A 1,153,433-nucleotide genomic window follows, 5' to 3' on the forward strand; every position below is an offset into this window, starting at 1 on the left:
AGAATGTGTTGTATGTTTGTGGAAACATAATACTCGGGCCACAACATCTTTACGCCAATCTGCTCTGTTCATCCACATATCCAGGTATTTCTTTTAGCTTAGATTATGTGAACAAGAATGCATTTGGTGTGAAACAAGTCTTATGATTCAACAGCTGGATGCACTGGAGAACACACGTTTTTTATTCATGCTGACATTCTCAGCAACAGTCAACAGCATTTTCCCATTTTCATTTTGACCATTTTTTAGACATCGTTGATAACATTTTGACATCATGCATTTAAATGAGTCCTCTGTATATTGGGTCCTTGAGGGTAAAAAAAGGCAGTTTAAATGCTCCTCCAAAGCCTGCTCGGTTATCACTGAATGGAGAAAGCTAATAGGAGTCAAAGTGGCTGGCTTTAATAGAGATGGAGAGATTCCTGGGTCTCTTCTTTGCCTGTTTCCATCCAACTGTCTGGCTGTGCTGTTTGACCTTGATGTGGGGATGCAAGGTCGCAGCGCTGCAGTGGCCTAATACTCTAGTTAGACTATTGTGTGTGCGTGTTCTCCCGTCTGTGTGTTTGTGTGTGTAAAAATATGCAGAGCTTTATAAATGGAGGGGGAAACTGGTGTGAATGCTCATCTTTGCTTTCAACCCCATTCGCTCCTCTACATCTCGTCATCCTCCCCTCTTTCTCTCCCCCCTCTCTTTTGTCCTCCTTCCCTTTTGCCCTCCCATATATTGTCTTAGCTATCAGCCAATCCCACCAATGGCTCTTATTCTTCAATAAGTGGAGGCGATCCCGGGCCCGCTGGGGGAAAGAGGATGGAGGCCGGGTGAATACAGAAAGGCCTTTTATCTCTTTCTCTCTTTATTCCGTCTCCCTCATGTTTCCATTCCCTCGCTCCCTCTCTTTATCTCCTCCCCCCAACCCCCCCACCCCACTCTCTATGTCTGTGTCTCAGGAGATTGCTCTGAAAGCCGGGTGCATGCTGAACGGCCCCGGCACCGCCTCGCTTTGCCTATAGCGGCCTATGCTAACAGAATTATCAACTTGGCTCCAAACTATGTTGCCAGTTTGACTCACCTTCACCTTCCTGCTTTGCACACTCCACTCCCGCATCCAGCCAGTATATATACAGTGCCCGGCCTTGGCTGGACAAATACAGAGATGTGGCTGGATAGAGGAGAAGCCTGAGGCCTGTGGAATAAAGATGTATTAGGTGCTTGAGTGTATAGCACTCGCTCAGCCTTGAGGGTATAATTCAGATTGACTGCAAATTTGAAAAAAAAATTAAAAAGCTGAAGGATGGTAATACAGTGAGAGGCTGATCAGATAAGCACAGGGAGAGAGGGGAGAAATCGATCACCACATAATAATCATGTGTGGTAATATGCGGATGCGGGTAAATGACTTCAATTCCTAAAAAGTCAATCAGCTGATTACAAAATAAGCAGTAACTGTAAACAGCTTTTTTTATTTCATTTTTGTCACGGCAAACATTTAACGTCTATTTACAAATATCGATCACGATAAATACAGAAACACATCCTCAGCTAACACATGTGCAAAGCTAAAAGAAAGACATCAATCATAGCATAAAATGTACATCTACAAAATATATATTTTTTAAAAGCTTATGTACAACATTTCTTATAAGTCGTGCACCGTATTGCAAAAGAAGCAGGTAAAAAATAATAGGATTAAAAAAAGTTATTTCTATGAAACGGTCACTATATCGTGACAGTAGTGCATGAAACAGATAACCTGAAAAAAATCATGTTCCTCTGTGTCCTCCGGTGCTCCTAACGGCATCTGCAAGATTTCACAGACCGGAGGAAAACAAGCAGTAAGACCTGATCTGAGGTCTGCTGTCCAGCTGCGTCTCTGAGAGCCGGCTGTCAATCACTTGCAAACTCCGACCAAACAGTCAAACTAGGCAGCGCTTATCAAATATGAATCAATATTATGTTACGTTAATGCCTATTTCTCTCCTCAAATGTTTTCAGAATCATCTTGTAGTGCACGGTGTAGCTGTAACATGAGAAGGTTTGTGACCTGGCAGCCATGTTGGAAATCTCTTGAAGGAACGCCAAGTACCGGTCACATGACCGGAGCACAGCCAATAGGAACGCTCTCTCTCTCTGAAATTACCTGTGATTGGTCAAAGTCTCCCGTCATGGGCTAGATTTGGAGGCAGCGACGTTTCGTGCACGGTAACATTAATCACAATCTACAGAGTGTAGAAAATACAAAGTATATCCATATTTGTATCAGTCATGTCTCAAAGTGCTGTATTTTGAAAATGGCCAGTCCATTTCCTTTTACAGTTAATGCCATATGCACTGTGTCCCTGCCATTGCAGCCAAATATTTGGCTGTGGAAATAGGGATTAACTACAGCAGTGTACATCAGTATAGAGTAACATCAGTGACCGTTGAGTGGATGCATTTATCAAAGCAATTTTTTTTTTTTATTATTGTGAGAGTATGAGTTAGATGCGTTAGAAACCCTTGCAGTATTAGCTCCTGTTTATTTCAGCCTCTCGCAGACCATCTGAACCTCGGCCTCACGGGAATTTTACAACAGCAGTGACCAACATCAAGGCAGCTTTTCTCTTCTACATTTTATTACACATAATTTAGCATGGCAGCACACTGTATGGGCAACGCATTACATAAGAGAGACCAACGTTATGCTTCGTGCTTGATATGACTCAAGGGAGATTCCAACATTTCCCTTGATGAAATGATAATGGATGGTGGGTGGGAGCTCTTATCAAAACTCTATTTTAAGAGTTGTAGAATGCAGCCGCAGCTGTTTCTATAACTTTTTTTGTGGGAAAAACTGAAGCATAAAATACAAATTTATAGTTAAAAGTGTTAACTGCTGCACTTATTATTGAAAGTTTTTAACTGCTAGATGGCAGGAGTTCAGCCACATGGAGAATATATTTACATTTCTAAACTTGTACATTTGCATGCATTCATTTTCTGTCACATTGGGCAAACACTCGTGAAATCTAACATGTTTTTACCAGAGGAATGTTTCGGTGCTTTGAGGCCCACACATGCTTCTGCAGCACATGATCGTGTTCACTTCAAGGCTTGTTTTTGCCATTTTTGTCTGAAACCTTTTTATCTCTCGAATTTATGCTGCTTTCTTATCAGATATACTGCCTCTCCCCACCACTTCATTAGTCGGCCAATTAAAATGCTGTGTGTCCACTAGTCATTGTGTAGGAAACGGTCAGCTGGTCAGACAAGCCTCCGTGCCTGCAAAACACAAACCCTCCCACACATTGACTTTGTTTGCTGGTTTGCTGTTCTTTGACAGGCGGCGAGATATTTATCTGTTTATATAAACCAGCCTAATTATGTGTCCGCTATAGATTTAAGCTGCCAGCATCATCAGAGGGTTTAAGTCTTAAACCAGCCTCATTACACAAACTCCTATCAGTCCTAATTGCCAACACGGAAGCTTATGGATTCTGCACGGCACTTCATAATACAGTAAATGTCTGTGGAACAAATCAGGCTCTAAAAAGGTGTCTTGTGTAGTTCAGTGCTTTATTATTAGGTTGTTAAAGGTGGAATCTTTGATATCTGTTCTAATAAGAGGAACAATGGGCCTCATGCAGCAACATTCGCTTAAATTTCTATTCATTTTCTGTTAAGAGAAATAAATAAGAGAAGTCAACTCCAGATGCACCAAACATCCTTAACCATCCAAATCTGCACTTATGTGCAATTCAGACTACACGATATCAGCCCGATTATAGCCCGATTATAGGCCATCGTAGGGTGTCGACTCAGATCGGGAACGATAAATGGGTGTCGTGTGCGACAATCGATCGTTTTATCTCGTGTAGTGTGTCATAGTACACGACAACCGACTTCGCAGCCGGGACGCCTCACGACATCCCGACAGAAAGTCAAGCATGTTTGATTTTTTTTTTTTTTTTGCTTTACACGACGTGTTCCGTCACGGCCGTGAATTTGACCAGCTGAGGACAGATGCATGCACACAGCTGTAAACAGAAGCACATGGCTACTAACTCTAGGTTGTGTCGGAGTGAAAAATGCGCGTGGAGCATCCCGTTGCGTGGCCGCTGTCGCTTCTCCCTGTGAATTATATTTTTACATGGTCCAGTATATTAAGAAGGCGGTGCCGGAAGAGTGTGTATTGTCGGAACGGCCACGTCACGACAAGAATGTATGACTCTCAATCATCTAATCTGACATAGTGACCATCGTAACCGTCAAAAGTATTGTGTAGTCTGATCCTGGCATTACAGGTGTGCTCAATGATGAATCCCACTTGTTGTTTATTATTAGCTTAGGTAATGCACACCCAATACACTAGATTCTAGGACCTAGATGAAACCTTTGGAATATAAAAAGGGTTCTAAGTAGCACCCTGAGAGGGTGGAAAGGTTCTGTATAGAACCTCCAGAGAGTGTTCTGGGTGAAATCATTACATCATAGAAGGGTTCTCTGTAGAACCTATCACAGGGGGGTTCTGGGCGGAACCTTTCACAGATGGTTTTATGTATAATCCTTTATGTTGGATTCTAGGTAGAACCCTCTGAAAGGGGTTCCAGGTGGAACCTTTATAAAAAAAAAGATCTAACGGGAACCATAATGGGTTCTCCTATGAGGACAAGCCGAAGAACCCTATATGGTTCTAAAGTTAGCACTTTTATTTTTAAGAGTGTAGCTGCACACACACATCATATACAGGTTTTTATAGTTTTAATTGGTATCAATGGACTGATTGCATTTCCTTTAGCCCCAGAATTTAATAATCCAATCTTAATTACTCCAAAACATATAATAATCAAATTTAAATTATTATATATGTGATATATATGGATTTGTTTTATGTTCCTCAAATACAAAACTAATGTTTATTTCCTTCCTGTTGGACAATTTGTGAACTGTTTTTTCTTATCTTCTACAAATAAGATGAAATGTGTTCATAAATGTCTTCCTGCATCCTGCATGAGGTTCAATGAAACCATTAAGTGTGACATTAAAATGTTTTGTTTTTTTATCAGGCCTGTGAAATCAGCCTTACTTTCGGGGAAATGGTGTTTTTTCTCTGACCATGTTTAATGTCATAAAAATAAAAATGCTTACAAGAAGGCCAGACCAACGATCTGAAGGAGTTGAACAGTATTCCCAACATGCAGTACGAAGGCTGTTCTGTCACTTGCACAAACCCAGGAAACATAATCACACAGATAAAGAGCTTTAGTTCCTAGAAAGTGCTACTTATCTTTTGTGAACATTTAGCCTGAAGGGTCAGTCTGACCTCCGTTAAGAATTGAAGTGATCTGAGCTTCTCGGCGTGTGCTTCAAAGTCATGAATAAGCAGTTTTCTCAATCCAGTCTGATCACGTTGGCTTTGAATCGCTTTGAAACACCCTTCTAGTCTCCTGTGTTTAGAAATTGAAATAACTCGTACATTTCATTTTAGGAATTATTTTTATCCACTGGATCTTAGCACAAGCACAATACTGCCAGAAATTTCAAGCACACATTAGTACAGTATGTGTATAGCCAGTATGTCTGGATGTGTAGTGATTCTAGCTGCTCTTTCCTTTCCGGCCTATAGGTGGTGCGTATTACCACATTCAGAAACTGAGCTCTGGAACTGCTGCATCTGCAATTGGATGATACTGGGAAACGGTTGGTCTGGTTGGTCTGGCTTGCTGTGTTGTTGACAATATATTAGTCAGAGCTGCCAGTGTGTGTGTGTGTGCGCTAGTGTGTGTGTGTGTGTGATTGAGTGCGTTTGGGAGTACATTGATCCGCCGCCGGGCTCTGATAGTCTGTTCTGTTTCAGTCTGGTTCAGTTCCACACACAAGTGTCCCATGCCGCGGGGCAACGGCTGTTGTTGCATTGCCCAGAGGGTATGTGTGTTTTCCATGTGTTTGCTATGTGAATGTGTGTGTGTGTGTGTGTGTGTGTGTGTGTGTGTGTGTGTGTGTGTGTGTGTGTGTGTGTGTGTGAGCGTGCATGCGTGTGTGTGTGTGTGTGTGTGTGACAGGGCACGGTTCAGACGTGATCTGTTGGCTTGCTGGCTTGGCGTTTTGTCTCTCGTACACACTGAGCCGATGGGAGTTGGATGTTGTTCTTTTTCAGCAGCTAGCTCCCCCTGTTTCCCTTAGTATGTCACACACACACACACACACACACACACACACACATGCACTATACAGACACACATTTGTGTACTCTATGCAGGCATAAGAAAGTGCACCCCACAACCACAGACAACTGTGAAATAATGTACAACTAACACATGAACATCCACATAGATTCCTGCGTTGACAAACTGGTTTTGACCCCCACACACACATAAACACACACACACACACACACACACACACACAAGCACACTCCTTATCTAATAGCTCCAATCGCAGCAGCTTGTTCTGCACAAGCCTCAGAGGGAAAGAAAAAGACTGTGGGAAATAGACAAAGACAGAAAGAGAGAGATGCATTTCCGATATGAAACTCCACCCTGTCAGCATATTACCAGCTGCAGTGGAGACTCATTGCATTCAGAGCACATTTTTCTCTACTTTTACCACCTTGTGCTCTGGCAACGAGCTAAAATGGAAAAAACAAGTGGCCTGGGAAAATGTTCAGCATTCGGGGTTTCACAACGCTCAGTGTCATTTTCGCCCTACAAAGGTAGTATAGTTTTAAGCCCGACCATGGAGTTCTTTCCTAAACCTAATGAATGTGGTTTTGTTGTGTTGTTACGTTGTTATGTTGTTACATTACTATTTGAACACAAACAATGGTCTTTTTTCTAACCTTAACCGAGTAGTTTTGTTGCCTAAGCCTAACCGATCATTTCACAACGTTAACCACGTTGGCATTGCCTTTCTGCACGTGTGAAACGTATTTATGAAAGATATTTTCGGTTCAGAAACGTCGTCATTCGACGTATTGTTGGTTGTTTGCAGAAAAACGTCAAATGCCAAAATTTTTCCGACGACTGCGGTTGTTCTCAAACAGCGGTATCCTGGGTGGAAATCGGGTGTTTGTTGACCTATCCGTCCGCCCCAATATAAATTTACCTCCTCCCTATACACAGATGTTGCTTTATACTGCGTCATCTGACTTCCGGAGCAGTTGCTCTGAGAGTCAAACATTGCCATGGATGGATTTACATTGGATATCCTTGAAATCCCAGTGTGCCTCATACAGACTCCAAAGGGGTTTCTTGTACCGGTATCACACGCTGACGGCTGTGACAAAACATTGGTATTTGACGCCCTGGGAATGAAAACGGGCTGGTACTCTATGTGTCTCTGTTCAAGGGCAAACTCTTAAAGGTGACATATCATGCTCAATTTCAGGTTCATACTTGTATTTTGGGTTCTACTAGAACATGTTTACATACTTTAATGTTTAAAAAAAACTTTATTTTCCTCATACTGTCTGCTTGAATATACCTGTATTTACCCTCTGTCTGAAACGCTGCGTTTTAGTACATTTCAATGGTATTACATTGCTAAGCAACAGCTTGGGTCCATTTGTATTTCCTGTCAGCTGATGTCATTCACATCCACTGCAACAGGAAATATACTGGGACACATTTAGTATGTTTACGTTTAAAACTTTGAAATGGTCTAAATATTGTAGATTTGAGACATCACAAATGGACAGAAATCCTGATGGCTTGTTTCAAAAGCTCAGTTTTTGAATACGGGCTGTGTGTGTTTCTCTGTGGATTAAGTGTTTCTGTACTATCACAGTATTTATATAGAACTTAAGCCTGCTTTATAATATAAAAGCAATGACAATGTCACTTTTTACAATATGGGACCTTTAAAGAATCCTTTTCAGGTTCATACTTGAATTTTGGGTCTTTACTACATGTTTACATGCTTTAATGTTCAAAAAACACATTCTTTGCATTCCAATACCCATACTACTCTATTATTTAGTATGCCAGAAAAATATTTGGTTTTGTCCCAATACATAGTATGTCATATGTAGTATGCCAAAAAATACCAGGATGTTCTAATACATCCAGTCACATTTTGCAGTATGCAAGCCAGCATGCTTTTCTGGCTATTCTGACCCACAATCCTCCTGTGCTGCGGACATATGAGCAAGTAGTATGTCCCAATTGTATACCACATGCAGCACTACGTACTTTATAAGGGCAGCCAGCTTCAGTACGTATTGAAGAAAAAACAAAAAGTATGAGATTTGTGACGTAGACATTATATTTCTCATACTGTCTGTCTGAATATACATGTATTACCTGTCTCTTTAAGACCCCCCCTTCTGAAAAAGCCCAGTCTGCTCTGATTGGCTTGTGAGGAAAAATATGGTGCACCTTTGCAAAAGGTACTTCTCAAGCTGTGGGTGGTATATTCTAATGTGCCTGCATGAAGGGGAGCCAAATCTGAATGGTTTCTGATCTAGACAGCCCACAATAATAAACTGACTGGGTTGTCTTGTTTCACAGTTTGTGGGTTGGTAGCACTCAGATGGATGAGCACAAGCACTGACAAAAGGGAATATTTTTTTGTAATATGACCCCTTTAAAATCGTAAAAAAAAAAAATCTAAACTCAAGTTCAACTTTCTAGCCTTTTCTGGAGCTTCGCTTTGAGTCATACATATGGACAATGGAATTTTGTAAAAAATATAACACAGAAAGATTGTATTATCACAATACAATTACAATGAAAGTTGATAAATACTATATTGCTATGCTGTGTCTCAATATACGTACTTCCCTACTTGCACTTGCTTTTTTGAGTGCATAAGTGTGTTCAAACGAGTATATCAAAATGTAGTGCACTCTAAGTATCCGGATGTTGTACTCGAAACGGTCAAAAGTGTGGAACGCTAGACATTTCTCACCCTCAAGCTGCTGCTTTTGCGAGTGCGCAGCGAACACCAGACTATACAAATTTAAGTTATACATGTGTTGTTTTTTTTCCACTTTACTGTAGTCAGATAAAAGCCATTATTGGGTTAATTTATCTGATGTCCGTTACTGACTATCACAATCTATACCGAGCTTCTGGTGAGAGCATAACAGCCGTGTGCGATTTGAAATGACACTAGCATGTCGAAATCCACGCACTACGCAAGTAAGTACATAATGTACACAGTGTACTACATGGATGTGAACTAATGGATGTATCTGAATTGAGATGCACTTCTTCTAAGATGACGTTTACCATTTATTTCCCCTCATCAACAACACAGTTTTTCTCGAGGGGCGATGTTTTTTGATAATTATACTGTAACAAAAGTTCATCAACGGTTTAGACGACAGCTTATCTGCTTGTAATATGTGACAGTATACCTCATATACCAGTATTTAATCCCTTTGAACGTGACTGCATAGTCATGATTAACTAAACAAAGGAGCTGCAATGCTCAAAGACAACCTTTTGCACACACACACACACACACACACACACACACACACACACACTATTGTGTGCTTTGCGTATGGTGCTTTTGAATTATTAAGTTTCCCTCAAAGAGCAAAGAAGGGATTTCACTTCTCTCCCCGTGCACTTTGTGACAGAGAGTCTGTGAGACAGCGGAAGAGATGGAAGGCGAGACTGACACAAAGAGATGGATAAAATAAAAGCATGATTTTTTAATGTTTTACACTCACTGCGTGTGACTGCTGGAATGTGTGAATGTCTGAATTGCATTGTGTATTTTAATCTGTCAGTTTTATGTATTTGTTCTCGGGCCCCTGCCTTTAAAGTAGAGATGTTGATCCTTCCTTTTTTTGAGCTGATTAGGTAAAGGATAAATGGAAATGAAATCTCGGTACAAAGAAAAAGACGAGCTTGTTGTTGTATTCCCTACAGCGACGTAGAGAACGCTGTCGTAGAGATAGAGAGGAGAGGGGGGATGATGTGGTGACTTTAAAGGAAGATAATGAACAGAAAAATGAAAGGACAGGAAAAACAGAATCCAAATGAAAGTTTCATGAGGGAATATTTATCTGCGAGATATTGCTGGATGGTAGAGATAGGGAATTTTGTAAGACTTTTGCTGCTGTGCAATTACACATGGCTGTCCGCTGGGATCTGTAATGTAAAAATGTTGTCATCAGATAACCTAGAAAGTGGTGGGGAGAATCAACATTTCTCCCATTGTATCCCTCTCATTCTGTCTTACTTCCGTTTTCTCTATTTTTGTCACACATAGTTGTTGCCACGCGCACACACACACACACACACACACAGATCTCTCTCTCCCTGTTCATGTCACCTAATTTATGATAAAGGACAGATTGCCATTTGTCTGAAAGCTTTTTATGACTGTGCAGACCTTGTTATGGTACCACACCATCTATTCTCTGCTAGAGGTGTGTGTGTCTGTCTCTGTGTGTGTGTGTGTGTGTGTGTGCGTGCGTGTGTGAAACATGGATTCATGCAGCAACACTATAATAGGGGCCTCTATCCTGCAGGCGTTATTTATGCATTGGCCACTCTCTGAGAAACCCTGCTCTCTATGCCTGATTCATTATTCTGAGAGAGAGAGAGACAGAAGAGGTGAAAAGGGAGAAAGAGAAGTTGCCATTGCCAGCCTCCTCCTCCTCCTCCTGCTCCTGCTCTTCCTCTTCCTCTTCTCCTCCTCATCCCCATCCCCATCACATGGATCTCCCCCGAGCAGGCGCCGTGAGTGCGTCGTGCCAGTGCGGCAGGCTTTTATTGTGATTGAGTCTGCCGCTTACAAGGAATGATGCAGGGGAGGCTGTCTCTGTCCTGCACACAGACGGATAGCTCAATCCTGTAGCTGTTTTACCTCCATCCAGGAAAAGACGATCACCAGCACGTAGGGGAGACCGCTGTATAGGAACACACAGCTGGAAATACATGAGTCAAAACAAGTCTGACAAAGAGGAAGGCCGTTATCGTCTATTCACAGGATCGATCACCGATACGGATACGAGGAGATGACGCCAACCTCTGGTGGCCTTAGTCATTATGACAGCAGAAAAGGGAGGAAGTCAGGTGACGTTATAAAGAGGAGGAAAGAGGTTGGGGTGGATGGATGGGTCGGACAAACACAGGACTATAAACCCAGGAGACCGATGTTCGTATCCCAACCAAAAGTCAACGTTGACTTATTTTACATTACTTTTCCAACGTACTGCTGCCAGCAGTAGTGGCAGCAGTAGTGATAGCAGTAGTGGCAGCAGTAGTGATAGCAGTAGTGGCAGCAGTAGTGATAGCAGTAGTGATAGCAGTAGTGGCAGCAGTAGTGGCAGCAGTAGTGGCAGCAGTAGTGATAGCAGTAGTGGCAGCAGTAGTGGTAGCAGTAGTGGCAGCAGTAGTGGCAGCAGTAGTGATAGCAGTAGTGGCAGCAGTAGTGGCAGCAGTAGAGGCAGCAGTAGTGGTAGCAGTAGTGGTAGCAGTAGTGGCAGCAGTAGTGGCAGCAGTAGTGATAGCAGTAGTGGTAGTAGTAGTGGTAGCAGTAGCAGCAGTACTGTTAGTAGGAAGCATATCAGTAGCTGTATAGGCACACTGGGAGGACTAACAGTAGCAGTAATAGCAGGAGCATTTGTACTGATAGTAGTAGTAGTAGTAGAACGAATATTAGTAACAACGATAGAAATGCAATCGTTGTTGCCCCCTCTTGACATAAGGGCATATAACAATTATAATATTGCTAATACCACCCTCACCCCCACTCACCACACACACACGGACATATACATTCTGGTCACCACTCTCTGTTCCCAGCTCAGGGCCATCTGTCCAGGGTTAGGAGTGGTGTTAAACACCAAGACGTCCTTGCTATGTGTGCAATCGTTTCACTCCATCACTGACTCCCCCCTTACAACTCCTTCTTCTCCCCTCTGCATTCATCTCTGCGCCTCCTTCTTCTACCCATTCCATTAATTGAGTGGATCTCTTTTGCTTCTGTCTCTCTCAGTCCCATCCCCCCCCCCTCTTTCTCTCTCTCTCTCTATGCCTCTCTACCCCTTTCTACACTCGTTTGGCCATAGGCAGATAGAGGAAAGAGAGAACAGAGGAAAAGAGATTGAACATTTACAACTATCCTGGAAATCTCATTGCCGAAGCCTCGTCACTGCGACAGCTTTTATTGCCTTCCACCAGGAAACCTTCAGATATAGGAGGGCCAAGCTCATCTCTTTGGCACAAGCACTTACACACACACACACACACACACACAATCATGCGAATACCTCTTGATGCACGCATACAATACATACTTGCATAGTCATACGTATACATGTAAATACCAGCAAGACTGCACATCTACTCAGAAACATTCCAGTAATCTGTCATAAATTGGATGTTTTGTCAGTACGAAAGAGATATGGGAAAAGAGAGAAAGTGACCATGTAGTAAAATGTGTGCGTTCGTGCTTGTGCGTGCATGCATGTGCACACTCACACCAGTGACCTTCCTGAAGGAAGAGGAGAGGGGAGGAAATAGAGGGGAAGAGAGATGACACGAAAGAAAAGGGAAATAAAAAGGGACGTGAAATGAAAATATTACGACAACATAATCCATCTTGACTAAAACTCTCCTCTGTGTCGGTGTATTTGTGGGCATGATCATGTGTGTGTGCATACGTGTGTGTGTGTGTTGGTGTGTTTACTACCTGAGTGGCAGGGCTGTGCTTTATGGTCCCTAGCCATCAGATAGCAGTGAAGGGGAGAATCCATTGGGATTGTGCATCTGTCTGGAAATGAGCTCTCGTAGCTGTTGGAGTGAGATTGAGATGGACTTAAAGTGCTTTACATACACCAGCCTTCCGCTCCCACCAACATTATCAAGGACACATTTTAATCTTAAAAATGAAATACAGCCGCGCTGTTGCCGCTCTACTATCAGCATCCCACATCTAGCCCACGGAGCAGCAGAGGAAGAATTAATGGTACTTCTTACAACAGTGCTTGTAGCAATAGTATAATACAGCAGTATAGTTGTTCCAGTAGCACGGAGACTGTGTTCTGACTGACATGAGTGCAGCATGAAATAAATGCAGCTTCTATATTCATTTCAATCAGATGAAAAAGTTGGACCTGGCTCTATGTTTGCCACAACCACCAGAGACTTGATATGACACAGACCTGAGGCTAATTCCAACAGACCGAAATAGAGAGTGAACACCAAAACTGGCAGAAGCGTGGCGCAACTCAGCAGTCAGTCACGGTACTAAAGTATCAAAACACGTCCTGAGAATCACGGCCCACACTCTCGGTCTTGGCCTCAATAATCTCCTTTTTTTTTTTTTTTACTGTGATGATTATGACACACCGTGTGATCAGATCTGATCCAAAGTCTGCTCAGCAGTCCACTCTGCTATTCAACATATGTTGATCAGCCCAGAATCCACAGGAAATACACCCATATTGGACAAGTCTGGAGCTCAACATTTAGTATATCCAACATTGAAGCTGAAGTAGGCGAGATTGGAGCAAATATGATTGAAAAAAGTTATTAAAACGGTCGCTATATCGTGACAGTAGTACATGAAACAGGTAACCTGAAAAAAATCATGTTCCTCTGTGTCCTCCGGTGCTCCTAACGGCATCTGCAAGATTTCACAGACCGGAGGAAAACAAGCAGTAAGAGCTGATCTGAGGTCTGCTGTCCAGCTGCCGTCTATGAGAGCCGGCTGTCAATCCCTCGCGAACTCCGACGAAACGGTCAAACTAGGCAGCGCTGATCAAATATGAATCAATATTCTGTTACGTTAATGTCTATTTCTCTCCTCAAATGTTTTCAGAATCATCTTGTAGTGCACGGTTTAGCTGTAAAATGAGAAAGTTTGTGACGCCGCCGCCACCATTGTGAAATCTGGTGAAGGAACGCCAAGTTCCGGTCACATGACCGGAGCACAGCCAATAGGAACGCTCTCTCAATGAAATGACCTGTGATTGGTCAAAGTCTCCCGTCACGGGCTAGATTTTCTAAAGCCTGAAAACAGAACCATGAGGAGGAGCAGAAGTCTAGTTATTTCTCAGAACACTTGAATTACAATATGCTGAAAGGTTATTATGGAATTTTTGCCCAACGATGCCAGAAATATGCTGCCTACTGAAGCTTTAAACTTCAGTGCCAACGGAGGAAGCAGTGAGATCCTGTGAAGTAAGGATGGTATGGAGGTCGGGATGATACACGGGTATGTAGCACATTGATTTTCATGCAGGTAATCAGGGAGAAATATACATTTCTCTCGAAACGTAATTGACGATGCAGTTTTGTTGTAATTTTTAGGAGACCGAGCTGTAGAAAGGTACAATTTTCCCTATTTAGGCCTGCTACTTACTCGACATATAAAACATCCACTGCGATGCAATGTGAAACGCAACGGCTGTAACTTTCTCTCCAGCCCAAGTTTGTGATTTTCACACTACTGCAACACCAGGCATTTTAAAAAAAGAAGCATCACACTAAAAGTGTCGCTTATCAAACACTTACTAATGACACAATAAATGAGTTCACATTTGAACAAAAATGAGAGAATTATCTCGCATCATTGACCTATTAAAAGTAATCCCATTTACTTAGCCAATTATTTCGTCAACTTAGTCAATGAAAGCACACAGTTCTCCTCGGTGGCCTTGTGTAAACACCCTGATCCATCATCACCATCTATGTTTCCCCCCCCCCATGTGGATTAGCTCTCCTCAGACTGGTGCCAGGGTAGAAGTGTTGTTATGTAAATTCCTGCAGAATCCCAGAGCCTGCAAAACAAAAAGGAAGTCTAGTTTGATCTCATATACACCAGCACTATACGGTGGAAATCATCTAAGCAGCCAACCAGCTTGGGGAAGGTGTTTTCGTACAGGATCTATATACCCAGGAAGTACCATAGCTCAGTGATTTTCTGAGTGCAGTGACTCAGTCAGCGCATGCATTAAACAATTTGTTTACCCATTCTATTACTGCCAACAGCATTTGTGCTAGTGCAAGCACTTCAGCTCTAACAGGTGAAGTTTCGTAAATTCATGGTACTATTACTTACCTCGGTCATGAACGGCGGCCCCCACCTCGAGGAACTAAAAGGCACAAGTGCATACGCTTATTATGAACACTGGGGGTGAATGTCTGCTCTCTGTCATAATGTTCTGCAGTACAGGAGCAATAGTACTGTACATATTTTTGTACTTCAGCGGAGCCACTTGAGTGCCCTGGCCTATTTATTTGCACTAGCAGAAAGGTAATATTAGATCTGCACACAAGCCAAAATCATTCTGTGATTACGTTTGACCCTGTGGTGCTCAAGGTACTTCTCAGCTCGATGCAGATTGCATTACTTAAAAACGCAGCCTCTGGCCTCTCTTCATTGTACAGTACTTGACACGAAAACATTCCCCTTTGGCAGGCACTTTTCCTCAGACTTACCTTGCGGAATAGTCAAGTGACTGCTGCTTAGCATGCACTGACACACAACTGAAGGTAGAACGTGGAAATCGGCATTATTCCAAAAACATTTTTTTTTGGTCCAAATGAAATACTGAAGAGGACTTGAGTTCATTCATAAAAACTCGGAAAAAAAAGTTTTGAAATTTGTGTTTGGTGGATTATTTCTCTGTTGTTACAATGCTAATTGGCATTGTATTTTACATGGTTGGAAAGCCTGTTTATTTACCTTCACAATGATGTCCAACTTGTAAGGATCATGCATTTGTGAGGTGATCATGTGGGTAGCGCCCAAGTGAAATTTGCCAAAATTGTCTGCCAATGCTAAACAGTGTATTCTCCTGTTGGTATTTACAGAGAAATAACCCACCAAACACAAATTTCCAAACTTTTTTTTCCGAGTTTAGAAACACACCAAATTCACTTCAGCTTTTAGGTAGCTTTTTACATATGTTAACTTTGTACTTACTTACTTAGGTCTTTTACCCCCTCTTGGGGAACAGGCCGTCAACAAGGCTTCTCCACCCATCTCTATCCTGGGCCTTTCTCTCTAGCTGGTTCAAGGTGTAGCCCGTTCGTTCAGTGTCTTCCTCAAGGTCTCGGCGCCAGGTGTTCTTTAGCCTTCCTCTTTTCCCCTTTTCCTTGCGGACTCCAGGATAAAGCTTGCCTGGTGTTGTTTGTTGTAGGCTTACAGAATGTGTGACCTATCCATTTCCACCATCTTTTTGGGGATTTCTTCATCTGCAGGAAGTTCTCTGCCAAAGCTTTGTTGTTGTTTATGGTGTCAGGCCATTGAATCTGGAGAATCTTTCTCAAACAGTTGATGAATGTCTGCACTTTCTTGGCGGTCATCACAGTTGTTCTCCATGTCTCTGATCCACACAATAACACAGATTTTAAATTGGTGTTAAATAGCCTGACCTTGGTTTGCAGTGACAGTTCTTTTGAGTTCCAGATGTTGTTTAGCTGTATAAATGCTGCTCTTGCTTTGCCGATTCTTGTTCTTACATCAGCATCTGTGCCACCCTGCTCGTCGACGATGCTCCCGAGGTAGTTGAAGGATGTTATTTCTTCCAGTGCGCTACCTTTTAGTGTGACCTGGTCAGTGCAGGTTGTGCCAGTCTTTAGGATCTTGCCCTTGTGAATGTTGACGCCAACTTGTGCAGATGTCGTTGCTATGGTGTTGGTCTTCTCCTGCATTTGTTGTTATGTGTTAACTTTCTAGGTTACATAAATTGTTGTCATACCATTTCACCATGCAGTTATGTCAGAATAAAAGCTTAATTAATGCTTACCTGAAATCCCACGTTTCAGGCTTGGTTGTATGACATTTTATACTCACTAAATATATGAATTCATGGTGATTATAACTGTACTGTTATTCATCTCTAATATAAACACCCTTGATTTTGTCTAGTAGATACGTTGAAAAAAAGGAAAAGAGTGCAGCCTCTTTCCTTGCCCCCTTTCCTTAGGCTACAGTATATAAATAAAAATGGACTTGACAGAAGAAAGATACATGAAAAGGAACAATGTCAAGCACATACTTGTAGAAAAGTAGAGGAAAGAAAAGAACAACGGGAGGGGGGGGGGGTAGTATGCTTTAATTTACCATCTCTGAGCGACTGACTATACTGTCCTTTATGAAATCTGACATGATGGAAGGAAGAGATGGACGGATAGAGGGAGAGAAGGAAGGATGAAGATGAAGATTACGGCAGATGAGGAAAATTGTATATTGTGATGGACAAGGACAATAGTCCAATACTAGGCTGTTGCCTTGCCATGTTTTACCAACCCAGTGCTTTCTGATCTGTCTCCTCTTTCAGCAGGATGAAATTGTTTGTCAGTTCCTTCCACAGTGACCCTGTGGCAGGTTTATACTCTGTGAGCTTTTCCCTTTGGTTAAGGTTTGGTTAGATTTAGGTTATTAAAGGTACTTGGTTAAGTTAATGTTAACTGTTCATCGAGAGTCCGACAATGTTGTGGAAGTGCGATGCTAAATCGGTTGAAATACTCTTTTAATTTGACTGTTCCTCCAACCGAACAGTCTCTGATCTTTAGAATTTGTGATTTAAACCCTGACAAATAGAAAAATTATATTTGAAACATTGTTTGATGCATACATAAGAATCAGTATAGTTAAAGACACATTTCTTATCAATGTGCCTCTTGTCTGCCGGTTTGCTTGGCTGTCTGCTAGAAGTACTTTGTCCCGCTGAGTCTCTGGATCAGCTAATTTCACCAAACTGCTCCAATCAGATGCAGTGCAGTAGCCCATAAACCTGACAATCACTAGTGTGTGTGTGTGTGTGTGTGTGTGTGTGTGTGTGTGTGTGTGTGTGTGTGTGTGTGTGTGTGTGTGTGTGTGTGTGTGTGTGTGTGTGTGTGTGTGTGTGTGTGACAGTGCCTGAGTGCGTGCTTGGAGCACACACAGGTACCTTTTGGACAGATTGGGGTTTTGTTCTGCCATTCTCCTCCAGAGAGTCATTTTCCCTCCATGCAGTCATTGTGGAGGGAAGGGTTTCTCCCTGGCGAACTCTCAGAGGTAAAGGTAATTAGGCTTGGCATGAGATCTGGACTCCTCGGTTTACCTCGTCTCTAGCAGCACTCCCTTCATGTCCCCCCAACCCCAACTGTCTTTTCAAGTCCAAAAATACACTCTTCACCATCAGCTTACCTCAGGTAACGTCTGTTATTTTCCTTTACTTTGTCCTTCTTACTTTCTCTCTGACCCCATTTTTTATCTCCATTACATCAGTCCATCAGAAATGAATAATGTGATTCATCCTAAAGCAAGAGCATAAAACATTTCCTTTTTTGACTTCCAGAGTCTGGTGGTAGATGTTTCCTGGAACTTTCTGCAAGAGAAATGCAAACCTTAATACATCAAAATTAAAATAAATTAAAGCTGCAAGCAGCGTAGAACGGGCCCGCGCCCCTTTCCGCACGTCGGGGGGTACCCGCTGCCGTGCATTTGCATGAAAGTCGGATACTGCACGCAACAGTTAGAGGGTGTTTTCTGTGTGGAGCGTGTGGCGCTAAAGACTCTTATAAAACATGCCAAGTTTGGGGTTGATTGGACAAAGTATAGTCAATTTACTTCCTGTTTCCTGTAGGTGGCGCTATGACTATCACTCATAATGACACATATATGTCTTCAGGCCTGGACTCTTATCCAGCTTGTGAAATTTAGGGCAGATTGAACAATGTAAAGTCAAGTTACAACAGCCTCCTGCGTCGTTGTCGAAACATCGGAATTCAACGCCGTTTTGCGAAAATACAAAAGTTTCGCAATTTTGCATCATGAAGGTGTTGAGATTATTATGATTAGATTATGTTGAGATAAAGTCACCTATGACATCACCGTTCGTGCGATCAAAAATGTCTTCATGACGTGGCAGAACAGTGGGCATCATTAAGCTTGGAACGGAGGGTGAAGCCACATTTGCAGACTCCAAACTTCACTGTAAGGCTTTTTTATGATACCATAATTAACTGTTGATCATATTTGACTCAGTAGTAGAGGTCATGGTTTATCCACCTTTGTGTTCATTGCCACATCAGCCAAAAGACTCCCGACGCCCACCCCCCCTACCCATCCTTTTTCCTTGTGTTCTCCTCTGTAGCCTGCCTGTAAAGGATTCTGTATCAATTAAGGATCAAAGTTGTGTGTTCACAGCAAAGCAGCGTCTGAACCACTGCCCAACAACGGGTCCACTGGAGCATAAAATGGATGCCAGACACAGTGTTCAGATAACAAACCATCAGCTGGATATCTGGACGATAAGAAATCCTGATCCCCGGCCAACTCGACTCCAGTGTTCACTTCAGACTCTGCATTCACTATAGGCCACTCACAGAGGAAGACTTCTGGGTGATAATGAGGCCCGACTTGGCCGACTTGCAGTGTTCACTTGAGACGGATCATTAAGAAGTCTGGGTAGAGGTGTAGGAGGAGTGTAAAGTGAGGCCACTTCCACAGCCAGATTACTGTATATATAGTCTGGTACTGCTCTGGTTTTGTGTGCTATAGCCAGCAGGTTCTTCTCCCAATCCCTTTGCCATATTTCAGTTTCAATCATTCCAGACATTAACAAGGTTCAACCTATCCTAAACAAGCCCCTACAGAGGTGGTGAGGACCAGCCAACAGCTGTCCCCGCTGAAGGTGTAAACATCAAACTGGTTCTCTCAAGGTCAAACATCCATGTACTGTGTCTGTCAGAGCTCCAGTATAGTTTTGTAGTCAGTTGACACTGTTTGTACAAATACAGAGGAGGTGCGTGCTCTTGTGACAGTTTGACTGTTTTATTATTGCGATTATTATTTTTCTGCATTGTCAGTGTTTTCCAGACAAAAGCTATTTTAAGTTATTTTAATAATAATAATAATTTAAAGTAATAATTTGAACCTTAAACTCAATACTCAATTGTGAAAATGATCCACTATCGAAAATTTAAATAACCTAAATGTATAGCAGTGAAATATTTCACTTTGCAAACCATCTTTCATGAAATTATTTGGTTTGGATTCCCCCTCTTTGAAATTTAGAGAAGGGTAGCTGATGAGTTTAATTCAACCGGAGAGACCAGCTAGAACAACAAAACACGTGACGTAGCACTGAGCGAGGGAAACGTGAACAAACTACAGCGTGCATAGATGAGCTGTGATGGTGTAGCAACAACATAACATGTCTGTTAACCAGTGTTTGCCGATTTTTGCCGTCCGAATTCAAAAAATAAAAGGTGATTATGATTGGCAGTTATATACCGTCCAGTTTGTTCAATACTGTCCCCAATAGCAGTTACACATCAGCTGCAGCCATCTTGGGGCACTTCTCTTTACAGTCATCGTCTCAAACACGCCCTTTATTAGATAAAAGGCCGTGATTGGCCCAGATGATGGCCCATGGTGATTGGTCAGATCTCAAGTTGCTGGAAATCTGTCCAGAGTGGAGGGGACCAGACACATCTGCCAGAGCAAATAAAACATGAGCTCTGACATTCGTCTGGTTCCCAGGCATGGTTATCACGGCCTCTCGACATAAATATATAGCTAATATTTGGAGCCAGTGATCCAGTATCAGTGGTGGGAAAGTTAAGGCACATGTAAACATCTGACATATCATATTTAATGTGCAACTGAGGCCTGAGGCGTCGCACTAGGTTGGATTGTTTTGTTTATTATACTGTGACTTATACTTAAAGCTTTGAATGATCCAGAGATCTAGAAGAGCAGTATATAGAGCAGACAAGAAGAGGCTTGGCTTTGAATCTGAACCCCGGTGATGAGGATGCTACAGAACGGTTATCCACTCAACTAGACAAGACCAACTCACCTTTTATTTCCTATGATCCTCAAACCTTCTAGAAGTAATGAGGTACTTTGAAGAGAGAGCGAAAATGAGACGACGGCAGTGTCGGCGGTGAGCACGGTGTAATTCTATGCATGAGTTCCCGTTAGCTGCCTTCCCCGTATGTGATATGTGTTTGGGTGTGTGAAAGTGAGGCGTCTGATTTGACTCCTGATAAATCTTTCTGTGCTGCGGCATCAGAATGTATTACTGAGCCAACAGCCAGGGCCAAATCCATTTTTATCTGAGTGCAATTGCTGTCACTCCAACTTCTCACAAAAGTGCCTCCGCCGAGGCACCAGATGTGAGGTATTTCGTCTTATTGTGTGTGTGTGTGTGTGTGCGCGCGAGAGGATCTGTGTGTGATTGTGTATGTGTCAATGTGTGTGTTTATGAGGCAAAAGGTGAATTGATTTCCACGAGATGGCTTCAGGGACGAATAGGTCTCACAACTGCCCAGAGCTGTCTGTAGAGAAATAACCCTGTTATATGGCGGCACGCACACACACTGATCCTGTTTTGACAGTGGTTTTTGGCACAGCTTAACCTTAATCTCATGTCTGTACAGAGAGCGACAGCGAATCGCGGTATGACAAGGTGGTTGTTCTTGCCAGAATGCTTCGCACGCCTCTTCCCTTCAGGCAGGAACGAGCGGTCACCTCTGATGGTATCATCACACACGGGCCTCTGGCATTGAACAGCCCATCCCGCCATTACCACGGGGTAATACCACTTTGATGGCAGAGGGACATTCATCAATCCAGATGTCTTCATACTCCAAACTGTGTCACAGTTGACAGGAGCAAGATGGATCTTAAATACTTAATGGCAAAAGGTATTAGGGGCTCTTTTTCTGGGTCCGTCCAACCTGTTGCATGTCATTTCACTGCTTTCCCTGTGGTGTCCCATTATAGCTGTCTCACGGTTCACGTCGTCGTCTAATGGCTTTACGCAGCTGTCTCATGGTTTCTTATACCTGTCTTGTGGCTGTTTTAGGCCTCTTAGATTTTACTTACAGTTTGATGATATCCTGTGGCTGTCTGATGCATTCATATGACCTTCTTCTTGTCTGTTTTGACGTCTCCTGGCTTCCTTACGGCGGATATATCTCCATTGGGAGTGAACTCATAAGGAGGCTATTGTCTTAATGGACACATGTTTTTTGGATAGCTTGACAAGAAGAATAAAGAGGAATCTACAGTCATGTGCAGGAGAAAGTAAATACCTATTTTTTTCGTCAGTGAATTATGTCTCTGGGGCGTGAAAGTTGCGTATTTAAAATATAAAGCTGTAGGTAAGATGGAGCTTGTGTGCTAAACTCATTTTGACACTTGCATAATCCATAAACATAAACCCAATACTGATGTGTTGACTGCTGTGATTGGTTGTTGATGAAGTAAAAAAAAAAAAAAAAGGCTTTTTTTTGTTGGCACCTTTTCTGATGTGTCGTTCACAGTGTAGATAAGAAATAATAGGAAGAGAGAGTGAGAGATGGATCTGACAACACATGACCCTATAGCCAGTAGTCAGTATATGGGGCTCTTTGGAAAATGCAGGAAATGACTCTTGAGAGTGTGATTACACCAATCAATGAGTTACCTTTCAGTCTGTAAGACTTCATGTTTACCCCTCTAGGTTGGTTTGGAATAAGTCAGGGTGACCCGGTCAGGGTGCCCCGTGCTGACCCGTGTCCACCGCCCAAAAGCGCCTACATTGGGCATACAGTGAGCATCAGAACTGGACCACGGAGCAATGGGAGAAAGTGGCCCGGTCTGATGAATCACGTTTTCTTTTACATCATGTGTATGGCGACGAATCCGAGGTGTCGACTCGGCCTCCAAATTCTCCAGATCTCAATCCAATTGAGCATCTGTGGGATGTGCTGGACAAACGAGTCCGCCCCACCTCACAACTTACAGGACTTAAAGGATCTGCTACTGACGGCTTGGTGCCAGATACCACAGCAGACCTTCAGAGGTCTAGTGGAGTCCATGCCTCGACGGGTCAGGACTGTTTTGGCGGCAAAAGGGGGACCTACTCAATATTAGGCAGGTGGTCATAATGTTATGGCTGATCGGTGTATATATGTCACTTCTGTTATGTCTTCTGGTCTTTCTCACCAGTGTGGGCTCAGGCAGGCTGTCTGACTCATTTATTTAACGTTTTGGTGACACAGAAACATCAAGTTAAGCATCAAATGCTCATTGTGTAGCCTCCTGTTTTCACTTGCCTCACAATTTGGCATCTTATTTTTTCTTTAATGCCCTTGCCTTTGAAAATCATCCTGTTATTTTTTTTTTTTCAGTAACCACCCAGTGTGTCAGTGTAATTATCTGCTCAAGAGTGTTTCTGCAAAGAGGATATTCGAGCATGTGTGTCTCTGTGTGTGTGAGTGTGTGTGTGTGTGTGTATGTGCATACATATTGGGAGGGTTGTGACCTTGGTTTTGTACGCTGAATTGAATGTTTTTGTGGTGATGTTCACGAAGTTGAAAATTAATATTAGGTTCTCATTAGGCCTGGAGTGGTGGTGATACAAAGAGATCCCCACAGTTCATACATACAAGCCAATAGACAACTCCACAGCAGTAAATTCCCAGCGTGGTGAAAAAGCAGCGCTACAAGAGCAGTAAATAGTGTAAAAAACCATAGAGACACACGCCATGTTTGTATCTGTAGATTAGGATTTACCATGCACTGACAGATACTGCTTCCCTTGTAACCACTTCCACTTACTGTGTTGACCCACCCGGCAGAGTAACTGTGAGTGTGAGTGCATCAACTCGCAGAGCTTTTAGCCTCAGACAGCACATCTGAGTGACTTCTCCAGTCCAGACATGGGTGGGCTGTCTGTCTAAAAGCTCCTTTGCCCTCCCTACATGCCACCAAAGGACTGAAGTAACATCAGAGGGCTGAAAAAAGCAATAACCTCCTCCTGCCTCGGCCCAAATGATCTCCAATACTGGCTCCGCTGCACAGAAAGGCTTCTAAAACAGCATGGAGACGGAGACTTTGAAGTGTCTATTAAAAACACAAATAATTCTGCATACTTAGTGGAAGATGATCCAAAATGTCTCATTTGAATCAGCACCATTTAACAGCTTCCTGTAGACACTAAGTAGTCGAATGTATTCTTCTAATTATTTCATAGATCATACCTCAAAAAGTCACAACCCCTCCCTCTCCCTATGGTGTTGGTTTCTTCCAAAAGTTGCGGGATGAAATCGGTTTGCAACAGCGGGTACCACACACAGTGCTCTGTTGCACATCAGTGCTGGAGGAGGTGTAGGCTGCAGCTTAATGGTGTGTTGCTGAAGTGGTTAGCAGTAGAGCATCAATCCCTTTTTCAAACGTGTGAAAATGCACTTAATTACATTTGAGAAATATAGGCATAGTTTGCTTTGATAGTTGTCTAGTACCAGGTGTAAGGTCAGTATCCCTCAATCCGGCTGTTTAGCCTTCTGGCTCGCTAGCTATAGTCGTGACTTGTGATAGCATAGCATCCTATTTAATGTAGGTAAAAGAGGGCTGTGTGGATCTTACGGTAGTGAACTGACCACCATGACCGGAGAAGCGCTTTAACCACGGTGTGTTTCCGTGTAACGTATCGGCGGATGCCTCTCTCATTCAGCAGCCTTGTTATGTCTGTATAACGTTACACTACATTGTCTCTCATCCCGTCATCTACCGCTTTTTTCTTTCTCACCGCGGACGGCCAGCAGCTCCAGCCGCACCTCGATGTCTCGCCACACATCCGCACACGTATCTCTTTGCACCAAGAAGGAAGGAGTCGGGGTCATGTGTCATCAGTTACACTGCGCATTTGTTATACCCCGTGGTCTTAATAATCAGTCTGAACAGAATTCTTAAAAAAATTCGAAAATCTAATGGATTGTTCATTGTGCTACAACCCAACCCTCCAAAAACTGTCATTCAAATCAATGGCAAACTTTTGGAGTAATCCTGCTTACAGACAGACAGACAGACAGACAGACAAACAAACAAACCAATGCCGGTGAAAACATAACCTCCTTCATGGCCAAAAAGAAATAATTCCATAAATATTATGTCCTACTCAACAATCACTGCTCTGAGTTTCCCTTTTTCTATAAAATACAATTTTCATTCACCATTTGTGTCCAATCACTACTACTTTGCTTCTTTTTTTTTTTGATCACTGTTAAAGGTGCCCTGTGGAGTTAAAAAAAACACAAAAAAAGAAACGTTGTGTTTACATTCAGTGTTACTCACCAAAGTGCATTGTTTGTGTCCTCGAGCTCGACCAAATGTGTTGAATGCATGTCCTTCCTCATAAAACATTAGCCGTTTACATCCTGCACTGTTTGCATCCACGTGTGCTTGCAGTCTGCCTTTGTTGGCACATTGCAGCATATCTTGGCACGTTACCTTCACTTGCTGATCAGTGGAATAGTGTGACATCACTGACAGGACTGTGTATCGCATCACATTTGTGCTCGCGTTAGCAAAACTGCTCTATAGCGCTGCTAGAGGTCAAAAAGTCCACAGGTTAGCTTCAAGGCCTATTGAAGGAGGCTGGGTCACGCGTCATCAACGTATCTGGTCTGCCCTCGCCGAAAGTGAGCCAATCACAACGCACGACCAAACCTCCAGTTACACTATGCATGCGTTATACCCCATACTCCAAGACCGAAGTCCGCACGTGACCCAGCTTCCTATCCATAGGCCTTGGTTATAGCTTTAAGCTACTGCCAGTTAAACGCAACATTTCCTGTATGTTTCACAATAAAAGCCCACCAGGAAATGGAGGGATTATACCCTTTTGAGCCACCGGAAGGCTTTTAATGTGAAACATCTGTGCAGCAATTAAGTTTTAAGTTTCATTGACAGTAACTTAATAGTGATCCAACAAAAATGGGCAAATTGGAAGCAACCGCAAATATAAAGTGATAAATGAAGAGTTTCATTCATGGTTACTTAACTCTGATCTAAAAAACAAATGACAAAGCTATGCTAACTGGAAATATTTAGTAAGTGAAAACAGTATTTGTGAGTGATGAGATGAGGATGGCATTACTGTTGTTATACTGCAGAACTAGTGCAGCAGCATCAAATAGGCAGATCAGAAAATGAGGCCTCTAACTAAAAGAATACAGAATAAAGTCTCCTCTCAAATGTAAGCCTGTTACAAATAAAGGGGCTGTTTCTCTCTGCACTTGAGGTAAATAATATTTGTGAATAAGTAAACATAGTGAGACAAGCTGTTACAGCGGGAGAGAGAAACAGGAGAATGGCACAGATGGGTACTGTAAAAAAAAAAAGAGAGAGGCTGTTAAAAAGTGAGAGTAAACGAGCTCTGCGGAGAGAAGGAGAGAGAGAGCGAGGAGGGGTAGACTGGGAGCAGCATGAATGAGTGGGATTAGCCTGAAAGTGAGGGATTAGCAGGGCTGAAAGGAGTCCCGTTAAAGAGAGCAGAGGAGCCAGCATCAACAAGACAGCGAGCAGATAGCTGGAGGGGTTAAGCCAACACAACTGGATCCCGCTAACAGATAGTGGAGAGCCGCCACCAGCAGGGAGCGGCAACCAGCTGGGAAATTTAGATGCACTGCCGGTTGGAGAAATTGACTCCATTCGGCCACACAGAGTGGCTTATACTGTTGTCTGGAAAACAGGAAGCTGTGTGTTAGAGGCCGTGTGTTGCTGAAGCAGCTGCTGGTTTCTTCACATGTGGAGTCAGACGAACTGCACCGACTGCTAGTGCATGAAAAACTTGAGAAAAGGTGAATATACAGTATTACATAAGGTCCTATATTGTTGAAAGTGAGACTTCCATCTCTATTTTTGATCATAAAGAAGGTCTAGGTGCAACTGTGAAAGTATCGAGACGCTCCACGGGGAAATGCACACAGCAGAGAGGGTCGCACTGAGGGTGTCGTATCCTGTACAGATTGTAAAGCCCCCTGAGGCTAACTTGCGATTTGTGATTTGGCTACACAAATAAAATTGACCTGACTTGACTTGACAACCCGTATTGAGAAACTTTAAAACGAGTCGTCAGGAATATACATCTGTATATCTATATATAGATTCTATACAGTCGCCTGTAGACGTGCTGCTAAACTCTGTGTAGTTTGGAGTCCCCGGCTGCAGAGACGCCGCAAAGCACAGATGTGGAAAACCGGAAACACTGACCAATCAGATCAGACTGGGCTTTTCAGGGAGGGGAGGGGGCGCTGAAACGGAGTGTTTCAGACAGAGGGTGAATATATATTCAGACAGACCGTATGAGAAAATAAGGTGTGGTTTGAACATTAAAGCATGTAAACACGGCTGATTCATGACGGTCCGTGCTGGAAGTAGAAACCACAAAAAAATCATAAGTATGAACCTGAAAATTACCATAATATGGGACCTTTAAAGGTCCCATATTGTAAAAAAGTGAGATTATCATGTCTTTCATATTATAAAGCAGGTTTAAGTGATACATAAATGCTGTGAAAGTATCAAAACACTCAATCCATGTTGAAATACACACAACCCATATTCAGAAACTGCGTTTGAAACAAGCCGTTTTTTCTGTCCATTTGTGATGTCACAAATCGACAATATTTAGACCGTTGCACAGTTTTAAAACGTAAACATACTAAATGTGTCCCAGTTTATTTCCTGTTGCACTGTATGTGAATGACATCAGCTGACAGGATGTAAACATGGACTCAAGCTGATTCCTTGCAAAGCAATTCCGTTGCCTTTCCATTGAAATACGCTAAAACGGAGCGTTTCAGACAGAGCTTGAATACAGGTATGTTTAGACAGACAGTATGAGAAAAATAATGCCTTTTTTGAACATTAACGCATGTAAACATGTTCTAGTAGAATCACCAAATACAAGCATGAAGCTGAAAATGAGCATAATATGTGACCTTTAAGATGTTTTATATTTTAAATATAATTATCCTTCTCACACAGACATGATGGGCTGATGAATTACTAAGGCATAACAAAGCACAAACCTGGAAGCACTACCCACAACAGTTCAGTTTTAATACAAATAAGTGGCAAGAGGTGCACAGTCCACGGAGTGAACATTAATGTAGATTGATGTTTTCACAGAAAGGAAACCACAGCATGAATTATTACTGGGAAACACATCACAAGAATATTTTTTAAACAGATAGATTTGCCAAATGCATGCAGAACGAGGAGAGAAACGACAGCACACAATGCAAATATGGAGTTTGACTTGATAATGTTCCGGCTATACAAAGAAAACAAATCTTGTTGCTGTTCAAATTTGCATATATTTTAGATTATTTATTTATTTTTATTTTGTTTTTTTTGCCAAATTTTACATTAACAGGCAAAGCTTGGTTTAGCATCCAGTCATTTGAGAGCAGTTTTTTTTTGGGTATAACATATATTTAATTCAGCTCTTGTTTGGCAGCAATGTAGACAGAAATCTCTCCAGTCAGCACTGCAGAACTAATTGCAGCTTAGATGCAGGATGGATGACTTCTACCATGGCTACCACTGCGGATACCATCGTACCACAAAGCTGTTAGGTTTGGGATGTTTAACTGCATGGTGCAAAACAAGAAGGTGGAGACAGTGTTTATGATTTTAAATTAACATTGCAGATCATTTTCCATCATTTTAAAATGCACAGGGCTGAAGGAGTGCATGGTGTCTCAGTGGTATGAATAGTCTTATTTTGGGCTCCCCGTGGTGTCTTCAGAGGAATATGATGAATAATTCTGAAGTTCATGTTGCAGTCATTGCACCAACAAACAGGCACACATATGCATGCCCACCCTTCCTACACACGCAAACACACACACGCACGCAAGCAGCCAAAGTTCCAAGAATATGCACATACATAAATACAAAGTTACACACATGTTGACACATTCTGAATACATCTTTACGAAATAGGCATTAAATGCTGAGTATTAGAGCTTGAATTGCACGCTCTGATGGCCACCCACTGAAGTCTAGGGCTGTGAAATTTCACAAGTTGCTCCTCTGAATGAAAAACTCTCGGAAGTTATTTGACAGAACTTTTCTTCAAAGACACATTTGATGGTGTTTAAGTTTGCAGATGGAGGAGGAAGAGAGAGTGTGAGAGTGAAAGAGAGAGAGAGAGAGAGAGATAGAGCAAGGGGAGTAGAGAGGAACAGAGAAAAAACACATGGTTATATGGTTTATGCTGCACGTCAAAAAGTCCTGTCGTTTGCATAACTGCTGCCGTGTTGCACCACACCCAGCCTTCAGTTGGAGTACCAGTGCTAGACAGGATGAGGCCTAAAGATTCTGCAAAACACTGTCCTCCTCCTGAGAAGAATGACAACAGCAGTCATTTCAGCTAGTACCCCCAAAACAACATCTACGTTTATACGGCTAAAGGAGGGAGACCTTATTTGACGTCATTATAGAGCCACAAAGTCTGTGAAAGGAGGAGGTCGTGGTGGATGGATAATGTTGAAAAAAAAAATATTAGACTTTAACGCAGGAGGCTGATGTACTTCAATCAAATAAGATATTGGTGCAATGTCAGTTTGCAGTGCAGGCCGGTGTACAGCAGGTACAACCCAGTCGCCAGGAAAAAAACAGGTTTCGTAAATACGTTTCATATCAGCCTCGTATCACACTTGCAGAAACACACGATGCCATGCTGTTAACGTCGTGAAACGATTGGTTAGGCTTAGGCAACCAAACTATTTGGTTTGAAAAAAGATTGTGGTTTGTGTTCAAATAATAACGTAACAACCGTAACTGTAACTAAACAGATGACAACCGCCCTTAGAGGACTTTCTTACGTAACGTTACACAACAAAATTAGAGGTAAGATATTCCTTTAAGCGTAACAATGTTATGTAACAAGCATAAAGTCAACGTTCACTTTTGGTTTTATTCGCTACATGAACAGCCGTCTGCTGGGTGATAGTCACAGAGGAGGGATCCCCTTTCCGGGATGGGCAGACGTGCAATAGATGTTGTGTGTACAGCGTAACAACATAATGAAAATACAACATAGACAATCCATATGACAAAAAATAATACGTTTAATGTGAAAATATGTGAGAAGGTGGATCCAGGAGGACGTCGAGCAGCTCCCGGCGTCGCCAAACAGATAGAGCCAGAGCAACACGACTTCCTCTCCACGCCAAACAGATAGAGCCAGAGCAACACGACCTCCTCTCCACGCCAACCAGATAGAGCCTTAGCAACATGACCTCCTCTCCGCCCCAACCAGATAGAGCCTTAGCAACACGACCTCCTCTCCACGCCAGATAGGTAGAGCCAGAGCGACACAACCTCCTCTCCACGCCAGATCGATAGAGCCAGAGCAACACAACCACCTCTCCACCCCGAATAGTTAGAGCCAGAAAAGCTCGACCTCCTCTCCACGCCAGATAGATAGAGCCAGAGCAACACAACCACCTCTCCACCCCGAATAGGTAGAGCCAGAACAGCTCGACCTCCTCTCCACGCCAGATAGATAGAGCCAGAGCAACACAACCTCCTCTCCATGACGAATAGATAGAGCCAGAGCAACACAACTTCCTCTCTACGCCGAATAGATAGAGGACCAATTCCATTCACAATCATATTATTAGGATGTGGCGGCAGCAATCGAATACAACCAACACTGTAGGTGTTAACTACATGTAACACTTACCTGTTATGGAATGATCATTGCAAACCAAGCCACAACATAGTTTTATTGTCATAATCACAATTGAGTGCGATCCAAATTCCATGTCTTACTTTGCTGTACTGTAGTAAGGTGCTCTCCGTATACACTGCAACACTGATATATATGCCAGAGGCTGTTAAAGCCCTTCCTTTCAACACAATAACACGAACAGTCACTGAACTACTGCTGCATAGACACCGTATATACAAGCGAATTACAGCCTCCTGTCTCCGGCTTACTATAAATCAAGCAAGTTAATTAATGGCAATTTGTGTTTGCTAATGGTGTGTAGCCAGTCACGAATGATGAAAATGTAACTTGCCTTTCACCGCCAGCCTTGTTGGGCTTACAATTTTTCCCCCCCATAACAGTTGGTCTGCACACCATCTGAGCTTTTATATTTTCAAGTCTTTCTTCGGTCTAGTTTTGCATCTTACAGCCACATCAAAACCCAAAGCAACGGTGCGTTTCAAACCAAACCAAATGCACTCGAGGTGAGAAAGGTGTCCCACATCTGAGAGTATAGCTCTCAATGCTGGAGAAAGTGTGCAGTGATGTTCAATATTTCAAAACACACACACACACACACACACACACACACACACACACACACACACACACACACACACACACACACACACAGATAAGTCTTTGGGGGTTCAGGTGATGTGAGTACAGGTGTCTTCAGAAAGCTTTCAAGTCAGTTGAGTGCACTGGAGGATGGCCAGATTATAGATACAGTTCACACACTTTCACACACACATTAGTTTGTATTATCCGTGTTCCAATTTCAGCTCGGGTCAAAGAAAAATGAATCTTACCTTATAAAAATGATGTGAAAGAAGCGTTATTTTTCTAAGAACTATGCGAGCGAGAGTGAGATTCTGACTTTAATCTGTTTTTAATGTGTCATTTCTATGTATTTTTATATTTATTTATTTATTTATTTATTCGGGCTTAGGAGAGGAAATCAACAGCTGTCTCTATTAATTTCCTTCCTCACTGGGCAGCCTGCACTTTTCTTTTTTTTGCGATCTCACTCGTTCTCTGTTTGTGTGCCTCTTTTTCCCTTGCTCCAACTCTCTAAATTAAAGAGGCTTTTAGCTCTCCAAAGAGAGAGCTGTCGGCCCAGCTGTCCACTTTAGCATTAAACAAATTGTCAGCGCACACACACACAGACATGCGTGCACACTCACACGGACATCTCTCTCTCTCTCTCACTCTGCCTTCCTTCCTCTCTATCTCTATGTGATGAGGCTCCCGTTATTTGAGAAGGTCAAGTATGTGTTGCGGCAGCCTCACATATGCCGGGGGAGATCCGTGAATTACAGCCATCCAGGAGGGGAGCCGAGACGCCCAATCAGACAATTAACTCGGCTCCAGAAAAGGCCAGCGCAATTTCATCTTCGCACACACATATTCACATACACACATGCACACTCATTTATACATGCAAGCTTGTGGCACACTACTTGTGAGGACCTTACATTGATTAGGTTCATTTCCCGAGCCAACAAATTTAATTCTAAACTTCGACTAATATGTTTCTGCACAATGGGAGCCTCAACCCGCCAGAAAAAAAAAATTAAGTATTTGAGTTTGAGGTCTTCAAATGGGTGTGCGGTGTACGTCGATAATAAAGTCAATGACTAAATTGCTGCATCCAGATCCCCCTGAAGGATACAGTTCACAAAGCTGGCTAATGGTGCATTTAGGGGGCTCCTCAACTTTTAAAGTCAAATATTTAAAAGTTTATGAGCAGGAAATTGCCCTTTAACAGCTGACTAATTGTACATTCCTGTGATAAAACAGAGCCAGCAAGTGTCATGGGAGAGCAGTTGTGATGTTTCCCCTTCCACGCATGATTTACAGCAACTGGCAAAGGTTTTGTACCAGGTCAATGGTAAATATATCCTTAAACTTGGGTTAGGGTTACTTCAGTTTATGCTTTATTTACATTGTTTGAACCCCGCAGCACCTTCTCATAGGTCCAGGTGATGTCAGATGTCTAACAGTGATAGATGTCTGCGCTCCATCTGGCCATGCCAACATGCCACTGGCAAGGGCAGGGGAACTTGTTTAAATAGAGTCCAGGCAGCATAGAATTCTGCAGGTATGATGTTGAATCTCTATTCAGTGTAAATCAAACAGCAGCAGGGTAGTGAGGATGCTTTGGTCGACTTCCATTTGATCTAGCGAACAGAAACCATCACTGGAATTCATTACTAGAACGGAACTCGGAAAGCGCAGATCTCACCTAAACTGTCGTCGTTACTCTTTCCAACAATCACCAAGTGTGCTTTGGTCGAACTCAACTGTAATTTCACCGAGTTTAATGTGAAAAAACGCCAAATCTACTTTTCAATGTACTAAGTATTAAGGTCAACTTTTTTCTTAATTTCAAATTAGATATTTGAATGCAGAAATATCATAATGTCAGGCGAGGCAAATGAGACACTTTATTCATTAAGAATCACTGTTGACTTATAGATGAAAAAGAGCATTTGAGATGGAGATTGAATTGACTCTTTTTGCCTTAATCACACGCTTGTGTAACATTAGCCGTCTTCTGCAGAATTTGTCATCTTGATCCACTCTGGTCTTTGCACAGTCCTTACACAAAAAAACAATCAGCATGGGGTATTGTTCGGGTTCATTTCCCCTACTGATAGAGATTTTAGTTTAATGCTTCTTTGCCTGATAACTACATACCACTTGCCATCTTCTACATAAAGTCTAGAGTTTACATTTCCTAACATGAAATTTGAGTTTTCAGTAGACTAACATGACACTAACATTATTCTACATGTTGTATACTTGCACACTTTTCTGTAACTTTATTTCCAAGAAAATAAAAGCAAACTTTTTTTTACATCATTACATTATCCATCAAAATTATGACATCAAAAAAAAAGATGCATCTGAAAGGTATTACATTATTGGTAAAAATGTTATTACAATATCAGCCAGGACAGTTTATTACATTGTTGGTCAAGTTGTTAAAGGTCCCATATCGTGCTCATTTTCAGGTTCATACTTTATTATGTGTTTCTACTAGAACATGTTTACATGCTGTAATGTTAAAAAAAACTTTATTTTCCTCATACTGTCTGCCTGAATATACCTGTATTCACCCTCTGTCTGAAACGCTACGTTTTAGTGCATTTCAACGGAACTGCAACGGAATTGCGTTGCTAGGCAACAGCTTGGGTCCATGTTTACTTCCTGTCAGCTGATGTTATTTACATACACTGCAACAGGAAATAAACTGGGACACATTTAGAATTGTTTATGTTTAAAACCGTGTAATGATCTAAATATTGTGTATTTGTGACATCACAAATGGACAGAAATCCTAACACTTAAACCTGCTTTATAATATAAAAGACATGAAAATCTCACTTTTTACAATATGTGACCTTTATATTATTCAGTCTTATTGCATTTTTGATGAGGTTAAGTGCACATTTTACTACATTTTCAGGTATAATTTGGTTATACTCTGCTGCTTGTGTCTGTTTTGAAACACAGGGAGGATTGAGTAATTTTAATCGTCAGTAGAGAGATAAGATACGCCGAGCAGGTATAACGGTGGAAGGAAAAGGGAAATGAGATGACAGGAATAAAGACAGAAGAGACGATGTCACGGAGTGACACGGCAGGAAATTGGACAAATCTCCTATTTTTGGAGCATCTGATTACAGCGATCATATTCAATAAGAAAGCAACTGTTCACTCGCGTGGGCTGACAACAGGGCAAATGAGACACAGACGCAACTGAGAGTTTTGCATGAAAAGAAATTAGAGTGAGTGAAGGACTGAAAGAGAGACGAGACGAGACAAGAGAAACAACTACAAAATACTGTCGCAGCCAACAAAGGATTCAGTCAATGAAAAACATATATTCTTGAGTTTAGTTGCTGTAAAACTGTTTCACTGGTTCTCCTAATGCTGCATGTATTACCATCGATTAACCTTGTGCTACTTCAAGCTGAGATTAATATGTTGTCTAAATATTATTATGTAGTGCAATAATAAGGGTAGCTGGGGGGGACAAATGATCTTTAAAAGTAGGTAAGGATCAGAGGAGTAGATGATATATTAAATCCATCATAGCTGTCAGTCTCTATTGAACCACCAGTGTGGGTTCAGTGCTAAAACACATCTGCACTGCACACACACACACACACACACACACACACACACACACACAAACACACAGGTATGGTAATGTCATGTAATGAAAGTTCAATTTAAAGATACGCACTTGTGATGGTAATGCATCTTGTGTATCCTTGAGGCCTAACAAATATAATGAATGCATTTCCTCCCTTGTAAAACATTTGCGAAGCCGTTTTTTTTTTTTTTTTTTTTTTTTAGGATTTTAAACTCTTCTTTATCCCCTTCTGCCTTTTGCTGGCACATAACATCTCTGTCTGATCAGTGGAATAGTATAAAAACATCAGCAGGAATCTATGTGCTGAAATGTGTATACCATGTGTGTCGAAAACAAGGAGCTGCCTCTCCATTCATCCTATTAGTGAGACGACAGTAGAGAGAGATGACGCACAAAAAGGGGAGAGAACGATGGGTTAGGACATGCAACAAAGGCCTGGACTTGAATCAAGGACAATGTGGTTCACGGCCGAAGCCTTAAAGGGCAACACCACTTAAAGGGACTGTTTGTAAGAATCAGAAATTGCTTGTTAACAGCGACACCTGTGGCCGTTAAGTCGACGAAGGTCAGCGTCCTGTTGCTTGCGCTCGCGCTTGTGCTTGCTCTACAGAGACATGAACGAGCATCGCTCAAAACAGTGAGGCGACACACGTCAGCTAAAACCACAATATCACTCTATATTTCAGCTGCTTGGCAGTAATGTTAGCTGACCAGACGAAGGTCTCTCCATGAATCAATGCCGATCCTAGTGTTGGCTTTTCCTGCTTCAGCTCCCCCGACCGCGGTCAGAAGGAACAGGGGAGACACCGGAGTTTTGGTCGGAGACGATAACGTTACTCGCTGCGGAGACACAGGAAACCTCTGTTGGTCTGGAGGAGCTGCAGCATTTATTTCTACACACACGTCCATTTTACATTCACTAGATATTCTCAGAGCTAAACTAACTCTTCTGCAGTGTGTAGTGTGCGCGCATGTACGTGAGAGTGGAGCGAGTGAAAAATTGCGCAGTGTGTGAGTGAAGGCAGGCAGGCAGAGGAGCAGAGTACAGCAGAGACTCTGGCCCTAGAGACCAAAGCTACGGTCTCTCCTGTGTCTTCTGACCGTGGTCGGGAGGCTGAAGCAGAAAGAGTTGACACTGTTTAACAGACGGGCTTCACTAGATATAACTTTGCGGTTTTGGTGCTTCCGTGTAGTTTGTGTTATAGTCTGAGTCTGAACAAACAGTACCTTTTTAAATGAAGGATTCCAATATGTTATTTCCATGGCCTCGGAAAGTTCAGTCAATATTTGTGAACATGAGCTACTCTCTCTACTCTGGTGATGTCATCAAGTATAAAGTGTGGAGCTGCTCCATAGACAATGAAAGGGAGACTGATTTTGTTTTTACTTTTTTTATACCCAAATGAGCTTCATTCTATTGTAGTGTTGTGACACATAAACTGTTCCTATATACTCAGAACATTCCCCCTGAGTGCTCTCAGTGTCATCTACAACATCTCTCCCTGTTCATCGTCTACGGAGCAGCTCCAACATGAATGATTTTTTTGAAAATGGGTGTAGTTTCCCTTTAAACCCCCTCAGCCTCCAGGGTGCCCCCAAGAGTTACCCAATCAACACTTTAGATATCCAGCAACACCAGCGGTAACCAGCGAAGCTCAGGTTGCGTAGTGCCGTGTATACTATTCAGCAGTGCACATTAAGGTAAGGAACTTAAGCAACACGTTGAACTGCAAAGCCTGTATCCATGGCTACCTATACGAAGTAAGGAGCGGCGCCGATGGTTGTAGGTCAACCGACTAAAAAGCAGCTGATGTTATAATGTGTTATAACATGCAGCTACGTACACAGATTGAACTGTCGTCGTTTTATTATTTTAGCTCGTGCGTGAATCAGATTTGTTTACAGAGACTGAGCAGAGATGAATCACAAGCTAACACGCTGACATTTGTAACAGCAGGTTGAGTGTTAGTGCATTCAAAAAAAATCTGAATTTCAGACTAAAGGCCCAGACTGAAGTTAAGTGATGCAATTGTGACCTTGCAATTAATCATAATCACAGCAGCAACTGGGCAATTATGTCAGAGAGGTTGGAAATAATTCCCTTAATTGTTAAAGGGAAATTATAAAGGGTCTGTAAGAAAAGTCAAGGTGCTGAAACACAGCTGACCTCTGTGTGTGTGTGTGTGTGTGTGTGTGTGTGTGTGTGTGTGTGTGTGTGTGTGTGTGTGTGTGTGTGTGTGTGTGTGTGTGTGAGTGTTTGTGTGTGTGTGTGTGTGTGTGTGTAAGTGTCAAAGGTGGGTGAGTATACTTGAGCCGAGGTGCTGACGTGCATGCGTCGCTGCTCGCTGCTGTTAATGGACAGCCAATATCATGAGTGAACGGTAAAAGTAGAGGCTGCTTCGTGAGCAGATGGAAAATCAATAGCCTATTAGAGTGTACAGGGCAGGAGGGACTTGAAGGGCGGAGGAGGAGGGAAGGAGGGGGGGGGGGGGGGACAAGAGGGTGAGTTAGAATTAGGAGGAGAGAAGGAGGGAAAGCAGGAAGTGGTGGAAAAGGAGATACATTTATCCTTGGCTTTTTTAAAGGGACTCTATGTAAGAGTCAGAAATTGCTTGTTGACGGCGAAACCTGTGGCCGTTTAGTCAACGTAAGTCGGCGTCCCGTTGCTCGCGCTTGTGCTCGCTCTACATAGACATGAACAAGCATCGGTCAAAACAGTGAGGCGACACACGTCAGCTAAAACCACAATATCACTCCATATTCCACCCGTCCCGGCAGCAATGATAGCCGACCAGACGAAGGTCTGTCCATGAATCAATGCCGATCCCAGCGTCAACTCTTCCTGCTTCAGCCTCCCGACCGCGGCCAGAAGGAACAGGGGTCGGAGACGATAACGTTACTCGCTGTGGAGCCCCGTCACTTCAGGAAACAAGACACGGGAAACCTCAGTTGGTCTGGAGGAGCTGCAGCATTTCTTTCTGCACAAACGTCCACTGTACATTCACTAGATATTTTCAGAGCTAAACTAACTCTTCTGCAGTGTGTAGTGTGCGCGCATGCACGTGAGAGGTGGAGCGAGAGAGCGAGTGAGAGCGAGCGCGGTGTGTGAGTGAAGGCAAGCAGGCAGAGGAGCAGAGTACAGCAGAGACTCCGGCTCTAGAGACCAAAGCTACGGTCTCCCCTGTGTCTTATGACCGCGGTCGGGAGGCCGAAGCAGGAAGAGTTAACACTGTTTTGCAAGACAGGCTTCACTACGTGCAGTCCGTGCCGGAGTCCGAGTCTGAACAGCGTATAGCCACACCCGAGCGCCCATGGGACACCGACCCACAATGTTTTATACGAGTAAAAAGTTACAAACAGTACCTTTAATTGCATTTTAATGCTTTGGCAATACCTTTCATCTCACATTCATTCCAGTAGAGCTGTGAATTGACCTGAATACTGAGCATGACACACACACGCCTGGCACATGCCTGATGCAACACACAAAGCATTTCATACACAGCAACCCAGATCCACCATTACCATGTCTATCAGCATGCATACACACACAGTCATACCAGTGCAGCTTATTGCTGTGCGCTATAGTTATTTTTATGATTTCTATTCATTATGGGATGCTTCGACGATGGGATTCATCCAACATTCGTGCCAATGAAGCACAGCAAGTTGAAGCAAAATGGAGCTGAAGCACAGACTGCGAGTGCGAGACGGAGAGGAAACGAGAGCCAAAGCTTGAGGGTAGCGGCGATAATGAGAGGAGAGTCCGGCTTCTCTCTGTGTGTCCGCGGTAGCCTCTAGCCGGCTATTAGTAGCTGCAGCACAACCACAAGGCCCTGTGACAGTCAATTAAACCTCTTTATCTGGGATGCCTGCATCACGCTCTCTTCTTCCTCCTCCTCCTCCTCCTCCTCCTCCTCCTCCTCCTCCTCCTCCTCCTGCACTCTTTCAGCATGCCCTTTCCTTCTGGTGTCTTTATTTCCCCTGCTTTCCAGTTCCCTCTCCCTCCGCTGCCTCCTCCTTGAACTCCAAATTCACAAAAACAAAAAATGAAAAAAATACCGCCCAAAGAGGCAGTAGCTTGCCAGGCAAAATGTTGTTCAAACAAATAGCCTCAACAAGACGTCTCTGGGTTTGCGTGAGTGTGTGTGATGGGCCTTTGGTCTAACTGCTATCTAGAAAGCATGTCTTCTCTTAAGGCAGAGCTGTGGCTGTTTGTGAAGTCAAACTGAGGCTAAGTGACTCGCCGTCGGTGACTGATGGACTTGCCTACTGTACAGTATGAAAGAAGACAAAGACAGACTCAGTGCAGTTAGGCACAACTCATTATTTGTTGAAATGTCAACTAACACAGCCTTAGGAAAGGCTCGTTGGCTAACATTAGCAGCTGAACCTTCACCAAAACACAGTATAGCCTATAGCAGTGCTGTATTTTTATGCCTCTGCGCTGGATGACAGCCGTGGCGCTGGAGCTCCGATCTGCGAGCGCCGAGCCAAACGCAGATTTGCCTCTGATCTGGTGAAAAATCTCTGAAGTCTTGTAGTTTCAACTAGTCATTACCCAAACCAGGCCTCCTTGATTGAGGACCAACGCATGCCCTTACAATTTGTGTATGCAGAGCTGGGCTGCGGTCGAATAGTCCTTTTTTGCTGAGGAAGGTTCCTAACGGGGTGAAATGACCCGGAGTATCTCAGTAGCAGCCGTGATAAGAGCTGTTCGAATCCTCTAAATGTTAAGGAAAGGAGCTTCAAAGCTTCCTTTATTATCTCCTTTAGCAGAGGATACACCTTCTCCATAACTCGAACAATTAACTCAATATTTATCATATATTCCTTTGTTTATTTCAATTCCAACCTCGGTAATGAAGTGATATTTTTCACCGGTTGTCCACGTTTAAGGTCAGATTATTTTTATTTATATGTTGATGTGAATTGTTCCAGCAGCAGAAGAACCTGCAGTATCTTTCTTTCACACACCGCGGGTGAAGCAGTCTGTCATTGAAATGTCTATTTAACAACACACGGGGGGGAAGCAGTAGTTTTGTAGTCCGTCTTCAGAACATTGTAGTTTCACCACGGCAGACCCGCGTCACTAACATCCGCCGACGTCGCATCATAATTACGGAGCCTAGTGAAAGTGTCGGATTCTCTGAACACCACGGTTGTCTTTTCCTAAGTCCTTCTGAATCCTCTTTCTCATCTTTCCTTGACCTCATGACGTTTTCCATCGAGGTCAATGGTTAGGAAAACACGTTAGGATGTAATTTTTTTACTTTTCGACCGCAGCCCTGTTCATGGTATGATTGCTCAGTTGCCTTTTTGTGAATTGCAGTACAGCCTACTGATGACCCTTGGTGACCCCTTCAAAATATGCCACAACCCCCCAGTGGAAGATGACCCAAACTTTGAAAAAACTGCTGCTTATAGCATTACATACTGTACATGGATCTGATGCTTATATACTACATGTCATTAGAGAATGAAAGTGTACTTGATGATGTATTTCTGTACACACACATATTTATTGACAAGGAGAGGAGATGAGAAAGGCTGGTCTTTGGATGACATTCACTACCCACATACTGCAGCTATTATCACAGCGACCGAGAAAGAAAAACATCATAATGGACAAAAATGGGCTTCTGAAGAGTTCACATTAGAGAGTCATCATATGTAGCGTAAACAAGCAGACGCTCCATGTCCCAGACACTGTGGTCTCATTAAACACAACCATCAATGTCATGGAGAGAGCAATTAAAGAGGGAGAAGACAGCAGTTATACACTGGCTTACTTCCTGTGTGTGTGTGTGTGTGTGTGTGTGTGTGTGTGTGTGTGTGTGTGTGTGTGTGTGTGTGTGTGTGTGTGTGTGTGTGTGTGTGTGTGTGTTACATCAATATTGTCCCCCCTGTTTGTATCATTACATATTTATTGTCCGTTTGATCATCATACCACGCAGGTTGTTTATGGAAAGACCATAACACGTATTCATACCACATTTTGATTGGACTCCACACAGAATTATTATTATTATTATCATCGTTGGTTTCAGGAGTTTTTTAAGTGCCAGATGGTGGTGATGCTGCTTCAGAGTGCGTTTACACCCCGGAGAGGAAAACACAATGACTAAAAGATTATATTATTGCATTATTTAATAGCATGAAAAGAATAAAAATTTACCGAGCATCATCAGCGGCGTGTCCACGTCCGACCGAAATTATATTTACTAAAGCATTTCAATCACATTTTATTTCTTTTTTAAAAGAGTAGACAGCGTTACATGTCTGACATCAACAACAACCACCCAGACAGCGAGGGAGGAAGAAAGAAAGTCAAAAGCAGTGAATTGCCTTGACAAAATGCGACAGAATACATATAAAACACAATGACGCAGAGCTGACGTTTTTTTCCGTGTGTGTTTTTTCCTGCTTTATCAAGCCTTCCTTCTCCTGTCTCCTGGCCTCCTCTGCGGTAGGCGGTGACGCTGGGTTGTCACAATGGTTATAGTGTGGTGAGGTGATCCGTGCCTTCAGCTTCTACGAATATCATACAGCAGAGAGAGAGAGAGAGAAATAAAGGCATGGAGATAAAGAGTAGTAGCAGATAGTAAAACTGTCTTTTACAGATAGAAGGTTATTTCTAATAAATGTGCTTTAGCCGAGAAGAACCGTCAAATGAATGCACATTTTATGAATTGTTTTAAATTTATCTGGTGGAGGTGTTGAATAAACAGATAGCAGAAAGAGAGGAAGAAGAAGGCAGGTCAGAGTCGAGGTAGAAAAAAAGAAGGAGACAATAAAAATGGAGGGAATACAAAAGGTGGAAGGAGGACAACAAAAATAAACAAAGTGTGTTTCAGTAGACTTGAAGGTAGTGACCTGGAAGGACTTCCACATGGCAACCCTCAGCCAGAAGCCACGACTGTGTGTGTGCTTGATCGTAGCGTGAGAGCAACCATCAACCTCCAGGTCTCTTCCCTGTCGTGTGCACACAAAGCTGCTGTCTTGCTCAGACAATCCACGATATGGATAAGAAATGATAACTGAAATAAACATACAGTTCCCGTATTGAGCATACAACCACGTGGCTGCACAACTAAACACAACTCTAAATCTGCTTTCTCATTATCATTATCACACTGTTGCATTTTCAGCTGGTCATCATTGTTTGCATGCATTCATTTCCTGCAAGGACTCACTAACAATCTTGCAAGGAACGTGGTTTTTGTTTGTTTGCATGGGGTGGAAAGTTAACGGGCACCCTTTTGCAGTGGTAGTTAGTAATAAATGTAATATAAAATCATAAGTAAAAGGTGTTAAATTCGATATTCAGAGCATTTCTGTTGCCTCCGCACAGCTCTTAACATGGCGATGACTAAGCCTGCCGGTAGCAACTAACGACGCTATAACAGTGAAAACAACGTCAACAGGCCTGGCAGAGCTAACAGTGTTAAAGGGGACATATTGTGCTCATTTTCAGGTTAATACTTGTATTTTGTGTTTCTAATAGAACATGTTTACATGCTGTAATGTTCAAAAAACACTTTATTTACCTCATACTGTCTGCCTGAATATACCTGTATTTACCCTCTGTCTGAAGCGCTCCGTTTTAGTGCATTTCAACGGAATTGCGTTGCTAGGCAACAGTTTGGGTCCATGTTTACTTCCTTTCAGCTGATGTTATTTACATACACTGCAACCGGAAACAAACTGGGACGCATTTAGAATGTTTACGTTTAAAACCGTGTAATGGTCTAAATATTGTATATTTGTGACATCACAAATGGACGGAAATCCTAACGGCTTGTTTCAAATGCACAATTTCTGAATACGGGCTGTGTGTGTTTCTCTGTATATTGAGCTTTTTTTTTTTATAGTTTAACAGTATTTATAAAGCACTTAAACCTGCTTTATAATATAAAAGACATGAAAATCTCACTTTTTACAATATGGGACCTTTTAAATTGGTTTGGGAACCGGAGGGTGGGCGCTACGCTTCCACAACGACGCCATTAATCGGGTCGGCGTCATCAGCTGTAACCGCCGTATGAGAGCAAGTGCAGAGTGGCGGCCGTGAGTTAGCCAGTGGGGCACGCTCACGTGCACGGACATGCACTAAAAGCATGCGCGGCTGACCGTCGATGTCAACAAAGCACAGAGAAGCTCTGATTATAACACACTCGGAGGGAGATAGACTTCATTCTCTGCTCAGGTGGACATTACTCCTCTATATTTTTACACAGACAATAGTTGTTGATGATATATTAATGCTGTGATATCATAGACTCAGGTGGACATTATTCCTCTATATCTTTACATTAACAATAGTTGTTTGCTGCTATATTAACCCTCTGGATATGGTATAGAGAACCTTTGAGACGTCCTGTATTTATTGACTATATTTTCCATTTCTCCTAATGCCATGCATTTACAACCTTTTGCTTTGATTATGCAGTTTTGTAAAGCATTTTGTATTCCCTTTCTGCCACACTAAAGGAAGTTACAATGTCGTCCATTAGCACACGAATTTAAATGCAAATTCTTGCAAATTATATTTGCATACCATCCCAAGGCACGTTACCACACACTGCAGTTGGACTCTGGACTTATTACCTTTCTCAAAGAGCAGCTAAAATGAGTGCTTTTTATTTGTATATATATATTTCTCACGGAATAATATTAAATAGCAAATGGCTCGTGGGTTACCATTAACAAAACAACAGCACAGAGAGCACAGCGAGGTATAAATATCTATAATTAAAGATAAAACCAGATTAACTCGGACCACCTCTTGGCTATGTCTGCGTCATGTGACCCCGCCCCCCCTCCCTCCCTCATCTTGCACGATCTCGCACTCCCTTGAGAGTATTCAGGGCATTGTCACAACAAATCATATCACCTTTTTTTTTCATTCAGTCGCTTTGAAAGCACTGCATTGTGGGAACGCTTTCTAGAAATGAATGCAAGCAGACCTCAGATCACCTGTTTGATTCACCAATAGATGTAGGCAGATGAAAGGATGTATATATGTCTTTAGGGGTGGTTTCAATTAATGACTGTAAAAGTGGATATAAAAACTGTAAAATAGACTTTTATCTCTCTCTAACTCCATCATTGGCTGTTTCTCTCTCTCTCTCTCTCTCTCTCTCTCTCTCTCTCTCTCCGTCTTTGTGTAGATTATACATGTGGCGGTGATGAAAGCTTCTATCAGGTCTGATTTTCTCAGGCAGCATCATTATTAGATGAGCACAGACTCATTTTAGCTCGGAGCCTTCTCTCGTCTGTTCACACCGATGCAACATTCTTATGTGTGCGCGTGTGTTAGTGTGTGTGTGTGTATCTGACTGTCTTGTAGCGCACTCAGTGAGCTGATGGCTCACGACACCTGCACTCGCATCACCTGAGCCCTCAAGAGGGATGTGTGTTTGTTTGCATGTGTGTGTGTGTGTGTGAGAAAGAGAGAGAGAGTTGAAATATTGAACATCGCTGCAGACTTTCCTCCAGTAGGAGAGCTTGCAGAGCTACTTTAAGATGTATAGGACATCTCTCTCACCATCCAGGGGCGTTTTTGTGTATGATTTTGGAGTGTTGCTTTCTTTTTTTAGGAGTTAGGGATACAATTCAAAATTAGACTGAAGAAAATGCTCCCGAATGAAAAGCCCTGCTGTTGGCCCCATATGTCATTATTAGGTCAATGTGGAGGCAGTGAATTAAATTGCTATTTTCTGACTCATACCTCACGTTATCAGCAGAATGTCACAATCTGCAAATACTGTAGCAACATCCAAATGATGTTTATCTAAGGCTTATAATCGGCATCCCTACTAAAGATCGTTTTTACATCAAACAATTCGCAGAAGAAAACAGCCCTTTATAGTCAAAATAATATCTAATGAAATGTCCTTGGAATCCAAATTAAATCTTGCCAAGTATATTAGTCTGAGTACCGGTCAAAATAACTCATAACACTTAATATAAGATAATCACATTACTCCTCTTCATCCCCTATGGGACATAAGGCTTCAATGAGCTCTCTCCATTGCATTCGGTCTTTGTGCAGCATGTTGGGCCTCTCCCCAGATGACAGGGTCATCTTGTCCAGCTCCTGTATCACAGTTCTGCGCCAGGTGGATTTGGGCCTCCCGGGTTTTCTTTTGCCTGGTGGTGTCCATCTTAAGGCGACTCTCGGGATACGGTCCTTCTCCGTTCTCAGAACATGGCCTAGCAATCTCAGACGTCTGTGTGTAATTTCCTTGGTGATGCTCCGGCTACCGGTTTTTCTTGTACAGTTAGTTGTTGGTGGTTGGAGATTTTGTTTGGCAAAAAAAGATCTGGCATATTCGTCTGAGGCATCCGTTGTGAAAAACTTCCACTCTCCTCATATCAGTTCTGATCACTCGCCAACTCTCTGAGCCATATAGCAGAACGTACTTAACGTTGCTGTTGGTCTCATGTGGCATGAGTCTGTAATCTGATACCTGGAAGACAATAGGCTTAAGGGAGAGGACTAACAAATCAACTCCACCACCAACGCTCTCTCAATGAAATGACCTGTGATTGGTCAAAGTCTCCCGTCACGGGCTAGATTTTTTTAAAGCCTGAAAACAGAGCCATGAGGAGGAGCAGAAGTCTAGATATCTCTATTACGCGCTTTGGCGTGACATCGGGTTGTGTATTGTGGGGAGACGGACATCTCAAAACCCCAACATTTAAAACCAAAACTGTTTACATTGCTGGAAACCAGGGATATAAAATATATGTTTTAATAGTTTGGATGAACCTTTAAGACACACATTAATAAAATATGATATGTCGTTGGATTTTAGTACTGTGTGGGACTGTAGACAAACCGCCCCAGCAGGAGTATAAACAGGAGCAGTATCTTCCAGGTCTCCAAAGGACCAAGTGCTCCAGACATGGCACTTCCAACAAGGGCCCTAATGGAGACACTGCACAATCCTCAAACTTTTCCTCTTTCTGTCTGACTTTTTTTTTTCTCCAAGTGAAAACAAAGTAGACTTTATATAGGGTCGTCAAAACACAACACCTACCTCCGCTTCCCCCCCCACCACCACCACCACCACCACCAACACATCCACCCACACAGCGCACGCTCTCACACCATCGCCTGGAGTGTGCAGGGGAGCAGGCAGGAATGTCACAGCTATTACAAATCCTGTTGTCTCTGTCTCTGGGACAACAGCAGCCACCCAATTAACCTTTCGTCTGAAGGCGCACACCCAAACACACACACACACACCACATATCAAGAACATTTCATTTGAAGGGAGGCAACACTGCAAGTCTCCCATTCCATTTCATGTTATCTTCAGGAAGAGTTCACGTTGTGGTATTTTCTAGACTAATAGACATAGTCTCTACCTTTCCTTTTCTGTTTCTGTCCTCTTCTTCTCACCTTCCATCAGCATTCTGACAAGAACACAGAGGAGAGGTATAGCAGACGACTCCATCAGCAGATTATTTTTGTACAAAACAAAGATAAGTGATGCTTCTGCAGAACAGAATACATACAAGACATCTGTTTTGATCAGCGAACAATTTTAGGACAATTTGCAGTGCGGTTCATCTTGTTGTCTGGTAATGTGCTGATGGCTGTTTTGCATGCTAATGTTGAGCACATTGAGTTTGTTTGCTACAAGAGCAGTATAAAGTGTCGTACACACTGCATACTAGAAAGGACAAGATGTACTAGAAGTCGAAGTTAAAGTTATAATGTAGTCCAGGACCTGGTACCACTCAAAAAATGGTGGATAGGTCGACACAGATATAACAATAGTTAAATATAGGTAATTAATGGCCTATATTGTCAATTATTGAGCAGTTGAAAAGCATGAAAAATTGTGATTTTACAATGAAAAAAAAAAAAAAAATTGCGAAAAATCTTTCACATTTTATGATAAATAAAAAAAGATATATTGGACGCAAATCAACATAGCTGACCACCGTCTAATGCTGGCAGGGGTGGAGATGAGATTTTGCACAGACATGGCACTAGAAGTCATCTTTGTTGTAGTTTGATGACAAGATGATAATAAATCAAAAGTTAACATAATAATAATAATAATAATTTTCCAGTTCATCCAGACACCTGCACCATTTATTTTAGAATCCAACCCGTCAAACGATACCATGACCACTTACCAAAGGAAACAAAGATAAATGGTTGTCACTTGAAGACATGGTTATGTACTGATTAGAATGAACAGTAAATGGAGCACGAACCATCAGTTACATGCAGTTAAATAACAACTTAGAACAGTGGTTAGTGATTAAATGGACAGCCAATGAAAAGCAAGTATTTATTTTCCATGGCCACGATTTAAAATAACTACATCAGTAAACAGAGACTCAAGTTCATAGAATAAAAGTAGATGCACATTACTTTTCATTTGGAGCCGGGTTTGAAAGGTTTGGGAATAAAGCCTGCACATAATTCAACACACTGCTTTGAGCCCCCGTGCTCCTCATCACGACTGTGTCCTTAGACGACGATACGAGCACCAAGGTCTGTGGCGCCAGTTCTCTCTGAATCCATCAAGAGTCTTAAAGGGGGGCATATCATGAAAAACCTCTTTTCAGTGCTTGTGCACTTACTTTTGATGGTTACGATTATGTCAGATTAGACGATTGAGAGTCATAAATTCTTGTCGTGACTTGGCTGGGACAGATGAAAGAATACACGTCGGTCCCCTGTTCCGACAATACACACTCTCCCGGCACCGCCGTCTTAATATACGGGCCTAACGGGGCTCAAGCCCCCGGGCCCGACCATGTAAAAGGTCTCCAGGGGAAAACAATAAAAACTAGAATGGCACTCGGAGAGCTCAGACCTCCGCCAAGCTGCCCGAGTACGATTGCCGCCCCCCCCCTCCACCCCCCCCCCACCCCACCCTCTCCACCCCCCCCCCCCCCACCCCACCCTCTCCGTTCAGCCTGCGCCATCATCCACGTGTATTTTTGATAATGTTGAGATCAGCTGTACGTAGCGGAGAATCGTAAAACACTTCATTCAAACTGGACAGAAACAAAATAAAACTCAACTAAACCGTCGTCGTTACTCTTTCCAACAATCACCAAGTGTGCTTTGGTCCAACTCAACTGTAATTTCACAGAGATTAATGTGAAAAAAACACAAATCTACAGTTGTTGTCCCCCCCCACCCAACCCCCTCTCTCTCTCTCTCTCTCTCTCTGAAGGAGAGAAGCGGGGTCATGCGTCATCAACGCGTCATCAGTTACACTGCGCATGTGTTATACCCAGATACCCTTAATGTTGTGGCTGATCGGAATCCTTAAAAAAAATTCCTGAATCTGGCTCATGATCTGGATCGCCACCAAAATCTGTTCATTGTTCATTGTAGCCCACCTCACCCCACCAAAAAATCATACAAATCCATTACGGACTTTTGGAGTAATCCTGCAAACGGACAAACAGACAAACCAAAGCCGGTGAAAACATAACCTCCTTCCTAGGCCTTTGGCCTTGACAGAGGTAAATATAATTCACAGGGAGAAGCAAAAGCGTGCGCGCAACAGGATGCTCCCTGCGCAAAGACGCAATAGCGGTGGTGTTTTTTACTCCGACACAACCTAGATTGAATATCGAGGTCCGATGACATCATTCTGCATAATAAGTAGCCATGTGCTCCTTCAAAGCAAAAAAATAAAATAAATCAAACATGCTAGACTTTCTGTCTGGATATTAGGCAACAAAACTTGGGAAAAGATACAACAGTATTCCCATTTTCCAACAACAGAGGTGCCAAATGTCCCAACTGGACATCAACACATTAACAAACACTCACTACATCCTCCAGTCTTTTTTTCTGCCAGTGATGTAGACACGCCCGGCTGCAGGGCAGCGCCTGCTCCTCCAGGGGGACTTTCCTGCTCGGCCTCCATGTGTATGCATATACAGTAGAGCATCTTCCAGGCCAATAACACGCCATCCATTTTTCATTAAAGCCATCATTTATTGTCATGGCTGTGGTATTCCCTCAACTGCAGCTTTTGTGGTCACCCCCTCCCACCACCACAACCACCACCCCCTTGTTGAGGCAAGTTCGCTGTCAGCAAGTGTTATATCTCCCCCTCCCTCTCCCTCTCTCTAACAGGAATTACGTCCATCAACGGGATTGCTTTTGCATCAGATCAGCAGGACGGCTAACAGTTTCTGTCATCTGGCCTGTGTGTGATTGTGTGTGTGTGTGTGTGTGTGTGTGTGTGTGTGTGTGTGTGTGTGTGTGTGTGTGTGTGTGTGTGTGTGTGTGTCTGGATATGCGTATTTGTGTGTCTGGATATGCGTATTTGTGTGTCTGCTGGTGCATAATAGTTTCTGTTTGATAAACATGCTAAGCCATTGTAAATGTGTGCTGGGGAGTCAGTGGGTGACTGACTCAGCTGCCTGTCCATCATCCTCATGGCCGGGACTGCAGCCAAGGCCTACATAACATTACTATTGAAACGCACAGTGACACGCATGCATACAAAAATGATCCACTTCAAAATGGACTGATCTGCTTTCGAGGAAAATAAATAGAAATGACATCATGACTCAGTTAAATTTAATACTTGCCCTTTTTTTTGTAAAGAAGGGAGTTCATCCATCAGCAAGGATAATTAAGCAAGATATCCTTATTCTATGATTATTATCCTTATTATTCTTAGATTCCGACACAGATTGGCTTGTTCAAATAACTTTATTTCAACCTACTGAGGGATTTTTGACTAATTTCTAAATAATTTAAACTGAATCAAATGGTAGTAGCCAGGGCATTACTGGGTTACTGGACCCCGGAACCAAGTCAAATCACAGTGTTTAGAAACTATAAGAGAAAAGTGATTTGAACTGACAACAACTGAAATGATGTCAACCAGAGCAGCAGAGTGTGCGGCGTGTTTCGCGAACAGAGCTAACAGGGTTAACAGAGCTAGCAGCTAACTAACGTCAAGTCAAATCAATTTTATTTGTATAGCCCAAAATCACAAATCACAAATTTGCCTCAGGGTGCTTTACGACGTGTACAGGATACGACACCTTCTGTCCTTTACAGTACGACCCTCTCATCGGATAAGGAAATACTTAACCATAAAAAAAACATAATAACATAACAACATAATAAAAATACAACATAGACAATCCATATGACAAAAATGAATACATATAATGTGAACATATGTGAGAATGTGGATCCAGGAGGATGTCAAGCAGCTTCCTGGCGTTGGCAAATCGATAGAGCCCGAGCAACACGACCTCCTCTCCACGCCAAAGAGGTAGAGCCAGAAAAACACATCCTCCTCTCCACGCCAAATAGATAGTGCCCGAGCAACACAACCTCCTCTCCACGCCAAATAGATAGAACCCGAGCAACACAATCTCCTCTCCACGCCAGATAGATAGAGCCAGAGCAACATGACCTCCTCTCCACAGCAAATAGATAGAGCCAGAGCAACACAACCTTCTCTCTACGCCAGATGGATAGAGTCAGAGCATCACAACCTCCTCTCCACGCCAGATAGGTAGAGCCAGAGCAACACAACCTCCTCTCTACGCCAGATAGATAGAGCCAGAGCAACACGACCACCTCTCCACGCCAGATAGGTAGAGCCAGAGCAACACAACCTCCTCTCTACGCCAAATAGATTGAGCACATGTGTGTGTGTGTGTGTCACATCAGTGTCATGGTACAGGAAATGGAACAGGTGCTCTGATGGGCCAACAGCTGTTAAGGTTAGCAAGGACACATTTAGAGCTCAGAGAAGAAACACACACACACACACACACCACCGTATACCTTGCATTGTCCTCTCCGTTGCTTCGTGTTACCATGAGACTGAAACCCACAGGTTAACAGCCACGATCAATTAAGCTGCAATCTTATTACCTGAGGAAGCTATTACCCTGAGAAATACACTGTACGTCCTCATTCGACCAATATACCCAATACGCTCACACACAATCACGTATAGCTGGTCGGCGCGAACAATAAAAAGCATCCAGAGACTCTTCTAATTGCACTATCCAGCAGATCATTAAGTGAAGATTGCATTCTGCCAGCTGAGATTCAAAGAAAGAAAGAAAGAAAGAAAGAAAGAAAGAAAGAAAGAAAGAAATTAGGAAAGAAAGAGAGCAAGAAAGAAAATGAAAGACCATCGTCTACTGAGGTGCATCTTTAAAAAAGTAATGTTGTCAACTAGTTAAGTCCTAAAATCGTATTACTTTAAAACACGTGAAAACTTGCTATTAAAGTCCCTGTGAAAATGAAAAATACATTTTCCCAGTTTTAATCCTGTGTCCCCGTGTCGATCGTTTATTTATCTCTTGTTATGTGCCAAATATATGTTTAAAAAAACAGTATAAGAGTATTTTTATACCAAAATCTCTGTCTTTTCTCTTCCTGTAAACGTTCTCAAATGTTTGATGACTCATCCTACACTCGGGGGCGTTTACAAAAATTCATCCAATCAAATGAGACTTTGGGCGACTATAGCCAATCATTTGTGGATCGAATCAATATACTTTCTTTGATCGAGGTAGCTAACAGACTAATATGGAGAGAGACAGGAAGAGATGCGTGTTTGGATATCAGTGGACAAAAACACTGTTTTCATTTCCAAAACTATGTGTCTGAAGTCTGATTCATTCAAGGGAAACTTGACCGATTTTCAGCCGGTTCAGTGTCAGTGCAGCGTGGCAGTACATGAAATGAGCAGCGGAGTTTTGTTGATCATCTGCACATACGCTGCAGTATACAGTATGGAGGACCACAAGAGTCACGCAGATGTTGCATGAAACAGAGCTGAATACGATTTGCTGTAAAACAGGCATTTTTGCTGTTGCCAAAATGATTAATTTGATACAGATTTGACGGCCCTGCTTTAAATGTTGAGTTTCAAAGTAAAGGCCTACCAGGAACAGTAGAGGTACCATGCCCTTTAAGCCATTGGAAGGCCTTTAATGTGAAACATCAACAGCTGAACAGCGATCATAACTGAGCATAATGGAAGCAACTGGAAATAATTTCTGAAGTGAAAAGAGTATTTTTGTTACAGAAGAGAAACTGAGAGCAGCAGAGGATGACATCATTCTGTTGTACTGAATAAGTGCTGCACTATACTTAATTTATAAAGACAGTAGATAAACATGAGGGACGTTTTGAGTTGAATAATAACAGAAACATGATATATATGGTACCTATTTTACTTATTTGACGTAGTTATTAGGGCTGTCAAAGCTAATGTGATAATAACGTTTAAATGCCACTAATTTCTTTAAGGCATTAATGCAACTTGATTGCGGTTTTGAAGTTCTTGCGGGCTCACTTTTAATGCTGTTATCATATGAAACAAAAAAAACTAAGGAATCCATAGGTACCAACAATGTCATGCCAGCTTGTCGTGAAGGAGGCTAAATAACGCTCCAAACTTGTGCTAAATTTTGGTGAAGAAAAACTGTCATGGCCATTTTCAAAGAGGTCCCTTGACCTCTGACCTCCAGATATGTGAATGTAAATGGGTTCTATGGGTACCCACGAGTCTCCCCTTTACAGACATGTCCACTTTATGATAATCACATGCAGTTTGGGGCAAGTCATAGTCAAGTCAGCACACTGACACACTGACAGCTGTTGTTGCCTGTTGGGCTGCAGTTTGCTGTGTTATGATTTGAGCATATTGTTTTATGCTAAATGCAGTACCTGTGAGGGTTTCTGGACAATATCTGTCATTGTTTTGTGTTGTTAATCTGTCTATGTATGTATGTCTATGTAAATATATACATAGATTTGCATAAAGCAGAATATCTTTCCAATCCCATGTTAATAAGAGTATTAAATACTTGACAAATCTCCCTTTAAGATACATTTTGAACAGATACAAATTGTACGATTCATTTGCGAATAATCGTGATTAAATATGGACAATTATGCAATTAATCACTATTAAATATTGTAATTGATTGACAGCCCTAGTCGTTATTTTAAGCCCATTAATGATGTTTTTTCCTAAACCTAATTAAGTGGTTTTGTTGCCTAAACATAACGTTAACGACGTGATGTTAAACTACACGCAAAAAGCCTAAAATTTGTTATAATGACACACGGAAATGTTGTGCTAAATTATTTATACACCTTCCGATGAGATCGGTTTTGATTTGACAATAACGGTAAATAATAGCCGAGAACCGTGCACCAATAAATAAGGCTTCACGTACAAGGCGGGCCACCAACAGCTGCCTGCACCATCTGAAATGTTGTTGCTTAAAAGTGTAGTGAAAAGGTCTGAGGAGTGGATTATCTGCCTGGTTATCACATTCGGCTCCAGCAGATGGCTCGCCCCGAGCGATATGAGCGAGAGGAGAGCGAGAGGAGTCGATGATGCTGCACATCGCCCCCGAAAAAAAACCAACTCTGTTGTACACCAGTTACAGCCAGTTACACCACGGTACGACATGTCGGCGTGTCGTGTGACTGACTGACGTGATGTAGAAATATAAAGTGATCTCACGTGTGTGTGTGTGTGTGTGAGTCTAGAGAAAGGAGATCATCAGCCCGCCATCACCCAGCCCTCTGCCTTTGCCAGAAAACGTGGTGTTTGTGCGTGATTTGTGTGCGTGTGTGTGTGTGTGTGTATGTGTGTGTGCTGCAAGAGTCCATTGTATCTATTAGATCTATGACCGAGGCCTTGGCCTATACATCACCCTGGCCAGCCCTTCATACCCAACCCTGAGGTCATATATCTAATCCGTGTGTGTGTGTGTGTGTGTGTGTGTGTGTGTGTGTGTGTGTGTGTGTATGCTTGTTTGGCTACACTTCTACACAGTTTACTCACGGTGGCGAGGCACTGAGACTGTTATGGGCCCCTCAGTGGCTATAACCAACACACACACACACACACAACCTCTCCACACACACATTGAGCTGCTGTGGCTTGTTGAAGAGCCCCCTGTGTGTTATTTTAGGAAAATGTGTTATTGAAACCATGGCTTTATGGTGGTTGTTGGTCTCACCAATGACCACACACACACACAGAAACACACGCACACACACGCAGAGTGGTATATGTCATTCACGGCCAATGAAAGACATGGTGTGTGTCTAAGTGTCAGGCTAATGGCCCTGCACTGCCCTCCCTGCTAGCAGCTGGCACATCAGTCTGTCTGTGTGTGTATTTGTGTCTGTGTGTTTGTGTGTGTGTATGCCCATCTTACTATGATGTATTATTGTGTTGTTATGCTTCTGAAAATGTTAAAGGTGGCCATGAGAGCACTCTGAGTGATTTTCTGCATATTAGCTTTTATTTTGGGCCTCAGAAGGGTGAGCGGTAAACACATTCTCCCCAATAAAACTCATATGGGGAAAAGTAAAACTACCGTCCCCCTCCCCTAAAACCAGTGTCTCATTAATTGACCTTTAAAGGGGGTCAAAATGTGATGCGATGGTTAAACTTAATCACAAATGATCCTGCTAATACTGTCACGTGTGCAAAGGTGCCAACCAAACAAAGATGCGAGAAAGACAATAAAATGCAGCGACAGGCAAAGCACTTTCAAAGATCCCCACAATGGAGAGGGGGAAAAGCAGTATCAATGGCCTGTCCATCATTTGATGCAAATAATCCCACAATGCAATGTGTCACCCTGTAAGCAAGACTCGGTCAAAACTGAGTATATGGCTGGACCGTATATGGTCAGTATGTGAATTTGTGGCTAAATTGTTACACAAATAGTCAGTGGTCATGTCTATAATGTTTTGTGAACAGTTTTTTTTCCACTTATATCTTAATGTTTGATTGAAAGACAACTTATAATGAAGCAAATGACATTCAGTAATAGTAAATGGAAACATTTACTAGTCAGTATATTATATTTTATACAAGGTGAAAAGGTGTTAGCATGACATACAGTATGCAAGATTAAAATTATTTAAGCTTTTTATTAAAGCATGTGTATCAAAAGCATTCATCTTATAAGTGGTGTGTAACAATATATACATACTTCGCAAAAGTTTATCAGCGTTGAGATTCTCCCGCTGTCATCACTGACGTTGTTGCTGCCGTGTTTATTCCTAGATGGAGTGTTAATGGAGCAGCTACGATGTTAGCAAAGCCTGGCACTGATCGATCCAAATTCAAAACAAGCATTTTAAAAGTTGTTTGCTTGTCGTCTTGGGGACAGACTTGACAAAGCATGAATTCGGTCTTTTTACAAATCGACATCATAATGTCGTTGTTTAGGCATCATTTTGATCCGTTTATTGATATTAAATCACAGCACAGTCTGTTTATTTTGGGTTCGTACCGCAGTAGCGACGTGCGGCTTGCTAGAGACAGTCAGTGCAATGGCGCTGTATGTGAATACAGCTCGCCGCCGGGTGACGTTATGAACCCAGACACTTCGGCGTTTGTTTTTTTGACATATCTGGGACTTCATGCAGCAACAGTAGTTATTTCTTCCATGGCTGATGGAGGAAATGGAGGAAAGCGAGGCTTCGCGCTTGGTGTGAATGCACGGTAACACAATACGAAGCATAACATAACGTAACTTAAACACAGAACTGTTCTCCGCCTTTTCATTTTGAAAGAACGAAGGCCAATGAGGAAACTCCAACAGTCGGCCAACCAGTACTGTAACTTCATCACTCACTCAGTGACAGACTTTTGCGTTTGTAGGGCTGGCCCTCTCCGGTCCAGCCAAAGATACTGCAGTGTTACACTGCATCTAATGATGCAAAATAACTGTTCAATGATTGGTCTGAAATCTCAGTTTACTGCTGAGTAAACTATGGCTTGTCTATTATATACAGTAAGGAGTAGTGATGATGATGATGATGATGATGATGATGATGATGATGATGATGATGATGATGTCAGACAGAGCTCCAGTCTATTGTCTGCTGAAGGTGTGATCATATGAAAATATGTTTTGGGAGTTGGACCTGGTAACATGGATGGATAGCCTAGCAGGCCTAGTGGCCCGAGCTGTCAGGAGGCCCCGAAATCAGTTCATCTGTGTGAAGTAAGACTTCACTCAAAGCCTCGTGGAGGACAGAACGAAACATTCAGTTTTCTGTTGTCACATAAGAAAGAATCCATCTTGATGCCTCCAAAGGGAGCATTTATCCCCTCAGGGTTTTATGTAGGTCTGGCTCAGTTTATTTTAGTATTGACACCATTCAACAATCCTTTTTTTTCACAGCAGACATACAGTATTGACTTGACAGTAGTTGAAAAGCAAAAGGGTGTAACTGATCATGTTAATGATGGCTGCATTCTATTTAGGGGTTGTACTTGCAGGGTATCAGATCATGAAGGCTTTATTAATGTTATCACTCCCATCTCTACTGCTATGACATGTTAAAAAAATCTATTTGGACACTTGACTGCAACTAACAGTTATTTTTACTGTTGATTAATCTGTCGATTAGTTTCTCGATTAATCAATTAGTTGTTTGGTCTATGAAATGACAGAAAATGGTGAAAAATGTCGATCAGTGTTTCCCAAAGATCCAAGATGACGTCCGCAAACGTCTTGTTTTGTCCACAAAAGTGAAGAAACCAGAAAATTACAATAAACAGATTAATAGATTATCGAAACAGTTGCTGATTAATGAAATAGTGGACAACTAATCGATTAATTGATTAATCATTGCAGCTCTACACTTTGACCAAAGATGGGGTGGGGTGCTTTATATGGTCAGAGCATATACAGTAGGGCCCATCATCTTAAATGGTGGCAATGGAGGCTGATATGTCTGAAAATGCTCTTCAGTGCTCTTTGCAGTGATGCTTGTTAGGAGTGAGAGAACACAATCTAAACCAGCTATAGTATTACAGTCTTAAAACTCAATGGTTTATTTGTAAAGTGAGATAGTTGACGTTAACTGTTGACATCCAGTCCAAAAAGCCTAATTTAACTAAATGGAACATGCAGGCAAACGGTAGTCTGGACTGGTACTGTATAACAGGGTTACTGTCTCTAACCTGGCTGGAGAAAAAATTTACCTAAAGTGACCAGTTAACAAGCTTCTCTTAAGTCATGTGACTTATTATTATTATTATTATTATTTTCACGTTTAGGCTCACTTGCAGGAACGTAAACCTTGAATGAAGTCTACTTTAGTGCAAATTGGTACAATATTACATCATTAAAAAAACAACCAATAAATATGTCAGAAGTGTAATGACATTCCATTTTAAAGGAGTTGCTAGACAATGGGCAGGTCATAAAATCGTGTGTGTGTTTGCCCCTTATGGTAGTTTTTAGCTCCTCTGGCCATCCTGCTGTTTCGATATTGAACGTTCTTTGCCATCAATTCAGCAGATTTTCAGCATTTCACTCTTGATAAGGTGATGTCTGGGCTGAAGCAAAGCCTTGAGGGAGTATTGCTTAGTGATGTTTGTGCAGAGACTTCAATAGGCGTCAATTGCTGTCGGGACGTGTGAGTGTGTGTGTGTGTATGAGTATGAGTGTGTGTGTGTGTGTGTGTGTGTGTGTGTGTGGGTGAAGCTGTTTATGTTTCTGCTCACATTCCTAGAGAGGTTTGACAGCAAGTCCCAAAAGACGCATCGCTGCCTCCTCTTCTTCTTCTTCTCCCCCCTCCATACCTCTCCCTCCATTTCCCCCCTTTTTTCTTTTTTCAGACTTTCACCCTTTCTCTTTTCCGTCCTCTTTTTCCGAGCCGTCATTTGTCCCGTCCTCCCCCTCTCTCCCTTCTCTCTTTCTCTCCACGCTTCAAACCTTCTTTCCCCAGCATGCATAGGGAATCCGACAGCGAGTTCTCATCTTTGAGTTCGTATTCATTGACAGTTCCATGCGGAGCCACACAGCTCTTTCTTTCTCAGACAAAACAACACAATCTGCCCCCCACCCACCCAATCCGAGCGTGCACACACGTGGCTTTGTGTTTGACTTGGACTGATGCGCGGATTTGGCCTTGAATTAAAAATCCGACATCAGCCAGCCAGCCAGCCGAGAGAGTGAGCTGCCTCTGATGTGACGCAGGATCTTTTTGCAGACTGCAGCCAGTCAATACGTTTTTATTATTTCATACCAGATGTCTGAGCTGAGAAATCAGCCCTGTGTGCTGTGAGGGGATTCTCCTCTTCACTTCTGGAAAACCATGTCTCCCAAAGCAGCTGCTCACCTACCTTCCGGTGGCTAGACATAAGATGTTTTCATGTGATTATTTTGAATGTGAATTTCATTTATTTTGTGTGGAATTGGAGCATGAAAGTGGTCAAATCTGGAAGTTAGAGCCAACGATCGATGTAAAAGAAAAGCCAAACGTACATAATGCATTCTGTAAAGGCAGAGAAACCTGTGCAAATAACACAGTAACCACGGCAACCACCCGGCACCGCTGGCGCTCCGACACCCGCGTGTTAAGGTGCTCATGGAGACCGGGTTATCGGCGGGAATCTGTGATTGTCAATTGTCACCATTTGAGGTGAGGGACAAAAAAAAAACAAAAGGCAGCTTAACGGGGAGTAACATGGCAGACGGCGTGAGCGAGATGCTATCGGCTAAAAAGGAGGATTGAGAACACTTGTAAAAAGTGTTCAGCCTGGCCTGTACTGCAAGGTTGCATCATGAGCTACAATAAGAAAATCCCACCGTGAAATCCGTTAAATGTGACATGAGGCCGCAGTGCAGATGCTTTGGTCATTGTAACTGTGTTTCTTTCATATCCGTTATATCCGCCAACACTTTGATCTAACGTCTCTTTTTTGTCCACACTTTGACTGGAATCCCTGCTGTATGAAAAAAGAAAACTTCCTCCCTGGTGTTAGTCATGTCTAGACATGACTCACCCGTAGTCTCACCTTATCTGTTGACTCTGCCCCAAACAACAGTCAAGATCACTATTTATTGTCTCTCCATATTTCTTGCCTTGTCAGTCTTCATTTTAGCAGATTCACAGCATTTTTATTTGAGACATGAATGACAGGCAATGCTACAAAACAAAAAGCCCAAATGATGAAACTGGAATGTCCTTTTAGGACAGGGGTCAGCAACCTGCGGCTCCGGAGTCACATGCTCACACTCTTGAGCCCCTCTCCAGTGGCTCCCTGTGGAATTTAAAAAAATGGAAATGAGTAACTGTTTTTTGTTTACATTTTCATTTTTATTTATTATTGTTGTAGGTCTAACGTACGACGGTACGACAGAGTGTTAGGGCCACATTGAGGGAAAAAAAATTAATCTGAGATTTTGAGAGTAAAGTCATAGGTTTATGAGAAAAAAAGTTGGAATATTATGAAAATTAAGTCATAGGTTTACGAGAAAAAAAAGTATTATGAGAAAAAAGTCATAATATTATAAAGTAGTAATTTTACGTGTTTTTTTCTTTTTTTCTCGTAAAGTTCTGACTTTACTCTTGTAATATTACGAATTTTTTTTCTCCTCAAGTAATGACTTTATTCTCGGAATATTACAACTTTTTCTCTTAAAGTTATGACTTTATTCTCGTAATATTACGACTAATACTCCGTTGTACATTTGCACTTTGGCCCTCACTGCATTAGACTTATTTACTCTATACTTAGACTATAAACTGTGTTACCTTCATCACAATGCTCAAATGTTTTGCGGCTCCATACTGATTTTTTTTTCTATGCCTAAAATGGCTCTTTTGATAGTAAAGGTTGCTGACCCCTGCTTTAGGATCATCAGTGTAACAGTCATAACCCCACATCCCCTCATTTTGGCTATTGCCAGCTGAAAGCATTGTATCACTTGTCAAATATCTCATGTCAGTCATATCCTGTGTGGATGTTTTCATCCACAGTGTGGAGTGTGTGTATGCAGTGTGGACCAAATTGAACTCCCCGGCAAGCCTGTTTGTGTGCCGATTTTTGTTGTGTGCATCTGTTTGCAGACATGCCAGCCATACGACAGATGAATAAAAGATGCCTCTGTTGACGGGTGCCGATGAGATGGGCCATGCTTAATTAATATGTGAATATGGCGCTGGTTCTGCTCTGTCATTTTGCAGCGGCGGATGAAGTGTCGGGTGCATGATGAGCTCATCCACTCTTGAGAGAAAAGCTTTTGTCTCCTTTAAAAGCAGGATTCGATGTCTTCTTGTGTTTGAGAATATGCCTACAGTATAAGAACCTTTCCTAGGCCACATGCATGCATAACCCCCCCACTGGTTGTTGGTCCCACTGCTGTCAAACCTGTCAACATAATTAACAGATTGTTAACTGTGATGCCTGAAGATGTGCTTGACCTTCTACCCAAAGTTGCTGCGGTAAAAGTTAGACACGAGATAATCCATCTTTATCAGTCATTTTAAAGTTTTTTTTTTGTTTATTGGAAGACAAGTAAGTCACATCTTCCCTTGTGACATTTAGTTCTTTTAAATTTACATGGACCTCCTGCTGATCCTCCTTGAAGCCTGGGTTATGACTATTTCATCTTAATCCTGCATCACTGAGCACACTCCGGTCCACATGTTGAAGTGTCCTTGAGCAAGATACTGAACCCCAAATTGCTCCTGAAGAATGAGCCATCGGTGTGTGAATGAGTATTTAGATTAGATCCTGATGGTCAGGTTGGCATCTTGCATGACAGCCTCTGCTGTCAGTGTATGAATGTGTGTGTGTGTGTGTGTGAATGCTGACATGTAGTGGAAAGCGCTTTGAGTGGTCGGAAGACTAGAAAGGCGCCATATATAAATTCAAGTCCATTTACTGTATGCACCAGATATCACACAGTCTGTACAGTTTGTGAAGCAGGCACTGCTGAATCCAGATAATATAGTAATGACATTCAGTTTCTGCATTAAAATCTAAATGAAATGAAATTACATATCTGAAGCATAGCATAGATACCTGCTTTGTAAATAGGACGAATTGTGCTCTCCATTGGGACAAGAGAGGGTCTACAGCCGTGCTAGCAGCTCTATAAGCATGCGAACATGCTCACAATGGCAACACAAGATTGTTGATGTTGTAATGCTTACCATCTTAAGCATCTCCGCGCAGCGGATGGGGTCTCTCATCGCCCTTAAGGGGATTCTTTCACAACAATGACCGGCTCACTGTACATTACCCCCCTATTACGCATGGCGGCTGCTGCCGGCTCTTTTTTTCTACATAGAGTTTGCCTTTCATAATGGCAGTTTAATTTCATCATAAATATCCTTTATATTTATTTTAGAAAGAGAAAGGTTAACAAATGTGTGTTAATTTGTAAATAATAGTAATAATCCACAATTAAAACCCTGTAATATATTCATTCACGGAGCTCTCCAAGTCACTGCATGTTCTAAAACACTGTCCTGCACATATTTCAGAATAAAAGCCTTGTTTTAATAAATGAAGGAATTCTGTCCACAGAAAAAAACGCTTGAGGGCTTTTATTTTGAAATGAAAGCAGGAAGTGATGATTTAAAAAAACAAAGTCTTTACTTTTTTTTCTCTCCGTAACATATTCTACAGATACAGACATTGAAACTATAGTAATGTTGCTGATATGTTGTCAATATACAGTCAATAGATCACCTTCACTGTCTGTTGTTGCTGTGAACCGTGCGGCCCGCGTCAAAAATAGGCGAGACCTCGAATCTCTAGAAGAGACGCAGCTGACACGCAGAGTGGCTGCTCTAACCCGTTAACATGGACGCCACAATAAAAAACAACAGGTAACGCAGCCGCCACGCGCTGCTGACGTTCCCAGTGTGGACTAGTCTTTAGTATCTTGCCCACATGCCATGTCTGTGAGAGAGCCACATTAAATAGTTTGGCTGAACCACCACTTAGCAAAACCTCAGCCTCACTAGTCTCTGAGTTCCGTTGCTATATTTGTTCCAGCACCAGTAAGCTAATGGGGTCTATTAAATGGATGCTGTTTACCATAAATGGTGATTCGTTGGGGAGGGGGAATCTATCTATGTTCATTTCATACAGGTGTGCATACATGTGCTTGATTAATACCAACGTTGTTGTGGGTACTGTATGCGCAGCACTTGCATATTTAAAACTTGCTTTCTATGCAAGCTTTGATAAATGAGGCCCTCAGTTGGCAGCTGCAGTGCATGGTGGGTAGTCTGTTGCGAGTTTGAGGTTTAATTGAAAAATTATCTGGCGCTTGTGTTTTGGTGTGCCACGGCGCTGTGTACCTGCACGGATGCCTGCATGTTTGCTCACCTCCCTGTGGCTGCGTCTCTGTGTGTGTGTGTGTGTGTGTGTGTGTGTGTGTGTGTGTGTGTGTGTGTGTGTGTGTGTGTGCGGTAGGTGGAATAATGAAGTGGATTATGAGACCCACAGCGGTGTGACGAGGAGGAACGGATCGATAACTAGATATGTGCGAGAGCGTCAGAGTACAGCACAGAGAGGAGAGAGGTTGGGCCACGAAAATGACATTTTGATTCTGGAGAGGGAAGGTGTGTGGGCGGGCAGAGAACGAGACGGAGAGGAAGAAAAATGGCTGAGGCGAAGCAAGAGAGAGAGAGAGAGCAACCAGGGGCATTGTATTTTCTTTAATCATTTGATCAAATCTCATGTTCATTTTATTACACTTTTTTTTTACATTTACTCTCAATAATTTTCTACCCTTTTTTTTACTATGTTGAAATATATACAAAATGCATGAGGACTTATAGGAGAGACAGAGCTGGAGGCGAAGCAAGAAGTAAAAGACAGCCATTGTAGCAGCAGTGCTCTCTTCTCTCGCCCGTCAAATCCCCGTTTCTTCTCGAGACAAATGGTTTTTAATCAGAAAAAATCCTCCCACCAGAGGTATACGCCGAGACAGTCTGGACCTGACGGGCCTCACAAATCAAAGCTAAACCCTTCTTCTGCTCCTTTCTACAGTTCCAGAATTAATTTTGGGTTTGTCAGCTCACATCTGAAGGATTTTTTTTTTGTTTGTTTCTTTCGTCTTTTTTATTTTTTATTTTTTTTTTATAATTTTTGCGCGCCCTGCGTTTGTTTGTGGAAGTTTTTGGCATGTACTCACTCTCAATGGCTTGATTTTATTTTATTTTTTCATCTGTAAGGGTTTGATTATGTGTGTGTGTTTGTGAGAGAGAGAGCGAGAGAGAGTATATCTATGTCAGTCAGCTCAGTATGGAGGCTTCAACAGAGATGGAAATCTGAGGAAAAGAAAGCAGAGCCAAAGTCTCTGCTGGACACCGCGAAAGAGAACAGATCATCTGAAGAACCTGGCAGGAGCCGGCCAGCCTTCCTCTATCTCCCCCTCTAGATCTGTCTGGCGTCTGGGATTCTCTCTTTGTGTCTCATCATCACTGGTCCTTTCTGTACATGACTCCGTCTCTCCAGTTCAAGTTCAAATTTAAACTGAAAATTTGTTTGTTTCTTTTTTTTCTTTGGCGTTTCTTCCGAGAGATCACCTGTCAATCAAACAGTGTGGTTTTACACAAATGGTTCCTATAGATAGCAGTCTTGTGTTTAATTACCTAGACTTCATAGTTGATTAGCTTCTTATGCTAACTACAGTACCCTGTTCTGTTTTATTTTTAACTTTCCTAGCGATAAACAAACAGAGAATTATTCCCCAATTCTTCAGTACGAAACTCGGCTCCCTTCTCGCGCTATATTTCTGACTAAAATGCCATAGGATGACTTGTGTCTGTCTTGAAAAGACACTGTATAGCACTGCTGTTGTGTTCACACGCTGAATATATAGGACTGAGTTAAGAATTGTTCATCAAATCTGACTAGAGATCAACAACAGTTGGCTACGACAGGCTTGTAAACAAACACTGGATAGATTACTGAAATCACTTTTATGATCATCCTCCTTCTGGACAAACATTGGCTTTTTGCACGTCAAGAGGTTTACTGTGGAATACGCACGTCTTTATTTTGGCACAGGCCATGTTTTTTTTTTTTCATTTTCTCAAATCTGGACAAATGCAGTGTCCATCCATCATTTCAGTCATATGCAGATACACAATAATAATAAGTCATTGAAGTCTGGCCAACTTCTTCTCACCCTCTAATAACACCCCGAGTTTGCCGGTGTCATATGTACCGAGCAGCTCCGTAGACTCGCTAAATCTTGTGTGCGTAAACATTTGTATAAGAGAGATAATCCTCTCCCTAGCCTAAGGAAACATAAGCCTAGCCTTTATTTGCTTTCTTGTATTTCACAATAATCCTGATTCTAAGCCAAAGGGGATTTTGTTCAGCGGGATCTGATGTAAATAACCCCTTCACCGTGCAAATAAAAGATAAAGGGTATATAGAGGAAGAAAATGTAACCGGTGGTAAAACAACTGACCGCATCAAGAGACGTCTACCAAAGCTTCAACCTGCAGCTTGATTGTAGATTTACAACACAGAACTTGTAGTCACTCTGTCGCTGGTTAGACATAAGATTAAGGAATAGCTACGATCTAACCATTAATAGAATTAAAAGCCTCTGACTCATTAAAATGTACAATTTAGGGTGAAGCCAGGCGTGCTGTTGCTGTATGTAAAGTTGGCCAAGTGCTTGTGGAAATGACTTGATATGCACAGTAACATCTCTCCACTATAGGTGCCTTAAATATTTGTGCGTAAATTAGACTATCAGCAGGAGACTAACATTTCAATTGCCATTTAGTGTGTATAAAACCGGAAAAGTAATTAAATGTAGCTTACATCAACTCTGATGGTATATAACCGATGTGACTAAATCCCTCTGAGCTCTGCTACTGCCTTTCAGATGGCTCAGTTGTTATCTCCGCCAGGTGTAAGCCTGTGGGGAGATCATGCGTTCGGTCCTAGGTGTGTGTGCATCTGTCTCTCTGTACTCGGCTAATCTGACATACTACCGGACCCATCGGACTGATATTGTCTGTGCTCATTTATGACTGTATGCTTAAGGACCTCTTGTGGTTGCGGTGATTCACACTTTTTGAAAAAAAAAATTATTGACTGTTTTATAGCTTGATTGACTGTGAGGAATGCTTCCTGTATCAGCAAGGCGTGAGCATTTTCTCTGTTTTGCATTAGCAATAGGAACAACGATAAGAGTTGACTGGGCATGCAATGGGTCAGAGAGACAAGACATTTTAGCACCGCCCCTTTTCTGGAGTACAAGGCACAGCCTGTTGCCCATATACACTGGGAAGACATGATTACAGATTGAATATTTAATTATCCCCTCAATTATTTAATCATATTGAATTTTGTATAAATTATGACAGCCCCAATAGAGACATATGTCACCACAGATAAAAACAGAGCCATCAACTGAGGACACTACCTGAATCGAAACCCTGGAGCGTTTACACTCTCGGTGCGGCTCGTTTGGGCAGGTGTGAACACGGCAATCACACTCGGTTGCAGCACCAAAACAAGCGAACTGCTGTACGGTTCGGTACGCTTCGTTTGTGGTGAGAACATGATCCGACCACGATTCGACCCAACTGGAGAACGCATTGCGCCTTTTTTGGATTAAACCAGCTCCAGTAGTGAGCAGCGCTGTGCATGTCAACACCAGACACCAGACAACATTACTACAAAAGAGCCTACGCTTGCCCTCGCTATTCACATCAGCACTAAACAGGTGTAACGTCAGGCTGTGTTGAATACCTGATGGATCTTCGGAAATATTTTCGGCCGATGAGCATGTCACAGTTTAGGAGGGTTAATGCACGCCTCTTCCTAAGTCCTTCGTCCGTCTTTATATGCGCCTTCGGCGACTCAAATGCATCAATACATTGTTTTCCAGTCGCAGCCGCGCCTCATTTTCAAACTGTATTGTTTGCGTTGAGTGAAAAATTGCTACGAGGTACAAAAAAAAAAAAATGACCAGGGCCAAGATCAAGCCGCGTAGTTGTCCCTCCATTGTTGCGTTCTGGAAGTCTGCTCTTCTTTGTTTACTTCCCGGAGTTTTCCAGCATGGAAATTCTGACCAATTAGAGAGCAGTTTCTTTGCGCACCAAAATTTTTGCTCCGCTTGTAAATGCTGCCGTGTGAACACAAACCAAACACGAGGCAATATGCAACATGGTAACAATTTGGTCCCTGATTCAGACCAGAGTAAACGAACTACAGGTGTGAAAAAGCCTTAAATGTAAGTGTGTAAGTGAAGAAAGATAATGAGAGTTATACTGCTCCTTTTAATGCACTGATAGCACGAGCTGACTGCGACCTTGTGTGGTATGTGTGGAAAGCATCCTCATGTGAGACAGCACAAAATCAAGCTAATGAACCCACCATGTACACCATAACTTCAACACCGTAGTACACTTCAGAGTAAGTGCACGTAAACTAATTAGTGTTAAATGCACCTGCCCAGCCACTTCAAAACTGAATATTGGCACTCTTACAGTATCCTTTTCTCAGCTTTTTTCTCCAGATAGTGGTGGAAGTCAGATCATAAACAGGCAGCGTGCCAGTCGCTAGTTTTTGGGTGTTTACTCGCATTTAGATGCATGGCTTTCTGTTGCCCCTCCGTGTTTCTTTAGCAGCCTCTACCAAGTCTCAAATTAGACTCTCACTGGAGAAACACTAGTGAGGTCAGAAGTAGTAAAGGCCAAAGAATGAAAAAAAAAAAAAAAACGGCCACCGAGTGCAGTGTAGTGATGCTAACCTTTATTCAGACTCACACAAATTGACAAAAAGAAGAGGAGAGAAAAGAGCAGAGTGTTCCATCTGGATGAGTAACCTTTTCTCTAGCATCCCAATCAGGCGACTGGGACCAATGTGTATGAGTGAGTGTGTGTGTGTGTGTGTGTGTGTGTGTGTGTGCACACAGGTATTTACTGTATGTAAGTGTGTTTAGAGGGCTGAGATGCTTCTCTGCTGATCTGTCTCTCGGTGTGTGACTTTGTTTTTTTTTTCCCAGCCAGAGTGGTCGCTATAAATCTCTACATTCTCAAGATGGTTGTGATTCTGTAGCATCATGCAGAACAGCACGTGTGCAGCTATCTTTGAGGTGTGTGTGTGTGTGCAGAGCTCTAGAGGCGGGCTGATATTTCCAACCAGCCTGTTTATGACTGGAGGCAACAGGCGACCGCACAGCGACATCACTTCCTGGGTGGCCGGGGCCTCATTAGGGAGGAAAAGGCTGAAAGACTGAGAGAGAAAGAGAGAGAGAGAATGAGAGCCTTTAATACGAGGAGAGAAAAAGGATTTGATGTAAAATGTTGATCTTTTGCCCTGTTGCTTTGGGCGATATTGTCTTTTTTCGTTCACGCCAATAAGATATAATTACCGAGCGAGAGGGGAGGTGAGGGATGTGGAGAAATAAAGGGAGGCACGGGGAGATGTAGCCTCGGATGCCCCCAGCTGTCACTGTCTGTTATGCATTTGCATATTGAAAGCCTTGCGGTGTGTGAAACCTGAGATGGGAAACAGCGAATGGTGAGGTGTGAGGTAACCTAGATTTTTGGGGGGATTTTGAGATGTTAAAATCACCTAGTGTATTATCTCCCTTATTTCCCTTCTTGACAGCCACATCGGTGTCTATCAGCGGAGTTGGGAGAAGCATTGAGATCCTTTTCTTGAAGCTCATCTAATCAATATTTCTGAGGTGAATGTGGACAGTCATAGTGACAAATCCTCAATTATCACCCGAGTATGTGCCAATTTTTTTTAACCTCTTTTGAATCATTACTTTTGTTTTTTTTGCAGAACCCTTACACTCAGCTCTCATCAACCTTATCTCCAGCAAAACAGCAAAGCTCAGATTAGCCGACTACACACTAACCTGCCAGCACCAAGCAGCAGCAGACAGACAAAGTTAGCCATTGGCTATAACAGCTAAACAGCCAAGTATATCTTGCTGGAGGTGCGGGAGGACAAAAACAGAGCTAAAGGGGGAGAGTGAATACATTTGCCATGTGGAAAGAAAACACAACACATGAATGGTAATGTTGCTCTGTGTCTGCTGGATTTGTAAATATGATAACACATTGGCCTTAAAGATGGAAAATGCAGCTTTAAAGGTCCCATATTATAAAAAAGTGAGATGTGAGATTTCATGATTTTTTTATTATAAAGCAGGCTTAAGTCCTATATAAATGCTGTGAAAGTGTCGAAACGCTCAATCCACAGCGAAATACACAGCCCGTATTCAGAAACTCTGCAGTTGAAACAAGCTGTCAGGATTTCTGTCCATTTGTGATGTCACAAATGTACAATATTTAGACCCTTTATACAGATTTAAACGTAAACATTCTAAATGTGTCCCAGTTTATTCCTGGTTGCAGTGAATGTGAATGTCATCAGCTGACAGGAAGTACACATGGACCCAAGCTGTTGCCTAGCAACGCAATTCTTTTGCAATTTCGTCGAAATGCGCTAAAACGGAGCGTTTCAGACAGAGGGTAAATACAGGCATATTCATGCCGACAGTATGAGGAAAATAAAGTGGTTTTTGAACATTACAGCATGTAAACATGTTCTAGTAGAAACACAAAATACAAGTATGAACCTGAAAATGAGCACGATATGGGACCTTTAAGGTAGAGACGCAGTACAAGCTGATCAAAATATACTTCAAGTATCAAAAGTAAAAGTAGTAGAATGCAGGTTATTTTCAGAGTGTCATAATGTGCTGTATGTATTCTGTTATTAGAATTATCTCTTATGCATTAAGCTGTATGTCAGTGTTGTAGCTCATCAACATGGAACTAATTCCACTCACTTTATACAGTGTTGTGGAGTGTCACAGTATAGCCATAAATATGCTGACCATGTGTTTTTAACCTAAAAGCTCAATTGCAAAGTATCTGGAGCCGACAAATAAATGAAGTGGAGTAAAAAGTACAATATAATCTGTAGTGTGGTAAAAGTATAAAGTTGCGTAATGTGGAAATAACTTCTACCGAAGTACAACACTCAGGTTAATGTACTGTTAACGTCCCACTGCATCAGTGCCTCTTTGTCATCTTGTGGTCTAGATGTCCTCCAAGACTTTCACCAGCTCTTATTCAGGCTGAATTAATGCAAATGAATTGTAGTGACATCTCTCGGCTGATGGAGAGAGGAACCGCAGAGGGCAATTTCAGTCTCACTGGAGTTTTTTTTTTACTTCTTCCCTCTCTCTTTTCCCCACCTTGTCCCAGAGTTTCTCCTTCAGCTCCTAAGATAACATGGATAGCATGTTCAGTCTCCTCTCCTCTCTGCTGTGGCAGAGCAGAGGGGCTGCTGCTGATGCACAGCTCCATGGCTCTGAATCACTATAAAAGCACTAAGCGGCTTATGCTGCTGCTCTTATAAAAGACATGCATATCTGAAAGCCACCTCGCCTCAAGATTCTAGCAACATGCTGTTAGAGTCTGACCTATATCTGATAGGAATGCATTAGGACGGGAGCTGACAATGCTTATTATTTCAACGATAGGGCTGTCAATCTATTAACAATATTTCATCAGCATTAATCTCGTGATGGTCCAGAGTTAATCGTGATTAATCGCAAACTAATTGCACATTTTGTATCCGTTCAAAATGCACCTTAAAGGGAGATTTAATACTCTTATCAACATGGGCAGATATGATTGATTTATGCAACTGGATGTATATATTTATGATTGTAAATCAATTAACAACACAAAACAATGACAAATGTTGTCCAGAAACGCTCACAGGAACTGCATTTAGCATAAAAATATATGCTCAAATCATAACTGGTATGAAATGGTTGGTACCAATGGATTCATTAGGTTTTCTAGTTTCATATGATACCAGTATCTTCACTTCAGCTTAACACTCCCGCAAGTTGCGTTAATGCTTTAAAGAAATTAGTGGCATTTTAAACAAATTTATGTTAACGCGTTACTACCGTGTTAACTTTGACAGCCCTAATTTCAGCATTTTAAAATCTAAAAAGTATTCAGTGTTTACAAGGTAATATTATTTGTATCTGGGTATGAACCCATTCAGCTAATATTTAACCAATGAGTCTTGTTACACGTCTGGCAGTGAGGTAGCCTGGTTCCTCATACATTCAGTTTACTGTTTTGTATACAATTTCAAAGCTCCCTCATGATTCTTTTTGTTTATCCATTGTTTTGTTTTATGCTTGTTGCCAGCTCTGGAAGCTGTATCACTTTTTTCCTGTGGGATTGTATTGATGTGTTATTTAGCATTATTAGGGTTGGTGGATGGGTCAAACTTTCACCCAGGAGAACACCGTTCTTGTCCCGTCTGAAACCAAAAGTAAACATCGACTTCACGCTTGTTACGTAACGTTGGTAAGCTCGTAACGTGTGGGAAGACATCGTCAACCAGGCAGATGGTTTCAGGTCCTCAGCCACGTTAAATGATAACTTCAATAAAGATAAACTTTAAAAACAAGACAGACTTTGACATTAACAGATTTAATGTAGATCAAACAGGATAAACCAAGCGCTGTTCTCCAGAGCAGACTGGATGCTCCGGCTTTTTATCCTTTACAGCCCTCCAACCGCTATTCCTTTTGATACTTATTAATTTACCTAAACACCAACATGTCCAAGTTCTGGGTTTGAATTAGCATTTCCCAAATCTAATATTGTCAGCTTTTCTTCATTGTTTAGGCCATACCTTCTCAAAAGCACTTTTCAGTTTTAGACACCATTATTATTTAGCTCAATTTAAAGATTTTAGAAAATAAATGTTTATCACAGAAAAAGATGATCGTCAATATGATTCTTTAACTTCACATATTAATATTCTCCATGCAAGAAACAAACGCAACGCTACGTAAGAAAGTCAACCTGTTGTTTATTTACGCTACTTACATTGTTACGGCAGTTACGTTATTATTTTAACACAAGCTGTGATCAGCTGCATAACATAATTGTGATTGGCCCCTCGCCCCAAACACACATGCTCATGCGCACACACACACGTACACACACGTACACACACACAACCACTCCAGACAATTGCTATGCCACCATGGAGAGGCTCACCATGCAACTCTCATCCTGTAAACCAGCCTTAGATCAGCACCACGGACAGCAGCCGGAGCACTAATTTAAAACAGCCTGCCTCAGCCGCCCATTGTTCTGACAGACACACACTACAGAAGGTGCACATTTTCCATCATATGAGGCGTAACAATTACAGTGCTATAGATTTAAATCCCCGATCCCACTCCATAATAACAAAAAGAAACCAGTACTTACCCCTTAGAAGTTTATCCTACAGGTCTTGTGCTCCTCAGTCATTAACAACACTGCTTAAGAATCATTGTCCTCTTTTATTGGAGTGTCCTGGCCGTGAGCGACGCAGCGCGACATGGCTCTCAGTTTTGAGCTGAACTTTTTGTTAGACGCCCAGCTGTCTCTATTTATTTCTGTCGCTCACCTTGAAATCGCCTCAATGGACCAGGAGCGGCTGCTTGGTGAAGTTGAAATGAAATGATACCTCCTCATTTCACTACAAAAAACCTAAATAAGGTGGCAGCTGGCTGGGAGATCACCGGGGAGCTGAAAGTTTCCTCCTGCTGTTGGCTATAGTGTGTGTCATTTCCAGTAAATATCACAATATTAAACGTGTGTTTTCTGTTTAAAAAGAACGGGTGCACCGTCGATATTTACGCCTCTGGCCATGATCTTTTTTTTTTAATCTTAAACGAGTAGTTTTGTTGCCTAAACCTAACCAATCATTTCACAACGTTAACCCCCTGGAGTCGACGCATTTGACAGAAAAGTACTTTAGTTACTCGTTTTAGAATATCTCCCTAGAGACTAACTTTAACTTGCAGCTTCGTCATCACCGTAGCTTTCTTATGAAGTGTCGGGATCGATTGTATTCCATTCAGACGGTTTGTCATCCAGCTTGGAACAACAGTGTTTTTTCAGAGACTTTCTTAAAAAGTATCCAACAATGAAAGTCTTCTGTGAGCTTACTTTTTTGTAGAAAAACAGACAGCAAAATGACAGGACTTCTCTGTAAAAAAAATTTTTATATCTTTAGATGTGTGTGGGTTAAAATGATTTTTCTTTTTTTCCCCCTGATTCCCAAGACTTGGGAGAACACTTTTCAAAAGCCTAAAACCTTGTTTCTTATTATTCTCTGTGTGGTTTGAATACATTTCTGTGAGATTCCGTTCTATTTTTTATTTTGTCTTTATGGTCATTTTAATTATTTATACATTCATGTGACATCACTGCAGACCACATATTCTGAAAGCCCAGTTTGTCCCGAAAAAAAAAGATGCGTATGTCATGATTGTGCATTACATTTATTAGACATTATTTTCCATAAAACGTAACGTTACGTAAGAAAGTCCAATTGTTGTTTATTTACGACATTGTTATGGCAGTTACGTTATTATTTTAACACAAGCCATGATCAGCTGCGTAACATAATTGTGAATGGCCCCGGTGCAAATTCGTTTTCTTGGGCCCCTCGCCCCAAACACGCATGCGCACACACGCACGTACACACACAACCACTCCAGACAATAGCTATGACACCATGGAGAGGCTCACCATGCAACTCTCATCCTGTAAACCAGCCTTAGATCAGACTGAGATTCTAGTTGAGATTCTAGAGTCATTTTTACAAAAGGAGACCAGGCAGACCAAAACTAGTAAAATAAAAAAAAATGGCTTTGACATCAGAGGGACACGTGGCAATGTGCGATACGAGACTGATATGAAACGTATTAATGAAAAATATTTTAGATTCAGAATCTGTGGTTTGCAGAAACATACAATGCCAAGATGGTTTTTTTTCTGGCGACTGGGTTGGGTTTTGCTGCTACGGCCTTATTTGCCCTGTTATGACCAGTAGCTTACGGTAGCTAATGTTAGCCAACTTTAGAAGGATGCTACGTTTTACACGTTTTCATGTCACACATGCACATTTCAGTGGTTCAGTTACAGAATTAAAACAATTTAAAGAAGTAATCACACCTCATCGTACCTCACCAAACATCCTATATGATCCTACATACACTAGTGGTTCTCTCTAAAGCCTTTTGGCCAAAAGCCTTTTGATCTTAAAGTGGCTGCATTATTATTTAATTCTCTCTTTCCTCTGTCCATCTTTGTGCACCCATCTTTATTTTATTACCCATCTACAGGACTGAACATGTCAGAGCTATCTTTGACTTCACGTCCTATGCAGGGTTTTCTTTTCTTTTTTCTCAAATGCCACTTTCCATTCCGAGTGCCCTTTTCCTTCCTGCCTCCCTTTTTGTACTCCCTCTCTCGGCACCTCCCACACTCCTTTTCTCACATTGTCATCTACCTCTCACACTCCTCGTTCTTCCTCGTTCTCTCTCTTTCTCTCTCTCTTTTTCTCTCTCTCTGTGTCTGCTGTCCCACTAAAATGTCTTGCTTTTCTCTCCATTTGGTTTTTGCCACTCTTGTTTTCTCTCTCACTCTCTCTCTGGGGTGCAGTGCAGTCCTGTCCCTGTATGCTAATACTGTTCCCGTGCTAAGAAAAGGAAGCTGCTTAACCATTCACATCAGGACTCAGTACATGCACGCATAAACAAACACACACACACACACACACACACACACACACACAGCGTATTATTTTGCCTGTGGAAGAAGAAGTGTGCATCCCTCTCATCCTGTAGCCTCACCTCTTCTCATCCTGCCGAGCTTTGTCTCATTTGCCTCTCTATTATACTTTTCTTTTATGTACTATAAGCCATTATTACGAACAGAAAAGCGTACCAAATCGTATTTTCTTGTAATTGCTTACTTTGTCAACATCTCCGATTTTGTACTTTCATCGTTTTCTTTCCACACATAATCTTAATGTTTGTGTACGTTTCTTAAGCGTTCCTCCCGGTACAGTAGCCGTCGGCTTCTTTTCCTCGCAGCACAATATGAAAACCAACTCGTAGAAATTTGAAAACTGCCGGAAAATCAGTTGTCCATTACATGTGTGTGCTTTTTATTATTTCTTAACAAAGCTACACTATTGTATGCATTATCCATACTTGACACTTGAGAAGTACTCAAGTAGCAAAGTGAATGTACAGAATAAAGCTGCTGTGATAATGTATGTGAAGTGTTTTTGTTATATTGTGCAATGGGTAATAAGGTTCAAATATGTCAATCAATGCACAAAGAAATCTGTCATACTTTAAAATCTTAATATGTAATATGCAGGAATTTCCTAAAAAACAATGATACAATAATCCATCTCCGGAGCCACATACAGAAAAAAACGTCGTAATATTATGAAAATAAAGTCATAGGTTTACGAGAAAAAAAAGTATTATGAGAATAAAGTCATAATATTATAAAGTAGTAATTTTATGTATCATTTTCTTTTTTTCTGGTAAAGTTATGACTTTATCTGTGATATTATTTATTTTTTCTCGTAAAGTTATGACTTTATTCTTGTAATATTATGACTTTATTCTGGAAATCTCAGATTTTTTTTCCTTCAATGTGGCCCTAATACTCGTAGTACATTGCAGTTGGGCCCTCACTGCATTAGACTTATATACTATATACTTAGACTATAAACTGTGTTACCTTCATCACAATGCTCAAATGTTTTTGCGGCTCCAGACAGATTTCTTTTTTCTTTGCCTTAAATAGCTCTTTTGATAGTAAAGGTTGCTGACCCCTGATCTAATTCATATCATATCTAATGATTGGCAGCTTGTGGCTGCCAGGAAGGAAGATGGAAAATATGGACAAATGGAAAGCACAGTATGTTTTGGAGAATGGTCAGCAAAAACATAAATGATAATGTAATTTGTAATAAATATGCCATGACATTTGTAAAAACAATTGAATGGCTATAAAGAGAAACAGAGTGGAAGCTGGTCTGTTTGCAGCGGACGACACCGTCTAATCCAAGGTCTCCATACAGCTGAGGGTCTATTGAACTGACGAGGCTTCATTTAATTAGTTGGTACTAATTAGTGTGTGGAAATAATTGTATGGCTGTGGAGAAACTTTGTCAAGTCTTAAAAAAAAGAAGAAATAGGGCTTGTCTGAAAATAACCTTGATGATGTCATCAGGGTTATCTCTGTTTGGACTTGGAGACACACAAAAACACATTTTTGAACGGAAAACCTGCATTACAAACTGAGCAAGTGTTAGTTGTGTTTACCAGGAGGAGAGCCTGAGAAAATATAAAGTTTTTGTTGCATTATGGGAAGTACAGGATCCATTGGTTTTGGAGCTTTACTCATACTAGTGACTAACAATCAGGATATGTGGGCCTCTGCTGCATCACTTCTTATTTAAAGGTCCCATATCATGCTCATTTTCAGGTTCATACTTGTATTTTGTGTTTCTACTAGAACATGTTTACATGCTGTAATGTTAAAAAAAAAACTTCCTCTTATTATCTGCCTGAATATACCTGCCTTTACCCTCTGCCTGAAACGCTCCGTTTTAGTGCATTTCAACGAAATTGTAACGGAATTGCGCTGCTAGGCAACGGTGTGGGTCCATGTTTACTTCCTGTCAGCTGATATCATTCACATACACTGCAACAGGAAATAAAACTGGGACCCATTTAGAATGTTTATGTTTAAAACCATATAATGGTCTAAATATTGTGTATTTGTGACATCACAAATGGACAGAAATTCTAACGGCTCGTTTCAAACGCACAATTTCTGAATATGGGCTGTGTGTGTTTCTCCGTATATTGCGCGTTTCGATAGTTTAACAATATTTATATAGCACATAAACCTGCTGTATAATACAAAAGACCTGAAAATCTCACTTTTTACAATATGGGACCTTTAAATCTGGTTCTTGGCCTGACACTTATGGAAGTGCAATACTAAGTATATCTTTAAGAAACTTCCCTGATATACAGAACAACATTCTAGTTAGAATTTCCATATTTTCCTACTGTGTTTTTGCACAACAATTGTCCCATAACCCATCGATGGCTAACTTAAAACTACTACAATTAGTGAATTTAAATTGAGAATAAGTTGGCAACACCCTGATTTCTAAGCTGCAGTTGTTCAATTATCTCGCTCCTTTTTGTTATCAATTTATGTAAATGTATTCCGTCCTGCTTCTTTTCATTTAATCATTCAGTCATCTGTTGATTCGTCAAGTAGTTTGATTGTTCGTCCGGTCTTCCGTTTCTTATTTATTGACATTCCAGTTGCACGGCAATTCTGGAGTGAAACACTCGATAATATAGCGGCAAGTCAATAAGGCCTAATCAGTTTTTTGCATTTTCTTAATTACGGACTATTATGTATTCACTCCACAAGGCTGAAATAGCTCGGGTAACAGTTTAATCACATTCACACCCACGCAGACAAAATCCTCCCCACTCCCTCACTTGCCTTCAACCCGGCAGAAGGAGGTAATCTATACCAGCTTGCCCTAACAGGCAAATCTGTTAGGGCAGCGACACAAATTAACACATGTTTGTGTTTGTGCAGAACAAGAAATATGAACGACGGCTCATTTCATTTTTGAAGTTCGACAGTGTAATTTGATTTGCACCAGGAGGAGGCTGGGAGGGAGGGAGAAGGAGGGAGAGGGAGGGAGGGGAATAGAGAGGAGGTTTGACAGACAAGGAAACGAGAGACGAACGTAGACGGACGGATGAATGAATGGATGGATGGATTAATAGATGGAAGAAGAGATAGCTGGTTGTTTAAACACAAGGGTGTTGCTATACATATCGGTGCTTGAATTATTAGCTGGTGTCTCGCAGAGAGAGAGAGAGAGAGAGAGGGACATGGAGCATTTACCATAAAATATTTACAGTGATAGACACCTCTGACTTACAGCCTGTCACATGCTATGTTAACCAGCAGCCTGTTTGTGCCGAAGCAGCCGGTTATGTAGAATGACTAACAGAGCGTTGATTTAGCCGGAGTTTGATCTGTTCTATCTTTACATATTCTGGTAGCATTTATTGTCCTGATGACTTCCTCATTAGCACACAGCGCAACGCCGCCACCAGTTTATTTCTTCGCCGACTGTCAGCTTGCAAAGATTATAATGACAGAGTTTGAATGATGAGGATCTGATAGCTTTAATAAATACCCTCAACACACACACACTTATTTACCAATCTCTTTAGGTGTGTGCTGGGGCCTAATCTCTCTCTCTCTCTCTCTCTCTCTCTCTCTCTCTCTCTCTCTCTCTCTCTCTCTCTCTCTGGTTGTATTATTTAAATGGCCATTTAACTTCTGTGGCGTCGGTTTACTTTCTGAAGATGAGTAGTGCCTTTCAAATGCAAATGCGGACACGCACGCAAACACTCGCGCACACATATGCGCGTCGGCTGTCTTTGTAACCGCATTAGTTTGTGGATTACAAAGAGAAAATGACTCACACATTTTACCTTTTCTGTTGTGTGTGTTCACACACATTCATGAGGAAGTAGCTGCATATAAAAACAGTGTGTTTATCTGTCTTGGGTTTAAGGGGAATGGTGATATTGTCTTCTCTCCTGTTGTTTTGTTTTTTGTATTTAGGATCATTTAAACCTGTAATAACAGATTTTTTTTTGACCACTTGGGAATTGGGGATAGCAAACCAGCTTTAAACACAACACTGATATATGTAATCTTTTAAAGGACCCATATCGTGCTCATTTTCAGGTTCATACTTGTATTTTGGGTTTCTACTAGAACATATTTACATCCTGTAATGTTCACAAAACCCTTTATTTTCCTCATACTGTCGGCCTGAATATTCCTGCATTTACCCTCTGTCAGAAACGCTCCGTTTTAGCGCATTTTGACGAAATTGTGTTGCTATAGGCAACAGTTTGGGTCCATGTGTACTTCCTGTCAGCTGATGACATTCGCATATACTGCAACCAGGAATAAACTGGGACACATTTAGAATGTTTACGTTTAAAATTGTGTAATGGGTCTAAATATTGTATATTTGTGACATCACAAATGGGCAGAAATCCTGACAGCTTGTTTCAAATGCAGAGTTTCTGAATACGGGCTGTGTGTATTTCCCTGTGGATTGAGTGTTTCGATACTTTCACAGTATTTATATAGGACTTAAGCCTGCTTTATAATAAAAAATGTGAAAATCTCACTTTTTTATAATATGGGACCTTTAAGTTGGTATGGCAAACTTTTCATCAGACTTTTGCCAATTTACACATCCAGCAAACACAGAGGCACATCAGTATTGTCTTTCTGGCATTGGTATTTACAATATTCATTCTGATATACAGTACATGTATATTAGCTGTGTTTTGGTCTCCATAAACTCGCTTGTAGTGATGGGACCACAGAGAACTACATACAACACACATTCAGCGCCTATTGTTAACGCCAATCAATATCCACGACAAGTCCTTCACCAGCTTACTGTTTTTTACTCAAAACACGTAAATATGTTACATTCTGCTAGCCGTTTCGTGGGAACTTTAACGAGACGCACCTGAACCCATGATGACATACCAGCGAGTTAAAAGCAGACACCTGCTGTGGTCAAAAGTGCAATGCACTGTGTGTACAGTCAAGCATAAAAGCACATCTCAGTGGAGACATAAAGGCTTTCATTTGTGTTGCAATATGTCACTGTAACTGTGTTTCCTTGTAATACTTTACATAACTATACCATCTATTGGTCACATGTTTCATTTATTCATATAATACAATTTTACATATACACTCGATCTCCACTTTTTAAATGTCACCCTGCAAACAGGGCACACCTGAAAATGAGAGTTTGCTCTGCGTTTGTCCCCAATGCTGTCTACACAAAGGTTGAATGAGTGAATATCCTGTAGCTCCGTATTCATTATTTCCAGTGAGAAATGCTTTGTGCCTCATCAGCATATTCCCCAGCTGGTTGCCCTCAGCGTGCCGTTGTGTCTTCGGGGTTGTTGCATGGAGAGAGCAGATATAGATGGAGCTCTGCTGAGGCACTGTAAATATTTGGAGCTGCTGTTGCACCATTTGTTTTAAGCAGATAACCACAGACTATAGGGCAGGGAAGAGAGGGGGGAGTGTACTGTAGATAGTGAGGCTATGGTGTGTGTATATATATATATATATATATATACATATATATATATATATATATATATCTCACACATAGACCGGGGAAGTGGGAGGGCCAAGGGGGCTGAGGCCCAGGTAACTATTGAAGTCTGATATAATATTTTCATGGATAAAAGCCTGAATTGTATCTGTGTTTTTTCTCAAAACTTGATTTTAAACGAACCAAGCAAATCTGACATTTATGGCGCTGTCCATAGTACTGAAACAGAGCGGAGGAGATCAATAGACAGACTAACAGAACACCTTTCTTACGCTCGGGACACAAAGGCGGCTGCGGAACTTGTTGTTTTTTATGTCGGCGTCCATGTTAACAGGTTAGAGCAGCAGCGGCTGCGTGAGCAGCATTCTGAAATATTTACAGGACAGTGTTGTAGAAAATGCAGTGACTTGCAGAGCTCCATGAATGAGTCAAGTGTGGGGTTTTAATTTTGGATTATTAATATTATTTACAAATCAGCACACACTTCTTCACCTTTTTCTGTCTAAAATAAATATAAATGACATTTATAATGAAATGAATATTATGAAAGGCAAACTCTATGTAGAAATACAGGGTTGGCAGCAGCAGCAGCAGAAACACTGCTGCAAGCTACAAACAGCTGTTTCTACACGTTTCCCCCTGCTGATTTTGACAGTTAAATCATTTTATTTTATTTCATGAAAAATTGCGCAGTCCTAATTTGTAACAACCCCTTCAGTCACTTCATCCTGATGCCTAGCTTAGGTGTCGGACTAAAAAATGGTTCTGTAACGTTACTCAATACTCATACTTCAGTAATTTAGGCCCATGTCTGTTTCAATGCACACACACACACCCTCTGCGTGCCTTGAAATTATAGTGTTATGTTATAATATGTTATATTATGGAGTTTCAGCTCATTGTTTAGCCGTCAGTTTGCAACTTTACTTTGTTGGTTCACTCTCACGGCTCTCATAGCATAATTTTTCGTAGCACCTGCTCAGCACCAAATGGCAGAGAGACACAATTAGAGACTAGCTGGTGAACGTAGTGAAGCATTTAGCAGCTAAAGAAACAGATATTTCCCTCAGAAGTTGGTGGGTAACAAAATTGGAGCTAAAAGAGAGTGAACATTGGACTTACGTTCATTAGGTGGCCAGAGACACAACTCCAAATGAATGATAATGTTGCTCTATAAATGTTGTATGTGCAAATAAGCGACTGTTCACCATATCAACTCAAAAAAGGTGATGATATGTGGGCATGTCTGTAAAGGGGAGATTCGTGGGTACCCATAGAACCCATTTTCATTCACATATCTTGAGGTCAGAGGTCAAGGGACCCCTTTGAAAATGGCCATGACAGTTTTTCCAAAATGTAGCCTAGATTTTGAGCGTTATTTAGCCTCCTTCGCAACAAGCTAGTATGAAATATATTTTTCTCTGTGCTTGTTTATCTAGCCGCTGCATCTTCCACTCCAACTTCCCTTTCATTTTTGCTTTCTGAACCTGTTTTCGATTTCACTGACTGTATTAAGCCACACCCGCTGCTACAGTTTACCTGTCCTTCCCATTTCTTCTGCTCTTCTTTCCTATTCTGTCTGTCTTGAGAGTCAAAAGGACAGATAGCGAGAGAGAGAGAGAGAGAGAGAACAGAGAGAGGATTATGGTATACAGACCATGACTGTGGAAAATAGATGTGCGCAGAGAAAGAAGTATTAAAAAAATCCCATCTTTCTCTTCGTCGAGCCTTCTCTCTCTGGTTCGACAGAGATAGTGGGGATAAAAGCTGGATTCCTGGATCAGGGTTCACCTTAATATTGTCATCCCGGGGAGCTTAGAGGCCGAGCCGCCGTATCGCAGTCTCAGTGATCACGGACGGTGGCTTTTAGCCGAACCTTAGACATAGACATGTATGATCTATCCTACGACGCAGGGGGAGGGAAATGGAGCGTGTCTGGCCTCATAGGAGCTGAAAAGGCTGATAAAACTCAACATTTGCAGCCTGCCATCAAAGACTTTGATCCTACGGAAGTTTCTTTTTAAATTTCTACTATTGTATTTTATTGTAACTTCTTTAAATTGAATGTTTCCTGTCTTTTTTATTGACTTTTTTTTATTATTATTGTTAATTTTTTGCATAATCAGTCAGTGCCTCCTGACATAAGGACTCCCTGTTGGTCACAAGAAAACTATGAATGCTGACAAAGTGGTAAAAAAAAAATAATAATAATCACACGGCATAAAGTTATGTTTATTTATTTCTTTTTTAACCTTTCAAAATCTCTGTGAGACAGTGCCTTATGTAATGCACTTTGTAAATTTTTTTTTTTTTTAAAAGCAGCTCTACAAATGAATGCTTTTTCTCTCTTTCCCTCTCTGTATAGAGTATAATATAATTAATTAAACACAGTAAAAGGTGAGGAAATGTAATTAACAATTACAAATATTAATTGCTTTGCTGCAATTTTTAATATCACACAATGTTCTTCTCATTCAAACACATCAACAAATCTGATTGAGAGAGAAAAAAAACTGGAGAATGGGGTTCATCTACGAGTTTACATTAAATGTGTGTCTACGTAAATCCTTTTTCCACAAAACAAGGCACGTTCATGTGTATGTACATGAACACACAAAAGCATTCTGTGGTCAGTCTCTATTGTCTCTAGATCAACATATTTATTTTAACTTGGTACTAAGGAAGAGCCTCTTACATTCCATGCTGTTCAGGACTATTAAAACAGTCAAAGGAAAACAGAAATCGGAGCAAGGTCATTAAGAGGGTAGTTGCTCCAGTCCTTATTCAGTTCTACCTGTTATATTTGTAGTATCAGAGAAGTCATTAAGCCCACTCTCTTTTTTTTTTGCTTTCATTTGCTTGTTTTGTCTCATCATGCTGTACTCTTGGATACCTGCCTAGGATGACACCAATTATGATCATCATAACTTTGAAACATCTATTTATATATCACCTTTCAAACAAGTCAAATGCAATTCAAAGTGCAGGACAGACGATTGACAAAAAATAGAGTGTTAAAAATGTAGATTTAGAGACTAATGCACACCAAAACATCCAAGATAAAAGTTAATAGAATAAGAAAGATATAAAAGATGGGTATTTAAGATAATAAAATATAAATAAAATACAAGGAAATAAAAATAATAATAAAAATAAATAAATAAAAATTATGAAACGACACAAAATAAGCAATGAAATTTTAATAAAATAAAATAGAATAAAAGAGATAATAATGATCAGCAATAAAATGTTGATTAAACAAAATAGAGTAAAATAAACACTATAATGATGATGATAAAAAAAATAGTATAAACAATAAAAAACATAAAATTATAAATCACTATATAAAAGCCATCACCAAATGTTTTTGTTCTGCTTTGCGGAACAACTAAAAGCGAAGAACCGAAGGAGGGGCCTTCCTGTTTCATAAACCAAAAGCATTTCTGCAAGGTAGTCAGGTGCAAGGCCATGTAGTGCCTTATAAACTAATAAAATAATTTTAAAATCAATACAAAAACTAACAGGTAACCAATGTAAAGACTTTAAAATAAGCGTAATGTACGCTCTCCTTTTGGTTTTAGTCAGCACTCGTACGGCAGAATTTTGAATTAATTGTAGCTGATTTATTGTATTCTTTGGTAGACCAGAAAGGAGAACGTTACAATGGAAGTATATGATGTTTGTGTACCATAATGAGGTGGCCTTCATTATGGCGCCAACAAAAGTGATGTGAACTTACATATATATCCGTGTATCAGAGGTTCAGGTAAAGGGGATGTTAGTGTGAGTGTCAGCAGTATATAGCTGAAGGACTCCACGCATGTAGGCAGTATCTTATCAGCCGGGGCAGCTTTACTACCACATCTCAACTCACTGTTACTGTGAGAACCAAGTGTCAGCAAATCTGTAAATCATCTATTCTATACTGCTGCATTACCAAAGCTAACAGAGCAGTACCCGTGAACTGCAAGCGAGTGGAAATCACTACAAAACTGCAGCTTCTCTTTCATTTGAGCGATTCCAACCCGCCTCCAACCTTTGTTGATGACGTGGTTTTATCGTTCTGATCAGTATTTAACATTTGATTGAAATTAGAATAAGGGGTTAAAGAATGTGAGTGAAAAATGATCAGTGTTAGTTCTTCAGATATTCAAAATCTGGTGCTTTTGTTTGCATTGCTGCACATTGACATGTCTGCATTCGAGTGTGTATGTGTGTGTGTTTGAGAGAGAGAGAGACATAAGGGGGAGAGAGAGAGCCCTGCCCTGCTGCCCCTCTACTGTTGGGCGAACTAATCATTCTTCCTGCCTCGCTCTTTCTGATTGCCAGCCCATCCCTGCACTGCAGCTAAATTGAATCAATTAAAATCTTTCTTGTAGATGGTTGCTGTTGCTTCCACACGATTAGGCTTTGATCAAGAAACACACAAATAAATAAATAAATAAGCCGGTGGAAAGGGAATAGAAAAAGGAATGAACTCAATTAAACAGTCAGGCGAGGGGATGTGTGTGTGCGTCAGTGAGATGTGTGTGTGTGTGCGTGTGTGTGTGTGTGTATGTGGGGGGGATGCAAATGTACTGTATTTGTTTGTGAGGGAGTCTACACAACCTGTATGAAGTAGTGTGTATGTGAAGCACATATGTCAGAGAGAGAGTGTGCTAGAAGGATGCTACTTGCCAACTGATGACATCATGACAGAATACATACATATATATATATATATATATATATATACTTTATATAGCTCTGGCATCATTTTGACAAGACTCATTATTAAATTATTCTCTATATTACTCTCTATCAATAAATATCCCAGCAGTTATACGTATTTCACATTAAAGCGAGGGACCATTCATTTGTGTTCTATTTTTAGGTTTTTATATGATTATGTAGCTCCCCAGTTCCTTACGCCTGGGCCACACAGGACGTGTGAGCAGCGCGTGTGCGTCTCTTGCTTCTTATTTCGGCGTTCCGTGTTAACAGGTAAAAGCAGCCACACTGCCAGCGTGAGCACCCCGAGGCCTCTTTTTTTCTACGGTTCACAGCAACAGACGGTGAAAATTAACTTTTGACTGTATATTGACATCACGTCAGCAACATTACTACAGTTTCAATGTGTATATCTGTAGAATATGTCACAGATAAGAAAAAGTCAACATTTATTTAAACAACACGTCCTGTTTCTGTTTTCAAAATAAAAGCCCTCTAGCTTTTTTTTCTGTGGACAGAATGTCTTCATTCGTTAACACGAGGCTTTTATCATGAAATATGTGCGGGACAGTGTTGTAGAACATGCAGTGACTTGCAGGGCTCCGTAAATGAATCAATTTCATGCAATAAAAATGCATATGATTTTCTGATTTGTAATTTCTGTTGTGTGGAATGGGTTCAACATACACTCGTGACGGCCCGTACATTGCACGTTTCTTCACAGAGCAGTGATGACATCATTCCTTTCTGCAGCCTATTACAGGGAGCATGTACTTCATCAGAGGCGTTACTGCAGGTGTCTCTATACTAGTGGCCTGAATGCATCCCTGTGGAAATGAACTGTAGAGTTGAATGACACTAGCTTATGAGCAACATGAGGGAGGACGGGGGAGGAAATAATGTGAGCATGCGTGGGCGGTAGAAGGTTCATGGGTGGGGTTGGTGGGTGGGTGGTGGTGGGGTACTCCCTGGACGCCTGTAGCAGGTAATGGAGCTTTTAGCATGGAAATCAGAATGAGAGGGAGGTGGTGATAGTGGCAGTGTTGGGGGGGGGTGGGCGTAGGACATGAAATTGCTCTAAAAGACCAGAGCTCCCCTGCGGGTATACTTGAGGTGCCTTGTCTCATTAGACCATTCATACCTCTCCAGCACTGGGTCTTTATGCAACCGCATTGAGCATGAGTACCTGAGAGGTTTAATTTAGATGGAGGTGGGGGTGGAGTTAGACTGATGCTGGGATGGAGAGGACGTGGTTTTGTTGTGAAGCAGGTTGGTATACTGTGATGTAGTTGTGTGTCCACAGCTTTCCCGTCCAATAGGGGATATATACCAATATGTCCTTTAACGTGTTTTTTTTTTCATATAATCTGTAATCTGGCTAAACTTTTGACGGTTTTACTGCTCATGTTTCTTCCCGACTCTGACTTCTGTCAACGTTACTGTGTTCCCAGATCTCAGCAATTACTTTGGCGAGTACAGTGTTATCATAACCAATACAAAAAACATAGCAAAACTTCCAATAATGAATATATTGTAATAAACCAGAATCATACTTTAAAACCACTTTATAGCATCACAGTTAAGACAATGAATATGGATTAGATTAAACACATGACTCTTACTTAAAACTCTCTCTACAATTCTTCCGAGAAGCATCAATTTGATCGTATTCACAACCCCGATTGGCCAATGTAAACGCATCCATGTAAATATGCTACGCTCAGAGCTAGTGTTGTAGAATAAATGTGAGAAAGATTGCCTATGGTTGGCAGGACGGGAGGTGGATGGTTTAAAAAAAAACACGGAACTTTCAACCAGGAGACCAGTGTTTCAGACCGGTGTCTGTGTCCTGAAGTGTTGTTGAGGTATTTTGTGATGTTGTTGACGTGTTTTTTAGTGACATTTGTGACATGTTTTTTGCATACTTCTCTTGCGTTGTTTCAGTACGTATTTTGCATATATTTTAAGCCAAACCGTGATGTTTTTCCTATGCGTTACTAAGTGGTTTTCGTTGCCTAAACATAACTAAGGCTGTTACCATACTTTTTTTGTGCGGCGTAAAAATGATACACGAAAAGAGGCTTATAAATTACACGACAAATGTGTTCTCATGACACGTTGAATATCCTTGTAATGTTGTGATCTGGTCCATCATGATGACGATGTGGCCGATTTGTGATGTATTTAAGGTGACTTGTTAAGACATCAGTTTTTATTACTCTACATTTCCACCTCTATCACAACATAAACCGTAAGTCGAAAACTGATTTTCAGTTGTACAGTATACATAATGGTTTGTGCGGAGGGATGAAATACATCATGAAGCATTATAAGCATATCCATCAGGCATTAGGGGTGGATTGTAACTAAAAATGGATATATGTGATAGCTAGATGCAATGCGAAGTTGGGAAAAATAAAGGCTGTAATTGATCTATTGAAGAATCTTTATTATTTTGTCTTTCTGCGAAAATGTTTTTGGCTCTGAAAATATAAAAGGAACCAACTTATGACATCTGATTTTTTTGGGGCCAAAGAAGAAGATTATGAAAGTTATTCATTCTCTAAAGTACATTCATACAACTCTTTATTTCTTTGCTTTGAGAAAAAACAAATCCATTCTACTCTGAACAAACAAAAAGCTGCTTTCATGACACATGACTCTTATCTCATCATCCTCCCACTGTAAGTTCTATTTGAGTCCGGATCATAGATTTAGATATGTCTCTCTCTCCAAAATGAGCCTGTCTGTGTTATATTTAGCGTATCCACACTTTAAGTGGCTCTACGGGGCAATAACTCTTGTTTTATTGCAGCAAATTATCAGACAGCCGGGCTTGTTGGTTTTCCTTGTACAAGGGGAGAAATATGCCTCGTTATCTACTGGCAGTTATGCTCGGATGGTCCAAAAGTAGATTTTTGTTTATTTTATTTTAATCATGGAGATTAAAAAGAAAATAAATGGGGGAAAAATCACTGCAAACCTAAGTTTTTTTTCTTCCATACGAGAAAGTTCTTCAATTTATTTGTATCTGAATATCCATTTCAAGTCTTGTTGGTGTTTTTACTTCCTATCTTATTGTCCTTTATCTATCCAAGTTGACCTTGTGATGACAATGTAGAGGTTATTTATTTATGGTGGTTACATTATTATTTAAATACAAACCATGATCTGTTTTCTAACCTTAACCAAGTAGTTTTGTTGCCTAAACCTAAATAATCGTTTCATAATGTTAACCACGTGTTATTGTGCGTTTCTGCAAGCGGGATACGAGGTTGATATTAACAGGTTAAATTGTAACAACTGATCATTCATTTAATTCATTTAATTTATCTAATGATTGAAGAGTTTGCTTGTAGTAGCTGTTCTTGTGTACCTTACTTGAATATTTTATCTTTAGTACATCATTTATTTGATTTTGAACTTGTATATTTCTCTGTCAACTTGTAAAGATATTAACTTCTCAAAATGAAACCCTGAAGCAATAATTAGTTCATTTAAGAAGTTTTTGTTTTTGTTTACACCATTAGAACATGTGTTTTGCTATTGGGGATGCAGGTAGGAGCTGGTCTGGTTATTAAAAAAATATTAAACATAATTTTTTATATCAATAAAATTATTATAAATTATTATTATGCTTAACTTTAAGACTTAATATAATTTAAACGGGTGGGTTACATAACAACTCACCCACCGTACAGTTGTCATGAACTGGGAAATTAGCTATAGAGACCTGGGAATTGGCGCTTGATTTTTAGACCTAGGTGGCGTGAAAACTGGAGGATCCTGGGTAATTGAGTCAATGTCTCTGCCGTTATCTTGAGTGGCGAGTCCCACCGTTGCAAAAACCAGTGCCCTCTCTTATTGGGAAAACTAAACTTAAAAGGAAAGAATACCTCTTGCCATTATTTTTTATATATACAGTATATACTGGCCTACGTCCATTGTCAGTGGGTGATGAATATTATTGCTACTGAACCCTTCTGCTTAAGACACTAATAAGAATAAAAAAGAAGGATAAGACTAAAAATCTCTCCTGTTCTTTGTTCTCTTTGTGCAGGCTTCCTGAGTACAGGTGACCAGGCAGCCAAAGGGAATTACGGTTTGCTGGACCAGATCCAGGCTCTGCGTTGGACTAGCGAGAACATCGCAGCCTTCGGCGGCGACCCGTTACGTATCACTGTGTTCGGCTCGGGCGCCGGAGCTTCCTGTGTCAACCTGCTCACGCTGTCTCACTACTCCGAGGGAAACCGCTGGAGCAACTCCACCAAAGGTAAAGATCACAAGTCACTGGGGGGAGTTCATGTGGGACTCTTCAATCATGTATATTTAGCATGCAGTGCTGTATGTGCATGTCAGTAAATGTGTGACCGTGTGAGTGCTCGGTGCAGAGGAAACTCAACACAGTTTAGTTTTGCAAGTTTTTATTGTGAATTTGTTTTGGCCACCGTGTTCTTGTGTGATTTTGTGTCTCGAGTGGAGCCTTTTGTTCTCCTGCAGGAGCTGCTTTTCACTGCATTTAACTACAACTACAACAGCCAACTGTGATAATAGATGCTGCCTGAGCTCAAATAGTGTTGTGTGCACCTGGCTAAACAAAGTACTACTAAAGAGTAAACACTTCTGAAAATATATAATAAATAAACTGCTACAAAAGCGCACTTGGTGGGAATGCACAATGGCTACCTGGAAAAACTTTGGATGGTTCTAATCTTGTTTTGAAGGCAGATAGACACACATGTCAAATTTTACATTTGAAAAGAAAAAATCCAGGCAAAAAAAATCCACATTCGGTAAAGGAATGAAAGAGATTTAGCTTTTTGTGTGACAGAACACATTGGAAGAACTTTAAGCTCCAGGGGACTTCAGGTCATTTAACGAATAAGGCTGGTGTTATTCTGTATTGCCCTGTTCACACCTGGTATCAACATGCGTCCTCAGTGATCGGATCACAAGTGGACAGTTTTAAGTACGTCTGTTCACACCTGGCATTAGAATGCGTCTCCACATGCGCCCTCAGTGGCCACTTGTGATCCAGTCTCACTTCCCCGCCCCATATGCAAATAAACACATAGTAAACACACGGCTAATACAGCAGCTGCTGTGACGTAATATTACATGAATGTCAGTAGTAATATCCTACATATTCGTTAATTCTGGTACATTTTATTAACATAAAAATAAAAGGGTTATTGTACCGGCGGTCCCGGGGACCTCCGCGCCACCAGTGCCAGCGGCGCTGCTTTTGCCAGACAACAGACGGGTACAGCGCTCCAGAGAGCCGGGAGGAAAGAGAACAGGTGGGCAGGCGAGCGGTCGGGTGTAAGCTCGGCGCAAAGCAGCGGAACAAAAACATCTCCGACAGTATGATAATAATGCACTTCACGTGCTTAGTCTACATACAGTAGAGCATAGAGGCCGTTTCCATGCTGACAAGCGCCTGTGTCTGCCTGTTTATTCACCTGAGGGGCGCGGTGATCCCGCGGATCCCAGCTGGACATCAGATGAGTAGGCGGTCCTTAATGTGGCCAGGACACATTCACGTACAAACTGCTAAGTGAATGTGGTCATATGTGGCCCAGACCACCTCTTAATGTGGTCTGAAAGATCCGATCTCAATGCATCCTCAATGCGTCTTGAGTGTGTTCACACCTGTACTTAAAGCTGTCCACTTGTGATCCGATCACTGAGGACGCATTTTAATACCAGGTGTGAACAGGGCCTCACTTTCAACTAACTGCATGAAAAAAAAACAAAAAAACAATGTGTGTGAATGACAAGCCAAAAACAAGAGCAGCGTTCTTATCACATGCTTAATGCCTTGCGAATTATCGTGTCATTCATACTCCTTTTCGTGTCAGTTGCTCTCAGTCCCAAGCTTGCTGGTTCACAGTGAAGAATTAAAAAAATGAGACAGAAAAAGTTGTATTCAGTCGTGGATTTATAAAGATTTGGTGCTCTGATGAGAAGACTCTTAAAGGGATAGTTTGGGTGTTTTGAAGTGTGGTTGTACGAGGTAATTATCCATAGTAGGTGTAGATAACGGCCTGCGTCCCCCCAGCATCAAGAAACAGACAGGAGCACAGGCACCGGAGCAAAACAACACAGTGCTGTGGACGGGGATGACAGAAAAAACGTATTTTAGCCACCTAAAAGAAAAGCTCACCCTCAAAAAATGATGTGTAAACTATATTTAGAACATTTTCCCACGGCGAACTGAACTGAAAGTGAAACTTATCTACACTGTTTTTGTCATCTGAGCCTGCTGGCTATAGAGAGAACATAGATAAGTTTCACTTTCAGTTCAGTTCCCTGTTAGAAAGGAGAAGGAAAGAGTTGTCTGACGGCAAGATACTTTTTAACCAAGCAGACTTTTCAGAAACAGATGATAGGTGTGCTTGATAACCCCTTATATATTTTATCCATATTTCCAGCCTTATCTCACCAAATGGTGTATGAATAACACGCCAATTTCTTAAGTCATTTTGCATGCTATCATATCACAGTTCTTGATTTCGGTATGTCATTTCACGCCATTTAGTCTGCACTGATTGCAATGTAAACGCATCCACACGAATATGTTACACTCAGAGATAGTGACGCAGAATAAGTGGCGACGACAGGAGCATGTGACGTAATAATATGAGAAGAGAGAAAGACTACTTATAGTGGGCAGGTGTGAGGGGATGTTCATGGGTCAATCAAATGCTGGACTTTCATCCAGGAGACCGGTGTTTGTGTTCCATGTAAAACCAAAAGTGTTGTTGACGTATTTGAAGATACATTTGTGACATTTGTGACGTGTTTTCCTTATGTTATGTTGTTTATGTATGTAGTTTACGTAATTATTTGATGTCAAACCATGCTTTTTTTTCCTAAACCTAAGTGGTTTTGTTGCCTAAACCTAACTGCATCCATTAGAGTAGACTGCGACCATTTCACGGTAAAAACACGTTATTAAATGACACACGAAAAGCTTAAAATGCAAGACACGCAGAATGCCCTTGAAAGTGGCGTGCTATTTATACACATTCCATGACATCACGTTGATATTTTTGGCACTTTGCCTTTGGAGGGGAGTTATTTGGAGTCTTTGAACTTCACTTTACTTCATCTCGATCTCCTGCCTGATTCTCATCCCAGTTTCTCTTTATTCAGTTGCAGCCGTGTCAGCATGTGCATCTGTGTGCAGATTCGAAGGACATCAAATTATATGTTCGTTCACGTTATAAGAAAGAGTTCAAGAATCACAATTTGTTGCTTTGTTCCCTCCCTCCTCTGCTGTTTTTTGTCTCCAGGACTGTTCCAGAGGGCCATCGCCCAGAGTGGCACAGCTCTGTCCAGCTGGGCCGTCAGTTTTCAGCCAGCCAAGTACGCCCGGATGCTGGCCCGTAAGGTGGGCTGTAACTTGGAGGACACCGTGGAGCTCGTGGGGTGCCTTCAAAGGAAACATTACAAGGAGCTGGTGGATCAAGACATCCAGCCAGCCCGCTATCACATCGCCTTTGGACCTGTTATTGATGGAGATGTTATACCTGATGACCCTCAGATACTCATGGAGCAAGGTATCAATTCACTTCAGAGAGCAGCCATTTCCAACAATGTTCTTACCCTATATATTCATACTGTTTAACAAACCATTCTGCACCATCTCTTTCAAGGTGAGTTCCTCAACTATGACATTATGCTGGGAGTTAACCAGGGCGAGGGCCTTAAGTTCGTGGAGCTTATCGTGGACAACGAAAACGGCGTTCAGGCGAACGACTTTGATTACGCCGTGTCCAGCTTTGTGGATGACCTGTATGGCTACCCAGAGGGTAAAGACATCCTCCGAGAGACCATCAAGTTCATGTACACGGACTGGGCTGACAGGCACAACCCGGAGACCCGCCGGAAAACACTGCTGGCCCTTTTCACCGATCACCAATGGGTGGCACCGGCTATCGCCACGGCTGACCTGCACTCCAGCTTCGGGTCACCGACATACTTCTATGCCTTCTACCACCACTGTCAGACGGAACAGGTGGGTGTCTGGCTGTCTGGGTAATGGTACATCTATCTTATGGATCGTCAATTATATATAAAGATACTGCTGGCTTGTTGGGTAAAGCTTTCAGTTACTGCTCACAGAGACATAGCCATATTCTAAGATCATACAGAGATGTTATAAAGAGTAAGATTGATGTACTACTGGTAGTTGTAGCATTTGTATATTGATTACTCTCACTATTTCAACTCAGAAGGTGCTTTCAAGTAGTCTGGTTCCATATTTCTCTCTTCCAGATCTCAGAATTTTTGACTTCAATTTACGCAAATTTGAACATGTTTCACCAGCCACAAACAGCCGTGGTACGACTGCACAAATGGTATCCCTGTCTAGTTAACAACATGCACAGATAGTACACTGATCTAAGAACTTACCCAGGAAATATAGTTCATCCTGTCTGGAGCAAAACCTGTATGTTTATCCATCCAATCATTTTATTGACTTTGTATGCAATTGCGCCACCATTGCCATGACATTTGCATTTTCCTCAGTTTGAACACACCTTGAGGCTTTAAATGTACTAAGAGAATCATTGTACACATTTAAATTGTCTATAATTACTGTAGTATACAGTAGTGAGAGCATCACTGAAAAGCAGGCAGCTAGAATTGGCTTTTTTGTGTCAGATTTGGTTAGAAAAATCTGCTTCTGATTGTTTTAGCGTACAAAACGTAATGGCTTTGTGACATGAAGGTTGATCCCCTTACAGTACTAATAGACAGAACAAGGTCTGTCTAAAAGAAAGCGAGGAGTGGTGATTAAATCCCCACATTTCTTTTGGCACGTTCTTCATTCAATAGGCTATAGTGCGTAACATGTATTTCAACATTTTAGTTTGACCTTCAGCTCAACGCCACCCTCTTCTGTCTGCCCCATTCCTTTATTTGCCATCTTGTCTCTCTGTTATACAATGAATAATGGACCAGATATGGTAGGCAAAATAATATTAAAACGTATCTAATTTTCTGCTTTCCCTCTCAAAATGTATTGTATTTTCCCAGCTTCTCTGGTCTGTCTCTGTCTCTGTCTCTGTCTATGGTCACAATATTCACTGTGTGTCAGCAGCAACAAATATTGCCTTTCAGTATCCTGTATCTGTCACATAAATGTAATAATAGTGATCTGATTTGATTCATCTGCCGCTCATTAGGTACCACCATGGGCAGACGCAGCACATGGAGATGAGATCCCGTATGTGTTTGGGCTACCGATGATTGGACCGACAGAGCTGTTTCCCTGCAACTTCTCCAAGAATGATGTGATGCTCAGTGCCGTGGTCATGACCTACTGGACTAACTTTGCCAAAACAGGGTATGATGATGCTACAACCGTGGCTCCTAAAGGGCCAATACAACTGACTTTCTATGTGTGATCCCCATGGACTGGGACGGTGACATCATAACTCTGTCAAAGCCTGTTAAACTGAGTTAGGAAATCCAGGTTTACACATTAAGCGCACCAAATGTAGTAGATGGAACTCAAACTTAATATATGCCAATGCTCTAGCTAGTAGGTATGATAATTGAGTACTTTTATCATGCTGTAAATAATTACTATACCCATTCATGTCAGGTATGATGTCTGTTATAGTTACATCTGAGCTTTGTGATTAGAGAAACCTGGTTATTGTAATCGGGGTAGGAGATTAGAGAAACCTGGTTATTGTAATCGGGGTAGGGGATTAGAGAAACCTGGTTACTGTAATCGGGGTAGTGGATTAGAGAAACCTGGTTACTGTAATCGGGGTAGTGGATTAGAGAAACCTGGTTACTGTAATCAGGGTAGTGGATTAGAGAAACCTGGTTACTGTAATCGGGGTAGGGTATTAGAGAAACCTGGTTACTGTAATCGGGGTAGGGGATTATAGAAACCTGGTTATTGTAATCGGGGTAGGGGATTAGAGAAACCTGGTTACTGTAATCGGGGTAGTGGATTAGAGAAACATGGTTACTGTAATCGGGGTAGTGGATTAGAGAAACCTGGTTACTGTAATCGGGGTAGGGTATTAGAGAAACCTGGTTACTGTAATCGGGGTAGGGGATTATAGAAACCTGGTTATTGTAATCGGGGTAGGGGATTAGAGAAACCTGGTTACTGTAATCGGGGTAGTGGATTAGAGAAACCTGGTTACTGTAATCGGGGTAGTGGATTAGAGAAACCTGGTTACTGTAATCGGGGTAGGGTATTAGAGAAACCTGGTTACTGTAATCGGGGTAGGGGATTATAGAAACCTGGTTATTGTAATCGGGGTAGGGGATTAGAGAAACCTGGTTACTGTAATCGGGGTAGTGGATTGGAGAAACCTGGTTACTGTACTCGGGGTAGTGGATTAGAGAAACCTGGTTACTGTAATCGGGGTAGTGGATTAGAGAAACCTGGTCACTGTAATCGGGGTAGTGGATTGGAGAAACCTGGTTACTGTAATCGGGGTAGTGGATTGGAGAAACCTGGTTACTGTACTCGGGGTAGTGGATTGGAGAAACCTGGTTACTGTACTCGGGGTAGTGGATTGGATCAACCTGGTTACTGTAATCGGGGTAGTGGATTGGAGAAACCTGGTTACTGTAATCGGGGTAGTGGATTGGAGAAACCTGGTTACTGTAATCGGGGTAGTGGATTGGAGAAACCTGGTTACTGTACTCGGGGTAGTGGATTGGAGAAACCTGGTTACTGTAATCGGGGTATTGGATTAGAGAAACCTGGTTATTCTAATCGGGGTAGTGGATTGGAGAAACCTGGTTACTGTAATCGGGGTAGTGGATTAGAGAAACCTGGTTACTGTAATCGGGGTAGCGTATTAGAGAAACCTGGTTACTGTAATCGGGGTAGGGTATTAGAGAAACCTGGTTACTGTAATCGGGGTAGGGGATTATAGAAACCTGGTTATTGTAATCCGGGTAGGGGATTAGAGAAACCTGGTTACTGTAATCTGGGTAGGGGATCAGAGAAACCTGGTTACTGTAATCTGGGTAGGGGATTAGAGAAACCTGGTTACTGTAATCGGGGTAGTGGATTAGAGAAAACTGGTTACTGTAATCGGGGTAGGGGATTATAGAAACCTGGTTACTGTAATTGGGGAAGGGGATTATAGAAACCTGGTTACTGTAATCAGGGTATTTGATTGCTGATTTACAAGCACATGTTCCTATACACAAGATAATTGTATAAAGATCAGCCACCGGGTTATTGAAACATTTTTGTTGCCATTGGTTCTGCAATTGCTCTCACAGCTCTTGACAACATCCAATTGCCATTACAAGACCATGAACTAATTGATAATTTCATTGTAATTGTGTTTCCTCAATATTAACCTACGGGAGTGGTGAATTGTGCCATTGTGTTTTATGGACTGTACAGTGTCATTTGTATTCTATGCAGATACTGTACCCTCTACATATCTTCAAATACATTCTTAATTAATGGTCTCAGCCTGAGGAGTGACATTCTCGATGGGACAAAATTAAAAATCCTCCCCCCCCCCCCTTCTGTCTCACGTTGCCTTAGAGCATATAGTCATGGCGGTAATTGTTTTTTCGAGAGCGTAATGGGGGGACATTGGCTTTTTCTGTGCACTGCCCAGTAGCCCTGAGGGGAAGAGAAAGGCCTAATGATCTACATATATAACCCCAAATTGACGTGGAATGCCGGGTACCTGGGAGATTTATGCCGCCAATTTGAATGGTTAAGCGTGTTCCTGATGAGGTCTGGCTGGCTCCATATGCCGCTCTCAGACAATGGGGCTCTCAGTGGGTCTGAATGGGCCTCCGTAGCTCATGACTGGCTCTGTTCTGCTCAGATTAGATGAAGGGGGTCTATTTAGCACAGGATCCCATATGGACTGTGCTGTGCGAGCTCCTCGGTATACTGAATATAAGGGGGGGTATGGGGTAGCAGACCTGCATTTACAGTAGTAGTAGTTCATCCTTGTATTATTATGGCTTCATTCTAATGTTTACCAAAGATAGATGGTATACAAGATTAATATAGTAGCCGTTCCTTAGTTTAGTTTATAGCAACCACCGAAGCATATGTTTTATGGAAATTACAGCATCTTTACCCAAAACATTCTTTCATCGGAAGCTTCTTTTTATGAGTATTATATATATTAATAGGTACACTTTCAACGAGACACCCATCATTTAAAAACTGTACTATTTTTTTAACATTTGAATAAAACTTCAAATTGGAGAGACTTCTGAGGTTATTAATTATATAAAGACCTTTTTCATTCTCAGAATCTTTAGAAAATAATCATCCGAGAGCAATAATACCTCTTTTGACCTTTTTTTGATTTTATCAGGTGTGATATCTTAGAAACTGTTGATTAATATGAAACCTGGGGGGGCGGCATCTCAGCACTGCATTCTAGTATTTTCATAATTACACTGATTAGCCGGAGGGAGATGCTACACTTCGGTCAAAATTAAACAAAATTTTACAAACAGAATGTCCCAAAATGTCCACCCCACCTTTAGTTTAACTTTAGTTCTTCCTGTGCCCTCAAGTAAACAACTACAAGGTGACATAACGTTAGTTACATATTGTAACTCCAGATTCTATGAGTAAAGGCGGAGCACCTCTAAGAGCTGTCGCTATTGGGTTTATCCCAGCGAGCATGCCCAATAAAACCCAATAGCGACGGCTCTTAGAGGTCGAAGACTATACAATATAGAACGATGACTGATTGGTGAAGAGACGACTACATCTTTCATGGGAGGCAACATGTCCAATACAGTATTGATTTAATTGTACTTGTGTATTGTTCTGCCATAAAACCATCAGCAGATCTCACCTCTCTGTGAATTATTTCAACAGAAACTCTTTCCTCCTTTACTCTTTTTTGTTAGGGATCCAAACCAGCCTGTCCCCCAGGACACCAAGTTCATCCACACCAAGCCCAATCGCTTTGAAGAAGTGGCATGGACACGCTACAACCAGAAAGACCAGCTTTACTTACACATTGGCCTGAAGCCCCGGGTCAAAGAGCACTACCGTGCCAACAAGGTACAGTTAGATGTTATTAAATGCGCTTTCTGTTTTGATGTTGATCTCTCCGTTCAACATTCTTAAGTACTGAATACTGATGACAGCTTCGGACACCCATTTTGAATGTTATAAGCCCATTAAATGGCTGTTATCAGTAGTTATTGCTACCATTCTAATGCTTCAGATGGGGCACCTACCGGCACATTGTGAAAGTGAAACGGTCACAGTTTTTAAACATGTGGTTAAAGTTGAGAATTGAAATGAAACCACTTGGTTAGGTTTAGGAAAAGATCATGGTTTGGGTTAAAATAGGTATATTTGTTATTTACATACAGGAGTTAAGTTATGTTACGTACGTTACGCAATTTAACTTTCACAAGTGAAACGAACAGTCAATTTCTTTATATTTTCTTTCCTCTCCTCAGGTCAACTTGTGGTTGGAGCTGGTTCCTCATCTGCACAGCCTCAACGAGGTCACCCAGCTCATCCCCACCACGACCAAGGTTGGTCCTAAAACATCTATATCTCTTCCTGCTTCTAAAAAATGAACTACCTGAGTCGTTCCCTTTACAGCTAAAGTTTTAGAGTAGACCCAAGCAACTTAAAAAAGGAGTTTTAAGATGCAATATTCAGTTGGTTTCTATATTCAGTGTGTTGACCCAACTCTTGTCCGTTCCTGCCCTCAAGTGCCTCTTGTGAGCTCCTACTTCTGTGATGATATGATAGACATGATACAGTGCTAGTACAAGAACTAGAAGAACACATACTTCAACAAATTAGGAAATTCACATTATGTTCACACCATAAGCCAAAAATCAGCTTTACTATCAGTTGTCTCAAGGATTCCATACTTTATAATGGTGTTATCAATGAATAAAAACATAGTTTTAAGTTTGGCTATTCAATCTATTGCTTTATTTTGTGTTGGCTGAGGCCTTTCTGTGTGGAGTTTACATGATCTCTCCATGGCTGTGTGGGTTAGCAACCTGTCCTGGATGTATACCTCACCTCCCACCCAATATCCGCTGGGATTGGCTCCAGCTCCCAAATGAACCTCAAGGATAAGCGGGTATAGCCAATGGATGGATGGATCTTTTGAAATTTGATTTGATTAAACATGATTTGTATGCCTAGACATGTTAGATTTGTTGTATTGTCCTTGCCACAGCAATAATTTTTGTGCTCATGCTTAAGCTTCAAGTTTCTATATTCATCATATGCACAATTACAGCAAACACTCGGTGGCAATGAAAATCCTGAGTCTCAGGTAGCCTTCAACAATGCTCATTAACAATGTGTATATATATATATATATATATATATATATATATATATATATATATATACATACTGTATATATATGGTCTGTCTCCCCGCTGAACGGCACCGTAGTCCTGTATTATTACTACACTAGTTGCCAAGGTTACTTATCTCTACTTTCCTATGTAAAACGAAAATCTGAGCAGTAAAACAAGGCTTATAAGATTTCTTAAAAACAATCATGCAGCCTCAGGGTGGGAATAAACCTTGTGTGTGTAATGTGTCACTAGAGGCCTGTCTGTAAACTGCTGCCCGTACAGCAGTCCGTTTCCCACACCGAGCAGCACCTCGGGCCGCCGCACGTCTCCGTAGCTCCGCTGTGGGTCCAGCCTGGACAGCTGAGCGAGGGTCGGCGCTGCCTGGGGCTCGCCGTCAGAAGTATTTGTTCTTCTAGTTCTTGTACTAGCACTGTATCATGTCTATCGTATCACAGAAGTAGGAGCACACAAGAGGCACTTGAGGGCAAGAACGGACAAGAGTTGGGTCAACAAACTGAATATAGAAACAAACTGAATATTGCATCTTAAAATTCCTTTTTTAAGTTTCTTGGGTGTACTCCAAAACTATAGCTGTAAAGGGAACGACTCAGGTAGTTCATCGGCCCGACGTGCTGCTCTAGATCGCGGTGTGGGAAACGGACCGCTGTAAGGGCAACAGATTACAGAGAGGCCTCTAGTGACACATTACACACACACAAGGTTTATTCCCACCCTGAGGCTGCATGATCTTATAAGCCATTGTTTTACTGCTTAGATTCTTGTTTTACATAAGAAAGTAGAGATAAGTAACCTTGGCAACTAGCATAGTAATAATACTAATAATTTATATAACACTTGTCAGGTGTAAACAGTGAAGTGATGAGCTCAGGAGCTCAAAGAGTTCAGCAGTCTTCTGGCCTGCAGGATGAAGCTGTCCCTGAGCCTGGTTTTGTGGGATCGGATGCTGCGGTATACCGTCGGCAGCCAAACGGTAGCGAGACGGCAGCAAGCAGAACAGTTTGTTGCTGGGGTGGTTGGGGTCTGTGATAATCCTAGTTGGCATTCGTCCTACACATCTGGGTGTAGAGGTCCTCCATGGATGGCACCACCCTCGATAGAGCCTTGCGGTTGAGGGCAGTGCAACATGCCGTACCAGGCGGTGATGCTGCCGCTCAGGATAAAAGAAGTAAAGGAATAGTTCAACATTTTGGGGAAATACACTTCTTTGCTGAGAGTTAGATAAGGAGATCAATACCACTCTCATGTGTGTGGTACTTCCAATCTTCATGCTCAGCTAAGATTGTGTTAGCGTGAAGAAGATTGAACTTTCTGAGACGCTATTATCATGGAACATAGTTTGAACTCCTCAAATCACTTATATACTGACCGTTGTTCTTCCTGTCTTCAGATCCCTCCGCCGGAAGCTACCAACCGCACCCCGAAGACCAAGGTTCTGGTGACCAAGCGCCCCAACCCGACCCCGTTCCCCACCGAGACCCAGGACAGCCACATCCAGCCCCACCTGGTGGACCAGCGCGACTACTCCACCGAGCTGTCGGTGACCATCGCCGTAGGAGCCTCCCTGCTCTTCCTCAACATCCTGGCCTTCGCCGCCCTTTACTACAAGAAGGACAAGCGCCGGCACGACGTCCACAGGCGCTGCAGCCCCCAGCGGAGCGCCGCCAACGACCTGGCTCACACTCAGGAGGAGGAGATCATGTCCCTGCAGATGAAGCAGCACTCGGACCTGGACTGCAGGGGCGTGGGCGACTCCCTGCACCCGCACGACGTGGTGCTGAGGACTGCCTGTCCGCCGGACTATACTCTGGCCATGAGGCGCTCGCCGGACGACATCCCGCTCATGACGCCAAACACCATAACCATGATCCCCAGCACCATGGGGGGGCTGACGTCGCTCCACTCTTTCAACACCTTCCCCAGCAGCGGGCAGAACAACACCCTGCCTCATCCGCACCCGCACTCACACTCCACCACCCGGGTATAGCCCTGTGGATGCACCCACGCAGGCAGGGACTCTGTTGGCTGAAACAAAAAGCTAACGCCACTGCTGCAGCAGAGACTTAAGGCCGACATGCTGACAACCGCAGATATGTCAGGAGCTGTATCGCCAGCCTGGAGTTGCCCATGGAATTACACTGGGATTGTACAACACCCTGTTAATACCTGAGGGAATATAGTCAAGGGGATTTCTGGGGGTTTGGACCAGAGGAAGAAAAAAAAAAAAGGAATAATTATGTTTTTGTAGAAAAATAAAAGACAAGAATAAAAAAGTATAAATAAGGAGTTGAAGAAAAAAACAACCTCACAAGCTAAAACAAAGAGGAGGATGTTTTTTTTTTTATTATTATTATTTTTGTTCTGATATTGCAGCAAAACAAGTTACAGTAAACTACTTTTTCTTTCTAGCGACAGATATGGCCTTCGAGGCTTTTGACAAATGACTGCCTGACAGTATTATCTGGAAGCAGAACAGAGCATCAGACACGCCTCGGAGGTAAGAAGAGGGGAGCACTTTGTAAAAGAAAGAAAACATATTGTTTTCCTTTTGGCATCGCACAGCAGATTACTCTGTTTTGTGGGGGCACAGAGTAGGTGCGGTGCAAACCAATTTAGGCATGTGTTAACTTCATAAATGGAGGCTATGTAAGATAAAGCAAAAAACAATTGTTGGATAGAAACAAAAAGGAAGGACTGGGAACTTCGAGGGAAAAAAAAGAAACCCCTGTATGCACAATGGAACCATTTTGAGGAGAAAAAAAAAAATGTCACAGATACTTTTCATCCATTTATTTTTGAGGATTGGGAACAATTTTATTGTATAGAACCTATTTACATATCTAGATCTGTACACTAAGCACCAGGCTGTTTAAGCCCTCTTCTCTTAGGGTGTGGGGGGAGGGTGGGATTGGGGGGCGGGTGGGGCGTCTATACTGCAAACCTGCCAGCAGGACTGAACCAGTTGGGAATCGGGGATCCACCTTCTGGCTTTTCTGGCGGTTCCAACTTCGACAAAGAGAGCTGAGGGACAAAAGGATAATTGGATATTTTAGCACGATGCGCATGACAATTTATCTGCTTGATGGCTGCTCTGCTGATTATGTCATTATTAAGAATAATTTTCACCCTCTCCCTTGCATGGGAGCAATTTTCAGATGGATTTTCCTGATTGGATTACAGGAAAACACACACACACCCCTCGCAGGACCACCACGGGAAAATACAGTTCCAGGTTGTGGATGTTTTGTGGGCTTGAGTTTTGGGGGGACAGAAAGGGGGCTTTGGGGGTGGGGGGGCTGGTGGGATACGGTAAAACTTTCTTGCATAACATTATATAGCTTGAGTGGAGCTGGGCATATAAGGACTAGTTTTGTACTCTGTGTGTTGGTACTACTTTTTGATAGTGGTTAAAAATCACATTACACTGTATCAATCAAACTCATTGTACCTTCAGTTGAGATCAATGTTCTTTGCTATTCTACCTATTGGACCACTTTACCGTATAGAAGTAATTACCTGCACTGTTTATTCCATAGCCCACTTTTCTTTTTTTCTTTAACTGGAAGGTGTGTTGATTGAGTGACACAGGGGGATGCCCAATGGTATGACAAAAAAAAGGGGTAAAATATAGTAATAGAGTGAATCTCTGTGCTATGTAGCTTTTTCTTTTCCTTTATCCAGCCAGGTTCTGTAGAGCTGTTTAAACATGGATGCCTATACGTGACTTCTACAAGTCAAAAGGCCAAGCACAGACGGATCCCATTGGGTGGAACTCTCTGGAAATGCACAGCAGGTGATCATTTTTAGAGGCACATTGTGTTACGGCAAGAAAGAAGAAAGGCCTTCCGCAGAGAGCCACAGTCAACCCTCTTTACCTCACTTTAAAGAGCTACTACTTTTCTTCTTTTGGCCCCCACACTTTTTTCTACTTAGAGGTTCTCTACTGTCTCATCTTTTATACTGAGCTGACAGGTTGGGCTGTTTAGCAAAACGGTTTCCCCCCTCCCCTGCCATCCACACCGCCTTCAGTTTACCGTCTCACTGCAAGACTGTCTGCCATCGCTAACATCTTTAGGTCAGTGAGGCCTCGGCGGCTAACGATGTTTGCCACCGTAGTAGGGGATGTGTCATACAGCGAAGACTGCAGTCGGATTCAGTCGCTTAAGAGTCATCGCAGCAAAGTGGTTCTCTTCAAAACGGAGGGAATACCCTAGATGGCGAGCCCATTGTTGCTCAGATGTATAAAGTCTGAATGCCGAATGCTCAGAGATGCTACTTGGTAAGCTGAAACGCTTGTCTCCCTGTTTTCCTTTCACTAAAGCGTAGATGTTTGGAGGCCTCTGTTGTGAGAATACATCCTGCCCCTTTTGGCTCGCTCACAGGCACTGTGCAGTCATTCAAAATAATGAGCGCAGACTACTGTTACCCCGTATGACACTGCAGCAGCAGCAGACAAGCTGGATATGTTGGGGATGAAGTCTAGTCTGTCATAGGGAGTGTTGCTTTTTGGGATAAATTGAATAAACTAATTACATCTGTTTACTCCAGATTGTTTGTCTGGATGAAATGAACCACCGAGGCTTGATCTGGGGTTTCGACAAAAGGAAGGTTTCCAAGGCTATTTATCACACGTCATCCTCATGAGCCAGGGACTTTTTTTTAATACCCTTCTCTGTAAAAAAACAAGCCAAAAACAAAAGTGTGAATTTCAGAATCTAGGGACAATCCAGATACTGTTGGTCTGTTGGCATCGTATCGACAGGCCACTAGCTTTCCAGCTCTAACGCTCCGGCTGCCCACACACCTACAAACATATGCAAATGAAAACATGTGTGCGAACGCCCTCACGCACGGACCATGTGCTAAGTGATTAGGCTTGGGCTTTCCAAGTGTTTTGGTATCCACTCAAGATATTGTATATAGACTAACGCCCTGATTGCCTGCACTTGGCCTCAAGATTTATTAGACCCATATAAAAAGCAACATGACCTTGTTTTTTGTAACCCAAGCCAATAGCTGAAATACATCTCACAAGATGTTTAGGGGAACCTTGGAAGAGAATGAAAATGCTGATGTTGAAGTTCAATACATATTCTTGTCATTTTAAAAATATGCAAGATTGTCTAACTGTCAGCTGTGCTAGGATCAGACTACACAATATGAGTCCACTATTGACCAAACCCAGACACAAAAATACTGGCATGTAAATTTCTTTCCAGAGGACTAATCTTCCACTGCTTTAAACACGGCAAAACAAAAGAGGAATTATATTTTATTTCATTTCAGTGAACCTTTAACCATTTGACTTTCAACCTCGGAAGCATTACACCAAATGAATGGCACCTGTTTGTGAGACATCGCCCTTTGAACACATACAGTATGTATGCGGTGCACCCAAAAACTCACCGTCTCTCTACTAATTAGGAAGGAAAAGGAGAGTCACTATCAATGGATCCAGGTTCAATTTCATTCATAAAACTGTGTTCAAATATATAAAAACATCTGCGTAGGTATGTCATGCAAATCGTGAAAGACCGCAATTGATGATTGGTCGGGGGTTCAACGTGTAGCCTACCGTATTTCTCAATCAAGTCACAACAAGAACTCGAAGATTGAATGGACATTATCTGTGGTTATCAGCCTCATAGATATGGGTTAGAAGGGGCCTGCTACACCTACTAGTAGGTTCAGAAGGCCGGTATCATCTATTCACATGGTTGATCACCAACCTCTAGTGGCCGTAGTAATTATGACGGGAGCGAAGAAGGAAGACAGGTTCTGCTGCATAAAGATCAACAAAGTGTGCATAGGGTGGCGGTCGGGGGGGGTGATGCGGAGGTTGGGGGTGATGGATGGCTCAAACAAAACACAGGTCTCACATAGGAGACCGCTGTTCGCGTCATACGGAAATTACGCAGCAAGTTATTTTACGTAACAAACATAACTTATTTCAAACCAAACCACGATGTTTTCCTAAACCTAACAAAGTCGTTTTATGGCCTAATGTTAAGTATCACTTTCACAACATGGTAGGTGTACTTTGTCCCGTGTGAAGCATTAGAATGGTCGTGATAACCACTGATAATGCTCATTAAATCCACTGATAACATTTGAAATGGGTGGATCACCTAATCTGACACAGTGGCCATCTGAAAAAAAGACAAAAAAACATTGTGTAGTCTGATCCAAGCATAAGACTTACCATCACATGTTGGGGTGGCATTTTGCTTCGATTCATGTTAAATCCATTTGACTAAAACCATTCTGGGTCACAACATACCTATATAAATACCTTAAATATAATTGGCTCTACATTACTAAATCAGTAACATGCTGCTGCTGGTAAGCGGTACCTCTATCCATGAAAATATCACAGGGATTTAGGATGGTACGTTAGTGAGCACACGGACAAATTCAAGCACCGCTCTCCAGAGAAATGACACGGGGCAAAGCAAGGGGCCGCCCATTGAATTAAACATTTAATTGCCCTGATGGATAAATAGTCGAGAAATTGCAGGACCATGCTAAGCAGCCGACAGCTGAGGATGAATGCTAATTAATAACTCGCCATGCGTTCAGTTGTCTGAACTTGATAGGTACTAAATGCGAGCCAACCGTAGCGTGAGGAAAGTGAGGAGAAGTGCCGGTCAGCACCTGACATATTTGGGATTAAAAATGGAAATTGCTAGAAGCTGTTATGGACTTAATGTATGGTGCTAACAAGATTTAGCATGTGTGGTGATTACATGCAAATACAAACAGTCCTCTTTTTTTTCTCATACAGAACAAACAGTCCTGCTGGATTGCTTGAGGATGTGAAACTAGACGGACTAACTTAAAAAGTTGTTGGAGATGACGTGCCGCAATGACTCATTTAATCAAGGGGTTATTATATAAGTGGATGAGCTGCATTAAATAGCTTTATCATGGCGAACAACTGACAGAGGAGAAGCACGGTTAGGCTACCAAAGCAAATTGAAACTAACTGCAACTTTTCAAAGTAAGAGCATCGGATGACCTTCACACCCCTGAAGAGAAGAGTGCTGGCTTTACAGATTGAGAGAGCTAATCATGGCATAACCTACTGTAGCACCAAAAAACTGCCATTAACGTACTTACAAGCGGACCAGAAAAAAAAGGAGAGAGAGTGTGTTGGGGAGATTGATTAAATCTTGAGCTAGCTGCACAAATTGAAAGTCAGCTACAGTAGACCTTAGCATGACTGATTGAAGCAACAGCCACCATTACTAGTGGAAATAAAAGTGATAGATATAGCATGCTAGATGATTAATTACATAACATGCTACCGGAGCCATAGCACAGTGCCCTACTTAACAGACTCATATAAATACATGTACTACATACAGTAAATATGTACATGTGAACCTCTCAGCAGACCTAAAAATAATCAACCGAGGCATCTGACATAGCAATGTTGACGTTTCTAGTTCATCATTATTTTTTTCTTTCTTGCAGCCATATTGTGGGACATCTGCTTTTCATAACAAGCTTATTTAATTTGATCTAATAATAATGACTCAGCCAGAACAACAGAAGTTAGCAGGCCAGGTTAATGGCCTGATTTTGGCCTGGGGACTAACTTTTTTTTTACCTTTTACAGGGACAGTGTGTAGGATTTAGAGGCTCCTAGCGGTGTGGTTACAGATTTTACAACCAACCGAATACCCCTCGGCTCACTCCTCCCTTCACTACACTGTGGTAATGTGAGCCGCCGAGTGCGAAACCGTGGTAATGCCGTTCGCCTTGCTCAGAGGCCATCCTTACCAAAATAACACTACTTTAGTGCAACGTGGAGGACTCCATGAAGACGACCCACTCCCTATGTAGATATGAAGGCTCATTCTAAGCTAACGAAAACACAACAATTCTTAGTTTCAGGTGATTATACACTAATGAAAATATAGTTATGAATGTTATATTTCTATTTCTGCTAATAGATCCCCCGAAATGCTACAAACTGGACCTTTAACACTCACTAGTTTGTATTAACAAGTTATAGGCTACATGTTTACCTGTCAGCTAGCTTAGTGTCTGGTCAGCTGTTACTGTCAGCTGTTGTTGACACATACTTTCATTTGGATATCAGTTGAACATTGAAGGTGCCCTGTGATGTTTTCATTATTTGGTTTATTCAATGTTCCCTACAAAATACCCAGTTACTTTGCTATGGCCAAACAAACATAAATATAAAAGATTTGCAGAGCTTTTTTTGTGATTGTTTGGAAACCTGAGGTTTCCTTCTCCTCTGTCGTTGCTACTTTGCTAGTTCGTATTGTGCATTACCTTCCTTAAAGGTCCCATATTATAAAAAAAAGTGAGATTTTCATGTTTTTCAATTATAAAGCAGGCTTAAGTCCAATATAAATACTGTGAAAGTATCGAAACACTCAATCTACAGGGAAATACACACAGCCCCTATTCAGAAACTCTGCATTTGAAACAAGCTGTCAGGATTTCTGTCCATTTGTGATGTCACAAATATACAATATTTAGACCCTTTACACAGATTTAAACGTAAACATTCTAAATGTGTTCCAGTTTATTACTGGTTGCAGTGTATGTGAATGACATCAGCTGACAGGAAGTACACATGGACCCAAGCTGTTGCCTAGCAACACAATTCTGTTCATCGAAATGCGCTAAAACGGAGCGTTTCAGACAGAGGGTAAATAAATACAGGCATATTCAGGCCGACGGTAGAAGACACAACATTAACATTAACATTACAGCATGTAAACATGTTCTAGTAGAAACAAAAAATACAAGTATGAACCTGAAAATGAGCACGATATGGGACCTTTAACTCACAATAAGCATCGCTGGCCCCTGCATTTGTCACCCCCCCATGCTCTTGACGTGCATGTGTGTTTGTATGCACGTACTGGTAGAGCGCAATACACCAACAATACTGAGGCTTTCTCATCAAAACACTGCTCAACAGCACCACTTGTGGTCAAAAACTCCACGGGGTACCTTTATTATTGCTTTCGAGTAAAGGGCTACGACTTAGCAGACTAGGGCTAAAATATGTCCATCGTGCCATTTGGAGGGACCATATCTCATAGGGATCTTTTTATATCCCCTAGTGTTGGAAAATGCATTACAGCATGGCAGCTTTCTATGTGCTATCACTCCTTTTTTCAACCCTGCACCATTACAATTCTTCAATTTTACAAATACATCCAGTATAAAAGAGGGAAACCTACACAGAATATCATGAAGTCATATATCATTGTAAAGCTTAAACTATAATCTATCTACCAGTCACATTGTCCCCATGGATAGTTGCAGCATAACGAGTACAAAAATAGCTTTAAAAATGATACATTGCATGAATAACAACAGTAACAGCATTTCGTATCAGGATAAACATAACTTTTTGCAGTTTGTATGTGATAGAATGTTTAGAACTTTGCATTGGATTCTGTTATTGGGGCAGTTTGTAAACGGCTTTCTTAGTAGCAGAAACACAAACAACTCAAAAAAAATCTTTCCTAAGAAATGAATTCTCTACTAGGTTTATCCGTTATTTTATGTTTTGACACAGAGCGGTGCACTTTAAGCCCCCCCGAAGCCTTTCTTGCTGCCACAACTTACGAGTTCAAGGACGGACTGGCTTGCCTGCCTGTGGAAGAGTCAACCACAATGGTCTCTAATCGCCTTGGGTCCATCCAACCCCAGTCTGTTCGAGATGGCATATCTGGTGCCACTTCAAAGTGCTTGTCTCCAACAGTGTCCTCCTTGGTGGTACACTGCTCTCTTGAGGTGCTGCACTAGTGCATCCTTTAAAAAGTGCCCTCTTGGATGCCCCTATGGTAGATAAAACATGATGAAGTGTCCTCCTAGGGTAGTGGTTCTCAATCTTTTGGAGTCACCTCAGGTTGATGTTCGCAACCCAGTTTTTTTGTGTGTGTTTAGTTTGAACAGCTAGCACCGAGGTGTTGTCCAATGTGCTCCAGGCACTGCTGTGGATTATTGATGTGACTTTTTTCTCTCCCCCTGACCCACCAGAAATTTACGTGCATGCACACTTTGACTCTCACAAACACACTCAATAACACCTATTCTAAGGCAAATTATATCACTGGTACAGAAAACCATTCCCCAGTCTAAATGATGTTATTTTATTTTTAATATGTCCTTTTATTTCTTTTTTTCCACAACCATCTGGCGACCCCCTACAAATTATCCCCCATGCAGGTTGAGAATCACTGCTCTAGGGTGCCCCTTCAAGTGATGAAAACATGATGTACTGCCCTCTAAATTGCCCTTCAAATGGAGAAAACGTGATGAAGTGCCCCCTTGGGTGCCCTTTCAGTGGAGAAAACTTGATGAAGTGCCCTCTAGTGTGGCCGTAAAAAATTGAGAAAACATGATGCAGTATATCCATATAGGCTGCCCTACGTGCTTGAAAATGTTCTGCGCGCTGGTGCCCCCACCGCATGCAGCTATTTTTTCACCCTTTTTTAAGCTGTTAATCTGTTAAGGTCATATATGAATATTGCTCTAGTCTTAACAGTCAAGAGTAAGGGTTAAATCAGCAGCAACTGGACTTGGTTTAGATCATTGAAGACCTTTCACTTCTCATCCAAGAAGCTTCTTCAATTCTCCAGAACTGAAGAAGCTTCAGAACTGAAGAAGAAGCTTCTTGGATGAGAAGTGAAACGTCTTCACTGAATTCGCCATTAACTATTCACTTGATGATGTTGTATATGATATCATTGTAATGCTTGGTCGTCATGTTCAGGGACGACCAGAGTGTAAAAGTGTACCAAGTTTCATACTTTTATGAAAAAATGAGCACCTCGGACACAACCCATTGCTACTGAATCATCGCCTCATCAGTTCTAACATGTTTGCGGTTCAATGGGGTAAGAGAGGGAAAACATCAAATAATGGATAAATGCAAAGTTCTGAACATTCTATCAGATACAAACTGCACAAAGTTACATTTATTCTGATAAAAAATGTTGTTATTTATGTATCATTTTAAAGCTATTTTTTTATGCTGGAACTATCCATGGGCACATCAGATCAATATGCTATAAGGGCATTTGCAGAGACATTCCGAGTTTACTCTATTGCAGTATTAGAGGTCAAAGGTCAAATTATGTTGACCTCAATGTCACGACAACGTGGCTAGTAGATATATATTATAGTCTAAGCTTTACAATGATATTCTGTGTTGGTTACGCTCTTTTACACTTTATCTATATGTGAAATGGAAAAAAAAAAATAGAAACATTGTAATGGTGGAGGGAAGAAAAAGGAGCAAAAGCACATAGAAAGCTACCATTGCTGCAATGCTATCATGCATTATCCAACACTATAAACATAAACCTTTAAAAAAAATCACAATGAGACATGGTCCCCTCTAAATTGGCACGACCAAACCCCCTGGAACATGGACTATTTATGAGTAAACTTAAACTGAAAGAAGTCTTCCTCATCGAATTTTAACCCATCTTGTAAAATAAGAGTGGTGGAGAATATAGACATAGAACATGTCTTTGATTTCAAGTGATGGCATTATACATAATAATACAAGCTTTTACACTCTACATGTGTAATGTGCTGCTCATGATGAAAACGTTGATTTATGGGTCTGGGCTGAATGGACAGAATAGAACACATCGAAATATGGATCTCAACTTATTTGTTGTCCTCCATAAACTGAGGTCTTAAAGGTCCCATATTCTAAAAAGTGAGATTTTCATGCCTTTTACACTATGAAGCAGGTTTAAGTGCTATATAAATACAGCCTGTATTCAGAAATTGTGCGTTTGAAACAAGCCGCCAGGATTTCTGTGATGTGATTTTTGTGATGTCACAAATATACAATATTTAGACCCTATACACAGATTTAAACGTAAACATTCTAAATGTGTCCCAGTTTATTTACTGTCAGCTGATGTTATTGACATACACTGCAGCCAGGAAATAAACATGGACCCAAACGGTTGCCTAGCAACGCAATTCCGTTGCAATGCGCTAAAACGGAGCGTTTCAGACAGAGGGTAAATACAGGTATATTCAGGCAGACAGTTGAGGAAAATAACGTTTTTTTTTAACATTACAGCATGTAAACGTGTTCTTTTAGAAACACAAAATACAAGTATGAACCTGAAAATGAGCGGGACATGGGACCGTTAAATATGTGACATACAGTAGATGTCGTCTGGAGCTAAATTGATATGATGAGTGGACTTCTTCGCAAAGTAATCCCGTTCAAAAAGGACTAAATATGAACACTTTAGGAAAACAAAAAAATGTAGAGGGCAAATGCTGGAATTACTCATTAAATAATGAACTGGGAAAATGATTTTAGGATGCCATAAGCAAGTGTTTACCAAGTATTTAGTGTTTCCCCCGGGACTTTATTTTTGTCAAAAATGGAATACTTGGATTAGCATTTACACCATCATTGGGCACTAAAACTCTCCACTGAAACCCAGCTTGATGTAATTCTTTTTAAAAGCTCTTTTCAAAGGCAGGGCGGCAACACCTACAGTATATTACCTTTTGGTAGAGGAAACATTGGGCCTTTAAACTCCGAACTAATAACGGTAAAACACGACTGGATAGTTAAACGAGCAAATAAAATATGAAAAAGAAGCTAAACATTAATTGCAGCTTTTATACTGTTTATATGCTGTGGCAATTTTAACAGGGGACTTTTATTTCCGTGGAGAAGGGTACAACTTTTGTTTAAAATCACTAGACCATAAAATCATAAGCATACATCTTTTTTTTTCTTTTTTTTTACACCTCTTTCAAATTTAGTCTCTGATTTATGACTATAGATTCATGTTTGTTAGACCATGAAAATTAAATTCTGATATTTCCCTCAATGCTTTTGTGGTCAGGACACGTGCAGGACGTGGTGCAGCATGCAGCGGGAGTGTGTTTCCTTATCAGTTATGTGTCGGCCCTCATCGAGCGCATTTTACATGGGAAGTCCTGTACTGATGTTGCTCATTCTTCAGTTTAAAACTGTACTCCATTGTCAATAACTTGAGGCTTGTACGCATCTTATCCATCCGTGTTTTATTTCTGCAATGTGCCTAATTGCTGTTTCTGTGTTGAATATTCTATTTATGTTATGTGTATCATATGACATCTGGCTTTATACCCTGGCTTCAATTTGGATTTATTGGCTTTGTGCTTGAACGAGCACTCATTTTGAAACAACAGCGTGCGGATGTAAGATAAAAAGACTGAGAATGCCCCCTGAGTTCAGAAAGGACTCCCAATCCAATGTCACCTTCCTTTAAAAACTGTGTCCATCATTCAAAGAGGGGAACTCCAAACCAATCCAGGTAGCATTTCTTCAGTCATTTCTCATCCCGACTCGTCACATACTGACGCGGATGGGTTTACGTTGTAGTTTGTTGAAAGCCCGGCGGTGTGTCATACAGGCCTAAACGGTGCCTTGTGTGTTGGTATCCGAGGGGCATGACAAATCGTCGGTATATGACGCCCCGCGGATAAGAACGGGGCCGGTCGTTTCTGTTGAATCCCGACACCGGTATGTTTTAAATGAGCCAGTCTAGCAGGGCGAGTGTGAATCCACACAGTTTATGGGACTGAAGACACTTAAGAAACCCTGTTCTAGGGGGGACGCTTCACTTTTGTTCCAGTGTAAATCTGCCCTGACCGCGGTCCACAGTCGGCCCGTGCCGTAGTGTACGGACAGACAGGGAGGGGGGAGGAACAAGCACTGCGAATGAATGTAACGCAACGTGCCATTTTCTAACCTCAAAAAATCGCAGCAGAAACGACGACGACAACAAACCAAACCTCAGATTCATCCTGAGAGGTTTTTGCTAGCAGTCTGAAAAACTATGAAAAGGTGGACTAGTTCTGTGAATGCCATGTGAAACAAGGGGTGCACCATGGGAGCTGGTTCTGGCATTTGTAATGTAGATTATTTGTCACTTGTCTTTCTTTCTGGTTAAATAGTAATTACTCTTCTGGAGCACAATAAATGATTTTAATATGCTGATATGTTTTTTTTTTTTCTTCTTCCTTTCTCTTGAGTCTTATTTTCTGTGGCTGTTCTCTCGCTAAGTTGACTAATTTAATTGGTGAAGCATACATCAACTCTCGCTCACAAGTAATTACTCCGGCAATTTATTTGTGGCTTGATTGAATTTGTTTTCTACAACTGAAAGCGGAACAAGCTTTGTCGGCGGTGGCACGCATATTAAGAAAACCTGCTGACACTTCAGCTTAAAACAATCCTAACCACCATATTTTAGCAGGGAAACACACAGGTAGTGGGTAAATAGCTGTCACACAGTCTCGCCACAATGCTAGCAGAACATGCTAATGAGAAGGATATTAAACTGTTTCATTTTTTCAAATCTTCCTCCATGAATTTTCTATGTCTGTGCTTTTTTTCTTTTTTTTCTAGGAGGACTGAATTGTTTGTTTCGTTTACGCCATCCATCAACAGTATGTTGTGCATCCATATAGCCCATGGCTTCTTTGAATCATGTAATGAGAATATTCTGCAATATGAGAAAAAGTTACAACATTTCTTATAGATTTCCTAACCCACGTAAAGCTCCTGGCACCACTATTCAGCTTTCATGTGGGCTTTAAGTTGTCTTCAGTTAGTACAGTGGCCCCTGAGAGCTCAACACGGCTGTGCGTCATTGGGTAGAGCCGGTCGTCCTTTGATCAAAAAGGTTGGCGGTTTGATCCCTGACTCCTTTAGTCTGCATGTCGAAGCGTCCTTGAGTGAGACGCTGAGCCTCGCTTCGCAGCAGCCCACTGCTCCCAATGCTTATGGGATGGGTTAAATGCAGAGGTCAGATTTCATGAATGCATGTATGTGACGATGAAAAATAAATAAAGTTTATTTGAGTTTAAGTGAGAAAACGCAACCAAAGAAATGCTGCAAGGCACACAACAAAACGCAATGGAAATGATTTTCAAATCAGTTAATGTAAATTAACAACGTATGTTTTTTTTCCAGTTTTAACATTCTCAATGCATGCTTTACAAATTCTGGACCATTACTCCTATTTTAGTAATCAACAAAAGGTTAACATGCATTGAGCTTTCAGGTCCACCACCAGTTTTAATTTCTTATCAACACATTGTGACTCCCAACTCATCAAATACCAACACTTGGTCAGTGTCCCCAAACTGAATACGGAAAAAAACGGTTTGGAAACTTGTGTTTGGTCAATTATGTCTCTGTTGTTACAATGCTAATTGGCATTGGATTTTACATCGTTGGAAAGCCTGTTTATTTACATTCATAATGATGTCCAACTTGTAAGGATCATGCATTTGTGGGATGAGCAGCACAGCTGATTATGTGGGTAGTGCCCAAGAAAAATTTGCCAAAATGCCCTGCCAATGCTAAACAGTGTATTCTCCTGCTATGCTGATTGTTGCACCGATGGAGTAACAGCTTTTGGTGGAGGCAGTGTCATGGTGTGGGGCGGCATCTCCCTCACTGGCAAAACAAGGCTCGTCATCATTGAAGGCCATCTAAATACAGTGAGATATTGGGATGAGATTCTGCAGCCAGTGGTGATCCCATATCTCCACAATCTGGGACCTAACTTCATCCTCCAAGATGACAACACTCGACCCCACAGAGCCAGGGTTATCACAGACTACCTCCACAATGTGGGAGTAGAGGGAATGGAACGGCCTGCCAAGAGTCCAGACCTCAACCCAACTCAACACTTGTGGGATCAGCTTGGGCGTGCTGTACGTGTTAGAGTGACCAACACAACCACGCTGGCTGACCTGCAACGAATCCTGGTTGAGGAATGGAACGCCATCCCACAGCAACGTGTGACCAGGTTGGTGACCAGCATGAGGAGGAGGTGCCAGGCTGTTGTGACTGCGTATGGATCTTCCACCTCTACTGAGGCTCCTGACGGTGTATTAAATGAATAAAGTGAAAAATTGCCAGTATGTCTTGTTTGTTCCTTGTTACTGAGAGAGAGTTCAATCATCCAATCCACCAAACAACTCAAAACAAGAGTCAATACCAACAGGAGAATACACTGTTTACCATTGGCAGAGCATTTTGGCAAATTTTTCTTGGGCGCTACCCACATAATCAGCTGTGCTGCTCATCCCACAAATGCATGATCCTTACAAGTTGGACATCATTGTGACGGTAAATAAACAGGCTTTCCAACGATGTAACATACAATGCCAATTAGCATTGTAACAACAGAGAAATAATCCACCAAACACAAGTTTCCGAACTTTTTTTTCCCAGTTTTATTTCTCTCGGTTCCCATCTAGCGTCAGTTTTGGCCGTGTCAGAGACAGCGTGTCAGTCTCCGCCATGGGCGCAGTCTGCGTTGGTCCAGTGGGCTCACTGAACCCAACCCCTCCCAGTGGCCGTAGCCAAAAATGCACGCAGGGATTCAAATATTATCTATTTAACAATAATGTAGAATAAGAAACCTACAAGTTAACTCTTTGTGGTCTTTTTTTATTTACCTGGTTGAAATCCCACTACAACACCACAATACACCTCTCTGTGTTTTAACATAAGGTTCATACGAGACGCCACGGGGTAGGTCAATCAACGAGGTAATCCTCACAATATTCCATCACTCATTGTCAATAAAGGGCTTTTTTTTCTGGCATAAAAGTGCTGGCAGGGTGCCGGAGAGCACTTCATCCACAGTGACGACAACAGCGCCTCTCTGAAAAGTTCAGAGATTTTCAACAAGAAGAGCTCGGAGCACTCTGAAAAAAGACGCTGGGTGCAGCACTTTTTTCTCTAGGAGGCTGCATACTCTCCCTCCTCATCGGGAACATTTCAAGGAAGACGCTGACGCTCCGAAAAAATAAAAATAATGCTTTAAATAGACACTCAGCCTATTATGAGAATGCTGGTATCCTGATTATTATTATTATTTCAGTGTAAAGGAAGCCTCTGATGTACACATTACATTTTTTGTGAACCCCCAACCACAAAGTTCAAACCGCGTCTATGGTCTCCGACATGCAGTGTCTTTTCAAAATAAGCTTCCAACTTAGGTTGACTTAGTTTTTAGGTTTTCTAAAGCTGCAGTGGGTAGAAATATGATATTTCAATTTCATATTTCAAATGTGGGAAAGACATTAGGCTATCGTTGTTTGTTATATCTGAGTGGTAATGTATTCCACAGGTTTGCCACTGTGGGAAATGGATTGCTTGTTTATTATTCCAGTCTACTTCCCATTTACACATTTTCTCTATGTGTTTCCACACCTTCACAGTTTGGCCAATAATTTGCCAAATTCATGGACACAATCTTTAAGGGACCTAGCAGAGAACAATGCATCTCCCAGTTTAAGTGGTGAAACAATAGTTGTTTTTTTTTCAATTTCAACCCAGGGGTACATTTTTCCTTTCTTCAAACCACATTTTCAAAGCTTTTTTTCCACTGCACACAAAAATAGTTGTCGTTGTTTATAAATGTAAAAAAAAAAAATCCACATATCAAAAAAATAAGGTTCAAAAATATATTTCTGATGCACACACAAATATTTCTTGTTTTAAATTTTCATTTTCATCAAATACATATTTAGGTGTTACAATTATATACAAACTGTTTAACCTGCATTTACAAACTGCTGGTCATGTGTGAAGGCACTAAATATCAGACAATTAAAATAAGTATAATAATAAGTATGATTATTATTATTACATATTCCCATATTTACATATTTAGTAAAAATCTGAAGGCTTTACCGGGGCTGGAGAGCCAACCGGATGGAGGTCGGCTTGTTTGGTTGGTCCGCTCGCGGTCTTGTGGATCTTCTGAACTCTGAAAACGTTGGAGCTAATATATCGATTTGCCATCAATTTTCATAAAACTGCAATATTCTAAATCGACACAGTTGATTTATCGCCTCTAAAATTCCCAGAAGTGAAATTAATTATGAAAAAACAAACCGTTGTTCGGACCGGGTAGTCTACCTTTCGGACTTCGGGAACAGAAGCACTCCTCCTGGGTCTGTCTAGTTCGAAGCTCCGGTTAGCATCAAAGCTAGTATACCTACCTTAGCCTTTAGAAGCTAGTAGCCAATCAGAGGCAGAGTAGGGGCGGATCTTCCCACAAGTCATACACACCAACGCTCATGTGATTGGCTGAAAAGGAGGGAGACATCTGATTGGCTACAGATAATTCTCTGTTGAAGAATGAATTTGTGGATCGGTGTACGTCACGTGAGTCTCAAAAAACCCACAAACAAATGCGGTGAAGTTCACACATGACCTGCAGTTTGTAAATGCAGGTTCAACAGTTTGTTTATAATTGTAACAACATCCAAATATGTTTTTGATGAAAATTGCAATTACTTTTAATGTAAGATATTTGTCGATTTCTATTACATTTATCATTAACATTTATGGTGTACAGGGAGAAGAGCAGTGGGGAAAGAACGCAGCCTGGGGGGGCACCGGTGCTGATGGTCTTGGTGTCGGAGGCTTGCTTCCCCAAAAAAACTGTGTCTTCAGTGGGAATGACGCGAGTTTAGTTCTCCTAGCAACCACAAATCATCACATGCTTCAGGATGCTTTTATACACTCGTAAAATATGTGAAACAGAGAAAAAAAAACTCCCTATCTCTTTCTCGCTGTAGCTTCTGTGTAAATACTCATACAAGAGATGAAGTCAACAATAAGTGCATAATTTAGTAAGCTGAAATTTAAAGTGTTATTTCCCAAGATTTGAAGAAGTTTCAGTGAATTCCCCCTCATTCTAACTCATTACTCTGCCCATAATAACTTTAGCTGAATGGAATATTATACCCACATTATCTTTATTGTAGATGTTGTTTGCACATGTTGCTTCGTGTTGCACCAATTAGGATTTTTTTCAATCATTCGGCAGTGCTTAATATTTTATTGTTTTCCAGCATGTGGTGGCTTTAGTTATGTACTTCGAGTGCCATAAATGCATGATAAGAGCTGTAAAACATCCAGAGCAGTGTGTTTTGTGGTGCTCCGCCTACGGACTTCAGGGTCTGTTTTTTTGCCTCTGGGGTTGCAATGCTGCATTATGTTTCCTCTGATTGTAACTTCCACACCAATACAAGCACCCTCTCTCACACAGACAAACAAAAAAGAAGCAAACATGCATTTTGTTTTAATGCTAATCGGAAATCAATCGGAATTCATCCACGTTGGAAAATGGTGACATTTTCCCGCTCTTTGCCAATAATTAGAAACAAATTATGCCTGAGACTAACTGACATTTGAGAGCAGGCGGCTGTTTGGAGTGTAAAGGATCAACAGAGATGTGTTTATGCTCTCTGCTGCTGCTGCTGATGCTGCTGTGCGTGTGTGTGTGTGTGTGCGTGCGTGCGCAATGTATTTGCCTGACCAAGGGCAATCACTACTGTGGGCTGCTCAGCCAGAGGGCCCTGTAGGAATAGCTTGATAAGGGAGGCTTATTTACCATAATAATGCATCTCATCTCTGCACATCAAACACTCCTGCCTGGTCTGATAACCCGCTCTTTAATTTAGCACAACTGTTTGATCTAGCTGTGCTGCTGCTGTCCCAGGGCCATTGTCGTGAGCAGTACAACAGTTGGGTAATTGCTGTGTACTTTAGCAGTGTTTCACAAATGGAACAGTTGCGTAACGTTGGCGCACCTATAGCACAGAGCTCCACTGAGTTTTGGGAAGCTGAAAGGAGACGTGTGAAAGGGAAACTTCCAATCAGATAATTTAAGAGAGAGTGTTGCTAGTCATATCCATACTATCTGTACACTTTTATTTAAGAGTTAGAGGACTCATAATAGGCTCTGCTCGACTCCACATTTGGTACCAGGTCCTTTCCTCTAAACCTCAAATTTTTTACACCACGTACCACCTCAGAAAGTATTTGACTCTCCAAGTACCACCATTATGACCAGGGGTGGGCAACTATTTTTCCTGGGGGGCCACATGAGAAACCCAGATTGTTGCTGGGGGCCAAACAAATTCTGTTAGACGTAACCTCTATTTTATCACTACATTAATTTAGCGAAAACATACTGCGCACTTATTTTTCAGCATTTATTATACTGAAAATCACTCCAAACAGCATAATATTAAGAAAATTACATTATATGCAGGAGTTTTTGAACAGTACAGGACTGACTGTTTTGGGTAGTAATGTTTCAATTAATAAAACAGAGAATCCCCCAGCATGCCAACATATAAAAACATGCACTGCATGTCCAAAAAGCCCTATTTTTCAGGACAGGGAGGGTACTCCCAGTACTGTACTGTACTTTGTTATGGTCATCTATGGTGGTTGTTTGCATAAAAATGCACAATTCAAATGATTATGCTTATTTCAATATTTGCTTTAATTAAAAACATCTTGGTAAGCTGCTTATACAGACGTAGGCAAAGTTGTTGGCAACGTTCCGTTAAAGAGAGAAAAACCCACAATGGTCACTGAAATAACTTGAAACTGACAAAAGTAATAATAAATAAAAATTCACTGAAAATTAACTAATGAAAATCAGATATTGTTTTTGAATTATGGTTCAGCAGAATCATTTAAAAAAAACAAACTAATGAAACTGGCCTAGACAAAAATGATGGTAACATTAACTTAATATTTTGTTGCACAACCTTTTGAGGCAATCACTGCAATCAAGTGATTTCTGTAACTCTCAATGAGACTTCTGCACCTGTCGACAGGTATGTTGGCCCACTCCTCGTGAGCAAACTGCTCCAGCTGTCTCAGGTTTGAAGGGTGCCTTCTCCAGACTGCATGTTTCAGCTCCTTCCACAGATGTTCAATAGGATTTAGATCAGGGCTCATAGAAGGCCACTTCAGAATAGTCCAATGTTTTGTTCTTAGCCATTCTTGGGTGTTTTTAGCTGTGTTTTGGGTCATTATCCTGTTTGAGGACCCATGACCTGCAACTGAGACCAAGCTTTCTGACACTGGGCAGCACATTTCACTCCAGAATGCCTTGATAGTCTTGAGATTTCATTGCACCCTGCACAGATTCAAGACACCCTGTGCCAGATGCAACAAAGCAGCCCCATAACATAACCGAGCCTCCTCCATTTTTCACATTAGGTACAGTGTTCTTTTCTTTGGATGCTTCATCTCTTCGTCTGTGAACATAGAGCTGATGTGACTTGCCCAAAAGCTCCAGTTTTGTCTCATCTGTCCAAAGGACATTCTCCCAGAAGCTTTGTGGCTTGTCAATATGCATTTTGGAAAATTCCAGTCTCGCTTTTTTATGATTTGGTGTCCTCCTGGGTCGTCTTCCATTAAGTCCACTTTGGCTCAAACAGTGACGGATGGTGCGATCTGACACTGATGTACCTTGACCTTGGAGTTCACCTCTAATCTCTTTGGAAGTTGTTCTGGGCTCTTTGGTTACCATTCGTATTATCCGTCTCTTCAATATGTCATCAATTTTCCCCTTGCGGCCACGTCCAGGGAGGTTGGCTACAGTCCCATGGACCTTAAACTTCTGAATAATATGTGCAACTGTATTCACAGGAACATCAGGCTGCTTGGAGATGGTCTTATAGCCTTTACCTTTAACATGAAGGTCTATAATGTTCTTTCTGATCTCCTGAGACAACTCTCTCCTTAGCTTTCTGTGGTCCATGTTCAGTGTGGTACACACCATGATACCAAACAGCACAGTGACTACTTTTCACCCTTTAAATAGGCAGACTGACTGATTACAAGTTTGAAGATACCTGTGATGCTAATTACAGGACACACCTTAGTTTAACATGTCCCTATGGTCACATTATTTTACATCTTTTCTAGGGGTACCATCATTTTTGTCTAGGCCAGTTTCATTAGTTTGTTTTTTAAAATGATTCTGTTGAACCACAATTCAAAAACAATATCTGATTTTCATTAGTTCATTTTCAGTAAATTTTTATTTAATATTACTTTTGTCAGTTTCAAGTTATTTCAGTGACCATTGTGGGTTTTTCTCTCTTTAACGGAACGTTACCAACAATTTTGCCTACGTCTGTAGCTAGTGTTAGGAAGTTAAACAGGTCATAAATCTATTTTATACTGATGTGAAAACATCTCCTAACAACTGGATTTATTCAAGTTTCTCACCAAAAACTCAATTTTAAGAGATTACATTTGAACACATCATGATGACATTGTAATTTACTTTCACCAATAGTAATTTTTCCTGAGCCCACTTTGAACGCATCATAACAATAACTCAATGGCACCTCCGTTAACGTTCGTATCTCCGGTATTTAGCCAGTCAGGTCATGTTTACACATATTCAAGTTAACATCTTGACATGATGATAGTGCTAGATCACCAAAGTTACTGTACCAAGTTTCATGGCAATTAATCCAATAGTTGTTGAGATGTTTTAGTTCGTACCAAAGTGGTGGACTGACTGACAGATCCATGACACTAGCATGGCTAAAGACACTTGACTAGTTTTAGACCAAGATGAATTAATTAATGAATTAAAATAAAATACAGGCTGATGTTGGTGTGTGGTTACAATTATCTGTGCTGGGTTGGGGAGTGATAGGGTGCATTTGGACTGGCAACCTGGGTATTTCTAAAAATCCTGGCTGAGGCTGTTGTCATCTCAGCGCAGTGATATGATGTCACTTAATAAAACAAATAAAACAAACTAAACCAGTAAAATAATGTACACCATCGTAGACATACTGTACAGGCTATCAAATATTGTATTTTTTCCTACAATTTGGCCAGAGTGGGAGCTCTACAGTATTTAGTGCACCGGCTGTTGTCTTGTTGTCTTGAGGTTGAAGCTGAAGGGAATTTATCAGCACCAGATGACTTCAGCATTTATTTAAATCATTTTTTTTAAAATCATGTACCTGCTAATCTGTTTTATAAATAAAAATTGCTATTTGATTTTCTTGTGAAGAACACCACAGCAGGGAGGACGCACATGTTTACACCACAGGTGAAAATTGATGCACATATATTTATATTACAGCTACTACATCTACCTTTTAAAAGTGATGCATTTGCACTCAAAACAGTCGGACTGTGTACAAGAGAAAGTTGGCCTACAAGTACTTAACACACATGCCATGTGCGCAAAGAAGACAAAAACAATAGAAGTTGTGCTCAGGGCTTGGAGGTCAGGTCTGGGCCGTAGGGTCAGCCGGGGTCATGGGAGGGAGCTTTAGATCATCTTTTCTCTTTCTGTTGGTTGGAAGACAGACGGACAAGGTGCAGTGCTGCAAGTTCAGCAATTTAGTATTGCACTTCCATAAAGTTAATCCATGAGTTACAAGAGACTTTTGGTTTGTTTATTTTAATTTTTTTGAAATGGTCACAATCGTAGCAGTAGAGGCTGAGATATCCTGATTTTAGACCCTAGTATGGGTCAAGCCCGAAACATTCTTGCCCGTCATATGCCCACGTGTCAAACATGTGTTTGAAACACAGGTCTTCGAGATAAACCTGATGATGTCATCAGGGTTATTTTCTCAGCCTTGACAGAGCTTCTCCAGACCAACAGGAGACACTTTATGACAATTAACTGGTAACAGAAAATAAAACATTCTTCAGGTACTCTTAGGCTGGGCAAGAAGAAAAGTGAAAAGCTTTTATTTAGTTGGAAGCTGTTGCAAGGTGAGGTGCAGGAGAGCAAGGTGAAAAGTCACGAAGAGAAATCATCACACTGGCAGGTAAGTATGCTTGAAAAATAAGGCAGACTTTTATTTTCAGTCTGTAAAAATTCCATCAAACAAAGGAAAAAACACATGGAGGGAAAATCATCCTCTGCATTCAGTTTCACAGCTCACCACATGCCTGGTGCTGCTCTTTTTACCACTCTTCTTTTCAAACTCTACTTTCACACATGGTCATATAACCTACCAGCCCGCCTTTCCAGTTCAAACTGGCTTATCAGGCGAGTGCTGCCATCAGCTCAGACTGGAGACACCTGCAGTGAGAACCTGGGAAATCAGAGCACACCTGATTACACTGGGAGCCACTCAGTCCCTGTCAGTCAATTAACCCCTTAACTACCCACATAAGGAAAAACAAAGATCACTGTGATCAACCCCACTTGGCTTTACCAAACAGTTAGTGAGGGATTTGTTGCTTCCTCACAGAAGCAGGGTCTGAAATGAACTTTTTTTCACTTCCTGCCACTGTGGCAGACGAGTATTTTTTTTGTGTCTGCCACTCAGAAATTTTATCTGCCACTTTTGAAATCTCTTGGCTAAATGAAGGAATAACATTTTAGATCTGATATCATTCAATGTTCGATATATTTGACATAAAAAACATTATATACATGGTAAATTACAGTGTTCAAATTACACCGTGGAGGGAGGGTAGTGTACACAGTACTATACTGTACTTTGTTATTGTTATCTATAGTGTTTATTTACATAAAAAATTATTATGATTATTTAAATATTTCCTTTGATTAAAAGAAAATCTTGGCAAGCTGCATAGAGCTAGTGTTAGGAAGTTAAACAGGTCATAATTCCCTCTCGAATATATATTTTATATTGATGTGAAAACATCTCCTTCAAACAACAACAATTCAAGTTTCTCGCCAAAAACTACATTTTACAATTATATCTGAACACATCATGATAACGTTGTAATTTACCTTCACCCAATAGTTATTTTTCCTGAGCAGACTTTGAACGCCTCATAATAATAACTGAATGGCACCTCCATTACTATTTATCCAATCAGTGACTGTGCTGCTAACAGCTAACATTACTAACTCCTCCTGCTGATTTAAACACGGGTTTGTTGTTCACAGTGTTGCTTTGTCAGGGGAAAATAGGGTTCGCCCCCTCAGGTTTAGTATCGCCAGGTTGAAACATGATACGGCGTGCGTACGCATCATTGTGCATGCGTAACTGTCGGGTAGCATCAATAAAAGGAACTGTCGCGGGGTTCTACGTCAAAAACTCCGTGCAACATAAAAACACTGGCGTAGTCGGAAAACGTTGTATTCATTCCCTTTTTATTCTGCCGGCCTCCCAAAGTGCAATCATTGTGGCTATTTACAAAAAAGTGAAAAATAGAAAATAAGCTTTGTACAAAACAGCAAATAGTACGGAAAATCGAGTTCCTTAATAACTCCTTGAGTTCTTTCAGAATAGGCAAAAACAATCCAACTACAATCTATATTTTACCTTCCTGAGTGTCTGAGTGTGACCTTCTCTGTCAACACTTCCAGACCAGACTCCCTCAGGTGGCCAAGATGACCCCCTTTTATACCAATAGCCCCTCCCCTGGGCGTATTCTTTACACAGAAATAACAATTAACATCATCTTTCATCATAGCAGATATCCATAGTCCCTTCAACCCAGGCATATCCCACATATAAATGATATATCTCTGTCTGAACATTCCCCCCCCAACCAAAACAAGTTAATTTGCAACAATCACAATTTCAAATAATAAACATATTTAAACTGATCCCATGCTCTCAAAACGCCCGAGGGCACCCTTTATAACGGGGGGATTTGTTACGGCCCTGTTTGCTCGTCAATCCCATGAATGGGACTTGGCAGGATGGACAGGCAGCGTTTCAGCAACTGGTGAGTGAAAATAATGTTTGTGTAATGTATGCGTATAGGAAACAGCAGAACAACCAAGTGTGCACCTTTGGTCGCACTACTGATAAACAGTTTAGGGGAGAGGGATATGTCGCGATGTGTTTAACTACGGAGTGAATCAGGAAGGGAGCGGAGAAATGTTTGGCGCGTGTGTGTGTGTGTCTGCGGCGCAGCGGAGAAATGTTGGTGTGTGTGGCCTGAGGTGATGTGTGTGCGCTGCCCACAGTCAGTGACGGCTACTCCGTCACAGGAACCAATAGTCACGGAGGCATGAGATGCCAAGAAAGCAGACAACTACTGTTCTCTATTTCCATCACTAGCGTTTTCCCTGCCTGCCAAAGTGGCGGGTGTCCTGATGATTTCACCCGCCACAACCAACAATCTACCCGCATTTGGTGGGTGGCAGGTGCTAATTTCAGACCCTGGTTGGAAGTAATGCTTTAAAACACCAACCGGTTTCACCCTCGTGCATAATGCATTTTGAGGGTAGAGGGAATACCTACATATTTATACATCTTGAAATTGGAGGCCAATTTCTGGGTCTGCTGCCACTCAAAGGGGCACTAAAGTTTGCAGCGAACTACACCACAGAAAATGGATTTTGGGGTTATATTTCAGACGGAAAAGATTAAAACAATGAAATGATTAACTGAAATTCCCTAGCCACTTATTAGATATCCAAAATGTGCTCTGCTTTGAGGCAGATGAGTCACACTTCCCCCCCTTTAACAAGCAGTTTTAATCACTCTTTTGTTCTGTTCCTGACAACACACACAGCAAAAAGCTTTGTTCGTGGTCTGTGTTCAATTTAATTGGGATTTGCTGAGTTTCTGCATCGTTTGAGTCGGTCCACTGGATGCTACCCTCAGGTAAGGCAATTATAATCAACGCACTGTCTCTCTCTTGTTCTTCTTTCTCAAAGAGCTTTTTGTGCAGAAAAACACACATCGGACTTGATCGCAGCTCTGTTTACAAGTTTAATGATCAAACACTTTCGGATTACAAATAACATCTGTTTAGCGTGTTTGCTTTAAATCTGAAAATTGAGTCCCAACTCAGCCAACATCATTGATCCTATTTTGGGTTTACGCCTCTGCAGGAAGAGACAACATGGTGATGGATGCTGTTTCAGCTGTTAGCAGCCGATGTAAATGCAGGTTCAAGACTTGAAGCTACTTTTGTTGTAGTTAACATGTACTCTTACTGAGAGCTATTATCACATTCATTTGATCACAATGGTGTGTAAACACGGACCCATATTGTCGGAGTTAGAAATGTGTTCCTGTCAACACGAGTGAATGAAGCATTTTCTCTCGTGTTTCATCCTATGTCTACAAGCGATCAGGCTGCCATGATTGAACCAAACAAATTAAATCTGAGAGGATCTGATGCTTCTCCCAGCCTGTCCATCTGAATATCTTTGAGCTTAATGAGATCTGGCAGACGGCCTGTTCCCGTTGTCTCTCTGGAAGTGAAGAAAGTTGGAACTGTCCACAGTAAAGCTAATTTAACAAATCTGACAGCCAGGCACTCCGCGCCAACAGCTGTGTGAAGCTGCGAGGCATGCATAGACAGGCAGGATCCTTCAGCACCTTGAATGAGGCAGAAAGGCAACAGTTTTCTATACCTTTGTTCCATTTTCATGAGGAATTATGACGATTTCTTCAGATTATTAAGGAAATGGCCACCAGAGTGTGATATTTATTTTATCATCTTAGGTTTCAGAAACATATCCGTAAAGTAAGCGGTACATTGTGGGGGAATCGTTTAGTCTATTTTCTTCCTCTTTTAATTGAGTCCCAGAGTGTCGACCGTGACTGGATTAACTTTCCACCGGGGCCCTGGGACACACAAAATGAGGCCCCTATTGGCCCCATGTTCCTCCTGCTCACTGGTCAGTGTGTAGAAACACTTCTACCTCCAAATAACCATTACTATATGTGCACATTGCAGACAACACATGCAACATTTCAATTACGCCTCATCCACACTGGGAACATCAGGAGCGCTTAGCGGCCGTGGCTGAGTCGCATGGCGTCGCATGGCGGCTGCGTGATTGACGTGTTCACACCAGCTGCGTTTCTGCTGCTGTCAGCCCTTTCTTTCTACATAGAGTTTTTGCCTTTCATAATGGCCATTTCATTTCATTATAAATGTCATTTATAGTTATTTTAGAAAGAGAAAGGTTAAGAAACGTGTGGTAATTTGTAAATAATAGTAATAATCCACAACTAAAACCCTGTACTATATTCATTCATGGAGCTCTCCAAGTCACTGCATGTTCTACAATACTGTCCGGCACATATTTCAGAATAAAAGCCTCATGTTAACAAATGAAGGAATTCTGTCCACAGAAAAAAATGCTTGAGGGCTTTTATTTTGAAATGAAAGCAGGAAGTGTTGATTTAGAAATAAGTCTGTACTTTTTTTCATCTCCGTAACATATTCTACAGATAGACATTGAAACTGTAGTAATGTTGCTGATATGATGTAAATATACAGTCAATAGATCTCTTTCACTGTCTGTTGTTGCTGTGAAACGTGCGGCTTGCGTCAAAAATAGGCGAGACCTCGAATCTCTAGAAGAGACACAGCTGAGACGCGCGAGAGACACAGTGTGGGCAGTGTGGCTGTTCTAACCTGTTAACACGGATGCCTTAATAAAAAACAACAGGTAACACAGCCGCCACGCGCTGCTGACATTCCCAGTGTGGATGAGGCTTTAGACACCAAGCACTACCTGTCAAGGTAATAACAAAAACACGTTGACATTCTTTTTGACTACAAAAAGGGATGACTAAATGTGATTTCACTTGGACTTTAAAGGGATAGTTTGGGTGTTTTGAAGTAGGGTTGTATGAGGTACTTCTCCATAGTCAGTGTATTACCTACAGTAGATGGAGTTTGGAGAAACAGACAGGAGTAGCAGCACGGGAGCAAAGCAACATACTGCTGTGGATGGGGGAAGCAGCAAAATGTATTTTAGACATCTAAAAAAAATATATATATGTATATATCAATTTAATTGTACGCAATATATAGAATGTTTTCGCCGCTCTACCTTGCAGTGAGACAACCGTTTCCAACGGGGAACTGAAGCTGTTGTATCCATCTATGGTCTCGCCAAAGTTATTTAGTTTAGTTATAATGTGTTTTAAACTTGTAATATCTTGTAAATAAATGCTTGTGGATTATACATGCTGGTCTGTTTATTGTTATACAAGCGTGAATAATGTCAACCGCTGCTGTGACAAGAACTATGAAATTCTTCAACTTTCAGTAGCTATTGATTGGGTGATTTTTGGTTACAGTTATTAATTTAATTATTAATCAGACTTCCAAATTGATAGTTTAGTATACTTAATGATACTTATTTATATGAGACTATATTCAATTGGCAATCATTTTCTCTTTATTACAAGAGTGGTGTCTCGAGGTGATTTAATGTAGATTAGATAATATTATCCAATCTAATTAATAATTATTTTGATAATTATTTCTGATAGCCATTTTAATGCCTTTTTACACTGTGTGCCAGCACAGTGAAAGACAGACGAGAGATGGATTACAGACATCTGTGTGGATGAGTGAGATTCGTCCTGTTTATCTGATACAATGAGAGTAATTGTGTTGTTGTTTTTTACAAAAAGCAGTACTACCAAACTGTTGTATTTGTGTTGCTGTGTCAAATACTTTGGCCTTTTGTATCAAATCCTGGCAGCTTTTGACCCAAAGCGAAGATCAATAGTTCACTGAGACATTTAATGTTTCACAGTGGATTTCTCGTATTGAGAGTGTGATTAAGTAAAATCAATACTTCTTTATCAGAGGTTCAAAAGAAAAAACATTAATCCTGAGGCTGACCTGCATGATAAAGTGTACACTGCGGTGGTGCAGCAAAACACACACACACACACTGAAATCTTAATCCCACTGCAGTTGCACTCATAAAACACCTAATGTCACCGTCTCTCTCGCTCTGGACGAGGAGAATGAGTTTGGATGTTGTAATTTCTGGAAAGAAGTTTATTGTGTTGAAATCTATACAGGCCTCTGAATGATGAGATGACACATACTGCTGGTCATGGTTTGCCTTATAGAAACTGCTTTTTCTCCTACTTATCAAGGTTACTTCTGTAGTTCAAACAAGATTAAAAGTCTATTGTCATGCTGGCAGCCCTGTGAGGCTGCTGTGTCTCTGCCCTCTAGAAAACTAAATGGATGAAATGGAAAATGAGAGAGGACTTTTTTGTCTCTTTATTCAACATTGTGAACAAACAGGGATTCAACAGGTCACAGGCATTCTTACATAATTAAGATTCCAGCGTGTAAAAATTAAATAAAATTAAATATGAAAAGTAAATAAATTGAATATAAAAAATAGGATATCTAAACATAATAAATAAACAATAACAGGTTTATTATTACTTTAAAATTAAAGTGGCAGTAGGCAGTATATTTTTGGCATCATTGGGCAAAAATCCCATAATAACCTTTCAGCATATTGTAATTCAAGTGTTCTGAGAGATTACTAGACTTCTGCTCCTCCTCATGGCTCTGTTTTCAGGCTTTAGAAAATCTAGCCTGTGACGGGAGACTTTGACCAATCACAGGTCATTTCATTGAGAGAGTGTTCCTATTGGCTGTGCTCCGGTCATGTGACCAGAACTTGGCGTTCCTTCACCAGATTTTACAAACTTTCTCATTTTACAGCTAAACCGTGCACTACAAGATGATTATGAAAACATTTGAGGAGAGAAATGGGCATTACAGTAACATAATATTGATTCATATTTGTTCAGCGCTGCCTAGTTTGACCGCTTGGTCGGAGTTAGCGAGTGATTGACAGCCGGCTCTCATAGACAGCAGCTGGACAGCAGACCTTAGATCAGCTCTTACTGCTTGTTTTCCTCCGGTCTGTGAAATCTTGCAGATGCTGTTAGGAGCACCGGAGGACACAGAGGACACAGAGGCACATGATTTTTTTCAGGTTACCTGTTTCATGTACTACTGTCACGATATAGCGACCGTTTTATAAAAATAACTTTTTTGAATCATATTTGCTCCAATCTCATCTACTTCAGCTTTAAACTACAGTCTTGCTCAACTTCCATCAGTTCTAAGTTGGAGATCAGGTATAAAAAATGTTGCAAGACGAATGGAAATGGCAGCTCACAAAAGACTGTATTACATGGTATAAAGTGTGACATAAATATACAGAGCAGGGCTCAGCTGCTTTGAGCTTATGCTAATATTAACATTACTGCTAACATGTTTTAGGAGACACACTGGACATATTCAGTCCAGTTTGCTCCAGTGCAGCACAAACACATTAATATATTTGAAATAAGAACCCAAAACAAGCAGAGAGAGGAAACAATTCTGAAATTAGCTTGTATAGCTTGTATAAATAGCAGGGGAATAAATCCTGCCAAATAGAAGGTGTATTGTATTACTCTCTCCTGCCTCTCTTCTCTCATCTTGCCTTAAATGAGAACTAGTTGTTACAACTTGGGTTTTAATTTCAAAGCTTTGGCCATCAGCATGGGCAGATTATGAGACAATGGGCACCGGGGCACATACATGCAAAAGGTCTATACGTAGGAGCAAGACATGTCTCTTTGTGGTTACTTTATATCTCTTTCATAGATACTTTATATCTCTTTGTAGTCATTCTGTCTTTTTGTGTTTGTTTTTCCCATTTTCATAGTCAATGTGAATCTCTTTGGAGCTTTTTTGCATCTCTTTGTGGTTGTTTTGTGTCTCTTTGTAGTCTTTTTGTGTCTCTTTTGTAGTCGTCTTATGTTTCTTTGGTGTCATTTTGAGTCTTGAGACTGAGGTGAAGGCCATGGCCCTCCTGGGCCTTCGCCCGGTGGGCAAATCTATTCATGGTCATCGGCTCTGTTGGTTATGATGATATTGTACTCATCATTGTAACTGCTGAGATCTCAGAACATGGCAACATCACTAAAAAGTAGGTCCAGGTCAGACAATCAGACGGGTTGTAAATCCCCGGTTTAATCACATTTAATTGGGACAGAAAACGTGCTGGTTCAACTTTGTACCTCCTTTGCCATCGTTATTTTTTCCTGTGCAGGGAGGGATCATCAGCAGCACTACAGGTGAGCTCACTTTCGGTTAAAGTAATCTGGCAAAACGTTTGACCAATTGTCCTTGTTGATATAGATGTTAATATTACTATTATTAGAGCAATTACTCTTGTAAATACAGAAGGGATGGCCAAAGCTAGAAAAATAAAACCTAAGTGCATCATTAGCGTATGGAGATGAGGAGTCCAAAAAAAAAGTATTACAATTATTAAACATTTATATTAGATTTTATTAATGTATTTTAGTTTTTAATTATTATATGAACCTCTGATTTCTGTAACATGTTTTGCTTACTGGAGACCTTTAATCACAAATATGTTTTTTGAACTATGATATGGGGAACAAAAAAAACATAAGCATGTATAATACAAATATAATACATTAAAATATATAAAAATTACAGCAACATTATCACATCATAGAAGCTCAAATTTAATTAAAGTGCAAGTTTAACCTCATTGGATATGACCTCAATTTATATATAGATATACGTTAAAGGCCCCATATCATGCTCATTTTCAGGTTTATACTTGTATTTTGTGTTTCTACTAGAACATGTTTACATGCTGTAATGTTCAAAAAACCCTTTATTTTCCTCATACTGTCTGCCTGAAAATACCTGTATTTACCCTCTTTCTGAAATGCTCCGTTTTAGTGCATTTCAACGGAATTGCGTTGCTAGGCAACAGCTTGGGTCCATGTTTACTTCCTGTCAGCTGATGTCATTCACACACACTGCAACTGGAAATAAACTGGGACACATTTAGAATGTTTCTGTATAAAACTGTGTAATGATCTATATAATTGTATATTTGTGACATCACAAATGGACAGAAATACTAACTAACTAACTGTGTGTTTTTCTCTGTATATTGAGTGTTTTGATAGTTTAACAGTATTTATATAGCACTTAAACCTGCTTTATAATATATAAGACATGAAAATATCACTTTTTACAATATGGGACCTTTAAATGATGAAGGCAGGAGCATCATCATACTGTCTTCCTCTCTTCTCCAGACAGGACAGCTTCCTTCCTTCCTTCCTTAGGTGTTGGATTTCCAGGCATCACCGTCTGTCTTCTCAGGTCAATATTACACACCAATTCTCCCATGGGACCAGATCGGACATGTACAGAATATCTCCATCAGCCCTGACACACAAGTTACCCCGAGAGGAAATGGCGAGGAAGACGAAGGGAGAAGATGGTAACGATGAATGGGATGCAAGCGGACAGAGAGGGAGAGAAAGACCCCGGAGAAGAAGGGAAAGAAGGCATTGTGTGAGGAGGTATGATGAGAGGTGAGGAGACAGGAGCTGATGAGAGATGAGATGTATGTTGTTGTTGAGGTTTAAAGAAGACAAGGGGTCTTCACTGTGGCACTGAGGCTGAAATATGGGCACCATCAGTGTCGTCATGTTGACATGTTTGACTGATTTTACATTCATAGTACAAATGGTCAATGTTAGTGTTTTTTCTATAGACTAATACAGATTGCACATGAAAATAAACAAGCCCTCTTCAAGCTGATTTCACATTTTGGCCAAAAAATATATTCAAGAGATCATGTAGCACCGGCTACATGCATGTTAAAGCATATTTTCCCTGAGCTTAACCAAGTGTTTTAATTGATATAACTTAAACATAGTTTATCAGCCACTACAGTGGACACTAAGTGCATCATCCCATACACTACCACTCACTGGCCAGCAGTTTTAAGTGCACACCCAAATTCCTCAAAACCAAGATGGCCGCCGGACTACCAGAAATGCTGAGCAGCTCAGGAATATGTTGTCAAACCTTGACCCCTGCAGGTAAATATCATTTGTAATATCAAGTAACAACTAAGGAGTAATGGATGTATGGAGTCCGATCAGTCAAAATTAAGCACACAAATGGATTCACAAATGTGTGATTTATATATAAATGACTCTCTCCACAAAACTATTTTTAATGCACACAAAAATCTTTGTATATATATGTAAAATAAATCCACATATATAAAAAAATAAGGTTCACAAATTTCTGATTTCTGATGCACACACAAATATTTCTTGTTTTAATTAAATGTAATAGAAATGCACAAATATATGTATTTAAAGGTATTTGCAATTTTCATCAAAAACATATTTGGATGTTGTACACGGTAAATCAGACCTCATTCAGCTGACAAACACATATGTCATCTGGCAAACAAACATATAGCTAAGCTAACATCAGCTAGCTAGCGTTAGCCAACATTAGCTAGCATTAGCGTTAGCCAGCTGTCAAATTGCAACAAGCCGGGTGCCAGGGTGGTCTTTCCTTCAACATCGTGGATGAAACCTTCAGTCCAGTTGCTGTATCCCATGTTTGGATTATTTTGTGGATCTTTACAGACGTATCTGCCCACGTTTGATTATTTCATCACTTAGCTGGGTGCACGAGTCAAATGTTTGGACCACTTCACCAAAGCTAGCAATCTGACTACTTTCCGTGTTGTCATTCACCCCGTGCATGACGTAAATCATACCCCTGTGGGGACACGCTCATGTGATTGGCTGATAAGGCGGTAGACATCTGATTGGCTATAGATAATTCCCTGTTGAAAAAAATGCATTTGTGGATCGGTGCACGTCAGGGGAGTCTCAAAAAACCCACACAAATGCAGTAAAGTTCATACATGACAAGGAGTTTGTAAATGCAGGTTCAACAGTTTATATATAAATGTAACAACATCTAAATATGCTTTGATGCAAATTGCAAATACTTTAAAATACATATATTTGTGGATTTTTTATTACATTTATTTAAAACACAAAATGTTGTTTGTGTGTGCATCAGAAATATATTTGTGAACTTAATTTTTTTATATCTGTATTTTTTTTTTTTACATTTATATACAACAATACCTGTTTGTATATAAATGTATGTATGTATGAGTCATTTACATTTAAATCACAATATACATTTGTGAATCCTTCTGTGTGCATTCATTCATATTAAGACTGATCTGACTCCAAATGCAAGTGTTAAAATTTCAAAGTATTTATTTTATGTTTGTTAGAATATTGTGATTATCACCTCTACATAGGTGATAAGTGTGTGTGGGAGGATGCCTTTTTTCTTCGGAATTGGATACTCAGGAGAATTGATTTCCTGCACCACAAAGGAGGCAAAGCAAGCGGCGTATGTGTTGTTTCTACTCACCCAGAAAATTACGATTAATCATCCGTTCACTGAATTGGACATCATCCATCACTGGCTATATTTCAACTACAATTCATACTGTTACTGCGACTTTTTTGTTGCTGAAAATACTCAATTGATTTATGTTTTTAGAATGTAACTTGCAGTGTTTGTAACAAAACAATATTTTGACAATATTTTTCTGTTATTTTTGTATAACAGTTCAACAGGGGGAGGTTGCGAGGTGGGAGGGGCTGAATGGGAGGGGGAGGGAGTCTAGAGCGAGGTTCAACATTTTTGCATCTCACTGAACAATATTAGAATATGTTCAAATATGTGAACACACTAGTTTAAGAGAATTAAAAATATATATTTTATAGTTTTCACATAATATATTATTTTATTCATTGTTTCTTCAGTTGAAAATGCAAACGCATGCTGTCCAACCACGAAAAAGAAAAGTGACAGAGTCCTTAAAAATTCCATGTTTATTTTTTTTCATTAAAGAGGAATAAAAACACGCAAGAAAAACAATAATTCATGCATGGTCTACAGATTTGCACAATCAAAATGATCTAATATGAACTGTTTGTCTTGAAATACAGTGTTGTAACAGACGCCTGCACGTCTTTTCACCTCCAAATCACCAAAACCAACTGATGTGCCTGTGTTTTTAACAGCTGCATCGACATTAAATATAAATTTTGTGAAAAAAAAGTTCCATGAAATCCTGATGCTCTGTATAAGTCAATGCAGCACCACCTGTCATATTCATATTACACTTCAACAATTTTATGTTTCAGATTATTTTGTTGTTAAATTAGACATTTTATCTGATTGCAATGTATGTATTTCATATATTTGCAAGGGACTATGTACAATATTAAACATTTACAATTTCTTTTAGCTAAAGTAAGTATGTAAGTATTATTCTTGGTGATTTTAATATCCATGTTTGTTGCCCCTCTTCCTCCTTATTTATTTCTGATTTTATTAAACTTCTAGATTCTTTTAGTTTGACCCAAAATGTGAAGCCTTCCAGCTATGACAAAGGACACACACTTGACCTTGTGCTCTCCTATGCTTTTTTGTGTGGATGATGTGAACTTGGTTGATTTTGCCATGTCTGATCACACTACAGTGCTCTTTCACTCTTCTCTTGTGAGCCCCCAACCCCCCACACTGATTCGCTCATGTCGGTGTTTTTAACAGCTTATATACAAGCATTTTAGATTCTGTAGCTCCAGTCAAATATAAAAAGCTGAAACTGTCCTCTCTGCCATGGTTGAACGAATAATCAAGGAGCTTAAAGAGGCGATGCAGAAAGGCAGAGCAGAAATGAAAGTTCTGATGTCCACTTATCAGTGCATAATCAAAGAAGCAAGGAACATCTATTTTTTTTTAGATCTAATTGCTTAACAGGGTCACAATCCTAGAATCCTTTTTAAAACTATAAATTATGTGATTGGTCCAAGGCAGCCAGTCGAATCCAGCTCTGAAAGGTGTGAAGAAATTCTTAATCACTTTTATAATAAAATAGTGGAGATTCGGCAGCACTTTAACACAGATCTCAGAGAGCCTGATGCCGACTCCTCCCCATCCTTCAACACTAACCCACTTCAGTGAAATCTCTCTGTCAACCCTGGAACGCACTGTTGCACTTCACACAATCATCTACCTGCCCTTCAGACTGCATTCCCTCCTGGGTTTTAAAAGCTGTATTTCAGGCGGGGGGTCCGGATATTTAAGCCATTAAATATTTAAATGGATATTTAATATAATTAAATAGCCATTGAAAAAATTCAGGCTGGTTTTCACTCCCTACACAGCGCTGAGACTGCTCTGGTCAAGGTCTCCAATGACCTACTGCTTGTGGTCAACACAGGCCTGTATTCTATTTTAATTCCCTTTGACCTCAGCTCCTAGCCTTCGACACTATGGACCATAATATCTAAATCCACCATCTTAAAAAGCATGTTGACATCAGTGATGTGGCTTTGGATTGGTTTATCTCGTATTTGTCAAACATGTCCTTCTCTGTAATGCTTGGAGATGCCTCCTCCTCTCATGCTCCTCTATTTTGTGGGGTCCCCCAGGGCTCTATATTGGGTCCTTTCTTATTCACCACTGAGGCAAATCATGTGTAGACATGATTGTCATTTATATTTATTTTAGACAGAGAAAGGTTAAAAAACTTGTGGTAATTTGTAAATAATAGTAATAATCCACAATTAAAACCCGGTACTATATTCATTCATGGAGCTCTCCAAGTCACCGCATGTTCCACATCACTGTCCGGCACATATTTCAGAATAAAAGCCTCGTGTTAACAAATGAAGGTCCACCGAAAAAAACGCTTGAGGGCATTTATTTCTTAAATGAAAGCAGGAAGTATTGATTTTATAGTACAGGGTTTTAATTGTTTACAAATTACCACACGTTTCTTAACCTTTCTGTCTAAAATGAATATAAATGATATTTATAGTGAAATGAAATGGCCATTATGAAAGACAAACTCTATGTAGAAAGAAAGAGCTGACAGCAGCAGCTGCAGCAGCAGAAACGCAGCTGGTGTGAACACCCCACGCGTAAAACACGCTTCCACCACGCAACGCAGGCCGCCGCCATGTGATGCAGCTGCCATGCAATGTTCATGTGGGCGATCTGGCCGGGGCTTAATGCAGCGCACCAAGTTACGTAAAAAGCATACTTATTTATTTCCCTTATTTTATTTATAACCTAAACCACAATGTTTTCCTAAACCTAACCAAGTAGTTTTGTTGCTGGACCTTCATAGGAGAATGCACAAAAAATGAAAAATAACTTTTCATAAGATAACAGACAGTAAACCGTTCTATGAGGAGATGTTGGTATAATGCAATACAGTTCAACAGCTCCACAAACTACATCAGCACTTCATTTAGCAGTTCTGTGAAACACTGCGGTGGAGAGAAGCATCAACACCGGAGCCTACCCTGCTTCGGTTCTGTGGGCGCTACATCAACAACATCATGAAAAAATGTATAACCTGGTACGGAGTCTCTTTTTTTAACAATTAGTAGACATCTCAAACTGGGTGTGAAAACCACGACAATATGACTGCTAATTAAAACGTAGATTGACTATATCATCTGAACCCATGCTTTTGAACCCATAAAAATAAAAAACAGCAATATTTCTTTTAATGCTCCCAAGATCCGAGCATTGCAAAACAACTTGCTGTTTGAAAATGTGCACATCTGATGCTTCCAGTGCATTTCTGTCCCAAGACAGAAGGTCACAAGGTGCGATGGCTTATGAAAAGTTCCCATAATAGGCTCTGGAGCTGTCAGTCAGCGGGGGGCGCCTCGGCAGTGCGTCTATGATGCCTCTGCAGCGAACCTGAAGGAGGCCGAAGAATAAAGAGAAAACAAAAAATTATATATATATATATTCTCATTCAGCCAGCTTTTTTATTGCGTGCTCTCCTTTAGTTTCCAAGGGCTAGGGGGATAGAGAGGTCCCTGGGGAGGTTAAGGAAAGGCATACATGTACGCTAGAAAGACAAAGAGCATCAAAGGGAAAAGGAGAGAAGACGGAGAAAAGAGACGAAACATGACAGAGGCAGAGGAGTCATCGCGAGGTGTCTCAGAGCTGTCAATCACGGTAGAAAAAACGGATGGCTTGCTCTGAAGCGACCTGCAGAGTGAGAAGTGGAATGGAAATGAGGAAGGTACTGCTTCCTGCGGCAAACAAATGCTCTCTTAAGTCTTTCAAATTAAGTTGCTGAATTGAAACGGACTCGTGACAGACACAAGGTTAGTGCAGGTCAGACGAAACACAGATAATTATGAGGATGAAGTTAGTATCGGAGACTGAAGGATGAGGTCTCTAGAGAGTGCAGGAGATGATACGGGGAAGATGTAGAGAACACAGTAGCTTAGTTTGGCTATAAATAGCTAAGCAGTTTCAAATGTTAGTATGCTGTATATGTTAAATCTGCATGTCTGAGTTATCTGACTTGTCTTTACAGATTAAACAGGATAATATGTTATATCACTTAGTTTAAAGGTACCATATCATGCTCATTTTCAGGTTCATACTTGTATTTTGTGTTTCTATTGGAACATATTTACATGCTGTAATGTTAAAAAAAACGTTATTTTCCTCTTACTCTTGTCTGCCTGAATGTACCTGTATTCACTGTTTGTTTGAAACGCTCCGTTTTAGTGCATTTCAACGGAATTGCGTCTCTAGGCAACAGTTTGGGTCCATGTTTACTTCCTGTCAGCTGATGTTATTTACATACACTGCAACAGGAAAGAAACTGGGACACATTTAGAATATTTACGTTTAAAACCGTGCAATGGTCTAAATATTGTATATTTGTGACATCACAAATGGACAGAAATCCTTGAAACGGCTTGTTTCAAACGCACAATTTCTGAATACGGGCTGTGTGTGTTTCTCCGTATATTGAGCGTTTTGATAGTTTAACAGTATTTATAAAGCACTTAAACCTGCTTCATATTATAAAGACATGAAAATGTCCCTTTTTACAATATGGGACCTTTAAAGTTATATGAAGATTATTACTGTAATGCCTATTTCTCTCCTCAAATGTTGCTGTAAAATGAGAAAGTTGCTCTGATCTGATCTGTGCGGTGCTTGGTTTTGTCTAAACTTTTCTCAACATGGCGGCTGGGTCACAAACTTTCTCATTTTACAGCTAAACAGTACACTACAAGGTGTTTCTGAAAATATTTGAGGAGAGAAATAGGCATTACAGTAACATAATATTGATTCATATTTGATCAGCGCTGCCTAGTTTGACAGTTTGATCGGAGTTCACCAGCTGCCCAGAGACTGGCCGGCTCCACCTTGGCTGCGGTCAGTTGTTTGGATTCGATCGATCGTGGTAGAAAGTTGCAAATGCCATTAGCAGCAGAGGAGGACACAGAGGACCATTATTTTTTCACAGATTACCTGTCTCTCCAACCCCGGTAAAGCCTTCAGATTTTTACAAAAAAAACATATAGGAATCATTTATTTTAGACTTATCTATCAGACACATTTTATTATTATTAATAATAATAATAATAATAGTAATAATGATATTGTGACCAAAAACTGTGATTCCATTAGTTCCAAAAAGGCAAAACCTTTGGCCCTACTTTAGTAGGGGTCAAGCAGTGAGCGGGGGTATGTGAGCCATGCACACTTTTGCCTTGTTATTATTGTTATTATTTTACATATTCCTATCTTTTTGTATGTATTAAAAATGTATAAATAAAAGAATACAGAAGTAAAGACATTTGGGGAAATAAATAAGGAGGAAAATGCTGAAATAAATAAATACCTACAATTCCATAATGACTAAATAAATGTAGGAATCAATTTAAATTAAATGCAAAAATAAATTTTTAAAGTTCATAAAAATAAATACATAAATAAAAGTGGAATTGATACAAAGGTAAATAAAAATAGAAGCAAATACAAATATCAATTTATGTCACATTTTATCAATTATTTAATGCCTAAATGTATTATTTGTTATTATTTTTGGTATATTCAGTTATTTATTTATTTATTCTTTTATTTTTATTTTGGCAGGTTCCATCCTCCATCACTGAGAGGAGAGAAACACCGGATGTAAACATGACTTTTGTTGTTTATAAGAAAACTCCATCGAGGGAGAGATCATAACCTGAGGTCTGTACTACGAAGCAGGATTTGGTGGTTAGCGAGGTAACTTCACGCTTAAAATTGAGGCTTCAAAACTGCAGTCCACAAACCAATGTGTGATATCACAGTGACTAATGTCTCACAAAAGATTTTAATTAGAGGTTGTTGTTTTTTTTCCTGCCAGAGCACCAGCAGCCTGCAGGGCGGTGTATTGTAGTATCGTATACTGTCTCACTGTGGATGTGTGTCTTTGTATTTTTTGGATATTACTATTATTTCCTATCCTATACCTCTGAGACCTCAGCTTGTTTTTCGTATAGTTGGCTCACAGCTTGTAAAACAAATGTGCAGATGCTGCTGAATTAATAAGCTCTCTATTAATAAGGTGTTGTTTCACCACTAGGGGGCAGAAAGACTTCAAACCACACACGGCAGCAGCATTGACATAGCCTACTGTACTGTCATATTGCTTTGGCAAACCTGTTTAAAAAGTTGCCTGCAGAAACAGAGCAACATCAGCATCCCACTAGGTTTGTGTTTCTTGCCACCTGACACATTTCCATCAAATAATCCCATCACACAAATAAAATCACAGGGCAGCCTTGCCATATTCCACTCAATATGTAACCAAATGGGAATGATGGAGTTAAATTGACAGCTGATGAAATAACGGTATATTGATTCCTGAGAAATGACAATACAAAATATGATTCAACACCGAAACCCAATGGATCTGACGGAACAGGAGACTTTAAGATAAAAGGAGGGGGTGAGCGCTTTTGTGGTGAATAAGGTGAACGTTTAAGCACAGATTGAATGAGCCGATGAGATTGCATTTCACTGGAGTTGTAACGTTGCCTCGTACGATTTCATGCGACAAATAAAGCTACGTCGATTGATCGATTTGAAGAAGTCTGTGCTCCAGTTGTTAACACCGGTACCAATCGGCAACCGGAAACAACAGTTACGGTACCTGGTCTTCTTCTATGCTGCATTGCACAGAGGTCCCCCGCTAACCGGCACAGAACATAGGCCTACCGGCAAAGTCCGCAGACTTTTGGTGCCGGTGACCTGTGCCGGTGTGTTCTGAGCAAGTAAGGGGGGCAGGTTCCATGCGCTGAGACCCGGGTTCTGCTCGTCTGCGGTGCTGCAGTGCAGGGTTAACGTTAGCCCACTACACAGAGTAGGATGTAGACCGTTCTCTTCCATGATGTAGTACCAGCTTGTTAGCCTTAGCTAACTAGCTTGCTATAGCTTCAAGCTAGGTGGGCATGTTTGAGCAACCAGGCTTCAGGCCGCCTCAGCTCCATCCAGGCTCTACCTCGCTCTCACCATTTTTGGATTAGCTGGAAACATCACTGCCAAAGATGGCAACGGCTGGGAGCCGCCCAATTTCAGCTTAATTGTCGCTCTTCAGAAATCTATGGGTGACGTCACGGAGACTATGTTCATACTTTATACAGTCTATGGTCAGCAGTAGTTGGAATCGGCTGTGTGTCTCATATACTCGCTGCCTTGATAACCCAGCTGCACACGGACCGCAGCGAGACGTGCCAAGGCTTTTAAGGTCGGGTAGAATCTAACGTTAACGTTATCTCTGTTGATCCAGTTGGTTAGCTTGCTTCCATGGCTGCAGAAGGCTGTGTTAGCGTGCCGATTTGTTTCGTATGTGGCAGCAGGGTGTTAAAATGGGCAGTGGACAGGATCACACCGAAAACAAAACAAAAATGGACGTTTCGGTCCGGAATGGAAATTTCAAAGGAAAACATAGTTGGCTGTAGCGTTGTTGTCAGAGAAGCCAGTATTTCAATTCAGCATGTTTCCTTAATCTCTGATGATATATCATGGCCATTTTTTATGATTATGATTTTATAAAACGGTAGCTATATTGTGACAGTAGTACATGAAACAGGTAACCTGAAAAAAATCATGTGCCTCTGTGTCCTCCGGTGCTCCTAACGGCATTTGCAAGAGCCGATCTGAGGTCTGCTGTCCATCTGCTGTCTATGAGAGCCGGCTGTCAATCACTCGCGAACTCCGACCAAACGGTCAAACTAGGCAGCGCTGATCAAATATGAATCAATATTCTGTTACGTTAATGCCTATTTCTCTCCTCAAATGTTTTCAGAATCATCTTGTAGTGCACGGTTTAGCTGTAAAATGAGAACGTTTTTGACGCCGCCATTGTGAAATCTGGTGAAGGAACACCAAGTTCCGGTCACATGACATGAATATTTTGACTTTGTAGACGGCACTTCAATGTGCTAATTTGTGTGGCAATTTCATAATGACTTTAATCTTGGACTTTTCATTATTCAATGACTAGCCTCTAGACACATTTTACTAATTTCATCCAATTCACTGTGGTTTAGTTCAATTTCACCTCAAGTAAATTCAAATATTGGTCTGGAATTGCTGCATCCCTTTTCACTCATATCTGGGCCAACTGGTGAAAGAATACAACACATATGGATGCAATAAATGCAGGACTATGGATCAAAGGTAATTTTATTAAATGGATACTTGATCCAAAATGCACCACAAAACCATTCACTCCCTGCTGTGGTCGAATTGATCAGTTACAATGATATTCAATACTGGTCAAACCATGCATAGAAACACCTCTAACCAGCATAATCTACTTCCCCAGTGTCCATCCATATGTTCAGTGTTAACATCATATCTTCACAAACATACTGTATGGCTAAATGCACAACCTCTGTCTCTGTTGCACAGCCCTGTCAAGCTCATTAGTAGGTATATGAGTTAGGTTGTGCACGTAAGGAGAACCACCACCACCACCACCTGCTCATTCATTGATGAATCCAACAATGACATTACTGCAGCCAAAATAAGAAAGGCTCAAACAATAGGCTTGCATCATTCTTATTCTATACAGCATATTTTATGTAATTGCGTCGGCTGAAATTATAGTGATTATGAGTTAAAAATACCAATAAGGGGTGGGAGAAAATAATATTCATGGTAAATCAATTGTTGTATGTTATGTTAGTAACATTATGTTGACAGAATGAAAAAGGAAGAAGTCAACTGAGAACCGATTCCCACCCCTAATACAAAATAGATGATCTTATTCTCATATTAGCTTCATGGCATACAAGTGCATGTAACTGTGACAGTAGACTACTCTGTAATGTATTAAAATGAAATGAAATCAAACCATCCCGTTTAGAGCCGGGCCGACCGCAGGTTTCATGCCATATCTTGGTGACGCCATAGGTAAAAATTACACTTTTAATAGTTTGTAGTTACTACAGACACGGGTGTTTAAGACAAATCTCTCTTTACTTTGGTTAAAACAAAGGCTGGATTACCCTTGGCCCCAATGCCCATGACCATTGTGTGCCATTTAGTTTGTGGTAATATGCACCACTAAAGCACAATATAAACTAAATAAATAAAATGACAGTGACCTTAAAGATGCAAAATGTAAGATCTCGCCAAGTAGGGGGCAGCATTTCACCTCTACTAGAGTCCATACAATCTACATTTACAGTCATCAGCTATAATAAAAAAAAAAAAAAGCATAAGCAAAAGAATACGCAAAATTCAACCAAATCGCTGAAACTTTGAGAGACGATCAAAGTAACACTACTATCTTATAACCTGTGGCGTGGGCTTATAGTTTGTTAGCCATATGTGTGTCTACTTTGCCACTAACCAGGGCTGTACGGTTTGTGTACGTTTTGATAGTTTGTTTAATGGATTAAATCCAAAGTGGCAGAAACGAGAAAACAACTCGTATTTGTCTTTCGTCCTCCCCGCCATCAGGACACTACTTTGCCGGGAGGATGGCATGCGGCAGCTCCAGGAGATGGACCTTCGGTTAGGAGGTGTAGCAACTCGCATTCAGCCAGAGCAAGGGTCTTTACTATACAAAGACCCATTTTTGGCCAAAAAATTCATTAAAAAAATCTGTTTGGAGCCACAAAACTTATTTGAGCCTTATAATGAAGGTAACACCACCTATTAAGTCTAATGCAGTGAGGACCCAAGTGCAAACGAGAGGCGGGACACTGAAGAATCATCTTGAGGAGATTTGGCTGGAAGCTCTTCTCAGCAGGAGCTTCCAGTATGTTTCTTCTGGAAATGTCTTTCAATCACTTTTTTTGTTGTTTGCTAATTTTTCCGCAGAAAGCAAACTAATCTGTCCACGCACTATTAAATTCTCCATTTTCCTCCAAGAATTTTCTTTTTTTGGGATTTGGAAACCTACTGTAGCTAGGGAAACTCAAGACTAGCCAACGCTATTGAGGATTGGCAAAATTAGCACCAATCCCACTTACTTAGTCCCGATACCGATAGCGATACCTGTGCCCATTGGTATAGATGCATCCCTAGTATAGGCTACACATTTTGCAATTGAAAAATGTAAGAATCACTCTAGGCCTTCAACAATGATTAATGAAAGTTCAAATGTTAAAAAATAATTCATTTTATTCATTTTTTATATAATTTTTTGTCAAAGCCACAGGGAGCCACTGGAGAGGGGCTAAAGGGCCGGAAGTGGTTCCGGAGCCGCAGGTTGCTGACCCCTGAGCCAGAGCAAACCCCAGCGCCATGACGGGGGCCCAATCCCTGGGGGACTGCCTCGACTCCCTGCCGGATCAGCAAACTTTCAGTTACTGCCTTTACAGGTTAAACCCCGCTGCCACTGGCCACCAGGCCGCTGTGACTCCCGGTGCTGGGGTTTTAGCGCTGCCTGGCTGAATGCGAGCTGTTACAGCTAACCGCTAACTGAAGGTCCGTCTCCCGGAGCTGCAGCCCGCCTTCCTCCTGGCAAAGTATAGTCTCCTGGCAGAGGACGAAACAAAAATGTGTTATCTTGTTTCTGCCACTTTGGATTTAATCCAATAAAAGAACTATTAAAACATACACAGACCCTGTAACTTCAACGTGATCATCAACGTCTACTTCTTGGTCCTCTCATGTTGGACTGAGGGCAGACTGGACGCTACAGTGACTCACTATCACCTCTCGAGGTACAAGTGGTATTACAAGACAGGACGGGCCGGGAGCTAGCTGGTTAGCATGCTCATTTCAGTAGATATATCTCTGCAACACAACACATAGACGTCTTTGCACTAACGTAACGTCAACACTGCAACCTCTTCACACTCTGATGATAATACTAGTTCATTTTTTTTAATGTTTGAGACTACAACTCAGGCCAGATCTTACAAATTGAACCTTTAATGAGGCACCCTGATTATTTTTTTTTACCAGATCTTGAGGCTCTATCTTGTAGAGGGGCTGCAGTGTTAAAATCTATTTTTATTCATGATTTGAAGGGCTGCCCCCTGATAGTCGATGAGTCAATTCATCCTCAGTGACCTCTCAGTCGACTTGAAATTCGTGAAGTCAAACCATTTTTTTTTTTTCTAAGCGATTAGATCTATGAAGAACTTTAAGCTCTTGTAAACACTTTTGTGGACCCAAAAGATTACAAATATTTTCTGTTCTTTATGAAACTGTGGTGCAACGCATTTGACTATGTTAATGTGATCAATGGCCAATGGATTTTCTGATTGTCAGATATATGACGCAAAATCCGAGTCAAATCAAAAAGTTCTGATTTGGATACAGCTCTTTTGGATTAGTCAAACATAATTCGATGAAAATACAAGGGTGAAAAAGGGGTCCACACTGTGCCCCCTCGCTTGCAGTTTTCTCTCCTAGAAACACAATAACAAGGCTTCAGTATGTGCACGGCTCTCATTAAAGTAGACTCTCCCTCAGTTATGATCATTAATGTTTTACTGCAGATCATTAAATTGTTTTGCCTTTTAAAGCAGTCTCTATTGATGTCCATTAGTGTAAAAATAAAAAAAGAAATGCCAATTGTTACTTCCTGACCTTTATCCCATTTATAGGCCAATGTACTCTATCAATAACACAAAGAGAACAGTGGGCAGTAATTATTGGCTTATCGGCCGTAGCATTCACAACTCATGCAGCCTCTCCGTTTTGCTGCTTGCTGATGATTAAGGTTTGATCAAACGTGGTCACATCAACATGATTCGTGTCTGCAATGTGTCAATTTAGGAACATTGTTGAATGGATTGCTTCAACAATCCATTCAACAATGGATTACATCTACTCGGTAATATGTAGAGGACCAATTAATGAGAAATGTTTCAGTGTCATTGATTGCAAACAATCAGAATGTCATGATGATTCCAAGTACTTATTTGTTGAATTTAAAGCCATGACCTCGTTAGGTTATGTTGCCTCGTTCCTGATTACGTTTAGGCTTTGGAAACAGGGAACAGCACTCTGAAACAACAGAGGTGTAGTGTTGTGTATGTGCGGGTATACGGCATATATGTCACAGGTGAGAACATCCTTTTTCAGTGTGTTTTAGGTTTGTGATTCCCAGGCCAAACAATCACAGTCTGCAAGCAGTCAGGAGGAAATCAAACATTTATTAAACAATATACAGTTTTTTTCCAGTAACAGTGAAGCAGTAATGGTCTCTCTGACCTTGCCGTGAGGAAGTCCAGTGAAAGCCAAGACATTGTCAGTTGCTGCAGTTGGAGAGACGCTCATCCAAAGAGACAAGGAAATGATTCAAACCCTCTGCTTCATTTAATGCAGGGGTGACCACCGACACGCTTCCTCAGTGACCCTCCCCCCTTCCTCCCTCTGCCACTCAAGAATGTCACTAACACCCCCCCCCGCCCCCCGTCTCCAGCAAGTTAAACTAATCTGAGTCATTACGACTGATCGACTGATTTTTGGAGCTTTAATTGAAGCTCCGTTTCCCATTGGCAGCGGTTGTGCACGCCAATAATTGGTTAACGGGCAAATCTTAAATGGCCTCTGCACATGAACATGAAGTATTATTGACAGAATGAATGACGAAATTGACACCGACAGGGGAAATTATAAAATTAATGTTCTACCCAAGATTTCCAATCCAGGCTCTTTTAAGAGCCATTAGTCAAAGGGAGAGTTCTATTGACATGTAGACTGACATTGACTGGAGGAAGTGTTCACTCAACAGCGACAGTAATAAATGTAAGCTCACTGAAGCACAATGTTATTAAGCCTCCACTGCCGGGTTGTTTTATAAAAGGCATCTGTTTTTATTTATGCCCCGACATTATAGAGATTTAAAAGTGGATAGAGAGGGTGCTTAAAAATCCAAACCGTCATCTCCATAATCTCCAGCTCAGTAGGCTCCGCTGGAGTGAGAGAATGGAAATTACAGCCTGTCAGGCATCAATGACATAGAGAAATGGGAAAATGGTTGACTTTTAACAGCCAGCCTTTCCTCTTAGATACCCACAAAAACATTCTTGCTGGTCCATTTAACACTATGTCGGGCAAGGTCACTCCCCCTTGGTTAAGTCTGCTGGGAAATTGAACCTACATTTTCTTAACTGTAGATGAAACAGCGTGATAATTGAGGTGAAAGCTTAATTGAGTTGATATTCCAGAATGTAAACATAGATAGATAGATAGAAAGATAGAAATATAGCACTACAGATGCAAAGAGTCATTGTAGCTTTTTGAAACAATGTGTTTTGCTTGTTCTGATTTCATTATTTCACTCGCCATTATAAGTTTAATATTACTTCTGTACTACAGAATTGAAGATTTGCTCACAGTCTTATATAAGCATGCAGATTCTACATTAAAACCTGCACTACGGACATTTAACTATTTAACACAATAAAAAATAAAAGTCGGGATCATGACTTCATTCCCTCCACCTGAGTTGGACTTGTACCTGCAGGAACATATAACAAACCCATGAACTTAAAGGTCCCATATTGTAAAAAGTGAGATTTCCATGTCTTTTATATTATAAAGCAGGTTTAAGTGCTATATAAATACTGTTAAACTATCAAAACGCTCAATATACGCAGAGAGATACGTATTTCTGTCCATTAGTGATGTCACAAATATACAATATACAGTATAGATCATCACACGTTTTTAAATAAACATTCTAAATGTGTCCCAGTTTATTTCCTGTTGCAGTGTATGTAAAATACAGGTATATTCAGGCAGACAGTATGAGGAAAATAACGTTTTTTTTTAACATTACAACATATAAACATGTTCTAGTAGAAACACAAAATACAAGTATGATCCTGAAAAAAATGATATGGGACCTTTAACATACAGCTCCATATCCACCACACATCCGTAACCTCGGAGTCATTTTCGACAGCAACCTCTCCTTCGAACGCAACGTCAATCAAATCACCAGGACTGCCTTTTCCCACCTAAAGAAACACTGCTCGTCTCCGCCCATCACTCTCCTTCTCTGATCCAAGCCTTCATCCTCATCATCATCATCCAAAGTCCTAAATAAACTCCAGTACATCCAGAACTCTGCTGCCCCATCTTCTCACCCGTACCCGGTCCCGTGATCCAAATCCTGAACCTCCACTGGCTCCTTCTCCTGTCCCACGGACGGAACCAATTAAAAGTCCTTCTCCTCACCGACAAAGCCCTCCATAACCAGGCCCACTCTTACCTCAACGACCTGCTCCACCACCACCAGCAAACGCCTTCTCGCTGCCTCGCTCCTCTAATGCCATCCTCCTGTCTCCACCTCTCAGAACCAAGCACCGGACCTCAGGGGGCGACAGAGCATTCTCAATTTCTCAATTCAAGCATTATTATTAATCATAATAAATTAGGTTATGTCAGTCGAACAACATGACAATATCAAAATATTGCTATATATTAATTAGGATGAGCTATGGATGAGCACAGAGTTGTGACAGTGTGCCAGACTTTTTTTCCAGATTTGCTGTTCTGTTGGGATTCAAGGTTGTCTAACGCTGTCCACTAGGGATGCTAACTTTGAAACATTTTCTTAACCAACCCACTTTAACCGATTATTAACCGTTAACCGACAAGATTTTTGCCTCACATGCAGCTGCCGCGTATGAGCACAACAGGCAGTCCCCAGTTCATCCGCCCGGGAGCGTTAGCTTAGCGGCCACGGTGCTTTGTGCAGTGTCGCGGACATGCGGCCACTTTCCCGATAAAAGTCTCCAACGCACATTTAGTTTAGTTTAGCAGGTTGTCCGCTGTGGTCTGCCCGGCGTAACGACACTCTGTCTGCCCGGATTAACGATAGCGATTGTCCAACACTGTGTGTCTGTAGCTCTGCTGGTAGCTTCGTGCTCTCGTAGTCACATACAGTCTGTCAGCGCGGCGTAACTTCAACGAGTTGTGTGTTGTCGGTGGCATTATAGCTGTGAACGTAGGTGTAGCAGACAGTGTGTGTACAGTTTATTTGTCGGTGGATAAATGCTACGAGGCTACAACCAAGCCCCCGGGAAGTGCGCCGGTCGCCAATCCGGACTTTCGCAGTGCCCAAACGGCGGTACTGCAAATTCCGTGAAACGTCGCGTGATACCATTGGGCCCAAAAATAGTTTTTCCCATAGACTTACATTGGGAAAGAGACATCTGTAATTTAGCAGATAATTTTTTTTTTAGGTGAATCAACTCCCCAGTACAAACCCTCTAATAGCCCTTATTTAAAAAAAAACTTTTAGCGCACTTTTAGCTGAATCCTGAGTTATTTCCCTTCCTCCGTTCATGTGAGCAAGACCCAGACCGAGGCTGGAGCACAAGCCGTGACGACGGCATGACGTTGGGACCCCGTGACCGAGTCATTTGACCGAGCGGAAGCTACTACGCATGTCCAAGATGATGTTAGGCGCCCAAGATCCGGGTACTTTTCCAGACGGAAGTCGAGCCATTTAGGCTTCATGTGCCACTGAGAAACTTTCATAGTAATGAACAAGCCAACTTCCTGTATCTGTAACCCCGGCCCAGACTCTCTTAAGGTGGGCTCTCAAGGTGGACCCGTTTTTCTCCTTTAAGTGACAAGATTTTCTCAGCTTTTTAATTAATTATTAACATTTCTTTTAACCGTTTTAAACGATAGTGTTAATTGGTTAAAATGCTTGATGTCGGTTAACGGTTAAATGGTTAATTATTAATATCCGAACTGTCCACACTTATCAGACCTGTGCATGACATATATTAGATATATAGAGATATGTTTTGCTTTTTTAGACATGCCATGGATGTAGCTTGATGGATGTCAGTGTCGGCCTCAGTTGGTCAACAGCTGGTTCGATGGATCTGGTGCACAGAGGATGAATCCCACTGATTCTGGAACCCTGAATCTTTCTCTCTCTAAAGGACCATCAGCGGGTCAAACCTTTTATTTTTTCAGTGCAACTTTTCAACATCTATTTGATCAATTAAAGTTGAGATTGACTTTATAACAATAAAGCAAAAATATTGGAGCAATTGGGAGCTCCAGAAGGTTGATTGGTTCTGTAAAAATGAAGCGTAAACGCATGTTAGTTGAACAGCCCTGACCCTAACTCACTATTCTGGGTTATGACTATAACTTTAAGGCTGATGCAAGTCGTTGTAATAACAAAAAATACTGTTGCAAAACACACTTTTCTTTGTACTTTATTTTTGTACTTTATACAAATTCATTTGATCAGCAGAACTTCAGTCTCAGTTGAATATTTACAGCAAATGATGAAAGAAATTAGAAGAAATTAATTCATATTATTTATTTATATTATTATTTATTTTATTTTATGTTCATTATTATGCACTGGTTGTGGGAGAACTGGATCACCCAGATCGAACCCGTGCGTAACACAACAGTAGGCAACACTGACTACTGATGTGGCGCTGAGAGCTCAAGCCCTCGCATTCATTCAGAAGGAAAAAGTCAATTTTTCCTTCAAGATGAATGACACATTGAAGACGTTTTTTATATGTGGGATAAACCGGAGCCCCCGGAGAAAACCCATAAACCACCTTACCACCTCGTCATGGCGGCGAGCATAGAAGAGAAGCACCCGCACATGCAGGACCTCTGTCTCGGTGGTGCAATCAGGTGACCTTTGACGGCGGAGGCGATACGCTCTCCGACAGCCGCTTGACCCCCTTTCAAGGACACCAGCACCCACGTCGCAGTGCCCCACGTCTTAATCAGGTCCCGGTAAATGGCCTTTTCGAGGTTTTCCAATGTTTCTGGGCTGGAATCGAAAACGAGACCCTCGACTTTGGCCCACGTTTGTTCAAAAAGGCGCTGGATGATGTCATGGACGTTTGAAAGGGTCCAGGTCACTTTTGCCTTCTTGAAGATCCGCGTGACCAGCCTCTCCAAGATCACCTCGACGCAGTTTTTTTTTTGTTCGTTCTGCGCTCGCCATTCAGAGTCATCACGAAAAACCGGGGCAGGCGATGCAGCGATTGCCAAAGGTTTCTTGGCCCTGGGCTTGGTCCCCAGTATGGCGTGTCTCATATTGTCGACGAGGTCGTCGGACTGAAAGATCTGCCACCATCTGGCCAGAGACAGGAAACCGAGCACCTTCCGCTGCAAGTCGGCGCGCATGTTAGCACGTATCACCGGCTCGGGGATGATCTCTGGCCCGTGTAGGATGTGTGTGTAGAGGAGATCACTTAAGACCTTTGTGAACTCCAAGACTCGACCGGGGGGAATGTTTAGGCGCGGATTGCCGAGTCCCAGAAGATCGCAGTTTTCTGTTTTTTTTATCAGATCGTTAATCTTCTTCGTGAGAGACTTCGCTGACTCCCGACTGTGAACTTTGGAGCCCCGTTGGAATTTTTTTCTCATCTGTGCCACGATGCGATGGATGCACGTTTTGGCAAAGCACTTTGCCAAAAGCTTCTTAATTCTGCTTCCGATGCTTTTCTTGGAGCGTTTCCTCTTCTGCTCTGGCGGAGTCGATCTTACAGCATCTTCGGCAATACTCCGAGCGATTTCTTCCGCGACGTCTTCAATCTCCCGAGAGTTTTGAGATTGCAGCAGCGTGTACTCGGAGTCTGGCACGTCAACCAAGAGAGGTTCGGTGATGTCGTTCAACTGCTTCTTGATGATGATTTGGACAATAGCGATGTCTTTCATCGCAATCACGACGTCCGACGAAGGCGTCGCCGCATGGCGGTCTTCGGCGTCTGAGGGTTCCGGTTCCACATCTGATTGTTCGCAGATGATCCTCTGCTTGCGCGGTCGAGGCGAGAACACCGACTTCATCTTGCCGATGAACGCCTGGCACATTTTGCAGGCGTGCAAAATCATGCTGTTGAGTCTGCTGGGAGGAGTGAGGCGCTGAACTATGCCCTCAGGGCTGGAGAGGGCACTTCGGACGCTCTCCGAAACCTCTTCAGAGATCAATGTCGTCAAGCTTTTGGAGCTCGGACACTGAACCGAGACGTCGACGCCCAGAGCTTCGGCAAAACCCTGAGAGATTGTGTGTCCCAGATTGATTTGGACGTCGTCCTCAGACGCCAGGGTCGTGCTCCCGAGAGATTTCAGGAAAGCTTTTGTCAAGGCCGCTGTCATGTCCAACAGCAACTCTCCCATCATGGTCATAGTGGCGTCGTCGGGGCTGCCGGATTTCAAAAATCCCCACTGATCCGCCGTCATCCCCTTAAAGAAGGAGTTGAGCAGCTTGGAAACAGCGCGACGGACGTTGAACTCTGGCATGATGGCTTCTGGCTGGGAAGTTCTTGATGATACCATGATGCTGATTTATGGTCAATTCTTGTCGATGCTTCGTGGTTTTTGGAGAGAAATTCACTGCTTCTCTCAGTAGATAGTCTGATGAGTGAAAATAATCGTTAGTTGCAGCCCTAATTCTTATTAACTAACATGTAAGCTGCATTTAAATGTTGAAGCTAATTTTAACTGCTTCATATACTGTTGGGAGGTTTAATCTAAAGCAATGCATTCATAAAATTCATAAAATTCATACCTCTTTCTCTTGAGACTTGAAACTGCTTCTCTCAGTCGATGTGTTTCGTCTGATCGAGTCTTCAGATTCAACTACAGTTGTGTGATTCTGGGACTCTCTCCTGAATGTCACTCCTTTATGATGTCACCGCTCCTTTAAGATGTCACAACTGATGACACCACTCCTTTAATTCATCACAGTGTTCCATCTGGTGATGTCACGATGCAGTGATGATGTCACGATGCAGTGATGATGTCACCACTGCTGTGATGTCACCCAAACACACACACACACATGCACACTACACACACATGAACACACACACACACACATGTGCACACTACACACAGACAAACACGCACACACACACATGTGCACACTACACACGTGCACACACACCCACACGTGCACACTACACACATACACACACGTGCACAAACTAAGGTCTCGTTTGGGCCCTCACTGCATTTTAAAATAAAAGCACAACATAATAAAAGCACAACATCAACATAATCACTTCCTGTATTAGATTGTTTTGTCCACCTTTACACCGTCACTGTGTGTGTTCTTTCCACCTTGAGTGATGGAGATGCTTTCCAGTTCTCTCACAGTCACTTGTTGACCTGGTAAACTCACCTGAACCTGTCTGCAGAATGTGGGCAGCCGTAGTTTCCCCCACATTTATAGGCTTATTGAATGAACTAATGTATGAGTTATCTTTACACTTAAAAACACACGCCCCCTTAAAATAACCTCATTTATTTTCATTGAATAAGAGTGCATTTACGTTTGTAGTAAAACAATACACCATCATTGTGATATGTCTTGTACACCTTACAGTGAAGGTGTCAATAAATACATATCTAAACATAATAAATAAGGTTTAATGATCTTTAATTACAACAGTTCTGATCGGTCTGGAATAGGCGTGGTAAATAAAATAAATGAATTATCTGTATTTACAAATAAATCATCACCATACTAATATATACAAAATTCACATGACTGTACAGTCTAACACAAGTTAACTAGGACGTATTATAAACTTAAGAAACATCAAACAATCCCAACTTAACGAAGAAACCCCACTACCCACACCCCTCTCTCTTCCCTGCCACTTGGTTTGGTATAACGGTGTGATTGATGGCAGCTGGAGACCTCAGAGAGAGAGTGATTCATTTAATTTAATACATTTTTTTGACTAAAATGGCTCTTTTGATAGTAAAGGTTGCTGACCCCTGACCTCGGGTGTCTCCCCTTAACTAAACATTAAAGAAGCATTCTTGCTCTTTTTGTAAAAACATATACATGTATAGTTGTTTATGTATATATATGTATGTATGTATATATACATACATATATATACATATATATGTATGTATATGTATATACACACAACACTTTTCCAGATCCATGGACTCTATTTTAACCATTATTCCCACTGAAAAATAAGATAATTGTCCTAAGGTCAAGGCAGGTCACACCTCCTTATCAGTCAACCCTGATTTCAAATCTAATTGCTGACATGCTACCCTTTTCCACTCCTTCGACAGGTGTGAGTAAATGAAAATTACAGAAAGACAAACAAATAAATAGTTAAATAGCTCAATAAAACTGTAGGCTATTGTTTAGGAAGGGTCACATGTGCCCCCTCTTGAGCGATTCAAAATAATATTTAAATGATAATTGATAATTGAAAGTAGACATATTAGACTTACACATAATGTAAGTTTGGATTAGAAATAAGGAATGTTTTGATGAAAAAATATAGAAAAAGTCCATCAATTCAAAAATGTCATTTTATTTACTGATGACTGCCATGTAGTCATAATGACTGTAATGGTTGCTGTCAAGTCATGCATGGCAATTAATAAAGCTCAAGATATGAGATGCAATGGAAACCGGTCCTGCTCGTACCTTTGCAGTTTGGCTGCTGAGCTAATGTTGTCAGCTAGTTTCACGGACTGACAGGACGAGCTGCTGCTCAGCTCTGAGTGCTCCGGAGATCCCGATTAAGGTGAAGAGCTTGAAATATCATTGTGATGTGCTTTGAGAGTATATTTGAGGCGTTTCGACTTGTGTTTACTATGCACTAGCATTAGCTGTCGGATGTTACTCGACTGCTACCTCGCTATAGACCATGTGGGGGCTGAAAAACGGCATGTGCGGTTAGTTAACGGTAGATAATTTATCGACCGACAGACTCAGTATTCTGTTGGCAAACCACTACATGTTGCTAACGTTTTAGAGTTCCCTCTCTAACAATCCATCCTTTGCTAGAAATATACAAACTGCTGTGTGCACGCTTGAGTTGAGTTGTGCACTGATGACAGCTGATTGAAACAAAAACGTGATAAGCCTGCTGTCGCGATTTTATGGGGACAATTGGACATAAAAGGGTAACAGTGACAGGACTTTTATGTTCTGGGATTAATCGCAACAGCAACATCTGGATCAAACCAAAATACTGTCACCCTGCACACCTGAAATCAAGTCATATTAAAGTACAGGGATATATCCTGGATAGAACAGGATGTCTGGTTAAAATGCAGCATTGAGCTGTCCTTGGTTTTTAAATATGTGAGTGTGGACTGAAGCAAATTCCAATGCACTCGGGTGCATAGCGTGACCAAGCCTGAGGCAGTATTTTCGGAGAGCACCTTTTCCTAATACGTTTGTTCATTACTTCATGATGTCAAGCTCCCATGACGCCCAAGTTACAGATAGAACATATTTCATTTGCAATGTCAAAAGGCACATTGTGTGCGCGTCTTCTCTTCCTCCACTTTCTCAAACGGTCAAAGGATTAAATTTAAAAGTCAGGATGTCAAAATGTTCATATAACAACCACTTACTGTGAGAAACGTAATGCCTGGTTACTGGCTATTTCAAGACCATTTTTTTTTTTTTTTTTTTCAATTGCTGTGCCTGAGACATCTTCGAGTGTCTCTTGTAGTCACAACATCTGTCAGGTTTTTTATAAAGGCTTCCTATGGACCTTGACATAGGTGTAATTTCAGTGGCGGATAATATGTTAATGTTGTTATTGGCATGTTGCCTGGAAGTGCTCAGATCCTGATGGACAGCCTCTTTACAGGCGTGTAATGTTCATTTATATCCGCACAGTGAGGCTGGCTGGTTAAGTTACTTTACACAGGGATGCAAACACAAGTATGGTGAAAAAGGAGAGAGAATGCAACATCATAATATCATATACCCATGTTACGAAGGCCTGTGCTATATGCTTTAATTAATTAGAAATTCCACAAGTATCTGGAGTAAATTTTGGCCGTAAAATATCGTTCCTCTGGCACATTCTAATACCACTCTTCCTTTTTATTTATTTTTTTTTTAATTAATTGTATTTATCTATTCATTTTCTACCATGAATATTATATCTTACATTGTTTCTATTCTTTTTTTGTAGTCGCCCCCTCACTCACTGATCTTTTGTATTTTGTGTATTTTTATTGATCTGACGTATTATTATTATAAGTATTATTGTTATATGTTTATTTTATTTTTTTATATTTTTTTCTAATACCACTCTTCCATCATATACACTGATTTTAATTATTGCATATTTTAATGAGTTTACCTGCCTAACTGTAAACATGTAGAGAATTATTGTAAAAGAGAATCAGGTTTCTTGTGTGTTTTAGCCCACACAGTCTGTAAATAAATATTAATATTTGTTGTAATTAAAGATCATTAAACCTTATTTATTATGTTTAGATATTTATTTATTGACACCTTCACTGTAAGGTGTATCAAGACATATCACAATGATGGTGTATTGTTTTACTAGAAACATGAATGCACTCTTATTCAATGACAATAAATGAGGTTATTTTAAGGGGTGGGGGGGACGTGTGTTTTTAAGTGTGAAGATAACTCATACATTAGTTCATTCAATAAGCCTATAAATGTGGGGGACACCACGGCTGCCCACATTCTGCAGACAGGTTCAGGTGAGTTTACCAGGTCAACAAGTGACTGTGAGAGAGCTGGAAAGCATCTCCATCACTCAAGGTGGAAAGAACACACACAGTGACGGTGTAAAGGTGGACAAAACAATCTAATACAGGAAGTGATTATGCTGATGTTGTGCTTTTATTTTAAAATGCAGTGAGGGCCCAAACGAGACCTTAGTGTGTGTGTGTGCATGTGTGTGTATGTAGTGTGTATGTGTGTGTAGTGTGCACGTGTGTGTGTGTGTGTGCAGTGTGCACGTGTATGTGTGTGTAATGTGCATATGTGTGTGTAATGTGCACGTGTGTGTGCAGTGTGCACGTGTATGTGTGTGTAATGTGCACACGTGTGTGTAATGTGCACGTGTGTGTGTGTGTGTGTGTGTGTGTGTAGTGTGCACGTTTGTGTGTGTGCACGTGTGTGTGTGTGTGTATGTTTGGGTGACATCACAGCAGTGGTGACATCATCACTGCATCGTGACATCATCACAGCATCGTGACATCACCAGATGGAACACTGTGATGAATTAAAGGAGTGGTGACATCAGTTGTGACATCTTAAAGGAGCGGTGACATCATAAAGGAGTGACATTCAGGAGAGGGTCCCAGAATCACACAACTGTAGTTGAATCTGAAGACTCGATCAGATGAAACACATCGACTGAGAGAAGCAGTTGTCTCAACAGGAAGAGGTATGAATTTTATGAATGCATTGCTTTAGATTAAACCTCCCAACAGTATATGAAGCAGTTAAAATTAGCCTCAACATTTAAATGCAGCTTACATGTTAGTTAATAAGAATCAGGGCTGCAACTAACGATTATTTTCACTCATCAGACTATCTACTGAGAGAAGCAGTGAATTTCTCTCCAAAAACCACGAAGCATCGACAAGAATTGACCGTAAATCAGCATCATGGTATCATCAAGAACTTCCCAGCCAGAAGCCATCATGCCAGAGTTCAACGTCCGTCGCGTTGTTTCCAAGCTGCTCAACTCCTTCTTTAAGGGGATGACGGCGGATCAGTGGGGATTTTTGAAATCCGGCAGCCCCGACGACGCCACTATGACCATGATGGGAGAGTTGCTGTTGGACATGACAGCGGCCTTGACAAAAGCTTTCCTGAAATCTCTCGGGAGCACGACCCTGGCGTCTGAGGACGACGTCCAAATCAATCTGGGCGACACAATCTCTCAGGGTTTTGCCGAAGCTCTGGGCGTCGACGTCTCGGTTCAGTGTCCGAGCTCCAAAAGCTTGACGACATTGATCTCTGAAGAGGTTTCAGAGAGCGTCCGAAGTGCCCTCTCCAGCCCTGAGGGCATAGTTCAGCGCCTCACTCCTCCCAGCAGACTCAACAACATGATTCTGCACGCCTGCAAAATGTGCCAAGTGTTCATCGGCAAGATGAAGTCGGTGTTCTCGCCTCGACCACGCAAGCAGAGGATCATCTGCGAACAATCAGATGTGGAACCGGAACCCTCAGACGCCGAAGACCGCCATGCGGCGACGCCTTCGTCGGACGTCGTGATTGCGATGAAAGACATCGCTATTGTCAAAATCATCATCAAGACGCAGTTGAACGTGATCACCGAACCTCTCTTGGTTGACGTGCCGGACTCCGAGTACGCGCTGCTGCAATCTCAAAACTCTCGGGAGATTGAAGACGTCGCGGAAGAAATCGCTCGGAGTATCGCCGAAGATGCTGTAAGATCGACTCCGCCAGAGCAGAAGAGGAAACGCTCCAAGAAAAGCATCGGAAGCAAAATTAAGAAGCTTTTTGCAAAGTGCTTTGCCAAAACGTGCATCCATCGCATCGTGGCACAGATGAGGAAAAAATTCCAACGGGGCTCCAAAGTTCACAGTCGGGAGTCGGCGAAGTCTCTCACGAAGAAGATTAACGATCTGATAAAAAAAACAGAAAACCGCGATCTTCTGGGACTCGGCAATACGCTCCTAAACATTCCCCCCGGTCGAGTCTTGGAGTTCACAAAGGTCTTAAGTGATCTCCTCTACACACACATCCTACACGGACCAGAGATCATCCCCGAGCCGGTGATACGTGCCAACATGCGCGCCGACTTGCAGCGGAAGGTGCTCGGTTTCCTGTCTCTGGCCAGATGGTGGCAGATCTTTCAGTCCGACGACCTCGTCGACAATATGAGACACGCCATACTGGGGACCAAGCCCAGGGCCAAGAAACCTTTGGCAATCGCTGCACCGCCTGCCCCGGTTTTTCGTGATGACTCTGCACGGCGAGCGCGGAACGAACAAAAAAGAAACTGCGTCGAGGTGATCTTGGAGAGGCTGGTCACGCGCATCTTCAAGAAGGCAAAAGTGACCTGGACCCTTTCAAACGTCCATGACATCATCCAGCGCCTTTTTGAACAAACGTGGGCCGAAGTCGATGGTCTCGATTTCGATTCCAGCCCAGAAACATTGGAAAACCTCGAAAAGGCCATTTACCGGGACCTGATTAAGACGTGGGGCAATGCGACGTGGGTGCTGGTGTCCTTGAAAGGGGGTAAACCGGCACTCGGAGACCGTATAGCCTGCGCCGTCAAAGGTCACCTGATGGCACCACCGAGACAGAGGTCCTGCATGTGCAGGTGCTTCTCTTCTATGCTCGCCGCCATGACGAGGTGGTAAGGTGGTTTATGGGTTTTCTCCGGGGGCTCCGGTTTATCCCACATATAAAAAACGTCTTCAATGTGTCATTCATCTTGAAGGAAAAATTAACTTTTTCCTTCTGAATGAATGCGAGGGCTTGAGCTCTCAGCGCCACTTCAGTAGTCAGTGTTGTCTACTGTTGTGTTACGCACGGGTTCGATCTGGGTGATCCAGTTCTCCCACATTCAGTGCATAATAATGAACATCTAATTAAATTAAATAAATAACAATGTAAATAAATAATGTGAATTAATTTCTTCTTATTTCTTTCATCATTTGCTGTAAATATTCAACTCAGACTGAAGTTCTGCTCATTCAGTGAATTTGTATAAAGTACAAAAATAAAGTACAAAGAAAAGTGTGTTTTGCAACAGTATTTTTTGTTATTACAACGACTTGCATCAGCCTTAAAGTTATAGTTACAACCCAGAATAGTGAGTTAGGGTTAGGGGTCATTCATCCTCTGTGCACCGGATCCATCCAACCAGCTGTTGACCAACTGAGGCCGACACCGACATTCATCAAGCTACATCCATAGGATGTTCTGTCAGTAACATAGTTGACAATTTTTGCGGACATTAATAAACTGAGATATTTATTTCATTTAAATGTGAAACCTAAGTTAAAAAAATATTTTCTCTAAAGTATTTAGGATTTAAAAATTAAATAAACAGAAAATGCTAACTTAAATCATTGTTTTCAGACCTAGCCCCAGTCAACTGAAAAAAATGGACATTGCAAAAACTTTCAATTAAGGACAAGTTCAAGCTAAATGAAACATAGTGTGCGCAAAATGTTTGTCTGAATTCCAACATATTCAAACCAACATTCATTTAAAGTCATGTTTCTGGCCAAATGATGAATGTAAGTCCAGTCTCCCTTTAGCTCTGTTTTGGTCTCTACCAACTCCTGAGACAAACATATGTCTGTTTTGCTTGCTAGATGCTTTGTTTACACAGTCTAGTTGCTAAATTTGTCTGTAATGTGCTAAACGATATGCAGAACTGACGAAAACTGTAGAGTTGTGCAATATTTTATAATATTATATTAGTATATTAGTAATATTAATAATAGTTGATTCATCAAACCTTTTTTAAACAGCTTACAGCTGGAAATGTGATGAGAACGCTAAAAGTAAACCACTGAGCTGAAAAGATGTGAGCAGCATGGACAGCTTATCATTACCACGCGCCCTGGACACGAACTCACTACGGACCCCTACCATATACAAGCACAAAGTACACATGCACACTGTGTGCCCTGCTTTCCCCAAGTAGCAAGATTTTGATCCTACAACAGCACAAGGCAACTCACAACCACACAGCATTAGGGCTGTACCGAAGAGTTTGAAGCTTCACAACGTTGGCATTTAAATTGTTATTATTAATAACTAGCATTGCGTGCATAGTCCATGTACTATCTTCTCTGTCTCTCTCTCACACACGCAGTGAGCAACATGGTGCTCAGTCTCTGTAATTGTTTCAGTTCTCAGTCATAAAGTCAAAAGTTTGTGAAAGAAATATGGATAATCATTTCCAAAATTCCAAATTTTTATCGAAAAAACATATTGTCCTTCCATTCCTCTTTGTTGGTATTTAGCCTTTCAAAAACAACATTTCCACAGTAGTAAAAAAAGTGGTTTGCTCTCCAGCTTGCTGCACAAAGAGGCTCGCACCTAGCAGCAATCTAACAGCACCATACATTGCATTTACTGCAATAACACAAAATCATATTTTTCCCATTTTTAGGGTGATGACATCATAAAATATGACAATGAAGCTCCTTTTGAAAATCTCAATAGAAGCTTTGAATGTAAAAACTGACATTTGGTACCCCTACACAGCATGTATACATATTATTTTGTTAAATTACTGCCATTTTCAGGCTGTTTTGTTCTATACATGCCATGTACAACATTAAAACTATTTCATAATCATACTACATTTACCAAATCACATTCAACCCAATATTTTAAAAACAAAAATACTTTACCTACAAAAAAGATCATACATTTTAAGGCCCCCATTGGCTCAGGGCAAAGGCCCACTTGATAATTACCTTGGCCAAGGAGGTTATGTTTTCGGTCTGGTCTGGTTTGGTTTGGTTTGGTTTGTTTGTTTGTTAGCAGGACGGGGCGGATACACGCATTACTTTTCACTTATGGAAACAGAATTGGCGGAGGTCTGCGCTCTGAGTGCCATTCTAGTTCTCTGTGGGTTTGTCAGTATGAGCAGTCTCTTTCACATTAGACAACTATTTGTTAATATAAAAATATCGATTAGAGGCTTTGAGATTTCAGCCCTGGTTGACTTGGCAGAGGCTGAGGTTACTGGTGGTAACAGCAAGTGCATTTTAACACAGTTCCCAAAAATGACACCACTGGGGGCAACAAATATGCCTTGAGCAGTTGCTCTGTCAGAAGAGCAACTCGTGTATCTGTTTGTTTAAAGAGAACTAGATACAGCGTTGGAGGCCCCGTCTGGGTAACCCACAAACTGAAATAAGACAACCAAGTCAGTTCATTGTGGGCTGTCTAGATCAGAAAACATGTGATTCAACAAGCCATTCAGATTTGGCTCCCCTTCCTATGTCACTTGCAGGCTCATTAGAATATATAGCCTACCGCCCCACCTCTGAGTATCTCCCCAATGGATGTATTATAAGAACTGGATGAACCCAAGATGGCACCTATTCATTCCAATGAGAATTGCTCCTCTGGCGCATACACCAAACACGTTTTCTAGCTTCCGGTTTTACTTCCAGTGGTGTAGTAGCGTTTCTCCCGCTGGCTCAGCCCGCTTACTTTACATTGTGATGACCTCACAGATTTAAAAATGTCTTTTCTTGACTCGTGAAAAGTTTTACAAATATAAAACCTACATGGATCAAAAATCCTAATACAAAGAGTCATAATTGACCTTATCAGCAGTTCTATTTGCACTCTCAACAGTTTTACAGATGTCTCTTTTACAATGGTGGTCTATGGGGAAAATGAGAGTTTTCGTTGCAATTCAGTTTTCACGTGATGTCACAACCATATGGGAACGCCCACCTGGAGGGCAAAACAAATCTGCTCTCCACTGTCCGCCAATGACGGCTCAGCTTTTACAACACTGTTAACGCTAGTTGTTGTTCAATTTGATGCAGAAACCGAAGAGAGGACGAGCCTGGACTGTGTTTCTACAGCACCGTCTCAGAAGCAAAACCCAGAGCAGAGGATTGTGGATACGTGCAAATAAATTAGACGTGCCGCCGTCCCTGACGAGAGCAGACTACACTGACTGCAACAGAACACCCATGCAACCAACGTCTACGACCAAGCTAGCCGTCTCTCCCATCTCCATGGTCAAACCAGCTAATTTAACCTTTCAACCATTTAAATCATTTTCCAGACATCGCTTCACGAGCGGTGTTACTACGTCTGCTCTGCCAGTAACCAACGTTAATTTATTGTCCTTCACCTCACAAACAAAAGAACTAGTGACCCATCCAGATTGAAAGTACAGATAACTGTGACGTTACACTTTCATCTTGGCGACAGTATAAGGGATGGAGTCTCCACAAGATATAACGTTATGTAGCTAAACATCACCAAAGTACAGCTCCGGGGACTTAGTTGAGACAACTTTTCAACTAGCAAGCTATTCTAGCTAACGCTGTCTGGTTATCAACTCCTTGATCATAACAGAATATAGTAATTTTCATCACTGCTCACTTTAGAAAGGCCACCGCAAGAAAACGTCTTCTTTGTTCAGATTATCAAACAGACAATGGATCATAGATGTTTGTTACTTGCTGTCAGCGTTAGCTGGTGTAGCTAGCATGCTAGCGGGCTAACAAGTCCAGATTTTCCCAGTAGGCCTATCAGACAGAATTGCACAGTGAAAGTGAGGCTTATGGGCAACCAATCTAAATGCACATTACATAAATAAAGAACACGTTTTCTTGCGGTGACGTTTCTAAAATGAGCAGTGGTTAAACTTATTAGATGCTGTTATGACCGAGGAGTTGATAAGCTAGCGTGCTAGATAGCTGAAAAGTTGTCTACTCCCACTTAAAAGATTAAAATACCACAGCAGGTAGGCCTACTGTATGGGTCACATTTGCCTAAGACTTGCAGTTTGTATATATATATTTTTGTTTTTCCTCGTTTGAGAGGTGATCTAAACACTTGCCGATTGTAAAAAATAAAGATTTGACAGCCTTGTGCTCTTCCTGGGGTTTGGTTTTGCCCTCCAGGCTCTGCGCCAGTCACGTGACTGAAAACTATGAATACTGTGAGTTGCCACTGAAAAAAAAAAAAAAGGCTGAGTGGGGGCATCATATCCAGGTCTAATCATACATCCATGACCACTAGGGGTGGAACGGTTCACAAAATTCACAGTTCGGTTCATATCACGGTTTTCGGTTCGGTTCGGTTCATTTATGTTACAGCGAGGAGGTCATGTTCTGATTTCAACATGCTTTTCATTTATTTGGCAAAATTAAGTAAACAAAAGTATGGCTTACATAAGGAACATAAACACTTCTTCAATGACAAATCTTAATTGAAAGGTAGGTCTTCTACTCCGGCTTCCTCCCACATTCCAAAGACATGCAGGTTAGGTTAATTATTGACTCTAAATTGCCCGTAGGTGTGAATGTGAGGGTGAATGGTTGTCTGTCTCTATGTCTCAGCCCTGCGTTAGGCTGGCGACCTTTTCAGGGTGTACCCCGCCTTTGCCCTGGGATCGGCTCCAGCCCCTCCGCGACCCCTAACGGGATAAGCGGTTGTAGATGATGGATGGATGATGATGGTCTTCTACAGTAATTAGTGCAAACCAAAAAATTGCAGCTTTGTCATTTTCATATAAATATGCTGAAATTATAAACTAGGCCATACATTGAACGATAAGCTCAACCAGAACTATGCAAAAAAACATAGCTTTTTATCTCCCACTCATTCAGCAGTGGCTCATTGGTCATAATTCTTACTATAACAGTTAAGGCACTCAAATACTGACATATTGTAAATAAGAAAAAAATTACAAAAATAAAATGACAAATGTATGTCATGTTAATGTAATGTTCCATCTTAAGGCTGTTGGGAAATCCTCAACTGCTGCTTATGCTAGTTTCTACAGGGCAGGCACACCAGACTAAAATTCACACGTGAAGGCTCACGCACTTTACCGTATGCTTTAATTCTGTATAGTTTATGATGGAGTGTGGTCGTATATGCAGCAATAAACACTCTTATAGCATAACATATTACTTTGGCACATTGTGAATCTGCAGTGGGAGGATGTCTGAATGCTGTGGGGGGAACGGACTCTCTGTCCAGTCTGCTTTTGTTTAACTCGACTATCATGAGCTACTGGGCGCTACAGCGCTGCTAACATTCCTGGTGCGCTGCCAAAACTTTCCGGGTAAAACTCATTCTCCAGAGCTTCTGTTCCGCGCGTGCGAGTAATAGACATAAACAGCTGTTTGGCTAACAGCGAACCGAAAGAATGTCGCGGAATGAACCGAACGGTTTGGGTCAAATTCATGAACCGTTCCACCCCTAATGACCACCCACAGCTTGAAAACTATTAGCCATATTTGTCTTGCAAGCCAATCAGAACAGACTGGGCTTTTTCCGGAGGGGGTTCTTAAAGAGACAGGCGCTTTAACGGAGGGTTTTAAACAGAGGTATATTCAGACAGACAGGATGAGAAATATAATGTGTTTTTTGAACATTAAAGCATAATGTTCAGGTAGAAACCCAAAATACAAGTATGAACCTGAAAATGAGAATGATATGCCCCCATTAAAACCTTTTTTTTTAATACTGCAGTCTACTACTGGTCCTGCTGAAAGAAATATTACATGGTGATTTTACTAAAGTTTTTATTGTTGTGCATGTGCACTGTTGCGTTCAGGACCCATCTTGTGGCTACATCATCCCAATATGTTAAGTTGACAAGAACAGCACTGATAGCATTATAACAACTGCACTCAAAGTATCTTTACAGAATTAAATTTTTTTTTTTTTTTACATTTCAGTAATATAATTCAAATTTACATACATTATCTTAGAGACTTGGAATCATGCTGATGATTAATATAATTAAAGCAATGTAATTATCAAGGAATAAGTGAATTAATTAAGGATGATAAAGTAGTTGGCACTGAAACCCTACAGTTTTTATCCTTGCTCTTTAATATATAGGCCAGAGTCTTGTACGATTTGGCCTCGGCCAAACACCTTTACCTACATTGTTATGATGAGCTGTGGCATTGTGGTCCAGAGTTGCTAAATATAGCCGATGGGCTCCTAGGATGGATTGAAGGCGACGCTATATCTGGGAGGGAAATGACTTGGGCTTAATGAAGTACATAACTCATTGCTCACCTGCTGCCCACACTGTATAGCACACTCAATCTGAAAGGACAGCTTAGAGGGCACTACGCACACTTGTAGAGGGTAATAGTTCATTTTCCGTGCAAGCTCCTCCACTGAGACCTTTTTTCCAGCTTGACCCAGATTGTATGGGGGGGGGGAAATGATGACTCAATCATTACTTTTAATAAAAAAAAAATTCTATTTCCTGTGTGTCAATTATAAAGAGGCCTCTTGGTACGGCTAAAGTAACTTTTTTGTAGTTAAAGCGTCCGCGTGTATAGTATTAAATGTATGTTATAATTCAGTGTATAACATAATATACAATTCAGCTGTGGTGGAGGAAGTACTAAGATCCTTTACCGAAGAACAAAATTACTCATTTACAAGCAAAGTCCCTGCATTTAAAAATAAAAGTACACGGGCTCCCTGGTAGCTCACTGGGGACCCCATGTACCACGGCTGAGTCAGGATTCAATCAGAAGTATCAACTAAATATCAAATTATTATTTAAAGCTGAAGTAGGCAAGATTGGAGCAAATATGATTAAGAAAAGTTATTTTTATAAAATGGTCGCTATATCATAGTACACGAAACAGGTAACCTGGAAAAAAAAATATGGGCCTCTGTGTCCTCCAGGGTCCTCCGGTGCTCTTTACGGCATCTGCAAGATTTCACAGACCGGAGGAAAACAAGCAGTAAGAGCAGATCTGAGGTCTGCTGGCACGCTGCCGTTTACGAGAACCGGCTGTCAATCACTTGCGAACTCCGACCAAACGGTCAAACTAGGCAGCGCTGATCAAATATGAATCAATATTATGTTACGTTAATGCCTATTTCTCTACTCAAATGTTTTCAGGATCATCTTGTAGTGCACGGTTTAGCTGTAAAATGAGAAAGTTTGTGACACCGCCGCCATTGTGAAATCTGGTGAAGGAACGCCAAGTTCCGGTCAGATGACCGCAGCACAGCCAATAGGAACGCTCTCTCAATGAAATGACCTGTGATTGGTCAAAGTCACCCGTCACTGGCTACATATTTTTAAGCCTGAAAACAGAGCCATGAGGAGGTGCAAAAGTCTAGTTATCTCTCAGAACAGTTGAATTACAATATGCTGAAAGGTTATTATGGAATTTTTGCCCAATGATGCCAAAAATATACTGCCTACTGCCACTTTAAATGAAACCAATGTTTAGAGGGGGAATCACTCAGCCAAGCCAAAAGAGATCAGGAACCACTGGTTTTATCTTTGGTTCATCATAAATATGAATATATATGTATATTATACATATATATTATATATATATAAGCTTCAAAAAGTAGCAACTAATAAATGGTCAAAAAGCTCCCTCTTAATTGTAAAGCCTAACTTGGAAATAATCAAGCAAAGTAAAAGTACATCAAATTTGTACTTGAATATATTGCTTGAGGAAATGTACTTAATTACTGTCCATCACTGCAATCCAGTGCTTTACAGCCTCAGACAATGCTCCTATTCATCATTTTCGGGCAGGTATTGTGAATTATTTCCAACCTTCCCAAGGCTCCAAATGCTCCAAAATCCTTTTGACAAAGGCATTTGTAGCATCAAAGGCATCTCTGACAAAATAAACCCCACAAAGAATGTTTTATCAGAGCACCAAAGAGGGTTAGTGTAGATTTTCACTGGGTTAACCGTTTCCAAATTGTTGGGGTAGTAGATTGGAAGTGAAGGGCGTGCTCCTGGGCGAGAGAGGGGAGAGTGGGATGAGAGAGCGGCCCTAATGCGGCATCTCATTACAACCTCTGTCAGGATCCCTCTATTCTACCATCAGCTCCCCTTAACTTGGTAAGAGCCCAACTGTCGTTTCGAGTGAGTGTGCCGCCAAGGAGGCATTTACAAATAAATGAAAAATGTCACATTTGATTTCACTCCTCTCGGACTGCGGCGCCTCAGCTTTGTCACAAACTGTCTTTGTTGTTCTGGTCTCTCGCAGGTCCCGCTCCCGGTCGGCGCGGATAGGTTCTGGCAGGTTCAGGCCCTCTGCGTCTCTCCCAGGGTAAGCCCGCAGACAATGACCTTCCCTTAATGTTGTTGAAACTGATTCCGCCTTTTTTTTTTCCCCCCCTGTTCTGCTTGTCCTTGAATGGCATGCGAGCGAGCCAGGAAGTTGGAGCTGGTTTGCGATGACGGGGAAATAAAGAGCTGGTAAAATGGCGTGGCATGTCGTTTAAGGGAGAGTCAGCATGGTATCGTCTTTAACCCTTGGCTTTGTGGTTCGCCTGGGATGCCCTCGCTATTGCTGCTGCCGCCGCCGCCGCCACAAAGGCAGGGAATTAAAGACACACTGCACCTTTTTGATCTTGTGTGTTCGCTGAGATTATTCCATTCTGAAATTTTTTGGAAGAAATGTCGCTTTGCCTTTTAAGTCTTTCAGGACCGATTCCTTGGATATTTATGCATTTTCGTTGCAGCGCTGTATGACGGCTTTTAAAAAATATATTATTGCTACGCAGGAGAATTTCTATTATCATTATGCCCGTACTGCAAATCATATGGTTTACCATCATTACCGCCATGAAAGCAATAATGAAATTAAAGCTTTTATTTTCGATCCGTGAAATGCGAAATATGCTCCGCTGAACACAAAAATGTCAGAATATTCCGTTAAAATAAACGCAGTGCCCTTTTCGAACCGATAGATTCATCGAACAAATGTTATTGAATTGAATATCTGTACACAATGTTTACATTCTGTCTTTCAAACTACGAAAAATATGTCAATTTCCTTTTTATCACAGTCATTCATTTTCCTTTTTCAATCCATTGTTGTGATTACTGAAGCCATTTTAGTTTCCTCCTCACAGCATTTGCCTTATTTATCGGTTTGTACCTACCAAACAGTTTCAATCTCATGAACTGAATTCCAGTGCAGTTACGAGGATTTCACTTCAGCTCCATGACAGTAAAGTCATGTTGCAAGTGAGTGTGCTTCACTACATATACAAAGCTATATATATATTTATATCCCATAATACCTACTACAGTCTTCAGTCTCTACCATAACAACACGCTGCTGCTGAATGCACTCGCACCACGTCAACATCAAACGCCGGCACTTCTTTTAAGCTCTATTGACGGATATGAGGCGCTTTATATGTTATTGTGTGATGTCTTTAATGGCATGTTAGAAGGATCCATTATTCCTGCAGCGCGTCGACCCTTCTGAACCAGCCGAACGCTCGTTGTGACATAAAAAAAAAATCACGTCTTTTTCATTAAAGATTACCTTCCATAAGTCTGCTAATGAAGTTGTTTCAAAGAAAAGGTCTCGCACGACACAACCCCGTCAGATTTTGCATCACGTCCTGACCTATTTGTACACTGAACACTTGTCTTAACATTTGAAAGTATGTATATATGTATGCTTTCATAAGTTGTTACAAGACTTCACTTCTAAACAATTCCCACGCATCTTTAAACAATTATTAGAAAAAGTGTGTAGGAGAGAAAAACGCTTGTACTCACCTACTGCTGCCCTCAACCATCTCAGCACATCAACTGGTGTACGCTCCATAAGGGCGCTCACTGAAGAACCATTGTAGCTTTTTTTTTTTTTTTTTTTTACAGAGTACAAATGCCCCATGCAGGCTTTTTTTGGAATGGGCCGTTAAGCCTCTTTAGTAGCACTTTTAAAGAGTGTGTGTGTGTGTGTATAGTGGGTGGGATGTTGTAAGGAGGGGGAGACGGACGGCCTGTAAGAAGATCCTGAAGGCAGGACGCCCCCGCAGTTTAAAAGCTGTTAATGATGCATGTCGCTCACCGAGGAATCAGTGGACCGAAGCCAGCAGGTTTCTTAGACTAAGCGTGTGTGTGTGTGTGTGTGTGTGTGTGTGTGTGTGTGTGTGTGTGTCTTGAGTGGAACACCTGTTGTGCTCTCTGTAGCCGACCTAACATTAGAGCTTTGAGGATGAAAAACAAGAAGTAAAGCCTCGTGTTGAATAGAAGCGGGCACCAGTGCGTTTTGAAAGGGAAGCTGAAGAGATGTTAATGGGGACGGTTGTTCTGGCTTTCTAAGTGATCTGAGCGATTTGCAAATGAGTAGCAAGCTAGGTGGAAGTTTGAGTTGTTTTTTCGCTTTGAATTCCTATTGTGTCATAGCTGCAACTAGTGTAAATACAGGTGGCTGACTTTATGGTTCTAACTAGGGATGCACCAATACCGAGTACAAGTACAAGTACTTACATTTGGGTACTCGCCGATACCGAATACCGATACAAGTACTTCTCTGTACCAAAAGACCCTCGTTAACAGCCAGCTGGAGGGTGTGAGCGACACACGGCAGGCTGGAGAGTCCCGCATACGAGGCGGTGCGTCACGACCGCAGCTTTACAGCGCTCCCCGCCCGGACCTTGCCGCACCGTGGACAAAGGGGTCGCTGCGCCCTCTCTCCCCGCTGTGGACAGCCCCCTGCTCCCGGTGTGACTGTCGACCGGGGCGGACTGTCCTCAGTGGGCCCAAACCACGTCGTGCCACCAGATTGGGGCTCGTCCAACGTAAAAGGCGCCAGGGGTCTGCGGCGATGTCGGCAACCCACCCGACCCGTCTTGAAACACGGACCAAGGAGTCTAACGCACGCGCGAGTCAGAGGGTGCAAGCAAACCCCGTGGCGCATTGAAAGTGAGGGCCGGTGCGCGCCGGCTGAGGTGGGATCCCGGCCCAGCGGGGTCGGGCGCAGCACCATAAAGATGTATCGGTGCCGTTGTATCGGAGTCGTTTTGTGAGTACGAGTACGAGTACCCAGACGAACCCAGTGTTTAACTGGAGCCTGTTGAATAACTCTGTCAGAGCAGTGAGGGGTTTCAGACCAGCCTTGAGGCTACTCCTTCAGTTAGTGATGAGGCTGCAGGGCTTGAAAACATGTAGGGACAGGACACTTCATTGCAGTCAGATAAATTCATAACATAATTCCCTGTTTTCCAGAGTAAGAAAAAAATAACCTTGACATGCATAATTGGGAAAGCATGATCACATGATAGAGCTCAGTGGGAATGTAGTTTGAACCCCTCATGGCCTTTAGCAGCGCAGGCATCTGTGCTATTAGAGGTAAAATCATGAAAAACATGGTGGGTTAGAGGTTAGTGGGGTACAGTACATATAAAGATACTTGAAGACATGACATAAGGTCCTGTCTCCTGATTGCAACATTAATGGTGCATGTATTAACCTGACATTTGATCCAATGTAACAGCCCATTTGCCAGGTCTGATTCCATCAAATGCCGGCCATGTAGCAGATTTCACTAGTTGGTTAGTAGAAGACCTCACATACTAATGCAAAAAGGAAGAAATGTTTGGTGGGGGGGGGGGCTGAGATGCAGCTTCATGAGGTGCACAAGCAAGGATGCAAATATCAAACTGTCCGGAGTTGTCATGGGGAGTATTTTAATAGAAAGTAGTTTCACTTTAAACTGTTCACAGTGAGGGTATATGGATTATGCAGAATAACGGGGACATTGTTTGTGGAAAGACATGTTGTTGTTCTCAATGCAAGATCCACTTTTCTTGAATGTATAAAAGTGGGCTTTTTTAATGAAGCGTGAGATATGGGGAATACCCGATCCAGCAACCCATCGGCTATGGATAAGCCTCGGGGGTGGGGGCTATATTTCTGGGTTTCCGGTGTAGCCATCGGAAATCCAGGCCAAGATTTCCTTTTCTGTGAGCTGCTCACTGTTTACAGTCCGATTAGCAACTGGAGATGCGAGACTGGAGTTGGAGTTATCGTCAGACGATTTATGAGATTACATTTCGGCCAATGCGTTCTGTCTCATTTGCTCTCCACCTGCATTCAGGTCAGCAGTAAGAGCTGATCTGAGGTCTGCTGTCCATCTGCTGTCTATGAGAGCCGGCTGTCAATCAGTCGCGAACTCCGACCAAACGGTCAAACTAGGCAGCGCTGATTAAATATGAATCAATATTCTGTTACGTTAATGCGTATTTCTCTCCTCAAATGTTTTCAGAATCATCTTGTAGTGCACGGTTTAGCTGTAAAATGAGAAAGTCTGTGAAAGTCTGTGTTTCAATAACCAGGGCAGTGCTTTGCATGAAGGTGTGTTTTTATGCTCGAGTCCATCTACAAGTCAAGAGGTGACATATAACAACTAAAATTTATGTGTATGTTTCTTCTATAAAAGAAAGTATTTTTGCCACAGCTGAATTATGCATGTTTATCAAGAACCTAAGTCTGCATTGGGCAAATAAAGCATTGCAGTTGTAATCCATAATAAGTGCCAACATTTATTTTGTATCAGCAACTAACAACTAAATTTTTTCAAAGCAAATGGAACATCCTACTGCACATACTGTATCACAGTAATGTAATGATGGACTTTTGTTGACAACATTTCTTTTTGACTGGACACTCTTTCTGAAGTCATAGCATGGTAGCATATTCTTAAAACATACAACAACATATCTTTCAAGCAAAATAAAGGAACTTTTGAAGGAGCAAATAACTTAATTTTAACAAAACATAAGCAATAAAAGGAACCATTGCTCAATTCAGTACTCACAGTTTTTTTTTTGCTGCTACAGCTTGATTTGGTGTGATATGATCAGCAGTGTATGCTGGCTAATTTACAGTGAACTGCAGATAAATTGACAAGCTCAATTCGCAGACTTTACAACTCTTCTCAACTTGTGCTGCTGTTACAATTGGTAATCAGTTTGACAGGTATTTTTAGATTTAGTTTTAGTTCTGAGATCAAAATTCTGTCCTTATCTGTAGTCAATTTTAATTGACTGCAACTCTCAATATTCAGTTTTGGGTCACACAAACACCCATCTGACTGATTTTAGTCTGAAAGAACAAAATTGCAGTTTTGTGTGATTATAAATTTTTTTTGATTTTCATGTTTTTTTATTATACAGCAGGCTTAAGTCCTATATAAATACTGTGAAAGTATCGAAATGCTCAATCCACAGGGAAATACACACAGCCCATATTCAGAAACTCTGCATTTGAAACAAGCTGTCAGGATTTCTGTCCATTTGTGATGTCACAAATATACAATATTTAGACCCTTTACGCAGTTTTTAACATAAACATTCTAAATGTGTCCCAGTTTATTACAGGTTGCAGTGTATGTGAATGTCATCAGCTGACAGGAAGTGCACATGGATCCAAGCTGTTACCTAGCAACGCAATCCTGTTGCAATTCCGTCGAAATGCGCTAAAACGGAGCGTTTCAGACAGAGGGTAAATACAGGCATATTCAGGCCGAAAGTATGAGGAAAATAAAGGTTTTTTTTAACGTTACAGCATGTAAACATGTTCTTGTAGAAAAACAAAATACAAGTATGAACCTGAAAATGAGCATGATATGGGACCTTTAAGTAATACAGCCAGACAGACAAGATACATGTTGTGATTAACATTTATTTTGACACATCACCAACATAGGCAATGCTATCACTAAATCAAAATGAAGGCTATACATGACTAATCAGAAATATCACACTTGAACCAATACCATTAAAAAAAATTATATATTTAATATAAACCGTTATTGATCCCCAGTGAGGATTAACATCACATTATGTGAACACACACGTCAGACTACATTTGCACAGGCTCAGATTGTGTACTGCAGCATTTAACAGGTCTTTTTTTTATCAAGAGGTCACACCATGTTCAATGCCAACTCTTAACTGTAAATGGCCTGAAAAAATGTGAGGATCACTGTCATAGATCGCATTAAACATGGCACTGCATGAGGAAGCGGTCGAGCCACGCCGTACGTCACCGTTGGCATTGTCATCTTTAGTGATGATGGAGGCAAATTTGGTCGACGACACGGCTGATGAATATCACCAAGCTCAGTACAACATGCTTGGTGTCCTTAATGTCGACAAAGACCTTGGTCGGTTGTGGAGAGGCTGCAAGTGTGTGTGTGTGTGTGTTTGGCATGTGAGTGATGAGTTCTATTCACTGAAGGTGACTTTTGAGGAGTCATCCATTTCTCCAGTCATTGTCTCCCATTACTTGCTCCAATGCACCACTTAAGCTACGCACACACACACACACACACACACACACACACACACACACACACACACACACACACACACACACACACACACACACACACGAGCAATCATGGCCTGTTATTTGACTTTAAAGTATACTTCAACCTATATTGTGGACAGAATACATAACAGGTTAAAAAATGTTACAGGTTTTTAGACTGAAAACCCCCCAGATAAAGGATCACTTATTTCATATTGTCTAAAGTTGTTTCATATTAGCAGTGTTAAAAAAAAAAGAAAAAAAAAGAACTGATCAGTAATTTGTTGCATAGAAAATAAATAAATAAATAAACAGATTGATTTCAGAAATGTTAGATGTTTCTTCGGCTGATTTAGGAACTAATCTCTGACAGCATGCTAACATCTTACATCAAATGAGCTACCAAAAGAGACATTTTCATTTACACTCAGCATCTGGATTGATCTAATTATAGGCCTGTTTTACAACGTGCTACATGATCTTATATGTCTGCTCCCAGAAGGCATGTTATGACTGACCCTACCCTGCACTCTGCTCTACTTTATGCTTCCTATCACTACAGCTGCCAGCATCAATTGCTAATGCGCAGACACCCACTGTGTTTACATAATAACTGAGTCCTTGTAAGATTGATGGTGGTCTGCGCTGCAGAATCAAGAGTGTAAATACTTTTTTTTCTCTCATATTTATAGAGTGATATTACCCTGTTTTGTACTCCAAATGACTTCACCTGCACCCAATCTATATGCACGTGTTTATATACATTTTTAAATAGAACATTGACACAAATACTAGTAAGATTTACTGTATATGGCTTCAAGAACACGGTCTGTAAAAGACCATCTAACCTACAAAATGTGGATACAATGAAAAAAAGGGACTTGTTTTGAAAGCAATAAGCAACATCTCTGCCCAGAAGAACTTGTAAACCAGAATAAAAAGGTTCAGATGCCCTTTAACTGTTCTGACTTATTTCGACTGATCTAATGCTTTGGGGAGCTCTAACCTGCAGTCTGGTTGCAGCCATAGCAAAAAAAAACTGTCACCTATCAGACTTAACCTGGACCTTTAAAAACCCCCAGAGGCCTCTGATTAATGGACCTCAAGGTCCTAATAGTTCTGCACGGAGACAGATTTACTTCAAACCCATAGTGGTTTTTTTTGCACCTGGATTTGAGATGATATTTTCTTCGCTTGAGGAAACAGTTTCACTGTGTTGCACAACACCACTTTGACACAAAGGACCACATAGATTGTTTTTTGGGTGTCAGCCTGAAGCTCCCATCTCTACAATCAGCAGATTTATCAAATGTATAGTCGCCACAGTGTAGCAGAGTTGCTCGCAAGTAATTTTTTGCAGGGCTGTACAGTGCCACGTGCTACGGAAAAATCGGTCTGTGCGATGACTGAAATGACCGCAGTAGTGCCCATGTGATGCGTGTGTGTGATATATCTCTACTGTGCCTGTAGTCTATCGAGCGTTTGAAATAGTCCATACTACATGTGTGCCGCCGCAGCAAAAAAAAGAAATCACAAAAGAAACTACTTCTACACACCACATGCACATGCATTCTCGTGCATGCGGCTGAGAGCAACAACCAAGTGTGTGTTGTTTTTTTTCCTCCACAGCAAACTTTCCTTTGATAGATTATTTTTTTAATAACCTCAATGTTCCTTAACATGACTGCATGAAATGGCCAATTGTTCTAAATATTCCAACTTTGTTTCTGTGAAATCAGTCTTTCTGTCAGTTTGTGGTCATTTATACAGCTCAAATGCCAGCTAATAACCAGAGCTGTAGTAAATTCAGTGTACTTTCTTGTTGCAGCCCAGAGTATGAAAGTAATTTAAACTGCTGAATATATTAAGCCGGGGACACACAGGGAACGTCAGGAGCGTGTAGCTGCTGCGTGATTCACAAGTCAGGTGTTCACACCAGCTGCGTTTTTGCTGCTGCTGCCGTCAGCCCTTTCTTTCTACATAGAGTTTGCCTTTCACAATGGTTCATTTCATTTCATTATAAATTTAATTTGTATTTATTTTAGACAAAGAAAGATTAAGAAACGTGTGGTAATTTGTGAGTAATAGTAATAATCCACAATTAAAACCCTGTAATATATTCATTCATGGAGCCCTGCAAGTCACTGCATGTTCTACAACACAGTCCTGCACATATTTCAGAATAAAAGCCTTGTGTTAACAAATGAAGGAATTCTGTTCACAGAAAAAAAACGCTTGAGTGCTTTTCTTTTGAAATGAAAGCAAAAAGGGTTGATTTAAAAATAAATCTTTACCTTCTTTCATGTCCGTTACATATTCTACAGATATAGACATCGAAGTAATGTCGTAATGTTGTTGATATGATGTCAATATAAAGTCAAAAGACCTCCTTCACTGTCTGGCGAGATCTCAAATCTCTAGAGGAGGTGCAGCTGACAGACAGCCGAGTCACGCACGTCTCACGCGGGCAGTGTGGCTGCTCGAACCTGTTAGCACGGAGGCCGAAATAAAAAAACAACAGATAACGCAGCCGCCACACGCTCCTGACGTTCTCAGTTTCCCAGGCGTTAATTGTGAATTACAAAGTGAAATATCTACCTACCTCCATCATGAGCAGCTTGAACAACAGAATTTTTAGCTCAAGGATTGCATGTTTCCTTTCTGCAATGCATCTTGGGGGTCGCAGTTTAATTCTCTCTCAATTCCAATGCACACAGGGTTTTAAATTTGACTTTATACGAAAGAACCCTTATATTTTCTGAAATAATTGCTCATCTTTTGAAGTGATGAGCAACCTGGGGGGGAGCCCTGAAGGGACGAGCTGTCAGTGTGGGCGACTTTCTCTCTAGATTTAGGGACTTTTGGAGATAGTGCTGCTAGCTACTTTCATTGGAAAAGCGGTGGCAACACGGCTGGAATTTTCAGTTTATATATATATTTTTTTAAATCTAATGTACTCTTGCTAGTTTCTTTAATATTGTAGTGAAGTGGGTCACATTTTATCAGATGCTATTATGAAATTGCAACTTAAGAGTGCAAGTATTGTAGTGTTATGATCATTGTAATTTCTGAACATTGGATTGTTTTTTTCTTGTTAATATATTCAATACAAACTACTACTAGCCTGATGAAAAAGCCTTTCTTGTGTCAGTATTGTGTAGTCATCTCTGGGTTGCAGAGGCCAAGCAATTTCCCCCTCACCAGAATTACTGAGAATTGTCAAGAAACCATTCTTCGTCAGCATGTATGACAAGCTACAACATATCAATGCAGTAATCTCCCCCACAAAAGGTTAGCTTTGCATTATAATTGCCGCTGACATTTCCCACTTAAATTGCACACAGAGGGGCGAGTCATGCAGGTGTGATCAGCGGTATGCAGACTGGCAGAGTCCATTTCTATGAATCACTTGTCTCCTTTTTTTACATTCATGGTTCTGTCAGGCCATGAAAAAGATTTAGTCAATGGATTGAACTTATGCGTGTATCAATTTCATATTTAAACATCTCAAAAAACAGATTTTTTGATGTGATTTTCACCACATCATATCACCTTGTGACAGTTGGGTTGGATATGTCCACCTCCTGCATATCAGCCGAATGCTTGCTCGGCTCTCTCTCGGCACTCGTCCCTCTCTTTGCTCAGTTTCTCTCTATCTTTTTCTATCAATTTCTCACTCTCCTACCCGGTCTCTTCTCGACCTTATTGCATCCTACGATGACACATAACTCAGCAGCACACCTGCGATCCGTGACAGCTGAGCCCCTGGCCTGGTGCGGTGCTGTCACTCAGCTAGCTAACTGCCATTAAACAGCATGACCCTGTCGCCCCATTAGGCTGGAGTCAGATGGGAGTGTCAAACCATTCGCCCCACTGTTGGTGCTGCTGTGCAGATGTGGTCTTCGTAGAATTAAACCAGATGACTAAGAGGCTTTTCGGTTTACACTGACGTTAGAGAGGCAATTAAGACAAACCAGCTTTGTTTATGTTGCTCCTTAAATTCTTAAAATGCTTCGTTCCAAAAGTGCTGTTGTGCCATTACTGCTCATTGGCTTACAACTTCATGCCATACCATTGAAGTATAGAGTTTTGTAGACTTTTTTATAGAGCTTGTGATGGTGATTTACCATTTTTTAACACATTGCAGTTTGTTCTGCTGCATAGGTGGATCAAAACAACAAACAAAAAGTTAGAAAAAGTTAGAAGCGCCATATACTCCCAGTCCCCACCATGACCTCCACACGCCCTTACATTCCACCTTGCATGGAAAGTAAGGGCGTTTGGAATTGTCTAATTGTAGATAGAATTCTTTGGGATGTTCAGCCTATTTAGAGTGAACAGGAAGTTAATTTTCCTCTCTTATCTACCTTATTCTCAGGGGTGTTACTGTAGAAATGATTATGTCCGTAACTTCCGGTGAGGTAGCGGAAGTAAGAGTAAGCTAGTTAGTCCCATAGGCTAACCATAGTGGCTAACCACCAGTGGCGCTTCTTTTGAAAGGGTAATTCACATTAATTTTACAAAATCCTGCTTTATTTTTTAACAGATATTTAACCAACGTTAAATTAGCATTATCTAAAATGTCATTGCGGAGCTGTGGTACGGTGTTCTGCACACTTTTCGCCTGTCAGCGTCGGGCCAGGCATCACTCCTCTGTTGTTAAGAGCCAGACAAGCTTGTTTGTGTGCTCATTCTCTGGGGAAATATTATAGATTTTAGACATATTAGACAGTCTACACTTTGACTGATGTCTTTTGGACCGAGAGTTTTTGAGAAAAGTGGGGAAAAGTAACGCCTCCGCCTGTGTAGGAACATCATTAAGTTTCACGGTGTTCTGTACAGAGCGCGTTACATGATTTCAACGGAGATTAATGAAATGAATGAATGATTTTAAATGTCAAAGTATTCACCTGATGTAATAAACGTTAACTTTATTGACCTTTTATTAAATAACACTGCTGTAACATCAAGCAGTGTTGAACACGTAATCCTGTTTGCTCAGGATTACGTGCAAACAGCACCTCTGTTGACAAGAGTTGCTGCTATAGCGCCAAGCAGTCAGTGCGCGCCGTTGATGTTAAAAATGCCCATTTGAAAGCATCTATTCAACAAAGGCGTAATATATTTAACAATGTATGATAGCATAATAATCATTTCATAGGAATAAGGTGGATAGGGATAGTTTGGGTGAAAGTGAAACTTATCTATACTGTTTTTGTCAATAGAGTCTGCTGGCTTTGAAGAGAGCATAGATAAGTTTCACTCTCAGTTCAGTTCCATGTTGGAAAGGGCTGTCTGTCAGCAAGATAAAGTGGTAAAAATATTCTAAATATAACGTACACTAAAACGGACATTGATTTTTTTTTTTAAGTGAGCCTTTCATTTAGGTGTCTAAAATACATTTTAATGCCGTCCCCGTCCACAGCACTGTATTTTTTGCTCCCGTGCTGGTACTCCCGTCTGTTTGTCGATGCTGGGGGAGTGCGGACCGTCATCTACTGTAGGTAATACACCGACTATGGATAAGTAGCTCATACAACCTGTGAAGGACCAGGGTATGCATAAAACTGGCAGAGCAGGTAAAGCATTCAAACATGTTCTCAGCCCAACTCGTCGCATACCACCGCTTTGTCATGGCCCTTGGCGTCACTTTATTTTTGGCATTAAAACCACTATAATTGCATCCCTTTAGGATGTGGCAACAAAACCACTATAGTTAGATTTGGGAAAGAACTACGTGGTTTGGCTTGAAACTACTATGTTTGTACAGAGGAAATGACACTGAACGCTGTGAACACGCAACACAAAAAAACAGCTGATTGTAACGTGACGCACAGGACACAAACAACGGTCTCCTGCATGAAAGCCCTGTATTTGTTGGACCCATCCACCTCCCCGCCCCCTCCCGCCCGCCAGGTGAGTGTGTTTTTGCTCTTTGAACTACATCACCACACTCCCAGCGCACTTTCTCTGAGCGTTTACTGTTGCCACGGATGGGTTTACATTGTAGTTAATGGAACGCCTGGTGCGTTTCATACCGGCTGGCTTGTGACTTGGGTGACTTGTGCGGTGGTGCCGAACGTCAACGGCCGTGACAAAGTCTCGGTATTTTTAGGCCCTGGGAATACAACACTTTCTTATTCCATTTTCTTATTTGTTGTGAATTAAACCAAAGACTTGCTTACGTTTAGGCAACAAAACCTGTCGGAGGGCTCTTTCAGTGCCACTAGCTAGCGCTGCAGTAACGTTACTGATATCCATTTCAGCGTCAGTTTATGAAACGGACTGTTTTGTCCTTGGTTTTAACATTGTAAAACTCATCTTTATATCCAGGAGCAATACAATAGACTTCTCCTTTCCATAACATTGTCAGACATTTATAATAACAATCAGAGTCGGTCAGTGGCAAATACAAGCACTTTTAGTGGAGGTAAACGATGGTGCCCGCTTTCCCCAATAGATTACATTGCAGCCCCCGAGCGGCTGGAGTCTGTAGCGCTCTCCCTTGATACTGGACCAATTTCAGAAATTGTTGTCCCCTATTAGTCAGTTAGACACAAAAACATGGGGAAATAAGGGTCTACGTTGAGAAATACCAAAGTTATCCTTTAGGCATAACTGAACTAAACAGAACTTAGTTTAAAGCAACATAGCGAGTGCTACTCTGACCAAGAAACACTGCCTTCATCTCCTAACTGCAGGATTATATATACTCTGCTGGCCAGTCCATAGTAGATGACAGGGGAGAGAAGACATTCCTCTTCTTAAAAAAGGTGTGGCATAGGTGAAGTGGCTCCTGAGAACACCCCTCTGTCTGTAGTAGAATGGCACAGTCCAATTATCCAGGCCCATCTGGTGTGATGCAGTCGCCCAGTGTTTTGCCAGGAGGATGATTGTGCGGTTGGTAGTTGCAGCCATTACACAACCCCACATCAAAACATCAAAACTATCCCTTTAAACCGCTTATTTGCTTAAAATTTGTTAACTGAAGTGTTTTGTAGTCTGTGTCATTTGCTGCCAATTTACTTACTGTAAACCCCAGTTCTTTCTGTTACTGTTCTCCAGTCTCTCTCCTTTTTACCACTTAAAGTGGCAGTAGGCAGAATATTTTTTGGCGTTATTGGGCAAAAATTCCATAACAACCTTTCAGCATATTGTAATTCAAGTGTTCTGAGAGAAAACTAGACTTCTGCACCTCCTCATGGCTCTGTTTTCAGGCTTTAAAAATATCTAGCCCGTGACGGGAGACTTTGAGCAATCACAGGTCATTTCATTGAGATAGCGTTCCTAGTGGCCGTGCTCCGGTCAATGGACAATGGCGGAGGCGTCACAAACTTTGTCATTTTATAGCTAAACAGTACACTACAAGATGATTCTGAAAACATTGAGGAGAGAAATAGACATTAAGGTAACATAATATTGATTCATATTTGATCATTTCAGGTCAGTTTGACCGTTTGGTCGGAGTTCGCGAGTGATTGACAGCCGGCTCTCATAGACAGCAGCTGGACAGCGGACCTCAGATCAGCTCTTACTGCTTGTTTCCCTCCGGTCTGTGATGCCAGATGCCGTTAGGAGTACCAGAGGACACAGAGATACATGATTTTTTTCAGGTTACCTGTTTCATGTACTACTGTCATGATATAGCGACTGTTTTATAAAAATAACTTTTTTTAATCATATTTGCTCCAATCTCGCCTAATTCAGCTTTTAACTCTGTACATTGATGAATCACTGTAAAGTCAAACAGCCTCAAGATAAGTGTGATATTTTTGAAAATATTGTCGAAATATTTTTAACTCTCATACTTCTTCTCAGTTTGGGTGATCTGTGTGTGTGTGTTGGCTCACTTGTGTCTTTACATTGACCTCAATTGTTCAGTCTGAACAAAATGTTTCACAAGTTTTAAGTGATTTAGTATCATTTCTACAAAGTAACTGTGAATCAGTGAGTGTTTCCATCACCTACCTTCATGTAAATATGCTAAAGAGGATGTGTCGAGATTACATCATTTAACGTGCACCAGCATTTGATTGCTGCTTCCCACAAAAGATGGCATTTAGGTTTTTCTTTTTTTTTTCATAATGAATGACTTTTACTCTTCTGATCCATGTGTCCTTTCAGCTGCAACGTTGATAGGGAGGGTGGATGCAATCACCCTCATCCACCCGATGAATAAGAGTGGGTGGATCTGGACCTCAACCAGACATTGTGTTTATGTAATGCCCGCTCTGTTTAATTCTGTTTTTCTGGTGTAATTGTGAGTAGGTGCGTAACATGAATCTACTGCTACTGCAAATCTATTTCCATCCGCCTTTATCAAATACACTCTTTTTGGATGTCAACATTTCCATCCCAGCCAATAGTGTTGAAAAGTTTGGTCATAAGTTGCCCTTTTGTTTCCTAATATCTAGAGTTTCCACGTTTTCTGGTACACATGGAAAAGGCTAATAAGTGAAAGAGAGTACTGTATGAGAGGTGTTGTGATTCACCCTTATTTGTTCACAGCTGTGTTTATGTAGCGTAGCATTTATTATGAATATGTAAATTGGCTGTACGGCATTCATTTCCACCAATTACCTTCTCATCGGGTGGTAATTAGTATTGATGATGAGACGTCACCCTTTGCAGTCACCTTCTGTTTTTGAGACAGAGTTTTGAACAAGCTCGATGGAATTATTTGAAACGGGCTTTGAGGCTATAAATGTGCATGCAATGTACAAAATAATACAGGAACACTGGCCTGATACAGAGTTTCGCCCACTCCTTTTTCTGAACCATCACAAATTGTCAGGCCATTGACAGGTTCCAACAGTGGTGTCATATTATGTGCTGGTAGTGGATCCCTACTCTGAAAACTAATGTTCCAATGTATCTCACAAATGCTCACTTGGACTGAGATCTGATGATTTTGGCGGTTTAGCTCAGCGAGCCGAGATCACATCATGTTCACAGTGCCGTTCTTGGACGAGCTCATCCGAGCTGCAAACGAGGTGCGAACCGGGATGCAGTGGTGCAAATAAAAAGGTGAATACCTGGAGATAATGAGGTTGATTTATTATGCCAAACAACCACCAGAAACATCCCATTTTACACTTTTTCCTACCCTCACATGAAAGTGTACCACAATTTGCTTTGTAGTGAGCCGACAGGTAAAGATGAAAGATTGAACTCACCAACTTTGACTAAAGATCTTTACCATTTCCACCATACCATACATAGTAACTCACACATGACTGCGACAAAAAACAATAACATGTTTGTGGAGGAAGGATGGGGTGGGATAACACCAAATTTGGTTTTGAACTGAAACCAACTCACACCAGAGGTCTGTACTACGAAGCAAGGTTCAACATACCCAGGGTATCGTCTCGTTATCTGGCTTAACTAGCCCTAACAAACGAGATCTCGCTAAACGGTCCCACGGCGGTGGTTATCAACTCGGTTAATCTAATTATCTATGTTTCTCTATCTGTCTTCGAGCGCATTCACATGAACGGGGCGGTGCTGCAGTCCACAGACTTGCAGACAGACAGGTAGAGCGGCACATTTTATAGATTTATCAATATGTTACAATTTTTTACAAATTTTAATTATAGTCATAAAGAATAACATATGGTCATTGTCTTTGCTGTGAATTCTTTACAATTTTAAGGACCGCTTTGTCTGATCGTTTTTTTTAAAACTTACTTTAAATATTCATCTTAGACACATGCTAAGATGTAGACCTAATAAGAGTTTGGCAATTTGGTCCATAAGGTGTATCGAGCCCGAGAGGAATGCTTACCAAACCTAATCTCTTGTACCGAACGTAATATACGTACCATTACTGATACTCTTTGGTTATCTCTGTTGGTCACGTGACCTTTCTCGTGCTAATTGTGGCAGTCCCTCGAGGATCTCCTCCATACACCAAGATAAAGGGATGTACTTTATCCCTTTGTTTGCATTATGTTTACTGGGTACCTGTTTCAACCACTTTGTGTCATCAAAAGTACAGTTGTCTCGTGTGCTGCTATAAAACTTGCAAATAGAACTTGCAAGTTTGGCCACATGAGCTATTTATCTGAAAACAGTACCCTTGAATTACACTGACAGCAGATCAGTATCACCTCAGGATCCCACTCTATTTGGGGCCACTTGTGGTGGAGGCAGAAACATCTAACGAAGCACAGATCTCTTGATTTCACCTCACTTTGCTGGACTAAATGCATTCCCTTGTAATATTGCTGCTTTTAAAACCGCTAAGATGTAAGAGTTGGGAGTTGAAACTCTGGTGCTGCCTGCACTCTGTAGCACTCAAATACTTCACTATCTCTGAGGGACAGAGAGAGAGAGAGTTGAGTTTCGTAAAGAGAGAGAAATAGGAATAGTGAGAGCGGATCAATAGGAAGGCAGTTAGATATGAGAAGATGTACAGAAAGAAGGACATCATAAAATAAAGAGGACGGTGTACAAATGGCAGTGATCATACCTGTTTTGTCTCTAAAATGGCAACAGGGTAAGTAAATGTGCTGGAGAACTAGCATGTTAATCAAAGAGGCTTTGCAAGTCTCCTAGCAACCACAGCTGGCACCACCACAGAGGCGACTCTAATGGCTCAGTTAACAAATTAATTGTTCCTGGAAATTATACGTCGGGACAAATTGGTTTACCATCTGAACTGAAAGGAAATGTCAAATATGTCGTTGTCTGCGTTTTGATGCAGGAAGTGCCATGATTACAAAGCTGAATTAAATGAACTCGACCTGAAAAAACTATGAAAGGAAAGACCAGAATTATCACATTATGTCCTCTCCTCATTAGACCTTTGCAGATGTTGCTGTGCCTACCAATTGGAAGATCAGCGGTTCGATCCTCAGTCCGCATGTCAAAGTGTCCTCGGGCAAGATGCTGAACCCGAGGGCTGGGCCATCAGTGTGTGAATGTTGGCATGTAGTGTAAAGCACTTTGAGGGCGCTATATAAATTATAATAAGTTACCTTGCAAGTCTTAAGTCTTTTGTCGAAACTATTCAGTAATATTTCATTAAAAGTGAATAGTATGATAAGATACAACATATAGTAGCTAGTGGTCAAGTGTTTCCATAATCCCCAACCCAGAAGTATTTCCCCCCCCCAATGTAAATTTCCAAGTGAAAGTTTTGAGTTTTAAGTTATAATACTCGCAATGTTCCTCCACATAGAAACACCGGTGTCTTCTACATAATAATGATACATGATAATGTGGGTTTAAATTAAGCTCTAAATACTACAATACCCATGACTCTCAGCAACCATTGCTATGGAGAAGCTAGTTAGAGGCGTATATCAGAGCAGTAGCAAATTGAAAAAAGGCAAAACTGCAATTGGGAACAAAACTTTTTACCATCGCCTACGTTGCTGCATTGACCCAGAATCTGTAACTACCGATTTTTCAACTGCTGAATGTTTTAATTGGTTTTGAAGCTGGTGATTGAAGTTTACAACTGAAATTCTCTTTGACAGTTGAACAAGCGAAACGTATGAGTGGTCCAGACTTGACAGTCTGCCTCACTCTACGGGGAATAAAACACTAATTTGACCTGAAATGATTATGCCTTACGGCTGGGCCACACCAGGAACATGAGCAAGCGTGTGGTTGTAACCCATATGACATAATGGGTTGCATTAAAAAGAAAGAAAAACACTCATATTATGAGTTACTGTGCTTCTGTAATGTCACTCAAGCAAAAATAACTAAGCTAGCGTGAAGTGTCAAGTTGTGGTTGCTATCCAATGAACACAGTTGTGAACCTGTTTTCTCAGCCAACCAGCAACCCTCTGTGGCGACTAGTCCCGCCCACCTGCTCCCGTCAGGTAGCATGTGCGTGTGTTTTCCAGCGCAAGATGCAGAGAGAGGGAGAGCGTGACAGTAGAGTGTGTTGATATAAAAGTTAAAGAAATAAGGAGAGAAACAGAAGACAACTAGGAGCTACAACTAAACGGGTTTTACTGGAGACTATAAAACGGCAGTGGTCGGTAGTTGAGAGTAAATACAAGTGAGTTAGTAAACTCGTTTGCTGTTGTTAGCCTCACACTCAGCCCTATCAAACAATTCCCCCTCTTGCCCACACACTTTCCAATGCCCTGGAACTCTGAACTCTAAACACCCCAGACTTCGATTTGTCCTCATTTATGGAACTCTGAGCTCGTTCCTATTTTTTTGGGACTCCTTTTTATTGGACTTCGACTTGAACTTACCTTTTAATTCCAGGAACTGTGTGTTAGTGGCCGAGTAGTAGGATATCCTCCTTCAGTGAATGATGTTTGATATTATTATTTTTTGTTTTTCATGAGTGTTTGAATTGAATGTGAATTTTGAAACCTATACTTGAATTTAAGGTTAATACGTAAAATTCAGGTTAAAGGGTGCACCCAAGATAGAGTTGAGATATTTTGAACTTGATACTGCACTTTTTCCTTTGTTCATATTTGTGACGTCAAATCTTTTATCATATTTCTATACTACTAAAGCCGGTATATTTTTGCATTTAAATCCCTGCTTCTGAGTCTTCTTTAAACATTCCACTGTGCTCCAGTAGTTGAACCTAGCCCTATGCTAGCCCATATATTATTTCATATTTTCATATTGTAGCATTTACTGTCGATTCTTTATAAGTGTTACATGTGCATCACAGAACCTGTTATTTATTTCGGCGTCTGTGTTAACAGGTAAGAGCAGCCACACAGCCTGCGTGAGCAGTGCGGCCCGGCTGCGTGTCGGTGCGTCTCTTCTAGAGGTTTGAGGTCTTGCCTATTTTTTCCGTGTGCCGTGTGGTTCACAGCAAAAGTAGACTGTTGACCGTATATTGACATCATACCGACAACATTACTACAGTTTTTCTGTAGAATATGTCACGGACATGAAAAAAGTAAACATTTATATTTAACTCAACACTTCCTGTTTCCGTTTTCAAATGATTTAAATTTTTTTTATGAACAGAACCTTCACTTGTTAACAAAAGGCTTTTATTCTGAAATATTTGCAGGACAGTGTTGGGGGGGGGGGGGGGGGGGATGCAGTGACTTACACAATAAATGAATAGTGCTGGCTTTTAATTGTGGATTATTTACAAATGAGTACATGCTTCTTACACTTTTCCTGTCTAGATTAAATATAAATGACATTTATAATGTCCATTATGAAAGGCAAACTGTATGTTGAAAGGAAACACTGGCAGTAGCAGCGCAGCAGCAGCAACTGAAACCAGACACTTTAAAGTTTTTTTTTTTTTTGGGGACATTTTCCATTTGAAAAAGGGGGGAGAGAGAGAGTGGATTCGAACCCAGGCCGCCGCGGTCAGGACCAAGCCTTAATACATGGACGCCCGCTCTACCAACTGAGCTAACCCAGGCGCCCAGCAACCAGACACTTTAGATGTTGTGGTGGAGAGGACAAACTGTTATCCATTATGGATAATCCTGACCACCCTCTCCACCACCTACTGGACAGACAGCAGAGCTCTTTCTCGAACAGACTGATTCAGCAAATCTGGAATATCAGAAAGGAAATCTTTCCTGCCCAACACAATAACTCTCTACAACATCTCACCACCTTATAGTCTCTGTCACACACCATTCTGTTTTGCTCCTGCAATAACCTTGCATGTGTTGAATTTGCACATCAGTTAACTACCTCATTTAATTTTTACTTAAAAAAAAAAATTTAACTTGCACACTTTTCTAATGTGTGTATATAGTATGTTATTGTTATTCTATGTTTATATTTTCTAAGATAGATGTCATAGTCTGGTATATATGTTTAATATTTTTTTTATATTGTATATTCTTTAGATATATAGCTGAGTAACTGTTACATAACCACCTCTAATATTAGTCATGGGCGGCTTTGCCTTAGATAGGGATGTCACGATACCAGAAATTTTGTTGTCCATACCAATACCACTGAAATTCTACGATTTTCGATACCAATTCTATACCACGGTAAAAAAAAAAAAAAAAAAAAAAATCCCATGTACTTAAACATACACTCCTTTATTGCTGTTTGCATACTGTTTTTTGCAACGTTATTATTAACCCCCGATGATACGCCTCAAATTTCTTGCAAAAACCTAAATTTTTACATGATTACATTTGAACACCACTGTATCATTTTCCATTTTTACTGAATTGATCCTAATGTAGCCTACCTCAAATGCAAACTTGGTACGTTAACTGTACTGCCCACCGGCTGCTAACAGCTAACGTTAGCTCTGCTCCTGACAATTTCAAAACTGATTTGTTGTTCACAATGTAGCATTATCAGAGTTTTTAACTTTATGTCCCTCTTTAAGTCTGTGACAGTGCAGCGCTGCTCTGATGACATGTTGTTGGCAGGTTTACTATTGCTATTTTCTAATTTCTCAGCAGGACTTGAAGCTCTGCGGTGTGAAATTATTATTTTTGTTACTCTTTGGTAACATTTTTGTACGAGCAAAACTCACAGAAAAAAAGCACAAGACATTTGGGAAAAGAGTACGGAAATGTGTCCCGATAAAATAACATTGCCCACGCAGAAAATGACCAAGATCTGCCTCCCGTTTGCCAAAGAATGTCATCCATTACCTGAAAACTTTCCCTACCAAACCAAAACAAAACTATGGTCATTGCTGACTGTCATCGCTTTCCACACAGCTTGAATTACAACTAGCTGGATGTACTGTAGCTGCATTTTATGTCTACTTCATTTCAGGGACATAATGGATGGCACATAAACACAGGGGCATTTATTTGCAGTCTGAATTTACTTCCCTTTTCAGAGTAACATAAATGAAGATCCTTGAAGCTTTTGTGGTTCTTGCATTAGGACACCATTATCCGTTAAGAAGTTATGATATATTTACATTAAATCCTGTGTAAGTGATAAATGTGGCTCCTATACTTTGAGACCATGATTTGCCCAGCCTTGTCTTAATAAGGTTTATCTTCACGTTACAATACTGTATGTCTCAACTGAAGCAAGTCACGCTTGATGAATGAAGTAAATCCCAGAATATCCCTTTTTAAAGCGCCATATCACCCCTCGGGATCGGATTTAGCTAGTTTAGTCCTGCAGATTGTGGCTGAGGGGGGCTGCTATAGGTGCCATGATGCTAACTGTGGATACCTATTTGGAATAAAGGAGATTATTAGACACTAAGAGGATTGGCTGGTGAGAGGCATAATGTGGGACAAGCCTTTCTGTCTCTGGGGACCATGGAGATGATCTATAGTAGCGGTAGAGATAGCAGTGTTGTTTCGAGTCAGATTAAGAGATTAACAGCAGTTAGGCATTTTAAACCCCCAAACACTTTTTAGGTTTCGGAAAAAATGTTTTTTGCTGTGGATATGAGCTCCCAATTCTCTTAAGGCTTTTCCTCCTTTTTTTTTTCTTCCTTCCTGCGTTCACCTGAGGCAGCTGTTCAGTTTTTTAGTTACCTGACCCCCTTTAAGCCTACATTTAGCCAAGCTTACCTTCCTCAGTGGAGCAACAAATCCTGCGGAGCATTGAGAGAAAGGGGGGCTGCTTGGGACACTATCTAAAAATAATGTTTGTTGGCTAGAACATCCCGTTTAACAACACTTTTAGAAAGTCCTCCAGGTGGAAATCGAAAGTGGGAGGGGGGTCTTGTGGGTCGCCCCACAAAATTGTTGCGGTTATCAGTCGGGCATAAGGAGTGTAGATTATTATTGTAGAAGCATCAAGACTGTTTTGTCCCTGCTTGAGCTCGCCGATAGCCATCGGTACCCTCACTAGCCTGTCGATGCTGCTACCTTGCCTCTGGAACTATCTGACACACACACACACACACACACACACACACACACACACACTAACACAACTCATGACATACACACACATTGAAGTAGCAGATGAGAAAGGCATGAATTTCATGCACTGGTCAAATTTGAGAGTTCAGGTTATTTTGCTTCCATAACGTGTTTGTTTAACTACACTTTGTCTATTAATGTCTGTAGATTCCTCCTAAATTCACCAAAAGTTAGCATTAGATAATGCATCTTTTGCATATTGAACCATAACATTTCAGAAAACTTGTAGTACAAAAAAAAACTAGAATGGCACTCGGAGAACGCAGACCTCCGCCAAGGCGCGTGACTTTAAAAACAGATCACAGCTCACAGCTGGCGGTACCGCGAGGTGGTCGGCTTGTTATTAACACGGTGTGTTTCCCTGTAACGTATCGGCGGATGCCTCTCTCATTCAGCAGCCTTGTTATGTCTGTATAACGTTACACTACGTTGTCTCTCATCCCGTCATCTACCGCTTTTTTCTTTCTCATCGCGGACGGCCAGCAGCTCCCGCCGCACCGCAATGTCTCACCACAGATCCACACACATATCTCTCTGCTCTTAGAAGGATGGAGGGAGGCTGGGTCATGCATCATCAACGCGTCATCAGCTACACTACGCATGTGTTACACCCTGTGGTCTTAATGCACAGGCTGATCGGAATTCTTAAAAAAAAATCCTGAATCCGGATCATGATCCGGATCGCCACCAACATCTAATGGATTGTTAGTTGCGCTACACCCCACCCTTAATTTCATTCAAATCCATTGCAAACTTTTTGAGTAATCCTGCTAACAGACCAACCGATGGACGGACGGATGGATGGACCGACGCTGGTGAATGCTGATATCTATTAGTTAAAGGTTTTATTCACCTGTAGTGACTTCTAAATGTATAGAATTTTACAATAGGCTGTGTTCTCTCAGACATAAATCTCCACTTCAGTAGCATTTACATCCACCAAACTATACAGTTTCATTCCTATCTGTATTCTGGATGTTTTTTATCAAAGCGTTTGTTCATATATCATTCACAGCCTGATTTATAGAACATCATATTCCTAAAAACATTACAAAAGAGGATTTATTTTATGGCTGTTGACATTATTTTCTGATTTATGGAGTCATAGGAGATATATCCAAAATTCCCTTTGTAAAAAAAACTTTGCCTCCAATATGTCAACAAAATGGTTGGCTTGTATCCATTATTCAGAAATCTGATGCAAAATTAACACATCTTTAATAACAAAATGCTCCTCATTTGCATATTCAAACATACATTTTCAGAAAACATGTAATACAATAAATAATTGTCTTAATGTAAGAAATCAATTTGGGAGGTTTCATGGTGATATCTACTGGTTAACTACTTTTACCCTATATTCATATAGTGTCTCAACATTTTAGAGAGACCGAGACGGATTCATAAATAATATGCTTGACACTATAAAAGTCACGTGCAGCATGCTTTACATAGATGTCATGATGACACCTCCCCTGTCTCCCTTTCCTCTCCCAGCCCCATCATGAATTATTATTTAACTCCCCATCCCTCTGCCAGATGCCCTCAGAGTTCTCCACCCTTTGCCAGTCACCTGATTCTTGCTCACCTGTCTCTAACTGAACCACAGCTGTCCCTTGGTCCCTTATTAAGTGAATATTTTTCCAGCCACTTGCTCATTTCCATTTGATAGATGGATGACATTGTCTCACTGCCATTGTCTCACTGCCATTGTAGTCCTGCGATCCCTGCCTGTTCCCTGTCCCTGTCCGTGTCCTATTCCTGTATCAGTATCTGCCTGCCTGATCGGCAATCTTGCATAAAGCCTCGTCCACACTGGGAACGTCAGGAACGCGTGGCGGCTGCGTTACCTGTTGTTGTTTTTTTTATTTTGGCGTCTGTTAACAGGTTAGAGCAGCCACATGTCTCACTCTTCTAGAGATTCCAGGTCTCGCCTATTTTTGATGCGTGCCACGCGCAGTTCACAGCAACAACAGACAGTGAAAGTGATCTATTGACTGTATATTAACATCATACCAGCAAGATTACTACAGCTTCAATGTCTATCTGTAGAATTAGTTACAGAAATGAAAAAAAGTAAAGACTTTTTTTTTTTTTTTTTAAATCAACACTTTCTGCTTTAATTTCAAAATAAAAGCCCTCAAGTTTTTTTTCTGTGGAAAGAATTCTTTCATTTGTTAACACAAGGGTTTTATTCTGAAAAATGTGCCAGACAGTGCTGTAGAACATGCAGTTACTTGCAGAGCTCCATGAATGAATATAGTACGGGTTTTAATTGTGGATTATTATTTACAAATTAACACATATTTCTTAACCTTTATCTGTCTAAAATAAATATAAATGACATTTACAATGAAATTAAATGGTCATTATGAAAGGTAAACTCTATTTAGAAAGAAAGGGCTGGCAGCAGCAGAAACGCAGCTGCAACGCAGCTGGTGTGAACACCCGACGCGTAAATCACTCAGCCGCCACGCGCTCCTAACATTCCCAGTGTGGATGAGACGTAAGCTACCAAACCTATATTGGTCATCACAGCCACTTGTCTTCCTGTATTGTACTTACAAATACGAAGCTGCAGGGGACTCTGGTCATTGAAAAGGATAAGACAAATGCTGACCCTGGTTACCCAGTGTTTTTGAATGGAGACACCGGTAGATGTTTGGATGCTCTTGAGGCAGTTATTCGTAGTCAGATAAGTTGTTATTGACCTGATGATTTTTCATGGGACCATGTGAACTCTTCTCAATGTGTCGGTGATTTTAGGGAGTTAATGTGGTGTACCTTTATCAATTCAATTGACAATAAATGTTACATAACGCAGGTGCGCTGTGTGTTCTGCACTGTTGACCTGCTCCGAGCAGGTGGACCACGTGAGACAAGGTCATCCTGAGCACCCAGAATGCAGTGTGTCCCTGGATTGGCAATGGCACACCTTTGACTGCTCTTCCCCTCTCAATTACTACGTTTACATGCACAACATATTCAGTTTTTTGCCCTTATTCTGAATATTCCTACTAAACTGATTATATGGCTAATCAAAATTAATATTCCACTAATATTCCCATTTACTTCCGCAGCCGTGCATACTCTGATTAATATAAATAGGCCCCATGATGCAAGTCCGACGGCTACGTCCTTTAAATAACTGAAATTTCTCTCCTTTTCCAACTGCAGTCATGTTGCTCCCGTGGTGTACCCTTGTTGTCACTGTTCTGCAAGCCAAACTGTTCTTCATGCAATTTTTAATTTTTTTTTTACAGCTATGCACGAGAACAGACTCGGTTAGTTTGTGTACAATGCACAAAAAGGGCTCTGTGTCGCAAACTGCGTTAAAAACCTGCATATTCCGAATGTCCAAAAACATGTCCAAAGAATGGTCCAAAAACCTGAACAATATTGCCATATACTACATCTTAATCAGAATTTGAATAAGGTCTAATTTGGAATATCCAAGCAGTATATGCTGTTTACGTGACCCATATTCGTAATATTGTTAGGGATGCACCGATACTGATACCAGTATCGGGTCCGATACTGTACTCGTACTCGTACTCGCAAATTGGCTCTGATTTAACGGCACCAATACCACTTTACAGCAGCACGACGTTAACCTCTTCCGAATGATAGTGGAATATTTTTTTGTGCATGTAAACATAGTCAATGAGGCACATACCTAAATAGAGCCCTAAAGGTTCTAAGTTTCTTCTTGACTTTGTTTTTTGGTGATTTGGGTGAATCACCCAAAGATGACTTGGAATAGGACTCCGGGGTACTATGAATTTATCCTGGTTCAACTTACGCAGAGATATTCTGAGGCCCGCTTTACAGTGAGAGTACATGGTTGTACTGTAGCACTAATCCTCTTCAGCATAACATATTGCAATAGGGTGCAATGTGGAGGAAAATAAGTAAAGTATTTCTACCTCTACCGCCACTGTTTATAGACATTTCGCAGGATAGATGCAAGGTATTAAGACTTTTACTGTACAAAGGCATGCATTGTAGAGATGCCTAAATAATGGAGTATTGATCGCTGGATGTGAATCATTGCCAAATAGTTGGAGGCCTTTCGTCACTTTAAGGGGTACATGCATCCTCTTGACTGCAAACAATCTCAAGGACTATGATTGATAAAGACAGCTCTCTATATAGAAGATCAGCTCAAATAATTCAGTTTTAGGGGGCAGCACTTCAAAAGCCATTACCATGAAGTGGTTGTATTTATCCTGATGTGAAATAGCAGCTACTCTATCAACGCTTACATTTTTACGACGGGGCTCCCTTTCATAATCTCGGCTCTGCTTTAATGTGTTGCCCTAATCAGCCTTAAATTGTCATCTTGGTTTGATTTAACTCGGCCATAATGAGAAATCTGCCTTTAGAATGACAGTAGCCATCCATTTATCCTTTCCATCTCTGTTAACGTGGCCTCTCAACAACTCCCCCAGACCCTCCAAATTGAAGTTGGAGGAGACAGCCGGGGCTGGATTGTGCGATGACAAAAAAATATAGATATTTTCCTGGACAGAATATTGGGTTTTTCATCATTCATATTGTAGGCTTATGAAAGAGTGGGGAGATTATTTGAAAAGTTTAATTCAAAGGGTTCTTTGAAATAGATCACTAATGGGCTTTGGTCAAATATATTTATAGTTTTGTGACCGTGTTGACTTGATGGGAAGCACAGAGTGAGGGCAAAGTCTAAATGGATGATTTGCACAAGGAAAGGGTCCTTTGTGCTCAGCAAGCGTCACTCAAACTCCATTTCCCTCATGTCTGCAAGCGATTATGGAAGAATGAAAGTAAAATGAAAGCAGACCTATTTCTATTTAAGCTGTATTTGGTCGGTGACATGTTTGTTAAGCCTTTGTTGTGCTTTAATGGGAATATGCCACAGAGTCCTGGCGTTGGATAGCGCCTCAGATCTCTGCAGTTTTCTCCCACGTCACAATGCATTATTTTTACTTTGCCTTTTCTGCCGTCCTGACACCTGTTTCAGCTGACTTGAATGGCAATCAAGTAAGAGTGTAGTGATACCCACTTGGATTGCTGCTTTGTGGGGTGTGTATGCATTTATTTCTAAGGGTTGTAACGATTAATGTATTACATCGATGTATCGATTTATATTCCTAGAACCCAACTACATTAATAGGTATTCTGCAATTTGTCCTTCATGATGGGGCGTATATCGATCTAAAATCAATTTGCAAGGTAAATTATCTATTGTATCGAGACTAAGAATTTACACTTTGTACTTAAGCACGAAAAACGTCAACCATTATTTCCATCTCATACATAGCACACCAACTCCTGCATTAGGCCTGATCATTGGCATTGGACATACTGTAAATAGCGAGTTGCGGAATCCTCCTATAGCAGACTGAATGTGTTTCTATGGAAAATGCAAAATTTTCCCATGATTTATCACCCGCTTTAACACAAACAGATGTATGGTACAAAGTGATTTACTGGTGATTCATTGGTGCGCGTAGAGAGAATGCTGTTGAGTTACCTTTACTGTCTGCTGCGGCTGATAAATAATTGCTCTAAGTAAATCCTATATTGACACAGGTGTGAAATTATGTCTATATACCCCGCAGCCATATAATACTACGTGTGTTCTAGATATCTGGCATGTGTGTTTGTGTGTAGGCAAACCGAATTGATAAATTGCATATAGGCTACCAGTATCAAGGAGGGAATGCCTCCATGGTTTAAATTTATGCTAAGCTTAAAGGGTGACCATATTTTCAAACCCCCAAACCGGGACCCTTCAATTTACCCGCACATTCGTGAGCGCACACAATGTTTTAACATGGCAATTAACTGTGGTTTGACTCGTAGGACGGGCTTCCAGTATAGGGCCTAGTGTTGTGTTTGTTTGACATAAGCTGCTTTATGATAATTTGAAGAGTTTCGTACTTAGTTTTTTTCCTTTTATTCCTTTTTTAAAATTTTTCCTACAATACATATTTGTACAACTGCATTTTACACTTGGCTGGTGCTAGCAATAAAACAAAGCCACCAGGTGCCATCAGATTTCTGAGTCAGTGTCTCTTCTTCCACCTGGCGCTGGTCCTAGTTTTAAGGGATACAGGTGAGTCACATTTCTTGCTGTGCCTATAGATTCCCCCTATAGCCTGGGCCATCTACATGAAACCGGTAAATGGGCTGGGAAATCACGGGCAAGCTAGCATACATGTGTAGAATATACTACACATCAATTTGTTGTTTTGAAGGCGTGATTACCAGGAGAGTTCATGCTCATCAGTTTGTCTGTCATCCATGTTCCCTTGAAGCAATTTAAACAGTTGCAGCCTCTGATTGATGTACTCTTCTTACACCCCACAGAGTGGTGCTCTGATTGATGATGTGTGTTTCCTTGATGCTTCTCGCAGAGATGCTGAGGATACTTGTGTGGATGGAGGATGGGGTGTTAATGCCCGCTCAGCTTTGACAGCTGTGACTGCTGAGCAGCTGAGATCAGTGCTGTTGCATTTCTTTTGAACTGTTGATAGAGATTGGTAAAGGGGACGTAAAAATGAGGTCACAGCATACTGATAATGTTATTCTATTATCTTACACACATGCACCACTGTAGCTGTAAATGATTCTGTTACACCTGTTACACCTGTTACACCTGTTACACGTCTTTATTGTACGGGATGAATTTAAATGGTGCATTCAGACTGAGTAGCGTCCCGGACCACCTCAGAATGTGGACTGAGCAATCAGATCTCAATGCGTCTTAGGTGCATTCACACCGTACTTCGAGCTGACCACTTGTGATCGGATTACCCAAGATGCATGTTAATGCCAGGTGTGAACAGGGCCAATGTTATTGTTTAAATCAGCAAGAAAAAAAAAAGCCAAATCTTTGCTGGTTCCAGCATCTTAAATGTGAGGATATGTTGTTGTTCTGTTACATGTATGATGGATGGTCCATAGTTAATCCCAATTAATCACAAATTAATCACACTTTTTATCTCTTCAGTGGGCAGATGTTTGCTTTATGCAAATGTCTGTATTTATTACTGGAAATTAATTAACAAAACAATGATAACAAATATTGTCCAGAAACCCTCACAGGTACTGCATTAAGCATAAAAATGATGCTCAAATCATAACATGGCAAACTGAAGCCCAACAGACAACAACAGCTGTCAGTGTGTCAGTGTGCTGACTTGACTATGACTTGCCCCAAACTGCATGTGATTATCATAAAGTGGGCATGTCTGTAAAGGGGAGACTCGTGGGTACCCATAGAACCCATTTACATTCACATATCTTGAGGTCAGAGGTCAAAGGGTCCCCTTTGAAAATGGTCACGCCAGTTTTTCCTTGCCAAGAGTTAGCGCAAGTTTGGAGCGTTATTAATCCTTCTTCGCAACAAGCTAGTATGACATGGTTGGTACCAATGGATTCATTAGGTTTTTCTAGTTTCATGTGATGCCAGTATCTTCACTCTAGCTCTAAAACTAACAATCTAAAACTCCCAAGTTGCGTTAATATGTTAAAGAAATTAGTGGTGTTAAAAACAAATTTGCGTTAACACGTTATTATTGCATTAACTTTGACAGCCCTAAATGGAATACCTTTGATTTCTGCACTGTTGATCGAACAAAACCAGCCATTTGAAGAACTCAACTTGGACTCTTGGACCTTTTATGAGCCCAAGATCACTATTTCAAAGAGAGAGAAAAAATCAATAATGAAGTACTTGTGCTGTAAGTTGCTACAGTTCCCTACTGTATTTGAATATTTGCTCAGAAACACTGATAGTCACAACCTGTAAATTAGTATTGGGTGAGGCCCAGTTGTTATATTCCAATGGTGGCACTGATCAGAAATGAACCAAAAAGGTAGCTGCTGGTCACCTGAATGTTATCAGCCATTGGATGGGCCTTATCATTGGGTATCAGCCACCCAAACCTAAAGACGTTTTGTTTCAATTCACAATGTTAACTTTCACATCGTGGTAGGTGCAGTTTGGCCCATCCGAAGCATTAGAATGGTTGTGATAACTGCTGATAACGCCCCATTCGATCAGCTGATAACTTTCAAAATGGGTGTATTTGTGTCTAACAGGTTGTCCTAATGCCACCTTTGTCCATTATCACTGTCATTTTATCCACCTATCTCGCTCCTTGTCCACAATAGACCTTTGACGGCCTTTGAACGGATGTACCATTAGCGGCACTGTATTACAAAGCTGTTCCACTCGGGCCTTTCACACAGGCAGCTACGTCTCCATATGCTCCCAGCCTTCGCTTTGATGCCTCATTCCTGATTATTCTCCTTTCACCAAACACATTTTCCCTTTTTAATGCATTTTTCCCTTACCTTAACACATTTATTTTCCCTGGGCAAGGCTGAGGCCCGGGCTGTGTGAGCTCCACATATTGATTGTTGTGGGGGAATTTGATGCCTACAGACTTGCCGTTCTCCTCTCCTCTCTCTTCTCCACCCCGGGGGAGTTTTAAATGGAAACACATTACTATGAATCACACAGCAGGGAGCTCCATGATTGATAGCATTGCTTACCATTTACTAGTCACTGTCTGGAGATAAGCCCTGAATTTATGGAGTATTGGAAATCTTTGCCGCTGCTACATGCGCATTAGAGTGAGGAACGGCTCCGCCGCGCTGCCACTGGAGTCGCCCGGTTAACAGCTTAAGTGGAAAGCAAGGAGCCCCATTTTATTGTTTATTAAAAATAATATTTAGTGTTGTTTTTTTTCCTGGAGTGTTACTGTAAATGGAATGGGGGAAACGCCTGGGGAATGGTGTGTGTGTGTGTGTTTTTTATGGTGTGTGGTCATTTGCTTTTAGCTCTCCCTCCAACTCATTCTAAGTGCACCTCAGTAAAGCTTTTTGCTGACAAGCCACCGTGACTTCGCTCACCTTAAAAATCGCTGTTGCAAATCAGTTACGGTAAATGGACTGAGGCCACACACTGGTGCTCTGTGTGGAGTGGGATGTATTTGGTTGAAATCCAACATGAGTACATCATCAAAGAATGCGGTGACCTCAGCTTTCGTACCTGAAAAGCAAATTACAGACCTCAGGTTATGTACTTCATGAGCGGCAATCAGATTTGGGAGATTTTATAACGCAGGTCCAGCTACTAAAGGAGCCAGGTTTTTGTACCTCATAACCAAATTACAGACCTCTAGTTTTTCAGCCTCAGACGCTGCTTCAAGACCTCTGTGTTTCAGTCGTCTGTCTCCAAAGTGGACTCCCCGCCGAGCATAAGCATCGGGGAATTATGTATTTTTAAGATGTTTTTTTTTTTTTAAATAAAATGTGTTATACAAGTAGCAAACTCCTTTGAGGTTGTGTGTTTAATGTTAGCGAGTTTCAGTGTGCGGTTGAGAGAAAGACAGAGTTTCTTGTTTTTTTTCCTATGCTCTGGCAACACAGATTGTTAAGTTGTCATGCCAATGAAGAAACTGAAATTGAAAAATAGAGAGATACAGATAGTGACGGACTGATGGTGAGGAGTATGATGTGTGTGTATAGTTTATTTGTTAGTGAATAAATGATGCAACTCCTCAAGACTCGAGCCATGTTCGTGTGTCTTGTTTGCCACAGTCTGCTGATTGCTGAAGGAGGTTAGCCCTGAAGTTAGCCTGCTTGGCTCAGGCTCGCTTAAAGTGGCAGTAGGCAGTATATATTTGGCATCATTGGGCAACAATTCCATAATAACATTTCAGCATATTGTAATTCAAGTGTTCTGAGAGGTAACTAGACTGCTGCACCTCTTAATGGCTCTGTTTTCAGGCTTTAGAAAGTCTAGCAAGTGACAGGACACTTTGACCAATCACAGGTCATTTCAGAGAGAAAGCGTTCCTATTGGCGTTCCTTCACCAGATTTCACAATGGCGGTGGCGGCGTCACAAACTTTCTCATTTCACAGCTAAACCGTACACTACAAGATGATTCCGAAAACATTTGAGGCCAGAAATAGGCATTAACGTAACATAATATTGATTCATATTTGATCAGCGCTGCCTAGTTTGACCGTTTGGTCGGAGTTCGCAAGTGATTGACAGCCAGCTCTCATAGACGGCAGCAGGACAGCGGACCTCAGATCAGCTTTACTGCTTGTTTTCCTCCGGTCTGTGAAATCTTGCAGATGCCGTTAGGAGCACCGGAGGACACAGAGGCACATGATTTTTTTCAGGTTACCTGTTTCATGTACTACTGTCACGATATAGCGACCATTTTATAAAACTAACTTTTTTAAATCATATTTGCTCCAATCTTGCCTACTTCAGCTTTAAGCAGCTTACAGACCTCAGTTCTCAGGCCTGCCCAGTGTCTTGCTCATGCCCAGGACAAAGTGATCTCCAAAGTCCCCCACCCCTCCTTTGTCCTTGTCCCCCTCTGTCAGGCCCCGTCCTTCACCATCAACTGTATTCATTTAATTCACATCATTAAGCATTACGTGTTTGCCGCGAGCTTAAAAGCGTCAGTATGCGAGGAGTTGGGATGAGAACATGTTGGCTTGTACCTTAGGAACAGCTTGGATATCTTGTAAATATCAGAGGCGGAAGCTGCTCAGAGGCTGCCGATTTTATACTTTAGAAGTATTTAAAGACTTCAGCTTTTATACCTAAAAACATCAGAACGATTTGCTTTTATTCATCAGAAGCAGTTCACAGACTTTGGCTTTAGACCTACAACCGGCATTGCAGACCTTAGGTTGTTTTATATGTCTGAGCGTTTTCTTAAGAGAACTTCAGTTCTTACACTTAAGAAGCGGAGAGACTTGTTTATTGACCTCACTGTACCCTCAGAAGCAACTTGTGCTTCTCAGTTTTTGTAGCTAACAGACCTCTGTTTTTTTTCACCTCAGAAGCTTCTCAGAGTTTTTATACTTTAGAAGCATTTGAGAGATCACAGCTTGTATCATTCAACAGCAGCTGTGAGATTTGCTTTTTATTGATCAGCAGGAGTGCTTTTATACCTTTCAACCAGCCTCCAGACTTCTCATAATTGAGATCAGCTAACAGTAGCTGCAGTTTCTCTTCCTGGCTAACGGCTCAAAAGCATATAGCCCAGCGTCCTCGGAATTAAGTCTATCTATTGACAGTTCCATACCTTTTCAATGTATGTGAAATGCCCGATTCAGTGCCAGTACAGGAAGTAATGTGTCCTATGTGTAGCGAGGATGAAAATAAGGGTGTGGTGGATGGGCGTAGCGAGACTGTCCTCCCAAGAAAAACAACAGCATCAGCTTGTTTCAGCAAATCCCCCAAAAAACTGCATACATTCAAGTGACAAAGCTCTCCGGCGGCTGTAAGAATTATGACTCTTCCGTTGGGGGGCAATGGGGGAAGCAGAGTGATGTTGTTATAGATTCAGAAAGGCCACATTGGGAGGAAGTCGAGGTGGATGACGGATCAACAAAACTCAGACTTAAAATGGGAGACGGCCATTTGTTTCCCGTTTACTACCGACAGTCAGTTGTTGTTCCCTAACTTGATCCAAGTGGTTATTAATGATGACAAAAGTCCCCCCCAGCTTAACCCAAACCATGATCTTTCCCTTTACTTGACTAAGTTGTTTTTGTGCCTGAACCTATTTATGTCACATCATAAAACAGATTTAAATGCAGATAAGACCAAACTTATGTTGTTTTCAAGTGAGGGTCACAAAATGTTCCTGTGGTGCTTACTGTGGATGGAAAGGAGATAAAGGTTGTCAAGGCATACAAATACCTCGGCATCTTGATTGATGACTCCCTTACTTTTAAACCACATGTGCTGTATCTTGTAAAAAAAGAAACTGAGGCTAAAACTGGGTTTTTGTTTTTAAAAACATGGCAAAAATTGATGTTTTTATGGTTGTTGACAGTATTTTTTTCTGATTTATGGAGTGATAAAAAGTGAGTGACAACAGTTCAAAGAATTTTGAACTTGGCTTTATCCAATCTTAAGATTTCTGTTCTGGAAACCTATCAAAACTAGCACAAATTTAATAAGAAAATGCCTCATTTGCATATTTAAATATATAACATTTCAGAAAACTTGTAATATAATCAATAATTGTCTTAATGTAATCAACTGGGGAAGTTTCATAGTGATATCTAGTAGTTAAAATGTTTATTTTCTTTATTTTTTTTCGTTCACCTAGTGTCTCCCCTGAAGCTGATTATAGACCTCTGATTTTTTTGTTTTTAAAGATTATTTGTTGGCCATGTTGCTTTATTAGATAGGTACAGTTATGGTTGTGAGAGGAGGAGAGAGAGGGTATGACATGCAGCAAAGGGCTGCTGCGTGATTGACACGTCGGGTGTTCACACCAGCTGCGTTTCTGCTGCTGCTGCCGTCAGCCCTTTCTTTCTACATAGAGTTTGCCGTTCGTAATGGCCATTTCATTTCATTGTAAATGTCATTTGTATTTATTTTAGACAGAGAAAGGTTAAGAAATGTGTGGTAATTTGTAAATAATAGTAATAATCCACAATTAAAACCCCGTACTTTATTCATTCATGGAGCTCTGCAAGTCACTGCATGTTCTACAACACCGTCCGGCACATATTTCAGAATAAAAACCTTGTGTTAACAAATGAAGGAATTCTGTCCACAGAAAAAAATGCCCGAGGGCTGTTATTATGAAATGAAAGCAGGAAGTGTTGATTTTAAAATAAGTCTTTACTTTTTTTCATGTCCGTAACATTTTCTATAGGTACAGACATTGAAAATGTAGTAATGTTGCTGGTATGATGTCAATATAAAGTCAATAGATCACCTTCACTGTTGTGGCTGTGAACCACGCAACTCGCGTCAAAAATAGGCGACACCTCAAATCTCTAGAAGAGGCGCAGCCGAGTCTCACGCGGGCAGTGTGGCTGCTCTAACCTGTTAACACGGACGCCGAAATAAAAAACAACAGTTAACGCAGCCGCCACGCGCTCCTGACGTTCCCAATTATGATGAGGCTTAAGCCTCTGCACATGGGGCTCTTATATATCAGAAACATTATACTTGGCTTTAATTTTTCAAAAGCAGCATGAAAACCTCAGGTTTCACATCTCAGAGGAGGTCACAGTTTAACAGATTTTATGTATCAGAGACCTCGGTTTACAGATTTCCTACCTCAGCAGCTTGCAGAGCGAGGCTCACCGTGCCTCAGATTTGGTAAATTGCTGGCAGATTTAGACGTCGCTCTGGAGAGAATCCAAACCTGCTACATTTCCAGAACCGTTTTGTTACCGAGCTGCCTGGTACCTCCACTGCAGTTTATGTAACGGCGTGTTGTTTGGATTGACAGTCATGTTGGGCAGGTAGCCAGGAGGATGACTGATCAGAGTCTCGCCGGGGCCATCGGAGCCGTTTCATCGCATTAATATCCTGCTGCACTGTGACCGAACATTTGATCCGCGCACGCTGATATCCAACAAGTCATTTTACATCTACATTGTGCCAGCACATCAAACACATGGGTTATTTCTGTGGTGCGGGGCCCCCATTATGGAACATGACTTGATTCTCCTTGACACAAAGCCAATTCAGGGACTGATTGTTTCACAGGTTCATCCTCTCTCCCCACGCAGCGTGAGGGTGACAGGGTGGTGGTGGTGGTGGTGGTGGTGGGGGGGTATTAGCAGTGGAAAGACCGTGGCTGAGGGGGAAATAGCTGTCAGCCCGTGCGGAGGGAGGAAGAGGACACAGTGTAGCCCATCACTTCTGCTCCCTGAGAGACTTATTACAGAGGCAGGCCAGTGCGAGTGCTGGTAGTTAATTTGGAGAGAGCTGATTTTGGTTCTGATGCACCACCAGAGACTGACAACACTGGCTGTCTGGTGCATGTGCCTGTACAAGCATGGCTCTGTGTGTGTGTGTGTGTGTGTGTGTGTGTGTGTACAAACAGTAAAAGGGTCTGAGAGAGAGAGGGAGGGAGGGAGCTGAAGGGAAAAGAAAGGGGAATGACAGAAGCGCCTTAGCTCTAGCTCGCCGCTAACGTCAAAGCTCCTTGATAGCCCATGGCGATGCATATTTATGCCTCTCCTCTCTCGTCCCCGGCCTTCCTGTCCTGCTCCTTCCTGCAACTCACACACTCGTCTCTCATCTCTCGCTTTCACACCTATCCATGTCTGCAGCCTTCTCCCTCCCTCTCCTCTCACTGGCGGTTCATCGCTTCATCTGTCACAAAAGTGTCATTCAAGGCAGTTTTTTTTTCTTTTTTAATAAATAATGACACTCTTCTCTGTGTGGCAAATTATTAATGTCGCAGGATGGAAATAGGCCTGTTTTCACATCAGTTCATCTATTTAGAAAAGCCACCCAGAATGCATCGCAGCGGCACAATTACAGCGATTGAAGGGAGCGCATCATTGTGCTCTACTCATGCAAATCCACCGGTGGGCCAACGACAAATTCAAGATTGATTTGTTAAGACTAAAGAAGAATGAGAAAATAAATTGGAAAAGACAAGATACAAATTGATTTATAATATCATATTAATGTATTCTGGACATAGGTATTTAAGCAAATCTTTAATGATTTTTTTTGCAGTTTATGTGATGTCATGCCCGAGGTTGTAAAAAGCTGCCGATTATATCTTTGGATTAAAATCGTTTATATTTATTGCCAGCATTCAGTAGATAGTAGATTTCTTTATTCGTAGAAGGAAATTATTGGCCTGGTCATCCTACAAATCGGTATCCTGGGTTTCATCCATATAATCTTTGTCATTATATTACCACTGCAGTCGAGTCATTAATGTAACACTCTCTATGGGATCAGTCTACAGTAAGAGAAGATTAGAGTCTGTCATCAAATCCCTAATCACCAGCAGTGAATATGAAATAGACATGTGCTGTTAGACGGTTAAGAGAACAGAGATGGATTTCATCATGCAATAATTCGGGTTTAAACCTATAATGAGTTATCAATGTGGGAAAATAAAAAATTCTCGATAAAGTGATTCTTGCCTTGGATAACATTGACAACGTTTACATGCAGAAGATATTTGCTAGATATTTCTACTAAGCTGTTAACATGGTTAATGAGAATGAATATTCCATTAATGTTCCTGTTTACATGCAGCCATTCATACTCCAATTCAAGGATAACTTAACAACCTCTGAATATCCGTATACTCTGGCTCAAATAAATACGGGGGACCATCGAATTCGAAAGACCTCATCCATACTGTGGAAATCAGCTAAATATTCATCCATGACATTGAAAATCTTTTAGATAACACAAAGCTACGCGTTCTGTAATCGAACACAAACTGCCCGGCTGGCACTCGCATTACCACCATGGATGTATTCCACTATTCCACCGCTGTCTTCCGGCAACACGTCACCTCACCAGATTTCAGACTCTTTCCATAACGTTGTCAGACATTTATAATGACAATCGGAGCCTGTCATGGCAAAAAACAAGCACTGCAAGTGTTGTCTTTATCAGTCAGTTAGACACAAAAACATGGAAAATAGAGTCCAGGTTGAAAAATACCAAAGTTAATAAGTAAAAAATGCCCCCATGACATATGTCCTTTATGGCATAGCAGAAATGTAATATAATATTCATAAATATGTTTTCATTACTCTATATTCCCCTGAAACAAAGAATGGTTGTGTTTTGCGTTGAGTAATTATGAGTTCTTCATATCTACATAGGGAGCGGCTCCTTTTTCACGGAGTCCGCCATGTTGCACCGCCATGCTTCTACAGAACAGAAAAAAACAGACACTGGCTCTAGAGAGAGCCTTTCACATTCTTACGTAACCTGAAGGCCATCGTAGTTCTCTGACACGCTTGGTAAGGGAGGGGTGTTCAGTTGGTTGCAATCTGCAACCTCACCGCTAGATGCCACTAAATCCTACACACTGGGCCTTTAAATCAGTGATTCTCAAAGTGGGGTCCGTGGCCCTCTATCAGGGGGTCCACAAAATAATTTGCTATAAATTATATCACTGTGCTGTGTCATTAAAGTGTGCAACTCTACAGATGGGGACCATTTGCGCCAATAAAACAAGCATGTCCATTACTCCCACCCACGTTAGCTTTGGGTCAATAGAAACTCTGACATGATTGTGACACACAGCTATAAGTTAAAGGATCATCTCATTCTCATCTCTTTCTTATCTTAAAGGTCCCATATCGTGCTCATTTTCAGGTTCAAACTTATATTTTGTGTTTCTAATAGAACATTTTTACATGCTGTAATGTTCAAAAAACACATTATTTTCCTCATACTGTCTGCCTGAATATACCTGTATTTTAGCCTCTGTCTAAAACACTAAAACACTGGAATTGCATTGCTAGGTAACAGTTTGGGTCCATGTTTACTTCCTGTCAGCTGATGTTATTTACATACACTGCAACAGGAAATAAACTGGGACACATTTAGAATGTTTACGTTTAAAACTGGTGGTCTAAATATTGTATATTTTTTACATAGCAAATGGACCGAAATCCTAACAGCTTGTTTCAAACGCGCAATTTTTGAATACGGGCTGTGTGTATTTCTCCGTATATTGAGCGTTTTGAAGTTTAACAGTAATTATTAAGCACTTAAACAAACCTGCTTTATAATGTAAAAGACATGAAAATCTCACTTTTTACAATATGGGACCTTTAACATAAATGTCTCTGTTATTTATATATATATATATATATATATGTATATGTATATATATATATATATATATATATATATATATATATATATATATATATATATATATAGGAACATGTTGATAAAAAGTAAAAGATTTATTGATACAGCAGAAACAGTAAATGTGCAAACATTACTGTGTAAGAGCAACAACTGGAACTTTCAAAGTGTCCAGCCACTGTCTGGAACAACAGTTCGCCTGACCTGGGGGCATCACATGAGCCTTGAAATGTCTTTTTTGTTGCCTCTGAGTCGTATGTATTTGGTGGCATTCTGTCCTAATGTGGTCCAATGTGCAGACGCCTGTGATGTATATACTGTAGCCGTCAACCCAGACATCAATCGTGGCGTCCCTCCTGAAACCCACATCATCTGCTGCTACACTCTGCTCACTGTCTCATAGTAGGTCTTACAGGCAGCTGGAAAATAAATTAAATGAGTATATCATGAATAAAAAAAAATGATAAAAGTAAAGAACATTGGGTTACAGTGAAAGTTACTTACATTGAAGGACATCATTATCCACACTGCAAATAAGGACTCGCAGCTAGAGCTTCGACAGCGAGTACCTCTTTGTGAGGGGAGCTCAGTCTGTGAAAACAAAATGTAAATAGATCAGAGGTCATATTTATTTACTTTTATACAGCAGAATGCATGTTTTTTTTAAATCTTTCCCTGCTCCAGTTCGTAGCGTCTGCAATTTGCTTCGGAGTTTTGAAGGCGACGCACTGTTTCCTATAAAATACAACAAGACAAGAAAGTCAATTTTGTGAACAAATATATATATATAAAGTTTAAGGAGTTTGTAGTTTATTATACAATTACAAGTCACAATCCAGGCTAAAAGCAACACAGTTTAAACTGCCAAATGCAGAAATGACGGCTGGCAAGAAATCTCTGACTGAATGTGTAAAGGAATACGCTTATAATATCACTGTCCATCTAGAGCACGATAGATCTGACTATAATTACATGTATGTATTCCCTTAAGTTAAGGTGCTGCTTATATATATTCTCATGGGATGTATGACCATATTTAGCCATATTCTTTCAATTTCAACCCAACGGTGTGAAACGAACTCAGGAGCCAATAAAAAAATTCAAATATTTCCAATAACTCAGTAGCGCCGTAAAGTCCAAAAGTCAACATTTATTGAAAAAAAAGAGATGTAGGCCTAATCATTTCCAAAATTCACAATGTTTTTTATCTAATGTCTAAATATTCTGATTCAATCCAAATTTGTTGTTGTTTAGCCTTTCAAAAAACAACCTACACACTATTCAGATCACTGATCAGATCTGCTATTATTTAAGCTATCATCTTCACAGGTTCTAACTCACGCCGCTCTCTCACCCACAGAGACTATTAAAGCTGAAGTAGGCGAGATTGGAGCGAATATGATTAAAAAAAAAGGTATCTTTATAAAACGGTCGCTATGTCGTGACAGTAGTACATGAAACAGGTAACCTGAAAAAAAACATGTGCCTCTGTGTCCTCCGGTGTCCTCCGGTGCTCCTAATGGCATCTGCAAGATTTCACAGACCGGAGAAAAACAAGCAGTAAGAGCTGATCTGAGGTCTGCTGTCCAGCTGCCATCTATGAGAGCCGACTGTCAATCAATCGCGATCTTCGACCAAACGGTCAAATTAGGCAGCGCTGATCAAATATGAATCAATACTATGTTACGTTAATGCCTATTTCTTGTGACTGGAGCACAGCCAATAGGAACGCTCTCTCTCTGAAATTACCTGTGATTGGTAAAAGTCTCCCGAGGAGACCATGAGGAGGTGCAGAAGTCTAGTTATCTCTCAGAACACTTGAATTACAATATGCTGAAAGGTTATTATGGAATTATTGCCCAATGATGCCAAAAATATACTGACTACTGCAGGTTTAAGTGATTGAACTGATCAGGGATCTTATAGACGCTACAGCAGCTTGTATTTGATCCTCCACATGGGAGTAAGGGTACAGATGAGACAGACCCCGTGGAGGATATCTCCACAGACTGCTTACTGACGCATACACTACTAAGAGTTTGGAGAAGTAAACTTTACTTATGTGTCTGGGAGAGACAGATGCATTTACAACATTTAAACATCTGGACTTTGGGTTTCAATCCATTTCGAACGCCTCTTGGATGCACTTAGTTTTTTTCACATTGGATAGCGATCACATCCAACCGAGATGAATGAAGTGACTGAGTGGGGGTGGGGGTCATAAATTCAGCATATATACAGCAAACGTCACATAATTATCATTTCTCAGGCACAGGGAAATTACAATCAGTTTAATACCCCATGAAATACTGTTGAGTTTTTATTTTTCATCATAATTATGTATTTTGACGTTCTAACACGTATTTTATGTTAGAACATGTTTACATGCTGTAATGTTAAAAAAAAACTTATTTTCCTCATACCGTCGGCCTGAATATACCTGTATTTAGCCTCTGTCTTAAACGCTCTGTTTTAGCGCATTGCGACGGAATTGCGACAAAATTGCAACAGAATTACGTTGCTAGGCAACAGCTTGGGTCCATGTGTACTTCCTGTCAGCTGATGACATTCACATACACTGCAACTAGGAATAAATTGGGACACATTTAGAATGTTTACGTTTAAAATCTGTGTAAAGGGTCTTAATATTGTATATTTGTGACATCACAAATGGACAGAAATCCTGACAGCTTATTTCAAATGTAGAGTTTCTGAATACGGGCCGTGTGTATTTCCCTGTGGATTGAGCGTTCGATACTTAATCCTGCTTTATAATAAAAAAAACATGAAAATCTCACTTTTTTTATAATATGGTGCCTTTAATTATCGACTGTCTTTATTCTCATATTATTATTATTATTATTATTACGCCTAATACTAGTTTATCTTATCATTTATTATTAATATTATTCAGTATACTAATTCATTATTATATGGGTCATATCTTCCTAATAGCGCTTTCTTAAAATCTCATGAACATGTATCAGACGTTGTTACATGAGTTACTGAGAATGTTTACAGCATTCAGTGCTGTTTTGACATCATCAAGTTAAATTTTTTCAAAGAGCACATTCCTCCCCCTCTCCCCATCTCCCGGCTCCCCACGGACGGCGTCATGCTGAGCTCGGCCAGAACCGAGTGTGAAGTTTCATGGCTGCCCGGTGTTAAAGCACTCAAACACACACCGCCCATCCACCCCCCACCTCTTGTGAAGGAGGCAGTGGGCCGGCACGATCATGCTAACGTAAGCGGACAGCGCCGGTGGCGTGAGGCCGTGTCCATTCATGAACGCTATAACCGGCGTGATGCTGTCAGAAAGCACACCTCGCCCGGCTGTAGCGGCTTTGAATGACATCACAGGCGATGAGTGGCTATGAGGCGTTCAAGGACCTCAAAGTTAGCTCAGTGTGTTTCAATTCCTACCCCTCGTTTTGGCCGTCGTTGCGGTGTTATAATAGGTGGACCCGCACAAATCGTTCCCTGGATTAACAATGGGATGTCTGACTGTATTACCTCGGCGGGAAATACATATCAGTCCAGTTTAACCTCTCATGTCTGTTTTTTTTTTTTCATCTACCATACACGGAAGAAAGGAGCACGGTGCCAGTGATGATGACTTCATTTCCATGCTCCTCCTCCCGATCTCCACACAGGAGCTGGGAGGGATGAAACACTGTCCGCTGCTGCCGGCGGTGCATTCAGGGACCTCATTTCCGGTTCAGTCCTTTCCGTGTCGGACCCCCCATTGAGCCTTCCGTTTATGTAGGGTCTGGGAGACAGGATATCACAGCTTTGTAGCTGGTGCTGCATCACAGCTGGTTTCTCGCCCTCTAACACAATTTTACAGGGAGTGGTGACGCATTGTGTGTTAACAACAGAATGGATGGACAGAGAATGAGCGATGTTCCGAGTGGCCCGATTGATCTTGCACCTAACTAAGTTGGGGTTCGCGATCAATTGAGAGAAGAAGAGCGGCCCCCTGCCACACTAATAGGTGGAGTATCTGAGGGGTCGTACTTGATAAGTGCAGGCTGCAGGCTCCTCTGTCAGATACACTTCCCTGCTGTAGGCGGTTTGCAAACTGGCAGGGTGCGACGGTGATGGCGTTGATCGTCGTGCAGGCGCTGGGGTTCATGGCGGATGCACATCCGGTGGTGCAGCTCGGACTGCTGCACATGCAGCGCCTGCAGAGGTGGTTGCCAGCAGCACTTCATCAGACATCATTTCATTTCATAGGCAACACCTTCTCACTCCCAACTTGTCTAATACAGCAGCTTGGTCAGTGGCCCTTAGCTTCAAACTATAATCTAGGTACCCCTCTAGCGTTAGTTTTGGACGTGTCATGGATGATGTGTCAGTTTCCACTGGTTATATATATATATATATATATATATATATATATATATATATATAGTGTCTTTTGAAAATAAACGTCTTTGTTAACAGTAAATGTACAGTTCTGGTTACATGCCTAAAGTCTCTCTTCAAAATAAACTTCCAGCGTAGGTTTCCTTTACCTTTTTACTTTAACAAAACTACTTGGTTAGGTTCAGGCGAAGTTCGTGGTTTGGGTTAAAATAATTGTTTGTTACGTGAAATAACTACGCTTGTTACGTAACTGGCGTTAGTTAAGTACATAAATTACATAACAAAAACTACGGTAAAATAGGTCAATGTCAACTTGGTCTCACACGGGACACGAACAGCGGTCTACTGGGTGAAAGCCCTGTGTTTGTTTGACCCATCTATCCTCCCCGACCTATGTGGACTTTCTCGCTCTTTGCACTACATCAGTTGCTCTGACTGTCTAATAATGACGCAGATGGGTTTACATTGGAGTTAGTTGAAAGTCTGATGTGTCTCATACAGACGCTAAAGAATGCCTCGGTGCGCCGGTATCGGATGCAGAGGGGGGCGCTGAACAAGTGTCGGTATTTGAAGAGTTGGGAGTGAGAATGGGTAGACCAAAGGATCCAGCTCCACCACCAGGACAGAGCCGGCACTCCCAATGAGCTTGTTGAATCTGTTGGCGTCGACAGCCCCTCACATTACGGCTAACGTTTTGAACAACTGCCATTAACACATCCAACAGATACAAAGTAATATGGAGCTATGTTTTTTAGCCACTTAGCAAAAGCAAGTCCAATATTCACTCTCCTTTTAGCTTTGTTTTTGGACTCAACCAAGTCCTGAGAAATGTAACTGGCGTTAGTTAAGTACGGTAACAAAACTAAGGTAAAACCTCAATGTTACCTCCCACCCTCCCTGAGCAGAGTACTATGTCAGTTGCTCTGACTGTCTAATAATGACAGTGATGGGTTTACATTGGAGTTAGTTGAAAGCCCGGTACATCTCATACAGGTGCTAAAGGATGCCTCGGTGCATCAGGGTGACGTGGGACTGGAGTTGTATCCCAGCATGCATTGGGAAAAAGGAGGCATGCACACACCCAGGATAGGTCAGCAACTCATCACACGGCTCACCTCTGTTGCTTTAAATGTTTTTTTTAATGAAAAACAGAGGTCTGTCTGATCTGATTGATCTGATTTCACTTAATTTGACGTGGAGAGTTCCAGGAGGGGGGGGGGGGGGCATTTCCTCAAACTGTACTTTTGCACAATTTAAATTCAGTCACAAAAAAACTCTCCTATCTCTGTCTCTTTTCTCCCGCCGTGTCATTCTTTTTCTTTTTCTAAATTGTGCATCTAAGACAGGGCCCATGGTAGCGGTGAAACTAGGTCCTGGGCTTCAAATAGCAGCCCATTGTATCCCAGGGGCCCGCAGCTGAGAAAAGGCCAAGAGAAACACACACACACACACACACACACACACACACACACACACACAGGGGGAGAGAGGGAGTGAGAGATAGAGGGCGAATTGTTTGATGAAAATTAATATTTGTCATTTGGTGCGGCAGACAATACCCTGCAGACACATACAGTACAACGGGCATTGTTTGAATCCATTTTCTTTTGAAGATATCACAGCGTACCGGTGTCTCCGGCACAGTCGGGAGAATTTAGGTACTGAGGGGTGTGTGTGCACAGTTCCCTGTTCGTTTTCTTTGATGTGGTCTGGGACTGCTGGCTATTTCCCCACTTTGTTTCAGTCCTTTACTGGGACCTTATTGTTCACCATGCTGTGTGTGATGTCATGCGTGGTAGCTTGTGTGTGTGTGTGAGTGAGTTATTTAATGACCTTGACGAGGCAAAAAGAAAACTGCCTCATTTTCCTTCTCAACGTCCTTTCTTTCACCGCCCCAGAACTCATCGTCCCTCTGCCCTTTTTCCTCATTCTGCCACAGAACTAAAGCAATCTTCTATTGTCGCAAGATCTGTGCTACAGATTCAGCTGTTCCATTTGTAAAAGCTGCACAATAGCTCTGGTCGTAAGCAGTGATTGTTGTCAGCGTGTGACTTAAAGAAAAACATATCATGATCGTTTTCAGATTCAGTTTCTACTAGAACATGTTTACATGCTTTAATGTACAAAACACACATTATTTTTTGATCACATTGTCTGTCTGAATATACCTGTATTTACCCTCTCTCTGTTTTAGCAGATGTGGTAATGTCTGTGAGTGAACGCAGGCAGGCATGCAGACAGAGCTGGTTACAGTCCTGCCACAGCCAGAGATACTGGATATTTTTTTTCTATTTTTGTCGGAGCATTCGATTCATTGATTGCTGACAGGATGTAAAGTGAATTTCAACAAATACAAGAAAAAACTAATGTTTTTGAAGAACACTTTTGATTCATATTTGATCAGCGCTGCCTAGTTTAACCGTTTGGTCGGAGTTTGCGAGTGATTGACAGCCGGCTCTCATAGACGGCAGCTGGACAGCGGACCTCAGATCAGCTCTTACGGCTTGTTTTCCTCCGGTTTGTGAAATCCTGCAGATGCCTTTGGGAGCACCGGAGGACAGAGAGGAACATGATTTTTTTCAGGTTACCTGTTTCATGTACTACTGTCACGATATAGCGACCGTTTTATAAAAATAGCATTTTTTTTATCATATTTGTTCCAATCTCGCCTACTTCAGCTTTAACTGTTTATAAAGCAAAAATGCCAAACATTTTCTGGTTGCATCTTCACAAATGTGAGTTTTATACCATGGTAATGTGAATCTTTTGGGTTTTTGGACTGTTGTTTGAAAAAAAAAAAGAAGTAATTTTTACCTATAATTACCTTGTGCATTTTTTCAATATTTTGGTCTTTTTAAATACTAAATAATTAATAAATTAACAAAAAAAAGACATGCTTATTTCAGATTAATTCATAATGAGAATTATAATCACAAATAACCAAAATTTGTCTTCTTTTTTTTTCCATAAATCAACACTGAATTATGTGACATGTGGATGGTTTTGGTTGGCGAGGAAACATACTAAATACCTTATTTTAGATTAGATTGACTCTTTGGCGTTTCCCAAGTACAGCAAGGTAAATACAATACACATAATACAACACACCATTAAAAACATACAAATATACAGTATGCAATATACAGTAATCCAAATGGGATGGTAGTAGCAAATATAAGTTCTAGAAATAATAAAAGAGAGCACATCTTATGTTCCCTGATGCAGTCATGTTTTGTTCAATGCCAGTATGGCATAGGAGAATAAAAGACTTCTTGTATAAGTCCTCGGGTCCCTAAAACGATGGACAGAAGAGATCAGCTCAAAGCATAGTGAGCATGAACAAATTTAAAAAAAAAACTTGTTTTTGTGACTTGCCAATAACTTTCCCTGCAATGTTAACAATTTTGAGAGCTTGTTTTTTGCTCTTTGCACTCAAGTTGCCGCACCATGCTGTGATGTTAAATGATAAAATGCTTTCAACCAGGCTTCTGCTATTTCAAGTATGTAACACCAAAGCCTTTTATAAAGTATTGAGTATCATTTCCGAAAGCCTCCCTATCATACTGCTTACTGTACTTCAAACTGTTTCTCCGTTTGAAGATCGATAAACTTCTGTGAAAAGGCACGCTGGATGAGTTGACCGAGAAAAAAAAAATTTAGAACATGTTTGAAATGTACACGTAGAAGTATAAATTACATTTCTCCATTTACTACTACTTGATTAACTTCACTGCTCTGCTGAATTCACTCAATAGACCTGTCTCATGGTGGACATTTTAACTTGACATAGCAGGAAAAGCACAGTAAATTTAATGATGGTGCCATTCCCATTTTTAGGTCCCAGTAAATCCAATGTCAGCGAGCCAGCATGCACAATACCAGAGCTCTCTGCATGGTGTGCGAGCGCCTAAACTGAATGCAGCTATCGTTAATGTTATTAATTACGCCTGTGAGGAAGGCCCCTTTTTAAAATGTTTTACGGCAGCTTTCTTGTTCTGCAGGACAAATAAGACAAATTACATTAAAAAGAAAATAACAGATAGTAAAACAAGAATGCAGCTCCCAATATAAAAGGGAGAAACTCAAGGTGTGTGTGTGTGTGTGTGTGTGTGCGTTAGCTGGTGTGAAAGTTATGGATAAATGTCTTTAAGTTGTGTGCTTAAAGGTCCCATATGTCTTTTATATTATAAAGCAGGTACAAGTGCTATATAAATACTGTTTAAACTATCAAAACGCTCAATATACGGAGAAATACACAAAGCCTGTATTCAGAAATTGTGTGTTTGAAACGTTAGGATTTCTGTCCATTTGTGATGTCACAAATATGCAATATTGACCATTAGACCATTACACGGTTTTAAACGTAAACGTTCTAAATGTGGCCCAGTTTATTTCCTGATGCAGTGTATGTAAATAACATCAGCTGATAGGAAGTAAACATGAACCCAAACTGTTGCCTAGCGACGCAATTCCGTTGCAATTCCGTTGAAATCCACTAAAACGGAGCGTTTCAGACAGAGGGTGAATACGGGTATATTCAGGCAGACAGTATGAGGAAAATATAAGTGGTTTTTTTTAACATTACAGCATGAAAACATATTCTAATAGAAACACAAAATAAAAGTATGAACCTGAAAATGAGCATGATATGGGACCTTTAAAACAGGAATAGTTTATGTTCATGTTGAAAGTGAAAACAGAGATGTATTGGTTCTTATCAGATGTAGCAGACCTATTTCCATTTGTGCAGCTCGACATCCCATAATGCTAACCTGCCCTCAGTGTCTCCTTAGAGTAGCATAGCAGCCTTTTAAACAGGGGTTGCCGTGGAGACCACAGCGGTGGCAGCCACTCGCTCGTTACGGCTGACATTCAGACAAGCCCCTCTAGCACAGACACAGACACACATACACGGTACAAAAACGACAAAACCACACACTAGCTCCCACATGTGCTGTATACGCTTCCTCGAATATATACACACGGCCCGAGACACATGCACATACAGGCGGATCAATGACACCGTCTGACCCCGGTCTTGCATTATTAATGATGTGGCTGTAGCTTTGCAAGACAGCCGACTCAGCAGGAGGCGAACACAGGTACCCAACAGACCCAATAACAGCACATTCATACAATTTTTTTCCCCAGTAAGAATGCCCCTGTTTTTATATATCAAAAAAAATCTCATTTCCATAGCAATATTCATTGTGTCACATGTCATCTAGTTGTCACTTCAATGTGAGATCCACTTTGTCATTTTTTAGGAGATGAATGTGGGCCGCTCATGATAAAGCGTCGGAGGAACACTGTGACAGCGCTGTCAACAGCGACAACGTTACGTGGTCGCATATCCAATATGATGCGAATTATTTTATTTATGCGGCTCAAAAAAAAAATTGGATCATGGAATCATAATAATCTATACAGAAGCATTGAGGAAATACTACAAAATGCTTCACAAGTGAAGCATGAATTGAGAAAGAGAGAGAGAGGAGGCAGAGATTAGCCTTAGCTGGGAGATGAGAACCAGTGGTAAATCAAGGCAACAAAAGCTTTCATTTACAGTAATGATACAGCTCCCATCTGCAGCCGTTTGGCACCAACAGATCACTGTGTTTGGCTGAATTCAGTGCCAAATTATTACACAGTATTTTTTTTTTTTTCAATCCTATTCATGCAGGGGTGTTGAAATTCAGACCCCAATGGGGTGGGGGGTTATATGTATTTTTTTTATTAATAAGCTAATAGTGTCATAACTAAATAAAAATTAGCTGAATATGAGAGACTGTATCAAAAACATTTTATAGTGGAGGCTCTCTGAGTTCTCACCTCTTACAAAAGGCGAAAAATGGTTTAGTCCGCCCCTCTGCACGAGGATTGGTCTCTAAACCATGATGTATTAAAGGGACTCTATGTAAGAATCACAGATTGCTTGTTAACAGTGACACCTGTGGCCATTAAGTCAACGAAAGTCAGCATCGTGTTGCTTGTGCTTGAGCTCGTTGGCTGTCTGTGGCGCAATCGTTTAGCGCATTCGGCTGTTAACCGAAAGGGTGGTGGTTCGAGCCCACCAAGGGACGGGAGTTTCTTTTCTTCTTGAATTCTGAAACACAGCTGGTGTGAACACCCAATGCCTGAATCACGCAGCCACCACGCCACACGCAGCCGCCACACGCAGCCGCCAGACGCAGCTAACGTTCCCTGTGTGTCCCGGGCGTAAGAATGCTTTTTTTGCATGGAGCGAGGACGATGAGCTTTGTCCCCCATCAAGGATTTTAGAGTTGCACTAGGAGAGGAACAAATATCCATTTGTTAATAAACAAGCCAGCTGCTGCATGATGAGGCTTGCTGTATGTTTGAATTGTTGTGTTCACTGTTGTGTCATTGGATTTGAATAAAGGTGAATGAAAAAGATGATCTGAATTCAAGGAGACTTTGTTAAAGATAAGCCTTTTGGAATTCGTTGATAACCTTTTAAAATTATTACTTCCGCCTAGGAAGGAGGTTGTGTTTTCACTGGCTAAGTTTGTTGGTTTGTCCGTTTGCAGGATTACTCCAAAAGTCTACGATGGATTTCAATGAAATTTTTTGGAGGGGTGAAGTGTGGCACAATTAACAATCCATTAGATTGTGGTTGCCTCTGGGTATCACACATGCGCAGTGTAACTGATGAGGCGTTGATGACGCATAACCCCACCTCTTTCCTTCAGAGATGAGAGACAGAGGGAGAGCGGGGGGCGGGGGGGAACAACTGTAGATTTGGCGTTTTTTAGCATTAATCTCGGTGAAATTACAGTTGAGTTCGACCAAAGCACACTTGGTGATTGTTGGAAAGAGTAACGACGACGGTTTAGGTGAGTTTTACTTTGTTTGTCCAGTTTGAATGAAGTGCTTTACGATGCTCCGCTGCGTACAGCTGATCTGAACATAAACTAAAATTCACGTGGATGATGGCGCAAGCTGAACGGAGAGGGGGGGCAATCGTACTCGGGCAGCTTGGCGGAGGTCTGCGCTCTCCGAGTGCCATTCTAGTTTGATTTCTGTAACTCTGGTGTAATAAATTGCTGGTAGAAAGAGAAGTGCCTGCAAGGTTCAGCGTGTAGGATTAAGGAATATTCATAACTGTTTTCAAACTAACAATCGTGTTTTCGTTACCTTACAATGAGCCCTTCATATCTACATAGGGAGCGGGTCCTCTTCATGGAGTTCACCATGTTGCACCATCATGTTCCTACAGTAGCCCAGAACGGACAACATGCTTGGAAAGGGAGTGGTGGGCGGAGGGGTGTTCAGTTGGCCGCAATCTGCAACCTCACCGCTAGATGCCACTGAATCCTACAGACTGCTTCTTTAATTAAATTGTGACTTATATAATATAATAGGGCTTAGAGGCTTAGCTGTGATTTTGTGATCAGACACACAGATTGGAGACACAATGAGAAAAAGTGCTGCTGAACATTCATATGTGCTTCATTTCATGAGTCAACTGTTGCACTATGACTTGGCTTGCTTGTTGCGTTCCCCCAGTAAGTTTTTCATACAGACCATATCAGCCATGATATGATATCATTGGGTTAATTGGACATGCAACAGCTCAGTAATATCCAGCCAGAGTTGCTAGGAGGCTGCACACACTGTGCCATGTTTCACAGTGCTGCGATCATGATGACAGGCCGCTGACGCCTCCGACCAAGACCTGTCTGACAGCCAGCGCAAATTACCATCATTGTGATGGTTTGATAGTAATGTGATTTTATGCATGTATGTTTGTACATGTGTAACAGCATGATTGGGGTGTTGGGTGGGTGGTCAAGGAGGCTGTGGTTGTCGGGGGTCATTGCTGTTGGTCACAGCCTTATTGGATGAATGCATGGATGGATAAATGGACGGATTATATCACTCTCACTATTGCAATTGAGGTCACCATGCGACTATGTGTGCTTTAAAGTTGGACAAATTAATATTTTCTTTCAACAGTGGATCAACCTTGGATACTGTAGCTATATGTGCATATAAAAGGGATCATTTGTGGTGACAAACCTATAGAGAATCATCAGGCAGCTGTTTTCAGTGAAAAAAATGCTGCCACAAATCGACTGCACCTGCCCGGCACTAAGCAGCAGACAGACACAGTTAGCGACCAGCTAGTGAAAATAGTGGAACATTTAGCAGCTAATGAGCCAGTTCTATTTCTCAGGAGTTGGTGGAGTCCAAAAACAAAGCTAAAAGGAGAGTGAATATTGGACTTGCTTTTGCCAAGTGGCTAAAAACATAACTCCATATTACTTTGTAACTGTTGGATGTGTTATAATGGCAATTGTTCAAAACGTTAAAACCATAATGTGAGGGCTGTCAACGCCGACAGATTCAACAAGCTCATTGGGAAAGCCGGCTCTGTCCCGTTCTCACTCCCTTCTCTTCAAATACCGACACGTGTTCAGCGCCCCAACTGCGTCTGATACCGAGACACCCTTTAGCGTCTGTGTGAGACACACCGGGTTTAGTACAAAGAGCGAGAAAGTCTGCATAGGGAGGAAGTCGGGGAGGATAGATGGGTCAAACAAACACAGGGCTTTCACCCAGTAGACCGCTGTTTGTGTCCTGTGTGAAACTGAGTCAACATTGACCTATTTTACCTTAATTTTGTTACGTAACTTATGTGCTTAATTAACGCCAGTTACATAACAAGCGTAGTTATTTCACATAACGAACAATCACTTTAACACAAACCGCGATCTTTTGCTGAACCTAGCCAAGTACTTTTGTTGTGTAAGTAAACCTAAAAACTAAATAAAGCTATGATGAAAGTTTATTTTGAAAAGACAGTACACAAGCGGAAACTGACATAATGGGATATAATGTGCAACATCATTAACATTCCGAAAGAACCATATACACTTACAGGCGCTTTGATATTGTACTTACATATATAGCTATATGCCACCTCATACATATCTACTGTATGATCTTTACCGTTAACCCGTTCTATTTTTAGCATTGTGTATTTTGAATTAGCACCTTATTGATATGTTATACTTTATATTTGCACTCTATATAGCTGCACTCTTTTCTATTTTGTACTGCAACAATTTCCCAATCTTTGTTCTTATCTTAGTTTAGCTTAGCTATCAGCTTGTAAAGGTCTTCTACCTTCCGAGTGGCCAATAACATCGACTTATGGAGACGCGTGGAGAGGTGGTCGTGTTGCTCTGGCTCTATCTATTTATCTGACGTGGAGAGGAGGTCGTGTTGCTCTGGCTCTATCTATCTGGCGTCCGGAGGTTGTGTTGCTCTGGCTCTATCTATCTGGCGTGGAGAGGAGGTTGTGTTGCACCGGCTCTACGTATCTGGCGTGGAGAGGGGGTCGTGTTGCTCTCGCTCTATCTGTTTGGGGACGCCAAGAAGCTGCTTGACATCCTCCTGGATCCACCTTCTCACATATGTTCACATTAAACGTATTATTTTTTGTCATATGGATTGTCTATGTTGTATTTTTATTATGTTGTAACTCTGTACACACGACATCTATTGCACGTCTCTCCATCCTGGAAGGGGGATCCCTCCTCTGTTGCTCTTCCTGAGGTTTCTACCATTTTTTTCCCTGTTAAAAGGATTTTTTTTGGTTAAGTTTTTCCATATCCGATGAGAGGGTCGTACTGTAAAGGACAGAGGGTGTCGTATGCTGTACAGATTGTAAAACCAACTGCGGCAAATTTGTCATTTTGAGCCATACAAATAAAATTGACTTGACTTGACTTAATGCAGCCTTAGGATATTATTATCTTTTAAGTGCTAGTATATGCACAACAAAATCACATCCAACCTTTCATACAGTGACGGTGACAAAGAAACCACGGGAAGACTGACGAGCCAGTAATGCACTTACAATGTCTTACCTTTCAGCTTTAAGCCTCTGAGTCAGCCTGAGTCATATCTACTCTACAGTGTAATGACTCATATGGTACATAGGGAATTCATCAACATGCTTTGACCTCATTGGATCGTCATCAGGACTCCAGAAGGTCTTGTTCTGACCCAGTGGGCTTGAATTGATGTCAGAGCTGATGAATTCAGTATTTGGCATTCAGTGTTCTGATGTATTTTCCTCTGTCATTCCTGTTACCCAGGTGTGCTGCCATTACACCGAGTTCGTTATCCCGGATGGTTGCAGGTAGACAAAAGCCTTCATTTCTTCTCAATGTCACTCTTTTCTTCACCTTTTCCTACTTAAAATATTTTTTTGTGAAATGACCACGATGTCTTTAAATGCAAATACCTGCTCCGTGCACTAAAGCTAGCATCCCCCTGCCAGGAAAAGATTAGGTAGAGCAGACTCAGCTGGAAACAGTCTGAAGTTAAGATTGTGCTGTGAACAGTAAATGTGTGGAGGATACACGAGGGGGGGGGTGGATTCAAGCCTGACAACCCAGATTAGGTTCTCATTTCATGCAAAGAAGTTTTCTTATTTAGTGAGGTTTTCAATGTCAGTGAAAGGTCTTCTATTTTTAACAATTACAGAAACATACTTGCTTTAGTCTTCCTTTATGCAACCAGAAACGAAAACGGTGGCGTTTAAGCTGTCAGCTCCTTATTCTTCCCGCCACTGGTTAGTGTTGACTCATTGTGTTGTACACTCTTTAGCTTTTTACACTCTAGATTTGTATGTGGATAAGTATTTAATTGTGGCGAGAATGTAATTTGCTTTTGGTTTCATGCTTAAAAGAGCAATGTGTAGGATTTGGCGGCATCTAGTGGTGAGGTTGCAGATTGCAACCAACTGAAACTTCTCTCCCGTTTGCCGAGGGTGTAGGACAGGGGTCTGCAACCTGTGGCTCCGGAGCCACATGCGGCTCTTTAGCCCCTCTTCAGTGGCTCCCTGTGGATTTTTAAAAATGGAAATGAATAACTTTTTTGTTTACATTTAAATTTTGATGTGTCATTGTTGTAGGTCTCATGTACGACGGTATGAGTATTAGGGCCACATTGAGGAAAAAAAAAAAAATCTGAGATTTCGAGAATAAAGTCATAATATTACAAGAATAAAGTCATAGGTTTACGAGAAAAAAGTCGTAATATTATGAGAATAAAGTCATACTATTATAAAGTACTAATTTTACGTGTAATATAACTTTATTCTCGTAATATTACGACTTATTCTCGTACTGTTATGACTTTATTCTCGTAATATTACAACTTTTTTTTGTTAACTTATGACTTCATTCTCGTTATATAAAAAAAGATTCTCGTAATGTATGACTTTATTCTCGTAATATTATGACTTTTTTTCTGGAAATCTCAGATTTTTTTTCCCTCAACGTGGCCCTAATACTCCGTAGTGCATTGTCTCTTTGGCCCTCACTGCATTAGACTTATGTACTATATACTTAGACTATAAACTGTGTTACCTTTGTCAAAATGATCAAATGTTTTGCGGCTCCAGACAGATTTTTTGTTGTTGTTGTTGTTGCCTGAAATGGCTCTTTTAATCGTAAAGGTTGCTGAACCCTGGTGTAGGATAAATATGGTGGCCGACGCGAAAACATGAAAACTCGTATGGCCCACTCGAGAGCCAGCGTTTGGTTTATCTGTTCTGGGCTACTGTAGAAACATGGCGGCCAGCTCTGGGAAGAGCACCCGCTCCTTATGTAGATATAAACGGCTAATTATAAGGTAACGAAAAAAAACACAACAATTGTTATTTCCAGGTGATTATACACTAAAGAATACATACATTAAATGCAATACATAAATATTATATTCCAATTTCTGCCAATAGATCCCCCCAAATGTTATACCATCTCTGTACAAATCTTTGCTGTTGTCTGGTTTCCTTGGTCTCACTGAGAAGGTCATGTCAAAGAAGATGAATCATGCTTGTGCCACTGCTGCTGACATTCTGCTGCCATTGCCCTGCTGAAAAAGAAAAAAAAAAACAACTGAAAGGAAGAGGAGTTGGATAAGTTGGATACGTTTGGCTTCCATGGCTTTTCATCATGTCCTGACCTCACTCACTCAGACATAATATTCATCTGTAGTGAAGCCCCTAGGGGGCTTTCTCCAGCTTTTACTGTGTGGTAATACCTTGGCACAGTATCCCTTTGAATTCTGTTCATATTGTATAATTACACACCTCACGATTTACATCCAAACCCCAAGGTTCAGTGCCAATGCAGGAAGTATAGTGTGTCCTTTATGTAGTGAAGTGGAGAAAAAGAGGTGCAGAGCAGGGGGTGGGCTGGCCGTCGGGAAGTTTGGGAAGACTCCTGAACGGCCAATCCATTCTAGGCCATCTGGCAATAGGCTTGATGACTTCATGTCTTCATGTCTTTTATATTATAAAGCAGGTTTAAGTTCGGAGGAAACAAGCCGTTAGGATTTCTGTCCATTTGTGATGTCACAAATATACAATATTTAGACCATTACACGTTTTCAAACGTAAACATTCTAAATGTGTCACAGTTGGTTTCCTGTGGCAGTGTATGTAAATAACAACAGCTGACAGGAAGTAAACATGGACCCCAACTGTTGCCTAGCAACGCAATTCCATTGAAATGCGCTAAAACGGAGCGTTTCAGACAGAGGGTAAATACAGGTATATTCAGGCAGACAGTATGAGGAAATAAAGTGTTTTTTGAACATTACAGCATGTAAACATGTTCTATTAGAAACACAAAATACAAGTATGAACCTGAAAATGAGCATGATATGGGACCTTTAAAACGCCTGTTGCCCTGACAGAGGCCCATTTCTGCCCCATTTTGTTACTCTACATATTATTGGTCTACTGATTTGACTGATATGTTAAGTGTAATGCAAGTTAAAAAACATTTTCTTCACATATTTTCATTAAACTTTCAGATAACAATAATCAACATCTTCTTAAAAAAAGAGACTTCCAAGTCCTTTATTGAATCAGTACATCACACTGACAAGCTGTCTACGCCGGATGCCTTTCAGGCCTGTTTTTGAGTCTTTTGTCTCCTACTGCCAGCACAACTTGCTCTGCTATTTTGGTGGACCGTAATTAATTATTAATTAGCAGTATATTTTTGGCATCACTGGGCAAAAATTCCATAATAACCTTTCAGCATATTGTAATTCAAGTGTTCTGAGAGATAACTAGACTTCTGCTCCTCCTCATGGCTCTGTTGTCAGGCTTTAAAAAATCTAGCCTGTGACGGGAGATTTTGACCAATCACAGGTCATTTAATTGAGACAGCGTTCCTATTGGATGTGCTCCGGTCATGTGACCGGAAATTGGCGTTCCTTCACCAGATTTCATAATGGCGGCGCCGTCACAAACTTTCTAATTTTTCAGCTAAACCCTGCACTACTAGATGATTCTGAAAACATTTGAGGAGAGAAATAGGCATTAACGTAACAGAATATTGATTCATATTTGATCAGCGCTGCCTAGTTTGACCGTTTGGTTGGAGTTCGCGAGTGATTGACAGCCGGCTCTCATAGACGGCAGCTGGACAGCAGACCTCAGATCAGCTCTTACTGCTTGTTTTCCTCGGGTCTGTGAAATCTTGCAGATGCCGTTAGGAGCACCGGAGGACACAGAGAAACATGATTTTTTTCAGGTTACCTGTTTCATGTACTACTGTCACGATATAGCGACCGTTTTATAAAAATAACTTTTTTTTTACCAATTCGCTCCAATCACTTACTTCAGCTTTAAAGTGTATGTTCTTTCATTTGCTACTACAGTGACTGTGAGTGGCTCTGAGCTTTGCCTACGCGCATCTGAACGTGGCGCCACTACTGTGGCTGAAAGCTTGCAGTGTAGACTTTTGCAGTTCTTCTTGGTCATAAGTCGACTTAACAACGACAGTCTTTCTCTAGCGTCAGCCGAGTAGGTAGGTAGCCTAAAACCTAAAAGAGTCAGAACAACCGGTACCATTTGTGTTCATTCATGCTAGACGTGTCGGAGAGGAAAAGGAGCTTATCTACATAGATAACATTACCAACAATTTCTTTCCACCATTTTGCACCATCAACCAATGGAAGAAATAACCACTGTTGCTGCTTTGTACATGTTGCTGAAGTCCCAGATATGTTGGAAAAAACCAAACACCGTTGTGTCTGGGTTCATAACGTCACCCGGCGGCGAGCTGTATTCACATACACTGACTGTATCTAGCAGCCACACGTCGCTACTGTGGTATGAACCCCAAATAAACAGATTGTGCTTTGATTTAATTGCAATAAACGTCTCAAAATGATGCTGAAATAATGACATCATAATATTGATTTGTAAAAAGTCTAAATTCCTGCTTTGTCAGCTCTGTCCACAAGACGACAAGCAAAAAAACTAATTTAAATGCTTTTTTTTAAATGGAATTCGGATAGATCAGTGCCAGGCTATGCTAACGTTTGTAGCTGCTCCATTAACACTTACCATAACTTCATTAGCTCTGGGTGCCTGCAAATGGCCACAATAAGTTTGCCCCCAAGACGTCAGGACGTCAGTGACAACAGCAGGAGAATCTCAATGCTGATAGGCTTTCGTGACACGGCGTCACGCGAATCGTTGCAGTGGTGAGAAAATGTGGTAATGAAACAAAGGATAATTCCATTATGGCTATACGGGGGAGCCGAATGTCTAAATTTACTTAAAGGGACTGTTTGTAACTTCTTACACATATAAATCATTGCGGGTCGGTGTCCCATGCGCGCTCGCGTGTGGCTACGCTGTTCAGACTCAGACTCCAACACAAACTACACGGAAGCACCAAAACCGAAAAGTTCTATCTAGTGAAGCCCGTCTGTTAAACAGTGTTGGCCGCAGTCGGAGGACGCGGGGGAGACCGTTGCTTTGGTCTCCAGGGCCGGAGTCTCTGCTGTACTCTGCTCCTCTGCCTGCTTGCCTTCACTCACACATTGCGCTCGTTCTCACCTGCTCTTTTGCTCCACCTCTCACGTGCATGCGCGCACACTACACAGAAGAGTTAGTTTAGCTCTGAGAATATCTAGAGAATGTACAGTGGACGTTTGTGCAGAAATAACTGCTGCTCTGCTGCGAGAAACGTTATCGTCTCCGACCAAAACTCCGGTGTCTCCCCTGTCTTCCCCTGGAAAAGCCAACACTATGATCAGCACTGATTCTTGGAGAGACCTTTATTTGGTCAGCTATAACATTACTGCCAAGCAGGTGAAATATAGAGTGATATTGTGGTTTTAGCTGACGTGTGTCGCCTCACTGTTTTGAGCGATGCTCGTTCATGTCTATTTAGAGCGAGCGCGAACAACAGGACGCTGATGTCGTTGACTTAACGGCCACAGGTGTCGCTTTTAACATGCAATTTCTGATTCTTACATAATGTCCCTTTAAAATTGCTTTGAAAAATGGAAGCCAATGTGGCAAATGCGAATATGGAACAATGAGCAAAGAAAAACAGGATTCGACGATCAGTCGACGCTAGGCAAAACTTGACCGATCAGATTTGACGAAGTAAATTCTTAGTTGGGGACACCCCTAATATTTACATAGGTTCAGCATTGCTGCAGGCCGTCGTATCAACATCTAGTCCGTGTCAAATCGTTGCTAAGCTGTTACTTAGTCTCTCATATGTGGAGTTTTGCCATCTAATCCATATCTGAGTTACTCCAAAAGCTGCAGGCATACAAAGGCTTGTGAGCTGCACTGGGGAAGATTGCTGACATTTGAGAGAACCGGTTGTAATATTTTGTCATTTCGCATTAAATGCTGTGCTCGGGGATCACGGTTGCAGTCGAGTCAAATTAATGGCAGGCAGCTCAAGAAGCAATATGATCTTTCCGCATCATGCGACTGATCTTTTCTGTTCAAATTCAACACAATGGCTGCTGTTATTCCGGGACAGCTTTTGAATATTGAATTTCAAAGCGCAGCTCGTCTCCCACTGAGGCTGAGCTGCTCGAATTAAATCAACGGTGTTTCGGCGTTCACATTCCTTTTCTGTGCTCTCTGATAACGCTCCTAATTTAGCACCAGTCAAAGTGTTTTATCTTTAGTGACCAATCGAGCGTCGCCTGTTTTAATTTTCAGCCCCATTGTGATGGTGTGAGATCCATTTCACATAGCTAAACATTTAGAGATGGAGGGGATGAGAGAAAGAGAGCGAGGAGGAGAGGGATGGTAAATAACTTCTGTTTTAGAAGCACCAACAGTATCTGAGGGCCACCTACTGAGCACTATCAACTTTGTAGTTGGGTGTATTTGTGTGGTCTGCACTATATTACGTAATCATATGTGCATAGAATGTACCATAATGTTTGTGTGTGAGGTGGAATTAAATGTGTGTGAAGGAAGATTTAGATACTATTGTTCTACTGAAGCTGTCAATTGTTGTGCTGTTGTGCAAACTATACTTTACTGAACAAATTAAAAAAAAAAAGTATATATATATATATATATATTTCTTGTGAAATATGGAATTGTTTTCAGCTCTAGCCTCATTTAATAATCACATGTCACAAATGTACAAGAGAGTCAAGCCTAAAGGTCCCATATCATGCTCATTTTCAAGTTCACACTTGTATTTTGTGTTTCTAATAGAACATGTTTACATGCTGTAATGTTCAAAAAATTATTATTTTCTGCCTGAATATACCTGTATTTACCATCTGTCAGAAACGCTCCGTTTTAGCACATTTCAACAGAATTGTGTTGCTAAGCAACAGTTTGGGTCCATGTTTACTTCCTGTCAGCTGATGTTATTTACATACACTGCAACAGGAAATAAAAGGGGACACATTTAGAATGTTTATGTTTAAAACCATGTGATGATCTTTATATATTGTATATTTGTGACATCACAAATGGAGAGAAATCCTAACAGCTTGTTTCAAACGCGCAATTTCTGAATACGGACTGTGTGTATTTCTCCGTATATTGAGCGCTTTGATAGTTTAACAGTATTTTATAAAGCACTTAAACCTGCTTTATAATATAAAAGACATGAAAATCTCACTTTTTACAATATGGGACCTTTAAAGATTACTATAAAGAATAAATTACATTATTGGTAGAACTGGTGAAGCAAAAAAACAGACAGGATTTCTTGTCGTCACTGGACTTAACTGAAGTGAAATGCTAAAAGTGAGTGCTAATATTATGATTTATATGATTATATATATTGCCACAGACTCAAAATATGCCATCTAACCAATCTACAGACATAAAAGTTGGCACAAAAATGGCATCAAAGTGTGGATGAGATGGACAGAGCCGTACAGGTTGTTGTAAATTGACCTATAACATAGCAGTAACTGTCAAATCGGACATTTCTTCAATCAACGAGACAAACGTTAAGTTAACTGCTTCTGGCAATATCCATCCGTTATCCATTATCTTATCCTATTCATGGTCGCGGGGCTTCTGGCAATAGCCAGCATCTGATTTTTCAATCAATCGGCTCCCCATTTAGATGCTACGCAGTTTCATATTTTGTCATTTCTCGCAGGCTTTTGTCACCTGTAACCCAACAGGAAGGAAGTCACTCTGTCTTATTGCATCTTTCATGAAAGGAGAGGTGGATTTTCATAGAAACGTCTTTGCCCAGTGCAGCTTTAAAAGTGCCTATCAACATGCCTGCCAGCTCTCTTGCTGCTACAGTCTCAGCTCTTTCTTGCTGTTCAACACTGGAACAGATGCCCTATTGTAACTTTCTCCTATTGTCGGCCTCTCTCCTTTTTTGTTTTTTTCCCTGTCTTTCCTACCCTCCCTCCCTCTCCTTCTCTTTGTCCTGTTCCTCTACTTTTCTCTTGTAAGCCTTTAATGGTGATTAGCTGTGCCGCGCTGAATGTGTCCCTGTGTTTCCTCTCTCGCCGGGAGTACAAGTGCTGTCACTGAACTCGGTCCTGCGCTGTTAACTGAGCTATTGATTCACCTCAGATGAATGGTGGGGATACAGTATGGGAATGTGGTTCAGGGATACAAGGTAGTGTGTGTGTGTGTGTCTTAGTGGACTCCTGTTACCAATGACGGAGCTGTGACAGGGCTCTGGATCCAACACACTAGTTGTTTCTTAATGTAGAGATATGTTTGATAATGCACATACACTCACAAAGGCGCAGTGTATTCACCCTCTTGGATTCCCATAGGCCTACATATAATACACAACTTTACCCACTCAGATGCCCCCGGTTCAGCTCTTTGTACGTTTGGCCTAATGTTCTCAGTTGACTTTGCACAAACAAGCAAAGACTGCTAAGTGTCTGCTAAGTGAGCTGAAAACATTATTATGCAACTCATCAGCATCTTTGCGTGCTGAAAAAAAGTTGAGACCAGCTCAATTTTATTTGTAGCGCGTCACGCCCATCACGCAGCGACAATTAAATGACTTGTAGAATGTTGCGGTGCCGCTCGTAGTGTTAACACAGCTTAATACTGCTGCTGCTACTACTACTGTTGCTACTACAACTACTACTGCCACATCTGCTCCTTCTATTGATACTGTTGTTGTTGTTGCTGCTGCAAATACTACTGTTGCTACTACAACTACTACTGCCACATCTGCTGCTGCTATTAATACTTTTGCTACTGCTAGTACTATTAATACTGCTGTTGCTGCTACTACTACTGTTGCTACTAAAACTACTACTGCCACATCTGCTGCTGCTATTAATACTGTTTTTGTTGTTGCTGCTGCTACTACAACTACTCCTACCAAATATGCTGCTGCTGGTATTAATACTGTTGCTCCTGCTAGTACTATTAATACTGTGGCAGCTGCTGCTACTGCTACTGTTGCCACTACAACGACTTCTTCTTAGCTGTCCATCGTGTCCGATGATGACGATTGCTCCAGGGGGTTGGGGGATGGGGGAGGGGGTTCAGCGTCGTTGGCGCTGGTGCCACTTCATGTGGCTGTGGAGGCCGATGCGTGAGCCACACACTCGCCCGCAGATGGGGCAAGGGAGCCCAGATGTTGTTGTAATGCCGGCTGCCCGCTGGTGTCGTTGGGCACGCCTTTCGGTCCTCCTCTGTTGGGTGGTGTGGTGTATTTGTTCGGTTGCTCTGGCACAGGTGACCTGCCAGGCTGACCTATCAAGTGCCAGATGTTGCAGATGGGTGGGGTTTATGTTGCAGCGCTTGAGGAGGTCTTTAGTGTAGTCCTTGTAGCGCCTCTTTTGTCCGCCAGCAGCCCGTTTTGCGTTGCTGAGTTGCCCATAGAGGGCTTGGCGGGGCAAGCGGTGGTCAGGCATGCGGATAGTATGCCCTATCCAGCGGAGATGTTTTTTTGCTAATGCTGCTTCCATGCAGATGGAGTTGGTCATGGAAAGGATCTCTGTGTGAGGCACCCGATCTTCCCAAGAGAGGCCGAGGATTTTTTGGAGGCATCGAATGTGGAAGGCCTCCCAAGTTTTTGATATGCCGTCTGTATGGGGTCCATGTTTCTGCCCCATAGAGCAGAGTGGAGGCACATACCGCGTTGTAAACAGCCACCTTGGTACTGATCTTCAGGTTTTTGTTTTGGAATACCCTTCTACGGAGTCGCCCAAAGGCTGATGAGGCTTTGTTGATGCGACTGTTTATTTCAGTGTCAAGGGAGCAGTCTGAGGAGATTGTGGAGCCAAGATAGGTGAACTGGTGAACTACTGTGAGTGGAACACCACCTATTTGAAAGTTAGGGAGTGAAGGAGGTTGGGTAGTGAGTTGTGCCATGACTTCGTTTTTTTGAATATTGACCTGGAGACCAAAGGACTGGTATAGGCTGGAGATTGTGTTAAGGGCATGCTGCATGGACTCTGGGCTATGTGCAAAGACAGCGCAGTCATCTGCGTATTGGAGCTCATGGATTTGGCATGTCTTTGTCTTTGTGTAGGCCTGGAGCCGTCGGATGTTGAATAGACTTCCATCAAGGCGGTGCTCCAGGTGAACTCCATCTCTGTGTCCCAGGGTATGGTGGAAGAGGTGGGTAGTGGCTGAGAGGAGGAGATTGAACAGGACCGGTGCCAAGACACAGCCCTGTTTCACCCCAGTGTTGACCTTGAAGGGCTCTGACTGGAGTCCTCCTGTGAGAACTCTGGCTTGCATCCCATCATGCAGTTGCTGCAGGATGGAAAGAAACTTGGGTGGTACCCCAAGTTTTGAGAGCTGTTTCCAGAGCAACTCACGGTTTATGGTGTCAAAGGCTTTGCTGAGGTCGATGAAGGCTATGTACAGGTCCTTGCGTTGTTCTCTGCTCTTCTCTAGCAGCTGCCGTAAAACAAAGATCATGTCAGTAGTGGATCTGGTCTTCCGAAAACCACATTGCGTTTCTGGGAGAGCACTTTCCGAAATGTACTCCACCAGCCTATTGAGCATGATCTTTGCCAGCACTTTCCCTGCGGTGGAGAGGAGAGAGATTCCGCGGCTGTTCCCACAGATGGCTCTGTCGCCCTTCTGTTTGTAGATGACCACAATGTTAGCGTCCTTCCAATCCTGAGGGACTATCTCAGACTTCCAGATGTTTATGATCAGGAGATGTAGGTGGTGTGTGAGGAGGAGCCCCCCATGTTTGAGGATCTCTGCTGGGATGCCATCAGGTCCTGCACTTTTGTTGTTCTTTAGGCTTTCAATGGCTTTATGAGTTTCAGAGAACTGTGGTGGAGTGTCAAGAGGGAGGATTGGTGGAAGGTCTGGGAGTTTATTGAGGATATGGAGATCAACGGGGTTTCTGTGGTTGAGGAGGGTCTCAAAATGATCCGCCCAGCGGCCAAGAATATCATGGCGGTCCTTGAGAAGAGTGTTCCCGTTTGCTGATCGGACAGGGGCGATGGTCTGCTTCCTGGGGCCATATATGGCTTTGATGGCATCATAGAAGCCCTGGGTGTTGTTGCAGTCTGCAAACTTTTGGATTTCTTGTGCCCTCTGCATCCACCATGCGTCTTCCATGGTCCGGAGCGCATGCTGGGTTGTAGCTCTTGCTTTGGCAAAAGTGGCTTTCAGAGTGGAGGATCCAGAGTTTGCCAGGAGAGCTATGTGGGCTTCATGCTTTGCTTTGAGAAGTGATTTTATTTCTGTGGAGTTGTTGTCAAACCAGTCCTGATGACGTTTCCTTGACAGGCCAAGTGCTTCCGAGGCTGCAGCGTGGATGGCTGTGCGCAGAGCTGACCAATCAGTGGGTTCCTCTGGAACTTGGTTGAGGTTTCTTGCAAGGAGTTGTCGGAGGTTGCCTATAGTGTCGGGGTTGTTGAGTGCTGTGCAGTTTAGTTTTCTGATTGGGGCGGTCTTTGGGCGACGTGGTTGAATACCCATACGGAGTTTGGATCTGACCATAAGGTGGTCAGTCCAGCATTCAGCCCCGCGCATGACGCGGGTGATGAGAACGTCCTGTCTGTCCTTTTGGCGGACGATGATGTAATCCAGGAGGTGCCAGTGTTTTGAGCGGGGGTGTTTCCAGGTGGTTTTAAGCCTGTTCTTCATCTGGAAGGTGGTGTTTGTAATGACCAGGCGATGTTCCGCGCAGAGGGAGAGGAGCCGTAGCCCGTTGCTATTCATTTTCCCCACTCCATGCTGGCCTAGGATCTTACTCCAGATGTGATGCTCTGTGCCCACTCTGGCATTAAAGTCTCCCATAAGTATGAGCTTATCTGTAGCTGGGGTTTTCTGGATGATGGAGTCAAGACTTCTGTAAAAGTCCTCTTTGACAATGTGTTCTGCATCCAAGGTCGGTGCGTAGGCACTGATGAGGGTGGCAGAGCGTCCCTTTGTAAGGGGAATTCGCCACGTCATCAGTCGTTCATTGATGCCGATAGGGGAGTCAGGGATCCGTTGCAGCAGTTGGGTCTTCACTGCAAAACCCACATCATGGAGGCGATGTGTGCCTTCGGGGACCTCTTTCCAGAAGAAAGTGTAACCTGCACCGACTTCTGTCAGGGAGTCCTCTCCATGTAGCCTGGTCTCGCTAAGTGCTGCAATGTCAATTTTGTACTTAGCAAGCTCGAGAGCCACAAGTGCTGTTCTGCGGTGTGGTCTGTCAGGTGTTACAGCCATATCCAAGAGCGTGCGAACGTTCCACGAAGCGACGTGCAAGTTAATTTTCTTTGTTTTTCGACCGCAGTAAAGGGATGCTCCGACGGTTGCGGTTTACCGTCCGGAGTAGGAGGAGCAGACAATTTTCAGACCACCTTTTCTAGGTCCTTCCCCATTCGGGGTGAGCAGTGTTGGGCTGCTCAGACGCAATGGAAGCTGCCGAGGGGACACGCTGCTCCATCCCGTATCTCGGCGACCATCACTCCATTGCCGCCTGCGTGCATGGTTTGGCTAGGCACTCCCAGCCACATCCTTGGCCTGTGCCTGCCGCCATTCCATATCGCCACAGGGCTTTAGGGGGGTTGGAGCAAGGGGCTTGCGCAGGGAGAGGGTGAGGGTGTGGGTGCGCAGTCCTCACTCCCACCATCTTGACTCCACCAGACAGACTTCCAGTGGCATGAGAAACTCGTGACGACCTTCATCTGGATGGAGCTGCAGGGGACTGCCGATTGTCCGGTCTACTGGACTCCGCCTGTGCCGGTCCCCAACTGCAGATTTGTGATCAGGGTTTACTCCCCTAGCCATCGTACCTCCCAAGGTTTACCCACGTGGCAATGGGGCAGTGGTTGGTGGAACACCTCTGGGGACCACTGCAGCTCCGAGATCTCCTACTAATTCAGCCAGGGGTCGCAAAACCCCAGTTACCATGGGCTGCCACGAGGAGGCATAGTAGGAGTCTTGGTGAGGGAGAGGCTATGTACTGACCACAGAAAGACTTACACATTGCTTTCTGGACCCCAGAAACGGGGTTGGCCAGCGGCAGAAACTTAAAGGAGGGTGATTGCAGGCATCCCTACATGCAATGGCTCGCTTAGTAGACTGCACTAGACGCATCACAACACCCTGCTGACAGTACAGTCAACAAACCCAACTACCACATCTGCTGCTGCTGCTACTACTACTGTTGCTACTACCAGTACTACTGCCATATCTGCTGCTGCTATTAATACTGTTGCTATTGCTAGTACTATTAATACTGTGGCAGCTGCTGCTACTACTACTTTTGCTACTACAACTACTACTACCACATCTGCTCCTGCTATTAATACCATTGCTACTGCTAGTACTATTAATACTGCTGCTGCTGCTACTACTACTGTTGCTACTACAACTACTACTGCCACAACTGCTGCTATTAATACCGTTGCTACTGCTAGTACTATTAATACAACTGCTGCTGCTACTACTACAACTACTTAAAACTTAAATGAAACTGGTAGTATTAAAGAGATAAACTTTCAAGTCATGTAAAAACAAATAAAATCCCCAAATAATAACAATAGAGATCCCGCTGACACCAGTGAATGCTGACGCCGACGCATGCACCTCATATTTACAGAGGGCACCCTTTTAGAAAGGGGTTGGTTTCTTAGCTTCAAGGAAGTTATTGGTTAACATTCATTTGAATACATACGAAAAATCAACCTGCAGAAAGTTGAGACAGGCTTCAGTCAGGAAATCGCTCACAGTGAACATCATGTCCGCATTTATTTTTATTGACAACTGCACTACAACTCTATCATCATCAACAGCTTTTAGCTGCTTATACAGGAAGTGTAAGTTGTTTTATTTTTTTCAGACGGTTTGATATCCATCAAGTCTGGTTAGGTTTCGTTGCAACACAGATTTGTTGACAGAAAGCAGCTCACAGTGGAGATGCCCGGGGCACAATGTGGGACCTGATGTCAAACTGTCATAATGAACCACCACCATTGTATTACATCTAAAAATGAAAATAATAATAATAATAATAATCAGCTTGTTAATTAGGTGGTCTCACGTCCTAATGGGACACGCGTAGTGTGTATTAAAGTCATTGGAAAGGTCAACCAGTTTTGCATGTACCTGTAAAATTAAGAGAGGGGCTTAATAAGAGCTATCAAGATATGAGTCATTCATAATAAGACCCCAGTCATTTCTAGTACAATGAAAGGTCTCACATAGTGTTCAGTTTACTGATACCTACAGTCACTATTTGGTAATTATAGAATGTTTAAAGTGTTGTGCTAAAAGACAAGAAGTCCAATAACTTCTGACTGACGTATGATGTCGTGAAAAATATAATTTCTGTCAGTAAGACCACAGGGAAACAGGAGTTTACTGTCTAATGGTTACTTGTCTTCATGCCTATGGATGAGTAGGAGAAAAGGCCGTCAACTCTACTCTTGGCATATTATTTTGTCTTCTTAGAAAAATATCACCTCATGCTAAATGGCATATAAAGACAGACGAGCCTCCTCCAATGTTGGCGATCTGTGGTTGACTTGGCAGCGTGACCGCAACTCATCGTCATCACTTCCTTTCAGCTTCACTTTTTTTTTCTTTTGGGCATAGCATCCCGTGTCTTTCCTTTTTTTAATTCATGATGATTTTTGGACTTTACGCTGACATTTCGTTGGTAATGTTGTCTTTAAAAAACCGAAGGTCAAAAGGTAGATCAGAGACAGATCTGTTGAATGTGCCCCGCAATTCAATTCAAAGTGTGAGTATATGCTTGTACTCATTCCTAGTGGCATAAAAATGAGAAACCAGACTCCTCCAGTGCTGGCAGTCCACAGCCTGCTTGGCAGCCTGACCGCAGCACATCATCCCTCGCTCAGCTTCTGCAGCTCTTCTCTAAATATTTATTTTTTTCTCCTCGTTTAAGCTTGTTTGCGTGTACATTTTTGTTTATACCTTGCACCGAGGTCCTCTTTAATGTTTTCTTCCCGATATCTTTAAGTGTGACCAAATGTGAGATTAAACACAATAAATTAATTGACTTGTCGATTATGCAAAAAGGCAAAAAAAAAAGGTGATCTACCTGATTTTACCCCCTAGTTCGTGTCTGTGCTGTTACTTTATATTCCACTCAGCTGGGAATGGTACTTTTGGTACCATCTTTTTCATGTTAGGGCTGGAAGAATCTTTGCAAGGTGATCATTGAAAAATACGGCCAAAGCCCTCGTTGACGGACTACATTGACATTCACACTACTTTTTTTCATATATCAAATGTGCTTTGTTCTATAATTCCAATGTACCATGTCTTTATCAATCAAATTGTTTTCTGTTTTAATTAGTGCGTTTTAAATAGACCACTGTATAGGAGTCCACGGGGACCCACGTCAAAAGCGCCCAATTGCAGCCTGTGCAGTTCAAATATTTAATATAGAACAGATAGATAAAATGGCGTGCAAGTCACTGCATTTCCTACAACACTGTCTTGCATATATTTTAGAATAAAAGCTTTGTGTTAACAAAGGAAGGAATTCTGTCCACAGTGGCTTGTATTTTGATTTGAAAGCAGGAAGTGTTGATTTAAAAAAGGTGTCCTCCGGTGCTCCTAACATTATCTGCAAGATTTCACAGACAGAAGGAAAACAACCAATCAGAGCAGAGCTGGAGTCTGCCGTCTCTGAGAGCCGGCTGTCGATCACTCGCAAACTCCGATCAAACGGTCAAACTAGGCAGCGCTGATCAAATATGAATCAATATTCTGTTACTGTAATGCCTATTTCTCTCCTCAAATGTTTTCAGAATCATCTTGTAGTGTACGGTTTAGCTGTAAAATGAGAAAGTTTGTGACCCGGCAGCCATGTTGAGATCAGCTGAGGTAATACCAAGCACCGCCCACCAGCCGGAGCAAACTTTCTCATTTTACAGCTAAACAGTCTCCCGTCACGGACTAGATTCTCTAAAGCCTGAAAACAGAGCCATGAGGAGGTGCGGAAGTCTAGTTTTCTCTCAGAACACTTGAATTACAATATGCCGAAAGGTTGTTATGGGATTTTTGCCGAATGATGCCAAAAACATTCCACCCACTGCCACTTTAAGAGTGCAATAGCTTATCACCGGGTCCATGCCATCATGTGGCAAAATGCCGCACAAAAAGTGATGTTGCCATTGTTTGCATTTGTCATTGAAACCTTCAGGTACCCCCTAACCACATGCTAGCTCATCATCTTACAGCTTTCAGCACCAATTGGTGTAAATGAGGAATGTTGACTGGGAATTCTAAGTGAAGCTGAAGGACAAAATTATGAAACCTGTTTTTTTTTCACCCAGCATTAGGCAAAGGAAAAATGACCAGCTAAAATGTCAAAATGTCCCTTAAAAATATTTTAGTCAGCATGCTAAGGAGGCTTCTGGGATGATGAGCAATCTCATCATGCACAGCGTCCCAGACTTCCAAGCTTTCACCCGGAGTCTGATCTCTGTCTCTCTGTTCATATTCAATGGCTTCTACTTCACCCGAGCTCAAAACCCAGCTTAACAGGAAGCAAAGTATTATGTCCCCTTTCATGTAAAATCTCATTAAATTAGTTCACCAGCTTCTGTGTTTTTACCGTCCATTTGCCAGATGTTTTTTAGTGCATTATCATTACCTTTTTTCAACCCCTCTAAACTTTTTTTTCTGCCAAAACATTGTGGGAGTCAGGCATCGAGCGGCTGTCCTTCGCTGGGAGGTTATTGATGAGTTGCTAATGAAAGGCCTATTAAAGGCGAGCATATTGATCCGCCGAGGGGCCTGATGACAGTATCATTGCAACGGGGACACAATTGAAGAAGACATGCACTGCCAAGAGGCCGAAGAGCGAGGATAGAATAATCATTTTCTATGCCGCTCCACCCTCCATCTCGCTATTTATATTTTAAGTTAATATCTGTGTTATGTTTCTCTTCCTGCTTAATATCGTATTTGCAATTCAAATGGCGGTCACCACATGTAAAGTGAGTCAGTAACACTGAGTCAATATCAGACTATAACGTCGTAGTTTACAGTGATTTATGCTAACTTGATTCCTGTCTGGCCCTTAATTTGTCGTGGCCACCCTTTAGTGGCGGACCCACCGAACAGATAAGATGACTGCATATGGATGAGCCAATCATGCAAAGACACTGAGTTTGTTGAGATATGACTATAAAGAACCCGTTAAAGTACTTCTCTGTTCTTCTGCGTCAAGCAGTGGCTTAAAAAAAATAAATCTTAAAAAGTTATTGACAACATTTTTGGAAATGTACTCATTTGTTTTCTTGCTGCGACTTAGATGAGAAGATCGTATCGATCTTACCATCGAACTCTCTTCGAGCATGTGAACAAGGGTAGGTCCACTTAAAACCGGATCTCGCCGTCTTCCTCAACAGATACAGTTTGCTCAGCCAGGAAGTTGAGACTGATTTGTCTGTTTCTAAGATCAAGAACAAACTTATATTTGTCTGAGGTTTTATTTCTTTACCACATTGAAACACAGTGGATTTAGATTTAGATTCCATCACTTACCAGAAAATATACTTTATTTTCAAAGTAAAAACAACAAAATATAAGATAGTGTTATTCTCCCCTCTCGTTATTACACCATCTTAACACTATAATGTTCAACCATTTATTGAAAAATTGCTTTAAGTTGATTGTGAGTGAGCAAACATGTTCAGTCTGATTGGTGTAGTAGGCCTACAGTGAGCAGTCAGTGGCTACAAAAAGTCGAACAAAACAGAAATGTGTATATAAGAAACATTTCCAGTTGACTGCCGTGGTGAAATGACATGTAAACATTTTGACCAGTGCGGCTCACACCATGACAAAACAACTTTTCATTTTGGTGCCGTTGGCCAAATTACTGTCACAATAACTGGAATGTTTTGGGGTGACATGCAATATAGTTGTGATGTCCCATGAAACAGTTGTGAAATCAAAAAAATGAGCCAAAGGGATTGAGAAGAACTGTAATTATGCACATGAAGGTCCTATGGGTTATGAAAATATATAGAAAAATGCAATACAACGTACCCGTAGTATGTACTGTAAATGTACCTGTGATTATACACCTTCCCCTTGCTTCGCATGTGAACATATTACTGTGAAATGACTGAGGTTGCAATCCAAGATCTTCTCTTTCCTTTCTCCTTTCAGAAATAATGACACCGCCTCGTCGCTGCGCTATGCATAAAAACTACTGCATAAAAATGACATAAATGAAAAATGAATGAAACGAATTATATATGAACATAAACGTGAACAAATGTATAGGATATATATAGTAGTGTAAGAATAAATGTGTACATATAAGGAATAATTTGAAGATGTAAAAGTCAAATTAGAGCACATCTGAGAAGGTGCACACCTTAAGACTCCCCCTGGACCGCCTCCCTGTTCTGCTCCCATTGTTATAGAACTACTACAACCAGTTTCTCTCAGACAGTGCCCATTGCCAGTGTCCAACTCTTAACAAGGAAGTATGACTCACTCTTCACACCTACAATGAATGTTATTTCAGAGCCAGATTGCTGTGATGTTGTTACATGTAACTATAGGTGCTTGTTTTTCACACCTGCTCATGTCGTTGAAATTATTCTAAGAACAAATAAATACATTTACAATACAAAAAATTGGTGACATGCGTCATAACTACCAATCTGAAAACAACAAAAAAATGGCTTGGATATGAATCTTAGCTAGCCTATATTTATAACACCATACCAACATGTCAAGCCCTTTCAGAGAGACACCAGCAGACTGAGGTTAAAGGTGTGTGTTTTAAACACTGAATGACATTACGCTATAATAAAACACAATGCAGTCCTCAATGTGCAAGAGTAAAACAATTTAGCCCATCAGCAATCCCTGCCAGATGAAAACCCAGTGTGTTAAGATTAATCCAAGAGACTGGTTCCCTAATTGAAGAACAAAAAAAAAAAGAGCATTTATTTTCACTAACAGTATAATAAATGAGATAAACATGTCTAGGAACATGGTTGAACTAAATTGTATTTCTTGTATGGTAACACAGAAGGTAAAACTCTGTTTTTAAGTGATTGTATACATGGTTGACATTAAAGTGGCAGTAGGCAGTATATTTTTGGCATCATTGGGCAAAAATCCCATAATAACCTTTCAGCATATTGTAATTCAAGTGTTCTGAGAGAAAACTAGACTTCTGCTCCTCCTCATGGCTCTGTTTTCAGGCTTTACAAAATCTAGCCTGTGACGGGAGACTTTGACCAATCACAGGTCATTTCATTGAAAGATCATTCTTATTGGCTGTGCTCCGGTCATGTGACCGTAACTTGTTGTTCCTTCACCAGATTTCACAATGACGGCGGCGTCACAAACTTTCTCATTTTACAGCTAAACCGTGCACTACAAGATGATTCTGAAGACATCTGAGGAGAGAAATAGGCATTAACGTAACATAATATTGATTCATATTTGATTAGTGCTGCCTAGTTTGACTGTTTGGTCGGAGTTCGCGAGTGATTGACAGCCAGCTCTCATAGACGGCAGATGGAGAGCAGACCTCAGATCAGCTCTTACTGCTTGTTTTCCTCCGGTCCGTGAAATCTTGCAGATGCAGTTAGGAGCACCGGAGGACACAGAGGACACAGAGGCACATGATTTTTTTCAGGTTACCTGTTTCATGTATTACTGTCAGGACATAGCGACCGTTTTATAAAAATAACTTTTTTTAATCATATTTGCTCCAGTCTTACCCACTTCAGCTTTAAACCGATTTTCATAATCATTACTCCCCTCTACATTTCTGAACATCCAGCACGATGTTGGTAACAATGCCGGGACATGACAAACGGTACAGTATATGCATATCATAAGCCTCTTGCATGCTTATTAAGCGTCTTTTCCCCAAAGTTCCAGAAGGCTTTTTTCTAACAATTATAACGGTTGAGTTGAGAACCAAAACATAAACAAGTAATAATCCAAAAGAATATACTTTCACAAAGGCATACTCAGTCACACATAAACTGAGAGCACAATGGCATTTTAATTCATTCCCGCAATGAATAAACATGTGCTTACCATACCGTGGCAACAGAGAGCCGTGTATTAGCTGTGTGTGTGTGTGTGTTTGTCATTGGCACTGGTCTCTTGCTGTAATTCACAGTGGTTAGGTTTTACACACTGTATCCACACACACACACACACACACACACACACACACACACACACAGAGGCAACAAAACAGGTTAGATGAGTACAGGTTAGAGAGAGGAGGAAGGACTATGCTAATGCCTGTACACAGAGAGAGAAGTGAGCATTCAGGCAGACAAAACACAGTCTGGGGCAAACTAACAGGTGTAAAGGTGAGACACTGAGGGCAGGCGGCTATACTGTAGACAGGTGAACAGTCAGAAAGGTGTAGGTAAACAGTCATACAAGTAACCAAGCAGTGTGTTTTGTAGGCAGTAGGCAGAGTGTCAGGTAAACAAGCAGGCAGCTCTCCCCTGTCTGCTGTGTATTAGCTGGAGAAACACAGGCAGCAGCAGCAGCAACATAGGAAAGAAGCGGCCTTTATCCTCTGCAGCCCCCTCCACCCCTCTTTGCGACATACACTGAGGCAACTACTGGGGGCGCTCAACCAGCTCTGCTTTGCAAGGTAAATGTACACATTCAGTTTGCTTGCAGCTCATGTGGTTACTGTTTATGCATGCACCGTGTTTGTCCTAAATTGAGATAATTAGTTTCTTTTCACCCATCGCCGGCTGTGTTTACACGCTGCCGCTCCTTCTATGATGAAACAGTCATTCAGGTTAACCACTGTACACAAGCTAACAATATCGTTACCTCCTTTATAGGGATGCATCGATACCGATACCAGTATCGGGTATCGGGTATCGGGTCCGATACTGTGCTCATGTACTCGTACTCGCAAAACAGCTCCGATACAACGGCACCGATACCACTTTAATAATGGGCAGTAGTAGCTTCAAGTAGATGGGACTGAAATGAGGCCATGTATACTGTCATGTACGACATCAAACTCTGCCCACAATGCAGTGCGAGTTTGATGGTGGAAAGTGGAGGTAGCGACAGAAAGTTTCTCACATTTAGAGTTTAGCGTGTTATTGCAGTTCAGTTTCATTTCTTTCCCGAGTAACCAAGTGATGGGAGCTGATAGCGAGCGTGTACGTGCACCGGTTACCATGCAACACACCGCACCAGGCCGTTAACCGTGCGCTGTATGTATTTGTACCCCGCCCTCTAGAGGATTGTCCTCAGTAACATTCATTAACAAGGGCCAGAGGGACAGTAAAAGGACCTGCAGTACAATGTTGCCTACCTGCTGTGGTTTTGTCTTACAGTGTTTTGCATGTGTCAGGGGTAGTATGTACACACACGTGCACAGAGAACACGGGGGGGTGGTATTTAATTTAACAGGTGTTGTGGCTGCAGGCATCAGGTAGCACTGTATCCCTCTGTGTGTGAGAGAGAGATCTAAAATATTACTCATTCATCTAAATAAAAAGGAGCACAGAGGAGCAATTCAATAAATGAGCACCAAAAGTAATTGTTATGAGAGTGGTGAGGGTGACGCTCAGCAGTGGAATGCTACTGCGTACAATTTTTACACTTTTAACTGCACAATTTTATGGCACTTGATCTGTTTTATGCTACTTTATACTTCTATTAGACCACTTTTCAGAGGGAAATATTGTTAATTTTTACCTAACAAATCACCTTTACTTTGCGGATTCAGATTACATGCATAAATATGACACATTGCTATAGATTAAAATACATCAGTATATGAGTATATAGAGTTGTTCAAATTTTGCTTAAATATTAAAGGAGACGTATCGTGCTCATTTTCAGGTTCACACTTGTATTTTGGGTTTCTACTAGAACATTAGAACAATGTTTTAATGTCCAAAAAAACACTATCTTCTACTGTCTGCGTGAATGTACCTGTATTCACCCTCTGTCTGTCTGAGATGCAAACGTTTTAGCGGCTGTCTCTTTAAGACCGGCGGCTGTATAGTTGTGACATCACAACCTTACGCAAGTCCCGACGACTCATTTAGAAGCACTTTCACAGTATTTATATAGCACCCAGACCTGCTTTATATTGGAACTTTAAATGGAATAAAAAAATATCTATATTATGTATATGATTATATGATATGTAATATAAGAGGACGAGTAGGTAATGATAAATAGGATGGATGGATGAATAGTAATATAGCAATCTGAAAGAAGACAGTCTGCAAAAAAAGTACTTTTACTTTTGAAACATGAGTACACTTTGCTGATTATAACACTTTAACTTAAAGGTCTCTAGTAATTTCACTTCCATAAAGTCGGGGACACTTGCAAGAATATTATAATTTTTTTTTAAAAAGAATGGTCACAATTGATGCAGCAGAGGCTGTGATACACTGAGTTTTAGTCAGTAGGCTATGGGTCGAGTTCTGAAAATGAATCCTACATCTCCAATTGAGCAACTATACAGTATCTCTTCACTAGACCCTCGTCTCCTGGTAACTATCCACGGCTTTTATACTCTAAACATCCAGTTTGTAGCGCAGGCTTTCTCTTATAACTCTGTCGTCTCCAATCCTTAGCCGAGCTGATTTACATCATCAGGGTTATTTTCTCTGAATTGACAAAGCTCCTCCAGAGCCACAGAAGTCATCACACGACTGAGCAGCACTTCCCGTGACTTGTAAATTTTTTGTGTAAAGTTGGTATAACTACTTAAAATGTATTATATTCGTCATATACATACGGTTACATACATTAAATTTGACCTCTGCATTTGAACCCATCCTAAGGAGCAGTGGGCTCCGTAGGATGCGTCAGGGGAGCAACTTGGGGTTCAGTGTCTCGACAGTAAGAACTGGGGATCGAACAGGCAACCTTGCGGTTAAAGGACGACCACTCTACCCATTGAACTACCTTTCAGTTGCAGTTTGGAAGCAGTACTTGGATGGACTAATAATGTGGCTAATAATCCCCCAATGCTCAAAAAACGTGCAACAACGGCTGGAGCAAACCCGCCCAAAAATCTGATTGTTTTGGCCTCTGCCATGTCTTTCTCTTTGTGGATTTGGTGTATCGCTACCATTAGTCCCTAGTATGGGTCAAGCTAAAAAAAACAAAAAACTACTATACCCATAGTGCAACTAACAAAAACTTTAGATTATCCCTGCCTGGGAAAATATTTTCCTCATCTTTCAAACACTCTTTCTCCGACTTGACAAAGTTCCTCCAGAGACACTGAAAATATCCTAATTATGTTTTCACCGGCGTTGGTTTGTTTGTTGGTTGGTTTGTTTGTTTGTCTGTTAGCAGGATTACTCCAAAAGTCAGAGATGGATTTGAATGAAATTTGTTGGAGGGGTGGGGTGTGGCACAATGAACAATCCATTAGATTTTGGTGGCGATCCGGATCATGATCCGGATTCAGGAATTTTTTTAAGGCTTCCGATCAGCCAGTAATTGATGACCTGTTGATGACGCATGACTCCACCTCTTTCCTTCGGGCTTCTAGTTCACAACTGTATTCACAGGCTGATCCCTATGATTAGTAAACTGAACTATAGTGTTGTATGTGTAAAATCAATGGAGGTTCCCTTTAAATAACATTTGAAACATCCAACATTTTTTTTTTAAATTCAAGCATAGTGGCATTCAGTGGCTTTACACTGTATTATTGCTATCTCAGCTTAAGTTAAGGATGCGAATACTTCCTCCATCACTTCTGATGCATATCTAAACCATGAAGCAAAGGATCCTTTTCATACCATTCACTGTGACCTATACAACTGCAATCTCATTCAATCTCTTTTTTTGTTGTATCCTAGCTTGGGTGTTACATTTTGATCAGTATTTGCCAACAGCCAAATTCACCAAGGAGCCACCATATCACCAGAGGAAGTGCGAGATTAAGACGCAGGTAGAGAGAGAGAGAGAACGTGGTGTGGGCAGTCTGAAGGGAGAGACACGGAGAGAAAGTCCTTCCACAGTGGATTACTAACAGAGCTCACCTCATATACACTTCAAGGCTAGCCACTCTTCCTGAGAATCAGTTTGTGTAGCGTCGGGACGAGGTGGATGCACATACGCAGTATAGGTCGCCTTTACACGAAGACTCAATAAATCCTGAACAGTTCAGTGCAGACGAATCCTGAATGCACAAAGCTTGTTGGAAGGCTGAATGAAGAGAGAAACATCTCATGGTTTTGACAGTTACAATAAAATAATAGGTTTCACAGTTATGTCAGAAATCTCCTAGCAACCACAGCAATCCACTGAAGAACTGTCTCTGGCCAAATAATCTATGAGAGTACAGAGGTATGGATGTTCATTTGGTAATGTGAATAGGTTAATATGGTAGATTTTTGCCATGCTAGTTGGTTGCTCCATCACTTTGGTTGCAGAGTGAAAGAGAGAGCCAGTTATTACAAACAGCATGAGTCATTTTTCAACTAAGGCAAACCAGCCTTGAAAAAACAGGTGTAGTCAAAATGACAGGGATTCAGTACAGTGATTGGAGTTTAGTGTGCCGTAGAGATAGAACGATTGGATGGATTGCTTCGAAATTTGAGGCAGTTGTCCAAGGCCTCCAGAGGATCTCAATGACTTTGTTGATCTTTTGATTTTTTTTTAATCTTGAGCCATCATCAGGTCCAACTTCAAACTTATGCAGTGAAATATATATATATATATATATATATATAAATGATATATTTTTCAGGGTAAACTTCCGTGTTCACAGGAAACAACTTGGGTAGGTTTAGGCAAAAACAAACGACTTGGTTAGGTTTAGGAAGAGATTGTGATTCGGGGTAAAATAAGTATGTTTATTATGTAGTTAAGTCAGCTATGTTAGGTACACAAAAGTTAAGTAAATTAGGTAACGTTAAGTAACATTAAGTAACCTACGTAACGTTACATACATACATTCTAACACAAAGTTGTGGCATGGAAAAAAAAATCTTCACTTTTTTTTTTTTTTTTTTTTTTATCATTTCCTGTTTTTCACCCAACAGCAGAGAAACATGAGAAACGTCTTTTGTTGAGAAACTACATAGCTTCCCCCCATTATATAGTACTAAGATGTGTGTGGGTGCGGTGCATGGACAAAGTCTTTTATGGATATTTTCACCAAGCTTAAATATAATTCTCTATTCATACTGACCTGTTGGGAGTTTAAGAATATATCATATCTTAGTTTCATCTTTAAAAATCATTTAACCATATATTACTTATTTTTCTTCAATGCCTTTCCACAAAAACTCCTTTTATACAAATGCTACATTAATATTTCCAGCTTCCTGACCTTGTTTTTGCACCTGCAGATCTTTGATTTTCCCCAGCTCTCTTTTCTCTCCCGGCTTTTTTCTCCTCTTAATACTATCTGACATTCCTTACCTAGCAAGCAGATGCGGTATCACCTGTCGTCTATTCGCTTTTTCTTCTGCAACACGATCTGATGTGTCTCTCAAACAACAAAAGGGAACAGAGGAAAAGAAGGGGGGAGGGCGGCGGGAGAGAGGGAGGGAGGGGATGGAGAGGATGGGAGGCTGGTCTGCGGCACAGTATCTCAGACAGTCCAGCACTTTCTTTGTTATCTGCTCTCCATGTGGGAGAAAAAGCATCCTGCCTTCTTTATTATCATCAAGCAATGATAAGGATGGCCCTGACTACTCATCTCTGCACAAAGGCAAGCTGATACCTCAAGGCCATGTATATGTGTGTGTGCATGTCTGAGGCCATGTCTTGAAGCCCAAAAAACACCAGGGGATATCTTTTCCTTTTATTTTCTTACGAGATAATAGTGTTGGTGTGACTTCGTCGAGGTTTTGAGATATCGGCTACGGCTCACCTCAATACAATGGAGCTCAATGGCACTTGGATGGTGGCATTAAAGCATCAAAAAAGCAACGGAATTAAAAAGTATTCAGCAACTGCCTTTTCCAAATATAATGAGACTGTTTCTCAAGATATTCAGCAGACCTTATTGTTCGGTTCCATCCTCCTGTGTGGAGAGAAAACACTCTGCAGACATGCTTCAAAAGAAAGTGGTTCACATTGAAATGTCTCACACCGAGGGTTTGTACATCAGGATCTCCATTAGCTGGGCTCTCAACATAATGACAGACAAACAGATAAACAGACAAATGAATAAACAGACGAGAAACTGGAAATGGTTGGCCATGTCTAATATCGTGAATATGGCTGGAGAGGTTCAACGGCGTATTAGGGTCATTGAAGGTAATATATATATATCTATATATATCTATATATGGATATGGATGGGAGGTAATACAAAGACTTAAAGGTCCCATATTATAAAAGAGTGAGATTTTCATGTTTTTTTATTATAAAGCAGGCTTAAGTCCTATATAAATACTGTGAAAGTATTGAAACGTTCAATCCACAGGGAAATACACACAGCCCGTATTCAGAAACTCTGCATTTGAAACAAGCTGTCAGGATTTCTGTCCATTTGTGATGTCACAAATATACAATATTTAGACCCTTTACACAGATTTCAACGTAAACATTCTAAATGTGTCCCAGTTTATTCTTGGTTGCAGCGTATGTGATGTCATCAGCTGACAGGAAGTACACATGGACCTAAGGTGTTGCATAGCAACGCAATTATGTTGCAATTTTCGTCGCATTTCAGACAGAGGGTAAATATAGGCATATTCAGGCCGACAGTATGAGGAAAGTAAAGTTTTTTTTTAGCATTACAGCATGTAAACATGTTCTAGTAGAAACATAAAATACAAGTATGAACCTGAAAATGAGCACGATATGGGACCTTTAATGCTGGATCAACCTAATCACACCACAGACGAGTGCAAAAAAACGTGGTAATGACAATCAGGGATTTATGTAGTTCTCATCTTGTAGAGAAAGAAATCTGTGCAATGTTGTGTTTAACCATAAATTACTATATTTGGCATCGTTGTTAGTTGATAAGAAGTGGGTGGTCAATCCATGTGCATCAACACCCTGTCTCCATTTTATTTTGGGGTTCACGTTATGAACTGAAACAAAACAAAACAAAAATGCAACAAAGCCACTTGGTTAGGTTTAGTAAATCATCATTGTTTGGCTCAAAATAAGTATGTTTTTTACGTTAATGAAGTTATGGATGTAAGTTAAAATAAGTGAATGTGGACTTGGTTTCACACTGAACTAGGGATGTCACGATACCAGAAATCTAGTAGTCGATACCAATACCAGTGAATTTCCACGATTCTCGATACCAAATTCGATACCACGGTAAAAAACAACAATAAATCCCATGTAATGTTTACATGTGTCTATACATATCCTCAGATTGCAAGCAGTAGTTCAAATTCACTGACATGGTGACATTTCACCGGGTAAATGCTACCAGAGGTGGGACCAAGTCATTGTTTTGCAAGTCACAAGTAAGTCTCAAGTCTGTTAACAGACAAACAAACAAACAAACCAACGCTGGTGAAAACATAACCTCATAAGCGCCATATTTCCATCATGTTTTCCACATGGTTCTCTATCATTTGAGGTCTGACAGGTGAGTGTCATCTTGTTGCGTCCTCTTAGAGAACTAGAGAATTAGCACCGCCAACTGTTTATCTACCCAACCCCATAATATCCACATAACGATAGTAAATGGTAAATGGACTTGCATTTATATAGCGCCTTTTTTTGCCTTCTGACCACTCAAAGCTCTTTACACTACATGTCAGCATTCAACCATTCCCACACACATTCATACACTGATGGCAGAGGCTGCCATACAAGGAGCCAACTTTGCCCATCAGGATCTAATCTAAATTCTCATTCACACACCGGTGGCTCAGCCCAAAATACTTCTTGTAGTGTAACAAATGATGTACACGATGGTATCTTTCACATAACTGCACAAAATGCAAGAATTAATTTCCTTTTGAGAGCTACTGGGAGCGTCTGAGTTTGTCCCTGGAGTGATGTCAGTGGAGGACAGTTGATCCTTTGTTGTGCTAATTAAAAATTCAATGTAAGTGTAGATTGGGAGAAAGAAAAAAAAACCACAACAACAAATGCGTGGCCAAAATACTCAGCGATACCTCGGGGGAATATGAAGTTTTCACGTTGTTTGTTTTATGAACACCGAAGAGTGAATTTTGAATCACAAGCAAAAAAACTGAATTAAGAGAAAGTCAAAAATGTTGAGGCTGGCGTACTAATTAGTGTGATATGGTGTCTGTGGAAGGGGGACTGTTGCATTGTCACACTGCTACGTGTGAGTACTGACCAGGCAGCTATAAAACTGCAACTCCCTTCAACTGTATTGTCAAGCCCTGACCTTTCCTCTCCTCATTAATTTATAATGCTGCCTGGTGTCCCCTGCATGTTAATTTAGAGAAAGAGCCTCATCAAATGGGTTAAATATAAAACACTAAAGAACACAGGCTACTGTACGTAGGAGCCGTAGCTACAGATGATTGAAGCTTCTCTCGTATTCCCCGATGTGACGACCAAACAATCTAGAATACAAAAATGTCAACTTTCTTTTCACTCCTGTGACATTTTCTGAGTTTGTTTTTAGAATATGTGATGTGTCATTGCTTTAGCTGAAGTTGAGGTGCTGTCTCTTTTTTTCACAATTCCCAAGTCACAGAAATGCCATATAGATTCTACCTCTTTACTTCCTTCAGATTATTCATGTTTCATGTATATGGCAACCGACGTGTGGTTCTGACGGAAGGTAACGTAATTCTATAGGAAGATAGAATATTTCAACGACAGTCTTGCAAATGAAGATGAAATGTTGCATGCCAGTTTAATTGAAGAAATTGTCATCCTGTCCTATAGGCCCCATTTACACTTGCGTAACAGAAAATATAGACGTAATCTCCGTGATGTCACCCGTAGCTTTCTGAAGAGCAAAAAATGAAGCTCAAAGTAGATGGCTCTGGCCATCGCCATCTTGTTAGTGACGGATAATCCAAAAATGGAGCAAAGAGGTGGAGCGCGGATGGAGCTGAGGCGTGTTGAATGATGCCTGGTTGCTGAAACCACACGCACACTGAGCTCAAAGCTACCAAGCTGGCTAAGGTTAAGAATCTAGCCTATGTCATGGAAGAGATTGGGCTATATGCTACTCTGTGTAGCCGGCTAACGTTAACCCTGTGGTCTTGTTGCCGGTTGGTACCTGTGCTAACATATGGATTGTCACACGACATCGTACAAGGCAACGTTACAACTCCAGTGAAATAAACTTCTGTTTTCACAGGAAGTTAGATTTAGGAAAGACAACCACTTAGTTAGGAAACAGTCGTGTTTGACGTTAACTTCACTGACTAGCGACTTATGTGACTAGTGAGTCACGCGACTCACGTGACTCACAGGGCTGACGATACTAAACGAGTCACGTGACTAACGGGACTCACAGGACTGATTATACCGACGAGTCACGTAACTAAAGACTGACGTGAAAAAGATGGAATATATAATGGGGAGTGTAATGGAAATTCTTTCAGTATTCCGAGATGAGTCCTAATGAACGATGAAATCAAGATCCCAAACAGATGAAATGTCTTTGTCGTATTTTATTCTTGCAAGAAGAGGCACTGGTTATACAGAGTCACACAAAGTCTGCAGAAGAGTGCGCCCCAGCAGATTATTACAATGTGACTATATAGAAATCTACAACAGGGAGTGTGGGAAAAGGAGTTGTTTTGCACAGATAAAGAGTTGTTTTACACAACCAGTGTCCCAGTAAAAGTCAACACTCAGTACTTTCCCACTACATGAGACGAAGATAACACAGACAGTAACTTTCCACTGTTGCATAAAGAGACATCAGTACATACAATGTAATTTTCCATTACAGGAGTGCTTCAGATTCAGTCAAAAACTCTACCAGACCACTTACCAAATGACCTCAAAGGCAAAGAGGGTTCACACAGGGCTAGTTTAACATGAATGAAGTCAGTTGAAAGTATTCGGCCAGGTAGATACACAGTGTAGGTGAGGTGTTTGGCCAAAAAAATGTAAGCCATGCATAAAATAAAGCATTCCATTAAGACACTGTCTTTCGTTTAGAATATGTGAGATTGGTACAAATGAAGGCAGACCTGCTGCATTGATTAGCTCGGGTACAGAATAGTTTCAGAAAGGTACATTTAGACTCTGGTTTAGATCTAACAAGTAGTCGGACTGTATAATATGTATATGTGTATGCAGAGTATATGTGTACTGTATGCACACAACATGAGACTTGGTCATGTTCATGCCTGACTTTATGAAACCGACCTCATTTTGAATATTGGCAGGTGAGTTTGACTTCAATAGGTGAAATATGACTCAACAGCAACCTTCAATATAGTGTAGTTATTTAAAGAGACTGAATATTTCCTGGAAAGTGTCTGATTTAGACCTTACTTCAACTCCAGCTGACTGAATGATGTACCCCCACACCACCACCACCACCCTTTACTGGAATGGAATTGACTTGGCAGTCTTTCTCGCTGCTTTTCTCTGTTCCGTCTGTAAATTGCTGCCTTCAACACTGCGAGCTGTAGGCGAGAAGTAAAGGGGAGCAAATGAGCTCTGAAATACCGACTCCCAAACATAGTCGGCATGACCTTTGACAAATTGAGCTGCGGCCAGAGCACACTTCCGACTCTTGAGTGAACACTGTTGGGAACTGTGAGGGGAGTGTGTGTATGTGTGTGTATGTATATGAATGTTAGGGTTTAGGCAAGTGTATGGGGTGAGGTGGGATGTTTGGGGCAAATTTACTAATTTATTTATTTTGTTTATTTCAATTTCTTTTAAATGCGAGATAGTCTTCTGGGTTTGTTGGCACCAAACAGAATGAGTTGTTCATTTCATTATCTTGGTGCGACATGCAGACGTTTGCAGTCAGCCAGTGACCTTTGCTTCTGATTCAGTTAGAGGTGTGTGTGTGTGTGTGTGTGTGTGTGTGTGTGTGTGTGTGTGTGTGTGTGTGTGTGTGTGTGTGTGTGTGTGTGTGTGTGTGTGTGTGTGTGTGCGCGCGCGCGCGAGAGAAAGAGAGAGAGGGAGAGAGATGGTTGAATAAGTCCAAACACGATTCAAACTGAATGTGGTTTTGTCTATATTTCCGGGTATATAAGCCTACTAGTAAATAATAAACTGTGTTTACATCTATAATATGTAAGTGCATGTGTTCATAAGTCATGTGTGTTATGTATAAGAACAGTTGCAGATGCAGGTAAGATCACTTTCACCAATCATCAGTCATGAATGACTGACATGAATGAAAGTGAAACTTTAACTTTTCCTAAACTTATATCTATACACCTCATAAGAAATTGAATAAATATGTTAAAGAGGTTTTTTTGTCCCATATAGGAGCTGGGCGAGGTGGGCATAGTGAGCTCAGGAGTTCTCAAGAGGGTGATTCTCTTTAATTACCAGCCGCAACAGCGACGCCGGTATTGTTTACACCTTTTCAGTCTGTGTCATCATGGCAAGGTGTGGTCCTGGAGACGCCTACTGTAGCAGAGTACCTTGCCAGGTGTTTAAATACACCGATCAGCCATAACATTATGACCACCTGCCTAATATTGAGTAGGTCCCCCTTTTTGCCGACAAAAAAGCCCTGACCCGTCGAGGCATGGACTCCACTAGACCTCTGAAGGTCTGCTGTGGTATCTGGCACCAAGCCGTCAGTAGCAGATCCTTTTAAGTCCTGTAAGTAGCGAGGTGCTCCATTGGATTGAGATCTGGAGAATTTGGAGGCCGAGTCGACACCTGGAACTCGTCGCCATCCACATGATGTAAAAGAAAAACGTGATTCATCGGTCCAGGCCACCTTCTTCCATTGCTCCGTGGTCCAGTTCTGATGCTCACGTGCCTATTGTAGGCGCTTTTGGCGGTGGACACGGGTCAGCACGGGGCACCCTGACCGGTCTGCGGCTAAACAGCCCCATACGCAACAAACTGCGACGCACTGTGTGTTCTGACACCTTTCTATCGGAACCAGCATTAACTTTTTCAGCAATTTGAGCTCCAGTAGCTCTTGTATTGGATTGGAGAAAACGGGCCAGCCTTCCATCCCCACGTGCGTCAATGAGCGCCCATGATCGCGATGAGTTCCTAGTTGTGTTGAAGAGTACAAACCGTACATGATTTTTTTTTTTTTTTAAGAAAATAGGTGTATTTTGAATTTTCCATTTCTAGACAGGTACATTCTGAGTTTCTAATTTGTCTCCTAGTACAGCAATTCAAACATGTTAAGGACATTCTACCATATGGCACGCCTGATATAAATGCCACTCGCATCAGACGAGATTAGGAATAACCCCTCACATAAAAAAACATTTGAAAAGTGAACTTGGTAATGTTTTAAAATGTAACCCCCTCAGAAAGAAATCAACAAACCTGAGTCAGGGGGTTCAAGGAGGAAGTCAGTTCCCGTCCCAGCAGGTCTTTCAGGGGATTTGACAAGGCTGTTATGAATGTGTCATTCAGAGGAAGAAGACTGCGGTAAAAGATACATCAATAACTTTGAAATTCACATTGGTGTTCCAAAGAGGTTGAAGGTCAGCTGTTTTATAGCTGCAGCAAAATTGTCTTCTTTATTCTGCGTGACAACCAAACCTCCTTAATTATGATGTTAGGATGACACACTGTAATACTTTAATAGTTTTATTCTCCAAAACACTGATGCCTTCCACTATTTTATTAAAGGGAGTTACTGTGGAGTGAGGAGCATAGGGGGGCATGGGATTGTACCAGTCTACTTTTAGGTTATTTTTGTTGTAGGAGTAAGTGACAGGTTGTGATTCAACATGTCTTCCTGAAGCCTCGTCCACACTGGGAACGTCAGTGGCGGCTGCGTTACCTGTTGTTTTTTGCCGCCCACGTTTCATAGCAATAACAGACAGTGAAAGTGATCTATTGACATCATACTAGCAACATTACTACAGTTTCGATGTCTATCTGTAGAATATGTTACGGAGATGAAAAAAAGTAAAGACTTATTTTTAAATCAACACTTCCTGCTTTCATTTCGAAATAAAAGCCCTCAAGTGTTTTTTCTGTGGACAGAATTCCTTCATTTGTTAACACAAGGCTTTTATTCTGAAATATGTGCCGGACAGTGTTGTAGAACATGCAGTGACTTGGAAGGCTCCATGAATGAATAAAGTACAGGGTTTTAATTGTGGATTATTACTATTATTTACAAATTACCACACGTTTCTTATGCTTTCCCTGTCTAAAATAAATATAAATGATATTTATAATAAAATGAATGGCCATTATGAAATGTAAACTATGTAGAAAGAAAGGGCTGACAGCAGCAGCAGAAACGCAGCAGATAAGCAGCAGAAATGCAGCTGGTGTGAATACCCGACGCGTGAATCATGCAGCCGCCCCGCGACGCGTTCCCAGTGTGGATGAGGCATTAGACATGTAATAACTGTTGACATTACAACTCCGTATTCTCTTCTTTTGCCTTGAGCTAGTCAGTAGGTCCTTTTTCACGGCAGCCATTTTGACATGTCACAGCGTGGTTAACACAGGTGCAATTGATAAAATGAGTTATGGCCCCATTCTATTTAGTGTGTCACAGCCATCCCAGTCAGATAGCATGCACAATACCAGGGCCACAATTAATGCTACTAATTACACATGTGCTTACCCTGCAATGGTTTGTCAAAAGGGCATATTATACAATTCATTAACAGCTTATGACTTGTGACCAGAATCCTTCACACTACCCATGTGGAATTTACAGTGTTTTTCCCACCACTACGATACACAGCTATTTACAGTCTTCTCTTTAGTGTCTCATTCAATTCCTCTTTTCTTTTACACACTGATTTTAAGTTGATATGGCGAAACAGTTGTCTGCTTACACACCCAGCAGACACCGCCACCTGGCAGATCTAAGTCTCTCCACTGACTCCTGATGACAATATTTGTCTCTTTAGCTGCTAAATGCTCCGCTGTGTTCACCAGCTACATGTAGTCACTAACTGCCTGTTTGCTGTTTGGTTCTGGGCCAAATAGAAGCATTACAACCTTAAACACAGTGCAGTGTGACAAAGTTTAGCTTTCTTTTAACAGTCTGTGTGGTGACTTACTGACGTGATTTCCCTTCGGGTTCTACGTAGCTGTATGCACTCGCTAATGGCTGCACCCGATTCGATTGTTATCAGGCCATTGAATAGGCGTTATCAGTCGCTATAGGCACCATAGATGTGGGTCATTAGGGGCCTACTACGTTTGTGAAAGTGAAACTTAAAGGCAACAAGTTCTAACATGTTGTAAAACTGAATGAAAGGTCACGTTTTGAACACAAATAAAAAGGCTTTAGGTTTAGGCAAAAAAACTACAACTTCTTTAGGTTTAGGCAGCACAAAAAAATGTGTTAAGTTTAGGGGAAAACATGTTTTGTGTTAAAATACAAATAATTATTTTATATGTTGATGTGGCCCGGGAAAGGAAGTTTGGGTACCCCTGCTGGAGCTGTTGCCCCCGCGATAAGCGGTTGAAGATGAGTGATGAGAGTGAGTGATAAATATTATAAAAAAGAAAACATAATAGAATAACTCACACAGGATCCAGACTCTGGTCCCCTGGGTCAAAGTCCTATGTTTTGTGTCCCATCAATTGTCCCCAATCTCCACTCCTTATGGAGTTTAATACTGTCTACTGTCGTGTTCTTTTATACCTTCTTTCAGTGATCTACCATGTGAATGAGACGATAAAACCTACTGGCGGGTGTAGTAGGCCCCATATTGACCCACATCTATGGGGCTTATAGCGACTGATAACGCCCATTTAATAGCCTGACAACAGTCTAATCGGCTGGCTGCTGAGACAGTTCAGAAAAAAACCTATACACTTGAACTGACCTGCTAACACCGGCTCTCGTACATACTTCCCTCAACACTTCCTGTGTACATGCCGAAATTGCAGCCCGTATGCCAAAGAATACTGGAGCGAACACTCAGACAATACTCAATGCTTGTTAACCTGTTAGCCTGTCGATACTATTCCTACAGAGTTTGGACACACTCACCACTGCAGGTTGGTTCATAGTTGGACAACTGTTAATGTTTGTAGTGTTAAAGCCGGAGTTCGGACGATATTCGGGAATGCCTTTGAGGGCATATTCCATCCATCCATCTTCAACCGCTTATCCGGGATCGGGTCGCAGGGGGCAACAGCTCCAACAGGGGACCCCAAACTTCCCTTTCCCGGGCCACATTAACCAGCTCTGACTGGGGGATCCCGAGGCGTTCCCAGGCCAGAGTAGAGATATAATCTCTCCACCTAGTCCTGGGTCTTCCCCGTGGTCTCCTCCCAGCTGGTCGTGCCTGGAACACCTCCCAAGGGAGGCGCCCAGGAGGCATCCGTGCTAGATGCCCGAACCACCTCAACTGGCTCCTTTCGAGGGCATATTGTCACGTTAATGTCAGAGTAAGTTAACTACAAGGCAGTTTTGCATTCTTATTTTAAATGTTTGAAAATGTTTGACATGATGCTAGATGTCAGTTCCTGAGATGAAGCATGTAATTGTGCTTCAAAGGGGAGTCTGGAAATACAGCACACTTGACTATGTGACAGCACACACTGTCATGTCTGACAACATGCCCTGACACGGAGCAGCTTGTCACAAGAAGGCTTTCATCTGTAATAACTTCAACTTCTAGTAAATTATTAAGACTTTAAAAAATGCCATTTTTAGAGAGGCCCTAATCTCTTTACATAAAAAAAGTGTCAGTATTAAGGTTCTGCTAAGAAAGTGGAATGTGACAATTAGTTTCAGCCTGCCCTTGTGTGTTTCCGTGTATTCTGGTAGGAAACTGCTCACGATGGCTGCTGACAAATTAAGACATAGCAAATGGTTTAGCATGCATGACATTAACCGATTAAGGACCTGGTGTTCATACAAACAAACGTTACACACATGCACACACGTGCTCTTGTGCACATGCACTGATCAAAGACCACTTTATGTCCGTTTCCCTCCCTCCAAGCCCCCTTAGTCAATTTGACAAATCCATTAGGGATCCATTACTGAGACTTTATGAAAAGCAGCTACATTATTTGTCTCCCAGCACTGAGAGAAGCATCATAAATAAAAACCAGTGATGGTAATGATAGCCCTGGAGGGGCTTTAAGCAGGATATGTGATGTGCGTGCGTGTGTGTGTGTGTGTGTGCGTGCGTAAGTGCACGTGTGTGTGTACACTTGTGCCTGGATGATATGTATACCTGTGTGATTGCTGTATTTCTAATTTGGTACATTTGCTATTTGTTCCCCCAGTGGTTTCTTTTCATTTGCCTCATTTCCCCGGGCTTATCAAAACCATTATGATGTAAGATCTCGAGTTAACATCTCCCGTCTACTGTACATTTGTTAGAATCTGCATTATATTTAATTTCTTTTATTTGTCAGGACAACATACATTAATCAACAGCACTGTAAATGTGTCAGTGTTACGCTTCGTCCACACTGGCAACGTCATCAGCTGCGTGTCAGCTGCGTTTCTGCTGCTGTCAGCCCTTTCTTTCTACGTAGAGTTTGCCTTTCGTAATGGCCATTTCATTTCATTATAAATATCATTTATATTTATTTTAGACAGAGAAAGGATAAGAAACGTGTGGTAATTTGTAAATAATAGTAATAACCCACAATTAAAACTCCGTACTATATTCATTCATGGCGCTCTCCAAGTCACTGCATGTACTACAACACTGTCCGGTGCATATATCAGAATAAAAGCCTTGTGTTAACAAATGAAGGAATTCTGTCCACAGTACGCTTGGGAGCTTTTATTTTTAAATGAAAGCAGGAAGTGTTGATTGTGAAAACCTTGAATCTCTAGAAAAGACGCAGCTGACACGCGTGTCTCACGTGGGCAGTGTGGCTGCTCTAACCTTTTAACACGGACGCCAAAATAAAAATCAACAGGTAAGGCAGCCGCCACGCGCTCCTGACGTTCCCAGTGTGGCCGAGGACTTAGCCAGCTGGCTAATTTTCAACTGTAGTCCTCCATTCTCTATCCACTATTCAGTTCATGTCGCCATACAAACAAGCAACATGAAGCAACAAACGCAGTTGAGCAATACCGATTATAGTCATTTTGACTGACATGCAGAGCAGCAATAAGCTCTATATACTGTATCCTTTGTATATTTGTATGTAGCATTTAATATATGTTTAGCAGCCCTGACAGCGACACTGGTATTGCTCTGGCTCTATCTATTCAGCCTGGAGAGGTGGTTGTGTTGCTCTGCCTCTATCTATCTGGCGTGGAGAGGAGGTTGTGTTGCTCTGCCTCTATCTTTCTGGCGTGGAGAGGAGGTTGTGTTGCTTGGGCTCTATATCTGACGTGGAGAGGAGGTAATGTTGTGCTGACTATCTATCTGGCAAAGAGAAGAGTTTCATCACTGTTTGTCTACAGAAAGGTGAGATTTGTTCTTCTTTTTTAGCCTCAGTAGCAGCAAGGACTATGGCAGCGGCTGGTCTTCGCCCATCCACCCAGCACTTTGGTCCAGAGCAAGGTATAATGAGAAGGTCCAGATTTTGGTGACATTTGATTTGAATACCTCAGTCTCTAGAGATCACTAGCAGGGTTTTATGTTGTTAGTATTGTGTCTGTGTGAATAAGAAACAAGGATTTGGCTTTTAATGTAAGAGCAGAGGAATAACGTCCTTGTCAAAAAGAATGATGATGTTCCATGTTTCTTGGAAAAATACAGTTTTTTATTTTATTTTTAAAAATGTTTTTCAGTTAATTATTCCTGCACTAGCCATGTGTGCTATTGAGCTCAGTAGTTTGGGTAATTAAAGCTGCAGTGGGTCGAATTAGAGCAGATATGATTAAAAAAAGTTATTTGGTATTGTTAGTTAGTTGGTATTGGACAGAAATAGAGATTCCTCCAATAGTAACACAATTTATGTGAGACTGGGCTGAAAGGAACAATGAAGGACCTGTACCGGTTGATTGGAAGGAGGGCAAGACTAACCTCAAGGAAAAGAAAATATATAAAATATTATATTGTACCTTTTAAAAGGAATTAAGATAAAGTACAGAAAGATTGGTTAATTCATATTCTATAAAAACTGAATTTTATGAACTGGTAACGTCAGTGCATATTTAAATGTTTCCGAAGATAAGTATAGCTTTCTTGTAAAACTAGATGTCCACTGAGTGGCTTTGCCATCACTGCTCAGTGTAGTGTGAACTGGTGTAGTTCAGTATATCTCTGTTCAGTTTGATCCCTGGCAACGTTGCTGGGAAATGCTGTGACAAACTGGGAACACACACATAGACAGACTCAAACCCACACAAATGCTTATTTGCATGAAAATGTAAAAAAAGAAAATATATAACACGTCAGAAGTGAATGGATAAATAAAAGTCTGGCAGGTGGAAAATTGAGATTTCTCCTAAAACTGAGAACCAGCACTCTAAAACCAGACATCTCACCTTGCTGGTGTTGAAAAGACCTGCCACAAACAGGAAGTGGTTATTAGATAAGCTGACAAGCTGTCACAAAACTCAGCTGAGCTGCTTAATGTACACAGAGCAAAAAGGCCTAAAGGTACGTCTTCTTGCCGCATCACTTAAGGACTGGTTTTCATCTTTATGAGGCTACTCCCATCTGAATCCCCCACTGTCTGCCCAGCTGTTACCCAGATGTTTTATCAATTTATTTGTTTTCTCCTCCCTGCCTTACCCTTCAGCTCTATCAAAGTCCATGCCTTCAGCTCATATGTCACATACTACCTGTAACCGCTTATCCCATTCGGGGTCGCGGGTGGGATGGAGGGGGGAGGAGGGCTGGAGCTGACCCAAGCTGACAATTGGGCGAAGGTGAGGTACACCCTGGACAGGTCAATGGGCTCTGCAGCTCTTTGGAGCATTTTTTAGCTTCCTTCAATTGTTTTGGTTTTACAGCCCGCAACTTTACTGTTTTGGTTCCGTCTCACCGGCTCCCATCAACCTCGTTTCAAGCCACATTTCAGATGTTATCAGTGAAAAAAACTCTTATAAACTCATTGTACACTATCTGCCAAGCACCAAACAAAAGACAGACAAAGTCAGCAACAAGCTGGTGAACATAGTGGAGCATTTAGCAGCTAAAGAGACATATTTTTCACAGGAATTGGTGGTGGAGACCAAAATAGAGTTAAAAGAGTGATTTCACTTACATTCATCAGCTGACCAGAAACGCATGTTCAAATGCATAATATATAAGTAGCCAACTGTTGGCTAACATTTGCCAAAAACAACTTTGTAAAGGAATAGTGTGTCAATGCTGTATTAACAATTTTTTGTGAAACTGTTGTTTTTTTATTTCGGCGTCCTTGTTAACAGGTTAGAGCAGCCACACTGCTCATGTGAGACGCGTGTCTCAGCTGCGTCTCGGCTGCGTGTCAGCTGCGTCTCGGCTGCGTCTCTTCTAGAGATTCGAGGTCTCGCCTATTTTTGGCGCGCGGTTCACAGCAACAACAGACAATGAAGGTGATCTATTGACTGTGTATTGACATCATAACAGCAACATTACTACAATTTCACACTTCCTGCTTTCATTTCAAAATAAAAGCCCTAAGGCGTTTTTTTCTGTGTACATAATTCCTTTGTTGTTAACACAAGGCTTTTATTCTGAAATATGTGCAGGACAGTGTTGTAGAACATGCAGTGACTTGGAGAGCTCCATGAAAGAATATAGTACGGGGTTTTAATTGTGGATTATTACTTTTATTTACAAATTACCACACGTTTCTTAACCTTTCTCTGTCTAAAATAAATATAAATGACATTTAGAATGAAATGAAATGGCCATTATGAAAGGCAAATTATATGTAGAAAGAAAGGGCTGACAGCAGCAGCTGCAGCAGCAGAAACGCAGCTGGTGTGAACACCCGACGCTCCTGACGTTCCCAGTGTGGACGAAGTGTTAAAAGTAAGATGCGTCCGCTCAGAACAGACAGCGGTCAGAGAGTGTCGGCCTGCTGGTTGGCAGGCCCTGAGAGCTCTGCGCTCCTGCACAGCAGAGGTAAAGAATGAAAAACAGCTGACGCTGCGGTTTTGTTGACCTGACGACGTCACAGGTCATGGGTGGAGTTAAGGACTCAAGGACCCTGGGAAACGTAGTTCACTGGCCCATTCCAACACTAACGATTGAGACCATAAACTCATGTTTACAATGTTTACTGAGGTAATAAATCAACTGAGAAGTAGGCTTATTTTCTCATAGACTTCTATACAATCAGACTTCTTTTTGCAACCAGAGGAGTCAGCAGGCTTTCTAACAGCCTGCTGGCTGTTAGAAAGAATGCAGGTTTAGGGCACTTCAGCATTGGCTTCACTTTTCAGGCCCGGAGGTAGCCCCCTTTTTTGACAGTAAAATTATGGCATACATTCAAATACAAAATTCTGTAAATTGCAAGAAATTCTCGAGCCATTACAAGAAATGTTAAACCTTTCTTACAATTCAATAATCATACGCATGCTCAAAAATGGACATTCAATTTAATATCATGTCACTGTAATTATACGGTTGCCTTCAGCTCCCTGCTCCTGTCCTGTGTGATCTTGCTGATAATGATAATTACCATACAATCACCATGTTTGTGTGAAGCAGCTTCTAATGAGCACCACTTAAACTGTATACTGTAATATTATTATGGTTCAACGCGTTTCCACAGAATCATAATAATGCCTTGTGATGCTTAAGGAAAAGTCTGAATTTGTTTGATAATTTGGGTTATTTTATGGAAAGCCAGGGTTGAGCGTGGCGCTCGTGTTAGAAACATCAACATGAAGTTTATTCTGCTAAAAACAGTGTGTTCTTTCCTGTTGAGAGCTTAAAGGACTTTGCTCTTTTTCTCTCCCTTTGCTCATTCTTGGTATTCTTCCAGCTTCTCTTTGTCCTGCTGCAGAGTTCAAGACCTCTGACATCAGATTTATTAGACTGTCAGTGGACTCAGCAGTACCTGCTTTGATACCTCAAGCTCATGCTGTGTGTGTGTGTGTTTGTGTGTTATTTCACTGTACATAGGAGCAATTGTGTGCATACATGGATGTGTGTGTGTGTGTGTGTGTGTGTGTGTGTGTGTGTGTGTGTGTGTGTGTGTGTGTGTGTGTGCGTGTGTGTGTGTGTGTGCTGCCCACAGCTGGCCACATGGTGTGTAATCAGCACCTGTACCTCAGTGTGGGAGTCACAGGTCAGGGATTGGAGCTTTAAGCTGCTCTGTGCTCCCACCATCCCCACAAAAACTATTGACACAACCAGTGGATTAAGCCATAGTCCTCCCAGGAGACAAACTCTTACCTACACCGCGTCTGCGTTGGCTACTAGATCTGCACTGTGTATTCCATGTACACAGAAGGAATTTTTTTTACCCTTTGTTTACCAGTGGTTCTAGGCGTATTGGAGTTTTAAGTCTGTAAACATTTCTTATACCTCTGTCACACCGATGACCAGGGTCGGAACAGGTTCATCTGACCCGTGTTCAAAACTTTCTTTTGTCATTTCAAACCAACACGGGTCAATCCTTGGTCATGACAGTTCAGATATGACCTGGGTCACAACCCGGGAGCAATGCATCCATTCCAATTACTTCAGGTGCCGGAAAATGGACGGGGGTGGGGGGCTTACACATCTGGAGCATAGACTGTATATAGGAAGTGGACATAGTCACCGTGACATCACCCATTGGTTTTTGGACTGCCGTTTGAAAGCCTCAAGTTTGGCATTTTGTCCGCCGCTATCTTGGTTACGACTCAGATGTTGAATCAATTTCATACATACAATGAAACTAGGGATGCTAATTTTGAAAAAAAATCTTAACCGCTAACCAAACCTTGTTAACCAATTATTAACCGACAAGATTAGTGCCTCGCAAGCTGCAGTGCGCCAGCTGCAGGGTATGAGCACAACACACAACTGAGTCCCCAGTTCACCGTCAGGAGAGTTACTGTAGTAGCCACGGTGCTGCGTGTAGTGTCGCGGACATGCAGCCACGTTCCCAGTAAAAGTCTCCACCGCATATTTAGTTTAGTTTAGCAGTCTGTTTAATTTAGTTTAGTCTACCCGGATTAATGATGGCGATTGTCCGACAAACGTGCGTGTGTTTTTGTGCTACGTTAGCATCTGTAGCTCTGCTGGTAGCTTCGCGCTCGCCACCACTCTGTCATTGCGGCGTAACTTTTATGAGTGTCCGACAAACCGTGTGTGTAGTGGTGATTGTGGGGTTGTCGGTGGCGTTATAGCTGTGAACGTAGCTATAGCAGACGGTGTATGTACCGTTTATTTGTCAATGAATAAATGCTACGAGGCTACAACTCGCTCCGCTCAAGAGAGACATAGACCGGGGCCAACTTCCTGTATCCTTGCAATGCCGGCTCAGTCTCTCTTAAGGTGGACCAGCTTTTCTCCTTAAAGAGACAAGCCGCTCCTTTGAGCTTTTTAATTAATTATTAATATTTCTTTTAACCGTTTTAACCGATAGCATTAATCGGTTAAAATGCTTAATGTTGGTTAATTATTAACATCCCTAAATGAAACAAAAACAAAACAAAACATAGATTACAGAGTTAAAAACTAAAGTCTGTGCATAAAGACAAGAGGTTAAATAGACAGAGTATAATACATTTAGACAAAAAAGCCAACAGCAGTGCTGGAATCCGAGATTTCGGAGGAATATATTGGTCAAAATGGAATATATTATTCATAACTATGTTTAGCAATGTGGAGCATCGATGTTAGGTGTAAAACCAATTGACTAGAGGCTATGCAGAAAAGGGCATTTTAATTGGTCAGGCAAAAAAGGTATTAAAAATTGTGTGATGACTTTTGGTCACATCTACTTGCAGCATGAAGTGACAGCTGAAGTTTTCCCCTGGCTTCACAGACACATTTCCCCCACAGGATGAATTATTATAATTTTAGTTATCACCTCACTTGAGTGCCATCATCAGTTTGTCCATATTTTGATGACCAAATACTGAAAAAATGAATGTCATTCCCATCAGCCTCTGCTTTTTTTTATGTTTGATACTAGTTAGCGCCATTTTATCACTCTCATGTCACTGTGGGCATGTTAGCATGTAGCTCAAAGCACACATGCATTTCCCCGAGTAGACAAAAGGAGTGTAGGACTGTTATTGTGCAAGGTTATGTTGTAAGTCTGGATTTAAATTAATTTGTGTTCTTATAAATGTCATTCAAAGTTGCCCATCCTCCCTGAGGTTGAGCAAGCTAGAGGGTGAATGAAGAGAGGCAGTGGCATTAGTGAGAACGAAGCAGAGAGTCAGAGCAATAAAACGTTATTTTCTCATTGTTTCACCGTGGTTATATTGTAACGCACAAATAAACACAACCACAGCTCCGCACAACCCTGCGGGAAGGTGCCAGAATTTGAAGGAATGCAGTAAAATAGCCAGCAGGGGGCGACTCCTCTGGTTGCAAAAAGAAGTCTGGTTGTATAGAAGTCTATTCGAAAAATGAGCCTACTTCTCACTTGATTTATTACCTCAGTAAACATGGTAAACATGAGTTTATGGTCTCAATGAAGAGTTCCAAGTCTTCTTCAATGCAGCATGATGTTCATTTAGTAAATTATGGTCCCATTTAGAGTCAGATAGACCATAAAACAGGGGATGCATTAGGGCGGGGCTACCTTGTGATTGACAGGTCGCTGCCACGGCGTTGTCCGGTCTGGGAGTTGTCCGTGTTTTCGTCTTACAACTTAAACCATTTCACAGCGTGTTTTCACTTAACCTAAGTTAATTGGAACCTTTTTTGGTCGCCTAAAAATATCTTACTCAGCGTTCGGTTGTACTTAGCTCCTCCCTCTCGTGTCACTTCCGGTTGCAAAAAATAACCAAGATGGCGACGTCCAAAATGCCGAACTCGAGGCTTCAAAACGGCAGTCCCCAAACCAATTTGTGTTATTATAAATGTCCGTGTCTTTCCAGTTTGAGCATGGTGAATGAGCCCGGTGTCCTTCTGTCCATAATACAATCGCTGGTACCACTATAATTACAATAATAAGCAGTATGAGTTGACTCGGTACTGGTCCCTTCATTCTCCATGATAATAGATTGATTAATTCACAATTGACTCCAGTGTTCAAAGTCCATCCTTGTCTTCTTCTAGCAGTGAGGAACATCTGTTTCTCACATACACACACACACACACACACACACACACACACACACACTGATGCTCAAAAACATTCACACATGCCCATATATACACATCGAGGAATGCACAACACACACACACACACACACAGAGAGCCTTCGTTAGGGGGTGAGACATCTGCTGTTTGTTGTTCACAAATTATTGATAGCAGTAAACAGAAAGTTGAGGGGAAAACAGGCATTTCTCATGCTGATGAAATTTTCACGACCTGTCAGCCCATTCAAACCGACGCTTTGTTACCGAACAGGACGGCACGACAACGAGAGACGCATCTCCACCACACATTTCCCACAGCGAGGAGAGAGACACAGAGAGGAGGGGAGTGACAGAAACAACGAAAATACACACAGTGAGGAGAGCAGGGACAGATGGAACACTTTCTTTTTTCAAATTTTTGTCATTGAAAAAACCCCCAAAAAACACGTTCACTGGATCCCTTTTGATGCTGTAAATGGAAGTGCAATGTAAATGAAATCCAGACTGATGTATTTTGATTTTTTTTTTATAATTATCCACTTATTATTACAGAACATTAAACCATTTTTCACCAATATTTTAATGACTGAATAAAAACATGAGATTTGTCTTAAGAGGTGTTTATTACGGTTATAAGGAGGAAACATTTCCCATCCATCTTAATGGCATGCTTGACAAATGATTTAATCTAATTAGCAGGAGGGGTGGGGGGGTTATGAATGTATATGCCAGTCTCTCTGCATCTCTCTCACCAGCTGTGCCCCTCTACTCTCCAACATCATGAAGATAGATTAGTAGCAGGATAGATCAGCAGCACATCAACATTCAGTGCTGTAATACACAAAGTAATGTCTCCTTGTAGAACGGTGGAAATGAAGCACGTGGCGGTCGGTGGATAGTCATGTAGGGCATCAGACTTCAAGCAGAAGACCGGAGTTTGTGTCCTGGTCACAAACCCGCAATGAATGTTCACCTTTTTTTACGAACCGTAACCACAGTTTTTAAGTCTGTTGCACCTGTAACCACACCAACAGTGATGTCACTGTGTACTGACACCCTGGAATACATGCTGACATCACTGCAGCGAGGTGACAAGTATGTTACTCCAAGTCAGCAAAGCAAGATATTCAGGGAGAGTTAAGTTACTCGGTTTCAAGTGTCTACCCTAAGCATAACTTAAAGTGGCAGTAGGCAGTATATTTTTGGCATCATTGGGCAAAGATTCCATAATAACCTTTCAGCATATTGTAATTCAAGTGTTCTCATAGATAACTAGACTTCTGCTCCTCCTCATGGATCTTTTTTCAGGCTTTAAAAAAATCTAGCCCGTGACGGGAGACTTTGACCAATCATAGGTCATTTCATTTAGAGAGTGTTCCTATTGGCTGTGCTCCGGTCATGTGACCAGAACTTGGCTTAACTTCAATAGATTTCCCAATGGCAGTGGCGTCACAAACTTTCTCATTTTACAGCTAAACTGTGCACTACAAGATGATTCTGAAAACATTTGAGGAGAGAAATAGGCATTAACATAACAGAATATTGATTCATATTTGATCAGCGCTGCCTAGTTTGACCGTTTGGTCGGAGTTTGCGAGTGATTGACAGCCGGCTCTCATAGATGGCAGCTGGACAGCAGACCTCAGATCAGCTCTTACTGCTTGTTTTCCTCCGGTCTGTGAAATCTTGCAGATAACGTTAGGAGGACACCGGGGGAAAATGATTTTTTTCAGGTTATCTGTTTCATATACTACTGTCACGATATAGTGACCGTTTTCTAAAATAACTTTTTTTAATCATATTTGCTCCAATCTCGCCTACTTCAGCTTTACATATACCTTTTTTTTTACTATAACCACAATGTTTTCTTAAAGGGGAACACCACCTAAATGAAGAATTCCAATGTGTTATTTCCATGACCTCGGGAAGTTCAGTCAATATTTGTGAACATGAGCTCCTCTCTCTCTCTGGCAAAGCCAGAAACCAGAGAAGTAAGTCTCAAACTGGTGATGTCATAGGGTATAAAGTCTGGAGCTGCTCCATAGACAAAGAATGGGAGACTGACTTGTTAATACCCAAGTGAGCTTCATTCAGTGAACTCAGTTGTGAAACAGAAAATGTTCCCATAATATAGTCACAACATTCCCCTGGGTGCTCTCAGTGTCATCTAGAACATCTCCCTATTTATTGTCTATGGAGCAGCTCCACACTTTATACTTGATGACATCACACATTTTTGTATTTTAGAGAGAGTTGTTCATTTTTTACTAATATTTCTGGACTGCCTTAGACCAAAGGAATAACATGTAGGAATTTTGAAAATGGGCGTAGTTCCCCTTTAACTTTAAAGGTTTTTAGAAACCTGTATTAGTTGAACTGTCAGTGTTGCTGACTTTCTCTCTAGATTTAGGCACTTTTGGAGCTGGTGCTGCTACTTTCATTGGAAAAGAGTTGGCAACACTGGGCTAGGTTTATAGGTTGGATCAATTTTTAAAATCTGGTGTACTCTTGCTAGTTTCTCAAGATCACCAACCCTGCCTTTACCCATGTTGTATTTGTCATGCACAGATATTGTAGAGAGCGAGAATTTGAAAAAAACAAAAACATTGGCATTGGAGGTAATCTTGGGATTTAATTGTCTGGCTATGGTCGACTGCTCAGCTACCCTACTACGGAGCAGTTTGAGCTCAGAGGATCAGTTTGAAAATTGTAAACATTCTGCCTACTTGCCAATTAAGTGACAGAAAAGTAGAGTCACCATTCATACGATATTCCAACACAGACAAAAGTATCGGATTTACAGTATAAAGTGAAGTAATAAAGAGCACAGAGAGATGTGTATTGATGAGTACAGTCAATCTGCAAAGTAGCTAGTAACTAATATTGTCAAATAAATGTATTGAAGTTAAAAAGTACAATATTCCCTCTGAGATGTAGTCGAGTAGAAGTGGGCTATAACGTTACTTACAATGAAAATACTCAGGTAAAGTACCTCAAAATTGTACTTAAGTACAGTACTTGCGTAAATGTACTTAGTTACATTCCACCAATGCTAGAGAGACAAACTCTTGTCTTAGATTGTATATCACTAAAATACTATTCCTGCTGAATATTCCTTCCTGCCACCAAAACAAACTAATTTGCCAACAGAAGGATACAATTATCTGTTCATCTGTACACGTAAGCCTGCGTGTGATTGCCACTCTCATATCTTAATTGGAAGACGCAGACTTACAAACAGCCAATTTACAAACACATGGTTATCCAGTGTTAAAGTGGACCTATAATGCTCATTTTCAGGTTCATGCTTGTATTTTGGGTTTCTACTAGAACATGTTTACATGCTTTAATGTTCAAAAAACAAAATATTTTTCTCATACTGTCCGTTTGAATATTTACCCTCTGCCTGAAACACTCCGTTTTAGCGCATTTCAACGGAATGGCAACGGAATTGCGTTGCTAGGAAACAGCTTGGGACTATGTTTACTTCTTGTCAGCTGATGTCATTCCCATACTCTGCAACAGGAATAAGCTGGGACACATTTAGTATGTTTACGTTTAAAACCGTGAAAGGGTCTAAATATTGTAGATTTGTGACATCACAAATGGACAGAAATCCTAACGGCTTGTTTCAAACTCACAGTTTCTGAATGTAGGCTGTGTGTATTTCTCCATGGATTGAGTGTTTTGATACTTTAACAGTATTTATATATCACTTAAACCTGCTTTATAATATAAAAGACATGAAAATCTCACTTTTTACAATATGGGACCTTTAACATGAGCAATCAGATGATCACATGTATATTTGGAAATAAAAGTCAGTGCACCTAAAATGTGTGTACACGTGTTTCCATCCAAAACTCTGTAAAATATTATCCATAGGATCAATGGCGAAACTGACCAAAACTATTTTCTTTTTGGGAAGTAAATATATCATTGAGCAAACGTAAAGAAAAAAGGTCCAGTGGTCAGGGTCAGTTTAGGGATAAGAATGTGTTGAGAATGTGCTGTACACAAAAGCTGTGGGTTAATTTGAATTCTCAACAGAAAGCTTTTCAAACTGAAAAAAAACTCTTAGAAGCCATGCCAGGCAAGATTTGAAAAAAAAAATACAAAATAATAATAAAATCCCCCTTTCTTCAAATTTTTCTCTTCAGGGTTGTTTATCTCTCTCAGCGATATCGTTCTGCTATTCCTAGCCTCTTTATTGACTCCTGCAGCCGCCTTTGTTATCTCCCCACTGTGCTGTCTGGAAAAGTGGCCACCTTAAGTGTTCTTCAGTGCCACTCCTGTTGTGGAGCTTATTTCTAAAATAACACAGGATAGGTAGAAGGGCTTATGGCATGGGGAGATATGGCACGACTTTACAGAAGAAATCACTTAAGTGCATGTGCGTTTATGTGCGCGAGTACCTATTGTTTACAGCCAACAAAAGCTGTACATGGATTCAGGAGAAGAGAGTTGCATTTGGGGAAGATGTTTTTTCTTTTACTGAACAGATGTTAGAACTAGAGCAAGGATCAGCGTATCCTATAAAAGACTATTATAGGAGTTACCGCTCGTCTTTGGGAACGCCACGCAGTGAATTTTGCAAATATGTGACAATCTCTATGGCTTGTGCCCAATACTAAGTTCTATGATTCTGAGACTTGTAGCAAGTTTCTATGCCTTAAAGCTGAAGTAGGCGAGATTGGAGCAAATATGATTAAAACAAGTTATTTTCATAAAACGGTCGCTATATCGTGACAGTAGTACATGAAACAGGTAACCTGAAAAAAAACATGTTCCTCTGTGTCCTCCAGTGCTCCTAACAGCATCTGCAAGATTTCACAGACCGGAGGAAAACGAGCAGTAAGAGCTGATCTGAGGTCTGCTGTCCATTTGCTGTCTATGAGAGCAGGCTGTCAATCTCTCGCGAACTCCGACCAAACGGTCAAACTAGGCAGCGCTTATCAAATATGAATCAATATTATGTTACGTTAATGTCTATTTCTCTCCTCAAATGTTTTCAGAATCATCTTGTAGTGCACGGTTTAGCTGTAAAATGAGAACGTTTTTGACGCCGCCACCGCCGCCATTGTGAAATCTGGTGAAGGAACGCCAAGTTCCGTTCCGTTCTGTGATTGGTCAAAGTCTCCCATCACGGGCTAGATTTTCTGAAGCCTGAAAACAGAGCCATGAGGAGGAGCAGAAGTCTAGTTATCTCTCAGAACACTTGAATTACGATATGCTGAAAGGTTATTATGGAATGTTTGCCCAATGATGCCAAAAATATACTGAAAATGGTCACAAAGTCAGAAAGAGGAGAGGAAAGGAGGAAGCATTGAAGGGGTCATGAGATTCACTTCTAGTAGATGCAGAATAAGGTCAGAGGAGTCCTTTTATATAGTCAGTCCTTAGAGAAACCAATCAATTTATCCTGATTGGCTAATCACATGTACTGTATTATGCAAATTTCCCTAAGCAGCTCCGCTGAGATGTGAGGTCAAGCCTATATAGAACCCATGCGAGGGCTCCACATATTACATAGAACAAAGGCTCTTAGGATAGCCACTGTAATTAAAAATGTAACTTAAAATACTGACACACTGTAGTGTAGAGCATTATAGCAGACAGAGATGATTTTGGTACAAATCCTTTCAACACATACGGGATTAAACACCAAATTAGACTCAAAACAAGCTTGAATGAATTAACATTTATCCCGAGCATGTTTAATTAGTTTATCATGTTAAGCCCTTAATACTGTATGTGTAAGGAATTACTTTAGGAAGTATCATGTAGGGCTTAGGGACTTTTTAGGGACCTAAATATGTTTAAATTTATTGTATTTTAAACTCTCATACTTCAGACATAATAGGGCCATTGTAGATGAAAAAAATAATTACGGAGCCAGTGAAGGGGGATCATATTCCGAGACAAAAACTTTGCAATTTTGCTTTTGTCAAGAAACTACTTTACTTTGCAAGGTTGGCTCACACATCACACCTCAGATGCCGCCACTTGATTTAGTAATGAGGAAATACTTGTGATTTTTAACCCAGAATCACCATATTATCATAAGCAGGGCAGGAATTTCACCGGCAGCCATGGCCATCGTGGCCTCTCTGTCTGGCTCTAAAGCTGAAGTAGGCGAGATTTGGCAAATATGATTCAAAAAAAGTTATTTTTATAAAACGGTAGCTATATCGTGACAGTAGTACATGAAACAGGTAACCTGAAAAAAATCATGTTCCTCTGTGTCCTCCGGTGCTTCTTACGGCATCTGCAAGATTTCACAGACCGGAGGAAAACAAGCAGTAAGAGCTGATCTGAGGTCCATCTCTGTCCATCTGCCGTCTATGAGAGTCGGCTGTCAATCACTCGCGACCTCCGACTGAACGTTCAAACTAGGCAGCGCTGATCAAATATGAATCAATATTATGTTACGTTAATGCCTATTTCTCTCCTCAAATGTTTTCAGAATCATCTTGTAGTGTACTGTTTAGCTGTAAAATGAGAAAGTTTGTGACGCCGCCGCAATTGTGTGAAGGATCTGGTGAAGGAACGCCAAGTTCTGGTCACATGACCGAAGCACAGCCAATAGGAACGCTCTCTCAATGAAATGACTTGTGATTGGTCAAAGTCTCCCATCAGGGGCTAGATTTTCTAAAGCCTGAAAACAGAGCCATGAGGAGGAGCAGAAGTCTAGTCATCTCTCAGAAAATACTTGAAATACAATATGCTGGAAGGTTATTATGGAATTTTCGCCCAATGATGCCAAAAATATACTGCCTACTGAAGCTTTAATACCCATCTAAAAATTGCATGCCCTGCAGCACCAGTGTCTTTTGTTGATATTCTTAATTCTTTGCGGACAACATCAAGTGAAACGCCGCACACATAACCAGCGGTGGGTTTGATTTCGAGCTCGTTATGAATCGCTGGGAAACCCAGGCTATTTCTGACGATAGTTTGACACTGCTGCGCCGCATGCCGGCAGAGCTGATCGCAGCCAATCTAGACGACGCTTGCGACTGCACCAGATGCGGCACAGAAACGCGTTTCAGAAATGTCCCAGACTCCCAGAAGCGGCTTCCCGCTCTGCTCCACAAAAAAAAGTGCCTATTGTTGATAGAGCTGCGGCGCATTGCACAGCATGTCTCCTTCTCTGGTGAGGTTAGGGGATGCACCCAAAACCGACTCCTTCTTCTTCTTCTTCAAATGTGTTTCCTCTCTCAGAAGCATAGGCGGAAGAACTGTGATGCTATTGTACTGGACTACTACAAAACTGGTTGGGTGTACAAAGCATCTGACTTGATCTCCTGCCAATGGTTTCTTGACCGCAATCTTTCCATAACCTTAACCGCACAGTTTTCATTGCTTGAACTTAATCAAACCTTAACAATAGAGGGAAAAAAACTCATATGAATCATTTTTGTGATGGTCATTTTGGTTATTACGTAGGCGTCAGTAACTACGTAGCTACGCTGGCAATGCGGCTTTCCAACGCGGAAGCCTTCCCCCTGGCACTGTCAAGTGGCGGTGCAGGAGGCTGGTATACATTGCAATGTTAAGCCTCATCCACAATGGGAATGTCAGGAGCGCATGACGGTGGCGGCTGCGTGGCGTGACAGCTGCGGGATTCACGCGTCGGGTGTTTACACCAGCTGCGTGTCTGCTGTGTTTCTGCTGCTGCAGCTGCTGCTGTCAGCTCTTTTTTTCTACATAGAGTTTGCCTTTCATAATGGCCTTTTCATTTCATTATGAATGTCATTTATATTTATTTTAGACATAGAAAGGTTAAGAAATGCTAATTTATTAACCTTGTAATTTGTAAATGTTAGTAATAATCCACAATGAAAACCCGGTACTTTATTAATTCATGGAGCTCTCCAGGTCACTGCATGTTCTAACAACACATATTTCAGAATAAAAGCTTTGTGTTAATAAATGAAGGAATTCTGTCCACAGAAAAAAAAACGCTTGAGGGCTTTTATTTTGAAATGAAAGCAGGAAGTGTTTACTTTTTTTCATGTCCGTAACATATTCTGCAGATAGACATTGAAACTGTAGTAATCTTTCTGGTATGATGTTAATATATAGTCAATAGATCACTTTCACTGTCTGTTGTTGCTGTGAACTGTGCGCGGCACGTGTCAAAAATAGGCGAGACCTCTATTCTCTAGAAGAGACGCAGCTGAGACGTCCTTGACACGCGCAGTGTGGCTGCTCTAACCTGTTAACATGGACGCCAAAATAAAAAAGAACAGGTAACGCAGCCGCCACGCGCTCCTGACGTTCCCTGTGTGTCCCGGGCTTTAGGGGAAAGCAAGTGAAAGCAAATTAAAAGTACCAGCTGACTGCTGTTCTCCTCCATGTTGTCCTCCATAGTGCTCTACTAGTAGCAACATGGATTCTGAACAGACCTTCCACACTTTTAAATCCAATTTGAGCAGCCAGAGCATCCAGACTGAGACGCAGACGTAGGAATCCGATTGGGATCGCATTTCAAACCACCTCCAAATGTGGTTTTTGAATCCGATTTGCAAAATTTGCATTTCATGTGTTTTTTTTGGTGTCCGGACTTTCTAAAAATTAATCTGGATATGCAAAAAAAAACCCCCCAAAAAACAGGTTTGGGCTGGCAGTCTGAACGAAGCCCTAGATTCTCTTCAAAATTTGAGAAAAGGGCCAGGCGTTGAACCAACCAACCTCAATACCGTTTTTCTCCTTTAACTTCCATTTACTCTCCCTACTCCACTCTACTCCACTCCGCTCCACTCCACTCTTCTCTCCTCTCCTTTCCATCTCCCTCTCGCTTTTGTGGACCCTGAGATTCTTAGGGATGTGTGTTGTTAATAATTCAGCCTGGAGGATGGATTTTGGTCTTCATTTGGAGCAGGAAATGCCTTGCTCCACTGAACAATGCACTCACGCCCAGGCCCCCGATGTGTCTTCAGAGGCAGAAATAGGAAAAGCCTTTTTCCCCCTTAGAAGGCTGCTTTTAAATGCAGGGTGTCTGGAAAAACAGGGGGAAGAAAATGGACAAGAAAGACAGTAGCAGTGATTTCATGGTTCTTTTTTTGCACTGAAAACAACAGAAGAAGTAATATATGACTCTTTATATAACTCTTTGCACTGTTTTTTAATGTACAAGGCACCAGAAGAACATTTTGGAAACATCCCCCTTTTTCCCCACTTTAAAACACGTCTATTTGATTTGTGGGTCATTTTTGCTCCATTTCCTCTCTCTCTATCTTTCGGTGCCACGGCGTTACTATTTTTTTTCCTGTTTCGTGACACATTTTCATGTGGTGACATATTAGTATCCATCAGTTTTGAAGGGCGATCAGGGAGGCCTGTCGACTGCTGCGTGTTGTACATTATAGGACGGAACTCATTTCCTGCCTGAGTTTAACAATGTCTGTGTCCTCTGAGAGGTGAGACTATATGAGGGACACATCATGAGGTTCTACGTGTTTCAGATATTGTTTGGTGTGCATGTGCGGAAAAAAAAAGAAGACCAAATATGGCCAGAAGGAAGTGGGGAAAAAATTCATATGTCCTCCAACGTGACATTCAATGTCACTCCTGGCATCATGCTGTGTGATTCATGAAACGCATGTTGTGCTGAATTTGGTCATTATATGTTTGGTGTTTGGTTTTACACAAAAAATAATGCTCTGTAATTTGTATAATGCATGGACACAATCAATTTGTATGTAACCCACGTAATCGTGAACCAGGACAGGTGACGTAATATAAGAGCGACAAAGTCTGCGTAGGGAGGAGGATGAAATGGATGGATGGCTCAAACAAACAAACAAAGGATTTTCACCCAGGAGACTGCTGTTCGAGAGTCTAGGTTTGGAAGGAAGGAAGCCTCTGCCGCCGCTGTTACGTGAAAGGGAAGTGCTGGAATATTTTGAAATAATATTTCAACTGGGAGTGCAGCTGGCTGCGGCTGCGTCTGCGTCTGCTCATAATTCAGGCGTGTCGGGGGTTTTGCTGGCGGCTTCCCAGCCTGACGCCACCGCCTCACCGCCTCAGACTGACATTTTGGACCAGAGCATCTGCCAAATGAATAACCTGATTCAAGGCGTAGTAGCAACAGCCGCAGGCCGTACAACGTCTCTAGCCACGGTTAGGTTCCTTCAAGGACTCACGGCTCTTCCTCGGTAAAAATCGAGATGATCTCCAGGGAGCCCCCATCACCACGGGGCTCTTAGGATCGATTTCATCTGTTATTCAGTGCTTTGAACGCCTGAAGGAAGAGAAATCGCAGCTCAGTCGTGACCTGCCTCTTGCACCAGCCCTTTAATAAGGCTGAGGCGAAGTGAAAAAAACGAGAGTTTGAGGAGGTGAGAACGACGGCGGGATCGATGCCGTCGTCGTTCTCATGGTTGTGGGACCGTGGGCCCTCTGGTCCCTCTGGTCCCATGGCCCACGGACCAGAGGACCGTGGGCCCTCTGGTCCCACGGCTCATGGTTGTGGGACCAGAGGGCTCTGAATTTGGCTTATAGAACTAGAGTTACAATATCGTGACCTTCGTTATGTAACAAATGTACTTATTTTAACCTAAACCATGATCTTTTCCTAAACCTAATCAAGGAGTTTTGTTGCCTAAACCGAACCAAACTGTGACCACTTCACAACGATAAGCTTGTATTTAAAACTACGACCGTTACATTTAGGTATGACGACGTGTTGATCTCCTGCCACCGGTAGGTGCGCTAGTTTAGGAAATTCTCTTCTTCTCTGGGTCATATTTGAGGGTAGGAACAAAAGACCTACTGTATGGGCGGATTGATCGGAGGACTTATTGAACTACACACATCATTATCACGAACGGCTGGTTTACCTACCACCTAAATTAAAAAAATCTCATATATCTGCAGTATATTTAGAGCTAAATAGAAGAGACTGCCATCAATAAGAAGGTGAACAGCATTCTTATTACACTTAAAACGATCGCTTCACGTTTCGCTGACAAGGACCTCTAGTGGTCAAAGCCCTTAAAGCCCTAAGAAAAAAATATACATTTGAACATCTACAATCATATGATTCAAAACCCAGAACAGCTACAAAATGGACCTTGTACGATTTTTTAGTCGGCAGTATGAGCATCTGCCTATTAAATTATTAATAAAAAAGAAACTACCCATATTTGTTTTCCAAATTTCCTGCATAGATCTGTTACATGTTCTGATTCTGTCAAAGGGAAAAGAGAAGAGACGTCACACAAAAGATGGTGTGCTCTAAAGGGTGAGGTGGTTAGAGACCATAAGAGTTTTCTTTGTGCTCTCTGATGATTCACTATACATCAGAGATAAAATATTAATCCTGCAGTATTTAAAGGTCATCTGCCCTCTCTCTGGCTATTAAAGACAGCATCTAACAAAGAGTATATATCTTTCATCAGATAAATAAAGTTATCAGTTATGAATCAGATTTGTTGTTGCATATTAGGGGTGCATTGAACTTCATTCATTAGAGATTCATGAAGAGTGAGTGATGCACCAGATTTCCTGTAGTGCCCATCACTGTGGCCTTGGGGAACCTGAGGCTGATATATGGAAATATAAGATCTACATAGACACGGTGTGGAGACAGTTCTATCAATATACAGTCTGCCCACAGTGTCTTAATGAGGTGACAGATATGAGCCTATTCACTCATTTACAGTAGCCTATATTGTGCAATTTTACATCCAGTAATCTACAGTATTAAACCTCAATCACACCAGGAACATCAGGAGTGCGTAGCGGCTGTGTTACCTGTTGTTTTTTATTTCGGCGTCCGTGTTACCAGCCACACTGTCAGCTGCATCTCTTTTTGACGCGTACCGCGCGGTTTACAACAACAGACAGTGAAAGTGATCTATTGACTGTATATTGACGTCATATCAGCAACATTACTACAGTTTCGATGTCTATCTGTAGAATATGTTACGGAGATGAAAACAATTAAAGATTTATTTTTAAATCAACACTCAGCTGGTCTGAACACCCAATGCGTGAATCACGCACGCGCCTCGTGCCGCCACACGAAGAGTTTTATTTTGAAAAGACTGGAGCGAAAATTGACATGTGTGTCACGTGTTGCTGGACATTTGTACAAAAACACATGAAAAATTTGTTGTTGAAAGTCGTGCTGAGCGTCACTGAAAAAAAGGGGAAATTTGTATCTATGTACACAAATCAAATAGATTAAATTTCGTGACTATTTCATGAACTGCCATTGTGATAATACACCCACATAAGGAATAATGTAGAGCACAGGTTTCTTAACCTTTCTCCTTCTAAAATAAATATAAATGACATTTATAATGAAATGAAATGGCCTTTATGAAAGGCAAACTCTATGTAGAAAGAAAGGGCTGTCAGCAGCAGCTGCAGAAGCAGACACGCAGCTGAAACGCAGCTGATGTGAACACCCGACGCGTGAATCACGCAGCCGCAACGCCACTCAACGCCATGCGACGCCACGCAGCCGCCACGCGCTCATAACGTTCCCATTGTGGACGAAGCGTTACTGCACGATTGTGACAAAAGTCTCCAGGTAGGCAACACTGACAGTCCGTCGCTTCAGGCCTTCCTCCAAAGACCCTCTCCCAAAATGATCATTATAAACATAAGCATATATTGAATGCAAACAATGAACATGATTATTGTTAGTACTCACAGCTGTCAAGCTAGCAGCTTATGGAAGACTCAGGTGACGCTCAAAGAGTGCACGCAGGCAGGCAGACAGGTTGGTTTATTACAGCCACATTTACTGGATTTTTTGTTATGCCGTCGTGCCGGCGACAGCTGTAACCGGAGGCGTAATGTTTGCGGGTTGTCCGTTGGTCCGTCCGGACCATTCTTGTGAACGTGATATCTCAATGAATGCCTGGAGGGAATTTCTTCAAATTTGGCACAAATGTCAACTGATTAAAATTTGGATTCTTGTGAAAGCGTTATCTCAGGAACGCCTTGAGGAAATTTCATTCACATTGCACAAACATTAACTTTGACTCGAGAATGAACCGATTGGAATTTGGTGTTCAAAGTTTATTGTGACCTCACGAAACACATTTTGGCCATAACTCAAGAATTCATATAGTAGTTATGACAATTTTATACAAAGTGATGACATTTTGGAAAGACTTGACTGCAAACATAACAACCGCAAGGCGGTTATTCTAGTCAGTACATTTGATTTATTGATTGCTGTCGGGATGTAATGAGAATTTCACCAAATATGACAAAATGTTTTTGAATAACATTACCAACCCTAGCTTTAAATAAGTAGTATGCAAGATTACAAACCCATGAAGTCTCCCATATTGACCAAAAAAAACATTGTGAATGTCACAAAAGTATTTGTAACATAGCATTTACTCTTCTGCTAGTGTCTGCAGGACCTGTCATACTTACTGGCATACAAAATAAATATGTAACTTTAATACTAATAATACACTCTTCAAAGTGGTGTTTCATGTGCCAGTTAGATAGATCGCTCCCCACTTCCTCTATTTTCACTTCTATAATGTGTTGCTCCGTCTATGTCACCCTCTATTTTTGACTTATTAATTCTCAATCCTCTCCTCTGTCTCTTTCTGTCGTCATCTCCACTCTGAGATGACAAGTCCTCCCTCCTCCTCCTCCTCTTCTTCCTCCATCATTCTTCCTTTCAGACACACATCTGTGTCTATATATGAAATGGAGGATGACTGACAGGCTGGCTACTGGAAATACCTATCACTCCCTCCCCCCCTCCCAATTGCTAAAGCCCTTTAAAAGTGTCAGAATGGGGGGAGGGAGGGATGCTGGTAGGCACACAGGAGTCTTATCTCCCCCAAACACCTGTACCTGCTCCATAGTGCCATTTAAGGCCTCATCGCTGCATAAATAGGTGACAATGCTGATTTTTGTGTCCCTTTAAGAGATGCTGCAGGCTAACCGATCAGAGGACCCTGGGGACTGTGAATGCCCTTTCTCTCTGACCACATCTTTATTCCAGAGTCTGAAATACTTTTGCTCTTTTTTTATTTGCGCATGTTTAAATGTCTAAGATAGGGTGTGTGTGTGTGGAGGCAACTTAGAACATGAACAGGTTCTTCATGCTCTGAGTAGCTGAGACTTACAGGGTGTTATTTGTAGAGGTGAGACCAACGTTGTGGAGGAGCGTTTTTTATATTCATTATTACACCCACCGTCTGAAATGAACTTTTTTCACTGCCTCTCACTGTGGCAGGTAAGTATTTTTTTTTTGTCTGCCACATAGAAATTTTATCTGCCACTTTTGAAATCTCTGCGCTAAATGAAGGAATAACCTTTTAGATCTGATGTCATACAATGTTTTATATATTTTACATAAAATACATTATAAACTAAAATAATTAGTGTTCGAATTACACCGTGGAGATAGGGTAGTGTACACAGTCCTTTGTTATTGTCATCTATAGCGGTTATTTGCATAAAAACACACAATTCAAATGATTATGAATATGTAAATATTTGCTTTGATTAAAAAAAATCTGATCAGGTCATAATTCCCTCTCTAATATCTATTTCATATTGATGTGAAAGCATCTCCTTCAAACAACTGTATTTATTCAAGTTTCTCGCCAAAAACTTAATTTGACGAGATTACATTTGAACACATCATGATAAAGTTGTAATTTACCTTCACCCAATAGTCCTTTTTCCTGAGCAGACTTTGAACGCCTCATAATAATAACTCAATGGCACCTCCGTTAACGTTAGTAGCTCCGCTATTTATCCAAGCAGGGCTGTGCTGCCCACCTGCTGCTAACAGCTAACGTCACTAACTCTCCTCCTGTCAGACGCGCGTCTATTTTTTAGAATAAAAGGCTCGCCTATTATACACGCAAGCCGCTCGTGTCTCGGCTGCGTGTCCCAGCAGCAACAGACAGTGAAGGTGATCTTTTGACAGTATATGGACATCATATCAGCTACATAATACAGTTTACATGTCTAGACATCTGTAGAATATGTCACAGACAGTGAAAGTGATCTAGTGACTGTATATTAACTTCATACCAGCAAGACTTTACTACAGTTTTGAGGTTTATCTGTAGAATATGCTACGGAGATGAAAAAAAGTAAAGTTAAGTAAACTTATTTTTAAATCAACACTTCCTGCTTTCATTTCAAAATAAAAGCCTCAGTTTTTTTTTCTATAGATAGAATCCTTTCATGTGTTAGCAGGAGGCTTTTATTCTGAAATATGAGCAGTCAGTGCTGTGGAACATGCAGTCACTTTGAGAGCTCGAAGAATTGATAAAGTTTGGGGTTTAAATCAACACTTCCTGCTTTCATTTCGAAATAAAAGCCCTATAGCGGGTTTTCTTTGCACAGAATTCCTTAATTTGTTAACACGAGGCTTTTATTCTGAAATATGTGCCGGACAGTGATGTGGAACAAGCAGTGACTTGGAAAGCATCATAAATGAATACAGTAAGGAGTTTTAATTGTGGATTATTACTATTATTTACTAATAACCACACGTTTCCGAACCTTTCTCTGTCTAAAATAAATATAAATTATCTTTATCATGAAGTTAAATGGCCATCAAAAGGCAAACTCTATGTAGAAAGAAAGGGCTGTCAGCAGCAGCAGAAACACAGCTGACAGGTAGCCGACACGCACCCGACACGCAGCCAACATGCGTCTAGTGTGAACACCCTAGGCGTGCATCACGCAGCCACCACGCGACGCGAGCCTCATGCGGGCAGTGTGCCCACGGCTTCAGGTATAGAAGCATTGTGCAACGTAACTATCGGAAAGCATCAATAAGATGAATCGATAGTCATGGAGGCATGAGATGCCAAGAAAGCGGACAACTACGGCTCTCTATTCCCATCACTAGCGTTTTCACTGCCTGCCAAAGTGGCGGGTGTCCCGGTGATTTTACTGCCAACAAATTACGTGCATTTGGCGGGTGGCGGGTGCTAATTTCAGACCCTGATTACACAACAACCTGCTTTTGGTCATTTGTATGTGCTTTAAGCAATTATATATGTACCTGTATGTACTCTCAACATGAGAGTCTACTGAGTATGTCGAGGCGGAGCAGCTACTCCTTACCAAAGAGTCCAAATCTGGAGCATTTTTATTAATATATTTGAAGGTTTTAATCATCATCGTGAGCCCGCTCTTCCAGGACAGTTTCAGTACTCTTTGTCATTAAAGCCGTGTTTCCAGCCTGTTCTCATTTCCAGGGCATCAAATACCCGAGGCTCTGTCACAGCCGTCGGCGTGTGATACCGCCGCACAAGGCACCCTTTAGCACAAACCAGGCTTTCCATTGACTACAATGTAAAAATGTGTTTTATAAATACAGCTGGGTGGAGACCTGGAGAATATGAAGGCCATAACAGATGATTCATGAACAATTGATCATTTCGATAGTCTAAAAACCATTCAGTGAGCCCCATCTTGCGCCCTCTATATGCACTTATCTTCATTTGTTATCACATGTTTCTGCTCCCATTTATTCAGATATTTGTTCTTTCAATTTGTCACCCATACAATTTGGAGGTCATACTGTATATGAAAAATCACATCAAAAGAGTAGTGGTGAGGTTTCCTGCAAAGCTGAAAGCTAAGGTTTGGTGGCCTTCACATTGTGTACAGACTTATTTTTGTTCAATTCTATAATTCATTTTTTTTTTTTTTTTGCATTTATTTATTCAAATTTGAAAAGCAAACTTTGCCATGACAACTCAAAGGGACTCAGCATGCGGTGACTTTTATTTCTCACTTTTTCTCCACACAGCTTCACATTGTGTACCACCGGCTCATCTCTTATGTAGCAGTAGCCCAGCCCAAAAACCCTCCTCTCTCTGTCTCCTCTCCCACGCTCTACAAATAAATGATCTCATAAAAAAGATTCTCTTAAAAACATACTGGTACATTTTTATTGTCATAATGTTCTCCACTAGCATTGTTGTTGTTTGTTTGTCTCGTATGTCTAGCTTCAATATACTTCCACTATACTATATCCGCTATCATGGTCAATCCACTGAGAGTAAGAAGTAGGTCATATCATATAGACTTTGTGCTGGATATGCTTAGACAGCATACATTATTGCACAAAACAGAATGAAATTGTACAATACAAAATGAATTCAGACTCAATATTTTAATCCTATTAGCCTATTGTTATTATATTACATCTTAAAGTTGATTTCCCCCGGAGTATCAGAAACATTTATTTGAATGTAAAATGAGGATTAGCTCCAATCATCGAGACGCTCTCTGTCGCAGCTTGACTAGTCCGGACACCCAGGGAGCGCCGTTAAATCTCTCACACTTAATTAATTTGTTGACTTTAATTAGCCGTCGCTTGGCTGAGAATAAGGTGGCGGTACTGGGGGGTTTGTTCACGGAGATCACGGCACAGCCATGTTAACAACAGACTCTTAAAATTAGTGTTACAGTGTATTTTTATAAATATGGATCATGTTGCGTAGACTTCAACAAATAAGGTAATTGAACATAAAATGGAAGATCCAATTAGTTTAAAGGTCCCATATCGTGCTAATTTTCAGGTTCATACTTGTATTTTATGTTTCTACTAGAACATGTTTACATGCTGTGATGTTAAAAAGAAGCTTTATTTTCCTCATACTGTCTGCCTGAATATACCTGTATTTATCCTCTGTCTGAACTGCTCCGTTTTAGTGCATTTCATTGGAATTGCGTTGCTAGGCAACAGTCTGGGTCCATGTTTACTTCCTGGTTGCTGATGTTATTTTACATACACTGCAACAGGAAATAAACCGGGACACATTTAGAATGTTTACGTTTGAAACCGTGTGACGGGGTAAATATTGTATATTTGTGACATCACAAATGGACAGAAATCCTAAACGACTTGTTTCAAACGCACAATTTCTGAATCCGGGCTGTGTGTGTTTCTCCATACATTGAGCGTTTTCATACTTTCACAGTATTTATATATCACTTAAACCTGTTTTATAATATAAAAGACATGAAAATGTCACTTTTTACAATATGGAACCTTTAATAAATGTTATTTTATAATGGAAGCCAGCAACACGCTGTCAATACTTGCTGAATGGTGCATTTGAGCTGATAAAACACTACGACCTGCTTTTTCATGTAATTGTATACAAGTGTTTGAATAGAAGCTAACACTTTAAAAAAGTCATATATATATATATATATATAAGCCACATGTCCCATCACTTTCAGCTTGAAACAAAAAGAAACAAAGCTAATTGTTTTGCACTCAGCGGGCTCTTCAGACGGCTCTGATAACTCCTTTTTAATGCCGTCGTCAAAGTTAGAGACAAGAAAATCTATTGAAATTTATTTGTGTCCAATTTCAAAGAGGTGCAATTTCCCCACTTAGAAGCTCAACAGTTTTATTTCAGAGCAACATGCCTGTAAAAATGTTTGTAGTAGTTTGAAATCTCCCTTTAAAAGGGGACATAAATGCCTATCATTTCTTCTTTAGTGCTATTATTTCATTAAAGATTAAAGTGAAACTGCTTTGAAGCAATGTCATCAAAGTCGGGGGAGTCTGTAGGGAGAGAGCTGATTTAGTGGATGGCAGGGATAAGAGGCTCTTAATGGAGAGCGGTGCTTTCTGTTTTTGTTAGAAGCCAGTTGCCTGGTGAGTGACTGCTAATGAATGACCAGACAGGTCACAGACACACACTCACTCAGATGTAAAAACCCCCAATGAAGAGTTTCAGTCTCTTCTGGAGTATTTGCTTTTTTTGGAGCAACATCTCCGGGAGTCCATGTGTGAGAAGACACAGTGCATTAACTAAATTGGGCCCTAAATGAGGTCAACAGAGCAGAATGGAAGATGCAACAAACAGCTAAGCAGCTAACTTACCCAAACTCACCTCACTGTGACACACTAGGAGAACTTATAGGCTACATACAGTTTTTACTTTATGACCAAACCGTTATGTCTACGTTCAGACTGCAGGCAAATCAGATTTGTTTCTCAAATCAGATCTTTAAGACAGACTGTCCCCCCCATGTCCCTTTAGGGGCTCCATATACATGGACGGCATATGGAAAAAAATGTGTGCTGAAAATACCATTATGCGCCTGAATATAAGACCACATATTTTTTTTTTTTAAAGTATGTTTGAAAAAGCCAGGGTTGAATTATATTCAAGGACCAGACAATGACATATTATATTCACAACAGTGAAAGTCTCCTTCAAAGAGTGTTGCATTATGGTATGTGTTCTAGCCTTATTGTTGCTAGGCTAGCAAGTTTCTTCAAGTCCACTTATAGTCTTTTAGAGTTAGTCCAAAATCCAAAATAATACAAATATTATCACTTAATGTGTTAGATCTTTTTATCAGTTTAAAGGAGCAGCTGTGGCTCAGACGGTACAGCAGGTTTCCACCAATCAGAAGGTCGGTTGGTCGATCCCCGGCTGCTCCGTTCACATGTCGATGTGTTCTTGAGCAAGACACTTAAAGTAACAGTAGGCAGTATATTTTTGGCATCATTGGGCAAAAATTCAATAATAACCTTTCAGCATATTGTAATTCAAGTGTTCTGAGAGATAACTAGACTTCTGCACCTCCTCATGGCTCTATTAACAGGCTTTACAAAATCTGGCCCGTGGTGGGAGACTTTGACCAATCACAGGTCATTTCAGAGAGAGAGTGTTCCTATTGGCTGTGCTCCGGTCATGTGACCGGTACTTGGCGTTCGTTCACCAGATTTCACAATGGCGGCCGCGTCACAAACATTCTCATTTTACAGCTAAACCGTACACTACAAGATGATTCTGAAAACATTTGAGGATAGAAATAGGCATTAACGTAACATAATATTGATTCATATTTGATCAGCGCTGCCTAGTTTGACTGTTTGGTCGGAGTTGGCGAGCGATTGACAGCCGGCTCTCATAGACGGCAGATGGACAGCGGACCTCAGATCAGCTCTTACTGCTTGTTTTCCTCCGGTCTGTGAAATCTTGCAGATGCCGTTAGGAGCACTGGAGGACACCAGAGGAACATGATTTTTTACCTGTTTCATGTAGGCCTACTACTGTTTTTATTTTATAAAAATTACTTTTTTTAATCATATTTGCTCCAATCTCACCTACTTTAAATGATCAACATTTTTTCAGAGAGAAAAAATAAATTGGTCAAATATGAGCGGAACACAGCAGGAGGGTTAAAAGCCCAGTTCAATGATGGGACTTTCTGTTTTACTGCTGCTGCGGAAATAAATTCTTGACAAGTGAAAACGAGTCAAAGGTGTCTACCCAAGTCTTTACTGCAGAAAAAGGACCTGAGGCCGAATCGACTGTCGAACAGCCGAGAGTTGCCGCTGTCACAGATGATGAGGAGTTCAAAAGACTGACTGAGTCTGAAAAAAATGTGAATTGTGAGAGAAAATCATTTCAACCGAGAGCCTGACAGGAAAAGTGTGCAAGTTTGTGACTGATAGACAAGCTACACAATAGTGGGATTTACGTTATGCTTTAATGGAAGTATTTCATGTCTTACTTTTATGTTTATAATCAGGGGTTTTCTAATATTTTGTAGATTTCTTCTGCTTGTGATTACTCGCTCTGGTATATTGCAGGATGACTTGATAGTGAAAATCCGTAAGGCACAGTTTGTGTTGGTTCAGAAATGCATCTATATTTTTTATATTAACGTAGAACTAATAATTTATCTTAATGATGAATAATGTTGACCTTTTTGTTTCTTTATGTTGACAGAATAAGAAAGATAAGATGATATATTTGGGGTATTTTTATTTACTTATAGCCTAATAACATCCCTCTGTCCACACTAGGGCTGTGTATTAGCAAGAATCTGGTGATACGATACGTATCACGATACGGGGTTTAGCGATTCACTTTATTGCAATATACTGTGATATTGTAAGTAAGGGGATATATTTTGCGATTTTATTCAAATCTAATTTTAGGAAAACTGGTATAAAGACAAACCATACGTATAAAATTTGAGGGGAAAAATGTCACTATGTGAAATGGCTACTATGGAGACTAACATCATTACATTGGATCCACAAGAGTCTCAGCTTTCCAGTCAATTTATGTAATTCTAAGACTGTTTAGAGACCCCAGTATGCAGAAATATTCAAATACACCATTTTAGAATAGGAGAAAAAAAAACATGCAGCATGTGATTAGCATAAGATGGGGATGTATGTAAAGGGGAGACGTGTGAATACCCATAGAACCCATTTACATTCACATATCTTGAGGTGAGAGGTCAAGGGGACTAGGGGTGGAACGGTACACACTATTCACGGTTCAGTATGTACCTCGTTTTTTGGAACTTTGCGCCGCGCAGCGCTTTGTCGCTCGCAACCAGTTAGTTCATTCCAATAGAAAACAATGTAATCAAACCAATTTAGTCGCTGACACTCATGTCGCATACCGTTTGGAGGGTGTAATATGGCTACACACATCCCAATATATTAGACCCCTCTGCGTTGTACACATTACATTCCCTCTAGATTTTTTTTGTGAACCCCCAACCTTAAAGTTTAAAGGTCCCATATCGTGCTCATTTCCAGGTTCATACTTGTATTTTGTGTTTCTACTAGAACATGTTTACATGCTGTAATGTTAAAAAAAAACAACTTTATTTTCCTCATACTGTCTGCCTAAATATACTGTACCTGTATTTACCCTCTGTCTGAAACGCTCCGTTTTGGTGCATTTCAACGGAATTGCGTTGCTAGGCAACAGTTTGGGTCCAGCTGATGTTATTTACATACACTGCAAAAGGAAATGGGACACATTTTGAATGTTTATGTTTCACACCGTGTGATGATCTATATATATTGTGTATTTTTGACATCACAAATGGACAGAAATCCTAACGGCTTGTTTCAAACGCACAATTTCTGAATACGGGCTGTGTGTATTTCTCCGTATATTGAGCGTTTTGATAGTTTAACAGTATTTATATAGTACTTAAACCTGCTTTATAATATAAAAGACATGAAAATCTCACTTTTTACAATATGGGACCTTTAAACTGTGCCTATGTGAAAAATGTGAGAATCAACATCCCTAGAATGCATAGCCTCTGTCTCTACAGGTCTGTTTCACTGTTCCTCAACCCTGTCCCCCTGTCTCTCTCTCTCTCTCTCTCTCTCTCTCTCTCGCTCTCTCGCTCTCTCTCTCGCTCTCTCTCTCGCTCTCTGTGCAAAACAAGTTGGATTAAATCAGGTTCATTCTGCAGTTCCACACTTTGTGTTTTTGCGTCATTCACATGCTCTCTCTCTCTTTATCTATCTATCTATCTCTCTATCCATCTACCTATCTCTCTATCTATCTACCTATCACTCGCTGAGGATATGAGAGCGTTGGGCCATTTGCCAACAGTTAGATCTCAGTGGGGCCCATCCATATGGCCAACGTGTTCAGCAGTCATTACAGGGCCATTTAACATGTCTAATTGTTCAACATTTGACACCTTGTCAAGACAATTAGCTCAGATTATTCCTGCATAAAGACATTGTGATGTTGATCACGTCACAAACTGTTGCAGAATTATGCATAGCTGTACGCTGTTTTTATATGTACATGTCCGCAGACTGTATATTATCACATGTTGCCTTTTTTTTCATACTCATTGGCATTGTAAGGCGTACTTATAAGAATACTTTACCAGTTTTTAGTGGTAACTCATGTGGAGACGCATTCTAATGCCAGGTGTGACGTAGTTAGAGTTGTCCACTTGTTATTGGCTCACCCAAGACGCATGTTAATGCCAGGTCTTAACAGGGCCAAAGTCGAAGGGGGGGGGGGAAGTTACCTCCAGGCATCTGTCACTCTCTACCTCATTCACATATTTAATCCCATCAACACCCCGTCATCCCTTTTTCCTAATCTCCTTTCCTGTCTGTTTATCTCTCCCTCACTCTCTCTATCTCTTCATCTTTCTCGCATATTTTTTTCTGTTTCCCTACAGTCGTGTCAAAACCTTCTTCTCCTCCCTCACATCCATCATATTCCCTCTCTGTCCCCTTCCCCCCCAACCCCCATCTTTATACCTGTGCCCTCCCCCTCCTCTTATCTTGCAGCTACAATCTGTTTCTATGTCATTGGGAGTTACCAGGTCAAGCATAAAGGCTAATCTAAATTTCATTCACTCCGTCGCCAGGGAGTTTAGAATAAAGAGGAGAGGGGGGAGATTGCCTCTTCCTTTAACTCTCTCTCTCTATTCTTGTCTAGGTCTCTTGCCCTTTTCCTTTCTCTCCGTTCTATATATTGCTCTGGCGTGTAAACTCTATACTATTGTTATCATGCTACTGAAGGGCACCGCGTCAAAAAAGGCAGGTCAGCGGGACTGAAAGCTCGCTTAAAGACTCGACTTTGTCACATGTCCGTTTGGTTTATTTCATATCTGGTACGGGAGAAAAAAAGCTTTTCATAATCAAGTCATGATTCATACTCTCTGTAAGGGGAACTGGGGGGCACCGTCCATTTTAATATATTTTATAATAATATTAAAATAATATTCATTCACAATGCTCTGGTTTTGAAAATCTGCAAAACTGCCGACACATGTATCAGCTGCTGTGTTATCCGAAACTAGCTACACCAAGCAGTTATGAAATAAGGATAAGGCAAGGATAAAAATAAAATAAACATCGTCCTTCTCGGAGGGGGCCCATTGCAGCGGATCAGCAACGTGCCTAACAACCATTAATAACATATTTATTTGACATAGACAGCACGTTTTCTCAATATCGCCCGACATCATATTATGTTTTTTACTTAACCCGTTCCACTCTTAAAGTGGCAGTAGGCAGTATATTTTTGGCATCATTGGGCAAAAATGACATAATAACCTTTCAGCATATTGTAATTCAAGTCTTATGAGAGATAACTAGACTTCTGCTCCTCCTCATGGCTCTGCTTTCAGGCTTTAAAAAATCTAGCCCGTAACGGGAGACTTTGACCAATCAAGGGTATTTGAGCCCTGGGAATGAGATCGGGCTGGTTGTGCTGCTATCTGAGGAGTTGATTTAGATACAAGGCCAGTATAGACTAGGTGCTCACAGCTCATAGACATACTACAACCTGTGACAAAGGGTTGTGACAAGCCATAACAGCTGGGTAATCTCCTTTGAGAAAGACGTATTATTGCTAGTTTCTCTTTCACTTGTGTTCTATAATTGCATTTTTGAACACTGTACATCTCCTCATTGTTGGAAATAGCTGCTGTAAACCTGTAAAACATCAACACTATAATCTAGAGTGAAGGCAACCGCTAGTCAGTGAAGCTTTTTATTGAGAGAAACCTTGTTTTCATTCGGAGTTTGTACATTTAGAGTGCAGCGGTACATTATAACCTTGTACATTCACTATATAACTAAAATTACCTTGGAAGGCGTCACTTTCTATTTACGAATCTACCATTGATTATCTAGATGTGTCTCTCGGTAACGCTTTAAAGACATTTATCACATTCACAAATCGACACACATTGCACAGTCCAGTGATGAGGTTCTGGGTTAATTCTGATGTAGTGTTCTGTTTTTTGGTAATCAGCTCAGGAACTGTTTAAGCGTGTGATCACAAGTAAAGGGCATGTTGAGTACACCACAGAATCAGCCCCCCCCACGCCCTCCCCAAGGAGCATACTTAATCACATGCATTTAAGTGAGCACATGGATGGGGAGATTTTACATTGTGACTGCAGGTCCCAAACCAGTCACGTCTTAAAATATGTCTCTTCTCCAGGACAGAAGCGTTAACAGTATGCACAAATAATTCTCAACATTGGCCCTCCATGTGCTGTGTCGCCTGCTCTTAAGACGTCCAGATGGAGCACTTGGACAAGCCTATTAAGAGACCGTTTAGATGCTGCTTCCCTTTCAAAGACACTTCAGGAAAAGAAGAGGACCATGTTTACACTAAGATGGAGTGAAACGAAAATGTTTTTCGATGACCTCAGCAACCAAGAAATGTATTTTGAGACTGTTTGAGACTATTGTAAATAACCTAGAAAATGATTGACCACCACCCATTCCTTTTTTCTGTTGGTTTTCCCATCAATAATCCTTAAATAACAAATAATAATACATAAATAAAAAATGACCTCTGCAGTTGTCATTCCTTCACCAATATGTATTGATGCAGTTGAATGTAGACTTCCAGCCCAGTAACACAGCAGTGCGTGAAATAGTAACGGAATTTAATGTATTGATTCGTGTACATGGACACAAATGTCACATGTTTTCGTGATGGTCCGCGTGAAATCAGTTAGTATGTAATCCACAAAAGGGAGTAGGGAGGAGGTCAGGATGGATGGTGGGGGGGGTCAAATAACATCTGAAACCACAAGTCAAAGTTGATTTATTTGTCACGTAACTTCTGTACTTGAGTTACGCCACTTAGTGTTAATTTAACCAAAACCGCGATCTTTTCCTAAACCTTACTAAGTAGTTTGTTGCCTAAGACCAACCAAGTCAATCTTTTCCTATACCTAACTAAGTAGTTTGTTGCCTAAGCCTAAACAAGTTGATCTTTTCCTAAACCTTACTAAGTAGTTTGTTGCCTATAAGACTAAACAAATCGATCTTTTCCAAAGCCTCACTAAGTAGTTTGTTGCCTAAGCCTAACCAAGTCGAACTTTTCCTAAGCCTAACTAGGTAGTTTTTTGCATAAGCCTAACCAAGTAGATATTTTCCTCTGAACCTAACTAAGTCGTTTGTTGACTAAACCTAACCAAATCCATCTTTTCCTTAACCTTACGAAGTATTTTGTTGCCTACGCCTAACCAAGTTGATCTTTCCCAAAGACTAAGTAGTTTGTTGCCTAAACCTAACAAAGTCGATCTTTTCCTGAACCTTACTAGGTCGTTTTTTGCCTAAGCCTAACCAAGTCAATCTTCTCCTAAACTTAACTAAGTAGTTTGTTGCCTAAGCCTAACCAAGTCGAACTTTTCCTAAGCCTAACTAGGTAGTTTTTTGCATAAGCCTAACCAAGTAGATCTTTTACTGAACCTAACTAAGTCGTTTGTTGACTAAACCTAACCAAATCCATCTTTTCCTTAACCTTACGGAGTATTTTGTTGCCTACGCCTAACCAAGTGGATCTTTCCCAAAGACTAAGTAGTTTGTTGCCTAAACCTAACAAAGTCGATCTTTTCCTGAACCTTACTAGGTCGTTTTTTGCCTAAGCCTAACCAAGTCAATCTTCTCCTAAACTTAACTAAGTAGTTTGTTGCCTAAGCCTTACCATTTCAGCATCAAAAAGCACAGGAAGCCCAAGCTGACAAATTACAGGTCTTGGAAGTGTCTTCCCTTTGTCGTCGCAGCCTCAATGTGAAGCTAAATTTTTGAGGAATGGTACTTCGCTTCGGCATAGCCTACAGCATAACTTTTGCATCAGGCTGCATTGTGTAAGATAATGATGTTTGAATTTGTTCATTCACTTTGCGACATCTTCAGTGAGCAGAGGGGTTTGCAATGGAGATGGCAAGGTAGTTTGATGCTCTTTGATAGTATTCTGAATTTCCGGTAGACAAAATATATGCAAACAAGATGCAGTTGCTTACAGATAAGAACGTCGACGGTCACTGTAAATCACTGAATCGACACAATGAGCGTTAACATGACAGGAACTAGTCACTACCTCGCTTTATTCGACGTCTGGGTTTAGACTAATTAACACTAGTGTAATGTAGGAGCTTTTATTCAATGTACACAACATGTGGCTATCTGGTAATGCGCTCACACTGGACGTCCCTATTCCATTAGCTTCCTCCCCCTAGTCCATGATCTGTGTGACCTTCTCAGTGATTATGTGTCATGATGGATGTGGCCAGGTACCTCTATTTAATCATACTGATAGTCATGATGGAGAATTTACTACCTAGAACTGGCAGCATGGCAGTGACATATGTTCATACACACACACACACACGCACACACATGCTCTGTCAATACACAAGTCCCTTTGGAAACATAGCTAGTGGTGCTACAGGAAGCTAGCCATCTGTATGACAGAGGCGTGTGAGGGGGGTGGGGAGGGTTGGGACAGGTGTGTGCTGATGGACTGCTGGCTAAAATGAGGTGACAAGAGGAAGACCGTATCTCACTGTAATCGAAATGCTCAAAAAAGCAAGGATTTAAATTAACTTCTAAATGGAAGACAAGAACAAAACCCTCCATGCCCTTAAAAATAGAATGCAATAATCAAAATTATGAGACAAAGTGCAATTGTAATAGCTGATTACATTGTTCATTAGAATTTGCAGAGCTAAAAACAGCGTAACAGAAACATTATGAAACCCTTAAAGGGACTGTTTGTAATTTCTTACACGTATAAATCATTGCGGGTCGGTGTCCCATGCGCGCTCGCGTGTGGCTACGCTGTTCAGATTCAGACTCCAAAAAAAACTACACGGAAGCACCAAAACTGCAAAGTTCTATCTAGTGAAGCCCGTCTTGCAAAACAGTGTTGGTCGCGGTCGGAGGACGCGGGGGAGACCGTTGCTTTGGTCTCCAGAGCTGGAGTCTCTGCCATACTCTGCTCCTCTGCCTGCCTTCTTCACTCACACACCGCCCTTGTTCTCACTTGCTCTTTTGCTCCACTCTCACGTGCATGTGCGCACACTACACACTGCAGAAGAGTTAGTTTAGCTCTGATAATCTCTAGTGAATGTACAGTGGAAGTTTGTGCAGAAATAACTGCTGCAGTTCCTCCAGACCAACAGAGGTTTCTCGTGTCTTGTGAAGTGACGGGGCTCCGCAGCGAGAAACGTTATCGTCTCCGACCAAAACTCCGGTGTCTCCCCTGTTCCCTCCGGCCGCGGTCGGGAGGCTGAGGCAGGAAAAGCCAACACTAGGATCAGCATTGATTCATGGAGAGACCTTCGTCTGGTCAGCTAACATTACTGCCAAGCAGCTGAAATATAGAGTGATATTGTGGTTTTAGCTGACATGTGTCATGTCACTGTTTTGAGCGATGCTCGTTCATGTCTATGTAGAGCGAGCACAAGCGCGAGCAACAGGACGCTGAATTTCTTTGACTTAACGGCTACAGGTGTCGCTGTTAACAAGCAATTCTGATTCTTACAAACAGTCCCTTTAAGTCTAGAATTCCATATATTTTGAAAAATGTACCAAAATGTCTATGGTGTTGTTTGAAAGGTCCAACGCTGAGCTTTCCTGGGGGATCAAGGTAGACAAGCCAAAGAAAATAACAAAGCCCTTTTCAGATATGCTCTTCCCTCCACAAATGTGCTGGCAATTTTTCATGTCACTGTGTAATTAGAAAAGCACCCCTAGTCATTGTTCTGAAAAAAGTCACAAACAAATATCCAGTGTGGAGCTACAGTACAGTAATTGTATGATTTGTCTTGTCTTCATGGTTCTCGTAGATATATTGGGAACAGAAATATTAGTTGGCGTGAGCTACTTTGTGAATTTCAAACCTGAAGTTAGTTCCTAGGGAGTGAAAAGGGTCACAATAACACAAGGTGAAATCCCCCCCGGGAGAGGTCACTCAAAAGACCATCTAGTATTCATGGCTATAGGGGTGCAACGGGAGCTGAGCCAAGGTCAGGGTGGAGTGGAGGGCGGCCTACTTTGAATGATGGGGGAGAATCCTGAGAGAAAAGACCTGTCTCAGTCTCAGGGGGGAGGAGACAGTGGGGCACATGGCAGACTAGCAACAGGCTTCAGGACACAGCCAAAATTCAAAACCATGGCACAAGAAAGAATATCATATCTCTGAAGGAAGAGAGTTTGTATGATCCATAAATAACTGACATGTTACTTCTGGATGTTAGTCCGTTAAGCCATAACATCAATATAACATTGGGCTGGTAAGAGTTGAGCGTCTTAGAGATCTCGGCAGCGTTTGGTAGATACCGCTCGACAGTCACAACCCTTACTTCTCCTTGACCTACCATTTTCATAAGGTGTTATATGGCCTTAGCGAATTCACACTTGGCCAGAAGAACCAAATGTCAAACCCCACATATGCTATCAATTCATCTGCCGGATTTACCGGGACCGTATATCACTATACATTACCTTGTGGAAAGGTCAGCCGCTCAGTCGTCCAAACTACTTAAAGCACAGTTCATAAGGCAGTGAAAACACTGCAGGCATGTTACAAATCGCATGACTGTATGGGCTTTGTTCCAGAGGTTACAATGAAAGCTTGAACAGACCTGCCACTATCACTTTAGAAGGTCAGTTTTTTGGTTCAAAAGTTTTGCAGGATGTACGCAATCAATGTAGATCCTGGGTAACATGAAACCAGATAGAACAAGAAGAAGGTTCAGCAGTACTGTGACTCAAATGTCTTATTCTAAGTGCTTGTGTTTATGGGCTGAAGATCTTCGACATCAATATCATGCTCAATGCAACGCGTACCGGTCCGATACCGACGCACAAGGCACCTGTCGGGAAACAGCAGGGAATAACTCTCACTGAGCTTAATGAGCTCAGAAACAATTAGTCGTCCAAATGTCATAAACATACAGATTCCCCAAGTTTGAAATATTTCCAAATCAGCTTGGAAAACCCTGTCATTACGAGCTCATTGGCAAAATCTCCTGTTGAGGTGTTTGGTTGGCATGGCACATGGTTGGCCACTACAGAGGCCTGTACTACGGAGCCAGTTCAACATACCCAGGGTATCTTCTCGTTATCTGGCTTCACTAACCCTAACAACCGAGATCACGCTAAGCGGTCCTATGACGGTGGTTATCAACTGGCTGTGAGCGCGTTCACATGAACGAGGTGGTGTTTGCAGCATCTGACCAATCACAGACAAGTCTACACACTTGCAGACAGACAGGCAGAGCGGCACATTTTTACAAAGAGCAAACTATATTAGACAAATACGAAGAAATTAAACACTTAACCTAGACTAAAATGAACACAGTTGAAGCTGCCAAATGCAGGAAGAACAGCTGGCAAAAGAAAAAACTCCCGATGTGTGAATGCGTAAATTAACAGACTTATTAATTTAACGAAATACTCAAAAGTCAGATAAAGTTGTTTAGATATAAATAGCTTTTAGGTGTGTAAAGGATGACTGGATTACACTTCTTTATACGCTGTGGCTAAAATGTGGCGTGTGTGACTATTTCAACCTTCTTTCAGCTGCGCCCCCCCTCTCTGGCGGTGTGAAACGCACTCAAGAGCAAGTAAAAAAAATAAATATAAAAACATAATTCAAAGCGGTAAACACCCACAGCATAAATCCAGCTGTCCTTCCTGGATTTGTCAGTTTAAACGGTGTTGTTTTTAGCCTGGATTGTGATTTAAATTTCTTCATATGTGTGTAATATTACCATACAATCACTGCACTGAGCTCTGATTGGTCAGTAGGCGGTGCTTTTATACGAGTTGATCTCTTATCTGGAACCTAACCTGCTCCGGAGCAGGTTAGCTGTTCAGCATCAGTTACCATGGTGATCTACCCCGGTGAGAAGTGATCCACCTTTGTAAGACGGAAAACCCTGATGGGTTAACCCTGAAGTTACCTTGCTAACGCCAAATCCTGCTTCATAGTACAGGCCTCTGGTCTAATTCTGCATTAATGTCATATGGGGTGAATGTAGAGACGGGATAGATTCCCATGTTATGCTGCTTGCAAACACATCACCAGACTACTAAAAATTAGGCTTTTATTGCCTTGAGCAATGGACTTTGGTTTGGCATCCATATTGGTTGGGTTTTCAGTCAGTACCACATTATTAAGCACCAAGTCAGAGATATCTAAACTTTAAGAAACTATTTCCCAATTGTACTCACAACTTGGATGTTGAGGTCAACGCTATTTACAGGTTAGAAAATGGTACTTGTGATAACTGTGATATAACATGAATATGGCATCAATAGTCGACGCATTGGCTATTTGCGATGAATAAACAGACTTCACAAATGGCCAAAGTTGCTCAATCTAAAACACACCTTGGCAGACAGCAGGGAGGGAGACTGTAGGCTACCTTGACCAAAACCACTGTGCAAGCATGTGAACGCACCACAGTAGAAGAACGAAAACAAAGCAAAGCTATCATATAGCACATTTCATTTCAGAGGCGACACAATGTGCTTCACAGAGAAGCAAATAGCAGTAAGCATATAAGCAGACTGTACATACACGCTGTACCAATAAACAACTGAAATGCAAAGTAAAATCAACAACTACAAAACAAAGCTCATCAGCTGTGCTCTCTTTCTCCTATATTCCTATCCCTAAGTGACACAAAATCTAAGGAGTGAAGGGTATATCTGAAAGGATGGGGGAGAAATATAAAGGAAGAAAGGTGAAATATTTTACACAGAAAGGGGAAAAGAAGTTTAGAGGGTGAGGAACGAGCAAAAACTAACAAATAGGAAAGCGAGGGAGAGATCGTGGCGAGTGGAGAGGCGAGGTACAGGCGGGCGGACCCGGCAGATGGAAAGTTCACACCTTGCTTGTTTTCCCTGAAATGTCACAACTGTAAAAAAGGTTTTATAAAGCATCAATCACAGCGGCGCTGCACCTCCAGGAATAGTCATGGGACTTCGGAAATGAGACCCCGCATTGAACTGCAGAGGCAATCACCGCTGCACGGTTCACCACACTGCTCACAGAGCGGAGGAAATGGAGAGGAGAGGACCTGAGAAATAAATGAGTAGGGAAGAGAAGGGAGGGAAAAGAGAAAAAGGTGAGAGTGGGACAGGTGGACATTTTGCCATTAAAACTTAGTAGCCCTTATTTTGGTCTTTCAATTTGACTATCTTCTGAAGCAGCTTTTAGGAGACCAAGCAGGTTTAGCAGACTGATATTGCCGGAGCTGTTAACTAAACACTTCTACACCACTGGTTCCCAACCTGGGGGTCCCGAACCCCACTAGGGGTCACCAAAGCTTCATGGCGGGGTCGCCTACTATTATTATTATATTTGGCTTATATCTAAGCATTTAATTCATTTCTATGAAGAAAACTAAATTTTTTAATGTTTGGATTCTTATTTTACGATATCAACAGGATAAGAGCACGGTGAACACAAGCTATATTCACAGAGCCTTCCCTCTCTGCTAAACAGCTTTGTCTGCATTAGAAAAGTACGCAGTTAAAATAACCAAAGAGCTAATGGAACAATGGCCAAGCGTGACGGAGGAGGAAACACTGAATTTGTAAAAAAAAAAAAGTTTCAAATTAAAGCAGCAGTAAGCGAGATTGGAGCAAATATGATTTAAGAAAAGTAATTTTTATGAAACGGTCCTGACAGTAGTGCATGAGACAGGTAATCTGAAAAAATATCGGTGTCCTCCAGTGATTTCACAGACTGGAGGAAAACAACCAGTCAGAGCCGATCTGGAGTCTGCCATCCAGGTGCTGTTTATGAGAGCCACGAGTCAATCAATCACGAACTCCGACCAAATGGTCAAACTAGGCAGCGCTGATCAAATATGAATCAATATTCTGTTACGTTAATTCCTATTTCTCGCCTCAAATGACTTCAGAATCATCTTGTAGTGTACTGTTTAGCAGTAAAATGAAAAAGTTTGTGACCCGGCAGCCATGTTGAGATCTGTCGAGGAAATACCACGCACCGCCCACCAGCTGGAGCACAGCCAATAGGAACTCTCTCTCTCTTTCTGAAATGACCTGTGATTGGCCAAAGTCTCCCGTCACGGGCTAGATGTTCTAAAGCCTGAAAACAGAGCCATGAGGAGGTGCAGAAGTCTAGTTATCTCTCAGAACACTTGAATTACAATATGCTGAAAGATTATTATGGGATTTTTGCCCAATGATGCCCAAAACTTTCTGCTTACCGAAGCGAGCAACACAACGTCCTCTCAAAGCCAAACAGGTAGAGCCAGAGCAACACGGCTTCCTCTCCACGCCAACCAGATAGAGCCAGAGCAACACAACCTCCTCTCCACGCCAGATAGATAGAGCCAGAGCAACACAACCTCCTCTCCACGCCAGATAGATAGAGCCAGAGCAACACGACCTCCTCTCCACCATAGAAACTAGAGAGAGGATTATATTTTTGTTTTTAATTCACAGTTACTTAGTAATGTAAACGTATGTTAGTCTTCTTCTTTTTCTTTCTCCAACTATCTTCTGTTGTACTGCATCTTACAGAAACGTGAAAAGGTGCCCCGTGCCCTTCTTCTTCTTCTTGCCTTTGCTGGCGCATTGCAGCATATCTTGGCATGATTCCTCCACCTGTAGATCAGTACACATGCACGAGATCAACAAAACAGGGACTCACTCATGGAAAGACAACTCCATAGTGATACTAGACGTCAAAAACTCCACAGGGTACCTTTAAAATATGTAGACACTTCTTAATACACTACACACACAAAAAAATAATCGTATTCCACAACTGACTATTTTTGTGTATTTTTCGTTAAGCTACTACTACATATCCAAAAATCTGCTGCTTACCACACTTTATATGAATCCATGTGAGCTACAGTGGAACACAGTGTTCCTTTGTGATTGAATGAGGCTTTTTATAGCCTCTGTTACACTGATTTTAGGCAGCGTATGAAACTTTATATGACATGCAAAGTGCTTCAGGTCCCCCCGGCATTTATGGACAAAATATTTTAGTCTGACTTTGCAGAAGTGTGAGAAGCAAGTCTTTTATTGGAGGCGTGTTTGTGTGTGTGTGTGTGTGTGTGTGTGTATGTGTGTGTGTGTGTGTACCACCTATGCGTAGAATCTGTGTTTGTGTGTCCTCAGCTTGATTAACAAGGAGATGCTCGGAGGTAATTTATGTTGGGTAAACAAGACAACAAGGTTGTGTTGCTGATTTTACATTCACTCGCAGTAGCGACGGCTGATAAAACGTAAGGAGAGTGTTATTTTTTTTGTCCTTTTATCGGTGCATTTTAAAAAGGAGAGGTTTAGGGGGTTTTGGAAAATCTTGTTTCAAAAAAGCCCGATAGTAACTCTACTTTATTTTCTAGCTGTAGAAGGGAACGTTAGGGATTTTTAAAGCACAGTGCTTTAATTTCTTACTAGGATTTATCTTTTAATTTGTTTTGAGAAATTAGATGCAACCTCCTGTTACAAAACATGCCCCGATACCTACAGTCAACTGGCAAGGTGTTGTTTCAAGGTCAAGTCTTCACTTCTGCTTCTTATAGAGGTCTAAGCAACGAGGTTGTTTGTTATATACTGTAATTTGTGCTTCAAACAGTATTCATTAATGGAATGTGGTCTCATTGAAACATGAATTGGCTCATCGTGCTCTCAGCCTACTCCAAATTAGGTCCCTCATACAAGCCTCAAATGTCTTCCATTGTTAAATGCTTGCTTTTCAGTGGCTTAGAGTGGCCTGAATGATATGACATATCTGATTGAACAACTGAATTGTTTACTCATCCCCATACTAAGCTTTTCTTATGGTGCTCAAAGACGTCCCGCAACAGAAATACTGTCAGCATTCAACATCTGTGAATGTTTAAGATAGTGAGTTATTAGAAGCAATTCCTGGAGAGCAGCTGGCTGCACTGCGGTTATTGGTGACTGGATGAAGCGGCAAATTATCTTTGTTTGAACATTTCATTGAGCCTACTCATTCTCAAAGCATGTGAGCTCAGCAGTTTGATAAATCCATTCAGTGAAAGCAGCGCTGATAAGAGATTCTCCGAGACAATATCTGATCTAGGTCATTAACTGACTTATTAAGTCATTGTCTCAGTGACAGAATCGTTCAGACAGTCAGGATTTCTTTGGAAATTATCTGAAGCAGATGAACCCAATCGATCATTGTGTGCGTGTGTGTGTGTGTGTGTGTGTGTGATTTGGCCGTATGATCACTCTTTCATTTTCGGTGACATATATTTAATTTACTGTCATTCCAGCTACATGCGTTCTATGGAGGTGAACGTATCTCTTAAGGAGGCACATGCACTCTTAGAGTCTCAGTTTGGCCATGTGGTAAGCTCAGACCTCATCTGACTGGTTACCACTGGTCATAGTGAATCCTTTTTTTCTTTTGAAACTATTTATTTCCCATTTAGTTCATGAAACTGTTGATGCGTTCAAGGAAACCCGAGTTTTGAAATGATGTGGGAAATTTAATGTAACGTAATAAATGTTTGACTAAATAGAACTATTATGAATACTAGGATGGCACTCGGAGAGCGCAGACCTCCGCCAAGCTGCCCTGAGTATGATTGCCCCCCCTCTCCGTTCAGCTTGCGCCATCATCCACGTGTATTTTTGTTTATGTTGAGATCAGCTGTACGTAGCAGAGCATCGTAAAACACTTCATTCAAACTGGACACAAACAAAGTAAAATGCACCTAAACCGTCGTCATTACTCTTTCCAACAATCACCAAGTGTGCTTTGGTTGAACTCAACTGTAATTTCACTGAGGAGGGAAAGAGGCAGGGTGACGCGTCATGAACACATCATCAGTTATACTACGCATGTCTTAAAGTCTGTGGTGTTAATGCACAGGCTGAACGGAGTTATTAAAAAAAAATCCCGGATCCGGATCATGATCCGGATCGCCACCAAAATCTAATGAATTGTTCATTGTTCCACACCCCACCCCTCCAAAAACTTGCATTCAAATTCATTGTAGACTTTTGAAGTAATCCTGCAAACGGACAAACCAACAAACCAACAAACCAACCAACGCCGGTGAAAACATAACCTCCTTCCTAGGCCTTCTGCCTTGGCGGAGGTAATAATTAAAGTATATGTAGCTCCCCAGGGGTCATATGGTAGGGGAAAAAAAACATTTTTGATGTGCATATCCACATGCAATGATTGCTAAAGTGAGCAGATTAATAAACTTAACACGCAGAAGTCATCTTTATGGGAACGATAAGACTTCCAAAATGAACATGTGACCTTCAGAATTAAAGGAATGTGGCGGTTAAATGGTGTTAAGGTAATGTAAATTGTAATATATACTCACTGAATGAAATTAATAATTAGAATCAGAATATAATATTATAATACATGTCCTTCAATGCAGTTCAAGGGGTCCCAGGATACATTTGAGAGTTTACCAGACGATTAAGGGTCAAGTCACTTTCTTAACTTTTTTTTCTTTTTTCTTCTTTAGAAATGGTGGATATTCTGACGTTCCTGCAGCCTCTATTAGTCCCTTTAAATTAGACAAATACAGCAACCAAAAATCACAAAACACAAGTAGACATTGCTTCATTTGAAGGGGTCAACAATTCAAAACGATTGGGAACCACTGCTCTAATATATACAGCACGCAATAAAGTGACACTCAGCCTCTCGCAGTGTATATATTACACACTGCGAAAGTCTTACTAAATGCTGCATTATATTTCTTAGAAACAGTTTTTAAAGAATTTCTTTCATTCTGGACGCTATACCTTTTGCTGTTGTTTGCCAGGTGTGTCGAGTCCACCGTGTTCATTACGCTGTGATGACGTTAATTCAACTCAATTGAAAAATACTTTATTCGTCCATTAAATGTCCCATCTTGTTAAAAGTGAGATTGTCATGTCTGTTATAGTATAAAGCAGGTTTAAGTGCCATATAAATACTGTGAAAGTATTGAAACGTTCAATATACGGAGAAATACACACAGCCCGTATTCAGAAATTGTGTGTTTGAAACAAGTCGTCAGGATTTCTGTCCATTTGTGATGTCACAAATATACAATATTTAGACCATTACACGGTTTTAAACATAAACATTCTTAATGTGTCACAGTTTATTTTCGGTTGCAGTGTATGTAAATGACATCAGCTGACAGGAATGCCTAGCAACGCAATTCTGTTGTAATTCTGTTGAAATGAGCTAGAACGGAGCGTTTCAGACAGAGGATAAATACAGGTATATTCAGGCAGACAGTATGAGGAAAATAAACTTGTTTTTTTTAACATTACAGCATGTAAACATGTTCTAGTAGAAACACAAAATACAAGTATGAACCTGACAACGAGCATAATATGGGACCTTTAAGGAGCAATTAGGCGAACAGAAGAACAGATAGACCATTCATTACATGCATAAAAACAATCTAAAATACAGATATGACAATGTTAGAAACAACTTTATTTAATTTATTGCAAGTTCTATAAGTGTTGCTTGAGTTTTGACCTCTTGCTTTCTCCATGCAACTTGGAAGTAGGTGAAGTTGTGCCAGAAACCCTTGAAATACACAAGAATGAATGGCAGTGGCTAGTCCAGGGGTCTGCAACCTGCGGCTCCGGAGCCACACGGCTCTCTAGTTAATACTTTTATTCTCGTAGTATTACGACTTTTTTCTCGTAATATTATGACTTTATTCTGGAAATCTCAGGGTTTTTTCCCCCTCAATGTGGCCCTAATACTCCATAGTACATTTGCTCTTTGGCTCTCACTGCATTACACTTATATACTATATACTTAGACTATAAACTGTGTTACCTTCATCACAATGCTAAAATGTTTTGCGGCTCCAGACATATTTTTTTTTTTTTTTTGCCTAAAACGGCTCTTTTGATAGTAAAGGTTGCTGACCGCTGGGCTAGTCCATTACGGACCAACAATATCCAACACTAAAAAAGCACATATGTGAAAATAATCGAGTTTATGATTGAAGTTGTTTCATAGTCTTTTGTGTAAGTCCTCGACGTCATATCATTAAAGTAAGCCATTCATTCGGGTACATTCATGCTGTGGCAAGATGAAGAATGAGTAAGTGTCAAACTGAAGGAACTCCTTGCTGTTGAGATTAATGAGTGCGAGCGCTCGTACCTGATGAATCATGTCTCCCGCTGACTCTGCCTTTATACACGCCAAAGTGCTACCTCAATACATGTACACCATGGAGAGCCACTTCCCTTTCCTCAAGGATAATAATGAGTCAGTGGAGGACACTATGGAGTAGTGGGAATGACAGGGGATATGAATAGTTTGGATCCACCACAGGTCTTTTTAAGGATCATTGAGCGTTTTATGTGTTGCAAGGGTTAAAGGTCCCATATCATGCTCATTTTCAGGTTCATACTTGTATTTTGTCTGTGTACTAGAACATGTTTACATGCTGTAATGTTCAAAAAAATCTTTATTTTCCTCATACTATCTGCTTGAATATACCTGTATTTACCCTCTGTCTGAAATGCTCCATTTTAGTGCATTTCAGTGGAATTGCAACGGAATTGCAGCAGAATTGTGTTGCCTGGCAACAGCTTGGGTCCATGTTTACTTCATGTCAGCTGATGTCATTAACATACACTGCAACCAGGAATAAACTGGGACACATTTAGAATGCTTACGTTTAAAACCGTGTAATGGTCTTAATATTGTATATTTGTGACATCACAAATGCACCGAAATCCTAACGGCTTTTTTCAAACGCATATTTCTGAATACGGGCTGTGTATATTTTTCCGTATATTGAGCGCTTCGATACTTTCACAGTATTTATAAAGCACTTAAACCTGCTTTATAATATATAAGACATGAAAATCTCACTTTTAACAATATGGTACCTTTAATGTCATGTTCAAGGCTTAGGTTTTATTAGTGATTTCTCTTTTGGATTTCTGTTGTTCTGGAGTTTTGTCAAACAGGGAATTTGTCGTCTCCGGTGTCTAATTGACACCAAACCCTTTGTGTTCACTATGTAGGATATAATTGGTGTATTATTGTTTTTGGCAAACTTTAATAATTTATTCGTGCATAATCTATATAACATGACAAAATTCCTTAATTCAATGAAATACTTTATAACCATATCAACACAGCTGGTACGAATTTGCCTCAGCGAAGCTCTTAAAACATACACATTAGTAAATACAATATTTAAAATAGAGCAGCATAAACAGTTATCACATTTATACATGCAAACATGCATAATATGATAAAGTGCTTTGTGCAGCTACTTACCTACTTTTTACAGCGCTTGTTGGGTAATACTCGCTCTACTACTACAAGTGCTTGTGCGACAGAGTTCATTGAACAGCCTCAGGATATGTGCTGTTCCTGAGGTGAGATATCCTACACCTGAAACTCTGGAATCTCCTTCTCGAAGGGAGGGATTTGAAGAAGGGAGCTAGCAGGATGATAGGAGCGACCGCCTCACAGAGAGGGAAGGTCACAGCCTTGACGCTGTGTGTACAACTTTTTCCAACTATCCCCTCTCAAGAGCGCTCGTGTAGCCGTACCACACTGAGTCTGAGATGGTGAGGACAATCCACAGCAGCTCTGTAGAAGTGCAGCATTGCCTCCACAGCCACACCAACCTTATTTGATGTTATAAGGCAAAAGTGAGCATGGCTCACATACCCCCGCTCACTGCTTCACCCCTTACTAAAGTAGGGCCAAAGGTTTTGCCCTTTTGGAACTAATGGAATTAAAGGGCATTAAAGGTCCCATATCGTTCTTATTTTCAGATTCATACTTGTATTTTGTGTTTATACTAGAACACGTTTACATGCTGTAATGTAAAAAAAAAACTTTATTTTCCTCATACTGTCTGCATGAATATACCTGTATTCACCCTCTGTCTGAAACGCTCCGTTTTAGTGCATATTAATGGAATTGCGTTGCTAGGCAAGAGTTTGGGTTCATGTTTACTTCCTGTCAGCTGATGTTATTTACATACACTGCAACAGGAAATAAACTGGGACACATTTAGAATGTTTACGTTTAAACCCATGTAATGGTCTGAATATTGTATTTTTGTGACATCACAAATGCACAGAAATCCTAACGGCTTGTTTCAAACGCACAATTTCTGAATACGGGCTGTGTGTATTTCTCCGTATATTGAGCATTTTGATAGTTTAACAGTATTTATAAAGCACTTAAACCTGCTTTATAACTTAAAAGACATGAAAATCTCACTTTTTACAATATGGGACCTTTAATGAGTTACAAATTCAAGACATTCATCTGCAAGCAGACACGTTGTATTCTTTGAGTTTTGCTCTTGGCTTTCAAATACATTCCTCGTTATCATTTAAACAGTTATGATGTAATACCTTCAAAAAACATTTTTTATACCTCTAGTTTTGCTGTCTCACCTGTGCAGTTTTTATATATATATATAACAGAATAGGTTGAAATGTGTACATGTGATCCCACTCAGACCTTCTAATCCTTCTAGACATCTGCCTGAAGAGGGAAATATCAATTACAAATCTTCAGCGTGCTACCAGGGCGCATTCAAAGGTGAAACGGGGCAGCTTTGAAATAAAGTTATTACTAAGGCAGCCATTTCAGCGCTTAAGAGTAAAAAAATAATAATCCAGGCCGTCGCTACGGGAGAAGAAAAAAAGAAGAAAAGAAAAAGGAAGAAAATTAGAGATGAAAGACAGCCACAGGTTAGGCCACAGCGAAAAAGCGTTTCATTTGGCCCATCGTCTCATCTCCAACTTGAAAGTGGGCCTCTTTTGTTCTTTTTTCACCTCCACCCCAGCCACACGCCCACTCGTCTTTTTTCTTTTTTTCTTAACCCACCCTTTGCATAATTACATCACTGATATTTCTGTGATGATCTTCCACCATTACTTGGATTTACAAATGCCCTGTAGGGAATGGAAATTAATGCTATAAGGAACAAAATGCATTTCACGTATGCAGTCTGTATAGCTCCGCAGGGGTGTTAAATTACACATGGATATATTTTAATGATTGGTTGTCAGAGCTAGCTTCTCTATATTTTACCATAAAGGAGAAGCCGAACGATGGAAAGGACAAGGAATTCACTAATGGTTTACTTCCTCTCCTTGAGCTCACATTTCGAATCCTCATCTTTCAGCCTCAGTCTTTCAGTCTTGTGCACTGTCTCTCTGTCTGCATGCCTTTTTAAAGAAGTACTAAGGGCATTTGCTGCACTTGAGTAATCAATAAATAACAACCCCTTCACTCCATCACTCTTTCTTTAAACCTACGTAATTCCTAATGCAGTGGAGCAGTATCTCTGTAACAGAACAGCATGACCCTCTTGCTCAATTCAGGAAAAAGCCCACGCACGTTTAATAATTAATACAGATCCATTTTTTACCTCTCTGGAGTCTAATAATTGCTATTTTTGTAGCCAAGGAGTGTTGAAAGGATTAAAGGAAAGTCAGACAGGGATACTGGACGTCGGCACCGTTTGGAAAGAAGTTGCCTCACTCAGACAAAACCGGGGAAACTTTGACTTATTACGATTTTTGTTGTTGCCACGCTAGCAGTGATGCTCGTTGTTCAGTCCACCACTTTGTTCCTGATTGAGATTATTCAACAACTAATGGATAGTTTGCTGTGAAATGGACACAGATGGACATAATCTCCAGATGATGAATCCTATTGATTTTTGGTGATCCCTTGACTCGTCCTCTAACGCAGAGGTTTGAAATGTCTCATTAATCAGCACCATCATCATGTCAAATCTTAATTTGTCCAATACTTTGGTTGACGACGAAAAAATCATGTGCCTCTGTGTCCTCCGTCAAATATGAATCAACATTCTGTTACGTTAATGCCTATTTCTCTCCTCAAATGTTTTCAGAATCATCTTGTAGTGTACTGTTTCGCTGTAAAATGAGAAAGTCTGTGACGCTGCTGCCATTGTGAAATCTGGTGAAGGGAACGCCAAGTTCTGGTCATATGACCGGAGCACAGCCAATAGGAACGCTCTCTCAATGAAATGACCTGTGATTGGTCAAGGTCTCCCGTCACGGGCTAGATTTTCTGAAGCCTGAAAACAGAGCCATGAGGAGCAGCAGAAGTCTAGTTATCTCTCAGAACACTTGAATTACAATATGCTGAAAGGTTATTATGGAGTTTTTTGCCCAATGATGCAAAAAATATACTGACTAGTGAAGCTTTAAAAGACACAAAATGACTCCAGGATTAAATGTGATCAACATGATGATCAAATGTTTTACTGGACGTATCTGCAAAGTTGCAAAATGTTCACACTGAACATACAAAGGAGTCACTTACGTATTTCATTTGTTACCCCTACAATATCCCCTCATGGCAACTAAATCACTATCAGTGTGATTATGAGTTAGTAGGGTGAAAGTACATTGTAAAGGTTAGGGGAAGATTGTGGGTTTGATGAAATATTGAGAAAGCCCATGCCAAGTTGAAGCATAAGAAAGGATGTGTTTACTGTTTTTAATATTTAGCCAAACTATCAATCTTTCCCTTGCCAAAACCTAACTACACGTGGGACTCAGGATATGAACTCTGGTATCTATTCTTTACTTTTTACTCCCACGATCTACCCCGAGCACCTCCCTTTGACTTCTCTGTAGGTGGACGATGTAGCGCTTTCTAGGCTGGAAACACATGGTGTGCTAATATACTAAACTAATTCTTATTGACCCTATACATTTTCATAGCATGTGACTGTCATTATGAGTTAGATATAAGACTCATGCTAGCATTTAGCTCAATGCTCTGCTGTGCCTCACAGAGTTGCTAGTGTGACTGTAGACGGTCTTGTTTGTAATTTCTTACACGTGTAAATCATTGCGAGTTGGTGTCCCATGCGCGCTCGCGTGTGGCTACACTGTTCAGACTCAGACTCCAACACAAACTACACAGAAGCACTAAAACCGTAAAGTTATATCTAGTGAAGCTCGTCTTGCAAAACAGTGTCAACTCTTCCTGTTTCAGCCTCCCGACCGCGGTCAGAAGACACGGGGAGACCGCTCCTCTGTCTGCTTGCCTTCACTCACACACCGCGCTCATTCTCACTCGCTCCATCTCTCACGCGCACACTACACACTGCAGAAGAGTAACTTTATCGTCTCCGACCAAAACTCCGGTGTCTCCCCTGTTCCCTCTGACTGCGGTCGGGAGGCTGAGGCAGGAAAAGCCAACACTAGGATCAGCATTGATTCATGGAGAGACCTTCGTCTGGTCAGCTAACATTACTGCCAAGCAGGTGAAATATAGAGTGATGTTGTTTTAGCTGACGTGTGTCGCCTCACTGTTTTGAGCGATGCTCATTCATGTCTATGTAGAGCGAGCACAAGCGCGAGCAACAGGACGCTGACTTTCGTTGACTTAACGGCCACAGGTGTCGCTGTTAACAAGCAATTCTGATACTTACATAGAGTCCCTTTAAAACCAGACCGTCCTCAAACAAACAACCGCATAGGTCGTCTGCGGTAGCAGGTTATCCATACCCATATTTACGTTCATTGTTAGGCATTGACCTCTAGTGGCCGTAGTAATTATGACTGAAGTTAAAGGAGGAAGTCAGGTGACGCAGTAGAGAGACAAAGTGGCATGTAGGGGGAGATTGGGGTGGATGGATGGGTCAACCAAACACAGGACTGAGGCCGCTGTTTGTGGAACCAAAAATTAAGATTGACTTATTTATTTACGTACGTAAGTTAACTTACATAATGCACTTAACTTACGTCACATATGTAACGCACTTAACTTAGGTAAATAACCATGATCTTTTTCTAAACTTAACCTAGTTCTTCCTGCCCAAATTTTATATCAATTCACAACGTGTTTAAACCTGTGACCCTTAACCAAGTTCATTTAGTTGCCTAAACTGAACCCGACCTGAACCAGATCTGTATTAGTGGTGGATCAGAAAACAGTCACCTGCATATATTTCTTTTAACGGTCTTATGATTCACAATGATGTAGTTATAGTAACGGGGGCACATATCTAAAAACTGTGTTTTAGACTGAAATTAAATTACCTGTGTTGTCCTATTAATGACTTGTTTGATTTTTTTGAAGAAAAATGTCCTCTTTGAGGGAAGAAAAAACTGCTAACAGAAAGAAAATACAATAGGTAGCATCGTAACAGGTAAAATAATAAGTTACCGCTGACATGAGAGAAGAATAAAATACCTAATTTTTGAGAAACAAGCGTTTTACAGTTAGCTCCGAGCTCCCCACACTTCCTTTTCATTATCTTTCCCCCCTCAAGCATTTTTTCTCACTTTACACACACACAATCCCTCTCTCACATATAAACTGATAGAACAGCAGATCTACCCACTTTGTCCATCTGCAGGATGTTGAGGATTCACTGGCAAACTCTCTCTCCCTCTCTCTCTCTCTCTCTCTCTCTCTCTCTCTCTTTCTCTCTCTCTCTCTGTCTCTCTCTCTCTCAGCCTTTATCTGTGCTATTTTCAGAGGGAGAGAGCAGTAAGTGAAGTATTGTGAGAGGTGATACAAAAGCTTCCTTCTCAAGGGAGCGAGAGAAGAGAGTTTGTAAAATATGCCGCTGACTATTCATCTCCCCCCTATTTTCCAGCACTCTCTCACTCTCTCTCTCTCTCTCTCTCTCTCTCTCTCTCTCTCTCTCTCTCTCTCTCTGACTCTTTCCAGGCTCCTAGAGAGGCGATTTCATATGCTTGGACACAAAGAAATTTTCACTGTATTAAATAATGCAGGTAGTCCACAATTCCTCCATCTCTCCTTTCTCTTTTTTTTCCCAGGCCATTTGAAACAGCCAGATCCAACTCCAGCACACTATAGCCGTGAGTAACAAATGTGACCCATTATCATAAATACATTTCTGTTTTGCTCCTGTCCCATTAACCACATTGAAATGACCCGGTCGAGATCAAACAGAGACGGGCGGTTTGTGAATGTGTTTACATGTCCCCCACTCTTAGCATTTGATGCCCTTGTGCTCAGACAGTGATGCATTGCACATTCCTGTTTGATTTGCCACGATGCCCAATACCAGACTGTTAACACAAGGTTGAAAGTGTTGTGATATAAATGGGTTATATGTCGCCATCCCCCCACTCTCCTACATCGATTTAAAGAGACACTTGAGGGGATATTGGTACAATATATGTCTGAGTACCGGTATTGTTTCTTTAACATTACCTCCCGGCCCACATTGTTACATCTCAGGTCTCTTTCCTGATAATAATATGAAGCACCAACTGTTAATCAACGGCCGAATAGCCTCTCAAGCTGCCTGCTCATGAAAAAAGTTAACGTATGCTACTAAAAAGCCCTCTGTAGATATTTAAAAAACATATGGAGACGCTTTATTTACAGAGGACAGAACCTGCCGAAATGAATAAAAATAAATTAATAAATGACTCGATAAATAAATATGCCGTTTAATGTACCAGGAAAATTAAAAAATAAATGTAGGCGTTAATTAAATGATAAAATGTAAAATGCATTAATATTTCTGTTTTAATTAGATTCTTTATTTATTCACCTTTGTATTAATTCCCCTATCTATTTAATTTTCCATTTTGTTTATTTACTGATTTATTTGTATTAACTTTTAAGTTTATTTAAATTGAAATGTATTTATTAATTATTCTAAAATCTATTTATTCATTATTAAATTGTATTTATTTATTTATGCATGATTTCCCCTTTGCATTTCCCCCCCTATTTATTTCACCAAACTTCTTTATACATTTCTTCCTCATTATGGAAATGAGTGCACATGTATCATGGGGTAAGAGTGCATAGATCGACTATCTGCTTCTATCCGTGAAATCAGTTCATATTCTTTGGAATTTCCCAGCAAAACAGTCTCGGGTCCTTTACTTACATATTAGTCCACAGGTTGTTATAGGCAACCGAGAAAGTCGGGCAGTTTTTAAGTTACGTAACAATCCGTACACACATTGGCAATATAAAGCGATTAAAACACGTAAATTGTTACATATAGTACCTTTATGGTTTTAAAAGTCAATGAGGGGAGAAGCGGCAATGGCATGAAGAAGAATACGAAGACGGGGCTCCTCTAGCATCTATCTGGTCTGTCCAACATGTCATAAAGCTTTTGCAACTGATAGTCTTTCATTGCATTTTTATGCATCTATACATAAAGAAAAGAAAAAGACGAGCAAATTTTAAACAAACCTGAAACTGTCTTTCCTCCTTTGAATGGATCAATAATATTTGGATTCAGCAGTATTTGAGCCTCTAACAGTGACTTCTCTATAACTCAGTAATAGTAGCTGATAATGCAGCTTTATTTCCAGACCTTTCTGCACCCCCCGCACCCACATGCACCAATTTGGGAGTCTGAAATGTCAACACTGTTGTTTCCCCAGTAGTGTCATGGATGACTTTGTCCATGACTGTATCTTTGTCAGTGTGTATGTGTGTGTGTGTGTGTGTGTGTGTGTGGGTGTGTGTTTACACATACATATGATGGCTGCCCACTAGTCTATCTGCTTGACTGCTCCATTTGATTGCTCACTCTGGAAAATGTTAATGGAGGGCAGTTTACGTCAGATACAGTTCACCGCCATCTGTACTCGACCCAACATCACCCTGATGGAGAGAGGGATAAAAAGGTGGAGAGAAATTTACCAAGTACAAAGAAAGTAAAAAAGAACAACCACTGCTGTATTGTATTGATGCAGTCTGGTTAATTGCATCTATGTGCTTACACTTATTTCTGTGTGTGTGTGTGTGTGTGTGTGTGTGTGTGTGTGTGTGTGTGTGTGTGTGCGCATAAGCCTCATGGCTTTGTGACTGAAGTGTGCACTGTTGTGAAAAGCATTTACATCTCCGTGTGAAGAAGACAGACACTCAGGTACATCTTGTCCAATGGCCCGTCTACCACCTCGGCTACTGTTGCTCTGTCACGGTTATCTCTCTCTCTCTCTCTCTCACTCACACACACACACACACACACACACACACACACACACACACACACACACACACACAGTGCTCGCTCCGTTGCCTCCCTGACCTGAGATTGCTGTGTGCTGCTGCTCACATCCAGAGAAGCATCGGGCCGTATACAAACACACACACACACACACACACACACACACACACATACGCTAAGATTTATGGCCTCCAATACAGTCAATAAGAGCCATGGCCAAGATGAAGGACTTGCTAGCAGAGTAGTACACGTGAATACACACAAACACACACTGTTGTCCATTAGCTAAGTGTACTGGAGTTAGCTGCTCACCACATTGACTCTTTGTTAGATTCCTTTAATGCCACTGTTGCCTCATGTGAAAAAAACAAAACTAAGGGTGGATATAATCAGTGTTCAGTTAAGATGACATGTGGATAGGTCTTTGATTGCCATGAAACCACCAATGTGAGTAGCCTACTTCAACCATTTGATGAAAGTAAAAGTAATTATCAAATTTTGACATTTTCTTTGTTTGCTAATGCAGCATGACTTTTATAAGGTGAAAGTGAAAAACAGATGATTCAGTCGGTACAGTATTTTGATGTATGACCTCATCTTTTACGGAAAAACGGCATATATAAATGAAACAGACGAGGAAAAACTGCACACAACGCCATTATACATTTTATTTTACGGACATCAATTTACATGCAGAACAGGTTTTACTATATGATGGCATGTATTGTTTTAATTAAATACAGGCCAATATACTTTGCATTGCACCATTACCATTTACAATATGCACTTCCATTGTTGTGTCACGTCAGACAACTGCTTCTTCATGAAGTCAAGGTAGATGGATTTGCCCCGAGTTTACAAGTAGGAACTCCAACTGTGAGTGGTGATCCATTTTACTTCTTCCAGTAGGTCAGAAATTTTCCGAGTTCCGAGTTGTCTGGAACGTTCTTATATTCCCAGAACACTGACACTTTAATCTACACAGATATTTGTTCTTTTTTTTTCTTTTTTAACTTGTGGATACACGGCTACACGGAAAAAAAAAAATGATTCTTGACCATGAAAAGTAATTCTGACATGCCAGATGATAGAATTTTCGAATAGCCTTACTTATTGTGCTATCTCTTTCTTCTACCTGGAAGTGAATAACAAGCAAATTGCCCTCTTTTCACCTCTCTGCCATGTTCTCTTTCTCAGTCTACTCATCTTCTTTTCCTTTCTGTCTTGTATCCCCTTCTCCTCCCACCTCTCCTCACTGGCTTTTGTTTGCCTAATAAACACAGCAGTGTCTCTTAGCTTGGAAATAAAATCAACTCTTTTTGTAGAGCGACACAAGCTGTGCTTTCACATAAAACAACGGTCAATTAGACTTAAGACGCTGAGCCTCTTCCTGGGCCATAAAACATGGATAACAATGAGCAAACTGAAAACAAGCAGCAAAAAGACACTTTCACTCCTCATCTGCAGTCGTTGTACTTGTTTCAGGGGCTCGTTGAGAACCTTTTTATAGTATTTTTTGTGGTTTTCATCGTGGTGTTTGCTTGTCCAAATGGCTTCCATATTGTTGAATGCTTCTTGATGGAGCTTTCAGAAAAAGGTCTTTTATTTCACTGCTACTGTAAGTGCAAGCATATGTAATTCAGAGTTACACTTTGTTCACACAGGGAACGTCAGCAGCGTGCTTCACGCGTGTGGTGTTCACACCAGCTGCTTTTCTGCTGCTGCTGTCAGCCCTTTCTTTCTACATAGAGTTTGCCTTTCATAATGGCCATTTCATTTCATTCTAAATGCAAATTATATTTATTTTAGACAGAGAAAGGTTAAGAAATGTGTGGTAATTTGTAAATAATAGTAATAATTGACAATTAAAACCCCGTACTTTAATCATTCATGGAGCCCTGCAAGTCACTGCATGTTCTACAACATTGTCCTGCACATATTTCAAAAATAAAAGCCTGAATGAAGGAATTCTGTCCACAGAAAAAAAAACACTTGAGGGCTTTTATTTTGAAATGAAAGCAGGACGTGTTGATTTAAACATAAATCTTTAGTTTTTTTTCATGTCCGTGACATATTCTACAGATACAGACATTGAAACTGTAGTATTGTTGCTGGTATTGTGTCAATACACTGTCAAACGATCACTTTCACTGTCTGTTGTTGCTTTGAACCGCGCAGCTCACGGTAAAAATAGGCGAGACCTGGAGTCTCTAGAAGACGCAGCTGACACACAGCCGAGCCGCGCTGCTCACGCAGGCTGTGTGGCTGCTCTAACCTGTTAAGATGGACGTCGAAATAAAAAAGAACAGGTTCTGCGGCCGCCGCACGGTTAGAGCTAGGCCAATATGGGCCTCTAGACCTGGCTACCTATAGAAGTAGTTTCCAGCCTTAGGATAGGGAACCCCCCCCCCCCCCACCAATATAAACCTGATAGATTGTCAGATGTTTAACAATATTTAAGAAAAAAACATCTGCTTCACAAATTAGGTTTACTTTCTAGCTAAGCTTGCATGGTGGCTCTAAGTGTAGCAATGTCATGTTTTCTCCACTGGAAGGGCACACAGAGGTCATTTTATCATGTCAGTCGTGAGTTACATGACTCATTTGTATCGTCAGTTCCGTGAGTCCTGTGAGTCGTTAGTCACATGACTTGTTATCGTCAATCCTGTGAATAACCTGAGTTGCTGTGTCAGTGAAGTTAATGTCAACCACGACTGTTTCCAACCCTACTAAGTGGTTGTGTTGCCTAAACCTAACGTCACTCTGGTGCAGAGGGGCACTGACCACGCAGCAGTATTTGATGAGTTGGGAGTGAGAATGTTTTTGGGCTATTACCGCCGTTTGGCCACTACGAAAGTTGGGATCGACGACCGGCGCTCTTCCTGGGGGCTTGCCTCACACCCCCCCGTGTCTCTTTCACTCTATAAACTACGTCACCACAGCACTTTATCTGAGCGTTTTCTGCTGCTGCAGATGGGTTTACATTGTAGTTAATGGAAAGGCCTGTGCGTTGCATACCGGCACTTAAGGGTGCCTCGTGTGGTGAATTCCAACGGCTGCGACAAAGCATCGGTATTTGACGCCCTGGGAATGAGAACAGGCTGAAGACACAGTAAGAAACAGTCAGCAGAGACATACTGGCCTGTGTGTGTGTTTGTCCATGAGAATCTAAAGAGGACTTTGTCAGAGTGTATCAAGTTCTCCTCTTAAAGACGGTGATGATTTGTCGTGAGCATCCTGACCTGCAGCTTACCCCACCCCCCAATCAAACTGGCTTAACTGGAGAGGCTCACAGGAAAGATGAAGCCTAGTTATAGCTGAGTACCACAGGCAGACTGACAGATCATACTGCAAGTCTACAGCTTCTCATTTTGCAGGTCATCTCTGCTCATTGCTATCTTCTAATGCTCCTTCACTTATTTATTCAGTGACTTCAGTTATGAGTTCTGCATGAGAGACTAGCTTAGCATAATCAGATAAGTAAATTAAAATGAGTGGAGCTATTTGATTTAAGTGCCCTGCACCACATGGTGTCCAGCATGCTTACAGGCCTACATGACACTTAACAACATGGTCATGTAACATTTTTGATGACAAACTTGTTCCACGAATCATCATGTATTTCAAAAGTTCCCATTTGTGTCAGAGAAATGTCCTATGATCAAGGACACAGGGTAGCTTTGGAGTTTGATTGCATTTTATCAAAACTGATTTCATTATTGAATCTGTTTATTGTATCAAATTAAATTTACCTTTTAACATTTGCAAGTAACGTTACTTATTACGTAGTCATAAATAAGTAAAACTCAAAGATCTGTAATCACCTTGTGTTAACTGAGTTACTGAGTTCCCTTTTCCTTTTGTTTTATCAGTTATTCAATTATTTTCTGTTAGTTGTTTAGTCATGTAGTTAGTTAAAAAAGAAAAGAACTTGGGTTATTTGATTTGTGTGTATATAAAACAACTAAATGACTGTACACTATAGCCAAGAACTCCGTAGCAACCCTGAGATCAGAGACGCGATTAATATCAAATTTTGAAATTTTCCGTTTTTCCAAAATTGTGTTGCATCCTAAATTGAATAATTTAATTGAATATAAGGTTGCATTCTGACCACATTGTGGTCGACGGGGGGTATAGAGTGAAATTTTGTCATCAGGATTTAAGCATTCTGCTGCCACCTAGCGACTACAGTTATCAAGTATACCCTCCGCTTTTACCGCCGCAACATCACTCTGGTAACACGGCATCAATCATGCCTTATGAAACCAGTGACATCTGTAGAGTTTATATACCATAAAACTTAAATAATAAGCCGAGCCCCAATTAGACACCGAGTCCCTTTTACTCGCCGGTGTGGCGACACGTTTTGACGAATAAATGCAGGTCTCAATTAAACACCGGTAGCTTTTGTAAGATAAGATAAGATAAGATAAGATGAACCCCAGGAGGGAAATTCAGGTGTCAAAGCAGCAACATCAGCAAACAGAGTGAATCACAGGAGAGGTAAAGGTATACAAAAATTATAAAGACAATAATAGAGATATAAAAGATACAGAGTCAAGGACGTGTTATATACATCATTAGATCGGTTATGGCCTATTCAGACTACACGATATCAGCCCGATTATAGCCCGACACAGCCATCGTAGGGTGTCGACTCGGATCGGGAACGATAAATGAATGTCGTGTTCAACAATCGATCGTTTCATCTCGTGTAGTGTGTCATAGTACACGACAACCGACGCCACGTCCCAACAGAAAGTCTAGCATGTTTGATTTATTTTTTTTTTTTTTGCTTTCCACAACGAAAGCAAAACAAATTCATGGCTGTGAATTTGACTTACTGAGCACAGATGCATACAGCTGTAAACGGAAGCAAATGGCTACATATTATGCAGAATGATGTCATTGGACCTTCCCAGCGCAACTGCTGCCGGACATCGCAGTAGGATATTCAATCTACGTTGTGTCGGAGTAAAAGACACCACCCTCCGTTGCATCTCTGCGCATGGAGTATCCATTTGTGCGCCCACTTTCGCTTCTCCCTGTGAATTATGTATTTATTGTTTTCCCCTGAAGCCTCGTGGGCCCCTTTACATGGTCGGGCCCAAAATAGCACACACACAAAAAAAGAAACACCAGTCTCGAACACTGGTCTTCTGGTTGAAAGTCCTGTGTTTGTTGGACCCGCCCACCATAAACAGTCTTTCTCGCCTTCTATTCTACGTCACTAGCTCTGAGCGTAGCATATTTATGCAGATGCATTTACATTGCAGTCAGTACAAACTACATGGCGTACAAATGACACACCAAAAGCATTAACGGTGCCTTTATTGCACGCTAAATGCCTTGCAAATAATCGTGTCATTCATACTTCTTTTTGTGAGACCGGGCTATCTTCAGTGTGTTTGAGCAGAGCATAGACTCATCTGATGGAGAAAATATGAAATGCAAGGACCATGACCAAACCCAAGTTTAGTCTATGGAAAGTGAAAACTCTGCACTAAAGTAGACCACAGACTTATTCTATTGTATCAGAGAGAGGCAGAAAGAGAGAGAGAGAGACTGATTTGGTGTATCTCAGAGAGAGTGTCGACCGCTGACTCTGCTGTTTTCCCACGGCTGGGTTATCTGCGAGGGGTAATGAATGGAGTCCGATGGAGTTAAGTTGAGATGAATGGAGACGAGCTCTAGATTCAGCACACCGGCCTTATCATCACTGGAGTATGAAGGCGGCTATTAAACAATGCCTACAACATACGGTGTACTGGAAGGGACCTTTGGTGATTCAACAGTAAGATTGCTCTTCCTTTAATAAAGTGTCACAGAAACCCACTTATTTGCACTTACGTTTTCTATCATTGTTAATATTAATCTTTGATTGTGTCACTTTTTACTTCACATATGGGTCTAGGGAACCAACGGGGTTGTGTAGAATGCTGTAGGTATATTGTTGGTGCTTTATTTTCATGCAAGATTGGGTACTTTTTTGGTCATAACTATTGTTATTCTTAAAACTACAGTTAAAAACACATTTGTAGCTAATTTTTGACTTATGTTGTGGTTTTACCTGTTTTAATGACTTTAGGCACCATACGCTTTATTTTGTGTTTGTGTTTTCTGAATAGTTTGTCAGCAGTAGGAAAGAAAGGAAGTTTTCTTGTGAGGGGACAAAAGTTCATCCTCGAGATCAAACTTATGAGTTGAATACATTTCCTTTATTTGCAAAGCCAAATTTTTAAAGCATTCGAAATCATGCAGTTTACATTCATGCTAGCAGTGATGGTGGATCCACTCGGGAAAAAAATCATTGCTCCATAGCGCCACTAGTGGTCACACTCCACAGGGTGCCTTCAAACTGCATCCAGCACACATAGGAGATCATGAAGAACTATTTGACTCAGACTCTTAAGATAATAGGTGCAAAATGAGGATTACAGGAATGATTGTGTAATGATTGTTGATTGTGTAATGATTGTTGAGTGTAAAGGAATACTTCACCCACAAAATGACCATTTCTTTATCAATTAATCACAGTGTTACCTTGAATTATCGAACGGAGAATCAAAACACAGAGAAAAGTCTTGATTAATTGAAGTGAAAGGGGGGCCGCGCTTAAAAGCAAAACGATATCAGAACATCTGTTTACAAACTCTCACACAAACTCGTGCAGAATAATCCAAGTCTCATTTATCCAGTCGTGTGCTCACTACTTCCCAAACCCACGCATCTTCGCTGAAACCTTACTGTTTAAAACACTTCCGCATGAACAGTCTCAGTATGAATTTTTTCAAATAGTAAGGTTTTAATGTAGATGTTTGGGAAGTAGTGAGCATACGACTGGATAAATGAGACTTGGATGTTTCTGCACCAGTTGTTTGAGAGTTTGTTAACATATGTCTTTATATAGGTTTGCTGTTGTTAAATGTGGCCCACATTTACTTCAAATCATCAAGACTTTTCTGTCTTTTCATTCTTTGTTCACTGCGGAGGCATGAGAGAAAAACAACATTTTCTACAAGAGTTCAAGTAACACTGGGTGAGGAATTGCTATACAAAATGGTCACTTTGTGGGTAAAGTATTTCTTTAAATGTTTTCAGAAACTGATTTCTTTAACTCTTCAGTGCAGTGGGTATTTTTGCAAACACCCAGCACTTAGCCATACAGCATTTGTTAACGCATTGTAATCATATTACTTGTAAACTTTTCAGAACATTTTTTACCATTTTTGACAGTCCGACACCAGACCATTGTTAAAAACAAATAGTTTTGAGGAATACCAGGGTGTTAAGTGCTTAACTGATTTAAATGATTGGATTAGGCAGGTTGTAATATAGTCCCAGATTGTTTAAGACTAAAGCTATGCATTAAACCCCTTAAAACCCACCTGCCCACTGGCGGGTTAGAGGTAGGGTTATATGGGTAAAAATGATGATCAACAATGCTTTGAATGATGGTATTAGGTTCAGGGTTTTTAAAAAAGGGGTGGATCTTGGTTAAGAGTTAAAGATAGGGTCAGTAATCTTAAGAAACCAGCAAGAGTACGCTAGATTTGAAAAATTATCCGACCAAAAAAACCCAGTCCAGTGTTGCCAACTCTTCTCCAATGAAAGCAGCTAGCAGCACCAGCTCCCAAAGTCCCTAAATCTAGAGAGAAAGTCACCAAGTCATCAACACCGACAGTCAATAAACATGGCTATTGTTAGTACTCACAGCTGTCAAGCTAGCAGCTGGTGGAAGACTCCGGTGACGTGCACGGACAGAGTGCACGCAGGCAGGTACACAGCTGCATATACCAACATTTCTTTCTAATTCTTCTGTCATCTATTGTAGGGCAAAGACGGTGGGGTAGCAGTTTGTATAGTGTTTGGCCCATTATCCCTTCTCCCATTACATGAAACCTGCAACTATAGAATGTCAACATAGTACTTTTTTATTCTGAGATACCATTTAGAATTTATGACAAGTCAAGGTTATACACAAATTATTTCAAATATGTATGTATGTATGTAACTTACTTACTTAGTCCTTGTTGTGCCGGGTGGCACATCGGGCAAGGACTAAGGATCTCTCACTCATCTCTGTTGTTTGCTTTCTTCTCAGTGCTGTTCCAGCTGTATCCGCTCGTCTTCATCTCTCCTTCCATGGCTTTCCTCCAACTTGTATTCGGCCTTCCTCTTTTGCGTTTTCCCTCTGGTGTTAAACGCAATGCCACTTTTGTCATGTCATCAGATGGTTTCCTTAATACATGTCCTAGCCATCTCCGTCTTCTTCTCATCGATATTGTTTCCATGTCCAAGCACGCTGTCGTTTTGTGTAGTTCATGGTTGGTAATCTTCCTAGGGTAGAATATCCTCATGATCTTTCTGAGGCTGGTATTATGAAAGCTGGAAAGCTTGCCTATGTTTCTTTCAGTCATTCTCCAGCACTCAGCACCATATAGAAGAACAGATAGTACACAGCTGTTGTATTACTTTATCTTGGTGTTTCTAGTTATATGTGTCGACTTGCAGATGTTTCCAAGTCTTAGAAATGCTGTCCTTTCTTTTCCTAATCCGGCCATAATGTCTTGGTCAGCTCCACCATCTGATGTTACCTGGCTTCTGGGTATGTATATAAACTCAGTGTTTATGCCTAACGGCCTTAATTCCTTTGAGTCTAACACTTAAATGGTGAATACTGTACATGTGTCTGCCCCAACGACCTCTTTCTACCATAACTATATTTAATAACACAAGCAAGATACCACCATTACCAACATGCTATTTCCAAGGTTCAAAAAGTCATTTGGGTAAAAAAAAAAGAAGCACAATTCCAGTTTGAGAGGCGCTCTTCTGCATGCAGATCCACTCCAATTTAAGCTGTTGCGACAGGTGAATTTCTGCATTAATATCATGCTTAGTGCAGCATCCTGAAAATCTTTTTCAGAGATACCAGGCTTTCATCTGTCAAGAGCGACAGTGAGTGCAATCAATTAGCAGTCTGGAACAATCAGCAAAGCATACCCACAGCACTGTGCTGGAACAGTAGATTCTGATAATTGGTAGACCGTCCTCCCACTGATGTGATGAATAACCATGGTGTTCCTGCAAAAAAAGAAAGTCTCATGTTTCCCTAAAGTGGGATCGGCGACACTTGAAATGAGACCGAAGAGTGCGTTTACGAGACATGCAGAGGGTTAGAGAGATGTAGGTTGGAGAGGGATGGAGGGGAGAGAGAGTGAAATATATAGCGAGGGAGGGAGGATGTTCAGTGTGTGTGGCTCATTAACTCAGTAGATGTAATCAGGGGGAGGGAGTGAGACATTTGGCCATCGATTAATGAGCAGCACGGCTGGTGTGGTGGTGAAGCCATACTGTACGTGCTCTGACTGAACTCTGCTGTCAGCTCTGATGTAGCAGTCTGTGGATGATTATGTATACATCTTAGGATAGAGATGCTCAGGGGCTTATGGTGATGTGTGGGAGCTCTGATTTAGCAACTTCAGTAAAAAAAAAGTACTCATCCGTATGTCATGGTTTAAACATACATGCTAGGAGGGTGATATTGAAGATTATGTGTGGTGTGTCTTACATCACGATGTACTTGAAAATCATATTTGCCTAATGTGAATGTATCACATTTGAAATGTGTTTCGTATTGATGTTCTCAAGTGATGGCTAACGCCTCATCCACACTGGGAACGTCAGGAGCGAGTGGCGGCTGTGTGGCGTGGTGGCTGTGTCATTCACACCAGCTGTGTTTCTGCTGCTGCTACTGTCAGCTGCTGTTGCTGTCAGCCCTTTCTTTCTACATAGTTTGCCTTTCATAATGGCCATTTCATTTCATTATAAATGTCATTTATATTTATTTTAGACAGAGGAAGGTTAAGAAACGTGTGGTAATTTGTAAATAATAGTAATAATCCACAATTAAAACCCGGTACTATATTCATTCATGGAGCTCTGCAAGTCACTGCATGTTCTACAACACTGTTCGACGCATATTTCAGAATAAAAGCATTGTGTTAACAAATGAAGGAATTCTGTCCTCGCTCGAGGGCACTTACTTTGAAATGAAAGCAGGAAGTGTTGATTTAAAAATAAGTGACATATTCTACAGATAGAGACATCGAAACTGTAGTAATGTTGCTGATATGATGTCAATATAAGTCAATAGATCACTTTCACTGTCTGTTGTTGCTGTGAAACGCGTGGGACACCCGTCAAAAATAGGCGAGACCTCGAATCACTAGAAGAGACGTTCATCTCACGCGGGCAGTGTGGCTGCTCTAACCTGTTAACACAGACGCCGAAATAAAAAACATCAGGTAACGCAGCCGCCACGCGCTCCTGACGTTTATCACATGTGAATTGTTTCACATGTGATAAATTCCTGCCAGTTGAAGTTTTAATTGGATTATATGGAAAACTTTTAATGTACTGTAAATGAAACATTGGGGATGCTGCTTTCTTGAGGCACAAAGTTGTTTTGAAATCCAACAGTAAAATACATCATGGCTTATCAGTCATCAACTCCCACTGTAAATAAACTGTAGCCGAGTACTGCTGGGAAAAAAGCACTTACTCACGAGAAATAAAGACTAGAGTAAAACAATTTAAAAAAAAAAAGAAGCAGTTTAACTCTTGAGTATTGAGTGTAAAACATAACAGCAGTGGGAGTGGCATTTACTACTGTGGAAATACTGTAAACTGAAATATATAATATTTGTAATATGAGCATATGCAGCATAAAGATGATAAAAAGGTGGTTTCGTACAGTACAGCATGCCACAGAGCAGCCATATGGGCCACATTATGGGCCCACCGTGTGGTGTCGTCAAACTGACAGCACACAGTGATTTAACCCTGCTGGAAGTGGATGGATCCATGCTTACCTTCAAAGTCATCTGTCTTCCGGCTCTGTGAGAGTCTAAAAGCCCCCAGGGAGACACAGTACAGCATAGTGGCCGTTCAAGTACCTCTCAATTACTGCTTTTAATTTCCCCTCCACTGCTGGTCCGTCTCCATTAGCTGTGACATTTCTCTCAGATATAGAGCTATATAGCCTCTTTTCTAGTCGTCACCGCCACGGTGCCCGTCTGCTGCAGAGGTTTTGGTGAAACTCTGTTATCATGGTGGAGAGACAAAATGGAAGTGTGTGAAACATGACCCACTAGATTCAAATTATGGAAAACAACTAAATATAATTTTGCAGGTAACACAGAATAACAATATCGACAAGTGACTATGGTGCCTTCTATACACTTATTAAAGGAATTTAGTATTTTTCAACCTAATTTCCCATGTTAGTGTGTCTCAGTGACTAATGAGGACAATTTCTGAAATTGGTCCAGTATTGAGACAGCAGGCACTAAACGGGCTGTGAGGGCAAGTGAGCAGCGTCAATGTAACTTTACGTTCATTATAACCTGCTTGTTTTTGCCACCGACAGGCTCAGGTTGTTATCACAAGTGTGTGACATTATGGAAAGGACCCTACCGAGAAATGAAACCTTTTTCATACCTTTCACTCGATCCCGTCTGTTTATTATTTTGTCCAAGTCCCGCTCAAGGAGAAGTCTCTTTGTGAAATCTGAATATCCGTATACTCTGGCTCCAATAAATGCGGGCGACCATCGAATTCAAAGACCTCATCCACACTGTGTAAATCAGCTAAATATCCAGCCGTGACATTGACATTTTTTTTAAATAACGCGAAGTTACGCGTTTTGTACTCCAACACAACAAACTCTGCCCGGCTGGCACTTGTGTTTCCACCATGGATGTATTCCACTATTCCACCGCTGTCTTCACGTCACCTCGCCAGATTTCAGAACGAGTCTTCTCCTTGAGTGAGACTCTTTCCATAATGTCAGACACTTATAATAACAATCAGATCCTGTCATGTCAAAAACAAGCACTTTTAGTGGACGTAAATGATGATGCGAGCTTGCCCCAATAGCACCATATTACAGCCCGTGATTGGCTCGCGCATGGCATTTGTGTACAACTTTTGGACTGCTCTTGAATGTTTGGTCTTTCTTTTCCTTCAAGGCCGAAAAGAGGCTCGTCGCTGCCACCTTTATGTCCGTGCTGGACTATGGCGACATTATATACATACATGCATCTTCTCAGAGCCTACGCACGCTGGATACTGTCTACCGCGGAGTACCATGGAGATTTATTACAAATTGTAAAGCCCTTACGCACCATTGCTCTTTGTATGCTCGGGTAGGATGGTCTGCCTTGTCCACCCGTAGACTGAACCACTGGCGTGTTCTTATTTATAAGGCTATTCTTGGTCTTTTTCCATCTTATCTACGGACCTACATCCTTCAAAAAGTACGGGAAGTTACTGTCTTTGCTCACAGGACTTAATCTTACCAACTTTCCCCAAAGTCCTTCTGAACTGGGAAAAAGGGCGTTCCAGTATATGCTGCTCCGTCTTCTGGGAATCAGCTACAAAATGACCTGGAACTTGGAGAGCTGGTCTCAATGTCCTTAAAGAGCTTCTTAAGGATTTGGAAACAAGCACATCTGGTTGTAGATGTTTTGAATGCTGATGAATGTTTTTTCGATACCTCATGATTCTGTAATTTGCTCTTTGTCTTCGTTTTCAATCGTTATATTTGTTTTATGTCTGCAACCGTGTAACCGTGCTGCTGCCTATCTTGGCCAGGACACTCTTGGAAAAGAGATTTTTAATCTCAACGATTTTTTACTCCCGGTTAAATAAAGGTTATATATATAATGTTGATGTGTGAGGTCAAACAAAACGAGGGGGCAAATGCAACAATTGTATCAAAGTAGTCCCTGAATGGGAACAAGGCAAACAAACAAGAGGTCTGAAAACGCCCTTAAACTGCTCATGAGATCAACTGAATCATGAAACTAGAATGGCGCTCGGAGAGCGTAGACCTCCGCCAAGGTGTCCGAGTACGATTGCCTCTCCGTGCAGCTTGCGCCATCATCCTCGTGTATTTTTGTTCATGTTGAGATCAGCTGTACGTAGCGGAGCAGCGTAAAACATTTCATTCAAACTGGACAGAAACAAAATAAAACTCACCTAAACCGTCGTCGTTACTCTTTCCAACAATCACCAAGTGTGCTTTGGTCCAACTCAACTGTAATTGCACCTCCCCCCCAGCTCTCTCTCTGAAGGAAGAAAGTGGGGTCGCTGAGGTTGAGGTTTTAATGCTCTGACTGATCGGAATTTTAAAAAATCTTGAATCCGGATTATGATTCGGATCACCACCAAAATCTAATGGACTGTTCAGTGTGCCACACCCCAACTCTCCTAAATTTCATTCAAATTCATCACTGACTTTTGGAGTAATCCTGCGAACAGACAAACAAGCCAACAAACCAACAAACCGGTGAAAGCATAACCTCCTTCCTAGGCCTTCGGCCTTGGCGGAGGTAATAAGATTCCTTCCCAGCTGCTGGGACACTAAGTCGAGCTATATGTCACACACACAGAAAGAAACACTTACAAATGTCTAAACACATGCAGTCATACACACAAAACGATCACATTAGGTTTAGTCAGGCAGTTAGAGGCTGCCATGTTTTCGCTGCTTCCTGTTAACATGTAGGCTCTTATCAGAAAGCCCCGTCTCTCCCTCCGCCTCTCTCTCTCTCTCTCTCTCTCTCTCTCTCTCTCGCCTCTTGATACGCCCTCGGGCTGATTTGGCAGCAGAGTGACCAAATCCGTCCAATTAGGAGTCATCCATAGCATGTTTGGGCCTTTTTCTGACATTGCAATTTTCCCCCTCAAACAGGGAAGGATACAAGTACAAGAAAGGATTATGATTTAAGAACACTTCTTTGGCCTGTCAACATGCGGTATGCATATGTGTGTGTTTGTGTGTGTGTGTGTGTGTGTGTGTGTGTGTGTGTGTGTGTGTGTGTGTGTGTGTGTGTGTGTGTGTGTGTGTGTGTGTTGCTGCGTTGGTGGTTTGGTGGCAGTGGTCCACTCATTTTTAATCTCTGTCAGTTTTGCTCCGCAGGCACCGTGGTCACGCACAATCTATTCTGTTCTGTGCCACGCCACACACATGCACGCATGTGCACAAACACTCACACACACTCACACGCACCATATCTCTTCCGCTCAGCGCCGTGCCATTTTGGTGAGTGGTCACAGAGTGTAGACACAGGAGGCAGCCAACTGTGTCCCTCATGTTTGGGCGTCACAGTCGCTGAGTTCTTGTACAACTACTGCTTACAAACTGCTGATGGGCACAGCCAACAGGTGACGGGGATATCTACACACAGCTGCTGCCGCTGCTCGTTTGGATGCAGACAGAAAATTAATGGACACTTGTTGATTCTTAATTTAAAGGAAAGCACCGAGCATAGCTCTCCTGTCAGACAGGGAGAACACAGTCAACACATTCAGTCACACAGTAATACATGATGGATGCCAGTAATACTTTTTTACTTAGTCAGTTTTAAAACTAGAGTGAAGATACTGGCATCATATGAAACTACAAAACCTAAAGAATCCATTGGTACAAAAGGAGGTTAGATAACGCTCCAATCTTATTACTCAATATATTTTGGTGAGGAAAAACTCATGGCCATTTTCAAAGGGGTCCCTTGACCTCTGACCTCCTGATATGTGAATGAAAATGGGTTCTATGGGTACCCACGAGTCTCATATTTGTCCAATCCGATGTTGATAAGAGTATTAAATACTCGACAAATCTCCCTTTAAGGTACATTTTGAACACGATAAGGCACAATCGTGTGATTAATCACAATTAACTATTTTAATCGGTTGACAGCCTAATTTACTCATATCACGGCCTTGGTCGGAACATTCAATTCTTCTGGAAATGTTTGCCCTTTGAAATCATATACTGTAAAAAGGGCAGATTCAGAAAACTTATAAATGTTTCATTAATTATATGTACTCACAGATTTAAAAAGTTATGATGAACAGTTCACTAATTATTTTACAAAAAGGACATGAACATTGTATTGATAAATTACAGCACCCTCGTTCTCAACCCCTCCTCCGTGTCGTGCGTCGGCTTGTCCAAATACTCCACACGTATTCATACGCCTTATGCCTCATCCACATTGGGAACTGAGCTCAGCTGAGACGCGCGTGAGACGGGCAGTGTGGCTGCTCTAACCTGTTAACACGGACACCGAAATAAGAAAACAACAGTTAACGCAGCCACCACGTGCTCCTGACGTTCCCAGTGTGGATGAGGCTTTATGAGGAGCGGAACAAAAGTGTTGGTGCTGTGCCGTATGATCTCCCTGAGAACTTTATATGGAGAGATCAGAAAAGAGCAGCAGCTTGTGAGAAATGCCGGTGCGCAAGAAAGTCACGGTACGCCAAAGAGTATATGCCCACTCACAAATGTACAAGTGCAGGTACACCGGTGAGTACCAGCCCACTTCGAGGCACTTAATGAGTTAGATAACTGATGTTGTGTTAAAGCCAATAACAAAGCAAAAAGGCCGGACATTTGCTGTGTTTTTCTCTTTTAAATTTAGTGTGGATTAAATATGTTTCGGGTTTTTAGAATGGTTGTTGGGACAATACAAGCAATTTGGAGACATCACCGTGGGCTGTGGTAATTGCAATGGGCATTATTCACTGTTTTTTTGGCATTTTATAGACTTAACGATTAATAGGAGAAAAAAATGTAATAAAAGAAAATCATTAGTTGCAGCCGAGAGCAAGCAACATGTTTTTATCAGCTTCACTTCACCTGCCGCATCACAAGTGCACACAAAGCACATGGCAGTTATAATTTTTAGGTGCTTACTATCACCCACTATCAAGTCATGTTTATTTAATTTGCCTTCAAAGCATACAAAAGGCCTTAATATCTAACATTCTGCTGCCTAGTCGTACCCCCCCACCCCACCTACCTTATTTATGTATTATATCCTCTGTATGTATTCTATCATTTGTAGAGACATCTGCTGATAGCTGTTTTCCATAGCAACTTTTTTCTTCTTTTTTTTTAGTCATTAAAGGCAGGGTTGGTAAAGATTTTAGAATTTTCTTTTGTTATATTTACTTGAAATTTTCATTACATCCTGACGGCAATCCATAAATCAAATGCTCTGACAAAAAAAAAATCAAAAAAAAAAAAATCTCATTGTGCATCACTGGAGTCTTCCACCAGCTGCTAGCTTGACATATGTGAGTACTAACAATAGCCATGTTTACCGTTGTTACGATCATTATGATATGTTTATTGATCATTTTGGGGCAGTGGCTTTGGAGGGAGGCCTGGAGCGACGGACTGTCAGTGTTGCCGACTTGGCGACTTTCTCTTTGGATTTAAAGACTTTTGGATGTAGTTAGCAACTAGTGCTGCTAGCTACTTTCATTGGAAAAGATTTGTCTTGCTAGTTTCTCAAGATCGCCCACCCTGCCTTTAAGCTGGGCGGCTCAAGGGATACCAATGAGGGTAGGTCAGTCCATCGGTCCACCACATATCCGTCAAGTATTAGATGGTTTGCTTTGACATTTTGTACAGACATTCAGAGTCCCCAGAGGATGACTTCATCCTCTGATTGTGAGTAAAATACCTCAACAACTACTGGTTAACTTATCACAGGGGTGACCCCGAATATTCAGCGATTTGATCTAAGAGGCCTTATTTAGACACATTTAGTACACGGTACACACGCATGAGTGTGCACATGATAGGGATGATACAAGCAGTGGGCAACTGAGGGGTCTGAAAAGCCAATGCAGAAGTGCCTTAATCTTGCATTCTTTCTAACAGCCAGCAGGGTTCGACTCCTCTGGTTACTAAAAGAAGTCTGATTGTATAGAAGTCTCTGATAAAATTAGCCGACTTCTCACTTGATTTACTACCTCAGTAAACATTGTCAACATGAGTTTATGGTCTCAATTGCTAGTTTCAAGACTTCTTCAATACAGCATGATGTTCATTTAGTAAATTATGGTCCCATTTAGAGTTAAATAGACCATAAAGCAGGGGATGCTTTAGGGCGTAACTACCTTGTGATTGGCATGTTGCTACCACCTTTTTGGTCGCCTAAAAATGTCTTATTCAGTGTTCGGTTGTACTTAGCTCCACCCTCTCGTGTCACTTCTGATTGCAAAAAAAAACAAGCTAGCGACAGCCAAAAATGACGAACTTGAGGCTTCAAAATGGCAAACCAATGGGTGACTAAAGCCTCATCCACACTGGGAACGTCAGCAACGCGTGACGGCTGCATTAACTGTTGTTTTTTTATTTCAGCATCCGTGTTAACAGGTTAGAGCAGCCACACTGCACGTCTCAGCTGCGTCTCTTCTAGAGATTCGAAGTCTCGCCTATTTTTTGACACGAGCTGCGCGGTTCACAGACAGAGACAGTGAAAGTGATCTATTGACTGTATATTGACATCATATCAGCAGGATTACTAAAGTTTCAATGTTTATCTGTAGAATATGTAACGGAGATGAAAAAAAGTAAATGCTTATTTTTAAATCAATACTTCCTGCTTTCATTTAAAATAAAAGCCCTCAAGCGTTTTTTCTGTGGAAATAATTCCTTCATTTGTTAACACAAGGCTTTTATTCTGAAATATGTGCAGGACAGTGTTGTAGTAGAACATGCAGTGACTTGCAGAGCTCCATGAATGAATATAGTACTGGGTTTTAATTGTGGATTATTACTATAATTTACAAATTACCACACATTTCTTAACCTTTCTCTGTTTAAAATAAATATAAATGACATTTATAATGAAATTAAATTGCCATTATGAAAGGCAAACTCTATGTAGAAAGAACGGGCTGGCAGCAGCAGCATCAGCAGAAACGCAGCTGAAACGCAGCTGGTGTGAACACCGACGTGTTAATCGCACAGCCGCCACGCGACGCAGCGCCACACGCTCATGTCGTTCCCAGTGTGGATGAGGCGTAATTCCTTTTGTATATACAGTTGATGGGTACCAACTCTGCCTCATTCTGAGCCAGGAAAAAAACCCTGTGTATGTATATTATAGTGGTATTTATTTGAATGCTGCATCTATGAATAATCCGACATATTAGTAAATAGATAAGTATTTAGTAAACTTATTACCCTGAGTATTTATCAATCGGATGTTTAATTAAGTTACATCTAGCATGTTGCTTAGGACGTACACCTCCTTCATTTGAGGTGATTCTTCATTAAAGATTTAATATTATGTAGACCAGGCACAGATAAGCAGACTTACCAATTTGCTGTTAATTGTTTGTGTTAAATGCTCCGAGGCCGCAAATTACAAGAAAACAATCCTATTAAAGCTCGGGCCAAATGAAAAACAATTTGTTTGGATTTTCACCTTTAAAACGCTGATAACGACTCCGAAATGATTAATGCATGCAATTTAGCTGCTGCGCCGCAACAGAACGGCTCGCTGCTCTACAGAGAATGAGAACTGAGGGAGTGAAAGGGGAAAAAAATAAATAAATAAATAAAATGAAATGACTCTAAATTGGAAATTTCCAATGAGAAGTGAAAGCTGAAAGCAATTAACGAAATCAGAGGACAGTCTCTGAGGCTTCTTGAACTCTGATTAAATGTTGTGATTGCCAGAGAAATCACTCCCTGAGAGGGGAGATCCATATAGCTGCTTGTACTGTAAAGTGGCCTATTGGTAAATCCATTATGCTCAGAAACAGAGGTGTTTTTTAGACAAACGCTCTTAAGGACAATGTTAAACATCTGAGGGTAGTATTTCAAAGATGCTACAAGCTGCTAAACGGCTTTTCTCTGTGGATTTTTCTCTGTGGATCCTCAGCTGCTCCGGGCTGATGGGTTGCAGCCTTTTTGTGTCTCTAGACGGGCATGATGCGAAGGTTAGACATCCAAGATAGCGATGCGTCTATTCGTCCAATTGTCCGTCTGTCTGTGTTTCAGGCAATCACAGTTGCAGTAGCTGGTGTCTCCCGGGTACCCGAATGCATCCTTGAGTTAACAGTGGATACAGGCTGATGAAATCTTCATGTCCCAGCAAATGTAGGAAATGGACAGTGGTTTGAGCATCCAGGGATGGAGGCAGGAATAGGGGGGGAAAAGAGGAATTAGAAACCTTGCCTAAAGACAGACGCTCAAACAGCAGGAAGGGCCCAATTAAACCTAATTTATTTTCTTTCTCTCCGAGCGAGAAAAGCTTTGAACCTTTGCTACAATCCCAATTGGTTTCACCGCATCTACCGGCTACTCTACAGTCCAGTATACCCACCACAGGATTATGATGCAATGCTTGCTTTCATATGTGTTTCAGTGAGAGCAACAGGAAAGGCCATTACCACAGTCAAACCTGCACATTCCTGGGAGGGCCCTGATGTGCCTGCATTAACTTGCTTAACTAAAAATAAACTACTTTTTCTTTTTTTGCTGTTAACCCTTTTTACTTGTTGCCAGGGACTCACTTCAGTTTTGTAAAGGTACAACCTGGTCTGTTGTTTCTTATTTTTACGCCTCATCCACACTGGGAACTCCAGGAGCGAGTGGCGGCTGCGTGATTCACGCGTCGGGTGTTCACACCAGCTGCGTTTCAGCTGCGTGTCTGCTGCGTTTCTGCTGCTGCAGCTTCTGCTGTCAGACCTTTATTTCTAGATAGTTTGTATTTAATAATGGCCATTTCATTATAAATGTCATTTATATTTATTTTAGGCAGAGAAAGGTTAAGAAACGTGTGTTAATTTGTAAATAATAGTAATAATCCACAATCAAATCCCCGTACTATATTCATTCATCGAGCTCTCCAAGTCACTGCATGTTTTACAACACTGTCCTGCACATATTTCAGAATAAAAGCCTTGTGTTAACAAATGAAGGAATTCTGTCCACAAAAAAAAGCGCTTGAGGGCTTTTATTTTGAAATGAAAGCAGGAAGTGTTGATTTAAAAATAAGGCTTTACTTTTTTTCAACTCTGTAACATATTGTACAGATAGACATCAAAACTGTAGTAATGTTGCTGGTATGATGTTAATAAACAGTCAATAGATCTCCTTCACTGTCTGTTGTTGCTGTGAACTGCGCAGCACGCGTCAAAAATAGGCGAGACCTCGAATCTCTAGAAGAGACGCTGCTCTAACTTGTTAACACGGACGCCAAAATAAAAAACAACAGGTAACGCAGCTGCCAAGCGCTGCTGACGTTCCCAGTGTGGACGAGGCTTTGGCATTGTATGATCTGAAGGTGGTTTCTTCATTTGTATGTTGAACTCTCTCAAGCACCAGCCATTTTAAAGACTGCAGAATTTGTTAAAGGCAACAACAAGCTGCTAACTTCTGATCCATTTTTCAATTTATTTTTCATCGTCACATCAGTAGGGAAACAAGAATGCATGTGGATGCTGTCGCACTAGAAGCCAGCCTTTAAAAAAGGACGACAGGAGGAAATGAACGGTCTTCCTGTGACCTCTGGATTGTGTTGCCTCCGGCGTGACTGCACAGCAAGTAGAGTGGCATTTCATTCCATTTCCCTCTCCAAACACAAAAGGTCCGGGGCTCCACGCTACCACTTTTGTTTGTCTGATTCGAAAAAATATTATCAATCTATTAATTTGAGTTTAACTCGGCACAGATTTGAAACGTACGTCCCCCCTCACTTCCACCAAAAGGCCTTTCCCTTTCCTTACTTTCTCCTCTCCAGCGTTGACATTTCCGTTCGGTTGGCCGCATGGACCGGAGGTTGACCTTTTCGGCAGACTACCACTGCTGATGGAATGGCTTCGGCTGTCATGGCTCCCATTAACCCATAGTCCCCGGCTTCACAGGGCCATGGCTGTGTTATGTCAAGATAGAGTAAAAAGATCATTCGAAGCCTTGCACAGGCCCCTGCTCTACTTTTAATCAAACAAGCGTGCCAGGTTCAAACCGAGCGCGGACATGCATGCAGAATATTAGAGGAGGGAGAGAGAAGAATGAAGGGGAGGTTACTGCAGACGACGTGAGCGAGGGGCAGTTAGAGAGAAGAGCGAAGGCGTCTCGGACGCTATGTTAATATGCTCAGCGGAGCGTTTATGAAACGAAGAGATGGAGGTATAAGTCGGTGACATTTTCATTAATTTGTTGTCGGGTAGATCCTCTCCCCACCGCTGAGCTTGACATATAAGGCTCACACCTTTCAGATGAATTGCTCAACATGGAACAGCAGCAGCTTGACAAGATGAAGAAGTAGGGGTTGGTGCGAGCGCAGAACTGGCGTGAAATAGATATGGATTACTCCATCACTTGCTAAAACCTTGCACTACCATGTAATCTCATTATTGTAAAGCAATTGAAATGGCTGCTCACTTGGTGTTGTAATTATAATGTGAACTGAAAATAAGCTGAACTGGATGTTGGATATGAGATTAAAAAGCCACGCTGTGTTTTAATGTAAAGTCATTTCCCCCTCTGTCTACATCACATTGATCAACTTTGGATGTGGTCTTGGTTAAGTCTGCAGGTTAACCCTTTTAAACTCCCCCTAGGGCGCCGGCGCCCTCAGCTGACATGACTGTCTCTCAGAGGCTGTAGCAGGCTCAGTTTGATGCCAACCAGGTCAAGCTAGCTTGTCTGTAAGGAGGTTAAATATTGCTCCAAAGTCAGGCTACATTTTTGGCGAGGGAAAAAACGGCTTGGCCATATTCACAGGACCTCTGAGGGTTAGGATACCTCTATGGATAGAACCCGGAGAAAACCCACGCTAACACGGGGAGAACATGCAAACTCCACAAAGAAGGGCCCCAAACCGGGTTTGAACCTGCGACCCTCTTGCTGCGTGAGGAGACAGTGCTGACCACTGAACCCATTACACATCTGACTTTAGTTTGATTAACTTTAATTAAGTTCATAGAGGAGCTGTTGAAGTTAAATATCAGCCAAAATTAAACGTCTTTCATTAGGAGTCATACAAAGTCATACGTTATGATTTAGGAGTATCATCTGCATAACGGTAAACCCAGATCTGTTAAACTGAGCAATATGTTAACAGAGTCTGGCAATCACTGGACTCCAGTGTGTATTTTCGGGACGATGCGCCGCCGAACGGCAGTACCCCGTGTGTGATATTACTGGTTGAATGTGAGGCGTTTCAGGGCAGAGATCCGATTTGGATCACTTCTGCAATAGTGCCGTCAAGAAGATTCGCCGTTACGCCAGCTTTCAATTTTGTGTGTGTGTGTGTGTGTGTGTGTGTGACCGCCTCTGCTGCCGGCTCAGCGGCGAAACAACCCATTCCGTCTCTGTACCTTTCATACAGAACAGCGAGGCAGAATAACGGCGCAACAAAGGGCCACAGATTGTTTGGGAATTCTTATTGCAACATTGGGAAATCAATCAATCCGGTCAATAGCTAAGAGATATTAGTTATCTTGGCCAGCCAGCTAGTTTTGCAGTGTGGCAAGAAGAAAGCAATATAAAAAAAAATAGTGAAAGTGGAACAGTTAAAGGACCCATATCGTGCTCATTTTAAGTTCATACTTGTATTTTGTGTTTCTACTAGAACATGTTTACATGCTGTAATGTTAAAAAAATACTTTATTTTCCTCATACTGTCTGCTTGAATATACCTGTATTTACCCTCTATCTGAAACGCTCCGTTTTAGTGCATTTCAACGGAATTGTGTTGCTAGGCAACAGTTTGGGTCTATGTTTACTTCCTGTCAGCTGATGTTATTTACATACACTGCAAACAAGATATAAACTGGGGACACATTTAGAATGTTTACGTTTAAAACCGTGTAATGGTCTCAATATTGTATATTTGTGACATCACAAATGGACAGAAATCCCAACGGCATGTTTCAAACGCACAGTTTCTGAATACGGGCCGTGTGTATTTCTCCGTATATTGAGCATTGAGCGATACTTTCACAGTATTTATAAGGCACTAATACCTGCTTTATAATATAAAAGACATGAAAATCGCACTTTTTACAATATGGGACCTTTAATACTTTTCCAGCCTGTTTAGTAGTAGTAGTATCTTTAGCCCACCAACTCCAAAAAGAGAAAAAAAGGCTAAATCACTGCGTTTAATTCTGAATACAATTTGGTTTGAGGGCTTTTAAGTGCTTCCCTCCGTCTGTCACTTTTGCTCACTAATTGACAAGATTCACCTCCGCTCATTAGTATGCTTGTACACCTTTGCACAACATAATTGAAGCACCAAATGAATAGTTTCCTTAATATTTATTTCACCACAGGAGTTTCAAATGGGTTTTGTGATGGCAAATCAAGCCAGGTTATTGTGATATTAGGAAATGCATGGGGAAATAGCACAGCCAAGTGCTGGCAGTATTTTTTGCCTTATACAATAATACTGATTAATAGCACAAATACACTTCTTTGTTTTTTTCTGACATCATACTTGAAGAACTGAAAGACCTTGGATCGATAAAACCAAGAGCTTTACATCAAGAGGTTACATGAGGCTAGGAAAATAATTGTTGACCCTGACCTTATACAGTTTGAGCTTCGATTGTTATCGTTATTAGCAGCATGTTGTCATGTTCGGCACTCTTATTTGCTCATTACTCAAAAGTCCCATTATGTTGTTACAAAATGATGGCTCGTTATTTCTCCAAACCTTAAATGCAAAAGGGAGGATCCTGTCAAACATGTTCCTCCTCTTTCCTCCCTCCCGTTGTCACTTGTTTGCTCTTTTATAGCTGCATCCCTTCCTTCACCTCCCCAACCCCCCCCTCCTCCTCCTCCCTGTACGTCTTCCACCAAACCCATTTATCTTTATCCTTCATCATCCCCTCATTCATGTCTCTCACTATGCCTTTATCTATGTCGCTGCAATCTCTGCACCATTCTGTCTTCATTTCCCAGCATCTATCTTCCTGTTGGGGAATGTGCACATGTCAATTTACACACGGTTGACTGTTCACTAAGTGAACAATTCAGGTATGTCTCGGGTGCTTTGGTGACGGACAATAGAGCGCCACTTCCACTTTCTTAGCAATCATGTAGATGATGAGAGCAGATTAAATTGCCATGCTAGTTGGTAGTTGTTAGTTATCTCCCCTCTGATTCTTCTCAGATTTAGTTGTGGTCATGGTTCCTTACACTTTAACCAGACTGTGCTGTGCTTTTGAGATGTTGTAGAACTTCATGAAACTGCATCTGTTTGAGAGAAGGTGGCAGAGTAGTGGCATGTAATGGGAGTTCGCCTCCTATCCTGTCAACGTTCTTTTCTGGAAATATGTGGCTGTAGCTCATCCGGTTTTAAGGACCGTATTATAAAACCATCCATCTATACCAGGTAGGGGTGTGACAAAATATCGCGATATAAAAACGTGACGATATGCATTGTCGAGACGGAAAACTGAATCGCGATATCAGGGCATCATAGGTACATCTAGTCATACAAGCACTGAGTGCTTTGTTTGAACAGATGAGGGCGCTCTGAGTTCAGACCAGTAGGTGAAGCACCGCCTCCACCGTCGTCTTGCTTCTTTTTTTTTACAGAAATAATACCCATTTAGTTCATTTTTGCAGCATGTTATCAATAGATAGTTGGACAACAGACGCTTCAATATGACAGTGAACGCATCTTAAGGAGTCAGCTCAGAGCGACAGGTGTTATATTTCACACACACACGTTGACAAGAGAGTTGACAGACCGAGAGATGGCGGAGGATTTGGTGTCGAAGTGAAAAGCAAACGCGTATATTATATTAATATTTCAGATTTAAACCCAACGCCATAAATCAAATCAAATCAAATCAATTTATTTTTGTATAGCGTCAAATCACAACAGAAGTTATCTCAAGACGCTTTATATGTAGAGCAGGTCTATGACCGTACACCATAGTTTTGAGACCCAACAGGATCCACCAAGCGCACTGTGGCCAGGAAAAACTCCCCGATTACTGGGAAGAAACCTGGAGCAGAACCGGGCGCAGGGCGGGCGGCCATCTGCCGAGACCGGCTGGGGGGACAGATAGATAGAGTGAGAGAGAGAGAGAGAGATAGAGAGAGAGAGATATAGAAGCAGCCACAATAGCAGTCTAGCAGCTGTAATAACTAATACAAGTAGGGCTGATAACACAAAACCAATAGTGGTGGATGGAAAGAGTGATAATACAACTATCGGAAAGCCAGCACTGTCCAGCATCTCTCCTCAGTACGTCCATGTGTATTGGTGTGGGACGTCCCTGCGATCGATGCCCGTGCGTTGGTTCCTGCAGCATCAGCATGCTTGCTGGGAGCTCTTGATGTCTTTGGCAGTGATTGAGAAGTGTTATTCTCCAGGCTGCCACATTGTCATTAGGTGTTGGAAATCCCTCGTTAGCATTGGTAGTCCCTCGTACAGACGTAGTTAATTAGGGATGGTAGCAGTTGGTGTCAAGCAGGCACCGACGCGGCAGCAGATGCAGCCACAATACCGGAGACCACCAAGATCCAGGTGAAACCCTGCTCCAAGTGTACCCATGCTCCAGGTATAACCTCACTCCCTGGTGTGATCCCGCTCCAGGTATGACCTCACTCCAGGTGTGACCCCGCTCCACGGTTAGCTGCGAGACAAGGAGGCACAAGGACTCCCGGGAAGGAATGAAGTTAGTAACAACATGGACATGGGACATGAGTATATACAGAAGGAGAGGGGAGCTCAGTGTGTCATAGGAAGTTCCTTATGACAGTGTGTCATAGGAAGTCCCCCGGCAGTCTATGCCTATAGCAGCTTAAGTATAAGCGTTATCAAAGAGGAAAGTCTTTAGCCTACTCTTAAATGTAGAGACGGTGTCTGCCTCCCGGACTGAAACTGGGAGCTGGTTCCAGAGAAGAGGAGCTTGATAGCTGAAGGCTCTGGCTCCCATTCTACGTTTGGAGACTCTAGGAACCTCAAGTAACCCTGCATTCTGTGAGCGCAGTGCTCTAGTGGGGTAGTAGGGTACTATGAGCTCTTTAAGATATGATGGGGCCTGACCGTTTAGCGCTTTGTAGGTGAGGAGGACGATTTTAAAATCTATTCTGGATTTTACAGGCAGCCAGTGCAGAGAAGCTAATACAGGCGTAATATGATCTCTTTTTCTAGTTCCAGTCAGTACACGTGCTGCAGCATTCTGGATCAACTGGAGAGTCTTAAGAGACTTATTGGAGCAGCCTGATAATAAGGAATTGCAGTAATCGAGTCTAGAGGTAACAAATGCATGGACTAATTTTTCTGCATCATTTTGACACAGGATGTGCCTGATCTTCGCAATGTTACATAGATGAAAGAAGGCAGTCCGTGAGGTTTGTTTAATGTGAGAGTTAAAGGACATATCCTGGTCTAAGACAACTCCCAGATTCCTTACGGTGGTGCTGGAGGCCAGGGCAATGCCATCTAAAGTAACTATATCATTAGATAATTTGTTTCGGAGGTGCTCAGGGCCTAGTACAATAACTTCAGTTTTGTCTGAGTTTAACATCAGGAAATTGCAGGTCATCCAGGTTTTTATGTCCTTAAGGCATGCTTGAAGTTTAGTTAACTGGTTTGTTTCGTCTGGCTTGATTGATAGATATAATTGAGTATCATCTGCATAACAATGAAAGTTTATGGAGTGTTTTCTAATAACATTGCCTAAGGGAAGCATATATAAGGTAAATAGAATTGGTCCAAGTACAGAACCCTGTGGAACTCCGTGACTAACTTTGGCGTACATGGAGGACTCATCGTTGATATGTACAAACTGAGATCGATCTGATAAATAGGACTTAAACCAACTTAGTGCAGTTCCTTTAATGCCAATTAAATGTTCCAGTCTTTGTAATAGGATGTCATGGTCAATGGTGTCGAAAGCAGCACTGAGATCTAGCAAGACAAGTACAGAGACAAGTCCTTTGTCCGATGCCATTAGAAGGTCATTTGTAATTTTCACTAGTGCTGTCTCTGTGCTATGGTGCACTCTAAATCCTGACTGATAATCTTCGAATAAATGATTGTTCTGTAGAAAGTCACACAGCTGACTGGCAACTACTTTCTCGAGTATTTTGGAGGTAAAGGGAAGGTTAGATATAGGTCTATAGTTGGCTAGGACCTCTGGATCAAGAGTGGGTTTTTTAAGAAGAGGTTTAATTACAGCTACTTTAAAGGACTGTGGTACATAGCCTGTTAGTAGAGACACATTGATCATATCCAGTAAAGAGGTGCTAACTAGAGGTAAAACTTCTTTAAGCAGTTTAGTTGGGATGGGGTCTAGGAGACAGGTAGATGATTTAGATGAGGAGATCAGTGAGGTTAATTTGTGGAGATCGATAGGAGAAAAGCAGTCTAAATATATATCAGGTTGTACAGCTGTTTCTAAGGTTCCTAAGTTTGAGGATAAATTGGTACCAGTTGACGGTAGGAGGTGATTAATTTTGTCTCTAATAGTTATGATTTTATCATTAAAGAAACTCATGAAGTCACTACTACTGAGGGTTGTAGGAATACATGGCTCAATAGAGCTGTGACTTTCGGTCAGCCTGGCTACAGTGCTGAATAGAAACCTGGGGTTGTTCTTATTTTTCTCTATTAATGATGAGTAATGGGCTGCTCTGGCATCACAGAGAGCCTTCCTATATGTTTTAAGACTATCTTGCCAGACTAAATGAGATTCTTCCTGTTTGGTGGAACGCCATATCCTTTCCAGTTTCCTCGATGCTTGCTTTAATTTGCGTGTTTGAGGGTTATACCATGGAGCTGACTTCCTTTGTTTTACTAACTTCTTTTTTAGAGGGGCGACAGAATCAAGTGTGATTCGCAGTGAGTCTGTAGCACTATCTACAAGATGATCAATTTGGGTAGGGCTAAAATTAACATACGAGTCCTCTGTTATATTGAGACATGGTATTGAATTTAATGCTGATGGAATCGCTTCCTTAAATTTAGCTACAACACTATCGGATAGACATCTAGTGTACACACTTTTATCTGATGGTGTATAGTCTAGTAATAAGAATTCAAAAGTGATTAAATAATGGTCTGATAAAAGAGAGTTCTGTGGAAAAACAATTAAATGTTCAATTTCAACGCCATATGACATAACAAGGTCGAGGGTGTGGTTAAAGCGGTGAGTGGGCTTATGCACGTTCTGCGAGAAACCAATTGAATCTAATAAAGAGATAAACGCAGTACTGAGGCTATCATTATCAACGTCCACATGAATATTAAAATCACCTACTATAATGACTTTATCTGTTTTCAGGACTAAGCTTGATAGAAACTCTGAGAATTCAGATAGAAATTCAGAATATGGGCCTGGAGCGCGGTACACTATAACAAATAAAATTGGCTGTAGTGCTTTCCAGGTTGGGTGTGAAAGACTAAGAACAAGGCTTTCAAATGAGTTATAATTTAGTTTAGTTTTAGGGTTTATTAATAGGCTCGAGTCGAAGATGGCTGCAACTCCACCTCCTCGGCCGGTGTCTCGAGGAATGTGAGTATTAATATGACTCGGGGGAGTGGATTCGTTTAGGCTGACATATTCTTCCTGACACAGCCAGGTTTCAGTAAGACAAAATAAATCAATGTGATTATCTGATATTAAATCATTTACTAGTAGAGCTTTAGATGACAGAGATCTGATATTTAAGAGTCCACATTTAATTCTCCTGTTTTGTTGCTTTATTGCAGTGCTAGTGTTAGATTTTATTAGATTATTATGTTTAACTCCTCTTCTGTTTACTTTTGATTTAATTAATTTAGGTGGGGCAGACACAGTCTCATAAGGGAACCATAACGTTAATGAGGTAGCGTAAATTGCCGCGAGGAGGACGGAGCGGTCACAGACGGAGCGATCACAGCTGGTGTTCCCGGCGCCAGTAAGACCACTGCGGCCCCGCCGCCAAAGCCGGACCGGAGAGGCCAACCACACAGCAAGCCACCGAACGGTAAACATCAACGTAAGAAAGCTACACATGTTGACCGTCATCTTTTCCTGTAAAAGGTCCGGTTTAATCGGTAACACCGGTGTTGTCACAAGTTTATTAACCGGTGGAAATATTTCCTCACCGTCACATTCCTAGTGCTGGTGTGGTTAGTGCAATTGCAGCTGACTTGCAGCCAGTCAATACTGGAGGAGTCAGGCGAAATTAGCATAGAAGTTGTGTTATGTTTTGCATTTTGTGTCTTTTTTTTTAAAGTTATTTTTTTGGGGACATTTTCCATTTTTATTGGGAGGACAGTGGATAGAGTCTTGAAAGGGGGGAGAGAGAGAGTGGATGCGGAAAGGGCCACAGGCCGGATTTGAACCCGGGCCGCCGCGGTCAGGACCAAGCCTTGATACATGGACGCCCGCTCTACCAACTGAGCTAACCCAGGCGCCCATTTTGTGTCTTTTAAATATACTTTTTCAGTCATATATTTTAATCATTCAAGTTGTGTTAAAATTATTGTTATAATATCGTATCGAGATTGTGAACCCAATATCCTGTATCGTATTGTATCGTGAGCTGAGTGAATCGTCACACCCCTAATACCAGGGGTGTCACACCCATTTTAGTTCATGAGCCACATTGAGCCCAGTTTAATCTCAAGTGGGCGGGACCAGTAAAAACCATTGCATAATGACCTATAGATAACAACACCTCCAAATTTGTCTCTTTTCCTTTAGTATAAAGAAGTACAAATACATTCTGTAAACATTCACAATTAATGAATCATCCGTGTTCTCAGTTCTTGCAGGTTCTTGTGTTTCCCATCGTGACGAGTCGCCGAATATTACATTCCCTGAGCACTGAAATGTGCCTTGAACACACCGAGCACACTGGCTTCCCATTTACCATCTGTAAAGACACAGGAACTAGGAAAACCCGACACTGTGTCCCACCGGCGGCTCCTGGATGAGCAGTATAGCCTACGCATGACGATGTTGTGTCACACACCCTGTACGTAGCATATCCAGCAAAGGGCCTGCTACTCTTATTAGGACAGCGCAACCCCCAGTAGACAAATTGGAAAATTGGAATTCATGACTTCTCTGCACTTTGACAGGCTATAGTTCTGGCCCCATGGGCTGTATGATTGACACCCCTGATCTATCCATTTCTTGCTGCCTATATGCTGGTTTGGGGTTGCAGTGGCAGCAGCCTATAAGCAAAGCTGACATCTTCCTCTTCAGCCATGTCCTACGACTCTTCCTGGGGTATCCCAAGGCATCCCCAGGCCAGATTGGGTTCCCTCCAGCATTGTTCTGGGTTTGCCGGCTCATTTTTCCATGAAGGAGCAGCAGTTCAACTCCCAAGCTCCTTCCATGTCCGAGCTCACAACCATTTCTTGGAGGGCCATTCTGTCCTTATTTCTTTTAATTCTCTTTTGTCCATCCTTCGTGGTGTCCATCTATTTTCTATTTTTAAGACTCCCTTGGTCCCCATATTCTGTCCTTTACACCTTCCTTTTTTCTTTGCCATTGCCGCCAGCCTTCCATCTCCTGTCTTTCACCAACTCTTCCTCTTTTGAACCCCTCCCATCTCCCTCCGTCAGCACTGTAAAAATTGCCTCGACCACGTCCCATCCTAATCTCCCTCGCCATTTTCTTCCCATCCACCCCCTCCCCTCCTTCCCTCTTTCTCCCGGCAGGGGAGTGTAGCGTTGTCCTGTGGCAGAGAGGATGATTCATGATTGACTGGCAAGGGAGAAGGAGACATATTAATCAAGAGGCAGCAGTAGAGCTCTGCCATAATGCAAATGGAGTGTTAATTGAGTGCTGGATGGCTTTGAATAATGGCTCGGGCTTTTCACTTCAATCAATGCACATCACAACAATGGGCTGACAGCGCGCTTTCACATAATGTAGGATACAATCCCATAATGCTATACTACTTTTTTTTTTTTTCATCCTCTTTGTTTCAACAATAACAGGGATGGGTGTCTGTTTATGCCTGCATATTAGAGTGTAGATGTTAATTGAGATAAATCACAGGTTACTGAATAGATTCAGGGTTATTCTCCGCATCTGTTTTAATATGCGGGTGTGAAATGAGATTTCGAAGATGAACGCAGCGAAATGGAATGGAATGATGATTTGGTGTTTATTAAGCATGAGACTAAATCAAGAGAAATGAGCTGCCAGAAGTTTTGGTGTTAGTCGCTGAGAAAACACCGGCTGACTTCGAGGTTTTGGTCGTTTTTTCTGTTGGTGGTGAAACTGAGCAGTTTTATTTTGCGCCTCAAATTTTAAAGCTGCACTAATTATGTTTATGTCATAGTGGATCAAATGATGATGTGTCATTCTCTATGGAGCTTTTTTTGCCTCTTTATTCCAGGATCAGACTACACAATATTTTTGAAGGTTACGATGGTCACTACGTCAGATTAGACGATAGAGAGTCATAAATACTTGTTGTGACATGACAGATTACACGTCGGTTTCCTGTTCCGACAATACACACTCTCCCGGCACCACCGTCTTAATATACAGGCTTACCGGGGCTCAAGCCGCCGGGCCTGACCATGAGGCTCCAGGGCAAAACAATAAAAATATAATTCACAGGGAGAAGCGAAAGCGGGCGCGCAACGGGATGCTCCACGCGCAAAGGCGCAGCGGCGGTGGTGTTTTTTTACTCAGACACAATCTAGATTGAATATCTTACCGCGAGGTCCGGCAGCAGTTGCGCTGGGAAGGTCCGATGACATCATTCTGCATAATAAGTAGCCTTCTGTTTACAGCTGTGTGCGTCTGTGCTCAGCCGGTCAAATTCAGCGGAGGTGTCACAAACTTTCTCATTTTACAGCTAAACCGTGCACTACAAGATGATTCTGAAAACATCTGAGGAGAGAAATAGGCATTAACGTAACAGAATATTGATTCATATTTGATCAGCGCTGCCTAGTTTGACCGTTTGGTCGGAGTACGCAAGTGAGCACCGGAGGACACAGAGGAACATGATTTCTTTTTCAGGTTACCTGTTTCATGTACTATTGTCACTATATTTTATAAAAATAACTTTTTTTTAATCATATTTGCTCTAATTTCGCCTATTTCAGCTTTAACTGGTGAAAATAGTTGAGAATTCAGCAGCTAAAGATTTTTATTTTCACAAATTAGTGGAGAGACCACTTTAAAAGGAGAGTGAATATCATGTTTACGTTCGTCACATGCTCTGTGTCTGCCGTTAATTTCTTATCCTCTTATCCGGGGCTGGGTCGTGGGGGCAGCAGGCTAAACGGGGTATTCCAGACGTCTCTCTCTCCAGCAACGTTTTCTAGCTCTCTCTGGGGAACCCCGAGGTGTTCCCAGGCCGGATTGGATCTATAATATCCCCAGCGTGTTTGGTCACTACCCAAAGCTCACGGCCATAGGTGAGAGTCAGAATGTAGATCGTCTGGTAAATTGACAGCTTTGCCTTCCGGCTCAGCCCCCTCTTCACCACAACGGTCCGGTACAACGCCCGCATCACCAAACCACCTGTCCATCTCCCGCTCCATTTTACCCTCACTTGTAAACAAGACCCTGAGATACTAGTCACTCCCAACCCAGAGGGGGGCCGTCCACATTCTGTGTGTGCTTGATGTGTAAATTGCCAACTGTTTGCATACACATTCGTCATAACAACTTTAAATAATAGCTAATATTCAGTTACATTTAAACGCATCACATAAATGAAGAAAAAACATCAAAATATTTCACATGACCCTTAAAAGTGAAAGTAATGTTAAAGTGGCTTCAGATGTTTACTTAGTTCGCTGTCTTTCTAGTAGCATCCTGACCCTATATGCTTCTTCCTATACACTTTGTCACTTGAGCTGCCCCAGAGTGGCCAAAAATCAATTAATACAGCTTTCAGATCAAATCAACTGTTTTATCTCCCTTTCATTTTTTTGGGGGGGGGATTGCCCTTGCAATCTGCCTTTCTTGTTGTCCCATGAAGGGACTAAAAAGGTTGTGTCTTATCTCCCCAGCTGCTGCTGTAGGCTATACAGCAGTGGTCTCCAACACGTCGCTCGCGACCCGTTTCTGAGTCGCTCGCCAAAGGTTCAAAGAATATGTAAACAAATTTGATAAGACAAAGTCACTTGGTAAACCTAAATTTCTATCCAAACCAATTCCCAGACATCCCGCCCCCTTCTGACACAAACTGATTATTTGCCAATCAGCTGTCAATTAAACGAGTTATGCTGCTTCCAAGTTTTGTTACATCATTGACGACGTAACATTAGGATATATTAGCAGGCTAGCAAACACACACCAGATTTGACAATGAAAACCGCGGAAAATACCCTGGCCAAGAAAAGTAAATAAACATATTATTTTCATGACAAATGGGAAACAGAGTTTTTTTATTTTTCACGAATTTGATATGACAAGTGTGTGTGTGTCTCATCTGCGGTGTGAGCGTGTCAGTCGGTAGAAGATGTAACGTCGAGCGCCGCTTCACCAAATTCCACGGCAACTTTTCACGGGACTTTCGGGAAAAAGAGGCAAAGACTGCGGTGGCTGAGACGCTATTCAAGGACCATAAAAATAAGACAGAAATTATGTCTGCTATCTCCGATGTACAACTTGGTGCTAATAGTGTGGCGAGGAGAATGTCTGCGCTGTCTGCGGATGCTGTGGAGCAGCTAGAACAGGACATGGACAGGTGCAAATGGTTTTCCATCCAGCGAGATGAGTCGGTTGACTCCAGCGATACGGCCCTAGCTGGCTGTCTTTGTTCGGAGGGTGTTTGATGACTTTTTTCACAAAAGAAGACTTTTTGACCTTACTTCCACTGAAAACTACAACCAGAGGAGTTCATATTTACAATGCAAGGATTTATTGCCCTCTGCAAAGCGGACCCGGACTTTCCTAAATTTCTGAACTATCATTGTATCATTCAACAACAGGCTATATGCGCGAAGGTTATGGGATTTAATCGTGTCATGACACCTGTTGTTAAGATTATCAACTCCATTCGAGCAAAGGCAAAGCAACACAAGAGCTTCAAGCTGCTCCTGGAGGAATGCTCTTCTTCCACACCGAAATCAGGTGGTTAAGCAGGGGTATGCATGTAATACATGCATGTGAACTACAGATGATGAAGGGAAGTGATGTGATAGAGTGATATGTGGACAGACCGAAAATAAGGACATTATTTTGTTTTCTATGACATTAATCTGAAAATGTAAAGAAATGCATACAGAAAAAATAAAAAAAAACATGCACATGCTGCTGAATTTCAGATGTTTTGATACAAAATATGAGTAGCTCTCGGCCACTTTCATTTTGTAAAGTAGCTCTTTGGAAAAGAGGTTGGAGACCCCTGTTACACAGTATGATACTGGAACAGGCTGGGATAAGCTACTGGCTTCGAGTGTGACTGCATCTGCCCAAACACACACAGACATGCATACATGCAAACATCCACTTCACTCCATGTCAACAAACATCTGGCGTATCCTTATCCACCCCACACACCCCCACCACCCCCGTCCCTCTCACAGGAGACTCATTAGCAGTCTCTCCAATAGAAAACAGGACGCAGGAACTGACTGGGCACCGGTAATGCTATCTAGCGCTACTCTTAATTACAAAGCATCAGGCTGCTAAATGAGCTCTGCTGAGGGACCCTGTGGGGAAAACAGATCGGCAAACACGGGATCTCACCTGCTGCAGAGAGGTGCTTCATCGCCATTACACCACAATCCACGGGATTAAGACAAACTCGATGGTGAGGAGAGGCCTTGGAGGCACGCCGAGCGAGCACCGCTACCGGCAACTGTGTTTGAAAACCACTTTCTGTAAGTCTCGATAATGTGGGAGAAGTGAGTAATGGTAGCGCTTATCATTGAGAGCACTTCTATGCTCAATTCGTATGCACAGACAAAGAGGTGCGTTATTCACATACTAGCATTTGGCTTGTTTTTTATGTAGTACATTTGACCAGAGACAATACTTTTATAACTATTTCCATGTTGTGTCAAGGAGAAACAATGTCAATATATTTTTTTGAACTGTTGTTTTTGTCATGAATAGTTTCACACAGAACATGAATATTATGCAGCCAAAAAGCGACATCAAGGTTAATTTTTCGGAGCTTTCTCGCTGCAAATAAAGGCATTAAACCAGTCACATTGTTCGAAATGGGTTGAGTTGCACCTTGAACAGAGCTCAAGGATACACACAATGCATTAAAGCTGAAGTAGGCGAGATTGGAGCAAATATGATTAAAAAAAGTTATTTAAAAAGTTAAAAACGGTCGCTGTATCGTGACAGTAGTACATGAAACAGGTAACTTGAAGAAAAATCATGTTCCTCTGTGTCCTCCGGTGCTCCTAACGGCATCTGCAAGATATCACAGACCGGAGGAAAACAAGCAGTAAGAGCTGATCTGAGGTCTGCTGTCCAGCTGCCGTCTATGAGAGCCGGCTGTCAATCACTCCCCAACTCCAACCAAACGGTCAAACTAGGCAGCACTGATCAAATAGGAATCAATATTCTGTTACGTTAATGCCTATTTCTCTCCTCTAATGTTTTCACAATCATCTTGTAGTGCACGGTTTAGCTGTAAAATGAGAAAGTTTGTGACGCCGCCGTCATTGTGAAATCTGGTGAAGGAACGCCATGTTCCGGTCACATGACCGGAGCACAACCAATAGGAATGCTCTCTCAATGAAATGACCTCTGATTGGTCAAAATCTCCCGTCACGGGTTAGATTTTCTAAAGCCTGAAAACAGAGCCATGAGGAGGAGCAGAAGTCTAGTTATCTATCAGAATGGTCTCTGAAAGGTTATTATGGAATTTTTGCCCAATGATGCCAAAAATATACTGCCTACTGAAGCTTTAACACTGAATGTACACATAACAATTGTTTGTTTACAAGAAAATACCACAGGGCAACTTTAACAGAGCCGATGCAGTCCTGAAACCTTCTAATTAATACTAATACTAAACTAATACTTTTTTTCACTTATGTGCTGGGCAAGCAATTTCCAGTCATATGAATGGTCGTCATATTGGAGTCCGGTGTCCAGTTCTTATTATACATCCATTCTCAAGCAGAGTGTTATTTAGTGCTCAACGAGGAAATTCACATGGAATCACAGTTTGTTCGGTTACCCCTGCACTAGGGCTGATTCATCCTCGGCTGACACCTGAATATCTTCCTTAAGAACGCACATCAGCAAAAAAAATAAAAATATGGCAACACTTCCAGTACAAGCTATTTATTCTGTGCCCAGCATCAACAAAATAGATTCTGCTTGTATTTTGAGAATATCATCTGTTTGAAACTGGGACAAATATATATACTATATATATATATATAAATATATATATTTGCTCCTGTCGGAATGATTCAACATGTGGGATAAGTTGGCATGGCAAAGTAAATTGAGACAATCAGAGAGAGGTTACCCCACGGGCCCCAGAACAAGGGACCCTCCCTCCACACTTTACGGCCATGTTTATTTACACTTCAAGTCTATTTTTTTTTCAACAATATGCGCATAAACGCGAGGTTGATGCATAATAAAAAGGCACTGAATAATATATTTATCCACAACCGGAGGAGCAGAGTGCGCGGTAGTGGTGCACGGGTCAGAGATTTTAATATTGAAAGCACACTCACTGGATGCTTGTTGCTAGAGCACCGCTCTAGATAGGATAGCATGTGTGTAGCAACGGCCCACATTTCCCATCATGCAGTGCTGGACTGAGTATTGTGTTATTTTGCTGTTTCATGTTCCAAAATGCAAATGTTACTTCTTGTTACCTCCGCCAAGGCTGAAGGCCTAGGAAGGATTATGTTTAGGTTATGTTGTCACCGGCATTGGTTTGTTTGTTTGTTTGTTTGTTTGTTTGTCTGTTAGCAGGATTACTCCAAAAGTATGCGATGGATTTGAATGAAATATGTTGTAGGGTTGTGGTGTGGCACAATGAACAATCCAATAGATTTAGGTGGCGATCCGGATCGTGATCCAGATTTAGGATTTTTTTTAAGGATTCTGATCAGCCAGAACATTCAGACCTCTCGGTATAACACATGCGCACTGTAACTGATGGCGCGTTGATGACACATGACCCCGCCTCTTTTCTTCAGAGAGAGAGAGAGAGAGCGGGGGGCGGGGCGGACAACTGTAGATTCAGCATTTATTTCACATTTAACTCGGTGAAATTACAGTTGAGTTCGACCAAAGCACAGTTGGTGATTGTTGGAAAGAGTAAGAGTAATTTTGTTTCTGTCCAGTTTTAATGAAGTGTTTTACGATGCTCCGCTACGTACAGCTGATCTCAACATAAACAAAAATAAACGTTGAGGATGGCGCAAGCTGCACAGAGAGGGAGGGGGGGGGGGCAATCGTACTCAGGCAGCTTGGCGGAGGTCTGCGCTCTCCGAGTGACATTCTTGTTAGCGTTAGTTTGAAATGTGCCCATTCACAACCCAGTGGCTTATGTTGGTAATTGTAATTTTTGTGATGGTTTATAGTTCTACCATTAAGTGGCTTTTACAGGTGGCTGTTGAGCCCAGCTGAATTTGACTATATATTCACTATTTGGCCCATCCACTTCTTAAGTAAATACGGTGTCTTTCGTTGACAAAGCTTTTGTAAAGTTTCCTCACCCTGTGCCTGAAGCAGGAACACGTCTACACACACTAATGACAACTAGCAAAATATAAAAAGCCAGATTGCAAAAATAAGACAGTGGGTTTGAATGCAGCATGGTAGAATAATGAAGAACAAAGAGACATTTACATATTGCCCAAGTAGAATATCCATTAACCTTGCATTTTGTTCAACCTTTTGTAATGACGTTGAATGTGATTTGGAGGGTGTGAGCTTAATCCACTAATCATACTGACTGGACTACGCAAAGATGTCAACCAAAGCCACTCATCTATTGCCCTGCTGACTTCTGCTGCATGTGTTCACATCTCTTTCACTACTTAGTTTTCAAATCAAATAATCAAACCAGCCTCCCTGTGAATGTATTGAGAGAAACCAATCAGGCTAAGAGGGGAAAAAAGGCTACACACATCGTGCTTAAGAGGTGATCAGTTTGACTTGGAGTTTACGGGTTAAGTTTAGCTGTGACCTCTGCATTTAACCCATCCTAAAGCCTCGTCCACACTGGGAACCTCAGGAGCGCGTGGCGGCTGCGTTACCTGTTGTTTTTTATTTCGGTGTCCATGTTAACAGGTTAGAGAAGCCACACTGTGCGTCTCAGCTGCGTCCCTAGGTCTCACCTATTTTTGACGCGTGCCGCGCGGTTCACAGCAACAACAGACAGTGAAAGTGATCTATTGACTGTATATTGACATAATACCAGCAACATTACTACAGTTTCAATGTCTATCTGTAGAAAATGTTACAGAGATGAAAAAAAGTAAAGCCTTATTTTTAAATCAACATCTCCTGCTTTCATTTCAAAATAAAAGCCCTCAAGTGTTTTTCTGTGGACAGAATTCCTTCATTTGTTAACATGATGCTTTTATTCTGAAATATGTGCACGACAGTGTTCTAGAACATGCAGTGACTTGGAGAGCTCCATGAAGGAATAGAGTACCGGGTTTTAATTGTGGATTCTAACTATTATTTACTAATTACCACACGTTTCTTAACCTTTCTCTGTCTAAAATAAATATAAATGATATATGATGAAATTAAATGGCCATTATGAAAGACAAACTCTATGTAGAAAGAAAGGGCTGACAGCAGCAGCAGCAGAAACGCAGCTGAAATGCAGCTGGTGTGAACACCCGACGTGTGAATCACGCAGCCGCCACACGACGCAGCCGCCACACGACGCAGCCGCCACGCGTTCCTGACGTTCCCAGTGTGGATGAGGCGTTAGCGTTAGGAGCATTGTAATGCTGTGAAGCGCCGGGGGAGCAACTTGGGGTTCAATGTCTCGCCCACTTCGACGTGCGGACGGCAGGAGCCGGGGATCAAACCGCCAAACTTGCAGTTAAAAGGAGGACGACCCGCTCTAACCCACTGAGCCATGGCCGCTCCTACATGAACAGCATTGGACGTAGAGACTTGGCTCATCCTTGCAATCGGTGATGCACTGGAACATCTCTGAGTTGAGATTGAACCAGGTGTCAAGCGCGCAGTTTGTTGATATGTCTGACTGTATCATAATTAGTTTATTATCAAGCTATCTGTTCCAGAGACAGGTCCTCAGATCGGCTGATTGAAACACCGCCGAGCTGACACTGCATTTCCCACCTCGCTTCCTCTCTCTGTCTGTCTTTGTCTGGTTTACTATGGCACTCAAAATAAATAATAAAAAAAAGAATAATCCCATATAATTGAAAGGATTAAATTAGCACATTAATAACCTGATGTTCTTCAAAACCTAATTCCATTAATGAACGCAAAATGAGATGTTTAATTTCCTTGTGCTTCAACAATCATAATACCTTATATGCTAATGAAGGAGGTGGGTGAGGCTGAAGGGTAGAGATGAACTAGCAGAGCAGAATATTCAATATTCATAGAATATGGCTTTCTAAAAGTGACTTTAAACAAGAGACAGTAATCTGACAAAGTGTTTAATTGCTGTGTTAATCAAAGGCTTCAAATGGATACTTTGCCACCTTGATTGTCCTCTTTAAAGAGTAACCTAAAGGTTCTCTGTACGATATCCAGAGCACTATAGCTATTGTCTATGTAAAGATAGAGGATTAATGTCTACCTGAGCAGAGAATGAAGTCTCTCTATCTCTGAGTGTCGTGTAATCTGAGTTGCTCTCTGTTGCTTTGTGCCTTTTAGTGCAAGCAAAGAGTCGAGAAGCAAAGAGGCGAAACTCTGGTACTTTTTTGACAACAACCGCTAGATGGCGCTTCGGTAGAGCTGCCGCCATTTTGGACTGAAAATGCCAATAAGTCTGTCGCCAGGAATGTATAAAGAGAAGTTCTGTAAATCAGAGGATAATTTTTTTTAAGGTAAATCAACTTCCCAGTAAGAACACTTAAATAGCCCTCATTTAGATCATTATGTCCTAAAAGTTGTAAAATGAACTAATATCTGAATCCAGAGTTATTTTCCTCGGCATAATGAACGTGCATCATATGATATATCCGGTTCTGCCAGCTTCCTGCTAGCTGTATGTGGCTGTAATACTGGATATATTGGATGTAATTTATAATTTTTCTTATCTTCTAATACACCCATGGGCTGTATGCTGTAAGCCTGTAACAGTGGTGGATGTAATCTGTTCCCAAACAACCGGCTATCGGCCAGGAGCTAGTAGCGCTAGTAGCATAAAATAAACAGAATTTAATGGAGTCGTAGACTATTTAGTAACACGCACAATCGTGAGCTCAATAGTATAATTTCCTGTTGACATCAGACACTTACCAGGTGTTTGCAAGCATTTGACTGGTCAGTATAGTTGTATTGCCTTACTAAAAAAAGCCGAGCCGAGTTGAACTTATTTGCCAGATGACCTGTGTTTTCTTGCTTGCCACTGCATCAGTGAAGTGGTCTCATTGAAATAAATGAGGCAGCTGCACTTTTTCCACTATCGTCAGTTTGAATATATCCTTAAAGGATAAAACTGTTGATATTCTATATTTGTCTTATTGTATAACTTCTATGACTAAAACGTCTCAGTAATTTCCGAAAAGAACTGGTCAGTGTAGGAGTAAATAGTGTATTGGTTGGGGACTATTTTCGTATACTGTATGTAATCGACTGAAATTAGTGCCCATGTCTATAGCAATGAAAGAACATTTTACCCAGTGCGACACTGAGGCTTATTTGCATGTTAAATAGTTTTTGGACAACAATTGAGCTCTGTGGCTCAGAGGAATAACAAACTGTATATCAGGCTTTAATTACAAAGTCAAAACTTGTAGAAACTAATTGGTTTTGGTAATTTTGTGGGATTTGTTAATACCAAAAATGTTGAATATCACAAGTATCTTTCAACTACGTAGGTGTCAGATCAGTAAGTAATCATATTTCGCCATTTATACGGTATTAGAACTTGTATAAACCAATTGTGTACCAGACCATAATCATGGATCTTTCAATTTAATGAAAGAAATCGCATTTCCTATTTTAGTACCTGAGTGACTTGAAGGCCCAGATCTGGTCACGAGGCGCACAATTTCTGGTGCTGTCCCAGCTTATCATTATTTGGAAGAGAACCGTACATCTTCACAGATACAGATTATTATTGTTTCTGGCCATAACATGGTGTGAGACCTAAGTCAAAGCTAAGAACCCAAACAGGCTGGTCTTGGTCGTCTTTTCTAGTTTATCTTCGTGATCTGGAAGAAGGTCTCCGGCACACCTTTATCCCGGCGAGGAGAAACATTTTCTTGCACGGTAACGCCACACACGGCTCGCTCTTTCTGGGTTGTCGTCGTCGACGTCATCCAACAACAACTGCCCGCGCTGACATTCATTACGGCAGAACGATTCTGTTTCTGTTGGCGTCGGAGGGCAATTTGAGTAAAGGCTCCACCAACTGGTGTTTCCTCTCGGCAGCTCGGGTTCTGGAGGGTCCCCGCCGGCCGTGTCCTCCCCGCTGCAGCTGCAGTCTCGAGCAGCGCTGAATATGGAGAGTTAGTCAAAACACTGTGTAAAACGATTATGTGAGAGCTGTCACTGGCGGAGACCTGTGTGTGTGTGTTTGTGTGTGTGTGTGTCCCGTGTGACATTTAACGTATTTCAAGTCAATGTTTAAGTCACGTTACATTGGTTACGCAACGTTAAGTAACGTAGCCATATGTTTTGTTGCCTAACCCTAATTTACTTAACTTAAGTTGTTTCCTTTGAACACAGAAGTTTATTTTGAAAAGAAAGTGTATATTTGCTAACCTTTATGGGCTTGTGGCGCATCATTGTAGTGTCTGTGTGTGTGTGTGTCTTATCTAACCTAAGGTAAGGAGAATTGATTTATGAAATGCAGCAATAATTACATTCCATGAGAACAAATGGATTTGACGAAGGACGGGCAGCTGTGTTGTTGGGTCAGAATGTGCAGAAAAATAACTGAAAAACATTTTTTTAACAGCCGTGACAATCGAGGTCACATCTTCAGCAGTGTGAAACGAAGCAGAGTGACTAATCAAGATTCTGCGAGGGGTTAAGATTCGCCCTATTATTTCAGGACTATGGGAGGTTATGAAATCATCTGTTATCTAACCTCTACAGGGGACAGCTGCATGATGGAACTAGAGCTCCCCAGAGTTTCAAGGGTTAGCTGACCACGAATAATGCTGCACACTGCAGAAAGAAAAAAAAATTTAACACCGAGTTTCACAGGGCATTTTGAAATCTTATTGCAGCACAGAGTACAATTTTGATAGCAAAATACCTCAAATTTCAACACCGGAGAAGATTCAAGACCCTTTGTTACAAATTCAAAAGGTCTTTACTCACTTTTGACAACGTAAAACAAATTGAATTTGCCAAGACGTTTAATATTAGGTTTCAAAGTGACAAACTTCAGTCAGCTTTCCAGACTGCCAATGTCACAAATAACGTCTTAACCACAGTCTTCTAAAATTACAAAAGCATTTTGAATGCAAATGCTGACATGTTGTGTTTTTGATCTTTGATTTAGTCAGTTTCATCAGTCTGGCGTTGTTCTCATTGATGGCTGTTTCTGCTGTCAGAGAAATTGACCAATCAAAGCTTTGTTGGCGGGATTAAGAACAGTGATGTCATTTTCATCAGCTAGACAGCTACCTAGTTACAGCCATGTGGTTGTACGGCGGTCAGCCTATAGTCTTAAGTATATAGTATGTAAGTCTTATGCAGTGAGGGCCAAAGTGCAAATGTACTACGGACTATTAGGGCCACATTGAGGGAAATTACACGTAAAATTACTACTATATAATATTATGACTTTATTATCATAATATTTCAACTTTTTTTCTTGTAAACCTATGACTTTATTCTCGAAATCTTTGATTCATTTTTTTTTCCTCAATGTGGCCCTAAAACACCGCCGTACCATTGTACCGTCGTACATTAGACCTACAACAATGATAAATAAAAATGAAAATGTAAAGAAAAAACGGTTATTCATTTCCATTATTTTTTTTAAAAATCCACACGGAGCCACTGGAGAGGGGCTAAAGAGCAACCTGCGTCTCCGGAGCCGCTGGTTGCAGACCTCTGCGTTAGGCCAATAGTGTCTCCAGTGATTGTTTTGGTGACATCAGTCAAAATATATTTTTTTTTACTTTGTGACAGTGGTTTTGGTATGTTAATGTTGAGCAAGTAGCTAGCTTGCTAGCAGAAGCTACAGGCAAGTTACATGGGCTAGGGTTAACGTGGGCTTCAGAATAAAGTAGTGCTTTGGATGCTTGTTTTCTTAGCGAACCTGTCTTTGAACCGCCTGAATGAGACAGCAGAGGAGGAGAGACAGGTGATCAGAGAGGGGAGAGGACGGGAGATGGAGAGACAGATGCAGCTGGTCAGTGCCCATCAGAGGGCACCTTTCTCCGCCAGCAGCACTGATATCTGTTTCAGTGGCTGTTTTGTCCTTGGCTTTAACCTTGTAAAACAAATTGTTACATCCAGGAGCAATACAATAGTGTCCTTCCTTTTGTCCTCTTCTGTCCTGTCTCCTCATTCTCTGTCTTTCACTGTCTCTACTGTTGTATCTGTTGAACTCAGCCGAGCCAACCAACCTCGTGACGTCACAGGCTACAGTACTGCAACATGGCGGCGCTCTTGCCACGAAATATAAAACAAAGCTTCTCTTTTACTTTTAAATGCTGACATTTGTCATGTTTGTTATATAGTTGTTGATATGAGTGGAAATCTAAATTTAGTAAATCATTTTAACTTGGTTGGCTGCTTCAGGTCCACTTTAAAGTACGCTTCCATACTCCCCTACCACTTTCTCTCAGCGTCTAATATCGACACAGACGGGTTTACATTGTTACTTGAAAGCCCGGGACGCTAAAGGGTGCCTTGTGCGTCGGTATCACTCCCTGAGGGGCGTGACAAAGCGTCGGTAGTTGATGCCCTGGGAATGAGAATGTGCTGCTAAAGCCTGTTAAATCTTAAAGAGAAAGTGGCTTCATAATCTTGTCTTTTTTGGAGTGCGGCTGCATCCCTGAAAGCTCCCATGGGCTTCGTGTGTACCCATGGTAACCTCAAGGGCCTGAGGGGTCCACAGGAAATGGAAGACAGGGGTACTTGATTGTGTTTTCCAGTTAGCTGTGGAGGGCAAATAGTGGAGGAAGCGGTAAATGAAGGCGGTTCATTAGATGTTGATCCAGATCCCCCCCAGAGGGCCGGGGGAAGGCTGGAGGGAATAGGCTTCATGCTGGAGAGAGAATTAGACGGAGGATTTGCTGCAGGCTTTGGCTCCTCTGGATGAGTCCTTACTCATCATACACTTGAGACAGGCAGGCTCACTCGCTAACACCACTGTAATACTCATTATTAGATGAGAAATATAACCAAGCAGAGGGACTTAAATTTCTACCTCTATAAGGAACAAGAAAGTCAGAGTAGAATTAGAATTTTTTTGTTAAGATTCTATCTGTGCAAAGTCTCTGAGCCACATACTAATGGATTAACCAGCCCGTTCTCATCCACAGGGCGTTAAATACCGAGGTTTTGTCACGGCCGTCGGTGTTCGGTACCGTCACACACGGTACCCTCTAGCGCCGGTATGAAACGCACCGGGCGTTGAATTAACTATAATGTAAACCCATTCGCGGCGACAGTGAATACTCCGAAAAAAGTGCACCGGGAGTGTGGTGACGACGTTCAGTGTCATTTCCTCTGTACAAACGTGATAGTTTTAAAGGTCCCGTGTCGTGCTCATTTTCAGGTTCATGCTTGTATTTTGTGTTTCTACTAGAACATGTTTACATGCTTTAATGTTAAAAAAAACACTTTATTTTCTTCATACTGTCTGCTTGAATATACCTGTATTTACCCTCTGTCTGAAACGCTCTGTTTTAGCGCATTTCAATGGAATTGCAACGGAATTGCGTTGCTGAGCAACAGTTTGGGTCCATGTTTACTTCCTGTCAGCTGATGTCATTAACATACACTGCAACAGGAAATTAACGGGGACACATTTAGAATGTTTACGTTTAAAACCGTGTAATGGTCTAAATATTGTATTTTTGTGACATCACAAATGGACAGAAATCCTAATGGCATTTTTCAAACGTGCGATTTCTGAATACGGGCTGTGTGTATTTCTCCGTATATTGAGTGTTTTGATAGATTAACAGTATTTATACCGCACTTAAACCTGCTTTATAATATAAAAGACCTGGAAATCTCACTTTTTACAATATGGGACCTTTAAGCCAAACCATGTATTTCTTTCCTTAACCTAACTTTATTAGTGGCTGTGTAGCCTAATCCTAAAGTGATATCAGGGGCTATCTATCTTTACTATCTTTATGAAATAAAAGTAACAGTAACTCGTAAGACCTTAAAGCTTCAGTAGGCAGTATATTTTTTGCATCATTGGGCAAAAAACTCCATAATAACCTTTCAGCATATTGTAATTCAAGTGTTCTGATAGATAACTAGACTTCTGCACCTCCTCATGGCTCTGTTTTCAGGCTTTAAAAAATCTAGCCCGTGACGGGAGACTGACCAATCACAGGTAATTTTATTGAGAGAGCGTTCCTATTGGCTGTGCTCTGGTCATGTGACCGGAACTTGGCGTTCCTTCACCAGATTTCACAATGGTGGCAGCGTCACAAACTTTCTCATTTTACAGCTAAACCGTACACTACAAGATGATTCTGAAAACATTTGAGGAGAGATATAGGCATTAACGTAACAGAAAATTGATTCATATTTGATCAGCGCTGACTAGTTTGACCGTTTGGTCGGAGTTCGCGAGTGATTGACAGCCGGCTCTCATAGACGGTAGATGGACAGCAGACCTCAGATCAGCTCTTACTGCTTGTTTTCCTCCGGTCTGTCACGATATAGCAACTGTTTTAAAAAAATAACTTTTTTTAATCATATTTGCTCCAATTTCGCCTACTTCAGCTTTAATATCTACTATCACATGAATTCCCTCATTCAGCATCCATATTTTCTATTTACAATTAAGACATGCCGTGCATTTCTTGATAGTGAATTGAAAATATGTCGGCTACACATCGCAGTAAATATGCATGTTTAATGCTGAGACAAGTACAAAGTAAATCACATTTGTGTATTTCCTCGTAATAAGGCTGGAAAACAGTCCTCGCATTCCTTGTAGATTTCACGCACCGCATTGTAATTGTGTGTTCCACTGCGGTTCTGCATCAAGAGATCTTTGAAGAAAAAATTCAATCATATTAAGACACATCAGAGTCTTTATAACACGCTATAGGCATTTGAAGTTACGGTGGATTATCCATGCTCTTATTGTGAGAGGCAGGCTTCTTTCAGTAAATACAGACCTTCATTTTTTTTTTCTGTCATTTTTTCTGGAGCAATGAACACAAATCACCCGCTATTGAGATAAACCTCAGAAATCAATCAGGTTTATTTATTGTTTTCCAGGCACACGGGATCTTTATTGAATCCCGTTAAGAGATTGAACTGGTTTCATCAAATTAAATAAAATCATGAAAAAAAAAATGTGTTAAGCTGTACAGTACTAAGGATAAATACTGTTACCACAACATTTTATATTATTCAACAACATAGAGGAGTTATAGGATGTAAATTATGTTTTAGAGAAAAACAGTATTAGTATAATATGAGTAACATATGACCTTCATCATTCATCGGGTGGCCAGAAACTCTAAATGAATGCTAGTGTTACTCTCTATCTGCTGGATGTTTGACATATATGTCAAACAATAATTACTAATTAATGCAGGATTAATGTCAAATGTACAGAAGCCCTGTACATTTTTGGCTGGTGATTTATTATTATTATTATTTTTTTTTGTTGTTGTTTGTTCCTGTACTACTCATTTCGTCCACAAGAGGCTGAAGTGCACAATTCAAACAAAAACAATTGCTTGGGTTTAGGCAATGAAACTTCTCAGGGAAAAAAAACATCACGGTTTGGCTTAAAACTACTACGTTTGTAAAGTGAGAATGAAACTGAACGTTTTTAACATGGTACACAAACAAACAGCTGATTTTAACGTAAAAGTGAAAATGTTAGGACCTGGACACTATTTTATTTTTCTACATTTAAACACACATCACTGTGAATTGTAGTGGTAACAAATCATCTGATGTCAAAATCATGTTAGAGAGGAGACGAGGAGCTTTATTTTGAAACGAAATTTTGAACTGAGCAATGTTGGTTTTGAAAAAAGCGGACTTTTCCGAGTGAAACGGATCACGGGACGGGACAGGAACAGTGGTCTCCCAGCCCGTTCTCATTCCCACGGTGTCAAATACCAAGGGCACGGTCGTCAGCGTTTGGTACCACTGCACAAGGCATCCTTTAACGTACTGGGCGTTCCATTACCGGTAATGTAAACCCATTCGCGGCAACAATAAACGTCCCAAGAAAGTGTGCCGGGAGTGAAAGTGGTGACGTAGTTTAAAGGTCCCATATTGTAAAAAGTATGATTTTCATGTCTTTTATATTATAAAGCAGTTTTAAGTTCTATATAAATACTATCAAAATGCTCAATATATGGAGAAATATACACAGCCTGTATTTAGAAATTGTGCGTTTGAAACAAGCCGTTAAGATTTCTGTCCATTTGTGATGTCTCAAATATACAATTATATAGATCATTACACGGTTTTAAATGTAAACATTCTAAATGTGTCTCAGTTTATTTCCTGTTGCAGTGGATGTAAATAACATCAGCTGACAGGAAGTAAACATGGACCCAAACTGTTGCGCAATTCCGTTGCAATGCACTAAAACGGAGCGTTTCAGACAGAGGGTAAATACAGCTATATTCAGGATGAATGAGGATAATAAAGGGGTCTTTTTTAACATTACAACATGTAAACATGTTCTATTAGAAACACAAAATACAAGTATGAACCTGAAAATTAGCACAATATGGGACCTTTAAAAGAGCGAAAGTGACACGGCAGGGAGGGAGGGAGGTAGGGGAGGTGGATGGGTCCAACAAACACAAGGCTTTCATCCAGGAGACCGCCGTTTGTGTCCCATGTGTCAAATGAGAACGTTTGTGATCCGGCAGCCATGTTGGGATCAGTTGAGGAAATACCAAGCACCGGCCACCAGCCGGAGCAAACTTAACTAAACAGTACACTACAAGATGATTCAGAAAACATCTGAGGAGAGAAATAGACATTACATTAACAGAATATTAATTCAGATTTGATCAGCGCTGCCTAGTTTGATCAGAGCTTGTGTGTGATTGACAGCTGCCTCCGTTGACTGAACAGCCAATTGTAACGCTCTCTCTCTGAAATGACTTGTGATTGGTCAAAGTCTCCCGTCACAGGCTAGATTTTATAAATACTGAAAACAGAGCCATGAGGAGGAGCAGAAGTCTAGTTATCTCTCAGAACACTTGAATTACAATATGCTGAAAGGTTATTATGGAATATTTGCCCAATGATGCCAAAAACATACTGCCTACTGCAGGTTTAATGAAGATTTAGTTATTAGTTTCACATGAACGTCTGTATCTACATACATTACATCTGTATAAACGTTCCAATAATTTAACCAGTATGGTTTTCAGGGGTATTTTGGTATTCAGGTGTCCCATAAGGGTATAAATACACTTTTAAGAATACAATTCTGCTCTGAACATTGTTGGAGAACACTCTTCTTATCGACCGTGACACATTTTAGTTTAGTTAAGTGGATCTAAGTGGTTACAGAGATGTCTCTAGCCCGTTCTCCACGATGAGCACATCTGTTTGCTTGCACACCAAGCGAATTCCCACTCCCTCGTATCGCTATGGCAACAGTCGGTGACAGCAAAGTAAGGTGATGGCGAGCGTCCTTATCAACTAAGTGAGTTATAACAGCAGACGGCTCAACCATCTGCAGCACCATCTTATTACATAACATTTACCACACGCGCCGCGCCGAGCTAAGCAGCCGAGTTGCATCGGTAAACCACTGAACCCCACTCATCACAGGGAAACACTCTTTTGCACACACCACCTGTTGCTAGTTTGGCTGTCGGATGGGTTTGTGAAATCTTCAGATTGAGTGCTGAGAGGAAAATCACAGTTTGGTATCTTTCTGAAATAAACAGTAACTCGTAAGACCTTAAAGCCTCTTTAGGCAGTATATTTTTGGCATCATTGGGCAAAAATCCCATCATAACCTTTCAGCATATTGTAATTCAAGTGTTCTGAGGGAAAACTAGACTTCTGCACCTCCTCATGGCTCGGTTTTCAGGTCATGTGACCAGAACTTGGCGTTCCTTCACCAGATTTCACAATGGCGGCGGCGTCACAAACTTTCTCATTTTACAGCTAAACCGTGCACTACAAGATGATTCTGAAAACATTTGAGGAGAGAAATAGGCATTAACGTAACAGAATATTGATTCATATTTGATCACCGCTGCCTAGTTTGACCGTTTGGTCAGAGCTCGTGAGTGATTGACAGCCGGCTCTCATAGACAGCAGCTGGAAAGCAGACCTCAGATCAGCTCTTACTGCTTGTTTTCCTCAGCTCTGTGAAATCTTGCAGATGCCGTCAGGAGCACCGGAGGACACAGAGGAACATGATTTTTTCAGGTCACCTGTTTCATGTACTACTGTCACGATATAGCGACCGTTTTATAGAAGTAACTTTTTCAAATCATATTTGCTCCAATCTCGCCTACTTCAGCTTTAACACACCGTGACAGTTTTTATTTCAGGGTCCCATATTATGCTCATTTTCAGGATCATACTTGTATTTTGTGTTTCTACTAGATGCTGTAATGTTAAAAAAAAACTTTATTTTCCTCATCCTGTCGGCCTGAATATGCCTGTATTTACGCTCTGTCTGAAACGCTCCGTTTTAGCGCATTTCGACGGAATTGCAACGGAATTGCAACAGAATTGCGTTGCTAGGCAACAGTTTGGGTCCATGTGTACTTCCTGTCAGCTGATGATATTCACATACACTGCCACCAGGAATAAACTGGGACACATTTAGAATGTTTACTTTTAAATCTGTGTAAAGGGTCTAAATATTGTATATTTGTGACATCAAATGGACAAAAATCCTGACAGCTTGTTTCAAATGCAGAGTTTCTGAATACAAGCTGTGTGTATTTCCCTGTGGATTGAGCGTTTCGATACTTTCACAGTATTTGTATAGAAGTTAAGCCTGCTTTATAAGAAAAAAACATGAAAATCTAATTTTTTATAATATGGGACCTTTAAGTCATGTAAGCCGGTAAGATCCATTGAGATCAACGATCTGTTTTACAAGGGCGACCTGGCCGAGACAGCAGCCTAATAACGTTACAGACAACAACAACAATAACCACATTTTCACACACAGAAACAGAATAGATTGGTCATTTTTCTGTAATCTCACCCAAAAAGATGCAGCAACCAGAGTAAGAAATGTCAAATTTAACCACGTCACCCTCGTCTCTCTGGTTACTCTTTGAATTAATTACAAAATTTGATATTTTATCACTTTGACAAAAGCCCTACATGACCTTCCTCATGAGGATCTCTCGCCTGTTTGCCTGCCCGTCTAGTTGTTTGAATTGTTCAATCAAAACTTGGTAAAGTTGCTTTTTGTTTTATATTGGCTTAGCTATTGGAACGCACTGCTAGATTGCCTTAGGTATACTTCAAAAATAGTATTGTTTAAAGTCAGAGAGAGAACATTCATTTTCTTCTGCCGTTTGATTAGCTTTGTTGTTGTTGTGGTTGCGTCTTTAATTGGACCTGGTTGTTTAAGTGCACTTAATATGCATATGTATACTTTTAATATTATTTTCTGTGAAGCACATTGTGTCACCTCTGGAATGTACAATATATAAATTAAGTTTTGCTTCTCTGTAATAGGCCACTTGCCTTTTGGTGCAATGGTGTCAGACAGGGCTGTGTACTGTACCCCTTTCTGTTGTCTGCAATCATGCTTCTCTACCCTCTACGTAAGTGAATTTACACAGGTGTCCTTTGATCAACCAACAGTTACGCCCAGGACACACGGGTAACGTCAGGAGCGCGTGGTGGATGCGTTACCTGTTGTTTTTTATATCGGCGTCCGTGCTAACAGGTTAGAGCAGCCACACTGCCCGCATGAGACGCGCATCTCACGCACGTCACACACGCATCTCAGCTGCGTCTCTTCTAGAAAATAGAGGTCTCGCCTATTTTTGACGCGTGCCGCGCACGTTTCACAGCAACAACAGAGAGTGAAAGTGATCTATTGATCATCATACTAGCAACATTACTATTATTTCAATGTCTATCTGTAGAATATGTTATGGAGATGAAAAAAAGGAAAGACTTATTTTGCTGCTTTCATTTCAAAATAAAAGCCCTCAAGCATTTTTTCTGTGGACATAATTCTTTCATTTGTTAACACAAAGCTTTTATTCTGAAATATGTGCCGGACAGTGTTCTAGAACATGCAGTGACTTGGAGAGCTGCATGTATGAATATAGTACGGAGTTTTAATTGTCGATTTTTACCACACGTTTCTTAGCCAAGAAATAATATTAAAATAAATATAAAAGATATTTATAATGAAATTAAATTACCATTAAAAGGCAAACTCTATGTAGAAAGAAAGGGCTGACAGCAGCAGCTGCAGCAGCAGAAACGCAGCAGACACGCAGCTGAAACGCAGCTGGTGTAAACACCCGACGCGTAAATCACGCAGCCACCACGCCACGCAGCCGCCACGCGCTCCTGATGTTCCCTGTGTGTCCCGAGCGTTACCCGTAACACCCTCTGCATAGGTCCGCGCATGTCTGCAGGAGCATAATTCCAGATATTGCTTTACATGTTTATGATATTGCTGAAATGAGAGAAAAGATCTGTTCAGTAGGAAACATATATTTAAAAAAAAGTCAAACTGTGAGAGCTTCATGTCCTTAGGATATACAGTTACAGCGAGGGACAAGAGCGAGGGAGGAAAAAAGATACTGTGAAATGACAAGAGGAGCCGAGAAAAAGCACAAAGACTCGGACTGTCAATTTGTTGACATTAACCAGGTATTACTAGACAGCATGCCTCGTTCCAGCATTGTATAGGAGAGAGCTGGGGGTTCCTGGCTTCATATTCTGCAATAATCAATGCTGCTATTTTGTGTGGGAGATGTGACATTGTCTGCTCGAGGCAACTGAAACCCAGCCTGCGTCTCCTCTCCCGCTATGCTTCATGGTCTCATGCTGCGCTGCTTCTCAGCTGGGCTTTTCAGCATCAAAATCCCATCATTTCTACTGCTAATCCTCATTCAGTCAGCAACCGCTGCTCTTTTCCAAAAAGGCAAAAAAAAGAATCAGCTGCAGCCATCTCTTCTCCTAGCCTCTAACCACGCCCCCGTTTATACTATGAATCCATTACAAAGGGGTTATGCACTAATGGCATTCATCAAAGTACAAGAATTAGATGTTCACACGCTGATGAGTAAAACAAAGTGGTGCAACAGAAGCATAAAGTGGAGAGAGGGGTTACGGGGGGGATGCTGTGATAGCAACAAAATATCTCAAAAAGCAAAGCAGCATTTCTAACATCCAGCATTCCCTTTTTTTTTTTTTTTTTTTAAAGAAAAGGTAGTTTTCCATGCAGTTGAGTAATGGCAGCTGCAAGCATATAGGCGTGAAAACTCCACTCGCAAGCTGTTCTTATCACACGCACTGCTGTTCCATCCCACTATCCTCAGATCAGAATCTGCTCTCCAGAATTTAGCATGATTTTATGGTCCTGTTATAGCCTTTATCCTACCCTGTCCTCTATATCCTGATCTTCTTTTTCTTTCATCTCCCCCCACTTCTCTACTCGTACTTCGTTCTTTGATTATAGACCGGTACCTCTACTTCTTTCCTCCTCTCCACTGCTTTCTCGAGTCATCTATGGCTTTTTTATTCTCCTTTGCTCCATGTATGTGGAGAGGCATATACTTTTTTATGACCTGGTTGGAACAAGGCAGAGTATTCAGCCCTAGCAGTAGCAAAGCAATTTATTTATCTCTCTGCCTGGCTTGACCCCTTTTTGTGGAAAGCAGATTGCCTGTATAAAAGCGTATTTTTGAGGGCAAATCCGGGGTCCTGTTTTCGTGCGCAGGTAGATATGCCATTTCCTCCCCCATCGATGCCATGTCAAGGTGTTAGGTTGAGAAACCCTGCAGATTTTTCTCGCAAATACAAAAAAGGCTTTGAGAAATGTTTTTGGCCGTGGGCTTAGTGCTAACAAGAACAGCAGCCGGTGCGTGATCCATATTGAACCTGTGCAAATCCCAAAAATGGGTCCTTCCATTTTCCTTGTGCATCCACAGGATTAGAACACGTCGGGTTTGGGGGTGTTGTGAGAGCGGATGATTCACTGTCCGCAGACCAGAGTGCTTGTAATAGAGGTAGCTGTTTTGTGGCTTTTTTATGATATATAGTGTTTTCATTTTCTAGTTGAATGGCGTGGGGAAAGAAGGAAGGGGATTGTTGATATGGTGGCGGCCAGTTAGAGATTTAGGCTTTCTTACAAAGGCATGTAATGGTCAGAGTTGATCGCTGCTTCCCACACGTAAAAGCCAGCCTGCTCTGAATGTGCAGTATAGTGGAGCCCAATACAAAAATATATATACTACTATTCATATACTATACACCAGGGGTCTCCAACCTTTTTTTCCTCTGAGAGCTAATTTGACAAAATGAAAGTGTTCGAGAGATACACATAGCGCCACCAAGTTGTACATCGCCAACAGCAGACATCATTTCTGTTTTACTTTCATGGTCCTTTAATAACATTTCAGCCATCGCAGTCATCACTTCTATTACAATCCCGCTGTAGGTGAAGGGCTTTTTGTTTCATTTGGATGTGCGCCATTTAAATGAAGCCTCTGTTGCTACGTTGGCCTTCTTCGTCAGTTTGGTAAACAGTCGTCTTTTAAAGTCCCGGAAAGTCCCGTGAAAAGTTGCCGTGGACTTTGGTGAAGTGGCGCTCGACGTTACATCTTTTACCGACTGACACGGTCGCACCGCAAATGAGACACACACATTTGTCATTACACCATTCCTCATTACAATAGTATATTTTTTGCTTTATATTGGCCTGGCTATTTTCTGCGGTCATTGTCAGATCTCGTGTACGCTTGCTGGTCTGCTAACAGCGCCTAATGTTACTGCGTCGCGGATGTTATGAAATTTGAAAGCAGCTCAACTTCTTTAATTGTTGGCTGATTGACGAATAATCACTTTTTGTAGAAATTTAAACCTGTTTACAATCTGACTTTTGTTAGCTACTGGCAGCTCGCGAGCTACTTGTTGGAGACCCCTGCTATAAACAGTATGAGCGTATATATTTGGCGTAATTTAGAAACAGTGTTGTCGTAATCTCTATAAACAGATATGCTTATGAATGCAGAATATACAGGTGACAGGACAGTATCTTGGTACTGGATGTTTTCTGGTTTCCGTCTGTAGCTTTTGTTGACTGCATCGGCCGAAATGCAATTTGGGACCCCACCGGCTATCGTCTGATGATGAATTCGCTTTTTATTGCTTTGAAATTAGCTTGTGAATTACTTGTGAAACAATATGCTCACAGATGTTGTCTGTCAAATCCAACTCCAGTCTCGCGTCTCAAGTTGAAATATAGCCCCTTGCCCCCCAGAGGCAAATCCGTCGTCAGACCGATTGCCAATGGGTTCCAAGATTGGTGTTTCCTTTATACAGTATCTGTGTGAGCCTCCAAAAAACAGTATTGGCCAGGCTCCTAGTAATGAGGTGGATTCAATTGAGCCAGCAGAAGTGAATCTGTTGGTGTCTGAACCAGAGCGGTCGCTTCAAGACGCAGATCACCATAGTGGTTGTGAAGGTTTTCGAGAGAAAATCCTGTTAGACCAAGCTCAGCCATATTCCAAAGGAGACTTAAGTTGAATACATTTTATTTCAAGTTGAAAGTGTTGTGCATGCACATTTCAACAATGTGTGTCAGTAAGCAAAGGCCTCAGATTGCTTCCAACAAACAATGTCGTATGACGTGTTTGGACCTGTACCGGACAGCCACGGTCCACTGTGGGTCAAACAGCCTGCGTTCATCGTGGCTTTTGCATGTCTTTGTAGTCTCCACATGATGAATTGTAGAAATGGGGATAATTGTGCACACCCCCTCTCCAAATTGTAGTATAATCTCACACTACACTGGTTACCAAATAGTGGCAATAGTCATTTGTCCCAATGATTAAAATGTAGACAATATATTAATCACAATACAGAATGTATCACTAATTACCTTAAACCACGTGAATGGAATGTTTCATAAAAGTAAGGTGGATTTTACTATCTGATTATATTCTGAAGCACGTGTTCAGTTTTTAATCCATCACTATTTTAATAGTGAAGTCCAGAGCGTGTTTCTCAGGGCAGTTACTTGAACCAGAGTTAAAATGGCTTTGTGATCTCATGAATCAAACTAAGGGCGTATTCACACCTGCCTTGTTTAGTTCGGTTGAATCGAACCCTGGAGCGTTTACCCATCTTGGCGCGGTTCGTTTGGGCAGGTGCGAACACAGAAATCGCACTCGGGTGCAGCACTAAAACAAGCAAACCGAGACCTCCTTGAAGGGTTGGTCTCGGTTCGCTTCCAAACGAACTGCGGTACGGTTCAGTACACCTCGTTTGTGGTGAGAACACGATCCGACCTCGATCCGACCCAACCGGAGAAAGCATTGCGCCTTTTTGGATCAAACCAGCTCCGGTAGCGAGCTGCGCTGTGCATGTCAACACCAGACACCAGACAACATTACTACAAAAGAGCCTACGCTTGCCCTCGCTATTCACATCAGCACTAAACAGGTGTAACGTCAGGCTGTGTTGAAGACCACGGGTATACCTGGCGGATCTTCAGAAACATTTTTGGCCGATGAGCACGTCAAAGTTTAGGAGGGTTAATACACGCCTCGTCCTGAACTGTCTTGATATGCGACTCCAGTGCATCAATACATTGTTTTCCAGTCACAGCCGTGCCTCATTTTCAAACTGTATCGTTTGCGTTGAGTGAAAAATTGCTACGAGGTAAAAAAAAAAAAGACGATCAGGGCCAAGATCAAGTAGTTGTAGTAGTTCTCCTCCATTGTTGCGTTCTGGAAGTCTACTCTTCTCTGTTTACTTCCGGGAGTTTTCCAGCATGGAAATTCTGACCAATTAGAGAGCAGCTTCGTTGCGCACCAAAAGGTTTGGTCTGCTTGTAAATGCTGCCGTGTGAACACAAACCAAACTTGAGTCAGTATGCAACATGGTAACAATTGGTCCCTGACCAGAGCAAAAGAACTACAGGTGTGAAAACGCCCTAAAGGCTTTAAATGTGCAAATCTGTCTTTGTCTGCTCCCGATGTCTTTGTATGAGCATACCTTTAGATTCAGACTCAACATGGTCCACTGATCTTGTATTCGAAGCATTAAAATGCGTCAATTAAGTAGAATTGTGTATAACACGTTGTTTCATTCCTGTTGCGTGTAGGGTAAACAGTTAGTCCACATACCTTCACCGTCTGAAGGAGGTGACAGTGAATTCTCCTCCCGTGTTTGCTGCTCAGTATCTAGTGTGGGACACCAGATGGCAAACCTGAAGGTTGTAGCCCCTCCGTTGTACCTGCATGCATTATTCAAAGCCCATTTATCACAGGAAAAAGTCCCAGTGTAGCCACATTAAACATCCGCTGGCTCGTTTGTTTATGCCTTATTTATGCCTTCAAAATACAGAGCAAGGTTCAATACTTGTACAATTATTGACCCATGTTTAACCCCTGTGTGAATCTCTCTCCATTATTTAACAGCCATCATGTTATTATGTCACTTTGTTATGCTACATACTGTCTTAGAGGGAAATATGGAATGTCTGTCGTCGACCTTTGTAATAGTATACATTATAATGTATCATACAACATCCTTCTAGTGATTTATCTTAGTGTGATAGAAAACACTGTAGCACAGTCGACTACAAATAAGCCGTACTGTAGTTAAATGGGTTTCAAATAAGCCGCATATCAACTTCTCTGATTGAAGCAGAAGAACACTTCTTCTGCTTCTCTGGTTGTTTAATTACACTCAACCCAACACATGTAGCCCTAAAGCAGGGGTCAGCAACCTTTACTATCAAAAGAGCCATTTTAGTCAAAGAAAAAAAAAAAAAAACCTGTCTGGAGCCGCAAAACATTTGAGCATTGTGATGAAGGTAACACAGTTTATAGTCTAAGTATTTAGTATATAAGTCTAATGAAGTGAGGGCCAAAGTGCAAATGTACCACGGAGTATTAGGGCCACATTGAGGGAAAATAAAATCGGTGATTTCCAGAATAAAGTCATAACTTTATGAGAAAAAAAGTCGTAATATTATGAGAATAAAGTCATAATTTAACCAGAAAAAAAGAAAAATAACACGTAAAATGACTACTTTATAATGTTATGACTTTATTCTCATAATAATACTTTTCTTTTCTTGTAAACCTATGACTTTATTCTCAAAATATTACAACTTTATTCTCGTAATATTATGACTTTATTCTCAAAATCTCACTTATTTTTTTCCTAGATTTGGCCCTAATACTCTGCCGTTCCGTCGTGCATTAGACCTACAACAATGATAAATAAAAATGAAAATGTAAACAAAAAACAGTTATTCATTTCCATCACGAACGTTCCGCCTCACTACTTCTTCTTCTCTAAAACCGTATCATCACTCCATTAATGCAAGGAAAATAAATCAATGTCCAAACATAAATGCACATAATGACCCTTTAAAGATAATTAGTCAAATTATTACACACAATTGTATCACTTAAATGTGGTCACACTGTCTGAGGGGCGCCACATTTACACCACATTGACTTTTTTTTCCTCCTTTGTCAATCTGCCTGCTCTCCGCTCGGCATTCTGTTGAGCGAGGGGGTGTTGAATATAACAGGGTTAAACAAGGTCAACACCCACTTTGATTTGCTTACATGTATACACATGCACGCACGCACGCACACACGGACGCACGCACGCACACACACACAGACACACACAGACACACCGCACAGCTGCTTTAAGGCCTTGGCGCTGCAGTCAGGGTCGTGATCCGTGTGATCGATAGCTCAATAGCCAGCAGGACCTCCGGAGGTCCCAGATTTCACAGTGTAGAGAAACAATACTATAGTTGTACAAGGTCTCAACACTGCATTACAATGAGCTGCTCCATTCTGTTTTCGACGCCGTGTGGCCTCGTCAGACTACATATCTAGCATAAGGTAACGTGTAAAAGGTTATTCATTTCCCTGTAATGCACACATTGTAATCCTAAATGGATTCTGTATCCAACAAACATTCAGGTCTAGATTTGTGCAAAAATGTCAAAGACAAGCACCGTTTTTTTTTTTTTAAAGCAAAGTACAGAAGGTTGAGTGTGTTTAATAAGTCCTTGCTTTCATAAGAACACTGTGACAAATAGACAAAATTAGCCTAATGAGGTTGAGTGATTTGCAAAACAATAGCCAGTGGTAGATACATTTACTCAAGTATAGCACTTAAGTACATTCTTAAAGAACTTGCACGGGGAAATTAGCTATAGAGACAATTTTGTGTACCACGCTGTAAAAAGTTTGTAAAAAGGTCTGTTTATTTCTGCTGTAAAGTTGGGCATTTTAACATGTAGGTCCGTGGGGATTGACTCCATTTTGGAGCCAGCCTCAAGTGGCCATTAGAGGAACTGCAGTTCTTGGCACTTCCGCATCGGCTTCACTTTTCAGCACCTGAGGTTGCTGTTTACTAAAAACATAGTGACAATTGATTTTTTTTTCACAGTATCTTCACAGTACTTTCTGATTTATGGAGTGATAAAATGATATATCCAAAATCCCCCTTGTAAAAACGTTTGACTCCAATATGTCAATGAAATGAAACAAGAATTTTAAGATATGATAAGATATTCCTTTATTATTCCCACAGTGGGGAAATTTGCAGAAAAGTTTGAAAACCATTATTTTATAGTTCAAAGCTTATCTCGGGTATTATTGTTATTTGCTTCGTGATCGTGAAAATTCAGGTCCTACCGATATTTGAACTCCGATCGCTGGATTCAGAGTCCAGAGTGCTAACCATTACACCATAGAACCACTTTTTGAGCATTGCATTATCCAATAGTCAGACTTCTGTTCCGTAAATGTATTCAAACTCGCCTATATTTAATAAGATAATGCCTCATTTGCATTTTCAAACATAAAATGTCAGAAAACTTGTAATACAAAAAAATAATACTTGTCTTAATGTAAGTAATAAACTGGGGAAGTTTCATGATGGAATCTATTATGTAGTTTTTACCCTATGGGGGTCTACCTCAATTTAAAGGTTCCATATCGTGCTCATTTTCAGGTTCATACTTGTATTTTGTGTTCCTACTAGAACATGTTTGCATGCTGTAATGTTAAAAAAAAACAACGTTATTTTCCTCATACTGTCGGCCTCAATATGCCTGTATGAAAATGCTCTGTCTGAAATGCTCTGTTTTAGCGCACTCGACGGAATTGCGACGAAATTGCAACAGAATTGCGTTGCTAGGCAACAGCTTGGGTCCATGTTTACTTCCTGTCAGCTGATGTTATTTACATACACTGCAACAGGAAATAAACTGGGTCACATTTAGAATGTCTATGTTTAAAACCGTGTAATGGTCTAAATATTGTATATTTGTGACATCACAAATGGACAGAAATCCTAACGGCTTGTTTCAAACGCACAATATCTGAATATGTGTGTATTTCTCCGTATATTGAGCGTTTTGATAGTTTACCAGTATTTATACAGCACTTAAACCTGCTTTATAATATAAAAGACATGAAAATCTCACTTTTTACAACATGGGACCTTTAAGGACATGCTCACTTTTTGCAACTTCTTTTCGGGGGAGCTGTATTTAACAGGACATGGAGCAGATTTGCCCTGTACAATAACCATTGTGGCCTTTTAACCAAGCCACATAGCAATCGTACGAATCGTATTGCACTTCTTTGGCATTCTAGAGAGAGGAGCTTCCTGCTCTGCCAGCCATTTTGGTCCTCGCTGGCATTAAGCAGTGTTTGTTCCAATTACCACCAAGATGAATTGCGGACCATCCAATCAATGGCTCTCAGTGGATTTCTGCTGCTATGATAAAAAGGCAGAGATAAAGGGGCTAAAGGTATTTCTCATACTCATCTGTCATATGGAAAGCCTGAGGGATGATGGGAGATTGGTAAACAGGATGTGATGCCATAAGGTCACGGTGCTCTTAATTATCTAAGAGAGAGACGATGATGAAGGGCTAAACAAAGAATTGCGGCTGTAAACATAAAATGATTTGACCTTCTGAATTGATAATTTTTTGCATGTTGTATTGAATCAACAGAACATTAGCGATGCCACTCAAATGCACGAGAGGAAATCAGACGTCGCCGCACATGATGTGAAGATGACGCTGATGATCTGTGACAGTCGTGTGCATTCATTAATCTGAGTGGCATGTTCTCTGGCCAGATTTTAAATAGCCCTGTTAATTTGTAATATACAAGGATTACTGTTAATCATTCCCATGTTAATTACAGTGGAACAGCTAATTAACCAAACAACCGTGTTGCTATGTGAAACAAAGTACCAACATCCACTTCCCCCTGTAACATTTACTAATTTGTTCATCAATTTAAATGGATTTTCCTTGTTGCGTCATATTTTGTTTTCTTGTTACCGCTTAATGGTTTATTATGGAACAGCCAATAAAGCATGGAAGGGAGGAAGTGAACCTCTCTGCGCTATAATTTAATTTACAGTATTTGGTTTTCTAAAGCCAGTGATTAATCACAGGGTCCCGGCCAAATTTATCACACTCAGAGTGAGGGTTGATTATTTCATTATGGAATTTCCAAAAGGAAAAAAAAGTCCTTGGTCGAATGTGCTTTTTGCCGTGCTGCTTACCACCAAACCCCTCCACATTCCCTCGTCTCTCTCTCTCTCTCTCCACCATCACTCTCCTTCCCCCTGTCCTCTTCTTCCTACCCTCCAGGGATCCTGCACATATATAAATTACAGTTTTGTCACAGTTAATTAAGACCATGGAGAGGTAATGACACCGATGTGAAAAGAGAGATCTTCTTTATTATTATGATTATTCTATTCCAGGCCGGCCCTGTGGCTCAGCGGTCAACCCCTACATGTATTGTTGAAAAACAGTCAGTGTCGCCAAAAAACTGAGAAATAGAGACTCCGGGTTGCAAGTTAGAAACATGCACTGATCAAAATGATGATCAAACACTGATCGAATGCCCAAAACACAGTGCTGCATTGCATATATATACCCATTTGGGGCTGTCTCATGGATGGGAGACAGTACAGTCCTCACATAGAATTCCCTTGGGCCTCTTTTTTGGCTGGACCGCAGAGGGAAAGCCCTACAAACGCAACAGTCTGTCGCTGAGTCTGAGTGAGTGATGAAGTTACAGGATTGGTCGGCCGACTGTTGGAGTTTCCTCATTGGCCGTTGCTCTTTCAAAAGGAAAAGCAGAAAACAGTTCTGTGTTTGCTTTTTCTGGGGAGCGTGTCAGCGGTTCAATGTATCATTACATAGTGCTGTTTTTGTGCATGTGCTATTGTTTATATTCGTTTAAGTTATGTCATGCTGTTACTTCGTATTGTGTTACCGTACATAAACACCAAGCGCGAAGCACATTTTTGCCTTGCTTTCCTCTATTTCCTCCATCAGCCATGGAAGAAATAACCACTGTTGCTGCTTTGTACATGTTGTGGAAGTGTTGTAGAAGAACGCCGTCGTGTCTGGGTTAATAACATCACCCGGCGGCGAGCTGTATTCACATACAGCGTCATTGCATGGACTGTATCTAGCAAGCCACACGTCGCTACTGCGCTATGAACCCAAAATAAACAGACTGTGCTGTGATTTAATTGCAATAAACGGATCAAAATGATGCAGAAACAACGACATTATGATGTCGATTTGTAAAAAGACAGAATTCATGCTTTGTCAAGTCTCTCCGCAACACAACAAGCAAACAACTTTTAAAATGCTTGTTTTCTGAATGGAGTTCGGGTCGATCAATGCCAGGCTATGCTAACATTGTCGCTGCTCCATCAACACTCAAAATAACGTCATCCAGGCATAATTTCGGCAGAGACGACAAGCAAGCAACTTTTAAAATGCCTGTTTTCTGAATGGAGTTTGTATCGATGGGTGCCAGGCTTTGCAAACATTGAAGCTGCTCCATCAACACTCCATCTAGGAATAAATACGGCAGCAACAACGTCAGTGATGTATAGTTATATATTGTTAAACACCACTTATATGATGAATGCTTTTGATACCCATGCTTTAATAAAAAACTCAAATACTTTACTTTGTATGTCATACCTTTTCACCTTGTATAAAATGTATAATATACTGACTAGTAAATGTTACCATTTACTGAATGTCATTTGCTTCTTTTATAAGTTGTCTTTCAATCAAATATTTAGATATAAGTGGAAAAAACTGTTCTTGCAACTTAATTTACAATATTTCTTGACTTTTTGTTATGCATAGCTTTACAATGTTGTCATATGCTACTTCCAGTGTGTAGTGGAGGGTATACAGAGTTTACCCACTTCTTTCTCTGGTGGTTTACAGTATATCCACTTAATAGCCAAAAAGCCATTTGTATTATACCCACATCCTCCTCTGGAACCTACCCATCTCTACCCAGTAGTTCACCCACCTTATCAACGACCACACTGGCTACTTCAGTACATTAAGAAAGACTTACTGGATTTAACATTATAGACATAACCACTGACTATTTGTGTAACAATTTAGCAACAAATTCACAGACTGACCACATACGGTCCAGCCATATACTCGGTTTTGACCAAGTCTTGTTATAAGAGGTGAGAAAGTTAATCGAATTTTTGATTGAAATATGATAAAATCTGCACCCCAAGTCGACTCTGGTAGACCCATTGCAAACCTGATGAGTTGTGGATTTGGAGTGTGGGGAAGTCCGGACATTTGGATTGTTGGACATAGTTATCTGTATTTGGAAAAACATTTGCATTTATCTTCCTCTTTTAGTCATTCATTTTGAGGAACAAATGCATCGCGACAGCAAGGTTTCATATGGTAAGTTTCATGCTGTATTAATACAACCTCTATCAGTCCCATAAAAAACAGGTAGAAACATTCACATAAGCTGTAAATACCGATGGAGTTCAGTAGTGTACATGTGTGGCGACTGGCTTTGTCTCTTGGATACGGCGCTCTCACAATAGCACGGCGATAAAACACTCAGTGATTTAAAGAGATAAACCACTTAATTAGTCAGTCGAATAGACGCGTCACTCGGTCTGATTGACAGATAGAAGCACATAAATCCTGTCAGTCAGTCAGTCAGACAGGCATACAGAGAGATCTAAAGTCAGTCACACGGATGCATACAAAGTCAGTCACTGGGTCAAGTCAGTGAGACAGATGGAGATGAAGAGATCAAAGTGGTGGAACTAGATGGACCAGCAGTCCAGATGGCCATGGAGACAGATCCCAGCCCAAGTTAACAGTGGCCCAGCCAACACATTACCAGACAGAGCCGTCTCACCGGCAGCCAACTGCCCCAGAGCTCAGCAGGCTGGCTGTGGATGCCAGCAGTTTTCAGTCTGGGAAATGGGTCAGACCAACACAATCACGGTCAGAGTTTGATGCCGCTTGGATCTTGTGCACTTCATGTGCATTTTTTTGCTAGACTGATAGAAACTCATACTGTAGATGCACGTAGCGGTCGACAGCCAGTCAGATGCAGTATTGCATTTGAAATAAGGGTGCTCCAATCAGGATATTTGGGGCTGATTCACCGATTGCTGGAAGCAGTATCGGCCTCTCCGATCACCAATCACAGGGTCTATTCGAAGCTATTTCTCCATGACGATCAACAAGTGATTCCGCTCCTCTGCATGTGTCTTTATGTGTGTCTGCTCATCTCTCTCAGCAGTGATTCGAGGCTCACGGAAAAAATAGACCAGATAAAGTGTGAGTGTGAGTCCAGCTTTGTCGCTCTCGGAGCGAATTAAAGAGCAGGCGACAAGAAGGCGAATGAGTATTGAAAATGTTTCAATTTTGCCTTTTATAGAGACCACCGATCAAACTATTTAGAACGAATATTGGCTGATAACGATCAGTGGTCAATCGATCGGAGCACCCTTACATTGAAACAGTAATGGTCTGGACACACTGGGAACGTCAGAAGCGCGTGGCGGCTGCGGAACCTTTTGTTTTTTTATTATTTTGGCGTCCATGTTAACAGGTTAGAGCAGCCACAAAGCCCTCGTGAGACTGCGTGTCAGCTGCGTCTCTTCCAGAGATCCGAGGTCTCGCCTATTTTTTCCGCGAGCCGTGCGCAGTTCACAGCAACAACAGAGAGTGACAATGATCGTTTGACAGTATATTAACATCATACCAGCAAGACTTTACTACAGTTTTGAAGTCTATCTGTAGAATATGTAATGGAGATGAAAAAAAGTAAAGACTTATTTTTTAATCAACACTTCCTGTTTTGATTTCAAAATAAAATACCTCAAGCGTTTTTTTTCTGTAGACAGTATTCCTTCATTTGTTTACACAAGGCTTTTATCCTAAAATATTTGCAGGACAGTGTTGTAGAACATGCAGTGACTTGCAGGGCTCCATGAATGAATATAGTACGGGGTTTTAATGTGGATTATTACTATTATTTACAAATTACCACACGATTCTTATCCTTTCTCTGTCTAAAATAAATATTACATTTATAATGAAATGGCCATTATGAAAGGCAAACTCTATGCAGAGAGAAAGGGCCAACAGCAGCAGCAGCAGAAACGCAGCAGAAACGCAGCTGGTGTTGACAACCGACGCATGAGTCTCGCAGCAGTTCAGCAAGGCAGCCGCCAGGCGCTGCTCACGCGCCCAGTATGCCCAAACCGTAATGTACATTCAGCAGACTGTAATTAGTACTACAAACACAGAGCTTTAATTGTTCAAGAAATTATCAAAGTTTTTATGCAACTTTCCAATTAGCTAGTTAACCTGTAGATACAACGAAAATTATACATAAATACAATACAATGAATATTGAAAATAAAAATCAACAGGGATTGCTAATATCCCTTGAATTTGTACGGAAGCCCAAAACGAACATGATTCAAACATTTTTTAATACCGTTATCTCGAGATCACAAGTAAATTATGTTGTTATCTCGAGAAAACAAGCTCTGATATCTCGTGATAACACAATAATTACCTCGTTATCAATTATAACTTATAATGTTCGGGTCAAATCAGCCCACGGTAAATGCCTTTAAATGTAGTCAGAAATGTCTTCAACTCAAATGTATCAGCCATCGTCAGGTATTATTCATTAATTATTATTTTTTTCCAGCAGACAAAAACACAAAAAAATTAAGACATTTCCCTCACACTTTTTTGGTATTTTCTTTTTAATTTATAAGGGAAACAGGTAATTTCCGTATACCCTTTTTAACACCTTATTTTGAAAAACGGACATAGTCTAGAGTATCCTTCTGCTAACTTCCTGAAGTCCATCACTGTCAGCCATGGATATAGATGTATACATCCATGCTGTAAGCTCGATCTGGGCTGTTTGATTACGTTTTACCCTTCGGCTGATTTGACACAAACATTATAAGTAATAAAAGAAAACGTCTTTTTGTTTTCTTGTGATAGCAAGTTAATTATCTCGAGATAACAAAGCTTGTTTTCTTGAGATAACAACATAATTAAATTGTGATCTCGAGATAATGACATTTAAAAAAAAAAAAAGTTTGAATCATGTCCTGAGTCAGGTCACCTAAAATGATATTTTTAAAGCTACTAACTCAAGCAAATATTGGAAACTAAAGGCAAATATATTGTGTCATTATCTTGGAATTGGCACAGTGGCTACTGTCAAAAAGTTGCATACAGTCACTTTATATGAAAGACTCCAATTCTTGCCAATGTCCAGGGCTCGATCTTTCGCCCTCCTCGTCACTTTGGTCATGCTCGGTAAGAGGGTACAGGTCGGTTGTTGAGATAACATCACGTTAGATTTTGTTAGAGTCCTTAACATTAAAAGAAACAATACTGTAGTTGAGAGTCCACGGCAGCGTTTCCAACAGAACAAACACGAAAAAGCCATGCTGTCCAGAAGAACTGATGTCCTGCAATAGAAAGTGTTATTGGTCAAAATGCTGTTTCAGAGGATTTCATTAGTATTGGTTTCAGTGGGGAGCGCTAGTGCCATACAGTTTAAATGGGATTCATACAATTTCATTTGCACTGGTTTCAGTGGACAGTTTAGAGTTATGTGGTAGATATACAGTATCGGAGAATTTCATTAGTATTGGTTTCAGTGGAGAGTTTTGTCTGCTGCTTCAGAGGCCTTTCCACTCTGCCAGGAAACCAGTCTGGGATAACTGTGGATCTACAGCCTGCACTCAAAGAAAGTTTGCAGAGGAAGTCATGAGTCTGGCCTTTTTGGATCCTGTAATGAGTGCCTGTGGATGCATAGTCCTTGAACCTCAAAACTTGCTACGCATCCTAGCATCCCACATCTCTCTCGCTCTCTGAGCCCACAGCTCAAATCCTTCCCACTCATTCTCTGACTGTACATTTCATCAATCACAGCCTCACATTTTTCTTCAAAAGTCTGATACTCGCACTGATCACTAGATCTGTTTTTTTTAACTACCTGAGGACAAATCTATATCTATGCTTACAGCACCCACACATCTACTGTACAAACATTTGAAAGGATGAATCGGTGGGGACAATCCTCCAAAGTAAGTGAGGCCTTGTTGGTTGTCACTTCTCTAAAACAGTTGTTAAGAGCTCAAGGTCATTCTGTTGGGACAGACCAGGGATTGAAAAAAGGTTGCAACGGTTGTTGTGATGCCTAAACCTAACTTCCTATGAAAACGGAAGTTTATTTTGAAATGACACTATGTATGTAACGAGCAGATATTTACACACCGTCCCTGGTTCCTGGAAAACGCAAGAGGGGTACCCTGTGGGTTAGTCTCTGATGCCGAGCGGCATTGACCAAACGCCGTCCCGATATCCAGTGGCATTGTGGAATCGGAAGTGTAGGAGGCCTGAAGGGACAGACTGTCAGTGTTGGCGACTTTCTCTCTAGATTTAGGGACTTTTGGAGCCAGTGCTGCTCGCTACTTTCAATGGAAAAGAGTTGGCAACACTGGGCTTGGTTATCGGTTGGATCTTTTTGAAAATCTAGTTTACACTTGCTACTTTCTTAAGATTACTGACCGTAGATTTAACTCCATCATGTCCGTCATTGGATGTATGCTGTCGATGCCCGAATGCTACCTTCATGTCTGCATTTGAATTAATACAAATATGTAAAGAGAAACACCATTCACCCATCAATCCAGAAAAATATAATTTTAAAGTTATATACCATACATGATAGTGTAGGTTAAGTTTTTAAAAAGTTTTTTAAATTTCTTTTTTCATATGGATATTTTTCTACCACCTCTTAATTACCAAGTCAGTATATCACCTATCACCCAGATGTTACCACCTCTCGGCACGCATCACTCGCGTAATGTTGAATAAATGGTCATAAGAGATACGCGTTTACAAATGTCACTCACGTGATTTATTTGGTAGTGTGTGTGTGTGTGTGAGTGTGTGTGTGCGTGTGTGTATGCATATTTGCATGCATGCCTGGATGTGAAAGGTCACATCTCCTGCTGTGAGAGAGCAAGCCTTTTGTTGCGTAAGCCTTCCCTTGTCAAGCTGTGCTCGTATTAAAGCTCACCCTGGGATTCTAAAGGAAATATTAAATATCACCGTATGTCTGTCGGTGTGTTTGTTTGCATGATTGCACACAGCCAATGCATTTTAATCTGACAATCTTGTGTGTGTGTGTGTGTGTGTGTGTGTGGCACTGCATGCACATGATTGAGTCTGTGTGATTGAGAGTGTGTGTCTGTGTGTGATTAAAGATATGCAGAAAGGTTACTCTATTACTACGACATCTACAGTGTGAAATATGACAGGATACAGAAAGAATAACAGGCAACTCGATGAAAAAAAGTGTGACTGAAATTGGGAATTGAAAGCATGACAGTTAAAAGATCAATGTAGTTGTAGAGAGCATGAAAAAAAATCAAGCCTTCTTCACACCTCTAGCCATCCCCTTTATGTTATGAAACAGCTCTCCCCTGCTGATATCTTCCCAGCCAGCCCTGCGGCCATACTCACAAACATTCTGAGAATACTCTCTGAGATTTCTTAACCTAGCCAAGAAAATACCTGACAAGAACTCTCAACATACAAGTGATTAAGGAGGTGTGGCTGAGCCTGTTGCTAGGTGTTATGCACAATGCTGTTATTGGTTGATCATGGGGTATCTGATTCTGATTTCTGATCTGCCTATGCCATCACGTGGTTGTTTAGATTGCTGACGATGCAGGTATGAGCCCGATGTGACACTGTCGTCCATTGTCCAATTAGCAGCAAGTCCATCATATTGCTGTTGGCTTATATGGTGCATGCTTCTGGTGGGAATGAAATTAAAAAGACTGTGAAATAGCGTTAGTGGTGTAAGCAGTTTACTCGATTGATTCAGATCAGCCGCAACACCACCCCTGCACAGTCTGATATACTGGCTTAACTACCTGATTGTAGATGATATGGCTACATTGTGGGCTTGTTTACAATCAGTCTTCATGACCTCTCCTGCTGCTCACCCTGTTGGACTGCAAAGTCACCATGTCCTCAAATCTTAGCAATAAAGCATGGTGACTAAAATGTTATCATAATCAATAGGACCGATTAAAACGTTAAAACTACAACAAGACTAATGGGGTTGTGTTAACCGTGTTCACCAGAAGAGTCCATATGAACACCCCCACACCTCTTGTGATATTCACGACCTTGTAAGTAGAAATTTTCTGAAAGCTCAGAGTTCACAAGTTGTACCGTGGTTGGTGACATTTTCAGAAATGGCGGAAGCCTAGGAAGTTAATTTTTCGGTGGCTGGTAATTTAATTCATTGTAATTTTTTTTCTTTGTAATTTTATTCAAGTCCGAGACAAATGTTGATTTTCCCAACAGCCTCATCTTTTTCCATCATGCCCTTGCATTTCCTGCATTACTTTACCAGCTCGCTAGCTTGCTAAATTGTTAGCATCGGTGGCATTTAGACGCCGACAACTGCATGTTGCAGTTGCCTAGCAGTGTTGTTCTCCTGACTTAAACACTTTAAAGACAAGCAAATTGTGTACACGACTTCTCATGTCATAACCACAAGCTCACAAGTTCTATTTGAAGTAGGGTGACCATATTTTCAAACCCCCACACCCGGACCCTTGAGTGTACTGCACGCCTGTGCATGCGCTAATATGCACGCATCATAGGCATTTTCATCAGGATGGCTAACTTGCCGCACCTGTGGCGCATTTGAGTACGGAGTGGGATCAGAAAGAAGGCATTATTATAGGGGGTGAACTAGAGGCTGTGATAATCAGGACTCATCACATTCACTACTTTCACCCCCTTTAATCACAGGACTAGCCCCGTCATGACGCACTGACCGTTTGGGAGTCCTGTAGAGAGTTTTCCTCAGAGAAAACATATTGTTGTCTGGGCCTACGGAAATCATTTTTCAACTTTAGTTTTGAACCCGAACAATCTCTATGACAGCATGTTGCTCGCCACGACCTCAGGCTGTTATAATAAACATTGTGGAGCTCAGAGGACTTTTTGGTCAGGATGGAGACACCGGGTGAAAGACTGACAGGAACGGACGGTCCTGAGGGAGTTATTAGTGGAGTGAAGAGGTTTAAGTGAATCACTATTTTTCACCTACATGCCTGTTGATGCACAGAAGGAACTGTGCAGAATAATTAATCAAAATGACACGTTTGATGTGCACATAAGCACGGAGGGTTCTGTTGTTCAAAACTGCACTAAAAGTAACCAGCGGATCTTCCGTGTCCATGTGTAATTGTGGCTTGACGACACGCAACATCACTTTGCAGCAGTGCGCTGTGCTGGCTCTCTGTATACTTATCTCATGCGCACAAATTAATGAATGAGTTGAACATGATAAACGTCTATATAAAAACCGTGACGTCTGGTCACCGTAATTTGAAGACAGCATAAGAGTCTACAGTCATGTTAGCCGCTCCGAGGCTAACATCAGCATGCTAACATGCTCACAATGACAATGCTAGCATACTGATGTTTAGCAGGTATGGGTATAACTAAACTAGTTTAGTGTGTCAGTATGCTAACATTCACTATTACGCAATAAGTACTTAACATTAATCCTGCAATTTTTGGCCACTTAGGGGCAGCAGAAAGCAGTTGTAATATCACCTTTTAGGATCTTTTAAGTTAGTATGGTGAACTTGTTGGCATTCAGTTGCTTATTTACACATCCAGAAGCTACAGAACAACATTATCAATCATTTGGAATGATGTTTCTGTCCGCCTGAGGAATGCAAGTCCAATATTTACTTTCTTTTAGCTCCGAATTTGGTCTCTACCAACTGTTGAGGGAGCTCTCTGGTCTCTAACTGTGTCTGCCTGCACTTTGGTGCAGAGCAGGTAGGTAGGCTAGTAAACAGTGGGCATTTGGAGCTTTTTCACTGATAGCAGGTTCATGCTGCGCACTTAGTGGTGATTGCACACTGTGGTACAAACCAGTCAACACCACCAAGTGTTACTCACTTCATATGAGTATATGAAAGCTAATGCATTTATCACATGATTATAGGAACACTTTCAAGCACATTGGCAAGATGGAAATCACAGTCTGACCTGCAGACCCTTTGGCATGATGTACGGTGAGAATCTTTCAAAGCCTATTTTGAAGCTTTCATCTCCTTCATTTGAGCCATTACTGCAGTAGAGTTCCATGTTTGTTTTGGTACATGGACAGCTTGAATAGTATTGTCTATGGATTTGCAAATCATCACTTTTTAAGTCCATGTTTGGCCAAAAAAAAGGGTATATTATCTTCACCTTGTTACGTTTAGTGCTCATTTATAAAGTTGTCTCGTTGTCAGTATGCATCATCCCAGCTTCTTTATTGAGCCATTGGCCATGATATGACCACTCAGCCCAGGCACTGCACACACTGCCAATGATGACTAATAGGCCCTGCAGTAAGGGCACTCTGCCTGCTGTGTGTGTGCGCCTCATTTTGCTCGGAATACTTGAACGCGTTCACATCTAAATTACCCATTGCCTCAGGGTTGACTGAGATTTTGACGTTCAGCCATCTCTCTCTTTCTCCCGCTCTGTCCATCAGCCTTGCTATTACTTAATTTTTTTCTCCTTCTCTCTCTCAAAATCTCTCTGTCCTTGTTCCTCTCTCTTGCTGTGAGCAACAATGTTTTCCATCCAGCTGTCACGCTAATTTTGCTAGAAATGTTGAAATTTGAAAAACATCCTTGTTTCCACCAACAGTGAATAAATCAGATTTCTGAATGTGAAACTAAATTCATGCACCTAAAAAAGAAAAAAAAAAGGACCTACTGTTACAATTAGTATATATTAGTTTTGATTTAACCTTTAAAGCTGTCTACGTGTCACATTCTCCCTCCCCCGTTCCATTGCATTCACTTCAAAACAAATGGTTGCCAGTTTGTAGGGATGTACCGATACCGATACCAGTATCGGGTCCGATACCGTGCTCATGTACATGTACACGTACTCGCAAAACGGCTCCGATACAATGGTACCGATAACGCTTTACAGCAGCGCGACATTAACTTCTCGTCACCATCTTCGGGTTCTCACGCTCCACCTCCCTGACGGTGCGGCTGAGTCACTAACAGTTCAGTCAAACTGGACCGAAACAAAACTCACCTAAACCGTCTTGGTTGTAATTGTAATTTCATGAGTTATTGTTGTTCAGACGATTAAACTAGAACAGCTAATATGTGCTAACATGAGTTGCCACTTGTTGCCACGGTAAATATTCACTTATTCTGCAGCCTGATGGAGTCATCAGTGTCAAACTCACCCATTTATCTGTTTTTTTCCACACTAACTGGCAACTTGATCACTGACAACACAGATGTATATCACATCATACCAACGTTGTTATACTGTTGGCTCATAAGCCTCGTTAGGGAAGTGGGAACCGGACATCTTCCACAAAGATAAACATAATATTCATTTTGGACACAATTTAAAAAATGATTAATTCACAGTCATAATAATTCTTTGGAGGAAAAGCCACACTTTTATTCAGCAACCTTTCTAAAAGCTTTGTAAATATATATACATATGAAAGGATTTGTTTACATACAAATGTTATCAACATAACCTTTAAAAGATCATTTTTGTTTATTACAACTTGTAGTGTTGTACTCGCAGAAGTTCCCCTGTGCAATGAGGAATCATTACTGCTATTTTGGGTGTGTTTACTTTCAGTTTTACCTCCAAATGAAGTACTTTAGATGATTCAAGTGGGTGATAGCAGTGTAAACAAAACACTGCATACATTTGATTAAAAACAGACATTGACACTATTAAATTGTGTTTGCAGAAGGCAATGTTGCTGCACTGTGTCGCACCGCTGTTGAAGAAAATGAAAAAATAAAATCAGAACTCAGAGGAGCGGAAGAGGGAACAGTTGCTCCGATGATACACTGAGGAAATTACAGACAAATTGGAAAATCTGAGAAATAAATAAAGCGAGTTTTCTCTGATCTGAGAATCAGGATGTAAAATAACTTAAACAAGAGTTGAATGATACTTAAGATAATGCTCCCTGAGACCATTAACTATTTGCTGATGAATCAGCCAGATCATCTAGACCATGGGTCAGCAACCTTTACTATCAAAAGAACCATTTTAGGCAAAGAAAAAAAAAAAAAAATCTGTCTGGAGTTGCAAAACATTTGATCATTGTGATGAAGGTATATAGTATATAAGTCTAATGCAGTGAGGGCCAAAGAGACAATGTACTACGGAGTATTAGGGCCACATTGAGGGAAACAAATCTGAGATTTCGAAATAAAGTCATAATATTACGAGAAAAAAGTCATAACTTTCCGGGAAAAAAAGTTGTAATATTGTGAGAATAAAGTCATAACCTTACGAGAAAAAAAGTTGTAATATTACGAGAATAAAGTCATAACTTTACGAGGGAAAAATAAAATGACACGTCAAATTACTACTTCTAATATTATGTAATAATAATCTCGTAATATTATGACTTTATTCTCGAAATCTTGGATTTGTTTTTTTTCCCTCAATGTGGCCCTAATACTCCGTCCTACAACAATGATAAATAAAAATGAAAATGTAAACAAAAAACAGTTATTCATTTCCACTTTTAAAAATCCACAGGGAGCCACTGGAGAGGAGCTAAAGAGCCACATGTGGCTCCGGAGCCGCAGGTTGCAGACCCCTGGACTAGATAAACTGTTGGCTTGATAACAACCTGTCTGATCATCTACCTGCTTGTGTTTCTTGTCCCATCAGACATCTTTTAGGTGACATTGCTGTGTTCCCAGATCTCATTACTGTAGTTAGTTAAATTTTACCATAATAGAAGTGATAGCCCAAACTATGATAATACATTGAAATAAACCATAATTATCTTTTAATAACAGTTATGGATTTTTATATCACATAAGCAGATGGAACCAAAGAAATGACTTGGTGATAATGACATTCAACCAGTCGTGCCGAGCCCAGTGTAACAACTGTAACTTTGCAATCTTGAGGAAACTTTGTTTTGAGGATTGTTAACGTTTTCCTTCTGCTTTTCTTAAATGAATACATGATATACTTGGATTGAGACTTGCTGTTCATTTCTTTCTGTCTCTCTGTCTCTCTCTCTCTCACAGTGGCGGTGATACTTTGTATCCCTGCCCTCACAAAGGCATAATCAATTCAAGAGTTTGTCTTGGGTCATTATTACCAGCTGGAGGACCATCTGTTCACTGAGGCTGGCCGAGGACTCTGCCAGGTAGACACACACACTCTGAAACACACACACTCATACACGGAGCCCACACACACAGCCTAAAGGGGTTGCCAGGTAGATTTGGACCGCAGTGACAAGTGAGATGTCGAATAATTGCGCCTCTGGAAGAGCTGAGGGGCAAAGACCTCGGCTGGACGAGAGCGTGTACATTTATGTTTCCTCTGTGTTTATGCATACACGTATGGTTGCATTATTACAGTGTGCATGTGGCATGCGTTTGTCTCTACTAAGGTGACACATGTGTGCAACGGTGTGATGAGGTGGCTAGTGGGCATGCGACGTGTGCATGTGTGTGTGTCAGGTACAGATGGTGAAGGCCATCAGGCATCTCACCCAGCCAAGTGGTTCAGCTACTGGTTAAGAGTAGCATGGCTAAATACAATTACACCCACAACCTTAACAACAGCCTGACTGCCTCGATGCTAACGCTACTGTGGAGAAAAAATACAAAATTAGAGGTGGCACAGGCACCGGCAGGAAAGAGTCGAAAAGGGGATTGAGAAAACAAAAAGATTCATTTTTATTGAGTTTTTTTTTTGGAGGGCTAACATATTGACTTCCTCAATTATGTATTAGACCTAGAGGATTCAAGAGATCCATCTCAAAGTCAGGCAGCAGAATCTCAACACCGTCACGATGCAAAATTGCGAATATTTTGTGTTTTTGCGAAACAGCGTTGTTGTGGCGGCCCGGCGAATTTCTATGTTTCGACACGACACAGGAGGCTGTTGTAACTTGACTTTACATTGTCCAATCTGCCCCAAATTTCACAAGCTGGATAAGAGTCCAGGCCTAAAGACATATACGTGTCAATATGAGTGATAGTCATAGCGTCGCCTACACGAAAGAGGAAGTAAATTGACTATACATTGTCCAATCTGCCCCAAACTTGGCATGTTTTATAAGAGTCTTTAGCGCCACGCACTCCACGCAGAAAATACCCTCTAACTGTTGCGTGCAGTGTCCGACTTTCATGGAAATGCTCGGCAGCGGGTACCCCCAACGTGCGGAAAGGTGCGAGTGCCCATTCAGCGCTGCTAGCTTTAATTAACTGATTATAATTACCAAGTGTCTAAAGCAACTATAATCCATGTTCTTATACTGTAAATCAAATGACCAGGTGGAACAATGTGACAATGTTAAAGGGGTTGCTCAAATTATGAACCTCCCCTCGGCTTTATGGAGCTTACAAGATTGAGTTCATTGTTTAACTGTCCAGGCCGTAACTTTAACTGTGTTGGTTCTCTCTCACCGCTCTCATAGCGTCTTAAGTCAAAAACTGTTTTGATGGCACATAACATCCAGTTAAACCTCTCTTCTAGCTTCCTAAATTAGTTGGTATACAAGCTTAAAATTTTTTTTTTATCTTGAATGGTTTGGTTGATCTTAGAAACAACATTGGTAGAAATGTCCAGCCTGGTCTCACTCCAGCTGGGCGCCAAATACCGACACTTGGGCAGTCTTGATACAGATGCACAAGACACCCTTTAGAGTCACGCATCAGGCTTTCAACTAACTCCAATGTAAACCCATCCGTGACAATATTTGACACTCATAGCAAAAGATGTTGTATTAAGAGTGAGTAAGCCATCTAAGGGGCTGTGTCAGCATTGTTCGTGTGCTTCGGTGATGGTGTGCCGGTAAAACCAAAAATCAAAGAAACGCCTGGCGGGATGGCTTTGTGAGTGCATCTCCCACGTCTATCGCACACACTTTATGCGAAGCGTGGCAGTGTCGGCGGCTTGTTTAGTGGGGTGAGGGTCGAGGACATATGTACGGCGACGTCATGGTCGACGCCTTGTCCGTTCATACGGTTCTACCTCTTGGACATGTCGGGCTCCTTTTTTAAGGTCTGTGCTCACGGGAACGACATAGGACTGGTGAAAACAGTGGGGTGTGTGTCAGTTTGTGTGTTGGACCTGACCCCCCTCTGAGCAGGATACACCTACATGTTCCCATGCTCCTTGATTACCCGGGGATTACCCTGTTTTGTTTTTGCACCCTGCAGGGTTAGAGCATGGCTTTACCCATATTAGATGTGTTCTATCTGAGTTAGCTAGGGACCCCAACTTCTCTGTTTCAGCGGCCTAGGTTATAAAGAAGTAGGCGGGCTGAGGCGTCTAATCCTTAAACCGGTCTGGATCAGTGTGTTTGGGCCGATGTGGTGGCGCGGCAGGGCGTACAACATCCATCGGGCTCCACCCACTGTACCCATAGAGTCCAGTAGAGGGCGGAGCTGTGCATTGTGCTCTTTAAATATATAATATATAATGCATATACCCAATAGCAGCATAACTTCCTACTAACTTTATGTCTGATCTGTTCTAATTAGGTATTTTATCTATGATAATCCCTGTATACATACATGCCACTGTCAACACAGTGTGACTCAGTGTCATTTATAAGTAAGGGTGAAGGTGACACTGTTTGTGTGTGTGTGTGCGCGTTTGTGTGTGTGTGTGTGCGTGTGTGTGTGCTGTGACAGTGGCAGGCGATAATGAGTGATGTGCATTAGTCGTTCAGCAGCATGATCCGGGCTATATTTAGAGATAATTGTGTTTTCGTGTACACACGGCTTGAGAGAAGGTGTGACTTTCAACAAAGTAGAAGTTCATCATATGTGAGGGTGGGTGAGCAAAACAACCCCATTTGTCACTCCGAGTTCTTCAGGACACTTTTTGGTGAAAATATCGGGTGTTACTCATGTGATATCTAAGCACATTATAGATAATACATCACATTGTTAATGAAAAACACACAACAACTCTAGGGGATGGAAAGTTTTCTCAGGTGTATGTCTACCTAATTAACTGTCAGAGTCACATCTTTCCATATACTGTAAATATAAAAGGTGTGTTTAGAATTCTCATGATGTTATGATAGTATTCTTTTTCCGAACCTCACCTGCTTGTCATGGTGAATTTTCATATTTTTTTCTCACTCTTGTACAACCACTTCTGTCCCATTAACTACCACAGAATTTAAAGTAAGAGTGTATGATCATGACTACAGAGGGGCAATTTACGTGTCATGTCACTGTACCATTGCCATTTGGAGCTGTGCTTCAAATAAATGACAAATTGGGTGTTGACTGTTTGAGCACAGGACATCATTTGATTACATTTTCTACATACACGTGATTGCTATGTGATAAGCCGTTATGTTTCCATCTTAGATTCCTACTTTGGCAGCTCCCAGACAGATGTCCTGACAGCCAACTAGCCAAAATGCTGCCAGCAAGTCAATATGTCAGCCTGTGAGACCAACAAGGGGGCTTTTTTTGCCCATCAGGGAGTCCTTTCGAGTATTACTTCCTGTCAGGCTTTGTACATAAAAAGCTGTGTCCTTTGCTAAATATACCCCAACCTAAATCACCTGAACTGATCATGGGCACATCACCAAGTGATTAGTGGGGCTAGTATATGGACCGGAACCACAAACGCATTCTACAAACAGTCCAACATGTTCCCATTGTGCCCATTGGACAGGTCATTGAGTGGGAGTTCTTGGAGAGGAGGGGTCATGAAGGCAGTGGGATGGAGCCAGAGGAGGCTATGAATTCATCCTTTCATTAGTACGCTGTAGCGACATGCCCACGCTGATTCATCCTTTCATTAGTGATATGCCCACGCTGATTCATCCTTTCATTAGTACGCTGTAGCAACATGCCCACGCTGATTCATCCTTTCATTAGTGATATGCCCACGCTGAATCATCCTTTCATTAGTACGCTGTAGCAACATGCCCACGCTGATTCATCCTTTCATTAGTGACATGCCCACGCTGATTCATCCTTTCATTAATGACATGCCCACGCTGAATCATCCTTTCATTAGTACGCTGTAGCGACATGCCCACACTGATTCATCCTTTCATTAGTACGCTGTAGCGACATGCCCACACTGATTCATCCGTTCATTACTACGCTGTAGCGACATGCCCACACTGATTCATCCTTTCATTAGTACGCTGTAGCGACACGCCCACGCTGATTCATCCTTTCATTAGTACGCTGTAGCGACACGCCCACGCTGATTCATCCTTTCATTAGTACGCTGTAGCGACATGCCCACGCTGATTCATCCTTTCATTAGTACGCTGTAGCGACACGCCCACGCTGATTCATCCTTTCATTAGTACGCTGTAGCGACACGCCCACGCTGATTCATCCTTTCATTAGTACGCTGTAGCGACATGCCCACGCTGGTTCAGACCCTTGTGTTGTTTTGCCAGAGGGCTGTTGGCAGTGTGAAGGCGCCCTAAGTGCTGTCTGAAAGGCTCACCTCAGGGCAAAGAACTCCACTATCACACAAAACCAAGCAGTCAGACGGTGAGCTTCCAGTTCCAGGATAATGCGTTCATCTGTCGACTACATTACCAGCCAACCATTCAGAAAATCAGGCTGTAAGCGTTTTTGAAGGTACATAACCAGCCAATTGGCTCAACATTCACCCATTCACACACACATTAATACAGTGATTGCAGATGCTGCCATGCAAGGTGCCAACTTGCCCATCAGGATGTGATCTAAATACTCATTCACACACCGATGACTCTGCCTTCAGGAGCAGTTTGGGGTTAGTTGTCTCGCTCAAGGACAATTAGACATGTGAACCGGAGGAGCCGGGGATCGAACCACCGTCCCCTCCGATTGGTGGATGACCCGCTCTGCCGCTCTATGCTCTACTGAGCCACAGCCGCCCCATCCAGCATATACCCCTAATGATCAGTTGGTGAGCCAGTCACCTGGCAGCAGCCATTCTACCTGCTTGCCAGACAGAAAATTAGTATGAAGGATGAATCAGCATGGGCATGTTGCTACAGCGTAATAATGACAGGATGAATCAGCGTGGGCATGTCACTACAGGGTACTAATGAAAGGATGAATCAGCATGGGCATGTCGCTACAGCGTATTAATGAAAGGATGAATCAGCGTGGGCATGTTGCTACAGCGTAATAATGACAGGATGAATCAGCGTGGGCATGTCACTACAGGGTACTAATGAAAGGATGAATCAGCATGGGCATGTCGCGACAGGGTACTAATGAAAGGATGAATCAGCATGGGCATGTCACTACAGGGTACTAATGAAAGGATGAATCAGCATGGGCATGTCGCGACAGCGTATTAATGAAAGGATGAATCAGCGTGGGTATGATTACTAGAAAAAAGAAAACAATCTAAATATCAAAGCTCAGGATATTACATTTATATATTATATACAGTATATATGGCACCGGTGCTGTTTGTTTAATTTGAATTTTACCTGATCACTTGTACTTATTATTCACCTTTACAAAATGAGTACTTGAACGATGGACAATGCAGGATTTTTTGGTTCTTCCACAGTCAGAGTTTAAGATCCCAGGCAAGAACTTTGAAATCTAAATCCATAAGCAATGACCACTATATTGCTATATGTTGATTTTAAAATAAAAGTAAAACGTACCACACAGGACACGAGCAGTGGTCTCCTGGATAAAACCCACCTCCCCTCCCGCCAAGTTCCTGTATTTGACGAGTTGGGAGTGAAAACACGTTGCCAGTAGACGTGTTTGTTGATTCCTGCATGTAGTTCCATCGCACTCCGTCTTAATTAGGTCACATAATGATGATATTTTTAAAGCAAATGACTCAAGAGAATGTTAGGAAATGATGGTAAACTGGTAGGTTACTATTTGTCTCACCATCTATACCATACGCAGCTCTAGGTCACATCTAACAACAATTATCTCAACAGATGATCTTCCAAAGTCTTTTTAAATGGTGATTATTATAGCATATCATGTTTTGCTGCTTGACATGACCACATGTTGGAACACATTATCAATGATGATTTTTTCTCCTTTTCAAATGATTCTCTCAAAAGATGCTGAGAGACAGCATTTTCTTTCCAGAACTCCAAGTGATAATGGCTCGTCTTTCTTCCTCTTCCTGCCCACTGAAGTCCACAGCGGATGAGAACCCCGAGCCCCAGCTAACTGATAGGCTTGATGTGTAATTAATGGTCTGACACGGACTAATGAAGCTAATGACGCTAACTGCGCTAGCATATGGGCGCCCCATGGGGATCCACACTCAGCGCTCTAATTTAGATAAATGACGCCCCGGGTTATGCCGAGCTATTTGCATTTCATTTGGCGGAGGCCAAGGGAGAAACGGGGATTAAACAGGGGGGAGAGATCAAACAGTGGAGGTGTTTGTGGTTGGAGGGATGGAGGAGATGGAGGTGTTTACGCTGGTGAATGTGTGTGTATGTGGGTGTAGATCTCCCCTCGGCCATGCATGATGCTGTTGTCAGATAAAAGGATTGGTAGCAGAGGGGCTGATGGCAGCTGTCAGACACGACAGCACTTGTGTACGTGTGTGTGCGTGTATTTGGGATGCACACAGGTTTGTAATTACTGTATAGTGGCCCCTGGGAGACATGTCATTGTCAGCTAGAGAGTCTCAAGAGGACGGAGAATATGTGCTGTATGTGGATTGCATCATTGCAATACATGAGAGGCCCCGCCTGTCGAAACAGTCGGCGACGTATATGTTGTAACCTACTCGTATAATACTGAAAGTAACCGCGCATGCATTTAGAGATGCAATATAGTGCAAATAGTTTACAGGCACAGAAGGAGGCCTTATTGATCAACTTCTTTTCCTGCCAAAAAAAAAGAGTGAGCTGAAAAAGTCAAGCTAAATTAAAATTTACATAATTTTCAATCAACTCACATTTACCAGTCCCTTGAGGGGGTTTCATTCAGGATGTGGCATCACTAGCAAAAACAAAAATGCCATCTTCTCAAAATTACATATTCCCAGTATGTGGCATGTTAACAGCTGGTAATTCACAAAGACACTTCTGATAGCTGTCATCGGTTCTAAGGTGTTTTAAAAGACACATTAACAAACTCTTAGATGGTTATATTTTAGTTCATCAAATAGCTTGCAGCTTATTCAGCCGGAGCCGCGGTAGTACATTACCACGACTTTCACTTGTTTTATGTCAAAGTCACGTTCAGTGTGAGTGTATCAGTGTCGTATATAACTACTTATTCTATCTTACTTTAAGTGCTCTTGTTTTTTCTGTAACGCTGACAATGCATCCAGCTGTGAGCATCTCATAAGATAGCATACTGTACTGTTGGGGATGCAGGTGGCAGCTGGTCTAGTTATTAGCAAATATTAAATATAATTATTAATATCATTAAAATGAATATTCATGAAATAACAAGATATATTAATAATAATCGTACAATTATGTTGGCACATAAGCTTAAAAAAGGATATTAAGTTGTAATTATCTGAAATAATTATTAATTATACTGAATAATAGGATTTCATATACATTGAATCAATTGGGGCACCATACTTCTTAAGAAAACGATAACCAATTAATGTAATTTCATAGAAATAAGTCTCAATAAAGGTCCCATATCATGCTCATTTTCAGGTTCATACTTGTATTTTGTGTTTCTACTAGAACATGTTTACATGCTGTAATGTTCAAAATACACTTTATTTTCCTCATACTGTATGCCTGAATACACCCGTATTTACCCTCTGTCTTAAACGCTCCGTTTTAGTGCATTTCCACGGAATTGCATTGCTAGGCAACAGTTTGGGTCCATGTTTACTTCCTGTCAGCTGATGTTATTTACATACACTGCAACAGGAAATAAACTGAGACACATTTAGAATGTTTACATTTAAAACCGTCTAATAGTCTAAATATTGTATATTTGTGACATCACAAATGGACAGAAATCCTAACGGCTTGTTTCAAACGCACAATTTCTGAATATGGGCTGTGTGTGTTTCTCCGTATATTGAGCGTTTTGATAGTTTAACAGTATTTATAAAGCACTTAAACCTGCTTTATAATATAAAAGACATGAAAATCTCCCTTTTTACAATATGGGACCTTTAATTATACTAAACGATCAATTTGGAACTGTGATTTATAACTGAATAAATAACTACAACAAATAGCCCCATATCAATAGCTAGTAAAGGTTGAAGAATTTCGTAGTTCTTGTCATAGCAGCGGAGGTTGGCAGCATTCACTCTTATGCAGCATTAAGGAGGTCAACATGTATAAAGACAAAGACATACGATAGCTTCTTGTCTCAAAATGGCAACTGAGGCTGCTATTTGAAACCGCCTACTACATTCTACTCACAAACGCAGTATGTACTGTATACTGTATACTGCATACTGCGTTCCTTAATAGTGTGCAGTATGAAACAGTTAAAGCGATGTATTTTGCAGTGTGCTAAGCCAGACTTTAGTCTTTAAACCAGCTCTTAAAGCACTGGACAAAAAAAACAACTCGTACCACTACTGTTATATTATCAAAAAATATGACTTTTTTAAATTCATGACCAATTTTTGTTTACTTTATAAGATAATACAGGTTTAGATCCTCCACCCTAAACAATCTATCACAGTGAAGTAAGACAAACAGGATCATCAACGAGGGAGACGGCTTTTTCAGTTACAGCAACAGAATCAGTGGACTGATCTCCCTCCAGATATTAGAGGAATGTTAAAAATGGTCATGTTGTCTCAGCAGGTATCTCTTCCCCGTCAAAGGCCGCTCTTTCCCTTTCCTCTTCCCTCGCCACTCTGCTGCTCTGTAGACGGTCTGTGAGCGTCACTGGCCGGCTGGCGAGCGAGCTACTTCGCAGGCAATTGTGGAGCTTTTCAACTCCAAAAAGGCAGATTTTCACAGATTCACGTTCATTTTACGATGGACTTTTGTGTTTGTGTGATATTTAAAAAAAATATCTGTCAACAAGGAAATAAAAGCCTCTTTCTCTCCAGCTCATAACGGTCTCTGAGCGTGACCGCCCGGCTAGCGACCTCGGCAGGCGCTAGCTATCTCTCACGGCAGTTTGTGGAGCTTCTAAAACTTCGAAAGTGTTGGAGCAAATGTTTGACTCGCCATCTGATATCGTAAAACTGTCAATATTAAAAAATCTACACAGTTGATTTCTTGCCTCAAAAATATTTAGAAGCAAATTTAGTGATGAAATAGCTACGAAAAATGTCAAAAACAAGCCATTTTTGTCCACTATTGTTTCAACCGTAGCCTTTACTGTTCCGGCGCTTTGTATTGGGGATTTTTTCCAAATCAGTACGACATCCGGGTATTTTTGGCATACTGTAGATTTTGTTTTTGTTCGCATTCTACATACAACATATTACATACTACATACTGCATTTTTGCCAAATCAGTACGTACTACTAGTATATAGTATCCAGTTTCAGATACAGCCAAAGAGTCTAGAAGCAAAGAGACAAAACTCTGGTGCTCTTTGGACAACAGCCATTAGATCCCGCTGTGGTAGTGCTGCCACCATTTTGGTCTGAAAACACCAATAAGTCCATGGCCACGGATGTATAAAGAGACGTAAATCGGAGGATAATTTTTTTTTAAGGCATTTTTAAGGTAAATCAACTTCCCAGTTCGGACACTTAAATAACCCTCATTTAAAACATTATGTCCTAAATTTCTTCAGACGACTTAAAAAGTAAAGTGAAGTCAAATGAACTAATAGCTGCATCCAGATATTTATTATTTCCCTCGGCATAATGAACGTGCATCATCAGACCCACGGGACTTCACCGCCCTGCGAGCGAAACAAAAACAGACTGGACGGCGAGTCCTTCTCTCCACAGCGTTCAGGCAGCCTCCACTGCAGATTCACATCGTGCTAAAGTAACTAATGATAGTGTTTATCGCTGCGTATGCAACCGCACTCGATTATAAACAATACAGAATTAAAGCATATGGTCAAAGTGTTTTTTGAGTCCTGCTACAATGTGCCTTCACGTGTGTATGTCAGTCAGTCCGTTGTGCCGGCCCTGTGTGAATGAGCATAAGCTGCAGTTCATTTCAGGATTTACCAACAGGTCAGTGTCTGACGATAGAGCATTACATTTACATTACAGACATCTGTGATGTTTTTTTGTTGTTATTTATCTTTTATTGACAATATTTCAGTAGCCTATTTGAGTGCCTTAACTGTTACAGTAAGAATTATGGTCGATGAACCACTGTAGAATGTTTACATTTTTTAAATAAAAAAAAGATTAATTATTAGGCTTTTATTTTTGTTTTGTTTTTACTAATGTACCTAAAAACGAGGTTCATACCGAACCGTGAATTTAGTGTACCGTTCCACCCCTTGTCCCTTGACCTCTCACCTCAAGATATGTGAATGAAAATAGGTTCTATGGGTACCCACCAGTCTCCCCTTTACAGACATGCCCACTTTTTGATAATCACATGCAGCTTGGGGCAAAAAACATGCATTTGTTCGCATGTAGTACAAATTTTCACCTATTCTAAATATTTGAATATTTCTGCATACTGGGGACCCTAAACAGTCTTAGAATTACATAAATTGGGTATGACTGGAAATCTGAGACTCCTGTGGATCCAATGAGTCCAATTGTATTCATGTGTGATTATTACCTGCGTGGCTGTGGATTGGCTTAAACCCGATAAATCTCTCCACTACCCTTTCATCTGCACTGACAAAGTGGAAAAACAAACGTGAGTTGGTCTACGTGTTCTAAATCTGGTGTTGAATCGACAATTACAGAGAAATATTTAGCCTGTCTGATTTCCTCTGATGTCATTTGCTTAGTTTTCTCACCCATTAATACAATGAATTCATCATATACAGTTGAAGATAAATAGGAGGGCTTAGTTTAACCCTTAATGACATGATTGGATGTTTCCAATCATAGAATCTGCTGATAAATGCATGCCTTTGCGATGACGGGAGATGGCAGGCGAAGCAGTAAGCTGAGCCAGTCAATGGCGAGTAAAGTAGCCATTCCCTTAGCACAGTTTGATTGTTTTGGAGATGGCAATAAAGTAGATTGTTGGTGTCCTACACCTAATTCCAGACTCCCCTCACTGATGCAGGGTATTTTTGGCAGCCTGGTCCTGGAAGGCTGCAGGCCCCTCAGTGGATCGCCTCTTCCCGTATAGCTTCTCCGTAACAGGTCCCCACCGTGCGGGATCTCCAGGGAGTGTGGAGGAGGAGTAGAGGAGCACAGGCTGCTTGCAGGTGATCCATCACTTCCGTCGATGGTCACACTCCCAGCAGGGCCGACATTGTGTGCTGGGGACTTCTTGCTGTCCAGGCCGCTCGCTGTCACAACGGGTGATCCATCGCTCGCTCCCTCAACACCAATATAGCGGCGTCCAGGGTGCTAACATTAGCAGAGCAGCTGTTAACAGAAGTGAAGAAACAACCTGTTTCCGGTATACTCCGCCTTTTTGATGTCTTTATCCTTTTTTTAAATTTCCGTTTGGTTCTCCCACTTAGCTGTCCTCCAGGCTTCTCCATTTTGCATCGTTTGGTTTGCAAACTACGTAAACATTGACGACGTCACCCGTGTCACCGCCAACTGGACATAGGGGCGGGTTGACCAATAAGGGGAGGGTCCATCAGCTCGCAGTCGCACTGTGTGACTAGGCTACAAGCAGCCAGCAAGCGGCACTAGCGAACAGGTTAAGTAAACTGGATTATTTATTTATTTAGCGGATGCAAAGTCCTCGAGCCAGGCCGTTGCCTCCTGGTCTGCTGTATGGAGGGTGAATAACACTCCTTTTAGACTGTGGAACGGGCAAGCTTCAATGATATGTTCCATTGTTTGCATCTCTCCACAAGCACACAATGGGCTTGGGTTGCTGCCCCATTTGTGAAGGCTGGCCAAGCAGGGGCCATGTCTGGACATGAATCTATTGAGGGTTGACCACTGTATCCTTGTCAGGCTGGTGCCAGGGACCTGTTGGGTGGGGTCTGACACCAGATGTTTGTTTGGGACATCCTTGGGCTCCCATTCCTTTTCCCAGGCTGATTGGGTGGGGAAGTCGGCTAGTGGGGTATTCTTCCAAATCGGTCGTCTAGATGGAAGACGGGCAGTTGGTGGGTTGAAGATGTCTGCATGAATTGGTAGATGGGGAGAGTCTTTGACTCAACATTTTTGAAGCATCCTATGAGTTAATGCTACTCGACGGATATTTGGGGGGTTATATTGGATAGTAAACTAGATATGTTGCTTGTACCCTGGACCCATTAGAGGTCTTGGGCCCCTGGACAACTGCCCGGTTGCCCTCGTGGTTTATCCGGCCGAGAGAGAGCATCGGACCATGGTTGTCAGTATGAATCACAGCCATCAAGCAGACTGTAAAACATCATAATATTATGTGTATGATGTGTGTTTGAACATGTCACTGAAAGAGACCATTAGCTGGAACACATTTTCTCAGTGGAAGGTTCTCAAAACAGTGTCTGAATGGTTATGTGTAGGCATATGTGTGTTTTAAAGGGGACATATCGTGCTCATTTTCAGGTTCATGTTTGTATTTTGTGTTTCTACTAGAACATGTTTACATGCTTTAATGTTCAAAAAACACATTATTTTCCTCGTACTGTCCGTCTGAATATACCTGTAATTACCCTCTGTCTGAAACACTGTGTTTTAGCGCATTTCAAGGGAATGGCAACGGAATTGCGTTGCAAGGCAGCAACAGCTCAGGTCCATGTTTTTAAAAGTTGTCATTAAGTGGATGATTAGCCAGGAGAATGGTTTACAATGCTTTCAAGGTACATTTGACAGACTTTAAACCTTATTTCCTAGTATAAACACCCCAAGCAGAAAAATTGATTACTTCACATTTGATACAAATTGAAATATTTAAATAATAATTATATATTTATTTAAATTGATATATTTAAAGAGGTGTATTTGAACCAGACTCCAAACAGGGAGTTGAGAAGGATAGGAGGATGCGTAGTTGTCATCACAAGATATGAAAATGAGAACTGGGGGACACATTTGGTGTTTATGGTTTATTACATTTATCGAGCATCTTACCTTTTTCTGTTTGTTTGTTCTCCCGAAAAATTGGATTTCTTTGAACTACAACTTTTCACCTGCAATCAGCAATGGCAAACCGTAATGTAGAGCAGCGGTCACCAACCTTGAAGGGTAGAGCGTAATATGAAGGGGCTACTTGTTTGATATAATCTTTCAGAATAATATCAATTTGCACGGTTCACCTTGACGTAATATTATGCATTTCATTTTTCCTGATATCCGCCATGATATGAAAATAGAAAGCCAAATTATAATCCTTGTGAATTTAACACTATATTTTGGTTGTTTTTCACTGGTTAAAGTAGAAGGATGCTGTTCAGGTTGTACATTCAGATTGTGTTTTTATGCTTCCTGAAGCAGATCTGGTCCATTATACCATCCGCATCATCCTGTTCTGTTTCCTAAAATCCACCCGCCACAGAACAAGAAAACCTGACCTTCAGCCGTAATGGACTACATAACCTGTTGACTTGTGGGTAATGTAGTTTTTAATGGACTGGCTTGAACTTTCAGAGCCGGGGAATGCAGCAAGAAGCAAGGGAGAAAACAAGAAAGAAAATGGGTATTGAGAGTAAGAAATACAAACAAACAGCTAGATAAGAATGTTTGGCTGTTATTGTTTTCCGTGTCTAACATCCTGATACATGGCCTGTGGTATTCAGGAGATTTAATGCAGAGGAGAGAGAGAGAGAGAGAGAGAGTTCCATAAAGCTTCTACTCTCCCTCAACACCCCAGGGGAAGCCATCTTTAATTCATGAACACTATAAAAATAAAGTTTTTTTTTTCTTTTCTGAAGACCCTGCAGCCTGTAACAAACTCTCACAGCAACATGGCACCGGGCAGATGTTGAAGCTGTGGTTACGGATGGATATTGGCTTGTGAGACCCAGGTTGTATTTTATGAGAAAATTTAAAAATTAGTCCAACTTTGGGCTGCTATTAAATGGATTCCAATAAGCTGCATGTTGATTCTGTCTCTCTGCAGACACCAGACAGACACATGACAGCCAGATAGTAAATTAACAGACTGCTAGTTTGGTACCACAGCTGACTGGAACACCAGGAGGGCTTTAATGCATTCTATTTCACTTCATATGCCCATTAGAAGGGTACGTCTGATAGTTGTACATGCTCGTTGCACATTGCATGTACTCAAAATATTGGCTTTTCTTTTCGAAATATTGAAGTCTGAATCCGTTTTTCCAGATTGTAATCTGTGATGGTTTGTACTCTAGCTTGTTATAAGAGTATAATTTAGCAAGTAATTCAATAATCATAATTTAATATATGACGCCCCGGCCAGACCGCCTGCATGAACAGCGCGTGGCGTTGCATGGCAGCTGCGTGATTCACACGTAGGGTGTTAAGACCAGCTGCATTTCTGCTGCTGTAGCTGCTTCCAGCACTTTCTTTCTACATAGAGTTTGCCTTTCATAATGGCCATTTCATTTCATTATAAATGTAATTTATATTTATTTTAGACAATGGAAGGTTAAGAAACCTGTGGCAATTTGTAAATAATAGTAATAATCCACAACTATATTCATTCACGGAGCTCTCCAAGTCACTGCATGTTCTACAAAACTGTCCTGCAAATATTTCAGAATAAAAGCCGCGTGTTAACAAATGAAGGAATTCTGTCCACAGAAAAAAAGCTTGAGGGCTTTTATTTTTAAATGAAAGCAGGAAGCGTTGATTTAAACCCCGTATTTTATTCATTCACGGAGCCACGCAAGTCACTGCATGTTCCACAGCACTGTCCTGCACATATTTCAGAATAAAATGTATACAAATGCATCAAATGTGAAGTGATGTCAGAGCTCAGTCCGCCAAGAAGTTAGGGGTTCGGTGCCTTGCTCAAAGGCAGCTGTCAGTCCACACTTCGCATCTGGTCTGAACCAGCCACCCTACAGTTACCAAGCCAATTTCTTACGGACTGAGCTACTATTGCCACTATTTAATATTAGTTCAGATTCTGTAAAGATGATGCACAAGATTATGTTTTTTCCAAAGAATTGCATCCGTTCAGGACATCTCTGTTTTGTTTTAATCAAATATGCTCTTTGGTAATGTTTTATAGCAGCATGAGCAAAGTACAGTTAAGACAACTAAATGCGAAAAGCCGTTTCACAACGTTAAGCCTGTGGCGTATCAATGACGGGTGAAAAGCTTGAAATATGTTATCATGACACGCGGAATGTCCTTAAAATGTTGTGCTATTTATATGCATGAGATTGGGTTGGAATATCACACGGAAGCTAAAGAATGCTATGAAAAAACAAAGAATAATGGACCTGCCCTTTAAAAACAAGAAGGAAGTGCAAACGTAATTGAAAAAGCAGTCCTTGCCTGCCTAAAGAAGACTCAAAAAGACATCTTTCTCTCCTGTTTACACAGTGAAGAGACACATGAATGTCCATGGAACAATGCCACTAAACTTCTTTTTACATTTGTTTTTTTTTAAATAAACGCTGACTTGTATCACACACTCCTAGTTAAACGCCATTTTGCAAATAAGTGTTGACTGATTGTCTCCATGGAGACACTGACTCAATCATTTCATTACACTGCCGTTTGCTTTTCTTATTCGTCCCCAGTGGTTCTTACCATTCATTCCATTATCTTCGAATACCACCGGGAGACTCATCAGGGCGTGGGGTGCTATTGTTTAATCTGCATGTGTTTTATTCATGCTTGTGAAAATATACAATGGATGGTAACTTTGAGGTTGTTTTAATGTATAATTTATATGGGATTATGAATAATTTGTGGTCCTTGAATTTCTTCTCTGCCCTCCCGGATCTTCTCCGTGGCAGGGAAGGGAGGAAGAGCCGTGATTGACAGCTCGTTTCATGCTTTGTAACTATGGCAGCTGACAAGGTTGTGCCAAATGAAATGATTGGCGAGGAGAGAAGTGTTTGGGGAAATATTCTCCCTCTCGCTCTTTGTTTCTCCGCCCTGATCACACTAAACGTGTACGACAGTCTCACCAGCAGGCCGGCATTCGCCGTAATTTATGAATGAGATGTGAATCTACTGTAGACTATAGTGAGAGATAGCAGAGACATCAGATGACATGTCAATCCCTTTAGGAGTATCTGATGTCAGAGAAGTGATTTGAAGGGTGTCTTTGTTGCAGCATACCGATGCTGTTGCTCCTCACCTCTTCAAAGCCACAGAGCTGGTTCTGAGTATGGAGAGCTATGAAGGTCAAACAGAGCTGCTGTTGCACCATCCTTTTTTATTTCATTTGTTATGCAGATTTACGTCTGACGCTGTAAATGAAGCCTGCTTTGATCTGCAATTGCATATAATGGAGGCTGTTATGACTCATTGAATGAACTACATAATTGATTAAGCTATTTTTTTTTTCTCACTGTGGCAGCTCTCATTTCCTTTATTATCGGCATGTTTGCCCAAAACAAATCAATTGAGTATCGATCGCACAACGCAAGACACCTACTACATTACTGCAAATTATAAAATAGAAACCATGTCCAGTACTGCGGTCTTTAATAAAATAGCAATGTGGGAAGAAAAAACGTAAGTATAAAATATGAAAGGCAACATATTAAAATGTACATATTTGACAGTGTGCATTATATAGCTTGACAAGACCATACATATATAAGAATATTAAATGTACATATTTCTGTGGGCTGCTCTCACATTTCTCTGTGTGTAGGGTGTATTATTTTCACAGCTATCTTGTCTCAATACCCTTAACCTCCAGTCCAGTCAAACCAAAAAGTGGCATAGAGAAGTTGATCCGTCTGTCCTTGTGAATTCTGTGGATCTAGTTCCAGAGTTTGGTGACATAGACGTAATGTATTCAAGAGCACATTTCCCATATTTTGTGTTGTTGTTTGCATACCATCTCTAAATTAAGTTTTATAACTGAATTCAGGTACAAGGACCACGCCTCAAACACATCCCATTTCCTTACATACGTATTTAAGCACGCCTGATCTGTTCACTTCCTCTTGACTCAGTTTTCACATGACCCGTTGTCGGCAAAATATGCGACTTCAAAGCAGCTTACCTCAACCATGCACCAGGAGCTCTATCTCAATCCTTCAGACACCGATCTGTTTGAAGAAGATCCGCCAGCTCCTTAAGTTCCCGGAGCCCTCACCATCTCAAAACATCCAACGCCGCCAGCAAACCCCGGTTGCCCCCAGCCTTCCACGTTCCAAGCCACCCTCGGCGTTCACCCTCTGACATCTCAAACCTCGCCGGTCCCTCGCCTTCCAGCAGCTCCAGGGGGAAGATCACAACGTCGATGCCCGAGGGACGCCGTCCTTTCCAGACGCCTCTCCCCGACCAGGCGCTCGAACGACGGGCAAAATCACCCTGCCCCATCTACCTCAGCCACCCTAGTTCCTCCCACCTCAATATCGGCTACTACAGCGGTCTCCTGGATGAAAGCTTTGTGTTTGTTGGATTACACCAAGGTTCTTGATGTGGATGTTAGTCTTTAGTCCTACGCGCCTTTTTCAACCCGATCTCATGGGAAAGGGTATAAATAATCAGCGCAACATTTTAAGGGACATTCCGTGCGTCACAAGGACACATTTTAGGCTTTTGTACGCCACGCAACAAAACTACGGTAACGTCCGCAGCTAGGTTTAGGCAAAAAAAAACTCACTTAGGTTTAGGAAAAAACGTCATAGTTGGGCTTAAAATAACTACGTAAACTAAGTCAAATATGTACGGAAACAACATAAGTAGGGAAAAAACGTCACAAATGTCACTAACGTAACTTACAACAAAAACACCGGCCTCGAAATGAACTTTTGAACAGATACTTTTTGAGTTGTAGCAGAAGTGCAGCTGCTCCACCCCAGTCCCCCTAGAGATGATGGGACTGTCACCTTACTTAAAATCAGGTCAGAAAAGGTGTAGGGATAGCAGTACAGCAGCAGTGTCAAATGTTGTCACACTTTGAAATGGAGCTGTGAGCTCAAAGAGCAACATTTTGTTTTCATACGAAAACCTCGATGAGGGATGCAATCTTAAAAATTCAGTGACCCATCCTGCCGAGACGACAGGCACAAGTCGCCCCCTCACCGCATGATTTATTGAAAAAGAGCTTTAAAGTATGGTGATGTTTCGGTCACACACATCAGCTATCAACAGCATCTAACCAGAAATGACAAGGAGGCAGTGGAGCAGCAGTCAGAGGAGTACTAACAAATACCTTAGTTTAGAACTAGCCCAGGGACGTGAGAAAATAGTGTGTCAGACCACAGTTAGAAAAGCTACTTTCAAATGTAATCCTGTACACTTTGCTAACTTAAACAGCACCAATATGCTCAAAATAATCATATATTATATAATAATCCTATTTCTTTCAATAACTTTTGGTGAACTTTGACCCCTAGAAGATAAAGTTAAATAAAGGATTCCATTTAATTCAACTCAGACATAATTTGATTAAGACGAGACACTATCGACAAAACCATTGTTTTTTCATGCACCGGTCAATTTTTTTAGATTTTTGGCTATTTTGCTTCCATAACATGTCTTCTTTCAGAATACTGGAAACATCCAAAATACACATTTACTGTAGGTGTTTATTTCTCTACAATTTGTCTAGTTTCATATGTAGATGAAGGTTCATGCTGGTATCTATTAACATTTTGTACCCTATTCACCTGTAGTGTCTTGTAATGGAATTTTACAATAGATATCTTTAAAGGCTGTTTTCTCTCTCAGATTCTGAGCCAGAAATCTCCACTTCAGTAGCACCCCCATACACCAGACTTCCCAGTTTCATTCCCATCTCTATTCTGGAGGTTTTTACAGAGGGGTTTGTTATCATATCCAAAATTCCCTCTGTAAAAACGTTTCGGTATGTCAACAAAATGAAAGAAGAATTTTCAACCTGGCTTTATCCAATGTTAGGATTTCTCTTCTGGAAATGTATGCAAATTAGCATATATTATTTAATAAGATAATACCTTATTTGTATATCTAAACGTAAAAATCCAGAAAACATGCAATGCAAACAATAATTGTCTTAATGTAACTAATCAACTGGGGAGGTTTCATGGTGGTATACAGTATATTAGTTTAGATTTGTTCCCTTTTCACCTGGGGTGTATCCCCTTAAGTTAGGCTATATCTCCCCTACAAGCATCTGTCTAATCATCACTCTGTTTGATCGGTTTCAGTTGTTCAACATTTAAATTTGTTCAGTACTTTAGTTTATGACCAACTACCTGCAAATCTTGATATAATATTCCCATCTGCCTCAGCTGTACTTTGTTTAATGCTAATTAGTAAATCTTAGGCCCTGTTCAGACCTGGTATTAACACGCGACCTGAGTGATCCGATCACAAGTGGTCACTCAGACGCATGTGGAGACGCATTCTAATGCCAGGTGTAAACAGACGTACTTAAAGCTGTCCACTTGTGATCGGATCACTCAGGACACATGTTAATACAAGGTCTGAACAGGGCCTTAGCATGCTAATATGCTAACTTAATATGGTGAACATGGTAACCATGCTATTGTCATTGTGATTATGTTAGCATGCTGACGTTAGCCTGTAGCTCAAAGCAACGCTGTGCCCAAGCACAGCCTCACAGAGCTGCTAGCGTGGCTGTAGAAAAAAGACTGAAAGATATTACTGTAAGTGTAGAATTGCCTTTGTAGCTACTACTGCGGCAGACAGCGAGGCATGCTAATATTCCCAGTCCCCCCAGATGGATCAGACTCAGGGTAATTCAACAGGGTTCTCTCGGGTCTCTACAAACACAAACTTATACCATCAGAATAATTGGAAGTTATACGACCACATAAAATGTCCACATGTTGTGGCCTTCAGTTATAAATCAAGTGAAGTTACATTCATTTCAACCCCCTTCTACTCTATTCCCCTCTACTTTCACTCGACAAACATTTATTGAAGAGAACACTAATTTGACTATTGCGGTGCCATACATACTGCAGTAAATCCTTAAAGAAGATCTCTCCCTCCGTCTTAAGATTACATTATTGTCTGTGAGCACATTGACTATAAAGGTGATTATGGGATTTACAACCTATGACCATCTTATTGTAAGATGCAGTAGATCATCAAGAGATATGCAGTCTGACATTAAAGATCCAACACGGTAATCCGTTGATTTGTGACTGAACACTGATATTTCTAAGAATTATTACATTCAACAGGAAAAAAAAAAAAAGTGCTGGTAGAGGAAGGAAATAGTAGAGGACCAGGGTAGACAGATTGTGGATGTAATATTATTCATTCACCATTTCATTTCATGTGTAATAATTTTTTTAACACTGGACAGAAAGTATTAATTTCACCAATAACATTATAACGATGGGTTGAACTTAATTACTGTGACTCTGGGACAACAACACAAGCTGGAGTTTGTGATGGGGACTTGCAGATGCACCTTCACCTTTACGCTTCGTCCACACTGGGAACGTCAGGAGCGTGTGGCGATGCGTCGCGTGGCGGCTGCGTAATTCAATCGTCGGGTGTTTACACCAGCTGCGTTTCAGCTGCGGGTCTGCTGCGTTTCTGCTGCTGCTGCCCTTTCTTTCTACATAGAGTTTGCCTTTCATAATGGCCATTTCATTTCATTATAAATATCATTTAAATTAATTTTAGACAGATAAAGGTTAAGAAACGTGTGGTAATTTGTAAATAATAGTAATCCACAATTAAAACCCCGTACTATATTCATTCATGGAGCTCTGCAAGTCTCTGCATTTTCTACAACACTGTCCGGCACATATTTCAAAATAAAAGCCACGTGTTAACAAATGAAGGAATTGTCTCCACAGAAAAAGACGTATTGATTTAAAAACAAGTCCTACTTTTTTTTTTACCTCCGTAACATTTTTTACAGATAGATACTTCGAAACTGTAGTAATGTTGCTGATATGATGTTAATACACAGTCAATAGATCACTTTCACTGTCTGTTGCTGCTGTGAACTTCGCTGCTCGCGTCAAAAACAGGCGAGACCTCGAATCTCTAGAAGAGACGCGTGTCTCACACGGGCAGTGTGGCTGCTCTAACCTGTTAACACGGACGCCGAAATAAAAAACAACAGGTAACGCAGCCACCACGCGCTGCTGACGTTCCCAGTGTGGACGAGGCTTTACAAGGTCTCTGTCATTGGTCACCACAGGCTATGAGCCACATTTTATGATGGAAAGTTGAAAAGCACAACAATGTCAGACACTAAAATGGAACATTTCAGACAGAGGGTGAATACAGGTATACTCGGACAGACAGTATGAGAAAAATGTGTTCTTTTGAACATGAAAGTATGTACAGTATGTTCTAGGAGAAACCCAAAAATACAAGTAAGAACCTGGAAATGAGAATAACATGTCCCCTTCAAAAAATGGTGACAAATATGTAGGTGTGTTTGTTGTACATGTTTGCAAACATTATACAAACAGGAGGAAATAATCTATAAACTATGATTTTCAGATGCAGATTGATATCTTGGTGTTTTGAGTATTTCCGGCAGCAGGACGGCGTATGTGGGATTGAGTCAAAATCAACTAAAATGTGTGTGTGCTCGTGGTAATGAAGGAACATCTCACCCAGTGTAACAGTATGACTCACTGATGTATTTTGTTTTGGACAAAAAATAGAGCTCTATGGCACAAGGAAGGCTTTGAATACACACACAATACTTGTTCAGTTCATTGTTCGTTTGGGTCTTTTTTATAAGATCTGTTTACAACAGCACAAACATAGAATATCACTTATCCTTAACAGTTCTGTTGGCCACACTTGTTTGCATTGTGCATAGTTAGTTAGTGGTTAGTGGTAGTGTAGTTACATATTGCTGTATGCATCTCTCTATCACATATGTATAATGAACAAAAAATATGTTAATATGTTATCATTGTTTTAATAGTGAGCTACTGAGTTGACCAAATCTTTTGAATTCCTAGCTCACTGTTGATATTTTGCCTTTTTGCCTTTTTTCTTCCCCCAAGCCAACTGTGTCATCTTCAACGAAATGCTTCACAGAAATCTGAATAGCAGATTACATGTACATGCAACGGAAAATGAAAAGAACGAAAATCACAAGCTTTTCACTCTCCATCGATGTAAAGGTATCAGGCTAAAAGCCCACTGCAGTATGTGTGGCTGTAACGGGAGGTCAGCAGTTAAATGAACTTTTGTTCCATTTTACTGAGAGGATCCTTCATCTGCATTGAGCTAGAAGTAATGAAAGTGTGGTGGAGCATTGAAGATTGATGCCAGGGAACTCCCAGACCTCTTCCCTCATGCTTTTTACCCTCTCTCTTTCATCTATAAACACTCTTTCCTGCCTTCCTGTTTTCAACACTTTTGCTTTGTGTCTCTGCCACTACCTCTGTGTCTTTTTTTTCTTCTCACTGTGTTTATTGTCCCTATACTCTCCAGGACACTTCCTCTAATTGTCTGTGTGTCCCTCTCTCCCCATGTCTCCTTTCTGTTTCAATCTCTTCTGGAATCTGCTTTGTTAAACAAAAGTGTCTAAACACGGGCAATCCAGCAATCGCTCAGACTGTGACCTATTCAGAGCTGAAGTAATCTGGAATTGTAAAATGTCCGATTAACAATCATCAGTAATGATTATATTCTTGCGTAGTTGTATGGGTGTGGGTATAGGAGACCGGAAAGATCTAAAACTAAATAGTGTAACTAGTGTAACTAACTTAAATTAAGCGTCTCACCACTTAGTGACCTGAGAGGTCACATGCAGTTTTTGGAAGAAGTTTCAAGAGTTGAGGATTAACTTCATTATAATTTTCATGTTCCAAATATTCTTCGTCTTTCGATCATTGTCGTTCCGTTCACTACACTTTGAGCTTCACTACACTTTCTGCTACTGCTTGCATTTTTCTTCCCTTTGCTTTGACTCCAGGTGGTTTGAAGCTGTAATTATTATTTGAATAAACCATCCTGTGAAGTGACAAGTTTTCACTGAATAATGGCCTATAAGTTCGACTGCACTTTTGAGGCGTTTAATTTTATTTAACAGTGTTTTTTTATTCTTTTTATTCTTTTTATTTTTTTTACCCCAAGCAGCTATTGATTGGGCACTTCATTTGCCCATTCATGGTGGACTTTGATGATGGAGCCAGTAAAAGGGACTGTTAAACTTGATGACATACCAAGACACTAGCAGGGAGGTTTTATATAGCTGATCTCCAGTCAGATGTGACACACATACGCACAAACACAAAGTCTTCAAGCATGTGATTCCAGCCCTGGTGAGGTTTAATGATGCTGTTTAGGAGCAGTATTGAACCCAGAGCTGGTTTTACACGCACGCACACACACGCACACGCACACGCACACGCACACGCACACACACACACACATTCAGGTCCAGTACTTACTTAACTCTATGCCTCACCTTAACTTGCGTTCTCTCAGTCACATTAAAGTGTGTAAATGCATCACAGCACCCTGCGGTGCTTTTAGTCTTCATAATTGTGTGCTGAGAGAGGCTCTGGTCAGTCACTTAGCCCAAGTAGCTATTAGCAACACTTATCACATTTCCTTCTATATCCATTACTAATGTATCATCCATTACTTTGAGTCAAATGAGCAGTCTTAATCTGACCCAGGTGGCTGATACCAGGCTTTTTACACACACACTCTGGCTTAGGTTCAGAGAGGTCTTAGTGTGGATAGCATACAGCATGCATTATGCTGATTAGGAATAGTCAGTCCTGCTAGGATTGGTTCACTGTGGGTTCACTATTAAAACATTTAAGCCTCATCCACACCGGGAACGTCAGGAGCGCGTGGTGGCTGTGTTACCTGTTGTTTTTTTATTTTGGCGTCCATGTTAACAGATCAGAGCAGCCACACTACCCGCGTGAGAGCTGCGTCTCTTCTAGAGAACAGAGGTCTGGCCGCGCGGTTCACAGCAACAACAGACAGTAAAAGTGATCTATTGACTGTATATTGACATCATATCAGCTACATTACTACAGTTTCAATGTCTATCTGTAGAATATGTTACGGAGATGGAAAAAAAGTAAAGACTTATTTTTAAATCAACACTTCCTGCTTTCATTTCAAAGTCTCAAGTGTTTTTTTGTGGACAGGATTCCTTCATTTGTTAACATGAGGCTTTTATTCTAAAATATGAGCAGTCAGTGCTGTGGAACATGCAGTGACTTACAGAGCTCCATGAATTGATAAAGTATGGGGTTTAAATCAACACTTCCTGTTTTCATTTAAAAAAATAAATAAACCTCAAGCATTTTTTTCTGTGGACAGAATTCCTTCATTTGTTAATACAAGGCTTTTATTCTGTAATATGTGCCGGGCAGTGTTCTAGGACATGCAGTGACTTTGAGAGCTCCATGAATGAATATAATACGGGGTTTTAATTGTCAAATATTACTATTATTTACAAATTACCACACGTTTCTTAACCTTTCTGTGTCTAAAATAAATATAAATTATATTTATAATGAAATGAAATGGCCATTAAAAGGCTAACTCTATGTAGAAAGAAAGGGTTGATGGCAGCAGCAGCAGAAACGCAGCTGAAACGCAGCTGGTGTGAACATCCGACGCGTGAATCATGCAGCCGCCACGCGCTCGTGACGTTCCCTGTGTGTCCCGGGCGTTACACGTCAAGTTGTCTCTTCATCTTTAACTTTCACTTTATAGTACTTGCATGTTATGATCAAAACAAGAGAAGAATCCTGTCCAGAGAGGATATGTTGATAGTATGTTTCAGTTGGGCTCATGTACAGTATATAGGCCAGCTCCTTATTCATTTCAAGTAGGCTCTGGTAAAAAACCTGGGGTTGTCTGACAAAAAGTTGTATAAAGTTGTAAATATTTGCCCCAATGGGCAATAGGCGTCAACTGGCAACGTACTGCATCAAGCAATCAAATACATGCAAGCACTTTGAATGGGGCGATTCTACTGTTAACCCCGCGATTGCTGATCACCGTGATAACTGTGTGGTAAAATTCTTCCTCATTGTATCATAAACTGATGCACAGTGTTTTTAGCCTCTGACATGCCTCATCAAAGCTATGAATTTGTCACTTCCTGTATCCTAATTCATTGTTTCACTGGTAATTGACAGAATGGTTTTAACACAGTGCTGTTTCAGTTCCTGCGCGGGTTTAGGCTTAGGCTTAGGACTAGAGGCAAGAAGAGGTTTACTTTAGGACAAGACTTGAGGTTAGTATTAGTTATACTCCATTTTTCCTGTTTCTATTGGTTACAATATTAGCTATGGCTTTCTATTAAGAAAAAGCATGAAGTGCCTTAAACCTGCATTCTGTCTGATAGCCAGCAGGGGGCGCCTCCTCCGATTGCAGAAAGAAGTCTGATTGTATAGAAGTCTATGAGAAAATGAACCTAATTTGATGCATTTGAAATGCAGGTGACAACATGGCATACAGGAAGGTGTGCGATGACCAGGGTGGCCCGATGGTCGGTGAGGTTCTGCACTGCTCCGGAAGTCTGGATCTCGACTGGGACCTGGACAAGGAGGAGCTACAGAAACCAGGACCCAGCATGGACCGCATGCAGATGCAGCACATAGACTGCCAGAGATCAGGTAGGGTTCACTTTAATTGGTATACACTCAATACACAATACACAATTTCCGAACTGGCACCCTTATGCCAGTTAAGATATCTTCTAATTTGGTGAAAAAAAAAAAAATAGTTTTGTAATAAGATTAATGAATACCCCCAACAGTGTAACCACGGTGACCAGCAGATCACAAACTTCACTTCAACTGGTCGTGCAGCCAAACACAATTAATACACAGTTGATAATTGGGCTTTAAAGTCTGTGTAAAGCAAAAATAAATATGCATTCTGGGTTTGTCACACCACAGAGAAATGTGTTACTAACCACCCAGCCAAATTTGAACGATTAAAAAAATTTAAAAAGTATATAAAATTAGCTTTCAAAATCATGGAAAAATCAGCTGTATTCTCTGCTCTGAGACGCTGAAACCTGAAACCTCTCTTAATACATCCATGGCTGAAACCACACCCAAAAGAGGGGAAGGTGCAGCCTGTCAGGATTCCCTCAGTAGCGGCGAGCGAAGAGGGAAGAGCCCAGCGCCGAATCGCCGTCCGCCGGGCGGAGTGGGGAAACGTGGCGTATGGAAGACCGCTTGCCCGGATGTCGCTCTGGGGCCTGAGTCCGGTAACGGCCTCTGTCGCGCAGTCTGCCCGGGGGATTCAACTCAGGGGGTTAGGGACGGGTGCTCGGTGTGGGAGGATCCCCTTGCAGTACCTCTCCCCGGCGCTGGCTGGCCCCCACCGGCATTTCCTCTGAGGCGGTCGGCTTGGGGCGAGAATGGCTCGCGGCTTCGCGGCCGCAACCTTTACAGCGACCCCCGCCCGGGCCTCACCACTTCCCGGGCCGCGGACAAAGTGCTTGCTTTTGTGGTCCTGGTAGTCTCAAAGACATTTGTGGTTCTGGTACTCCATACTCCGACACTTTGTCATTTTCTTTTTTTTTTTGAAAGACTATTAATTTTTTACAAGTTTACAGAAAAAGAATAAACATACATAGGACATGGGATGGATTATAATCATAAAAATACAATATAATCATGAAAATATCAACGCCCAACGCGGAGCTTGAACTTATGACTTTGTATGTTTGAGCCTCATGCTCTACTGACTGAGCTAGCCGAAATAACCTTTGATAATTTTCTGGGTTTCTGTTTTGGCTTTCAAAAAGATTCAGGTTTCTGAAGACGGGTTGGGTTCTGTTAAGGACATGTCTCCTGACAATTTATGTATTTTTAAGGAATAACTCGGTGCATAGGTGGTGTGTGCTTAACGTTAGCGATTGTCGGTGTGTGCGGTCGAGAGAGACGGACAGAGAGAGAGAGAGACAGGAGAGGTGCACGTTGTGTTTGTTTACTAGAAAGTTCATGTGTTATTTGGGGTGACAAGACAAGACGCCAGCCGAGCAGCCCGTAACGTTAGCAAGTGTGCGGTCGAGAGAGAGAGACAGAAGGACGTGTGTGACGGACGGTGAGTCTGAAGTTAGCAGTAACGTCGTAGCTGTGAAGGTAGCAGTGCAGTGTGTACGGTTTAGGCTGTCGGTTAATAAATTCTACAGCTCTCAGGCCAAGTCCCATGTCTTGCTTGTCACCTGCAGATTAAAGAGAAGGGGTTAGCCCCGGAGTTAGCAACAACAACATCTCAGGCTCGCTCACTCAAGGCAATAATGTACGTTTGTATTATGACATGCTGTGCTGTGATACACCTTATTAAGAATAAACAGCCCTCTCATGCTGGATTCATCATCCACATGTATGACCTTTTGCTGATGCATATATGACTTAAACATGCTCATAAGCATTCATATAATGTTCTTTGTGTAATGATCTTGAAGTTTTTGCCAAAACAACTTTCTGCCTCATGCTTTTGATGATTTTAAAATGTGTTTTTGCAGAGAGGTTCTTCACAAACCCTTATACATAATTTGAAACAACCTGTCACTGTGAAAAATACTGCTTTTAATGTGATAAAGTTGCCACTGCCAGCAGCCGCAAAAGAGAGAAAAACTTCTTAAGTACCCTAAAGCTAGACTTGAGTTCCTCAGCTTTGAAGGACTCTGTTTTGAATTTTGCCTGGAGTTCTGTATCAGCAGTCATTTTCTATCCTCACAAATGCCTTCTTCTCGAGCAAGTGTGGGCTGATCGTTTCAAAACTAAGCATTCAGTTTTTATTCCATATCCCATTTACAGTTTGTTTTCAACATTACAGTCGCAGTCTGCTGTTAGTAAGTTACCAGTATCCAACTCAAACTATCCTTCTGGTAGAAAAAAGCCAAAGAGTGTATATAGATAGTGTGGGTATTTTTAAAGGTCCCATATCGTGCTCATTTTCAAGTTCTTACTTGTATTTTGGGATTTAACCAGAAAATGTTTACATTACTTTAATGTTTAAAAAAAAACGTTATTTTCCTCATGCTGTCTGAATGAATATACTTGTATTTACCCTCTGTCTGAAACGCTCCGTTTTAATACATTTCAATGGAATTGCAACAGAATTGTGTTGCTAGGCAACAGTTTGGGTCCATGTTTACGTCCTGTCAGTGCATTCATTCACATACACTGCAACAGGAAATAAACTGGGACACATTTAGAATGTTTACATTTAAAACTTTAAAATGGTCTACATATTGTAGATTTGTGACATCACAAATGGACAGAAATTCTGACGGCTTGTTTCAAAAGCTCAGTTTCTGAATAGGGGCTGTGTGCGTTTCTATGTGGATTGAGCGTTTCGATACTTTCACAGTATTTATATAGAACTTAAACCTGCTTTATAATATAAAAGCCATGAAAATGTCACTTTTTATAATATGGGACTTTTAACATAAACAGGTAGGTTATCACATTCCTCACTGCTATCACTTCCAGGGTGTTCAGACCCCGGCCCTGATCCTGACCCTGAGCTGATGGAACCCATCCAGCCCTCTGTCTCGGTTTCACCACATGGACGATTTGAACGACTCCAGGAAGATCCCAACTACATTTCCCACTTCACCAGGGCTCCGGGCCATAAAGGCCAACGACGACTCCACTGCTTCCTGCTCAGGTAAGTCAAGGACTTTGCAGAAGTTGCCTTTTTAGAACTCAAGTCAGAAATTCCCTGCTGCAGGTACTGTAGGTCATATTTACAACTTGTATGTGTTTCAGTGATCTGCTACAGCAGAATTCGTCATAGCTGGCATCACCAAATCCTCCAACATGGACAATGTATTGGCTTAACACTTAAAGGACAAGTAGTGATAAAGAAAAAATTAACTATGAAGCTGTTAAAAGTAACCATGGACTTTTTACAGTCCTCGCCACCATGATGATGTGAACTCGCATAACTCTGTTGCTCCATGTTCCGTCTTTGATTAGGAAGCGGTCAGCCTTGTGATTGTCAGAATTTCTACAACACTGAATGTGCATAGAAAAGTTGTTAGAGCAGTTATGCAGTTGTGACCTTCATTTGCTGTCAGGTGTAATCAAAACCAGCTTTGTTTATTCCAGGACATTTTTTGCTTTATTTACTGCTGAAGCGTTATGTTGACTCATAACTTTGAGAACTATATAAAAAATACTCAAGTACACGGCATCCAAGTTTTTTCTTTATCCTAACAATCTTAGGAGAATCCCTTATTTCAGCCACTTGAATCCACATTTTAATTAATTTAGTCACCGCACAGATGGTCAGAAAATTAATCAATGTGGAAAAACGAGAAGGCCATTACATTGAGTGGCTTGTTCCCTGGTGTAATGCTGCAAAACTATCTTGTGTCCTCTGAATTATAATAGGCACTTGGTACATGGATGGTGTTTGATAAGGTGGATGATGGAACCTGTTGTTTTAATGAAGGTCCTGGCCCTTTACCATCAACCAGTGTACACATATCAGTGTGGCTTTACATACTGTATACATATTGGCCTTTTCCCCGAAGTTCCTGGAAATACTTTCCTTTGTCTCATCACTGCTAAGACCACATATCATTAACTTGACACTAGTGCTTGATCGTGCTTCTTCTTACGTATATTATCGGAATTTCTATTATCAGTTCAGTGCCATTAGGGGACTGCACCAGATAGGGTAAGAGTTTCCAACCTCTCTTGTTCTTCTTATTAGCTGTCCATTGTGTCCCACGATGACGGTTGCTCAAGGGGGTTGGGGGTGGGGGTGGGGGTGGGGTTCAGCGCCGTTGTCACTGGTGTCACTTCATGTAGCTGTGGACGCCGATGCGTGAGACACACACTCGCCCACAGATGGGGCAAGGGGAGCCCAGATGTTGGGGTAATGCCGGCTACCCGCTGGTGTTGTTGGGCATGCCTTTCGGTCCTCCTCTGCTGGGTGATGCAATGTATTTGTTCGGCCGCTCTGGCACAGGTGTACCTGCCAGGCTGACCTATCGAGTGCCAGATGTTTTAGATGGGTGGGGTTTATGTTGCAGCGCTTGAGGAGGTCTTTAGTACAGTCCTTATAGCGCCTCTTTTGTCTGCCAGCATCCCGTTTGAGTTGCCTATAGTGGGTTTGGTGGGGCAGGCGGTTAGTACGCCCTATCCAGCGGAGATGTTTTTTAACCACTGATGCTTCCATACAGATGGAGTTGGTCACGGAAAGGATCTCTGTGTAAGGAATCCGATCTCCCCAAGAGAGGCCGAGGATTTCTTGGAGGCATTGATTGCGGAAGGCCTCCAAGCTTGTGATATGTCGTCTGTATGGGGTCCATGTTTCTGCCCCGTAGAGCAGAGTGAACATTCCCATTGACACAGCACCTGTCAGGATGGAAAGGTTGCATGTGATCTCGATAAGCATCACCGCAGGGTACTTGAAGTCAAGGTCTGAATGGTGCCCTTAGGCATTGAGCACCAATACTGACTCAGCTGCTATGGAAAGGTAATAGCAGACTATCAAATGTCAAACTGCACATCAAGTACAAGCACTGTCTTACCTTTGATGTTCTGTAAGTAGCCTACCTGATGGAAAGTCAAAAGAAAGTCAAATTACATGCATGATCTCTTGACCGGAGTTCATTCAGGAGTACTGTGAGATGCTGTTGAAAGATTCAAAAACTAAAAGCTAGCAGGTGGACATTATCTCTGGATTCATTTCTGATCTCTCCCCTCATTCTTCGTAGGTACTTCCTGGCAGGGGTGGGGCTGTTTGTCCTGGGTCTCCTGATTGGCTGGTTCACTCACACATCTACCGTCAAACCGCCTGCTCCTCCATCCGACAGCTCAGATCTGCTGGAGGAGCTGCTGAAAGGAATCACGGCCGACAAGATAAACGCTCTTCACAGGTAAGCTCCCGACCCGCACTAATTTACATTTTCTTATTTTGTTGTGTTTGTGCGCTGTGACGTTTCTGGACGTCAACCTTTATAAAAACATGAATACAAGAGTTAATCTGCGGTTGGCTTTCCCACCCGCTGGCGAGCGACCTAACCCTATACCGCAGTCAGGGGGCGTGTGCAACTGGTGTCGTTGAATCGTTGGGGAGGAAGGGCAAATTTTGAACGTTGTGTTCACAAACTGCAACCAACAAATCCTACTCAATCTCTGTCTGATGGCACTGAGAGCTGACAGAAGAACAGGAAATTCTGTCACCTCAAGTCCTCCTTTGCTCCCGTCCTAATTACTCAACCCGTTCTCATCCCAACTTATTACATACCGATGCTTGGTCAGAACCCCGTGGTGTCACTTTCTAACGCACTGGGTTGCAGTGAACACAAAGACAAACAACACATTGTTGGTTTCACATGGGACACGAACAGTGCTCTCCTGGGTGAGAGTCCTGTGTTTTAGGGGTGGGCGATACTGCCAAATGTGGTTTCGATCCGTTACCAAGTAGGGCTAGAATCGCTGATATCGATACTGATAAAGATACCTTTTATAATGAAAAGCGTTGCTTTCCACTGTTAATTACTTAATAACATGTGGCTCTGGCTCAGAGGTAGAGCAGGTCGTCCACCAATCGGAAGATCGGCGGTTCGATCCATGGCTCCTCCAGTCACATGTTGGTGTGTCCTTCCTGACCAAGACGCTTAACCTCAAACTGCTCCTGAAGGCTGTGCCATTGGTGTGTGAATGAGTATTTGGATCAGATCCTGATGGGCAGGTTGGCACCTTGTATAGCAGCCTCTGCCGTCAGTGTATGAATGTGTGAATGCTGACATGTAGTGTAAAGTAATTTGAGTGGTCAGAAGACTCGAAAAGTCAATTTACCATTTACCATGTTAAAACACCGGACATTTTCCTGAGGCAAATAACAAAAATAAGTTTTTACGCATCTGTACTGGCGACAGTTGTGGCCGGAAGGCATTATGTTTTCGAGTTGTCCATCCGTCTGGTGAACACGATATCTCAGGAACACCTTGAGGGGATTTCTTCAAATTTGGCACACATTGGATTTTGGTGGTCAAAGGTCGAAGATCAAGGTCACTGTGATCATCTGTCTGTCCCATTCTTGTGAAAGTGATATCTCAGGAGAGAATGAAAAGGTCCATTTCAAACCTAAAGGGGTTAACTGATTAGATAATGAAACATGAAACATTTTTCTTACCTTTCGCTTGTTTTGGTCTGTCTGTTATTTTGTGTCTTGCTCTTAAATCTTGTGTCATATCCACATTGTCGAAATCAGCTAAACATTCAGCCAAAAATCATTTAGATAACACTAAGCTACACTTTCTGTAATCCAACACAACAAACTCTGACAACACCGGCACTCCTTTCTCCGACTCTCACTCACGTCTCCATTGTCTCTTTCGGCAACAAGCCACATGACACAATGACAAATGGAAAGGTAAGAAAAACGTTTAATTTCTCTGTAGGGTCCTTTCCATAATGTTTTCAGACACTTATAATTACAATCTGAGCCTGTCAGTGACAAATCAAGCACTTTAGTGGACGTAAACTGACGGAGCCAGGTTGCCCCAAAGAATTACATTATACCCTGTTTAGCGGCTGGCGACTGCAGTGTTATCCCTCAATACTGGACCAATTTCAAAAATTGTTGTCCCCATTAGTCACTTGGACACTGATACAGAAAGTGAATACTAGTGATGAAGGCACTAAAAGAAGGATAGAGAAGAAAAGATGGAGTTGTTGTAAAAGCGAGAGGTAGGGAACCAGACAAGGATGATCATTTGATGCCCCCAAAATTCTAAGATCACCATTATCAACAGTCCGACTTCTCGCCAGGCTCTGATCTATTTACGTCCAAAGCGTAAGGGAAAGACTCAGAGATGGTAGACAGAGAGTGGAAGCGAGAGATAAAAAACTCTCCACCAGGTAGCAAACACTGATACGAACCTCTGTCAACCCGAACGCTGCCTTTCTAAGCCAAAGGATCACAGGATGACAGAGTGTATGTGTCTCTGTGAGATAACTGGCTTTGCCACTGAACTGAGACAATCATGTCACCATGGTTTCCCTCTCTGAGTTTTTCACACTTTTCATTATTTATTTCTCTCAAATTTATATTTCAAGGTGCCAGAAACACACCCACCCACCCATCCATAACCGCCAAAAGACCCACACATAACCACAGCTTAACCATCTGTGAGGATGATGGGAGTATTTGTTTCACTTGTTTCAGTTGATTACAGTTACTAATTAAATTAAATGGGTTATTTTCACCACCCACTATAGTCCTCGGTTAATTCATATATCATTTATTATCATTTTTTTATCAGGGACCTCTGGTACTCTGTGTCTGTCGGAGACCAGTGTGAGCTGTGAGAGGGATGTAAGGTAGTTAGACGACAGTCCCTCATTATTTTTTCCTCTTGAACTACCGTGGCCTGTAGTTGACCTTTAACTACAGTACAATAAGCCACGTTTTCACAAACTAGATGATTAAATTAGCTAATTAGAGATGAGATCCAACAGTAACATCCAGTCAAGTGGTTAGGTTTTGGTCATTGGACCTTATGAACTCTTAACCCTTAAAGGTCCCGTATTATAAAAAAGTGAGATTTTCATGTTTTTTTATTATAAATCAGGCTTAAGTCCTATATAAATACTGTGAAAGTATTGAAACGCTCAATCCACAAGGAAATACACACAGCCCGTTTTCAGAAACTCTGCATTTGAAACAAGCTGTCAGGATTTCTGTCCATTTGTGATGTCACAAATAAACAATATTTAGACCCTTTACATAGATTTAAACATAAACATTTTAAATGTGTCCCAGTTTATTCCTGGTTGCAGTGTATGTGAATGTCATCAGCTGACAGGAAGTACACATGGACCCAATCTGTTGCCTAACAACGCAATTCTGTTGCAATGTCGTCGCAATTCCGTCGAAATGCGCTAAAACAGAGCGTTTCAGACAGAGGGTAAATACAGGCATATTCAGGCTGACAGTATGAGGAAAATGAAGTTGTTTTTTTAACATTACAGCATGTAAACATTTTCTAGTAGAAACAAAATACAAATATGAACCTGAAAATGAGCATGATAAGGGACCTTTAAACAATCCGACGGCTGCTATTCTCTTTCAGAGGTTGTAACGGGCTCAGTTTTCAAGCTAGAGTTAAGGTTACTTGTACCATGTGAAACTACAAAAACCTAAAGAATCCATTGTTACCATGTTATGCTAGCTTGTCTGGAAGAACGCTAACTAATGCTACAAAGTTATGCTAAATTTTGGCGAGGAAAAACTGGCATGGCAATTTTCAAAGGGGTCCCTTGACCTCTGACCTCCAGATATGTGAATGAAAATGGGTTCTATGGGTACCCACGAGTCTCCCCTTTACAGACATGCCCACTTTATGATAATTACATGCAGTTTGGGGGGAAAATAATGCAGTTTTTTTGCATGTTGTACAAATGTGTTATTTTGGCCTATTCTAATATGGTGTATTTGAATATTTATTCATACTATGGTCCCTAAACAGTCTTGGAATTGCATACGTTAGGTATAACTGGAAAGCTGAGAGGGGCTGCACATGGTAAGCCCGGTTGCTAATGTAACATTTATGTTGCGATTAAACAAGAGCAGTGTCAAGTATGTAGTATGTATTCATCAAAATGAGTCATGAGGAAAGATATAAGCGGCTGATCACTATAAGCAGTTTCCATTGTTCGGGGGGGGGGGGCGTCTTTCCCCGGGTTTACCCTAAGTTTTCTTTAAGCCTGATAATTCTATTATTTACTTTATCAGGAACAGCAAAATAAGAGAAACAAAGCTGCCCGAGTTACTTTGTATTGAGTCTGGGAAAAAGAGAAGCGAGAGCGAGACAGTGCAACAGACACATAAAAGTAGCTCTGAAGACAGAGAACGACCGAAGAGAAAGAGAAGAGGGTGACTAAGGAGATCGTGGGGGAGCGTATTTTAACAGCTTTGCATGACTAGACGGGAAAATTTCTCGGTATGAATTAATTGCTGTTTGGTTTGTGGGACTCAATACGTGATTTAGTGATTGTGGTATCTGCCTGAGTAGCTCTATATTCAACGGATGACACGCAACATGCGTCTGGAATAGAGAGGCTGTCTTTAGCACCGATAGATTACTTCTGCTAGTTTTTACTATTTCATGTTTCCCCACTCTTCCTTTGTGTTTCAGCCAAAGGGCCTCCGATGTTTTTTTTTCCTTCAATAGGGGTGTCAAGGCAAAACACAGCAGACGTTTTTTTCCAGCTCGTCACTGTAGAAACTTTATGAATTCAATTCTTTTTCAATTTATACTTCAAAGAGGTGCATAAAGTATGCAGAGCTACTTTGAGAGAAACTGGATTAAGTTCAAATCCCTAGAAGATGGTTTCCCACTGCTAGTATCCTGGCCCGTCTAATATTTATCCCTCCTGCTAATTATACTACTGTAATATATTCTCTCTCTCCCAGCTATAGGGAAGTACATCAGAGCATTTTTATGGCTTTTGTTTCTCCGCATATCGTCCTACACGTATCCCAAATGTGAACATTTAGTTTGTGGAGTGTTTTTACAGCGTAATCCTTGAGCTGCTGTTTTGAAGCCGCGGGCTGTAGTTGCTACTGATTCTGGCTGGTGATGGTGTCTTGGGGAGACAAATCTTTATCTAGCTGATATGAATCTTGCCGTGATATGGCACCAGGATGACTAGCGTCATGGATCACAATCTTGTTATCTGGTTGCTGCTGTGCATTCTTCATTTGTTCTATGAGTTTCCTGTTTAAATGAAAACACACTGATCAGCCATAACATTAAGACCACTAACAGGGGAAGTGAATAACATTGACTATCTCGTTACCATGGCACCTGGCAGTGGATGGGATATATTAGACAGCAAGTGAACATTTTGTACCTGAAGTTGATGTGTTGGAAGCAGAAAAAATGGGCAAGCGTAACGCCCGGGACACACAGGGAACGTCAGGAGCGCGTGGCGTCTACGTGGCGTGGTGGCTGCGCGATTCACGCGTCGGGTGTTCACACCAGCTGCGTTTCTGCTGCGTGTCTGCTGCGTTTCTGCTGCTGCTGTCAGCCCTTTCTTTCTACATAGTTTGCCTTTTAATGGTCATTTCATTTCATTATAAATATAATTTATATTTATTTTAGACAGAGAAAGATTAAGAAACGTGTGGTAATTTGTAAATAATAGTAATAATCGACAATTAACATTCTGTACTATATTCATTCATGGAGCTCTCCAAGTCACTGCATGTTCTACAACACTCTCCAGCACATATTTCCAAATAAAAGCCGTGTGTTAACAAATGAAGGAATTTTGTCCACAGAAAAACGCTTGAGGGCTTTTATTTTTAAATGAAAGCAGGAAGTGTTGATTTAAAAATAAGTTTTTACTTTTTTTTTCATCTCCGTAACATATTCTACAGAGAGACTTTGAAACTGTAGTAATCTTGCTGGTATGAACTCAATATACTGTCAATAGATCACTTTCACTGTCTGTTGTTGCTGTGAAACGCGCGCTGCAGAAATAGGCGAGACCTGGAATCTCTAGAAGAGCTGAGACGCGCGTGTCAGAACACACAGTGCATCGCAGTTTGTTGCGTATGGGGCTGCGTAGCTGCAGACCGGTCAGGGTGCCCTGTGCTAACCCGTGTCCACCGCAAAAAATGACGCCTACAATGGGCACATCGTGAGCATCAGAACTGGACCACGGAGTAATGGAGGAAGGTGGCCCGGTCTGATGAATGACGTTTTCTTTTACATCATGTGGACAGCAACGAGTTTGAGGTGTTGACTCGGCCTCCAGATTCTCCAGATCTCAATCCAATTGAGCAGCTGTGGGATGTGCTGGACGAACGAGTGCGAACCATGGACTACCTCGCAACTTATACAGGACTTAAAGGATCTGCTACTGACGGCTCGGTGCCAGATACCACAGCAGACCTTCAGAGGTCTAGTGGAGTCCGTGCTGATCGGTGTATACTCTCTTGGCTACAAATGAAGCACAGCATGGACCTCATTTGACCAATGACAAGATGAATAATGGAGCTAAATGTTTGCTGTGGATATTGCTTCCTTGCTAAGTTTTTTTTTTGGTATTCAAAGTGCCGTTGTTTTCCTCAGTAATGTCTTGGACTGATGGCCATTGGTCTTTCAAAATGATGAAGGATGTTGTTGCTTCACAATACGTTTGTTACTCTACCCACACACCGTTTGATGCATATGTTATGGGAGTAGCATTGTGTGTGTGTGCTAGAGAGAGAGAGAGTGATGGTCGATGCGCTCAGAGTGGACAGGAAAGTTATAAAGTTGTAAAGTAAACTTTCCATGACTTGCTTCCCAACTGCTGGCCTGTTCATAATCATCATGGGATGCAACCTATAGGTCTGCTCTGTTCAACTAATTAACACAAACCACTGCCTGTCCACTGTGTGTTAGCATGTGACTGAAATAGGACAATGACACTTTAGATGAGTAACCCAGAACAACAGAAATAATGACAGCATGATTATATGTGACACTGTCACATTTACCTGGAAACACATTTTGACTTTTACACACTGTTGGAAAGAGGAGAATCTTATCAGTATTGTTTTTGTGTGTAAATATCAAGCAAAATATACATAATGAGTCATTGAGCTATGGTTTTGAGAAAAAGGCCTTCAAAGTTTGCCGTACATTTTTAGGTATTGTGTGATTGTGTTTTGAGAATCTATTTGAACAGCTCACTGGTGCGTAGAAAAGCTCAGAAAGGTCAGTTACACTCAAATGCTGGTGCGGTATTGGAGGATTAATGTAATTATGAAGGTATCACATAAGCTGTGCATAATGTACCCGTGATTTTGAAAAACGTAACTGTGCCTATGTTGGTTTGAGCAAGCATAAAATAAAGGCTTATAAAACTGAACACAAGAGTTTATTACAACACAAGCTTGTCTTGAGCAAGAGGGCTTGTGTTAAATTTCGCCAAAATAATCAAATAAAACCACAGAATAAATAAGTGAACATAGCCCACGGAGCCTTAAAGTGTTTAAAGTTTATTTCACTTCAGCTTATGTTCTCGAGCTCATTACACCACTAACTGACTTTGTCTAGTTTTAAGTGAAAATCTGTAATTTATCCTGGCGTTTCAGAGACTTCCAGATGAGCTGAACTCTGGAACTCAATGAAAGAGAAGGATTTTAGGAGTTTTTTTTGTGTGCAAGAAGGCTGAACTACCTGAAAAACAGAGTGTGGTGAGAGAGAGAGAGAGAGCAGCTGAACGGAGGAGTGCTCGGTCACTGAAGTCATGTCTCGGTAAAGTCACTGGAAGTTTTTATGGAGTTGGAGCTGCTTCAGACGCTAATCAGTAAGGTGGAGCTACGGTGAATCCTCACCCTCTGCTTACAGCCTCAACACTCAAACTGCTGCTTTCCTCAGAGGACTGAGGATTACAGCTGAGGTTATATATGGCCTTGAAGTAACTACATTTGCCATTTATTAAAAATACGTTAATGTTGGCCACTTTCAACATGAAGGTTACGCAATGTACCAATTAAAGTAAATAAAAAAGATTTTATTTCAGTTGTGTGACTGGATTCCACTCAGGAGTGTTTGCACATTAGGGCTGTCATGATGCCACATTTTCACTATATATTTATATATACATACATATATTAGGGCTGTCAGTCGATTAAAATATGTAATCATGATTAATCGCATTATTGTCCATGATTAATTGCGATTAATCACAAATTAATCACACATTTTTTATCTGATCAAAATGTACCTTAAAGGGAGATTTGTCAAGTATTTAATACTCTTATCAACATGAGAATGGGCAAATATGCTGCTTTATGCAAATGTATGTATATATTTATTATTGGAAATCAATTAACAACACAAGACAATGACAAATATTGTCCAGAAACCCTCACAGGTACTGCATTTAGCATAACAAAATATGCTCAAATCATAACATGGCAAACTGCAGCCCAACAGGCAACAACAGCTGTCAGTGTGCTGACTTGACTATGACTTGCCCCAAACTGCATGTGATTATTATAAAGTGGGCATGTTTGTAAAGGGGAGACTCGTGGGTACCCGTAGAACCCATTTACATTCACACATCTTGAGGTCAGAGGTCAAGGGACCCCTTTGAAAACGGCCATATCAGTTTTTCCCTCGCCAAAATTTAGAGCGAGTTTGGAGCGTTATTTAACCTCCTTTGTGAAAAGCTAGTATGACAGTTTGTGCAAATGGATTCCTTAGGTTTTCTAGTTTCATATGATGCCAGTATCTTCACTCTAGCTTTAAAAAGGAGCCCGCTACAACCTCCGAAATATCAATTGTGTTAAAGGTCCCATTTCGTGCTCATTTTCAGGTTCATACTTGTATTTTTTGTTTCAACTAGAACATGTTTACATGCTATAATGTTAAAAAAAAACTGTATTTTCCTCATACTGTCGGCCTCAATATGCCTGTATGAAAATGCTCTGTCTGAATTGCTCTGTTTAAGCGCATTTCGACGGAATTTGCGTCGAAATCGCAACAGAATTGCGTTGCTAAGCAACAGCTTGGGTCCATGTGTACTTGCTGTCAGCTGATGACATTCACATACACTGTAACCATGAATAAACTGGGACACATTTAGAATGTTTACGTTTAAATCTGTGTAAAGGGTCTAAATATTGTATATTTGTGACATCACAAATGGACAGAAATCCTGACAGCTTGTTTCAAATGCAGAGTTTCTGAATACGGGCTGTGTATTTCCCTGTGGATTGCGCGTTTCGATACTTTCACAGTATTTATATAGGACTTAACCATGTTTTATAATAAAAAAAACATGAAAATCCCACTTTTTATAATATGGGACCTTTAATGCGTTAAAGAAATTAGTGTCCTTAAAACAATTTTGCGTTAACACTTTGACTTTGACAGCCCTATATATACTGTATATATACAGTATAAACTGTATATAAGTGTGTGTGTGTGTGAAGGTGACACCCTCGGTGCGGTCAAAATGTCTTTTAGTTCTCTAAATGCTAAGGAAAGGTGCCTCAGTGCTTCCTTTCTTATCTCCTTTAGCATAGGGTACACTGGACCATGGATAACACCGTCCCACAATTCCTTGTGGCAGCACCACGGCAGACCCACGTAAATAACCTCCGCCGTGGCATATTTATGTAGCCTAGTTTAAGTGCAGTCTGATTATCTTAGTACAACGGTTGTCTTTTCCTAGGTCCTTACAAATTTTCCTTCACGTCTTTACCTCATGACATTTTCCATTGAGGTCAAGAAGAAAAGGGTCTAGGAAAACACATAGTACGTACGTTTTTTGATTATTTGAGCACAGCCCAATCAAACATTCACTTAACTACCCAGTAAAACTCTGTGGGCTTGAGGAAGAAGATGAGAAAAGAAGATAATTTAACATAAAAAAAGCAGAAATAGCAGCAGGTTTTGATAAGGTGGTTGTGAATAGCACCTCCGGTAAATGTACAGTGTGTCTCCTTCAGCTCTGATTCTGAACTGTTTGTCCCAGTATCCTTCTGTTTACAGGTTCTCCTCATCTAACCTCACATCACTGCAGCTCATTCCACTGATTACTTCCTCTTCTCGTTAAAGTAGCGTTAATCAGTGAAAATCAGCCGCTTTAGTGACTGACTGCAGTGTCTCTCCGGCCGTGATAGCACAAGCACTTTTCTACATCAACCATTTGTGGATGAATTAACATGAGCACCTTGCATATATTCCAAGGCCTTCGTGTTATTTTGTTACCATTTATTTTTGCTCATTAATAGTAGCGCGCGTGCTATATTAAACTGCGTAACCATAGCAACAGCACTTATGCTTCATTTTACACTGCCATGGAGTGGAATAGAAAAAAAACTCCCAAACACATTCTCAACACCGATGTTGAACGGTGTGCCCATTTACAGTGCATGCCCCTTTGGAGCAGGCCGATTGCTCGGCCTCCAGAATTGCTGCTTGCAGCGTTGTCGAGAACCGCTCACCGCTCGTTGACTCCAGGGAATTGAAGAAGAGTTCGGTTGTAATGTTAGTATATCCAGCAGCAACAGTGAACTGCAGTTAATGAGCCAATTCAAGTACCGAGGTAGAAGACTCAAAATCCACAGATTAATTCATTAATGGACGATCAATAAACTCATTTTCACAATCCAATGTATAATCAATCAGTTCTTTTACTCCATTAACACTCCAAATGATCCTGCTGTGGTAAATACTGAGGAATAATGGTTTAGTCCGGCCATGATTCAGATGAATCAACAAGTAAACACCAGATGATTCTCACAAATAAAATGAAATCATTGGTACCATTTTTTTTTTTTTTTTACAAAAAGTCAAATGTGTAAATAAAAAAAGAAGTAGATGTAAACTATGACTCCCAGGGTGCATTTCTGCAAGAAACATGCAATAACTGAACTTTAAACTCTGTGATGTGCAACACTACCAGCAGGTGGAAACTAAAGATGACAGCGTTGAGAAAAATGAAAACACCATCTGTAGCCTCAACAATTCACTTTTGAATTCTAGTTCAATTGTGATTGAATCCCACAACTATGGAGCCGTATCTGGTTCTCAACTTTAACGACAAAATGCTTTCAATTGGCTATTGCTCTGATTTTCACCTCCGACTTGCCTCTTCTGCATGCCAACTGTGGCCAAGGCTCATGGGTATTGTCAGTAGTAATACGAGGGTACGTTTTCGCGTGCATGTGAAAAGCGCGTGCACGTGCATGCGTGTGTGTGCATGTGCGTACGTGTGTGTGTGCGTGCGTGTAATGTGCCTGTGTGTGTGTGTGTGTGTGGGGATGCAGGCGCACCCTGGTGACCCTGGTGACCTTTTTGTAACCCTAGGGCTGATGTTAATTATTGGTAGTTGACCAAAGGTGTCTGCTGTAGGTGTTATCAGTTGCTCCACAACAAAAAAAGAAGACCCCATCCTGTGGATCCTGATGCAGATAAAAAATACAGTTGTATCCCAATATGTGTCTTTATTACAGTACCATTAAAAGTTCAAACAAACCCCTGGTCCCTGTGACCAAATGTTTTTGCCTTTTGATGTTGCCTCAGAAGACCCATACTGTTGATCCTGATTCAGATAAAAAAAAAAGTCGGTTGTATCCAAGGTGTTATCAGTTTCTCCGTAAACAAAAGAAGACCCCCTCCTGTGGATCCTGATTCAGTTAACAAAATACAGTTGTATCCCAATATGTGAACTCAGTTGTATCCAAGAGGTGTCTTTTTATTACAGTACCCATAAAAGATCAAACAAACCCTAGTGTGCTGTGGTCAAAAAATGTTTATGTCTTTTGATGCTGTGGTAGTTGGTACTGTTTGCAGGCTATATCAGCATGGCTCCTGTAACCATATGTTTGTTTGTGAGAGGGTGTATGGATTAGTGTTGTTCGTAGAAAAAAAAAATGTATGTAGTGTGAATGGGGCAACCTCAAGCCCTGTCAACCATGCGTATTCATGAGATGTCACTAGCTCCACCTTTTACCTACACTTTGTGTATATAGTCAGCATTCAGCTGAGGTTGTGTTTACCAAACTTCACAACTTTTGAAGAGGACGCTTTTCCTAACGCCACTCTTGCATTTTCACATTAGGTACAGCGTTCTTTTCTTTGGATGCTTCATTTTGGCGTCTGTGAACATAGAGCTGATGTGACTTGCCAAAAAGCTCCAGTTTTGTCTCATCTGTCCAAAAGACATTCTCCAAGAAGCGTTGTGGCTTGTCAATATGCATTTTGGCAAATTCCAGTCTCACTTTTTTATGATTTGGTGTCCTCCGGGGTTGTCTTCCATTAAGTCCACTTTGGCTCAAACAGGAGAAAACTGCTCATGGACTACTACTAAAACACTATGAATACTATAGAACTAACTAGCATTGTTAGAAAAATAATTATTAATGGGACAAATTTCTTGGGTATTTTAGCGTGCGATCAACTGCCTAAACACATCAGGCTGCTTGGAGATGGTCTTATAGCTTTTACCTTTAACATGCTTGTCTATAATTTTCTTTCTAATCTCCTGAGACAACTCTCTTCTTAGCTTTCTGTGGTCCATGTTCAGTGTGGTACACACCATGATACCAATGTTTAATGTGTCCCTATGGTCAAATTATTTTCAATCTTTTCTAGGGGTACCATCATTTTTGTCCAGGCCAGTTTCATTAGTTTGTTTTTTTAAATGATTCTGAACCAAAATTCAAAAACATTAGCTGATTTTCATTAGTTCATTTTCAATAAATTTTTATTTATTATTACTTTTTGTCAGTTTCAAGTTATTTCAGTGACCATTGTTTTTTTTATTCTTTCTTTAACGGAAGGGTACCAACAATTTTGACTATGTGTGTAGATACACACACACACACACACACATACAGTATATACATATGTCTATATCCACACCCGCTTACATATAGATATCCACTTAGACACATTCGCTTACACAGTTATCTATTCTATTTTACAGACAAAAAAAAAAAGGACATATTTACATCCCTTTAGTAGACCTTTTTATCGACATTACTTATTAATTAATTTTGTTTAACTCCAATCCTCACCCTGACTCAAAGTAGCCCACCCATGATCAAATATGATATTCTGTTCTTTTATTTCTATTAACATCCCTCTCAAGAACCCACTGATGTTTCAAAAACATTTTGAAATGTTCAGTGTTTAACTGTTGTCTTTTTATAGCTTTAAATATAAATGCTTTCCCCATCGTAATGATGATGTTGTTCAGGTCTTTTCCTTTTTTTTTTCATCACCCCTTAAATCACCAAACATTATAGATAAAGGACAACTATAGAAATTTGATTTGTAGACTGAGATCCACTTTTTTCAACGTTAATCCAAAATAATGCAACTTCCTTACAATACCAAAATAAATGAATGTCTGACTCCTCTTCCTCCTCACACAATCTACATATGTCACGTTGTTGGATGCCCCATTTTTTTTTTTTTTTAGCATTCTCTTAGTAGGCAAGAATTTGTAGATTAGTTTTAGTTGTAAAATTCTAATGGCGACATCAAAAGAAGTTGTGTAAATACATGCATATACTTTCCTCCATGGGATACATTTGTCTAACAAATACTCCCATTTTTGACTGGATAGCTACTGGTGCAGCAGAAATGTGTTTAAGTTGCATGTATAACTGATATATTTTCTTGTTTATTTTTGTCTTATACATCCATGTTGTGTCCTTAATGTAGGGGTAAACATGCCATTTGTTTTGTACATAATAATAGCTTCCTTTTCCAGATCTGAGGTATAGCTGCACAGAGTTGATTAAATGTAAAAAGGTCACAAACATTACCGTATACTATTTTAAATTCATCATAAGTCTTGATTTCGCCCCACTATTCAAGAGGTCATTTATAAATAATATTCCTTTTTTCAAACATTGATTCAATAAAGATACGGTGATCATTAATCAAAATATTTCTATTATACCACAACACTTGGCTCTGGATTTCATAACTTCACTCTGGTTGATGATATTGGTATTGAAACCAACTGACTATGGCCTCTTCCAAAAAGCCGGATAAGTATGGAAATGACTTTCTCTTTAATATAGTGAACTGAAAAGCAGTTAACTGGAGGTAAGGATAGAGTTCTTTGTGGAACAGAGGATGAGCAGACCTCAATCATTTTGCTGAAAACACCTTAATTGTTTTTGCCTTTTGTATGTTTTCTTTTTTTTTCAGCCCCTTCCCGTTGTTTTGGTGTCACTATTATTATTTCCTTCCTTTTTTTTTTTCAAGAATCATGAAAGTATAGAATCCACTGAAGATCAAATATGTCTAAGTTAGTAATATCAAGCTTCAACTGTAACGGTTTAGCTGATAGGAAGAAAAGGGGACACTTTATTAGTTGGCTTACGGATAAAAACTATGATATATTTTGTTTACAAGAGACTCACTCTACCCAACTGTATGAGATTAAATGGAAAACAGAGTGGAGGGGGTAACATATACTTTTCACACGGATGCTCAAATTCTAAAGTTGTAATGATAATGTATAAAAAGGAAGTAGATATTGTGGTCAAAGATACAATAATACATCAAGCAGGTAGATATATTATACAAGATATATTGGTGGATAGCCTAGAATTTGTATTAGTAAATCTGTATGCACCTAATTCTGATGATCCACTCTTCTTTCAAGATATATTCAACATGTTGCAAGAAAAAAAACTACATGATAAAAATTTGATAATGACAGGAGACTACAACACTGTGTTGGATGTAGATCTGGATCGAAAAGGCATACAAACTAAGAATTATCATTCTAGAGCATATAATGCTATTTCTGGCCTCATGACCTCACTAGATTTAATTGACATATGGAGATTGCAAAATCCAAAGCAAACAAGATATACATGGAGACGAGGAAATCAGGCTAGCAGAATAGATTATTTCTTAACATCATTTTCTTTGACTCCAAAAATTAATAAAATCGAGATTAAAGAGAGATTTAGGTCAGATCATCATTTTATAACCTTGAGCATTTGTACCACAACGTTTCATAGGGGTCCAGGATACAGGAAATTAAATCAGAAGCTATTGAAGGATAAAGAGTTTATAGATACAACAAACAAATTCATTAAAGATTTCTTTGTAGTGAATAATGATACAGCGGATCCTTTGATTATATGGGATGCTTTTAAATGCACCTTAAGGGGGCACTGCATTCAATACAGCTCAAGGAAAATTAAAAATCGTTTGGAGACAGAAAAAAACATTGATAGCTGAGATAGAAGATTTAACAGAACGGGTAGACAATAATACAAATGTGTCACAAGCTCTACTGGACAATCTTGAGCACAAGGAAAGAGAGTTAGAAAGACTATGTGCAGAGAAAGCCAACGTATCATATTTGAGAAATAGAATAGAATGGATGGAAAATCGGGAGAGATCAACCAAATATTTTTTAAATCTGCAGTATAAAAACACTGTAAAGAAAAATGTTTTGAAGCTTGTAGTAGGAAATAAAATCATTGAACCAATGGAAATTTTGCTGGAACAACATAATTATTTTTCAAAATTGTACTCCTTTCAGAGCCCACCAGAGGATTTATTGCCTCAAAATACTAGCCCCAATTCTCAAGACGATAATACCGTAAAGTTAACAGAGAAAGAAAAAAATCTTGTGAGGGACTTATTACGCTGGAGGAATTACATCAAGCTATTAACTCCTTTGAAAAAGGTAAAAAGTCCAGGAGCCGATGGCATCCCTGTAGACTTTTATCAAACCTTCTATGAGTCTGTTAAAACACCTTTGCTGAACACCTTCAACTGGTCATATAGCAAAAAACAACTTACAGAAACTCAACAGGAAGGTTTAATCTCACTATTATTGAAACAAGATTCAGGTGGAAGGTATAAAGATCCCACTACTCTAAAGAATTGGAGGCCAATCACACTACAATGTAACGATGCTAAAACATTAGCCAAATGTCTTGCAAACAGATTAAAACTAGTACTGCCCTATATTATTCATCCAGATCAGTGTGGCTTCTTACAGGGTCGAACTATCAGTGACAGTATTAGACAAATAATTGAAATAATTGAATATTATGACTCAACAAAAAACCCTGCTTTAATTTTTTTTTTTTTTTTTGCTTACTTTGAGAAAGCTTTCGATAAAGTACATTTGGATTTTATTTATAAATGTTTAGAATATTTTAACTTTGGAGACTCTTTAATTAGTTGGATAAAAGTAGTGTATAGTAATCCAAAGTGTATAAAATAATAAACAATGTTGGGGTTTTTTCTGAAACAATTAAGCAATATAGAGGATTGAAACAAGGATGTCCACTGTCTGCGTATCTATTTATTATAGCTATAGAAATCTTAGCACAAAACGTAAGAATGAATAACAACATAGAAGGTTTGAGAATAAATAGTTTGGAATCAAAAATATCAATGTATGCGGACGATGTAAACTTTCAAAATCAACCAAATGTTGCATCCTTTACTGCATTCGTTAAAGAGTTGAATAACTTCTCAGTAATTTCCGGACTAAAAAACCTAACTATGATAAATGTACTGTGCTGCGAATTGGATCTCTGAAAGGTACAAATTTTAATATCTATAGTAATCTGCCCACTAAAATGGTCAGATGGCCCAATAGATGTCATTGGTATACATATCCCTAAAGACATGGACCTTATCACAAAGGAAAACTTTGATAGAAAGCTACATACACACGTACGCACATGCACACACACGCACGCACGTGCACGCGCTTTTCACATGCACGCGCAAACGTACCCTCGTATTACTACTATTGTCAGCCTGAGGCCTGTACTATGAAGCAGGATTTAGGGTTAGCGAGGTAACTTCAGGGTTAACCCTTCAGGGTTTTCCGTCCTACAAAGGTGGATTACTTCTTACCGGGGATAGATCACCATGGTAACTGATGCTGAACAGCCAACCTGCTCCGGAGCAGGTTAGATGTTCCAGATAAGAGATCAACTCGTATAAAAGCACCGCCTGCTGACCAATCAGAGCTCGGTGTGCAGATTGTATGATAATATTACACAAATATGAAGTTACAGTCATAATCCAGGCTAAACACAACACAGTTTAAACTGACAAATGCAGGAAGGACAGCTGGCTGTATGCTGCTGCTATGATATCTTAGCATATATTTTTCTACATATCTTTCTTGATATATTAACACATTTTTCTGCTATATTTCCTATAATATCTTTATACATTTTTCTATGATTTTTTTCTATGGCATTTCCACTGTACACTCTGGAAAAAATGTCTTTATTATATTTTCCATGCGATTGATTCCCTCTACTTTTGAATTTTGTTCTGTGCTCTTTGTTAGTGCTAGGTATGTTCAGCCCAGGAGCCACTGAGCATTCATGAGACAAGTTGGACATCATTGTGAAGGTGAATAAACAGGCTTTCCAACAATGTAAAATACATTACGTAAATTATCGCGTAATGTAAAATACATTACGCGATAATTTTTTCCCCAGTTTATATATATATATATATATATATATATATTTCTTTCATTGTATTGCTGGTTGTTTCTGACAACTCTGTTTTGGCGACGCCTCTGTTGTTGCGAGACGATGTGTCCTGGCGGTGCATCCACAGATGATTCCTATCATGTAATCATGTAGTCCCTTTCCTGATTGGTTGTCTGTGCCTCACCTGAAATATTTAAAACTGGCATTACGTCTTGAGTGATCACGCTGATGACGGCTTACAGCTGAAACGCGTTCGTTAGTTTGCCCAAAATAAACTAAAAAAGACTCTTTATCTGTGAGTGCCGGTGATTTGTTTCTTCTGATAATCATAATATGTCATGCTTTGGTGGGGACAAAAAGTAAACAGGACGTGGTGCCGCCTTGACAAAACGCTCCGCGATGCTTTTCACACCTGCTGTGATAAGCCATTTCTAATCCGCAGAGTCTATAGAGCGCCACGTTGTTGGGTCTCTGTCTAAAATACTTCCACACAGGATCGTGGGAGTTTTTTTTTTACCTGCAGCTTGTTCTCCGGGGGGAATCCACGCTTTGACCGGGTACAGCCATTCTTGCGATGCGCCTACGCACATTATGCAAATCAAAATGTAAAATGTAATCGATAACGTTGATTATGCAGACAAATCGCCTCATCCCTAGGCCTAAAGGTCAAGTTAACTTAGCAGCTAACACTTTTATTTGCTTACAGTCATACACATTATATACATTCATTGACATCTTAAACATGTTTTTCTTCTCTAAGGTTAACCTGGGCAACGTACAGCATTGTATATTAAGACATGCATGCAGATTGTGCATATTGCTGCTGCTCTCTGGTGCTCGGGGGTGTGTGTGGTATGTGAACTTGAAACATAGCCCTTGTCAAAATAACACTGTGACAATATGACAGCCATATCAATAACACTGTGTTTGGTGTTCCAATAACATCAGGCCGTGAATAGCAATACGATGCTGAATAGATGAATACAAATCCACGGCAGAGTGAGTAAGACAGCATCTGAACTAAGACATTATGCAATTTGCAGCAGTTACATTTAAATTATTCTAATGTCCAATGTCCCAATGTTTGGTGTTGAATATAAAGGAGGCATATTTTATTCTCATGACGAGAGATGATTTCTTGCTGATATAAAGCGATGGTGGGGGGGGTAAACATGGAGTGGGGAATGAGAGAAACAAATGAAGATGGAAAGGGTGAGTAAGCGTCACAGAATACAAATAGAGAGAGAGAGAGAGAAGACGAGAGCATCTTAGGCCAACAAGAACCATGGTGATGCAGTGTAAACTGACAGCGTTTGTTGCAACAGGAAGAGGAACTGGTGAAGAGGATATAAATGATGTGGTACATTAAAACTTTTGTGATTAAAAAGTTTCATTCTCATTTTCTGGACAGTTTTTATATTTCCAACCCAATTATATTTACACAATAAATTTTACTGTCAACTAAAAGCAACATATTTTGTACCGAATGGTTAGTCAAATATGTAGTCAAGACTTTATAAAGTTGTTTTACAAACCACATACAATATATATATATATATATATGGAAATATGAAAAAGAGTAACGACGACGGTTTTGGTGAGATTTATTTTGTTTCTGTCCAGTTTGAATAAAGTGTTTTACGATGCTCCGCTACGTACAGCTGATCTCAACATAAACAAAAATACACGTGAATAATGGCCGATGATGATGGACGATGCAACGGACGAGCTTTTAACATAATGTGCAAATCATTTGTGGTATAATGCTGCTAAAGTTGAATCTGGCTAAAGATGGACACTTTTACTTTGTTGGGACTGATCTGGACTTTGTGTCAAAGTATGATGTAGCCTACAATATGCTTAACATGTATTTGAAAATCTAATATCACCTTGTAACGTGTTGGTTTGAATGAAGTTGTTTTTATAAATACATACATTGTTTATTGTCACACAAATGACTATCAAAGTTGGCTGCAGGTACACCTGTCAGATGCATGCAGAATCATAGCTGCTGGCGTATGCAGAGGTCATTCCCATTTTACTTCAGAAGCGATATGCATTGCATTCTATTCCATCAAAACACATAGTATACAATATATGCAATGCAAAAACAGGTTACCAGTTTGGATGATAATATGGTAGTATTGCATATAGATATGTTTTGTAGAGTGTCAAATCTGTACATGGAGCCGTATTTGAAACGCCCCACCTCTGTGAGGCGGAAAGATTGAGGAGGTACTGGGGTTGGGCGGCAGAAACTTGGGCACAATGTATCCTGGTACATCTAGGCACCGCCTGCGTAGCTCTCACAGCCGTGCTGCTGAGGTGAACTCTCAGTCAATATAGTACGTACTGGACATCCACATAAAAATTGGCGAAATGTTCCTTTAAGAATACTCTTTGGGTCATGTTTATTGTGTTTGAACATAGCGAAGACATCTGAAGTGAGTAAAATAGGACTGTATCTGTGAGGTGGAAGACTGAAAAACACAGCTGAAGTGCCTCCTGTGTAGACACGCCATTAGTCTGTTTATGTGTCTCTAGACAATCAACGACGTAAAGTGTAAATGCAACCAAAGTGCAATAAAAACAGATTGAAATCAGATTGCTCAAATCACCCCTAGTAGGCTGTTTCTACCCAGATGTTGAAAACACGTTGATGCATCTGTCTTTCTAAGGCTCATACGTAATGCTTACTCTTAGTGTTACTTGTGATGGAACTACGTCAGTTAGCAGCCTTGAGTAAATGACCATTTTCAGGGTCTCGACCCTGTGATAATAGCAATTCATTTATTTATTAATTACTCACTCATCACTCGCACTCATCTTCAACCTCTTATCCGGGGTCGGGTCGCGGGGGGGGCAACAGCTCCAGCAGGGACCCCAAACTTCCCTTTCCCAGGCCACCTTAACCAGCTCTGGCTGGGGGATCCCAGCTGGTCGTACCTGGAACACCTCCCTAGGGAGGCGCCCAGGGGGCATCCTTACTTGATGCCTGAACCACTTCAGCTGGCTCATTTCAACGAAAAGGAGTAGCGGCTCTACTTCGAGTCCCTCACGGATGACTGAGCTTCTCACCTTATCTCTAAGGGAGACACCAGCCACCCTCCTGAGGAAACCCATTTTGTCTGCTTGTAACCGCGATCTAGTTCTTTGGGTCATGACTCAGCCCTCATGAGCATAGGTGAGAGTATGAACGAAGATTTAACCGGTAGATGGAGAGCTTTGCCTTCTGGCTCAGCTCTCTTTTCGTCACAACGGTGCGGTAAAGCGAATGCAATACCGCCCCCGCTGCTCCGATTCTCCGGGCAATCTCACATTCCATTGTCCTCTCACTTGCGAACAAGACCCCGAGGAACTTGAACTCCTTCACTTGGGGTAAGGACTCATTCCCTACCCGGAGTAGGCAATCCATCGGTATCCTGCTGAGAACCATGGCCACAGATTTAGAGGTGCTGATCCTCATCCCAGCCGTTTCACACTCTGCTGCAAACCGATCCAGTGAGTGCTGGAGGTCACAGACCGATGATGCCAACAGGACCACATCATCTGCATAAAGCAGCGATAAGATCCCCCCCCCCACAAAGCGCAGCCCTGGTGGAGGCCAACCCCCACCGGAATCGAGTCCAACTTACTGCCGAGAACCCGAACGCAGCTCTCGCTTTGGGCGTACAGAGATTGGATGGCCCAGAGAAGTGACCTTCTCACCCCATACTCTCGCAATAACCCTCACAGTATCTCCCGGGGACCCGTTCATACGGCTTCTCCAAGTCCAGAAAACACATATAGACTGGATAGGCATACTCCAAGGCCCCCTCCAGGATCCTTGCGAGAGTGAAGAGCCGGTCTGTTGTTCCACAGCCAGGACGGAATCCGCATTGTTCCTCTTCGAGCCGATGTTCGATTATCGGCCGAACCCTCCTTTCTAGCACCTTGGAGTAGACTTTACCAGGAACGAACGCTGAGTAGTGTGATACCCCTGTAATTGGCACACACTCTCTGGTCCCCCTTTTTGAACAGGGGAACCACCACACCAGTCTGCCATTCCCTTAGGCACTGTCACCGACAATTTTAAATTAATTCATTAAAAGTTACACTGAAGTACATTGAAATAAGTCATCTTCCTCCCTGACACATTAAAGTGACATTAAGAAAGGGTGTCTAGTCATATAGAATATATGTAGTTTCCATTCTCCATCAATGGTATGTAAATTATAAGGAATAAATCATCTGAGGGCAACAAGTCAAAATTCACGGTAGGACTGGCCATCTGCATAGTGAAAAATATGGCTTGTGTATCCCAGCCTGAACAGAGAAGAAAGAGCAAGCAACAGCAGGAATAAATAAGAGACTGAGAGAGAGGGCTGATGTTTTTTTTTGCTGAACGTGCATGTGTACGGCTCAGCCGAGGCTGGGCTTCATTACGCGGATACACACTCTGAGATCTGTGCTTACAGCTCAGTTGGTACCAGTGATATTGCTCTGTATGTGTATGGCTGTGTATACGTGGTCGCTTACATGTGATGGATGGAGTTGATTTTTTAAATCAACATGAATGAGAGAGCCTTACAGTAACGCTTACTCAGGGAAGAATCCTCCTATACTGTTTTCACTTTTCTCTGTCTCATGCACACAAAGCATATTTGGCATTTGAAGTCCTTTAATAGGTGAATGAGTGTAAGCTTTGGTCCTTTACACAACCTGTATTTTTAATGGGAATGTGAAGGGATGGAAGCATCTTCATCCTGGCCAAGAACCTAATTGGTACACTGGTGGAACCATCATTACAGCCCATTGGTAGAGATGTGGGTTAGTGAATACTTTTCATGTTTACTATCACGTTGATGTGTTTTATCAGCACAAAAGCCTTGCGTGGTTCACAGCAACAACAGAAAGTGAAGGTGATCTATTGACTGTAACATACCAGCAACATCACTACAGTTTCGATGTCTATCTGAAAAAAATGTTACGGAGATGAAAAAAGTAAAGACTTATTTTTAAATAAACACTGCCTGCTTTCATTTCAAAATAAAAGCCCTCAAGCATTTTTCCTGTGGACAGAATTCCTTAATTTGTTAACACAAAACTTTTATTCTGAAATATTTGCTGGAAAATGTTGTAGAACATGCAGTGACTTGGAGAGCTCCATGAATGAATATAGTACCGGGTTTTAATTGTGGATTATTACTATCATTTACAAATTATCACACGTTTCTTAACCTTTCTCTGTCTAAAATTAATATAAATTACATTTATAATGAAATGAAATGGCCATTATGAAAGGCAAACTCTATGTAGAAAGAAAGGGCTGACAGCAGCAGCTGCAGCTGCAGAAACGCAGTAGACACGCAGTTGAAGCGCAGCTGGTGTGAACACCCGACGCGTGAACCACGCAGCCGCCACGCCACGCACCATGTGTTCCTTACGTTCCCAGTGTGGATGGCGCATTACTCCCAACTCGTCAAATTCTGCCGCTTAGTCAGTTGCTAAGACGCTGTAGGTACCCCTCTAGTGTCAGTTTTGGACGTGTAGGGGTAGGCGTGTCAGTTTCCGCTTGTTAAATGGATGGATAGATGGATAGATGTAGTTTATTGATCCCAAATTTAGAAATGATCGAGAAATAGTGTCTTTTCAAAATACATATCCGACATAGGTTTACTTAGTTTTAGGTTTACTTGGTTAAGGCAACAAAACTACTTGGTTCGGTTTAGGAATGTATTGTGGTTTGCGTTAAAATAAGTACATTTGTTATGTAAAATAAGAACGCTTGTTATGTAGCTTACGTAAGCAGCGATGTTAAGTACATAAGTAACATAACATAAGTAAGGTAAAACTTATTTCAGACCGAAGCAGTTGTCATTTTCACGTCCAGCACCCACGTTGTGTAAGTAGCAAATGTCCTTGCGCCCATCTGTGCGCCCATGCAGCAGCGCTCCTCCTCCTCAGTTAACTACAGTGTCGGCTCAAGAACAATGTTTTTATTTATGTAAAGGAAGAAAACAGGTGGCAGGTGACAATTCAGAATATAATGGAATATGATGAAGTGAAGCTCTCAGCCATTCTGTATTGCTCAAGCGCTCCCTCAGCGCTCCCCTGGTCACTGGCGTGACCGCCGTGACCAGAGAGATCACGGTGCACACGCCTCTGTGGCGTCTTCTCTCTTCATCCCTCTGTGTGCGTGAGTGTAGATGTAGGCTACTTCAAAGTTTTCGGTCCTTCTCCCCCTGAACGCTGGCGTTTTGAGGCTTATGTGTCCACGCGTTACGCACCACCTCTCTGGCAGTGCCCGGTTGCCAGTCCATGCGTAATGCAGCTCCGGAGGATTCCGCTCGCACTTTCACTTTGAGCACAAGCAGATCTGTTTCCTCAGCAGAAAAACCACTCGCTTCTCCAATTTGCCGGATCTGCCTTTTAAATAGCAATGCGCCAATGTGCAGGCGCACCTGACTTTTAAAGGAAATGGGAGATGACACTGATTGGTTTAATTCCTGTGACGCCAATCTAGCTAGGACAGCCATCCATCCTCTGAATGCTCTCGGTCTCTAGTTTGTGTCTGTAAAGTTTCATGAGGCTGTGATTATCCTAGAGGTCACCACAGGTCATTGTATACAGTGAGGTCAAGTTTCAAAAAATGGTCTAATACATAAATACAGTATGAGATAAAGGCAAGCATGTCATATACTTATTCATTATCCTGATAGCACACAAAGATGCTAGTTACATCTTTATGATTTCGCTCTAAAGTGTACCCTGTGATATATAAAGTATAAAAAGCATCTGCATAGTGAGGCGTGGTTTTGCACAGGTTACACAGCAGAGTTTGATTTAAGCTGTGAAGCTGTATTACTCTCAATACAGCAGCGAGCCAAATCCTATATTGAAGAATGCAGCAGTCAGAATATAACATCCAGTCTCCTGGTGCTTCAAACAGCACTGTGAATAATAGTGAACCGGAATGAGATGAACAAAAGAACTCAATAATTAAGTGGAATTCATACCACAATTGAATCTACAACGCAGAGCTCCTTTGTGCATTTACATTATAGTTGATTGCTTTGAAGGTATTTACTGGGAGGCCGGGATGCAGTTGTGCCGCAGTAGAGACGTGCACAGCTTGTACAAGCACACGGCTTCAAAGATTGCTCCTCCACATTCAGACCTTAACATGCAAGGTTGAAAACAATAGTAGTAATAGTAATGTTGTAAAACCACCAGTTGTGGTCAATAAAATCACTGCAAAACATTACAAATAAACAGGAACTTATTTCCAGCGTTACAATATATTACTTACATATATCAATCTAACAAATAACACACTAAGGCATTAAAGCTACAGTGGGTAGAAATGGAGCAAATATTATCAGTTGGAAGTCATAATATTATAAAGTAGTAATTTTACGTGTTGTTTTCTTTTTTTCTCGTAAAGTTATGATTTTAATCTCGTAATATTACGACTTTTTTTCTCCTTAAATTATGACTTTATTCTTGTAATATTACGACTTTTTATTCGTAAAGTTATGACTTTATTCTCGTATATTATGACTTTATTCACGTAATATTATGACTTTATTCTGAAAATCTCTGATTTTTTCCCCCTCAATGTGGCCCTAATACTCCGTAGTACATTTGCACTTTGGCCTTCACTGCATTAGACTTATATACTATATACTTAGAATATAAACTGTGTTATCTTCATCACAATAATCAAATGTTTTGCAGCTCCAGACACATTTCTTTTTTTTTTTTTTTGCCCAAAATGGCTCTTTTGATAGTAAAGGTTGCTTTATTTTGCCAGGATTATGTTTACTGGTCTGTTGTGATATGGTAGACTAGACGGTAGTGGCATAACCACAGTGCCACCGTACATGCATGCACACACAGAAATGCTTTCACTAATTGCTTTTGACTGATTAGCCAGAACGAATGTGGCTTGACGTCCCGCTTAAAATGGGACATTCCTGATTGTCGAGTTTTTTTGTGTGTTGGGAAATGTAATGTTAAAAAAGTGATGGTTGTACATTTTACTCGATGAATAAGTACGGTTGTATAGGGACCGTAGAAGTTTGACAGCTTTGATCAGTGACTTCAAAATCTTCGTATTTCTTTGTGTCTCTCAGATGTAGTACAGAAAAAGAGCAGTTGCAGCCTTTCAAAGAACAGGGAAAGTGACAGAAAGGCAGAGTTCAGCCTTTTTGCGTCTCTACGCTGAGACTCTGATGACATACACATATCTTCTTACATACCTCCAGTGACAGCCATGCAGATAGTTTTGGTTTGATCTCGCTCCGGGTTTTGAAATGTTTCTCTCTGAGATGTCTGCTTACGTCCCAAATCAATGGAGGTGAATGGAATTGCATTTGTAATGGTCAAAGTATTGCAAAAAATTACATTCGCAAAACAGTGTCAAGTCAAGTCAATTTCATTTGTATAGCCCAAAATCATAAAATCTCAAATTAGCCTCAGGGTGCTTTACAATCTGTACAGGATACGACACCCTCTGTCCTTTACAGTACGACCCTCTCATCAGATAAGGAAATACTTAACCAAGAAAAACCCTTTTAACAGGGAAAAAAATGGAAGAAACCTTAGGAAGAGCAACAGAGGAGGGATCCCCCTTCCAGGATGGACAGACGTGCGATAGATGTCGTGTGTACAGAGTAACAACATAATGAAAATACAACATAGACAATCCATATGACAAAAAATAATACATTTAATGTGAATATATGTGAGAAGGTGGATCCAGGAGGATGTCAAGCAGCTTCCCAGCATCGCCAACCAGATCCAGATAGAGCCAGAGCAACACAACCTCCTCTCCACACCAAACAGATAAATCCAGAGCAACACGACCTCCTCTCCATGCCAGATAGGTAGAGACAGAGCAACACGACCTCCTCTCCACACCAGATAGATAGAGCCAGGGCAACATAACCTCCTCTCCACGCCAAACAGATAGAGCCAGAGCAACACAAACTCCTCTCCACACCAAACAGGTAGAGCCAGAACAACACAACCTCCTTTCCACGCCAAACAGGTAGAGCCAGAGCAACACAACCTCCTCTCCACGCCAGATAGATAGAGCCAGAGCAACACGACCTCCTGCCAAGGCCAGATAGATAGAGCCAGAGCAACACGACAACCCCTCCACACCGAATAGATAGAGCCAGAGCCAGAGCAACACTACCTCCTCTCCACCATGGAACCTAGAGAGAGGACCATATGTATGTCCTTGTTACTCTTGATAATCCCAAGACTACACTATCTACAGGTTTTATAAGAACTATTTATTTTCATAGAAAGCAGTTATAAAACTGTCCAGAGGGAGGTCTCATAATGCAGCTTTGTCTCCTAGGAATTGTATTTATACAGTACTATATTTTTTACAAATCATGTTTCGAAGAGAAACTTAATTGCTGCCAGGACTCTGGTCCCCGGTGAGCGCGACACATTTACACTGTGAGTCCTAAGTCCTGTGTGTGGCTAGGTTCAGGCAACAAAATCACGTTGATTAAGGTTCAGGAAAGATCATGGTTTATACTTAAATGGTAATAAAGCAAATACATTATATATCATGCTCAAGTCCATTTTGAATTTTTCTATACTTAATCAAGACCATTATCTTTTCTTAACCCTACCCAAGTACTGAGAGTGCCTACATACTGTATAACTATAAACACTTCATTTTGCTTTATTATATTGTAAGAGCACATACTATAGGAAAACAAACACAATAGGTTGGCATTGAACATTGTACTGATATACTCGGTATCAATGTTTTGCAAATTGGCAGACATTAATTCATAAAGTTTCCTCATTATGTTAACAGAAAGAAGCGGTTGAGTGGCATTGCATTCTTTCATAACATGTTATATATATATATAAATTGAATTTCTAGAAGACATGGTTGTTACAAGTGATATCCCCAAACAATGTGATCTCACGGGAAGGTGTATAAGTAGCACATCACTTTTAAGGACATTTTGCATGTCATGTTACACATTTTAAGCTTCTCAAATGTCATTAGACGCCCCGTTCTCAGTCCCATCTTGTCACATGCGGACGGTTGCAGTTTTAAACGTGGTTAATGTCATGAATTCAAACAAAACTCTACATGATTATGTTTAGGCAACTTGGATATAGGTTTAGGAAAATATCATAATTTGGTTAATAAGGACGTTCGTCACATAAATTAATTTATTAATTAAATATACTATTAAATAGTAGACGTATAGTCAATATTCTGTTACGTTAATGCCTATTTCTCGCCTCAAATGTTTTCAGAATCATCTTGTAGAGCACGGTTTAGCTGTAAAATGAGAAAGTTTGCGACGCTGCCGCCATTGTGAAATCTGGTGAAGGAACGCCAAGTTCCCGTCACATGACCGGAGCACAGCCAATAGGAACACTCTCTCAATAAAATGACCTGTGATTGGTCAAAGTCTCCCGTCACAGGCTCGATTTTCTAAAGCCTGAAAACAGCCATGAGGAGGAGCAGAAGTCTAGTTATCTCTCAGAACACTTGAAATACAATATGCTGAAAGGTTATTATGGAATTTTTGCCCAATGATGCCAAAAATATACTGCCTACTGCCACTTTAAGTATTGGTTGGAACATGGAGAGCAAAATATTGTAACAACCAGCAGCCAGCTTTTCCAGTTACCTTGTGAGCTGGATAAGAAGACACAAGTGACTCTCTGCCCGTGATATTGGTTTAATACGGTCGGCTTTTACTGGAACATTTCTGTCTCATTTCTCAAGCCTTTGAAGTATTTAGCACCTAGTCAACACCACGGCCCTGAAAAAAGCTGTTTAATGTATGTTTTGATGTCCTTGAGTTTGACGTCTTATTTCCACATGAATTAAGATGTAGTCATCACTGCAGTGGCTATATCATTGCTCACGGGATGCATTTGTGACTCATACTAACATGGTCTGATTCACCAGAGTGGGTTTTATGAAACATGCTTACCTGCACATGCTAATATACTTCGGGACAATCTTTCTAACTTCCCTTTAACTGGGTCAAGTGACTGAAAATACAGCCACAAAGTAAAAAAAAAAAATATATATATAAATTTGAAGCTCCAGAGGTAAATACAACGAAGACAATCCGTATGACAAATGACCTCCTCTCCACGACAAACATATAGAGCCAGAGCAACACAACCTCCTCTCCACGCCAAACAGGTAGAGCCAGAACAACACAACCTCCTCTCCACGCCAAACGTAAAAATAAAAATGAATTTGAAGCTCCAGAGGTGGAGAGGGTTCATACATTACCTGTAAACTGTGCAGTCTAGCAATACTCTTGAGTCCTATAAATGTCTGTGTCATTATTTCCATTTATGCCACATTATTGATTCCACCAACACAAAAGCTTTTTTGTAGCGTTTTTAGATCTGTATTTTGAAAATTTGACCACACATCAAATATTTGGATGACATTGTGAAAAGGCCCTAGATCAGTATCAAACTTTCTTCCCACCCTATGTTGCATGAATGTGAGTGTGAACGATTGTCTATATGTGTCGACCCAGCTCACAGAGAGGATCCAGGAGTGTTCTCCAGACCTTTTATGGCCCAACACAGGATGTATCTTTGCCCTGCACGAATATGAAATATGGATGGAAGTGTAAATGATTTAAAGCTAGGGTCTGTAATCTTGAGAAACTAGCAAGAGTACGCTACATTTTTAAAAGTTATCCGACTTAAAAACCCAGTTCAGTGTTGCCAACTCTTCTCCAATGAATGTAGCTCGCAGCACTAGCTCCAAAAGTCCCTAAATCTAGATAGAGGAAGTCGGCAACACTGACAGCCCGTCCCTTTAGGCCTCCCTCCAAAGACACACCCCCAAACTTATCATTATGAACATAAACAACAAACATGGTTATTGTTTATACTCGCAACCATACTTTATACTCGTGACCAGCAGCGCTGGATTCACTCGAGAAGTGGGCCAAATAAGCGATGCGTAGCGTAATGCAGCTGGTCTCATGAAATGTGGCTACGCTGTTCCAACACAAACTACACAGAAGCACCAAAACCGCAAAGTTATATCTAGTGAAGCCCGTCTTGCAAAACAGTGTCAACTCTTCCTGCTCCGGCCTCCCGAACGCAGCCAGAAGACACAGGGTAGCTTTGGTCTCCAGGACCGGAGTCTCTGCTGTACTCTGCTCCTCTGCCTGCCTGCTTGCCTTCACTCACACACCGCACTCGTTCTCACTCGCTCCACCTCTCACATGCGTGTGCGCACACTACACACTGCAGAAGACGGGAGTCTGAAGCAGGACAACACAGTATCAGCATTGATTCATGGACAGACCTTCGTCTGGTCTGCTAACATTACTGCCAAGCAGCTGAAATATAGAGTGATATTGTGGTTTTAGCTGACGTGTGTCGCCTCACTGCTTTGAGCGATGCTCGTTCATGTATATGTAGAGCGAGCACGAGCGCGAGCAACAAGACGCTGACTTTCGTTCACTTAATGACCACAGGTGTCGCTGTTAATAAGCAATTTATGATTCTTACAAACAGTCCCTTTAACACAATACTCAGTCCAGCACTGCGTGATGGGAAATGGGGGCTGTTGCTACACACATGATAGCCTATCTAGAGCGGTGCTGTACATCTAGCAACAAGCATCCTGTGAGCGGACTTTCAGCTCAGCTGGTCGGTGCTCAAAGCGCGTCAAAGTAGGTTAAAATCTGGAACTATACGCATCTATGACCGGATGGGTGGGTGTATTAAAAACTACATCACTACAGCACAAACTGCTCCGCTGGTTGCAAAATGTGGATAAATATATTATTCAGTGCCTTTTTGTTGGGTATCAACCTCACGTTTACACGTGTATTATCCACAAAAAAAATTAACTTGAAGCTTAAATAAACGCTTCAGTTGAGGTAGCGGAGCCGTGCAGACGGCTGCTGCACAGATTAAAATGACAGCGTATCTGTAGAGTAAAAACACTTCTGACACCCTCCAGTGGAATGATGATTGGGAATGATTGAAACGGCTTTTTACCGTGTTGCAAAATGGGGGCATTTGCGGGAAAACAGTGATCCACGACTTAAAAAGAAAGTGAGACAGGGCCGTAAAGTTGGTTGGGGGCGGGGTGGGGGGCACAATGGCCCCTTGGCCACCATACTTCTGGCGCCCATGCCCGTAACGCACAATGAGTGCACGGGCAGAGTGCGCACAGACAGGCAGCTAGGCAGGTAGGTAGACAGGCAGGTAGCTGGTCAAATCATTTTATTCGGGCTAAGTAAAGTTTGATTGTTGTAAAATGCATCACAGAGCTTCAGTAAGACTTTATCATGACCACGGATATGTTGGTTAGATAAGATCACTATTCAGTAAATCACTACCTGACAAACTGAATGTCATTTGTAAGTCATTTTATATGTGTGTGTGTGTGTGTGTGTGTGTGTGTGTGTGTGTGTGTGTGTGTGTGTGTGTTTGTTTTAACCATACCCTGAATATTTTAGCCTACTCTTCCTATGTGTGTATTTGCATGTGTGTGTGTGTGTGTGTGTGTGTGTGTGTGTGTGTGTGTGTGTGTGTGTGTTTGAAAGACAGAAAGGTTTTGTTTAAGGTCAAATGCCACGGCTGATCCAAACAATCTGCAGCGGGGCTGTGGTGCATCAGTGACATGTGTCATATCCTATTTATTATCATAATGTCAGGTTGAAGGAGCATCAATCCAGTCAAAAAGGTCAATAGTTCACGATCCACTTTCAATATAAAGTTCAGAGAGGCGGCTGCACACTGTAAAAAACGGTTTAAAGAAAATCGTACTGACCTGAACAGAGGAGAGACATTAACACCAATCTGAAGTATAGTAACAGAGCACATGTTACATCAAACCACACTCATAACTATAGTAATATCTGCTGTATAATACCATGTATTAACTTCTTGTTTGTTTTAGTAATTGAGTCAATTAATGGGTTATATATTGTATTACCATACAGGGCTCAAAATATGTTTTCTTCTGGGTACAATTACATGCACCAAAAACTGTTTACGTGCAAAAAAAAAAATCTTACTGCACCAACATCGACCGCTGAGCCATTTTATTTTTTTATGACAGTTTCCACCTTATGATGGGCAAGGCTAATGCAGTCTTTGGTTTCCAAAGTGTCACTGGTAAACAGACCTAACAGACTTTGAAAATTGATTTCTAGGAATGGGAAAGCACTCCATGAACATTTAAAACACACACACACACATATATATATATATAGATATATATAGATCTATATATATTTATTATATTTATTTATTTTACCGTAGTTTTGTCTTAGCTAATAACATAATTAACATAGCGTACTATAACATACTTAACTAATGCCGCGTACGCAAGTTATGTAACAAGTGTAATTATTTTGTGTATAACAAACATACTCATTTTAACCAAAACCACAATATTTTCCTAAACCTAACCAAGTATTTTTGTTGCCTAAAGCTAACCAAGTAAAACTAAAAACTACTTAAACCTACGTTGGGAGTTTATTTTGAAAAATACACTGTATGCATGTAACGAGCAAAAAATTTTTATTTTGAAAAGACACTATGCTATGTAATGAGCGGAAACTTGACACGCCAAAACTGACGCTATCATCATAGTTTGAAGCACAGGGCCACTGACCAAGTGTCGGTATTTGCCGAGTTGGGAGTGATAATGTGTTGGAATAGAAGAGAATTCCACATGCAAGGCCCAAAAGTGTCTAATTTTGCACAGTATTCTACTTCATACTGAACCACACTGTCTTTGCCATGTTGGCAAAAGCCCATAGCAAGCGCGTGTTTGAAAGAGAGAGAAAGAAAATAAAGGGAATTTAAATGGAGAGCCCTTCTAATGCCATGTTCAGCAATCTGGGCCAAGTCTGTTGATAATAATGCTGCTACAGAGAGCAAACACAATGCAGTAATGCAGACACTGAATTGAATTTCCTCCACTGCTTCAGCTGAGCTTGGTGTGTGCATCTGGGGATAGATTTAGTAGTTTGTAGTGCAGCGTCTGGTCTGTTTTCTTTTTTTCTTCCCCTTTCTGACTGTGGAAGGTTTAATTTAAGAACGTCAAAAGAAATGGATGCACCGTTACCACTTTTTTTCAGACCGAGTACAAGTATAAGTACTTACATTTGGGTATTCGCCGATACCGAGTACCGATACGAGTACTTCTCTGTGCCAAAAGACCCTCGTTAACAGCCAGCTGGAGGGTGTGAGAGACACACGACAGGCTGGGGAGTCCCGCATTCGAGGCGGTGCGCCGCAACCAGCTCTAGGTCGGCTTGGAAAGGCTCGGGGCGAAGGTGCTTCCCGGGGCCGTAGCCACAGTGCTCCCTGTGCCCTCTCTCGCGACTCTCGCGACTGTCGAACGGGGCGGACTGTCCTTAGTGCGCCCCAACCGCGTCGTGCCAGGCCCGTGTAAAAGGCGCCAGGGGTCTGCGGCGATGTCAGAGGGTGCAAGCAAAACCGTCATGGCGCAATGAAAGTGAGGGTAAGCTCGACCAGCTGAGGTGGGATCCCGGCCCCGCGGGGTCGTCTCGCCCGCACCGTCGGGGAGGTGGAGCGTGAGCGCCTGCGATAGAACCCGAAAGATGGTGACGAGAGGTTAAAGTCACGCTGCCGTAAAGTGGTATCGGTGCCGTTGTATCGGAGCCGCGTTGCGAGTATGAGTACGAGTACATGAGCACAGTATCAGACCCGATACTCGATACTGGTATCGGTATCGGTGCATCCCTAGTCAAAAAGTCTCTGTTGCTCCCTCTGTTCACGCTGCTTTACTCAAGACATCCCATCCTACTTTTTCTCCTTATGCAACACCCAACGGCCATCATTTCTTACACTGTTGTGCTAAGAGAGATGACAAGACAGACGAATGTCAATGTTGTGTGAGTTGATGGGAGGGGGGTTTGTGTTTGTTGCCGAGATGTGACAAGACAGTCAGACATCAAGTAAAAGGTTACACGGCCAATCAGCCTCGAACACGGCTGAGAGCTGCCACGACAACAAATCAGCAGTGTTGATGAGGGCTGGTGCTAGAGGCGCACGACGGGGAGCGCGTCTATGAGTGCGAGTGTGTGTGTGTGTGTGTGTGTGTGTGTGTGTGTGTGTGTGTGTGCGTGCGTGCGTGTGTGTGTTTGTCATTTACCATCAGAACAGATGTCTCTGCTGCCTGTCATTTCGATGTAGACCTACATCAAACCGTTTGCCTTGATGGCTGGTGACGCTAGTTTGACACGTTCCAACTAAACGCTCAGCTGCCGGTGGGCAGGCACACGTTCTGCTGCCGGCTGCGGTTGTAAGGCCGTCGGTTGTTGTTGTGTTTGCTGTAAAAGAAAGTAGGTTCCAAAGTTTCACTGTCATTAGTTATTCTTTTTTTTTTAGAAAGCATTTGGAATTTCCCTGGCGTCATTTTTTGTCCCCACACGCTCGCAGAGCATAAATAAACAAAAAGTCGGTACAGTCGTTTTGCACAGCTCAGTGCAAATTACAACGGAGAGTCATTTATCTGGAGCCGGAGGGAATAGAGGCTGTAAAGATGGCTGAGACTCGTTCACTCATTCACACGCTCACACGTGAGGCTCGAGCAGATTGTGTACCATTTGGTGAACGCTTGAATTTACAAAGTAAGAGCATATGGGCCCCAATGGGTAGTCAATTGGCCTTGCAATTGTTTGAGCATATAAACTGAATGTAATGATATTAACTTGTTTTTTAAGTTCGATTTGATATAATTTATCAGCATGAAACCCATGTCATAAACAGATCCCATAGGCTGCATGTAATACAAATACTTGCTTGCTCTTGTACAAGTATATTGTCTTGTTAAGGGGTCATCTGTGTTGTAAATCAACAAGCACGATGTGAAATATATCTATAAATGTCCTGTGTTCTCTAAGTCATTATTTGCATAACAGTATGTTTTTTTTTCTCGGTTTGGCTCTGTGACATTTAGATAAATGACTTTCTGCTCTTTCTCTTTATTCATTATGAGGATTATACCTATAAGGCATTAATCAAGGATTCCCTTAACCAGTATACGTCCACTTACTATTCCACTTCCCCCCCACCCCCGTGAGTTCTTCAGGTCCTCAGACTCCCCGGCTGGGTAATTATCAGAGCTTGTAATAAGCTGGGGACTGAGACATTAATGTAGTTTAGTTCTCTACGGTAGAACGTGCCGCGGTGAGCCGTCCGCTTTCAATTACAGTTTGCGTGCATGTATCGCCCTAACACACTTATCTACACGCACACTCTACTTACACATTATACTCACCTCCTTGGAGTGTGAAGCCTACAGGTAATTACTTTGCCGCTGCGCTGTCTTCCACAGCAATGTCCCTCTGATCGATACTGGTATTAGCAGCTTGCGCTAGCAGCTCTATACAGTGAAGCTAACTTCCCCCCAGGAGGTTCCTGTTAAAGCTGTTGCCTATAGCAGATTGGGCTCTTATACGGACTGTCATGGAAAGAAGCAAATTGTTACAAAATTACCTTCTTATCAACTTCTTTATTGTATTGAGTTGTCTTTTTTTAGAGGAGAGTGGTGGTTTTTAAAGTAGTAATGGAAAGACATAAGCTCTTACATATATATGGGACAATAAAGACAAACATTGTTACATACAGTTGCAGCCACTGTTTGTTTCTTTAAAAGCAAGCCGCTGCAGCAGATTCAGTATAAAATGATGATCTATGCAAACTTCCCAGCTACAAACATTGCAGAAGCCGAGCTGTAGTTTGTTTTTTGGGGTTTTGGGGCCATTTCTTCACGCCACCAACTTCCTGAGGGATTTCATTGGAGGTGTGCATACGTGTTTGTTGCTTATGTGGGCCTTTACATTGTTGTTTTTTTGCCGTGTCCATAGCATATAGCAGGTTTTATTACCTCCGCCAAGGCCGAACGCCTAGGAAGGATGTCATGTTTTCACAGGCGTTTGTTTGTTGGTTTGTTTGTTTGTCCGTTTGCAGGATTACTCCAAAAGACTGTGATGGATTTGAATGACATTTTTTGGAGGGTTGGGGTGTGGCATAATGAATAATCCATTCGATTTTGGTGGCGATCCGGATCATGATCCGGCTTTGGGAATTGTTTTTAATAACACTGCTCAGCCTGTGCATTAACAACACAGGCTTTAAGACATGCGCAGTGTAACTGATGACGCGTCACCCTGTCTCTTTCTTTCTGCCTGCAGAGAGAGGGACAGAGAGAGAGCGGGAGGTGGAGGGACGGGGGGGGGACACCTGTAGATTTAGTGTTTTTTCACATTAAACTCAATGAAATTACAGTTGAGTTCAACCAAAGCACACTTGGTGATTGTTGGAAAGAGTAACGAAGTCAGTTTAGGTGAGTTTTATTTTGTTTCTGTCCAGTTTGAATGAAGTGTTTTACGATGCTCCGCTACCTACAGCTGATCTCAACATAAACAAAAATACACGTGGATGATGGCGCAAGCTGCACGGAGAGGGGGGGGGGGGCAATCGTACTCGGGCAGCTTGGCGGAGGTCTGCGCTCTCCAAGTGCTATTCTAGTTTACAGAATTGGGTTGCTATAGCCCCATGTCTTACCACTGGCCATTACTGGCTATTGGAGGGGTGGTGAGTTGATTTGTTAGTCCTCTCCCTTTCACCTACTGTCTTCCGGGTATCAGATTACAGCCTCTTACCACATGAGACCAGACAGGTTTAAGGTATAGTGTACAAGCTGCCACGGCACAATAAGCCTAATCAACTTTTATCAACTCTTGCCACCTACGTTACCATTACTGTCAACACAAGACGGTAAAATGTGGTAACAGTATAAAAGCCACATGACTCCTGAGTGTGTGTGTGTATGTAGTGTGCATTAACCATGTCCATGTGATGACTATTTTTGCCAAAATGTTATTGTTTTTCTGAAAATATATGAACAGTTGCAAATAGAATTGCAGAATGATTATAGAGCGGGGGTCTCCAACACGTCGCTCGCAAGCGACCAATAGCTTGCGACCAGTAGCTCTTGGCCTGGCCAAAACCTCTTGGTTTGTATCTTCACTGACCTCTTTCACTGTTCCAACAATTTGGTTAACCCATAGTGTTAGATGGGAAAATGTGCCGACGCTACACGTTGGATATCAACATTTTCTAAATTGTTGTTTGGGTTTGGGTGGAGCTGAGCGATGTGATTAAATGTTACTAATAATATAAAATATGAGGAGCTCTCGGCCACTTTCATTTTGTCAAAGTAGCTCTCAGAGGAAAAGAGGTTGGAGACCCCTGATCTAGAGGGATATTCTCAGGGGATCGCTACAACGTGCAATGTGAGGGCCACATGATCGAAGGCACCACTTGACTACTTTTACGACGCCCCATTAACTAGGTTTAGAGGGTTAGAAGGTAACGTGACAAGCGGGGCAGCTGTAGCTCAGTGGGTAGAGCGGGTCTATCTTTTAACCACAAGGTTGGCGCTTCGATCCCCAGCTCCTACGGACTGCATGTCGAAGTGTCCTTGACCGATCTAAACCCTGAGTTGCTCCCCGGGCGCTTACAGCAGCCCACTGCTCCTAAAATATTTAGGATGGGTTAAATACAGAGGTCTCATTTCATGTATGTACCTGTATGTTCTACGACAAAGTTTTCTAAAAGCTAATCAGTAGAACCTGACTGATACAAGCTCATTGCAGATATTTCCTCATTGGCGTGTGAGTTGGCCAATAAGTAGAATTTGCTGTAGAGAAATGCCACAGATTTAAGATACAGTTATGTCATTATATTGTTTGTCCATCAGAAAACACTGGCTAAGTGTACTGTTATCTTGATCACAATATTTTTAAAAACAACAATTAAATGTTATACAGATATACTTGTCTGTTAAAGTTATTTTCAAAATGACCATGATAATGTCCCCGTTGGTCAAGTGACTCTGGCATTGCGTGTCTTTGCTGTCCCCCCATTCCAAAGTCTTCTGAACCGATGCTGCTGTGTGGGCTCTAGTTTTTCCTTTGCTGAGGTAAGGGCCATCTGTAGCTTTTTGACAATCAGCTAGACGGCATTAAAAGGCGGATTAGACGATCTTTCGTCTTGTGTGACCAAACTGCACAGATTGCGTTTACACCTGACTAAGATCTAATCACAGCACCTCCACATGGAGTCTGGCTCCCTGGATTGCTGGGCATGCATTTACATCTGCATTAAGGTACCCTGAGGAGTTTTCTCAATCAGATACAATTAACCAGGTACATATCATATGCTAACACCAGGTATAAATGTGGTTGAAGACAATAATGGTACTGTTGTGTAAAAGCTTGCATTATAGATGTAACTTGAGAATATATTAAATTGGATGGATGATCAATTTGCACAAATAATTGCACAAAAGAAACTGCATCGAAGAATAGAATAACCACATTTGCCCACTGTTCGGTAACAATTTTCCTTCAGGGCTAATTGGGCTGCTTAGCTAGAGACCAAGTACATTATTATAATCCTTATATGTTATAAAATACTTTTTGTTGCAACATTAAACAGCCAGTGTGGTATGAATATAGCATATGATGTTATTTTAGAATAGAGACAGGGAGACAATCTCTGGAGATAAACGATGACAACACATGTTGGATATTTTAGCCTTTTCAGGAACTCAAAAGCACAGAAGGAGGTCTGGGTGTGGAGTGAGACAAACAGCAGGAGCTCATTCTCTCTCTCTCTAGCTGTCTCTTCTTAAAACTTGAAAGAGAAGGTAAAAGGAGGGGAGAGAAGAGAGCAATTTGTGTGATGAATAAGCAAGAAAAAAAAAAGCTGGTGTGAAGATGGAGAGAAATGGAGGAGAGGATCAAAAACCAAGGAGAGAGAAAGCGGGAGAGACACAGATGTAAATGGGCCTCGGGAGAGTACCTGAGAGTGACAGGCTGCTGCCACGACTGTACTGTGCTGTGGGTAAACTGTCAAAACATCGACTGGTCCACCTGGCAGCCCTCCCCTTCCTCATTCTGTTCCTCAAGTTTTATTCGTGCTCTTTGTTGCTGCTCCCCCCCCAAAAAGAAACTTCCAACATTCAACTGGCTGCCAGATGGAGACAAAAATAAGAAGAATGCAGGAGTGAAAGTGAATTTTGTATTTACATTTATTAAATTTCCATTCATTTAGATGTTTCTTATATCAGTCAGCCAGTTGCAGCCGATGCATATCTATTAGTTTAATTCATTCGCTTTGGCTCAATTCTCGAATGAGAATGATTTTTTTATTTTCAAAACAATAAGCTCAAATCTCTGAACAACTAGAATGGCACTCGGAGAGCTCAGACCTCCGCCCCCCTCTCTCCGTTCAGCTTGCGCCATCATCCATGTGTATTTTTGTTTATGTTGAGATCAGCTATACGTAGCGGAGCATCATAAAATACTTCATTCAAACTGGACAGAAACAAAATAAAACTCCCCTAAACCGTCGTCGTTACTCTTTCCAACAATTACCAAGTGTGCTTTGGTCAAACTCAACTGTAATTTCACAGAGTTTAATGTGAAAAAATGCAGAATCTACAGTTGTTCCCACCACCACCTGCTCTCTCTCTGTCCATCTCTCTGAAGGAAGAAGACGGGGTCATGCGTCATCAACACGTCATCAGTTACACTGCGCATATGTTATACCTAGAGGTTTTAATGTTCTGGCTGATCATAATGCTTAAAAAAATTCCTGAATTTGGACCATGATCCGGATCGCCGCCAAATCCTAATGGATTGTTCATTGTGCCACACCCCACCCCTCTGTCATTCAAATCCATCGCAAACTTTTGGAGTAATCCTGCTAACAGACAAACCAACAAACCAACGCCGGTGAAAACATTACCTCCTTACAAAGCCTTCGGCCTTGGTGGAGGTAATTAGTTTGTTATTCACAACAGATTAGAATTCCTCATTCATTCAAGTAAATTGCGCTAGTTTTGGCACGTGTGTGCAAAAAGTAAGCACAAATGTCTACAATTTGCACAACAACCACTTGCGCACGTTTTCCTGAGCGAAACTGATGGGTTGATTTTCGGTGAAATTGTCGTCCTCTTTACAACTTGTAAACATTCTTTCATTGTTTGAGCCCCCACATGCAAAATGATCCATTCAGTTATCAAAATCTGTCAGACATACATGTATATTCCATAAATATCTTTGACATGGTCTTACGTACTGTCGGGAGGTACAATTAACAAATAACAATAAAGTCTATGGACACCAAGGCGGGTGCAGTAAGCATCATCAAGCCACATAAATGAAATAACCTGCCAGAATCAACGGCGCAATAAAACATCACCAAGGCAGACAACAGAGTGATGTATGAACGATACCAACTGCACAGCGGCTGCAGCCACAAACACATATTAAAGCAAAGGAGAGCATGCACAGTTTTTTACAGACCACATAGACACAGAATGCTTTGTACCTGAGCGCCGCATTGACTGTTGACGTCGTCCTCTGTACGGTGAGCTATATCCATCACCAGATCCATCATGATGAATCTCGAGATGGTCTAGGTCTGATACAGTAACTGTGTTCCAACGTGAACTGAACCAAAGCAAGGAAAGCCTTTGATATTACTTCTAGAACCCTCTGTGAAAACACTGTTAGATGATCTGACAAATTGGTTTAAGCACTAAGTGATAATTTGCTTGAGAACATGCTTGCTAGACTAAATGAAGTTATTAACTTGTTCTGCTTCTTGGTACATCGTTACTGACACCTGTCATGCTGTTTGAATTTATGAACAGACTGCAGAGAGGACAGGGTGGCAGGTTGGGAGGAAGTTGAGTTGAAGATATTGAACAAATAGGTAGATATGCTGGACCAATCATTGCCTTTTGGTTAGAAACAGGGGAAAATCTGAAGGGGTTACAAATGGTGGGGTGTAGGCAAGCTTAAAAATTCTGTGTGTATGTGTGTGAGCTTGTGTTTATTTGCAGGGTAACACAAATGTGTGTTTGTGTGTGTGTGTTTGTGTGTGTCACACTGACTGATAGCCATGCCCCTCCAGCCCAGTGTGTGATACCCTGGGAGACCCAGCAATAAACACACAGTCATCCTTCGGCCATGAATCTCTGCCAGCCGCCTCATCTACCGCTCTCCACCCAGAGCCACACGAACACACTGTTCAGACACACTGCACATTTCAACAGCAGCCATGATACTGTGTGTGTGTGTGTTTTTTAATATGATCCAGTCATCCTTTTGTGGCCACTATTGTGTCCCCCCCTCCCCCCAGAAAAAGGCCCTGGGTTATGACTCCAGAATGAAACATTAGTGTTGTATTCACAGCAGTATCAACAGCAAGTGGAAACGAGCACAGAGCTGATTCTACTGTATGTTGCCAGATGTGCGAATAAAAAACAAACCATCAAGATTTCTTCAAAGTGAAGACAGAAGTGATGGAGCATTAGTCTGAACGCCCATTTAACAATGAAAAACACATCCCATTAGCTACTGCAAACTGCATCTCTTTTAGTTATTTCATTGTGGTTATTTACTGAATTAATAATTAATAATATGGATAAAACTCATGTAGGCACGATCAGATTTCATGTGCTGGAAACTCCTGACATTTCATTGCACCTTGGCTTAGGAGGCAAACTGAGGCTGCGGTTAAAATGACGTCCTAGCGTCTTTTCCTAACCACTTCTCCTTTACCTCGATGGAAAAGGTCATGAGGTCAAAAAAAGATGTTAAGGAGAATTCAGAAGGACTTAGGAAAAAGACAGCCGTGGTGTTAAGAGAATCCGACTCATCTTTCACTAGGCTCCGTGATTATGATGCGACGGCGGCAAATGTTAGTGACGTGAGTAAAACTACAATGTTCTGAAGACGGACTACAAAAGGCGCTGCTTCCCCGCGTGAGTTATTAAATACAGACGTAGGCAAAGTTGTTGGTAACGTTCCGTTAAAGAGAGAAAAACCCACAATGGTCACTGAAATAACTTGAAACTGACAAAAGTAATAATAAATAAAAATTCACTGAAAATTAACTAATGAAAATCAGATATTGTTTTTGAATTATGGTTCAGCAGAATCATTTAAAAAAACAAACTGATGAAACTGGCCTATACAAAAATGATGGTACTCTTAACTTAATATTTTGTTGCACAACCTTTTGAGGCAATCACTGCAATCAAGTGATTTCTGTAACTCTCAATGAGACTTCTGCACCTGTCGACAGGTATGTTGGCCCACTCCTCGTGAGCAAACTGCTCCAGCTGTCTCAGGTTTGAAGGGTGCCTTCTCCGAATGCATGTTTCAGCTCCTTCCACAGATGTTCAATAGGATTTAGATCCGGGCTCATAGAAGGCCACTTCAGAATAGTCCAATGTTTTGTTCTTAGCCATTCTTGGGTGTTTTTAGCTGTGTTTTGGGTCATTATCCTGTTTGAGGACCCATGACCTGCAACTGAGACCAAGCTTTCTGACACTGGGCAGCACATTTCACTCCAGAATGCCTTGATAGTCTTGAGATTTCATTGCACCCTGCACAGATTCAAGACACCCTGTGCCAGATGCAACAAAGCAGCCCCATAACATAACCGAGCCTCCTCCATTTTTCACATTAGGTACAGTGTTCTTTTCTTTGGATGCTTCATCTCTTCGTCTGTGAACATAGAGCTGATGTGACTTGCCCAAAAGCTCCAGTTTTGTCTCATCTGTCCAAAGGACATTCTCCCAGAAGCTTTGTGGCTTGTCAATATGCATTTTGGAAAATTCCAGTCTCGCTTTTTTATGATTTGGTGTCCTCCTGGGTCGTCTTCCATTAAGTCCACTTTGGCTCAAACAGTGACGGATGGTGCGATCTGACACTGATGTACCTTGACCTTGGAGTTCACCTCTAATCTCTTTGGAAGTTGTTCTGGGCTCTTTGGTTACCATTCGTATTATCCGTCTCTTCAATATGTCATCAATTTTCCCCTTGCGGCCACGTCTAGGGAGGTAGGCTACAGTCCCATGGACCTTAAACTTCTGAATAATATGTGCAGCTGTAGTCACAGGAACATCAGGCTGCTTGGAGATGGTCTTATAGCCTTTACCTTTAACATGGAGGTCTATAATGTTCTTTCTGATCTCCTGAGACAACTCTCTCCTTAGCTTTCTGTGGTCCATGTTCAGTGTGGTACACACCATGATGCCAAACAGCACAGTGACTACTTTTCACCCTTTAAATAGGCAGACTGACTGATTACAAGTTTGAAGATACCTGTGATGCTAATTACAGGACACACCTTAGTTTAATATGTCCCTATGGTCACATTATTTTACATCTTTTCTAGGGGTACCATCATTTTTGTCCTGGCCAGTTTCATTAGTTTGTTTTTTAAAATGATTCTGTTGAACCACAATTCAAAAACAATATCTGATTTTCATTAGTTCATTTTCAGTAAATTTTTATTTATTATTACTTTTGTCAGTTTCAAGTTATTTCAGTGACCATTGTGGGTTTTTCTCTCTTTAACGGAACGTTACCAACAACTTTGCCTACGTCTGTAGGTCTTTCAGTGACAGACTACTTCACCCGCTGTGTGTGAAAGAGAGATACAGCAGGTCCTTCTGCTGCTGGAACACTCTATCAACAGATAATAAAGGATCATCTGACCTACTGGAACAACCGGTGAAAAATAACATTTCATTACCGAGGTTGGAATTGAAATAAACAAAGAAATATATGATAAATATTGAATTAATTGTTAGAGAGTTATGGAGAAGGTGAAGGACCATATACTTCCAACTTATTTTTGGACATGTAATATTTATTTATGTTGATTATTTATTAATTGATTGTTTACTGTTCATTTTATTTGTTATTCTTGTTTTGTTTTTCACTTAAGTATTTGTTAAATGTTCAAAATAAATAATTAATTAAAAATAAAGTGAAACTAAAAGGTTGTCTCTGTCCACTCATATTAAACATGAATCCCAATTAGTATATGAAAATAATATGCAAGATAAGCATATTGTTTGTTATCAGGAACGGCCGAATAGTGTGTCGCTTTAAATGTTGCGGACGCAAGGAATTGTGGGATGTTAGTCTCTCTTTTCCTTTGGTAAAGAATGGTCCAGTGTATCCTATGCTAAAGGAGATAATAAAGGATGCATTGAAGCTCCTTTCCTTAACATTTAGAGAATTCGAACACCTCTTATCATGGCTGCTACTGAGATACTACTGGGTCATTTCACTCCGTTAGGAACCTTTCTAAGCAAAAACAACTTTTCGACCGCAGCCTGACACCTTTGCAGCTACCAGTCCACACTCCATACTTGGTCCATGCGGGGACTTGATTCGGCAAACCCTTTCGGTTCTCAAGCCAAGTCCCTATACGGAATGAGCTACTGCCCATGTTTGATATGGGAAGGATTCACTCTAGATTGTTGATGAAGTAATGGCAAATAAGTATTTTTTACTATTTGACTAGAACCCCTCTGGAACTGGCATTCAGTCTAGCAAATGAGCATGTGGCTTATTGAACATATCTGAACACAAAACCACACAGCAGCAATTTTTTTTAAAGCCCTTAGCAAAGAACAATATACAATATACACACTTTGGGCCTTGACACATAAAATACTCTAATAATAGTTGGCAAAATACATATATGCCCAAAAGATGATAAACAAATCCACTTCAACCTATCTTAGCAAGGTCTGTGTGCTAGTTCTCTAGTGTTTAACAGCTATAACTGGGTGGCTACAGCTTGAGGTAACTAGTGTCAGCAGTGTTTTTGGAAGATGGAAAGTGGGCTGAGAGTCTTTATATTACCAGTGTGATTCCTTATATCAGCTTACAGGCCTCGCATCCCCACACAGTTGTTTTCAATTTCTCTGTTATCAGATCTCTGCTCAGGTTGAAGCTAAGCTGTAAGTTGCACCGTCTGAGCTGTAGGACACAGCGTTCCATTTCAGAAACCAAGAGAGCCTGAAATGAAATACATTGTCTATTAGCTGCTAGCTAGCGGCTTCGAAATAAGACACGGCACATGAAACAAGACTAAAGCCTTGTCCACACTGGGAACGTCAGGAGCGCGTGGCGGCTGCATTACCTGTTGTTGTTTTTTATTTTGGCGCATCTCACAAACGTCTCAACTGCGTGTCTTGTAGAGATTTGAGGTCTCGCCTATTTTTGAAGCGTGCCGCACGCGGTTAACAGCAACAACAGACAGTGAAAGTGATCTATTGACTGTATATTGACATCATACCAGCAAGATTACTACAGTTTAAATGTCTATCTGTAGAAAATGTTACGGAGATGAAAAAAAGTAAAGACTTATTTTTAAATCAACACTTTCAACACCTGCTTTCATTTCGAAATAAAAACCCTCAAGCGTTTTTTCTGTGAACAGAATTCCTTCATTTGTTAACACAAGACTTTTAATCTGAAATATGTGCCAGACAGTGTTGTAGAACATGCAGTGACTTGGAGAGCTCCATGAATGAATATAGTACGGGGTTTTAATTGTGGATTATTACTATTATTTACAAATTACCACACCTTTCTGAACCTTTCTCTGTCTAAAAAAAATATAAATTACATTTATAATGAAATAAAATGGACATTATGAAAGGCAAACTCTATGTAGAAAAAAAGGTCTGACAGCAGCAGCTGACACGCAGCAGATACGCAGCTGGTGTGAACACCCGACGGGTGAATCACGCAGCCACTACGCAACTTGCCACGCGAAGCAGCCGCCACGTGCCACGCGCTCCTGACATTCCCAGTGTGGATGACGCCTAAAAGTCTACAGCCACACTAGCAGCTCTGTGGGGCTGCACTTAGGAACAGCAGTGCCTTGAGCTAAATGCTAACACCGACATGCTCACAATTACAATGTTTACATGCTAAAGTTTAGCAAGAATAATTTGAATGATGTGTAAGGCAAGTGTAACCCATATGATATAATGGGTTGCATTAAAAAGAAAGAAAAACACTCATATTATGAATTACTGTGCTTCTGTAATGTCACTCAAGCAAAAATAACTAAGGCTGTTTTCGAAACCGCATACTGCATACTACTGAGGAGCGCAGTATACAGTACATACTGTATACTGCGTTCCTCAGTAGTATGCAGTATGTGACAGTTAAAGTGATGTATTTAGCAGTATGCTAGACGAGGCTTAAGCCTTCAAACCAGCTCTTAAAGCACAGGACAAAAAAACTAACTTGTACCACTATTACAATATTATCAAAAAATACAACTTTGATTTTGTTGTTTATGTTGTGCTTGTTTACTTTATAAGATACTGCAGGTTTAAACTATTTATTCTGACAGCTCATAAAGAAGTCCGACAAACAGGATCATCAACGAGGAGAGACGGGAAATATAAAACATTCATCCACAACGTTTACTTTACTCAAACTGCTTTTTCAGTTACAGCAAAAGGACTGATCTCCCTCCAGATATTAGAGAAATGTTAAAAAAGTGTCATGTTGTCTCATCAGGAACCTCTCTGCCCCGTCAGAAGCTGCTCTTTCCCTCTCCTCTTCTCTCTCCTCTCCTCTTCTCTCTCCTCTTCCTCTCCTCTCATCTTCTCTCGCCACTCTGCTGCTCTGCAGCCGCTCTGTGAGCGTCACTGGCCGGCTCTCCAGCGAGCTACGCCCGCGGGTGATTGTGGAGCTTTTTAACTCGAAAAAAGGCAAATAAACACAGGTTCCTGTTAATTTATAATGGACATCTGTGTTGTGATATTTAAACAAACTATCCGTCAACAAGGAAATCAAAGCCTCTCGTCTACAGACCGGTCTCTAGAGAGCTCCAGCAGCTCATAGCGGTCTCTGAGCGTGACTACCCGGCTTGCTGGCAGCGACCCGGGCAGGCGCTCGCTGGCTGTCACGGTATTCTGTGGAGCTTCTAAACTCCGACAACGGTGGAACAAATGTTCGATTCGCCATCTAACTTCGTAAAACTGCCGATATTAATAATCTACAGAGTTGATTTCTCGCCTCAAAAACTTTCAGAAGTGAATTTAGTGTTGAAATGGCTACAGAAAACGTAAAAAAAGAGCAGCTTTTGGCTGCTGTTTTTATACCTGTAGCCTGTGCTGTTCCGCCGCTTTGCATTGTGGGATACAGTAGGCGAGATAGACTGGTCCGATGCATACTGGAGAATTTTTCCAAATCAGTACGTCATCCGGGTATTTCTGGCATACTGGAGATTTTGCTTTTGTTCGCATACTGCATACTACATACTACATTTTGGCCAAATCAGTACGTACTACTGGTATAGTATGCGGTTTCGAAAACAGCCTAAGCTAGCGTGAAGTGTCAAGTTGTGGTTGCTATCCAATGAATACAGTTGTGAACCTGTTTTCTCAGCCAACCAGCAACCCTCTGTGGCGACTAGTCCCGCCCACCTGCTCCCGTCAGGTAGCATGTGCGTGTGTTTTCCAGCGCAAGATGCAGAGAGAGGGAGAGCGTGACAGTAGAGTGTGTTGATATAAAAGTTAAAGAAATAAGGAGAGAAACAGAAGACAACTAGGAGCTACAACTAAACGGGTTTTACTGGAGACTATAAAACGGCAGTGGTCGGTAGTTGAGAGTAAATACAAGTGAGTTAGTAAACTCGTTTGCTGTTGTTAGCTGCTAATTAGCCGCGCGCTAACTGCTCGCGCTAGCTTGGAAGTGCGGACATCCCCTTGACTTTCCCTCGATGAAAACTTTCCCTTGTGTACTGCTTCAAGAAGCCAGGTAATACAAACGGTCCATTAACCATTTATTTCATTGTAATTTCATCCACAATGAAAGCTAATGTATCTGATTTAAAGGCATTGAAGTTACATTAGCCTCATTAGCTATACTGTATGTTTATGTAGACATGTGGTTTTCTGCCGGGACGCCGTCGTTTCGTGCTTGTCCAGCCTTCTCAGCACAGAAATCGGTGAGCATGATCATTTCATTTTAATGAGGGATTTCATTTGATGTTGCATTAATGGAGTCATTGTACTAAATTATTGTGTAGGTACACGCTGTTTATTTACAAGCTGTTTATTTACAAGCTGTTTATTTACAAGGTTATTTCATGACTGGAAGTCATTTTATTTTGCACTTTATGTAACTTTTTGCTGATTTCTATGGCAGCTAAACTGTTTTGATCTATAACTTGCTGTGTTAAAGGGCACGTACAAAAATATAATTGTTTAATTTAAAGTTTGTGTCAATACAAATTTAATGATGTAACTACAGACAAAATAGATAGATAATTGATACTCATGATATTTCTCTGACCCTGTCTGTTGACAGGTCAGGTTTTTTCTTTTGGTTTGTTTTGTGCCTTGGACCTTACAGTGATGTAGATAGCGAGCTATCCCACCTAGATCTAGAGAGGAGAGACCTAAGAGATCCTGTGGTCCCTAGACAGATCCTGCTCCACTCTGCGGTGTGGTAGGCCCAGTATCTGCAGACACCCTCACACTCAGCCCTATTAAACAATTCCCCCTCTTGCCCACACACTTTCCAATGCCCTGGAACTCTTAACTCCCCAGACTTCGATTTTTCCTCATTTATGGAACTCTGAGCTCGTTCTTATTTGTTTTGTGACTCCTTTTATTGGACTTCGACTTTAACTTACCTTTTAATTCCAGAAAACTGTGTGTTAGTGGCCGAGTAGTAGGATATCCTCCTTCAATGAATGGTGTTTGTAAAATGTTTGATCTTATTATTTTTTGTTTTTCATGAGTGTTTGAATTGAATGTGAATTTTGAAACCTATACTTGAATTTAAGGTTAATACGTAAAATTCAGGTTAAAGGGTGCACCCAAGATAGAGTTGAGATATTTTGAACTTGATACTGCACTTTTTCCTTTGTTCATATTTGTGACGTCAAATCTTTTATCATATTTCTATATTACTAAAGCCGGTATATTTTTGCATTTAAATCCCTGCTTCTGAGTCTTCTTTAAACATTCCACTGTGCTCCAGTAGTTGAACTTAGCCCTATGCTAGCCCATATATTATTTCATATTTTCATATTGTAGCATTTACTGTCGATTCTTTATAAGTGTTACACAAGGCAAGGCAGCTTTATTTGTATAGCACATTTCAGCAACAGGGAAATTCAAAGTGCTTTACATAAACATTCAAGAACATTGCGAAAAAATGTGCAAAAGAACATTAAGACATAATTAAAACAGTCATAAAAACGTTAAAGATTAGAAAATAAAAACAAGCTAAAATAATGACTAGAACAGAAGCTAAAATAGAGTATAACACACAAGTAAAAGTTCTAGTGCAGCAGTATAAGATAATGATTTGGTTTAATAAAAGGCAGCAGCAAACAGGAAAGTTTTAAGCTTTGATTTAAAAGGACTCAGAGTTGGAGTTGGTCCTGCAGTTTTCTGGGAGCTTGTTCCAAATATTTGGTGCATAAAAACTGAACGCTACTTCTTCATGTCTAGTTCTGACTCTGGGGACACTAAGCAGACCTGATCCAGATGACCTGAGAGGTTTGGATGGTTCATAACATAGCAGAAGATCAGAAATGTATTTTGGCCCTAAACCGTTTAGTGCTTTGTAAACCAGCAGGAGTATTTTCAAATCAATTTCTCTGAGAGACAGGGAGCGATCGATTTTTTAGGAAGACCAGTAAAGACGCCGTTACAGTAGTCAAGTCGGCTGAAAATAAATGCATGGACTAGTTTTTCCAAATCCAGATCCTGTGTCATTCACATCGCCTGGCACAAATTTGCATCTTTACATTAACTTTGTATGTAATTGCGCCACACAAAAAGCTAGCTTTGCATTTGGTGTGAACACACTGTAATGAGAGTTGTGCATCATGATGACATTTCTTTCTGTGGAAATCTGCAGTTACAGCTGAACTTGTAGTTAATGGAGGATGTGCAACTGATTGTTGAGGTGTGTGTGTTTTAATGTTCCTTTTAAAGTGGCAGTAGGCAGTATATTTTTGGCATCATTGGTCAAAACATTTGACTCAAGTGTTCTGAGAGATAACTAGACTTCTGCACCTCTTCTTGGCTCTGTTTTCAGGCTTTAGAAAATCTAGCCCGTGTCGGGAGAGTTTGATCAATCACAGGTCATTTCAGAGAGAGAGCGCTCCTATTGGCTGTACTCCGGTCATGTGACCAGAACTTGGCGTTTCTTCACCAGAATTCACAATGGTGGCGGGGTCACAAACGTTCTCATTTTACAGCTAAACCGTGCACTACAAGATGATTCTGAAAACATTTGAGGTGAGAAATAGGCATTAACGTAACATAATATTGATTCATATTTGATCAGTGCTGCCTAGTTTGACCGTTTGGTCGGAGTTCGCGAGTGATTGACAGCCGGCTCTCATAGATGGCAGCTGGACAGCAGACTGATCAGCTCTTACTGCTTGTTTTCCTCCGGTCTGTGAAATCTTGCAGATGCTGTTAGGAGCACCGGAGGACACAGAGGCACATGATTTTTTTCATGTTACCTGTTTCATGTACTACTGTCACGACTGTTTTATAAAACTAACTTTTTATAATCATATTTGCTCCGATCTCACCTACTTCAGCTTTAAGTATTCTTATTCTCCGTACCTCTTTTCCTTTTTATTTCCTATCCCCTTTTTTAATTTATGATCACAAGTACTTGGGTCAATAAAGTAATTTTCAGACATATTCCTAACTATATTTAGATTTTCAAACTTCTCAGGTCTCAGTGTGCAGTGATATTTAGCAGGTTAGTAGCAGCTGAGTAGAGATTTATAGCTTGTGTTGGTGCAGTTTGAATATGAGCTACAAAGAAGCAGCATAACATCTTGCATTTTAAATATTAAAGAGCTGCATCGCTATCAGTCTCTCCAATGCCCGCAGCTAGAATGACTTCAAAAAAGCATCTGCATATCGGTGAGTGCATGCACATGTTTCATCATAACGCCAAATGTTTTTCATGACCCCGAGGTTGTGGATTGACTTCAAACAGAGCCAGGTGAACAGTGACTACTGTGCATCAGTGGGAGGCACAGTGGAGGGTTAAGTGTTACATGGGATGTGAGTGCATGTGTGCCGCAGCAAAAAAAAATGTTCCTCAGGGTTAAAATCATACAGTACATTCATATCATACAAAACAACATCCAGCCCACCCACACACACTCACGACAACTTTGTAAATGATGTGTATTCGGTTTCATCATGTGTATCTGTCGACTTCTCCTGCCTGTCGGAGTGAATTAATCCGTTAATGATCAGGTTTGGGGGAAGTGCAAGCAAATGCAGTTATTTCTAATCCATTTAGATTAAGTCAGGAAATTGCATGAGTGATAGCTTTCCGAAACGAGTTTTATGATATAAAGGAAGCTGCCTTTCGACTTGTGAAATTGTGTGGGGAGATGGCAGGGATTGTATTCTTCAGGAAGTGTGAATTTTTTTCGCTCACAGTAAACACGTGCTTAATGTTGGGAATTAAACAAAAAACATTGTTTAGGTTCAGGCAACAACATAAAAAGGGAAAATCATGCATAGATAAATAAATAAATACATACATACAATTTAATAATGAATAAATACATTTAGAAATATATTTAAAATAAATAAATGCAAAAATAAGTAAATAAATGGAAAATTGAAAAGAAGATTAGATAGATAGGGCAAAGATAAATAAATGAAGCAAATTAAAACAGAAATATAAATTGATGTCACAATTCATCAATTAATTAATGCCTACATTTATTTTTAATATTCATTTTGGTACATTTAAATGCGTATTTATTTACTTATCGAATCATTTACTTATTTATTTTTTATTCCGTCCTCCATGATAAACAATATAAACCCCAACACATATTGAAGCAATCTAAAGAGTCTTATCGAAATCCTATCAACTTATAAGGAGGAGCTTCCTGTTTATCTAACCTTATGTTGAGTGCAGTCAGGAAGTAGTGGCTGTTCCCCTCACACCAACTATTATCAGCCACTCACACCCATATTTAGAGAATCCAAACACACGGGTTGGTTAAACTATTAAGGTGGCTCCCTGTAGAGAAGGTGTGAGCACGTAAAAATGTCACTGACTTTCACATTAGCTGGTGCCCTGCTGTGACATTGCAGTGTGTATTGACACGTACAGTACGTGTTCTGCTTTTAGTGATGGTCGATGACATTTTCCTACAACAACATGTCTGTTTTGCTACTTCAGACCTGCCTTAGCGTGTGCGGTAAAAAGCTGTGATTTAGCTCATAGCCAGCTGTGGATGTGAACATGATACATCATGTAACTTTTACACTATAAGTTAACCTGTTTTTTTAAATTATTTTTCATTTTACATACTACCTTTACACTGCAAGCAATTTTATTTTCATACTTAGTCTATTTATGCAGCACTACATATAGATATGTAATCTATGCACTGTTGACATATGTAGCAATACTGTAAATATTAATGGCTAAATTTAAATACATAAAAGTGAAGCACAAATTTGCCATTCATTTTACTCACACTCATAATGTGTGTGAAATCATTTGATTTACTAAGGCAACAGCTAATTATGCATTCAGCTCAGATCAGCGAGCTCATAAGTGACATTAAAATGTTGCCTGATGCTCTAATAGAAATACTCATTAATGATTGTTAAAACATTCTAAAATGCTTGCAAAGGCAGCTATTAAACTCCGTGTGAGCAAAATTAGTTGTGCATCTATTACTCATAAGATTATAATAACAGCTTTGGTTTGTAAAATGAATGTCGTCGGATGATGATTCAACTTCTAAAATGATGAAGAGATGTAGCGACATCACCAAAGATTTAAAGGTCCCATATCATGCTAATTTTCAGGTTCATACTTGTATTTTGTGTTTCTACTAGAACATGTTTACATGTTGTAATGTTAAAAAAAAACTTTATTTTCCTCATACTGTCGGCCTGAATATGCCTGTATTTACCCTCTGTCTGGAACGCTGATGACATTCACTGCAACTAGGAATCAACTGGGACACATTTAGAATGTTTACATTTAAATCTGTGTAAAGGGTCTAAATATTGTATATTTGTGACATCACAAATGGACAGAAATCCTGACAGCTTGTTTCAAATGCAGAGCTTCTGAATACGGGCTGTGTGTATTTCCCTGTGGCTTGAGCGTTTCGATACTTTCACAGTATTTATATAGGAATTAAGCCTGCTTTATAATAAAAAATTGATGTTGTAGCTTCTTTTTTTGAAAAAGAAAAATTCACCAAAATTATGCAAAAGCACATACATTTTTCCAAACTTAGTGTTAGTATAACTTTGCACTTTGTAGACGGTCCCTGACCACTCGTCTCACAGCTGCTGCACATAGAGACCAATGTTATGTGTCCAGCTCGGAGGACGGCTCGTCCTCTATCTATCTATCTATCTATCTATCTATCTATTTAGGCCTATAGCATATAGCCAGTGACAATGTTTTTGTAGAGCTGCAGTACGGCAGATAGCCTATAAATTTAACAATAAACGTGAAAAACTAGTTGTTTTGTGGTTTTGGTTTAATTTCTGGCGATTTTAAGACGAATGGCAAGTGGATATCCGTTTTTTTTTTATTATTATTATTCAGATGAAAAAGGAAAAAACTAAATAATGCATTGTATATTTGTTTATCATATTATCAAACAAGTTGAACACAGCTTTGGACAGAGGGTACATGGACCCAGCGATACTGATACCGATACATACTCAGCGGAGAGGACCATCAAAAATATGAGCCTTTTCTCGTTTCTGCCACTTTGGGTTCAATCCAATAAACAAACATACTAATCAAAACGTAGCTACACCAACCTGAGTTCTGTGGAACTGCACTCGATTGCTCTTCCTCGACGACCGTCACAGTAAACTGAATTTGAACTGTAAGAACTGAATGTGGAAGTATAGAGAGTTGAATTTTCAGCGAGGATCAAATAAAGTTTCAGAGCAACTGAAATCAATTTCTTAATGTTTCATTCAGTTTCAAGGTTATGGGCATTCCCGTTCCAAACTAATGAATTCAACTTCGAATGATTTTATTCAGATTCAGTTTTTCAGTGCAATTATTCAAGTTTAACAACACAAATTCAGATTATCTTATTCCTATTCACATGCAATTATTCAAGTTGACCTATAGAATATAAAAAAATAATGTTCTCATTTAATTATTCAAGATGAGCAAATCAAATTAAAATATTAAAATTCATTTTTTCATTTAATTATTCAAGTAGAGCAATTCAAATTAAAATATAGATATTTCTAATTCATTTTTAATGCAATTATTCAAGTTCAGCAATTAAAATCAAATTATACATTATTAAAATTCAGTTTCTAGTGACATGTATTTCTGCCCCTAGTAATAAGTAACATTTAGCTAATCATTTTTTGCTGACTATTTCTCATAAAAATAAAGTAATGTAATTGTTTGTTTAATGAGTAATACATAATGACTAACTGTTTACATTTTTTTGTATAACTTTCATGTAACTTTCCCAATAATGGGTCAATCATAGCAAATTTATACGGTCATTTTAAAATATTGATAAAAAAAAAGGATGGAATAATACATATATTTTTTTGTTTGTTTATAATGTGCTTATACAGTATGGTGCATATTCCCGATTGACATAGTGTTTAATCAAATCAAATTTAATAGACGGTTATAATTCCGCAGGAGTTCTTGTTGCTTCCTGGGTCTCTATGAGCTGCCACGTGTTTTACCTGATGTTTTACCATTTTACTTGGTAAAATGGGAGGTAACAGGAAACATAAAAGCAAAAAAACCTAACTGGTTATTATGGCCTTGGCTTTCTAAACCTTTTGTGCCTTGTTTGGAGATGCTGAAAGAAGGTATGCGTGAAACATAACAATGGAGAAAGACAGAAAATGTGTAGCGGAGGAAAGGAAATATGCAGGAAACTTAGAGAGAAAAAAGATGAGCAAAGAAGCGAGCAGGAAAAGGGGAGAAAGAAATGGCAAAATAACAAGAAGGAAGGATGTGCACATGAGTGAGAGGCGCATGGCAGAGTGAGCGAGGCATTAGAGGTGTGATCTTATTCAACATTCACAGTCATCCCCCGCTGGGATTTTCTGAAGGGTTAATAATCAATGCCAACACATCGGGCTTGGCCAATTAACACACAGCTAGAGATCCACCATGACCGGGTAAATGTAGCGAGAGAGAGGGGGAGAGATTGATTTTGTTTATACGGAACTGCAACACTATCTGGCTGAGGAAGAAAATGCCTGTATGGAATTGATGATGTTATTCTTAAATAGTCTTCCTTAAATTGGCCAATCAGGCAACTCAGGCAGTGGAAAAAAAAGTTCTTCAACCATGCGGGATGTAGCACAGCATTGTGATCCTGTTCCTCCATCACAGCTGAACAAAGATCACAGATGTGTCTGTATTCCCTTTCACGTCACAGAAACGGGAGAAATAAAAGAAGAATTAAAGCAGCTGCTGTTCAAAGAATTACGTACGGGTGGAGACTTATACGTTCCTTTTTACTGTGCATGACCACTCTTTGTGACAACTGAGATCTAACAGCATAAGATAGCCACAGACTGACGGATAGATTGACAATATGCTTTTGTGTTTCATGTGTTTCATTCATATGCAGCAGATGGATATCGTGTTATTTCTTTGAATTGTAAAAGTTACATTAAAACGAGTTCTTAAGTGGGATAAACCGGCGTAAGAACGAAGCTGAGGGGCGCGACAAAGCCGCGATATTTGACCACCTGCTGCAGAGTCTCTGTAGAAACAGACACCGCCACACACTTCTAGTGGAGCATAAGTGATGATTGAGAGGGATTATTTTTGTACCGGTCCATACATTGTGTTTTAGGAAATTCTTATTTAGGCTATGGGGCTATTTCTTATCTCATATTATACCTTTAATTTAATAGTTTTTATATAGTTTATTTATATAAATAAAAAAATAAATAACATAACAGAGATGGGTTTACCTTTTTAAAGGGATATAAATGGCATGGCACTGTCTAGATTTATGTCCCTGTTGCTGTGGCTGGAAACGGTGCTGATGAGAGCAGAATAGTGGGCCAGAAAACCAAAAACAATGGCCCATGGATCTGCAGAGTCAGATGATAATTGCCTATGGGTTCATCAACCCCTTTCACATTACACATCCATTGTTAATATAAAATATTGATTATTGCAGCTTTGAATTAAACTTGCACTTCATTGACAATTTAATTTGCAAAGATTTCTAACTCGCTGCCTGTTCTGCAGAGTAAACAAAGCACCGCGTGCAACTTCTTACTTACAACAGATTCTTCTTTTTATTCAGTAATAATTCTAACTAATAACCACAACTGCTGCAAGCTTTATGGTCAAAATAAAAATATCACATACAGTATAAGTGTATCATGTATTTTCTCCTTTAGATGTCTGTTCCTAAAGATGTTGTTGAATGTGCATCAAAGAAACTGGAAATTTGCAAATGTCACCTGTTAGTGTGCAATGTTCAATCCGTTCAGTGTCACCCATTAATGGGAAAAGTGAATGATGTGTCAGAGGATTTATAGGATCTAAAGTCAACAAACAACAAACACAACCTTGAAGGGACTTTTCAGTGTTCTCCTCAGGTAAATAGCCTCAGATAAAACTAGTCCTATTAGGTAGGAATTCTCTGGAAAGTGGCTTCATTGAAATGAATGAGGAGGTTACGTTTTTTGACACAGTACTCATACATAGCCTTTTGGCTAATTCTGGCATTTTTTATACCATGTGTATTTATTAATTTGCACTGTCCCTTCTCAAATAAACTAAACTAAACCAAAGACAACCATGTCTGGAAAACGTTGATGAGTAAAACGAGAGTTACGTATGTAACTACGGTTCTATGAGTTCTGGATGACTGCCAGAGGCAGTGTTTAACACTGGATGTTATCCATCTCGCGCACGCGCAGGTCGAGTATTTAATATCAACAAAATCATGTGACCCGGGATGACGTAGTTTATATAAGCCCACGTCATCATCAGAGATGTCCCTCCAGAATCTTCTCGCCAAGATTCCGAGTGACAGCCAACTCTGGCAGTCATCCAGAACTCATAGAACCGTAGTTACATACGTAACTCTCGTTCTATTTCGTTCTTCCTGACTGCCAGAGGCAGTGTTTAACACTGGATGACGACTACCAACGTAGTCACGAGGAAAACCCACCTCACCGGGAACGGCCTGTGGATTCCTGAAAGACCACCGATGCTACTGCATGGGGAGCAGCAACATTGACCCTGTAAAAACGGGCAAAGGTGCATGGAGTAGCCCAGCTGGCCGCAGCGCAGATCTCACTTAGAGGGATCCCCGTAGCGCTGCCCAGGAAGTGGAGACACTCCTGGTGGAGTGGCCTCTGATATTAAGAGGTAAAGGCAGTCCTTTTGACCTGTATGCTTCCTCAATGGCCTGAACAATCCACCTGGAAAGCCTCTGCTTGGACAGGGTGTGCCCTTTCCTATGGCCCCCATAGCAGACAAACAGACTATCAGAGCGGCGAAAGCTCGCAGTCACCTGTATATAATGCCTTAAGGCCCTCACTGGGCAGAGCAGTTCTGCTGACTTAGCATATTCACCCTGTAGGCATGAAGGGTCATAAGCTGCCAGCTCAATGACCTGATTAGAGTGGGCCGGAGCCAACCTCTTCAGGAAAAATGATGGGTTAGGCCAAAGTGCTACCCCTGTGCCATCCGCGTTTACTCGTCTTGGTGTTGGGAAGGCCAGCATATGGCGGGAGTCCAGAGTTAAACCAATGAACACTACCCTTTGGCTGGGTATGAGACAACTCTTGGCATGGTTGACAGTAAGGCCCAACCCTGTCACATGATGCAGAAGGGACGCAGTGTCCCGCTCTGCCTGTTCCCTGGTCAGAGCACAAATTAGCCAATCGTCCAGGTATGGGAGGATAAGCATACCCCTGGCTTGCATCGGGGCGAGTGCCGCCCTCATGCACCTTGTGAAGACCCGTGGGGCAAGGGAAAGACCAAATGGGAGCACCTTGAATTGGAAGGCCTTGCCTTCGAACGCGAAGCGCAGGTACTGCCTGTGAGGTAGTGCTATTGGGACGTGAAAGTATGCGTCCTTCAAATCGATGGATGTGAACCAACTGTGCCGTGTCACGGTTTGGAGCACATCTGCTGTACTCAGCATGTGGAAGGGCAACACCTTCAGAAATGTGTTCAGCCCTCGTAAGTCCAGTATAGGGCGAAACCCACCCTCTTTCTTTGGAATCAGAAAATAAACTGAGTAAAACCCACTTTGCTGTGTCTGCAGACCCAGCTCTTCGATGGCACCCTTCCCCAGGAAGGTGGATATTTCTTGTCTGAGTGCCTGGGACTTTGTGGGATCTCTGACCGTGGTCAGTCTGATCCCACTGAAAACTGGGGGCCGGCGTCGGAATTGAAGATTGTACCCTTGGGAAAGCGTAGCCACCACCCAAGGGTCTGAAGTGCTGCTTTCCCAGCAGCTGAGTTGCTGCTGGGAGAAGCGTCCGACTGCCGGCCCCGGGGCATCAGGATCTTCCCCTCTGGCCCTTTGGGTACCTGGGGGGGCGATACCCTGACCCCCGACCCCTTCTCGCTTGAGGCACCGGCCGTGCCGGAGCCTGCGAGGTCCTCGGGTACGTATCAGGACGAGCTGAAAGCCGAGGGCGACTGGTACCACCACCCTGTGGGGGCCGCTGTCGCAATAAAGGCGTAGGTTCCCGGAAGCTAGCAAACTGCTGCCGAGTCTGGTTCGCCTGGATTCCCCGCTCCAAGGCCTGCTGCGCTGCTGGGCCAAACAGCTCCCCCGGAACCACGGGGAGAGTGCGGAGGGCTCTCCGGCCCGGCTCCGAAAGCGGAGATTGGGCCAGCCATACCTGCCGGCGAGTCAGCGTAAGGGTCGACATTAGTCTGCCAAGCTCCCTTGTGATAAGACCGAACGCCTGCAGGGATGCATCACTGAGGCTCTGGACGGAAGCATCCACGCCAGCAGCTTGCAGGGACTGGGACAAGGATAGTATCAGGTGGGAAAGAGAGTTTCCAAGACGGCCCATGCGTGCCGCTGTTTCATAAGCCTTGACTAGAAAGTCGTCTGTGATGCGACACTGGGGCCTGGGACAGCGAGCATCAGGCCTCAAGACCTCATTGGGAGACACAATAAGGGCGGCAATAGATGGCTCCACTGCTGGCATCTTACCCAGTCCGTAAGTGTCAGCGTTCTGCATGGAAGCTAAGGCTCTGCCGTCAGTGGTGTGGTGGGAAAGCGATTTCGGGTCTGGCCAGCATTTGTGGAGCTCCTCAATGTATGGCTGGGAGGGTGGAACAGAGAAACCCGCCAGGGGCGGGGCCCACCTAAAAAATGCACTGGATGAGGTGCCCGCAGTCGGGGCCTCATCCAAGCCTAAGCGTGCCAGAGCCATACGGACCACTGGCTTAACTGTCGCTGGAGCAGACTCTGAGCCTGCCCTGGACCCACTTCCTGACTGATGGGAACAGGTGTCAGAAGCGTGGGAGGAGGCTACTAGCTCTCCCTGTCCAGGCCGGTCCTCACAGAACTGGCTACAGGAAGCCCTCGTAGACAGGGCATCCTCATCCCATCCCAGTGGGGTAGGTGTCATAGCCTGCGGGCTGTCATTCTGGGTTGCGTTCACCCTGCCTGGCTGAAGGTTAAGGAGCAGCGCTTTAATCTCAGCAAACTCTGATGTTAGCGTGTCGACCTTAGTTGCCAAACAGTCCACTTTCCTTGCCTTTTTTGTAGGTGGGGCCCCCTCAGGTGGGGCGCGCCTCCGTCTACTCCGTGCATTTGAAGGTACACCCGATAGGGGCAACTGGCACTCGAGCTTCTCTTCTAGCTCAGCTAGTCAAGCTATCTTCAGCTCCCGTGGCATAAAGCTACAATTCATGCACTGACTGTCGGACAGCCCCTCCCTCAGGTGTACAACACCGAGGCATGTGGGGCATTCATCATGGCCATCAGTAGCTAGCAGTGGAGCCATGCAGGCACGGCAAACATGCTCTCCTAACATGGTGCTGCTGATATTTATAATAATTCTTAGTATTAATTTTATACTCTTATATTAATTTAATTAATTAATGTAGTTATCTTACTTATATAATGTGTTTACTTAGTTATGCAAATCATTGGTTACACTGGAGTGAAAGCACTCTCTAGTAACAGAGAGAAAGAAATTACATCAATTTGCTTAACAGCAAACTGTCTCAGTAACTAGACACTAGCTTTGAACTAGGACTGTTATTATACAAAAGACAGGGAAGATAATAACTTCCCCTTTAACAGCAGCCACAAAATAAGTTAACCCACAAGCGAAATCACTTACTGGGGAGCGGTCGCTCTATCTATCAACAAAGGAGATGTCTGCTTTAACGAGCGAAATCACTCGCTGCTGAGCAATACACACTGTAAAAGGAAATGAATTAGCCGACAACAGCCCAACGGGGCTCGTTGTCCGACGGAGGCTCGCCGATACTGTAGCGCAAACACTTAGCTCGGCGGCAATAAACAATAGAGGAGACCGAAAACAGACTCCTATCAACAAACGTAACTTAAACTCTAACGACGGGAGGATATACTCACCTTGTTATCCTAGCTCACCTGTCGTTAGCCTCGCTGAATTTAACCGGCGAAAACACCGGTGTTACAGCGTCTAAAGTGTTAGAGTGTAGCCGTGATTAACTAATCGCAGCCCTTGGAGGACGAAACCGTAGCTCCAACCATGCGGTTGCAGGGCTTCCAGCGAAAAGTCAACGGCTTATCTTTTTAATCAACCTGCATTCGCGGATTACCTGCCGCGAGAAGATTCAAGGGACATCTCTGATGATGACGTGGGCTTATATAAACTACGTCATCCCAGGTCACATGTGACTTTGTTGATATTAAATACTCGACCTGCGCGTGCGCGAGATGGATAACATCCAGTGTTAAACACTGCCTCTGGCAGTCAGGAAGAACGAAATAGAACCTGTAGCAGCTCTTTTTACATCTGTCCATGTTCCAGGTGTCAGGGTGTTCCAGGTTTTACTTAGCAATGTTGAATCGGTCTACTGGTCAATCTTCATTCCTACTCTCACCTATGGTCATGAGGGCTGGATTATGACCCAAAGAACTAGATCGTGGGTACAAGCGGACGAAATGGGATTTCTCAGGAGGGTGGCTGGCGTCTCACTTAGAGATAGGGTGAGAAGTTCAGGCATCCGTGAGGGACTCGGAGTAGAGCCACTGCTCCTTTACGTTGAAAGAAGCCAGCTGAGGTGGTTCGGGACTCTAGTAAGGATGCTCCCTGGTCGCCTCCTTACGCCAGACACGCAGCTGACATGCAGCTGAAACGCAGCTAGTGTGAAGACCTGACGCGTGAATCATGCAGCCGCCATGCCACGCAGCCACCACGCGCTCCTGACGTTCATGATGTGGATGAGGCTTTAGGGAGGTGTTCCAGGCACGACCAGCTGGGAGGAGACCATGGGGAAGGCCCAGGACTAGGTGGAGAGATTATATCTCCACACTGGCCTGGGAACGCCTCGGGATCCCCCAGTCAGAGCTGGTTAATGTGGCCCGGGAAAGGGAAGTTTGGGGTCCCCTGATGAAGCTGAGCTGTTGGCCCCGGCGACCTGACCCCGGATACGCCGTTGATAAGATGAGTGAGATGAGACGTTGAATCGGTACATCTGCCTTACAGATACTTTGTGTATATTGTCCTTGACTCTAGTTATGTCTAAACTTAAAAATGTGGCTGATGAAAGATATTAGCATGAGGTTCTATATTTTATGGATGTTGTAATCCTACCCTACTTTATCCAAAGATGACCACGGAGACCTGTGTGATTCTGTGTGTGATCCATTCTACAGGACCTCAGGTCATACACCTCAGTGTTAAGTAAACCTGCGGTGACCTAAAGCCATCATTGCCTGACATCTTTGATCTGATCTGACAAAAACATCCCCTCTGGCCTCCACGCTCTAAACTCATCACATCAAAACTCTCTTCCGAACTCATGAATGGAAAGCAGAGTGGAAACGCGCTGCGGATAACATATTCTCCCACATTAGTGTCTTCTCCTTCTTTGTTCTCTTTCTCATCATGACTATGTAAATTGGGTAAAGCGTGACAGCTTATTTCCAACAATATTGGTTGGAATTAGTTGGGATTTTGACTTTCATTTTATTTTTATTTTTTTAATTTCAGTTGTGTTGGCTATTGTTGACACTTTTCTTGGGTTTCTAACGCAGCTCACAGGCAGTTTAGCTTAATTAGTAGTGTACACCACAAAGACCATGTTAAAAGGGTTTAATTTTCAGATTTTTGTGAGTTAGCAATGCAGGGTTGTGGGTCTTGTTCCCTCTGTAACAACACATGAACCCACTTATTCAGTATTTCACTCTTGATCACCCAATACAGTTGCCTTCTAGTTTCAGCTCTGGTGATTTCTGCTGGGCCCTTCACAGAGTGCTAAAAGCAATGACATGCTGAATGTTGTTGAGTTGATTTGGATGGACAATTTAACTGTTTAATTTCTCCAATAAATGCTGTGTGGTGCTTGAGCCCCTGCTATGCTCTTCTTCGGTTTACACTACTTGGTCACTATGGCCTAGACCAGGGGTCAGCAACCTTTTACTATCAAAAGAGCAATTTTAGGCAAAAACTAAAATCTTTCTGGAGCTGCAAAACATTTGAGCATTGTGATGAAGATAACACAGCTTATTGTCTAAGTATATAGTATATAAGTCTAATGCAGCGAGGGCCAAAGTGCAAATGTCCTATGGAGTATTAGGGCCACATTGAGGGAAAAAAATCTGAGATTTCCAGAATAAAGTCATAACTTAACGAGAAAAAAGAAGTCGTAATATTACGAGAATAAAGACAAAACTTTACGAGAAAACAAGTCGTAATATTAAGAGAATTAAGTCAGAACTTTACGAAAAGAAGTCGTAATATTATGAAAATAAAGTCATAACTTAACGAGAAAAAAAGTCACAATATAACGAGAATAAAGTCATAACTTTACGAGAAAAAGAAAATAGCACGTAAAATTACTACTTTATAATATTTTACTACTTTATTCTCATATTACAGCTTTTTTTCTCATAAACCTATGACTTTATTCTCGTAATCTCAGATTTATTTTTTTCCTCAATGTGGCCCTAATACTCCGTCGTACCATAGACCTACAACAATGATAAATAAAAAATTTAAATAAAAACAAAAAACAGTTATTCATTTCCATTTTTAAAAATCCACAGGGAGCCACTGGAGAGGGGCTAAAGAGCCGCATGTGGCTCCGGAGCCGCAGGTTGCTGACCCCTGGCCTATACACTTCAAATGGTGCCATGTTCCACATGCTTCAGTTTGACCAGGTTGGGGGTTTCTGATCACCTGGCTGAAAGATAAGTTCCCCCAAGCCCAGCCAGCAGACCTTTATACCTGGCAGTCCACCAAAACTCTTCCACACTAATTCCCAGCTGTCTGTCAGCAAACCAGTTCCAAAAAATATTTTTGTAGGTTCGCATGCTGGGGATTGGGCTACATAAATCACAAACATTGCAGTGTCCCACTCCTTTGCTGTTTGCTCCTCTCATCACTTGAGTGTTTGGTTGACTCGGCCGTGATGCAGTGGTGTAACAATTTCACCAAACCCCCATCGATCCCAGTTGAGAGTGGCTATGACCATGTGAAATGGAACAAAAGAAGTTACACTTTGTAACCCTGGTTCCATGAGCACAAGCAGAGCTTTCTAATCTGGTCACCCAGCCTCTCCTCAAGGGACCAAGTTTGTTTGATATTACTGACGTGGCTAAGCTAGCCCTTACAAATTGTAGTACAATGATTTAAAGGGGACATATCGTGCTCATTTTCAGGTTCATGTTTGTATTTTGGGTTTCTACTAGAACATGTTTACATGCTGTAATGTTAAAAAAAACTCGTATTTTTCCCATACTGTCTATCTGAATATACCTGTATTCACCCTCTGTCTGAAACGCTCCGTTTTAGCGCAGTTCAACGGAATTGCGTTGCTAGGAAACAGCTTGGGTCCATGTTTACGTCCTGTCAGCTGATGTCATTCACATCCACTGCAACAGGAAATAAACTGGGACACATTTAGTATGTTTACGTTTAAAACTGTGAAATGGTCTAAATATTGTGGATTTGTGACATCACAAAGGGACAGAAATCCTGACGGCTTGTTCCAAACGCACAGTTTCTGAAAACAGACTGCGTGTATTTCTCCATGGGTTGAGTGTTTTGATACTTTAACAGTATTAATATATATCACTTAAACCTGCTTTATACTATAAAAGACATGACAATCTCACTTTTTACAATATGGGACCTTTAAATAGTTATGTTGTTAGGCCCTGAGCTCAATAGAGGGTTTTGCTCTCATCCTTAAAACTAGGGTTACAACACAATTGTCCAAATCAAGTCTGATACCTAGAGAATATGATTTCATGATGGCAAAGGGCCTAGGAAAACATGTATGATGTGGGCAAGTTGTATTATTATCTCTGCCATGATCAGTTGTGTGTGTGTGTGTGTGTGCAGAGGCACCCGTAACCCTAACCCTACAAACCAGGCTTTCAACTAACTCCAATTAAACCCACCCGTGGCGTTATATGACGGTCGGAGCAAGAACCAAGAGGCAGTATTTAACGAGTTGGGAGTGAGAATGTGTTGTAACAATATAAAGAGAAGAAATACAGGCACATTATACACGGTCTGTTGTGAATGTGTGGATATTGGCCTGGGCTGACGTTTGATTCCTCAGCCTGAGTTATGTTCCCAGTCCGGCCCCTGATTGTGGTTTGTTTTCATTCAATCAAACATAACAGCATTGCTCGTTGCAGACACATCTGGCGAAGATCTGTTACTCTACTGAGTGCACTTTTCTAGTTGTCGATGTGTTTCTTTCATAAAACCTGGGTGTTTTCCTTCACTTCCCAACTCTGCTTTACACTCATTCTGCCTCTTTTCAGATTTTATCAGACTCCAAGTTGTGAAGGTGCGAAGTCACTCCTTGATACCATAACACCACTTTGACTTGGAAGTTTGTGTCAATTTAACCACGCTTATATCGTATTGCTTTTAATCCTCCCTATTTCACGCTAGAAGGAACAGTCAGAAGCAGAGGCTCTTCACAGAACATTCAGCGACCTGAACTTCTTTTTTTCAGTCAGCCAAGATTCATATGTCAATCCTTCCACCCATCCATATTTTACTGATGTTTTGTTTCAGTTTTTGTGCTGTCACACTCATGATGTTTGTTTGACTTTCATTTCTGTAATCGTTTTTTTCTTTTTCACTTTCTTTATATCAGGTGCACCATACATTTTCCAGTATTTTTTTCCCATCTATTGAATGAAGGCCACATTTAAACATAGTGGACATTAGTACAGTACATTAGCATGTAGTGGATATTATCTATCATTAAATTATATCACATAATGATATTTTTGGCTCATTTTGACGCAGATCAAATTAGTGTTGGTTTTAAAGATCCCATATCGTGCTCATTTTCAGGTTCAAACTTTTATTTTGTGTTTCTACTAGAACATGTTTACATGCTGTAATTTTAAAAAAAAATCTTTATTTTCCTCATACTGTCCGCCTGAATATTACCCTCCGTCTGAAACGCTCCGTTTTAGCGCATTTCGACAGAATTGCGACGAAATTGCAACAGAATTGCGTTGCTAGGCAACAGCTTGGGTCCATGTGTACTTCCTGTCAGTTGATGACTCACATACACTGCAACCAGGAATAAACTGGGACACATTTAGAATGTTTACATTTAAATCTGTGTAAAGGGTCTAAATATTGTATATTTGTGACATCACAAATGGACAGAAATCCTGACAGCTTGTTTCAAATGCAGAGTTTCTGAATACGGGGTGTATGTATTTCCCTGTGGATTGAGCGTTTCGATACTTTCACAGTATTTAGATAGGACTTAAACCTGCTTTATAATAAAAAAAACATGAAAATCTCACTTTTTTATAACATGTCCCCTTTAAAAGTGAAGCAAACCAAAACATAATTTTTAACATCCTCTGCTATAATCCTCTAAATTTAGTCAACATTTCCCAGTAGAATGGATTTGCTTTGAGGACCAAGATATCCAACCACATTTTTTTTTGATGAGGCCATGAAATAAGTTTTACTTAACATCTAAGCCTTAATCTTGTTTGTTAGAAATGATTGACAAAACTACGTAAACAAGTCTGAAGTCTATCATTTATGGTAACATTAGATTACACTTAAGTAATTGCTGAGATCCAATGGGGCAATAAATGAGTCTTCACACAATTAGACGGGTTAGCCAACAGTTAATGTAAGCCATTCTATTTGAAGACAAAACTGAAAGTGACCAATGCCTGAAATGTCTGTAGTAATCCCTCATCACACAGGAAAAACAGCAAATACAGTAGGTCAAAGTTGAACCTGGAAGTTGTTTTGTGAACTGTGATGAATGTTTACTATGGACAGTTTGATTAATAATATTACCGTTCGCCTTCCTTGTTCTTTTTACCAGCCGCGACAGCCATGGTGGTAATGTTTTGACCTTGTGAGTCAGTGTGTGAGTAATCAACAGCTACTGAAACAGGAACTACCACAGGAGACGTTTAGAGTACTTTGCCAGGTGTTTATATGTCTGTTTGTCTGTCTGTTTGTCTGTCTGTCTGTCTGTGTACAGATTTTGTCACGGTTGCATCACAACTGTGCAAGATGCAGTCACTTAACTTTACACGTGTAGTTGAATAAAAATGACAGCAGAGTTCGAAGGTGGATGTGGTTTGAGCAAGGGCGCCGCACATAGGGGAGTAAACACAAACACACACTATGGGTGGGCGGTATACCGGTTTCATCACCGTCAGCGGTGTCTTGTTCGGCCACGACATGGATTTTGCAATACCGTCATTACCGTGATAAACACACATGCACGACGGAGATAGAACACCTGATATGTCACACCCACACAGGATGTCCATGGTTACGTACATGCTACCACCGTTCCGTTTTCATTTCGGTGCCTATGTTAACAGGTTAGAGCAGCCACACAGACCGGGTGAGCAGCGCAGTAGCCACCGCTCGTATGTGTGTGGCGTCCACACAGACAGCGTTGCTGCTACTGCGGTGCTGCTACTGCCAGCCCTCAACAGATCATTTTCAGCGTCTATTTTGGCTGAGAACCATGCGCATCACTCGGAAAAATTAGACAACACGAAGCCCAAAGCCGAGCCACGCTGCTCACGGCCCATGTAGTCTTCTCTACAGTACCGGTCCAACAGCGTGACTTTACGCTGGATATTTTTTAAACTCTTTCTTCACGTGGGTTAAGATGTAAAAGGTTCCGTAAGCTTTCTGTTTCAATTCAATGTAATTAACAGTTTGACTGTGGTGAAAAGAGGTAAAAAAAAACTTTGAAATATTAAAACAACAGTAGGCTAAATATGTGAAAAAATAAAAACATTTTTTTCCAAATCTTCTTTATTGCTGAAACAGTCAGCTACAGTTCACTTACAACTAAAAAACACCAGCATGGCTGTTATTGTTAACTCTGAATGAGTCACATTACATTTACATTATGGGGCAGGCTACTCCTCCCAAAACACATGTAGGCCTCTAACTCCTTTTCAATTTGGAGCCAATAAACACATTGGTGTTTAAAAAAATATGTTTTCTTTCTTAAAATATGTCCCCCTTACATTGTTAATAGAAGAAAAAGAGGTAGCATCATGTTTTGAGTGTTGTATCCCTTTTAATTTTGTAATACAGCGATATAATACAGTCACTGCAATAAAACAAAAGAAATACCGTGATATACATTTTTGGTCATGTCGCCCACCCCCTTACACACACATACACACACACACACACACACACACACACACACACACACACACACACACACACACACACACACACAGTTTACGCCCCTGGCCAGATTTAGCGTGTGATCCCGTTGTGTCTCATTTCTGTGACCTTGTTATCCTGCCAAATTGTAGTTGAGCATATTGTTTTGGCTCACAACCCAATGATACATCAACCTTAGTTAACACAAGGCCTTAAATCATGGTCAAGATCAGGTTGCAGTTCATGACTACTCTGCAGTCATGTACCATATGTGTGTGTGTGTGTGTGTGTGTGTGTGTGTGTGTGTGTGTGTGTGTGTGTGTGTGTGTGTGTGTCACAGGGATGTTTGTCCTACAACCATGGTCATATCTTGCCAAAAATCAAATGTGGACATTTTTCCTAGCATCAAACATCAAAGTGAAATGATCAGATCGTCCCTTTGAGGTTTGACATTCACATTTTAAGATTTATAGATAAATCAAAGCACCAAAAAATGACAATAAACAAATGTTTAGATCCAAAGTATTAAGTAACTGATAAAGTGTCTGCTTTGGCAAACAAGGGAGTCTTAGAGAGATACCGGTCCCCGTATCTTTTCAAGAAGATAAAACTAAACACTAAATGTGCTGTCAGCAAGCTTGTCAAGCTTTCATCCTGTTGCCATTAATAGTTATTTCTATCACAGACTCCTATTACTGACAAGGGGTAAAGGCTTTTAGGACTGCAGATGTTGTTCTTATTTCTTAAACCCAGCCATGACTTTTTTTTAGGAATAGATTTATTTAATTCAGAACAGATTCCAACGAATCTCTTGAAGAATATTTTCCCGTCATTTACAAATTACTGCCAAGTATGTAGAAATGCCTCACATAAAATATCCATTCCTCCCTCAGTCTCTTTCTCCTGATCTGCCTTCATTTCTCTGCCATGTGTTACTATGCAAACCAGTATCCCTGCCATGTTTTTGTTGCCATAAATAAAGCACTGGCATTTGCACTTGTGGACTTTGTGCTGCTGAGCAGCCACACCGCCGTTGCCCACAGTACATGTAGCAGTTTAATTCCAAGAGGATTGGTCTTTGATTTGCATTTCATGAGTGTGAATGGTTCTGATTTCCCTTCTTAAGTCATTAAAGACTCATTTCTGCACATTCATTTGATGAAAACACGTGAGACTTCAGGGGCTTCATTGTTGAACTGAGTGGAATTCCCCTTAAAGCTGTCAGACCACTTAAAGTCATAATGAAAAGGCAATTGTTTTCTGGAATAAGCAGAAGGATTCACGGTCCTTTTTTTCCCTCTTCATGCTTGTTGTGTCGAAGTGGCTACTCTCAAGCAAACCCCTTTGTGTTTCATCAAATTACCAAATGAAGACACAGACAACATTCTGTTTTGTCGTGACTTTAAAAGCTGCACTAATCGATATTTTCCAAATTACTGCGTAATATGAACGGGCTGACATGTAGTGATGAACCCACAGAGAGCTGTCACCCAACTCTGCAGTTACCCCCATCTTTCAGCTTGATGTTTTGGTTTTACTGTTTTTGGCCCAATCGCAACCACTCCCATCATCCTTCATCTGCAGCAGGCAGCTGTTTTCAGTGGAAAAGTTGTGATTAATCCAACTTAAAGAAGAAACTACAACAGATGTAAAAAAAAAAGAAAAGAGATTGAATATTGAACTTCCATTTATCAATCAGGTGGCCAGAAACCGGACTCCTAAGGAATTGCTTGTCTATGCTCCGTAAACAGGAAACTGCTTGCAAAAATATATCATCAATATAAGTTTGTTAATTTTATATTTACCCAGTTTTCAAGTCAAGTCAATTATATTCATATAGTCCAATATCTCAAATCACAAAGTACGACCCTCTCATCGGATAAGGAAACACTTAATCAAAAAACCCTTTTAACAGGGAAAATGTAAGATACCTCAGGAAGAGCAACAAAGGAGGGATCCCTCTCCTAGAACAGACAGACGTGCAATAGATGTAGTCTGTACAGACTTACTTTACTTACTTAGGCCTTTAAATTCCCTAAGGAACATAGGCCATCGATGAAACCCCTCCATTTTCTCCGGTCTTGTGCCCTCCGATCCAATTGTTGCCATGACAGCCCTTCCTTCTTCATCTCCTTCGTCCTCTCTTCCTCTTTCCTTGTGGGTCCCATGTTAGAGCCTGCTTTGTGATCCATTTATTTTGTCTTCTGACTGTGTGACCTATCCACTTCCATTTTCTCCTCTTGATTTGAATTTCTATTGTTTCCTGCTTGGTGCGTTCCCATAGGTTGGCGTTTGAGATGGTGTTGTGGCCAGTAGATTCCCAGTTACCATCGAAGGCAGCGGTTGATGAATGTCTGTAGTTTGTTCAGTATGTTGGTGGTTGTCTTCCATGTTTCAGCTCCGTAGAGTAGAATGGATTTGACATTTGAATTAAAGATTTGTAGTTTGGTCTTGAGTGATAGGTTTTCTGTTTTCCAGATTTAGTTTAAGATGTTGAATGTTGTCTTTGCTTTTCCAATTCTGGCTTTGACATCCTCCTCCGTACCTCCGTCCACAGAAACTATACTCCCAAGGTATGTAAAGCTGGCTACTTCCTCTGGCTGGTTTTGATCCATGATTATTGGTATGTTGTTCTTGTTGTTGATTCTCATTAACTTGGTTTTTGATGAGTTGATTTTGAGGCCAAGGGAGGTAGCAGTTATCTCTAGTTTGTGTGATTTTCCTTGCATCTGTTGGTGGGTGTGTGCTAGTAGATCTTCTAGCTGTTCGGTCAGGTTCCACTGTAAGCCGGTATGGTTATCGCTGGTTACATGTTGCATAGTCCAGTCAATGCAGAGGAGGAAGAGGAAGGGAGAGAGCAAGCATCCCTGCCGCACCCCAGTCAGGACTTCAAAGGCCTCTGATGTACATCCTTCATGGAGGACTCGACATCGCATCCCTTGGTAGGGGTTCTTTATGATGCTGATGAACTTAGGTGGGATGCCATACTGCACCATCAATTTCCACAGCATCTCCCGATCTACACTGTCAAAGGCCTTATCAAAGTCTATGAAGTTCACATATAGAGGAGGGTTCCATTCGATGGATTGCTCGATGATAATCCCGAGGGTGGCTATTTGGTCTCCACAGGATCTATTGTTCCTGAAGCCAGCCTGGTTTTCCCTCAGTTTCTCATCGACCACCTTCTGAAGCCTCTCCAGTACAATGTGTGTACAGAGTACCAAACATAATGAAGATACAACATAGACAATCCATATGACAGCTGTTCCCTATTCAATTAGGAACATTTTTAAAAAAGCTAATTTATTTAAAGACATTGGCTAAACTTTTCCCCGAAGATAATAGGAAGGTTAAAACAGAAGTATATGGTTTGGCTTTGACCATTGTGCGGTGTTATTTTCACATTGAGCATTAATAGACGTGCTTGGATTAGTTGTGTTGCTATAATTTGATTCCTTGTAATAACTCTGCTACACACTGTCATCAGCGTGGCTTCTGTACGGTTACGGTTACAGTAGGTATCAAAGATCTCATTCGTTCACAAATCCACATCCTCAAGTCTCTTTCTCTTTCTCGTACCTCTGATGTTACAGCATGTGGAGTTTGTCGATTCTAAATCTGGTTACCACAAATTGACAATAACGATGTGGAGAGTGGGAGTGTTATTGCTCTTTTTCCACTGCATAAATCAAACATTTCCTGCACTTCCCGTTCTACATGTGAACCTGCTTGTGAGCTTCTTTTACAAGTGTGAGTTTTTTTTTTTTTTATTTGATCTCGGTATGTTGTTACAAACTCACACCTCCCGGCAGCTTCCTATATCTATGTAAATCTGTGCCTTAACGAACAGCTGTGTGGGTTGGTTACATGTTGTGTTTCTTATTTATTCATTTATTCAAGTAGTGTACACTCTTTAGTTTATAGTTCTAAATATGTTCAAAGTTGGTTTAACCTAATCATGTCATTTTGGATCAATAAGTAGGTTTAAATGTTACTGTCTCAGTACTCTGAGGAGGCTCGTGAAGCATCACTTCATCCAAAATGATTCATCTAGACAAACTTTTCTGTTTTTCTCTGAGACTGAAGCTTTCTTATGGCTTTTATATCAAAACTTTACAGATCTGAAGTTGTCTCACTGGCATCAAAAACAAGGGACAGCAAGCTGTATCAACAGAGAGGGAAGTTTCAGCTACTCAGCTAGCAGTTTTGATTGGATTTCATATGTGAATGCACATTCCCTGCTCTTATCAGACATACCAAATGAACACAGGTGGCTAACATGCTAGCTTCTCAGCCACTGTGCTTTATTTTACATTATTATTACCTCCACCAAGGCCGAAGGAGGTTATGTTTTCACCGGCGTTGTTTTGTTTGTTTGTTTGTTGGTTTGTCCGTTAGCAGGATTACTCCAAAAGTCTGTGATGGATGGGCGGGGTGTGGCATTATGAACAATCAATTAGATGTTTGTGGTGATTCGGATCATGATCCGGCTTTAGGAATTTTTTTTTAATAACTCCGCTCAGCCTGTGTTGAGGGAGTGGGAGGCACCTTTAGATTCTGCGTTTTTTCACATTAAACTCTGTGGAATTACAGTTGAGTTCGACCAAAGCACACTTGGTAATTGTTGGAAAGAGTAACGACGACGGTTTAGGTGAGTTTTATTTTGTTTCTGTCCAGTTTGAATGAAGTATTTTACGATGCTCCGCTACGTACAGCTGATCTCAACATAAACAGAAATACACGTGGATGATGGAGCATGAGTTATTCTGTTCATTAGTATACTGTGCATGCATGCAGAGTAATCCAACATGATCCATCATTAGCCTGAAAGTGATAATTTTACAATATAAAGCTTAAACCTGGAATCCATTGCAGTTGACAAGGCATTCCACTCTTACATTGTTTTTGTCCAAATGTAATGTTTACAGTCAGTGCAGCCTCGCTTTTCACAGAAAATATCCCATAAATGTCTGCAGGTTTTATTTCTGTCAAAAAGCAAACACTGTGTCCAGCAGCCACCATGTGTTCTGTGAAGTGTCCTTGAATGTGACACTAAACCCCCCTCAGGTGGTGTCAGCATTTATGGCCATATGTTATTTTGCTATACACAGGACGGGTACAATCGACTGTAGGTACACAAATCGGGAACCCAAAGACAAGACATATTAATAAAGGACTGTGTTCATTTGGGCGACACATTCATAATGTCTCTCTAAAAACAGATGGCCTCATCAGCTGGCTTCATTATTTAACCTTGATCAAGCAAAACGTTAGTATTACACCGTGTGACCATCTTTAATTTTGTAGTTTATGTTGTGTGCTCACTCAACTATCTTCGCATTACTTTTGTTTCTTCAAAATTTGAAGGCAGCAACAGTCTGGCAGCGCCCAACAAACCATAACCAAATGAATTGTCCTGTGAACGGGAAGGCAAACAGGTTCCACAAGAAAAGGCAGGGATTAGGCAGGTAACAAATTAAATTCTGATTCGCCTTTCCTTCTTTTTGATAAACACGCAGACTAATTATTGGATGCGATGCAGCTGAATGAGCAACAGGTGTGCACTGAGGGAGATGCAGGACTACAACACACTACAAGTACGCTATTTGTGTGTCAGTTCAGGAACAGGATCCCCTGAAGTTCCAATTTTTTAGACATATGAATTAACAGACTAACGAGACCTTGTCCTTCAAACACTCTTCTAATGAGGCTGAGAAATGCACCCTTCATTGCCTGAAATCGAAGGACACAACCGGTGCGGCTCATAATCTACAGCCATTAATCTATTGTGTGAAGGACGGTCAATTTTTTTAATGGAGTTCTCCGGCAGTTCTTGTCAGCCCGTGAAGTTGAGAAATACATATTAAAACAGGAACGTGTGTTATAGAATGAAGATCCGTTCTTGTGCAGAGGCGGGGATATGACGAGGTTCTATAGGTGGTGATGAGCAGTCAGTGGGCAAACTGCGTTCCTTGAAGAGAAAGGAATGATGAGAAAAATATATATATATTTTTTTATCACAAAACATCAAGTCAAATAGCAAAAGTCTCTTCATGTAATACATAAATTATTGGCTAAGTAAAGTGTAAAAGTGTGAAAGTGTACTTTCATAAACTAAAAAGTGGGCTGCAAGTATATACAAGTATACTTGCAGTATAAAAACTATTAAACTGAGAGTACTTTAAAGTGTACTTTCATAAACTAAAAAGTGGGCTACAGTATACTTGTAGTATAGTTCATAGTATAGCTGCAGGACAAAATACAACTTAGATGTAAACTACTTGTGTACTCAAAGTTTAATGTTCTTACACTTAAAGTACACTTAAAAGTATACTTTAATAAACTAACAGGTGGGCCAATTTAGTCCCAAGAAGTATTCAAGTAGTACATTTTTACGTATACTACTACTACCTTGATATTAGTGTACTTACTACATTAAGTAAAAAAAAAATAACTTTGGGAAAATATACATAAACTTTACTAAAGTATACTTCATAAAATAAACTTGAAGTAAAATACTTTTTAGTAAGGGTGAGAAGGCACGTCCTGATTGGCCGGCTATGTTTATGCAAAGTTCAGTGGGCGAATGTGTGCTCATGATTGGAGGAGAGTATTACCCATAGAGTCATCAGATTACAATGATACAATACAATCATAATCGTGTGGTCAGCTATAACATTACTGCCAAGCAGGTGAAATATAGAGTGATATTGTGCTTTTAGCTGACGTGTGTCGCCTCACTGTTTTGAGCGATGCTCGTTCATGTCTATGTAGAGCGAGCACAAGCTCGAGCAACAGGAAGCTGACTTTTGCTGACCTAACGGCCACAGGTGTTGCTGTTAACAAGCAATTTCTGATTCTTACATAGATTCCCTTTAAGTTAAATCAAATTAAAAGACGTTTTAATTAAGAAATGAGGACGTATCATGACAACAGTTTATTTATTGGCAGGCAACATATTCATCTCTTCTCTCGGAGACACTTTTATCAGCACGTTTTATACAGAGATCCCACTACTGCTGTAAAGAGCCCTCACTACACTGGCTTTACTTTTTAGTCTGAACCGGCATGATTTTAGACAGCATGCTGGCTTGACATGTAACCCAACAGCATCAGCGTTTAGTGTGTGTGTGTGTAGTTCCGCCATGCCGACCATCCGTTTTACACAGAAGTGGATTTAGCTCTGGGACTACCTCCACTGCCGGCTTTGTGGTGGAGCATTAATGCAGTGTTGATTGCAGTGTTTTGCATGATGTACCTTTGGCAATATCGAGCTTGCAGGTGTTCAGTGTTTTGTCTACTTCTGCTGTTTAGGAGACTTCTTTCCCAAGTAAGCGATAGGTATGGCTATGGCTATTTTGATGATACTCCCCGCTGAATCTAAGGGATTCATTCTGTATAGGCCTTTTAACATCAGACATTCTCACATGTCATAACAAGAAAGGTACAGGTGCAAGTAATACCATTGTGCATTTCCATTCACACCTGTGCGCTTCCTGCTATGACATTTCAAAATATCTGCCTTCACACAGGTCCCTTGTCAAATAAAAACTGTCCAATAATTCGACTTGATGACGTGTTCCTGAGGTACAGCTGCTCTGAAGCTTTTCTGAGATCAGTGAATTGAATTACCCCATGGAAATGGGATTTCTAAAAAAGGCAAATTCATAACTTAGATGAGGTCCCAACATAATATTAGCCTTGTACAAACCAGGATCATGACGGCTGTACGTGGTTAACACTGCACTGCTTTTCTTTCTTTTCTTTTCAAAATGTCCTTCTTTCTCATCTCCTGACTGCTTTTATTACCGGCACTCAGAGAGCAAAATGTAGCATTTTGTTCAGGGGTGTCGTAGGTTAATTGTACAGTGTGTGCGTGCGCGCATTGCTATTCAGCAGTGTAGCTGGGCACAGCAACACTGGACCTGTTTTACATTCAATGAGAAGCAGCCCTTTAACTGCTGCTTTATTCAATGTCAGTCTGCCTGTCATTTATCACCGCTTCGTCCACATTGGGAACGTCAGGCGTGCGGCAGCTGCATGATTCACGCGTCGGGTGTTGAAACCAGCTGCGTGTCTGCTGCGTTTCTGTTGCTGCCAGCCCTTTCTTTCTACATAGAGTTTACCTTTCATAGTAGCCATTTAATTTCATTATAAATATAATTTATATTTATTTTAGACAGAGAAAGGTTAAGAAACATGTGGTAATTTGTAAATAATAGTAATAATCCACAATTAAACCCCTGTACTATATCCATTCATGGAGCCTTGCAAGTCACTGCATGTTCTACAGCACTGTCCTGCAAATATTTCAGAACAAAAGCCCTGAAGGAATTCTGTCCCCAGAAAAAGTGCTTGAGGGCTTTTATTTTGAAATGAAAGCAGGAAGTGTTGATTTAAAAACAAGTCTTTCCTTTTTTTCATCTCCGTAAAATTTTTTCTACAAATACAGACATCGAAACTGTAGTAATGTTGCTGGTATGATGTCAATATACTGTCAATAGATCACTTTCACTTTCACTGTTGCTGTGAACCGCGTTGCTCGAGTCGAAATAGGCGAGACCTCGAATCTCTAGAAGAATGCTGAGACGCAGCAGAGCTGTGGCTGCTCTAACCTTTTAAAACGGTTGAAATAAAAAACAACAGGTAACGTACAGCTTCTCTAGTGTTACAGAAGACATTAGCGTATACGTTTCCTGTTTTTACAGGCTGAGTAGTACTTTCCCAAGCAAACTGGACTTTATGTGTAAAATCAGCGGAGTTCCCTGCTACAGTATGGAGTATCTTCTGATACTGATAAGCCTACTTCCACTACAATTTGAAGTTCAACGTTTTCTGCTCCTTTTTGTGGGTGATTCATAGTGATGCATTCTAACTGAGTAAGCCAGTGAAGTGGTAATTGAAATGTACTGTTTTATTCTTTTGTCTGTTGAGCGTAGGTTGCTGCCATTGTTTATAATTACCTATTTATCTTTCTACGAACGAGACGGAAATAGTTAATTTTTCATCATCTGAATATATGGTGAATCACTGTTATATCCGGCCCCCTAGAGATACTTATTGTTACTAATTTATATACATGGAAATGCTACACATTACTGTAATTATGGTTTGGCGTACATCTTGTGCAACACTCCACCAGAATCGACTCCTGTCCGGGGTATCAGTGATGAAACTCTCAGATGATGTAGCTTCCTAATTCCTCCCTTCTGTTTGGAACTATATCGCACCGCATAGAGCACCCAGTGATGTGTTGAATCTTCTTTATTGGCAGACTCCATCATCACTTAGATCCCACCTTAACACCAGCCCTGGCACCTGAATAAAGATTTCCTATCACAGAGCCCGAGCACAAGGCGCCACGCTCTTAAAATGTGACAAATGCAAATGGGATGAGAGAAATCAAATGTGACTAACGTGTATGGAAACAGAGAAAATCAATTGTCTCCTGAACAAATGGATGAGCTATTAAAAATGATTGTGTGCTACAGGAATATATTATCCTCAGCAGCTGCCAGCAGAGGCAACAGCGACTCATATTCCAAGTCTGCTTGGCCCGAGAATGCACACAGAGCTCCCACTAAGGCAATTATATCCACACTCTGCATGAGCAGAACATGTGATTTATCTGCCTGCTCTCATGCTAATAGCCCTTACACATTATCAGTATAACAAGCATAAAACATGTCGTAAAAACATGGCTACACAAAGATATAAGTGGATTTTATAAAATTGGACTTGCAGACCAGAAATGCATACTTTGCCATAGTTAATTTGTCTGTTTGTCTTTCAAAGGAAATAGTGCAATGATGCTAAAGACTTGGCTTTGAAGCGACATTATTTCCAACTTCAATAATACAAAAAAGCTTTTGACTTGCAACATCAATTTAGGCTTGGAAGTTAGGGACCAGACTTTGAACTGTAGTTTCAAATCACGATGAAGAGACGTTTCTTCTCCTCACCCCGTTTGTCAGTGATATTGAGTAGGCTATAAAGAATTAATTAAAGCTTAGATGCCTAAGAGACAAGATATGAAACATTTAAAAAAGGCTTTTATGAAACAATTGAGGCTGGCTTGAACTTTGGATAAACAGTTTTTCATCGTTTCTCTGTGGGGTAGAGAGCCTTCAGAGGAGAGGATTCAATCCACTCATCAGATAAAGACAATAAGACGGCTTCAAATGCAGCACTTCAAAACAATCACACCATCTCTGCAGGCATGGGGAAAGGTTACACAGCATGGAAATATCACAGATTTTCTTACAAGTTTCTGAACTGCTTTTTGGAATAATTTCCCCCCAAATAAACACAGATGATGTACATGATATCCATGCTCAATCCTATTAGCTGGGAAGAAAATGTCAAGAGGGACAGCCTCCTGCCTTAAAGCGGGAGACATCTCTCCATGATATTGATGGGATAGTAACCTTCTGAAATGACAGGTTTAGTGGAGTCTGAAACGTGGAACCATTAAAGTTTTAATGAACTAAATCAGAAAATGGCACTGTGTCCCGCTGTGCTGAGAGACCAGTGTCCTCAGGAAGAATCCAGATGGGGGACGTCGTACATTCCAACACATTCTCACTCCCAACACGCCAAATACCGCCGCTTGGTCAGTGCCCCTCAGTATCGGAGACACACACACACAGAGTACCCCTCTTGCGTTACTTTTGGACGGACCGGGGACGACATGTCAATATACGCTCATTGCATGCCAAGTGTACTTTCAAAATAAACCTGAAACGGTTGTGGTTGACGTTAACTTAGCTGACCATACTAACGAGTCACGCGACTAAAAGACTGACGTGACAAAGTAAGTCAACGATACTATTAGTTTCACATGGGAGACGATCAGCGGTCTCCTGGGTGAAAGTCTTGTGTTTGTTTGGCCCGCCCTTATGCTTCATCCACACTGGGAACGTCAGGAGTGCGTGGCGGCTGCGTCGCATGGCAGCTACGTGATTCACGCGTCGGGTGTTCACACCAGCTGCGTTTCAGCTGCGTGTCAGCTGCGTTTCTGCTGCTGCTGACAGCCCTTTCTCTCTACGTAGAGTTTGCCTTTCATAATGGCCATTTCATTTCATTATAAATGTCATTTATATTTATTTCAGACAGAGAAAGGTTAAGAAATGTGTGTTAATTTGTAAATAATAGTAATAATCCACAATTAAAACCCCGTGCTTTATTCCTTCATGGAGCCGTGCAAGTCACTGCATGTTCTACAATACTGTCCGGCACATATTTCAGAGTAAAAGCATCGTGTTAACAAATGAAGGAATTCTGTCCACAGAAAAAACGCTTAAGGGCTTTTATTTTGAAATGAAAGCAGGAAGTGTTGATTTAAAAATAAGTCTTTACTCTTTTTCATCTCCGTAACATTTTCTACAGATAGATATCGAAACATGCCAACGCACTGTTCATGGAGCTCTAGCTTAGTCAGAGTGATACTCTGCATTGAACGAGTTAGGAGAAGAGAAACACAAGAGCAACAGTGTAAGGAAGGGGTTAAACAGTGTCTTTGCCTGCTCCAACGTAAACTGCAAGACTGGGTAGTTCATATGAAGATACTGATTAGTGGAACCTTACAGTATTTTCTACTTCTGATACTTTCTGATAATACTTCTTAATATTTTTTTGGGGGTATTTTACATAGTTGTATTGCTACTTTTACATTACTAAAAACCTGAATACCACCACTACTGCTGAGACAGACACATGTACTTTAAGGAAAGGCGAAGCGGTGGGGGGTCTTCACATATACTGCATGGCATCAGGGTTACACGTCTGTCAAAAAAAAGACAGAGAGACGAACGTAAACACGCAAACCACAGACACACTCAAAGTCACTTGAGACGTTCAGGCGTTGTCAGAATCGGGCATGTCTCCCGAAACCACAGGGAGTCCTTCCAAGAGCTTGGCTTATAGATGAAGGTCTCCTCGAGCACACACATACGGAAATGCGCACACTCGTGCACGCGCCTGAAAACACAGCGGCGCACACACACCGCCTCCTGCTGCTCCTCCTGGCGAGCTATGAGACGTGGCTTGCTGACTAGAGAATAGCAGAATTGTGTGTTTGGGCCATCTGCTGCTAAGACTGATATAGATGTCACACACACACACACACACACACACACACACACACTAGCTAGACACTCATACTACAGGCTTTACATACAATTTGTCCACACACTTGCAGATAGATAGTAAATAAAGCTTATCGTGATTATTACTCATTTATACCTCATCTATATAGCCAGCACTTTGTCAATCAGGACAGTTAAAAGGACGCATTTCTGGAAATATACTCATGTGCTTTGTTTCTGAGTGTTTAGACTGCAGTTACAGGCAGCTTAGTGGAACAGAGTTGAGCTGGCTATGTGAGGCTGAAAAGTGCTGTTAATAGACAATATATGCTAATGCTTAGGATGGGTTAAATGCAGAGGTCACATTTCATGTATGTACCTGCATATATGTGTATGATGATTGTAATAAAAGGATTTAAAAGGAACCTAGCCACACAGAGAGAGACAGACAGATCATGCATAACTGGGAATGGAGAATGAAAGAAAGAAAATTGCAAATACTAAGACCTTTAATGACTCTCTCTCTCCATAAATGTTTTAAATATTAACTCATACATCTGAGTAATAAAACACCCACTCTGCTATTTCTTGTTTTTACGGCCCCATTAGTTGGAAACGGTGACATTTTGAAGAGTACAATTTTGTTCTTTTTCACAAAGAAAATTGCATAATTTAGTGTTTTTTGTGTAAACTGCATATTCGATAAATAAATGTATTTTATTGAGATATCTTTATCTTCTCAGGCTCAGGTATTGTTCAGTGCTGGATGTGGCATGTTTGTTCTTCACCAAAAAGGCTGAAATACCAGTCAGTCCACGGTAACGTCTTTATTGCTGAACCTGTGGAGTCCACAGAGCTAGAGCAATAAAGAGAGTAAACATGAAGCGCCAAACAAACCAGCAGAGGAGAGACTCAAATAAGGCCTGGATCAAATATTATTGACATGTCTTTCATGCAATTAGGAAGACGGGATTGACAAAGACTGGCAGCTCCTGTGAGGAGTTGTGTGTGTGTGTGTGTGTGTGTGTGTGTAAGAAAAAGAGGTTCATGCTGAACACTCACCGAGCTCTAGCAAAACTGAAAGAAGATAAAAAAGTGAAGCTATTTTCACTGTTATGAAGACCAATTAGCAGAAGCATTGCCATTATCGTCCTCAATTTTTTGAAGTGCTAAGTGGATTTCTCTTCATGTCAGTATTTGGAGCAATCTTTTCTCAACATTTTCCATTGAAAAAAAAAAAAAAAAAAAGAATTTTTCGAGAATGTCATAAAGGTCTTTTCATTAAAAGCCTTGAGAGGTGAATAAAGATGTCATGGTTTTTGAACGGCAACATATCTGTGAAATGTAAGAGGGCAGAGAATCGCAATCTCGTCTCCTGCGCTGGGAGTTTTACTCACCTCTTAACACACAATACACACATTTCTGCTGCATGTTCTCCGGCTCAAACAACAGACTGTCCCTTAGACGATCTGTACCAGTTTAAAAAGTATGGCTTTTCTTCAAGTAGCCTCCCTTTATTAACAGAAACTACCATTTTTTTGGATTGCATCCAGTTGAATCCTTATTCAATTGTCAAGCTGTTCAATATTTGGCAATCTATACATTGTTGAAAGCACAAAAAGCCTAAAAATTGTGGAAAACAAGACTCGGTCAAAACCGAGTATATGGCTGTATACGGTCAGTATGTGAATTTGTGGCTAAATTGTTACACAAATAGTCAGTGGTCATGTCTATCATGTTTTATGAACAGTTTTTTCCACTTATGTTTGATTGAAAGACAACTTATAATGAAGCAAATGACATTCAGTAATAGTAAATGGTAACATCTACCAGTCAGTATATTATATTTTATACAAGGTGTTAGCATGACATACAGTATGCAAAGTTAAAAGTATTTCAGTTTTTTATTAAACATGTGTATCAAAAGCATTCATCATATAAGTGGTGTTCAATATATACATACGTCGTGAAAGTTTATCAGCGTTGAGATTCTCCCGCTGTCATCACTGACGTTGTTGCTGCCGTATTTATTCCTAGATGGAGTGTTAATGGAGCAGCTACAATGTCAGAATAGCCTGGCACCCATCGATACAAACTGTATTCAGAAAACAAGCATTTTAAAAGTTGTTTTCTTGTCGTCTTGCAGACAGACCTGACAACGCATTAATTCAGACTTTTTACTAATCAGCATCATTATGTAGTTATTTTGGCTTCACTTTTGATCCGTTTACAACAACGTCGCTGTCGTATTTATGCGTAGATGACGTTATGTTGAGTGTTGATGGAGTAGCTGCAGTGTTAGCATAGCCTGGCATTGATCGATCTGAACTCCGTTCAGAAAACAAGCATTTTAAAAGTTGTTTGCTTGTTGTGTTGCGGACAGATCTGACAAAGCATGAATTCGGTCTTTTTACAAATCAACATCATAATGTCGTTATTTCGGCATCATTTTGATACATTTATTGTATTATTATTATTATTTTGGGTTCATACCGCAGTAGCGACGTGTGGCTTGCGAGATACAGTCAGTGCAATGGAACTGTATCTAAATACAGAACTGTTGTCCGCCTTTTCATTTTGAAAGAGCAACGGTCCAGCCAAAAACAATACCACATGGATACTTGTTTGATCGATGTTAATATGTTCCGATGTTAATATGGAAAAGTGTGATAATTTTTTATGGAGATGGCCCGAGGTGAGCACGCTGTATTAGTGGCAGGGAACTACCATTGTATTGCATGATGTAACGAGCACTTCTCTTTTGTCTGCTGCTTCTAGGTCTTACTCCAGCCTATCAGACGACAGTGAGGAAGCTAGAGCCAGGTACCTCTCCAGGCAGTGGGTGGGACTTGGTTTGACTGAGGTCCATCTGTCCAATCACACAGTTCTGCTCAGCCTGCCCGGTTCCACACCCAACACCATCACCGACAGCTCTAGCCACCAGTGTTTTCTGCCAAACGGGACCCCCTGTGACCAGCGTGGACCAAATGACCTGCCCAAGCAGCAGTTCTCCTACGCGGCCTACTCTGCTGTTGGAAGTCTGCAGGTACAGTATACCATCACCCCTGTAGGGAGTTTTTCCTAAACCAAAGGTCGCTTCAACCCTAATGGCTGTTGCACTCTTCTCATGCTCTTCCTCCCCCCTCATCACCTTCATATTGTCAGATTGTCCAAGTCTCCAGGCCCCAGCCACCCAAGGGTCATCAGTAAAAGGTCACAGCCAGAGGTTGTGTCTTTAAATGTTACAGCACGGCCAACCACAGTTCAGGGTCTAAAGGTGTCACAGTGATGTTCTTTTCAACAATTCAAGCTATAGGATAAAGATGTTATTTATGTTTGTATTATCTGGGAGAATGTTGAACTGATTTGTGGGATAAAGAGTTTCTAAAACTATTTCAACACCAATTCGCTTATACGCTAAAGTGCTGGTGGTTCAAGGTTCTCGTTATTTTAATTGCAATTTAAGGCACTGAAAGCATACAGTATGTGAATGCAAATACTGTATATCAATAAGCTCCTTTCATACCTCATCTCACCACAGAAATCTGCTGCAAACTATTTCTTCCTCAGCTTTTCACCTGTAGTTGGAAATATTACTTGACCATAGTACATAGTAACTGAAAAATAATATTTTTTTTCTCAAATAACAGTGATATAAGCTTTCAAAATTACTCATCTAAAGCTCGGAGCAGACTTTAAGATTGTTGTTCAAATTAGAATTTTTTTAAGTTGGGAAAAGTAGAAACAATCAGCCCAACAAGTCACAGTCACCAGTCATTGTTTTTGTACTTGTGGTATTTGGAGCACTTGGAGTTTGATCAGAGCATTAATATAGCAGCAAACAACTATTGTCTATGTACGGAGCCCCCCTCGACCCATAGGAGAACCTTTTTTTATTAATTATTTCTAACCGTAGTAAGGTAAACAACGAGCTACAACTTCATGTTAACCAAAACTAGCCGTCCTCCAAGCTGGACACATAACATTGGTCTCTATGTTTAGCCGGCTGTGAGACGAGTGGTCAGGGACCGTCTACAAAATGCAACGCCGAAAAGAGAAAAAATATTCAATAACTTCAATATTATACAGTGTAGTACCACCAAAATTAATTCACACATCAATGATATCCTCATAGTTGTACTACAATACTTAGTTTGGAAAAATATGCTTTTGCATAATTTTAGTGAATTTTTTAATGGGAAAAATATTCAATAACTTCAGTAATGTACAGTGTAGTACCATCAAAATAACTTTACACGTCAATGATCTCCTCATGGTTCTACTACAATATTTAGTTTGGAAAAATATGATTTGAGACCAATGTTATGTGTCCAGCTTGGAGGATGGCTCGTTGTGATTAAAATGAGGTTGTAGCTTGTTGTACTACGGTCAGAAAGAGCCGTCGTTTGTGTTTTAACAACATTTCGGTTATGAGTTATTGATCCAGGAACTTTGAATCTGTCAATATCTTTCCAACTTTACCAAAGTACATCAGCAATGTGTGGACTGTCAGGAATGATTAGAAGAAGTGCACTATGAAGTAACTTGTTCCGAGGGAACGAGTCCCTCTCTTTGAAACTGTTGGCACTCCCCGTTTCTTCCCCTCCCTCCCTTCGTGTTCTTGTCACACTAGCCTGCTAATCACCGCCGCTATGCACCACGCACTACCCGGCAGGACAGCGTCGCTGAAGCCGGGTCGCCCCTGTGAGTATACGCTAAACCCCAAATAACACCGTTGGCTCAGTCAGCGCTGTAGCTGCCACCATTTTGGCTCAGCCACCTCCACCGTGTTTGCTCATGACGTCAGAAGTGAGAGCCATGTGAGAACGTTTCCTGTTGACGGTTCTCTGTCTTCTTCATTCTTTGCTGTCGTACGAAAACATTCAACCGAACCCTTTTAGAGGGCGAGCATACGACTTTAAACAAGGCATCAATTACTGTGATGAGTGTAATCATAACCAACAGAACTGTTAAACTACAAAAATAAAACTGTAGTATACCTTTACAATCATCTTAATGAGAAGATCAGGATTGGACTCCACACACTGTGTTGTTTTGTCTTTTGACTGCACCAACTGACCCAGACTGAAAAAAAAGCTTGATCCAACTGGGTCCAGCCAATCATGACGCCCAGATAAGAGCTGTAAATGGTGCAACAATCGTGTGTCACCACCTTGAATACACTTGAACAAATGAGTTATTTATCATTAAAAAAAAATCATTAAATTCAAACTTTGAAAGATTGGAAAAAGAAATCTTACATATTTGACACATTTTAAACCAATATAAAAATGAAGTGTGTTTAAATGCAGTAGCCTACCTCACATAGCACACGTTATGCATGTTATAAAATGAAACTGTATATTCTCTAGATTTAAATGGGTCATACTCAAGAGGATCATTTTATTTATAAATAGAGCAGAAGAAGAAGACATTTTCTTGGTACTGCGCCTCGGGGCATCTCTTACAGACAAGAGGTAGTTGACACACATTATGCATTACACTTATTTAAGGATAGAATCTCCGATTAGAACGGCGTCAGCAAAGTCGCCGCGGAAACCGTGCAAATCTTCACCGTGGTATGCGTCACGCTAGATGCACCGTTAATCTTTTTTTCCGACATCCTTACCGAGTGTGAAGGTTAATGGAAGTCATTATGCATGTAGTTCGCCCACGCTAGCCAGCAGACACACACACGCACGCACTCACGCACACACACACACACAAAGAAATAACAGTCACACTATTTTTAGAGGGATTGTACTTCACTGTATCCCGGGAACAGAGAAAGGGGTTGAAGGAGACACTTGTTATTCCCTTGAGCCCCTGCCGGCCTGAGGGCAGATGAAAAGTTAGAGTGATTCTCTGAATACCAAGTTTTCCTCCTCTTTTTTCTCTCTCCCTCCCTCCCTTCTCTCCTCTCCGTTCTCCTTTCTTCGCTTTTGCTCGATCCATCCAGCTGTCCGCTCGTCGGTAGTCTACCCAAAGGAGGGTCACAGTCATCCATCACCGGATTATTTCCTAGCTCCGTTCCCGCACGCTGCCTTGAATTAAGCGGCAGTTTGCCGGGATCTAAACACGGCGTTCGGACAATTAAATATGGCGTTTGTGATGGATGGATGGCGGCCCAGAGCGAGTATACTGGGCTAATAAGTCCTGCTGTTGGTGGCACTGTTTTACTGGTGCTGCGGGAACTATATGCTCTGACACACACGTACACACAAAGCCCGAAAGATCAAGTAAAAAAAAAAAGGCATTATTTTCTCAAATATGGGCCAGAGGAGGATGATGTGACCATATGTAATATAGCAATATGCAGATTATAGTACATATTACACACATTCATGCATTAATAATACAGTTAAAGGGGCTGCTCATATTTCTGTCCTCACTTTTCATGTAACCAAATCCTTCCGCATTAATAATAGTTAGAAGAATAATACATTAATCGGCCCCACATTTCTCCTGTTGAGTAGTGGAATGATGTGTTAGATTAGACATGGAGGGGGGTTGAAATACGCAGTGGTGGTTTGATAGTGGAGACTGTAAAGAGAGAGAGAGAGAGAGGCAGTTATATTTTCTTTTTCTAATTTTTTGTTCTTGAGATTGAAGAGACTTTTTGTGATTATAAGTTGCATAGAAACTCGCCTTTTTTTCTGATCTGTTTCTATACAGATCAGTATGGAGTTACTTCACAGAGCCCATCAGGTGTGATGAGGAAAACAAATTTAAATTTTACACAATTTTATTTGATGCTCTCAAACTAATCATTTGTGTCCTCAATTACTAAATTGAGCTGTCATATTCATAATTCCTGAACACAGAATTTTGGTTTTTACAAAAACTGCAAAATCCAAAGTATATTCACAGATCTCTGTTAATTCATTAGAAGTAATTAGAGAGCATGATTTAGTCATTTTTGCACATGAATTCAATTTTTAGAGCAGGATTTATTATGTGCACAATTTTCTTTCCCCGTGACCCCTGCTGGGTTATGTTCTGTTGCCATAAGTGTACTTTGGATCTCCTAGTTCAGGTGGCTTCTCAGCACAGTTTAAATACCATGCCATCACCTGAACTATTGATACTTATCTTAAAGGACCCATATTGTAAAAAGTGAGATTTTCATGTCTTTTATATTATAAAGCAGGTTTAAGTGCTATATAAATACTGTTAAAACTATCAAAAGGCTCAATATACGGAGAAACACACACAGCCCGTATTCAGAAAATTGTGCGTTTGAAAGCAGCCGTTAGGATTTCTGTCCATTTGTGATGTCACAAATATACAATATTTAGACCATTACACGGTTTTAAACGTAAACATTCTAAATGTGTCCCAGTTTATTTCCTTTTGCAGTGTATGTAAATAACATCAGCTGACAGGAAGTAAACATGGACCCAAACTGTTGCCTAGCTGATATGGGACCTTTTAAAATACATAATCTTCCTCAGTCTTTATGGATGGCTGAAATGACTTTGATCAAAAGACAACAAAAGGTAAAAATCATATATTACGTCTCCTCCTCTTTCATTATGGACTGTAAAATGATCGGCAAGGTTTTGTCATTGAGACTTGAAAGGTTCTTCTTTTTCACATACATATCAGGCTTTGTCTATGGCCATTTATTCTCTGATAATTTAACAAGATATAGATATTGTTGTTTAAGTTTATAAGAAGTTTTAAGAGGAATTTGTTTGCAAGAAAATAAGTCTTCCTTTTGCATAACACGAATACACAGGAATCAGGACACTGTATTTTTATGATATAGGAGAGGAAATAACAGTAATGAAGAATAGGAACGGGAGGTCGGATGTGATACCAGAGATAGACCCAGTTGTCATAGGAGCTGTAGAAATACATTGAGAAAATACACGAGCAGCATCCCAGGCGACATCAACATCTATGAAGTACAAAAAATAAAAATCCTCTGGCACCGGACACATTCACCCAAGGGTGTTACGCATCGAGTGAAACGAGATACCGGCCTCCCGTAGAGCCGTTTGGTTACAGCTGTAGCCTGAGGACTAGAGGTGGATATCACCAACCACTCAGTTCAGTTCAAAGATCGGTTGTCACCGGCTGTCCTATAAACTAAACGGTTGCATCGCCGTTAAAAATGCACTTCAGTGTGTCGTTAACGCATCACCCTCACCACTTCAGTTGCTACAATAGTATCATGAAGGCTTTTCAGGATGTACAACAGTAAGTGAATGTACTACTGAATGAATCTGTTCAGTTCAGTGGTGCATTCAGTCTGCTGCTAGTCCAAGCTGCCACTTCAGTTCACTAAAACATGTTAATAGCTCTGCAGCCTATTATTTATGACATAGTTATTAGATCATAATTCTTTCTGTGACTTTCGCTGTTTTTAATAGGCCATTCTCATTCCCAAGTTAGCATAAGAAAGCTAAAAGCCCCCAACTCTCATTGTATAACAGGAAACTATGTTGTTTTTTACAAAATCAGTCTGACCTGTTTTAAGATATTTTCTGCCCCTCCCCGCTCCACTCCTCACGTAAAATATAGTAAAATATGTCACAGACATGGAAAAAAAAGTTAATATTTATTTCTAACTCAACACTTCTTGTTTCTGTTTCAAAATAAAAGCCCACTTGCGTTCTTTTTTTCTGTGGACAGAATTCCTTCATTTGTTAACAAAAGGCTTTTATTCTGAAATATTTGCAGGACAGTGTTGTGGAAAATGCAGTGACTTCCATAAATGAATAAAGTACCGGCTTTTAATTGTTGATTATTACAAATTACCACACGCTTCTTAACCGTTTTCTGTCTCAAATAAATATAAATGACATTTATAATGAAATGAAATGGCCATTACGAAAGGCAAACTCTATGTAGAAAGAAAAGCGGCTGTGGCTCAGAGGTATAGCGGGTCGCCCACCGATCTGAAGGTCGGTGGTTTGATCCCCGGCTCCTCCCACATGTCACATGTCGAAGCGTCCTTAAGCAAGACACTAAACCGTGACATTGGTGGGTGAATGAGTATTTAGACTATTGGCTATATAAATGCAAGTCCATTTACCAAAAGACTGACAGCAGCAGCGCAGCAACAGAAATGCTACCGGTGTGGACAACACACATGTGACAGACGCAGCAGTTCAGCGAGGCAGCCATCACGCACTGCTCAAGTTCCCAGTGTGTCCTGGCCGTTATTCATACGTGGTGTAGTCAGTGTACTTTGAAAACACAATGATAAAGACTTGTTCACACATTTACTGAGCACCACTTGCAAGGACATATAAGAACACGTAAGACAGGCACACGGATATGTTGGTAGAGTAAGTAAATACTGTATGGACCTATAGCAGAAATATAAATATGATTGTGCTCTATAAACGTTTTCTTTAAAATACCTCACATATGTCTCTCCAGAGTCAATCTACTGCCTCAGTCTAAAAGCCACATGGTGTAAAACTTAAGTAGATTTATAACGGCCCCCTTAAACAGCCCCATTTATCTTATTTTACTGTAAATGTAATACATTTTATAGCAAAGAAAGAGTTACTTTATGGCTCTGTCAATTCTTACTAATTTCCCATGGAATTTAAATGACATTCATCTGAAAGTTCTCTTTAACGGGTATGTCATTATGTACTTCTATTGTGAAGAAAAAGCAGTGAAATCATGTTGTAATGTGCACACAGTAATGCATAAAAGTATGCATATTTTCTGAAACTGACCAAGCTAACCTCTCCAGACACTACATGGCTTTTCTAGTAAACTCTTTTAAACTCTGTCTAAATAGCCTTTTTCTTCATTTCATCTACGGCTAGTTTCCCGAGTTACATAATTCTACTCGGGAAAATTGAAATTAACTCTTAAATAAAATATTTTTTTATGGGAAAACTAGGAAAAAACAGACACCGAATTTAAAGGTCCCATATCATGCTCATTTTCAGGTTCATTCTTGTATTTTGTGTTTCTACTAGAACATGTTTACATGCACTAATGTTCAAATACCCCTTTATTTTCCTCATGCTGTTGGCCTGAATATGCCTGTATTCACCCTCTGTCTGAAACGCTCCGTTTTAGTGCATTTCAACGGAATTGCGTTGCTAGGCAACAGTTTGGGGTCCATGTTTACTTCCTGTCAGCTGATGTTATTTACATACACTGTTACAGGAAATAAACTGGGACACATTTAGAATGTTTACGTTTAAAACTGTAATGGTCTAAATATTGTATATTTGTGACATCACAAATGGACAGAAATCCTGACGGCTCGTTTCAAACACACAATTTCTGAATACGGGCTGTGTGTGTTTCTCCGTATATTGAGCGTTTTGATAGTTTAACAGTATTTATATATCACTTAAACCTGCTTTATAATGTAAAAGACATGCAAATCTCACTTTTTACAATATGGGACCTTTAAATAAAATCTTTTTTATGGAAAAAACTAGGAAAAAACATTACCTGCATTCTGTGTAATTATGCAAACTGCCCTTTTGTTCTCATGGTATAAAATGAACTTTTTTTCTTGACACAAATTATTAATGTAAAAGGACACATTCAATTCGCTTTAAATCCTGCTGGATGCAAATGACAAAGTTGAAGGTAAGCTGGGGCACAGGCTTCATTACGTGACTCAACATCACTGCATCAAAAAGCTCACTGATGCTTTATAAATGCTCACTTTTAAGCCTTCCAAGGATAGGCTGTGGGGAGAAGCTTCTGACTAATTCAACACAGCCAGAGTAAAGTACTTGTCCTTTCCCCCTCTCCTGTCCTCCTCCCTGTCTTCTTCTTCTCTTTTTCACCTTTTATCTTTCCACTTTCTTCTGTCTTTTGGATAAAATTCCCATGTCTGTGCAGTGCAGTCGTGAAGAGCAGTTTTTTGAATTTTTAATACACAAGACATATATAGTTTTTTTGCCCACAGTAACTAAAGATCTATATATACACGTACCTCTGATGGGCTTTGGTTATCCCTGTCAAGGTTTCGTCATCGGATCAGTGCACTCTGGCAAAGCTGACATGGGCAACTGCCCCCTGAACTCTGGGGCGAGCTGAGCATGCAGTTTAGAAGGCTACACACATACTCACAGAACTGGCTTTACTGCAGTTCTGTGAGGAATAGTACAACCTGTTTTCTAGTTGGTACGTGCTCTGTCCTATAACAAGCTTCACAATCTGGCAAAAGGGGTGAAGGGCTGTTAAAGGAATGTGATTTACTCCCAGCCGGGTCTGTATCATCCATCAGCCATCAGGAGTTAGGAGGAAAAAGTGGTGCAGTATTATTGCGAGTCTGCTGATTTTAAGGAAAGCATGTCATTAAAAGGGTATACTCTTTTAAATTTCCCAGATTCTAGAAGTATTCCATCACCACCTTTTTTATTGAACAGAATCTCATTCTTTTGATCAGATCCTATTCAACATGGCTGATGAAGGGCATTTTCACATTAGGTACGATTGATCCGTACCGTGCCCGAGTACGATTGCCCCCCCCTCCTACTCTGTTCATCTTTCACATTAGTAAAGTTGTTCCGTACGCGAGTACACTTGCGTCATCATCCACGTGTATCTGTTAATGTTGAGATCAGCTGTTCTAGTGGCGGAGCATCGTAAAACACTTCATTCAAACTTGACAGAATCAAAATAAAACTCACCAAAACCGTCGTCGTCAGTCTTTCCAACAATCACCAACTCTGGTTTGGTTGAAATAAACTCTTATTTCACCGAGTTTGATGTGAAAATATGCCGCTCTACACTTTGTCTCCCCCCTGCTGCCTCTCTCTCTCTGCCCGCTGAGCAGTTGAGCGGATCCCTTTCTTCACAGACAGACCGTTAAATTAGTTAAATAAAATAACAAACATCGCCCAACACCATCGCCTACTATCGTTTATATTTTAAGTAACCTCTCCCCTGCCTTCCTGCTTTATCGATCATGGCCGTGCAGTTCAGAGGATAAGATTGGCGCATGCTGCGCACAGATACAGACATAGATATGAAACAGTTTTACTACAGATTTCGGAGGAGACCGGCGGCGTTGAAAAAAGCCTGCCCTTTCAAAAGTACTTGCTGACTGCTAACGTTACTAGCGTTAACTAGCGGTCCAGTTCTGTGTTTTGGTACAATACCCGAGTACACTAGATCCATATTCCAGACCACCTTTTCAAGTTGGACTCGGATACGGACGAACCGTGCCTGAGTACGGTACGGAGCGTTCACACTAATCAAACGAACTGGTGGGTAAAACAAGTAAGATCATTAACCCCTAACCATTTTCTAACTGGAGAATTAGAAAGAGCATCCAGGACGCATGATGGTGCCTCTGGGCGATAGCTGACATCTACTGAGACAGCCTCAGATTTAGGGTGTATTTGAGAGGTTAGGAACTTTACTATTTGAGGGAAGATGTACTGTAAAAAAAATGCTGCCCTTTATTAGAAACTACTTTGGCCTTCTGCTGTCAGAGACAGAAGGACTAATGGGGTCATCCTCTCCTACTACTATCAGACTCGTGACCAACGACAGGGAGAGGTGAAGACCTGGAATGAAGATCGGTTTCTTGATCAACTGGAATCTGCTGCTGTTGGAGCAGAGGACAACGGCTGGTCATGAGTTGGTCACCGTCTCCTCTTGTGGAGGGGGGACTGCCCATTGTTCCGACAACCCAATAGTCCGACAAATGCACCACTTGACCCAAAGCCCATTAGACCGACAGCCTATTATTCCGAACACAGGCACACATTATTCCGAAATCCCGTTGTTCCGACAACACACATTCTCCCTGCACCGCCGTCTTAATGCACGGGCTTACCGGGGCTCAAGCCCCCGGGTCCGACCACGCAAAAGGGCCCACAAGGCTCCAGGGGAAAAGACGCAACGGCGGTGGTGTATTTTACTCCGCGTTACGGGATGCTCCATGCATAAAGACACAACCCTAAAAAAAAAATTTTCTAGCAGCTGTAAATCTGACTAGATGTGTTTGTCTTACCGACTGACTGATGTGAAGGGATCCGAGGGAAGGGCTTTCAAAACGTCATAGCCAGAGGGCCTAAAGTCATATTAAGAATAGTATATTATTGAGTTATATTGAGTATAGAGCTCACTAATATCACTGCTGCATGGAACGCTACATGATGTCAACCAAGAAAGATTGTTAGATTTAATATCCGATGGCAAGGTCCAACAGCAGTTGGCCAGGAAGGTGCAATGACATCATTCTGCATAATAAGTAGCCATGTGTTTCTGTTTGTCTGAGAAAAGATGGAAGATTCAGTGTGAACAATGGACAGATGGAGAAAGATAAATCTGCTTTAGAGTAGATTTCACTTCATTCCAATTATTATTCGTCAATGTTTGTATTATATATTAATCTTGAGGACGAAGGTGGGAGTCCAGTTTCTCTGAAGCCTTCTTTACAGCACCGAGTTGGTTCCTGGGTGTTGAATGTCTGGACCATAGACTGTATATATACCTATACCTAAAATGACAGAAATTGTCTTTGGAAAAAAATATTTGACGTGTACTTTGTAGGGAAAATTAGCTTGTTTTGGTTAGAATAGAACTAATTAAAATTATTAAGCAGAAACTTTAACTATGCATCCACCCACATAACCTCAGTGTCAGCAGAGTAATATTGATGAACTGTTTCTCTTAGCGATCAATCACGAGGGTCTATGACTCTATAAAGCTTTGGATATTAATGAACTGAAACTCACATAGAGCAAAGAAAAAGTTATCGCAACTGAAAGTAAGTTGTGGAAAAACCAAGACAACGCCTTTATATGTATAAAGCATTTATTACTAACACTACTCACAAGGAAGACACGATAAAAAACTAACGCTACAGTGAAAGAATATGAATAGCCTACGATTGGGGAAGTGATTAAATGAATAAACCACATGAAAATCACTGGAAGCAGCAGGTGTAAAGTTGATAATGAGGCTAATTGTAAATTTGAATTCACCTGGTTAGCAGAGAGTGAACATTATACTTGCCTGTCTGTGGCTGGCAGCTGCAGTCTGTGGTGGCGTCACGTGTAGATGATGGTGCAGCCACAGGGGTGAAGATGACGATGATGAGGTAGACGTAAATTCGTGAGCCTGGTCGATGGCTCAGGGCTTTTGCACTTTTCTATCAAGTTATCATTGGAGGGAAGAGATAGGAGATGGAGGAAGGAGCCTAGTTGGTGATGAGACAGCGTGGCCCATGTCCGGACAGTTGAGATTTTTTTTTTTTTTTAAATAAAATTAATTATAATAATAATAATAATAAAATTAAATATGGATAAAACAAAATGAAATAAAAAAAACTGATAAAATAGAATTTTAAATTTAAAGCGACGCACCATTCGGCCGTTCAAGATAACAAATGACATGCTTATCTTGCATATTATTTTCATATACTAATTGGGATTCATATTTAATATTAGTGGACAGTGACAACCATTTTGTTTCACTTTATTTTTAATTAATTATTTATTTCGAACATGTAACAAATACCTCAGTAAAAAACAAAACAAGTATAACAAATAAAATGAACAGTAAACAATCAATTAACAAATAACCAACATAAATAAATATTACATGTCTGAAAAGAAGTTGGAAGTAGTATACTGTCCTACACCTTCTCCATAACTCAAACAATTAACTCAATATTTATCATATATATCTTTGTTTATTTCAATTTCAACCTCGGTAATGAAGTGTCTAATGTTTTTCACCGGTTGTCCGCGTTTAAGGTCAGATAATCCTTTATTATATGTTGATGTAAAGTGTTCCAGCAGCAGAAGGACCTGCGATGTCTCTGTGAAACAGCCTGTCATTGAAATGTCTATTTAACAACGCACGGGGGGAGCAGCGTCTTTTGTAGTCCATCTTCAGAACATTGTAGTTTCATCACAGCAGACCCGCGTCACTAACATCCGCTGCCGTCGCACCATAATCACGGAGCCTACAATGAAAGAGCAGTCGGATTCTCTGAACACCACGGTTGTCTTTTTCTAAGTCCTTCTGAATTCTGTGTGAATGACATTTTCCATCGAGGTCAAGGAGAAGTGTTATGACGTAATTTTTTTACTTTTCGACCGCAGCCCAGGACTGGTATCCGACCCCTCATGGTTTCACCACTATTTAAGAGCTGTGATAAAAAGGGTGAAATCCCGGTTTGCAGGCGTCATCATCTTTAAGACGTCCTTTTGTTCTGCTCAGAAATATCCTACAACTTTAACTGTTTAGTTTGGCCCATGTCCCACAAGTGACTCTATTCCCTATCAACATTGAATGCTTGTGACCTCAGGGTATGGCTTATCTCACAGGATTTGGGGGATTTTATTGGAAGGCGGCTCAGGAAGGTAGATGCAAGAGATGGTTGAAGGAACTGGTGTGGTATTCTTCCTTTGGAGGGCAAACACAGTCTAGACAGAGAGGGCAGGAGGCTAACCTTGACTGTATCCTCCCTTGTCCCTCAGTTGACTCTTCAGGAGGTGCAAAGGCAACAGCTAGAAGCCTGGTGCTAAGCAAAGATGCCCACAGATTATCGGTTTTACAGGAGATTCTGCAGAGGATGGGAAGATAATTAAGGAGCAGCAGCCAGTCAGTCAGTCAATTTGTATTTGTATAGCCCCAAATCACAAATTAGCCTTAAGGGGCTTTACAATCTGTACAGGATACAACGCCCTCTGTCCTTTACAGTACGACCCTCTCATCAGATAAGGAAAAACTTAACCAAAAAAAAACAACTTTTAACAGGCAGAAAAAATGGAAAAAACCTCAGGAAGAGCAACAGAAGAGGGATCCCTCTTCCAGGATGGACAGACATGCAATAGATGTAGTGTGTACACAGTAACAACATAATGAAAATACAACATAGACAATCCATATGACAAAAAATAATATGTTTAATGTGAACATAATGTGAGAAGGTGGATCCAGGAGGATGTCAAGCAGCTTCCAGGCGTCGCCAAACCGGTAGAGCCAGAGCAACACGACCTCCTCTCCACGCCAACCAGATAGAGCCTTAGCAACACGACCTCCTCTCCACGCCAACCATATAGAACTCCTCTCCACGTCAATTTAGATAGAGCCAGAGCAAGACGACCACCTCTCCACGCCAGATCAATAGAGCCAGAGCAACATGACCTCCTCTCCACCATGAACCTAGAGAGAGGAACATATTTTAGTTTTTAATTCACAGTTGCTTAGTAATATAAACATATGTTACCCAGCAGCGATGACAGGGATGTTCTTCCTTGCAGATCCAGGGTTGTCTTTGTTGTAGTTTTGCCACCACACCATCAGGATTTAGCAAGAATATGGCAAACCAGGAAAGTTGCTTTGGCTTGTTTCTGTTCCGAACACATACTGGATCTTAAGTATATAAGCGAAACCCTCCTTATTGTATCCCATCCTCCCCAGTGGCCCCACATACTTCCCCTCCCTATACACGCCTCCTTAATTTCCATACCCATTCTCCCTACATCCTCAAGGTGTATACCACCCGCCTCCACATGCATAAAAACATCTCCAAATGCATGCAATCACTTACACACAATCAGCCCACGCTACTCATAACAAATAGTCCATTATATATCTTTCACAAGTTCTACAGCAGGTTAACATGTGTACATGATACGCATATGTACACATTCATAATCACAGAGTAAACATTTGCAGGATTTGCCTCCTCTGTGTAAGCTGTAACTGCCTTATTGGAAAATAATATGTTAATGAATGATTAATTAGATCCTAACAGAATAAACTATATAATAACCAAATGAATATGGAAGCCCTGCTATATTATTTGGCTGTTGTCAAGGCATTTAAGTCACTTATCTTTCAACAGTGGATTATAAAATAGAGAAATATTTGTTTTGTTTTCTATTATTGTATTTGATTATTTAATTTATTATTATTATTATGACTCTTTCCTCGTTGTATTAATATTTTTTAATCTATTCTTTCTTTTTTATTATTATTATTATTATTATTGTTATTATTATTATTATTATTTTTCTTAATTTTATTTAAATTTTGAATGCTGAAGTTGTTTACTCTAGTGTACTTATTGTGTTCGTCTAAGCTCGACTACTTAAAAAATTGGTTTATAAACTACTGTAATTACGAACTGTAAATTGCATATATACGAAAACAACCTCACAAAAATGTGGAAAAAATAAAGTATGAAAAATTAAATAAAATACAGAAATACAGATTTCTGTAGAGGATGCTAAATTTGCTTTCAATATAGCCCAATATCTTTCATTACACATAAGATAGGCAATTTACAGGCTAAAGTATTCCTAAACTGTCTCACCACCAGACCAAAAATACATCTCATTGCATTTACTATACCGTTCTCCAGTCTAAATAATGTCAACGTTAATATACAGGTTATAAATTAACAAGAAACTTGAGCTTCCTACTCCCTCTTCAACCACAACCATTTAACATAACAAGCTAACTAATCAGATCTGTAATTAAAGCAATTAGCATTATTTAGAAACTAGTACTATGTCATCATACTTATCTTCACATAAATCATGGCTGCTATTAATATGAACTCTGCCTCTTAGAGCCTAATGGAGTTCTTGCAGTTTCAAGAAAAACAGTTTTTTCCTCATTAATATGCAAATGAAAGCACATGTGCTCTAGAATCTAATGAAATCATCTCCTCTATAAGGGCCAGCCTGCAGTGTGATTATGAATATTCTGCAGTTTCTCTCTGTACAAGAAATAATTCACAGGATTGTGACTACATATGGCGAAAACACATCGAGATAGCATAATGATCTTTTTTACCATTTAAAGTGGTGGAGGTCATTTTGTTGCTGTGGGAAACAACCATAACCCTTGAACATGAGATGATTATGAACTAATAAGTGTAGTTTTAAAAATGTAGCTGAGCCACATTATGTAGCAACTTAACGGTACTTCTGTTTCATTAAAGATCGGTCGTCCTGTGTGTAATTTATAGCATCACTTCAGATGTCATTTTGAGGTGCAGCAAAAAAGTACATGTTTCAAAATTCTGCAAAAAAATAAAGCAATGTCATTTTTTCCCTAATACTGTACACATCCTATTATGACACACATTTCTCTTTTTTGTATAATGCACTTGGATTACAATTTATTTACCTGAACTAAATCCTGAACACAAAACTGGCAAAAAACAGTTTAAAGGGACTTTTTTGTAAGAATCAGAAATTGCTTGTTAACAGCGACACCTGTGGCCGTTAAGTCAATGAAAGTCAGCGTCCTGTTGCTCACGCTTGTGCTCGCTCTACATAGACATGAACGAGCATCGCTCAAAACAGTGAGGCAACACACGTCAGCTAAAACCACAATATCACTCTATATTTCAGCTGCTTGGCAGTAATGTTAGCTGACCAGACGAAGGTCTCTACATTAATCAGAGCTGATCCTAGTGTTGGCTTTTCCTGCCTCAGCCTCCCGACCGCGGCCGGAGGGAACAGGGGAGACACCGGAGATTTGGTCGGAGACGTGTGAGTGAAGGCAAGCAGGCAGAGGAGCAGAGTACAGCAGAGACTCCGGTCCTGGAGACCAAAGCTACGGTCTCCCCCGCGTCCTCCGACCGCGGCCAACACTTTAACAGACGGGCTTCACTAGATGGAACTTTGCGGTTTTGATGCTTCCGTGTAGTTTGTGTTGGAGTTTTGTCTGAACAGCGTAGCCACACGCGAGCACGCATGGGACACCGAGCCGGATTGATTTATACGTGTAAGAAGTTACAAACAGTCCCTTTTAACGGTTTAACTCCACAATGCAGTACTACAATGTTCACAGCCTTTGCACATGTTTTCAGTAATTATCCCTAGTTGTTTGTGTCCTCAAAGTAAGAAGTCGTCATATTAATGAATCATACTAAATTTGAAATGATGCGTATACTTATATACTTATATACTGATCACTGCCACAATGCCCATACATAATACGGCACTTTCAATGATTCTCTTTCCAGTATCCTTTAATCTCTGTACTTTTGTTTTTTTATTTTCTTTTTGTTTTTTTATATGACAACTCAAACAAGTTTTGTGCCTTTTAATCAATGAAACTATATTTCTGGAATTCAGGTTTACTGTAGTTCAACCTCTTTCCAGTCACTGTTAGCTTGTGAAGACTTTTTAAATGGTTTTCCCAACACTGACCCTCTTTCAAACTGCCTCTCCTTGTCTGAAATAATGACAGTATGATTGTGAAGGCACTTCCTTTTTCTTGTTGTGATAAGAGTTAATTACAGGGTGGATTTGAGCCGCCTTCAATCAGTAGACTGCAGAGACAATCCATGTCCTCCTCTGTCTCCTCCTGCACGGCTGCTCTTCTTGTCTTTACCATTTTTTCCTCCCTTTACACACTTTGTATTTAGAAAGTGAGACTGGGAAAGGGACAGTTAGTCACAATCCATAGCTCTCTCACAGTCCAACAGCTAGCTAGCCACATCTACCAGAATCATAATAGGAGGAAGTGGTAAAGTAGTAAAGCCCATCTCTTGCTAGATTTGATTGGCTGCCAGGGCAAAGAGTGACATTGACAAACCGTGCGACAGCGGGCCTGGCGCTGAAAAGTTGAGAATATTTTAACTTTTATGTGCGTCTAAAAACCACTAGAAAAACACATGTGGCTGCGTGATTCACGTGTCGGTTGCACACTACACACACACAAACACACACACATGTGCACACTTCTTACACTTCAGTTCTGAAAAGTGAAGCCAATGCTGACGTGCCTTGATCTTGCATTCTTCCTAACAGCCAGCAGGGGGCGACTCCTCTGGTTGCAAAAAGAAGTCTGATTGTATAGAAGTCTATAGAAGAAAATGAGCCTACTTCTCACTTGATTTATTACCTCAGTAAACATTGTAAACATGAGTTTATGGTCTCAATCACTAGTTTCAAGTCTTCAATACAGCGTGATGTTCATTTAGTAACCTATGGTCCAATTTACAGTCAAATAGAACATAAAGCAGGGGATAATTTAGGGCGGGGCTACTTTGTGATTGGCAGGTCGCTATCACGTCGTCGTCCGGGTTTGTCTGTGTTTTCGTCTTAGAACTTTAACCCTTTCACAGTGTGTTTTCAGTTCATGAAAGGTAATTGTAACATTATGGTCGCCTAAAAATGTTTTATCCCTTTGGTTCGGTTATCTGCATTCAGTTTTACATAGCTCCACCCTCTCGTGTCACTTCTGGTTGCAAAAAAACGAGATGGCGACGGCCAAAATGACGAACTCGAGGCTTCAAGCCGTAGTCCACAGACCAATGGATGACGTCACTGTGACTACTTCTGCTTCCGTCTGATTGAAACACTTGATAAATACAGGCCCTGGTAACTTTTTTGCCTTTTCTTTTAATGATGAGGGTGTGGATGTTATTTTATTCATCACCTTCAGGAATGTCGGTCTGTAAAGCCCGTAAGGACCCCCCCCCCCTTATAAAGCTGTTAAGTAACTCACATTGAGGCATTTCATTAGCAGTGATGTCTTTCAACGGAGAGTTTTAATCCACCATAATAGGCTATAAATGCCCGAATGTACCATAATGCAATTGTGGCAGATATATTTAATATTTTACACTGTTAAAAAAAATGTTTCAAATATATTGGACGCTGACAGAGTTCAACAAGATATATTGGTCCCCGTAACCATCCTTCAAAAAAACTCAACCGAAATCTTGTGTGAATTGCTGGCCAGGTTAAGAGGAAAATATTCATCATCTCGATACGATGCTCACAGCTTCAGCCAGACAGAGGCCTCTTACACTGTTAATTTCATTACCTCACCGAGATGAAACGAAAGACAAAAGAGTAGGAGAGAGGAAAGAGAGAGATGGATCTAGTTCAAGCAGCGCCGTCTCAGTGCGTATAGATATTCTCCTATATTTCAATTTGCTTCGTCTTGTACTGTTCCATGGTCTGCAGTTTAAATGGAGGACTTTTATGATGCAAATGCAGGCAGGAGCAATAAATCTCTCTCGCTCTTCTCTCCTGGGCTCTCCCGATGCAAAAGATGTGCTCTCTCTCTCCCTCACTTTCTCTCCACTGCAGCATCATGTTACACTTGCCCCCTGGCCACATGAAAAATGAATCAGGTCCAGGTGATGCAGTGAGGGAGTGGGGAGGGGGAGAGAGAGTGGGGAGGGGGAGGGGGAGAGAGAGAGGGGAGGGGGAGAGAGAGAGAGAGAGAGAGAGAGAGAGAGAGAGAGAGAGAGAGAGAGAGACCAAAAAGTAATGCTTTGACTGTCCTCTACAACTTCTAGGTCACTTTAATTTGGAAGATGATAACTCAGTCAGTCGCATACACACAAATATAACACACATACACGGAGAAATGCAAACACACACTTGGCCAAAGTAATTCTAGTTTGCTGTGAGATAATCAGATTATATCGTAGTGCCATGCTATTGATTATAATGGCTACATTAGTATTACTAGATTGGCACTCGGGGAGCGCAGACCTCCGCCAAGGTGCGTGACTTTAAAAACATCACAGCTCCCAGCTGGCGGTACCGTGAGGCGGTCGACTTGTTATTAACACGGTGTGTTTCCTTCTAACGTATCGTCGGATGCCTCTCTCATTCAGCAGCCTTGTTATGTCTGTATAAAGTTACACTACGTTGTCTCTCATCCCGTCATCTACCGCTTTTTTCTTTCTCACCGCGGGCGGACAGCAGCTTTCGCACCTCGGAGTCCCGCACACACATCCACACACGTATCTCTCTGCTCTCAGAAGGAGGAAGAAGGCGTGGTCACACGTCATCAGTTACACTGCGCATGTGTTATACCCTGTGGTCTTAAGGCTCAGGCTGATCGGAATTCTCAAAAGAATTCCTGAATCCGGATCATGATCCGGATCGCCACCAAAATCGAATAGATTGTTCATTGAGTTTCACTCCACCCCTCCAAAAAATGTCATTCAAATCCATCACAAACTTTTGGAGTAAACCTGCTAACAGACAAACAAACAAACAAACCAGCGCAAGTGAAAACATGGTAATAAAACAGGTAATGATTACACGCACACTGGCAATTCAGTGCATGTGATTATCATAAAGTGGGCATGTCTATAAAGGGGCGACTCGTGGGTACCCATACAACCCATTTTCATTCACTTATCTTGAGTTCAACCTAAAAATCACAAGATGCGTTAAAACGTTAAAAAAATGTTGAAAAAAATATATATTTTCAATTTGCAGAAACGTCAAAGTTTGCAGAAACGTCCAATGCCAACAATTTTTTTTTCTGGCGACTGTTAACTTTCTATTTTATTTTATTTTATTTCCAAAGTTAGAAGTGGAAAAGCTCAAACTAAATGTAAACCAAACTCTGAGGACTACAGTTTTCAAGACAGTTTTTTTGGGTCAGTACTCAGAACGTATTGAGGTTCAATACCCTGCCCTGATGCAGAGTAAGAGCACACAGCTGACTGGGGGCATAGAAACACACAGGTTACCTGACTTCTGGGTGGTGTGTTGCGAAAAAAATACATCTTGGGAAAACATTTGATTAACGGACACTTGATATCAGTAACCCACCTGAGCCTTTGCGGTGTTTCTCCACACCAGGGGGAGGTGGTGGATGTCCAGTACGCCGGCGTGGAGGACCTCAGGAGAGCCAAAGACAGCCTGAACCTCACCAACCAGATTGCTGTGGTCAAGCTTGGCCAAGCACCTTTGCTGTACAAGGTAAGATCAAATCAAATCTCTGGCAAAGTGCTTCCACTCTGCTCTGCTGATAAGGGAATAATACATCATGTGATTTAATGCCGTACTTGAGATCTACCTGATACTATAATTCTGCAGCAGGAAAAAAATAAAATAAATTCAGGCAGCAGGAGGAATGAGATCTTTTGGTCTTTAAACTAAGTGCAAGAGTAAAAAATGATTTTCCTATAATGAGGGGAGTTTAAAACTGAATTTTTCAAAATTATATTTTGTATTTTAATACACTTGCATCCAGATATAGCTCACTGCTCTTTGAATAAACTAAATAAAGCTCGCTGCACAGGAATTATTATACTGAACGGGGCCTAATGCATACACGTCGTTAATTCTTCATATTATTTTTGCCATTAATTTATCATACCTGACTCCTGTATCTGCACAGAGATGTCTCAATCTGTCTGCCTTAATAAGAAATATCATTAGCAATGCATTGATTGATTAGGCCTTTTTTTCCTGCTTGGATGTGTGCCACGTTCAGCTCAAAGCAGTTTCTCCTATCAATTAGAAGCTGACGGGGAAAATATAAATTCTAATCCTGTTAATTAAAACATAAATATCTACTTACGTGTTCATTACTGATACATTTATCTTAAATTTTCCATTAAATTAAAAGCAAATCAATTATACAAACTTCATATGGACTTGATGCAATATGGAAATTTGTACTTTTGTACTTCTTACGCAGTTCTATCCATGTATGTCAGTTGACTCACTACAGATGAACATACTAACTAGGCTGAAGTCAAATTAGGTACAGAGCTGTACAATAATGATATAGAGTTATTAACAATTGAGTGGTACCATGTTATATATCAATACCCTCTTACATCAGAAGTTATTGGCTCTAAACTGATTACCAGAGGTGGTTAGTGTCTTGCTCAAGGACACTTCGATACGTGGACTGGAGGAGCTGGGGATCGAACCACCGACCTTCCAATTGTTGGTGCGACCCGCTCTACCTACCTACCTAGATTTCTTATGATGTTTAGATGCGGAAGATATTGAATTTTGTTATTATTCTAACTCATTGTACCCCAAAATAACTTACAAAAAGCACTTAAAAAATATGCAACTCAACCGTATACTTCTTACTGTGTTACTACTACATTTACTTAAAGACACATTTTACAGGTTACATTACAGATTCAGACTTGACACACAAAATATAACAAATAAAATATAAGGCATTGTTATTCAGTAAACTGTCCAGCAACATATCAGAACTGAAAGCTGCACCTTGAACAGACAAAGTACATTTAAGTACATTGTGCTGATAATATAGCCGTATGTGTGTGTGTGTGTGTGTATATATATATATAACTATATATATATATATATATATATAGTTATATATATATATATATATATATATAACTATATATATAGTTGCATCGCCATGTTTCTACCATAGCCTAGAACTGAAACCAAACATTGTTAACTTTTCCTGCTTGGGCCGGAGTCAATGACATTATTTGCTGCCGTCGCCGCCACCGCTTTCTCTCTCTTGCTTCACCACTCACTTCCCCACTGGCTCTGTTCCAAATGACCTTTGCTACTCTTGCAACTGGCTCTAGAGAGGGCTCTCAACATGGCGACGGCTGAGCCGGCGGCTTACAGCTGGCGGTGATAACAGCGCAAACAGTGTTAACCTGCTACGTTTTTGTGGCAACGCCGTTGGTTGGGACGAGCTGCCATGCAATGTTTATAAAAAGCTGCGGCGGCTGCTCCCGAGCTGCGGTCATTTGATTCTTGGCAAAAGTTTAACGTACTTCGCCGCTGCCTGATGTGAATTTGGCACAAAAGGCCGGCGCAGCGTACGTAAATAAAGCACAGAGAAATTCTGATTACTTCACACACAAGAGGGAGGGCGACTTCATTCTCTGCTCAGGTAGAACTTAGATTACTCCTTTATGTCTTTACATATCCTCTGAATGTCATATGGAGAACCTTTAATAAATACAGGGTGCTAAATTTACAAGAAAGCTGTTTCCTTTGCTTCATTCATTGAACATTACTCTACTTCTGAATGTGAGGTTGGTGATAAATGACTGAAGCTAATGAGCCATAACAGGAGTAAATGGAGGTTACCAAGAAAGGAGAGGGAATGTTTAAAGAGGGGGTCACCATACCGCATTTACATTTACACAGTTAGACTTTTAAAAAGCCATTAAATGAGACTGCCACATGGGACCCTGCGAGCAACAGGCTGCTGCTGCTGACCTATTTTTCCCTCCTCGCCCACAGTTTGTGACAAATTTGATCATGTGTGCCTCATAATGCCTCTGTGTGTCAGCAGCTGAGAGAAATGATCGCCCTTTACGTATAAATGGGGAAGAATGACTGATGAGGCTCGTACCCTCACTAATGAGTGTGTGACGGTGACTGCAGACCCAATGTTACACATACAGCTGGATTCATATTTGATACGCAAACATGGAACACATGTTTTGACAGTGTGAGCTTAAGATATTTGGTTCCATTAATGCAACCTAATCACACAATGTAATCACAATATGATTTTATTTCAATATTGTCATATTCCAGCACACAACTATTCATAATAAATGTTTTAATTTCCTGATGATTAAAGCTGAAGTAGGCGAGATTGGAGCAAATGGGATTTAAAAAAAAGTTATTTTTATAGAACGGTCGCTATATCGTGTCCTTCGGTGCTCCTGATGGCATCTGCAAAATTTTACAGACCGGAGGAAAACGAGCAGTAAGAGCTGATCTGAGGTCTGCTGTCCGTCTGCCGTCTATGAGCCGGCAGACGGATCACTCACGAACTCCGACCAAACGGTAAAACTAGGCAGCGCGGATCAAATATGAATCAATATTATGTTACGTTAAAGGTCCCATATTGTGAAAGGTGAGATTTTCAGGTCTTTTATATTATAAAGCAGGTTTAAGTGCTATATCAATACTGTTAAACTATCAAAACGCTCAATATATGGAGAAATACACACACAGCCCGTATTCAAAAATTGTGCATTTGAAACAAGCCGTCAGGATTTCTGTCCACTTGTGATGTCACAAATGGTGTTACAATATTTAGACCATTTCACGGTTTTAAACATAAACATTCTAAATGGGTTCCAGTTTATTTCCTGTTGTAGTGTATGTGAATAACATCAGCTGACAGGAAGTAAACATGGACCCAAACTGTTGCCTAGCAATGCAATTCCGTTGCAATTCCGTTGAAATGAGCTAAAACGGAGCGTTTCAGACAGAGGGTAAATACAGGTATATTCAGACAGACGGTATGAGAAAAATAACGTTTTTTTTGAACATTGCAGCATGTAAACATGTTCTAATGGAAACACAAAATACAAGTATGAACCTGAAATTGAGCATGATATGGGACCTTTAATGCCTATTTCTCTCCTCAAATGTTTTCAGAATCATCTTGTAGTGCACGGTTTAGCTGTAAAATGACAAAGTTTGTGACGCAGCCACCATTGTGAAATCTCGTGAAGGAACGCCAAGTTCCGGTCACATAACCGGAGCACAGCCTATAGGAACACTCTGTCAATGAAATGACCTGTGATTGGTCAAAGTCTCCCGTCACGGGCTAGATTTTCTAAAGCCTGAAAACAGAGCCATGAGGAGGTGCAGAAGTCTAATTATCTCTCAGAACACTTGAATTACAATATGCTGAAAGGTTATTATGGATTTTTTGCCCAATGATGCCAAAAATATACTGCCTCCTGCCACTTTAATGTTTTTCCACACGTTTTCTATATATTGGTTTATTATTTAATGCATGTCCGTGTGAATGTCAGTCATATACAGTACATGTGTCTTTTATAACCATGTTCTTATGAAAGTTAGTAAAGTAAGTTTTCCCATGTGTGCATGTCAGTGTGTGCAGGCCGCATAGCTTGCCTACAAACAGTATGTGTGTGTGTCACACGTGCATGAAATTCTCTGCATTAACGTATTCTGTGTGCCTATAAGTGTGTGTATGTGTGTGTGTGTGTGTGTGGTGTCCCTGTTTCCAGTGAAGGACAGAGTTGTGATGAGAGGAGTATGACCGTGGCTGGTGTCACATATTCAATAAAATAGTCATCCACGCTCATAAAAAAACAAGGACGCTACATTTCCCATGGACAACAATGAAATACTGCTCTCGACTGTGACACCGCCCTCCCACCCAGCAGCTATTCTCTATTATTACCAGTAATGTGGAAAACAAACCAGTCATGTGAACAACAAAACGTACTTCAACAAGATAATGGAAGTCACTACTTCTCACTGATTAATAGCAGATAGTAGAATAGTAATCATTCAACATATACTGTAGCCAGTTGTGAGGTAAAAAAAATGAGAAAAACAACATCACAGTACTGACACACTGTTTGACTGACAGGTGATCTCTGGGAAGTACAGTGCAGAAAAAAAGACAGAAATGTCACTGCTCTCACACTAATATTCATTTGCTACAAACAAACACACACACACACACACACACACACACACACACACACACCGCACTTCTTCTCACACAGAGAAGCATCACTGAAAATGTGACCCTTGCAAAACCATTGCTATACAGCAGTCTACACCTTCCACAGTTAGTCCACCAAAAATATAATGTATATTTTGGAATGAGTAATATAAATAAAACTAAATCTTCTGGATGGCATATAATGATCAATATACTGTATAATGTGAAGTGGACTCGCCACCTCAACAACCTCGGCAGTGACCCGGCCTCAGAGCCAGGGTGGATCTTCACGATGCCTTTTTTCCAGTGCCTCGGGGCAACCTCCAGACTGCACTGGCATATCGGCCGATTCCCAAGATTCGAGGCAAACAGCGGTGGGATCACTTCCGACACTGCGACGTGATGCTCCGCTGTGATCATATTGAAACGCAGTCTGAACTTGACGCTGGTCCAAGTCCCCGCTACGGCCACCAATGCTCGAAGACATTTCCTCGTGTCTGGCGCGTCGACGGCTCGCGGAAGCCCATCGGCAACTTTGATTCACCAGGACTTCCCCTCTGGTGATGGCCGCTGCAGGATACGCGTTGGGCTACGGCGGGATGATGTGTTCACGGACCTCACGACCAGGCTCGGTCATTTCAGTGTTCCTCCTCCCCCGATGTCCACATGGGAGATGGGAGGGATGGACCACTGCCACATGACGTTTGTTGTTATGGGCGATGCGTTCAAGGACCTCGATGCCGGCTCGGCCCTTTCCATGTTGGCCCCCCACCATGGGACAGCCTTCCATTTATGGAGGGTCTGGCAGTGGAGAGGGCTGAGATTGGATATCACAGCTTTCTAGCTGCTGCGTTACAGCCGGTGGCTCGCCCTGTTTTCGTCCAGCACATTGTTTTGGCCACTCATTTGCTATCCAGTCTTACTGCTTTCATCAACCCTGTTTCCAGCAGCCAAATTTGATCTCTGATAAACCGACTACTCTACCTGCCCAGCACAAAATGTCAATAGATAGACAGTTGGCAACTATAGATGGTGAACATAATGAAGTATTTGTCCACTAACGAGCCATAAATTCCCCTTATGATTTGTTGGAGATGTACTCTATATGTAAATTGGCTTTTTTTTTGCTAACAGGTGCGCATTAACCACTTTTTCAGCTTGTTTAAAAACAGCTCACATGTTCTCAAGTGGAAATGTTTTTGAATCATTTTGGTGTGTCATGTGAGCAGTCCCTGTCTTTTTTCCTGCTCACATTAAAGCATTGTAGGTGTCAAACGTTACTCATTGTACCTTTTGTATGTGTGTGTGTGTGTGTGTGTGTGTGTATGTGGCCAGCTATCCCTACTGTCTGAGCTGGGTTTTGGAGGCGTCCTGCTTTACATTGACCCATGTGATGCTCCTTCTGACCGCCACACCTGGCATCAAGCCTTCAGAGTAACTCTCAACCCTGGAGGAGACCCTGCCATCGGTGAGTGTAAAAACATTTATTTGTAAAATCTATTTTCTACCTTCGGGCTTCACGGTGGTGCAGTGACACTGTCGCCTCAGAACAAGAGGATCACAGGTTCGAACCCGGCTTGGGGCCCTTCTGTGTGGAGTGTTGCATGTTCTCCCCGTGTTAGCATAGGTTTTCTCCGGGTTCTCAGGTTTCCTCCCACAGTCCAAAGACGTGCAGGTTAGGTCCATTGTTGAGTCTGTCTGTGTCAGCCCTGTGATAGTCTGACGACCTGTCTAGGGTGTACCCCGCCTTCGCCCAATGTCAACTATGATCGGCTCCAGCACCCCCGCAACCCTGAATAGGATAAGCGGTTACCGATAATGGATGGATGGATATCTACCTTCCTTTTCAAGTTTGGTAAAAATGTCAGTTTTGGCTGCATTGGTCAATCTTTACAATACAACAGGGTCATAACTATAAACGTAACTATTAACTAACTAGTAACTATTAAAGGGATAGTTTGGGTGTTTTGAAGTGGGGTTGTATGAGGTACTTATCCATAGTAGGTGTATTATTTACAGTAGATGAAGGCCGGCGTGCCCCCCAGCATTGAGAAACAGACAGGAGTACCGACACCAGAGCAAAGCAATACAGTGCTGTGGACGGGGACGGCAGAAACACGTATCTGCTTCTCAAAGCTGGGGGGCACGCCGGCCGTCACCTACTGTAGGTAATACACCTACTATGGATAAGTACCTCACAAAACCCCACTTCAAAAAACCTGAACTATCACTTTAAGTAATAACCAAAAGCAACTATATACTTTTTTTTAATTTTAGGCTTTATTTTATTACTTTAATTCCTTAACAAGTTTTTGTGCTTGCTGTAACAAAACAGCAACATTTGCTTGTTGCTGTCATACCCATCTTTCTCCACCCATTTGCAGTCTGCCTCTACACTGTCATCTGTTAAATAAAAGTGAAAAAAAAATCTTTTAAATTATAATAAAACTATCTATACAGTTCACACGGTAACACATGCTAATGTAACCAAATAGAAAACTCTCCAGACTGTGGCTGCTCCTTGATATTATGTCTTTGAATATCACAAATAGAGAGGGGACAAGGAGCTTCCTTGTTTAGTCCACAACAAAGGGGATATGAGGTACTTATCCATTCTTACAGACCGGAGTACCAACACCGGAGCAAAGCAATGCAGTGCTGTGGACGGGAACGGCAGAAAAACATATTTTAGCCACCTAAAAGAAAGGCTAACATAAATTTAAAAAAAATAAATAATATCCGTTCAAGTGTATACTATATTTAGACTATTTTCACCTCTTTATCGTGCCATCAGACAGCCCTTTTCTACTCCTTTCTGACGGGGAACTGAACAGAAAGTGAAACTTATCTCTGCTCCCTCCTAAGCCAGCAGGCTCAGATGACAAAAACAGTGTAGATAAGTTTCACTTTCAGTTCAGTTCACCGTCAGTAAATATTCCAAGTATAGTGTACACTTAAACGGATATCATTTATTTTAGGTTTGCCTTTCTAAGAGCCTAAAATACGTCTATTTCTTGATGCTGGGGGCACGCCGACCGTCATCTACTGTAGGTACTACACCTGCTATGGATAAGTACCTTGTACAACCACACTTAAAAAAAAAAAAAAACTATCCCTTCAATGCTAAGACTTGAAGCACAGCTCTTATTCCGAGTTCATCAGGACTAAATGTCCTACCTTGGCTAACCCAACACCACACCCCCCTCAACACCTCCAAAAGCACCTTTTTACACAAATCTACAGAGCATGTGTAGACAGGATTAGCAGATAATCTGTCTATGAGAATATATTGACCTAGTACTTATAACTCTCCTGCTGTTGTTGTTGTGGTTATAACGCCTCTTATACAAAAATGTCATATAACACTAAAACACATATAGTATAGTAATACTGATGAAAACTGTGTATTTTACAATTCACAAAAGCATGTAACAGACATATTACTATCACCACAGTTTATCCACATTTCATGGAGCTACTTTTCATATATTTTGATGTATATGCATGGATTTTGTGGTTTGTGGTTGCATCTCTCAAAACCAAGATGGCCGCCGGACGGCCAGAAATGCGAGAAGCAGGAATATCTTGCCAAACCCTCTATAGTCGGAGATCCTTGCAGGTAAATAACATTTGGTAACATCAAGTAATAATTAAGGAGTAATAAAGTTGTTAAAATTTCCAAATATTGGTTTTATTTTGGGAGAAAATGACGACATCATGCATCGCTAGCTAGGCTATATTTCAACTACAATTAATACTATTATACTGCGACTTTGTTGTTCTTGACAATACTTCATGTGCAGGTACTTTTTTGGTTGTAAATCAACTAATATATATTATTAGAAGGAATGCAACTTGCAGTTTTTGTAACAAAAATAATATTTTGACAATATGGAACACAAAGAAGTGTTCATTGAAAAAATATATAGTTCGACATGGAGAGTTAGGGAGGGGCTGAGGAGTCAGGAACATTTTTGCATTGCATTGAACAGTAGGCTATTAGCCTATACTGTAATATGTTAGAATGTGTTAGTTTAACAGCATTGAAAATATATATTATTTTATAGTTTTAACACTATAAATGATTTTATTCATTGGTTTGTTTAATACATATTTCTTCAGTTGAAAACTCAAGTGCATGCTGTCCACCTGAGCACCTGTCTAAAGACGTATATAAACACTTCAGAAATTAAATCCTGACTGAGTTTGTCATAATTTATGCATGAACGGGTTAATTCTACACTAAACCCTGAGTTATCGTGAAACAAAAAAGACAAAAATAATTTGCACATAAGACAGCGTTTCTCACTATGATGAACCAAAAAAGAAAGAAAAGAAAATGAAAAACATGATTGTATTAAAGCTGTACAAGATACCTTTCAACAGGATTTAGAAACAGTCTCCACTATATAATGTGTGGAAACAGACACTCAATGCCGAAAAAACGTCCTCACATTTCCTACCTTGGCCACAGACAGAGGACGTTATATCTCTCTGTATCTCTGTGACTCTCTTCTACTGTATTTAAATCACCCTCCCAAGATGGACGACCTCTCCGACCCTCAGTCTTGTCCCCACTTCCTGTTTTTCCTGCCCGGTCTGTCCAATGGGGACGTGTCATTACAGCTGAAGTATCTTTAGTCCTTGTAAGAGTCCCAGTACCACAGTGGCAAGACCCAGTAGAGCCCCAGCAGATGTCTGGACTGCTGTGTGAGCATGTGTAAGAGTGTGTGAACGTGTATGTGGGAGGATGTGTGTAAGTGGAGGAGAGAGAGACAGAGAGAGAGAGAGAGAGATGCTGGCTGTCTGGTCTCTCACCTATCGCAATGCTCTCAGGTCCCCTGTACTAATACGGCTCAGGAGAACAGAAGATATTGAAGGACACCTCATTACTCATATCAACCGTACTTTATTCAACTGCCAGAGACCGCCGAGGTTAACTCTGTTTTCATTTCGGAAATATATTCTGTGAATTTAAAGTTACTACGAGGAACTTTTAACTGGTTATGAAACCTTCTCAATTTAATACTGATGCCTCTATATGATCTACATAAGCAAACGAGACCATCAGGGAGAAGACTGGCTTTTTTCTATATACAGTAGTTATTCTTAATGCCTGTCACCGGGTCCCCGCAAATCAGACAAAATGATTTATGGCACACAGGCCAGAATTATTGCATTTTAACAGGCAAACTTTGGCAGTGAATAGTTAGCCAGTTAAAAGGAAGCAGGAATAGATTTGTCTTTCTATATTTTGTGGTTAGAGGAGAGTGGGGTGATTTGAGGCTGTGGGGAAGTTGAGCCACCCCTTGTTTCTAGGCAACCATAGACAAAATTGGTCAAATTTTTTAAAGAGTCATCCATTTTACTGACCCTGTGATGAAGGGAGGCCCTTGGGATAAGTGGTAAACACATTTATGTTCATTTATGCCATTCAAAGTTATTTGTTTATGTCCATGAACTCATGATTATTGTGTCTGAACAATTACAGACAGGTTTGATCTCACACATGTGTTTTAGGAAGTAACAATATGAGGCTGTACTGTTAGCATGACTTTAGCTCTAAACTGCTGGATGATAAGTCAAGTGTTGGCAGGGGAGGGGAGGGGGGGGTAATTTGAGACAACCTCACTTCAGTGATAGACAGGTATGATTGATAGATTAGGTCTCCCCTATGTGGCTCAACTTATCCTCTCCCTACACTCAGCTTACCGCTCATCAGGGGCAAGTTGAGCCAAGAAACCACTTTTTTTTTTTGGAAGGTCACATTCCTAAAATTCCTGAATCGGGATCATGATCCGGATCGCCACCAAAATGTAATGGATTGTTCACTGTGCCATACCCCACCCCTCCAAAACGTTTCATTCAAATCCATCACAAACTTTTGGAGTAATCCTGATAACAGACAAACAAACCAACCAACAAACCAACGCCGGTGAAACAATAGGTAACCAGGAGACCGCTGTTTGTGACCGCTGTTTGTGGCCTGTGTGAAACTAAAAGAAACCTTGACTTATTTTGTCACGTCAGTCAGTGAAGTCATTAATGTCAACCACCCTAACTACGTGCTTGTGATGCTTAGACTTAACTTCCTGTGAAAATGGAAGTTTATTTTGAAAGAACCTTATGCATGTAACGAATGTATATTGACACGCCGTCCCTGAGATGTTCAAAAGTAGCGCAAAGAGAGGTACCTCGTGCGTTGGTCTCCGATGGCGAGGGGCACTGATTAAGCGGCTGCATTTGACGAGTTGGGAGTGAGAATGTGTTGAACTAAGTGGTTTTGTTGCCTAAACCTAACTTCCTGTGAAAACGGAAGTTTATTTTGAAAGGACCTTATGCATGTAACTAACGTATATTGACACGCTGTCCCTGAGACGTTCAAAAGTAGGGGTACCTCGTGCGTTGGTCTCCGATGCCGAGGGGCACTGACTAAGCGGCGGTATTTGACGAGTTGGTAGTGAGAATGTGTTGAACTAAGTGGTTTTGTTGCCTAAACCTAAGCGAGTGTGTTTGTTTAATTCACAACATCGAGCACTAGTTTACTGCAACCGCAAAAGTTACGCTGAGAGGTCTGATAAATGATGGAAGTGTGAGAACATATCATACCACTCTTGATCTAATTGTGGCCTGGCTAAAATCTACATAACACGCAACACAACAGTCGGCTGCCTCTCTACAACTCCATCTTTAAATGAATCTTCACCTCAAGATGGAAATTGGATCCGTAAGTGCAGTGGTTCACAACCTTTTTTGGGCTAGCGCGCCCCTATCCATTATCCAGGTCCCTTACCGCCCCCCATCAAATAAAATGTAGGCTAATTGTCTTCCTATATTCATTTTGATTATTATTATTATGTAAATTATTATTTATTTATATTCTAATTATATTCTTCTTCTTCTTCTTCTTCTTCTTCTTCTTCTTCTTCTTCTTATTATTATTATTATTATTATTATTATTATTATTATTATTATTATTATTATTATGTGTTACATAATTTAAAAAGCATGTGAATAGAATAGATATTTATGAGTTTTGCTCATATATAGTATTGCAAAAATGTGACATTCAGACTTTAATTAGGTATCACAAACAAAGACAAATTAGAGTTTCAGAGACTTTGTTTCCTGCATTCTGGTAACTTTAAAATAGTGAAAATAACAAAATAATAAGTTCACTGCAACTGCATTTTATGTTAAACTTTTAATTTTACCTTTAACTTCCAAGAAAGAAAACAGAATAATTGGCCCCTCTGGTGTGAACTTGAATGTTGTAATAGTGTCAGACTGTCGGATGTGTGGAGGGAGGGAGTTCCAGAGCCTGGGAGCAGTGCAGCTGAATGCCCTAGCACCCATGGGTGCTGAGATGTGAGGTGGGGATGGTCAGAAGACCAGCTGAGGATGAGTGCAGGGAACGGGCTTCTCTCACTCACTGAAGGTTCTTTCAGACACAACGTGACGATGCCACCACTGACCTCTGAAACAAGTTATTTCTAACGGCTTGCACCGCACCACGACGGCTTTTCACTGCATTGAGCAAAGCTCAACTTCGGGCGCTGCACGCTGTGGCGAGCGCAGCTTAAACATGAGCTCAAACTGAGCCGTGTCGCGAGCATAGACTTCTCTCTTCCCCTGATAAACGACAGTTGGTGTAGCTCTGTTGTTGTCCGGGTGGAAACAGTAGGGAAACAGACTGTTCAGAAACAGACTAAGATAACGAAAAGGAAAAAAAATAATTTGACAATTTTACATAAATCAGGAGAAATACGGGAGAATTGTGACCCCGGGAGGAAACCGGGAGAGGTTAATGAAAAACGTGAGTCTCCCCTAAGTTGCTTTCACTGGAAGTTCGACAGCGGAATATCCCTCTTGTAAATTTGTAACCACAGCGATAACATAGCGTTCACCGTGAATCCTCGGGAGAAATTAATGCTTTCAAGAAGAAGAAACTCTTAATTTCCTCCACGGTTAATACCAAGGAAGAGAGTGTCCATTTTCCTGACTTGACACAGTAAAGGCCATGTTGGTGAAAGTTCATAGAGATGATAGTCTGACGTCCGGTTCCAGTGAAGGCAGCATGTGGAGCAGCGCTACAGAAAGCTGACAGACACACTGAAGTAAAGAGTCGTAGCTGTGGAAATGATGCACCGTTTCATCTAGTTGCTTTGGTGTAAACTGGCAGCTTTTCTAATGTTGCAGACCACGTTGTTTTGCAAGTAGTTGCAAGTTTCAGCTCATCTTGTCATGAATCTTTGGTGTAACGTTCAAACGCCCCCCAAGAATACCTCAACGCCCCCCTTACAAATATATTGCTTCATACTGCAGGGTTGTTTAAAGCCTGGCTTATCACACAGACATGCTGTACTTGTATGTTAAAAGAAGCATCGCTGCGTCTCCTGGTGGCAGGAGACGGAATTCAACGACGTAAATTCAACACACTGAGACACTTTCAGTCATTTCAGAGTAAGGCTGTACTTCACACACAGACTCCGGTACAAAACAATCCCCCGCAATTTAGTGGAATATAGGCCATTTTTCCCACACTTCATGTGCACTTACGTTGCGGGAACTGAGACATTTCCTGCTGTTCTGTGTGACTGTTAAAAAGCTGTGTTGCACTGCACCTGTTTTGCTTAGGTTGAAATGATTCCTACCTTTCAATCCCTCTGTGTTTTAAAGAGCTTTAAACATGCTCAGTTCTCAGTGATGTCAACAGCACAAAAATAAGACACACGAAGCTGTCAGGAGGTGCTCCCCAGTGGAAATGCTGCCAGTGAAAGAGCTGTTTAGAGTAAATGTAATTCCACTGTTTGCTGGGGATCTGTATAACATTCCCTTGACTTTTTTTCCCCCACCTCTCAGCTTATTTGTTTGTCTTCCTCTCTCCACCCTCTCCTCCTCCTCAGCTTGTTAATTTGACTCTTCCCTCGTAGCGTTGTAGCACCGCTGTGTTTGTTGTACGCTGCCTGCTGAGACATCCACAGCGAATCAAAGCCTTCTCATACATCCTTCCCAATTCTCTTATGTAGCATGTTACGTATGAATATGCATGTCAGTGTGTAGGTGTCGGCTGTGTATGCGGGCATTCAAGAAGAACTGGTGCTTTTTGCATGCATTAAAATGTCATTAAGATGGAAGAAGTGTGTGTGTGCATGTAATATGTTTTTTTCATATATTTCTTACATGCCTTTCAATGTCACGTGTAGCGCTGCATGAATGAAAATAGGAAAAAAAAAATGTGCAGATTCCTGCAGAGGTCCACAGTGTTCGGTTGGATATCATCGGCAGGTGTTCACTGTCAGGTTTACTCCTCGTTGCTCCGGCATTCATCTAGTCTGATACGCACCATGCTGCTGTAGCATTCATTTACTCTTGAAAGAGATGCCACAGCTCGGATATTCTAGCTTGCCCAGTAACTGTCTGGGACACTTGGTAAAAGAACTGAACCGGTGCCAACAGAAAAGTCTACGCTGCTCGAGGACACAATGACTGATTAGAAAACTTTGTTCTGTTTGATTTGTTGTATTTAACAGCTTGGTTAGCGGTTTAATTTGGAAACAAATAGATAGAACAGCTTGATTTGAGGAACACATTTGTCCTGAGGGGGGGAGGGGGCGTCATCAACGCGTCATCAACGCGTCATCAGTTACACTGTGCATGTGTTATACCCAGAGGTCTTAATGTTCTGGCTGATTGGAATTCTTAAAAAAATTCCTGGTCCGGATCATGATCCGGATCGCCACCAAAATCGAATGGTTTGTTCATTGTGCCACACCCCAACCCTCCAAAAAAATTCATTCAAATCCATCGTGGGCTTTTGGCGTAATCCTGATAACAGACAAACCAACAAACCAACAAACAAACCAAAGCTGGTCAAAACATAACTTCCTTCTTAGGCCTTCGGCCTTGATGGAGGTAATGACACACACACACACACCAGGATCACACTACATGTTGTCAGTCCTAAAAAAATGGTCCGGTCAACCAACAATGTCTCTGAAAAGTTGTATTTTCACACAGAAATCATAGGAACGAGGTTGGGCATGAAAAGATCCAGTCTTATGAAGACCAGAACTCGTGCATCCTGCTTCCAAGGCAGATGACGGCTCTTTTCCAGTCCTTTTTCGGAGCTCATCAGTAATGGATTGCTGTCGGGGTGTAAAGACCATTCCAACCAATATAACAAATAGCGTATACTGGAGAACATCGTCAACCCTGCCTTTAAGTATGGAAGTAACGTGACAAATAAGTCAACGTTGACTTCTGGTTTCACACGGTGACATGAACAGCGGCCTCCTGGGTGATACTACGGTAATGTCCTGTCCAGGCTCATGATTTCGTAGACTGAATTGATTACATGGGTATATATATATCAATTACAGTGCATTACACCTCACAGCTAGAGGGTCGCAGGTTCGAATCCGGCTCGGGGATCTTCTGTGTGGAGTTTGCATGTTCTCCCCGTGTTAGCGTGGGTTTTCTCCGGGTTCTCAGGTTTCCTCCCACAGTCCAAAGACATGCAGGTTAGGTTCATTGTTGACTCTAAATTGCCCGTAGGTGTGAATGTGAGTGTGAATGTTTGTTGAATTGGCCTTCGCCCAATGTCAGCTGGGATCGGCTCCAGCACCCCCGCGACCCTGAATAGGATAAGCGGTTACAGATAATGGATGGATGGATGGATGGATTTAGCTATAAGTAGGAGAACAGCCTGTTTTGGGCAAGGTTTGGGAAAGATTAGTTTAATATTGAAACACAGCAGTTGGGGCATGTGAGCCCTAAAACAAAGCTATGCTCATTTTGTCAGTTTACCAGTTGTGACCAGTTAAATCTAAGAGTGCTTTCTTTTTTTTTCTTTTTTCATTGTTTCATTGGAGTCTTGAAGAAGTGAAATTATTCAGTAATCACAATAATCACAAGACAAAAAGCTAAGATTAAAGGAAAGTCTAAAAAAAAAAAAAAGAGTGTCGGTGTCAACTGTCTCTTTGTTTCATTGCATCGGCAGATTAAAACTACAAGAGGAAGACCAAAAAGAGCACTTAAAAAAGCAAGGAGCTGCTATGGTGTTATGTTTGTGCGGGTGCTGGTGAGAAAATGAAACACGATCCCAATAAGAAATCTATGTTGAGTAATACTCCCTCGAACTACCAGATGCCAAGACATTTGGGGTTTGTTTTGAGTATATATCAATGGGGTACATCTCACATTACATCACATGAACACTACTGCAGTCTCCTGCTTCTCTGCTGCTGTTTTATGGATTAGAGGTGGGCAGATTGATCCCCAAAGTGTTGCTAACACAGTCTTGTTTTGAGTATCGATACTACTAGTGTCGAAAGGATCAATACCAGAGATATCTGGAAACATAAACACTCTTCTAGTGCTGCTTCTTCGCCGCTGTTGTGTGTATGAAAATCCTGAAACTGTCTCGTGTTATAACATGCACGTAACTAAGAGATTAAAAGAGAAATGCCTACTGTTTGGCAAGTATTGTGCATATTGTACATACTGTTTATTAGGGTTTCTCCATACTGTACATATCATATACTGACACATTATTTCTTTATACATCATAGTTAGATCCCTTCTTTATAAATGATATACTACCCCATTGGTCTATTATTCATTTTGTAAATTTTTTACCTTTATATATCTCTTTGCACCTTTGCTACTCACTGACAATATAGTTGAATCTAATCTTATTGAAATTTTTAGATGGCTATTAAAATACATTCAGTATTAGCATAAACTCAGAAAAAAAAGTTTGAAATTTGTGTTTGGTGGATTATTTCTCTGTTGTTACAATGCTAATTGGCATTGTATTTTACATCGTTGGAAAGCCTGTTTATTTACCTTCACAATGATGTCCAACTTGTAAGGATCATGCATTTGTGGGATGAGCAGCACAGCTGATTATGTGGGTAGCGCCAAAGTCAAATTTCCCCAAATTCTCTGCCAGGGCTAAACAGTGTATTCTCCTGTTGGTATTGACTCTTGTTTTGAGTTGTTTAGTGGATTGGATTGGCAATTGGATATACTTTTTTTCTGAGTTTATTAATGATGCATCATTTAATTGAAACCTAATTTTGTGGCATTGCCCACCCCCTACTAGACTTTTCCTAAAAGTTGACCCTTCTACCAGGCTGTGTTTTGCAACTCTGGAGGTTTCACAGCAGCTATATTTCTATTCCTTCCTTGACAATTTAGAGGTAAACAGTATACAACAATGTCACACAGTTCCTTCCACAATGTATTCTACCAGGAATATGTGGCTGCATATATTTGATAAACTAATGCAGTGCCCTGCTGAATGAAAGTAGTAAGGTAGACGACCTAGTTGCATTGAAATGAATGACTATGTGCCATACTGTCAGTCAGAGTGCAGCCTTATTCAGATTCTAGCTGTAAAACTCAAACTGCTTTGGTTATAGTCTTGCCAACTAAATAGTGAATAATAAAAATAAATTGAACTGAGTCTATTCGGATAAGAAAGAGTGTTAAGGAGCCCCTTTGGGTGCAGCATTGTTAGTGGTGCAGATGCTGATCTTGGACATGTTTCTGTCCATCATAACAATGGGGCAGTCTGCCTGAAAGACATGCCATGTTCCAGACTCATGGGAGAACAGAACGCAAGAGGGAAATATAAACTCCCTTTGTGGAAAAAGAGAAAAATAATTGTCTCTGGCACATTTTACTTATCAGAGGCCTTGTGATTTTTTGCCAACTTATTGCCCCTGGCAGTGAGGCAATTTCCCCCTGTCCTTTGAATGCAGCTGCCACGAGTGTGTTTTTTTTTTGTTTTTTTTTCCATAGATTTATTTCCGTATTCCCTTTTTGCTGTTTTTATCAAATGAGAACTGCTGGCCATCAGCTTTGTGGTTGCTCTCTGTACGTGGTCTCTCTTTTGCTATTACACACCATCGGAGATGTGTGTATGGCTGCGATTGCACAATAGTGTTAACCTTTATCATGCAGCACCGAAAGCGCTGCTCTGATGTATCCAAACAAAGAAGGTTCAAACCATTTCCCCCGTGTTAATTTTTGAACTGGCTGACAGGTCGGTCTTTTCACTGGGATCCCTTGGGTTATTTGGAAACCTATGCCGGATTCAAATGAACCCAATTAATGGAACATGTCGTCATTAGCATATTGATTTAAATACCGGGTTGCTACAGGACATCTACTTCTCCCCTTTAGATTGACAACCATAGCCGTGGTTATGTGAATAGTGGAAAGGAATAACAGTCAATGTCAGTATGCGATTAGAGTATCTCTACTATTATTTGCTCTGGTGAAGGAAGAACACATTAGCTATTTCTGCAACTGTTTTTTATTTTTTTCAGGGAGTATTCCCGTGTTTGTTTTTCTTTTATTTACCTCTACAGGGGGGAACAGAGAGATGCAACACGGTGCAGCTACGTCTACGCTGCGTAATAACAATAACCATGTTCGTTGTTTATGTTCATTATGATAATGTTGGGGAAGTGACTTTGGAGGGAGGCCTGAAGGGATAGGAGTTCAGTTATGCCGACTTGACAACTTTGTAGATTTAGGGACTTTTGGCACTACTGCTGTTAGCTACTTCCATTGAAAAAATGTTGGCTACACCGGGATGGGTTTTTAGGTTGGATATTTTTTTTTTTTTTTAAACCTAGCGTATTGGTGGTTTCTCAAGATTACCGACCCTACCTTTAAAGGTCCCATATTGTAAAAAGTGAGATTTTCATGTCATTTATATTACAAAGCAGGTTTAAGTGCTTTATAAATACTGTTAAACTATCAAAACGCTCAATATATGGAGAAATACACACAGCCCGTATTCAGAAATTGTGCATTTGAAACAAGCCGTTAGGATTTCTGTCCATTTGTGATGTCACAAATATACAATATTTAGACCATTACACGGTTTTAAACATAAACATTCTAAATGTGTCCCAGTTTATTTCCTGTTGCAGTGTATGTAAATAACATCAGCTAACAGGAAGTAAACATGGACCCACACTGTTGCCTAGCAAAGCAATTCTGTTGAAATGTACTAAAACGGAGCGTTTCAGATAGAGGGTAAATACGGGTATATTCAAGCAGACAGTATGAGGAAAATAAAGTGTTTTTTTAACATTACAGCATGTAAACATGTTCTAGTAGAAACACATATTACAAGTATGAACCTGAAAATGAGCACGATGTGGGACCTTTAAGGGACTTTGGATAATTATGTTCCATGAAACTGAGGTTTGAACTCAACCTATGATTCACTTTGATGTTGGAGTTATGATCATACAGTGTTGCATAGAGAGTAGAGAGTTTGGTTTGCATCATCCATGAAGGGAAATGTTTTATTGCAGGCTGCTTGAACATCGCTGGTGAAATAACACACAACCTTATCCTTCCTGCTCCACTCTTTTATCGTCGTAACACTGTTTTTCAAGTGATATGATGCAGCAACTATCTCAAAGTGAATAGCAGTTAGTATCCTATCAAGTCAAACTTTACAACACATTATTCCAATGCGAAGGCAATTTATTCGAGATCACAACTGGATTTGGCCCACACAGTTCTCAGCCTGAACAAAGTGAGGGTATCCAGTATGAAGCGAAACTATCACACAACGCCGCCTGACCTCCCATCTTGTTTCAAGGTGAAAACAAACTTTTTAGTGAGTTCTCATCAGGAATTTAGCTCACACTGTTTTCGGGGGGGAAAGTACTTTCTCTGTTCATTTTGCTGAGAGTTGGACTTTGCTGGATTCATTACAGTTAATTGGCTTTTTAGTGGGACACTACTGAACAGTCGAGTGTGGGAGCTGCAGCTGTAGCATTAGCATCAGTGCGGGCTGAATTATGCATGGAGGTTAAAGCTTCTGAAAGCTTCTCCTTATGATTTATTAATGTCTGCTTGCAGATAGGGATGGATTAGGTCTGCGGCAGGGATACCAAACGACGATGACATGTTCACAATGGTCGCGGCGGAGTTATGTTACAAAACCGGATGGAAATCAAAGCCGGAATGATGATATTATTCTGTCGACTTCCAACATTTGTGAAACAGTGGGTGCTCACGGAATTTAAAGTTTCATACATTGTGCATGAGACAGGCTCAAAAAACGGTGGGAAGACAAATGCCTCACCGTGAGCAGCTCCGCTGAGCCCGGCTGAAGCTATTTAAGCTTTTTTTCGACTAGGGCGGCCCAGTCAAAGGATGTATACCGTCTGTAATGTCACTACACACAGGTAATGGTTTACATAGAATCTCTTACAGTATCAAACTATGTTAGGTTACGTTATAAATGGTTCAAGGTGACATTTAGGATGGTTAAAGGCACAATGAGTAGGATTTTCCGTAAAATAATTGTGTAGACTGTTATAAAAATAAGGCAGATGCTATTAGCACCCAGATGTCCAAAGATTGACCCATTAGTCCACCACAACCTTTGTTGCTCTTTATATTACTACTTTCTATTACCAGGACCGCCGTCAGGCCGGGACAAAGGGTACAGCAGTCCCCGGGCCCAAGGCCTATGCACATAGGGGCTTTAAAGTCTACTCTGGGTCTGGACTGGGTGTGCGGTCCTTGTTTATTCATCCCAAACAGCCAGTGTATGGAGAAGGGGGCTGTGGCTTAGAGGTAGAGCGGGTTGTCCACTAATTGGAAGGTTGGTGTTTGGATCCCCTGCATGTCGAAGTGTCTTTGGGCAAGATACTGAACCCCAAATTGCTCCTGAAGGCTGCATCGTTGTGTGAATGAGTATTTAGATTAGATCCTGATGAGCAGGTTGGAACCATGCGTGGCATCAGTGTTTGAATGTGTGTGTGAATGGGTGAATGATTGACATGTAGTTTAAATCGCTTTTAGTGGGCAGAAGACTAAAAAAGGTGCTATATAAAAAAAGTCCATGTATACAGCTGTAAGCTATTCTGTTATTATCCTCCATTCTCTACATTTTGTCTTTCTTTCATCTCTGTACGTTTATGAAGTGGATTCATAAAAGTTAAGTGTTTCCCTCAAGATGAAACATTTTCAAATTGTGCGGATGTCTCTGCCTCAGTTTGTGCCACTATACGGTCAAATTGCATTCAGCGCCCACTCGTCTTTTTCATTTACTTTGTATGCAACCACATTGATCAAATTGTATCAGTACATACCTTAAAGGTCCCGTATTATGCTCATTTTCAGGTACATACTTGTATTTTGTGTTTCTACTAGAACATGTTTACATGCTGTAATGTTCAGAAAAAACTTTATTTTCCTCATACTGTCTGCTTGAATATACCCGTATTTACCCTCTATCTGAAACGCTCCGTTTTAGTACATTTCAACAGAATTACTTTGCTAGGCAACAGTGTGGGTCCATGTTTACTTCCTGTTAGCTGATGTTATTTACATACACTGCAACCAGGAATAAACTGAGACACATTTAGAATGTTTACATTTAAATCTGTGTAAAGGGTCTAAATATTGTATATTTGTGACATCACAAATGGACAGAAATCCTGACAACTTGTTTCAAATGCAGAGTTTCTGAATACAGGCTGTGTGTATTTCCCTGTGGATTGAGTGTTTCAATACTTCACAGTATTTATACAGGACTTAAGCCTGCTTTATAATAAAAAACATGAAAATCTCACTTTTTTTATAATATGGGACCTTTAAAGGACCAGTGTGTAGGATTTAGTGGCATCTAGCGGTGAGGTTGCAGATTGCAGCCAACTGAATTAACCTCCGCTCACCCATCCCTTCCCAAGTCTTTCGGAGAACTACGGAGGCCTTCAGGTAACAAAAAAAAACATTAAAGAGGCCCTCTCTAGAGACAGAATTTGGTTTGTCCGTTCTGGGCTACTGTAGAAACATGGCGGACTCCGTGAGGGGAACCCGCTCCCTATGTAGATATGAAGGACTCATTCTAAGCTAATGAAAACACAACAATTCTTCAGGTGATTATACACTTATGAAAACATAGTTATTAATAGTATGTTCCATTTCTGCCAATAGATTCCCCTAAAAACCTACACACTGGTCCTTTAAGACAACAGTATGGGTAGACTCAAACCTCTGACTACACCCAACATCACAGGAGGGTCACACCTCCGGGTTGTAACACAGTCTTTCTGTATTCTCCAAGCCCAAAATCACCCTGACGATGTCATCAGTAGGTATTTACCGAGGCAAATTAAAAGTTTTCCACAAAGTGCATACTAAACTTGGATTTTAACTGTATGAATATAAGAGAGTAAGAGAACAGAATAAGTGCGAGGCGTTTTTGAGGTCTTTTTTTGTTCTTGCAGCGTATCCTCTGTAGCTCGAATGGAAGAGCAAGGCACCTGAGCTATAAATATACACTATTATCTGTGTTTTTAATCATGCCGCAAGTACACATCGTGTACATCCCCTCAGCTCAGCTGAGCCACCAGGATCCCCCCTCACATCCTCAGACTCTGTGGCATAATCCTCCTGTACTGTCACAACAGCTAAATCTGCCACCTGTGTCATACACGATCCTATTATCTTCCCTTTACAATCTAAACACCACTGGAGGTGCCTGACATCATGTTGGGGAAAGATAGACAGGTGCATCCTGTTTGAAATTCCTGTCACACCGGCTTTGCTGAACTTTGCCTTCCAGCCTATTTCACGGCTGATCCATCATGCATGTCAAGTGTGTCTGTTTAACCCACTAAAGGACACAGTTGGCCTTCATTACACCACTTCCTGACTCCCAAAATGCTTTGCTCTCCAGTTTTTTTTTTTTGCCATGATTCTGGTGTGTTGGGGGGGGTTGTGTGTGTGGGTGGTTGGGGGATGTTGGATGTGCAGCGGAGCTTCAAATTGGCTCTCCTTCCCTCATGTCGAGAGCCGCAGTTTTTCTGAGGTAATAGACATGCAAATAACACGGGGTGTGTACTTATATTTCCAGGCGCCGTCACGTCTCGGCACTCGGTCAATAACATTATGGAAATGCGCCGTGGATTCTTCGGGTCTCACTGTTTGAGTTGGATAACAAGGCAGTCCAATGAGCCTGTTAGCACGGCGACAGTGACAGAATGAGGTGTTTGTATTGTCACACACTGTATCACAGCGAGAGAGGCGGAGGGAGAAAGACGTACCGTAGAAGAAAAGGCAGCGAGAGAGGTAGAAAGTACAAGTGATCAAAGTTCTACACTCCCTTTTTCCTGTTTACTCCATTTACCAAAGGAAATGTGTGCAAACACATTTTCACTCTCATTTTCTGTTCTCACTTCTTCTTCTTTTTTAACTGTTAAAGTTCTGTCGAAGTTAAATTGCTTATCAAAATCAACAATATACTGCAGTTTGAATCCACTACACTCTTGCATAATTGAGTTCTCCGGTTTATTTCTCGCCCAAAGCATTCACGGACTTCAACGCAGCAACTCAAGCCTCGGACACACCAGGAACGTCAGGAGCGTGTGCCGTGGTGGCTGCATAATTCACGCGTCGGGCGTTCACACCAGCTGCGTTTCTGCAGCTGCAACTGCTGCTGTCAGCCCTTTCTTTCTACACAGAGTTTGCCTTTCATAATGGCCATTTAATTTCATGATAAATATCATTTATATTTATTGTAGACCGAGAAAGGTTAAGAAACGTGTGGTAATTTGTAAATAATAGTAATAATCCACAATTAAAAGTCCGTACTATAGTCATTCATGGAGCTCTCCAAGTCACTGCATGTTCTAGAACACTGTCCGGCACATATTTCAGGATAAAAGCCTCATGTTAACAAATGAAGGAATTCTGTCCACAGAAAAAAAAGCTTGAGGGTTTTAATTTTCGAAATGAAAGCAGGAAGTGTTGATGTAAACCCCATACTTTATCAATTCATGGAGCTCTCTAAGTCACTGCATGTTCCACATCACTGACTGCTCATATTTCAGAATAAAAGCCTCGTGTTAACAAATGATGGAATTCTGTCCACAGAAAAAACTCTAGAGGGCTTTTATTTTTAAATGAAAGCAGGAAGTGTTGATTTAAAAATAAGTCTTTACTTTTTTTTTCATCTCCGTAACATATTCTACAGATGTCTAAACAAGTAAACTGTAATAATCTTGCTGGTATGATGTCAATATACAGTCAATAGATCACCTTCACTGTCCGTGTCATATTCTATAGATGTCTAGACATTGAAACTGTAGTAATGTAGTTGATATGATGTTAATATACAGTCAATAGATCACTTTCACTGTTTGTTGCTGCTGTGAGACGCAGAAGAGACGCAGCTGAGTGATGTGCGTCTCACGCGGGCAGTGTGGCTGCTCTAACCTGTTAACGCAGCCGCCACGCGCTACTGACGTTCCTCGTGTGTCCGGGCTGTCAGGCTCACTTTGGAAGGGACTGTGTAAATGGTGGTTACGGAGCCCAGCAGCCTCAGCACCGTTGATTTTTTTAGATTTAACCAGGTGACAAATTGAGATGTGGCTTATGTGGAGCGTGTTTGCTTAATTGCATTGGCATAATTATTGCCATTCTCAAGACAATTTCTCCACCCCGAAGAGAGTTTTTGTGTGCCATTTCAAAGTGCGTGTGTGTAAGAATAGAGTCCAGTGGGAAATTTGAACATCTGTGTCTCACTGCCTCGCTATGCCCAGGAGAGAGCTGGAAATAGAAGGTTTGCCTAAAAGGAATCTGCTTCAGCAGGTAGAATGATAAAAAAATATATATTTATTTATAAGAAATATATAACACATGGTTAACCTGGCAATTATTTATACTTTTGTACGATTGCAGCTCGCACTCGTTACACTCGAATACAACGGTTCTCCGTAATTATGTTGTCCTTCATGGGAGAACACATTAAGAACAAAAAAAAGGTTCCCTTTAGGGGCACCATCAGCTGTTCTCAGACCCAGACAGTTGCAGTCTTTTTTTGAGAATTTTTCTCCCAAAAAGATACACAACGCCGGAGCAAGAACTTTAAGGATTGATGTAGGCCATTGCTTAAAATGTATGTCTCTGAAAGACGTTTCATTTCATGAAAACATCAAAACTATTTGTTGTTTTACTACAATGTGTCTTTGATTGGGATGGTGGGACTTCCTGAGCTAATTCTAGAAAATAAAAAATGGCATTGCTGTTGCTATTTTATATGTTGATGGTTTTCATACTTGTCTTTTTACTGTACTGATCAAATGTGCTCAGACCCAATGTGATCGGTGCTGCATGGACCAGTGGCAGCTGGTGATTCAAGAACTTGGGGAGGACAGGAGGAAAACCGACCCACGGTGTTGTGTTATTTTATGAAGTTATTTCTCTTATTTTGCACTTGCACCTTGCATTTTATGTTTGAGCTCAGTGCTGCTTGACATACAGTATGTGCTCTCATGTTCCTAATGTCATATAGGGGGGGGCTTACATGGGAGTTTTTAATTTCAATCTGGAAAACACTTTGCACTCAAGTTTGACAAGTGTTATATCAATTCATATTATAATTATTACTGCACTGGTTAGCTACTTATCTCTACTTTCTTATGTAAAACGAAAAATTAAGCAGTAAAACAATGGCTTACAAGATTTCTTAAAAACAATCACTGCAGCCTCAGGGTGGGAATAAAAATTGTGTGTGTAATGTGTCACTAGAAGCCTGTCTGTAAGCTGCTGCCCGTACAGCAGTCCGTTTCCCACACCACGATCCAGAGCAGCACGTCGGGCCGCCACATGTCTCCGTAGCTCCGCTGTGGGTCCAGCCCACGGACAGCTGACGGCGAGGCCCGAGCGGCGAGGCCCAGGCATCCTCGACCCTCGCTCAGCTGACCCACGGCTGACCCACGGCGGAACTAAGGTGGCGTGCAGCGGGTAGATGCACTGCACTTCCGGACTAGATCCCGGTATGGGCGACAGACTGCTGCATCAGGTTCTTCAGGGCTGCTAAAACAAGCTAACTGTTGCATTGGCTAACACTAGTAGCTAGCTACAGCTCGATAAAAAGGCTTAAATAAAAAGTATTTCTTTTGTTATGTGCTTAAAAGTAGTTAACAATTTGTATGTTATAATTTCTTTCCTAATATGCCGCTGTCTGATACTTTAATGCAAGTTCATCACTTACAATACAGTGGTAGAGACTGAAGATGACAATTGGACATCACCATTGGACCAACCCGCCGTCAATCTTGTTGATTGGTAACAAGCCAAGGGAGGATAACCTCCCTTGGAGCGTCATTTGACGCGTGTTGGCCAATCACAGATAAGCATGAAAAAAATGAAATACATTGAATTGATAGAAGAGGTCCTGCCTCAAGGGAGGACAGCAGGACCTTACCTTCTCTGCCCCCACCACCACTTCCTTGCCTTCCCTGCAGGTGTCGCTGTTGAAGCACTTATATTAAATATTTATAAATGATACTGAGATTCGGTAATGATTCATTCATTGTTATCAACTGTTGAACAAAGTTGTAGATTTGTGTCAGACACAGTATGTTGAGTTATAAAAACACGTTTGATAGGCCGGGTCCGGGTATTTTTCCCAGCGGTGGAAAAAGACGGGTTCATGTGACAGAATGAGACGAGAAGAGATGACATGAATATGGGAACAATGGATTGGATTTTGTACTTGATATTCTCTGAATTTCTCTCTGGAGCCGTTGTTCTCCTTTTTTTCTGTTCAGCAGCCTATAACAAGTCTGTTTTTTTTTTCCTTCATGGGGTTTAGTTTTCTCGCCCCACAAAGTAAGCCAGATTGAATGGCAATAAGCATTGAGGCAGAATTAGTAACCAAACCCTCTATCTTCACTGCAGTTGCCTCTTCTGGCCAATTAAGCTGTATTCCATTCCCACTTTCTCTCTCTCTGACTCCATCGTTTCTGGCCCCTTGCTCTCTTGCAGCTCATTTGGGGATGAAAAAGACACTTAAGTCTGGCCAAATACAAAAGTGTTTTACCCAATCAAGATTTGTTGTGACCACAACTGTGCAGCCCTCTCCTGTAGTTCCTATTTGAATGTGCAATGGGGAAGGAGAGGATTACTGACAGGGTGACGGCTGTCAAAGACATTTTCCTCTCCTCTCTCCTCGCTTTCCAGTACAGCAGATAAGCTCTCATATTATAACAATTGTACATTTTATGACAAAAAAGGGAACGTTCCCTGAAGTTTTTTTTTTAAAGAATCTTCAGAGAAGTGCTCAAAGACCCAAAGACCTAGGAAGGAGGTTATGTTTTCACCGACGTTGGTTTGTTTGTTGGTTTGTTTGTCTGTTAGCAGGATTACTTCAAAATTCTGCGATGGATTTGAATCAAATTTTTTGGAGGGGTGGGGTGTGGCACAATGAACAATCCATTTGATTTTAGTAGCGATTCGGATCATGATTTTTTCAATGATTCCAATCAACCAGAACATTAAGACCTCTGAGTATAACACATGCGCAGTGTAACTGACGACGCGTTGACGACTCATGACCCCGCCTCTTTCCTTCAGAGAGAGAGACAGAGAGAGAGCCGAGTTCAATGTGAGAAAATGAGAAAATGCAAGTTTAATGTGAGATTAATGTGGCGTTTTTTCACATTAAACTGCTGCACGGAGAGGGGGGGGGGGGGGGCAATCGTACTCGGGTAGCTTGGCGGAGGTCTGCGCTCTCCGAGTGCCATTCTAGTTTTCATAGTGGCCAAACCACTGGTTTACAACTTCCGGGTCTGTCACGTGATGCCATTGAGCCCAAAAGACTTTTTTTCCATAGACTTATATTGGTAAAGAGACTTTCTCCTCTTGGGGTTGAACAAAGTCTGTCAAATCAAACAGTGTGTGTTTATCCCTCTCTGACTCATTTCCCCTGTCTGTCAGTGTCATTATGTCTTTTTATCTCTCTCTCTCTCTCTCTCTCTCTCCTTAAGCAGCTTTAGAAGAGACACTCTGAGTTGAAGCCACTAGCCGAGCATGTCTTCCCTCCGGCTTACACACCAACTGCAGTGGGTCAGACTCTTTTAACTGTGAACCTATACGGCAAGATAGTCCATACAGTATAGCCACTTGTCGTGGCTGCAGAGGGATTAAAAGCCCCACCCCCAGAATTGCAATGCAGTGGTGCCCTCTTGTGAAACAGCATTACACCACTGCTTGCTTTGTTTGCGGTTTAATTCAATACAGTGCCATGCAAATCCCTGACTTAGATGGACAGGACCTTATATTCAAGAACCTAATTAGAAATTTGTTCCTTTTACTGAAAAAGATGACTGACCGAAGATTGTTTTGCGCTGCGCCACTCACCGGTTACTATTTTTTTTATCCCCTAGTGGCTATTCTATTTATATTCATTTTTGTGACATATGGACAAAGTAGAGCTCGGGCGAGATTGTTCACACATTTAAAAAAAAAAATCAATTTGATGAAAGAAAACTTGATAAAACTATCAAATGGAGTCTCTCCTGATTGAAATGTGGTTATGATCTGCTGGATATTACCAGTACAGACACACTGTGCATACAGTTCATGCATGCTGTATGTTTATTCAGAATGTGTTCCAACATCACAAGAATAAAAGTCAGCGCATGCAGGGCCATTTTCTGGTGTCGGTTCATTTCTGATGTATAATGCAAAGGCAAGATTTTTTACCATTTGAATCAGTATTCCCACATATGTTCTTCCGTATCACCATGGAAATTGTGTCAGACTAATTCTGCCTTAACCCGACTTCTCTTGCGGTTGCACTGCACAGCACGCTGCCAGGGCTTGCCATATTCACACTGTCAAGTGAAAGTAATTGCGAGTGGCGTGACCCATGTATCCATATGTACGTGTAGTATATGTAGTGTATGTGTACAGCTGTGTGTGTAACTCTGGTGTGTTGGTGCTCTCTCTTCATTTCCTGGCGAGAGGAAGTAATTTTGGTGCCACGACCTCTTTATTAACATCTCTACAGTGTGAATAATGCATGCTGTTGACATCTGATGACTTCTGCCTGGCTTTCATACCTCGTTTTCTTTTCCTCATGGCATAAGAAAGTAGACCTCTGCTTCTCTTTCACCCCTTTGCATTATAAGCACTTAGAGATATGAGCTTACATTAGGATGACATATTTTTCTTACTCTCAGAAAATTTCCTTTTTTAACAGTGTCTTAATGTAAGAGCAAATAAAATGTAATATAGTTTTGCGTGTCGCTCTTACACACACACACTAGACATTTAAAATGACACAATTGCTTGTCCGTTATTAGCTAATTTCTTTAAAAATGGATTACTTTGGATTTCCCTTTCCTAAAAATGACTGGGTCCTTGGATGAACTGAGTCACGTAGCAAATTAAATGAGATAACCCGTGTAGCCGAGTAAACCATAACTTTAACAAAAGCAACCCCAATGAAATGCATAGCACAGGGTAACCAGGTTAGCTCGAAGTGTTTTAGAAAAAAAAAGAAGTGCATCTGTTGCAGTTGTAACTATGAATGCTTTGAACATACAATATACAGTCCAGTCTGTATTGTCCTGCATTGGAAATGTGGATTGCAGCGTGGCAAAAACGATGCATCAAAACCAGTAGTTAAATATTTATTAGAAAAAAAGTAACACACAAAAGCAATAAAACAATAACTAAAATTAAAAAAACAAAACAGAAAGGACCATTGAATAAAAAAATAATGATCATTTTAAAAAACATAACGCAAAATAATTGCTGGAGGGCAAATTAAGTGACTTTAATGCACATACTGAAAGGAAATGTTTGAATCTTTCAAAGGGAAACATTCAAACACAATCTGAGTCTGCTGCTCATCCATAATCTTAATAATTTTTTTTTTTATCAGTTTCTTAAATTGGTTTTTGTTGTTGTTACACGGACCCAATGAATTATCTATACAAGAAAAAGTGTATTGTTGTATGTATACATACTAAACAACTGACTGAGCATTGGACCAATGGCAGATAAGTGGATTATCTCGTTAAAGTGGTCAAAGAAATCTCTAGGGGAAACATGTGAGGGGATGGGTAAAGCGATAGATTTTGGATGGAGTGTTTAAGTTTGAAGATATTTAGCACAGTCTTAAGGCCCAGTTACATCATCATTTCAAACGGTGAAAGTTTGCATTGACACAATTTTAATGGAATTGGTATTACCAGCAGATTCTTTAAAGGAGGCAAAAAAAATCTGCACATATGTTTTTTTGCATCAAGTTCATCTTTGGTGAGCTTTGCCACATTGATATTTGCGCTGTTGACCAATAACGAACCAACCGACACGGTCTCACTCGACAAATACCGATTGTGGGAGCCAAGTTTCGTAAACACGTTTTAGTTCAATAAATAAGCACAGTCTGTATTTCATGTAGGTGAGATAAATAAGGGATTTCATTGAAAAGTTAATTAATAGTAATTAAAAGGTTAGAAGTCATTTAATGATCATTTAAATTAGTTAAAGGGACTGTTTGTAACTTCTTACATGTATAAATCAATCTGGGTCGGTTAAGGACCGAGCCACACGGTTTTCTTACCGTAGTACAGTTTGCTAATTAGGTGAACTTAGCTTTGAATACTCCTGTAAGAAGATTCTACAAAACTGTGGAATAAAATTTTTTGTTTTATCGTTTTTTACATCGGAGTCCTGTGGAAGTTTTTCCTTTTCAAGTAAATGTACACGAGTAAATCCAAGGCGATCGTTGAGCTTCAACCCCCCACAACGACGCTTGGTCAGTGGCCCTAGGCTTCAAACTATGGTGCTCTAGGTACCCCTCTAGCATCAGTTTTGGACTAAGGGACGGTATGTCAAGTGTCCGCTTGTTACATGCTTAGAGTCTTTTCAAAATAAACTTTCAACATCGGTTGACTTAGTTTTTAGGTTTACTTATGCAACAAAAGTATGTGGTTAGGCTTAAGAAAAGATCGTGGTTTAAAATAAGTGACGTAAAATAACTATGTTTGTTACGTAACTGGCATTAGTGAAGTCCTGAAGTTACGTAACAATGAACATGGCTATTGTTAGTACTCAGCTGTCAAGCTAGCAGCTTTTGGAAGACTTTGCTGACGCGCAATGAGTGCACAGGTTGGGTGCACACAGGCAGGCAGGTAGGCCGTCCAATCATCGGATTTAATTATTGTTTTTCTTATTTATTGATTGCTGTCGGGATGTAAAGAGAACAAAAAAAAAATGTTTTAACACTCCCAACCATAGCTTTAAGTATAAAATACGAGCAAACATGATCAACTCCCAAATCCAAAAACCAGAGCGCTAAAACTGAAACCTGTGATGTCATTAAGTATAAAGTGTGGAGCTGCTCCGTAGACGTGAATCGAGAAAGATGTTCTAGATGACACTGAGAGCACCCAGGGGAATATTCTGACTATATTATGGGAACATTTTCTGTTTCACAACTGAGAACAATGAATGAAGCTCACTTGTGTATAAAAAAGAAAACAAAATTCATCGTTTATGGAGCAACTCCAGACTTTATACCCTATGACATCACCAGTTTGAGACTTGCGAGGAGGATGTCGACACATATCGACTGAACCTTCCCAGATCACGGAGATAACATATTGGAATTCTTAATTTCTGTGGCTCATAATGAGCCTAACATCAGGCTATAGCACTTAACTCTTTGAAGTGTCTGGTTAGTGTGGTAAGAGTTGGACTGCATTGGAGGTAAAGCACTGCCAATGATAGTGGTGTCTGTGGATTTGGAGGTTTGAGAGGGCACTTCAATGCTCTTCACCCCAACTTGTCTGCAGTCATGTCTCTCTTTAAACAACTTGTCTCTCTTCTTCCTCTCCTCATCTTTCTCTGTTTTTGGCAGACACTGACAGTAAGTACACCAGGGTGTTAAGAGTGTCATTAAGCTTCCATTAAAACACCATCATCATTAGAGAAGGATTAGTTATTCCCTGGATCCATCACTTCAGCAGCTCAGGAATATCAAAACACAATCAAAGACTATTAAAACAACAATGTTGCCAGCCCACTGAGAAGCACCATTTGGCTTCCACCAGTCACCTTTTTTTTCTTTTTCTTTTCTACTACTTCTACTTTGGCTGTAGATATGCCTGGAACTGTCAATACGGTGCCAAAAAACATGTTGGCGATGAGCTTGTTAGCATGTAAAAACTCAGAGTAAACACCATGCACACGCTTGTTTACACAAAACAAAAATCAAAGAGCTTAAAGGTCCCATATTATATTGTATTTTTGTGACATCACAAATGGACAGAAATCCTGACAGCTTTTTTCAAAGGCACAGTTTCTGAATACAGGCTGGCATGTATTTCTCCATGGATTGGTCGTATATTATATAGCACTTAAACCTGCTTAACAATAAAAAAAAGACATGAAAATCTCACTATTTACAATATGGGACATTAACGTCACACACACACACACACACACACATTTTAATGTCTCATGCAGGTTCATCAATACTCCTTTAGACATTTAATTCCTCTAGATTGTGAAGTATTATTGTCTTCTTGACATATTCCTCAATGGGATGTGCTAGTCTACCTGACTGATAAAGCTTTGAGTATATCTGTGTGCTATTTAAGTTATTTGTGAGGGAAATGTCTTCATTCTTTTTATTTCTGGGTTGCTGGAAAATATTTAATAAATGATTCCTGATAATGACGGACATATTTAACTTCAGGACATCTCTGACTACATACATGCTGAAAATCAAACATTCTTACTGTATTAATTTTGATATTTTCCAAAGTAGAAGTCCGTAGAAGTGTATGATTCAACTTTTTCCTGTGGTGTAGTGTTAAAAAAAGTTGGCAAAAATCGTAATAAATAAATATATCGAATCGCAATAATTAAAAAATCGCAATACATATCGAATCGGCACCAAAATATTGTGATAGTATCGAATCGGGAGATGAGCAAAAACACAAACACAACTTTATGGTGATATTTTCAAGGTCGAGTGGACGTCAGAGAAAGGGGAATGCTTGGGCTACCATAGAGCTGTTTACACAGTACATTTGCTTGATAGGAATTCACACCTAATGTCTGAGACTGTGTAATAACGTGTCAGAAAGAAATGCTATCTCCAGCCCCTTTGAGGCCAGAACTGACATAATGAAGAACCTATTGTATGTGATTGGATTAAGACAAAAGCCGTATAACAAGCATTTTGCACCGACTAGACCGAGCTGCCAAAGGCAAAGGCAAGAAAGCAAGGAATTACTACGGACCAGATGAAACAAAAAAAAAAAACATGAATAATTCTGTTCTAATCATTAAAAGACAAAACAGATTTAATTTGGGCATTGTCTTAGAGGAACTGAATTAGTTCCTCTCTTCTCCTCTGAATATCTCTCTCCTTATGTCTCCATCCCTGTCTCTCCTTCATTTCTGTCTGGTGTGAGCTTAGCAAAGTGTCTAATAGTGAGGTGTCATATATTCACGGGGCTGAGAGGAGAGGACCCTCCTGCAGTGCTTATTAGCTGTAATGCATTCCTCTCCTCGGCTTTGATCACTGCTGGAGACCGTGTGATGCTTCCTGCCATCTCATCTGTTTCATGTCTCATGACTCTCCATCATGTCTTTCGTAGTCTCTCTCTCATTTACTCTTAGAAATATCCACATGCACGTTCATACTGACGCATACACAATGGACTCGAGGCCTGACCGCCACGTTATGTGGTTTCATGTTGTATTTGTCCGTCTGCCCCGTTCCCATTCCCAGAGTGAACAATATACCGACGCTCTGGCATGCCCCTTGACGTGTTACGCCCAGAACACAGGGAACGACAGGAGCGCGTGGCGGCTGCGTGATTCAAGCGTCGGGTGTTCACACCAGCTGCGTTTCTGCTGCTGCAGTTGCTGTCAGCTCTTTCTTTTCTACATAGAGTTTGCCTTTTAATGGCCATTTCATTTCATTATAAATATAATTTATATTTATTTTAGACAGAGAAAGGTTAAGAAACGTGTGGTAATTTGTAAATAATAGTAATAATCGACAATTAAAACCCCGTACTATATTCATTCATGGAGCTCTCCAAGTCACTGCATGTTCTAGAACACTATCCGGCACATATTTCAGAATAAAAGCCTTGTGTTAACAAATGAAGGAATTCTGTCCACAGAAAAAAAGCTTTTATAAAAAGGGCTTTTATTTTGAAATGAAAGCAGGAAGTGTTGATTTAAAAACAAGTCTGTAGTAATCTTGCTGGTATGATGTCAATATACAGTCAATAGATCACTTTCACTGTCTGTTGTGCCTGTGAACCGCGCGTGGCACGCGGCAAAAATAAGCGAGACCGCTATTCTCTAGAAGAGACGCAGCTGAGACGCGCGTGAGTCTAATAATAAATAAAAACAACAGGTAACGCAGCCGCCACGCGCTCCTGATGTTCCCAGTGTGGATGAGGCTTTAAATGCACCAGGCTTTTCATTAACTACAATGTAAACCCATCCGCGGAAATATTAAACGCTCAGAGAAAGTAATCCAGGAAATAGATCACACGGGTGCTCCGGTGCTGGGAAGGCTGAATGCACATATAAATAAATACAAATATATTAATTTATTTTAATTTTATATATAAAATAATAAACTTCAAAAAAAAAAAATGCATGTATTTGTACTATTACAAATTGCCATACAAATAAAATTAGACACATACAAAGTGTTGTGGCCAATGTGTATGTAAATAGCCTACTGCCCCCTCAAGACTGTGTTCTGGTGTAGCCCAGTGTTTCCAATTAATTACCTTGACATGCCACATTTTCATAATTAACTGAAAATATTTCTACACTTCTCAACGGGTGGGGTCCGCATCTGCCTGGGGGATTCGACTCGGCAGGTCAGAGACGGCCGCTTGGTGTGAGAGATGAGGATCCCCTCGTAGGACCTCTCCCCGGCACCGCCGTTTTAATGCATGGCCCGGGCCGGGCCTGTACCGGTGCTCAAGCCCCAGAGCCCGACGACAGAAAAGGGCCCACGAGGCTAGGGCAGAAAGAAAATAACAAGACTCGGTCAAAAACCGAATTTATGGCTGGACCGTATATGGTCGGTATGTGAATTTGTTACACAAATAGTCAGTGCCTATAATGTTAAATCCAGTAAGTCTTTCTTAATGTGCTGCGGTAGCCAGGTCGTCGATAAGGTGAACTACTGGGTAGAAATGGGTAGGTTACAGAGGAGGGATATACTGTTCACCCTCCACTACACCACTTGAAGTAGCATATGACGACATTGTAAAGCATCCATAAAGAATGTCAAGAAATGTTTAATTAAAGTGGCAGTAGGCAGTATATTTTTGGCATCATTGGGCAAAAATTCCATAATAACCTTTCAGCATATTGTAATTCAAGTGTTCTGAGAAATATCTAGACTTCTGCTCCTCCTCTTGGCTCTGTTTTCAGGCTTTAGAAAATTTAGCCCGTGACGGGAGACTTTGACCAATCACAGGTCATTTCATTGAGAGAGCATTTCTATTGGCTGTGCTCTGGTGATGTGACCGATACTTGGTGTTCGTTCAAGAGATTTCCAACATGGCTGCTGGGTCACAAACTTTCTCATTTTAAAGCTAAACCGTGCACTACAAGATGATTCTGAAAACATCTGAGGAGAGAAATAGGCATTAACGTAACATAATATTGATTCATATTTGATCAGCGCTGCCTAGTTTGATCGTTTGGTCGAAGTTCGTGAGTGATTGACAGCCGGCTCTCATAGACGGCAGATGGACAGCGGACCTCAGATCAGCTCTTACTGCTTGTTTTCCTCCGGTCTGTGAAATCTTGCAGATGCCGTTAGGAGCACCGGAGGACACAGAGGAACAAGACTTTTTGCAGTTTACTTGTTTCATGTCACAATTTAGCTACGGTTTTAAAAAAATAACTTTTTTTAATCATATTTGCTCCAATCAGCTTTAATGAATGTGTGTGTAAATGGGTGAATGTTGACATGTAGTGTAAAGCGCTTTGAATGGTTGAAGACTAGAAACGCGCTATATAAATGCAAGTCCATTTACCATTTACAGTACAGTATGGTCTAGGTATCATGGTATGGTATAGTATGTATTGGGATGACCTGGTATGGTATTTTAACACCAAGTGTTATGCAACTACAGAAATATGCACAACAAACACTATGTTCTATCATAGATCAAATAATACTTGATTTTCAACTGAAGAAATCGATATATGCTAGTGTGGAGACAGTGGAGGGTAACAGTAGCATGAATGCGAGCATGAAATAGCATGTTTTAGGTTGAGGTACATGTTGTACTACATTACCATCTCAGGGGACTCCTGCTGTCTCAGCTGTAGTGCATAAACCTCTTGGGTAAACCTCGCTGTCCCAGTAGTTTATTTCTTGAAACCGGTATCAGTTGTGGCACATTGACTCACTGAGGCCTTTAAGCATTGCATCACCGTTGTCGCAATGACTTCTCCCAGAAGAACATGCTTTTAAACAATGAAGTACATTTCTTGACCGAGATGCATATTTGTACAGCCATTTTAGCTATTGTCTTGCACTATACGCAATAATAGCAATATAATGACTAGAAAAAACATACCGAACAATCCAGGGATTAATTGGATGTCCACATCGCAAATAAACAGCCCAGTTATTGAGTTTCTTCAACCTTTTTGGCATTGAGATTACTGCGTGACAACATTATTACATTCTACTAGAAGTAAATCAATAATGACATAACACACGGCAAAAACATCCATCGTAATATGTCATTCAGTTCGTCTCCTATTGAGACATTTGAGACATTGGCAGACTCTTCTTTTAAAGTTTTTCTATATGATTTCCAGAGCATTAATATAGCATCAAACAACTATTGTCTTTTTAACGATGTAGAGGAGTAATGTCTACCTGAGCAGAGAATGAAGTCTCTCTCCCACTGTGTGTTGTAATCCGAGCTTCTCCTTGTTTTGTTATAACAGCCGGTCTGGCTGCGCGTGCCTTTAAGCGCATGTGAGCGTGCCACACAAAATGTTCCTTTATTTTTGTAAAATAATTAGTGAACTGTTCCTCAGAACTTTTTACCAATATCTTCTCATCAGGGGTGAATTAAGGAGTGAGCAGAGTTCATTTTGGTGTGGCATGCTGTGAGTGAGTGATTCACTTCCCTAGATCTCCAGGTTTAACCTTGGTTATTTGTTGAACCTGTAAGTCGGCTGGCGGCATGGCTAAGCTAGTTTTTTTGTTTGCCAGTTATGGGGTTATAGGGCTCTTGAAGGAGTTAGATTATCTGTTGTTTTGATGGGACTTTGACAGTAAATAAAAACCCTTTTTGACCGCCAAGCCGACTCACTGTCTCTGATTGCTCCACTTAAACTGTGTCTATTCATGTTATATTGTAGTTGTTCCTGGATTCGAGCGAAACAGCTTAATTTAGTTCAGAACAAGTTGTTAAACGATCACATCTTTTGGCAACTTAGCAGCGTTAATTAACAGGCCTCAATTTGAATTCAATTTTGGCAAGCTTCAACACACTTTGCAGACTGTTGCAGAATAAATAAATGATTACATGGCATGCACAATTGTTTATGATAGGCCAAATAATTTCATAATTTGCCTAGCTGGTTTTTCCCTTGTGTTTTCATTCGTCTACAATGATTCAATCTTTTTCTTTGTAACCTTTGGAGAAGTATTTAAGACTCAATATTTAAGACATTCACCATCATCAGTACGCCTAATGGGCAAGAAAATTACATATTTCCATTAGGTTTAGTTTATGTTTAGAAACCATATATGAGATTCAAACCTAACAATACAAAACAAACAAAAACAACAACAAAATTTCATTATCCAACTATACCATAAAGGGTGAGGCTGGTGACATTCTATATTTATCTAAATGTCAACAAATGCAATGAAAAGATAAAAAAATCAACAATGAATTGGTTTTTATTACCAAATATTAACTGTATCAAAAGTCTGATTTGTCTTATTCCTATGTGTCACAGACCTTAATTTTTGCCCAAAAACTATTCAAAACACATCAATGAGCCACACTTCCTTCTTTACCATCAACACCCACATTGTAGTTTATTCTAACTCAATCCCACATACACCGACCTGCTGCCGCAAATACTCACTAGAGCACCACATGTGTATTAATCTGCTGCTGAAAACAATACCCAACAAATGCACTTATTTCCTTTAGTTTGAGTAAAGTTTCCCGAAAACTAGAGTGCTCGGCTGTGTTAGGAAATTAAACTATGTACAGTATTTGCAATTTGTATTTAAAGGTACTGTTTGTAACTTCTTACACGTTTAAATCATTGCCGTTCGGTGTCCCATGCGCGTGTGGCTACGCTGTTCAGATTAAGACTCCAACACAAACTACACGGAAGCACTAAAACCGTAAAGTTATATCTAGTGAATCCCGTCTTGCAAAACAGTGTTAACTTTTCCTGCTTCGGCCTCCCGACCACGGCCAGAAGACACAGGGGAGACCGTAGCTTTGGTCTCCAGGGCCGGAGACTCTGCTCCTCTGCCTGCCTTCACTCACACACCTCCCTCGTTCTCACTCGCTCTCTCGCTCCACCTCTCACGTGCATGCGCGCACAATACACACTGCAGAAGAGTTAGTTTAGCTCTCAGAATATCTAGTGACGTTTGTGCAGAAATCCTCCAGAACCAACAGAGGTTTCCAGTGTCTGGTTTCCTGAAGTGACGGGGCTCCGGAGCGAGAAACGTTATCGTCTCCGACTGAAACTCCGGTGTCTCCCCTGTTCCCTCCGACCGCGGTCGGGAGGCTGAAGCAGGAAAAGCCAACACTAGGATCAGCATTGATTCATGGAGAGACCTTCGTCTGGTCAGCTAACATTACTGCCAAGCAGCTGAAATATAGAGTGATATTGTGGTTTTAGCTAACGTGTGTCGCCTCACTGTTTTGAGCGATGCTCGTTCATGTCTATGTAGAGCGAGCACAAGTGCGAGCAACAGGACGCTGACTTTCGTCGACTTAACGGCCACAGGTGTCGCTGTTAACAAGCTATTTCTGATTCTTACATAGAGTCCCTTTAAAGACTTGCATCTTCAGCAGGAACAAATGGGCACATTGTTGCAGTGGCCCCTTTAAAAAATACATCATCTAATATATCGCCAGTGACAGACATCAGTTGGGAAATCAGGCGGTTCCTCTCAGTTCATCAAACACTTACTTCTTGACAGTTTTTTTTTTTATGATTTTCTGCCTGCACCTGCACATCATGGAGTCAGGTACTGCCTCTCTCAATATGTCAAGATGTCAGAGGCCTGCACTGGTCTCTCACAGTCTGTCAATCCAGGTATCAGTTAATATCAGTGTCCAGTAATGGAAAGACTGATTTATACAGTGCGTGGACGCTACCCAGGTATTGATTTGTTGAGTTCTCGCTTTACTGAACATTCAGAGGAACGAGAGAGGAGAAGAACCATCATGAGAATCTCTGTTCAAAACCAGAATGATGAAAATATTCCAAGTTGGTCAGCACCGTCTATCAGATTTAATGCATTCCACTTATACACTCGTTTGAAGGTATAATATGTAAACTTTGTTGTTTTGGTGTGTTTAAACACACAGCATTCAAAAGCGCACCTGGCGTTTAAAGGGAATGGGAGATGACACTCCGATTGGTTTAGTTCACGTTACGCCCAAACACACCTATGATTGATTATAAGAGACTGAATACAATCCCTCTGCCACTTGAGCCTTACTTCGCGCCCAGATTATGTTTAAAAAGTGGAGTTGGAGACGTCCTAAATGCACTTGCACCATGCACATTAGTCCATGTGCTGTAGATAGTTTAAACAGGGCCCCACATGTTTCAAGAAGTCCTCCATTGTCCCTTTATCCAAGAAGACTAAAGCCCTCTGCCTTAACGACTCCCGCCCAGTCGCACTCACCTCCACCATCATGAGGTGCTTTGAGCGGTTAGTAAAATCCTTCATCACCTCCTCCCTTCCTCCCTGACTCACTGGACCCACTTCAGTTTGCTTGCAGGCCAAATAGATCAATGGAAGATGCCATCACCCAAACCCTCCACACTGCCCTCACCCACCTGGACCAAAGGAGCACTATTATGTGAGGATGCTGGTTAAGCATTCAACACCATTGTGCCTCGTCATCGAGCTCGAGACCTGGGATTCAACACCGCCCTCTGTGATTGGATCCTGAGCTTCCTGACGGGCAGACCCCAGGCTGTGCGGGTACTAGGCACCACCACATCCTCCACCCTGACCCTCAACACCGGAGCCCTCAGGTCTGCTCAGCCCTCTCCCGTACTGTCTGTTCACATACGACTGCGTGGCCACACAAATCTCCAACACCATCATCAAGTCTGCTGACGACACGACGGAATTCATAACTAATCAGCCGTACATGCTACAACTTTGCAACTTCCACCGAAATGTAGGCCCACGTGTGCAGAAATGTTCAGATGCTTCAAGCTGGCAGGAATTATGAAGTCCATTACTCAAACAGAGAGGCGGTCAGAGCCCTGACATCAGGACAACAATCTCCATCTCAACGTCAGCAAAACAATGGAGCTGATTGTGTGACAGAGAGAAGGACACGCCGCTAACATTAATAGAAACAAAAGATGTTACTGGGTGAATTGATCAAAGATTTAACTGTTAGATTCCTGATGTTTCTCTGATGTATCATAAATATCTTGAAGTATCATAAATATAGCATTAGATATATCATTAGAGACATTTAGAATGAACTACTATGGTTTACTGATGACATACCATCAGCTGGAATAAAACTAGCAGCTAAGCTAGTATGAAGAAAATCACTTTATTGAATGTATCCTATGGAGAAACTAGATAAAAAGTAGGAATGATAAATAGAAGGCTAATTGTCATCTTTATATCACTGATAGATTGCGGAGTTTGAAAGAAGAGGGCATTCACCAAGCAGGGATGGTCTAACAGAAATACACTTATCTAGTTGCATTATGGGACATGTAGTATCTAGTGTTTTTGGAGCTTGACATGGGAATAAAAGTCCTCCAATTTCATGGAATTGCAATACCAGCTCCAGTGGTATTACTAGTTGTATTACTAGTTGTATTACTCGTCCAAAATGTGAAACTGCTCCCCAAAGTACAAGTGCTTGAAGGGTTGGAGCAAGACAAATGCAGTTCTTTGCACAATGTTACAATAGATGGTCAGTTTTCACCATTAAAGATGACATACGTAATGTTGACATCACACAATCGGTGTTTTTTTCAGGAAAACAGAAAGCACACCTAGACTTCCCCTGATACTACTCTTCTGAATTACCTCAAGCGATACATTTAAATGTATTATACGTAACGAGCTTGTCAAGACAGGATTAATGTGGAGAGGGAAAAGATGAGGGCGGCAAACTTAAGTCAAAGACAATCACTCACAAACATCTTTTAACGAAGGCTTTCAAGTTAGTTCTGGAGTATGTGTTAATGAAGTATGCACCAAGTGCTACTATTGAGGGTCCTCCTCCTCCTCCTTCATATTTTGTCTGGACCTCAATAGTGATGCTCTCAAAAAAAAACACTTGACTAACAGTTCTTGAAGCCTTTTCATGGATCCAGGAAATTAAATATTGTTTTCTAAGGCATCCGTTAGTCTAACTCAAGGCGAGAATGTAATAAAGGGTAAAAATATTTACATAAATATAGTTCTAAGTCAAAGGGTGAACAAAATATCATGTTTGTTTAATCTCTCTTTTTAAGTTACTCCTCACAAAACCATACACGATTTTGAGTATTTATTGTATTTTTTTTCATCTTAATTTAGCCCGGATGGTTCCATTGAGATTTAAAATCTCTTTTCAAGGGGATCCTGGCCAAGACCGCAGGATAAAAGTTTCACTCATATAAGCACAAAAAAAACACAAATAAGGGACTTAAAAACAACAGTTTTTAGAACAGAAGTGCACGCCATCCAATCGCCGAAAAAATTAGATTCTTGCTCCAAATGTTAGACGTTTTTGATCCCGAATCACAGCATGGCTTTTTCTGTGTTGTTTCTCAAGGTCTTGGTGTCTTAATGTGGTATTTTGGAGAGATTATTAATAATTTTTATCAATTCTCGAGTGGTTAAAAAAGGTTAAATTTAGCGCCAAATCTGTGTCACAAATGGTATCAACCCAAAAGTTGCTGCAGCAGTTATTAATCAATGATTATTATTTGTTTTATTTATGATTTATGCGTAGAACAACTTGACACACACAGTGCAGAGCAGCATCTCAAATTAATCTTCAGGTTCCCAGCTTTCAGATTATGTACACCACTTCTATGTGACATCTACTGTTGACCTCCCACCCCCTCTATCCCCCCTAAAAAAGACAAAAAAATGGGTCTATGAAAAGGAAGTGCGGAGGAGGACCTGGGAAGGAGAACGGGCTGACTATCTCCTGACCTCCCTTTCCGTCTTTTACCTTTAACCTTATTTCCCTCCTTAGTTTTCTCACCCCTCATGTCGTCGCCCCCCCCCCCACCCCCTCCCCTCTTGTCTTGTCTCCTGTGCTGTCCATGGATTATTAATCGCTATGTGGAGCTGGAATGCTGCCACGGCACTCTCTCGACCAGCCACAGAAGGCTATTGACTAGAAGTTTGGTTCAAAGGAAACCACAAGGGATTTTTTCGAGGGTTGCTGAACTTGTCCTCACAGCGAAGGTTAGAGTATAGATCACTCACAAACTTGGACAAAGTATGGATCAGCTGCAAGAGAGGCAGAAAAGTAACAATAATACTTATTGTAAGTGATGGGGGGGTATACAAGATGAAACTGGATGAGGAAATGATAGATTAGGGACTACGGATGCGTGCCTATTTAGAGAGTTATGTCATTGTCGGTTATGGCTGATTGCAGCTCCCATTTGTTTGTGAAGCTATTGTATTTGTAGTTTAAATACGACAAAAGGCAAGAAAATCAAATGTTTTTCAGTAATTTCTTAATCCTGGCAATGAAATCATATTAAAGAGATTTCCTGAAATAATTTGTAATAATAGTCTTTGACTGGTGAAAGAAAGGGACACTGTTGGGAAATAAACTGTAATATGTGGCAATCAAACTAGTTTATATGTGAAAGTTTATCTGTAAGCATATACGATGTCTGTAGCTACCATCTTAGTTCAACAATTATTTGTAGTAGGGCTATACATAATTTGCAGATGTAATTTCAATAATAATTTTGAATAATTACTCAGGTAACCAAATTGACACTTTGTATATTTTATTTCCTTCTGCATAGGGACCAATTTTATTGCCATCGATTTGCAAAACACATCACTGAATGAAACGATACACATACAAAGCAAAATTTTGTAAAAACCACACTCGCTCGCATATTGGGATTTTTGCCATTAATTACTGCAAACTTTCCCCCGGGTCCTCAACGAAAACCCACTCGTATCACTTGGCCATCTTTGGATAGTACGTAACAGCCTGTCGATGACCTCATTTAAGCATTTCAAAGTAAGAGCGCACATTCATCTATGAAAAAAAAAAAAAAATCAGCAATAAGTAACGTAAATGTATTATCTAATTACGTTAATGTGACACAGTAGATGTGTATTAGTGTGTGTTTATTTGTTATGTGTATATTATCCAGCGCACACTTTTTTGTAGCCTACACATTTCTGTTTGAGTAGCTCGATTAAAGGCGGGATGCTTGCGGGCAACTTTCAGGCGGTGGTCTTGCGCTGCTTCTTCATGTATCTAGACACTGAGGCCCAGCCACCTTTATGTGTTTCATTTATTCTTTCAGGTGGGTAGGGTAAACATCCCAAAGCGCTTCACATCTTATTAGTAATGGACCTCTAATTGTAATGTCTGTGTAGAACTGCACCGCAACGTTTAGCCTCCATTGTTTCAGTTATAGGCTACGTTGACTGTTGGAAGATATGACAAGTAGGTCTTTGATTGTATGGTTGTTGTAATAATGGACAGCGGGGTAACACTTTATAGTAACCATCATCCAGCACAAACTACACGGAAGCACCAAAATTGCAAAGTTATATATCTAGTGAAGCCTGTCTGTTAAACAGTGTTAACTCTTCCTGCTCCGGCCTCCCGACCGTGGTCAGAAGACACAGGGGAGACCGTAGCATTGGTCTCGGAGTCTCTGCTGTACTCTGCTCCTCTGCCTGCTTGCCTTCACTCACACACCGCACTCGTTCTCACTCGCTCAGCTCGCTCCACCTCTCACGTACATGCGCACACACTACACACTGCAGAAGAGTTAGTTTAGCTCTGAGAATATCTAGTGGACGTTTGTGCAGAAATAAATGCTGCAGCTCCTCCAGACCAACTGAGGTTTCCCGTGTCTTGTTTCCTGCTGCTGAGTGAATAGACTAGGCTCCAGAGCGAGTGGCGTTATCGTCTCCGACCAAAACTCCGCTGATATAGAGTGATATTGTGGTTTTAGCTGACGTGTGTCCCCTCACTGTTTTGAGCGATGCTCGTTCATGTCTAAGTAGAGCGAGCACAAGCACGAGCAACAGGACGCTGACTTTCGTTGACTTAACGGCAACAGGTGTCGCTGTTAACAAGCAATTTCTGATTCTTACATAGAGTCCCTTTAAATTGATAGTTAAACTTTAGTTAAGTTATTTTGCTGTTATCAAACAATTAAATGATAATTAACATGTATAGAAATGTATAAACTAATTATCTCATGTTACACAAACCATTGATAAAATAACAAATTATCGCATTGCTAATAATTAGTAAACATTATTACCATTTCATTGTTTGTAAAATTACCTTTTTGCTATTACCTAATTAACTATCAATGTACTATTCATTATTGATGGTTATTATAAAGTGTTACTGACAGCAGTGAAGCAGTGGCTCTACTCTTTTTTTTGCCTTTTGATAGTATATTGTTACTGTAGGACATGATATCCATCTACACCCAGTACATGATATGTGTGTATCGCACATACTGTACGGGTTTCAGTTGCGCAGCAGAGTGGAACGGCAACGCTACGAACTGAACCTGCGTGGACCTGAAGTGAGGATTAGGAAGAGCATTTTTGTTCTCTTAATGAGGGCAAATCAAACAGTGCAGTCATCTCTGTTGCCCTGAGCGATGCTCATGTTGGCTGAATAGTTCCACATGTGGGAAACTTTATCTCCATTAGCATTCAGTCCACTAAATTCAGAGAATGGGAGTAGAGAAGGGTAAGAAAAAGAAAGATAAAGACAACTAGGACATAAATAACAGTGGGGAGCAGGTGCCCAGAAACATACAAACACCGTTATCCCAGATGAATTAAACCTGTGAAGGACAAACAATATCTTAACAACAAAGAGTGCTGTCAGGCTGATCAGGCCCTGCTGCCCAGAACGATCACTGACAGACGAAGTACAACAACATACAGACAAACAACTTAACCCTCCTGTTACTCAACATTTGTCTCAACCACCATCAGAATCCGTTCTCTCCTAGCCGCCAGTGGACACGTTACCTTTAGAAAATGGAAAGTTATTATGGTCCCTGTCCCCACTTGAATTGTATGGGGACAGTTGGAAAGACTTGGATGTGACCCACTTGCAAGCCTACATTGGGTTTCTCATTTTGGCAACAGTGTCTAAGTCAAACGGTGCATAATATTGCAATAGTGGTACGAGTTCTTTTTTTTTGTCCAGTGCTTTAAGAGCAGGTTTAAAGGCTAAAGCCTTGTCTAGCATACTGCAAAATACATCGCTTTAACCGTCACATACTACTGAGGAACGCAGTATGCAGTACGTTCGTCATTAGTATGTAGTAGTGTGGTTTTGAATACAGCCTATGTCTCTTTTTTTTCTCTTCTGCTTTCACTCTTGTTTTCACCTTCACCTCTGATTCTTTTCCTGTATTTTTTTGTATTTCTCTCTAGCTGAGGTGTCAAGAGAGGCTGGAGGAAGTCTGACATCTCTGTTGGTTCAGCCCATCTCTGCCTCCCTGGCAAAAACGTTACTGTCCTCTCCAACCACCGATCAGGGAGACTCCTGTATTCCTCTAGCTACGCCTCCCGACACAGGTAAATACACAAAATACAGTGTGGTAAGAATTGTTTTTATCAACCACATCATTCAACAGTCTCGAAGATAAACAAGTCAAATATAAAGATCACACATGAAATTCCTCCACAAATGTTTCATCCGTATCACTTGTTTGGCCAGAAATAATAATAATGATAATAATGATAAAAAACTATATTAAAGGTCCCATATCGTGCTCATTTGTAGGTTCATACTTGTATTTTGTGTTTCTACTAGAACATGTTTACATGCTGTAATGTTAAAAAAATCTTTATTTACCTCATACTGTCTGCCTGAATATACCCGTATTTATCCTCTGTCTGAAATGCTCCGTTTTATTGCATTTCAACAGAATGGCAACAGTTTGGGTCCATGTTTACTTCCTGTCAGCTGATGTTATTCTCATCCACTGCAACAAGAAATAAACTGGGACACATTTAGAATGTTTACATTTAAAACCGTGTAATGGTCTAAATATTGTATATTTGTGACATCACAAATGGACACAGAAACGGCTTGTTTCAAACGCACAATTTCTGAATACGGGCAGTATGTATTTTTCCGTATATTGAGTGTTTTGACAGTATTTATATCGCACTTAAACCTGCTTTATAATATAAAATACATGAAAATCTCACCTTGTAACAATATGGGACCTTTAAGTGCATAATAATTAATGTATAATTCTAATAACCAACATTTGACATGTTGTCCTGTAGCTTAAGTCGACTGGATTGTAGTTTCAGTAGTAAAGTGTTACAGCCGGTAGGGAATTTGTCCGTCCAGTCTATGTGCTTTGTGGACTTGTAGAAGAATTAGCACCATGTCCTCCATGGTGTCTTGTGGGGGCACTAGGGGAGATACAGGGGGACAGGGTCACTGTCTTTGTACCACCACAATGAAAGCTGTGACCCCATTCTAGTAAGTCAGTGTGTTCTTATCGTTTTTTTTGGACTCCAGCGAGGTCATACCCAGCCCTGTTCGTGATTTCCATAGCTGAAATATGTAAAGTTGAAAATGTACAGTTTGGTGACAGAAGATAACATCTCTGCTTTAACCTCTCCTACTCCGGCGCCCTCGGCCGACTTTACTGTTTTTCAGAGGTTGTAGCAGGCTCAGTTTTAGAGCTATAGTGCAGGCACTAGTTTCACATGAAACTAGAAAACTTAAGGAATCCATTGGTACAAACCATGTCAGGAAAAACGGTAAATAATGCTATGAAATTAAGCAAAATTTTAGCGAGGAGTTTCAAAGGAGTCCCTTGACCTCTGACTTCAAGATATGTGAATGACAATGGGTTCTATGGGTACCCACGAGTCTCCCCTTTACAGACATGCCCACTTTATGATAATCACATGCAGTTTGGGGAAAAAAAAAAAAAAGCCTGTAGTGACCTCACAGCATCATGAAACTTTACAACCACAAACTAGAGACCTAGAGCATTCATAGGATGGATGGCGTTCCTAGCTAGACTGACAATAAGAGGGTTTCTGAGCAGTTTACACAACAGAAGTGCTCGCCATCCAATTACTGAAAAATGCAATTCTTGCAGAAATCTCCAAATGTCAAAACTTTTTGATACCAAATCACCAACATGTTCTCATCCCAACTTGTCACATACTGCCCCCTGGCGTCACAAATATGGTTAAAAAAAGTTATTTTTATAAAACGGTTGCTATATCGTGACAGTAGTACATGAAACAGGTAACCTGAAAAAAATCATGTGTCTCTGTGTCCTCCGTTGCTCCTAATGGCATCTACAAGATTTCACAGACCGGAGGAAAACAAGCAGTAAGAGCTAATCTGAGGTCTGCTGTCCATCGGCTGTCAATCACTCGCGAACTCCGACCAAACGGTCAAACAAGGCAGCGCTGATCAAATATGAATCAATATTATGTTACGTTAATGCCTATTTCTCTCCTCAAATGTTTTCAAAATCATCTTGTAGTGTACTGTTTTGTACCATTATAAAATCTGGTGAAGGAACGCCAAGTTCCGGTCACATGACCAGAGCACAGCCAATAGGAACGCTCTCAATGAAATTACCTGTGATTGGTCAAAGTAGATTTTTTAAAGCCAGAAAACAGAGCCATGAGGAGGTGCAGAAGTCAAGTTATCTCTCAGAACACTTGAATTACAATATGCTGAAAGGTTATTATGGAATTTTTCGCCCAATGATGCCAAAAATATACTGACTAGTGAAGCTTTAATATGCAAGCATGACAATCTTGGATATGGAAGTGAGAGCACTGAAAAACTCAAAATAAGTACACAAACCAACAAAATAACAATTGTTAAAATTGTAGGTTCAGGACTTCACTTCTATCTGTCTGAACTGTTTTTGTATCATTTTGCTATCATATCTAAACGGATCACGTTACCACCGCCTACCTCTGCTAACACATCAGTCACACTGCATGGTGACTCAGTGAGTTCATAACCTGGAATCTCCAGCAAACACAGCTCGGTTGAGTCACGGATGTGACCTGACTTCCTCATCTCCACTGCGGCTCTAATGTCGCCTGGAAGTGTTTCAGAAAAAAAAAAAGAAAAAGTGTTTTCATGCAACTTCCCTTTCTTTGTCCTTTTCTTTTTCTCTCTCTCACTTTATTTTCTCTCTATATAACTTTCATTTCATCCAGATATTTAACATGATGAGGAATTATTACCCCCAAAATCTGAACTCCCTTTCCCTGCAAAAAAAAGCTAATCAACACCCACTTGTTCTTGTAATATACAGGTACATTCACTAATTAATTGCACACTTAAGAGATGTGAGCCACACTCACATGTCCAGTGGACATATCATCCCGGCATAAGTACGCGAAAGAGAAGGAGGGATGAGTAAGTGCTAGAAGTAGACAGAGAGGTTAGCCTTTAATGAGTGCTTTTGTATTTCTCGATCAATGCTGTCCTGGTTGACCTCATCCGGAGCTGATTCTTATGACATCACATGACTCCGCTGTTTTGTATGAATGTATTTGTAGTAGCAGTATTTGGTGGTGCTCGTCTTTACATACAAAACCAGCCCTCCTTCTCTCCTCTGGACACCTGGCCGGTCGCCGCTTGAAGCGGAAACTTACGAAAATTGTCGGACGCCAGAAAGGTGTGGGGGGTTTTCAGGCACTGTTTGCTGAACCGACAAGCACTTTGCATGAAGCACACTGAGGCCTAAACAAATAATACACTAGTTGGAAACTGTCCTTGAAAAATGACAGCAGCAGACATTTCAGCAAATGACCAAAAACGATGTGTGTTTACGTTTAAAGGTCCCATATTGTAAAATGTAAGATTTTCATGTCTTTTATATTATAAAGCAGGTCTAAGTGCTTTATAAATACTGTTAAACTATCAAAACGCTCAATATACGGAGGAATACACACAGCCAGTATTCAGAAATTGTGCGTTTGAAACAAGCCGTTAGCATTTCTGTCCAATTGTGATGTCACAAATATACAATACATAGATAATTACACGGTTTTAAACATAAACATTCTAAATGTGTCCCAGTTTATTTCCTGTTGCAGTGTATGTGAATAACATCAGCTGACAGGAAGTAAACATGGACCCAAGCTGTTGCCTAGCAACGCAATTCCGTTGCAATTCCGTTGAAATGAGCTAAAACGGAGGGTAAATACAGGTATATTCAAGGAAATGCTTTTTTTAACATTACAGCATGTAAACATGTTCTAGTAGAAACACAAAATATAAGTATGAACCTGAAAATGAGCATGATATGGGACCTTTAAGTGACAGCACCCTCTAGTGACCATAGGAAGTATGACTCTTGTCCGAGGGAATAAAAGACGGATAGTGTGATTTTGTTAAATGGCTAAAAAGTCAGCAGAGAGAGGTGGATGGGTCAACAAAACATCTGACGTTGACACGGTAAAACCACTGCTCACTTCCAGTTTCCTGTTGACATAATCATGACCACGGCCATTCCCTGACCTTAACCAAGTGGTTGTAATATTACCCATGGTGATAAAGGGTGTGTCCATAACCTCAAAGGTTTGTAACTTCTTACATGTATAAATCATTGCGGGTCGGTGTCCCATGCGCACTTGCGCGTGGCTACGCTGTTCAGACTCAGACTCCAACACAAACTACACGGAAGCACCAAAACCGCAAAGTTCTATCTAGGGAAGCCCGTCTGTTAAACAGTGTCAACTCTTCCTGCTCCAGACTCCCGACTGCGGTCAGAAGACACAGGGGAGACTGTAGCTTTGGTCTCCAGAGCCGGAGTCTCTGCTGTACTCTGCTCCTCTGCTCCTCTGCCTGCTTGCCTTCACTGACACACCGCAGTCGTTCTCACTCGCTCCACCTCTCACGTGCATGCGCGCACACTCCACACTGCAGAAGAGTTAATTTAGCTCTGAGAATATCTAGTGAACGTTTGTGCAGAAATAAATGCTGCAGCTCCTCCAGACCAACAGAGGTTTCCCGTGTCGTTTCCTGCTGCTGAGTGAATAGACTGGGCTCCGCAGCGAGAAACTTTATCGTCTCCGACCAAAACTCCAGTGTCTATCCTGTTCCCTCTGACCACGGTCGGGAGGCTGAAGCAGAACAACATAGTATCAGCATCGATTCATGAGAGACCTTCGTCTGGTCAGCTAACATTACTGCCGAGCAGCTGAAATATAGAGTGATATTGTGGTTTTAGCTGACGTGTGTCGCCTCACTGTTTTGTGCTCGTTCATGTCTATGTAGAGCGAGCACAAGCGCGAGCAACAGGACGCTGACTTAACGGCCACAGGTGTCGCTGATAACAAGTCATTTCTGATTCTTACATAGAGCCTCTTTAACTATAGTGGAGTCAGGTCAGAAAACCCTCTCTTGTGTCGTTCTCGAGGGGAGTTACAAAACAACATATTTTGCCGTTTAATTTTGAGGACTTATTAATGACAATAATACGTAATTATAGTGGTAGTGGTGAAATTATCATAGTGGATTCCCTTTAATGTCTCTTGCGTGTCTGAATGCTGCTTTTAGACGCCTCTCCACTTTTCCAAGCCAGACAGTAAAAAGCTCTTAGCACCTTCAATCCAGAGTGTTTTGTTACTGAGCTTCAAGAGCCCCATATTTTGTTTTACCTGGTCCAGATAAAGAAAGAGCAAGAGGAATAAAGGTAAGGAGGCATGCAGAGATTTCATTTAGTCTATATGTTATAGGCACTTTTACCTGTCACCCAGCAGGCTGGTTAGTGACTCGTGTAGAATGTTACTCTCACTCCATTATTTCAAGTCACTTCTAACACAGTGCAATCCATAAAAAAAGGAGAAAGATTAGCATTCATAGGAACTTATAAAGACCTGCTCTCTAACCCCTTGTTTATTATATTCCCTTTTTTTATTGTTCTGTAGTTGTATGCTGTCCTCCATCTTTTTGTTTAATTACTTGAACTATTTTTTGAATTTTTTTTTATTGCGGTACAGTTTTGATTGCCTTGAAATGTGACTTGTCTCAGGTGCGCCTCGCAGTCAGGTTATCACAAGATGAGATGCAGTTGTTAATTAACCTATCGTGAATGAGGTGAGAGAAGCTCTTACTATGGAAGCCACCAAGACCTTCCTCCCCTCACACAAAATGAGAATGAATGAACAGATGGAGGGATTGAATAAAAGAGATACCTTCTTCTTATGATTGGGGTTTCCACATTACTCCTTAAAGGCAATGAAAGACACTCAAAGTATGAGGGGAATCAGGGCAGGACATTACAGACCCCTCAGGGCAAAAATGGCCATAAAATGCTTGTGAAAAAAACGACACTATGTAAAGGCACTCCTACAAAAGAGGACACAAGTCAACACGTGCAGCAAAATCATTTCTCTCACATTGAAATTAAGGCTTGTCTCCTTTTAAATGCAACCCAGATACAAGTTAAAGCAGAAAAAGTCTGACAGAAAAAGAAATGTATAGAGAGAGAGTTTAATTTCCTCTGCCAAAAAGAGATTGATAGATGATAAGAGGTATTCAGGGATATCTGTCTGTCTGTCTGTATGTCTGTCTGTCTGTCTGTCTGTCTGTCTGTATGTCTGTCTGTCTCGAGAATCGTTCATTCGATCGACTTCACACTTGGCAGGTGTCTTGCTGGGGACCCAAGGACATGCAGTGTCAAATTTTGTGTCACGTTCAATATTAATAAACTTTGAATAAACAAGCACACAATGCTTGTTGCAGCAGCAGAGTGCAAGGGCTCTGCAGACAGAGACGAACATATCGCCCACAGCGGGCGACGCTCTCCGAACATGCATGAGCCCCTAACAATGCTGCAAGCAGCAATATCAGGAGGCTATCAGGAGCCAAGTAGTCGGCCCGCTCCAACGACAGTGCAAGCAGCAATACCGAGAGCCAAGCAATCGGCCTGTTCCGGAAACTCGCTCCAAACGGCCACGTCTCTTTGACTGCTGCTCATTATACAACCAAACTCTTCTTCACTTCCCTAGAGTCAGCAAGAGAAGAATCAGCGGATAGCCAATAGAAAAATATTTTTTTTTATTTTGTGATAAAGGCGGCAAATTTGGTATATCTATACATCAATCCATCCATTTTCTTTCCGCTCATCCGGGGTCCAGTACAATGAGGGAATGTATGGTGCATTTGTGTTTCTCGTAAAAATGGGTAAACAAGACTTAAGGCCTTTACACACTGGAGCTCTTTTATCGCACTTCAATATATTTTTTCATCATCAGTACTTTCACACAGAACGCGAATATTACCCAGCGAAAAAGCAATATCAATTTTTTTTCAGAGCAAGGTCGATTTTTCTGAGCTTTCACACTGTGAATAAAGGCATCAGCAAATCACGTTGTGCAGAACGGACATATTCAATACGTACACTCCTTGGCTCCTTGGTCCGAACCAAGACGGCAAACTTTGATTACTCCTTTCAACCGTGACAAAGGCAGTGCATACCAGTCCCACTCATTCCTTTTTTTTTTTTAACCTTTCACAATAAAAGCTCTAGACATGTACAGTACACTGCATAACTGTTGGTCAGAGGGAATTCAAATTCACTCAGAGCATTTCACTAAAAGTCTTAGGTTATATAAAAAATTTCCTCAGAATGCCTGACTGTTGCTCTGGGTCAATGGGATCCCAGTAGTTGATCCTCTGCCTGCGCAAATTTATTCAAACCTGTTGTTGAACAAGTGTTACAAGTTCAAGTCAATTTTATTTGTATAGCCCAAAATCACAAATTTGCCTCAGGGGGCTTTACAATCTGTACAGGATACGACACCCTCTGTCCTTTACAGTGTGACCCTCTCATCGGATAAGGAAAAACTTAACCAAAAAAAAAAAAAATTTAACAGGGGAAAAAATGGAAACCTCAGGAAGAGCAACAGAGGAGGGATCCCCCTTCCAGGATGGACAGACTTACAATAGATGTCGTGTGTACAGAGTAACAACATAATGAAAATACAACATAGACAATCCATATGACAAAAAATAATACATATAATGTGAACATATGTGAGAAGGTGGATCCAGGAGGATGTAAAGCAGCTACCCGGCGTCGCCAAACAGATAGAGCCCGAGCCACACGACTTCCTCTCCACGCCAGATAGATAGAGCCAGAGCAACACGACCTCCTCTCCACGCCAACCACATAGAGCCCGAGCAACACAACCTCCTCTCCACGCCAGATAGATAGAGCCAGAACAACACAACCTCCTCTCCACGCCGAATAGCTAGAGCCAGAGCCAGAGTGACTGTCACAAATTCACATCATATTTTTGGTTCATTATGAATTTTAGAGTTAGAGTTAGAGTGTTTATACGTGTGTAAGAGAGAGAACGATGAATGGATACAGTATTGAGAGGTTTCCTGCTTTTGAAAGTGTAAATCCCCTCTAATGTCAGCATCACCGCAGGTCTCTACCACACTGCCACCTTCTGAGCCTTCACTCCCTCATTCTCAGTCCTCTGTCTTTCTCTTGAGCCTCCACTCACTCATCTCCCTCCCACCATCCTACCCTAGCAGTTTTTTGGGGGGGGGGTCAGGGAGGCATGTGAGGGGAGTCGTCGAGTCGTCATCTCTTGTTGCCAGCATGTTTCCCCATTGTACGTGTGCATGGTCTGTCCATTTCCATTTATTCCCCAAATAAATCCAAGCAGCTGGTCAGTGACTGGAACACTGCTTTCTGCTGTTTCCCATGTTGCACTGATAACAGTGTAACACACACACACACACACACACACACACACAGGTCATCACTGTTATGCACCCATGCTACCCGAGTGAGTCACACAGACAATCAATGATGCACCCCCCCAAAAAACATGTGGCCAAAGAGAGTAAAATAGATCCTTCTGTGCAGGGGGGGGCAGTTTGTACATGTGTGTGCCACTTTTGCTCAGTATTGTTTTCAAAGTAAAGCTTTAAAGGTACAGCGATACAGGATTTAGCAGCGAGGTTGCAGATTGCAACAAACTGAAACTTCTCCCGTGCGTGCTAAGCGTGTCGGAGAACTACTGTGGCTGACACGAAAACGTGAAAGGCTCTATCTAGAGCAGTGGTCTCAAACTCAATTTACCTGGGGGCCGCTGGAGGCAGAGTCTGGGTGAGGCTGGGCCGCATCAGGTATTCCACAAAAAAAGCTTTGTTAAAAAAAAAAACAATCTTCTCAAACGTCATTATTAACAGTTCTTTAACTTGAATGGGTTCTTCTGAACATGAACTGTCCTGAACATTAATGGAACATTGAAGAACATGAACGGTTCTTCTGAACATGGCCTCTATTGCGTCTCCCACTTTTCCTGAAATTGTCTGTGCTCGTCACCAACCTTTCTCTTCACTGCAGGCTTTGAAAAAGACATGATTGGGGCTGTGTGACAAGATATATATTCATTCCACTTGGTGTCACTCCGCAATAAAGTTGTGCCTGCTGTGTTTGTGTTGCTCTGCAATTACACCACCAAACCGCTAGTTGGCGGCGGCGTCTCTATGAGTTTCCTTCTTCTTCTTGTACTACAAACAGAAACTGAGCGGAGTTGGAGCTAATAACTGTTGAACCACAGAACTTTTACTGACATTACTGCAACGCCGAAAAGAGAAAATATATCTGAGTGGATTTGTGTGAACAAACATTGAAAAGATGGAGGCAGAGAGAAGTAGAACTTTCTGTGGTTGTCCGGGGTCCTGGCCGCTCAGCATCGCTGAGAGACTGGACCAATCACAGCTGTTGCGGTCTGCGTCGCCGCGACGTGTAGTTACATTTCTGGAGAGGTGCACGTCAGGCTACGGCGTCGATTCAACGCAGAAGTATAAATCAAGCTTTAATCAAGCTTATGCGATGTTACACGGGCGCCGCCACAGTTGTTGTGAAATGTTTCTCTGCTTGCATCAAGCCCGGCCGATTGCCCGTCCCCGGGAGCCATATACCCCACTGTGATTGGTAGGTTCGTTCAGCTCGGGCTCGCGCAACAAAGGGACCTTCAACGGCAAACTGCCATTCACATAAAACTCGCGGGCCGAGGGCGCCTGGTTAGCTCAGTTGGTAGAGCGGGCGCCCATGTAACAAGACTTGGTCCTGACCGCGGCGGCCCGGGTTCGAATCCGGCCTGTGGCCCTTTCCGCATCCACTCTCTCTCTCTCCCCCCTTTCCAAGACTCTATCCACTGTCCTGTCAATAAAAATGAAAAAATGCCCCCAAAAAAAACTTTATAAAAAACTTTATAAAAAAAAAAAAAATTTGCGGGCCGCACTAACATTAAACTTTCATATCAAGGTGGGGGCCACAAAATATCGTCTTGCGGGCCGCAATTGGCCCGCGGGCCGCGAGTTTGAGACCCCTGATCTAGAGCCACTGTTTGGTTTGTCCGTTCTGGGCTACTGTTGAAACATGGCGGACTCTGTGAAGAGGACCCGCTCCCTATGTAGATATGAAGGGCTCATTCTGAGGTAAAAAACACAACGATTCTTCATTTTAGGTGATTATACACTAAAGAAAATATACTTAAAGTGGCAGTAGGCAGTATATTTTTGGCATCATTGGGCAAAAATTCCACAATAATCTTTCAGCATATTGTAATTCAAGTGTTCTGAGAGATAACTAGATTTCTGCTCCTCCTCATGGCTCTGTTTTCAGGCTTTAGAAAATCTAGCCTGTGACAGGAGACTTTGACCAATCACAGGTCATTTCATTTAAAGAGCGTTTCTATTGGCTGCGCTCCGGTCATGTGACCGGAACTTGGTGTTCCTTCACCAGATTTGGTGTTTCGGAGCTCGCGAGTGATTGACAGCCGGCTCTCATGGACAGCAGACCTCGGGTCAGCTCTTACTGCTTGTTTTCCTCCGGTCTGTGAAATCTATAAATATTATATAATAATTTTCAGTTTTTTTGATGTCAGATTGTTTTTGGAGTGTCTCTTATTGTCACTTTTGGCCATTTATATATGTTTGTATAATCTCATTATCGTAATATTAATGTTTTTTTTGTATTTTTATTGTTTTTCTGGGTCTTTCAGTGGTACGCTGTTTTTTTTGTTGTTGTTTTGGGTCGGTCAATGGATATCCAAACTGTGTGTCAGAAGCTGCTCCAGCTCTGGCAGAGGTACTGTTGGTTTGGGAGTGCACATTTTGAGTGTGAGCGTGTGTGTTTTTGCCTCTCTGAAGACAGGCATCTGTGTAGACCGAGCTTAATGTACATCCAATGGTTTTGTAAGGCAGGTTTCTTTTTGAAGTGTTTCCATTATATCAAATGAGTTGGAAAGAGGGAGAGAATGGGTGTGAGAAAGGGAGAGGGACAAAAGGGGGAAACAAAGAGAGAGAACGCAAGAGAGAGAGTAATCTGTCTCCAATCGATTGGCTGCACCTCTGACCACTCTTGGGATCCAACTATCATTAGTTTCCATCTGTCTGCCTACTTTAATTTTTTTTCTCTCTTCTCAATTCCTTTTCTTCTATTTTTTTCTCATTCAATTCCCATTCAACTAAGGCTGGGTGTATTGGCTGGCCATTGGTTAATTGCTCAGGGTCCCTCCATTCAGAGCGGTAACGAGATGACGAAGTCGACCTCGCGGTACTCTCAGCATGGCACGTGCATGTGTCTGCGTCATCACCTTCTTTTTTTTTTTGCCTGTGCATATTTACAGTGACGTCGAGTTGTGAATATAAAGTTTTACAGGATTACAATATGTGTGCTTATGTGTTGTACAGCACGGACACATAAGAATTAATGTTATCAAATTGGTAGAACTTTTTATTTATTAATTTTTGTCGAGTCGAGTCATCAAATTTGAGACTCGAATCTGACTCAAGTCTGCACCTCTGCTATTTGAGAGAGCATGTCCACCTTTCTCATCTTTTCAGCCTTTTTAGATTGATTAATTCACTGAACATAACACCCTGTCCCCGTCGGGCCTTGGGGTTTTGGCTCTGACTCTATCTAAGGCTGTTGACCAGACAATTACCAAGCTAGTCCATCACTGCCTCTAACGCGTGTTGCAAGCCCCTGTTTACGCTGGCAAGGCTGATTTGCACACAGGCTTAAGCCTCGGCCACCCTGGGAACGTCAGGAGCGCGTGGCGGCTGCATTACCTATTGTTTTTTTATTTCGGCGTCCTTGTTAACAGTTTAGAGCAGCCAAACAGGCTTTTATTCTGAAATATGTGCCGGACAGTGTTGTAGAATGAATATAGTAAGGGGTTTTAATTGTGGATTAATACTATTATTTACAAATTACCACACGTTTCTTAACCTTTCTCTGTCTAAAATAAATATAGATGATATTTATAATGAACTGAAATAGCCATTATGAATGGCAAACTCTATGAGGAAAGAAAGGGCTGATATAATTTGTAAATTTGTAAATAATAGTAATAATCCACAATTAAAACCCCTTACTGTATTCATTCATGGAGCTCTGCAAGTCACTGCATGTTCTACAACACTGTCTTGCATATATTTCAGAATAAAAGCCTTGTGTTAACAAATGAAGGAATTCTGTCCACAGAAAAAACGCTTGAGGGCTTTTGTTTTGAAATGAAAGCAGGAAGTGTTGATTTAAAAATAAGTTTTCTACAGATATAGACATTTAAACTGAAGTAATGTTGCTGATATGATGTTAATATACAGTCGATAGATCACCTTCAATGTCTGTGACATATTCTACAGATGTTTAGATATTGACCATGAACAGGATAAGCGGTTACAAATAATGGATGGATGGACCTTATTGACAATAAAATAAGTTTTCAAAGGCTCCTGAAAAAATAACCCTTCACATGAACTGAGCTCACTTTAGATTTGTCATGCTTAATGTATAAGCTTGTGTGAAATACAAGGATTTGCTTCCATTCAAACATAAACAGCGTTAGTGGGGCAAGCCACTGATATTTGTCACAAAGGCCTGGCTCGCTATCAGTGTTCCAGTTCACCGCAAAGGTGCTGGATGGGGTTGAGGTCAGGGGCTCTGTGCAGTCAAGTTCTTCTACGCCAAACTGGGGAAACCATTTCTTTATGGAACTGGCTCTGCGCACAGACAAAGTGTGATGTTGAAACAAGAAAGAGCCTTCCCAAAACTGGAGACCATTGTATTCTGGAGCATTTACATTTCCCCTAAATGGAACTAAGGTGTCCAGCTCAAACTATGATGATAAGGCTAGACCAAAAGCTTGCAAAGCATTTTAGTTATATGTTGGTCTAAGGTCTACCTTAATGTTCATACACTACTACACTCTCTCTCTCTCTCTCTCTCTCTCTCTCTCTCTCACACATTCATCTTAAACCAATTAATGCTGTCGAAAAAATCTGCTTCTTTGTGTCGTTTCCTCCTTTCTTTAATTTTTTTTAAAACATGCAATTCTTTCTTTCTCTCTCGCTCTGTCTCCCTCTCTCTCTCTCTCCCACTCAGAACAAATGGCAAAAGTGTAACAAATTTCTAGGGCAATTACATTGTGAGGCCGCGGAGGGAGAGACGAGCGAAGCAGAACAACTTGAAATGACTTTATAGAAAGGACTCCCAGGCCCTTTAATTACACCACTATTGATTGCTGTGTGCAGGTTTCCCACATTCACTTACTGCTTTTTTCTTCTCAACTCTGCATTTAATACCCTGCAGAGAACGGCGCTGAGATGCTTTTGAATTTAGACTCTATGATTATATATCAGCTCTTTTCATTAGGTGGCACTCGTGGTTTAAATCTCAGGGTTCTGCGGGTGGTGCGGTCGACTTTCTTTATTTCAAGACGTGATTAATTTCTCATGGCAACAGGTGATTTCAAAGCTTCTGATGCCGTCACCGCTGAAATATGCGTAATGTAGTGTATGTGGTGGTGCTAGAGCGGGAGTCTCCGACCTTTTCTTTCCTCCGAGAGCTTCTTTGACAAAATGAAAGTGACCGAGAGCTACTCATATTTCATATTATTAGTAATGTTTATTTACATCGCTCAGCTCCACCCAAACCAGCTGAATACGCTTCTTTTTATGTGAACATTTAGAAAATGTTGATATCCAACACTCACATTTTGACATCATCAACATCTTAAATTCAGCAGCATGTGCATGTTTTTTTTTTTCTCTATGTATTTTCAATGTGTCAAGCTCACACTATTAAATTCACATCAGATTAATGTCATAGAAAACAAAACAATGTTACTTATTTCACTTGCATTCAGTTTTTTTAAAGGTCCCATCATGCTCATTTTCAGGTTCATACTTGTATTTTCTGTTTCTACTAGAACATGTTTACATGCTGTAATGTTAAAAAAACACATTATTTTCCTCGTACTGTCTGCCTGAATATACCTGTATTTACCCTCTGTCTGAAACGCTCCGTTTTGGCGCATTTCGACAGAATTGTCCATGTTTACTTCCTGTCAGCTGATGTTATTTACATACACTGCAACAGGAAATAAACTGAGACACATTTATAATGTTTCCGTTTAAAACCATGTAATGGTCTAAATATTGTATTTTTGTGACATCACAAATGGACAGAAATCCTAACAGCTTATTTCAAACGCACAATTTCTGAATACGGGCTGTGTGTATTTCTCCGTATATTGAGCGTTTTGATAGTTTAACAGTATTTATAAAGCACTTAAACCTGTTTTATAATGTAAAAGATCTGAAAATCACACTTTTTACAATATGGGACCTTTAACAGTTAGTGAGATGACTGGCACTGCATGGAGTCAACAAGAGAGATGTATGCTGGAGTGTATCCACTTAGGTTCACTTTTATGGAGTCATTTAAATGTTCAGTCTTGTTCTCAAGTTAGATTTCATGACATTCATGTCAGAAAAAGCTGCTTCACAACAGTATGTAGACTCAAACAGAACAGACATTTTCAGAGCTGCTTGGTGAAGGTTCTTATAGTTGTCTGTGCTCTACTAGGTTCCAGAAATGCTGTGAATGCTGTTGAGATTTTAGCTGCACATAATTTTGGAGGTTTATAACCTCCATCTCCATCTCCACAGGATTGACACAGCAGTTCACACATCTGTCCTGAAATCTCACCTATATGTCCACCTTCATGAAGGGGTTGGCAATAAATGTCACACAGGGCTCAAGTTTCTCAAAGTCACTTCAATCTGTCTGCAAACTTCTTCCCAAGCTCGGACAGTAGGTCAGAGAATACTTGTGTACACTCACAACGTCAGCTGCCCCTGCATGGCTTTCCAACATCTTTGACACTGAGGGGAAGTGCTGAAAACCCTTTTGTTTTTCACTTGCTGAATGTAAAATGAAAAAAACAGATAGAAAACAGTTCAGTTGTTTCCCCTCACGAGTGAATCCTCTTCTCGAACATAGAGGATCTCTGCATCTCTGGATCTCGCTGCTGTATGGCGCTATTGTGTGTGTGTGTGTGTCAAACTCTGACACAGAGAGCAGAGGACAGAAGCAGCCACATTTGGTGCTTGGCAAATGTTAATTTCAGACCCTGCAGGCATCGTACGGTACTGTAGAAAACAAGTATCACGTTTTTAGAATTTTGGCATCGACTTGGTACTGAAGTATCGGTTCTCGTGACATCCCTCTTACAAATTTGTTTACATATTCTTTGAACCTTTGGCGAGCGACTCAGAAACGTGTCGCGAGCTACTGGTCGCTGGAGCTACTGGTCGCGAGCTACTGTTCGCAAGCTAATGGTCGCGAGCGACGTGTTGGAGACCCCCGTGCTAGAATGTAGAAACATTTTATGATTAGATAGGATCTTTTTTTGTTATGCCATATACCGGCTTTATTAATTATTTATCTATGTATTTCAAATGGGTGACTCAGTCCTTTATCTTTGTTACTATATCTAATACCAGTAAATGACATCATGCTATCACTAATAGGTCATTGCTAATAGCATTTCATAACTTATCCAATGTCAGTTAATTGTCCATGTGTCAATCCGTGGCTTGTTGTTGATCTTATTAAGTTTTACAAACACATAAGACAACCTTGTCTTTTCAAAGAACTCTATAAGCCATAATACATAAACTGACATTTTTGAAAGATGGTGTTTTGGTGCTAAATTATACTGGTTTGGATCAACAGCCATAAAATTGCCATTCAGGATTTTACAAGGGAGAAAAAGTAAAATATCTCCACTCGTGTTTCTCAAACTCAAAAAGAATGGTTTGACATATTTGGGAATATTCTTATGCTCACTTATTAACATGTTTTATAAATTTATATACCTCAGTTTGTCAGTTTAACTTTGAAGAAAGTACGCAATTAAGCTTATTTCCCAAAATGTTGATCTATTCCTTCAACCAAACCTTGGCAATCATGTAGATTGTTTTGGCAGGCAATATCTAACACTCTATTTTGTAGTTTTATCAAGAGGACTTGTTAGAATAAGTTTTTTTTTTCAGGGTCAGTCGTGTGTGATGTTCCTTGGAGCAAACAGAGGTTAAGTACCTTGTTTAAAGGCCTTTTTTCAGAGACTGAAAAGCTGTGCAGCCTTTCTAACCACTCTGCCACCCTGCTGCCTACAGGGGAAATCAGGACGTCTACCAGGAAAAAAATGGCACATTGGGCAACGTAGCACTGTCGGTCACATCACAAGTGATTTGAGTCTGATACATTCCGTGAAGTTAGGACACATTCAACAGCAGTACGTAGAAAATAATACGGTCAAAACCGAGTATATGGCTGGACCGCATATAGTCAGTATGTGAATTAGTGGCTAAATTGTTACACAATAGTCAGTGGTCATGTCTATAATGTTTTATGAACAGTTTTTTTCCACTTATATCTTAATGTTTGATTGAAAGACAACTTATAATGAAGCAAATGACATTCAGAAATATTGAATGGAAACATTTACTAGTCAGTATATTAGACATTTTATACAAGGTGAAAAGCTATTAGCGTGACATACAGTATGCAAGATTAAAAGTATTTAATTTTTTTATTAAAGCATGCGTATCAAAAGCATTCATCATATAAGTGGTGTTCAATATACAGTATATGTTGCAAAAGTTTATCAGCGTTGAGAATCTCCCGCTGTCATCACTGACGACGTTGCTGCCGTATTTATTCCTAGCATATCCTGGCATTGATTGATCCGAACTCCGTTCAGAAAACAAGCATTTTAAAAGTTGTTTGCTTGTCGTCTTGGGGACAGACTTGACAAAGCACACATTCTGTCTTTTTTACAAATCGACATCATAATGTCGTTGTTTCGGCATCAATTTGATCCGTTTATTGATATTAAATCACAGCACAGTCTTTTTATTTTGGGTTCATACCGCAGTAGAGACGTGCGGCTTGCTAGATACAGACTGTATATGAATACAGCTCGCCGCCGGTTGACGTTATGAACCCAGACACGACGGCATTTGGTTTTCTGACATATCTGGGACTTCCACAACATGTACAAAGCAGCAACAGTGGTTATTTCTTCCATGGCTGATGGAGGAAATGGAGGAAAGTGAGGCGAAAATTTGCTTTGTGCTTGGTGTGAATCCACGGTAACACATTACGAAGCACAAAATAACGTAACTTAAACGAAGATAAACAATAGCACATGTACAACAACAGCACAATGTAATGATATATTGAACCGCTGACACGCTCCCCAGAAAACCGTACTGTTGTCCGCCTTTTCATTTTGAAAGAGCAACGGCCAATGAGGAAACTCCAACAGTCCACCGACCAATCCTGTAACTTCATCACTCACTCAGTGACAGACTTTTGCGTTTGTAGGGCTGGCCCTCTGCGGTCCAGCCAAAAACTGTCTGAGAGAGGATATGGAAATATCGGCTTTCACATTTCATTTAGCTTGTGAAAATCAGACACGTACTGTAGTCCCTTTTAAATATGTTCATCAACTCTCACAACTTAACTCGGAGTCACCCCCTCACCTGTAGAAGCAGCCCTACCTACGAAACCATTCATCATGAGGGGGAATTACTCACTGACAAATCTCTCTCGCTGCTCTCCGTGAGTACGTCTGCAGTTTGAATACACAAACGGGCCCACATGTTCCATCCCTGCTCTTTAGCCAAAGTCATTTGTGGCAATGTCAAAAGTGATAAATGGGTTATGTGGCGCCTGTGAGAGAAAGCAGTGAATTTGTGTAATGTATTAAAGAGGAACGAGAGGGCGAGGAGGGATGGAGGGATGGAGGGATGGAGGGTTGGGAGCGGAGCTGGAAAAGTGGGCTGTCATGCTGTAGTGCTGTGCTGTAGGCAGGGGACCTCTGTCACACACAGTTTGAGCCCCTGCTTCACATCTTTACTGGCACCTCGTCTGTATTTCCTTCAGATATCCAGCCATCGGCCCCCCCTAGAGCTCACAGCCGTCCAGCAAGGCAGCAGAGCTGGCAGACACAATATCCAGTGACTGCTCTGTCAAATGCATCGTATGGCACTGTACAGTGTGTGTGTGGTCTTGTTTTTATATTTCAGACCTTCACATAAAGGACACTGTTTCTATTTGAAGTCATTTTTTGGTTGTTCCCCATTTCTTTATAGGGGTCATTTAAGAATAGGGTGAGAAAATAGTTATGTTTTTAATGTTTCTCACCAAAACATTGTGATGTCTAAAAAAATTGCCTTCCTTGTCAAACATCTTTCTGAATTTCTTAAAACCTCGGCCAATTACCTCAACCAAAAATCAGTCAGTAGTGTGAATCTGTCACATGGCTTGCATGCAGTTGCAATCATAAGATATTTATAGGTCTCACCTGCATATTCAGGCACATATACGTATGTGCAGACATCCCATTGTTCCGACAGATCATTATTCCAAAACCCCAATAGTCTGAAAAAGTTTTTGTTTTTTTTGCCATAAAATTTTGGAAAAAAAGGAAAAAATGCAGAGAGGGTTAGAGTGTGAGTGATGTCATCGCTCTAAAGCAGCGCAATACACACCCATTATAAACTCGGAAAAAGTCTGAAAACAGCACAAAACGTAAGCTGTGATAATTCAAACACCGTAAAAGATATCAAAAAGCTGCCTTATACCTTGATAGTTCAAAGTCTTGTGATCGGTTTAAAGTAGAAACAAGAAAAGAAAATGGTGAAAATCATGTTGGACATCAGTATGACTCTATACACTTTGTGTTATACATTTTCTTTCCTTTGTCTCCTTTGCTCTTAGAAAATATGTTTTGTAGAAAACGTAATGCCATAGGGATTAATCAGGGATTATGCCATTTAATCAGTGTAACAAAAACATGTATATTGAACGTATCTGCAAAATGTTCTCTGTCAACAAATTTCATTTCTTTTTCTAAAGTTTTTGGGCCAAAGTGGCCGGTAGAGTGGATGAATCAGTGAATCTGCCCAAACCAACCTGATGATTGGGCTGGCGATTGGTTTTATTTTTGCACCCTGCAGTTGAAAAGCATGTTTTTTTTTTTTTTTTAACTTGAGTAATCACACACTGTGGATAACTTTCGGATTGTTTACCACCGGTTTTCTTTGATTTCAGTTTGTTTTTCTGTCCGATATTGCTTAAGTTTATACGCCAACAGCATCTTTGACTGGGCCTGCGAGCCTTGCTGTTTCTCATTTACATCCTCTCTCTCTCTCTCTGGGGCGATCAGGAACTAAATAAGGGTTCAGTATCCTCCTGTATCATCACGCTGGGGACAAATTTGGACTCAGTGTCAAATTGGCCAAGGCTGGTCAAAATTGGAGGGCTGCAAGGTGTTGCAGTGGTTAGCACTGTTGCACCTGGCTTGGGGCCCTTCTGTGTGGAGTTTAAATGTTCTCCCCGTGTTAGCGTGGGTTTTCTCCGGGTTCTCAGGTTTCCTCCCACAGTCCAAAGACATGCAGGTTGATTGTTGACTCTAAATTGCCCGTAGGTGTGAATGTGAGCGTGAATTATTGTCTGTCTCTATGTGTCAGCGCTGTGATAGTCTGGCAACCTGTCCAGGGTGTACCCTGGGATCGGCTTCAGGCCCCCCACCCCGACCCTGAATAGGACAAGCGGTTACAGATAATGGATGGTTGGATGGATGGTCAAAATTGGGATCAATTTTGAAATCATGGACAGGGAAGCTCATCTTAAAGTGTGTTTTTTCTTTTTTCCTAGAACGAAAGAAGATCACTCTGACTGTGGAAAACCAGCTGTCCTCCAAGAAGATCTACAATGTCGTGGGATACCTGAAAGGAAGGAGAAACCCAGGTTTGTACAAATGCTCCAAAGCTTTGCCTTAAAGCAAAAACTGTTTCTCAATATCAGTATTCGACAGAGCGGTGAGACACAAATAATAATAGTTTCCATTCTTTCAGCTTCAACCATCTTCATGATCTTGATTTAAGTCTTGTTAAAATGTTGATTACTTTTAGCCACATCTTAGTCATTTATTGGTGATAGTTAGTTGTAGTCAACAAAATACTTGCTTGTTCATTTAAAAATACTGTTCATTTAGCCATTATGTTCACCAGCTATTCTCTGCCATTTGGTGCTGGACAGTTAGTGTACAGTGGATTTAAATAAATGTTTTTTTCTTCATCTTTTTTTTTCTTCGTTGTCCTCCTCCACTGTCCCAGTCCTGAGGTTTTCCAAACACATTATGTCCTTTTAATGATTAAATCCCCTTATAGCTGTTTCTGCCCCTTATCCTTTTATAATTCTCATTCTGCAGAGGAAACCCTTTATCTTGTCCTTGCCTCGCCCCCACAGCCGCCCTCCCCCTCTACTTGTAGCAATGCGTAGCTACTGTACCTATCCTTCCTGTCACTGGTGGAAAATTACCTTGCTGATTTACAGTGTGATATTAGGCAGTCATAATGGGACACTAAAGCAGATAATATGGGCCACAAATCTCTGGAAGGAGCGACGCTTTATCTGGTTGTTGGCGTTTGATCATATGTCTGTTCCGGGCTCATTTATCTTGACCCTAAACAGAATGAATGTTCATGCACATTCACAAAGGTTTTTGACTCATACAATCCAAAACAAATATGGATGGCCATTTTTATATTGTTGTATGCAAGCAATTGCTGTTTGCTTTGAAAGGACTATTTGTAACTTTCAGAAATGCTTGTTAACAGCGACACCTGTGGCCGTGAAATCAACAATAAAAAAGAAAAAGAAAAAGCGTCGGGCTCGCACTTGCTCTAAATATACCTGAACGAGCATCGCTCAAAACAGTGAGGTGACACACGTCAGCTAAAACCACAATATCACTCTATATTTCACCTCCTTGGCAGTAATGTTAGCTGACCAGACGAAGGTCTCTCCATGAACATGACTTAGATCTGATCCTAGTGTTGGCTTGTCAGCGAGTAACGTCTCGTCTCCGCCCGCAGCTGGAGAGAGCAGGGAGACACCGGCACCCGGTCGGTAACGAGGCGACAACGTTTCTCTCTGCAGAGCTCCGTCACTTCACAAGACACGGAAAACCTCTGTTGGTCTGGAGGAGCTGCAGCATTTATTTCTGCACAAACGTCCACTGTACATTCACTAGATATTCTCAGAGCTAAACTAACTCTTCTGCAGTGTGGAGTGAGCGCGCGATCACGTCTAGAGGTTGAGCGAGTACGCGAGAACGCGTGAGCTGTCTGAGTAAAGGCAAACAGGCAGAGGAGACGAGACAGCGGCAACACGCGAGTGCGCATATGCGAGCGCGCATGTGTCCCGACCCGGTACATTTATACGCTTAAAAAGTTACAAACAGTCCCTTTAAGAAGGCATATTTAAGGTACACGTATTTTAATAATGTTGCTGTCTTTCTATCGTTTTACCGGTGGCTTGCCTTCCCAATATGTTTCTTCAAAATCCCGACCATTAATTAGAGTTTTGCAGAGGCATTAAATGATTAATAAAAATATAGCTTCACCTGGTTTCTATTTAGTAGTCTTGACATGATTACATCTTTAGCTGTGTAAAGCCTCGTCCACACTGGGAACGTCAGCAGCCGACCTACAGCTGGTCGCAGCGCACCACGACAGAGGAAATGTGACCTGCGAGGGCCAGCCAGAGTGCTGGGGAGAGGTCCCACGTGGGGACCCTCTCCCACACCGAGCGATCGTCCCTGACCCGCCGAGTTGAATCCCCCCCGCCCCGGATGGACTAAGTGGACCCCATCCGTTGAGAAGTGTAAATTTCGGGTTCATCATGAAACTGTGGGAAACACTGCCTCAGACAAAGTCAGACGAAACTGCCTCATTACTGCGTGCGGCACCTCATTCAAGATGGAAGCGGGGTGGTGTTATGAGCTTTTGCCGGCAGTTTGAGGATCCAAACTGGTTCAATATTTAAAAAAAAAACACAAATTGAGGTAAAGGGTGACCAATAGATTGATTTATGAAAAAAATGACGGATACAAGTTTTTCGCCTGACAGCGACGATATACTCCCTCCATCGTGTCTGCAGATTGCTCTTGTGTTATACCCAACCCCAAATCCACAGCTACAGTGTCTAATGAGGGATTCTGTATAGATATATCACTCCTCGAGCTGAGGGGAGCTCTATCTGAGCTGCGTGCTTCTAGAAAGAATAGTGAAGGTAGAGTCATTTAGATTTAACAGAACCACAAACCTGAAGAAATCAAACCAACCTGCTACTGTGGTACAGTAGGCTACTGAAAGGTTAGCTGCGTAATGATTTTTCTTGGCCTGAGGGCAGCTAGAACATGACTAAATGTATGTAATGATTTATTTATTAATATGTGTTTTTTTATAAATGTTTCATTTAAACTTTGGTGTATGAATCATATAATGAAAATATATACAATTAAATATTAAAAAATAAATAAAGCAAATTGCACTTTCACATATGATTTGAAGCAGTCTACAGCAATGGTTGATTTACCCTTGAAGCTGCTCTCAGTGCAATAATATGTTGTCAGATTCTCAGGCTAAGCTAGCAGGCTTCTCCAAGCACCTCTTTTCTCAAACAAAGTCATCAGCTCTCTGTGTCGGAGTGATGAGCTTTGCTCTGTTCTTCCCCTTCGCCTGCAGGAAGCTGCTTTGTGCACCCGTATTCAACATTCTGTCTTTGTAGAAAACGTAAGGCACACAAAGGAGCCTGGAGCATTCATGTTTGTGTGCACTGTATCAAGATGGAGAAAAGTAAATGGGGGAATATAGAATTATAAAATGAAAATGTATAATACTATAGCTTAGTGAAAGCATCACAACATGGTATTCAGGTACAGTGTGTGGTTTTCTTAGGAAATACACAAATGCATGAAGAAGATTTATATGTCCGCTTTCCATGGTGTGTGGACTTGATGATTCATTTTAACACAAAAAAGGGAAAAACACGTCATCTTTTCAAACAAGATATTATTAAAGGGAAGAGTCTCACAGTACCAAGAATTAACAGTAGCCTACATAACATTAGCAATGATTGATCGTGTCCCTGGAGTTAAATGCAACACGGTAAACCTGACTATCAATAGACTAAGGAGTAAGTGAGGAGTAAGCAGTAAGGAAGACAAACACCACTGACAGGCCTAATCGCTGTACATCGCTGCATCACACAAGACGAGGAGTCATCAGGTCACTGCTGTAGGCTCACCAGCCTCAGTTTGATATAGGAAATCAATCATATCATACAAATTGCCACCTGACAATAACAAAAAAAAACATTTATTTAAAGGTCCCATAATGTAAAAAGTGCGATTTTCATGTCTTATATATTATAAAGCAGGTTTAAGTGCTATATAAATACTGTTAAACTATCAAAATCCTCAATATACGGAGAAATACACACAGCCCGTATTCAGAAATTGTGGGTTTGAAACAAGCCCGTTAGGATTTCTGTCCATTTGTGATGTCACAAATATACAATATTTAGACCATTACATGGTTTTAAATGTAAACATTCTAAATGTGTCCCAGTTTATTTCCTGTTGCAGTGTATGTAAATAACATCAGCTGACAGGAAGTAAACATGGACCCAAACTGTTGCCTAGCAACGCAATTCCGTTGCAAATGCACTAAAACGGAGCGTTTCAGGCAGAGGGTGAATACAGGCATATTCAGGCAGACAGTACGAGGAAAATAAAGTTTTTTTTTTAACATTACAGCATGTAAACATGTTCTAGTAGAAACCCAAAATACAAGTAAGAACCTGAAAATGAGCACGATATGGGACCTTTAATTGAAGTTTCAGGATTTTGAAGTCCCTGGTTCCCTCAATAAAAAGACAATGGGATTTTTCCATTGGATTTTGGATTATTGCAAAATGTTAGCTACGCAAACACACAAGTTTATGATACTTACACGTTTTTGTTCAGTAAGATAATCTCCACAACTGAGCGCCACTTTTATAATTTTTGAGGTGTGAATACAATCGTCAGAAGTAAAAAGCTATCGTTAGGCTCTAAACCAACTACATCACAATCGCATGAGCACGAGTATAAACAGCGAGGCTGTAAATGCGGACATGTCGACGTGATGACACGTTAAAGGGACTATTTGTAACTTTCAGAAATGCTTAACATCGACACCTGTGGCCGTGAAATCAACGAAAGTCAGCGTCGGGCTCGCGCTTGCTCGCTCTAATATACCTGAACGAGCATCACTCAAAACAGTGAGGCGACACAAGTCAGCTAAAACCACAATATCACTCTATATTTCAGCTGCTTGGCAGTAATGTTAGCTGACCAGACGAAGGTCTCTCCATGAACATGATTTAGATCTGATCCTAGTGTTGGCTTTTCCTGCCTAAGTGCAGGCTGAGGCAGCGGGGCTCTCCAGCGTGTCTCCCTGCTCTCTCCGCCCGCAGCGATTTACTGACGTGTTTTATGTCGTAGAACAAAACGTTAAAATCTCTTCAGCTTGTGTTCACCACAGACCTTAGTTCAGCCATCTAACTAAAAACCCAAGACTTCCAGACGAGGGAACCAGAAGTGCAAACATGCTAACTAATTTCCGGGTTTTAGGACTCATTCCTGCAGCACTCTATACATGCTTGTTACTGTAGTGTTTTGATTTTTCAGGTTCATACTTGTATTTTGTGTTTCTACTAGAACATGTTTACATGTTGTAATGTTAAAAAAAACATTATTTTCCTCATTCTGTCGGCCTGAATATGCCTGTATTTAGCCTCTGTCTGAAACGCTCTGTTTTAGCGCATTTCGACGGAATTGCGACGAAATTACAACAGAATTGCGTTGCTAGGCAACAGCTTGGGTCCAGGTGTACTTCCTGTCAGCTGATGACATTCACATACACTGCAACCAGGAATAAACTGGGACACATTTAGAATGTTTATGTTTAAATCTTTGTAAAGGGTCTAAATATTGTATATTTGTGACATCACAAATGGACAGGACTCCTGACAGCTTGTTTCAAACGCAGAGTTTCTGAATATGGGCTGTGTGTATTTCTCTGAGTTGAGCATTTTGATACTTTCACAGTATTTATATAGGACTTAAGCCTGCTTTATAATAAAAAAAAAATGAAAATCTCACTTTTTTATAATATGGGACCTTTAATACATTTTGACAAAAGAGGCCCATACATACATGTATAATAATAAATGGGGTACGGTAATATTCACCTACAACCAAATAATAAATGCAGAAATTAATCTTCCCCTTTTTTTCTTTGTATTTTATCTGTTTTCAGATCGCTATGTGCTGGTTGGCAGTCGTCATGACAGCGACCAGGGAGGCGGGGCTTCAGCCATCATGAATCAGCTCATCGCAGCGCTGACAGAGCAGACCAAACGAGGATGGGTGCCAGACCGTACCACTGTGTTTTGCTCGTGGGGAGGCTCAGCCCTGGGGAACATCGGGTCCTACGAGTGGGGAAAGGTCAGCAAGCACAAAAGCATGTGTTTTATTAAATGTCAGTTTAGGGGTCAAAGGTCGCGGTTATATAAGGATCACCATACACATACAGAAACCTTTTTCATTTTTTTCAGGAAAACATTCTTCTTTCTCCGACATATTCTACTGTAGGGGCTTGTTAGGAGTTAGCCAGCTAGCAGGTGAAGATAATAGTTGTGTCCATGCGGCAGCTTGTACTGACGCTTTGTGAATACTGGCTGGATTATAATCCACTGAACCTTGTATATATATTTTTTTCAAATGTAAGTGAAAATGGCCACAATTACAAGAAGAGGAGAGCCAATCAAAACAGGGGGTGTTCCTTCTCTATTCTCCCAGAACAACTTGTAATCAGACTACATTGTTTTGATTGAGTAGGTCTTATTTATGATTCATTATTCTTATTCTCAGTTAGTCTGGCAATGATTCCCTAGAGAATTAGAGTAAAAACATCTGGCTCGGAACAAAAAAAGTTTCTGCGACAGTCTTGGATTCTTACGTATACTTCATGAAACTGGCAGATTACTGTATTTTACAATTTAGGTTTTAATCTGATGATTTTAAATTGGATTAAATTACAGTACAAGCAACAGCAGATGACAAAGAGTGGCTGCCAAGAACAATAATGTAATCCTACAAACTGGAAAGGACTCCTTCTGTGGACTTAAGATAATGATAGTGATGATAACGTGACGAGTGTGATGACAACAATTAAGCTATACTGTTATGAATATCAACGGGAGTGTAATGATGGTACCCTCTTTGTGTGTGTGTGTGTGTGTGTGTGTGTGTGTGCGTGTGTGTGTGTGTGTGTGTGTGTGTGTTGCCTTCAGGATAACAGTGTTATTCTACAGAGCAGTGCAGTGGCCTACGTCAGTCTGAACGCTCCAGTTCGAGGGACAGAGACTCTCCAAGCTACGGCTTCTTCAACACTGCTGCAACTCACTTCAGATATACAGAGAGTAAGTATTACTGCTGCTAGCTCTTACCACTACTGCTACGATCCACGCCGGTACTGCTATGACTGCTAACATAAATCACCGCAGACACGCAGTGTAAGAGGCAAACGTCTCGACTTTTACTACTACTGCAGCACATCTTAAGGCTGGCCCACACTAACAGATTTTTTCAAATCTTAACAGATTTTCAAATTGTGAGATGTTATGTTAAATTTAACAGCTTTGATTAAAAAAATCTTAGCAAACTGCTTAGAGCTAGTGTTAGGAAGTTCAACAGGTCATAATATCTCTCTCTACTATCTATTTTATATTGATGTGAAAACATCTCCTTCAAACAATTGGATTTATTCAGGTTTCTCGCCAAAAACTACATTTTACAGATTACATTTGTAATTTACCTTCGCCCAATAGTCATCTTTCCTGAGTCGACTTTGAACGCATCATAACAATAATTCAATGGTACCTCCGTTAACGTTTGTATCTCCGGTATTTAACCAGTCAGGACTCTGCTGCCCAACGGCTGCTAACAGCTAACGTTACTAACTCTCCTCCTGCTGACTTCAACACAGACTTGTTGTTCACAGTGTCGCTTTATCAGGGAAAAATAGGGTGCACCCCCTCAGGTTTAGTAGTGCCATGTTGTTGAGTGCTTTTTTTTCCTCTCTTCATCGTGGCTCCAGTCCCAAACAAACTGAAACATGATACGGCGTGTGTATGCGTCATTGTGCAGCGTAACTGTGAAAAGCATCAATACAGAGGAATCGATAGTCAGAGATTCCTCCGCGTACCACCAGAGAGAGCACGCGTACCACCAGTGGTACGTGTACCATAGTTTGAGAACCTCTGCATTACTGCATATAGTAAAATAATACATTATTTTTTACTACTCTTTCTGTCAAAATATTATTATCATATATCATTTTCTTCATTGCCAGGTGTGCTGCCCCAATATTAGGAAATAACCATTTTGACTTTTTCACCCGTACCACGCTTATTTTATCTCCGTCAGAGTTCCTAAATTTGCTCCACTTTGCTCTCTTCAGCTCCTTGTTCTCCTGACGCTCTCTTTCCTTGTGCTCCGCTTTCATTCATCTATCTCCGCACATCCTCGCACTCTATAACAGGCCGACACGATAGTTAACACGATAATGAGAGAAACATAATCACAAGAAATGGTGGAGACTTTGACTGGTTCTTTAAAGTGTGTCGCCTGCTCTGCGAGAGGGGGAGGAAGCCACTCGCAATATGATCTAAATAAAACTAACTTCGCTCTCACCCCCATCCCACACACACTCCACATTCACACACAATCTGCAATAGCCATTCTACTGATTAAGTAGGCTATAGCAGCTCTATGATTCAGCCTCCCAAACTGTCTCTTTATTCCAACCTGGGGGTGTTTTGCAGATATGTTCAACCCTCGCAGACATCTTCTTCCGAAACTTTCACCATGTCTTTAAACTTTGAAAACTTTTGCCTTTTGAAAAAAAAAAAAAAAACACACCTCATCGTCACTTTCTCATGTCCTTCCTCCGCCTCCTCCTTTTTTTTCTCCCTTCTCCCTTAAGCACTACATCCCTCTCTCCCCACCTTGCTCCCTCTCCTTGTATCACCTCTTAATCTCCTCTTTCATCAGCAGCAAGCGCTGCATCTCTCTCTACCCTCTCATTTTCCTCATTAAAATATGCCTCTTACGTCTCCTCTTGTCTTCTCTCTTCGTCTCTTCAGGTAATGCTGTACAGTATTTTTTATTTGTGTCTTTAGGTTAGTCATTCATCCCTCAGGGGAAGATTCATGTTCTTACTGGGAAACCTACATGTAGGCAGTTACAAGAGGTTGTGAGTGAACAGATCATACAATGCGATGTCCCTTTATTCCCCTGCTCTACCATAAACTAACTAATTAAAAAGGAATGGCCCGGTCTATACCTGTGACATTCAGCTGTAATGAAGCTAAAGACAGCTTCTGCCAAAGCCATATAAAGAGAGGAAGAACAAAAAGAGACAGAACTTTTTTATGTTCTTGAATGAAATATCTTCCACGGAAAAAAAAAACCCTCAAACAATGTGTGCACACACTTGAAACTATACTTCTGCTCTTTCTTTTCTGTCAAATCTATTCATTCTGTAGGGCTTCCTGTTAAGTTTTTTCTCGCTCGTAGCAGCTCTGATATTGTCTTCTTGAAGGATTACTGTTTATTTAAACCTTATACTCGGACGTCATTCTTACCGGTCATAAATGCCTATAGGGGACATTAGTGCTGCTGTAAATACTGCTATAGGAAAGAACTTACAGGGGCCTGTATATGCAGCGTGCTTCAATTTGATTGTCTTTCTCTTCATTGCCCAAGGGTGATTTCTCACTCAACTCAACCCTTTTTCTATTAAAATCTTGCTACCTAGAGTGTAATTACCTATACATTACTCCATATGCCCACTTTGACTGTTAAGAAGCGCTAACGCTAGCTAACGCTAGCTAACGTTGCCACAAAGCTATTATGGTGTCATCCAGCTAACTTGATGGATTTAATCACACACATTCCTCAAACCTGTAAATTCAAGACTATTGCTTTTCATGAAAGGTGGCAGATGGTTGTTATGGTTGTTACATCGATGCCTTTTGTCATGAATTGTTGGCCTAATAATTTTTGTGGATGATAACTGGCAAACAACACAATCTAGCTTTGAGACACAGGTCTCAGGTCCTGGTGATTCTTCATGATAGTAGAAGCAATTCGAAGATGAATGTAGTTTATTGGAGAATGCAAAGGGGCACTTTAACTTCAGTTTGACTACATTGATTTGATAACATTCATTTAAAGAAATTAATTTGCCACAACTCCTCAAGACGCAAGCCAAGACCCCGTGTCCCGCCCGCTACCCGCCGGTCAAAGTAAACAGGGTTGAAGTTAGCAACAGCTGTTAAGGTGGACCAGCTATTCTCATTTTATTGACAAGACGCTCACCAGCCTGGACCAGAGACCAGACCGCCAACAACAGGAGGTCTATTTTAATTATATTTATTAAAAAGAATAGATTGTTTTTCATTTAAATGCCTGGAAGACCCAGTAATAGCCCTCGAGTTTAAAGTGGCAATCTGTAAGATTTCAGTCCTGGTGGATTTGGCGACACCTTGTTTACTGGTGGTAAACAAATGTGGATTAATACTACAGGTCCCAGAATACTGAGGACAGCAAAACAAACAACAAACTATGGTGCTATTATGCTGCTCAAGGCACAAGCGGCCATTACTCTTTGCAATATTTAAAACTGATCCGCTGTCAAAGAATAACAAAAATGACCATTGTCTTGTATCGTAAGCGCATTTTTGATTAACGATAGCGGTCAGATTCAAGCTCACTGACAAAAACGTTGCATTTCCTGTGACTAATTCATAATAAATATTCGCTTTACATTAGCAGTAACTTTATACAGCATTTTTTTCTGGAAATGTCGCCAAAGACACCACACACACTTTACAGCCCTGTCCCACTTTCTTTTTAAGGTCGAGAACACGGTAAAAAAAGATACAATCATGCCCGTCCACCGTGTGTGTTAAGACTGGAGGATGTCAGAAGGGTTTTTAACTCTACAGATATGCTCTCCATTTAATCTGGACAGCAGCCGTGCATCCGTCTCAGCTGTGTGTCACGTAACCGCAACCTGAACTGAAGCATTTATTCACGCTTTAAGTCATTATTTTTCTGACAATACGCACGTAACCGCGAGGTTGATGCCCAAAAAAAAAGCATTGAATAATATATTTGTCCGCATTTTGCAACCGGTGGAGCAGAATGTGCTGTGGATCTTTATCCAATCATAATCAACCATTGTGTAGCCTTTAATTCAAATGAAATCAAAGTGATCTGGCAGCCATACAGCTACAGTTTCATAATGAACCCAAAATATTTTTACACCTCTCAACTGGTGGGCTGGTTCTCGCCGGGCGCATCATCTGGTACGCCACGACCAAGGTCTGCTTGGAAAGGCCCAACCGTGAGTTTTACAGCATCCCCCTCGCCCGGACCTCGCCGCTGCCCGGGGCCGTGGAGTTCCCGCTGCGCAGTGCGCCCTCTCTCCCTGCGGGGAGGGACGGGATTCCCAGTGGGACTGTCAACTGGGACGGACTGTCTCGTTTACCATGCTTATGCTGTGCGATTTGCCATCAGCATTCATAACCATACAACCTTTATGATTAAATTGTTTATTGGAGCACAATGTCCTTCATAGATGTAGTCTATGGAGCGTGCCCCCTGCATTCTCAGTGTCCTGTGGGAAACACTGTATTAGCCAACAGTGGGTCACAGGCTCAATCACCATTGTGCTACCTCGTTCGGATATAGCTAGTGACTTAACAGACGTTTATTTAAATGAAAATCCTTCAGATTAGGGCTTTAAATAAACAACACATTATTATTAAATATGGCTCTGAATTAGTCATCAAATCAATTTCTGTACTTTAAGCTTTTTAACATCTTCAAATATGTGGTCTAGGGCCATCCATTTTTGCATGCTAGTATAATCAGATCAAACCATCTGTTAAAAGGCACCAGAATACAGGGAATTACATCTATGAAACATCTACTCTGTTAAGAATTCTATGGGAGAGGACCCCCACACCCTCCGTTAGATTGTCCCACCCACATTTTCAGTGCTTCCTACAGCCATATATTACAGCGCTGCCTATAGACTATACTATATCTTCTTTACTTACAATAAACATTTCAGAGTGCAATGAAATGTCAGCGCATTCCTTGAAATGCACCTGCATTACTACAGAAATCTAAAATCTGATTCTGTAAATTTGGGCTTGTTAGCCAACTGAGTTGTATGGAAAATGTTACTAAAACCATCTTCAGACATGTACTCTTAATCAGCCAGTCTATTTTGTAGATAAAGATCTGCTGATCAATTTAAAAGACCAACTTCATGTTGCCATGTAAATAAAGGAAATTTACATTTGTTTTTCTGGCTTTGCCATATTTGGAAGATGACATCCCTATTCTTCGTCATGCCTACGAAGCTCTGAGTAGTCAAGTTTCCATTTAATTTGCGGTGCCACTAATCAACAGTGCACAGATTGAACGACAAATCCGTGTTGAAATCGGCAGGAAGAAAGGTAGTTAAAGCAGCAGTAGGCATGATAGGAGCAAATGTGATAAAAAAAAAAGTTTCGCTCCGGCACACAGTTTTTATATTCCTCCAACATTATCAACGCACACACCAAGGCTAGGTCATCAGCCTTGCATGCCTTACACCACCGTTCCAAAAGTATTTTTTCTCCCTGGCAAACTCAACATAAGTCTGGGTAGACGCTCTTTTGAGGTTACGGAAACGTTGTCTGTAGGCTTCTGGCACCAACTCATACGCTCGCAATATAGCGCCTTTAACTTTCTCATAAACGAGGCTGTCCTCCACAGAAAGTGAGGAGGACGCCTCCTGAGCTTTACCAACAAGTTAACATTGTAACAATATCGCCCACGCATCCTGGTGGGCATCAAACAAAATACTCACCACGATGGACACAGGAGACAATCTCCACACAAGAAATACACAACAACCTGTACAACAATCAGCTCTCAGATCTCGGGACGAGCCCCCATTTGTTACGTTCCCCTCCGTTAAAGGTCCAGGGGATGGAGGGAGTAACAAAATACATTTATAAACCCGGGAATGAGAGGACTGGTAACAAGATTGTGTGAAAAATAATCATACAATTTATTAACAAAACGTATGATAACAAAAAGGTACAAACACCAAATGAAATGATCATGGAGTAAAATAATTAGACACTACTGCTCCACAGAGACAGCAAACAATACAACCTTAAATACCACAAAGTTTAAAGCACACCCGTCAACCACTGATGCAACCACGCAACACACACTCTCGGAGATGCTGCAGATTGGCACTGGGCAACTTCTACTCCATTCTCCTGCTGTTTTATACTTTCCGCCTTGATTACTGATCAGTTGCAGCCGTGTGCTTCCCTGGACTGCAGCTGCACAGGGGAGGAAGGCGGCACCTGAGGAGACAGAGAATAGGGTACAAAAACACTACACACATGCAACACAGCACGGCACGTAACAGTCACGTTATATTTTCTTACAAAACGTGACATAAAGACATAAAATCCACTTGTTTTAAAAACAGAAATTGGTGCTTAGTTTCATTTCATCTATGACATGGTTGGCATACTTCATACTTGATTACATTTGATATGGCTTCTGATGTAGATTTAAAGTTTACCTCCATGTTAGAGGCTTGGGTAAATTAGCTAAAGCAAAAAGCAAGTAATTAGTAGGCTTAAATAATTTAAATCATCAGTAATGTATCTTCAGGAAACCCACCTACTGTCAGACGAAATTATGAAGATTAAGAGGAGATGTAATTTCAGTTTCTTACTTATCTCACATCCAAGGGGTGATGACCCTGAAACACAGATCTGTCTTCTTTAGGGTGGACTGAGTAAATTGTGATATATTATATGGCATATATTTGGTATATATTTCATTATATATTATATAAATACATTATATTTCATTGTCCAGGGTACTTTACTAAATGAAAAAACAAAACATAATCAATATATATAGTATATATATACATATATACTATATATATAGTATATATATATATATATATATATATATATACTATATATAGTATACGCCCCAAACGATGATAACCCTAAATTCTTTGAAAATTTATTTTTATTAATTTCTTTGCTCCCAGGGAAAGTTCTTATGACGGGTGACTTCAACTGCACTTTAGATCCTAAATTTGACCGTTCATCGGGGGTAGACTCTTCTCACATACAGACTACAGGAAGAATCTGTTATAATATGTAAATGATCTGAATCTGTGTGGTCCTTGGAGGAGTTTCAAACCTGATAAACTATAATTTTCTCGTTACTCCTCCCGATTTAAAGGTACTGTTTGTAACTTCTTACACTTACACTCTTATAAATCATTGCGGGTCGGTGTCCCATGCGCTTTCGCGTGTGGCTACGCTGTTCCAACACAAACTACACAGAAGCACCAAAACCGCAAAGTTATATGTAGTGAAGCCCGTCCTGCAAAACAGCGTCAACTAATCCTGCTTCAGCCTCCCGACCACGGCCGGAAGACACAGGGGAGACCGTAGCTTTGGTCTCAAGGGCCGGTCTCCTCTGCCTGCCTGCTTGCCTTCACTCACACACCGCGCTCAAGTTAGTTTAGCTCTGAGAATATCTAGTGATTGTACAGCGAAAGTTTGTGCAGAAATAAAATGTTGCAACTCCTCCAGACCAACAGAGGTTTCCCGTGTCGTTTCCTGTCGCTGAGTGAATAGACGAGTAACGTTATCGTCTCCGACCAAAACTCTGGTGTCTCCCCTGTTCCTTCTGAACGTGGTCGGAAGGCTGAAGCAGGACAACTCAGTATCGGCATCGATTCATGGAGAGACCTTCGTCTGGTCAACTAACATTACTGCCAAGCAGGTGAAATATAGAGTGATATTGTGGGTGTAGCTGACGTGTGACGCCTCACTGTTTTGAGCGATGCTCGTTCATGTCTATGCAGAGCGAGCGCGAGCAAGAGGACGCTGACTTTCGTTGACTTAACGGCCACAGGTGTCGCTGTTAACAAGCAATTTCTGATTCTTACATAGAGTCCCTTTAAATCGTACTCATGCATAGATTATTTTCTAATTTTCAGCTCTATGCTCTATAGCCTACTCTGTGGTAGATTGTAATTATAATAGTATACTACTGTCAGACCACTCCCAATTCACTTATATATATATATATATATATATATATATATATATGTATACATACATATATGTATATATACATATATATATGTATACATATATATATATACGTATATATATATGTATATATATATATGTATACATACATATATGTATATATACATATATGTATGTATACATATATATACGTATATATATATATATGTATACATATATATATATATACATATATATATATATACGTATATATATACATATATATATATATATGTATATATATATACAGAGTCCCAAGGCTGGTTAAAGCCACTCCTAGAAGGAAATTGAATCCATGATGGCTTTCTGATTCAAATTTCCTGCTTTTCTTAGAAGTGCAAATTGAGATATTTTTTTCGAAATTAATATAACTAATACTTGATCTCTCTTTGCTGGAAAAATGTAAAAAGCCCTTCTTTTGGTCGCTGGCCGAAAGAGTTGTCTGCATGCCTTGTACTTGAAAAAATTAACACACAATGAAAAAGAAATCAGCCAAATTTCATGAGGTTTGGAGTCACTCTCTTACATTTTTACACTCTTATAAAAGTCTGTAAAAATACGGGGAAATGCACCGTGTTAATATGAAGGAATTTTCTGTATCAATTTTTCACAGGTATTTTACCCGCATTTTTAAATGACGCATGCATTGTGGGAACAAAAACTTCCGCTACTAGCGCGAAAAGAGCAGAGGGGCAGCTAGTGAGACAATGAGCTAACGTCACCGTGGCAAATTCTTGTTACGTTGTCCACCAAATTAACCTAGCCAATTTAAAGTTTGGTACTGTTTTGTCTGACTGCAAACACACTGCATAAGTGTTACTGTGTCCTCATTCTCAACTTTTGATTGTTGGTAACGCGGTTTATGGAACGTCAATGCTTAGCGGATCCTGCGCTATGATTTGCGCTTCAGTGATGATGTTGAAAATTTAAAAAAATTTCCTGGTGAAATATTAGATAAGGCAGTCTTGCCGTTATGTTGACCTGTTATGTCTGTGAATTTAAATGTGTCGCATTGACTGAATACCTGAAGCACTGCAGATCACACAGACATGTTATCAATGTATTTTTTTTATGTGGCCATAAAGATTTTGGAAGAAGGTTTTCCTCATTCAACTGCTTCGCTGTTCATATGTCAAGAACACACCCAGACACAGGAACCAGACAAATTTGAAATGTCTGTAAACTTAATGGAAAATATCCTTGTAATTTTCTGCCAGGACATTAACCGTTTCTCTACAGATTTTTTTCTTAGAGTGTAGAGAACGGTGAGCTTTGGAAACTTGAAGGTGATATATCCTAAGGGAATGTCGATGTATAGTAACTCTTATGTCTACCATACAACGATATCTTGTCCAGTATCTCTTTTATGTAATGTCATAACCTTGTTTTTACCCTTTCTTTTTTTTTTCCTTAGTGAGGTGGAGGGGGTTTACACCAGTTTGATTACTTTATGTTTTGTTACAATAGATCTTTGCGAATTGTCAAATTTAACAAATCTAAACATCAATAAATACATGTTCATAAAAAGTTACACCATTGGATATAGGTGCTGTGTCAGGTCCTCATTGGAAACTCTATAGCAGCATGCTCAAACGTTTCCAATGGAAACTGTATACTTCCCAACCAGCAGAGTGTTTTGGGACGTTAACAAATCAAAAAGGGTCAAATGCATCATTACAGCTCGACAGAGTAACACTGTACTAATCAAAGAATCCTCCAAAGAATCCCTCCTCGGTGTTTACTTTTTATTTACCCTCTCGTCTCACCTCGCCTCGTTACCTAATTGTCCGTTCGGTGGCAGCTGTATCTCTGGCATGCTCTGTCGCTCTATTCATTATCTCCAGAGTCTCAGAGCTGCCCCAGGTATGCTCCCCACCTACCCAATATTTAGAAACACGTCCAAGCATGTCATTAATCATGTTTGCGCAACGGCCGTAATACTTCCTACTTATCTTACTTTGCCGGGACCTGTCTTCCACGTCGAGATGCTGCGGCACTGATAGTTTTGGAATGGGTGCTTGGGAACCAATTATAATGCAACTACATACTTGTTTTGTTGGGGATTTTTACACAAAGAGGAGGGGGGGGGGGGGGGGCAACAGGGGGGTTGATAGACAAAAAGAAAGGCAAGAGGAAGAGAAACAAGGGAGGCTTTGGTGGCTAGAAGAATACAAAATAAATGGAGAGGAGCTTGCACTTTAATTGGGTATTGTTCCAGAGACGTGTGTGAGTCTCATCTCCAGCCACAGTGGCTGGAGAGTGGGTGGGTGGCTCGTAGCAGGTACCTCTGTTTGAAAACAAATGGTCACCAGTGGACGGCACATTGTTAGACTGAAAAAAGACCAGAGTGGCAAATCCTTCATCCGCCCGCCCTCCAAGAAATGGCCACGGACCTGTGCAGTTGTGTTCACAAGTACGTGTGTGTGTGTGCATTCTACAGGTTTAGTTGGCTACTGTGGTGTGATTTAAACCCCTCTGAGCTCTGTGTGGGGGGAGTTGTTTATAGTACATGCTGCTGTGTGTCTCATACACAATAGGCCCTTAAGTCATTGTTACATGTTTCCATTCTGCCTCCTATGTTGTTCACATGGAGCTCACAAGATTTATAATACTGTATGAAATCTTGTTTCACTGAAACCATGCTATCTCTGTGGTCATTTGCTAATTTGGTGAGAGATTTGTCTGTATAATAAAGCACATACATTTAGTGTAAACTAGGGATGCACCGATACCACTTTTTTTAAAACCGATTTCAAGTACTTACATTTGGGTACTCGCCGATACCGAGTACCGATACGAGTACTTCTCTGTGCCAAAAGACCCTCGTTAACAGCCAGCTGGAGGGTGTAAGCGACACACGGCAGGCTGGGGAGTCCCGCGTATGAGATGGTGCGCCGCGACCGACTCTAGGTCCCGGGGCCGTGGCCAAAGTGCTCGCTGTGCCCTCTCTGCCTGCCGGGGAGGGATGGTGCCCCCTGCTCCCGGTGCGACTGTTGACCGGGGCTGACTGTCCTCAGTGCGCCCTAACCGCGTCGTGCCCCCAGGGTGGGGCTCGGCCCACCCAGGCGCCAGAGGTCTGCGGCGATGACTTCAACCCACCCGACCCATCTTGAAACACAGGAGTCTAACGCACGCGCGAGTCAGAGGGTGCAAGCAAAACCCCGTGGTGCAATGAAAGTGAGGGCCGGTGCGCGCCGGCTGCGGTGGGATCCCGGCCCCCCCGTCGGGAAGGTGGAGCGTGAGTGCGTGCGATAGGACCAGAAAGATGGTGACGAGAGGTTAACGTCACGCTGCCATAAAGTGGTATCGGAGCCATTTTGCAAGTACGAGTACATGAGTCACAGTATCACACCATCCCTAGTGTAAATACTCTACCATTTATCCAACCCTTTCTTCTGGAAATGACACGTATATATTACTAAATGTGTTCGCCAAATATGTTGTGAAAGAAATGTTGCCAGGATTATGATTGTGTTCACTGGCAATACTATTTTTCCAGTTCATGCAGTGTTAAATAAAAAAAAATAAGAGTTTAGGATTTTGAATCCAGAGACTGGAGTTCCAACATGTTGTTAGTTAAAGGCAGCTAGAACATTTTTGTTTATGATATGAAAAGGTGGTGTAGTATCAAGTATCAAAAGTAAAAGTACTTATTATATGCAAAATGGCCCATGTCCGAATAATATATATTTGATTATTGAATTATAATTATTGACGTATTACTGTATACATCGGATTAATATTGCAGCCGGTTATGGAGTGACACATTTTAAATCCTTAACTTCTGGGCAGCTAAATCTACAATAATATATCATCATTTATTAGTTGATTCAGATTGTTAATACAAAATATAAATCTGTAAAGTAACTAAAGTTAGATAAATGTAGTGCAGTAAAAAGTACAATATTTCCCTCTGAGATATAGTGGAGAAGAAGTTTAAAGTAGCAGAAAATTAAAATACTCAAGTAAGGTACAAGTACCTGTTACAGGTACCGCATGGCAGCACTGATATAACAGTTATAGTCGTGAAATTCAGGAAAGAAGAGATGAGTCAGCGAGACGTGGCTAGTTTCACCAAAGTCCTTTGTAATAATTTAATTTCTTATTTTTACACATTCCAAGTGCATCTGTTTTTCTTTTGCATCATTGCATATTCAATGTCTTTCTTAAAGAAATATAAATTCCCTTATAATGTCCACATGGATACACACATATGAAATCAACATCCAATTAAAAATGACATCTCAGTAGTTTCTTAACACATCTCTGCAAATATCACACTTTAAACTGTAGCAGATAAACTCACCTTTTAGAAGACTTTTCTTATTTAACCCTGTTGGTTAACTTCCAGTCACTGGATAATTACTGACATACAGTGGACTAAATAGAACTTAAAACTTAAAAAACGTAAACATTTTTACAAAAACACAAAGCCGAAATAACTTGCAACATGAACCGATCTAATTTTGGAGCCAATTAATCAAAAATAACCCATGCAAAATAATCGCAAAGTCACCAGAGCTAAAAAGTAGACTGAGGACCGCAGATATAAGAAGTTGTTATGATATGTATATGAAACAAAAGCGACTATTGCCGACCGTTTTTACACCACTCTCACTCACCACTTAGCTTCATTCCCGATGACCATGTCGTTGTGAAAATATCTGTTTATTGGAGTGAAAAAAGAGAAGAGCCTTCTGTGTGTGTCCTCTTGACTTTACTCGTTGGCTTGCTTTCCTCAATTCCGTCTATCTTCTTGTGCACTGATTCGTTTAAGCTGAACAGCCAATCAGAGTGATTTCTCAGACCAATGGGCACCACCGCCAATTCACCAAAACCTCCGACACGGGCAGACTAGAGCCGACGCCAAATCTATATAACGTAAACAGTTCTGGTAGTGACTGATCTGGTTTAGTAATATATAGCAATACATCGTCAGCATACAAGGATACTTTGGTCTCTTCCTTGCCAAATTTTATTCCGCTAATGTGTGGGTTGGTTCCGATAGCAGCTGCCAATAGTTCTATAGCAAGGGCAAATAATAAGGGTAATAATGGGTAGCCCTGCCTGGTCCCTCTTCCTAGAGAGCCACACATCCTCCACAAAGGTGGAGAGCCCTGTATTGGATCTCTTCACCTCCGGACCACGGAATCGTTCAGTTCAGTTCAGTTATTGTCCCTCGAGGGGAAATAGTGGTGTCACTGTCCTGGACTAACGCTGTGTGGTCATGGGGACATGACAGGCTGGCGTCACCTCAATTGTGCAGTAGTGAGAGGTGATTTTCACTGCACTGTAGCTACGGATGATAGCTCCAGGATTAATTTATCCCTCTCGCTGAGTTCGGCCTGCAGTCAGGTAACATCCGTCTTAAGTTGTGCAAAGGTAGGATGGCAATCCACACACATAACCATGGTTGTTGTTCTTAGGTAGACAACCAAGGATAGAGGATTAAAATCCAGAAATAAAATAACATAGCTGTCGGTGTGTGTTATCGCTGCACAAGGCACCCTTTCATTTTCACTGTACAAACGTATTAGTTTTAAACCCAACCATGTGGTTCTTTCCGAAAACCTAAATATAGTGGTTTTGTTGCCTAAACCTAAAGTGATGCCAAGGGTAGCTATGGTGGTTTTGATGCCAAAAATAGCGGGATGCCACGGGGCAGTGTGTGACAAGTTGGGATGAGAACGTGTTGAAAACAAACAGGGTCTAAAAGAGTAGCGTAAAAAGGTGGTTTAAAACTGGATAAAATGTCTAATCAGACTCGAAGTTCTTTTATTACCGTGCAGAATCATGTAGCCTTTGCAATGTATGTGTTCTCTTCATTGAGTAAATTTAGGCTGCAGCTCTTCCTGTTGCTGCCTCGTGTCTTTGTTTTAGGAATAAACAGATTTTAGTGCAATTGTCTCTCCATTTTCTTTCTATTCTGTCACAGTTGGAGCTGTCAGAAGTAAATCTATAACAGGTCTGGGACCATCAGGCTGCGTACGGATCAATGAAAAGACCAGCTACAGATTAGTTGTTTGTTTTGCCGCTCATGCTTTATCCATACAGTGTGATTGTCCCTGAATTGGAGGGGGGGCAGTGTCCTCCGGCCCCCCCTCCTGTTTCTGGTGTTAGAGCTTTCAAGCTGTTTCCATTGGTCAAACAATCCCTTTCAGTCAAGTCCCAGACATCTCTTTATCCACTATACTATAATAATATAATAGAATATGAAATGCTCTTTAATTATGAACATCACTTTTACTTAAAGGTTCTCTATATGATATTCAGAGCATTAATATAGTGGCAAACAACTATTGTCTATGTAAAGATATAGAGGAGTAATGTATACCTGAGCAGAGAATGAAGTCACTCTCTCTCTGTGTGTGCTGTAATCCAAGCTTCTCTGTGCTTTGTTTACATAGCCGGGCCGGCTGCACTTGCCTTTTAGTGAATGTTCGTGCATGTCAGCGTGCCCCACTGACTAGCTCACAGCCGCCACTCTGCACTGCTCTCATACGGCGGTTACAGCTGATCCGTCGTGACCAACGATGCCGTTGCAGAAGCGTAGCACCCACCCTCTGGTTCCCCCCCAGGTTAACACTGTTAGCTCTGTCATCACTGTTGCCATTGTTTTCACTGTTAGCGCTGTTAGCAGGTCATATTTAGAAGGTAACCAGCAAATTGCAAAATCTGATCTGAAATCTGCAAAAACTTGCTGCCGTGATCTATCCTAACCTTGCCTACCTATCTGTCTGCCTGTCTGTCTAACTACATGCCTACCGGCATGCACTCTGCCTGTCCACTCAGTCTTTCACAAAAGAATGTTCGTAATGATAATTTGGGGTCAGTAGCTTTGGAGGGAGGCCTGAAGCGACGGACTGTCAGTGTTGCCGACTTGGCAACTTTCTCTCTGGATTTAGGGACTCTTGGAGCTAGTTAGCAGCTAATGCTGCTTGCTACTTTAATTTGAAAAGAGTTGTCAACACTGGGCTCGTTTTATCAACTGGATCATTTTTTTTTTATTTAGGGTACTCTGGCTAGTTTCTCAAAATCACCCACCCTGCCCGTAACTATTTGAGGTCAATACCCAACCTTAAGCCATCTCGCGAGAGTTCCCCAACTCGTGGGTTACTTTCTAGACATGACCCTCAGCCATTGCCATGTTGAAAGCCGTGCGGAGGCAGCAGAAATGCTCCCAATCTCGCATGTAGCTAGGCAACGGCTCGGGTCCATGTTTACTTCCTGTCAGCTGATGTTATTTACATACACTGCAACAGGAAATAAACTGGGACACATTTAGAAGTTTTACATTTAACACTGTGTAATGGTCTAAATATTGTATATTTGTGACATCACAAATGGACAGATATCGGTTGAAACGGCTTGTTTCAAACGCACAATTTATGAAAACGGGCTGTGTATATTTCTCCGTATATTGAGCTTTTTGATAGTTTAACTGTATTTACAAAGCACATAAACCTGCTTTATAATATAAAAGACATGAAAATCTCACTTTTTACAAAATGGGACCTTTAAAGGTATATATAACAGTTGCCAGAAATAAATTGTTGTTGCCGAAGCCCAGAAACGTCCCGAACACAGCAACATAAGAAGAAAAGAGAGCAGAGGGCAGGGTCTCTCCAGATAGAGATACCATTACACACTTCTAATGGTCATAAGTGATGATTGAGAGGGATTATTTTTGTATCAGTCTTTACATTTTTTTCTTTTAGAAAATCCCTGCATATTAAATAAATAAATGCAGGTGAAACTGTTCTAAAATCACACATAGAGGCTATTCCCCCAGAATAATGTGCATGATTTAAATCATCCACACAAAGTATTTAGATCTTTGCATGTTTCCAATATGTTGTATTTTGAACATACTCTGTTTTCACTGTGACAAATCCTCCTCCTTGTACTCTGTACTAGAGTATGGGGGCTGACTGGAAAAATAACGGCTGATATATTAACGGACTTATGACACCATGACAGGCTTTCAAACATGAAGAAGGGACGACAATAGGCCACCTTCAGAATCGTACCGTAATATGGTAAACATGAACATCATCTACATTAAGGAATATGCAGGACGTAAAATTTATATGTCTAATTTATATGTTTTCCCACATAAAACCAGCGGAAATGAAGCTCACAATAAATCACCAGAATGAGTCTCTGACTTTATGGCCACGCAGCCATCCAAGATGGTTTCGACAGCACACTTAGCATAATGTTTGAAATAGTACACTGTCGGCAATATGTTTGAATTACCACAGTTCTTGTATTGTCAGGAAAGGCATTGTGTGACTGCGGCAGGCTCCATGAATATGCATAATCACGAGGAGGAGCTGCATCGGCCTCAGAAAGTATTTATACGACTGTCAGCGTGGCCATTCCATCACAGTTTCATATCACAGCGACACAATACAAGTAGAGGAACAAATATGAATATGCGTGTCAGGTGAAGAATGAGCCTTGTCATTACTTGTGGCTGTGACATTCGTCAGCTGCTGTGGTATGATGCATTTTTCCCAACAGTAGTTTGAAACTTTTAAGACCTACTGTTTTAATAGGCAGAGGTACTTCTTGAAATCAATTTTAATCAATAGATGGCCCCTAAGTGTTTTTTTGTTTTTTTGAAGATTTCTTTTTGGGGACTCTTTTGCCTGTATTCAATAGTGCAGATGAAGAAAAGATAGGAAAGGGGGAAAGAGAGACGGAACGACATGCAGCAAAGGACCACGGGTTGAATTCTAAAGCCTTGTCCACACTGGGAACGTCTGAAGCGCGTGGCGGCTGCGTTAACTGTTGTTTTTTATTTCGGCGTCTGTGTTAACAGGTTAGAGCAGCCACACACGCAGGCAGTGTGGCTGCATGTCAGCTGCGTCTCTTCTAGAGATTCGATATCTCGCCTATTTTTGATGCGAGCCGCACGCGGTTCACAGCAACAGCAGACAGTGAAAGTGATCTATTGACTGTATATTAACATCATATCAGCAACATTACAACAGTTTCAATGTCTATCTGTAGAAAATGTCACAGACATGAAAAAAAGTAAAGACTTATTTTTAAATCAACACTTGCTGCTTTCATTTCAAAATAAAAGCCATAAAGCCTTTTTTTCTGTGGCCAGAATTCCTTCATTTGTTAACACAAGGTTTTTATTCTGAAATATGTGCAGGACAATGCTGTGGAAAATGCAGTGACTTGCAGAGCTCCATGAATGAATAAAGTACGGGGTTTAAATAAGCGTTTCCTGCTTTCATTTCAAAATAAAAGCCCTGAAGTGTTTTTTTCTGTGGACAGAATTCCTTCATTTGTTAACACGATGCTTTTATTCTGAAACATTTGTATGCCAGTGTTGTAGAACATGCAGTGACTTGAAGAGCTCCATGAATGAATATAGTACGGGGTTTTAATTGGGGATTATTACTATTATTTACAAATTACCACACGTTTCTTAACCGTTCTCTGTCTAAAATAAATATAAATTACATTTATAATGAAATGAAATGGCCATTACGAAGGGCAAACTCTATGTATAAAGAAAGGGCTGACAGCAGCAGAAACGCAGCAAAAACACAGCTGGTGTGAACACCCGACACGTGAATCATGCAGCCGCCACACCCTCCTGACGTTCCCAGGGTGGCCACAGTGTAACCAGTGTAACCCAGACCGCTGCTTTAAGGACTCAGCCTTAGTACTTGGGCCCCCGCCTTACCAGGTGAGCTATCGGGCCCCCAACCCCTATATGAATTGAAGACAGTTTATAGCCTAATTTGTGTAAAACCTATATGGCCCTGGTATATACATAATTGCTCCTAGCTAGAATTAATCAATGCCTATTCCCTAAGTGCACTGTTTCTCTGTGGGCAATCTTCTGCAAGGTTGATTTTTAACCCACTCAGCAATCATTTTATCAAGTGCTAGATAGAAAAGCACAGAGGATCCCTTTCCTGTTATTGGGAAAAGACATTGTACAGCATGTGGGTAATGCATACTATGCTGTATATTTTACAGTATAGTATGCATTACCCACTTACCTTGAGGGATACATTATCCAGTACAATATGAGTTATTATTGGTTGTTTCACTGATGTCATCATGATTAAGGCCCGAGCACGAAAAAATTTACTTCTTTACGATCTTTACGAAATTCAAGTAGGTCATTGCTCACATCTGCAAGAGCGTACTAAATATTTTTTCGATTTTTGTGCGTTTTTCATGTATTTTATGCATACTTTTACATACTCCTCCTAGAGAGTTTATCGGAATGCGTCAAATTTGGGTGGTATAACCTTTAAACTAATTTGACGCTAAATAGTGAAGGAATTTTTGATCGCTCGAACGGTAATGTCATAGGTCATGTGAGAAGACGCCATTTTATCACTTTACAGGTATGGAACTTTACGATACTCCTCCTAGAGGATTCAAGAGATCCATCTCAAAGTCGGGAAGCAGAATCTCAACACCTTCACGTTGAAGAATTGCAAAGTTTTTTGTGTTTTCGCGAAACGGCGTTGTGGCGGCGCGTCAAATTTCAATGTTTCTACATGACACAGGAGGCTATTGTTACTTCACTTTACATTGTCCTATCTGCCCCAAATTTCATAAGCTGGATAAAAGTCCAAGCCTGAAGACATATTTGTGCCATTATGAGTGATAGTCATAGCGCCACCTACAGGAAACAGGAAGTTGTTGTAAATTGACTATACATTGTCCAATCTGCCCCAAACTTCACATGTTTTATAAGAGTCCTCGCCTCAAGACATATGGTAAATGGACTTGCATTTACTGTATATAGCTCTTTTATAGTCTTCCGACCGCTCAACGCGCTTTACACTACATGTCAGCATTCACCCATTCGTACACTGATATCAGAGGCTGCCATGCAAGGTGCCAACTTTGCCCATCAGGATCTGATCTAAATACTCATTCACACACCGATGGCTCAGCCTTCAGGAGCTATTTGGGGTTCAGTATCTTGCTCAAGGTTCTGCCCAGAGAGCAGTACTTCCTCATTTTATTCAAGGCTATTGAATGAAGGTTGGGACATGGCCTTGAGCTATGGGGTATGATACGTGCGCAGTGTAACTGGAGCTGCGATGTTGGAGGGTTACAGCAGTCCTGTGCCAGCTAGTGAGCCTTTTGGAAAGTGCGGACCAGATTTCACTGCACGTGTTGCCAGTGATGTGACCCGATATGAAGCTGTGACATCTCCTCTTTTAACCCTCCTTGATTTTATTCTCAGAGTTTATAGATTATGAGTTTATCATTTGCCATCCTCTCTCCCAGAGCTTGTTACACACACATTATCTGAGTATTTATGTTTATTGATATCAACTTTGTGACTTGAGTCCTGAAGCCTGCACTGGTCTATATTTGTCTATTCTCAGCCCACATCGGACCCATAATGGACTCATACCAATAGTTAAATCTGGCCGTTATATGGGCCAGAGCCCAGACGGCACGTGGAACAGCCGAGTGGCTTGACTCACCCGGTTTTGTCCTTGGCTATAACACTGTAAAATTCAAATTTACATCCAAGAACAACACAATAGTGTCCTCTCTTTTGTATTCTTCTGTCCTGTGGCTCCTCTGTCTCCGTCTTTCGCTGTCTCTACCGTCGTATCTGTTGAGCTCAGACAAGACAACCAACCTTGTGACGTAACAGGCTACAGTTCTGCAACATGGCGGCGTTCATGCCACGAAATCTAAAACACAGCTTCTCTTTTTTCTTTTAAAAGCTGACATTTGTCATGTTTGTTGTATAATTGTTGATAAAAGTGGAAATGCATTCAGTAAATCAGCTGAACTTGGTTGATTGCTTCATTTCCACGGCCATTTTTGTGGCTTTACATCGTGGTTGTGTTTTATCAGATTGCGTCATTGAAAGGTGTTTCTAATATTTTGTCCACGCCTATTTACATGCATTGGGGAACAAGACATCAAAAAGCCTCTTAATTTAATTTCATTATTCAAGATGGCTGTCAGATTTACTCGCAGAGAATGTATTTCTTTAGGAAATGCATGCACTTGGTCAATTTGAATGTGTGATGTAGAGTTATATGTTTTCTGGTATGCTTGATCTAATTTTTACAGCTTTAACATCCTACAATAAGTTTTGTCTTACTTTCTGGCTGTCCGTTGAGTCTTTGCTTTTTGGTTTTTAAGGCTTGAGAGTCCACAGGTCCAGTTCAAGCACCTGGTGTTGGATATGGAGTTTCTCATATTACTGCTTATCCGGTCTTTCAGGGAAGGAAACTTTGGACTACTGATCCCCTACTTTACCAAGTAAATGAATTTCTATGAGAGAAACCATTATCGGCAGGTCAATTTGGCGGCCATCTTAAAATTGGCCGCCATCTTGGATTTTCAAGTGGCCAATCGTTCATATTTGCTGAGCGACCCCTCTGTTATCACCATGCCAAATTTGGTGCTTGTATCACTATTTGCATGATTTTTCCACTATGCGCTCCACTATATGGTTGCCATCTTTCCTTGACTGGCTTTCCTTTAAGGTCAAGTAAAAGTGATTATAGCTTTAGACTATTTGGATCCACTCTAACTGTGTCTTTGTGTTTCCCACTCCCTCCCTCCCTCCCTCTATCTCTTTGTCTCTTTAATATCCCAGTCACTCATTTCTAGATGGCTGGGACATGCTTTTCAGTTCAACAGCTGCAAATGGCTTTTCCAAAGACCACGAGTCCGTAACGGAATTATTATTATCATCACACGCATAATGCAAAGTTGTTTTTGTCATTTGGCACTTTGTTGTCGCTGTGGGTTGCATTCTAAATACAGCACACCGCCACTCTCCGCCACCCTCCGCTTATCTGATGCATCATGATGTATGCTGAGAGTACAACATGTTAAGGGCCACAGATTTTTTTTTTTTGTGGGAAATGAGAGGAATTATTTTATTCCACGGCGTGCAAATAGGATGTTAACGAAAGGTGCGGACACGGTTGAAAGAAAACGGTTTAAAACCTCAAGGAAAACAAAACACGGATTCTTTCAAAAATAGTTTTTTTTACGAGCGAGCTCATCCGTGTGTTGTTGTCTCGGCCCGTGGGCATGCGTGGCTTTGTCTTTATATTGTGTTTTTATTCTGAAATCCAAAAACAAATATTAACTCTAACATCACCCTCAAAATACCCACCCCATCTAGTTTCAAGCTTTAACGTCCAAAGCCGGCAAGCCATTCTGTTGTAGGGACCCAGCATCTGGCTGGTTTCAAGTGACCTCATGACCTCAGTAACCTGATCCTTGACCACAGGACTCATCTCAGTCCTCATTGGCTACAGTAACATTTCACACCTAGGTGTGAAATTCACACAGAACAAAACCAGAGGAATGTTCTTTGTTCCTTCTCTTTCGACTCTTTCTTCTCATCTGCTCATCTCTCCTGACGTGTGAGAGGTGAGCTGCTGCGCTCTCTCTGCTCTTCATCTACTCAACCCAGGCTGACCTGGTTGAGGTGAACGGCTCTCAAGTCCAGAACTTGCAAAACAGTTCTGGTTCTGATCAATGGCCTGTTAGGAAACAGCCATTGCAACCAAGGAACCAAACGGCAGACGACGCGAGTGCTCTGCCCTTTCCACCAGCTAACTTCAAGCTATCAAGCAAAGAAGTTAGCACCAAACTAACAGCAAAGACGACCTCTTTGACTTGGAACCACAACTTCAACACATGGAATCACAAACCCTTTTCTTCCATGGATTGGTAACGTACTGGGCCTTAGCATTAGCAATCGCACAGGGCTGAGCAAGACTGTCCAACTTTGATTTCTAGAAAGTACTTGTATTGATTTGGTTTAATGTTATTCATTGAGTTTGACTGTGTTGATTTATCTGTATTTGATTTTTGGGTAACTGGCTTCGCCACATCTGATGTGTTTAGTTTATGCTTCACATAGACAAGGTCTTGCATGCAAACTAACCATCTTTTCTAACCCACTGCATATCTAACACACATAAAGATCACATACAGAAACTGAATTAGTTAAACATAAACATACAGCTTCAGATAATCTTAACCCCACATCACCCCCCTCTCTGTCCTTCTTCTCAGAAGAACAAAGAGGTCATGTGGTGACATGCTGATGGCCATCATTGATTCTGCCATCTTTGATTCCGCCATCTTTGATTCAGCCATCTTTGTAGTTTTACAGTGCCCGCCATTTTGTTTGTAGGCCATACAGACATTTTGAGACAAGAACCCATCTTGTTTCCCCCCCCCTCTCTCTCTTTCACGCACACACACACACACACACACACACACACACTTTGTTTGGTTTGTTTAGTTTAGTTATTTAGTTAGATTAATATTGTGTTTTGAACCTTTATTAACTTGTAAATAAATGTTTGTGGAATATACATGCTGGTCTCTTTAATGTTGCACAAGAGTGAATACTGCCAACCTCTGCTATGTCAAGAACTCCGATATCCTTCAACCTTTACTATCTATTTTGGTTATAGTTATTAATTTAATTATTAATCAACATTCCAAATTGATAGTTTAGCCTATATAATGAGACTATATTAACGTTTTGGTCATTGGTCCCTGATTCCAGGGTGGTGCCCCGTTTATTATTAATGTTTATTGATAATCTTTATTAATATTAATAATTATATTATTTATTAATTAATTTGCTAATAACCAAAACCTACCAAAGTAGAACCCCTACACTGTGTAGCACGTATGATTTTGTAGATTGAGTGGTAAGCCGAGATCTCAAAATGATTTCACTCTCTCCTTATCATAGCAGACAAAGAAATTAAATATTGATTCCTGGTGTGGCACCACAGGCTGAAATTATCCATTCTCTCTGCTCTCTCTCACTTGCTTATTCTCTCTGTCCTCCCATAGCACCCCCCCCCTTTTTTTTTTACACCTCAGTCTTTTATTATTCTCTCTCTAAAGGACTCCACTTTCATTTTAACTGTCTGTGTTTCTCTTTCCGCCCTCCGACACTCTCTTTTAATGCACCGTGTCTGGTTGTAAGTGAGGAGAAGGAGAGAAGAGGTACATAGCCTGACTTTAATTTTTTCTCTCCAGCAGATGGAATGATCTATTTCTATCTACAACCCTATACTTTGTGCTTTAAGTAGAGGTATTTTTCTCTTTTACTCGTTTTCTTTATTGCTGTAATTCAAAGACTGTACAGCCTTTAAAGACTAAATGCCATAAGCTCAGGTCGCCTACATTCTTTCAATACCAGCTATATATTTTCTAAAATCTTCATTTGATGAAAACAATGGTGCAAGGTTAAGCTGGAATTTCAGCCAAGACAGCAATCTAACATTTCCCCCCCTTGGCATAGTGAACGTAAGATAACAAATCCCAAAGTCAATAGGGATTTGTTCATGTAGTTTGGATCCCTGATGATTTTCCCTGCAAAATACATACTACATGAACTATTTAAAGGTCCCACATCGTGCTCATTTTCAGGTTCATACTTGTATTTTGTGTTTTTACTAGAACATGTTTACATGCTGTAATGTTAAAAAAAAACTTTATTTTCCTCATACTGTCAGCCTGAATATGCCTGTATTTATCCTCCATCTGAAACGCTCCGTTTTAGTGCATTTCAACGGACCTGCAATGGAATTGCGTTGCTAGACAACAGCTTGGGGTCCATGTTTACTTCCTGTCAGCTGATATCATTCATATTCACTGCAACCGGAAATAAACTGGGACACATTTAGAATGTTTACGTTTAAAACTGTGAAATGGTCTAAATATTGTATATTTGTGACATCACAAAATTACAGAGAGGCACAGTTTCTGAATACGGGCTGTGTGTATTTCTCCATGGATTGAGCGTTTCGATACTTTCACAGTATTCAAATAGCACTTCAACCTGCTTTATAATATAAAAGACAAGAAAATCTTACTTTTTACGATATAGGCCCTTTAAAGGAAGCATTGAGCTATCAGTGTGCAATAGTAATAATTGAATACTGTTATTCATTGTTTGATTTCAGATATTTTTTCAATCATTCATTCATTTTCTGCCACTTATCTGGTCTGGGTCCCAGGGTTAGCAGATTAACCGAAGTAGCCCAGACGTCCTTCTCCTAAGCCACGTCATCCATCCCTTCCTCTGGGATCTTGAGACATTTGTAGGCCAGATGGGATATAGAAGATTTTCCCATTTAGATCGTAGATGCGCTCAGCAGGGGGTGGGAAACATAGCCACATTGTCAAGATAGCTTACATATGGACATTTTCAGTGCATAGAAATTACCGTTAAACTTCAATTAAAAGCCGAGCCCCAATTTAGACATCAAGTTTCTTTACTCAGGATGTGGACCCGGGTGCAGTTACACATTTTGATGAATAAAAGCAGGTCTCAATTATATGCTGAGTAACTTTTGTCCACAATTCAATCATCCACTTTATTTTACGGAAACCAAGAGCAGTATAATTCATCAAATTTATGGTGCTGTTGATTGCTGCTCGACCTCCCTTTGTGTTTTTTTTACTGCAGTGTAAATGTTGTTTTTTGGAAGGCTAAAAGCCAACAAATAGGATTGAAGCAGAATATTTTGTTTGATAAAAACAATTACAGTGTGTGAGAGAAGGAGGACTATTGCACGCAATGTTTCTGTAAACATTGTACATTAATAATTAATAAGAATTTCAGTAAACAAGAAAGAAGATAAAGAAAAGTGCTGACTCCTTACCTTTGAAGCGTTAAGCCCTGCCCTGGGGGCACGGCGCGGTTGGGGCGCACTAAGGACAGTCCGCCCCGGTGACACTTTGTCCACGGCCCCGGGAAGCACCTTCGCCCCGAGCCTTTATAAGCCGTCCTAGAACCGATCGCGGCGCACCGCCTCGTACGCGGGACTCCCCAGCCTGCCGTGTGTCGCTCACACCCTCCAGCTGGCTGTTAACGAGGGTCTTTTAGCACAGAGAAATACTCGTATCGGTACTCGGTATTTGCAAGTACCCAAATTTAAATACTTGTACTTTTACTCGGTCTGAAAAAAGGGGTATCGGTGCATCCCTAGTACTTGCCATCGGGAGCACTAGAAGACTTCCAGGTGGCCTGGCCAGCTGATTGGCAGAGCAGTGTGGCGAAAGAGAGAACCAAAGAAAGAGAAAAAGGTGGAGCTGAAAGGGAGCACAATAAAAGGAAAAAGAAGCCCTAGGGGAAAGTGCAACTAAATGCTGCGAAATTATAGATATGTTCAAGAAACACGGTTAGTGTTAGAAAATATATATATTTATATATATATATATAAATAAACATCAGCACGTAGAAATATCACTACTACCCTGCCCGAGTTGATTCTACGTTTAGAGCTCTGTAGGAATGCAGGGGGTGTATATGCGTGTCAGGTGGATGTACCTCCAGTTACTGCAGGCGATGATCGCTAGATGCAAATAGCTCGTTTTGTTCTCAGAAATGAAAGAGATGTTTTTTTCTTTGGATATTGAACATTTTCCACCCATTACTTTTCAGATCCACGCAGATTATGCCACATAAAGAATTCCTCATGTCGATCTCTCCCGTCAAATGTATGTCATTCTGGTTTCTGATCTACTCTCTGCATATAAGCATATCTTATGATGATGTCACTCAGAAATGTGTCTATGCAATCCCTCCACCGTGTTCTGCATTCGCTCTGCAGTCTCATCCCCATTGGACTTGCCCAAAATACCTCCAAAGGGAGGTGTCCAGGATGCTCCACATTGCTGCTGTGGCCCATTTAATAAAGTCCACATGTACAGAGAGAGCCTTGTATATTAATCACTAATTTGGTCTTTGACTGGCCTCATCTAGAGGGCCTCTACTGTATTGTTTTTTCTGAAGCACTGACCCTGAGAGAAACTACTGTAAATTGTTTTAACTTGTTCACTCATGGCATACTTGCTCGCAAATTGGATTGCTCAGTGGTGGTATGCCTTTTCTAATCACAGGCATTCATGCAAATGAAGTTCAAATGAAGTTCATCCAATATATTGGTTCCAGTAGCACGCACAACCTGCGAATACAGAGGTGAGGACATGCAGTTGTAGCTTGGGTTCAGCCAGTAAGTGAGTCTGTACAGTGGGTGGATGCGGGTGGAACAGCTGCACAGTGTACTCAACACTGCTTGTGTCCCGTGTGAATCCACAATTCTGACTTGTAACCTAACTTCCGTAATTGGTAGGTAACGTCACTTCACTAGTTACTTTACCCCAAACCATGATCGATTGATTGTATTGCATACAATTTTTCAGTTTTTGCTTTCATTGTGTCTACTGTTTTTTATGTAGGCTTCTCTAATGGCACGATGATGTGTTACAGTCTGGACAGACTGGGCGCATGAGAGGTGCCTAACGGCTGCCTCGCTGAACTGCTGCGAGACTCACACGTCGGTTATTCATACCAGCTGCGTTTCTGCTGCTGTCGGCCCTTTCTTTCTACATAGAGTTTGCCTTTCATAATGGCCATTTCATTTCATTATAAATGTCATTTATATTTATTTTTGACAGAAAACCGTGTGATAACTTGTAAATAATAGTAATAATCCACAATTAAAACCCTGTACTTTATTTATTCATGGAGCTCTGCAAGTTACCGCATGTTCTACAACACTGTCCTGCACATACAGTATTTCAGAATGAAAGCCTCGTGTTAACAAATGAAGGAATTCTGTCCGCAGAAAAAATGCTTTTATTTTATTTTTAGTGTTGATTTAAAAATAAATCTTTACTTTTTTCATGTCTGTGACATATTCTACAGATATAGACATTGAAATCGTAGTAATGCTGCTGGTATGATGTCAATATACTGTTAGACGATCATTTTCACTGTCTGTTGCTGCTGTGAACTGCACGGCCCGCGGTAAAAATAGGCGAGACCTCGAATTTCTAGAAGACACATAGCCGAGCCGCGCTGTTCATGCGGGCTGTGTGGCTGCTTTAACCTGTTAACATGGATGCCGAAATAAAAAACAACAGGTTCCACAGCCGACACGCGCTCCTCATGCTGGCGGTGAGGACACGCTGTTTGTCTTCCTCTTTGTGCTGAACAGCGTAGTGTGAACTGGAGTCATTATGACTTCAGCTTGAGTCAGATTTGACTCTCAAATCTGGTGATTTATGACATAATTAGATTATTATTATGGCCACATGGTCAACATTACATATTGTTATTACATGGCCTTTTTTGACTCGATTCTGATTGGTCAATTACAGCATTTTACGTCTGTTATATCTTTATTGCACGCCACATATAACAGACTGGTGCTATATACGCAGTCCTGATGTTGGATTCTGGAGGACCATTTTTGTGTAAAATTACTGATTTCTTGTGTAAGCAGCCGTGTAATAAGTGGGATAATGTACAGCGAGCTGGTCACTGTTGTGAAATAAACCCCTTACTTAGAAATTTGCTTTCAGAGCAAATAATTTCATGCCGGCGGAAGCCGTGGCCGGAAGAATTATGTTTTAGGGTTGTTCCACAAGCTGCTAGCTTGATTTTCTTGCTAGATTTAGGGACTATTGGAGCCAGTGCTGCTAGTTACTTTCATTGGAAATGAGTTGGCAACACTGGGCTGGGTCTTTGGTTGGATCATTTTAAAATCTAGCGTACTCTTGCTGTTTTTTTTAAGATTACCAGCCGTAGCTTGAAGTTTTTGGTAGACCATCAAGGTGGTGCAGCCCAGAAAAGTGAATGTCTCTTATTGGCTGATATACAGACACACATTGTTGAAATGGTAATGTATAACAGTTCATCAGTCACACAAGGTGGCCCAGTAGGGCACACTTCAAACTTTGCCAGTGTTGCCAAATTAATTTATTTGACTCAATAGTCTAGAGCAGGGGTCAGCAACCTTTACTATCAAAAGAGACATTTTTTGGCCCCAAAAAAATTAAAGAACTCCATCTGGAGCCGCAAAACATATTTGAGCCTCATAATGAAGGTAACACAGCCTATTAAGTCTAATGCAGTGAGGACCTAAGTCCAAAAGAGAGGCAGGACATTGAAGAAACCTCTCAGGAGATTTGGCTGGAAGCTGCTGCTGCTGGCTATTCAAATGGAGATGCAGTGTGCTTGTTCTGAAAACGTCCGTCAATATTACTTTTTTGTTGTCGAATCTGTCCACGAACTACTAAATTACTGAAAGACTTTTCTTTTTGTGGATTTGGAATCCATAGCTAGCCTATCATTTTTGTTGTTTAGTTTTTTTCTTCCTCTGTTGAGCCAGCAATAATTCCCTGTGTGTGGATTTAAACACAATGGGCTTCACATACAGCTCCTTGCTTGAATTTCCAGACTAATCGGCCGCTGTAAGTAAAAAGAAAGCTGGATAGCTCCGAACAATATTGTGATAAATCTGTCCTCTGTGTGTAAATTCCCTATTAATGAATCTCAATCAATGTATAAATTGTGCACACATGAACAAGCATTTATTCCCACCCTGTTAACTCCCACAATTAGCCATAAGTGGGTAATGAAATGCCCTTCATGAATATTGATATGCATGTAGATGTTTTTTTCATTTTTTTTGTTCTTGTTGTTGTTGGATTAAATGGAAAAGTGTGAGATTAAAAAAGAGAAATATCTTGACACCGATGTACACTCTAGCAGGTTGAGGCAATGTTAAAGGTTTTATCGACTGACCTTCATTTGGTTAGAGAGGAAACGTGTCACAGCGGCGGTCAATGTTCAGAGAGCAACAGCCTTTAGAAAAACTAAAATAGAAAAAAGGTTGACAACAGTGTGTCAGTGACAGTGGCGGGAATGATTGGACACCAGAGCTCTCTCTCCCCTTGACGGACCTTGATAAAAGGAAACTCTAATTAAATCCAATGTGACAGACGAACATGTTGACTTCGGGCAGGCTCAGCAGATGTGGACAGTCGAGATAAGCCTGTAATTGATTGACGGTTTCGTTCTGTTTCCTTCCACTAACCATTCTGGTCTCAACAAATTTCTGGAAAGCAAGCCTTGTTGTTCTTTCAATTAGGAAGAACACCAGAGAGGGGTGAACCCGGGTGACGAGCTACATGTTAGCCGCGGAGAACTGTGACAAAAGCTTGAATTGTGCAATTAGCTGCGTGGCAAATGTTAACCGCGGCCTCACCTCACCCCTCCCGCTCACAGCTCTATACTGTATTTAGCACAATTTAGGCTTTGTCCCTGACAGTTCTGATTGGCTTCAGCATCCAAAACAACTTGGAGCATTTTTTAATGGCTGAAATGATGCTTTTAACCAGCCTGTTCTCACTCACTGGCACAACACAAACGTAGCGTAGAGATACGTAAGCCAAATCACACATACGAGTGTGTCTTTTGTGAGAGTCACTTATGAAATTCTATAATTTATGGGTCATTAATTAAAGGCCCTTTGTTAATATTTAAGTAATCTGACTCACAGGATGTAGACTGTGCATATATTAAGGTCTTTATACGGCGCGGGCGTGACGAATAAACATGAAAATGTGATATACTCTGGCAAACATGTATGCAGTGTGTACGTCTTGGGCTTTTATTGTGAAAGATAAGAACGGAAGGAGTGAATGTGTCTCCGACATCATGTTGCTGTGCTTTAATCCCTCTCATCTCCTGGGTGGAGATCGGTGAGGGGGGGAATAGTAACTTGAATCAGATTGTAACTTGGCCAATGCTGCGGTCCAAATTGTCAGTCTGAGACAGTGAGGGAGGGGACATTTGGCTGGGAACTTGACACAACCAGTGCTGAGCTGCATCTCAAATTAATCTTCTGGCTCCCAGCTTGCAAATGATGTACACCACTTCTATGTGACATCTACTGTTGACCTGCTATCTCCCCCTAAAGACCCCCTGTACGGGTCTATTGTGGGACTCAGAGGGTTAAAGCTTCAGTAGGTAGAATAACCTTTCAGCATATTGTAATTCAAGTGTTCTGAGAGATAACTAGACTTCTGCCCCTCCTCATGGCTCTGTTTTCAGGCTTTAAAAAAATCTAGCCCGTGACGGGAGACTTTGGCCAATCACAGGTCATTTCAGAGAGAAAAGGTTCCTATTAGCTGTGCTAGGTATAGCCTCAACTGATCTAAACGTGGCTGAGTGATTGACAGCAGCTCAGAGACGGCAGACTCCAGATCAGCTCTTACTGCTTGTTTTTCTTCGGTCTGTGAAATCTTGCAGATGCCATTAGGAGCACCAAAGGACACTGAGGAACATGATTTTTTTCAAATTACCTGTCTCATACTGTCAGGATATAGTGACCGTTATATAAAAATAACTTTTTTTAATCATATTTGCTCCACTGCTGCTTTAACTAATTATTATTAACATGGCAGCAACTCATTAATCTCGGTCCCTTTTCACTCTAAACTAAACCCTGTGTTTTTCTTTCCCTTCATCTTCCGCTCTCTCCTGTTAGAGACAGTTGCTGAGTTGCATTCGTGGCGGGAACTGCCCCGGACCCAACGTCAGCTCGCTGCAGTTGCCTGGAGATGCGAATTTCTTTGCCAACCAACTGGCTGTGCCCACCATGGAGTTTGCCTTCCAGCAGACCAAAGCAGAAGAGGTACGCAAGCCAAAACCCCACTTTGTTTTTACTTCCACTGCTCTCATTTTGCCTATTGATGGTCTTCCCTATTTCTGACGAAGCCTCTCGTTACCTCACTTGAGTTTTATGCTAATATGTGATCACTGCAAGACACAGTCACACCCTGTTTCTCAGCTGTGGTCGGCTTTATTTGGATAAACTACTGGGTTTCACTATGAGTGATCACTAATGGTACGTGTCCACCGGGGCGTTTTTTATCGCGAGGGGACGTGCCACTTCCCAGCATTGGACGTTTGGTGGGCTGCCACTAGACACAACACACTCGGCACCTGACTGGACAAACGCTTTCCCTCCGTGGGCTGCTGCTCCCAGCTTTCAAACCGGAAACAACACGGCGGCTCGTTTGGAAACTTTTTCTCTTATTTCACGAAAATAGTTCACCGAAATGTGTTTCTGAAAAGGCAAGAGAAAAGAGGCGAGAAATAAGCCGTGCAGTTGCTGAATCTGTCTCGACGACGTTTATTTTACAAGATTCTCGGGAATTTCGAGAGTCGGCGAGTCTCGTCGATTTGTGTCCCAGGCGTAAGACTAGAGAAGTGCTATACAAGGCAAAAGTGAGCATGGCTCACATACCCCCGCTCACTGCTTGACCCCTAGTAAAATAGGGCCGACGGTTTTGCCCCATTGGAAAAATTTCAACATTTTTTGCCACCCTGGAGTTCTAACCCCCAAAAGGCACAACTAGACCACACTGTCAACCATCATACCAAATTTGAAGTTCCTAATAAACACAAGTGTGTTCAGTGTTAACATGCATCTTATCACTGCTATGAATAATTACAATTCCCCCTCTGGGGATAAATGTGGGGTGAAAAATTTACAAAAATATTTGCTCCCGAACCACCACTGGAAGTAAAACTCCTTCTTGGTGAAGATATACACACACACACACCTGACAGTTAAAGTGTCATCTTTAAAGAACAAGACACCTACAGCCTGCCCCCGCAGTGATTTGTCCAGTTCTGACACACTGGATGTGATATCTGCAGCCTATAAACAGAATAGTATTATTTAGATAGAATAAAAGTATTCCAAGATCATATGGATTATGTCTCTATGCAAGCAACACATACACATCACAGAGCTTACAAATTATGCATGCCCCATTTACTTCCATTAAAAATGCAGTATTGATGTTTGTTGTACTGCCTCGGGGTGGAAACACAGAGATTTAGCCTCGGCTAAGTCGGCCCACTCAAATTTGGAACTTCTGGCTAGGACGGCAACTTTGAGCTTAATTAGTGCAAGAGATCTTCATGATGTTTATCCGCCCTCGAGGCATCCTCGCAACCTGAAAATAATAGGTAGTGGAGGGTGAGATCCACAGCACTGGCTTTAGGAGGAAAAAGAGAAACCTAATTGAATTGAAACAGTAGATAAATATGCTCGACTCTGTTAGGGGGAATCTCCTGTTAGCATTAGCTTAATAGTCTTTATACTGAACGGCAGTGTTAAAAATCAGTGGGTAATTCCCTGTATTATTATCTGTCTTTACTGAGACTCCCTTATACAATTTGTATGTGTCGGCTAAACACAACATAAACACTTCTTCATTGACAAATCTTAATTGAAAGAATAGGTCTTCTACAGTAATTAGTACAAACAAACAAAAATGCAACTTTGTCATTTTCATATAAATATGATGAAATTATAAACTAGGCCATACATTGAACGATAAGCTCAACCAGAACTATGCTAAAAAACTTAGCTTTTTATCTCCCACTCATTCAGCAGTGGCTCATTGGTCATAACTCTTACTATAACAGTTAAGGCACTCAAATACTGACATATTGTCAATAAGAAAAAATAAATTACAAAAATAAAATGACAAATGTATGTCATGTTAATGTAATGTTCCATCTTAAGGCTGTTGGGAAATCCTCAACTGCTGCTTATGCTAGTTTCTACAGGGCAGGCACAACAGACTAAAATTCACACGTGAAGGCTCACGCACTTTACCGTATGCTTTAATTCTGTATAGTTTATGATGGAGTGTGGTCGTATATGCAGCGATAAACACTCTTATAGCATTAGATATTACTTTGGCACAGTATGAATCTGCAGTGGGAGGCTGTCTGAACGCTGTGGGGGGAACGGACTTTCTGTCCAGTCTGCTTTTGTTTCGCTCCGCTGATCGACACATTCGGGTGATGCCGTCGTAATTAACTCTTTCAAGTGTCCACGTATAAACCCGACTTCAGTTGAACAGTGTGGGCGTACAGTTTGACACAAATCGTTGTCAGTTTAGCTCGACTATCACGAGCTACTGGGCCGCTACAGCGCTGCTACCATTCTTGGTGCGCTGCCAAAACTTTCCGAGTAAAAGTCACGCTCTAGAGTTTTCTGTTCCGCGCGCGCGAGTAGTAGACGTAAACAGCTGTTTGGGTAACGGCGTACCGAAAGGATGTCGCGGACTGAACCGAACATCCTGTATCGGATCAAATACACAAACCGTTCCACCCCTGGTATTTACCAATTGTTTTAAATTGCTTAGCTACTAATAGTGCCACATGTTACATGTATTATATTGTATGCAGCGATGATGCAACCCGCCGTGGGCTTAGTTTTATTTGTTTTATTAGCTCTTTTTGCGAGGGGCACTGTAAAAAAATAAAATTCCATTTTAACCCCTTGTTAACTTGCAGTAACACCAAATACACTGTCACAATATGAACATATGTCCTTCACCTATAACTTTAAATGAGTGAATAAATAAATAAAGACACCATTTGTGTGGAGAAAAAATGACTTAATGTTTGCCAAAACTGCCAAAATATTTGAATAGCCTCATTCTCATCAAATAAATAGATAATAAATCTCTCTTTCAACGGACTCCATGCGCATGTCATCTTGAACGTTTTAGGATTGATTTTAAGATTTGAACTTTGCGGTTGTGTGTTGCTCAACTGTTTAAATGGGCCGTGTAAATGAGCTTTATAAATAAATCTGGATTCAGATTTTGAACAGCATCTCCTGGGCAACTTAGAACATCTGTGGAGCAGTTCTAAATATTGGGGGGTAATTTCCTAAGTTAAAAAAGTTGATAAAATACCTTTACATCCTCCAGGCCCTAAAAGTAGGACCAAACGTACATCACTCTGATCATTTCTGGCCAGTTTGAACAGATTATCTCCTCTCAGACGCTTGTTGAATATATGCCCGGGTATATATCTTAGATGATGAACTCAACTGGGAGCAGAAAGGTCAAACATCCTGTAGGCATAAAGCAAGAGCGCTGACCTGCATGCATTATCACATTAAGAGAACTTTCCCTCCTCCTTGACAACACTCTCCTCTACTCCTCTTGAGCTACTTAATGACGTAAAGTTACATTCTCACAGTGGGCCCATGTTCTCACCTAGCGTTAACATGTGATCCCCTCACAAGTGGTCAACTCTATGTTCGGTGTGACTGCACCCAAGATGCATTGAATTTGAACCATTCAAAGGTGGTCTGGGCCACATTCTTTTAGCAGTGTGTACATGAATGTGTCCTGGGTTACATTGAAGGACCGCCTACTCAACTGACCTGTGTGTGCTTGTGTAGCCGAGGGTTACATTATGCCTATGCTTTATGAAGGTAATATAATGACGGCAAACACTTAATTACTCCCACGTTGTCAACAGCAGCGCATTACAGCTCCACTCTTTCCGTTCTGTCATGACCTTTCACAATTAAAACCCGACATACACTGCACCGAAAGGCAACCGAACAAAAATAGCTTAATGCACATGTATAGTTCTATAGCTTAATGGCTTGTCAGTGATGTGTCTGTGTTTTTGTCGAGGTGCTCTACACAGATCTGACACCTACCTGCCCGCCCACTCTCAGCCCTGGCTCTCTGGAGCTCTGTGCGGTGCCGTTGACCTGGCAAAGGGTGGTAGTACGGAAGTCCCCAGGCAAGGTCTGAAATTAAAGGCCGTGTAAAGGAAATTCAGAGTTTTGTCTTTAAACACTTTATAAATGTTGGAAAATAATGACTGAAAACATGTGCAAAGACTGTGCACATTGTAGTACTGGATGGTGGAGTTAGACTGTTAAACTGTTTTTAGGCGGGGCTGAAATCATGGCTCGATGAAACACTGGAGTCATCCTTAACATAACCCCACCCATCTTCACAAACGTGTTTTTTGAAAGGCAAAATATAAACCCAGAACAATATCAAAGGTTATGTCAGTTAGCTCAGTCGGTAGAGCATGAGTTTCATATTGACATGATCGTGAGTGCAAGACCCACTATTGGCATTTTCATCACTGCTGCAAACAGAAATAGGTTACATGTTTATTTGCATATAGAGCGGGGAAGTGAGATCCGTTCTCAAGTGGTCACTTAAGACGCATATGGAGACGCATTCTAACGCCTGGCGTGAACTGACGTAGTTAGAGCTGTTCACTTGTGATCAGATCACCCAAGACCTACAGTATGTTAATGCATGTAGAGACAGTTGTGTATCAGAAGTGTCTGGCAATGTATTATTCACTGACTAAAATAGTCATATGTTTTTTTAGAATTTCCCAGCCTTTGTGGGTGAATTATGTTACTGCAGTGGTTTCCTGTTTGTAGCGAGTGCACTGTGTGGGCTGACAAGTGAGTTTTGAAAGTCAGATGTCTTTGCCCATAGCAGCATAATCATTAATACAACTTATTTTGTCAGTTTTGTGTTGTTTAGGTCGAAACAAATGCCTCAAATTGATCTCGAAAAATGCCAACATCATTGTCAGTTTGTGAAATGTTCAGCCTCTAATTCCACTCAGTTATTTTTAACAGTTGTATCTGTCATAGTTTTTAACAGTCATATATTGTATTCGTCATATCTCTCTATTTTTTCTCCCACACACTGAACACAGATTGTGGCCTGCTCTTTGGTTTTCCCAGCATGACACATTATCAGTGCTGTCACAGCGAGTGGCCCTTATTTTAAGGAGGAGGCAGTAGAGCTGTGATACTGATTTCCACATTCTCTCCAAACCTGTGCAGACTATAGAATTTGTGCAGTGGTGGACAGTGACTGTAGAAACTGTATTTAAGTACATTTTGTGGTACTTTACTTGAGTATATCCATTTCATGTTGCTTTATTCCTATTCGTCCTATGCCTCCTATTATTACTATTCCTATTCTTTATTACCATTTTACAGGAAAACACATTTTTAGCTTATAAAGTACAACACATTGTTAAAGGGGACATATCGTGCTCATTTTCAGGTTCATGTTTGTATTTTGGGTTTCTATTAGAACATGTTTACATGCTTTAATGTTAAAAAAACACATTATTTTCCTCGTACTGTCTGTCTGAATATACCTGTATTCACGCTCTATCAGAAACGCTCCGTTTTAGCGCATTTCAACGGAATGGCGACGGAATTGCGTTGCTAGGCAACAGTTTGGGTCCATGTTTACTTCCTGTCAGCTGATGTCATTCACATACACTGCAACAGGAAATAAACTGGGACACATTTACAGTGTTTACGTTTAAAACTGTGAAATGGTCTAAATATTGTATATTTGTGACATCACAAATGGACAGAAATCCTAACGGCTTGTTTCAAAACACACATTTTCTGACTACGGGCTGTGTGTATTTCACCATGGATTGAGTGTTTTGATACTTTCACAGTATTTACATATCACTTAAACCTGCTTTATAATATAAAAGACATGAAAATCTCACTTTTTACAATATGGGAGCTTTAAGATTAAAGCAGTAGTTCCCAACCATTTGGCTTGTGACCCCTTACAAAACACAGTGTCTTCAGTTTCAGATGTCTATGAGTTGTAAGCAGTTCGATCAACGAGACATTTCCCCTCTAAACCTCTTAGTTGGTTTCATTTCAATAAATGTTTGAGGCATAAAGAGGTAAAATGATCCAATCCATTATTTCACAAACAAGAAAACAGATTTGTGTAGCTGAATGTTTTCTTCTTTCCTACCTTACGTCCATTTCTCTTGTGACTAAAAGTTAGTTGAATCCAGTTGTTCCCAACTTAGAGGTCTTGAAAGTGTTTATTACCTCCGCCAAGGCCGAAGGCCTAGAAAGGAGGTTATGTTATTACCGGCGTTGGTTTGTTGGTTTGTCCGTTTGCAGTATTATTCCAAAAGTCCGCGATGGATTTGAATGAAATTTTTTGGAGGGGTAGGGTGTGGCACATTGAACAATCTATTAGATTTTGGTGCCGATCCAGATCATGATCCGGCTTTGGGAATTTTTTTGAATAACTACGCTCAGCCTGTGTATTAACACCAAAGGCTTTAAGACATGCACAGTGTAACTGATGACGCGTCACCCTGCCTCTTTCCTTCTGCCTTCTGGTAAAATAATCCAAAATTAAGTCGGTCCAGTCGTGGTCAGATGTAGCACCTCTAACGGGAATTGAATTTAAAAGTCGAGCAATGTTTTCCTCACGTGAATTCATCTTGTCAAGCCAGCTATCCTCCTCTGTCAACCACAATCTGTCATCTGTCAATAAATTTCATTGAGCCACGTCAATAAATTTTCCGGGAAAAACTTTACGACAACGTTACGTTTAAGAGCTTCAAAACTATATTTATCATTTGAATTTGACATTGATTCTTACATTGTATTAAAGCTGAGAGTTTATTTATTCAGAAACACATTAAAAAACAAAGCCCAAAACACACTTTATCATGAAAAAACTTGTTTTTACAAGAATGCGCTGCTGCGACTTCCGACTTGTTTTGATAGTGAGGGTCACAGTCTGGGCCAAAACAGAGCCTTGACTGAAAAAGAGTGATCACATGGTCCACACAGTGACCTGAAGGCCAATCATTCAAAGACAAAAGTAAAGCGTAATGCTTGCACCAGAGCGAAGTGTTGGACCATGGGTTGGAGGAAGGAAGCAGTAGTTCCCTCCACTGCCCTGTAGGTCAGCACCAGAGCTTTGAGCTGGATGGGAGCTGCACCAGGGAGCGGATGTAGTGAGTGAAGAAGAGGAGTGGCGTGGGAAAACTTAGTGAAGTGGAATACCAGGCAGACAGAAGCTATCCAGACTAGCTGCAGAGGTCTGGTGGCAGGGGGCTCCGGCAAGGAGAAGGTCGCAGCCGTCCATTTGGGAGTTACGTTTCTATGCCAGTGAGGAAAGGACAAATCCTGTCCTTGTCCTGGGTCACACACAGGTTCCAGTAAGAGTTGGCATCGCCTCAACATTATTAATAGTGATAGACAGGTCTCGGTGTGGACATCCTTTCCCCCTAAAGGAATGCAGCTCAGACAGCCACTCTGAGATATCTGCCAGGCAAGCAGTGATGTGTACCTTCACCTGAATGTGAAATGAGGGTATAACAAGAATAGTTGTTGCTGTGGTAGGAGAAGCCATGCAAGTGTACTTTAATTTATGATAGTTTCTCTGTATACTCTCATGGGGGGGATGAGAGGAAGAGATGCTTCTTCAAGAAATCATATTATTGTCATAAAGCTGAAGTAGGCAAGATTGGAGTAAATATGATTAAAAAAAAGTTATTTTTAAAAAACGGTCGCAATATCGTGACAGTAGTGCATGAAACAGGTAACCTGAAAAAATCATGTTCCTCTGTGTCCTCCGATGCTCCTAACGGCATCTGCAAGATTTCACAAACCGGAGGAAAACAAGCAGTAAGAGCTGATCTGAGGTCTGCTGTCCATCTGCCGTCTATGAGAGCCAGCTGTCAATCACTCGGGAACTCCGGTCAAACGGTCAAACTAGGCAGCGCTGATCAAATATGAATCAATATTATGTTACGTTAATGCCTAATTCTTTCCTCAAATGTTTTCAGAATCATATTGTAGTGATGATCCAAGTTCCGGTCACATGAAAGGAGCACAGCCAATAGGAACGCTCTCTCAATGAAATGACCTGTGATTGGTCAAAGTCTCCCGTCACAGGCTAGATTTTCCTAAAGTCTGAAAACAGAGCCATGAGGAGGAGCAGAAGTCTAGTTATCTCTCAGAACACTAGAATTACAATATGCTGAAAGGTTATTATGGAATTTTTGCCCAATGATGCCAAAAATATACTGCCTACTGACACTTTAAGGACACGTCGTGAAACACAGACTTTTCTCAGGACCTTTATCAAGGACAAATTTAAGAACAAACTTAGGAAGATATTGTTCTCAGCTGTATTGAGACTGATTGGAGAAGACACCGGAGAGCGTACTGAACTCATTTAGGTAATCTATTGAAGCAGCCACATATGGACCATACCACGCAAAGGCAACTTCTGCATCTGTGATCCAGCATTGTTCAATATTCCAAACAGACCACTCTATGTGATCTACTGTGTGTGTAATCTTATTCATTCATCCTCATATGCCCAATAAACAGAGTTGTGATGCTGGTAATGTGTTGGGGAAATCACCAGATGTTGTGTAGCAGGAGTGTGGTTCGTTAAACATTTGTTTCCTCGTTTAGCATCTGTTTCTCCTCTCGCTACATGAAAGTTCTCCTCTGTGCAGTCATAATGATCCCCAACACTGTCCTGTGATTATTCACCCCCTGCAATAATTTTGCAAAGTTTGTTTTAGAAAAGTTTGCGCGGTTATTTTAAGATGGCTCAGGCATCACAACAGTGTTCATTTGCATTGGAGAGTGGAAGTGGATCAAAGTTTGTTGTTTGGGAGATGAGGATGATCTGCTAATTTATTTAAACCTGTTTTCTGAAAGAAAGAAAACAATTGAAAGAAGCACAATATGAAAGAATGGCATGATCATAATTAAAGTTGGCCAGGTGAGCAATATAACCATCATATCATTATAATAGGCAGTATATTTCTGGCATCATTGCCAAAAATAGCATGATAACCTTTCAGCAAATTGTAATTCAAGTGTTCTGAGAGAAAACTAGACTTCTGCTCCTCCTCATGGCTCTGTTTTCAGGCTTTAGAAAATCTAGCCCGTGACGGGAGACTTTGACCAATCACAGGTCATTTCATTTAGAAAGCGTTCCTATTGGCTGTGCTCCGGTCATGTGACCGGAACTTGGCGTTCCTTCACCAGGTTTCTCAATGGTGGCGGCGTCACAAACGTTCTCATTTTACAGCTAAACCGTGCACTACAAGATTATTCTGAAAACATTTGAGGAGAGAAATAGGCATTAACGTAACATAATATTGATTCATATTTGATCAGCGCTGCCTAGTTTGACCGTTTGGTCGCAGTTCGCGAGTGACAGACGGCAGATGGACAGCAGACCTCAGATCAGCTCTTTCTGCTTGTTTTCTTCCGGTCTGTGAAATCTTGCAGATGCCGTTAGGAGCACCAGAGGACACCGGAGGCACATGATTGTTTTCAGGTTACCTGTTTCATATACTACTGTCACGATATAGTGACCGTTTTTATAGAAATAGCTTTTTTTTTCAATCTTGCCTACTTCAGCTTTAACTTCAACAGTGTCGGCATACAGTTTGACAGAAACTGTTGTCCATTTAGCTTGATTAACCCGGCTAACCGGGCTAAACCAACTATGCTACAAGGGCGATTTCATATTTGGTATGCTTGATCCTTACCATGACGTGTACGATTGTCCCCCCTCCCCACTTCCCCGCCGTTCAGCTTTCACAATAGTAAAGTTGTTCCGTACCCAAGTACACTTGCGTCATCATCCACGTGTATTTGTTTATGTTGAGATCAGCTGTTCTAGTGGTGGACCATTGTAAAACGCTTCATTCAACCTTGACAGAAACTAAATAAAACTCACCAAAACTGTCGTCATTAATCCTCGGATCAGCTCTTACTGCTTGTTTTTCCTCCGGTCTGTGAAATCTTGCAGATGCCGTTAGGAGCACTGTAGGACACCGGAGGACACAGAGGCACATGATTTTTTTCAGGTTACCTGTTTCGTGTACTACTGTCACGATATAGCGATCGTTTTATAAAAATAACTTTTTAAAAAAAAAGTTTTTTAATCATATTTGCTCCAATCTCGCCTACTTCATCTTTAATTGTGATGTAACACAATACACTTGAAAAACTCCCATCAATGAATCTTTCTGCACCACTGCACAGAAATCTGGAAATAAAATTCCATCCTGTTGGTGCCACGCGTGGGAGTTGTCTCTGACATATGTCATCGAAGCGGTTATATTGGCTTTGGGGAGCTGGAAAAGAACTCAGACAGGCCGGTGAGGTGTGAGAAGAATATTTGACATCCTGTCATCTTTGCTGCTCCTTGGTTCAGGGCCACATGCACACGCAGGTTCAGGTGGGGGGAGCAAAGGAGTCATAGAGCCAGAGAGATCTTTATCTTGACTTTTGGCATGTACTCTGTTAAGAACGTAGGCCATTACTGCAACTCCCTCCGGAAAATTATAGTCCTCCCAAAAATGTAAGGATCAGGGGTCGATTTACAACCGTTGCGTACGCACAAAATAAATGTGCAAACGTAACGCCCCTTCCCACACAAAAATTGTCGCAAAAAGATTTCTTTTCTTGGTCTTCCTCTCAGTTGCTGGGATTCACCGTAAAGATCCGTTGATCAGCAGGCTTGTTTATATGCAGAGACATTCGTGAGTTGCTTTGAATCGACCATTTATGGTTGAATGTGGGCGTGTAGAGGGCGGGATGTGAGGTTGACCCACGTGCGGACAATTCCGAGTTGATTTGGGAATTATAAAAGGAAATTGCATGCTGGCAGGCGTACGCACGGTTTTACAAATCAGAATATTTTTTTGACGTACGTACATTTCTTCTTTGGTACATACGCAAACATTTAGTGTGGATCCTGTGCACTGTTTTATTACCAGGGCTGTAACATTTTCTGCCTCCTGCCCTCTGTAACATATTTAAACTTCTCTTACAGCCCGGACACACCAGGAACGTCAGGAGTGCGTGGCGGCTGCGTTATCTGTTGTTTTTAATTTCAGCGTCCGTGTTAACAGGTGCGTGTCACGCGCGTCTCAGCTGCGTCTCTTCTAGAGGATAGAGGTCTTGCCTATTTTTGACGCGTGCCGCACGCGTCTCACAGCAGCAACAGTTTATTGACATCATACCAGCAAGATTACTACAGTTTTGATGTCTATCTGTAGAATATGTTACGGAGATGAAAAAAAAAGTAAAGACTTATTTCACAAATCAACACTTCTTGCTTTCATTTAGAAATAAAAGCCCTCAAGCGTTTTTTCTGTGGACATAATTCCTTCATTTGTTAACACAAGGCTTTTATTCTGAAATATATACCGGACAGTGTTCTACAACATGGAGTGACTTGGAGAGCTCCATGAATGAATATAGTACAGAGTTTTAATTGTGATTACTACTATTATTTACAAATTCCCACACGTTTCTTAACCTTTGTCAGTCTAAAATAAATATAAATTATATTTATAATTAAATGAAATGGCCATTAAAAAGCAAACTGTATGTAGAAAGAAAGGGCTGACAGCAGCAGCTGACACGCAGCTGAAATGCAGCTGGTGTGAACGCCCGAAGCGTGAATCACGCAGCCACCACGCCACGCAGCCGCCACGCGCTCCTGACGTTCCTGGTGTGTCCCAGGCTCTCATGTCTGAAACATAGCAGAGCAGATGAAACAGCTCTGAAAAAATGACTGGTATCAGTTGATCTGTCTGCCGCAACAACAACAACAACAAATTGTGCTTTGCTGGTTTAGTTTCTTCTTTAACTACGTAGGCAACAGCTGTAATTATCTCAGTGTGGATTTTAACCCGTCTGCCAGTGTTTGACAGGCTGTAATACCAAATCTTTGTGTTGTGTTCAAACAAAAGGAAGCTCCAAATAATTGCTTCCATTATTTGACTCCTTCCCCTCATTGAGCTCTCTGTGAAAGAAGACAACACAGTTAATCAGCCTCTTCAGTGTGTTCTCGGTTTGTCCCACTTGTGCATTTTCTCTCCCTTCTGTCGGTTCAGTCAGAAGTCCACCCTGCAGTTCTAAATTGCTGCTGCCCTCAGATGTTCACGCTGTAACCTCATGTATTGTAGCTGCCTTGCTGTGACAAGTTGTGGTTTGTGATACCTGTTGAGACCCCGTGACACATTCTCTGTCGCGAAAGGCAAAGGTTCTAGTAGCCTTAGTTTTTATTGTTCACAACCGTTTCAAGTCATTTTAACAGAGTACAGAAGCTAAACGAGTTGTCTTACGCCCGGGACACACAGGGAACGCCAGGAACGTGTGCCGGCTGCGTGGCGTGGTGGCTGCGTGATTCACGCGTCGGGTGTTCACACAAGCTGCGTTTCAGCTGCGTGTCTGCTGCGTTTCTGCTGCTGTCAGCCCTTTCTTTCTAAATAGAGTTTGCCTTTTAATGGCTATTTCATTTCATTATAAATATCATTTATATTTATTTTAGACAGAGAAAGGTTAAGAAACGTGTGGTAATTTGTAAATAATAGTAATAATTTACAATTAAAACAATGTCACATGCATAAGAAAACAACAAAGATCATTTAACTTTAAAGACATTTTGAAACTATAACAAGTCTAAGTGGAAAAAAATACATTTGTATTAATGTACCACCCGGTTACATATACAACGAATTTCTACAAAATACATGTATTTGGTAAATAGTGAATGGACTTGCATTTATATTGCGCCTTTCTAGTCTTCCGACCACTCAAAGCGTTTTACACTACAGGTCAGCATTCACCCATTCACACACACACACACACACATTCAAACACTAATGGCAGAGGCTGCCATGCAAGGAGCCAACCTGCCCATCAGGATCTAATCTAAATACTCATTCACACACCAATGGCTCAGCCGTCAGGAGCAATTTGGGGTTCAGTATCTTGCCAAAGGACACTTGCAGAAGGGATTATGTTTTCATAATAAGGAAATGTTCAACATATCTGTTTACGGACATGTTGACTCTAAATATATCATTAAAATGTTCACTGGGTGTTCGGATCAATATTCATGCTGTGATCAGTGGTCTCTATAAAGGCCGATCAGATTTGAAAAGGGACAATGTCCATGAATCACATTTAAACAAATGTAAATGTACCTGAGTTAACTGAGAGTCGAGTTTTCATGATCAGAATCAGAATCAGAATCAGAAAGGTGTTTATTGCCAGGTGTAAGAGGTATACACTAGGAATTTTCTTTGGTTTTGTTGGTGCAAGACAAACTGTATAATAACAAAAGAATAGATAAAAACGTTAGAATAAAATAATAAAAATGTACAATTTACAAATTACAAATAAGCTATAAACATGATATAAAGATAGTGCAAATATTGAGAGAGGGGGGAGAGTCAGTGTCGGCAGGGGGGGGGGGGCAGTAGTGTGTGTGTGAGGGAGAGACAGTCACAGGGGGGCGGATGGGCTGTTGGAGAGCCCCACTGCCATGGGGAAGAAACTGTTTTTGTGGCGTGAGGTTTTGATCCTGATGGACCTTAACCTCCTGCCAGATGGCAGAGTCTGAAATAGATGATGTCCAGGATGGGAGGGGTCGGCCACAATCTTCACAATCTTCACAATCTTCCCTATCCATCCTATAATCATAAAAAATGGCATACATTAGTTAAGAACAAATATAAAAAAAAACATATACAATACAGTTACGTAAAATGAGTGGACAAAATCCAAGAACCAATACAGTCATGTTAAAGGGGGATTAAAATAGCATCAGTGCCAACGTTGTTCTCAACAAGCCATTTCTTGACATTACACTTCAATGAATAATGAATAATACGACGGGGACTCTTAATTGATTGCAGTACTGAATTCCATTGATGTGATGCTCTGAAGGAATAGATGGCCTGGCTAAATGCAGAGTGGGAGTTGTGCAGTCCCCCCCACACCCACTAGCTGCCCATATTCTGTAGTAGCTCTGTTTACGGTAGATTTGAAGTTGATGAGACCAGACAGAGAAGGAGGAGCTAACCGTGAATAATGACCGGGCGGCTGTGGCTCAGGGGTAGAACGGGTCGCCCACCAATCGGAAGGTCAGCGGTTCGATCCTCCTCCAGTCTGCATGTGGAAGTGTCCTTTGGCAAGACACTTAACCCCAAATTGCTCCTGAAGGCTGAACCATCGGTGTGTGAATGAGTGTTTAGATTAGATCCTGATGGGCAGCTTGGCTCCTTGCATGGCAGCCTCTGCCATCAGTGTATGAATGTGTGTGTGAATGAGTGAATGCTGACATGTAGTGTAAAGTGCTTTGAGTGATCGGAAGACTAGAAAAGCGCTATATAAATGAAAGTACATTACTATTACCATCACCTGCAGGGTTAGTTGGCTGACCACTGTAGATATTGAGCTAACTGCTAACACTATTTTCACAACCAGTGCCAACATTCAGCGCCAATGCAGGAAGTACATGCCACCTACAGAAGTTCTCCGATGACTCCTCCATCGTCAGCTGCATCACAGATGACAACGAGGAGGAGTACAGAGCCCTGGTGGAGAACTTCATAGGGTGGTGTGATAACAATCACCTCCAGCTCAACATTGGAAAGACCAAGGAGCTGGTGGTGGACTTCCGGCGGAGCACGAGGCCCCCAACTCCCATCACCATCCGAGGGGAGGAGGTGGAGGTGGTGGACACCTACAAGTTCCTGGGAGTACATATGAACAGTAGACTTGACTGGACTGATAACACCGAGGCCCTCTACAGGAAGGGACAGAGCAAACTGTTCTTCCTGAGGAGGCTCAGGTCTTTTAATGTATGCAATAGGCTGCTGCAGATGTTTTACCAGTCTGTAGTAGCCAGTGTTCTCTTTTTTGCTGTGGTATGTTGGGGGGGTAACATGAACACAAGGGATGCCAACAGACTGAACAGGCTGGTGAGGAAGGCTGGCTCTGTGGTTGGATCTGAGCTGGACGGTCTGGAGGTGGTGGCAGAGGGCAGGATGAGGAGGAAGCTGGACGCTATCCTGGAAAACCCCTTCCACCCCCTCCATGATGAGCTAGTCAAGATGAGGAGCACCTTCAGCCACAGACTCATCCCTCCTCGGCACAACACAAAGCGCCTGGGTCAGTCCTTCATGCTGGTAGCCATCAGGCTCCACAACCAAGGCTGACCCCCATATGACAACTATTAGGACTTTTAAGAAATTTAAACATGCACTATCTGGCGCACTACTCACTTTACACTATACATCCTATATACCACTTTATTGCTGACTGCACATATGTACATATTACATTTATTTATTTATTTATTTATTGTACATACTACATTTATTTATTTATTGACGGACTGTACACACTATGTTCACCCATTCACTCTGTATCTTTTATATCTCTATTATTGTCTTTAGAATTTTTGTATACCTTTACCTCTCCTGTGATTCACTCTGTTTGCTGATGTTGCTGCTTTGACACCTGAATTTCCCTCTGGGGATTAATAAAGGTCCATCTTATCTTATCTTATCTTATCTTAAGTAGCGATGCAGAAAGTTGGGGTGTGGAGGCTGGGGTGAGAATTACTGCGATTAGCTTGTTTACTGGTGCTAACTGAGAGTTAGCAAGCTGGCGTATTGCTCTGACTCTACCTATCTGGCGTGGAGAGGAGGTTGTGTTGCTCTGGCTCTACCTATCTGGCGTGGAGAGGAGGTAGTGTTGCTCTGGCTCTACCTATCTGACGTGGAGAGGAGGTCGTGTTGCTCTGACTCTACCTGTTTGGCGTCGAGAGGAGGTTTTGTTGCTCTGACTCTACCTGTTTTGCGTAGAGAGGAGGTTGTGTTGCTCTGGCTCTACCTGTTTGGCGTGGAGAGAAGGTTGTGTTGCTCTGGCTCTACCTGTTTGGCGTGGAGAAAAGGTTGTGTTGCTCTGGCTCTATCTGTTTGGCGTGGAGAGAAGGTTGTGTTGCTCTGGCTCTACCTGTTTGGCGTGGAGAAAAGGTTGTGTTGCTCTGGCTCTATCTGTTTGGCAACGCCTGGAAGCTGCTTTACATCCTCCTGGATCCACCTTCTCACATATGTTCACATTATATGTATTATTCTTTGTCATATGGATTGTCTATGTTGTATTTTCTTGATGTTGTTACTGTGTACACACAACATCTATTGCACGTCTGTCCATCCTGGAAGGGGGATCCCTCCTCTGTTGCTCCTCCTGAGGTTTCTTCCATTTTTTTCTCCCTGTTAAAAGGATTTGTTTGGTTACGTTTTCCTTATCCGATGAGAGGGTCGTACTGTAAATGACAGAGGGTGTCGTATCCTGTACAGATTGTAAAGCCCCCTCAGGCAAATTTGTGATTTTGGGCTATACAAATAAAAATGACTTGACTTGACTAGTTCTGAGAGCTTTTGTGACCGACTACCACTAGCATGGTCCCAGCAGTCTCAAGTTCATAGAGACACATATTTTCGCAGCGGTGCGTGGATGTATTTTGCTGTGCTGCATTTCGGTGTGACCTGTGTGAAGTATTGCTTACAGAGATGTTTTCCAGCCCCTCAGCGTAATCAAGCAATTCCCCAGCTTTCTGCTGAACAAGTGGCAGTGGAGTGGAAAGTATGATATTACACATGCATCCGTAAACATGTCATTTAACGCATATTTGAAAAGCTGCTTTGAATTTGGCAGTGATTTTCTCACACCGTGTTATCCAGGAGCACATCGGGTCTAAATTTATTATTGGCTCTTGCAGCAGAAATACCATTTTATTACACCAATTTACTGTGGCATTTTGTCCATTTTAAATGTTCCTCAGCTTGCATGTTGGGGCTGTAAAACACAGTATATGGCATCTTGTTAAGTGGCGGTAGAGATCTGTATACCTGAAGCTGATGAGGAGTGATAGAAGGATATTACATCTGCATCCAGCTCTCCCCTGCACAGCTGTCGGGCCAGAAAAACCCCTTTGGTGTTTCAAATGGTGATGATACCAGGGAGCAGTCGCGCAGGCAGAAGCACACTAACACACACACCCATATGCATGTGTGTGTGCACATAGCCACATCTTCATCTGACTCGTCTTACTTGAGGTAATTCCACCGACAACTTTGAAGATGGGGGATGAGTGAGGGTGAGAGAGCATATGAATGAAGTCTGTGGAGTGTTTGGAAGGAAACGGGGTGAGAGTGAGGAGGAGGAAAAGGAGAGTAAATTAAGAGTAAGGTGATGGGTTGTTAACAATAATAAATCTGCCAAGAGGACTCTCAGTCACTAAAGTCCTCCACACTGCACTTTTTTTTATTTGGATTTTGAAGGGAATTTGCTGGATTGTCATCAGGGTTGTTCTTTCAGACATTAGAAAGCTCCTCCAAAGACACACAAGACATTATACAACAGGTTTCACAGGCGGAGTATTACTCTACCCATGACAAGTAAACTGATCTCTGTGTAAAAACTGGTGGAAGACCCCTTCATGCAGACCATCCATCTATCCATTTCATGCCCTCACCACGGTCATGGGAGGCTGGAGTCTATCCCAGCACACATTAGATGGGAGACAGTTACCATTTTCCAAGGGGTTAACATATACACCGATCAGCCGTAACATTAGGTCAGCACGGGGTCACCCTGACCGGTCTGCGGCTACACAGCCCCATACGCAACAAACTGCGATGGTCTGTGTGTTCTGACACTTTTCTGTCGGATCCACCATGAACTTTTTCAGCAATTTGAGCTCCAGTAGCTCTTCTATTGGATCAGACAACACGGGCCAGCCTTCGCTCCCCATGTGCATCAATGAGTCTCGGGTCTGACCCTGTCAGTCGGTTCACCGGTTTTCCTTCCTTGGACCACTTTTGGTAGGTCCTGACCACTGCAGACCGGGAACATCCCACAAGAGCTGCAGTTCTGGAGATGCTCTGACCCAGTCGTCTAGCCAGCACTATTTGGCCCTTGTTGTCAAAGTCCCTCACATCCTTACACTGGCCCATTTTTCTACTTCCAACACAAAGTTCAAAGTTCAAAATGTTCACTTGCTGTCTAATATATCCCCCCCACTGCCAGGTGCCAAGGTAACGAGATATTCCATGTTATTCACTTCACCTGTCAGTGGTCTTAATTAGGGATGAACCGATACCACTTTTTTTCCGACTGAGTACAAGTACAAGTACTTACATTTGGGTACTCGCCGATACCAAGTACCGATACGAGTACTTCTCTGTGCCAAAAATCCCTCGTTAACAGCCAGCTGGAGGGTGTGAGCGACACACGACAGGCTGGGGAGTCCCGCATACGAGGCGGTGCACCGCGAACGGCTCTAGGTCGGCTTGGAAAGGCTCGGGGTGAAGGTGGCTCGCGGCCGCAGCTTTACAGCGCTTCCCGCCTGGTCCTCACCGCAACGCGGACAAAGGCCTCGCTGCGCCCTCTCTCCCCGCCTGTGCGCCCCAACCGCATCGTGGCGCAATGAAAGTAAGGGCCGGCGCTAGCCGGCTGAGGTGAGAATCACCGTAAAGTGGTAACGGTGCAGTTGTATTGGAGCCGTTTTGCGAGTACAAGTACATGAGCACAGTATCAAACCCGATACCCGATACTGGTATCGGTATGGCTACAGTGCATTTGACACAGTTTTGATGCAACTTGGGGATGCTTGTTGCTGATTGGTCAAAAGGGTGCCTGTATAATCAATGAGCAACAACATATTGCCTGTTGCATAATTTTTCTTGAAATGATCAGCATCCACCATTCTGACCACTAAAATAAAAAGTAAAATACTACTACTACTACTACTTGTACTACTGTAAACTGCACTGAAATTACCCCAAAACACCAACCCCTTATCAAGCATCTCTCCACCCCGGTGGTTTGAGGTGGAGTGGCTTGTTTGATGGTTTCCACACACACACACGTCAAATTATTCCTCCTTGAAACATCACCGTTGGAGACGTGGCTGTCACTTCTCCCTCCTGCCAGCCCGCTGCGCGTCAAACAAAGTTTTACCCTGAATCAGCTTCGTCTGTGAGCGTCTGTGACTGACTGCGGTTAAAAAGAAAAACAGTTGCCAGATGTTTCATCATATCTATTATACTTTAAGAACAGCCTGTTTTAAGCTTAAGCTCACAATGTACAGTTGCTTATCAGCTCAGCTGACAGCCGGATTTGTCTTATCTGAAATCCAATATAGCTTTGATTCACAAAACGGTTATCATGAAAAAGGGGAGAGCTCAGAAAGGTTGAAGATTAGGTAAATCTTTTTGTCTCCTGATCCACTTATTCGTGCATCTCCACTCCCCATTCACCAACGTTACAGTGATTCTAAACTGTGCACTCATTTTAGTGTTGCAATTAATATTTTTTTAAAGGCTCATTCCGGTTTACAACCAGATAGATCTATATTCATAGCTGTAGTGCCACAGTTTCCATCAATTAAAATAACATCTTATTCACTACTGCAGAGACCCAGACGCCGTCCTATCCGATAAATTATTACATTTTGATGGAGCGTTTCTATTTTAACCGCCGCAGCTTTTTGATAAGCATTTTGAGTCGAGTCCAAGTGAGATACACACACCGGACACGCCGTGTTTGTCGACCAGTCTGCCAGCTCTGCCTAATTTGCACGTAGAGATCGGATCTCAACAGAAGCAGAATTGAGACGACAAAAACTAACACTCGTTCCAGGTGTAAATGCAAAAGCCTCATGATATGATCAGATGTCATTATCCAAATACAGATCACATGTTTAGACAGGGTACAAATGGGGTCCCATTTCCTAATACTCTTCGATCCAAAAAACCAAGAAAAAGAAATCCCATCCATGTGCCTTTCTGTATTTTTTGGAGGTCCTCTCAATCCTTCCTTCCTCTTACACAGCTCATTCTCAACTCAGTGTCTTGTTCTCTCCTATTCTCTCTTCATCTAAGTAGCATTAATTCTCTCTCAACCAGGAGCATAAACATTCTGGTAAACTATGACCTTAAACTGTCGCAGCCTCCCATTTAAACAAAAGTCGTCAATTTTCAAAGGTCCGTCCACTTATAAATTTAATTCTCTTAAAGGTCCCATATCGTGCTCATTTTCAGGTTCATATTTGTATTTTATGTTTCTACTAGAACATGTTTACATACTTAAATGTTAAAAAAAAAACTTTATTTGTCTCATACTGTCTGCCTGAATATACCTGTATTTACCATCTGTTCGAAATGCTCCGTTTTAATACATTTCAATGGAATTGCAACATAATTGTGTTGCTAGACAACCATTTGGGTCCTTGTTTACTTCCTGTCAGCTGATGTCATTCACAAACACTGCAACAGGAAATAAACTGGGACACATTTAGAATGTTTACGTTTAAAACTGAGTAATGGTCTAAACATTGTATATTTGTGACATCACAAATGGACAGAAATCCTAACGGGTTGTTTCAAAGGCAGTGTTTCTGAATATGGGCTGTGTGTATTACCTCATAGATTGAGCCTTTTGATACTTTAACAGAATTTTTACCGCACTTAAACTTGCTTTATAATATAAAAGACATGAAAATCTCACTTCTTACAATATGGGACCTTTAAAATATAGGGGGGGGGTATTGAATTTGCATTACCGCACCGAAAAGAGAACTGAGCCGGAAGGCAAAGCTCTCGATCTACCGGTTAAATCTTCATTCCTACTCTCACCTATGGTAATGTGGGCTGGGTCATGACCGAAAGAACTAGATCGCGGGTACAAGTGGCCAAAATGGGTTTCCTCAGGAGGGTCTCCCTTAGAGATAGGGTGAGAAGCTCAGTCATCCATGAGGGACTCGGAGTAGAGCCGCTACTCCTTTGCGTTGAAAGGAGCCAGCTGAGGTGGTCCGGTTATCCAGTAAGGCACGACCAGCCAGCTGGGATGAGGCCACGGGGAAGACCCAGGACTAGGTGGAGAGATTATATCTCCACACTGGCCTGGGAACGCCTCGGGATCCCCCAGTCAGAGCTGGTTAATGTGACCCGGGAAAGGGAAGTTTGGGGTCCCCTGATGGAGCTGTTGCCCCCGCGACCCGACCCCGGATAAGCGATTGATAAGATGAGTGATGAGATGAGATAAAACACTGTTTCCTCCTATGATGTTCAATACTATGATATATATATATACGTATATATATATAATAAAGATTAATGCCATCCCAATAAGGCAAGTAAATCCTATTTTGAAAATAAAAAGTAGATAAACTGATTTAAGGGTTTACCCTCCACTGCACCCCGTAGTTATTAATCTTCATCACTTCTCTCTCTCACCGGTGTCCTCCTCTGTATCTTCTCCCCTTTGTGTCATCCACATCACTTTAATAGGAAATGATAGCTTCTCTCCATCGCTCGCTCTTTCTCCTGCCTCAGCAGCACCCACACACACACGCACTCACACACACACACACACACACACACACACCCTCAACAGATGTTCAGTCCAATCAACTGGATTAGAGGGTTTAGTATCGGTATCAGTTACCTCCTCAGGAACAGACGGTGCCAAAATTGTCCCAAGCCAAACTCCCAGAACCCTCTGGAATCTGTGGAGGAGAGGATGGAAACGAAAGAGGGCAATTTTTTGATGTGCTCTTTAGAGACATTCCTCATTTCAGCTTTCATTTTGCTGAAACATTTCGCGAGTAAAAATTGTGTACTTCACCCAGATAGAACCTTAATACCGCAAAGACCACTGTTCCCAGTGATGAAGTACAAAATCTTGCATTGACTTTCATTCTCAGTACATCTCGCTGCCAATGGTACTGCTGTTTCACATTGTTTTTATGGCAGGAACCACTTAAGGGCTCAAATTGATGATTGAATATATTATTTGCATCTAAAAATTCTTAACATTTTATTCATTAATTTGATTCTAATTTATTTCCTCTACTGTTTTGATGAACCCACTTACTACTATAAGATGATGATGATGACGAAGAAGAAGAAAAAAGGCACCGACAAAGAAGAGGAAGAAGAACAATAGCGTGAAGAAGAAATAGTAATAATAGTAGTTCTTGCAGGACTACAGGAAGCGTCGTACAGACATGATTAATTAGGGATTAAACAGTGAGGGCGGTGGTGCACGACCAGCACAAGCAGAGCTCTGACAGTTTGGTATTTTCTTGACCTTGAAATTCACTTTGCCTGTCTATCCACTGTTCTAACAGTCAGAAAACTCTGGTTTGGTCGAAATAACCCTAATTCTACAACCTGTTTATCTCTCTGCCGTGCCGGCGTCCTGTGGATCAGCTGTCAGCTGCAGCAGCTCGTTGGCGGTTGTCCTTCCGCGGAGGCATACCATTACATTAGCAGAATCGCCCTGCTGGTCTTGGTTGTCTTTTCAAGTTAATCTTCGGGATCCTGAAGAAGGTCTCCAGCTAGCCAGTTCTCATTCCCAGGTCGTCAAATACCGAGGCTTTGACACGCCGTTGGCGTTCCGATACCAACGCACAAGGCGCCCCTTCAGCGTCGGTATGAGACGCGCTCATACACAACACGAGGCTTTCATCCAGGAGACCGCTGTTTCACTTTCACGTTACAATCAGCTGATTGTTCGTGTCCCGTGTTCACAACATTCAGTGTCATTTTCACTTTACAAACGTAGAAACTATAAGCCCAACCATGTTTTTTTTTTCTAAACCTAACTCAGTGCTTTTATTGTCTGAAACTAAGAAAGTGTTTTTGTTTAATTTTGTGACAGTTCATGAAATAGTCACAAAATGCAATCTATTTGATTAGTGTACATAGACACCAATTTCTCTTTTTTTTTCGTGACGCTCAACACGACTTACAACAACGCATTTCTTGTGCGTTTTCCTATGAATGACCAGCAACATGTGACGCACGTGTAAATTTCCGGTTCCAGTTTTTTTCAAAATAAAACTACTTAGTTAGGTTCAGGAATAGATCGACTTGGTTAGGCTTAGGCAACAAAACTACTTGGTTAGGTTTAGGAAAAGATCGCAGTTTGGGTTAAAATAAATCCAAAAGTGCCATATCTTACTCTTAAAGGTACCATATTGTAAAAAGTGAGATTTTCATGTCTTTTATATTGTAAAGCAGGATAAAGTGTGATATAAATACTGTTAAACTATCAAAACACTCAATATACCGAGACACACACACAATACAATATATAGATCATTACACGGTTTTAAACGTAAACATTCTAAAATTGTGTCCCAGTTTATTTCCTGTTGCAGTGTATGTGAATGACATCAGCTGACAGGAAGTAAACATGAAACCAAACTGTTGCCTAGCAATGCAATTCTGTTGAAATGCACTGAAACGGAGCGTTTCAGACAGAGGGTGAATACAGGTATATTCAGGCAGACAGTATGAGGAAAATTAAGTGTTTTTTGAACATTACAGCATGTAAACATTTAAATGAATTCTGCAAGTTGTAAAACAGCAACACGTCAGCTTTTAGAAATAATTTGTTGCATCCGTCGTGCTGCTGTTTTACAACTTGCAGAATTTATTTCAATTCTGGTATCAGTACTTTTGGTTTAGCATGCATCTCCCTTGTTACCTCTGAATAAATATTTAAATGACCACACCATCCATTCAATCCACAACTATCTTACTGTCCTCTAAAACAGTTTGTTAAATCAGGACGTAGGAAAAACTCTGAGATACGTGAGGCCGTTAAATAAAGCACAATATTAACAATTAAATGTGCATAGAAATAACATTTTATTACAAGTTTTACTGACATTTTTATACGGCAGCGGTCAGTGAGGAACATCCATCGTGTTTAAGGTTTATTACAAAGTGACTTAGCGGTCTAAAGCCCGTTAAGTAGTGCGTTATCTAAAAACAAAGAACTCAAATAAGCACAAAAACAACCTCTGAGAGCCAGCTCTGTATCTGTAGCTCTGTCTACAACTGTTTAAATTATTATTATTCTGTTTGACATTACATAACCATATTCCCATGTCAAATGTCTCTAAATGGGAGAGACGGAGGGTATGAGGCCATTTGGAGTTCAAACTCATAACCCGGTGGCTAATTTATGACTTGGAGGGAGGCTGGCAGCTATGGCATGGGTCTGCAGACCCTTGTCTCTGTACAACCCTTCTCTCTGGGTCAGCTAGCTTTGCATATCAGACTGTGCATGTGTGTGTGTGTGCAGGCATTTATAAGTCTCCATGTTTTCCCATGCATGTCTTAATACATATCTCAGCCAGTGTGTTTACGTCACTGTATCCTCGAGCTGTTTCTATACATGTCTATGCATATGTTTGTTGTGCTTGTTTAAGTCTGGACTTTTTGGTGAATATGTGTGCATGCATGCGTTTTGGTACTGTTTAGTCAGGGTGCAGGAGCAGGTTTTACTGAGCGTCCTTCAACTGCTCTGTGCCCCCCCACCCCCACCCTCACAGCTAGCACAATGAGTGTAATAGGATCATACATGACTGAATGCATTCCCAGTCCCACTGCTGTCTGTGTGTGTTGTCTTGTCACGCACCCCTAACACAGACTGACAGGCCAACATGCATCTAATTTTGTACGCTGGAGGATGTTTTTAAGGGCTGGGATTCACTTGAAGGCAATGTGCAAAGGCACGTAGACACCCACATGGCCATACATACAAATGCAGTACATATGCATTTCTAGAAAAACAGACACATAAAATGAATGCTTGACCCATAATATATCACAGTATCCACATGGGTATGAAAAACATTTTCAATATCTAAATTTAAGAGCTCAAAGCAGCTCTAATCAATATTTGTATATTGCTAATTGATCAGCTGACTATGGGTTTATATTGTATATTTGCTTCCAAACATAAACTCATACAGTGACATAACAGAAACAACCATTACTGATAAGGATCCATTACATTTAGCCTAGTAATTAAACACTAGTGACCGAGATACTGTATGTGCTGACTGTGACATTTTCCAGAAAGATTTACTTGACAGTGCTCTCTAGTGGACAAATGATGTAACGGCGACACTGTAAATGACCTTAAAGCGCAGTAATGAATACTTTTGTATTAACAATGAATCAAATGACTATGTGTAATGTCAGTGGGGTTCGCTCACAGTGACAAACCCACAGAGAATTATCAGCAACTCCACATGTTCAAGCCCCCCAGGAAGAGCGCCAGGCATTGAAACAAATTTTTGTAGTGGCCAAATAGTGGTACTACAACTGATAACGAACGCCTCCGCCGAGAGAGTGACATTTTGGACCGAAGCATCGGCCACATGAATAACTTGATTCAGGATGTTGCCACAGCCGCGGGCCGTGTGATGTCTCTAGCCACAGTCAGGTCCCGTCATGTGTGGCGGGGTCTTGCTGCTCTTCCGCGGAAGGACTGAGATGATCTCCTGGGAGCCCGCAGATCGTTCCCCAGGTTGTCTGTGAGAGGTCTGTCAGTATTACAGATGGTGGCGGTGGCTAGGGCCCTCTACTTCTCCGCTGCGGCGGCCTATAGGTTATAAAGAAGAAGGCAGGCTGCGGTGTCTAATCCTGAGCCGGTCTGGAACTGCTAGGTCGATGCGGTGGCGCGTCAGGGCGTACGTTGATCGTTACAATATTTGTAACCGTCGTTGCAGTGCATACATAAAGTGGTACAATGCAGCAAAAAAAATCTGCCCTTCTGAAAGATAAAATAGAGGCCTCTTACTTGTAGCTTTGTCCCTGGGACTGTCATTCTGGGTCCCTCTCATTCTAGGTTAAAGTTAAAAAATCAAATAATAAACAAATAATAGCATGGCTCCATGAAATACTGTAATACCTGCAAAAGTAGGACATAATGTCATCACTGGAGAGCGAGTCATCTACCAGTCATTCTATTAAATGCCAGGTCGGAACTGGTCATTTACTCTGATAAGCATTAATAATAAAACAATGTTCATCACGCTGACTGAGTGCCAAATAAACGTTTGGTAGTTAGCGAATAAGTGCAAGAAGACCGTCGCTGCCTGTGTTCTAAATATTCATTTTCTATACACTGTGAATCCATTTCCAAGAATGAAATGTTCAGACAAAGGCTGTGATATATGTAGATAATAAAACAATTAAAAAATATAATTAAATTAAAATAATTAAAGCAAGTTTTGCTTTAAAGCTTTTTAAATTAATAAAGGTTCAAAATGATGTAAAATTGCATAGTTTCAGGTAAAAAAAACTCACATTTTCTTTGGGGGAGGACCCTCCAACCCCCACCCCAAGTTTACAGTATACTGGTTCCTTGCCTTTGATGTTAGTGCCATTGTCGCAGGAGTACTTGGCTCAATAACCTAGCTTTGTCTTGACTTAATGTTGACGTATTATAAGGATGACTTTCCTATTTGGTTTAATGGAGGGCACTGCATTAAAAATTGTTGCTGCCCATTGACGGGGGCTTCTGAAGTTGCTGTGGCATATTGTGAAAGGGAGGGGACGGCCTCTAAAACGCCTGTAGCCTCTTAGGGCTTCAAGTAATATTAAGGCGCCCCTGATGACACATGGTCTGTTTGTTTGGCAAGTTTCCACTGACTGATCTTCCAATTGACAATCTACTTTGGCGTACTGTAGCACTAATAAAAATGGTTGAACACCAGTTGGGATTGGCAGTCTGAAAACACTAACATATCCATCCACTTGTAAGACAAATCAAACCTTTTTATTAATGAGACATATTTACACAACACTATACACTTTAAGTCACCCATTCCTTTTGATAACTTGTTGTACTGTGCATATTATTTAATTGACTACCACAATTATGATCATCATCATAATAATCATAATGATGAATTATTTAAATTTAAGATGAAGCACAAGTGCACAACGGGCACAATGGGCATCATTAGACCATTATAGGCAATACAAAGATATATATATATATATATATTTGCTCGAAATAATAAAAGGAATTTTGGTGCCCCCCTCCTCCATGATCCTGTGGTTTGTTCCATTGCACCTAAAAAGCTCGAGCCTAGCTTGTCCACACCGCCTGCGTGAACAGTGCGTGGCGGCTGCTTTACCTGTTGTTTTTTATTTCGGCGTCCATGTTAACAGGTTAGAGCAGCCACACTGCCCGTCTCAGCTGCGTCTCTTCTAGAGTTTTGATTTCTATATCTGTAGAATATGTCACGAACATTAAAAAAAAGTAAAGATTTATTTTCAAATCAACACTTCCTGCTTTTATTTCAAAATAAAAACCCTCAAGCGTTTTTTCTGTGCACACAATTCCTTCATTTGTTAACATGAGGCTTTTATTCTGAAATATCACCACAAAGCAATTACGCATAGGGCACCGATTGGCTTGCAGCGGCCCTGCCTTCCGTTGTTGTTGTTGTGGTGCTTTGAATTCTACAGATAAAGCCCTTGTATTGGTGAACTGTTTATGACTTACCTGCTGTTCTAGCCTTCTGCAGCATTCTCATTCTGCTAACGGTCCTCAGCAATAAATTCAACATCTTAGGCATTAGAGGTGGCAAGAAGTATATCTCCTGAAAAGTAACTGAAACAGTGTTTATGGTGGGACATACTCTTTTTTTTTTAATCTGTGACCAGCCTACACTGAATTTGTCTGAAAATTAAATTCAGTTGGAAAGGTTTTTCATGAGTTTCTGTAGTCCGATGTTCTTCTGCCTGGGAAAATGATTTAAACCTGAAAGGTTGCTCTCTGGTGAACGTGTAAATAGATCATTTTGAACATAATCCATTTCATAGTTTTAGGCCCTCGATCTTGTTAACTGTTGTTTGCGAGACACTTTTCAATGTGGTCACATCCTGCATGAAAATGAGTTCCAATCAGTTTTCATATCTAGTGTTCATCTGGTGTTTTTTAAGGCTGGGGTATGCTTCAAACAAACTAGTTGGACATGAAAACAAAACTGTATGAATAAATAAATATCCAGTTAAAGCTTAACATTTTTCTCTTTGATCCAAAGAGTGGTGGTAGTTGGCTTTAATATACATTAAATCATATTAATCAGCAGAATTAATTATAATAATTTGACTGCCTTTTTGTGCTTATGTACCAAAATAATTCTATAGTAAATGTAAAATTAATATTAATAAATTATCTTTAATATTTGTTAATAACTAGACCAGCTCCTACTTGCGTCCCTAACAAAAAGCACTAGTTGTTGTCAGCTGTAGCATAGTTGGTTTAGCCCAGTTAGCCAGAGGCTAAATGGACAACAATTCGTGTCAAACTGTATGCCGACAATGTTAAACTTAAGTCGGGTATATGTAATACATAATAAATCCACTTCAAACATTTAATTTATGACGGTATCACCTGAACGTGGCGATTAGTGAAACGAAACAACAACAGACTGGACGGCGAGTCCTTCTCTCCACAGCGTTCAGGCAGCCTCCCACTGTGGATTCAGACCATTCAAAAGCAAAAACTACTGCTACGAGAGTGTTTATCGCTGCTTATGCGACCGTACTCGATCGTAGACAATACAGAATTAAAGCATCAGTAGGCGAGATTGGAGCAAATATAATTAAAAAAAGTTATTTTTTAAAAACGGTCGCTGACAGTAGTACATGAAGCAGGTAACCTGAAAAAAATCCTGTGCCTCTGTGTCCTCCGGTGCTCCTAACGGCATCTGCAATATTTCACAGACCGGAGGAAAACAAGCAGTAAGAGCTGATCTGAGGTCCGCTGTCCAGCTGCCGTCTATGAGAGCCGGCTGTCAATCACTTGGGAATTGGGTTACATTTACATTACATTACATTTCTGTTATTTATTTATATTTGATTGACAGTATTTGAGTGCCTTAACTGTTAAAGTAAGAATTATGGCCATTGAGCCACTTTTGAATGTTTATAATTTTCAAAATAAATTAAAAAAATATATATTTTCTGCATTTTCCTTGTTTTCCCTATTGTACCCAAAACATACAGAACCGTGACCCCAAAACCGAGGTACACACCGAACCGTGAATTGTGTGTGCTTTTACACCCCTGGTGTAAGCTGCTACTGTTTTGATGCTGGGTAGAAGCAGTGTTTGTTAGATAACTCACTGAGCCTTGGGTGCTGTATGAAATGATGCTATAACCTATTACTGTTATCTGCTGTGAAACCACAGGAACAACTCCCCGAGCTATCTGAGGGGGAAAAAAATAAAATAAAAAGTGTGCTCTTACCTTTCCATCAAGAACCATTTTACCAGTATCAAGTCCTCAGGTAAAACTTGTGATGGTTGCCCCAGTAGAGCCTTTCAGCAGTCTGAACCAGTGGACCGTGGCTATATGTGGCACGGCGAACCTGTATCAAACCGTGTGAAGCAGAGCATTGGGGAAATAGGCGTGCTCAATGAACATACACCACATAAACAAAGGTGTTGGGGGAAAAAAAACATCAGAGCATTTCAGAGAAAAGAGGTAAAAGTGCTCTTTGATGTGCTCCGTTGACATCGAGAGTAAAGAAAGAAATTCTCACAGACTCCACGCTGTCAAATTTGGAAGACAGCTGCAGTTTCTCCTCCATTTAACTGTCAAGATATCAGGAAACCTCCGATCAATGTCACCCAGAAAAGACTATTGCAATGTGTATGATTGTTCAAATCGGAGTCAAAGGGCACGGAACACCATTGTTCCCAGTTCAGAGTAGATCACATTGAAAAGCATGGCAATCAGTCCATCTACATTTGGACTATTTTGGTTCCTATCTCAGTGTCCATTTCACATATCAGCTGTTGCAGCCATCTGCCGTGCAGCTAGTGTTGGCCTTCTGAAAAATGGTTTCGGCCTGGACGGAGGTTATGTTTTCACAGGCGTTGGTTTGTTTGTTGGTTTGTTGGTTTGTCCGTTTGGAGGATAACTCCAAAAGTCCGCGATGGATCTGAATGAAATATTTTGGAGGGGTGGGGTGTGGCCCAAAGAACAATCCATTAGATTTTGGTGGCGAGGAGGGGAGCAGGAGGGGGGAGCGACATACATGAAACCTGCCTTGGCGGAGGTCTGCTCTCTCTGAGTGCACTTCTAGTTCCTTAAAGGGATAGTTTGGAGTTTTTTGAAGTGGGTTTGTATGAGGTATTTATCCATAGTAGGTGTATTATGGTGCAGCTGTAGCTCAGTGGGTCGTTCTTTAAACCACAAGGTTGGCGGTTCGATCCCGCTCCTACAGACTACATGTCGAAGTGTCCTTGAGCGACTAAACCCCAAGTTGCAAACACCAGGGTTAGGGTTCTAACGCTGGTGCGAGGAAAGGAGATTAGATCCCCTGTCCTGTGCCGTTGGGTCTATTTTGTCCTTTTTAGAGTGTTTGATGGATAGAGGGCTGTCTCGCGCCACTATTCCAGTGTATACAGCAGCCATTTATTCCTGCCAGAAGGGTTTTGGCGACAGAACAGTCTTCGGCCACCCTCTCCTCTCCTGAAGCAGTTTTTGCAGGAGGTCAGGAGGCAACGGCCAGTAATGCGTGCTTTCTCCCCGCAGTAGGAACTGCCATTGGTGCTCGAGGCATTGGTGAAAAACCTTGAGCCTCTGGAGCATTCTTCTTTGAAGGCGTTGTCATTCAAGACAGCTTTGCTGCTTGGATTGACCTCAGCTACAGACGTAGGCAAAGTTGTTGGTAACGTTCCGTTAAAGAGAGAAAAACCCACAATGGTCACTGAAATAACTTGAAACTGACAAAAGTAATAATAAATAAAAATTCACTGAAAATTAACTAATGAAAATCAGATATTGTTTTTGAATTATGGTTCAGCAGAATCATTTAAAAAAAAAAAACTAATGAAACTGGCCTAGACAAAAATGATGGTAACATTAACTTAATATTTTGTTGCACAACCTTTTGAGGCAATCACTGCAATCAAGTGATTTCTGTAACTCTCAATGAGACTTCTGCACCTGTCGACAGGTATGTTGGCCCACTCCTCGTGAGCAAACTGCTCCAGCTGTCTCAGGTTTGAAGGGTGCCTTCTCCAGACAGCATGTTTCAGCTCCTTCCACAGATGTTCAATAGGATTTAGATCCGGGCTCATAGAAGGCCACTTCAGAATAGTCCAATGTTTTGTTCTTAGCCATTCTTGGGTGTTTTTAGCTGTGTTTTGGGTCATTATCCTGTTTGAGGACCCATGACCTGCAACTGAGACCAAGCTTTCTGACACTGGGCAGCACATTTCGCTCCAGAATGCCTTGATAGTCTTGAGATTTCATTGCACCCTGCACAGATTCAAGACACCCTGTGCCAGATGCAACAAAGCAGCCCCATAACATAACCGAGCCTCCTCCATGTTTCACATTAGGTACAGTGTTCTTTTCTTTGGATGCTTCATCTCTTCGTCTGTGAACATAGAGCTGATGTGACTTGCCAAAAAGCTCCAGTTTTGTCTCATCTGTCCAAAGGACATTCTCCCAGAAGCTTTGTGGCTTGTCAATATGCATTTTGGAAAATTCCAGTCTCGCTTTTTTAGTATTTGGTGTCCTCCTCGGTTGTCTTCCATTAAGTCCACTTTGGCTCAAACAGTGACGGATGGTGCGATCTGACACTGATGTACCATGACCTTGGAGTTCACCTCTAATCTCTTTGGAAGTTGTTCTGGGCTCTTTGGTTACCATTCGTATTATCCGTCTCTTCAATATGTCATCAATTTTCCCCTTGCGGCCACGTCCAGGGAGGTTGGCTACAGTCCCATGGACCTTAAACTTCTGAATAATATGAGCAGCTGTAGTCACAGGAACATCAGGCTGCTTGGAGATGGTCTTATAGCCTTTACCTTTAACATGAAGGTCTATAATGTTCTTTCTAATCTCCTGAGACAACTCTCTCCTTAGCTTTCTGTGGTCCATGTTCAGTGTGGTACACACCATGACACCAAACAGCACAGTGACTACTTTTCACCCTTTAAATAGGCAGACTGACTGATTACAAGTTTGAAGACACCTGTGATGTTAATTACAGGACACACCTTAGTTTAATATGTCCCTATGGTCACATTATTTTCCATCTTTTCTAGGGCTACCATCATTTTTGTCTAGGCCAGTTTCATCAGTTTGTTTTTTAAAATGATTCTGTTGAACCACAATTCAAAAGCAACAGCTGATTTTCATTAGTTAATTTTCAGTAAATTTTTATTTATTATTACTTTTGTCAGTTTCAAGTTATTTCAGTGACCATTGTGGGTTTTTCTCTCTTTAACGGAACGTTACCAACAACTTTGCCTACGTCTGTAAGTATGTGAACCAATTGCCCTGTCGGTGCGTCCCAGTTGCTTGGTGCTTTGTGGGCTACTTTTAGCCCAAATCCCTCCTTTGTTCCCAAGAATTTAAGGAGTTCATTCAGGTTGAGAGTCATACAACTTTTGCCCTCCACCTCATGCGGGAGACAGGGAGGCAAGTAGGGATGTCACGGTACCAGAAAACTAGTAGTCGATACCAATACCAGTGAATTTACACGATTCTCAGTACCAATTCGCTAACACGGTAAAAAAAAACAATAAATCCCATGTAATTCAACACGCACTCCTTTTAAAACATTTGAACATTACAAAAAACAGAGGCATGTAGCCTTTAAGTAATAAATAAAAAGAAACGTCTATTAACATTGCAAAACAGAACAGTGGCATGTAGCCTTCAAGTATTTAAAACAAACAATATTGTCTGGATGTCTGTCTTTGAGGTGCTTTGCTAAATTGGAAGTATTTCCTCCTTTGGAAAGAAATGTACGACTGCACCGTTACTGCACAGCATACTGTTTTTTGCAAATCTATTATTACTCCTTGTAAATCCGTCTCAAACGCAAATGTTGTTTTTTTCCGTGCTGTTACAGCGTTCTTCTTCTTCCTTCATTTCACGGCAGATGGGAACATTTGTAAGCATATACTGCCCCCGTTAGATCCGGAAGAATCGCATATCCAGTACCTCCGCTCCGGTACCAAATGACCATTACATGCATTGTTCGGTACCTTCGGTACCAAAGAAAACGAGTACCGTCACATTTTTAGAATTTTGGTACTGAGTTGGTACCGAAGTATCGGTTCTCGTGACATCCCTAGAGGCAAGGTCGCATCTGCTATGCCTAGTTTGTGCGTTAGCACGTTATGTTGAAAGCACGGCCCACCTCAGGCGCACTAAACGGCTGTTTCTGTGCTTTGGGGATGGTGTGGCCAGTAAAGCCCTTTCCAAGAAACGCCTGGCAGAATGGCTTTGTGAGTGCATCTCCTAAAGGGAAGAGACCCTCCCATTGTGGTCCATGCACACTCTACACGTTGCGGTGTCAGTGGCCTTGTTTAGAGTGTTTAAGCCTTATGTATGTTGGTGTCATGGTTGGAGCCTTGTCTGTTCATACAGTTCTATTTCTTGGATATGTCGGGGTCCTTTACCCAGACCAGTTGCGTACTATCTGGGATGGCTGGGGCCCACTACTTCTCCGCTGTGAATGCCTAGGTTATAAAGAAGTAGGTGGGCTGCAGGTATACAATCCTTATGCATGGCAGCCTCTGCCATCAGTTTATGTGTGTGAATGGAAGAATGTTGACATGTGGTGTAAAGCCATGTCTCTGTAAACAGCATAGTACCTCATACAACCCCACTTCAAAAACTTTGAACTATCCCTTTAACATACTGAAACAATTTAAACTCTCTAAACACCCCCCCCATCAACCTAATTTTACCTACAAGGCAGTTCATACTGTGGCAGCGATGGTACCATTCAAGTTTACAATGTTTTTGTGTCAATCTTTGTGGCTGATTAGATTGTGCAAATACACCCATAAATCTCCCCAAGTTCTGGAATGAAACTACAGTAGTTAAAGTGCGTTCCAAGGTTTGTAACCCAAGGTTTCCCGGATACATCTATCTATGGCCGTCACCGACAAAGCAAATGTTTTGATGTATGGGTCCATTCATTGTACACCTTTGAGATCGTTATGCATACCACTATACATACAATCATGATGCTCAAACCCACACTCCAGACACCCACCCATCAGGCCTTTTCAATGTCTGTTCTCTCAAGCTTAAGGACCGCCATTCACATGCAAAGCAGGTGTAAAAATGGAGTTGCTGTTGCATGCAGCTGTTTATGCAGACTCATTTCACAAGTGGAAGAGGCGAGGCCACTCCCTCTGCAGAGTCAGAGTTTGTGTCTGGCATATACCTGTCAGTTAGTTCCACTGTTGATACAGTTCATCTGTTTGTGTCTTGATATCTGTGACTGTTGTGGCATGTTCAAAACTTAAAGGGACTGTTTGTAAGAATCAGAAATTTCTTGTTAACAGCGACACCTGTGGTCGTTAAGTCAACGGAAGTCAGCGTTCTGTTGCTTGCACTCGCGCTTGTGCTCGCTCTACATAGACATGAACGAGCATCGCTCAAAACAGTGAGGCGACACACGTCAGCTAAAACCACAATATCACTCTATATTTCAGCTGCTTGGCAGTAATGTTAGCTGACCAGACGAAGGTCTCTCCATGAATCAATGCTGATCCTAGTGTTGGCTTTTCCTGCCTCAGCCTCCCGACCGCGGCCGGAGGGAACAGGGGAGACACCGGAGTTTTGGTCGGAGACGATAACGTTTCTCGCTGCGGAGCCCTGTCACTTCACAAGACACGAGAAACCTCTGTTGGTCTGGAGGAGCTGCAGCAGTTATTTCTGCACAAACATCCACTGTACATTCACTAGATATTCTCAGAGCTAAACTAACTCTTCTGTAGTGTGTAGTGTGCGCGCATGCACATGAGAGGTGGAGTGAGAGCGAGAACGCGCGCGGTGTGTGAGTGAAGGCAGGCAGAGGAGCAGAGTACAGCAGAGACTCCGGCCCTGGAGACCAAAGCTACGGTCTCCCCCGCGTCCTCCGACCGCGGCCAACACTGTTTAACAGACGGGCTTCACTAGAATTTTGCGGTTTTGGTGCTTCCGTGTAGTTTGTGTTATAGTCTTGTCTGAACTGGGACACCGACCCACAATGATTTATACGTGTAAGAAGTTACAAACAGTTCCTTTAATACATTTGGACAATGCATTAGTAACTTAACAGTTTTACTGGTTTCTATTAAAGCCTTTTTTAATGAATGCGGTTTTAAATGACATGCATTTGGTTAAAAGGTGTGTGTTTCCATTAAGGCAGCCGGCCAGGCCTTCATCATTTGTGCGTAAGCAATTATGAATCTTTTCGCAGAGTTCAGGTAAAAAGATATTGATGGATCCCGGATTTGTGCGTAAAACATTCGTTCACGTGGTTTACACGCAGATTTGTTTGTGAATGAGGCCCAGTGTTGTTGAATACAGAGTTGTGAAAACTATACCAGTAGCAACAAAGCTAAGGTTTTAAATTCCTCAAGATAAGTACACCACAGCGGAGCCTCAGATGGTGATTATGAGCATGCTGTACATAACTTTGAGTTCTAGCCATGTTAAACATACAGAACATGCACATCTAACTCAAAGAAAGAATTTAGGTTTCTTTTAAACAATATATACAAGCAGGTTCAGATAGACAAGTGGCACAGAATGGATACATGTACATGTTACAACTTGGTTCTCCAATAATCAATTGACTTTCCAAAGTTTACACAAATGAAAGTGTGAGACCCACTAGAGCTTAAGAACTGACATGACTAACAAAATTGCTACAAGGAATACAGCTCAATACAGTGTGGACGCCCACAACGCCTTTAATGTTCCCAAGGTCATCAAAAGTAAGGCAAGCTAATGCCGTATGTATTTGCAGAAATACAATGGAGGTACTAAATAGTGCGATTCAGCAACAAGTATATTGTCACCAATGATGGGATCATGTTATTTCCCACCCACTCAACTCAAAATGCAGATTGAACCAGACGCTGGCTTGCTAATGGCACAGCCTTCATATAACAACATTGCCTTAATTAAAAAGTGAATGGACCCGAGCTTTGATCTGCTAATAGTTAAGCTTGGTTGTCCAGATGCTTGCGGTGGCAGAATAATGTTGCAGCTTCCTCTGTTGGCCCCTCAGTGGTGAGCTATCTAGACAGACGGAGGACAGAGGGGGAGAGGATACGATGTGGATATAAAGAGAGCAAGATAGAGAGACAGACCGGGACAAACAAAGAGTGTGTGCTGACTTTGGGAACCCCAGCAGAGTCCAAATGAATATCTCAACACACTATTGATCCAGACACTGTCACTACTATTCTTTATCTCAGCCCTCCCACCTCCAGTTCCCAGTCTCTCCATCTTCTGCTCTCTTGCTGTCTAATTCAAATTTGTCCCATTTTTTCCCCCCTCCTCTCTCTCTCTCTCTCCCTCTCTTGCTCACATTGTCTCTCGCTCATATGATGCCCCAGGGTATAATCAAATAACTGCCACAGAGATGGAGTGTATCAGGAACTGGCGTGCAGTTTAGTGCGTGCGTGTGAGCCTGCTCTCTTACCTAATGTCCTCATAAAAACAAAGAGACCTCCGAGTCACTGGACAGGCCTGGGTTTAGGAATTGAGTCTAGAGTTAGACATTTTTCAGTCTGTGCTTTAGTCTTCTAGGATCTTTTCATACTGCACTTCATAGAGATTATGTCATCCAGACACTATTGTTGCAACCAGCTAGTGTTTATTTAGTCAGCTATTTTTTACCTCCGCCAAGGCCAAAGGCCTAGGAAGGAAGTTGTGTTTTCACCGGCGTTGGTTTGTTGGTTTGTTTGTCCGTTACCAGGATTACTCTTGGTCCGTGTTTCAAGACGGGTCGGGTGGGTTGCAGACATCGCCGCAGACCCCTGACGCCTTTTACATGGGCCGAGCCCCACCCTGGGGGCCTGACGCGGTTGGGGCGCAATAAGGACAGTCCGCCCTGCTGACACTTTAACCACGGCCCCAGGAAGCACCTTCGCCCCAAGCCTTTCCAAGGCGACCTAGAGCCGGTTGCGGCTCATCGCCTCGTATAGGGGACTCACCAGCCTGCTGTGTGTCGCTCACACCCTCCAGCTGGCTGTTGCCGAGGGTCTTTTGGCACAGAGAGGTACTCGTATCGTACTCGTACCAAATGTAAATACTTGTACTTGTACTCGGCCTGAAAAAAGTGGTATCGGTGCATACCTATTCAGCGGAAACGTCGCAGCATCCTAGCAGCCACTGAACAAGAGCTTGGTTTCCAGCTGGATTCTCTAAAGGGAGCAGGGTAGTATGGAGGATATTTACCCCGGCGTGGCTCTCCTCAGCGCCTGCGGCCAGCGCCTGATCCACCAGCAGCCAGCTGGTCAGAGAGCAGGGCTGCTACGTGACAGGGAAATGCTGGAATATTTTTGATATACTATTTCAACTGGGAGCACAGCTAGTCTGCAGCTGCTAATAACTTCTGCGTGTTGGCGTTTCGCCGTCTCAGACTAACATTTTGGACCGGAGCTTTGGCCAAATGAATTATCTGATTCAAGGTGTTGCAACAGCCGCAGGCCGTGCGATGTTTCTAGCTTTGTCATGCGTGGCTGGGACTCCCGGCCCTTCTGCGGAAAAATTGAGATGATCTTCTGGGGTCCCCTTCACCACGGAAGGGGCTCTTTGGATCGATTTCATCTGTCACTGAGCGCTTTTTACATCTGGATGAGGAGAAATCACAGCTCATAGCTGCCACCGCCCGCTTGCTCATCATCAAATAGAGCTGAGGCGAGACATATCGCTGCAATGAGGAAAAAGTGAGCTTTTTTTCCCCTCCTATTGTTAATAAGCTGATCCTGGTAATGTTGTTGAAAATGTATGTTGATTAAAACAAATTACATTTCTCAAAGAACACATTCCTCCCCCTCTCCCCGCCTCCTCGGCTTCCCGTGGCGTCTTGTTGAACTCAAATCGAGCATGACGCTTCATAGTAGCCCAGGGTTAATGCACTTAAAAACACATCCCGCCCCACCTCCGGTGATGGAGGAACTGGGCGACCGGCATGGTCACGCTGACATGAGCCAGACAGAGCCAGTGGCATGAGGCTGCGTCCGTTCGTAAACTCTATTGCCAACATGAGCCTGAGAACGCACACCTCACCCAGCGTTGCAGCTTTGAATGCTTTTACAGACGAGCTGTCTATGAGGCGTTCAAGGACCTCAAAGTCAGCTCAGTTTGTTTCACTCGTTACCCCTTTTACCCCCTTATCACAGATCGACATGCACAAATCGTTCCTCCTGGTTAAAAATGTGGTGTCTAACTGTATTACCTCAGGGGGAAATACAGATCAGTCCAGGATACAATTTTGGGGAAGGGAATACTCCCGTGTCTGTTTTTTGTTCATCTACCTCCACAAGGGAGAAAGGAGATATGAAACACATGCATTCAAGGACCTCATTTGCCGGCTTAGCCCTTTTCCACGTCGGCCCCAGTCAGGCCCGTCTCCCATTTATGGAGGGTTTGGTGGCTGTGAGGGCTTTAATAAGATATCACAGCTTTCTAGCTGCTGCGCCACAGCCGGTCACTGATCCTCTAACACAGTTTTATAGGGAGTGGCAATGCAACTGCTTGTTAACAGAATGGATGGACGGGACACTGAGACTGGGTTATTTTCTCCAGTTCTGCAGCAGTTCATGAAAAAGTACCGGGCTCAGCCCTTATTCACTTCCTCATTTTGGCCATTGTGCTATTACGCATCGTTGCGCACAAATCCTTTCCCCGTTTAACGGTGGGATGTCTCACATTCCAGCTTAACCCTGGAGGAGGAGGGGTGGGCTTGACACATGTCTATTTCTCCCTCATCGATCTCCACATGGGAGACGAGGGGACAGCAAGGGTTACAGGTTGTAAACCTAGTTCTAGGATATGATGTTTTTATCTTTATCAAGCCAGCCAAGTGGTGATGAGTTCAAGGACCTCATCACTGGCTTGGACCTTTCCATGTTTCCATGACTCCATGGACCAGCCTTCCATTTATGGTCTTGTGTGTGTCAGTTGTGTTGCACCTGACCTCCCGCTGGGCAGGATGCACCTGTTCCCGTGCTCCTTGATGACCTTGGAGATGTGGTGTGCAGGGTGTCTACTGTTTTTCTCTTAACCCCTGCAGGGTTAGGCCATGGCTTTACCCAAATCAGTTGCGAACAATCTGAGTTGGCTAGGGCCCCCTACTTCTCAGGTGGTAGATGGGCTGAGGATTAGACACCGCAGTCTAATCCTCAGCCAGTCTGGATCAGTGTGGTTAGGTCAATGTGGTGGCGCGGCAGGGCGTACATCCATCAGGCTCTAACTGTGTGAGTTAGAACAAAGGTTACGATATTATAATCCTAGTTCTATAAGCACATGGGGGCCCTGCCGCTCCTGCGCAGCTCGATGAAGAGGGAATGGGATACCAGCCAGCGCTAGACGCTGCCTTATGTATTGTGGTAATGCACGTATTTAGTAGGCACGTCCCGATTGGCTGGCTACGTTTATGCAAATTGGAGGAGAGTAGTATCCATAACGTCCAGTAGGGGGCTAGACCTGTGCTAAAACTAGGATTACAATATCGTAACCTCCGATACATAACGAGGGAGTTGGCCTTGTAGTTTGGGTCCTTGCTCATTAAAGGCTTTGTATGCAAGCAGGAAGCCAGTGTAGAGTAGCTAAAACTGGACTAATGAATAAAAGCCTTGTGTTAACGAATTAAGGAATTCTGTCCACAGAAAAAACGCTGCTGCTCATGCAGGCTGTGTGGCTGCTCTAACCTGTTAACATGGCAAAAAAGCAAGAGGTTCTACTTCGGTGCTCACGCGCTGCAATCGTGTCCTATATGGCCCAAATGGCCCAGCCGCAAGTCATGGAAAAAGAGGTTGTTTTTGTTCACAAAATGTATTGTATTTTATGTTCTCACTGGTACCTGAAGCAACACGCCTCCGCAAATGCAGCTCTTGGGTTGTTGTTTTAATGCAGGGCTGTTTTCAGTTGGACTGCTTGGTAATGCTCTCGTCTTGTAGAGAGCCTTCCCGAAAATATGGTGGGTGTAACATTTGGGTGCCCACACACCTTTGGTCATGTATTGTATTGTGTGTGTGTGCGCGTGTGTGTGTGTGTGTGTGTGTGTGTGTGTGTTTGTGTGCGCGCGCATGTTTCCGCCCTTCAGAGGAGGTTTGTATAGACCTTTTCAAATTTGACAACATAAACATTCTCAATGGACCCCTTTTGTATTTCCTCTTGCAATGTTTGTTAACGAAGTAGCTGACAGGAAGTAAAATTGGACAAAGCCATTGCCCTTGCAACAGAATGGCTATGAAAAGGTCTATTGAGAAAAATAGAGACCATTAACCAGGCTTTACTTGGTTCTGCTGCCTAATCAGCCACTAACTCCCCTAGATCCTGCTGCAGCAATACCAGCGCCACAGAGGAAGAGGCTGAGGGAGAGGAGACGAACAAGAGACAATGAGGGATAAATGAAGAAAATGTGGGGGAATTAGGGATGAAGGAGAACGGGATGATGAGAAAAGGCTGACAATTAGAAGAGAGGGAAGTTGGGAGAGAGACTATAGGTGAAAGAGAAAAGTCATTGAAGGAACATTTATAAAGTTAAAGCAAAAGTCACTTGAATCAGAAAAAGAAACTCTAAACTCTGGTGCATTTGAGGGTTCAGCTTCCCACACTGCCTACATCTGGTTGCAGCTAAAACTAAATTCAGATGTCAGATGTAAATTCAGACTAGATGTTTTTCTCTGCAGGCGTTAACAGTTCAATCAATACTTGAGGGCAGAAAACCATTGGTCAAGGTTTGGCCAGTTTGGATCAAAATATGATCTTGTAATGTTTGCCCTTATAGTGGGCTGAAAAGGTCACAAACAACTTGAAAAAAAATGATTTATTTGGAAGTCAGAATAAAAAAGAACATTATCTACCTCCCAATCTTTGAATCATATTGTGTTGGATTATAAGGTTCTGTCTGCATTCTGAGTGGTTTTAAGATGTTGAGCCTCAACGTTTTCACTTCCGGTACATTCCGAACACCTGATTGGTGCGTTGTAGCTAGAACCATAGACTGTATACAGTATAAGAAATGGACGTAGACACCGTGACTTCACCCGTTGTTTTGTGGACTATGGTCTTGAAGCCTTGAGGTCAACAATTAGGCTGTTGGCCATTTTGGTTTTTGGCTTCTTCAAAGTAGGGCAAATAATAGATGAAACAGTTATATCAGTTAGTTGTCAACTTGCTCTTTACATCTTATGTTTAAAAAGTGTTATAAGTGAATGATGCAAAATCCTTGGAGTTTTTAATGGTTACTTTCATCAAGGGGACATAACGTAAACCCCATTTCCACCGCTCGAACTCATTGCATTTTCAACCGCAGGGTCTAAATTAAAGCTGAAGTAGGCGGGATTGGAGCAAATATGATTAAAAAAAGTTACTTTTATAAAACGGTCGCAATATCGTGACAGTAGTACATGAAACAGCTAACCTGAAAAAAATCATGTGTCCTCTGTGTCCTCTGGTGTCCTCCGGTGCTCCAAACGGCATTTGCAAGATTTCACAGACCGGGGAAAACAAGCAGTAAGAGCTGATCTGAGGTCTGCTGTCCATCTGCCGTCTATGAGAGCCGGCTGTCAATCACTCGCAAACTCCGACCAAACGGTCAAACTAGGCAGTGCTGATCAAATATGAATCAATATTATGTTACATTAATGCCTATTTCTCTCCTCAAATGTTTTCAGAATCATCTTGTAGTGCACGGTTTAGCTGTAAAATGAGAAGGTTTGTGACGTCTACGTACTCGGGCACCTTGGCAGAGGTCTGCGCTCTCCGAGTGCTATTTTACTTAGTTTATGTACTTGTTATGAGCCCAACCATGATGTTTTTACTAAACATCAAAACCACTACCTTGGCGTCACTTTAGGATTAGGCAACAAAAAGTAGGCCCTATTGCTTTGAATGAGGGGGTGGGGGCAATAAGAGATTTTGGTAGGTCATCAATGACTAGTGTTAGTATGAGTGTTCTTTAGGACTGTAAACTCAAACGCACAATGTTTTATGTTTTCATCTAAAGCTATCTCCCAACGAGTACAGGCAGGCTGTGTACAGCAAACAGAGCTTTCCACAAGGGTTTTGGAGCCTTTTAGCCATAAAAGCCCAAATATCGTTCCTCTGGCATATTCTAGTGCCACTAATCCATCATATACACTGATCTTTATTATTGTATATTTTAATGTTACAGTTTAGCTGTAAAATGAGAAAGTTTGTGACGCCGCTGCCATTGTAAAATCTGGTGAAGGAACGCCAAGTTCTGGTCACATGACTGGAGCACAGCCAATAGGAACGCTCTCTCAATGAAATGACCTGTGATTGGTCAAAGTCTCTCATCACGGGCTAGATTTTCTAAATCCTGAAAACAGAGCCATGAGGAGGAGCAGAAGTCTAATTATCTCTCAGAACACTTGAATTACAATATGCTGAAAGGTTATTATGGAATTTTTGCCCAATGATGCCAAAAATATACTGCCTACTGAAGCTTTAAGTTCTGGGGACATTTTACAGGGCCTTTTTTACCCCCCCCCCCAATAAAAGGCCCTGGTCAGGGGTAGTACTTTCTGAAAGTGCCAGAACTTTCTGGATGGCCGTCGCTGATTGGTAAAACACACACATACAGCGCTGCTGCTTCAACTGCTTCAACTTGTGTACTGCTTCATTCATAAACAAGGAAGTACTCTAGTATTGATTCAGGACCATTTTAGGACAAGGGGAGAACATTTTTCTTCAATGACATTGAAAGTAAAGTTAGGCTCTGCTGTCGGCCTCCCGACTCATTAAAACTAGGGGATGCAACGATACCACTTTTTTTCAGATTGAGTACATGTACTTACATTTGGGTACTCGCCGATACCGAGTACCGATACGAGTACTTCTCTGTGCCAAAAGACCCTCGTTAACAGCCAGCTGGAGGGTGTGAGCGACTCACGGCAGGCTGGGGAGTTCCACATATGAGGTGATGCGCCGCGACCGGCTCTAGGTCGGCTTGGAAAGGCTTGGAGCGAAGGTGCTTCCCGGGGCCGTGGCCAAAGTGTCACTGGGGCGGACTGTCCTCAGTGCGCCCAAACCGCGTCATGCCCCTAGGGTGGGGCTCGGCCCACGTAAAAGGCGCCAGGGTTCTGCGGCGATGTCTGCAACCCACCCGACCCGTCGTGAAACATGGACCAAGGAGTCTAACGCACGCGCGAGTCAGAGGGTGCAAGCAAAACCCTGTGGCACAATGAAAGTGAGGGCCGGCGTGCGCTGCCTGAGGTTGGATCGCGGCACCACGGGGTCGGGCGCATCGCCGGCCCGTCTCGCCCACACCGTCAGGGAGGGGGAACGTGAGCGCGTGCGATAGGACCCGAAAGATGGTGACGAGAGGTTAACGTCACGCTGCCATAAAGTGGTATTGGACCTGTTTTGCGAGTACGAGTACATGAGCAAAGTATCAGACCCGATACTGGTATTGGTATCGGTGCATCCCTAATTAAAACACACAACAAAAGTTGCCTGGACGAGCGGGAACGATTGAAGATTGAGGTAGCACGATGGTGCTGTGAACAAGAGAAAAAAACGTTATTTTCTTGTTACGTTGGCGGTTACGTTCTAAAGCTAACACTCAACGGATGATTTATTGTGGCAACAGACGCTTTTAGTTTCATTTTCCTCTTTTGCATTTCATTCATTACATCCAACATGCATTAGTTAATACTATACAGCACTAAATGTCGTCGTATAGGGAGGTTTATTTTGACCACCAGCAGCCCTCGTCACATGTCAAGGTTTCTTTTTTGTATAATCTTTGCAGGTCTTTAGACTGCTATGGAAATGCAGACAACAATGGGCTGAAGGAACCTTTGAGTTCCTTTAAAATTAGTGCCAAAACTGAAATTAACAGGAACTTCTTGGTGGAAACTGAGCTATGGATTTACTTTCAGTCTTTTCTTGTCTGACAAGACATTCTCACATTGTCTGTCAATCTGAAAAAAATTAAAAAAATTCAACAAAATCACAAAGCCACAAAACAAAAGAAAGGTTGGATTTTAGAGTAGGGCTGAATGAGTTTGAAAAAAAAAAAGTCTAATTGACTGATATTGCAATTGCGATATAATTTGCAAAATTTTTTACATCAATATTCTTATTTTCAGTGAAAAACAGATTAAAATGATTATGGTGTTATTTTGGCAGAGACCTGTACCAAAATTAGATTAAGTGTGCAGCCCTAGTAGTGAGGCAGTTTCCCCCACTCACTTCATCCAAAGATTAAAACATTTCCAACTCCCTCTTTTTGCTGTGTTTGTACTCGGCCCCCACTGAAGAAGCCACCTACACATTTTTCACTATATTCACACTACACACTGTATGCACTTACCCATAAAGCTCTGGCTAGTGTTTGGCAATCTATCTCTGCGATCTGCCCCTCTCTTTCATCTATCAGTTTGAGCATCTGTGTCTTTGAATACTGATGATAGAATATGATGAAATATCCCTGTTGTTTTTGTTGTGCTTTGCCTTAGGTTACATGTCTAATTAATCATTCCCATGCAGGGTCTTTGTTTCACCATGCATGTTGTATTCTGTATCGGGTACCTTCGCAATTTGAATTTCAGGTCTGTTTCTTTGGCCAAGATCTTGTTGGAGCTTGGTACATTTCCAAGTAGAACTCAGAGAGGACTAGAGGGTTATTTTCTACATTTGTTATTTTGATACTGTGAAAGGAAAATATAATAAAACTATGCAATCTGCATCTGGATCCACATCTGCAATCAAATATGTGGTAAGTGGTAGACAATCATGCATATCTTTTGGGAATATATAAAAACTTGGAAAAAAAAGTTTTGAAATTTGTGTTTGGTGGATTATTTCTCTGTTGTTACAATACTAATTGGCATTGTATTTTACATCGTTGGAAAGCCTGTTTATTTACCTTCACAGTGTTGCCCAACTTGTAAGGATCATGCATTTGTGGGATGAGCAGCACAGCTGATTATGTGGGTAGCGCCGAAATGAAATTTGCCAAAATTCTCTGCCAGTGCTTAACAGTGTATTCTCCTGCTATGCTGATTGTTGCACCGATCAAGTAACAGCTTTTTGTGGGGGCAGTGTCATGGTGTGGGGCGGCATCTCCCTCACTGGCAAAACAAGGCTTGTCATCATTGAAGGCCATCTCAATGCAGTGAGATATCGGGATGAGATTCTGCAGCCAGTGGCGATCCCAAATCTCCACAATCTGGGACCTACCTTCATCCTCCAAGATGACAACGCTCACCCCCACAGAGCCAGGGTTATCACAGACTACCTCAACAATGTGGGAGTAGAGAGAATGGAACGGCCTGCCAACAGTCCACACCTCAACCCAATTCAACACTTGTGTGATCAGCTTGGGCGTGCTGTACGTGTTAGAGTGACCAACACAACCACGCTGGCTGACCTGCAACGAATCCTGGTTGAGGAATGGAACGCCATCCCACAGCAACGTGTGACCAGGTTGGTGACCAGCATGAGGAGGAGGTGCCAGGCTGTTGTGGCTGCGTATGGATCTTCCACCGCTACCGATGCTCCTGACGGTGCATTAAATGAATAAAGTGTAAAATAGCCAATATGTATTGTTTGTTCCTTGTTACTGATACAGAGTTCAATCATCCAATCCACCAAACATCTCAAAACAAGAGTCAACACCAACAGGAGAATACACTGTTTAGCATCGGCAGAGAATTTTGGCGAATTTTTCTTGGGCGCTACCCACATAATCAGCTGTGCTGCTCATCCCACAAATGCCTGATCCTTACAAGTTTGACATCATTGTGAAGGTAAATAAACAGGCTTTCCAACGATGTAAAATACAATGACCATTAGCATTGTAACAACAGAGAAATAATCCACCAAACACAAATTTCCGAACTTTTTTTTCCCATGTTTATATCCAGGTATCAGTCTTCTACAAGGATGGATTGTGCAAACTTTTGAATTGGTCAGACCAATGAGCCATTTAAATTTGTCATGTTCCTGTAGCGACAACTATAAGTGAAATGCCATCATACATTTTGTATATAATTTTAAAGGATATATGCGCATCAAGGTTATATTGTAAATTGGGCAATGTGGGAAACTGGGGGTGCCACAATGTTCACTGCATGGCACTTAGTTTGTGGCAATTTGATTAATTGCAAACTCTCCGTTTGCTGTTATCATGTTTAACTGTGATTGGCAGTGCTGTTTCAGAGCTATGAGACCAGTGACGTAACTGGCTGAGAGAGTATTTAATAATCACCCACTCGCTGATCCATAGCCTAATCTAATGTCCGATGTTTTCAAAAAATAAAATAAAATGGAATGGAACTTCCTACAGATATGATCAAGTAGATTATATATGTTTTTCCACATTATATATTCTACCCATGGTTTACATGTGTTCTGCTACTGCGTGTATCAAAGTGAATGTTCATTCTCAAATCATACCGGCTTCCTGCTCATACCGTAGGTGTGGAGTATATCAATAGAGAAGAAAAGGGAGAGGAAAGATGCCCACCCAAAATTATTCATAGCTATTTACAGACTGTGTGGGCTAAAACTCCTAAAAGAAGAAGCCTAATTCTCCTTTACAATAATTAACTGCGTGTTTACAGTCGGGCAGGTAAACTCATTAAAATATACAATAATAAAGATCAGTGTATATGATGGATTAGTGGCACTAGAATGTGCCAGAGGAACGATATTTGGGCTTTTACGGCCAAAAGGCTCCAAAACCCTTGTGGAAAGCTCTGTTTGCTGTACACAGCCTGCCTGTACTCGTTGGGAGATAGCTTTAGATAAAAACATAAAACATTGTGCGTTTAAGTTTACAGTCCTTAAGAACACTCATACTAACACTAGTCATTGATGACCTACCAAAATCTCTTATTGCCCCCCCCCCCCCCGATTTTTTTCAAGTTAGCTGTTTCATGTACTACTGTCACGATATAGTTTTATAGAAATAACTTTTTTTAATCATATTTGCTCCAATCTCACCTACTTCAGCTTTAATGTAAAAAAAAAAGAAGCAGAATCTACAGTTGTCGTCGTCGTCCCCCCCGCTCTCTCCCATCATGATCATGATCCGGATTGCCACCAAAATCTAATGGATTGTTCATTGTGCTACACCCCACCCCTCCAAAAAATTTCATTAAAATCCATCATAGACTTTTGGAATAATCCTGCTAACAGACAGACAGACAAACAAACAAACCAAGGCTGACGAAAACATTACCTTGGCCTTGGCGGAGGTAACAACACTTCAACTCTTGGTTAAAGTTGTGTGTTTGTTGGACCCATTCACCTCCCCTCCCGCCGCCATCAGCAGTCTTTCTCACTTTTTCTTCTACGTCACTAGCTCTAAGCGTGGCATATTAACGTAGATGCATTTACACTGCAGTCAGTACAGACTACATGGCATGAAAATGACAATGTCTAAAGCAAGAACAGCATTCTTATTACACGTGTGCATTATCGTGTCCCTTACACACCTTTTCCGTGCGACCAGGCTTTAGCCACACATGAGTCTGGAGCTATAGTGCAGGAGGCTATAGTTAGACTACCTAGAGTCTGGCCCTGGAAAATCAGAAAAAAATAGAATCTCCCTTGGGTCAACTCTGGCAGGGACCAGGTGGTCTATTTCAATTCCTCCTCTGTGGTTTTGTTTCAAAGGTATCACTTTTTGTGAGCATGCTGTTGTGTCACTTCCAGCTGTTCCTTCAGCATTTGTGGTCAATGATGTTGAATTATGACAGCAATGATCTGCTGTTTGGAGATGCACAGCTAGACATTATGGATCAGATTTGGGAGCATCTGTGATGATTGTAGAAACACAGATTCTGTAGATTCAAGTATATTGGTATGTGTAAACACATATCATTCTGGATATTTACTGTACCTGTTAGGCACAGCTAGTGATGGTTAGCTGCAGGCAGGGCAGACTTCTCAACTGTTCATTTCTGCAGCTTATTTTACAAGCCCGACTGGCTGTCGAAATCTCGCTGTACACCCCCTCTACACCTACAGAATTTTTAAACCCACGGTTTTTCAGTGAGGGAATCCAATTACATCCAGCACCTAGAAAGACAGGGAGGAAAAAGAAAAAAGATAGACAGAGGGGGAGACTGAAGAAGAAAAAGAGGGAAAAAAATCAATGACAGTCCAACTGAGGTGGAACTAAGCTTGACAGTGCAGCTCCTTTTCTATGCTCCGCACTCCGTTTTGTTTTTTCCTGAAGCGATAAAAGTGTAAAAGACTGTCTGGGTGTTTATTTCACATGAACTCACCACATTAACCTCCCCAACACTCTCAAGGATGTTTTGTTTCTTTATTTATTCTTTTCCGTTTTATCCCTCTTCCCTTACTTCTGTTCTCCACTGTCTCTCCTCGCAGCCTCTCATTAGCTCTCTCTCTGTCTCCCCTCTCACTGCTTTATCTCTCTCATGAGTTTGTGGCTGCCGCCCTGTACAGCTGTTGTCGGTCTCATCCGTCGCTAATATAACATATATTCTTCACATACGTCATGTTTCAAAGGTAATTTTCATCAATCCTGAGTTTTAATTTCTCGTAATAATCTAGATGGCCCTGAGAGCTCAACACACTAAGAAAAGACATGGAAATAGACAAAAATGGGACTGATGGGGTTCGACAGCAGTGTTCACCAGCCTGTTTAACATCACTCTGGAACAGGCCATTGTCCCCACCAGCCTCAATTCTGCTACGATCATTCCTGTGCCAAAGCAGACAGCGGTCACATCCCTGAATGACTATCACCCAGTGGCCCTGACCCCGATAGTTATGAAGTGTTTAGAGCAACTAATCTCAACACACATAAAAAGGAACATCCCTTTTTCCTTGGACCAACACCACAGTTTGCTTACAAGGCCAACAGGTCAACTGAGGACGCTGTCTCACTGGCCCCTCCACAATGTCCTGTCACACCTGGAACAGCGGGACCTATACCAGTCCGGATGCTGTTCATTGATTAGAGCTCCGCTTTTAAACGCCATACCCCCAAACAAGCGGAATTGCGTTGCTAGGCAACAGCTTGGGTCCATGTTTACTTCCTGTCAGCTGATGTTATCTACATACACTGCAACAGGAAATAAACTGGGACACATTTAGAATGTTTACGTTTAAAACCGTGTAATAGTCTAAATATTGTATATTTCTGACATCACAAATGGACAGAAAATTGGCTTGTTTCAAACGCACAATTTCTGAATACGGGCTGTGTGTATTCCTTCGCATATTGAGTGTTTTGATAGTTTAACAGTATTTATAAAGCACTTAAACCTGCTTTATAATATAAAAGACACGAAAATATCACTTTTTACAATATGGGACCTTTAACGCCACGTCATTACTGTGATATCGTCGTGCTTATGTTTAGGCAACAACACTATGGTAACAATGGCAGCAACAAAAGCACTTAGTTGTGTTTAGGAAAAACATCATGGTTGAGCTTAAAATAATTACATAAACTAAGTAAAACAACACACTTGGGACATGAACACCGGTCTCTTGGTTGAAAGTCCTGTGTTTGTTGGACCTGTATGTAAGGCTGGCTGTTACTATAAGGGGACTACTGTATAATGGAAAGAAAAACAAAAACCCAATGTCAGGGTTAGGGCTTCCATTCCTATGTGGTTCACCTGTGTAAAAGTATAATAATTATGTTATACCATGAAAATTAAGCTCAGAGGTCTGAGCCAGCTAAAAGATGCTATTGCAAGTTAAGATAAATGCAGAATAAAGGCTTATATTCATTGTATACTCTGGAGGGAAAGTGTCCAGTAGATTCAAAGGACAGGTTACAAAGGGCTCTAAGTAGGACAAATCTCCACATTTCTGGTGTTTTTATTTATTTTTCCCCAAGGGCATCTGGTTTGAAAGTGGACAATGCTGAGTGATGAGTGGAATACTTTCTTTGGTCTAAAGCTATTGTCACTGTCCTTCATGCTCAAGAGGCACTTCACCATTGATCTTTATCTGTGTGTGTGTATTTGTGTGAGAGAGAGACAGAGAGAGAGAGAGAGAGAGAGAGCAGAGTGTTCCTGTTATCCTTTTGTGCCAGCAGTTGTTGCAGTTGATGTGAATAGTTGGCGTTGTCTCTGTTTCAGCCTCAGTCTAGAATAGCATCAGCGTGGTAAAACGTATTTTGCATTTGCAGAAGAACTGTTATTTTGACTAGAGGTGATTATATTGAGATGTCTTTAAACATAAAGACTTTATGCTGGAAGTGAAACAAGTAGTCACAAATGTATTCACAAACTTTTCAAGATGGCAGCAGTAGAAACAGACAGTAAGTAACCAGCACGGGAGAAAAGCAATATAGTGATGTGTACGGGAACAGCAGCAAAACATATTTTAGACACCTGAAAGACCTAAAAAAATCATTTGTATTTTGTGATGGGGAACTGAACTGAAAGTGAAACTTATCTATACTGTTTTTGTCAATAGAATCTGCTGGCTTTGAAGAGAGCATAGATAAGTTTCACTCTCAATTCAGTTCCCTGTTGGAAAGGGCTGTCTGACGGCAAAATAAAGAGGTGAATATATTCTAAATATAGCGTACACTTAAAGGGACTATATGTAACTTTCAAAAATGCTTGTTAACAGCGACACCTGTGGCCGTTAAGTCAACGAAAGTCAGCGTCGGGCTCGCGCTTGCTCGCTCTAAATAGAAATGGACGAGCATCGCTCAAAACTGTGAGGCGACACACGTCAGCTAAAACCACAATATCAGTAATGTTAGCTGACCAGATGAAGGTCTCTCCATGAATCAATGCTGATCCCAGTGTTGGCTTTTCCTGCTTCAGCCCCGCTGCTTCAGCCTCTGGGGTTGAAGCAGGAAAAGAAACGTTATCACCTCCGACCGCGGCCGGAGGGAACGGGGGAGACACCGGAGTTTTGGTCGGAGACGATAACGTTTCTCTCTGCGGAGCCCCGTCACTTCACAAGACACGGGAAACCTCTGTTGGTCTGGAGGAGCTGCAGCAGTTATTTCTGCACAAACGTCCACTGTACATTCACTAGATATTCACAGAGCTAAACTAACTCTTCTGCAGTGTGTAGTGTGCGCGCATGAACGTGAGGTAGAGCGAGAACGCGCGCGTTGTGTGAATGAAGACAGGCAGAGGAGCGGTCTGAACAGCGTAGCCACATGCGAGCGCGCATATACGAGCGCGTATGGGATCCCGACCCAGTAGATTTATACCTGTAAGAAGTTACAAACAGTCCCTTTAACGGGTATCGATTTTTTTAGGTGTGCCTTTCTTTTAGGTGGCTAAAATATGTTTTGCTGCCAAAAATATGTTGCTGGTGTTCCTGTCTGGCCTCTTCCCCACTTCCTACCCCCCTACTTCCTGCACCCTTGCTCGTACCACACCACAATAAATAAGTTAAACACCTGGCAAAGTACTCAAAACCTCTTCTGTGGTAGTTACTTCTACAGTAGGTGTCTCCAGAACCAAATGCAAACTCACACACACACGGACTCACAAGGTGAAAACAATACCGGCGTCGCTGTCTTGGCTGGGTAAAAATTCATGATAGCATTTTTGGTCAATTTATGATAATTAAAATACAGAGTGAGAGAAAGGAGAAAAAGCAAGAGCACGCCTAAGATCAAGGCACAGAGAGGGTCTGTACTGTGAAAGATGAAGTGAGGGGTAGATAAGCAGTACAAAGGGCTCTAAGTAGAAAGTGAATAGAACTCTGGTGTCTTTGATCCTGGCTATCTCTCCCTTTGTTTTAAGGCTTTAGCTCTGCCAAAACCCTTCATCCTGGCCCTGTGAAGTACAAAACAGAGTGCTTCATTTGGCCTGCTGCTTAGCACCGCGTATCCGTGGCTAATGGTGCTGTACTAGACCGAGGGAGGGGAATCAGCAGGTGGATGTTGTGGAGCGTTGATGTACAGGATGTGTGTGTGCTTGCATTTAGCAATACTTTACATAATTTTTTTTCAAATCTTGCTAATCCAATGGTTACTAACTCCTAGCACTGTTTTTCCTCACTGTTGGGGCATGGCCTATTTCCTAATATTTAGTGTGTGCATTGGACATACTCCCAATGAGCAGTCCTTTAAACCTGCAATAACTGATTTGTGTGGCCACTTGGAAGCAGCAGAAACAAGCTGTGAACACAACATTTAAAGGCAGGGTTGACAATGTTCTCCAGTATACACTACTTGTTATATTGGTTGAAATCGACTTTACACCCCGACAGCGATCCATTACTGGTGAGCTCTGAAAAAGGACCGGAAAACAGACGTCATCTGTAGCTGCTGTAATGCTGTAAAAAAAACGTCTACCAATCACTGCCTTGAGGTTATCTTGGAAAGAACCAATCAAATGCCTCCCTGCTCGTACTCTACCCTTGGCGTGCACCAGCCTGAACTCAAAGCGCGTCGCCGCCGCAAGTTTACTGGAGAATGGAAGAGAAAACTCAGCCCTGCAGTAGCACTGCCACGGTTACTTGTCATGAGGTAGCGTTGTTGAGTTGAGGTCCTCTCTCCGCTCTGTGTCTGTGAAGTAGTTACAATGCGGCGGTGCTCGTACATGTGTGTGTGTGGGGGGGGAGTTGCCTTGGAAGGAGCCCCGAGGGGATGGGGGGGTTTAGACGGAGCTCCTGAGGCGATACTACTTTCAAATTATGCTAGCTTTCCAACATCGTCGACCCTACCTTTGAGTTGATATAGTACGCTTGTTTGCAAACTGTTACTTATTTACACATCCAACAATTATCATCTTTCATTTGGAGTCATGTCTCCAGGCTCCACCCTCTACTGGACTCTATGGATAATACTCTGCTCCAATCACGCATTCGCCCACTGAACTTAGCATAAATGTAGCTGGCCAATCAGGACATGACTACCCGAATATGTGTGGATCACACAGTATATAAGGCAACGTCCATCGCTGTCTGACTTTTCTCTTCAGCGAACGGGGCTTCTAGAACCTCGTCATTATCCCGGCCTCTTCACCGGAAAGGCTCTTCACGACGTCTGCTTCGAGTATCTCGGCACAGGCCGCAGAGAGCGGTGTTCAGCAGCCACCAGCCTTGTCTGGCCTGTCGAGCGCTGCCATCAAGATTCCACGCCGGCAGAAGTCCCCGTTAGACCCTGCTCCAGGCGGCAACGCTCCAGGCGGCAACGCTCCAGGCGGCAACGCTCCGCCGCTGTATTCGGTCATCCCTGCTGAGGCACTGAGCAGACCAAACGTCTGGTTGAAGACAGTCGTGTTGGACCTATGCTGGGCTACTGAAAGCATTACTCAAATAGTATGTAAAACTGCATTGCTGTTTCCTGTTCATTCTGTGCTTTTCAGTTTCCCTGATCTTTCACAGAAATATACAAGCGCACTGTAAGTTTTGAGAGCGTTTGAGGGAAGGAAACATCCTCTTGCATTGGCGGTTATTTCAACAAGCCGTGTACAGTACAAAAAATCCTACCGTATCCAATATCAAGAGCCTAAAGAGAAGTCCTGATATCACCACTAGGCTAGCTGAAGTTCCTCTTGCATCCAGGGATAACTATCCATTTTTCTAAGATAAATTAATACCTAAAACAGCACTTAGAAGTTGAAACCTTTGTAATTAAGTCGGCCTTTGATCAACTTACCCATGCCTTATAAAAGGCAGCTAGAAACTAAATATTACATTCAGCTTCAGCAATGACAAAAACAGTCTCAAGAAATAATTATTCTGAATAGGCAAATGCATTAACAAGGTCTTCAGTGTTAATCTGATTAATGGTCGTGTCAAGACTTTTAACTATGGGCCCCTGGGTAATAATATATCTGCAGAGTAACAGTGAAGTAACCAATTGCTGCTCTCAAAGAGTAATAATTGCAATAATGCTTTAAACTGAGTAATGAGCTATTACAGCTTCATACTTTCCAGTTTATGTGTGCGTGTGCACATGCATGTGGGTATCTGCATCATCATGATCCTGATTCTAAACCACTCATCACTACAAGTAGTTGCAGAGAAACACAGTTTGACCACAGAGACCGACAGCTGCAGACAAATCTCCTGGGTTCAAATAGCACTTGAAGCCCTGGCTTCATGAGGGTGCACCACAGATGTAACCATGCATTTTCTCTTCTGAATGTAGGCAGTGAGGGTTCTTTTTGGGGAACGCTGCACATATTCAGCTTGCCATCCACAACAGGGGCATATTGAGGCAGATGTTGCGCTCAATAATTCACATATTTAATCAGAGGCAGCACACAAAGAGGCTTCATAAAAACTTACTGCTTGTGCCTTCTTGGAAAATGTGTAAATACTGGAATTATTAAGTATAAATTCTCTGTGGTACTGCTGACACCCATGGCTCATGAAACCTATGAAATCAAATATATATCAACTTTGTTACAACGATTAGATCCCACTGAAAAAAAATCCATCCCAGTATTCCTAGGATTTAGGTTCATGTGGATAATTCTGCACCAGACAATTTACCTCCAATGCCAACGTTCTGGTCATGGATGGGCCAGCAGCACAACTGGCTTTAAGATAAAGTTTGTGTTCTTTCACAGACATGTTTTTTTATGTTACATACCTCTCCTCGGCAGTGTCTAGAAGGTAACCCCCAAGTAGCAAAACTCTCACAAGATGGTTAAGTTTAGGCATTGACCTCGAATAGTTAAGTTTAGGCATTGACCTCGAATGGTTAAGTTTAAGTATTGACCTCAAACGGATAAGGTTAGGCATTGAATGGTTAAGATTGTGATAGGTCGTCTAGTATTCCTGCCTTTTTCCTAATGTTTAGTTTTGCCAAGTGTTTCGTGTTCCCAGTGTCGAGTTTTCCCAGTGAGTTGTTTTCCTGGTTTTTCCTGGTTTCTGGTCTTTGGGTTTTCCTGTTACCTGCCTGCTGGACCTGCTGCTTCATTTGGACTCTGGAAGCCTTTTCATTAATAAATCACTGAAATCATTTTGATGCCTCCTCTACTGTCTGCATTTGGGTCCAGTTCCTGTTATCTACATTACTAACCGTGATACAGTTAGTCTGCTTATACCAGAACATGTAAATACCCGGTTGACAGTTCTGACGGATCTGGACATCTGAAAGAGAAAACCCAGGCGTCAAAAATAATGGAATGAATAAAAACCTCCATTGCTCTTTACATAATTTGTCTTGCATGATATTTTTTTGTTTGTTTGTTTGTTTTTTAGATCACACAGGATGAAAATATTACTATACATACAATGTGTCTGAAACAAGTAGGATAAACAGGAGTTGTCAGATATTTTGTTGATTTCCAGGCCACACTGAGTGGAAATTGAGAGTTTGAACCTTTGAGGCACTCTGCTGTCTGCTACTTAATTTGACTCCGTGAAAAAAAAACACTTCCTCTATAAAGGCAGCAGTGCGACTTTGAAGTCACAATGAGGTGCTTTGTTTCGGGACATTACAAGTATGCTGAGGTGACTGTGAGGTAGTTTTCGGGTGTGTGCACGCACGGTTACATGACTTTGTGTCAGCATCTGGGACTGTGTGTGTGTGTGTGTGTGTGTGTGTGTGTGTGTGTGTGTGTGTGTGTGTGTGTGCACAAGCACAGTATATATGTGTGTATCTGACAGCAGAACAAAACGTCCTGGCAGCTTGGTGGCCTTGAGAGCTGTTACTGTTGTTTTCTGTCAAAAGCTTGACAGGTCACTCCACTCTTAGAATAGAATAGAACACACTAGAATATAACGGATAAGAAAAGTGAAGAGAAAAAGGGTGAGTTTTGGACTTTGGAATCATTGTGGTGCAACAAAATTGTTTCTGAATGAGATAATGATTTGACTTGGAAGAGACAGAGATTCAAATGTTATATTTGGTGTCATGTGTTACAATTGCTTCTTCTTCTGTCTTTCACCTCAGACCACCAGTTTCCCGTCGGAAGCCCAATTTTCTGCTGAGTCACCAGAGAACCTGGATCCGCTTTTCAAGTTCCATGAGACCATTGCTAAGGTAGGACCACCATAATCAATCCCACTTCTACCAATACAATCTCTATATCACAGTGGTTGTCATGTCATGACATAACAATATAACAGTATTAAAAGTCTAATGCAGTCCTATACTGAATTAAAAATACACAATAGGGTCAGGATAGCCCTGATTGGGCCTCTTTTCTATCAAGTGCAAGGCAACCTAAACAAAAATGGGGGAAAAGGGAAGAGGCCAAATTCTGCAAAATTCTTTACCAAAAAACATTCAGTCAGTGGTTCTTCAACCGGTTGTTTCCATCTGTAAATTGTGTCCAGGAATGGATAATATAGTCAACTAGAACAATCTTATAATATGAAAAAAGTTGACCTCGAATGGTTAAGTTTAGGCATTGACCTTGAATGGTTAAATTAAGGCATTGACTCCAAACGATTAAGTTTAGGCATTGACTCCGAACGATTATATTTAGGCATTGACCTTGAATGGTTAAGTTTAGGCATTGACCTCGAATGGTTATGTTTAGGCATTGACATAGAATGGTTATGTTTAGGCATTGACCTCGAATGGTTAAGTTTAGGCATTGACCTTAAATGGTTAAGTTTAGGCATTGACTCTGAACGATTAAGTTTAGGCATTGGCCTTGAATGGTTAAGTTTAGGCATTGACATCAAATGGTTCAGTTTTTGCATTGACCTAGAATGGTTAAGTTTAGGCATTGACTCTGAACGATTAAGTTTAGGCATTGACATCAAATGGTTCAGTTTTTGCATTGACCTACAGTGGTTAAGTTTTGGCATTGACCTACAATGGTTAAGTTTAGGCATTGACCTACAATGGTTAAGTTTAGGCATTGACCTACAATGGTTAAGTTAAGGCATTGACCTGCAATGGTTAAGTTTAGGCATTGACCTACAATGGTTAAGTTTAGGCATTGACCTAAAAAAAACTGAAAGTACTTTGTCCATAACTCAGTAAAGTTGCTATATTGATATTTTTTCTCTGTTGCTAACAAAAGATGACAATGCTGAAGGACCAAGCCCTGATCCATGACCATTATACATTATTTATTATCATAGGATGGAAGAAGTATTCAGATCATTTTACTTAAGGAAAAGTACTGATACCACACTGTGAAAATACTCCACTACTACCGCTACTACTAAGTGTCCTGCATTGAAAACCTTACTTAAGTTAAAGTATGCAAGTATTATCATCAAAATGCACTTTAAGTCGGAAAAGTAAAAGTAGTGATTGCGCAGTAAAATGTTTCCTGTCGGTGTTTTACTAGTATATATGATTCTGGATTAATATTACTGCTGCATTAATATGTACGTTGCATTTCAATTCTGTAGATGTCTTTAACTCCTTTTTATACTGTTGGGTAGTTAAATCTAGAGCAACGCATCATAGTCTATACGATCATCATATGTTTGTAGCGTTGCTGTCCTGTGAGAACCATGTATCTCTAAAAAGTCAACAAAAGTTTATGGTGTCAGAAAAACAGCCGTTTTCAGCATTGTGACGATGCATTTTCCTGCTGATCTAAGAGGATTTTTATATATAGTTTATAAAATCTGGTAGGCTGAAATATTTGTAAAGGAGACTAGTTTTGTATGGCTGCAATATAACCTCACACACACATAACACACTGCTGCTGAGCTGCAAGCCATGGTGAGCAAAGAAGAAACCCTGCACCATCTTTGATGATAGCCATTAAGTAACTGAAATGTCTGGGTTCTGGGAGATGACCACGAAGCTAATACAAAACCATTAATATTGTGGCGAGATAAATGACAACTTAAATATTAAAATGGATAATTTCGAGAAATTATTGCTTCAGTTAATTCACATTATGGAGCAATTCAGTCAAAACAGTTTTTCTTTATCTCCTAATTTTTATGTTCACATAGCAGTAAGTCCAGGAAGGTTCACGATAGCTTTCTCAATTACTTATTTTTGTTTTGAGACTTTTGCACCGGCAGAAGCACTTGTAGCGTCCTTCTTGCTGTTGCTAAGCAACTGCAAAACCAGCTGCTGTATTCACTCAGCTGGTGTAGCAGATGAAATTAGCTGGGTCATTAGCTAAGTAAAGAATAAAAAGGTCACCATCTATTTTTGCTACAACAGTCAAAAGCCTGATCGTATTTACTGATATTCACTGGAGATGAAGGAGAGCAAGGTGCGAAAACATTCAAAACTGTCTTTACTTTCAGTTTCCTAGTACAGCAGATCTGAGAATGAGCCCGAGATGTTGCCAATGTCTGCTCAGGGCTGCACGCTTTTCAACTTTGCAGATTCAGGGTTTTCCAAAACAAAAGAAAAGAGTGTTACAAAAATAGAAAAGGCATCTGGAGTTCAAAAGCAGCATGGGAAAAAAAAGACACAGGATGCATCCTGTGTGATCCTAGTCTTCTGTTGCCATAAAAGTCAGAACTTAGTCTTTCCGATCCAATGACTCCAAATCTTTGTAAAAGTCTGATTTCTATCTCGACTTAGCCAACAGTTTGGATCTCTTAAAATAACCCTCACTGTTAGAAGGAACCAGTGTTAATTTCATTCAGGAAAACTATAGTTGTGTTCATCAACTACCTTTTTTTCCATGACAAGTTGATAAGTTGAGATGATGATGAGACGGCACAGACGCAGGACCGGTCCTAGACTTTTATGGGCCCTTAGCAGTATTTTGGTTTGGGGGCTCCCCTCATGGTAATATGTTGCCACTTCACATGGCACTGAACCAACTTGTGTATTGTAAATATTATTTTAAGCACACATAATGTACAAATTTAGCTTGATCTAACTTTGGAGCATATTTTAGTGTTAAGTGTGTTAGTCTCATTAGAGAGGGGTGGGGCAGGGCTGAATCTCACCAATCTTCATGAGTAAGGTGTCCGAATGAAGAAAGGATATGACACAACTAAAAACACATGTTGCCCAAGGCAACCATATGGTGAAGAACATACATTTCTTACAAATAACTCATAATTATGTGCACTGTGCTTGTGCTGGCTGACGATCCAACATCTCCTGACAAACTTAAGCACCTGCAAATTAAAGATAACAATAATATGATTTATTTTATCAGCTGCATCAGGCCCATTCAAACTGGCTCCCCCAGATTTGTTTTTATACATTTTCAAATATAAATTACTATTTATAGTATGACATGGCTGAATACTTGATGATTATTATTTACTGAGAGCTGTACCTCCATATTGTCCACTATATCCAGCTAATCAACATTATATATTCAATATATAGTCAATTTCAAGTGCTTTCCATCTTACTTTAGTCCAGAGTTGTAACTACAAACGTAATAAATAATACAAAGTCACAGAACATCCCTGGAAGTATCTGCCAAGCAAGCAACACACAGACAGACCATGAGATTCACTGCCCAGCTTAGTGTTGCCACGATACTGATATTTTTCAAATTTAGATACAATCAGAGTCCTAAATTAACTTTTTGACTCACCGGCCAAGGGAACTGGTAGATGAAAAAAATCCACCGTCCAAGCATATTTTTGTTGGGCCAAAATAATAAATTGCCTAACGTTAGCTAGCTGATACGTTTTTCATTAGAACAAGCTTATGTGTCTTACTATTTGCTTGTACTGTAGTTGTTTAGCCAACATGAATAACTTCGGTAGGATTGCAACTGAAAGATCTGGGTCAGTTTTGCATATCATGGCGCCGAGAGGCAACCTAGGGCTACCAGAATGACTGACAACTGCCCACAACCACAGGGTCTCCACTGTTTCCAACAGGGCAGCGGACCGAACTCTGCCCTGCCTGTTGATGTAAGCCACCATGGTACAGTTGTTTGTCCTCACTAGCATGTGCTTTCCCCGTATCAGGGGCCTGAAATGCTGGAGGACCAAAAACCACACTCCCACTCGCATTCTCCCCAAGCAAGTCCCCGCCACCCCCCACCATCTCAGTGATGCGTCCGTGAACAGCGTGACATAGGAAGTAACTTGTTCGCGCAGTGTTCCCTGTAACAGGTGTTGCGGGGACCACCAGTGGCATAGCTCGTTCTCTGCCAATGGGGGATGGTAACCAAGCTTGTGCTTCTTGGCAACCCCAGCACCTGTATAAAGGTCAACTCCACAACAGCAGGGCAATCCATCTGAGTTCCAACAGAGTAGCCTGCAGACTGCATGCATCGAGCACAACCTTCAGATACTCCACCTGATGGTATGGCAGGGGGCCGTTTTTCTTCCAATTGATCACAAATCCCAACTTGGTTAGGAGTAAGATTAAGTAGCCGGTAGGAATCGACCGGCAGGCCAGGCAGGCTGGAGGTTGCAGAACACCCTCTTCTGCGTGGTCCGCCCTGAGGAACTGGAAACAGGCGTCGTGAAGATCCACTCCGGCGATAAGGCTGGGGCATGACATTGGCGAGGTTCTTGAAGCGCCGACTCCATCCGTGGCGATGAGCAGGCAAATTGCTGAAGAGAAAAAGGATGATTGACAGCGAGGGAAGCTACCTTATATATAGAGAATTACTCATAGAGTCCAATAGAGGGCAAAGCCTGCATGAGTTAGAACCACTCCACTGGTTTGCCATTGGGGTACCTGAGGAGATACCAGTGGTGAGGGTTCTATTGTTGATGTTGGTGTTACCAAAAACATATGAGTCATTCTTTAATCTAGTCCTACTCGCAGCAGTCTGTGTCTGTGATCAGACCCCAATGATGATATGCTAAGACATCTGTTTTGACAAATGTATCTGTCAGCATCCACAGACAGTGCCATTATAGAAATGAGTCCCATCAATCAGCCCAAGGAAGTGTAGCATGTATAAATGCATAAAAGGGGCCTCTCATATCTCCACAATGCTAGTTTGCCTTGTTGGGAATACAGTCAATATAGTCAGGGGCTTGTCTACGTGGTGGAGTGGAACCCTCGCCTCAAAATGTAGTAGCTTTGTTGCACAGACAAAAGTCAGTGTTATGAACTCCAGCAAGCCTCAAACTTCCTCTGTGAGAAACCTATTACAATGGACTGCATTTATATAGATGGTAAATGGACTTGTGCTTTACACTACATGCCAACATTCACCCATTCACACAGATATTCATACACTGATAGCAAGAGGGTGCTATACAAGTTGCCATCAGGATCTAATTTAAATGCTGACGCACACACGTATGGCACAGCCTTCGGGAGCAATTTGGGGTCCAGTATCTTGCCCAAGGACACTTTGAGATGCAGACTGGAGGACCCACGGATCAAACCACCGATCTTCCGATTAGGTGACGACCCGCTCTACCCTTGAACTGCATTTATATAGTGGCTTTCTGCCTTACAGGACAAAGCGCTTTACAACTTGCCTCTCATTCACCCATTCACACACACATTCATACAATGATGGTGGCAGAGCTGCCATGCAAGGCACTGGCCTGCCCATCGGGAGCAACTTGGGGTCCAGTGTCTTGCTCAAAGACACTTTTACATGTGGACAGGAGGAGCCGGGGCTCAAACTTGCCAACCTTGTGATTAAAGGACGACCCGCTCTACCTCCATAGCCACAGCCGCCCCAATCTACTGTATCACATCACTGTAACTGAGAATCAAAATTGATTAGCGTATTCCTTTACTGGGTGGTTTATACATACCGGAGAACTTAGTAGAAGACACTGATTTTGATAAAGTTCAACATGATACTGTAAGGTAGCTTTTTATAATCGGTTGATTTGTGTCCCCGCACAAACCAATGGATTGCCTACTCCGGGTAGGGAATGAGTCCTTACCCAAAGTGAAGGAGTTCAAGTACCTCGGGGTGTTGTTCGCGAGTGAGGGGACAATGGAACGTGAGATTGGCCAGAGAATCGGAGCAGCGGGGGGCGGTATTGCATTCGCTTTACCGCACCGTTTTGACGAAAAGAGAGCTGAGCCGGAAGGCAAAGCTCTCGATCTACCGGTCAATCTTTGTTCCTCCTCTCACCTATGGTCATGAGGGCTGAGTCATGACCGAAAGAACTAGATCGCGGGTACAAGCGGCCAAAATGGATTTTCTCCGGTCTACGGCAGGGGATTTCCCCCTCAGACAAAATCGAGACAACTGTGCCACTTCTTGACACTTCTATTTGGGGGATAATCATACTCTATGTAGCTATGGAACTGCAGGGCTACAACCTGAGCCCTGGTTGTTGTTTTCTTTGGCCAATATTTGTTTACACTTTGGAAAATTGGCATCTTTAAAAGTAAAAAGCTATGAGCAGTTCTTGTTTCCAATGTACCCAAGGATGTAGAGACAACTATCACTGGACTTGTCATGAATATCAATAATGATGCTTCGTTATGCTTCATGAGCTCCATAGAGCACAAGAGAGTTCTGTTCATTGTACTTGTTGTGCTTACCTTTATTTGAGAACAGATGAGGAGTTTAAATGTAATGTGCACTGATTGGCTGATGGCGAGATGGCCTGGTGATGATGGAGCGATCTGTGGTCCATCTAAGAGCAAGAGGGGCCAAGTTTCAGCAGTTTCAGAATTCCTCCAAACACTTTCCAACACTGGAAAAGGTCCTCTCCTACTCAGGTGTTAGGCATTGAGCAGTATCTGAATCCCACCTGTGTACCTACCTATTCACAAATAGATGCAACTTCTCAGTGGGCGATGTGAATGACGCAACACAAATGATGCGACGTGAATGCCGCGAATGACGTCAAAACCGGAATTTGCATCATACATGTATTCGCGCGAGTTGAAATCAGACACAGCACACAGCTCTATGAAGTTCAACGAGCTGTGTGCGCCTCTGGAGGATGTTATGAACGCAGACTGGCCAGCGTTTGGTTGTCCAAAGTATCTGTGTCTTCAGCAATAGTTCTTATTTTGGCCATGGTTGTTGAAACGTTGTTGGTATCCATGGAGGTAAGCCCCTCCTTCTCTCCGGCACATCTAGTGCAAGTGACACTTGGTCAAACTTGCAATGGCAACGTGTTTGGTGTGAACACAGCATTATACTTTCGCAGTGTATAACATAAAATGCAGAAAGTTAGACGTGCTGATGGTTCCAAATTTTCAATAAACTCAATTCAGTTATTCAAATAATACAAAATTGTTCTGTAGGGGTTTTGCAGTGGTTTTATCACATTCAACGACACATCCCATCTTCTGTACTCCTACACTTTTTTCTGTCTGTATGGTACGCCAGGTGTTTGCCAGAGAAGTCAAATGACAAGGCTGGTGTGTGTTGCACTTTAGTTATGCTAAACTTTTTCAGCATCACGGACAGTGATATGAGGTTTCTGTGCCTGTGCGCTCACATAAAAAAAAACCTGCTCAGGTGGTTGCAGTTATTCAGATTGATTAGATCTCTACTCATGCTGAAGTTGGATGGAGCTATGCTGGGAATGACATCGGGTAACCATTTGACTGTGTCAAAGTGTCTGTATAACAACACTGGGAAAAAAATGCAACTGCATAAATTGTTATATTAGTCAGATATATTGCCAGTTTTGTAATACATACATTGTCATTTTTCATAATATTACCTGAAGAGCGTCTTTATTTACAGAGACGTGCCCTGTTGGCAGTGTAAAGGCTTTGATTAAAACCCTTGTGTGTCTAGGAGGAAGGTTGCAGCCATGGTGGTGCAGAGGAGAAAAATAGGGTTGTCGTCTGGCCTTAATCATCACATCCTTGGAGATCAGGCAATGTGCCAGATGTTATTTGTGCAGCTTGTAAAAAAGGGGGGGTGGGGGAGAGAGAGAGAGAGAGAGAGTGAGAGGGGCACAGAATGCCAGTTACATAAAAACACAAGGCCAAGGGTACACTGACACAACATGTCATGATGAAGGGCAAATGGGAGGTGGCAGATATGTTATTCCCCATGTTAAATATTCAGATTGGGAGGGGGGGGGTAAAGAGAGGCAGAAAGCCTCTGTGACCTCTTTTGTGGTTTGTGTATACGTATATGTTCTGAAATGTCAGGCAGTCTCACTACTTATCAGCAACAATTCTATTTGGAGGGAGACATGGAGAGAAATAAAACACATACACTAATACATAGTGTAGCTTTCTGCACTATGTAGGTTACAATGTAGTGAGACGTTTAAGGAAGCATAATTTTTTTTCCCCCTCTATCATTAATTACTTTGCTCATACAGTACATGTATGCCATTTATTATAGATATTCACCTCATAAACATTTATTTAAGATAGGCAAGGGGGGAAATACAAATAGCCAAAGGATAAAGTGCATTTTGGGTCATTCCATTAGATCACAAGTACGAAACTGGTGCTCTGTGTCTTAAAGGGGACATTTCATGCTCATTTTCAGGTTCTTACATGTATTTTGTATTTCTACTAGAACATGTTTACATGCTGTAATGTTAAAAAAAAACTTTATTTTCCTCATACTGTCTGCCTTAATATGCCTGTATTCACCCTCTGTCTGAAATTCTCCGTTTTAGTGCATTTGCAACGGAATTGCGTTGCGAGGCAACAGTTTGGGTCCATGTTTACTTCCTGTCAGCTGATGTTATTCACATACACTGCAACAGGAAATAAACTGGAACACATTTAGAATGTTTACGTTTAAAACCGTGTAATGGTCTAAATATTGTACATTTGTGACATCACAAATGGACAGAAATCCTTGTTTCAAACTCACAATTTCTGAATACAGGCTGGGTGTATTTCTCAAGTATATTGAGCGTTTTGATACTTTCATAGTATTTATATAGCACTTAAACCTGCTTTATAATATTAAAGACATGAAAATCTCACTTTTTACAATATGGGACCTTTAAATATTCACTTGTTTTGCTTAAAAATGGTTGTCTGTCAAACAAGTCACATGGACCTATATGCCCTAAAAATTTATTATCACTTATCACAGCAAACATAGGAAAATGCTTTGTTCACTCAAGGTAATTTTTCCTCTAATGACATGATATCAATTTGAGTTACAGTTATTGTACACCAGAACAATGAAGATAACAAAGATTAAGCTTCTGGGGAAACTGGTGCAATATAGCATGCAACTAAGTCATGGTTTTGAGATACCAAGTCATTATTTTGAAAAATGTTGTGAGAAAGGGATGCTAATTTAGATTTTTTTTTCTGACCGATGACACTCATTTACCGACAAGATTAGTGCCTTGCATGCAGAGGTGCTTTGGTTGTAGCGCCTAACAAGCCGCCCAGCTGCAATGATAACAAACAGGTCAAATCCATCATTTATTGCCAGCTGCAGTGTATGTGCAAAACGGGCCCCAGTTCACCCGTCAGGGTGAGTTACTGTAGCTCAGCTGTAGCACGATGCCGCGTGCATTGTCCTGGGCACATGCAGCGCCCTTTCCCCAAGTCTCCATCGCATTACTTACGCCGGGGCCACACAGCGCGCATCATGCTCGCGTGACGGCAGCGTCACGTCGTGGCCGCGTCATGCCCACCTAGGGTGTTCACACTAGACGCGAGTTACCCACGTCTCGGGAGCGTCCTGGAGCTACCTGTCAGCTGTGTTTTTGCTGTTGCTGACAGCCCTTTCTTTCTACATAGAGTTTGCCTTTTAATGGCCATTTAACTTCATAATAAATGTGATTTATATTTATTTAAGACAAAAAAGGGTAAGAACTGTGTGGTAATTTGTAAATATTATTAAAAACAAGCAAATAAATTCATACATAAATATTAATATATAGCCCATATAAATCCCTCTTTTCTGTCAGTGAAGAGGGATTTATATATATATAAATCCCTCTTCACTGACAATGAGGAGGGATTTCTATGGGCTATATATATATATATATATATAAATCCCTCTTCATTGACAGTGAAGAGGGATTTCTGTGGGCTATATATTAATACAAAAAAATAAATAAATACATTAGTAGTAAGAGAGAGCCTACAGCAATCCCTCTTCACTTTGACTGGCACAGTTTTAAACAACATTTCCAGGGGGTTTCGGGTTCCTGTTCTACAGCATTCCAGGTTGCGGCTTTTATCGAAAACAACTTAATTTACATCTGGGGCGGGACAGCAATTTACATTATAAATGCTGATGTTCCGACATCTCAGGCAACTTGGAGCTTTTCACCACCTTGTTGCTGAACTGCGCCTTGATGGAGAAAAACACCTGAAGTATTTCAGAATGATAAATATAAGTAAAGTGTTTTTTTTTTTTTATTATAAAACAAAGCAAAATAAACAGTTTCGTTATTTGTTAACCTTTAGAAAACGAAAATTATTATTAAATATCTTTAAAAAAAATAAATAACACCTCTAAAAGAAAGAACAATAAAGTTACGTGGTGTTTGTTGAGAGAGAGAGAGAGAGAGAGAGAGAGAGAGAGAGAGAGAGAGAGAGAGAGAGAGAGAGAGAGAGAGAGAGAGAGAGAGAGAGAGAGAGAGAGAGAGAGAGAGCGCATCGGAAAAATACTGCCAACTATCACCTGATGTTCTTATAACCTATTAACCCAGTCTATTATATGTATAGCATATGTAGGGTTTCTGCTATGACTACTACAGTGTTTACATAATTAAAAGCCTGTACTATATTAACTTGATGGAAACCTGCAAGCAGACAACTGCTTTATTTAGAGTATTTCAGAATAAAAGCATTGTGTTAATGAATGAATGATTCTGTGCACTAAAAACGCTAGAGGACTTTTATTTTGAAATCTAGATAGGAAGTGTAAAATATTGATGGTCAGTGACATATTCTACAGATGTCTAGACATGGAAACTGTAGTAATCTTGCTCATATACTGTCAATAGATCACCTTCACTGTCTGTTGCTGCTGGGAGACGCAGCCGAGAGGTAAGCGGCAAGCGTGAAAAATAGGCGAGCCTTCTATTCTATAAAATAGACGCACGTCTGACGTGCGTCTGACGCGCGTCTGACGTGTGTCTCATGCGGGCAGTGTGTCCACTCTAACCTGTTAACATGGACGCCGAAATAAAAAACAACACGCGACGTTGCCGTCACGCGAGCATGATGCGCGCTGTGTGGCCCGGGCTTTAGTTTAGCTGCGAGGTCGTCAGCTAAGTCGACAGACCGTGTGTGACGACGGACTGAAATATGAAGTTAGCAGTAACGTCGTAGCTATGATCTTAGCAGTGCATTGTGTGCAGTGAATAAATGCTATAACTCCTCAAGACCCAAGCCAAGATCATGTGTCTTGCCAGCCACCTGCTGATTAAAGTGAAGGAGTTAGCCCCGAAACTAGCAAAACATCAATTATTACATACATTAATTAAAAACATCCCTATTTTGAGACAGTAAGTCATTATTTTGAGAACGTTTTTCATTATATGGGAGACACTTACTCATTCTTTCAGATACTAACTCATTATTCTGAGAAAGTTTCTCATTTTGTTACGATACTAAGTCATTATTTTGAGATACTAACTCATTATTTTGAGGTACCAAGTCATTATTTTAAGAACGTTTCTCATTTTTTGAGATACTAAGTCATTATTTTGAGAATGTTTTTCATAATTTTGAGATACTAACTAATTATTTTCAGATACTAACTCATTATTTTCAGATACTAACTCATTATTTTCAGATACTTACTCAATATTTTGAGAAAGTTTCTCATTTTGTTGTGATTTTTTGATGTTTTGAGATACTAAGTCATTATTTCAAGATAATTAAGACATTATTTTGAGATACTAACTAATAATTTTGAGATACTATGTCATTATTATGAGATACTAAGTCATTATTTTGAGATACTAACTCATAATTTTTAGATACTAAGTCATTATTTTGAGATACTAACTCATAATTTTGAGATACTAAGTCATTATTTTGAGATATTAACTAATAATTTTGAGATAATAACTCATTATTTTGAGATACTAACTTATTATTTTGAGATACTATGTCATTATTTTGAGATACTAACTTATTATTTTACGATAATAACTCATTATTTTGAGATACTAACTTATTATTTTGAGATACTAAGTCACTATTTTGAGATACTGTCCTTATTTCGAGATACTAAGTCATTATTCTGAGAAAGTTTCTCATTATAACTTACGGGGTCTTTTGGTTTTCATCATATTGGCGGAAATGGGCCTCCATAAGATGTATTTACTTACAGTGGAGTAACGTATTTGTCCTTGTTTCAAAGCTTCATTTCATTGAACTTTGACCCGCAAAATTGTTAATCTACATTGTCCATCCGATTTGAGTAACAGTAATCTGGTTATAATTTATTTTATTGACTAATTTGAGATGAAAGACAAAAATATACAAGCTTTTTTTTTTTTATACCAACGTTACGGTGAAGTATAAAGCTTTATCTTTTTACACTCAATTTAATTGTTCAACGGACTGTGGTATTATTTCATTTTATTGTCTGGTCTGACGGCACCGTAACAAATTTCTGTCACAACCCAATCTGTGATATCACATTAAATGTTGGACATTAGCTGTGAGATGCATCTAACGTGTGGTCTGAAGTGCAATTTTACCTAATGCAAATGCTATACAATTGTTCATTCTAGTCCTTTTGAATGGTTTAAAATATGATTTGAAAATGTGGTAAATTCTTCTATACTTTTTTCTTTTCGTAATTTTCTTTTCCCACCATAAAGCCTCAGCCTTCCTCTGTGTTTTCACCTCTTTCTCCCAGTGTCTCCCCCTCTCTCTCTCTCTCTCTCTCTCACACACACACACACACACACACACACACACACAAACACACACACATAGACATACATCCTTGCTCTCTGTGGAATGGTGTGTGTGCATTGTTAGTGTTCTAGCTCAGGGACCGTGCCTATACTCTGCGTCCCTGTACTCATTTGTCAAGTGCCGTTTTGGACTCGGCTTTGGTTGGGAGGGTTCAGGGTGGCAGGTGGCTACAGCAGGCATCTCTCTCTCTTTTTCTTTCCCTCCTCTTGTCTCCCTAGCTCCCCTGGCCTCTCTAACTGTCTCTCAGTGGGAAGTGTTCTCTGTGTAGCTAATTTTTTAAGCATGGCATTGTGTATGAATTGGCTCCCCCTGACTTAGCAGGGCGAGAGGCTGGCATTGATCAAGTCACTGAACGATGGATAGCGCTGGCACTCTCCTTTACTGGTCCCTGTTGCACACTGCTGGGCATGCACATTAGATTTGGGAACGTTCAAGTGCATCTATGTGTGGAACGTAGGCATTATGTTTTGTAGTTTTTGGTTGCTTAAACCTAACCCTATAGCTACGAGGGTGTTAGAACACAAAACGCTCATTTGACTCATTTTTGTAACAGTTTTGGAACAAACAATGTGGTGCACAAAAAAGGGGCACCAGATGAGAAAATGCTTGGCAAGGCAATGACCTGCTTTGTCATTTAGGTTGGTGGGCTGGTACTAATTTGTTACAGACATGCAATCGATTCACTAAATAATTGTATTTTTATTACTGCGAGCCTGCATTATTGCACTCCTTCTTCCCCCAACGTGCTACAGGACTTCATCATTCCCTGAATAAACACATCAAGGTGCAGACAAACAGCGCGTTCCAGGTGTTCTGGAACTGCCAAGATCAAATCCTTGCTTGAGGCATCGATATACAAACTTAAAGGTCCCATATTATGCTCATTTTCAGGTTCATACTTGTATTTTGTGTTTCTACTAGAATATACTGTACATGTATTTCCCCCCTCCCCCCCACCCCCCTCCCCCCCCGCCTGAAACGCTCCGTTTTAGTGCATTTCAACGGAATTGCGTTGCTAGGCAACAGTTTGGGGACCATGTTTACTTCCTGTCAGCTGATGTTATTTACATACACTGCAACAGGAAATAAACTGGGACACATTTAGAATGTTTATGTTGAAAACCGTGTAACGGTCTAAATATTGTATATTTGTGACATCACAAATGGACAGAAATCCTGACGGCTTGTTTCAAACGCGTAATTTCTGAAAGCGAGTTATTTGTATTCCTCCGTTTATTGAGCATTTTGATACTTTCACAGTATTTGTATACTGTAGCACTTAAACCTGCTTTATTATATAAAATACGTGAAAATGTCACTTTTTACAATATGGGACCTTTAAAACAAACAAAGTTTGAATTGTCCTCCAAACTTATATAAAGGGAGACCTGTTCTAATTAGCCACACTTGTGGGTCAAAAAGCAACTGCTCTCATTGATAGACCTAATGACTTGTACGAATGGGGAATAACATCATACACTTAGGGGCAGGCTCTCCTTAAAGGCATTCATGATGTTACACTCGACTATGCACATGAAAAGTGACAGGAACAGTTGTGTGAAGAATGAAAAAAATTAAGTTTGAGAGGGAAGTTCAAATCCAAATGGACATGCCTCTCGGATTTTTGTTTGAGAAATGAAAGATTGGGACACAAACCCCCTCACTCTTGACTTGAAAGTGTGAGGGGGAGGTTTTCTCTTTTGGCCATATCTTGAGTGACTGCCATAAATCCCCAGCTGCTTTATCCGGAAACATGTTAAGGCCATGCTCAGTCAGATCTTTAATGGTGCTTTTGATACCTTCAAAACGAAGCTTTGCCACTAAAACACATGAGCGCACCATCAGTGCAGAAGAACAAAGTTGAGGAAAAAAAGATTCGAGGACAAAATACTTATACCGCCTCAGGGCATTCATTTTCGAAAGGTAGTTCCTCGTCCCTAGACATTCACACTATATTTACAAGCAATTTACAAGTATCATTGAAATTGATTCCGTGTCCTTGTCTTTGAGGGGAAACACAAAGGGAAGTGTAGCAGGAGATAAAAAGGTAAGAAAATAGACAGGGGGGAAAGGAAGGGCAGATGGTGACAGAACAAACAGACCCAAAAATGGACACAGTGACAGAGGGAGAATGACAAAGTAGCAGACAAACCTACAAATATAGATGATGGTGATGGTGATGAAGACTGAATGCCCCCAAATCCCCTCCCAGAGAGAAATTGATCGGTATAAACAGGAGAAAAGTTGGAGAGAATGAAAGAATGGATGATTTCACCAAAGGAAAGAGAGAGTGAAGAGGCAAATGAAGAAATGGTAAGAGCCAGATACAGGAAGCAAAAGCAGTAGAGGATGAAAATGGTGGAGAAAAAAAAGACAGAGCAGGAAATGAAAGAGAACAGGAAGAAGAAAAAGACAGTAGTGAGAGACGCATAGTATGCTGGAAAGAGGCTCAGATGCAAGAGGGATATTTGGCACATTTTATCTTTAGGTCTTTGTTCATCTGTCTTCTTTATTGAGTTCTGTGAATCCTTCACTTAACCTCCATTTCTCATCTCTCTCAAAGAACACAAATGTCATCAGATTTGATCAGTAAAGGAAGTTAAGAATTAGTGGACAGGAAAGTTTATTTGCCAAGATCAAAAAGTATAAAGTGATATCATCTGTCTAGAAGGTAACCCCCAAGTTACGAAAGCATGCAAAAAGTCTTGCGAAACTTGCGGCCCGACAAACTATCCTAACCCCTAACCATTCGAGGTCAATGCCCAACCTTAATCGACTGAGGCCCACGATCCCAACCAACTTTACTGTCTTTCAGAGGCTGTAGAAGGTTCAGTTTTAGAGCTCTCTCTCTTCATCCAGGAGACCGCTGGTCGTAGCCCATGTAAAACCAGAAGTCAACATTGATTTATTTGTTACGTAACTTCAGTACTTGAATTTGAACTAAGTAGTTTTGTTTCGTAAACCTAATCAAGTTATTTTCTTTGAAGACGGCAGTTTATTTTGAAAAGGCTCTATGCATGTAATGAGCAGAAGTTGACGCGTGCGTCGTGTTCTAGGATTTTCATAGAAAAACGTATTAAAAAATGAGGAATAACTTTTTGTAAGATATATGAACCGTTGAGGATACGTTGTGAACATGCAGGTGCCTAAAATTGGCCCTTGAGGAACCCTTTTACAGATCCATAGAAAGGTAGACTTTACCATCTGTATGCACATTTTCACGGTCAAAGTTTTTGTAGAAGGTACAGTAGTTTGTTAACCAGAGAAGCTCAGAGTCATAAAGTCCAACTGAATGTGTTGTATCCAGGATCTACAATAGAGATTGTCAAGAGTCCACTTGGTTCCTAGAAAGCGAGCGAGCCAATCGGGACCCTGAGACGGGCTAAATCCAAATTATATTTGGTCTAATCAAGTCAGGTAGGTTGTATTGCTTCAGGTCTTAGGTCTGTGTTTCAATATGTCTAATACCCGAGTGGGTCAGAGCAGACTTTCTATCATCTCCTCGTTAATTGGCGGTGCCTCACGCTGCTGTCAGTTTGGTGTTCTATCCCGCATTGAGTATGGTCTAATTATTTTTAATTCTATTCAGAGCAGGTCTGACTGTCCAAGGGACCTTTTGGATTGGGTGTTTTTTTTAATGTAATTTATGCATGTCAGGTTGGGGTAGGTGTTCAATGGATCAGTTTTTGATAGGATCCAAAAAAAAAAAAGTAAGATCTCTAATCTAAAGTTCAAAAAGCTCAATCAACAAAAGCCCAGTGTCGCTTTTTGTAAAGACCTCCAATTTTATAATGACCTTAACAATGACAATGACCTTCGACAACAAGTATTAACCTGGTTACTTAAAGAAATGTTACACCTTTCAAAATGTACTCTTATTTAACCTTTCTAGAACATTTTGATTGTCGGAGCTCATGAGGTCGTAAAGGAGTTATCCACCATTAGCATCACCATTGCCACTGAAAGAAATTTTGCCACCAATAATGGAAAATTACCACAGTGATGCTTTTAATGTTAATCTCACTATTGTAATACCTTTATTCTTTTGTACTTTTGTAGGCATGACCCAGAACATGTGATTACTGTGCTCTACAAAAAAAAGTGTGAAGCAGATTTGTGTAATGCAATTGCTTCCCAGCCTTGTCCACTGCCTTCTCGATAAATGCTCAAGAAGAGGGGATCATTAAAGAAGCCATTAAATAGAGATTATAGCAGAGAGAGAAAAAGGAGGAGGGAAAACAGAGGCTTTTCCATCCAGTAAGATCAAAGCCTTGGCTTGTGTGTTGATGGATTGGATTTATCTCTTTTCTGTTGCTTGTAAGGCCTGAGGGGCTTTTTGGAGATAAGATTTGCCCTCCTTAGACATTCTCCTAGGGGTCAATAGTGAACAAACAATTTAGAGAGTCAACATCTGTACTTGTATTTCAAACAGAAAACCCAGAGCTACGACAACAGTCTTAATACATTGATCAGCCAGTTACTGGAATTTAAATATGACCATTCATTACATACTGTAGGTTAAACAGTGGAGTTAAACCATTTACAGAATAAATACTGATCACCCACCATTCCTGAATCTGTCACATCTTTTATTCTTTTGTACACTGTACTGTGCCATTATCACTGCCCCAACAATATATTACAACTTCGGGAAAAAAACAACAGAAAAGTAAAATCCACAGACTTATGCTTGATGAAATAAATTTTATATTAATTCATCTCAATTAAATCCTCTCATTAGCATTCTGAGCAGTACAACCCACTGAGCAATTTGAGGTTGAAAATATGTTTAATAGATGCATATTATATGTCTGTTTGTCTGTAGACATTTAATTTAAATTGAAAAGTGAAAGTTTAGTAGACATTTAGTTTTGGCCTAGACATTGTTTCAATGTCTTTTCAAAGATATTTAGACATAGCAGATAATCAATTAATGACTTAAAAGTCCCATATTGTAAAAAGTGATATTTATTTATCAGGTCTTTTATATTATAAAGCAGGTTTAAGTGCTTTATAAATACTGTTAAACTATCAAAACACTCAATATACGGAGAAATAAACACAGCCCGTATTCAGAAATTTTGCGTTTGAAACAAGCCGTCATGATTTCTGTCCATTTGTGATGTCACAAATATATATAAATATTTAGACCACTACACGGTTTTAAACAAAAACATTCTAAATGTCTCCCAGTTTATTTCCTGTTGCAGTGTATGTAAATAACATCAGCTGACAGGAAGTAAACATGGACCCAAACTGTTGCCTAGCAATACAATTCTGTTGCAATTCCATTGAAACGCATTAAAACGGAGCATTTCAGAAAGAGGGTAAAAACAGGTATGTTCAGGCAGACAGTACGAGGAAACATTTTTGAACATTACAGCAGTAAACATGGTCTAGTAGAAACACAAAATACAAGTAGGAACCTGAAAATGAGCATGATATGGGACCTTTAATGAAAACTTTCACTTTTCAACTTATTTTTAGCTTAACCATTTAATCTACATCTTTTAGACATTTAATGAATAACACAAATGACCTAATTTAGTGAAGTCTTTTATTTGAAAATGTATATAGTAGGGCCGTCCAAGTTAACGCGATAATAAATAATAAGACGAATTGTTCTCATCGGAGATCATTAGAATCACAAGCCCCTTTCCATACACATGTACTGGCTTGGCTTGACTCGGTGCATCAGCCCAGCATGGCAGGGATTTGCATCTCCAGTACTCGCTTGAAGGTAGGCTATGTATAACCATGGCCAGAGCTGGCCCGAGGCATAGGCGAACTAAGTGGCTGCTTAGGGCCTCCGTGGCTACCAGAAGGCCCCCCAAGAGAGCTTATAAAAGAGCCGGGCGGCCCTATGCATCCACTGCACAAGTTGCATAAGGCCTCCGCCTCCCTTTGTCTCAAAGTGGGTGTCAACGTTTACAACTTCAATGAGAGGATGTAGCGGAACGATGGACAGAGTGTGTAGCAGTGGTGATGGATTTTGTGGACATGTAGAGCTGGATGTCATCGGCATAGCAGTTAAAGTGGAGGCCATGGCTGTGTATAATGTTACCAAGGGGGAGCAGGTAGAGGGTGAACAGGAGAGGACCAAGCACCAAACCCTGGGGGACGCAAGGGGGAGGAGATGCAGTTGTTGATGTTGATGAACTGTTGTCAGTTTGTGAGATATGACTTTAGCCGGGAGAGGGCAGTGCCAGTGATGTTGAGGGAGGGTTTAAGGCGGGAGAGAAGAATGGTGTGATTGATGGTGTCGAAAGCTGCAGTGGACTGAGGAGTCTGAGGAGAGGAGGAGGTCATTGGTGACTTTGAGGAGGGTTGTTTCTGTGCTCTGTTGTGAGCGGAAGCCAGACTGAAATTGTTCATACAGGTTGTTTGAGATGAGGTGGGTTTTCTGAGTTTTGAGTTGAGAGGCGACAGCACGTTCCACTATTTTTAACAGAAAGGGGAGATCGGAGATGGGCCAAAAATGACTCATGTCATCAGGGTGAGTCCAGGTTTTTTGTGGATGGGGGTGACAGAGACCAGTTTGAGTGTTTTTGGGGACTGAACCAGAGCTGAAGGACGAGTTGATGATGTGTGTGATGAGTGAGGAGATAGCTGAGGAGACGGTTCTTAACAAAATTGGATGGGATGGGGTCCAGAACACAAGCGGAGCTTCCCATTCCGATCACGAGGTTAGACAGTAGGCCTGCACGATATAAGGAAAATCTGCAATGTGCAATAACATTGTTCAATATTGCATTGACGATATGACTTGCGGTAAATAAACAAATATTTAAGCGTGCATATTAGCTAAACATATGCATATATTTTAAATATAACCTGACTAAATGTTGTTTCTAGAGCAGCAACAGTAATTTTTACAACAGCAAAGTCACTATATAAATTCACTAATAATTTATCTTACTGGAAACAATCTAAAATGTCAATAAAATAAATCACATTCTTGACATCAAAATACTGAGTGAAGCTTAGAAAGATTGAAGAACACAGATATCAGTCAGTATCAGTGATTCCTCCTCCCTCTGCTGATGTGAACCACTGCAGGTACCGCTGGTAGAGGGGGGAGGAGGTGCTGCTTTGTCTCAGCCAGCAGATCAATTTACAAACAGTTAGACTACACAGCCTACTGCCAGCTTCTGTTTTTAGCTTGTGTAGCCAAAGGTTACGCTGCTCCTATATACTTTATGAAGATAATAAATGAATAACACGGAGGCTCCGTAGTCTGCACCCTTGTCAATAACAGCGTGTCACCGCTTCACGCCTTCCAGGTTGGGAGGTGGTCCGGTTACTGTAGATGGTGTTTATTTTAGTTTTGTAACATAAGAGGAAGGAGTTGCACTTGTTAACTGTGAAGGAACTGGAGATGTGATCACTGTGTTGTTTAGAATGAGCGGCAGGAATGGAAATGGTGGTTGTTTTAACGGCCTTCCTGTAAACAGCAAGCAACACCACCTCCTCGCCCCTCAGGACGAGGTTGGTCAATGTATGTGAATCCAGTGGGTTTGGTCTGGTTTAGTGAGAAATAGTCCAGGGGGTTTGTGCCCGGTTTCAGTGAGGCAGAGAGTTATTGATTCATTCAGAATGAGGCTTTTATTGTCGAGTGAACGAGTGTTTCAGGTGACGTTGCCTTGTGACAGGTTGTAAGGATTGAGGTGAGGGGATGGAGATTGGACAGATTCACGTGTTGCTTGTTGTTGTGACGTTATGAGGAAGTAGGTGTGTGAATGGACCACAGGGGAAGGGGTGGAATTTGGGGACATTGGGGAAGTTGTATGTAAACAGATGGCCAGAGCCTCTTCCTGTGTGGAAGATGGCGTGTGTGGAGTAGTCCAGTTTCTTTAAAGGATGTCCATGCAGTCCGGACGCAGGTGGTTATCGAGTTTATGAGGATCTGAGGCGGAGTACAGCGGCGGTGGCGGAGCGTTAGCACAAGGCTAGCGTTAGCGGGAAGGAGAGGCGATGTGTAACCCGGGAGTATCCACAGGATACACCAACAATCCGGTGAAGAGAAAAGGAAGCCTGGAGAGGCTACTGGCCTGTTTGTCAGATTTAAAATCTTGCTTGGAGAATGGAGGTAAACTTGATGCGGTGGTGGCTAGCGGAGAAGACTAACGAGAGCCTGGGAGACCACATTGGGGATGGGAAGACCCCATTTTAAATAACTATAAAGAAATAATTTCCCCATGTTTTTCGTTGTGCTAAGCATAAGCATTGGATTTGTACTTACGCCACTTAGATACCAAATATTAACATTAGGGATGCACCGATACCAGTATCGGGTGTTGGGCATCGGGTCCGAAACTGTGCTCATGTACTCATACTTGTACTCGCAAAACGGCTCCGATACAACGGCACCGATACCACTTTACGGTGGCGCGCCCGACCCTGCTGGGCCGGGATCCCACCTCAACCGGCGCACGCCGGCCCTCACTTTCATTGCGCCACAGCGTTTTGCTTGCACCCTCTGACTCGCACGTGCGTTAGACACCTTGGTCTGTGTTTCAAGACGGGTCGGGTGGGTTGCCGACATCGCCGCAGACCCCTTGCGCCTTTTACGTGGGCCGAGCCCCGATCTGGCGGCACGAAGCGGTTGAGGCGCACTAAGGACAGTCCACCCCGGTCGACAGTCGCACCAGGAGCAGGGGGTCGTCCTCAGCGGGAAGAGAGGGCACAGCGAGCCCTTTGTCCACGGTGTGGCGAGGTCCGGGCGGGGAGCACCTTCGCCCCGAGCCTTTCCAGGCCGACCTAGAGCCGGTTGCGGCGCAGCGCCTCGTATGCGGGACTCCCCAGCCTGCCGTGTGTCACTCACACACTCCAGCTGGCTGTTAACGAGGGTCTTTTGGCACAGAGAAGTACTCGTATCGGTACTCAGTATCGGCGAGTACCCAAATGTAAGTACTTGTACTTGTACTCGGTCTGAAAAAAAGTGGTATTGGTGCATCCCTAATGAACATACTGCTATTTATTCACATAAATCAGTTCACTTGGGGTATTTGAAATGCATTTTGAAGACAATGGATAGAAACATTACACTTCTCGTTTGACGTACTCTCATGCATGTGCACCTGTATGTACAGTTTGTGGAGAGACAGATTGGAGGAAAAATGATCACATCTTTGCCAGTCAGTCAGCCAGTGAGTCAGCCAGTGAAGAAGTGTTCGAGTCAGTCAGTCAGTCAGCCAACCAGCCACACGTTCACTCTTAACTGTCCAGTTTACAACAGCCCGCTATAAAACACGAGCAGCTGACAGCTACAGTCACTTCTCTCTGACACACTCCGGAGTTGCTATGACGTTACTACAGCAGCAGTCTGCATCGCTGCGATGACAAGCTCCTTTATCACCTGTTAACAGGAGGTAGGGGTTTGTGCGTGTGCACGCTTGTGAGGAAGCAGCGAAGCAAGTACAAGCAGTATGCCTCGGTTAGGTGCGTGTCTATAGGTGGTTGTGTATGTGTGAGCGTGTATGACAGAGACAGGCATGAGTGTGTATGAGAGCTGACAGAGGCGTCCAGGTTGACAGCCTTTGTAATGGAGGAGAAGGTAATTTGTTAGACGGATCCTCCTCTGTGGCCGCCTGCATGTCTCCCCGCTGTTCATCCTTCTCTCCATCGCTCTCCCTGCATTGCATCTTCTGTAAATCTCTCTCAACCACTCTTTCTTTCCCACTTACCCTCCATCTCTCACCATCCTTCTTGTCGAATGCTCCTCCTCCATCCCTCTCTTTCCTCCTCCCTTTGCCCGGTTCGGGCCCTCATCCATCAGGCCTAATGATTAAGCTGCTGCTCTGCTCATCTGAGGCCCTGCTTCATATTTCCCAGAGCTGAAAAGCAGTTTTAGCAGAGCAGGAGTAGAACATGCTCCTGCAGCCGAGCAAACTGAGGTTCATACCAGTAGAAGTACTCCGATTAAAGACTACTTACTCAAATTAAGCTCTTTGTGAAAAATTGTATGTACAGAATCCGGGCTTAACTAAATATGGCACCCCATTGAGAGAGATTTTTTGTAAAAGCTGTTAATTTTCGCTCAACTACTGTAGGATTTGTTCTTCTGACTAATATCAGTTTTGATGTTTGTGTTTAGTAGTTGAAGATACCAAATAATTTTGAGCCAAAACTTAAAAATCCCCAAGAGTGACCATTTAATACTAATCAATCCTCTAAAAATATGTGCTACAAAAGCCAAACTACCAAGACTGTTTGCAAAACCCCTCACCAAACCCGTGCCTAGTTAGGTCCCATATTGTAAAAAGTGAGATTTTCAGTTTTTTTATTTTACAAAGCAGGTTAAAGTGCTTTATAAACACTGTTAAACTATCAAAACGCTCAATATACAGAGAAATACACACAGCCCGTATTCAGAAGTTGTGCGTTTGAAACAAGCTGTTAAGATTTCTGTCCATTTGTGATGTCACAAATATACAATATTTAGACAATTACAGGGTTTTAAATGTAAACATTCTAAATGTGTCCCAGTTTGTTTAGTGTTGCAGTGTATGTAAATAACATCAGCTGACAGGAAGTAAACATGGATCCAAACTATTGCCTAGCAACGCAATTCCGTTGCAATTCCGTTGAAATGCACTAAAACGGAGCGTTTCAGACATGGCGTGAATACAGATATATTCAGGCAGACAGCATGAGAAAAATTATGTGTTTTTTTAGCATTAAAGCATGTAAACATGTTCTAGTAGAAAAACCCAAAATACAAACATGAACCTGAAAATGAGCATGATATTGGACCTTCAACAACAATAACTATGTTTCGTATGTTGCCCCATGACTCGGTCACAGACTTCTCAGCGCAAACCTCAGGGGAGACACAAAATATATTTTTTTACCTGTTATCTGGCAGCAGTTTGCAAAAGTGAAAGGTATTTTTTAATGATTCCAGAGAAGTTTATTTACAGCCCGGAATGAGCGCATCTTTGGGGGAAACCAATGTTTTTTCTGTAGTTAGCATTCCGAACAGTTGTATCATAAAAAATAATATTTTAATTACATTATTAATTCATACTTCTCTACTCATTCATGCTAACAAAGACAACGGTCATTGGATAGAAATGAGGAGCCTGCTTTTGTTTACTTCTGTGTTAAAGCAAAAGACCTATTGTTTAAAAAAAAAAAGACTGCACTTCAAATGGTAAATGTGCAACCATTAGCTTGTAAATAGCATATGTGCCGTTGTAGAAGCTTGACAGGTGTAGGAATAGTAACTAAGGGGATTAGCAAAGGGTCAGTTGCAACGTCTGCTGTAAGGGAATATCAACTTCATGCATGCGAGCAATAGCAGAAGCAATTCCCACTGGATAGTTCCATCAGGGATTAAATCACAAAGCATCAGTGGCAGATATCTCAATACACACCACATTTTGGATGCCATCTGTGTCGTTGCTTCATCAGGATTCCCAAGTTCCATCTTTGGGACAGACATTGACTTCATCAAATGCCGTTTCCAGGGTGTATCGGGGAACTGAAAACCAGGTCTCTTATCCTCGAAAATGTCATCAGGTGCAACAGTTTTGATGGCATGATAATATCTGATGATTCCGGAGGCTGTTCCTTTTCAGACCAGTTTAAAAATAATAATTGTTGAGTAAAAAGTGTTGTAGTTGCCTACAGTTAGTGCATAGCTGGCCATGTCTGCTTTTTGCAATGCAGTCTTTTGCAAACTTTTTTCTGCAAAAACCATCTGCACACCTTATTTTCTTAAACACTTTCTGTGTACCCAGTGCAGAATTAAAGGTCTCATATTATAAAAAAGTGAGATTTTCATGTTTTTTATTATAAAGCAGGCCCAAGTCCTATATAAATACTGTGAAAGTATCGAAACGCTCAATCCACAGGGAAATACACACAGCTCGTATTCAGAAACTCTGCATTTGAAACAAGCTGTCAGGATATCTGTCCATTTGTGATGTCACAAATATACAATATTTAGACCCTTTACACAGATTTAAACGTAAACATTCGAAATGTGTCCCAGTTTATTCCTGGTTGCAGTGTATGTGAATGTCGTCAGCTGACAGGAATTACACATGGACTCAAGCTGTTGCCTAGTAACCCAATTCTGTTGCAATTTCGTTGCAATTCCGCCGAAATGCACTAAAACGGAGCGTTTCAGACAGAGGGTAAATACAGGCATATTCAGGCAGACAGTATGAGGAAAATAAAGTTTTTTTTGTAACATTACAGCATGTAAACATGTTCTAGTAGAAACACAAAACACAAGTATGAACCTGAAAATGAGCATAATGTGGGACCTTTAAGGCTCACATTTCCCCCCAAACTTGAGCAAGATAGAACTTTTCTGTCAGAGTGTTATCATTTCAATGCCTTCCTGCTTCATCGCTCTTCTATTCTGCAGCCAAAAACACACAACTGAGAGAGAGAGGGAAGGAGTTCAGTGAAGTATGATGCCAAACAGGTGTTTGTGTCTGACATTGAACCAAGTGGATTGAGTGTTTCACAGTTACCATTGTACGAGACAAGTGGAAGTGCCAAGCTCTTAGAGAAATTGACCTCTATGCCTGAATTCTTGCAGTCCATCAGCCTTGCTTACAGTTTTTGCTACTAAAATATCCTGTAGACTCTACAGTGTAGAGTATACCGGGAGTTCTACGAAATTGTGACAGTTAGGGGTGAAAGGGTTACTTGTTGAAAAAGTCCCCAACAGGTATGTGTTTCACAGCCCTATAGTCAGGGTGCCTCTCTGTTGCGCATATGAAATAATTGTCCTTGAAATGGCAGATATGACTTCTCAAATGTCTTATCTAAGGGTTTCACTTCCACAGCTTCACTGTGCCCGGTTTATTTCTTCTCTTATATTTAAAGCAATAGAATCCCATCTTCTTCTGAATGTTCAGTCTGGTGCCAATTCTTGGGATGAGGCTTGCAATAATGGCAGGTACAAAAGTTGAAAACCCTCTTCATCCCATTTATTTTTCTGAAAAACAAGAAAGCAATATTGCATTATACAGCGAGTACAGTGTGCATTAAATTGTATTAAGCCGAGAAATATTCATATTTAGTTGAATCTTAGCTTAAATTAAGTATAATTTAAACATATATAACAACCTATTACTTAACGAATTATGGCTGTATTGAATATCCCTTAAAGTCTGTGTAGAGTAAAATCTGAGATTTGTTTCTAAACACATTATACATGTAAGAAAATAATTAATGAAAACCTGTGAAAAGACGGGACTGAATTGTGGATTTAGACCATTAGTGTCTCATCATTTTTGTGTTCAGGATTTTTTTGGGCACGCCTGAAATCACTGACGCCCAACACTTAATTACCACAGCTAGTCAAGTCAAGTCAAGTCAATTGTATTTGTATAGCCCAAAATCACAAATCACAAATTTGCCTCAGGGGTTTTACAATCTGTACAGGACACGACACCCTCTGTCCTTTACGGTACGACCCTCTCATCGGATAAGGAAAAACTTAACCAAAAAAAAAAAACTTTTAACAGGTGCAATAGATGTCGTTTGTACAGAGTAACAACATAATGAAAATACAACACAGACAATCCATATGACAAAAAATAATACATATAATGTGAACATATGTGAGAAGGTGGATCCAGGAGGATGTCAAGCAGCTTCCCGGCGTCGCCAAACAGATAGAGCCAGAGCAACACGACCTCCTCTTCACGCCAGATTGGTAGAGCCAGAGCAACACGACCTTCTCTTCCCGCCAGATAGGTAGAGCCAGAGCAACACGACCTCCTCTCCATGCCAGATAGATAGAGCCCGAGCAACACGACTTCCTCTTCCCACCAGATAGGTAGAGCCAGAGCAACACGACGACCTCTTCCCGCCAGATAGGTAGAGCCAGAGCAACACTACCTCCTCTCCACGCCAGATAGGTAGAGCCAGAGCAACACGACCTCCTCTCCACGCCAGATAGATAGAGCCAGAGCAACACGACCTCCTCTCCACGCCAGATAGATAGCTAGTGGTGTAGTAGCCATCTGGCATACCGGAACAAATCCTGGTGAGCCGCTGCGTTGGTGGGCTGTCAAAAAATGGATTGAAAAATGGTAAACAGATAGTAAAAATATTTAGTTTTCTCTCTGAACACTTGAATTACAATATGCTGAAAGGATATTATGGAATTTTTGCCCAATGATGTCAAAGAGAAACAGCCTACTGCCACTTTAAGGGTCCCGGTTTGGGGGTTTGAAAATATGGCCACCCTAGATATAGGTGAATTACCTACAGTAGCAAAGTTGTTAATGCTCTATCAACACAACAGCCTATTGAAATTATTGCAAAATGTCTGGACAGTTGTGAGTTAGTGCTACATGTTGGCTAATTTTGACTTGAAGCTATAGCTAATTTCTTTGACAACAACTATTTCTTGTTGTTTCTTTACTCTACAGTATAACATCACTAGTAGTCCAACCAAACGCCAGGACAAGATTATTGATCCAGTCCAGGTTTAACCAAAAAACAATTACCAATCCTGTTCAGAGCTTTTTAAAAGTCAGCGCCTCGTTCATCCCCTGCAGTTTCTACCTGCAACATGCTGCTCTTTACTCGGTACTGCTTCAACAGTGCATTGTGAAGTGCTGCAGTGCACACATGGGTGTGACAGCATGCAGCAACTGCTATAGATGGCACGGTGCAAGCATTATTTTTAGCCTGGGTTTAGTTACTCTTGCGATCGAACCTATAGGCTGTGCTTTACTGCACTCGAGACTTTTACTTTGCTGCACTCGAAGCTCTTGAAAGTCTCACCCCCTTTAAACTGACCGACTGTTTTTCTCCATTTCCCCTGGATTCTTTGACAGCTCCAAAGATTCTCTAAGTCCTCTCTCTCCATTTTGCCCATGTTAATTATTTTACAGAGTAGAGCCGCTTTGATGCCAGAAGATGTCTTTCTGTCTCTCTTTGCATGAATACTCTAGTGAGCCCCGTCTTCACTTACTCCCACTCTGCGCTCTCTCTCTCTCTCTCTCTCTCTCTCTCTCGCTCTCTCTCTCTCTCTCTCTCTCTCTCTCTATTAGTCACTCCCGCAATCTGCCCTGCAGTGGTGTTACAAGTCCCACTAAAGCCAATTAAAGGAGCCAGAAACAAATTTATAATTTGGCAAAATGGCACTTAAATTGAAATTGTTAAAAGATGTATGCGAATCTAAACCCCGCTGATGAGTTCATGCTCCTCTCTCCTTCTCCTCGGGGGGGGGGGGGGAACGGAGAAGAGCATATGCCCACTCATGCCCCGCTAATATCGGCATACATGCTCGCGGAAATAAGAGGAAGTCATTCAGGCACACAAAACGTGACTGACATGCGGCTGTGTGTGCACTTTTCAACACACACACACACACACACACACACACACACACACACACACACACACACACACACACACACACACTCTCACATGCTTTAGGATGACCTGGCAGGTATAGCGCTCTGACTTTTTAAACCCCATGTCTGATGAATTATTAAACCAAAACACAATGCAACTCTACTCCAATGGTGTCAAGGAACACCATTGGATGCTAACACATAGCAAAACAGCCCAAGGCTTCCTTACTGCGATAACACAAGTGTACTTCTACTCTTTTTTTTTTGTTACTACCTTCTTGTTCTTTATTCTTTTTATTTTTTTCCCTTTCTCCCTTCTTACACTGCTCTCTTTCCTGGCTGGTTTCTTCCCTCCTTTCCTTGTTAAAGTAGCTATACTGTATCAACCCCCCCCACACCCCCTGTCTTCTCTATCACACACTTTCACAACAGTGCTGAAGATGCAAGGGGGATAAAAAATTGATTGGCATTACCATTTAATCAATAGACTGACATGAAAATGTGATGTGGCTGCTCCCGGGGTGCTGTTGATGGAGAGGAGTTAGATGTTTGAGAGGGAGAAGGGAAACGCCTCGGAGACCCGAAGACACGGGCCGACACACACACACACAGAGAGGCCCCGGCTATAAGCTCTATGGGTATAGAGTCAGTGTGTGTGTGTGTGTGTGTGTGTGTGTGTGTGTGTGTGTGTGTGTGTGTGTGTGTGTGTGTGTGTGTGTGTGTGTGTGTGTGTGTGCTGTCATGTCATTTAAAATATAGAATTTCTACTGGGAGTCAAAAAGAGAGGAGTTATCAGGCTGGGATGATTGGCAGGCAGGGGGAGAGGTGAGGTTTTCACTGTGTTTGCTGGGGATTAAAGATGAATGTGAGAGAGATGTCTCTCCCCCCGAGACCCCATCTGTGTGTGTGTGTGTGTGTGTGTGTGTGTGTGTGTGTGTGTGTGTGTGTGTGTGTGTGTGTGTGTGTGTGTGTGTGCGTGCGTGCGTGCGTGCGTGCGTGCGTGCGTGCGTGCGTGCGTGCGTGCGTGCGTGCGTGTGTGAGGGTGCGTGTCCTCTTACTGCCTCCATTGCTGTCACATCCGATCACAGCCCATCAAACCGACTGAAAGCTGAGTTGACAGAACTGTTTAATAAACACAGACACCCCCCCAGACACGCGCACACACACACACACACACACACATAAAGGTAGAAAACTTTAAAGAGACAATAAAATCCCCCCCACCAGCTCTTCTTATTTATATACTGATGATTTGCGACAGCTTCTGCCAGACCTACGAGGGGATATATGGATATATAGAATATAAGATGTTTCAACTTTTGGGGGAATTTGGAGTATTGGTGACTTTTTCATATTCTGAATGTGCTAGAATTGGCAAAAAAAGAAACTACAGTTATGTATGTCTCGTCCTTTTTATTAATGAAAGGAAAAAGGAGAGAAGGCAGGTTGCGTAAATGTAATGATACAAGATTACATTTACACTGTTTTGACAATTGTGTACGGAGTTTAAGCATAAATTATGCAGAATAAATTCAATTATTATGGAACAATGCGGGGCATATCAGGGGGAGGATAGACATTGTTTTATCCTGCTTTCATGGACTTGCTAATGAAATTTTTACAGTGGACATTTGCTGTTAAAGATGCTATAATCATTATTTTACATTAACAATGGATCGATGACTGCATCTGTTTGAAATGTGTCGCTTGTAGTGAGCTTTGCAGTTCCCCTCAGCTCTACGGAGCATTTGATCGTATTTCGGCTCGATGTTTAGGTTTACTCTCACCCCTCTCATCGGCGTCAATTCTGCTAGATGTGTAAATAAGCGGATTCCTAAACAGTTCACCATATCTGTAACAGCCCAGAAAACGCAGACAGGATTGAACCCAAAAGCATGATTTCGGAGGCAGAAGGGTATAAGGTGACAGGGGGGGATTCGTTGGAAAGCTGAGCAACAATGTAGCAGAGGGTACGTGGAACTGGCCGGCATATGAATGATGAGGAGAATGAGGCACAGGTATGGAGGAGATAGGCGGGAAAGCTCACGCGAGGGAAAGGCGGGAGAAAAGAACTGCAGGGCAGGAGGGAGTGGCAGGATCTCTAACGACAGGAGAGTAGTGATAAGGCAGGTAAACGCAGGGCAAAAAAACATTAAGGGTGCTTTCACATCAGGGGCCCGGGCCCCGGATCCGAGTAGACTTGTCCCAAAGTCCAGTTTGTTTGATTAGTGTGAACGCTCCGTACCGTACTCGGGCACGGTTCGTCGATCCGTACTAAAGTCCACTTGAAAAGGAGGTCTGGAGTACGAATCATGTGGTCTAGGGTACGGTTCGCAGTGCCATCAAAATGTCTTAATTAGTTTAAAAAGTATAATCAGGAAGAGACCATTGATGTGTGAAGTGATTTGGGTGGTACTACACTGCATAATACTGAAGTTATTGAATATTTTTCCCATTAAAAATTCACAAAAATTATATTATATTTTCCAAACTAAGTGTTGTAGTACAACTATGAGGAGATCATTGATGTGTGGAGTAACTTTGGTGGTACTACACTGTATAATACTGAAGTTATTGAATATTTTTCTCTTTTCGGCGTTGCACTTTGTAGACGGTCCCTGACCACTTGTGGTTGTAGCTTGTTTTACTACCTTACTACGGTTAGAGAGAACCGTTGTTTGTGTTTTAACAACGTTCTGGTTATGAGTTATTGATCCAGGAAGTTTGACATTTGGCTACTACGAAAGTTGGGATCGACGACTGGCACTCTACCTGGGGGCTTGGCGAAGAGCAGGTGTTTATTGACGGTAGTTCTAACTCACACAGGCTCCCCCCTCTACTGGACTCTACGGGTAATATTCTCCTCCAATCACAAGCACGCATTCGCCCACTGAAAATTTGCATAGCTGGCCAATCAGGAACGTGCCTACTCAAATTCGTGCGGACCCCACAGTAATGTAAGGCAGCATACACCGCTGTCTGCTATCCTTTTTCTCTCCAGCGAACATGCTGCTCAGTTTGAACATGCTGCTCAGTTTGAACATGCTGCTCAGTTTGTCTCTTCAGATTGATTTGCTTTGTGTGTTTTTGTACTGCTTCTCTTTTTGTTAGGGTTTTTTTTTCAATCTTTAACTAAATTAATTTCCTTCTTTGGATAATAAAGTTAAATCTGATTTGATGTCAATCAAGCACAGTCTGAACACACCTGCACAGTCCTGAGGGGAGGTCTGATCAGGCAACAAGTGGCCCATCGCTGTGTAGGGGCTTTAATATAATCCAACCATTTTGTATCAGTTGTTTAATACAAAATATGCAATTGTGAATAATCTTTTTTTCTGGTGTACTACATTGTATTTTAGTCATACAGAAGTTGTAAGGCAGTTGCCACTTATGGTACAATAAACTGGGTAGCACTAGCAGGCAGTACATGTGTTAGCATTGAATGCCAAGCGTTATGTAGAGCAAATGATCCACCAGGGACACAGGGGTGATTTTGTTGTCTGTGTTCTCATCACTTCAAATCTGGGACAGTCTCCCAAAAACCTGCTGTACTCTTCACTTCCTTTTTTTGCGATGCATACTTCAATTGACTCCATCGCTCTTTGAGTTAGCAGGAGCACCATATGTTTCCTGGGAGCACAAAGAACATTTGATTCTTTTAATGGCGCTCTCCACCATTTCCTTTCTCTGATGTTTTTCCCTTCCTCCACCTTTTCTCCTCCCTCATTTCTCCTGACCTCACCCTTCTCTTATTTCCTTTCTTCTCCCCCTTCTTTGTCGGCTTTTCTCTTCTTTCTTATCTTTGTGTCTCCTTCCTTCCTCTCCACCACCTCTTCACCTCCCTCCTCTATCTCCCTTCTCTCATCAATTTTCAATGCCTCTTTACTTCCACCAGCCTCTTTACCTCCTCCTCCTTCCCTCTTTTCAGGTCAGGCGATTCCTGACCTCTATGTATTACAGAAACCCTCCCTCGCATATACTTTACAGCAGCGGCAGATATATGGGATATGAATATTCATAGGGTGCTTTTATGTGCTGTACATACTGTGCAGTTATTATACTTTCCCTCTGTTCCTGTCAGTGTCTGTGATGTCTGTATGAAAAACAATAGTTGTAGTTGTTTGAATGCTGTAACGTGAGGACGTTTTAAGGATCCCGTGTAGGTTGATTTATTCAGACAGACCTGCTATTGTTTTGCTGACACACACGTCCAAACCCCAGTGAGACGAGCTTTTATACAAACACAGCAATATGGAACCACTTGGCCTGGTAGCTATGAAGCGAGAATCAAGGTTGAGTGACTTACTGAAGGGCACAGCAGCAATTCAGCACCTGGTTGAAAACTATGAACATCCACTCCCCACAAAGTACAGACACAAAACGCCACAGAAATGTAATCGGTACAATGCGGAATGTCAGCGTGAGTGTGTTTGTCAGTGTGTGTGTGTGTCATAGCCACCTTAAGGTCAATAAAAGGTCAAATTTAAATTTTACAAGAGGAAACATTCCCATCCAAACATTGGATGAACTTCAGTTGCACGGAGCATACACAGACTGTTTTACTCAGTGTGATGATAGATCTGTGACAATTTGACAATGACAATTTCAAATAATATGAAAAGTAAATAACCCTGAATTGCTTTTAACCTTGTGTTTATTTCTTCCCTTACAGTAAATAGCAAACTATTTCATTATGAAGAAATAGATAATGTATATGGAAATAAGATTGATTGGATTATATTCACCAAAACACCACATGTCCCTTATAAATGAAAAAGAAAATACCTGTAATTTGTGAGGGACAATGACTGACATCTCTTACTACATATTGCTGTATTCATTTAGATTTTTCAAAGTTTTTCAAAACTTTAAAAACTTCATTTCTAAAGTAAAAGTCCCTAAAAGTGTATGATATAACTTTTTGCTATGGTCTAGTGTTAAAAAAAAGTCAACAAAAATTGCAATAAATTGTAATATCTAATCGCAATACATATCCAATTGGCATCCAAGTATTGTCCCAGCCCTATTGACTAGATTTACTAAGATAGCAGCTAATCATGCAAAACGTTTAACAAGGGCGCTATTTAGCTCCACATGAGAATAAATATTTGAGAATGTATTACTTAAACAGATTCAATATTTAATAACAGCTTTTATAGCATTGTTTGTATTTTAAATACTCCCGTTTTACTTGATCTATGTAAATCATTTTTTGCAAACTAATTCATTAAAGTAGAGGTTCATTAGGTAGGGTGTGTTTTTCACTCACATTTTATTTTAATACACCTTCACCTTTGTCAAACACAAAACTGACCCTTGCAAAGTGCTGGAGGCGTTGTATATTCAGCCCTCAACCACATGTATCTTTGCTCCTCCTGTTATTTATGCAATCGTCCTTTAAATGCATATGGACAAAGGAGAAAGGTGCACTTCACTTCTGGCATGCAAATTGCAGTTTAGGTGAGTGTAAAACTGTGATTGCTGCTTGTTTGATAAATAACAAAAATGTAAAGTAAATCTTAACCTTCAGAGAAAGCGGTCACTCACTGCAGTAACGCACACAGACAGTGCATGCTCCTGTTTTCTGTAATAAACGCAATCTACACCGCACAAAAATCTGTCATTCTGCTGCTGCCTAAATTTGTCTATATTGATTTTTGACCCATTGTAAAGCACACACACACACACACATATGACCATCTGCTGCTGTAATAAGCATGGCTGAGCCACTTTGCAGTATCAATCTTCCAGGCTACATATGTCATGCAATGCCATGCAGAGACAGCAGGCGGGGGGGGGGTGTTCGTGGTCGCCAAAGTGTGAATTAATTAGCACCATGTCTGAGGGCTTCTTATTCACTTCTCCCCAATATGTCACGCTCTATGATCTAACAAGGCCTCGAGCAGATAAAAACACAAGCTGAAGCAAAGTCACTCTGTGGCACATCCTTAACTTGTCCTCTAGCCACATGAGCTGAGTCTAAATTGTTTTTATTTAATTTTTTTCTCCTGGGAATGTATTACACGACATGAAGATAAATACAAAACATGGATGTCGTCCAAAATCCTTTTAGTTTCTGGAACCAAAGGTTCTTTGACTTTATTATCTTTATTATCTTAAGCTGATATGATTGTAATAACGACAGGTTGAATGTTTAAAAACAAAAAAAAAGTAAACTTTATTACATCCATCATATATATACAGGTACATACATGAAATTTGACCTCTGCATTTAACCCATCCTAAAGCCTCGGCCACACTGGGAACGTCAGCAGCACGTGGCGGCTGCGTTACCTGTTGTTTTTTATTTCGGCGTCCGTGTTAACAGGTTAGAGCAGCCACACTACCCGCTTGAGACACACTTCTCACGGCTGCGTGTCAGCTGCGTCTCTTCTAGAGATTCGAGGTCTCGCCTATTTTTGATGCGAGCCGCGCGGTTCACAGCAACGACAGACAGTGAAGGTGATCTATTGACTGTATATTGACATCATACTAGCAACATTACTACAGTTTCGATGTCTCTATTTGTAAAAACTGTTACGGAGATGAAAAAAAGTAAAGACTTATTTTTTAAATCAATACTTCCTGCTTTCATTTCAAAATAAAAGCCCTCAAGTGTTTTTTCTATGTACAGAATTAATTTGTTAACACAAGGCTTTTATTCTGAAATATGTGCCGGACAGTGTTGTAGAACATGCAGTGACTTGCAGAGCTCCATGAATGAATATAGTACGGGTTTTAATTGTGGATTATTACTATTATTTACAAATTACCACATGTTTCTTAACCTTTCTCTGTCTAAAATAAATATAAATTATATTTATAATGAAAATAAATGGCTAGTAGTGGGCTGCTGTGAAGCGCCCGGGGAGCAACTTGGGGTTCAGTGTCTCGCTCAAGGACACTTGGACATGTAGACAGTAGAGGAGCCGGGGATGGAACCACCAAACTTGTGGTTAAAGGACGACCCGCTCTACCCACTGTAAATTATTACAGTTCATATGCACTAAATGATGTGTAAAAGCAAAAATTGTATCCAAATTATTATTTATTTAATTTTACGCATTTAAAATAACAAAGAACACAGAACATGTGTAAAAGAAGTTACAGAGCAGTGATATGGCTCTATCTATTAGGTGTGTAGAGGAGGTTGTGTTGCTCTGGCTCTATCTATCTGGTGTGGAGAGGAGGTTGTGTTGCTCTGGCTCTATCTATTAGGCGTGGAGAGGTGGTCGTGTTGCTTTGACTCTATCTGGCGTGGAGAGGAGGTTGTGTTGCTCTGGCTTTACGTATCTGGCGTGGAGAGGAGGTCGTGTTGCTCTGGCTCTATCTGTTTGGCGTGAAGAGGAGGTTGTGTCGCTCTGGCTCTATCTGTTTGGCGACGCCGGGAAGCTGCTTGACATCCTCCTGGATCCACCTTCTCACAGTACATGTATTAATTTTTGTCATATGGATTGTCTATGTTGTATTTTCATTATGTTGTAACTCTGTACACACGGCATCTATTGCACGTCTCTCCATCCTGGAAGGGGGATCCCTCCTCTGTTGCTCTTCCTGAGGTTTCTTCCATTTTTTTCCCTGTTAAAAGGTTTTTTTTTGGTTACGTTTTAATTTATCCGATAAGAGGGTCGTACTGTAAAGGACAGAGGGTGTCGTATCCTGTACAGATTGTAAAGCCCCCTGAGGCAAATTTGTGATTTTGGGCTATGCAAATAAAATTGACTTGACTTGACTTGATTGACACATATCAGACACATAACGTTAGCAGTATTGTTAGCATTACCTAGTACACAAACATATTAACGGCTAACATTACACGTCCGGATCTTACCTTTGTAATTGTGGATGTAGCTTGAAACGTATAGTTTGAAGTCCTTCTTCTTTTTAGTTGCTGACGTATGGCACATTGATGGAATAATGCGACTAACGCTGTTGTCCAATGGCGACCGAGTGAAAGCCTGGTGAACACGCCATCGCTGTCTGTTGCGCTACGAGCGCCATAGATGACATGGTTGGCTGAGTCAAAATACGGAAGTGAGTGTGTATATAGCCTATTAGTACAGTAATTGGCAATAGAAGGTACACTTACTGAATTTTTTATAGAATCCAACAAGATTTCTTCCCATTGTTGATGTTTTGAAACTCAACACAATTCAAGTTGAGGACTTCTACTGGATACCTTCCACAGAGATTCAAGGCGCATTTTCCTGAAACAACAAGAGACTGTCTACCCTGCCTACTTTTCTCTGGCAAATCTAATTACCCACTTTGCTATAAACAGGCTTGGATCTTGAACTGTGAGTGTCGAGTAAAACTCTACTCTGGCACACGAGTGTGGTTTGTTCTTGGCCTAAATGCAGTAGACGTCTCATTGTCACAACAGCAGCGTAGCCGCCAGCTGAACCTCAGTTCAACTCCAGCCCACAGCTCTTCTTTTATTCCCTCTACTCCTAGGCCCTGAGCTGACTTCATCCCTGCTGCAATCACAGTGTTTTTGAGTGGGAGTAAAAGCAGAGATGTCTTTGTCCCCTCTGCTGCGGGCTGGTGTGGACACAGCAGAGGACGGGGGGAGCCTCTGGAACCACAGTACTATAAAATCTGATGCTGTAAAAATTAGAAAAAAATCAAAAGTTAAACAGCTTCTCAGTCTGTATGCTGTATCTGACCGACTGTCTCAACTTGTCTGCTCATTATAATGTTGACTAACGGAGTGTCCACACTGGGAACGTCAGGAGCGCGTGGCGGCTCTGTGATTCACGCGTCGGATGTTCACACCAGCTGTGGTTCTGCTGCAGCTGCTGCCAGCCCTTTCTTTCTACATAGAGTTTGCCTTTCATAATGGCCATTTAATTTCATTATAAATGTCATTTATATTTATTTTAGACGGAGAAAGGTTAAGAAACGTGTGGTAATTTGTAAATAATCCACAATTAAAACCCCGTACTATATTCATTCATGGAGCTCTGCAAGTCACTGCATGTTCTACAACACTGTCCGGCACATATTTCACAATAAAAGCCAAGTGTTAACAAATGGAGGAATTCTGTCCACAGAAAAAAAACACTTGAGGGCTTTTATTTTTAAATGAAAGCAGGAAGTGTTGATTTAAAAACAAGTCTTACTTTTTTTCATCTCCGTAACATTTTCTACAGATGTCTAGACATTGAAACTGTAGTAATGTTGCTGGTATGATGTCAATATACAGTAAATAGATCACTTTCACTGTCTGTTGTTGCTGTGAAATGCGCGGCTCGCGTCAAAAATAGGCGAGACCTCGAATCTCTAGAAGACATGCAGCCGAGACGCAACCGTCTCACGCGGGCTGTGTGGCTGCTCTAACCTGTTAACACGGAAGCTGAAATGAAAAACAAAAGGGAACGCAGCCGCCACGCGCACCCGACGTTCCCAGTGTGGCGGAGGCTTGAGACGTGACTGGACATACTTAACCGCCCCAAATGCGATGCAGCTCTTCAGACTTTGCAATGGCGGACTGCGAAGCAGACGGTTCTGGCACCAACCAGCAACATACAAATGTGAAAAACGTGGGAGTTCACATATGTAATGTACTGTTGAAAAAATATTTAACACATCATTTAAATTTTCCTTAAAATAATACTGAACAATATTAGAGTGGAAGATGTAATGTTGATTTGTATTTGTGATAAACAATTTTCATTTAACTGTAACAATAACTGAAACGTTGTTGCGTAATGCTTGAGTATACTTGATTTTATATATATGTATATATATATGTATATATATATATACATATATATATATTATTTGAGTTCATATAAGTTCAGCTGGTAGCTGTTCATGCTAAAATACCCAGTTGTTGCACACATTCACACAAACTGGGAATGTTTAAGCTGTCCCTTTGCACCCTGATAATTTCTTCAAGTGGAGATGTGATTTATCAAACACTGTTTAAACGGGATAAATATTTTTGGAGTACCACTGTTGTCGCTTTAGAAGCGATACTGTAATGTTTGTTTATGCATTTGAGCACAACTTCAAAAAAGAGAAACTGAACACCACCCCTCCCACTCCTACTGTACTTTAACCATGCTGCATCTATTCATGTGCTGTCGTTACATAACTTAACTACATAGTTTATGGTTTATTCATGAGGCCTATTTTGGCCCAGAGAACTGGGCGTCCTGAATCAGAGGAGAATCTCTCCATCTCTCCACGGGGCCTTGGGGGGGAAAACAGGCAGGCAGGCGAATGATATTGCAGCCTCGGACAGAATTACCACTTCACTGAGAGAGAAAGAGAAAATGATCTCTGTCACCTGCTCTGCCTCCTCCATCCGCCCATCTGACCATCATCATTTCGGTTTTTTTCGCCTGCTTCATCTGTGTAACATGCGCCTGTGGGGGGATGTGTGTGTGTGTTTAAGTGCTGCGCTGCTCTGAAGTTAACGCCGCTACTCTGGATGTCGACATGCATGTGTTTATGTAGACCAGCACTGCAAATGATGCTACCAATCTGGAGAGGACAGGAGTTGGCTGAGAGGCTATGGCAGTTGTGTGTCACTGAGAATACACAATAGCTTCTGTGTGTGCGTGTATGAGAGACAGAGAGAGAGAGAGAGAAGCTAAGGTAGCTACCATGCATGTCACAGGAGAGCCCTCTGCTGTCTGAAGCACCACTCGACATGTCCTCCATTCAGTTTGTTTCATTTTAAAACTCCTAAATTTGTGTGCTGGTTATCAACATAATAAAAAAGAAAAATCCGAATCTGTCTGACATTGATCATTATACTTTGTTGAAAAGTAGTCATTGTCTCCCTGCGTTTTTCAGTCTTTCACTATATGTCTTCCCATCTTTTCCTCACACATGTAACATTATCAAAATATCAGGTACAATTGTCCCCATTTGCTTTCAATCTGTTACCTCTTGAATATACAAAATGACTGTAGATTTGGCTGCAAAGGCTCCTCACTGTAAGCAACAGGAAAGGAAAAGTAGACAGATAACCCTTTACCACGGCACGATCATTTCAGGAACGTTTTTTTTTTTTTTAAACTTTGATATTTATTTAGCATTTCCAGCTCTGGGTTGAACATCATGAGCATCCATACAGAATTTAACAAACAATACAACACTTAACAAATTGTGCAAAGAGTTTAACAAAAACAGTTTTCAGGGGCAGTCAAACATGTATATATTCTCCAACAACACATGCATCATGTTTCATGTTCCATGTAAATGATCCATTTTTCCCACTTCTTATCAAAGATATTGCTTTTAATTTTTAGTTGGTACGTCAGTTTTTCCATTGAAAAAATATCACGGACAATCTCAAACCAGCGATCTTTCCCTGGAGGTTCTACTTTATACTAGTTTCTTGTTATATCTTTTTTACTTTTTTGGCTATAAGCAGAATTTTTGCCAGATATCTATCTGTTCCATGCACAACCTCCTCCATGTTCCCTAGGTACATCACAGCACAATTGTTTGGAGTAGCATATCCCATAATGTCATTAACAGTTACATTTACATTATTCCAGAAAGGCTTTAGTTTAGTGCAGCTCCAGAAAACATGGGTATGGTTGGCCTCCAGATTGCCACAGAGCATCCGACAGGGTTGCTGGGTATTTAGCTGTCTGCTTTTGATTTGTGGTGTTATGAAGAACCTAGTAAGATTCTTCCAACCAAATTCTCTCCATACTCGTGAACTAGTAGTGGTACACTGTGTCATACACATTTTATACCATTCTTCGTCTGAAATTTCAATATTTAGCTCTGATTCCCATTTGTTTTTTATGTATAGTGTTGAGCTCTCCCCTAAGGCTTTGTAGAATGCTGAGATGACACGAGATCTACCCTGGTGATATGAATCCACTATAATGCTAATACTACCATTTATAATTATTTTAGGATCAATTTTCACCTCTTTCATAAGATAGTCCCGTATTTGTAGGTATCTAGATAAATCTTGTCTTTCCAGACCAAATTTCACCTTTAAGTCTTGAAAACTCATACATGTCCCATCTTTGAGAATGGTACATAGAGCAGTGATACCTTTCTCTGTCCATTGTTTGAACCTTAGGTCATATACCCCAGGTTTAGATTTTGGATCATATGCAACCCAGTTCAGTATATTTCTTTCCCTTTTGAGTTTATATTTCTTATTTATTTTATCCCAGATTTCTAGTGTAAATGTTGTAATTGGATCCATTAAATGTGTTACAGTTTCTGTCCGTTTTTTGTTTCCTACCAAAACTGGAATTTGTAGATCCTGAACTTTCCTCTCTATATCCTTCCATCTTGCTTCATAATCTGCATGTCTCCTTTACAACATCCATTCAGACATTAAAGTTGTGCAAAAATTAACACAAATAAACAACTGTTTTGCCCATTTGTATGAAATTGCATCTTAATAATTGTTTTTTCAGATTAAGATTTTATTGATTTGAGTACAAACAACATACAGTAGCCTACAATAAAAAATCTTCAAATAACATTCTTACCTCTGGCAGAAATGACGTGCCACAAAAATACTTACACAGAAGTAAAAGATTTACTAACAGCTAATTTATATTTAACTTTTAGCTTATCTGACCGTAAAAACAAAATTTATTTGAACATATATGGGCACTTGAAATAGTACTTTAGCATATACTTTTTCAATTATTACCTCCGCCAAGGCCAAAGGTCTAGGTAGGAGGTTATGTTTTCACCGGCTATGGTTTGTTTGTTTGTTTGTTTGTCTGTTAGCAGGATTTCTCCAAAAGTCTGTGATAGATTTGAATGAAAGTTTTTGGAGGGGTGGGGTGTGACACAATGAACAATCCATTAGATTTTGGTGGCGATCCGGGTCATCATCCAGATTCAGGAATTTTTGCAAGGATTCCGATCAGCCAGAAAATTGAGACCTCCGGGTATAACACATGCGCAGTGTAACTGATTACATGTTGATGACGCATGACCCAGCCTCTTTCCTTCAGAGAGAGAGACAGAGAGAGAGTGGGGGTGGGGAGGGTAACAACTGTAGAATCAGCGTTTTTCTCACATTAAACTCGGTGAAATTACACTCGAGTTCAACCAAAGCACACTTGATGATTGTTGGAAAGAGTAACGACGACGGTTTAGGGGAGTTTTTATTTTGTTTCCGTTCAGTTTGAATGAAGTGTTTTATGATGCTCCGCTACGTACAGCTGATCTCCACATAAACAAAATTACACATGGATGATGGCGCAAGCTGAACAGAGAAAAGGGGCAATCGTACTCGGGCAGCTTGGCGGAGGTCTGCGCTCTCCGAGTGCCATTCTAGTTCATTATGCTCGTCTTAAAGGCTGTTGTCATACAAAATTACAAAATGTCTGATTCCTACACAGTTATATCTACCAGTGACCTTGGGAATTCTTTGAAGTTTAAAAATAGCCTCTCTATTATCTCTTTTTTCATGCAATAAATATTTCCCCAATTTCCCAAATCCTATTTAAATTCAACACGACGATCACAGGCTGAAGTTCTTCATTCATTACGGGAGTAAGTGATTTGCCTGACCTTCACAGTTCTTCAGATGGGTTAAAGTGCAAACAGGAATACACAAAATTGACTTTTAGTTCTTTTTTTTTAGAGAATATTTTCACACTGAATTAGATTATAGCTGTGTAGCAAGTGTTTTCTATACTTAAGTTGTCATCAAATTTAGCTAACAGCTAGAGATGGCAAAGATCTAGATGTGATTTGCAATCCAACTCTGAAGCTATAAGTCCCCAGAAATAATTTCTTTATAACACCTAATTTTAGGTCTGTGGAAGACATGTTGTCTTCTATTTATACATTTTTAATGATTTTTACTTTTTTAAATGCACCTGAATAAATGCAATTAAGTACCAAGTCATCCCCGATCCAGACCAAAGCAAATGGTTTACACACACAGCTGATTGAACCTGGGGCTAAATTGACCGTATGGGGATCACAGCAATCACACTAAAATCCAACACAATCACACCTTGTTGACTATAAATTGAATATAAAAAAAAGGCCTTAGAGATAGTTGTGTTTGGCTCAGAGACGGAATGAAATAAACAGGAAATAGTGAAACAAATGCAGCATGAAGAGAAAAATGAACTGTGCAAGGATGGAGAGAGAGAAAGAGAGAGAGAGTCTAAATTGAAGCACATATTGAAACCCAATGATCATTTGGGCAAATGTCAACCAAATGGGTGATTTTTTTTTCATAATGTCAACATATTAAAATCATGTTCCAGTCCAACAAATGTTAAAGTGACATTTCAGATGTGTATCCTGCGTTTATAATTGTAGAGCACATACTGAGGTTATGTTGACTAACAGACCAACACTCATAGAGATATCACAATTTCAGCCTTTTGCTTGGTATGTGGTGGATTTATGTTTTTTATTATCATTATTATTATTGGTTAAGTTTATTTTAGTATATTAGGATCCCCATAAGTTGACTCCATGATATGAGCTAGTCGTCCCCGAGGGTCCGATATAGAAATCACAAACTATTATATACATTATTTTCATTCAAACATCACATTACGCACCAAAATCCCTGTCGTCACATTGCATTCCATAAAAATGATGCCTATGAATTCCATGTAGTGATGTGTACAGATTTCAAACCTTTTGAGACTACGAACAAAAACAATCAGCGTGCCAGAAGAATCATTTACTGTTCGTTCATGCAGTTAATTGCATTAAATACTCTTGTATTGCTTTCTTGAAGGTGGCTCTGGTAGCCTATTTGTTTTTTATTATTACTACCATTACAGTTCTATCCTTGTAATGTACTCTGTCCTTGGTAAGAGACTTGCCTGTTTAGTCAGATAATTATGTTGGTCAGTAAACAAAGAAAACAAAGCTTTTGTGGTCAACTTTATTCAGTCTTCAATTTTATTTGTACAGCCCAAATAAGGAGGCTTTACAATCTGTACAGGATACAACACCCTCTGTCCTTTACAGTATGACCCTCTCATCGGATAAGGAAAAACGTAACCAAAAAAAAAAAAATGTTAACAGGGAAAAAAATGGAAGAAACCTCAGGAAGAGCAACAGAGGAGGGATCCTCCTTCCAGGATGGACAGACGTGCAATAGATGTCGTGTGTACAGAGTAACAGCATAATGAAAATACAACATAGACAATCTATATGACAAAAAATAATACAAGTAATGTGAACATATTTGAGAAGGTGGATCCAGGAGGATGTCAAGCAGCTTCCCGGCTTCGCCAAACAGATAGAGCCAGAGCAACACGACCTCCTCGACGCCAACCAGATAGAGCCCAAGCAACACGCCCTCCTCTCCATGCCAGATAGGTAGAGCCAGAGCAACACAACATCCTCTCCACGCCAGATTGGTAGAGCCAGAGCAACACGACCTTCTCTCCATGCCAGATAGGTAGAGCCAGAGCAACACGACCTCCTCTTCACGCCAGATAGATAGAGCAAGAGCAACACGACCACCTCTCCACGCCGAATAGATAGAGCCAGAGCAACACAACCTCCTCTCCACCATGGAACCTAGAGAGAGGACCATATTTTTGTTTTTAATTCACAGTTGTTTCCTCTACATATAAAGACTTAATATTTAAAGATTTAAAGCTCGGTCACACTAGCATTTAAAATGGAAAATCCGAAACGGGGTGTTCCTATTAGCTGTGTTACACAATCCACTTTTATATAACCTCCTCTCTCGTCTAGACTGTAGACTATAAAGTATAAACTACTCCACAAAAGAGAAATAATTAGCACACAGTTATTTGACGAGTCAGTGATAGGCTACAACTACGTGTTTTGAATAAACCGTGTGAACAAATGTCAAGAGTTTGCTAACTGTCAGTTAGCAGGCTAGCTAGCTTGAGGAGCGTTTTTCCTCCCTTCCTTCATTAACTTTTTTTTTATAAATAGGCGTTATTGGGTGCAGCGTTGAACGGAATGATGCAACATGCAAGTGGGGAGTAAACGTCCCGGTACATGCAACATACAGTAGAAACTCAGGGATCTATTGTGACTGACTAGTGCTAGTGTTTCCCCAGCTCGCTAGCTTGTTTAGCAGCATACTTTACCAACTACCACCATTTTTTGAGGACGCATGAATGAACTTTGCTGTGCCACTTTCTGGTGTGACCTGGCCCTTACACTTTCTGTACACTATCTGTAAATATTAACAATGTTAATACTGATTAACTACTAATATTAATAGTGTTAATATTTATAGATGAAAAGTATTTACAGACTGAGATATAGGTTGTGCTAACTGTAATTGGCTCCAGCGTGTGTCATGTCTGACAGTGTTTGCCCTGAGCTCCCCGCTTGTGTTCAGAATTGGCCAACGTTCCACCACATCAATCCTTGCACCCATTGAGAGTTTGTGATGGTGTCATTTGAAACGTTATACTTGTACCTCTTCTAGAAACTATTTTCCTGCACCGTGCAATATCATTTCTTTATTTTAACAGTTGAAAGATGTTTGCCATTTGCCCAGAAGATTATGTTTTTATAGGTCTAAGAACCTGTAAATTGCAGCTATTTCAAGATCCCCCCCCCTTGAAGGAACCACACCTCGACACTGATGGTGGTTGTTATGTGGACAAGACACATACACTAATTGCAGCAAATGACATAATCTAATAATAATAGGAGTAGTTTAACCCCTTAACATTCCAACGATAGATACTGGTATCATATGAAACTACTGAAAACTTAAAGAATCCAATGGTACCTGGTGCTAAATAACGCTACAAAGTTGCGCTACATGTTGTCGAGGAAAAGCTGGCATGGCCATTTTGAAAGGGGTCCCTTCACCTCTGACCTCAAGAAATGTGAATGAAAATGGGTTCTATGGGTACCCACGAGTCTCCCCTTTACAGACATGCCCACTTTATGAAAATCACATGCAGTGTGGGGCAAAAACCATACAGTTTTTTGAATGTATGTTGTTTTTCGTCGATGCTGAGACTCTTGTGGAGCCAGTGAGCCCAATTGTATTCATGTGTGATAACTAACTGTAGAAACTTTACAACCACAAACTGGAGATCACAGAAAAACAACAATTCTTGCAGAAATCTCCAAATGTCAAAAGTTTTTCATACAAAATCACAGCATGGCTTTTTCTATGGTGTTCCTCAAGGTCTTGGTGAATTGTTGTGGTATTTTGAACCAAAATAATGGTTAAATTTAGCACCAAATCTTTGAAACAAATGGTATCAACCCCAAGATTGCTGCAACAAAAGTGAGCATGGGAATGACCATTACAAACTTTTATCATCATGTTCTACGCTCTTATACACTTTTGCAATTTATTTTAAAAGTATATCAGTTTTTTTATTAAAGCAGATAGATAGATAGATAGATAGATAGATAGATAGATAGATAGATAGATAGTAACTTTATTGATCCCGATTCAAGGGTTGATTCATGTGTATCAAAATCATCATATAAGTGGTGTGTAACAATATACAGTACATACGTTGCGAAAGTTTATCAGCGTTGAGATATTCCCGCTGTCATCACTGACGTTGTTGCTGCCGTTTTTATTCCTAGATGGAGTGTTAATGGAGCAGCTACAATGCTAGCATAGTCTGGCACTGATCGATCCGAGCTCCATTCAGAAAACAAGCATTTTAAAAGTCGTTTGCTTGTCGTCTTGGTAACAGACCTAACAAAGCATGAATTCTTTTTTTTACTAATCAGCATCATTATGTAGTTATTTCGGCACACTTTTGATCCGTTTACAACAATGTCGCTGCCATATTTATGCCTAGATGACGTTATGTTGTGTGTTGATGGAGTAGCTACATAGTCTGGCATTGATCGATACGAATTACGTTCAGAAAACAAGCATTTTAAAAGTTGTTTGCTTGTTGTGTTGCGGACAGACTTGACAAAGCATGAATTCGACATCATAATGTCGTTATTTTGGCATCATTTTGATCTGTTTATTGTATTATTATTATTATTATTATTATTTTGGGTTCATACTGCAGTAGCGACGTGTGGCTTGTGAGATACAGTCAGTGCAATGGCGCTGTGTGTGAATACAGCTCGCCGCCGGATGACGTTATGAGCCCAGACACGACGATGACGGCCAATGAGGAAACTCCAACAGTCGGCCGACCAATCCTGTAACCTCATCACTCACTCAGTGACAGACTTTTGCATTTGTAGGGCTGGCCCTCTGCGGTCCAGCCAAAAAGAGGGCGGAATGGTACAGTAAGGGGTTAAATGTCCATCAGCTGGCTTGATCAGTGGCTGCCAGAGGTACATAACCCAGTGAATCCATTAGACAACTATTGAATACCTGCTGCGGCCTGATTGGAATGATTGCCTATTTGTCTTCTCACTTGAGCTTACACTAAAACTAACTGATTCTGTTATTTCTTAAATATAGAGAACTGTTGTATAGTAAGCAACGTGTTTTTCTGTCTGTACAAGTAGGATTTTGATGCAGTTGCATAATATTGGCCAACCCGAGGGCTGTTCTAGAGCTTTGGGGTCACCGTGGGTCTTGACGTTTGACCCGGGGTCAGTCAATAAGCTGGCCAGATTAACGTGCATGAAATAAATAATTCCTCCCCTTTCCTTCCTCTATACCAGGGAAAATTCACAGAGATAGCGACGACAGCTGAATGGTGTTTCATCGCTGAGATGTAATTTAGACAGATGGCACTGATTCCATTATAATCTAAAAGGTCAGGAGAGGAGATGAGGGGGAGGGAAGGTCACGACAGGAGAGGAGGAGAAGAAAAAGAAGAAACATGAGAGGGAGATGCTCAGGCTAGTTTGTTCCACATTCCACTCCACTCTAACTGTCATCTTTCTTTAGTTTGGATTGTCTTTTCCTTTCTGTTATGTCACAGCCTCTTTTCTGCCTTTCTTCCTCCATCATTATCTCTCGCAAACTCTCCCTTCTCCTCTCTCTCGCCGCCTCCCTCTCGTTCTGACTCCTCTGCCTCGGTTAAGGGTACGATCCAGAAATAAGGCCATAAATAAGAAATCAACGGCCTTTTCTGTCCCGCCGCATTACAGGCTTTTGATGTATGCCTTCTGCAGTAGTATTACTCACCGGCCTCAAATCAATGCTCTAATCTTTCCCCCTGCCAGATTGATTTCAGTGGAAGTGACAACAACGAGGAGAGGTGCGGAACAGATCTGTACACTGTAGGCCATTTTACAAACACTAGCAAAGCAGTGTAACATAGGGACAGCTGATTAGGTAGATCAAGTAAGATGCCAGATATCACATAAGCACAGAGGTGTGAGAGTATAATGTACCTTTCCAGTTTTGGTCTTTAAATCTTTTTTAAAACCCAAACTGGTCCATCCTTGTGGCCAAACATATTTCTAAATTCACAGAACTGTACTTTAAATTCTGATCAAGGTCCCAAATTTTGTGTTTTATACCATTTGAAAACAGATTTTAGAGGTTACTTTTTTGCACATACAATGTTGACATATTTTGTCTATACAGGCAATTTTTCCCAAAATTAAAAAAAAATTGCTTTTGCTGCTCAAAACTAGCTTGTATGAAAGGTCATTTAAAGGGGACATATCATGCTCATTTTCAGGTTCATACTTGTATTTTGTGTTTCTACTAGAACATGTTTACATGCTGTAATGTTAAAAAAAAACTTTATTTTCCTCATACTGTCTGCCTGAATATACCTGTATTCACCCTCTGTCTGAAACGCTCCGTTTTAGTGCATTTCAACGAAATTGCAACGGAATTGCGTTGCTAGGCAACAGTTTGGGTCCATGCTATTTACATACACTGAAACAGGAAACAAACTGGGACACATTTAGAATGTTTACTTTTAAAACTCTGTAATGGTCTAAATATTGTATATTTGTGACATCACAAATGGACACAAATCCTAACGGCTTGTTTCAAACACAATTTCTGAATATGGTCTGTATGTGTTTCGCCGTATATTGAGCGTTTTGATAGTTTAACAGTATTTATATAGCACTTAAACCTGCTTTATAATACAAAAGACATGAAAATCTCACTTTTTATAATATGGGACCTTTAAGCAAATTCTGTGTCGCCTCATCAATCGTGACGAAATTGCCAAGACTGAAGTTTCACACTGGTATGGCTTGCATTTCTTGTGTTTCAAAGCCACCTTGAAAGTGAAAGTATGCGTTAAAAAAAAGTCAATGGTGGTGAAACAATCGTCCGCCTGCACCTGCAATTTGGTTGACCACATCTACAATTCAATTGCTCATTCAAACATATTGCGCGCCAAATGTGTTAAACCGGCATTATTATTTTTTTTTAGCCATTTGGGGGCAAGTTGCAAACACAACATTGACCAATTATTACCTTATGAAGTTGTTATGGTCAATTTGTTAGCAAAGAGTTGCCTTTTTATATGTCCAGCAGACACGGAGCAACAGTAGCATTAAGTCTTGTTTCTGGCCATCTGGCAAATGTCACTCTCTCTTAGCTCTGTTTTCTCTACAGGTTTGTTACTAGTAACCGCTGCATTGCACATTGCATGAAGCCATTTCATCCTTTGTGTATATAGAAATATTGATTAGAGCAGCTTTACAGATGGGAGCAAATCTGTATGTGATACATAGATTAGTCCTCAACCAAGGAAACCAGGACAAATATCAGTGCTATTGGATCCCGATTAGCACCAAAATGTAATTACTGGTTCCTTGGCCTCTCTCCCAAACAGGAACAAAAACTTGGTGAAGGCAAAAACTGGATGATTCTACTTCCCTCTACACTACATTTTATGAATGAATGATGAATTGTGTAGTGAGGTTATCATCCAAGAGTCTGCTCAACTGGAGACAGACTGGAGGCCAAACCAGCCAGGAATGAAGCAAGTCAGCTGGAACACACACACACACACACACAGAGAGAGAGAGAGAGCGAGAGAGAGAGAGAGAGAGATAGCCGTATTGCATACTGACCTTTACTTTGTCCTCCGCTCTTCAGCTATGGAGCAAAAGGCCCAACTGTGTTTTTTTTTCCCTTTGTTTTTAAGGAAAGGCACATTTAGCACATTTTATACACGAGGGGAATTAATTGTTCTTTACATAATGCATAAAAGATATTAAATAATATATATATTTAAAACATAGCACAAGTCATCAGACAATAAGACACGTATTTAAAGTTTTACTGAAATGTTTTTGTATAAGGAATATTGGTACTAATAATGATAATGACATTGCAGCCTTTTTTATTTTTCAAATTTTTTTTGAATCGTTTTTGGACATGTGTCTGTGGTAACAGCGACTAAGTTTCAAGCTTCTAAAGCCTCATCCACACTGGGAACGTCAGGAGCGTGTGGCGGCTGTGTTACCAGTTGTTTTTTATTTTGCCGTCCGTGTTAACAGGTTAGAGCAGCCAGACGCGCGGCCCGGCTGCGTGTCAGCTGCATCTCTTCTAGAGATTCAAGGTCTTGCCTATTTTTTACGCGAGCCGCGCAGTTCACAGCTCACAGTTGTTTTTAAATCAATACTTCCTGCTTTTATTTCAAAATGAAAGCCCTCAAGCTTTTTTTCTGTTGACAGAATTCCTTCATTTTTTAACACAAGGCTTTTATTCTGAAATATTTGCAGGACAGTGTTGTAGAACATGCAGTGACTTGCAGAGCTCCAATCAATGAATATAGTAAGGGGTTTTAATTGTGGATTATTACTATTATTTACCAATTACGACACATTTCTTAACCTTTCTCAGTCTAAAATAAATATAAATGATATTTATAATGAAATTAAATGGCCATTAAAATGCAAACTCTATGTAGAAAGAAAGGGCTGACAGCAGCAGCAGAAACGCAGCAGACATGCAGCTGGTGTGAACACCCGACGCGTCAATCGCGCAGCCGCCACGCGCTGCTGACGTTCCCAGTGTGGACGAAGCGTAAGTGGGCAATCGCCATGGCAATGAATGACTGACATCTGATAGCTGTCGTTGTTTAGCAAGGTTAGCAGGAACAACACTTCAATGCCTAAACTCTTCTTCGATATCATCCCCCGTTCACTCTCTTATAGCCCTGTGAATTGAATCATGATACAGAGTAACATATAATGCATGCTGAACTCATCTGCACTGAGCAGCTGGCGGTTAGAACTGAAGTGATATTATTAATTAATTGTATATTAATTATCAATACACCAATAACAGTATATTGTCAGTGGTACCAAGAATTCACCTCCCCCTTGAGAACACTAATGTAGTGTAATGCTGTCACTTCCTTGCATGTCATACCCCCTTCTCTGTCTCTTTGATTCCTGTCTGCCTCTCTAAACTGTCCATCATATATACGATAAAGGCAAAAATATAAAAAGAAATAACAAAAAGACAAAAGATAATAATAATTTGATAAAATAAAAAAAATTAATACGAGCGAGAGGATACAGAGGCTAGACGTGGAAAAAGATGAAGCTCCGTATCTTGTGTGATGCTGAATCTTTGTAATGTGAAAATGAATGTAGCTCAGGGTAAATCACGCATGTGATGTCCTTGGCTGATAAAGGTTATTCCAATTACAGTGTGGCACTGAGAAATACAATTTTTTTCTTGCAGTACAGCGAGGGGTCTATTTCCTGTGAGATTGATACAGTCTAGGTGTGGAATAAGGGGATCAATACATCAATAATCCCAGTGGTAATTTGATACAGAGGAGCTGGTTAGAACAGCAAGCCGCAGTGATGTTACACTTGAATCAAAAAATACAAGCCGAAGCCATGCCAAGTCCTCTACCTGCTGAGAGAGTGGCCACATCAGTGACACTGTTTCCATCACGATGAAAGACACTTCAGTGTGAGAGCAGAGCCAGACAGACACTCTGCGATTTGGACGATGCTTCTCTGTATGGGGGTGCCAGCACAAGCGAGCAGGGAAATCCATAAATGTTTGCTCACGCTGCAGCCAAAGTTGTCCCAATTATTTGTTTTTCCCTAACATGACAGCTGTTGTCTAATCAGCATGAAAAGCAAGACGTTGCAATGGACTCTCAGATTTTCAATTTACAATCTGGATCACAAAAGGTGTGTGTTGTGCATAATCAGATCTGAGGCCTGTGATGGTGTAGAGGACAAGGCACAACATGAATCAGAAATCAGAAATTAAATATATATATTGATTAATCAATTAAAGCTGAAGTAGGCAAGATTGGAGCAAATATGATTTTAAAAAAGTAATTTTTATAAAACGCTATATTGTGACAGTAGTACATGAAACAGGTGACCTGAAAAAAATCTTGTGCCTCTGTGTCCTCCTGTGTCCTCCGGTGCTCCTAACGGCATCTGCAAGATTTCACAGACCGGAGGAAAACAAGCAGTAAGAGCTGATCTGAGGTCTGCTGTCCATCTGCTGTCTATGAGAGCCGGCTGTCAATCACTCGTGAACGCCGACCAAACGGTCAAACTAGGCAGCGCTGATCAAATATGAATCAATATTATGTTACGTTAATGCCTATTTCTCTCCTCAAATGTTTTCAGAATCATCTTGTAGTGCACGGTTTAGCTGTAAAATGAGAAAGTTTGTGACACCGCCGCCATTGTGAAATCTGGTAAAGGAATGCCAAGTTCTGGTCACATGACCGGAGCACAGCCAATAGGAACGCTCTTTCAATGAAATGACCTGTGATTGGTCAAAGTCTCCCGTCACGGGCTAGATTTTCTAAAGCCTGAAAACAGAGCCATGAGGAGGAGCAGAAGTCTAGTTATCTCTCAGAACACTTGAATTACAATATGCTGAAAGGTTATTATGGAATTTTTGCCCAATGATAAAATATACTGCCTACTGCCACTTTAAGTAAAATAAATTGTGAAAGTGTATAAAGGCTACAAACATTATGATAGAAGTACTGTATGGACATTCCTATGCTCATGAATTGTTGCAGCAATTTTTGGGATGATACTATTTGCTACACAGATTTGTTGTTAAATTTAACCATTTTTACCACTCCAGAATTGATAAAAATGATCAAAACGCCCTCCAAAATACTACATTAAGACACCAAGACCTGAAAACACCATAGAAAAAGCCATGCTGTGATTTGGTATCACTTTTGTTCTGGAAAGCCATCCATCCTCTGAATGCTCTAGGTCTCTAGTTTGTGTTTGTAAAGTGTCATGAGGCTGTGATTATCCTAGAGGTCAGAACAGGTCATATTATACAGTGATGTCAAGTTACAAAAAAATGGTCTCACTGGAATGAAATGACATAATAAACAATGCCATGTGCAACGCACTGATAGAAAATATTGTTGCATTTTCTGACATGTCATTGTCATTTACTATCGGGAGACAGCCAACAAATGTGACTTTGAGGTACGTCTACACTCGCACACAAAGAGGGATGAGGAAAGGAGATGCTGAGCGCAGATAGAGGCATGTGTGCACCGTCCACACGGGGCATAAAGACTTGTGACACATTTAGTTAGAAAAAGTCATGTTCCGGCAGGATCTGGCACAAATTAAGCCCTGCATTCCCACAATTTAATCAAACTTTCTGTTTCTGTGCTTACATTGGAATGACAAAATACATGAATGCAGCAGTGGGGGGGGGTGGAGTGTAACTTCATTCAAATCTCTTTTGGCTGTGTTTCTACAGATGACAGCCGAAGCCATTCTCCGACTGGTCAATGATCCTGTGCTGCCATTCTACCCTCTGGACATTGCCCTGGATGTTCAAAACAAACTCAAAGGTAACTCTGATCAGGGCACCTGGGTTAGCGGCAGCGGGAGAGGGTTAGAGTGGGTCTGCCGACGAATCAGCTTCCAGGATTTCCATTTTCTCTCGACAAATCATGTGGCGGCTTTCCATTTTCACTGCCGACGTCATCCATTTTCAATACCGACGTCATCCATTTTCACCGCGGATACAGCCAATCGGAGCTCTGGATTCCATTTTCAGGCAACGAATCGTGTGGCTGATCTCCGCCACGTCATCCATTTTTGAATAGCCAATCACAGCCGTCCCAGCGGAGGAGGGACTTTTGAACTATTCACTGCCGTCGTCGCAGAAACGCCTATTCAGCTACAGACAGGTAAATGCCATTATTAACATTACGTAACAGTGATATTGGATTCTCTTAGACAATACGGATTAAACGTGTTTTAGCTTTCTGGCGTTTTTTAATGTGGGCTGATTAAGAGTCGCTGTGAAATCAATGAATAGGTTTGTAATGTTACTCTGTCTGAGCTCACCTGGCTTTAATTATGTTAGCTAGACTTGGTGAATTAGTTACCAATCACTTTATAATCTGTTCAGAGCTCTGATCATTATGCTGAGGCTACGTTACAGTTACAGTTACATAGAGGTAACGTTACTCCTACTGTATGAGCTCCTCAGCGTTGTTAAACTAACACTACCACAGTCCCTTCTTTTAGCTCAGACAGGTAACTGTAAGATAACTGTGGTGTTATATTAATGATTATATGATCATAAACGTTATGTTAATACTAAAGCTATATATACATATACAGTATGACTGCTACTGTTTAGCTTCTTAGCGTTGTGAAACAAAGTTTACTATCACAATCACTGTTTTTAGCTCAGACAGGTAACTGTCAGATAACTGCTGTGTTATATTAATGTTCATGATTAATGATTATATGATCATAAACGTTATATTAAATGTTCATACTAAAGTTATATAAACATGACTGTAGTTTGCAAGGTTTTTCAAGGTAAAAGAAACATAATTATCATATGTGTGAAATTGTTTCTACATATAAGTTTTATTTCAATGTCTGTTTAGACTTCTCCAGGCTGTCGGTCATCCTGTATCCTCTGCCCCAGAAGCTCAGCCTGCAGTTCAGTCTGAATCCTCACCTGGTGTCTCAGGTGGCAGAAATACAGTTGGTAAGTAATGTTTACATAAACCTCACAACAAAGCAATAGTAACAGTTGGGTCGAATCTATTTAACATACAACAGACAGCATACGGACATTAAGACATTATATGTTACATGTAGTGTAATTTCACAGCAGTTTATCCTGTTTATTTGCTTACTGATGACAAATTGTATGTTTAGGGGACGGGCATGGTGTGCCAGGTATGGATCTGGTTGACAGCCTTGCAGAGCACCTGGTAGAACTGAGGACACAGAGCTCCATGACTCTCAGCAACCAGCAGGTTAGTAATATCTGTAATTTGGAATACCATGCTTAGTCCAAAAAGAATAAGACAATGTTGTTGTTTTCATTTCATTAATTACTCACATAAGCCTGTTGTGTGAATAAATATTCAGTCTCTGTTGTTCTTTTCATGTTTTTTTATAAGGGAAGCACAATTGTGGCCCTGTAGCAAAACCTGCTGGACGTTGACAGAGGGCCCAGCAATCTACAGTGGGCTGGTCACTGCCGGAGGCCCCGCTGGAGTCTGAGCTGAAGGAGTTTCTGGTGAATCTGTGTGCTGTAAATCATTCTGTCTGATGTTGCAGGGAATCAGACCCAATGACAAACATTAAGAATAGTATTATCTTCTTCAAATTATTTGTTCTTGTTGTTTCACGTGTTCCAGGCCCAAAGACAATAAAGTTAAAGCTTTAATATCATTACTGTCTCAATTCATGTGTATTCCTATGGTTATTTTTTTAATTAATTACACACAGCAAGTCCATCCCAATATTGCTCAACTATTCTCCAGTACATTATGATTTATTCTACTAACATTTTGACCTATCTTGCCTAACAGTTCATTAATCAGTCATAAGGAGGATGTATGCAATAATAATAATGCAAAACATCATCATGGATGATGATAATGTTTTGTATATTTGTTATCTGTAGTAATCTACCAGTTATATGACTGTATAAGGAAACCTGAACGATTTTCAATATTAATGTATTAGTTGCAGTGCACAAGTCTTGCATTAAAATTATATCTTGAGTCAATTCAAGTTTACACGAGCAACACAAACTATTTTTTACTGCATATTATAAACTTCGACCCTGCCAGAGACGAGATTCGAACTGCCTCTCAAGTGGACATGTACTGTTCCCCCCGAAAAGCACAAAAAATAATGTTTTTATTCTTTAACAAAAATACTATGGTGTATAAAGACTTCAAAACACCATGTGGGTGAAAATAAGAGCTACAGAATTGTGTTTTCTTCTCTCTTTCTCTCTTTTTCTTTCTTTTCCTCTCTTTTCCTCCTCTTTTCCTCTCCCCCCTTTCTCCCCCTTTTTCCACCTTCTTACCCCGCCCACCCACACTATTGTTCCCCAGCTTTAGCTCAGTTGGTAGAGTGGGCGTCCATGTATCAAGGCTTGGTCCTGACCGCGGCGGCCCGGGTTCGAATCCGGCCTGCGGCCCTTTCCGCATCCACTCTCTCTCTCCCCCCTTTCAAGACTCTATCCACTGTCCTCAATAAAAATGGAAAAATGCCACCAAAAAAATAACTTTAAAAAAAAAAAAAGGTAACTCTGATCAGTGGTGGGTGGAGTAGCCAAAAATTGTAAAAGTACTGTTACTTTGCAAAAAAAAGTACTCAAGTAGAAGTTAAAGCAGTTGTAGCGAGTAACTTAAAGGTCCCATATCATGCTCATTTTCAGGTTCATACTTGTATTTTGTGTTTCTACTAGAACATGTTTACATGCTGTAATGTTCAAAAAAAAATTAAAAAATCCTCATACTGTCTGCATGAATATATCTGTATTTACACTCTGTGTGAAATGCTCCGTTTTAGTGCAATGGAATTGCGTTGCTAAGCAGCAGTTTGGGTCCATGTTTACTTCCTGTCAGTTGATGTTATTTACATACACTGCCACAGGAAATAAACTGGGACACATTTAGAATGTTTACATTTAAAACCGTGTAATGGTCTAAATATTGTATATTTGTGACATCACAAATGGACCGAAATCATAACGGCTTGTCCCAAAGCACAATTTCTGAATACGGGCTGTGTGTATTTCTCCGTATATTGAGCGTTTTGATATTTTAACAGTATTTTTAAAGCACTTAAACCTGCTTTATAATATAAAAGACATGAAAATCTCACTTTTTACAATATTGGAGTGGGCTACACAAATAAGTAAAGAGTAGTAAAGTAAAAATGAAAGATTGTTGTTTGAAGCATGATATACTGTGTTGTATATGTTATTAAACGTATTTCCATTAACACAACAGACACACTTACGCCGGGGCCACACAGCGCGCATCATGCTCGCGTGACGGCAGCGTCACGTCATGGCCGCGTCATGCCCACCTAGGGTGTTCACACTAGACGCGAGTTACCCACGTCTCGGGAGCGTCCCGGAGCTACCTGTCAGCTGTGTTTTTGCTGTTGCTGACAGCCCTTTCTTTCTACATAGAGTTTGCCTTTTAATGGCCATTTAACTTCATAATAAATGTGATTTATATTTATTTAAGACAAAAAAGGGTAAGAACTGTGTGGTAATTTGTAAATATTATTAAAAACAAGCAAATAAATTCATACATAAATATTAATATATAGCCCATATAAATCCCTCTTTTCTGTCAGTGAAGAGGGATTTATATATATATAAATCCCTCTTCACTGACAGTGAGGAGGGATTTATATGGGCTATATATATAAATCCCTCTTCACTGACAATGAGGAGGGATTTCTATGGGCTATATATATATATATATATATATATATAAATCCCTCTTCATTGACAGTGAAGAGGGATTTCTGTGGGCTATATATTAATACAAAAAAATAAATAAATACATTAGTAGTAAGAGAGAGCCTACAGCAATCCCTCTTCACTTTGACTGGCACAGTTTTAAACAACATTTCCAGGGGGTTTCGGGTTCCTGTTCTACAGCATTCCAGGTTCCGGCTTTTATCGAAAACGACTTAATTTACATCTGGGGCGGGACAGCAATTTACATTATAAATGCTGATGTTCCGACATCTCAGGCAACTTGGAGTTTTTCACCACCTTGTTGCTGAACTGCGCCTTGATGGAGAAAAACACCTGAAGTATTTCAGAATGATAAATATAAGTAAAGTTTTTTTTTTTTATTATTATAAAACAAAGCAAAATAAACAGTTTCGTTATTTGTTAACCTTTAGAAAACGAAAATTATTATTAAATATCTTTAAAAAAATTAAATAACACCTCTAAAAGAAAGAACAATAAAGTTACGTTGTGTTTGTTGAGAGAGAGAGAGAGAGAGAGAGAGAGAGAGAGAGAGAGAGAGAGAGAGAGAGAGCGCATCGGAAAAATACTGCCAACTATCACCTGATGTTCTTATAACCTATTAACCCAGTCTATTATATGTATAGCATATGTAGGGTTTCTGCTATGACTACTACAGTGTTTACATAATTAAAAGCCTGTACTATATTAACTTGATGGAAACCTGCAAGCAGACAACTGCTTTATTTAGAGTATTTCAGAATAAAAGCATTGTGTTAATGAATGAATGATTCTGTGCACTAAAAACGCTAGAGGACTTTTATTTTGAAATCTAGATAGGAAGTGTAAAATATTGATGGTCAGTGACATATTCTACAGATGTCTAGACATGGAAACTGTAGTAATCTTGCTCATATACTGTCAATAGATCACCTTCACTGTCTGTTGCTGCTGGGAGACGCAGCCGAGAGGTAAGCGGCAAGCGTGAAAAATAGGCGAGCCTTCTATTCTATAAAATAGACGCACGTCTGACGTGCGTCTGACGCACGTCTGACGTGCGTCTCATGCGGGCAGTGTGTCCACTCTAACCTGTTAACATGGACGCCGAAATAAAAAACAACACGCGACGTTGCCGTCACGCCAGCATGATGCGCGCTGTGTGGCCCGGGCTTTACAGTTCTCTGATGTGACCAGCGTTCACAACCAGAGCCCGCTGCACTGTGCGCCGTTAATTCATCTGTAAATATCAGCTGCTAGCGGTGTTTGAAAGCCACAACGTTAACATTACTCCCGCTGTAGCTTCAACCGTGCTGCTTTGAACTGAGTCATGTGGAGTTATGGGTGAGGATAACAGAGCATAGCTCGGAGGACGGCTCGTTTTGATTAAAATGAGCTTGTAGCTCGTTGCTTACCTTATGAGTTATTGATCCGGGAAGTTCAAATATTTTCCCAACTTTAGTGAACTGGTTCAGTTCTGCATTACTCTTCCAAGATGAAAAGGGGAATAACTCTTCATCTGTAGAACGGTGTTGAATATGTTTACCAGTATTATTTTGGCCAGTGGTACACACATTCACCAGGGTGTTAATTATCTCCTCATTACTTAGGATTGCTGATACTAGATTTCATGCTGACTCGCTCATAGTGACAAACGAGTCTAGCAGCACCAAGATCTGTACGGATAATGACCCTAAACCAAGATGGCGGCAGCGCCTTGATGACGTAAGATTTCATTCCACATTATCAGTTTCATTCCATAAATTCAGGATTTCCTTCCATATATTCAGGATTTCATTCCATATTCTCAAAGTATCATTCAATATATTCAGGATTTCAGTCCATATTCTCACATTTCATTCCATACATTCAGGATTTCATTCCATACATTCAGGATTTCATTGCATATATTCAGGATTTCATTCCATAATTCAGGATTTCATTCCATATATTCAGGATTTCATTCAATATTCTCAGGATTTCATTCCATATATTCTGGATTTCATTCCATGTTCTCAAAGTATCATTCCATATATTCAGGATTTCAGTCCATATTCTCACATTTCATTCCATATATTCAGGATTTCATTCCATATTCTCACATTTCATTCCATATATTCAGGATTTCATTCCATGTTCTCAAAGTATCATTCCATATATTCAGGATTTCAGTCCATATTCTCACATTTCATTCCATATATTCAGGATTTCATTCCATATTCTCACATTTCATTCCATATATTCAGATTTTCATTCAATATTCTCAGGGTTCATTCCATATATTCTGGATTTCATTCCATATTCTCAAAGTATCATTCAATATATTCAGGATTTCAGTCCATATTCTCACATTTCATTCCATATATTCAGGATTTCATTCCATATTCTCACATTTCATTCCATATATACAGGATTTCATTCCATATATTCAGGAGTGACGTGCTCCTGACGTTCCCGGTGTGTCCGGGCTGTAAGTTTCTCTCACGCCTCCATGTTTGTACTTTCAGACATCTGCTTTATTTTACTTTTTCGCTTCCAGCTGTATAGGAGTCGTGTTAGGTTGCTGCTGATGAAAACCCAATATTTCCTAAATTCTGTGTTCTATATATTTGTAGAAGCACCCCCCTTGGCTAGATCCAGCAGGGTATGATGTGTTGTAGGTTAGGGGAATGACATATCAAATCAGTTTTAAGTTAGACACACGGATTGCCAATACAGGCACATGTTAAATTCAGGAAAGCGGTCCTCTGTGTATACGAGCTACATCGAGCGATTTACATATCTATCCCCCAAAAGTGTGCAACTTGCATGGTAAGAAGAATGCAGCGCTTTAGTCAAGGTCTGAGCTTAGTATAAATTTACATTTCCAAAATATTCAGCAGTTAGCAAGCTGTACAACCTCTCAGGCCCTCTGAACCAAAATCAGCTTATTCAGTCACAGTCTCGAAGCGTGCAGAGAATCTGTCCTTGAATATTAAGATGACCTTTGAAAGAGGATGCACAACAGAGGCTTTGATGAATTTAGCCTGCGTGTTGTCTTCGATTGCGAACTCAGAATAAACAAAAATGTCATGTTGCTTTTTGTTCTGCACCGAAAAAAAACCTCGGGTATGTTGTCAGGGTGAGATTTATGAATAGATAATAAATGCAGTGTTTGAGTTGCTCTGTACTACATATTACACATTTCAATAAGAAAATGCACACTGTAAAGAATTAATGCTTCCTGCTTGAGATACAATAGATCTACATAACAATGTCTGGAACCATTTACACAATAAGATCGGAGATTGAAAGAGATGAAGAGGCGCTCTCCGTCGCATGTACTGTGTGGGCTTCAACTAGAATTCTCATTCATTGTACCAGCGAGGCAATTGTTCAGTGGCACAGGTTCACTGGCTCCGTCTAAGCATGTAAGCACCGTCCCATTAAGGCCTAGATTGAGTGGTTATGCTTCCCCTTCTGAGACTAATGGGCAGATTATGACCTGAGAGAGAGAGAGAGATGACTGATCATTACACCTGCCTGTAGCCTCTGTCTGTTTCTTCATCACATTGTACCCGTATATGTCTGCCCCCCCCCCCCCCCCCCTTTTCTCCTCTCTATCAATTCAATTCAAAGGCACTTTATTGGCATAAAAGATACACCTTCTTGGCAACTTTGCACGTCAGTGGTGAGGTGAAGAACAGTGCTGCAATGCAGTGAGCATCATTTCATCATCCAGCCAAAACACAAATGATAAAGCAGAATTATGCCATTAAAGTGGCAGTAGGCAGTATATTTTTGGCAATGTGTGGCGGCGGTGGCACAAACTTCCTCATTTTACAGCTAAACTGTGCACTACAAGATGATTCTGAAAACATTTGAGGAGAGAAATAGGCATTAACGTATCATAATATTGATTCATATTTGATCAGCGCTGCCTAGTTTCACTGTTTGGTCGGAGTTCACGAGTGATTGACAGCCGACTCTCATAGATGGCAGATGGACAGCAGACTTCAGATCAGCTCTTACCGCTTGTTTTCCTCCGGTCTGTGAAATCTTGCAGATGCCGTTAGTAGCACCGGAGGACACAGAGACACATGATTTTTTTCAGGTTACCTGTTTCATGTACTACTGTCACGATATAGTGACCGTTTTATAAAAATAACATTTTTTAATCATATTTGCTCCAATCTTGCCTACTTCAGCTTTAAGTGGCTAAGCTATTTGATCATTACTACATAAAATTCACTAACTGTTGCATTTTCTTCTGGACCAATGGACAGGTTGTCTCTAGCCTGGTCCCAGACCTTTGAATTTTCGTCCACGTCGACCACATCTCTGATTTTTGTCCAATGACGGCTGTTTCCACCAGCTGGAGAAACAGTCGACCAATCAAAGCTTATTAGCCAGGATTCAAACTGTCAAAGTGTCACATTCCTAAACCGCTAGCAGTAAGCTAGAGTAACGATACGTTTATACAACGATATGTATAAATTTCCATGGTTCCGATGCGATTCAAGGATGATATTTGGCTCATCTAGAGCGATACGATTTCAATGACTTGAAATCGATACAGTAACTTTTTTTTGCCAAAAATTCAATCAGTGTGACTGTGAAATAAATATCTGATACTGAACAGTGTAGGTCAGGATTCCTCAATGTTTTTCTTGTAAGGGAATCAGGGATAAATTAATTACGGATATAAACAAGTAAACAATGATTAATGGCAATATATATTGAACATTGAATGACAGTGCCAATCTCAGAAAGACGGCAACAAAACGAAGCAGGCTGGCGGCGGCGAAGAGCCAGACGAGCGAGAGACTTTCAAGCCGCGTTTGAGGTCCAACACTTTTGCAAAAAGGGAGGTGTCCTTGACAAATCGCTCGCTGTTTCAAGAATATGCAAAGACGAGAAAAGAGATCTTAATATCAATGAGACTGCCTGATTAAATACAAATATATAATTGCAGCAAGTGTCATTTTCCTTATACTTACATTCAGTTTTACTATTTTCATCAGATGTGTGTCATCAAAAAGAGGCTGCTTGTCACAGATTTCAGGCCCCTAATTGGTATTAAATTTAATTCCATTATAAACGTCTTAAAGTTATAAATCTGAGTATGGTGTAGATACTATCAATGCTTCGTACCGAGCAGCTATTGTTCAACCAGAAAACAGGTGGGAGAAAACTTTTATCTCTGCTGGTTAAAAATACATAGAGGCACCAGATGGACAGAAAGAAGAGGAGGAGGAACAGGACAGCGAAAGAAATACTTTTTGAAGTGTGTGTGTGTGTGTGTGTGTGTGTGTGTGTGTGTGTGTGTGTGTGTGTGTGTGTGTGTGTGTGAGATAGTGAGGCATGATAAATAATTCCTGGTGTGTGGTGTGTGTGTGTGTGTGTATACAGTGTGGGTTGTTTAATGGCAGTGGTTGCAGGGTAAAAGCTGGCATGTAGACACTAAGATTTGAACACCTTATAAATTTAACCCAGATAGAAGAACAAAAGAGTGAGAGAAACAGTAGGATGAGCCACTGATTCCAACCGACACTAAGAATTACCATTTCAAGGTTTTCTTTAAATGTTCCACAACATAGTAACACACGAGTGTATAGGCTACTGGATAATTTAAAAATAAAATGGATTTAAATCTGCGCTAATTAATATTTTCATATAAACGGATCAAATTACTCTATGTAATGTGCCCAAAGAACTCCGTCACTGCAGGTTTAACAAAACAATTTTTTCTCGATGTTCACTTACTAGCCTCTTCTGGCGTTTTCAACCAAATCTCACATCTTCGTTAGTGAATTGAAGTTGGCTCAGAGGTCCTTGTGTGATTTGAGTATGAACGTGACGGTTATGGCTATCAGTTTTAATTATTTCAACTTCTGTCAGTTTGGTGCACCAGATCTGACTGTTATCAGGGTATTGAATAGGTGGTTACCAACACACATCTGTTCCAAGTGTGTAGGCTAGTAAGGGCCTGCTAAATTAATAGTAGGTTCACAAGGCTGTTATCACCCATTTATTTCAGTGAGCCAATAGATGTGGGTCATTGGGGCCCTACTATGTTGTAAAAGTGAAAGCGAAACTTGAAAACAACACGTTGTAAAACTGAATGAAACGTTACGTTATTAACACAAACAAAAACAACTTCTACTTTAGGTTTAAGCAACAAAGCTACAAATATTTTTAGGTTTGGGCAACAAAACTACAACATTATGTTGGGGACGCAGGTAGGAGCTGGTCTTGTAATTAGCAAATATAAGAGTTAATTATGAATAACAATACACATATATATATATATATATATATATATATATATATACACAGTATATATACAGTATATTACTAATAATGGGGCACCAAATTATGTTATCTCGTTACCATGGCACCTGGCAGTGGGTGGGATATATTAGACAGCAAGTGAACATTTTGAACTTTGTGTTGGAAGCAGAGAAAATGGGCCAGCGTAAGGATGTGAGTGACTTTGACAAAGGACCAAATAGTGCTGGCTAGACGACTGGGTCAGAGCATCTCCAAAACTGCAACTCTTGTGGGATGTTCCCGGTCTGCAGTGGTCAGGACCTACCAAAAGTGGTCCGAGGAAGGAGAACTGGTGAACCGGCAACAGGGTCAGACCCGAGGCTCATTGATGCACATGGGGAGCGAAGGCTGGCCCGTGTTGTCTAATCCAATAGAAGAGCTACTGGAGCTCAAACTGCTGAAAAAGTTAAAGCTGAAGTAGGCGAGATTGGAGTAAATATGATTAAAACAAGTTATTTTTATAAAACGGTCGCTATATCGTGACAGTAGTACATGAAACAGGTAACCTGAAAAAAATGTTGTGCCTCTGTGTCCTCCGGTGTTCTTAACAGCATCTGTAAGATTTCACAGACTGGAGGAAAACAAGCAGTAAGAGCTGATCTGAGGTCTGCTGTCCAGCTGCCGTCTATGAGAGCCGGCTGTCAATCACTTGCGTACTCCGACCAAACGGTCAAAATAGGCAGCGCTGATCAAATATGAATCAATATTATGTTACGTTAATGCCTATATCTCTCCTCAGATGTTTTCAGAATCATCTTGTAGTGCATGGTTTAGCTGTAAAATGAGAAAATTTGTGACGCCGCAGCCATTGTGAAATCTGGTGAAGGAACGCCAAGTTCCGGTCACATGACTGGAGCACAGCCAATAGGAACGCTCTCTCAAGATTTTTTAAAGCCTGAAAACAGAGCCATGAGGAGGTGCAGAAGTCTATTTATCTCTCAGAACACTTGAATTACAATATGCTGAAAAGGTTATTATGGAATTTTTGCCCAATGATGCCAAAAATATACTGCCTACTGCAGCTTTAATGCTGGTTCCGATAGATAGGTAAGTAAGTAAGTAAGACTTTATTTATATAGCACATTTCATACAGGAGTTGCAGTTCAAAGTGCTTTACATAAAATAAATAAAAAACAAGCAGCAAGAGCAGTGCATGGCGTCAACAAAATCAAGATAAAAGTAATAAAACATTTTAGAACAGTAGAAATAGTAAAATATAAATAGTGCAGAATAAAATTCATAGTGCAAGTTACAGAGAAAATGCGCTGGTAAAAAGATAGGTTTTAAGATGTCTTTTGAAAATGTCTAGCATGTTTGCTTCCCTAATATTTATGGGTAGTGCGTTCCATAATTTTGGGGCATAGTTGACAAAGGCCGCATCACCAATCTTCTTACGACTGCTTCTGGTGACCTCTAATAGACCTGCATCTGATGATCGCAGTGTTCTCGCTGGTGTGTAGTTTGTAAGGGAGTTAGCAATGTAGCTAGGTCCTTGTCCATTTAGTGCTTTGTATGTGAGGAGGAGGACCTTGAAGTCAATTCTGAAGGTGACAGGAAGCCAGTGCAAAGTAGCTAGGACAGGACTGATGTGTTCTCTCCTCTTAGTTTTTGTTAATAATCTAGCTGCAGAGTTTTAGGTGTCAGAACACACAGTGCATCGTGGTTTGTTGCGTATGGGGCTGTGTAGCCACAGACCGGTCAGGGTGACCCATGCTGACCTTAATGTTATGGCTGATCGGTGTATAAGTAAGGCAAGACACATGTCTTCTACACATGAATGGTTAGTGAAGCATGTGTTCTTTTGTATGGTCTATTCAAAGATTAGTGTATCTGTGTGTGTGTGTGCGTGTGCGTGTGCGTGTGCGTGTGCGTGTGCGTGTGCGTGTGCGTGCGCGTGCGTGTGCGTGTGTGTGTGTGTGTGTGTTTTAGCAGCCCCCTGTGGCAGAAGACCAGTGATATTTAATGGATTCTTCACAGCCGGCGTGGAGAGCACTGCAGTAGTCATGACTGGCAGTCATGGAGGGGGACTCAGATCAAACAACCAGAGCTAATTGAAACTCCCCAAAACCTTTTGTTCAACTTTTTTAAATCACTATTCTCCTTTTCTTTTCTCTCTTCATATATATAACTGCCTTTGGTCTAGTCTGATCTGACATAAATCTCCATTAATTGACTGTAGTGATGGTGCTCAGTAGCAGAGCTGCCTTTGGTCCTCAACAGGTAGAACAGGCTGTTGTCAGTGATGTTATTACTAGAATACACTGAGGAAATCAAAGTAACCGCGTGTGCCCATTTGCATGAATTATGCCTTACAACTGGATGTCTCTTAACACCTATCGTATGATGTACTGTATAGTTTTAATTAGGTATATCTCAGAGGCAAAGCCAAAAAAAAAAAAATTGCTGTATAATTAGATTGAAGGTAGAGAAAAGGGGAGAAGGTGACCACTCTAATGGGGCCCAGCATTGTGACTTCAGAATGTAAAAAAAAAAGCTTGACTACAGATAGGTGAGAAATAAAAGGGAACAAACGTGTCAAGGTGAATTGTTGGGCCACTATGAGCATCCAGAATACTTAATAAACCTACACAAGATTGGCACGATGCACACGACTGCCAAAGCCTCCTCCTGTTAGCTTCAGCGGGAATTTAGGATGCATTTTTGCACGGAACGAGGACTGTGGACTCATCTTTTACAGTGTATTCGTGCAGAGGGGATCACTTCACAGTTAGTGTGGAGAGTAGGAATTATTACAGCGACCGATCAAGGTAGAAATAGAATGTGAGTATTTCATTAAAGGTTCCATATTGTAAAAAGTGAGATTTGTATGTCTTTTATATTATAAAGCAGGTTTAAGTAATATAAATACTGTGAAAGTATCAAAACATTCAATCCATGGAGAAATACACACAGCCCGTATTCAGAAACTGTGCGTTTGAAACAAGCCGTTAGGATTTCTGTCCATTTGTGATGTCACAAATCTACAATATTTAGACCATTTCACAGTTTTAAATGTAATCATACTAAATGTGTCCCAGTTTATTTCCTGTTGCAGTGTATGTGAATGACATCAACTGACATGATGTAAACATGGACCCAAGCTGTTTCCTAGCAACGCAATTCCGTTGCCATTCCGTTGAAATGCGCTAAAACGGAGCGTTTCAGACAGAGCATGAATACAGGTATATTCAAACAGACAGTATGAGAAAAATAATGTGTTTTTTTAACATTAAAGCATGTAAACATGTTCTAGTAGAAACCCAAAATACAAGCATGAAGCTAAAAAATTAGCATGACATGATTTCTGTCCATTTGTGATGTCATAAATATACAATATTTAGACCCTTTACACAGATTTAAACTTAAACATTCTAAATGTGTCCCAGTTTATTCCTGGTTGCAGTGTATGTGAATCATGATGTGAGCCATCAGCTGACAGGAAGTATGGACCCAAGCTGTTGCCTAGCAATGCAATTCTGTTCTAATTTCGTCGCAATGCGCTATTGCGCTATTGCGCAATGCAAAAAAACCTTTATTTTCATCATACTGTCGGCCTGAATATACCTATATTTATCCTCTTTCTTAAACGAAAGAGGATAAATATAGGTATATTCAGGCCGACAGTATGATGAAAATAAAGTTTTTTTTGAACATTAAAGCATGTAAACATGTTCTAGTAGAAACACAAAATACAAGTATGAACCTGAAAATGAGTATAATATGGTACCTTTAAAGTATTTACTACTCTGTGTGCTACTCAGTTCCACATAATCAACATGTGGATCTGCTAAAAAAACAACAACATTAAACTCTACTTCACTTTACAAAAAGGTGATAGAGTGCATTTACCACCGTAGCATCACAGGAAGAATGTCTTAAGGTGCAGAATCTCTGTTGTGGCTCGTGTTCTTTGTGCCCTAGAAGAAGTGCATTTAAAATGTCAAAGCATCTACTGTATGGTTTAAAAAAGCAATGTTTTTTGCCTTCCCCCAAACCAGCTACTGTAAAAAAGAGAGCTACAGGAGATAAATAACTACAAAGGGACATCCTGGGGCCATGGATTTGCCATTTCCCACACATAAACTCGTACTTAGAAAAGAAGAACATGCAGTCACCTCATACCTCAAATAAGGTGTTTTTGTTTTCAACATATTTTGACTTTTTTTGTTTTGTTATATATATATATATATATATATATATATAATGAGAATCAATTAAACCTTTATGACACCCAACGCAAACGTTCATAAACATCTTTAGATGTTGGTGAACTAAAAAGTAAGAAAAATATTCTGTTGAATAAAAGCATCACCCTAGAGCTCTTTTTGTCTTTCTCTCTTCTCTCCGCTGCCGTTATCACAGGAGGCCATGTCCCAACTGTATACCCAAATACAAATACACTCGCGCACATCCCCATGTGTCAAAAGATGTGATGGATTACAACAATCAAACAATATTTCATGAGTCCCAGCTGGCTGCGAGGGAGCCAGAGCCATTTAAATTTGTAGGAAAGAACAGATCTCTTTGTCTATTTTTGTCCCCACTGTCTTCCCCTCTCCTCTCAGATGAGTCACACTCTGTTCCCAACCTACTGTGACACACAAACACACACACACCAATGTGACCGGTGTGTTACATGTTTTCGGTTCATAGTCTCTTTTTGAGTAAAAATAAAAACTACATGATCCTAAACATGTCGTCACCTCCTACTGCTTTGACCTCAAACAACTCTTCATATTCTCAAAGTCAGACAATCTATAGGAAGAAACCCTTTATAAACCAATCCCAAACACATTTACAGGCCTTAATAAAAAAAAGCAATTTCTGTGCACATGAATCTTTCACACCTGTTATTAGTTGTCTCTTCTTTTCTTTTCTTTATATTTTTCTCCTATAGATGTGTCACATATGTTTGCCTGCAATCTTTTTCATGCAACATAATCAACATTATCACCAAACAGAATGTTAATATTGGATTGAATTCTGCAAAACCCAGTATTATGTCCAATGACAGAATTTTGTGTCCATCTAAATATGTGCCAACAATTATGGTGGGGTTGATGTTAGGTAAAGGTCATGCCCACATACTGTATATACAGCCAGAACAGACAGAGTGTATTTGTATTTGTGTATACAGTTGGGACATTGCCTCCTGTGATAACGGCGGCAGAGAGAAGAGAGAAAGACAAAAAGAGCTTTAGGGTGATGATTTTATTCAACGGAATATTTTTTACTTTTTAGTTCACCAACATCTGAAGATGTTTATGAACATTGGTGTTGGGTGTCATAAAGGTTTAATTGATTCTCATTCTATATATATATATATATATGCACATATAGCAAACGTATCTCTATTTTAAAGCAAGACTTGTAACACATTAGGAGTACAATGCAATCTCTACATGAATTGTAGACATGTCCACCTCCATATTGCTTCCATTTTTCCGCATATGACACTTTCATCACACAAAAAAAGGCATAATAAATAACACATTTTGCATTTGGGGTCATTGTTATTGTCTATGCACGTGGAAATTGAGTTGGTTAAATTAGCCGCGCCGCATCGCGTAGCGATTGATGCGTCGGGTGTTCACACCAGCTGTGTTTCAGCTGCGTTTCTCTTGTTGCTGCTGCTGCCAGCCCTTTCTTTCTACATAGAGTTTTGCCTTTCATAATGGCCATTTCATTTCATTATAAATGAATGATTATATTTATTTTAGACAGAGAGAGGTTAAGAGAGGTGTGGTAATTTGTAAACAATTGTAATAATCCCCAATTAAAACCCCGTACTATATCCATTAATGGAGCCGTGCAAGTCACTGCATGTTCTACAACACTGTCTAGAAATATTTCAGAATAAAAGCCTCGCAGTTAACAAATGAAGGAATTCTGTCCACAGAAAAAAAGAGTTTAAGGCTTTTATTTTGAAATGAAAGCAGGATAGTGTTGATTTCAACCCTGTACTTTATTCATTCATGGAGCTCTATAAGTCACTGCATGTTCCACAGCACTGTCCGGCACATATTTCAGAATAAAAGCCTTGTGTTAACAAATTAAGGAATTCTGTCCACAGAAAAAAACGCTTGAGGGCTTTTATTTTGAAATGAAAGCAGGAAGTGTTGATTTAAAAATAAGTCTTTACTTTTTTTCATCTCCGTAAGATATTCTACAGATAGAGACATCGAAACTGTAGTAATGTTGCTGGTATGATGTCAATATACAGTCAATAGATCACTTTCACTGTCTGTTGTTGCTGTGAACCGCGCGACTCACGTCAAAAAAAGGCAAGACCTCGAATATCTAGAAGAGACACAGCTGACATGCAGCCGTGTGGCTGCTCTAACCTGTTAATACGGACGCCCAAATAAAAAACAACAGGTAACGCAGCCGCCACGCGCTCCTGACGTTCCCAGTGTCGACTCGGCTTAACTGAACGTAAACCTTTTAGAGCTGAAGACCTGAACCTGAACCTGTGTCCAACACAACAGATTTCAGCCTTTCCAACACAGTCCCATTGGATCCAGCCAGAATTCATGTAATAGAGCCAAGAATACATGCCACTTAAATGTAGATGCAAGGTAATTGATTTTCAATGCCAAATGTACCGTAAAACAAGCCAGCTTTGTGTTGACGGGCTAATGTGGATAGCATTGTGTGAGTAGCTGCTGAGTGTGTCTGTGTGTGTGTGTGTGTGTGTGTGTGTAAAGCTGAAGCTTATCCGACCTTACATTGGGCAATGACCGGGGTATATCCTGGTAAGGGCACCAGTCTATCGCAGGACTAAAGTACTTCCCATGTGCCCTTGGCTATTCCATTCCATTAAGTTCTGTTATTTCAGTCACTGCAAAGTAAGTTTAAAGTTTGAAGTGAGATTAAAGTACACACCACGGGAGAGCAAAGTGTTCTAATGGCAGCAGTTGTGTGCAGTTGAGTCTTAATACCCTTGTTCCCTGTGTTTTACAAAATGTTTGCACTACGGCATGGAAAAGAAACAGATGATGTAACTCATCGACAGAACTCAGATGGACCCGCCCTTTAAAGTTAAGGTCAGTTTTTTCACATGTTGTTTCTTTTTTTTCTCCCTGTATCATATATGTGTCCAGACAAGAGTGCGGTAACTCAGCCCATGCTGTCCTCAGCCTCCTCTCTGAGAGACCACGCAGCTTTCTTCCAGTCTGAAATGATGCGGCCAGCAAATGACCCTAAAGAGCGTGACCCCTCCCACGTGCGGATGCTGAATGATGTACTCCGTGACCTGGAGAAGAGTTTCATCATCCCACAGACACCGCCTGGAGTGTACAGGTAGGAGACAAGTTAAGCTTTGGTTTTACTTTACGCAAAGGACGGCTGCACGCATGAGCTGATGTAAATGTAGTAAGAGAACTGGATATAGCGTTGGAGGCAGGGCCCCATTTTTTTTTCTTCTCGTTAAGTAAAGACTTTATTCTCTTAATATTACAACTTTTATTCTCGTACCATTATGACTTTATTCTCATAGTATTACAATGTTTTTTCTCGTAAAATTCGGACTTTATTCTGTAAATCTTTGATTTTTTTTTCCATCAATGTGGCCCTAATACTCCGTAGTACATTTGCACTTTGGCCCTCACTGCATTAGATTTATATACTATATACTTAGACTATAAACTGTGTTACCTACATCACAATGCTCAAATGTTTTGCGGCTCCAGATTTTTTTTTTTGCCTAAAATGGCTGTTTTGATAATAAAGGTTGCTGACCCCTGGTCTAGGTAAAGTCTGAGGTGTGAACATCCTCTCTGCCCAAGTTCCTATGACTTGGGAAGAAATGATTTACGTAAATCCCCCATCAGCCATCCATCTTGCATTGGGTGCACCCACTTTATTTTTCAACGTGTTCTACATATGGAGCAGAGCAGCAATAATGTAACATAAAACTTGAGCTTCACGGTGAACACATATTTATTCCTTCTGACAAAAAAAGGGAAAAGGGGAATAATTTACACAGTGTCTTGATTTTTTTCCAAACGCAGCTTTTTCAGGGCAGAGCAGCAGCAATTCATTCATCGGCTCTGCACGGCGCTCGTACGAGAAAGTGAAAGCTCCAGATTAGTTGGTGAAGTTATTTTAAGTCAAACTGTCCAGCTAAAGAATACACACACAATAAATCATATCACATCACATTAGTTGAAGGACAGCTGATAGTAGGGGACTTTTTTCTCACTGACTATATTTCCATCTCATAATAGTAACACCTCTGTTCTGTTTGACTTTAGCATCCTCACAGTGTGTGTGTGTTACACTCTGTCTTCCCCCCCACAGCTCTGTGGCTGTCTACTTTTCAACTAGATTTTAATGGAATAAATGGCTTCTGCTGTTTAGTGTTATTCACAGTTTATGGCAGTAATAGACATGTTAATTGTCCTAGACTGCCATTAGCATCCAAGCTAAAATTAGCTGCTCCATCATGCTCGGAAAGCATTAAGTCTTAATAGCGCTCATTTATAAAGGAAGTTACCGCTCCCTCAATGGACAAAGACAATTAGACTAAGAGCACTGAAGACTTTTTCCAATGTTTTCCTTGATGGTTTATGTAATATTTTAGGCACCTAAGGTGCATTTTTAAGCAACATAAACACATAATGATATCACTTTGGGTGAACAGCAGTGCAGTAACACATATTCACAATAATGCCTATGATTTGTGTATGATACTTGTGTAAGTATAACCTCTCATTAAATTGAACACTGAGCCTTAAAACACTTTCCAGAGAATCCCATTCACTATTATAAAGGGTGTTTGGATAAGTCAGTGCAGACCTGTTTGTGGTCTAGTTGTAAAAAATTCAATTGAAAGATGCAGTTGCTGCTGACACTGGAATGAGATTCAGGCTAACTGCTCGTGGTCACCAGCACAGTCCGTGGGTGGCCCTGCTGTGCCCTGAGGGATTTGAGTTATAAAACTGTAAAGCTGAACAACTGCATTCATGCTCAACCGAAGAATCGATACTCTACTACAGAATACTACGTGTACATTACACATGTGTATGTCATTTTGATCAATGGTATAGTTCACTGATAAGATAATTTAGAAGATGTGTTACAATTAAAACAAGGATTTTTAAGGTTATGTTTTCACCGGCGTTGGTTTGTTTGTCTGTTAGCAGGATTACTCCAAAAATTTGCGATGGACTTGAATGAATTTTTTGGAGGGGTGGGGTGCGGCACAATGAACAACCCATTCGATTTTGGTGGCGATCCGGATCATGATCTGGACTCAGGAATTTTTTTTAAGAATTCCGATCAGCCTGAGCATTAAGACCACAGGGTATAACACATGCGCAGTGTAACTGATGACGCGTTGATGACGCGTTGATGACGCGTTGATGACGCGTTGATGACGCGTTGATGACGCGTTGATGACGCGTTGATGACGCGTGACCCCGCCTCCTTCCTCCTTCTAAGAGCAGAGAGATACGTGTGTGGATGTGTGGCGAGACTCCGAGGTGCGGCGGGAGCTGCTGGCCGTCCGCGGTGAGAAAGAAAAAAGCGGTAGATGACGGGATGAGAGACAACGTAGTGTAACGTTATACAGACATAACAAGGATGCTGAATGAGAGAGGCATCCGCCGATACGTTACACGGAAACACACCGTGTTAATAACAAGCTGACTGCCTTACGGTACCGCCAGCTGTGAGCTGTGAAGTCATGCACCTTGGCGGAGGTCTGCGGTCTCCGAGTGCCATTCTAGTTTTTTATTATTATTATTAAAAATGCTGTGTCCCACAGAATCAAGCTCATGAATGATAATAACTACCATAACAGTAGATTACTATCATTAAAGGCAAAGACATTATATAAACACTCAAACACAGGAGCAACAATACACATAGCCCTGCTGGTATTACGGCTGAAGAAAACAGCAATGCCAGAGAAACACACTGGCATAGATAATAGTCAATGAATTGTCCATAGCATTACAAAATATACGAACTGCATAAATTCAACATGACAGCACGGTGGCTTGATAAATGGCCCAGTTTGTCTGTAAACAGAGCCTCGAGTCTGACCACAAAATATGTGACTACCAGACGAAAGGTACTGATTCAAGTGTTCATAGGTGCAGCTGTTCAGCAGCTGCTGCTGCAGTATGAACATCAACAGAATGGATACATATCTCTGTCCATCCCTATTTGTGTTCTTTTGTCGGGACATTATGCTTCTTGTGATTGAACCAGAGTGAATGCACTCATAGAAACTCATGTGATCCTGTGATTCGTGCGTGATCTCGTGATATCGCGAGAATCCAGCTGCAGTGCGAGGTAAAGAACTGACAGCCCTCCTCACAAAACAAAACAACTAATTAACCCTGACAAGACAATAAATCTGTTTTTATTTGTCTGGAGTCGCTCTCAAAAGACTACTCAGTTGAATTTACATGAGGCATCACACTTTTTTGGCAAACCTCTAAACCACTTTATACTGCTGTGATGTCACATGTCAGTTAATGCATTTAGGTATAGTATTTATTTAGTATATGCAATTTGGACTTCACTTACAATTTAAAGGTCCCATATTATAAAAAAGAGAGATGTTCATGTTCTTTTATTATAAAGCAGGATTAAGTCTTATATGAATACTGTGAAAATATTGAAACGCTCAATCCACAGGGAAATACACAGCCCGTATTCAGAAACTCTGCATTTGAAACAAGCTGTCAGGATTTCTGTCCATTTGTGATGTCACAAATATACAATATTTAGACCCTTTACAAAGATTTAAATGTAAAAATATTCTAAATGTGTCCCAGTTTATTCCTGGTTGCAGTGTATGTGAATGTCATCAGCTGACAGGAAGTAAACATGGACCCAAGCTGTTGCCTATCAACGCAATTCCGTTGCAATTTTGTCGCAATTCTGTCGAAATGCGCTAAAACGGAGCGTTTCAGACAGAGGGTAAATACAGGCATATTCAGGCCGACGGTATGGGGAAAATAAAGTTTTTTTTTTATTTTTTAACATTACAGCATGTAAACATGTTCTAGTAGAAACACAAAATACAAGTATGAACCTGAAAATGAGCACCTTTTAAAGATTTGTTTTATTTTATTCAAAACATTGTACTCTTTTCTTCCAGTTCTAGACATAGAACCCCTGTCTTGGGAATCTTCAAGCTTATACAACGTCTTTATCCATCCCATTAATGTGCTTCCAGAGCACCAAAATAAAAAGGTGTTCAAATCCACAAAATGACCAACGTACCCATTAAACACAGCCAAGTTAGCAATTTCTGCTCCTAACCTTGAACCTTAACCGAATTCCTAGTCTTAACATTTCCTGCAGCAAAAGGGAGGATAAGCCGAAATGTTCTCGCAGACACGCCATGCTGCTGTCGGTGTTGGATGGATGTTGCTACTTCAGTGTGTGAGTGACACCTGGGGCAGTAGACATAGTTTAAACCCAATTTGCTGTGTTGCAGCGCAGGAGACAGCCTCTATTAAGGGTTTGATGACAGTCCGCTGGTTAGGGGGACATGGACGGACAAGATTACATTGCTTCTGAGGCACTTTTTGTCATGATATCACTCCCCCTTTTTGAGTCTTTTTTGTTCTCTTTTTATCACTGCAGGTTCCAATTATTTTTTTATCATGTTAGGAATAATATCTGACAAGTAGTACATTCCATGGTTTACAAAGGGGAGGCAAACCACCCTCCGGTTCACTTCACTGTTACAATCATGGAACTTACTACTTGGAGGGTATTATACCATGTCACATTCCAACAAAATACCATGTGATGAAATTAAGAATACCATTTGTTATGGTAATATCATTGATATGGTTTTAAATATCATTTTGATATCATGACGCTTGTATTTTGGCTGTTCTCATACACTGTTCATAGCTATACCTACGAAAAGTTAATGCTCTGTAATTCTTGTATATCCCACAAAATCAATTTGTGTGTAATTAACGTAATCGTGAACCAGGAAACATGAATAGCAACAAACGCCACGTAGAGAGGAGGTTGGGCTGGATGGGTGTGTCAAAAATGATTGGACTTTCGCCCCAGGAGACCGGCATCCATGTCCCGTTTGAAACCAGAAGTCAACGTTGATTTATTTGTAACTTACATACTTAAGTAACGACACTTCCGGAGTTATTTTAAGTGAAAACAACGATCTTTCCCTAAACCTAACTAAGTCGTTTTGTTGCCTAAACCTAAGAAAGTCTTTTCCTGTGAAGACGGAAGATTATTTTGAAAAGACTGTATACATGAGTCGAAATTGACACGTGTTGCTGGACATTTGTAGGAAAATGAACGAAAAAGGTGGAATAACTTTTTTGCAAGATACACACAGACCGTTATGCCAGAATACGTTGCTATGTATCTTCCAGAACATTGGTTCAACAAGTTGCAATACTCTCATGAGATGGTTAAGGTTAGGATAGGTCTACTTCGAGCTCCCTTTGGATGTCTGAGCTCCTCACCCTATCTCTAAGGCTGAGCCCAGCCACCCTACGGAGGAAACTCATTTCGGCCACTTGTATCTGCAATCTCATTCTTTCGGTCACTACCCAAAGCTCCCTACCATAGGTGAGGGTTGAAACGTAGATAGACTGGTAAATTGAGAGCTTTTACCTTCCGGCTCAGCTCCCTCTTCACCACAATGGTCCGGTACAGCGCCCACATAACTGCTGACGCCAAACCGCCTGTCCATTCGCTCCATTTAACCCTCACTCGTGAACACAACTCAAGATACTTGAACTCCCTCGCTTGGGGGCATTGACTCACTCCCAACCCGGAGCTACAGCATGTTGTGGTAAAATCAAACATTGTAGAGAATATGAAAGCTGTCCACTGTCCACTTTTGTCAACAAATATAATATTAAACAGTAACCTAAACACCTTTAACTTACAGGACTAGCCTCGCTGGTGTCATAAAAGGGTCGATACAGAATATATTCTCAGCCAGCACTCTGACTTTGAGTTAAAATTGTGTGCTGAAGGTCAGTGTTCCTTCACGCCATGCGGCTCGGAACCTGTGTCTTAACAGATGAAGAATCACTCCATTTACTCTCTAACACTGTCTTTTCAACCACCTTAAGAGAAATCAATGTACTTCAGCCCAGAGGGGAGCAACACTCTGCAGTCTCTCTGCCATTCTGACCTACAAATCACTACTCTGCTACCCCCCCAAAGGCTTGTCTGTGTTTATGTATGTGCTCTGCTATGTGTGTGTGCATGTTGGTGGGTACAACAGTGGGACAGGAAAACAAGGAGACATTGATAATTAATAATAATAATAATAAGCTAATCATGTGTCCTTCATTGCTTGCGCTGGCAAGACGGTGGCGCAGGCACGCTGCTAGGATTTCAATTTTGAAGACAACTAATGCGTCTGGTTGATTATGACACATTTTAAATCTTTTTCTAAAACATTTTCAATGCCGAGATAGCTTGTTAGCCTACCTGTGACAGTTTGTATTACAAGCGGCACACGCGGTTATATTGCTCATCACTGAGAGTCAGTTTCATGTATCTGTGTCACGAGGGTTTGGCCACTGCCCCGCCCCTTTAAGAGACTAGCGGCAGGATCCTGAGTGTATTTTCTCCAATGGGAGAAGTGAACGTGAACACAGATTATGACTGATTCTTTTGCTCCATAGTCACCAAAGTAAATAATGGACCCATTTTTCACAAGCTACATATCTTTTGAACATTCTGATACCGTAGCTAACTAATTTTGGTAATGCCAAATATGGCTGTAAATAGCTTGTGTTACATAATGCAAATGTAACCCAATCTACTTTCGTCCATCCACACAACATTCAAAACTCTTCCAAACAAGGTTGGGGGGATGGGGCGGTCCAAAAGTCTGAATTTATTGAAAAAAGAAAGATAATCATTTCCAAACTTCACAACGTGTTTTTAATCAAACTAAATATTCTGCTTCAGTCCATATTTGTTGGCATTTAGCCTTTCAAAAACATTTCAGCTCACCAGAACCCCCATTGTTACTGGGGAGCCTCCTTTTTTTGGCAGAAGAGGATAGTGGCGAGAAAGTGGCCGGCCTGGCCACAGTAGTAGCCTGGCATTGATTCTGCAGAGGCATTCGGCTGGAGAAAAGTGGGGTCGACCCTGCTGCGTGGGTTCCTCACCGGATTGGTGACTGGTGGGGAAAAGCTTGAAGGAAACTGAGGTGAAGGCCTACTAGCTCTTTCCCCATACGGCACTGACAGAGGTGATTATCCTGTTTGATGGCAAGAAGTGAGATTAGAGCATCTAGGCTATCTGTGTCGACAAAACACGGGGAAACACAAGGGCACGACCGTGGCAGTGACACAATCAAAGCACTGAATGTAAAAAAAAAAGGCTTTCGGTACAGACCTATACTATATTGCAAATTACAGCCAATGAAATTACATTAAATGTTTTACATATAGCATAGCTTACTCATACATCATTGTCTCTGTTGCCATCTTCAAGCTGAAGTAGGCGAGATTGGAGCAAATATTATTTAAAAAAAGGTTATTTTTTTCTAAAACGGTCGCTGTATCCTGACAGTAGTACATGAAACAGGTGACCTGAAGAAAGTCATGTTCCTCTGTGTCCTCCGGTGCTCCTAACGGCATCTGCAAGATTTCACAGACCAGAGGAAAACAAGCAGTAAGAGCTGATCTGAGATCTGCTGTCCATCTGCTGTCTATGAGAGCCGGCTGTCAATCACTTGCGAACGCTGACCAAACGGTCAAACTAGGCAGCGCTGATCAAATATGAATCAATATTATGTTACGTTAATGCCTATTTCTCTCCTCAGATGTTTTCAGAATCATCTTGTAGAGCACGGTTTAGCTGTAAAATGAGAAAGTTTGTGACTCCTCCACCATTGTGAAATCTGGTGAAGGAACGTCAAGTTCCGGTCACATGACTGGAGCCCAGCCAATAGGAACGCTCTCTCAATGAAATGACCTGTGATTGGTCAAAGTCTCCCGTCACAGGCTAGATTTTTTAAAGCCTGCAAACAGAGCCATGAGGAGGAGCAGAAGTCTAGTTATCTCTCAGAACACTTGAATTACAATATGCTGAAAGGTTATTATGGAATTTTTTTCCAATGATGCCAAAAATATACTGCCTACTGACACTTTTAGGGGAAGAATGTTGCGGCTTATGTTGAGACATCAGCAAAGCAATGTGTGGATCCAAACGGGAGAGTTTTAGTCTCATATTGGGATCTATATTGATCCGGTGGCGCAGTGTCGCGCAACGGCCGGCATCATTGTTGAAGTCCCACAACACAGCAAATCAGCCAATCTAAATAATAATGTTTGAATTTACTATATGAGTTGATTTAATATTGAAAACAACACAGCTGTATGCTGCTCGCTGCTAAGCTTTGGAGTTGTTCTCAGAAAGTTAATTTGAATTTTAAATTAAAAACATTTTACAAAATCTAGGCTTCTCACGGACCTCCAGGGTCACCACTCGTTAAGAATGACTGATGTAGAACAATATATCCATTCATTTTGAACACTGACACTTTAATTCTAAGGAAATACCATCTTGTCTGGCTGGATTATTATTTGTATAAATTGATTGTAGGGAGAGATAGAGAGAGATAGAGAGAGAGAGAGAGAGAGAGAGAGAGATCGACTACTGGGTCAGCTAGATTGACTTTTAACAAGAGACAGAGAGTCAATTCATAAGCTTGTCTCAATAGAAGCAGCATGTTTTCAAGGCAATATAGAGACAATCAAGTGAGGCAGGAATTTTCAGCTCTACCTCCCGTCTTGCTACATTGTTTTGTAGGTTCTTCTAGTCTCAATAGCAAATGCATTTGCAGCTATGAATTTAGACCGCTCCCCATTCTAAACCACTGATATACGCATTCTACACAGCTCAAAAATACATGTTCTCCCATAATAATAATAATAACTTGGATTTATATAGCCCCTTTCAAGAAACCCAAGGACACTTAACATAAACATAGATAGACACAACAAACGGAACATAACAGTAGATAGAGGACATATAGGCCTTGTTGAAGAGGTGGGTTTTAAGGAGTCTTTTGAAGCTGTCCAGGGGGGGCGGGGTGCTATCACGTTGGACCCTGGCAGCTGAGTTCTGCACATACTGGAGTTTGTCCAGGGCTTTGCTGGATTTTGCTCAGGAAAGGAAGGTTGGAGATCGGTCGGTAGTTGTTGCAGTCATCCCGGTCCAGACCTGGATTTTTGAGGATGGGAGTGACTGAGGCCATCTTGAGGCTGTAGGTGTCAAGGAGGAGTTGATGATGTTCACCATAATGGGGCACAGGGCAGGTAGGCAAGCCTTGACCAAGGCTGTGGGCATGGGGTCCAGAGAACAGGTGGAGGCTCAGGATGGGCCAGTTGTACAAGTGGGCGGGCCCGGGCCCATTAGGCCCACTCACAATGCCACGCCTGGGGTGGCGACAGATGTGGATGTCATATTCGGCCTGTATGAAGTTATTAATTAGCCGTGTTTCCCTTCAATTGTCAAGCGAATTTTAAAGGTCCCATATTGTGCTCATTTTCAGGTTCATACTTGTATTTTGTGTTTCTACTAGAACATGTTTGCATGCTGTAATGTTAAAAAAAAACTTTATTTTCCTCATACTGTCGGCCTGAATATACCTGTATTTACCCTCTGTCTGAAACGCTCTGTTTTAGCGCATTTCGACGAAATTGCGACGAAATTGCAACAGAATTGCATTGCTAGGCAACATCTTGGGTCCATGTGTACTTCCTGTCAGCTGATGACATTCACATACACTGCAACCAGGAATAAACTGGGACACATTTAGAATGTTTACGTTTAAAAACTGTGTAAAGGGTCTAAATATTGTATATTTGTGACATCACAAATGGACAGAAATCCTGACAGCTTGTTTCAAATGCAGAGTTTCTGAATACGGGCTGTGTGTATTTCTCTGTTGATTGAGCGTTTCGATACTTTCACAGTATTTATATAGGACTTAAGCCTGCTTTATAATAATAATAAAAAACATGAAAATCTCACTTTTTTATAATATGGGATATTTAAGTGAACTTTTGAAATGTTGCAAAAAAGAAATGCATGTGCATTTTTCATCGACTGGTTTGGAGCGAATAAACTCGGCTAGAGTGCAGTTTGGTCAGAAGTTGACACTACATGGCTGTAATCCTCCAGTAAACAGAGTAGAAGAAGAAGTAGAGGTTTTGAACCGGAAACAAAACAAGTCGCCTCGGCCGATCTATGAGAGCAAAAATTGAGAGAGATCTTCCAGGAATTAGTTTCAATTGGGCAAGTTTTAATTGTTCTTTCATGTCAGCTAGTACCGGCCATGTTCGGCTGATCAGTCCCGTGAGTTAAATGTTCGCTATGTCAGAGTTTCTTCTGCTAAATTATTTCCATAATCCAGTCAGTGCATCAACTCCTTTTCGACAAAGGCAAGAAACACCTCAAGCGAGAGTAAACCTTTTTTTGCGCAACTAAGGAAGTTTTATAGAATTTTGCAGTTTCCATACATCTTTTCTAATGCAATACTTCAAAATGCGCATAAAAATATGTGAGTGGAAACACAGCTATTGACACTCTCCTCTCTCTCTCTCTCTCTCTCTCTCTCTCTCTCTCTCTCTCTGTCTCTGTCTCTGTCTCTGTCTCTCTCTCTCTAGGAATCTGTTATACAGCCTTCCAGGGAAGACTGCCCAGTTTTCCATCCTCAGGTTCTCCCAGGAAGCTGTCCTGCATTGCAACGTGACCAGCAAAACAGTCAAACACAACTCTGCAGACAAGGAAGTACTTTGCAACAGCACCAGGAACCAGTCTCTGTCCCTCATCCTCAGAGCCATCCGATCAGCTGAGAGGCTGGTGTGTTTCGGCTTGGAATTGTTTGAAAATTACCCAAACGACAAAAAATGATCTTGGCCGACGCAGAACCCACCAGTGAGCTCGGATGCACTCGAGAACAAAAACCTGCCGCTGATCAAGTCAATAATAAGTTTAAAAATATTGCAAATATTAAAACATGATTGAGGCCCCCCTCCCCTCCCCCCCCAAAAAAAAACTCATCTTACTCATCGTACTACAGTCCTGGAAAAGTTGAGAATCAGAGTGAATCCACACTGAATGAGTATTGACAATGCTCAAAATAGTCATTTATTCCCTTGAATACACTTCCTTAACAACCAATATTGAACCAATATGCAGTCCAGAATATTCATATCAAGGGTTGTAAAAGAAATCTGTTTTCTGATTTATAAATGTATTGAAACTAACTAGCCCTTAGATATACAAATAATATTGACGCAATGGGGTCGTTTAAATTGCACTATACCCCCTTCCAATGATAGCAGATCAGTAGTAAAAGGCATATGATCATTTTTAGATTATTACTTGTCCTTCACCAGACACTCTTTCACCCTTTTTATCCTAACAAATCCCAGAACAGGAGGTTTTTAATAAAACTAAAGTACCAATTCAGAAATGTTTACCTGATAAAAAAGTGAGGAAAATTAGATTCAAATGTTTAATACTAAGGTAAGTGTACAAATATCTGAATTCTGTACCTACACGTGTAGCCATGTTCGAAAAAGAAAGTGTTTACATATGTTTTCAATGGGAAAGTTGAAAAAAGACCATAACCATTTTCAGGTTCGGTCAATGTTTGGTCAAAAAGTCACAAACTTTGTGATGGTATCTTTCATAGTTTTGTGTGCCCATAAAGGGACATTTTGGTATTTTATAGTCTAATTCTCGTAATTGTGGCCATTCTGGCTAATGGGTCATGCTAACTTTGCACTCTACACCGACATTGTAGAGATACGGGAAACGCAACTATACGCCAAAACAAAGTATATATCTGGGCAAGCAGCTTCCAAATAAAACTTTCCAAATAAAACTTTCAATTTGGTCCAAACAGCTAGCTTGGGTATAGCCAGCAAGTTCTGTGTTTTAAATTATTAATGTATCAATGAATTAAAATGGAACTTTATTTGGAAAGCTTTAGGAGGCTCACGCAGCTCAATATATACATGGTTTTGCCTGAGTTGTGTTTCCTGAATCTCTACAACGGGTAAATTATATAATTGTTTCAACTGTAAAATTGCAATATCCATTGATCCAAAAAGGCCTTGTTCAGCAATAAGCCATTCTACTATCAGCCTATACCAACAACATCCTTTTAGCTGTTCTAAAATCACTGTAAGCCATGGCATCTTATGGCAATAAGATGAGCAATAATTCACATTTAAAACAACAGCTATTCAAAGGAATCTAATGCTTTAAGCAATAAAAATTAAACCTTTATTCTTTCATCCTGCAAAGTAGTCAATGAACAGCATCTTTTAAAAGTAAAATTGTTTAATTAACTGTTTTAGTTGTGTGTGTTTTGCACTGTACATAACTGTAATGAGGGTGTTCTAGCAGCACAGACTTAATGCCACTCATCACTGCAGAGACTTGGATTTGATATGTGATTAACAATGCCTCTGGCTTGGCCCGGAGTCCCGAACAACACAAACATTAACCTCGCAATGTTAACAGGTGGGCAGCTGGTGGGGGAGTGTGTCCTTGTTGCTCACGCTAGCTTCTCCTGCTGGTAAAACTGGTACGACTCCTCGCTGTCATGTGAAAAGAAGCAGTTGGTTGCTCCATGTTCTTTATAGGAGGCACATGGTGGGTAATCCAACAGGGCAACAGGCCGGGTGGCAATGGCAGAGATCGACAACTGAATATGGGAGACAATAGAGGGGGAAATGCAAAATAGAAAGAAGGACATTCAATTGACAAACATGGTAAAAGTCTGTAGTAATGGCTGTTATTAAAGCCCTCATTTGAGACAAAAAAAAACAACCTTTTATATCTGCTATAATATGAATCAGCCAACAGTTGACAGCTCAATGCGACCATACTACTTTGTTACTCAGCCTGTGTTGCATTCATAACAATCTCACCGAGTAAATGAGGTGAAACACTCCAATGCTTTAGCGTACACAAGTGAAGATAAACAGCAGAATGGGGCATCGCAAAACACACAGTAATTCTAAGCCGGGTGCATTTGCAACCATTACGCGCCGTTTGACAATTGCTCTCTATCTTCACTTCACGTCACACTCTCCCATTTTCTCAGTGTCTGTGCTACTCTCCGCAAACTCTTAATGTTTTAAGTGGCAACAGTCAGTGTTATGTCTCTGCCTCCTCTATCTCTTTATTCTCCTCACATTCTCTCCCTAATTTAATGCCACCATCCAGTGATCTCTCTCTCATTTTGCAGCAGTTTGCTCTGCTCATGACAACAGATTTAGGAGTCCACGGCCAACGTGCTGGCTTTAACAGCCTGCACAATGCCCGAAGAGACCTGAGCAATACCTTTGTTTGTTACTGAAATGGTATTCAAAAAACATTGTTATTGTGAGGAAGAGCGATAGTATACATTGGTTTATGGTTCTCGAGCTATAACCAAATCGCTCAATGTGTCCAACCAAAGCTGCAAACCACAGATCAGCAGCTCTAGTAATCCTTTCAAATTCCAGCGAGTCATGTGATTCAACATTTATAAAAACTCGGGAAAAAATGTCTGGAAACTTGTGTTTGGTCGATTATTTCTCTGTTGTTACAATGCTAATTGGCATTGTATTTTACATTGTTAGAAAGCCTGTTTATTTACCTTCACAATGATGTCCAACATGTAAGGATCATGCATTTGCGGGATGAACAGCACAGCTGATTATGTGGGTAGCGCCAAAGAAACATTTGCCAAAGTGCTCTTCCAATGGTAAACAGTGTATTCTCCTGTTGGTACTGACTCTTGTTTTGAGTTGTTTGGTGGATTGGATGATTGAACTCTCTATCAGTAAATAGGAACAAACAAGACATATTTGTTATTTTACACTTTATTTATTTGATACAATATGTCAGGAGCCTCAGTAGCGGGTGGAAGATCCATACGTTGTGGAGGTAGTCTGTGATAACCCTGACTCTGTGGGGGCGAGCGTTGTCATCTTGGAGGATGAAGTTAGGTCCCAGATTTTGGAGATATGGGATCGCCACTGGCTGCAGAATCTCATCCCGATATCTCACTGCATTGAGATGGCCTTCAATGATGACAAGCCTTGTTTTGCCAGTGACATCATTGAACACACAACCACGCTGGCTGACCTGGCAGAGCATTTTGGCAAATTTTTCTTGGGCGCTACCCACATAATCAGCTGTGCTGCTCATCCCACAAATGCATGATCCTTACAAGTTGAACATCATTGTGAAGGTTAATAAACAGGCTTTCCAACGATGTAAAATACAATGCCAATTAGCATTGTAACAACAGAGACATAATCAACCAAACACAAATTTCCAAACTTTTTTATCCAAGTTTATATAAAACCTATTGGTAAATAGGGCTTCAGGTTTTTTTTGTAGTTAGGCATGATGTTTGCAATAATAGTGTTTGTGTGAAAAGAAGTAAGGAGTAAAGCACTATTTTATGATATGGAAAAAAAAAACTATTTCATACCTAAACTTATTTGTAATAGTTTGAATGTGATCAACTTTTTAGCATGATTTTTAGCATGGGTGGGAGGGCATGGGATGGGCTGCTTTGCAGCTCGTAATTTCTTATGAAATGTGAATTTTGTAGAGTTAACACACTTTTAAGATGTTCTGATTTAAAATGATTAAGGATAGAAAGATCCCAACAGCATTATCTACATTTGCTTCTTTACTTACCCATCAATCTGTTTATTCTAGGCTCGGTATTTAGTGCTTCCACAGTTATAGTGATGAATTCAAATAAGATATTTTAGTCTTTTTTTAATTTAAATTACATCTCAATTTGCAGCAACGATTTGACGCACAATTTTGTAAGGTAAATTTCTAATTTGTATTTGATTGTCTAGTTTGTAAATGTGCAGACTTGCAATACTGATTTTTAGAAAATAAAAGCTTTTCAGGGAACCCAAATATAAATGTTCATTGCTTTAAATCATGTGCCTTTTATCAGAAAAAAATGCTTTAATTTACAAGTATAATGTCAAATGGTATACCAAAAAAATCGTTGATGTAATGCACTATTAGAATCAGATCAATTAGGCCACCACATGTATGTTTTCACTATAACTACTTGGCGCTAGCATTAAAGTGCATTCAGAGCGCACAGAAAGTGAATTTTTAGCGGCGGCGCAATTGCATACCCAATCAATAGAAAGACAACACACAAAGTCCAATGTGTGTATTTAGCTAGCTACAGTTTGTGCATTGGCTGCTTGAGGTAAATAAACACTAAAACTTTTAAAACTGCAGTCTCACAAGTTTTTGCAACTTATGAGTAACCATCTAGACACGACAAATAATGATAGGCTACTGTGTCAAACTATTCCAGAAATTAAAACAGTCCGGAAAGCTCCGAGGTGCTTGAAATTGACATACAAATGTTGGTTAGCTGTTTTAAAATGTGAATGTTTATAAAAAGGTAAAGGTAAAATACTTTACCATACTATGCCTGCTGTTGATTGCTATTGATTTGATATCACCATCTTAAATATCTAAAACTGATACATTCCGAATTTGAGAAAAAAGTTGCATTGTTGGTTGGTTTTTGTACATTTTAGAAAACCAATGCATATTGTGTGTTATCTAATGCTGAAACATACAGTATATGGATGCTGTAAAGGAGCACTTAGACGACATGGCAGACTGTCCTAGCAGGCATGTAACTGACATGCTGGCAGTCACCAATTGACCGATCCTAAGTCCCGTCCCCTTAGTTACTACGGTTATTTTAACGTTACGTACATAACTTTAGTTATTGTAGTAGTAGTTTTGTTGCTCGAGGATGCTGTTTAGTTGTATGGGAATGTCATTTTTAGGAGACAGCGTTGCAAACTGTTGTACATAAAGATTCAAAGTGGTTCTCAACCTTTTTTTGCACAAAAATGTTTTTATCTCTTTTGAGTTGGCTCAATTAATGACTAGCAGTAACTTAAAAGGTACAGGCCTTCACTACTTTAATGTGAGTAAAGCAGAACATTATAGAAATGTGATGATTTGCATTTGCTACACCCTACCTCTTATAAGAGGTTGCAACTTACAGGTTGAAAAATATTTGATTTGGTTGAACCATGAGCTGTTTACTGTGTACAGTATATTTATTTGAGAATTTGGAGGTTTAGGTTGACCTAATATGCAAAGTTACATCATTTTATTAGAATTAAACACTACTGGAAACTGCTGTATTGTGCGATCTTTGCCCAAAATTGTGTTTCTGTTTCAAATGAATTCTCCAAATCTTTGCCATTTCCCAGAACTAATGCTCACACTGCACTCTAGTATTAGTTTTCTGAATTGTACTGACTCTGACTCTCAAATTGCGATTCACAATGGACTGGTTTCTGTATGCATGACATAATTACTTCAGTAGCTTAAGCAGGGATTTTTCTGGCATGTTTTTTTGTCCTCTAAACTGTTCCAGTCTTGAATTTTTAATGCAATAAAGAAAATTTTGAGCACCTGCCTATGTTCTTGTGTCACAGACAAATGGAAAAACCCTACAAAAGGACATACATTTTTCATGTAATCAGCACGACAAATTCCTGTAATTCCAGCATTCATGGAACGTACCGTAACTGCAACTGAAAATCTTGTTTTTGTTGACCTCAATTGGTTTAACTTCTCACCCTGCTGCAATGATGGATAAGTGTGTGTTAGTACACTCTGACATTACTGTTGAGTGTGGTTACAGGTGCGAGAAAGCACACTTCTGACCATACACCACACCACACCACACCGGTCAGAGGTTCAACAGACCATAAACTTACGCCTCATCCACACTGGGAACGTCAGGAGCGCGTGGCGGCTGCGTCGCGTGGCGGCTGCGTCGCGTGGCGGCTGCGTCGCGTAGAGTTTACCTTTCATAATGGCCATTTAATTTCATTATAAATGTCATTCATATTTATTTTGGACAGAGAAAGGTTAAGAAATGTGTGGTAATTTGTAAATAATAGTAATAATCCACAATTAAAACCCCGTACCATATTCATTCATGGAGCTCTCCAAGTCACTGCATGTTCTGCAACACTGTCCAGCACATATTTCAGAATAAAAGCCTTGTGTTAACAAATGAAGGAATTCTGTCCACAGAAAAAACGCTTAAGGGCTTTTATTTTGAAATGAAAGCCAGAAGTGTTGATTTAAAAATAAGTCACGCCTTGCCCATTCATATGATTTTTCAGGGTCTGTGCTCGCTGGAACGACACAGAACTGGTGAAACGGGTAGGGGTGTGTATGTCAGTTGTCCCCCACTGGGTATGTTACACCTACATGTTCCCGTGCTCCTTGATGACCCTGGGAATGTGGTTTGCAAGGTTTCCACTGTTTGTCTTTTTGACCCCTGCAGGGTTAGGCCATGGCTTTACCCAGATCAGTTGCAAACTATCTCGGTTGGCTAGGGCCCCCTACTTCTCTTCTGTGGCAGCTTAGGTTATAGAGAAGTAGGCGGGCTGCGGTGTCAAATCCTTAGCTGCTCTGGATCAGTGTGGTTAGGTTGATTTGGTGGCGCGGCAGGGCATACATCCAACGGGTTCCACCCACTGTACCCATAGAGTCCAGTAGAGGGCGGAGCCTGTTTGAGTTAGAACAAAGGTAATGATATTTTAACCCTAGTTCTAGAAGCACAGGCAGAGCCCTCTCTCCCTGAACCACTCGCTGAAGAGGGCACGTGATGGCTGGCAGCTAAGGACGCAGCCTTATATACTGTGGGGTCCACACATATTCGGGTAGGCACGTTCTGATTGGCCGGCTACGTTTATGCAAACCTCAGTGGGCAAATGCATGCTCGTGATTGGAGGAGAGTTATACCCAAAGAGTTGAGTAGAGGGCTCCGCCTGTGCTTATAGGATTAGGGTTACAATATTGTGATCTTTGTTTTGGCAACAGCGAAAAATGTTTCTGTGGAGAGACTCATTTATATATAAATCACAAAGTGCATTTGTGAATCGTTCTGTGTGCGTTCATTAATATCGAGACTGATCTGACTCCATACTTATGAGCCCGTACTGCTGTCAATTCTGAATTTTTTTTATGGAGCATTGTGGGACCAATGCTCTTCATGTTTATTTATACCTCATGAGCTGCTATGAAATTTTAAATGAAAGGGGCTGAATTTGTGCACTGTTTGTGAACCATTAGCCTATAGTTTGTGGTTTAGTGAATGGAAATCTCTATGGCTTTAGCACAGAGAAGTCGCCTGTATAATTTGTAGCTGTGGATGCTGCATGTGACCCAGGAGACTGCTCCACGTCTATATGCTAAACCATAGTTGTCATTTCAACGTGCTCCTGAAGCTCTATGGTGCTCATCCTCAAACACAGAAAGCATAATCGGGCGGGCGCAGCAACCGGAGGACCGTGCACGTTCATCCGTTGCGAGAGAGAGAGAGGGGCAGGAGAGGAGGAAAGAGTGTAATGAAAATGATGGTGACCAATTCAGAATCCAAACAAGCCCCTGTTGCATCCCACAGTCTCAGTCCATCAAAATTATGCAGAAAAAAATAGGATATCCCCGGAAGTTGTGGTTTATTTACCTGAAGTGCTGCGGGTACTGACACACATAACAAAGTTTGGAGGCAAACACCAGTACAGGCTAACGTAGCCTAAACAAGATTGGTAGAAAATATTGAAAATTTGCTGCCACACTAGATTGACATTAAAAAAATTATCTAGGCTACACTTATCATATTGCATTCTGTAAGAACCGGATTTCTATGTAACGTGTTATGGAGGGAAGTGTGGGGGGGGCGGGGTGGACCGGGATACAGCGCTTGAAGGACAAACATGGAGAAATAGTGGGCAAAAAATAAATTCATTTTGCTCATGTAGTAAAGATAATTACCTATTTAAACAGCTTCAATGAATCATATAGCTAAATAATGTTCTGTAATGCTATTATGCAGTCAAACTTTAACTTGTGAGTAAGAAGCGACGGACTGTTGCATAAGACATTGGACAAATGGCTGAGGCATCAAAATCAAAATGCCATTAAATGTCCATTAAGGTCAATTTGTCCCCGTTCCTGTCTCGCTCTTATAATTCTTGTCTGCAACACAAGTTATTGAGTCATTGTATGACATGCCTCGGCAGCTGTGAGAACACAGAAAATATGAAAAAGATTATGATGACATGTCTAATTACTGACGCCATATGTCCCTCAGCTATCTTTAGAGGGGCGGTGGGAGAGCACAGAAGAGGATTGATAAGAGAAATCATGAAAAACGATCAGGCTGATGCAAAATGACAGCTTATTTCTAGTGATGATGGGAGGTCCGTAGAGTGCAAGTGATGGATTTGAATGCGACAGAAAAGTGATCTGCCTCATCAATACAACCATCAACATGTGGTGGCAGAGGGGCTGGTTGATCAGGTTTGTCATCACAATAAAGGGTCTCATGGCTGCCTTACAGTGTGTAGGAATTAACTCTATGGAAATATTTAGTGTAAGCATGTAAGTCTTCAGAAAGAAAGATCATATTTTGTGCTGTTTTCAGAGTCCATTACCAAGGCGTAGCATGATGTACCATTGACATAATTATGAATTAGTAGTATTGTGTACTTGTCACAGTGAGATGTAGTTTTTCGAATCACTTGATCCAGTATTGCACATTTATTTATTATTATGGTTTTTATCATGTGTGTACATATATTTAGGGTTATAGCCCCGAAGGGGCATAACCCTATTGAGTTTGCGCCGGTTTGTTATTATTAGGGTTATAGCCCCGGAGGGGCATAACCCTTCTAAGTTTGCTCCGATTTATTATTAGGGTTATAGCCCCGAAGGCCGTGAGCTGGAATGAGCGAGAAACATGAAACTTTGCACACTAACTGGAAATGATGTGCAGCTGCTTCTCAAGAACTATGACCCCAATCGACCACATGGTGGCGCTGTAATTAACGCCCAAACATGCGATGTTGGCAAGGCCACGCCCCGCACACCGTAAGTCCGATTGACTTGAAACTTGACACACATGTGCAGCTCCGTGTGATCTACAATAAAGCCTCTGGGACCACTAAAGTCCGCCTAACTAGATTTTCCGCCATATTGGATTTTTTGAAAAACACATTTTTGACATCTCCTCCTAAACCGTTGGTCCGATTTCTACCAAATTTTCTGCGGATCATCATTGGACTAATGTCATCTAACGTTGCATAAAGCGTGTTGATACCTCATTGCGTTATGAATCTGTTGACCAACGAACTTTTCAATGGGAGGAGCTTAGCAGGAAATTGGCCATAATTCATGGACCATTAATCCAATCATCACAAATCTTGGTAGATAGCTTCAATACGTGTTTGGGAATTGGCGTACTAAAGCATTTTCTGCTTGACCCATAGGGGGCGCCAAAACTGTCAAACATTTATAGCGCAAGATCCGGTGGACAGAATTTTATCAAATTTGATGCACATACTCTGGGGGCAAGTATTAACACAGATCTGAAGTGTGATATTGATCGGTGCATGTGGGCGTGGCCTATTCAGCATTTTATGCTAAATTATGCCTTTGCTCAATTTGCTGTGAGCTGGAACGAGCTAGAGACATGAAACTTGGTACCATAACTGTACATGATGTCATAATGCTTCACATAAAATATGAAAACAATTGGCCACATGGTGGCGCTATAAAATTTTTCACGGCCAGCCCCCTCACACCATAAGTCCCATCGATTAGAAATTTGACAGACATGTGCTGCTGAATGTGATCTACAAAAAAGTCTCTTGAACCACGAAAGTCCACTGACTAGATTTTCCGCCATGTTGAATTCTTTGAAAAACACATTTTTGACATCTCCTCCTAAACCGTAGGTCTGATTGCTGGCATATTTTCTGCGAATCATTATTGGACCAGGCTCATCAAAAGTTGCATAAAGCTTGTTGATATGTCATTGTGTTGTGAAGTTATTGACCAATTCATTTTTAAGGGGCGGGCTCAGCACATCAATAGACCTAACTTCACAAGCCTTTGGCCCATCGTCTCCAAACTTGCAGCATACGTTCACAAGAGCAGCTGAAACATCCGCTGAAAGTTTCATTCAAATCGGCGACTAGGGGGGCGCTATGAGCGCGAAAGGCTATAACCCGCGAAATGCCGCTTGCGGCTTTAATTATTATTATTATTCGTTGTCTGCCGAATAGGCGCAATTTGCCGTGAGCTGGAATGAGCGAGAAACATGAAACTTGGCACACTAACTGGAAATGATGTGCAGCTGCTTCTCAAGAACTATGACCCCAATCGACCACATGGTGGCGCTGTAATTAACGCCCAAACATGCGATTTTGGCAAGGCCACGCCCCGCACACCGTAAGTCCGATTGACTTGAAACTTGACACACATGTGCAGCTCCGTCTGATCTACAATAAAGCCTCTGGGACCACTAAAGTCCGCCTGGCATTATTTTCCGCCATATTGGATTTTTTGAAAAACACATTTTTGACATCTCCTCCTAAACCGTTGGTCCGATTTCTACCAAATTTTCTGAGGATCATTATTGGACTAATGTCATCTAATGTTGCATAAAGCGTGTTGATACCTCATTGCGTTATGAATCTGTTGACCAACAAACTTTTCAATGGTCGGAGCTTAGCAGGAAATTGGCCATAATTCATTGACCATTAGTCAAATCATCACAAATCTTGGTAGATATCTTCAGTACGTGTTTGGGAATAGGCGTACCAAAGCATTTTCCGCTTGACCCATAGGGGGCACCAAAACTGTCAAAAACTTATATCGCAAGATCCGGTGGACAGAATTTTATCAAATTTGGTGCATATACTCTGGGGGCAAGTATTAACACAGACCTGAAGTGTGATATTGATCGGTGCATGTGGGCGTGGCCTATTCAGCATTTTATGCTAAATTATGCCTTTGCTCAATTTGCTGTGAGCTGGAACGAGCTAGAGACATGAAACTTGGTACCATAACTGTACATGATGTCATAATGCTTCACATAAAATATGAAAACAATTGGCCACATGGTGGCGCTATAAAATTTTTCACGGCCAGCCCCCTCACACCATAAGTCCCATCGATTAGAAATTTGACAGACATGTGCTGCTGAATGTGATCTACAAAAAAGTCTCTTGGACCACGAAAGTCCACTGACTAGATTTTCCGCCATGTTGAATTCTTTGAAAAACACATTTTTGACATCTCCTCCTAAACCGTAGGTCTGATTGCTGGCATATTTTCTGCGAATCATTATTGGACCAGGCTCATCAAAAGTTGCATAAAGCTTGTTGATATGTCATTGTGTTGTGAAGTTATTGACCAATTCATTTTTAAGGGGCGGGCTCAGCACATCAATAGACCTAACTTCCCAAGCCTTTGGCCCATCGTCTCCAAACATGCAGCAAACGTTCACAAGAGCAGCTGAAACATCCGCTGAAAGTTTCATTCAAATCGGCGACTAGGGGGGCGCTTTGAGCGCGAAAGGCTATAACCCGCGAAATGCCGCTTGCGGCTTTAATTATTATTTGTTGTCTTATGCCGCGGCTCAATTTGCCGTGAGCTGGAATGAGCGAGAAACATGAAACTTGGCACACTAACTGGAAATGATGTGCATGTGCTTCTCAAGAACTATGACCCCAATCGACCACATGGTGGCGCTGTAATTAACGCCCAAACATGCGATTTTGGCAAGGCCACGCCCCGCACACCGTAAGTCCGATTGACTTGAAACTTGACACACATGTGCAGCTCCGTGTGATCTACAATAAAGCCTCTGGGACCACTAAAGTCCGCCTGGCATTATTTTCCGCCATATTGGATTTTTTGAAAAACGCATTTTTGACATCTCCTCCTAAACCGTTGGTCCGATTTCTACCAAATTTTCTGTGGATCATTATTGGACTAATGTCATCTAAAGTTGCATAAAGCGTGTTGATACCTCATTGCGTTATGAATCTGTTGACCAACAAACTTTTCAATGGTCGGAGCTTAGCAGGAAATTGGCCATAATTCATTGACCATTAGTCAAATCATCACAAATCTTGGTAGATATCTTCAGTACGTGTTTGGGAATAGGCGTACCAAAGCATTTTCCGCTTGACCCATAGGGGGCGCCAAAACTGTCAAACATTTATATCGCAAGATCCGGTGGACAGAATTTTATCAAATTTGGTGCATATACTCTGGGGGCAAGTATTAACACAGACCTGAAGTGTGATATTGATCGGTGCATGTGGGCGTGGCCTATTCAGCATTTTATGCTAAATTATGCCTTTGCTCAATTTGCTGTGAGCTGGAACGAGCTAGAGACATGAAACTTGGTACCATAACTGTACATGATGTCATAATGCTTCACATAAAATATGAAAACAATTGGCCACATGGTGGCGCTATAAAATTTTTCACGGCCAGCCCCCTCACACCATAAACCCCATCGATTAGAAATTTGACAGACATGTGCTGCTGAATGTGATCTACAAAAAAGTCTCTTGGACCACAAAAGTCCACTGACTAGATTTTCCGCCATGTTGAATTCTTTGAAAAACACATTTTTGACATCTCCTCCTAAACCGTAGGTCTGATTGCTGGTATATTTTCTGCGAATCATTATTGGACCAGGCTCATCAAAAGTTGCATAAAGCTTGTTGATATGTCATTGTGTTGTGAAGTTATTGACCAATTCATTTTTAAGGGGCGGGCTCAGCACATCAATAGACCTAACTTCCCAAGCCTTTGGCCCATCGTCTCCAAACTTGCAGCATATGTTCACAAGAGCAGCTGAAACATCCGCTGAAAGTTTCATTCAAATCGGCGACTAGGGGGGCGCTTTGAGCGCGAAAGGCTATAACCCGCGAAATGCCGCTTGTTATTATTTGTTGTCTTATGCCGCGGCTCAATTTGCCGTGAGCTGGAATGAGCGAGAAAAACGAAACTTTGCACACTAACTGGAAATGATGTGCATGTGCTTCTCAAGAACTATGACCCCAATCGGCCACATGGTGGCGCTGTAATTAACGCCCAAACATGCGATGTTTGCAAGGCCACGCCCCGCACACCGTAAGTCCGATTGACTTGAAACTTGACACACATGTGCAGCTCCGTGTGATCTACAATAAAGCCTCTGGGACCACTAAAGTCCGCCTGGCATTATTTTCCGCCATATTGGATTTTTTGAAAAACACATTTTTGACATCTCCTCCTAAACCGTTGGTCCGATTTCTACCAAATTTTCTGTGGATCATTATTGGACTAATGTCATCTAAAGTTGCATAAAGCGTGTTGATACCTCATTGCGTTATGAATCTGTTGACCAACAAACTTTTCAATGGTCGGAGCTTAGCAGGAAATTGGCCATAATTCATTGACCATTAGTCAAATCATCACAAATCTTGGTAGATATCTTCAGTACGTGTTTGGGAATAGGCGTACCAAAGCATTTTCCGCTTGACCCATAGGGGGCGCCAAAACTGTCAAACATTTATATCGCAAGATCCGGTGGACAGAATTTTATCAAATTTGGTGCATATACTCTGGGGGCAAGTATTAACACAGACCTGAAGTGTGATATTGATCGGTGCATGTGGGCGTGGCCTATTCAGCATTTTATGCTAAATTATGCCTTTGCTCAATTTGCTGTGAGCTGGAACGAGCTAGAGACATGAAACTTGGTACCATAACTGTACATGATGTCATAATGCTTCACATAAAATATGAAAACAATTGGCCACATGGTGGCGCTATAAAAATTTTCACGGCCAGCCCCCTCACACCATAAACCCCATCGATTAGAAATTTGACAGACATGTGCTGCTGAATGTGATCTACAAAAAAGTCTCTTGGACCACAAAAGTCCACTGACTAGATTTTCCGCCATGTTGAATTCTTTGAAAAACACATTTTTGACATCTCCTCCTAAACCGTAGGTCTGATTGCTGGTATATTTTCTGCGAATCATTATTGGACCAGGCTCATCAAAAGTTGCATAAAGCTTGTTGATATGTCATTGTGTTGTGAAGTTATTGACCAATTCATTTTTAAGGGGCGGGCTCAGCACATCAATAGACCTAACTTCCCAAGCCTTTGGCCCATCGTCTCCAAACTTGCAGCATATGTTCACAAGAGCAGCTGAAACATCCGCTGAAAGTTTCATTCAAATCGGCGACTAGGGGGGCGCTTTGAGCGCGAAAGGCTATAACCCGCGAAATGCCGCTTGTTATTATTTGTTGTCTTATGCCGCGGCTCAATTTGCCGTGAGCTGGAATGAGCGAGAAAAACGAAACTTTGCACACTAACTGGAAATGATGTGCATGTGCTTCTCAAGAACTATGACCCCAATCGGCCACATGGTGGCGCTGTAATTAACGCCCAAACATGCGATGTTTGCAAGGCCACGCCCCGCACACCGTAAGTCCGATTGACTTGAAACTTTACACACATGTGCAGCTCCGTGTGATCTACAATAAAGCCTCTGGGACCACTAAAGTCCGCCTGGCATTATTTTCCGCCATATTGGATTTTTTGAAAAACACATTTTTGACATCTCCTCCTAAACCGTTGGTCCGATTTCTACCAAATTTTCTGTGGATCATTATTGGACTAATGTCATCTAAAGTTGCATAAAGCGTGTTGATACCTCATTGCGTTATGAATCTGTTGACCAACAAACTTTTCAATGGTCGGAGCTTAGCAGGAAATTGGCCATAATTCATTGACCATTAGTCAAATCATCATAAATCTTGGTAGATATCTTCAGTACGTGTTTGGGAATAGGCGTACCAAAGCATTTTCCGCTTGACCCATAGGGGGCGCCAAAACTGTCAAAAACTTATATCGCAAGATCCGGTGGACAGAATTTTATCAAATTTGGTGCATATACTCTGGGGGCAAGTATTAACACAGACCTGAAGTGTGATATTGATCGGTGCATGTGGGCGTGGCCTATTCAGCATTTTATGCTAAATTATGCCTTTGCTCAATTTGCTGTGAGCTGGAACGAGCTAGAGACATGAAACTTGGTACCATAACTGTACATTATGTCATAATGCTTCACATAAAATATGAAAACAATTGGCCACATGGTGGCGCTATAAAATTTTTCACGGCCAGCCCCCTCACACCATAAGTCCCATCGATTAGAAATTTGACAGACATGTGCTGCTGAATGTGATCTACAAAAAAGTCTCTTGGACCACGACAGTCCACTGACTAGATTTTCCGCCATGTTGAATTCTTTGAAAAACACATTTTTGACATCTCCTCCTAAACCGTAGGTCTGATTGCTGGCATATTTTCTGCGAATCATTATTGGACCAGGCTCATCAAAAGTTGCTTAAAGCTTGTTGATATGTCATTGTGTTGTGAAGTTATTGACCAATTCATAACTTCACAAGCCTTTGGCCCATCGTCTCCAAATTTGCAGCATATGTTCACAAGAGAAGCTGAAACATCCGCTGAAAGTTTCATTGAAATCGGCGGCTAGGGGGGCGGCTAGGGGGGCGCTTTGAGCGCGAAAGGCTATAACCCGCGAAATGCCGCTTGCGGCTTTAATTCCTATATTGTTTTTTATTGATTTTGTGGTGTTGCATGTTTGCTAGTTTTATTATTGCATGGGTTTTATATATTTCGTATCTGGTTTTACAGAGTTGTTTGTAATTGGACTATGGATCATGTTGACGAACTGCTTCACAAAGTGAGAACGCGGAGCTTGACACGTGAGTTTGGAGTGTGGGACGGAGGCGGTTTCACCGGTACGTTTTGCCGCAAGAACGCGGGCCTACAGAGTGAAAGGGCGGCCAGGACGAGGTACCAGACGAACCGCTGCAGGACGAGCCAGACAGAAGTGAAAACACTTGGTTCAACGCCTACTATATGATAAGTAAAGGAAAGTGAGCCAAGCAATCTACCCTGGAGTGTGCGTGCGAGCTGCTATTTCATGTGCGTCGGCCACTAAGGTTACTTTTTCTCTCCGTAACGTCAACGACGGACGAGGGTCCAGCAGGGCTGCAGGGCCGGAGCAGAGGAGCCAGTCAATACTTTCCAAAGGTTTTCACAGGAAACTGGCTAACGGGGATGCAATACAGATACAGAAAAATGTATCTTAACATGTGTTTTGCGTGACCTAATTTCAATCGGATAGTACTTGACCACGTGAAAGTACAGGTGTAAATGCCCCTCAAAGCGCAATGAGGACGGATCGTGATCCGATCGGTCAGGGCACACAAGTGTAAATGCAATCACGTTTTCAATCAGGCTGCTCTCATACACCGTTCGTAGCTGTAGGCCTACCAACGAAAAGTATATGCGCCGTAATTCATATATACAGTATATCCCACAAAATCAATTCCTATGTAATCCACGTCATTGTGAGCAAGTATAAATTAGCGGCGAACGCCAAGTAGGGAGGAGGTTGGTGGTGGAGGGGTGAGTCAAAAAACACCAGACTTTCATCTCAGGAGACTAGTGTTCGTGTCCCGTGTGAAACCAGAAGTCAACGTTGATTTACTTGTCACGTAACTTCCATGCTTAAGCTACAGCATTTTCGGTGTTATTTTAACCCAAACCACGATCTTTTCCTGAATATAATAAAGTAGTTTGTGTTGCGGAACGTCTGTTCTTAAGTGACGCAACTTTCGGTTTGGCGTAATTTAACCACCATCTTTTCCTAACTAACCGAGTAGTTTTGTTGCCTAAGCCTAACTAAGTAGTTTTCTTAATATAATGTAATATTATTATAATTAAGTCATAAATTTAAGAGAAAAAAAGTCCTAGTATTATGAGAGTAAAGTCATAATATTATAAAGTAGTAATTTTACGTGTTATTTTCTCTTTTCTCGTAAAGTTATTTCTTTATTCTCGTAATATTATGACTTTACTCTGGAAATCTCCGATTTTTTTCCCCTCAATTTGGCCCTAATACTCTGTAGTACATTTGCTCTCTGGCCCTCACTGCATTAGACTTATATACTATATACTTAGACTATAAACTGTGTTACCTTCATCACAATGCTCAAATGTTTTGCGGCTCCAGACAGATTTTTTTTTTTTTTTTTTTGCCTAAAATGGCTCTTTTGATAGTAAAGGTTGCTGACCCCTGGGTTAAGGGAACACATATTTGATGACAAATAAGATTGAAAACAAATACTTGATGTCTTGATTCGATTGACTTGATAGGTTTTGGGGAATGTGACCATCAGTTGGATTAGACGGGGAACACACTCTTGACAACAAATTTAGAGATCAGATTGTTGGCAGCCTTTTCATAAGCTGAGTTGGGAATAGGACAAAAAAACAGGAACATCTTAGTATATAATTCAGTCAAGATCTGCAACACAATACAATACATCCTGAAAATGTACTGTAGAGTAGACTTAACATATTTCTCACACACTCTCAACAGTGATATTTTTTTTTAAAAGTTATTGTACCGAATTGCGATTAAAGAGACATGTATTTAGTTTGACTCAACTAATGTGATGGTAAAAACTTTGTCGGGCTATATTTGTTCTTTCTACGAGACGTCCTTTTCATAATATCAGATCATTTGGAACATAATTAAGGCTCTGTCCATCTCTCGGCTTTCATTGGCAGGGCAAATTTAACGGTGGTTTATGAAGTGTAGTTAACGCCAGAGAGATTTTTTGAAGAGGTGGAAATTACATGGGACATTACATTTAACTACTTTGTTTTCGGCAGGGTCTTCATGTAGTTCTACAAAGGTGAAGCCCTTCCAAGTTAATACTTGTTCAATCACTTAAATCTCATATTGAAATCAGCACTATCCATAAAATTTTATGGCTAAGTTTGAGCCAGAGTGGACAGGTGTGAGAGAGAAAGACGAGCGGAGACGGTGATAGACGGACGTTGTCTAGCACATACCCTCAAATCTTCTGATGTGGGAATCAAATTCACAAACAGTGCTACATCATTTCAATTTCTAAGTCTTCCAGTGACGATACCCCGTTCAGGACGGTGCCTTTCCTTGTCTCCCTTCTTGTTGGCTTCTTTGTCCAGGTAAGCAATACATGGCCTCAATGGACTCTTATTTTAAATTTAAAAGACTGGCATGTTCTGTAGAAATTTCAAATATTGTGAAATGAGCACAAATGAGCCTCCAAAATGAGATCCTAACAGCCCGGACACACCAGGAACGTCAGGAGCGCGTTGCAGCTGCGTTAACTGTTGTTTTTTTATTTTGGCGTCCATGTTAACAAGTTAACGGTTAACGCGGTTAAAGTGATCTATTGACTGTATATTAACATCATATCAGCTACATTACTACAGTTTTGATGTCTAGACATCTGTAGAATATGTCACGGACAGTGAAGGTGATCTATTGACTGTATATTGACATCATATCAGCAAGATAACTACAGTTTCGATGTCTATCTGTAGAAAATCTTACGGACATCAAAAAAGTAAAGATTTAATTTTAAATCAGCACTTCTGTGGACAGAATTCCTTAATTTCCTTCACACACAAGGCTTTTATTCTGAAATATGTGCCAAACAGTGTTGTAGAACATGCAGTGACTTGGAGAGCTCCATGAATGAATATAGTACGGAGTTTTAATTGTGGATTATTACTATTATTTACAAATTACCACACGTTTCTTAACCTTTCTCGGTCTAAAATAAATATAAATGATATTTATAATGAAATGAAATGGCCATTTAAAGGCAAACTCTATGTAGAAAGAAAGGGCTGACAGCAACAGCTGCAGCAGCAGAAACGCAGCAGACACGCAGCAGATACGCAGCTGAAACGCAGCTGGTGTGAACGCCCGACGCGTGAATCACACAGCCACCACGTCACGCAGCCGCCACGCACTCCTGACGTTCCTAGTGTGTCTGGGGCTTTAGGAATCCTCATAAGCTCATGGGCGGCTGTAGTTCAGTCCATGGGGACTTAGCTTGGGAAGGTCGAGTGTGGACCAGTAGCTGGAGAGCTGCCAGTTCGCCTCCTGGGCATTGCTGAGGTGCCCTTGAACAAGACACCGAAACCCTAAAACATCTCCCAGGCCGCTGTATAGTAGCTGCCCACTGCTCCGAATACTATGATGGGTTAAATGCAGATGCTAAATTTCACCGCGTGCTGTGCTGTGCCGTGTGACAATAAAAGTTGATTTACATATACTGTCATAAAATCAGGGTCCTACCCAGTTTCCCTGTGTTCCCTGTGTGGTTCCTTCCTTCCTCCTCCGGGGCGTTTTGCGCACCTGTCTTTGATCAACCAATCAATCTACAACCCCTGCAGTATATAAACCCTGGGGCTGCATTCGAAAACGCAATTCTGTTGCAATTTTGTTGCAATTCCGTCGTAACGCGCTGAAATAGAGCATTTCAGACGGAGGGTAAATACAGGCATATTCAGGCCAACAGCATTTTTTTTTTAAATTACAGCATGTAAACATATTCTAGTAGAAACACAAAATACAAGTATGAACCTGAAAATGAGCACGATATGGGACCTTTAAAGTTGAAATAAGAGTGAAATGTCTTTACACAGGTAACATGCATCGTGAGAACTCGATTGATTCATAACTTCCTGGAATTTGTCTGGTAAATACATGATAAAGAAGACTGCAGTGCACAAGTCATGTTCATCTCTATTCTAGTCCACTTTTCCACTCACCTGCCTACTTGGACTTCCCATCACTCTGCATTAACAGTTCAACCCATCTGAAAATGCAAGTAACTGTGGCCGGCTGTCAACTATTTGGTGCTGATCCAAATAGCCAAAGGTATGGAGAATCACACACCTCCAGTCACATGACAACAAAAGCTGTTGACACGTGTCATATGACCTGATGGTTTACACTTGTTGTAGAACGTCTAACAAAAAGGATTATATAGAAACGAGGAAATTAAACAAAATTGAGATTCCAAATGTCAGTAGCATTTTTCTCTACAGTTTTATCCAAGTAGATGAATTGCATCTTATTGCACCATGACCCACTGCACCAGGACGGGGCTGATTTGAATTATATCGATCTGTTAACTAGATGTTTCGGATCACTGATTGCATAGTGAGATATTAATCAAATAGGTCTCTGTTGGCGAAATACAGACACCTCCTGAAGCCTAATTTGTAAGTCTAATTTATAATACTCAGGGCAATGGCAAGTCCCCAAGTTACAAGTTATTACTAATGTCTGTTTTACGTGTATATCATCATATTTCAGCGAGAGGCCTCTCTGGTTTTTGATGCTGTAATGCAAAGGCAATACTTCTTCCATGTTTACTTGTCTTGATAAATTCAGGACAATACATTTCTACAGCACTAAGTCAGTACAACAATATGTCATTCTCACCAGTGTGATGCTCTCGATTGCGATCTATTCTTCTTTGCCGTTTTTTATGCCTCCGCGTCGGTGACAGCCGTGGCCGGATGCATTATGTTTACGGGTTGGCCGTCCGTCCGTCCAGACCATTCTTGTGAACATGATATCTCAGGAACGCCTGGAGGGAATTTCTTCAAATTTGGCACAAACTTCCACTTGGACTCAGGGATGAACTAATTATATTTTTGATGGTCAAAGGTCAGATGGTCTTTTATTATTGTACATGCCAAGGGTTGGTGAAATATTGTCCCTAATCTTACCTTCACCATCAATGGACATTTCAACCTATTGGTTGAGCAGGTTGTTAAAAAAGTGTGTCATTGAGTCCTTAGATGGTTTTGGGGTGTATTCATTTACATTTTTCTGTTCAGTGTGCCCTCCGAAGATAAACTAAATCCAAATATGACTGACTTTATGTTCTCCATAAACAAGAGACATGACAAGAGTGATTTTTTCCGCCACTAAATTCCTGAAAGGAAGCCATCTGAAAAGGTCTGGTTATAAATTTGGGGGGTTGGCTTGGTCTTGGTCCAGGAATTAGATGAAGGGTTGATATCCATTTGGTATCTGTGTGCTCAGTGGACAGACAGGTCCAGTCCTGTAGATTGCCACTAGGACTGAAGGTGGAGGGAGACGGTTAAGCCCGGAACACACCAGGAACGTCAGGAGCGCATGGCGGCTGCGTTACCAGTTGTTTTTTTATTTTGGCGTCCGTGTTAACAGGTTAGAGCAGCCACACTGCTCGCATGAGACGTGCGTCTCACGCACGTCACATGCGCGTCTCAGCTGTGTCTCTTCTAGAGAATAGAGGTCTTGCCTATTTTTGATGTGTGCCGCGCACGTTTCACAGCACCAACAGACAGTGAAGGTGATCTATTGACTGTATATTAACATCATATCAGCTACATTACTACAGTTTTGATGTCTATGTGTAGAATATGTTACGGAGGTGAAAAAAAAGTGAAGACTTAATTTTAAATCAACACTTCCTGCTTTCATTTAAAAATAAAAACCCTCAAGCATTTTTTCTGTGGACAGAATTCCTTCATTTGTTAACACAAGGCTTTTATTCTGAAATATGAGCAGTCAGTGCAGTGGAACATGCAGTGACTTAGAGAGCTCCATGAATTGATAAAGTACGGGGTTTAAATCAACACTTCCTGCTTTCATTTCGAAATAAAAGCCCTCAAGCATTTTTTCTGTGGACAGAATTCCTTCATTTGTTAACACAAGGCTTTTATTCTGAAATATGTGCCGGACAATGTTCTAGAACATGCAGTGACTTGGAGAGCTCCATGAATGAATATAGTACGGAGTTTTAATTGTCGATTATTACTATTATTTACAAATTACCACACGTTTCTTAACCTTTCTCTGTCTAAAATAAATATAAAGGATATTTATAATTAAATGAAATGGCCAATAAAAGGCTAACTCTATCTAGAAAGAAAGGGCTGACAGCAGTAGCTGCAGCAGCAGAAACGCAGCAGATACGCAGCTGGTGTGAACACCCGACGCGTGAATCACGCAGCCGCCACGCAGACGCCACGCAGACGCCACGCAGACGCCACGCGCTCCTGACGTTCCCTGTGTCCCAGGCGTAAGTCTCTACCAAAACAGGAGAAATGCAACTCCCAGTAACTCTGAAGAAACAAAGTTGTCTTATTTACGCGTGTCTTCTTGGCTGATTTCCCAATGTTAGCCACAAGTAAGCCCACATTCATTGTGGTCAGAGTGTGAACCCCCACAGCTTCACTGCACACAACACTCCACAGGAGTCCTCACAGTCACTGTGGCTAAGCCAGCTGAATATGCCGTGTGGGTTTTTGAGGATCTGGACTTGTTTAAAGGCAGCTTTGACAGATGTGAGCCTAATAATGAAAGTACTGTAACAAGTAACATAACTTATCACCATTGCTGTTGAGTAACTGGTATGTTTTTGCTTCTTCAATGAGTAATGAGTAATTGATTAAATTTTTCTAATAACTTCCCCAACACTGCTGACATTTGTATTTCTTTCTTGAAAAGACAGTACAAGATGCGTAATCCTATGCATTAACAGTAACCTGTAGCCTTTGTTGTGTAAAAACCTTTCTCAATTTATGAAATATTGTCCACACCAGGAAAATGAGAACATTGGTCACTTGTTCAAATGGGTAAAATGACCGATAAAAAAGTGAGATTTTCATGTTTTTTTATTATAAAGCAGGCTTAAGTCCTATATAAATACTGTGAAAGTATCGAAAACGCTCAATCCACAGGGAAATACATACAGCCCGTATTCAGAGACTCTGCATTTGAAACAAGCAGTCAGGATTTCTGTCCATTTGTGATTTCACAAATATACAATATTTAGACCCTTTACACAGATTTAAATATAAACATTCTAAATGTGTACCAGTTTATTCCTGGTTGCAGTGTATGTGAATGTCATCAGCTGACAGGAAGTACACATGGACCCAAGCTGTTGCCTAGCAACGCAATTCTGTTGCAATTTCGTCGCAATTCCATTGAAATGCGCTAAAACAGAGCGTTTCAGACAGAGGGTAAATACAGGCATATTGAGGCCGACAGTATGAGGAAATTAAAGTTTTTTTTGAACATTACAGCATGTGAACATGTTCTAGTAGAAACATAAAATACGAGTATGAACCTGATAATGAGCATAATATGGGACCTTTAAGGTTTTTCCTGACAACTGGCTTCTTGTTCTTGTATGAATTACTGCTGTCATGACCCGTCTCCTCCCATCGGAAAGCTTTGGGTTTTCTTTATCATGAAGATGATCCCAATATAAGCCATTTTCAGAAAAGTCATCAGGGTAAAATGGCACTATGTTTAAACTTTTTCAGTTGTTCAAACCGAACAGTGCCTTATCACACTGGTGTTGCTGACTAACTCCTACAGCACTCTCAAGTCACTGAAGCAAGAATCAATGCAGCACAGTTAGCCGTCTCTTCAAGTGATCGTTGTCTCCCCCCACCCCACCCCCACCTCACACCTCACACCACCGCTTTCACTCTCTCAAGCCTATAATTACCTTTATCAGTTAACAGGACTAATTTATTTTGTCACGCCCCAGTAAATACTTAACGCAAATAATATTCAAACCCTGTGGGTCGGTTGGAGCGCTTCATTTGCGCGCCTGGTTGCTTCATTATCGGCCTGCTCAGCTCCAGGGGAGATGCTGCGATGCGTTGTGGGAGTGAGAAGGCAGGGTTACTGGAGTGAAAAAACCCTGGGCAGCCTTCTTTGGATAAACCACCTTATTCCCCCTCCCCAGGGGCAGCAATCAATAGGTTACTGCAGGCCTCTGCACAAAAACTCTCCTCTCAGTCCCACTGCAGTGCTGGAGGATAGTCGGTGTCTTGGAAACAAACCCCTCAGAGCTCTCCAAGGTTTAAAGCATTAATGAAAATGTATTTCAACACAGGGGCCAGATTATTGACTCTTAATATTATCTTAATATATATATCTTTACACACCTGTAAAGGCTTAATGGATTCCAAAAGAAAATTCTAAAGATATTTGATATATTCATTGGAAGAGGACATACAAAGAGAGGGCACACAAAATATGTGGTTTCATCTGTTTGGTCAGATGCTTCAACAGGTGTCTTGGTGAAATTGGTAAAGGAAAAACAGTCATATACAGCTACCAATACCAATACAGAAATATTCATCTTTTGTTATTGTTGCATCTGCAGGATCGATAGAATTACATGGATAGAGTGTCGGTGTCCGTGTTAACAGGTTAGAGCAGCGACACAGCGTGTCACGCGCGGCTCGGCTGCCTGTCAGCTGCGTCTCTTCCTAGGTCTCGCCTATTTTTGACGCGAGCCGCGCGGTTCACAGCAGCAACAGACAGTGAAGGTGATCTATAGACTGTATATTGACATCATATCAGCAACATCACTACACTTTCAATGTCTCTATCTGTAGAAAATCTTACAGAGATGAAAAAAAGTTTTTAAATCAACACTTCCTGCTTTCATTTAAAAATAAAAGCCCTCAAGCGTTTTTCTGTGGACAGAATTCCTTCATTTGTTAACACGAGGCTTTTATTCTGAAATATGTGCAGGACAATGTTGTAGAACATGCAGTGGCTTGGAGAGCTCCATGAATGAATATAGTACGGGGTTTTAATTGTGGATTATTACTATTATTTACAAATTATCACACGTTTCTTAACCTTTCTCTGTCTAAAATAAATATAGATTATATTTATAATGAAAAGAAATGGCCATTATGAAAGGCAAACTCTTTGTAGAGAGAAAGCGCTGGCAGCAGCAGTTGCAGCAGCAGAAACGCAGCTGGTCTGAACACCTGACTTGTGAATTACGCAGCCGTCTCGCCACGGCAGCCGCCTTGCCACGGCAGCCGCCACGCCACGGCAGCCGCCACGCCACGGCAGCCGCCACGCCACGGCAGCCGCCACGCCACGCAGCCGCCACACGCTCCTGACGTTCCCAGTGTGGACAAAGCGTAAGAGAAGGAGCAGGTTTATAGCATATGCCTACTGTTCTCAGGAATTTTGTGTCTACCTGGATGCTTTGTCTTTTATACCAAATGCATGGGCCGTTGCAGAACCATATATTATGAAAGTGTGAAATAGCCACAACCACATATGCAGTATACACTCACACATGTCATGCATTTCATATCATACTATAAAAGCAGAAGCACATGCACATCCACAAATAGGCTGCCTGCAGATTCATAATGTGCTGTATAATAATAGATTTTTTTCTAATTCTACTAGCCCACACAATCACTTCGCCGCTTACCCGGCTGAATCCTGCTCATTGTCACGGTAACCATTATTCTATTTCATTTTATTATTATCGTAGTTTTTAGATTGTCATCCCCAATAATAAAATTAATTATTTTCAGTGAGAAAAATTTTTCACGTTGTTTGGTAGCTCTGCTGCAGATTAGAAAACTGATTCCATACGTTTCCAGATGCTATTAATAGATCTATATCCATCATGTTCTCATCCCAACTCCCCTTGGCATCACTTTTCCGTGGCAGTAAACACATGCTTAATGTTGTAAAATTAAACTAAAACACTTGGTTAGGTTAAGGCAACAAAACCACTTAATTAGGTTTCGGAAAAAAACAACTTGGTTGGGCTTAAAATCACTGCATCTGTACAGTGAAAATGCAGCGCTTTCCCTGAGTGTTTACTGTTGCCGAGGAAGGGTTTACATTGTAGGTAATGGAAAGCCCGGTGCGTCTCATACCGGCGCTAAGGGGTGCCTTAGTGCCTTGTGTGGCGGTATCAGTGCACTCACTTTGAAACTGTGGCCAGTGGTTCCAATATTGAAATACAAACCTAAATGTGAGTTATGTCATTGCTTGGTATTTTAGTCTTATAAGCTTACCAGTTTACCAGCTTACTACAGATGTCCATGTCCTTGTAAAATATTACTTTCCCTAAAGAATGTTAAGGGAAATTACAAAATATATATAATAATGTTTTTATTTACACGGCTACTTACTTAAGAAATTCATATTTTGCCACAAAAACGGTCCGCCAGAGTCCGACATCAGAGCTGTGCCCAAAGCAAAGGTCTGTTATACATAGCAACGGTCTATTATACATAGCAATGGTCTGTTATACAGAAATTACAGACCGCCGTGATTGACCAATCAGAATAGAATATTCGACGCAGCCGTGTAATAATAAGAAATACAAATATTGTATTATGTGATTTATCATGGAGTGTTTTACTCTGTCTTCTAAAGAAAAACTAAATGGAAATCTTTCAACAGTCTTCTCTTACCTTCACGCTTCACACTTTATAGGCTTTTCAGCTTTGTCTTTATTCACTCTCTAACAGTGTTCATCTTTTGGCCATTTTTGATGGATGTCATATCGCTGAGACTGCCATGTTTCTGTGCAAGGTCATGCTGGCAAAATGGATGGAAGTGGTATTGTGCGCTGGTCACCTCATACAGAAGCTGTGGTGGGTGCTCATTGAGCTCCCACTGTGTGTGTGTGTGTGTGTGTGTGTGTGGGTGTAGCGGTTTTGGGTTTTCCAGGTCAGTGCTTGCCAACATCGGGGAGTGTCAGCAGCTCAGCAGGAGCTCTTAAAGGAAGTCTTTAGGCTTTTACTGCCAGAGTACATTTAACACCATCACATTCCACAAGGTTACACTGCCTTAAAGAATTGTACAGCTAGTTGCTACATCTGTTGTTAGTCAACTCCTGATCAACACTTTGCTCGACACCCTCTTTCTGACACTACTTACATGATATTACTGTAAAATTAAAAAAATTAAAGGACGTGTTCCATTTTTATTTTCAAGTTCATCTAATAAAACTTATATGTACGTTGAGAGAATGTCTTCAGAATCTCTTACATATGAATGACTTCATAGCCAATATGGAGCAAGAGGAATAATTACATTTACCAAAAAAAAAAACATTTCAATGTATATAAGGCTCGTGAGTATTGTTGAGTATGAGACAGACTTGGACAAAATGCGAACCTATCCTTTAAGAATCCTTTGAGAACTGTAGCAGTAGTCTACTACAGTAGAAGTCACTTTCTGATTAAGTAATCAGTTACATTATTCCTTGACCAAGATATATACGAATGTGTATACAAAGCCAATATACTGTGCAAAGGCTGTCACATTACCATATAATATTAGGTCAATCAGACAAAAACAATCCCCTCATCTCCACATAATGGTGATGAAGGGATTGAACGGATAATTAAACTACCACTAAACTAATTAAATCAATATCAAAGAAAATAATCACACAATGTTAAATACAGTATAGAATTGTGTAGCTCACAGTTAAAACTCAGTGCTTTGACACAGTCCTCCTTTTCCTAACCTTTGAGAGACTTCCTAACATATCTAGAAAAATGCTCTTTGAATAAAATGTATTATTAGGGTGTCCCAGACTAAGATTTACATAGTCAAATCTGATTGGTCAAGTCTTACCCATCATCGACTGATCGTCAAATCACCTTTTCGTGTGTGTGTGTGTGTGTGTATCAGTGTGTGTTGCTATGGGCCTCATAAGTCAGATAAACCTGACAATGTCCTCACAAGTAGCATTAAAATCAGGTCTGACCAAATTATATAGCCTTATACAAAATCTCAACAGATGGATGTATTCGTAGAAGCATGGCTTACTTTGATTCCCAGGTCTCTAGGACCTTGGGAAAGGCATGTCCCCATTTGTCACGTTTTTTTTAAAAGTCCTGATATTGTCTATAAATATGTACGTGTGTGTGTGTGTGTCCCAGGTGGCTGTGACATTTGCAGTGGGGTCAGAGGTCGGTCTTCAGAGCAGCAGTGACTTCAGTCAGACGGGGAAACCTTTCCTAATGGGCACAGTGGCTCTAGGTGAGAATCAGCTCTGCTCTGTACAATATTGCTCACTTTCTTTCTTTCTGTCTGTCTTCATCTTTTCACCTTTCTGGCCCTCTGATTATTTCTTTTTTTCTTTTACCAGTTCACTTTCCTTCTTCCACCATCTTTTTTTGGCCAAGAATACCCATGATAGGTCCATGACGGACTACTCCCCAGTGCACCGGTCCCCTGCAATTAGAGTTGCCAAATAGATTTGAAAAGCTGACTTGTAGCAAGTTCATAGCAAAGTGGCCATAGCATACTGCTCCACTGGAAAATAAAAAGGCACAGTAGCTCATTTGTTCAATATGAAAAAAAAACTGCAGCTATAAAAAAAAAAAAATGGGGTGATTTAACTGGTAGTAAAGGAGACTTTAAAGACTCAAGACAATGCTGAAGACAGTTTCCAAGAGTAACCAAAAACAAAGCTGGATTGTATGATTCAGATCTTGCCATCACTCTGAAACTGTTGCCCAATTTTCTTTATGAAAAGATTCCAATACTTTTTTTTTGTATTAATGCAATAATCTCAGAATTACAGACACAATATACAACATATAAAACTCACATAATCCACAAATTTGCAATATAGAATAATAAAAACAACAAACAAAAAACTTGATTTAAACTAGTTCCTCATAACCATTTGGCTTCTCTTATTTGCAATTATGCCCTCTGAAATGGTGCCTGACAGACAAACGAAACACCATTAAAGTCAAACTTTCTTTCTTCTTCACATCAAAGTCACCAAGTATCATTGTTTGTGGGCAAACATTCAGGGCAATAGCTAGGAAACGACATTAGGACGAAACCCAAATAATAATGAAATGTCAATTTTGGATCATTTCATGAACCCCTGAAAAGAATTTGTCTTGTTGGAAGGATCTTATATGAGTTTTATGCCACCACGCCGGTAATAGCTGTGACTGGAGGCATTATGTAATCGGTACGTTCCATTCTCGTTAACGCAATATCTCAGGAACCCCCGGAGGGAATTTCTTCAATTTTAGCACAAACATCCACTTGGACTCAAAGGAACTGATTAGATTTTGGTAGTCAAAAGTCAAGGTCACACTGTGACCCCACAAAACATATTTCTATCCAAGAATTCATACGCTAATTATGACAGTTTCACACAAATGTATAGGATAAAATGATGAAGTGATGACAATTCTGCAAGAATTGCATTTATCAGCGATTGGTTGGCGAGCCCTTCTGGCGTTTTTTTTCTATGGACAGAATTCATTCATTTGTTAACATTAGGCTTTTATTCTGAAATATGTGCCTGACAGTGTTGTAGAACATGCAGTGACTTGGGGAGCTCCATGAATGAATAAATTACGGGGTTTTAATTGTGGATTATTATTATTATTTACAAATTACCACACGTTTCTTAACCTTTCTCTGTCTAAAATAAATAAAACGCAGCAGAAACGCAGCTGAAACGCAGCTGGTGTGAACACCCAACGCAGCAGCCACGCAGTAGCCATGCAGTAGCCATGCAGCAGCCACGCAGCCGCCACGCGCTTCTGACGTTCCCAGTGTGGAAGAAGCGTTAAAGAGTTCTCTTCAGCAGTGTTCAGGTGTGTAAGTGCACAAACTGGATATAAATGGAGGGGGCAGTAAATTGATGTTTGCATTATAAATTATGTACAACTAAGGCTGGCTGATATTTCAATGTTATTGTTTATCAAGATTCACTGGTATTGTATCGTGTTGATCTAATCCTACTGTGTTATCGTTTAACAAAATTCTGCTGTAACTCTGCTTGAGCAGGATGTCCATCACCATGTATTTTCTTTATGTCCAGATCCTGTGGTTCGAGAGAGAGAGAGTAGTGCTTGGAGGTCTGACAACCTGCACTGTGCTTAACATCCTCTGGTAAGCACATTATTCTCTTACAGCCCTGCTCTTTAACTTCTTTATTAATAATGAACCTCCAGACAATACATAGTTATTAGCTTAAACACCTTTTCAGATGTCATACTCTTTTTCAGCCATGTTCTATTGAAATTGTGAGAGTGAGAGAGAGAGAGAGAGAGGGAGAGAAAAAACATCATCTCTGAATATACTCCTGTACCTCGGCAGAGACTTTTCCCCCAGGAGAGCATCTGGTGTATTGTCTCCTAGGAGAGAGCGCCACAGGACACTGCGCTATTTCTGTGAATAACTGCCACAACCTCTCCACAGGCAGAGGGTTAGGGATTATGTTATGTTTCAGCCATCAAAGAGAAGTCTTGATTGTTTGTGTTGAAATCCTTGCCAGGTGGATTGTTATAGAAATAAGGTTTTATTGGATGATTCTACAAGCAATAAGAATATTCTGTGATGCGACCGTACGATGTAATAACAATAGGGTTTTTGTGTGAAATGTCCATATGAGTTAAAAGTAGAGCAGCAGGCTGCTATGTGGATAGCAGATGGGAAACTGCTTGGTTGGAATGAAGACTGTGGGCTGTCATGTCTAGAACGTGTGATTGGGTTCCAAACGTACCATTTAAATTGATATAATTCCGAAAATTAAGCTTTTATAAGCTGATATGTGATAGATCGTGATTGACATTGAGCACTGTGGTCAGATGATCACATGTGACCACACCACTAGACCATCTGGGAGACAGAAACCTTCGACACAGGGGTGGGCGTATCGATCCAAAAATATCGATACTACCAAGGTCTGAAATTAACTTTTTTCACTGCCTGCCACTGTGGCAGAAAAGTATTTTTGTTTGTCTGCCACTCAGAAATTGTATCTGCCACTTTTGAAATCCATGGGCTACATGAAGGAGTAACATTATAGATCTGATGTCATTCAATGATCGATATATTTTACACAAAAAACATTATATACATGGTAAATTACAGTGTTCAAATTACACCGTGGAGGGAGGGTAGTGTACACAGTACTTTACTTTGTATTTATTCATGGAGCTCTGCAAGTCACTGCATGTTCTACAACACTGTCCGGCACATATTTCAGAATAAAAGCCTAGTGTTAACAAATGAGGGAATTCTGTCCACAGAAAAAAAATGATTGAGGACTTTTTCATGTCTGTGGCATATTCTACATATATAGACATTGAAACTGTAGTAATGGTGCTGGTATTATGTCAATATACTATCAAATGATCACTTCCACTGTTGCTGTGAACTGCTGCACGGCTCGCGTTAAAAATAGGCGAGACCTCGAATCTCTAGAAGAGACGCAGCCTAGCCGTGCAAGAGACACACGCGGGCAGTGTGGCTGCTCTAACCTGTTAACACGGACGCCGAAATAAAAAACAACAAGTAACGCAGCCGCCACGCTCTGCTGACGTTCCTGCTGTGGACACGCAGTTAGGCAACACAGCCACTTAGTTGGGTTTAGGAAACAGTTGTTGTTGACGTTATCTTGACTGACGACACTAATAAGTCACATGAATAACAACTGACGTGACAAAATAAGTCAACGTTACTTTTAGTTTCACACAGGCCACAAACAGCAAGTCTTCTGGTTGAAAGTCTTGTGTTTGTTTGACCCACCCGCCCTAAGCAGACTCTCACGCTATTAATACTACATCACTTGCTCTGAATGTCGTTTATTGCTGCGGGTAGGTTTACATTGGAGTTAGCTGAAAGCCCGGTGTGTCGCATACAGTCGCTAAAGGGCGCCTGCATGCCAAGGGGCACTTCCCAAGCAGCGGTACTTGGCGAGTTGGGAGTGAGACCGGGTTGGATATTTTCGGTTATTTTGTTTGTGAGTGCATATTTTTAGATATACAGTATATGTTTTGGTGTTTCTATGTTCTTCAGAGCGTTCATTTACATCAGGTAAACTGGCGGCATCTAGTGTTTTAGTGACAATGAATCATACAAGAGACTCCCATCTCTCTATCATACACACACACACACACACACACACACACACTTAGCAGCCCACCATATCATAAAAAAACAACAACTCTATTTTATTATTACTCTATTTGTGGGTATTTGCCTGTGCCCGTTTGTTTCAATCAGTGAGATTGGGGACAGTGAGTTTCATGAGAAAGAAAAAGAAGACGAAATTGAACTCCACTCCACCAATTTTACAGTCAATTTACTAGTTATAAGGAGTCTTATAAAAACAGTTGAATAATGTCTTATATGGCTCTGGAGAAGCTTTGTCAAGTCTGAGAGAATTACTCAGGTGACATCACCCTGGAATCTCTGCTTGGACTTGGAGACATCAGAGTTTTAATGGAGAGACTGTATTAGTATTGGTGTAGGGTTTAAAGCTGAAGTAGGCGAGATTGGACAAATATGATTTAAAAAAAGTTATTTTTATAAATAATATCGCTATATCGTGAAAGTAGCACATGAAACAGCTAACCTGACAAAAATCATGTCCCTCTGTGTCCTCCGGTGCTCCTAACGGCATCTGCAAGATTTCACAGACCGGAGGAAAACAAGCAGTAAGAGCTGATCTGTCAGTCACCCGCGAACTCCGGCCAAACGGTCAAACTAGGCCGTGCTGATCAAATATGAATCAATATTATGTTACGTTAATGCCTATTTCTCTCCTCAAATGTTTTCAAAATCATATTGTAGTGTACTGTTTTGTACCATTGTAAAATCTGGTGAAGGAACGCCAAGTTCTGGTCACATGACCGGAGCACAGCCAATAGAAACGCTCTCTCAATGAAATGGCCTGTGATTGGTCAAAGTCTCCCTTCACGGGCTAGATTTTCTAAAGCCTGAAAACAGAGCCATGAGGAGGAGCAGAAGTCTAGTTATCTCTCAGAACATTTGAATTACAATATGCTGAAAGGTTATTATGGAATTTTTGCCCAATGATGCTAAAAATATACTGCCTACTGCAGCTTTAAAAGACACACAGCAGGCAGACAATGTCTAAAAATATATACTATCTAGTTGCATTATGTTAAGTGTAGGATACATTGTTTTTGAAGTTCGACCCCAGCTAGGCACTACTGTAAAAGTAGTGAAAAACTACTTTTTTTAATCAGTCTCTCGCGAGGTCCCCAACTTTATGGAAGTGCAATACTATATTGTTGGACTAGTACTTTTAAACCCTTATTAGTACTCTACTAACTTGGTTCCTCAGGCTCATATCTGTCTTCCCTTCTTTTCTATGTTACATTATTTGTCAACACATTTTACAACTTCTCTACCACCACTATAGCCTACATATCAACCCTAGCCTACGCCTAAGACTGACACCACACTAAAGACCCCAAAACAGCTTTCATAAGGACCAACAGGTATATATGATGCAATATCCATCAAATCCAATAATTCCTGTCTTGGTTTGGATCTTCAACCTCTCAATACAGTTGTGCACCTAGTTTCTAACAAATTAATAAAAATAAATAAAAAAAAGTTCCAATATAAAATGAACAGGCCAGCATAAGAAAGAAAATTCTTGGGTATAGCTCAGTAAAATGTGTCATGGGTATGTATCTCGTGCAGCAGTGCAACCAACAATTGTCTGTATCTGACCTTTGTTGTACTTTACTGATCAGTTTCTGCCAAAACAACTTACAGCAGCTCCACACAATAAGTCTCTCTCCTCTGGGATACTTCTTTGAGATTTATGAGCTTGTGTGCAACCTACACACCGGATTCTGTAAGCAGTGTTCCGTGGCGAAGCAATGCTCTATAATGGCAGAGGGTTTTGTTTTTCACAGGGGAGCTCCATTTATCGATTCATGATAACATTTTAGAGTTATTTCAGTGCGTTGTAAAGAGGCTTTACTTTCTCTCTCCACATATGCAGAGCCCTTACTGTAGGTCAACACATGCACTGCAAAATACCCAATCCATCCTTTTACTTTCAGTTCAGTAAAGGCATGGTTAGATGAGCCTTCAACTCACAAGTGTTCTATTTCACATGGATCCCACGCTGTAAAGCCTGGGCCATATTGGCAACGTCGGGATCAGACTTATTAATTTAACAGAATACTCAAAAGTCAGATATAGTCGTTTAGATGGCGCAGTGATATATAAAACATTTTCAGAATATAATGGATGAATAGATTACACTTCATTATGCCCTTTGGTAATGACATAGCATGTATGAGTATTTCAGCCTTCTTTCAGCTTCTTCCGGCGGTGTGAAACAGACTTGGGAGCAAAAATAAATATAAAAACATAATTCAAAGCGATAAACACACACAGCATAAAGGTCAAAGGTCAACTTTATTATCCCGCAAGGGGAAATTCATATGGTCATACACGTCTCATAAAAAAACATATAAAACTTCACACACTCCCACACGCACTAGCAGAATGTCCAGTACAATAAAAATGCACCCTCCACAATATAAATATATACTCTATGCATAGTGCAATCCAACAGTCTGAATATATAGAGAACACCGTCCAATCAATTGTATGAAAATACACAGTTCAAAAGCCTATACCCAGAATATACAGTATAGGGTGGGCTACAGCCTATTTACATCTCGTTTAGAAGTCTAATTGCCGTCAGCACAAAAGATTTGCTATACCGTTTGTATATCGTTGTTCTAATTTTTTTGCTGCAGGAATCTTGATCTGCTACTCCTAAATCCAGCTGTCCTTCCTGCATTTGTCAGTTTAAACTGTGTTGTCTTCAGCCATGATTATGACTGTAATTTCTTCGTATTTGTGTAATAGCATACGATCTGCGTACCGAGCTCTGATTGGTCAGTAGGCGGTGCTTTTATGCGAGTTGATCTGTTATAGCAACCATAACCAGCTGCGGAGCAGGTTAGGTGTTCAGCATAAGTTACCATGGCGATCTACCCCAGTAAGAAGTGAACCCCCCGTCGTAGGACGGAAAACCCTGAAGGGTTAACCCTGAAGTTACCTCCCTAACCCCAAATCCTGCTTCGTAGCACAGGCCTCAGATCATGTTCTGCCCAGATTTTGAGATCAGCTGACATGTTTGCACTGTCCCTCTTGGTGATCTGACATAAACCAAACTGAGATTACTTTTCCCAGACTGAGTGCTCATTCACCCCCAGTATTTATGGTGTCAGACTAGTAATTTGGAAATGAATGTGGTGAAAAACAAAGGAACTTGTAATACAAACAAAACCAAGGGGGACCAGTAACATCGCCCCTGTTGTTGTTTTTAACAACCAGCCTGTGGAGGTAGTGGAACATTTTAAGTACCTGGGCACGATCATTGATCAAACTTTAAGTTTTATTGAAAACTCAGAGAGTATTTTTAAGAGAGCCAACCAGCGACTGTTTTTAATCAGGAAGCTGAGGAGCTTTGGTGTAAGTCAGCACATACTCGAGATGGCATACAAGGGCCTGGTTGAAAGCATTTTACAGTTTAATAGAACTGCTTGGTTATGGCCACTTGAGTGGGAAGAACAAAAACAAGCTTTCCAAAAATTGTTGAGATTGCAGGGAAGGTGGTTGGTAAGCCACAAAGGCAGCTCTGTGATATATTTGATAGAGCTGTACTCAGCAAGGCCAGACGGACATCTGTAGACGCTTCAAACCCACTAAACTCGGAGTTTGAGCTGCTCCCGTCTTGCCGTCGATTCAGGGTCCTGAGGGCGAGCCGGAACATATATAAGAGGTGTTTTATTCCCCATGCCACACAGGTACTGAATGCAAAATGACTGCACTAGGGAAGACCTTAAGTATTTTTAAAGGTGTAACTTATCCCCATCTGCTGCTGCTGTTTTCTACCCATTTGTACAATTGTACGTTGTATGTTTTTTAACAGTGCAGTGTTTTGCTGACTGTATGTTTTTAATGTTTTTATTTTTTATTGTCCTGGTGATATGCTGTGTCATGTTTGAATTTATCTTGTATGTACCAGAGAAGCCAAAGACCAATTTCCACTAAGGTGGACAATAAAGTCAAAGTAAGTAAGTAAGTAACAGTGTTAGTTTGGACATTTTGAAAGCAATTCATTTTAATGGGACAAGCAATCTGTAAACCAGGGAGTCTAAAATGAAGAAAGCTCTCATAACTATGTGTCTTACCAATTTCAGACAACCCTGCTCTAACAAAAAAGAAGACGCATAAATAGACCTTTCCTCTTTGTGTTTATTTTACCATGAACAAAACTAGAAACAACTAGCCATGGTGCAACCTAACAAAGTAGTCATCAATTCACCAAGCTTCCACCATCAAGTATCTCATAAAGATGCTCACATGGATTTCATTGTGCCACTGTCTGCTGGTGTGACTGGACACTGAGTCTATGTGTGACCTCCGTCTGGATGACTGACGAGGTGATAGTAAGGAGAAGGACAAGGAAGTGGTGAAATATCCGAATGAGAAATACCTCCTGGTAGTCCAGTTGTTGATGGTCTCATTCAGTGTTTTGCTGCAGACCTCCACGATAGAGAATACAATTGAGCACAATATGTGATGTCCAGCTGTGCAGTCTCAGCTTTAGCCACGGTTGGAGTCGGGAAAGTTTGACAGAGCATTGTCACCCTCCAGTTTCTTGCCAAGAAGGTTTGCAGGGAGCTCCTCTGTCTGTCTCTTGCCTGACGACATTCAAGCCGCTGAAAGAGAAGGGAGTAACACTGCAGCTCCCCCTAGTTACAAACCAGCTAGCCATCCATCCCTGACCAAGCAAACGTCAAAGTTCTTTCATCAAAGACAAATGTCACCTGTTTTGTCCTCGTGCTTCTTCCCGGCAGATGCCCTTCCCACTGAGGAGATGAGACGAGCTGCCATCTCGCTCTGTCCCCTCTAGACAACTAAGCAAGAGAGGCTGCCTCGCTTAGTACTGCAAGACTGCTCAGCCTGTGTGTGGTTTGAGTATATGAAGCAGTCCCACCATGGTGAATCTGTCTGACATGTACAGAACTGTCCTCTAGCTATATGTCCTCCGGGGAATCCGAAGAATGACAGGCAGGAGAATATGCATGATATACTGATAGCTCCCAACCAATGGATCCTTAGTGGAAGAGATCTCCCCAGAGGTCGCCCCTTCATCAACCTCTATCTGATGGATGTATCAGCTGGGTGTCTCTCGAGGTCTATTTGGAATCGTGGTTCAAATGACTGTTGAGTGGTGAGTTATTCACCATTATTTAACCCCTTTCCCCTTTTTCAGTGGACTTTTATTCTCAATTACACATGTGGCTATTTATTACCTCCGCCATGTTTTCACCGGCGTTGGTTTGTCGGTTTGTTGGTTTGTTGGTTTGTTGGTTTGTTGGTTTGTTGGTTTGTTGGTTTGTTGGTTTGTCCGTTAGCAGGATTAATCCAAAAGTCCCTCATGGATTTGAATGACATTTTTGGGAGGGTTGGGGTGTGGCACAATGAACAATCCATTAGATTTTGGTGGTGATCCGGATCATGGTCCAGATTCAGGAATTTTTTTAAGCATTACAATCAGCCAGAACATTAAGACCTCTGGGTATAACACACGCGCAGTGTAACTGATGATGCGTTGATGACGCATGACCCCGCCTTCTACCTTCAGAGAGAGAGACAGAGAGAGAGTGGGGGGGGGACAACTGTAGAATCGGCAATTTTTCATATCAAACTCGGTGAAATTACAGTTGAGTTGGACCAAAGCACACTTGATGATTGTTGGAAAGAGTAACAACGACGGTTTAGGTGAGTTCTATTTTGTTTCTGTCCAGTTTGAATGAAGTGTTTTACGATGCTCCGCTACGTGCAGCTGATCTCAACATGAACAAAAATACACGTGGATGATGGTGCACGCAGAACGGAGAGGGGGGGAGGTCTGCGCTCTCCGAGTGCCATTCTAGTTAGTCTGTGCTTTGCGCCTCTAAAAGCAAAGTGCATAAGATTCTCAACATCCTGGGAATGTGAGGACCAATAGACCAAGATCATGTTTGTTTTCGTAGCTTCATTTGCCTGCGACAAAGGTCAGCATGATGAAGTGCAAAGAGGGTATCACTATGGCCAAGTTCCAATCCGGGCCCTACATACTCTCCCTACCCACTTCCACTCCGTTTGCTCATTCCGCCAGTGGGTTATAAAACCCTCCAACAGTGAGCCTGCATCAATGCTGGCTTAACCAGCCGCCCTCACTGACGACGTGCAACGCTGTTTTTCGTTTGTCATGGAACACGATCCAATGTAAGTTCCGTGCAACTACCTGCTCGATATATATACAGTATATATCATACTGTGTATATATGAATTCTAGAATGGGCGCAAAACATAACCCAATTTTCCCCAGGCTATCAACAAAAAATGTTGATTCTGATATATATTTATAGTTTCCTTGCCAGAGCGAGGGAAGTTTGTCCCAATGTGGCCGCTGTGTTTATACACTCCACCTTATAGAAGGGTGCTTCATTGAGCTGAGAGTCTGACAACAAACCAAGTTCACTCCACCATGGAGTGGGAGGGGTGTAGGGACCGGATTGGAATTGGGCCTATGACTAGGGCTAATTTTCTGTTAAGACCAGTCAACAAGGGCCAATACTGCAGCATTACTTACGGTTCATTCCTCTTACATACCACCCTATCTATCTATATGATCCATAGGCTTTGGCTGTATAGTGTCGGGGGTCACAGCAGGTCTTTAACAGCTCAGCCTTTTTATGAATATCTATTGTGTTTCTATGAACATCGGCAGAGTCCACTAATTTTGCTACCACTGCCGCTTCACAAGGCACTAAACTTCAGTGAAGGCAGTAATAAGTGCACACCCCCTTTTATGGGGATCATATTTCCAAACTTGTTCTGGCTTGGTTGATAAAGTGTGTATTAAGGGGTCATTATGCTTCAAATAATGTACTTGTCGAGTCATGGCACAATGTTTGAAACCCCCTCTATCCCCGAACTTTTCCGACATCAGAACTGGAGCTGCATCTGATAGGCATGCCTACTTCAGGTATGCAGAGTTAAGAAAGTCGTAAAGATTTAATCTTCTTTCTCATGCTCTCTTTTTTCATTCTTCACACACATACTTCATACTTCTGTCACTTTAAAACAATTACAACACCATGAAGCTTTCATGGAGAGACTGTCCTGAAGTGTGCGCCGTTATACCCATTTTAACAATTATAAACATTTCTTTATTATCTCTATGACAACAGGCTTTTCTCCCCTGATGGCATGAACATTTGTAACAGCTATAAAGAAACATATTATTTTCAAACAAACCGTTGGTCATTTTACCTGTATGAAAGCTGATAATCAGCGTTATTACCCACTTCAGAACATTGGGAAGGATAATGATGCAACTAGTTGTCCATCTCGCGGGCCAGACAAAATACATGTTTAATCATTCCATCTGTCTGACTGTGTAACAGCTCATGTTAGCTATCTGAGCTACACGCCTTTTTTTTCAGATTCACCTTCCACTTCATTTCACAGACAAAATTGAGAGGTGTGTAAATTGTAGCCGTACACTTTGAGGAATATGATGTTTTCAAGAGTATGACGCCTCATCCACACTGGGAACCTCAGGAACGCGTGGCGGCTGCGTGATTCACGCGTCGGGTGTTCACACCAGCTGCGTGTCTGCTGCTGCAGCTGCTGCTGTCGGCCCTTTCTTTCTACATAGAGTTTGCCTTTCATAATGGCCATTTCTTTTCATTATAAATGTCATTTATATTTATTTTAGACAGAGAAAGGTTAAAAAACGTGTGGTAATTTGTAAATAATAGTAATAATCCACAATTAAAATCCCGTACTATATTCATTCATGGAGCTCTGCAAGTCACTGCATGTTCTACAACACTTTCCTGCACATATTTCAGAATAAAAGCCTGTGTTAACAAATGAAGGAATTCTGTCCACAGAAAAAAAACGCTTGAGGGCCTATATTTTGAAATGAAAGCAGGAAGTGTTGATTTAAAAATAAATCTTTACTTTTTTTTTACCTCTGTAACATATTCTACAGATACAGACATCGAAACTGTAGTAATGTTGCTGATATGATGTCGATATACAGTCAATAAATCCCTTTCACTGTCTGTTGCTGTGAACTGCGCGCGGCTCACGTAAAAAATAGGCGAGACCTCTATTCTCTAGAAGAGACGCAGCTGAGATGTGCGTCTCACGCAGACAGTGTGGCTGCTCTAACCTGTTAACACGGACGCCGAAATAAAAAACAACAGGTAACGCAGCCGCCACGCGCTCCTGACGTTCCCAGTGTGGACGAGGCTTTAGGGTGTAAAACATATTTAAAACTCAAATCTATGATGGAATAACTGAACTCAGAAGTGTATGTAAAGCATTTAAATTGACATTTTTTTGTTCTTCAAAGGGCTTGACTCTGCACTGCACAGCTGCAAATCCTCTCTCTCCCCTTGCTTTCTCTCACACTTCTCTCTCTCTCTCTCTCTCTCTCTCTCTCTCTCGCTCTCTTATCACACTACTTCTTTTTGGGGGGGTCCTGTTCCTGCTTGACGTCCTGGTAAGCAATTTCCTCTGCCTCCATTTTTTAGACCATAATTTTGATTGATAATTATCGTTGGGGACATAATTCTGTTGAGCCACCCAGCAGAGTGAAAGACGAGTAGAATAAAATAGAAATGGCGTGTTGTTGGGTGCATTCGAGCGTAGCCACAACAAATGAATGGATAAATCTCGGTGCTGCACTCGGCACTGCCAATTCAAAGAGACCAACAGCCAGTGCTGCAGAGAGAGGAGAAAACTTACTTGTCTATGACTTCCTTTCTCTCTCTCTCTCTCTCTCCCCGCAGCCTAACTTTATGGCCTCTTGGTTTCAAACACAGAACTTGTGATTCATCCTCAGTTTCCCCAGTCCCCCTCGCTTTTGTTTTTTAGAAAACCTTCAAAGACTAGCTGTACCCCTAAAGGATTATCAGGCTGATTTCCACCAGATTTAAGCACTTTGACAATCCAAGGGGGAAAACCCTGTTGGAGGCCCATTCGGGACTGCTGGTCAGCCATGATCGTCTCTCCTAAAACGCTTATCTGAGGTGCTAATAATAGCAAATTTGACAGTACAGTCTCAGTTATGTTGTTATAGTGTGAAAGTAGTGGAATTCATAGTTATGTATGTGATGCAGTGTAAATCTAGAAAGGATTGTATGTTTATTCTTGACCTTGGAAACAGTAGTTGACAGAACAATGTCAGCACACATTTAAAGGTACTGTTTGTAACTTCTTACATGTATAAATCGGGGCGGAGTCCCATGCGCGCTCGCGTGTGGCTACGCTGTTCCAATGCAAACTACACGGAAACACCAAAATTGCAAAGTTATATATCTAGTGAAGCCCGTCTGTTAAACAGTGTCAACTCTTCCTGCTCCAGCCTCCCCGACCGTGGTCAGAAGACACAGGGGAGACCATAGCTTTGGTCTCCAGGGCCGGAGTCTCTGCTGTACTCTGCTCCTCTGCCTACTTACCTTCACTCACACACCGCGCTCGTTCTCACTCGCTCCACCTCTCACGTGCATGTGCGCACACTACACACTGCAGAAGACGGGAGGCTGAGGCAGGAAAAGCCAACACTAGGATCAGCACTGATTCATGGAGAGACCTTCGTCTGGTCAGCTAACATTACTGCCAAGCAGGTGAAATATAGAGTGATATTGTGGTTTTAGCTGACGTGTGTCGCCTCACTGTTTTGACCGATGCTCGTTCATGTCTATGTAGAGCGAGCACAATAGCGAGGGCGAGCAACAGGACGCTGACTTTCGTTGACTTAACGGCCACAGGTGTCACTGTTAAGAGGCCATTTCTGATTCTCACATAGATCCCCTTTAATGTGGTTAAAGAAGGAACGTTGGTTAAACAGTCTGCATTTATATATACATTAATGAGGGACATGCTGTCCACAGCTGCTTTATACGTGGAAAGCTTCTCCTTCACTTCATTAAAACCCTGCAGCCATCTGAAGGCAACAGTACACACATGTTGATAAATCTTCAGCCTCTGATTAAAGAGGTGCTGCACCAGAGAGCCACTGTGTTTACCTCGATTAGATCATGTGTAAATGACACCAGGAAGCTACAGAATAAGGAAACACACCTCTACACACATCAGGCTGGTCAGTTATGACTTGATATTCTGCTGTTTATGAGGGAAACGTTGGATGACCAGGGTTCATTATAATCCTGTGTCATTGTCTGCTTTCCAACTTTTTTTTAGCAAAAGTGACGCATCATTACAATCTGATGTGACCATTCATAACATGAGATACAGTAGAATTAAAACTGGAACAGCATTGGATTGACACGACCATGTAAACGGCTTCAGCAACATTTATTTCTATCACCATTGTACAAATCAACCGTAATAAAAGCCCACAGTTACGGTTATTTCGATGCGGAGGCTGCTTTACAATGATTGACAGGGCTAATAATAGCTAATGTTATGTGGATATCACGTATTCAAATGAAACGTTTACAAACCTCCTCTGATTAATAATTGTGCATTGGTAGGCTATAAACTATCCCTTAGCTATGAAACAACAAACGCATACATTTCAGAAACTTTTAGAAAAACTTTTAACAACAAACTTGATCATCAGAAAATAATGCATCGTAATTAGGAATGAAGCAATCAACATCTGGGCTGTAATTCCATCTGTCTGGTGCTGTGGCTAATCTACCTAACGCCCGATCCCCATATCAACAACTGTAGATAACTTTACATAACGTTAGCTAACGGGCTCAGAGTTAATTTAGTTAGGGTATTATCACAGTTTAGCTAACCTACTAACGTTAGTCTATTACTAACCTCAATCATATATGCGTAAGAAGCTCCAGTCCATTATAAATCTAGCATAACATTAACGTAACTTGCATGCAAATAAATTATTAAATTAACATACAAATCAAACGAAATGTACCTTGAAAACACATGAAACATTAGCTAAATAACAACACACCAAAATACCAAAATGCCTCCATCACCCAGATTGATAACCTGTGAAATTGAGCACGCAGCTGTGTTAGCTAGTAACGTGCCCCCATAGTTTAACTGGTTATATGGCCCCTAATCAGTCCCCCGATTGTCTTTTACATTAACGATATGTCTTCTCAATAAAATGCATTATCGATTAGAAGCCAAGTCTTATGTAGTTTAAACTGAAAGTTAGCTTTCTAGCTAACATTTGACCAGCCAACAAGTTAGCTAAAAAGACTCACGTAGCCTAACTTTGTGGGTTTTGTGGCGACAGATGAATTTGGATGTTGTGGTGGTCGTGTCACTGATTTTTTAACCTTGCATACCGCTGTTCTCTTCTTACTACCGTCATCGACAACATAATCATTGAATCCAAATTGTATTTTTTTTGTGCTAGGCCCCTCCATGATAGCTCGCTGCCTCCTGCTGGCCTCTGCTGTCTTCTGTCTGCTTCGTCCTTGTAGGTTGCCAGGTTTGCGCGCATTGCACTAGAAATCACCCAATGTTTCAAAAACAAAACGTAACTTCTCAATATCTAGATATATGAAAGTATTTAATTAAAAAAAAAAAAAAAAGTCCTTTCGAGTCATCTGTCTCAAGTCCTCAAATTGCAACTTGTCCCCCACCTCTGGCCCACACCATCTCTGACTTCAGCTTTGCGGTGCTGCATGTTCACCGTTCCGTAGAAGCGCTATTTCCTTTTGTTGATCTGTTGTCGTCATGTATCACTGTGATTGGCTCAGTTGTTTTGAGAGCAGTGACGTTATTGGCTGAGAGTGCATTTATTAGTCACCAGGTAAATGGTAAATTTACTTGCATTTATATTGCGTTTTTTTCAAGTCTTCTGATTACTCAAAGCACTTTACACTACATGTCAACATTCACACATTCATACACTGATGTCATGCTGTCGTGCAACCTGCCGGGTGCAGGATCTAATCTAAATGCTCATTCACACACCTTTAGGAGCAATTTGGGGTTCAATATCTTGCCCAATGCCACTTCGACATGTGGACTGGAGGAGCCGGGGATCAAACCGCTGATTTTCTGATTAGTCTATGACCCGCTCTATCTCTGACCCACAGCCACCCTCCGATATATATTCCAGCATATTGTAATTCAAGTGTTCTGAGAGATAACTAGACTTCTGCTCCTCCTCATGGCTCTGTTTTCAGGCTTTAGAAAATCTAGCAAGTGACGGGAGACTTTGACCAATCACAGATCATTTCAGAGAGAGAGCATTCCTATTGGCTGTGCTCCGGTCATGTGACCAGAACTTGGCGTTCCTTCAACAGATTTCACAATGGCGGCGGCGTCACAAACTTTCTCATTTTACAGCTAAACCGTGCACTAAAAGATGATTCTGAAAACATTTGAGGAGAGAAATAGGCATTAACGTAACAGAATCCATCCATCTTCAACCGCTTATCCGGGGTCGGGTCGCGGGGGCAACAGCTCCAGCAGGGGACCCCAAACTTCCCTTTCCCGGGCCACATTAACCAGCTCTGACTGGGGGATCCCGAGGCGTTCCCAGGCCAGAGTAGAGATATAATCTCTCCACCTAGTCCTGGGTCTTCCCCGTGGTCTCCTCCCAGCTGGTCGTGCCTGGAACACCTCCCAAGGGAGGCGCCCAGGAGGCATCCGTGCTAGATGCCCGAACCACCTCAACTGGCTCCTTTCGACGCAAAGGAGCAAGGACTCTACTCCGAGTCCCTCACGGATGACTGAGCTTCTTACCCTATCTCTAAGGGAGACGCCAGCCACCCTCCTGAGGAAACCCATTTCGGCCGCTTGCACCCGCGACCTCGTTCTTTCAGTCATGACCCAACCCTCATGACCATAGGTGAGAGTAGGAACGAAGATTGACCGGTAGATCGAGAGCTTTGCCTTCCGGCTCAGCTCTCTTTTCGTCACAACGGTGCGGTAAAGCGAATGCAATACCGCCCCTGTTGCTCCGATTCTCCGACCAATCTCACGTTCCATCGTCCCCTCACTCGCGAACAAGACCCCGAGATACTTAAACTCCTTCACTTGGGGTAAGGACTCATTCCCTACCCGGAGTAGGCAATCCATCGGTTTCCTGCTGAGAACCATGGCCTCAGATTTAGAGGTGCTGATTCTCATCCCGACTGCGTCACACTCGGCTGCGAACCGATCCAGTGAGTGCTGGAGGTCGCAGACCGATGATGCCAACAGGACCACATCATCTGCAAAAAGCAGCGATGAGATCCTCAGCACACCGATCTGCAAACCCTCCTCCACCCGACTACGCCTCGATATCCTGTCCATGAATATCACGAACAGGATTGGTGACAAAGCGCAGCCCTGGCGGAGGCCAACCCCCACCGGAAACGAGTCCGACTTACTGCCGAGGATCCGAACACAGCTCTCGCTTTGGGCGTACAGGGATTGGATGGCCCTGAGAAGTGCCCCCCTCACCCCATACTCCCGCAGCACCCCCCACAGTATCTCCCGGGGGACCCGGTCATATGCCTTCTCCAAGTCCACAAAACACATGTAGACTGGATGGGCATACTCCCAGGCCCCCTCCAGGATCCTTGCGAGAGTGAAGAGCTGGTCCGTTGTTCCACGGCCAGGACGGAATCCGCATTGTTCCTCTTCGATCTGAGGTTCGACTATCGGCCGAACCCTCCTTTCCAGCACCTTGGAGTAGACTTTACCAGGGAGGCTGAGCAGTGTGATACCCCTGTAATTGGCACACACTCTCTGGTCCCCCTTTTTGAAAAGGGGAACCACCACCCCGGTCTGCCACTCCTTAGGCACTGTCACCGACTTCCACGCGGTGTTGAAGAGACGTGTCATCCAAGACAGCCCCTCCCCACCCAGAGCCTTCAACATTTCTGGGCGGATCTCATCAACCCCCGGGGCTTTGCCACTGTGGAGTTGTTTGACTACCTCAGTGACTTCCACCAGGGTAATTGATGATGGTCCCCCATCAGCTTCCAGCTCTGCCTCTACCATAGAGGGCGTATTGGTCGGATTCAGAAGTTCCTCAAAGTGCTCCTTCCACCGCCCGATTACCTCCTCAGTTGAGGTCAACAGTGTCCCATCCTTACTGTACACAGCTTGGATGGTTCCCCGTTTCCCCCTCCTAAGGTGCCGGATGGTTTTCCAGAAGCACTTTGGTGCCGACCGAAAGTCCTTCTCCATGGCTGCTCCGAACTCCTCCCACACCCGCTGCTTTGCCTCCGTCACGGCAGTGGCTGCTGCTCTTCGGGCCCGTCGGTACCCTGCAACTGCCTCCGGAGACCTCCGAGATAACATATCCCGGAAGGCCTCCTTCTTCAGTCGGACGGCTTCCCTGACCACCGGTGTCCACCACGGTGTTCGAGGGTTGCCGCCCCTTGAGGCACCTAAGACCTTAAAACCACAGCTCACCGCCGCAGCTTCAGCAATGGAAGCTTTGAACATCGTCCACTCGGGTTCAATGCCCCCAACCTCCACAGGGATGCCAGAAAAGCTCCGCCGGAGGTGTGAGTTGAAGATCTCTCGGACAGGGGCCTCCTCCAGACGTTCCCAGTTCACCCTCACTACGCGTTTGGGCTTACCAGGTCTGTCCAGAGTCCTCCCCCACCCTCTGACCCAACTCACCACCAGATGGTGATCAGTTGACGTAACAGAATATTGATTCATATTTGTTCAGCACTGCCTAGTTTGACCGTTTGGTTGGAGTTCGCGAGTGATTGACAGCCGATTGACCTCAGATCAGCTCTTACTGCTTGTTTTCCTCCGGTATGTGAAATCTTGCAGATAACATGAGGAGCACCGGAGGACACAGAGGTAGATGATTTTTTTCAGGTTACCTGTTTCATGTACTACTGTCACGATATAGCGGCGACCTTTTTATAAAAATAACTTTTTTGAATCATATTTGATCCAATCTCGCCTACTTCAGCTTCAACCCATAGATTGTATATATTAAGTGGACGTAGTCACTGTGACATCACCTATTGGTGACTGCCGTTTTGAAACCTCGAGTTCAGCATCCATCTTGGTTTTTGGTATCTTGGTTTTTTGCAACCAGAAGTGACACGAGAGGGAAGATCTAAGTACAACGTACAATGAATAAGACATTTTTAGTTGATCAAACAGGTTATAATTAACTTTTCATGAACTGAAAACACACTGTGAAAGGGTTAAAGTTCTAAGACAAAAAAATACAGACAACTCCCAGACCGGATAACACCGTCGTAGCGACCGGTCATAAGGCAGCTGTGCCCTAAAGCATCCCCTGCTTTATGTTCTGTTTGACTCTAAATGGGACCATAATTTACTAAACAAACATCATGCTGTATTGCAGAAGACTTGAAACTAGTGATTGAGACCATAAACTCATGTTTACAATGTTTACTGAGGTAATAAATCAAGTGAGAAGTAGGTTCATTTTCTCATAGACTTCTATACAATCAGACTTATTTTAGCCACCAGAGGAGTCGCCCCCTGCTGGCTATTAGAGAGAATGCAGGTTTAAGGCACTTCAGCATTGGCTTCACTTCACTTCAGACCTTGCAGTTGCCTGCTGCATGAACCAGAATAGCAGGTGTATTTGGAGACATCCACACAGTCTGTGTGCCCAAGAGCACTTTGCACTGGTCGTTGAGCTTGCACGATTCAAATAGGGTCCTAGAACTTAAAACAATTAAAGATGAAGGGTTAAAGCCCCAGGGCCCGACCACGCAAAAGGGCCCACGAGGCTCAAGGGAAAAAGACGCAACGGCGGTGGTGTAGACACAAACTGCCACAAGATAAAAGATTTTTTAAATTCTAGCAGCTGTAAATCTGACTAGATGTGTTTGTCTTACCGACTGACTGATGTGAAGGGATCCGAGGGAAGGGCTTTCAAAACGTCATAGCCAGAGGACCTAAAGTCATATTAAGAATATTATATTATTGAGTTATATTGAGTATAGAGCTCACTAATGTCACTGCTGCATGGAACGCTACATGATGCCAACCAAGAAGGATTGTTGGATTAAATATCCAATGGCAAGGTCCAACAGCAGTTGGCCAGGAAGGTCCGATGACATCATTCTACACAATAAGTAGCCATGTGTTTCTGTTTGTCTGAGAAAAGATGGAAGATTCAGTGTGAACAATGGACAGATGGAGAAGATAAATCTGCTTTAGAGTAGATTCACTTCATTCCAACTATTATCATCAATGTTTGTTGAAACGATAGTTAACCTAGTTTGTTAGCTTGTTTAACATAATAATGATTTGAGGACAAATGATAGGATTTAGGCCTATTTAATATTTATTTAATATGTATTTGTTTAGGATATTTCTATATTATTCATTTACTTTTTCTGTTTAACTCCAGAACATCAGAATGAATTGTAAATAAATAGGGCATGACTGCCGGCCCTGTCCATGGTGCTGAATCGACAGACAGGGGCCTTTAGCTAAACAACAGTTCAAGCAATTTACTGTCGCAGAAAAATTTCCAACAACAGAGGGTTTCACCTCTGTTGTTGCGCACTCCCGTCACCCGTGTCGGTAGATGTAGGCTGATCTAAATATAACACAATGATGGAAACGATAGATTCTAGGCTACAAATTTTGAGAGAAAAAAACACCTTATAGACTTTAGGCTACTTTCATTAGCTTTACAAAGCTGGGGCCACCATTCAGTAAGCATTTTATCCTCGGCTAGTGCACAAAACGCAAAATAACAAGCATCATGAGTAAAGTTTTATTTATTCTTTTATATTTTAGCTATACATATAACATTTTGATTTAGCACCATGGACAGGGCCGGCAGTCACTGTTTTGACCTTGTAAACAGCAGTTGTCAGACAACTCAAGTCTCAACTCAACTCAAGGTCTATTTTCTCATTTGTTCTGGAGTTTAACTCTGCTAAATTCATATAGAAGTTATGGATATGGATATGGATAGTGAATTACTTAAAGGTCCCATATTATAAAAAAGTGAGATTTTCATGTTTTTTTAATTATAAAGCAGGCTTTACTTCTATATAAATGCTGTGAAAGTATCGAAACGCTCAATCCACAGGGAAATACACACAGCCCGTATTCAGAAACTCTGCATTTGAAACAGGCTGTCAGGATTTCTGTCCATTTGTGATGTCACAAATATACAATATTTAGACCCTTCACACAGATTTAAATGTAAACATTCTAAACGTGTCCCAGTTTATTCCTGGTTGCAGCGTATGTGAATGTCATCAGCTGACAGGAAGTACACATGGGCCCAAGCCATTGCCTAGCAACATAATTCTGTTGCAATTTCGTCACAATTCCGTCGAAATGCGCTAAAACGGAGCGTTTCAGACAGAGGGTAAATACAGGCATATTCAGGCCGACAGTATGAAGAAAATAAAGTTTTTTTTTAACATTACAGCATGTAAAAATGTTCGAGTAGAAACACAAAAAACAAGTATTATCCTGAAAATGAGCATAATATGGGACCTTTAAAAGTCCAGTGTGTAATCTAGCGGTGAGGTTGCAGATTGCAACATCTCCCATGTGCCAAGCGTGTAGGAGAACCACGGTGGCCAACCACATGAAAAGCCAGTTGTTGAAATAGTAGCGTAGGTCATTTGGAGAATGGCAGAATATGTGCGTGTGTGTGCGTTGGAAGTGAGTGATAAAGCAAGAGAGAGAGAGCGGCGGTGGCGGCGGGTATGTGCAGTGGAGCAGAAGACAGAGTTAGTTTAGCTTTGAGAATTTCAAGTGAATGTACACTGGAAGTTGCAGTTCATGCAGAAACAAATGCTGCAGCTCCTCAAGCCCAACAGAGCTTTCCCGTGGCTTGTTTTCCTGGCGGCTTAGTGAAATGACGGGGGTTAATTCCGGAGGGAGGAACATTATCAACTCCATCCTAAGCAGGAAAAGTTAACACAGTGGTTTGTCCGTTCTGGGCAAGCCCCCAGGAAGAGCGCCGGTCGTTGATCCCAATTATCATGGTGGCCAAACGGCGGTACTGCAACTTCCGTGTCCGTCACGTGATGCTATTGGACCCAAAAATACTTTTTCCCATTGACTTACATTGGGAAAGAGAGGTCTATTTTTTTTACGTAAATCAATTCCCCAGTACGAACACTCTAATAGCCCTCATTTAAATCATTAGGTCCTAAAAGTTGTAAAACGCACTAATAGCCGAATCCAGAGTTATTTCCCTTCCTCTGTTCATGTGAATGAGACCCAGACAGTGACAACAGCGCAAGCCGTGACGACAGCGTGACTTTGGGACCCCGTGACCGAGCCATGTGACTGAGCGGACGCTACTGCGCCTGCTCCATGGGCCCAATGGATGCGGAAGATCGCCGGAAGATCTACTTTTCCAATCGGATGTCGAGCCATTTTGTCTTCATGCGCCACTGAGCAATTTTCCTAGGAATGAACGGGGCCCCGCCTCCAGCGCTGTATCCAGTTCTCTTCATATATCCATGGTTCTGGGCTACTGTAGAAATATGGCGGCTGGCTCCCTATGTAGATATAAACGGATCATTCTACGGTAACAAAAACACAATGATTCTTATTTTCAGGTGACACTAAAGAAAGCATACTTATTAAATAGTATATTCCATTTCTGCCAATAGATCCCCAAAATGTTACACACTGATCCTTTAAGGGCCATACCTATTAAAAAAGAAAGAAAATAGAACCACAGCCTACGAAAGCAACTATTCCAAAGTATCTTCTGTTATCTGAGGTAGTACGACATTTAAAAAAATAATATCCACTGACATGAGCTCATTCCTGAAATAACATGGCATGCATGGAACTCTTTCTATACCATTACATTGTCCTTTTTCCATTTTGAGATAATAAAACATCACCAGATTTCTGATAATAAGTTAGCTTTTTGCCATTAGAATTGTACAATATGCTATTCCGTTGACGCCCAAAGGTGACAGTGATGATACATTAGCAAAAGAACTGTGTGAATGTGCACAATTAACAGCTCTTGTACTGAATATGTAATTATTTCAAAGCATCTTTGAATTTTAATGGCTCCCTGGCTCAGGCCTTCCCTTTCCATTAAATCCTCCTTCATTCTGATTGCTCGGCTTACATTTTTATTTCTGTGTTAACCCCCCAACCCCCCAAACCCCAACCCACCCATCACTGTTCATCGCTCATCTATTTAAAAAGCAGAGCTCCTGTGACCCACATGGCTAAGACATCCTCAGCGACAGGTACTTCCCTCTCTCTGCTTGGCAGAGCCGTGACTTTCATAGACCAACATTGCCACCTAGTGGATTTCTATCTAGCATGTTTTAAGAGCTACAGGGTTGTTATTCTCCTCATCTGTTGAGTCTTTTAGAGCAGCAACTTGCATTTAAAATAATGTAACGATGAAGGGGACAATAACAAAGTTTCAGCTATACACAAAATGTACCTAGCTAAATGAAATCAATTAGAATTAACTGAAGCATAACAGTTCATTATTAATGCAGACTGATAATTAAATGTCACTAATGAAATCTGTCATATGGAGCCACAGGTGCTCAGTGATGCAGTACTAGAGAGAAACAAGACAAATAGAGGCAGTAATGGTATCATTTAACTTCTTTAACAAAGAATTAATTACCTTGTTTTCCAAATAGAAATGGGAACCATAGTTGACCATCTCCAGGGGAGGATTGGTCATTGAGAAGCTCTGGGATTTTCCCGATGGGCCAGTCTTTATTTCTTTTTCTTTTTTTATAAACATATTTATTGAGTTTTAACAAGCTTAAATTTACAACCCCCGCATGGGCCTGGCCAATCTAACACTTTCAATATTGAGAAAGGATACGAGCGGCCCCTTCCCAATTTGGACCGATCCTCGTTTTTTTGCTGGAATTTGATTGGCTCAGTCGTGTTTATCGTGAATGTGATGAACTGTAACTAGTGTTCCAGCTCACTGAGGTTTGTCTGGCCGGTCTTGTTTTGACTCAGTGCAGTGGAGACGTGCTTTAACAAACTGAGGAGGCAGGTATCGGCGAGACATCCTAGAGTGTCTTGAAGGACTTTAGCATCGTTGTGTGCAGCCGGGACGGCCGGGAGAGACTGCACAGAAAGCTGCTGGGGCTGGGAGAAAACAGGACAGGCAGCTGGGAATGTCATCTATATATATATATATATATATATATATATACAATTCTGTCCTCCAAAAATATTGATAGGGACATGTCCCTACCGTCCATATGTAAATCTATGCCCTTAAACCACAAAAACTGTATAAGTGTTAAAATTACTGCCAAAAAATGTTCAGCTCACGCTCTTTGGGCACTGGCATAAAAGGCCTCTTCATCTCAAAGTCCCTGTCTGAATTTCAGTCCCGGTCCACCTCTGACGATATATCTGTGGGACCCATATTGTGGTTAGGCATATTAAAGCTGAAGTAGGTGAGATTGGAGCAAATATGATTAAAAAAAGTTATTTTTATAAAACAGTCGCTATATCCTGACAGTAGTACATGAAACAGGTAACCTGAAAAAAATCATGTGCCTCTGTGTCCTCCGGTGCTCCTAACGGCATCTGCAAGATTTCACAGACCGGAGGAAAACAAGCAGTAAGAGCTGATCTGAGGTCCGCTGTCCAGGCTGTCAATCACTCACGAACTCCGGCGCTGCCGGTCAAACTAGGCAGCGCTGATCAAATATGAATCAATATTATGTTACGTTAATGCCTATTTCTCTCCTCAAATGTTTTCAGAATCATCTTGTAGTGCACGGTTTAGCTGTAAAATGAGAACGTTTGTGACGCCGCCGCCATTGTGAAATCTGGTGAAGGAACGCCAAGTTCCGGTCACATGACCGGAGCACAGCCAATAGGAACGCTCTCTCAATGAAATGACCTGTGATTGGTCAGTCTCCCGTCACGGGTTAGATTTTTTGAGGAGGAGCAGAAGTCTAGTTTTCTCTCAGAACACTTAAATTACAATATGCTGAAAGGTTATTATGGAATTGTTGCCCAATGATGCCAAAAATATACTGCCTACTGCCACTTTAATGAAATACTATATAATAAACTATAAGTTGAATCATTATCAATGCACTAAAATTGGTAAATAAAAATGGTTTCTGAGTTGAGCCAGCGGAAAGCTACTTTAAAATCCAACCGCCGCACCTTCCCTTTACGTGACAATGTTAAGTGCAAAAAAATATCCCTTTTCTCCCACTTTGAAAACATACACTGAGAATGTCTCTTTAGTTTCATTGCGTCTGCTGCGTACCGCAAAAAGCACCAGCATGACGACGGGAACATGAGGGAGGTTCAAGCTTTTGAAATCAATGTTTTATTGGTTAATTAAAGCCATTTGTTTTTTTAAGTGTTTTAACATAAATAAGACATGGATTGTCACTGGCACTCTTTCCACACGTTGTTAATTCAGTACCGATACTACACAGCATTTCTACACACACACACACACACAAATAAATACTCAAAACTCTTATCAAAATATATTTTATTCTGGACTTTTGTTTCACTGATCTGATTGAAATGATAACAGATCGATGTGATGTGAGTTGCAGAAAAACAACAACAACATAAAGGCTTTGAGAACTCATGGGAGAGATGCTGCTTTTTAGGCTGACATGATGCTCTGTTGTGGTGGTGGTGGTGTTGGTGGTGGTGGTGGTGGCGGCGGCACAGAAAAAGGCTGAGTCAGCGATTTTGGCCATGTTTTACCCAAACACTGTGATGGCACAGACCTACTGTAAAGATGGCAGGAAAACATCTGAGGAATTTTGCCCCGTATGAGATATTGTCATAACTGTTGGCTCAAGTGCTTTAAATACAGGGACAAAAAAACAAAAAAACAATTAAATAGTTCCTTAATAGGAACACATGAAATCTCTGTAAGTCCAATAAAGAGTCCAATGTCCAATTTATTACAGACAGATACAGGATAAAGTTGATTTGTAGTTGTACTCAGTTGTTCTGCTCAGAAGCAGAGCTCTGGAGGCAGATGTAATGTAAGGCTGAAACTTTCACAAACTTCAATTGTTAGGTGAAAAGCCAATTAATATATATATATATATATATATATATATATATATAACTGGACTTCAGTCCAATATTGCCAGAGAAAAAAAAGGTTATTTCGCTCCGGCCACTAAAGTTTAGTTTCTGGCACAGAAAAAAGATATTTTTGCACAATCAGATTTTAAAGTTCTTCCTTTGACCAGTGATCCTACTAATGATCAAAACTGTTATCTAGTTGGACAACAAATGGAAGCGCACTGTTAACACTGCCAGGTTGAAATGAGCATGCAGGCAAACTTGAAAATGCCACAGAGCAGAGATGTTGTGAGAGCCAGAGAGACTCAAGGGTTTGAGAGCACATAGCAGGGAATTTGAGTTCTGTGGATAAGAGCAACAACACAAACATACATTTTTGTCTTTCAAAAAAAAATCCTTGTGCTAAAAGATTCTCTATCGAATATAATTGATTGTGCAAAACAATCTTTTTCTGTGCTCAAAATGTCCAATTGCGCACTGACAATTTAGACACAAATATACCTCCGTATCAGGAGCCAACCAATGAGATTATATCTGCTTCCAGAGCAACTTTCTCCGTGACTCCCAATGAAAAAAGTGGAACCAGAAAAAAAATCTCTATAGAGTCCCAGCTTTATTAAAAAATTACAATTTTATTCAATTTAAAGGATATGTTTGTTTTTTAAATGTTTTCTGTGTAAGCCACGGAGAGTCTTTTCTTGGACAAAACTTCCCAAAAAGATTCAAACAAAAGAAAAAAGTAAAACATTTCTTTTATTAACACATTCAGACAAATTTAGTAGTAAATTTGCTCCTCCTGGGGACAACTGTTCCCAAGCAAGGTGCCTTCAGAATGACAGCTCAGCTCAGTAAGCCTTCCATTATAGGGTCAACCTTTACTTTTTGTAATAGCATCAAAGTAACAAAAAAAATATATATTTAAAAATGTATAGAACATGTAAATTAACACTGCCAATAAATTCACATTTTTTTTCAAATCTACAAAGAAATTACAAAAATGTTTAAATTTGTCTTTTAAAAGAGTATAAAATGTCTCGTCAGTAAGGAACCTCGGAGTCAAATGTGAACAACATTTTGGTGGTGAGAGGGCAGATGAATTAAAATATATTGAATATACAACTTGACATTTTCTATTTTTTAATTCATCAAGACTGTCGTGTTGTGGATAATTAACATTGGACTTTTAGCTACTTCAGATCCTTTATGTCTTATTAGTTTATGTCCTCTCTCGCAGTGTAGTCATTCCCCCACATTATGACAAGAAGCTGGTAATAAAAACAGACAAAAATGAAAATGTCCAGATATTGCTTTAATATTGGGATCTGTTTTTGGGCTCGATTCTGAATAGCAACCTTGCGCCAGGGATCAGCCAGTAAGATTCAACAGGGGTGAAAAAAATAAAATAAAATCATCGGCTGCCTTATCACATGCTTGAGACTGTCTGAAGGGGGAAACAAACAGAACGTGATCTGTCTTTCTCTTCCTATGTAAAGGCATCCCAAAGTCACACTGAAGCCCTCTCCGTGCCAGGAAAACGTGGGTGGCTGTGTTATTAAAAACAATGAAAAAAAAAAATGAAAAAATCAGCAGATTAAAAGTTATACAAGTTTTGGAGGCAGAGCTGCTCTGGAATAAGTTATTGTTTGACTTAAACCCTCAACAGGGCAGAGCCAAGGAATACAAGTTTCCCATAGTGGGAAAAGTTGGCATTTTTTTGTAGGCCAACCCAGAAGTTAGCATCACCGGTTCCCTCAACAAAAAGCCAAAGGAATTTGTACATTGGATTTTGGATTATTGCAGACTATAAACTCTGTGGCAAACACACGTTTATGATACTTACACGTTTTGTTCAGCAAGATAATCTCCACAAATGAACACCACTTTTATGATTTCCGAAACGCAATTGCCTGGCATAAAAAGCTAAAATTGGGCTTCGAACAAACGACGCCACGGTTGCATGATTTCATGTCACCGCCACTGAGCTAAAGGCGGACTAGTGTTCGGCGTGATGACGTTTAGTAGTCTCATTTAGCCACTTGTTTACAGCCGCCTTTTAAATGTATACTAGGTAGCATTGTTGGTTGCTGTTTGTAAACGCACAGCATTCAAAGCTGGAGAGTGAATGAAGAGAGGGAGCGGTGTTAGCGAGAACAAAGCAGTGAATCGGAGTAATAAAACATTATTTTCTGATTGTGTCACGCCGCCTACGTTTTAAAGCACAAATAAACACCTCGATCAAATGAATGTGGCCGAGGCGAACGCTTCATCCCGTCGGCTCTGTGTTTGTGTGCGTGGCTCACCCCCCCGCCCTCGGTCACACTGACACACTGATAGCAGCACACAGCGGAGGAGAGAGACGAAGAGCAGGGGAAACACTGAAGCACATAAAAACACACAGCGACGTAACAACCCGTTGCTCGTCAAATACCGCCGGTAAGGGTGCCTTGTGCCTCGGTATCAGACTCTGAGGGGCGTGACAAAGCCTAACCCTATTTGACGATACAGACTCGAGTGGGTCATAGGGAGCTTCAAACTTCCGACTTCACGACATAGGCTCTCTATATGGTGGGCGAATGAGGAAAAAGTACCAAGCAATAACAGATTTTAACAGGTGAAAGATAAGCACAGTTCATAGTATATTTGTGTAGGTTTATAGAGCCTATATTGAATTCCCTTTTCCTGCCTTTTAGTAAGAGATGTTGTGAATGAGGAAATAGAGTGATTTAATATGACATTTGTGTAGAACAAAACGCGAAAAATTCTTACACTTGTGTTAAACACAAACCTTATTTCAGGCCTCTAACCAAAATACCAATTCAAAAAACCCATCGACTTCAACACGAAGGAACCCGAAGTGCAAAAATACTAACTAATTTCTGGGTTTTAGGACTCAATCCTGCAAGCACTTAATTTTGAAGTTGGAGCTAATAAAGCCAGCTATAGCTATATAAAGCCAGGGCATGTCCAAACTCACTCTCTAAATAGTGCACTATATGTACTTACCAGCACGTTCTCAGCATCTGAATGTACTATATAGTGCTCTCACAAATTCCCATGATGAGTTGCTTTTGATAGGTACGAAGATTACAATTGTGGGACACTACACCTGTCACTGACATCCAAAAATTCTGATTTAATGTCACCATAGGGTGAACTATTTAATGTTTGTTATATAGAACAGGGAATAAGGGAGTGATTTCAGACACAGCTTGACTTTCTTTTAATGCTACATTCACGTCGATATGTTCAGAGTGCTGCGTAATTGTGATCGGCCAAGTGAGCACAACCAGAAAAATTATCAAACTCGTTGCAAAAGGACTGCAAAGCCACCATCGCTGGCATTCACATTTAAATAATCCAATTTGCAACTTTAACTGTAACAATTCAGCTAATTACAAAGGAACTATAAACTGTTTGTGTGTATTTGGTTTCACTTGTTAACGAACAAATTAGGGATGTTAATCATTAACCACTTAAACGTTAACTGACATTAAGCATTTTAACCGATTAACGATCATAAGCTGGTCCACATTAAGAGAGTCTGAGCCGGCGTTACAGATACAGGAAGTTGGCTCCCGTCTATAGCTCGCTTGAGCGGAGGAGTTTTAGCCTCGTAGCATTTATTCACCGACAGATTAACTGTACACACACTGTCTGCTACACCTACGTTCACAGCTAGAACGCCACCGACAACACACACACGGTCTGTCGGAAACTCCCTGAAGTTAATCACATACGGTTGTATGTGTGTGACAACGGCGAGCACGAAGCTACCAGCAGAGCTACAGATAATAAACGTAGCACAAACACACACACGCTGTTTGTTGGTCAATCGCTATCGTTAATCCGGACAGACAGAGTGTCGTGACGCCGGGCGGATACACAGCGGACAACCTGCTAAACTAAACTAAATGTGCGGTGGAGACTTTTACTGGGAAAGTGGCTGCATGTCCGCGACACTAAACGCAGCACCCTGGCTGCTAAGCTAACGCTCCCGGACGGGTGAACTGGAGACTGTCTGTTGTGCCCATACACTGCAGCTGGCGCACCGCTGCATGCGAGGCACAAATCTTGTCAGTTAACGGTTAATAATCGGCGGTTATTGGTTAAGAAAGTTGTTCAAAATTAGCATCCCTAAAACAAATACACAAAACAATAAAAAAGAGCTCATTTAGGCTACTGGAATAATGTGTGTACGCTCCCATGTGGACACAGAATAATGTTGTACTGTCCGTAATATTGTCGACCTCTTCTACTCGATGGATTTTTTTTGGCTCTACCCTCTGTGGGTTTTAGTCGCTGAGATGATTTCTGCCTCCAGAGTATCCACCTCTGAGAATCTGCGAAAACTAAAAGTCAGAATAACACTTTTTCACCACCACACTTTCAGGCATCGTGCGTTTTTGTGATTTGAATCAAACTAAAAATGTTTGAAGTCTTACAGATGATGAGTTAAACTCTTGTTTTGTAAAAGGTAAAAAAAAAAAGAACTGCTGGAATCCTACTGGCTGAGGACAGTATGTAATCTGAGATGGGACCTGGGACACTGTTTCATTACTAAACCTCAGAACAGCCTTGAACATTCAGACAAAAAACCTTTAGATTTGCCATATTGGTTTGAAATCATGACAAAGACACTTGTTTTTGAGAACCGTTTGGTGTGCATGTCCGAGTGCGTTTGTATGTATTTACTCCTCCAATTAATAAAACTGTAACCCCCGACCAGCCCGTCCCCTCCCCCGACGATAAAAAAAATATAAAAACATTGAAACAAGAGATCTGGAATTAAAAAAAACAAAACTAAGTGCCATCCTATTTTATGGTGGAGAAATGAACGTGTCTGCACAATGAGATCCAACTAGTAACAAAGATCAACACTTTTTTCATTGTTTTTCATTTTGATGACGATGAGCATGGTTCAACGATCAAAAAAAGAGCAAAATAGCTTCCAAATTTTGGTACATATACGGATCTGTAACGTTCTTTTGTCTCTTCAGCTCTTTCTTTTTTTTCCACTGCGTCCCTTCCGCATCTCCGTGAGAGTCTGCACTGATAGAGAGGGGGCACTTCCATCCGCCCCGTTTATCTGTCTGTCCGTCCGTCTGTTCACACCAACGTCTGGACCTGCTGTGTCGGGTGCTCGCTTCCTGTTTCCTGTTTCCTGCTTCCTCTTGTCGGTGGGCGGGGCCATAGTCGTAAGCGTGAGCAGTACGCAGGGCAGGGCAGGGACAGTCGTTTGGCTATGTACACATTCATGGTCGGTCCACGGCTTCCAACGAACGGTAGCGCTATTTCCGAAGGTCCAGTACACACACCTGGGACAGAAGAGTGATAGAGGTCAATCTGTAGGACTGATTGGAAAAACCTTTCACAACAAAGTCCTGCGTATACTTACAGATCCGTCCGATGCGCTGGCTCCCACTTTGTCCCCCGCAGCATTCCAGCAAACCTCAAAGATTCCCCCCGTCCCTCGGTAACTGTGGACTAAAGCGCCCGTCTGCAGCACAAAAGCAGTGAAGGGACAAATAGGTATTAGGCTGGAGAAAGAAGACTCTCCCCCCCCTCCCCTTTTTGCTGTATTTTGACCAGCAACTCAACTAAATGGTTTACATCAGATATGAGCCTTTCACAACGGGCCGCACGCAGCAGGAGGCAAAGACTGCAGCATGTGATAATTGATATTATTTGGCCACTTTGGGGCAGCAGTCAACATCTCTCTCTTTAACTGCTGAATCTTCTGTTTGGTGCTGGGCTACCTGCCTGCAGAGGTACGGTCGGTTTATCAGAACTAGGGATGCGCCGATTTTTCAGACCGAGTACAAGTACAAGTACTTACATTTGGGTACTCGCCGATACGAGTACTTCTCTGTGCCAAAAGACCCTCGTTAACAGCCAGCTGGAGGGTGTGAGCGACACACGGCGGGGCTGGGGAGTCCCGCATAGGAGGCGGTGCGCCGCAACCGGCTCTAGGTCGGCTTGGAAAAGCTTGGGGCGAAGGTGGCACGCGGCCGCAGCTTTACAGCGCTCCCCGCCCCGACCTTCGCCGCACCGTGGACAAAGGGCTCGCTGTGCCCTCTCTCCCCACCGGGGATGGCCCCCTGCTCCCGGTGCGACTGTCGACCGGTGCGGTCTGTCCTCAGTGCGCCCTGACCACGTCGTGCCGCCAGATCGGGGGCTCGGCCCACGTAAAAGGCACCAGGGGTCTGCGGCGATGTCAGCGCTCTGAGGACAGTCCGCCCCGGTCAACAGTCACACCTGGAGCAGGGGGCCCCGTCCCTCCCCAGCGGGCAGAGGGGGCGCAGTGAGCCCATTGTCCACGGTCTGGCGAGGTCCGGGCGGGGAGCACTGTAAAGCTGCGGCTGCGAGCCTTTCCAAGCAAACCTAGAGCCGGTCGCGGCGCACCACCTCGTATGCGGGACTCCCCAGCCTGCCGTGTGTCGCTCACACCCTCCAGCTGGCTGTTAACGAGGGTCTTTTGGCACAGAGAAGTACTCGTATCAGTACTCGGTATCGGCGAGTACCCAAATGTAAGTACTTGTATTTGTATTTGTACTCGGTCTGAAAAAAAGTGGTATCGGTGCATCCCTACATGGAATGACACCTGTCTGAAGTAGCTGCAGACTGACAGATTTCCATTACCGTGGCTTTCAATAAAAAGGCATTGACACTGTTTTTTGGTGTGCAGGTCACAAACACACACAGTCCCTCCCATTCTCGTCCTTCCTACCTGTGTGTTCCAGATGTGCACGCATTTGTCAAAGGAGCCGCTGGCCAGATGACGACCGTCAGGGCTGAAAGCCACGCTGTAGACGGGCTCCTGGTGTTTAGTCAGTGTATGGATACAGATGCCTCTCTCCACGTCCCAAAGACGAACTGTGGAGTCAAACGATGCACTGTAGAAGTAAGAGATGGGGACAGACAGGGTAATAGAGGTGCTGCTGGGGAATCAAGATTTAAAAAAGTCAAACTTTATTGTGCCACATTTAGGTTACTGGGACAAAGAAAGACATTTTGCTTTTCTGCTGCATTCAGATCAAAACCTTGAAGGCAAAATTTGTCAGATCATATGGTCTGATGCTATAAAGTAGTCCAGCTCAGAAACAAAGTGCAGTAAAACACGGTTCCACACGTATTGAATTAAATATATACGACAGATTTAGTTCTGTGGGTAGCAACCTGTTTAGATTTCAAATGCATGGTGTACGTTTAGCCATTTACCCCCCACACACTCTCTGATGTAACGTCATCAAACGCTAAAAATCACATCAATGTAAAACACAATGATGTGAAATTGTGGAGGCTCTCATTAAAACACAGAGAGATGAGAACACAAGCATGGTTAGCAGTTATTTTCATTGTAATGTATGTGTTTAAAGTATGATTTCAAAGTATGAACTCCAACATTTGTTTTTACTTTGTCACTTTAATGAGTGCCTACAGCACTTGTTAGCTTGGAAAAGTTGAACAAAGCAAATAGAGTTACAAATGTTAATATACAATTGAACAACTGTATGTTATCATCAGTTATTACACAGCTGTGTTGAATACTCGATTCTGATTGGTCAATCACGGCGTTCTGTAATTTCTCTATAACAGACAGTTGCTATGTTTAACAGACCGTTGCTATGTATAACAGACCGTTGCTATGTTTAACAGATCGTTGCTATGTATAACAGACCGCTGCTATGTATAACAGACCGTTGCTATGTATAACAGATCGTTGCTATGGGCACAGATCTGATGTCGGACTCTGGCGGACCGTTTTTGTGTCAAAATATTGATTCCTTAAGTAAGTAGCCGTGTAATAAGCTGGATAATGTACAGCTAGCGGGTCATTGTTGTGAAAGAATCCCCTTCGGGGCGACGAAAGACCGCTTCGCTTCGCGTCCAGGTGCGGCATCGCCCTGTCGGGGATTCTTTCACAACAATGGCCGGCTCGCTGTACATCCCTTATACCTTACATAAAACTGAACAACTGTGACCTGGGAAAACTATTGGGAATTGTGGGTCATTGTTGCGGGTCATTGTTGTGAAAGAATCCCCTTCAGGGCGACGAGAAACCCCGACGCGCAGTGCTGCATCGCGTTGTCGAGGATTCTTTCACAACAAAGAGCGACTCGCTGTAAATTATCCCTTCCTTATGTATTTGCATGAATATTTGGAGGGGGGGGGGGGGGGGAGAAGGCCGACTGCTCCCATTAATTTCAGTTTCCTCTTTTCTTGTTATAAAAATGTACATGTCAAACTAACTTTCTATTATTAAAACATGTCAGCACAGCGTAACATATCAATTTAAAGTCCTTCATAATTTTGCTGGAACATCAGTTTCTTTGTCCTGCGTGCGTGGCCGACCACACAGCCAGACGGATGCAAGGAAGGTCATAAACAAAGTGAATGGGGGTCATAAAACCTAGGAGACTTGGGTCCGTAAGAGGGTCCATAACTTAACTCAGATATCGTGTCATCTCTCCTGTGTCAGTCTAATCACTCCAGTAATCTGGAGGTCATGTAGTTTCAAGATATAAATTCATTATCCTTTTTATTTATCACGTCACAATATTCTTCATTTTCTGTCCTCGCCGTTAATGATTGCTGTGTTGCTTGTTACACATGCAGACACTCACCTGGCTAGCATGAGGTTAGCGCTGGGATTGTTGGTTCCAGGCCCAGTGGGACTCCATTTGATAGTGTAGATTTCTTTGCTGTGGGCCTGCAAGTCATGGACACACGTGTCCTGCTTCATACTCCAAATCTGAAAAACAAAAAAATAACCACAAATTTTATCCTTCACTTTAATTGATCATGACATCATGGATGTGTTAACACAGTTACTCATACAGTTTGACCACTGTCTGTCATCATCATTTTTCAGCAAGGGAAACTTCATATTTGAATTGATCTTGACTCATACCAAAGATGATTCAATCAACACAGAAGTGAACTAGATGGCAGGTCAACAGTAGAGGTCACACAGGCCCTGTTCAGATCTGGTATTAACATGCGTCCTCAGTGATCGGATCACAAGTGGACAGCTTTAAGTAAAGATGTGAACGCACTCAAGACGCATTGAGAGATAAAACATCACCAACTAGATCACCAGATCTGGCCTGCACACCGGTGGAGGCACCACTACCGTCATGCCCATAATGGTAGTGGCAGGTACCCGGTGGTGGACCGGTTTTTGGTGAACAGACCATAGACGATGACTGAAATGAAAGAAGTAATGACTCAAATGCACAACACTACAGGATGATGGTGTAAAGTTTGGGACTCGCATTTTGTAAGGAATACAAGTCAACAAGGTCTGAGATTAGACCTCTCTTAAATGTGGCAATGACTGGATGCAAGGTGTTTGGCAACCTGCCACGGGACAATGTGAGGCCAATTGGGACCATGCCAACAATCAGCTATGTCGGAGCAGTCTCAGAGCTAGTGAGACGCTTTGGCACAGCCTTTCCACCAAAGCATGACAATGTCCAAAGTGTCCACCTTACACCCAACAGAAAGGTGAAAGCACCACAGAACTCCACCGCCTGCCCAAAACCTTGTAGTCGCACAGTGGTCTGCAACCAATGATGCCATGGGTGCAAATCCTCTCCCACCTTATGAATGTTACCTCAGCCTATGTCCAAGGGCTCACTCTAAGTGTTGGTGACCCGATGCCATGAGACCGTTGCACTCCATGCTAAACACGCAGAAAGCATCATCAACGACAAAACCCAGAAGAAGGGAGCCACTGAAGCCAAACTGCAGATGGCTTAACTTGCCATGTGTGAGCACCCGACGGGGAACAGATGACGTGGTGGCAGAGGAAAAAAGGAGAGTTTGCTTCAATTGCGGTCAGAAGAGACACTGGAAAGAGGACGGTCCTAATCCACCAAAAGAAAAACGTCAGATTGACTCTTGGTGGGGTCGGAGAGAGAAAAGGGTTCGACATTTGACCATCCAGACGTACCACCAGAACAACGCTAGAACAACCTACACATCATGACCGAGAAACGTCAGAAACAGAAAAGATTATTTTAGCTATCAAACACAATGAAGCTAAAGTTAAAGAGCAAACACATACTACTACCGTTAGGGATGTTAATAATTAACCGTTTAACCGTTAACCGACATTAAGCATTTCAACCGATTAACGCTATTGGCTAAAACGGTTAAAAGAAATGTTAATAACTAATTAAAAAGCTGAGAAAAACTTGGCATTTTAAGGAGAAAAGCTGGTCCACCTTAAGAGAGTCTGAGTCGGTGTTACGGATACAGGAAGTTGGCTCCCGTCTATAGCTCGCTTGAGTGGAGGAGTTGTGGCTTCGTGGCATTTATCCACCGACAAATAAACTGTACACACGCTGTCTGCTACAGCTACGTTCACAGCTATAACGCCACCGACAAAAACCCACATTCACTGAAGTTACGCCGCACTGACAGAGCGTATGTGTGTGGCTACAGCGGGCACGAAGTCACCGGCAACGCTAGCAGCTGCTAGCTAACTTAGCACAAACACACTCACACTGTTTGTCAGCCAATCGCTGTCGTTAATCCGGAGAGACAGAGTATCGTTACGCCGGGCAGACACACAGCGGACAACCTGCTAAACTAAACTAAATGTGCGGTGGAGACTTTTACTGAGAAAGTGGCTGCCTGCTAAGTTAACCCTCCCGTACGGGTGAACTCGGGATTACGTTGTCTGTTGTGTTCATACACTGCAGCTGGCGCACCGCTGCATGCGAGGCACAAATCTTGTCGGTTAACGGTTTATAATCAGCTAACGAGGGTTGGTTATCAGTTAAGAAACTTTTTCAAAATTAGCATCCCTAACTATCGTACTAAGAAACTGCCATACATCACAGTCTCCATATCAGGCCAAGAAGTCAAGTTCCTTGTTGACTCAGGGGGGGGGCTACTTCATGTGTGATACAGGAAAGTTCCCTAAAACCTAAAACTAAACGGAGTGGTAGATATAACAAAACTGTTGGTTCCATTGTCATGCGTTCTTGATGACACCAAATTTAAACTCAAATTTTTTACGTCAAAATTCTGTTCGACAAATTTGGTAGGCGAGGACTTCAAGTGCAGACTGGGAATTGTGCTAGTTTCTAGCTTGAAACTCAGCAGAATGGACGAGGGGCGGCTGACCGCAGTGAAGGTGAATTCTTTTTCTCCTCTCTGTGTCCATCAGCGGCTTCTCCTCCCCTCTGCTGCAAGCTCAGTGCAGGCAGACATGCTAAAAATAGCACATATACACAACACTTCCTCATTCATGACAGACACAGAGCTACACTGCACTGCTCATGTTACTGAAGGACCAGACACACAGTTTCAAGATAGAAACAAACAAACAAACAAACCTGATCTGGTCCGTGTAAAAAAACACAATGTGAGCTCACACCTCGGGCTTGTAGATTTGCAATGCATTACAATGCATTTTTCGGCATTAAAGTACACAAGGACGGCCAGATCGCCGACCGTTTTTAAAAAATCTTGTTTTGCCTGGAGGTTCAGCCCTCCTGCATTATGTAGATGACCTCATGATCAGTTCACCATCAGAGGAAGCATACAGAACAGACACTATTTTGAGCTCTTGGAACATTTGGCTAACAATAGTTCACCAAGCGAGTTTACAGAAATTGCAATTTGTTCAAACTCAGGTGACGTATCTGGGACGTGTGATCACAGCAGAGGGCAAATCTCAATCTACCAAGCGTACTGAAGTCATCCAAAAGGTTCCTAAACCAATCACAAAGAAACAGGTACTAAGTTTCCTACTGTAGGAATGACATCCTATTAAAGACAATGGATTCCTTCTTTTGCGGAAATGGAGTTCCCTCTCTCAGCGACAATCCATGGTAAAAACTAGGGATGCACTGATACCAGTATCGGGTCCGATACTGTGCTCAAGTACTCGTACTTGTACTCGCAAAATGGCTCCGATACAACAGCACCGATACCACTTTACGGCAGTGTGACGTTAACCTCTCATCACCATCTTTCGGGTCCTGTCTCACGCGCTCACGCTCCACCTCCCCGACGATGCGGGCAAGACGGGCCGGTGGTGCACCTCAGCCGGCGCGCACCGGCCCTCACTTTCATTTCGCCACGGGGTTTTGCTTGCACCCTCTGACTCTCGCGTGCGTGAAACTCCTTGGTCCGTGTTTCAAGACGGGGCCGCATGTGGCTGCATCCTGCGCTTTTTACGTGGGCCGAGCCCCACCCTGGAGGCACGACGCGGTTGGGGCGCACTGAGGACAGTCTGCCCCGGTTGACAGTCGCACTGGGAGCAGGGGACCCCATCCCTCCCCGGATGGGGAACTAACTCTGCTGAGTTAGTTGCACTCACAGAAGCTTGTAAGCTGGCACGAGGTCAGACTGGTAACATCTACACAGACATTTGGTGTGACACGTGATTTTCATGCTTTGTTGAAACACAGGAAACAGCGGCTGGAAAGCCCACAGCACAGCATACATCCGTGTCTCCATTGCTCGAGGCTATCCTCCTACCTAAATCTATTTCTGTAATGAAATGTCAAGCACGCACATCTAATGATGATTTGATTTCACAGTGGGGAACGCCACAGCCGATGCAGCTGCAAAGGCAGCAGCCAGACGCACTGACACATCACTAACCCTGACTACAAACCTCCTGATGACGATCAACTTCCTCCTACGGCTAGCTTGAAGGATGTGCAGAGCAGACTTGCAGCCTGATGAGAGAGTCAGATGGAAGAAAGCAGGTTGCACTTACTCAGACGGCCTTTGGTTTGGTCCTGATGACAAGCCATGTTTACCCGAGTGTTTTTTTATCGCTTTACTTTGCAAGGTCAGCACATGGTGCAGACCAATGTGGCCAAGATGGGGATGGCGGCTGCGGTAAACAAACACTGGTACACCAAGGGGCTTCACAGTTTTTTGCTGAAAAACATTGTAAATGCTGCATGACTTGTTCTGCACAGAATTTACGAAAACCAACTTTTCCACACAACAGGCTGCACACCCACCATCAGACAGACCATTTGAACTACATCATGATGGATTTCGGTGAACTAAACCCGTGTGACAACAACAAATATCGCCTAGTCATAGTGGACATGTTCAGTGAACGGGTAGAAGTATATCCGACTGGGAAGCAGGATGAAGCAGCAGTAGCTAAAGCATTGCTAAGTGACATCATATCACATTGGGAGTATTCCAAGAAACATCAGTAGTGGTAACGGACCGGCATGTGTGAGCGCAGCACTACACACAGTTTAAGAGTACATCGGGTTCAACCTCACACCCCACTGCTCGTATCATCCACAGATTGCGGGGGGGGGGGGGGGGATAATGGGACGCTCAAGAACAAACTAGCTAAATGTTGCAAAGAAACAGATCTCAGCTGGCCAAAAGCATTACGCCTCATCCCCACTGGGAACGTCAGGAGCGCGTGGCGGCTGCGTGTTTCAGCTGCTGCCAGCCCTTTCTTTCTACATAGAGTTTGACTTTCATAATGGCCATTTCATTTCATTATAAATGTCATTTATATCTAGACAGAGAAAGGTTAAGAATCATGTCGTAATTTGTAAATAATAGTAATAATCCACAATTAAAACCCCGTACTTTATTCATCCATGGAGCCCTGCAAGTCACTGCATGTTCTACAACACTGTCCGGCACATATTTCAAAATAAAAGCCTTGTGTTAACAAATGAAGGAATTCTGTCCACAGAAAAACGCTTGAGGGCTTTTGTTTTGAAATGAAAGCAGGAAGTGTTGATTTAAACCCCATACTTTATTCATTAATGGAACCGTGCAAGTCACTGAATGTTCCACAACATTGTCCTGCAAATATTTCAGAATAAAAGCCGCAAGTGTTGATTTAAAAATAAGTCTTTACTTTTTTCATCTCCGTAACATTTTCTACAGATAGACATTGAAACTGTAGTAATGTTGCGGATATGATGTCAATATACAGTTAATAGATCACTTCCACCGTCTGTTGTCGCTGTGAACCGCGTAGCTCGCGGAAAAAATAGGCCAGACCTCGAATCTCTAGAAGAGACGCAGCTGAGACGCGGCTGCTCTAACCTGTTAACACGGACACCGAAGTAAAAGACAACAGGTAAGGCAGCCGCCACGCGTTGCTGACATTCCCAGTGTGGATGAGGCTTTACCTATTGTCCTCTTGCACATGAGATGCAGACCTGGGGCGAGAACAGGGCTTAGTCCAAATTAAATCCCGTTTGGAAGACCCGTGAACACAGGGATGGGTCCACACAATCTGCAGCTCCCTTCCACATCTCAACGTGATGATGAAATGTCACATTACTGTAAACATCTGTCCTCTACTCTATCACATCCATAAACCAGTCAAAAAATGCCCCGCCACAGCCATCCCAAGGGAAGCTCCACTTCCTGAAACCAGAGGACAGGGTCCTCATCAAAGACTTAAGAAGGAAGCACTGGAAGCAGAGGCGTTGGCGAGGACCCCTATAAGGTGCTCCTAGTGACTGAGACAGCAGTAAAAGTCGCAGAAAAGGACCTCCCCCTGGATCCACACCAGCCACTGCAAATGGATTCCACCACCGTACAGTACAACGTCATGCATCCCATGGTTCATGATAACGACACGTGGTTATGGTGAATTGAAACGCCAATACCACCAACTAAGCAATAAAAGGGAAGTTAACCGCAACAAACACCTCTCAGATTAAACCGGCGTGCATCAGATCAGTAAACGATCCAACGCTATCCCCTGTTCTGTGTTGTTGGGGAGGGAGAGGCGGGTGAGTGCTACCAAGTTTCCCAATCTGCATGTAAGCAGCACATTACTAGGGATGCGTTAAGGTAACACTACTGATGGTGACGCCATGGACAGTTCCAGGCAATGGCACCCCCTTCAGAAGAATGGGGTGTGGCCTCATAGGAGGCCTTCTCCTTCTCATCTCCATCCCAGTGGTGATCCCCATCCTGTGGCTACACAGCACCCCAGAGGATGAACAACATTGTAATATGACCACCACACATGCACCCAACAGACAAAACGCCTCCAGAACGGAACGCAAGGTATCAGGCCATATTGTTATCAGTTAGAAGAATTACAAATTAGAGCTGCTACGCCTGTGCATGCTTACCTCACACAACTGGCGGAGTGATTCCATATCAAGGTTGAATTGCCATTTTACCCTGTAATAAAATATTCTTGTGTGATTTTTGCGTATACGCAGACGATGAACATACTTATGATATAGCAAGCTCAGACTATCATCAGGATACTGATTACCTGAGACGGCTTACACAGCATGTGCTCACCTGAGGCCTGGCCAGTGGCTGATAAGGGGTCTTGGCAATATCTAAGTTACGGGGCTGAACACGATTCAGCAAACCAAAATTGCCCAAACCAAAGTTGCTCAAAATATTAACTAGTTTGTTTTGAACTATACAAAGGAGGGAGCAGCTCCTCTTTTCTGGTCCGTCTGTCTCACTCACACTCAGTGTGCAGGTCCTTCTGCCACGCTGACCCTCAGAGAGCAGACCAGAACCATTTGCAAATGCTTAAATCAATAAAACTCTCAAAGACAGTTCTCCTTATCTCACCAGTATATGATGGCCATTCCCATGCTCTATTATGTCTCATAAGTTGTGTGCAGACATTTTTGGGTTGATACCATTTGTTACACAGATTTGGAGCTAAATTTAACAATATTTTACCACTCGATAATTGATAAAAATTATTTTAAAAAGTCCCTCTAAATACACATTAAGACACCAATGGGAATTTATTTCCTCAGTGGACTACATTTACCTTCTACGTTGATTGGACACATACACTGACCAGCCATAACATTATGACCACTGACAGGTGAAGTGAAGGACATTGATTATCTCGTTACCATGGCACCTGGCTGTGGGTGGGATATATTAGACAGCAAGTGACCATTTTGAACTTTGTGTTGGAAGCAGAAAAAATGGGCAAGTGTAAGGATGTGAGCGACTTTGACATGGGCCAAATTGTGATGGCTAGACGACTGGGTCAGAGCATCTCCAGAACTGCAGCTCTTGTGGTCAGGACCTACCAAAAGTGGTCCAAGGAAGGAAAACCGGTGAGCCGGCGACAGGGTCAGACCTGAGGCTCATTGATGCACGTGGGGAGCGAAAGCTGGCCCGTGTTGTCTGATCCAATAGCAGAGCTACTGCAGCTCCAATTGCTGTAAAGTTAATGCTGGTTCCGATAGAAAGGTGTCAGAACACGCAGTTCATCAGTTTGTTGCGTACGGGGCTGCGTAGCCGCAGACCGGTCAGGGTGACCTGTGCTGATCCGTGTCCACAGATCCAGAATCCCCAGTCATCATGAACTCATCATTACGTTCTTTATGGCTCAGCATTTTCAGGTCACAGGTAGCAGTGATAGTGATGTTAACGACACAGTATGTTCAATATTTCACCCGGTTTAGCTCTCACCTTCAACGTCATGTCGTCTGAGCAGGAGGCTAGAAGGTTCCCTGTGGGATCCCACTTGATAGCGTTTACTTCATTCTGGAGAGAGAGAGAGAGAGAGAGAGAGAGAGAGAAGAGACTTTGTTTGTGATGTGTTATACAGTAGCTGTGTTGTGTGTCGGTGCCATCCAGCCTTCCTCCAAGGATACCATTTGATATGAGGGCGTTGCTAAATGCAAAAAAAGTGATTTATGTTGACACTAGGTCCAACTTATTGCTAGGTCCAACTTAATGCTAACAAATACTATTATCATTATCTGTAACTGCTTATCCCATTAGGTGTAGCGGAGGGGGGGGGGGGGGGGGGGGGGCGATCCCAGCTGATATTGGACGAAGGCGGGGTACACTCTGTACAGGTTGCCAGACTATCACAGGGCTGACACATAGAGACAGACAACCATTCACACCTACGGGACATTTAGAGTCAACAATTAACCTGCATGTCTTTGGACTGTGGGAGGGAACCTGAGCACCCGGAGAAAACCCTAGCTAACACAGGGAGAATATGCAAACTCCACACAAAAGGGCCCCTAGCCGGAATCGGCTGTTGCTGTGAGGCGACAGAGCTAACCACTGCACCACCGTGCAGCCCTCATTCAAACCAGATTAGACCAAATATTCATATTAAAAGACAGTCACACAGTGACAGTAACCCTTCTTTCAACCTCCTTTGGGTGCTTTGGCCCCTTCAACAGACACACATCAGTAATAAGGATAAAGATGTTCACATACACACAAACAAAGGACTCACTGTGTGTCCCTGAAATGTTTTAATGGGCCTGTCCTGTCCCAATTTACAGACATGAATGCACATGTCTGTACTACAGGAGGCGAACGTGTTGTTGCTCTGCCAATCCACGTCTAGTGCTGGAGCTGTGGGAGATAGAGAGAGATAGATGTTAGCAAGATCGAAAAGCCAAGCTCGAAAAATTCTATGTGACATTATAGAGGTGCTTTGTACCTGAATGGAAGGGAAACTGTTGTTTGGCTTCTCCTGTATGGGCATCCCATATGATTGTTGTCTGGCAGGACACATGCACATGTGCAGTTAGAGCTAACAATGACTACACAGCACATTCGTTTGATTGACTTGCATGAAAAGTCCCATGAGAAATCGTTCTATGAATTTATTTAATGATGTTGACCTCGAACTGATTTCGAGAACAGATCCTGGTTTACCTTGTCTACTCCTGCGCTGAGGATAAAATTGCCTTTTTTATTCCACTTAAGGGCAAAGATGGGACCTTTGTGTTGGCCAAGTGTACTGGCCAGGTTCCCTGTGGAGCGAAGCACACAGAGAGGGAACGAAATATGTCAGTATCAAATTTGAAAAAATAAAAACAAGCCATTAACCCTTTAAAATGCATCCCTTTAAAAATGATGTCCTTAGAGGACAAAAAAATCCCCTTCCTTAAACTATTAAATTATATATATTAATATTATTTTCCACTTTCACAGAGTTACATTTTTAAATCAACATCACTACCAAATATTTACTCATTTCAGAATTGTAACCCTTTAAATGCCAGCTTTAATGCCACTGTTGTTTTTTTATGAAAAAAAAGAAAAGAAATTCTGTCTGGGATATAACAATGATTAGCAACATTGATTCTGATGCATTGCAACAAACACTACAGGGCTCCAAAAAAAAAAACTCACACCCTTGCCAAAATTTATGCCATATGCAATAAGAGCCAAAATGATCCAACAATTAAAAATTGAATAGCGAAAAATGTCCCCTATTGATGAAATAAGGGTTAAGGGGTCTAAAAAACACAAAATAGTTCACCAACACCTGAATGGCAATATGCAGACCAGCCTCTAGCTGGCAGCATTGTTCAAGGATTAACTAAGCCATGTGGCACACAGGCTGTAGTACAGGATAGGCAAAAAAAAAAGAAAATCACCAGAGCACAATCAGGGGTCAGCCAGGCCATATTGAAATAATCATCATCATCATCATCCTCATCATCCTCATCATCCTCATCATCCTCATCATCCTCATCATCCTCTTCTTCTCCTTCCTCCTCCAAATGAATCACATTTCTGAGGGGCTATAGGTGCTCGAAAATGCATGAAACTTTGCACACGCATCACACGTGGTGAACATTTATATATTTTAATGACTTGGGCATGGGCATTGCAAAATGGCTAGATAGCACTGCCCCATTGAGTCGCCCCTGCGGTGCGTTTCAACTTCATTTACCTTTTGGAGGTATACTATAAACCCAACAGCAAATCGGCCATCCTGAATTATAGGGCACTTTCTCACCATTTCAAGGCGCTGTACTTTAATGAAGTCCTCCTAGAAAAATTAATCAGATCAACTTCAAATTTAGTCAGTACCATCTGCTGTGGCGTGGCAGCCAAAAAAGCGCCTTTTGCCATGAAAAGTGAAGTTGTAACTTCAGCGTACAATGTCTAATCTGCTCCAAATTTCACGTGCTGGATAAAAGTCCCGGCCTGAAGACATCTACAGGCCAATGTTGACTCGTAGTCATAGCGCCACCTACTGGCAACAGGAAGTTACAGGTTGTGTACTTTTACGACCACCTCCGCAGAGATTCATCAGATCCATCCCAAAATTTAAGACCTTGATGATGCTTTATAGTGAATGTTGTGACTTTTTGTTGAACGACTTCGCCTTGATGGCGCAGCAAATTTCGATGTCTTGCCATGAAAAAAGAAACTCCGACTCCACATGGTCAGATCTTTTCCTAATTTCCCACGTTTGATGACAGTCCCGGCCTGAGGACATCTACAGTCCAATTTTGCATCATACTCATAGCGCCACCTGCTGGCAACAGGAAGTTATAGTTGCTATATTTTGGTGTACTGCTCCTAGCAGGTTAACCAGATCCACCTCAAATTTGATCAGGGCAATGTTAAGACTTCTGTGATGCAAAACTGCAAAGCTTTTGAGTTTATAATGGAACGCCGTTGCCAAAATTTCAACGAAGCAGCCGTCGTGGTACGTTTGACCTAAATGTACAGAACTTGGTAGGCACATGTATCACATGTAGACTTAAAAAAAAGTCTCCTGGGGCCATGCTCTACACCCAACAGGAAGTCGGTCATTTTTAATTTTGTGTATATTTTCTTGTTTAACAAACTCTTCCTACAGAATTAATCAGATCGACTTCAAATTTGAAGTCGCCAAGCCACATCTCTGCAAGAATTGCATTTTTCAGCGATTGGATGGAGAGCACTTCTGTTGTGTAAACCCCTTATTGTCCATCTACCTAAGGAAGCCATCCATCCTCTGAATGCTCTAGGTCTCTAGTTTGGGGTTTTAAAGATTCATGACGCTGATATTATCCTAGAGGTCACAACAGTTTCAAAAAAATGGTCTCACTACAATGAAATGGATACTATGGGGACTAACATCATCACACATGAATACAATTGGATCCACAAGAGTCTCAGCTTTCCAGTCATACCCAATTTATGTATCTCCAAGATTGTTTAGGGACCCCAGTATGCAGAAATATTCAAATACATCATTTTTAGAATAGGCAAAAATAGCACATTTGTACTGTACATGCATAAATGTGGGTTCACATAGAGAACAACAGCGCCGTGCGAGCTGAAGCCTGGCTGTTCACACCAGAAGCGCATTTCTCCGCAACGGTCAACAAGCGATTCTGCTCCTCTGCTGTTTACTATAGAGCTCTCTCTCTGTCTGTCTGCTTGTGTGTGTTTCTCGCTCTGTTTAAAAACAACTGTCAAATATGTGGAATAAGTACGTAATTTAAAAACCACGATCACAAACAGCAGCGACACGAGGCTGTTTCTGATAAATATAGTGGACGGATTTTGAAATGTGATTGGGTGGAGGGACTCGGAGGGAATCAAAACTCCGGGAGAACTGCAGGGAGAGAGGTTTGGGGGGAGTCAAAGACGTTTGTGGGATGGATATTTGATCATCTTATCAGAATCAGATAATCATTTATATCGTTTATTATACACTGCTCAAAAAAAATGAAGGGAACACTTAATCATCACAGTATAACACTAAGTCAGTTAAACTTCGGGGATATCAATCTGTCCATTTAGGAAGCACAAGTGATTGTGAATCACTTTCAGCTGCTTTGGTGCAAATGAAAGTGACGACAGGTGCAATGGAGAGGCAACAGCAAGACAACCCCCAAAAAGGGAATGGTTTTGCATGTGGTGGCCACAGAAAGCTGCTCTCTCCTCATCCTTCCTGACTGATTCTACTCTAGTTTTGTGTTCTGCTAGTGTCCTCGTCACTACTTGTATTATGAGGCGGTACCTGCAGCCCAATCAGGTTGCACAGGTAGTCCAGCTCCTCCAGGATGGCACATCCATACGTGCGGTTGCAAGAAGGTTTTGCTGCGTCTCCCAGCACAGTCTCAAGAGCACGGAGGAGATACCGGGAGACCGGCCGTTACACGAGGAGGGCCGGACGGGACCAGTATCTGCTCCTTTGTGTTAAGAGGAACAGGAGGAGCACTGCCAGAGCCCTACAGAATGACCTCCAGCACGCTACTGGTGTGCATGTTTCTGACCAAACTGTCAGAAACAGACTCCATGAGGTGAGGGCCCGACGTCCTCTAGCGGGACCTGTGCTCACAGCCCAGCACCGTGCAGCTCCATTGGCATTCGCCAGAGAACACCAGAATTGGCAGGTCCGCCATTGGTTCTCTTCACAGATGAGAGCAGGTTCACACTGAGCACATGTGACAGGCGTGAAAGAGTCTGGAGACACCGTGGTGAACGTTACGCTGCCTGTAACATCCTCCAGCATGACCGGTTTGGAGTTGGGTCAGTGATGGTCTGGGGAGGGATATCCTTGGAGGGTCTCACAGACCTCCATGTCATAGCCAACGGAACCGTGACTGCTGTAAATTATACAACATGCATCGGTAAAGAACTTCAACTTGAATAATTCGTTCATCAAAATCTGATGTGTGATTTAAGTGTTCCCTTAATTTTTTTGAGCAGTGTAGATTATCAGTGTTGTTTTCCTGTCAATTTCGCTCGCGGTCCGTGGAGGAAATAGACCAGATGCCGAAACTATCGCGAGCCGGCCACGGAGCTCCGTGGCGTGGAGCTGTGCTGTGTGAACACCAACATTGATTTAACATGGGCGCCGAAAGGATGCGGTCAGTGCTTCTCCGAAAATCGTGGCACTTCCGTTCCTGATGTGAACCCGGTGTAAAACTTCATAGTTTTAGCCCAAAACTCCATGGGATTAGCATAAATTGGGTAAATCTGTAAAGAGGAGACTCATGGGTACCCATAGAACTCATTTTCATTCACATATCTTGAGTTCAGAGGTCAAGGGACCCCTTTGAAAATGGCCATGCCAGTTTTTCTTTGCCTAATTTCTTAGCGTTCTTCCCAACAAGCTAGCATGACATGGTTGGTCCCAATGGATTCCTTAGGTTTTTCTAGTTTCATATGATACCACCTTCACTTTAGCTCTAAAACTGAGCCCGCTACAAACTCTAAAAGACAGAACGGCGGCCGGGCCGTCGGGAGTGTTAAGGGGTTAATGAATTAAAGTCATCTCACCATCCTTCGTCCATATTCTGGCAAAGCCGTCATAGGAGCCTGTTGCTAACAGCGTACCCTCGCTCTGTCAGAGAGAAAGAGAGACAAGTGTAAGAGTGGCTTAAAGAGAGTGTGTGTGCGCGCCGGACAGATGAGCATGGCAAGGCCAGTTTGGACACCTTGGACACAGATCCACGTTGTCTTTTGCAGTTGCAGAATTTGCCTTACGGAGTCCAGGCTGAATGGATTTGCTGTCGTTCAGCTGGGATTTGAAGTGAAGCCTGTGTTTACCATCAGCATGGACGCTTTCCAGGACATTTTTTTTGCCTCTGCCCTTGGCTCAGGTTCACAATCCACTGGCTGAACTAAAGGAAAATTCCACTCTCGGATGATCTTCCACCGTTAGACATCATCAACAGTTATGTTCAGAATACTCTGAGTATTCCTGTTTGATGAGGCACTTGTTGCCTTTCTGTTGCAGACATGACTGTACATGCAGTACATTAAGTACAAATCCATAGATTCCATAGAGCACACACTGCATAAATATTATGTAATTTTTTGGGGGGAAAAGCGATTTCAGAGAAAAGCAGACAGAAGAGTCTACACTATGCGTTTGAAGGATATATCCAGGATGTCAAACTGATTCAGCAGCAAAAAAAAGGTTAAAAAGATAAAGATAGAAGCTAAAGCTTCACAGATCACAGTGTAAAGGTGAACCACCGCATCACCTGGCGATCGAGACAAAGGATGATGAATTTAAGGACAACAACACTGTTCCTGTAAAGCCGGGTAGGTCTTTATTCAATGTTGACTTACAATGATTAAAAAGCCACATATGTATACATTCAGTATACCTTCAGTAGCTAGCATAGCATAGTGCTAACGCTAGCTCAAAATCCACAAAAACAACCTGAACATGAAGAAAATCTGAAACGATTACAGGAGAGTCTAAGGAGCACAGCCTTATAGCTGTCGGACCCTGGTCAAAGCTGGCCAATGCTACAATATGATTGGCCAGTCTGCATTTGAGGGGCGAGACTTAGCGAAGGGTCAATTGAGTTTGTGCCAGTAAATTAGAGTTCAAACCCCAAAGGGCTAAAACCCTATCGAGTTTGTGCTGGTTCATTATTAGGGCCTGAGCACCGACGAAGTGCACTGGCTCAAATTGCCGTGAGCTGGAATGAGCTAGAAACATGAAACTTGGCACAATAACTGTAAATGATGTGCAAGTACATCCCAAGAAATATGACCCCAATCGGCCAGACGGTGGCGCTGTAATAAATGCCCAGAGACGCGATAATGGAAAGGCCAAAAGTTGCATAACGCTTGTTGATATCTCATTGCATTTTGAAGATATTGACCAAAGAACTTTAAGGGGGTAGGGACTTACTTAGCAGGAAATTGGCCATAATTAATTGACCATTAATCCCATCATCATAAATCTTGGTAGATATCTTCAGTACGTGTTTGGGAATAGGCGTACCAAATCATTTTCAGCTCAACACATAGGGGGCGCCACAAAAAGTGTGTAGCTCAAAACCCTGTAGACAGAATTTCATCAGATTTGGTGCACTTACTCTGGGGGCGTTAACCAAGATCTGAAGTGTCATATTGATCGGTGCATGTGGGCGTTGCCTATTTAACATTATATGCTATGTTATGCCTTTGCTCAATTTGCTGTGAGCTGGAACGAGCTACAGACATGAAACTTGGTACCATAACTGGAAATGTTGGCACACATGTCCAGCTCCATGTGCTCTACAAAAAAGGCCACAACCACCACTAACGTCCACCTGACAAGATGTTCTGTAATTTTGATTTTTTTGAAAAACACATTCCATAACATCGCCTCCTAAACCGTAGGTCTGATTACTACCACATTTTCTGTGTCTCATTATTGGACCAAGCTTATCAAAAGTTGCATAAAGCTTGTTGATATCTCATTGTGTTTTCAAGATATTGACCAATGAACTTCAAAAGGGCATGGCTCAGCACATAAATACAACAACTAAAGTCAACAACAGTTGGTCCAATCATCACAAAACGTGCAAGAGTACCTGAAACATACCCTGAAAGTTTCATTTAAGTCGACCACTTGGGGGTAATACAAAGGGAAGTGGAATAAAACAAATCGTTCGTCCAATCATTACAAATCTCAAAGGATATGTTTCATAACAATGTTGAACCATGTGTGTAAAATTATTTTGATATCGCTCAAAAGGGGGCGCCATCAGTTCCAAACATGTGCATGTGCATGGGCTTGGTGCAAATCTGGCCATAAATCAATGACGGTTTGTCCAAACATCACCAAACATTCATTCATTCATTATCCGTAACCGCTTATCCCATTCAGGGTCGCGGACCTAGTCCCATATTTTGAATGAATGCACCCATGCAGAGTGACTCATTTGTTAACATGATGTGCGAGTGTGTTAGCGTGCTTACATTCCAGTCTAGCGAGGTGACGTCTTTGTTGCTGGGAACGTCCTGCCCTCCCTCTCGTATGCAGTGTCTCAGGACCAGCTGCGTGGAGCTGCTCGTACTGTTTTCACTCAGGTTCCAGATACGAGCCGTCGAATCACCGGACCTGAGACGGACCGACACGTTTAAACATAAACCATGTTTCCATAGACAACAGGTACCTCTCTAACATTGTTTGTTAACCAGTTTTATCTGGTTTGTTTGTTTGGAAAATGGGAGGAAAGGGAAGGTGACTAACCCCGATGCCAGCAGATCGCTGACTGGGTTCCAGGCACAGATGAAGACCTCTGACTCGTGGCCCCTCAAGACCATGGCCTTGTTCTGAGGGATGTCCACATCTCCGTCCACCTCCATCAGGTCCGTGTGGTTGTCTAAGTACAGAGTTTGATGGGTGACACACAGCGAGGCAGGATGTCAAGTTAACAAGTCAGCAGTGTTTAGAAAATACTTTGTCAAACTACTATCTCCAAGGTCAAAAATAATATTTCCTCCTTAATAAAAGTATCGCTTTGTCATTGCAGGTAGCTTAATTATCATTTGCATGTTTTGTTTTTTTGTATTGTAAATATATTACTGACTAGCTAAGGCATGGGCTCCGTTCTCCTCCCCGTTGGCAGTATTCTCTCCGTTCTTGGCGTTGCCGGCGATGCTGCCTCCGGTGGCCAATGACGATATTGAAGCGGCAGCCTGCTGCTGGGCCATTTTGTCCCGGTAGGCCTGCTGCCTCGTCTGAACAACGTCTGGCATCACGGCGTCGATTAGGGACAGAGACTCAATGGGCCGCCCGTCAAATAATGTTCCGTCCTACATAGTGGGAGAAATAATCAGTTAGAGAGGAGAGGAGAGGAGAGGAGAGGAGAGGAGAGGAGAGGAGAGGAGAGGGTTTCTGTCCCACCTCATTGATGCTGACTTCAGCCTCGACGTACTGCAGGCCCTTCTGGATGATGCTGATGAGGGCAGCAGGGGGAACCAGAGCACCATTGATGTTGGACTGGCTGATGTGACTCTCTATACCAAACGTAAACGCTGAGTGGGAGAACCCTGAAGAGGAGAAGCACAGGAGAAAGAGGGCAGGAGAGGAGAAGATGTTTTGAACACTGGAATGCTACGATATACTGTATATCACAGTAAATAATAGTTTCCCCCGTGATTAATTTAACATTTTGTGTTTCTCCACTAGCCATAAAGCCATCTTGCTCTTTGCACACCGCTGCTACTATTCTTTACTTTTGGAGGTTTTTTGAGATTATAAAAGAGATCGCTTGTATTGCAACCTCTGGCTACTACTGGCTACTACTGCCTCCCCTCCCCTCCCAGTCCAAAAACTTGCAAAAAGCCCGGCAAACTATCCTAACCTTAACTGTTCCAAGATCAATTCCTAACTTTATCAATCTCGTAAGAGTTTCTCCAGTTTGTGGGCTCCCTTCTAAGCCATCACCCCCACTACAGCTGACTGATGCACCGCCTAAACTTTCCGGGTAAAATTCTTGCTCCAGAATTTCTGTTCCATCTGTGCGAGCGGTAGACATAAACAGCTGTTTGGGGTCAAACCCAAACCTAACGGTTCAATACGGATATACCGTTACACCCCCCATTGATGAATATGATAAGGACTTGAGAGGATACCTGACTCCTGTAGGTATCTGTAGACCAGGAAGTTGACCTCATCACTGCTAATGCTCATCTTTACTCCCGTTACACCATTAGGTCAGCACGCACACACCTAGCCTGGAAAACAGGGAGAGATTGATTCAGTCAGTGAAGGGTAAACTCATCATTGACACTACTGCTCAATGTACACGATACAACACATGTGGCTGCAATATAATAAAGATAATTGAAATATGGCCGGATCTTGTTTGAATATCAGAGCGTCGGCAATTCCATCGGCCTTAAATGAAGCCTTTTTTAAATCCTGTTTTAATTTCAGCCAAAATAAAAAAGGTAATTTCACCACTAAACTGACTGTGGAAATGGAAAATACTGTTGAGCATCAAAGTCCAGTCTATTTAGAGGTTTACTATGTAGGTAGGTTGTCCTACCAAAATATATGGAATTGTTAAAATGTACAGAAACATGTAATAAATCTATCTAGGGATGGGAAGACACCAGAAATGTAGTAGTCCATGATTCTTAATACCAATTTGATACCATGGTAAAAAAAAACAGAAGCAAAACAATAAACCCCATGTACTTCAACATACACTCCTTTATTACCGTTTGCATACTGTTTTTTGAGAACTGATTATTAATCGTTGATGATCCACCTGAAATTTCTCGCCAAAAAACATTTCTCGGATTGAGTATTTTCTTCAGCTATACTTCTTTAGTGTTGACAAATAGTGTCTCACTCAAGCGGCAACCTCTTGTGCCGACAAATGAAGCCAACGCGGAAGTGCCAAAAACTGTAGTTCTTCAAAAGGCCACTTGAGGCCGGCTCCAAAGGCGAAGTTTGTTTGCCGCTAGCTGTCTGCTCTGCTGCGTCAGGCGGGAACCGCCGCAGCTCCACCGACAATCCACCTCCGCCCATTTCTGTATTAGCTGGGAGTTACGGGTATTCACACCAGCTGCGTTTCTGCTGCAAGCTCTTTCTTTCTACATAGAGTTTGCCTTTCAAAATGGCCATTATTCATTATAAATGTAATTTATATTTATTTTAGACAGAGAAAGGTTAAGAACCGTGTGGTAATTTGTAAATAATAGTAATAATCCACAATTAAAACTCCGTACTATATTCATTCATGGAGCTCTGCAAGTCACTGCATGTTCTACAACACTGTCCAGCACATATTTATATAAATAAAAGCCTCATGTTAACAAATGAGGGAATTCTGTCCACAGAAAAAAATGCTTGAGGCTTTTTTTTTTTTTAAATGAAAGCAGGAAGTGTTGATTTAAAAATAAGTCTTTACTTATTTTCATATCCGTAACATTTTCTACAGATAGACATCAAAACTGTAGTAATGTTGCTGGTATGATGTCAATATACAGTCAATAGATCACTTTCACTGTCTGTTGTTGCTGTGAACCGCACACGCCACGCTTCAAAAATAGGCAAGACCTCTATTCTCTATAAGAGACGCAGCTGAGACGCGCTTGAGATGAACGCCGAAATAAAAAGCAACATGAAACGCAGCCGCCACGCGCTCCAGACGTTCTCTGTTTGTCCTGGGCTTTAGGCTGTGTGCTGAGATGGACTCGGCCGGAGCCACCCACACTGAGCTTCACAACGGCTCTTCAGAAACCTATAGGTGACGTCACGGAGACTACGTCCATATTTTATACAGTCTATGGTTTCACTTTTTTTCCCCAGGCTACTTCTCCTCCACCTGAACACTTATAAATCATTTAATGAACTAATTTGGGTACCAATTCACTGCAAACTATCAACTAAAAAAATACAAAGGGGGGGACGAACCACCAGGGCAATATTACTTCTTCAGTTTCTGCATCCAAGCACATGTCAGGAGACCATGATCCGACATTGCTTTTGTCAGTGGTTTCATTATCTAAAAAGGTTGGGAGCCATATATTTAAAAAAAAACCTCACTGAGAGCCAGAGAGACGATCCCAAAATAAGGGCCAGCTCAAAGCCCATTTCCCCTGAGAATAATCAGCCATGTAAAGCCTGGAGCTCAGTGTCTGCAGCCCCCCCTTTCCCAGGAGAAGGACAATTTCTGTGCATTTAATGGCAGTTAAGTGGATGAAACACTCTCATGGGTACTGTGAGCTCTAGGTCTTACGTCCTGCTCAGGGTGAACATCAACAGGGAAAGTAGCTAGCTTTGGCGAAGACTTGTGCGCCCCATCTAAGTGTTGAAGGAGACATCGGATTGGCTACAGATAATTCCTTGTTGAAAAAAAAAAATGCATTTGTGGAGCATTCACGTCAGGGGAGTCTAAAAAAAAACACACACACAAATGCAGTGAAGTTCACACATGACAAGCAGTTTGTAAATGCTGGTTCAACCGTTTGTGTCCACCTTATTCCTAGCCCCCATGATGCCTGGCATGAATTATGGGCGTAACTTCCGTTGCGTCGTGTCACTGAATCGTAAATCTAGTAAAACGTGTGAACACCACCTATTACACCTCAAACGGTATAATGTGATCATAGCTCTGTCTTCTACTATGGAGATTAAGATTAATCTTTAAAAGGTGTTTAATACGGAATTCAGAGTGTATCTATTGTCTCAACATGGAAACCGCGGAGCCGGCGGCTAGCAGCTGACCGTGCTAACGGCGCTAACAGTGCAAACAATGGCAACAGTGCTGACGGAGCAAACCATGTTAACCTAAAGGAGGGGAACTAGAGGGTGGGCGCTACGCTTACGCAATGACGGCGTGGGTCGGGATGGCGTAATCAGCTGTAACTGTCAGCTGAGAGCAGTGCGGAGCGGCGGCCGTTAGCTAGCCAGCGGGGCACAACGGAGAGAGGCACATACACTCACTAACATGCACACGCTGGCTGACCCGGCTACAGAGGAGCTCGGATTACAACACAGAGAGAGGGAGACCAACTTCCTTCTCTGCTCTTACTCCACTAGATCTTTACATTGAAAATAATTGGTCGCCACCATATTAATGCTCTGAATCCCATATATAGGACATTTAATGATGACCTGAGGGGAACCCGGTCACAGCAACAGCAAACAGGATACTATTATACAATCCACATGGCATTGTGTAAAGTAAGAGCGGGCCAGTGTGTCTACTTGACATCTACTCACTGACAATTTTTGCTAATCCTACATAATCAGGCTACAACAACAACATTAGCAGCAGCAGCAACAGCAGCAGACTTCACACTATAGAGCCAGTTGCATCACCTTCACAAGAGAATAAGGCTGCCGTGGCTGAGTTGTTTGGGGATCTGTCCCTGACCCAGGAGACGGGGAAACAACTCTGTGGCAAAGACAGCAGAAGAAGAGGTGATGCCGTTCTCTGGCATGTTGGCTCGGCGACACTTATCTGTGCCCCAACCCCCTCTGTCTCTAGTGAGACAGGATTGTGTTTTCCATGGAAACTACTATCAGCAAGTAGACAAAGTAATGCAAACCACCTCGGATGAGGATTTTTACTCAGAAGTAACGTAATCACACTTACTAAACAATGCTAACTGGCAACATTTTGTGATGTTGAAATGAGCCGTTACTACCGCCCCATGAAACACTGGCATTGCAGACATACAGTAAGCTACTGAGCTCTAAATTACACCAATTATTAAATCATAAGCAATTTACAACAGTTCCATACTGCAAACATTTCCGCTCCCTAGTAAATACGCCACCATGTGTGTGTTTATGACATAAATATAGGACAGCCACTGCTGAAAATATCTCAGCAGGGCAAAATCAAACCGAATATGATCAGTGCAAGTTAGTCCAAAATACTTGATTGGCTCTAATTACACCTCTAGAGAAATAAATACATCGAGTGAACAGGAACAGAAATACCTGCAAACTGTTATGCACTTCAATGTTGCTGATATTGTGTCAGGAAATTGATGATTTAACACTTTTTCATGCTGTAGTTTGTGGTTGGGGTATTAACACAACATTATTGCGTGTTACATATTTTCAATCATCTATCTGGAAAAGATAGATGATGGAAATGTTTCTTACCAACACCCTTTTAAACATGATGCAGTCCAATACAAAATCACAACAATGACCATAAGAGTTGGGACTAGGGATGTCACGAGAACCGATACTTCGGTACCAAGACGATGCCAAAATTCTTAAAACGTGACGGAACTCGTTTTCTACGGTACCGTACGATGCCTGCAGGGTCCGAAATCAACACCCGCCAAGCGCCAAATACGGCTGCTTCTGTCCTCTGCTCTCTGTGTCGGAGTTTTACACACAAACACACACACACAACAGCGCCATGCAGCAACGAGATCCAGAGACGCAGAGATCCTTGATGTTCGAGAAGAGGATTCACTCGTGGGGGAAAAAACTGAACTGAGCAAATTGAATTTATATCTTTTGTTGCTTATTGCTGAATCTCTGAAAAGTGGTGTTTTTTTTATTCAACTCTGGACTTCTCTGTATTTCCGGTGAATGTTATTGGGACTTGCATTTGATTATCTTACACTTAACTCCCCAGATCCACTTTGTTTGAACCAATCCAACAGCATCCAATCAAGTTTCAGGAGAAAACCAACAAAGAAATAGAAGTGCACTCGGAGAGCGCAGACCTCCGCCAAAGCAGGTTTCATGTACGTCGCTGCTATGTATATGTGTGACGTTACTGACGTGTGTCTATATATGCGGATATATGAGACTGCTGAAAACCGGCCGGCTTCAATCAGCTGCTGATTGACGGTTCATCTCTAGCTTTTAGTTCAGGAAGCGTTTGATTTGTGCAGCAGAGTTTACTATGAGCGGAGCACGCATTTTAAACGTCAATATCGCAGCCGTTCATTTAATTGTGGGAAGCCAAAATCGTGATTAATATTCGATTAATTGTGCAGCCCTACAAGCTTGTATGACATGGTTGGATTCCTTAGGTTTCTAATTTCATATGATGTCAGTTTCTCCACTCTAGCTTCAAAACTGAGCCCGCTACAACTTAAAAAAATCCCAAGTAGCATTAATGAGTTAAATAAATTAGTGAAGTTAAAACAAATTTGCGTTAATGAGTTATTATCCCGTTAAGTTTCACCAGTCCTACAAAATACAAAAATATTAATATGGATATTAACATATCCTCTATCTCTCTATCTATTAGGGATGCCATTTAAAGTAACAGTAGGCAGTATATTTTTGTGCCCTTGAAGGGAGACTTTGACCAATCACAGGTCATTTCATTGAGAGAGCGTTCCTATTGGCTGAGCTCCAGTCATGTGACCGGAACTTGGCGTTCCTTCAACAGATTTCACAGGCGTCACAAACTTTCTCATTTTACAGCTAAACCGTGCACTACAAGATGATTCTGAGAACATCTGAGGAGAGAAATAGGCATTAACGTAACAGAATATTGATTCATATTTGATCAGCGCTGCCTAGATTGACCGTTTGGTCGGATTTCACGAGTGATTGACAGCCGGGTCTCAGACAGCAGACCTCAAATCAGCTCTTACTGCTTGTTTTCCTCCGGTCTGTGAAATCTTGCAGATGCCATTAGGAGCACCGGAGGACACAGAGGAACATGATTTTTTTCAGGTTACCTGTTTCATGTACTACTGTCACGATATTGCGACCGTTTTATAAAAATAATTTTTTTTAATCATATTTGTTCCAATCTCGCCTACTTCAGCTTTAAGTTTCACAGTCCTAGAAAATACAAAAATATCAATATGGATATTAACACATCCTCTATCCATCTATCTCTCCATCTATTAGGGATGCCAGTTAACCAGCTCAAAGGTAGACAAGATCAATACACTGTAATACAACCTGCTTATAGCTTATTATAGGCATAAATCACCCAATAAATGTACAATTGTGTCACTCAAATTTAAAGTAACCGCATCCACACTACACCGACATGAACCGTGTCTGCACAGCCTGCGTAGCAAAAGCAGCAGCAGCAGCTTCAGTCCTCCATCTGTATCTACACAGGATGCGTTCGGGCACAGTACTGAGTGTAGCAGCGTGTATTGTAATCTTCCAAAGTGTCTTTTTTTGATTCTACAACTGGGATTTTAATTCTACACATATTAGATTTAAATATCTTGAGTGAGATTATTACAACCTGCTGCCCGTTCAAACTCCTCAAACAAAAGGAAACCGCACAAAGTAATTCATTCAGGGAGTAAATACGTAGAGCGGGCAGGAATTGATTTGAATCAAACGCAACAGCAGCTTTGATCAATACACTTAAAACAAGATGGGAGGCTGAGTATATGCCTGCTGTTGTGTTTTGGCTGAAATGAAAACCTGCAGACTGTTGAGTCACAGATCACTGAGACCCTCTGCTCAAATCCCATCTGACAGCAGCAGCAATGCCCGGGGAGGACCTCAGGTTTGTAAACAGAAAGCTGTAGGTTCCCTCCACCGCCATCCTCACTGCAGTGGCACTGTGGAGCCGCTATCTGCAGTGAGGATCCTCTGTGTTGACAGTGTGGGGGTAAAACAGAAGGGGGGATGGGAGAGGAGAAGGGAATCTCCATCTCTGCATTTCTTCCCTCCTCTCTCTCTCTCTCTCTCTCCCTCTCCCTCCCTTTGTGACTGCTGCCAGTGGCAAACTGTTCTGTATACAGTAAATGTTAAATCAACGACAGGAAGGGAGGGAGAGACCCACAAAGACTATTAATCAAAAGCAACAGAAAATCAGGACACAACAATCAAATACATGCAACATACAACCTATTACCATTTCCTAATGGAGGCGTGTTACTGAGGAAGCAATACTAAATTCATATTGATGAGAGTGTCCCTCAATATAAAATCACTAAATAAATCATAATTTGCCTTTGGTTATCAACTGTATTATATACGGTACATAATACATTAACCCAAACATGAAACATCCAATCAAAGGCTTTAGCTCACCAAAAGAGGCGTTATTAAGGGTGTGTTTTTTAAACTAAAATGTGTTATACAGGTAGCAAACTCCTTTAAATTCAAAGCAAAAATAAACATACATTCTGTGTTTGTCACACCACAGAAAAAATGTGTTACTAACCACCCAGTCAAATTTGAATGATAAAAAAGAAATCGTCGAGTATATAAAATTAGCTTTCAAAATCATGTAAAAATCAGCAGTATTCTCTGCTCTGAGACGCTGAGGGGGCGTGTCGCTGAAGGCGCTGAAACCTGAAACCTCTCTTAATACATCCGTGGCTGAAACCACACCCACAAGCGGGGGAAGGTGCAGCCTGTCAGGATTCCCTCAGTAGCGGCGAGCGAAGAGGGAAGAGCCCAGCGCCGAATCGCCATTGGCGGATTGGGGAAATGTGGCGTACAGAAGACCGCTTGTCCGGTGTCACTCGGGGGTCCGAGTCCTTCTGATCGAGGCGCAGCAAGGTGGACGGTGTGAGGCCGGTAACAGCCCCCGTCACGCAGTCTGCCCTTGGGATTCAACTCGGCGGGTTAGGGACGGCCGCTCAGTGTGGAAGGATCTACTCGCGGGACCTCTCCCCGGCGCTGGCTGGCCCCCGCCAGGCGCATTTCATTCTTCATTCTTTTTTCATTTCTATTTTATTTCAGCTTGGAAAGGCTCGGGGAGAGGATGGAGCTTTACAGCGCCCCTCGCCCGGACCTCGCCGCTTCCCGGGGCCTTGGTCAAAGTTGTGACTTTTGTGGTCCTGGTAGTCTCGAAGACATTCACGGTCCTGGTACTCCATACTCTGACACTTTGTCATTTTCTTTTTTTTTTAAAAAGATTATTAATTTTTTTACAAGTTTACAGAAAAAGAATAAATATACATAAGACATGGGATGGATTACAATCATAAAACTACAATACAATACAAAAACAGTCATGAAAATGCCAACGCCCAACGTGGGGCTCGTACCCACGACCCTGAATATATGAGTCTCATGCTCTACCGACTGAACTAGCCGTGATCACCTTTGATAACCTTCTGGGTTTCTATTTTGCCTTTCAAAAAACAGGTTTCTGAAGACGGGTGGGGTCATATTAAGGCATGGTCACGCTGACATTAGCCAGACTGGCTCCACTGCGTCATCGAGCCATGATTTCCGCCAAAAAAATCCTGAACACAAAACTGGCGAAAAACAGTTTAATGGTCTAACTCCACCATCCAGTACTACGATGTTCACAGTCATTGCGCATGTTTTCAGTCATTATTTTCCAACATTTAGAATGTGTTTAGAAACAAATCTCTGAATTTCCTTTACACGGCCTTTAATGGAATAACTTAAAGTGACTTAATAAGCGCATAGGATGTGTGCTCGACTTTAGCGAGCGTCGATGTGCGCGGTCGAGAGAGAGACAGACAGAAAGAGAGAGAAACGGAAAACACGCACCGCGCACAAGTTTGTTTACTAGAAAGTTTGTTTACTAGAAAGTTTGTTTACTAGAAAGTTTGTGCATCTTTTGGGGTTACGAGACAAGACGGGCTTCCGCCAACGTTAGCGAGAATGCAGTCGACCGAGAGAGGGAGAGAGCGACACACGAGTGACGGACGGTGAGTGTGAAGTTAACGGTGACGTTATAGCTGTGACGTACAGTTTAGGCTGTCGGTTAATAAATGCTACAACTCTCAGGCCAACTTCCTGTATCCTGCCCCGTTAGCCCCAAGGAAATAATTGTTTTAGGTACTTCCAATCCAAACTAATACATACATTAATATAAAAAAAACAAAGTTACAGGTTTAATCTATGATACTGTATGACAGCACTGTAAAGTCTTTTTTACTTCCTTTACTGTGCAGTTGTATAAGGTACTAAGGTGAAATTAACTCCAATCTGCAAGTGGCTCTCCCCTCCCCCTCTCTAGGGTTACTGCTCTCTTCTTGGAGTGACAGATTGCGTTGGCAAGCCAAGCTTTGCCTCACAAGGCCTATGTGAGGTCGGCGAGGCTAGCTGTCTGCCGGTTACAAATGGTAGAACGTAGGCCTTCGCCAGCTAGCCTCACTTGATGGGCAGCTAAACCTGCTCCAGGCAGCTTGTGTCCTTGAATGCAGCAGGTCGGTGAGAGCCACTGAATCAACAGCGGTTATCTCACTGTGAGCTGCCGTCGCTCACTTGAAGGATCTCTTTAGAATGTAAAGTCTGTTTGCTCATATCAGGAACAAGTAACGGTTACTGCTCGCTTTGCTATTCACATAATGGGACTGGATCTCACACTACTACAGCAAAACAGAAGAGGAGCAAAACCATCATGGTACAGGGGTACACTAGTTAACATCAAGCATGAGATGTGTTTCAGGTCAAACACTCCAATCATTGACATAAAAAAAGACCCAAAAGAACTACAGAACTACAATTAGAAATTTTGATTCTGTCATCAACATGTTACAGACAAAACTCTAAACTGCAGCATGATGGTACAAAATATCATCATGCTGTAAATTATGATGTAATGACATAAACCATTAAAGCATCAGTTGACCTGGAACAATGTCATTATACTTGCTGACACAAATTTTAATATTTTAGATTTGTGGGTGATTTCTGATCGATCCATGAGTGCGACATCTCTTCATACCCAACCGATGCTGACGCATTTAATCTGTATCCAGAGTTTCTACAAGCTTTATACTATGATGACGTCCCAGATTAAAAGGGACCGTTTGGGCGCCTGGGTTAGCTCAGTTGGTAGAGCGGGCGTCCATGTATCAAGGCTTGGTCCTGACCGCGGCGGCCCGGGTTCGAATCCGGCCTGTGGCCCTTTCCGCATCCACTCTCTCTCTCCCCCCTTTCAAGACTCTATCCACTGTCCTCAATAAAAAAATGGAAAAATGCCCCCAAAAAAAATAACTTTAAAAAAAAAAAAAAAGGGACCGTTTGTAACTTCTTACACGTATAAATCATTGCGGGTCGGTGTCCCATGCGCTCTCACGTGTGGCTACGCTGTTCAGACGAGACTCCAACACAAGCTACACGGAAGCACCAAAACCTCAAAGTTCTATCTAGTGAAGCCCGTCTTGAAAAACAGTGTTGGCCGCGGTCGGAGGACGCGGGGGAGACCGTAGCTTTGGTCTCCAGGGCCGGAGTCTCTGCTGTACTCTGCTCCTCTGCCTGCCTGCCTTCACTCGCACACCGCGCTCGTTCTCGCTATTTCGCTCCACTGTCACGTGCATGCACGCACACTACACACTGCAGAAGAGTTAGTTTAGCTCTGAGAATATCTAGTGAATGTACAGTGGACGTTTGTGCAGAAATAAATGGTTCAGCTCCTCCAGACCAACAGAGGTTTCCCGTGTCTTGTGAAGTGACGGGGCTCCGCAGAGAGAAACGTTATCGTCTCTGACCAAAACTCCGGTGTCTCCCCTGTTCCCTCCGGCCGCGGTCGGGAGGCTGAGGCAGGAAAAGCCAACACTAGGATCAGCATTGATTCATGGAGAGACCTTCGTCTGGTCAGCTAACATTACTGCCAAGCAGCTGAAATAGAGTGATATTGTGGTTTTAGCTGACTTGTGTCGCCTCACTGTTTTGAGCGATGCTCGTTCATGTCTATGTAGAGCGAGCACAAGCGCGAGCCCGACACTGACTTTCATTCACTTAATGGCCACAGATGTCACTGTTAACAAGCATTTCTGATTCTTACAAACAGTCCCTTTAAAGCCTTGTTTTCACTTATTTAGTTGGGTTTGTTCATACTTTATTAGGGCCCGAGCACCAACAACGTCAGTCTGAGTTCACCATTATACAACAAGCTGTTGTAACTCAACTGTACTTGGTCAAATCCATTCACATGTCAATATTGAGTTATAATAACTGCGTCAGCTACTGGCCACAAGGAGTAGGCCTTGTGTGACAAACGTCATTCGCGTTGTTGTTGTTGTTGTCGTCGTCGTCGTCGTCGTCTACACTTAAAATACAGCAACATAAAGCGTGTTCCGTGTGCGTTCGCTAGCATCGCATGGCGGACACATAAAGTGGTACACAATTTATAATAGGTCAGTTCCTGCAGTGTACATTATACGCAGGAAATAAAGTCTATTTCGTGCGTGCGGTGTCCGATGCTCACTGAAATGTACGGCTGCGTCGACCGGCGTGCCGCCAGTTTGGACTGGATTGCCCTGTCTCTACAAAGTCTCCTTATTGCTGTTGACATATCCAGTGGTTCATTCCCTTATCTTGTTGTTGACACGTCAACATCGTCCATTTCTCTGGACATCGCTCCTCTTGTGCTGTTATCCTGTGGGTTAACCATATTGTTGAGAGTGGCTCTATGGTAAACTGTTAATCCACAGACCCTTACCTAAGACCCTGGTGAGCATCTATTTCCAGTAACAGACTGAGGAAGCCGAGCTAGTGAGAAAGACTAACAGGATGAGCCCATTTATTGACAGCTGGGGGGTATTAGGTGACCTCGGGTAGGCTGGAGTCTCAGGGTAGAATAAGATCTGGTAAACACCATTACCTGTGTAAGCACACAATGACCTGCCAGCACACCACACAACTCGTTTACAGAGGAAAACAAAATATGGCTTACTTAAAGCATTCAGTCTGTCCAATATGTCAATTAATGTCAATTATCTGCCTTTCTCAAAGCCACCAGACTCCATTGACAGAAACAATAATTTTACCTTCGCTGATCATTGTAAAACACACTTCATTCAAACTGGACAGAAACAAAAGAAAACTCACCAAAACCGTCTTTGTTAGTCTTTCTACTGTTCCAGTAATAACCAACTCTGGTCTGAGAGTTTGAAGGAGATACTGAATAAGTAACAGATATCAAAAAGAAGGAACCACAGAAACATTTTCTGTTTACCAACCCTGTTTTCCGGCGAATTTAAAAAAAAAACTGCAAATACGCACTAATTTTGGTAGAAAAGGGGTATTAGTATGAAATTGATCCAGACTGATAACATTAGTTTAAAGGGGACATATCGTGCTCATTTTCAGGTTCATGTTTGTATTTTGGGTTTCTATTAGAACATGTTTACATGCTTTAATGTTAAAAAAACATTATTTTTCTCATACTGTCTGTCTGAATATACCAGTATTGACGCTCTGTCTGAAACGCTCCGTTTTAGTGCATTTCAACGGAATTGCAACGGAATTGCGTTGCTAGGAAACAGCTTGGGTCTATGTTTACTTCCTGTCAGCTGATGTCATTCACATCCACTGCAACAGGAAATAAACGGGGACACAATTAGTATGTTTACGTTTAAAACTGTGAAATGGTCTATATATTGTAGATTTGTGACATCACAAATGGACAAAAATCCTAACGGCTTGTTTCAAACGCACAGTTTCTGAATACGGGCCGTGTGTATTTCTACATGGATTGAGTGTTTTGATACCTTCACAGTATTTATATACCACTCAAACCTGCTTTATAATATAAAAGACGTGAAAATCTCACTTTTTACAATATGGGACCTTTAAAGGCCCAAACCCACCAGACAGTAGCACCATAAAATGTATCCACATATCTTCATGAAATATGGGGTGCTAGAGGGTGATGTAGTGACAACAAGCAGGGGTAGTCAATGAACCTATGTAGCTGGCAAGCTAACTTGCTAATACGCTAACAGACTGGAAACATTGCTCTTCCAGCTTCTATTTTCTCTGTGCTCTGCCGTCTACTTTCTGCTGGCGCTTTGATCTCAGGATTGTACATCAGTTCTTTACTGAAGAGGTCAAAAAGCTCTCCGAAGTCGGTCACTAATGGGAAATTAAGTTCACACAGTTTATTCAACAGTCATTTTTAAGCATTTGTACCTGCATTTGTATCCTATATCATAACTGTCTGCAAACCATGCAAATGTCAGTTAGTCATGAAATTAAATTTGGCTATGAATTTATTAAAATATTTAAATTCAAATATGAATGATGCTATTCATACGAGAGCCTGACCATCCGACGCACGATGCAGACACAAAAGTGGTCCGCCTGAGTCTGACATCAGAACTGTGTCCATAGCAACGGTCTGCTATAAAGAACATAACAGACCGTAGAACGCCATGATTGACCAATCAGAACTGAGTATTCAACAAAGCCGTGTAACAAGGGCAATTAAACACTCTAGATCACTGCTTCACGCCATCCAAAAACGGTTACAGAGTGGAATCACTACCTGTATTCGGGAAGAGCGACCACGCAGCCTTCTTACTGAGGTCAAAGTATATAAACAAGCTACGACACATTGCTCTCAGTGACGCAAGAGGTCAGGAAATGGTCGCTTATCTTTTCTTTCTCGTTTCTCTCTTCTTCATGAGCACCTGACTTTTGACAACTGGCCATTTTTGTTTATCTATAGTTATTAAAAATGATTTAATTCCCTGTGAAGTTTACCATGTCAGTGCACTTTGGACAATAAAGCTTATTGTTAAACTGTAAAATATCCTGCCTCCATTACATATCATTATATCATTACATATCACAATAGAAAATTATTTCCAGTGCTGATAGGCTATTTTATGTAAACAACACACCGGATGACTAAGATCTAGAGTGCAGAGTTATAGCATCATGAATGAAATAAAGCGGCAGAGTGAGGGCTCTGCAGTGAGGAAAACAAAGCCTTCCAATAAGCCTGACCTGACATTAACACAGCTAGTTGCCAAAATGGGGTGGGAGCTTTCACAGCAAAGCATCCTGGTTCAACCAGAGAACCAAATGAACAATGTCACCAAGTCAGGCAGAAAGTCCTTGGCTATCCGAGCGTGAATAAACACGACCGTCACCATGGGGACGGATAGCTTCTATGGTTTCCTATCCTGCATTGTACATTGTGCACTGCTGGGTAGAGTTCACAGGAAGTCTGCTGGATTCTGTAACAGTTCAAAACAGGAAGAGTGCACGGTTTCTTTTTAACGGAAATCAAACTTTCTGGCAATCACGGATGGTTACGAGAGCGAAAAATAAGCTCACTTCCAACATGTTTATTCTCCTCAGTAAAATAAGACACCGGGGAGAGGAAGGGATACAGGAAGCAGCAGGGTTTAGGGGAAATTTGGTCCAAATGGGGGGAAGCAGCAACGACACTTGTGTTATCCAACCTTGATCTGACCCAACATACATAGCATACTCTACAAAATTGAGCTTCCTTAGCCAGGAGCACTTGACATACTGGGATGATCAAAAATCAACCGTTGCTAGCAGCTAGCTGGAGAATGAATCAAGGTCTGACTGGAGTAGCGGCAAAGTACGTTGACTTCTTGATATTTGGTCAGACCTTGTTCCTTCCTATGTTTACTTTCTCTCTCCTGACTCACAAATTTAACCAATGAGCGACATATCTCTGAGTAAAAAGAAAAGTTACCAATGTTTACCAATTCATCCAAAATATCAAATATAATAATATAATATATAATAATAATAATAATAATAATAATATATAATATTATAATATAAATATCATTTATATTTATTTTAGACCGAGAAAGGTTAAGAAACGAGTGGTAATTTGTAAATAATAGTAATCCACATTAAAACGCAGTACTTTATTCATTCATGGAGCTCTCCAAGTCAGTGCATGTTCTACAACACTGTCTGGCACATATTTCAGAATAAATGCCTTGTGTTAAAAAATTAAGGAATTCTGTCCACAGAAAAAATGCTTGAGGGCTTTTATTTTGAAATTAAAGCAGGGAGTGTTGATTTAAAAATAAGTCTTTACTTTTTTTCATCTCCGTAACATATTCTACAGATAGACATCGAAACTGTAGTAATCTTGCTGGTATGATGTTAATATACAGTCAATAGATCACTTTCAAATCAAATCAAATCAAATCAAATCAATTTATTTTTGTATAGCGTCAAATCACAACAGAAGTTATCTCAAGACGCTTTATATATAGAGCAGGTCTATGACCGTACACCATAGTTTAGAGACCCAACAGGATCCACCAAGCGCACTGTGGCCAGGAAAAACTCCCCGATTACTGGGAAGAAACCTGGAGCAGAACCGGGCGCAGGGCGGGCGACCATCTGCCGAGACCGGCTGGGGGGATAGATAGATAGAGTGAGAGAGAGAGAGAGAGAGAGAGAGAGAGAGAGAGAGAGAGAGAGAGAGAGAGAGAGAGATAGATAGAGAGAGAGATAGAGAGAGAGAGATCACTGTCTGTTGTTGCTGTGAACCGCGCGCATCACGCGTCAAAAATAAGCGAGACCTCTATTCTCTAGAAGAGACACAGCTGAGACGTGCTTGTGACGTACGTGAGACGTGTGTCTCACACGGGCAGTGTGGCTGCTCTAACCTGTTAACAGACGCCGAAATAAAAAAAGAACAGGTAACGCAGCCGCCACGCGCTCCTGACGTTCCCGGTGTGTCCCATACTTTAGTCAACAACGTGTTCCTTTTCTCTATAGATCTTGGTGAAACATCAGTACTGAACTGCATTAGATTATAGAGGTGTTCAAGATCCTGAGAACCACCCATGTGCATTCTTGTATAGGATTTTAATTAATCTATACATGATATAGGCCAATAGAAAACCTATAATTTGCAAGCCAGCAACTCGAAAAAAGTGAGAAAGTAGCCACTCCTACATAACACATAATACAAGCAATTAAAAATACAAATGCATTCTGCAAGATACGATTTCATGGGGAATATCACCAAGGGTATACGTTTTGTAAAAGGGAGATTTTCTGGCAAATGAACAAACTTTAGTAACAAACACCAAGCAACATGAACCAAAATCAGTTAGGAACAGGTTATTCAAAAGCCATTATTGTGAAAGGACAAACTACAAAATCAAAAGTGCCTTGCAAGTTATTATAGGTCTTTCCCATTTTATGTCTAGGCTCAGAAAACTAACTCTCCATGACCTGTGATGTGAATAGGAAGGTGGAAATTTTACTCACCACAGTAGTTAGTCTGTATGCTCCACCAGTATGTTCAGTCGGGGGCTTGTACCATGGGCTCAGAACCTGCAGCAACAAGAGGTAGAAGACTCAGTTAAAGGCTTTTGAATTAAATGAATGAAATGTTTTGGAAATCGGCGGTACTGTTGCATCCAAAGTCAAAGGTCACATCACATACATAAACTAGAATCACCGGCTCGCGGCTGTATTCCTCCGCCAACCAGTCAAGTTGCAGTTTACATCCACGTCTGCACAAAATGTCATCAGTTCATCATTTTAATCCATAGACCGTATATAAAGATGGATGACATGACAGCTCCCCAAAAAGTGAAGCCAAAACATCCGGATCACCCCCTGGCAGCTGGCTGCAGTATAGGTCATAAATCCCGCTCCCTCTGTGTTCACGGATGGGACATGGGCCAAACTAAAAAGCCAAAGCACGTCAAATATTCTTTTCCCTAAGATGAATTCTGTCATTTTTGGTAGTTCTTATCACGCTGGTGTATGTTCCAAGTGTTCATTTTGGTTTTAATTAGTTATTTGACGCTTTAAAAATGGGGTGAGACATCATGATTGACAGCTGTGATTGACAACTGTGATTGACAGCTGCTCTGAGTGAAGAAGTCACAGAGTCGGAAGCTCGGGAATTGTACGACAAAGATGTAACTGTTCCATAACCGTCATGAGTCTTTGTGCCAAATTTGAAGAAATTCCCTTCATGCGTTTCCGAGATATCATGTTCACGAGAATGGGACGGACGGCCAACCCGAAAACATAAAAAACAGCTTTCATATTCTCAAATTTGACCCAAACACAATCCAAGTTAAAAGAGTTTCTGTGCTAAGTGAATACAAGGCAAAAGTAAGCACGGCTCACAAACCCCTGCTCACTGCTTAACCCCTGCTAAAGTAGAGCCAAAGGGTTTGCCCTTTTGGAAACATTTCTGAAATGTTGGGCACCCTGGACTTCTAACCCACAAAAGGCACAACTAGAACACACTGTCAACCATCATACAAATTTGAAGTTCCTAAGTTAAATAGTTTCCGAGTTCTGCTCCGGAAATGGTATTTAAGTCGAAAACGCGCTATATACCCTCAACTACGTTGCCGCGGGGGTATAACAAGATTATTCAACGCATAAACCATTTCTCACATATCTCCAAAGGCAACTGGAAGGTTCATTTGTAATAGTAAACACATTTTAAACTTGAATTATTTATCATTTCACTGGACTTTATTGGAAGGAGCTTTTTATAACATGAAAATTGAATGAGGAAATGTAATGGCTACACAAACTGATGTATGTACAATAAAAATCTATAATTTCTCTCAATTTTGGTATATTTGTCTTCACAAGGCCAAATGTTGCAGGGTCTTTTGGCTATATCCTTTAGAGGTCTCTAGTGGTGCTATAGGGCAATGTTTTTATGATGGGGTTCCTCAGGCCTGGACCCTCATCATGCCTGTGTAATTTGGGGTGGATTGGATTATGTACATTGGAGTTACAACAACTTCCTCTATCATGGCAAATTGCACAAAATGGCAAGGCAAGGTTGTTGCGTGAAAACTTAAAGATTTTATCACTTTTCATCATAACGGTCTTTAGATTGTCCTGGTCAAATTTGAAGTCGATCTGAGTAAATTTGTAGTCTTCCTGTTGGATTTATGGTATACTTCCAAGAGGCTTTTTTGTACGTCTCCACATGTTACATCTGCATACCAAATTGCATTTGTCTATGTCAAATGTAAAGGTGGGGAATTTGATTTTGAAAACTGTTAGGGGGCACTATCAAACCAATTTTCCCAAGCCCAAGACCCACTTCAGATACACGTGTAAAGTTTTAAGAGTTTTGGAGCATTCCAAGCCCATTAAAACAGCAGCTTCCTGTTTCATAGCAAATAATGCGTCGCCATGGTAATGCCACCATTGGGCACCTGGCACTTTCATGCTCGGGCCCTCAAAAACGCCTTCACAGTCCCAGACACTAACACTGATCTTCATCCTGCTACAAATTTGAAACAAACAGTGCCATTCCTTGCTGTAAGAGTTAACATTCTCAGGCATACATTTAGATTGATTAGCTAACAATACACAAGGTAAGAAGCCAAACTTTAATTTTGCTGTCTGTATTTTTCAAGGCATCAGATAGTCAGTGACTAAAAGCTACAACTCCTCAAGACCCAAGCCAAGTTCCCGTGTGCCACCTGCTGAATAAAATTAAGTGGGTTAGGCCCAAAAGTGGGATTACTTTTAAGGTGGACCAGTTATTCTCATTTTAGTTTGTCACTAAAATGGGAATATCGCTCCTCCATGCTGTCACATACCATCGTATACCATCGTATACTGTATACCCCGGTGAAAAATCAGGAAGGCATGAAAATAGATATCGCCCAAGCCTAACACTAGCCTACCTCGCTGTTATATACTGTATGTGCAGTTGAGTGTCATTACAGTTTTTACTATATACCGCGGTGACACATACTGATGGTGACAACACTGCAGCTGGTGCACCGCTGCATGCGACGCACTAATCATGTCGGTTAATAATCGGTTAACGAGGGTTGGTTATCGGTTAAAAAAAAATTCAAAATCAGCATCCCTACCTCAAAGCATGTCTACTGTCTACTTCAACAAAGTAAAAAAAATTTATGAGACTAGCTTTGGAAAACAATATGTATTATTACTTCCAGTATTTTCTTGGATTAGCAACACTACTTTAAATCAGAGTACATAAAAAAGGTGTTTTAAAGACCAACAATAACTTATTAACAGAGCTCTATTCTTCTGTATTGAAAATCTATTTATATTGCAACATCACACCAATGTTATCAAATTGAAATGTAATTTTTACAAGTCTATACACTCCCATTGGCTAAGACCAGTATCATCCTCAGATTTCAGTTAAATCAACCAAAACAACAACATTGCAATGGGCCTCGCAGCCAGAGTCAGCAGTCTACAGGCAGTTCAGCAGGTCACGGCTACAGGACAAAATCTGCAACCACAGCGTACAGCGGGTCAACCCCTGTACTGGAAGCTGCTAAATGCACCCTGTCCCTTGGTTGTTTTTTTTGGGACAGCACCCTGCATTTGGGCATTTCCATCAGCCAAACGAGCAAAGTGAGCATTCCTGTCACAATTTACTATCAAGTGTAACGCTTGTGGTGCAATCAGAGACACTCGCGTCAAGGGAGTTGACCATTTATAGTAGAATAACTATACATTTAGATTTGGCAGAAAAAAGGGCCTACTCTTTGAGAACGAATCAAAGAACCTGAGCAGTGACGAGGATTCTGCTGGGAGAACTAATCCCCCTAAAATAAAGCAGATATTTGAAAGTACAAACAGGGAAGCAGGAGATTCAGTTAAATGCTACAGAAGTACTGAGAGCTGAACACACGTCTTTCTCTCCGCTCTCCTGCACACTTGTTTGAGGGGGGAGAGGCATGGATTTAATAAGCAGATGGATTTGGCGGTAACGTTACTGCAGTAGTCTTATGAGTTAGTATCAAGTCTGACACTGAGTAAATACAATCTGAGACTACTCACAGAGTGAAGAAGAGTTTGGTTTAAAGTGAACGGCTGCCAAATACCCTGTTCAGACCTGGCATTAACATGCGTCTCGGGTGATCCGATCACAAGTGGACAGCGTACACACTGCTAAAATAATGTGGCCATACAGTATGTGGCCCGGACCACCTATGAATGTGGTCCGAGCGATCGGATCTCAATGAGTCCTCAATGCGTTCTTGAGTGCGTTCAAACCTGTACTTAGAGCTGTCCACTTATGATCGGATCACACAGGACGCGTGTTAATGACTACGTTGTCGCGGTGGGTATAATAATAATTATATACGTATATTTGCATAAAGCAGCATATTTGCCCGCTCCCATGTTGATTAAGAGCATTAAATACTTCTAATAATTAGTCAAACTTAATAAGAATACATTTCCAAAGACCAATCTCACTTGAATATGACAGTACAGCTCCTCAGAGTGTCGCTGGTATGATCATATGCATCAAACAGTCATGGTATATTTTAGATAAAATATAACAATAACAGAATATGTAGGCTATCGTATATCGCGATATAGCCTTAAAATATCGAGCTATTATTTATAAGCAATATAGCCCAGCCCTGCATTCAGCCAGGATGGTACAACCCCCCGAATGTGCAAAACTCATCAACTTTATCAAACATGCTGATCTACTTCAAGTGTTGCATTTAGAGACAGTAGGAGATAAGAGATTTTATCACATATCAGATCAGATGATCCAGCCATATGGCCGACTAAACTTTGATTTTGCAGAGGTTGGAAGCTGGAGCACAAATAATCACCCTCTAGTCCCTCTGCAGCAGAGGAGCAGAGGAGAAGAGGGATAGCAGGCCTGTATACTTCAAAGCCTTGTGGGTAAAGAGGGGGGGAGGGTCATCGAGCACAGACGCATTCTTCACAGTGTTGAACTTGATCCCTGGGGTTGCTACACACACACACACACACAAACACAAACACACACACACACACACACACATACCATGTGACTGCTGTCAATAGTGAGCGTGTGTGTGTGTGTGTGTGTGTGTGTGTGTGTGTGTGTGTGTGTGTGTGAGCACATGTGAGCAGGCCTGAGTGTGTATGCAGTATGGGTATGTGTGAGCCTCTAGTTTTATCTACTCCTTGAGAGCTGAGCACTTAAAGCAGCTGTGGGTAAAAATGGAGCAAATAAGATTAAAAAAGTTATTTTTATAGAATGGTCACAAAATCCTGACAGTAGTGCATGAGACAGGTAATCTGAAAAAAAATAATGTGCCTCTGTGTCCTCCGGTGCTCCTAACGGCATCTGCAAGATTTCACTGACTGCAGTAAAAACAACCAATCAGAGCCGAGCTGGAGCCTTGCCGTCTCTGAGCAGCTGTCAATCACTCGCGAACTCCGATCAAATTGTTAAACTAGGCAGCGCCAATCAAATATGAATCAATATTCTGTTACTGTAATGCCTATTTCTCGCCTCAAATATTTTCAGAAACATATTGTAGTGTACTGTTTAGCTGGAAAATGAGAAAGTGTGCGACCCGGCAGCCATGTTGAGATAAGTTGAGGAAATACCAAGCACTGCCCACCAGCTGGAGCAAACTTTCTAATTTTACAGCTAAACAGTCAATCCTGACTTTTTAATAAACAGAAAGCCACTAAATTTCTCATCATGGATCAGTAAAGATATCACGCACCTCAAACACATCTTCCACAATAATAACATTGGTCTTATTTCCTTATTTGGTCCAGAAGTACGGCACTGGGGAGAATCACTTTCTAGAATTTCTCCAGATAAGATCCTCTATTCAGGCCAAAATCAACATTTAACTCAGATCTTCCCCCGCCAATATCAGACCTGTTTAACATCACTGCCAGAAAAAAAAACACTGTCTAAAAATATACAAGAACAGTTCTATGTCCAACCTAGCAATATCCATCCCTTCAAAACAAAATGGGAACAAGACCTACAGATTGTCCCCAGTGCCGACTTCTGGGCCCAAATTTGCAAAAAATATCTTACACAAACACAAACATACAACTCATCCAATACAAGATTATTCACAGAGTACACTACATGGGAAAAAGAATGTTTAAAATGGGTTTCGCAGAATCTAAAATTTGTCCGCACTGCACACAAAACACCACAGACACCTACAGTATATGTATGCCACATGGGACTGCACACCAATTAAACCATTCTGGCAGGACGTCACTGACAACCTCTCTCTCCTTTTGGACTGCGACATCCCACTCTCCCCTTCACTCTGCTTGCTGGGAGACATATTTAACACTAACTTTAACAACACATCCAGCAGAATACTCTCCACAGCCCTAAACATCGCCAAGAACACCATCCTCATGAACTGGAAATCCAGGCACAAAATCAATATCACACTCTATTAATCAAATTCAGATCATACTTAATCTGGAATCCATTCATCGACAACCCTTAATTTTCTTAATTGCCTTACCGCCTGTCAACCATCTGCAATAAACATACACCCGGTCACTCACAAACACACATATACCATCATCCCCACACACGAAGGTCTCTCCATGAATCAATGCTGATACTGTGTTGGCTTGTCCTGCTTCAGCCTCTGGGGCTGAGGCAGCGGGGCTGAGGCAGCGGGGCTCCGCAGCAAGTAACGTTATCGCCTCCCGACCGCAGCCGGAGGGAACAGGAAAGACTCCGGCACCTGGTCGGGGACGGTAACGTTTCTCGCTGCGGAGCTCCGTCACTTCACAAAACACGGGAAACCTCTGTTGGTCTGGAGGAGCTGCAGCAGTTATTTCTGCACAAATGTCCACTGTACATTCACTAGATATTCACAGAGCTAAACTAACTCTTCTGCAGTGTGGAGCGAGCGCAGCATGAACGTGAGGTGGAGCGAGAATGCGCGCGTTGTGAGTGAAGACAAGTAGGCAGAGGAGCGGGCTGAACAGCGTAGCCACACGCGAGCGCGCATTTGCGAGAGCGCGCATGGGATCCCGTTACAAACAGTCCCTTTAAATCATTTCTATTATTGATTATTTATTTTTTAAAGCTCGTTTCTGTTTCAATTGACAACTTTTATTATAATGTCCCCATTATTATCACTATTATTATTATTATTGGCAGTAGTAGTATTGATATTGATATTAATATTGGTATTCATATTATTAATATTATAGTTATTTGTTATGATATTGGTATTGGTGTTGATGTTAAAAGTATTATTAATAATGATAATAATTTATGTATGCCTTAGTTTAAGGTGGTATTTATACTTTTCTAAGTAATTTTAAGCTATAATTTTTTAATTAATTAATTAATTTGTTTTTGCATTTCAGAAAATGTTTTCTTTAAAACCCAGAATATATAATATGCCAGGCAAATGCACTAAATGGGTTTAGTTTTTTGACATAACATATTACGTCATTTAAGCAATAAAAAGTGAATTTTTCTAAAAAGGAAACCAATGAGTTGTTCAGTCTTATTTTCTCTTTTGTTATTTACTACTGCTCTTTATTAAAGCAAACATAGCTGCAGTCCTAGTAATTAGACACATTTAAAGACTGACAGAGATTCCAACTACATTTCACTATCAACACAAAATCAAATCTTTTTCAAACTTCTTAAGATTACATCGTTAATATAAATATAAATACAAACAAGCAGCTCTTTACTCTTTGATGTCTCCAGAAAAATGTGTAAAAATGTAAAAATGATGATTAATGTAAAGACCTCACATCAGCTCACTGAATGATTTTTAACAAGAATTGTTGCGACTTAACTCTGTGATCGTTTTTGAGGTTGTACTGTGGTGTTATTGTACTGCGTCGGATTACATAGTGATGTGTTGATTGTATTTTTACCACACCTCCCCATCAAACACCGCCATTGCAATATACCATATAATATATTGTATTTCTATGTATCACTCAATTTAATTTAATCATTCAAATTACCATCACTAAAATGATGCACACAAACTACGTACTCGTTGTGGATTGTGAATTGTTGCAAATATTTCTCCTCATCTCTGCGCATATAGGCTACAGGATCCAGGGCTATTAACATTACTAAGAGACATTTTCACTCACTGCACATTTCGTCTTTCCCTTTTCAATTCACAACACTGACGAGCACCGGTTACATAACTGTACTACTCAACCACTCGTCTTCTGTGATTTAATAAGGCCATCTAATCAATGCGTCCCGTGAAGATAACATGACTCAGCTGCCTGCTCTGTAACTAACCATATTCTTGTGTCCTCCTGTGCTCAACGTTTGCTGTGGGAATGTAACGTTAAAGGAAAATAAGCAAACCATAAGCAAAGCCTATACTATTAGTGTGCACATTATATTTCAAAGAGCCTTCTGGTCACAGTTTAGCTGCACTGTAGAAGACTTTAAATGTCTTTGTCTAGCTTTCTTCTCGGCCTAAATTACCAAGTGAAGCTGCAAAAGAAACAAGTGACTATACACACACAGAGACACCACACATTACTCTCACTGCCCCATTTCAAATTCTGGTGTCAGGTAGTATGGTCATTAACAGAAACCTTGCTTGCCGTACAGTAGGCTATTTATTAAAAAAAATACACAAAGGTGGATCCAGGAGGATGTCAAGCAGCTTCCTGGCGTCGCCAAACAGATAAGGCCAGAGCAACACAACCTCCTCTCCACGCCAGATAGGTAGAGCCAGAGCAACACAACCTCCTCTCCATGCCAGATAGGTAGAGCCCGAGCAACACAACCTCCTCTTCACGCCAGATAGAGCCCGAGCAACACAACCTCCTCTCCACGCCAGATAGATAAAGCCAGAGCAACACGACCTCCTCTCCACGCCAACCAGATAGTGCCTTTGCAGCACGACCTCCTCTCCACACCAGATAGGAAGAGCCAGAGCAACACAACCTCCTCTCCACGCCAGATAGGTAGAGCCAGAGCAACACAACCTCCTCTCCATGCCAGATAGGTAGAGCCCGAGCAACACAACCTCCTCTCCACGCCAGATAGATAGAGCCAGAATAACACAACCTCCTCTCCACACCAACCAGATAGAGCCTTTGCAACACAACCTCCTCTCCACACCAGATAGGAAGAGCCAGAGCAACACAACCTCCTCTCCACGCCAGATAGGTAGAGCTAGAACAACACAACATCCTCTCCACGTCAGGTAGATAGAGCCAGATCAACACCACCTCCTCTCCACGCCAGATAAGTAGAGCCAGAGCAACACGGTGCAGCTGCTTTTTTCCACAATAGAATATTAATTTTCATATTTGAACATCTGTTGTTTTTTGGCTATTCGAATTTAGAAGTTTCGCTGACAGCCCTATAGTACAGTCAGGGAAATTGGGCCAATGTGAGGATGGTAAAAAAGAAAAGGTGGCCACGGCCAACAGCTGTCAAATACCAATCACATTTCCATGCATCTTTTCTTCCCCCACTTTTCCGTCATGCATCAGCTCGGTAAATTGTAAATCATAGCCATACAAAGCTTTCCAATATTCTAGAGTTTATCTTTAGAAACTGAAAAACAAGAATTAAAGTAAACAGTAAGCGCTTCATTCATTTACTGCTTTTTACTACTGCACCATGAAAAGAGATCCAAAAGTAACATAAAAATGCACTGCCAGTTGATAACACAGGATCATCTGTTGCTTACATAATTCTACTGATGCAACAGTTTTCTTAACATCTGCCACCGGAGCCAGCAATATACAATTGTCAGTTCCTGGACAATTCATGTTTTGCATTTACAGAAATGCTTTGCTGAAAACATTTTCTTCAAACAACTGGATTAATTCAAGTTTCTCAACAAAAGCTACATTTTTACAAAGATTACATTTGAAAACATCGTGATAACATTAGAATTTACCTTTGCCCAACGCTCATTTTTACTGAATAGATCCTGAACGCATCATGATGCCCCTCCCGATAACTAGCTCTCGTCCTGTCGATTTCAACACAGACTTTGTTGCTCACAATGTAGCTTGCATTTGCCAGATTTAACCATGCCCGGAGGAAAATGACCGATCAGAGCCGAGCAATCTCTAAAGCAGCTGTTGGTCTCCGCTTGTGAAACTCACAAATTCCGATCAAATTGTCAAACTAGGCATTGCTGATCAAATATGAATCAATATTCTGTAAATGCATTGTCTTTTTCTCACCTCAAAAGTTTTCAGAAAAATATATTTTAGAGTACCTTTTAGCTGTAAAATGAGAACGTTTGCTCTGGCCAGTGGGCGGGGCTTGGTTTTTACGCAACTGTTTTCAACATGTCAGCCGGATCGCAAACTCTCATTTTACAGCTATACAATACAAAGGGTAAAGTGGGTGTTAAGAGGGAGATAGCAGGTCAACAGTAGATGTCACATAGAAGTGGTGTACATCATCTGAAAACTGGGAACCTGAAGATTCAATTTTGTCAAATTTTTCTTGTCATGAATCAGACATAAACATGAATTATTTAATTAATTAATTAATTAATTAATTAATTAATTAATTAATTAATTAAAATAAATTGTGAAAGTGTATAAGGGCTAAGAACATTATAATGGAAGTAAATGATGACAATTTTTGTGTTGATACCATTTGTTACACAGATTTGGTGCTAAATTTAACCATTTTTTACCACTCGAGAATTGATCAAAATTATAAATAATCCCTCCATCATACCACATTAAGACACCGAGACCTTGAGGAACACCATAGAAAAAGCCATGCTGTGATTTGGTATCAAAAACGTTTTGACATTTGGAGATTTCTGCAAGAATTGCATTTTTCAGCAATCAGATGGCGAGCACTTGTGTTGTGTAAACTGCTCAGAGACCCCCTTATTGTCAATCTAGCTAGGAAAGCCATCCATCTTGTTTCAGCTCCTTTAACCTTCTCTCTGCTTGTAGACCGATCCAGCCACAAAGATTGGATAGAAATTTAAACAGGTTTACAAAGTTAATTTGTGTTATTAAATCTACATAAGTATTCTTTGAACCTTAAACAAGCCACTCAGAGCTACTAGTAGATCGCGAGCTACTTGTTGGAGACCCCTGTCCTAGAGGTTACCACAGGTCATTTTATACAGGGAGGTCAAATTCTTTCTTTTTTTAAATGGTCCCCTTACAATGAAATAACTCCTATGGGGACTAACATCATCACACATGACTGCAATTGGGTTCATTGGATCCTGAAGAGTCTCATCTTTACAGTGATACCCAATTTATGTAATTCCAGACAGTTAGGGACCCCGGTATGCAGAAATATTCACACACATCATTTTAGGATAGGCGCAAATAACACATTTATACTGCATTCAAAAACTGAGAAAACTAGAGGATTGGGAGACGGTGGAGGCAGAGAGTCCACTTGCCAAGGACCACTGTACATCTGCTTTCCTCAGCCCAGATTAGGGATGTTTATTTTGAAAAAAATGTCGAACCCATAACTGACCCTCGTTAACCGATTATTAACCGTTAACTGACAGGATGCAGTCTTGTTGCCCAGCTGCAACAAACAGGTTCAATCCATCATTTATCTCCAGCTGCAGTGTATGAGCGAAACAGACAACTGAATCTCCAGTTCACCAGACCGGGCGAGTAGGCAGCCACGATGCTGCCTGTAGTGTCGTGGACACATGCAGCCACAATCCCAGTAACTCTCCACCGCATCATTTATTTTAGCTGCGAGGTGGTCAGCTGTGTATCTGCCTGGGGTAACATTAGATAATAAGCGGTTTATTCAGGTCCATGTAAATTGCAGTCTATGATAACAAAACAATTAGAGGTGTTCAACCGTTAACCAACATTAAGAATTTTAACCGATTAAATGCCATCAGTTAAAAGAAATATTATAAATTCATTAAAAAGCTGAGCAAAACTCAGAGCGGCTTGTCAGTGTAAGGAGAAAAGCTGGTCCACCTTAACAGCCTACCTTAGGTGAGTCTGAGCCGGAGTGGCAGATACAGGAAGTTGGTTTGGGTTTGAGGAGTTGTAGCATTTATTCACCGACAAATAAACTGTACACACACTGCTACAGTTACGTTCACAGCTATTACACCACCGACAACCCCACACTCACCAAAAAATACATCTGCTGTTTGGACTTGGCCGACTTGGGTGTGGTCAAAAATAAAACCTTATGGCATAATGCAACATAAGAGAGCACAACAGAGCCCAATACATGCTGCGTATGATCAACCATTTAATTGCTCAGACCCTTTCTTTTATCAAACCAAACACCGATAACCGATAAAATAAATGCGCTACTTTGGCTCTTATGCAGCCTGCTGTCACTGCTCTCCACTGTGTAGTCTGGCTCAATGTCCCGCCCACAACACTATCTGATTGGTTACACGTCATGAGCAACAGCCAATCAACACTGAGGGTTACCGTGCCACAGACCGGCAGAAAAAACACACGGACAGACAGAGCTGTGTTCTCATGTGTTCTCTCGGTAAGACGGAAGATATTGTCGAAGTTGCAATAAACATCCCAATCCTCTATGCTGACGATCTATTAATATGATGACAAGCATGCCCAGTTTCCCAGTTTACTCCACTGAAAATGTCCGAATAATGCACGTTGTTGCAGCGATATTCAGTTAACTTTAACGAGATAATTGACTTTATGTAGCGTTGGTTATATCTCTGAGTAATGTTGTTGACAGTGCAACTGAAAGTTATTTTGCGAACATTACTCACCCGTAGGCGTTGGTGTTTTGTACGTTTACATGAACAACATCAGCTAATGTTGAGCTTCGCAGAGCTTCGATGCGATAGCGAATGTCAATAAAAACACAGTTATAAACAGTTACATTAAAGAGTAGAATAGTTGGTCATCATGGTTTTAAATTTACCTATTAGTTCAATAGGGTTATAATATAAGTTAAATGCAATGTGATATATGATGGCAAGTTATGGGCTTTATCAATAAATAGAAACCAGTACCGGTCACATCTTGCTGTTAGAGAGGCCCAGTGTGATGGAATGTAATAGAACTGCATATAAGGCCTGTGTTAATCCATACAGACACTGCATAGAGTTGAATAGTCACTTATATTGTTATTGTACATATTCAGTTATAGTAATCACTGGTCGTGAAGTATTCTAATTTATGGGAGGAACAGAAGCTGTCTCACTGGAGAACAGGCTGAGCAACTCTGCTTTCTGCACCAGTCTGCTGCTGCTGCTGAATTAGAAGCTTTATAAGAAGCTGGGAGCTCCCTGCACCTTTTGTTTTAAGATAATTTTGCATTGGAGTTTGTGTTATTCCCATTTTTGACACCAAAGATTTTCATTTTTACTGCAAATGTATATCGGTTCAAAATATTGCTTATCGGTCTCCTTGATTACTAATAATCAATATCGGTACTGAGAAATAACACATCGGTCAATCCCTACAGAGAGCAGTGTTCAATTCTTGCATGGTTACCAACAAGTTGTGTTTGCTTCCAACAAAATGACACCCAAATACAGAGCCAAAGTCACACCACGCTCATGTGCTAGCTTCAGTTCTACTAACCTCCGTCCATTCCACAATATATTCACGAGAGCTTTTTCTTTCATCATTCCGAAAAGATGACAAATGACATTGGAGTTTCTGTTCATACACTAAGCTAAATGGGGTCCTACAGTTGCTACTAAGACAATCTGAATAAATCCAACTTATCAAGGTGTGGTAACGATTATTTTGTTAGCATTAAATGTCCCATTTTGTATAAAGTGAGATTTTCAGGTCTTTTATATTATAAAACAGGTTTACATGCTTTATAAATACTGTTAAACTATCAAAACGCTCAATATACGGAGAAACACACACAGCCCGTATTCAGAAATTGTGCGTTTGAAACAAGCCGTTAGGGTTCCTGTCCATTTGTGATGTCACAAATATACAATATTTAGACCATTACACGATTTTAAATGTAAAAATTCTAAATGTGTCACAGTTCATATCCTGTTGAAGTTCATGTAAATAACTTCAGCTGACAGGAAGTAAACATGGACCCAAACTGTTGTCTAGCAACGCAATTCCATTGCAATTCCGTTGAAATGCACTAAAATTTAGCGTTTCAGACAGAGGGTAAGTACAGGTATATTAGGGCAGACAGTATGAGGAATTTTTTTTTTTTTTTACATTACAGCATGTAAACATGTTTTCTTAGAAACATAAAATACAAGTATGAACCTGAAAATCACCACGATATGGGACCTTTAAACAGCTACAGATTACATACGTCAGTGTCCAAGAAAAACACTTGTTTCTGTGCGTCTGGCAGGTGTCCTCGCATGACACACTAAACCAACCTCAATGCACAAGCACAAACAAAAGCCGCAGAATGTGTCGCCTCACATATTCTGTTATTAATTGCACTGGAATACATGACAAAGACTGACAGCCACACGTGCACAAAATGTTGTGTGAGATAAAAAATAATTACACAGTAGTCCGTAATCCTAAAAATAAAAAAAATGAGAATAGTAATGTCGTAAATGAAATGTGAATATAGTGGATATATTCAACAAGTTCAACCAGCTAAATAACTAATAATAAAGGCCAACTGAAGTCAATGACAAACCACAATAGCTCCAGGCAACCGTTGACCACAGTTGTTGTGCTTTACGTTTTGTTAAAGGTCCCATATCGTGCTCATTTTCAGGTCCATACTTGTATTTTGTGTTTCTACCAGAACATGTTTACATGCTGTAATGTTAAAAATATATATATATATTTTCCTCATACTGTCTGCTTGAATATACCTGTATTTCCCCTATGTCTGAAATGCTCAGTTTTAGTGCATTTCAACGGAATTGCAACAGAACTGCATTGCCTGGCAACAGCTTGGGTCCATGTTTATTTCCTGTCAGCTGATGTTATTTACATACACTGCAACCAGTAATAATTTAGAATGTTTACGTGTAAACCGTTTAATGGTTTAAATATTGTATATTTGTGACATCACAAATGGACAGAAATCCTAACGGCTTGTTTCAAACGCACAATTTCTGAATATGGGCTGTGTATTTCTCCGTATATTGAGCACTTCGATACTTTCACAGTATTTCTAAAGCACCTAAACCTGCTTTATGATACAAAAGACATGAAAATCTTACCTTTTACAAACCTTTAAACATTTATATTAAAAACACAAATATAATGATATCAATACCTAATATCAATATTGGTACGAGATTCAAAAATGATTTGTGATGTCACAAATATACAATATTTAGATCCTTTACCCAGATTCAAATGTAAATATTCTAAATGTGTCCCAGTTTATTCCTGGTTGCAGTGTCATCAGCTGACAGGAAGTACACATGAACCCAAGCAGTTGCCTAGCAATGCAATTCTGTTGCATTTCGTCTCAATTCCGTCAGAAATGCGCTAAAACAGAGTGTTTCAGACAGAGGGAAAATAAAGGTGTATTCAGGCCGACAGTATGAAGAAAATAAAGGTTTTTGTAAACATTACAGCATGTAAACATGTTCTAGTAGAAACACAAAATACAAGTATGAACCTGAAAATGAGCACGATATGGGACCTTTAACCTACTTTAGGTAATAACTGCAATATCTGATCAGCACAAAGCACGCCTAAAAATAACGTAACCCCATAATTAGTCTGTGAAGTCTGACTCTGGCTAAACAGAGTCTGTATTACCAGCCTTTTTTCCCTGCTACACAGATACTGAAGGCTTATCTGGGACTGGTACGTTGTGTCATTGAATTGAGCTTCACAAGGTTGGCAACTGGCCCTCCTGTGTGAGTGCGTGCGTGTGAGTGCGTGTGTGTGTGTGTGTGTGTTCACCCCTCCCCCACACTACCAATGGCTTTGGAACATCCAGCTGCAAAGCACTGTAGAAAGCTTTGAATAAGATTGGCACAAAGGTAATAATATGATAAACAGTGCACTTAGATATATTTATTATGAATCTTACTATATGTGGCGGGCAATCACGGTTAAACAGCAACATTATGTTAAACTGTGGTAATAACTGTAAAGCACAACAACCTCAAATTGGTAAGTACAGTTTCTGTTTTTAATTCATAATATATATATGTATATATATATATATATACATATATATATATACGTATATATATATATCACTTTATTTTTAAGTTTTTATCAAACAGACATAAAGTGCTTTCAAACACAGTGAGATTAAAGTAAAAAAATTTAAAAAAAAAGGCCCTTGCAATAGTTTTATAGTATGCAACCTCTACTGCTCCTATATATATATAGATATATATCTATATATCTATATATATATATAGATATATATCAAGTACTTCCTTTATTATATACTGTATATTATTTGTAAATACACTATTAATTTAATTTTTATGTTATTATTTTTTGCTACTTAACTTACTGTTTTTTCTTAATGGAGCTTGCCAGCAAAAAGTATTTCACACCCTTGTACTTGTATAACCGGTGTGACAATAAACATCTTGAATCTTGAATCTAAAGTTGTGACCATCATTGAGAAACTATCTAAATGAAAAAAAATAAAAACAAAATAGTTAAGAAAAAAAAGTTAGATGGCTATAATTTAACAAAATGAATTTCCAGTGTTGATTCTAACAGCATGAATTAATATATGTTATAAATAATTGACAAAAAAAATCACCAAAGTGTTTTTTAATTCAAAGCTCTAGCAGTGGTTGCAGGAAGGAAGGAAGGAAGGAAGGGCGCGCTCGCGAACAAACCGACCACGAGCGAACTGCCCCGACGAGCACATGCATGCACAGTGCGCGCGCGCGCCTACTCACGCGCTGACGCTGCCCATCCCCCACCCCGCGAGAGGAAAATATCAAAATAAACTTTCAAAACAGCAAAATAAACGCGCCCAAACCTCGCGCTCACAGCCGCGTGTGGTCCAGCCGCGCGGGGGTGTCATTTATAACGTTGATAAAAAGGTAATAATGACCGTAAACACTCACCAGAGAGCTCCAGATCACACAAGGGGGGCGCCTTCTCCTCCTCTGTGCTCCTAATATGGAATCTCCTCCTCCTCCTCCTCCACCACCGTTGTTTTCTAATTTAAACCCCGAAAAAGCAGCGTTCTAGCGGCCTTGAGAGCCGACCAACCGGTGCTAGGAGTCCCCCAGTGACCGCTGTGTTGATGTGGATACATGTGATGGTAAATCCCCCTGAAAATGAGCTGGATGATACAGTTTAGTTGTAGATTGGAGGTTTGCTCGCTAGTAGAGAGAAAAAGAGCCAAACGGTTCACGAGCAGGCAGCCAACGAAACACACAGCAGCCGACCTGCCAGGCGAAAATGAGGTAGGCCTGAGCTGCTCGCTGCAGGAAGGAAGTACACTCCAGTCACATAAACATCAAAATGGGTGTCGCAGTATGGAAAAAGGATGGTGGTGTAGTCGGGGCTGAGGTTTGGCGGGAAGTCCTCAAAAAATAAAATGCAAATTTTTGAGTTAACCAATGAATTTAAAAAATATATATGATTAAAGGAACTGTGAATTTTTACACGTATAAACTTGTTATTGCCAATGTGTGAACAGGTTGTAACCTATAACCTAAAAAACTTCTGCGACATTCTGGGTTGCCTCTATCAGCATGTACACTGTTTTTTAAAGGTCCCATATCGTGCTCATTTTCAGGTACATACTTGTCAAATCAAATCAAATCAAATCAAATCAAATCAATTTATTTTTGTATAGCGTCAAATCACAACAGAAGTTATCTCAAGACGCTTTATATATAGAGCAGGTCTATGACCGTACACCATAGTTTAGAGACCCAACAGGATCCACCAAGCGCACTGTGGCCAGGAAAAACTCCCCGATTACTGGGAAGAAACCTGGAGCAGAAACGGGCGCAGGGCGGGCGGCCATCTGCCGAGACCGGCTGGGGGGATAGATAGATAGAGAGAGAGTGAGAGAGAGAGAGAGAGAGAGAGATAGAGAAGCAGCCACAATAGCAGTCTAGCAGCTGTAATAGCTAATACAAGTAGGACTGATAACACAAAACCAATAGTGGTGGATGGAAAGAGTGATAATACAACTATCAATCTATTGTGTTTTGTGTTTCTACTAGAACATGTTTACATGCTGTAATGTACAAAAACAACAACTTTATTTCCCTTGTGCTGTCTGCCTGAATATACCTGTATTCACCCTCTGTCTGAAACGCTCCGTTTTAGCGCGTTTCAACGGAATTGTGTTATTAGGCAACAGTTTGGGTTCATGTTTGCTTCCTGTCAGCTGATGTTCTTTACATACACTGCAACAGGAAATAAACTGGGTCACATTTAGAATGTTTACGTTTAAACCGTGTAATGGTCTAAATATTGTAGATTTGTGACATCACAAATGGACAGAAATCCTAACGGCTTGTTTCAAACACGCAGTTTCTGTGTATTTTTCCGTATATTGAGCGTTTTGATAGTTTAACAGTATTTATATAGCACTTAAACCTGCTTTATAATATAAAAGACATGAAATCTCACTTTTTACAATATGGGAACTTTAATGTGAAGTATGCGGGACGTTTTTTTTCCGGGAAAATCCAACGGACATGTGCGCTTGCGGTTCGTTTTTTTTTGTTGTTTTTCTTAAACTCTATCTCAGTTCTTATCCCGCATTATATTCCATATTTGACATTTCTTAAAGCTGAAGTAGGCGAGATTGGAGCAAATATGATTTAAAAAAAGTTATTTTTATAAAACAGTCGCTATATCGTGACAGTAGTACATGAAACAGGTAACCTGAAAAAAATCATGTGCCTCTGTGTCCTCCGGTGCTCCTAACGGCATCTGCAAGATTTCACAGACTGGATGAAAACAAGCAGTAAGAGCTGATCTGAGGTCTGCTGTCCAGCTGCCGTATATGAGAGCCGGCTGTCAATCACTCGCGAACTCCGACCAAACGGTCAAACTAGGCCGCGCTGATCAAATATGAATCAATATTATGTTACGTTAATGCCTTTTTCTCTCCTCAAATGTTTTCAGAATCATCTTGTAGTGTACGGTTTGGCTGTAAAATGAGAACATTTGTGACCCAGCAGCCATGTTCATTTTATATAAACATAGAATAGAATTGAATAGATCGGCCCAATTGTCACCGATATCCAATCCAGCTATTTGAGTCAGTATATCGGCCAGATATCTGATCCGGTATCGGCATCGGTGGATCCCTAATGTAAACCACAAATAATATATGATATAAGGAGAGACTGGAGTGGGAGACATTGCTAGACTGATGCTTAACACATACAGATGCATGATCTGCAGACATAGATATAATGGAAAATAGATAACTACTAAGACGTGCAGGAATGCGTAAATGGAAAGCATACAATCATCAACATACACACACACACACACACACACACACACACACACACAAACACAAACACACACACACACAAGGCCCTACTTTGACAAACAGACACACGCAGATAGAAAGCCTGAGGGTGATGTGTAGTGTGAGCCTTAGCGTGGCTGTAACAGGAGAGTGGAGGATAGGTAATGACTTTTATACGGGGGGGGGGGGCATCAGTGTATTTCCCCAGCCTGTACTTTCACATGCCTGGGGAGGTTTGTAGTACAAGAGGGTCCCTACAATTTTGATGGTGGCAATCATTTTACATTTGTTCTTTTTTGCTTGTAATTGTTTTGTTTGGGGAGGAAATGCAGCTATCCTAGCAGGGGTAAGTAATTTAGCTGCTTTTGTGTGCCATCACTGCGATGTGGAAACAGCTCAAGTGTGGCAAAATTGTGAAGTGAAGCACCTCGGGGCGAAGCAGTCCTCCGTCTGGGTAATGACTTTCTGGGAAACCACAACAAACCGTCTACTGTATATGCAGCACTCAGCCTCCGTGTTTTCTTCGTCTCTGTTCTCTCTGCAGCCAACACACCAACTCCACTACTAATGAGTGTTTACTTTGATAAAGTATCTTGTGAAAAATATGATTTTAATATTATAATCAAGGTAGGACTGGTGCTCGAACAGGGATGAATTTTAAAATCCTGAAATAATTACTCTTCGGATACTGTGCATAAAATCACAACATTAGCATACTATTAGTACTCCTGTATTTGCACACACAGTATAATAAAAGATTATTTGATTCCTAAGCAGCAATCCATAAGCAAATCACGTTATCTTGAGCTCAATTAAAGGAGCAATATATACAGGGCCGCTGCTAGCCATTTGGGTGACCTAGGTGTAATTGTTGTTATTAAATATTTGTATTTGTAAGAAAAAACTGTTCAATTAGTCACACACAACGCTTTGTCCACACAGGGAATGTCAGGAGCGCGTGGCGGCTGCCTCGCTGACCGGCTGCGTGATTCACGCGTCGGGTGTTCACACCAGCTGCGTTTCTGCAGCTGCTGCTGTCAGCCTTTCTTTCTACATAGAGGTTGCCTTTCATATTGGTAATTTCATTTCATTATAAATGTCATTTATATTTATTTTAGACAGACATTTGGATATGACACAAAGACATTTATTGCAAACAATATATAATACCAAAAATAATTACAATAAAATAGGCTAAATTGTCCTCAACAGTCACAATCACAGATCACGATAATCCTTTGGTGCAACATGTATCTGTTCCTTAGTCCACCGGATTCTACCCGGGTAGCAGGTATGTTTTGTGAGATCCGTCGCAAAACAAGTTTCACTGCAGGTGACGGCAGTGAAGAGGAAGGAATGTGCTGGACGATCCTCTTGCTTCTTGGATGATCACATTACCGACTCGCCGTGTCCACTCAACCTAGTTCATAATAATTCCAGACTCTCAACAAAAACCCAACCCGCACACAGCAGGGGAAATATTCTTCATTAAAGGTCCCATATTATGCTAATTGTCAGGTTCATACTTGTATTTTGTGTTTCTAACATGTTAACATGTTGTAATGTTAAAAAATAACTTTATTTTCCTCATCCTGTCTGCCTGAATATACCTGTATTCACCCTCTGTCTGAAACGCTCCGTTTTAGTGCCTTTCAAAAGAATTAGGTTGCTAGGCAACAGCTTGGGTCCATGTTTACTTCCTGTCAGCTGATGTTATTCACATCCACTGCAACAGGAAATAAACTGGGACACATTTAGAATGTTTACGTTTAAAACAGTGAAATGGTCTAAATATTGTAGATTTGTGATATCACAAATGGACAGAGGTCCTAACGGCTTGTTTCAAACGCACAATTTCTGAATACGGGGCTGTGTGTGTTTCTCCGTATATTGAATGTTTCAATACTTTCACAGTATTTATATAGCACTTAAACCTGCTTTATACTTTAACAGACATGACAATCTCACTTTTTACAATATGGGTCCTTTAAGTGGTGACGTCTCCAGTCTGATCTGGAGCTCACAGCTGATGGCTACGTGGTTTGTTTACATGAGCATATAGCAGAATATACAAATGTAATTATAGTCACATATATGTGCGCACGTCACAGGTGCGCTCCGGTACTTAAACTAATAGCACACGCCTGGTAGTGAGTGGTTGAGTGAGAGAGAGTAGGTGGATGTGCTCAGACCTTCATAAACAGGTTATTCATGTCAGTAAATATGATAAATAGACTCTTTTGGCCAATGTGAGCACTATTCACCTGTTTTCACACAAATTACAGATTTGTTGTTTTCTTTTTTTAAACCCACATTAAATTTACATCTAATAGCCTACAGTTCTTTGTTATGGCCAGAAGATGTTGCTCTAACGCTGTAACCATCACACTGCTGTTACTGCAGAAGAAGAACCGGTTACAGGGATGTGCAGAGGGAGAGGCAGCTGTTACTGACAGAGAGAGGAATAGAGTGAGACGTCCAGAGCATCACCCTGTTTGCATTTGTTTTGTGTGTGTGTGTGTGTGTGTGTGTGTGTGTGATAAAGTGACAAAACAGGTGAAGACAAGTACAGGGACGTACTACTGTGCGTGTGTGTGCATGTCTGCATTAAAGCTTCAGTAGGCAATATATTTTTGGCATCATTGGGCAAAAATTCCACAATAACCTTTCAGCATATTGTAATTCAAGTGTTCTGAGAGATAACTAGACTTCTGCACCTCCTTATGGCTCTGTTTTCGGGCCTTGGAAAATCTAGCCCGTGACGGGAGACTTTGACCAATCACAGGTAATTTCATTGCGAGAGCATTCCTATTGGCTGTGCACCGGTCATGTGACCGGAACTTGGCATTCCTTCACCAGATTTCACAATGGCGGCGGCTTCACAAACTTTCTCATTTTACAGCTAAACCGTGCACTACAAGATGATTCTGGAGAGAAATAGGCATTAACGTAACAGAATATTGATTCTTATTTGATCAGCGCTGCCTAGTTTGACCGTATGGTCGGAGTTTCCGAGTAATTGACAGCCGGCTCTCATAGACGGCAGATGGACAGCAGACCTCAGATCAGCTCTTACTGCTTGTTTTCCTCCGGTCTGTGAAATCTTGCAGATGCCGTTAGGAGCACCGGAGGACACAGAGGCACATGCTTTTTTTCAGGTTACCTGTCTAATGTACTACTGTCACGATATAGCGACCGTTTTATAAAAATAACTATTTTTTAATCATATTTGCCCCAATCTCGCCTACTTCAGCTTTAAGTACAGATGGTCTCTATACTTACTGGGCAAAACCAACTGCTCCACAAACCCACAAGCCAACTTTACCTCATAAGTGACCCACCTCCTCATTAACAGACCATCCTGTAGAAAAAATACTGGAGACCCTTTCTCCACCTCAGACACTGGCACCACACAGTCAAACAGTTGCCTTAAAGAAGGATCCAATTTTGGCGCCTCCACCAGCTCTTAATGGGACACAGAAGAGAGGTCAGCAGGGAAGGACAAGGCAAATTTAACATTACCTTTTTGTGAGTCAGATTTCACTTCACTAACAGACGCAGCCATGGGCTGTATTACTTTGCAAGGTGAAGATACTGATGTGGTATGTCAACAACCTGATGCTTTACAGCAGCTGCCGCAGTAGGCACACTTGATTGCTCATCAGGCACCGATATATCAGGCCACGTGCTCCGGCTACATCATTGCCCAAGTAGACGAAAAAAAAACCTTATGCACGAGAACAAAATTTGTTGTTAAACCCATTCCATTAAAGGGACTGTTTGTAACTTTTTAAGCGTGTAAATGTACCGGGTCGGGACACATGCGCGCTCACATATGCGCGTTCGCGCGTGGCTGTACTCTCTCCTCCTCTGCCTGCTAGTCTTCACTCAGAGCGGGCGCGCGTTCTCGCATACTCGCTCCACCTCTAGACGCGAACGCGCGCTCACTCCACACTGCAGAAGAGTTAGTTTAGCTCTGAGAATATCTAGTGAATGCACAGTGGACGTTTGTGCAGAAATAAATGCTGCAGCTCCTCCAGACCAACAGAGGTTTCCCGTGTCTTGTGAAGTGACGGGGTTCCGCAGCGAGTTACTTTATCGTCTCGTTATCGACCGGGTGCCGGTGTCTCCCTGCTCTCTCCGGCCGTGGGCGGAGAGAGCAGGGAGACTGCTGAAGCAGGAAAAGCCAACACTAGGATCAGCATTGATTCATGGAGAGACCTTCGTCTGGTCAGCTAACATTACTGCCAAGCAGGTGAAATATAGAGTGTTATTGTGGTTTTAGCTGACGTGTGTCGCCTCACTGTTTTGAGCGATGCTCATTCATGTCTATTTAGAGCGAGCAAGCGCGAGCCCGACGCTGACTTTCGTTGATTTCACGGCCGCAGGTGTCGCTGTTAACAAGCATTTCTGAAAGTTACAAATAGTCCCTTTAATAGTGCATAACCTGCTACAATCTCTGCTGCAACCAAAGTTTTCATTTTCATCTGAAAAGGAGACACCAATCCATTTTTTATAGATGCAATTGGCGCAGGGTTAATATAGGGTTAGGTCAGGGGTCTGCAACCTGCGGCTCCGGAGCCACATGCAGCTCTTTATTTTTAAAAATGGAAATGATTGTTTTTTGTTTACATTTTCATTTTTATTTATCATTGTTGTAGGTCTAATGTACGACGGTACGACGGAGTATTAGGGCCACATTAAGGAAAATAAATAAATCGGAGATTTCGAGAATAAAGTCATAATATTACGAGAATAAAGTCGTAATATTATAAAGTAGTAATTTTACATGTTATTTCCTTTTTTCTCGTAAAGTTATGACTTTATTCTCATAATATGACGACTTTTTTTCTCATACCATTTTGACTTTAGTCTCGTAATATTATGACTTCTTTATTCGTACCGCTATGACTTTATTCTCGTAATATTCCGAATTTTTTTTCTTGTTAAATTATGACTTTATTCTCGTAATATTACGACTTTTTACTTGTAAAGTTATGACTTTATTCTGTAAATCTCCGATTTTTTTCCCCCTCAATGTGGCTCTAATGCTCCGTAGTACATTTGCACTTTGGCCCTCACTGCATTAGACTTATATATTATATACTTAGACGGTAGACTGTGTTACCTTCATCACAATGCTCAAATGTTTTGCGGCTCCAGACAGGTTTTTGTTTTTTTTTGCCTAAAATGGCTCTTTTGATAGTAAAGGTTGCTGACCCCTGGGTTAGGGTTAAATATGAAGATACGAAGTAGGTTTTATGACCTCCTCCTCCTCCTCCTCCTCCTCCTCCTCGGTTTAAGACCTGCACTGCATTCCTTTGGTTGGCTCTCAAAATCACACACAGTGGCATAAACAGAGACACACCCAAACTGTGAATAAGACTAAATGAAAAGTAATTTAATGTAAATTAACATGTACTTTAATTGATATGAGATGTTGAGCCAACATATGTTTGGAAGTTTGTTTAACGTGTACATGTTTGGGACAAGAAGGAAACTATTTGGAGCCTGCGGAGAGATGCACAGCCGGTCTCTAATCCCTCCCTCTGTTCATCTGTGGACCCTTCATTTCTTAGACTAAACATTCCTTTTAGAGGTAAAATCCACATCCGTGATACTGAACTAGTTTAGTTTATTTATGCCAGTCATTTTCAATTAATATAAGTCAAATATTAAATAATAACAAATTAAGCCAAAACAAGTTAGAGTGACTAAAGGCTGTAGATCCAAACGTTCGTTTTATATGAATCACTTGGTAAGATCTTGCCAGCCTACAGACATGTTCTTTCTATAATGTGCATTTTATACAGTATGTCCACAGAGATCTTGAACAGAAATTCAGGTGCACACTAATGCCTCAGTTAGTCCTATATTTTGAATATATGTTTTTAATTTACTTAAGGTGTATTACACCTTTTAACGTTAAAATTGACCCCTTTTTACTGCTACATGTGCTTAGAACAACATATAGAATTAAGTTCATGATAATAAACTCTGTTTACATTTCCATTATTTTTATGTCATCTAATTTGAATTCTAACTGTTATGTTGGTAACTTGTATCACCCTGAGGCCCAGTCTCACCACATGTCTGCTTCATGGGAAGCAGACATGCTTCCCCTCCCTCTTCTCTGTTGCTCTCATCCAGACTGACTGTTTTTATATGCTGAGATCAATCTTATCCCTTCATTTACTGTGTAATCAGTGCACTGTTACGTTCCCCTCCGTTTAAGGTCCAGGGGATGGAGGGAGTAACAAAATAAATTTGTAAACCCGGGACTGAGTGTACTGGCAAAAAGATTGTGTGAAAAAATAATCCTACAATTCATTAACAAAAAATATATAACAAAAATGTACAACAATCTGTATACTAATCAGCTCTCAGATCCCGGACGAGCCCCCATTTGTTACGTTCCCCTCCGTTAAAGGTCCAGGGCATGGAGGGAGTGACAAAATAAATTTGTAAATCCAGGAATGAGAGAGGCTGGCAACAAGATTGTGTGAAAAATAATCATCCAATTTATTAACAAAAATATGAAAACAAATGTACAAACACCAACTGAAAACTACTTTCTAACAGAAATTGTGAGGTAATTAAACAATTAAATAAATACGGCAATAAACCACACCTGAGGAGACAGAGAATAGGGCACAAAAGCACAACACACATGCAACACAGCACGGCACGTAACATGCACATATATACACAGTATATCTACATATATAGGCTGGTCTGTTGTAGTGTTTTGTATACCTACATGTCATAAAAACAAGGTTTATCTATGTTGTGTAATTGGGTAATTCATTTTAATTCAATTGATCAGGTTTTATTCAGTGGTTAATATCAGATAGCTGTTTGATACCGTTCTGCAGCGGACAAAGCCCAGATGTCAAATAGGGAAGAATTCATTATGTGAAACAAATGAATGATGAGAAGAAGGAGAAGTCAACAGAATCTCTTGGTCTTCTGCTCCGCTTCTTCCTCCCTGCCGGTGTTGCTCTGCTCTACGTGAATGCCCGTCCTGAGGACCGGGGCCCGTTGTCAAGTGACACCACAACAGGCTGAGGTTGGCGTTCAGCTGATCTGAAAACAGAACCTGAAGAAGGCTCTCCTGGTTCTGAACTGCTCCAACTACGACTAAAGAGCTCTGGATCCTGCACGCCACATCATCTCTCTCGCTGCTCTGCTTCCTTGCCCTGATTGCTGACCTGTCAGAGGCTGAGACCTGAGGTTCGCATCCATACAATGTGCTGAAGACTTGGCAGCCACTATGAAGAAAAGAGACTTTAAAAAGAAAAGACCTTAAATAGAGGACATTTTGAACTGTCAATGATGCCAAGAGACCCCTCCAGCTACAACAGGGGGGTTGAAGAAATGGCACAGAGACCCGCTGCATCAGAGAGAGAGATGGAGACAGAGGAAAACCATTCGAGGAAACGTGTCCGCCGACAACATCGAGCGATGTCAGAGAAATGGATCCCCACTCCGGACCCCGATGCTCTGCTGTTGCCTCTGACCATTCCTGCCGAGACGCCGGCTTCGTCTGCTGATGAAGACGATGATGTTTCCTCTGTGTCTGGCGGTTCCACGGTCCTGGGAAGCCTGCCGTCGACTTCGATTCGCAGGGACTTCCCGCTGGTGATGGTCGCTCCGGCGGGATGCGTTGGGCTACAGCTGCCCCCCCCTGTTCACACCCAAACCCATGAGTCGACCTCGCCACGGCTTTTACGGCCCAGCTTATCCAGCTCAGACGGCCTACGTCTCGCTATCACTTCTAGATATATGGCAATGTGTTGAGGTGTCCTGGCTCCTTCCACTGAAGACGAGAGCCCCTGTAGCAGGTATCGTGGATTATCTCAGGGTGCAGGGCCCCACGGAGGCTGGTCAGAGAGAAGGAAACTCCTGTCACCGCTGGTTCGTGACAGGGAAATTTTAGAATATTTTGTCAAGATATTTCAACTGGGAGCCCAGCTGGCTGCAGCTGCTAATAATTTAGGCATGTTGGGTGTTTCACTGGCATCTCCTCAGCCTGACGCCCCTGCCATGCGATGCATTTTGGACTGGAACATCGGCCAAATGAATAACTTTATTCAGGGCATTGCCACAGCCGCGGGCCATGTGATGTCTCTAGCCACAGTCGGGTCCCGTCATGTGTGGCTGTGACTCACGGCTGTTCCGCGAAAGGACCGAGATGATTTCCTGGGAGCCCCCATCGCTGCAGAGAGGCTCCTTGGGTCAATTTCATCTGTTACTCAGTGCTTCAAACGCTTAGAGGAGGAGAAATTGCAACTCAGCCGCTATTTGCCTCTCGCCCAGCCATTTAAGAAGATGAGGAGAAGTGAGGAGAGGAGAATGACGACGGAACACTGCCCACTGGCTGCTCACCCGATGGTGCCACTGGAGCTGTTGCACTTGCAGAGGTGGTTTGCCAGTTTTTGTTTGAATGCCAAGAAGCACAAGCAATGCTTGTTACCATTACCCCCTCAGTAGAGGACAATCTACACTACTTGGAGTTCCCATAACACCTGTTGAAGGGAACAACACTGGGACTCCTATGTCACAGTGTTCACGGACGTGTCCCTGACGGAGTGGGGAGGGACAACCTCAACCTCCTCAAACTGCAGGCAGTGTTCCTGGTCCTCCAACAATTCAGGCCCCTGATACGGGTGACGCAAGTGCTGGTTAGGACCGACAACCACACCACTGTGGCTTACATCAACAGCAGACAGTGCGTTCAGTCCGCTGCTCTGTTGGGCACAGCGAAGAACCTGTGGCACGGCAGGACGACCCACCCATGCGGGTGGACGCGTTTGCACACGTGCCATGGCCAAGAAAGCTGGTTTACGCCTTTCCACCGCTCCATATCATCCCTCCACAACTAGACAGAGTGAGGCAGGAGCAGCTGTAAGTCATTCTGATAATACCAGGTCGTCACTTGGCGCCATGGTACGCAGAACTGACTCAAATGTTGGTGGCCCAGTCCTGGACCAACCACCAGTTCTGGGGTGCTCAGCCTCAGGAGGCGAGGGCAATTGGTGCGCTGCCCACTCTCTGGGCCATCCTCTCCAGACTCAGCTCCTGAGAGGAACAGGCTGATGAGGGCTGGACTGTCTGCAAAGGTTGTACAGACTATCCAAGCGGCAAGAGGGGGATCCACCACTGCCTGTTACAAGGCAAAGTGGTTAGGGATCCAACACTGGTGCGAGGAAAGGAGGCTAGATCCCTTGTCCTGTGCAGTCGGGTCTATTCTCTCCTTTTTACAGTGTGTGATGTATAGAGGGAAGGAAGGAATCATTCGAATGAAGGAATCATTCAAGACAGCTTTGCTGCTTGCACTGACCTCAGCTAAGAGAGTACTGTATGTGAACTGACCGCCGTGTCGGTGCATCCCAGTTGCTTGATGCTTCGTGGTGACCACAGCAGGGCTACTCTCATACCAAACCCCTCATTTGTTCCTAAGAACTTAGGTTGAGGGTCATACAACTGAATGCTTTTTTTCCTCAACCCCATGCGGGAGACAAAGTCGCATCTGTTATGCCCTATTCGTGAGTTGGTATGTTATGTCGAAGGCACAGCCCCCGTCAGGCGCACTGTTCATGTGCTTCTGTGATGGTGTGGCCGGGAAAACCTTTCCAAGGAACGCATGGCAGGTTGGCTTTGTGAGTGCATCTCCCAGGCCTATAGGCAGGCGGAAAGAGACCCTCCCTCTGTGGTCTGTGCACACTTTACACGCAGCGTTGCAGTGTTTGCGGCCTTGTTCAGTGGGGTGAGTGTCGAGGACATATGTATGGCGGCATCATGGTTGACGCCTTGCCCATTCATACGGTTTTACCTCTTGGACATGTCGGGTCTGTGCTCGCTGGAATGACACAGGACTGGTGAAAAAAGGTCGGGTGGGTGTCAGTTGTGTTACACGTGACCCCCTCTACATGTTTGCATGCTCCTTGATGACCCGGCGAATATGGGTTTGGGGTGTCTACCCTTTGTTTCTGACCCCTGCAGGGTTAGACCATGGCTTTACCCAGATCAGTTGTGGTCTATCAGAGGTGGCTAGGGCCCCCCCACTTCTCCGCTGCAGCGGCCTGGGTTATAAAGAAGTAGGCGGGCTGCAGTGTTAATCCTTAGCCGGTCTTGATCGGCGTGGTGGCACGGCAGGGCGTACATCCATCAGGCTACACCCACTGTACCCATAGATTCCAGCAGAGGGCGGAGCCTGTGTGAGTTAGAATGAAGGTTACGAAATAGTAACCCTAGGTTTATAAGCACAGGTAGAGCCCTCTACCAAGAAGGCCCTGCCGCTCCTTTGCTGCTCGCTTAAGAGGGCTTGGGATACCAGGCAGCGCTGGATGCTGCCTTATATATACTGTCGTATTGCACGGATTCAGTAGACACGCCTTTATTGACCGGCTACATTTAAGCAAATCTCAGTGGGCAAACGTGTGCGTGTGATTGGAGCAGAGTATTACCCATAGTGTCCAGTAGAGGGCTCCGCCTGTGCTTATAGTAATAGTAACCCTAGTTTTATAAGCACAGTAGAGCCCTCTACCAAGGATGCCCTGCCCCTCCTTCGCCGCTCGCTTAAGAGGGCGTGGGATACCAGGCAGCGCTGGAAGCCACCTTATATACTGTCGTATTGCACGGATTCGGTAGACACGCCCTTATTGGCCGGATACATTTAAGCAAATCTCAGTGGGCAAACGTGTGATTGGAGGAGAGTATTACCCATAGAGTCCAGTAGAAGGCTCCGTCTGTGCTTATAGTACTAGGGTTACATAATCATAACCTTCGGTGTGAACAGGGTCTAGAAAAGCCAACTGTGCTGCTCTTCCCTTTCCCAATCTCGCCATCTCTCTCTCTCTCTCTCTCTCTCTCTCTCTCTCTCTCTCTCTCTCTCTCTCTCTCACTCTCTGCTTCTGTCCACCGATCTCTAGCGCTGCTCTCTGACCTGCATCGGTCGCTCGGCTCCCGGCCTCATCAGTGGCACAGAGGATGCTGCTCTCTCTCTCTCTCTCTCATATGGCTGCTACAATAAAGGCAGCACTGTATCCTACAAAACCAATGATGATGTCAGCTTGTTATTGACTCTCCCAGGTCTGAATGACTGAGCAGAGGATAGGGGGTGGGGTGGAATCTATCTATTGCAGTGAGTTGACCAGCCAGGCACAAATGAGCTTGAGTGTGTGCGTGTGTGTGTGCGTGTGTGTGAGTGTGTGTGAGTGTGTGTGGTGTGGGGGATGGGTGGGATCCTGCAGTCCTCGTTTCCGCAGACATAATCTGTCCCAGTTGCTGCACACCTCTTACAGTTTACAATAATCTCTCTGCCTCTCTCTCTACCCCTCCCCCACTCCTCTCTCTCTTTCTCTCTCTCTCTCTCTCTCTGTCTCTTTCTATCTCTCTCTCTCTCTCTCTCTCTCTCTCTCTCTGGTGGATTGTGTCTGAGTAGTGAGGCAGAGAGATGGACGCAAGACAAGGGAAGAAAAATTGAGAGGGCTGAGAGAACAATAATAAAGCTTCGATACCACTCTTGGTAAAATGACGTTGCCTCTGAGATCACGCTGCTTTCTATTTGTAGGACATTTCTTGGGTCCTATATCTTTATCTATTTCTAAATAAGCAGCAAGACGTATAGGATACAGGTTACCTTACTAGAAATACGGCTTGATTTGACATTTTGATTTGAGTATAAAGGGCCTTAACAGTGGTTTTGTATGCTTAGCCTATTTACAACATATAACATGTACTTTATATGACAGAAAAACATGCTTCATACCGTTCAATCGTTTGGAAATTATATATGAATATATATTTATATATATTTTTTTATTTCGTTCAAAGGAGTAATTGGCTTCCAATCAATTCCATTCATAAAACATAAAAATCTATAAGCGCACTCTTGAATCTTGCTTATGTTGTGTAAATCTGTAACAGTAACAGCAGTTCTTCGTCGAAGTTACATTATTACTATTATTTAATTTTATTTAATTTTATTGCACAAAGTCAAGTAATACATACACACATACAATAATAATAAAGGAACACAATAACATTACCATCCATCCATTCATTTACAGCAGCAGGCTTAGCAGGGAATTCCAGATGTCCCTCTTCCCAGTCAAGTTTTCCGGCTGTTCCTTGGGGACCCAGAGGCGTTCCCAGGCCAGACGAGATATGTGATCTCTCCAGTGTGTTCTGGGTCTACCCCGGGGCCTCTTACCGGTTGGACGTGCCCAAAAACCTCCAAAGGGAGGCGTGCAGGAGGCATCCTGATCAGATGTTAAAGGTCCCATATCATGCTCATTTTCAGGTTCATACTTGTATTTTGTGTTTCTACTAGAACATGTTTACATGCTGTAATGTTGAAAAAAAACACTTTACCGTTTTAGTGCATTTCAACGGAATTGCAACGGAATTGTGTTGCTAGGCAACAGTTTGGGTCCATATTTACTTCCTGTCAGCTGATGTCATTCACATACACTGCAACAGGAAATAAACTGGGACACATTTAGAATGTTTATGTTTAAAACCGTGTAATGATCTATATATATTGTATATTTGTGACATCACAAATTGACAGAAATCCTAACGGCTTGTTTCAAATGCTTAGTTTCTGAATACGGGCTGTGTGGGTTTCTCCGGATATTGAGCGTTTTGATAGTTTAACAGTATTTATAAAGCACTTTAACCTGCTTTATAATATAAAAGACATGAAAATCTCACTTTTTACAATATGGGACCTTTAAATGGTAAATGGACTTCCATTTATATATCGCTTTTCTAGTCTTCCGACCGCTCAAAGCGCTTTACGCTACATGTCAGCATTCATACACTGATGGCAGAGGCTGCGATGCAAGGTGCCAACTTTGCCTATCAGGATCTAATCTAAATACTCCTTCATTCTTTCGGGAGAATTTTAGGGTTCAGTATCTTGCTCGAGGGCACTTCGACATGTGACCTGAGGAGCCGGGGATCGACCTTCCGATTGGTGGATGACCCGCTCTAACCTCTGAGCCACAGCCACCCCAGATGCCCGAATCGCCTCAGCTGGCCCCTTTCGACGCAAAGGAGCAGCGGCTCTACTCCGAGCTCCCTCCTGAGGCCTGTATTACAAAGCAGGATTTGGGGTTAGCGAGGAAACTTCAGGTTTAACTCTTCAGGGTTTTCAGTCCTACAACGGTGCTTCACTTCTTACCGGGGAACATCGCCATGGTAACTGATGCTGCACACCTGACCTGCTCCGGAGCAGGATCAACTCGTATAACAGCACCACCTACCGACCAATCAGAGCTCGGTGCCGAGTCATAAAATAATATGACACAAATATGAAGAATTTAAAGTCATAATCCAGGCTAAAAGCAACACAGTTTAAACTGACAAATGTAGGAAGGACATCTGGCACACAAAAAAAATGCCGACGGTGTGAAACAGACTTGGGAGCAAATGAAAAATAAATTAATAAATACGTTGTATTTATAAAATATATACGAGAGATTTAAATAAATACGAGTCGTGTGTTTACAGTCCCACAGACTGTATGCATTGTCTTGAGTTACTTTGCTACCGGTACTTTTAAAGTGTGCTGTGGGTGATTACAAGACATGAAAGTAAGCCTGCTTACTGCTTTGAATTAGACTATGTTCTTACATTTATTTTTTATTTGCTCCCAAGTCTGTTTCACACCGCTGGAGTCGAGGTTGCAGCTGAAAGAAGGATAGAAGTGTCATACAGGCCACAATTTCCCTAATGGGAATAATAAAGTATCTTCTATTCTTCTATACCAGGGGTCAGCAACCTGCGGCTCCGGAGCTCCAGTGGCTCCTTGTGGATTTATAAAAATGGAAATGAATAACTGTTTTTTGTTTACATTTTCATTTTCATTTTTATTTATCATTGTTGTAGGTCTAATGTACGACTGTTCGATGGAGTATTAGGGCCACATTGAGGCAAAAAAAGAAATTGGTGATTTCAAGAATAAAGTCATCATATTATGAGAATAAAGTCAGAAGTTTAAAATAAAAAAAGTCGTAATATTATGAGAATAAAGTCATAATATTATTTAGTAGTAATTTTACGTGTTATTTTCTTTTTTTCTCGTAAAGTTATGACTTTATTCTCATAATATTACAACTTTTTTTTCTCGTACTGTTATGACTTTACTCTCGCAATATTACGACTTTTTTTCTCGTAAAGTTATTACTTTACTCTGTAAATCTCTGATTTTGTATCCCTCAATGTAGCCCTAATACTCCGTAGTACATTTGCTCTTTGGCCCTCACTGCATTAGACTTATATACTATATACTTAGACTATAAACTGTGTTACCTTCATCACAATGCTCAAATGTTTTGCGGCTCCAGACAGATTTCTTTTTTTTTTTTTTTCTAAAATGGCTCTTTTGATAGTAAAGGTTGTTGACCCCTGGTCTATTTTATTCTAGAAGCAGCATATTAATTTAACAGAATACACAGAGTAATCATAGTCAGATATACCTATGCTCTAGATCAGGGGTTCTCAACCTTTTGCAACTGGAGGCCCACTTGTGATTGTCAAAACATTTCCGAGGACCACCTTCCCAAATAAATGAGTAAAAAACCTAACATGTTTATACAACAAATAATAAACTGGGCTGTAGATATGTGTTGTGCCACTGTCAGCTGTAATGACCAAAATACATATTCTGCTTACCCTCAGTGAGACACTTGGGCTTGCCTCTGGGAAATAATGAGATCAAGTCGTGGTGGGATGGGTGAGAGGCTGACACGCAGAGTAGCATTCAAAGTTGCTTTCAGTTTGTTCCTTGCCTTTGATTTTGTGACAGTCACAATGGAAAACCCTGACTCACATAAATAGGTGGTGGTGAAAGGCAACAGAAATTTGATTGCCTGTTTTGACAGAGAGGGATATTGACTGGCAGCCAGTATCCAGAATGAAGCAAGGTCAACTTGTGTGAGCTGAAGCTTCAGGCTGCTGTCTGCTGATAGTTCCATCAGTTCATTTTCCAACACAGTGGAGAGAGCTATGTCTTCTGAAGCAGGATCCACAGAGAAAGGGTCCAAAATCCAAAGGTTTCCATCTCGTGCATCTTCTGGGAAGTAGTCTGTAAACTTTCCTGACAACTGAGTCAAATGCTGGGTTATAACACTGGATATGTTGACATGAGGAGTGGCTTCCAAAGTTTCACTTAGGAGTGAAAACACGTCAAATCGTCCCTCCTTGACTCTTCTGTTCCACAGAATAAGTTTTTTCTTGAAGCCCTCAATTTTGTCTGAAACCAAAAACACTGTGCTGTTTCTGCCTTGCATTGATATATTGAGCTGATTTAACTGGTCAGATATATCTGATAAGTAGGCCAGTTTTGCACAAAAGTTACCTTCAGTGTAATGCTCAGCAAGAGGGGAGTGCTGCTCTTCCAGAAATGTGTGCACTTCTCATATTTCCTCACCACACGCTTCGGAGCTTTTACTGGCGCAGGGTTGTCTCCCACATCACTTTTTCGCTTTAAAAAGCGATCCATTTTGTCTCACTGCATCCGAGAACGTTAGCTAGCTAACAGTGGCAAACACGTTTGTCTCTACCTGATGATGTTTGGTGTTTTTACACAAGGCCTATTGAAGGAGGTTGGGTCACACTTAATCAACGCGTCTTCGGGGTACCGCACATGCGCAGTAATATCTACTCTGCACTCGCCGAAATTGAGCCGATCGCAACGCACGACCGCAGCTCCAGTTACACTGCGCATGTGTTATACCCAATACAAGACCCGTGTCCGCCCGTGTCTCAACCTCCTTCAATAGGCTTTGGTTTTACAGCAGCTGGCATCTTACCTCCTTTAGGTTTTACCTGTTCACTTTGCTAAATGATAATAAAAAAAAAAATCTAGTACCACTGCCTCCGCGGCACACTAGATGGCGCTCTGCGGCCCACTGGTTGAGAATGGCTGCTCTAGATAGAGCATAGTAGTGATAATATAAGTCTGTTATTTACGCAGTCACACATCTGCAATTTTTTCTTTAGCCAGCTGTCCTTCCTGCGTTTGGATTGTGTGTTTAACTTCTTCATATTTGTCTAATATTATAGTTTGCTCTTCATTTATAAAATATCCCGCTCTGCTGACAGTAGACTTGTACATGTCTGTGATTGGTCAGATGCTGAAAACACTGCCCCTTTTATGTGAACGCGCTCATAACCAGAGCGCGTTCACATAAAAGGTCATCAAGGAAGCTGTAACGAGTAGTGGTGAAAGTGATTCTCTGAACACCCCGGTTGTCTTTTCCTGAGTCCTTCTGAATTCTCCTTCACATCTTTCCTTGACCTCATGACGTTTCCATCGAGGTCAAGGAGAAGTGGTTAGGAAAAGACGTTAGGATGGCTTTTTTTTACTTTTCGACCGCAGCCCAGGTCTCCCCACTCTTCACCTCACCACCTTCTACAGGGGCACCATTGAAAGCATCCTGACATGCAGCTTCACTTCCTGGTTTGGGAGCTGCAGGACCTACGAACAACGGCAGCTAAACAGGATTGTGAAGACAGCCAGCAGAATCATTGGTGCCCCTCTCTCCCTTTCCTGATGGAGATCTACCAGCCAGCGCTGCATTCACAGAGCTTCCTCCATCATCAAGAACCCTCACCGCCCTTCTCACGGCCTGTTCTCCCTCCTGCCGTCTGGGAAGAGGTACGTACAGGAGCATCTGCTGCAGGTCCAGCAGGATGCTGAACAGGTTCTTCCCACAAGCTGTAAGGCTTGTAAATGGACTGTGTCCCCCTCCCCACACATACACACTCACATCCAACACCCCAGCATTAACACAGAAACAGTTTGACAGCTAATCATCTGTCAAAGACAATTTGGAACAGTAATGCAAACAGCACTTTACTAAGGACATTAATGCACTTTTCTCTGCTGCGAAACACGACTGCTAAATTGTGTGTAATTGTGTTTGAAACGTTTGCTTATTTTTTTTATTTTAGGTATTGTTAATTTTAATACTTATTTATTCTATCTTTTTTTAAAGCTGCAGTAGGCGAGATTGGAGCAAATATGATTAAAACAAGTTATTTTTATAAAACGGTCGCTATATTGTGACAGTAGTACATGAAACAGGTAACCTGAAAAAAATCATGTTCCTCTGTGTCCTCCGGTGCTCCTAACGACATTTGCAAAATTTCACAGACCGGAGGAAAACAAGCAGTAAGAGCTGATCTGAGGTCTGCTGTCCAGCTGCCGTCTATGAGAGCCAGCTGTCAATCACTCGTGAACTCCGACCAAACAGTCAAACTAGGCAGCGCTGATCAAATATGAATCAATATTATGTTACGTTAATGCCTATTTCTCTCCTCAAATGTTTTCAGAATCATCTTGTAGTGCACGGTTTAGCTGTAAAATGAGAAAGTTTGTGACGCTGCCGCCATTGTGAAATCTGGTGAAGGAACGCTAAATTCCGGTCACATGACCGGAGCACAGCCAATAGGAACACTCTCTCAATGAAATGACCTGTGATTGGTCAAAGTCTCTCGTCATGGGCTAGATTTTCTAAAGCCTGAAAACAGAGCCATGAGGAGGAGCAGAAGTCTAGATATCTCTCAGAACACTTGAATTACAATATGCTGAAAGGTTATTATGGAATTTTGTCCAATGATGCCAAAAGTAAACTGCTTACTGCCACTTTAAATGGATAGTTTGGGTGTTTTGAAGTAGGGTTGTATGAGGTACTTCTCCATAGTCAGTGTGTTACCTACAGTAGATGGAGTTTGGAGTACGAGCACGGGAGCAAAGTGACGTACTGCTGTGGACGGGGGCGGCAGAAAAAATCAAATCCTGCTTCTCCTGTCTGTTTCTCCAAACTCCATCTACTGTAGGTAACACACTGACTATGGAGAAGTACCTCATACAACCCCACTTCAAAACAGTTAGTTAAATGGAAATTTAAGGTAATTTCAGAGTTAATGTGGTTAGTTTGTTTCATATCAGTACATATATTGTTAGTTGAATAGTTTATTTAAAGCTAGGGTTGGTAATCTTAAGAAACTATAAGAGTGTACGCTACATTTTGAAACTGTTTCAACCTAAAAACCCAGCTCAGTGTTGCTAACTCTTTCCCAATGAAAATAGCAGCTCCAAAAGTCCCTGAATCTAGAGAGAAAGTCACCAAGTCATCAACACCGACAGTCTGTCCTCCCTCCAAAGACACTTCCCAAAAAATTATCATAAACAACCAACATGGCTATTGTTAGTACTCACAGCTGCCAAGTTAGCAGCTTGTGGAAAAACCGGTGAGGGAATAGACCGAGTGTATACAGACAGGCAAGCAGGCAGGTAGCCCATCTGTGTATACACTCTGCCTCATTATCTTTATTTACGTTGCACTTTTTACAGCAGAGCCATTTCTAAGCCTGAGTTCACACTGAAGGCAAAAGTGGCCCAAATCTGATTTTCTTTTTGCATATAATTTATATGAATAGCACAAATCACACGGACTCTGATCTTTTCAACTGTGATTTGGCCACTTTTATACAGTATGTGGTCCTAAATCAGAAACAAATCAGATTTTTATTTGCGATGCGACCACAGTCTGAACTACCATATTCCTACGATCCAACTACAACGTTAGGTCCTCGGCAAGTTGTCCTTCACGGGAGACGTATATAGATATAAAATTGATTTGAAACGCAAAAAAAGGATTGTATTGATATTAAGAATTTGCACCTTGTATTTAAGGACAACAAACGTTATATGAAAGTGTTTTTTAGCACTTTTATTAGTAAAGAATAAATAGTACTCGGGTTCACTCTCCAGACATGCGCCAGCTTGCCAGCTCTGCCGTCTGCAACGGCGCAGTGGACTCGCACTCGTTCTCTCACCCGGTAGCGGCGTGGAGGAAGGCGAACACCGGTGTGCATGAGCTAGCATGTTTCAGGCGCTATCAATCCACTTGACGAGGGCGGCTTCACCCACGGGTGCTTTCCCCGTGCACTGTGGTTTTTCATTCAGAGAAAATGACTTTCCTTTCCCCGTCATGATATCTATGTGCATTACGCAGCATCAGCCTCATGTATCCAGCCGGAGAGCAGACGGTCCGCGAGGCAAATTATCACGACGTGAGTAAAGTAAAAAACAAAACAGAAATTCAGCTAACGTTAGTCTAACATAGTTTTAACATGTTTTTCTTTATGTTTTCATGTATGAAAAGAGCCCAAATGAACACTGTAGGTGGACTAATGGATTACTATCAGCAGATTATTTAAACAGCGTTTGTAGAGGAATGATTCTGTCCCGAGCTGTTTGATCACTATCAGCTGTTTGATCACTGTCAGCGATTTGATCACTATCAGCTGTTTGATCGCTATCAGCTGTTTGATCTATATCAGCTGTTTGATTACTATCAGCTGTTTGATCGCTATCAGCAGTTGATCACTATCAGCTGTTTGATCACTATCAGCAGTTGATCACTTTCAGCTGTTTGATCACTATCAGCTGTTGATCACTATCAGCAGTTGATCACTTTCAGCTGTCTGATCACTATCAGCTGTTGATCACTATCAGCTGTTTGATCACTATCAGCTGTTGATCACTATCAGCTGTTTGATCACTATCAGCTGTTGATCACTATCAGCAGTTGATCACTTTCAGCTGTCTGATCACTATCAGCTGTTGATCACTATCAGCTGTTTGATCACTATCAGCTGTTGATCACTATCAGCTGTTTGATCACTATCAGCTGTTGATCACTATCAGCTGTTTGATCACTATCAGCTGTTTGATCGCTATCAGCTGTTTGATCACTATCAGCTGTTGATCACTATCAGCTGTTTGATCGCTATCAGCAGTTGATCACTATTAGCTGTTTGATCACTATAAGCTGTTGATCTCTGTATTATTGATCTACTGTTTATATTGAAAATGAGAACAGAAGCAGCAGGTTAAACCACTGTTCATTTAACTTGAATAGAAGTTGATTTATTATATTTTTTGTTAAATATTGCACTGCCTTGTATCTTGAGAACTGAATCAGCAGGTCCTGCAGTTGCACTTTTTATTATTTTCTAATAAAATGTGTATGTATTTTGCCATTAATCGTTGTTTACTGGTTTATATCCGTAATTCATTTATCCCTGATTCCCTTACAACAGGGGTCAGCGACCTGCGGCTCTTTAGCTCCTCTCCAGTGGCTCTCTGTGGATTTTAAAAATGGAAATGAATAACTGTTCTTTGTTTACATTTTCATTTTTAGTTATCATTGTTGTAGGTCTATGGTATGACGGTACGACGGAGTATTAGGGCCAAATTGAGGAAAAAATATAAATCTGAGATTTCGAGAATAAAGTTATAAATTTATGAGAAAACAGTCGTATTATTATGATTATAAAGTCATAATATTATAAAGTAGTAATTTTCCGTGTTATTTTCTTTCTTTCTCGCAAAGTTATGACTTTATTCTCATAATATTACGACTTTTTCTCATAAAGTTATTACTTTATTCTGGTAATATTAAGACTTTTTTTTCTCGTTAAATTATGACTTTATTCTCGTAATATTACGACTTTTTTTTCTCGTTAAGTTATGACTTTATTCTCTTAATATTACGATTTTTTCCTTGTAAAGTTATGACTTTATTCTCATAATATTACGACATTATTCTCCTAATGTTACAATTTTTTTCTCGTAATATTATGACTTTATTCCGGAAATCTCTGATTTTTTTCCCCTCAATGTGACCCTAATACTCGTAGTACATTTGCACTTGGGCCCTCACTGTATTAGACTTATATACTATATACTTAGATTATAAACTGTGTTACCTTCATCACAATGCTCAAATGTTGTTGCGGCTTCAGACAGGTTTTTTGGCTCGTTTGATAGTAAAGGTTGCTGACCCCTGCACTATATAGCAATAAAATCACAACTGAACTGACTATGACTGCCAGCATAACATAAAGAAACAATGAGTGAATAAGTCGCAAAAGATTGCTGATACTGGCTGATAGACAGGCCAACGTGAACATGGGAATAAGAGGAGTACCGGCACTGGTTTTAATGCCTTTTGGGGGATTTTTTAAGAAAGTGATTTAGGGTTATGGCAACATGGAATAGATTGCTTTTTCCAGCCTGAAAAAGTAAATAAATAGCTCTATCAATAGCCTGGTATGTTCTATGTAGAATTGTATTTTTGACACCGAATTGCAGCAGTAAGACATAAATTTGATAGCAATTTTGCTTTTTGTGATAACGCTTTTATTGTGAATAATTTGGGGGCGGAAGTGTTTTTGGTGTTGAGCTGCTGGCAGAAAGGTGTGTTGACTGTGGTCCTCTGGAGCAGCAGCATCAGCAGCAGCATCATCAGCAGCATCAGCATCAGCACCAGCGTGCACTAATGTGATGAGAGGGTGCACGGAGGGAGTGAACAGCTGGATGTTGGGATTTAACAGAGACACCTGATCCGTTTCACAGCGGGTTTTACATTGTAGTGCTGCAGATATTATACCGTCTGCCCGGTCCTCCTCCTCCTCCGTTGTTCGTTCGACGCTCCAGCTGATGTCGCGCTGCATCTCGTAGCTTCTGTTTCTTCTTCTTGTGTTCGGAGGATGCGACGCGGCCCGCGGTGCTCTGAGCGCTGTGGAAACATCCATCAGCTCCTGTTCTGCTCTCAGATGGCTGATCGGCTTCAACACCGACAACACATCTGAATGATCGGGATCATATAAGTCAAAGAAGGCGTCGAGCAGGAATCACCGTCAGACTCTCCTCCTTTTTCAGCGAGGTAGGAAACGACAATACAACCTCGTTGAGATTAATTCTCCTGATGTGTCACTACAGATAACATCTGGGAGGATGTTGTTCTGCTGTGTGTGTGTGTGGGGGGGGGGTTCTACACTGAGGTCATGTAAGCAGTGATGGTCATGTTCACAGTGCTGAGATCAGATCTTATTTACTGTTGTTGTCTGTGGCCTGCAGCACCGCTGCATGTTCAACCTCTTCAGCCTTCATGACAACAGTCACTGCATGTCTGACTGACACATGGCTTTATTGGGTTATATTGTATTGTATTGTATTGTATGTCCATATCAGTTAATGGGAATGATATACTATAGGCCTAAACCTGTGTTAAACCTATTCTACCTGCCTAGAGCCTTCATATGGATCAAGAGAAGCCTGTCAGATTGCTTTTGAAGAACATTTTTGAAGAAACTATAAATTAATATAAAAAAATATAGATGGTGTAAAAACTGAACAAGTATAATAGGCTAAATGTTCTGAAATCATGACAACAATGAGCCGATGATCACAAAACGTCACAGAGTTCATATTTGTAATGTATAAAAATATAATATATATAAAACATTATTAAAAAATAATAATAGTGATAATAATACAAAATAATAATAATAAAAATATTATATTATATATATAATAAGAAATAATGTTCTTACTTTGAGCACAAAATAAGTGCACATGCAAAATTACCGTCAGATTCATGACACGTGCACACAGGCCAGTTTTGTTCTTACCACTAGTGTGTGTGTGTGTGTGTGTATGTTAGTGAATCAGGATCATTCTAAATTGACACTATTAGTAATCAGCCTACTGCCACGCCCCCATTTCTCCATATAAGGAAATACATTTGCCAGAGGTTTATCATATAGAGAAAGGGTGATGTTGATGTAAAAGAGAAAAACATGGCCCATAGAGCCAAAAACATAACAACAACAACAACAACAACAACAACAACTAGCCTACCGAAGAAATTGAGACAATAGTTCTGAGGTGGAAGGCAGAAAAGGGAGACTTTTCTGGAGTGTTTCCATGGCGATGACGAAGAGGAAAAAAAAGAGGCTTATTGGGCTGCAATAACCAAAGCGGTGAATGTTGTGTCCCCTTATAGGCTAAGCTACATATGGCTCAGGTTAAAAAATAAATAGTTTGATATTAAAGTTGATGCAAAAAAAAAAGAATAATGTGACCAGCAGAAAAAGAAGGAAACAGATGGAAGAGGAGGATCACCTGATCTGTCAGCCCAACACTTGCCAAAGTTAAAGCTTCAGTAGTCAGTATATTTTTGGCATCATTGGGCAAAAATTCCATAATAACCTTTCAGCAAATTGTAATTCAAGTGTTCTGAGAGAAAACTAGACTTCTGCTCCAATCTCGCCAACTTTAGCATTAAATGAGGGTGAAAGTGATGACAGCCAGCAAGCATTTTTTTTTTTTTCCATAATTGTATAGGGCTGTACCAAATATTTTGATGCTTCATTTATATCGTTGACATTCAAATTCTAAATTCATTCAACATTTGAATGCTGTGCATTGAGACGGCTGGCCGGGCCTTCATCATTTGTGCCTATGCATGGTCTGAAGCAGTTCTAAATTTGTTTGCAGAGTATAACAACAAATGCGAGTAAGAAAATATTGATGAAAACGTTCGTGCACATGGTTTAAGCACAGATTTGGGCTCATTGTTTAGCTCGTAGAACCAGTGCTGCCTACTCGTGAGTTTCAATGAAAGAAGACACAGCCTGCATGGAAAGCCCTGTTAACATCACACACACGCTCACTCTTGTGCCTTTATGCTTGTTTATTGTTGAGTAGTGTTTATAGCTGCTTGTTGTAGAACAGCTGTTTATTGCTTGAAGTATTATTGATTATTGATTGATATTGCTAAAGTTAAAGGTCCCATATCGTGCTCATTTTCAGGTTCATACTTGTATTTTGTGTTTCTACTAGAACATGTTTACATGCTGTAATGGTCCAAAAACCCTTTATTTTTCTCATACTGTCTGCCCGAATATACCTGTATTCACCCTCTGTCTGAAACGCTCCGTTTAAGTGCATTTCAACGGAATTGCGTTGCTAGGCAACAGTTTGGGTCCATGTTTACTTCCTGTCAGCCGATGTCATTCACATACACCGCAACAGGAAATAAACTGGGACACATTTAGAATGTTTATGTTTAAAACCATGAAATGGTCTAAATATTGTATATTTGTGACATCACAAATGGACAGAAATGGCTTGTTTCAAACACGCAATTTCTCAATACGGGCTGTGTGTGTTTCTCCGTACATTGAGCGTGTTGATAGTTTTACAGTATTTATATAGCACTTAAACCTGCTTTATAATATAAAAGACATGAAAATCTCACTTTTTACAATATGGGACCTTTAAATTAACTTATTGTACATTTAAAGAGCATTTGTCTGTTATTATTTGTGCATATGTGTTGTGATGAGCAGGTTGTGATATAGTGCTCGGATTCACACCGTTCACCTCATAAATGTAAAGTAGTCGTTAAATTCTGACATTGAGAGTGAACAACCCGTTTCGGAGACTGTATCAACGGTTCGGATATTAGTCCCTGATTTCAGGGTGATGGTGCCCCATTATTAGTAATACTTATTAATAATTTTATTAAAGACAGTAATGTTGTCCAGTACACAGCGCCTTTGTCATGGGAAAAGCTATAGGGTAGCTTTAATTTGATTAACTTCATCGCTTTTAGTCTTAACTGATGGTGTCCCCAGCAAGACCCTGCCCAGCATCCTGGCTCTGGATTTTATAGCCCAGACAGTGCAGGTCCTGCTGGTTTGGTTTCTGTTTTCCCTAATTCACTGAAAGGCAGCGTGCATTACAAAAAATCCACTCTCAGTCCACACAGAAACAATCTCATCACAGTTAAAATCACTTCTTCCATCCTCGCTGTTGAATCAGCTCAGTTCTGCTTACTCGATGTCAGATCTCTTGCCGATAAGTACTTCATCTGCCAGGATGTTATCATGACTTTTTCTTATCATCACAGTCTTGAACTAATCCTGATGAGTATGCCCCTTCTCATTGACTCATCCCTCCAGAATATTTATCATATCATATACTTCCGTCATATATCAGCCGAGACTGACAGGCCGAGGCGGTGGCCTTGCAGCTGAAATACTGGGGAACAGTATTTCTGTCATATACTGGGGAACAATATTTCAGCTGTTCCCCAGTCTCGCTCGGCTGCTTCTCCACATTTGAGAGTTTCATTTTAAAGAATAAATTGCCTATTTTATGCGTTTTAATCTACCGACCATCTAAACTTATCTCTAGTTATATTCAGTTTCTTATTCTTGATGATTTCAAAGCTTCAGTAGGCTGTATATTTTTGGCATCATTGGGCAAAAATCCCATAATAACGCTCTCTCTCTCTGAAATGACCAGTGATTGGTCAAAATCTCCCGTCACAGGCTAGATATTTTAAAGCCTGAAAACAGAGCCATGAGGAGGAGCAGAAGTCTAGATTTCTCTCAGAACACTTGAATTACAATATGCTGAAAGGTTATTATGGGGTTTTTGCCCAATAGTGCCAAAAATGTTTGTGTTTTTTCCAAGAATTAACGTTAAAGTGCATAGTCAAAACAACTCATGCAATATATAGTTGTCAAGCTATATTTTTGTAGGAAGGACAGGCTGTTTCCCCTCTGAGCTGCTACACTCACATTATGCACAGTCTAGTCTTTGGATTGACCACTTGTTGTTTGGCCCCAATCAGTCAAAAAGCTGAGCTCGGAGTGTTGATCCAGCCCGTTCTCATTCCCAGGGTGTAAATTACCGACGCTTTGCCATGCCCATCGTGATACCCACGCACAAGGCACCCTTTAGCGCCGGTATGAAACGCACAAGGCTTTCGATGAACTACAATGTAAACCCATCCACGGCAACAATAAACGCCAAAGGTCCCATATTATAAAAAAGTGAGATTTTCATGTTTTTTTTATTATAAAGCAGGCTTAAGTCCTATATAAATACTGTGAAAGTATCGAAATGCTCAATATACAGGGAAATACACACAGCCCGTATTCAGAAACTCTGCATTTGACACAAGCTGTCAGGATTTCTGCCCATTCGTGATTTCACAAATATACAATATTTAGACCCTTGACACAATTTTAAACGCAAACATTCTAAATGTGTCCCAGTTTATTTCTGGCTGCAGCGTATGTGAATGTCATCAGCTGACAGGAAGTATACATGGACCCAAGCTGTTGCCTAGCAACGCAATTCTGTTTCAGACAGAGAGTAAATACAGGCATATTCAGGCATACAGGATGAGGGAAATAACGTTTTTTTTTAACATTACAGCATGTAAACATGTTCTATTCGAGCGAAAGAGACACAATGTGTGGGCGGGAGGGGAGGCGGATGGGCCCAATAACAGAGGGCTTTCATCCAGAGGACCGCTGTCCGTGTACCGTGCGTTAAGTTTCACTTTTACGTTACGATCAGCTGTTCGTTCGTGTCCTGTGTTTACAATGTCAAGTGACATTTTCACTTCACTAATGTAGTAATTTTAAGCTCAACCATATTGTTTTCTTCCTTAACCTAACTAAGTGGTTTTGTTGCCTAAACCTAAGAATGTCTGTACTGCACCCGAAAAGTGACCCCAATGGGTCTGACTGTGTGCGTATGTGACGAGTTGGGATGGGAACGTGTTAATTGATTAATACTGACGTATGTGTTCACTGTTCTCTCCTCATCCTCAGCCCTGTCTGTTGGTGAGATGGCTGTGTTTTTGGTGCGTCCTCTCTCCTTGCTCCTCCTGTCCCTCCACGCTTGTAGTCGAGCATCTCCTTCCTGCCCTGTGAACTGTCGCTGCTACAGCCTAACTGTGGAGTGTGGTTCCACCAGCCTGAGGGACATCCCCAAAAACGTTCCTCCATCCACACAGGTAGGTTCATTGCACTGAAAGAGGACATTACTTATGGATGTTGCTTCAATCTAGACTGGTACCAGAGTTAAAGAACTAATGACATACAGATCACCACCAAAATTCTTTGAAACATTCACCGATGCTGACTGTAATGCTGCTATGCTAAACCAGGCTCGTGAGTACATCTTAAAAAGCTAACGGTGGGTTCACAAAGGGCAGGGGTCAGGAACCTGCGGTTCTGGAGCCACATGTGGCTCTTTAGCCCCTCTCCAGTGGCTCCCTGTGGATTTTTAAAAATGGAAATGAAGAACTGTTTTTTGTTTACATTTCCATTTTTATTTATCATTGTTGTAGGTCTATGGTACAATGGTACGACGGAGTATTAGGGCCACATTGAGGAAAAAAAAGAAAATCTGAGATTTCGAGAATAAAGTCATAATATTATGAGAATACGGTCATATTTTTACGAGAAAAGAAGTTGTAAAATTATTAGAATGAAGTCATAAGTTTAAAAGGAAAAAAAGTCGTAGTATTATGAGATACAATAAATAATAAAGTCATAATATTATAAAGTAGTAATTTTACGTGTTTTTTTCTTTTTTTCTCATCAAGTTCTGACTTTATTCTCGTAATATTGCGAATTTAGTTTTCTCCTTAAGTTATGACTTTATTCTCCTAATATTACGACTTTTTTTCTCATAAAGTTATGACTTTATTCTCGTAATATTACGACTTTTTTTTCTCGTAAAGTTATGACTTTATCCTCGTAATATTACGGCTTTTTTCTCGTAAAGTTATGACTTTATTTTCGGAATATTACAACTTTTTTTCTCGTAAAGTTATGACTTTATTCCTGTAATATTACGACTTTTTTCTTTTTTTCTCGTTAAATTGTGACTTTATTTTGGAAATCTCCGATTTTTTTTCCTTCAATATGGCCCTAATACTCCGTAGTACATTTGCACTTTGGCCCTCACTGCATTAGACTTATATACTATATACTAAGACTATAAACGGTCCACAGGGTTCTGTACTTGGACCAATTCTATTTACCTTATATATGCTTCCCTTAGGCAATGTTATTAGAAAACACTCCATAAACTTTCATTGTTATGCAGATGATACTCAATTATATCTATCAATCAAGCCAGACGAAACAAACCAGTTAACTAAACTTCAAGCATGCCTTAAGGACATAAAAACCTGGATGACCTGCAATTTCCTGATGTTAAACTCAGACAAAACTGAAGTTATTGTACTAGGCCCTGAGCACCTCCGAAACAAATTATCTAATGATATAGTTACTTTAGATGGCATTGCCCTGGCCTCCAGCACCACCGTAAGGAATCTGGGAGTTGTCTTCGACCAGGATATGTCCTTTAACTCTCACATAAAACAAACCTCACGGACTGCCTTCTTTCATCTACGTAACATTGCGAAGATCAGGCACATCCTGTGTCAAAATGATGCAGAAAAATTAGTCCATGCATTTGTTACCTCTAGACTCGATTACTGCAATTCCTTATTATCAGGCTGCTCCAATAAGTCTCTTAAGACTCTCCAGTTGATCCAGAATGCTGCAGCACGTGTACTGACTAGAACTAGAAAAAGAGATCATATTACGCCTGTATTAGCTTCTCTGCACTGGCTGCCTGTAAAATCCAGAATAGATTTTAAAATCGTCCTCCTCACCTACAAAGCGCTAAACGGTCAGGCCCCATCATATCTTAAAGAGCTCATAGTACCCTACTACCCCACTAGAGCACTGCGCTCACAGAATGCAGGGTTACTTGAGGTTCCTAGAGTCTCCAAACGTAGAATGGGAGCCAGAGCCTTCAGCTATCAAGCTCCTCTTCTCTGGAACCAGCTCCCAGTTTCAGTCCGGGAGGCAGACACCGTCTCTACATTTAAGAGTAGGCTAAAGACTTTCCTCTTTGATAACGCTTATACTTAAGCTGCTATAGGCATAGACTGCCGGGGGACTTCCTATGACACACTGTCATAAGGAACTTCCTATGACACACTGAGCTCCCCTCTCCTTCTGTATATACTCATGTCCCATGTCCATGTTGTTACTAACTTCATTCCTTCCCGGGAGTCCTTGTGCCTCCTTGTCTCGCAGCTAACCGTGGAGCGGGGTCACACCTGGAGTGAGGTCATACCTGGAGCGGGATCACACCAGGGAGCGAGGTTATACCTGGAGCATGGGTACACTTGGAGCAGGGTTTCACCTGGATCTTGGTGGTCTCCGGTATTGTGGCTGCATCTGCTGCCGCGTCGGTGCCTGCTTGACACCAACTGCTACCATCCCTAATTAACTACGTCTGTACGAGGGACTACCAATGCTAACGAGGGATTTCCAACACCTAATGACAATGTGGCAGCCTGGAGAATAACACTTCTCAATCACTGCCAAAGACATCAAGAGCTCCCAGCAAGCATGCTGATGCTGCAGGAACCAATGCACGGGCATCGATCGCAGGGACGTCCCACACCAATACACATGGACGTACTGAGGAGAGATGCTGGACAGTGCTGGCTTTCCGATAGTTGTATTATCACTCTTTCCATCCACCACTATTGGTTTTGTGTTATCAGCCCTACTTGTATTAGTTATTACAGCTGCTAGACTGCTATTGTGGCTGCTTCTATATCTCTCTCTCTCTATCTCTCTCTCTCTCTCTCTCTCACTCTATCTATCTATCCCCCCAGCCGGTCTCGGCAGATGGCCGCCCGCCCTGCGCCCGGTTCTGCTCCAGGTTTCTTCCCAGTAATCGGGGAGTTTTTCCTGGCCACAGTGCGCTTGGTGGATCCTGTTGGGTCTCAAAACTATGGTGTACGGTCATAGACCTGCTCTACATATAAAGCGTCTTGAGATAACTTCTGTTGTGATTTGACGCTATACAAAAATAAATTGATTTGATTTGATTTGATTTGTTACATTCATCACAATACTCAAATGTTTTGCGGCGCCAGACAGATTTAGTTTTTTTTTCAAACCAGCTCAAACCCCACAAATCTCTGCTTCCCACAGGTGCCACTGATGGTGGCTAATGAGTCAAAGCCACCAACCCTCTCAAGTGAGACATCAGTTCTGATCCTGTGTCCTATCATAATCATGTCATCCCTCCCCTATCGGGACAAAATATATGACACCCACATCATATTAATCAACTGGAATGCACAAAACACAAAGTCATATCCATCCAAACTAGGATGTTTAGCACTCCAACCACCATGCACCTGCAAGCTAACTATCACACCCTAAACATACGAGGCCAAAATCGATACTCTAACCAGGCAGATGCAAGCACACAATATCCCAAGCAGTAACATTAGGTTGCGCTTAACCCCAAAAAGTGCTACAGCCAAAACTCAAGCCAGAGGATAACACACTACGGCAAAACTCGGGCACCAAACTTAAACTTCAAAATGACTATCTAACGTATCGCCTGAGCGGAATACAAACAGAAGGTCAGCCTACTCACTGTTAGCTCCTGCAACAGCCACCTGTATGCTAACAACTAACTAAACAGGCCACATGCGACTAGAACCGGAGCACGCATATCCCGACGCGATACAAACTACAACCTCTGAACAACAAACGCTTAGTTTTACATTCCGGACGAGCCCCCAAATTGTTACCCTACTATGCTAAACCAGGCTTGTGAATACATCTTAAATAGCTAAGGTTAGCAATCCAGTAACCTAGTGCCTGTCTTTACATGTTCTATTAGATGTGAAAGATGTGACCTGGACTTCCGTTGGTGAATGCAACCTTTCCCATCTGGGAGGTGTGGGTGTGGTTGACTCACGTCGTCAGGCCACCATTCTCGTTTCACGTTACTGCGACCAGCTCGCTCGGATTGGGCGACTCCTCTGGACAACCCTATGGGTGCAGGTCCGTCGGCCCGGTCAGCCAGCCCACTCTTCGATGTGAATGTTCAGGGCGAAAAGTTTATCCACAGTGACGGTTCGTGGCGGTTTCTGAGACAAACACCATCTCAGTCTTGCCTCCGGCGTCTTCCTCATGATGCTTCCTTACCAGCTCAGACCCCACGAATCTCTGCTTCCCACAGGTGCCACTGATGACGCCTAAAGAGTCAAAGCCACCACCCCTCCCAAGTGTGACTGACGTCAGTTCTAACCCTGCCTCCTATCACCTGCCTACACCACACCTCCATCTAAAAGACATTCATTCAAACTACACTAAAGCGTTATCCTAACACTGACTGAAACTCTCCCTTCATCCGTCTTCATTTTGTGTTTTCTCTATCTAGACCATCTTCCTCCAGGACAATGTGATTGGTCAGATCCGTCGACAGGACCTCACTCGGCTGAGGCACCTGCATTACTTGTACCTGCAGGTAAAAAGCACACATACACACACAGACCTACAGTGTTGGATATAAAGAACCGGTTCTGAATTGGAGCCAGGGATTTGTTCATTGGCTATTGATTCCTCAAATCAAAGTTTTGCCCCGCTAAGCTTTTGTCCATGTCACAAGTTAATCCATTTATGCATTTGTATATTATATTTATTTTTATACTTTGTTTTTACTAGTGTGGCGAAGCTTCACAATAGGGATACAACACAGTGAAATGCAATTACGGCCCAAAAAGGTGTTTTTATGCGAGAGGGGAAGTCTCTCTGGCATGACAAAATATTTCATGCAGCCAGTATAAGAATGCAATATGTTTGATGTTTCACATGCATAATGCCCCAGGTATTGTACTGGTGGGCATGGAAATAGTGGTCAGTTGTGTTAAGGGGACAGTGAGTGCATATATCTGATTTGGTTAGATTCATTATGTGTTCCATCGTGTGCCGCGTAATATGTATTCTGTGTATGACTTTGTATTGGACTAGTCTTGTGTTCATGGATACGTTGAAAGTATTTTTACATATTTGAGTCCAAAAGTCATTCTTGGTGCTGATGTTAAGATCATTTTCCCATTTATTTATTGGAAGAGATATGGTGGCATCAGTGGAAGATAAAAAAATTGTTTGTATTATTTTCACAGAGGTTTTTCTGAGTTAGCAATTTTAATGGTGCTGTCTAATGGCAGTGGTGGTTGAAGGTTGTTATTGGATGTGTTGGATTTTTTGCCTTGATTGCATGCTTTAATTGAGTATACTCTAAGTATATTGCCCCTCCCGGGGAAGGTGAATAAAGTATTATTTTCGGTGAAGATGTGTTATGCGTTTTTCCTTCTATTTAGTCCCTGTCATGGGTGATTTGTTAACGCAAACATCTGGGTTGTGCCAAAGGGAGCTGGGTGTGAAGTTTGTCATTTTCCACCAGGCTGACAGAGTTGTGGCAATTGCGGTGATTTTAAAGCAGTTGTGTTTTTTTAATACTGTTGCTGAGGAGAGATAGATCCTTGATTACTATTTCTTGGCATTCTGTTCACTCTACGTCCAGCCATGAGTGATGGTGGGATTTGTGGATCCATTTGGTCATATATTGTAGTTGGTTGGCTAGGTAATAGCGCTGCAAATTGGGTGCCTCTAGCCCCCCTTGAGTTTTTAATTTTTGTTTTGTAGCCAGTTTTATTCAGTTTTTTTTTGTTTGTCCAATATAATTTTGTTATGAGTGTTTACTTTGACTGTGAAATGAACTGGGATCATAGTGAATAGGTAATTGATTTTTGGTAGTATCATCATCTTTACCACTTAACACTCTGCGAAGTCTGTGTACCCACTATTCCAATTCTAGAGGGGGTCCCAAATTTTGTAAAACATTGATGATTTGAGCCATTAGGTAACAGCTTCCGAAGGGATAAGTTCCATTATGTTATGTTACCGCTATCAAAGGTGCTAAATTTGAAATCAGAGCATACCTATGATTGAGGGTTTTCCTCCACACGGCTCTCAGTGGGACATGAAGGGAGAGACTAACATGCAATAACGGCCGGACCAGCTACGTAAACAAAGCACAGAAAAGCTCGGATTACAGTATTCACAGAGGGAGAGTGACTTCGCTCTCTGTTCAGGTAGATATTACTCCACTATATCTTTATATAGCAAATTTTTGTTTTCTTCTGTATTAATGTTCTGAATTTTGAATTCAGCAAATAAAATGCAAAGAGGTTTATCAGAAATCAACTGGCAACCCTCCTACTACCAAACAAAAGAACATCAAGCTGTTTTAAGATAGATGTCTTCTATATGCTGTACTCTATTCTGGTCCAAGTTTTGAGGAACACCGTCACTTATAACTCCACTGGTGGGAGATAAGAGGCTACCAGTTTTCCACAATGGTCTCACAATAGTCTTACTAATGATTATACCATGGTTTGATAGTATATGATATAATACCTTTAAAAGACACCGATTCAGCATTGCACTCTTATAACACTGTTGGGCACATGATGGATAAATAAAGGTTAAAAACTGATGCAGCAGAACCAGAGATATTTTTATTCCACATATTCACATTTTTATCAAATCCTGGCCGTACATTACCCACAATGCAGCGGGCTGCAGAGGTCTGGTAAGCTCACTAATTTTTAACTCCACACTTCTGGATTTTTTCCTTTTCAAACTTGTAGTCTTCAGCCCCAACCGACGCTGACTCAAGTGACATCACTTGAGGACATTTGTCAGACTTCACACAGCTCCCTCTGGAGATACTAAAGGTTTTATACTATACTTTTTCACATATGCAGTAGTTCCCCCCCAAAACCTGGAAACAGACCTTGATGTGGAAAATCAGTGGAGTTCACCTTTAAAGCTGAAGTAGGCGAGATTGGAGCAAATTTGATTAAAAAAAAAGAATTAAACGGTCGCTATATCGTGACAGTAGTACATGAAACAGGTAACCTGAAAAAAATCATGTGCCTCTGTGTCCTCCGGTGCTCCTAACGGCATCTGCAAGATTTCACAGACTGGAGGAAAACAAGCAGTAAGAGCTGATCTGAGGTCTGCTGTCCAGCTGCCGTTTATGAGAGCTGGTTAAATAAATCATTGTCAGAATCATCTTGTAGAGCACGGTTTAAGTGTAAAATGAGAACGTTTGTGATGCCGCCGCCATTGTGAAATCTGTTGAAGGAACGCCAAGTTCCGGTCACATGACCGGAGCACAGCCAATAGGAACGCTCTCTCAATGAAATGACCTGTGATTGGTCGAAGTCTCCCGTCACGGACTAGAATTTCTAAAACCTGTAAACAGAGCCATGAGGAGGAGCAGAAGTCTAGTTATCTCTCAGAACACTTGAATTACAATATGCTGAAAGGTTATTGTGGAATTTTTGCCCAATGATGCCAAAAATATACTGCCTAGTGCCACTTTAAGTGGAAATCCAAATCACTGGTATCTACAGTATGTGGCGGTAAAATCGACAAACAGACGAACAGAGTCCCTCTCCATATTTCACTGTGGGTGAAAAATAAATTCTAACCAAGATGGAACCAAGTCAGGTGTCTGTTGCGGCCGGTAAGGAACAAAACAGAAGAAAATATAATATCAGCAGTAGAAGCTGATGTTTCTGAGCAATAACCAGTCACAAAGATTTTAGTTTGATCGCCCTCTTATGTTCCTCTTCCTCCAGAACAACACCATCTCAGCAGTGGAGCCCGGCTCGTTCCAGAACCAGGGTCAGTTGTTGGAGCTGGCTCTGAATGGTAACCGTGTCCACCTGGTGACAGCTGACATGTTTCAGGGACTCGAACATCTCCGCATTCTTTACCTGGCAGGAAATGACATCACACGCCTGCTGGACTACACCTTCAGTGGTTTACAGGTAAGGCATGTTAGAGCACACGTATGATGTCCGTCGCATGTCACTTTTAACAAATGTTAACAATCAACTCAATATAAAGCTATCTATGCACGATGCGTTCTCCATGTCCTGCTCAGAATAGCAGTTTTTGTTCAATCCCTAGATCAGGGGTCTGCAACCTGCGGCTTTAGCCCCTCTCCAGTGGCTCCCTGTGGATTTTTAAAAATGGAAATGAATAACTGTTTTTTGTTTACATTTTCATTTTTATTTATCATTGTTGTAGGTCTAATGTATGACGGTGTATTAGGGCCACATTCAGGAAAAAATAATAAATCTTAGATTACGAGAAAAAAGTCGTAGTATTATGGGTCATAAGTCATAATATTATAAAGTAGTAATTTTACATGTTATTTTCTTTTTTTCTCGTAAAGTTATGACTTTCTTCTTGTAATATTACAACTTTTTTTCACGTTAAGTTATGACTTTATTCTCGTAATATTATGACTTTATTCTGGAAATCACCGATCTTGTTTCCCTCAATGTGGCCCTAATACTCCGTAGTACATTTGCTCTTTTGCCTTCACTGCATTAGACTTATATACTATATACTTAGACTATAAACTGTGTTACCTTCATCACAATACTCAAATGTTATGCGGCTCCAGACAGATTTTTTTTTTTTTTGCCTAAAATGTCTCTTTTGATAGTAAAGGTTGCTGACCTCTGCCCTAGATGATCTGTACCATTCCCTCCATGTCTGTACAGCGTCTGCAGGAGCTCCATTTGCAGCACAACAGTATAGAGTTGTTAGCAGACCAGGCTCTAGTTGGTTTGACTTCTCTGGCTCTGCTGGACCTGAGCAGGAACAACCTCCACACCATCGGCCCTGCGTCACTGCGACCTCTGGTCAGCCTACAGGTGCTGCGCATCACAGGTGAGACTGAATTACTGGCATACATGTTGCCTGGGGAACAACCTGAGGAAAACTACCATTCATATAGACCAGGCAGGCAGACCCCTCTCGACTGACAACTGAACAATGGTTCTCAATTTTATATATATATATATATATATATATATATATATATATATGTATATATAGTATATACATTATGACCACCTGCCTAATATTGAGTAGGTCCCCCTTTTGCTGCAAAACAGCCCTGACCCGTCGAGGCATGGACTCCACTAGACCTCTGAAGGTCTGCTGTGGTATCTGGCACCAAGCCGTCAGTAGCAGATCCTTTAAGTCCTGTGTAAGTTGCGAGGTGGGGCCTCCGTGGATCGCACTTGTTTGTCCAGCACATCCCATAGATGCTCAATTGGATTGAGATCTGGAGAATTTGGAGGCCGAGTCGACACCTCCAACTCGTCGCCGTCCACATGATGTAAAAGAAAACGTGATTCATCAGACCGGGCCACCTTCTTCCATCGCTCCTGGTCCAGCTCTGTAGGCGCTTTTGTCGGTGGACACGGGTCAGCATGGGTCACCCTGACCGGTCTGCGGCTACGCAGCCCCATACACAACAAACTGCGACGCACTGTGTGTTCTGACACCTTTCTATCGGAACCAGCGTTAACTTTTTCAGCAGTTTGAGCTGCAGTAGCTCTTCTACTGGATCATACAACACGGGCCGGCCTTCACTCCCCACGTGCATCAATGAGCCTCGGGTCTGACCCTGTCGCCGGTTCACCGGTTTTCCTTCCTTGGACCACTTTTGGTAGATCCTGACTGCAGACCGGGAACATCCCACAAGAGCTGCAGTTCTGGAGATGCTCTGACCCAGTCGTCTAGCCAGCACTATTTGGCCCTTGTCAAAGTTGCTCGCATCCTTACGCTGGCCCATTTTTTCTGCTTCCAACACAAAGTTCAAAATGTTCAATTGCTGTCTAATATATCCCCCCCCATCCCCCACTGCCAGGTGCCATGGTAACGAGATAGTCAATGTTATTCACTTCACCTGTCAGTGGTCATAATGTTGATCAGTGTATATACTGTTTATATATACTGTATAGTCAATGCATTTCTCTTTCTTTGTATGACCTTTAATCCAGTCAGTGCAGTTTCCTCGTTTTTCCAGAGGTCAGTCCGAAAACATTCCTAACCCTCCTGTCAAATACATTCCTTACATACCTTATTTACACATCAAAAAAACATTGTCTTGCAGTACTCTGAAATGTCTTCTTACCTACCACCACCACCGTCAATGACTCGGACCTCGACCGGCTCAGCGTCAAGGGTTTCCAAACCTAACCTCCTGTCATCTGCTCTGCCGTAGACAACCCATGGCGCTGTGACTGCGCTCTCCACTGGCTGAGGAGCTGGATCGACGAGGCGGGCCAGCGGCTGCTCAGCTCCGCAGAACGCCGACTGGTGTGCACCGAGCCGCCGCGCCTCTCCCACCTCAGCCTGGTGGAGGTCCCCCTCAATAGCTTGGTGTGTATCCCTCCGCTGGTGCAGCTGGAACCCAGGAGGCTAGCCGTGCGGCTGGGAGAGAGCCTCAGGGTGTCCTGCCACGCCTCCGGTTACCCTCGGCCACAGGTAGGGATACTTTAAAAATGAATAAGTATAACTTCCAGCAGTTTCCACGACGCTGGTTTGCTTCAACATCCACAATAGTCTCGCAACAGTTCGCGTGTCATCACCTGAAAATGATTCACTTGCTTAGTACAGGGGTCTGCAACCTGCAGCTCTGGAGCCACATGTGGCTCTTTAGCTCCTCTCTAGTGGCTCCCTGTGGATTTTTTTAAAATGGAAATGAATAACTGTTTTCATTTACATTTTCATTTTGATTTATCATTGTTGTAGGTCTATGGTACGACGGTATGACGGAGTATTAGGGCCACATTGAGGAACAAAAATAAATCTGAGATTATAAGAATAAAGTCAAAGGTTTAAAAGGAAAAAAGTTGTAGTATTATCAGAATAAAGTCATAATATTATAAAGTAGTAATTTAAGTGTTATTTTCTTTTTTTCTCGTAAAGTTATCACTTTATTCTCATAATATTACAACTTTTTTTTTGTACTGTTATGACTTTATTCTCGTAATATTACACCTTTTTACACGTTAAGATATGACTTTATTCTGGAAATATTACGTCATTTTTCATGTTAAGTTATGCCTTTATTCTCGTAATATTATGACTTTTTTTCTTGTAATATTATGACTTTATTCTGGAAATAACAATTTCTTTTCCCCTCAATGTGGCCCTAATACTCCGTAGTACATTTGCACTTTGGCCCTCACTGCATTAGACTTATATACTATATACTTAGACTATAAACTGTGTTACCTTCATCACAATGATCAAATGTTTTACCACTCCAGACAGATTTAGTTGGGATTTTTTTGCCTAAAATGGCTCTTTTGATAGTAAAGGTTGCTGACCTCTGGTTTAGGATGTGAAGGATGTGAAAAAATGCTTATATCACAAAAATAAATGATAGCTGTTATAACAGCTGTGGGTTGAGGCCGGTGCATTTTGAAGAGGAAGAAGAGGAGGAAGATGAAAAAAGGAAGACAAATGAGAAGTACAGGACGGTCCATCATCATTAATCCTTTAAGGCATCAGCAGGTAAAAGTAGATTAAAGGTGAAGACAGAAACACAGCAACCAGCATGGTTTCTCAGATAAAAGAGGCTGTTTTAAAGTTCTGGGGTCTCATTTATAACCGTTGCGTTTGCACGAAACGGGGCCTGAAATGTTGCGTACGCCACTTCCCACGCAACAGTTGTGATCTTGACGGGAGAATGCGCGCACCTGTATGGAAACTCTGACCCGCGCGTACGCACATTACGGAGATGGGAAGTTGCCGACGCAGATGGTGTGAGGTGATGATATGAAGCCAGATTGTAGAAATTAAATGTGAGAGTAATCATTATACGTATAATTACGCCTCTCACACTTATGATTTCACCTCATATCACATGTTACTTATAGATCCACTTTATCATAAACATTCAAACCAGCAGTGTTATTCGTGCTAGTGAGCACATTTCAAATGCAAATCATATAAGCCTCAAATCTCTAATCAAATTGCTCAATATTTAATCAGCGCTGTCTCACCATCACGTTGCCGCAGAGGACAGGGCCGGACTACCGACACTCTCGGTCAGCTGTGGAGGAGCTGTTAGAATTATGATCATCGGTTGTAGAAATCCAAGATAACATCAAATAGCTGATCATGAAACACTGCATGCCTTTCCAGGTGACCTGGAGGAAGGCGTCCCAGGGCAAAGTGGTGCTTTCTCCCCGAGGCCTGGTTCAGGAGCTGGGTGCTGGAGGAGTGGGTGGAACGGGTGGAGCAGAGGAACCCTCGGAGGAAGGCCGAGTCAGTCTGCAGAAGACCGACGGCGAGCGCTTTGACCCCGACACCGGCAGCGGCATGCTGTTTCTAAGCAACGTGACCGTGGCTCACGCGGGTTTCTACGAATGCGAAGCCTGGAACGCGGGGGGCGTGGCCAGGGTGACCTTTCAGCTCGCCATCAACTCGTCCACTTCGTCTTCCTCCGCCATCTGGGCCTCGTGGTCCCAGGTGTCCTCGCCCTACTCGCCTTCCTGGCCCAGGCTGAGGACCCACGGTCACGCCGTGGGTTCGGACGTGAGCCGGGAGCCCTTGTACGCTCTGGGCAGCATGGCCTTCAGTGCTCTGGGAGCCGCCACTCAGACCGCCATCGCCGTGGGCATCTCCCTGCTGGCTCTGACCGCCCTGCTGCTGGTCGCCATGATCTACAGCCGACATCACCATCGAGAGAAGGAAACCGACGGAGCTGAGAAGGTTTGTGTCTATTTTTCTGTAAAAGAGTAAATGGCACATTTTGTCGAATTAGCAAATAACACAGTTTTAATGTCCAACCTGATAAGAGAGAGGATCTGCATGAGGTAATAGCACATCATTTCAAGTTATGGTGCCAAGTTTCATGGCTCTAGCTTGTTCCAAGCTTGCAGCAAATTGAGCAAAGGCATAAGCATATAGTGCGAAGTAGGCCACGCCCACATGCACCAATCAATATGACCTCCCAGAGCAAGTGCACCATATTTGGTGAAGTTCTGTCTGCCGGGAAACAAATAGGGTGGGTTACAAAACTATGGCAGCGGGGCGATCACTCGTCCCCTCTCTCAAATTACTCCATTAACTCTAATGTGAGCCTCTTCTGGATTACCTTGCTCATTTAATGCCTGAACAGGAGGCTTAATCTTTAGACGCCCGTCTGGCTGCTCTTTAGTGAAATTGTCACCGTGTTCCTCACAAATGTTATGAAGCACGTAGCAGATCAGCACCATTTTTTCTTAGCTCAGCTCCAGCTTGCAGTCATTTCTTTTTAGGAGGCACCTTCATCATTCTATTAATACTGACTGTGTGCATTGCTCAGCCTGTAATTATAGGTGTGTAAGTCTGCCAGCATCTGAAAAAAGGGCTTCATGAGCCAGTTCTGCATGAGGTAAGCCGGGTCAGCAATCAGGTAATGTCCAATATCAAAGCCAAAGATGGTTTTGGCTTAGTAATTCCCCATCCCTGCCATCTGCGGCGCCATCTCGCTCCACTGATTACACTGAAAATGTGTGCCATTTTTCCCCTTTATGTTATATAATACTGTACCCCAAAAGCGATGAATTTTTAACCCACAGGAGGAGAGCATCCTGTACGTGAACGACTACTCCGACGGCCCCACCACCTTCGCCCAGCTGGAGGAGTACCGCGACGAGCGCGGCCACGAGATGTACGTCCTCAACAGGGCCAAACCCGTGCTGCCTCCCGCCCCACCCACGGCCGTCTCCACCACCAACCTGGGTTGCCCCGCTCCGTCCGACACCACCTCCAGCCACACCCTCTCCTCCTCGGGGCCGGGCCAGCCCATGAGTCCCACTCTGGCCCCCAACAAAAAGCTGCAGCAGCAGCAGCTGCAAGAGGGCGATATACGGACCATGAGGAGAATGGCGGGCGAGGGAGGGGAAGCCAAACCCGTGATTACGTCAGAGGCAGAAGGGATGTTTCTTAACCACACAGGCCTATTCATGGACTCTCAGATCGCCTATGAGATCCACTGCTGAAGGGGTGTGGGGGGGGGAGAATCCACTGCAACACAGAGGGTTTGTGTGTGAAACAGTGGTTTACTGCGAAGCCTGTCACATCTTATCTGAAGAAAGTCAGGGTCACTGCTGGAATCTACCAGAAGTACCCCTCCCTGTTGACTCATCCACATCGATGGACTCTTATTGGACAAGGTTTACATACCTGGATCACAATCAGGTTTATTAAATCGATAGCACCTGAGACCTTTCAACAGACATGACCCTGCACGCCAAAAACAACAGTAGTGAGTAGGCCGGTGGATTAGATGCCTGATGCTCAAAGACAACTTTAACTAGACTCAGGTATAAACTGAGCTGCACACAACTGACCCGTCCTGTACATGAACATCTGGGTCAGCATTTATCAGAGCTACTTTTATAGAAACCTTTCACCATCAATGCTGTGCAAGAGTTATAACATCCATCCTCTCGAAGAACTCTGAAGGGTCAAGTATTGCAGGGTGAGTATAAAAAAAAGGGGGGAAAATCATGGACTCTTCCGTTTGATGAGCATGAAGGAAACAAAGTGTGTTTTATAACTGTTGTTAAAGTCCGGACATGTTTTACAGAGAAAGAATCTTAAAAGGACAATTCTGGTATTTTCAAGTCTTAATCTCCCCATCATGAACATGTGTGTTTGTGTGTGTGTGTGTGTGTGTGTGTGTGTGTGTGTGTGGTGGGCGGGGGAAGGGGCGGGGGGGTTATTCAGCAAGTTAAACTGAAACAGAATATAAATCTATAGAAAGAAATAGTTTTTAAATATTAAAAGCGAGGCCAATATAAATGGTTGGGATAGTACGGTGTCTCTGAGAGCTCAACAAACTGCAAATTAAGAAAACATTCAAATAGGAAAAATAAAACCAGATACAGAAACACGCTGTAGATAGAGAAAACACAACCAAATACAGAAACACACTGCAGATAGAGAAAACATCACCAAGTACAGAAACACAATAGATAGAGAAAACACAACCAAATACAGAAACACGCTGCAGGTAGAGAAAACACAACCAAATACAGAAACACGCTGCAGATAGAGAAAACACAACCAAATACAGAAACACGCTGCAGATAGAGAAAACACAATCAAATACAGAAACACGCTGCAGATAGAGAAAACACAACCAAATACAGAAACACGCTGCAGATAGAGAAAACACAACCAAATACAGAAACACGCTGCAGATAGAGAAAACACAACCAAATACAGAAACACAATAGATAGAGAAAACACAACCAGATACAGAAACACAATAGATAGAGAAAACACAATCAGATACAGAAACACGCTGCACATAGAGAAAACACAACCAAATACAGAAACACAATAGATAGAGAAAACACAACCAGATACAGAAACACAATAGATAGAGAAAACACAACCAGATACAGAAACACAATAGATAGAGAAAACACAATCAGATACAGAAACAGGCTGCAGATAGAGAACACACAACCAAATACAGAAACACACTGCAGATAGAGAACACACAACCAAATACAGAAACACACTGCAGATAGAGAAAACACAACCAAATACAGAAACATGCTGCAGATAGAGAAAACACAATCAGATACAGAAACACACTGCAGATAGAGAAAACACAACCAAATAAAGAAACGTGCTGCAAATACATAAAAGTACGACGGAGTATTAGGGCCACATTGAGGAAAAATAAATAAATCTGAGATTTCGAGAATAAAGTCATAGGTTTACGAGAAAAGAAGTTGTAATATTATGTGAATAAAGTATTTTTTTCTTGTAAAGTTATGACTTTATTCTCGTAATATTACGACTTTTTTTCTCGTAAAGTTATGACTTAATTCTCCTAATATTACAACTTTGTTCTTGTAAAGTTATGACTTTAGTCTCGTAATATTGTAACTTTTTTTCTTGTAAAGTGATGACTTTTTTCCTGTAATATTGCACCTTTTTTCTCTTAAATGTATGACTTTATTCTCGAAATCTCAGATTTTTTCCCCCTCATTGTGGCGCTAATACGCCGTCGTAGAAAACACAACCTATTACATCAGAAACAGTAAAAGGTGCTCTACGACATCCAGAGCATTAATATATCATCATCAACTATCGTCTATGTAAAGATCTAGAGGAGTAATGTCTACCTGAGCAGAGAATGAAGTCACCCTCCCTCTGTGTGTGTTGTAATTCAAGCTTCTCCGTGCGTGCCTTTTAGTGCATGTGAACATGCCCCACTGGCTGCCACTCTGCACATGCTCCCATACGGCGGTTACAGCTGTTTGTGTTTGTATATTTGGTTGTGTTTTCTCTATTTTCTGTATTGGGTTGTATTTCTGTATTTAATTGTTTCTGTATTTGCAGCATGTTTCTGTATTGGGTTGTGTTTCTGTATTTAATTGTTTTCTGTATTTGCAGCACGTTTCTCTATTTGCAGCATGTTTTTTGTATTTGATTGTGTTTTGTTTTAATGCTGCACTTTTGGTGAAGTGAGTGAGTAAAGTTAACTATCGGTGGAGATTTGTTTCTTAATTTTGTAGTGTGTCTTGAGCTCTCAGGGCCACCGTAATATAGGACTTATTAAAATGGTCAGCAACATGATCTGTATTCTAGTGTGTCAGGATGAATAAACTAATTATGAATGAGATATTCATTACAAAACAGAATAGAAAATCTGTGTGCATAAAGGCTTGAAGAATATAAGAAAAATTAATGCCTATTAAGGTCTATCATCTGACTGACCTGTTAGTCTTACAAATCACTGATTGTGTGGATTACTTCTTTTTTTTCCAATAAAAAGGCTGAAGCGGGTTTTATTAAAAATCACAAACAAATCATTGAGCATGAAACAATTTAATATTTCTATTCTTAATGTCGCCCCTTCCCTTAACTACCTGTCACTTACTTGTACAATAAAGGCGCTTTTGTCCCCGACGGGATCCTGTAGGAATGATGACTCAATTTTAAATAAATCTCATTGGTCAGGCTGTAGGTTCTGATCTGATGTATGAACTTTTTATTTTTCTGAATATATTTAGTTGAACACACAACACACACACACATATATATATATAGGGCTGTCAAAGTTAACGCGATAATTATTATTATTATAATTATTATTAACAATAATAATTATAATAATAATAATAATTAAGTAATTAAGTCAATGCATTAATTTGTTTTAACGCCACTAATTTCTTTAACGCATTGACACAACTTGCGATTTTTAGTTTGTAGCGGCTCAGTTTTAAAGCTAGAGTGAAGATACTGGTATCATATGAAACTAGAAAACCTAATGAATCCATTGGTATCGACCATGTCATACTAGCTTGTCGCACCCATTTTCAAAGTGGTCCCTTGACCTCTGACCTCCAGATATGTGAATGTAAATGGGTTCTATGGGTACCCACGAGTCTCCCCTTTACAGACATGCCCACTTTATGATAATCACATGCAGTTTTGGGGCAAGTCATAGTCAAGTCGGTAAACTGACACACTAACAGCTGTTGTTGCCTGTTGGGCTGCAGTTTTCCATGTTATGATTTGAGCATATTTTTGTATGCTAAATGCAGTACCTTTTTACCTGTTTTGTGTTGTTAATTGATATTAATTTCCAATAATAATAAATATATACATACATTTGCATAAAGCAAGCATATTTGCCTACTCCCATGTTGATAAGAGTATTAAATACTTGACAAATCTCCCTTTAAGGCACATTTTGAACAGATAAAAAATGTGCAATGAAGTTGCGATTAAATATTTTAATCAATTGACAGCCCTAATATATGTACATGTATATATATATTGTTGGGAAGTGGCAAGCAGGCAGGGGGAATGTTGCACAAATAGACACACAGAGGTTTCATCTGCATCTCATGGTCTTTATCAACGGATGGAGTTTGCTCGGTCGTCATGGAGACACGGAGATGAATTTGCTGTGATCACGTGATTTAACAGATGTTATCAGGTGACTGAAGTTAACACGTGAACTTTATGTGAATAAACCTTTTACTGCTACTATGTAGCAGTGTCTATTTGTCATCATATCATTCATTATAAGCTGTTTATATGTGGTTCATGTGTACATTAGGAATAATTACATCTAATTGCGCATTTGGGACAACGCTTCACAATAAGGGACACAAAAATGTGAGTAGTTACTGTGGAACAAATGATATAATCACAATCACATTTTACAGAGTAGGTAATGAATAGTTAATGATTACTTAATTAAAAAACAAGTGAGGATCTAACTGCTAGTGAACCAAATGTTATAAAGTAGTTTTATGTGATTATAAAATGAATGAGGAATGAATCAAAAACGACTTAATAATTGATTAATTGTTAATGGGTACTACAATAATTCCTAATGGAGGACTTCATGGTAGATAATGATGAGTTACTAGAGAACAGACTGGGAGATCTTTGATTAATGAATCATTAAAGGTCCCATATCATTTTCAGGTTCATACTTGTATTTTGGGTTTCTACTAGAACATGTTTACATGCTTTAATGTTAAAAAAAAACTTTATTTTCCTCATCCTGTCTGCTTGAATATACCTGTATTTACCCTCTGTCTGAAACGCTCCATTTTAGTGCATTTCAACAGAATTGTAACAGAATTGTGTTGCCTGGCAACAGTTTGGTTCCATGTTTACTTCCTGTCAGCTGATGTCATTCACAAACACTGCAACAGGAAATAAAATGGGACACATTTAGAATGTTTACGTTTAAAACCGTGTAATGGTCTAAATATTGTATATTTGTGACATCACAAATGGACAGAAATCCTGACAGCTTGTTTCAAGCGCACAATTTCTGAATACAGACTGTGTGTATTTCTCGGTATATTGAGCGCTTCGATACTTTCACAGTATTTATAAAGCACTTAAACCTGCTTTATAATATAAAAGACATGAAAATCTCACTTTTTACAATATGGGACTTTTAAGTAATGATTTGTCCATGAATATCTGTGACCTGATCTCACTGACCACTTCAATGAGTTGTCCCTGATTAACTCTGAATCAGCTGCCGAGCGGTACAAAACTAGTAACGACTCATTAATTAGTTGTTGCTTAAACATTACTTACTGTTTTTGTGTTCCAGAGTAAAGTGAGACGTAATACGGAGTAGTTACTGAGGAGTTTCCCTCATTACTTCATCATTAACTTTACAAATAATTCCTTAAAAAAAATCGGAGACGGCAGGATTCTTAACAAGTGTTTTATTCATCATATTCAGACCACATTTACATTATTTTCACACCCATGAATATTGTGAAGTTGAGCATCATTCCAGCACAACAGCACATACTGCAGGTCGCTTCGGTCCCGAGACTGTTGGCGTCATCACGTTAGATCTCGATACAGTCTGTTGGTTAGCTTTAGCATGTTTGCAGTTGGCAGAAATGCTAACTGTAATTGTTTGTCCACTTCACTCACCAATTGTTGTTGGATACAATCAGTGTTGAGGTTAAATAAGAGATCAAATCATTTCAACTTGTTTATCTGATGCAACAATTCAAATGTTTTTGATGCATTTTAAGTATCGATCAGTGCACGATCTGAGCCTGTCCTGTCCTCTGCCGCTCAAGGGACGAGGACAAGGATGTTTCAGGGCATGATAAAATATTTCTTAATACCCCGTTGGCTTACAGCAGTCAGTGTTGCCAGATCTCGTGAGAGAAACAAGCAACCAGGTCTATAGAAACAAGCCCAAAAGAAGCAACTCCCCCCTTCTAAAAGCCCAAAACAAACAACTTTATATTGTGGTAGGAAGGTAAGGTTGCTTGTTTTTAGCTTTTTTTGTGGGGGGGGGGATTACTTATATAGTAGTACGAGAAAACAGGTAACCTGAAAAAAATCATGTTCCTCTGTGTCCTCCGGTGCTCCTAACGGCATCTGCGATCTGCAAGATTTCACAGACCAGAGGAAAACAAGCAGTAAGAGCTGATCTGAGGTCTGCTGTCCATCTGCCGTCTCTGAGAGCCGGCTGTCAATCACTCGCGAACTCCGACCAAACGGTCAAACTAGGCCGCGCTGATCAAATATGAATCAATATTATGTTACGTTAATGCCTATTTCTCTCCTCAAATGTTTTCAGAATCATCTTGTAGTGCACGGTTTAGCTGTAAAATGAGAAAGTTTGTGACGCCGCCGCCATTGTGAAATCTAGTGAAGGAATGCCAAGTTCTGGTCACATGACTGTAGCACAGCCAATAGGAACGCTCTCTCAATGAAATGACCTGTGATTGGTCAAAGTCTTCCGTCACGGGCTAGATGTTCTAAAGACTGAAAACAGAGCCATGAGGAGGAGCAATAGTCTATTTATCTCTCAGAACACTTGAATTACAATATGCTGAAAGGTTATTATGGAATTTTGCCCAATGATGCCAAAAATATATACTGCCTACTGCAGCTTTAAATGGATAGTTTGGATGTTTTGAAGTATGGTTGTATGAGGTACTTCTCCATAGTCGGTGTGTTACCTACAGTAGATGGAGTTTGGAGTACGAGCCCAATGATGCCACAAATATACTGCCTACAGAAGCTTTAAGTGTAGGAAATACAATATCAAGAGAAATCACCTTCTTCAGGCAATAGGGAGGGAAAAACAGTCAGCTATGATTTTTCATTGTCAGGTCTCTTGGAGGGAAAACAACATTTTTTTTAATCCATTTCTTTATTTGCCTGTATTATATCATCTCTTGCTCCACCCTCCAGCCCAGCAGATGGCGGTATAACGCGCCTCTAAGCTGGTTTGTTAGCTCCCAATAAACACAGTAGAAGAAGAAGACTACGTCATCAGACGCTGACGGATGCTGTAGAAGGCTCCAGAGCTCAACATGGCGTCCTGCATGAGGATGCTCGGCGCTGCTCGGCAGCTGGAGAGAAGTCTGACTCTAAATGTTCAGCTGACGGTGAAGCGGTCCGGTGGGTGGAGGACCTGCAGCGGCCGACACCTCCTCCTCACCGACACGTCCCCGCCGAGCCAGCTCCAGGCCCCGCGGTTCTGCTCCAACGCTCCGGTCAGCAGCACCGCGATGACAGCCGGCAGCAGGCTGACCGGCACCGGCACCTGCAGACCGCACCGGTGGATGCGGGTCGGGGCCGCTCTCCGGGACCAGACCGTGCCGCTCTTCCTCGCACCGACCTGTCGACCCTACACGGTCCAGGACAGGATGTTCGGGAACCGGGCCAGCGGCGGGGAGGACGGAGGAGAGAGCTCGGGCTCCGGTGGAGAGGAGTCCGGAGGAGAAGGTGGAGCTCCGTACAGCGGAGCCACGATGACGGCTCTCACCCCCATGATGGTGCCGGAGGTGTTCCCTAACGTGCCGCTGATCGCCGTCAGCAGGAACCCTGTGTTCCCCCGGTTCATCAAGATCATAGAGGTGAGGGGGATATTTTTCACTGGGGGGAGCTGATGCAACCGTGATGCAACCAACCGCAGCCAGGTTACAAAACCGATGAGAAGGGATGACGCAGGCGAAGGAGGCGTGACTTTACAGCAGCCAGGGGTCAGCAACCTTTACTGTCAGAAGAGGCATTTTAGGCAAAAAACAAATCTGTCTTGAGCCACAAAACATTTGATCATTGTGATGAAGGTAACACAGTTTATAGTCTAAGTATATAGTGTATAAGTCTAATGCAGTGAGTGCCCAAGTGCAAATGTACTACGGAGTATTAAGGCCACATTGAGGGAAAAACATCTGAGATTTCCAGAATAAAGTCCTAATATTACGAGAAAAGAAGTCCTAATATTAAGAAAATAAAGTCATAACTTTACGAGAAAAAAGAAAATAACACATAAAATTACTACTTTATAATATCATGACTTTATTCTTATAATACTATGACTTTTTTTAATTTTCGGCAAGGGCAGACCATTTTTTTACTGTGCATGTGTTGTACCCCAAAGATAAGACACGTAGTCAGCCACCTTCCATAGGCTTTGCAGAGCAGCAGGAAGAGGCTGCAGCTTTAGCTCCGGAGCCCGTATGTACGTAGTACCTATTATGCCCTGATATCGCGATTCAATTTTTGGTCTTGACGATGCATATCGTCACGGTTTTATATTGCAATATTTTGTGGCACGATATTTCGTCACACCCCTAGTTACTACTGCTGCCTCACAGCAAGAGGGTCGCAGGTTCAAACCCGGCTTGGGGACCTTCTGTGTGGAGTTTACATGTTCTCCTCGTCTTAGCGTGGGTTTTCTCCGGGTTCTCAGGTTTCCTCCCGCAGTCCAAAGACATGCAGGTTAATTGTTGACTCTAAATGTCCCGTAGGTGTGAATGTGAGAGTGAATGGTTGTCTGTCTTTTTGTGTCAGCCCTGTGATAGTCTGGTGACCTGTCCAGTGGGAACCCCGCCTTTGCCCAATGTCAGATGGGATTGCCCCCCCCCCCGATAAAAGCAACAAATTTGGCACAGACATAGGTTTATAATACCAGTAAAATTGACAAAGATATCGCTGGACACATTTCTTGGTCACCAGTAACCTCTAATCACAGTTAATACTGAACTTTGGGTTGTGTTGCTAACTAGCCGTGACATATGCCCAACTAAAGGAGATCATCTTCATAAATTGCTCCTGTGAGCGGATTACAGTTTGTTATGCTTTTTGTCTCTCTCCATTCACTCTCGTTGCTAGCGAAACAGTTTGCTAAGGTTGCTTTCACACATAACCCGTTTGGTTGGTTTAAAACAAACTCAGGTCTATTTGTCAAGTTTCCGTTTGTTTGGGCTGGTGCGGTTCATTTCTGGTGTGAAAGCAAGCGAACCAACCGCCAGCAGATGTGTGATTTTTAGCATGATTTCAAAAGCTAAACTACAAATAAATCCATCTGCTGATGGTGAAATCTGTTCAGGAAGTGATCTTATTGATCTGTATTTAAGGTCATGTATAGAAGCAGGTCAGTGTGGATATTTTTACCTGATTAACAGGTGAAAAGCTGTTAAAACTGCTGTGCTTGTATCCGACTCTGTGTACTTTGTCAGCTCATTAGCTTTACATTAAAAAATGTGCGGCAGCAATCCCACAGTAATTAACCCCATGCACGTGTCCGTGCACTCCCCGATGGATACACGATATTGGGTTCACGATCTCGATACGATATTATAACAAGAATTTTAACAAAACTTGAATGATGAAAATATATAAGTGAAAAAGTAGCCTATTATTCAAAGGGCACAAAATGCAAAACAATGCTGTTGTTTGCCCTAAAGTTCAATTTTTTATGGTGTCAGTCCTTCCTCCTGTCCTCTGTCCTCCATCAGTCAGTAACAGTCCTTCCTCCTGTCCTCTGTCCTCCATCAGTCAGTAACAGTCCTTCCTCCTGTCCTCTGTCCTCCATCAGTCAGTATCAGTCCTTCCTCCTGGCCTCTCTCCTCCATCAGTCAGTATCAGTCCTTCCTCCTGTCCTCTGTCCTCTGTCCTCCATCAATCAGTATCAGTCCTTCCTCCTGTCCTCTGTCCTCCTTGCGCAGTGTGTATCGGATCCAAAAATGTTTTTTCTTCATTTAGCGCAGAGATTTAAAAAAAGCCAGATAAAACTTGTGAGTGGCAGGCAGTATAAAAGAGTCAGACCCTGAACATCTGTCACCACATCACCTGCTGCACTAATTAGTTAGTGTACTAACTCCATTTGGTGCTTTAATTAATAAAGAGTAAAAAGTCCTGTTAGGTCATTTCCCAGAGGATCACTGGAATGACCTGAAAGTTCCCTTCCTTTAGAAACCCCCACGCAGGGAATAATTACTGAACATTATACACCGTACAAGGGTAAATCTGATATTTCAGGAAAAGACTAAAGCTATTCTTAGGTTAAGTGTTTTACATGCCTGTCTTTTCTTCCTGTCAGGTAAAGAACAAAGCACTGATGGAGCTGTTGAGGAGGAAGGTTCGTCTGGCTCAGCCGTATGCCGGAGTTTTCCTGAAGAGAGATGATAGGTAAGTGTGATAACTCGCTGCTCTGCTAGAATCAATCATGGCCAGGTTGATACAGGCCTGAGAAGGAGAGCTATGCTCCCTGACTGTGTGCTTACATGCTATACTCATTGGCTTTTTATCAGATTTGTAAAACTTCAGGTAAATGGGATAGCTGGTTTCCTTTAATGTACGGCAGACTGAACATATGTTGTTGTTGTGGCTTCACATTAAAAGCTTTTCACTGGTGTGCCAATGTTTTTTTTTTTATTATTTGAAGCAGCTTCAGGAAATGAATCTAATTGCCACTGAGATTAGTGGGGCTTTATTATAGGTCTTATTTTCACTCAAAGGGGACGTATCATGCTCATCTTCAGGCTCATACTTGTATTTTAGGTTTTTACTAGAACATGTTTACATGCTTTAATGTTCAAACAACCCATCTTTTTTCTCATACTGTGTCTGAATATACCTGTATTCACCCTCTATCAGAAACGCTCCGTTTAGCGCATTTCAACAAAATGGCAACGGAATTCCGTTGCTAGGCAACAGTTTGGGTCCATGTTTACTTCCTGTCAGCTGATGTCATTCACAGTCACTGCAACAGGAAATAAACTGGGACACATTTAGAGTGTTTACATTTAAAACTGTTTAAAACTTTGAAATTGTCTGAGTATTGTAGATTTGTGACATCACAAATGGACAGAAATCGTGACGGCTTGTTTCAAACGCACAGTTTCTGAATACGCGCTGTGGTATTTATCTGTGGATTGAGCATTTTCATACTTTCATAATACTTTCACCCTCTGTCTGAAACACGATTTAGTGCATTTCAACAGAATTGCGTTGCCTGCTAACAGTTTGGGTCCATGTTTACTTCCTGTCAGCTGATGTTATTTACATACACTGCAACAGGAAATAAACTGGGACACATTTAGAATGTTTACGTTTAAAACCGTGTAATGGTCTAAATATTGTAGATTTGTGACATCACAAATGGACAGAAATCCTGACGGCTTTTTTCAAACGCACAATTTCTGAATACGGGCTGTGTGTGTTCCTCTGTATATTGACCGTTTTGATAGTTTAACAGTATTTATACAGCACTTAAAACTGCTTAATAATATAAAGCACATGAAAATCTCACTTTTTACAATATAGGACCTTTTAAATTAACTTATTCTACATTTAAAGAGCAGTTGTCTGGGATTATTTGTGCATGTGTTTTGCGATCAGCAGGTTGTGATATAGTGCTCCGATTCACACCTTCACCGTTCACCTCATAAATGTAAAGTAGTCGTTATATTCTGACATTTTGAGTGAACAAACCGTTTTGGAGACTGTATCAACGGTTCGGTTATTAGTCCCTGACAATTTCTGAATACGGGTGTATTTCTCCATATATTGAGCGTTTTGATAGTTTAACAGAATTTATATAGCACTTTAACCTGTTTTATATTATAAAAGACCTGAAAATCTCACTTTTTACAATATGGGACCTTTAATAAACTTGTGACAACACCGGTGTTACCGATTACACCGGACATTTTACAAGAAAAGATGACGGTCAATATGCGTAGCGCGCTTACTTTGATCTTTAACGTGTGTCTGGCCTCTCCGGTCCAGTTTTTTGCTGTGGGGCCGCAGGGTTTAACGTTACCTGGCGCCGCTGCGCCATGCAAACCGGCTGAGACCTCACGGGGATTGCCTCATTAACGTTACGGTTCCCTTATAGCGTTGGGTTTAAATCTGAAATATTGCCAAATAAGTGCGTTTGCTTTTCGCTTCGACACCAAACCCCTCGACATCTCTCGCCCTGTCAACTCTCTCTCGACCTGTGTGAAATATGACACCTGCTACTCTGAGCTGAGACGTGTGGAGCAGATGCATTCACTTTCAGTTTGTAGCCCGACCACAGTGTAACACCGGTAACACCGACTACCGCGACAAGCTCACTACATTTCAACATTCACATTCATACACTGATGGCAGAGGCTGCCATGCAAGGTGCCACCGTGTCTAGATATTAATTCACACACACTCACACACCGATGGCGCAGTCTTCGGGAGCAATTTGGGGTTCAGTATCTTGACCAAGGAAACTGACATGCGGTCTGGAGGAGCCGGGGATCGGAACCTCCGACCTTCCACTTAGTGGACGACCTGCTCTACCTCCTGAGCCACAGCCATCCCAGTTCTCTTAGCTATCATATGTATCTGATCAATGTAACTAATCAATGACTGCAGTAGTCAGTGAAACGTGCTAAGAACTTGACACGCTGCCTGCTGTCCATGTCTCTGTTTTGGTAGCAATGAGTGTTTTCTGTCTCTTGCAGTAATGAGTCAGATGTGGTGGAGTCTCTAGATGCCGTCTATTCTACGGGGACCTTTGTTCAAATTCATGAGATGCAGGACCTGGGAGACAAGCTGAGGATGATCGTCATGGGACACCGCAGGTGAGAAACACTATTTCTGCTTTTGAGTAAAAGGGTTGTCTCTAGAGGGTAACCCACAAGTTGCGAAAGTCTCGTGAGATGGTTGAGGTTAGGCATTGACCTCGAATGGTTAAGGTTAAGCATTGACCTTGAATGCTTAAGGTTAGGATAGGTCATCGAGTCTCACGAGAGTATTTGCAACTTGTCAGTAACCATCTAGACACGACCGCGAGGCGTAGTGGTTGGTTGGAGATGAAGATCTGCTCCCCACGGCACACGGTTGCCTTTACGTTGTGTGTAGACCTCTGCTACATGTATACTCTGGTCTGTCAGGATCCGGATCACAAGACAGCTGGAGGTGGAGCCCGAGGAGGCGGCGGCGACGTCCCCCGTGGGGTTTGAGTCGGAGTCGGAGTCTCAACCGAAACCTCCGTCGAGATCAAAGGGCAAACACAGCCGCAAGGAGCAACCGGGTCCCCCGACGGAGCAGCTCGAGGACAAGGTCTGTAACGTGACCCTCGCATGCCACATCTGTAGCCTACAGATCATACACGCTGACGCCATAGCAAGACAATTACCTAGTTACACTTCAACGGAGCCAGAAAACAAGCTCAATCATACAAAATTTATACGACTCGTCGACATACGAACATTCTCATAGTCCATGTAATCGTTTGGATGTAGGTATGAGTAAGTTCAGAGTTCCGAAGTATGTACGGGGCATGTTTGTATGTTTGCATGATAGGTTAGGGAGATACGATGAGATTATCGTTCAATGCGATGTCGGTTGGCCACGATAATGGTCCTCACGTGTCCGCGATAACAGAACGATACTCAATAATGCAACACCTGTAATGAATTTTGCGCTCTATTCAGTCTCTCACTTTCTGTTTTTCTCTAGCTTTCTCTATGCCTCACAAAAAGTCAAAAACATGTACAGTAGCATACGTCTGACATTGTAGCCTACATAATTATCCATGTAGCCCTAACTCCCAACAGGAAAGATGTCCGCTCTCATTAGCAAAAAGACACCAGATAGGTAGAGCCCGAGCAACACAACCTCCTCTCCACGCCAGATAGGTAGAGCCAGAGCAACACGACCTCCTCTCCACTCCAGATAGGTAGAGCCAGAGCAACACGACCACCTCTCCACGCCGAATAGATAGAGCCAGAGCAACACAACCTCCTCTCCACGCCAGATAGGTAGAGCCAGAGCAACACGACCTCCTCTCCACGCCAGATGGATAGAGCCAGAGCAACACGACCTCCTTTCCACGCCGAATAGATAGAGCAACACAACCTCCTCTCCACCATTGAACCTAGAGAGAGGAACAGAATTATTTTTAATTCACAGCTTGAGCAAGATACTGAACCCCAAACTGCTCCTGAAGGCTGAACCATCGATGTGCGAATGAGTATTTAGATTAGATCCTGATGGACAGGTTGGCACCTTGCATGGCAGCCTCTGCCATCAGTGTATGAATGTGTGTGTGAATAAGTGAATGCTGACATGTAGTGTGAAGCGCTTTGAGTGATCTGAAGACTAGAAAGGAGCTACTGTATATAAATGCAAGTCCATTTACCATATTTAATCCTAGACGTGTTTAGTCATCAGATCGTATTGAACATTTATGTCATTTTAGTCAAACTTATTTCACAGAAAATGATATCTTACACATTCAGAAGTATTTGTAGTTAATATTAATTTTCACATTGATGATGGCGATTGCAACTCTGTTGTTCTTGGTCAGATTTCCGACGCAGACTTGGGTCCAAAGCTTCAGCCTCTGCCCTCCTCCAACATCCTGATGGTCGAAGTGGACAACATTCAACACGAGCAGTTCACTGTCACAGAGGAGGTCAAGGTACAAAACAAAACATTGCATGTAAATGAACAGTAGGGGGTTATAAGACAGGAAGTTCCATCAAGTGGTTTTCATTCGTTTCTGATTCTGTAGCAGATGTCCTAAAGCATCTAAAAACTATAACATCTGTGTGTGTTCTGCAGGCGCTGACTGCAGAGATAGTGAAGACCATCAGGGACATCATCGCACTGAACCCCCTCTACAGGTCAGTCCTGACTCGTTAGTCAGTTATCTGTCACAAGTCATCTCATATTTGGTTGTTGGTCATCTGTTTACGTACGAACGTCCATGTTAAAAACTATAACTGCTAACTTTGTGTTGAAAAATAAAACCTGCACCACAGGTTTCCTCTGATGGTTTCCAAGGATATTTGATATAGTGTTACTATTAGGGTTGGAATGGTACACATTTACAGTGGAGGCTGGTCCACATAGGCAGAGGTGGTTGATCCTCCTCTATTTTTCAAAATATAAAAAAGGGTAATTGGTTGAAATAAACCATTACTAAATCCCAGTATCATTTATACAAATATATTATAATATTCTCTTCATTGGAAAAATCCATTATTTATATTCTGATTTAAAAGCTTCAACAGCAAGAAAGTGGTGGTGGTGGGGGCAGAGGAGGACGAGGTCCTGCTGTCCTCCCTTGAGGCGGGACCTCTTTTATCAGTTTAAAGCTGAAGTAGGCTGAGATTGGAGAAAAAAAGTTATTTTTATAAAACGGTCGCTACATCGTGACAGTAGTACATGAAACGGGTTAACCTGAAATAAGTCATGTGCCTCTGTGTCCTCCGGTGCTGAAATAGAAGTGCCCTGAAATGTGCTTCTTTCTTTCTGTGTGTGTGTCAGAGAGTCGGTCCTCCAGATGATGCAGGCTGGTCAGAGAGTAGTCGATAATCCCATCTACCTCAGCGACATGGGAGCAGCTCTGACGGGAGCAGAGTCACAGGAACTACAAGACGTCTTGGAGGAGATCAATGTGAGCAGCCTGTTTGAAGGACTGTCTTATCCACTCTGTGGAAGACAGTCCTAGATGACCCCTACTGTATGTCAAAGCTCCGGAAGCGGCTTGTCTGCTGCTCTTTAGAGTTGTGGAAGCGGATCAGACGTCCATTTACCAAACCAATCAGTTAGAACTCATTCAACTGAAACACAGCCTACTGGTGGAAAACTATTCACATAAAGCATCAACTTTGAATGGCAAATGGACTTCTGATAAAGAGCAGCACACAGACACTTCCCTCAGCTTTTCAATATGTTTACGTCTTATAATATTTAGCCTCTAACACCGATGAGTTGGAAGCGTACAGGCCTTTGAAATCCACTGCTGTGTGTCTCTGCAGATCCCAAAGCGTCTCTACAAGGCTCTGTCGCTGCTGAAGAAGGAGTACGAGCTCAGCAAACTGCAGCAGCGACTGGGCCGAGAGGTCAGAGGTTCATCGCCAAACACGTACGAGCTTTAGATACCGCTCTTCTCGTCACCCCTCGGTCATTCATCCGTCTCCCTCCCCTCCCTGCTCTGCTCACAGGTGGAAGAGAAGATCAAACAGACCCACAGGAAGTACCTGCTGCAGGAGCAGCTCAAGATCATTAAGAAGGTACAGCAGAGTTTGTCGTATTTATTATTGCCGTAGGGCAGGGGTCAGCAACCTTATAGTATAGTATATACTGTAAGTCTAATGCAGTGAGGGCCAAAGTGCAAATGTACCACGGAGTATTAGGGTCACATTGAGGGGAAAAAAATCTGAGATTTCCAGTATTAAGTCATAACTTTAAGAAAAAGTAAAAGAAAAAAAGTCGTAATATTATGAAAATAATGTCAGAACTTAAGGAGAAAAAAAGTTGTAATATTACGAGAATAAAGTCATAACTTTACAAGAAAAAAAGAAAATAACACGTAAAATTACTACTTCATAATATGATTTTATTCTCATAATACTACGACTTTTTTCTTGTAAACCTCTGACTTTATTCTCGTAATATTATGACTTTATTCTCGTAATCTCAGATTTATTTATTTTTTCCTCAATGTGGCCCTAATACTCCGTCGTATCATCATACATTAGACCTACAACAATGATTAATAAAATTGAAAATGTAAACAAAAAACAGTTATTCATTTCCAATTTTTATAACTCCACAGGGAGCCACTGGAGAGGAGCTAAAGAGCCGCATGTGGCTCCAGAGCCGCAGGGCTATTGTACTGAATAGCATAAGATGGCACCCATGTTTACCATGTTGTATCCACCCCCAGAATGTGTCAGGTTTTTATAGTGCTGACAGACTGACTGCAGTATAGTGCATATCACAGAATCACCTGTATGGGGAGAACATAAAACATCACTACAGGCAACATACAGCACGTCGGTAGTATCTTTACGTGTACCGTGCTGTGATTTCCACCACTCAGACTGATCTCAGAACAGCTCCAAAAGTCTTTTTTTTTACTTGGGAAGGTTCCTGAATGAGTGAAATAACCCGGAAGTAATAACATCCACCGTTGCATTATAATTACGGAGCCTAGTGTGAGCGCAGTCGGATTCTCTGAGCAGTGCGGCCGTCTTTTCCTAGGTCCTTCTGAATCCTCCTTCACGTCTTTGACCTCGACATCTTGACCTCGTGTTTTCCAAAAGACATTAGGACGTTCATTTTTTGACTTCTTCGACAGCAGCCTAGTTGAGGAACAGGTTGGTCTGTGGACTTCTTGGACCCACATTAAAACGATGTGTTTTGTGTGTGCTGTGGGATTTCAGGAGCTGGGTCTGGAAAAAGAGGACAAAGACGCCATCGAGGAGAAGTTCAGAGAGAGACTCAAAGAGAAGACCGTCCCGCAGCACATAATGGAGGTCATCAACGAAGAACTCAACAAACTGGGACTGCTGGACAACCACTCCTCAGAGTTCAAGTTGGTATTTTTTTTTTTGTCCCACTAAGCTTTTGAATTATGATGTCACTCGGTTGGCTTGAAGAACGAGATATCTCAACAGAGTGGCGTGAAATTTAGTTAAGGTATTCACGATCTCTGGGAAATTATTCCTGATTTCTTTCTAGTGCTACAGTTTATCCAGGCTGACTTATTTCCACTTTTGCAAAAAAAAAGTCCAAATCCGTGCATTGAGGTCATTCATGCTTTACAGAAAATCAACCCTCTCCATGGATACTTCATGAGATTTCCTCGAGGACAAACTATAGTTAAATGTAACACTCTTTGCCTGCAGGTGGCACTAATGCCAAGGCTGCAGCAGCTTGTACAGTCTTTGCCTGTAGAGTAGGGGTGTAACGATACGTTTTTACTACGACACGATACAATACGATCTCCATGGTTCAGATACGACTCGAGGACGATATTTTGCTCATCTAGAGCGATACGATACGATTCAATGATTTGAAATCTAAAACTTTTTTTGCCAAAAATTCAATCTTTAGGACTTTGTTTAGACTAAAACTCGACTAAAGTTATCTTTCAGAGCAGTACGTTGAAAAGAATGTGGTATAGTGACATCATTTAAAACAGTAACATATAAATATGACTTCACATATATATATACAGCCACATGACCCAACTCTGTATTCTGTACAAGATGTAACCTCAGAATTATGAATACTCTGTTTAAGCCGAGTTTCAGTCCAAACCAGGATATCAGGGTCAGTCTGGGGTACAAGAATTCTCAGGTGATCTAATTTTAGTTGATCATACAGACTTCTGAAATGTAAATACATCAACCCCAGGCCGTTTCTGGATTTGAAAGCACATGGGTTAATTAAGTAAGACTTGCCTGGAGTCACAGGAGGGTTTTACTCGCAAATGGAAACCTAGAGCTTATTTGGCGTTTGGGTGTTTTATGATTATTATATTTTCAAGGTTATAATAATAATTGTACAAGAAATAGGCTGGTGGTGATCAGTGCAGGAATGTCAAACAAAGGAGCGTAGAGTGAAGGACCGAGTGAGGATACCTTAATCATTTCTGTTCTGTTTTACACTACAACAAACATCAACAACAACTACAACGACTGTGTGTTTCAGTGTGACCCGTAACTACCTGGACTGGCTGACCACCATGCCCTGGGGCACCAACAGTGAAGAGAACTTATCACTGGCAAGAGCCAGAGAGGTTCTGGAAGAAGACCATTATGGAATGGAGGATGTTAAGAAGCGAATATTGGTAAATGCACACGCACACAGTTTAAAAGCACAAAAAATAAAAAAAATACTTGTTTACTTGGATGACATATAGTTATCCACACATCAAAAGCTGTGGAGATTTTTTTTGTGGAAATGAACATGAGCTTCCGCTCTGTCTTTGTGCAGGAATTCATCGCAGTGAGCCAGCTGCGTGGCTCCACCCAGGGCAAGATCCTGTGTTTCTACGGTCCTCCGGGCGTAGGAAAGACCTCCATTGCCCGCTCCATAGCGAGAGCCCTCAACAGAGAGTACTTCAGGTTCAGCGTGGGAGGCATGACCGATGTGGCCGAGATTAAAGGACACAGGTCTGGAAGTCTATACTGCCGTTATTACTGAGGGACCTTATGATAGCTTACATTGTCAGGATCACACACAGGGTTCTGACAGAGAGAGATAGAGAGAGACCTATTGCTTAAATGGGCACATAACATCATCTGAAACAGTGGTTCTCAAACTATGGTATACGTAGCTACCACTGGTGGTACGCGTGCTCTCTCTAGTGGTACGCGGAGAAATCTCTGACTATCGATTCCTCTGTATTGATGCTTTCCAAAAGTTACGCTGCACAATGACGCATACACACGCCGTATCATGTTTCAGTTTGTTTTGGGACCGGAGACACGAAAGCGCTCAACAACATGGCGCTACTAAACCTGAGGGGACGCACCCTATTTTTCCCTGATAAAGCGACACTGTGAACAACAAACCTGTGTTGAAATCAGCAGGAGGAGAGTTAGTGACGTTACCTGTTAGCAGCCGGTGGGCCGCACAGTCCTGACTGGCTAAATACCGGAGATATGAACGTTAACGGAGGTGCCATTGAGTTATTGTTATGAGGCGTTCAAAGTCGGCTCAGGGAAAAAGGACTATTGGGCGAGGGTAAATTACAACGTTATCATGATGCGTTCAAATGTAATCTCGTAAAATGTAGTTTTTGGCGAGAAAATTGAATAAATCCAGTTGTTAGGAGATGTTTTCATATCAATATAAAATAGATATTAGAGAAAGAATTATGACCTGTTTAACTTCCTAACACTAGATCTAAGCAGCTTGCCAAGATTTTTTTTTAATCAAAGCAAATATTTAAATAATCATAATCATTTGAATTGTGTGTTTTTATGCAAACAGCCACTATAGATGACAATAACAAAGTACAGTACAGTACTGTGTACAGTAGGCTACCCTCCCTGCCCCGAAAAATAGGGCTTTTGTTACCTGCAGTGCATATTTTTATATGTTGGCATGCTTGGGGATTCTCTGTTTTGTTAAGGTTTGTTAATGGAAACATTACTACCCAAAACAGTCAGTCCTGTACGGTTCAAAAACTCCTGCATATAATGTCATTTTCTTAATATTATGCCGTTTGGAGTGATTTTCAGTATAATAAATGCTGAAAAAATAAGCGTGCAGTATGTTTTCTATAAATGAATGTAGTGATAAAATAGAGGTCACGTCTAACAGAACTTGTTTGGCCCCCGGCAACAATCTGGGTTTCTCATGTGGCCCCCCAGGAAAAATAATTGCCCACCCCTGGTCATAATGGTGCTACTTGGAGAGCCAATATTTTCTGAGGTGGTACGTGGTGTAAAAAGTTTGAGAACCACTGAAGTACAGGGCTCTGACAGAGAGAGACAGACCTATTATGCTTAAATGGGCACATAATCTAAAAGAAGACAAACATATCTATGTTTTAATGTATTGTGTATGAGGAATGGAAGTTGAAATGTAATTGTGCGTTTGTGTGTGTGTGTCCAGGAGAACATATGTCGGAGCGATGCCAGGGAAGATTATCCAGTGCCTGAAGAAAACCAAGACGGAGAACCCCCTGGTGCTAATAGATGAGGTCAGTATGGTGGTGCTGCTGCCACTGTAGTTCAATATAAATCCATATTAGAGCAACATTAATATCACTGGAGAAAGTTTGCTGATGTGGTTTAAACTGTCTGCAATGAACAGATTCTTTCTGGCCGCTAGTTGTAGCTTCAGTTACCGGTAGATGGCCCGTATAACTGGGGGAGGAGTTTCATGGAGAGTGTTTTGCCTGTTTTGATATAGTGTGGATGACACTGAGTGACATGTGGACAACCAGTATTTGCATGTAGATGTCAGATATCAATCATAGCTGTTTAACCATTCCTCTTTTGCCACTAATACTCATACAGTCCCAGACAATGAACTTAAAAGCTAGTATCATTCATTTTTCTCCTATAATGTGCCTTTCTCTAATCTTACAAGGTGGATAAGATGGGCCGTGGTTACCAGGGCGATCCATCCTCCGCGTTGCTGGAGCTTCTGGACCCCGAACAGAACGCCAACTTCCTCGACCACTACCTGGACGTTCCTGTAGATCTGTCGAAGGTAGGAGTGTGTGCTCTTTATGTACAGTTTCCACAGTGTCAGTGCTACATGGAGATTACCATTAAAGCTTTCCTGTGGAGTTTTCTTCTAAACAAAGTTTTTTTTTTCATTCATTCAATTGAAAAAATGACACGTAAAATACAGTTTATATAAGACCAGCCCATCTCTGTCTGCTCCAATAAAGATTTTGTTCATCTGCACGGCCAATGTGATCGACACCATCCCCGAGCCTCTCCGAGACAGGATGGAGATGATCAACGTGTCTGGATACGTGGCCCAGGAGAAGCTGGCTATTGCCGAGGTATATACAGTATATACACACATACATAATCATTATACAGTGTTATTGTGATTATTGTTGTGTATTTGTAATGATAGTGGTGTAGTTTTTCTTTAAAGTAGTAAGTAAAACATGAATTTGCCTTGCTGTTTCATCATCTCTAGTTTTTTGTCCGTCTGTGCAGCAATACCTGGTCCCTCAGCTCCGCACTCGGTGCGGTCTGACCGAGGAGAAGGCCTCGATCTCATCCGACGCCCTTAGTCTGCTCATCAGGCAGTACTGCAGGGAGTCCGGAGTCAGGAACCTGCAGAAACAAGTTGAAAAGGTTAAAAAAGACTCTTATATGGTTGTACGAAACCAGAGCTCACATGCTCACATTAGGCTGCTCAGAATAAAGATTTCAGTCAGCGTATTCTGCATATACATTCTACTACTACATTTGTATTTATTTTATTTACTTCATCTTTGAAAGGTCCCATATTGTATTGTATTTCTTGTCTTTGTTACAATAAAGCAGTCTTAAGTGCTATATAAATACTGTGAAAGTATGGAAACGCTAAATCCACGGAGAAATGCACACAGCCTGTATTCAGAAACTGCGTTTGAAACAAGCTGTCAGGATTCCTGTGATTTTTCTGATGTCATAAATATACAATATTTAGATCATTTCACAGTCTTAAACATTCTAAATGTGTCCCAGTTTATTTCCTGTTGCAGTGTATGTAAGTAACATCAGCTGACAGGAAGTAAACATGGACCCAAGCTGTTGTCTAGCAACGCAATTCCGTTGAAATTCCGTTGAAATGCGCTAAAACGAAACGTTTCAGACAGAGGGTAAATACAGGCATATTCAGACAGACAGTATGAGGAAAATAAAGTTGTTTTTTTAACATTACAGCATGTAAACATGTTCTAGTAGAAACACAAAATACAAGTATGAACCTGAAAATGAACACGATATGGGACCTTTAATAGGACCAACGGGGATTGCTGATGTGCACTGACTGGGAGGACATAGGTCAGAAATACCAACAGAAAACCACCCGCTAAACTAATCTTAAAGGTCCTATATTATGTATTGTTGTATTTCATGTTTCTACTAGAACATGTTTACATGCTGTAATGTTAAAAAAAACAACTTTATTTTCCTCATACTGTCTGCCGGAATATGCCTGTATTTACCCTCTGTCCTCTCCGTTTTAGCGCATCTCAACTGAATTGCTTTGCTAGGCAACAGCTTGGGTCCATGTTTACTTCCTGTCAGCTGATGCCATTCACATCCACTGCAACGGGAAATAAATTGGGACACATTTAGAATGTCTGAAGCTGGGCGCCTGGGTTAGCTCAGTTGGTAGAGCGGGCGTCCATGTATCAAGGCTTGGTCCTGACCGCGGCGGCCCGGGTTCGAATCCACTCTCTCTCTCCCCCCTTTCAAGACTCTATCCACTGTCCTCAATAAAAAAAATGGAAATATGCCCCCCAAAAAAATAACTTTAAAAAAAAAAAGAATGTTTGAAGCTGTGTAATGGTCTATAGATATATTGTAGACTTGTGACATCACAACTGGACAGAAATCCTGGAGGCTTGTTTCAAACCCACAGTTTCTGAATACGGTCTGTGTGTGTTTCTCCGTATATTGAGCGTTACTAAAAAAAAAAAGACATTAAAATCTCACTTTTTACAATACGGGACATTTAAAGTCATGTATATTCATTTAGAAACCAATAACGAAAACAACATTATTTCTTATTTTAATGACGCAGTCACACCAGAGAGCAGCACATCCTCCAGTGTAATCCTTTTTACCATCTGTCTGTCAGGTTTTCCGTAAGGTGGCGTTCTGCATCGTCAGCGGTGAACAAACCGCAGTGACCGTGACACCCGACAACCTGCAGGTCTACGTAGGTAAACCTATTTTCACAGTGGATCGAATGTACGACATCACCCCACCAGGAGTGGTTATGGGGCTGGCATGGACCTCTATGGGTGAGTGACACAAACACACACACACTAAAACCAGTACCAATAAGAGACGTAACATGCTGAAGGTCTGCCTGCATTTCATCCTCCGTGTAGGAGGGACGACGTTGTTCATCGAGACTTCGTTGCGTCGTCCTTATGGAGTAGGGGACCCTAAAGCAGAGGGGACACTGGAGGTCACAGGTCAGTCTGGAAGACCACGAACTCTAGAGTCATTTTACAGGGCGGAAGTTAATCAGTCTGACATCTTCACCAGATACTGAACAGAGAGTGTGTTAAAGTTGCTGATGCTCCTCTACAGGTCAGCTGGGTGATGTAATGAAGGAAAGTGCAAAGATCGCTTCAACCTTTGCCAGAGCCTTCCTGATGACCCAGGAACCAGAAAATCACTTCCTGGTCAACTCCCACCTGCATTTGCATGTCCCTGAGGTAACCATGGTGATACAGTGCTGTATATAAGTAACTTATTGATTACTATTGCTTCATTTGTTTATTCCAGTGGTTCTCAAACTTTTTACACCATGTACCACCTCAGAAAATATTTGACTCTCCAAGTACCACCATTATGACCAGGGGGGTGGGCAATTATTTTTCCTGGGGGGGGGGGCCACATGAGAAACCCAGATTGTTGCCGGGGGCCAAACAAATTCTGTCAGATGTAACCTCTATTTTATCACTAGATTAATTTATAGAAAACATACTGTACACTTACTGTATTTTTCAGCATTTATTTGACTGAAAATCACTCCAAACAGCATGTTATTAATAAAATGACATTATATGCAGGAGTTTTTGAACCGTACAGGACTGACTGTTTTGGGTAGTAATGTTTTCATTAACAAAACTTAACAAAACAGAGAATCCCCCAGCATGCCAACATATAAAAACATGCACTGCAGGTCCAAAAAGCCCTATTTTTCGTGGCATCGAGGGTACTCGCAGTACTGTACTGTACTTTGTTATTGTCATCTATAGTGGTTGTTTGCATAAAAACACACAATTCAAATGATTGATTATTTAAATATTATAAGCTGCTTAGAGCTAGTGTTATGAAGTTAAACAGGTCATAAATCTCTCTAATATCTATTTTATATTGATATGAAAACATCTAACAACTGGATTTATTCAAGTTCTCGCCAAAAACTAAATTTTACAAGATTACATTTGAACACATCATGATAAAGTTGTAATTTACCGTCGCCCAATAGTCATTTTTCCTGAGCAGACTTTGAACGCCTCATGACAATAACTCAATGGCACCTCCGTTAACGTTCGTATCTCCGGTATTTAGCCAGTCAGGACTGTGCTGCCCACCGGCTGCTAACAGCTAACATTACTAACTCTCCTCCTGCTGATTTCAACACAAGTTTGTTGTTCACTGTGTCGCTTTATCAGGGAAAAACAGGGTGTGTCCCCTCAGGTTTAGTAGCGCCATGCTACTGAAGCTTTTTTTCTCTCTTCACCATGGCTCCGGTCCCAAACCAACTGAAACATGATACGGCGTGCGTATGCGTCATTGTGCAGCGTAACTGTGGGAAAGCATCAATAAGAGGAATCAATAGTCAGAGATTCCTCCGCGTACAACTAGAGAGAGTACCTGTACCACCAGTGGTGCGTGTACCATAGTTTGAGAACCAATAGTTTATTCCTTTTACCTATTTTTTACTAGCTATAAAATAGTATTCAAGAGGAAATACTTTTCATTTGTGTAGCATTCTTCAAAATCACAGTGCTTAAAGGACCAGTGTGTAACAATTAGAGGGATCTACTGGAATATAATATTAATAATGTATTTCTTTTGTTTTTTTTGTTTTGTGTATAATCATCTGAAAATAAGAATGGTTGTGTTTTTGTTACCTTAGAATGAGCCGTTTATATCTACATAGTGAGCGGGTCCTCTCCACGGCACACGGGGGAGGCTTCAGTTGGTTGCAATCTCAACCTCACCGCTAGATACCGCCAGATCCTACACGCTGTTCCTTTAAAGTTGCTATGTGTAGATTTGAAATATCCTGCTTTAGTGTCCCCCCCCCCCCCCCACCCCTCTAACGATGGCAACGATGCTCGTTCCTATCCGTTCATCTACTGTATAACGTCACTTGTTTCTAGGGGGCGACTCCCAAGGACGGACCAAGCGCCGGCTGCACCATCGTCACAGCACTGTTGTCCCTGGCAACCGACCGGCCGGTGCGTCAGAACGTAGCCATGACTGGTGAAATTTCACTGACCGGCAAAATACTGCCAGTCGGAGGAATCAAAGAGAAAACTATAGCGGTAAGTACAAGACACACTCACACACACTCACACACACAGAGATATATAAACGGTTCCCAAACGCATCGATTTTTTTATCTTCTCAATATTAATATATGTTGTCAATATAGATTTAATGTTGGCACATCTGACTTAAATCCAATATATGTAATGTTTGAAGATTTAACATTGCACCTCTTTAACGCTGAAGTTGGTGAGATTGGAGCAAATATAATTTTTTTAAAAAAAGAAGTTATTTCTATAAAACGGTTGCTATATCGTGACAGTAGTACATGAAACGGGTAACCTGAAAAAAATCATGTTCCTCTGTGTCCTCCGGTGCTCCTAACGGCATCTGCAAGATTTCACAGACCGGAGGAAAACAAGCAGTAAGAGCTGATCTGAGGTCTGCTGTCCATCTGCCGTCTATGAGAGCCGGCTGTCAATCACTCGCGAGCTCCGACCAAACGGTCAAACTAGGCCGCGCTGATCAAATATGAATCAATATTATGTTACGTTAATGCCTATTTCTCTCCTCAGATGTTTTGAGAAAGTTTGGGTCGCGGTAGCCATTGTGAATACTCTTGAAGGAACGCCAAACTGCCGTTCACATGACGGGAGCACAGCCAATAGGAACGCTCTCTCTCGCTCTGAAATTACCTGTGATTGGTCAAAGTCTCCCGTCACAGGCTAGATTTTTCTAAAGCCTTTAAACAGAGCCATGAGGAGGTGCAGAAGTCTAGTTATCTCTCAGAACACTTGAATTACAATATGCTGAAAGGTTATTATGGAGCTTTTTGCCCAATGATGCCAAAAACATACTGCCTACTGAAGCTTTAAAGAATAGTGTTTGACACGTAATTCGCTTCCGTTTTACAGCTGTTTCTTTTGTAATGGATATTGTTTGTCAAAAATTTGACTCCGAGGGCATCACATGACCTGCAGTTCCAACAGTGGCCACTAAGGCTCAGAATGTGTCATCAACCATAACAAGGCTAAAGGCCAGCTAAACCCCTCGGCTGTCAGGCCAAAAATATCGTTGTTTTTGTAGAAGTCATTTTGAAGTATATTTCAAACTAATGTCCGTATTTAATGAGGAATTTTAACTGGATTTTCGTGTGTCCCCGTCAGGCCCGTCGTGCTGGTGTGACCTGCCTCATCCTGCCAGAAGAGAACAGAAAGGACTTCTCCGACCTGCCCGACTACATCAGGGAGGGCCTCGAGGTCCACTTTGTCGATCACTACCGCCATATCTACCCCATCGCCTTCCCACGGGACCAGTCTTAACCTACTTTCCAATTACAACACTAAATCCAAAGGCGAGATGGACCAAGACTTCTTTTTGTGGCTACTAGAGAACCCAGAACCACATTTGGTACCACATAACACTGATTGTCATTCTGGTTGTAGTCGTACTAAATATGCAGATTGGACTCCGAGGCACCTGCCGTGGAAAATGGCGCTACTTTATCTGTTGGAAAGTAGCAGCGAGCACGGCTCCAAATCATGAACATCATCGGGTGCGCGGTAGTGGCGAGGACAGAACGAACACGACAGAACGAACACGACAGAACGAACACGACAGAACGAACACGACAGAACGCGTTTCAGCTATAGACCATCATCAGTTGATGATGGTTTATAGCTGAAACATGTTAGTTTTTTCCCACAATAAACAAAAAAGGACCTTTTATCTGTGAGCGCCAGTGATTGTTTGCTACAATATCTGTTCCAAAGTCATCCAGAGGAACAAGCCGGCTCGGTGATCACTCAGATAATTCAGTTTCAGCCACCACAGGACCCCCGAAATGTAGGAGGACCTTCATGTGATAGAAGACAACATCACTGAACTTGAACCAACTGTGCCAAAGATGGACATACGCAGTAAAGTCATGGTGATGATGACGAACACCTGGTCGGTCATCACTGGAGATGATGTCATCGATGAGCAGAGGTTTTTAGGTGGCCGCCTTGCTGCCGGGCAGCCTCTTTACCCACAGCTCTCATTATATTAGAGCTGTGGATGGACTCTTTCCCGTATTTCTTATAGTATTTTATATTATTATTATTTTTGGTCAGATGTGATGATGATGATATTGAAATAAATTAAATCATAAATGCAACTGTGCCGGCTGCTGTTATCTTTACTAATCAATGTGTGGATTTTTTTTAGTGACCCAACTGAGGTTTGATCCAATTGTCTAGATTGTTGTTGGCGATCTTAAAAAAACTAAGTTATTTAAGTTGCGGATATCCGCAACTGAATTGTGGATATCCGTAATTCCAGTTCAAGATATCTTTAATTCCCCTCAATTGCAGACATCTACATTGTCCTTTTTAGATATCTAAAATTAAATTTTGACTAGTCAGAATGACGTTGTAGATATCTCAAACTGGAGTTACACATAGTCAAAATGTAATTTACAGATATCTAGAATTAGAGTTTTGACTAGGTGAAATGACGTTGCAGATATCCGTAATTACGTCATGAGCTACGGCAAGTGGGAGGTGAAGCTATTCAAACAGACTGTGGCGCTGCTCTGCAGCCGTATGGGTTATAAAGTGTGTCTGGAGACAATGAATTTACAATACGCTATTAATTTCTACCACAACTCTAGTGAACAAAGCTCAAGTTGGCCACAGATTCCTCGATGATGAGCTCTTTCTATTTCACGTCATCTGATCCACAGCGGTCTCTGACCACTCGTCTCCCAGCCGGCTGCACATAGAGACCGATGTTATGTCTCCAGCTCGGAGGACTTAAAGGCTCGTTGTGATTAAAATGAGGTTGTAGCTCGTTGTCTACCTCACTACGGTTAGAAAGAGCCCTCGCTCGTGTTTTAACTATGTTTCTCTTATGTGTTATTGATCCGGGGAAGTTTGAATCTCAATATCTTTCACACTTTACCATACTATCCTAGTGAGCAAAAGCTCCTGCTAACACTGTTCAGATCATGGATGTATTAAGAGAACTGGATCCAGCGTTGGAGGCGGGGCCCCGTTCATTCCTATGAAAGTTGCTCATTGGCGCATGAAGCCTAAATCACTCGACTTCCGTCTGGAAAAGTATCCGGATCTTGGGCACATGGAACATAGAACATGCGCAGTAGCGACCGCTCGGTCACATGACTCGGTCACGGGGTCCCAACGTCACGCCGTCGTCACGGCTTGCGCTCCAGCTCTCGGTCTGGGTCTCATTCACATGAACGGAGGAAGAGAAATAACTCTGGATTCAGCTATTAGTGCATTTTACAACTTTAAAAACGTAATTTTTTTAAATAAGGGCTATTAGAGTGTTTGTAATGGGGAGTTGATTCACCTAAAAAAAAATTATCCACTGAGTTACAGACGTCTCTTTCCCAATGTAGGTCTATGGGAGAAAGTCTTTTTGGGCCCAACGGCATCACGTGACGGACACGGAAGTTGTAGTACCGCTGTTTGGCCACTAGGAAAGTTGGGATCAACGACCGCCACTTCCTGGGGGCTTGGTTCAGATGATTTGTTGGGCCGATATCCAATGGGAAGCCTTGATGAGCAACGTCATGACAACAACTCTGACTAGTCATAATGAGGTTTGAGATATCTGTAACTGTTATTTAGGATAGTCAGAACTGAATTACAGATATCTCTAACTGTGGTTGTGACTAGTCAGAATGAAGTTCTAGATATCTTGAATTCTGACTAACTCACAAAGTAATAACGACGAGTCAAAATACAATTGTGGATATCTTTAATGTTAATTCAGTCAAGCTTAGCTATTAAATGTTAAAACGGTTTGTCATATTCAGCTTTATTACCAGCCGCGACAGTGATGCTGGTACTGTTTTCACCTTATGAGTCTGTGTGTGAGTCATCCCGGCAAAATGTGTCCCTTGAGATGCCAACTGTAGCAGCAACTACCACAGAGGAGGTTTTGGAGGACTTTGCCAGGTGTTTATATGTCTGTCAACAGATTTCGTCACTGCGATAGCATCGCAACTGTGAAAGATGCAGTCAGGAAACTTTACAGGTGTGTAGTTGAGATCAAAATGAAGGTAGGTGAACAATAGGTGGTGATGGTATGCACCTGAATGGTTACAACCTGCCATAAAACCCCCAAAAATAAGAAGTTTAACTTTCTAATTGATGGAAAACATCTGAGGCTACATTGGGGAATCTGCTGGGAAAGACATCAATGAAAGTACACAAGTTCAACAGGAATAATAGAGAGGATTTAGTTTTTGTTTAGTTTTATGTATTTATTTCGTTTATTTTAATCCTGCCAATCTGCTGTTCTAAAAAGGGGCATAGAATATCAGATCAGATGTCAGTATTCACAGCAGAGATGATGGCAATATTATGTGCACTTTGGTGGGTAGAGGACAATAAAGCAGGTAATCCAGTCGTATGCAGTGACTCAGCAGCAGCGTTAACTTCAATAAAAGAAAGCGGATCCAAATCCAGACCCGATATACTGACAGAGTATAGTGTGAGGTGGGTTTTCTTTCGGTACCGGTCCGGCACACATGGGTGTAGAAGGAAATGAGGAAGCAGGTTACTTGGCAAAGAATGCTGCTCTTTTGGACAAAACAGAAATAGCCCAACAAAACGGATCATCAGAATATACACCAATCATAAACAAGACAGTCAGAGAAATGTGGCAGAGTACATGGGGAAAAGAAAAAAAAAGGGGAGGTCTTACTCCACAATACAGCAAACAGCAAACGTGCACTACAAGATGATTCTGAAAACATCTGAGAAGAGAAATAGACATTAACGTAGCATGATATTGATTCATATTTGATCAGCGCTGTCTAGTTTGACCGTTTGGTCGGAGTTCGCGAGTGATTGACAGCCGGCTCTCATAGAGGGCAGATGGACAGAAATCTCACTTCTTACTGTGATGTGAAAAATATAAGGATGTGAGAGATGTTTTCTTTGAAAAAATAAATAACATATAATAATAATAATAATAATAAAAATAATAAATTCAACTTATATAGCGCTATTAAAGAACTCAGGACGCTTACATATATCCTGAGTTCATCCATATCCCTGATCCTCAGAACATACCATACTTATATGCGGAGAAAAATCAATATGCAATATTAGCTGCAAAATATGTTGACTGTTGCCATACAATAAGAGGTGCTACAAGCTCCGAACATGTTTCTGACTGACTACATCTTAAAAGAATGTATATTTAAAATGTATTTGGTCTATTGTGATTGTGATTATTTTGTGATTATTTCTTGTGAAATGTAATTATTCATTAATATGTAATTTAGCTTTGGCAATAATGTAACCTGAACGTTCATGCCAATAAAGCTTATTTGAATTTCAATTTGACAGCAGACTTCAGATCAGCTCTTACTGCTTGTTTTCCTCCGGTCTGTGAAATCTTGTAGATGCCGTTAGGAGCACCAGAGGACACAGAGGAACATGATTTTTTTCAGGTTACCTGTTTCATGTACTACTGTCACGATATAGAGACCGTTTTATAAAAATAACTTTTTAAATGATATTTGCTCCAATCTCGCCTACTGCAGCTTTAAGTCACTGTTAAGAGGATCATCTAATAAACAATAGAGGGCAGTAATAATACACCATAGCAGCGTCTAGTCTGTCAAATCCAATGAAGAAGAAGAACGCTACTGTTCCACCTCCAGTCAGCAGGAGGCGGTGATGAACCTCTCAGCTGGTTTACCAGCCGCCAATAAACACCACAGAAGAAGAAGAAGAAGAAGCAGTTTGACCTTCTAGTGAATTACTTCCTGTTAGAGTCAGCTTGTCTCCATCAACATGTCTCTGCTGAAGCTGTGGACACCTCACAGCCTGTTAGCACGGTAAGACAAGCAGGTTAATGGTTGTTCTCGTGTTAGTTTTTAACGTCACATTCTGTCAAAGGTCTCATTGTCAAATAACACGATAAATGAGCTCAGTGAGTTCAATGAAGGAGACAGACCAGTGATACACAAGACAGCTACAGTACCGGTATATGTTCTGTGTGTGTATTTAGGGTTGTCTGCCCGCTGTTCAGCCGCAGTGCAGCGGTACCGCGGCTCGGCCCTGCTGCATCGCTCCACACTGACACCCCCCAGCTGAACTCCAACAGGACGTCAGTGGTCCGCTGCGGCCGTCAGAAGTATGAGAGACTTTACCCGGTGATGCTGGTCCGACCTGATGGATCCACAGTCAACATCAGATACAGAGAACCCAGACGAGTCCTCATGGTGAGTAGTACACCATCATCACAACAACACAGGGTTAGTAGTACAACATCATCACAACAACACAGGGTTAGTAGTACAACATCATCACAACAACACAGGGTTAGTAATACACTATCATCACTACAACACAGGGTTTACAGTCTTCACATGACTGACCAGACAGCTTTAGCAGTAGAAGAATAGACCGGCATCAGAAATACACAAGGTGATACAGTGATGAGATGAATGTGCTAGTTTAATAGAAATGACTCTTGTAATGTAAAGACGCCCTTTAAAGGGGGTTTCTAGTGACTTTAGAATCGTGCTTCCTAGGGATGTTAATTATTAACCGTTAACCGACGTTAAGCATTTTAACCGATTAACGCTATCGGTTAAAACGGTTAAAGGAAATATTCATAATTAATTAAAAAGCTGAGCGGCCCAGAGGAGCTGGTCCACCTTAACAGCCCACCTTAAGGGGCGGAGCCGGAGTTGCGGGATACATGAAGTTGACTCCGGTCTCTCCAGCTCTGATCCACTGCTTAGTTCTCACTAATGTCGCTCCCTCTCTTCATTCACTCTCCCTCTAATGGTTACATGTTGCATCTTTAAGCAGCATAAGCCAGAAAAACGACATCGGCATACCACAAACCAACAGTGCCATGTGCCACTTGAAGAGTGGCGTGTGATTAAACACTTTATGATCTTGACGTCTTTAAATTTGGGGACTTCCAGAGAGACATTAAAAAAACAAAAAAAAACAATGGCCGAGATATCATGACTTTTAGCTCCTCCACTGGGTTGAGTTCTAGTATACATAATGTATTCTTCAAGCCAGCGCTGAGATAACCCTGACGACCTCACTATGACCTCATCAGGGTTTCGTTCTCAGACTGGACAAAGCTCAGCCAGAGCCACAGAGGACATTATAAAGCTGTTTTCACTTTTTCTAGTAGTACTCCCCATGATAAAGAAACTGAAATTCATGATATAGTCTATAAATCTTTTCATTAAAAACAACATCCTGCTCTATCACATCCCTAATCCCACACTGTTAATACTGACAACTAACAGACCCACAGCACCAACATCAAGACGGTGCCCTGGTCCTATAGCATATGAGTCCATGAATTCATATTTCGTGTTTTGTTTCTTTGTGTTTTCAAAGATGCCCGTCAATCTGTCCACTCTGACCGAAGAGGAGCGTCGAGCTCGACAGAAAAAGAGAGAAGTGAAGAAGACGAAAAAACCGACGGCAGTCCACTATGAAGATGACTTCAAAGTTGACAAATACAGCCAGTTCTGGAGGAAGAAGTGACGTCTTTATATGTGAATGTAAAGCATGACTGGGGCAGCCTCTGTTCAGATAACACTCTCACATCAAGCTTCCATATGTCCACATACAGTTTGTTTTAATCAGATGGTTTTCATGCCAAACAAGTGATCCCTCCAAAAGACTAAATTGTGGGACACGGAAGCCCAGACCAAGGACCTTTGAATGGCAGGATGACTGACTGAACACCACGTGCTGCTGAGTGCTAGGACTCTCTTACTGTCCTTGAAGTGTGAACAACTTGCTAAAGCTGGAAATCGTAACAATGTTGAGTTAATAAATTGGTTTAAAGCCGTGTATCTGTGTGGTGAATTTTAATAAAACACACCAGACACGCTGCTTTATTTCCTCATTCATTCAGTCAAAAGTTGACTTTGTGTCTCATATTAGTTTGTTACTCAGGACAGTCTGGTAAACGATGAATTAATGGACAACACTGAATAAAACTTTATTATATTATTGACACTTCCCTGCTCTGACTTTTTGTTTTTTTTCAAGATAACGTGCACAGTCGGCATATACATGCATTAATACCTCTACGTCCACTAGATTAAAATGGAGGCTCTGCTTCTTATTTACCGCTCGTGTCTGGAAGGGAATCCGCAAATTTCAAAAATCTGATCTGAGATCTGCAAAAACTTGTGTGAGACTCGCTGCCCGACGACCAATCCTAACCTTAACTATTCAAGGTCAGTGCCTAACCCACGGGTCAGCAACCTGTGGACTCCAGAGCCACATGCGGCTCTTTAGCTCCTCTCCAGTGGCTCCCTGTGGATTTTTAAAAATGGAAATTAATAACTTTTTTGTTTACATTTTCATTTTTATTTATCATTGTTGTAGGTCTAATGTACGACGGTACAACATAGTATCAGGGCCACATTGAGGGAAAAAAAATAAACCTGAGATTTTGAGAATAAAGTCATAATATTATGATAACGTCATATTTTAAAGTAATTTTACGTGTTATTTTCTTTATTCTGGTAATATTACGACTTTTTTTCTCGTAAAGTTATGACTTTTTTCTCGTAATATGACTTTATTCTCGTAAAGTTATGACTTTATTATCGTAATATTACAACTTTTTTCTCGTAAAGTTATGACTTTATTATCGTAATATTACAACTTTTTTTCTCGTAAAGTTATGACTTTATTATTGTAATGTTATGACTTTTTTCTCGTAATATGACTTTATTCTCGTAAAGTTATGACTTTATTATCGTAATATTACAACATTTGATCTCGTAAAGTTATGATTTTATTCTCGTAATGTTACGACTTTTGTTCTCTTAAAGTTATGACTTTATTCTTGTAATATTATGACTTTATTCTCGTAAAGTTATGACTTTATTATCGTAATATTACAACATTTTATCTCGTAAAGTTATGATTTTATTCTCGTAATGTTACGACTTTTTTTCTCGTAAAGTTATGACTTTTTTCTCATAATATTATGACTTTATTCTGTAAATCTCAGATTTTTTTCCCCTCAATGTGGCCCTAATACTCCGTAGTACATTTGCTCTTTGGCCCTCACTGCATTAGACTTATATACTATATACTTCGACTATAAACTGTGTTACCTTCATCACAATGCTCAAATGTTTTGCGGCTCCAGACAGTTTATTTTTTTCTTTGCCTAAAATGGCTCTTTTGATAGTAAAGGTTGCTGACCCCTGGTCTAACCATAACAGTCTAGCGAGAGTTTCCCCAGTTTGCTGGTTCCCTTCTAGCCCGTACCGTTCCTGTTGCCACGGTGAATCGTGGTATCAGACTGAATACAGACAGCCTGTACCCTCCTGTTGTGTCCATATACAGTACTACTGTGGTGAAACATATCTTTACAAAATACTAAATGTATGTTGGCAGCAAAAGTGGGTTATCATTATCTGTTTAAGGGTAGAACATACGATTACACACTTCACAAACGATCAGCAACAGTAGACTATGTGCTCAAACACTAATCAGTTAACGTGATATTTTACTGTACATAATGAGTGGAGAGCACTTATTGATTTAAGAAAGATAAATAATGAATATAAGGCTACATTAGAGTCTCCTTGTTCCATACAGTAATTTTTCCATCTATCTATATATGGCCAGTCGACAGCGTTACACTCCATTCCAGTAGGTGGCGGTAATGCACCATAGACCGGGGTGCCAGATGCCAATAATATCATGCGAGGAATTGAGTTTCTCGCGAGTTAAATACTTAAGGGCAACAGGAATAATGGAGAAAATTTAATTATTAGTATTATTTTATTTTAGTAAGTTATTATAATAATAATAATAATAATAATAATAGTTTTTTTTAAATTTATTTATTTCATTTCAATTTCTATTTCTATTTCTATTTCTATTTTTTTTTTTTTTCCCCTGCCAATCTACTGCTCCACACTCCAGTAGTCCAGATGGTGGCGGTAATGCACCTATAAGCTGTTTTGCCAACCGCCAATAAACACCAAAGAAGAAGAAGACGTATCTCGCGAGAGTTCCGTTCCTGAGCTCGCGTCCTTGTCCTGATCAGAGATGGGGTACTGGGACATACCGGAGGGGACAGACTGCGTGGAGAAGACATGGATCACCACCAAACTGGCCACCGCTCTGGGTGAATATGAGCAGTGATCAGACAGTGAACAGTGAACAGTCAGCTGGCTGGAGACGAGCAGAGAGCCGCTGGGCCGCGTTGAGACAGGTTGTAGCTAATGCTAATGCTAACGCTAGCAGGTTAGCCTATGAAGCGAGCTGCGTTCAGGAGACAACAACCACTTCAGTGTTTCCTTCTGTGTGTGAATATGACCACGGAGGTGTTTTTACAGTCAGTGTGTGTGTGTGTGTGTGTGTGAGTTTCTGCAGCGTTACGTGTGTTGCTGCCAGCAACCATTAATGGACGGTATAGTTAGGTTTGTTGGACAGTTTGTCTTCTGAGGACGTTAGTTAACTACGTGAACAGGGCTGCGGTCGAAAAGTCAAAACATGACGTCCTAACGTCTTTTCCTAACCACTTCTCCTTGACCTCGATGGAAAAGGTCATGAGGTCAAGGAAAGGTGTGAAGAGTTCAGAAGGACTCAGGAAAAGACAACTGTGGTGTCAATCCGGTCCCTCCACCCTCCCACTCCGTGGAGGAGTGAACTCTGTCTATAGTCTCTCTCTCAGCTCTATGAAGCTCCTCCTTTAAGGTGGAGGGGATCAATACAGCAGCCACTTCTGGATGAACTTCCCTCTCCCTCTGGCAAGGAAATAAATATCACAATCAGAAATACTTTATTGATCCCCGGGGAGGGAAATTGAGTTACGTATTACTCGGATGCTCCAGTGTATCTTATGCTGAAGGAGATAATAAAGGAAGCATTGAAGCTCCTGCAGCCCCGATATCAGGGTGACTGATGGGAGGTTCCAGACCGAACCAGTTTCTCTTGTAATGCCTAAAATACTTTGAAAACACTTCTGATGAAGCCTAAATCTCACCTTGCTTGTCACTAGGCTTTTTTGCCAATGCATCTATTAATTATACTGTAACATGTTGCACAATAACATCTACATTTAATGCAGCTCTTCAAAAGTAGTACACATTTAATAATAATGTGCAGCCATGTTGAACTTTTCTTGCACACATATGAGACTAAAGCCATTCAAAAACAGAGAGGTGTTGCATTGCTTTGGCCTCAGTCCTGAAGGGCTGCTGTGTCTTTCTCAAACCACCAGATGTCACTGTCACAAACTAGTGTGAAATCTGCCTCTCCATACAACCCTGGTGACTGATCTAGTGTGAAGTGGTAGTTTCCCCCAGGCAGTAAACTCACCAAGATGGTGACTTCCCCTTGGTGTCTGAGGTGGTGAGTTCGAGACCCGAGGCCGGAACTACGAAGCGACTTCAACATATCCAGGGTATCTGCAAACTTTAATATTAGACAGATACGAAGATGTTAAACACATAATCCAGACTAAAATTAACACAGTTGAAGCTGCTAAATGCAGGAATGACAGCTGGCAAAAGAAAAAAATTACAGATGTGTGAATGCGTAAATTAATTTATTAATTTAATGGAATACTCAAAAGTCAGATATAGTCGTCTAGATGGGACAGTGATATTATAAATAGCTTTTATACGTGTAATGGATGAGTTATTTACACTTCATTATGGCCTTTGACAATGTGGTGGCGTGTGTGACTATTTCAGCCTTTTTTCAGCTGCGTCTCCGGCGGTGTGAAACGGACTTGAGAGCAAGTAAAAAAATAAATATAAAAACATAATTCAAAGCGGTAAACATCCACAGCATACAGCCAGCTGTCCTTCCTGCATCTGTCAGTTTAAACTGTGTGGTTTTTAGTCTGGATTATGACTGTAACTTCTTCATATTTGTGTAATATTATCATACAGTCCGCTCACCGAGCTCTGATTGGTCAGTAGGCGGTGCTTTTATACGAGTGGATCTACCCCGGTAAGAAGTGATCCACCTTCGTAGGACGGAAAACCCTGAAGGGTTAACCCTGAAGTTACCTCTCTAACGCCAAATCCTGCTTCGTAGTACAGGCCTCAGGTCGAGGCAGAAGGAACATGCTAATGCCTTAAAGGATTAATGACAATGGACTTGTCCTGCACAACAGCTATAATTAATATTATATTCCGTTTCTGCCAGTAGATCTCCCTAATTGTAAAACACTGGTCCTTTTAACATCTCTCTCAAGCTCAGTTTTTTTTAAAATTCTTCACACAACTACCTCGGTCACTTTTTGTGAGTACTACACCATGATGGGCTCTGAGGAGAGTCTGAAAGCGTGTGAGGTTCTCCTCATTTAAACGATCACCACGTCTTTTCCCTTCTATGACGGCATGCTTTTCAGGTGGCCTATTTAAACACTTTAGCCTTTAGACGTGGTCGGACGACACATCATACGAAAACAATCTGGTATCTGTGGCTGTCGCAGGACTATAATGGTCAGCCTACATTTTTTTAATGTGTGTGTTTTTTTTTTCCAGGCCTGGTTGGTTCAGCCTATCACATAGTGGCATTCCAGCCTGATTCTGCATTGGCAGCGCTACAGAGGGCTACCAACACAACGGTTACCATGGGTAAATATTCCTATTATCATTCATCCTTATTTTAGAAAAATCAAGTCCAGAGCTAGAAGAACAACGATGAATGTGTCACTGTCGTGAGACTCGAACACTCTTGGTTGAAATGTAATTGAAAAGTACTGTTCTTTGGATTCCACAAACGATGATGTGATGCTGATATGTCTGTCTGTCTTGTCTGTTGTGCCAGCCACCATGGGAGCCATTTTCGGCATGGCGACCTGTCTCAGTGCTCAGGCTCGTGAGGCCCCAGACGACCCGTTGAACTACTTCATCGGGGGCTGTGCCTCTGGGATCTTCCTGGGAGCCAGAAGTAAGTCCCAGATTTGAGTCTTTTTGTCATGCATTTTAAATTGTTATGTCTTCTAAGCATTTGGAAGCTACAGCTGTTTGCCATCTTTGTGGTGTACAGTGAGTTACCACGGTTACAGGTGTCGTCCTTGTCCTTGTTGAGTTGTTTACACACACAGTGTCCATGTCACTCTGCTCTGCAGCCACACAACATGAACCCAGTCCTTCTAAACTCACCTAGCATTAGCATCACATTGACTTCAGTTCATTACAAACACAAACAGACAAATAACTGATCGTCTGAGCATTCACCTCTTTTAAGGCGGTGTTTGACAGAGGCCCCTCTGGCAGCAGACACAGCCTCGTTTCTTCTCTCTATCGGCACTCGAAGACGGTGCAGGCAGAGAACACAGTCAACTATGACAATGATTTACTGCCACATGTGATTCACACCGTCCTATCTCGATGGACGAGGCCAGCAGCAGAGGACAGATTATATATTTGTATAAGTACTGTTTATTACTGTTTTATGGCAGAGAAAGTGTAACAATATGCGAGAAGTGAAGCCTTATTGTTGTCTGCGTGTGTGTTCAGCCCACAGTGCTATGACCGGTACGTCAGCGTGTCTGGGTCTGGGTACGTTGGCCTTTTTCACAAAAATCGGCAACATGGAGGGATGGAGGCTCGCTGGACCCCCCAAGCTATGAGGAGGAAGACGGCTGTAAATTTAACTGTATGTTGTAAAAAGAGTTCATATAATAAAGTTCTTGTGAAAATTACACAATAAACTCTGAGTCAGTTGCGTCACAATTTGGGGAGGTCAAAGAAAATTATTCGGAGAACTGATACTAAAATGTTGTTTTTTTTTGTGTTTTAGAACATAACCGCTGGGAAACAATCAGAAAGTAACGTTTTATTTCTCTGACTCGCTGCTTTGTTCTCACTAACGCCACTCCCTCTCTTCAGTCACTCTATAGCTTGCTCCGCCATCGCTGCACTCTCTCTCGGGGGCCAACTTTGAATGCAGCAAACAGGAACCGACAACTCTTACATATTATACCTTTAAGGTATCTTGAAATCTACAGTAGTATCTACAGTAGCAGTTTGAATGTTCTCATTTTATATTATTTTTACAGATTTTTAAAAAATGATTTTATCATCAATAATAATAACAATCATCGACATAATCAGCTCCGTTTGGTAAAATAATCAGTAGCAATCTATAATAAAATGATTGGTTTATTCTACATAAACTATAAAAGAAACTATTCAATTACATGAATATTTTTAATGAATATGAAATATCTCTGCATGTTTCCCCTTAAATAAACAGTCTGATGAGCATCTGCACTCAAAAACCTGTATTCTGTATTTCTGTTACGAACAGATCTGTCAGTTTATAAAGTTACTGCTCAAGCCAGCGACACTTTTTCATATTTATGTATTATTATCATGAATAATCTTTAGCAAGTTATCGGTTTGTATTTGTTTTCACTCAGTCACATTTGAGATATAGCCTATGTACACACGTGGAAAAAATTGTTGGTCACTTCCGTTAAAGAAAGAAAAACCCACAATGGTCACTGAAATAACTTGAAACTGACAAAAGTAATAAATAAAAATTTACTGAAAATTAACTAATGAAAATCAGATATTGCTTTTGAATTGTGGTTCAACAGAATAATTTAACAAAAATGGACAAAAATGATGGTACCATTAACCTAATATTTTGTTTCACAACCTTTTGAGGCAATCACTGCAATCAAGTGATTTCTGTAACTCTCAATGAGACTTCTGCACCTGTCGACAGGTATGTTGGCCCACTCCTCGTGAGCAAACTGCTCCAGCTGTCTCAGGTTTGAAGGGTGCCTTCTCCAGACTGCATGTTTCAGCTCCTTCCACAGATGTTCAACAGGATTTAGATCAGGGCTCATAGAAGGCCACTTCAGAATAGTCCAATGTTTAGTTCTTAGCCATTCTTGGGTGTTTTTAGCTGTGTTTTGGGTCATTATCCTGTTTGAGGACCCATGACCTGCAAGTGAGACCAAGCTTTCTGACACTGGGCAGCACATTTCGCTCCAGAATGCCTTGATAGTCTTGAGATTTCATTGTACCCTGCACATATTCAAGACACCCTGTGCCAGATGCAGCAAAGCAGCCCCAGAACATAACCGAGCCTCCTCCATGTTTCACATTAGGTACAGTGTTCTTTTCTTTGTGTGCTTCATTTTTGCGTCTGTGAACATAGAGCTGATGTGACTTGCCAAAAAGCTCCAGTTTTGTCTCATCTGTCCAAAAGACATTCTCCCAGAAGCTTTGTGGCTTGTCAATATGCATTTTGGCAAATTCCAGTCTCGCTTTTTTTTTTTAAATCAAGATCTTTTTATTGTTTTTTTTTGCAGTATATAGCAAAGGTACAGCGCTATTCGGTAACCAAAAAAGAATGACAGGTATTAGTATACATTATTAGCAGCTGGCACCAATGCCAACAAATAAACAAGTCAAAACAAAGGATTTATACAAACAATAAAACAATCCCTCCCTAGTCACTGCCAGCACGCCATATGGGAAGCTAACTGTCACGCCAATGACTTGCGATGAATGATTGAATACTTTGTGATGTAGTCAAGCTGTACTTGGTAATCAAGTATTTACAGTGTCTGGAATGTATTTAAAAAAGGGCCCCATGCTTTCAGGAATTTCCCATGTGAATATTGAAGCGAGTATCTGATTTTCTCAAGCTTTAAGCAAGACATGATGTCCGCCAACCATTGTGTGTGAGTGGGAAGGGCAGCGCCCTTCCACCTGAGCAGGATTGCTCGCCGAGCCAGAAGGGAAACAAAGGATAAGGTACGTCGTTTTTCTGCAGGTAATTGCGTCTCACTTCCGGTGACCCCGAACAGAGCAACCAGAGGGTTTGGTTCTAATTTGACGTTTAACACCTGAGATAAAGTTTGAAAGATCTCCGTCCAATAGTTTGTAAGACTAGGGCATGACCAGTACATGTGAATAAGGGAGGCTTCACTGCTTTTGCACTTGTCACAGTTGGGACTAATCTCAGGATACATGCGAGACAGTTTGGCTTTTGAGATATGAGCCCTATGCACCACTTTAAACTGAAGTAAGCAGTGACGAGCATATAGAGAGGATGAATTAACCTGCTTCAGTATGGAATTCCATGTATCCGGTGATAGAGAGAGGCCTAAGTCCTCCTCCCATGCTGCTCTGAGCTTGTCCATGGGGGCACGCTTCAAGTCTGATATCATGCCATAGAGAGTGGAGATAAGTCTTTTGTGTGATGGATTTAAAGAAAGAATCGTATTGACAATTGTCGTGTCTGTCGATGCAGAGGAGCCGGACAACTGAGAGAGCACAAAGCGCCTTGCTTGTAGATATCTAAAAAAGTTGGACTTAGGAAGACTGAATTTTTTGCTTAGCTGCTTGAATGATGCCAAAGTATTATCTACAAATAAATCTTTGAAACGCACAATACCTTTCCTGTGCCATTCTTGGAAAACAGGGTCCTGAATAGATGGTTTGAAAAGATGATTTGACGCAATGGGGCTTAGAGTAGAGAAGCTGTCCAAGTCAAAGTATTTCCTGAATTGAGCCCATATTCTCAAAGAATGTTTAACTACCGGGTTCCCGATAGATTTCATTGAGGGGAGCGGAAGCGAGGATCCAAGCAATGCGAGAACAGACAGGTTATCGTTCGAGTGGAGTTCCATCGCTACCCAGTAAGGACAGTCGGGCTGATTGTAAAAGTAAGACCAAAACGCAAGACATCGCAAGTTAGCAGCCCAATAATAGAAACAGAAATTTGGAAGTGCCAGACCACCAGTAGCCTTGGTTTTTTGGAGATGAACCTTGTTAAGACGGGGACGCTTACCCTGCCATATATGGGCGGAAATAATTGAATCAAGTTGATTGAAAAAAGATCTGGGGATAAAAAGTGGTAGGGCCTGAAAGAGGTAGAGAAATTTGGGTAGGATGGTCATTTTGATGGAATTGATACGCCCCACGAGAGACATGGACAGAGGTGACCACTGTTTCAGTGTTTGTTTAATCTGGTTTAACAGAGCAATAAAATTCTCCTTAAACAAATCTTTGTACTTTTTAGTAATTGAGATGCCCAAATAGGAAAACTTATTTTTTTCAATTTTGAAAGGCAGGTTGGTGAGGTCTAAGGCTCGTGCTTCATCATTGATGGGAAAAAGCTCGCTTTTGTTGAGATTTAATTTGTATCCCGAAAATTGACCAAACTGATTGAGCAACGACAGAGCGGGGGGTAGTGAGGTACCCGGGTTTGAGACAAAGAGCAAGAGGTCATCAGCATAAAGTGAGACCCTATGCTCTGTGTTGCCCCTCCAAATACCAGATATGTCCCCGCAACTGCGGAAGGCTGTGGCAAGCGGTTCGATGGCCAAATCAAAAAGTATGGGGCTCAGAGGGCACCCTTGACGGGTTCCACGATGTAAATTGAATGGTTTAGACTGCTGGGAGTTAGTACGAATTGAGGCTGAGGGATGCAAATATAGTAGCTTAATCCAAGAGGTAAATTTCGGGCCGAAACCAAATTTGTCCAGAACAGCAAATAAGTAGTTCCATTCAACACGGTCAAATGCTTTCTCCGCATCGAGAGACACAACACACTCAGGGATTTCCTCAGAGGCAGAGTAGATGATATTGAATAGTCGTCGTATGTTAAAGTACGATTGTCTGCCCCTGACAAAGCCAGTTTGGTCTTCGGATATAATTGTAGGAATGACATTCTCCAGTCTACGGGCTAGGACCTTAGCCAAAATTTTTGCATCTGTGTTTAAGAGGGAGATAGGCCTGTAGGAGGCACATTCGGTTGGGTCTTTACCTTTTTTAGAAATGAGAGTGATACAAGCCTCGGTAAATGATTGAGGAAGGGAACCTTGCCTACAGGATTCAGATAGGACTGAACATAACTGTGGGGAAAGTAGCGAGGAGAACTTTTAAAAAAATTCTGCTGGGAAACCATCGGGACCCGGACTCTTACCTGACTGCATTGAGGAAATTGCTAAAGCTATTTCTGCCTGAGATATGGGCTCTTCCAGTCTCTTCCTGAAGTCCAAAGAAAGTTGGGGAATATTTAGACTGTGCAGGAAGTCAAGAATTACATTACAATCGGCCTGAGACTCTGAGGTGTAAAGCTGGGAATAAAAATCCCTGAATGTCTCATTAATTTGTGAATGATCTGAAGTTATGTGACCATTTGACATTAGGATTTTAGAGATATTTTGTTTTGCTTTAAAGCCTTTGAGTTGGTTGGCTAGCATTTTGTCAGATTTGTCTCCATATATGTAAAACCTGGCCTTGTTTTTTAAAAGCAAGTGTTCAGTTGAGTGAGTTGTAAGCAGGTCAAATTTGGTTTTGAGTTCTAATCGTTTTTTATAAAGGTCTGGACTTTGAGTCTGAGCATATTGTTTGTCAATCTCTCCAATTTGGTGGGCCAGATCCAAGCGCTCTTTATAGGATTTTCTCTTCACTTGAGCGGTGTATGCTATGATCTGCCCCCTAAGATAAGCTTTAAGAGCATCCCATACAATTAGGCTAGAGGTTTCAGGGGATATATTAGTAGTAAGAAAAAAGGCTATCTCTTTCTCCATATGTTTCACAAAATTATCGTCAGGCAGTAGGGTTGAGTTAAACCGCCAGTGCCTGCTCCTCTGTGGGAGGCCAGGGAGGGACATGGTCAAACCAATAGGAGCGTGGTCTGAAATGACAATACTCTGATAGGCGCAGGACTGAACCAGCGGGACTAGTTGGTTGTCGATAAAAAAATAATCGATCCTGGAGTATGTATGATGGACGTGCGAGAAAAACGAGTATTCCCTATCGTTTGGATGTAGAGAGCGCCACACATCACAGACACCGTAGTCAGAGAGAAAGGCTTGAATGAAAGAGGCTGATTTACTTATTGTGCTGGGGTTAGTGGAAGATCGGTCTAAAACTGGGTCTAGCCAACAATTGAAATCACCACCAAGTATGAGAGAGTATGTGTTGAGGTCTGGCAGCAGAGAAAATAAATGTTCGAAAAAACCTACATCATCTGAGTTAGGGGCATACACGTTCACAAGCACTACCAGTGTGTCATATAATTTCCCAGATACAATAACATATCGACCGAACTTGTCAGCAATCACATTGTGTGGTTCGAAGGAAATACTTTGACTGATAAGGATTGAAACCCCTCTGGCTTTGGCTTGAAAAGCGGAGTGAAATTTCTGCCCCATCCAGCCTGACAGAAGGCGACCACTGTCTGAACTGCGAATATGGGTTTCTTGCAGGAAGGCTATTTCTGTTTTAAGTTGTTTGAGGTGTGAGAAAACCTTCTTTCTTTTAATGGGGTGGTTCAAACCCTTGACATTCCAGCTCTGTAGTATTAAGTGCCTATCCATGCAGCTTGACTAAAAAGGTTAGGATGTGAGCACAGTATTCAAGTGGTTGCTTTAAGATACAGCTGTAGCAGGTCAGTGAAGACCAGGAGTGACTAGTGTACAGTAATAGGTTTGTGTAAGTTACTAAGGTGTTACTGGCAGTGACATATCCCTTCCCCCCACTCCCCTCCCCAACCAAGAAAACTGCTAAAAAAGAAAGCAGCAAGCTCTTCAGAACAAACATTGCACAACAACAACTCTTCCTGTCTTAAACTAAATTAACTGCTGCTCCGGTATACATACAAAAGTAGATTACAAGCACCTCTTAAACAATATTTTGGCTTAAACAATCAACTTTATGAACTGTGGAAGCTGGGAAGCTCTAGCACGAGTTTCAGAAATCAGAAATCAAATTTAAAAACAAAATTTCACCAAAACCATAGAAGCAGGAATCAGACAGTCATATGGAATTGTGATTTCAAAGTAGACAGAAATAAGAGAGAGGAAAAAAAAAATGGATTCACTTGTGCCATACCAGATAGCTAAATAGTTGAATTAACGGTACAGGACAAGACCCACTTAAGTACTAACAAACGTAGAATAACCAGTCTTTAAAATGATAATTCCAGCTTGAAATGTGAACTAACTGTTCAACTGGCCCTTTAAAATCTAGCGCAGATTCTAATTGAAACGGCATCACACTCAGAGAGGGCAAAGCTGTCATATGTGATAACAACTCCAAAGAGCCAGTATAGAACCAGGCTAAATAAAGTAATGTTTGCTTGTAAATGTTTGCAACTGTCTGTATATGTAGCCTAACAAGAGAGCAGCGCAAAAACACGTGTATAGTCTGGATAAATGAACATGTTCACCGATGTAAACAAACCCACGTGACAGTTAACATACGCCGCACTACGTGTAAAATGGTAGGGCTATAAACAGTGATACCTCTCATCCAGTGGGTCCATAGTTACTAAAGAGTCCCTTTATGAATGTTCCGGTGACCTGCGGAGGCTGCTGATGTACTTGTGTGCCTCGTCCACTGAGCTGATCCACTTTCTGGCTCCGCTGGACAGCGTCAGCCGGAGCCGGGCTGGGTAGAGCAGAGCAGGCTTCTGTCCCAGTTGATAAAGTTCTGCCATCACGTCTCTGTATTCCCCCCGCTGGTTCACAACTTCAGGGCAGTAGTCCTCCAGAACACGGATGGGCTGGCCACGGAACTCAAGTTTACCTCTCCGCCGTGCCTCTCTGATGAGCAGATCCTTCGCCTGATACCGGTGCAGTCGGAGAATAGTAGCGCGGTCGCTGTCCGGGGGCCGGTTTAGCAGCTAGGGAGCGGTGGGCCCGGTCCAGTTCTGGGAGGGATGGCAGTGTCTCGGTACCGAACACCTCGCGCAGCAAATTTGAGAAGAATTCAGTGGGGCGTCCGCTTTCAATGGATTCCGGGAGACCCAGGATACGGATGTTCTGGCGCCTGCTTCGGCTCTCCAGGTCGGTGACTTTAGCCTTTAGCCTAGCATTATCTTCGCTCAGGGTGGTGCACACGTTCTCCAGATCCACGACTCGTTGGCTGAGGTCTTCTGCAGCTAGTTCCAAGGAGGAGACACGTTGGCCGTGGTCCTCCACTGTGAGCCGTGTTTGGTCTAGTTTTGAGTCCAGCTGGCTGAATGATGTTCTGAACTCGGTGGCTAGCGCATCACGGTGTTGCTCAAGCAGCGTGGTGATAGCCTCCAGTGTTAAGCTAACGTTAGCATCTTCTTTTTTGCTCCCCTTGGCTCCTTTCGAAGTCATTGTGAGAAATAAAAGGGTCGGTCAGGAGAAAAATTAGATAAATAAAAAAAAGGTTTCGTTTTGGCGTGGAAGTTAGAGGGCTGGATGGTATAAAAATGAAAAGTTTACCGGAGCACCGGCTAGTGCGTCTACTCCATCTGCCTATCGACCGGAAGTGAGTCTCGCTTTTTTATGATTTGCTTTCAACAGTGGTGTCCTCCTGGGTCGTCTTCCATTAAGTCCACTTTGGCTCAAACAGTGACGGATGGTGCGATCTGACACTGATGTACCTTGACCTTGGAGTTCACCTCTAATCTCTTTGGAAGTTGTTCTGGGCTCTTTGCTTACCATTCGTATTATCCGTCTCTTCGATTTGTCATCAATTTTCCTCTTGCAGCCACGTCCAGGGAGGTAGGCTACAGTCCCATGGACCTTAAACTTCTGAATAATATGTGCAGCTGTAGTCACAGGAACATCAAGCTGCTTGGAGATGGTCTTATAGCCTTTACCTTTAACATGAAGGTCTATAATTTTCTTTCTAATCTCCTGAGACAACTCTCTCCTTAGCTTTCTGTGATCCATGTTCAGTGTGGTACACACCATGATGCCAAACAGCACAGTGACTACTTTTCACCCTTTAAATAGGCAGACTGACTGATTGAAGGTTTGAAGATACCTGTGATGCTATTTACAGGACACACCTTAGTTTAACATGTCCCTATGATCAAATTATTTTACATCTTTTCTAGCAGTACCATCATTTTTGTCCAGGTCAGTTTCATTAGTTTGTTTTTTAAAATGATTCTGTTGAACCACAATTCAAAAACAATGTCTGATTTTCATTAGTTAATTTTCAGTAAATTTTTATTTATTATTACTTTTGTCAGTTTCAAGTTATTTCAGTGACCATTGTGGGTTTTTCTTTCTTTAATGGAAGGGTACCAACAATTTTGTCCACGTGTGTACATATAGTCTTTACCTTTTCCTTTAAACAATCTGATCATGTCCAAATGGAATAACAGAAACCGGCGTTGCTTCAGATATCCGTTTCAGCAGCGTTTTTCAGTCGTCCACCGAACAAATCTGCTTCGCTTTGAATGAATCCAGCTGTCTACACAGGCTGCCAGTGCTTCAAAACAAAATATAAAAAATTAAGACAGCTGAAGTGCATGAAAGAGTTGCAGAGATACACATCAATTTACCATTACATTAGACCCAGAGAAGGTCTAAAGTATGTACCTTTGACCTTTAAGAAATATGGCTATACTACTATGGCTGTTTAACGCTGCGTTTTACGTCCGTCAGGAGAGCTGTGTGCTCAGCACAGGGCACCTGGATAGCTGGTGTCTATCTTGGCCAGGCTTTTGAATTGTTTGCCCTCCCGCTGTCAGTTAAATACATCACCATCTAACCCAGGGTCAGCAACCTTTACTATCAAAAGAGCCATTTTAGGCAACAAAAAAAAAATCTGTCTGGAGCTGCAAAACATTTGAGCGTTGTGATGAAGGTAACACAGTTTATAGTCTAGGTATATAGTTTATAAGTCTAATGCAGTGAGGGCCAAAAAGCAAATGTACTACGGAGTATAAGGGCCACATTGAGGGGAAAAAAATCTGATTTTTCCAGAATAAAGTCATAACTTTACGAGAACAAACGCTATAACATTACAAGAATAAAGTCATAACTTAATGAGAAAAAGTCGTAATATTACGAGAATAAAGTCATAACTTTACGAGAAAAAAAGTCGTAACACTGCAAAAAATAAAGTCATAACTTTACGTGAAAAAAAGGAAAATAACACGTAAAATTACTACTTTATAATATTATGACTTTATTCTCATAATACTACAACTTTTTTTCTCGTAAACCTATGACTTTATTCTAGTAAAGTCTCAGATTTTTTTTTTTTTTGCCTCTATGTGGCCCTAATACTCTGTCGTAGTGTCGTACATTAGACCTACAACAATGATAAATGAAAATGAAAATGTAAACAAAACACAGTTTTTCATTTCCATTTTTAAAAATCCACAGGGAGCCACTGGAGAGGAGCTAAAGAGCCGCATGTTGCAGACCCCTGGACTAGCCTAACATCTTAAACAACATGCGTATTATTTTGCTAAATGACATGTTCCCTCATAAATTAAATCGAGGTAAATTGGGTCCGAGGAAAAAGAGCCTTTGGATGCTTCTTTATTGAAGGATTAAATATTAGTACACACCTTGATGAGACATTTACACACTTATGAATAACATGCCAAATTAAGAATTTATAGAACTATACAGGTCTAAGTTCTATACAGGAGCAGCATACTGTCACTGACCCGTGTAGCATTAACCTATTAAATGTGGAATCAAACTACATCCTACATACTGGACTATACCCGTAACCACCTGTGGATCACCTTTTAAATGTGTGTCAGTCTTTGCCAATTCTAGCCAACCAGTGAAGTTAGCCTGACTTGATAACAGACTGATTAATAATTAAGCTTCAGGTGGATTCCACAGATTCACACACCTCGGTCAGGTTTTTACCAGCAGGATCGACTAACTCGGTTACACAGAGTCTGAAGAACTCCCTGGAGGAAACGCCGGAGGACTGAGTGTCTGTAAAGAATCAACACCATCTGGAAGATTGGAATCAACATGTCTGCCACAAGTCTCCCTACAGGTCTGACTTTCTTTAACTCAAATGTATGCTCGGAGGCTCCATGTATGAAAACAGCAACAAGCTTTATTTTTTTATAGACAGGGAAGCAGAGATGTGTGTTGCGGACTCAGCAGAAATGGTCCGTATTAGCGTTTCACCTTCAGCCTTTGCTTTATAAGCCTATTGTCCTATCTAGAGGTATAATGAGGAAGTAACAGTTGAACAATGTGTCTTTGGTGCCTGTTTGATGCAAGGCCCTGTAAGTGGTAAAGACATCTTCAAGTCAATTACACTTCCATAATTAAGGACGCAGGAATAAAATTCACATCTATAACTATTTTTGTGCACTACTGGAGTGTTGGTTTTGGTATTTCCTCAGAGCTCTGACTGCCAGGACTTGTGTTAAAGGTCCCATATCATGCTCATTTTCAGGTTCATACTTGTATTTTGTGTTTCTACTAAAACATGTTTACATGCTGTAATGTTAAAAAAACACTTTAATTTCCTCATACTGTCTGCCTGAATATACCTGTATTCACCCTCTGTCTGAAACGCTCCGTTTTAGCGCATTTCAGGGGAATTGCAACGGAATTGCGTTGCTTTAGACAACAGCTTGGATCCATGTTTACTTACTTCCTTTCAGCTGATGTTTTTTACATACACCGCAACAGGAAATAAACCGGGAAACATTTAGAGTGTTTTACGTTTAAAACCGTGTAATGGTCTAAATATTGTATATTTGTGACATCACAAATGGACAGAAATCCTAATAGCTTGTTTCAAACGCGCAATTTTTGAATACGGGATTTGTGTATTTCTCCGTATATTGAGCATTTTGATATTTAACAGTATTTATAAAGCATTTAAACCTGCTTTATAATGTAAAAGACCTGAAAATCTCACTTTTTACAATATGGGACCTTTAAAGGGACTATTTGTAACTTTGTACGCGCATAAATGTAGCAGTCCGTCACACATGCGCGCTCGCATTTGCGCGTTCGCGTGTAGCCGCTGTACCCTCCTCCTCTGCCTGCTCGCCTTCACTCAGACAGCTCAGCTCGCTCCACCTCTAGACGTGAACGCGCGTTCACTACACACTGCAGAAGAGTTAGTTTAGCTCTGAGAATATCTAGTGAATGTACAGGTGACGTTTGTGCAGAAATAACTGCTTCAGCTCCTCCAGACCAACAGAGGTTTTCCGTGTCTTGTGAAGTGACGGAGCTCTACAGAGATTTACGTTGTCTGCTCGTTACCGACCGGGTGACGGTGTCTCCTCTGCTCTCTCCGGCTGCGGGCGGAGAGAGCAGGGAGACACGCTGGAGAGCCCCGCTGCTTCAGCCTGCACTTAGGCAGGAAAAGCCAACACTAGGATCAGATCTAAATCATGTTCATGGAGAGACCTTCGTCTGGTCAGCTAACATTACTGACAAGCAGCTGAAATATAGAGTGATATTGTGGTTTTAGCTGACGTGTGTCGCCTCACTGTTTTGAGTGATGCTCGTTCAGGTATATTGAGAGCGAGCAAGCGCGAGCCCAACGCTGACTTTCGTTGATATCACGGCCACAGGTGTCGCTGTTAAGAAGCATTTCTGAAAGTTACAAATAGTCCCTTTAATCAAGATGTAGCTCTGAGTAACTGGAGGGACTTCCACCTGACAGAAGAGTAGAATTATTTTCAATATAATTTCCATGCAAACGCATCTCCTGCATCCAGAAAGCGTGAGTTAAGTGTTGATGCCACTTATTAGGTTTTAAAAACAGAATCGACTCATTAAGGAGCGATAATGTGACGGACCTGCTAAACACTAATCCTGTCCCTTGCTCGTGAACACATCTTGTCATTTTGCAGCATTTCGCTGCACTTTTCGGCAGTGCTTTTCTCCTTCTAAATATGCTTCTCTTTTCTCTCCTCTTTCTCCTACGCTGTCCATTCTTTCTCCAGTGTAGAGAGGGTGGAGCTCTGGACCTAATTCTATAATATAAAATCAATTATCAAGTATAAATGATGTAGAAAGAGATAGTGTATGAAAATTAATTTCCAGGCGTGATAGCTGATCATAAATTATGTTGGAAACCACACATAAATAATGTCAAAACAAAAATGTCGAAAATCAATATTATATCAAACTAAAGATATGTTGAATATATATTTATACTGTATTGTTCTTTCGTAGTTACATCCATTTCCTACGGAGGAGTTGTAACAAACCCGCTGACCTGCAGATTCTATATTTGGCAAACCAGTCTCAACAAAGGGCAAAAGAGAACAACACAGGGAAAGTTTAAAAAGCTTATTTTATTATCTATTATAAATACTAAAAAACACTGAAATCAAAGGGGAATCCCTTGACTCATGGCAGTACTAATTATCCTCGATGACTAAGGGAGGAAGGGAAAGCGGTCAGTGTGCTACTATAGAGGGGAGGGGAAGAACAGTCCAGACTCCAAGGGTCAGCTGGTTGCTTCCTCAGTCCATTAACTTTCAAACATCAGTCTTCTGAGCCATACTGGCTGAGAAATGTATTATACTGGTTCTGTCTTGAATAGTCTTTTACCCCCCCAAACATCTGGGCATTGGATAAGTCATTACATGTAAAATGGTTGAACCAGCCATCGTAATAATATGTCAAGCATATTTGATATACATATCTATTAGACTTGTTTTGTAACTGTGTCCTGAATTGAGGCGACTTTCACTAATGAAGGGGAATGTGTGAAGTGTTAGATCCAACCAACGATCAACCAGTTCTCTCTAAAATAGCTCAGATGTTTACATTTCTAATTTATAAATAAATAATTGAAGCCACAATTTATTAATTTGTGCACATAAGATATAATTAATGTCCTTAGTTTACCTTAGCCATTACATTATAATATAGTGTTATATTGACAATATGGCTAATGACACAAGGACTAGTCATTCTGACGACACTGACATGTTCATTGACATATATATATTTACTTTGGAGAGATAAACTGAGGATTTTGAGCAAGTTACGGGCTTTCGCAGGTAATCCATCATGTGGTGCCGTTTGTACGAATTATTTTGAGAAATGCGCTTATTGTTTTGCAAATGTTAAAGGGAATGTTTGTAACTTCTTACACGTATAAATCTACCGGGTCGGTGTCCCATGCGAGCTTGGATATGCGCGCTCGCATGTGGCTACGCTGTTCAGACAAGACTCCAACACAAACTACACAGAAGCACCAAAACCGCAAAGTTCTATTTAGCGAAGCGCGTCTGTTAAACAGTGTTCACAGTGTGCCGCGGTCGGAGGACATGGGGGAGACTATAGCTTTGGTCTCCAGGGCCAGAGTCTCTGCTGTACTGCCTTACTTCACTCACACACCGCGCTCGTTCTCGCTCCACCTCATGTTCATGCGCGCACACTCCACACTGCAGAAGAGTTAGTTTAGCTCTGAGAATATCTAGTGAATGTACAGTGGACGTTTGTGCAGAAATAAATGCTGCTGCTCCTCCAGACCAACAGAGGTTTCCCGTGTTTTGTGAAGTAAGAGGGCTCCGCAGCGAGAAACGTTATCGTCTCCAACCGGGTGCCGGTGTCTACCTCCGGCTGCGGTCGGAGACGATAAAATTTCTCTTCCTGCTTCAGCCTTAAGCCAACACTAGGATCAGCATTGATTCATGGAGAGACCTTCGTCTGGTCAGCTAACATTACTGCCAAGCAGCTGAAATATAGTGATATTGTGGTTTTAGCTGACGTGTGTCGCCTCACTGTTTTGAGCGATGCTCGTTCATGTCTATGTAGAGGGAGCAAGCGCGAGCCCGACGCTGACTTTCGTTGACTTAACGACCACAGGTGTCGCTGTTAACAAGCAATTTCTGAAAGTTACAAACAGTCCTTTTAAGGGTGATTCGAGGAATGTACCAAAGCGACTGAGGAAAAAATTTAACTATGACTTTGAAGCTCTAAAAATTGCCATTTCATGGGTTGAATATGGCTCAACGTGCCATCTAGTAAATCAGCCCTGGACCTCGCAAGGCCAGTGCTGACATAAAGTCCACCGGTTTGGGGTTGGGCTCAGACCTTAGGCTGAAGTTACACTTATATATCAGACTATGCTTCTCAACTATCTCAGAATGGTTAATAGTTTCAACCAGACCTTTTTTGTGCTGCGCTGGCAAAGGCAACAACACAAATAAATTCAACCCCACTGCTGTCACAGCTGACATTCTTGCATCCTCTACGGTTGAGTGACAGTTTGTACTTGTACTTTGTATATATTGTACCTACATTATTTCTGCTTTGATATAGCTAAAATTATGTCATAGTGACGTCCTGTTCTGTACTTGCAGGCAGCAGCAGCTCCTCTGGGTTTACCACTGCAGCACCTCCCAGCGCAGGTGTCCGTGTGGGTGCCGCCGACATCGCTGTGGTCGTCGTCTACTTTATTTTTGTCATGGCAGTTGGAATCTGGGTAAGCCCTGGAAATGGCCCAACTCAATTTACACTTGCACCTGTTAATGACCATTATTCTTAATAATATCTTAAAGGGACAGTGTGTAGGATTTGGTGGCATCTAGTGGTGTGGTTGCAGATTGCAACCAACCGAGCACCCCTCCGCTCACTCCTCCCTTTTGCAACGTGAACCGCTGAGTGCAAAACCATGATAACGCCGTTGGCCATCCTTACCATAACCACTCTAAAAAAGAATACACTGGCTCAATTTAAAAAAAAAATGTAGGTAACAATTTGCATTCATCTTTTTGAGAAGTTCCAACTATGGCATTCTTTTGTCTTTTGTAGTCTGACTAACCCAATTAATGAAGTTCAACCAACATGATTTGCTTTGACCTCTAAAGGCTTAATAAAACCAACTTAATATTAATCCAAACATTGTGGTGATATGAAGTTGTCAAATTACTTTATTTAAGCTACTCTTACTTATTTATTTTAACTCCATCCTACTCAAAAACGTCCATGCACATTGTTACCTTAATTTTTAAATCACTTCACTTAAGTCAAAATAAATAACACATTTCAGTTCCAGTTTTTATGATCAAACAGTTTATTTTAGATTTTTTAAACACTTTTTGTCCAACTAGTTTCTTTTAACCATGAATATTGTTTATACCACGGTGTGTGCACAAAACCATGTCCAATGTTCCTCATTCCCAATGAGATCAGCACAGTAACTGAAACTTTCACCAGGAAACAATCGGTCAAACGATCTCCTGAAATGTGTCCAGCTCTTCACTCACAACTTTGTACTTCAAAAATAGAAATAATACAAATATCAGAACTGAATTTAAACAACCTACACTCCATTAGCAGTTTATTGGATACACCTGGCTTAAACTAATGCAGTTTATCACGACAGTTCTCCAATAAATCCTCCCTTCGTGAAGGTTAATCATGGTCAGAGATGTGTTGACTCAACGTCATGGTCACTGTGCTTTAGGAGCAACGGACGTCAGCTGCCAGGTACCGCGGTTTTACACTCTGCGGCTCACGTTATCGCAGTTTCACAAGCGTGTCGGAGAACTACGGTGGCCTTCAGGTAATGTAAAAACGTGAAAGGCCCTCTCTAGAGCCAGTGTTTGGTTTGTCTGTTCTGGGCTACTGTAGAAACATGGCGGAGCAACATGGCTGACTCCGTGAACAGGACCCGCACCCTATGTAGATATGAAGGGCTCATTATAAGCTAACAAAAACATTCTTAGTTTCAGGTGATTACACACAAATGAAATTATAGTTATGAATATGTCTGCTAATAGATCCCCCTGAAATGATTCACACTGTTCCTTTAAGACATAGCTCAACCCTGTGAGCCTACACTAAGTCAAATTTAACTAATAACTATTTTTGGATTCCACAATTTCTATTTAAGTATCCTAAAACATGCCCAGAGGAAATATGCTAAACCCTGGATAGTATGAGGTACCTGCCGAAGAATCAGTTTGGGCTGATAAGATAGATGTGATATGATAAGGTGACAGAGTTTCAAGTCCTTTAAATGTTTCTGTACATGCATTATACTTATTTATTTCATAATCTAGGTTACCTACACATCAATTTTCAGTTTTAATTGTACCGCTGGCCTCTTTTCTATAGGCATCAGCGCGAGCCAATCGCAGCACTGTGAGGGGCTACTTCTTGGCTGGCCGTTCAATGTCTTGGTGGCCTGTGAGTACCAAACGTCTCACTGATGATATGCATGATGTTTTGTCCTCAATTCAATGTTAATGTGCTATATGCAATATGGCATTGTCAACATATTATACATTTCTTTTGTCAAGATTTTTGTTTGGTTCCAGATTTGCTGCTCTTACACCTACCTTAGCATTACAGAACAGATATTCTGACACAGTCAGGAGTCAGTACCCAATAGAAGGTAATTATTGAACAGTATAAATAGAAAAGGAAGCCAAACGTGTGGTGCATTCAGTTACTGTAGTAAAAGAAAAACTTGTGTTATTCTTAACTATGATATATTATATACACTAACACCTCCCTCAATTCTAGTATGCCATGCTAAAATACCATTACTTGATATACGGTAGCTGTCATGGAGAGCCACAATGGACTGTTGCTTTAAAGCTGAAGGCGAGATTGGAGCTAATATGATTATAAAAAGTTATTTTTATAAAACGGTCGCTATATCGGGACAGTAGTACATGAAACAGGTAACCTGAAAAATATCATGTGCCTCAGTGTCCTCTGGTGTCCTCCGGTGCTTCTAACGGCATCTGCAAGATTTCACAGACCAGAGGAAAACAAGCAGTAAGAGCTGACCTGAGGTCTGCTGTCCAGCTGTCTATGAGAGCCGGCTGTCAATCACTCGCGAACTCCGACCAAACGGTCAAACTAAACAGCGCTGATCAAATATGAATCAATATTATGTTACGTTAATGCCTATTTCTCTCCTCAAATGTTTTCAGAATCATCTTGTAGTGCACGGTTTAGCTGTAAAATGAGAAAGTTTGTGACGCCTGGTGAGGGAACGCCACGTTCTGGTCACATTACCGGAGCACAGCCAATAGGAACGCTCTCTCAATGAAATGACCTGTGATTGGTAAAAGATTTTTCTAAAGCCTGAAAACAGAGCCATGAGGAGGAGCAGAAGTCTAGTTATCTCTCAGAACACTTGATTTACAATATGCTGAAAGGTTATTATGGAATTATTACCCAACGATGCCAAAAATATACTGCCTACTGCCACTTTTTTTTAAAGTAAATATAAGCATTTCTTGTTACTGTGTATTATCTGTATGTGTTTACAGATTGGAGCTTCTCTGATGTCCAGTAATGTTGGAAGCGGTTTGTTCATCGGTCTAGCGGGAACAGGAGCAGCCGGAGGCATCGCTGTCGGGGGATTTGAATGGAATGTAAGGAACACCGTCTGGGACTATGAGATTTTGGGAGAGAAATGGGCCACTTGTTCACATTTTCTTTTGCCTTATCTACTATATAAAATATATATATATGCCCTACAACTCAGTTTTTAGTGGATGCACCTCTGGCATCAATTACAGCCTTGAGCCTGGATGAATAGGTCTCTAGAGCTTTGTAAATCTTGACATTCCATTTTATCGGTTTGAGATCTGTGGCTGGATGTACAAACCATGCATAGGCATTTTCCCCACACATAAACTGGTATTCATAATAGAATAATGTGTGCCTTCCGAGAAACCTTCCAATTGGTGGACGACCCGCTCTATCTCCTGAGACACATTAAACAGTACAATAGCAGACATTACTGACAATGTGTTGCTGAGCCTGTGTGTGTTTCCAGCCTGTTCTCATTCCCAAGGCGTCAAATACCGACGCTTTGTCACGGCCATCGGCGTTCAATACCGCCGCACAAGGCACCCTTTAGCATTGGTATGGGACGCACCGGGATTTCCATTAACTACAACGTAAACCCATCTGCAGCGACAGTAAACGCTCAGAGAAAGTGCTGGGTCCAAGTGTGGATGGGTCCAACAAACACAAGGCTTTCATCCAGGAGTCCGCTGTTCGTGTCCCGTGCGTCACAATCAGCTGTTCGTTTGTGTCCCGTGTTCACAACGTCAAGTCACATTTTCACTGTACAAACGCAGTAATTTAAAGCCCAACCATGTTGTTTTTTCCTCAACCTAACTAAGTGGTTTTGTTGTCTGAACTTAAGCAAAGTGTTTTTGGTTGATTCGCAACATTAAGGACGTGTTTACTGCGAGCCAAAAAGTGACACCCACCGAGGGGTCTGACAACGCGTCAGTATTTGACGAGTTGAGATGAGAATGAATGTGTCTGTATTCCTGCAGGCGGCGTGGGTCCTGGTGGCTCTGGGTTGGATCTTTATCCCCGTCTACATCTCTGCTGGTGTGGTGACCATGCCTGAATACCTGGCCAAACGCTTTGGAGGCCGGAGGATACGCATATACATGTCTGTTCTGTCACTCCTCCTCTACATCTTCACCAAAATATCTGTAAGACAAACACACACACACTCCCATACATTCTTATGATATGATATGATATGATCATTTCAAGGCATGCGGAGGGGGTGGGGGGTATATGCATTGCACACATAGGCCTAGGATACTGTTGAGTAGTTAGAGAACACTTTTTTAGTCGGACATGCAGGCCAGGCACCAGAATGAAGTGACTGAGGGGGCTGTTAAAATGGCGAGGGGACGCTAAATATATTTAGAATTTATGAACGATTATCTTTCATAATCAGCAGGGGGAGAGGGGGCATAGAAAGTCAAGTCAATTTTATTTGTATAGTCCAATATCACATCTCAGGGGGCTTTACAATCTGTACAGGATACGACATCCTCTGTCTTTTACAGTGCGACCCTCTCATTGGATAAGGAAAAACTTAACCCGAAAAAAACCCTATAACAGGGAAAAATGGAAAAAACCTCAGGAAGAGCAACAGAGGAGGGATCCCACTTCCAGGATGGACAGACGTGCAATAGATGTCATGTGCGCAACCACAAAAAGCAACCAAACTTAAGAAACCGTGTTCTGTGTATCGATCTCCTCCGCTCTGTATCAGTACCGCGGACAGCGCCACACCTCCACACACAAGATGCATGCATACATGTTAGAGCAGGCTTTAGTTGAATGCAGGTAAACGGTCCGCGTTTATGGAACCTAATCTGGGAACCCACCGACTATCGTCTGACAATGATTTCACTTTTTCTTAGTTTAAAATTAGCAAACTGGCTACCGTGAAACCATCTGGTCGTACGCGTTTTCTCTCAAATCCAACCTCACATCTCAAGTTTCTAATTGGACCGTAAACGATGAGCAGCGTGCAGATATCCGCTGGCTAACACCAGAACACCAGAAATATAGCCCCCTTGCCCCCAGAGACTTATTCGTCATCATGTGATGGGTAAATGTCAAATGGCATCGCAGCAGTTTGGTTTGGAGAAAAAACACACAGTTGCAATTCAGGCTTATATTCATACAGATATTGTATCACTACTACTACTACTACTACAGGTATGGCCATGAGCTTTGGGTAGTGACCGACAGAACAAAATCGCGGATACAAGCGGCCGAAATGAGCTTCCTCCGTAGGGTGGCTGGGCTCAGCCTTAGAGATAGGCTGAGGAGCTCAGACATTCGGAGGGAGCTCGGAGTAGAGACGCTGCTACTTCACGTCGAAAGGGGGCCAGCTGAGGTGGTTTGGGCATCTGATCAGGATGCCTCCTGGACGCCACCCTTTTCCGGTTTTACGGTTTTCCACATCCAAATGGTAAGAGGCCCCGGAGCAGACCCAGAACACGCTGGAGAGATTACATATCTGGTCTGGCCTGGGAACGCCTCGGGGTCCCCCCAGGAAGAGCTGGAAAACATTGCAGGGGAGAGGGACGTCTGGAATACCCTGCTAAGCCTGCTGCCCCCTACCTCCTCCCCAACCCCCCGCTTCTGCGGTCTGTACAATCCAAGACACAGTAGACACATCTGTGTGTGTGTGTGTGTGTGTGTGTGTGTGTGTGTGTGTGTGTGTGTGTGTGTGTGTGTGTGTGTGTGTGTCTTACCCAGACAGATATATTTTCGGGGGCACTATTTATCCAGGTATCGTTGGGCTGGGATCTCTACCTGTCTACAGGCGTTCTGCTGCTGGTCACTGCTGTTTACACTGTGGCAGGTAAACACACACACACACACACACACACACAAACACAAACACAAACACACATGTATCTTTCCTGCTGCTGTTATTTGGTGATACGTCGATGATGTGTCACTTTGAGTTGATCTTTCTGTAAGTCAACTTACAACAGCCTGCCTTTGCAGCAATTCTGTCACTATTTTTCACAACGAAACAGCGTTTCACAACAGCAAAACTATATTAAGACATCTGTTTACAAACTCTTAAACAACTTGTTCAGAATAATCCAAGTCTCATTTATCCAGTCGTATGCTCTTCAACTACTTTCCAAACATGCTCTGTAACACTTCGATGTAAATTTACAGCGAGATTCTAACAGTTACCTGTAAAATGCTTTTACTGTATATTAGTGTGAAAGCAATGCATTCTGGGAGTCAGAACGCTCGCTCCCATGATCCCAGCGGTCAAGTGTATCGTTTCACAGTAATCTGCTGCCGCTGAGAATCTCGGGAAAATAAATGAACGGCTATTTTTTAAGTTCTCGCGCGTATTTTTTTCGAGTTGACCGTTGAGCGCCACAGCTCAACAGCTCAACAGCTCAACGGTCACTCTGGCAGCAGCAGCAGCGTTGTTGTCCAGTGCAACTTGAGGAGAGACAGCAGCAGTTTGGATACACACTTTTTATTTTCACCACCGCCAGTTCCATTTTGATCGTCAGACCAGACGAAGGGAAACTCCAGTGGTTACATTACGTTACTTTATGGTAAGTCAAATGATCAAGTTGTGTTGTACCTTTGCTAACACAGTGCATGCTCCTCAGTGTATGTACATTAGCTAGCTAACGGTAGGTCGTTAGCTGTTCTTAGCTTCGTCTATATTTCAATACTCATTAGTATCACAGGTAACAAACATCAGTAGTCTATCTTATATTCACGGTAGCTAGCTAGCGCTAGCTCGTTAGCTAGCTGGTTTTAGCTTAGTCAGCATTTAAATTCTCAATAGAATTACTAATAACTAGTAATAACTACTAATAGCAACATCTAAAAGGGAGACGAGGCAGTATCTATCTTGTGTTTCCAGAATGTTCAACTGTCAATTTTGCCGCCATGCATGTGGTACTAAATATGCCTTTGTTAGGCATATGAAAGTTCACCAAAACACCCCACACATCACATTTAAATGTGCTTTCCACGATTGTAACCGTTCATTTGGCAAAGTTACAGCTTTAAAATGCCATGTATATAGAGATCACCCAGATCAGAGGGAGTCAAGCTTGAGGGAAGGATGTTCTGGCATAAGGACATTAACATTAGACGTTTTATCATGCCACATCGATTTCTGTACTGTCAAATGTGACAGTTTGTCTACATTATTTTCTCACTTGAAGACTCACATTAAAGAGGGGAAACCAGTCTTATGTCCATTTACAAATTGTGGTGAAATGTTTACTGTGATATCCACTTTTTCATCACACTTGTCAAGAACACATAAAGGTTGTGTAGTTGGTAATCTTTTGAGTCAGATCAGGTCAGGTAGAGATGATGGAGAGAATACTGTTGAGCATGCAGGGTGCTCACATGAGCATGCAGGGGGCTTCGAAGAGAGGAGAGATGCCCTCATCTTGCAGGCGGATGTGGGTAATACTGATGTAGTTTATTTCAGATTAAGACATTGAAATTACTGAAATGCAATGAGTGGAGCTCAGTGTGATTTTTAAAATAATTTCTTTAAAAGGAAAATTGATGACAACTATAGTTAAAGCATTGTTTAATTGTATTAACATTAACTTAGAAATGCAATGCCTTTTTTGTCTCCTATATAGGTGTCAGACACAGCGGCGACTGTGAAGACATCCCTCACCCTTCCTGATAGCCCTCGGTTGATCGCTCTAGGTAAGCACTAAGCACCACGTTTCTACTTACACTGTACTAGTGCACATATGCAGAGTACTTCTATTGAGCCTGTCAGCAGGCAGTCAGAAGGTGTGGGGCAGGCAGGAAGACGCTGCTTGCCGCTGGAGTTGGAGTTCAGTTGTAGTGAGTTTCTATGGTTATGTCTCCTGTATTGTATATAATACACACACCTTTACATTCTTATAAATAGATACTGATTCATAAACAGTTGTGCATACAGAAATGGATAAATAAATACATAGATTTAGATGGTTAATAAATAGTTGACTATAATACATACACAGTAAGCTACGGAATAATAATTTCTCTGATTCTTCTCTGATATGTAAATAGTTCGTTTGAGCTTTTCTCTCACTCTCCGTCTGGATTAGGGTTTAGATTCCTATAGCTTATAAATGTGTAAATGGTTCGTTTGATATTCTCCCTCCCTTTGTAGATTTTATTTTATTTGTATTAACTTTTTTACTTGATTTCTCCTTCGCTGCAACCGACACAACCACGCGATGGTGTCCCAAGTATGTAAATGGCTACCTGGATACATCAAAGAGCAGTGCAGTAGATGAGTAGCATCTCACATCCTGCATCAAGAATTCCTGATATCTAGCGGAGGCTTACATTTTTTTAGAAAGGTTTTCAAATATCAGTTGGAAATGCCAATACCATACAAAAACAATAAAGCGGTAAGTGGCCACTTGATAATTCGTCAAATGGTCAATTTGGTTTTCAGCCTAAAGCTTTTTGCATTGTGTTTCAGGTCCAATGATTTCCGACCAGCGCTGGATGGTAAGCATCGAGGGTCAGGTCGTGTGTGAAGAGGCATTGTTTGCGTTGGGGCTTGCTGTTGTCTTCACATCCTACTACAACTTCAACCTCCAATATCAGGATCACGCTGCCTGCACACTTGAATTCATACAGAGGTAAGTTTGAATTCCATATAGTCATTTGTGTCAGATGTTTGGGCCTTACTATCTATGTGTGATAGACATACGATCAGAGAGTATGGTATGGAGAGTTCATTCCAAAATAAGCTTAAATGATCACTTGGACGTTTGGGTGTGTATGTGTGGTTCTAAAATATATACAAGAAACATAAAAACAGTATTAGCCTGCAATAATATCATTTCATATATAAATTAATAACCCATTGTTATTAGTCTTGAATAATTAAATACAATAGACTGGTTAAGTTAAATGTAGGTATTCTGGTTTATACGTGAAATAAATTTGTTTTATCAATGTTACAATCAGTAGAAATACACTTAAACTCAATTGCTGGTTTAGCCAGATTGAGCAATTCTGTGGTCAACAGAGCCTTCTAGTGGACAAATAGCATGTACTGCAGCACTGAAAACGGCACATGGCGAAACACTGCAAATGTAATAAAGACATGCACTTATTAGGGCTGGGCGATATGGACAAAATCTTCTACCCTGATAAAGGTCATTTCATATCTCGATAAAGATATATATCACAATATAGCAAATGTTCTGGTAATTCAATAAATAAAAAGTCCATATGAAATAAGCACATGGTAAAGTCTATTTTCGTATACTCCTGTGTGAATTAAATACTTGACAAATGAAATGTACTGAGTATTTGATCATTTTATACAGAACTTTACGGACAACAGATAGCCTGCACTCAAACTTTGCTTGTGGCATACTTTGCAGAAGATTGTTTTCGGGTCTGTGTCTGACGTTCTAACGAGCTCTTCTTGTTTTGGTTGGGCTGAGTCTGAGAGAGTTTCTGCATGTTGTGCCCTCTCAAAGTAAAACAGCTGTTCGCTACAACTCCGCCCGGCTCGCTCATGGGAGAAGTTTGCCTTCAGGGCTTTCTGCCAGAAAGGGTTTATTTTAACCCAAACTACTACTAACCAAGTTTGTTTGTTGCCTAAAACTTAGAATATTTTCAGGCAGAAAGCCCTGAAGACAAACTTCAACCACATGCTAGGGACGTAAAGAGTCGTACAAATGACATAAATATTGCAGTAAAACAGTTCAGCCACTCGTTTTTTGACATCACAATAGAAACAATATAGAAAAAAAAATCTAAACATAGACATTTCTTATATCGTTTGACGATATATATCGTCATATCGCCCAGCCCTAGTACATACTGTATGTACATAATTATCAAAGAGTCATCAAGTTACCAAAAACACTCAATGTTATATGCATATTCCAAAGGTGTGACACTCATAAAACATCAGGCAAGTAAACTATATTAGCAAGAAATATTTCACCTTGTCCACGTGTATCTACTCTAATATGCATTACAAATTACAAATATATATATATATATATATATATTACAAACATAAAGCATGAAAAAGAACGATTTGGGGACTTATAATAAATCAGGTATTATTTATACTACAATATTTAGCGGTCTAATATTAGGTAAGAGGTGGTTTGATTCACATTTGTGTCTTTTTGTTTTACCTTCCTGTGCCTTGTAGAAGCTGTGTCGGGATCAACCCAGAGAGAGGGACAAAGGCACGACAGGGAAAGGTGACCCGCAAGAAGAGCGGGAAAATGGTCCATAAGAAAGTGACATCCCTGAATCCTCATGTATGCACCCTCCTGCGGGAGCTCATGGATTTCGAGTGGGACTTTGTGTGAGTTTAACAATCACATTCCTGACTCTGTCTGTAGAGTTAAAATGCACACACACAAACCCTCCATATCTCACTCAATTACTGACAATCCCTTTATGTCTGTGTCTCACTCATTCACAATGTTATTTTTATTTAATTTTGTTTAAAATGTTCAACCTTGCATTATTTATACGTTTAATATTGAGCCAGCACACTGTATTGTTCAACAGCATGGTTCTGTCTAGTGAACCCCCGCAGTGTAACGGGGGAGGCTATTTCATTTTGAAACAGAAAAGTTATGGTATTTACTCAGTCCATGGACTCAGATATTCATACACAGTCAAATATACACACTCACTCAGTCAGTCAGATACACACACACACACACACACACACACACACACACACACACTGTGTCTCTTACTCACTCACAACTCATCACACTATTTTTATTTGTAAGGGCTTGAGTATTTGAATGTTTTATTTGGATGTTATTTTCTGTCAAACTCAGGTTATTATAATAAACAAGAATAATATGAATATGCCATGTTGTTGTGTTTATTGTTCTAAATTGTTATTTTTCATTTGCTTGTTAGTTTTTATAGATGCTTAAAATACTGTAATTTGTGGAATTATTACAGGAAATTATTGGACATTTTGATTACAACAAGTTACTGTATATCTCCGATACAGTAGAGATACTGTAAAGTGTACAGTATCTTGCTGGTGAAACTGCTACCAATAAATTATTGTATTATTTGGAATTATTACAGCAAATTACTGTATGCCTTGATTACAGTAAGCTGCTGTATTCTTGTGATACAGTACAGATACTGTAAATTGTACAGTAACCTTACTGGCGAAACTGCTGCCAGTATTTTACTGTTATTTTTGAATTATTACAGCAAATTACTGTATGCTTTGATTACAGTAAGCTGCTGTATTCTTTGATACAGTAGAGATACTGTAAATTTTAAAATAAAATACTGGCAGCAGTTTCTCCTGTAAGTTACTGTAATTTTACAGGAAAAAGTTTTACAGTGTGATCATTGCTAAAATTTAAAGGTTTTTAGCGAAGATGCATGTGTTTGGGAAGTAGTGAGCAACAGAGGCGAAGTCCCTCCCCTTCCAGTGTCCCCCATGGGACCATGAGGTCTTACTAAACAAACTCCATAGAGAGTAAAAAAAAGAATTGTCCTAATACTCTGACACAACGTATGTTTTATTAAGGTTGTCAAAGTTAACGCAATAATAACGCAAATTTGTTTTGATGCCAGTAATTTCTTTAATGCATTAACGTAACTTGCAGTTTTAAAGCTAGAGTGAAGATACTGACATCATATGAAACTAGAAAAACTGAGGTATCCATCGGTACCAACCGTGTCACACTAGCTTGTCGGGAAGAAGGTTAAATAACGCTCCAAATGTACGCTACCTTTTGGCGAGGAAAAACTGGCTTGGCCATTTTCTAAGAGGTCCTTTGACCTCTGACCTCAAGATATGTGAATGAAAATGGGTTCTATGGGTACCCACGAGTCTCCCCTTTACAGACATGCCCACTTTATGATAATCACATGCAGTTTGGGGCAAGGCATAGTCAAGTCAGCACACTGACACACTGACAGCTGTTGTTGCCTGTTGGGTATGAGTTTGCCATGTTATGATCTGAGCATATTTCTTTTATTTATTTTTTATGTGTGTGTGTCTCTGTAGGTGGTTTGGCAGCAGTGATCTACACTGATGTGCTCCAGACTGTGATCATGGTGGGGGGAGCCTTTTCTCTAATGTTCATAGGTAGGACACACATGTGCCCATATATACTGTATCTATATATATATCTATGGGCATGTATTGTGCCCATAGTGTTCTAGTTCTAAAGTAAAGTAAAGTGTGTGTGTGTGTGTGTGTGTGTGTGTTTGTGTGTTTGTGTTTGTACATATTCCAGCATTCTCCAAAGTTGGCTGGTACAACGGCCTTGTTGATGGTTATATGTCAGCTGTTCCCTCGGTGACGGTCGCCAACACCACCTGCCACCTGCCTCGTAGTGACGCCTTCCACATGCTCAGAGACCCCGTGTCGGGGGACTTACCCTGGCCAGGTCTGCTGTTTGGGCTCAACGTACTGTCTACGTGGGTCTGGTGCACGGATCAGGTAGCTTCACCGACACTAGTAGTCCATAGAATCTTTGATCGGATCATCAGTCATTTTAAATGTGTGTATGTGCTTTGATGTGTGTGTGTTTTAACTGGTTATGAAACAGTCTCACTTTAATACTGATGCCTCTATATGACCTACGATGATTGAACTCTGTATCAGTAACAAGGAACAAACAAGACATATTGGCTATTTTACACTTTATTCATTTAATCCACCGTCAGGAGCCTCAGTAGAGGTGGAAGATCCATACGCAGTCACAACAGCCTGGCACCTCCTCCTCATGCTGGTCACCAACCTGGTCACACGTTGCTGTGGGATGGCGTTCCATTCCTCAACCAGGATTGGTTGCAGGTCAGCCAGCGTGGTTGTGTTGGTCACTCTAACACGTACAGCACGCCCAAGCTGATCCCACAAGTGTTGAATTGGGTTGAGGTGTGGAGTCTTGGCAGGCTGTTCCATTCTCTCTACTCCCACATTGTGGAGGTAGTCTGTGATAACCCTGGCTCTGTGGGGGCGAGCGTTGTCATCTTGGAGGATGAAGTTAGGTCTCAGATTGTGGGGATATGGGATCGCCACTGGCTGCAGAATCTCATCCCGATATCTCACTGCATTGAGATGGCCTTCAATGATGACAAGCCTTGTTTTGCCAGTGAGGGAGATGCCGCCCCCCCCCCCCAACACCATGACACTGCCCCCACCAAAAGCTGTTACTCCATCGGTGCAACAATCAGCATAGCGTTCTCCGCGTCGTCTCCATACTTTGACCCTGCCATCCAACTTTGGCAGACAGAACCTGGACTCATCACTGAACATGACATTCCCCCACATGTTCAGGTTCCATTGTCTGTGTTGTCGACACCAGCGCCAACAGGCCTGACGGTGAAGGGCAGTCATTGCAGGCTTCCTGGTAGCCTTATGAGAATACACTGTTTACCATTGGCAGAGCATTTTGGCAAATTTTTCTTGGGCGTGCCACTTTGGTCAGCTCATGTTGGTTTAAATGTGCTATCGTAATAAATTTGACTTGATGTATTATGTTCAACGAGGGTCCTCAAGTATAGAGAGAGTAATATGCGTGTGTTTGTGTGTGCAGATTATAGTCCAGAGGTCTCTGTCAGCCAAGTCTTTGTCTCATGCCAAAGGAGGCAGCGTGTTGGGAAGCTACCTCAAACTGCTGCCCATGTTCTTTGTCGTCATGCCAGGCATGATCAGCCGATCACTGTTCCCAGGTCAGTCTATCTGCCTCTCCTCTTTATGTTCGAGTTCATTCATCATTTTTGATTTGACCTCAATAAACCAGCCAAAATATTTTCATTTATCTAATTAAATATATTTACATCCGTCGTCAAATTCATGGAATTGAATGAATGAAATTCAACACAGTTTTCTAACTCACACATTTGGCTTTGAGAGACGGTGATGCATCGTAGAAGCTGGACAAAGATGTGTAACTAACTAACTCTAAATATCTGTTATTCTCTGTGTGTGTGTTGTTGTAGATGAGGTGGGCTGTGTGGATCCAGCAGTGTGTCAGAGTGTGTGTGGAGCTTCAGTCGGTTGCTCCAACATCGCCTACCCTAAACTAGTGGTGGAGCTGATGCCTGCGGGTGAGTCACACACACACACACACACACTACAAACACAAATATGCACACGTGCACACTACACACACACATACTACATACACACACGTGCACACACACACTAAGGTCTTGTTTGGGCCCTCAATGCATTATAAAATAAAAGCACAATATAATAAAAGCACAACATCAGCGTAATCACTTCCTGTATTAGATTGTTTTGTCCACCTTTACACCGTCACTGTGTGTGTTCTTTCCACCTTGAGTGAGCGAGATGCTGTCCAGCTCTCTCACAGTCACTTGTTGACCTGGTAAACTCACCTGAACCTGTCTGCAGAATGTGGGCAGCCGTGGTGTCCCTCACATTTATAGGCTTATTGAATGAACTAATGTATGAGTTATCCTTACACTTAACCCCCCCCCCCCACCCCTTAAAATAACCTCATTTATTGTCATTGAATAAGAGTGCATTTATGTTTCTAGTAAAACAATACACCATCATTGTGATATGTCTTGATACACCTTACGGTGAAGGTGTCAGTAAATAAATATCTAAACATGATAAATAAGGTTTAATGATCTTTAATTACAACAGTTCTGATCGGTCAGGAATAGGCGTGGTTTTGAATATTAATAGCTATTTACAGACTGTGTGGGCTAATACACACAAGAAGCCTGATTCTCCTTTACAATAATTCTCTACATGTTTACAATCAGGCAGGTAAACTCATTAAAATATGCAATAATTAAGATCAGTGTATATGATGGAAGAGAGTGTGCAAAACACACTTTTCTTTGTACTTTATTTTTGTACTTTATACAAATTCACTGAATCAGCAGAACCTCTGTCTGAGTTGAATATTTACAGCAAATGATGAGAGACATGAGCAGAAATGAATTCATATTATTTATTTATATTATTATTTATTTGATTTAATTAGATGTTCATTATTATGCACTGATTGTGGGAGAACTGGATCACCCAGATCGAACCCGTGCGTTCCACAACAGTAGACAACACTGACTACTGAGGTGGCGCTGAGAGCTCAAGCCCTCGCATTCATTCAGAAGGAAAAAGTCAATTTTTCCTTCAAGATGAATGACACATTGAAGACATTTTTTATATATATATATAAAATATATATATGTGGGATAAACCGGAGCCCCCGGAGAAAACCCCATAAACCACCTTAACGCCTCGTCACGGCGGTGAACATTGAGGAGAAGAACCTGCACATGCAGGACCTCTGTCTCGGTGGTGCCATCAGGTGACCTTTGACGGCGGAGGCGATACGGTCTCCGAGTGCCGGTTTACCCCCTTTCAAGGACACCAGCACCCACGTCGCATTGCCCCACGTCTTAATCAGGTCCCGGTAAATGGTCTTTTCGAGGTTTTCCCATGTTTCTGGGCTGGAATCGAAATCGAGACCCTCGACTTCGGCCCACGTTTGTTCAAAAAGGCGCTGGATGATGTCATGGACGTTTGAAAGGGTCCAGGTCACTTTCGCCTTCTTGAAGATCCGCGTGACCAGCCTCTCCAAGATCACCTCGACACAGTTTTTGTTTTGTACATTCCGCGCTCGACGTTCACAGTCATCACGAAAAACCGGGGGAGGCGGGGCAGTGATTGCCAAAGGTTTCTTGGCCCTCGGCTTAGTGCCCAGTATGGCGTGTCTCATATTGTTGGCGAGGCCGCCGGACTGACAGATCTGCCACCATCTGGCCAGAGACAGGAAACCGAGCACCTTCCGCTGCAATTCGGCGCGCATGTTAGCACGTATCACCGGCTCGGGGATGATCTCTGGCCCGTGTAGGATGTGTGTGTAGAGGAGATCACTTAAGACCTTTGTGAACTCCAAGACTCGACCGGGGGGAATGTTTAGGAGCGGAGTGCCGAGTCCCAGAAGATCGTGGTTCTCTGTTTTTTTCATCAGATCGTTAATCTTCTTCGTGAGAGACTTTGCCGACTCCCGACTGTGAACTTTGGAGCTTCGGTGGAATTTTTTCCTCATCTGTGCCACGATGCGATGGATGCACGATTTGGCAAAGCACTTTGCCAAAAGCTTCTTAATTTTGCTTCCGATGTTTTTCTTGGAGCGTTTGCTCTTCTGCTCCGAAGGAGTCTGTCTTACAGCCTCTTCGGCGATACTCCGAGCGATTTCTTCCGCGACGTCTTCAATCTCCCGAGCGCTTTGAGACTGCAACAGCGCGTACTCGGAGTCCGGCACGTCAACCAAGAGAGGTTCGGTGATGACGTTCAACTGCGTCTTGATGATGATTTGGACAATAGCGATGTCTTTCATCGAAATCACGACGTCAGACGAAGGCGTCGCCGCATGGCGGTCTTTGGCGTCTGAAGGTTCCAGTTCCACATCTGATTCTTCGTAGATGGTCCTCTGCTTGCGCTGTCGAGGCGAGAACACCGACTTCATCTTGCCAATGAATGTCTGGCACATTTTGCAGGCGTGCATAATCATGCTGTTGAGTCTGCTGGGAGGAGTGAGGCGCTGAACTATGCCCTCGGGGCTGGAGAGGGCACTTCGGACGCTCTCCGAAACCTCTGCAGAGATCAATGTCGTCAAGTTTTTGGAGCTCGGACACTGAACCGAGACGTCGACGCCCAGAGCTTCGGCAAAACTCTGAGAGATTGTGTCGCCCAGATTGATTTGGACGTCGTCCTCAGACGCCAGGGTCGTGCTCCCGAGAGATTTCAGGAAAGCTTTTGTCAAGGCCGCTGTCATGTCCAACAGCAACTCTCCCATCATGGTCATAGTGGCGTCGTCGGGGCTGCCGGATTTCAAAAATCCCCACTGATCCGCCGTCATCCCCTTAAAGAAGGAGTTGAGCAGCTTGGAAACAGCGCGACGGACGTTGAACTCGGGCATGATGGATTCTGGCTGGGAAGTTCTTGATGATACCATGATGCTGATTTACGGTCAATTCTTGTCGATGCTTCGTGGTTTTTGGAGAGAAATTCACTGCTTCTCTCAGTAGATAGTCTGATGAGTGAAAATAATCGTTAGTTGCAGCCCTAATTATTATTAACTAACATGTAAGCTGCATTTAAATGTTGGGGCTAATTTGAACTGCTTCATATACTGTTGGGAGGTTTAATCTAAAGCAATGCATTCATAAAATTCATACCTTTCTCTTGAGACTTGAAACTGCTTCTCTCAGTCGATGTGTTTCGTCTGATCGAGTCTTCAGATTCAACTACAGTTGTGTGATTCTGGGACTCTCTCCTGAATGTCACTCCTTTATGATGTCACCGCTCCTTTAAGATGTCACAACTGATGTCACCACTCCTTTAATTCATCACAGTGTTCCATCTGGTGATGTTACGATGCAGTGATGATGTCACGATGCAGTGATGATGTCACCACTGCTGTGATGTCACCACTGCTGTGATGTCACCCAAACACACACACATGCACACACACGTGCACATACACTTGCACACACATACATGCCTTACTTTCTCCGTATTTTACTTATTATACCTTCTAATCTTGCACCTTGCACTCAGGTGTGCTCTGTCGATTAATCCTCCGTGCCTATCGCTGTTGTCAGGACATATTAGTAGAAACTAAAGATCATACGGTACTTAATATTCATAAATTTATATAAAATAGTATAGTATAGTACAGCATGTAAAGCACTGTAAGTGCTGTGGTATACGTCTCAAATTTCCATAGACACATCTTGAAAACAGGACATTTTATGAAAGGAGAACGTCTTGAGAACAAATCAAGAGAAAGAACTCTTATTATTGGAGATTCTTTATTAGGAAAACCCCCTCAGATATACCATGTATACATGTTAAAATACATTTTTAGTGAAATCAGCTGTGCTTTTATTTGCTTCTGCAGTATTATTATTATTTTGTTTTTTTTCCCTGTGTAAAATGATTAATGATCAAATAATAGAGTTTTATAGTTGAATGTAAACCTGATATTTCTCCGTGACTGCGCCATCTTTTTGACGTGCAGGTCTTCGTGGTCTGATGCTAGCGGTGATGTTAGCTGCTCTGATGTCATCGCTGACCTCCATCTTTAACAGCAGCTCCACTCTGTTTACACTGGACCTCTACCACAGAGCCAGACCTGACGCCTCGGAGAGGGAACTCATGATAGTCGGAAGGTAGTGGTGTCGAGACTATCTGATACATATAGAGAAAACACCCTCTTGATTCAAAATGATGTAGGTAAAGCAATGATAATAATAGGCTCGTTGGAGATGAGCCAGGCCTGCGCAGAATCGATTACCGGCGATCGCCGCGCAATGCACGCCGGTTAGATTCGTGTCCGACTTGATGCCGACTCGCTCCGACGTCACGCACACGTGGGCAACGATAACCTCACGAGATCGAGGCGGTCGCAGATTTTAGAGCCAGGCAACGCAGCTGCTCTCCACAAACTGCAAGACCCAGGGCATTATGGGAAACGCCTGATCAAAGAGCTGATTGGCTCTTAGTTCTGACAGCAAACACCACGTGTTGTAGAAAGTCCTAACCTTCTGTGTAATTGTAATATTTAACACTAGTTTTAGGATATTAGTCTCGTGTTGTGCAATGAAGGTTTCATCTGTTAACAAACACATCTTGTGTGATTGATAATAATGATTATTATAATAATGAAGGTTATTTATATATAACACTTATCAAAACGAGTGCTCATTATGTGCTTTACAAGGCGGACATAAAAATAATAAAGGATAGAATCCAATGCCAGATACACGCACATTTCCATATAGATTTACAAACAAATATAAATAAATCCCAACGTGGTCTGAAAACTACAAGTGGCCTACAGATCGGATCTAACAGGAAGTCACTTCTTCTGTGACTTCCTGTAAATTCATTGAAGACTGCTGGAAACTGTCCGACTTGACCGCAGCTTTTTGTCCCCGCCCCCGCTGCTGCTGCTGCTGCTGCTGCTGCCGCCTGATGTCGTCTACTTTCCAGGCGAGGCGCAGTTCATCTCCAACGGTGATGATGGTGACCATGCAACAGCAACACTGACGACAAAATGAATAGTAGTGATAATGTCATGGACATTAGACCCGGGATAGGTAACCTGAAACGCCAGATGGTTCCTTAGTTACACAGAACAGTAAATCTATTTTCCTATCTGATCCAGTTATCCTTCCAACTGTAAAGACTTAAAGGTTGAAACAAGCCGTTAGGATTTCTGTCCATTTGTGATGTCACAAATATACAATATTTAGACCATTACACGGTTTTAAACGTAAACATTCTTAATTACGTACAGTGCAGTGTATGTAAATGACATCAGCTAACAGGAAGTAAACATGGACCCAGACTGTTGCCTAGCAAAGCAATTCCGTCGAAATGAGCTAAAACAAAGCGTTTCAGACAGATGATAAATACAGGCATAGTCAGACAGACAGTATGATGAAAATAAAGTTTTTTTTTTAACATTACAGCATGTAAACATGTTCTAGTAGAAACACAAAATACAAATATGAACCTGAAAATGAGCATGATATGGGACCTTTAAGACTCTGTTTGACCTCACCCAAAATTGACAGATTATAATATTTTGTGTATTTTCAGGGTGTTCATCCTGGTCTTGGTGTGTGTTAGTCTGTTGTGGATTCCAGTCATCCAAACAGCCAACAGTGGACAGTTGTTTGATTACGTCCAGTCAGTCACCAGCTTTCTAGCTCCGCCCATCACCGCCGTTTTCCTCATGGCTATCTTCTGGCCACGTGCCAACGAGCAGGTAGGTTTTACTTTCATACATTCAGAAATTCAGAGCGTTAATATATCATCATCAACTATTAGTCTATGTAAAGATATAGAGGAGTAATGTCTACGATATCACAGCATTATTTATTTTATTTATTAGGTTAGTCCCTTTGAGATCAAAGATCTCTTTTACAAGGGAGACCGGGCCAAGATAGCAGCAACACAGTTATAGTAAAAGTAACAGACAACACATAAATTAACAACATTATAAAACTTGCATTTCACCAGAGCTTTAAACTCAGTCAAGGTAACTACGTTTTGAAGTTGAAAGATCAGATTGTAGTCCGGTTCCGGTCACCGTGGGGATGGCAGCTTAGCAAAGTTCTCTCGACAAAAGTGAAATAAACCTGCCCCAGAGTCGAAATATTAGAAGTTGTGGTGTATGTTTACTGTATTTAGAAAGGGGGCGAGGATGGCGTCTAGATATAGGGGAAAAAAGTCTGCTCTTTCTACCGATAAAAACAACGAGGTGCCGGAGCAGCTAGACGGAGCTAGCGACCCCACGGCTAGCCAGGACAGCAACAGAATGGAGGGCGAGGAGGAGACCGTGAACCTGACTCTAATCCTCAGAGAAATCCGGGATTTTAGACAAGACAACAAAAAACTGTTTGAGGACATTAAAGGAGAACTTGCAAAAACCAATTCGAGGTTAGATGAAGCTGAAGCGAGGATTCTGGAGAACGGAGAGGCTGCAAAACATGGAGGAGGCTTTAGCTGAAATGCTAAAACTACAGGAGCAGCTCCAGGCAAAGCTAACGGCTCAAGAGAGACGCTTAAGGAGGGAAAACGTGAGGATATATGGGGTACCCAAAGGAGCTGAAGGCGAACCCAGGTCAGTGATAGCCTTCGTGGAGAAGTTGCTCAGAGAGAATCTGGATATTCCCAGCACGAAGGACCTGCAGATAGAAAGAGCCCACCGCGCATTAGCTCTGCGGCCGCGGGCAGGTGCCCAGCCCAGATCAATGTTAGTCAGATTCCTCAGCTTCAGAGTGAAGGAAGAAGTGCTTAAACTGGCATGGCAGAAGAAAGGCTTCACGTGGAATAACAATAAAATCAGCCTCGATCATGACTATGCACCAGGAGTCCTAGTGAGACGGAGGGAATTCCCAAGGAAAATAAAGACGAACAAGAATGCGGCAACTACCGACCTGTCAGTGTTCTCAACTTTGACTACAAACTTTTTACATCCATCCTAGCCCGTAGACTTGAAAACCTCTTACCTGACCTTATCCATTTAGACCAGACTGGATTCATCCAACAACGACAGACTCTGGACAACATAAGAAGGACTTTACATATACTAGAACAAATAACTAAGGATAAAACTAAGTCATTGATAGTGGGATTAGACGAGGAATAGCGTTCGACTCAGTTAGATGGGTATTTTTATATAAAGTTTTGGGAAGATTCGGCTTTCAAGAAAGATTTATAAAAGTAATTCAGAACTTGTATGATAACCCTACAGCACAAGTGAAGATTGGCGCTGTAGCCCCAACAACATGTAGTTATATATTTGAGGAGGCGCATGTCAGCTGTGCCATTAGCCCTCAATATAAAACTAAAAATCTAGCCTAATAAAGATATTTGAAACTAGATTTTGACACTGGGCACCTCTAAGAGACAGGGACAAAGATAAATTAATGCCCTTTTCACTTCAGTGCTGTTTTTTTAAAGGTCCCATATCATGCTCATTTTCAGGTTCATACTTGTATTTTGTGTTTCTACTAGAGCATGTTTACATGCTTTAATGTTTAAATAAAACTATAGTTTCCTCATACCTGATATTGGTATCACCGGTGTTGCACTCACATGGTTCTCCTCATACCTCACCGACAGACTACAATTTGTGAAACTGGGTAATCACAGGTCAAGGTGTTCCGCTGTCTCACTGGGTGTCCCCCAGGGGTCAGTATTGGGTCCACTCCTGTTTATCATTTACCTCCTTCCCCTTGGCACTATCCTCCGTCATCACAATGTCCGATTCCACTGTTATGCCGACGACACACAGGTCTACATTTCAACTACACCCACTGCTGCCCTGCCACCCGCCTCCCTCACCACCTGCCTACAACACATCAGGAGCTGGATGAGCAGGAACTTTTTAAAACTCAACAGCCATAAAACCGAGGCCCTGCTCATCAGCTCCAAGAACAACATCTCTAAAACTCAACACACCACTGCTCAAAACATCACCATTGATGGCTTCCCAGTACCGTTCTCCACCCATGTCAAGAGTCTTGGGGTCACCCTGGACAGCACACTCTCTTTTTCATCCCACATAAAAAACATCACCCGGACTGCCTTCTTCCACCTCCGCAACATCTCTAGACTCCGCCCATCCCTGTCCCACTCCAGCACTGAAATCCTGGTTCACGCTTTTGTTACATCCCGGATTGACTATTGCAACGCTGTCCTCTCTGGCATTCCCATCAAACTACTCAACAGACTCCAAATCATTCAGAACTCTGCCGCCCGGATCATCACCCGCACCAAATCCTCCGACCACATCACCCCCATCCTCATCCAGCTGCACTGGCTCCCTGTTAAATCCCGGATCGATTACAAAAACCTTCTGCTCACCTACAAAGCCCTCCATAACCTCGCCCCCACCTACCTCACAGACCTCCTCCAGGAGTACACTCCCTCCCGTTCCCTCCGCTCATCATCAGCCGGACTTCTGACCACCCCCACCTCACGCCTCAGCACCATGGGAGCCGGGGCATTCAGCTGCTCTGCTCCCAGGTTATGGAACTCACTCCCCCCACACATCCGGCAGTCTGACAACATCACATCTTTCAAATCCCTCCTCAAAACACACCTGTTTAAACTGGCCTACTCTCTCTAGAACTCATCATCACCCATCCTATGTGTCTGTACAAATATGTCTCTGTCATGTCCTGTTGTTTTTAGATTGTTTTATCTGTCAATGTTTTAACTGATTTTTGTAAGGTGTCCTTGGGTGTCCAGAAAGGCGCCACTAAATAAAATGTATTATTATTATTATTATTATACCATCTGTCTGAATATGCCTGTATTTACCCTCTGTCTGAAACGCTCCGTTTTAGTACATTTCAATGGAATTGCAACGGAATTGCAACAGAATTGCGTTGCTAGGCAACAGCTTGGGTCCATGTTTACGTCCTGTCAGCTGATGACATTCACATCCACTGCAACTGGAAATAAACTGGGACCCATTTAGAATATTTACGTTTAAAACTTTGAAATGGTCTAAATATTGTAGATTTGCGACATCACAAATGGACAGAAATCCTGACAGCTTGTTTCAAAAGCTCAGTTTCAGGCTGTGTGTGTTTCTCTGTGGATTAAGCGTTTCAATACTTTCACAGTATTTATATAGAACTTAAACCTGCTTTATAATATAAAAGACATGAAAATGTCACTTTTTACAATATGGGACCTTTAATATTTCTGTGTTTCTCAGGGTGCATTCTGGGGTCTGATGGCGGGACTAGCGGTGGGACTGATCCGCATGGTTCTGGAGGTCTCCTATGGAGCTCCTTCCTGTGGTCAGCCTGACCGACGGCCTGCTGTCCTGGCCGATGTCCACTACCTGTACTTTGCTCTCATCCTGTTGGCTCTCACCTGCATTATCATTGTTGCTGTCAGCTTGGCCACGGCCCCGATACCTAAAGAACATGTAAGGAACATACATCCATGAACGCCTCCCCATCTATCTGCTGCTCTCATTAACAATCACAACATCTGCATGTGTTAGCTGTGAGGTTTGAACATGACGACAGAGGGATGACAAAGCACAACATTCATAGTTCAGAGATGATTCAGTGCAAAGGTTAAGGTCTGATGTTTTTTGAAGTACGGTAGAGGCAAATATACGGTGGCCCTGAGAGCTCAACACACTGCAAATAGACAAACCACTAGCAAATCAATGCTGAAAGTCACACAGACAACAATGGAAACTGTTTCCTGGGGACACTAAAAATTGACGCACACAAGCTGGGGGCGCTTGTTGTTGTCATGATTTTTGGTTTATGAAGTTATTGAAGTCGTCTACCTGCCGGTGTTAGAAAATGAGCTAAAATGTAATTACGTTTGGTTTATTTGAACATTGTCATTCAGATATTATTGCAGATATCTGCTGTTAACCTTGTTATCTTTTTGCTCCTGCCAAATCAAATAATCTGATGAAATCCACACAATTAACTGTGAAACGGGCTAACGTTATGTTAGCTGGCTGAAGCTGCTTTTAGGACTGTCACCAAGTAACGTTCAAGGACGAAAATAAATTGCAAATTGTTTAATTAATTGTTTAAAACGAGTCAAAATAAGTTGCATAATATAAAATAAACCCCTTTCTGTAATGAAAGAACGGGCAGCAGTCAATTGTTAACTGATAAACAAATTAATCTAAGTGATCAAAGCTACCTAACCTAACCAAAACCTACCAGTAGTTTAACTTGCTTGTCCCCTATTACAGCTTCTGAGAGTAACTCTTTATAGTACAGATTCAAGATTCAAGATTCAAGATGTTTATTGTCACGCCGGTTGTACAGGTACAAACGTGTGAAATGCTTTTTGCTGGGAAGCTCCATTAAAATAATAAGTTATATTACATTTCATTACAATTTTAAAAGGAAATACTTTATACAAGGGCATATTAAGAACATATATTAAGAATATATACAGTATATACAGTATAAGATATATTTTTGTGTAAGAATGTGTCGAATGAATTATAGATTTAAAAGTCTGATGGCCTGGGGGGAAAAACTGTTCCTCAGTCTGCTGGTGAGAGTCCTGGGGGTTCTGTATCTTCTACCAGAGGGCAGGAGGGAGAACAGGCTGTTGTGTGTGTGTGTTGTCCTTAATGACCCTCAGGGACTTCCTGAGGCACCGCTGGGTGTAAAGCTCTTGCAGGCTGGGCAGCTCGCACCCGGCGATGTGTTGGGCCGAGCGCACCACCCTTTCCAGCGCCTTACGGTCCACGTTGGTGAAGCAGCCTGTCAGGAGGCTCTCTATGGTGCCCCGGTAGAAGTCCCTGAGGATTTGTGGTTTCAGTCTGAAAGTCTTGAGTCGCCTCAGAGCGTACAGTCTCTGCTAGGCCTTCCTGACTACAGCGGTGGTGTGGGTGGCCCATGTCAAGTCCTTATGGATGTTGACACCCAGGTATTTAAAGGTGTCCTCCCTCTCCACCGCTGTGCCGTTGGGGTGAGTGCAACTCCCCCTCCTGTAATCCACGATGACCTCCTTGGTCTTTGAGATGTTCAGGGAGAGGTGGTTGTTCTGACACCACTGTTCCAGGGTGGTCACCTCCGCCCTGTAAGCCGTCTCGTCGCCATGGGAGATCAACCCCACAACTGCTGTATCGTCCGTAAACTTCACGATGGTGTTTGAAGCTCTTGTTGCCACACAGTCGTGGGTGTAGAGGGAGTACAGGAGGGGGCTGAGAACACAGCCCTGTGGCGCTCCCGTGCTGAGAGTCAGTGAAGTCAAGTTGAGGTTGTCAATTCTCACCACCTGGGGGCGTCCCGTCAGAAAGTCCAGGATCCAGTCACCCAGTGGTGTGTTCAGGCCCAGATCCTTGAGCTTACTGACGAGCCTGGAGGGCACTATGGTGTTGAATGCTGAGCTGTAATCCACGAACAGCATCCTCACATAGGTGTCCCTTCCTTCCAGGTGGGAGAGGGCGGTGTGTAGGACGTGGGCGATGGCGTCCTCTGTGCCTCTGTTTGGGTGGTATGTAAATTGCAAGGGTAAGGGGGGGTTCTGATTGTCTGCAGGGGTGGGGGTGGGGCAGGACATGACACAGGGTCTGACAGAGGAGTCAAACCTGGCGTTAAAATGATTGAGTTCGTCTGGGAGGTTTGGTGCTGTGTCTGTGATCTGTTGTCTGGGTCCTTTATAGTCTGTCATGGTTTGGAGTCCTTGCCACAAGTGCCTTGGGTTGTTGGAAATGAGCTTGGACTCCACCCGTTGTCTGTAGTCTCTCTTTGCTTGTTTGATTACTGACCTTAATGAATAACGTGAATGTTTGTAGTCGTCTGGTGAGCCTGAGGTGAAGGCTGTGTTCCGTGCATTGAGGGCTGCACGGACATCACAGTTTATCCAGGGCTTTTGATTTGGCTTTGTCTTTATAGTTTTTGTGGGGACTACATCCTCCGTGCATGTCCTGATGAAGCTGGAGACTGTGTCTGTGAAGTCACTGATGCTGTCGTTTGCGGTCCTGAACATCTCCCAATCCACGTGATCAAAACAATCCTGAAGGATGGCGTCTGATTGGTCTGACCAGCAGTGAACGGTCCTATAGGCGGGGGCTTCACATTTCAGTCTCTGCCTATAGGCGGGGAGAAGGAGGATGGAGGAGTGATCCGATTTGCCGAAAGGTGGGCTGGGGAGGGCTTTGTAGCCGTTGCGGAAGGGTGTGTAGCAGTGGTTCAGTGTGTTTTCCTCGCGTGTGTTGAAGTGAATGTGCTGATACAGTTTTGGGGAAATGTTCCTCAGATTAGCCCGGTTGAAGTCCCCCGCAACAATAAGTGCGGTCTTCGGGTGCGCGGTCTTCGGGTGCGCGGTCTCCTGCACGTTAACTGCTCTGTGTAACTCCCGGAGCGCTCTGTTTAACTCCCGGAGCGCTCTGTTCGTGTCGGCCTGGGGGGGGATATAAACACCGGCGATGGTAACCGATGTAAACTCCCTGGGGAGCCAACAAGGCCGACACTGCAGCATGAGGTACTCCAAGTCAGGGGAGCAGAAGGTGCTGATGGTCCTGATGTTCTGTTGGACGCACCAAGTCCGGTTAACCATCAGACATACCCCTCCGCCCCTTGTTTTCCCAGGGAGTTCCTGGTCTCTGTCCACCTGATGGACGGTGAAACCCGGGGGCTCTATGGCGTGGTCCGGTACCTCAGCTGGTAGCCAGGTCTCCGTGAGGTTTATTATCTAGAGACTGCACGTTTGCCAGTAACATGGTGGGGAGTGGGGGGGCGATGAGCGCGCCGTCTCAGCCGAACCAGGACCCAAGCCAGCTAACATAACGTTAGCCTGTTTCACAACTCATTGTATGTATGGTAAATGGTAAATGGACTTGCTTTTCTAGTCTTCCGACCACTCACAGCTCTTTACACTACAAGTCAGCATTCACCCATTGATGGCAGAGGCTGCCATGCAAGGTGCCAACTTTGCCCATCAGGATCTAATCTAAATACTCATTCACACACTCATGGCTCGGGAACAATTTGGGGTTAAGTGTCTTGCTCAAGGACACATCGACATGTGACCCGGAGCAGCCGGGGATCGAACCACCGACCTTCCGATTGGTGGACGACCTGCTCTACCCTCTGAGCCACAGCCGCCTGTATGTATCCATCTGACGATTTGAATTAGGCAGCGAATGATAAGTAAAAGGCTAACGCTAAGTTAATTTCAGTCATGTGCATCACTTTTTAGTGTCCCCTGGAAACAGTTTCTGTTGTCATGTGTGCTACTTGCAGCACATTTCTCCTATTTGCAGTGTTTTATATGTGTAACACATGCGCAGTGTGAATGATGACGCCTCCTTCTGAGAGCTGAGAGATACGTGTGTAGATGTGTGGCGAGACATCGAGGTGCGGGAGCTGCTGGCCGTCCGCGGTGAGACAGAAAAAAGCAGTAGATGACGGGATGAGAGACAACCTAGTGTAACGTTATACAGACATAACAAGGCTGCTGAATGAGAGAGGCATCCGCCGATACGTCACACGGAAACAATAACAAGCCGACCACCTCACGGTACCACCAGCTGTGAGCTGTGATCTGTTTTTAAAGTCACGCATTGGCGGAGGTCTGCGCTCTCCGAGTGTATGTTGTCAGATTGGTGAAGATGTTTTATTAATTTGTAGTGCGTTGAGCTCCCAGTGCTAGTCTACCAATGTGAGCCTGCACGTCTTTGATTGAAAGGTAGACCACGATGAGCACTGACACTAACACAGACATACAGTATGTGTTCAATGTCCTCTCTCCTGTCCAGCTGTACAGGCTGACCTGGTGGTCCAGATATAGCCAGGAGCCTCGGGTCGACTTCACAGCTCCCCCGACGACCTGCGCCGACCCAGTGACCTCTGACCTCAGCCTGGACTCTGACCGCTCGCCAGATTCCTGGTGGCGTAGAGGTGCCTTGTGGCTCTGCGGTCTGACTGGTCCGAGCTCTGGATCTGTACCTCCGGCGGTTGAAAACAGCGAACTGAACTCCCTGCAGGAGGAGCCGCTCTGGAAGAGAGTCTGCGATGTGAACGCCCTGCTTCTACTGACTGTTAATGTGTTTCTCTGGGGATATTTTGCCTAATAAGTTGCTATCAGTAAAGGTTAGATTGATGTAGCTGCTGGACTGGCATTTGGCCCTTTTTTTTGGATGAAATGAAAGGCTTTGTCCAGTGGATAAACCAATCTTTCATCAGCAAAGACATATAATAATATTAATGATCATGGCACACATTTAACCACTGACAAAGGTCACTTTTTAACACACTAAAAAAGACAGCTGAGAGAGCCCGAGTGACGCTTCCACGCCCAGACGTAGGCACGCAATATAACTATATCAGCAAATTTTGACAATTATGGAAAAGAAAAACATATTTCCTTGCAACTCACTACCCTTATTGTGCCTCATTATCATTAAGTAATGTGCCATCTCTGTGAAGCGGTGCCTCATTATGTCATGATTACCTTACCAAGACCCTTTTTCCAGGAACGACACACAAAGAAACTGTAGACTCAAGGCGATTTAAGAACCAATCGTTCCATAATGAGTCATAAATATAGTATAGTAAGTTTGTTTAGTAAGTCAACATTATCTAATATATATAGCTCTTGATTCAGTAAGTGAGGAACTATTTTATTAATGTTTTGTCAATCATCAGGATGTTCCTGATTTCGTCTTGTTCCGCGGTAACTTGGAAAACGTTATGTTCTGAATTGTAAAAGTGTCACTCAAATTTCTTCTTTTTACTGTGTTTGAATTGGTACTGGAATGCTTAAAGGTCCTATATCCTGCTGATGTTGTTAAATTTTGTAGTGTTTCTACACATAGAACATGTTCACATACTGTAATGCTAAAAAAAAACTTTATTTTCCTCATCCTGTCTGCCTGAATATGCCTGTATTCACCCTCTGACTTAAACGCTTCGTTTTAGCACATTGCAACAGCATTGCGTTGCTAGGCAACAGCTTGGGTCCATGTTTACTTCCTGTCAGCTAATTGTCATTCGCAAACACTGTAACTTGAAATAAACCGGGACTAGAATGTTTACCTTTAAAACTGAAACGTTGTACAGTTGTGACATCGCAAAGTTACAGGCTAAATGCTGACGGCTTGTTTCCGAGGTTTCCGAATACAGATACTTTCACGTTGGGCTGGGATCTCTATCTGTCTACAGGCGTTCTGCTGCTGGTCACTGCTGTTTACACTGTGGCAGGAAAACACACACACACACACACACTTCTTTGTGTAAATAGAATAGTGAATGTCCATTTGCTTTCACTTTGTTCATTCAGACTGATTCAGTCTATCTGTCCTGCGGCTGTTATTTGGTGATGTATCACTTTGAGTTGATCTTTCTGTAAGTCAACACACAACATCCCACCTTTGCGGCAATTCTGTCACTATTTTTCATGGATTTAGTAATGTTTCTGACTCTGGCACAGGAAGATGGTGTCCCTGTTTTTAATTCTGCCTATTAATATATTAATAACGCCCTTATTGGTCGAATTCTTGTCCAACTGCCGGAGGGCAGATATACGAAGGTGGTGATTCAGAGGTCTGAGAGCAGGCTACCAGGTTTTTGGGGACACACCCGAGCTGAACAGGAAAGCAGGAGGATTCTGACACTGCAGGCTGATTTGTTGATAGTCTTTAAAGGAATACTTCACCCCCAAAATGATCATTCGTATATCAGTTACCTCACCCAGTGTTACCTTGAATTCTTAAAGAAAACATTTTTCACTCAACAACGGAGAAAAGTCTTGATGAAAGCTGAAAGTAAAGATACTGGCATCACATGAAACTACACAAACTGAGGAATTCATCGGTACCAACCGTGTCACACTAGCTTGTTGGGAAGGAGGTTAAATAACGCTCAATAATAAGCTAGATTTTGACGAGGAAAAACTGGCATGACCATTTTCAGAGGGGTCCCTTGACCTCTGACCTCTAGATATGTGAATGTAAATGGCTTCTATGGGTACCCACGAGTCTCCCCTTTACAGACATGCCCACTTTATGATGATCACATGCAGTTTGGGGGCAAGTCATAGTCAAGTCAGCACACTGACACACTGACAGCTGTTGTTGCCTGTTGGGCTGCAGTTTGCCATGTTATGATTTGAGCATTTTATATGTGTGTGTGTCTCTGTAGGTGGTTTGGCAGCAGTGATCTACACTGACGTGCTCCAGACTGTGATCATGGTTGGGGGTGCCTTTGTGTTACCCACATACTGAATGAAGAGACAGTTTCTTTCCATCCAGGTGCCAGGTACATTTATTACGCTGTAAACACATTAAAAGAACAGTCATGGATGAACGTCGGCTTTGTTGTATACTACTTTCCTGACTGTCTTATGCTAGTACTGCGCTGACTTCCGGCTACAAAAGAATAACTATAAAAGTAACTAAATATAACTAACTCAATATAAAGTAATACAATGAAAGTAATTCAGTACACAATATTACATAAGCTCTCATGAAATGAGTTTCTCATGAAACTAACATTACCAAAACACAATGGCAACCGTGCAGCCTCTAATACACACTCTGTTAAAGACATAGTATATCAACCACTGGACATAAATGACTGATTATATCAACCTCTGAACATATTACAGATTAATTATATCAACAACTGAACACATTTGTTTTCAATGTCACTGCATTTTAGATGGAAATACATTTATACAGTCAATACACAACCGTTAACTGTACCCCTCGAGGGCCACGGACCTAGAATAGCTATTCAAGCTAGCCTTCGTTAGCGTTAGCTATCGGACTAACTCCGTGACGCTTATAAACATAAACACACGGCCCCATAAACGATAATAACCTTAACACACAAATATTAGTACTATATGTATATGGCGCTTGTGTACGTCTCTCACCTGTAAACACATTAAAAGAACAGTCATGGATGAACGTCGGCTTTGTTGTATACTACTATCCTGACTGTCTTATGCTAGTACTGCGCTGACTTCCGGCTACAGAAGAATAACAGCGCCAGTCGCTGACTTACCAAAGCCACTACCGCCACCTACTGGCCAACACAGAATGTTGTCTTAGAATTACTTGACACTAAAGCAGGTGAGTTTACTGTCCTTCCTACTGTCTTTTAAGTGACACCAAGCGCAAAAATAACCATAGTGGGGGTACCAAAATAATGACACACAGGTAACAACTCAGTATTTCTGGGCACAATCCTTGACCCTAAAATGTCCAGGGTGCCACATTTGCACTAATGTTCATAGGCAGGACACACATGTTCCCATATATATCTATATATATATTGTGAATTATATATCTATGGGCATGTATTGTGCCCATAGTGTGCTAGTTGTAAAGTAAAGTAAAGTAAAGTGTGCGTGTTTGTACATTTTCCAGCATTCTCCAGAGTTGACTGGTACGACGGCCTCGTTGATGGTTATATGTCAGCTGCTCCCTCGGGGACGGTCGCTAACACCACCTGCCACCTGCCTCGTAGTGACACCTTCCACATGCTCAGAGACCCGTGTTGGGGGACTTACCCTGGCCAGGTCTGGTGTTTGGGCTCAATGTACTGTACGTGGGTCTGGTGCACGGATCAGGTAACTTTAGTACCACATACCTTGGATGATTGGTATGGAATAATCTTTGAAATATTTAAAATGGAAAAGTTGACTTACTCTTTGAGGATCCAAAAGGGCAATTTTTACCAGATTTGGAATAAATGGATCATATTTATAACCCCAACAAGAGCAGACTTTGTATGACTCCACTGACTTTTTTTTTCTCTTTTCTTCCTTTCCTCTTCTTGCTGAGAATACTAAGAATGAAATGTAAGCTCCCTTGGTTCTAATGTATATAGTTATGTATTTAATTTTGTGTGAGATAAGCATGCCTCGGCATGAGTTGTGAAACAGGCTATCGTTATGTTAGCTGGCTGTACATTAATCTCAGAAGCTGTAATAGGAGGACGAGCAAGTTAAACTAGCGGTAGGTTTTGGTTAGGTTAGGTAGCTTTCATCACTTAGATTCATTTGTTTATCAGTTAACAATTGACTGCTGCCCGTTCTTTCATTACAGAAAGGGGTTTATTTTATATTATGCAACTTATTTTGACTCGTTTTAAACAATTAATTAAACAATTTGCAATTTATTTTCGTCCTTGAACGTTACTTGGTGACAGTCCTAAAAGCAGCTTCAGCCAGCTAACATAACGTTAGCCCGTTTCACAGTTAATTGTGTGGATTTCATCAGATTATTTGAATTGGCAGGAGCAAAAAGATAACAAGGTTAACAGCAGATATCTGCAATAATATCTGAATCACGCAATCACCATGTTAAAATAAACCAAAAGTAATTACATTTTAGCTCATTTTCTAACACCGGCAGGTAGACGACTTCAATAACTTCCTAAACCAAAAATCATGACAACAACAAGCGCCCCCAGCTTGTGTGCGTCACTTTTTAGTGTCCCCAGGAAACAGTTTCCATTGTTGTCTGTGTGACTTTCAGCATTGATTTGCTAGTGGTTTGTCTATTTGCAGTGTGTTGAGCTCTCAGGGCCACCGTATATTTGCCTCTACCGTACTTCAACAAACATCAGACCTTAACCTTTGCACTGAATCATCTCTGAACTATGAATGTTGTGCTTTGTCATCCCTCTGTCGTCATGTTCAAACCTCACAGCTAACACATGCAGATGTTGTGATTGTTAATGAGAGCAGCAGATAGATGGGGAGGCGTTCATAGATGTATGTTCCTTACATGTTCTTTAGGTATCGGGGCCGTGGCCAAGCTGACAGCAACAATGATAATGCAGGTGAGAGCCAACAGGATGAGAGCAAAGTACAGGTAGTGGACATCGGCCAGGACAGCAGGCCGTCGGTCAGGCTGACCACAGGAAGGAGCTCCATAGGAGACCTCCAGAACCATGCGGATCAGTCCCACCGCTAGTCCCGCCATCAGACCCCAGAATGCACCCTGAGAAACACAGAAATATTAAAGGTCCCATATTGTAAAAAGTGACATTTTCATGTCTTTTATATTATAAAGCAGGTTTAAGTTCTATATAAATACTGTGAAAGTATTGAAACGCTTAATCCACAGAGAAACACACACAGCCTGAAACTGAGCTTTTGAAACAAGCTGTCAGGATTTCTGTCCATTTGTGATGTCGCAAATCTACAATATTTAGACCATTTCAAAGTTTTAAACGTAAATATTCTAAATGGGTCCCAGTTTATTTCCAGTTGCAGTGGATGTGAATGTCATCAGCTGACAGGACGTAAACATGGACCCAAGCTGTTGCCTAGCAACGCAATTCTGTTGCAATTCCGTTGCAATTCCATTGAAATGTACTAAAACGGAGAGTTTCAGACAGAGGGTAAATACAGGCATATTCAGACAGATGGTATAATAATAATAATAATAATACATTTTATTTAGTGGCGCCTTTCTGGACACCCAAGGACACCTTACAAAAATCAGTTAAAACATTGACAGATAAAACAATCTAAAAACAACAGGACATGACAGAGACATATTTGTACAGACACATAGGATGGGTGATGATGAGTTCTAGAGAGAGTAGGCCAGTTTAAACAGGTGTGTTTTGAGGAGGGATTTGAAAGATGTGATGTTGTCAGACTGCCGGATGTGTGGGGGGAGTGAGTTCCATAACCTGGGAGCGGAGCAGCTGAATGCCCCGGCTCCCATGGTGCTGAGGCGTGAGGTGGGGGTGGTCAGAAGTCCGGCTGATGATGAGCGGAGGGAACGGGAGGGAGTGTACTCCTGGAGGAGGTCTGTGAGGTAGGTGGGGGCGAGGTTATGGAGGGCTTTGTAGGTGAGCAGAAGGTTTTTGTAATCGATCCGGGATTTAACAGGGAGCCAGTGCAGCTGGATGAGGATGGGGGTGATGTGGTCGGAGGATTTGGTGCGGGTGATGATCCGGGCGGCAGAGTTCTGAATGATTTGGAGTCTGTTGAGTAGTTTGATGGGAATGCCAGAGAGGACAGCGTTGCAATAGTCAATCCGGGATGTAACAAAAGCGTGAACCAGGATTTCAGTGCTGGAGTGGGACAGGGATGAGCGGAGTCTAGAGATGTTGCGGAGGTGGAAGAAGGCAGTCCGGGTGATGTTTTTTATGTGGGATGAAAAAGAGAGTGTGCTGTCCAGGGTGACCCCAAGACTCTTGACATGGGTGGAGAACGGTACTGGGAAGCCATCAATGGTGATGTTTTGAGCAGTGGTGTGTTGAGTTTTAGAGATGTTGTTCTTGGAGCTGATGAGCAGGGCCTCGGTTTTATGGCTGTTGAGTTTTAAAAAGTTCCTGCTCATCCAGCTCCTGATGTGTTGTAGGCAGGTGGTGAGGGAGGCGGGTGGCAGGGCAGCAGTGGGTGTAGTTGAAATGTAGACCTGTGTGTCGTCGGCATAACAGTGGAATCGGACATTGTGATGACGGAGGATAGTGCCAAGGGGAAGGAGGTAAATGATAAACAGGAGTGGACCCAATACTGACCCCTGGGGGACACCCAGTGAGACAGCGGAACACCTTGACCTGTGATTACCCAGTTTCACAAATTGTAGTCTGTCGGTGAGGTATGAGGAGAACCATGTGAGTGCAACACCGGTGATACCAATATCAGGTATGAGGAAACTATAGTTTTATTTAAACATTAAAGCATGTAAACATGCTCTAGTAGAAACACAAAATACAAGTATGAACCTGAAAATGAGCATGATATGGGACCTTTAAAAAAACAGCACTGAAGTGAAAAGGGCATTAATTTATCTTTGTCCCTGTCTCTTAGAGGTGTCCAGTGTCAAAATCTAGTTTCAAATATCTTTATTAGGCTAGATTTTTAGTTTTATATTGAGGGCTAATGGCACAGCTGACATGCGCCTCCTCAAATATATAACTACATGTTGTTGGGGCTACAGCGCCAATCTTCACTTGTGCTGTAGGGTTATCATACAAGTTCTGAATTACTTTTATAAATCTTTCTTGAAAGCCGAATCTTCCCAAAACTTTATATAAAAATACCCATCTAACTGAGTCGAACGCTATTCCTCGTCTAATCCCACTATCAATGACTTAGTTTTATCCTTAGTTATTTGTTCTAGTATATGTAAAGTCCTTCTTATGTTGTCCAGAGTCTGTCGTTGTTGGATGAATCCAGTCTGGTCTAAATGGATAAGGTCAGGTAAGAGGTTTTCAAGTCTACGGGCTAGGATGGATGTAAAAAGTTTGTAGTCAAAGTTGAGAACACTGACAGGTCGGTAGTTGCCGCATTCTTGTTCGTCTTTATTTTCCTTGGGAATTCCCTCCGTCTCACTAGGACTCCTGGTGCATAGTCATGATCGAGGCTGATTTTATTGTTATTCCACGTGAAGCCTTTCTTCTGCCATGCCAGTTTAAGCACTTCTTCCTTCACTCTGAAGCTGAGGAATCTGACTAACATTGATCTGGGCTGGGCACCTGCCCGCGGCCGCAGAGCTAATGCGCGGTGGGCTCTTTCTATCTGCAGGTCCTTCGTGCTGGGAATATCCAGATTCTCTCTGAGCAACTTCTCCACGAAGGCTATCACTGACCTGGGTTCGCCTTCAGCTCCTTCGGGTACCCCATATATCCTCACGTTTTCCCTCCTTAAGCGTCTCTCTTGATCCGTTAGCTTTGCCTGGAGCTGCTCCTGTAGTTTTAGCATTTCAGCTAAAGCCTCCTCCATGTTTTGCAGCCTCTCCGTTCTCCAGAATCCTCGCTTCAGCTTCATCTAACCTCGAATTGGTTTTTGCAAGTTCTCCTTTAAAGGTCACATATTATGCTCATTTCCAGGTTCATAGATGTATTTTAATGTTGCACTAGAACATGTTTACATGCTGCAATGTTCAAAAAACCCTTTATTCTTCTCATACTGCAGCCTGAGTCTGCCTGCCTCAGAGCCTAATTCAGCCTCTGTCTGAAAACCACTGATTCACAGCCTGTCTCCTCCCACTCTGCTCTGATTGGTCAGCGTTTTCTGTCAATCAAACTTCCTCAACAACAACAGCGTCACCCTCCCCCTCCCTCCCGGAGAAGCTCTCTCGAGAGAGAGACGAGTGGAGAGATAGCAGCTAGAATAGAGCTTATAAACCACTTTAAAGTTTATAAACCAGAAACTTCACCCAGCGCACGTTACCGGAGGAATCTGATCAGAAATCGGCGACACATGATGAACATCTGCGGTCCAGATTCCAGGTTTTCCTGACGGTTTCTCTCAGGTAAATAATACTATTTATAGCTCTGTTAGTTAACTCAGTGTTTACCTCATGCATCAACTCTGTAAACCGTAAACATACACTCTGTTTTACGTCTGTCTTTACAGATCCATCTGTGAGAAATGACCGACAGAATCATCCCAGAGGAGAGCAGACAGCTGAGAGCAGATGGGAGATACAGAGCTAACCCCATTAGCTACATGCTACCGCTATGACACGGTGTGTAAACACAGCGACCATCAGGGTGGAAAATAGAAGATGTGAAACAGTAGTCAGTTCATTATTTCTGCTAAAAGATAAATGTATGGAAGATCAGAGTAATGGTATATTATTTACAGTAGTAGCTGTCTCTGTGTTACCATGACTACAGACCACCGGAGCTTAGCTTACCATAGTTTACCAGAGCTGAAGACTTTCTCCTGTACCATGTCACATAACTAACTAACAGGTGAGATGATTACAAATGCTGTGAATAATTAATATTGTCATCTGTCAACTCAAATAAAGTTTGACTGTGAAACAGAAATGTGTTGTGTTGCTTACAAGTCACTATTTACTACCTGTACTCTGCTACATGCATGACATCAAATATATATAATATATAAATATCATCTGTTTAAACAGTGTAATTACATAAAGCCTTTGTGAAAGAACATGTTATATTTAGATGATGGGAGTACATGAAGCCTGTTCTGCTGGTTCTTGCAGACTAACTGTAGGAGCTACTTTGCTCAAGTTAGGTTGAGGAGGAGAGACAGTGACGCGCTGTGGGGCGGGGTCAGCTACTGAAGGTTCTCTCTGGTTCGACCAGGAAACCCTTACATGGCTTGCATTTCTCTAATGACGTCAGAAGAGAAGGAAAAAAAGCGATTTTTTTTTCTGCACCCATTTCCGGACAAACGGAGGAGGAGAAAAAGAGAGAGGATGGTCTTTTATGATACTATGGTGGCCTGTAGACACACTGGGGACAGATATTGATGTTTAAAAGACATGGAAAAGTGCATTTTGCATAATAGGTGACCTTTAATGTCCTCAAACAGTTTTTTGTTGTCTTGTCTAAAATCCCGGATTTCTCTGAGGATTAGAGTCAGGTTCACGGTCTCCTCCTCGCCCTCCATTCAGTTGCTGTCCTGGCTAGCCGTGGGGTCGCTAGCTCCGTCTAGCTGCTCCGGCACCTCGTTGTTTTTATCGGTAGAAAGAGCAGACTTTTTTCCCCTATATCTAGACGCCATCCTCGCCCCCTTTCTAAATACAGTAAGCATACACCACAACTTCTAATATTTCGACTCTGGGGCAGGTTTATTTCACTTTTGTCGAGAGAACTTTGCTAAGCTGCCATCCCCACGGTGACCGGAACCGGACTACAATCTGATCTTTCAACTTCAAAACGTAGTTACCTTGACTGAGTTTAAAGCTCTGGTGAAATGCAAGTTTTATAATGTTGTTAATTTATGTGTTGTCTGTTACTTTTACTATAACTGTGTTGCTGCTATCTTGGCCCGGTCTCCCTTGTAAAAGAGATCTTTGATCTCAAAGGGACTAACCTAATAAATAAAATAAATAATGCTGTGATATCGTAGACATTACTCCTCTATATCTTTACATAGACTAATAGTTGATGATGATATATTAACGCTCTGAATTTCTGAATGTATGAAAGTAAAACCTACCTGCTCGTTGGCACGTGGCCAGAAGATAGCCATGAGGAAAACGGCGGTGATGGGCGGAGCTAGAAAGCTGGTGACTGACTGGACGTAATCAAACAGCTGTCCACTGTTGGCTGTTTGGATGACTGGAATCCACAACAGACTAACACACACCAAGACCAGGATGAACACCCTGAAAATACACAAAATATTATAATCTGTCAATTTTGGGTGAGGTCAAACAGAGTCTTAAAGGTCCCATATCATGCTCATTTTCAGTTTCATACTTGTATTTTGTGTTTCTACTAGAACATGTTTACATGCTGTAATGTTAAAAAAACACTTTATTTTCCTCATACTGTCTGTCTGAATATGCCTGTATTTATCCTCTGTCTGAAACGCTCCGTTTTAGCTCATTCTGACGGAATTGCGTTGCTAGGCAACAGTCTGGGTCCATGTTTACTTCCTGTTAGCTGATGTCATTTACATACACTGCACACATTAAGATTGTTTACATTTAAAACCATGTAATGGTCTAAATATTGTATATTTGTGACATCACAGATGGACATAAATCCTAACGGTTTGTTTCAACCTTTAAGTCTTTACAGTTGGAAGGATTCCTGGATCAGATAGGAAAATAGATTTACTGTTCTGTGTAGCTAAGGAACCATCTGGCGTTTCAGGTTACCTATCCCGGGTCTAATGTCCATGACATTATCACTACTATCCATTTTGCCGTCAGTGTTGCTGTTGCATGGTCACCATCATCACCGTTGGAGATGAACTGCGCCTCATCTGGAAAGTAGACGACATCAGGCGGCAGCAGCAGCAGCAGCAGCAGCAGCAGCGGGGGCGGGGACAAAAAGCTGCGGTCAAGTCGGACAGTTTCCAGCAGCCTTCAATGAATTTACAGGAAGTCACAGAAGAAGTGACTTCCTGTTAGATCCGATCTGTAGGCCACTTGTAGTTTTCAGACCACGTTGGGATTTATTTATATTTGTTTGTAAATCTATATGGAAATGTGCGTGTATCTGGCATTGGATTCTATCCTTTATTATTTTTATGTCCGCCTTGTAAAGCACATAATGAGCACTCGTTTTGATAAGTGTTATATATAAATAACCTTCATTATTATAATAATCATTATTATCAATCACACAAGATGTGTTTGTTAACAGATGAAACCTTCATTGCACAACACGAGACTAATATCCTACAACTAGTGTTAAATATTACAATGACACAGAAGGTTAGGACTTTCTACAACACGTGGTGTTTGCTGTCAGAACTAAGAGCCAATCAGCTCTTTGATCAGGCGTTTCCCATAATGCCCTGGGTTTGCAGTCTGTGGAGAGCAGCTGCGTTGCCTGGCTCTAAAATCTGCGACCGCCTCGATCTCGTGAGGTTATCGTTGCCCACGTGTGCGTGACGTCGGAGCGAGTCGGCATCAAGTCGGACACAAATCCAACCGGCGTGCATTGCGCGGCGATTGCCGGTAATCGATTCTGCGCAGGCCTGGCTCGTCTCCAACGAGCCTATTATTATTATCATTGCTTTACCTACATCATTTTGAATCAAGGGGGTGTTTTCTCTATATGTATCAGATAGTCTCGACACCACTACCTTCCAACTATCATGAGTTCCCTCTCCGAGGCGTCAGGTCTGGCTCTGTGGTAGAGGTCCAGTGTAAACAGAGTGGAGCTGCTGTTAAAGATGGAGGTCAGCGATGACATCAGAGCAGCTAACATCACCGCTAGCATCAAACCACGAAGACCTGCACGTCAAAAAGATGGCGCGGTCACGGAGAAATATCAGGTTTACATTCAACTATAAAACTCTATTATTTGATCATTAATCATTTTACACAGGGAAAAAAACAAACATAATAATAATATTGCAGAAGCAAATAAAAGCACAGCTGATTTCACTAAAAATTTATTTTAACATGTATACATGGTATATCTGAGGGGGTTTTCCTAATAAAGAATCTCCAATAATAAGAGTTCTTTCTCTTGTTTTGTTCTCAAGACGTTCTCCTTTCATAAAATGTCCTGTTTTCAAGATGTGTCTATGGAAATTTGAGACGTATACCACAGCACTTTACAGTGCTTTACATGCTGTACTATACAATACTATTTTATATAAATTTATGAATATTAAGTACGGTATGATCTTTAGTTTCTACTAATATGTCCTGACAACAGCGATAGGCACGGAGGATTAATCGACAGAGCACACCTGAGTGCAAGGTGCAAGATTAGAAGGTATAATAAGTAAAATACGGAGAAAGTAAGGCATGTATGTGTGTGCAAGTGTATGTGCACGTGTGTGTGCATGTGTGTGTGTTTGGGTGACATCACAGCAGTGGTGACATCATCAGTGCATCGTGACATCATCACTGCATCGTGACATCACCAGATGGAACACTGTGATGAATTAAAGGAGTGGTGACATCAGTTGTGACATCTTAAAGGAGCGGTGACATCATAAAGGAGTGACATTCAGGAGAGAGTCCCAGAATCACACAACTGTAGTTGAATCTGAAGACTCGATCAGACGAAACACATCGACTGAGAGAAGCAGTTTCAAGTCTCAAGAGAAAGGTATGAATTTTATGAATTTTATGAATGCATTGCTTTAGATTAAACCTCCCAACAGTATATGAAGCAGTTAAAATTAGCCCCAACATTTAAATGCAGCTTACATGTTAGTTAATAATAATTAGGGCTGCAACTAACGATTATTTTCACTCATCAGACTATCTACTGAGAGAAGCAGTGAATTTCTCTCCAAAAACCACGAAGCATCGACAAGAATTGACCGTAAATCAGCATCATGGTATCATCAAGAACTTCCCAGCCAGAATCCATCATGCCCGAGTTCAACGTCCGTCGCGCTGTTTCCAAGCTGCTCAACTCCTTCTTTAAGGGGATGACGGCGGATCAGTGGGGATTTTTGAAATCCGGCAGCCCCGACGACGCCACTATGACCATGATGGGAGAGTTGCTGTTGGACATGACAGCGGCCTTGACAAAAGCTTTCCTGAAATCTCTCGGGAGCACGACCTTGGCGTCTGAGGACGACGTCCAAATCAATCTGGGCGACACAATCTCTCAGAGTTTTGCCGAAGCTCTGGGTGTCGACGTCTCGGTTCAGTGTCCGAGCTCCAAAAACTTGACGACATTGATCTCTGCAGAGGTTTCGGAGAGCGTCCGAAGTGCCCTCTCCAGCCCCGAGGGCATAGTTCAGCGCCTCACTCCTCCCAGCAGACTCAACAGCATGATTCTGCACGCCTGCAAAATGTGCCAGACATTCATTGGCAAGATGAAGTCGGTGTTCTCGCCTCGACAGCGCAAGCAGAGGATCATCTGTGAACAATCAGATGTGGAACTGGAACCTTCAGACGCCAAAGACCGCCATGCGACGACGCCTTCGTCTGACGTCGTGATTTCGATGAAAGACATCGCTATTGTCCAAATCATCATCAAGACGCAGTTAAACGACATCACCGAACCCCTCTTGGTTGACGTGCCGGACTCCGAGTACGCGCTGTTGCAGTCTCAAAGCGCTCGGGAGATTGAAGACGTCGCGGAAGACATCGCTCGGAGCATCGCCGAAGAGGCTGTAAGACAGACTCCTTCGGAGCAGAAGAGGAAACGCTCCAAGAAAAACATCGGAAGCAAAATTAAGAAGCTTTTGGCAAAGTGCTTTGCCAAATCTTGCATCCATCGCATCGTGGCACAGATGAGGAAAAAATTCCACCGAAGCTCCAAAGTTCACAGTCGGGAGTCGGCGAAGTCTCTCACGAAGAAGATTAACGATCTGATGAAAAAAACAGAGAACCGCGATCTTCTGGGACTCGGCACTCCGCTCCTAAACATTCCCCCCGGTCGAGTCTTGGAGTTCACAAAGGTCTTAAGTGATTTCCTCTACACACACATCCTACACGGGCCAGAGATCATCCCCGAGCCGGTGATACGTGCTAACATGCGCGCCGAATTGCAGTGGAAGGTGCTCGGTTTCCTGTCTCTGGCTAGATGGTGGCAGATCTGTCAGTCCGGCGACCTCGCCAACAATATGAGACACGCCATACTGGGCACTAAGCCGAGGGCCAGGAAACCTTTGGCAATCACTGCCCCGCCTGCCCCGGTTTTTCGTGATGACTGTGAACGTCGAGCGCGGAATGTACAAAACAAAAACTGCGTCGAGGTGATCTTGGAGAGGCTGGTCACGCGGATCTTCAAGAAGGCGAAAGTGACTTGGACCCTTTCAAACGTCCATGACATCATCCAGCGCCTTTTTGAACAAACGTGGGCCGAAGTCGAGGGTCTCGATTTCGATTCCAGCCCAGAAACATGGGAAAACCTCGAAAAGACCATTTACCGGGACCTAATTAAGACGTGGGGCAATGCGACGTGGGTGCTGGTGTCCTTGAAAGGGGGTAAACCGGCACTCGGAGACCGTATCGCCTCCGCCGTCAAAGGTCACCTGATGGCACCACCGAGACAGAGGTCCTGCATGTGCAGGTTCTTCTCCTCAATGCTCACCGCCGTGACGAGGTGTTAAGGTGGTTTATGGGGTTTTCTCCGGGGGCTCCGGTTTATCCCACATATATATATTTTATATATATATATAAAAAATGTCTTCAATGTGTCATTCATCTTGAAGGAAAAATTGACTTTTTCCTTCTGAATGAATGCGAGGGCTTGAGCTCTCAGCGCCACATCAGTAGTCAGTGTTGTCTACTGTTGTGGAACGCACGGGTTCGATCTGGGTGATCCAGTTCTCCCACAATCAGTGCATAATAATGAACATCTAATAAAATAAAATAAATAATAATATAAATAAATAATATGAATTCATTTCTGCTCATGTCTCTCATCATTTGCTGCAAATATTCAACTCAGACTGAAGTTCTGCTGATTCAGTGAATTTGTATAAAGTACAAAAATAAAGTACAAAGAAAAGTGTGTTTTGCACACTCTCTTCCATCATATACACTGATCTTAATTATTGCATATTTTAATGAGTTTACCTGCCTGATTGTAAACATGTAGAGAATTATTGTAAAGGAGAATCAGGCTTCTTGTGTGTTTTAGCCCACACAGTCTGTAAATAGCTATTAATATTCAAAACCACGCCTATTCCTGACCGATCAGAACTGTTGTAATTAAAGATCATTAAACCTTATTTATTATGTTTAGATATTTATTTACTGACACCTTCACCGTAAGGTGTATCAAGACATATCACAATGATGGTGTATTGTTTTACTAGAAACATAAATGCACTCTTATTCAATGACAATAAATGAGGTCATTTTAAGGGGGGGGGGGGGGTTAAGTGTAAGGATAACTCATACATTAGTTCATTCAATAAGCCTATAAATGTGAGGGACACCACGGCTGCCCACATTCTGCAGACAGGTTCAGGTGAGTTTACCAGGTCAACAAGTGACTGTGAGAGAGCTGGACAGCATCTCGCTCACTCAAGGTGGAAAGAACACACACAGTGACGGTGTAAAGGTGGACAAAACAATCTAATACAGGAAGTGATTACGCTGATGTTGTGCTTTTATTATATTGTGCTTTTATTTTATAATGCATTGAGGGCCCAAACGAGACCTTAGTGTGTGTGTGCACGTGTGTGTATGTAGTATGTGTGTGTGTAGTGTGCACGTGTGCATATTTGTGTTTGTAGTGTGTGTGTGTGTGTGACTCACCCACAGGCATCAGCTCCACCACTAGTTTAGGGTAGGCGATGTTGGAGCAACCGACTGAAGCTCCACACACACTCTGACACACTGCTGGATCCACACAGCCCACCTCATCTACAACAACACACACGCAGAGATTAACAGATATTTAGAGTTAGTTAGTTACACATCTTTGTCCAGCTTCTACGATGCATCACCGTCTCTCAAAGCCAAATGTGTGAGTTAGAAAACTGTGTTGAATTTCATTCATTCAATTCCATGAATTTGACGACGGATGTAAATATATTTAATTAGATAAATGAAAATATTTTGGCTGGTTTATTGAGGTCAAATCAAAAATGATGAATGAACTCGAACATAAAGAGGAGAGGCAGATAGACTGACCTGGGAACAGTGATCGGCTGATCATGCCTGGCATGACGACAAAGAACATGGGCAGCAGTTTGAGGTAGCTTCCCAACACGCTGCCTCCTTTGGCATGAGACAAAGACTTGGCTGACAGAGACCTCTGGACTATAATCTGCACACACAAACACACGCATATTACTCTCTCTATACTTGAGGACCCTCGTTGACATAATACATCAAGTCAAATTTATTACGATAGCACATTTAAGACAACATGAGCTGACCAAAGTGCTTTACAGACGTAGGTAGAATAAAAACAGGTCAACAGAGCAGACAACAAAATCACACGTATCCACAGACAGAGACTAAGATAAAATCCATGAGTAAAAGACTGTTATTGTTACAATTGGTATTCACAATTTAAGTGCATTCAAAAGCCAAAGAGAAGAGGTGGGTCTTGAGCTGTGCTTTGAAAGACTCCGTATAAAGGGAGCAGATCTGATGTGGTGGGGCAGTTTGTTCCACAGACCGGGGCCCGCAACTGAGAAGGCGCGGTCAACCCCCTGAGCATCCGCCGAGCCCGAGGGACGACCAGAAGTGACTGGTCAGAAGACCCGAGTGAAAGGGATTTAAAGGGGCAGATAGGTAGGAGGGAAGTGCTTTATAGACAAATAATAAAGTCTTAAAATGAACCCTAAAAGTGACAGAGGAGAGGAGGTTGTGTTGCTCGAGCTCTATCTATCTTGACGTGGAAAGGAGGTCGTGTTGCTCTGGTTCTACCTATATGGCGTGGAGAGGAGGTCCTGTTGCTAAGGCTCTATCTGGTTGGCGTGGAGAGGAGGTCGTGTTGCCCTGGCTCTACCGGTTTGGCGTGGAGAGGAGGTCGTGTTGCTCTGGCTCTATCTGTTAGGGGACGCCTGGAAGCTGCTTGACATCCTCCTGGATCCACTTTCTCACTTATATTCACATTATACATATTATTTTTTGTCATATGGATTGTCTATGTTGTATTTTCATTATGTTGTTACTCTGAACACACAACATCTATTGCACGTCTCTCCATCCTGGAAGGGCAATCCCTCCTCTGTTGCTCTTCCTGAGGTTTCTTAAATTTTTTTCCCTGTTAAAAGGTTTTTTTGGGTTTTTGTGAGGGTCGCACTGTAAAGGACAGAGGGTGTCGTATCCTGTACAGATTGTAAAGCCCCCTGAGGCAAACAGAACCACATCAGTTTTCAGTATGTTTAACGGTCCCGGAGACTGTCAAACAGAGGTTGTAAACACAAAGTGCTGGGACTTTTTAATGATACGTATAGCGGGGTATCGTCCGCAAAACAATGGAGGGAGATGTTGTGCTTCCGAGTGAGATGAAGGGTCCCAGTGGGAGCATAGAAAGGGAGAAGAGGAGAGGAGCCGATCCCTACTCATAACCATTGCAACTAAATACTTAACCCAAATCCTTAAAGGCCCAGTGTGTAACATTTAAGGGATCTACAGCTCTAGACATTCGCGTTTTCACGTCGGCGACCGTAGTTCTGCTACACGCTTGGCACACGGGAGAGGTTGCGATCTGCATCCTCACCGCAACATGTTGGCAGATGTTACACACTGCACCTTAAAGAATAACTATGTAGAGACAGCCAGTCTTCTCTCTGATGGTCTCGTTTAGTTATGTAGGTCATATAGAGGCATCAGTATTAAAGTGAGACTGTTTCATAACCAGTTAAAACACACACACATTTAAAATGACTGATGATCCAATCAAGGATTCTATGGACTACTGGTGTCGGTGAAGCTACCTGATCCGTGCACCAGACAGCACGTTGAGCCCAAACACCAGACCTGGCCAGGGTAAGTCCCCCAACACGGGGTCTCTGAGCATGTGGAAGGCGTCGCTACGAGGCAGGTGGCAGGTGGTGTTGGCGACCATCACCGAGGGAACAGCTGACATATAACCATCAATGAGGCCGTCGTACCTGCCAACTCTGAAGAATGCTGGAAAATGTACAAACACACTTTACTTTACGTTATAACTAGAACACTATGGGCATAATACATGTCCATCGATATATATTGTACAGTTGTGACATCGCAAAGTAACAGAAATGTTGACGGCTTGTTTCCGAAGTATTTATACAGCACTTAAACCTGTTTTATAATAAAAAATAGAGATGAAAATCTCACTTTTTACAATATGTATTATTTAATACACACAACCAGGGTCGGAAATTAGCACCCGCCACCCGGTAAATTGTTGACATTGGCGGGTGAAATCATCAGGACCCCGCCACTTTGGCATATTATTATGAGATGTTCACGGTCTGCTCAGCAAAAGGACAATTGGATGAAGGTAAATTACAACGTTATCATGATGTGTTCAAATATTATCTCGTAAAATTAAGTTTTTGGCGAGAAACTTGAATAAATCCAGTTGTTTGAAGGAGATGTTTTCACATCAATATAAAATAAATAGAGAGAATTATGACCTGTTTAACTTCATAACAACTACCAAGATTTTTTTTAATCAAAGCAAATATTTAAATAATCATGAGTTTTTATGCAAATAACCATAGATGACAATAACAAAGTACAGTACTGTGTACACTACCCTCCCTCCCCCAAAAAATAGGGCTCCCCCAGAAGTTACGGTGTAATTTGAACGCTGTAATTTACCGTATATATACTGTTTTTCATGTAAAATATATCGAACATTGCATGACTTTAGGGAGGCTGTGGCTCAAAGGGTAGAGCAGGTTGTCCACCAATGGGAAGGTCGGTGGTTCGATCCCCGGCTACTCCGGGTCACATGTCGATGTGTCCTTGAGCAAGACACTTAACCCCAAATTGCTCCCGAAGGCATAACCATCGGTGTGTGTGAATGAGTATTTAGATTAGATCCTGATGGGCAAAGTTGGCACCTTTGTAGCCTCTGATAACAGTGTATGAATGGGTAAATACCGACATGTAGTGTAAAGAGCTTTGAGTGGTCGGAAGACTAGAAAAGCGCTATATAAATACAAGTCCACTTACTTCAAATCTAAAATGTTATCCCTTCATTTAGCGTATTTTGGTGAGGAAAAGCGGCCATGGTCATTTTCAAAGGGGTCCCTTGACCTCTGACCTCCAGATATGTGAATGTACACACATAGGCAAAATTGTTGGTACCCTTCCGTTAAAGAAAGAAAAACCCACAATGGTCACTGAAATAACTTGAAACTGACAAAAGTAATAATAAATAAAAATTCACTGAAAATTAACTAATGAAAATCAGCTATTGTTTTTGAATTGTGGTTCAACAGAATCATTTTAAAAAACAAACTGATGAAACTGGCCTGGACAAAAATGATGGTACCCCTAGAAAAGATGTAAAATAATTTGACCATAGGGACATATTAAACTAAGGTGTGTCCTGTAAATAGCATCACAGGTATCTTCAAACTTTTAATCAGTCAGTCTGCCTATTTAAAGGGTGAAAAGTAGTCACTGTGCTGTTTGGTATCATGGTGTGTACCACACTGAACATGGACCACAGAAAGCTAAGGAGAGAGTTGTCTCAGGAGGTTAGAAGGACAATTATAGACCTTCATGTTAAAGGTAAAGGCTATAAGACCATCTCTAAGCAGCTTGACGTTCCTGTGAATACAGTTGCACATATTATTAAGAAGTTTAAGGTCCACGGGACTGTAGCCAACCTCCCTGGACATGGCCGCAAGAGGAAAATTGATGACAAATCGAAGAGACGGATAATACGAATGGTAACCAAAGAGCCCAGAACAACTTCCAAAGAGATTAGAGGTGAACTCCAAGGTCAAGGTACATCAGTGTCAGATTGCACCATCCGTCGCTGTTTGAGCCAAAGTGGACTTAATGGAAGACGACCGAGGAGGACGCCAAATCATAAAAAAGCAAGACTGGAATTTGCCAAAATCCATATTGACAAGCCACAAAGCTTCTGGGAGAATGTCCTTTGGACAGATGAGACAAAACTGGAGCTTTTTGGCAAGTCAAATCAGCTCTATGTTCACAGACGCAAAAATGAAGCATCCAAAGAAAAGAACACTGTACCTAATGTGAAACATGGAGGAGGCTCGGTTATGTTATGGGGCTGCTTTGCTGCATCTGGCACAGGGTGTCTTGAATCTGTGCAGGGTGCAATGAAATCTCAAGACTATCAAGACATTCTGGAGCGAAATGTGCTGCCCAGTGTCAGAAAGCTTGGTCTCAGTTGCAGGTCATGGGTCCTCAAACAGGATAATGACCCAAAACACAGCTAAAAACACCCAAGAATGGCTAAGAACAAAACATTGGACTATTCTGAAGTGGCCTTCTATGAGCCCGGATCTAAATCCTATTGAACATCTGTGGAAGGAGCTGAAACATGCATTCGGAGAAGGCACTCTTCAAACCTGAGACAGCTGGAGCAGTTTGCTCACGAGGAGTGGGCCAAAATACCTGTCGACAGGTGCAGAAGTCTCATTGAGAGTTACAGAAATCGCTTGTTTGCAGTGATTGCCTCGAAAGGTTGTACAACTAAATATTAAGTTAAGGGTACCATCATTTTTGTCCAGGCCAGTTTCATTAGTTTGTTTTTTAAAATGATTCTGTTGGACCACAATTCAAAAGCAATGTCTGATTTTCATTAGTTAATTTTCAGTGAATTTTTATTTATTATTACTTTTGTCAGTTTCAAGTTATTTCAGTGACCATTGTGGGTTTTTCTATCTTTAACGGAAGGGTACCAACAATTTTGCCTACGTGTGTAAATGGGTTCTATGGGTACCCACGAGTCTCCCCTTTACAGACATGCCCACTTTATGCTAATCACATGCAGTTTTTGAAGGCATTATAAATGTGTTATTTTCTCCTATTCTAAAAATTATGTATTTGAATATTTCTGCATACTGAGGTCCCTAAACTGTCTTGAATTACATAAATTGGGTATCACTGTAAAGCTGAAACTCTTGTGGATCAAATGAGCCCAACTGTATTCATGTGTGATGATGTTAGTCCCCATAGGAGACATTTCATTGTAGTGATTATCTTAAATACCCATCTTTTATTGCTTTCTTATTCAATGAACTTTCATATTGGTTGTTTTGGTGTGCATTAGTCTCTCAATCCATTTTTAACATTCTACATTTTTTGTCTATCGTCTGTCCAGCACTTTGAATTGCATTTGACTTATTTGAAATGTGCTATATAAATAAAGATTGATTGATTGATACATTAAATTACGTTTACATACTTCCATAACCACAACACAACAGTTGTGATTTTTCTTATGATAATATGAGATAATTATATTTCATGTGCTCTTGTATTCATATAATTTGATGTAAACTTTTATCCACGTTTTAAAAAGTTACAAAAACTACAAAGTTACACTGCAACAGGAAATAAACTGGGACACATTAAGAATGTTTATGTTTAAATCCGTGTAATGGTCTAAACATTGTATACTTGTGACATCACAAATGGACAGAAATCCCGACGGCTTGTTTCAAACGCACAATTTCTGAATACGTGCTGTGCGTGTTTCTCCGTATATTGAACGTTTCAATACTTTCACAGTATTTATATAACCTGCTTTATACTCTAACAGACATGACAATCTAATTTTTTACAATATGGGACCTTTAAGAAACTAGAAAAAGAAGTGAGACAAACGGCAGGTCTGTAGTCCAGAATATGGCAATGAAGTGTTTATTTTGTCTTCTGTTGACAAAGAAAAAAAAAAAACCTTTACAAAGTAATAATTCAACACCAGACTCAAACTGTTTCATACTGTCTGTTACCAAAGACTGCAGAAATGAGATGATGGAGCATACTTCACCATGTAGAGAGAGGGGGGGTCAGGGGTGCTACATTAACATGTTAACAGGGTTGGCTCAGTGTGGAACTCAGCTTCGTTCTTCAACACGTGGAAACGAAGAAGTTGGTGATCAGACATACAGAAGATCAAAGACAATGTTATGTTACACCTCCCAGGTCACGCTGTGAAGGGGTGGGGGCGGGTAGGGTATTTTGGCGTAGTTTCAGCAGTCCTTATTTCGTTTTTATAAAGGACATTTTTTAGAATATGTCTCCGCTTTTGTTCCGCCACCGAAAAAATTAGTGTGGCCATAAAAAGTGTTTAAGCAGGGTAGTGCAGTGGAGACAACAGACGGTGCAGGATGTTGGAGGCCCGTACTGCTCTGAGAACTACACTTCAGCTGGGGTGTCTTTTTCAACCACACCACTGAGCTGGAGGGTTCAATACTGACTAAATTCTTAGCACTAAGGTCAACTTACTCGAAATGTCTGCGGCTTTCAGCCACAATCTCATGGTCTTTACGGGCGGATGTATTTGTTAAAGGTCCCATATCGTGCTCATTTTCAGGTTCATACTTGTATTTTGTGTTTCTACTAGAACATGTTTACATGCTGTAATGTTCAAAAACCACATTATTTTCCTCATACTGTCGGCCTGAATATGCCTGTATTTACCCTCTGTCTGAAACGCTCTGTTTTAGCACATTTCGACGGAATTGCGTTCCTAGGCAACAGCTTGGGTCCATGTTTACTTCCTGTCAGCTGATGACATTCACATACGCTGCAACCAGGAATAAACTGGGACACATTTAGAATGTTTACGTTTCAAACTGTGTAAAGGGTCTAAATATTGTATATTTGTGACATCACAAACGGACAGGAATCCTGACGGCTTGTTTCAAATGCAGAGTTTCTGAATACGGGCTTTGGGTATTTCCCTGTGGATTGAGCATTTCGATACTTTCACAGTATTTATATAGGACTAAATCCTGCTTTATAATAAAAAAAAACATAAATCTTACTTTTTTATAATATGGGACCTTTAAGTTGAAATGAAGATGGTTCAGTTCTTATTTAGAGCCCGACTAATACTGGAATTTGAGGCAGATATACGGATATCTATACTGTATATTGGATGGTTACAAAAACTTGATAACAGTTTGATCAATATTAATTTTACATAAACACATTTTGGATAAGGATCCCTTAAATTTGTTAATTTTTTTGTGAGCCAATGATGCGGTGACATTTTACAGTTGAAACCTGTCAGCACTCTCTGGTGGACAAACGATGCCAAGGCAACATTGTGTCTGTAGAAATTCAACTCATTCTTGGATTCTCACCCAAACGGTCCATGGTGGTAGTAGTAGTGGTAGTTCTGGAGCTTTCAACTGTATCGCATGATCTTCCTCAGCAGATGAAGTTTGCCCCCGTTGTCATGAATTCTAAATGTTCAAAATTCATTTTTGAACATTTAGTATATTAAAGACTTGCTGCTCGTGTTGGCTGAAAAGTTGAGATCGAGAGACTGCTGCGGAAGGTTTGATACAAATGGAAAGCTCCAGAAGAGCTACTAAAAGGACCTTGTGGTGCGATGTTTTGCCAATTCCTTCAAAACATATCTTTGGCATTTTCTATAAGACAAGTTCTTGTTACTTGGTGGCCGCCGTATTCAGAGATACCATCTGCAATACACCGATATAGGACGAAAATTTCCATTTTTAAACGTGGTTCTTAAAGGGGACATATCATGCTCATTTTCAGGTTTAGCGCCAGTCTCTTTAATGCCCGGTTCAGACTACACGATATCAGGACGATTACAGCCCGACACGGCTGTCGTAGGGTGTTGACTCGGATCAGGAACGATAAATGAGTGTCGTGTGCGAAAATCATTGGTTTTTATCTCGTGTAGCGTGTCGTAGTACGCGACGACCGACGCCATGTCTGGGACGCCTCACGACATAAAGTCTAACACGCTTGATTTTATTTACTTTTTTGCTTTTCACGACGTGTTCTGTCACGGCCGTCAATTTGACCGGCTGAGCACAGACGCACACAACTGTAAACAGAAGGCTACTTATTATGCAGAATGATATCATCGGACCTTCCCAGCGCAACTGCTGCCGGACCTCGCGGTAGGATATTCATTCTAGGTTGTGTCGGAGTAAAAAAAAAAACACCACCGCCGTTGCGTCTTTGCGCATGGAGCATCCCGTTGCGTGCCTGCTTTCGCTTCTCTCCCTGTGAATTATATTTTTACTGTTTTCCCCCTGGAGCCTCGTGGGCCCCTTTACATGATCAAGCCCGGGTGGCTTGAGTCCATATATTAAAGACGGCGGTTCCGGAAGAGTGTGTATTGTCGGAACAGGGGGGCCGACGTGTAATCGGTCAGATGTCGCGGCCAAGTCAAGACAATAATGTATGACTCTCAATCGTCTAATCTGACATAGTGACCGTCGTAACCGTCAAAAATATCGTTTAGTCTGATCCTGGCATAAGCCCAGCCTGCTCTGATTGGCTTGCGAGAACGCCTGCATGTGACATAGGAAGGGGAGCCACATCTGATTGGCTTGTTGAATCACTGGTTTTCTGATCCAGTCAGCCCACAATACACTGACTGGGTTGTCTTATTTCACACTTTTTTTGTGGGATGGTAGACACTCCAGATACCCAGATGTGCACAAGCACTGGAAAAGTTGAGTTTTTCATGATACATTCCCTTTAAAGAATTGGGACATTTTTGCAGTTGATAAACTTGTCAGCGCTATCTGGTGGACAAATTATGCAGCAACACTGTTTCTGAAGGAGCATATATTTCTGGATACACATTGATCTAAATCTCCCAGCATGTATAAACCAACACTGATGCATGGGTGAAGTGGCCGGTATGGTATCGATTTATCAGTCAGGTTCTCATTATTAACACTTTTAAAGGAGTTATACAATGTCCTATCAATGAAAGTCATGTAAAACATTGAAACCCAGATTATTTAGCACAGGAAATGAATGTATCCAGTCACCAACATCATGCTGTTCACTATCTGCTCCATCAGTGGAAAGCTGCCTGCAGCGCCGTTTCACAAAAGCAAAAGCCGCCGTGTTACCCGCTCTGGTCATCATCATGCACATGGGAACTAGATGGAAGTTACATTATTTTGTCCACATCTGTATTTTGTAGGCGAAGGCCATGCAGATGGAGAGGACAGGGTTTCGGGGTGCAGTCGGTGGGATTAAGCCTCACAGCTTCAGCGAGTTGTGCTTGAAATTGTCGACGATGAAAGGAGATGTGCTTCATCGCGTTCGTTCTTTTGTGGAGGGACAGTGAGATGAAACCTCAGCAGCCAGGACAGGCACCAGACAGTCCTCGCAGCTCAGTCTTTTAGTGCGTAATGGGCAAAGCTTTTTGTTGAACATGACCCCCACCGCCAGTCACAGTGGGTTATTTTACACAATGATGTCAAGGCAGCCACAAACATTAGCAGATCTTTTGGATTCCATATTTCAGTCGGACTTGATAGGACTGATATGAAAGTGGGGGACAAAAACACCATTCAGGAAATGAAAAAAAACATTTGTAATCTCTTCAGTCAGAATGTAAAGTGAAAAAGAAAGAAAGAAAAAAGAACTCAAGGCACAAATAAATCCTGCTAAATAAAAATACTAGTAGTCCAACGGTGAGCGCGGCGTGTCGACAGATGGTCATGTGATGATGACAAAGGGGCTGCAGCAGGGAACGGGTGGAATGTCAACCTGCGCTCATACTGGGGACCCACTGACACGACCAGAAACCAAGGATGAGGACAAACTATTCAGCAAAGTGATCCAGTTCTGGACCAGAGTTTTGGCTTTCGGCCATGCAAACGAGATAACTAAGCAGATCCGTGAGAAGAACGGGACGCGGCCTTGCCTCCTTAACACCTCTCCGTGCTGGGAAACCCCCTCTCACATGAACTCCTTCTGACGCTGCTCTCAATTCAATACTTGTGTGATGGAGACGTGTTTAGCCTCATCTACTAACTTACAGCGGTTTTACCCATCCTGGACCGGTCTAGTATACACCTTGATCAGCTGATCGCTGACAGAAGTGAGCAGCCACTTCTCAATAATACTCATCTCACTGCTACTCCGTCACTAACGGGCCTCATTCTCTTCTCTTCTCTTCTCTTCTGCAAGAACGTGGTGCCGCCCTGCCGGGAACCACCAACACTTCTCCCACAACAGTTCTCCAGACAGGACAGAACACGACCAACCATCAGACATGACCGCTGACTTCTCTCATCATCATCATCCACGTGCTATGAAGGGTTGAACACAAGCCAGACTGGTTCAGCCACGTCAGGTAAACGTATACCATCGCTGCTGCAAGGTCTCTTGGGAAAAGGTGGAGGGGGGGGGCTTAAAGACTGCCTTTCCCAGAAGTCTTTGCAGTGTTTGTGCGGAGGAACCCCCCGGCGTACTGACTGACAATGTAATGCTAATGAAAACATCACTCTGGCCATTTCATACCTGAAGCTACTGTCCTTCATCTTCCTCATCCATCATCGGCGGTCATCCACCCGCTCTAATAAAAAAGGTGCGTCAACAGACGGCACACGTTTCCACACGGCGCTAGCTCTGTATGTGTGCAGCACCGAAGTGAAAAGCGGTGCCAAATGAACGAGGTTGGTTATGATTGGTTGGTCCCAGTACTGACGGGAAGGACACAGCGAGAACTACACGAGAGCAGAAGACCCCCTGGACACTGTGTGACGCCATCGTGCAGCTTCACCGTAGGACACACACAAGACGGCTTCGATGCGGTCGGCTCGCCGCGAGCGGGACCGTATCGCATCGATGCCGAGGCACGTCACAATGCTCGGTCGATCACAGCGCTACGACGGGAAATAGAAAACACAATCGGGGGCTGCGAGCAATAACTAAATCTGCTGATTATTTTTCTCCATTGATCCATTCAGCGTTTGGCCTTTAAAAATGAGTCCAATGTGACGTCTTCAATTTGCTCGTTTTGTCTGACAAACAGTCCAAACCGCATGCTAGTTTTGGGATTCGGGAGAGAGTTGTTTATGTTAGCTAATATTTTTTGGATGGATTTTTTGAAGAGGAAAAAGGGGTATAGTTCCCCTTTAAATGGACCTTGTGGTGAGTTTGTTTCTCAACGTTTTACTACATTACAAAATGACACTATATATATATATATATATATATATATATATATATATATATATATATATATATATATATATATATATATATATATATATATATATATATATATATATATATAGTGTCAGAAGTGTCATTTTGTAATGTAGTAAAACGTTGAGAAACAAACTCACCACAAGGTCCATTTAAAGGGGAACTATACCCCTTTATATATATAAATATATATATATAATATATATATATATATATATATGTATATATATATATATATATATAATATATAATATATGTACAGATCTGTCAGTGTGTTTCTTATTCCGATTGGTTGGTTGGTTGGTAGATGTGGGTCTCTGCAGCGGTCACAACAGAGACTGTTTGGTTCTTACAGGTCTTTGGTCAGCGAAGCTCTAAATATGGGCCACCGGAGGACGAGTGTCACAGTGAGATGAAGGACCACAGCTTGGAACTAAGACCAAAAAAAAAAAAAATCACACAGTGTATAGGAAGGCATCATGAAGCAAGTCAACAAGATGAAATCGTCTGATCGGACAGGAAGTAAGGTTCTGGGTCACAAATGGCCAGAGTTGTGAATCAACATCTCAGGACAACGTCCCTGACAATACAACTTACTTACTCATGGTCAAATTCAAAAAACGTAGAGATGTTAACAGCGAACATCTGGTTCGAAAAAGAATCTGCCGAGCGTTTCTCTCCGTCTTTATATAGTGCTCAAAGCTTTTTAAGAAATGAAACTTTTCACAGCGTCGTGTGCCATTCAAGAACGAGCAGGAGCTTTCAGCTGTGGAGCAACTGAAGGCTAAAGGTTCTCTCATTCTGGCCCTTCTGACAAGCTTAGAAAAATTTAAAAATATAACACTACAAGTCCAGACACACAGCATCCAGCCCCAAAATCCCCATGCTTCAGCGCATGGTACAGTACAATGAAAAAGCTTTTTTTTATCACATGGTCCAGCACTAAATCATTAAGAATAAAAATCATAAAAAAAATCTAAAAAATAAAAACACATCTGAGACAAAAAAGAAAAAAATATACACTCTCACATTGAAACCTGTGATAAAGCACGTCGTAATGGCCGAGCGCGCTCCCCCGTATGGAGGGAGCGCCTCTAACTCTTTTCACACAGTGCACCTCAAAGAGAAAAATAAAGCACAACAAAAAAAAAGGCTAAATTAAGAATATACACATCTCTAACTGGTGAAATAATTTATGTTTGAAAAAGAATCTGGTAAACAAAAATAAATTAAGGCATGCAAAAGATAATGTCAAATCTTAAAGATTTGGATACTTCTGGGTTTTTCTTTTAAGCCAAACATCCTATATACTGTTAGAAGATCTTCCCTGTTAGGGAAGACACCACTCACTCTTATTAAATCCTTAGAACGAAAGGTAGCTGCCAAAATAAAAATTCAAACCCCACTGGAATATCACTGTAATATGCCCGAGCAAGTTTCAAGGCCCATATTTACATATTTGTGTTCTTGTGTTCGAGCTTTTTAAGAGGCCGATATTTACATACATGTTCATGCGGATTTCAGCAGCAGTGCAGAGAAAAACAAAAGCAGCCAACACTTTGAGTGACACAGACAAGGAGTGCTTCTTCAAACATCCTCAATCAGAAGAAAAAAAATAAATAGCACGTATCAAAAAAGAAAAAAGAAAAAAGAAGAACATTATAATGTCAACCTCGCTCAGATCCCTACCCCCCCTGTGGCCCTAAACTAAATGATATGTATAAAACAAAATGATAGTAGAAAGTGAGACAACAACTTTGTGTGTTGGCTTTGTAAGGTGACGGTGATACATCAGAAGTGAAGCAGTGCGGCGCCGAGCCGAGGGAGCTGTGGTTCTGCCACATTAAGGCTTTTGAGATGCTGCTGCTCCCTCCAACCTAAACCAACTCATGTCATCTTGTAGTAGTTAAGCCGGCACGGACAAAAAAGACATGCAGCAACTCACCCATCACACACACACACACACACACACACACACGCGCTCATTCACTCACACACACAATCAACAGTTCACTTTGAGAGACTCGCCACTGCCTCTTCATTTTTTCCTCTTTTTTTTCGGTTTAATTTTTTTTTCTTTTTCTCACTAACATTTCTTGGCAGCATTACATGGAGCGCCTCTTCACCCCTCTCGGCCTGTGCCCCCCCATCCCTCCTCACCTCCTCCGCTGCACCGCCGCTCTGAACGGGGGCACTGGGAGGCCAGGCCGGAGGGGAGCTGGGGTGAGCAAGTGGGGGGGTGTGGAGGAGAAGGAGGAGGAGGAGGAGACGGGGTTGGTGGAGGTCGGCGGTGGGGGGGGGTGGGGGCAGTTCAGTAGTCTGCGATAGGGGCGAGCTCGGGGTTCAGGTCCACCGTGATGTTCTTGTAGAGGCTGCTGAGGGAGGTGTGGGGGCTGTAATGGAGGTTGTTGAGGCCGTCCAAGTGTTGCCGCTCTTTGGAATACCTCAGCAGTTTATACCTACAAAAAAGCACAGTCACACACTTCTTAGATCAATATCATCATTCTGCCCTATTCTCCTACAGGACGTACACCTGTGGGCTGCTTTAACCTGCGTCTATCTCGAGGATTGATAATATATACTGTACATACACGGCACTGCTACACATGTTACACTACCACCACTGTGGCTCTCAGCTGTTTTAAAGATTTGTGTGGAACTGATGGGCTTGCTGCTCACAAACATATAGTTTCATTAAAAAAAAAAAAAAGCCTCAGTAATTTCCTCAAACAGCTGCTTACTGAAGCTTTTATCAAACGCCACTCAAACAGGAGGAAAACGGTGCATTTGTTGGGGACTAATCCACATGTGGTGCTAGCGGGGCAGTTAAGCGTAACAATTAGGGATGCTAATTTTGAAAAATGTTCTTAAGTGACAACCGACCCTCATTAAGAGTTGCTCATTGGCGCATGATGCCTAAATGGCTCGACTTCCGTCTGGAAAAGTACCAGGATCTTGGCGGAGTAGCGTCCGCTCGGTCACATGACTCGGGCACGGGGTCCTAACGTCACGCCGTCGTCACGGCTTGCTCTCCAGCTCTCGGTCTGGGTCTCACTCACATGAACGGAGGAAGGGAAATAACTCTGGATTTGGCTTTTAGTGCGTTTTACAACTTTAAACACTTTATTTTTTTAAATAAAAGACTATTTAGGGGTTTGTACTGGGAAGTTGATTCCCCTCAAAAAAAATTATCCGCCGAGTTACAAATGTCTCTTTCCCGATGTAGGTCTATGAGAAAAAGTATTTTTGAGTCCAATGGCATCATGTGACGGACACGGCAGTTGCAGTACCGCCGTTTGGCCACTACGAAAGTCCGGATCGACGACCGGCGCACTAGCCATGGAGCAAGCCCCCAGGAAGCGCGCCGGTCGTCGAAACCTGCATATACACGCTAATTTTGGTGGAAAAAGGGTATATGTGACATACTGTAGTTCAAATGAATGTAAAGACTCAACTAATTTTTTCATTGTTCCTTCTTTACAACAGAGACTTTATTGTAGATCTGAGATCTTACCTCCCGAGGAACTGGACCTCTCCTCTGTGGTGGTGAGGAATGGACTTGTACTTGCCGATCTCTCCCTCCGGTCGCGTGACATTCAGACCAGCGTAGTGAACCCTGAGAAGAAACCAGGCTGCATTACTGTTTACAGCATTAAACCACCAATGTATATACAGTATATAACCAACCTCGACCCATTTGTTTCATGAGCTTCAGTTTAACTGAACACTGTATAGAGTCTACCAACCATCTGCCGATAGGAACATGACCAATATATCTACTTACAGGTTTGTCTGTTTTATAGGTGCTAAATTCTTAATTCAGAGCTTTTGATTGAGGGATTGCCTCCACGTGGCTTTCATGGAGGTCAGAGTTCAAGGGATCCCTTTTGAAAATGGCCATTACAGTTTTTCCTCGCCAAAATTTTGCCCGACTTTGGAGCTTTATTTAGCCTCCTTCCCGACAAGCTAGCATGACACGGTTGGTACCAATGGATTCCTTAGGTTTTTTCTAGTTTCATAGGATTTTTACTCTAGCTCTAAAACTGAACCTGCTACAGCCTGTGAAAGACAGTAAAGTCGGTCAGGATCGCTAGGATTAAAAATCTCAATACTTATCGAATCGGCATCCAAGTATAGTGATAATATCGAATCGGGAGATACGTGTATCATCCCAGCCCTACTAACATGAATGCGTGGCCGGCCCGGCTATGTCAACAAAGCACAGAGAAGCTCTGAGACTTCATTCTCTGCTCAGGTAGACATTAGTCCTCTATATCTTTACAGAGACAAAAGCTGTTGATGATATATTATTGATGTGATATCTGAGACTCAGGCAGACATGTCTCCTCTACATCTTTACATAGACAATAGTTGATGATATATTAATGCTGTGAATAACAGTTGCTCGCAGTCAGCTGAAAGTCCAAAGCAGTCTGTTGAAACTGTTCTGGACAAAAAGGCTGATAAAATGTTGAAGGTCAATTCCCGCAGAATGGGAAAGAATTTCACAGTTCATCACGTGACTGGGAGGGGACAGGAGAAGAAGTCAACAGGAGTGGAGCGGGACGGGAATCCTAATGACAATAGGTCAGTAGAGATGCATCGGTCGCCAGTCTCAGATGAAGCTGATTCTGGGCCGCAAAAGGCAGCACCGACAGTAACCAACTACTGTCACAGTACCACACGGTGTCATTTCTGAGCATACAATTGAATTATCCATTAAAGAAAAGTTACAAAAAGTTTTTTTTTTACGTTGTCAATTATAGTTCTCAGAAGAAAGAAAATATGAATCGGCCAAGAAAATTGCAATCGGTGCATCTCTAGTTGTAATATGAATAAACACAGGAACGAGATGGGACGAGATCGGGACGGGACAGGAGTGTTTTTGTGGGGAGTGGGATGTGACCGGAGTGAAGATCCCACTCCCGTGTCTCCCTCTAATTAATAAACACAGGCCCGGGTGACTAAACGGAGAGAAGACATTCATGTATGCCTAAATGCGGGAAAATAATTGAAGCTAGAATCTATTTAGTCCTGTAGATGTTTCCACACTAGGTTCACTACGATACTGTCCACAAACACCTTGTGCAGATACCTTCGGTAGGTTACCATGGACACCACAGGGAGCCCTGTGTAGTGGTCTGCTGTTGTATGACATTCAGAAAAAAAAAAAAGTACAACATCACACTGGTTATAAACTGGACCTCACAAATGTATCATGATGTTAATCTTCATCCATTCTATTATATATTGGTATATTCCTTGATGACATTTTTATATGATATCTTAGCATATATTTTTCTACATATCTTTCTTGATATCTTAACACATTTTGTCTACTATATTTCCTATGATATCGTTATACATTTTTCTATGATTTTTTTTATGGCATTTTCACTATACACTCTGGAAAAAGTTTTTACTGCCTTACAGGGTTATTTCTACTTTATTCCCTCTATTTTGGGATTTTTTCCTGTGCTCTTTGTTAGTGAGAGGTATTTTCAGCCCAGGAGCCACTGAGCATTCATGAGGTTATATTGTACAGTTTGTAAGCATAGATGTATTTATGTCTTTCCTCAATAGAGGCTATAGAAAATGTATATCAATTATGTGTTATTGAGGAGTGTGTCACCATTCTATTTTTATGGAGTGGCTTTTGCCATGTGGGCTTTCAAGATTATTTATATATATATATATATATATATATTTCATTGTATTGCTGGTGGTTTCTGACTGTCTTGACCACGCCTCTGTTGTTGCGAGACGCTCCTGGCGGTGCATCCACAGATGATTCCTATTATGTAATCATGTAGTCCCTTTCCTGATTGGTTGTCTGTGCCTCACCTGAAATATTTAAAACTGGCATTACGTCTTGAGTGATGACGGCTTATAGCTGAAACTCATTCGTTAGTTTGCCCAAAATAAACTAAAAAAAGACTTTTTATCTGTGAGTGCCGGTGATTTGTTTCTTCAGTATAATAATCTTTATTATCATTGTTACATTTTTGTCTGTTAGCATTCTTCCAGCCATTTGTTTAGCGTCAAGCTGAACCTGAAGCTCAACCTGGTGAAAACCCTCCCTCCCAAAACATAAAAACACAACCCAGTGAGTAACTAAATGAAGGGGTCTGACTAACCTGTTCCACAAGTCATCATCCTCTCCTCCCCAGCCCCAGAATGCGTTGGGAAAGCCATTAATCTTGCGGAACTGCTCCACAGCAAGTCCACTCACGCCACCAAAGAACTCGCTGTATGGAAGACTGGAGGAGACGACAGCAGACAGACAGAGTTAAAACACGGGTCGACAGTCGATCAGAGCCCCGTTTCACAAAGCAGAGGAGTACGTTAGATGAGGGAATCTGGATTTTCAGTTCCAGGTAGAGAGGCAACTTAAACTCTGGGTCAGTTACCATGGCAACGGACTCTGTGAACCCAACGTACTCGCTGGCAGGTTTCCTTTGTCTGTCTCCTCCCTCTCACAGAGCCAGAAACGCTGCTTTCATTTCCTCATTCATTCAGTCAAAAGTTTGACTGTGTGTCACATATTAGTTTGTTACTCAGGACAGTCAGAGGTTACTGTCGGTCATTTCTTTGAACATTCAAATATCTAATCTATAGAAATATATAGAATAAAACCTCTGCATGTCCTTCTTTATAACACAGTGACTCTGTGAACACAGACAGCTGTCAGTCTGTTAGAGCAGCTCCACTAACATGTTTATCGCTCATCGTGTGTAATCTCAGTTTAAATAGTAAAATCATTGACCTCCATCAATAATGTGATTGGTCACACTGATGCAACATAATTCCTCTAATATTATAGATTATATGTTAACATTTCTGAGTGAGCAGGATGGCGGTGAAGCTGCAGAATGGAGTTAGAAAGACAGTTTTGTAAACAGAACAGGTTTTAAAGGTCCCATATCGTGCTCATTTTCAGGTTGTTACTTGTATTTTGTGTTTCTACTAGAACATGTGTACATGCTGTAATGTTCAAAAAACACTTTATTTTCCTCTTACTGTCTGCCTGAATATACCTGTATTCACCCTGTGTCTGAAACGCTCCTTTTTAGTGTATTTCAACAGAATTGCAACGGAATTGTGTTGCTAGGCAACAGTTTAGGTCCATGTTTACTTCCTGTCAGCTGATATCATTTACATACACTGCAACAGGAAATAAACTGGGACACATTTAGAATGTTTACGCTGAAAACCGTGTAATGGTCTAAATATTGTATATTTGTGACATCACAAATGGACAGAAATCCTAACGGCTTGTCTCAAACGCACAGTTTCTGAATACGGGCTTGTGTGTGTTTCTCCGTATATAGAGCGTTTTGATAGTTTAACAGTATTTATATAGCACTTAAACCTGCTTTATAATGTAAAAAGACATGCAAATCTCACTTTTTACAATATGGGACCTTTAAAACTCCATTTTGATGACACACTCACATGTACATGTATTTGTCCAGCTTGGCAGCAAAGTGGCGCGGCATCTGACCACAGCCGTAGTAGTTGCGGTCGTTCTCGGGGATGTGGTCGACGTCGTGGAAGATCAAGCAGTCCCAGTCCAGGTCCTTCATGGCCTCCAGGAATCCCACGTTAAACAGCATGGCTCTGTTGAAGGGCTGGCTCCCACTCTAAACACACACACACACACAATGAGTCAGCGAGCCTGCTGCTGCTATTAAACAAATGAAGAAGTCATGTATTTGTGTTTAATGTCAGGGACTTCCTTCACTAGCGAAAGTGCTTCTCACAATTTTTTTTAAAACAGCATGAGTTTAGAACTAAGGATGCTGATTTTGAAAATGTTCCTAAACCGATTACCGACCCTCGTTAACTGATTATTAACCTTGCATGCAGCGGTGCGCCAGCTGCAGTGTACGAGCACAAAAGACAACTGAGTCCCCAGTTCACCCGTCCGGGAGCGTTAGCTTAGCAGCTACGATGCTTTGTGTAGTGTCACGGACATGCAGCCATTTTCCCAGTAAAAGTCTCCACCGCACATTTAGTTTAGTTTAGCAGGCTGTCCGCTGTGTGTCTGCCCAGCGTAACTTTAGTGAGTGCCTGACAAACAGTGTGTTTGCGCTACGTTAGCAGCTCTAGCATTGCCGGAGGCTTCTTGCTCGCCGCCACACACACAGTCTGTCAGCGCGGCGTAACTTTAGCGAGTGTCCGACAGACCGTGTGTGAATGCGGGGTTGTTGGTGGAGTTATAGCTGTGAACGTAGGCGTAGCAGTGTGTGTACACTTTATTTGCCGGTGAATAAATGCTACGACTCCTCCGGTCCGAGTGACCAGAGCCAGCTTCCTGTATCCTGCAACTCCGGCTCCGCCTCCTAAGGTGAACCAGCTTTTCTCCTTAAAGAGACGAGCCGCTCCTCAGAGCCGCTCAGCTTTTTAATTCATTATTAATATTTATTTTAACCGTTTTAACCGATAGCGTTAATCGGTTAAAATGCTTAAAAAGGTCCCATATCGTGCTCATTTTCAGGTTCATGCTTGTTTTTTGTGTTTCTACTAGAACATGTTTACATGCTGTAATGTTAAAAAAACACTTTATTTTCCTCATACTGTCGGCCTGAATATGCCAGTATTTACCCTCTGTCTGAAACGCTCCGTTTTAGCGCATTTCAATGGAATTGCGTTGCTAGGCAACAGCTTGGGTCCATGTGTACTTCCTGTCAGCTGATGACATTCACGTACACTGCAACCAGGAATAAACTGGGACACATTTAGAATGTTTTACGTGTAAATCTGTGTAAAGGGTCTAAATACTGTGTATTTGTGACATCACAAATGGACAGAAATCCTGACAGCTTGTTTCAAATGCAGAGTTTCTGAATACGGGCTGTGTGTATTTCCCTGTGGATTGAGTGTTTTGATACTTTCACAGTATTTATATAGGACTTAAGCCTGCTTTATAATAAAAACAAACAAACATGAAAATCTCACTTTTTTATAATATGGGACCTTTAATGTCGGCTAACGGTTAGATTATTAACATCCCTAAGACATACAAAAGAATACAGTATACTGCAGTACACACACACACACACCAACAGACTGTACCTGTTCGATGACGTAGAAGGCAAACTGCAGCCGCTGTCTCTGCAGCATGGGGATTAGGTGTTGGAAGAGGATGGGGAGATGTTCGTGGCGGTTTCTAAATGGAATCAGTATGGCCACCTAAAGGACAAATACTAGAGTAAGAATCCAGCCACACTGTACTGGACCGACTTAAACGTGACAGAATTACTAGACCCTGTAAAAATGCATTAGCCCACCTTCCAGCGAGGTCTGCAGTCCTTTGGTTTCCAATGGCCTCCAAACTCAATGTCAAAAAACTTGGTGAACTTCAGTTCTATCTCCTCCATGGGGATCTCTGTCATGTTCACTTCCATAAGGCCCTCTGTGGAGAGTGTTTTGTATGGGGGGGGGACATTATTCCACTGATACACCAGCATCGCCAGACAACAACAACAAATCACTGTGCAGGAAAACACAAGCACAATCCAGCATTTCCGGAGAATCTTAAGCACTGATGCCCCGTTAACCCTGTCGGTGGTTGTCAGATGTGTGAGATACGCAAGTCAAACTAAATATTAATGTACTAAAACCTCCGTTATAGATGTTTATGGTAAAGATATAAAGATGCAAAGTTAGCTATGCAATTACACTGCCCTGACTCTAATGAGCCTGCATATGACACATTAAGAGAGAGCCACATCTGATTGGCATGTGGAATCACATGTTTTCTGATCCAGGCAGCCCACAATAAACCCACTGGACTGGTCTTATTTCACATTTATTGGGTTGGTGGCAACTCCAGATACCCAGATGGATGTGAACAAGCACTGGAAAAAGAGTTTTGAATGATATGTTCCCATTAAATGAATGATTCCCTGAAGTCACTGACACCCCTGAAACAACACTTCCCTGGTGTTAGGTTAGCAGTGTCTTACTCACTCATAGAAGGTAATCGCTGTGGGCAGGGGAGGTTCTGGGCGTAGGTGAAGTTCTCAGGGAGGTACGTGGTTGGCTGCACTAGGTATTCACTTGAGTTACTGCCATCAGGATAGTCTGCGGCAAAAAACAACCAACATCAGGCATAACAGTAGAAAGCACTTCATCTACATCCAACAATAGAGCTCAATGGATCACACCCACATTTCTATTAACTATATTTTCAGTCCAGGTTGAAAAGTATTGAAGTTACCCTTTAAGTACAGATTTGAGGTAGGCCTACTCGTACTTTCCATTTACTTATAGTTCCACTCCATTCCACTCCAGGGGGGGAAATAGTGGACTTTTTACAGCACTTCATTAATGTGACAGCTTTAGTTACTTTGCAGGATCAGAGCACAGCAAGGCGGTTCAATGAAACCAGCAATATAGTTCATCTTCATCGATCCCTCACCTGATCCGTACCTTCTTCATATCCAGACTTCGCACTAAATCCACTTTCTCAGTTAGTGATTTACATGTAGTGGCTGTGTTACACCATCTATTGATCCTGGTCCCATTTTATAGTGTTTATTACAACAGAAGTAATCCAGTAATTCTGTCTTCTGTCGAAATACTATGAGAGCAGAAATACTGCTACTACTAAGCTAGTAGTTAACAGTGCTGATCAAATGTTAGGCCTTAGGGGTGAATCTATATCTTCCCTACCGTTCATCCACATCCCCTGCTCTGCCACTCTCCACTCTGCTGAGGACTCCCTGAGCTAAACTAAACTAAGATAATCCAGCAGTTCAAACAGCTGTGTTGTCAGGGTTTGAATGCATGATCTTAATTTGTGAAGGGGGGGCGTGTTCAAGCTAAAACGGGGTGTTAAGTTGCTCTTTAAAGGGCCAGTGTGTAGGATATCTGGCAGCATCTAGGTTGCAGATTGCAACCAACTGAATCTTCTCGTGTGTGCCAAGCGTGTAGGAGAACTACGGTGGCTGACGTGGAAAATGTGAAAACGCTAATGTCCCTCTCTCTAGAGCCAGTGTTTGGTTTGTCCGTTCTACTGCAGACACACGGCGGTGCAACACGGCGGACTCCGTGAAGAGGACCCGCTCCCTACGTAGATATAAACAGCTCATTCTAAGATCGCGAAAACACAATGACTCTTGCCACATTCCTTACCAATCCTAGCTTTAATCTTCATATACTACATGTAGAATCTTTGTATTTAGCCTAAAAGACTGTGAGATAATCACCCGTGTCGTAAAGTGCATGTGTGTATCACTCACCGGTCCCGTTGAGTGTACTGTTCTTGTTGGTGTACAATCGAATCATCTGGCCGATGGTCCTCACATTGTCCCTCAACATGATGCCCTGAGCTTGCACCATGAAGAAGTATGTGTTGGCTGACAGAAAGACAGGAAAAAAAACATGTTGGAATTTGCTTTGCATTACATATACTTGATTACATTTGCTTTGTGTAGCACTGTAGCGACAGCCATTACATACCCCTTGCTTATTGTACAACATAACTTAACATGTAGATGTACTGTTGTTTCAGTCACAACAACAGATCTGATTCTCAAGCTCAGGCTGCAGCTGGAAACAGTGGAAGTCATTTATCACAACTACAGCAGCAACAACACAGAGGAGGACACTGGAACAACATTAATCAACAGATTGATATCTACTAGGGAAACCGATCTAAACGCACATTACATAGACAAAGAACACAATTTCTCGCTATGGCCTTTCTGAAATGAGCAGTGGTGAAAGTTATTATATTCTGTTATGATCAAGGAGTTGATATGCTAGTTGAACTTCCACTTGAAGTTCCACTTAAAGGTTTGAAATACTGAAGCGGGTACTGCATATATGTCACACCTGCCTAAAATTTGCAGTTTGTATATATATATATATATATATATATATATATATATATATATTCTTCCTTGTTTGAGAGGTGATCTAAACACTCGTGGGTTGTAAAAAAAGTTCCCAGTGCCCGGTTGGTTGGGAGGGACGGCACTAGGGGCGTGCGATATGACGATATTAGATCGCGAACGATTAAAATGTCTCTACGATCTGCCTTTTCAGCGAGATCATAGAACCGTGCTACAGTGTACATTGCAGTTGCTGGTAGTTTCAAGACGGCGACGTGCTTCAGTGCAGCGGCTCTTCGCTTCCTAGTTTAGTGCTTATTTGTGTGAATGTTGGATTTGCTTGTCGACTTTTGTCAGGCAAAGTATGTGTGTAGTCGCCAAGGCTTAATCAACGTGGGATTACAGCACAGTACCGCCATTACAGGCGACTTTCAAAGCACGCGCAACATACCGGCGGACATCGCCAGATCACCGGGGTCTACGTGGATTGTTATCGGCTCCGAGAAGCGACGTAAGCGGCGTAGAGAGAGGAAGCAGAAACGGGGAGGCCGGGCGGGGTTGCTGGCTAGGCTAAAGAAGCATCCACACAAACCACCGCTCCCAAGCAACTTTCTCTCCAACGCCAGATCCATTGTTCACAAAAAGGGACGAATTGGAGCTACAGAAGGCAGCTAAGAAGTCCGTCAGGACTGCTGCGTGATGTTAATAACGGAGACCTGGCTTCACCTGCTGATACCCGACGCTGCGGTGACCGAGGCAAAGACTCTGGTACGGTAAGAGCAACGGGGGACGGACTCTGTATTTATGTGCATAATGGCTGGTGTCCAAACAGCCGAATCACTGACAGTCACTGTTCCCCTGATCTAGAGGTTCTGTCAGTGATGTGTCGACCCTTCCATCTGCAGAGAGAGCTGACTTTAGTAATTATTACCTGTGGATCTGTGTCTAATAAGCCACCTGATTTACAACTCAGTTCCTTTAATGTCATGTAGCAAGAGTGCACTCTACTTGTTGTTTAACTTTTGAATCCAATGTTCATTTTGGGGATGGGATTTATGCAAAAGTCTAAACCAAGTCAAAACTCTTGTTGAATGTTCATACTTTGCAGAATTGCACACTTGATTAAAAATCTGTTTGGCCTTAATGATCTGTTATTCTTTTTCCTCATGTTTTATTAGCTTATAGGGCTGTAGTTTTTTAAAACCAGCATGAAAAAAAAAATCGTGAAAAGATCGTGGATCGTGATCCCGCCTGAAAGAAATCGTGATATGATATTTTTGCCATATGGCCCACCCCTAGACGGCACCCTGTACCGCCTGCCTGATGGTAACAGCTCGTATGCAGTACATGGGGGACGTGATGCCTCTCTAATAACCGCCTGCCCTTTCCTCACCACTCGGGACTCACAGGTCATCGTCATGCAATTTCGCTGTTGTCCGGCAATTTCCCTGGACATTCCGACTATCTTATGCAGGTTGTTTTTATTATTCAACGACAATGAAAAACACCAGGCAATAGAGCAGAAAGTTTAAATACTCTCCAAAAATGAGCGATAGAAGAGGACCAATATATGTATTTCCACTCGAAACTGTCTCGGTTTACCACTGCAGACATTTCACCGGTGTTCCAATTCCATGACACTTTGGCATCTATTATTGATCCTAAATATCTACAACTTTAATACCCTGATTGATGCTCATTTATTGGTGGGTGTGTTACCGGTCCTAAAGTCAAACATGTATTCTTTAGTTTTCTAGGTATTCAAATGAAGTCAAGTGGACCTTACCAATTACAGTAATGTCATATAGCATTTTAATATTTGTATAAAGCTGCCCTGCTTGTTATTTGTAAAATGAATGATACACCCTCATAATGTAATAGGGGAATAGCTTCCATGGTACAAACAGTATCCATTCCACGGTATATGTCGTCCTATTACACGACCCTGGCGTCACAGTCTTCCTATTGGCCAGTGCACCAGTTTCACTGAGCGTGTGAACGAGTAAACAGAACAGTGTTTGGGGTATGATAAGCGTCTTATCACAGAGCAGCCAGGCAGCCTTGGTTGGTGAGCAGGTGACGGCGTTAAGGAAGCAGGCGGGTCAAAGCAGGCTGGACAACAGATGATGCGACTCCGTGAATACAGTCAAAATGTTTGCTACAATCCCTGAAACCAAAATAGGCCAATTGCTTTTTTTAAAGATATATCTTTCCCTCTACATCAGCTAGCAGGCTAACACACTTATCAATACGTACTCCGCTTCCCAAACTGCACACATGCTTGAAAATTCTAATTTGTCACAGGGAAGGCAGAAGAAGCAAAGCATGAAATGACTGTCCTGAACTCTCAAATTAAATTCTCAGCTGGAGGTTGAATAGAGCGTGGAACACACAGCCAGATCCAAGACCGGCTGAGAATCCACACAAGCCTGTGCAGCAGCAGCAGTACGCTGTACGGAGAAGCCAGGCAGCACCCGAATGCAGCGTATACATTAGTCAGCAACATACGACCGGCCACATTCGGAGAGGAGACCTGCATCCACAGACGTGTTCACACACAGCTCAGGCAAAAGAATTAACTGGATGATTTGCACGCATTACCTCTACCACAACTAGTTACAACAATTCACTATATTTACACAGCGGCCATTTTGCTCTTACGTCACGCTCAGGGTGGGAAGGAATCTCCTAGAAACTGGTCAGATAAGTCTGTAGAGATCCCCGAAAGAATCCAAAACAAAGACATACAGCAACTGGACTGAGGGTTACTACATCCACCACGTTGAAGGAGAGACCCGGGCGTGTTGCTATTTTACATTAGCTAAAGTTACCAAGTAGCTAACGTCATGAGAAATCAATGCCTCGGCTTGCAGTGTCAATGTTACAATTAACTATTTTGTCAGAGTAGGCCTATTAGTTTGATATATTACTAATACGACAACGGGCTAACGCTAACTAACAGAGAAGCACTAACATTAGCTAGCATTATGGCTGCGTTCCAAATCACATACTTTTTCATTTTTACTTGCATGCAGTATGCTTACAATTGGCACATACCACTTCGTCATAACATAACATTGCTCCTTGACCTTTGACCCTCTTGCTCATATATCCACTGTGCAGAGGATCGTGGGTCAGAATAGCCAGAAAAGCATGCCGGCTTGCACGGCAAAACGTAGTAGGACATTCTGGTATTTTTGGAGTACTGCATTTGACATGCTATGTATTGGGACATACTAAATATTTTTCTGGCATACTAAATAGTATGATAGTATGGGTATTGGAACGCACGGTCTGTGTTTGTTTACCTGGTGATATTTGTGACTTTGCCCTGACTGCTATCCTCAACTATGACTGAAACCAAAGCAGATGTTATATATATGTTATACAGTCTGCTCATTCAGCAGACAAACACAAATGTCACCTTTTGGTTTGAGTCATAGTTGAGGGTAGCAGCACTATAGCAGTCAGGGCAAAGTCACACACATATCACCTGGCAAACAAACGCATAACGCTAGCTAACGTTAGAGCTCCGCGTTAGCCAATGTTCGCTAGCGTTAGCCCGTTGTCATATTACTAATACATCAGGCTGGTCATGCCGCTGGTCTCTCTCCCTCAACATCGTGGGTGAAACCTTCAATCCAGTTGCTGTACACCTTTGTTGGGGGCAGCACAGTCCTGCTTGGCTAAATAACAGTTATGAGGTGTTCAATCTCTATTTGGTAAAAATTAGTATTGGGCGAAGGTAAATTATAACGTTATCATGATGTGTTCAAATAATCTCGTAAAAATTAAGTTTATGGCGAGACACTTGAATAAATCCAGTTGTTTGAAGGAGAAGTTTTCACAGCAATATAAAATAGATAATAGAGAATTATGACGTGTTTAACTTCCTAACACTAGCTCTAATGCCAAGATTTATTTTAATCCAAGCATAATTTATTTCCCTAATCATTTGAATTGTGTTTTATGCAAATAACCACAGTAGATGACAATAACAATGTACAGTACAGTGCCAGGGATGCTAATTTTGAATTTTTTTCCTAACCGATAACCGACCCTCATTAACCGATTATTAACTGTTAACCGACAAGATAAGTGAGTCGCATGAAGCGGTGCTATTTTTAGTGCCTAACAAGACGCCCAGCTGCAACGGAAAGCCGATGGACAAACAGGTTAAATCCATCATTTATCACCAGCATGCAGTGTATGAGCAAAACAGACAACTGAGTCTCCAGTTCACTGGACCGAGAGAGTAACTGTAACTGAGCAATCACGACGCTGCGTGTATTGTCCCAGCAAGTCTCCACCGCATCAGTTAGTTAGTTTAGCTGCGAGGTGGTCAGCAGTGTGTCTGCCTTGCGTAAAGATACTCCGTCAGCCCGGCGTAACGATAGCGAGTGTCCGACAGACCGTGTGTTTGTGGTGGCGGTGAGCGTGAGGTTATCGGTGGCGTTATAGCTGTGAACATAACTGTGCAGTGTGTGTACTAGGGATGTTAATAATTAACCGTTTAACCGACATTAAACATTTTAACCGATTAACGCTATCGGTTTAAACAGTTAAAAGAAATGTTAATAATAAATTAAAAAGCTGACTCGTCACTTTAAGGAGAAAACCTGGTCCACCTTAAGAGAGTCTGAGCCGGCGTTACAGGTACAGGAAGTTGGCTCCCGTCTATAGCTCGCTTGAGCGGAGGAGTTGTAGCCTCGTAGCATTTATCCACCGACAAATAAACTGTACACACACTGTCTGCTACAGCTACGTTCACAGCTAGAACGCCACCGACAACACACACACGGTCTGTCGGATACTCGCTGAAGATTCGCCGCGCTGACAGACCGTATGTGTGTGACAACGGCGAGCAGAAAGCTACCAGCAGAGCTAGCATCTGCTAATGTAGCACAAACACACACACTGTTTGTCGGACAATCGTTATCGTTAATCCGGGCAGACACACAGCTGACAACCTGCTAAACTAAACTAAAGGCTTTTACAGGGAAAGTGTCTGCATGTCCGCGACACTAAACGCAGCACCGTGGGTGAATACGCTCCCGGACGCTGAACTTGAGACAGTGAACGCAGCTACGTTGCTGCTGCTCGCCTGATGGTGAACTGGGGACTCAGTTGTCTGTTGTGCTCCATACACTGCAGCTGGCGCACCGCTGTATGCGAGGCACAACTCTCGTCGCTTAACGGTTAATAATCGGTTAACGAGGGTCGGTTATTGGTTAAGATTTTTTTTTTTTTAAATTAGCATCCCTAGCGTGTACAGTTTATTTGTCGGTGAATAAATGCTAAGACTCCTCAAACCCAAACCAATATCCTGTATCTGTATCTCCGGCTCAGACTCACCTAAGGTGGACCAGCTATTCTCCTTTAAGAGCCAATTACTGAGATTTGCTCAGCTTTTTAGCTGTTTTTCTAATATTTCTTTTAACCCTTTAACCGATAGCATTAATCGGTTAGAATTCTTAATGTCGGTTAACGGTTAATTATTAACATCCCTTCCTTCCAAAAATAGGGCTCCCCCAGAAGCCACAGTGTAATTTGAAGACTGGAATTTAACATGCCTATAATGTTTTTTGTGTAAAATATATGAAACATTGAATGACATCAGATCTTAAATGTTATTCCTTCATTTAGCGCAGAGATTTCAAAAGTTGCGGATAAAATTCCTGAGGGCAGACAAAAAACATCATCAAACATCAAAAAGATAATTTCAGAACCTGCCTGCATTCATTATGCTCCTCCATTCATTCAGTCTGTATGTCTCTACATTTTACACCGAGTAGCAGTGAGACAGCACGGATGCCGTCAATAATTTATATCTGTGGAGTCATGCGTTCATGTCACGCTAGTATTCTGTTGTACAGTCACAAACAGAGTCATGATAAATAAATCTATGGCTCAATATTGTCATGAAAACACATTCTTCTGAGCCTTCTAAATAAAAAAACAGGCTGAAAACACCCGACTTGTAAACACCGTCCTATTCTAACTTTGAAAAATATGGCCTCTACAGCAAAAGCCATGGCTAAAATGACAATTCTTAAAAGGTCCCATATCGTGCTCATTTTCAGGTTCATACTTGTATTTTGGGTTTCTACTAGAACATGTTTACATGCTGTAATGTTAAAAAAAACTTTATTTTCCTCATACTGTCTGTCTGAATATACCTGTATTTTATACAGCCGTCTGAAACGCTCCGTTTTAGTGCATTTCAACAGAATTGCGTTATTAGGCAACAGTTTTGTTCCATCTTTACTTTCTGTCAGCTGATGTTATTCTCATCCACTGCAACAAGAAATAAACTTGGACACATTTAGAATGTTTATGTTTAAAACCGTGAAATGGTCTAAATATTGTAGATTTGTGACATCACAAATGGACAGAAATCCTAACGGCTTGTTTCAAACGCACAATTTCTAAATCCGGGCTGTGTGTTTTTCTCCATATATTGAGCGTTTTGATAGTTCAACAGTATTTATATAGCACTTAAACCTGCTTTATAATAAAAAAGACTTCTTGCTTTTTACAATATGGGACCTTTAACACCCCAATTAAACCTACTATGAACGTAGATGTTTAAGACTTCATACACAAAATAAGTGACAATTGTGTCATGTGAGATCTTTACTTCAGGAGTATTTTTCCCCCAAATAAGGCAGTGAGTACATGTAACATAATACTTCGTAGCATAATAAGGGTTGCTGTGTTTCGGTACTTCGACCTTTGGTAATAAGCACCATTACAAATACTGTGTAAACCCCCCTTACATAACACCTTAGATTTAATTTACTTACTTTAAATAATGCAATTCAGTACAACAATGCAATTCAAAAACACAATACCCATTCCCCACACCAGCTAATACAACCTAAACTAGAGCACAAACGCATTCTGTCTTGGCCATCTTATCCTTTTACATCTACAATCATACTGCTAATCTTCAGTGAATGTTCCTAGAACTGCCTCTCCTCCCAAGCATGACTACTGCTGATTGCCAGTAAAAGCCTGCACTATCAGCACACAACCCCAGTCTACGAAAAAAAAAAAAAAAAAACACTTCCCTCCAGCATGTGATCACCACAGAAATGACCCAGTAAAAAGTAAAATCAATGAAAGCAATATACGCAACAATAAGCAAACCACCACTAGCATCTCCATTCATGTCAAAGAGGATGGAAACATCCACACACACAGAAAGTTATTCGTCAGTATAGTTTTATGGCAAATGCAGTTGGAGATAGAAGTCAAACATCTGGGCTGCATATTACTACACTGTATTATTAGAATAGGGTCTAGTCAACAATCATATCATACATGTGACATTATGGAGTATACTTGCATACAACCAGTGTACATCTTAAAAGGTCCCATATCATGCTAATTTTCAGGTTCATACTTGTATTTTGTGTTTCTACTAGAACATGTTTACATGCTGTAATGTTAAAAAAACAACTTTATTTTCCTCATACTGTCTGTCTGAATATACCTGTATTCACCCTCTGTCTGAAACGCTCCGTTTTAGTGCATTTCAACGGAATTGAAACGAAATTGCGTTGCTAGGCAACAGCTTGGGTCCATGTTTACTTACTGTCAGCTTATGTTATTTACATACACTGCAACAGGAAATAAACTTGGGACACATTTAGAATGTTTACGTTGAAAACCGTGTAAAGGTCTAAATATTGTATATTTGTGACATCACAAATGGACAGAAATCCTAACGGCTTGTTTCAAACGCACAATTTCTGAATACGAGCTGTGTGTGTGTTCCTCCGTATATTGAGCATTTTGATAGTTTAACAGTATTTATATAGCACTTAAACCTGCTCTAATGTAAAAGACACAAAAATCTCGCTTTTTACAATATGGGCCCTTTAATAATCACAATACAAACTAAGGCAGGTTGACCAGAGTTCAGTGTCCCAGAATTGTCATAAAATTGTTCCAGAGACTTTATTCAACAACAAAGCTCAAAGCTGATTTTAACTGGTACATGTGGAGATGGTGGATGATGGTACATTTTGGCACAAGTAGATGTCTAAATCACCAGTCATGGACTGGCCCTACAAAACCCTGAAATGAACACTAACTAGCAGTGATGCCAGAGGTTCATTCATTCACAAGTCAGCTGTGTACCGCCAGCTAAAGCGCACATATCATCCATAAATCCAACACAAGGGGGACAATACTTAGGTCCATATTTACATCCACCTGCCAACGGGGACACGCAGTTTAACTCTTTAACATCGCAAGATAAGCGAGGACAGGCTAGCTGGACATGATGGCCTGGGGTGGACCTTTCAGCTGTAACAAGGCCTATAGAAGGAGGCTGGGACACGCGTCATATCTTCTGGTGTATGCACATGCGCAGTAAAATCTGGCCTGCACTCGTCGAAATTGAACCAATCGCAACGCACGACCACAGCTTGGGTCACACTGCGCATGCGTCGTACCCCACACCCCAAGACCCGTGTCCTAGCCTCCTTCTATAGGCCTTGAGCTGTAATAGGTAGTTAGCCCTGTTAGCTAACTGTTGCTAGCATTAGCATGGACTGTGACAGCTTGTCGGGCTGCAGAAGATAACCCACACATTGAACTGTTAACGTTAACCTTGTGGAGGTGTTTTACAGTGTGAACTGACCTATTCCCGGAGCCACGTAGATGAAGTAGAGACAGGTGGTGGACATGGAGAAGAAGAAGATGAAGGCCAGGAACGAACGGTTGGACATTCGCAGCAGCCGCCTCCAGTTCACCATCTTGGCTTCTCAGGCCCGCAGATCATCCGCCGAGATGAAGCCCATAAAATACTCTTTTGGAGTTAAAAAGTCCTCGAATTGATAAGGACGACACTGTCATGGAAAAATCTGCACCATCAAAAACAAAGCCCAGAGATGCGTTGCAGCAGGAGAAGGCAGAGAGCTAGCCGGCCTGCTTTCTCCTGCCGAGAGACCTCCAGATGGAAAAAGCAGGCCTGTAACGGTGCGATCAGGCAGAGGAGAGCCGCATGGAGCACCGGCGGTCGGGCATAGTGGAACCGTGACACTACGGGGCTAACAGCTCAGCGGCAGCAGGACTAGGACTAGTTAAGGTCCTCATGGTAGCCTGCCATGGTCGCGGTGTCACCAGACTGCAGGTTGGTGGTTGAAGGGGGCAGGACCCGCTCTCCTTCACCCACACACAGGCTACTGTCGGCCGGCGCGGTGTTTCCAGCCCAGTCGGTGCACCGCTACTTCATCAGACCGAGAACACGGGAGGCCAGTCATGCCACCGGGCGTCTCCTCCTCCACGCTGTTTTTACGCACGATTGTGGCATTCAAAACACATACATTAAGTGAAAGGATAATATGTGTGGGGGAAATAAACTCAATAAAAGAGATGAGAGCAGGTCCGCCTTCTTTTCATTTTTCTGCTGGCACTGCAGAGACCGTTTCCGGTGTAACAGCCACCCCCCCTCCTCCTCCTCCTCCTCCTCCGCGTCGCCATGGAAACCCGTGTGCGCGGCCGGAGGGTCTTCCTCTAGCGCCCTTTTTTATTTTATTATTATATTATTATTTATTTAGCGCCTTTTCCCAACCATAAATTTGAAAATTAATACAGAAGAGCCAAAGTTGAATTCAAAAGATAAAATGTAAAATTTCAATGCGCAAATTTTTAGCTAAAACTGAAAAATGGAGAATTCAAAGGGACAATAAAATGAAAAAGAAAACAACCCCATTAGCCTATTGTTATTATTATTATTATTATTATTGTTATTATTATTATTATTATTATAAGCCTATTATTATTACTATTATTATTATTATTATTATCATTATTATTATTAGTATTATTATTAGTATTATTATAAGCCTATTATTTTAACTATTATTTATTTATGTATTTTATTGGAGGGAGAAAACAATATGGCACCCACCAGTGGCAGGGAAAACTAAATCAGTAAAATGTTTCCAAGTGGTCTCTGCAGACACATCTTAAAGGTCCCATATTGTAAAAAGTGAGATTTTAATGTCTTTTACATTATAAAGCAGGTTTAAGTGCTTTATAAATACTGTTAAACTATCAAAACGCTTAATATACGGAGAAACACACACAGCCCGTATTCAGAAATTGTACGTTTGAAACAAGCCGTTAGGAATTCTGTCAGTTTGTGATGTCACAAATATACAATATTTAGACCATTACACAGTTTTAAACATAAACATTCTAAATGTGTCCCAGTTTATTTCCTGTTTGTTGTGTATTCAGTTACTGTTTAACCACTAGATGGCGATGTAGAGCACATGACATTGTACTGCATGTTTGAAAGGAGATTGAGAGAAGAAGAGAAGCAGTAAAGTTCAGAGTTAAGTCCATGCTAGTGTCTCGCTCTCTTTCTTTTGTTTGGATTACTTGGGCTACAACAAATTGGCGACGAGGATGGCGAATATTGGCATGCCTCTCCCCGCATTGTTTCTGCCATGCACGGGACAACCTGCAATCCCGTTCGATATGTGGATGAAAATGTTCGACAATTATCTGCTTGCCATTCACGCGAGGGGGGACGACTGGCCCGATACGAGGAAACGTGCGATCCTCCTACACTGCATGGGCACTGAAGGCCAGCGTATATTTTATACACTCACAGATGCAGGTACGACTTATGATTCAGCAGTTGCTGCACTGCGTGCACATTTCAGCCCTGCAATTAACGTCATGGTGGAACGACACAAGTTCAGACAAAGTGCAGAGATCGCATGAGACTGTAACGGAGTACGTGGGCGCGCTGCGCGAGCTCGCCACTACATGCGGGTTTGCTGGAAATACAGATTAAATGATCCGTGACCAGCTCATTGAACATGCTAGCTGCTCAAGAATACGTGAGAGATTATTAGTGCAAACGGATGAAAATCTCACTCTGGATAAAGCAGTTAGGATGGCGTGCCAGGTGGAAGCGGCTATCGGGCACGCGCAAACTCTTTCTTCGGAGCCTCAAGCGCCTGTACACGTGGTAAAAGTGAAGCCAAAATACCCATTCAAGAACAAAGCAAGGAGTAATTTCTCTGCTGAGCCTGCAACAGCGCCAAAACAGGATCGAAGCTGTTTTAGATGTGGATCAGCAGCTCACCTTGCCAACGCTCCAAACTGCCCTGCACGGAGAATAACTTGCCGAAACTGCAATAGGATGGGACATTTCGCCCATGTATGTAAGTCAAAGTCCAACACAGCCAAAGTTGGAGAAGTGGTTGTCCTGGAAATAAATACAGTGCACATGATACAAGGGGGACAATCAGATGACAAAATTACCTGTGCTGTTACCATAAATGCAAAGTCTACGTCCTGCCCTGTGAACCTAGTGGTGGATACAGGCTCTGCTGTGTCCATCATTCCCGAGTGCCTCTACAGAGAGCACTTCAGTGGTGTGCTGCTGGATGAGCCACCTAAAAGGTTAGTGACTTACACCAAATCTGATGTTCCAGTGCTAGGTTGCCTGTCAGCTACAGTGCAGCATGCAAACATTAAAGTGTCAGCTACACTATATGTTGTGAAGACAGGCACAGCATTGCTGGGAATGGACTTATTCAGAGCACTGAGACTTTCTATTGACAATAATGCTGTGCTCTCAACTGCGGCTCCAGTGGCAGAGATCGAAGAGATCAATACTGGACCAGTAGCTGGCGAGAAACTGGGTCTTGCCAAAGGTTTCATTCACCGTGTCAAAGTCAGGGAAGGTGTACAGCCTGTTCAACAAAAGCTGCGGAGGCTTCCGCTCTCCGTTAAACAAGCTGTATCTGCTGAGCTGGAAAGACTTCTAGAAATGGATGTAATAGAGAGGATTGATGCATCCCCGTGGGTCTCACCCATCGTGGTGACACTACGAAAGAATGGTGCAGTTAGGATGTGTGTGGACTTACGTGAGCCAAACAAGGCTGTAGTGATGGACAGTCACCCACTGCCCCATATGGATGACCTTTTCTCTGAAATGCGTGGAGCCACTGTATTCTCCACCATCGATTTGGCGAACGCCTATCATCAAGTGCTACTAGCAGAAGAAAGCCGGGACATGACTGCGTTCATAACGCATGATGGGCTCTTTCGGTTCCACCGGGTTCCGTATGGACTATGCTCAGCCCCAAGTGCGTTTTCTAAGATGATGTCCCTGGTGCTGAAAGACCTCAAGGGGGTCCAGAACTATCTGGATGATGTCATAGTCTATGGCATAGAGCAGGAGGAACATGACCGTAATCTGCAGGCGGTGCTCGCGGCGTTAAAGGACGCTGGCCTCCAGCTCAACAAGGAAAAATGCCACTTCAACCAAACCAGCCTACGGTTCCTTGGACACACCATCACACCCCAAGGTTTGCTGCCGGACAAAGATCACCTCCGGGCTATTACGGAAGCTCCAGCGCGTAGCGACGCCACCACACTACGCTCATTCCTGGGCCTCACAGCGTGGTATGCAAAGTTTGTGCAAAACTACGCGTCTCTGGTGGAGCCGATGCGAGAATGTCTGCGTGATGACACATTTCAGTGGACTGCAGCAGCGCAGTCAAGCTTTGACACTGTCAAGACTCGCATCGTGAACAGCTCAGCGCTGTCTGTCTTTGACTCAAGCCTTCCAACCATCGTGTCTACAGACGCGTCCGACTATGGTCTGGGGGCCATTTTGACACAAATGCACCCTGATACAACGGAGCGCACAGTTGCTTTTGCTTCACGTTCACTTACCCCTGCAGAACGGAAGTACTCCATTGTGGAGAAGGAGGCATTAGCCTGTGTGTGGGCAGCAGAAAAGTGGAGGACTTTCTTATGGGGGACAAGATTCACACTGCGTACAGACCACCAGGCCCTGACCACACTGCTAGCCACAAAAGGCCTTGGACGCGCAGGCATGCGTATTGCACGGTGGTCAGCCAGACTCTTGTGTTTTACATATGACATAGTGTATCGGGCTGGTGCACAAAATTATGCTGCTGACTGTCTCTCCCGTTTGCCCCTCCCATCAGAAGAGAATGCAGAGCCAGTGTCAGAGCCTGAACTCGTAGCTCTGTTGGATACAGAACTGAGAGCTCTCTCAGTGAAGGACTTCGCTGTGGCATGTGCAGCATGCCCAGAGCTCACGGCCCTGAGAGCGCAGGTGAAAAAGGGGTGGCCTAAAAGAGCAAAGCACCTACCTACAGTGCTCCAACCGTACTTTGCTACCAGAGATGAACTGTCAGTCCAAGATGTGACAATATTCAGGGGCCCTCATCGACGGCTTGTTCCTGTGGCCCTAAGAAAGCAGCTTGTGGATTTGGCACATGAAACACACCAGGGTGTCGTCCGCACCAAACGGAGGCTGCGTGACTTATACTGGTGGCCCGGCATGGACATGTGTGTGCAGGACAGCATTAATGCATGTGCAACGTGCCAGATGAATGATAAAAGCGCCAAAACGCATGCTGCCCCACTCCAGCCAGTTCCACTGCCAGATGGCCCGTGGCAGAAAGTGGGAATCGACATCGTCGGACCATTCGAGTCAGCGACTTGGGACTGTCGCTATGCAGTGACACTAATTGACTATTACACAAAATGGCCGGAAGTTGCTTTTACTCCCTCCATCACAACCACGGCGATCACCGCCTTCCTTTCTGCAGTGTTCGCCCGGTTTGGCAACCCTACAGAGCTCATTAGTGACAATGGGACACAGTTTACTTCAAGTGAGTTTGCAGACTTCCTTGAAGTGAGAGACATCAAACACAGGAAAGTGTCTTTGTACTATCCGCAAGCAAACGGAGCCACAGAACGCTGGAACCGCGTTCTTAAAGAGACACTTCTCACTGCCGAGCAGGAGAGAAAACCATGGAAACCATTCATACAGGAATTCCTGCTCACATACCGTGCAACTCAACACAGTACTACAGGAGTGTCACCATATGAACTCATGTTCAACAGGAAAATGCGCACAAAGGTGGACATCGGCCCAGCAAGCAAATCCACCCCACTGTCGGAGAAGCAGGTGCGCCATCGTGTCATCTCCAAACAAAATGCATCGAAAGCCTACACAGATGTGAGGAGAGGTGCACGAGTACCAAGGATCAAAGAGGGAAGCCTAGTCAGAGTAAAGAAACCTTTCCACGTTAAGAAACGACTGTCAAAGTTTCAGGGACCTGCCAAAGTGATACGGAAAGCTGGTTCAAATGCTTATGTGCTGGAGGATGGACGCACATGGAACGCTATTCACCTCTCCCTGGTCCCAGAAACTGCAACAGACACCATTACACGCCCTGCTCCAGATCCTGAGCCGGGGCCTGCACTACCGCCGCATGTTTACATGCACAGACCAGCAAGGGTCCGAAAGAGACCTGACTGGCTTAACGATTATGAACATTAATCGTTCTCTCATGGCCTTTGGGGGGGAAATGTTGAAGAGGGAATGACAATGAAAATAACTGTGAAAAAAAACAAACAAAAAAAAAACTGTTTACCATATCTGAACATGACCAAGTTGACTATAATGTTGAATGTTGTTTTGGTTAAGATACAGGTGTCAATATCTTGTGAAATTCATTTGTTTACCTCAGCTAAGTTAAAGCTATATTTAGGATAAAGTTTACATGCTGTTAGTAAAGTTGTAATAGACAGTAATGCTGTTTGTTATAATTACAATAATACTGTTATTGGAACATTTTGGGGTTTATGCTATGTGGGATAAGGAAGACATTTAAGTGTGCATTATTCTACAGCAAGGTCTCAAGTAATTTAAGAGACTGTGTATTTACCTTTATTTTACCGGGTAAGCTTCCTAAACTAAGGGGGAAATATGTTGTGTATTCAGTTACTGTTTAACCACTAGATGGCGATGTAGAGCACATGACATTGTACTGCATGTTTGAAAGGAGATTGAGAGAAGAAGAGAAGCAGTAAAGTTCAGAGTTAAGTCCATGCTAGTGTCTCGCTCTCTTTCTTTTGTTTGGATTACTTGGGCTACAACACTGTTGCAGTGTATGTAAATAACATCAGCTGACAGGAAGTTAACATGGACCCAAACTGTTGCCTAGCGACGCAATTTCCATTGAAATGCACTAAAACGGAGCGTTTCAGACAGAGGGTAAATACAGGTATATTCAGGCAGACAGCATGAGGAAAATAATGGGTTTTTGGGTTGGTAACATTACAGCATGTAAACATGTTCTAGTAGAAACACAAAATACAATTATGAACCTGAAAATGAGCACGATATGGGACCTTTAATGTTAGCCTACTTGACTATAAAGGTTCTGCAAAATAAGAGACTGACAATCAACAGTTATGTATATTCATGTTAAGTTATGTTTTACCCTATTATTAGTAGAATATCGATGCATAACAAATTTTTTGCATGCTGCATGCGCACATTTCCATCTCATTGTGGTCACCTCTATAGACATCCCTTTGCCACCTCAGTTAAAAATTCCTAGAATTGCCGCTGTTACCGGGAACAGGCCTACTCAAATTTAAAAACACCACACGGAGGCATTATGTCCCCCTTTTTTTTACCGAGCCACCTTGAGTTCAGTCACAGCACTCAGTGAGACGTGTGTCACCCTCTGGAGTCACTGAGATGAACTTTCTAGTTTCCTGTTTTCAGCCTGCTCGCTCCTCCACTCTGCCCGGCGCTGTGTGGGACTCTGAGTCCCAATAAACTGCTGTGTGTGTTTTCATGGTGATGAAGGAACATGTCAGCCAGTGACACAATGAGGCTCATTCATGTGTTTTAATGGAGCTCTATGGCACAGAGGAAGAAGATAGGATACCCTATCAGGCTATGATACTGTACACACACACACAATACTTGTTATTAGATAGATTCAGTGTTGGTTTTGGATCAGCACGTGAGATTTGTCGACAAGAAGAGAAAAACAGATGATCTCCAGCCTTCACGGTGGGATGTGTATCACTGGTGTGCGACGGTGACCACGGCTGTGGTGGTGAAGGAGTACGGACTGAGCAGCAAGGCCAAGGTGTAGTGTCGATGACCTTCAGCATGGGCCTCAAACACCACCTGCACTCACACACATGACACCACACGGTCAATGACAGAAACATTTTCACTCAGTGTGACCTACTGTATACAGTGGAGGCTAAAGTCATTGTTAAGTACAGGAGAGAGAGAGAGAGACAGAGAGATATATATTTTACGACAGAGTATTAGGGTCACATTAAGGGGAAAAAAAAATCTGAGATTTCGAGAATATAGTCACAATTTTACGAGAAAAAAAGTAATTTCTTCCTCCACAAAAGAGTCAGTTTCCTCCAGCAGGTCCGTGTGGTTCTTTCTTCAGAATAAACTCAGTTTCTTGCACAATCTTTTCAAGGTCCTGATACTGATGATAATGTGGTGCTGATGTGCCAAAAGATGAAGTATTTTGTTATTTGTGAAACCTGAACTAAAGTATAACTTCACACTATAACCCCTCTAAAATCACACGTAAAATTACTACTTTAAAATATTGTGACTTTATTCTCATAATATTACGTCTTTTTTCTCTTAAACTTATGACTTTATTGTCATAATATTATGACTTTATTCTCGAATTCTCAGATTTATTTATTTTTCCTCAATGTCGCCCTAATACTCCGTCATAATATTTAACCTTCAAAGTCTTGAACTATAGAAGCAGTATAGAGTTGAATGCGTTCCATGTTTGGCACCACCCACCTCAAAATGCTTCCACTTCTGAAAGTGAAGTCTGAGTTGAAATGAAACTGAAGTTAGAAGCAACGTGGCTGATATGAAAGAAGGTTTACAGATACACTATATGTTTAAAGCTTTGGTGCGACGGTAATAAAGACTGTGGTCGACGTGATAAAGCTTTGCTGCGACAGTAATAAAGACTGTGGTCGACGTGATAACAGCCAAATCAGACACAAACTGAATGCACACGCTGTGATACAAATGGACGACTGCTGTATGAATCAAAGTGAATGAAGAAGAGAAGGAGGCCATTAGATAATGATAACAGATGACTTTTGGCCATGCTGTTCTGGGAAGTGTTACCTCACCCTGTAGATAAACAGCAGAATAGCAAACAGCATGTTTGAACATGCTAATGTAAATACTGCTGCTTCAAGACCAGAGGCCGGGACTACGAAGTGAGTTCAACATACCCAGGGTGTCTTCTCGTTATCTGGTTTAACTAACCCTAACGACCGAGATCAGGCTAAACGGTCCAACGACGGTGGTTATCAACTACCCGTACCGTACCCCGGTAAGAAGTGATCCACCTTCGTAGGACGGAAAACCCTGAAGGGTTAAACCTGAAGTTACCCTTCTAACGCTACTGCTTGGTAGTACAGGCCTCAGATCAGACAACGGAAGATAAGCCGTTACAGTCTCTCTCAGCTCTTTTTCATTCTTCACAAAACTATTTCTGTCACTTTCATATCAACAATTGAGTGCAACACTATGAATGTCTTCCAGGAGAGACAGTCAGGAGAAAATGTGCTCAGTTATGTCCATATTTAAATGAGATGAATGAGTCTCCCTCCCTCTGTGATGGCTTACTCTTCCTGTGCTGTTGTCAGAACAACTATAAACACTTTTAATTTGTGACGTGGTCAGACAGCATGTCGACAAAAGCTGTTCTGATCAAGTATACCCCGGTGCTCAAGCTCCAAAAGATCCGCCCTTTTGGCAACAAGCCTGAAACCCGTAGTGTCTGTCTGTCTGTCTGTCCATCCATTTGATACTGGTGCTAATGGTCCACACATAATGTGGCAGTGTGATGTTTGACCAGAAAGCAGCAGTGTTGCTGCGCCCACCTTGTCTTTAACAACAGTGAGGGACAATGGGTTTGTCAACAGTGCAACACAAGGCACGACATGAAAAAGTCCCATCCTTAAAGCTGCAGTAGGCAGTATATTTTTGGCATCATTGGGCAAAAAATCCATAATAACCTTTCAGCATATTGTAATTCAAGTGTTCTGAGAGATAACTAGACTTCTGCTCCTCCTCATGGCTCTGTTTTCTGGCTTTAGAAAATCTAACCCGTGATGGGAGACTTTGACCAATCACAGGTCATTTCATTGAGAGAGCAATCCTATTGGCTGTGCTCCGGTCTTGGCGTTCCTTCAAAAAATTCCACAATGGCGGCGGCGTCACAAACTTTCTCATTTTACAGCTAAACCGTGCACAACAAGATGATTATAAAAACATTTGCTCAGATCAGTTCTTACTGCTTGTTTTCATCCGGTCTGAGAAATCTTGCAGATGCCGTTAGGAGCATCGGAGGACACAGGAGGACACAGAGGCACATGATTTTATAGAAATAGCTTTTTTTAATCATATTTGCTCCAATCTCGCCTACTTCAGCTTTAATACCTTTACACACCAAGTCCATATTTTTTGTATGTGTGTGTTGTTGTTTTTTTCTTCTTTTTTTTTTTACAGTTTTTCTCATTCGCTTTGACTCAATTCTCAAATGAGAATATTTTTTTTCTAAACAATAAGTTCAAATCTCTGAACAATTAGTTTGTCATTCACAACAGAATAGAATGTTTCAGTCATTCAAGCAAATTGCAAATGTGTTGGCACACGTGCAAGAGAGTCAAACATCCCTTCATCGTTGGAGCCATCACATGCAAAATGATCTGTTCAATTATCAAAATCTGTCAGACATACATGTATATTCCATAAATATCTATGACGACGAGGTACAATTTGTTGTTTTTGAACTGAACTACTGCAGGATTTTTCATTGTTGTTGTTGTTGTTGTTTTTTGGCATAGATGACTTTTTGTGGCAAAATTTCTGTTCGCTGTATATGGCTTTACATGAACGATCAAAAGTGAATTTTCTGTTTATACTACATGTAACACATTGCTACACAAATACTGCAAATGTACTGTATACATACAAATGTGCATATCCTTGTTCTGTGTAACTATTACAGTATTGTAGAGTATTTGACCTGTTGTTGAAATGGGAATCTAAAAAGCTCAGAGCGATATGGTACAATAAGGTCAGCTGTCAGTGTCAACCAAAAAGAAGAACAACAAAACAGAGATTCACCGACGATCAACCTCTTTGGCCATTCTTGGATTAGCCGTGAGCTAGGCTGTGTTGTCACTGCAATGATGACGGCGGCTGTACTACGTTGATTCCATCAACTGGTCTAAGTCTGAGATTCTGCCTCTAACTCACATAGACTAGGATGCTGAGATTGGGGACTTACTCTATAAGTACACAACTCAACCCATTAAATACCTCGGAACCATGTTTCCACAAACCCAATTGACATATTCAAACTCAATTTTACTCCCTTAGTACACAATATCAAAGAAGATCTGGATAGGTGGAATAAACTCCCACTTTCACTAATTGGCAGCATCTCCACTGTTAAAATGAATATTCTCCCGAAAATAAACGATCTATTATCCATGACCCCTGTTAACCCACCCCCAGGCTGGTTCTCCTCTCTAAACTCAGCAGTTAACACATTTTACTGGAAAGGAAAAAGACCTAGGATCAAATTAACCACACTCCAAAAACCCAAACAGTATGGCGGACTAGATGCACCAAATTTTTACCTCTACTTCTTCTCGCACCAGCTTCAGTATATCCAACACTGGACATACAACTCCAACTCTACCTGGCTCGATACTGAACAAACCATTTGTAAGGACCACCCCATTCAGCATATTGCTTTCATAGATAAACCAGTCAAAACCCTCAGCTGCCTCAAATCTTGCACCATAAATACCACTTTCACTCGCCTGGCGAAAAGCTAACGACATATTCAACCTCAAACTATCTCCTTCAACTCTCACCCCTATCTGGCATAACCACATGTTTAAAATCAATAAAGAACCCATCACCTTTCCAGCATGGAAGCAGAGCGGAGTAACCAGCCTGGGTCACCTTTTCAGTAGTGGCTGTCTCACGACCTTTGACCTTCTTAAACAAACATACAATCTACCCCACCAGTGTCACTCACTACCAGTACATACAGTTGAAAGAGACCATAAAAAAGAAAATTGATATTCATAACTTCCACAACCTCACCCCTCCGCTATTACTAAAACTAAAGTCATTTCAACCCAAAAAACTCTTATCACAGATATACAAACTCTTTTCACACCATGATAACACAGTTCCGATACCAACAGACAAATGGACATCAGACCTGAATAGACATCAATCAATCACATATTAAAAAAACATATGCAACAATACATTCGCCATGTCATCCAACTCAAAAATTCAGCTAATTCAATACAAGGTACTACACAGAACACACATCACCACTCACAACATGTATAATATGGGCTTTATAGACAACAACACCTGCACTCACTGTCCAACTGCATTAGACAATCACATCCATGCATTCTGGCTTAGTTAGTTAGTTAGACGATTTTGGTCAGAGGTCATGAGAGAGCTGTCCGAGATCCTCAACCTCAGCATCCCCCCTCCCCCTCCATCTCTCTGCTAGGCGACCTACCGCATTTTCAATTCCACAACATCTCCAAACATTCATACTAATTGCATTAACCGTTGCCAAGAAAACCATATTACTGAACTGGAAAGACAGAACAAAATGATCAGTAAACCATTGGCTCAATCTGCTAACCAACCACTCTAACTTAGGACAACTCACATCAACCTTAAAGGACAATTTCACCTCATTCCATAACACCTGGTCTCCTTTGCTGCAGTACATTCAGAGCTGATTCCCCTCTACACCACCCCACACAGATTTGTTCAAATACAATAACTCAAAATAACCCACAATGCACCTCCTCAACATTGCCAGTCATGACAGGTTCTCCCCCCTCCCTCCTCCAATTGTTTGTCTGGTCTTTGCGTTTTGTTCTGCTTTTTTCCCCCGTTGCTTTTGTATACTGTGTTGTCTTGTAATGTACTGTAATATGTTATTAAAGCAAAAATAAAAAAGTAAAAAATTATGACGGCGGTTGGAACCGCCCACTTTGAGCTTCATAACGGCTCTTCAGAAACCTATGGGTGACGTCGCAGAGACTACGTCCATAATTTATACAGGCTATGGCCTTCACAGACGGCGCACGAGCTACGAGCACGCACAGTATTTTGTACAAACAAAATATTTTGCAAAGAAGCAAGAAGTCAACGAGTGTTACCGTCAAAACGCCACAAACCAAACTCCTCAATGCCGGGGGGGAATTGTAATTAACTGTTAACTCACATCTCATATTCATGGACGCACTTTATCGCCTTTATACCATCCCTGTTAAGAAAGGAGTCAAATATTACATGTCTTCTAATGAAACAAAGGTTGACAGGTTGAATATCCAATATATCACAATTGGATTCGGCTGGCAAAATGTTTACTCAAATGTAGATTTCCAAGATCACCTGTTTTAAAAGCTAATTGTCCATCTTTCTGATTCATTGTTTTTCTTCTCAGTTGACGTTATTTGGTGCAGGACCAAGAGCTGCGACAACTTGCCTCCTTGCTCACAGTAGATCTCCCCGCGCACCCTCGCACGGGGGAGAACTATGGCGAGCATAAACCCCTCTTAACCTCCATGACCCACCACAGTCACCACTGTGAGGGCTCCCGCTGGCTCATATAAAACAAATCCTGAAAAATAGGAGTTCCACAGAGAAGACACGGCTTTAGGTTGAGGACTTTTTTTCACAACCTCAGCAACAAAAAGATACAACCACATGGTTCAGCTATGTATGGGGCTCGACCAAACACAGGAACCTCTTCTTTACCAACAGTGCTGCTTTGCTGAGGTTGAGGAAAGGGGGTGGGTGGGTGCTGGACAGTAGGACACCGTGTAGCTCTGACCAGCAGGTGGTTCATACTCACATCAGCTGCTTCATGGAACGGCACGCTGCCCTCATTCTTCCAGTACGTTTTGGTATCAAACTCAACACGATACACTCCTGCTGGGAACTGCTGCTCTGTGATCAGATTATGGACCTCTCCAGTGGCATCTGTCATCCTGCAGTGAGGAAGAGTGAAATCTGTTTGCATGCTTTGTACATATCAAACAGATCACGAGGAGAGACATTCTGTTTCATATAATGTACTTACCCGGTAGCGATCTGCGTCCATCCCCCATCATCAGTCCTCTGAGACACCTTGAGTGCCACTGACCCGGCTGGAGTCCCTTTCACGGCATCCAGGATTTTCACCATCAGAGGACATTTGGCGTCGGTGTCCCCATGTTTCTCCTGCAGCACAGACACAAGCCGGGACTCATATACCTCATATCTGCTGCTCATTGTAACACTTCACTACCAGGGCTGGTTCAATGTTCATGCACCATGCTCATTATATGACTGTAATGTAGTGCTTCTTTCACGTTGTGCATTAAAGTGTCAGTAGGCAGTATATTTTTGGCATCATTGGGCAAAAATTCCATAATAACTTTTCAGCATATTGTAATTCAAGTGATCTGAGAAATAACTAGACTTCTGCTCCTCCTCATGGCTCTGTTTTCAGGCTTTAAAAAATCTAGCCAGTGACGGGAGACTTTGACTAATCACTGCTCATTTCATTGAGAGAGCGTTCCTATTGGCTGTGCTCCGGTCATGTGACCAGAACTTGGCGTTCCTTCACCAGATTTCACAATGGCGGCTGCGTCACAAACTTCCTCATTTTAAAGCTAACCCGTACACTACAAGATGATTCTGAAAACATTTGAGGAGAGAAATAGGCATTAACGTAACAGAATATTGATTCATATTTGATCAGCGCTGCCTAGTTTGACCGTTTGGTCGGGGTTCGCGAGTGATTGACAGCCGGCTCTCATAGACAGCAGATGAACAGCAGACCTCAGATCAGCTCTTACTGCTTGTTTTCCTCCGGTCTGTGAAATCTTTCAGATGCCGTTAGGAGCACCGGAGGACACAGAGGAACATGATATTTTTCATGTTACCTGTCTCATGTACTACTGTCACAATATAGTGACCGTTTTATAGAAATAACTATTTTTAATCATATTTGCTCCAATCTCGCCTACTTCCGCTTTAAATAAAGTAAGAGGGAATTAAATTGCCAGCAGACAATGCTCTTCATTGGTATCACTGGTGGTAATACTGGATAATAACTGGTAACTAAGGAAACCAATCCAATGGTCCTGCTGCCCAAAATAGTCATCAGTTATCATTGACTCGATTGGTTTCAATCATGATAACTATTGAGTCAAATGTGAGCTGTTTTTATTCTGCAAGTCAAGACTTAAAAGTGCCGTGACGGACGAGTCAGCACAGAACAAACTCTTTTATTTCATTTTCTTAAACGTATAAATCATTGCGGGTCGGTGTCCCATGCGCGCTAGCATGTGGCTACGCTGTTCAGACTCAGACTCCAACACAAACTACACGGAAGCACCAAAACCGCAAAGTTCTATCTAGTGAAGCCCGTCTGTTAAACAATGTTGGCCGCGGTCGGAGGATGCGGGGGAGACCGTAGCTTTGGTCTCCAGGGCCGGAGTCTCTGCTGTACTCTGCTCCTCTGCCTGCCTTCACTCACACACCGCGCTCGTTCTCACTCGCTCTCTCGCTCCACCTCTCACGCGGTCGGGAGGCTGAGGCAGGAAAAGCCAACACTAGGATCAGCATTGATTCATGGAGAGACCTTCGTCTGGTCAGCTAACATTACTGCCAAGCAGGTGTGATATAGAGTGATATTGGTCTGGGTATCATCGGATAATCCGTTTTTCCTTTGGAATTCAGAAAGGATAAAACGTTTTTTTATTTTTTCATTTTAAACCGAGAAAACGGCCGTTTTCTCGTTTTTCGTTTCTGAATCAAAAAATGAAAAACGAACCCAAACCGGGCCGTTTGTTTGTTTTTGCGAATTCCTTTTCTCATTATTCGTTTTGAATTGAAGAACGGAAGTCACGTGGGTTCTTCGTTTTTTCGTTTTAAACCACAAACGAAAAACGGAATCACGTGGTGCTCTGTTTGTTTTTTGTTTCCAAACGAAAAACGAAAAAACCAAATTAAAAAAACGATCCGATTTAGTTTCTTCAAGTTTCTTTCTGTCATTTTCTCTTTTGAATCGAAGTGTGGAGAACGGCAGTCACGTGACCAGGAAGTGAAGGCAAACATGTCAAAATAAAAGCCAAGAAGATAGTTTGGTCATTCTATAAAAGTGTAACATTATTTAAGCACAGGATCAAAGTAACAGTAGAAGATAAATAGGCTAAATAAATACACAAATAAATACATACATAGATATTTTTTTTTTTGTTCTTTTCATTAACACATGAATATCTTTTATCCAAAAAGTGTGTGATAAATTACAGGGAGGGTCTCTACAGATGTTATACAGAACTCTCACATAATTGACACTTTTCTCTCTCACACTCTTACTATGGGCTGTTTCTTTATGTCGGCAGGTGAGAAGCACTATGTGGCTACTCCTTTCAACACACACGACACTTCCACCTGATCCCTTCACTCCACTAGGAAGGCTGTAGCCGAGTAGTTCTACATCATGATAATGCTGATTTTTCAACCAGCGATTATGACATTAATGCCAGCTAGACAGAATAAAGCTCTGTCTGTCATGACAATAGTACTGGACTGAAGGCCACTTCATCAAAATCATGGAAATTCACAATAATTAGGCCTGTGGTAAAAAAGCCGACGCAAGTAAGCCAAGTGATCTGTGGCCTATCGCAATAACCTCCATATTGTGTAAAACCATGGAACGAGTTCTTGCCAGCCACCTGACCAGTACAGTGCTAGATCCAGTTCGCTTAAATAAGAGCAACAGAGGCCCAGACGACGCTGTGCTGACTCTGCTTAACACAGTCACAAAACACCTTATGCATCCTAAAGGTTATGCCAGAGCTTTATTCGCGGATTTTAGCTCAGCTTTTAACTCAATGAAGACGCATATTCTCCTGAAAAGGCTCATTGATCTCAACATCAACACAGGGTTAGTTCTGTGGATCAGAGGGTCTGTGTCAGGGAGAACATATCAGACGTGCTGCCCACAAGGCTGTGCTCTTTCCCCTGTGCTATTCTCTCTTTTTACTAATGAATTTATGATCAATGAGAAACATTTTAGACTGTTCAAGTATGCGGATGACATGGCCTTAGTTGACCTTTTACAGGAAACAGGCCCACTAGGTGAAGCTGCCTATCTGGCCCACACTACAGCCCTTCAAACACGGTGTCACACTAGCCAGCTAGAAATCAATGTGGCCGAGACCAAAGAATTAATCATGTGCTGCACAAAACAACATTTGATCACAGAGCTAGTTTCACTTGATGGCCAACATGTTGAAACTGTGGGACACTTTAAATACCTCGGTACAGTCCTGGACACCCAGGTGAGCTTCTCTGTAAATACAGAGTATATTTTCAAGAGATGCTCACAGCGACTTTATCTTCTAAGGAAACTCAGTGGCCTCGGTGTCAGCCGGCAGATTTTAGAATTAGTGTACAAAACTATTGTTGAGAGTGTTTTAACCTTTAACCTTCCTGCCTGGTACGGTCACCTACACTGTAGATAGAAGAATAAACTGTTTAGGATTGTGTCAATAGCAGGCAAAATAGTTGGTAAACCCCAAAAGCCCTTGACTCAACTTTTTACAGAAAGGACGAGGAAGAAGGCGAGGAGTATCCTGGCAGATAGCTCCCATCCTCTCTGCAGCCAGTCGGGAGGAGCTATAGAGCCCCTCTGGCAACTAAACATGTGTTTAAAAAGTCTTTCATCCCAAATGCCATCAATATTCTTAACTCAACACAGTGACTGAGCAGATCTGAGCCACAGACACTGACATGAACTGTTTTTAATGTGTAACATAACCTGTCTCTGTTTTTTACTAACTGCTGTCTGGTTTTTAATGTTTGTTGTTTTCTGTGTTTTGTGAGCTGAAGACAAATTTCCAGCCTGGTGAACAATAAAGTTTGATTGTATTGTATTGATCAGATCATATTGAAGGGCCGTCAGCTTTACAATTTAGTTTGGAGGGAGATTCGCTATCAGTGAAGTCAGTGCATTTTATGAGTAGGCCTTCTGTGACGTTACCCACCGTAGGGGTCAGAGGTCACCACTACTCAATCCCCAAGGATTTTCTTTTCAGTCAAATTTTCAATTTTGACGCATTTATAGATGAAAAGTCAAGTCAATAATCATGGTCAATGATAGATGAGTATAGTTGATCAGCATGTTTGCCAACCTTCAGACATCATAGTCTAATATGACGATTAATCAGCCTGAGTTCACTAAAAAACTGAAATCACTAACTTTCTGTATTCTGTTTGGTGGTTTATGATGCTTTTCAATCATTTCTAGTCTATTTGGTATAATATGTAATTTTACTTAATTTGTTCGACATCATGATAATGCAGATTTTTCAACCAGTGGTTATGACATTAATGCTAGCTAGACAGAATAAAGCTCTGTCTGTCATGACAGTAGAACTGTACTGAAGGCCTTTCCTTTACTCGGGTGACTCTTTACAGCCATCTGAAGACAGCAGGTATCTGTTAAATCTACAGTATCTGGAGTGATGAAGTGGCCTTCAGTACAGTACTATTGTCATGACAGACAGAGCTTTATTCTGTCTAGCTGGCATTAATGTCATAATCGCTGGTTGAAAAATTTGCATTATCATGGTGTAGTAAAAGGATCAGGTGGAAGTGTCAGGTGTGTTGAAAGGAGGAGCCACATAGTGCTTCTCACCTGCCGACATAAAGAAACAGCCCATAGTAAGAGAGAAAAGTGTCAATTACGTGAGAGTTCTGTATAACATCTGTAGAGACCCTCCCTGTAATTTATCACACACTTTTTGGATAAAAGACATTCATGTGTTAATGAAAAGAACAAAAAAAAATATCTATGTATGTATTTATTTGTGTATTTATTTAGCCTATTTATCTTCTACTGTTACTTTGATCCTGTGCTTAAATAATGTTACACTTTTATAGAATGACCAAACTATCTTCTTGGCTTTTATTTTGACATGTTTGCCTTCACTTCCTGGTCACGTGACTGCCGTTCTCCGCACTTCGATTCAAAAGAGAAAATGACAGAAAGAAACTTGAAGAAACTAAATCGGATCGTTTTTTTAATTAGTTTTTTTCGTTTTTCGTTTGGAAACAAAAAACAAACAGAGCACCACGTGATTCCGTTTTTCGTTTGTGGTTTAAAACGAAAAAACAAAAAATCCACGTGACTTCCGTTCTTCAATTAAAAACGAATAATGAGAAAAGGAATTCGCAAAAACAAAAAACGGCCCGGTTTGGGTTCGTTTTTCATTTTTTGATTCAGAAACGAAAAAATAAAAAAAAAAATTTTCCTTTCTGAATTCCAAAGGAAAAACGGATTATCCGATGATACCCAGACCGATATTGTGGTTTTAGCTGACGTGTGTCACCTCACTGTTTTGAGCAATGCTCGTTCATGTCTATTTAGAGCGAGCACAAGCGCGAGCAACAGGACGCCGACTTTCGGTGACTTAACGGCCACAGGTGACTTAACGGCCACAGGTGTCTTAACGGCCACAGGTGTCAACAAGCAATTTCAGATTTTTACATAGAGTCCCTTTAAGTTTACAAATGAATCCAAAGGGAGAACATCTTCTTAACAGGTGTGATACACAACAATAGACAACAAGACATTAATGAAATATATAAAGTGTAGATGGAAATATGGCTTGAAAGATCTGAAGCTTAAAGTTGATGAAAATCGTTTCCAAACACAGAGATCTCTTGTTACATTAGGTGTGTGATTAGGAGTGTGATGAGGAGTAGTGATGAAGATGAATGGGATTCTTCATTTAATGGTTTTTGGTTCAGTGTGAATTTACCTGTAAAAGCCATGGATGGAGATGCGTGATTTAGAAGCTCTGATCTTAACTAAACAGGCTAAATGTGACAACGCTGATTATTAGTAACTAGAGAGCATCTTGTGACAGGATGACGCCAGCCGGCGCCGCCACGCCAAATCTGACCACAGGTGTAAAGCTGTCTTTGAACTCGGCCTTCATTTGATCTCAACTACACACCTGGAACGTTTCCTGACTGCATCTGGAACAGCTGTTACACTGGGAGACAGACAGACAGAGAGACAGAGGGACAGAGAGACAGAGAGACAGACAGACTGACAGACAGACAGAGACACAGACACAGACAGACAGACACCTGGCAGAGTCCTCCTAACCTCCTCTGTGGTGGTCCCTTCTGCAGTAGACAGTAGGTGGTCTCCTACCTATCTGGCGTGGAGAGGAGGTCGTGTTGCTCTGGCTCTATCTATCTGGCATGGAGAGGAGGTCATGTTGCTCGGGTTCTATCTATCTGGCGTAAAGAGGAGGTCGTGTTGCTCTGGCTCTATCTGTTTGGTGACGCCTGGAAGCTGCTTGACATCCTCCTGGATCCACTTTCTCACACACGTTCACATTATATGTATTATTTTTTGTCATATGGATTGTCTATGTTGTATTTTCATTATGCTGTTACTCTGTATACACCACATCTATTGCACGTCTGTCCATCCTAGAAGGGCGATCCCTCCTCTGTTGCTTTCTACAGAGCTGCTATCTCCTGTGTTTACAGTACAGAGCAGGTAAGGACGTCATGAGGGTGAACCAGGTACAGGCAGGTCACTGAACCCACCGCTGCTCCACAGATTGATTTGGTCTACTGGCCTAGGTGCTGGGAGTTCATCAAAGTTTCTCTTTTAGCAGTTTATTCAGTAATAGTCAATGTATTAGTGTTGTTACCAACCACCACAGTTTGTGAGTCCTCATGATGTGGTCCTGGAGACCTCTACTGCAGCAGGGACTACCACGGAGCAGGTTTGGAGGACTTTAAAATGTGTTTATATGTCTGTCTGTGGACAGATTTTGTCACTGCGATAGCTTCTTTACTTTACCGGTATGTAGTTGAGATCAAATTGCCCCCCCTCTCCACCCCCACTTTACACACCTGGCCTGATTTGGCATTGCGGCTGGTGTGATCCCATCTCATGATTGTCTTAAGTTAAAATTGTGTTAAAACCATGGTGCGTTCAGCTACATCGTATTTAGAAACGCTGAATCCAGTCTCATTTTTTAAACTAGAATGGCATTCGGAGAGGTCTGCGCTCTGCGAAAGCCAAGGTGTGTGACTTTCAAAAACAGATCACAGCTCACAGCTGGCGGTACCGTGAGGTGGACGGCTTGTTATTAACACGGTGTGTTTCTGTGTAACGTATCGGCTGATGCCTCTCTCATTCAGCAGCCTTGTTATGTCTGTATAACGTTGCACTACATTGTCTCTCATCCCGTCATCTACCGCTTTTTTCTGATTATGATCGGGATAGCAACCAAAATCTAATGGATTGTTGATTATGCTACACCCCACTCCAACAAAAGATTTCATTCAAATCCATCGCAAACTTTTGGAGTAATCCTGCTAACAGACAAACAACTTTAATTACACTCAACTACACAACATATTGTTGGAAGATAATAATTTAGTTTTTCTTGAACCTCACACTAAAACCCAGCTTATTTTATTGTAATCCTGTTGGCAGAATTAGATTTTAAATGCCAACAAATATTCAAAACCTACAGACTGAATATGAGATCTATAGCATGTACCCCCAAAACCACTATTTTCTTATTGTATAGGTCTTTAAAATAATGGATGTAATTGCATTTATAATTATTTTGTATAACACAAACTCATATCACAGATATTGCTCGCAGACACTGACCGTTGGGGTGGGGGCGCTGTTGCAAAGTAGCACGACAGAGGCTAGAAGCAGACACCGCAGTGGTTGGTGCATAGTCGGGCTGGTGGGCAGACGGACGGACGGACAGACTGACAGAAATCACTGGTGCTTGCACATGACCTGCACGGTCTCAGGCCTTTTATAACAGCAGCTGTCCTCCCCCCACTCCCTCCCTCCCTCACCCACCCTGCTGCCAGCTCTGTGGACCATGTCAATGAATAACTCAGACCGAATCAGTGTAGACTTGCCTGTTTTTAAAAAAACACTTGAGAAAGTATGAGGACGCAAAAAACAACTTTGTTACAGTGACAACAGTAAATTGAGTGATTCGTTGCCTCCACCTCTGTCTACAGGCGTCATAATATATTTAACATGTCAGATTAATCAACCATGATAGAACCGAATGCATACCAAACATTTTTACATTTTTGAGTGTTTTATATAGGAAGACACAATTACACATTGATTTTATATAAGAGGACACAACTACACACTGATGTTATACAAAAAGTCACAACTACACACTGATTATATATAATAGGACAAAATTATACATTGATTTTGCATAAAAGGACAGAACACTGATTTTATATAATAGGACACAACTACACACTGATTTTATATAAGAGGACACAATTACACATTGATTTTATATAAGAGGACACAATTACACACTGATTTTATATAAGAAGACACAACTACACACTGATTTTATATAAGAGGACACAATTACACATTGATTTTATATAAGAGGACACAATTACACATTGATTTTATATAAGAGGACACAATTACACACTGATTTTATATAAGAAGACACAACTACACACTGATTTTATATAAGAAGACACAACTACACACTGATTTTATATAAGAAGACACAACACTGATTTTATATAAGAGGTCACAACTACACACTGTATTTATAGAAGAGAGCAGAATGGATTTGGGGGCGAATAGCAGCAGGACGGCGTGGGCAGAGAATGGCGGCCTGACTGCACTCTGCTCACCCCGGACCAGATCCCGGCATGGGCGACATGCGCAGCATGGAGGACGTTCCCACTGCAACGTATTGGGTGCTGTGTCACCCCGTCATTGGACTGACAGGTTTCTAGTGACACAGACACACGCACGCAAAGTTCATTCCCATCCAGAGCCTGCAGTGATTCTACTAGAACATGTTTACATGCTTTAATCGTTGTGATTGGTCAAGTGAACCTGACTTTTCGGACTCCACCTCAGCTCGCTCACAAACTAGCCGCTCGGCAAAGTTTGTTACTTAGTGACATCACCACGTTACGGAAGAAAAGACAGGACTTCGATCAAGGCGTTTCAGGCAGTTCAGGAGCAGTGTTTCTGTGGGGGGAGAGGAACGCCCTTTGGTCTGGACTTTTTGCTTTGTACCTTTGCAGACCTTTTACATGCACAAAAAACTTTATAACACACTAAAGGAAAGGGAAAAAGCACAAAAGCATCAAAAAAGAGAAAAGGTCTGGAATGCTTGGAAGTGCAAACAAGTGTAATGAAGATGCTCTTTGGAAAGGAACACAAAAGTTTGAAAAAGAAGGAAGGTCCAGGGCACTCTTCTAGCAAAACGCCAACAAGCCTTTAATCAGACGGCTATTTCATTGTGAAATACTAAAAACATAGACAATGCTGGCACATTATGAGATGGGTTACAACCACCCACGCGTATTGACACAAACAGCCTTCTTCAGGGTGGAGCCTTCAGCACACAGTTTCCCCTTTAGTAAACCTGAGAGGATTGAAAACAGATGATACTCAGATAAACTCACAGGTAAAGACTGCAAGGTATAACTCCTGGGTGGCTCTACAGGATGTCTAGGAGACAAATAATGAAAACTAATTAAGAAAATATGAATGTACAGATAACAAGATATATACACACAGACACAGAGATAGGGAGAGAAAGAGATTGCTGTTATGCACTTTAAAAAGTGCTTAGCCATGGGGTAATCCAGATTATCTTTTCTGATTACATTCTTAATAACGACTTAATGAATGTTTTGATGTCTGTTACGTGTGGGCCTTAATGTACCACAGGGCACACTGTTGTGTGTGTGTTTTTTTTGCGTCTCCGTCTCGCCTCCCTTCTGACCTACTTTTTTTTTCAGGAGGAGCGCACCTGAGATGGTGCGCTGATTAAGTGAGGAAAGAAAAGGGCGGAGGGACGGTGCGTAGAGGCGCACACTCTCCGGCACTCCGGCTGCCAGTCGGCAGCACTGCTCGGGAGACTCCTGTCTCCATTGTTTAGTTGTTTAGATCTTAGATGACCTTTTTTTCCCAGCATTTAGTTTGTGACTTTGTTTTTGGGCTCGAGATCTCCGTAGATTTCTCACGAGATTTTCGTGCCTTTTGGTTTAAAGGTCCCATATTGTAAAAAGTAAGATTTTCATATCTTTTATATTATAAAGCAGGTTTTAGTACTATATAAATACTGTGAAAGTATCGAAATGCTCAATATAATGAGAAACACACACAACTCGCTTTCAGAAATTGTGCATTTGAAACAAGCCGTCAAGATTTCTGTCCATTTGTGATGTCACAAATATACAATATTTAGACCATTACACGGTTTTAAACGTAAACATTCTAATTGTGTCTCAGTTTATTTCCTGTTGCAGTGGATATCAATAACATCAGCTGACAGGAAGTAAACATGGACCCAAACTGTTACCTAGCAACGCAATTCCGTTGCAATTTCGTTTAAATGCACTAAAACAGCGCGTTTCAGACAGAGGGTAAATACAGTTATATTCAGACAGACAGTATGAGGAAAATAAAGGGTTTTTGAACATTTCAGCATTATTTTGTGTTTCTACAAGAACATGTTTACATGCTGTAATGTTGAAAAAAAAACTTTATTTCCTCTAGGCGCTAACCTGTCCCAAAGCATAATTGGTACCCTTTAAACCGGTAAATTATTTCCTTAAAGCTGAAGTTGGCGAGATTGGTGTAAATATGATTAGTAGTACATGAAACAGGTAACCTGAAAAAAATCATGTGTCCTCTGGAGCTCCTAACGGTATCTGCAAGATTTCACAAACCGGAGGAAAACAAGCAGTAAGAGCTGATCTGAGGTCTGCTGTCCATCTGCCATCTATGAGAGCCAGCTGTCAATCACTCGCGAACTCCGACCAAACGGTCAAACTAGGCAGCGCTGATCAAATATGAATCAATATTATGTAAGGTTAATGCCTATTTCTCTCCTCAAATGTTTTCAGAATCATCTTGTAGTGCACCGTTTAGCTGTAAAATAAGAAAGATTCTGACGCGGCCGTCATTGTGATATCTGGTGAAGGAACGCCAAGTTCCGGACACATGACCGGAGCACAGCCAATAGGAACGCTCTCTCAAAGAAATGACCTGTGATTGGTCAAAGTCTCCCGTCACGGGCTAGATTTTCTAAAGCCTGAAAACAGAGCCATGAGGAGGTGCAGAAGTCTAGTTATCTCTCAGAACACTTCAATTACAATATGCTGAAAGGTTATTATGGAATTGTTGCCCAATGATGCCAAAACCATACTGCCTACTGCCACTTTAGGGACCCCCCAAAAACTATTTTTATTGACCCCACTGTAAGGCTGGGGCGATTAGTCGACATAGTCGACGTAGTCGATTACGTAAATACGTCGATTTACGTAACGTGCATCGACGCATCGGATGACGTAATGAAAATGCGCTGCGCCCGGTCCGAGCATGGATTCTGATTCCCCCAGAGAGCAAGAAGTATCAAAAAACCCTCTCCAACGTTCATCAAAGGTGTGGGAATACTTCAAACAGAGACCCAACAATGCGGTGCTCTGTAAATTGTGCAGAATGGAGATGGAGTACCACAGCAGTACAGGTGCAATGCACAAGCACCTGACAAGAAGGCATCCCGGAGCGCTGCGTGAAGAAGACAGCAACAAGACACCGCCGTAAGTCCTGTTTACTTTTTCATCACCCAAGCATGATCTATTAAGATTGTAAAAGCGCGGACGTGTTTCTGTTAGCAGTACTCATTTAAAGTTTGTTTTTAAAATGTTTCTTCATCACCACCATGTTAAAAGTATTTTATGGACCACTGTTATGGTAACGTAACGTAATGTAATGTTACACCATGAGTCATCTAACGTTGTTATTCGGCCGTTTTATTTTTTCTGTTTACTTTAACGGCGATGTACGAGTGAGAAAATGGCTTATAGTAACATTACATATTGTTCTACAGTCTGTGACTGTTAGTCTGTAAATAGTTTCAATTATTTCTCTCTTGCTCCACACTGATGCAAAAGTACATTTGCTAGTGTTTATCTTAACTGCATATTATTACAGTGATGAAATAAATCCATGTCTAAACCATTTTAAGTTTTAAGTTAAGTACTTAAATAAAAATACTGATGAGGATTATTATTATTATTATTAGCCTAATGTCATAACACAACAGTGCTGTGGAAATTAGACCTGTTTTAAAATGTGCCACTATTATCATTATTCTAATGGGCTTTCTGTGTCTCTTTTTCAGGATAAGACAAAGCAGAGTGGAGGACTTTTTCCACAAAAAGAATACAAGCTCGTTTTAATTTTATTTTAGAGAAATTGTATGTTGGACTGAAAACAGATTACCAGACTGGGCTACTTTTTGTTGTGAAATAATGCCATAATAATATTCTTGTTATGTATATGTTTATAAGAGAAGATATTTGAATAAAGTATTGAAATAATGAGTCAAGTTTTTGATATTTATTTATAAATTATTTTTTTTAGAATAATTGATGAATTAGTCGTTAGATTAATCGACTAATCGAAAAAATAATCGTTAAAAAAATAATCGTTAGGTGCAGCCCTACCCCAATGGCTGCAGTGATGTACTCCTGGGCCCTGTGGCATAACAGTTGGGTTTCGTTAAAGGTTAAACAGAGTACACTTCTGACTTTACCTGCTGGCTGCCCCCTGCTGGCTGCAGGTGAAAGTGCCGTATGCTTGTTTATTCAAAGTTGATTAAAATTGAACATGTCGCATGTCCAAATTGCACCAAAATTCGACACTTCACGTCCCCAGCAATATGCCCGCTAAGTGTGAAGAAGGTCGGACGAACGGTTTCAGAGATATGCGAAGGACATACACAGAGATTCCTTGCTTTATAGTTAGGTGCAGTTATGTCCTGGAGAGTGCGTTAGTGATTTAGCGGTGAGGTGTAGGACAGGTTTGACAGAGGTGTCATCCTCACATTGCTGCTGCAGCTGGCTATTGTAGGAGAGGCTGTTAACAGGTGGGAATTATCTGTTCTAACGTTCTTGGTCTCGTGCCAAATGCAGGCGCTGACACTGCACCGTAAGCGATAACATCTCAGGTCACATTCCTAGAGATGTGAGAACAAGCCGCCTCAGACATTCTCAACGTTCAAGCTAAACAAATCCACATGAAGACGCACACATCTGGCAGTGACTCGCTCATTCGTTAGCTGCAATGTTTCCAGTGTCGGAATTCATAAATTCACAAATGTATTATACACTTTATTTATTTCAAAAGGTCAGCTCAAGGAGGCTCAAACTGCTAATCCACATTTTTAAAGATTCTTCTTCTTCACTGTGTGAGGGCTTTGGTTTAGGACCCAGAAGCAGACACAGCTGGATGGTGGTTGAAAGTCAGGTGGATTTATTATAATAAAGGTGGTGAGGGCGCTGGAGAAGGCAGGGGACAGGCAGGCTGTTGAGCAGGGTGGAGTAGCTGGAGGAATGAGCTGCGGCGGCGTGAGGATGGCTTGATGGGAGGCTGGCACTGGAATCCAGAAGACAGGAGAACACAATGTTAAATATGAGAAGCACTAGGAAACACAAGAATTACTCTGGTAATTATAGTACAGAGCGGCCGAGAGAATACCAACTGGTAGGCAGAACAATCTGGCGAGGATTGGCAGGAAAGCTGGTGTTCTTGTACTGTGGGTTGATTAGGTGATTGTTGACAGGTGCAGAGTGTAGAGTGGAGTGTGAGACCAGGTGCCTGATGAGGAGGCCGCGCCCCTGCCACACCCACACAGACAGGCAGGGAAGGGGGAGACCCAGGGGAAGCAGAACACCGGAAAACTACTGGAGTCAAGGCCAGAGCCGTGACACACTGGTGTTGAGTTTTGGTTTTGCAGATAGAACTTTCTAAAGACAAGAACTCGCTTCTTGTTTGGGGCTATATTTCTGTTAGAGCATGACAGAAAGCAATGATGTTCTTAAAGATGAGGACAGCCTAGTCTTTGTTTTAATAAATACAATTAGCACTGACACTTAATTAAAGCTTCAGTAGGCAGTATATTTTTGGCATCATTGGGCAAAAATTCCATAATAACCTTTCAGCATATTTTAATTCAAGTGTTCTGAGAGAAAACTAGACTTCTGCTCCTCCTCATGACTCTGTTTCCAGGCTTTAGAAAATCTAGCCCGTGACGGGAGATTCTGACCCATCACAGGTCATCTCATTGAGATAGTGTTCCTATTGGCTGTGCTCCGGTCATGTGACCGGAACTTGGCGTTCCTTCCATAGATTTCACAATGGTGGCGGCGTCATAAAATTTCTCATTTTACAGCTAAACCGTGCACTACAAGATGATTCTGAAAACATGTGAGGAGAGAAATAGGCGTTAATGTAACATAACGCCTATTTTCAGGCTCAGCGCTGCCTAGTTTGACCGTTTGACCTCTTTCAGACTCTACCATCTGGCAGGAGGTTGAGGTCCATCAGGACCAAAACCTCACGTCACAAAACAGTTTTTTCCCCATGGCAGTGGGACCCTCCAACAGCCCATCCGCCCCTCTGTGACTGTCTCTCCCTCACACACACACTACTGCCCCCCCTCTCCCCCCGCCGACACTGACTCTCCCCCTCTCTCATACACTCTCAATATTTGCACTATCTGTTTATATCATGTTTATTTTTGTTTATAGCTTATTTTGTAAATTGGACATTTTTATTCTTATTTTATTCTAACGTTTTATCTATTCTTTTGTTATTATACTGTTTGACTTGCACCAACAAAACCAAAGAAAATCCCTAGTGTATACCTCTTACACTTGGCAATAAACACCATTCTGATTCTGATTCTGATTCTGATTCTGATTGGTCGGAGTTCGCGATTGATTGACCGCCGGCTCTCATAGACGGCAGATGGACAGCAGACCTCAGATCGGTTCTTACTGCTTGTTTTCCTCCGGTCTGTGAAATCTTGCAGATGCCGTTAGGAGCACCGGAGGACACAGAGGAACATGATTTTTTTTCAGGTTACCTGTACTGCTGTCACGATGTAGCGACCGTTTTATAAAAATAACTTTTTTTAATCATATTTGCTCCAATCTCGCCTACTTCAGCTTTAAGTAGATCAGATTATATGTTCACATGTCTTACTCTACACTTTTTTAATATACAATGACCCAGTTTTAGGTAAGGGATCGTTCATGTTTAGTTTAGCTTGTCTTAGTAATGGGGTTGCTGCGTTCAGGGATCAAAATGATTGCTTATTATTATTATTATATGTACAACTAGAAGGTCACTCGAAAAGCGTAGACCTCTGCCATGGACAAAAATTGAAAAATAATAAATATATCCGTCCCGTGATTCAGAACCCCATTCCCATGCTACATCCTTCCACCAAGTTAAAGTAGTTTTTCTGTAATCCTGCTGGAAAAACAGACAGACAAACTGAAAACATAACTCCTTGGCAGAGATAACAATGAAACTGGTTCACATCCAAGATAAGCATTCAGCCCTGAGAGCACACTTAAGTGTACACAAACACACATCATACCGTACGTCAAATTGACTGACTTAAATGAAATGATGACCGTATTCAGAATTCCCAGATTGCATTTTAATAAAAAGTAATGTAAATTATTTTCCCTGACAAGAAGATGAAATCATCAAATGACTCCTTAAACACAATAACTCCCATATGCAGGTTCAGACAAATGTGCTCGAAAATCCGGCACAGCTTCTCCTACTTACATTACAACCGGTTAAACATGTTCTAGTAGTTGTTTACATTTACATTTCATCCAGTAAGAAGAGATGCCTACAACACAAACATGGCTATATGGTAACGATGAAATGAGGATAGTGAAAGATACATTATGCATGATATTTAAGTCTCGATATGCAAGTAATTGTAAACAAAAGGGTTGGCCCAACCCACCACCAATATTCTAAACACAAGATTGGAACTTTTTTTTACAGACAACAGCTCTCATGAATTTATACATGTTTTCTGATTATGTAAAAGCTGTTTTCATTAGTGATCAATCAAAGCAATAAAACAATCATTGTATTTTCAATTATGATGAATTGACAGACACATAAAACACAGAATTTCCCATCCGTTGCTGTTATAGCCTTTCCTGGTCTGGTATGACCAGTTGGTTATGCTGGCTAAAGTTAAGCTAATGTCAACAAACCTTATATTGCTTTGTGTGTTGAGTCAGTTCACTGACTTTAGGTCTCTTGTCTACTTGTGCTACTGTTACTCTACAGTTTGTCATGTTTCAGCATTTACCCTTTCCTGTAATTGTCACTTGTTCCCAAAGTGGCCCGCCGCTCTGCAAAAGTTATGTAAGCTCACTGTAATGTGAAAATATGCTGAACTCAACCGTGTTCGGTCTTCTGCCACTCTTGTCTATTTAGTAGCCTGTGAAATAAAGTACCAGTAGACAATATACTTAACTTCGAGGACTGTGCCACTTCAAAAATCACGAAATTGCAGCAGAGAATACTTTTTTGGCAAACTAAACCCTTTGAATGTCGGATTTCACAAATGTTTTACACATCGGTACTTCAGAGTGTTCTGTTTTTAGTTTGACACGTGAGCTTGATACAGCCCTGGCTACTGAAAAATTATGTTATCATCCGCATAGAGAGGAGGTCGGGGGGATGGGACTTTCAACCGGGAGACCGCTGTTGGTGTCACATGCAAAACCAAAAGTCAACGTTCACTTATCGTAATTTACGTCCGTAGCTTAAATATTGGAACAAACGTAGTCATTTTAAGCCAAACTATGATGTTTTTTTACTAAACCAACAAAGTAGTTTTGTTGCCTAAGGCACTGATCAGACAGAGTGCACTGTGCAGGTGGAAAACGTGAGGCGCACTGTCTGTGACATTTTCTACAGTTACAGACAAACCATGAACTGTATGCTACCTAATAGTCAGTAGTACAGCTTAAGGGGATAGTTTGGGTGTTTTGAAGTGGGGTTGTATGAGGTATCCCAGCAGGGAGAAACGGACAGGAGCACCGACACTGGAGCAAAGCAACAGTGCTGTGGATGGGGGGCGTTAGAAAAACCTTTTTTTTTCCAACAGGGAACCTATACTGATACTGTTTTTGCCATCTGAGCCTGCTGGCTTTGGTGAGAGCATAGATAAATTTTACTTTCATTTCAGTTCTCCGTCAGAAAGGAGAAGGAAAGGGCTGTCTGACTGCATCCACATCCACAGCACTGTATTGCTTGGCTCCGGTGTCGGTGCTCCCGTCTGTTTGTCCAAGCTGGGTAGCACGCCGACCGTCATCTACTGTAAGTAATACACCTACTATGGATGTATAAGTACCTCATACAACCCCACTTCAAAACAAAAAAACTATCCCTTTAATTTAATGAAAACAACTTCGCCTACCCCAAATCTCAAATACCGCACTAATTTGCCTCCTGCTGTTTTCTGTTCAGATCATGGTAACTACGGTTAGTAAAGTCATAAAGCTCCGGGTATCCAGCAAAAATCACCACAATGACAAAGAACGCGAATGACGTCGGGCGCTTTTCCGCTCCGAGTTGAGATTTTTTCAACTCGAGGCACACAGAACAGAAAAACACTAGGCGCTCAGCCATGCAAAATCAGTGTGCAAATGCAAAATGCTTCACTCTCACTGAAAACAAATTACAAAAAGCCGCACCAGGCGGCTAAAACGCACTCTGGGTGATCTGGGCCTGAACCTAACCAAGTAGTTTTGTTGCATTTTTTGTTTTTTGTTTCAATTTACAACATTAACCACATGTTTAAAACTGTGACTATAATCTGGGAGGAAATACATTTCCCTCGATACGTCATTGAGAGTTCAGTTCAGTTGAATGGGAACGTAATTTTGCAGGAGACAGGGTTGGCATTGGTAACATGCCTAAACAGCACCAAGCCAGGCTGCAATGACAAATCGGGACAGTGGAAAAATCATAGGCATAGACCACTAGAAACAGCCACTAGCCTGTACACCAAACTCATCCTACAAAAAATTTAAAAGAAAATTACAGGGTAGTACCCATCACCTTCAATCCAATTTCAGTCGCAGCAGCAACCTGACCCGGGGAAAGAGACTTCTACAAATAGAATGACGATGATGAACGATAATGACACAAAACTGGTGCTTTCCTGCATCTGTGACCCACATCAACACTGGGAATTACAACAGAGTAGTGTCCTGATGCACTGACTTAAATCATTGCTGGTTGGTGCAATTCAATCTGCCTAGGTCAAGATGTCAACACACTATGGTGTCTGGGTTTACATGTGTTTTGAGTATGTCAACAGTGCCCAACACCAATCTCTATAAACAGATTCTGCATTCACATGTAGAATCTGTAGCAGCGGGACTAGATTTTGGTAATCGGAAGCGTTCTGGTTTCCGTTTTGTAGAGTTGCCAATTCAACCGGGGCATACCACTTCCACATTTAACGCAATGGGTTACTGTATAGTTGCTATACTTGCAGCTTTAAAACTGAAAGCAATCACTGTTGTTTACACTTTTCAGAGGGGCTTTTTAGACTTTGAGGATTCTTGTCCTTTTTACTTTTTCTGGATTTGTTCCGAGGAGTTTGAAGCTGGGCGGGATTCACTTCGCCACCGCTTGCTTCAGCCTCATGCATGTAATTTGGAGCTTCTGACCCAACCTCCAGCAAAGTCGAGCCAACTTTCCCTAAAGTATTTGGGCCTACCCCTGCTGCTTCTCCAGTCATGTGCACGCTCTCATTCTGAACGAGGTAACCAGCGCCCTCAGCTACCTCGCTCGTTGCAATAAAGCTTGCGGTTCCTGTCTCTGCCGAGCCTGGGTCTGTTTCCAGCACTGAAGATATGGTCTCGTCCACCACTTCAATCTCTGAATAAGATGTCGGTGATACCTGAGCAGATGCATTAGTTGCACTAGTATGTAATCCCTCTGTAATCTCAAGGTCAAAAGGGACCTCTGCTTTGCCCTTTTCCAAAGTGAGAACTCCACCCTCGCTCTGTTCAATTTGAATTACGTCTGTGTTCTGGTAATCAGACTGAATTGTTTTACCCTCAGCTACGTTTCCAGATGCCAATATGCTACCACTGGCCCCTTTATGTTTGCTGGACATAGAAACCTGTCCTGTGGCCACCCTGGATGATCTCAGTTCCTCTGAAGATGTGACCACATCATCCAAACCCTCCATGTTAGCCCCCCTCGCTAATGCTCGACCAGCAGTATCTAGTCCCTCAGGAATATCCACAGTTATGTCTCCTATCTGAGAAGAGTCCACCCCTTGCCTTACTTGACGTGTAGCAACTTCAGTTTCAATCACCTTTGACGTTGCTGCCACCTGATCTTCCTCGGATAGACATTCAGTCTCTGACGTCAGAATGCCTTCTTCCTCTACAGGATAACTTGTACCTGGTGCATCTTCTCCTTCGCTTTCTTCATCTGTGATGCTAACATGTTGCTGTATGGATAACGCCGCTTCCTCCAGAGTCTCCTCCTCCTCCTCTTTCTCTGGAACATTTATGTTATCATCTGAGATTAAGGTATCATTCACTTGAGAACTTGTGTGCGATGAATCTTCCTTTGGACTCTCTTCATCTTGGTCATCTGAGAAGCTTACATTTTGTTGCACCATTTCCTCTTCATCGTTCTCTTCATCATTAATGTTGTCATCTGAGATTAAATCATCCTCCGTGGTCAAAGCATATTGTCTTTCAGTGTCTTGGTCATCAGAGGTACTGAAACCCTGCTGTGACACTCCATCCTCAACAATACTCTCCTCTTTCTCTCCGTCACTTATACTGTTTGCATCTGCATTGACTTGATCCTCTCCTGCTCCTGATTCGGACATATTTTGTTGACTATCATCATCTTCTTCTTCTTTGTGGCCAGCGCTACCATCTTCTGCTGTGTGCAGATGTTGCTCTAATGTTAAAACAGCTGGCACAGCGGAGCCCTCTACTTGTACTTGAGTGGTAATTTCATCTAATGCTGATTTCAAATTTGAATCACCCAGATCTCCTTCTTCTTCTTGGACAGTTAAAACAGTGCTCACAGTTTGCAACGACGTTCTTGCTTCAGAATCAACAACATCTGTATTTGCATGTCCTTCCACTATCTCACTCCCTTCACTATGATCCACCTGTAGTTCTGGCATTGCTTCTTGATCGGCGGAGGACCTCTCTTCAGACGCATTCACGGTGTCTTGGTCATCAGAGGTACTGAAACCCTGCTGTGACACTCCATCCTCAACAATACTCTCCTCTTTCTCTCCGTCACTTATACTGTTTGCATCTGCATTGACTTGATCCTCTCCTGCTCCTGATTCGGACATATTTTGTTGACTATCATCATCTTCTTCTTCTTTGTGGCCAGCGCTACCATCTTCTGCTGTGTGCAGATGTTGCTCTAATGTTAAAACGGCTGGCACAGCGGAGCCCTCTACTTGTACTTGAGTGGTAATTTCATCTAATGCTGATTTCAAATTTGAATCACCCAGATCTCCTTCTTCTTCTTGGACAGTTAAAACAGTGCTCACAGTTTGCAACGACGTTCTTGATTCAGAATCAGCAACATCTGTATTTGCATGTCCTTCCACTATCTCACTCCCTTCACTATGATCCACCTGTAGTTCTGGCATTGCTTCTTGATCGGTGGAGGACCTCTCTTCAGACGCATTCACGGTGTCTGTCGAACTCTCGTTTGGAGGAGTTGCTGACAAATCGTCACCCGCAGTACTGAGTCCTATTTCAGAATCTAGCAGTTGCTCCTGCTCTGCCTTAACCTCTTCTTGTGAATCTCCGGTGACGGTAGTCATTTCCTCCATATTCTCTTCTGCCTGGATACTATCAGATGTGGCAATGACCTGATTTGTTTCTAAGCCTGAAACAACTTTCTCTGCTGGGCTGACATCTTCCTCCCGGGCTCTGTTACTTTGATCCTCTGTGACTTCATTTGATTGAGGTTCAACGTCAGCACTTCTGTACTCTGGACCTGCAACCATGCAGAGCACAACAGGTTTTCCTTCTTCTTCCACTTCTTCTTCTTCTTCTTCTTTCAAAGGTGACACTTCCTGTCTGCCCATATTTTGTTCTGTGCTATCATGTATTTGACTGATGTGGTTGATGTGGTCTCCCTCTCCTTGAGTAAATGTGACATCTGATCCAGATATATCTTCCTGGGAAAACCCTTCGGAGGGAACATAGTTCTCCTGCTGTTCTGATTGTTCTTCCTCTGCGTTCTGTTGTGGGTCATTGGATTCTGCTGTTTGACTGATGACATCGGTAAATGTGTTTGTTGGAGCTTCAGTGATTTTATTCAACTGATCGTCTATTGTATCTCCTAGTTCCTCTACCACTGTGTCAGACTGCTCCAATGATGTCTGCAGTACATCTGGCCTTGCTAATAATTTCTCAATATCCTCCTCAAGATTTACAATTGAATATTTTTCGGATGTTTGTGTTGGATACTCTTGGATCGGTGAATCTATTGTAAATGTTTTAAACTGAGTTGTTTGCTCCAAAGGTGGAATTCCTTGGAACTGGTTTACACTGACCTGCCTAATCCCAACTGGATTCATCCCAGCGGGCCAAATTCCAGCCTGTTTGACTTCTGGCTGCACCGTCACCACATGTCCCAATCCCATTCTTGGCTGTCCAACACCAACTCCCAAAACATCGACCGGCCCTAACCCTATCTGCCCTGGCTGTCCAAACCATGTTTGCCCCAAATTGCTATTTACTGCAACATAACCCCCCCCATTAGCAACAGTGTGTCCTGACAGAATGCCATACACACTTCCCTGGGCTGCTGGGCCTAACACCCCCTGAGGGGGAGCAGCCTCTTTTACCAGGATAGCACCTCTGGGCAAAGTGCCCTGAGATGAGCCTGGGTCCACCCCCTTTGCCTCACCTGGACCACTGTCATCCATTACTAGCATAAAGTTACCACCAGGATCTGGCCCTATTATTTTCCAGCCCTCCGCAGGGACTGAGCCCTGAGACACACCTGGGCTACCAGGTAGCAAAAAGGTGGGGCTTACTGGACTGGCGGGGCTGGCAGGGCTTTTGGGGCTCCCAAAGCCCTGGATAACTAGCCCAGAAGAAGAGACTTGGGGTCCACTGATTACAAGTCCAGAAGAAGAGACTTGGGGTCCACTGATTACAAGTCCAGAAGAAGGACTCTGGGGCCCACTGACTACATACAGGCCTTGAAAATTGCCTCCATGGGCCCCATCTGCCAGCAGAACCGTGTTCTGAAGCTGTGGTTGAACTACATAGTGCATGGGCTGTAGCATAGGGCTGGTGGTGTAGTAAATTGGCTGCTGCTGCTGCTGCTGTAGTATAACTGTCTGAGCTTGACGGGGAAGAGTAGCAGAATGACTGATGTTAGAGGTATGACTGATGTTAGTAACCTTGGAGCGAGGAGGGAGTGTCATGGATGACGGGGCAGCGCTTACAGTACTGACGGATGATTTGGAGATGTTAGTAGATGACATGACTTTCTCTGTCTTGATATCAGTATGGTATGTTTCAGCACTACGTTCAATTTTGTGCTGAACAACTGGTTCAACAATATCAACCGTGGTTTTGACAGCACCTGTTACTTTGTGTGTCAGGGAAGGTTTGGGTGTTGGCTTGGGAGGGGAACAGATCTCAGCCAGAGTCTTGAACTTTGGCTCGAGGTCATTGAGGAACCGCAGGTCGTTGTCAGACTCCAGGATGCTACAGCAGCCCACTGAGCCAGCGGGGGAGCCCTGGCCCTCATAATCATACTCCAGCAGACTGTCCTTCACTGGCAGAGCGCACGCCGCTTTCTGTTTAGGGCAAAGAAATAGCACAGTGGTGTCTATGAACTCATAACATCTGTTTGTATGTGAAAGATCTGGTGAAAAAAGCAGCTGCATGCAAAGCTAGCATAGTACCTGTGAGTAGTAATCATCAAGGTAATCGTCAGGGAGGGCTATATCCTCATACAGATCTGTCGTTTGTTGGCGACGAAATGTTCCCCTGCTGAATGAAGTACTGCTATTGCCATAGTTGAACGATTGCCTTGGAGACCTGTAGACGTTGTCAACCTCCATTAAACTTTGGCCGGTTTCCTGAAAACCCTGCAGAGTTTCATAGACCCTAGTCGTCTTGCGAGTTTCTTTGAAATTCGACAGACCGGTGTTGAAGTTCGATGCTGCTGCTGCGGACTCAACTTTCTTCTGGGTTCCCAACGTGAGAGGGGCACTTAGGAGTGGCACTTCCTAAAAAAAAATTTACAGAAGAAAGAAATTGTTACCTATCAACACAACTATGTATGATTTTGACTTGGCAATCTGGGTGTGGTATCAAAAAAGCATATAGGTTAAAAGTCATTAGAATCCGAACCATTAAATCACCACCAGCTGCTGTATTTGTAGTTTGCAGCTTTACATTTTAAAACAAAAAAGTTTATTCTCTCTGAAAGGGGATGCAACACGCTTCATAACTAATTGTCATGCCTAACTATAAATGGAAGCTATTTTATTCAAACCCCTAACATAATTTGAGTAATTCTTTAATTAAAGGCACTTGAAAGATAAAAATCAGTTCTCGGAATGGCAGTAAACAGGTTGAAACTTCCTGTTTGTCCTCATGTGGACCCAATTTAAATGATCGGTGACAAGAGTGACACACCAAATAGCCTTCTACCACCTTTCCCCTCCAACACCGCAGCTTGGTTTCTACATAAGACGTTAATTTTCGATAATACTAGGATTATGTCTCATTCTGTTTATTGATAAACTAACAGAAGAAAGGCGATGTGTCCGTTTCTTCTCATTAAAAGGAAACAAAAATGCCAGCCAACCTTATCCTCGCCTTTGCCTTCAGTGTGGTAGGATATGAGGTGTTCTTTGGCGTCGAATGGCAGATCACTAAATTGGTCGGGAAAGATGGTGTCTGCACCTCCACACTGACAGAACAGCAGGAGAAGAGGGATGACTGTAGAGAGAAGCAAAAACATTCAGATCAATGTCAAGCAAATTTAAATTGGGCTGTATGTATTTCTCCGTATATTGAGCGTTTTGATAGTTTAACAGTATTTATAAAGCACTTAAACCTGCTTTATAATGTAAAAGACCTGAAAATCTCACTTTTTACAATATGGGACCTTTAAACCTAACCATGATGTCATGTGAAAGGCCGTTTTGTAACGTTAACCCTGTGGCGTGAAATGACACACGTAAAGCTTAAAATGCGTCATCATGACACACGGAATGTCCTCAAAATGGAGACCGCTGTTCTCGTCCCGTGCGTCATGTTTCAATTGGCTGTTCATTCGTGTTCACAACGTTTAATGTCATTTTCACTGTACAAACGTAGTTTTAAGACCAAACCATGTTGTTTTTTTCCCTAAACATAACTAAGTGGTTTTGTTGCCTGAACCTAATCAAGTGTTTTTGTAAACTTCACAATATTCAGCACGTGTTTACTGCGACCGAAAAGTGACGCCAAGGGGTCTGAGAAAGCGTCAGTGTGTGAAAAGTTGGGATGAGAACGTGTACTAGGGTGCTTTTATTAAAGTTCAACTCACACAGCAGTAGGCACATTGCCATTAGCAGCAGGCCGATGGCCGGGGCAGCGAGCTTAGATGAAGTAGTTCCTTGTCTGTCTGTCCTCGGGCCGCAGCCCTCTGTTTCCACGCAGGTACAAACTGCCACTTTAAAAACCTCATTGGCCGGGCAAGACAGACCCTGAGCGTCCGACACCTCCACCTGCAGCTCATATGTGCCGGGCCACAGAGCATCACGGGAGTGAAGAGCGGAAGTCGTCGCTAGAGACAACAAAGGACAGATGACTGTTAAATTCACACTGCATTATCATTCAAATCTAAATCAAAATGGCTATGCTGTTTGTAGCTTCATACATCATCATAGCTTACTTTAGCAGTTTTTTTAGTACTAACTGAATAATATTCAATACAGGCAGTTTATATCTTGATCAATTACACTGTGACAAGCTGCTAAAAAGAAGACAAAATGCAAAAGGAAAGAGAATAGTTCTGTTACCGTTGATGACTTCTACTTCCCAGTTGCCTCGTGTCCCCTCGGGTATGATTCTGAATGTAAATGGAGCTGCGTTGGGACTCACGTCCTCGTCAAAGCCGGTAACATGAACAGTTTTTTTGTCGGAGCACAGGTCGCTCTGGGTGGTGGTCAGGGTGGGACAGTGGTCGTTGGAGTCAGCGACTTGAATGGCTATTGTTCCCGTGGCTGTCTTTGATGGCATGTCTGAGGATGACAACAGTTTATAAGTCAATCAGCACACAGACTAAAGCGCCTGTAGCCAAACGGTTACAGCACATGTCATATCAAGTCAAGGCAATTTTAGTTGTATAGCCCAATATCGCAAATCAGAAATTAGCCTCAGGGGCAGAAATTAACTTTTTTCACTGTCTACCACTGTGGCAGGCAGGTTTTTTTTTCGTCTGCCACTTTTGAAATCCCTGCCCTAAATGAAGGAATAACATTTCAAATCTGATGTCATTCAATGTTTGATATATTTTACACAAAAACAACATTATGTACATGGTTAATTACAGTGTTCGAATTACACAGTGGAGGGAGGGTACTATACCTATATCTGTACATGTATCTATAGTGGTTATTTGCATAAAAATGAACACAATTCAAATGATTATGAATATTTAAAGATTTGCTTTGATTAAAAACAAATCTTGGAAAGTTGTTATGAAGTTAAACAGGTCATAATTCTCTCTCTAATATCTATTTTATATTGATGTGAAAACATCTCCTTCAAGCAACTGGATTTATTCAAGTTTCTCGCCAAAAACGGAATTTTACAGATTACATTTGAACACATCATGATAACGTTGTAATATACCTTCGGCCAATAGTCCTTTTTTTCCTGAGCAGACTTTGAACGCCTCATAATAATAACATTATGGCACCTATATGTTAGCATCAGTAGCTCCGCTATTTATCCAGTCAGGACTGTGCTGCCCACCGGTTGCTAACAGCTAACGTTACTAACTCTCCTCCTGCTGATTTAAACACAGATTTGTTGTTCACAGTGTCGATTTATCCGCGAAAAATAGGATGCACAGCCTCAGGTTTAGTAGTGCCTTGCTGTTGAGCGTTTTTTTTCTCTCCATCGTGTCCCCGGTCCCAATCAAACTGAAACATGATACAGCGTGCGTATGCGTCATTGTGCATGCGTAACTGTCGGAAAGCATCAATAAGAGGAATCGTTAGTCACGGAGGCATGAGATGCCAAGAAAGCGAACAATACGGTTCTCTATTCTCATCACTACCGTTTTCCCTGCCTGCCAAAGTGATGGGTGTCCTTATGATTTCACCCTCCACTGCCAACAATTTACCCGCATTTGGCAGGTGGCTGGTGCTAATTTCAGACCTCGCTCAGGGGGCTTTACAATCTGTACAGGATACGACACCCTCTTTCCTTTACAGTACGACCCTCTCATCGGATGAGGAAGCACTTGACCAAAAAAAAAACTATTTAGTCATATAACTGCAATGTTCTTGGTTTGATTCCAGCTGAGACATTTGTTGCATGTCATACCCCTCTCTGTTTCCCTCCATTTCCAGTCTGCCTCTACCTTGTCATCTGTCCAAGAGAGGCAAAAAGGACAAAAAAGAGAAGGAAAAAAAACAGCACACAGACTGCAAGACCACAAGATCCTCTCTGTTTCCCCCCAGTAGCTTTACACAAAATGAGTGACTCAAACATAAGCCTTGAACTTCAGTCTGCCAAAAATACCTGCTCAGTACACTGTTGAAGCAAATACGTTAAAAATAATAATAACAATAATAACAAAATGATGATCATTATATTAATAATCCCCAATTAGATGGTGTTTATGTACCGATGAAGGTGTTTTTTTTATGGAGGTCTGTTAAAACTGACGCTGGATGTTCTCATTCTGTGGCTGACACACCTCGAGGCACAACGTGGTTTTGCAGGTTCTGTCAGAGATCAGTGTGATTCATTTCATATATTACCTCGGGCAAATACGTTTATGAACCGATCATCAAACTCATAAACATACAGGTGATAAATCATGTTCAGAGAAGTGAAGCATTGCATTATTAAAAGAGAGTCCTTCAGAAGCGAAGGCAGAGCCTGTTTAAACAGAGAAGGCGTAGCAAGAAGCCAGAAATGAAGCCTTCTGGTTCACAATAATCTTACAGGATTATAAAGTACAAATGGGGATTACCTTTGGTTATTGCCAGAATCTTGGCAATGTAGGTACCATTCACCAAGAAAGGCGATTCTCTATCTGGTACCTTGTTGAGTTTGATCTCAGCTGTTTCTTCGTCGATGGTAAACCAGTTGTCTGGATCATAGGCTTTGGCATAACTGGAGCACAGCAAATATGTAAGAAAAGGAACACAAATATTAAGAAAAGTAATAACAGTTAAGTGTTTAACTAAAAGTAGTGATTTGGTTAAAGTATCAGTTCAACATTTGGGGAAAAAAACTGAATCACTTTTTCGCTGAGAGAGGCGAGATTTTCAAGTCTGTGGAATGGCCCTTTAAAGGTCCCATATCGTGCTCATTTTCAGGTTCATACTTGTATTTTGTGTTTCTTCTAGAACATGTTTACATGCTGTAATGTTCAAAAAAACTTTATTTTCCTCATACTGTCTGCCTGAATATACCTGTATTTACCCTCTGTCTGAAACGCTCCATTTTAGTGCATTTCAATGGAATTGCAATGGAATAGCAATGGAATTGCGTTGCTAGGCAAAAGCTTGGGTCCATGTTTACTTCCTGTCAGCTGATGTTATTCACATACACTGCAACAGGAAATAAACTGGGACACATTTAGAATGTTTACGTTTAAAACCGTGTAATGGTCTAAATATTGTATATTTGTGACATCACAAATGGACAGAAATCCTAACGGCTTGTTTCAAACGCGCAATTTCTGAATACGGGCTGTGTGTATTTCTCTGTGGATTAAGTGTTTTGATAGTTTAACAGTATTTATAAAGCACTTAAACCTGCTTTATAATATAAAAAGACATGAAAATCTCACTTTTTACAATATGGGACCTTTAAGACACAACGCAGCGGTTTTGAGCTGCGCTGCTACCCGCGCTTTGCTCGATGCAGCGGAAAGATGCTGCGGTGCGGTGCAAACCATTGGAAATAAAGGGTTTCAGAGTGCAGTTGTGCCGTTGTCGCTAAAGCCAGGAGTCGATTAGCTAAACTTAGCGTAAAGACTGGAAGCAGAGGGGAAACAGAGTCTGGCTCTGTCCAAAGTTCAAAACTACACCCACCAATAATTCATATCGGTTTCCCTTTTTGCCGGTCTTTACTCTTAAGATAATCACTTCCTGGCTCAAGCTACACACTTAGTGCACGGACGGCAGGAGAATGATATCCATCTTTTCATCAAACTCAAAGCAAAAAAATAAATATAAATGTGTTTTCCAAATTTTTGAACTATTCCTTTAGATATTTTTATTGTTGCCATTTTTGCCACGCTGTTGGCATAGCTCTATTGATGGCAAACATCAATCGGTTGGTCAACCACTTTGGTCCAGATTAAAATATCTCAGCAACGATTAAATTAATTGTCATGAGCCATGAGACTGATTTGAAACGTATTTTGGGTTCTGATCAGGTCAGGTCAAGATTCAACGTATCTCTGGTTTGCAAAAACGTACAATGCCAACATTTTATTCCGGCGACTTTGTCGCACATGTCAAACATTACAAACATCAGTGATAAGTTCAGCCTCACAGGGCTGCTAGCTGTAGACTGTAGACTCTTCTTTTTTTAAGTTTTGTATCTTGACTAACCTGACGTCTTCAGCTTGTTTTCCTGTGTCCGGATCGATGGCAGTGTACACTGCGATCACACCATCTTCCGGTGCTTCTTTTGGATCTTCTGACACAGGAACATGCTTGGTGTCAGGGCTGAATGCTGGACCCTCAGGTACATTATTTACTGCTATTTTAATGGGATAGCTCTTCGCCGGTGCACTTGGCTTTTTTCCTGGTCCTGGTTTGACACCTGGCTTAAGTCCAACCCCCACTCCAGGCCCAACACCAGGCTTAACCCCAACTCCAGGCTTAAGTCCTCCTTCAAGGCTAGCATCCAACCCTAGATCCACTCCTCCTTCAAGGCTAGCATCCAACCCTAAGTCTAATCCCAGGTCTACCCCTGCATCTACACCGGCTCCAACACCCACTCCAACTCCAGCACCGGCGCCGGCGCCGACGCCGACGCCGACGCCGACACCGACACCGGCGCCGACGCCGGCGCCGACGCCTCCGCCGCCTCCGCCTCCGCCTCCGCCTCCGCCTCCGCCTCCGCCCTCTCCAACATGAACGTCCACATCCATCATTATAGCACCACCCTCCGTAAAAGGAGCTACGTTCTCAATGAGCAGGCCAAGCTCAAGCTTCTGGATTTCTTCAAAATCCACAGGCTGTTTGTTCGGGAGGGAGGGTCAAGAGAGAGGACAATGAGAGGTGAGAAGCAGCAGGCAAATGTTAGTGACACAAGTAACACTAGTTACAGTAAGTAAAATAATAATCAAAGTCACATGATTACCTTGATCAGCTTCAGGATGCCCTCATTGGTTTCTTTGTCTGTCTCAATGGAGAAGAGATTTTCCTCATTTCCTTTGGCGATTGTGTAGACAGTCAGCCAGTTGTCGCTGTGTTCAAGGTCTGCGTCCAGAGCTTTGATTCTCATCACAATTACATCATGGACATTTTCATCCACTGCGCCATTGTACTGCCAACAGAACATGATTCAAAACATGCAGTCAGTAGTTCAAATTGTCTTGCTGTCTGTTATGTGCATTCTGAACACTGGAAACAGGAGTGTGTGAAAACCAGATAGCACTGTAACCTCCCAAGGCAGCTGGATTCTCGAGCTGATGTCGCAAGATCACGCGAGAATAGCGGAATCACATATCGGACGAAAACCTGTCTCGTCAGGCTTTAAGTAATGCGTTTGTGTCCAACCAATCGGCGTCCTGTGAGGAGCTACTGCAGCTAGGGGCGTGGCTAGGGTTTGTCAACATTGACTTGGTTTCACACAAAGCATGAACAGCAGTCTCCTGGGTGAATGTCCTGTGTTTGTTTGTGTGGACTGTAAATGTCGTTTTCCTCACCTCAGATTTTTCCAGAACGGGGATGTTGTCATTGATGTCCAGGACTTTGATCTCCACAGTTCCTGTCCCCTCTAGTCCCCCTGCTGCCCCTCCCATGTCAGTCCCCTTTATAACCAGTTTGTAGAAGTCGAAAGTCTGTCGGAGGAAAAACAGACACATCCTTCAGTTATTAAATGAAATGCGAACATACTGCGCATACAAGTGTTGACAAAAGTCAGTCAACAGATCTTCACAAATCTCTCTCTGATTCCACCTTGATGTTAAATTTCAGAGAACAATTAAATTTGTATATTAAAATTGTTGTATAATTAAACGTGTGATTAGTTGATGAATGACTGTAAACCACCGGACTGCCCTTTTATAGGTTGGATGTAGTGATTGGTTCAAACGATGGGAGAATCAGAGAGATGAGAGAGTAATGTTTACTTCCCATCCAACTGAACAAACTGAATTCAAGAGGAAATACATTACCTATCATTATTTCACCCGTCAGACCAACACATTCTCACTCCCAGCTCGTTGAATACAGCAGCTCTGTGAGCGGCTCTACACTTCCAACTGTGACGCTCAAGGCAAAACGAGCAAAGCTGACAGTAGAGTGGTATTCTAGTGTCAGTTTAAACTCGTTACATGCTACGGTGTCTTTTCAAAATAAACCTCCCACATTGGTTTACTTTGTTTTTACGGCGGAGTATTAGGGCCACATCGAGGAAAAAAAAAAATCGGAGATTTCGAGAATAAAGTCATAGGTTTACGAGAAAAAAAGTGGTAATATTATGAGAATAAAGACATAGGTTTATGAGAAAAAAGTGGTAGTATTATGAGAATAAAGTCATAATATTATAAAGTAGTAATTTTACGTGTTATTTTAGAGGGGAAATAGTGTGAAAATGAGGAACGTGGAGCGTCTTGTGAAGTTAAGCTTTTGTTTAGGTTTCACAAATAACCAAATACCTCATCTTTTGGCACATCAGCACCACATTATCATCGGTATCAGGACCTTGAAAAGATTGTGAAAGAAACTGCGTTTATTCTTTTATTCACTTTCCTTTTTTTTCTCGTAAAGTTATGACTTTATTCTCGAAATCTCCGTTTTTTGTTTTTTTCCCCTCAATGTGGCCGTAATACTCCGTCGTAAATTTTAAAGTTACTTGGTTAGGCTTAGGAAAAAATCGTGGTTGTTTGGGGTTTAAAATACTTTGTACGCAGCATTTGTTAAGTATGTGAGCTACGTAACAAAAGTGAGGTAAAATAAGTAATATTGACCCGGATGGGTTTACATTGGAGTGAGTTTGAGTGGGTTACATACAGAATCTGAAGGGTGCGCTGGTATCAGTCGGCGAGGGATCACTGACAGAGTGTCGGTATTTGATGAGTTAAGACTGAGAATGGGTTGTTCAGACAGATCAGAGAGGATCTTTAGCATTCGTTTTCACAGAAAAGCTGCAGCATATGTTGAAATGTGTTTTATGTGCAGTGAGCAGTATAGCCTCACCTCTCTGTCCAGTGTGGGCTCTTTGACGTACAGCTTGCCCGTCTTTTGGTCTAAAGTGAACATGTGACCCGTGCCTTCTGGCTCCTGACTGATGATGGAGTAGGCGATCTCTGCATTAATTGTTCCATCTTCGTCTGCATCTTTCCCCACGATCTGCATAACATAGGTATCTGCGGTGGATCACAACAGTACAACACAATCTCAGCAGGATCAGGATCAGGAGTGTTCAATATCCACACACAGTATATCCAGACTGTGTTTCCATCTAATAAGACAGACTACGGTAACACCATTTATGAGGATGTTGTGTGATATATGAATGTCAGATGACTTTGAATTGGATCATTCATACATAACCATCAACTATCAACCCTTATCGTATGGTAAATGAATGGACTTGCATTTATATAGCTCCTTTCTAGTCTTCCGACCACTCAAAGCACTTTACACTAGATGTCAGCATTCACCCATTCACCATTCACACACTGATGGCTCAGCCTTCAGGAGCAATTTGGGGTTCAGTATCTTGCCCAAGGACACTTCGACAGATCGAACTGCCGACCTTCCAATTGGTGGGCGATCTGCTCTACCTCATATTGTCATGCGACTCCCTGTTTTACTGCTGAGTCCAAAAATAGGTTTCTTTCCAGGAGAAGACAGACATTAGGGGTTAGGTTCTTCTTCGTCAGGAAACAAACCTGGGCTGCTTTATACCAATGTTTGTCCTTTTTCTGATGATTAGAGACACATTTCTGCCCACGCTAGGGATGCACCGATACCGATACCAGTATCGGGTATCGGGTACTGTGCTCATGTACTCGTACTCGCAAAACGTCTCCGATACAACGGCACCGATACCACCATTTTCGGGTCCTATCGTACACGCTCATGCGCCCGATCCCACGGGGCCCGGGATCCCACCTTAGTCGGCCCGCACCGGCCCTCACTTTCATTGCACCACTGGGTTTTGCTTGCACCCTCTGACTCGCGCGTGTGCGTTAGACTCCTTCGTCCGTGATTCAAGACGGGTCGGGTGGGCTGCAGACATCGCCGCAGACCCCTGGCGCCTTTTACGTGAAAGGGCGCAGCGAGCACTTTGGCCACGGCCCCGGGAAGCACCTTCGCCCTGAGCCGTTCCAAGCCGACCTAGAGCCGGTCGCGGCGCACCGCCTCGTATGCGGGACTCCCCAGCCTGCCGTGTGTCGGTCACACCCTCCAGATGGCTGTTAACGAGGGTCTTTTGGCACAGAGAAGTACTTGTATCGGTACTCAGTACCCAAATGTAAGTACTAAAAAAAAAAAAAGTGGTATCAGTGCATCCCTAGCCCATGAAAAAAAATATTTCAAAATAAAAATACATGCTATACATGTGTTATTGAAATAATTCAATGTTGACTTGGTTTCACATGGGACATGAACAGCGTCAGTCTCCTGGGAGAAAGTCTGTGTTAGTTTTCTTTACGCTACGTCAGTTGCTCTGAGCTTCTAATATTGACGTGGATGGGTTTACATTGGAGTTGGTTGAAAGCCCGGTGCATTTCATACGGACGTTAAAGGGTGTCTTGATGTGTCTCGGTCTATCAAACACCGAGGGCCACTGAGCAAGCGTCTGTATTTGACGAGTTGCCAAGTGAGAACGGGTTGGACGATCTGCTTCATCAGCGCTGTGTTGGTGTGGTTTGATCAGATTTGATTGACAGTGCTGGCAGCATGAACAAACAATCACATGTTGCCTTAACATACGTTTATGTTACTAAGCAACTGTGAATTAAAAAACAAAAATATGATCCTCTCTCTAGGTTTATGGTGGAGAGGAGGTTGTGTTGCCCGGGGCTCTGGCTCTATCTATTTGGCGTGGAGAGGTGGTCGTGTAGCTCTGGCTCTATCTATCTTGATGTGGAGAGGAGGTCTTGTTGCTCGGGCTCTATCTATCTTGACGTGGAGAGGAGGTCTTGTTGCTCGGGCTCTATCTATCTGGCGTGCAGAGGAGGTTGTGTTGCTCTGGCTCTATCTATCTTGACGTGGAGAGGAGGTCGTGTTGCTCAGGCTCTATCTATCTGGCATGGAGAGGAGGTCGTGTTGCTAAGGCTCTATCTGGTTGGCATGGAGAGGAGGTCGTGTTGCTCTGGCTCTACCGGTTTGGCGTCGAGAGGAGGTCGTGTTGCTCTAGCTCTATCTGTTTGGCGATGCCTGGAAGCTGCTTCTCACATATGTTCACATTTTACATATACATTTTTGTCATATAGATTGTCTATGTTATATTTTCATTATGTTGTTACTCTGTACACACGACATCTATTGCACGTCTGTCCATCCTGCAAGGGGGATCCCTCCTCTGTTGCTCTTCCTGAGGTTTCTTCATTTTATTTTTTTGGTTAAGTCTTTCTGTACAGATTGTATTTGTGATTTGTGATTTTGAGCTATACAAATAAAATTGACTTGACTCTGATTGTATCTATCACTCACAGTAACAGGCTGATGGAGAAATAGGTGTTTAAAGTCTGACAATACCTGTTATGCTGGTCTCTGTGATGTTGCCATATTGCAGATCAAACTCAGGAGGGTTGTCATTCTTGTCCAGGACTGTGACCATCAGTGGGATGTCATCCTCTGCTGTGGTCCCATCTCTGTATTTAGCTTTCCCTGTTAGCTGCATGAATTACATGAAGAGATGGGTACAAGCTTAGACAGTTTACTATCAATCTGGCTGCTGTCTGCAGTGTTCTCCCTCAATACTGGACCAGTTTCAGAACACATTGTCTCCTAACTTAGACACAAAAACATGGTAAAATAGGGTCCAGGTTGAAAAATACAGAAGTTACCCTTTAATGTCTATGCCTGGTTGGGATAACCCAGACAAAACAAATGTTGTTAGTGAACTTCCTGCTATTACTTTCTGCCACTGCCATTCCCAATAAGCTGGTGTGCCCTATATTGATCAGTGCTGGACAAACCTCCGGGGTCTGAGAAGTGAAGCCAATGCTGAAGTGTCTTAAACTTACATTCTTTCCAACAGCCAACAGGGGGCGACTCCTCTTGTTGCTAAAAGAAGTATGATTCTATAGAAGTCTATGAGAAAATGAGCTTACTTCTCACTTGATTTATTACCTCAGTAAACATTGTAAACATGAGTTTATGGTCTCAATCGCTAGTTTCAAGTCTTCTTCAATACAGCATGATGTTCATTTAGTAAATTATGGTTGTCTGTGTTTTCGTTTTACAGCTTTAACCCTTTCACAGTGTGTTTTCAGTTCATGACAGTTAATTATAACCTTTTTGGCCTCCTAAAAATGTCTTATTTAGCTCCACCCTCTCGTGTCACTCCCGGTTGCAAAAAAACCCCAATATGGCGATGGCCGAAATTCTGAATTCAAGGCTTCAAAACGGCAGTCTACAAACCAATGGGTGACGGTCACGGTGACTATGTCCACTTCTTATAAACACTCTATGGTATTGATGAATGCATGGCGCTGTCCGTGGTGCAGAAGTAGCAGACGGATTTGTAATTGCGACCCGCCCTTCATCCCGGGAGGTTCGAAATGAACGAAGGAATCCGTCCCGTCCCCCCCCCTGTTAAAAATTAACAAATCGCCTACTGGTTGTGAGTTTGAGCCTCTTACCACTGCCTTGTTAAAATTTCATGTATATGAGCTAATCACAACCCCTCTAGTCTGACCACTCGCTAACCACATTAACTCATAGCTTTGTCAAGAGAGATGGAATCTCTATATTTTCAAATTTTTCAAATTTGGAGCTGAAACAATCCATAACACAAAAACAATATTTTGTCTTAGAGATCCACAAATATGTGTGAGGGGGAAGCTTAGTGACATCAGTAAAGCCTTGTGACCGACGGAAACCGAGCTGCGTTACCCGTTGTCCCACTATTGTTCAACAGGTTTCAGTCCGTTCAGTATAGTACGAGGCCTGGAAGTTATTTAAGGAGAGACTTACGTTGTAGAATGGGCATTTCTCCCGGTCCAGCATACCAGTGATGCGTACAAACCCTGTGTCAGGGTCCACCCTGAAGAGGTTGAAGGGTGGCCTGTCAGCTCCTGCTCCAGTGAGATGATACTCCACCTTTTGACCTTTGTCTTTATCAGAGCGAATCTGGCAACGAAACACAGGCACAGACAGGAAAGTGGTATCAGTCTTTCCACTAGCTGGAACGCGACGTCTTGACTAACATTGAGTTGGAACATTGCCCGACATAAATTACATTCAAGAACAGGTTATGAGACAATGGAGCCCCTAGAGCACACGCTGTATGTAAAAGGCCCTCCTGGTCTCCAGCGGCGTACCATCCCCTCAAGACTGTACATGATTCAACACTACTTCAACTATTAATAGTGATATCCATATAAAAGTTAACAATCACCCCAATCTTCAAGAGTTATTATTAATTATAAATACATTTTGTATCGCTGTGTGTTTATTTTATGAAATCTTTCCAGGTGTGTGTAGTAACCGTTTAATAAAAAACAGACAACACCCCTTTGTCGTAAAGTCACTGTGCCTCTCATGTCTTATTTTTTTATTGGTTTGGCACTTTCACCCCGAGTTGATGTCAGCCTTTAATCCCAGGCCAAATTCTCTGTAGTAGGTACAGCTGAGGATTGGAACTGACTGAAAACAACAAGTGGAAACGGGTTTAATCACTGCAGGGTTATTGGCAACCAGCCAATGACGTGACAGAAACCAGTTCTTTGTTTACCAGTTTACGTGATACATTATTAACCCAATTATATGCTAATTGTGGGAAATATGATTTTTATGAGGAAAAGCCAAATGACCTTGGCGATGAATTCCTTCCCACTGTAGTCGGTGTTCTCCATCAGCTTGGCAGGAGGAAGGATCCACTCTCTCTTCTGCCTCCTCAGTGTCTTTGGCCTCTTCGCTGCTGCCTCAGCGCTGAGCATCTGAAAGCAAACGGCACACGTACACTTGATTCGGCCTTAAATGGAGACTCTAGTGAGCAGTACAGCGTGCAGCGCTGTGTGGTATGCGTAGTCTACGTGCACTTTAGAGGCATTTTTCATACTGAAATGAAGGGAAACTAGTAGCTTACTGAAAGACAGAAAAAAATACGGTTTCCATGTAAATACACCATTACTGAATTAGAGTTTCCCTGGCTGTGGTGTAACTGATCAACTATAGAGGAAAGATGAGAATGAACAAGTGTGTGGAGGTATGTAAAAATATATATTGACTGTACTTAGAATACTAACGCTTCGTCCACACTGGGAACGTCAGGAGCGCGTGGCGGCTGCGTGATTGATGCGTCGGGTGTTTCATAATGGCCATTTCATTTCATTATAAATGTCATTTATATTTATTTTAGACAGAGAAAGGTTAAGAAACGTGTGGTAATTTGTAAATAATAGTAATAATCCACAATTAAAACGCCATACTATATTCATCCATGGAGCTCTCCAAGTCACTGCATGTTCTACAACACTGTCCGGCACATATTTCAGAATAAATGCCTCGTGTTAACAAATGAAGGAATTCTGTCCACAGAAAAAAAAAGCTTGAGGGCTTTTATTTTGAAATGAAAGCAGGGTTGATTTAAAAATAAATCTTTACTTTTTTTCATCTCGATAACATTTTCTACAGATAGAGACATTGAAACAGTAGCAATGTTGCTGATATGATGTCATTATACAGTCAATAGATCACTTTCACTGTCTGTTGTTGCTGTGAACCGCGCGGCTTGCATCAAAAATAGGCGAGACCTCAAATCTCGGGAAGAGACGCAGCCCCTGGCAGTGTGGCTGCTCTAACCTGTTAACACGGACGCCGAAATAAAAGAACAACAGGTAATGCAGCCGCCACGTGCTCCTGACATTCCCAGTGTGGCCGAGGTCTTAAGTCATGATCATTCTATCATCACGACATCAGCGTTGGGATCGGCGATGTCGGCAACCCACGCAACCACTCTTGAAACACGGACTCTGTCTCCTTTACTTTGTGGCCCCTGAATTAGTGTTGAAATGATTCTATGTTAGGTAGTAAAAACTTTAACAACACTCGACTGCACTTCAGTGTGTTTGACAGTACTGCTTTGGCACTCTTAAGTTATAATTAATTGTATTTAAATGCACTTGCATACAGGGCTCCTTGAAAATACAATGTTTACTCAAATTGTTCTTCCAGGTATATTTACATATGTAAAGTATATTAAACTAATATTTATTGTATATTAAACCAAATGCTCTCAGCTGATAGAAGTGTATGTATACACAATGTACATGTTAATGATTAATTGATTAAAGTTGTGGTTAAATATCAGGACTTACAACCTAATGGTGTCTCAAAATAACACAGATGGTCGTGTAAAGTTGTGCTAATTATAATTAAAATATTAGTGGGTCCAAAATAGCACACTGACTGATCGTGAGTGTTCATGGAAGTATAGTTTCTAAAATAAAGTCTTATCTTGTGTGATCTTGCTGAAGAAGAGGTGAGCGAGGCGTGTTCCAGCACTCAATGTGAATAATGTTTGGCATTCAGCACCTGTTTACACCGGGTGAGGATAAAACTAAGTTCCTGTGCCAGCACGGTGAACGAGTTGGGAGCAGCTACAGCACTTGGAGCATGTAGTTTGGTAGCAGTTAAATGGTCCATTAGATTAGCTACTTTCATTTAACACTGCATGGGCGAGGTGATATAGTTGGTAGTGTGTCTGACTAGTGCATTACCACCTGTGACACCAAGTGAAGTTATATATATATATATATATATATATATATATATATATATATACACACCTTTATTAGCTCGAGACTTGATTATTGTAATGCTCTGTATGTTGGTCTCAACCAGTCTTCCCTCGCGCACCTCCAACTTGTGAAAAATGCTGCTGCTCGCTTTTTAACTTCCAGACGTGAACGCATCACCTCCGTACTTTACTCACTCTATTGGCTTCCAATTCACTTTAGAATCGATTTTAAGCTCTTGATGTTTGTTTTTAAAGCCATTGACGGCCTTGCCCCACCTTATTTGTCCGAGATTTCTTTTAATATTTATATATACTTTATTTTTTCCCCTTTTTTTTCCGAGGTTGTTTTCGTATATGCAATTTACAGTTCATAATTACAATAGTTTATAAACCATATTTTAAGTAATTGAGCTTAGAGACGAACACAATAAGTACATTAGGGAAACATCAGCATTCAAATTGAAATAAAATTTAAAAAAAATAAAATAAAAAAAGAATAGAATAATATAAAAAATATATATATATAATAATACAAAGAGAAAAAAATAAATAAATAATAATAATAATAATTTGTCCGAGATTTTAACTCTCCGCGAGCCTAACGGGGCTTTGCGGTCATCTGGTCAACTTTGTTTTAGAAGTCCCGAGGTCGAGGTATAAGCTGTGGGGTGATCGTGCTTTTGCTGCCGCTGCTCCTAATTATGGAACAAGTTACCACAGCAAAACATATATCAACTTCTCAGTGGGAATCCAAGTGTGCCAGAAAACAGCAAAGGCAACATGCTTCGAAAGTCACCGGACGTTCCGGTCATCAGCTTGTTCACACGTGAAGACGCCATTTATTAAATTAATAAAACAAAGACATGAATGTTACTGATTAAACTGTCTAATGCTGTTTTCAATCACATGCCATCAGCAATCATACATAACACAACTGAAGCCAAAATATTAACACAACTAAAACTAATTATCTCCATCTAAACCTATTTTTGGGGGTTTTGTTTGTTTGTTTTAATTTAATTGAATTACATTTTTGTATATTGTGTAAGGCTTATATAAAAGGCAGGGAGGGCTACTTTTGTATCTCAATCTGTGGAGTGAAACTATGGAACAGTTTAAATGTGGAGCTAGAGCAATGTCCAAACTTAAACCAGTTTAAAATAAGGATGATATTCTCAAGGTACAGGGATGAAGAGGGGATTTGACAATCACAAGGTGTTTAGAGGGGTTACTGTTTATTTATTCATTTGGTTACTTAATATTTATTCTCTCTTAGTCTATGTTCCGGGGCGCCGGTTAGCTCACCGGGTAGAGCGGGTGCCCCATGTATCAAATAGGCGAGTCCTTGCTGCAGCGGCCCAGGGTTCAAATCTGGCCTGTGGCCCTTTCTGCATTGTCATCCCCTCTCTCTCCACATTTCACCACTATCACTATCTCTCTCAATAAAAGCCCCAAAAAATTATCTTTAAGTATATCTTCCTATTTTTTCTGTAAAGAATAATGCAAATTTGTAGATATTTGATTTTGGGTATATATATATTGTATTACATGTGCGTATTGTATATTATAATAATAATATGCGCATAAACAACTAGTCAAAATGATTAAGATAAATATATAAGTAATTAATTGGTATTCTGGATTGATAATGAATTTAAATTTTGATAAGGATAATTATATCAGTAATTAATTTATATTTCTGTATGACAGAGATAAAAGGTAATAATTATTATATTAAGACAAGTTTGGGAAAATGAATTAGAGTATATGTATAGCTCAATAAGGAAGCTGGTAAATTATTAATGAATGACTTATGGAGAAGGGCTGGGATTAAACAAGTTTGTACTTCTTTTCGCTCCTTTTCGAATATGTAAACCAAGGCATCAATTTCTTTTACTTATGCTTTTCATTGTATGTAAATACTACTTTTTTTCTGGCTGTCCACTTGTTTGCATGATCATTCTATTTTTATTATTTTAAATCAAAGTAATTATGAGTTTGGATGTGCGTGTAAAGTTTCATGAGTTTTTGTGCATCCTAAAGTCTTCAAACATATGTTCGTAAATTTTAAAATCACGCAGGAAATCCAAGTTGGCTGACTTCCTGTTTGCCGAAAAAATCTCAAAAATATTTAACACGAACTTCAAGACGTATGCAATTACATACTTGAATTTTGTGAAGATCAAAGAAACTTTCCCTGAAAAACTGCCTACATTAGGGGGCGCTATCTCGCCCGCTGGCGACACCCGAGCCCAATCAATACAGAACTTTGAATTTCCCACCAGTTCTGATGCATATTCCACTTTTGGTGAGTTTTTGGGGATGGAAAAGGTCCCAAAAACGCGATATTCCAGCGGAAAAATAATAATAATACTTAGAAAAACAATAGGTTTCCTTGCACTTTCGTGCCAGGACACCGTTGGGGTCCTGGCACTTTCGTGCTCGGGCCCTAATTACATTCTGTTATGTAATAATACTTTCTACAGGCTTTATCCTTACATCACTGAACAGTATTTTGTACCACGAATGCCCTTTGAGGCAACTTAAATGTATAAATGGACTTGACTTGGCTTCACTATACATAGTATACCTCAACACAAATACAGTAGATAGTAAACTTTGATGAGTTTACATCCCAAGCAGCTTTTATAGACAGACAGACCAGCTTTCCAGCACGTTATTGTTCAGGCACGTCTCCATTTTATGGCTTATATACAGCTGCAGCTGCAACATAAAACACGCCGGCGTTAGCAGCTTATCTCTCATCTCTGACTGCTGCACGCTGTAGTTACAGCAGAGACACATCATCATCACCGTGCTTTACATTACACCTACGGTTTCTGCTCACCCATGCATTATTTAGTGATGCAGCAGCTTTATTTACATTATTAGTATTTGGGTGCTGGAACTGCAAATATTTTCTGACGTGCATGATGGCTTTGAAAAACAATTAAAGTAAAGCAATCGTGTGTCATATCTACTTAAGGGTGCTTCATCAGTAATTGCATTTAAAAATAATAATAATAATAATAAAGTGCAAATTAGTCCACTTGAAGAGTGAATCACTCTCCTGTGACAACAGGTCCCATCATGGCCTGCAGCATGTCCCGGCGTGTCAAGGTGAAAGTTATAAGCAGCTTCGGGGCGAATACTCACCAAGGCCAGCACTAACGGAAGCAGTAGGCACACTTCTGCGAAAGAGAGCCGAGCCATGAGTGAAGGGATACCGCGGCTTCTTACGCCAACCTGTCCTCTCTATGTGTGGTAGAAAAAAAACCACGGAGGACTTGAGGTCCACACAGAACAAACTGTACTACCTGCTAAAGACACACCTATATCATCTTCATCCCCCTCCCTCCACCTACAACCAGTCCTGCATGTGCAGCCCCTCTCCTCCTCCTCCTCCTCCTCCCTCCCCTCGCCTCATGTACGCTATTATAACTTCAACTGTCACATGCATGCGTGTTTCTCAAAGGTGTGTTTTGCTCACTGCTATATGCTTTGAGAGGTTACAGTAAAGCCTCGAGGCTGAATACTAGATTATGCTGACAGGGACAGACAGGTAGAACACGCCATAAAAACATTCAGTCAGGACGAAATGTACCATAAGTACAACTCTTTTCTGTTAATATATATTTGACCCTTTTGCAATGACAGTTGGTTTGCTGACAGAGGTAACAGCGTTAACCTGGGGGGGGGGGTCCTCATGCTCTATTAAAACACACAGAGGGAGAGACACTTCATTCTCTGCTCAGGTAGACATTACTCCTCCAAGTCCTTACTAGTGGTGGAACGGTTCGTGTATTTGACCTGAACCGTTCGATACAGGACGTTCTGTTCGGTCCCAACATCCTTTCGGTACGCCGTTACCCAAACAGCTGTTTAGGTCTACTACTCGAATGCGCGGAACAGAAACTCTGGAGCGTGAGTTTTACCCGGAAAGTTTTGGCAGCGCACCAGGAATGGTAGCAGCACCGTAGCAGCGCTGTAGCAGCGCAGTAGTTCATGATAGTCAGGCTAAACTGACAACGATTTGTGTCAAACTGTGCGCCGACACAGTTCAACTGAAGTCGGGTTTATATGTGGACACTTGAAACATTTAATTACGACGGCATCCCCCGAATGTGTAGATTAGCAGAGCGAAACTAAAGCAGACTAGACGGAGAATACGCATATGTGACACACCGGGCTTTCCATTAACTACAGTGTAAAGCCATCCGCAGCAACAGTAAACGCTCAGAGAAAGTGACTGTGGTGACGTAGTTTAAAGAGTGAAAGAGACACACCGGGCGGGTGGGTCAAGCAAACACAAGGCTCTCATGCAGGAGACTGCTGTTCGTGTCCTGTGCGTCACATTACAATCAGCTGTTCGCGTTCACAACATTCAGTGTTATTTTTTCTGTACAAAAGTAGTATTTTTACGCCCAACCAAGTTGTCTTTTCCTAAACCTAACTATAGTGGCTTTATTGCCTGAACCTAAGCAAGTGTTTTTGATTAATTCACAACGTTAAGCACGTGTTTACTGGGACCAAAACGTGACGCCGAGGGGTCTTACAAAGCGTCAGCATGTGACGAGTTGGGATGAGAACGTGTTGGGTTTGCAGGTACATACAATGCCAACATTGGGTTGGCCACTCATCATGTCATCATACTTTTTTTTTTAATTTTGTGTCAAGTGTAACCGTTTATTATTATTAATTAATTCAAAATTGTCACTCTTATTGGAGCCTGTACATATATCAAGTCAGTCTATGATGCACAAGTACATAGCACGGGTAGGTGGCTTCATAACAAGTTCACTTTCACAATCCATATCAAAGTATAATTTGTTAAGAAAAGTACTACACAAATGAAGTTAATGAAAGTAATCACTGATAAATTAAGATCTGTAAGAAGAGATGTTATTTATCCCCAATTCTCACCAGGAAATCTTATCATACACACACATGCTCCACATCAGATCTTGATGAACAGATATTCAAGTTGAAGTTCTTTACTGATGCACGTTGTATAATTTACAGCAGTCAGGGTACCGTTGGCTATGACATGGAGGTCTGTGAGACCCTCCAAGGATATGCCTCCCCAGACCATCACTGACCCACCGCCCAACCGGTCATGCTGGATGATGTTACAGGCAGCATAACGTTCACCATGGCGTCTTTCACGCCTGTCACTTGTGCTCAGTGTGAACCTGCTCTCATCTGTGAAGAGAACCAATGGCGGGCCTGCCAGTTCTGGTTTTCTCTGGCGAATGCCAATGGAGCTGCACGGTGCTGGGCTTTGAGCACTGTGAGGTCCCGCCAGAGGACGTCGGGCCCTCACCTCATGGAGTCTGTTTCTGACAGTTTGGTCAGAAACATGCACACCAGTAGCGTGCTGGAGGTCATTCTGTAGGGCTCTGGCAGTGCTCCTCCTGTTCCTCCTTGCACAAAGGAGCAGATACCGGTCCTGCTGCTGGGTCGATGCCCTTCTATGGCCCCGTCCGGCCCTCCTCATGTAACGGCTGGTCTACTGGTATCTCCTCCGTGCTCTTGAGACTGTGCTGGTAGACGCAGCAAAACCTTCTTGCAACCGCACGTATGGATGTGCCATCCTGCAGGTACCGCCTCATGCGTCAAATAGTGACGAAGACACTAGCAGAACACAAAACTAGAGAAGAATCATCCAGGAAGGATGAGGACAGAGCAGCTGTCTGTAGCCACCACATGTAAAACCATTCCCTTTTTGGGCGTTGTCTTGCGGTTGCTTCTCCATTGCACCTGTCGTCACTTTCATTTGCACAAAGCGGGTGAAAGTGATTCACAGTCACTTGTGCTTCATAAATGGACAGATTGATATCCCTGAAGTTCAATTGACTTGGTGTTATACTGTGATGATTACTGATTACTGTGATGATTACTGACTGACTGTGTTCCCTTCATTTTTTTGAGCAGTGTATTTTTTTGTCTCATGACAGCATGGATGATCAGCTTGATCTGGGCCATTTGAATGCATTAACCATCAGCTGATTTGACTCAAACATTTTTAGTAATGAAATAAAACGACCTTCCTTCATGATAATGAGTTAAAGCTGCAGTAGGCAAGATTGGAGCAAATATGATTAAAAAAAGTTATTTCTATAAAATGGTCCCTATATCGTGACAGTAGTACATGAGACAGGTAACCTGAAAAAAATCATGTGCCTATGTGTCTTCCGGTGTCCTCCGGTGCTCCTAACGGCATCATGCCAAAAATATACTGCCTACTGCCACTTTAATCTTGAACAGCATGAAAAAAAAGTTTGAATCATGACGGTTTAGGGCTTCCGTACATTGATGCTTTTCATTGAAATTCAGCACACTTTGTAACAGACAATACCTCAAGGCAACTTTTCAAAGTGTGAAATGATTGAATGTCATAATTGTTAATGTTATCAAAAGAAAATAACTCTGGAACCTTCATATTATTAGTGGAGATAATGCAGCTCTCAACATGTCTTCAACAGTCCTGGAGTTCTAATTTAACTCTTTAATATCTGAAATACTATTAAATCCAAACATGTTGTTTTAGCATCAAAAGCGTTCTAGCAGACTTCAGACTGCCTCACATTCTTCTCTCCTTCCGTCTTCACCTGCGTCATAGCTGAAAAACAATTGAAACACCTCCGACCCATTACAGGACTGGTTCTTCTGAAAAAAGAGATCTTTGACAAAGAATTCCTCTTTTATGTTCTTGTAGCAGCAACATTCATAACATGTACAGAATGTCATGTTTACAGCAGCTAATTCCCAGCCTTTGTCTGCCCGACAGGTGAATCCGCAACCTGCTCACTGTTTGTGCTGTTTACACACTGTGATATGCACATACAGTACAGAGTGCAGGTTTTCACGCAGAAAACTTGATTTCATTATAACAAATAAAATGCATTCAGTATTAATAGTCTTAAACCCCCACACTGTATATTGAAACAAACACTATGTAACATTATGTTGTCCCGCCAGATGAAATGACATCTTGAATGTGCTCCAAGCTGGTGACTACTCTGTGATTTATTTCCTTGGGGACATTCTTATGAATAATACAAATCATTATGACTGACAGCTTTATGAGAAACTGCCTGGCACTAAGCACTGTCACCTGTAGTCACCTGTAGTCACCTGTAGTCACCTGTAGTCACCTGTAGTCACCTGTAGTCACCTGTAGTCACCTGTAGACCAGGTGAGCTGAGTTGAGAGATAGTCAAGACCAAAGCTCAGATCCTCAAAGGGGGATTGATAAGTCATCTTATAAACCGATATATGTCCAGACAGTATTCACCATTTAGCAGAGATAGAACAGAACTGTCAACAACAAGAGACGACTGTTTTCTGCTGTGTTCGTGTACATACACTGTGGGTGTGGTCCATAGTGACTGATTCAGCAATTAAAAAAAATGTTGATCTTTCTCAACACAGGTTGTAGGCGTCAGGGGAACTCCAACTCGAAGATCAACAGTTGAAGATGATTATGGATATTTACATGACTACTATTTCACATCTTGGTTGACGTTTAAGAGGAAGGAGATGTAGATCTATTGCAGGTGTGGAACTGGTAAATGGACTATAGCTCCTTTAGTCGTCTCTACGCTGATGGCAGAGGCTGCCGTGCAAGGACCCAACCTGCCCATCAGGATCTAATCGAAATACTCCCTCACACACCGATCGCTCAGCCTTCAGGGACACTTCGACATGTGGACTGGAAGAGCCGGGGATCGAACTACCGACCTTCCGATTTGGGGGCCACCCGCTCTACCTCTGAGCCCCGACCGTACTAGAATATTATACTCAAGTAAAAGTACTTTATTGACATTTTAATTTGATAGAAAAGAAAGTTAATTTACATTTTTAAAGAAATGTTAATGTAAAAAATATATGTCCCATTATAACCAGTCCACTCAGCCTCTCTGTCCCACTATAACCAGTCCACTCAGCCCCTCTGTCCCACTATAACCAGTCCACTCAGCCCCTCTGTCCCACTATAACCAGTCCACTCAGCCTCTCTGTCTCACTATAACCAGTCCACTCAGTCTCTCTGTCCCACTATAACCAGCCCACTCAGCCTCTCTGTCCCACTATAACCAGTCCACTCAGCTCTCTTGCATAGAATCCTATATGCAACACTGCACTTGGCATTAAGGAGTTTCCCTGTCACCTGTCAGACCTAGATGACATCCAGAAAGGTTATTTCTTACCCACACAATAGAGCTCTTGTCTCATTACGATCCACTGCTGAATGAGCACTCACAAAAAAATCCGGGACAAATAAAAGGAACACATTATCTGAGCTCTGACATTCAAAAATGAGTTAATTGAATTACGTGGCAGAAAGAATTCTAAAGGAAAGGGAGGATGCTATTTATTGTTCAGTCATCTGTGATGCTATGCAAGACATTTCCCACACTGAGCAGAACGGTGTGAGTTCGAACAAAGAAACAGATGACTGGGAGATCACTGAACGCTTTCTTGAATTCAAGGACTTCAAGGAATTCAAGGAAATGCGACAGCAGAGATGCCTGAAAATGTGCTTCACGGAGCCAGGGTTAGACGTCGGAGATTGGAGAGGGCAGAGATATGACAACGGGGCAAACCAGTTAGGGAAAGTCAAGCGAGTCATAGCCCAGATATTAAAGAAATATCACCTGGCTACATGTTCACCTCGTGCCTCCCGCACCTTAAAGGTCCCATATCGTGCTCATTTTCAGGTTCATACTTGTATTTTGTGTTTCTACTAGAACATGTTTGCATGCTGTAATGTTAAAAAAAAAACTTTATTTTCCTCATACTGTCTGCCTGAATATACCTGTATTCACCCTCTGTCTGAAACGCTCCGTTTTAGTGCATTTCAATGGAATGCAACGGAATTGCGTTGCTAGGCAACGGCTCGAGTCCATATTTACATCCTGTCAGCTGATGTAGTTCACATACACTGCAACCAGAAATAAACTGGGATACATTTAGAATGTTTACGTTTAAAACTGTGTAAATATTGTAGATTTGTGACATCACAAATGGACAGTAATCCTGACGGCTTGTTTCAAACACACAGTTTCTGAATACGGGCTGTGCATATTTCTCCGTATATTGGACGTTTCGATACTTTCACAGTATTTATATAGCACTTAAACCTGCTTTATACTGTAACAGACATGACAAGCTCACTTTTTACAATATGGGTCCTTTAGATCTTGTAGGTGTGTGCATGCTGCAGAGTCAGGCCCAGAGCTTATGGTTGTGGCTCCCAACGCCCTGCTCCGGAAGGTTGGAGATCTGCATCTGGATGTCGACGGCTGCTCTTTTTCACAATCCCCAGAAGTCTGCAACCTGGGTGTCATCCTGGACATTTCACAGTTTTAAACGTAAACATTCTAAATGTGTCCCAGTTTATTTCCTGTTGCAGTGTACTGTATGTGAATAACATCAGCTGACAGGATGTAAACATGGACCCAAACTGTTTCCTAGCAACGCAATTCCATTGAAATATGCTAAAACGGAGCGTTTCAGACAGAGCATGAATACAGGTATATTCAGACAGACAGTATGGGAAAAAATAATGTGTTATTTGAACATTAAAGCATGTTCTAGTAGAAACCCAAAATACAAGTATGAACCTGAAAATGAGCACGATATGGGACCTTTAAGTGTCCTTGGGATTTTTGAAAGGCGCTATATAAATCCAAGTTATTATTATTATTATTATTTTGTTTTGGCTGCATCAATTGCTTTTACACACTGTTAGCAGCAGCCCAGAGCGCTGGGCCGTCTACAAAGAGAGAACAGGTTGCTCTTTGCATCGCCGCTCCGATACCCGCTGGAGTGTGAGGATTGATGCTGTTAAACCTGTATCTAAACACCTGCCTTGTGGCTGTTTAGCTGGAAAATTTAAGTTTGTGACCCGGCAGCCATGTTGAAAAGAAGTCGAGCCAAAACCAAGTACCGCCCACCCATCGGAGCAAACTTTCTCATTTTACAGCTAAACAGATAAATCAAACATGTGTCTGAAAACATCTGTGGAGAGAAATAGGCATTACAGTAAAAAATCTTGGTTCTTGGGGAGTGAGTTCCAGAGGGAGGGGGCAGCTATGGCGAATGCTCTGTCGCCCCCAGGTTCAGTGCTTGGTTCTGAGTGGTGGGGACAGGAGGTTGGCATCAGAGGAGCGAAAGGAAGCGGGAAGGAGTGCGGTGGTGGAGCAGGTCGGTGAGGTATAGGAGGGGGGCCTGGTTGTGGAGGGCTTTGTGAGGAGTGAGGAGAAGGAGTTTGAACTGGATCTGTTGTTGGACAGGGAGCCAGAGGAGGTTCTGGAGTACAGGGGTGATGTGGTCACAGGAATGGGAATGGGAATGGGCGAGCAGACGGACATCAGAGTTCTCGATGTACTGGAATTTATTGAGGACTTTGGATGATGAGCCGTAAAGAATGCTGTTGCAGTAGTCGATTCTGGATGCGATGAAGGCTCGGATCAGAGTTTCGACAGCAGAGAAGGAGAGTGATGGGCGGAGACGAGCAATGTTTTTAAGGTGGAAAAAGGCAGTCCTGGGGCCTCATGTAGAAACGGTGTGCACGTACTAAAATGTTGCGTTCGCTGTGTTTCACGCACACGCCGGGATGTATAAAAATCAAGGGGGGGAGCAAAGTGAATTTCAAACTGGTGAGTAAAAATGTTTATACCAACTACAGAGAACTATCATGAACTTTCAAAACCAGAAATGAATATTGATTGCCTAATGCTTAGAAAAAGAGCGTCAACTGGGGTGGCAAGACCTTTTTGGAGCCACCACAGGATGCACATCTTTGACATTGTTTGAGGGAACTTCAGTGGAAACCACTTCTAGTGATCACAGATGATTATTATAACCACAATTTTGTTGTTGTGCTGCATTTGTCAAGCAGGTTACCATCTAATTGATATTTGTATATTTAATACATGAATACAAAGTAAAGAAACGGACAGCTTCACTACTGGCTCACTGCCTTTTCCCACAGTGAGACATTGTCATTTTTGGCTGGCTCTGCAGCATGAGGCGTGCATGCAGATGAACAGTGCCTCTTTGCCGAGGCCCCTCGCTCGCTCACCTGGTTGCGGCATGGAGGGAGACGGGCGCCGGTCTGCATGAGCTGCAGCCATTTATGTGCCGAGGACACAGTCGGCAGAGTTTCACTTTCGGGGCATTACGCCACCTTCAACTACAGGTGCTCTCCCCAGGCAGATTCATCATACATTCAGAGAAATTCCTTTCCCCGTCATGATGCTGTCTCAATGTGCCTCAGGTATCCACCCAGAAAGCAGACGGCCCGCGAGGCAAAGTATCAAGGGAGTAAAGAAGAAACCAAACAAAAAGCCTAATGTAGTTTTAAGATGTTTTCCTTTATGTTTTCATGTATGAGAAGAGCCCAAATGAACACTGCAGGCTACGACGGAGTATTAGGGCCACATTGAGGGAAAAAATAATCTGAGATTTCGAGAATAAAGAAATAACGTTTCGAGAATAAAGTCATAATTTTACGAGAAAAAAAGTAATTTCCTCCTCCACTAAAGAGTCAGTTTCCTCCAGCAGGTCCGTGTGGTTCTTTCTTCAGAATAAAACGCAGTTTCTTGCAACAATCTTTTCAAGGTCCTGATACTGATGATGATGTGGTGCTGATGAGCCAAAAGATGAAGTATTTTGTTATTTGTGAAACCTGAACTAAAATAGAACTTCACAAGATGCTCCACGTTCCTCATTTTCACACTATTTCCCCTCTAAAATAACACGGAAAATTATTACCTTAAAATATTACGACTTTTTTTTCTCGTAAACCTATGACTTTATTCTCGTAATATTATGACTTTATTCTCAAAATCTCAGTTTTATTTTTTTTCCCCTAAATGTGGGCCTAATACTCCGTCATAGTAAGCAGACTACTGGATTACTATAAGAACATTATTTAACCGGCGTGTAGGAATGATTCTGTCTCAAGCTTTTTGATCCATATAAGCAGTTGCTGTATAACACTATAGGTAACTGGAGGCAACCGTCACTAATGCTAAGATGCTAACAGAGCTCCTCAGAGATTGAAGCTTTTATTTTTCTCATTTTGACAATCTTTGACAACACATTAGTTAAGGTTGTAATGACTATGGCTGTTGGTGGTTGTTGTTGGTTTTGTTTAAATATGCTGAATTGCAATTTTAGGGGTTATTGATGTTCAGACGATTGAGCTAAGACAGTTAATATGTGCTAACATCAGTTGTCACTTGTTGCCACGGTAACTATTCCTGCGTTCTGCAGCCTGATGGAGACAGTGGAGTGTCAGCGCGGCCAGGCTCGGCAGAGACACCACTTTTATCGCTGACGACAGAGACACTATGTGATACCAATGTCGTTCTACTAACACAAGCCGTGTTAGAAGTGGGAACCAAATGTCTTCCACGGATATAAATAAAACACTTATTTTGAACCGTCAAAATATTTAAAATTATTAATTCACAGTCATATTTTTTTAGAGGAAAAGCAATGATTTTATTCGGCACCTTTCTAAAAGCTCTGTGGATGTATTAATTTTTTGAAACATTATTCGTCTACATAAAAATATTACCAGTATAACCTTTAAAGGTCCCATATTATAAAAAAGTGATTTTTTCATGTTTTTTTATTATAAAGCAGGCTTAAGTCCTATATAAATACTGTGAAAGTATCGAAAACGCTCAATCCACAGGGAAAAACACACAGCCCGTATTCAGAAACTGAGCTTTTGAAACAAGCTGTTAGGATTTCTGCCCATTTGTGATGTCACAAATATACAATATTTAGACCCTTTACACAGATTTAAACATAACCATTCTAAATTTGTCCCAGTTTATTTCCTGTTGCATTGTATGTGAATGACATCAGCTGACAGGAAGTACACATGGACCCAAGCTGTTGCCTAGCAACGCAATTCCGTTGCAATTCCATCAAAATGCGCTAAAACGGAGCGCTTAAGACAGAGGGTAAATACAGGTACATTCAGGCAGACAGTTTGAGGTAAATAAAGTTTGTTTTGAACATTACAGCATGTAAACATGTTCTAGTAGAAACACAAAATACAAGTATGTACCTGAAAATGAGCATGATATGGGACCTTTAAAGAGAAACATGTTTCCAATGTGTCATATGCCCTCCATATCATGGAACACATGCTGTTTTCATCATTGTTGTGTTATATAACTATATCATGACGTCTAGTGTTTGAGTTTATTCCTGTGCTGCACACATGGCATTTTTCAGGTTAACTGTTTCATGTACTATGCGATCGTTTTATAGAAATAACTTTTTTTTAATCATATTTGCTCCAATCTCGCCTACTTCAGCTTTAACAAAAACTTTTTTCAAATTCTACGTTGCACCCCTCCTTAGACGACTTGGTGGTCCCGGGTTCCCCCAGGAGCACCATATCAATACCAAACTTAGTGCGCACACCCTATTGGCACAGTCTGCTGCAGCTCAGAGCTCCTGAGCCTCAGCCTCCTGGTAACTTGGATTACAGACGCGCACCACCGACAGATCTCTTCATTCAGAGAGGTTTTGGGCTTTTACAACCATGACGTCATCAGGGAGCATGAGGCGGCATCTAAAAAAATTATAATAAAACAAACCTGGAGCTGCAGTGTTGAAGGCTGATACTATATATAGATATAAACTGCCAGATCAACTCACAAAACATGAACATCTGCAATCAGTGATCAAAAGACAACTCTAGTCCTGACCGTCCTCTTTTTGATACCTCCCATTTCTACGTGTCTCTTTATTAGGGAACAAGCTGAACGAGCTGATCTATACAAAGTTGTAAGTGAGAAAACAACAACTTCACATTTGATACGAGGCAGGCCTGTTGTGTCAGCGGGGATGGAACGATATACACTGACAACACATCACGATACAAACGTTTGACAATAAAGAACGAGCAGCTGAAAAGGGGGAATACAATGTGGACAGATTTTCTTTATTTGAATAATAAAAGAGATAAAAGTGTCTGGTTTGGGACTACTTTCCTCTCAGCATGTCTATAAGGTGCAACGTGACACTTCAATTTAGGTGTGAGTGAGTAACTAGTGAAGCATGAGCAAAGTTTCTAAATGCTCCTTGCTCAATAGTTAAATCAGTGTACATTAACAACCTCTGTGATTTTCAGATTAAAAGTCCTGTATTTTGAAATAAATGACAGGATCTTTTTTTGTAGAAGGACTATCCAATTCAATCCAATCCAAATTTATTTATAAAGCACATTTAAAAACAAAAGTTGACCAAAGTGCTGTACAGTTAAACATAAAAACATAAAAACAACACAATAAAACAACTAAGACCAACTTAAAACCAACAGGACATTAAAATAGTAAAAGCGTTAAGACCAATAGGAGAGGAAAAAGGATTAAAATAGTCAACTCTCGTGCCGAGCCAAAAGCCAAGGAATAAAAGTGCGTTTTGAGGTTTGATTTAAAAACAGGCAGTGTGGGGGACATCCCAACATGTGGAGGCAGAGCGTTCCAGAGCGATCCAGAGCTTTGGAGCTGCAACTGAAAAGGCTCAGTCACCCCTGAGCTTCAACCTATAGACCTCGGGACAGTCAGAAGCAACTGCTCAGAGGATCTGAACGTCCTTGATAGAAGATGTGGTTTTAAAAGCTCTGAGAGATAAGTCGGAGCTTGCCCATTTAACGATTTATATATTAATAAGCCAGTGAAGAGATGCCAGAATAAGGGAGATGTGCTCATGAAAAAGCTGCAGGCAGGAAAAAACAGAGGCTTGGCTAACGCCAACGTAAAGTGAATTACAATAATCGAGGCGTGTGGTGAAAAAAGCGTGCATTACCTTTTCAAAATCATTAAAAGATAAAAAGGACTTCGCTCTGGATAAAAGCCGCAGTTGGAAAAAACTTGATTTCACAACTGAGTTTATTTGCTTGTCCATTTTAAAATCCTTGTCCAGTATAACCCCTAGATTCTTTACAGAAGGACAAACAACCAAAGCCACAACCAGCCATAAACCAAAGTAGGCCTACCGGACAGATTCAAATGTCAACCTGATGATGGCGCCTCATGATATCATAATTCAATCTGAGGGAAACCCACTAACATCTGTCTTTTGTCTTCAGTGGGAAGGTTACAATCGGCATTCGTTTCCAGGTCAAATGACTCTACAGCAGTCGCGGTATTTATCGGCTCCGGCTCCGATCGCCAGGGATGGAAACACGACACCTTTGCCCTTTTTCTGGTGCGATGCTATGCGACGCACGTTGCAGTGAATATATACTAAATAAAATCAACGGGGATGATTTATTAACGTACCAAACATGCAGTTAATCTGCTCTCCTCAAAGCCACCAGACTCCATTGACAGATTGTTTTATCCCCGCTGATCATTGAAACACGCTTCATTCAAACTGGACAGAAACTAAATAAAACTCATTAAAACCGTCTTTGTTAGTCTTTCCACTGCTCCAACAATCAGCAACTCTGGTTTGAGAGTTTCAAAGAAGAGAGACTGAATAAGTAACAGATATAAAAAAGAAGCAACACCGTAACGTTTTCACTGTTATCGAACCCTGAAAAGAAAACCCAGTCTATCGGCTATTTTTAGCAGGTTTTCCCGTGTTTAAAAAACCTGCATATACATATGCACTAATGTTAGGGGGAAATTGGTAAAATGCAGGGGTCAGCAACCTGCGGCTCCGGAGCCACATGTGACTCTTTAGCTCCTCTCCAGTGGCTCCCGGTGGATTTTTAGAAATGGAAATGAATAACTGTTTTTCGTTTACATTTTAATTTTTATTTATCATTGTTGTAGGTCTAATGTACGACTGTTCGACGCAGTATTAGGGCCATGATGAGGAAAAAAAAATAAATCTGAGATTTAGAGAATAAAGTCAATATAATGAGAATAAAGTCATAGGTTTACGAGAAAAAAACGTCGTAATTTTATGAGAATAAAGTCATAATATTATAAAGTAGTAATTTTATGTGTTATTTTCTTTTTTTATCGTAAAGTTATGACTTTATTCTCGTAACATTACAACTTTTTTCATGAAATATTATGACTTTATTCTCGTAATATGATGACTTTTTTTCTCGTAAAGTTATGACTTTATTCTCGTAATATTATGACTTTTTTTCTCGTAATATTACGACTTTATTCTGGAAATCTCAGATTTTTTTCCCTCAATGTGGTCCTAATACTCCGTAGTACATTTGCACTTTGGCCCTCACTGCATTAGACTTATATACTATATACTTAGACTATAAACTGTGTTACCTTCATCACAATGCTCAAATGTTTGCGGCTCCAGACAGATTATTTATTTATTTTATTTTTTTTGCCTAAAATGGCTCTTTTGATAGTAAAGGTTGCCGACCCCTGGTATAATAGGTGTGGACATAGCATCCATCCCTAGAGGAAAAGTCAGACGATCACCATCCTCTGTGGACCATCAATGTCTGTAATATTTCATAACAATCCATCCAATGAGACATTTTAGTTTGTACAATTGTGGTGGACTGATGGCCCAACTGTGGCATCCCTACAGCCATGGCTAAAGAGTATCATGACTACACGGCTGACTCAGATTCTATAAAAAGGACATTATTCTGTGTCAGTACAAAAGTGAAATTTGGATTGTTACATGAGAAGGTGTTTTGTCTGGTGGTACTGTGATTTCAGAATGATTTCTAGCACATGAAGCCCGTTTCTGCCGAGGCTGCTGACCTCGTTCTCCTCTTTTCTCCTTTCTGTGTGAACACTAGCTGTCCCTCTTCGGACCCTGCTGCAAACACACCGATGTGTCCGCCCGTCAGCGTCCCTGTATGTATGTATGTGTGGCGTGACCTAGCTCCACCCTCTGCCTCTGACTTGATCCTTCGACCGCCCCTTCTGACGCCCATCGCCGTCTCTGCTGGGCCCACTCCCCAGTTCTCGTCCACCACCACTCTGTCTCTGTCTCTCGTTGTACCGAGAGTTAAAGTCCCGGCGGCGTTTCCCCCGTGCAGGATCATGCCCTGCAGGTTGCTGACGGGAGCTTCGGCCAGCAGCACTGTGCTCTGGAGCTGCGGTTGGACTATGTAGTGCATGGGCTGCATCATGGGGGTGGTGGTGTAGTAGACAGGCTGCTGCTGTAGTACAAGCATCTGACCAGGAGAGGGCAGCATGGCTGTGGTAACGGGACTAATGGGAGGCGACTGAGCAACGCTGCTGGTGCCGCTGCTGGAGGCCGTTCCATTAAAGCCTGTGATACCGGTGAATGTATGCCCATACACGCTGCTGGAGGCCGTTCCATTAAAGCCCAGGACACAGATGGATGTTTGCCCGTGCATGCAGCTGGAGGCCGTTCCATTAAAGCCTGTGACACCGGTGAATGTTTGCCCATACACGCTGCTGGACGCCGTTCCATCAAAGACCGTGACACCGGTGGATGACTGACTGATGCCGACATTTTGGTCACGCTCTGGGCTCTTGCCGTGGATGCTGGACGGTTTAGTCTCCAATGAGGGCCCAACAATGTGGTCAACTTTATCCACCTCTGGGGTGACAATCCTTTGAGTTTTCAGAGGTGATGACGGTCGAGGAGGAGAACAGATCTCAGCCAGGGTCTTGAACTTTGGCGCGAGGTCATCGAGGAAGTGCAGGTCGTCGTCAGAGTCCAGGAGGCTGCAGCAGCCCACCGAGCCAGCAGAAGAGCCCCGGCCCTCGTAGTCATACTCGCACAGACAATCCCTCGCTGCCTGTTTCTCTGCTGCACAGCTCGCCTTCTGCACCACATTAACACAAAGAAAATGAAAGGTTAGTTAACTCTGGTCTCTGCCAGTTCCTCTCATAAAAAAAAAAGTAATGATGACATCCAGCACAGCCAGAAAAAATCTGCGCGCTAAAACTCGTATTACCAGCAATGATGTGCTCAAGGCAACATTTTGATAACAGTATTTACACAGTTTGAAATAACATGAGTCTCTGATAACTCTGATAAATCTACCTAAAAATGTACCAGCTGTCATGACAGCTGAGAGCGTGGCCGTTCTACCTGTGACATGGTTGTGACATTTTGATAGCTATTTTAATGTCTTTTCGAGCTTGTGTACCAACATAATTTGGTGCCCCATTATCATTAATATATTTGATAATTTATTAACATAAATTTTACTGATATTAATAATTATCTTTAATATTTTCTAATAACTAGACTAGCTCCTATCTGTGTCCACAACAGTCTTACATAACCTTTTAACATGTTTATCAAATTTGACTTGGGAATCCAAAATGACACATACAAATTTGAAATCACAAACTTCCTTTATTTCCTCTTGATACATTTTTATTGTAAGCTTATCTTGTGCTCTCCTTCTAAATCTTTTTCTTTATCTTTATCTTTTCTTTTCTAATGGAAAAACACATTGACAGTCTAACGCTTTGTCCACACTGGGAACCTCAGGAGCGCGTGGCGGCTGCGTGATTCACGCGTCGGGTGTTCACACTAGCTGCATTTCAACTGCATTTCAGCCCTTTCTTTCTACATAGAGTTTGCCTTTCATAATGGCCATTTCATTTCATTATAAATGTCATTTATATTTATTTTAGACAGAGAAAGGTTAAGAAAGGTGTGGTAATTTGTAAATAATAATAGTAATCCACAATTAAAACCCCGTAGTATATTCATTCATGGAGCTCTGCAAGTCACTGCATGTTCTACAACACTGTCCTGCAAATATTTCCCGAGATGATTTCCTCAAATGTCTCAAAGATATTCAATTTACTGTCATAGAGGAAGAAAGAAACCAGAAAATAATCACATTTAAGAAGCTGCAGTCAGAGAACTTTGACTTTACAAAAAAAATTAATAAATACTCAAACCAATTAATCGACTATCAAAATAGTTGCCGATTGCACTTTGGCCCTCACTGCATTAGACTTATATACTATATACTTAGACTATAAACTTCATCGCAATGCTCAAATGTTTTGCGGCTCCAGACAGATTTGTTTGTTTTTTTTGCCTAAAATGGCTCTTTTGATAGTAAAGGTTGCTGACCCTTGGGTTAGTCCAATATTATTATTAACAATGAACAAACTAATGAAAGTAAGAGTGATGATGAAGGAGCATCAGACCAATGGTTCCTCACCTGAGAGTAGTAATCATGCAGAAACACATCAGGCAGAGAAATGCCATCCATGCCATCACACAGTAACAGTTGTTCCTCTCTCTGGCTCTCTCTGAATTCTCCAAAGCTTCTCTCCTGGATCCTGCCGTCAGCCCCGACCCTGGACTTGTACGTTTTGTTGGCAGTGCCCATCATGAGATCACCGTAGGAAGCCGCCGTGTTTGCTTTGGTGTTGGAAGCTACGTTGCAGGCCCATCCAGTAGATATGGCGGCAGGCATCATATGGACTGGAGAGCTGAGCAGAGGGACATCCTGAAGCAATAAGGACAAAGTTTGAGAGGAGACATATTCACTTGTGTGCTGCAGTAGATCCTCAAGCCAGACTACCCAGTTATCTCACAATCACTAATAAACATCGAATGTGCTTTTTTAAGCTGGAGATCTCCAGGAGGAATCATTAACTGGTGCTGCTGCAACATTTTCACATCAGAGGCAGGTATGGGACTACTTGCACTTTTCCTCAAGGCAAATACATAGCACGACCTTAGCTTGTATATGTGCTGTGACCTGATAACTGCGGCCCTTTAGGAAGTACACCCCGCATCATCTACCACAATATCAACATACAGACACATTTGAATCATAGGCCCTGTTCAGACCTGGTATTAACATGCATCCTCAGTGATCAGATCACAATTGGACAGCTCTAAGTACAGGTGTGAACACACTCAAGACGCATTGAGATCGGATCTTTCAGACCACATTCAGAGGTTGTCTGGGCCACATATGACCTCATTCTTTTAGCAGTGTGTACGTGAATGCATCCTGGGCCACATTAAGGACCGCCTACTCATCTGATGTCCAGCTGGAATCCGCGGGATCACCGCGCCCCTCAGGTGAATAAACAGACCGACACGGGCGCTTGTCAGCATGGAAGCGGCCTCTGTGCTCTACTGTATCCTGTCGGTACAACTGTATTTTATTAAAATATATCTTGTTTATAGGCTACATATCTACAGACTATCAGACTAGACACGCAAAGTTTATTATTAACGTACTGTCGAAGATGTGTCTGTGAATTTGTTCCACTGCTTTGCGCGGAGCTGACACCCGACCACCTCTCTGGAGCGCTGTACCCCGCTGATGTCTGGCAAAAGCAGCGATGCCGGCGACGCGGAGGTCCCCGGTACAATATCGTTCTATTTTGTGTCCCTGTCTACAACACTCCTGCTGTGCTGTGAGTTATTATGACTGATGTGAACAGAGGTTTGTCTGAATATCGGTGCTGGTTTTTACAACATTCAATCATGGCATACACGCTGATGAGTCAAGCAGAAGCACAGTGGGCTTTCCTCTAATCAGACATTTACAGTACATTTACCTTGTCCTCGCCTCTGCCCTCCGTATGATAGACAATCAAGTGTTCTCTGGTAGCAAAAGGAAGTTCGGAGAAAGTCAGCGGCACTCCTCCACACGAGCATGTCATCAGTAAGAAAGCTACGACTGAAAAACGAAACCACAACAGAAGGCAAAATGTTTACAGTTCACATACTAAAAATACTTTCTTGCACTATACTCCAAGTGATACATCTAGACATGGAGATGGTTTCATTTTTATTTGCTGAGAAAAATCACATTTAAAAACAACAGCTTGAAGAAAATAATGTCCGGGTTACTCTGAATAATTCACACACCTCGCTGTGAACAGATGTCAGAGGAACAGTTTCTGAAGAAAGTAGCTAGTGAGTTTTTAAAAATATCAATGAACTCATTTCCATTCACCTCCATTGTTTTTGGGGCGGCAGCAGAAATTGTAGAGACAAAGAATAAACCTAAACTTTCTGAATGGATAGATAACACACACAGAAAAATATGGCGAATTGAACCTCAAAATGTTTCTTTTCTTTTTTAAATTATTTTTCTTTTCTTTTTTATAATTTTTTACACTCATAATGACTATGTTTATTACATTTTCAACATCAGCCATATGGAGAAGATGTAATGTAATTGTTCACTAGGCCTACTGCTGGGTAAAATAATCCTGCCCATCGATAGTGTATCTTCAGTATTTGTATCACTTCTGCTCATTCTGGTTGAACCACAGTCCTAAATCCTAGATCAGCGTATTTTAGGCACCGTTTTCCTGAGACATGCTAACACGACTCCTACTCACCGAGCAGCATCAGAAGACCCAGGATCAGTGCCCCTACTCCCAGTCCTCCAAACGTAGATGAGGATTCCTTGAGAAAAGCTGCTTGACCATGTAAACCTGACGCTCTGCAGGCCTTTCCTTCCTCACAGGAGCACACGTGTAGGTCCAGGTACTGAGGGTCTGGGCAGGCGAGACCCTGCTTGTCCTGGATGATTAAGGCAACCTGGTAGTGACCGGGCCACAGCGGCCTCAAAGTCCTGAGGGATGCACTGGTATCTAAGAGCAAGAGAGAAGGAGAGGAGTCTTACTGTTCCAGGGCAGGCAGAGCCAGTGGATGTTTCCTTTTTTCACTGTTGATGTACCCTCGTGTCATGAACAGTGGGTTTGTCTGGCCAATGGAAAATGCCCCCAACCAAATGCCAAACTTTAAAGAACCAGGTCTCCAATGGCTTCCCTGCTTAACTCTGGAATATTTTGTCTCTCCTATTTAACAGACTAATTAACTGACACAGAAAAATAATCTAGACTCCACAATCAAAAAGAAATCTGTCTGGAGCCGCAAAACATTTGAGCATTGTGATGAAGGTAACACAGTTTATAGTCTAAGTATATAGTATATAAGTCTAATGCAGTGAGGGCCAAAGAGCAAATGTACTACGGTGTATTAGGGCCACATTGAGGGAAAAGAAATCAGAGATTTCCAGAATAAAGTCATAATATTACGAGAAAAAAGTCATAACTTTACGAGAAAAAAAGTCGTAATATTACGAGAATAAAGTCATAACTTTACGATAAAACAAAGTCGTAACATTACGAGATAAAGGCATAACTTAACAAGAAAAAAAAGTCTAAATATTACGAGAATAAAGTCATAACTTAACAAGAAAAAAAAGTTGTAATATTATGAGAATAAAGTCATAACTTTGCGAGAAAAAACGTCATAATATTACGAGAATAAAGTCATAACTTTACAAGAAAAAAAGTCGTAACATTACGAGAATAAAGTCATAACTTTACGAGAAAAAAAGTCGTAACATTACGAGAATAAAGTCATAACTTTACGATAGAAAAAGTCATAATATTACGAGAATAAAGTCATAACTTAACGAGAAAAAAAGTCGTAATGTTACGAGAATAAGGTCATAACTTTACGAGAAAAAAGTCGTAATATTACGAGAATAAAGTCAGAACTTTACGAGAAAAAAAGACGTTATATTACGAGAATAAAGTCATAACTTTACGAGAAAAAAAGTAGTTATATTGTGAGAATAAAGTCATAACTTTACGAGAAAAAAAGTCGTAACATTACGAGAATAAAGTCATAACTTTACGAGAAAAAAAGTCGTAACATTACGAGAATAAAGTCATAACTTTACGATAGAAAAAGTCATAATATTACGAGAATAAAGTCATAACTTAACGAGAAAAAAAGTCGTAATGTTACGAGAATAAGGCCATAACTTCACGATAAAAAAGTTGTAACATTACGAGATAAAGTCATAACTTAACAAGAAAAAAAAGTCGAATAATTACGAGAATAAAGTCATAACTTAACGAGAAAAAAGTTGTAATATTATGAGAATAAACTCAGAACTTTACGAGAAAAAAAAGTCGTAATATTACGAGAATAAACTCAGAACTTTACGAGAAAAATAAGTCGTAATATTACGAGAACAAAGTTAGAATTTTACGACAAAAAAGTCATAACATTACGAGAAAAAAAGAAAATAACACGTATAATTACTACTTTATAATATTATGACTTTATTCTCGAAATCTCCGATTATTTTTTTTTTCCTCAATAATACTCATACCATAGACCTACAACAATGATAAATAAAAATGAAAATGTAAACAAAAAACAGTTATTCATTTCCATTTTTAAAAATCCACAGGGAGCCACTGGAAGAGCTGCATGTGGCTCCACAGCCGCAGGTTGCTGACCCCTGGATTAAACCATTTGTTGAAGGTTTTGATAACAAAACAATGTTTACAGAAACTGATAATAATAAATAATAAATAATAAAAAATAAGGTATCATACCATTTAAAGGTTCAACCCTCCACTTCCCCTGGCTCTCCTCAGCGACGAGGCGGAAGCTGAGAGGGGCTGAGTTTGGGTCTCCGTCCTCATCCACTGCAGTGACATTAACCACTTCAGTGTCCGAGCAGATGTACTCCATGTGGTCGGTCAGCGTGGGGCAGTTATCATTTACATCTCCCACCTGTAACGCTATTGTTCCAGTGACCATCTTAGGAGGCACCTCTGTGGGAATCAGAAAAAACATTTGTACACAAGTACAACAAACCTTGTGGAATCCAACCCTTCACAGTGAATTGTTACCCCTGACCTTTTAGAAAACTAAAGCAAAGTGCTGAATATGTCTGAAAGTTGCATAAAGCTGCACAGTAGGTGTTGATTCATATTGTGGTCAGTAGTAGTGGCAAAACCTTCACGAGCAGGAGTCGTGTAGTTCAGTGTTGATATCAATGGAGCTCTGAAGTGGAAGTGAAGCGTTCAACCGAGTTAAGCTGGTTTACTAGATGGATTTTGTGGCAAGAGCGTCGCCATGTTGCCGTACTCTGGCCTGTGATGTCATGAGAATGGTTGGGCTCAGCTGAGTTACACAGATACAACGGTAGAGACCGTGAAAGACAGAGACTGAGGAGACACTGGACAGAAGAAAACAAAAGAGGGGACACTATTGTATTGTTCCTGCATGTAAAGATAAGTTTTACAATGTTTAAACCAAGAACAAAATAAACAAGCTCTTGCCACAAAAGCTGCAGCAAAGATGAAACAAAGCTGCTTTTTTCTTTTAAATGCTGACATTTGTCATTACCTCCACCAAGGCCAAAGGCCTAGGAAGGAAGTTATGTTTTCAACGGCGTTGGTTTGTTGGTTTGTTGGTTTGTTTGTTTGTTTGTTTGTCTATTAGCAGGATTACTCCAAAAGTCCATGATGGGTTTGAATGGCACAATGAACAATCCATTAGATTTTGGTGATGATCCGCATTCCGCTACGTACAACTGATCTCAACATAAACAAAAATACACGTGGATGATGGTGCAAGCTGAACGGAGAGGGGGGGGGGCAATCGTACTCGGGCAGCTTGGCGGAGGTCTGCGCTCTCCGAGTGCCATTCTAGTGTTAGTAATATAATTGTTCATTAGAGTGGAAATCCATTTAGTAAACCAGCTTAACTTGGTTGAACTCTTCACTTCCACTTTAACTATTCAAGCAGTGACCTAAAGTCTTCCCTTCTGGCCACAGCAGAACAACAGTACAGTTCAAAGGAAGGCTAATTGGCTAATCCAAAACTTTCGAGTTTCTCTGCATCCCCAAACTTCAAAAGCCCAGAAACCCCCAACCGTCTTGAGCTCAGCTCTCTAAATGTAAGACTACACCCACTGTCCATAAACAACTTACCCTGAGTCAGACTCAGTATTTTAGCGTAGTAAGTTCCATTAACCAAGAATGGGGACTCTCTGTCCGGGGCCTTCTGAAGTCTAATCTCTGCTGTTTCTGGATCAATCAACAGCCAGTTGTCCGGATCGTATCCTTTAGCATATCTGTGGGAACAATGTGCAGTAACGTTTACTGTTTAGATTACAACAATCAAAGCAGTCATATATTTTCAGCCCTGTCTCTTAAAAATGATATTCTTATACGACAAAACTGCATTGTGAACTATGTTTTGACATGGATTGTTTTTGACGTATCATAGATACATTTGTAATGATAGCCTGCGTAGGAAGGAGGTTAGACTACGTCCGTAGCTTTATAACGTAACAAACATAGTCGTTTTAAAGGGACTCTATGTAAGAATCAGAAATTGCTTGTTAAATGAGACACATGTGGCCGTTAGGTCAATGAAAGTCAGCGTCCTGTTGCTCGCGCTCGCGCTCGCCTACATAGACATGAACGGGCATCGGTCAAAACAGTGAGGCGACACACGTCAGCTAAAACCACAATATCACTCTATATTTCACCTGCTTGGCAGTAATGTTAGCTGACCAGACGAAGGTCTCTCCATGAATCAATGCTGATCCTAGTGTTGGCTTTTCCTGCCTCAGCCTCCCGACCGCGGCCGGAGGGAACAGGGGAGACACCGGAGTTTTGGTCGGAGACGATAACGTTTATCGCTGCGGAGCCCCGTCACTTCACAAGACACGGGAAACCTCTGTTGGTCTGGAGGAGCTGCAGCATTTATTTCTGCACAAACGTCCACTGTACATTCACTAGATATTCTCAGAGCTAAACTAACTCTTCTGCAGTGTGGAGTGTGCGCGCATGCACGTGAGGTGGAGCGAGCTGAGCGAGCTGAGCGAGTGAGAACGAGCGTGGTGTGTGAGTGAAGGCAAGCAGGCAGAGGAGCAGAGGAGCAGAATACAGCAGAGACTCCGGTCCTGGAGACCAAAGCTACGGTCTCCCCCGCGTCCTCCGACCGTGGCCAACACTGTTTAACAGACGGGCTTCACTAGATAGAACTTTGCGGTTTTGGTGCTTCCGTGTAGTTTGTGTTGGAGTCTGAGTCTGAACAGCGTAGCCACACACGAGCGCACATGGGACACCGACCCGCAATGATTTATACGTGTAAGAACTTACAAACAGTCCCTTTAAGATAAAAGATGTTTTTTTACTAAACCTAACCAAGTAGTTTCGTTGTTTTTTTTGTTTTGTTTTGTTTCAATTTACAACGTTCTTTAAAACTGTCTAAAACGGCAACTGTAATCCAGGGAGTTGTTTGACCCGTCCAACAACCACCCCGACCTGCTCCCTACGCAGACTTCAGCAGACTCTGATTAGAAACATATTTATATGTCAAAAACAACTCCGGAAGAAAATACGTTTCCCTCATTGACGAAGCAGTGTTGTTGTATGGGAACATAACTTTTTAGGACACCAGGCTGCATTCCTCACAGAGCCCATAATGTGGCTGCAGGACAAGAAGAAGTCCTGTTATCTTGAACAAAATGGCAAACTAGTTTCATAAACATAGCCAGGGACACATTCCACCACAATGTGTCTGATCTATTTCCACATTATTTGAGTTATTTTTATGAATATGCATTTATGGAAGTGTGAATTCATCTCACCGAACATTTTCTGCAGGCTTTCCGGTGTCAGAGTCAGTGGCTGCAAAGACGGCGATCACCTTCATTAATGGATTTTCCTCCGGGTTCTCTGACACAGAGACGGGCTTCACTGAGGGTTTGAAGGAGACCCCCTCGGGCTCATTCAGCACTGCGATGTTCACCGGGTAAAGTTTGCCCTTTTTTGGCCTCTTTTTCCCTGACTGGCTTGTAGCTGAGCCACTAGCTCCGGTTGGACCTCCTCCTCCTTGACCCCCTCCTCCATCTCCATCTCCACCTCCTCCTCCTCCACCACCTCCACCCCCATCTCCACCTCCTCCTCCTCCTCCTCCTCCACCACCTCCACCCCCTCCTTCTCCTCCTCCTCCACCACCTCCATCACCTCCACCCCCTCCTTCTCCTCCTCCTCCTTGACCCCCTCCTCCATCTCCACCTCCTCCACCACCACCACCTCCTTGACCTCCTCCTCCTTGACCCCCTCCTCCATCTCCACCTCCTCCACCACCACCACCTCCTTGACCTCCTCCTCCTCCTCCTCCTCCTCCTTGACCCTCACCATCACCGCCTCCATCCCCCACAGCTGGAGCAACATTGGATACTACCACTCCCAGCTTGATATCAGGATTTTCCTCAAAATCAACAGGCTGCAAGGAGAAACAGATTGGACAGATTTCTTGACATGTTTAGTCATTAAAAGACAAAACTAAGTTGCTTATTATAGTAGGCCTAAAAGTCACGTTGGACTATTATGATTGTGGTAAAAAATATGTTGTCTATTAGTTAGCCAATCGCCAATATGTGTCCGTTGAATGACAATGCTGTTGGATTTCTTCAAATGAAGGAAAGACTGTACGGTGGAAAATACACTGATCAGCCATAACATTATGACCACTGACAGGTGAAGTGAATAACATGGATTATCTCGTTACCATGGCACCTGGCAGTGGGTGGGATATATTAGACAGCAAGTGAACATTTTGAACTTTGAATTTTGCGTTGGAAGCAGGAAAAATGAGCCAGCGTAAGGATGTGAGCGACTTTGATGAGGGCCAAATAGTGATGTCTAGACGACTGGGTCAGAGCATCTCCAGAACTGCAGCTCTTGTGGGATGTTCCCGGTCTGCAGTGGTCAGGACCTACCAAAAGTGGTCCAAGGAAGGAAAACCGGTGAACCGGCGACAGGGTCAGACCCGAGGCTCATTGATGCACGTGGGGAGTGAAGGCTGGCCCGTGTTGTCCGATCCAATAGAAGAGCTACTGGAGCTCAAATTGGTGAAAAGTTAATGCTGGTTCCGATAGAAAGGTGTCAGAACACACAGTTTGTTGCGTATGGGGCTGCGTAGCCACAGACCGGTCAGGCTGCCCATGCTGACCCGTGTCCACTGCCTACAATGGGCACGTGAGCATCAGAACTGGACCACGGAGTGATGGAAGAAGGTGGCCCGGTCTGATGAATCACGTTTTCTTTAACATCATGTGGATGGCGACGAGTTCGAGGTGTCGACTCGGCCTCCAAATTCTCCAGATCTCAATCCAATGGAGCATCTGTGGGATGTGTTGGACGAACAAGTCCGAACCACGGAGGCCCCACCTCGCAACTTATACAGGACTTAAAGGGTCTGCTACTGACGGCTTGGTGCCAGATACCACAGCAGACCTTCAGAGGTCTAGTGGAGTCTCACGGGTCAGGGCTGTTTTGGCGAGCAAAAGGGGGACCTAGTCAATATTAGGCAGGTGGTCATAATGTTATGACTGATCGGTGTATGTTCTTAACTAAAGACTGATATCAGTCAGTGAGCCCATGTATTCATCAAAATCTACACCAACAGATTATGAAGTAAGTTGTTCAAAATTTCCCTCATTGGTTTTAAAAGGATTTTGACAAAGATAGACACAGAGGAACATTTTGGTAAAAAACAATTAAGAGATTTTGATTTCTGGGGCAAAATACCCCTTGGGGCATCTCCCCCCAATCATATATTTTTCTATGTAGTCTGATTTCTGTTGAGGACACAAATTCCTCTGAAAAACTAAGACATTATTTCATATGTCAATATAAGAAGGAAATGAACTTGTGTCTGATTTATTATCTGATAATGCTACCTGCTAATTTGTTCAGAGCAGAATGTAACATCGAATCACAATCAGCATTCAGATCAAACATGGTCAGTGAAGAATAAAGCGTTATTTAGTCACAGACGTCTCTTTAAAATGTAGAAATGGTGACAGAATACAAAAAATATGTGTACCTTTTCAAGCATCAGAACACCTTCGTTGGTTTTGGGATCCGTTTTTATGCTGAATATCCCGTCTTCGTTTCCAGCGACGATATCAAAATCAGCCACCCAGTTGTCAGTTTTCTCCTCATCGTCGTCCTGCACTTTGAACCTCATGACCTCCACGTGGGCTGTGTTCTCCACAATTCTAGCTGTGTACTGCACAAGACATAGTTTTCATTTTACCATCATCACTGAAAAGTTTGAAGAAATTACTATTCACTTCTCGATCGATATAACTCTCGTGTCTATCTGTTCGATATGAAGCTACAGTTAGCTTAACTTAGAACAAAGACTGGAAACAGGGCCAAACAGCTGGTATGGCCCCGCAGCACCACTAAAGCTCACCGTTTACCACCTTATATTACTAATTCGTAAAAATAGTTGCCTGGCAACCTGCGAGACGCCAGGAAGTTATGCTCCCGGCCAAGAAATAGTCAACATAACCTCCGTAATACAGCAAATTATTGTTTTTACACTTTGGTTACAGATGAAATGAGATATAAAGAGCTAATCACTTAGCTCTTAAAGCAAATGTGTAGATATAAGTGGTATGGATTTGGTGTTTTAGCCCCCGTTCCCTTGGGTAGTTTAATTTGCATCATGATCCGTTAAGAGGCAGGTGGTCAGCTGGTCCCAGGTCTGCTAGAGAGGTACTTAGAGCGTAGGGGTGTAACGATTCCCATGGTTCCGATACAATTCAAGGACGATATTTGGCTCATCCAGAGCGATACGATACGATTCAATGATTTGAAATCGATACAGTAACTTTTTTTGCCAAAAATTCAATCAGTGTGACTGTCAAATAAATATCTGATACTGGACAGAGCAGGTCAGGATTCCTCAAAGTTTTTCTTGTAAGGGAATCAGGGATAAATTAATTACAGATATAAACAAGTAAACAACAATTAATGGCAAAATACATATACCTTTTATTAGAAAATAATAAAAAGTGCAACTGCAGGACCTGCTGATTCAGTTCTCAAGATACAAGGCAGTGCAATATTTAACAAAATATAATAAACCAACTTCTATTCAAGTTAAATAAGCAGTGGTTTAACCTGCTGCTTCTGTTCTCATTTTCAATAGAAACGGTGGATTAAACTGATGATAGTGATCAAACAGCTGATAGTGATCAAACCGATGATAGTGATCAAACAGCTGATAGGGATCAAACCGATGATAGTGATCAAACAGCTGATAGTGATCAAACAGCTGATAGTGATCAACCAGCTGATAGTGATCAAACAGCTGATAGTAATCAAACAGCTGATATGGATCAAACAGCTGATAGTGATCAAACAGCTGATAATGATCAAACAGCTTGGGACAGAATCATTCCTGTACAAACGCTGTTTAAATAATCTGCTGATAGTAATCAAGTAGTCCACCTATAGTGTTCATTTGGAATCTTTTCAGATATGAAAACATACGGAAAAACATTTTAAAACTACATTAGACTAACGTTAGCTGAATTTCTGTTTTGTTTTTTTACTTTACTCACGTCGTGATAATTTGCCTCGCGGACCGTCTGCTCTCCGGCTGGATACGTGAGGCTGATGCTGTGTGATGCACGTAGATATCATGACGGAGAAAGGAAAGTAATTTTCTCTGAATTACAAAACGCACGGGGAAAGCACCCGTGGGTGAAGCCGCACTCGTCAAGTGGATTGATAGCGCCTGAAACATGCAGCCAGGTTGCAGACCGACGCCCGTCACCCGCTACCGGGTGAGAGAGGAGGAGTCCAGTGCGCCGTTCGTCTGCATGCACGCCATGGATGCGTGCTCGCGTTGCAGAGCCGGCAAGCTGGCGCATGTCTGGAGAGTGATCCGAAGTAACGTTTAACATTTCTTTACTAATAAAAGTGCTAAAAAACACTTTCATATAACGTGTGTCGTCCTTAAATACAAGGTGCAAATCCTTAGTGCTGATAGAATTGATTTTTGCGTTTCAGATCGATTTTATATCGATATACGTCTCCTGTGAAGGACAACTTGCCGAGTACCTATCGATGTAGTTGTATCGTAGGAATATAAATCCATAAATCCATCGATGCAGTAGATGAATCGTTACACCCCTACATTCTACGGCTATTTCTTTATGACAGACCGTTGCTATGGACGCAGTTCTGATGGCAGACTCTGGACGACCATTTTTGTGTCAAATTATTGATTTCTTTCTTCTTATTGATCTCATTCGGGATAATGTACAGCTAGCAGGGCGTCTGCTTCGTGTCGGGCGCTGCATCAGCCTGTCTGGGTTTATTTCCCAACAATGACCGGCTCGCTGTACATTATCCCTTACTTATTTCATATCACAATATTTTCCATGGAAACTAAGTCACAGTTTGATACCTGGTCTTTGTCCAGCGTGGGTACGTTGTCATTGATGTCCCCTACTTTGACATGTATAGTCCCGGTGCCTGTGTTGCCTTCAGGAGCTCCGTTCATATCACTTCCTTTAACTGTTAAAATGTAGGAGCTTTGTGTCTGTGGGAAAACAGAGGACTCAACATATCATTCAATGAGAGATGAACTCATCAATCCTATCAACCATCTACAAATGTGTTATAGTCGATGTAAGGCATATGGAACTTGAATCCGTTTACAATGTTTCCACCACCGGTATCTGTCTGACCTCTCTGTCTAAGGTGTTTTCTTTGACGTAGATGTTTCCGGTGTCTCTGTCTATGTAGAAGAGGTCTGTGCCGTCAGAGGGCTCCTGCTTCTCAATGCTGTAGGCGATCTTTGAATGGGAACAGTTAGCCTTGTCTGCATCGGTAGCTGTAATCGTGCCAACCAGAGTCCCTGCACCAAAAAAAAACCCAGAAGAAGATAACATTTAGCAGCTTTTTCATACCAGATAACAACGTTGTAATCCTCTGCTTTGGACAGCAGTAGAGGAGGTCGTACCAGCATAGTAGTTTAGTCAACATCACTAACATTGAGCGGCAGAGCTGAGAGCTAATGTTGAAGGTGGGCAGGAGTCACCATCAGGCTCACATCTCTCTGGGGAGGATTCAACTGTCTGGCGAAGTAGGGGACTAATCACAGACGATTCTGGGATTATGACTCTGTTAAAGGGACAGTTTGTAACTTCTTACACTTACACTCTTATGAATCATTGCGGGTCGGTGTCCTATGCGTGCTCACGTGTGGCCACGCTGTTCAGACTCCAACACAAACTACACGGAAGCACCAAAACCCTAAAGTTATATCTAGTGAAGCCCGTCTTGCAAAACAGTGTTAACTCCTCCTGCTTCAGCCCCCCGACCACGGTCAGAAGACACAGAGGAGACCGTAGCTTTGGTCTCCAGGGCCGGAGTCTCTGCTGTACTCTGCTCCTCTGCCTGCCTTCACTCACACACCACGCTCGTTCTCACTCTTCCGCTCCACTCTCACGTGCATGCGCGCACACCACCCACTGCAGGAGAGTTAGTTTAGCTCTGAGAATATCTAGAGAGGTACAGTGGACGTTTGTGCAGAAATAAATGCTGCAGCTCCTCCAGACCAACAGAGGTTTCTCGTGTCTTGTGAAGTGACGGGGCTCCGCAGAGAGAAACGTTATCGTCTCCGACCAAAACTCCAGTGTCTCCCCTGTTCCCTCCGGCCGGGGTCGGGAAGCTGAGGCAGGAAAAGCCAAAACTGGGATCAGCATTGATTCATGGAGAGACCTTCGTCTGGTCAGCTAACATTACTGCCAAGCAGCTGAAATATAGAGTGATATTGTGGTTTTAGCTGACGTGTGTTGCTTCACTGTTTTGAGCGATGCTCGTTCATGTCTATGTAGAGCAAGCGCGAGCAACAGGACGCTGACTTTCGTTGACTTAACGGCCACAGGTGTCACCGTTAACAAGCAATTTCTGATTCTTACAGACAGTCTCTTTAATGATCAGCTGTGGAAAAACAGGAGTTCTTTGATGGCATACTGATGCATAATAAGATAAAATATAAAACAAAATATAATAATAGAACAAATTAATATTGATGGTCATGATAAAATCCTGGCACATAAAAGATTTATTAGCAAGGGATAACACGAGGTAAACAGAAAAGAGCTGTGGTTGTGGTTTTAACTGTGATGACATTATTCTGTGTGATTTCGGTCTTTAACGCTGCCTTTCATTCATCAAGGAATCAGGAATGAAGGAATTTTAGTGAGGGAAACAAAACCAGTAGCAGCAGGACCCCCCCTGTAGACGAAGCTCCTGAGGCGATGCTACTTCCAAATTATGCTAGCTTTCCAACATCGCCGACCCTACCTTCAAAGAAGAGAGCATTTGTATTTTGAGTGCTGATGAGGACAGAACACATGTTTTACCTGCTGGACTGGACTCACTGACTGTAGCCGGAGGTACGGGGACAAAAACAGGTGGATTATCGTTCTCGTCGTCCACATCAAACCTCAGGTCTATACTGCCTTCAGCCACACTGCCGTTATGAAATCTGGCCACTCCCTTCAGCTGTTGAACAGAAATAAACACACACTTGAAACTGAAACTAACAAAAGTAAGAGATAAGAGCAGCATAAAATAGAAATACTCAAGTAAAGTACCGCAAAACTGTACTAAAATACAGTACTTGAGTAAATGTACTTAGTTACTTTCCACCACTGGAACATTTCTGTGAATTTACTCACTATCAGTTGTATCGCTTTATTATTTGATATTAGGGGTGTAACGATTCATCTACTACATCGATGTATCGATTTATATTCCTACGATCCGACTACATCGATAGGTACTCGGCAAGTTGTCCTTCACCCGAGACGTATATCGATATAAAATCAATTTGAAACGCAAATATCGATTGTATCGATACTAAGGATTGGCACCTTGTATTTAAGGACGACAAACGTTGAATGAAAGTGTTTGTTTTTTTAGCACTTTTATTAGTAAAGAAATGTTAAACGTTACTCCGGTTCACTCTCCAAACAGGCGCCAGCTTGCTCAACTCCTCGCTCTCTCACCCGGTAGAGGAGCCAGTCGGCAGAGTTTCAGGCGCTATCAGTCCACTTGACGAGGGCGGCTTCACCCACAGGAGCTTTCCCCGTGCGCTGTTGTTTTTTCATTCGGAGAAAATGACTTTCCTTTCCCCGTCATGATATCTACTGTATGTGCACGCAGCATCAGACTCACGTATCCAGCCGGAGAGCAGACGGTCCGCGAGGCAAATTATCACGACGTGAGTAAAGTAAAAAACAAAACAGAAATTCAGCTAACGTTAGTCTAACGTAGTTTTAAAATGTTGTTCCAGATGTTTTCATGTATAAAAAGAGCCCAAATGAACCCTGTAGGTGGACTACTGGATTACTATCAGCAGATTATTTAAACAGCGTTTGTAGAGGAATGATTCTGCTCCAAGCTGTTTGATCCCTATCAGCTGTTTCATCACTATGAGATGTTTGATCCCTATCAGCTGTTTGATCATTATCAGCTGTTTGATCTATATCATCGGTTTGATCCCTATCAGCTGTTTGATCACTATCAGCTGTTTGATCACTATCATCGGTTTGATCACTATCATCGGTTTGATCACTATCAGCTGTTTGATCACTATCATCAGTTTGATCCCTATCAGCTGTTTGATCACTATCATCGGTTTGATCACTATCAGCTGTTTGATCACTATCATCGGTTTGATCACTATCAGCTGTTGATCTCTGTATTATTGCTCTACCGTTTATATTGAAATGAGGACAGAAGCAGCAGGTTCAATTTCTGTTCATTTAACTTGAATAGAAGTTGGTTTATTATATTTTAATGTTAAATATTGCACTGCCTTGTATCTTGAGAACTGAATCAGCAGGTCCTGCAGTTTCACTTTTTTATTGTTTTCTAATAAAAGCTGTATGTATTTGCCATTAATCATTGTTTACTTGTTTATATCTGTAATTAATTTATCCCTGATTCCCTTACAAGAAAAACTTTGAGGAATCCTGACCTGCACTGTCCAGTATCAGATATTTATTTCACAGTCACACTGACTGAAGTTTTGGCAAAAAAAGTTACTGTATCAATTTCAAATCATTGAATCGTATCGTATCGTATCGTATCTCTAGATGAGCCATATATCGTCCTTGAATCGTATCGGAACCATGGAAATCGTATCATTGTAAAAACGCGTCGTTACACCCCCATCTTATATTGAATTGTAGTTGATCAATTAGTGAGTAGATGTGTAATGACTTGTGTCCTCACAATGTAAGTTTCCCTCTCCTCTCGGTCCAGTGTTCCTCGGATGTGCACCAGTCCAGTGGCCTCCTCCACAACAAACAGGTTCAATGGTCGTTTACTGGCCCCAGGGCCCAGCAGAGTGTAGTACAGGATCTGTTCCTCATCCCAGTCTGACCTGATCTGAGAATGATCACAACAACAATGATGAGCATTTTAATCGATGTCGTCTGTCACACACGCGTGTACATTGTTAAACAAAAAGATATTTTTGAACAAAGTGTTGTTTAAATGCATTTTAATACCACCGATAACTCAATAAGACCTCCAGCGTTTTCACCTTCATGCCTTAAACAAGACCACAAACACACCATCTGCTTACGTTCAGGAGTTTCACCTCAAACATCTGACCTGGTTTTAAGTAAAATGTTCACTGACCGCATATTTCAGTGGTTCTCAAACTATGGCACGCGTACCACCGGTGGTACGCGTGCTCTCTCTAGTGGTACACGGAGGAATCTCTGACTATCGATTCCTCTTATTGATGCTTTCCAACAGTCACGCTGCGCAGTGACGCATACTCACGCCGTACCATGTTTCAGTTTGTATTGGACCGGGGACACGGTGGAGAGCAGAAAAAGTGCTCAACAGCGTGGCACTACTAAACGTGAGGGATGCACCCTATTTTTCCCTGATAAAGTGACACTGTTGTGACGCCCCTCCCCCTGTCTTGGAGGCTGCCCTGGCCAACCTCAACAGGCAGTTGGCTGACAAGGGAGGGTCGTCAGCTTGATTGAGCTCAACTGGGCCTTCCAGGCTATAAAAGCTGACCCATGTGCTCACTGTCTCCCTCTCTTCCTGCAGCCACATCCACCTGGCATTACCTTTGTTTGGTTCTTCGCTTTCAACACCGCCACAGCACATAAGCCACACATCCATGCACTACATTCATTTGATGACATTACTGATCTACACACTCCATTGTTCATTTTATGTTAACCTTAGTTTAATAAATTGTTTGGTTTTATATATAACCTTGCGTGGACTCCCTTTTTGTCACATTCCCTGAGCCAGTTTGTGACACTGTGAACAACAAATCTGTGTTGAAATCAGCAGGAGGAGAGTTAGTAACGTTAGCTGTTAGCAGCCGGTGGGCAGCACAGTCCTGACTGGCTAAATACTGGAGATACGAACGTTAACGGAGGTGCCATCGAGTTATTACTATGAGGCGTTCAAAGTTGGCTCAGGAAAAATGACTATTGGGCGAAGGTCAATTACAACGTGATGTGTCATGATGTGTTCAAATGTAATCTCGTAAAATGTAGTTTTGGTGAGAAACTTGAATAAATCCAGTAGTTTGAAGGAGATGTTTTCACATCAATATAAAATAGATATTAGAGAGGGAATTATGACCTGTTTAACTTCCTAAAACTAGCTCTAAGCAGCTTGCCAAGATTTTTTTTAATCAAAATATTTAAATAATCATGATCATTTGAAATGAACCACTATAGATGACAATAACAAAGTACAGTACAGTAGGCTACCCTCCCTGCCCCGAAAAAATAGGGCTTTTTGGACCTGCAGTGCATGTTTTTATATGTTGGCATGCTGGGGGATTCTCTGTTTTGTTAAGTTTTGTTAATGAAAACATTACTACCCAAAACAGTCAGTCCTGTACAGTTCAAAAACTCCTGCATATAATGTCATTTTCTTAATAACATGCTGTTTGGAATATTTCATTACAATAAATGCTGACAAATAAGTGTGCAGTATCTTTTCTATAAATTAATGTAGTGATAAAATAAAGGTTACGTCTGACAGAATTTGTTTGGCCCCTGGCAACAATCTGGGTTTCTCATGTGGCCCCCCAGGAAAAATAACTGCTTTGTTGCAATATGAGCTGGTAGTGACTACAGCATGATAAAACGGCTTTAAGGTTGTGTTAGGCACTGGCAGATCTTGGTTAAGGTTAGAGAGGGATCCTGGTCTAGTTTAATACAGACATCGCGTGTTGACATTTTACTGAAACCACCATCTCCCACTAACACTATCAGTTTTATTTGTATAGCACATTTCGAACACAGGTAAACTCAAAGTGCTTTACAGTAAAACATAGAACGCATTTAAGCATAAAAAGCATTTAAACAGATAGAAAACACATATAAAACACTCAAAATAAGCAAAATGGGGAGTATTTCAAACCTTTCAGACAACCATATATTCAGAAACTACAGTTTTTTATAACTCCTGTCCTATTCCTACTGCCAGGGTCTGAAATTAACTTTTTTCACTTCCTGCCACTGTGGCAGGCAAGTATTTTTTTTTTTGTCTGCCACTCAGAAATTGTATCTGCCACTTTTGAAATCTCTGCGCTAAATGAAGAAATCAAATTTTAGATCTGAAGTCATTCAATGTTCGATATATTTTACAGAAAAAAAACAATATATTCACGGTAAATTACAGTGTTGGAATTACACTGTGGCTTCTGGGGGAACCCTATTTTTTGGCTGAGGGAGGGTAGTGTACACAGTACTGTACTTTGTTATTGTCATGTATAGTGGTTATTTGCATAAAAACACACAATTCAAATGATTAAGATTATTTAAATATTTGCTTTGATTAGAAAAAATCTTGGAAAGTTGTTATGAAGTTAAACAGGTCATAATTCCCTCTCTAATATCTATTTTATATTGATGTGAAAACATCTCCTTCAAACAGCTGGATTTATTCAAGTTCCTACCTGTTGCTACCTAATCTCCATTTCTTTGGACTGTGGGAGGAAACCCACGCTAACATGGGGAGAACATGCAAACTCCACACAGAGGGCCCCAAACCGGATTCGAACCTCTGATCCTCTTGTTGTGAGGCGACAGTGATCCAGTATGTAGTTAATTTCTGGAGTTACTTGGCTACAAGAAAAGGGTACTGTGTTGTATTTGTTTAGGGTACATGATCAGCACTGCTTTATAACTGGAGAATGCCTGTGATTGCCGTCTGCTTCTGCAACAGCTGAGTGCTGTACAGAGATGCCTGATGGGAACAGATCCAAATGAGGCAGAGATGGCAGGAAGTATCATACATTTATTTGACTAAAGGAAAAGTTTGAACGTACCCTGAAGACTAAAGATAGAGAAGGCAAGCCTGAACAGGAAGCTTTACAATTTTCATTTCTCCTGGCAATCTCTTTTTATGTAAAGCTTTCCTGTGTCTCAAGGTCATGTCTCTTTGTTTAAGTCTTATTTATGAGTTGGATGATTGATACAGTAATTATAATCATGTCTTCTTCTTTAATAAGTCTTAAGTCTCCAGCTGAACTATAACAAAGCAAGACCTGTCGTGCAGCTGTCAGTGTTATTTTCCGCTACCACCCGGAAAGTCCAGTGAAAACTTGCCGTGGACTTTGGTGAAGTGGCACTCGACGTTACATCTTTTACCGACTTACACGCCCGCACCGCAAATGAGACACTTGTCATCACCCATTCCATCATTAATTGTATATTTTTTGCTTTTTATTGGCCTGGCTATTTTCTCCGGTTATTGTCAAATCTGGTGTACGCTTGCTGGTCTGCTAACATCGCCTGATGTTACTGCGTCGCTGATGTCATGAAATGTGAAAGTAGCGCAACTTGTTTAATTGTTGGCGAGCGAGCTACCGGTGAGCAACCGCCGACAATGCCGAAAACAACTCAGCTGAAAACAACGCTTAAAAGACAACAGTCTCTGTTTACCAAACCGACAAAGAAGGCCAACGCAGCAACAGAGGCTTCGTTTAGCGTCACATGCTGACGCTTTGTCTGAGCCGTCAGCGTCACTTTTCAGTTACTAACTCTCCTCCTGCTGATTTAAACCAGAATAAAAAAGGGTGCACCCCCTCAGGTTTAGTAGTGCCATGCTGTTGAGCGCTTTTTTTTCTCTTCACCGTGTCACCGGTCCCAAACAAACTGAAACATGATACGGCATGCGTCTGCGTCATTGTGCAAGCGTAACTATGGAAAAACATCAATACAGAGGAATCGATAGTAAGAGATTCCTCCGCGTACCACCAGTGGTATGTGTACCATAGTTTGAGAACCACTGGACTAGATTATGTCACAATGTAGGGTTTACCAAGCCGACATAATGAATATAAATCTAACTTGTTTTGCCTGATAGTGGTAGAGACATTCAAATGAAGCCTTTGCTGGTGTGAAGAGACACATACTGTTAGAACACAGAGATGATGTGATGTGAGGGAACTTCTTACCTTGGCAACATGGCCTGCTGTACTGTAGTCAAAGTTCTCTTTAAGCTTATTTGCCGGGACAATCCAGTTCCTCTTGTGGCGTCTGAGATGTGGGACGCTGGCTGCACCGCCTCCCAAACACCCCCACAGCTGCAGAGAGAGAGGAGGACATTCATCAGCAGCTCATACATCCTGCAGTGTTCATTCACCAGTATGAAAGTGTTGTACACTGTCTGCACATTTCAGGCCTGTTTTATCAGTACAGCTGTTGACACGGTGTAATGTGACACCTGATGGCCCTTTTGTTCTACAGAACTACACTGATGTGCATAGCCCAACTGTAGCTGAATGTATACTGCAGCTGCTGCTAACAAAATGCTAACACGCATATGGTCCTCTCTCTAGGTTCCATGGTGGAGAGGTGGTCTCGTTGCTCTGCCTCTATCTATCTGGCGTGGAGAGGAGGTCGTGTTGCTCTGGCTCTATCTATTTGGCGTGGAAAGGAGATTGTGTTGCTCTGAGCCCCGAGGCACATTTGTGATTAAACAAATAAAATTGACTTGACTTAACACGGCACAGCTGTTGCAGACGGGGTGTTGGTGTCCTGGGAACACATTCTCGCTTCCAACTCTTCAAATACCAACGCTTGGTCAGCGGCCCTGCGACGCTCTATGACGCTCTAGGTAGACCTCTAGCATCACTTTTCGCTCGTTACATGCATAGTGTCTTTTCAAAGTAATATACAGTGTTCACAGGAAATGCATAGTTTCCGCTGGTTACACGCAGAATCTTTTCAAAATAAACTTCCAACATAGGTTTACTTAGGTTATACTGTAGGTTTACTTGCGCATAGGTTTACTTGCGCAACAAAACTACTTGGTTAGGTTTAGGAAAAGATTGTGGTTTGGGTTAAAATAAGTATGTTTGTTGCGTAAGTGTCATTAATAACGTTTTCTCTAGAACCAAAAAACGGAAATACCATGTTTTTTTGGGGGGGGGGTTTAAGCCAAAAATGAAAAAAATAAAAAAGAGACGTTTTTCCATTTTTGGTTACTGAATCAAAAAACGAGAAAAGAAAACTGTTAAATTTTTTTTTTTTTTTTGCTAATTCCTTTTTGTCTTTTTCCTTTTTAATTATTAATGAAAAACGGCAGACAGGAAGTAAAAGTAAACACGGCAAAATAAAAGCCAAGAAGATAGACTGGTCATTCTAAAAGTGTATAATATTATGTGAGCACATCAGGATCTAGGCTAAATAAATAAATGCATACATAAGCTACATAAATAGGCTAAAGAATCTTTTTTTGTTTTGCTCTTTTCATCGAGACGTGCGTTGTATTCTATAGAATAGATGGACGGCTGCGTCAGCCCGTCGCCATGGCAAAATCGCTGTACTGGCCTGTAAATAAATACAAGTAAACGAGAGCTGCGATTTTTTCTGGATAAAAAGCACCACAATGTTTACATTTCTCAGCCGATTTCAATGAGTCATTTTATATTCAGGTGTTTATGATCTACATTGAGTAGAACAAAAAAGTTTTTGTCTTCAGTTAATTAGAATTTTGATCTCTACAGATATAACAGACTGCATTGGATATTTTTAATAACTGCAGAAACTCTAATTTAATTCCAGTAACACTTTCAAATATATCTAGTTCTGCCCCAAACCCGTTAGAGCCTCATTCCTTTTGTCGAGGAGAGGCTTTAATATCTCGGATTGAACCAGCTGTCCTTGTTCTTACTGAATCCTTGCTCCAACTTGCCAAGCACCCACCGGTGTAGTAGATGAAACCTTACACCCCTAATACTCCACGTGATTGCCTCCAGGCCACGGTGAACGCTGCAGTGAGGTCTCTGCAATCTACCGTTCACCAGGAGACACACTCTCACAAAAAAAATCCTGAAAACATGTCAGTTCTCATGCTAACGTTTATCATGCAACATGCCAAGTAAAAATGTCTACAGTACATTTAAGATTGTGTACAGTCTTGTAGCAGCGGTATGAGGGGTCATGAGATCCAAAAAATTGCGAAGAAGAAAGGAGAAAGTACATTTCATGCATTGTTTTCACGTTCTTCTCTAATATTTTGTGAAATAGTTTTAACAGACCTAAAATAAAATGAAATGAAACTAGAAGTGCACTCGGAGAGCGCAGACCTCCGCCAAGGCAGGTTTCATGTACGTCGCTGCCCCCCCCTCCCCTCGCCGTTCAGCTTGCGCCATCATCCAAATGTGTTTTTCTTTATGTTCAGATCAGCTGTACGTCGCGGAGCATCGTAAAACACTTCATTCAAACTGGACAGAAGCAAAATAAAACGTAACCTCCTTCCTAGGCCTTCGGCCTTGGTGGAGGTAACAAGAAAAGAAAATCACTTTCACCGTTCATGAATCACCTCAAATATCTACTGTATGTGTATATACATATGTACATGTATATTTTGTTTATTCTATTTTTAACACCAGCCCATGTGTGTATTTTTTTCTACATGTATGTTTTTATTCCATGTGTGAGCCACGTCAAAGATAAATTTCCACCGCCCGATTTTACAAATACATCAGGCTTCCACGGACATTTTGTGTTGTCTTAAGATTTTTGGACACCAGAACATACTTGTGCTTGTTGGTAACGCTGAAAATGCTAAACGGCGGCGTGCTGTGCCGTTTGAAAAGTGGCGCAAGCTCTCAGTAAACTGTTGTTGTGTTTGTAGCCCTCTGACAGTATTTGTACACTCTGTACTCTGACAATAAAACGATAGTTACGAATGTAACTACGGTTCTATGAATCCTGGATGACCGCCAGAGGCAGTGCTTCAACACTGGATATCTTCGTCTCGCGCATGCGCAGGTCGAGTATTAATATCAACAAAGTCACGTGTGACCTCGGATGACCCTTAGGTATAAGTTCCGGTGTCATCCACGAGATCAGTCCTACAGAATCTTCTCGCGGGATCACGAGATTCTGAGTGACTAGAACTCTGGCGGTCATCCAGGATTCATAGAACCGTAGTTACATTCGTAACTATCGTTCTATTTCATCCTTACTGACCGCCAGAGGCAGTGCTTCAACACTGGATGACTTATAACAACAGAGTCACGAGGAATCCTCGAGTACATACCCCATAAAGATGAAGCAGAGGAACTCGGCTGAAGGACCACGCCCAGTGGATGGGGGGTGGCCACATTGACTCTATAATCTCTGAAGAATGTGCTCGGTGACGTCCCTGAGGCCGCGGCACATATGTCCTCCAAGGGGACCCCTCTCAGGGTTGCCCATGATGTGGAAACACTCCTGGTAGAGTGGCACCTTACTGTGGATGGAGGAGAACGGTCATTCACCTTGTATGCGTGGGAAATCACTTCCACGATCCAGTTGGGACAGGCGCTGCTTTGAGAGCGCACAGCCCTTCTTGGGACCGCCGTAACAGATAAAGAGTTGCTCTGACCGCCGTATGCATGCGGTGGCTTCTACATAGGCTCTAAGGGCCCGCACTGGGCATAACAGCCCTGCCCTCACCTCCCCATCTCCTTTAGGGGTTTGAAACTGGGCAAGCCGAATAGGCTGATTGTGATGTGATCGTGACAGCACCTTAGGGAGGAACGCTGTATTTGGCCACAAAGTGACACCTGAGCCATCTGAGTTCCACCTCAGACGTGAATTGTTCACTGACAAGGCATGTAGCTCGCCTACACGCTTTGCAGAAGTGATGGCAAGGAGAAATGAAGTTTTGGCCGACAGCCACCTCAGCTCTGCCTGTACTAAGGGTTCAAAGGGAGGCAAGCATAGAGCGTCCAGCACCAGGGGCAGGTCCCATGCGGGAGCCCTCGGAGTGCTCGGGGGACGCAGCCGCAGAGCCCCTTTTAAGAAGAGAGACAAGCCTGTTGCTCCCCACAGTGTTATTATCGACCCTATCGTGCTGCGATGAAATAGCAGCCACATACACCTTCAGTGTAGATGGAGACCGGCCACCTTCCATGAGGGACTGCAGAACTTCAGCATTGTAGGCACCGAGCAATGTACTGGGTCCTCTTTCTGAACTGTACACCCTTCAGAGAACAACTTCCACCTGTTCTCGTACTGCAGGCGGGTAGATGGTGCTCTGGCATTCAGAATAGTCTTTCTGACGGGCTCTATGCAATCAGTCAGCATTGGGTCGGGCCCTCCAGCGGCCAAACCCACAGCTGAAGGCGGCTGGGGTCGGGATGCCAGATCTGACCCCCCAGCTGAGATAAGAGGTCTGTTCTGCTGGGGAGGCGCCAGGGCGTCCCGCAGCAGAGTCTGTGCAGCAGTGAGAACCCTATCCTTGCTGGCCAGAAGGGGGCCACCAGGAGAAGTCTGTGGCCCTGCTGAAACACTCTGAGAAGCGTTGGTAGGATCAGAGGGAACGGTGGGAAGGCATAGAGGAGACTCTCTGGCCACGTGTGAGCCAGAGTATCTTGACCTAGAGGGCTGGTCTTCTCCCTCAAGGAGAACCAGAGGAGGCAGTGGGTTGACATCTCTGAGGCAAAGAGATCCACCTCTGCTCTGCCGAAGAGACTCCATATTTTGTGCACCACCTGTGGGTGAAGGCTCCCCTCCCCCGGCGGGGGTTTGTGACGGGAGAGGAAATCTGCGACAAGGTTCCGTTCCCCTGGCAAATACATTGCCCGTAGGCTGGTCAGGCGAGAGGCTGCCCATGTCAGAAGAGCCTGGGATGTCTGCAGCAACCCTGCAGATTTGGTGCCCCCTTGGTGGTTTATATAAAAGACGGTCGATGTGTTGTCCGACCGGACGAGCACATGCTTCCCTCTCAGGTATGGCAGGAAGTGCTTGAGCGCTAGGTGCACTGCACGTCGCTCCAGCACATTGACATGCTCTGTGCGGTCCAGAGCAGACCACTGTCTCCGAGCAGTCTTGTTCTGCCACACTGCACCCCACCCAGAGAGGCAGGCATGTTGTGACGGTCTCTCTGCGGGATGGACGGAGCCCATGGGCACGCCCTTTTCCAAGTACGCTCTCTCCCTCCCTGGGGATAGAGCGAGAAGCACTGTTGAGACACCTTTATCTTCTTGTGCCTGTGCCGCTTGGCGTCCAGGTGGAGGCCGTTCAGCCATCTCTGCAGAGGGCGCAGTGAAAGCAAGCCCAAGGGAACGACAGCTGAGGCAGCTGCCAGTTTGCCCGGCAGGCGAAGAAACAGAATGTGGGGCAACGACCTGCCCCCTTGGAAGATGTGAAGGTGGTGGAGGATGTCGTCCACACGCTGAAGTGACGGACACGCCCTCATAGTGACTGTATCCAGAGCCATACCAATAAAGGTTCTGCTCTGGGAGGGGTTCAGAGAGGTCTTCTCCAAGTTCACCCTGAGACCCAGCTGGGCCATGTGGGAGAGAAGGAGGGCCGTGTCCCGGGCCGCCTGAAGCGGGGATGGCGCACAGATCAGCCAATCGTCTATATACGGCAGGATCTTCATGCCGCGTGACTGCAGGGGCGAGAGGGCCGCCGCAACGCACCTAGTGAATACTCGTGGGGACAGGGAGAGTCCAAATGGAAGCACCCTTAACTGAAATTGACGGTTTTGGAAAACAAAACGAAGAAACCTCCTCTGGTGAGGTACCATGGGAACATGGAAATAAGCCTCCTTCAAGTCGACAGATGTGAACCATTCCCATCTGGTGACAGCACGAAGAGTGTCCGCTGTGCTCAGCGTCAGCCAACCTGGCGACGAGTCTGAACCAGCATGGACATCAGCCGTCCAAGTTCCCTCGACATCAGTGCAAACGCCTGCAATGACGCGTCACTGAGGCTGGTGGAGGAAACGTCGGGAGCAGCCTCCTGCAGAGAGGCTGAGAGGGCAAGCATGAGGTGTGAGAGGGCGTTGCCCCTGCGGCCCATGCGAGCCGCTGTATCATAAGCTTTAGAGAGGAGGTCGTCTGTGACCCGACATTGGGGTCGAGGGCACCTTGCCTCTGGTCTCAGAGCCTCGTCAGGGGAGACTATGAGAGAAGCAATGGCAGGCTCAATAGCTGGCATGTGGTCAAGGCCAATTTTTTGCCGCATCCTGCATGGCTGCCAGGGTTCGGCCATCAGACGGGAGACGGGAGAAAGCCCTAGTATCCCTCCAGCATGCCTGTAACTCCCTAAGATACTCTTTGGAGGGAGGGACAGTAAAGGCGGTGGAGGCCGGCGCGCGCCTAAAGAAAGCGCTCGCAGGCGCCGATTCTGGCTGCCGTATACCCATCGGAAGAACTATGGGCCGAGGAACGGGAGCCGCGCCCAGAGGAATGGGAGGGCTCCTCCACGTTGTATTCATTAAAGAGGGTGGCTGAAGCCGCCATCGAGACAGCATCTTCCTCCGAATCTGACTCAGCCATGGGCAGAGTTGGTGTACCTGCGTCCTCCGTACCCGCACTAGAGTGGAGGGCCAGGAGGAGCGACTTCATCTGGGCTAGCTCAGCCGTAAGCAGATCCACTTTAGAAGACAGCTTGCCAGACTTAGCCTGCTTCTTGGATGGCGCACCCGCAGCCTCTGTGGCCTGCCGTTTGGAACGGTTAGTTTGGGCTGGGGCCAGCTGCCCTGAGGGGACAGCGTAACCCATCAGGAGGTTTGAAGAGGAGCCATACAGGTGTAGCAGCCTGGAGAGTTGAGCATCGTGACAGCCACGGAGAAACTCTGTCCCGTCAGTTGCTGCTGAAGTCAGTCTGAGCGAGAGCACTCTGCTGACTGAAGAGAACGTGCAGGAAACAGTCTGTGTAGTGAGAGGAGAGCGAGCCCACTGTCTTCACTAGCACAGTAACTGTCGATGTCTGATTCTACCCGATTAGCCTGAGCGAGAGCACCCTGCTAAAGCGAGGACAGTAGTGTTATGGACTCCGATGCCACAGTTTAGCCTGAGCGAGAACGCGCTGCTAACTGGAGAGAACGTGCAGAAAAACCAGCCTGTGTAGTGAGAGGAGAGCGAGCACACTGTCTTCACTAGCACAGTAACTGTCAATGTCTGAGTCTACCCGATTAGCCTGAGCGAGAGCACTCTGCTAATGCGAGGACAGTAAAGTTGTGGTAATCAATGCCAAGGTTAGCCTGAGCGAGAGCACTCTGCTTAACTGAGGAGAACGTGCAAGAAACAGTCTGTGTAGTGAGAGGAGAGCGAGCACACTGTCTTCACTAGTACAGTAACTGTTATCAATATACTTAACTGTTGCTGGTGTCACTCCGAGTTAGCCTGGGCGAGAGCACTCTGCTAACAGGAGAGAACGTGCAGAAAAAACAGCCTGTGTAGTGAGAGGAGAGCGAGCACACTGTCTTCACTAGCACAGTAACTGTCAATGTCTGAGTCTACCCGATTAGCCTGAGTGAGAGCACTCTGCTAATGCGAGGACAGTAAAGTTGTGGTAATCAATGCCAAGGTTAGCCTGAGCGAGAGCACTCTGCTAACTGAGGAGAACGTGCAAGAAACAGTCTGTGTAGTGAGAGGAGAGCGAGCACACTGTCTTCACTAGTACAGTAACTGTTATCAATATACTTAACTGTTGCTGGTGTCACTCCGAGTTAGCCTGAGCGAGAGCACTCTGCTGACTGGAGAGAACGTGCAGAAAAACAGCCTGTGTAGTGAGAGGAGAGCGAGCACACTGTCTTCACTAGCACAGTAACTGTCAATGTCCGAGTCTACCCGATTAGCCTGAGCGAGAGCACTCTGCTAATGCGAGGACAGTAACGTTGTGGTAATCAATGCCAAGTTAGCCTGAGCGAGAGCACTCTAACTGGGGAGAACGTGCAGGAAACCGTCTGTGTAGTGAGAGGAGTGCGAGCACACTGTCTTCACTAGCACAGTAACTGTCAACGTTGTGAAAACAATGCCGAAATTAGCCTGAGCGAGAGCACTCTGCTAATTAATAAGGCAGTAAGGTTTATAGTAAACGACGCGTATAGTAATGTTACCAATATACTTAGCTGTTGCTGGTGTCGCGCCGAGTTAGCTTGAGCGAGGGCGCGCTGCTACCCGTAAACACAGAAGCTATAGTAAGCTGTTCGTTATAGTGCTGGACGCCTCCTCCCTGACAGCACGTTGTCAAACGATAAACACTGAGCGGACACGCTCTTGTTAGTATCTCACTAGTTTAGCCTGAGCGAGAACGCGCTGCTAACTGGAGAGAACGTGCAGAAACAACAGCCTGTGTAGTGAGAGGAGAGCGAGCACACTGTCTTCACTAGCACAGTAACTGTCAATGTCTGAGTCTACCCGATTAGCCTGAGCGAGAGCACTCTGCTAATGCGAGGACAGTAACGTTGTGGTAATCAATGCCAAGGTTAGCCTGAGCGAGAGCACTCAGCTAGTTAAGAAGGCAGTAAGTTTATAGTAAACAATGCATACAGTAATGTTACCACTATACTCAGCTGTAAGCAATGTTCGTTATAGTGCTACACAGAGCAGAGAGGAGAGCTGGACGCCTCCTCCCTGACAGCCCGTTGTCAAACGGTAAACACTGAGCGGACACGCTCTTGTTAGTATCTCACTAGTTTAGCATGAGCTAACGCTCTGCTAACTGTGCACAGACGTTATTGTTATAGAACACAATGTAAATCGATCTCACCGGGTGATGTACACATTGGAGGATGTCCTTATCACGCTGGTGATGACCAGGATAGGTGCATCCGCCGTCTCCTCCGTCGGAGGACCGAACGGCGGACAACACAGTTTGATGGGCGGCTCGTCGCAGCCTTTGGAGGGCGAAACTCCGCAACTCCGACCGGTGGTCACAAGGCTACCGGCGACGAGCTCAAATAGGTAATTTAGCTTTTAGCTAATGCTACCACAGTAGTTAAACTGCGCAAGCGAGAAGATGAAATAGGACTGATCTCGTGGATGACACCGGAACTTATACCTAAGGGTCATCCGAGGTCACACGTGACTTTGTTGATATTAATACTCGACCTGCGCATGCGCGAGACGAAGATATCCAGTGTTGAAGCACTGCCTCTGGCGGTCAGTAAGGATGAAATAGAACACATTGCAGGTATGTCACACATTTAAATCACAGTGTGAACCACAACCACATAATTTAATGTTTGCAGACTCAAAGCTATAAAAGATGATTAGGGCCATAAAAAGCACCCACATATCACTCACTGCTGCCCTGAGGAAACAACTGGGAAATAGAAAGTCTGTTTGCAGCTGAAATGTGCATGGACCAGAGAATAATGAATTGTAGATGCTGCCCACACATTTCCCCATCTTCCAGCTGTTTGGTGGCCCACTGGTGGGAGACCTGGGCAACTGTGTGACCATGATTCATGATGACCCCCTACTGTGACCCTCAAGCCCTCGTCCACACTGGGAACGTCAGCAGCGCGTGGCGGCTGCGTTACCTGTTGTTTTTTATTTCGGCGTCCGTGTTAACAGGTTAGAGCAGCCGCACTGGGCGTCTCCTAAACCTAACTTCCTGTGAAAACGTAAATCTATTTTGAAAGGACACTATGCATGTAACGTCGGTCCCCAATGCTGAGGGGCACTGACCAAGCGGCGGTATTTAACGAGTTGGAAGTGAGAATGTGTCGGTTTCCGAAAACATCTGAGGAGAGAAATAGGCGTTACAGTAACAGAATCTTGATTCTGTAATGTAAACACATCCACGTGAATATGCGACGCTCTGAGCTAGTGACGTAGAATAATAAGTGAGAGAGACTGCTGATGGTGGGAGGGTCGGGAGGTGGATGGGTCAAACAAACAAACACAGGACTTTCAACCCAAAGTGTTGTTGTTACGTTAGTGAAGTGACGTGTTTTCCGTACTTATGTTATGTTGTTTATGCACATATTTTACTTAGTTTACGTACTTATGTTAAGCCCAACCATGAAGTTTTCCCTAAACCTAACTGAGTGGGTTTGTTGCCTAACCCTAACTGCAACTGTTTCACGGTAACAGCAGAGTGTTAAATGGACTTTATGTAAGAATCAGAAATTGCTTGTTAACAGCGACACCTGTGGCTGTTAAGTCAACGAAAGTCAACGTCCTGTTGTCGCGCTTGTGGTCGCAAACAAGCATCGCTCAAAACACGTCAGCTAAAACCACAATATCACTCTATATTTCACCTGCTTGGCAGTAAAGTTAGCTGACCAGACGAAGGTCTCTCCATGAATCAATGCTTCAGCCCCCCGACCGCGGTCAGAAAGAACAGGGGAGACACCGGAGTTTTGGTCGGAGACGATAACGTAACTCTTCTGCAGTGTGTAGTGTGCGTGCATGCACATGAGAGGTGGAGCGAGAGAGCGAATGAGAACGAGCGCGGTGTGTGAGTGAAGGCAAGCAGGCAGAGGAGCAGAGTACAGCAGAGACTCCGGCTCTGGAGACCAAAGCTAAGATCTCCCCTGTGTCTTCTGACCGCTGTCGGGAGGCTGGAGCAGGAAGAGTTAACACTGTTTAACAGACGGGCTTCACTAGATAGAACTTTGCGGTTTTGATGCTTCCGTGTAGTTTGTGTTGGAGTCTGAGTCTGAACAGCGTAGCCACACGCGAGCGCGCATGGGACACCAAACCGCAATGATTTATACATGTAAGAAGTAACAAAAAATCCCTTTAAATGACATGCAAAAAGACATTTCGCAAAGTTAATCACGTGGCGTGAAATGACACATGAAAAGCTTACAATGTGTTATCTTGAAACATGGAATGTCCTTAAAGGACCAATATGTGATATATTTACTGTGATAAATCATAAAATGACCATGATATATCATCAGAGATTAAGGAAACATGCTGAATTGAAATACAGGCTACTCTGACAACAATGCCACAGACGGTATGTTCCTCTTCGAAATTTCCATTCCAGTCCGCAACGCCTGTTTTTGTTTTGTCCGGTTATGATCCCGTCCAGTGTATTTGGACTGCTGTACTCGTTTTAAACACTATCTGTCAGTCCCACATATTGTTCCTTTAAAATGTTGTTAAAATGATATTTATATGCCTTCCCATGAGAGCAGGTTGGGGGAATAGTGTTAAAAATTAGATAATTATTTTTTTGTATTTCAAGTTTTCTGAAATTTCATGTTTAAATATACAAATGAGGCATTCTCTAACGTTTGGAGAATTTAGGAGAAATCTAGAAGTGCAGTAAAATAAACACCTGAATGTGTATTCTGAATGTTTTTTGTTTTTTTCCCACCAGTCTGAAATAAAACATTTTAATGGACGTGCATGAAAAAACAATGTTTTTGCCTCCTTAAGTCAACCCATACCATAAATGAACTGATCAAGTCATTTACCCCTGCATGCCTTTTTACTTGTTTTCAGGCTTTTTTCATCATTTCTTTTCTGTGGCTCCTTCCCTTCATACATGCACACACACACACACACACACACACACACACACACAGACAGACGGACAGACAGGTGTGAACTCACCATAACAGACAGGTGAAGCAGTAAAATGAGGGCCGATGAACCCTCCATGCCTCTCAGGTAGAAGCTGCTCACTGGGTAAATAGTGCTCCTCCACGCAGACTGGAGCACAGTCCGCTGCAGTAATATCACCAATACGCCCTCAGAACATGGACGGTTTCCCTCTTCAGCTGCTCTGTCTCTTCTCTGATCCTCCCTGTTCTCTTATAATCCGTCAGCGCTCTCGTTCTCCTCCCTCCTCCTCCTGCCACGCTAACTCTTCTCCCATCACTGAACACACTGGCAAAAGTCTAAATACATTTTACTTTACTTTTACTTTACTTTACTTTACTTTATACTTTATTGTCAGACAGGTCTGAAATTTGTTTTGCATAACAGCAGCTCCGTTTGCAACATCACAGAAAGGACAAAGACAATAAACAAGGATACAAACATTTAAACATTACAATCACAGAAGACAATATTCAGGGCCCTTTAACGCACATTTGATCTGGGATTAGGCTCCATATTTAGTTTAAGGATTGACTGATGCAAAAAAGAGTGCTTCAGTCTAACCTTATTAAATCGTGGAACCCTGTATCTCCGATTCGATGGTAACAGTTGATATTCACTGTTCAAAACATGATTGGGGTTAGAGACGATGTTGTTAGCCAGCCTTAAAGGTCACATATTATACTCCATTTAAACTAGTTATTATAGGTCTCAGACACCTCCAAACCATGTCTCTGAAGTTTTTTTTTCAAAAAAACAATCAGATCATGCATTCCAGCATGTCTCTATAACCTCTGTTTCAGCCCATTTCCAAAAGTGCTGATTTCTGTGTCTGTAGCCTCTGTCTCCTCCCACTCTGCTCTGATTGGTCAGCGTTTTATGTCAATCAAACGTCCTCAACAACAGCGTCACCCTCCCCCTCCCTCCCAGAGAAGCTCTCTCTCTCTCTCTAGAGAGAGAGAGAGAGAGAGAGAGAGAGAGAGACGAGTGGAGAGATAGCAGCTAGAATAAAGTTTATAAACCACTTTAAAGTTTATAAACCAGAAACTTCACCCAGCGCACGTTACCGGAGGAATCTGATCAGAAATCGGCGACACATGATGAACATCTGCGGTCCAGATTCCAGGTTTTCCTGACGGTTTCTCTCAGGTAAATAATGCTGTTTATATCTCTGTTAGTTAGCTCAGTGTTTACCTCATGCATCAACTCTGTAAACCGTAAACATACACTCTGTTTTACGTCTGTCTTTACAGATCCATCTGTGAGAAATGACCAACAGAATCATCCCAGAGGAGAGCAGACAGCTGAGAGCAGACAGCTGAGAGCAGATGGCTCTGTTTACATGGAGATACAAAGCTAACCCGGTAGCATGTAGCTAACCCGTTAGCATGTAGCTACATGCTAACGGGTTAGCTACATGCTACCGCTATGACACGGTGTGTAAACACAGCGACCATCAGGGTGGAAAATAGAAGATGTGAAACAGTAGTCAGTTCATTATTTCTGCTAAAAGATAAATGTATGGAAGATCAGAGTAATGGTATATTATTTACAGTAGTAGCTGTCTCTGTGTTACCATGACTACAGACCACCGGAGCTTAGCTTACCATAGTTTACCAGAGCTGAAGACTTTCTCCTGTACCATGTCATCATAACTAACTAACAGGTGGGATGATTACAAATGCTGTGAATAATTAATATTGTCATCTGTCTACTCAAATAAAGTTTGACTGTGAAACAGAAATGTGTTGTGTTGCTTACAAGTCACTATTTACTACCTGTAATCTGCTACATGCATGACATCAAATATATATAATATATAAATATCATCTGTTTAAACAGTGTAATTACATAAAGCCTTTGTGAAAGAACATGTTATATTTAGATGATGGGAGTACATGAAGCCTGTTCTGCTGGTTCTTGCAGACTAACTGTAGGAGCTACTTTGCTCAAGTTAGGTTGAGGAGGAGAGACAGTGACGCGCTGTGGGGTGGGGTCAGCTACTGAAGGTTCTCTCTGGTTCGACCAGGAAACCCTCACGTGACTTGCATTCCCTAATGACGTCAGAAGAGAAGGAAAAAAGCGAATTTTTTTTCTGCACCCATTTCCGGACAAACGGAGGAGGAGAAAAAGAGAGAGGATGGTCTTTTATGATACTATGGTGGCCTGTAGACACACTGGGGACAGATATTGATGTTTAAAAGACATGGAAAAGTGCATTTTGCATAATAGGTGACCTTTAAGATGTTATTATGATAGGCTGATTCATAGAGTTTCTCAAGGGGTTGACCAACAATCTTTGAGCAGATTTTCATTTGTTGGAGCAGTTTTGACTTTAAAGTAGTTGACAAATTCTTGTACCATGTAGTATAACAATACTGCAGGACACTCATAATCACAGAAGTAAAAAACAATAGAAGAATTTGTTTACTCGCCCCAAAAGACCTGAGGCGGCGGAGAAAGTAAATTCTTTGTTTTGTCTTTTTACAGACAAATTCAATGTGGTCTTTCCAAGATAACAGATGATCAATCATTACTCCCAAATATTTATATGTGTCATGATAGCACTGCCTGTAGGCTAGTGTTTCCTTTTGTTTCCTCTGTTTCCCTGCCCTTTTGTATCTTGTGTGTTTTCCCTGGTTTGTCTAGTTTGTCAGTGTGTTGGGAGGTGTGGCCTTCCTCCTCCCCCTCCTCCTGGGCAGGCACGGCAGGAGCAGCTGCTATCAATCATCCCAATCACCAACAGTATATCTACCCCGGTCTTCCTGCAACTCATCGCCAGATCGTACCGTCACCCACAGTGGTATAGTAACTTAAATCAGGCTCACGTATATTTTTGGCTCTCGTCTTTGCTGTTGCTCTCGTTCTGGATATCTTGGACTTATCTCGTGTTTTTGTTTGCTCTGTGCTCAGGTCTGTTACCTGCCAGCTGTGGCTGCTACCTACCTGCCTGCTCACTCCTGCACCTTGCTCCGGGATCAAACTGGAACCTTTGCTTGTTGCAAAATAAATATTATTTTTGTTCACTTTAAAGACTCTCGTTTTGTGTGCTGCACTTGAGTCCACGTTTTTGGGAACTAACCATAACAGAATGATCTGGCCTTAACAATGGACTCAGCAGACACAAATTCAATGCAGAGTGCTGTTTCCAGCCATGATGATTTGTTGTCACACCATCACCAGTTGCTTCAGGGTTTATTGGAGACCCAACAAACCTTGGGTAACCAGATGTCTCAGATGGGAAAATGTTTGGAGACAATTTCAGGCCAATTAGCCCCATCCCCCGCTCTGCCTCCTCTTCCTCCGCCTCAGCCACTCAGAGAATCACCTGTTCCCCCACCTGAACCATATGCCGGTGATTTGGGGAGATGCAAGGGATTCCAGCTCCAATGTTCTCTGGTTTTTTCCCGACAACCAGTCACCTTCACCACAGACCAAGCCAAGGTAGCGTATGTTACGGGACTGTTAAGAGGGAGAGCACTGGACTGGGCTGAAGCAATGTTGGGAGGAGGAGGAATAAATTCTGTGTCCTATGATTGTTTCATGAGTGAAATGAAGAAGGTTTTTGATCACCCGGTATGTATTGGAGACGCTGCTAAACGTTTGCTTAACATACGACAGAGTCAAAGAAGTGTGGCGGAGTATTCTGTGGACTTCCGGATTCTGGCTGCGGAGGCTGGATGGAATGACGAGGCATTAAAAGGAGTTTTTCTACACGGTTTGTGTGAGCAGTTAAAGGATGAACTTGCTGTCCGTGATGATACTAACTCCCTTGATGCTCTTATTGATCTGTCTATAAGACTGGACAACCGTATGCGGGAGAGACGCCGGGAGAAGAACTACAAATCCCACACTCCCATGAACTCCTTTGCCGCTACTCCGACTCTCGCGAGAGTTGCCTCCGGCTCGTCAGAGACTCACGGCTCCGGCCCCAGCTCCTCTGCTCACTCTGATGAACCCATGCAGGTGGGCCGGGCTAATCTCACTCCCGCTGAACGTCAGAGACGAATCCGAGCGGGTGAATGTATCTACTGTGGTCAAGTCGGACATTTCCTTGCTGCATGTCCTCTCCGCCCAAAAGAGCGGGCTCACCAGTAGCTGTGGGGATACTGGTGAGTAAGTCTGATGTCCCCACCAACACTAGACCTTGTACTCAAATACAGGCTAAACTGTGTATGAGTAACTTGTCCTTGCCCTTGTTAGCGTTGATTGATTCCGGTGCAGAGCAGAGTTTTCTAGATGCTGAGTTAGTCTCTCAGGCTGGCATCAGCATTGAACCTCTTGAGTCTCCTGTCAGAGTCTGTGCTTTAGACGGCAGGTCCTTAGCATTAGTAACTCACCGCACTGAGCCGCTTTCTCTTATTTTGTCTGGAAACCACCGTGAGCTAATACAATTTTTTGTTTTTTCTGCCCCTAAGACTCCTCTTGTTCTCGGACACCCGTGGTTAAAGCTACACAACCCCCAGATCGACTGGTCGACCAGTAAGATTATGGGATGGAGTAGTTTTTGTCATTCCTCGTGCCTGCAGTCTGCATTACCACCTGTAGAGATCAGTGTTACTTATCCGTCCTGTGTTCCTCCTGACTTGTCTGCTGTGCCCCCTGTATATCATGAGGTCGGTGAGGTTTTCAGTAAGGAGAGAGCATTATCCTTACCACCTCATCGTCCGTATGATTGTGCTATTGAGCTGCTGCCTGGTACCACTCTGCCTTCGAGTCGCCTGTACAACTTGTCACGTCCTGAGAGAGGTGCTATGGAGACCTACATAAATGACTCTCTAGCTGCAGGCCTCATCAGACCCTCCTCTTCGCCTCTAGGGGCAGGATTCTTTTTTGTGAGCAAGAAGGACAAGACTCTCCGCCCGTGTATTGATTTTCGAGGGTTAAACAATATCACGGTGAAGAACAAATACCCGCTGCCATTAATCAGCTCTGCTTTTGTACCTCTACAGGGAGCCACTGTCTCCAGCAAGCTAGATTTGCGGAACGCGTACCACTTGGTACGGATTCGAGAGGGAGATGAATGGAAGACAGCATTCAACACACCACTGGGTCACTTTGAGTATTTAGTGATGCCTTTTGGACTGACTAATGCCCCTGCAGTGTTTCAAGCACTGGTTAATGATGTTTTGAGAGATTTTTTGGACCGGTTCGTGTTTGTCTACCTGGATGACATTTTGATTTTTTCCTCTGATCTCGCAGAACACCAGCTTCATGTACGCCAAGTGCTCCAGAGACTACTGGAGAACAAACTGTTTGTGAAAGCAGAGAAGTGCGAGTTTCACGTCAGCTCTGTTGGATTCCTCGGTTACATCATTGAGAGTGGGCAGGTGAGGCCGGATCCGGACAAGATCAAGGCGGTGGCAGAGTGGCCCGAACCTTCCTCCAGGAAGCTCTTGCAGCGCTTCCTTGGATTCGCCAACTTCTACCGTCGATTCATCCGAGATTACAGCAGAATTGCTGCTCCACTGACCAAGCTCACATCTCCTGCTGTTCCTTTTCGCTGGACGCCTGAGGCGGATCAGGCGTTTGCCTTACTAAAGGACCGCTTTACGTCCGCACCCATCCTGGTGCAACCTGACTCTTCTCTTCAGTATGTCGTGGAGGTTGATGCCTCGGACATTGGTGTGGGAGCTGTCCTCTCCCAACGCTCCAAGACCGATAAGAAGCTACATCCCTGTGCGTTCTTCTCTCGACGCCTGTCTCCAGCTGAAAGCAACTATGACGTGGGAAATCGTGAGTTGTTGGCAGTGAAGTTGGCCCTGGAGGAATGGAGACACTGGTTGGAGGGTTCGGAGATTCCGTTTATTGTATGGACTGATCACAAGAATCTTGCCTACATCCAGTCAGCCAAACGACTGAATTCCCGCCAGGCTCGGTGGGCTTTATTTTTTGGTCGATTCGACTTCACCCTTACTTACCGTTCTGGTTCCAAGAACATCAAGCCTGACGCGTTATCCCGGCAGTTTTCATCAGAGGAGTCACCAAGTGTTTCAGACACCATTCTGCCGGCAGCCTTGGTGGTGGGAACGTTAACCTGGGAGGTTGAGTCAGCGGTTCGGGAGGCTCAACGTGAGGAACCGGATCCAGGTACTGGCCCCGCTAATCGAATGTTTGTTCCTGTGTCAGTTCTCTCCCAGGTCCTGCAGTGGGGACACGTTTCCCGGTTCGCTTGCCATCCTGGGATGAGTAGGACTTTGTCACTCCTCAGACGACACTTCTGGTGGGCCACAATGGAGAGGGACGTCAAGGAATACGTCCTCGCCTGCACAGTCTGTGCCCGGGGAAAGACATCTCATCGGCCGCCTGTGGGGTTGCTCCGCCCATTACCCATACCTGGTCGCCCTTGGTCCCACATCGCATTGGACTTTGTCACTGGTCTTCCTCCTTCTAATGGTGAGACAGTGATACTTACCATTGTTGATCGGTTCTCCAAGGCCGTTCATTTCATTGGTCTTCCCAAGCTGCCTTCAGCACATGAGACAGCTGATCTATTGACGAACCATGTGTTTCGCCTGCATGGTATCCCTGTGGACATCGTCTCGGACCGTGGTCCTCAGTTCATCTCTCAGGTTTGGAAATCTTTTTGTCAAGCCCTTGGAGCCACTGTCAGCCTGTCTTCTGGTTTCCATCCTCAGACGAATGGACAGTCTGAGAGGGCTAATCAGGATTTGGAATCCGCCATACGTTGTGTTGCTGCTACTAATCCCTCTTCTTGGAGTACACAGTTAGTTTGGATTGAATATGCACATAATTCTCTCTCTTCTGCTGCCACTGGGGTATCTCCGTTTGAGGCCTCATTAGGTTACCAGCCCCCACTGTTTCCAGCACAAGAGGAGGAGTTGGCTGTGCCATCTGTGCAACACCACCTTCAACGCTGCCGCAAGGTTTGGAAGGAGACTATGGCTGCTTTGGTTCGGACAGCTGAGAGGAACAAAAGGATCGCGGATCGTCACAGGACCCCGGCTCCCGTCTACATCCCAGGTCAGAGAGTGTGGTTATCTTCCAAAGATATACCTTTGAAGACTGACTCCAGAAAACTGTCTCCCCGTTTCATTGGACCGTTTGAAATTGAGAGGATTATTAATCCTACCACTGTCAGACTCATCCTGCCAAAGTCTCTTAGGATCCATCCCTCGTTTCATGTCTCTAAACTAAAACCGGTCCTCACCAGTCCTCTGGTCCCTCCAACCAATCCCCCTCCTCCCGCCCGGATCATTGACAACCAGCCAGCGTATACGGTCAGACGTTTACGGGATGTTAGACGGCGAGGCCGCGGCTTTCAGTATCTGGTGGACTGGGAGGGATACGGCCCAGAGGAGCGCTCCTGGGTTCCTCGTTCCCACATCCTTGATGCTGGGATGGTTAGGGAGTTTCACCAGGCTAATCCTGGGAAACTTTGTAGATCGCCTAGAGGCTCTCATTAAGGGGGGGGTACTGTCATGATAGCACTGCCTGTAGGCTAGTGTTTCCTTTTGTTTCCTCTGTTTCCCTGCCCTTTTGTATCTTGTGTGTTTTCCCTGGTTTGTCTAGTTTGTCAGTGTGTTGGGAGGTGTGGCCTTCCTCCTCCCCCTCCTCCTGGGCAGGCACGGCAGGAGCAGCTGCTATCAATCATCCCAATCACCAACAGTATATCTACCCCGGTCTTCCTGCAACTCATCGCCAGATCGTACCGTCACCCACAGTGGTATAGTAACTTAAATCAGGCTCACGTATATTTTTGGCTCTCGTCTTTGCTGTTGCTCTCGTTCTGGATATCTTGGACTTATCTCGTGTTTTTGTTTGCTCTGTGCTCAGGTCTGTTACCTGCCAGCTGTGGCTGCTACCTACCTGCCTGCTCACTCCTGCACCTTGCTCCGGGATCAAACTGGAACCTTTGCTTGTTGCAAAATAAATATTATTTTTGTTCACTTTAAAGACTCTCGTTTTGTGTGCTGCACTTGAGTCCACGTTTTTGGGAACTAACCATAACAATATGAAAATACCTGCAGTATTTTTTCGTTATGAATAACAATAGGAACTTTATGAGAATCAGATGGTGAACCAAATACAATTTCTTCCGTTTTCTTTGTGTTAATCTGAAGAGCATTACTGTCACTCCACTCGACCATTTTGTTCACGCCATGTTGGTGCAGCTCAGGGTTGTCCGAGTGACTTAACAGAGATATTATAGCCGTATCAGAATACTTTAGGATGTATTGATTTGGTGTATTTGTACGACAGTCATCGGTGTAAAAGGTGAAAAGCATAGCTGAACTCACGCAACCCTGAGAGGTACAGTGTGCGTGTCTACAGAAGCCTGAAAGACTGGTTGCCACACTGGTGCCAGCTCAGTTGCAAAGTTCTTCAGAAGGAAAGCGCTGCATTCATCCGGTCCAGCAGCTTTCTTGGAATTTGTACACCGAAAACTTTTCCTAACATCTTCGACAGTGATGACAATTCTGTCTGAGGTAGTTGGTATAATAGTTTTAAGTATTTCAGTGCACTTATCAGAATTATCTAGTGATTCAAATCTGGTAAAGAAAGTGTCACAATAGGTTTAGTTGGAGATGACATTCCTGTCATAGATTTCATGGTATCCCACACCTTTTTAGAGTTATTAGCTTTAAAGGCATCTTCCAGAAGTTGTCTGTGTGCCAGTTTTGCTTTCCTCAATTTGATTTTGAGCTCTTTTCCTGTCTGTTTAAGTGCTCCATAATCTTTGTTTTTGAAAGCCACTTTCCTTGTATTTATTACTTGTATTATGTCCCTGGTCACATATGATTTATTATTTGGATAGATTTTAATCTCCTTTGTGGGGACAACCAGCTGTACACAAAAATGTATATAATCATTTGTAACAGTAGTCATTTCTTCTAGTGATCCCTCCTGAAAGATTTCCCAATTTGTCCAATCAAAACAGGCTTTCAGTTGCTCCCTACTTTCATTTGTCCATGTCCTTATCACTTTCTTTTCAGGTTTACTTTGCTTGAGTTTGGTCTTGTACACTCGGATCATGTGCACAACGTTATGATCGGAATTTAATATGGGTGGCCTACACTTGGAAACATAGGCACCTTTAACGTTTACAAAACACTTGTCCAGGATATTGTCTTTTTAAACATTTAACGTTTTTTTACCTTATGAAAATGGATTCAAATTTTCATTCAGAAGCGTTTCAGAATGAAGCTCTAGCCTAAGTTCAGTCAGGAAGACTGTATATACTTTTGCATGCTTAGTTTAATTCTCATACATCCTGCCATTTACTCCCCTCACACATGCTCACTTAAAATTTCCTTGCTGTCATTGTGGGGAAAATCATGCGTAGACACAATATTGATGTTGCAAACTTGGACACAAAGTGACTTCCAGGTGTGCATGAATTTAAAAATATAATCCTTTACTTCTTTTCTGGAAACACAGAAACACAGCACGTTAGCATTGCGCGGCTACATACTGCCAATACGTCTGCTGAATGACGCGCTATAAACATTCACATTCACTATGAACTCGCAATAAACATAAAATGTCTTCTTCCTGTATAATCTTCAAAACACATTTACAATGACAACGTTCTGCACACTCACAACTCATATCTTAGCAGGCCACTGTTAGTTACAGTTGTGTGAGTTTTACTCCTTATAACCACACATTAACCTAGCAAAATATTAGCTGCTAGTGCACGTAAACGTATATCAGATTAAAATAAAAACAATACATAAGATACATGAGAATGGGGGTGTCCAGTGTCCATTACTATGCCTAACATTACTGTGGGTCCCACATTGATTTCCATTGCTATGCTGATGACACGCAGTTGGATGTCCCTTTAAAGCCTGGTACCACCGATGTGTCCTGTTTGTTGTCCGGCCTCACCGAAATCAAAAATTGGATGTCCAAAACTTTCCTGCAGCTGAATGACTCCAAATCAGAAATAGTTATCATTTCCCCCTGTAGCCCCAGCACTAGTAGTATTGAGAATCTCTCCTCTAGTCTGGGTGCCTGGTCTAACAATGTGCAGAAAGAGGCCCGGAACCTCGGTGTCATTATTGATTCTGATCTGTCATTTGATGCTCAGGTGACTAAAGTGGTGCAGTCCTATTTTGCCGAACTGAGACAACTTACCAAGATCAGGTCATTCTTTTACCCTGCAGATTCAGAAAAGTTCATCCATGCTTTTATTTGATTATTGCATCGCACTTTATTCTGGTATCAGCAGGCGGAACTTCCAAAGACTACAGTTGATACAGAACGCTGCTGCCAGGCTGCCAGGCAGGTTGGCAACACTGGACTGTGACTGGACAAGAGATGGCAGAGGGAAGTGATGGATCAGGTAGCCAGTTAGGAGCGATGGAAGTAGGCGGCGGGAGGTATGAGGAGTGGAATTTAGTTTGGAAAAAATAAACGCGGAAAGAACCAAAATAATAAATGGGATGATAGTGAATGCAACGTGAGAACAGCTGTAGTAGAAATGAGGAGAGAGGATTACAAGGTAATGGTTAAACATACGTCAAAAGGGGCTTCTTTCGGCGATTGGAACCCAATGCTGCTAACTAAATCCATTGGTCGGGAAATCGGGGAGGTTAAGAGTGCTAAGGTACTAGGAAATGGATCACTGCTGATAATGTGTAAGGATGGAGAACAGCGAGGGGGAAAGCAATCAGAATGAATAAAATAAATGGCAAGAAAGTGCAATGTTCTCTGACTAGTGACCGGAAAGTGGTCAGGGGAGCTGTCGCAGGGATCCCTGTAAATATATCAGATGATGATGATGTTAAAGAAAATGTAACAAATGCAAATGTGAGTGAGGTCGAACGTATGAAAGCAAACAGGAACGGGATTAAATGTGATAACCTCTCGGTTCTGATCACATTTGAGGAAGATAGACTACCGGAAAAGATCTTACAGTATGTGTTATGATGTGTGGCTGTATGTCCCCCCCCCCCACCACCACTCAGATGTTTCAAATGTCAGAGATTTGGACATGTGGCCACGGTCTGCAAGGGAAAGCAAAGGTTTTTATATATATATATATATATATATATAAAAATGTGGCGGAGACCACGAGTATGGCAAATGTGCAGAGGGAGCAAAGCTGAAATGTTGCAACTGTGGAGGGGAACATATCTCGGCTTACCGTGGATGCGAGGTCAGTAAGAGAGCGGCGGAGGAGATGCAGCGAGTCGAGGTTGCACAGGGAATCAGCTATACAGATGCAGTAAAGAAGGTTGACACACAGGTGTCAGGAAACACACAGGTGTCAGGAAACATGCAGGTGACAAGACAAAACGACAGCGGGAACAAAGATACAGGAACATGTAAAGGATGGAAGGAGGAAACTCTGATAGTGAGCAAGAATGATTTTGTACTTTTTATGTGCAGAGATAATCAACTGTTCGGCACGGACGAAAAAGCCGAAATGAAAGGATCAAAATAACTGTCAAATCAGCGGAAAAGTACCTTGATATGAAAGAGCCGCACTGAGAAACAGTTAAAGATGTTCTTAATGAAGATAAACTGTGCCCCTTCAGGCATGGGCTGGATCCTCTGAGTCATCTTAATTCTACTTTAGTGGAATGAAAGGCCAAGAGTTTAAGAGGTATATCGATAACTTGCAAGAGAAACCTAATATAATGTGTATGGTTGAAACTACAGTTAGATTTTATTATAAAGGGATATACTGCAGTTAAAGGTGGAGGAGTTGCATCATTCGTACAGAATGGAATGAGTTGTACGATTACACAGGTGAGCACAGATCATGGATCATTTGTGATTAAGGTATGGACTAATAGAGGGAAGATAGATATCATTAACTTTTGTGGAAAACTAAATCTAGGTATATTACCGCTGGACCACTGGAAGACAGTGTAATATGGTGTGGGGATTTCAATTCACATAATTCATCATGGGGGAACAATTGCACAGATGCAAATGGTTTTGTTGTTGAAGAATTTATTGAGGATCACACCATACACGGTGTGTATTAATAATGGGGAAGGAACACGATATAACAGCACACAAAACACAGAAGCAGCACTTGACCTGACATTTGTATCTAGTGTAATAGCAGGTGACTACAGCTGGTAGCGATCATTACCATTGCGCCACGGGGTTTTGCTTGCAACCTCTGACTCACGCGTGCGTTAGACTCCTTGGTCCGTGTTTCAAGACGGGTCAGGTGGGTTGCCGACATCGCCGCAGACCTCTGGTGCCTTTTACGTGGTGCCGTGCTCCGATCTGGCGGCACAACGTGGTTGAGGCACACTGAGGACAGTCCGCCCCGGTCGATAGTCGCACCGGGAGCGGGGGGCCGTCCCCGGCGGGGAGAGAGGGCACAGCCAGCCCTTCAAGATTCAAGATTCAAGAGTTTTATTTGCCATTTGCACCTATAAGTACATTGGAATTCTGAGCAGTTTACACCGAGTCAGCTTTAAGAAAAGAAAAAAGGTAGAAAAGGCACAAGGTAATTACAGTACAAAATAAGTAGCACATTCAACTCAACACAATAAATAAATAAATTAAAGCTGCAAGCAGCGTTGAACGGGCCCTCGCCCCTTTGCGCAGGTCGGGGGTACCCGCTGCCGTGCATTTCCATGAAAGTCGGACACTGCACGCAACAGTTAGAGGGTATTTTCTGCGTGGGGCGCGTGGCTCTGTAAATGACCTGTTGAGAACTTGTGAGGCATCCTTAAAAGGCACTTCTATGAGGGTGGGTGGCAGTATACAACCATTTCTTGTTGCCAGTAGGTGGCGCTATCACTATAACTCAATAATGGAACGTATATGTCTTCAGGCCGGGACTCTTATCCAGCTTGTGAAGTTTGGAGCAGATTGGAATATGTAGAGTCAAGTTACAACAGCCTCCTGTGTCATGTCGTATGCCTCGAATGGTTGAGGTTAGGTTAGGTCGTCTGGCAGCAAGTCTCACGAGAGTTTTTGCAGATCTCAGATCAAATTTCGCAATTTACAGGCTCCCTTCTAGTCGCTAGTCTGGAAGCGACTAGAAGGGCTAAAGTCGAGTAGAGTGAACTCGCTATAACCAAACTGCCAATCACTGGGCATTTTCATAATGTAATAATCACATTTAGTTCCAACTCGAAGGGACTGGAAGATCTTTACTCATTTGTTGTTTTTTGTTGTACATCTGAACACTTTGTTCAAACTCTGTATAAGCTGAACCTGTTTGTCCTCTGAACACCCACACAGGTGTTTTCAGTTATTCTGGCTGATTAGACCTCTGCTCAGGTTGAAGGTGGAATTCATGAGATCACAAATCTCCATCTACCAGGTGCAATGAAAGCTGACAGGAGACTCAGGAAGATGTCAATACATTACAGTGAGCAGAGATCTAATCAGCCAAATAAACTGAAAATACCTGTGTGGGTGTTCATAGCGATTAACGCAGGGTGCAGAACCCTAGGATCCTCCTCCACTGTCACCTCTCTGTTGTCAGTGTCATACCTACACCCAGACTGAGGTGTAGGCATTTGTGGTGTAGAGACTACAGGTAAAAGAAATGCACTGCACTTTTTTTATTAGCTTGTGGTGCCTGTAATTTCAGATTTTGTACTGTCACCACCTATAATCATGACTAAAAGGATATCAGTATGTCATTTGGTACCCCGTTACATTCATGAAGTCAAAACTGCAGCTACTGGTGACAAAGTTAAGAGCGAAAAACAACAACGTTACTGGGTGAGCGATCTAATCGACGTGAACGTCAGAGTTTGGGTGTGTCCCATTGTCACGCATGGGAAAAGATGCTGTAAGGACAAACTTATTGTCTGTGTTATTTATTGGTTTTGATGTGAATTATTCACACTCTACGGTGTTGACTCCATTAAGTAAGAAAGATTAGTGACATGGTTTGATTTGATTAAAACCTGATTCTATTGAGCAGGTTCCTCAGGCACAGCTCAACAATAAGGATTGCTCACATGCAAGTATAATGCCACATTGGGCTCATAAATCTAACAACTTCCTGTTTCCTGTAGGCGCTATGACTTTCACTCATAATGGCACGTATATGTCTTCAGGCCGGGACTCTTATCCAGCTTGTGAAATTTGGGGCAGTTCGGACTATGTAATGTCAAGTTACAACAGCTTCCTGTGTCATGGCGAAACATCAAAATTCAACGCGCCGCCACAAGAACGCCGTTTCACGAAAACACAA

The 1,153,433-nt window shown here is 41.7% G+C and overlaps 14 protein-coding genes and 2 long non-coding RNA genes across 24 annotated transcripts in view; 9 read left to right on the forward strand and 7 right to left on the reverse strand.

Annotated features, from left to right (window-relative positions):
- Positions 1–106,284, forward strand: part of nlgn1 (neuroligin 1) — a 398,518-nt gene extending 292,234 nt beyond the window's left edge. For all 3 annotated transcript variants that reach the window (XM_074636898.1, XM_074636899.1, XM_074636900.1), the window contains 7 exons: positions 87,271–87,483; positions 90,509–90,775; positions 90,872–91,233; positions 92,408–92,568; positions 96,105–96,261; positions 96,669–96,746; positions 98,950–106,284. In XM_074636898.1, the coding sequence (XP_074492999.1) occupies positions 87,271–87,483; positions 90,509–90,775; positions 90,872–91,233; positions 92,408–92,568; positions 96,105–96,261; positions 96,669–96,746; positions 98,950–99,546 (1,835 nt within the window). In that variant the 3' untranslated portion in view covers positions 99,547–106,284. The remainder of the gene's footprint in view (positions 1–87,270; positions 87,484–90,508; positions 90,776–90,871; positions 91,234–92,407; positions 92,569–96,104; positions 96,262–96,668; positions 96,747–98,949) is intronic.
- Positions 106,285–138,876: 32,592 nt separating this feature from the next.
- Positions 138,877–149,037, forward strand: LOC141768572 (uncharacterized). Its single transcript, XR_012594096.1, has 2 exons — positions 138,877–139,651; positions 142,580–149,037. It is a non-coding gene; the product is annotated as an uncharacterized LOC141768572 (long non-coding RNA).
- LOC141768539 (uncharacterized) lies at positions 148,661–151,034 on the reverse strand. Its single transcript, XM_074636929.1, has 2 exons — positions 150,893–151,034; positions 148,661–150,738 (listed from the first exon to the last, which is right to left on the reverse strand). Exon 2 carries the CDS (start codon positions 150,658–150,660, stop codon positions 148,930–148,932), a length of 1,731 nt encoding a protein of 576 aa, XP_074493030.1. The 5' UTR covers positions 150,661–150,738; positions 150,893–151,034; the 3' UTR covers positions 148,661–148,929.
- Positions 151,035–218,890: 67,856 nt separating this feature from the next.
- naaladl2 (N-acetylated alpha-linked acidic dipeptidase like 2) lies at positions 218,891–753,847 on the forward strand. Of its 2 annotated transcripts, XM_074636907.1 has the most exons (18): positions 218,891–218,938; positions 307,058–307,099; positions 383,029–383,150; positions 408,469–408,645; positions 411,487–411,664; positions 413,727–413,888; positions 495,632–495,899; positions 515,401–515,520; positions 521,342–521,474; positions 560,745–560,888; positions 580,376–580,468; positions 585,871–586,058; positions 586,907–587,035; positions 617,182–617,328; positions 672,865–672,954; positions 725,506–725,599; positions 742,926–743,124; positions 753,474–753,847. In XM_074636907.1, the coding sequence occupies exons 4-18, from the start codon at positions 408,477–408,479 to the stop codon at positions 753,718–753,720; spliced, it is 2,361 nt and encodes a 786-aa protein (XP_074493008.1). In that variant the 5' UTR covers positions 218,891–218,938; positions 307,058–307,099; positions 383,029–383,150; positions 408,469–408,476; the 3' UTR covers positions 753,721–753,847. The 2 variants fall into 2 exon arrangements, with proteins under 2 accessions (XP_074493008.1, XP_074493009.1); XM_074636908.1 differs by lacking the exons at positions 218,891–218,938; positions 307,058–307,099; positions 383,029–383,150; ... (1 more) ...; positions 411,487–411,664; positions 413,727–413,888 and adding an exon at positions 460,322–460,668.
- On the forward strand, positions 682,649–683,283 carry LOC141768634 (uncharacterized). The gene is made up of 2 exons (XR_012594130.1): positions 682,649–683,061; positions 683,243–683,283. It is a non-coding gene; the product is annotated as an uncharacterized LOC141768634 (long non-coding RNA).
- A 54,194-nt stretch (positions 753,848–808,041) lies between the features above and the next one.
- Positions 808,042–866,046, reverse strand: tbl1xr1a (TBL1X/Y related 1a). Of its 2 annotated transcripts, XM_074636935.1 has the most exons (16): positions 865,658–866,042; positions 849,186–849,251; positions 833,408–833,509; positions 832,677–832,822; positions 832,360–832,585; positions 832,020–832,152; positions 831,746–831,887; positions 829,319–829,382; positions 824,957–825,054; positions 824,739–824,799; positions 824,529–824,650; positions 823,742–823,816; positions 815,932–816,059; positions 814,035–814,200; positions 812,703–812,804; positions 808,042–812,622 (listed from the first exon to the last, which is right to left on the reverse strand). In XM_074636935.1, exons 3-16 carry the CDS (start codon positions 833,463–833,465, stop codon positions 812,596–812,598), a joined length of 1,548 nt encoding a protein of 515 aa, XP_074493036.1. In that variant the 5' UTR covers positions 833,466–833,509; positions 849,186–849,251; positions 865,658–866,042; the 3' UTR covers positions 808,042–812,595. The 2 variants fall into 2 exon arrangements, 1 of the variants encoding a protein (XP_074493036.1); XR_012594087.1 differs by lacking the exon at positions 808,042–812,622 and having other exon boundaries at positions 814,035–814,180; positions 865,658–866,046.
- A 23,255-nt stretch (positions 866,047–889,301) lies between these two features.
- Positions 889,302–913,390, forward strand: LOC141768535 (leucine-rich repeat-containing protein 24-like). 3 transcript variants are annotated; one of them, XR_012594084.1, is made up of 9 exons: positions 889,302–889,796; positions 894,550–894,734; positions 898,997–899,083; positions 902,271–902,462; positions 903,207–903,375; positions 904,721–904,983; positions 906,652–907,221; positions 908,073–910,328; positions 910,374–913,389. XR_012594084.1 is itself a non-coding variant. In XM_074636924.1 (8 exons), exons 2-8 carry the CDS (start codon positions 894,567–894,569, stop codon positions 908,493–908,495), a joined length of 1,872 nt encoding a protein of 623 aa, XP_074493025.1. In that variant the 5' UTR covers positions 889,302–889,796; positions 894,550–894,566; the 3' UTR covers positions 908,496–913,389. The 3 variants fall into 3 exon arrangements, 1 of the variants encoding a protein (XP_074493025.1); XR_012594085.1 differs by lacking the exon at positions 889,302–889,796 and adding an exon at positions 897,751–897,796 and having other exon boundaries at positions 894,613–894,734; positions 910,374–913,390; XM_074636924.1 differs by having other exon boundaries at positions 908,073–913,389.
- A 1,902-nt stretch (positions 913,391–915,292) lies between these two features.
- lonp1 (lon peptidase 1, mitochondrial) lies at positions 915,293–935,907 on the forward strand. The gene is made up of 21 exons (XM_074636882.1): positions 915,293–915,890; positions 918,362–918,450; positions 920,763–920,882; positions 921,195–921,363; positions 922,613–922,726; positions 922,870–922,931; positions 923,578–923,707; positions 924,072–924,155; positions 924,258–924,326; positions 925,482–925,633; positions 926,755–926,893; positions 927,040–927,218; positions 928,669–928,756; positions 929,149–929,271; positions 929,456–929,572; positions 929,736–929,876; positions 931,372–931,537; positions 931,628–931,714; positions 931,833–931,960; positions 933,641–933,805; positions 934,916–935,907. The coding sequence occupies exons 1-21, from the start codon at positions 915,345–915,347 to the stop codon at positions 935,069–935,071; spliced, it is 3,024 nt and encodes a 1,007-aa protein (XP_074492983.1). The 5' UTR covers positions 915,293–915,344; the 3' UTR covers positions 935,072–935,907.
- Positions 935,908–939,444: 3,537 nt separating this feature from the next.
- Positions 939,445–941,773, forward strand: mrpl55 (mitochondrial ribosomal protein L55). The gene is made up of 3 exons (XM_074636963.1): positions 939,445–939,609; positions 939,783–939,996; positions 941,144–941,773. The coding sequence occupies exons 1-3, from the start codon at positions 939,566–939,568 to the stop codon at positions 941,291–941,293; spliced, it is 408 nt and encodes a 135-aa protein (XP_074493064.1). The 5' UTR covers positions 939,445–939,565; the 3' UTR covers positions 941,294–941,773.
- A 1,980-nt stretch (positions 941,774–943,753) lies between these two features.
- Positions 943,754–947,462, forward strand: ndufa11 (NADH:ubiquinone oxidoreductase subunit A11). The gene is made up of 4 exons (XM_074636962.1): positions 943,754–943,913; positions 946,288–946,380; positions 946,574–946,696; positions 947,269–947,462. Exons 1-4 carry the CDS (start codon positions 943,835–943,837, stop codon positions 947,379–947,381), a joined length of 408 nt encoding a protein of 135 aa, XP_074493063.1. The 5' UTR covers positions 943,754–943,834; the 3' UTR covers positions 947,382–947,462.
- Positions 947,463–956,736: 9,274 nt separating this feature from the next.
- slc5a9 (solute carrier family 5 member 9) lies at positions 956,737–990,679 on the forward strand. Of its 2 annotated transcripts, XM_074636919.1 has the most exons (14): positions 956,737–957,519; positions 961,817–961,938; positions 963,576–963,647; positions 964,745–964,849; positions 965,768–965,932; positions 967,506–967,611; positions 973,798–973,878; positions 974,030–974,235; positions 975,335–975,470; positions 975,741–975,848; positions 979,811–979,961; positions 981,397–981,565; positions 985,034–985,249; positions 989,573–990,679. In XM_074636919.1, the coding sequence occupies exons 1-14, from the start codon at positions 957,495–957,497 to the stop codon at positions 989,885–989,887; spliced, it is 1,977 nt and encodes a 658-aa protein (XP_074493020.1). In that variant the 5' UTR covers positions 956,737–957,494; the 3' UTR covers positions 989,888–990,679. The 2 variants fall into 2 exon arrangements, with proteins under 2 accessions (XP_074493020.1, XP_074493021.1); XM_074636920.1 differs by lacking the exon at positions 956,737–957,519 and having other exon boundaries at positions 961,900–961,938; positions 963,779–964,849.
- Positions 990,680–993,764: 3,085 nt separating this feature from the next.
- On the reverse strand, positions 993,765–1,012,076 carry LOC141768500 (sodium/glucose cotransporter 4-like). The gene is given in 8 exon segments (XM_074636830.1): positions 993,765–994,768; positions 999,712–999,880; positions 1,001,314–1,001,464; positions 1,005,413–1,005,520; positions 1,005,791–1,005,926; positions 1,007,551–1,007,570; positions 1,007,573–1,007,746; positions 1,012,043–1,012,076. Coding segments are annotated over 8 exon segments (1,029 nt in total). The 3' UTR covers positions 993,765–994,531.
- A 6,723-nt stretch (positions 1,012,077–1,018,799) lies between these two features.
- Positions 1,018,800–1,038,066, reverse strand: b4galt6 (UDP-Gal:betaGlcNAc beta 1,4- galactosyltransferase, polypeptide 6). The gene is made up of 9 exons (XM_074636583.1): positions 1,037,255–1,038,066; positions 1,028,008–1,028,124; positions 1,026,734–1,026,847; positions 1,026,052–1,026,176; positions 1,025,837–1,025,953; positions 1,024,214–1,024,401; positions 1,022,896–1,023,018; positions 1,020,273–1,020,374; positions 1,018,800–1,019,217 (listed from the first exon to the last, which is right to left on the reverse strand). Exons 1-9 carry the CDS (start codon positions 1,037,367–1,037,369, stop codon positions 1,019,070–1,019,072), a joined length of 1,149 nt encoding a protein of 382 aa, XP_074492684.1. The 5' UTR covers positions 1,037,370–1,038,066; the 3' UTR covers positions 1,018,800–1,019,069.
- A 6,244-nt stretch (positions 1,038,067–1,044,310) lies between these two features.
- Positions 1,044,311–1,058,418, reverse strand: ttr (transthyretin (prealbumin, amyloidosis type I)). 2 transcript variants are annotated; one of them, XM_074636960.1, is made up of 5 exons: positions 1,058,265–1,058,418; positions 1,050,636–1,050,775; positions 1,050,408–1,050,543; positions 1,049,775–1,049,816; positions 1,044,311–1,044,613 (listed from the first exon to the last, which is right to left on the reverse strand). In XM_074636960.1, exons 1-4 carry the CDS (start codon positions 1,058,334–1,058,336, stop codon positions 1,049,784–1,049,786), a joined length of 381 nt encoding a protein of 126 aa, XP_074493061.1. In that variant the 5' UTR covers positions 1,058,337–1,058,418; the 3' UTR covers positions 1,044,311–1,044,613; positions 1,049,775–1,049,783. The 2 variants fall into 2 exon arrangements, with proteins under 2 accessions (XP_074493061.1, XP_074493060.1); XM_074636959.1 differs by lacking the exon at positions 1,049,775–1,049,816.
- Positions 1,058,419–1,066,122: 7,704 nt separating this feature from the next.
- LOC141768511 (uncharacterized) lies at positions 1,066,123–1,092,221 on the reverse strand. The gene is made up of 14 exons (XM_074636838.1): positions 1,092,041–1,092,221; positions 1,086,957–1,087,082; positions 1,086,118–1,086,273; positions 1,084,675–1,084,813; positions 1,082,164–1,082,333; positions 1,080,669–1,080,803; positions 1,080,101–1,080,286; positions 1,079,344–1,079,975; positions 1,077,750–1,077,892; positions 1,075,561–1,075,782; positions 1,075,086–1,075,325; positions 1,074,360–1,074,493; positions 1,073,449–1,073,775; positions 1,066,123–1,073,340 (listed from the first exon to the last, which is right to left on the reverse strand). Exons 1-14 carry the CDS (start codon positions 1,092,095–1,092,097, stop codon positions 1,069,036–1,069,038), a joined length of 6,972 nt encoding a protein of 2,323 aa, XP_074492939.1. The 5' UTR covers positions 1,092,098–1,092,221; the 3' UTR covers positions 1,066,123–1,069,035.
- Positions 1,092,222–1,104,974: 12,753 nt separating this feature from the next.
- On the reverse strand, positions 1,104,975–1,132,595 carry LOC141768402 (desmoglein-2-like protein). Its single transcript, XM_074636693.1, has 15 exons — positions 1,131,939–1,132,595; positions 1,127,942–1,128,070; positions 1,123,693–1,123,881; positions 1,121,847–1,121,988; positions 1,120,135–1,120,345; positions 1,119,881–1,120,007; positions 1,117,499–1,117,684; positions 1,115,828–1,115,893; positions 1,115,253–1,115,521; positions 1,113,583–1,113,725; positions 1,112,197–1,112,418; positions 1,110,175–1,110,429; positions 1,109,383–1,109,504; positions 1,108,023–1,108,313; positions 1,104,975–1,106,657 (listed from the first exon to the last, which is right to left on the reverse strand). Exons 1-15 carry the CDS (start codon positions 1,132,593–1,132,595, stop codon positions 1,105,581–1,105,583), a joined length of 4,086 nt encoding a protein of 1,361 aa, XP_074492794.1. The 3' UTR covers positions 1,104,975–1,105,580.
- Positions 1,132,596–1,153,433: the final 20,838 nt, after the last annotated feature.

The sequence above is a fragment of the Sebastes fasciatus genome, chromosome 5 (genome assembly GCF_043250625.1).
Source record: "Sebastes fasciatus isolate fSebFas1 chromosome 5, fSebFas1.pri, whole genome shotgun sequence".
NCBI lineage: Eukaryota > Metazoa > Chordata > Actinopteri > Perciformes > Sebastidae > Sebastes > Sebastes fasciatus.

Bases quoted from the DNA above. Each gene is read 5' to 3' on its own strand.
- LOC141768539 (XM_074636929.1), bottom strand. From the start codon at position 150,660: ATGGTATCATCAAGAACTTCCCAGCCAGAAGCCATCATGCCAGAGTTC.
- LOC141768402 (XM_074636693.1), bottom strand. From the start codon at position 1,132,595: ATGGGCAGCCTCTCGCCTGACCAGCCTACGGGCAATGTATTTGCCAGG. The intron at 1,115,894-1,117,498 runs GTACACATATTT...TTCTCCTTGCAG, and splicing joins GTGTTCTGATGCTTGAAAAG to CCTGTTGATTTTGAGGAAAA. The intron at 1,115,522-1,115,827 runs GTGGGGGATGGA...GGAGGAGGTGGA, and splicing joins TATCCAATGTTGCTCCAGCT to GATGGAGATGGAGGAGGGGG.
- naaladl2 (XM_074636907.1), top strand. From the start codon at position 408,477: ATGGCATACAGGAAGGTGTGCGATGACCAGGGTGGCCCGATGGTCGGT. The intron at 413,889-495,631 runs GTAAGCTCCCGA...TGCTGCTTCTAG, and splicing joins AAGATAAACGCTCTTCACAG to GTCTTACTCCAGCCTATCAG. The intron at 617,329-672,864 runs GTACGCAAGCCA...CTTTCACCTCAG, and splicing joins AGCAGACCAAAGCAGAAGAG to ACCACCAGTTTCCCGTCGGA.
- lonp1 (XM_074636882.1), top strand. From the start codon at position 915,345: ATGGCGTCCTGCATGAGGATGCTCGGCGCTGCTCGGCAGCTGGAGAGA. The intron at 918,451-920,762 runs GTAAGTGTGATA...TGTCTCTTGCAG, and splicing joins TTCCTGAAGAGAGATGATAG to TAATGAGTCAGATGTGGTGG. The intron at 931,715-931,832 runs GTCAGTCTGGAA...GCTCCTCTACAG, and splicing joins GGGGACACTGGAGGTCACAG to GTCAGCTGGGTGATGTAATG.
- ndufa11 (XM_074636962.1), top strand. From the start codon at position 943,835: ATGGGGTACTGGGACATACCGGAGGGGACAGACTGCGTGGAGAAGACA. The intron at 946,381-946,573 runs GTAAATATTCCT...CTGTTGTGCCAG, and splicing joins CAACACAACGGTTACCATGG to CCACCATGGGAGCCATTTTC. The intron at 946,697-947,268 runs GTAAGTCCCAGA...GTGTGTGTTCAG, and splicing joins GATCTTCCTGGGAGCCAGAA to CCCACAGTGCTATGACCGGT.
- LOC141768511 (XM_074636838.1), bottom strand. From the start codon at position 1,092,097: ATGGCTCGGCTCTCTTTCGCAGAAGTGTGCCTACTGCTTCCGTTAGTG. The intron at 1,077,893-1,079,343 runs GTTAGTCAAGAT...GCTGTGCTCCAG, and splicing joins AAACAAGCTGAAGACGTCAG to TTATGCCAAAGCCTATGATC. The intron at 1,073,341-1,073,448 runs GTACTATGCTAG...TGCCCTAAACAG, and splicing joins TTGATGATTACTACTCACAG to AAAGCGGCGTGCGCTCTGCC.
- slc5a9 (XM_074636919.1), top strand. From the start codon at position 957,495: ATGTCTGCCACAAGTCTCCCTACAG. The intron at 974,236-975,334 runs GTAGCTTCACCG...TTGTGTGTGCAG, and splicing joins GGGTCTGGTGCACGGATCAG to ATTATAGTCCAGAGGTCTCT. The intron at 975,471-975,740 runs GTCAGTCTATCT...GTGTTGTTGTAG, and splicing joins CAGCCGATCACTGTTCCCAG to ATGAGGTGGGCTGTGTGGAT.
- LOC141768535 (XM_074636924.1), top strand. From the start codon at position 894,567: ATGGCTGTGTTTTTGGTGCGTCCTCTCTCCTTGCTCCTCCTGTCCCTC. The intron at 894,735-898,996 runs GTAGGTTCATTG...TTCTCTATCTAG, and splicing joins ACGTTCCTCCATCCACACAG to ACCATCTTCCTCCAGGACAA. The intron at 903,376-904,720 runs GTGAGACTGAAT...GCTCTGCCGTAG, and splicing joins ACAGGTGCTGCGCATCACAG to ACAACCCATGGCGCTGTGAC.
- tbl1xr1a (XM_074636935.1), bottom strand. From the start codon at position 833,465: ATGAGCATTAGCAGTGATGAGGTCAACTTCCTGGTCTACAGATACCTA. The intron at 832,823-833,407 runs GTATCCTCTCAA...TCTCCTCTTCAG, and splicing joins CAGATACCTACAGGAGTCAG to GGTTCTCCCACTCAGCGTTT. The intron at 832,153-832,359 runs GTCAGTAATATA...CTCTGTACTTAG, and splicing joins CGGAGCCCATGCCTTAGCTA to ACAACCACACGGACCTGATG.
- mrpl55 (XM_074636963.1), top strand. From the start codon at position 939,566: ATGTCTCTGCTGAAGCTGTGGACACCTCACAGCCTGTTAGCACG. The intron at 939,610-939,782 runs GTAAGACAAGCA...GTGTGTATTTAG, and splicing joins CCTCACAGCCTGTTAGCACG to GGTTGTCTGCCCGCTGTTCA. The intron at 939,997-941,143 runs GTGAGTAGTACA...GTGTTTTCAAAG, and splicing joins AACCCAGACGAGTCCTCATG to ATGCCCGTCAATCTGTCCAC.
- b4galt6 (XM_074636583.1), bottom strand. From the start codon at position 1,037,369: ATGGTGAACTGGAGGCGGCTGCTGCGAATGTCCAACCGTTCGTTCCTG. The intron at 1,026,177-1,026,733 runs GTGAGTAAGACA...CACTCTCCACAG, and splicing joins ACAGCGATTACCTTCTATGA to AGGGCCTTATGGAAGTGAAC. The intron at 1,024,402-1,025,836 runs GTACAGTCTGTT...GTGTGTGTTTAG, and splicing joins CCTTCTACGTCATCGAACAG to AGTGGGAGCCAGCCCTTCAA.
- ttr (XM_074636959.1), bottom strand. From the start codon at position 1,058,336: ATGCACCAACCACTGCGGTGTCTGCTTCTAGCCTCTGTCGTGCTACTT. The intron at 1,050,776-1,058,264 runs GTCAGTGTCTGC...TCTGTGCTGCAG, and splicing joins ACAGCGCCCCCACCCCAACG to GAGAAACATGGGGACACCGA. The intron at 1,050,544-1,050,635 runs GTAAGTACATTA...TCCTCACTGCAG, and splicing joins TGGACGCAGATCGCTACCGG to GATGACAGATGCCACTGGAG.